The sequence below is a fragment of the Diabrotica virgifera genome, chromosome 3 (genome assembly GCF_917563875.1).
Source record: "Diabrotica virgifera virgifera chromosome 3, PGI_DIABVI_V3a".
Classification (NCBI taxonomy): domain Eukaryota; kingdom Metazoa; phylum Arthropoda; class Insecta; order Coleoptera; family Chrysomelidae; genus Diabrotica; species Diabrotica virgifera.
In genome coordinates, this window is record NC_065445.1 from 43,051,089 (window position 1) to 43,869,543 (window position 818,455).

At 32.7% G+C, this 818,455-nt stretch overlaps 10 protein-coding genes and 1 long non-coding RNA gene across 14 annotated transcripts; 3 read left to right on the forward strand and 8 right to left on the reverse strand.

The window, feature by feature from the left end:
• Nucleotides 1-49,870: 49,870 nt before the first annotated feature.
• On the forward strand, nucleotides 49,871-599,421 carry LOC114327909 (ras-like protein family member 10B). The gene is made up of 4 exons (XM_050647439.1): nucleotides 49,871-49,940; nucleotides 61,010-61,264; nucleotides 416,424-416,605; nucleotides 598,602-599,421. Exons 1-4 carry the CDS (start codon nucleotides 49,871-49,873, stop codon nucleotides 599,187-599,189), a joined length of 1,095 nt encoding a protein of 364 aa, XP_050503396.1. The 3' UTR covers nucleotides 599,190-599,421.
• Nucleotides 122,296-125,712, reverse strand: LOC126881063 (uncharacterized). Its single transcript, XM_050645078.1, has 2 exons — nucleotides 125,481-125,712; nucleotides 122,296-124,795 (listed from the first exon to the last, which is right to left on the reverse strand). Exon 2 carries the CDS (start codon nucleotides 124,774-124,776, stop codon nucleotides 122,383-122,385), a length of 2,394 nt encoding a protein of 797 aa, XP_050501035.1. The 5' UTR covers nucleotides 124,777-124,795; nucleotides 125,481-125,712; the 3' UTR covers nucleotides 122,296-122,382.
• On the reverse strand, nucleotides 266,866-267,820 carry LOC126881065 (uncharacterized). The gene is made up of 2 exons (XR_007696710.1): nucleotides 267,388-267,820; nucleotides 266,866-267,328 (listed from the first exon to the last, which is right to left on the reverse strand). It is a non-coding gene; the product is annotated as an uncharacterized LOC126881065 (long non-coding RNA).
• Nucleotides 372,598-374,266, reverse strand: LOC126881064 (piggyBac transposable element-derived protein 4-like). The gene is made up of 2 exons (XM_050645079.1): nucleotides 373,943-374,266; nucleotides 372,598-373,440 (listed from the first exon to the last, which is right to left on the reverse strand). The coding sequence occupies exons 1-2, from the start codon at nucleotides 374,200-374,202 to the stop codon at nucleotides 372,747-372,749; spliced, it is 954 nt and encodes a 317-aa protein (XP_050501036.1). The 5' UTR covers nucleotides 374,203-374,266; the 3' UTR covers nucleotides 372,598-372,746.
• A 10,576-nt stretch (nucleotides 599,422-609,997) lies between the features above and the next one.
• Nucleotides 609,998-623,929, reverse strand: LOC114327921 (uncharacterized). Its single transcript, XM_028276640.2, has 3 exons — nucleotides 623,680-623,929; nucleotides 620,685-620,828; nucleotides 609,998-618,993 (listed from the first exon to the last, which is right to left on the reverse strand). The coding sequence occupies exons 1-3, from the start codon at nucleotides 623,819-623,821 to the stop codon at nucleotides 616,322-616,324; spliced, it is 2,958 nt and encodes a 985-aa protein (XP_028132441.1). The 5' UTR covers nucleotides 623,822-623,929; the 3' UTR covers nucleotides 609,998-616,321.
• Nucleotides 623,930-624,608: 679 nt separating this feature from the next.
• On the forward strand, nucleotides 624,609-635,396 carry LOC114327922 (actin-related protein 10). The gene is made up of 6 exons (XM_028276641.2): nucleotides 624,609-624,785; nucleotides 624,839-625,079; nucleotides 627,408-627,604; nucleotides 630,006-630,178; nucleotides 632,350-632,667; nucleotides 634,939-635,396. Exons 1-6 carry the CDS (start codon nucleotides 624,715-624,717, stop codon nucleotides 635,055-635,057), a joined length of 1,119 nt encoding a protein of 372 aa, XP_028132442.1. The 5' UTR covers nucleotides 624,609-624,714; the 3' UTR covers nucleotides 635,058-635,396.
• A 2,969-nt stretch (nucleotides 635,397-638,365) lies between these two features.
• LOC114327919 (ATPase ASNA1 homolog) lies at nucleotides 638,366-658,362 on the reverse strand. Of its 2 annotated transcripts, none has more exons than XM_028276637.2 (4): nucleotides 658,343-658,362; nucleotides 653,427-653,556; nucleotides 653,142-653,371; nucleotides 638,366-645,078 (listed from the first exon to the last, which is right to left on the reverse strand). In XM_028276637.2, the coding sequence occupies exons 2-4, from the start codon at nucleotides 653,543-653,545 to the stop codon at nucleotides 644,432-644,434; spliced, it is 996 nt and encodes a 331-aa protein (XP_028132438.1). In that variant the 5' UTR covers nucleotides 653,546-653,556; nucleotides 658,343-658,362; the 3' UTR covers nucleotides 638,366-644,431. The 2 variants fall into 2 exon arrangements, with proteins under 2 accessions (XP_028132438.1, XP_028132439.1); XM_028276638.2 differs by lacking the exon at nucleotides 658,343-658,362 and adding an exon at nucleotides 653,615-653,704.
• A 10,289-nt stretch (nucleotides 658,363-668,651) lies between these two features.
• On the reverse strand, nucleotides 668,652-672,681 carry LOC114327917 (mitochondrial import inner membrane translocase subunit Tim8). Its single transcript, XM_028276636.2, has 2 exons — nucleotides 672,450-672,681; nucleotides 668,652-668,922 (listed from the first exon to the last, which is right to left on the reverse strand). Exons 1-2 carry the CDS (start codon nucleotides 672,558-672,560, stop codon nucleotides 668,752-668,754), a joined length of 282 nt encoding a protein of 93 aa, XP_028132437.1. The 5' UTR covers nucleotides 672,561-672,681; the 3' UTR covers nucleotides 668,652-668,751.
• Nucleotides 672,682-672,883: 202 nt separating this feature from the next.
• On the forward strand, nucleotides 672,884-696,956 carry LOC114327916 (clathrin light chain). Of its 2 annotated transcripts, XM_028276633.1 has the most exons (6): nucleotides 672,884-673,181; nucleotides 673,346-673,429; nucleotides 677,521-677,565; nucleotides 677,887-677,979; nucleotides 680,201-680,312; nucleotides 696,097-696,956. In XM_028276633.1, exons 1-6 carry the CDS (start codon nucleotides 673,043-673,045, stop codon nucleotides 696,278-696,280), a joined length of 657 nt encoding a protein of 218 aa, XP_028132434.1. In that variant the 5' UTR covers nucleotides 672,884-673,042; the 3' UTR covers nucleotides 696,281-696,956. The 2 variants fall into 2 exon arrangements, with proteins under 2 accessions (XP_028132434.1, XP_028132436.1); XM_028276635.2 differs by lacking the exon at nucleotides 673,346-673,429 and having other exon boundaries at nucleotides 672,969-673,181.
• Nucleotides 696,957-710,915: 13,959 nt separating this feature from the next.
• On the reverse strand, nucleotides 710,916-753,905 carry LOC114327915 (protein AMN1 homolog). Of its 2 annotated transcripts, none has more exons than XM_028276631.2 (5): nucleotides 753,689-753,905; nucleotides 737,494-737,792; nucleotides 732,260-732,474; nucleotides 715,443-715,605; nucleotides 710,916-711,055 (listed from the first exon to the last, which is right to left on the reverse strand). In XM_028276631.2, the coding sequence occupies exons 1-5, from the start codon at nucleotides 753,694-753,696 to the stop codon at nucleotides 710,982-710,984; spliced, it is 759 nt and encodes a 252-aa protein (XP_028132432.1). In that variant the 5' UTR covers nucleotides 753,697-753,905; the 3' UTR covers nucleotides 710,916-710,981. The 2 variants fall into 2 exon arrangements, with proteins under 2 accessions (XP_028132432.1, XP_028132431.1); XM_028276630.2 differs by lacking the exon at nucleotides 753,689-753,905 and adding an exon at nucleotides 752,797-752,992.
• Nucleotides 753,906-802,963: 49,058 nt separating this feature from the next.
• Nucleotides 802,964-812,351, reverse strand: LOC114327914 (uncharacterized). The gene is made up of 3 exons (XM_028276627.2): nucleotides 811,902-812,351; nucleotides 811,653-811,855; nucleotides 802,964-804,102 (listed from the first exon to the last, which is right to left on the reverse strand). Exons 2-3 carry the CDS (start codon nucleotides 811,812-811,814, stop codon nucleotides 803,140-803,142), a joined length of 1,125 nt encoding a protein of 374 aa, XP_028132428.1. The 5' UTR covers nucleotides 811,815-811,855; nucleotides 811,902-812,351; the 3' UTR covers nucleotides 802,964-803,139.
• Between the last annotated feature and the right edge of the window lie 6,104 nt (nucleotides 812,352-818,455).

Here is an 818,455-nt window from a genome sequence, read left to right on the forward strand (position 1 = left end):
ATAACGTTTATTAAGTTTTCGGTCTTACGTGTAATGTGGTTTCTACTTCTTTCATTACAATATTCTAACATTTACATCAAGTCTATTTTCATTTTAATAGACTATTTACCACAGTGGGAACGACTGTTTTTATTTTTAGTAATTTAACAAACTTTACAATAAATATCACAAAACCAACAGGGAAATTATAACTTCCTGTGGAACTGTCATTCCTGTCATGTCATCATTCAGAATTTCTGCTATCAAAGTCACTTGCTTCCATACAGCCATGATGTGAACTAGTCAAAGTGAGCTCAATGGTACCTCGAGCGTGAAACATTGGATATTTTATACATCCATGTTCAAAACCACATCATTTTCATATGTTCCTATGACGGATTAATTATAAAGGGTTTATACCCAAATATTTTTTACTTTGGTGGTTAGCATGTTATATTCTGAGTGAGTATTACCTATAACTTTTTATAACCTTAGTCAAAATTTTAAATACTTTGCATCATTTCACCTGGTTAGTCTTTGATGTAGCCCTGTATAGGGATTTTAACAAATATACCTTTTATAAAGGATTTTATGTTTATATAAAAAAGGAATATACGAAAGGCAAATGCTAGCAAAAATTATATAATAATATTAACAAAATTCGATTCGAACAGTTTACAAGAATTATTCCCTTCCATTAAAATTTAAATACCAAACCATAAAAGTAAAGTAGCGTACAACAAAAATGATCTTGATAGAAGGATTTGAAAAATCGTTACAGTCGTTAAAAGTATAGCCACATACTTCTGCTCTATTTTAAAGTAAGAAGATTTAAAAGCTATTAGCACGTACTAATTTATTGTAGGAAAAACCAGAAAACGTAGAGAAAAATGTAAAAACATTAAGTGTTTTTAAAGCACTTTAAATTTCACCACGGTAATTATGCTGAATCGTTAAATTTAAGTAAAAAGATGTTATTGCGTCTAGTTGGGTAATTAAACAGTTGTTTAGAGATCGATTAGTGCTAAAGAAAAACTAGGTTAAAAGTTGCCTTAATTAACAAATTATTTAGTTCAGAGAAATAAGGAAAAAAATATCATGTGCCACCAGCACAACCCCCTCCAGGCCGAAACCAAATTTTTTGAGTGGTATGGACATCTATATAAATAGCCTTTATGTTTGCTGCAACCGATTTTAATGATATACATAGTTATAGTCGGAGAGATAGAAGCGGATTTTGTGCGTGATAAGTAATATGGAAAAGCTATACGGAGATATGTTGAATTAGTTGTGTACATGACTTTCACCAACGGCCGGAAACCAGAGTTGGGGCCGAGGGTAGTTATAAGGGGTCAAAGTCGCGGATTTTATTATTTTTTTTATGACGCTCATGATCGAGATAGTGCACCAAAATTTGGGAATAAGTAGGTCATGACGTAACTAAGTAAAATCTCTAGGGGCGTAACGCTGCGTGGCCGACAAAGGGGTGGGGGTAGGGGTGAATATAAAAATTATAAAGGGTTTTTTGCGACGTTCGTGATTGAGATAGTGGACCAAAATTTGGGAATAAGTAGATCATGACATTATTAAGTAAAATCCCCAGAGCCGGAAGCCAAAGTTGGGGATGAGGGTAGTTATAAGGGGTCAAAATCGCCGTTTTTATTATTTTTTTTGTGACGCTCATGATGGAGAGAGTGCACCAAAATTTGGGAATAAGTAGGTCATGACGTAACTAAGTAAAATCTCCAGGGGTAGCCCGCTGCGTGGCCGACAAAGGGGTGGGGCAGGGGTGAATACAAAAAATATAAGGGGTTTTTTGCGACGTTCGTGATTGAGAGAGTACACCAAAATTTGGGAATAAGTAGTCCATGACATAACTAAGTAAAATCCTCAGAGCCGGAAACCAGAGTTGGGCATGAGGGTAGTTATAAGGGGTCAAAATCGCCGTTTTTATTATTTTTTTTTTGTGACGCTCATGATCGAGATAGTGCACCAAAATTTGGTAATAAGTAGGTCATGAGGTAAATAAGTACAATCTCCAGGGATGGAACGCTGCGTGGCCGGCAAAGGGGTGGGGGTAGGTGTGAATATAAAAAATATAATGGGTTTTTTGCGACGTGCTAGATTGAGATAGTGCACCAAAATTTGGAAATAAATAGACCATGACTTAGCTAAGTAAAATCCCCAGAGTCGGAAACCAGAGTTGGAGATGAGGGTAGTTTTAAGGGGCCAAAGTCGCAGTGTGTATTATTTTTTTGGGACTCGGCACAACATTTGTCCCCCACGCAGCGTTCCGCCCCTGGAGATTTTACTTAGTAATGTCATGATCTACTTATTCCCAAATTTTGGTGCACTATCTCGATCACGAACGGCAAAAAAAACCCCCATATATTTTTATACTCACCCCTGCCTACCACCCCTTTGTACCCCAAGCAGCGTTCCGCCCCTGAAGATTTTACTTAGTTACATCATAACCTACTTACTCCCAAATTTTGGTGCACTATCTCAATCACGAACGTCGCAAAAAACCCCTTACATTTTTTTATATTCACCCCTGCCCCACCCCTTTGTCGGCCACGCAGCGTTCCACTCCTGGAGATTTTACTTAGTTACGTCATGACCTACTTATTCCCAAATTTTGGCGCGCTATCTCGATCATGAGCGTCACAAAAAAAAATAATAAAAAACGGAACTTTGACCCCTTATAACTACCTTCCCTCCCCATTCTGGTTTCCGGCTCTGGGGATTTTAATTATTTATGTCATGGTCTACTTATACCCAAATTTTGGTGTACTATCTCAATCACGAACGTCGCAAAAAACCCCTTATATTTTTTATATTCACCCCTACCCCCACCCCTTTGTCGGGCACGCAGCGTTGAGCCCCTAGAGATTTTACTTAGTTACGTCATGACCTACTTATTCCCAAATTTTGGTGCACTATCTCGATCATGAGCGTCATAAAAAAAATAATAAATTCCGCGACTTTGACCCCTTATAACTACCCTCGGCCCCAACTCTGGTTTCCGGCCGTTGGTGAAAGTCATGTACACAACTAATTCAACATATCCCCGTATAGTTTTTCCATATTACTTATCACGCACAAAATCCGCTCCCAGCTCTTAAACTATTATAAACAAATAAAGATCAAAAAACGGTACATTTTCGCTTTTTTCATCTATAACCGAAAAGTTAGGCATTTTAAACAAATTTGAGAGTAAGAAACTCATAAATCGTATAAATAACTTCAATATTGCGTTCGCTGAATATGTCTACCCTTCTTGGTTGCTTAGAAAATGGCAAAATAAATCATAAATTTTGAGTTTTTGAAAAATATTCATAACTTATGTAAAAATTAACTTAGAACATTACACGGAATGCTGAGACTTCTGGTGCTTAAATCATACCCTAAATTTCAAAGCAATTCGTTACTTAGTTTAAAAGTTATTTAATTTGTTTTTCACAAATTGATTTTTTTGCAACACTGTAAGTCAGAAAATGATAAAGTCAATAATATTTTTAATAGTTTATGAAAGAAGAAGATTTACACTACTAACTTAATTAAAAAAAAATGACAAAAAATAATTCTAAATATTGCAAAATTATTTTGAAAGAACATGTGAATTAAAAAGGGGGGCTAACTTCGTCCCTAATTGTCCTAGGACAACTGATTTTCTTTCTAAATGTGTAAAAAAATTATTCAGTCTCTAAATATGAAAAAATAGTTTTTTACGGGTAACGGTTAAAAAGTTATTCTAGTTGTTTATAAGTAAGCAAAAAATCGACATGTTTTTGCAACATAATTTTACACTGTTTAAAATTACTTTTTGTCATTTTTTTTTATTTAGTTAATAGTATAAATGTTCTTCTTTCATAAACTGTCCGAAGTATCATTGTAACCTCATAATTTTCTGACTTATAGTGTTGCAAAAAAATGAATTTGAGAAAAAAGGGTTAAATAACTTTTAAACTATTCGCCCAATTGCTTTGAAATTTAAAATATAATTTAAGCACAAGAATTCTTAGCATTCCGTGTAATAAGAAGGTTTTAGCTTAATTTTTACATAAGTTATGAACATTTATATAATCTCAAAATTTATGACATATTTTGCAATTTTCTAAGCAAAAGGTAAGGATAGACATATTCAGTAAATGCCATATTAAATTTCTTTATATGATTTATGAGTTTCTTATTCTAAAATTTGTTTAGAATGCTTCACTTTTTAGTAATAGACGAAAAAAGCGAAAATTTACCGTTTTTTGATCGTCATTTGTTTATAACTATGTATACCATCAAAATCGGCTGCAGAAAACCTATAGGTTATTAATATAGATGTCCGTATTACTCAAAAAATTTGGTTTAGGCCTGGAGGGGGATGTGCCACGAGAAAAATCTTATTTCTCTGGACTAATTACAGTTACAGCCAAAATACATTAAATCAGATCTGTTTCACGTATGTTTGTTCTGAAATGTTTATTGTATTGTGATGTCATGTTTCATATTACCATCAATTAACTACACACTCAATTATTTGCATTAATTAAAATTTGAGGAGATTGAGGCAGGTAATATAGACTAAGAGCCGGTATAGATGAAATTTACTCTAATGGTAGGAGAGCAAAGTATGCTAAATTTGCAGTCACTCGAGCGTTATGGGGCCCTATTGGATTGTGATTATTAAGTTCTAAAATCAAAAAAAGTTAAGTAAAATTTTCAATTTTAGTGTGCGCTTGCCATTTTTTAATTTAATTTTCCATTTCCAATAATCGTTTTTTTTTTTTCGATTACAGCGCCATCTATCCATAATTCGAAAAAATGTCTCGAATGAAAGTTGCTTATTTTTACGTGAAAAATCCAAATCTGCAATCAAAATTTGGGGGTCCCATTTAAATTTTAAAATAACCCCCCACCCCGCCTCCTTGGGGGGTCGTAATTGGTACAATTTGATAGATTTTTTAAAAACGTTTTGAAAGTATATTTTGTAGTTTTTCGATCTGATAATCATTTTGCGAAATATCGCGGGGTTTGTATTTAAATTTTAAATTTACCCCCCTCCCCTTCACCGTGGGTGTCATGTTTTGTATCATTCGATAGACTTTTAAAAAATATTGAAGACGTATTTTTTAGTTTTTCGAACTGACGTTCATTTCGCGAAATATTCGTTTTTTGTGAAAATTTGTCAAGATTGTCAGATTTTTGAAATATACCCTCTTTTGCATGTACTTAACTTACCTTATCTTAATCTGACGATTTCGAGTATTTTTAAGAATAGATTTTTTTCGGGCCCGAACGACACGAACTTCCCTGTGTTGAGAGCCAATATATTCGCCTAGTGAGGACAATAGTGACGAAACACGAAAATCAACGTTTTTGGCAACGTTTAAATCAATATCGGCTAACAATTATTTAATTTCCTTATTACTAGAGGGCCCCTACAAGTCTTTATGGTATTGTGAATTTGTCAAATATTTTGATGCATTAACGACGAAAGCACACCAAACTTTAAATCAACACTGGCCAATCTATAATTACGCCGTGCCTGCATGTATTTGAAATATTAAATATTTTATTAAATAGAGTAGTACACTGTGCAATAGTGGCGAATGAGCACTTTTGTCTGTGTGGTCGTTTTTGCTTTTGTGTTTTTTTTTTATAAAACTTCTTACAGAGAAACTTAGTTTCAATCGTTCTTATGTACTTAAAAATAGCTAATCAAGAAAGCGTCTATGCACTTTTTATCAGTATTGTTTAATTTCACAATATCAAGAACCAATATTCATTTTTAAAAAGAAGTCTTACAAAATAAATAAATTCCTTCTACCCACAATCATTTTTAGTGGTTTGAAATACGAGATATACGTGAGTGAAATGATGCATTTAATTTTACTATTCATAGTTCTTTTGCTTACTTTTTATCTTTTATCATGTTTATCGTTTTCTTGTGAACAGACATAATTTTAATAATTATTACTTATGATCTTATTTTGTTATTTTTCTAATATACTTTAGTTTCATTTTGCGAATAACTGTTTGGTGTGTACAATAAAATATTTTATTTGATGCGTTTACTTTGATGCGTATTTGATGCGTTTATTTTTAAAAGTAAATTTTTTAATTATTTAAAACAGAAACTAAACTGTTTTAGTATAGTAGTAGTAAGGTATAGTGGCGAAACATCAAATTAAAAATCCTCGATAATGCAATAATGGCGTAACGGAGAAAAAATTCAAAAATAAATACAATGTCCAACTTCTCTTCAAATAAAATTATTTCTACTAATTGGTTTAAACGACTAGAAGCATATTATTAGAAAAATTCTGCAAAATGATTACCTATTAGTCAGTTATACTGTTTAGCAGTTTCATAAAAACTTCAAATGCGATTATCTCTAAATGTTCATTTTGAAGTTTCGTCATTATTGTTCTCACCAGGCGAATTATGCTAGACGTACATCTGCAGCGTACCAGGTTTCTCCCCATACGATAATCTGACGCGCTCGAGGAACTGCAAAAATCCCCGCTTTGGCTCCCCTACCATAATCATTTTAGGCACGATAAGAGCTTATAACTTATGTAGTAGAATCTATGACCTCTATCTGGAACGATTTGGTTGTGAGATTAAATTGAAGAAGGAGTCATTGTAGGTCGTCCTCATTTTAATCTCTTTAAGGGGGGCGTATGGTTTGAAATCAACATATCATGCACGTTTTTGTGAATTTTTTTCGAAGCTATGGTAGACTTATTTTATTTTTAAATTAAATAAAGATATTAAGTATAATTCAAAGAATATTTAAAAAAAACTTCAATAATATGGAAAAATAAGCCATAGGCCGTTCCAAGATGCTGTCAAAATTAAATCAATATGGCTACCGGAAGGCAAACATTGAATATTATTCTATCAGGTTCTTATGGTTTTAGATCATTTTAGTTGTTGTACAAAGATTAATTTAACATTTTCTCTGGAAGTATTAATTTAGAAAGATAATATGCTTCATTGGTGTTGTGTTTTGAAGTGTGAAATGCAAAGTAATCGTGGTAAAGTTAGCTTTTACCACTTACCATCAGTGCTACATTCTAAGAACAAAACTGAACCAATTTAACTAAATAAGTTATAGTTACCATCTGAGAGAAAACAACAATGGTAAAATGCAATAAAATATTAAGATTTTACTAGCAAAATGGAAATTCCCCTGTAATCATCTTATATCTGGTAAGTTACAACATTTGAACATTAACCATTTTTGAAGATGTTAACAGTCTAATCTTGTAGGAAAACCAGCCGACTTAACTGATAATAACAATCCAGATTGGGTTCCTTCAATAAATATGGGGTATATAAACACAATGAAATGAGTTCCCCAAAATCTAAAATGGGAATTAAGGTACCAAAGGAGAATTAAAAGAAAAGGGTACCTACAAGAAAAAATTGCTTTTTTATTCCTCTTGAAATGATTTATAAGACACTGGACTGTCTTATATTCTACAAATACTAGGTAGGTCTATGATTTTACACATTTTTCATTAATGATACATTACTGTTACTTTAGTAGATTTAGAAACAGTGGATAGTTAGTGGTAGATAGCAGTTATTTGGTATAAAAGCTAGTTTAGTAGAAGACAAGATTTTGCCAAATAGTCAAACATATATTACAATGGAAAAATTAACAAATACATTTTATGTCATTAACATTAACACAGGATTTTAAATATCAGCTTAAGAAATTAGCTTTATCTTGTGAAAGTATAGAAAATGATGATGCCAAAACTAAAAATTATACTGGTTTAGCAAATTACAATGTTTTTAAAATAGCTTTAAAGTATATTACACCATTTATCAAATACCATCAAAATACTGTTTTGTCACCAAGTGATCAAGTATTGCTTACTTTAGCTAAACTAAGCTTAAACTTAGATTATAAAGATTTGGGATATAGGTTTAGTATTTCACCCTACCCGGTATCAACTTATTTCAAAAATACTTTGTATATAATGTGTCTTAGGTTAAAAAAATTTGTGTTCTGGCCTGATAGAGATATTTTAAAGAAAACTATGCAAAATTCACTTAAAGAATCTTTTCATGGAAATACTACAGGTATAATTGACTTTGGACGAATGTTGGTATGAAACGAATTATTTATTGTTCTGAAGCTAGTTATTTGAGGCATTTTTGTAATTAACTATTCTAATTGGGAAATAAGCCACAATTTAACTTAAAAAATAATTTTATTAATCTTTCGACTTCCAAATCAGACGTCATTGTCAAAATACAAAATATTATTATTTATGCATATTATTACCTGTAAATATTTCTTCTGATTGTTAATTGTAAAGGATAGAAAAATTACCATTTATTTTATTTTTTTTTAGAATCAGCTGAGAGAAGTGGTCTACAAAAACCCAGGAAGGAAACGGAATATGTGGCTACGAAAGGCAAAAGAAAGGTTTACAAAGCAAATGTGACACATTTTTTTGAAATATTTAGGAATATCAGTAAATTTCATTAAAAAAATGTATGAAAAGATTTTGTTCAATAAAAATGTTTATATTTATCAAGGATGTATTAATTGGTATGGCCACATATCGTCAGTGATGTAATAATACATCCTATCTGTTTTTTCATGAGTTTCGTAAGAGAGACTAAAAACTTGTCTTAGGGTCACCTCCTGTTTTCATATGATATTTTTTGACTTGTTTTGTAGTAAATTAAACTATCTATGAACTACAAAACAAGTCAAAACTTACATATGAACACAGGAGGTGACCTTAAAACATGTTTTTCCATCTCTCCTACAAAACTCATGAAAAAACAGATAGGAGGTATTGTCACATCAGCAAGGATGTACAGTGATGAGTGCCCTAATAACCGGCCAAACAGCACAAAAGATGGGCAACATATTTAGTTGTGAGATAAAAAGAAATGAAACTAGTCGAGCTGGGAAATTTAGCGAAATTAACCTTTAAATTTTATTTTATATTGATTGTTTCCCACCTTTACACATATCAGAGGAGCATGTCAACTAAAACTGTCACTGTGACAGTGGTAGTTTCCAAACTCGTCTGATACGTCTGAAGGTGGTACACAATCAATACAATCTAAATGTATAAGTTAATATCGCTAAATTTCCCAGCTCGACTAGTTTCATTTCTTTTTATCTCACTACTTAATACGTTTTCCATCTTTTGTGCTATTTTGCAGGTTATTAGAGCGCTCATCACTGTATTTCTGGTATATCCAGGGAATGTCTACAAAATATATTTTGAATGTCCAAAGAACATTCGTGGACATTCATGGAATGTTCCAATAAGACATTCAGGTAATGTTTAAAATGCTGACACAGGATTTTCCTGGCCTGGGGAACGTGTTTTCGGGGATATTCCAGGAATTTTTCAATGTCTGTGTACCTTCTATGGACATATATGGAATATTTTGGTGTTATTAGCACCGCACTCCACTTGCGATTTGTAATCAGGAAGATTGAACACATTGTTTCAAATACAAGTCAATCCATTTGTAACTAAATAATCATGGATTGACTTCTATTTGAAAGAATGTGTACAATCTTCACGACTACAAATCGCAAGTGGAGTCCGGCGCTTAGAGCTACTTCCTCTTCGGTATTATGTATTATACTACAGAAATTAGGAACTTTCCTTCTAAATATATGTATGCATCTTGGCCATCAAACATTTTTTTAAGGGGTTACATAGGTCTTATGGGTAAAAAAAGTGACTTTTTAAAAAAATTATATCTCGAAAACTAAAATTTATTTTTATTTATAATTGGAACATGTAAAAGTATAGTACTTAAGGTAGTCTCAAAAAAAGTTTCAGCCAAAAATATTCATTTTTGTAGAGCTTAAGTTTTTTTGCGGTGGGCAGCATAACTAAGTCCAGTCTCATTTGAAATCAAAAAGTTTCTTGTAGTTTATACCTCTGGCTAGTAAATGAACGAAGGAATTAAAAAAAATGAAATTTGAAGATTTTACAAAGTTTAAACACATTTTTGACCCCAATTTTTCTCATTTTTAAAGTAGTTTTTTTTGATAAAACAAAAATGACCTCATCTAATAAAAAAATCTTTGTTCATTCACTAACCAGAGGTATAAACTACAAGAAATTTCAGATGAAACTGGACTTGTTATGCTGCTCACCGCAAAAAAGGGCTGTTGTCGAAAAATTGCAGTCAACTCTACAAAAATGAATATATTTGGCTGAAATTTTTTTGAGTGTACTATACTTTTACATGTTCCAATTATAAATAAAAATAATTTTTAGTTTCCAAGATATAATTTTTTTAAAAAGTCACTTTTTTTACTCGCAAGACCTATGTAACCCCTTAATAACTGCCTTTCCATGCTGTAGCAAACTTAACAAATTGTTGATTTCAAATTGTAACAGTTAAGTTTTGCAAAGTATGCTGCCCTCTTGTATCTTCTGTGTTATCTTCATCATACAATTACTTCATCTAAAAACTTTCTGCGATATATTCATTTTGTTGCTAAAATTATTTCCTGATCCATGGGTTGAATAAGCGATGTATTTTTTGGCAAAAACATACAACTAAAGTTGCCATGTTTTGATCATAGAATATTTTCAGAGGGATGAGCAGGAGCGTTGTCTAAAATCAAAAAACATTTCACCTCTTCCGGCAGATTCTCAGTTTCTTCTCTTGAAATTTTTTCACTGCAGGTACAGTCGGAGAAATGAAAGAGTACCCATGAACGATCACATATTATTAACATAATTAATCTATCTCTATCGTTTGTTATTTATAGAAAAAGAACAGCAAATACAAAATATGTGATTGTACCTGTTTGACGTGACCGTTCATGGGTATTCTTTCATTTTTTCGACTGTACAAATTCTTTAAAAGATCAATTTTTTAAGATATCTGGGGTGAACCACTATGATGAAATTATTTATTTTTATAGCTCCACAATTATATACAAATCCTACCTCAAAATATTTGTAAGAATTTAAACTCTTGAATGCCTTCATTTGTTGACCTGTGTAAAAACTATTACTAAGCTCCAAATACAAAAAAAAACTATGTCCATGTAAGTAACTATATTTGTCCATGTTGTCACCCTTGAAAAACTTTTTCTACTGTAGGTTAACTCATACCCCTTGAGGGAAAATGGATCTATATACCAAAAGCTTTTGAAAACATTTACTTATGTTTATTTATTCACTGCTTACAACTAAATACAGTCGTTAAAGTACTTCTACAGCTAGAAGCTACAGAAGTCAACAGCAAAATGTTCGGAAAATACAACTATAAAAAACTATTATACAACGATTAAACTATTATATAAAAACAATTATATAAACCACTATTTTATAACAACAATAACTATTTTATAAAAAAACTATTAAACGTAAAAAACTTAAGAAACTCAAGGCGGTACAAATATAAATAATTTCAATGTTTGCCTTCCAGCTTTCAATTAGTGTCATAAACGTCAAAGTCTTGAAATGGCCTATTGGTGACAAATTTTGACAGGGAGCTCAAAAGAAAATGGATTTTGCGGTGAACATGAGAACTCGTTACTGGATGATACGAAACAAAAAATTCAAAAGAATTTAATTAGATTATGAGATTTACAAAGTAACAACGTCGAGTTTTTTTTATTTTTAATGATTTTTGGTATCACTCAGAAGTCAAAAATACAAAATTTTTGGTAAAAATTTTGTGAAAATCAATAGATTTATTATTTTTGAACAAAAGATAAACACAAAACAAAAAATATTTCAACGTTGCCTCACGAAATGTCTAACGGAAATCTATGCAAAATTTCAGGTAGATCGGTAAAGTAGTTTTTCAGTTACAATGTCCACCGCATTTGAAAAAGCAGTTTTGAGAAAAATGCGTTTAAAGCTTTGACAACTGCATCTTCATCTTCTTCTTTTTCTACCAAATCGTAAAGTGATGTACATTGGAGTATGTTTTTTGAATCGCGGAGTAAACTACAAAAGAGAAGCCGCGGAAAAGTGAGTCGAAAGTAGGTATATTCAATACTCTGTATCTTTGGTAATTTTATTCCAATCAATCTGAAATTTTTAGATAGTATTCTTGAAAGTATGATCTTTTATTTGAAATAGTAAAAAATTAAATGTTTTTAACCATACTCCCCTTAACAGCATTATTTAAAGAAAATCAAAGAATCTAACAACACAGAATATATAACAGTAATCATCAGAACATCTAATCGATTCTACCAGAGGATTAAAAGGCCATCAACCAAATAAAACGGGAAAAGAATAAATAATAAGTTAGCTTTAACCTTATTATCCCAAAATGAGTTTCAAATTAAATAAATTATATACATTTTTAAACTAAAAGGGAGGTTCCCTAGGTTGGCTGTATACCATATAGTTAAAAAACTCTAACAAGAAGTAAAACCACTTCTATGTAAATTGGTATATTTATTAAAACTTAAAAATCCCAATGGATTGAATAAAAATGTCCAATTCAGAACGTTTTCAGACCTATCGGTCCATCATCAGTGAATCTACAATAAAATAAGTAATCCCACTATTAGAATTGAAAGATGGTTGAAATTTTTAAAAGCTAAAAATGTGGTTAGATTACTTACGTGCATACTTGCTAAATAGCCCCAGAACCAAACAATGGTTGAATTTAAAATTCAATTTACATTATTTAAAAATAATATTAAACAGGCTAAACGCCGATGTTACAGGATATTGCCTATGGGAACATGGTGAAACCCTACCAAAACCTCAATCAACCATCTTAGGCCAACTTTGACTATAAAGTGACACTAATGTCTAAGGAACTGTTTGAAGTGACATTGACAGTAGAGAAAAAGGTAGTCGATTTTCAATGTTAATTAACCAAAAGGTCATGACCCACAACAAATGATAAAGATTTTAATATCTGAAAATGTCTAACATTTTAAATCTATTGGTTATTGAAAAGAAATTGTGATATACAAAATTAATTTAGAATATAAGATTATTTATATTGACTGTATACCATAACATTAGATTGATCAAATTGATAGAAAGAAAGTAAGCTGCTGTCAATAAAGATAAAAAGATAAAAATAGATGAAGGTGAGAAAAGAGAAAAATCAATATTATAGTATTTTTACTACAAAAACGTTATTACGTAGGTCAAAATTTTTGACGTAAGAGAACTGTCAAAACATTAGAATGTGACTTTTCATTATTGCTATGTTTATTATAAACACGGCAATAATGAAAAGTCACATTCTAATGTTTTGACAGTTCTCTTACGTCAAAAATTTTGACCTACGTAATAACGTTTTTGTAGTAAAAATACTATAGTTGGAAAGTTATTGTACAAAATGAATAAATTGGTAGGCAATTTAATCTAGTCTATATTGTATTGGTGGTTGTATATGTAAAAGGAAAATATTGTTATTTAAAAATGCAAGTTTTTGTAAATAATGGATTTGAGTTAGGATACAGTCAAATAATTAAAAGTGTGTAATATGTGAATGAAAAAGAATTGTAATTATTATGAGATGGTTTATTTTTTAATTTTATTTCAAAAGTTTTGAGAGAATTCTTGTGACAAAGTGTTGGTATGGGAAATTAGAGATAAAGTAATGTATGATTATAGCTGTTAAGTCCAGTTGATACAAAAATGAAATTAAAATGAAAATAATATTGAAAGTGTACTGAATAAAATAAAACCAAAGTAAGAAAAAGAATATAGATATAATTTAATTGTAATGATAATGGATCTGAATGTGAGAACTGAAATCAAGTGAATGGATGTTAGTTGGAGAGGTAAAAGTTTTCTTGGAAAAGGTCAAAGACAAAAAGCAGAGGGCTGTGGTGTAAGGTATAAAGACAAGAATTTTAAGGGAAAGAGAGGGATAAAGAAAAGATGAGGTGTGGAATTAAACAGAACGAAGTAATGAAATGAAAAAGAAGTAAAAAGATAGTAGGGTGAATTAATGAGGTGATGGTTAATAGGGTTCAATAGTTAATAATGTTATTCGGGTAAAGGAGTTTGGAAGCAGTGAAGGAAAGAGGAAATTTTGAAAAAGAAGAGAGAGTAAGTTGAAAGAGAAAGAATAGGATAAAAAGAGGAAGTTGAAAAAATAGGAATTATGAGAATAATTGGCGGTGAATGGGGACAAAGTTGCGGTTAAGGGATGTTTGTCTATTGACACAGTTGGGACTCTTCTTCATGTCCTTGCCAATCTCCAAATCTTCGTATAAGTCTAAACGGAGTGTATTGTTTTGTTGAATATTGTGTATCAACTGGACACCTTCAGGAATCTTAAGTTCATGTTTATTGACTTTTAAATGGTGTGAAAAGGCAGAAGTGGTATCTCTCTTGCTGTGTTCAGCAGATCGGGTAGAAAGGGATCTGTAAGTTCTGCCGATGTAGGTGGCATCACAATCTGAACAAGAGAGTCTGTATACCCCACTCCGGTTCATATAATGGATAGGATCTTTGGTATTAGTTAAACTTTTGCTGAGAGTGTTATTAACTTTGAAAGATATTTTTATGTTGTCACAAGAATTTGAAATGATATGTTTGACTCTTTCAGATAATTTGGAGTTATTGAATGGTAAGGAGGCATAGATGGGAGTAGTTGTGGATGATGTAGAGAAAGCGGATTGTTGTAGTAATTTGAGTTCTCTTTTTTGTTGAAGTTTAGTGATAATGTCTGGGTCATAACCATTGTTGACTGCAATCTGTTTGATAATATTCAACTCTTTGTTGAATTCAGTTACGGATAAAGGAATAGAGTTTAATCTATGTATAAAACTGCGAAAAGAAGAGAGTTTATATGATAAAGGGTGATTAGAAGTAGAATGGATAACATGATCTGTCTGTGTTGGTTTACGGTAGATACCAAAGTTGAAGTGGTCATGTAGTCTGGTAATAGATAAATCCAGAAAGTTAATGGAGTTAGAAGATTCTAGTTCCATGGTAAAGGTGATATTAGGATGGATTTGATTTATTTTGTGAAGTAAGTTGTGAGCTGAATCAGAGTTACCAGAAATGAGGACTAAAATGTCATCAACATAACGGAACCAGTGTAAGATCTCTGGATTTTTTATGATATAGTTGGATTCTAAGTGATCCATAAAAACATCAGCTAAGAAAGGGGATAAGCAACTACCCATTGCTAAACCGTCAGGTTGTTGATAAAAGTTGTTATTAAAAACAAAGTAATCTTGAGATAGACAAATTTTGAGAATGTTTATAATAGACGAAGTGGTGGTGGAAGTGACAGAATTATTTAAGAGGAGTGAATTAACCAGACTAATCGATTCATTTTTTGGTACTGAAGTAAATAAATTGCTAACATCAAAAGAAAGCATAACAATATTTGGATTAAGATTGACAAGTTGAAGTTTTTCAACTAATTGGCGAGAATTCAAAACAGTAAACTGTGGGGTAAAGTTAATAAAGTTTTTAATGGTGTTAAGAATGAATTTAGATAAAATAGAAACTGGAGTGTTAATGAAGCTGACAACGGGACGAATAGGAATGTCAACTTTGTGTATCTTTGGTAAACCGTATAACCTGGGGGTGAGTGGATTTGATGGAATTTTAGTATATGGTGCTTCAAATTCAGAAAAGAATTCAGTAAATTGCTTTAAGTTGGTTTTCATCTTCGAAACAAAAGATTTAGAGGGATCAACAGGAAGCAAAGTAAAGTTATTGTTGTCTAGGAAAGAGGTGACTTTGTCAATGTATAATTGTTGGTCTAAAATAACAAGGCAGTTACCCTTATCTGCTTTGCTGAAGATGAGGTGGTGGTTTTGGATCTTATTTTTGATAGATTTGAGTGTGGAGAGAAGGGATTTAGACTTATTATATGAGAAATTGGGAAAAGAGAGAGATGAAGAAGTTTGTGTAGAAGTAGAAGGGGAACTGATGTTGGTAAGAGAGGAGTTATTGTTGGAAAGAAGTTTAGTTTTGAATTTGTTGATAGTTTGGATGCAAGAGTTTCTGATTGAAGTTTTTTGTGTGAGTGAAATGGAAAGATTCTGAATAACCATGTCGGTCTCTATGGAAAGACTCTCAAGATCTTTGATAGATAAATTGCTAGGAATGGAGTGTTTGAGGCCGAGGTTTAAGAGTTTTAATTCGTCATCAGAAAATTGGACATTTGAGAGATTTTTGATTCTTGGGTGGAATCGAAAATTGGAATAAAAAAAACTCTTAAACCTCGGCCTCAAACACTCCATTCCTAGCAATTTATCTATCAAAGATCTTGAGAATCAGGACCTCCATGCAGATTAAACTCATGAAGAAAGAGATTTGTAAACATTACAGTAAACTCAACTACATAGAATGTAAGCTAAAGGTAACATATGATTCTCTACTTGAAACTTTACAATTTATTAATCTTAATTCTTTTATGTCAGACGTTCAGGATAAGGTAGATCATTCACATTCAGTTAAATTTAATAGAGTCAATAATAAATTAAAACACTTAATCAACAATAAGATTAGACTTGATCAACAAAAAGCTTCTCGTAATAAAATTATTCCAATTTTCGATTCCACCCAAGAATCAAAAATCTCTCAAATGTCCAATTTTCTGATGACGAATTAAAACTCTTAAACCTCGGCCTCAAACACTCCATTCCTAGCAATTTATCTATCAAAGATCTTGAGAGTCTTTCCATAGAGACCGACATGGTTATTCAGAATCTTTCCATTTCACTCACACAAAAAACTTCAATCAGAAACTCTTGCATCCAAACTATCAACAAATTCAAAACTAAACTTCTTTCCAACAATAACTCCTCTCTTACCAACATCAGTTCCCCTTCTACTTCTACACAAACTTCTTCATCTCTCTCTTTTCCCAATTTCTCATATAATAAGTCTAAATCCCTTCTCTCCACACTCAAATCTATCAAAAATAAGATCCAAAACCACCACCTCATCTTCAGCAAAGCAGATAAGGGTAACTGCCTTGTTATTTTAGACCAACAATTATACATTGACAAAGTCACCTCTTTCCTAGACAACAATAACTTTACTTTGCTTCCTGTTGATCCCTCTAAATCTTTTGTTTCGAAGATGAAAACCAACTTAAAGCAATTTACTGAATTCTTTTCTGAATTTGAAGCACCATATACTAAAATTCCATCAAATCCACTCACCCCCAGGTTATACGGTTTACCAAAGATACACAAAGTTGACATTCCTATTCGTCCCGTTGTCAGCTTCATTAACACTCCAGTTTCTATTTTATCTAAATTCATTCTTAACACCATTAAAAACTTTATTAACTTTACCCCACAGTTTACTGTTTTGAATTCTCGCCAATTAGTTGAAAAACTTCAACTTGTCAATCTTAATCCAAATATTGTTATGCTTTCTTTTGATGTTAGCAATTTATTTACTTCAGTACCAAAAAATGAATCGATTAGTCTGGTTAATTCACTCCTCTTAAATAATTCTGTCACTTCCACCACCACTTCGTCTATTATAAACATTCTCAAAATTTGTCTATCTCAAGATTACTTTGTTTTTAATAACAACTTTTATCAACAACCTGACGGTTTAGCAATGGGTAGTTGCTTATCCCCTTTCTTAGCTGATGTTTTTATGGATCACTTAGAATCCAACTATATCATAAAAAATCCAGAGATCTTACACTGGTTCCGTTATGTTGATGACATTTTAGTCCTCATTTCTGGTAACTCTGATTCAGCTCACAACTTACTTCACAAAATAAATCAAATCCATCCTAATATCACCTTTACCATGGAACTAGAATCTTCTAACTCCATTAACTTTCTGGATTTATCTATTACCAGACTACATGACCACTTCAACTTTGGTATCTACCGTAAACCAACACAGACAGATCATGTTATCCATTCTACTTCTAATCACCCTTTATCATATAAACTCTCTTCTTTTCGCAGTTTTATACATAGATTAAACTCTATTCCTTTATCCGTAACTGAATTCAACAAAGAGTTGAATATTATCAAACAGATTGCAGTCAACAATGGTTATGACCCAGACATTATCACTAAACTTCAACAAAAAAGAGAACTCAAATTACTACAACAATCCGCTTTCTCTACATCATCCACAACTACTCCCATCTATGCCTCCTTACCATTCAATAACTCCAAATTATCTGAAAGAGTCAAACATATCATTTCAAATTCTTGTGACAACATAAAAATATCTTTCAAAGTTAATAACACTCTCAGCAAAAGTTTAACTAATACCAAAGATCCTATCCATTATATGAACCGGAGTGGGGTATACAGACTCTCTTGTTCAGATTGTGATGCCACCTACATCGGCAGAACTTACAGATCCCTTTCTACCCGATCTGCTGAACACAGCAAGAGAGATACCACTTCTGCCTTTTCACACCATTTAAAAGTCAATAAACATGAACTTAAGATTCCTGAAGGTGTCCAGTTGATACACAATATTCAACAAAACAATACACTCCGTTTAGACTTATACGAAGATTTGGAGATTGGCAAGGACATGAAGAAGAGTCCCAACTGTGTCAATAGACAAACATCCCTTAACCGCAACTTTGTCCCCATTCACCGCCAATTATTCTCATAATTCCTATTTTTTCAACTTCCTCTTTTTATCCTATTCTTTCTCTTTCAACTTACTCTCTCTTCTTTTTCAAAATTTCCTCTTTCCTTCACTGCTTCCAAACTCCTTTACCCGAATAACATTATTAACTATTGAACCCTATTAACCATCACCTCATTAATTCACCCTACTATCTTTTTACTTCTTTTTCATTTCATTACTTCGTTCTGTTTAATTCCACACCTCATCTTTTCTTTATCCCTCTCTTTCCCTTAAAATTCTTGTCTTTATACCTTACACCACAGCCCTCTGCTTTTTGTCTTTGACCTTTTCCAAGAAAACTTTTACCTCTCCAACTAACATCCATTCACTTGATTTCAGTTCTCACATTCAGATCCATTATCATTACAATTAAATTATATCTATATTCTTTTTCTTACTTTGGTTTTATTTTATTCAGTACACTTTCAATATTATTTTCATTTTAATTTCATTTTTGTATCAACTGGACTTAACAGCTATAATCATACATTACTTTATCTCTAATTTCCCATACCAACACTTTGTCACAAGAATTCTCTCAAAACTTTTGAAATAAAATTAAAAAATAAACCATCTCATAATAATTACAATTCTTTTTCATTCACATATTACACACTTTTAATTATTTGACTGTATCCTAACTCAAATCCATTATTTACAAAAACTTGCATTTTTAAATAACAATATTTTCCTTTTACATATACAACCACCAATACAATATAGACTAGATTAAATTGCCTACCAATTTATTCATTTTGTACAATAACTTTCCAACTAATATTGATTTTTCTCTTTTCTCACCTTCATCTATTTTTATCTTTTTATCTTTATTGACAGCAGCTTACTTTCTTTCTATCAATTTGATCAATCTAATGTTATGGTATACAGTCAATATAAATAATCTTATATTCTAAATTAATTTTGTATATCACAATTTCTTTTCAATAACCAATAGATTTAAAATGTTAGACATTTTCAGATATTAAAATCTTTATCATTTGTTGTGGGTCATGACCTTTTGGTTAATTAACATTGAAAATCGACTACCTTTTTCTCTACTGTCAATGTCACTTCAAACAGTTCCTTAGACATTAGTGTCACTTTATAGTCAAAGTTGGCCTAAGATGGTTGATTGAGGTTTTGGTAGGGTTTCACCATGTTCCCATAGGCAATATCCTGTAACATCGGCGTTTAGCCTGTTTAATATTATTTTTAAATAATGTAAATTGAATTTTAAATTCAACCATTGTTTGGTTCTGGGGCTATTTAGCAAGTATGCACGTAAGTAATCTAACCACATTTTTAGCTTTTAAAAATTTCAACCATCTTTCAATTCTAATAGTGGGATTACTTATTTTATTGTAGATTCACTGATGATGGACCGATAGGTCTGAAAACGTTCTGAATTGGACATTTTTATTCAATCCATTGGGATTTTTAAGTTTTAATAAATATACCAATTTACATAGAAGTGGTTTTACTTCTTGTTAGAGTTTTTTATATACATTTTTCTTTTTGTCTCAATTAATTTAATTCAAAAAAATTTTTGGGCACCCTTTATAAATAATTATGTTAATGTTTATATTAGTGAATAGAGAATTGAATAACCTTCCGAATGAGCTATCACATGACCCCTATTCTTATTTAAAAAAATCATCGATTGCGTCATCACGCCCATATGGATGACGTCATTAGTATTATATATGTTAAATCACTAACTTCTTAATTGACTTTTTAAAAAAAGATTTATTTCACAAATTACACTTATACTTTGTTCTATGATAAATTGAAGTAAATAAAATTATATAATGCAAATATGTTACTAACGAGAAACTAAAATGACGAGTGAAAAATAAAGTTAAAGTTCTAAATTTATAACCTTCCTACAAAATGTGGAATCGGCGTTTCCCACGAAAGGCCAGCTTTGGTCAGAGGTTGATGTCCATGCATGGTCAGCTATCTCTATGGGAACGCTTGCTGAAAGGATGATGAAATAGGAACTGATATTGCGAAACCAAAGAGCCGGTAACCCTTGAGTGGTTCAAGGTGACTATTTTCACATATAACAGCTCCCCTCATTAGTGAAAAGTCGATGCCTTGCTTCGACTTTTAAAGTTCGATTGGGGTTTCTGATATTTCTTCATTTTCTGGGCTTACGTCTGGTCTTCTTTTAAAGGTTAATCCTTTAAGTTTCTGTTTAATGGAACTGCTGCGATTTGGTGAAGGTGGAGGTGAGTCCTGCGGATAGTTCATGGCAAGTCTTGGAAATCTTTTGCGTCTACATTTGCAGAAGATGTATACAAAAACTAGAATGATAATAAATGATAAAGACAATATAGTGAACCAAGGCAAATGTTCTTCGATGAATGGTTGGTTCATGATTCGGTCGAGTTCTTCTGAATATTGGTCCAGCTTGTGTTGTGCAATGTTTAAATCGTCTGTATTGATCTTGTTAAGTTTTAATGGCTTCAAATTTGGTATGTGGTTTCTTCCTTCGAAATGGTCACAACATCTGTATGGGACAATAACTGGATGACTTCTGTAGGTTATATTTGGATATTTATCGATTTGATCTCTGGCGTGGACTCTGGTACTTCCAATAAATGCTGTACATTCAGGTAGTAATCTTAGAATTGTGTTTACTTTGATTGTCTGTGTACTGATGTCTTTTCATGCACACTTAATTGTAATTGGTAATGGATCGGATACTGTTATTAACCATAAATTTCGGTCAATTTCTTGCACATTGTAATCTTGTGCTAAAAATGTTGACATCTGACAAGTTTTTGGTAGAACGCTAACTGGTTTCAATAACTGGGCTTCACAGATAGTATCGCTGTCTATTGGATAGGGAAGAATGTCTGTGCACATTTTTTGATTTGGACTAATTGATTTGCATTCTTCTCTGTTTCGGGGTAATACATACGAAATTGAATCATCATCTCGCGCTATATACTTATGTATTGTAGAAAGTGTATGAAAAAGACCAGTTTGATTATCTAATATTGGTATCGAATATAAGTGGTATAAGGTATAGATTTCGGGGTCGACTAGTGGGATTTCTAGGACGAATACAATTTTTGAATCCAGTTGATATGCTTGAAGCTTTATTATATCAATATACTGGGCTATATTTGAGGTATAGATGGGTAATGGTAATACATTATTTTGTAAAGATTGTGAGATAATCTTCAATGAATCTAGTAAATCATTGGGAGAAATAATTGAACTGTGTAAAATTTGCAATCGAGAAAAAGTGATGGCATTCAAAATATCATTGAGATAATTTTCTAAAAATATGTAGCTTTCCATTAACGATTCACACAAATTTAAGGTTTGTAATTGTGCACGGTAAAATGAGATGTCGTCAGCAATGTCTATAAGAGTAGTTTCGATATCGTGTAGGTCTTTGTTAAAAGTTTGTTCGTCTATTTGTAATTTTTGAATAGTGGTGTTAAAAGATTTTATGACAGAAGTTGTAACAGAGATTTGATTTTTTAAGAGTGCTTCTATCTGATTTTCATCTCTAGTGATCCTATTTATACATTGATTGAAATATTCACCGTCTGATGCGTCTAAATTTCCACTAATAGATTTCCATAAGGTTCCAATACCATTGATTAATCCTCGTTTTTTGCGTGGATTATAGGCTCGTGTGTCGGCAATTACTTCTCTATATTTTAAATTTACGGAATTTGAAATTTGTCTTATCAAACTAATATGTGTTTGTACCTCAGATTGAAATGCAAGTTTCCTTGGTGTATCGGCATTTGTAAATTTATCTAGCAAGTTTTCTAAAATTTTGTCGTTGTTGGATATAGCAGTTTTTATAGGGAGCAATTCCTTGTAAACAAGTAATGTCCATTTATCATTAGATATTCGAATGGTACCTTCTTCGTGATAGAAGATTCCGACTGTATTATTTATGGGAGAGAGGTGAAATTGGGAGTAGGCGACTGAAAGTAGTCCATAGAATCTGTAAAGAAGAAATTTATTCAAAGTATGGTTTTAGTCTGTCAAAATTTACTTTAGAAGTTTGATTCGTTTGGGGATTTAGGATAATGGCAGAATTTGTAAATAATTCTTGAATTTGAAAAGGTGCATTAAATAAATTTTCAGATTTTGATTTTATTTGGGATTCTTTTACGTATACCTTGTCACCAATTTTAAAGTCAGGGCGTTGTGATGAAATATTTTCATCAAATCTTACTTTAGCTTTTTCTTTTGCTCTTTCTGTCTTCTCTCTGGCTACTTTATAAAAGTATTCCATACGGTTATTAAGGTCTCTAACGTATTTGCTAATTAAGCTTTTTTGATTATATAGTGTTTCTAGTGGTCGTCCTGCAGTGTGTCCAAAGACTAGTTCGTACGGCGTGAAACCGTGTGTTTTGTTTCTTGTATTATTGTAACATATCACTGCATAAGGGAGGATCACGAATGGGTGATCATTGGGATTTTCGGATTTATTTGCTCGGATCATTTCTGATAGTGTGGCATGGAATCTTTCTACAGATCCATTGGATTGTGGATGACTTACACTAGAAAATGTTAATTTTATTTCATAGAGGTTGCATAGATCTTTAATTATGGCATTTTCGAATTCTCGACCACAGTCACAATGTATTCTTAAGGGTGTTCCGTAATGTTGGAAAAATAAAAGGAGTGTACTCGCTACGGTAACTGCTTTTTTATCGGTTAAAGGGTATGCTTGAGTAAATTTAGTTAGTTCATCTCTAATGGTTAATGCATAGTTTCTAGTGGATATTCAAATATGTCTATGTTGATCCTTTCGAATGGCGTTTTCGGAGTTTCCGTTATAACTAACGGTCCACTTAGATTTTTTCTGTAAATTTTAACCTTTTGGCAAATTTCACAGGCTTTTATATATTTTTCGACATCTTTTGCTAAGTTCTTCCAATTATATTTTTCTTTTATACGTCTAACAGTTTCGTTTATTCCTCTGTGCAAGTTATTCTTGCCACAATGGTAATGTTCTAGGATTTGTGGGGTTTCGTCTTCACTTGCCTGTTTAATTACATTTTGGCAGATTTTTAATTTAAGTTCTTTGTCCGCAAATATATAGGAAAATATTTCTAAGATGGGAAGTTCGAGATTATTTTCTATGCAATAGGTCTTTGATTCGTCAAATTGTTCTTGGTTCGCATAAAGTATGAGAAATAATATGACATTACTTTTTGTGGATCGAAAGGTAATGGGATAATGAAATATTTTCGATCTTTTACGGTTTTACTAGATACGATATTGATCCTTCGGTTACTGTATTCTATATTTTCTTCGAATATGTCATTCATAATTTTTTCGTGCAGGTCCTCAAGTTTATTCTGCCAGAAAAAGGTAACGATATTCTTGTGAGATTTGTCTAACAGTTCTGCATTTGACGTTTCTATTTTGGAGTAATCGATAGTAGATTTTGTTCTATATAATTCAAGAAACTTTTCGAATTCTTCGGACATCTTTTCTATTCCTTCTTCTGTGTCCTCTTTTTCTTCTTCGTCTTCTTGGATCTCTGTTTCATCTTCGTTGGATGCGTGCAGGGCAAGTTTTGATTGAAAGTCTGCACAGTCCTTAAAATGGTTTATTTTTATTCGTGAGAGTGCATCTGCGTTTCTGTTAATTTTTCCTGAACGGTGCTCTATTTTGTAATTATATTCCTCAAGTTTTAGGCGCCAACGTGCTAGGCGGCTTCCTGGATCTTTAATTGAAAATAGCCATGTAAGAGGTCGATAATCAGTAATAAGAGTAAACTTGCGACCGAAAAGATATGGTCTGAAATGTTTTACTGCCCATACTATGGCTAGCAATTCTCTTTCTATTGTGGAATATTTGGTTTCTGCACTGCATAATGTTCGTGAGGCATAAGCAATTGGCAGATCTTTTCCTAATGGGCCTTGTGACAAAACGGCTCCAATTGCGAAAGCACTAGCGTCAGTAGTGAGTAAAAAGGGTTCTTCAAAATTTGGATATATGAGAATTGGGTCTGTCATTAGAATATTTTTAAGATCGTTGAATGCTTCTTTACATTCGGTATTAAAAACAAAAGGGACATCTTTTTGAAGTAATTTAGTCAGTGGTTTGGAAATTTTGGCAAAATTCGGTATAAATCTACGGTAGTAGCCTACTAAGCCTAAAAATGATTTAATTTCTTTAGTTGTCTTGGGTTCTGAGAAACTTTTTATGCATGATACTTTGTCAGGATTTGTTTTTACTCCATGTTCTGTTACGATGTGTCCTAAGTATGCGACTTCTTTTCTTAAAAATTCACATTTATCTGGTTGTATCTTCAGATTTGCCTTCCTTAATCTTTTAAATACTTCTGTCAGTCGTGATATGTGCTCGTGAATGGTGGCTGAATAGATGATTATATCGTCCATATATACTAAACATCTTTCGTTCTGAATTCCTAAGAGGATGTTATCCATTACTCGTTGAAATGTGGAAGGAGCATTCCTTAATCCGAAAGGCATACGAACAAATTCGTAATGTCCGTTGTCAACTGAAAAGGCTGTTTTTTGGATATCTTTTGGATCAATTTCAATTTGGTGGAATCCGGACGCCAAATCTAATGTTGTAAAGTACTGACATTTTCCAAGTTGGTCCAACAATTCTGAAATTTGTGGAAGTGGATAACGGTCTTCTGTTGTAACTTCATTGAGTTTACGATAGTCAATAACGACTCTCCATTTCTGTTTGCCAGATGCGTCAAGTTTTTTGGGTACCACCCACACTGGACTCGACCAGGCACTTACTGAATGCCGAATTATTCCTTGTTCTAGCATTTTTTTGGTTTGTGTCTTGACTTCTTCTTTGTGAACCTGCGGATATCTGTAAGATTTCGTGTATATCGGTTTCGCGTTGTTCGTTTCGATTGCATGTTTAATTTCGTTCGTGAATGTCAGCTTGTCACCTTCTACGTAAAATATATCTGAAAATTCCGTACAAATGTTTAGAATTTGTTCCTTTTCTTCTGAGTTTAAATGGTCAATTCTCAGTTGTTCTTTAATTATTTGTTCTCTGTCTATAATTGGATGTTCGCAGTGATTTTCGTCGTAGGTGAAGATTGTCTCCAAGTTTCCTATAGGTTCGATGGAAATATTCGAAAATTCGATTACTTTTGGCATTGCATTAGCATTAATGACAGAAGTTAAAAAGTCTCCATTTTCGTCTACATGGACTAATGCGTGAGGAATTCGAACTTTTTCGATTTCTTGGGATGACAGTATTGCGTCTGTATTGGATAGGTTGCATTTTAATTTGAATATTTGTTCTGTTCGGCTATCAATCGAAATTTGATTTATTTTTTCTTTTATTCGCTTTTTCTCTGGTCTTGGGATGTGTTTTTGTTGATCATGAGTGTTTTCGTGAAGTAAGCTGTTATTTTGTTGAGCTTTAATGTTTGTGTTTGATTTCGGATATGTTTGAAAATTATTTGGAGGTATTATCTCTGTAGGAAATGTCACCGGAGTATTTTCTGTGGGTTTATGTGTGTCTTGACCAACTTTATGCAGGGTAAGGGTTTTGAAGTTTGTATGAAGTTGTCTGGTTTTAAGGTCTATTACACATTCGTAATGGTCTAGGAAATCTAGGCCTATTATTCCGTCAAAGTCAATGTCTAAGTTAAAAATGAAAACTTTGTGGGGGTTATCATCGGTAAAGGGAATAAGGACAGATTCTGTAATTAAGAGTTTTTCGTCGGTTATGCCTTGAATGGTAACATTTTCTGGGGATCGGTTATGATAATTTCGTGCAGTATTCTCTTTGAAAACTGTAATTCCTGCACCGGTGTCAATTAGAAGTTTAAATGTATTCGTAGCGTCATTAATATAATATAAGTTTTTAGAGCTCATTGTGTGAAAGGGGCTTACAGGAATTTCTGTTCCGGGAAGTTCACATTTGGATCGAAATTGTCCAAATTGAGGGCTTGGATTTGTTGTTGTACCTTCATAATATCGGTTGAAAGGTTCGTATGTACTGGAGGATGGTTCTGATTGGGTAGCGAAAGAAAATCCTGATAATTTTCTGAATCAGGTGTATCATTGGTAAAATAAGGGGCATCATTGGTATAATCAGGTGTATCATTGGTATAATCGTAAAAATAGTCAGTTTGGAGATCATTTTCTGTATAATAATCTCCATAAGATTCTACGAGATCATCAGGGTATTCATTAAAGACATGGGCTCTTTGCTGAAAATTTTGAAAATTTGGATTTCTCTGAATAACAGAGGGGCGATTTTGCGGTTGATTTTGAGAAGGGAAAGTCGATCTCTGTGGGTTTAAATTTTGTTGATTGGAAGAGTATTGGTTTGGATTACCTTGATAGTTTTGTGGTCTATTGTTGTATTGATTGGAAGAGTATTGGTTTTGATTATTTTGATAGTTTTGTGGTCTACCATTATATTGATTTTGGTGAGAAGGAAATCGTGATGAGCGACATTCGCTAATTAAATGGCCAATACGCCCACACCCCGTGCATTTAGAAAAATTAGATGAGGTTCTTCTCATCGGTTGAGAAGGTTTTGGATAATTTTGGTTATCTTTATTTGATTTTTGTGTTTCAAAATACGATAACTGAAGTTCACGTTTGATACGGTTACTGGCTGCAATAAGATCAGGAGGGTTGCTAGCCCTAATGATTTGTCCTAATCGGGGTTCTAGTCCAGTTAAAAGAGTATTCAAAGCCATAGAGTCAATTAAAGTGCATTGGGCTTTCTTTTGGTCTTGTGTTAGGTCTGATTTTTGGATTGAAGCGTGCATTTTTGCATTTAGAACTTGTAGTCTGTTGAAAAAGGTTAAGGGTGATTCATTTGATAACTGTCGAAGTCTTTTTAGATCATGGATTAAAGAAGTGAGATCTCTACTATCTCCGAAATGAAGGTTTAGTAAATTTTTTATGTCTGTATACGAACTTGGTTTTCTAGAGTTTATTAATTGAGCTGCTTTACCTCTTAGTTTATTTTTAATGTGAATCGTTAATAAGATACGTTGGTCTCCCGAAGCCATTCTAATTGCGCAATCACATGCGTCTAAAAATGTGGGGAGAGAGATTGGGTCTCCTTCGAATTCAGGAATTATGGAAAATATTTCTGAAAGTTTGTAGGGTTCAATTTCAGCTTGGGTTTTTGAACGTGTTTCAGGCATTTTGATAATAATAGGTCAGTGGAAGTATAAAAACAAAATATACAAAATACGAAAAGTAAAATATGGTAAAATAAAATAAAATATGGTAAAATATAGTAAAATCAAGTAAAATATGGTAAAAATCAAGTAAAATAGAGTAAAATATCGTTGAAAATATAATACGAAATCAATGAAATATGTAAATAAAAATGATAAAATAATAAAAGTATGTAATAAAAAAATATTTTCTTATTAGATAATCAACTTGGCTTGACTTACTGTATAGTCAAGATTAAAATTGAAAAAAAAAATAGTATGATGTATGTACGGTATGCTTGCAATTATTAAAATATTAAAACGAGATGATTCAATAACTTACATTAACAGAAACATCGAGGGCGTCTTGTTTTCTAACGGGATCTGCTACCAGGGGCTTCACCAGGTGTTCCTTCCGTAGTATCCAGTTGAATGAGGACGGCTCTAGGTTCTTTTTCCGTTGAGGGATAAGGATCCGCCGTTGCTAGTGAGTTTCCTTGTTCTAACAACGTTCACCGGATCCTACTGACTGCGCCAAATGTTAAATCACTAACTTCTTAATTGACTTTTTAAAAAAAGATTTATTTCACAAATTACACTTATACTTTGTTCTATGATAAATTGAAGTAAATAAAATTATATAATGCAAATATGTTACTAGCGAGAAACTAAAATGACGAGTGAAAAATAAAGTTAAAGTTCTAAATTTATAACCTTCCTACAAAATGTGGAATCGGCGTTTCCCACGAAAGGCCAGCTTTGGTCAGAGGTTGATGTCCATGCATGGTCAGCTATCTCTATGGGAACGCTTGCTGAAAGGATGATGAAATAGGAACTGATATTGCGAAACCAAAGAGCCGGTAACCCTTGAGTGGTTCAAGGTGACTATTTTCACATATAACATATATATGCCAAAATATTATAATTTAAAAATAATTGAGTCTTTTGTTCTACACATCGAGGACTACCACAACCCAAAGTTTCAGAGCAATTGACAGAGCGCCATTCCCCATAAGGTTTCTGCGAGGTCCTTTGAAAGGAAAATGGGAATGGGTAAAAAAAGGGAAACGGGATATGTTTAATGAGTAGATTAAAAGCCGTGGGTATTATTAATTTATTTTAATTTAATCAAAATTTGATAAGATGAGTAAATATGAATAAAATTTAAAAAAGGTATACTCAAACATACTTTTAGACCGAAATTTTAAATCATAAATAATCAAATATTTGCCCAAATTTTAATTCACTGTGGAATAATAAATAAGTCAGTTGATAATAATAGGCCTTGGGCCCGCATATACAATTATTATTTATGACCACACCGTTGAAACTTTTTGTACTTGTTATTTGGGTGGAGTCGGACAAATTTTGAGCTTGGCGCATTATGGTAGTGGGGCGTTTGTCTGTCAAGCGGTGACGAAGTTGTCAACTCTATGCAAGAAAAAAATTTATTACCACATTGGTCATTCTATTTTAATCAATGGATTTTATCATATAAACAACGAAAACAATTTTGTCGGACAAAAATATTGGGGCATACGACGCGTCGGACACGCTAAATATGTCAAATTTATGAAAATAATAAATTTATTACCACATGGATAATTTTAACGGTATCTACCATAAAGCATTTTTACAATAATGTGGTAACCTTGTCGGACAATTTTCACGGGGCATATGCGCAGTCGGACGCGCCGAAGATGTCAATTTCCTGAAATTTTTTTATTTACAACCATTTTTCCGACAACATTAGTAGGTTATAAGTAATTATATTCTTAATCAAAAAATCAAAGTGTCGGACAAAAATATTGGGGCAACTCGACAGTCGGACAAAAAATTTAATTTTTATTAGTAAACTATACTTTCCAATTATGCTGGGTTCGTGCATCCCTTATTTTACAACCATTTTTCCGACAAAAGTAGTAGGTTACAAGTAATTATATTCTTAAACAAAAAATGTAATTGTCCGACAAAAATGTTGGGGCAAACGAATAGAAAACTTAATTCTTTTAGGCTATCGACGAGGAGGTATTATCAAAAAAAAAATTTAAAACAGAGTTTCTCGGTTACTTTTGAATCGATTTAGCTGAAAATTGGTACACACACTAAGTAAAGCATTTAAAAGGGTATGACGTAGGTCGGAACCCAAAATTTTCTTAAAAAATTTTCCGACAAGAGGGAAAATTTTAGAAAAATTGTGATCTGATAATGTGTGTATATACTCCTTGAACAACGACAAAAATCGTTCTGTATTTTTTTCTCGAATTAAAAAAAAATTTTCAGCACATGTATCAGGTTATAAGTAGTTATATTCCAAATCAAAAAATCTAAGTGCCCGACATAAATAGTGGGGCACATCCAAAGTCGGACAAAAAATTTAATTTTTATTAATAAACTATACTTTTAAATTATTCTGGGTTCGTGCATCCCTTATCTTTACAACCATTTTTCCGACAAAAGTAGTAGGATACAAGTAATTATACTCTTAAACAAAAAATGTAATTGTCTGACAAAAATGTTGGGGCAAACGAACAGGAAACTTAACTCTTTTAGGCTATGGACGAGGAGGTATTATCCAAAAATATTTTAAAACAGTTTTTCTCGGTTATTTTTGAATCGATTTAGCTGAAAATTGGTACACACACTAAGTAAAACATTTAAAAGGGTATGACGTCGAGCTGTACCCAAAGTTTTCCCAAAAAAATTTCGGACAAGAGGGAAAATTTTAGAAAAATTGTGATCTGATATTTGCGTACATACTCCTTGAACAACGACAAACATCGCTCTGCAGTTTTTTTTCTCGAAATAAAAAAAAATTTCCGACACAAGTATCAGGTTATAAGTAGTTATATTCCAAATCAAAAAATCTAAGTGTCCGACAAAAATATTGGGGCAAATCCAAAGTCGGACAAAAAATTTAATTTTTATTGATAAATAGTACTTTTAAATTATACTGGGTTCGTGTACCCCTTATCTTTACAACCATTTTTCCGACAAAGATAGTAAGTTAGAAGTAATTATATTCTTAAACAAAAAATGTAATTGTTTGACAAAAATCTTGGGGCAAACGAACAGAAAACTTAATTCTTTTAGACTATCGACGAGAAAGTAATATCAAAAAATTTTAAAAGAGTTTTCTCGGTTATTTTTGAATCGATTTAGCTCAAAATTGGTACACACACTAAGTAGAACATTTAAAAGGGTATGACGTAGAGATGTACCCAAAATTTTCTTAAAAAACTTTCCGACAAGAGGGACAATTTTAGAGAAATTGTGATCTGATATTTGCTTACATACTCCTTGAACAACGAAAAACATCGTTCTGTATTTTTTTTTTCCAATTAAAAAAATTTCCGACACAAGTATAAGGTTATAAGTAGTTATATTGTAAATCAAAAAATCTAAGTGTCCGACAAAAATATTGGGTCAAATCCAAAGTCGGACAAAAAATTTAATTTTTATTAATAAACTGTCTTTTAAAAAATACTGGGTTCGTGCAACCCTTACCTTTAAAACCATGTTTCCGACAACATTAGTAGGTTATAAGTAGTTATATTCTTAATCAAAAAATCAAAGTGTCGGACAAAAATATTGGGGCAACTCGACAGTCGGACAAAAAATTTAATTTTTATTAGTAAACTATACTTTCAAATTATGCTGGGTTCGTGCATCCCTTATCTTTACAACCATTTTTCCGACAAAAGTAGTAGGTTACAAGTAATTATATTCTTAAACAAAAAATGTAATTGTCTGACAAAAATGTTGGGGCAAACGAACAGGAAACTTAATTCTTTTAGGCTATGGACGAGGAGGTATTATCCAAAAATATTTTAAAACAGTTTTTCTCGGTTACTTTTGAATCGACTTAGCTGAAAATTGGTACACACACTAAGTAAAACATGTAAAAGGGTATGGCGTAGAGCTGTACCCAAAATTTTCCCAAAAAAATTTCGGACAAGAGTTAAAATTTTAGAAAAATTGTGATCTGATATTTGCGTACATACTCCTTGAACAACGACAAACATCGTTCTGTAGTTTTTTTTTTCTCGAAATAAAAAAAAAATTCCGATATAAGTATCAGGTTATAAGTACTTATATTCCAAATAAAAAAAACTAAGTGTCCGACAAAAATATTGGGGCAAATCCAAAGTCGGACAAAAAATTTAATTTTTATTGATAAACTATACTTTTAAATTATGCTGGGTTCGTGTATCCCTTATCTTTACAACCATTTTTCCGACAAAGGTAGTAAGTTACAAATAATTATATTCTTAAACAAAAAATGTAATTGTCTGACAAAAATGTTGGGGCAAACGAACAGAAAACTTAATTCTTTTAGGCTATCGACGAGGAGGAGGTATTACCAAAAAAAAATTTTAAAACAGTGTTTCTCGGTTACTTTTTAATCGATTTAGCTGAAAATTGGTACACACACTAAGTAAAGCATTTAAAAGGGTATGACGTAGGTCGGAACCCAAAATTTTCTTAAAAAATTTTCCGGCGAGAGGAAAAATTTTAGAAAAATTGTGATCTGATAATTTGTGTACATACTCCTTGAACAACGACAAATATTGTTCTGTAGTTTTTTTTTTCTCGAATTAAAAAAATTTCCGACACAAGTATCAGGTTATAAGTAGTTATATTCCAAATCAAAAAATCTAAGTGTCCGACAAAAATATTGGAGCAAATCCAAAGTCGGACAAAAAATTTAATTTTTATTGATAAACTATACTTTTAAATTATGCTGGGTTCGTGTATCCCTTATCTTTACAACCATTTTTCCGACAAAGGTAGTAAGTTACAAGTAATTATATTCTTAAACAAAAAATGTAATTGTCTGACAAAAATCTTGGGGCAAACGAACAGAAAACTTAATTCTTTTGGGCTATCGACGAGAAGGTATTATCAAAAAAATTTTTAAAACAGTTTTCTCGGTTATTTTTGAATCGATTTAGCTCAAAATTGGTACACACACTAAGTAAAACATTTAAAAGGGTATGACGTAGAGCTGTACCCAAAATTTTCCCAAAAAAATTTCCGACAAGAGGGAAAATTTTAGAAAAATTGTGATCTGATAATTTGTGTACATACTCCTTGAACAACGACAAACATCGTTCTCTATTTTTTTCTGGAATTAAAAAAAAAATTCAGCACATGTATCAGGTTTTAAGTAGTAATATTAAAAAATCAAAAAATCTAAGTGTCCGACATAAATAGTGGGGCAAATCCAAAATCGGACAAAAAATTTAATTTTTATTAATAAACTATACTTTTAAACTATTCTGGGTTCGTGCATCCCTTATCTTTACAACCATTTTTCCGACAAAAGTAGTAAGTTACAAGTAATTATACTCTTGAACAAAAAATGTAATTGTCTGACAAAAATGTTGGGGCAAACGAACAGGAAACTTAATTCTTTTAGGCTATGGACGAGGAGGTATTATCCAAAAATATTTTAAAACAGTTTTCTCGGTAATTTTTGAATCGATTTAGCTGAAAATTGGTACAAACACTAAGTGAAACATTTAAAAGGGTGTGACGTAGAGCTGTACCCAAAATTTTCCCAAAAAAATTTCCGACAAGAGGGAAAATTTTAGAAAAATTGTGATATGATATTTGCGTACATACTCTTTGAACAACGACAAACATGGTTCTGTAGTTTTTTTTTCTCGAAATAAAAAAAATTTCCGACACAAGTATCAGGTTATAAGTAGTTATATTACAAATAAAAAAATCTAAGTGTCCGACAAAAATATTGGGCAAATCCAAATTCGTACAAAAAATTTAATTTTTATTGATAAACTATACTTTTAAACTATGCTGGGTTCGTGTATCCCTTATCTTTACCACCATTTTTCCGACAAAAGTAGTAAGTTACAAGTAATTATACTCTTAAACAAAAAATGTAATTGTCTGACAAAAATCTTGGGGCAAACGAACAGAAAACTTAATTCTTTTAGGCAATGGACGAGAAGGTATTATCAAAAAAATTTTTAAAACAGTTTTCTTGGTTATTTTTGAATCGATTTAGCTCAAAATTGGTACACACACTAAGTAAAACATTTAAAATGGTAGACGCAAAGCTGTACTCAAAATTTTTCCAAAAAAATTTCCGACAAGAGGGAAAATTTTAGAAAAATTGTGATCTGATATTTGCGTACATACTCCTTAAACAACGACAAACATAGTTCTGTAGTTTTTTTTCTCGAAATAAAAAGAATTTCCGACACAAATCGGGTTATAAGTAGTTATATTCCAAATCAAAAAATCTAAGTGTCGGACAAAAATATTAGGGCAAATCCAAAGTGGGACAAAAAATTTAATGTTTATTAATAAACTATACTTTTAAATTATGCTGGGTTCGTGCATCCCTTATATTTACAACCATTTTTCCGACAAAGTAGTAAGTTACAACTAATTATATTCTTAACCAAAACATGTAACTGTCTGACAAAAATGTTGGGGCAAACGAACAGAAAACTTCATTATTTTAGGCTATCGACGAGGAGGTATTATCAAAAAAAATTTTAAAACAGTTTTTCTCGGTTATTTTTAGATCGATTTAGCTGAAAATTGTTACACACATTAAGTAAAAAATTTAAAAGGGTATGACTTGGAGAATGGAGAAGAAGACACAATGATGAACTCCAGACAATATACGGAGATGAAAACATAGTACGCTACATTAAATCAAACAGAATACGATGGGCGGGTCACGTACTAAGATCAAGTGACGAAAGACTTCTAAACGCCACATTCTGGGAAAGGCCCGATGGAAAAAGGTCAGTTGGTCGCCCAAGAAAGAGATGGAAGGACGCAGTAGCCAGCGATCTACGCAAAATGGGAGTACAGCAATAGGAAATAGCTGCTCAGGACCGACAACAATGGAGGGAAATAGTAAACGCGGCCAAGACTCACATAGAGTTGTAGAGCCAAATGATGATGATGATGATGATGACTTAGAGTTGTACCCAAAATTAATTTTGGGTATTAACTACAGTTACATTATTAACTACATTTTTTAACTACAGTTAAGAATTTAATATTCACCATTGGCGCGCATACGGGTAATATGAGCCGAAAAATACGTAATTTAATATGAAGTCAAAAATGTATAAAAATTAATTTTTTTTAAATTGTACCAAAACGCCCCATTATTTTTGTCCGACAAGTGATCCAATATGCATTACACATGTAAAAAAACAGTACAAAATAAAAATAACATCTGTGGTAATAAATAAAAAATTTTCAGGAAATTGACATTTTCAGCGCGTCCGACTGCGCATATGCCCCGTGAAAATTGTCCGACAAGGTTACCACATTATTGTAAAAAGGTTTTATGGTAGATTTTGTTAAAATTAGCTATGTGGTAATAAATTTATTATTTTCATAAATTTTAAGTTATTTTTCGGGTGTAACTACAATGATATTATGCTAAAAATGATGGTGTATCGCATATTTAAAATGCGTTTATCTCGAAAACGGTTGAGTTTAGGAAGATGAAAGAAGTATACCTTTTTTAAGTAAAACTAATAGGAAAATAAAAATTTTAATGTCAAAATTATACAGAGTGAGGGATAAAAAAAATTGAACGTAATAAATGAGTGCTGAAAGGCATATGTGGCGCCCTCTGGGCAATGCATAATTTTTGGTAAGGAATATAGATTTTTCGACCCAAGAAACCCCCAGATATAAAATTTCATGTTGTTATCTCATACCTATCAGGAAATATTCAATAATAAATAAAAAAAAAGTTTAACTTTGACACCCTGTATCTCGGCTATTATAAACTTTGTACTAAGGTAAGTTAGCTTAAATCGGCCTATTTTAACCTCAGGGACCTGAGGTTAAGCTATGGCCCATTCTTTACCAAACACCCTGTATGCATAAAAATTACTTTTTATTTTAATTGTACCAAAACGCCCCATTATTTTTGTCCGACAAGTGATCCAATATGCATTACACATGTAAAAGAACAGTACAAAATAAAAATGACATCTGTGGTAATAAATAAAAAATTTTCAGGAAATTGACATCTTCGGCGCGTCCGACTGCGCATATGCCCCGTGAAAATTGTCCGATAAGGTTACCACATTATTGTAAAAAGGTTTTATGATAGATACCGTTAAAATTATCGATGTGGTAATAAATTTATTATTTTCATAAATTTGACATATTTAGCGTGTCCGACGCGTCATATGCCCCAATATTTTTGTCCGACAAAATTGTTTTCGTTGTTTATATGACAAAATCCATTGATTAAAATAGAATGACCAATGTGGTAATAAATTTTTTTCTTGCATAAAATTGACAACTTCGTCACCGCTTGACAGACAAACGCCCCAATACCATAATGCGCCAAGCTCAAAATTTGTCCGACTCCACCCAAATTACAAGTACAAAAAGTTTCAACGGTGTGGTCATAAATAATAATTGTATATGCGGGCCCAAGGCCTATAAGGTTGGAGCTAATTTATTATTTGTTCTATTCAAAAATCCTTCCTTTTACTCCTTTGTGGTTCTTGTAAATGAATATTTTCTGAAAAGAGAAATAAAACTCATAATACGTTATCCAAAGTTTTCTCATTCTTCTTTTGTCTTTCATAACTTTTACAATGTTTGTCAAGAAAGTATTTCAGGATATTAAAACCGTCATAAACTGTCATAAGAGTAGAATTAAAACTGATGGAAAATGTTTTCGGCCTCAACGGTAAAACCGCGAATTAAGACATTACAGCTTTTCCCTGGCCGTTTTAAATTTCAAGGAGTGTTTACAAAATATGGTAGAAATAACTAAATGAGGCTTTTAAACGTAAAATTATATTATCATAATTTCAGGTTTGTCAATCGGGGACAAAAATATAAATACAAAATTCAACACTCGCGTAGTTCTTCGCCACTGTATTGAGAGTATGTGCCAATCACTGTAGGTTATCCTCGTTATCGGAGATTAAGATTGCTTCGTCATCACAACAGAGGATTTTTATTTGTTTTTCTGCCATCTTATGTCCTTTTCCTGTACTTTTAATGTCTTCTATGATTTTTTCCATTAATAAATTAAAAAACAGTGGCCTCAAGCTATCCCCTTGTCGGATTCTAGACTTGATTTCTACTTCCGATGCTAGTTCATTCTCACCTTTGGTTTTAGTTTTGTCTTCTCTTCGTATTAATGTCGTTATTATACTTATCATCTGGTTGGACTGATTTTTCTCCTTTAGCAATGTTAGCATATCTTCTAATCGTACACAATCGAAGGATTTAGTCACATCTATAAAGCACATAAATGCAGGTTTATTATATGCCATTGCTTTCTCAACAATTTATATGGCACCTTGTTGTTCCTCACTAATTGTGTACTCTTCATTTATTTTATTGGCAAGTATTTTTGTTAAAAATTTAAGAGTTGTGCTCAGCAAGGTGATGGTACGGTAGTTTGTAGGGTCTTTGCTTTTTCCTCTCTTGTGTATTGGTATTGTTATACCTACTCGTCCTCCACTAGTCTGGCTATATATTATTTCATGAAAATCCCATTAAACATTTACCTCAAATATGCCACAAGACAAAGTTTCAGAACCTTTTTTTTTATTTAAAACACAAAACCACATCAACCGCGCAGGGTTATTAGTGGATATAACAATACAAAGTATTACATTAAATAGAATTATACAATTTGATGTCTTTTAAATATGTTAACAATGATGAAACTTTTTTGGTGAGGATTGTCTTGAGGTCATCGTCTGTGATTCTATGGGATCTTCTTTCTTTTTGAGATTGAGGACACTCTTAATGTGATTGGCTTAGCTTCTAGGTCTGTTCTTACAAAGATGGCTACTCCGCCATTTGCCTGTTGTGCTATTCTGTTTTTTGGAAAACATTGGTAGTTTTGAAGATTAATATTGGATTGCTTAAAATGAGTTTCTTGAGGACATAAGATCTTAGGGCATGTTTCATTTATTAGAAGTTTTAATTGTTCTAAATGGGTGTAGAACGCATTGATATTCCTCTGTAATATATAGGGGTTAGACATTTTCGAGTTCTGACTGAGAATGTGTTTCATCGGTCTCTTCTGTGGAAGAGAAATTATTGGGGCTTAGTTTCTTTCTTAATCGAGTTATATTATTTTTTAATTTTGAATTGTGGGTATAAGCGTGAACAAAATTAAAGATCTGAATTAATTCGGCTCTTTCGTTCGAATAGTTATTTGAGGTTATTTCGGGATGTTTTGCGTTTAATGTGTTTTCGAGAAAGTCACATATTTCGTCGAAGTTAAGGACAAATAGTGGTGATCTGTTTGCGATTTTGTCTTTAATTGTCTCTAGGGAAAGTAAAAGTTCATCTCGAGAATTTCTTTTAGACGTTTTTGTTTTTTTCTTTGATTTCCTTGTTACTGGAGAAGTGAAGATATGAGAATCGGTCTGTGTGGTATTTTCGTTGATTTCTGGAGACGATGAGATGAGCGTTTTTAGATGTTTTGTGACGTTTGGAATAATTTTAGGTTGTGTTATTTCTAATGGAGTAAGGTTGCTGATCTTGTTGGAAGTTGATGATGTTGGGATTTTTAAAGTGTTTGTTTCATTTGTGTTCTTTGTAGGTCTTGACATGTCGTCAGTTTCTATGGTAGATTCTAATTGGTTATTAGAGACCTGTACGTCTGGGATCTGATCTAATATGTTTTGGGAAGATGCTGGGTGATCGTTAGAGGTGGATATTAAGGCTTTGTCAGAAGGTTTTTGTTCTGTTTGGTTATAAGGTAGATTTGTTATATATTGTGTGTTTTGGGAGGTTTCTGGAAGAGCTTTAGAAGTGGTTGGATTAGAATTGGTTGGGTCAGGATTTGTTGTATTAGAAGTGGGTGGATTAGAATCGGTTGAGTCAAGATTGGTTGTATTAGAAGTGGTTGTATTAGAAGTGTTTGCATTAGAAGTGATTGTATTAGCATTGTCAGGACATTCTGTTTCCTGGTGACCAATAGTCCTGCATTTTGAACAGTTGAATCCTTCTATAGAAAGGTATAGTCTGTAAGTGGTATTAGCATGAGAGATCATGAAAGAATCGGGAATGGAAATATTTTCTAAAGGTGTGATAAATGTTTGCCTTCTAAAACTCAAGACATGGCTGTATTCGCTTTTAGGCATTCCTACCCTAAGAAAAGTCATTTTAGAGACGGCGTTTATACCCATTTTACGTAGTTCTTGTTCAATTAACGTGGTTGGAACAGAAGGACCAGCGTTTGATATTATCAGTCTTTGAGCTGGAGTGATAAGTCTTCTTATTTCTACTTGAGTTTCTTTTATATTGACGTATTTGTGGGAATGCAGCAATAAATCAACCATATTTTTAGAAGAGAGATATATACATATTCTATTATTGGCTATTCTGGAAGCGAAAGATACGTTACGTGGACCAACTATTGAACCGACGGCTATGATATACTCTTGAACTTTGGTTCTTTCAATACTAGAAAGAACTATGGCTTCGTCTTTTGTTGGTTGTTTAAACGTGTTAGCAACACTGGAATATGAGATGTGAGATGTAGTTTGGGTGGTGTTCATGGTGTTATTCGAAGTCATGTTTGATTAATTTTGGAGACGTTGCAAGGCCGGCCCTGTCGCCGGTTCAAAAACTGGTGTGGATCTTGGCCCAAAACTGGTCCTATTTATATTTCTTGGATATTTTATAGGTTATATTATTATTAATATAAATATAATATGATGTGGTTTTTGGTACTCACATCAGGTTTGCGAGGTTTACATGGTGTTTCCACAATAACAATGTGGAGGAACTAACAAAATAATTTTAAACTGTATTTTTATCATTTAAAAACTGATAAATTTCGCAGCGGTTTACAACATGATGTATATTATCACTGTCAGGACCGTACCTCTTTCAGAACCTTATTTTATAATTTAATATCGTTTTTTTGCTGTTCTTTACATAAAGCACTCGCTTACAAGGCGTAAATAAAACCTTAAAATATAAATCAAAAGCGCAAAAAACCTGCTACGAACAAATGGAATATTGTGTTACAGGAAAAAAGAAAATTTATATCATCCAAACTAACTGAATAAAATAACAAATTTTATATTTAGATTTATGAGGGCTTTGTGCCACGCCAACATAAATTTAAGGTGTGTTTCTAAAATATTTATATATCTTGTTCCAAATAAAAGAAATATGATATTCCTGTACCTACAGTTTGTAAATATAATGGTTAGAGGCGTATATATGTTCATTAGAATTTTAAAATAAAGATTAATAAAAAATATGAAAAAAAAATAAGAGACGCTTTTCTTTCGTTACAAGTGACTAAAATTAAAAATATAAAAAAATCAACTAAAGAACAAAAAATAAAATAAAATCAAACTCGAAGGATTATTCGAAAAAAACTGTTAGACAGATTAAATATACAAAAATCTCACACATTGGTTAATGATATAGAATATGAAGTACAGGGTGAGATGATCCTAATCCCAAATTTTTATGTAAATCGATGGAAGCCGAAATGATTCTTTTAGGATAACTAAATTTGTTATATATATCTCCAACAAGGGTGGTTTTACGGGTTGAAATATTATGAGATTATATCTTAAAGCATAAAACAATCATTATGTAGCTAATAAAAACCAAATGTTGACAGGATTCAAGTTCAAAATATTATTTTATAATTTTTTACAATTAAGGGTAGTGTTCACCCTTAAAAAACCAAAAGCGTATAACGGCTCAATATAGAAAATGAACTAGAGGGTGAAATGAGCCTAATCCCAAATTTTTGTACAAATGGATGCTGGACGAAAAAATTGCGTGGTTTTGCCATTTTTTCAGTACTATGTCCTCGATTAAATTAATTAACAATTTTTTTAGGTGTAAAATTAAAACTTTAAAGGGACGTATCTTAATTACAAATAAAGATAACGTAATTTAACAATTGGTTTAAAAGACTAAGAAATTAAGCTTTAAAATGTCACAATAATTTTATTTAGGGCATTTTTTCAAATGATTTAAAAACAATTATTTTCAGTAAATACTGTCTGGTTTAATTACTCCACTACGGTTAACTTATTTAACAAAATGAATTTTTTCTTCTATCTACTGAAATTAACGTCAGTGCCAGCATTTCCAATCGGTTTCGCAAATTGTCGAATTGCGAACAAGTTTAATACAATTTCAAAGTTTCCAGTTCTGGAACTATATTGACAACCATTTAAACTAAATTATTCATGAGTGATTGCTTACAATAGACTCACAATTTCTGCGATCGTTCATGAAGCTAACGAGATCGTCGCGAACAAATGGTTGTAACTTTGTGAAAAAGTAATCAATAGTAGTTACTCAAAACATTATAGTCCTAACGGGACAATTTTAAAAATATATTATTTGAAGCGGAACTTTTATATGGGCTATTCCACGAATATACGACTGTCTTGGATTATCGCGACAACGCATATTTTAGTGTGCAGCATAAGAAGTGCTAAAGTAAATGGCTCTAATAATTGTTCCAATAAACAACAATGTATTTTGCAATTTACTTTCGTTCTTCATAATTTGCACAATAAAATATTCGTTGTCGAGATAATCCACAACAGACGTATGTTCGTGGAATAGGGTATACACTTGAGTCCACGAGTCTTTATCCGTGCGTCATTAATACCTGGCGGGAAACAACACATACTTTTATCCAGCTTCATTCTCTTCCACGCATGAAACTAATGACAAAACCAGCTACCGCCTGTTATTAAGTAAAAGAACATGTTATATTTATGAACGATCTAGACTCAGTACATTGAAAAGAGATAGGTACAAAAAACGACGATTGGGGATGTTTTCGCATATTTAAAGTATAATTTCTGACGTTTTGGTTTGTTTACTTTTGTGGCTGTCAGTTTGTTGAATTTTTTGCTGTTATTTTGTCGAATTTTTGCCTTTTGAAGTTTTTTATAGTATAAAAACAGGTGTTTTCACAACTAATTTTATATTGGAGTTTGAAATTTTATGGTAACTTTATGTTATACGATTAATTTTGACAACGTACAAAGCTAACCTCATTGACACAGTTAAGGGATGCTTGTGTTTAATGTTCCGCCAAAGTGAATAAAATAATTGTTGGTGAATAAAATAATAAGCATTGATTTTTTTATAAATTGTTTATTTATTTATTAATCAATGATATTAAAACAATTTATTAAGCTACTTCAAATGTAGCTGTAATTATACACCAAAATTTTAAAGCAAAACTTAAATTTGACATTCTATTTATTTGATAACGTCAAATTTTATACTACAACCTGTGATCGGGGTAATACCCACTTTCTGTCACTTGCTGTTGCGTTTAATACATTTCCGACTTATTTCGTATGATTTAAATGATGACGCACGGGTAAAGACTCGTGGACTCAACTGTAGTAACGTTTAATTAATTCTTCTCTACAGTACATAAAACAAAAAATCGTCACGACGATTCCAGAAGTGGAACAGTAAATTTACTCAACAAGGGGAGTCCGTTATATAAACGTAAACATTTCATTTAATTATAAAATAAAAATATATATTTGTTTCTACGAACTTTTTTTTAAATCATATTAGTGCGGTATATTGCTTAATGTTTATTAGAATACAGCAACATATATAATAAAATAGTGGTTGATATTCACCAAAATACTCAAATTGGCTAATTAATATTTTGCGTTGAATTATGCCGGCGCACAAGTTGCCAATTTTTGTAGTTTCAAACATGTTAAGTGACGTGCAACTGATCTTACAACAGTGTTTTCCATTATTTATTACACAAACATATACAAATTCAGTCAGACAATACAAATTAAACCATGATTTTTGGTGCAGTATCCCATAATACATTTTGAAGGCCCGTGAATACAGTCAAAACTGTATTTTATATATTTTGGTTCTGGTCAGATCAAATGCCAGTTAATAGTGACACAGAAGTAACTAAACATAATAATAAAGAAATAATAATAGTATATTATTCAACGAGCATTTAATTATGAACTGCGATGAATTCTGATGAATAACGACACTCGCCTTCGGCTCGTGTCGCCAAGATCATCATCGTGAGTAATAGTCATTACATGCAAGTAGAATACTATACTTTTTCCAAGATGCTCGTATTGGTCTTTGGATATACAATAATATTGCATTAAAACCTCACTTTGACCCAATATGTCGCTTACAACATTGTTGTAGCCCACCATTCAATTATTGTGTTAAATAAACAAGTACATTATAAGTAATTTTATTTGCAGTTTATAATATACTATAATATAATATAAGACTGATATTAAGAGTGACATTTGCCACTTGAACCTAACTTCAGCCGGTGAATAATGACGTAAAATAGGTAGGAGAACAATATCAAAGAAGAGTTGGGGGGAAGACGCTTAAGCAGGACATGTCAGTAAAGAGGATTGATATATGATGTAAGATAAAAACTTGAAGAAATTTGAAGAAAGTGATAAAACAGACACTTTCCCGCACGCATTTCCTTTCCGAAAGTTGACTTTCCCGCAGTAGTGCGGGAAACTAAATTTTCCCACAATGGTGGTAGTTCTCCGCTAAACTCCGCTATCGCGTCGTTCGAATCAACTTCAGTCGCGTGCGGGAAAATATCACTTTCCGCACTAGTTAGGAAAATAACTATTTTTAATAAATAGCTCCATAACTATTGCTACTTCACCGAGCATTTTATTTTAAGGTACAATGTACCTACTACCTTTTCTATTGATTAACAAACACACCAATAAATTTTCTTTATGGGTTTTACTTTTTATAAAAAAAAATACAACATTGTTTTATCCAAACAGCCAACATGCTATGACATTTTTACCCTCTTCGACTCCATTTAACTCGCGAGGCGAATCAGTTAACATAAAAAGCTCATAACGTGGATTACACTGGTACACAATACCAAAAAAAGTGTATAGCGTTGCGGCTGAAAATTATTCAGGAATTTATTTTATAGTTTTAGCCTTCGCCTGTGCATGAATTTCACATTTTCATTCGTGCTTAAAAAAATGGAGGACCATTTTCGCACAGAAATAGAGCAGCTACCCTACATTTAAGAATGCTTAATATGTGGAATTATATAATTTATACTTCTTTAGGCGCGATGTGAGTTTCAATTTAAAATAATAGGTTTATTCTAGCATAAGTTTCAAACGGTTTGAAACCATCAGCGGATAGCGGACCAGCGCGAGTAGAAGGGATAGCACTGGTGACTGTATTATGTTCTCTCACTGACCAACTGTTTGCTGACGGTTCCTGAGTAGTTTGCCTATTTGCTAGAACAAACCTAATGTTGAGAATGAATTTCTATAAAAAAGACAGTATGAAGTACGCGCACATGACAGTCTGAAGTTAGTTGCTAGATCTTTTAAGTTACGTGTGAGTGAGTGCAAATAAATTTTAGAAAAATATATTGGTGTTTTTAGTAAATATATTTTCTTATAATTTCTGTGTCTTTGAATTTGTCTTCGTTGGGAATAGGATACTTAATTACTTACTTAAACCTCAACCGGTTTTAGAGCAATAAATAAATCGTCAGTTTGTAGGAAAAGTCTCAACACCCCCTATTTCGGAAACGAAACATTTGCGGACATAGGTTTATAAAGCAAACTTTCATTATTTTTCCATGAATAATTACTCCTTGAAATTTGTTTCCTATGTTTATTTAAAAACACTGTGCATTGATGAAAAACAAGGCTAGTTGTTAAAGTACCTAACATTTTTATTATCCACGCTAAGCGAATGAATCAAAAAACAAAATGTTAGGAAAACATGATGCTATATAGTGCAGGCCCTGGAAGTATTTGAGTATGCAAAACCTGAGGACCGGCAACTATGTCCGGATTCTTTTACCTGAGACCTTGAACAATGGAAAACTGAATCTTGGGAAAAGGTGCGATGGTACCTTGATACCCCCTCCCACCCCTTTATGTTACGGGCAGATATAAAGCGATTTTTCACAAAAAAAAACATTTTTTTTTGTTTTTTTGTTTCATTTTTTTTTGGTCATTCTAAGCAAAAAATGTTCTTACAAGTTTTTTCGTCAAATGTATAGTTTTCGATATAAATGCGGTTAAACTTAAAAAAAATCTAAAAATTGCAATTTTTGAACCCGAATAACTTTTGACTAAAAAATAAAATAGCAATTCCGGTTGCAGCATTTGAAAGTTCAAGACAAATTATACTGGTTTTGATTATTTGCATTGCTAAAAATTAATCTTTTTATTGTTAAACAAAGCTATAAACAAACAGTGTTTGAGGGTTTTGTCGCATGTTCGCACCGTGCCAAGGAAGTTCTACCTGGTCGGTTCCGTGGTCCATTTTGTTCGGTTTTAATCCTAGGCGCGGTGTGGACTAGGGATGGCGGTTTTTGACAAAACACCGGTTTTCGGTTATACCGGTTTTTTTGCTTACGGTTTAACCTGGCGGTTATAACCGGCCAAAAAAAACGGTTTTTGGAAAAACCGGTTTTCGATTTTTTTAATCCAATAGGTTACAAAGTTACATTTACAATACACTTTAGTTTGCACCGGTTTTCGGTTTTTTTAATCCAATAGGTTACAAAGTTACATTTAGAATACACTTTAGTTTGCGATACTCCATTCGACTCGATATCAATATGATCAAAATTAGTACTATCGAAAGAACATGTACTACTTTTAACACGTTTGTATATTTGTAGAATAGGTACATTTTAACTCATTTAATACTTCCTGTATGAGTGTATCGTTTTGAAAACGTAGCGAAATTCTTGGAGATTAGTATTGGCAATCAGTAATTCGATATTCATAGTCAGAGAATTATTTTTGGTAATCAGAAAAAGTCTTTCACCCACTTTCAATGTCAGGAGTTAAGTGTGAAAAATAGATGATGTTTGCGTCTAATTCAACCAGATCACTTCTTATGTAAATATTATGATTATAAATACCTTGTCAAGGAAATAGTATAATAAAACTTAATAATTGTTTCTGGCTGATGCACTTTAAGTTTGCTTCTGTATTTTATAAAATAAAATAAAATTTGAATTATGGTTTTGTTTGGAATAATCACTTGAGAATACTAATTATGATTGGGATCCGAAATAATACCTAACCTAATCCTAATTACCGTAAAAACCTAATAACCGGTTTTTACTTTAAAAATAAAAAACCGGTTATAACAGGGACAAAAAACAACCGGTAAAACCGGTTATTGCGAAGTAAAAAAACCGGTTTTAGGTTTAAACCGGTAGGTTTTTCCCATCCCTAGTGTGGACATGCAACAAAACGCTCAAACACTCTTTGTTTATAGCTTTTTTACAAATAAAAAAAAATAATATTTAGCAATACAAATAATCAAAACCAGTATAATTTGACTTGAACTTTCAAATGCTGCAAGCAGAATTCCTATTTTATTTTTTAATCAAAAGTTATTAGGGCTCAAAAATTGCAATTTTTCGATATTTTTAAATTTTAACCGCGTTTACCTCGAAAACTATGCATTTTACGAAAAAACTTGTAAGAACATTTTTTGCTTTTCCATTTGTATTTTCCAGAAAATACAAAAAAAAAATGTTTTTTTGAAAAATCGCTTTTTACCTGCTCGTAACCTGGGGGTGAGGGAGGGGTAACAAGGCACCATCACACCTTCCGGCAAGATTCAGTTTTTTATTGTTCAAGGTCTCAGGTAAAAGAATCCGAACATAGGGTAAAAGCACCAGTAATTGGCCTCTTAAGGAGAGCACGTCGATATATCTATGAAATATTTTGTCACTGTGGCCTATTATAACTATTTTTAACATCATGGAATTTTATTATTATTTCTACATATTGCAAAATTTTATTATGTTGATTTTTCATGTCTGAAAATATTTTATATGTGTTCTTTTGTAAATGTGCCAATAAACCAGTTATTGGCCACCCGGTTCCAGTTATTGACACCATACGTGTTAGTGATTGGCCATCATTTTTTAAAGCGATATTTTACCAAATAATTCGTAAGTTAAAATAGGTAGATAGGTAGGTGTTTGGGGAAGCAAGGATTTTGTGATGAGTGTGGACACAAAAAAAAGATATGTCAAATTATACTTTTATTTTTTATTCTGACAAGATTTGCAAACATATGTATACTTGATCTGTGTCGCCATAAACTCTTGTTATGCAAGTTACATGATATGTTTCTAAGACACATTTGGCACCTAATGCCTTCCTTACACTCTGTAATATTTAGTACACATAGATAACACACACATTTAGAAACTTTTTGATTTTTAAAATGTGATGGAATGTTTGATACCAAGTTTTTATTTTTAAAACGCGGAAGAACGTTTGATACAAAATTTCGATTTTCGAAGTGTGAAGGAATATTTGATAATAAATTATCAGACAGAATTGTAAGTTTTGTTGAGGACTCTGTTCCTCTTTACACTCCTCTTCTAATTTTTTTTCCATTTTTTCTTTTTCTATTTTTCTTCCATCTGATGAAGTTAGAACAAATGGAAGCTTTTGAGTCTGCTTCTTTCCTTTTTGTGCTGGAGTATCTGGCTATATTAAGTAAGTCGCAATAGATTTATTTGTAGCATTAACAGATATATTTTCAGATATATTTAGGGATTTCTCGGGTTTTTTGGTTTTTTGATCTTCTTTAACCGTTTTCGTCACACTGGATTCAGCTTGATTTGTATATTCTTCTATTCCTTGCATGTTGAAAATTACTTCACTTGTGTCTAAAATTTCACTTCTTCGTCTAAAATATTTTCTTGTTCGCCCTTTGTAGATATTTCTACCGAGGATTTTTCTGTAAATGCTGAAAAGATTTGTTTCACTACTTGGTAATCATCAGATTCAATTTTACAATTATTTCGACATAGCTGTTTAATTTTGTCATTGCCAACTATTTCACAAAATTGTTTGTAAGAAATTATTGTGTTTGGATCAATAAGTGTTGGTAAATCATTGTGCTCATCCAGATTATCTTTAGTTTCAAATTCTTTTTCGAGACATTTTGAATAGTCAAGAACAGAAGAATACCAAAAGGAAATATACCGCATGCCCTAAACCCATTTCTGATAACATCTGGATTTAACCTATCTATAGTAGATTTTAAAACAGGGGCAAACTGTACTTTCGTTAACACTTTTTGGGGTTGTCTCTCCTAGACTGAAGCACAGCTTTGTTCCAAAAAGTTTTTAGATGCTTAAATGCAGCCACATCCGCTGGTTGCATTAATCTTGTGGCATTAGGATATAAAGCTACTAAAATAGTTTTCAAATCTGTACAAAGTTGACTTGTTTGTACAGTTAAATGGGTTTTAAGCCCATCAACAAAAAGTATAACCGGACGTGTAATATTATTTCGATCTAAATAAGAGTTAAATATATTTCCAATATATCCATAAAATTTTTTGTTGTCCATCCAACCATTTTCTGTTAAACTAATACCCCACGAATTCGGCACAGCACTTAATATATCATTTGGCAATCTTTTATGGGGATAAATTATCATAGGAGGTCAAATATTGCCTATTTGAGAGAATGTGAACATAATTGTTAAGTTAACCTGTGTGTTATGTTCAATTTCGTAGACGTTTCTGGAACCCTTCATAGCCAAAACCTTAGGTTTTGTCTAGAAGATGTCTCGTCACCATTGAAGATTCTTGTTGGGTCTTGAAGAACGTCTGAAATTCGTTTTTATCTATATAAGATTTTATGTTGTCAGACCACTTGGTAATATCTCTTTGGTTAATGTTTGAACTTGCTGATATCACTCCCTCTGAAATCCTTAGCGAAATGTTGGGATTACGCTTTAGAAATGCTGATAGCTATGTTCTATTTGGTCTATTTTCAACAAATGGATTAACTCTAGTGTTACTCTATAAAAATGATTGACCGGAGTTGAAACAAGAAATCCTGTATTTTGACAATGAAAAATCCAGCGTTTTAGTTGCTCCTCTTCATTCTTCGAAAGAAATGGATCTGGTTCATGTGTTATCTTGTTACGATATTTTTCACTTTTCCGGTAACTTAAGGTGGCTCTGCGAATATTAAAAATTCTTGAGGCTTCTCGCTCACACATACCATTTTTAACTAACTCTAACGCTTAAAACCCTCTTAAATGCGTATCCGTTAAAGCTTTTACTGACCTGATAAATTATACGTCATCTAAACTCCTGATTTAAATACGAAACAGCTACTAAATTTCCCAGTTCCATTTCTCCAGTTTTTCACTTTTTCGTTCACAACATTTTTCCACAATCTGACTCGGTTTGATTTTGATTTACATAATGCGCTTTGGCGGAAATGAAGAAGGCCCAACTCGAAGATGGGTAAACATGGGCGTTCATAACAAGTGACTCTCCCCATTTAGCAGGGGATGGTAATTGGGTCTAAACGGGTATTTTTATACATGGCTGAACATGTATTCTATAGTACAATTTTATTTAATATCATGAGAATTTAAGTTAAGTAAATAAAATTTGCTGACATACATATACAGCGTATCTACTTAAGTTGGCCACATATGGCGATTCTTTTTATTTTTAATTTTATGAAAGTTGTTATTTTTCATAAAAAGATGCAACCATAGGATCAAGTTTTATCAATAGTATATTATTATGAGATATGTCAAAAACATGAATTTTGCTCAAGATTAAAGTACCTTTATATTTCACCATCGAAAATTGTTATTATGAAAAGTTGTTTGGAAGAAACGTATAACCTGGAACTAATAATCTCAGCCTGTTAGTCTTTCAATGCTGTGATTTCTCCTGAGAACATTTCAACAGAGGTACTATCTTAATATTTCGGTTTTTTTTCCGCCACAAAAGTCTTTGTTAAACAAAACCCTACTTATTGAACTCTACTGCCTGCCTATCCTTCTAGCCATAAATGTATAGAAAGTTTTTTTCGCTTACCTGCAGCAATTCCACAATTATTATATATCCATAACTGTCGTTTGTAAAGGTACGTTTTTACTGGAGCGTCTGGAGCGTTTTTACTGGGCGATGATCGCAACCGCAGTTGTCCGTTGTCTAGTAAACAAGCCGTTTTGTTAAAGCGATTAACGTATGTAGAAGAAAACAATTATTGTTAAAATACCTGCTAGAAGGAGGAATAGAGGATGAAGAAATGTTAGAAATGCTAAGTGCTTTAAGATTGAACATGCAACATTTAAAAGAAGACAAGAAGAAGGATACTTTAACCCTCCGTTAGTCGCTATCCGTGTCATACACCGACGACAGAATTATTCATTCGGGATTTACAAAATAACTGGTTTTTTCTATCGCCACTTTCTGTACCGCTTCCTATCAACTAACCTCGTGTTAGTATACATCCTTACCTACTTGGGTACAGTTGTGCGAGTTTTATAGCTATTTTCTGTGCAAGACTCCATAGCGACTAACAGTGTGGTTATTACTTTATTGGCATAACTTGCAGTTCAGGTAAAGATTTAGCATCTTACTATTGCATTTTATCGGTAAGTTTTGGTCAAATCTTATTTATAGAAGTCCTTTGAAGACGAATAAAAACGTTTGTTGGAATTATGGGAAATGGTTCCTAGCGAACATTTTTATATTACAAATAACAATATGTATATTGTTATACTAGGGTTTTTCATTTTATATCTGTTGTTTTTCAATAAAACATTTTCAAAAATATTTTTAAGTCATTCCTATACACAGTATAAAATATTTGTGTGAATTTTATAGCCATAACTATTTTTTTAAATTGTCGGTCTCTGACACCGTAGCGACTCTTGATGCTCCGTTTATCCTAGCGACTAACGGAGTGTTAACAGTTTGATAAAAAACCATCTATTAGGTATTGGGAGATGTTTCCACATTTCTTACGATTAAAATTGAATCCGAACTTGAATTTAATGTTGTGTTTAGTTTAGTAAAACAAAATACACACGCCACTATAACCGCTCAGCGTCTGCGACTGTGTTTGCTCTGGAACCAGTCGCCAACAATCGACGCTAGCGTCCGTCTCTGGCTCCAGCGAGAGACGCCTCAGTCAAAACAGCTCCTTAAAAAACCACACAAGCAATACACCGCGATTATTGCTCAACGATGATCGCAACACATGATTCAGTAAAAACGTACCTTAAAATATAATATTTGAAGATACGCGAGGTAAAGGCAGAGTTTTTTCTAAATCAAAGGTCAGCGGTTCTATTTGTTCTTCTTCTATTGCTTTATGTCAATTTGTGTTCTTCCTAATTATTCCGCTTGTTCAAAAGCAGTTCCTGCTGTAGAACAAATAATTCTCTTTTTTGTCGTCTTTAATACATTGTACCGTCATTTTAAAGGCATCACCTATATTTCAGGTATCTTTTTTTTGGCATTTTTAGATGCAAGGTAAAATCATTCAAAAAAGCTGTTTTAAAAGATGAGGAACTGACAGGATTTAAATTTTTTGGTTTGTAAGATCATAGAATATTTACAAAGTAGTTCCTTCTTGCAACAATATTCGATCCATCTTACGTGCTCTGCAATATTGAGTAAATACGTATGTCATGGTAACATCTCTAACTGCCGTTTGCAGTTACCGTCTGCCGCCTCCGTCTAGGTAGGAATCGTATCTTAAGACAGCTCTTACTTACTTATTTCCTGTTACTCCATAAAGGAGCATAGGGCATCCACGAAGCTTCTCCATTGGACTCTGTCTCTGGCCATAGCTGCTACCTCTCCCCAGCTCTTTCTCATACCTTTGTAGTCAGCTTCAATTGTTCTTCTCCAGGTCGTTGCGGGTCATCCTTGCTTTCTTCGACCTGCTACTGTCCATTTTAGAGCTTTCTTTGTTATATCTGAGTTGTCCTTCCTCAGGGTGTGTCCCAACCAATTCCGTCTTTTCCTTTTAATTGCAATTTCAATTGGCTCTTGTTTGGTTTTCTTCCAGAGTTCTTGATTTGTTATGATGTTGGCCCAATATACTTTAAAAATTTTTCGGAGGCACCTGTTTACAAATACTTGGAGTTTTTTGACAGTTCCGTCTGTTATTGCCCAGGTCTCGCATCCATACAGTAATACTGTTTTAACATTACTATTAAACAGTCTTATTTTGGTGTTTTGACTAATTTGTGTTGACCTCCATATGTTTAAGAGTGTTCCAAATACTTGTTGTGCTTTTCTAAGTCGATGTTTAATGTCCGCCTCGATTCCACCATGTACGCCAAGTGTACTTCCTAGGTAGCAAAATTCTTGTTCCTGTTTTAATTCTTCTTTACTGATATATAATTTTTCCTGTCGGAGTTGGCCTATTCTCATCTCAACTGTCTTATTGACATTTATTCGGAGACCAATTTCTGCCGCCTTTTTCTCCAGTTTACTTAGCATGTTCTGCATATCATCTGTTGTATGGGATACCAGGCATATATCATCTGCATATTCCATATCAGCCAGTTTCTTACCATCTAAGTAGTTCCAAGGGATTCCGTTTTTTCTGTCTATGGTTTTTTGTAAAATGTAGTTGAGACATATATTGAAGAGTAGAGGTGAGAGTATACAGCCTTGCTTTACCCCTTCTCTATTTCTATTTTGTCCGTCGTTTGACCCTTATGTAATACCTGGAATGTTGTTCGGTTATACATCATTTGTATTATTCTAATGATCTTAGATGGAATTTTCGCGTGGTTTAAAATGTTCCAAAGAGCTTTGTGTTTTTTACTATCAAACGCTTTGACAAAGTCAACAAACGTCATTATCAGTGCTGCATTATTTTCTTTAATTTCTTCTATGATGATACGTGATGTAGCAATCTGGTCAATACAGGATCTTCCCCTTCTAAAACCCGCTTGTTCGTTGCGAAGATTTCTATCGATTTCGACGTTAATTCTTTGATGTACAATATAGGCTAGTATTTTATTTATAGAACACAGTAGTGTTACTCCTCTCCAGTTTTCGCATAGCTGCGCGTCACCTTTTTTGGGAGATTTATTATGATTCCATTATTCCACTCTGTAGGTACGTGTTCTTCATTCCATATCTCTATCAGCAATGGTACCAGTAATTCCACTGTTCCCTCAATGTCAGCTTTCCACAATTCGGATGGGATACCGTCAATTCCTGCTGCTTTGTTATTCCTCAGGTGACGGATTGTTTCACCTAATTCTTTCTTCGTTGGGCTCTCTGCATTTATTTTTAAACAGTTTTCAATTGGTCCTGCTGCATGGTCTTCTTGCGCAAACAGTTCGTTTTCTTGCTCTGCTATGAGTTCTTGGTAATACTCTTGCCACCTATGGGTCTGTTCTTCTGTCGTTGTGAGAACTTGCCCTCTTTTGTAAGACAGCTGTTAAAGAAGAAAAATGTGGTTCTGTCGTTCAGTAAATGATACTCTGGTACCAGAACATTTGGTTTCTTATTTCAGAATATGAATCATATTATTTAAAGTCTGTAAGAACCAATAACTCCATTCTCGCAAAAATGAGAGTTGTAGGTTTCTTGTTGCATAACGGGTTCCATTTATTATAGTGTACCTATATAATGTTAAAATATTAGTCTCTGTATCAGCTAGTGAATATTTATTATATTACACAAAAATATTGCAGAGATATATTTATTTCCCTGATGATGTAAAAACAAACAAAAATTAACCTCTAGGTGCGTATGTTTAAAACAGCCATGTTATTACACGTTTTTATATTTCGTATCAACTTTACAAGTATATCTTTATAATTCCCTTTTAAATCTCTAACATTAACTTAATTAAAAATGTATAATAAGCCATCCGTTAAATAAACAGCAAATTATTCTTTTTATATCTCCCTTCGAAAATTTATTTTTAGGCTTCAAAGACTTGAATTAATAAAAGTTGAGCTTTTAACTTTTCGCGGAGATAAAGTAAAAGGCACTTGATTTAATATGATAGAGTCACATGGAGCCTTTTTGAGATGGATTCAAAGGATCCTGAAATGTTACAATATTTTTAATTTGTGGTAATTATGAAGGCATGAGTGAAGTTTTCATTGTGAGGTTTTTATTAATGTAAATTATACAGGCACACGTATGTGTTGCGAAGTCTGTTATTACCGTTGGTAGCAAACAGTTGTGTATCAGGGTAAAACAAGATTAAAGTGAACCGAAAGAGTAAAAAAATCTTTGAATTGATTGGAGTGTCTTGTTTTTTGCCTGTTTTAGTCTTAGCTTACCTTTCCTAGTTGATTTGATATCCTCCTTAGATTTGGATCATAAGGCTTTCTTTATATTGATATATTTGCCTTGTCTGACCCTTTAATTTGATATATTCCTCTAAGGGGATGGCAAAAAAATAAACATCGATACATCATATCCTAAATACATCGATTTTAACTTATCTGTTTTGAGCATATTATAAGCAAAACGCTCTTCTTATTCTTAAGATGCAAATCCACTAATGGATTTTCGGTCACATTTTCTATTAACTCTCTGTTTTTTCCAATGTGTATCAGAGATTGTATGTCGTTAATCCCTGTCCATTGCCCTGTGTTTCGGAGCCAGGACATTTTCTTGCGCCCTATTCCTCTCTTGCCTTCAATTTTACCCTCGATTATAAGTTGAAGGAACTGGTATTTTTTGTTTTGCATGATATGACCCAGATACGCCATTTTCCTTTTCTTGATGGTTTCGAAAAGTTGGCGTTCTTGGTTGATTCTATTGAGAACATCTATATTTGTTTTAGATCGTATGTTGTTCATCAATACTCCATTCGCTTTGATTCCCATTTCTGCAGCTTTTAAAGACTCTTGAAAAATATGCCTTCCAAATAAATGTTAAATAAAAGAGGGGAAAACACACATCTCTGTCAAACACCCCTTCTTATACTGCCGTGATAAGGTAAAAAGCAGTAAGTGCCAAAATAATGGTTTTGAGTTTCATATGTGAAATTTAAAATTTTTTCTTTCACACAATTTATTATTCCTTTAATTTTAAGCAGAAAAACGTTAAAAAACATTAAAAAATATGTCTTAATTTTTGACAAATGAAACAATTGTGTCAAGAACTTGTTTTTTGGCTGAAAATTCAGCAGTTACTGCTGTTTTCCCTAATAATGAAGTTGTTTTCTTAAGCAGAAAAGTAGAATTGTCAGATTTATGTAAATATCGGTTTTAGAAATAAAACAAAATTGCAGAATAAAGCGGTAGGGTAATCAAATAAAAAATCAAATGTAATTCACATTAGAAACAGAGAAAACTCTTAATTAATTACATAATATTGAAAAAATTATTCGAAATTATTAAGTCTTTTACGTCATCTTTTAATTAAAGCCAAAAATGCCGTCTGTTTTCAGGTATGAGAGGACACAGTTGCGAAATTATATCTTGTTCCTTTTTCTTAGGGACACCTCTACAATTATCGCGTAATTTACTAGGAATTTATAGTTTAAAATTGGCTTTAAGAAAATTATATTCTTTGAAATTTTTGTCGTTAATATTATTTTTATAAAAAAGATATCGACTGCCTCGTCTGAACTGCACCACCGATATATCGCAAAGCAAAGGTCTATCCGTTTTTTTGGCTTTATTTGGCTTTTGAATCTCCAGATTGCCAATTTAAAACATCTTCGTTTTTTAAAAGCGTTATTTTAAAAAAAATATACCTACCATCTTGAGCTGATGCTTCTGCTTGTATTATTAAGGGCACTAAATATTTACTCCGTGAGGTGAACATGTTATTTGAATACTTTTGGTGAACTCCACAAAATACAATATCTTACATACACTTCAAACAGTAGACTAAACAAATCTAAGTACGAGCAGGAACTGCAAATTACACTTTCTGCGCGATGTCATGTGTTTATTTTACCGGATGTTAAATCAGGTGATATTTACGCAAATGGCAGTATCTGAGAAGATACTGCCTTATGCCATGATATACAAACTTTGAATACAAATGTGAAGGAAAATAGCAGTATCTATTTTACTAAGTAGATACTGCAGTTTACATTCACATTAAAAATTATGTTCCAGATCTCTGTGCAGGCAAACAGCAGTAATTAGTTTTTACGTTGGATACTGCCTGTTACCATCACATTGAGAGTTTCTTTGTTAGTTACTGCTTTTTCCATGGCTAGTTCTGGTATACGTTGACTATAAATGTGCACCAAACCCTTTGTAAAAGTAAAATCAGTTACTACTTGGGTAGGACACATTAATATCTCATTTTTGACAAAAATGTCACTTACTGCCTTTTACCTTAACACGGCAGTATATGTATGAGTTTGGATATAGAATCGTCTATTTTTAATTGTGCCGTTTGATATCAGTACAAGTTTTCAATGCATTTTATGTCTTTTTGTCTATATCAAGTTTCTAACGGATCTGCATTAACTTGTGGTGTTGAGCTCGATCAAACGCTTTTTCGTAATCAAAAAATCATAGGAACACGTCCTGCCTCTGATCGTAGCAATTTTGGACAAGCACTTGTGTTGCTACTGTTGCTTCTCTTGTTCTGAAACCTTACCTGAACCCGAACTGAGAATCACTGCTACATGACGAATCACAAAACGTTCGGACAGGTCTATTTTTAAAATACTCATAGTATATTATAGCGTTAATATTTCGAAACTTCCGCGATCCCTCTTCAGGCGACAGTCATCGTTTTGATTTTTTTAAATGGATTAAAAATTTCTTGCATAATTTAGATTCTGTAAAGTTTTGAGACAAAGTATCATTTTTGAAATCAGTATTGCAAAAGATTTTAACCTTTAACTACGGGCTACGGTGTACACAGTACACCATGCGTGTTAAGTTGGTTGCCGTTTCTTAAAACTATTTTCTGCGTTTACGGCGCTCGACGTAACCTATCAGTATCAGTATAGTATCAACCATTGTCTGTTACAGTCGATACGTGATTTTTGATCGAATAGTTGAGTTGTGATAAAAAATATCAAAGTGAGTTCCCGAACGGTGCCTTCAGTACACCACGCACATAGTTATGTAAGTAAATTTAACGAATGTTAAATTTTAAATTACCTGCAAACGAGTTATTTTCTGTGTAGTAAACGTTGCATTGTGCTTTTTTTACAAAAATGTGAAATGGAGACTTAGGAGAAATATTTTTTATAGGGATCGAGTGCGTGTTAGGAACCCTAAAAGTCTCACACAAGATGAGCTTAGAGCTATGGATCAAGCATTTAGGGGAACAAGAATAAGAAGTTAGGGGAGAAGAGGATGCTAGTTCGTCAGAAGAAGAGGAAGAAATTACGGAAGACAACGATTATACCACTGAGTCGGAGATAGAACTAAATGATAAAGTGTCTTCTGATTCAGATAACGAGAGCGATGGTGAGAGTTTAGAAAGCGATGAAGATGAGTATTTTATAGCGAAAGATAAACAAACAAAGTGGTATAAAAATTCAGTGGTGAGCAAATTTAGCAAAACTTCCAGCAAAAATATTGTAAAAATACTTCCTGGGCCAAATCTGAGTGCTAGAGATATTACCAATGAGAGAAGTGCTCTGGAAAAAATTTTTAGTGACGAAATTATTGAAAATATAGTTGAGTGTACAAACTTGAGAATTGCAAATATGCGAATAAAGTATAACCGGCCGAGACGGGCTAAAGACACAACAAAAACAGAAATTATGGCATTTATAGGACTACTACTTCTTGCAGGAACTAAAAAGCAAAACCATACACATTTTCTTGAATTGTGGACTGAAGACGGAACCGGCTCAGAAATATTTAGAGCGTGCATGAGTGCTGATCGATTTTTATTTTTGCTTGCTGCTCTAAGATTTGATGACAAAAATAGTAGAGGGATACGCAAGGAAACTGATAAGCTTGCTGCTATTCGAGTTACACTGGATCGTTTTGTGGAGAACTGTAACAATAACTAGTGTTTAGGAGAAGAAGTAACAATTGACGAAAATTGACCTTTCAGAGGTAGATGTAGTTTTAATCAATATATCCCGTCCAAGCCTGCAAAGTATGGGTTAAAAGTATTTGTATTGTGTGATGCCCAGACATTTTATGTTACAAATTTAGAGGTGTATTGTGGTAATCAGCCACAAGGACCTTACAACAAATCAAATAAACCCGCTGATATTGTACATCGTATACTTCAAGACTGGAAAGGGAAAAACCGAAACTTGACATGTGATAATTGGTACACAAGTTACTCATTGGCCAATGATCTTTTGAAAGATAAAGTAACAATGGTTGGGTTGGCACACTAAAGAAAAATAAACGGGATCTGCCGTTGGAGTTCCTACCACATAAAGAAAGAGAAGTTGGATCGTCCCTTTTCGGATTTCAAAAAGAGGTAACTATAGTGTCATATATCCCTGCAAAAAATAAAGCTGTGCCTTTGATATCAACCGTGCATAATGATTCTGCAGTAGATCCGGAGAAGAAAAAACCAAATAAAATTTTAGATTATAATTCTCACAAAGGAGGTGTCGACACATTATAGGCCAGGGTAATAAGACAAAAATATACCCTGTTTGTGACACTCGAGCAGCCAGGGTACTGAAGCGTTTTTTCGACAAGTAATACCTATAGGAACAAATTGTAACTATTTCCTGCGTAGGATCTGGCGGCCATTTTTATTTATAAACAATTAACTGTCAAAAAATGGCATTTTTCCTTTTTTTTTTCAAATCAAAGGAAAACAGTGGAACTTATGATTTTTTTAGTACAAATATCTTTGAGATTATGGAAAAAGCTTTAAAATGACATATTACAAAGTTTGATATACTCATTTATTGTTAATATAATTGCGAGAAAAGGTCGGAATTGCAAAAAAAATTATTTTCGCAATAATTGCTGTAAAAATTAGTGTACAGGTTTGAAATTTTTGTCAAATGAGGGTTCTTTGGTGCTTAATATGTGATAAAAATTTCAAAGCGATTCATTCAATTGTTTAAATTTTATTCGAATTGTTTACCTCAGTGAGCATTTTTTTGCACCAACGTAAGTCAGAAAAAAATGATGTTAGAACCATTCCACAGGTGTCAAATGGAAGAGCATGAACTACATTTTCAACTTGGTTTAAAAAAAGCGAATAAAAAATGCACTTATTAGGAATAAATAATTGTGCAAAAGTATCGTAAATATTTCCTTATAAACTTTTTGAATAACTTTTTCCAAAAAAATTAACTTTTTTACCCTGTTTTAAGTGCACAACTACCAAGTAATGTTATTTATATCATAATTGATAAAAAATTGTAACAAATATATATAATTTCTTATATAACAAAATAAAAAGTTTATAAGGAAAGATTTACGATACTTTTGCACAATTATTTATTACTAATAAATGCATTTTTTATTCGCTTTTTTTAAACCAAGTTGAAAACATAGCTCATGATCTTTCATTTAACATCTGTGGAATTTTTCTAACGTCATTTTTTTCTGACTTATATTATTGTAAAAAAATGCTCTCTGGGATAAACAATTTGAATAAAATTTAAACAATTGAATGAATCGCCTTGAAATTTTTATCACATATTAAGCACCAAAGAACCCTTATATGACAAAAATTTCAAAGCTGTACACTAATTTTTACAAGAGATATTGCGAAATTATTTTTTTTTGCAATTCCGACCTTTTTTCGCAATTATATTAACAATAAATGAGTATATCAAACTTTGTAATACGTCATTTTAAAGATTTTTGCATAATCTCAAAGATATTTGTACTAAAAAAACCATAAGTTCACTGTTTTCCATTGATTTGAAAAAAAAAGGGAAAAATGCCATTTTTGACACTTAATTGTTTATAATTAAAAATGGCCGCCAGATCCTACGCAGGAAATAGTTACAATTTGCTCTTATAGGTATTACCTGTCGAAAAAACGCTTCAGCATCCTGGCTGCTCGAGTGTCATGGAAAAAACCTTATTACCCTGGACTATTAGGTAAAATTTGCGGTACATACTCGGTATCAAGGAGAACGCAAAGGTGGCCAATGGTTATATTTTTTCAGCGCCTAAACATCGCAGGAATTAACAGCCAAATCCTGTATAATGCTGCAAATATAAACAATCCTCAAAAATATAGAAGGATATTTTTAAAGGAATTATCTTGATCTTTGTTGAGACCACACCTTTCAGAACGAGCTGAAATACAGAGTTTGCCCTTAGATTTAAAACTATTCCTGAAGAAATATAAAGCTAATGTAGTGGAACAAGAAGAAGAAGAACCACCAGCAAAAATACGAGGAAGGTGCTATTGCTGCGGAAGGCGTAAAAATAGAGTGACAACCATTTCGTGTCAGACATGCAGGAGAATGGTTTGCAAAGAACATTCCACCATTATTTGTCCTGAGTGTATTAACTCAAATAACCAGGAAGAAAACGAAAGTGAATAAAGACTTTCATGTGTTTATTTTTCTAGCTAGTTAAAAATTTAAAAATTTTCGCATATTTTTTTAGGTTGGTGTTTCAATATGTAATAAATTACTGTTTTCGTTTTTTCTCACTGGTTTACCATTTTGAATTATTTTTTAGTTTTATTTTTTATTATATAATAACTAATTATTGATTAAACACAAGTTGTGCAATTAGTTCTAATTATTAAAGAAATTTTGTTTCTGTAGCTATTTGTAACTGGTGTATAGATAGAGTACACCGCGCCCGTATTTGAGGTTCATGGTTGGGCGCCCGTAGTTAAAGTTAAATAAGGTGTCACATGATGCACTTTCCCATTAATGCTATATACTATGATTATTTTAAAAATCGACCTGTCCGGGCGTTTTGCTTATGTACGAAAAATTAATTCTCATATACATATACAGGGAGTTTCTTTGGTGCGACATTCGTCGATAATTTTATTATGCTGCAGAATATCCAAACAAAACGAAAGTTAAGCAGAAAAAATTTAGAAGAGGTTTTACTAAACTAATTATGGTTACTATACTTAAAACATGTACCCTTCATCATAGTGCATAAAACAACTTCGTGAAAGATTTTGTTTTGTTTTCTGAAAACATATTAATTATAAACTGCTGCGATTTTAACTGTACAAAGATGGAGAAAAAAGATTCAATTGTTATTACAGTGGAGTCCCGGTAATCCGAAATAATTGTAATCCTTTCTGGACTATGTGATAATAAGAAGGAAGTAATGAACCCTTTAAGATAAGAACACATTCACCTGAAACGTAAGATCAAACAACGTTTTTCAAGACAAAATGTTGGTTAGTCCCTAAATCTATTGCCAAATTCTGTTTCGGATTAAGCGGATTTTCGGATTACAGAAGTTCAGATTAGCGGAACTCTACTGTACAATTATTATAATCTAAAATCTTTATTTTCATAAAACCATTCACCTAAACTAAATAATTGTATCTTTTACAGTAAGTTTAATACAGTGTTACAAAGTGCTCAATGTTAATAAACCCACAGACAATTTAGGATTAAAGTGTGCGTTTCTACTTAAATCAGAATTAAGTGCAAAACAAACAGAAAAGTGTGAGTGTTATCATTATTTCGAAGAGGTGGAACCAAGGAGGAGCTACATCATTTTATTTATTCGGAAAGCAATTAAAATTTTCAGCAAAGTGGCGCAAAGTTCAGACTCTGTCATCACTCCCAACTCCAAAAGGCACTTGGGTAAGTTTATACTTAGTTTAATTCGACTTTTTTAGGGCTGTGCCGAGTACAAGTTAACGAGAGGATTCGAGGTTTCTACGGAGCCCTACTTTTAATGGGGTTCGAAATAACCGATCCCGAAAATATATTACGCTTGTTTTGCTTCGTAAAGCTCTGTTTAAATTTTTATTTAAAACAATATTTAATCAAGCATATCTACATTTTTTGTAACCGGCAATAGGCCAGTAAAGGAAAAAACAGTTAAATAAAGTCTTTTTGGTATAGTATTATTATTTTTTTTTATTTAGAAATAACCGCATTAACCACGAAGGTCATCAGCGGGGTAACGAGAATACAATCAATAAGTTTACAAAAGTATGAAATTGTGTACAATTAAATCTTACTTGCTAGGTTACATTTATTAAGGAATTGAAAAAGAGGTTTACAGTCGGTTTGCAGGTTAAGAATGTCTTTCATATTGTTTGAATAACCAGATATAGATTGTTTGTAAGCGGTAAATTCATCACATTCTGTTAGCACATGTTTTACTGATACTGGTATATTACAACTTCTGCATTTTGGTGCTTCGGTATGGGTAATGAGATGCTCATGAGTAAGTTTACAGTGTCCTAACCGAAGACGAGATAAGATGACTTGGTTCGATCTGTTGGTTGTATGTGGATTCCATGGACCAGTATCTTCTTTAACGTCTCTTAACTTGCTCGTGGATGTTTTCCATTTTTCACTCCATAAATTGAGAGTCATTGATTTTAGTAATTGTTTTGTATCTGCGGCTGGAATTGATTGTTCTGCCAATGTTGGTTATTGCGCAGCTGTGTAAGCCCAACGATCAGCGTTTTCATTTCCCTCGATTCCAGAATGAGAGGGAACCCATAGAAAAACTATTTTTGAGTCTGTTTGATGCAGACTGTGTAATATTTCTTTGATTAATGTGACTATAGGATTTTTCGTGAAGGTTTGTTGTATGAGTCTCAGTGAATTGAGTGAGTCAGATATTATTAAGGAGTGTTTGGTTTGTGCATTGGAAATGTGCTTCAACGCTTGTAATATGGCATAAAGTTCACCATTTAAGATGCTGTAGGAGCTGGGAAGCTTAAATAAATATTTGGTTTCATTGTTTTTGTATACTGCTGCTCCTACACCTTGGGAAGACTTAGACGAATCAGTGAATAAGTGGGTATAATTTTTATATTTTGCGACTATTTGTTTATAATTTTGATATATAAGACGTGCACTGGTATCGTATTTATTATATTTCGTCAATTGGGTGTTTACATGTGGGGTTCTGATAATCCATGGAGGAATGCTGTGTTCATTCATTAACCACGTTCTGGGGAAATTTTGGAGATTTAACGTTGATATATACCGGTGAATTCTAACATAAAAGGGTGGTGTAGAGGTGCTATGTTGAAAAGTTGATTTGAAACGATTACAGAACGTGTTTTTGTGAGCCGGAATTGATGGTATTGATGCTATTCTAGAGGCATAGGATAAACTAAGAATTTGTCGTCTGAAAGATAGAGCTGGTTCGCCCAGTTCGCAGTATAGGCTTTCTACAGGCGTTGTCCTGTAAGCCCCTAGAATTATTCTTATTGCGGTGTTGTGTATAGTATCTAAGCATTTTAATATTGAACGGCGAGCAGATGTGTATGCAACACATCCATAATCAATTTTCGATCGAATAAGGCTTCTGTATATTTTTAACAGCATTAGACCATCAGATCCCCAAGACTTGTTTGCTAAGCATCTTAATAAATTTAAGCCCTTTTGACAAGAAAGAGTTAGTGTTTTAATATGATTTTTCCACGACAGACGTTCGTCGAATATCATGCCCAGAAACTTTATGTGTGGAGTATAGCTTAGTTTCTGGTTGTATAGGAATATTGATGGTCGATGCTGCTCTGGTATGTTTCTTTTTGAGAATAATATGCAATTTGTTTTGTTTGGGGAGAAATTGTACCCAGACATTATAGACCAACGTTCGAAGGATGTTATGCATTGCTGAAGGCTTTGAGCCATGGTGCTAAGACATCTTCCCTTGATAAACACGATCATGTCATCTGCGTAAAGTCTGGCTACAACTGGTTTCTTTAAATCTTTTAAGACATCATTCGTAGCAATTAAAAATAAAGTTGGGCTGAGAATTGATCCTTGTGGTGTGCCGTTTAATTGTTTCTTGGTTGATGATATTGTTCCAGAAATTCGGACTTGGAATTCTCTTTGAGATAAAAAATTGCGTATGAAATTTATTATATTGCCTTTCAATCCCTAGTGATGTAGTTTATTTAGGATGATTTTATGGCATGTAGAATCAAAGGCTTTATTAATGTCAAAATAAATTGCTAGATGTTTATCTTTAGTAGCAAATGCTTCGTGAATATGACTTTCTAGGTCAATAATGTTATCAAGTGTGCTTCTAGATGGTCTAAATCCGGATTGTTCGGGAATTAATAATTTGTGAGTTTCCAAAAACCATATTAGTCTCTTGTTGATTATTTTTTCTAGCAATTTACTCATGGAGCAGGTTAGGGATATTGCCCTGTAAGATTCAGGCAAGAGTGAAGATTTGTTAGATTTAAGTATGGGGATGATTGTTGCTTTCTTCCAGATTAAGGGGAAGTCACTATTATTCCACATGTGATTAAAGATATTAAGCAGGATTTGTTTCGCCGTTTCTGGGAGATTTTTTAGAAAAACTGGAGGGATGTCATCGGGACCAGAAGAACTGTCTTTTAGTGATGAGAGAGATTCCTCCATTTCTTCTTTTGTCAGTGGCTTGTTTAGAGAATTAAGGTTTTCCAGCTCTTTGAATTCCATAGGGAGGGCAGTGTTATCATTAGTTATATTTCTGTTTATGGAAAGCTTATGATAATAGTCTGCGAATGCTTCACCTATTTCTTTTGTTTGGTTTATTCGTTTGCCGTCATAATCTAATGCTTTAATGACATGGTAAGTTTTGTTTCCATAAATACCTTGTATCTTCCTCCATGCCGATGATATTGTAGTGTTTCTGTTTATGCTTCCTACGAACTTCTTCCATGACTCTTTTTTACTTTTGTTGGTAATATATCTTGCTTTTGCCCTATGTTTTTTGTATTCAATTATACTTGTTGCGGTTTTCTCCCTCCTACATCTATTTAGAGCAGATTTGCTGTTTTGTATTGCTTCGGCACATTCGTCATTCCACCAAGGCACAGGTTTAAATTTCTTGATATGTTTTGTTTTTCCTATTGAAAATTCAGCGGCTTTTATGATTATTTCGTTAAGTTGAGTTACTGCTGTATTTGCGTCCTTCCACTCATTAATTTTGTATATGTTATTCTCAATGGTTTTTGAGAAAGAGCTCCAGTCGGCTTTCTTTATTTTCCATTTCTGATGGATACTATCTCCGTTTGATATTTTGTCTTTTATAGTTGAATTCGTTAATTTTATAGGAAAGTGTTCACTGCCTAGTAAGTCATCCATAACTCTCCATTCAAGGTAAGGACTAATAGTTGGGCTACATAATGAAAGATCGATGCAAGAAGAATTGCCAGTAGCTATATTGAATCTAGTATTGCTGCCATCATTCAGTAAACTTATGTTTATGGTGTTGAATATGTTTGATAGAATTCGTCCCCTTCTGTCTGTTTTTTGAGAACCCCAGGAGTAATTGTGGGCATTAAAATCTCCTAGAAGAATGAAAGGAGTTTGAAGTTGATTAACTAGAGACTCCAGTTCATCCTCAATTAAATAATGGTCAGGAGGAATGTATATGTTGCAGATGGTGTAATTTAGTTGTGCTTTAATTTTTACGGCTATCGCTTCTAGGTTTGTATTTATTCTAATTTGTGTTGCTTGTAGATTCTTTGAGACGTAAATGGCTACGCCGCCACTCGCAACTTGTACATTTCGGTTTTTAACGAATTCATTGTATCCCCTCATTTTGTGGACATTTTCGTCTCGGAAGTGAGTTTCTTGTAGACACAATATGTCCAGAGAATGGAGGGCTATGATATGCTGTAGCATATTTAAACGGGTATAGTACCCATTTAAGTTCCACTGGAGTAATGACTCGAATGTATTTATTGGGTATCTTGAGATGTATTTGAGATATCAGATTGGGTATCACTTACATCTTGGGATTGCTTTAGTAATTTCTTTTTTAGCCTTGTGACACGAGTTTTTAGTTTCTTAGTGTTTGCGTGAGGATGAAGTTCTTCTAACATATCTATTAGTTTTGGAATATCTTCTGTGAAGTCTTCCGCAATGCTAAGAACATCCCTCGATCCGTATGTATTTTCTAGGAGCTGTTTAAGCTGATGGCTGTTGATTATGAAGGGAGGAGAATGGAAGTCGATATAGTTTATAATAGATTCAGTAAGTTCTATTTCTTGATCTAATGTATTAGATTTGGGTTTTTTGTTTTTCTGAACGACTGTTTGGGGAAGAGAGAAGGTAGAAGTATTGGGTGGCATTTGTTCTTCTGGAGTGGCTGGGGTCATATCTTCAGCTGTTCGTTTTGTTGCGGATGAAGTTGTTGACTTAGTAGTTTTGTCCGAGGTTGGGATATTTTCAGATTGAGCAGTGTGATCTGGATTTGTTACCAGATTGGATGTGATCAAAGCAGTATTGGCGACTTTTGCACAATTTTCTACTACTGAGGAACTTTCGGGTAGAATATTATTTATTGAGTGGGAATTTAAGTCATTAGGAGATGTTTCATCCGGTTGAGATATTGGAACATTATGTCTGGGTTGTGATGATTGTTGGGAATGTGGGTTAATATTGCCCGAAGGGCATTGGGATGCAACATGACCAGATAATTTGCAGGTGAAGCAGCGTTGACTGTCTAGGGCTAAAAAGATATGATATGATAGATTATCATGTGTTATTTCTAAGAATTCGGGTATGGTAATATCTGGGGAAGGAGCGATATACACCTGTCTTCTGAAGCTGAGTATGTGTTGGTATTGTGTGAAAAGATGGATGAAGAACTCTTTATGGGATAATATTTTACTCTGGGCTAATTAGCAAAATTCATGGAAAAGTTATTTACCAGCAATTTTATTGCTGGAATCGAATTATAACATCCTAAATATTAATAATATAGGTATGCAAAGTCCGCAGATAGTGTGCTACTTTTTTTATAAACAAAATGGCGCCGACAAATCGTATTTTTTTCAATTATTGCTCTATAATTCCAAAGATTTTAAATTTCCAAAAAAAACACCCAAATAAAAATTCACCGCAATTAAATTCTGCATAGAGATATGTTTTTCACGATTTGCTCCGACAAAAATTTTCCTCGGAAAATGCGGGTTTTCCTAACAAAAACTCTAATTTTCAAATAAAGTTTTAGGTAAGTAATTATTAACCAATTATTAAATAACTTTTTTTTTGTTCTGATTCTGGCCTTGGAAAAGAATTAAATAACTTAATGACATCAAAGCTTTCTTGGTATAGATTGTAATTCCAGAAGCCGGTGAAAATTAAACGAATATTTTAGCAAAAATTCAATTGTTAATTAACAATTTATGATCGCAATAATAACCAAAATAATCATGATACATTAATCAAACTTATAAAGATGCTTATTTAAGAGGAAACAGTAGCGATCAACAGGTGGCGAAAACGCGTTCTAAGATTGCGACTGTCATTTTGAATATTTTTTCGAGATATTTGGCACACGTATTCGTAATATAATAAAGAATGGCGGTACAAAGCCCAATTTGAGAAATATATTAATATGTGAAAATTACTCTATAATTAAATACAATATTAAAAAAACGAGCCTGTACCGCCATTAAGAAGAACAAAAAAATACACTTTCTTCAAATAAACTTTTTTATCCGATGCCTAGATTTTGTGTCGTTTTGGAACTAATAATGAAATAAAAAATTTTAGTAGTTCCAAAATGACACAAAATCTAATCATCGGATAAAAAAGTCTATTTGAAGAAAGTGTATTTTTTGGTTCTTCTTAATGGCGGTACAGGCTCGTTTTTTTAATATTGTATTTAATTACAGAGTAATTTCCACATATTAATATAATTTTCAAATTGGGCTCTGTACCGTCATTCCTTATTATATTACGAATACGTGTGCCAAATATCTCGAAAAAATATTCAAAATTACAGCCGCAATCTTGGAACGCGTTTTTGCTATCTGTTGATCGCTACTGTATCACCTTAATATTTTATCGACAAAATATAAATTTTTCTTCTTTTGCATAATCTTTGAATTTTGAAAAAAAAAATAGTTATAATACGTTGGTCTAATTAGTAAAGTACAAAGAAAGGTTATTTACCAGAAATTTTATTGCTGGAATCGAATTATAAGATCCTATATATTATTAATATAGGTATGCAAAGTCCGCAGATAGTGTGTTACTTTTTTTTATAAACAAAATGGCGCCGACAAATCGTATTTTTTTCAATTATTGCTCTATAACTCCGAAGATTTTAACTTTACACCAAAAACACTCAAATAAAAATTCACCCCAATTTAATTCTACATAGAGGCATGTTTTTCCCGATTTGCTCCGACGAAAATTTTCCTCGGAAAATAAAGGGTTTTCCCAACAAAATCTCGAATTTTCAAATAAATTTTTTGGGCCAGTAATTATTTATCAATAATTATATAGCTTGGTGAAATAAAAGCTTTCTTGGTATAGATTATAAATTCAGAAGCCGGTGAAAATAAAACGAATATTTTAGCAACAATTTAGTTGTTAATTAACAATTTACAGTCGCAATAACAACCAAAATAATCATGAGACATTGATCAAATTTAGAAAGATTATAAAGGTGTGATGCCGATTTAATATTTTGTCGACGAAATATAAATTTTTCATTTTTTTGCATAATCTTTAAATGTTTAAAAAAATCGTTATTAACAAATTAACATTTCTCAGAAATTGATTATTATATTCTAATTTTAAAAAATACTTAAAATGCGTATTTCATAGGTCTTGAAAATGAATGATTTAAAAAAAAAATTCCAACCATTTGCAAAAAAGTTATGAAACAGCAAAATAAATATACGATTTTTCCGTTGTTTATAATTTGTTTTAATTGTTTCAAAGCTTAAAAGTGAGTCTATGGTACAATCTAATTACTCGCAAAGAATGTCAAAAATTAGTGCAATGGTTATATTTTAATCAAAGATTAAAAATACTTTTTTTGTAATTTTTAGCGCAAAAGTAGGCCTGATACAGAGTCGGAGCTAAAATGTTCACTCGAAGCGACTGAAATGCAGTATACATTATTTATTAAACGTGTCGTCGCGCGGCCGGTCGTCGCTCCGAGTGAAAATTTTAGCTACAATACTGTATTAGTCTACTTTCGCGCGTGTAAATTACAAAAAAATATATTTATAATCTTTAATTAAAATATAACCATTAAACTGATAATCGATATTTTTTTGTAAATAATTAGCTTGTACTTTAAACTCATTTCTACGCTTTGAAATAATTTAAAAAAATTATAAACACCGTAGTAATCGTATGTTTATTTTGCTGTTTCATAACTTTTTTGCAAATGTTTGCAACAAAGTTTTAAAGCATTCATTTTCAAGATATTTGAAATGCGCATTTTAGTTATTTTTTTAGAATTATAATATAATAAAAACTTTCTGAGAAACGTTAATTTGTTTATAACTATTTTTTTAAACATTTAAAGATTATGCAAAAAAATAAAAAATTTATATTTTGTCGACAAAATGTTAAATAGCCATCTCATCTTTATAAGATTTCAAAGTTTGATCAGTGTATCATAATTATTTTGGTTATTATTGCGACCGTAAATTATTGATTAACAATTTAATTGTTGCTAAAATATTTGTTTAATTTTCACCAGCTTCTGGAACTGTAATCTAAACGAAGAAGGCTTTTAATTCACTAAATTATTTAATTATTGGTAGATAATTACTTATCTAAAACTTTATTTTAAAATTAAAGATTTTGTTGGGAAAACCCACATTTTCTGAGGAAAATTTTCGTTGGAGCAGATCGGGAAAAACCCGTCTATATGTTGAATTTAATCACGGTGAATTTTTATTTGGATATTTTTGTTGTAAAGTTAAAATCTTCGGAGTTATAGAGCAATAATTAAAAAAGCACGATTTTCGGGTGCCATTTTGTTTATAAAAAAAGTAGCACACTATCTGAGGACTTTGCATACCTATATTAATAATACATAGGATCTTATAATTCGATTCCACCAATAAAATTGCTGGTAAATAACTTTTCCCAAAAATGGCCTATTCTCCGATAATCAGCCCAGACTAATTTGTGAGGTTACAATGTAACTTATTCTATTTCTTGTATATTTTAAGAGATTTTTTAATAATGATAGTGATTAATGAATAACGAATCGTTTTTCTTTATTCAATCTTTCAATCCTATTTATGTCGACATTTTATCGAGTATTGTATCGATATCGTATCGAAATCAATATCAATGCGATATTTCTATAAGAAATTATTGCCGATATTGGTACACGATACGATACTTCATTGGAATAACCAATCAATATTCAAATATGTACTTAAAAAGTATAGATATTCTATCGTATCGTGAAGCTCTAGTTTTTGTAGGTTCGAAAAGATATAAAAGTGGGTGAAAGCTGATGACAAATACTTGAAGATGTACAGCTTATTTTGCTTTGTTTTTTATCGATCAAAAAAAGTGAAAATATTGTTGTTTTGCTACAAGTTTCTTGTTTATTTTACAAATAATAAATGTCTCTAATAAAGTTGTAGAATTTAAAGAGATCTTTAGTTTTGCGAGTTTCTAAAGCTTATTTTGCTTTGTTTTTTAACGATCAAAAAAAGTGAAAAAACTGTTGTTTTGCTACAAGTTTCTTCTTTATTTTACAGATAATAAATGTCTCAAATAAAGTTGTAGAATTTAAAGAGATCTTTAGTTTTGCGAGTTTCTAAAGCTTATTTTGCTTTGTTTTTTAACGATCAAAAAAAGTGAAAAAATTGTTGTTTTGCTACAAGTTTCTTCTTTATTTTACAGATAATAAATGTCTCAAATAAAGTTGTAGAATTTAAAGAGATCTTTAGTTTTGCGAGTTTCTAAATTAAAATGCAAAATCGATTGATATATTTTATGTAACGCCAGTAGGCTCACTGAAAAGCTGGTGAGGTGAAAAGCACAATTTTCTTAAGAAAACTTCCAGGACGAAGTAAAAACAATTAGTATATCAGATTTCCATTGTTTTTTAATATTAAGAGCTGAAAATTTAACAGATTATAAATGAATCTCTACGTTTTATGATCCAATTTATGGATGATATATACATTAAAACTGAAAAAAGTTGTATCCCGCTAAAATTAACGTACTCGTAAAATAACGTCACGTTAAACTTATAGTAGGGGAGCCCAAGCGAGAATTTTTGCAGTTACTCGAGCGCGTCCGATTATCATATGGGAAGAAACCTGGTAACCTGCAGATGTACCTCTACCATATATTGGCTCTTAACGCCGGGGAGTCGTTAAAGGGGGCCCGAAAAAAAAATCTATCCTTAGAAAAACTCGAAATTGTCAAATTATATTATGGTAAGTTAAGTATATGCAAAAGAGTGTATATTTCAGAAATCTGACGATTTGAGTGGGGCGTAAGGAAATGAGCGAATCACAAAGTTTCACAAAAAAAGCGGATATTTCGCGAAATGAACATCAGATCGGAAAACCAAAAAATACGTGTTCAATATTTTTCAAAAATCTATCTAAGGATACCAAACACGACCCCCACGGAGAGGGTTGGGGGTAAATTTAAAATTTTCAACACGAATCCCTCGATATTTCGCGAAACAAACATCAGATCGAAAAGCTGCAAAATAAATATTCAATATTTTAAAAAATCTATCGAATGGTACCAAACATGACCCCTACGGAGGTCGGATGGGGGGTTACTTTAACATCTTAAATAGGAGCCCCAAATTTTTATTGCAGATTTGGATTCTTTACGTAAAAATAAGCAACTTTTTTTCGAGATATTTTTTCTAATTATGGATAGATGGCGCTATAATCGGAAAAAAAGATTGTTGGAAATGGAAAATTAAATTAAAAAATGGAAAGTCCCCACTAAAATGGAAAACTTTACTTAACTTTTTTTGGTTTTAGGACCTAATAATTAAAACTCAATAGATCCGCATAACGCTCGAGTGACTGCAAATTTAGCATACTTCCCTCCCATACTATTAAATACTACGCGCCACAAAAGAGTAACTTTGATACAGTTTGCATTTTGAGGCTCTTTGTGGAGCGTTTTACTTCAAATTTAGCAAATCTTATGGAAAAATATTTCAAAATAAAAATCTAGAATTTTGTTTTCCATCAAAATGAAAACACATTTTCGCGCCACGTATTATTCATATCAGGTCTTTTGTGGCTGGAATATTGTAAGCGCCACTCATTTTTACGGCGTTTAGCGGTTTTTTTTATTCTTTTATGGTATACAGCTAACTCCCGAGAGCCATCCCGTTTAAAAAAAAAATAAGAATCTTACAACTTTTCTTGATATTCGTTTTTGTGCTACCGCTTGGAGTATGCCCGACTTTAATCATATCTTAAAGTAGTTTCGCAGAGCAGTATAAAAGTATAAAAGCAAAAAATCCAAAAAGTCCCTACATATAACCTACCATTATCGGGAACACATTTGCAAAGTATGCATATGTATTCGAAGTTGATATTACATATCGAATACGTTTTTGATCGTTTTCTTTAAAATGTTTCTTTTAAATTTTCTTCGCAAAGTAGTATTGCCGGGATCAAACTGAAAGGCAAATATTTATTTATTTATTTTTATATTGATCTAAGAATACTTTTTATTCAAAAGGAAAATGGCTCAAAAGAAAATTGGTTTAAGAAGTTCCTACCTTTTATAAATATAATTTTGAAGATCGGAATACTCGTATGGTGTCATTTTTAAAATAATTGCAGCAGTATTTTAAATAAATGCGGTTTTAAAGGAAAGCAAAAAATATTTAAAAGAATAAGAAATTAATAAAATGCATTAAAAATGCATTCATACGTCGCAAATGTGTGTTTATATCCTGAGTAACGCAGTGCTAGCTAAACTATTTTGATACCGAAAAGCTTAACAAAGAAAATACAGACCAGTAGTTAAAATTGGCAATAGATCATGGAAAATACACTTTACAGAACTATATAGGGTGAGGCAGATAAAGGGCCTATTAGAAAGATCTCGAGAACTAAAGGTAAAAGAATCATGAAAATTGTAATACAGGGGTTTTGAGGTATGAACTATTTATTGAAAATATTTTGGTCTCTTTGCTACTTCCGGTTATACCGGAAGTTGATTGTAACTTCGTTTTTTTAAATGGGACACCCTGTATATTTTTACATTTTTAGATTCTGCTTGATGTCTTCTTTCCTAAAATATGAGGTTTTATAATATTATACAGGGTAATTTAAAAGATAATTACAGTTTTTTATAAATTTTGTAGCAAACTTCACACCCTGTAGAATTGTAATGATTTGCTATTAAAAACTCCATTTATGTTCAAGTGATTTTAATATAGTCTATTATTATTAAAAATTATTAATATAGCGAAATGTTTATTTTAGTATACAGGGTGGGTTGAAACTCGGAATGATCATTTTCTGAGTTTTTTTTTTAATGAAATACCCTGTATTTTAGTATTGTAATGAAATGATATTTTATAGTACTTTTTTATTTCTTAAGCATTCCCTATACCTAACTGCTTTAATTTGTAAGTTATTCGTAGTTCTTTAAGCCAAACATTAATTGCAACAAAAATTACGTTAAATTTTATTAGGATTGCCGTGAAAATATTCAATCATAAATAATTTTTTGAAAATAAATACATGTTAATCTAGAATGATCCTTAAATCATTAAAAACAAACCATATACACTTAGGTTACGAGAACGTTCATACTAATACATATAATATGCAGATTCTCAATGACACTAACATTTAATTCATTTTAATCATTTAAAATAGTTTTTGTTCGATCAGATTTCTCGTAATCTAAATGTCCAGTTCGTTGAAACCGCTCTAGTAAATTATGAAAAGTTTCTCTTTTTGGTTGTCATCAATCATGGAATTGCTGATGATAAATTCTTATTGCTAGTAGCACATTTTTATTTATTCTACTATCCTTGAACAAAAAAACATCTGAATCAGTTCCTCATTAGAAAAATTCCTATTAGTAATGGTAGCAAAGCAAAGCAACTGCAACTTCAAAACTAGTAGAATGTTTTAGCAAAGCTTATTTTAGTTTAAGCATATTTAGTTTCAAAGTCATAGCCAACTAGATAGAATATTGTATGTGTTTATTAATATTAAACACACCAACAATCTTAACTACGTAGGTATTTTGATGTATCAACCAGTATTAATAAATTAAGGGTCAGTCGAGATTAATATGTTTATTTTCGAAAAATTATTTATGATTAAATATTTTCACGGCAAACTTTGACGTAATTTTTTTGCAATTAATGTTTGGCTTAAAGAACTACATACGAATAACTTACAAATTAAAGCAGTTAGGTATAGGGAATGCTTAAGAAATAAAAAAGTACTATAAAATATCTTTTCATTACAGTACAAAAATATAGGATGTTCCATTTAAGAAAACTCAGAAAATACTCCTTCCGAGTTTCAACCAACCCTGTATACTAAAATTAAACATTTCACTATATTATTAATTTTTAATAATAATAGACTATATTAAAAATCACATGAACATAAATGGAGTTTTTCATATCAAATCAGCACAATTCTACAGGGTGTGAAGTTTGCTACAAAATTTATAAAAAACTGTAATTATCTTTTAAATTGCCCTGTATAATATTACAAAACCTCATAATTTAAGAAAGAAGACATCGAGCATAATCCAAAAATGTAAAAATATACAGGGTGTCCCATTTAAAAAAACAAAGGTATAATCAACTTCCGGTATAACCGGAAGTAGCAAAGAGACCAAAATATTTTCATTAAACAGTTCATACCTCAAAACCCCTGTATTACAATTTTCATGATTCTCTTGCCTTTACTTCTCGAGATATTTCTAATAGGCCCTTTATCTGCCTCACCCTGTATAGATGCAAAGAAAGCCCCGAAGAGGAGGAATGAGCAATGGAAGACATGAGAGGTAATGAAATAGGGATACCAACATTTGATGAATATGACAATACATTTGATGAAACAGAAAAAAACACTTGGCTCAGATGTAATTCCCAACGAGCTAATTATAAACGGAGGGGAAAAGTTATTAACAAGGAGTTTACTTTAAATAGATGGGCTGGCGCATTTTCGCTTCAGAGGTGTGCACGCTAGCTCTGCTGAGGAAGGCTGTAAGGCAGAAACAGCTGTCCAGGGATTGTGCATCTCTCTGAATCGAAAGCAAGCAAAATCATATTTTACTTTTCTATCTTTACTCAGATTTGAGCACTAGGAAGATTATTTCTGTTCTTTTCCTAGACGAATGAAAACGGAATGTGACTGCATATAGTCGAGTCCTTTTTTGTTTTTTATATTCGTCGTCTGCTGTCTTATAAATTGTAAAAGTCGCAGATTCAGGATGTACCAGAGAAAATTTCCAACAAGAAAATTTCAGATTTAAATAATTATTTACCATTTTAATTTTTATTATAATGTTGGATTCTGTATCTGAGACTAATGTGGATTTTAAATAATCGTTGAAATTTACCTTAAATAGATGGCTCCTTTTCTCTTCAGAGGTGTGCACGTTAATTCTGCTGAGGAAGGCTGTAAGGCAGAAACAACTGCTCAGGGATTGTCCAGATGAGAAGCAGAAGAAATTCCCAAGGATTGGAAAGGAGGCAGAACTATACCAGTATTAAAGAAAGACGACGTAACAGACTGTAACGAAAATAGAGGAATACTAAGTACAACTTATAAAATTCTAATAGCACTCATCAGACATAAACTCACTTAATTTACAAAGAAAAAAATTAGGGACTACCAGCCAGGATTTAGAGAAGACAGATCCTACCACAGATGCAATCCACATAATTTCACAAACAACCAAAAGATGTCACGAATACAACTTAGAACTCCACACCCTCTTTATAGACTTCAGACAAGCATTTGACTGTATTCGGAGAAATAAATTATTTATTGAAAATCAAGATATACCAGCAAAGCTAATTAAATTAACAAAATGATTATAAATGGATCTTGAGCTAAAGTAAAGACAGAGAGAGAAGAATGTAGCACAAAATCATTGGCAATAAAAACAGGAGTACGACAAGGCGATTCCCTGTCAACCACACTATACAATATCGCAGTAGAAGGAACAATTAAGGCCAACAGAATTAAAGGAACTGTAGGCCACTCCTGAACACAAATAGTTGCATATGCGAATTATACAGATGTTATGAGAAGAGACAAGGAAAGATTAAAAGAAGCAGTATACATCTTGGCAAGTGAAGCACGGAAAAGAGGTCTAGAAATTAACGAAGGAAAAACAAAATATCTACCTAGTATCTACCAAAGTATCTATCTAGAACAGAAGGTAACAGAACGAGAGAAATCAAGATAGAAAACACTTTTGAAAGAGTTCAACAGTTTGAATATTTGGGAATAATTATTGTAAACAAGAGAAGTAAAGAAGTAACGTAGCGAATATTAGCAGGCAACAAAACATACTGGTAATATCATAGGCTAAAAAAGGACAAGAACTTATGCAGAAATACAAAACTGAAAATATACACAATTGCAATCAGATCAGTAGTTACATACGCACTTGAGACAATGTGCCTCACAGAAAAACAATTAAGAAAATTAAGAATATCCGAAAGCAAAATCCTCAGACGGATAATGGGCCCCATAATAATGGAAAATGGAGAAATGGGAAGAATAATGAACCATGAACTAAGAGACATAATAAAGGGAGAAGATATATTTGTTAAAAAGCGCAGAGACCGAGATGGCTGTGACAAATAGAGAGAAGGAAAAAACGACCTACTGGTTAAGAAGAGCACCAGATGGAAACCAGAAACTGAAATACCAGGGGAAAACCCAGATAGAGAAGGGAGGACCAGGTCATGAATAACATCAAAATTCTGAAAGTGAGAAACTGGAGGGAACTATGCACATATCAAAATGAATAGAAGGAAATTGTAGCGAAAGCCAAGTGATAGAACAAACTTTGAAAACGCACAAGAGGAATGCAGAGTGATTCACTGCAATAAGCGAATTATAGAGCCCTAAGTAAGACTCACACTTTAATGAATTCGCCACAAATATAACAAAAAAGTCAACGTCATTTTTACACTTTTTGGAAGACCTTTTTAAGAAAAAAAGAATGTGTGTGTACTTTGTACGCACGTAAGAAGTTACACTTCTATTATATGATTTCTTAAAAATAAATATACTTTAAACAGTTTGTTTTAATTTTTTTTAAACACCAAACTAATTTTGTGCTTACCGCTTTCAAAAAAATAAAAAAAAAGTATAGGATTGCTCGGGATTCGAACTCAAGATCTCTCGATTGTGTCTGTATCGGTTCGGACGTACCTAATGACAATCCACGGTAACAAACAGACAAGGTGAAGTATAATAAATATACAATAAAATGTTTTAATAATACTCATCTTACTCGTGAGGAAAACAAATCCAAAGACACAAAAATTATAATAAGTATATTTACTAAAAACACTAATATATTCTTTTCACGCCTTTTCTTGCACTGATATATTTATACACTTCGTCTAATTTACTAACCGTTGAACGTCATCCGCGTCATAGCCTGTGACGTCGCATGATACCAACACGAAATATTTGGCGGTAGGTGTGTTCTTTTTTAGAATCATTTTGCCGAGTACACTGGAATTACAGCCACTAGACATATTTTATTATATACGGGTAGAAATAATATTTAAAGATTTCTATTAATGTATTAATGTTAACCTAAAGAAATACGCAATAATATGTTTCATTTAATTTGTATAAATGGATTATAGAGAGTTTTAATGAAGCACATTTGTTCGGAACACACTGTAACTGTCATCGAATGAAGGTGACATTTTAGAATAAATTGATAACATTTATTTGACAGTTGCGGTGATGACTCTTCATATTTGTTTATATTCTTTACTATAAGTATCTGTTCTATTATATTTACTGTTTTTATTATTTACTTTACTATAAAAAGATCCTCTACTATAAAATTATAAATTTCACCTAATTTTATCACGACTTGGAATAATCGAGGTATCTGACAACTTTTTTAGTTGTTATTGTAGACATATACAAAGAAACCTATCGGCTTCTCCCAAGAGTTCGGTGCCGTTTTTTAATAATTAAACAATGCAGTGCAAAAATGCTTGCACTGCAAATCTTAAATGATTATAACTTAATTATTCTCGTTATCTATTTCTTAAGTTTTGATTTATTTACATTTAATATTAATTTGTTTTTTTGTATTAGCCACATTTACAATAATTATGTGATATATTTGATTTAAAATGGATTCAGGATTTTTTATACTTTGGCAACTATGTCAACTTAGATCTCTGGCGTAGATAATGACGTGCAATGCTAAGTAAATTAGACGGACTGTACATAACTTGAAAGATTTAGCAACTAAACGTCATAATTTCTGTGTGCGCATGCGCGCAGAATTATGAAATTTTACTCTCATTCGCGCCTAAAGAAGTATAACTTCAAAAAAATAGTAAAGTCCTGTATAAAAGGTATATTTAAAAACCCTCAAAAGGGCCACATCAAAATCACATAACTAGTTTTCGACTGGTTTACCAGTCACCATCAGTGCTTACCTAAAAGGAATATAACCTGATAAAATAATACAAAGATATTGAAACTTTGACTAGGGTTAAAAAATTATCAGTTATACTCACGTGTAATGTACATGCTAACCACCAAGATAGTATTTAACAAAAATATTAGGGTCAAAGCCCAGTAAAAGAAGTCCGTCAAGGAAACATTGGTTTAAAAATCTACATAAAGTATGGATGTTTAAAATATTTAGCTAATCTGCCCCAGGTAACATCTGAGATGTGGATTTAACTTGTTTACATGTTGAATGTATGACAGCAAGTGACTATGAGATGGATAGAACCTCTGAATGATGACAAAACAGAAATGACAGTTCCACAGGAAGTTAAAAATTAACCTGTCATATTTAAGACTAAGGTGTACAGCATGTTAAAATTAGAAATGATGTAACAACACACTCCATTGTGAAAATTATCATTTAGAATTCATTAAGCTAGTTGTTATAATTAAAAATATATTCACGTGTACTGTAAGTGCAGTTAGGCAAACCACATTACACAAAAGTTTCGTGTTCAATAACTAAATTCAGTAAAAAAACCTTTTTATCGTGAGATCTAAGATTTAAAAATCAATTTTGTGTTGATCAAAGTTATCGAATTTATTTAACTTATTGGTAGCTGTTGGAATTTATGTGAGTAAGTGTGTAAGAGATCACAATAGGGGTGACTAAGGTGTAAAAATGTCTTAAATAATCTGGGGATGTATCATTAAGAAAGCACAAGCTCAAACTTAGGCGACTAATTCTTAAAGACTTCGCAGGCTGCCCGGATCCCTAAGGGTCAAAAAACCAAAACCGTAATAGGATGATGACAGTAGGGGCTAGGGGTATGAGATGTCTGTGAGGGAATTAGTGGGAAAGGAACATGAACGAGACCTAGAACGAGACCTAGAGACCCTGTTTTTTTCCCACTAATTCCCTCACAGACATCTCATACCCCCAGCCCCTACTGTCATCATCCTATTACGGTTTTGGTTTTTGGACCCTTAGGGATCCAGGCAGCCTGCGAAGCCTTTAAGAATTAGTCGCCTAAGTTTGAGCTTGTGCTTTCTTAATGATACATGCCCCAGATTATTTAAGGCATTTTTACACCTTCGTCACCCCTATTGTGATCTCTTACACACTTACCCACAAAAATTCCAAGAGCTACCAATTAGTTAAATAAATTCGATAACTTTAATCATCACAAAATTGCTTTTTAAATCTTAGATATTTCGTTAATAAGGTTTTTTTTTACTGAATTTAGTTATTGAACACGAAACTTTTGTGTAATGTGGTTTGCCTAACTGCACTTACAGTATACGTGAATACATTTTTAATTATAACAACTAGCTTAATGAATTCTAAATGATAATTTTCACAATGGAGTATGTTGTTACATCATTTCTAATTTTAACATGCTGTACACCTTAGTCTTAAATATGACAGGTTAATTTTTAACTTCCTATGGAACTGTCATTTCTGTCTTGTCATCATTCAGAGGTCCTATCCATCTCATTCTCACTTGCCGTCATACATTTAACATGTAAACAAGCCAAATCCACATCTCAGATGTTACCTGGGGAAGATTAGCTAAGTATTTTAAACATCCATACTTTATGTAGGTTTTTAAACCAATGTTTCCTTGACGGACTTCTTTTACTGGGCTTTGACCCTAATATTTTTGTTAAATAATATCTTCGTGGTTAGCATGTACATTGCACGTGAGTATAACTCATAATTTTTTAACCCTAGTCAAAATTTCAATACCTTTATATTATTTTATCAGGTTGTATTCATTTTAGGTAAGCACTGATGATGACTGGTAAACCAGTCGAAAACTAGTTATGTGATTTTGATGTGGCCCTTTTGAGGGTTTTTAAATATACCTTTTATACAGGATTTTACTGTTTTTGTATTACATGGTATACAGCCAACCACAGGAAAACTTTTGCCTTGTGAATTTTAACATTTTTAGGCTTTGAGACACATAAAATACGTTATTCCATTGCAATGCTAACGCTCATGTCAGTATGCCACTTCTCGCTTTACACCCACAGTCCCCCCCTCACCCCTCTAGGGCATATTAAACGCAGTGGCTCCTCAATAATCTGCCAAAAGACAGTATATTTATTTTTCATTATCTAAAGGTACAAAAGCAAACTTTGGATTATTATTTATGAAGTTTTGCTTAATTTTACGGCACTCATCATCCCTCCTTCGCCTTTTGTGTCGGTCAAGATTTTTTACGATGTCCCTGCATTAACTACCCCACCTATTGGGTAGCGGGTGCTAACCATTATCACGTCCATAAAATATATTTATCGATTTGACCTGTTACTCGATTCGCACAGTCCCTGCATACAAAAAACTATTATAATGTAGTTTTCGGTCAACACCAATATCAAACCGTTTTATTCTTTCTTTGCATTTCACGTTATTTATCTAAAATTTATTCAACTGTCGGACCGATATTCAATAAAATTGAAAACCCCTCCAGCCAGGAAGTCGTTTGTTACAAAAAAAAATCAATTTTCCACTTACGAGAAAAATTTAATCAGTCCAACAGAGAAACGTTGACAAACAGTAGGTATGTAAACACGAAGACAATCTTCAAAAAGTTAATGGAAAATGCTTTATCGTTCGATTTCTTTATTATATAATTGAATCTACTGTGTGTAAAGAGCAACTGATAACATGAAAATATAATTGCAAACTTTAAGAGCTTCGGCGCAAAATTTCATTCCAATGTTTTTTAAATGCATGCATTTTTTTCGAATACTGAGAAAACTATTAAGTATTTTTTAAACGCTTTTCTTTACTTCAAAAGTTTGCATCAAATCTTTAGACGTTAATTTGACTGACTTTTCTTCAATGCAAATGAATGAAAATTTGCAGACATATGCATTCGCGGGAGCAATACACGAATAGTCAATGAAAAAAAAATGTATGTTTACTAATTGTTTAAATAAAAAAAAAACGGTTTTAATGGAAAATGCTTAAATTCTCTTGTTTTTTTACAATGTAGAAACTTAAAACTTTTACGGATTGTAACTAATGATATGAACTATACATAATTTCACTTTCTACGTTAATTTTGTTTACGTTATGCTTCTTAAATAATCAATAAAGTTTCAAATTTTGAACGGTCATATATTTGTTTATATATAAATCGGAGTTTATTCGTGTCAATTTTCAATGCGATACGAAACAAAACTTCAACCAAAACTCGAATTCAAAAAATTCGTGTTTTTATCGTAGTCTTAGAAACACCACCGATAGAGACGTTTTGTGCTACAATTAACATTAGAATTCGTTTTGTCGTATTAATTAATTAAACGCATTTCTTTAGTTCAATCGTTTGGGTCAAATCTTTGAACGTTAATTTGACTGCCTTTTCTTCAATGCAAATGACTAAAAATTTGCAGACGTATGCATTCGTGGGAACAATCCACGAATAGTCAGTAAAATTTTTTTTTGTTTATTAATTGTTTAAATAAAAAACGATTTTAATGAAAAATGCTTATATTCTCTTGTTTTTTACAATGAAGAAACTTGAAACTTTTACAGAATGTATCTAATTATATGAACTATATAAAATTTCACTTTTTACGTTAATTGATTACGTTATGCTTCATAAATAGACAATAAAGTTTCAAATTTTTGCCGATTCCGACTACTTTTCATGTTTTTACATCATATGTTTTATACATATTTTAATAAACATGACGATATATTTTAATGTTTGAAAAGTGTAAGGTTAAAAAGTAAAAAATAAAAAATATGAAAAAAATATTTTTAAGAGACGCTTTTCTTTAGTTACGAGTGACTAAAATTAAACATATTATAAAAAAACAACTAAAAAGCAAAAAATAAAAAAAAAATTGAAAAAATCTAACACATTCGTTAAAGAAAAGCGTGGTGCGAAAACCGTTCATTCGATGAAGACGCGCCACGCTTTTTTTTGACGAATGTGTTAGATTTTTTCAATTTTTTTTTATTTTTTGCTTTTTAGTTGTTTTTTTTTATAATATGTTTAATTTTAGTCACTCGTAACTAAAGAAAAGCGTTTCTTAAAAATATTTTTTTCATATTTTTTTTTAATGTAAACGTAGAATGAAAGATTATATATTACGGAGGGTAGAAAGTCCCTTAAAACTTTTGTAATGTTTATTTTAATAAGTTACAGGGGTCAAAAAGGAGAGAAAGTTGAGTGTGCTTTTTGATTTCAAATATCTCATTCAAAATAAACTTTTTTTTATTCTTTCTAGGGACTTTCCACTCTCGTTAATGATGTAGTCTTTCATTCTGCGTTTAAATTTTTCAAAAATATTTATTAGTTATTCTAGGATTCGAAAAAAATTAACACCATGTCCGTGGTGAGATTTTCCAAATCTAACATTCGCTATCTTTTTTTATACAACGCACTCAGTGGAACATAATATGGGGACAAGACAGTGACAAAGAAGGCTACTTAATATTTGACACGGTTTCAGGAATATTTTGAGTTGTTTATGTATATATGTATATTGATAGTGTACGTATTTGACAAATAATTGATTTAAGACGTGAAATTAATAAAAAGTTATTTATTGTTTATTATTTATGGAAGATCCAAGCATAGAATACACCAGTGTGTATTCTGTGATTTGAGTATTTTGTTGTTAAAGATTTTTATTAAGAAAAATTTATCTAAGCGTTCCATAGAAACAATATATATTATTAAAATCACTTTATCACTTTTTCTCCTTTCTCGATTATTAGTTTTTATTGTATAGCATATAAATTATTGTAATCACTGACTACATAATCAATGAAAAAATAATCTTATTAATTAGTTGAATTAATAATTTAAGCGATTATACGTGTAACGTAGTCGTTGCGTTTATTGCTCCAGGTAACGAAAATACAGCCGAAGGCAGAAGGTTCGCTTTTTTAAGACATTTATTTTAGAATCAAAACATTACAAATTATAAGATAGCCTTAATTACAACTCGTTAATTTCGTTAATAAAATATATTTATAACCTTCCTATCAAACATTAGGTTAGGATTGATGTGACGATATTTGGTACATGGATGAATACTATCGACGATCGCGTAGATTTAGGAATTACATTTATTAATATGAAACGGACATGTAAGAAGAGGAAAGCTCGCTAAGCTCGCCAGCGGAAAGGACGTGTAGGGAAATACGATCAACGCTCGTAAAAGGATAGGTAAAAGGAAAACCGTCGGATTCGTTCAACACACCAAAGCGACGGCGGAAAATAGTCGGGATAGCTCAACTCTTATACCTCGTCACAGAATAAATAACCACACAGAAGCGAATCTGACTGTCGTTTCCATTGATTTTGTTGGGACCGAAATATTTGACCTTGTGCACCAGTTACAGAATAGAACTTGATGTTCTAAGGAATAGACCATTCCAAATTAGGTAATATTTTTCACAAGTAGTTATTAATTAAATATGAAATATAAAATTTAACTTTAAAATATAAATAAAATATAAAATAAAACATATATAAATATAAAATTTAACTATAAACAACTATCACGTCAGTCGCAAAAGTGAGGTTGCACCAGTTACGTTGACACATGAGCATGAAAAGTATGTTACCGTTTTCGGCAGGAGTTTCGTTTCTGTGTGGTTATTTATTCTGTGACCTCGTTGTTGTTTATTATCCTTCGATCAACGCTCCAAGAATAATAATCAACTAGGCTGTTCGTTCCGACTCTTATATCGTCCAAGACAGTACAAAAACACGTTTTACTTAATTCATTGGCATACTCTAGACTTCTAGACGATAAAATTATATTATCGTCACATACGGTTATCCAAGAACATTCAAAAACTGAACGAAATGGCCATATCTATGTTAATGATGACAATGTCATTATCAACTAATATTTACATCTCCGTACGAGAATTTAACATACACGTAATATGCCATGTAAAGAAAGAAAAAGTAGGGATAGCCATAACATATTTGCGCATAGGTTCTTAAGAAAAAATTCACCTTTGGAATTAAATTAATTAACTACGATAACACTGGTAAACACACAGTTTGCTGCCGGAAATTTTTTTACTGTTTCTAGGTAATTTGGGTCTGCTGAATCCAAAAATGACACCAGATTTCTAGCATATAGGGTAATTTAACGCAGCACCACCTACATATGGAGTGCTGCTACCCATGAAATAAACCAAATACGAAAAAAAAGTAAGATATTAATTGTACTATAATGTACTTACAAAAATCATCACACATATCTGCCAAAAAAACTTAACTTTAACTCTAACCTAACCGGCAGCGTCGCAACAAAAATGTGTTATTCTTTGAAGACTCCAGCAGTAATCCGCCATCATGTGATAGCCCCATCTTTCTGATACCCCTCTTTCATCGTTTTGATATCTTGGTGAAGATTTTCTGGGAAACGGTCTAAGTGGCTGTGGAAGTAATGAATTTTAATACTCATATGACAACCGTGTTTTTTAAAATTGTTGAGCATTTATTCCACTTTAATGCTCAATTGGTATACTTCCATATTTGTTGCCATTATGTAGAAGGACACACTTTAAACTTCGTTTGGAACTGTCGATAAAAAGACGACAGTGATCTGGTGTATACTCCGATACACCCATTTTTTCTAACAGTCCTTTAAAAAACCGTATCATCTTGCTGAGAAAAAAGGCAAAAGATCTTTTATCTCTATTAGTCCGTATGTAATTTTGGTGTCTGAGTGACGAACATTCTTTTCTTTTAGTCTGGAGGTAAGCAACTCGGAAGAATCCTTGGGAAGGTTCAAATTTCTGATAAGATCACTTAGCTCTTTCTGAGTAAAGCGCTCAGGACGTGTTGAATCCCCTTCAAAATCACTGTCGTCTTCCTCAAATCTATTAGTCTGCAGTTCGTCAAATAATGTTTCGGCATTATCCTCTGGTAACATAGGTAGGCTGCTAAATATTGAAATGGGTATCTGCTCAAGCTGATGTGGAATTGATCTTATTGCTGAATCCAGGTTAGGATATGTTCACGTATATCGATTGTGACGATTAATGCCCTTTATATTCACAAGACAGGAATACCAATCGTCAAAATGATTTTTGGTTCCCTCCATACCATTGGAAAACCAAATTTAAACATTTTCGTTGTCCTTTCCTCCACTCACTGTCGCAAGTTTTCAATACAAGTTTTGCACACTACATGTGGAGCTCAGGATTTATCTTGATCTCCTAAATTACCACCAAAATAGGCCTTTTGTTCATTTGCCCATTTGTCTTAGAATTTGTTAAGTTTGTTTATAAACATATTGCAATTATAGTGGTGGAATATACAGAAATGTAAGAATATTTAAGTATTTGATAAGTATGTTATACCTATCTCGAAAACTAGAGCTGATACAAAGAAAAGGTTTTTATTTTTGGAATCAGCACAGATGAATTAACTAAAATCAGTTGATTTTTTTTCGGCAGCAAGACAAGTTTTTTTTTTTGTTGGGCTGTGTAATTAATAGTGGAAAACTTTCATTAATTTGTATAAATTCTTACTTACTTTCCGTGTAGGGATTTTTTTTTGGATTTGATTCTGCCAATATTTCGCCACTTGATTGGCCTTGCCATTACCTACCATTAGGTCAAAGTGAGTGCATACTTGTACTTGAGTGATGTTCGTGCAAACCAATAATTGATGTTTGTCACCTTGTCACTGGTCGTCTTTTGTATAGCCCCATCTTTTTGAGTTTGACACACACCCTGATGTGCCAGAGAGACTTCCATCTGTATCAAAAGTTCTTTTTGTGATAAAGCACCAGCAACGGTGGTTTTGACCGATGGCGTAGTACTCACGAAACTTCTGCGAGTACCCTCTTGCCAAGCATGGGATGCGTGACTCACTGTCTTGGTTTTCCTTCTCGATGTCCGAAGTCACATTTCTTCTGATATTGTGAGTAATCATTCCGATCAAAGGAAATAAGTTATGAACTAGAGTCGTTTTTAAATCTTTGTTTTTCTGTTTTCACACTAATATGTAAATATAAGAGTGTCCAATTTCACTCCAAGTGCTTTGGTTCTGTAATACTCTAATAGTTCTGCTTGCTATGTTATGTTTAGCTTTTTTTTGGCTTCATTGTTGTTCAGATGATAGGTGCAGACTTGAGTTTTCTTTGGATTTGTTTTTAGCCAATGATTTCTATGGTACTGTGGAAGTTTTTCCAGTGCAGCCATCAGTTTGGTTTATCTGCCTTAAAAAGTTCTCCCTGTAAGGTACCTGACCTAAATAATGCCCGGTTCCAAATAAACCCCATCGTTTGTTTTTACTAAAAAAAATCGAATATTTCTCAAGGTGACGTTTGTCTCTGGACGCTACTGGCATCTATTGGCTAAATCTGAACTTAAATCGAGGTTAATTGTGACTACGCCATGTTGATGTCAGTTGTTTGTCCAGACACTCTAGGCGCACATCAAATTACTATTTTCAAGTATTTATGAATTTATTGATAAGTTTTGAAATAAAAGTGATAAATAATTGTGTTATATATGATCTGATAGCTTATAATTTATATAATAGACATCAAGTAAAATAACGTACTGTAACGTTTGAGTATTTATAGTTTTTCTTAAAAATACAGGACAAGACACGGGTAAAGAAGCTGTCCCTATTAAGGCCCACCGGTAGAGTTCTAAACAAGGCCCGCGGGCCTTATTTGGTGCCTGTATATTTTCAGCAATGTTTATTTATTTAAAGTCTGTTTTTAAAACGTTACCCAGAAGTCGCAAAAAGAAAAACACAAAGCATGAACCCTGGAAGAGCAGCCAAACTTAATAAGTATATAGTAAACGACTATTAGGTATACCAAGTTAAAAGAGGTGCTGTCTAAATTGAACATTTTTGATAAACCGCATTTGATCTTTAATATAGGTGAGAAAGGATGTCGAGTTTCTCTATATAAATAACAATCAGTCTATGCTAAAAAAGGATTATAAAGGGTACATATGGTTGCTCCTGTACATGGTGAAAATGTTACCATAGTTTCATGTGAAACGCTCTGGGCCAAGTTATACTTCCAATGATTCTCTTCAAAGGAAAAAGAATGCAGCCAGAATGGCAAGATAATCTTCCAGCTGGTGCGACCATTGAAATGACAGAGAAAGGATCAATGACAACATCAACCTTTATAAAATGGGTACACCACTTTGCAAAGTTCAAACCACAAGGTCCCGTTTTACTTGTTTTCGACGGAGCTAAGTCTCACTTAGACGCAGGTATTGTTGATGCAGCTGACTTCCATGGCATTACACTTTTTGAAGAATATTGGGACCAAGAGGTTTTGTTGTACTGGACCACCACAAAAACTGACGAAGGGCGTACGATTAATAAAAGAATTTTCGGAAAAATATTTTCCAAAGTCTGGCCAAGAGCTGCTACACCTCATAATGTTTCAATTGGGTTTCGTGCCACAGGCATCTGTCCGTTTGACCCTAATATTATCCCGGAACAAGCATTTGCTCCATCTGAACTGTCGAGGCGAGATAACGTAAATGAAGAAGATACTTCATCGCTTACACAATCGAGGACCGATGACAGCCAGGCACCAATGATACAAGAACGAGATCCCTCTAAGAAAAAGTGTCAGAAAAGAAAGATTTATTATTCGCCAGATTCAAGTACAACTTCAGTTTCCGACATCTTATCTTTTCACGATGATTCCAGTAATGACGAAGGCATTTTGGAGACTTCCTTTCAGGAAATTCTTCCTACACCTGAAATAAAAAAGAAAATTGTCCAGCCGCGAGCAAAGTCACTTAATTATAGAGCGGTTTCACGGTTACAGTAAGTAAAGCTTTATTTACTGAAAAGGATAAAAATCAAGACAAAAAACCTATTAGTGATAAAGGAAAACAGACGAAACCAAAAAAAGGAGAACATAATATAAAACTAAAATCCCTCAATGAAAAGAAAGATAGGGGAAAAATTCAACCTTCCTTAAAAGATATTCTTGAAGCAGGTCCAAGTGGATTGCAGTCTAAGGTTTCAAACTCATGAGAAAAAGAAGAGAGCTGGTTTTGCTACTTGTATCAAGAGGACAGAATAGCAGATATGAGGCTGTGCACCAAATGCCTTAAATACGTACACGAAGAATGTTTAGGATTAACAAGCAGAGACAAAACACCTACATTTGTTTGTCCAAAGTGTGATTTCTAGACTGCGGATTATTACAAAACTGTAAAATTTCTTAAATGTGAATAAACGTATGTTTCTGATTTAATAGATACCTTTATTTAATGGATATCTTGCAATAAAACACCCCAAAAAAAATAGTTAACAGTATCTAATTTTATTAACATCTAAAATCATGTATCAAATTATTGAACAAAATAAAATAACAATTAAAAAAAGTGGGCCTTATTTGGATCAACTGGTGGGCCTTTTTTGGAACTACTGTACCCAATAAGGCCCACAACACTGATTTTGAAAAAACCGTTATAACTTTAAAAGTATTAAAATTTGATAAACTGTACTATAGTAAAATGAAACAGCATAAACCTTCCATTCGTTTTCCATTGCTTTGAGAAATTAAATCGAATATTTATTATTTATTTAAAAATAATTAAATAAGACGGGCCTTATTTGGGTCAGGTACCTTATAGCGACCACCGTATCATCAGATACATTTATAATATCACCCTTGTGGTTCAATATACACGCTGAGGAAATCTTTCACGAAGAATATGAGAATATTGAAGCCGAAATTCGAGTTAACGGAGAATGTATCAATAATAGCAGATACGCGGACGGCACGGTGGTATTCGCTAACAGTTATAAAGGCATCCAGGAGTTAATGAATGGGATCACAGAAATAAGATAGATATACAGGGTGCGCCAAACCTCTGGTTTTCTTTGATTACGGCTAAACTATGAGATATACAAAAAATGTTTATAACAAAACTAATGTGTATCAAAGAGGTCTATAATTTAAAATTTATTTCAATTATACAGGGTGAGTCAGAACGACGGTATGAACCAAAGTTGTATTTTTTTAAATGGAACACCCTATATATTAAATCATTTTTGAATATATCATTTAAAAATATGAGAAATTTGTATAAGGTCTTATAGGCCTAAAGTTAATAATTTTCGAAATATTTACATTTTTATTGAAAAAAAAAAATGGTAATATTTATAGGGTTGTGGATTATGTTTCCAAGGAAATAAAAATTTAGGTGATAGGTCAAAGTTTTTAAAATATAGTGTTATTTTTAAATAATTTAATATTTTTTACTTTTAGCCATAAAACATACAGTGTGATCACTATTTGCAAATACAAAATTTTCTCATTTTTTTTAATGGGACACCCTGTATATTAGTTTTGCGTTTTGTAGTAAATATTACAACCTTTCTTTTGGTATAAGGTTGTATGTACCTAGCATGTTTCGTTTTGTAGATATTTAAAAAAACTCTAGATTTCACGTTTTTGCAGATTTTTTATTTAAAAATTTTTTTGCAAAAAAAATAATTATAATCTGGTTTTAGAAACATACACTAAAATAAAAAATATGAAAATAAAAACGTAATTAAAGATTAAAATAAATCGTATGCTAGTACAATTCAATTGAATTTAATAACTTTAAATTATTTTACAAAAAATATTTTACCATATTAATGAATGCGTAAATTAGTTACTAAATTAAATAAACAACCAAATTTTAAATCAACCGTAGTAAGTCTTCTACCGCAGCAACTTTCCTGTACCAAATTAATTGTTAGGTATATTGTATTTACGAGTAAGATCAGTTAATAACTTTTTAATTTACCTACATCTTGAGAACGTATTCGTGGGCATACTGCAAAAACTGACCAAGTCAAATATCGTGCTTTCGAGATAATTGATGTTGAATATTCTGTAATTTTATTTGATTTTTTTTTAAATAATTTTAAAAGGATATGTATTTCTTCTTTCCAGGTATTAAATGGTTGAAGTTAGTGATTCTAAGAAGCTCTAAAAATCGAATTAACCTTTTCGTTTTTCGAAAAAAAACTGACTTGGTCACTTTTTGGTATACAAATTTGCTCAAATTTAAATCATGGTCACAAAAAGATGATTATTTATCAATAATAAATCACAAAGAAAATACTTCTAATTTTATTTATTTACAGTGTAAGGCTGAAGTTTCAAACAAAAACATTTCCTTTATTTTTTAAATTGGAAAATGATAACAAAAATGTAAACGTTTCTTTACTAGAAATAATCTGAATCCGAATAGGAGAAATAGAGCTGATCTGAATCCGAATCGGAAAATACTGATGGCTCTGGAGCAACATCTTCCCACTCTGATGGTATTGACTGATACCCAAGCATGGAATTCAGAGGGAGTTGTTCCTGTCTACACAATTTTAGAAGATCCTGATTTTTAAGTTTAGAAATAGGAATTTCTTTGGAGTAAAATAGTAGTTGAATTTATTTTATAAGATTTATAACTCGTTTAGTACGCCCAATTACATTGAACATAAGAAAGTCTGGATCACTATAGTTGTACTTAAAAAATATAATACACATAGGTATATAAAATTTTTAGCCAATTAACACGATTTCAGTTTTCGTCAATGGTTCTATTTTTAAGAGTACCTACATTAGCAGCTAGAGTATTTATATCAAGAAAAGCGTTGTACCTTAATTCCTGTACGTTATATTATGCATCACTTTTTTTATTTCGGCCAGTCTAAAAATGTGTAACTAATCATGCATAGTGTACGTATACTGGAACATTATTTTTAGCATTTTCTATGGCACTGTGCATGTAATCTACTTCCATGTAAGAATGCCCAGATTCTAAAAAAATATGCTGCACAATATTTAAATTGCTGTTTTATACGATAAAGTGAAAGATAAACCTTAATATCTATTTTTCCAACATGTGATCGTTCAACAAATAAACATACAACGTATAGATAAAACTAAAACATACAAAAGTGACCAAGTCATAATATCCAATTTTCGCAGTTCAATGTTGACATGAATAGAATATGAATCATATTTCATTCAAAAGTGACCAAGTCAACATGTTCAATTCTTCCAGTCTGTTGATACGCATACCCAGACATAGACATTTGTATGTTATGTGTGTTGCGGCATCAAACCTTATAATTTTGCTTTGGGAATTTTTTCAGGTATTCGGTTAGTTGTTTGGAGTGACTTGGTCACATAAACTAAAAATCGATAAAAATTGACTTGGTCAGTTTTTGCAGTATACCCACGGTATAAAGTATGCTTTGAAACAAATGAACGTTATGGAAGTATATTAAGAAGTAAATAGTATCTATGTACCTACTAGTGTCACAAAAGCTGGTAATAATTTCTAATGGTTTCGCCCAAAACAAATGTCATATCCAAAAATTTTTCGGTTAAAAAATTAAAATTTAAAATATAAAAAACTGTTACAAAAATTTCAACTACAAAAGTATTACCAGCTTTTGTGGCACCAGTAAATACTATTTATATTAATAAATAATTTGGCTGATACATTTAACATTCAGCTGTTTTAAAGCATACTTTATAATAATTTTTATATTCACAAGATTGTATTAAATAGTGTGTTGTTACTGCCTTCTGGTTCTAATTAATTAAAAAGACCAAACACATCTTACTATGCATTATATTTTATTCCCTGGTATCCAATATCTAAACAATAACATTAATGATTCATAGCGCCTCGCCTTACTACATACTAACTTCTAATAATTATTTGTATATCTATATCCATACTGATTGCTCAGCGTGTTTTTATACCTATCTGAACCATAACAAATATAGTTCAAGTTCACTCGTAATAAACATGTGATACAAACTATAAGCTATTGTTTTTATGTATGTTCAATACCCTAAAGGTTAATAACATCATGTTTAAATTATGATTTATACAGAGGGTTCATAATATACCACATCTCCGCCGTTTTTAAAAAAGAAAGTCCTAAGAAGAAAAGAAGAATATCTGACGGTATATTCCTCTTTCCCTTTTAGAAAATGTTTATGGTTATCTAATACTATTTTCAAAAATTAAATTTCCTAACTATCCCAACTAACTGTAACATGGTACGTTTCAGAGTTTTTTTTTAATCCTAAAAATTGTTTATTATTATCACTAATTCACTTTCTGTTCCGTCTTGCTTTTTGAGTCTTTTCTCCATTCACAAAACAGTGTCCACATAAAAACAGTGACTAAACCTATCGGGATTTTTAATATAGTCTTTTAGTGCCTATATGCATCTCCTATAAGCAGGGGAATAATCTAATCTACCTAACTAAAAATCTCGTATCTAACTAAAAGTCCTAAGCTAAGCTAATATTACTCGAATAAGTAAAAAAAATGTATCCTTTACTCTATTAATAATTCCTATTTCAGTCTTCTTTTGATTTATTTATATATGTCTTACTAACTTTAAAATATTGTAGCTATAATAAAAATGTAATCTCTCTAAAAAACTTCTAATGTGTCTCTAAAAACTTCTAATAACTCTCTTGTACCTATAATAAAGATTTAATCTCTCTAAGAACTTCACTTTTTGCTTTTTGTGTCCCTTTGCTTACTATCTACTAACACTATTGTAAGATATTGTCTATCCTTAATTCAAACACTTCCATTTTCCGCGAAAATTTAACCTGAATTCATTATATACATTTAAAATTTATAACTTATTTAATTTACGTTACTTTAGAAAAAAATTTACAGCTTTAATTCTTAGACATATTCAATGATTAGCTACTTATTTGCTTAGTATCTTCTTAATTTTGCTTCTTTTCTTGCAATTTTTATGTGTCTTCTTTCATTTTTCCCACATATTTTACTAAAAATTCTCTTTTTTTCTACTCTTCTTCTTGTCTGGTACTACAACTATATATTTCTTCATTTTTCTTCATATAACAGCACTTCTACAGTGTACATAATTCATCTTCATATACATATTTCATATAACAATCATATATCATTTATCTCATATATCATCATAATCATCACTTCATATACTAGCTCCGATACCTTCGTTTTACCTTAATAAAAGAGGTTTCACTCGGATGTCTTAGTTCTCCGCCAATATTAACCCGAATTTTCGCCCTGATCTGTACGCACCATTTAGGTGGTATAGTTAACTCAAAACACGAAATAGGTATTTTATGCGGTTCAAATTCTTCTAAAAATATCACAACCTCAATCCCTTGCTTTGAGGCCGTTGTTTATTCACGAATAATCATGAATAAAATAGGTACCCTTCAAAACACAGAGTGGGTCTAATAAGCTTTCAAGCTTCTATAAATCACTTAGTACCTTCCTAATTTGACAAGAGCAGTGGGTTTCTTATTGTCTCTAGTTGCCTCATAATATTTAGCTTATAATATTGTTAGTTCTTCTTCCTATCTATATAGTTCTTCTTCAAATTCCTTATCTCGATTCATCAGGTCGGTTCGTTTAAAGTATATTTCTTGCTTACAGCAATGTTTATCTTAAACTCTTATATCAACGTATGTCATCACTAATCATTATTCATTAAAAAAATATCATTTATCACTCAAAAAATATTAATTCAGGTTCATATCATACAAAATTTAACACAAAATCGATGAAAATGTATCTATATACTCAATAACAAAAACAACTGGCTAATAAAATTCAATAATAGTATACATATTCGAAAAAAAAAATTCAATAAAAATTCAAAAATAGCATATATAATAAACTTCGATAAAAATATTCAGTTCAAAAATCACTTCATGTTTCAAAATTCTTAGATATTCTTAAAAAAATCCATACTTCATAAATTCTTCAAAAATCAGCAAAGATAAATATTCAATGTTCAATAATAATATAAAAACGGGGGAAGCATTTTTAATAAAGATAGACATTCTTACTTACATTTTATCACTTTATCTTTGCACTGTCGCTCACTAGGTTGACCGTCTCACAATACGGGCAGTATTGGATCCTCGGTTCCTGGTCCATTTTCGCCGTCTCCATTTCCAAGCTGGTGCCGCCATCTCTGCTCCTTTCAGAAGACCTCCTCTAGTCTGCAGGATCAGCCATGTATTAAATAGTGTGTTGTTACTGCCTTCTGGTTCTAATTAATTAAAAAGACTAAACACGTCTTACTATACATTATATTTTATTCCCTGGTATCCAATATCTAAACAATAACATTAATGATTCATAGCGCCTCGCCTTACTACATACTAACTTCTAATAATTATTTGTATATCTATATCCATACTGATTGCTCAGCGTGTTTTTATACCTATCTGAACCATAACAAATATAGTTCAAGTTCACTCGTAATAAACATGTGATACAAACTATAAGCTATTGTTTTTATGTATGTTAAATACCCTAAAGGTTAATAACATCATGTTTAAATTATGATTTATACAGAGGGTTCATAATATACCACAAGGTGTATGATGTATTAAGTAAATTTAAAAGGTAAATTAAAAGTTTAACTAAATACAATTTAAGTAACAATTAATTTGGTACAGGAAAGTTGCTGTAGTAGAAAAATTACTACGGTTGATTTAAAATTTGGTTGTTTATTTAATTTAGTAACTAATTTATGCATTCATTAAAATGGTAAAATATTTTTTGTAAAATAATTTAAAATTATTAAATTCAATTGAATTGTACTAGCATACGATTTATTTTAATCTTTAATTACGTTTTTATTTTCATATATTATATTTTAGTGTATGTTTCTAAAACCAGATTATAATTTTTTTTTTGCAAAAAATTTTTAAATAAAAAATCCGCAAAAACGTAAAATCTATAGTTTTTTTTTTAATATCTACAAAACGAAACATGCTAGGTACATACAACCTTATACCAAAAGAAAGGTTGTAATATTTACTACAAAATGCAAAACTAATATACAGGGTGTCCCATTTAAAAAAATAGAAAATTTTGTATTTGCAAATAGTGATCACACTGTATATTTTATGGCTAAAAGTAAAAGATATTAAATTATTTAAAAATAACACTATATTTTAAAAATTTTGACCAATCACTTAAATTTTTATTTCTTTGGAAACATAATCCACAACCCTATAAATATTACCATTTTTTTCAATAAAAATGTAAATATTTCAAAAATTATTAACTTTAGGCCTATAAGACCTTATACAAATTTTTCATATTTTTAAATAATATATTCAAAATGATTTAATATACAGGGTGTTCCATTTAAAAAAATAAAACTTTAGTTCATACCGTCGTTCTGACTCACCTTGTATAATCAAAAATAATTTTAGAATATAGAGCTCTTTGATACACATTAGTTTTGTTATAAACATTTTTTTGTATATCTCATAGTTTAGCCGTAATCAAAGAAAACCAGAGGTTTGGCGCACCCTCTATGTACTTTCACTAAATATTGAAGAAAACAAGATGTATGATGAATTATGATCCCTGAGAAGGATCAGCAACTTAGACGAATCAGGGTGAACGGTAAACGAATAGAAAGAGTAAAAACATACATACACCTATGTATGTTGGTACAAACGACAATGAAAATTGGGACCATTCCCTCAAACTCAAATGTAGGATAGAGGAAGCAAGGAAGGCTAAACTATTCAAATGTCACGATTTACCAATACCCATAAAAGTCAATTTACTTTAATGTTATATCTTCCCTATACTATTGTACGGAGTTGAGTCGTGGACACACACAGACACTAGCTGCAAGAACATTGAGAAAAAAACAGCCAAAATCGAATACCTCGACCACATTATAATGAACAGTGAAAGATATATGGATTGACTCAACTAAATTTACAGAGAAAAGCCGAAGGAATACAAGGATTAGTAGGCGAAGGATTTCCTGGCTGAAAAATATACGTACGTAGGTAGTTCAACAAAACAACCATAAATTATTCAGAGCAGCAGTGTACAAAGACCAGATTGCCATGATGGTCGCCAATATCCGAAACGTATAGGCACCACAAGAAAAGGAAGAACCAATATAATTGCATAAATATCAATAGCAACTGTACAAAACAGCAACTGTAAAATCGGTTCAATGAAAATTTGTTATTTAAATTTATTTTGACAATTTCACATATTACGAAAACTTCTTTATTTAATTAGAATTTTGAATACATATACGTGGTAGACATATTCATACTATAAATTATTTTTTAAACGATGTTTTAATAATTTAAAACCCTTTCACTATCACTTCCCTTTAACTTTAGAGTGATTAAAAAATTCTAATTTTTGGTATACAAAGTATTGTTGCACTATAGATTATTTTTTTTACATAAAAAACATTTAACTACCCCCACCCTTTCAGTACAGGATGTCTATCACAATGAACAAAAAAAGTTCATGGAAGTAAAAAAAACCATTGTGTGTTAATTTTTTATTGGAATCTCTTATAAATCAGATTATTGTCAAAAGTAATATAAATATTAAAATTTACTTTGAATGAAATATGGACAACAATTCCTTTCTTTTAAAATACATAAATGAACTTTGCCCTAATAACACAAAACATTCCAGGAATGTTCATAGAAGGTACACACAGGATATTGAAAACATTCCTGGAATGTCCCCAAAAGCACACGAACGTCCCTGGAAAGTCCCAGGAAAGTGCTGTGTCAGCATTTTAAACATTCCTTGAATGTCTTGTTGGAACATTCCATGAATGTCTACGAATCTTCTTTGAACATTCACAGTATATTGTTTAGACTGAATGTCTTGTTGAAACATTCCATGAATGTTCTTAGGACATTCAAAGTATATTTTTTAGACATTCTCTGAAATATATCGTCAGTGATGTGACAATACCTCCTATATGTTTTTTCATGAGTTTTGCAGGAGACGAAAAACATTTTTTACGGTCACCTCCTGTTTTCATACGTAAGTTTTGACTTGTTTTGTAGTAAATAGATAGTTGAATTTACTACAAAACAAATCAAAAAATATATGAAAACACGAGGTGGCCCAAACAAGTTTTTCATCTCCTACAAAATTCATGAAAAAGCAGATAGGAGGTATTGTCACATCACCGACGATATACCAGAAGTACAGTAGGAAAAATGAAAGAATACCCATGAACGAACATATAAAAGACGCTGTATTTTCCTGTCACCGTGTCACACAAAAAACTGGTCAGCACAAGTACATGTAATAATTATTGTTATTTGCACTGGACAATTTTCTTTGTGACACAGTGAGCGGAAAATACAGCGTGTTTTATATGTTCATTCATGAGTATTTTTTCATTTTTCCGACTTTATATGTAGCCATACCAAATAATACATCCTTGATAAATATAAACATTTTTATTGCAAAAATTCTTGTCATATATTTTTTTCCATAATCATCACTACGATGACGATTCATTGTATTGAATTGTTCATTAGAATTACAATCTGGTCATAACTCTGACCAATGAGCAATTTTAATTTAACCTAAATTACTACTGTTCCTTAAAATCAAGAGCTTACCCATAGCGTCTCTTATCAAATCTAACAGGCACACAAGCACTATGCTCTGCTTTTCTAACCGCACTATTCTAACATACACATGCACACAAGCATTATGCTCTGCTTTTCACTATCACTCAAACTAGTTCAAAAGGCTTTGTCCTCTTCAATCTTCTAGTTTGCCCAGTAGTATCCAGGAGCTGGATTTCCTCAATATTCTTGTAGGTACTTACGAAGTTGTTGCTTGTGACTTCTAACTTTACTCCAACTTTAAAAACAAATCCAGCTGTAAAATATTTATGTGCCTGAAGGCTTTTGTATGCTTTCACCTATTATATCTATAATAGTAATTTGGTGGAATGCACTTTATGGTAAAATCCAATTCTGACTGAATTGTATATGGATCTAAATCCCCAATTATTTTCAGCTTCAATAAATATCTAAAACAATAAAAGAAATAATGTTATTGCTTGCAAAATTCATCAATATTGATAAATATCAGAGAAAAATGAACATTGATAAAAATTGTTTGCCCTACCTTTCTCCAAACATCTGGTGTCTCCAATAATAATTTCCTTAAATAATCACTTTGCAGTGTGGTAAAGTTTATAAAGTTCACAAAATACAGCAAACGAAATCCAAATGAATCCAAAATATGACGATAAACAGTGAAATGATGAAATGAAATGATATTACAAACATAACCTCTGTAACCTGTATGCCATGCCAACCAGAACCAGAAATCACGTGGTTTGGATTGCCTAAATACATATACACGCGCAGCAAATTTGAAAATGAATGCAAATTGAATAGTAAATGGCCTCCCTTAAAATATAGGACATTGGTAGTATGTTCATAGAATGTCTTGTGGTAACATTCCACGAATAACTTAATCAGATATTCACCGAATGTTCCTTGAATGTCCAGTACATTCAAACATTAATAGAACTTTGATAGTACATTCCTGGAATGTTTTGTGTTGTTTGACAAAATATATATGTCCTGCTCTTACACCCCACATATTTGCATCTTGAGGATTCCTTTTTATCATCATACTGTGGAATATGATGGTATCCATCAACTCTAAGGTCTTTTATAGGCCTTATTTCAGTTTTTTCCTTTTTGGAGGGACCTGGATCCTCGAAGCTTTTTGAAGGCCTGCCTCTTTTAGGAGCACGTCTACTGCAGATTAGATTTTCGGCCACTTCTTGGCGAAAAGCTAACAAATCAAGGATTTCCCTCTTGTTTACTCCCAAAAGAACAGCTTGAGTGCAATACTCAAGCCATGAATTTATAACTTTTGCAAAAACATGGTCTAATACAGGGTGTAACAAAAATACAGGTCATAAATTTAATCAGATATTTTGGGACCAAAAATAGTTCGACTGGACCTAACTTACCTTAGTACAAATGTGCACATAAAAAAGTTACAGCCCTTTGAACTTACAAAATGAAAATCGATTTTTTCCAATATATCGAAAACTATTAGTGATTTTTTATTGAAAATGGACATGTGGCATTCTTATGGCAGTAGTATCTTAAGAGAAAGTTATAGTGAAATTTGGACACCCCTTAAAAATTTTTTGGTGGTTTTGTTCCTTTAAACCCCCCGAAACTTTTGTGTACGTTCCAATTTAATTATTATTGTGGTACCATTAGTTAACCTATAACACTCCTCAATGTAATGTATAAACTCCTAACAAAAATTTTAACCAGCAGATTGACGACAAAATTCGACGGATACCAATCGAAAGAACAAGCTGGTTTTAGAAAGGGATTTAGCACAAGTGATCATTTATTAAGTATGAAAATCCTTATAGAACGAGCAAATGAATACAACATCCCTCTATATGTAGCGTTCATAGATTTCGAAAAGGCTTTTGACAGTGTCGAACATTGGGCAGTGAAAAGTTCTTTGATTAACAGCAGAATTGACCACAGATATACAGACCTAATAGCCAATATATATAAAGATGCCACAACAACAATTAAAGTATACGAAGGAACACAATCAATTAAAATAAATAGAGGCGTAAGACAGGGTGACACAATATCACCGAAACTTTTCAATTAGGTTCTGGAAGATATCTTTAAAAGATTAGAATGGGAAGAAAAAGGTATAAAAATTTGTGGACAACGCTTGAACCATCTAAGGTACGCCGATGACATCGTATTGATAACCGATAAAAAAGAAGAATTGTTTGAAATGATGAAAGAACTGGACATAGAAGCCGGAAAGATAGGCATTAATATGAATTACAGCAAGACCAAAATCATAACAAATACAGATGAGGACATCACAATGAGGATCGGACAAGATGAAATAGAACAAGTTCATGATTATATATATCTGGGTCAGATTATAAAACTTAACAAGGTAAACCAAACAGCAGAGATCAAAAGACGAGTTAGACTGGCATGGGCGGCATTTGGAAAACTAAGCTACATCCTTAAAAACAAAAGATATCCACAACATCTTAAGACCAAGGTATACAATCAATGCGTACTCCCTGTTCTCACTTACGGTTCCCAAACGTGGACGTTTACAAAAGCAAACATGGACAAGATCATAAAGACGCAAAGAGCAATGGAAAGGCAAATGTTGCACATAAAACTATTGGATAAAAAGAGAAACGAGTGGATAAGAGAGAAAACCAAAGTTAGGGATGTTAGACAAGAAGTTGCAAAGTTGAAATGGAGATTTGCCGGACACACTATAAGACAAAAGGAAGACCGATGGAACAAAATTCTCATAAATTGGAGACCGTGGCAATATAAACGAAGCAGAGGAAGACCACAAATGAGATGGGCAGATGATGTCAAGAAGCACGTGGGCTCTAGGTGGATAACTGTAGCGACAGACAGAGAAGAATGGAAAAGGATTGGGGAGGCCTATGTCCAAAGATGGACCGAAGAAGGCTAATTAGATAGATAGATAGACCATTAGTTAAACACAGTATTTTAAAAACTTTTTTACCTCTTAGTACTTTTTCGAAAAGTCAGTTTTTATCGAGATATTTTGAATATTTGTCAAATCCACCACATATTTGTATATGGTTAAGTACGATTATAGATACTTGGTGAGAATATGAAAATTTATTAATGATTTACGTTTTTAGGCATATTTTGAAACATATTAAAAAAGAAAGCTCTACAAGGTCTCGATAAAAACTGCCTTATCGAAAAAATGCTAAGAGGCAAAAACTTTTAAAAACACTGTGTTTAACTAAAGGTACCTCAGTAATAGTTTAATTGGAAGGTACACAAACATTTGGGGGGTTTAAAGGCACAAAACACCCATAAATTTTTTATGTAAACATATTAAAAAAAAGCCGCATCTCGATAAAAACTGCCTTATCTAAAAAATACTGAGGCAAAAAAGTTTTGAAAATATGGAATTTAACTAATGGTACCACAATAATAATTTAATTGGCACGTACACAAAAATTTGGGGGGTTTAAGGGACCAAATCCCCATAAAATTTTTAAGGGATGCACAAATTTCACTATAATTTTTCTTTAAGATGTTCCTGCCATAGGAATGCCACATGTCTATTTTCAATAAAAAATCTCTAATAGTTTTCGATATATTCGAGAAAATCGCTTTTCATTTTGTAACTTCAAAGGGCTGTAACTTTTTTTATGTGCATATTTGTACTAAGGTAAGTTAGGTTCATTCGAACTATTTTTGGTCCAAGAATATGCACTTGAATCTATGACCTGTATTTTTGTTACACCCTGTATATTGTCCACAAACTGCGTTTGTCCATGCTAATGTACATACTAATTCAAACTAGATATGTGGACTATGTATTATATAAAGTATTATAAATTATTATGGAACTCCAACGTTGAAACATGTACTTACCAATAGCAAATCATAAAACTTCTAATTTTAATAGATTTACAAGAAAACGTAAAATATATGACATAACCTAAAATGCACCTGTTTGCACAACACTCATCTCACCTTTTAAAATGTTGCCTAACGTCTATTGTCAAACTTTATCGCATTTACTAGCAACCTAAAAACTTTAAAATAGGTTGTACTTTCTGATGTACAAATGTAGATAAGGAGGTAAATAATTCTGAATTTCATATAAGGCAATACAATTCAATGTACATGGTAATGTACAAAAATAGTGAAACGGAATTTAAGAATATTTAAGTTTGAGCATGTTTCTACATAACCTTTTGTATGCTTGTATACTGTATACATCAAAAATCACTATTTATTTTGTTCAGTTTTCAGGTGAATAATCCGATAAATACTTTCCGAGTATTTTCGTTTCTAGAAAAAAACCAAAAGTAAACGTAAACAAACCATGAAAACTACTTTTCCCTCATAGATACTTTCCCCGATATTTCATTTTCGAACGGGAACAGAGGCTGGCGCCTTAGAGCCTTTTCATCTTGACCCAGTTCCCGCCACCTTTTCTTGTTTTCTAAAACCGGGCTAGACTTGCTGACGCTGCACCGTATTTGTGTAGAGGAAGGATGTAAAATATGTATTCAGTCTTGCGAGTGCAGTCTAAACAACGAAGAGTAAATCACTTGCTAAAAGGAATGTGGTCACGGAGAAATACGCTTGTGATGTTGGGAAAATGGGATATAAGAGTAGTCCATGTTATGAGGTCGCTCCCGTAGGAAAAATTTTCTGATTCGGTTTCTTTGATGATTCCTTTTCAAAAATGTCCACTTTACACAAATCAGAAAGCCGAGTGAAAACAGTTTTTTAACCCTTATCCGAGCAAGGTGGTCCCGGTGGGCCCGAGACGACAATTCTTTTATCATAAACTGATAAAAAAAAATTTATTGAATTTTATGCATCACTGAATTTGTTTAGAAGTGTGTTTCCTTCAACATAGTCATGAGCTATTCAAAATATTCATTATCATTTTTGAAATTATTGCGTCGAAAAAATTTTGTCACGTAAAGGCGCAATACGGGCCTGTCGGGCCCTACTTGTATTTATACCTAAAGTCTAAATCTTTGTTACAGAAGTTAATCTGGCAGTCAGGTAATGTTTTTGTGGATTATGTAAAAGACTTTTATAATTCCGGAAATCCAATAATAAAGTCTAAACTTGCAACAACAGGTGTTATATCTATTCTAAATGAATAGTAAAAACTGATTATGATTGTTGGAATGTAATAGTATTTTTAGGTAGGTACTTATACATATTTTGAAATAAATAATACATCTGCTATCAGTCGTTTAATACCGATGTTAGTTTCGACAACTACTAAGCCAGTAAAATTATACTGAATTACAGTGAAAGTAGATCGTGCGAATAAAATGTACCGAAAACCATTATCAGCTGCAGAACTGCAAGATATTGCTAATAATTTATGGGATTCCGATGATGAAGAATCTCCTGAAGTAGTTGGAATTGAATGTGACTCTGAAATTGAAGATCATCTCTCGGAAAAAAGTGAAGAGGATGACCAGCAAGTAGTAATGACTGATAATGAAGAAGAATGTGTAGCTAACAGTTCCCAGATTTCAGAGTGTGTAATTTTTGAAACTAAGGATGGAACTAACTGGAAGAGTCAACCACAACCGACAGGACGTATGCGATCCTGCGACATAATAAAAAGCAAAGTGCACAAAGTAATGTTAGCCCCTGGTCAAATTGTGGATGATCCTGTTGATTCCTTTTGTTTGCTTGTGGACGAAAAAATTGTGAAGGAAATAGTGAAGTGTACAAATAATGAAGCCCAAAAAGTCCTGGGGATAGAGAACTGGACATATTGCGACTATACAGAGATATGTGCCTTTATTGGACTCCTACTAACTGCAGGGCACCTGAGTGTCAACAATCATACTGTAGATATATTTTGGAGTAAGTTTTATGGCCCTACTATATTTAAAGCTTCCATGGGGTTAAAACGATTCAAAAATTTGCTAAGATTTGTTCGATTTGACGATAAGGACACGAGGTCTGAACGAAGAAGAAACGACAAATTAGCAGCAATACGCGATGTGTGGAGTCAAGTAAACCAAAACTTTCAGAAATACTATTTATCAGGAAAAAACATAACGATAGATGAGCAACTTGTTCCGTATCGAATATTTATAATATTTACGATAACATTTTTTCTACAAAAGTTTTCTTGCATTTTTATTTTGTTCAAATCTTTCAGGTAGATCGCAACCTCGAGGTAGACCGCATACTATAGTAGCACTTTTTTTTAATCTAGTCAATTTAAATTTAACTTTATTAAAAAATCAAAAAAGAGTATTAGAAATATATAGGTAATTATGAATAGTACATTCAAGAACAGTGGTGGGCCAACGGACCCGAGTTGCCCGGTTACGTAAGTAAAATGTGTTGCCCGGATAAGGGTTAAGCAAATTCAAAAGATCACCTATTTCGCTCTGGAAAATAGTTTTTAGGTTTTCTTTTGGGTCATTTTAAACAAAAACAATTTCTTTTCATTTTTCTCAAAAGTTGATAATTTTCGAGTTATAGGTGATTTAAAATATGAAAAATACGAAAATACCTACGCATTTTCGAGGCTTGAAAACTCGTATATAAATTATTATTTTTGAGGTGGCCAAATTCCTAAATTGAAGTTTACACATACAATTTCAAGATTCTAACGAGTAATAGGGGCTTATTTCAATTTTGACCGTTGTTTTTTAATTGTCAATTATGTGTAGCCACTCGACTATTAAACCTCCGCACGCCCACACTATATGGTGCTTCTCTGTCGCTCTTATACATATTATAAGTACTTACGTGTAAAATTCAAAACAACTACTTGATATTTATTAAAATTTTATAAATTATTATTAATATAATTATTTATTTATTTATTAAATTAGTTATTGCACATTTGCTAATTAAATACTCCAATCATATAGTCCGACAGAAACGTACCATATAGTGCGACGAGCGGCGGTACGCCACCTGAAAGGTGAGACGACGCGCATAATTAACAATTAAAAAACAAGAGTCTAAATTGAAATAAGATTACTCTTCAGAATCTTAAAACTGAATGTTTAAACTTGCATTTAGGTACTTGGCAACCTCAAAAATGATAGTTTTTTCTATGGATGCTATACAATGTGCCACTTCTCTCACTACTTACATATATTAAAAACGAAACATTTCTCACGCAGTGGGAAAATCGGCCATTGAAATGAGAAATAATTTTTCTCACTGGTTCTCCGCCGGTTTTTCATACATATGATAGCCGTTTCCATGGTAACATACACAATACAAACACAATAATTAATGTAAGTCCAAGTTTTTCAACCTAATAAGAATATTTGTAAAATAAAATATTTTTAATAGATTTTTAATTGAAAAATTTATTGGACCATTTTCCTGGTGACAACCTCCATGGCTTCTAAAAATTGCAAGCCAGATGGATGCTGCAGTGAAGACAAGAGGGAATTCTAAAAAGTTGCAATTCACAACCCCATCTAGAGCTTGGTAAAGTTCCAACGGAAAATGGACCTAGTTACTCTATAGGAGTAATACTAATATAAAATAAAAATGCAGACCTTCATTTAGCAGATGCCGCTACGCACCTACTACCTTCACGTCAGTTGCAATGGGGGACTAATAAATGTCGAAAATTTTTACCTGGAGTAGAGATAGCAGCCTATGCATTCTCTGAAGAACCTCTAACAAGAGGTGAAATCGTCGATAAGAGTGGTGATTGCACTTTCTAACCTAAGTAAAAAATTCAGACAGTTTTGGCTTTGCATTGCAACTGAATAAAAATGGTATACATTTTTATACAATAATAATTAATGTTGTCAAGCAAAATGTGTTGAAGCAAAACTTATCAGGAATTACCTTTCAAAACTGTTCAAAAAAACTGTTAATTAGAATTTTACATAAATAACATATATAAATTTTAAAAATATTAAATACCTACATGTATATGTACTTTATTTCAATTTATGCATATAATATACCTAAAAGCACCTAAATTATTTAATTTTGAAGTTTGCACTCTTGATAAAACCGCATCCATAGAAAAAGTACAGTGTACAACACACATGAGACAATGACATATTTCTCCCTCTCTTGATTTGCGATCAACAAACTTCTGCGCTCGTGAGAAATATGTCTTTTTTCTCACTTGTTATATAATATTCTATACATAGGTTTTTCTAGCATCAAAAATGCCTATTTTCACATTTATCAGATTTTAAATCGCTCATCACTCGAAAAAAAAAATCAATTTTTGAGGAAAATGAAAAAATTACTTTTTTTATTTAAAACGACCTAAAGAACCTAAAAAAATATTTTCTGGAGGAAAAAAAGGTCATCGTTTGATTTTTCAAAAACTGTTTAAACAATTTCTGCCCAAAAAAAATTTCTGGGCACCCTTCTGATTTGTTTAAGAGCGTAGACGCAAAATGTCGGACCAATGCCCTTTAAATGCATTCATTTTTCTCGAATCCTGAGAAAACTAATAAATATTTTTGAAAAATTTAAAAGCAGAATGAAAGATTACATTACCGCAGGCCGAAAGTCCCTGAAAACTTTTATAATGTTTATTTTAATAAGTTACAGGGGTGAAAAAAAAAGATAAAATTTAGTGTGATTTTTAATTTCAAATATTTCAATATTTGAAATATTTCAAAGGAACCTTTTTGTTGATTCTAAGGGACTTTCTGCCCTCGGTACTAATGTAATCTTTCATTCAGCGTTTAAATTTTTCAAAAATACTTATTAGTGTTTTCAAGATTCGAAAAAATGAATGCATTTAAAGAGCTTTGGTCCGAAATTTTGCGCTTATGTCCTTAAAGGGGACATTTTTAAACAGGTCTCCGTAAAGAGACCGAATCAGCAAATTTTTCATACAGGAGCTGCCTGAAAACATGGACTAAAAAGGAAAGTGGTCACGAAGAAATACGCTTCTGGTGTAGGGAAAACAGGATATATACGAGCATCATAACAATATATTCTTAAAAGTTTCACTAATAAATTTTAACTATAATATTTACTGATAAAATATTTACCAGAATAATTCAGCGTACTCTTTTAAAAAGGTGTGAAAGAAAACTATTACTACTAAATTTACTAGGAAAAAAATATCCTGTAGTCGGCGTATACCATTTATCACAAAAAATAATATATTTGAGTAGTTTTCTAGAGAATAGGCTTCTATTAGTAATATACCATATATATTTCTGCAAAGCATAATGTATTGGGTACTAGGTATATCTATTCGATAGAGCCAAAAAACACATCGTTATGTAAAGTTCCGGTACACTTTCGAGTTTTGTGGAGATAATTTATTTTAAACGGGCGAAAATGGCAATTTAAAGGATAAAATGATAATATCGGAGGACCACTTTTAGACTTCCGACACGTATTAAACAACAGCTGCTACGTTACACTTTTTGTTTCAAATACCTTTTTGTTTGTGACATATTAAAAACAGTTGTAATGTTGGAAATAGGTATTTCAGTATAATAATTTATTAAACGTTGTAAATTCTGGACAAAACAAACTTATGATATTATATTCTTAAAATGATAAAGTAACCATGGATAAAATATAAATATGTACATAATTTGACGAATATAGAAAATGGTTTCAGTAAGACACATTATTAATTATTGAATGGTTTTATACACAGTGTGGCCAAAGAAAACACTCCACATCGATATTTTGGAGTATTTATTAGATTTTAAGGAAATGAAAAAACAGGTCGATTTTTGATCTAAGGGGGACACATTTTTACGGTACATACATTTGTCATTTGTCAACCCCCTCCCTTCTACTTCCCTCAGCCCTTATTTTTAAATAGGGAATAGGGGTGAGCTAGCTCATTTAAAAGGTTATTCAATTCTTTATTCAGTAATGTAAACATTAATATAATTATTTATACAGGGTGTTCAAGAAAAAATATTTTAATTAAATTAATTGGGACAAAAAGAAGAATGTAAATAATTTATTTAATTCAAAATACATTCTACTGCTGTCACAAAACAGAAAAAAAATTTTTTGATAAATAAACATTGCTTTTTGCTTAATTTCAACCTTCAAGCTGCCACCCATCTGCTTCGTGGTAGGTTGAATATTGAATTTAAGCAACAAACAATGTTTATTTATCAAACAAACATTTTTTTTTGTTTTCTGTCCGCAGCAGAATGTATTTTGAGTTAAATAAATTACATACATTCTTCTTTTTGCGTCAATTAATTTAATTTAAAATAATTTTTCTTTGACACTGTATAAATAATTATGTCAATATTAATATTACTGAATAAAGAATTGAATAACCTTTCAAATGAGTTAGCAGACGACCCCTATTCCCTATTTAAAATTAAGGGGTGGGGGAAGTGGAAGGGAGGGATTGACAAATAACAGATGTTTGTATCGTAAAAATGTGTCCCCTTAGATCAAAAATCGACCTGTTTCTTCATTACCTTAAAATGTAATAAATACTGTTAAATATCAAAGTGGACTGTTTCCTTTGACCCACACTGTACATATACTGGAATAGCAGCACCGTTGGTAACACACAAAACAAATCCAAAAAAGCTTTCCATCTCCACTTTTGACATTTTGACATTTGTTATTGTTGAATACTCTAAGCTGCAAAATTTAAGATCTTTAAAAATTGCAAATTTAACAAATAAAAAACGTCATAAATAAAAATGCTCAAAAAATTTTTGATTACATTTTAGTAGAAGATATTCCTGGCATCGTCCTTTACAACACCTGATATTTTTCAAAAATTCCTGAATTATAACACGTTTTTTCAACCACAGCCTAGGGTCCACCCATCCATAATAGGACTCGAAAATAAAAATAAAAGATAGGTTTATTTTAAATTATTTTAAAAAACAGGTAACCTAATTCTTTCCTATTTCGTTTTACAAGAGGCGAGGGCCTTGTATCTTTTTTCCTAAAAAAATTCGAGTGATATTCTTAGTATTTATTATGCATCATTCCAATACACTGGTTAATAGAACGCCAGACATTATAAATTTTAACAATGAGACAAAAGGTAGGGTGTACCCATTGGATAAGAAATGTGCATGTAGAACTGGCAGAAGAACTGGTAGATTGCCTCAAGTAATATGGTTTCGTAATGTTAACGTAAGTTGTAATGGAGTTCAGCAAAATCAAACAATGGAAAGACGCTTTTTTCTAACCACTTTAGGTCAAAAACTTATTAATGCCCATTTACCTTTTAGAGCTCAACAAACATGTTTACCGAGAGACTTTCGTAGTGTCATTTTTTAAATTTTCGGAGTTCAGGAACGAGGAGGGAGAGGTAGAAGAATGCAAAATATGCCCATAGGTATTCAAAAAACCAAACGAAAGAAAGCTCAGAGCGATAAATGTCAAGATTTTATTTTCAAAAATTATTCCTATGATATTTTTAATTTTAGATAGGAGCTATCATACTTAGAATTCACCATTGGATATAAAAAAACTGCAAATGGGATCAAATCTGACCCTGCCATGGTATAAATTGTTCCTATTTGTGGCCATGACAGTCAAAAGTTAAAGGACAGCGCGCATATCTTATGGAAAATATCTTCTTCTTCTTCAAGTGCCGTCTCCTAATCGGAGGTTGGATATCATCATCACTATCTTTACTCTATCCACCGCTGCTCTAAAGAGTTCTATAGAACTGCATCTAAACCAGTCCCTTAAATTCTTTAACCATGAGACTCTCCTTCTTCCTATACTCCTTCCGCCTCTTATCTTTCCCTGTATTTTCAGTCTTAGCATTTCATATCGCGGTCCCCTCATTACGTGTCCCAGATATTGTAACTTTCTTATTTTTATTGTGTTTATTATTTCGCATTCTTTACTCATTTCTCGCAGTACTTCCGTGTTCGTTTTCCTCTGTGTCCATGCTATTCTAAGCATTCTTCTGTAACACCACATTTCAAATGACTGTAGCTTATTTATGTGTTCTTGCTTTAATGTCCAGCTTTCAAGTCCATATTGTAGTATCGAGAACACGTAGCATCTCAAAGCTCTTGCTCTCAGTTCTAAGCTAAGGTCTTTGTTGCAGAGAACGGTTTTCATTTTTACAAACGCATTTCTTGCTATTTCTATCCTGGTCCTTATTTCTGTTGTTTGATCATTTTTCTCTGAAATCCAGGTTCCTAGGTATTTGTATTTATCAACCCTTTCTATCGGTACATTTCCCAAATGTATGCTTGTTTGTATGTTTGTTTTCTTAGTTATTATCATGTATTTGGTCTTTTTTATATTCATTTTTAGTCCATATTCTTTACAGAAATTGTTTGTTTTGTTCAGTAGTAGTTGGAGTTGTTCAGCAGAGATTGCTATAATCACGGTGTCATCTGCATATCTTATGTTGTTAATAGATCTTCCGTTAATTATTATTCCTTCACTTTGAGATAGCAATGCTTCTTCAAAAATGGCTTCACTATATGCATTAAAGAGTAATGGAGACATAATACATCCCTGCCGAACTCCTCTCCTGATTTCAATTTCTGGACTGGCTTCGTTATCTATTACAATTTGTGCTCTTTGATTCCAGTAAAGGTTTGTTATTATTCGTAAGTCCCTTTTGTCTATGTTTTTTGTCTTTAGAATTTGGACTAATTTTTCATGTCTTACTTTGTCAAAAGCCTTCTCAAAATCAACGTAACAAACATGCACATCCACATTCATGTCCATGCATCTTTGAGCTAACACATTAAAAGCAAATAACGCCTCTCTGGTTCCTACTCCGTTTCTGAACCCAAACTGACTATCATCTATTCCTTCTTCTAGTTTTTTATTTATACGACCATGTATTATTTTCAAGAATAATTTGAGAATGTGACATTAATGATATTGTTCTGTATTCACTGCAATTTTTAGCATTTGTATTTTTAGGGATAGCACAAAAGGTTGAGAGTAACCATTGTTTTGGTATGTTTCCTGTTTTGTACACTGTGTTAAACAAGTCTACGATAATGTCTAAGGTTTCATCATTTATACATTTTAAGCTTTCTACTGGGATTTGGTCTGGACCTACTGCTTTACCATTTTTGCGGTTTTTTAATGCCGATTTAATTTCTTCTTTTAATATCTTCAAAACCGTATCATCTTCTACTTCGACTTCCATCTGCTCTGTTCTATTGTCTTTGAACACTTCATTTATGTATTCTGTCCATCTCTTTAATTTTTCGTTAGTACTCAACACAAGTTTGCCATCTGTATCTTTTAGTATTCCCGGTTTTCTTTTTCTGTTGATCTGCGTTAATTCCTTAATTTTTTTATGTGTGTTAAAATTATTATGTCTTTTCTGGTGTTCTTCTATTTCTGCGCATTGTTCTTTTAACCACTGTTCTTTAGCCTGTTTAATTTTGGATTTTATTTGTTTATCCACATTTTTGTACATCTGATTATCTTTGTTTTTATGCTGACGTCTTTCTTCCATTAAATCTAAGATTTCCTCCGTCATCCATTGTTTCTTTTTGTATCTGGTTGGTGTAAGAATTTCTTTTTGACATTTATCTATTTCTGTCTTTATTAATAACCATTTTGTCTCTGTTTCAGTATTTTGCTGGATTTGTTCTTTAACATTCATTAAACGGTTATTAATTTCATCTGTCAGGCGTTGTTTTATGAGTGGGTTTCTTAGTTTACTTGTATCGATTTTTACATCTGTTGTTCTGCGTTTTATTATTTTCATTTTGAGCCTAATTTTGGTCACTACTGGGTTGTGATCTGATCCTATGTCGGCACCTGGATAGGTTTTTGAAGATATAATATCATTCAAATACAATAAAATTTACATGAATAGATTGGTTTCTAAATTACAATCATTTCATATCATTGCGCCAACCATGAATTTAAATGAATCAAAGAGAGAAGAAAGATTTCCGAAGTCGCCACTTCATACATCTTTAAGGCAGAGGCTTATAGATAATAAAGCATGTATAGTTTGGCCAGGCGCAAAAAAGGATATTGTTCATCTAATCCGCTTTGCTCACGCTGGCTAAGCTCTTTTCAATAGTATACTAGTTCAATATACACTAATAGTATTTATGAATGAGCGTTTTATGGACTTCAAAAATGTAATTTCGATAAACTTGAATTACAATTTACGCTGTTATTAATTAAAATTCGGAATTGGCGCACTAATATGAAATGATTATAATTTCGAGACCAATCTATTCATGTACTTAAATATTATTTCATTTGAGTGACATTCTATTTCCCATAAAATGTGTACGGGTACTGTATCTTTTAAAAACATGTTGCTCTTAATTTAAGATCCTTTATACTTATTTATGTCCATACAAAAAGATCACGTTATATTTCTTTGCAATAAATATTTTAATTTTATATTTAATCTACCACACATTCTGCCCATTAAAGTAAAATATGTCCGCATATAATGATCTTAATATTAACTTTGTTATCTTAGGACTTCGAATATCTAGAGATAGCTTTCAGCCATTAAAAGAACTGTAGGCACAGATCTACTTACAGAAGAGCTTCTCTCTTTTCAAAATCAACATCTCACCGTACACGGAGTCTGACGCGAACTTTTATAATTAAGATTTATATCTTCATAAACTTCACGCTGGTTTGAGCCTCAGATAAATTTGAAAGATTTATGCAGTGAAATTTTAACTTTAAATAAGATACTTTTAGAGTTTTCTTTACGATCTGACACAAACTAAATTATTTAACTAAATCGAATTTTCAAATAGGTAGTTAAATCGACGTATAGAAACTTCCTAGTAACAGGGGGCGAATTTGCGCCCAAGCTTGCCTATTTTTGTTAATACTGTTGTTTTTAGTGTAATTACAAGGTCGTTGTCCTAGTACCACATTGTTTTTAAGCTTAAAAATAACCCCAAATCTGTTTATTATTTCTAAAAATTATGAGATTATTGTAAAAAAGGGTAAGACCAATGCATTGTAACGAAGGGCCTCTCAGCGGACTACCGGCAAGGAACCGAGCTCGCGTCAATTCCAAATGCACTTCCACTAGACTCCCTCCACTACCGATGAAAGCCAAGTGAGGGACCGCCGAAATGGTATTTAAGAAGATGACCGAGGAAGAACAGTCAGTCTTGTGGCGTTAAGCTCTAGTCTCCCTGGCTAACTGGTGTACTGAACTGGTAAGACAATCTGGGCGAAGGAACTCTGTAGTAAAGAGATGCTTTGCTTGTAATTAAACAGAATCCGTGTAACCGTGTTATGAACGGTTACTGCCTCTTCGATCCAGAGTTGTTGTATGGGTATCTGTAGAGTTTATTGATATTTTGACTGTGTGAGTACGTGTAACTTACAATGGATTAAAGTGCAAGCAGTTTCATAATTGCTTAATTTATTACATTAATTGCATTTTGATTTGATAGTAGCGAATTACAAATTTATTTGTCTTTTGCTGACGTCCGCGCCAAACGGTCTTGTTTTTCGGGGGCGGAACGAAGACGGGATGTTGTTTTATTTTACAATTTTAATTTTACTTTGTATTTGATTAACAAGAATACATTTATTTCATTTTAACCTGTGTTTTACTGAGTCTGTTGTTCTGAAAGGACTACCCGTCATAGCATGTGGAGAGAAAAATCGCCCCACTTGGTATTTGGTGTCGGCGGTTACTAAGCTATTCAAACGTCAGTATTAATCAATACCCATAAAAATGTTATACCTTTCCTATACTGCTGTACGGAGTTGAGTCGTGTGAAACGAAATAAGCGATGGACTACCCCAGCTAATTGAAATAATATTCGAAAATATTACCTCAATTATCCAAGATGCCATCGTTACACCCCTAGCTTAGCTCAGTCACTCAGGTGTGTGTTCGTCTTGTCCTAATCTTAGAAATGAACTATGAAAGTTCGGAATGAAAGCAAACAAAACAGTATTTTTAACTAATCATGTTTATTGTTCAATAAAGATATAATAAAAATATGACTTAGTAAATTGCATTAACAAATATATTCAAATTCTTGCCAAAAACTAACAATTATGGATTATACTTATGGCTTTGGTATCTGGTTCGATGGTAACTTCTTGATGTCGTATGGTACTGCTGTAGACTTCTTGTAGGCCTAGGCGGATCTTCGGCCCTAGGCCCCCGCAGTTGGAGATGGTAGTTGTTGCAGTCTAGATGTCATGGTTGTCTTCGCCTTATGTTCCATCACCGGTGAGGTTGGCTTGAGGCTCCCGAGGGAGAAAAGTGATTTCTATCCAAAAACTATAAGATAAAAACACACATATCAACAATCAAGAAGTTAATAACCAAGTTGTACCTTTGCCAAATAGTATTCAAAAATAGTAGATGGCAAGGGTAAATTAAATGGAATTAAAATGAGGAGAATAGTTAAATAATTTGATTACTAAACGTGCATATAAATGTAAATTAAAAAGATATTTAAAACTAAAATATCAGAACACATGTTCTGACATTGGAGGTTAGATATAAAAAATATTAGAAAAAATGTTATAAGAAGCTAGGTATGCCTGTAGAAATGTAATTACAATAAAAAATAATAGTGATTTCTTACCCCAAGAGAAAGATGATTTGAATAAAAATGATTTATTTTTCACATTACATGCCTTTTATACGATTACCACCGCCATTTGGAGAATTGAAATGATAACGTGTAGGGATGAAGTGTCACTTTCATGACAGTGCGACATAGGCAGTGGCGGGCATGTTCCGTATTGAAAAACGGATACTTACAGAGTAAGAATGTACGGGGTACGTTCAGTATGTTCAATCGATGATTTAAATTAAATTAGATATAGTAAATAGAATATAATAAAAGATGGTAATAAAAGGGGATAATAAAAGAGGATAATAAAAGAGGGCGCTAACGAGTTTTTAACGAAAAAAACTGGTATAACAAATAGAATAAAATTATTGTTAATGAAATATTAGAGAAAATAAAATAAAATAATTATTTAAAAATAAAATATCAAAGATGTGACGTTTGTAACCTTACACGTGTACACTCACAAACGCTACCTGTAAAAAAATTGAGGCTTTCGAAATGTGGCTTTATCGTCGAATCCTAAAGATATCTTATACCCATTACGTTACTACTCAAGACGTTTTATTACCATTACAAAAAGAAAAAGCGCTGTTAACCACAATAAAAACAGCCAAAACCGAATACCTCAATGAAGAACAGCGTAAGATATCGATTGCTGTAAATGTTACAGGGAAAGATAGACGGAAAACGAGAACCTGGAAGACGAAAGATATTCTGGCCGAAAAATCTACGTGCGTGGTTCAACACAATAGCCAAATATTTTCAGAGGAGCAGTGTGCAAAATATACAGATTGCCATGATGGTCGCCAACATCCGAAACGGATAGGCACTACAAGAAGAAGAACATCACATTAGATATTCCATTCGTAATTATATGACGATTATAAACTCTGCTAGTCACACATAATAAATTAATTTTATAAAGACCAAAACTCAAAACAAGTTTGGACTAATGGGTGCCAACTCTTTATCAAACTAAGTAATATTTAAATCATCAATAGATCCACAAATAATGATTAAAGTAAAGAATACCGTTGATACTCCTTGGTATATAGAAGCACCGAGCTCTATATATTGACCTTTTTATTTGTTTTCTTTTTTTTATGTACACATGACCCCCTCTGTTTTTTTAGTATGCCTCCAGTCATTCCATCGTTTTCGTGGTCTTCCCACTGATCGTCTTTCTGTTAGGTAACTATCTCTCGCCATCCATAGGGACCTGGAAATGGAAAATATTAATAAAGTAATCTTACTTTTTTATTTTTTCGTGCCTAGATCTGACTACAAATTTTCTGCCCAGGATCGGGCTACGTCTACACCCTTTGTATTTGCGATTCATAAATCATCGAGGGCGGAGTGGTAGTCTTCGTACAACCGGTAATTATTATACATGTTACATTTAACGCCGTGGTGACTTGTTGGGCGTGTCTAAATCGACCCCAGACGGGACAAGGATATTCCCCTGTTGAGAGACATAAGACCTCAGCTGTTGACTTTAACACCTGTGGGTTTGCACCCCACTTGATCCCTAAAAGTTTCCGGAGAAGGTTGTTTCTCCTAGAAACCATTTGTCTTGTGCTCCGACAGTGGATGTTACACGTTAGTGATCGATCTAGTATCACTCCAAGATATTTGAGCCTCAATATTTTCCAAGCGTTGTCCCTCCCAAGAAACATTCAGTTTTACATACACCAGATGGTTGTTGAGATGGAATGCACATACTTGGATTTTCTAGAATTTGGCTTTAATGAGTTTTGTTTGTAGTAAGTTGATATTATGTTTAAAGCCTCCTCCATTGTCAACTCTACTTGTGTGAGTGTTTTCCTCTTTACAGCGATACCAAGGTCGTCACCGTAAACAAAACTCTGAGTCTGTGGGTGCATTGGTTGGTCGTTGGTGTAGATGTTAAGTAGGGACGGCGTCAGTATTGCAGATTGCAACAGCAAAACCGCCATAATGTTAGGGGAGGCAAGGACGCTAAATTTGCAGTTACTAAATCTTTATAGAGGCATATTGGGTTTTGAAGTTAAATTTTGCATTTAAGTGGGAATTTTCGAATTTTAATTTAATTTTGCTTTTCCAAAAATAGTTTTTCCGATTATGCCATCTATCCATAATTAATTCAAAAAATACCTCTACTAAAAGTTATTTTTTTACGTATGTAATCTAAACCTGCAATAAAAATGGGGTTCCTATTTAAGATTTTAAAGTAACCCCCCACCATGCTTCCGTGGGGGTCGTGTTTCGTGCCATTCGATAGATTTTTGAAAAATATTGAACTAGTATTTTTCAGTTTTTCGATCTAATGTTCATTTCGCGAAATATTCGCTTTTTTGTGAAACTTTGTGACTCGACCATTTTCCTACGCTCCACTCAAATCGTCAGATTTTTGAAATATACACTATTTTTCATGTAAAAATTGAAGAAAAAGGTCTTCTGAATAAAAGGTGTATGTATTTAAAACCCCAATAAAGGGCTACATTAAAAAACAGAACGTTTTCGCTCTAAAGAGAGCATCATCAGTGTTCTAAGCCTAAAATAAGTATGTATAACCATAATTAGTGAAGACAAGAGTAAAAAACTTAAAGGTTGACCAAGATAAAAAATTAGGTTATACTCACAAGCTCTACATGCTAAGCAACCAAAAATGCATGGGTTAAAACCCCCTAAAATGCCGACCAAAAGTCTTACATTGGCGTGTTATATATTAAGCCCTGGCGATGGGTGAAATTTAAACAAGATATAGCTCAAAGCATCATATGACTATACCACGAGCATGTGGGTGGTTGAGTTAATTTCTCTGTCTTCACAAAGAGAAAGGTGAAAGACAACTGATTACAGGTGACAGGTGTGAAAACGTTTCTGACTGATGACAGTACGAGACAGACGGTCTAACATGAAGTTTTGTGAACTGTTATGTAGTTAGGTACACTAGCCAATAGTTTTAAAAATTTATTTGTGGTAAAATTCGATAATAACAACAAACATCGTGTGATGGGATTACAAGTATTCACTATTAAGCTAACAAGAAAAATATACGGAGTGGGTTATTTAAAACCAATTGCCAGCGGGGTTTAATAAGTGTATTACTAAAGATAGGCAACCAGCCATACATGAGGTGTATTTTAACATAAAATAAAATATTATTTTGTTTTAATAGTTGAAAAAGAATAATTTGATCATATGGGCAAATTATTCTTTTTCAACTATTAAAATAAAATAAGATCTTTATTTTATTTTAAAATACACCTCATGTATGGTTGGTTGCCTATCTTTAGTAATACACTTATTAAACCCCGCTGACAATTGGTTTTAAATAACTCACTCCGTATATTTTTCTTGTTAGCTTAATAGTGATTACTTGTAATCCCAGCACACAATGTTTGTTGTTATTATCGAATTTTATCACAAATAAATTTTTAAAACTATTGGCTAGTGTACCTAACTACATATCAGTTCACAAAACTTCATGTTAGACCGTCTGTCACGTACTGTAATCAGTCAGAAACGCTTTCAATATGATGCTTTGACGTATGTCTTGTTTAAATTTCACCCTTCGCCAGGGTTTAATATATAACACGCCCATGTAAGAATTTTGGTCGGCATTTTAAGGGTTTAACCCATGTATTTTTGGTGGCTTAGCATGTAGAGCTTGTGAGTATAACCTAATTTTTTATCTTGGTCAAATTTTAAATTTTTTACTCTTGTCTTCATTAATTATGGTTATACTTATTTTAGGCTTAGAACACTGATGATGCTCTCTTTAGAGCGAAAACGTTCTGTTTTTTAATGTAGCCCTTTATTGGGGTTTTAAATAAATATACTTTTTACACAGAATGTCTTTTTCTTCAATTTTTGTAATTAATGGTATACAGCCAGCTACAGGAAATTTTTCCTTATGGATTCTTCATGTACTTAACTTACATTGTCTTAATCTGACGATTTCGAGTTTTTCTAAGGATAGACTTTTTAACGGACTGCTGTCAGCACATGCCCCTGTACTAAGGGTCCATATATTGAAGGGGTACATTTACAGAATAGGTTTCTCACCACGTGATTTTCTGACGTGCTCAGAACTGCAAAAATCTCCGCTGGGGCTTCCCTACCATAAGGTATTATTTAAAAAATATATTATCAGCCGATACCAATCTGCTGAAATTCTGAACTTTTGAAGTTATACTTCTTTACCGGCGATATGAGGGTGAATTTTTATATGTTAAAACCTATGATCCCGGCGCATGCGCATTATAACTTTGTTCTGATTGGATGTTCAAATGACATGTCAAAAATTATTCAATATGGCGGCTGTGGCACAGCTGTAGTTAGATTATTTATGGTTGTTGCGTTTTAAAATTTCTGTGAAAAGAAACAACAAACAAAAGCTAATTAATAGTTATACTGCCTTTTTAAATAGTTTTCATATACCTATATTTTTGGACTTTTGGACTATTTTGGACAAGGAAAACTCATTCTAATTTGGTAAGTAGTTTTTATTATAATCATATTGTAATTATACATTTGGATTAGGTTGAAATACAGTAGAGCGTCGATTATCCGAACTAATTGGGGGACATAGGTGTTCGGAAAACCGATCTGTTCGGATAACCGGACTACAATATATTGATACATATTTATAGTCATACATATTTATCCACAAGTGAATAAAAGCCATATTTATATACCTACGTATTTATTTATATCTTGATAATGACAACTAGCAACTAAACAAAAAAGTGCAGTCTTTGCAACAACATAATTATTTTTCGATACAATATTGAAGAAAATTGAAGATATTTTAAGCGTCAATTACTACCGTTTGCTCGGTATTCGAGTGCGGGACGCGGGAGTCGATAGTTCGAATAAGCGGTCGTTCGGTTGATCGACGTTCGGATAATCGACGCTCTACTGTACATTTATTTTCTCAAGAATGGGGATTTTAGAGAGAAATCCCAAATTAGGTCCGATTTTTATTTTTAAATTATGATTTTTTGGCGTATATTAATTTATCTAGTAGGTATGTAATGCTTTGATTTACATACTTAATTTGATTACCAACAAAAGTTCTACCAATCTTCATCTAATATATTGTTTTCTTACTGTTTTGTTATATTTTTATATTTTCTTCCACAAAATGTAAACTACATAATTTAATTATATTCCAAACAACTGTCAAACAGTAAAACGTTCAGCTACCCTATTTTTCCACATGACAAATAATGTGGAATTGGACGAGTGAGTCTAGGCTTCGATTACGAATCAAAGCGCCACAAAATTCACGGGTTCGATTCCCGATGCAAGTTTTTATTTTTCTATTTTTTTATGCATTTTATGATTGTAAGTATATTGGTTATATAATTTTTTTTTTTCAGAAAATGCGTATTTAAAATTTTTGCCAACAATTATTATCGTTCAGAAATCATTTTTTTTTTGTGGCATTTTTCAATGTGTTTGTGTGCGTTTTATTTTAATTTTTTAAATTTTTGGTATTGTCTTAAAAATCACATAATATGTAGTAGAAGTATAACTTCTTACGTGCGTACAAAGTACACACACATTCTTTTTTTAATGTAAATAAACATAAGAAACGTTGTTTTTTAATTTTTAAACTGACGCACCTAAAGCAAGTTTTGGGACCTCTGTTATTTCAATTTTAGTATAAAAAATCGTCCTTTTAATTTAGAATAATGACCCGAGCTATAAGGCTTTAGTATCATCATTAAAAAGGAAATTTGTTCCTATAAGTATCACATAAATTTATATTCTTTTTTATGGAGCAACGCTTTAATGTCTTTAATAAAGTTCTTTTGACAAAGTGTTATAAACAGATATAAAATCTTGTTTAATCTACTAAACCCCTATTGTTAAGTAATTTGTTTTATGGTGTTCTTCTTTATGGAATAAATATTAAGAATAATAACTTGACTATACGCTCTTAGCTTCGCTGTGAGCGCTAACTAGCGGATTACTAATGCAACTTTCGCCGGAAATTTTTAAATTTATTATTTAATTTTTATCGCTTAATATTTACAACGCAAAAAAGTAATTAAATTGTAATCGATTTTTTTAAGATTTTGCCAATCATTTTGACTTTCTATTAATGAAATATTAGTTTCTTACTTCGGATACTTTCACAATTATCGTGTAGATGGCGCTTAGATTAATTTATAATTACATATTACGAAATATTAAAAAAAAACCAAAAATATATACCACAGCTTTGACCAACTAATATTTTTTTATAAATGTTTTTAATTTAAATGTTTTAAATTAATCACATTTATGTCAAATTTCCAACATTATTTCACTAACTTGTCAATACTGGCGCTCACGAACTTTTAAATATCCCCTCTACGTACGAGCTCACAGCGTATAAGCGTATACGCTGTGAGCTCGTATGTAGAGGGGATGTTTAAAATTTTGCGAGCGCCAGTAGTGACAAATCTATGAACGTTCGGTGGAAATTTTACATAAATATCAAAGTGATTAATTTAAAACTTTGAAATTAAAAACATTAATAGGAAAAAATATTAGTTGGTCAAAGCTGTGGTGTATATTTTTACCTTAAATATACTTACGTTTTAAATACTGAATTTAAGTTTTTTTGATATATCGTAATATGTAATTATAAATTAATCTAAGCGCGATCTACACGATAATTGTTAAAGTATCCGAAGTAAGAAATTAATATTTCATTAATAAAACGTTTAAATGATAAGCAAAATCTTTAAAAAAATCGAATAAAATTTATTTAATTTTTGCGTTGTAAATATTAAGCAATAATAATTAAATAATAAATTTAAAGTTACCGGCGAAAGTTGCGTTAGTAATCCGCTAGTAGCGACACCAGCGAAGCTCAGAGCGTATATGAGCTCTGAGCAAGCGGTCTAACTGTGTATATTTTTACATGCATCTGATCTGCGACGGAACTGACGTCACATACTGTTTACAATTTCTGACGTGAAGTGGCGTTGACAGGTGTTTTTGTGGTTAATAAATAATAAATATTTTATTTGGTGACATATTTTAATGTAAAATACATTGTAAAACAGGTAACATTTTATTAAGGGAATATTAAGTCAATAATTTAATGCATTCCTGTTGGTAAATCAAGAAATTATTCCGGAAACCAAGAGTCGGCCATTGTTATGTCAAGTTATTAGCTACTTTTTTTCAGCTACTTTGGACGCCAGAATTTTGCTCATAGGTTCTATCCTGGGTGTTTTTATATCAATGGCTCTGAGCTTCGCTGGTGTCGCTCCTGGCGGATTACTAATTCAACTTTCGCCGGTAATTTTTAAATGTATTATCTAATTGTTATCGCTTAATATTTACAACGCTAAAAAGTAATTAAATTGTAATAGATTTTTTTAAGATTTTGCTAATCATTTTGACGTTCTATTGATGAAATATTAATTTCTTACTTCCGATACTTTCACAATTATCGTGTAGATGGCGCTAAGATTAATAGATTAATTTATAATTACATATTACGGAACATTAAAAAAACGTAAATTCAGTATTTAAAACGTAAGTATATTGAAGGTAAAAATATATACCACAGCTCTGACCAACTAATATTTTTTATAATTAATGTTTTTAATTTTAATTTTAAATTAATCACTTTGACATTTATGTCAAATTTCCGGTAAACGTTTACAGACTTGCCACTACTGGCGCTCGCGAATTTATAAGTATCCCCTCCACGTACGAGCTCACAACGTATACGCTCTGAGCTTCGCTGGTGTCGCTCCTAGCGGTTACTAATTCAACTTTCACTGGTAATTTTTAAATTTATTATCTAATGGTTATCGCTTAACATTTACAACGCAAAAATGTAATTAAATTGTAATCGATTTTTTTAAGATTTTGCTAATTATTTTGACGTTCTATTGATAAAATATGAATTTCTTACTTCGGATACTTTCACAATTATCGTGTAGATGGCGCTAAGATTAATTTATAACGTAAGAGCACCGAATTCCGACCGGTTATAAGTGGTATATATAAAATTGTTTGAAAGATCAATTCCGAATCATTGAAATTTAAAGTAATTCTGTCTATAAGCTATTATGCATTATTAATTCTTACTAGAGCCAAATTTATAATAATAACAGTAGTCATTTCAACAAAATTGCTTATTTAAGAAACCAAATGCAAAAATTTCGCAAATAGCCGTTTTCCGTCCACATTAATGATTTTTTCCCAATTCCGTCCACAAGAGTACCGTTATCCGTCCTATTTATTTAGTTATGACAAAAAAAACCCATTATGAATAATTTTTAAATAAATTTGCAAAAAAATGGCCAAAAAACAAAACAAATAATTTAAAAATAAGTTTTATTTAAGTACAAAGTTTTGAAACGAACTTAATGACTGCAAATGAATTAAATAATAAAAAAAAAAGACTTCATTTTTTTAGGTTTTCAATTTCTGGAACTTCATAGGCGCCGCGTTTATTTATGAGTGAAGGTCTCGCAATCTTACAAACTACATCATCAAAGTCATAATTTAAAATGTCATCTCTATCTGGCCATTTCCAGTACTTTCCATTCATAGTCATACTTTTAACTCTCAAAGTATCATTGCTTCGTTCCAGAACTACACCAGGGAAATATTCACTGTCGTACTGAACCAACACAAAATCGTCCTTTGAATATATTTCTATATTCTTTTTATTTATGTTTTCCGTATTATTATTACCAGTATCTATGCCTGGTGTGTGTTTTGGAGGACACTTTTTCTTTTTTGCTTGTTGAATCTCTGTTTTTGCTTTCCTCTTTCGGATTCGTTCACATTTCTCATTTTCTTTTTCCTCTTTTTCTTTTTTGAGTCTTCGTTGATGTTCCATAAATTCATCACTTATAGCTACTGTAGGATAAATCTTTGGTTTTTTCCTTTCCTTGGTGTCTTCTGTGCTATTATTTTTTTTCTTTGCAGAACTTTCCGGCCAAAATAGTGCTTTTTTGAAAGGTGTTGGATATTTACTATTATTCTCTGATGTTGTTGTAATTTGCTTAAGTGGGGTTTTTTCTTGATTTTGTACTTGTCTTTTTTGATCAGAATAAACTATACCTATTGAATCATCTTTTAATGGGCTATTACAAGGAGTTGTGTTTACTATTTTGTTCTTAGGTGGTGTTTTTTCTTGGGGTGAACTTACTGCTAAATAATAGTCTATATTCTCACAATCATTGTTCTTGGATGCTGATGGACCAGGTTTTGGCGAACTAGAATTGCTATTCTGTGAAGGAATTAAGACCAATGCTCCATCTGCTTTGACTGTAGCTTCAATTGTATCATTATTGCAAAACCAAAAGTTTTCATCGAAGTGTATGTCAACAATGGTCTCGTTAGCAGCATTAATTGGCAAATTGTTTTCCAAAGTTTTATCATGATCGACATTTTGTGGATGAAGACTCTTCCAGAAATCATACAATGCTACATATTTTTCTTCTAGTTGGGCCGCTGATTCAGCAATCCTAAAACGGTTAACAACCTCTGGCTTTAAACGTATCTCTACCTCTCGAAGTAGTTTAGAATCATAAACATTAACAGTTGTAGTGGATGTTGATTCAGTTATTTTATCATCAGAATCTTTTTGTTCTATTGGTTTTATTAATTTTGAATAATCAATGCGATTTTCGTTAAACGGAAAGAGTCCACATGATTCAAATGCACTTTTTATTATCGATGTACAGACTGTAGCCTTCAAAGTTTTGTCTAAGAGTTTTGCAAACTCAGCCCGTTGAAGTTTTCTTCCGTTATTCTCCATACGCCAAGATCGAACATCTTTTCGCCAGTTATTTTTAATGGGATAAAAAACACCAACATCTAACGGCTGTAATCGGTGAGTTGCGTTGGGGTAAAATGCTGTTAAAATAATACCTTTTTCTTTGCAGAATTCAGTAATAGGCAGATTGATGTGGGAAGAGTGTCCATCCAGAAACAATATCACTGGGAGTGGAACACTGTTCTTTTCCAACCAGGGAAAAAATACATTTGTAACGTATTCATAAAATGTCTCACTTGTCATCCAACCAGATTCAGAGTGCCCAACTCCCCACTGGTTTGGCATGTTCGTTATTATTGCAGCTGACACATACCGTTTGTAGGGATACAAAACTAATGGCGGAGGTACAGAACCATCAGCTCCAACAGTTAGCAAAACTGTAAGACATTCTTTTTCGTCATTAGCTATGCGACTGTATACCTTTTTTGCACCTTTTCTAACCAACACTTGTTTTTCTTGAGGGGATAAATAGAAACCACTTTCATCACAATTGAATATTCTCTTGGGGTTTTCAAGAATGTGTAAAAAATTCATTTTTGTCATATAATCCCGAACTTGGGTAAACCAATTTCTTATATTTTGTTCCGTAACTGCGGCTCTACAAGAAGATAGTGATTGTGGAACACGTTTTGAAATTTCTGGATGACGAGCGAGAAAACCATTGTACCATTTTTTACCAGGTATGTAATTTTTAAATGGGGTTTTTCGTTTCAAATTTTGAATTAGTTTTGAAACAGAATCAACAAGTTGAGATCTTGTTACCGGGAATCCCACGTTACCCATTTCGATTATCCATTTTATAATCAAGTCTTCTTCGGAACTGGACAAAACTGTTGGCCCTCCAATATTGCCCGGAGTTTTGTACTTTTCTTTCATAGTATCTAACAAAGTACTTTTAGGCACATTGTATATTTTGGAGGCTTGTCGAATACTTAAACGTTTCAAATTAATATCTTCTATAGCTTTTTGGATATTCTCTCGGGGATACTTCATCCGCTTTTTGTATACCATAGTTGCAGATAATAAAAAACTGAAAAAAAAATATTTTATTAGTTTTTATTTTATGGGGTCGGTAACAGGAGTTTGAGGTAGCTCTGTCCGTCCACCATGGACGGATATAGGACAGAAGGTTCCTGTGTCCGTCCAATTCCTTTAAATGAGTTTTACTAATTAGATAGTCATTTTTATCATACTTGATAATACAAACTGAGAGGAAGAACTACCATAAACATTTTTTACAAATAAAAACTAAACCAAACTTACACATTAAATCTAGAATAGGTAATAAATGCATCATTCTTGGGTTAAATTTTAAATTGAATTTTCGAATTCACTTAATAGTTGACACTAATTTTCTTAAAATGAGTTGTACCTATAATAGGTCGTATTTAGGTTTTTAAACGGAGCAAAATATATATTATGGTTAAAATATGTCGGATTATATTATTTAACTAAGACTTATATTTACAAAGCGTTTGAAACTGAAGGAGTTAATCCCTAATACCGTCCGCTAGGACGGTATCAAGAACCCCTTGATATTCTGCATTACCCTATTCCGTCCACTTTAATTTCGGTAATAAAATCTATTGTTCGAAAAAAATTACAAAAATATATGTATATTTACAATAAATAAATATGAAAGATTCTAATAAATAAGTAAAAACATAACTGTTAAACGTAGTATCTATAAAATATGGAAAATAAGTATTCCTTACCTTTATGTTTTTTTGGAATCAGTATAGCTTAAAACAAGACATGCACTTGCAATGAACTGAATCGCACTGACAACAGTAAACGTAAAATGTCTGCGTGCTAAAAGTAGAATGAGTGGGGATATAACCTATCAAAAATTCTACTCGGCCGTCTGATTGCGACGAAACTCTGAGGTATAGAGCGCAATTTCTTTGTCGGACGGAATTGGGAGACCGGACGGTATACGGTGCTTTTACGTTAATTACATCTTACGGAACATTAAAAAAACTTAAATTCAGTATTTAAAACGTAAGTATATTTAAGGTAAAAATATATACCACAGCTTTGACCAACTAATATTTTTTATAATTAATGTTTTTAATTTTAATTTTAAATTAATAACTTTGACATTTATGTAAAATTTCCGGTAATCGTTTACAGACTTGTCACCACTGGCGCTCGCGAATTTGTAAATATCCCCTCTACGTACGAGCTCACAGCGTATACAGTCGGAGAAATGAAAGATTACCCATGAACGATCACATCAATCACATCAATCACTTATTTTGTATATGCTGTTTTTTTCTATACGCTGTGAGCTCGTACGTAGAGGGGATATTTACAACTTCGCGAGAGCCAGTAGTGGCAAGTCTGTAAACGTTTACCGGAAATTTGACATAAATGTCAAAGTGATTAATTTAAAATTAAAATTAAAAACATTAATTATAAAAAATATTAGTTGGTCAAAGCTGTGGTATATATTTTTACCTTAAATATACTTACGTTTTAAATACTGAATTTAAGTTTTTTTTACTGTTCCGTAATATGTAATTATAAATTATTCTAATAATCTTAGCGCCATCTACACGATAATTGTGGAAGTATCCGAAGTAAGAAATTCATATTTTATCAATAGAACTTCAAAATGATTAGCAAAATCTAAAAAAAAATCGATTACAATTTAATTACTTTTTTGCGTTGTAAATATTAAGCGATAACAATTAAATAATAAATTTAAAAATTACCGGTGAAAGTTGAATTAGTAATCCGCTAGGAGCGCCACCAGCGAAGCTCAGAGCGTATAAATAACAAACGCTTGTTTTAGAAAAATACAGCAAATACAAAATAAGTGATTGATGTGATCGTTCATGGGTAATCCTTCATTTTTCTGACTGTACATATTTTTAACATAAATTTGGATACAATGTAATATACCTATAGGATTTACGGACGAAAACGAAAGGGTGACAGGTTAATTTTTGATTAAACGAACTAAAGGTTAGTCACATTTTTGTAAAATCTCAGTTGGCAAAGAAGCAAAAATATCAATGGAACTTTCTGCCAGTTAAAACACTAATTTAAGTTATTAAGTACAAGAAGTTGCATTTCTGTTCTAGAACTTTACCACTAAAACAGCCATTGTAGATTTGACTTAGATTATAACTAGTAATCAGCTAAGGTAAGAGAACGAGCCAAAAGTTCAACAATAACGAGGATTTATCTTGTTAATACTGAGCCATCAATAACGATTTACGAAACGAAAGTGATGTGGAGTCGGAGAAAGCCAGGAATTGGGTTTATAACGAATGAGTTTAATTTCTAGACAGACTCGTGATATATTATGTTCCGTATCTAGACCGCTTAAAAGTTATACGCAACTGTACGCAACAAAATGGATAGCTTATACAAGAAATATGTCATTATGGCAAATAAAAAATTGTCGGTGTCATGGAAAGCTTTTACGAAAATTGAGATAGTATGAATAAAATAAATACGTTACGTGTTGATCCGACCCACGCGAGAAAAAGAAAAACAAATTGGAAAAATCGTATACTCGAGAAAGCCGAAAACGCCCAGGAAATACAAAAATAATTAAAGGGCAACAATATTGACATATGTGCGTTATAATATGAGACGTTGAAGAAACGAAAATAACAAGAGCTAATTGAAGATTATATATTGATCTACAGTGGTGTACAGAGAGAGCAGGGAGCAAAAATATGGATTGACATCGTTGTTTAGAAAGAAATTTAACAGTGTTGGCGTAATGACGTAATCGAAGATTTTTTTAATTACAAACCGACGTCACGAAACACCTCGTTTGAAAGGTGTAATCGACTTTGAAACAATGTATTATTCAAATATCTATTTCTACAGGGTTAACAAAAATTGTGTAAAAAAGTATGGAATAAATTCATCATTTCAGAAGCAGGCGAATTTTATTCGATGTGTGCAATCCTCTTGGAGCGGACAAATCTTACACCTTTCTTAACATTATATTTCTTAAAAAATTCATATTGTTATTTTAAATAGTCAAATTGACGTATATTTCATACCTATTGTCATTGAAGAAAATGGGATTTCGCAAATGATGTGTTATAAATTGTAAAAATTATATGTTGCTCCAAAATATTGATATGAAATTCAATTATTAAGGCGAATTTAATTAATGGTATTTTGCTTGTAGTACAGTGTTTAGCTTTTATTAACATAACCTCAAACTTACTTTTTCGTCTTATTATTTTTTGGGATATGGCCTTGACAATTATCCAGTAACCAGAACTGATATTATCAGGGCCGGCGATAACAGGCCTGCAAGGGATGCACTGCAGGTGGGCGCCCCTGTTTGGGGGGTGCCCAAATGAGCTGTTTTCTTCTGGTTCCATACAAAATACTAATTTAAAAGAAACCGAAGGGCGCCTATGCTTCTTTTGCAGGCGGGCGCATTATACCCTAGCGCCGGTACTGGATATAATTGGACAATATAATTAAAACTGCTAAAAATATTGCCGAGCTATGAAACCAGGTGTCGCTCTTCCGAACTTGCACGGTTCCAATCAGAAACATGTTAACAATAGACCAGGCTAGGGATATGCCACTCAATGCATCAGGGTGTAACGCCAATATCAACTACGATGGTCTAGCTATCTTTGTCTGTCGTACGCGTGTGAGCGTATTTACCAAGAGGGTGGAGTAATGGAACGACACTGACACAGAGGCAGCGGCCATCATATTCTAGAGAGAGACAGCTAAGCGCCGGTAGAGAGAGATAGATAGACCACCGACCCGAACTGCTCCCCGTTACGCTATTTTTTGAACCTTGCCTAATATATTGGTTATTATATCTATGTTCACAATACGTGATTACGCCAACACTGATGGCGTACTGTCAAACACATACATAGCAATTGAATCGGTGAGATCTAAAAGGATAATATTCCATTTTTGTCTTTACTTAATTTAGTTAGCAGTTTTGTTCACTTGACCGAGCTTTACAGAATTAGTAAAAGGGAGATAACATTCCATCACATTAAATAGCTATTTAGTGTCATGGAATGGTCTCTGTAGAGCTTGGTCAAGTGAACAAAACTTCTGTCCTAACTAAATTTGGCAAAAAATGCAATTTGGCAATTATCCTTTTAGATCTCACCGATTCAATTATTGATGGCCATTTAAAAAATAAAATTGACGCGTCTTAAGATTTTTTTAAAGTCGTCTGTTTCTGAAGTATTAAATGTATTCCATACTTTTGCATCATATTTGCATTTTGAATAACAATAATATTTACATCGCATTTTTTAGTTTTGATTTTCCGAACATTTTGTTGTAGATTTTGTGTAGTTTTTATGGCGCGTCCACATTGGTAAACATTTGCGTCGAACAAGCTGTTGCTGTTCGTCGCAAATATTTGCGTGCTAAAAGTAAATTTTGCTAGTGTGGACATGTTCGTCGCATAAATCGGACGCAAGAATTTTCGACGCACACAACGCACATGCTCCATCGTTTATCGTTTTCGAGCGAACATCAAATTATTTGAGCACCGCGTCCTCACTAGTAAAAATTTGCGACGAAAATTCTTGCGACGAACCATTAGTTCAATACGCACGAGAAATTTACCAAAGCGGACGCGCCATTAGTTGTAGAAGTACTTGACGACTTTATTTGTTTGAAACAGTGAAATATATGTAGTGAAGTGAATAAATATGAGTGAATATTTTTTTTTCAAAAGTTGTTGGTAAACAATACAGATGTTGCTAGTAGGTACAAGCAAAAGATTACCAAAACAAATAATATAGGTTCATTTCCATCAAAGGTTAACCTTAGTTAACTTACGGTGGGGACAGTTTTCTGAGCGTAAGCAAGTGTAAGTAACATGGACATAGTTAGTTATTTAGCATTGCTGTAGGACGTTATATAGTATTTAACATTTGATTTTGTCTTTTAGATGATAACTTATTTAGTTGTTTTATGCTTAAAATGTACCACTGATGGTAATCGATAAAACTGAACTTTATCATGATTACTTTGCATTCCACAATTCAAAAACACAACAGAAATGAGGCATATTATCTTTTTAAATTAATTATTCCGGTAAAAATGTTAAACTATTCCTTGTGCAAAACAAAACTATAAAGAAACACAACTAAAATTATCTAAAACATATTAAGAACTGATAGAATAACATGTATGTTTCTCTCCCAGCCGCCATATTGATTTAATTTTGACAGCATATTGGAATGCCCTGTAACTTAATTAACCTATGAATTTTAAGTGTCAATGGTGTTAAAATTTTATAATTTAATGGAGTAGGAGTAAGCTTAACTGCAGTTGGACCAATTACCAACAAGCAGTACAGCGAATTACAAGAATTATTCCCCTAGTTTAAAAACGAGGATAGATATTTTACTCTGGGCTAATTAGCAAAATTCATGGAAAAGTTATTTACCAGCAATTTTATTGCTGAAATCGAATTATAAGATCCTATATATTAATAATATAGTTATGCAAAGTCCGCAGATAGTGTGCTACTTTTTTTATAAACAAAATGGCGCCGACAAATCGTATTTTTTTCAATTATTGCTCTATAACTCCGAAGATTTTAACTTTACAACAAAAACACTCAAACAAAAATTCACCACAATTAAATTCTGCATAGAGATTAGTTTTTCACGATTTGCTCCGACGAAAATTTTCCTCGGAAAATGCGGGTTTTCCTAACAAAAACTCTAATTTTCAAATAAAGTTTTAGGTAAGTAATTATTAATCAACAATTAAATAACTTAGTGATATCAAAGCTTTCTTGGTATAGATTGTAATTCCAGAAGCCGGTGAAAATTAAACGAATATTTTAGCAATAATTCAATTGTTAATAAACAATTTACGATCGCAATAATAACCAAAATAATCATGATACATTGATCAAACTTATAAAGATTATAAAGATGAGATGCTTAATTAATATTTTATCGACAAAATATAAATTTTTCTTTTTTTTTGCATAAACTTTAAATTTTGAAAAAAAAAATAGTTATAATACGCTGGTCTAATTAGTAAAGTACAAAGAAAGGTTATTTACCAGCAATTTTATTGCTGGAATCGAATTATAAGATCCTATATATTATTAATATAGGTATGCAAAGTCCGCAGATAGTGTGCTACTTTTTTTATAAACAAAATGGCGCCGAAAAGTCGTAATTTTTTCAATTATTGCTCTATAACTCCGAAGATTTTAACTTTATACCAAAAACATTCAAATAAAAATTCACCCCAATTTAATTTTACATAGAAGCATGTTTTTTCCGATTCGCTCCGACGAAAATTTTCCTCGGAAAATGTGGGTTTTCCCAACAAAATCTCGAATTTTCAAATAAATTTTTTGGGCCAATAATTATTTATCAATAATTATATAGCTTGGTGAAATAAAAGCTCTCTTGGTATAGATTATAAATTCAAAAGCCGGTGAAAATGAAACGAATATTTTAGCAACAATTCAATTGTTAATTAAAAATTTACAGTCGCAATATCAACCAAAATAATCATGAGACATTGATCAAACTTAGAAAGGTTATAAAGGTGTGATGCCTATTTAATATTTTGTCGACAAAATATAAATTTTTCATTTTTTTGCATAATCTTTAAATTTTAAAAAAAAATTGTTATAAAAAAATTAACATTTCTCAGAAATTGTTTATTATATTCTAATTTTATAAAATACTTAAAATGCGTATTTCATAGGTCTTGAAAATGAATGCTTTAAAAAATTTTTCCAACCATTTGCAAAAAAGTTATGAAACAGCAAAGTAAATATACGAAATCTCCGTTGTTTATAATTTGTTTTAATTGTTTCAAAGCTTAAAAGTGAGTCTATGGTACAATCTAATTACTCACAAAGAATGTCAAAAATTAGTGAAATGGTTATATTTTAATCAAAGATTAAAAATACTTTTTTTTTGTAATTTTTAGCGCAAAAGTAGGCCTGATACAGAGTCGGAGCTAAAATGTTTACTCGAAGCGACTGACACGCAGCATATATTATTTATAAAAGTGTACGTCTCGCGCGGCCGGTCGTCGCTCCGAGTGAAAATTTCAGCTACAGTGCTGTATTATTCTACTTTCGCGCGTGTAAATTACAAAAAAATATATTTATAATCTTTAATTAAAATATAACCATTAAATTGATAATGGATATTTTTTTGTAAATAATTAGCTTGTACATTATACTCACTTCTACGCTTTGAAAGAATTAAAAAAATATATAAACACCGTAGTAATCGTATGTTTATTTTGGTGTTTCATAACTTTTTTGTAAATGGTTGCAAAAAAGTTTTAAAGCATTCATTTTCAAGATACTTGAAATGCGCATTTTAGCTATTTTTTAAAATTACAATATAATAAAAAATTTCTGAGAAACGTTAATTTGTTTATAACTATTTTTTTTTAAACATTTAAAGATTATGCAAAAAAATAAAAAAATTATATTTTGTCGACAAAATGTTAAAAAGGCATCTCATGTTTATAAGATTTCAAAGTTTGATCAGTGAATCATAATTATTTTGGTTATTATTGCGACCGTAAATTATTAATTAACAATTGAATTGTTGCTAAAATCTTCGTTTAATTTGCATCAACTTCTGGAACTATAATCTAAACCAAGAAGGCTTTTAAGTCACCAAATTATTTAAATATTGGTAGATAATTACTTATTTAAAAGTTTATTTGAAAATTAAAGATTTTGTTGGGAAAACCCGCATTTTCTGAGGAAAATTTTCATCGGAGTAGATCGGGAAAAACAAATCTCTATGCATAATTTAATTACGGTGTATTTTTATTTGAGAGTTTTTGTTGTAAAATTAAAATCTTCGGAGTTATAGAGCAATAATTGAAAAAAACACGATTTTCGGGCGCCATTTTGTTTATAAAAAAAGTAGCACACTATCTGAGGACTTTGCATACCTATATTATTAATATATAGGATCTTATAATTCGATTCCAGCAATAAAATTGCTGGTAAATAACTTTTCCCAAAAATGACCTATTCTCCGATAATCAGCCCAGACTATTTCCCTTTCTGTTTCGTTTGGGGTTGAAAAGATAAATTGTAATGAACTTTTAGAAAGTTAGTTCTTAATACTAAATCTATTTTATACATAAATTGAAAAAATATCGTTAAAAAACTAATTATTAATAATTTGCAACTTCACAATATGTATTTATCATAAATGCTTAACCTCAAATTGAAGTGAAGGCGCTAGATGTCGCGTCAGTCATACACGGTAAAAAAGAAGTGGCAAGAGATGCAACAGAACTGTCAGGACTACAAACGAGAAATACAAAAACCATTGATATAAAAACAACCAGGATAGAACCTATGAGCAAAATTCTGGCGTCCAAAGTAGCTGATAAAAAGTAGCTAATAACTTGACATAACAGTGGCCGACTCTTGGTTTCCGGAATAATTTCTTGATTTACCAACAGGAATGCGTTAAATTATTGACTTAATATTTCCTTAATACATAATGTTACCTGTTTTACAATGTATTTTACATTAAAATATGTCACCAAATAAAATATTTATTATTTATTAACCACAAAAACACCTGTCAACGCCAACTTCACGTCAGAAATTGTAAACAGTATGTGACGTCAGTTCCGTCGCAGATCAGATGCATGTAAAATTATACACAGTTAGACCGCTTGACAAAAACTAAATGTTAAAATTATTACTGAAGAATGAGATATTTGACAGAAAATTTACCAAACTGGAGGAAAGTTTAGAGAATTTAAATGGCTAATAATATAGTACAGAAAGCCACTGGGCATCCGCTAGGAAAAATATTCTGATTCTAGGTATGGTATAGTTAGACCCAAACCCAGACATCCAAAGTGAAAGTTATCCTCCAACACCAAATTGTTCTATATGCTCCACATAATGTTCAGAAAAAAGTCACACCATTTTGAGCGTCGGGTTTGGGGGGGAGAGGGGGAAGAAATCTGCAAATTCGTAGTTTTTTACGTTTTTCGTCAATATTTCTAAAACTAAGCGGTTTAGCATGAACAACCCTCTACACAAAATTGTTCTACATTAAACTTTAAATAAAAAAAGCCCTATGCATAACCCTTCTAAAATAAACGGTTCCAAAGTTACGGAGGTGGTATTCGAGGTGTGCAAGTACTTGGAAGGGAATTGAGAAACGATCGTGCGCGAGTCGCGGAGAAATATTGCAACTATCTTAAATAATTCATATTGTCAATTGAAATTGTCAAATTGACGTATATTTCATACCTTCTGTCACTGAAGCAGAAAAATTATATATTGCTCCACAATATTGATATGATATGCAATTATTATATAAAGGTAAATTTAATTAATTGTATTTTGCTTGCAGTACTACATTTTAATAACTAATTTTATTTACTACATATAATTTTTTACGTTTGCATAACATAACCTGCATCTTATTTTTTCTTCTTATTATTTTTTTGGACTATGGCCTTGACAATTATCCAGCAACCAGGACTAATATAATTGGCCAATATAATTAAAAGTGCGAATAAAAGTACAGAGCGTAGAAATAGAGGTCGCTTTGCCGAACTTGCACGGTCCCAATAGTATAATTGGTCCAAAAAAAGGCCTAACCCAGACATCCAAAGTAAAAGTTTTCCTTCAACACCAAATTGTTCTACAGTGCTAGTCAAAAGTCCGTACCCCCCCTCGTATCTTTTGAACGGTTATACCTAAAATAGTGAAATTTGGAGAGAGGAAATAAACGGACGTAAGCTTCTTAACTAGTCATGACAGGTGACGTAATAGTGACAGATGACGTTACAGAGCCACTGTGACGAATAATTTTAAATGGGACCTTATGGCAAGTGATACCTCGATTGAAAGGTATTCAAAATACCTATTTAGTTATACCAATTTTTTTGGGTTTTAGTTGATTTTGATTTTGGTGAATAAATTAAATAAATATAATATTGTAGTTTCGCATATAATTAATAAAAATTCAAATGCCCGCCTATGGTTTTTTTGTCAAAAAAGTTGACGTTTTTCAATTCTCTAGTAGTTTTTACGTCAACGTCAACCTTTTTGACAAGTAATCATATGCGGGATTTTGAATTTTTATTAATTAAATGCGAAACTACAGTTTTATATTTATTTCATTTATTCATCAAAATTAATTTAAACCCAAACAAAATAAGTACGACTGAATAGGTATCTTCAATACCTTTCAAACGAGGTATCACTTGCCATAAGGTCCCATTTAAAATTATCTGTCACAGTGGCGCTGTAAAGTCATCTGTCATAATTACGTCGCCTGTCATGACTAGTTAAGAAGCTTACGTCCGTTTATTTTCTCCCTCCAAATTTCACTATTATAGGCATGATACTATAAATAAAGAGATAGTATTTTCCCGTAGCGCAAATACGTCCGATTTCGCGCATTGATGACGTAACTGGAGACCGGAAGTTGAATTTGAATTCTTGTCAAAGTTAAATGGGATTTCTATGCATTCTGTGATGAAATTATTCAATTAGCAAAATAACATTAAACTTCAATGTATTCGAAAAACATTTAGTGTCGAGATTCCAGTCAAAATAACTGTCAAAAATAAAATTTAAAATACAACCGCGAACAATTCAAAGTAATCGGACATTACGAATGATTACGAACCAATACGAACTTGTCGGTCTCCAGTTACGTCACGACTTCCGGATGTGCAATATATTATCTTGTAATTTATAGTATCATGATTATAGGTATACCTGTTCAAAAGATATGAGGGGGGTACGGACTTTTGACTAGCACTGTATATGGTGCACATATTGTTCAGTAAAAAGTTACACCATTTTGAGAGTCCGGTTTGGGGGGGGGGGAGATGGGGGAGAAATCGGTAAATTAGTAGTTTTTTTAGGTTTTTCGTCAATATTTCTAAAACTATGCTTTAGCGTAAGGAATGTTCTATAGAAAAATATTATACATGAAATTTAAAACAAAAAAGGTTCTTTACATAATTGTTATAAAATCAACGGTTCCAGAGTTACAGAGGGTGAAAAGTGGAGGTTTTCGATTGTGACTTTTTTCTGAACATTATGTGGACCATATAGAACAATTTGGTGTTGGAGGATAACTTTCACTTTGGATGTCTGGGTTTTTGGTACAGTTATATCATAAATATTGCCCAAAAAATATAAAAAGTATCGAAAATTTCGACTTTTCATCCTTCTTAACTCTGGAACCGTTGATTTCATAACAATTATGTATAGAACATAATATTTTGTTTTAAATTTCATGTACAACATTTTTGTGTATAACATTGTTTACGATAAAGCATAGTTTTAGAAATATTGACGAAAAACTTAAAAAAACTACTAATTTACCGGTTTCTCTCCCATCTCCCTCCCAAACCGGACGCTCAAAATGGTGTAACTTTTTACTGAACAATATGTGGACTATATAGAACATTTTGGTGTTGGAGGAAAACTTTTTCTTTGGATGTTTTGGTTAGGCCTTTTTTTGGACCAGTTATACTATACTACCTCCGTAACTTTGGAACCATTCATTTTAGAAAGATTATGAATAGGACCTTTTTTATTTCAAATTTAATGTAGAACAATTTTGTATAGAAGGTTGTTCATGCTAAACCGCATAGTTTTAGAAATATTGGCGAAAAACTTAAAAAACTACGAATTTACCGATTTCTCCCCCTTTCCCCCCAAACCCGACGCTCAAAATGGTGTGACTTTTTTCTGGACATTGTGTGGACCATATAGAACAATTTGGTGTTGAAGGATAACTATCACTTTGGATGTCTGGGTTATGCCATCTTTTGGATCAACTATACTATACTATTCGGATTTTTTGCACAATCTTACTCAAAAAGAACCTTTTAACACATTTGCATGTTGCCAGGTCCAAAATTGAGTCAAAAATGTTTTAAAGGTTTTTTTTGTTTTTCTTCATAAAATTATTTTTGTTTAATCGAACGAAGTTTTTTTTAGGTTTTTTCAATTATTCCAAACATAAAAGGTCTTTAGTGACTTTTCTCTAAAGTTGATAGTTTTCGACATATAAGCGACTAAAATTTTAAAACTTGCGAAATCGGCCATTTTTAACCTTCAAAAACTATGTGAAAAACTGAAAATTTCAATGTTGCCAATGTAGGATTATATCCTTTAAACATCGACTGATGAAATCCCGAAGAGTTTTTTGCAATACAATATCGAAAACCCCTTTGTTTTTTAACTGTTATTCAAGCGGGCGCGTCACTATTTTCAACCGTTGCATGTATGTGTAAATATGTAATATTCAACCGTAATATATGTAAATATATGTGCGGAAAAATATTCTGATTCAATTTTTTTCACTATCTTGCTTGAAAAGATCTCCTTTTAACAAATTTTCATGTTGCCAGGATCAAAAGGCAGTCAAATTTTTTAAACGTTTTTTTTTTTGTTTTTTCCTAAAACTATTTTTTTGCATTGGATAAATTTTTTTATGTTTTTTGGATCATTCCAAATAGAAAAGATCTTAAGTGACTTTTCTCTAAATGTGATAGTTTTCGAGATATAAGCGATTGAAAATTTAAAAATTGCAAAATCATCAATTTTTAATCCTTAAAAACTATGTGAAAAACCGAAAATTTTGTAGACATTCTATGTGCATCGATTGATAAAATCCCGAAGAGCTTTTTGCAATACAATATCGAAAACCCCTTTTTTTTAATTGCTAATCAAGCGGGCGCGACACTATTTTCAACCGTTGCTGTAATCGGAAAACATTTGAAGTTTAAAAAAAATTGTAAAAAATTGTTTGACCCATTTTTGACTCTGGCAACATGCAAATTTGTTAATAAAAAACCTTTTCAAGCAAGATGGTGAAAAAAATTGAAACAGGATATTTTTCAGCACATATATTTACGCATATTACATACACATACAACGGTTGAAAATAGTGTCGCTCCCGCTTGATTAGCAATTAAAAAACAAAGGGGTTTTCGATGTTGTACTGCAAAAAACTCTTCGGGATTGCATCAATCGATGTTTAGAGAATATCCATCTACCTTGGCAACATTGAAATTTTCAGTTTTTCATATAGCTTATGAGGGTTAAAAATGGCTGATTTCGTAATTTTTAAATTTTTAATGGCTTATATGTCAAAAACTATCAACTTTAGAGAAAAGTCACTAAAGACCTTTTCTGGTTGGAATGATCCAAAAAACCTAAAAAAACTGTTCGATGTAAAAAAAAAATTAGGAAAAAAACAAAAAAAAACGTTTAAAACATTTTCGACCCACTTTTTTACCTGGCAACCTCTAAATTTTTTAAAAGTGGTCCTTTTTGAGTAAGATTGTGCAAAAAATCCGAATCAGAATATTTTTCCTAGCGGATGCGCAGTGGCTTTCTAGACTAATATTTAATCATAAAACAATTACCCAATTTAGGATTTTATATTAAATTACATAAAACCTATTGTAAGATATTTGAGCCTTTAGAGAGAATAGCTAATTTCCAATAATATTTGGTTTCAAAGCGGCACGTACTAATTTACACCGCTACAAATATCATTTGTAGATCAAAACAACATGATCCACTTAATAATATTAAATTACACTTCGCTTCAATACATAACGTGGAAATGGATGGCAGGGGACCCCAAAGTTCAACACCAACCAAAATGTAGTATATCGCTAATGCAAATAATCGATAGCGATTTGCCAAAACGGCAAAGCGGGATTCGTGGTATCAATTCTCGACATCGACATGATAAATTAATTTAAAGACGTCTGTTCCTTCGAGTAGGCATCTATCTTGGCGTAAATAATGTGTAGGGGATGCGACCTCTCAAATCAGCTTCAAGGTAGAGATATTTATTTAATGAATTAAACTCCATTTAATTTACTTACTAGAAACATTTCTCTCACTGAGTTCGATAGTGGCACATTTTCAGAAAATGGTGTTTTGTAAAAACCACTACTTAATAAAAAAAAAATGTGAAAAAAATATTTTTAAGAATCGCTTTTCTTTAGTTACGAGTGACTAAAATTAAACATAATATAAAAAAAAACAACAAAAAAGCAAAAAATAAAAAAAAATTTAAAAATCTAACACATTTGTCAAAGAAAAGCGTGGGGCGCGGGCGTCTTCATCGAATAAACGGTTTTCGAACCACGCTTTTCTTTGACGAATGTGTCAGATTTTTTCAATTTTTTTATTTTTACTTGATTTTTTTATAATATGTTTAATTTTATTCACTCCTAACTAAAGAAAAGCGTTTCTTGAAAATATTTTTTTCATTTTTTTTATTTTTTACTTTTTAGTCTTAGGGTCATTCCATTTCAATCACTCAATTTTGAAGCAAAAAAAAATGTTGGACCTCCGATTTGTCTGAAAATTGGTATGTAGCTTCTGCGGGACGTAAAAATAAGATATTTAAGGTCAAAAAATCTTCTTCTTCTTCTTTTCTCAAAATGTTATTTTATGCGATTTTACAGTGATTTGGTGTTTATTTATACAAATTTGCATTTTTTATCGTAAAGTATCAATGGAAAACATAATATTTTAATAGAAGGGACTCAAATCTCATTATGTGGCACTATAATAAGTTACTTTGATTCAAAACAAGCTTCTGATAAAATTTTATAGTGTAGAAACGTTAAAATACGTTTTTTACATTTTTCTCCATTCCCAAAATACGTCATAATCGATTTGGCTGAAAATTTGTCCACAGATAGACAAAACATAGGACTTTAAGTGGTGAGAAGGATTTGAATTATATTAGAATACCAAAAAGGTTACATGCAATAATATAGTCAAAAATATAGGCGTCTACTGTAAGTACAATTAACTCGAAAATATCGACCTCACGACAAAAATTCTTAAAAAGAAATTGTAATAATTGTAAATACGATTCATTTAGAACAATTTCAGTTCCTACCATTTTTGTCGAAAAGTTAAAAATGGCGGAGATATTGAGCAAAACAGGTTCTCCTTTAAAATCAACATGGCGGTTAATGTAACGGAGGAATTCATTCGTGATTTTTAATTTAGGCTACTTTTGACTCCCCTAAAGATCAGAAAAATAAACTTTTGGGCAGCTCGGCATTCAAGGTCAAATGCTATCCCGACTGGACTAATATATACTTTTGAGTCTGATATTACTGCATGTAACTTTTTTGGTATTGTAATATTATTCAAATCCTTCTATTCTTTTTCTCATGATCATCTTTCAGTGCGTCACAGTTTTTCGATTTCTCTCTAACGCATTAAATTGTATGTGACAGAAAAAAAGGCACGTCTTTGAATACTTTGGTAATTATTCTAGTTCGGTGATTATTCTAGTTGTCGATAGATGGAGCCATAATCAAAAAAGAATTATTTATTAAATAAAATAATAATATTATAAATATAATTTGTACAATTTATAAGACTATACAAATGAAAGAAAATACCATTTTATAAATGCAATAGACACAATTGATTTGGTTTTATTCCAAATTGAAAATAAAATTTGACAACTGTCAGATTTAACAAAAATGTCACGTTAGAATAAATGTCACAAATGTGTATTATCACGGACTTACCTTTTTTCTATAATTTGTGACGCACTGAAAAATGTTCATTAAAAGGAGAATAACCACTTAAATTCCTATCTTTTGGATATCTTTTGGCAAATTTTGAGCCAAGTCGATGATGATGTATTTTGGGAATGGAGGAAAATGTAAAAACGGTATTTTAACGTTTTTATACTATAGAATTTGATCAAAAACTTGTTTTGATTCAAAATAACTTGTTATAATGCCATATAATGACATTTTTGAGTCCTTTCTCTTAAAATATTATGTTTTTCATTGATACTTTACGACAGAAAATGCAAATTTGTTTAAATAAACACCAAATCACTGTAAAATCGCATAAAATAACATTTTGAGAAAAAAAGAAGAAGAAGATTTTTTGACCATAAATATCTTATTTTTACGTCCCGCAGAAGCTACATACCAATTTTCAGACAAATCGGAGATCCAAAATTTTTTGCCTGAGTGATTTGACATGGAATGTACCCTTACTAAATTAGTCGGAATCGGCAAAAAATTTAAAACTTTATTGTTTATTTATGAAGCATAACGTAAACAATTAACGTAAAAAGTGAAATTATGTATAGTTCATATAATTAGCTACAATCTGTAAAAGTTTCAAGTTTCTGCATTGTAAATTACAAGAGAATTTAAGCATTTTCGTTAAAATCGTTTATTGTATATAATTAACAAAAAATAAACAAAAAAAAATTATTGACTATTCGTGTATTATTCCCGCGAATGCATATGTCTGCAAATTTTTAGTCATTTGCATTGAAGAAAATACAGTCAAATTAACGTCCAAAGATTTGACCCAAACGATTGAACTAAAGAAAAACGTTTAATTAATTAATATGACAAAACGAATTCTAATGTTAACTGTAGCCCAAAACGTCTCTACCGGTGGTTTTTCTAAGACTATGATAAATACAGGCATTTTTTAAATTCGAGTTTTGGTTGAAGTTTTGTTTCGTATCGTATTCAAATTTGGCACGAATAAACGCCGATTTATATATAAACAAATATATGAGCATTCAAAATTTGAAATTTTATGGTTTATTTATGAAGCATAACAACGTAAACAATTAACGTAAAAAGTGAAATTATGTATAGTTCATATCATTAGCTAGAATCCGTAAAAGTTTAAAGTTTCTAGATTGTAAAAAACAAGAGAATTTAAGCATTTTCCATTAAAATCGTTTTTTTTATTTAAACCATTAATAAACAAAAAAATTTTTGTTATTGACTATTCGTGTATTGTTCCCGCGAATACATATGTCTGCAAATTTTCATTTATTTTCATTGAAGAAAAGTCAGTCGAATTAACGTCTAAAAATTTGATGCAAACTATTGAAATAAAGAAAAGCGTTTAAAAATCAGGAAATTTCACTTTATAATTGAACGAAACCGGCATAAAGGTAACTTGCATAGAATCCCCTAGATAGAATCGTACGTTGTATTTACCACGTGCATATTTCCCTCCATTTCGCTCGAGCTGCAGCACTATACCGACACATATTTAATTTGCCGTTGACTTTAGTTGTGTTTATGCTGCTGCTACGTGGAATACCGGCACATTTTAATAAAACTAAAGTTATCCCACTTTAGAATTTTTATAACCTTCAATAAAAATATCTTATCTTTAGTCTATACCGGCACATTAAAAGTTTTGCCAGTATGGAATGAATTTTTTGGCAAAACATACTATTTGTGTCACGTGTCACCAAAACATAAGGTTGTGTCGGTATAGAATTTACTTTAATTCAAATACTTCACTTTATGTCAAGAAAGAACAAAATTGTGTCAGTATAGGTTTACTTTTTCTTATATTTCACTTAGAATGTAAGAAGAAGACGAATGCAAGAAGAAAACGAGAAAAAGAAAAAGATTGTGTGTATTTTGTAAGCACGTAAGAAGTTATACTTCTATTATATGATTTCAACGAAATCAATATACTTTAAACAGTTTCTCTACTACTTTCCAAAAATTTTTATTAAAACAATACCAAAACTTAAAAAAATAAAAGAATAAAACACACACAAACACATTGAAAAATGCCACAAATGACTTCTGAACAATAATTGTTGCCAAAGATTTTAATTAAATACGTATTTTCTGAAAAAAATTATATAATAATATACTTACAATCATAAAACCTATAAAAAAAATTAAAAAATGATATAACTTGCATTGGGCTTGAACCTACTTCCCGTGTATCCCGCCGTACGAGAGTCGAAGCGATTTCAACCTGCACCACCTTCGCGTGTACATCATGTGGGAATATACACAAACTGAACAACTTTTTGACATTTTGTTTATATGAATTTTTATTAGTTTGATTTTTGTCGAATTAAAATACAACAATATATAGAGTAAGAAAACGATACATTAGATTAAAAATTTGTAGAAAGTTTGTTCGTAATCAGATTATGTAAATTAAAGCATTGCCTACTAGTGGTATAGCATAGCAAGTACTAGGTAAGTACATTATTGTTTTTTACATTTTCCAAATAGGTATGAAGATATTTTTTTATTGGAATACAACTGAAACATTTAGAATTACGTACCTGTGGCTTTTCAAAACTATTTAAAAAGTCACTATAATTATAAATTTGATTGTATTTCTGTCCTCACAACAATAAAAACTAATATATTATACAACATTTTGGTTTACCGATAACCTCCATATTGAACAATTATTGACAGATCATTTCAACACCCAATCAGAGCCCGTATAAAGACTAATACCAAACTGTCGGTGTGCGCATGCGCGCAGATCAATATAAATTCACCCTCAATCTCAATCGCGCCTAAAGAAGTATAACTTCAAAAAGCCCAACCTTCTCAGTGGATACAAAACCGAATTAAACGCCTAGATGTACAGTAATAATTACAAATTTCGGCACTAATTTACAGATCGATACATACACGTTCTGACATCTCTTATTAGAATGCGAACGGGTAATTGCCTCACACCAGACCATTTGTTTAAAATCAATTGTAGTGATAATCCATTTTGTGAATGTGGACAAATAGGAAGTATAACTCATATATTGTCCTTTTCATGATCATTTTTCAGTGCGTAACAAATGATAGGAAAAAGGTTATGTCCGTGATAATATACATTTATGACATTTATTGTAACATGACATTTTAGTTAAATCTGACAGTTGTCACATTTTATTTTCAATTTGGAATAAAAACAAATCAAATGTGTTTCTTGCATTTATAAAATGGTATTTTCTTTGATTTGTATAGTCTTATAAATTATACAGATTATATTTGTAATATTATTATCTAATTAACAAAAAATATTTTTTTTATTATGGCGCCATCTATCCACAACTAGAATAACTAGAATAAATGTTATAAATGTCACCGACGAAATGTAATCACCGACGTGCCTTTTTTTCTGTCACATACAATTTAATACGTTAGAAAGAAATCGAAAAACTGTGACGCACTGAAAGATGATCATGAGAAAAAGAATATTGCTTGAATGCCCAATTAACAAAACAAATCAATTTGACCTGTATCAGGAACTTGTTAATATAGGAAGTCCAACCCCCATTTCAATACAAAATCTCCTACATAATATTAATGACCAAACCTTAAGAAAGATCAGTCAAGTTTTAACAATATTTGAAATTAAAATATAAAATAGTTATTTGACAATCATATTACAATGTATTTAACGAAGGGAATATGGAAAAATCCAGACCCTTTGAAAAGAGGATTCCCTTCCAATTTCAGTCTAAATACGAGAACTGGCCAAGTACCTAAGAGGTGGAGGCCAAGAAACTAAAGGAAGAAGAAGACACGTTCTGACGTGACTTTGACAGTCGATTTAAAATTTGAAAAATGCGAAACTGGCCATTTTCAGGCCTCAACTCGATTAAAAATTATTATTATATAGCGCTAATTGTTAATAATTAAAAATAACAGCTTTGTTATAAAATAATGACAAAAATTTCATCAGGAAGTTGAAGGAGGGGGTTTAAACTTTGATTTAGTCACTTACTAACTTTCATAATATTAATTTTTAATCGAGTTATTAAGCCTTGAAAATGGCCATTTTCGCATTTTTTTTTTAATTTTAAATCGCATATAACTCGACAACGATCAAGTTTAGAGAAAAATCACAGGGGAACTTTTTTGCTCAGAGTGACCCATATAAAAAAAAACAAAGTGAAAACACATTTTACAAAGTGAAAAAATTAATTTTTTGAATTTGTTTAAAAAAATTGTTTAAACAATTTTCTGACCGCGGCACCTCCCGGCACTCTGTGGATTTGTTATGAGGGCATCTTTTTGAGTAAGTTTGTGCAAAAAAAAACGAATCGGAATAATTTACCTAACCGGGGCGACGATACAGCTTTGACTATAGCGCTAATTGTTAATAATTCAAAATAACAACTTTGTAATAAAATAATGTCAAAAATTTCTTCAGGATCTTGAAGGCGGAACTTTAAACTTTGATTTTATCACTTTTTGACTTTCATAATATAATTTTTAATCGAGTTATTAAGCCTTCAAAATGGCCATTTTTGCATTTTTCAAATTTTAAATCGCATATAACTCGACAACAATCAATTTTCGGGAAAAATGACAAGAAACTTTTTTGCTCAAAATAAACCAAATTATCTAAAAAAAATTTGTTCGAAATGAAAAAAATTTTTTGTGAATTTGTGTCAAATTAGTTATTTATGAAACAGTTCGTGAAGTATGCTTTTTGCGAACGCACGCGATGTTTAGAGCACGAGCGACAGCGGAGCGAGTGCTATACATTGCGTAAGTTCGCAAAAAGTACCTCACGCACGGTTTCATACAATATTTTTTCTACGATAAACAAATAAAAAAACTGTATCTCTTCGTCACTGGAATTCATTTCTATTTTACAATTTTTAGAACGTTGACATTTAAAAATTCTAAGTTCCTTCAAACCACCAAACTGTCAAAACTTTTGTTGTAATTTATTGCTCACATGCCATCACCATGACAACGCGAAAGTTAAGTATATTTGATTATATGAAAGTGTGCCAAAAAACAGTGCGAAAAAGAAAATTCCATTTAAAATACATTCTTAGTTCACGCACACTTTAAATTCTTCCCTCACTGCTATCTACAATGACAGTTTTCACAAACTAAAAACGTATACATAATATTATGAGATAGAGTAGATAAAAATTGTTTAAACAATTTTTAGACCACGGCACTACCTGGCACCATGTGGATTTGTTATAAAAACCCCTTTTTAAGTACCTACGTTTGTGCAAAAAAATCGAATCGGAATAATTTCCCTAACGGGGGCGACGGTACAGCTCCGTCTAACAAAGATATTTATAGTTTGCTTACTAGTTTCCGAAGAAAAAAGGCAAAAATGTATCAACAAGATTACTAATCGACAGGTACAGGAAAAGGTAGTTTTTTTTTAATTCTTACTAAAACGAATAATAATTACTGTTTACTTTTTTAAAGACGGATGAAATATATTATATGTCTAAATGGTTTGCTTTTTTCTCTATAGCATTTCTTTTAGATATACATGAACCGAAAATAAATAGTTGACTGAAGTTGTTTTGTTACTACTTAAAAACAACCTCCTTATCCAATGTGTTTTTGTTGTTTTTTTTTAATTTCTTTATTTCACTAATAAACTGAATAAGGAAGAAAATGCTTTAGTCTCTACGCACCGTAAGAGGATGATGGTGGCCTGTTTAACACGTTGACGTCTAATTTCCACTAATGTAATGTGACACAACGTCTATAGACGCCTAATTTCCATTAATGTAATGTGACACAACGTTTATAGACGACATTTTTAAAATAACGAGTTGTGACAAAACATCGATAGATGTACAGATGCATATGAAATGGGACCCGACGTCCATGATCGTCGTACACATGTTTACAAAAAATGTTGAAAAACTCATTGTTTCCATAAATTATAAGTGCTAAAAGAAATTCACGAAATTCCGTATTCTTCATACACTACATTGCGAAATACAGTCATAACACTTGCTTATACATTTGACGCACTGTCCGTCAACGTGTTAAATATTGACTGTCTTTTATTTTCTCTTAGTTTACTCCTAAGTGAGTACACTGAATCAATATTCGATAGAATTTACCTAGATAATTTAACGGGATGTGAATGCATATTGTAGATTTTCTCTTTGTGTACTTTATTTATCCTCCGCTTGCTTTGCAAATTGTATAAAGCACGGATTATAATTTGTTACTAGAATGTTGGGTCCAAAGATAAAAGTTATAGATTTTCGGATCTAAGATCTAAAACATCTCATTGAAATAAGGTTATAGATTTGCTAAGTACTGTAATTTTACGTTTTTTTTTGTTTTTCTATTTTTCCCTTTTGTTTTCTCCGCCTAAGGCTTGAACCATTTTCGAAGACCGACGCTTTCAATAAAATACTATACCGCATTGTTTCTAGCCTGCATTACCGTTTGTTTTGGTGTATAATGGGAGTCGGGAGTTGAATTCAGAGATTAGAAAGTTCATGCGAACGAAAATTAGCATTGCTAATACAAAACATTTCTTTTATTCATGGTTTTTACTGGTTGCATCGTAGAATGGTGTATAGTTCTAAATGGTATACGTCAGTACAATACGAAATACGGTAAAATCTATTTTTTCTTTTTGTGTTTTACGTAGAGAACTATAATAGATTTTTTTTATTTATCTAGATAAACCCGCATCAACCACTAAGGGTTATTAGCGGGGGGCATGCACAAACAATAAGATACATATTGTAGAAATAAAATTGACTTCCTTTTGTAGCTGGTATCTATATAAATTTTATTAAAAAAATTTCTTAAAAGATAAAAGTTGGACAAAAACTTTACAACGCAGATTAACGAACGTGTTTGGCCTTAGCAGACCATCATCTGGTTAAACTCACTCTAGATCGTTGTAGTTGAAACTAGCCACAGATATTGATCACTAGAGAGCGGAATATATGCAAAGTGCATATAGATGCATATATTGCATATTTTCAGACAACAAACACAACATTGCATATTTAAGCTAAACACGATTTATTTTGCATATTTTAAAAATAAATTATATAAAAGTTTAAAATTTTCCTCCCTTAGTTGGAATTTTATAACTTCGGTATGAACGAGCTCGTTATTTATCTATCTATCGCTCATCTGGACTTTCCCATTACTACCTGAATTTAACAATTATGGGTGTTCCCAGAAAAATATTATTTTATTAGCGTAGCAAGTCGTAGGTACCTGCCTGCTTTTAAGGGTCTAATAATTATTTTGTCAGTTTCCGGCCAATATTTGTTTAAAGTAAACGTTGTATCGTATTTAGTGTTTTTGAAGTGATTGGTATATATTAAATTTAAATATGTCTACCATTCAAAAAAGTGCTTGGATAAAGTGTTTTCCTGAGTTAAAGCTACGTGGAGACAAAGTATTTTGCAAGGCCTGTTCCAAAATCGTAAGTTACATTCATTTTCACATTTCATTTTTTAAATGAGGAACTGACAAACAAAAGCATCATGTCCCACACAAGAAATTTTTCTGGAAATATTGTTTTTATTCGACAAATTCGCTTTTACTTCTATAAAGACGGACATAGAGAGAAGCATCAAAATACAAAAATCCATCAAATTGTAGACAATTTTGCTTTTGTTCTTCAGCTTAAGTAACGTACTTTGTTCTTTAAGTAACGTACAAATTGCTAAAGAACTTATGTTCATAAAAGTTAATTTTAGTTTTTTAACAGATCTAGTAAAGTCATTAGCACAATGGAATTTACAATTAAGTGATTCGGTTAATCTTGTTAACACTTTTTCTGCTCATTGTCAAAAAATTCCCGGAAATACAGGGATTACAATTAGAAATAAATTAAAAAATATAAAAAAGGGTGCAAGGCAGGTTTTGTTTATATTCGATTCAGAGTTGGACTACCATCTCCATATAGTAACTATTTCAGCATCCTTATGCATCAGCACGCATCATGCAAAAATTAAAAAATGTTTTAGAAAAAAATGAGCGCTTCGATTGTTTGAGGAAAGTTTACGTATTTTTGAAGGCAACTTTTCTGAAGATCTTACGACTTAATATATTGTTTTATTTTTGAGTATTTTTACGTATTTTTTATGGGAAATAAGCCACAATTTTACTAAAAAATGAATTTATTAACGTTTCGAAGCCCAAATCGGGTTTCGTTGTCAAAATACAAAATACAAAAGTAAAAAAATTCTTCTAATAATTTATGTAATCTGACTCATTTATATTGGCAATTCAGACGTATATTATACATTTTAAAGTAGAAGACTTTAAAATGATATTGCCAATATTTATGAGTTGCGTTCCTGGGACGACTTTACTAAAAGATAGTTCATTCGATTACATGAAATCAATCCCAACTCAAGAATATCCGTCGCAAAAAAATCATAGCATGTGATCTGTCTTTAAAAAGACAACCAAATGCAACGATGACAGTAAAATTCTCACGTTAGAGATTCCATAGTAAATCACGAGGGAAATCCAGGAAAAAACCTCGTGATACTATCCCGACATCGTAAGTATTTGGTCTTACATTTAATCTACCTTCAAAAAAAAAACTAATACCGAATTCTGACTTTAATATGTTTAAATTATAAATAATATTAATATTACATAGATATACAATAAGTAATACTAAAATATAAAATTTGTACTAACTCGATATGTTATTGACTTCTAATCGTGGTATTTTCTTTCTATTGACTTCCTCTTTCAGTATGGGTAACCACATCCTACTGCATTTTACCGAGGAATTTGCGACACAATTGGTTTCATTTGGCATAATTAGAGCCGCTTCTTTGATTTTTCTCTTTTTACTATCTGATTCTTTCAGGACTATACTTGAATCTCTCCACTGAACTCTATGTTCATTATCCCATGCGTGTTGACATATTTGAGATCTATCAAATTCTCTATTTTTAATATAAGACTGATGTTCACTTATTCTCACGTTTAATGGTCTTGACGTTTCACCTAAATAAAATTGTTCGCATTCACAAGGTATTCTATAAATGCAATTCTTTGTTCTTTCTTGTTCATTGTTAGGTTTAGTTTTAGATAGAATAGATCTCAATGTGTTTGTTGTTTTGAATGTTGTTGAAATGTTGAATTTATTTCCTATCGTTTTAAGTTTCTCGGATAGTCCTTTTATATATGTATAAAAATTTTAATATTTTTATATTGAGTATTTTTAATGTGCATTTGCATATTTAGACAAATTTAGAAAAAATACCTGCATATTTGTAGTAAAAGTAATGCATATATATATGCGCATATTTTGGTAATGTTGTGTTGCATATATTCCGCTCTCTATTGATCACGTTTGATAACTCTGTGATTTTGTCAACTTTGAAAAACAAATTTTAAACCATATTTGCTTAATCTGATGCCACAACAAGTTGATTTTAGATGATTAAAATATTATCAAATATGCGTCTTTATATTTACTTCAAGATTGGTTGCTTCATATTTGGTAATATTTTAATTATCTAACAAAGATTTGTTATCGAATCAGATTAAGCAAATATGGCTTAAAATTTATTTTTCAGAGGTCATGTGACCAATTTCTGTGACTAGTTTCAACTACAGCGACCTAGAGTTTAACCTGATGACGGTCTACCAAGGCTGAAAACGTTTTCGTTAATCTATAATTTTGTATGAAAGGGTTTTTGTCCAACTTGGATCTTTTACGAAGATTTTTTAATAAAATTTCTATATACCAGCTACAAAAGGAAGTCTTTTTAGTTCTACAGTATTTTTGCTATGCTATACAGCCAATTAAAGGGATTACCCTTTTTATGTTAAGATACATCTCATTCCATAAAAACACTTTGAAATCTGTTAATATATTTAGTTTAGTCATTTTGAGATAACTTATTAAATATGTTAAAATTGGAGTCAGTACTCAATCCTTTCGTTCTGGTACACTGGACACTCGATAAATTATGGTAGCTCGCCTACAAAATAGCTCCGACAAAATAGTCCCGACAAAAAAGACCCCTTCAGAATTCATCATGAAGTAATCCCTTAAAAATACATTTTTTCGGAAATAGTAATTATCCTCTATTCAGATGTTTATCTTAACTTCATTAAAAATTAAACTACATTGTTTAAAATTAAAGCTCTGATAAAAAAAATTATAAAAAAATAATAATAAAATAAAATAAAAAGTTACTAAGAAGATCTAAACATCCGAGGTGGTGAATTGGGTTTAGGTAGTAGCGTAGTAAAAAAAATATGCAAAAAAATACATAAAAAACAAAAGAGAACAAAAACAAAAGAAAAACAAAAACAAACTAAATAAAAAAAAATAAAAAATATAATGAAAAAAAATGTTAAAAAATATAATAAAAAAAATAATAAAAAAAACAGAGTAAAAAATTTAGTAGTATGTAGTAATATTTTTAAATTTAGATATTAAGCATATATTTTGTAAAAGAGGGAATTCAAAACACATTGACTGGTCAGTTGGTTGCTAAAACCAGTGCCAATAACACACAAACACACACATCTTAACTAGATTAAATAAAAATGGTCTTTTCAGAGAACTCGAACCCTGTGTCTTCTGTTAGGAAACACAGTTAAAAAAATTCCTGGTTTTTTCTCGTGATTTACTATGAAATCACTAACACGAGAATTTTACTGTTACCATTGCGTGTGGTTGTCTTTTTAAAGATCACACGCTATGATTTTTTTGTGACGGATCTTCTTAAGTTAAATTTGATTTCATGTAATCGAATGAACTATCTTTTAATAAAGTCGTCCCAGGAACGCAATTCATAAATATTGGCAATATCATTTTAAAGTCTTCTACTTTAAAACGTATAATATGTGTTTAAATTGCCGATAGGAATGAGTCAGATTAAATTAAATTATTAGAAGAATTTTTTTACTAAGCAACAACATTTTTGTTTCATTTAATAACATTTTGTATTTTGACAACGACGTCCGAAGTGGAAGTCAAAACGTTAATAAAATCATTTTGTTAAGTTAAATTGTGGCTTATTTCCCAATTAGAATAGTGATTTAAATCAAATAAACGGTACTCCGTTAAAAGCTAAAACTTTTTAGTGGGGTGTTTTCGCCGGGGCTGTTTTAGCCGGGGCTGTTTTAGCCGGGGCTGTTTTAGTCGGGGCTGTCTTGACCTGGGCTATCTTGTGTGCGATCTATTTTGTCGGGGCTATTTTGTTTACGGGCTATTTTGTCGAGGCTATTTTGTATCCAGGCTATTTTGACGGGGCTTTTGTGACGGGGCTGTTTTGACCGGGCCATTTTGACGGGTCACGTAATATAATATTATGTTTCACTGACCTTGAGCGTTGTACTTAGTACACATCGGTGCAATCAGCTGGTTGAAGATATGCTTGTGGGTAAGTAAAATTTACTCACTGACACAAAATTCCGCCACCCAAAATTTTTGAATAAGTTTGACAATTTATAACTTTATTATTTTTGCTCCGATTTTCAAGATTCTTGCACCATTTTGTAGGTACATGTATTGATATTGTTTGGTATTATTCCGGTAATACAAAATTTATGCTTGAATGGCATTATACAGGGGTGAATGGAAGCATTGTATTTTCTCTTAACTTGTAAGAAACAAAAGAGTAGACTAGAATAACCATATTATGAGCTGAATTACAACAAATAGAGTAGTAAGGATGGCGAGACGGTTCCCCAATAGGAAGACGATCAGTAAGAAGGCCACGAAAACGATGAAACGACAACTTACTGGAGGCACATTGAAAAAATAGACAGAATCATGTCTATACAAAAACAAACAGAAGAAGCAACGTTTAAGGATACTCCAGTTGACGGACGCACCAAAGTTTAGAAGCCTCTATATTTACAGATTTACAAAACAATTTTCGGCCCCTCCGAATTTTCCGAAATAGAAAAGTTTTGCAGCTCGACATGAATAAATAAATAAAAAAATTCTCATGAGGGATTTAGGTAATATTTTTTTTTAGGTGTTACCTGCCAAACCCGATTTCAGGACAGTTTATCCTGATATAAATACACACTTCAGGCCAAACTAGTTTATCCTGATATAAAGACGCACATTTCAGGCCAAACTAGTTTATCCGGAAGTGTATGTTTAGGATAAACATGTACCTATTCTTGTATCAGGATAAACTCGTTAAGCCTAGTCTAAACCAATTTAACCTAGTCGAAAGTAATTGATTACAGATTGGTTGCTGATTTAAACGTAAGTTTAGAAGACACTATTAAGAGTTGTAGGACTTTTAAGTATTTATAGTCCAGGGCGCATCTGTTTTGAGATGGACGTTAAGAGGTGGGAGGATAACTCAATAATTATTGAGTTATCCTCCCACTCAAAATGGTCCGGAACATTGTTTAAATAATCAAAATATCAGAGTATGAAGGAAAAATTCGATTTTTTTATTGGTTTTTTGATTATAACTTTAAACTATTCATTTCTGAAAAAAGTTGTGCTGATATAAAAGTTGCGTAATTAAATTTACTACAATATAGAATTGGTTAAAAATTTAAAAAATAGTCACCCTTGTTGCAAAATAGCAATAATTGCGAAAAAAACATACAAAAACAAGTATTCGCATACTAAGTTTTTCAACACTTCATATTTTACTCAGAAAAACTTTATGATATAGTAAAACAACAGTGTAAATTTCATTAGAATCGGTTTAATAGATTTTTCAAAATAAATTTTGCAATCCAGCTTTCGCAAAAAAAATTTTTTTAAATGTTGCAGGACTGAAAATAAAGCAAATAGCAAGTTGAATTTTTTTGCTTATAGAAGTGTACTGTACCTTTCATTTGAAATTTGCAAAATTAAAGTCGATTAATTACCACGGCTTCAGGAAATTTTTTAAATAAACATTAATTTTTGGTGCTACGCGCAGGACAGAGGTGTTAGATTCACACAAGTTGATTTCCACCAACATTTCTTCGAATCTTTATCTAATATGTTATTTTCTTACTCTATATTTTGTTGTATTTTAATATTTTAATTCCACAAAAATTCAACTTATTTTATTATTGTTTGTGAAATATTGTTTAAACAATTGCATATGTTTAAAAATAATAAACTTTTATTCTCTAAGTTAAAATATATGAACAAAGAAAGTTTTTGCTAAAAAAGTGGTATTTCAAAGGATATAGTATGTGTTTTTATTTTGCGATAAACAAATTTATTTACTTACATCGAAATGTAATAAAAATTAAAATGTATCAATCATTATCAAAGGTCATTGGAATGCCCAATCAGAGCTAACCGCTGTCCTGCGCGTAGCACCAATAATTAATATTTATTTAAAAAAATTCCTGACGCCGTGGTGGTAATTTGATTTTAGTTTTTCAAATTGCAAATGAAAGGTACAGTACACTTCTATAAGTAAAAAAAATTTCAACTTGCTATCTGCTTTATTTTCAGTCCTGTAACATTTTGAAAAAATGAATTTTTTTTGCGAAACCTGGATTGCAAAATTTATTTTGCAAAATCTGTTGAACTGATCTTAATGAAATTTACAGTATGGTTTTACAGTATCATAGAGTTTTTCTGGGTGAAATATTAAGGTACTAAGTGTAGCATAAATGGTTGCAAAACGTAAAATGCGAATACTTGTTTTTGTATGGTGTTTTCGCAATTATTGCTATTTTGTAACAAGGGTAACTATTTTTTAAATTGTAAACTAATTCCTTATTGGAGGAAATTTAATTACACGATTTTTTTGTTATAGTCCTGTCGCCAGGGGGGTACAACGGCCTTCTTAATTCAGATGGACTTACCCAAGTTTTTTTTTATGTATTTTGGCCCGTAGAACGCGAATTTTTTGGGTAACAGTTGATCTGGATGTCGATAAGATTGTTATAAACAAAGAAGTTGAGGAATCGCATAACAGCGATTTCTCGTAAAACAAAACATTTTTTTGTATTTTTTGGGTCATTCTAACCAAAAAATGTTCCTACAAGTTTTTTCGTAGGATGCATAGTTTTCGAGATCAACGCGGTTGAACTTTCAAAAAATCGAAAAATTGCAATTTTTGAACCCGAATAACCTTTGAATAAAAAATAAAATAGCAATTCTGCTTACCGCCTTTAAAAGTTTGAGTCAAATTATATCTGTTTTGAATATTTGTATTGCTAAAAATTTATTTTTTGATTGTTAAAAAAAGGTATAAACGCATAATGTTTCCCGTGCCTAATACATGCGTTTTAATGCATGCTACGTGGAAATAGACCCGCTTGCACTTTTACCTATTCTACCTACTCGTTCGATTTTAAATGAGAAATCATTGAAAACATCACTCAAACACTAGGTGTTTGTAGCTTTTTTACCAATAAAATAATAAATTTTTAGCAATACAAATAATTAAAACCTATATGATTTGACTTGAACTTTCAAATGCGGTAAGCAGAATTGCTATTTTATCTTTTAATCAAAAGTTATTCGGGTTCAAAAATTGCAATTTTTCGATTTTTTTAAAGTTCAACCGCGTTTATTTCGAAAACTATGCATCCTACGAAAAAATTTGTAGGAACATTTTTTGGTTAGAATGGCCCAAAAAATACAAAAAAATGTTTTGTTTTGCGAGAAATCGCTGTTATGTGATTCCTCAAATTCTTGGTTTATAACAATCTTATCGACATCCGGATCAACTGTTACCCAAAAAATTCCTGTTCTACAGGTCAAAATACATAAAAAAAACTTGGGTAAGTCCATCTGAATACAGAAGGCCGTTGTACCCCCCCCCTGGCGACAGGACTATTAGTGCAACTTTTCTCGGAAATGAATACTTTTAAAGTTATAATCAAAAAACGAAGAAAGAAATCGAATTTTTCCTTCATTTTTTGACATTTTGATTATTTAACCAATGTTCCGGACCTTTTTGAGAGGAAGGATAACTCAAATATTATTATTTGAGTTATTTTCAAGCAATTTCTGCAAAATAATTTGAGTGACCTCTTAACGTCCAAATGTACTAATATTTTTACAGATGCGCCCTGGTCTATTAGGGTAAATGATAAACCCAGATGGCACTTGTATGAAAGATATAGAAATGAAAATAGTACGGGGAAAACAAGCCACGAAAGCACTCGATGGAATAATATGAAAGAACACTCTAACTAAAAAGAAAAAAAAATTTTTTCAGGACATAGTGCTGAATATTACCCTATAAGAGCGGAAGATAGGCCAGTGACAACAATAATACGAACAGTTGAGTTGGAGTTTATGAGAAGGTGTCTACAAATTACCAGGTAGGATAGAATAAGAACAGAGGAAATATGAAACAGAATAGAAGTAGAATGCTCAATTACAAAAAAGTTGTGGCAGTAAAAGTAGAGCCCTGAAATGGTACGGGCATGTACAAAGAATGCCGGAGCACAGGTGGCCGAGAAGATTACTGGACTAGGACCCGCGGGGAGAAAGACGAAGAGGAAGACCTGTTGTGAGATGGAAAACTCACATAGGAAATGCTATGATAGATAGAGACCTCAGAGATGGCAACTGGGAGAATAGAGTGCTATGGAAGACGAAAACGGCAAACTCATTATGGGAAAAAGCCAAGAAGAAGAAAGTAATTCAGCGAACTAATACGGTTTAATATAAATAATAAATTGAATAAAATACAATGTTCTTGGAAAAATAGTCATTTTTATTAAACTTGTAATTATTCTTAACAAACAAACAATACTATTGAGTTATATTCGCGGTCGGACGGACAGACAGCCTAGGTCAAATGGCTTACCTTTAGTACCATCCTTGGATTATAAGCTTTCATTTCACACCTCATTTGTCATTCTCCCTGGTGTAATGACGGAGAAGTTAAGTTCACGGACAGACATACAGACGGACGGACGGACGAACAGACGGACGTGGACAATTCAACGTTTTCATATTTTTTTAAACTTGGTGAAAACAATACTAATTCGTACTCTTTTTTATTCCTAAGTAGCTTTTCTTTTAATTTTTGGAGAAAACCTCATTGTTTTATTTATTATTTTTTATATTATTTAATTTTAAAACTTTTTGGCGAATTCGTCTTTGCGTCTTAATCAAAAGGTAAAGAAAATATGAAGAGAATAAAGGCTTCTTTTAGTAAACAGAAAATAATTTCCAACTTTCTTGTTAGTTGACAAATTGTTTGTTTCCACAATAACCCGCTAAATATCTATTCTCTGTCTAAGAAGGAAATGAAGATAATTTAAATGAGCTTAGCCTATAGCCTAGCTAACATTCGGGTATTGTTTTCCTTCAGCAAGTTTAATTAATGCAGGGGCGTGCATTTGTATCCTTTCTGAGTAAGCTTTAAGATCTTTATTTAGGTTCCAAAACTGTTTGCTGGACAAGGTAACGTGAAATCTGGAGATAATGTGCTTTATAACATTGGTATGAGCTTTCAAGAGAGCTAATAAATATTAAACGGAGAGGAAAATGTTAGAGCGTAGTAAATTTTAATAATGGAAACAAGGGGTGCATATACAGGGTGAGGCAGATAACTGGCCTATTAGAAATATCTCGAGAACTAAAAGCAACAGAATCATGAAAATTTGAATTAAGTGGTTTTGAAGAGTCATCTACTTAATGAAAATATTTTCATCTATTTGCTACTTCCGGTTATACCGGAAGTTGTTTATAATTTCGTTTTTTTTTTAATGGGACACCCTGTATATTTTTACATTTTTGGATTCTCTTCGATGTCTTCTTTTAAAAATATGAGGTTTTGTAATGTTATACAAGGTATTTTAAAAGATAATTACGTTTTTGTATTAATTTCGTAGCAATATTCACACCCTGTAGAATTGTAGTAGTTTGACATATAAAACTCTACTTACGATCAAATAATTTTTAATATAGTCTTGTATTGTTAAGAATCATTAGTATAGCTAAATTTTTAATTTTAGTATACAGGGTTGGTCGAAACTCGGAATGAGTATTTTCTGAGTTTTCTTAAATGTAACACCCTGTATTTTAGTATTGTAATGAAATGATATTTTATGGTACATTTTTATTTCTTAAGCATTCCCTACACCTCACTGCTTTAATTTGTGCTTAATTGTTAATCGCACCAACAATATTAACTACGTAGGTATTTTGATAGCTAAACCATTATTGGTAATTTTAAGGATCATCATCCAGCCTCAAAAGTCCACTGCTGAACATAGGCCTCCTCCCCTCGTTTCCAACCCCATCTATCCTGCGCCGCCCTCATCCAGTTTTTATTTACCTTTCTTAAGTCGTCAGTCCATCTTGTAGGCGGTCGACCGACGCTTCTCTTGTCTTCTCTTGGCCTCCATTCCAATAACCTCTTCGTCCATCGCCCATCTGTCATTCTGGCTACGTGTCCTGCCCATCTCCACTTCAACCTGGCTATCCTCTCGATGACGTCAGTCACCTTTGTTCTTCTCCTGATTTCTTCGTTTCTGATTTTGTCTCGCAGAGTTATTCCTAACATTGACCGCTCCATTCTTCTCTGCGTGACTCTTAGTTTGGTAGCCGAGGCTTTAGTTAAGGTAAGTGTTTCTGATCCGTACGTCAAGACTGGGAGGACGCACTGATCGAATACCTTTCTCTTTAGACATGTGGGTAACTCACTTTTAAAAGTTTCTCTCAGTTTTCCAAATGCTGCCCACCCAAGACCGATTCTTCTCTTCAGCTCATGAGTCTGGTTATCCCTGCCAATCGTAATTTCATGTCCCAGGTATTTATATCTATCTACGAGTTCTATTTCCTTCCCACCAATACTGATGTTCTGGTTGGGTACCAAATTTGTCATTATTTTTGTTTTTGAGATGTTTATATTTAAACCAACATTTTCTGTAGCTACAACGAGTTCTTGTACCATCTCTCTTGCCATACCTAGATCCTCAGCTACTATGACTATATCATCGGCGAAACGTAAGTTGTTTAGGTATTCTCCATCTATTTTTATTCCCTTTGTCATCCAATCCAAACTCTTGAAAGCATGTTCTAAGACCGTATTAAAAAGTTTAGGTGACATTGGGTCTCCTTGTCTAACCCCCCGTTCTATTTTTATGCGATTACTGTTAGTATGTAATTTGACAGTGGTTGTTGCCTGTAAGTATATTTTGTGTAATAATTTTGTATACCTATAATCTAGCCTGCATTCTTTAAGCGCCTGTAATATTTTGCTAAGTTCAACTGTATCAAAGGCTTTATGAAAATCGATAAAAACTAGAACTAGGGGTTTATTGTATTCCACTACTTTCTCTATCAGGGTTCTTATACTTTGTAGATGGTCATTTGTTCCGTAATTTTTTCGGAATCCTGCCTGTTCTCTTGGTTGATAAGTCTCTAACTTTCTTTCCATTCTCTTAACTATTATTCGCGTAAATAACTTTATAAATGGCTGAGGAGGCTAATCGGTCTGTAATTCTCTAAATTGGCTTTGTCTCCTGCTTTGTGTAATAGAATCATAGTAGCGTTGTTCCAGTCTGTTGGAATATTGGCGTTGTGAAGGCAGATATTGAAAAGTTGTTTAATTTTTTCAAGTAGTATATTTCCTCCAATTTTTAGTGCTTCTGATACTATTCCATCTTCACCTGGGGTTCGATTATTTTTCATTTTCTTCAGAGCCTCTTTGATTTCTGATTTTGTTATATCGGGCATTAAATCCGATCCTTGATTTAATACTCCAGATTTTACTGTAATTGGAGGTTGCGCATTGTCATCTTTTTTTCTTGATTTGTATAACTCTGTGTAGAACTCTTCGACTATTGTTAATATTTCATCTCTGTTTGTAGTTTCTTTTCCAGTTCTGTTTCTTAGTTTGTTGATTTCTATTTTTCCTTTTTGTACGCTTACGTTCTTCAAAACTTTCATGTTCTTATTTTGCTCTATTGCTTGTTTTGTTTTTTCTACATTGTAGTTTCTTATGTCTTTTCTTATTGACTTTGTGATAGTCTTATTTATTTGATTTAGCGCTTCTTTGCTGGAACTTGTATCTCCTTTCATCTGTCGTCTTAGTTCTATAAGGGTTTTAGTAGGTTGACTTAGTTTTTCATCTTTTTGGTTTGTTGGACAGTATTTAGTTTGAGCCTGTTGTATTGTGGTGATTATTTGCTTGTTCAGTATATTAATGTCTGTTGTTGTTGTATCTTTCAATGTATCATTAATATATTTTTCGAACTCCTGAATATTAGTTGGTTTTACCCATTTCTTTGGGTGTTTCTTATTTATCATTTTGAGTCTTTCCTTTTCGATCGGTATCGTTATTTTAGCTCTTACTAACCTGTGATCACTGCTTGTGCTGAACTGGTTTAACACATTTACGTCTTTAAATAATTCTTTTTTATTTGTTAAGAAATAGTCGATTTCGTTCCTTGTTTTTCCATCTGGACTTTCCCAGGTCCATCTTCTGTGTTTTTTCTTTTTAAAGAAGCTGTTCCTTTGATAGAGATTGTTTTCCAAAAGAAAAGTTAACAGTTGTTTGCCTCTATCATTTCTGCCTTCGCTTCCAAAATTTCCCAATATTATTTCAGAGTCTTCCTTGGTACCTATTTTGGCGTTGAAATCACCGCCTATTATTAAGAAGTGGCCAGGATTTTCCTTGATTGCACAGGATATTTGGTCGTAGAATATTTGGACTTCTTCATCTGAATGGCCTGTAGTAGGTGCGTATACTTGAATGAACTTTAGGATATATCTGGTGCTCATTTTGATGTTTAAGTAGACCACCCTTGTTGATATTTGGTTTATTGACACAATTCTGTTCGCAATTCTTTTGTGAACAAAGAAGCCGACTCCTCCGACTGTCGATTCTTCTTCTCCTTTGTAGTACCACAGATGGCCTGATGGGAGTGAGATAAGATTCTCTCCTTTTTTTCTAACTTCGCTGATACCCACAATATCCCAATTCACTTTTGAAAGTTCTTCCTCCATTTCTTCGAACCTTTCTTCGGTAGAGAGCGACCGAGCATTATATGTGGCGATGTTGAGGTTTATATTTTTGACGCACTTTGAATAGGGTTGGTTTACACTGGTCGGGTTTGTGGCATTTAAACACCGTGCTTGCCTTGCATGTTGGTGAGTATTCATATTTATTCCCACGAGTAGCTGGGGATCGTTGTCGATTCCTGTAGAGCCCCGCGTACAGGAACAAGGCTAATTTTCAATGGGATTTCGCCCGGTGTCCCAAGAGCATCGTTAGCGGCCGCGTGACGTGCGACCATTCAGTTTTTAGCACGATAGCTTCCACCTTAACTTACGGATTTTTTGCATCTGGTTTTCTCCATATTTTGTTGGGTAAGATGGGGAGGGAAAAAGGTGTATATGGGAAGAATTTGTAGTAGAAAGAAATATAGTGACCCGTCTGCCTTCGGAAACCTAATCGCCATTCGGGGTCGGAAAAAAACAAGAGTTAGCCAAGAGAGGCTGATAGAAAAGATTAAAGACATTTCACTCAAGACAAGTTGAAGAAGAGTAAAATGTGAAGGCCCTTATGATCCGCCAGGTGCGTTTCATAAGCGTATGAGTATTGGTACGCTTTGTGTTCCCGCTCATACTTCGGGGTGTTGACTACAGACTGTATGGCTCGTCCAGCATGCCATAGCATGGAGGATAAGGTTCACGTAATTTTTACAATGTAGACACCCTAAACTCCATGGTCTGACATAAACTTAAGGAACCATGACTTAAGGATCAGTCTGGATTAATAGGTATGTATTTCTTTCTGAAAAATTATTTGTGATTGAATTTTTTCACGACCAACCTAATAAAATTTTACGTATTTTTTGTTGCAATAATTAATGTTTAGCTTGAATCACCAATAACTCACAAGTTAAAGCAGTTAGGTATAGGGAATGCTTAAGAAATAAAAAAGTACTATAAAATATCATTTCACTACAATACAAAAATACAGGGTGTTCCATTTAAGAAAACTCAGAAAATACTCATTCCGAGTTTCGACCAACCCTGTATACTAAAATTAAAAATTTAGCTATACTAATGATTCTTAACAATAGTAGAGTATATTAAAAATCATTTTAAAGTAAGTAGAGTTTTAGATGTCAAACTACTACAATTCTACAGGGTGTGAATATTGCTACGAAATTAATAAAAAAAACGTAATTATCTTTTAAAACACCCTGTACAATATTACAAAACCTCATATTTTAAGAAAGAAGATATTGAGGAGAATCCAAAAATTTAAAAATATACAGGGTGTCCCATTTAAAAAAACGAAGTTATAAGCAACTTCCGGTATAACCGGAAGTTGTAAAGAGATGAAAATATTTTCATTTAATAGATCATCCTTTAAAACCCCTAGATTCCAATTTTCATGATTATGTTGCCTTTAGTTCTCGAGATATTTCTAATAGGCCAGTTATCTGCCTCACCCTATATACTAGAAATTTGAAAAATACTTCTTATAGAGATAATAATCTACTTCATCATCATCACATAGCCAAATTTGTCCGCTGTCGGACATAAGCTTGCTCAAGATGTCTCCACTCTTCTCTGTCTTGCGGAGCTGCAATCCAGGTTGTCGCTATTCTTTTAATGCCGTCGGTCCATCTGGTAGGTGGTCTTCCACGACCTCGCATGTCTGCCTTTGGCCGCCACTCTAAAATCTTCTTTATCCATCTGTTTCTCTCTATCTTGTGACGCGTCCTGACAATTTTCACTTCAACTTCGTAATACATTTTATAATGTCTTCCACTCCAGTTCTTCATTCCATCATTCCGTATTCTGTCTCTCAAAATTAGGCGAAGCATGTTATGGATCTTTCAATTTTTCGTTGTGCCACTTTTAATTGAAGATCTAAGTGGAAGAAGGAGGTATTTAAAATTTTGAGTTTTTTAATGAATTGAGGTGGTATGTAACTGCACTATCATATTATGACACTTATACTGTACCTCTAAAAGCTTAATAAGAGATATTCTAGTGGATGAAACATCTTTCGTCGTTTTCAGATTTAATTGTTTATAACTCGAAAACAATTAATTTTGGAGAAAAATTACAGAATACATTTTTTGTTTCCAATGATCAAAGGAACCTAAAATAATGTACCCGGGTTGAAAAAATTGATTTTTTAAATTTGTTTAAAAAAATTTGTTTTAAATAAATTATGTAGCTAAATAACTTCGAAATTATGGCATTTAGGTATAGGGCATATAACAAAAAAAAAATAATCAGCATTTCTTAAGGACTTCAAAACGCAAAAATATACAGTGTGTTCCATTTGAAATAAGAAAATTCATTAGATTTCCAAAAAAACGGAAGTTCTGACAACAATGTAATTGCCACTATTATATCGGCCGCATTAGAAAATCCTTTGTCACCAAAATCTATAAATAATCGTGCAAGCCGTTTTCGAGATAATTGAGGCTTTCCATACATAAAACTCACTCTGTATAATAAATTCCATTTAATAATACAAGGCAAGGAGAACGGAAGAAGACAGACCAGGTCGAAGAAGACCGTCATGACTTAGACACCTGTGAGAATGGTTTAACAGATACTCTGCACCCCTTTACCGAGCTGCTATCAAAAAAATTACTATAGCCAATTTGACAGCTAACGCTCAATAATCGAGCATGACACATGAAGAAGAAGATTATTTTGTGTTCAATTACATAAATATCTGTAAAACTGATTATAGAGTATTATTTCATGTTACATACCCCCTTCATCCATTCAGATAGAGGATAGTTATACAAACTAAAATTAATGGAAGAAGGCGGTATGTACAGTTTTTATTTATTTGTAGGAAAAATACTAAAAATAAAAACAGATTATCAACATTATATTTAAAGCTCATAGCAATACTTATAGCAATATAAATAAAACCAAATAACACAAACAATATTTTCCTGATAAAAGTAGACGAATAAAAACTTTAACTGCCCATATCTCAAAAGGTAGGCTTTGTAACATACCTACTTATTCCACTTAGGTCTTCAATTTTCTTATGGATGCTTTAGCCAAGGTCAGTATTTCAGCTCCATAATTGAGCACCGGAAGTATGAACTGGTTAAATGCTTTTCTTTTTAGCATTATTGGAATGTTTTCCTTGAACACGTCTCTTAGTTTGCCATGCGTTGCTCTGCTCATCTTAAAGCTATTCTTCTAGATAATTCGCATGTTTGGTTCTCTCTACCTATTTGTATTTCGTGGCCCAGATAGATGTATTTGAGGAGCTAATTTTCATAACCCCATTTGTCCAAAAATATTTTTTTAGAGGAGAGATGTTTCTAATTCCTTATTTTAAAACGCATTGCCTGTCATGTTTATTGCTGATCAAAAACCCATATTTCCAGTTATAATATTAATTTAAAAGTAGGTGTTTAAAGCAAAACCCCACATCTGATATGTGACGGTTATAGCAAAACCCCACATTTTCTATTTATCCATAGAGAAGTAAGTATTCCAATCACGTGACTTAAATACATGGTTTTGATTTGATTGTTATTGTTGACAGTACACAATATTAGGTTAGTTTCAGAGGAAGGTTATAATTTAATGTTAGTTTGTGCTTAATTAAGTAAAATTATGAGTTTAAATGAAGGTAATTTAGATAGTGAATTAGTATTAGTTAGAAGAGCAAGTTCTGGATCACGAAAAAGACAAAAGACAGTTCCAAAGCGTTAACTTCTTAAGGAAAAGAGATACGCTGCTCCTGTTGGTGGTTGTGTGTTCATAGGTTGCTTACATAAAGATAAAGCTTTTAAATGTTGTGTAGTTTGGCCTAGTGATGCCCGTGCATTTCGGAAGACTCTTTATTCGAAACCCGAAAAACTTTTTCAGGACCAATTAGTTGGTAGGTTCATAATAACAAAAAACGTTCAACGTCGGAGGTCCCGTTATGCTAAACTGTAGTAAATTGATTTGATCAAAACACCACATATCCAAACCTGTTATGTTCATAACCCCACATGTGACATGTGTTTCATGCATAACCCCACATCTAACAACTTTTATATCAAATTTTTAATTTGTTATACCACTTTCTACACAAACAAGTAGTTTTCTTAGCTCATAAACCAATACTGAATTATAATTATATTACATAAATATGTTGTGGTGAAATAATATAGGTGAATCGGTTTTTTTACTCTCCTGAAAAAATAGCCAATGTGGACATGTGGGGTTATGAAAATTAGCTCCTCATTTGTCAACTGTTTCGATATGGCAGTTTTCTAATTCAATTGTCCGCTATATACTAAATTGGTCATCATTTTAGTTTTCCCAAAGTTTATTTCCAACCCTACTTTTTGGGAAGTCCATTGTATTTCTTGCAGCATTTCGTGGGCTTCCGTAAAATAAGTGTAGTCTTAGGCTTTCTTAACATTTTCTTTCTTGATTCATTTGCTTATGTTGGATAATAAACCAGTTAGGTACTTTAACAACTAGCCATGTTTTTCATCAATACAAGGTGTTTCTAAATAAGTGCGACAAACTTTAAGGGATAATTCTGCATGAAAAAATAATGACCGTTTTTTTATAAATACATGTCCGCAAATGCTTCGTTTCCGAGATACAAGATGATGAATTTTTTCTTACAAACTGACGATTTATTTAATGCTCTAAAACAGGTTGATGTATGCAAATTAAATTTAGTAGGTTTTAAGAGGTAGTTATTGCGCATTTTTAGCGCGTAGGATATAATTCTGTACCTCAGAACCAGACAAACGTAAGTCACGTTTAGCCAACTTTTCAGGAGAGAGCAAAAACTAAAAAAGTTACCTAATTGCTTAATTACAAAGCTGTTATTTAATTTAACTTCAAACTATTGTTTGTATTATAAACAAATAAGTATCCTTTATTTATTGTTTGACTTTTTTTTTACTAAATTATATCCCATTTTGTAAAAAGTGGACTTATGTTATTGTGGCTCCACACAAAACCCTACTGTAGGACTTACTCCTGGACTTGCGTTATTTTGGCTCTACAAAAATCCACTCATAAGACTTGCTTATATAGGAAAAGGTGTTTACAAATAAACCTCATGTGCTTCTATTAAAAACATGTAATTATTATAAACAAACATAGATGAAAAACTAGCATTTAGTCAATGTTTTTCAATTAATTTTAAACATTACTGTCAAAGAGGTAAGGAGAAAAAAAATTATTCAAGAGCAGTCGAGTCATCCTCAGGGAAGTTGCCTTCGTGTTCACCATGTGGAAGGTTTTCAAAGAAAGATTTGTGTTCTTCAGGGATCCATTGCATCAGATTCATGAGGTCATTGTACTTTTCATTGCTTATTTTCTTTTTGTGTGCCTGTATTTGTGGAATTGCCAATGGCATATTAATCCTTTCTTGCCTCCGATTTCTTTTCAGTTCAACACTTTTAAATGAATCTTCCTTAAAACTGGTTTTGTAGTATAGCTTACTGTCCCCTTTTCGAAGCTGTAACTACACTGCATTGGATATTAGAAATAGTTCGTTGTTTGTGTTCTTCTTCCTTGATATAAATGGGGCGTCTTTACTCCTCAAGAAGAGAAAATCAAAGAAGTCTTTAATGCACATCTGTCTGACAACAAATGGATTTTTTTTGAGCATGTAGCAATAAAGTTTGCCCAATCATTTGTAGTGAAAATGGTGTTAGTTTTTATTTGTTTTTTAGCTCTCTCTACTATGCTGTGTTTTCCATAAACCTCCATGTGGGTGTGTCCGGCCAACAAAAACTTGTGGTTGACTGTCTTTACAGGAACTTTTTCCAAGAGCCACAAATACATAAAAACCATATTCATATTTCTGTTTTGTCCACTGCAATTATCTGTCCAAATAGTCAGTACATCAGTAGGCTCATTATTAGTAATTTCTTCACTTGCCCATGTAAATAAGCAAGACGCTATTTCTTTCCTCCTCGACCCGCTGTAACTTCATTCCAGATCATGCACCAAGTTTTATCAGTTGTTGCCTCATAAATAGTACTATTTAACGTCCAGAGTTTTCTTGAGTAAAAACTTTTGGTGCTTTTTAAGTCTGGTGTTGGAAGGCACTTTTGAAGATCTGAGATAATCACTCTTGATCCTATGTTAGCACTTCTTTCAAGTTCGTCTTTTTTCTTGACCTCATATCATAATGAGGCATCTTCGAGGTGTTTATTTTTTTTTAATTTCAGTTCATTGAGTAGTTCATCATTTTTTTTAATTTTTCATTTCACAATCTAGTTTATCTCAAACATCACATATATCGTGGTCTGGTGAATGAAAAGACAAGTTGAAATCTTCATTAAAAATTTTAGAATAAATCCACTTTTTTTCTGGTTTAACTTGTTCTTTTTTACACTCTTCCTCATACAATGCGTACATTGTAGAAATGTTAAAGTGATTTCACAAATATTTTCGTTGAGACCTTTCCCTGCTGTAGTGGCTTTCATATACAGGAAACTTTGAAATATGATTTTTGATTCGTTGTAGTCTATCTATAGGTATTTTATTACCTGGCATATGTTTTCCCCTAAGGTCTGTAATTACCAATCCAGATGCACTGGCCTTTTTTATGGCTACTCTCACGAAAATTTCTGAAATTGAAAGTGTATTTAAGAAGAACATTTATTAAAAAAAACGAATGACTTTCAGATTTGTTCTTTCTTGTCCCGTCTCTCTGACGTTGCCTATTAACTGGCTTAGTTCTTATACGAGACAATACAAACTGCCGTTTTGAGTCCATGTTTCTTTCAGCGTTCCAATATTCAGAGTGTATTTTTAATCTGTCTTCTTCTGTAAACCTCTGGTTACATTTTAGGCGACACTTATCTTAACCAGGGGGTTTTATTGATATTTTTTAACAACCATATTTTTTGTGTTAACATATTCCTTCCCAGCAAGTCTATTCTACTTCCTTATATTTTTTTTCCATTTTTCTTCATGTCTTACTCGCTTTTTGCCTTTTTCTTGACTCCCTACGTGTGTATTGTCTTCTGTATCGGAGTCACTATTAGGGACCAGTGGACCAGTTGAGCTGCATTCACCACAGGGCTGTTCAAAAGCCTAGGCCTACTTACCACGGCTGCAGTAGAATCACTGATTGTCCAGCTTGGACTTACGTTTTACAGATTTCAAGCAAAACCTCAGAGCCATAATGTAGTAAGTGGAGTTACGTTTGTCTGGCTCTGATATGGGTAAGGACTTACGCTCTTATAACCTTGGCTAATTTGGAAAGTATAATTTTTAAAGGAGATACGTTATTATGGCTCGATGTAGAATTAAATTTTACACACAAACATCAAAAACCCGAAAATCACAATTTTTAGACTTACGTTCGTCTGACTCTGAGGTACAGAATTAAGAATTTTATATTCAACATTGGCGTGCATACGGGATATATTTAAAATGTTTACACCCGTATTCACGCCAGGGTGAATATAAAATTCTTAGTTGTATGTGAAAAAATGCGCCATAACTACCTCTTCAAACCTACCAAATTTCACTTGCATATCTCAACCGGTTTTAGAGTAAAAAATAAATCGTCAGTTTGTAAGAAAAAATTCAACATACCGTATCGCGGTAACGAAACATTTGTGGACATATGTTTATAAAATAAAAGGGCATTATTTTTTCTTACACAATTACCCGTTAAAGTGTGTCGCACTTATTTAGAAACACCCTGTGTTGATGAAAAACATGGCTAGTTGTTAACGTACCTAACTTTGTTATCATCCAACATAAGCAAATGAATCAAAATCAGAATGTTACGAAAACATGATGTTATAGTTGGGTTTTAATTTCAGTATTTTATAAATGCTAGAATATTCCACAAAGTGTTCCGAACTTTAAGGGAAAACATAGTATGATTGTTACATCCGGTATAAAATGACATTTACCTCTCTAGCAACAATATCATTACACCGATATTCTTAAATAATATGGCTATAACATACTAAAAAATCACTCAAATTGGATAACTGGTTTAGGAAATTCGAGACATCAACCACGTCCCATTTTTAAGGTATTCCTTTAATTTTGCCGGTGTGTGCATCTGGTCCTTAAATGGTGCTCTAGGCCTGCCCCTTCTCCTCACTTTATCAGGTCTTTGGTTATAAATGTGTTTCAACTGCTCCATCTCATTCATTCTCTCTAAGTGGCCTAGCAACCGCAGCCTATTTAGGCCTATTTTGATAAACCTACCAATACTAGGCTCACCATAAAGGCATCAAAGTTCAATATTATATCTATATCGTCTACGCCATAATCCGTTTCCTTGCACGCCTTTATAAATATGAGGACCACGTTACCTATACTACTACCACCTAGTTAACTGATTTTCTAAAAATAGAAAAAAATCGCGTCCAATTTTTACAAATTAATTTGTTTTGTTCATAGACATAATTTTTGCCTGTATACGGTGTTTAATGGGATTCAAGAGATTTAAAAAAAGTTTATAAATGAAATTATTAATACATAATTCAAACGTACATAAACCAGTCAATATAAAGAAAGCAATCTTAAAATGACTGGTAATCTTTGGAAATTACGTGTTTGAGTATTTGGAGATGGTCATACTTGATTTTATTTCAATATGCTGTTGTTCATGGTATAAATCTAAAATTTGGATTGTACAAATGTGAAAATTTTTAAAAAGAATTATAATCCAAATAGTCGAGATTGCATGGTTTCTACCGTGCATTTTGACCAATTTTGGTATAATCGTCAGGAAAATTAATTGGCTTTTTTCAGCTTCCATTTTGTGTATGCCCTGGGGTCAAATACTTTTGTATGATTGTTATGTTTAATTGAAATGGGAAATAATGCATTTGAAAAATTGTACTGTTTTTTTTCCACAACATCTGTCACTGGATAGAGTTATAACTTCATCAGGATTTATTGAATGAATACTAATTTCAGTAAAAATTGACATCATTGTCGCAAACTCGTTGACCCATATTCCACCCTCTGTTTCATTCGGAATAATAAAATTATTGTCTTTGTTTTTTATATTGCAAATTCCAAAAAGACCTACTGTATATTTTCGTTTTATATTTAAGTATTGTAGAAACGTTCGATATTCGGGCCAGAATGACACCCTGTTGATCCGCGATATAAATATTTATGTTGGATATGCTCTATATAGAGATTTCCCCTTTATAGCTTCCACTTGTTTGGTTTAATGTAAAATATACTCAATTTCATCCAAATGCTCTTCTTTTCCAGCTAAACAAATTTTACAATCATATTTTTAAGCGTAAAAAGGCTAAGATTGAGATCATCAAAACATTACTGAATAATGTTGTTGACAGCGGTTGAACATTATTTCTGCTCTAACACCAATATGTACATACCTTCTATAAAGAGAAGCTTTACTGTTGTAATCATCCATATCCATAAGCTAAAAATAAAGATTTTGTGATTTTTTTCGAAAATATTGTTAATATAATTTTGGTAAAGATTGAAACATCTTATGCATCCCTATCTTTGAGCAGATATTTTTTTATATTGAGAAACGACGTAACATTTTTCGAGTTCTTTGCCGTTGTGTCAACTTCTACATTGTCTTTAGTCTTAATAATTTCTTTCTTCCATGCCACAAAGCTTTTTTGATTTCAATACCCCGTATATCTTGCCCTTAATTAATTTTCGGCCATACAGTTTAACTTGTCATAATTTTCAGCCACTATCACTTGATCGTCTGCAAAGTTGAGCGAAGGTATATTTTATGGTGTTGATGAGTGGTATCCCCATTGTTCCACAGCTTTATTTCTCTTTTTAAAGAGCTTTCGAGGTACACATATTTTAAATAAAGTGTGGGACAGACGCATATTGTTGCCTTGTATTATTAAATGGAGTTTATTATACAGAGTGAGTTTTATGTATGGAGAGCCTCAATTATCTTGGAAACCGATTGCACGATTTTTACTTTATCGTACTATATACGTAGTATAGTATAATAGATAAAGTTATAGGATCGTGCAAAAAAAATTTTTTCAGATTTCACTTTTTTCGACGTTTTGAGTCCCCCTGAGTCTAAAAAGCAAATAAAAAAAACATGTCGGAAGTATGTACGTACGTACGTACGTACGTACGTACGTATGTACGTACGTATGTCGCCACCGCCCAGCAAAAACTACTGGACCGATTTTGATGAAATTCGGTATGAGTAAGTTTAAGAGAATTTTGTCGAGAAACTAAGCTTTTAAAAAAAATCTCTCAAAGGGGGGCCGAAATAGGGGGGTTATTTAGGGTCCATTTTTGCAAATTTTGACAGAAATAAATGAAATTCAACTCAAAGTAAGCTCATCGATAGGTAAATAAAAGTACGGAATTTGACATTTCCAAATTCAAAATGGCGGCCAACATGGCCGACCGCCCCACCGACACATTTCCCTATCTATCTAAAAAGTTTTTGAAGATAAGTTTAATTTGAAAAAGTCGTTATATAGCCTAAAGATGGGGCTATAAGAAAGATGTTATCGTTTTTCAGAAAAAGTTACGGGTTGCCTATATTTAAGGGGTCAAATTTTGACATAAATTTGAACTAGATTTTCTCAAAAATGGCTCCAAGGAATTTTTTTATTTTTTGATATATTTTTGATATCCTATCAGTAAATTGAATGACATTAGTCATATATCTTAACTCCCCATAGGAGGGGAGTTATGAATTTTTTATAAAAAAATATTCGAGTGCCCGTAACTTCCTTCTTAATAGAAACTAAAATTTGAAATTTTGCAGACATGTATGGTATTTTATTATCTATTATCACAATAAATTTTACCAAAAACATGACTTCCGGTTGAACTGGAAATGAATAAAAAATCTTAATTTTTTTGATACGGCCTGTATATTTTAACACATTTTGAAAGAATGCAAAATTACCTTTCCAATGACATAAAATTTATTGCTGTAGCTCAAAAACTCGAAAAGTTACGGTAAATAGAAATTTTGCTATAATCTTATGTGTGTCCTCTCTCACGCGTTCATAGCAGAGCATTATTGTAGAGCAGTCAATGAGGGTATTTGGCTCCGAATTCCATCCTACTACATTGATGTACTTGATATTTTCACAGTAAGTAGGGAATAGCTCAAGAAACAAAATCTACCCTATATACTATGGCGCTTTTATCTTGGGGCGGTTCCCACTTCTTCAAGGGGTGGAAAATTTGTTGGTCAAAATAAGCACGGAAGTGGCTGAAGAACCTATTTCTAAGCAAAAACTGGTCTATACTTTTTTTTGAGAACTCAATACTTTTTGAGTTATGCGTAGTTGAAAATTGGCCATTTTCATTGAAAAATGACACCTTTTCGGACGGATTTTTTGTGAATACCTTAAAAACTATGCATCGAACTAAAAACTCTATATAAAACATTTTTTAGATTATAAATAATAAAGAGATTCGTTCCTTCGTAAATGTTCTATTTATAATACAAAAAGAGATATGGTAGGTGAAAATAGTTTGTTTTTTGGTGCATGCTCAAATTGGTGTATTCAACTTGAAATAACAGAGGAACGGTAGGTTTTAGGTGTATAATGCTACCAACACCTTTTGTAGTGTTTGAAAAGGCCTTTAAAACGAGCACCGTTAAATGTCGGTTACTTACAAAGTAAGCGAGATATGGTGCAAAAAATATAATGACTAATGTACTTTAAGGAAAAATGAAAAGTATATACATTTAACTCCCCATCCACCATAATTTAAATGCATTGTTTTTCTTCTCAATACCTTTTAATATAGTGTTATTTCTACTTTCAAAAAGTTAAACGGGTTTAAAATGAATGGTTTTTTTAAAAAATGTGATCAAATTATAGAATGAATTTTTAAATTTTCTTAAAAATCTTCCTTTTTCTCCATGTAATTCGAAAATAAAAATATTTCACCCCTGAGAAGTGGTGGGAACTTCCCCCATGATAAAAGCGCCATAGTATATAGGATAGACTTTGAATTAGGAGATTGGGCTACTCCCAAAATTTCATTAAAATCCATGCAGTAGGATAGAATTTGGAGATAATATATTGTTCTTAATCTCGCGCATTGACTGGCGTAATCGAAATAGAATGAAATGCAAATATTGTAAACTATTAATTTCTCAGAAAAATGAACCGATTTGAAATGAAAGTATGACTATAATATTCTATTGATTTATGCAATAATCTACACATCTATAGTGTGTCCCCGAAATATGGCATCGAACATTTTCTCAAATGCAGGAATTAATGATGCGTAGAACCATAAAATACTTTTAAGTACAGTAGGTGTTTCTAAAATATCAAAATAACGAGTAACTTTGTTATTTTTATAGAATGCCAATATCTAGTACCATAACGATAATAGATCGGCACGATAAAGTTCTCGGGCGGCCCTTCCGTCCAGCGTTTTTATGGATTTTGGTGAGTTAGAGTTTTCTAATGCGGATGATATTATAGTGGTAATTACATTGCTGTCAGATCTTTCGTTTTTCCGGAAATCTAATGAACTTTCTTATTTCAAATGGAACACACTCTATATATTTTACGTTTTGAAGTCCTTAAGAACTGCTGATTATTTTTCGTGTTATATTTCCTATACCTAAATGCCATAATTTCGGAGTTATTGCTACATTTATTAAAAAAAAAATAAACAAATTATAAAAATCAATTTTTTCGGCCCTGGTAGACATTATTTTAGGTTCTTTTAATAATTGGAAACAAAAAAAGGCTTTTGTAATTTTTCTCTAAAGTTAATCGTTTTCGAGTTATAAACAGTTTAAACCTGAAAAAAAAACGAAAAATGTTTCATACCTCCATCTTTCATTCAAGAATGGTATTTTACATGTTACATACCCCCTTGATCCACTAGATTATCTCTTATTAAGCTTTTTAGAGGTACAGTATAAGTGTCATATTTTGTGATAGATAGTGAAGTTACATACCACCTTCATTCACTAGAATAGGTACTCAAAATTTTAGAAAATGTGACATACTCCCTTCTTCCACTTAGGTCTTCACTTAATAATATATAATTGATTATTTCAGTCATAGGAGATTCTGACCAATAGAAAGCTAAAGAAACAAAAATTAAAGTGGTAATTTTTGATAATATCCCGTCGTCAAGTATATTACGTCTGATGCCCTTCGTTGCTAGGAAAAAAATACATTTAGTGACATTAATGACAATTAATATTTTAAAAGTTATAAAAGTGATGACTTTCAACCGTCAAATATTTATAACAAATGTGTATTTAATTGTACTAATTTGTACTAACATAAATAAATTACAATAGAATTGTGGTTTTGGACAGTTTTATTCATGAAATAATCGCAGCAAGTTACACTCGATCTCTAAAATTATTATCGAATTGTTGCCCTCATGACACTTTAACATAATAGGGAACTTGCACATTTTTTTATTACATAATAATGTTCAGTTTTGTATAAAAATGACATTTCCAAAATTTCACGCTTCAAAAACTCATAATAAATTAGTACAAATTTAAAGTCTTCTTTATTTTAAAATAGTTCAAACGACCCGTGACGTCACAGAGTTTAGCTATGTGGTTCCGTTTATGGTTATATTTACGTATATTCTTCTTTTTCTTCTTCTTTAGTTTATTGGCCTCCACCTACTTCGGTATTTGCCCAGCTCGTCGTCGGGGAATAAAGGAAAAATATTTATATTCTAATGACATTTATCGTATGTCATTGTAATAATATATACCAGTTTGTTGAGATTGGAGTTTGATACAGTTTTTGAAGGAAAGAAAAGAAGGTTTACTATTAAAAATAAAACGATTTTGTAAAAGTACAAATTTTCTATGAATAGTTCAAACGATCAAAAACACTTTTAGCGTCACATAACTGTATTTTTTACTGACGTTTATAATGTCTAATTTAAAATGATATATACAATTGGTGTAGAATGTAAACATACAACCCCGTGACGTCACGCCGCGTTTTGGGGTGACTGGTATAAGTTGAATTTTTAGTCGTCTTTAGGGGCCAAACGAAAGACAAACAAAACTTTTTTATCTTTGATACAGGTTATAAATTATGTTATGTTGTGATTTATACCATTTTTTCGAATTTAAAATTTTATGCGAGTTCCCTATTTCACTCCCCTTCGGGTCGTGAAATTCAAACTGTCAAAGTGTCACTCGGGAAAAATTCGATAATTTTAAGGCCGCGTCTCACCATCAAATAATTTGATCAAACAGTTTGAGCAAACTTGACGTACTTGAGGAAGTACGTCAAAGTGACGTCATAATTGCAGTTTTTTTGAAATTCTAAAAATCTGTGCTCTCACTATCAGTCTAGTTTGATCAAATTTTTTGTATTGAGTTGTCTAACTTGTTTGCACTTTATTTAAAATTAAAATTTTTCATTATTATCCACAATGAACACTCAGGATGTGACGTCACTAACTGTCACTTTCAGTTTGCTCAAACCAGTTTGATCAAATTATTTGATGGTGGGACGCGGTCTTTAGAGATCTTGTGCAATTACAACTGAAAATTAATAATAATTTACATAACATCGTTATTATGTAAAACTATCGAATAAATAATGCCAAAAAACAATTTCGATTGCGTAGCCCTTTATTCTCATACCTTATCTGCGTAGCTTCACATATTAAATTTTTTTCAGAAATTGAAAAATAAAAATGTTGCATACTGAACCATGAAACATATTTGCCTGCCTCTCGTATGTACCTTCTATCCCAAAAATAAATTGAAAACCACGCAACCCTCAGCACCGCTAATAGGCTTAAGAATGCCAACAGAGCCTGAGGGCAAAAACATCAGAGGGTCTGCGAAGGGTTAAAAGGTTTTAGTTGTAGTGTGTTTGTTGTTTAAAACCACGAGTAAGATTAGAATGCTTATTTCTCGTAGAAAATCTGTTTGAATATTGGAGAATGGTAATTCCACGTATTGTGATTTTACGTGAGTATTGAACTATTATAGTAGGATCATTGACTTGGGGTTTTAGTTGAACGTAACTTTAAACTATTGACTTGTGTTTCCTGATATTTGAAATTTAATGCAACTTTGGAAATAGGCCAGGGCCAGGAACCGAAGCTTTTCACCTCGCAATTTTTACAGAATTGATCGATTTGTTTGAAAATTTAAGAATAAGTAATGGATAGTCCAAGGATCAAAATCTATATGATGCCGAAAGGCGTTTTTACCATGAGGGTGGTTGCCACCCCATCTCGGGTGTGGAAATTTTTGATTATATTTTGACTGCAAAAGTTGATAAAAACATTCATTCTAAGCCAAAAATGTTCTATACATTTTTTTGATAAAATTAATAGTTTTCGATTTATTCGCTATCGAAAGTGTTAGTTTTATACCGAGAAAATCAATGTTTTTCTATATACTCATTTATGATTCACTCAATTTTTGCCGTAGAAAAAGTTTTCTCAAAACAAGTTCTTGCGAATTAAATAACCTACAAATTCATATTTAAATATTTTTTTGTCGCTGATGCTAATCTTTCTATTCCGAAGAAAAGTCCATTTTTTTCCAAACCACAAAAATTTATTCGCTTTTAACTCGTTTTTTAAAACTAATTAGAAATTAGTCAAACTTCAGTCAGCCAAACTTCTAGAATCTATTTAAAATACATAAATAAAGAAGAATGAATAAGGCCTACGACTAAAAACACCGCTAACTTATATTACTATACTTCCAATTGGATTTCTCCTTTTTTTTTTCCAAAAAAATATATTGATTTTTCAACCGTAAAATCGTACCTTTTTTATTTTTTATACAAGATCTATAAGCCTATTATTAATATTAAATCTTTTAAAAATTCTCGGTTGCAAACAGAGGTGACATTGAAAGGGCTGGTAAAGGTGGTTTTTGCATGTTATTACAAGTTTTAATTGTCAATAGCTCACTCAATTTTTGCCATAGAAAAAATTTTTGCAAAGCAGGTTCTTGGGAATTAAATAAGCTACAATTTCATATTTAAACATTTTTTCGTATCTCTGATGCTAATCTTTCTATTCTGAAGAAAATTCCATTTTTTTCCAAACTACAAAAATTCATTATTCGCTTTTAACTTCATTTTTTTTAAACTTATTATTCTAAGCCGGTCAAACCTCTAGGACTTCTTAATAATACATAAATAAAAAGGACCAAATAAGGTAAATTACTAATTTTAATTAGGGTGGTGATTACAAGATTGCTTTCGATCATTTTTTGCTGAAAAAAATAGGGACTGACATTCTTTTTGTTTTAAGTCACTTAATTTTTAAGGTAGAGATTTTTTTTATTTCTGCAGATAGAATTTTTTAAATACTTTCAATTACTTTGAACAAGTTATCCTCGAAAAATGCATAGTTTTCCCGTCTTTTGATTTTGAAACTACAATATTTAGCATTTGACGAAGAAGATCTGATATATATAAATATAGCTCGATTGCTACTGGTCTTAAAGAAAATTAAAAAAACAGTTTTGTTTACTTTTTTTAAAAGGTACATTTTTGTAAAATAAAGCTGTTCTGATAAAACGAAAACTTTTGGAGTTAATAACAGAAATCTTTTTAAAAACATTCTTTTTTTCGATATAAAACTGACACTTACGATAGCGAATAAATCTAAAACTATTAATTTTATCAAAAAAATGTATAGAACGTTTTTTGCTTAGAATAAATGTTTTTACCAACTTTTGCGCTCAAAATATAATAAAAAATTTCCACCCACCCGAGACGGGATGGCAATCACCCCCATGGTAAAAGCGCCTTTCGGCATCATATATATTTTGATCTTTAGACTATCCACTACTTATTCTCAAATTTTCAAGCAAATCGATCCATTCTGTAAAAATTACGAGGTTTTGTCCTATTTCAAGCTTCATTACTTGGACTAAAAAAATTTTAATTTTTTTGTGAATTTTGTGGATTTGATTAATACTACTCTACAAGGAAGAACTTCCTGTAGTTGGCTGTATACTATTAGTTACAAGTGAAATTTAATAAAAAATGTTCTTCTTGGTTAAAGGTATATTAGTTAAAAAAAGCCCTAGAGGGCTACAAACATATGAACAAAACGTTTTCGCTCTGTAACAAGAGCATCATCAGTGTTACAAGAACATGGTGAGCCAACCAAAAAATACAAAGGTGAGCCTTTCAAAAAACAGACAAAAGTCTTATAGAAATCAAAACATCGAAAAATCTTGCCTGCCACTTCTTATAACAAAATGACCTAGTTACCTTTTAACCCACTTACAACGTGTGGGAGTCATATGTTGCCCTAGGGCCGTATCCTTAGGAATTTTATCCATCCTTTGGATTTTTCGATGTTTTCATTTATATAAGACTTTTGTCTGTTTTTTGAAAGGCTTTGACCTTTGTATTTTTTGGTTGGCTCACCATGTTCTTGTAACACTGATGATGCTCTTGTTACAGAGCGAAAATGTTTTGTTCATATTTTTGTGTAGCCCTTTAGGGCTTTTTAAGCTAATATACCTTTTACCAAGAAGAAATTTTTTTTATTAAATTTCACTTGTAATACTACTCTCACAATCTTTCGCTTTCAACTATGTCTCTCTCATTTTCCATGTTATTTTTCACCCGTGTTGAGCTGCCCCCCCCCCCCCCACTTGCAAAAATTAAAAAACAAATAGCCCTGATTTATGAGCTATTTATGAGCTCTCATATTCCGCAAAATAAAAATTTTGAGCTCGTTCCACTGAGCAGGAATTGAATACCCTAGTGTCAGCTAGGGGAGTCAGCCCGCCCCCACTACTTAAAAATAGGAATATTGAATCGGTTTTTGCGGCAGAATTACGAGCTATTTATGAGCTCTTGAAATTATATAGTTTCGATTTTTGAGCTCATCCCCTTCACCCCCAAACAACCCTTTAATTGATTTAACTTACGAGAAAGATGCTGAGAAAACTTAAAATATATCGTATTGCGAATATAATTCCTATAGCTTATATACTCTAAGAATAAACTATTAAATCAAGAGCATTTCGATTATTGAGCTACAACCCCTTCGCCAGAAAACCACCCTATCTTCCCGGCTTAAGAGAAAGTTGTACTTAAAATGCGTTAAACTAATTATTTGGCGACTACATATCATTTAATAATTTATAACCTTCCAAATTACGCGCATTTAGATCAGTAAATTGCAATTTATTTTGTATAGTGCAGTCACTGAAGGTAAAAATCAACGATTACCTTCAATTTCGGTGAACCTTCATCGATTTTCACGAAAATTGGTCAGTGGTTAGAGGATACGTCAAGAAACAAAGGTGACATGGTACCACCTTGCGCCTTTACCCTGAGGGTGGATACCGCCCCTTCTCGGGGGTGAAAATTATTTTATAAAAAATAACTGCACAAATCAATAAAAGAACAAATTAAAAGCAAAATTTATTATATAAAGTTAATAAAATAAGTAAATACTTTTTAAGTTATTAAAGATCAAAGATTTTAATTATTTGTGAAAAAAATGCATGTTTTCAAGAGGTTTTTTGTAAATCACTGAAAAACTGTAAGTTTTTACAAAAAAGTTAATAGTAGTTTAATTCGTATAGCTTATATTCTAAGAATAAACTCTAAAATCACGCGCCTTTCGATTATTGAACTACAACCCCTTCGCAAGGAAACCATCCCATATTCCCGGCTTAAGAGAGGGTTGTACTTAAAATAATTTAAATTAATTATTTGTCGACTATATATTGTTTAATAATTTATGAGCTCGCAAAATATACGCATCTCAATTATTGAATTGTCATTTTCTTTCTATAGTGCAGTCACTGAAGGTAAAAATCAACTATGACCTTCGATTTCGGTAAATCTCCATTCATTTTCACGAAAATTGGTGAGCGGATTTTGATACTATCAACTTTTTCTGGATCTTATTTTTCATAGGTATTTCTAAGTACTTTGACAAGTATTTAGTACCTAAGTGTTATAAAATGCATCTCTTTCCCGTTATTTTAGCTTGAACCCTTAGATTTGAACAGTCGCGGAAAAAATATAACTACATTTAATTACCAATAACTTACTTTAAATTAACATTAAAGGGTTTTTCAAGTAAGCAATTTATTATATTTTTTATTAGCTTCAAATTTAGTGATGAAAACTTTTTTGTAAAAACTTACAGTTTTTGAGTCATTTATGAAAAATCGCTCTAAAGCATGCATTTTCTTTCCAAAAATTAAAATATTTGATCTTTAATAACTCAAAAAGTATTGATTTATTTTAATCACATTATATAACAAATTTTGCTTACAATTTGTCACTCTCTCGATTTGTGGGGTTATTTTTAATAAAGTAATTTTCACTCCCGAGAAGGGGTGACATATACCCCAGGCTAAAACCCCAAGTTCTTATTGTCAATTCGTGAAAATAAATGGCGATTTACCGAAATCGAAGGTAATAGTTGATTTTTACCTTCAGTGACTGCACTATAGAAAGAAAATGGCAATTCAATAATTGAGATGCGTATATTTTGCAAGCTCATAAATTATTAAACGATATGTAGTCGCCAAATAATTAATTTAAATTATTTTAAGAACAACTCTCTCTCTTAAGCCGGGAATATGGGGTCGTTTTCTTGCGAAGGGGTTGTAGCTCTATAATCGAAAGACGCGTGATTTAAGAGTTTATTCTTAGAATATAAGCTATACGAATTAAACTACTATTAACTTTTTTGTAAAAACTTAAAGTTTTTCAGTGATTTACAAAAAACCTCTTCAAAACATGCATTTTTTCACAAATAATTAAAATCTTTGATCTTTAATAACTTGTACAAAAGTATTGACTTATTTTATTAACTTTATATAATAAATTTTGCTTTTAATTTGTTCTTTTATTGATTTGTGCATTTATTTTTTATAAAATAATTTTCACCCCCGAGAAGGGGCGGTATCCACCCTCAGGGTAAAGGCGCAAGGTGGTACCATGTCACCTTTGTTTCTTGACGTATCCTCTAACTACTGACCAATTTTCGTGAAAATCGATGAAGGTTCACCGAAATTGAAGGTAATCGTTGATTTTTACCTTCAGTGACTGCACTATACAAAATAAATTGCAATTTACTGATCTAAATGCGCGTAATTTGGAAGGTTATAAATTATTAAATGATATGTAGTCGCCAAATAATTAGTTTAATGCATTTTAAGTATAACTTTCTCTTAAGCCGGGAAGATAGGGTGGTTTTCTTGCGAAGGGGTTGTAGCTCAATAATCGAAATGCTCTTGATTTAATAGTTTATTCTTAGAGTATATAAGCTATATGAATTATATCCGCAATACGATATATTTTAAGTTTTCGCAGCATCTTTCTCTTAAGTTAAATCAATTAGAGGGTTGTTTGGGGGTGAAGGGGATGAGCTCAAAAATCGAAAGTATATAATTTCAAGAGCTCATAAATAGCTCGTAATTCTGCCGCAAAAACCAATTCAATATTCCTATTTTTAAGTAGTGGGGGGGCTGACTCAGCCCCCCCCCCACTAGGGTATTAAATTCCTGCTCAGTGGAACGAGCTCAAAATTTTTAGTTTGCGGAATATAAGAGCTCATAAATAGCTCATAAATCAGGGCTATTTGTTTTTTAATTTTTGCAAGTGGGGGGGGGCCAGCTCAACACGGGTTTATTTTTCTCTATATTCTATATGTATATGCACAATAATAATAATTGTAATTGTATTTTTCTTTTTCAGGTAAGAAACATGAGCACCTGGTGGTTTCTCTACTTACAGGTAGAGTATCAAAATGTATCTTTTATAAAATAAAAGTTTGGAGAAAAACGCATTTAAACATTATTATACCTTATAGCGTACCACCTCTTAAAAATCAGGTACACTGGCTGTTCAAGTTTTGGTACCTGGATATGATTTTGAAGGATAATAACCACAGGTGGTGTAAATATACATGTACATGTACATAAAAATATTTGAAAAAACATTATTTTATTTCTGAAAACTTAGAAAAAGATGGAGTTAGTTGATTTTTTTGTCATTGAATGTACCGATTTAAGCACGGTGGATGACGAATTTGGAGATATACCGTTTTTCCTATTAACATATTGATGTTTGTGGATTTAATGGTATTAAAATGACAAAATTGGAAAAAAACATGGAGTTAGTGGATTTTCCCAGTGCACTCACGACATGTAAGGGCAATATTTAAAAAGAAAGGTACTTTCTTTTAAAATGGTGGCCATGTGAAGTTAAGGGTTGATAGACGATAGACGATGGTGGCCATGTGAAGTTGGGGGTTGATAGACGAAGACACTACCCCGAACAAACGAACTTAAACTTTTTTAGAAAACTTATTCTTTATATAATTAAATGTACAATTACATTACGTTGACCTTGAGATAGGTCGCGGATAACCCATTTCTCGGTAACTAGATCCCCTGACTAGCGCGACAGAGTGCAACGACAACAAAAGATGTCTCAGGTACTCGACCTTCCTATTTATATCTGTTATAGTTAAAAACAGTGCCAATATGTATTACCATATATGGTTATACTATACGTATTTCAATAATGACGTGTGCTTTCTTTGCAGTCTTTCAAATGAGTTCAATACTTTGAACTTTGCTACTATCGTAATAAATTATACAAATTCCAACTATAATATTATGACCTTATTTTGTCTCCTTGTCTACTAATTTCCGTTTTTTGTCCATGTGGTGCTCTATACGGTTTTGTATAAGCAGGTGATACTTCTATTTGCAATTTTATTTTTGCTTTGTATACGTCCGTCGTTGTGCATGGATCGTTTTCTAAGAAAAACCATCGTAATATTTTACACATATTTTTTTCTACTGCTCTTTTTTCCTCTAGTGATAAATTTGTTGTGTTTATTATATTCAAATGTCTTTCGGCACGACTCACCGATTGTTTTGATTCTCCCATGTGGAAAACGTCGAACTTGTCTAATCTTTCGACCTTCGGTCTAAAATTCTTAACAATTTTTTCTCTATCGTTGATATTTAATATCCTTACTGGTATTTTTCCGTCGACTGGTTTTGAGACTGTTCCTGCCGAGAAAATTCCTTCCGCTATCTCCTGTGGTATAGTTACAAAATCTCCGTAGTGTGCCCCGATTTCAAAATAAAATATTTTTTCACATCTGCTAGGTATTATTATCGTGTAAATTTCTCCCATAGATAGAATTTCCAAATCTCTTCTCATTCCTTCTACATGCAACGATAATTTTAAAGTTTCGTAATTTATCGTAGCAAAATATTGGGATAAAAACTCGCTGCCAATGACTCCATCGACTTTATTTGTGAAACTCTTCATAATTGCAAATTCCTCTATCAATTTTATATTCTCTGAGTCATATAATATTTCTAGGTCACACAATAAAGTTCCGCTTGTAAATACAGTTTTTCCCGTAACGTCTCGCAAGCTAATACGTCGGGTTTTGTTTATGTAGGTGTAGTTATTATCTAAACATTCTTCAAATAAAACGCTGACTGTTGCGCCAGTGTCAATTAATAGATTTTTGCGTTTTCCTCTGTAATAAACATTAATATAATTTAATCCACTTGCTGTGGGATTGTGGAATTATCTGCCTCCATTTGATGGGCCAAAAAAATCTACTTCTTGTATTGTGCTTGTGTGTGGCTGCTCTTGGCGGGGCTGCTCCTCTGTTGCGAAATATGCTCTGTTGGTGACTTTCTGTTGCTGGGGTTTCTACCTTGCGACCAATTATTATTTCTCCCTCGTCGACCATGTCCTGCTCCTTTGTTTCTTTGAGACCTACCTCTGTTATGATATTGTCTTACTTCGTTTCCATTTGTATTTCTATTATTATATGTCTTGTTACCTTCTTTTCTTCTGTCAAAACTATTTTTGTATCCGTTTGTTGTATTTCTTCTTCCGTCTCTATATGTTTTATTCATGTGGTACATTCCTGCAGTTTCCGTTCGAAACGGTTTCGAGAAACGTTTATCCTATGAGCAGTCCAAGGTATGCGCAGCATTCTTCTCCAGCACCACATCTCAAAAGATGGATATATTGATAACAAGGTAGATGGTCGGTTTGGAGACGTTCTTGTTATCTAATTCTTCCTATTTAATTTAGCGTTCTTTATAATCAGTTCCGACAAACGCCTAGCAGCCCCCGGGAAGATGTTGGAAGATTCCTTAGACTTGACATCCATATCGGGATTTCGTCTGGAACTTGAGGCTCTTGACAATTTATTTAAGGTATTATTTGGTTAGAACGACCTGATCCTGAATGGCAAGTAGGAAACCCTCTGTTTCGGGAAACATTTTCCTGTTGTCTGCCAATAGTTCGACGCTGTATTTACGACATTGTCTTGGCTAATCTAATTAGTAATGTCGCCCATGCAAAAGTTGACCTTTCCCATTGTGCGTATTTTCTTACTTAGAAAGTTGGTTTATAGCCCAATAAATGACCGTTTCGGAGTGTAATTTCCAGGGGCAACTCCGAATTGCATGAAAATTTGGATTTAGGTTCTACTTACCCTCCACTTCAAAGTTGAATTTGTGCCGTTGGTTGCTTTTACTTGGGGGGTGACATTTACCCCTTCTCGAGGGTGAAAAACGCGTGTTCAAAATAAGGCCGGAAGTGGATAAATTGACTTATTTTAAGCACCTTTTGTTCTATAAAGTTTTTTACGTAAGCCAATACTTTTGGAGTTATTCGCGATTTAAAATGTTGATTTTTCGACAAAAAAACTACGTTTTCAAACCGTTTTTCCCAAATAACTCAAAAAGTAAATATTTTATCGAAAAAATTATTCCTAGAAAAAGTGTAGTCTATAAAAAAAACGAAAAAATGGTGTACCAATAAAGGCTACAAATTGAGTAGAAGTTGTAACTCATGAAAAATACGTTCTTATTCGTCTAATTCCAAATCGAATAGTTCAACGCGAAATCACTGAAGGAAGAAGCGTTTTTCGGGAAAACCTTATTAACATTTTTAAAGTATCGAAAAAAAGTTTATTATTTGTTTTTTACAAAAGTTTACAGCATCAAAAATAAACGAGTTACACGGAAAAAAAGTTGGCCCCTTTTTTTGGTAAAAAAAATCGTGAAAACCTCCCTCTATTTAGCACCCTAAATGAAATTAATCTTTTGGCTTTACCATCTATTTTAACTGTATGTGTATTGTTTATATGATCTGTAAGTTTGATTGGTTTGAAGTGCTTATTTTGAAAACATTAAATTATATAGTAAGAAAAAATTCTAAAAATTTTTGAAAAATTTCATTTTTTCAAAATAACTTAAAAAGTATTAGTGATAAGAAAACTCTTAAAGAGTAAAAAGATGTAGGTTTTACTATTATAAATATGCTAGTTTCATTTTGTTTCTCCGTAAGACAAAAATTGGTTAAGATATGGCTGTTCAAAATTTGCATACACTCGTGATTAGTGACCCATTCAAGCTTTCTCAATTATAACCCTTTCAAAAATAAACACTTTAAACCGGTGAGATTGACAGATCATATAAAAAATAGATAGGTAAGTAAATTGTTTGTAAAGCAGTAGCGATTAATTTCATTTGGGGAGGTAAACACGGCGAATTTTCATGATTTTTTACAAAAAAAGAGGGCCTTTATTTATGCAAAAACTTTATTTTAAGCGTAACTCGCTTATTTTTAATGCTAAAACTTTTATTAACAATTAAAACAGAGCTTTTTATAAACACTTTAAAAAAGTTTAAATGGGTTTTTCCCGAAAAGTGCTTAATTTTTCAGTGATTTCACCTTGAAATATTCGATTTGGAATTAGACTAATAAGAACGCATTTTTCATGAGCTACAACTTTGTTTTTATTTGACTTTGACTTTACTGATACACCATTTTTTTGGGTTTTTTATAAGCTACACTTTTGCTAAGGATATTTTTTTCGATAAAATATTTACTTTTTGAGTTATTTGCGAAAAACCGTCTGAAAACGTAGTTTTTTTGTCGAAAAATCAACATTTTCAATGGCAAATAACTCGAAAAGTATTAACTTACGTAAAAAACTCTATAGAACAAAAGTTGCTTAAAATCAGTCAATTTATCCATTTCCGGTCTTATCTTGAACGTATGTTTTTTCATCCCCGAGAAGGGGATGAAGGGGGCAAAATAGATTAGAGTTCCTTAGGGACAAGTCTTAGTGACGCGAATTCTAGTGAAGGTATTGCTGAGTCGTAGATTTAAAGTAACGTATCGTAATCGTTGATTTAAAGTAATTGAAACACATCGAAAATCGATTGAGTTTCTAAAGAAGTGATAATATAAACAAAAAACAAATGACGTTGGAACCACAAACACCAGAAATTAACAACATAAACGAAGTTCACATAAGCAAGCATTAATTAAAAAAAACACTTGAAAACTAAAAAACAAAACAGAATAATTGTAGCTGCAGTTAAATAGGGGATAGCAAATGTACCTATTATTAGACACAATATAATATAAAGATTAAAAGACACAATAAATTACCAAAATAATGGACGACAAGCGAGATAATCGTATAAAAGCGGTAAGAAACCAGAAGTAAAACAACAGGTAAAATAATGTTCTACATAGTCTATCATAGTTCGCTGTCCATTATAAATTGTGTGCCTATTAATATGGAAGAGAACTTTATGGTTTAGTAGTTCCCCTTTGAAATTATTTTAATGTGCACTTTCAATGTACATCATGATCATTTTCAACCGGCTTCTGTTCTGACAGAGTAATCACTTGACGTGAAAATTATTCCTGCTGCACCTGAATTACGCAAAACATTAGTCGAGTGTTAAACAAAGCGATTGGCTATTTTATATCCACCGCCTCCTATGTTAGTAGATAATGAAATGCAGTGCACACGATAGTTTCTATATGAGGCTAATTCATCAGGAAGATAAAAGCATTATTAATATGTATTTCAATAAGCATGAGTAAATGTTTATATTTAATTTTCTTTTAAATTAGTATATTATTGATTAGTCCATTCACTCACGATAAAATACTGCAAAAGTTTTAAAGAACCGCTTGGATTGACAAGAAATTTGAAACACATATAGCTAACATTTTGACAGATAGCTCTTTCCGGGCAACAGACTTAGTAAAACACAGGTTCAAAATAAATAAATATACTGTGGATATTTATACAGGGTGTCCAGAAACTCTACCGACAAACTAAGACAGGAGATTCCTCAGATAATTTCAAGATATTTTAACCCAATTCACCTAGTCCGATAATGCTTCCTAAGGAAGCTAGAGTTCTTTGAAAATGGCGTTTTGTAATTAGTTTTTCTTAAAAAACTCCAGAAAGCTTCTATTGAGAAAAACAAAAATTGACAAACATATTTATCTTCCAGAGATAAATCGATTCCGTGCATTACGAATTTCTAGTACCGGTCATAGGCGTCCGTTTTGGGTAGGACAACAGTTATTTTATCGCATAACTTTTTTATCTTTATTTTTTAAGCATTTTTGACTCTGGATTATTAAATTGTGAGGTATTTTACAACTAAAAGTAATCTTGTTTTAAGTCGATAGGATAAACCGTTTTCTAGAAAAATAGATTTGTAAATTTTTCTTTTTTTAATTTCAAAAAAAAAATTAAAAAAAAAACTATTTAGAAATCCAAAAACTTGTACGTTTATTTATATTTGCGAATTTCTAGTACGGGTCATATGCGTCCGTTTTCGGTAGGTCAACGGTTATTTTATCGCATATCATTTTTGTCTTTAATTTTTAAGCATTTTTTACCCTAGATTATTAAGTTATGAGGTATTCTAATACTAAAAGTTACTCTTGCTTTAAATTGGTAAAATACACCGTTTTTTGAAAAAAATTTTCAATTTTTTTTTCAGATTCAAAAAACGAAAAATTTTCACGTCGATTTTTCTAGAAAGCCGTGTGTCCTACCGACTTAAAGCAAGAGTACCTTTTAGAACTAGAATACCTTACAATTTAATAATCCAGTGTCAAAAATGCTTAAAAGTTAAAGACAAAAAAGTTATATGATAAAATAACAGTTGCCTTGCCTAAAACAGACGCCTATGATCGATACTAGAAATTCTCAATGGATGAAATCGATTTACCTCTAGAAGATAAATATATGCACCGATTTTCGTTTTTCTAAATAGAAGCGTTCTGGAGGTATTTAAGAAAAACTAATTACAAGACGCCATTTTTAAAGAGCTCTAGCTCCCTTAGGAAGCATTTTCGGACTAGGTGAATTGAGCTAAATTGACTTAAAATTATCTGAAGAATCTTCTGTCTTTGTTTGTCGGTAGAGTTTCTGGACACGCTGTATACAGAGTAAAATTAACATAACAGAGTAAAATATTATTATATCCTTGCACCATTCCGTAGAAATCTCCCTTGGTGGACGTCTGTAAAGGAAAAAGAAAATTGTATTTATTACTATCAACAGAAAATGTAATTAATTTAATGCTAGAAACAGTTACGCACAGACTCGTACCTCATTACACTTCAATCCAGTGTATTGACATATGCTCTCACAATCAAAATATAAAATATCAATAACTATACAGACACCCATACAGCTCCAGATAGGATATGGCGGTAGCCGTTCACTACACGATTACACGGATCCTGTTAAATTACGCGCGGAGCATCTCTTCACAAATTGGTCTACCTGTTCAATACACTGGTTAGCCAGGGAGTCTAGGGAGATTCTAAATTTGAAAATATATATAGGGAATAATCAGATTTTTTTGACCTGCCGTGAGATTGTAAATTGTAACTGGCATCTGTCATAATATTGGAGGTTAAATATTATGCCAAATTATTGTTTTCAAATTATCCTTTATTTATTTGGTTTATATTTTAACGACAGTTTATTTTTTAACCCTTTCCTTTCCCTATCCTTGATTGGTGGATTAGGTTCGTAATAGTTTTGTTGTATGGTAGGTTTAGTTAGGCGTTAGTTTCAAGAATTATTGCTGTCTAAATGGGCACAGCTCCTAAAGACCCTAAAAGAAGAAAAAAATAAACAAACAAACATCTTACAAAACCTTTTATAGGACAACAGGACTTTGGCACTTATATTACAGATAGTTTCTGTTTATAGTAGTTATATCTGTTTCACACTCTTAGAGACACTCTTTAGTGTAACCAGTAAAGCATGTCACGCACGGGGAGCTATAGGAATATATTATACAGAGTGAGTTTTATGTATGGATTTTGGTAGGTAGAGGTTTTCTAATGCGGCCGATATTATAGTACCAATTACATTGTTGTCAGATTTTCCGTTTTTCTCAAAGTCTAATGAACTTTCTTATTTCAAATGGAACACCCTGTATTTTTTGCATTTTGAAGTCCTTAAGAAATACTAATTATTTTTCATGTCATATTTGCTACACCTAAATACCATAATTTCGGAGTTATTGCTACATTTATTTTAAAAAAAAATTAAACAAATTATAAAAATCAATTTTTTCGGCCCGGGTAAACATTATTTTAGGTTGTTTCGATCATCGGGAACAAAAAAGATCTTTTGTAATGTTTCTCTCAAATTAATCGTTTCCGAGTTATAAACAATTTAAAACTGAAAAAAAATCGAATAATGACGATTTTCAAGGTTCAAAAACACAAATAAAAAATGTTATTTTTGAAACTGTGAAGTGCCTAAATTTAAGCTCAAGTCTTATTTTATTAGCTACCGATAAGTAATTTGAGCTTGTTTCATTTTAAAATATTATTTTTTAGTTGTCAACCCCTCGTTATCGATCGGAGCCCGATCACCCCTCCTCTCATATGCACTTCACTAACAATTAAAAAGCAATATTTTAAAATCAAACGAGCCAAAAAATCTTATGGCAAGCTATTAAAAGAAGAGTTGAGCTTGAATTTAGGTGCTTCGTAATTTCAAAAATTATATTTTCTACTGGTGTTTATTACCTTTATTTTATTAGCTTGAAAATCGCCATTATTCGATTTTTTTTCAGTTTTAGATTGTTTATTACTCGAAAACGATTAATTTTAGAGAAAAATTACAAAAGATCTTTTTTGTTCCCAATGATCCAAAGAATGGAAAATAATGTCTACCCGGGGCGAAAAAAATTATAATTATAACTTGTTTAATTTTTTTTAATAAATGCAGCAATAACTCCGAAATTGTAGCATTTATGTAGGTATAGGGAATTTAACATGAAAAATAATCAGTATTTCTTAAGGACCTCAAACCGCAAAAAAATACAGGGTATTTTATTTGAAATAAGAAAGTTCATTAGATTTCCAGAAAAACGGAAGATCTCACAACAATTTAATTAGCACTATAATATTGGCCGCATCAGAAAACCCTTACCCACCAAAATCTATAAAAATCGTGCAAGCCGTTTTCGAGACAATTGAGTGTTTCCATACATAAAACTCACTCCGTATATTATAGTATAGCTCCCCGTGCATGACAATCTTAATTGCTGTGTTAGCAGCAAGCTTAATAAATACATATATGGAATCTATAGGAATAAAAGGCAGGTTTTGAGCATCTAGTTTATTAAATCTGGCCCAAGTATACTTTCGCTAACTTAGTATCATCAGGGGCATTTCGTCAAATTGGAAGATATCCCAGCAAAGTGCAACATTGGCAAGAAATTTTAGAAATTTTTGAAACTGACAAATACATATAACACACACTGAACAAAGGACAAACAGATCAAAATTCAATAAAAATTATGCTACATCACACCAAGTCAAAATGAAAGAATACATATATGTTTTTTTAGCAACAGCGCTTTCCTGACAAACTTGACGGTAGTTGTATATGTGGATCTAACCTATTTGGATGACCCAACCATATTACCTGTGATCTTTCTAGTGCTTTGTTAGCACTCTCTCTCTACATCTAGGTTGTTTCTTATCATTTCATTTTTTACCTTGTCCATTAGCGTAACTCCTTCTACCCTTCGTAAATACTTCATTTCTGAAGATTTTATCTTGCTCTTCTCCCGTTTAGGTAGCGTCCATATTTCACTTCCATGTAGCAGAGTAGAGAGGTATATTGTCTTATATACTGTCACTTTTGTCTTCTTGCTAATTCCTCTTTTGCTAATGAAACCTGTATTTAGGGAGTGATATACAGGGTGAGGCAGATAACTGGCCTATTAGAAATATCTCAAGAACTAAAGGCAACAGAATCATGAAAATTGGGATACAGAGGTTTTGAAGGATGATCTACTAAATGAAAATATTTTCATCTCTTTGCAACTTCCGGCTATACCGGAAGTTGCTTATAACTTCGTTTTTTTTAATGGGACACCCTGTATATTTATACATTTTTGGATTCTCTTTTATGTCTTCTTTTTTAAAATATGAGGATTTGTAATGTTATACAGGGTATTTTAAAAGATAATTACGTTTTTTTATTAATTTTGTAGCAATATTCACACCCTGTAGAATTGTAGTAGTTTGACAAATAAAACTCTACTTACGTTCAAATGATTTTTAATATAGTCTACTATTGTTAAGAATCATTAGTATAGCTAAATTTTTAATTTTAGTATACAGGGTTGGTCGAAACTCAGAATGAGTATTTTCTGAGTTTTCTTAAATGGAACACCCTGTATTTTAGTATTGTAATGAAATGATATTTTATGGTACTTTTTTATTTCTTAAGCATTCCCTATACCTAACTGCTTTAATTTGTGCTTAATTATTAGTCGCACCAACAATCTTAACTACGTAGGTATTTTGATAGCTAAACCATTATTGGTAATTTTATGGATCAGTCTGGATTAATATGCATTTATTTCTGAAAAATTATTTGTGATTGAATATTTTCACGGCCAACCTAATAAAATTTTACGTATTTTTTGTTACAATTAATGTTTAGCTTGAATCATCAATAACTCAGAAATAAAAGCAGTTAGGTATAGGGAATAATTATAAAATAAAAAAGTACTATGAAATATCATTTCATTACAATACTAAAATACAGGGTGTTCTATTTAAGAAAACTCAGAAAATATTCATTTTGAGTTTCGACCAACCCTGTATACTAAATCTTCAAAATTAGCTATACTAATGATTCTTAACAATAATAGACTATATTAAAAATCACTTGAACGTAAGCAGAGTTTTTAATGTCAAACTATTACAATTCTACAGGGTGTGAAGATTGCTACGAAATTAATAAAAAAAAACGTAAATGTCTTTTAAAATACCCTGTATAATACTACAAAATCTCATATTTTAAGAAAGAAGATATTGAGGAGAATCCAAAAATGTAAAAATATATAGGGTGTCCCATTAAAAAAAACAAGTTATAAGCAACTTCCGGTATAACCGGAAGTTGCAAAGAGATGAAAATATTTTCATTTAATAGATCATCCCTCAAAACCCCTTTATTCCAATTTTCATGCTTCTGTTGCCTTTAGTTCTCGAGATATTTCTAATAGGCCAGTTATCTGCCTCACCCTATATAGTCGCGATGTTTTAGCAATTCTGTTGTTTTTTTTTTGCATTTTTCCTTTTTCATCTATTATAGTTCCTAAATATTCAAGATCCTCCAGTTGTTCTACCAACCTAGAACTTACTAAGTCCAATTGCTTGTATTTATTTGTGTTCTGAATATTAGAAATTCGATATATCCACTTGAGAAGTTTAATCAACACTTTTACCTAATTTCCCATATCTCATCAGTATTTTCTGAGAAACCAGAAAAACTTTTAAATCGATTTTTTAAGCAAACAAATTTCCTTCAACGACTTCCCTGAAGTACTTAAATCAATTTAACTTTTTTCTTTTCTAATCGAATCTTCTCTCGCAAAATTTTCTAACAACTTTTTATAATTCACTTAACTTAAACTAAAGTTCTACCGCGAAATTGAGTAACTAGATTATTGTAATGTAAATAAAGATGAGATAAAACAAAAAAAGATTTTAAATTATGTTATTTACTTCTTGATTTTATAAATAGCCAGTTAAATGTTGAAGAAATTAATAAATAAAATGAGTGAAATGAATGTTGACAAAGAATCAAGTAATCTGTTAACCCAGGTACTGAAACACCAAAACGGGCGACGCGTAGTAAATATTCCAACAATGTATCTCAGATTATCCATCTGACTCGTCACCATTTTTGTACTCTAATACAGAGTATGGTATATAGACGAAGCAACGAAGCATTAAACCTAGGAATTTTGTGCAGTAAGATGAATCGTCATGCAAACGTCAACTAGAGAGAGTGTCAGGCAACTTTGTGAACTAAATTCATCTAGGGCAAAAATTTTTGTGCATAAGAAAATGCATTTTAAAAGTGCATCCCGAAGAGGTGAAAATGAAAGATTTAGAACTCGGGAAATATTGATGGAAATGAGTTGAATTTTTATAATCTGGGGTTTTGGGGATCGCTGAGCACGAATTTCATATCGGCGATGGTCTCCAAGGTACCTGGTGCCCACGGTGGAACTCGTCGCCTAGAGTTTTATGTTATAATCATTAAAAATCAGTCAATATCCATTACTCGGGGGTTTTTTTGGGTTCGCCGGCCACGAATTTAATGTTGGCTATGGTCTCCAAGATACCTGTTGACCAGGGTGGAACTCGTCGCCTGGAGTTTTATATTATAATCATTCAAAATCAGTCAGTAACCATTACTCTGAGGGTTTTGGGGGTAACTGAACAAGAATTTCATGTGGTCGATGGTCTCCATGGTACCTGGTGCCAGGGTGGAGATCGTCGTCTGGAGTATTATGTTATAATTATTCCAAACTATTTAAAACCATTAAGCAGGGGGTTTTGGGGGTCGCTGAGCACGGATTTCATGACGGCGATAGTCTCCTGGGTACCAGGTGCCCAGAGTGGAACTCGTAGGCTGGAGTTTTATGTTATAATCATTTAAAATCAGTCAATAACCATTACCCTGAGGATTTTGGGGTCGCTGAACAAGAATTTCATGTGTTCGATGGTCTCCAAGGTACTTGGTGCCCAGGGTGGAACCCGTCGTCTGGAGTTTTATGTTATAATTGTTACAAATCATTTAAACCATTACTCGGGGAGTTTTGGGGGTCACTGAGAATGAATTTCATGACGGTGATGGTCTCCAAGATACCTGGTGCCCACGGTGGAATACGTCGCCTGGAGTTTTACGATATAATTATAAAAACTTAGTCAATAACCATTACTATGAAGGGTTTAGGGGTCGCTGAGCACCAATTTCATGTTGGCGGTGGTCTTCAAGGTACCTGGAGCCCAGGCTGCATCTCGTCGTCTGGAGTTTTATGTTATAATTATTACAAATTATTTGAAACCATTACTCGGGGAGTTTTGGGGGTCGCTGAGCACCAATTTCATATTGGCGATGGTCTTCAAGGTACCTGGAGCCCAGGGTGGAACTTGTCGTCTTGAGTTTTATGTTATAATCATTCAAAATCAGTCAATAACTATTACTCTGAAGGTTTTAGGGGTCGCTGAGCATGAATTTCATGTCGGCGATGGTCCCCAAGGTACATGGTGCCCAGGATGGAACTCGTCTGGAGTTTTATGTTATAATCATTCAAAATCAGTTAATATCCATTACTCGGGGGGTTTTGGGGGTTGCTAAGCACGAATTTCATGAAGGCGATGGTCTCCAAGGAACATGGTAGCATGCAGACCATCGCCGTCATGAAATTCGCGCTCAGGGACCCCCAAAACCCTCCGCGTAATGGTTTTAAATGTTGTAATAATTATAACATAAAACTCCAGACGACGAGTTTCACCCTGGGCACCAGGTACCTTGGAGACCATCGAACACATGAAATTCTTGTTCAGCGACCCCAAAATCCTCAGAGTAATGGTTATTGACTGATTTGGAATAATTATAACATAATATCCAGACGACGAGGTCCACCCTGGGCACCAGGTACCTTAAAGACCATCGACCACATGAAATTCTTGTTCAGCGACCCCCAAAACCCTCAGAGTAATGGTTATTGACTGATTTTGAATGATTATAACATAAAACTCCAGGCGACGAGTTCCATCCTGTGCACCAGGTATCTTGGAGACCATCGCCAACATTATATTCGTGGCCGGCGACCCCAAAAACCCCCCGAGTAATGGATATTGACTGATTTTTAATGATTATAACATAAAACTCTAGGCGACGAGTTCCACCGTGGGCACCAGGTACCTTGGAGACCATCGCCGATATGAAATTCGTGCTCAGCGATCCCCAAAACCCCCGAGTATAAAAATTCAACTCATTTCCATCAATATTTCCCGAGTTCAAAATTTTTCATTTTTATCTCTTCGGGATGCACTTTTAAAATGCATTTTCTTATGCACAAAAATTTTTGCCCTAAATGAATTTAGTTCACAAAGTTGCCTGACATTCTCTCTAATCGAATGCAAAAAGTTGCATGATGATTCATCTTACTGCACAAAATTCCTAGGTTTTGGGCTTTTTAGTGCTCCGTTGCTTCGTCTAATAAAACAAAATAAACGTAAACGTTTTCGCTTTGATTCAAATCGGGTCCTTCGCCATTTCCCACACGTGTTTCTAGGTTTACCCGTTATCAAGAAGGCTTTGCAAGAAGATCGATATGAATCAAAACGTCCGTTCTGATCGGTATAAATAATGAAATATTTATACTGGTGTATGGTTAGAACAGACATGTCCATGCAAACATACCGGGATAGACAAATACCACAAGAACAGGCAGGCTTCGTGAAGAGTAAAGGCACAAGGGAGCAAATTCTTAATATGCGACAACTCATTGAGAAAGCACGAAAATTCAAAATGCGATGATCATCTGCTTTCTGGATTATCAGAAGGCATTTGACTGTGTTGACTGGACAGTTTTGTGGAAAGTTCTACATGAGATGGGGGTTCCTGGTCATCTGTCAGCTCTGGTGAAAAGCCTATATGAGAACAGTGAAACCAGAATAAGAATTGAAAACCATAAGTCCGATCCTTTTAAAATAGGTAGAGGAGTCCGACAAGGATGTATTCTATCTCCAAGTCATTTTAATTTCTATGGGGAATATATAATGAGAAAAGCACTCGACAAATGGAATGGCGGTATTTCTATCGCAGGAAAGAAGATCTCAAATCTCAGATATGCAGATGATACAACATTAATAACTGCATCCGACGAAGAAATGTCCAGCCTGCTGCAGCTAGTGGAAGCCGAAAGCAATAGATGTGGTCTCAAGATCAATAAACAAAAAACAAAAATTATGATAGTAGATTATTCAAATTCACTTCAGACAACAGGAGCATTAGACCAGTTTTAAGTGGTTAACGAGTTCAATTATCTAGGATCCTACATCAGTAATACAGGATCTTGTGAAACAGAAATACATAGAAGAATAGGCATGGCCAAAAACGCTATTAGTCGATTATCGAAAATCTGGAAAGATAGCTCCTTGTCGAAGAACACCAAAATAAGATTAGTACGTGCCTTAATTTTTCCCATATTTAATTACGGATCCGAAACGTGGACAATGAAATCGGACGACAGAAAAAGGATTGACGCTTTTGAAATGTGGTGCTGGAGAAGAATGCTTCGAATCTCATGGATGGAACACAGAACAAATCACGCAATCCTCCAAGAGCTTAATATTCAGACTCGACTTTCCTCCATTTGCTTCTCCACCGTCTTAAAATTTTTCGCCCATATTGTAAGAAGAAGTGATGATAATCTTGAGAGACTTATAATTTCGGGAAACGTTAAAGGGCGCAGAAGTAGAGGTCGCTCACCTACTCGATGGACGGATCAAGTACAGAAAGCCAGTGGAAAAACATTATCTGAATCCATGAGGGAAGCTCAGGACAGAAGCCGATGGAAAGAGATAGTTGCTCGTATTATAGGGAATCACGACACTCAGCAGTGAGGAAACGACTGAGGGAGTAGAGATGGTTAGAACGACCTCTAACGGGAAACCTAGTCCTAAGGGAGCTAGAGCTCTTTGAAGATGGTGTCTTGTAATTAGTTTTTCTTAAATGCCTCCAGAACGGTTCTAGTTAGAAAAACTAAAATTGGTACACATATTTGTCTTCCAGAGGTAAATCGATTCCATTCATTGCCAATTTCTAGTACTGGTCATAGACGTCCCTTTTGGGTAGAGCTATGGTTATTTTATCGCATTTTTTATCCATTTTTTATCTTTAATTTTTAAGCATTTTTGACTCTAGTTATTAAATTCTGAAGTATTCTAGTACTAAAAGATACTCTTGCCTTTAGTCGGTAGGACGCACCGTTTTCTAGAAAAATCGATTTAAAAATTTTTCGTTGTTTGAATTTGAAAAAATTGAAAAAAATTTTCAAAATAAAACGGTGTATTTCACCAACTTAAAGCAAGAGTAACTTTTAGAACTACAATACCTCATAATTTAATATTCTAATGTCAAAAACGCTTAAAAATTAAAGACAAGAAATTATTCGATAAAATATCCGTTGACCAACCCAAAACGGACGCATATGGCCGGTACTAAAAATTGGCAATTAAAGAAATCGATTCATCTCTGGGATATAAATACACTTACCAGTTTTCGGTTTTCTAAATAGTTTTTTTTAATTTTTTTTTTCAAATTCACAAAACGAAAAATTTTCAAATCGATTTTTTTAGAAAATGGTATATCCTATCGACTTAAATCAAGAGTACCTTTTAGTACTAGAATTCATTACAGATTAATAATTCAGAGTAAAAAATGTTTAAAAATTATTTAAAAAAAAGTTATGCTATAAAATAACCGTTGTCCTACCCAAAACGGACGCCTATGACCGGTACTAGAAATTCGCAATGGTTGGAATGTATTTATCTTTGGAATATAGATACACGTACCAATTTTCGTTTTTCTAAAAATAGAAGCGTTCTGGAGGTATTTAAGAAAAACTAATTGTAAGGCGCCATCTTCAAATAGCTCTAGCTCCCTTAGAAAGCATTTCCGGACTAATTGAATTGGGTTAAATTGTCTTAAAATTGTCTGGGTAATCTTCTGCCTTCGTTTGTTGGTAAAGTTTCTGGATACCCTGTATATATTTCATTATTTATACCGAGCCGTTGGACGTTTCGATTAAGATTGGTCTTCTTGCAAAGCCTCTTTATTACCGGGTAAACCTACAAACACGTGTCAGGGGATGGCAAGAGACCCGATTTTAATCAAAACGAAACCATTTATTTTCATTTTAATTCATAAATACTTTGAAAAATTAATAAAACACAAGTTATTACAGATTCCCATTCGGTAGGATAAATATTTAATTTTTGCCTGCTAATACACTTTTTTTATGGGTTAGATTGCGGGTTAGACTTGGGAAAGCGATGTACAATACACAGATTCTAAAGGTACCGGTGGGGGGTAGAGTCTATGCGCAGTATTATAGTCGGTGCATGAGAGAGAAAGTATTCGAAATAATGAAATAATAAATTTTATATTGTTTGTTATTTTATTATTTCGAATACTTTCTCATACACCGATTATAATAGAATATTTAGAATGTGTGCACTGTAGGAACTTGACGTTCCAAAGTACTAGCCAATTTGATACGGATGTGTATGGAACGATTACGATGTAAAGTGAGAGTGGAACAACAATATTTGGAGACATTTAAAATATATAATGCACTAAAACATGGAGCTGCACTTTCACCACAACTCTTCTTATTAACAGAAACACAGCTCAATATACTACTTTTGAGGTTATATTTGGTTTATCATACCAAAATACAAAAATGCAAAAAATATTTAATTAACAAAATTGTTGTCGAACATTGGATTTTCAATACCTCTTGAAATTAAATCCACTTTTTAATATTCTTTCGATATCATTCTCATTTTTCATTGTCTTTTTCAAATACGCTTCATTTTAGAATATTTCACAATAAATGATAATAAAAATTTCTCCAAGCGAAATGAAAAATACGCCATCAATACACAGCACCAAACTTAATAAATTAAGGCAATCCATTTTACTTTCAAAGCGTCTTTTTCAGAATAATTTTAGATAATCTTGAAAATTCAATCTAAAAAAAGTTAATATAAGTGTTAATGAACTCTCAACGAGAAACTTTTTAACAATATTCACATTCTTTTTAACATTCTAAATCAAATTTTTTCGTTTTTGTACAAACTTTACAGTTAAAAAATGAATAAAATCAAACTAGACAGCAATTTAAATCAGGAACTTAGAATTAAAATGATTTTGGCAAAAATGGAGGATGACTACCATTTAGAGCGTGATAAGCAATGAAATAAATTTAAATTACCATTCGAAGGACCAATCACTAACTTATGAATAAAAGAATAAAAGCATTAGCAAATATGTATTTTAACGACTAAAACTCTTACGATTACTAAATAAGATCTGGCAAAATTCATTCGTAAATTTCTTATATTTCAACCGCCAGATTCACTGTCAAATTTACATTAGTCCGCGAAATACAAGCCTAAGTTTTCTTGAATACTATTAAACTTAATCAATAATAAGCGTTTTCGAAACCTGTAGCTTTTAAACTATAAGCGAGATACAATAACTATCAATTGCATCCAAATAAGCGAAAGTTATAAGTATGAAACTAATAAAAGCGTACAGCTACGATGAATTCTAATATGATACTTTAATACTACTACGCGAGAGTTTGTTGTAGCTCTAAACTTATAAAGCGGCGTCCAGATCTAGCTGAATTCTAAATGGATACTTTAATATAAATGCGCTAGAGTTTTAACTCTAAACTAATAAAGGGGGCGTCCAGACCTCGCTGAAATTGTAATTGCACTGCCTACCAGGGGTTGGTGGGGGACAACTTTTTGGTGGATAAAATCACTTTTGGGTGCTTAATGCCCGGGATTTCTTGGGAACAAGTTACTCAGTAGATTTTATGAAGACAAAATTAACAAACACTTGAGATTTCCATGATTTGTCTTCTTCTTTTATTTATTACGTTCAGCATTCGAAATGTACCTGCTGATCTACATAAAAGTAGTTTTTGTTCCGTTCTTGTTTGTGCAGTGAGAACAGTGAGTTGCTAGTTTTCGCATGCATGAAGTACAAAGCTTTTAAAAATACTGTTATGTAGTTGTCTTCTTTCTGTTTAGAGATAGTTTTTGACCAGAGTAGTGAGTTGAGTGCACCTATTATTTTCATCCCTTTTATGATACATTTCAGTGCGTCCATTTCTTTCCGTTCTTGCTTCCAAATAGACATATTCGGAACGTTACGAAATTACTTTCCATCTTCAAAGTAGCTATTTGTTTAGAGTCTTTTACTTCTGCTTTTTTTGCTCTCCTAAAAGTTTGTAAACTTTTTTAATAGTGTAAGAAATATACGTTCCCGAGAAGAATAGGACAGGAACATCAAAGAAGATCTGGGAGATATGATTAGGCAGTACATGTCACAAAAGGAGATTACCATTGGTATGACCCAAGAGGGTCTCGGATAGCCGGGGCCTCCGTATTGGCGCCTGTGTGCAAAAAAGGATTTTGGCATTTTGGTTCATGTTTATTTATTTATTTTGTAGAAGGTAGGTCGATAGGTAGGTGCTTGAGATAAAGCAAAAAACTAAAGTTTAGAAGCCATAATAAGTTTTAATGAATTTTCCCCGAAAAGTGCTTAATTTCTTTGGTTATTTCACGTTGAAATATTCGATTTGGAATTTGACGAATAAGAACGTTTTTCTCGTGAGCTACAATTTTGCTTTTACTGGGTCTATAGACTTCATGAATACACCATTTATTTCGTTTTTCTATAAGCTACATTTTTGATAATATTTTTTGATAAAGTACTTAGGTTTTGAGTTATTTACGAAAAACAGTCTAAAACGTGATTTTTTTTTGTTGAAAAATAAACAATTTCCCTCGCAGATAACTCAAAAATATTGATTCAGTTACAAAACTCTATAGAACAAAAGTTGCTTAGAATTAGTTTATTCATTTCTGGACTTATTTTAAACCTATATTTTTTCACCATCGAGAAGGAGTAATATTCACCTCCCAAGCAAAAGCAACCAACGACACAAGTCCAACTTTGAAGTGGAGGGTAAGGGTAGAACCTACATTGAAATTTTCGTGCAATTCGTTGATCACCCTGAAAATTTCACGGTATCGCCGCATTTCACGTCCATTTACTAGTAGCCCAATAAATGACCGTTTTGGAGTGTAATTTCCAGGGGCAACTCCGAATTGCATGGAAATTTGGATTTAAGTTCTACTTACCCTCCACTTCAAAGTTGAATTTGTGCCGTTGGTTGCATTTACTTGGGGGGTGACATTTACCCCTTCTCGGGGGGTGAAAAACGCGTGTTTAAAATAAGGCCGGAAATGGATAAATTGACTTATTTTAAGCACCTTTTGTTCTATAAAGTTTTTTACGTAAGTCAATACTTTTCAAGTTATTCGCGATTTAAAATGTTGATTTTTCGACAAAAAGAAAACTACGTTTTCAGACCGTTTTTCCCAAATAACTCAAAAAGTAAATATTTTATCGAAAAAAATATTTTTAGCAAAAGTGTAGCCTATAAAAAGTGAAAAAAAAATGGTGTACCAGTAAAGTCTACAAATTGAGTAGAAGCAAAGTTGTAGCTCATGAAAAATACGTTCTTATTCGTCTAATTCCAAATCTAATAATTCAACGCGAAATCTCCGAAGAGAGAAGCGTTTTTCGGGAAAATCTTATTAACATTTTTAAAGTATCGAAAAAAAGCTTATTATTTCTTTTTTACAAAAGTTTACAGCATAAAAAATTAACGAGTTATACTGAAAAAAAAAGTTAGCCCTTTTTTTTGGTAAAAAAAATCGTGAAAACCTCCCTCTATTTAGCACCCTAAACGGACCCACCGTTATTTAGCACCCTAACCGGGATATAATAGCCCGGCTACACGCACCGTCTTGCCTGAGAGCATGCCTGCATAGTCTGGTTTGTGCAGGTAAGAGCGTGCGTATGGACGGCAAGACTGTATTGCGCACAGGCCTCCAAGGGCGGACTGTATCCTCCTCGACATGCTGAAGATTTTACCTGTGCAGTTTTTGGTTCTACAGTTTTACTTGCACGTGTGGACGGTAGTTCAGTCCGTTCTTCAGTCCCGCGAAAGTTTTCGAGGTGGATAGACCAAGATGAGCGACATCAGAAGTGTTACGAAACAGTTTTTAACTGAATTTATAGAGTTATACAAATCTTTGCCGGCGTTATGGAAAGTAAAGTGTAAAGAATATTCCGACAGAAATAAGAAAAACGAAGCCTACGCTTTAATGGCAGAAAAATTAAAAGAGGTAATGTTTTATTTTTTAATTGATTCTAAAATAAGGCATACTTTAAAATCAAATAATTTGTACCGTTTGGTATTTAATAAAGAGTAACTATTATTTTTTCCAATATTGGTATACTATTATTGAAAACAGTTCATACAGCGCGCTGGAATAACTGTTACAGCCCCCCTATTAACTTTTTTATTTTTAGCACATAAGAAAAACGCTCGGACAGGTTGATTTTTAAAATAATCATAGTAGGTATATCATAGCATCAATGTTGAACTTTACGCGATCCTTCCTCGGGTGACAGGCATAACTTTTTTTAATGGGAAAGTATATCATCTGACAACTCATTTAAAAGATTTTGAAATACTTATTATAAAAATGTATAATACTTTCATCCTTTTTGAGAGCGTAGGCGCAAAATTTCGGTCGAATTCTTTCTAAACGCATTTATTTTTTTCCAATCCTGAGAAAACTAATAAGAATTTTTTTAAAATTTAAACGCAAAATGAGAGATTTCATGAAGTCCCTTAGAATAAACAAAAAGTATCTTTTGAATGACATATTTTAAATTAAAAATCAGACTAACTTTTCTCTTAGTTTTTCACCCCTGTGGCTTATTAAAATAGACATTATAGGATTTCTCAGAGACTTTCTACCATCCATAATACTGAAGTACTTCATTCTGCGTTTAAATTTTTCAAAAATACTTGTTAGTTTTCCCAGGATTCCAACAATACAATAACGCTTCCATTAAAAAAACCTATTCCGTGCTGCTCATCGTGTCGAATTCTCTGAAAGACTGAAGTTTGCGCAGTCCAATTTTTTACGTGGCCTGCACGTGTGGACAACGTACGGTGTACAGTTATTTTGTTCCGTCATGCCTGCACAGTTTTGGACTGCACAGGCAAGACGGTGCGTGTAGCCAGGCTATAAATGGAATTAATCGTTGGGCTTTACCATCTATTTTAACTGTATGTGTATTGTTTATATAATCTGTAAGTTTTATTGGTTTGAAGTGCTTATTTTTGAAAACATTTGGTTTTATATTAAAAAAAAATTTCTAAAAATTTTTGAAAAATTTCATTTTTTCAAAATAACTTAAAAAGTATTAGTGATAAAAAAAATCTTAAAGAGTAAAAAAATGTAGGTTTTGCTATTATAAATATGCAAGTTTCATTTTGTTTCTCCGTAAGACAAAAATTGGTTAAGATATGGCTGTTCAAAATTTGCATACACTCGTGATTAGTGACCCATTCAAGCTTTCCCAGTTATAACCCTTTTAAAAATAAACACTTTAAACCAGTGAGACTGACAGATCATATAAAAGATAGATAGGTAAGTAAATTGTTTGTAAAGCGGTAGCGATTAATTTCATTTGGGGAGCTAAACACGGCGAGATTTTCATGATTTTTTACAAAAAAGAAGAGGGCCAACTTTATTTTGACCGTAACTCGCTTATTTTTAATGCTAAAACTTTTGTTAACAATTAAAACAAAGCTTTTTATAAACACTTTAAAAAAGTTTAAATGGGTTTTTCCCGAAAAGTGCTTAATTCTTCGGTGACTTCACCTTGAAATATTCGATTTGGAATTAGACGAATAAGAACGTATTTTCCATGAGCTACAACTTTGTTGTTTTTATTTAATTGGTAGACTTTACTGATACACCATTTTTTTGGGTTTTTTATAAGCTACACTTTTGCTAAGGATATTTCTTTCGATAAAATATTTACTTTTTGAGTTATTTGCGGAAAACCGTCTGAAAACGTAGTTTTTTTGTCGAAAAATCAACATTTTCAATGGCAAATAACTCGAAAAGTATTGACTTACGTAAAAAACTCTATAGAACAAAAGTTGCTTAAAATCAGTCAATTTATCAATTTCCGGTCTTATCTTGAACTTATGTTTTTAACCCCCGAGAAGGGGTGACTGTCACCCTCCAAGTAAAAGCAACCAACGGCACAATTTCAACTTTGAAGTGGAGGGTAAGTAGAACCTAAATCCAAATTTTCATGCAATTCGGAGTTGCCCCTGAAAATTACACGGTATCGCCGAATTTCCCATTCATTTACTGGGCTATCGCCAATAGGTACAATAGAAAAATAAAAAATTGTAGTACCTAGCGATATTTCCTGAGACTTTTCTGTTGCAAATTTATCAATTACATCTCTAACATTTATACTTTTATACAAATGATTTTTAACTTTGAAAAAGATCGCTCGTCAGCAGCTAAAGATTCAGGTAATATGAAAAGAATTCTTAGTGAAATGCTTACGTTTGGAAGGCTGAAGATTCAATTGTTTTCAAATGTATATTGTAATATAATATATATTAAGGGGTCAGTATCATTAGGTAATGAAGATGACTTTTTTATTTCATTAAACAAATCATTGGAGTCTATACCAATCCTTATTACCCTGATCTGTCAGTCATTCTTCAAGAACAAAACAACGTTTTAAAAGATCGCTGTCACTTAATTTAAATATAAATCCTATTTAATTTCTCAACTTTTGTTTTAAAATTAATTTTTATTTTTTTGCAAATCTTTATCAATTCTTGACCCTGGGTTTTGGCGCCCCTAAAGGATGGCGCCTGTGTGCATTGCACATTTTGCACATATGGTAGCGGGGGCCCTGCCAGATAGCTCAGGCAGTCGCATGTCTGACTTACACGCAGTTAGGCCGGGGTTCATCTAGACGAGAATATCTAGACATTTTTAAATGTCTATTGGCCCCAGGTCGACTACAGCCTGAACAACCTGAATAAAAATGAGTACATTGGATAAAACCAGGGGTAATAATAGGCGGTTGAAGCGTGTAACACTGGCCCTGTTACCTTCTTTGTATACCGTAGGCCTAGATGTAGCAGACTACCCTGCTATAATCCCAAAGCCACGTTAGCGGTATAAAACGGGAGACTATTATTATGACTATGACCCAAGATAAAGGCAAAGAGGATGATAATCGGTTTTAAAATTCTTTTGAATTATAGTTCACTAATATAATTCTTTTGAATTATAGGTCCATAATCATTTTTGGACCATTAGCGGAATGATGTAGGTAACGGAATGATTAAAATGTACACAAATGCAAAAAAAATTAAAATTAAGTTTCAAAAGCTACAAATTTAAACAACGGGTCCGACATGTACAAAGATACCTAGTATTAATAATTCAAAATGCGAATAAGTTGTACACGGTGCAAACACATAAGTGCAAAACACGAGCGACCAGGATCATAAAATAACGTGAAACTTTTAATTGGATTATTTTAACTAACACTGTGTCCAACACATAATTTTAGCATACATATTTACAATGCAAGTAACAGAAAGCTTCTACAAAAAAATGCTATTCCCGCGACAAAGGGAACTGCATCACCCTAATGAAGAATATAGCCAGGTAAAAATGCCGATAAATCACAAAGATAATACATACAGTCGGAAAAATGAACGATTACCCATGAACGATCATTTTGCTCTCTCTTTCTATAACAAACGTTTGGTATTTATAGAAAAAGACAGCAAACATAAAATAATTGATTGATATGATCGTTCATGGGTAATCTTTCATTTTTCCGACTAATATTATGTAATATATTTATATACCCATAAAAAAGATAATACGATAATAAATACTGTTTTTTAATATATTTGTCTAAGATACGATATAACGTCGATCGGATATCTTTTTTCATGGATAGGATAAAGATTGGATGTGTAATTTGATATGTTAACAATTACAAAAAACGAGGGTGCCGATCTAAAGTTCTGATTATAATGAATTAATATTTTAAAAATGACTTTTTTTATAAATTAAAAAAACATTAATAAATCATAAATAAACAAACGACCAGGGCAAATATATTATTTCAGATTTTTAATGCTCAAAAACATAAATAAAAAATATCATTTTTGAAATTACGAAGTACCTAAATTCAAGCTCAAACCTTATAGTCTAGTAAAATAAAATTACACTACATGTAAATCAAATGTAAATTCGAACAGGTTGAAACAAATTTTATATCAAAATTTAGGTGGGTACAAAAGATATTTTCAAGAAAGTATCCAAATCAAACAAGAGGATCATTGTTTAAATAATTAAAAAGGGGTAATTTTTGCAAAAAAATTACTTTTTTAACTGCTGAGGTCATTAAATTACTAATGAAGGTCTATAGGATTATTTTCTGCAAAGTTGAAGGGTAAATCTTTCACATAAGACTTACTAAATTAAATTTGACCGCCTATTTATTTAACTAATTATACATAAAACTTTAAAAACAAATTTGCAAAAAATTATTTTTAGCGTTTTAAATAAGCACTATAAAATACCTTATTTTACAGGAGAAGTTGCGCTATATTATCAGTATTAATAAAAAGAAATTGGTCCAAAAATATTTAATATTTTTTGATATATTGAATTTGTTTATTAAATATTACTCTATTTTCAATTGCAAAAACACGGTTGTTGCCAAAGAAATATTCACCTGTATTAAATCTTATTATTTTTATTTTTATGTACGTTTTCGATAAATGTATTGATAAATTCAAATTTCAATTAAACTCCCCCCTAAAATGGCATTTGAAAATTATTCAAATTTGTTTATAATTTGTTTTTTTAATAACGTCGCGGGGATTAAATATTTTGATATGCCGTTTCGATAATTAAGTTCCTGGGAATTTTTCACTAATTAACAAATATTTTTGTCTTTTTTCCTCTTCTTTTTTTTTTTCTTGGAGTTATACAGGGTGTTTCATTGGGAAACGGAAATACTTTAACGGTAAATAGAGGTCACCGTTCAATTATTGCTCTATAACTCCAAAGATTTTAATTTTACAACAAAAACACCCAAATAAAAATTCACCGTAATTAAATTCTGCATAGAGATTTGTTTTTCCCGATTTACTCCGACGAAAATTTTCCTTGGAAAATGCGGGTTTTCCCAACAAAATCTCTAATTCTCAAATAAAGTTTTAGGTAAGTAATTATTAATCAATAACTAAATAACTTAGTAACATCAAAGCTTTCTTGGTATAGATTGTAATTCCAGAAGTCGGTGAAAATTAAACGAATATTTTAGCAACAATTCAATTATTAATTATCAGTTTACGATCGCAATAATAACCAAAATAATCATGATACATTGATCAAACTTCAGATTAAGATTATAAAGATGAGATGCTTAATTAATATTTTATCGACAAAATTTAAAATTTTTCGTTTTTTTGCATAATCTTTAAATTTGGAAAAAAAAAATAGTTATAATACGCTGGTCTAATTAGTAAAGTACAAAGAAAGGTTATTTACCAGCAATTTTATTGCTGGAATCGAATATTTTGATCCTATAGATTAATAATATATGTATGCAAAGTCCGCAGATAGTGTGCTACTTTTTTTATTAACAAAATGGCGCCACCAAATCGTGTTTTTTTTTCAATTATTGGTCTATAACTCCGAAGATTTTAACTTTATAACAAAAACACTCAAATAAAAATTCACCCCAATTTAATTCTACATAGAGGCATGTTTTTCCCAATTTGCTCCGACGAAAATTTTCCTCGGAAAATGTGGGTTTTCCCAACAAAATCTCGAAATTTCAAATAAATTTTTTGGGCAAGTAATTATTTATCAATAATTAAATAACTTGGTGAAATAAAATCTTTCTTGGTATAGATTATAACTGCAGAAGCCTGTGAAAATTAAACGAATATTTTAGCAACAATTCAATTGTTAATTAACAAATTACAGTCGCAATAACAACCAAAATAATCATCAGACATTGTTGAAACTTAAAAAGATTATAAAGATATAATGCCTATTGTATATTTTGTCGACAAAATATAAATTTTTTATTTTTTTGCGTAATCTTTAAATGTTAAAAAAATAATTATAAACAAATTAACATTTTTCAGAAATTGTTTATTGTATTTTAATTTTAAAAGATACTTAAAATGCGTATTTCAAAGATCTTGAAAATGAATGCCTTAAAATTGTTTTTCAACCATTTGCAAAAAAGTTATGAAACAGCAAAATAAACATACGATTACTCCGTTGTTTAAAATTTGTTTTAATTGTTTCAAAGCTTGAAAGTGAGTTTATGGTACAAACTAATTACTCTCAAAAAATACCAAACATTAGTTCAATGGTTATATTTTAATCAAAGATTAAAATGTTTTTTTTGTAACTTTGAGCGCGAAAGTAGGCTTGATACAGAGCCGTGGACGGGTTATAATACATAATTTTATTTATTAACTAGTCGGCGGTCGTCAGTTCGAGTGAAAATTTCAGATACGGTATTAGTCAACTTTCGCGCGTAGAAATTACAAAAAAAATATTTATTATCTTTAATTAAAATATAAATATTAAACTAATAATCAATATTTTTTGTAAGTACTTTAAACTTGTACTTTTAACTGACTTTTACGCTTTGAAAGAATTAAAAAACATAATAAACCACGCAGAAATCGTGTGTTTATTTTGCTGTTTCATAACTTTTTTGCAAATAGTTGTAAAAAAGTTTTAAGGCATTCATTTTCAAGATCTTTGAAATGTCATTTTACCTATTTTTTAAAATTAGAATATAATAAAAACTTTCTGAAAAACGTTAATTTGTTTATAACTATTTTTTTAAAACATTTAAAGAGTATTCAAAAAAATTAAAAATATATATTTTGTCCACAAAATATTAAATAGGGATCCCATCTTTATAAGATTTCAAAGTTTGATCAGTGTATCATAATCATTTTGGTTATTATTGCGACCGTAAATTATTTATTAACAATTAAATTGTTGCTAAAATGTTCGTTTAATTTTCACCGGCTTCTGGAACTATAATCCAAACTAAGAAAGCTTTTATGTCACCGAGTTATTTAATTATTGGTAGATAATTACTTATCTAAAACTTTATTTGAAATTTAAAGATTTTGTTGGGAAAACTCGCATTTTCCGAGGAAAATTTTCGTCGGAACAGATCGCGAAAAACATGTCTTTGTGCAGAATTTAATTTCGGTGAACTTTTGTTAGGGTGTTTTTGGTGTAAAGTTTAAATGTTATGAGTTATGGAGCAAAAATTGAAAAAAACACGATTTGGGGGCGCCCTTTTGTTAATAAAAAAAGTATCACACTATCTGCGGACTTTGCATACCTATATTATTAATATATATAATCATAAGCTTCGATTAAATAACTTTTCCCAAAAATGGCCTATTCTCCGATAATCAGCCAAGATTATTAGACCGGTGCTCATGAATGAGTGTGAGACGTGAGCTCTGACCAAAACAATTGAAAGGAAACTTAGATATTTTGAGAGAAAAATCCGCAGGAGAATCTTTGGATGTTATCACGAGCATAAATAGCAACCAATATCGGATGAGAACTGGGAAAGCTGTAAGAGCGGACGAAATACCGACAGAAACATTGCAACTTATAGCCGACTGCAATATACATGTAACTGTCGAAATATTTAATATCATATACAGAACAGCTATATTACCTAAAGCATGGCTTCTATCAACATTCGTGACTATACCGAAAAAGAGGCCAGACAATGTTGCGAACACCGTACCATCAGTCTAATGTGCCACATACTCAAGGTATTTCTAAAGATTATTCATCGTAGAATAGACAAAAAGTTAGAACAAGACATTGGACAAACTCAGTTCGGATTTAGAAATGCTCAAGGAACCGGAGAAGCAATATTTGCAGTAAATGTGCTAATACAGAGATGTTTAGATGTAAACCAGGATATCTATGCCTGCTTCCTAGATTATAACAAGGCATTCGATATGGTGAAATATAATCCGTTAATAAAACTACTGAGAACAAACAACATCGACACACGGGATATAAGATTAATAAATAATGTGTATTATGAACAAGAAGCTGTCATAAGAATAATAATTTAATCACAAATAAAATAAAAATCGAAAGAGGCGTTAGACAGGGCTGTGTTTTGTCGCCATCACTGTTTAATGCATACTCAAAAGAGATATTCAAAAAAGCATTAGAAGATGAAATAGGTTATACCAAAGAAATACTAGTTAGAATAGAAAAGGCTGATAGAAGTGCATTCACTAATATGAAACAAATATTATGTAGTAGAGACCTCAACCTAAATGTTAGAAAGCGAGTATTAAATGTTATGTATTTTCTGTTCTTTTGTATGGTGTAGAGACGTGGACTCTTAATAAACAATGCCTCAATAGATTAGAAGCATTTGAGATGTGGACGTATCGAAGAATGCTGAGAATCTCCTGGACAGACAGAATAACCAATGAGGAAGTACTAAGGAGAATACAGAACAGCAGGGAGATTCCATCAAAATAAGAAAACTTCAATACTTGGGTCATGTAACACGTGGTGACAGATATGAACTCCTAAAATTAATTATTCAGGGAAAGATTCAAGGAAGGCGCAGCATAGGTAGGAGAAAAATGTCCTGGCTGAGGAATCTCAGAGAATGGTTTGGATGCAGCTCAACTGAATTCTTTCGGGCTGTAGTGTCAAAAGTGAGAATAGCAATGATGATTGCCAACCTTCGTCGCGGAGATGGCACGTAAAGAAGAATCGGATGAGAACAAATATTGAAGTCACACAGATGTATAAGACTAGCGACGTAATCCAAGAAATTAAATCTCAGCGTCTAAGATGGCCTGGCCATATCCATATACTCCCTAATAACCACCTTTGCCAAGTTGATCTGGGAGGAAGCCCTCACAAGAAGAAGGCCCTTAGGATACCCATGAGTGCGATGGAGAGACAACATATGGTCATATTTTAAGAACAATGGGGCTACCCACTGACCCAACTATCATGGACGACTGTTCGAGATGGAAGCGAGTTGTGCAGTCACCAAGACCCACTCCGGATTCTAGTGCTATCAGAAGAAGAAAATATCGGTTACGTATAAGAATAATTTTAATATTTATATTAAGTAGTTTCTGTATTTTAATATAATGTATTGTCGCCCTACATCACTAAATGTAGCACTCAAAACTCGGCCTGTATACATTACTAGAAAAAAAAGGATTCGTCTCTAAAATTGATATTCAAAATTTATTTCGATTGGAAATCAGTAGCGAGCATCATCTTTTGATTATATTTTAAAATTGAAAAAGATCTTTTGTGATCAGTTTAATGTGAAAAAGCAAATAGAGCTATATTTCATGTACTCTGTCTGAGACTACATAAAGCTTTTTATCGCCGAAGTGATGTATTCAATTACGTGAGCGCAATATTCGTTATACTTGTTTTTATCTTCGGCAAATTGAATTGTTGAGACGTGACATTGTTTGCTTACAACTGGCTATTAATAAAAGGCTTTTTTAAAAACAACATGGCTTATTAAATAAATTACTGGATATATACTGGAACAGAAACAAAACACAAAGAGTAAAAGCAAATGTGAACCGTCCCCAACTACACGAAACAAATTAGACAAGATTTTTTTTGACATCCATTTTATTGCGATCTATTTTACACAAAAACAATATAATACACATGCGAGTGTTAAGAAAATGACACAGTCACTTTCAGTTTGTTGTTTCAGAGTTGTTTCAGTTTATAATCAATCGCGACAATATATCGCAACGTCTAAACAGCTTTAAAAAATCAATAAATAGTAGCAATTTATCGTCACAATAAATTGCTCGTATGTATCGCGGCGTCTAAACACCACTAGTCGTCTGCTCTGTAGGGCCGATGCCGCAGTGCAGGAAGTTTGCTAGGATGGTGGATGGTAGATACCCGCCTGGCGACAATCCAGCTACTTATACCACGAATAATACAACGACGGTAGCCGCAGTGGCCTCTCACTACCATCTACCCACCCGGTGGTCCGCCAGGCGTCTATCCACCCATATCAGTCGTGTTTGATAATCCATCCGGGTAGCCTCGCTATGGACGAAAGCGTAATAAGTGCTGTGTATAAAATAAGGGCAATTTGGGACTCAGCAGACCCACTATGTGACGAAACATGGCTTAAAATATCTGTTTTATTTATTCTTTGCATTTGCATTAAAAAAATCCAATATTCAAGTCAGGTGAATTTAAAAAGCAATTTTTGCCTTTAAGTCGATTTTTCTCCATTTTCTGAAAAGTTTTTTTTTTCTCCGATTCTGGCTTTGGTTTAGAACTAGAACCTTTAGCCACGTAATTGTATAACTTATCACTAAGTCAGGGGAGTAATGTGTAGTGTGTGTGTTGAGTAAGTGTCTTGTTACTTTACAAAGTCGACGTCATTGTCTTTGCAAAGAGACGCTAATTGTTTCCGAACCTCTGCGGTCCCTCTGGTGAGTACCGATCCCACAAGGACAGAAACTATTTTTCATTTATTAATTTATAATAAATGAAAAATTTCTGCCCATGGTAGGATTCGAACTCCCGACCTTTCGTTTCAAAGGTAGGCGCTCTTACCACTGCGCCACAGAGGGGGTTACTTCTGAAAAGTTAAGTGAGTGAGTTTTACCTCTAATATGACGATATGCTAAAAAACAAACCAAATGTAACGTAACAAATGAAACAAACGATTCCTCAGCAGTCAGTTGGATACTGACTTCTGACTTCATTTCACTCTTTCACTGCGTCCAGGATGCAGCGACCCTCCACCATCCACCTTTAAAATCCACCCTCCAAGCCACCATCTAGCCTCCTGCAGTGCGGCATCGGCTTAGGGGTGTCAGGAGATTGGTGACAATAAGTTTGGTTGAGTGATTTTGCAGTCTATTTTGGTACTTGGAGCACAGAAAATTAATTTCTTCTTTGACGATTTGGATTTGCAGATCCCTTTAATATATATTATTGTTGGAAATATACCTAGGAGCTTTGCATAGCCTTAGTACTTTTGATTGAAACCGCTGATTTGAATAAAACTAAATATATCTCAGAAATAAGGCCTTTCTCAGGTCGGCCGAAATAAAAACAGAACTGCTATCGGTTCAAGATCCCAAGTTATTAATAGCATACGCAGATAACATTGATCTCGTTGGAGACTTCATCCTATCCACAAAAGCCATTTTCAACAAGGTGGAAGGAGCAACAAGCGAAGTAGGGCTGAGGATTAATGAAGAGAAGACGAAATATATGTGTATAAATAGAACGACACGAAGAGACAGGATAGGACAAAATGTGACGGTCAACGCCTTTAATTTCGAAAGAGTACAACGTCTTAAGTATCTGGGGGCCGTAATCACAGCTGACAACGATGTTGCTGAAGAATAAAAGACAGAATCCAATCGGCAAATCGCTGTCTTTTCGCAATGGATAAGCTTATAAAATCAAAAAATCTTACAAGAAGTTCCAAGATCCAAATCTATAAATACATCGTCAGACCTGTACTAACATACGATTGCGAAACGTGGACCATGACCAAATCAAACGAAGAAAAGCTCAGACGTTTTGAACGAAAAATACTTAGAAAAATTTTCGGACCTCACTACGACATTAACACAAACCAGTGTAGGATCAGAACCAACTTCGAATTAAAAGAACTCTACAATGACACCGATATTGTCCAAGCAATTAAATCACCGCGACTAAGATGGGCAGGCCACGTGCACAGACTTCATAACGAGAGACTGGTAAGACTGGTATGGGAGAAGATTCCTACAGGCAAAAGACCACTTGAGCGTCCCAGGATGCGATGAAGAGATAACATCCAAGCAGATCTCCGAAAAATGAACATTCGATTTGACCCTAGGTTGATGGAAGACCGAACAAATTGGAAGAAAGTTGTACAGTCAGCCAGGACCCACCCATGGTTGTAGCGCTACGTGATGATGATGAAATATATCTCAGGAAGTAATGAGTTTAGTATAGGAAATGCTTTATAAAAATTAAAGAGTATCATTCTACTGATCTCTCTCTCTCTCTCCCTCCTGTCGTTTCCCCATTACTGAGAATAGTGATTTCTTCAAACATTCCTAACAATGTTTCTCCATTGGTCTCTATCTTCAGCTGCTCTAAGAGCTGCGTAGAATGAGTTTCCAGCTGAATGTTTTATTTGGTCAGAACATCTAGTCTATGATCGTCCTCTTGATCTTTTCCCCGGAACGTTTCCAGAAACAATTAATCTCTCCAAACTGTCGTCACCTCTTCGAACCACGTGACCAAAGAATTGCAGAATTCGTTGCAGACATAATGTGGACAGCCTTTTTTTAATATTGAGTTGGTTTAGAATGGAAACGTTTGTCCTATGAGCTGTCCAAGGTATGCGCAGCATTCTTCTCCAGCACCACATCTCAAAATCATCAATTTTTTGGCGCTCGCATGCGCGAAGAGTCCAAGTCTCTACTCCGTATAGAAATATTGAGAATACAAGGGATTCACCAGTCTCATCTTGATATTTTGAGAGATAGATCTGTCTTTCCAAACTTTAGTTAGGCGACTCATCGCATTTTTTGCCATACCAATACGTCTCCGAACTTCTGTTTCACAGTTACCATCGTTAGTTATACTAGACCCGAGATAGACAAAGGTGTTTACTATCTGGTATTTCTGGAATATGTTAGTCAGTTGAATAGTGTCAATTCTGTCGACCACCATTAATTTTGTCTTAGCTTTATTGATTTTCAGACCAACTTTATTGCTTTCGTACTCAACTCTTCGCAGAAGATCTAACATTTCTTGCTCATTTACTGCTATAATTGTGGTGTCATCAGCAAATCTTAAATTGGAGATTTTCCTACCAGCTACTGTTACTCCACCGGCCCATCCTTCTGAAACCGTCCTCATGACATGTTCACCATAAATGTTAAATAAGTCAGGTAACAACACGCATCTTTGTCTAACACCTCTCTCGGTCTTGAATTGGTTTGAGAACTTCTGATCTAGTCGTACTGTCGCTATATTAGACGGTACAGATTTTTAATAAGTGTTACCAGGTGCATTGGCGCGCCCATTTCTATTAAAATTGACCACAGATTTATCCAGCTTACACAATCAAATGCCTTTTGGTAGTCAACGAAGCATATAATCATAGGTACTTGAAATTATCTAGACTTTTCAATGAGTTGTCTCAGGTTCAGGATTTGTTCCCTTGTACCTTTACCCTTTACAAACCCCGCTTGTTCCTGAGGTATTTGGTAGGTAATGTAGATAGGTTTTTAATCTGTTTTTGATGATATGCAACAAGATTTTACTAGCATGTGTTATTAGTGACAGTGTGCGGTAGTTTTCACATCTGGTAGTAGTTCCTTTTTTGTGTAGTGGGATATAAATTGAAGTACACCAACCAGATGGCCATTTCCTGAATTCCAAACAGCGACACAGATAGAATGGATGATATGTAATCCTTTGTCACCTAGTAACTGTAGTATTTCACATGGTATTGAATCAAGGCCTGGGGATTTATTTCTCTTTAGCGATTAAATTGATGATTATTTAATTGATGATAATTTATTGATTTAATTTTACTGATGTTCTATTATAAATTAAACATATTTAAAAAATAACTTAATAAAGTTGTATATTTACAAAATATCAAAAAATCGAAATTTTATTTTGTAAGTGACCCTGTATGCGAACATTCTACAATAATAATATACTTACCTTTTTATTTCCTTGGGCTTTTTAATTACATTATATTTGTCATTTTATTTTATTTCTACAATACCAAAAAAACCTAATTAATAGTAAAAAGATAAAAGAAATGCCACTGGGTCTTTACGTAATCCTATAGATCCTGCTAATCCTGTGACTATGTACATCAAACGAACACGTATAAAGGTGATTCTACAAAATCCGTATTCTGTAAAATAATTACATCTACACTGTGTAAAGGTATACAAAAAATATTTTTCCACCTACCTCTACCGAAAGTATACTTTTTCGGACCTGATTGTAGGGAGCAAAGTTGTACTTTTCGTCCCTAGGGAGGAAAATATTTTTCCTCCCTAGGGAGGAAAAGTAAAAGTGACGTCATGGTATTTCATTCATGAAATATAACTTATTGACGCCCTGTATAATATCTATTTTCTATTACAAAGTATCTATACATTTTAACGTTTATTTATAAAACATCCTGTATTTTGCAGAATGGTAAAAAACAGTAAATTGTTATTTTGATTTAACAATGTTTACATTTTTATTTTGACTTATATTTGACAGTTGACAGTTATATTGTACGTACTTATTAGTTTTAGTTCTAATAAATTTTGTTGGTTAGTTACATAAATAAATTAAGTAAAAATGAAAAAATGACTTGTTATTTGAGGAAGGTGGAAAAACCATATGTATAACATGGGAGTAAAGTGCCTTTTCCTCCCTTGAATGATTACTGCCCTCCGCTACGCGTCGGGCAGTAAACTTCATTCTCGGGAGGAAAAGTTACACTTTCCTCCCTTGTTATACAAATAGCTATTCCGTTGTGCGGCAACAATGAAATGTTCAACGAAAATTCAAATGTTTCCTCAATTTAAAATTCACAATAAACTCCCTTTCGCAGGGCCGCCGCTAAAGTGTTGGCCGCCCGTGTGCAACTTAATATTTGCCGCCCCCTTCAAGTACTTTAGTCGTTTCAACATAGGTACTAGTATTTAAAGAAATGTGCAGGACACCGTAACGCGTATATGAATAATAATTTCTATGATCTCGACGTTACTTTTAGACCTGGATCCCTCGTACCAAAAAAGTTATTATTATTATGTCAATAATAATATATACAGAAATTCAATCTTGCGCTAATACCTACATGTGTAAGTTTTGTTTACGAGACTACTTACAACATTCGGCATGCTTAATTGTTTACTAATATATTTAAATATATAGGCCTGAATCCCGCGTACCAAAAAAAGGTTGATTAATAGCAAGTTGAAAATTTGGTAATAGCTTAACCGTGCCTAGTCGGACAAACTTTGATGTATGGGAACACTGGAACAGGGGAAGTTTTAATTGTGGAACAGATTAAAAATTTGGAACGTCTGACTACAAAAACGTTCCATGTATTTTGTCTGACATAACTTCCAATTGATTTGTTACCGTTTTATTAAACTCTCATTCAAAAACCAGACTGGTGTTTATCACCAACTGGGCATTTTAATCAGTGGAATAAGAAGAACATGTCAAATGACAGGAATCATGTTGGTTAGTAATAGCAGTCTGATTTTTGCATGAGAGTTTAATGAAAGGTAACAAATCAATTGGATGTTCTGTCCGAGAAAATACATGGAACGTTTTCGTAATCTGACGTTCCAAATTTTGAAACTGTTCCACAATTAAAACATCCCCTGTTCCAGTGTTCCCGTACATCAAAGTTTGCCCGACTAGACACCGTTAAGCTATTAACAAATTTTCAGCTTGCTATTAATCAACTTCTTTTGGTACGCTGGATCCAGGCCTATTTGAAATACAGCAGTGTGCAATAGAAACGGGCACACTACTAGGTATATATTACAAACAAAATCGTTTATGAAAAGCGTGTCTAAAATCATCAAATTCTCAACTTAGACTGAACTATAACCCATCTATAACCTTACATAAGCATAAAGGAACGATATTATAACAAAGCAACCATCGAGTAATAAAAAAGATTTTTTTAAACCATCGAGTAATAAAAAAAGACTTTTTTATTACTCAATGAGAGCAACTTAACAAGCACTTATCTAATAACTTGGAAAGTATCCTATTCTGGTATCGTACTCTCTTAACAAATCATAAATGTTCACAATTTGAAAAAATCGCATATGGACCACGTAGATAAAAATATGGACTACGTAGATTAAAATATGTTAATCCGAAAGCCGCCAGCCACTTTGAACTAAAAAGCATTCCCGGAACTACTTTATGACTACACCTACAAAAGGGCAGTTAATATAACAAAAATAACATTTTCTGACATTTTTGTTTAGATTGTTTAGAATATTAGAGTTTATAGAAATATCTGAATAATTACTATTTAATTCGTTGAATTTATTTTCGTTTTAAAAAAAATATTATCATCAGTGGCCTGTTTTTGGTCGCCCCTTTAATCGGCCGCCCGTGTGCGATGCACACTTTGCACACATGGTAGCGGCGGCCCTGCCCTTTCGCATGGTTAAACATTCAACGTAATTAACACGAAAAAGTTTGCTTTTAATCTGAATTGTTCTGTTTTGTTTGATATGTAATGTTTTGCGACAGATGCTTTACTATTTGGCCAAAACCCAATTCGGAAAATTATTACTTCAAGCGAATTTGCATATTCAAGTGGCTTTTGCATTTTAATTGCAGAGCTCTGAGGTTTAATCACAATTTGGTAAATACAAAGTCAAGTCAAGTCAAGTCAAATTTATTGATCACATGTGACATTATACAAAGTACATGTATGAGACAAGTCAAAGTTACAGACATACATCTTAAAAGTATACAGGGTGTCCAGAAACTCTACCGACAAACGAAGACAGGAGATTTCTCAGATAATTTTAAGACAATTTAACCCAATTCACCTATTCCGAAAATGCTTCCTAAGCGAGCTAGAGCTCTTTGAAGATGGCGTCATGTATTTAGTTTTTCTTAAATACCTCCAGAACGCTTCTATTTAGAAAAACGAAAATAGGTATGCGTATTTACTTTCCAGAAATGAATCGATTCCATCCATTGCGAATTTCTAGTACTGGTCATAGGCGTCCGTTTTGGTTAGGGCAATGGTTATTTGATCGCCTAACTTTTTTGTGTTTAATTTTTAAGCATTTTTGACTCTGAATTATTAAATTGTGAGGTATTCTAGTACTAAAAGGTACTCTTACTTTAAGTCGATAGAATACACTGTTTTCTAGAAAAATCGATTTGAAAATTTTTCGTTCGTTGAATTTCAAAAAAAAGATTAAAAAAAACTATTTAGAAAGATAAAAACTGGTACATTTATTTATTTTCCAGAGATTAATCGATTCCATTAATGGCGAATTTCTAGAAACGGTCATAGGCGTCCGTTTTGGGTAGGTCAACATTTATTTTATAGCATAATTTTATTGTCTTTAATTTTTAAGTATTTTTGACACTAGATTATTCAATTATGAGATATTCGAGTACTAAAAGTTACTCTTGCTTTAAGTTGATAAAATACATCGTTTTTTTTTTAATTTTTTTCAATTTTTTTTTTTTTCAAATTCCCAAAACTAAAAACTTTCAAATCAATTTTTCTAGAAAACAGTGTGTCCTACCGACTTAAAGTAAGAGTACCTTTTAGTACTAGAATACCTCACAATTTAATAATCCATTATCAAAAATGCTTAAAAGTTGAAGACAAAAAGTTATGCGATAAAATAACCGTTGCCCTACCCATAACGGACGCCTATGACCGGTACTAGAAATTCGCAATATATGGAATCGATTCATTTCTGGAAAGTAAATAGGTATACAAATTTTCGTTTTTCTAGATAGAAGCGTTCTGGAGGTATTTAAGAAAAACTAATTACATGGCGACATCTTCAAAGAGCTCTAGCTCCCTTAGGAAGCATTTTCGGACTAGGTAAATTGGCTTAAATTTTTTTAAAATTATCTGAGTAATCTTCTGGACACTCTCTGGACACCCTGTGTAAATTAATAATTACGATAAAACATACCTAAAGTTATTTTTAGAATATGGCTCTAGCTCACAAATGTATTGATGTACACACCTCCGAAAGTTTGGCTAATGTAAATTCATTCGTATATCTATTAGAAATTTGTTAAAGAAACTTATGGCTGCATAATGTGTCCTACCTTCCAACAAAACAGAACGAAATTGTGGAAGCATAAAGTGATTGTCTCTGAATCTTGTTAAATAAACATGGTTAAATTGAAATTTATTAAACTTTTTGCAATGTAAATGCATTATACACGAAAATATATACAGACCAGGAATTATAAGAATATTGTTTTGTCTAAAGATGCCTCTACAAGAATCTCTAAATTTCATTTTATACAATATCCTAATAGCTCTTTTCTGAAGTACGAATATCTGCTCTAATTCAGAGCTAAAACCTCAGACTTCAATGCCATATTTGGCTATTGAGTAAAAATGGGCAAAGTATACTGTTTTTAATATTGATGTATTAACCTTCCGATGACCAACCTTTTTTTGTTACACCGATGACCAACGGGGGTAAAAAATAACTCCAAGTCAAAAATGACAATCGACAAAAGATTAAGTTGATTTAAGAAACAAAATAATGTATTCGTAATTTTAATATTAGTATTTTATCAATAAATCAGAAATAAACATTAGTAAAACATATTTTTTCTATGGATGCTATACAATGTGCAACTTCTCTCACTACTTAATAACCGGTTTTTTTGACCGGTTATAACCGCCAGGTAAAACCGTAGGTAGAAAAACCGGTATAACCAAAAACCGGTGTTTTCTCAAAAACCGCCATCCCTACCACTTACACATACCTGTCATGTGGGAAGACAAACCAACTGAACGTCTTAAACTGTTTGACAGTTCTGAATTTAATCAAATTAGTTTGATTTTTGTGGAATTTAAATATTGAAATACAACAAAACATAGAGTAAGAAAACAATATATTAGATGTAGATTGGTAGAAATTTTGTTGGTTATCAAATTATGTAAACCGAAGCATTACCTACTAGGTAGGTACATTTTACATTTTCCAAATAGGTACATACGTAAGTCTTTATTACAATACTGAAACATTTACAATTACGTACCTTTTGCTTTTAAAAACTGTTTAAAAGGTCACTACAATTATAAACTTGCTTTTGTCGCTGTCCTCACAACAATAAAAACTAATATACACAACATGTGTTTACCCATAACCGACATATTGAACAATTATTGATATGTCCTTGTAATTACCCAATCAGAGCACGTATAAGGTTTCAGCTGCGCCCAGCAGCAAGACTTTTGATGAATTCGCGCACATATACATTTACTCCCAAACGCGCCTAAAGAAGTATAACTTCAAAAAAGTTGTTCGGTTTTTTACAGTATCTCCGTTTATTTCAAAGATACCTTATTCGCAATATTAATTTTTAAAAAGTAAACGGTTAAAGGGCACAAGAAAGGTGAGACTCGCGCTATCAACCCAACTTAAAGTAGTGATATCTCTGGCAGTTTTTTGCAATCCATCAATACTTTATCATACTAAATTATATATACAGTGTGGGCCAAAAAAAAGAGTCCACCTCGATATTTGGCAGTAGTTATTAGATTTTAAGAAAATGCCGGAACAGGTCGATTTTTGGTCTAATGGAGACACATTTTTACGGTACATACATCTGTCATTTGTCAACCCCTCTCTTCCACTTCCCCCACCCCTTATTTTTAAATAGGGAATAGGGGTCGTGTCCTAGCTCATTTTAACGGTTAGTCAATGCTCTATTCAGTAATAGTATTCAGTAATTTAGACATAATTATTTATACAGGGTGTCCAAGAAAAATTACTTTAAATTCAATTAATTGACACAAAAAGAAGAATGTATGTATTTTATTTAACTCAAAACACATTCTACTGCTGACAAAAAAAAAAGAGAAAAATGTTTATTTCATAAATAAACATTGTTTGTTGCTTAAATTCAATATTCAACCTACCAAAAGACAGATAGGTGGCAGCTTGAACACTGAAATCCACCGAAAAGCAATGTTTATTTATCAAAAAACATTTTTTTCTGTTTTGTGTCAGCAGTAGAATGTATTTTGCATTAAATAAGTTACATAAAATAGAGAATTTAATAACCTTTTAAATAAACTAGCACACGATCCCTATTCCCTATTTAAAAATAAGGGGTAGGGGGAAGTGGAAGGGTGGGGGTTGGCAAATGACAGATATATGTACCGTAAAAATGTGTCCCCCTTAGATTAAAAAATCGACCTGTTTCGGCTTTTCCTTAAAATCTAATAACTACTGCCAAATATCGAGGTGGGCCCTTTTATTTGGCACACACTGTATATTTAAGAAACATACCTAAAAGAAAATTATATAAATTTTTTTTAAATATCGTCATAAATTTATGTCAGGCCTTCAACCACACCCCGTTTTGGGTTCCGAAAATTAAATAAAATAAAGATAAGTACATGTATTTAAGATTTATTAATTAACAACATTTGAATATTCCCTACCCGCCTATGGCAAGCATGTTTCGTACATCAGACAAATATTACCAGGGGGAAATCAGTTTGTCTATTTAGTTGAGCAGCATCATCCAGAAAATCAGTCTCAAATTTAATTATATAGTTTGCATTTTCCCCTTTTCGGGTGACTGAATGATGTAATTACGATTTAAGATAGGCCTGCCCGAATGGAGGAAAAGGCATAAAGTGGGTTAAGCGAGAGAAACAAATGTTGCAAACGAACTCCAATTTGGGATATTTCAGTTAGTTTGTTCACCTAGATATAACTTTTATGTCAGATGAATATTAAATTTTGTATACACTGAATATACATGCTGAGGCATTAGTGTGAGTTAGTAAAATTACTCGTTTGTCGTAAGAAATACGAAAAAAAGTTATTTTGGTAAAAGTTGGGGCACAGTGGAGTGGAACCCCAAAGAAGAAAGAAAAAGAGGTCGCCCAGCACAAATTTATAGGTCAATCAAAGTCTTGGAATGAGGTGAATAGTTCAAAATAGAACCCAATGGCGCGTTTTTACTGCAGCTCTATGCTCCACATCAACCCATGTATTTTTGGTGGCTTAGCCTGTAGAGCTTGCAAAGAACACTAATGATGCTCTCTTTAGAGCGAAAACGTTCTGCTTCGTATATGTAGCCCTTTTGGGGTTTTAAAATAAATATACCTTTTACGCAGAAGATTTTTCTTCAATTTTTGTAATTAATGGTACACAGACAGCTACAGGAAATTTTTGCTTGTGGATTTCAAGAAGAGAATATTTTGAAAGTTTACTAGAACAGTTTCAACGGACTGGATACTTAGATTACAAAAAATCTCTCTAAATTGTAAATGAATAAAATGAATTAAATGTAATTCTTATTGTCACTGAGGATCTGCATATCATTACTGGCGGTCTCATAATCTAAATCTAGTCTATTGAAACCGTTTTAGTATACTTTTAAATGTAGTTTCTCTTCTTGGTTTTCGACTATCAGGGAATTGCTGATGATAAATTCTTATCAGTTCCTCATTAGAAAAATTCATATTAGTAATGGTAAAAAAGGAACTGGAACTAAAAAAATAGTATATTTTCAAATGTTTAAGCAAATTTAGTGTCATTGATAACTAAGAATAAGTAGAATATTTTTTATTTTTATTAATATTTCACGAACCAACAATCTTAACTACGTAGGTATTTTGATATCTCGTCCAATATTAATAAATTAAGGATCAGTCTAGTTTAATATGCATTTTTTTCGAAAAATTATTTTTGATTGAATATTTTCACGGCCACCTAATAAAATTTCACCCTCTAGTTTCGACCAACCCTGTATACTCAAATTAAATATTTCGCTATACGAATCATATTTAACAATAATAGACTATATTAAAAATTATGATGTAACATCAATAGAATTGTACAAGGTGAGAATTTTTCCACGACATTGATAAAAAAAACGTAATTATCTTTTAATTTACTTCGTACAATATTACAAAACCCTATATTTTATAAAAAGAAGACATCAATAAGAATCCAAAAATGTACAAATATAGAGTGTGTTCTATTAAAAAAACCATAATTTTGCGTCACCCTGTCAATACGGGTGGCCCTGTATATTTGAAAATATTTTTAAATTATGGTCTTATCTGTGCCTCAATTTTTACCCAAATAACAACTTTTTTTGTATGTCTTACGATAAACGAGTAATTTTACTCTCATACTAATGCCCCACCCTGTATGTATGGCTGTCGTATCTTCTAATAGGTAGTTCTTTCGGACAACAGACTCAGTAAAACGCAGGTTTTATTAAAATAAAAATATAGTCTTTTATCCCAGTATAAAATAAAATCAAAATAACAAAATAAAAATAATATTCGTCGTTTCTAAGGAAGCCGCCATCGAGGTTATCTGTAATAGATAAAAACAAAATTGTATTTAGTAATATCAAAACACGGTAACAATGTTAGTACAAGAAGCAATTATTCAATACATAATTGCACGCGATTCCTCAATTCGGAATCAAGTTATTATAACGTGTGATCCAAAATTATTGTCATTATTGTCACCATAGGTGGGTCTGAACGACAGAGGTAGCTATACAGTGCATGTCTATTCTTAATTCAGATATACTTTCCAGTTTACGTCAACTTTGCAGTGTACGTCAACTTAACAAGTAAAGTTCGGTTATGTAGAGATGTTGGTGGTGGACATATACAGCCTCTTGTTTGATTTTATTTATTATTGTTACTTATAATCTTGTTAATTCTTTTTATTTTTGATTAAAGTTCTGTGTTAAAGGTTTTGGCTGATTTTTTATGTTTTATCATGTTAATCAAAATTAATTGATACACCAATGATATAAATTCAGATTAAAACAAGACATACGTAATTTTTGTGGATCGCTTCTTATCTACAAACACATACATCGACTAGTCCCCAAGCTAGAGTGGAAAGCAATCGCTTAGTGCGCGATTACAAATGTCGCCAGCAATTCTTCAATTCAGAATCGCTCTGCGGCTGGCTTCGGCTCACTTCGTCTCATCTCAATTGGTTCTATACTAACGTCACTTTTACTTTTCCTCCCTGGGGAGGAAAAGTAAAAGTGACGTCATGGTATTTTATTCATGAAATATAATTTATTGACGCCCTGTACAATATCTATTTTCTATTACGTAAGTATCTATACATTTTAACGTTTATTTATAAGACATCCTTTTGATCAAGTATATCTTTTCATTACACAAAAGACACGATAAAACAAACTACCATGATAAAAGTGTTTGAAAGAAAACTATTCAATACACAAAATACCTTCAAACCTTTCAAAGTAATCTACTTTAAAATAGATTTAACGTTATAAAGATTTCTGAATGTATTAGCCCGATCAAAGAACAATCTGACCCAAAAAAAATAAAGGAAAGATGAAAATTTTTGAACAGGTAGTTGAAGTTGAAATTGTCTATTATTATATAAGAAAAAGTTTATAATTCTACATTCTCTCCATTTTACAATAATTGGGAAAACCCCCTTCTGGGGGGAAAAATATACATTCAAAATAAGTCCGGAACTGGATAATATGACTAATTCTAAGCACATTTTGTTCTATTGAGTTTTTTCATAAGTCAATACTTTTCGAGTTATTTGCGAGTGGATATGTTCATTTTTAATAAAAAAAGAAATGTTTTTGGACGGTTTTCGCAAATAACTCAAAAATTAAGTATTCTATCGAAAAAAATATTCTTAGCAAAAATATAGCTTATAAAAACTGAAAAAATGATGTGGTATGTATGAAGTGTGTTGACACAGTAGAAGCAGATTTTTAGCTAATGAAAAGTAGGTTTTTATTCGTCAAATTCCATATAAAATATTTCAACGTGAAATAACCAAAAAGTAAAGTCGAACCCGCTTATTAGAATACCTGTTAAAGGAATATTCCGCTTTTAGGAATAGAAATGTGCGGTCCCGGAACGTTTTCACTAGCCACCAATGATCGATTATTAGAATATCCCTGTTTTAAGAATACTTTTGCTTGGCACGAAGGCTAGTCGCGAAAATCACCCCGTAATTAGCATCCAAAATAAAATTAATCGTTATCGTTTCACAAATTAAATTGGTTATGTATTCTTTATATAATCTGTAAATTTCATCGGTTTATAGTGATTATTTTTGAAAAGGCTGTAGTTAAAATGGCTTGAACGAGTCACTAATCACGAGTGTATGCAAATTTTTAACAGCCATAGCATAACTAAATTTTGTACAACAGGAAAAAACTTCAAAATATTCAAAAACGCAAAACGTGCATTTTATTACTCTTTGAGGTTTTAGGTATTACCTACTAATGATTTTTAAGTTAATTTGAAAAAAAAATTGGATTTTTTTTTAATTAAAACAAAAATTTACTTTAAATCCAATTTTTTTTTCAAAAATGAGCACTTTAAACTAATTAAACTAATTAGGTCTGGATCCCGCGTACCAAAAATAGTTGATTAATAGCAAGCTGAAAATTTGTTAATAGCTTAACGGTCTCTCGTCGGACAAACTGTAATGTATGGGAACACTGGAACAGGGGAAGTTTTAATTGTGGAACTGGTTAAAAATTTGGAACGTCAGACTACGAAAACGTTCCATGTATTTTGTCGGAGAGAATGTGTAATTGATTTATTACCCTTTCATTAATCTCTCATACAAAAATCAGGCTGGTATTTATCACCAACTGGGCATTTTAATAAGCCCGAAACGTAGAACATGTCACATGACAATAATTGACAGGTGATAAATAGCAGTCTGATTTATGCATGGGATTTTAATGAAAGGGTAAAAATCAATTAGAAGTTCTGTCCGACAAAATACATGGGACGTTTTCGTAGTCTGACATTCCAAATTTTTAAACTGTTCCACAATTAAAACTTCCCCTGTTCAAGTGTTCCCGTAAATCAAAGTTTGTCTGACTAGACACCTTTAAGCTATTAACAAATTTTTAGCTTGCTATTAATCAACTTTTTTAGTACGCAGAATCCAGGCCTATATAGATCATTCTAAAGAATACATAAATAAAGTAATTTGTGAAGCGGTAACGATTAATTTTATTTGGGATGCTAATTAGGGGGTGATTCTCGCGATTCTTTTTACCAAAAAATAAAAGAGACCAACAATATTTTGTGCGTAACTCACTTACTTTTAATATTTGAAGTTTTTTTAAAACAGAAATAAACCTTTTTTAAACCCTTTAAAAAAGTTTTTAAAGAGTTGTCCCCGAAAAGTATTCCGTTTTTTTTGTTATTTCACGTTGAAATATTCGATTTAGAATTTGACGAATAATAAGAACCTACTTTTCATTAGCTACAACTCTACTTCTGCTGAGTCTACAGACTTCATACATATACCATTGTTTTCGCTTTTTATGAGATATATTTGGGCCTTGTTATGCAAAAAGCAACCAACCCACATTTTTGAGGAAAACAAGATAATGTCACATATCGATTTAAAAATGTGTATTCTACATTGTGTAAAAAGCAACCAAGCCATTCTAAATATTAAACCATGAAAAATACTACTCCAAATTATTTCTGTTTAATAATAGTTCATTTAAGATTTCGCATAAGACAACCAGCCCACTTAGATTGTTTGTGTGACTGAACATATTATTACATTGCACTGTCGAAAAGTACCAGCCAAGTGGGTTGATATTGTTATGCCGATTACGGTTCCTGGAATGTTGCATCTTTTTGTTTTTACGTGTAGGTACTGACCAATATTAGTTAGTGCTTAAATATTAAAATATTTGTTGTGTTATATCTATTATATTATGAAGAAATCTTTGAATCTTTAATGCGAAAAATATGTTTAAATGAAAAACTGTTAAAATAATTAAAGCGGCTCGCGAAATTGCAGAAAATGGTAAGATTTAGGATTAAGGCTATGTTTATCTTACATTTTAAATATTATGGTTTGTTGTTTTGACTGATTATCGCATATTTTTTATTTGTATTGATATTATGTTTAATAGTATAAATTCTACTGTATGGTATTACTAAGTTGACTGAAATTATTCGGTTTTATTCATGGATTTTGTGGGTTGGTTGGATTTTGCAGATTGCATTTTATTAGATATATTTCCAACAACAAAAAAGAAACCAACCCTCAATATGGCTATTTTTTTTGTGAAAATTTATTAGGATAATTTTGATACTACTATGATAAAATTGCTCTAAAATTAAACTATTGATTAGTGAAGTTATCGTTTAAAAAATACGACGGAAAATTAAATATTTAGAAAAACATAAAAAGTTAATTTTCTCTTAATTTACAAATTGAGGGTTGGTTGCTTTTTGTTTAACATGGCCCATTTATTGTTAACAATATTTTTTTCGATAAAATATTTACTTTTTGAGTTATTTGTGAAAACCGTCCAAAACCATTTTTTTTAATGAACATATTCACTCGCAAATAACTCAAAAGTATTGACTTGGTGAAAAAATTCTATAGAACAAAAGTTGCTTAGAACTAGCCATTTTATCCAGTTCCGGGCTTATTTTGAATGTCCACAAGGAAGAATTTCCTGTAGGTGGCTGTATGCCATTAATTACAAGTAAAATTTAATAAAAAATTTTTGGCTTGGTAAAAGGTATATTAGTTTAAAAGGCCCCTATAGGGCTACAAACATAGAAACAAAATGTTTTCGCTCTGTAACAAGAGCATCATCAGTGTTAAAAGAACTTGGTAAGCCAACAAAAAAATACAAAGGTCAAAGCCTTTCAAACAGACTAAAAGTCTTATATAGATGCAAATATGGCAAAATCCAAAGGATGGATAAAATTCCTATGGCTACGGCCCTAGGTCAACATATGACTTCCACACGTGGTAAGTGGGTCAATAGGTAACAATTAGGTCATTATTTTACAAGAGGTGACAGGCAACTCCTGTCAGTTGCGGAGGGGATGTAGAATTGTAAACTGTTTCTTATATAATAATAGTTACTTTAAACTACGTATCTGCAAATTTTTGTTCTTCCTTTATTTTTTTTTGAGGCTACAGTAAAGTTTTGTGTTCTTTGATCGGACTATATTGGAGAACGTGTAGAACATACCAGCAACTTATTCTCTCATATCCTTTGTAAACTCATCGTATAAGTAAATAATCTACTTCGCTTACCTCAGCAGTTTATCGTTCTGAACGGACAATGTGTAAACTTGGACTAGCAAACAATCCAATTATGAAACCTTCACATGGAAAATCTGACCCGACAGGGATGGACTTGAATAAATACAAACCATTTTTTACCTCACTTAAACTCAAAGATCGGGTCCTCATCCTCGAAGGACGAGGTCGGGTCATTTGTTTGCGTTTTAGGACTGGACCTCTACAAATATTTAGTGTTTAAACATGGATTTGTTTAAACAGAATTATGTTATACAAATACTTCAGATTCTACGTTCCTGATTACACTAGATATTGAGATTTGACCTATAGTAGGGGAGGAAAGTAGGCTAAATGTGCAGTCACTCGAGCGCTTTAGAGACCTATTGGGTTGTGAAGAGTAGGTTCTAAAACCAAAAAAAGTTAATAAAATTTTCCATTTTAGTGGGGACTTTCCATTTTTAATTTAATTTTCCATTTCCAACAATCGTTTCTTCCGATTTTAGCGCCAATTGTCCATAATTCGAAAAAATGTTTCAAATAAAAGTTACTTATTTTTACGGAAGCAATTCGAATCTGCAATAAAAATGGGGGCTTCTATTTAAAATTTTAAAGTAACCCTCCACCCCACCTTCGTGGGGGTCGCATTTGGAGCCATTAGATAGATTTTTCAAATATATTGAATAAGTGTATTTCTCAGTTTTTTGATCTGATGTTCATTTCGCGAAATATCGCGGGATTCTAATTAAAAATTTTAAATTTACCCCCCACCCCTCTCCGTGGGGAGTCGTCTTTGTTATCATTCGATAGATTTTTGACAAATATTGAGCACGCATTTCTTAGTTTTACTTTATCTTACTACATACGAAGTATGAGTATAATAGATAAAGTTGTAGGATCGTGCAAAAAAAATTTTTTCAGATTTCACTTTTTTCGACGTTTTGAATCCCCCCGAGTATAAAAAGCAAATAAAAAAAACATGTCGGAAGTATGTACATCTGGTTCCAAAAAAAACTGATACGACTCTTAAAGCGTATTTTGTAGAAAATTGAGCAGTGTACTTTCTTCTTCTTCTCTTTGTTTTTGGTCTCGCTGCAAGGCAATTACCAGCACGATTTATAGGCGATCTTGATGTAGTCTGTCTCTAAGTCATATCAAAATCGCTGACTATGTTGTTGTAAAAAGCTTTTGATGAGGTGTGATATAATGAATATGAGTTTAATTATTTTTAATTTATTATATTATATTTAATTTATAATATATATTTAATTTATTATATTTTGAAGGATAATAAATACTTATTACATACTGTCAAAAAACTTTAACCTCAAAAAATGGCTGTTTGTTTGTTTATTTTATTATTTGTCTGTCATAATAAATATAATATAATGTCAGACCAATCATACACTGCTCAAAATGATCAAATCTTACTAAGAGTCGTGTTAGTTTTTTTAGGAACCAGCTGTACGTACGTACGTATGTACGTACGTACGTATGTCGCCACCGCCCAGCAAAAACTACTGGACCGATTTCTATGAAATTCGGTATGAGTAAATTTAAGAGAATTTTGTCGAAAAACTAAGCTTTTGAAAAAAATCTCTCAAAGGGGGGCCTAAATAGTGGGTTTATTTGGGGCCCATTTTTGCAAATTTTGACCAAAACGAATGAAATTTATCTTAAAGTTAGCTCATCGATAGATAAATAGAAATACGGAATTTGACACTTCCAAATCCAAAATGGCGGCCAGCATGGCTGACCGCCCACCCGACACATTTCCCTACCAATCTAAAAACTTGTTTAAGATAAATTTAATTTGAAAAATATTTATATAGCCTAAAGATTGGGATGCAACAAGAATATTATCGTTTCTCAGAAAAAGTTATGGGTTGCCTATATTTAAGGGGTCAAAACTTGACTTAAATTTGAACTAGATTTTCTCAAAAATGGCTCCAAGGAATTTGTTTATTTTTTGATATATTTTTGATATCCTATCGCTAAATTGAATAACATTAGTCAGATTTCTTAACTCCTCATATGAGGGGAGTTATGAATTTTTTATTAAAAAATATTCGAGTGCCCGTAACTTCCTCTGTAATAGAAACTAAAATTTGAAATTTGGCAGACGCATATAGTACTTTATTATCTATTATCGCAATAGATTTTACCTACAATATGGCTTCCGGTTGAACCGGAAATGAAAAAAAAAATCTTAATCTTTTAGATACGCCCTGTATGTTTTTACACATTTGAAAGAATGCAAAATTACCTTTCCAATGACATAAAACTCGTTGCTGCAACTCAAAAACTCGAAAAGTTACAGAAAATAGAAATTTTGCTAGAATCTTATGTGTGTCCTCTCTCACACGATCATAGCAGAGCATTATTATAGGGCAGTCAATGAGAGTATTTGGCTCCGAATTCCATCCTACTACATCGATGTACTTGATATTTTCACAGTAAGTAGGGAATAGCTCAAGAAACAAAATCTACCCTATATATTATGGAGCTTTTATCTTGGGGCAATTCCCACCCCTTCAAGGTGGTAGAAAATTTGTTGGTCAAAATAAGCAAGGAAGTAGCTAGAGAACCTATTTTTAAGTAAAAATTGATCTATACTTTTTTTTGAGAACTCAATACTTTTTGAGTTTGACGGTGACACGTTTTCGGACGGTTCTTTGTGAATACCTTAAAAACTATGCATCAAACTAAAAACACTATATAATTTTCTTTTTAGATTATAAATAACAAAGAGATTCGTTCCTTCGTAAATTTTCTATTTACATATAATACAAAAAGAGATATGGTAGGTAAAAAGAGTTTGTTTTTTGGTGCATGTTCAAAGTGCTCATGCTTTTGTAGTGTTTGAAAAGGGCTTTAAAACGAGCACCGTTAAATGTCGGTTACATTCAAACTAAGCGAGATATGGTGCAAAAAATTATATGAATAATGTACTTTAAGGAAAAATGAGAAGTACATACATTTAACCCCTCATCCACCAGAATTTAAATGCATTGTTTTTCTTTTGCAATACCTCTTAATATAGTTTTATTTCTACTTTCAAAAAGTTGGACGGGTTTAAAATGAAAGGTTTTTGAAAAAAATAAGAACAAATTATATAGCGCATTTTTAAATTTTCTTAAAATTCTTCCTTTTGCTCCATGCAATTCGAAAATAAAATATCCACGAGAAGCGGTGGGAACCGCCCCCATGATAAAAGCGCCATAGTATATAGTATATAGGATAGACTTTGAATTAGGAGATTGGGCTACTCCCAAAATTTCATTAAAATCCATGCAGTAAAATGCAAATATTGTAAACTATTAATTTCTCAGAAATATGAACTAATTTGAAATGCAAGTATGACTAATATTCTATTGATTTATGCAATAATCTATAGTGTGTCCCCGAAATATGGCATCGAACATTTTCTCAAAGGCAGGAATTAATGATGTGTAGAACCATAAAATATTTTCAGGTATACAGGGTGTTTCTAAAATATCAAAATAACGAGTAACTTTGTTATTTTTATAGAATGCCAGTATCTAGTACGATAACGATAATAGATCGGTACGATAAAGTTCTCGGGCGACCATTCCGTCCAGCGTTTTTAGATCTATCGTTAATTTCGCGAAATATTCGCTTTTTTCTTATGAAACTTTATCACTCACCCATTTCCTTACGCCAAATCGTCAGATTTTTGAAATATACACTGTTTTGCATGTACTTAACTTACCTTATCTTAATCTGACGATTTCGAGTTTTTCTAAGGATAGATTTATTTTGCGGCCCCCACCCTTAACGAACGCCCCTATGTTTAGAGCCAATATATTATGGTAGAGGTACATCTACAGGGCACCAGGTTTCTCCTCATATGATAATATGACCCGCTCGAGTTACTGCAAAAATCCCCGCTTGGGCTCCCCTACCACTATTGACTCTTGCCTGTTAATATCCTGCATTCTCCATAGGTTTGTTCCAGTTCCAACACACATGAAACTGTTTCTTTATACGTTCTGGAATTCCTGATTTATTGCTATATTACTTGTTATGCCTAACTGTCAAAGTAGGCATTCACAAATTCGTACAGGTCTTAATATTTGCTTGTAAAATATGAGCTGATTATATGTATTGAACTTCGTTTTAATTATTTCTTTAAATTTTAGTCCAGAAATGAAGTTGGTTAACAGCTCTTTGGGAGTTTGTTCCCTCTTCAGTAATGGTCCCTGTTGTTTAAACAGTACTATCCCTAGTAAAGTTAGGAACAATTTCATGTTATAGTACTGGACTTCTGCACGTAGAAAGCCATAGTATCGGACCTGGCGGAATCCTACTATTACTGTTTTCCAGTTGTTTCGGCGAATGTAACGATGAATATCTTAGTCAAAAGACTAATGGCATATAAAACAACATAATGTTATTCTACATCCCACCAGACTGAAAACAATGGGAACCTTCTCTGGTTACACCTCCGAGGCTTCTACAATTTGCAAGCCATACGGATGCTGAGACTAAGGAAGATGAAATTTTATAATTTATAATTCACGTCCCATCTGCTCAGCGCGGTAAAGTTCCAACGAGAATGGTTCCCTTCGTACTCCAATCAAAGTAAACATGTAAATCAATCAGAGAGTGCAGCAAGCACCTTTATCGGTTTCGAAACTTATTATTCTCTCATCAGGAGGCACATATTCTGCTCTCTCTGATCCAACCAAAACAAGCCCCGGCGTGCAGTCACGGATTGCAACGAACGAAATGGCATAGATGCCCTAGCGGCAACTGCTAGCAAAAGACTAAGTTTTCACTCTAATGGCATATAAAATAACATAATGTTATTCTACATCCCACCAGACTGAAGACAATGGGAACCTTCTCTGGTTACACCTCCGAGGCTTCTACAGTTTGCAAGCCATACGGATGCTGAGACTAAGGAAGATGAAATTTTATAATTTATAATTCACGTCCCATCTGCTCAGCGCGGTAAAGTTCCAACGAGAATGGTTCCGTTCGTACTCCAATCAGAGTAAACATGTAAACCAAAAATGGATAAGGGTCATTCCATTTCAAATCACTCAATTTTGGAGCAAAAAAATTGTGGACCTACGATTTGTCTGAAAATTGGTATATAGCTTCTGCGGGACGTAAAAATAAGATATTTAAGGTCAAAAAATCTTCTTCTTCTTTTTTCTCAAAATGTTATTTTATGCGATTTTACAGTGATTTGGTGTTTATTTATACAAATTTGCATTTTCTATCATAAAGTATCAATGGAAAGCATAATATTTTAATATAGGGGACTCAAAAATGTCATTATATGGCATTATAACAAGTTACTTTGATTCAAAACAAGCTTTTAATCAAATTTTATAGTGTAGAAAACCAATTCCCAAAATACATCATAATCGATTTGGCTGAAAATTTGCCGACATATAGACAAAACATAGGGCTTTAAGTGGTGAGAAGGATTTGAATTATATTACAATACCAAAAAAGTTACATGCAATATTATAGTCAAAAATATAGGCGTCTACTCTAAGTACAATTAACTCGAAAATATCGACCTCACGACAAAAATTGTTAAAAAGAAATTGTAACAATTGTAAATGCGATTTATTTGGAACAATTTCAGTTCCTACCATTTTTGTCGAAAAGTTAAAAATGGCGGAGATATTGAGCAAAACAAATTCTCCTTTAAAATCAAGATGGCGGCTAACGTAACGGAGGAATTCATTCGTGATTTTAAATTTAGGCTACTATTGACTCCCCTAAAGATCAGAAAAATAAAATTTTGGGCAGCTCGGCATTCAAGGTCAAATGCTATCCTGACTGGACTTATATATACTTTTGAGTCTGATATTACTGCATGTAACTTTTTTGGTATTGTAATATAATTCAAATCCTTCTAACCACTCAAAATCCTATCTTTTGGCTATCTGTGGGCAAATTTTCAGCCAAATCGATGATGATGTATTTTGGGAATGGAGGAAAATGTAAAAAACGGTATTTTAACGTTTTTTACACTTGTTTTTCTGTGTTTTTTTTTTTCGCAATTATTGCTATTTTGCAACAAGAGTGACAATTTTGAAAATTCTTAACAATCCTATATTGTAGGAAATTTAATTACGCAACTTTGATGTCAGTGCAACTTTTCTGATAAATTAATACTTTTAAAATTATAATCAAAAAACCAAGAAAAGTATCGAATTTTTCCTTAATTTTTTGAAATTTTGATTATTTAAACAATGTTCCGGACCTTTTTAAGTGGGAGGATACCTCAAATATTATTATATGAGTTATTTTCAAGCATGTTCTACAAAAAAATATGAGTCACCTCACAACATCCAAATGTACTAATATTTTAAATATGCGTCCTGGTCTATATTGAAACCAAAGATTTTTCAAGTGTATTCGCGTTAATTTTACCCCAGACCCAGTTTACATATCAACTGAGATGAAACAGATTTAATTAGTATCCAAATAATTAGTTAACTTCGACTGTTCGAAACTAATTAGAATTCGTATGTGGCGGTTTTCAGATATCTCGAAATGTTTGTGTAATTGTAATTAACGAAAATGTAGGCATTCAATTGTAATTAGCGAAAGTTTAGTATTTTAGTGAAACGCTATATATGGAGTAGTACACGAAATGTTACGAATTCATTTTCTGAGAAGCTGTGATTGCGGTTATTAAGCCAGTGATGATGGACCAAAACTATATGCTTTAGCGATCAACAATAAAACTGCATGTTGCTTTCACCACTTTGCTCATTTATGATAAAGATGATGTCTCGATGTCTATTATTATGTATGAGTATTATGTGTATTAAGCTATTGATTATGTATGTACTGCAGAAACGAACTACAACGTTAACGGGGTTTTATTGTTTCATATGGTCAATGGACCTCTAAATACGAAAAAACCGCGGAGTGCTACCATTTAAAGAGGTGTGTTTTTGAGAAAGGGGTGAATTAGTCCCTAGGCACAGGGTGCATTAGGGTGAGTTCTATGCACTTTTGGTACAAACACGTCTACAGAAAAATTGTTCCAAATTAAATTTACTATCGAACTATCACCTTAAACGTCGAAATAGTTTTTTTTGCAAAAATATATTCAAAATTAAAGCAAAAAAAACACGAAACAAAGCAATTTTGTTTTTTGCCTCATAACTTTTTACCACGGAGATATAGGTATAGGCATTTCTTCACAAAAAAAAACTTACATCATTTCTCTTTAAAGCGACGTTTGGTAGAAGCCTTTAGGAGTTATAGTTTCTGAAATATAATTTTTCAAAATTCGCCGCTCACAGCATTTTGGGTCATTTCCCCATTATTTCGCAAACATTGTTCTGTAACTTTTTTCTACGCGTTTCTAGGTATATACAATGGTATATTTAGTAGGAAGAGAAGACAATTACCATTAAAACTGTTTATTGTATAAGGTTGTACGACTATTTTTAAGCAAGCTATGGTTTTTCCAAATTTTATACTTTTAACGATTTTTCATTTTTTACGATTATTTTTATATTTCTCATTATAACTTTCTTTCTTTTGCATTTACGTATATACATTGCTGAATACACAGGAAAGCTTATTTTCTTTACTTTAAAATGGTGTACATATTGTAAAAAATTCTAGGACTATTTTTGTGAAATATAAAGGTTCTGTACTCTTGAGCGAAATTCATATTTTTAAACATACCTCTTATACTATTGATAAAATTTGATTGATGATTGCATCTTAAGTTTTAGGCTATTCAAAGCATTTTATAAAAATAATTTTTTTTATAAAATTAATATATACTTAATTTTTTTTAATGTAATATTTACAATCTGTCCTTAACTAAGAAAAATAGGTAAATTTTTGACAAAAATTTGACCTGTAGAGGGAGATCCAGTGATCGCCCTCTTTACATAAATTAAATTAATAGTTATTTACGATATAAGTGTTAAAAGTACACGTTTAAGGCACGCATGTGAAAGTTTGCAGAATGAGCGAAGCGAGTTCTGCAATTCACATGAGTGCCTTAAAAATGTACTTTTTAACACGCATACGCATATCATAAAATATTTTTTCTACAAACGTAATTACAGGACAATATCTACAATAACTTTAACTTAACTTGACTGACATTCCATTTTTATATTTTTTTGACATTACATCAAAATTGCCTATATGGTCAATATGTTGTTTAACAATAGACCTAGAATTTTTTACGATACACTATTTGAAAGTAAAAAAATAAGCTTTCTTTTGTATTCAGCAATGTATATACCTAAATATAGAAGAAAAAAAAGTTATAATGAGGAATTTAAAAATAATCGTAAAGCATACCAAAAATCGTTAAAGGAACGAAACTTTGAAAAACTATATCTTGCTTTAAAATAGTCATACAATCTTCTACAATAGACCATTCTATAGGCAATTGACGTCTATTCCTACTAAATGTACCATTGTATATACCTAAAACTGCGTAGAAAAAAGTTACAGAACAATGTTTGCGAAATAATAGGGAAAATGACCCAAAAATGCTGTGAGTGACGAACTTTGAAAAATCATATTTCGGAAATTATAAATCCTAAAGACTTCTACCGAACGTCATTTTAAAGAGGAGGGATAGTAGTTATTTTTCTGTAAAGCAATGCCTATACCTATATCTCCGTGGAAAAAATTTATGGGGCAAAACACAATTGCTTTCTTTCGTGTTTTTTTTGCTTTTTCCTTTCAATATATTTTTGTAAAAAAAACATTTTTGATTTTAAAAGGTGATAAATATTTCGATTGTAAATTTAATCTAGAACAATTTTTCTGTAGCCTTGTTTGTACCAAAAGTGCATAGAACTCACCCTAATGCACCCTGTGCCTAGGGACTAATTCACCCCTTTCTCAAAAACGCACCCCTTTAAATGGTAGCACTCCGCGGTGTTTTCGTATTTAGAGGTCAATTTACCATATGAAATAATAAAACCCCGTTAACGTTGTAGTTCCTTTTAGGTCTCTTATTTTGAACATAATCAATAGAATATATCCCAGCAAACAGGTTTGAGCCCAGTTACGTGATGATTACGTTAAATTTACGGCAAATTTCAACGAATACGTAACTCGGTGATTTATGACGGGAAAAAAACGTATTTCAGTGCCAAATCATTCACCTATATATTAGGGCTTCCTTTATATATGTTTGACATTAGAAATAATATAAAATCATAATGACGAATATAGTACATGTTTTTTATAATAGGTGTGAATGTCAGTTACATCGCAAAGGTACGTTTATTTCACGTAATAATCACGAAACAGAAATAACTTCCTTTGGTTAAATTTTGAGAAATATTTTGGGAAACAAAATTTTACAACGGTGTTGGTTAAATACGCATCGCTTGAATTTTACTCACTGTATTTTATGGACGTCGAAAAATTAGATGTATTTCACGTAAAAGTAATGTAAATAATACCAATATTTAAACAAAAAGCTTATGATTTCGCTTCTAAAATCATTTAGCATAACTATTTCAATCCAACCTTGATTTGATGCTATTTTTTTCTTTAAAAGTATCACAGGAGCTAAAATGATGAAAGTATCACAGTTGAGTCTAATTTTCAAATCGCGCGCGGTGATGACGTACTACCAAGCCTTTCTCCTCCTTTAAATACTATCACGTGACCAAGGTACATGTACGTGATTAACATAGTTGGTTCAAAAACTAAATTAATCGATTTATCGAATAAAAGATACGTTTCGATAGGATTATTTTTTTATATTATTCTGGTATTGAAATAGATTTTTAGTAAGACCAATTAGTTAATAGTAAAAGAAATTTTAAAACAAAAATAAAATACGTAATACTAATTTAAAGTAAGTAGAATATAGTTTAACTGTAATTTAAAAATAATCGATTTTTAAAATCGATGATCATAACCACTTATCAGCTATCAGCTTCTCATCACTGTTCTCACTTCTCACAACAAAAAGTGAAAGTGAAACGTGAACAGCTTTATTTCCTTCGTTTTATTTTAGGCGAGTTTATTTGTAATAATTATGTCTTCCGTATTAACGTTTACCTCACTGCTCGAGGGTTGAAATGCCGATGATGCAATTAGAAAAAAACAAGAAAGTGTCGAAGTGTCCTCCTAGAAATAAAAAGTGAAAAGTGACCTGTGTACTCTGCCTGTGTTGTGTTTTGTGTTGGCATTTTTTTTAGTGTGTCTTTAGGTCGGTACCATTTTTGGTTCATTATATTGTATAATAATAATTATACAAGACAAATGTTTTAAAGTCTCTAAATTCTACTAAATAAATACATTGTTAATACTTTATATTATGCTGGTTTTATTTATATCATATGATAATAATTACGTGATTCATAAGTTAATTAAGATCGAATTATTTACGTGAACCTAGGACGTATCTTTCACGTGAATACTAATATATACATTCCCTAAAAGATACGTTAATCAACACGTATTTGCAACGTGAATTTTCCGAAACATTTTATTGTTATTTAAGGTAATTAACACGTCTATTGAAGACGAGTTATTCACGTAATTTAAGGACGTATTTTCAATGTGACATTCCAACCAAATTTTCACGTGAAATTCACGTAAGCAATTTACGTATATTGGTGAAAAATGTACCCAAAATTCACGTAATTTACACGTCGGTCTGTTTGCTGAGATATGCAGTAAGAACATTCATTTGTGATCATCTTGATCACAAAGAGCATAAGGTTGTAATAGCCTTTTTGGTGAAAGTTGATATAGAAAGGGGACTAGAAAATGATCCCCATCTCAGATGGTTTGGCGACTTACAAGAAGACATAACCATGTGAAATTTTTTAAATCTTTTAATTTTTTAATTTTGAAAACAAGAGAGAAGAATAGAGAGATGTCGTTAGGAAGGCCGAGGCTCTTCAACGACAACGGAGTAAGTAAGGCAAGGATTATTATTTTGTTCGCAGCCATTGTGTTATGAAGAGTTTTTGAGATTATTACCGAGACACGTACTTAATTTAAAACATATTTGGGTCAAGGTGGGAAATGTAAAAACCAATTAAAATGAAGATAAATGTTTCGTTCTGTGATTGTTGCCTAAGAGTAAGAACAGAACAAGTGGGTCGCAGTGGAGGTTTAGCGCGATGCCATCAAGGAGGTTTACATCGATGCTTTTGAAAATAAGATGTTTGTTTTACATGGATGTCTACTACGCGGCCTGCAAGGATGCTTCCCTGTGATTGGTCCGTTCGAAGCCAAGTTGTCATTACCTGCGCTATATGAGTTGATACTTTTTATATAATCCGTTTTTTGTATTCAGTTTATTTTTGAATTTCTAAAGTAATTAAATTCAGTAAATTTTTGAAATATGAAGGAGGATCTGATTATTTACAGCTGACATGTCATCACTATCATCACTTGACAGTCTTTTTGTCATTCAAATTTCATTAAACTACTTCACTTGATAGTGGTTCTAGCTCGACTGACAGCGCAGGTGACCTCCTTGCTATGTGCTGTCGACATCGACCGCGATTTAATTAGTAGCATCCACGGCGACCTACACCTCCACCTCGACTCACTTGTTCTGTTCTTACCCTAAGAGTAACTTGAGGGGCGCCAAACCATAACGTTGTAAGTGGCCAAAATAAAAGTTTTCAGTAGAGACAAAAAACTGTTTTAGTTGAAAAGTAATGAACGAATTAATTCTTAAAATTTTTATTATTAAACTTTGGTCCAATTAACACTATTGACAGACAAATTTGAAGTCAATGAAATAAAATAGTTTATGCTTTTATTAATTAAAAAAAAACTAAGAGAACAAAACGTTTTAGTGCCATTCTTAATGCAAGTCATAACGTTGTAAGTGTGTATTTACTTGCACTTAAAAGTCAAGAGAAAAAGACCAAATTAACAATAATTATAGTAAAAATAAAACTAACATGTATTTACTTGCTTAAGTAACTTTAATGAAAAATTTAAAGATCAGCATTTTGTAAGATTTCATAAAACATTTTTGCTTCTCCTTCTAATTATGGTAGCATAGCTTGGATATCTTTATTTTTTTCGGCAGAAAATGGCATAGGGGTTTCCTTCATCTCGATTTCCAACTCCTTAAAGCTCACCTTAGTGATTCCAGGTTTGATCACTGAAGTTTTAAGCCATGGAGCAAAATCCGAGTAACTTTTTTTTGTATAAACTTCACCAAAGTCTTCAGATGTTACTCGAATCATAGTAGCCGAAGATATCTGCAACTTTTTGGTATTTATCATGGATTTAGCTTGATTCATCCAGTCAAAAAATGTTGTAGTATCCACTACTAAGAACGGATTTTTCTTTCCAGCATTAGCAATCATTTCAATGAGGTCTTTTGGTATAAGCGGCTTGGCATGCTTCTTTGCCTTTTCTATAATAGCAAAATCACGATCACACGCGAGAAAGGTATATCCTTTCACAGGATATTTATGAGTAATTTCTGAAAAGAAACCTTTTGCAATCAAAACGAGATACATAACAAGTAAAGCCTGGTTCTTATTTTGACCACCACAATTATCTGACCAGAGGATTAGTTTCTGCTTATTTGTAGTGAATCCAATTTCTCTACTGGTAAAAAATCTGTACAGACAAGAAGCTATCTCGTTAGACCCCCTTTGCCTGATAGTTTCATTTCAGAAAAACATGATGCCCATTCCTTCGTCTTCTAAATGAATACCCATATTAACACAGGCAAGCTGACGGCTGTAGTACATTTGAGTATGAGTTAATGTTGGAAGATACATCTGTTGCTGGAGATCAAATTGAACCATTCTAATATCTTTGTTATTTTCTCTGGATTCTATACCATCTTTACTCATTTGTTGTCTTGCTAGCTCAGCTTGTCTGTGGTGAATTTCTAGTTTTTGCTTACCATCAGTTTTTATTTCTTCTGTTGGAGCTGTGTCTATTTGGACTTTAAGCGAGTCGCATGTTGGGCATGTGTCAACTCGTGGGGGCTTAAAAGAAAGATTAAACTCTGTCAAAAATATGTCATTAAACCACTGTCTAGATACTGGTGGCTCGGTAGAATCAACACAGTACCAAAAATCCTTTGTACAACTTTACTACATTAAGCTCTGTCGGGAGATATTTTCGATTTGGAGCGTCACTTCTATCGTAGTGACTATTTTGCTCTGGAATTGACGATATATAATTAATGATCTTTTCTTACCATTCAGGCTCGCGTCTTTATCTTTTACCGCCCCGTTTATCTTTCAAACTTTCGTCGTCACAACCAATTATTGTCTCGGCTAGAATCTGCACACGTCGTCCACTTACACCAAAAGTCTCACAAAATGTCTTCTTGCAAACCTGAAAAAATTTGAATTAACTTCTGCTTACAGAACACAATTTATTAATTAAAGCTTCAAAAGAAAGCTATTCAATTTAACATACCTGAACTTCAAACATGCCCCGAATTATTAGAATATATTTGTATGTCCGTTGTCGCCGGCTTTGGGTTGCATCATCGTAACTACCATGTCTCTTTCTATTTACTAAGCAGACCCGAATGAGGTTTTTTAGGTATATTTGCTGTTCATTATAATTCCCCATATCCCTGAAGTTACGGAAAAGCTTCTTACGTCAATCTAATGTTATGCACGTACATGAGAACTGGCATTTGCAGGACACCTTAAACGAAAATAATAATTAAAAAATGGTAACCCTAAAGTCCAAATAAATCGTATTTGCTTCGAGTGTTACTAAATAAAAAATACTTTAGGCAAAAAACATAGTAGAAACAAAACAAAGATTTAGCGTTTATTATTGTTTTTTAAATGGTACTTTAATATCACAACAAAAATATTTTTATCAGAACTTTCCTCCTTTGGCTCAGTTTTTTCACCTACTTCATTATTTTTGGTATTTATATACGTAAGTCCTCTGTTTTTACTGTCTTTCCTAATAGTTTTTTTTTTCCATTTCAATGTATTTAAAACACGTTTTTTGACGCTACAGTCACACACTCAAGTACTTCGTCTGCCATTTTCCGGTGACTGATCGTAGCAACTGTGCAACAACTGATAAGGCACATCGGCACATACAACGTTATGACCTTCTCTTTCCCAGTATTGAAGGTGGGGGCATCGGAGAGCTTTGATTTCAAGAGTGCAGCTAAAGGTCGGCATATACAACGTTTTTATCATATAAAACGTATTTCAGCTCGAGTGGCACTTACAACGTTATGGTTTGGCACCCCTTACTTATCTTTAAACTGCTCTTAGGATAACTCTTGTGCTGTAGTTCGACAGAACCAAAGATTTAGATATGGCTCTATAATGGCTTAGGATGAAAAAAAAACAATCTTATACATAGTAATCCAGGAAGGTCTTAACGTTAAGAGATGAATTCAAGCCCGACTGCTGCTAAGAATTTTTAATAAAAAAAGAAAATTACTCATATTTTTCGTATGGGTACTTGTCAGGAGTAACGTCGTCGTTACGTCCGCCTGTAACTAGTGATTGGTCATTTACTCAACACATCTTCTGTAAGAGCCTTTTCCCAATCGGAGGTTGGGTATCATCATCACTATCTTTACTCTATCTACGGCTGATCTGAAGAGTTCTATCGAACTGCATGTAAACCAGTCCCTAATTTTTTTAACCATCACACTCTTCTTTACACAATATGTCCTTATACAATTTACTGCTTTAATTATAATACAATGTTAAAATCGCTTAACAACAAATACCGATTAATGTTGTAGCTGTTTAGAAATTAGGAAGAAGACAAGCTTGGAAAGTGTAGATACTGCTTCTTGAAGGGTATGAGGTTGAGAACACTTAAATACAATGGGGTCAGGAGGAAACTAAAGGATATTTCTCAAAACTACTTTGCTACGGCGGCTCGTGTTTTGGTTGGAGAGCTGAGTTGTAGGTTCGTTTAAGAAGTTAGGGATTAGGAAATATTTACTACTATCACCAATTTAGACAAGGGTACTTACACAGATATCCTGGGGTGTTAGAAGAAATCCTGGCTATATTTTCTTAAGGGCGCCTTACCAGGAGTTTTACTTTATATGATCCAACATCTGACTCTAACTGGGTAAAAATATTTCTCTTAATCGACTCTAAAAAGCTTTTAAATTTGTGGTTAAAATTTTGCCAATAGGTTGGTGGTAAATAAACAGGACAAAATATAGATAGGGTATTTATTGAAAACTCATTCATTTTTAGATAACAAAACAAAAATTAAACTTTCAGATTACATCAAAGATTTTAATTACCTGTAAAGAAACACATCTACTTTTCTATAACATAGATTATGGTGCACCAAAAGATCAGCAATAAATTTATTGCGTTGAGGATTTGATATCTGACATAATTATAACTTGTATATAGCATTTACATTAAAACAAAATTTATATTCATCCAGGGAACCATGTTTACATTAAAGAATTATTGACTACTCCTCGTAGTACTTACTTATTGGAAATATCAAACGTCAACTATATCACTTGTCAAATATCATTCTACAAGTCTTTTATTTTTCAAATATTTCAAAAGGTTTCAAAAGGATTTTAATATTAACTCACAATTATGTCTTTTACAATATTCTTATTTTAATGATGGAAGCAAAAATTATTTTCTGATCTGATCAACAATTTACTTTGTCATATTTTTATATTTTAAGTTCCAAAAAAAAATAAGTTTCTGTTGATAAAAAAAATACGTTAATAGTTTATGAAAATGTTATAATTAAAAGTCACTTTACCTTAAAATTCAAAACATTCACCATTTTGACACTTGACAGAACGTAGTTCATACGTCACTCGACGAATGTCCATGTAAAATTACACGGAAATTGTACCATACCATGAAAATGATGAAAATATCATAAAAAAGGAAAATTGCTTATTTACCTCGGGAAATAGGTTTTCTAATGCAGGAGACAGGAGTCTTGGGTTTAATTCATCACCACAATATTCATACCATGCCGGCTTCACAAATACGCAGTAAGTTATACGCAAAAAGCGTATATTCCACTTATTTTACCATAAAAAAACTGCTACATAACCAACTGATGGGACACCTAACTAACACCACAAAAGAACTTTGATAGAACCCAATTTAACTTGGAAATTCATTTTGCGGAACCAAAAAGCCGGTTATTGACTATCGATTGATGTTCATTGATTCGCTACCATTGTAAGAATGAATCGCTCCTTCTTCGCTTCTTGACAAGATTCTCTGCTCTCGTCATACGTAATTTCCGATTTCCGTTCTTCACGGCAAATTATCATCTTCGATTTTTGTGCCAAATTCGAACAAACCAATCAAACTGATTTCTAATATTACTTCTAGAAAGTTCGAATAGAAATCTACGCATCAAAATTTGTAGTACCAAGCATTTCTTAAAATTAGTTAATATGGTGCTATAGTTTGTAACATGTAGAATGTACACAGGGGCGGTTTTAGGAAATTCTATCTAATTTGAATTTAAGTAAAAAACTGATTAAAAAAAATTTGGACTTCCCAGAGAGGGGCTGTAAAAACTACAAATCTAAAAGATCATATTTTCACTGGTTTTATAAACGCTACAATGTTTGTGTAAGAATATGTGTCGTTTAAACTAGTTGATTCTTCCTCCTTCCTGTTCTGGTCAGTTTTGATGTTTGTGTTCCTGTACTTTTTGCTGATGATGGCTCTTGCTGAGCTGAAACGCGTCCATTTTTGACCTTTTTAATAATAAAAAACTTTGTGGTACTTCTTCGAGTATTTCGTACTTTGTTACCTTGACACCACATTTGTGATGGATACTCTTCAAGATTAATTAATTAATTATAAGTAATTTCAATTAAAAATGATAAAGAGTTTTGTAATCATAAAACTGTACTGTGCTAGAATGACATCTTGCGGGTGTTTTTTTTTTGTCCAACAAAATAATTTGTTTTATTTTAACGTATAATCTTTTGATTAAAATTAAAAATTAAGGGGCTCGGTGGTAAACAATGGTAAGGGACAAATTTTGATTTTTCGCGAAATAGTATGTAAACGATGGCAAGGGACATGGCAAAGCAGAAAATTTTACTTAGGTTATCCTCTTAATATTCGATGGAGCCAAATTAATTTCTTAAAATTTGGTAAGGGACTTGCATAAGCATGAAAATAATGTTATGTGTCCATGATAATGCAGGTTGCTCAAATCTAAATGGCTTTTTTGCTGTTAACAGTGACAATTCTGAGAGCTACGATGATTGCAACTCAGATAAAAATCCTGAATTTCAAGTATGTAGTGAAGCTAGCTTGATCAAGTTTCTATAAAGAAAACAATTTCTGTATATTCTTAGAATAAATGTTCGCAAGTAAAAAATGGTAAGGGATGTACCTAACATTCTTTACATCCACGTTAACTTTGCATAAAAACTTAACATTTTTTACTTGCAAACATGAAAATAAATTCTCTCCAGCAGCGCTACATTATTATTTTTATTTAAACGGGTTTAAAACCTTTCAGGTTTTAGAAAACCTGAAAGATGTAGATGTAGAATCATTTTGGGAATTGATTCCAGCTGTTTACCACAAATGGTATCTAAATTTAAAATGAATTCCTAGTACCTACCAAATTATGTTAAGTCAACACCACTTAACACGTTTCGTTGAATTATTTCAAATATTTTAGTTAAACAGTGTTAAGTTTTAGTTCATATTTTCATACTTTTCTAATTAATCATTTTAAAAAAATATTTGGTTTTCCATATTTTGCCTACGTATTAACAACATATTCAGCTAGTTTTAACATATAATAATAATAATAATAGTTTTTTAATAAAAAATATAAGAATATTTTTTTCAAAATTCAACACTTCAAAACTCAAAACTTCTTTACTGTCCCTTACCATTTTTTACTGCCGGACCCCTCAATTATAGTTTTTAACAAAACCTAAGCGCTCTAGAGCTACAGGTTTAGGCGTGGAGCATGCGGAAACGCGTCCAACCTGCACTCTGAAATTTTTCAGAAAGTGGTAGACTCGCTCAAACGAAGCAGTTAAAACCACTTTTAAGACTTTCGTAATCTACCTAAAAAAGGACCATGTACCGTGGTCTCATAGGTATTACATTTAGTAATAGTCTAAGAGCTAGTGAACCCTCCGACTAACGGTCATCCTGTAAGGCTAGAAATTTGTCCAGTGATAATTCATAGCACACCAAGGCTAAAAACCATGACCTGGCAGGCATCAGTGGTACACGTGTATCTACCAGGTGAATCGAAAAGTGCATAGTTTAGGGGTAAAATAAACTTTCTCTTGTAAGGTTTAAATTAAGTATGTGTTTGAGTAAGTCATTTAGAAGAAATGTGTACAATGGCAGGCGATTCTGAAGAGCAAAAGACCTTGCCAGGCGAGGGGAAAGATTAGGGGTTTTTCCTAAAACTATTTTTTTTTTTGCATCGAACAAATTTTTTTTTTATATTTTTTAAGTCTTTCCAAACAGAAAAGGTCTTTAGTGATTTTTATCTTAAGTTAATAGTTTTTGTTATATAAGCGATTGAAAAATTTTTTATAAATTGCGAAATCGGCCATTTTTAACCATAAATCAGACATTTATCAAAACATTTTAAAGTTGCCAAGGTAGTTAGATATTCTTTAAATATTGATTGATGAAATCCCAAAGAGTTTTTTGCAATGCAATATCGGAAACCCCTTTGTTTTTTAATTGCTAATCAAGTGGGCGCGACACTGTAGTATAAGTGAGGACGTTTGAGTTGGCATAAATTCATTATCTCGAGAATGGGCAAATTTCAAGAGAAATCCTCAGACAGGCCGATTTTTATTTTTAAATTAGGACTTTTTGGCATATATATAATACTAGTGACATCATCCATCTGAGCGTGATGACGTAATCGATGATTTTTTTAAATGAGAGTAGGTGTTGTGTGATAGCTCATTTGAAAGTTTATTTAATTCTCTATTCAGTAATATAAACATTAACATAATTGTTTATACAGGCTGTACAAAAAAAATTTTCTTCTATTTGTCAAATTTAATCAAAGTTAATTTAATAAAAAAAAGTTTTTTTGTACACCCTGTTTAAATAATTATGTTAATGTTTATATTAGTAAATAGAGAATTAAATAACCTTTCAAATGAGCTATCACACAACCCCTACTCTCATTTAAAAAAAATCATCGATTACGTCATCACGCTCAGATGGATGATGTTACTAGTATTATAAATATGCCAAAAAGTCCTAATTTAAAAATAAAAATCGACCTGTCTGGGGATTTCTCTTGAAATTTGCCCATTCTCGAGATAATGAATTTATGCCAACTCAAACGTCCTCACTTATATTCCAGTGTCGCGCCCGCTTTGTTATCAATTAAAAAACAAAGGGGTTTCCGAGATTGCAATGCAAAAAACTCTTTGGGATTTCATCAATAAATGTCTAAAGAATATCTACCTACCTTGGCAACTTTGACATTTTTAGATAAATGTCCGATTTAGGCTTAAAAATGGCCGATTTCGTAATTTTCAAAATTTTCAATCGCTTATATAACAAAAACTATTAACTTAGGAGAAAAATCACTTAAGACCTTTTCTGTTTGTAATGATTCAAAAAACCTAAAAAAATTGTTCGATGCAAAAAAAATTGTAGGAAAAACCCCTAATCTTTCCCCTCGCCTGGCAAGGTCTTATGCTCTTCAGAATCGCCTGTCATTGTACACATTTCTTCTAAATGACTTACTCAAACACATACTTAAATTTAAATCTTACAAGAGAAAAATTATTTGACCCCTAAACTATGCACTTTTCGATTCACATGGTAGATACACGTGCACCACTGATGCCTGCCATGTCATGGTTTTTAGCCTTGGTGTGCTATGAATTATCACTAGACAAATTTCTAGCCTTACAGGACGACCGTTAGTCGGAGGGTTCACTAGCTCTTAGACTATAAATACAAAAAACTTTACTGTTGAAAGATAGTAGGATATAAACTTTTCACCATAAACCGGAGGCCGGCTATAAAAAGTTTTAAAATATCAATTTCCTCTGCCTACGCTCGCTTTATGGGGCTCTTCTGATAAGAGAAATATAGTCGCATATTCCTGCGGGAATTCCATAAAGGAGTCAGGGAATATTCGCAGGTGGCGGCCATTTTGAGGTTATAAAAAGAGATGTCGAAAATGCCGGTTATTTAACGTGACAAAAAGTTGTTTTGAGACTAGTAGAGAGCTTTTATGCAAAGAGCGGATATTAAATTTCCTATCGATGTTTTCTTCTAGTTTTACATGAACGCATCAGTGAACTTCCTTGTTGCCTAATGTACCTAGAAATTTTATTAGTAGATAGGGTCATTTGTTGTTTGTGTGTGTAGTTCTTCTCACGTTTTATATTCAGTACAGGATCTTATGGACTAGTCTGGAATAGTCTAAGAGTTTTACACTATATTATACACAAACCAAATTAACAATAACATAAATCAAGACGATATACAAAAGGTACAAAATCAGGGATCTAAAGATATTCCAGAAATTCCGTCGTCATGCGCCACATTTGCCATCAATTGCCATCTACATTCACTCAACATATTTTTTTTTAATTTTAGGATCAAAAAACTTTCAAAAGAATTAATACTTAAATTTGTGTATTACTAAACGTTTTAGTGTAGGAAACAGAGGTTGAACCTTGCAAAATGGAAGCAAGTCCGGTTTTAGTTTTTTTTTTTTCTGTTATATCAAGGGGTGCTTACTATAAGACTAACTTTTTCTGAAAAAACTTCGCCCCGGAACCCCCTTTTTCACCCCTTTAAAGGGGGTAATTTGTGGTTTTTGCGGAACATAGCCCTTCCTGTACCTTTTACAAAAAAATTTTTTTATAGAAATATGAAGAGGGCTATATTTTCTACGATTTATTTTTCGACAGCATATGTCTATCATCTACCGTTTAGCGGGAGTGGCGCCCCAAAGTTCACAAGTTTTTAAAAAAGATGTTTTTAAAAAAATATATATTCTTCCCTAACTGTAACGGAAATTAAGAAGTAATCCTGCGGCAATTATTCACAAATAAGTAACTGATTTTTTGGTATAGGTTTCACTTAAGGTTAATTGCCCTTTTTTTAATTACAGGGTGTTACATTTTAAAAAAACCCCTTTCTATACCATCTGAACCGTTTATACTAGAGTAAAAAGACTTTCAGCAATTACCCATGTACTTGTGCTATTTACAAATTTGTATAATGCACCCCCATTTTTTTCCCGGAACCACCCCAAAAAAAGAAGAATTAAAAAGTAAAGTGATTTTCTTGGAATCCTTCACACACAATGCCCTTTATTAATATGCTTCATATACAATTTTGTGCACGTTATAATTACCCATGCATCGATACCAAAAGCGATTTCCTAGTGCAACCCCTGTAGCCAAAAAAGATAAATAAAATGGGGGGTTGAAATTATTTTTTTGTTTTTTGCTTTTTGATCCATATGGGCATATGCTTCATCAATAGTGCTTTTCAAAAATATATATGGTTATTGCAACATCCCTGCGGAAACCACCCCTATCCTTGAAAATATACTGCAGAAACTACCCCTATCCCTTGGCGAGGATGTTTTTACGATTTTCTCATTACCTATGCATTCTTTTTAGACAAAACTTATAAAAGGTTAAAGACCACTATTTTTTCTAAAAATTAGGGTCCTATTCATTTTTTTTCGTATAAACAACCGTTACGGCACAATGGCGCCGTAAACCTCATATATGCTTTGGCGGGCTCCAGTTTTTGTTGTTTTTTTCGTCATCTGTTCGTTTTATTGATAAAGTACTTATGTAAAATAAAACAACACAGTGTAACCTACAAATTATGACCTATGCATGCACATTTTACAATCTTTGCGCCCCAAAAACCACAGTGGTGGCCCAAAATCAATTTTTGCATATTTTCGCCACCTACACGCATTTTATTGTATTAATGCTACCTTAATAGCACAATATTCACCCTTAAGTGGTGGCTAAGCACTGGCGGATCTAGGAAGGGGTGATGGTGGTGATCACCCCCCCCCCCACCCCCCTCTCAAACCAAGTGATATTATATTTAAAGATTATAAAAATATTCATTTATTTTTATAGAAATACTTATATTATATTATTATTTTTATAAAAATGTCGTGCTTTTTATGCTCTAGCGACAGTGGCGGATCCAGCATCGTTAAGAGGGGGTGCCAGTTGGATAAATTTCTATACAAAAAAAATGAAGATTTTTACAATCTTTAAATATAATATCACTTGGTTTGAGAGGGGAAGGCTAATCGCCCCGTCACCTCTCCCTGGATCCGCCACTGCTTAGCGACCACTTAAGGGTGAATATTGTGCTATTAAGGTAGTATTAAGGCAATAAAATGCGTGTTGGTGGCGAAAATATTCAAAAATTTATTTTGGGCCACCACTGTGGCTTTGGGGCGCAAAGATTGTAAAATGTGTAAAAAAGTCATAATTTGTAGGTAAACTGTGTTGTTCTATTTTACATAAGTGCTTTATCAATAAAACGAACAGATGACGAAAAAAAAACAAAAACTGGAGCCCGCCAAAACATATTTGAGGTTTACGGCGCCACTGTGCCGTAACGGTTGCTTATATGAAAAAAATTAATAGGACCTAATTTTTAGAGTAAATAGTGGTCTCTAACCTTGTATAAGTTTTGTTTAAAAAGAATGCATAGATAATGAGAAAATCGTAAAAACATGCTCGCCAAGGGATAGGGGTAGTTTCTGCAGTATATTTTCAAGGATAGGGGTGGTTTCCGCAGGGATGTTGCAATGACCATATATATTTTTGAAAAGCACTATTGATGAAGCATATGCCCATATGGATCAAAAAGCAAAAAAAAATTCAACCCCCCATTTTATTTATTTTTTTTGGCTACAGGGGTTGCACTAGGAAATCGCTTTTGATGTCCATGCATGGGTAATAATAACGTGCACAAAATGATATATGAAGCATATTAATAAAGGGCATTGTGTGTGAGGGATTCCAAGAAAATCACTTTATTTATTAATTCTTCTTTTTTTGGGGTGGTTCCGGGGAAGAAATGGGGGTGCATTATACAAAATTGTAAATAGCACCATATTTTTTTAAAACATATTTTTTAAAAACTTGTCAATTTTGGGGCGCCACCCCCGCTAAACTGTGGATGATAGACAGATGCTATCGGGAAATAAATCGCAGAAAATATAGTCCTCTTCATATTTCTATAAAAGAAATTTTTTGTAAAAGGTACAGGAAGGGCTACGTTCCGCAAAAACCCCAAATTACCCCGTTTAAAGGGATGAAAAGGGGAGTTCAGGGCCGAAATTTTTTCAGAAAAAGTTAGTCTTATAATAAGCTCCCCTTGATATACCAGAAAAAAAAATAAAACCGGACTTGTGTCCATTTTGCAAGGTTCAACCTTTGTTTCCTACACTATTTTGCATTTAACCAAGTAAATATAAGGTAGCATGAAGCTTTAAATTATTTTTCTTGATAAAGTAACCAATGTTTTCGTTAATTTTGCGAAAAATTTAATTACTGATGAAGTAGTACATATTTCGAGAATATTTGAATCGTCAATGTAAAATGACACGTAAAACATAATGGAAGAGTAAATTTACTCCTGTTAAAGGGGAGTCCGTTATACAAATATAAACATTTCTTTTGTAATTATAAATGCCTTACATATATGTCTACGAAGCTTTTTAATGTTAGTTGTTAATAAATTCCTTTCAACCTACATACAGATTTCATTTTTACACATCTGATTTATTATCTATATACAGGGTGTCCCGAAAAGATTGATCATAAATTATACCACAGATTCTGGGGTCAAAAATAAATCGATTGAACCTCACTTACCTATATACAATAGTGCACACAAAAAAAGTTACAGCCCTTTGAAGTTACAAAATGAAAATCGATTTTTTTCATATATCGAGAACTCTTAGAGATTTTTTATTGAAAATGGACATGTGGCATTCTTATGACAGCAACATCTTAAATAAAAATTAAAGTGAAATTTGTGCACCCCATAAAAATTTTATGGTGGTCTTGTTCCCTTAAACCCCCCAAACTTTTGTGTACGTTCCAAATAAATTATTATTATGGCACCATTAGTGAAACACAATGTTTTTAAAACTTTTTTGCCTCCTAGTACTTTTTCGATAAGCCACTGTTTATCGAGATATTTTGAATATTTGTCGAATCCACCACGTATTTGTATGTATATGGTTAAGTACGATTATAGAGACCTGTTAATAATCTGAAAATTTATTTATAATTTAAATTTTTAGGTATATTTTGAAAAAGAAGCAACATCTCGATAAAAGGTGACTTATCAAAAAAAAGACTAAGAGGCAAAAAAGTTTTAAAAACACTGTGTTTAACTAATCGTACCAAAATAATAGTTTAATTGGAACGTACACAAACATGTGTGGGGTTTAAAGGAACAAAACCCCCATAAAATTTTTATGTAAATATATTAAAAAATAAGCCGCATCTCGATAAAAACTGGCTTATCAAAAAAATACTAAGTGGCAAAAAAGTTCTAGAAATGTTGTGATTAACTAATGGTACCACAAAAATGAATTAATTGGAACGTACACAAAAGTTTGGGGGGGTTTAAGGGAACAAAACCCCTATAAAATTTTTATAGGGTGGAAAAATTTCACTATAATTTTGTTTTAAGATGTTCCTGCTATGAGAATGATACATGTCCATTTTCAATAAAAAAATCTCTAATAGTTTTCGATATATTGAAAAAAATCGATTTTGATTTTGTAACTTCAAAGGGCTGTAACTTTTTTATGAGCACATTTGTACTAAGGTAAGTTAAGTTTAATCGAACTATTTTTGGTCGCAGAATATGCGGTATAATTTATGACCTTTCTTTGTATAATATAAAAGCGCGTCATAGAAAACGGGCACCCTAAAAAATGGGTCATTTTTGATGTCGCGTATCTCCTAAACCTGTTGTCCGATTTAAATGATTTTTTGAATTTGTTATAGGCCTATTCTTTGTCAATATCTTTGTAATAATATTTTTGCAAAAGAGGTAAATTTTCATTGTATACCGGGTGTACGAATCAAACTGTGTTTTTTTTCTCAAAGTTCGCAACACCCTGTGGATTATTCTAGCATTTATAAAATACTGAAATTAAAAGTGAACTATAGCGTCAGGTTTTCTTAACATTCTGTTTTTTGATTCATTCGCTTATGTTGGATAATACAAAAGTTATGTATTTTAACAACTAGCCATGTTCTTCATCAGTACAGGGTGTTATAAGTCTAAAGTGTTTTAGGGACTAAATAAGTTCGACAAACTTTAAGGGGTAATTCTGCATTAAAATAATGACAGTTTTCTTTATAATCATATATCCGCAAAAGCTTCGTTTCCGAGATACGGGATGTTAATTTTTTTCTTACAAACTGATGATTTATTTATTGCTTTAAAACCGGTTGAGATATGCAAATGAAATTTGGTAGGTTTTAAGAGATAGTTATTGCGCATTTTTTGACATTCAACTAAGAATTTTATATTCACTATTGGAGCGCATACGGGTAATATGACCGATCATATTATTCGTATGTACGCCAATGGTGAATAAAAAATTCTTAATTGTATATCAAAAAATGTTCAAAAATTACGTCTTAAAACCCACCAAATTTCATTTGCATATCTCAACCGATTTTAGGGCAATAAATAAATCGTCAGTTTTTAAGAAAAAATTCAACATCCTGTATGTCGGAAACGAAGCATTTGCGGACATATGTTTATGAAGCAACCGGTCATTATGTTTTCATGCAGAATTACCCCTTAAAGTTTGTCGTACTTCTTTAGGAACACCCTGTACTGATAAAGAGCATGCCTAGTTGTTAAAGTACATAACTTTTGTATTATCCATCATAAATGAATGAATCAAAAAACAGAATGTTAAGAAAACCTGAGGCTATAGTTGGGTTGTAATTTCAGTATTTTATAAATGCTAGAATATGCCACAGGGTGTTGCGAACTTTGAGAAAAAAACACAGTTTGATTCGTACACCCGGTATATAATAAAAATTTACCTGTTTTGCAAAAATATTAATACAGGGATATTTACAAAGAATAGGGCTATAACATATTCAAAAAATCACTTAAATCGGACAACAGGTTTAGGAGATACGCGACATCAAAAATTACCCATTTTTTAGGGTGCCCGTTTTCTATGACGCGCAGTTTATAATATTTAAATAGCCCGGATAGCTCAGGCGGTAGGATGTCTAATATCTGACTTCCACGCAAGTTGGTCAGGGAACAAATCCCAGCGCTGGCGAGAACATCTACACATTTAAAAAAAAATGTCTCTAATAGGCCCCAGGTCGACTCAGACTAAATAAAACGAGTAAATTTTGTAAAAATGAGAATAAAGTGAGTCATCCTAGACTTTTATTAGATCTTACAGTAAGCACGTAAAGGTTGGAATAAATTTATTTCCTCGAGAATGGATGATTTTGAAAAAAAATCCCGAAACAGGTCAATTTTTATTTTTAAATTGCGACTTTTTGGCATATGTACCATACTGGTGACGTCACCCATCTGGGCGTGATGACATTATCTATAATTTTTTTAATGAAAATAGGGGTCGTGTGATAGCTCATTTGAAAGGCGATTCATTTCTCTATTCACAAATATAAACATTAACATAATTATTTATAAAGGGTGTCCAAACATTTTTTTTAATTAAATCTACTGACATAAAAGAAGAATGTGTGTAATTTTTTTAACTCAAAATACATTTTACTGCTATCAGAAAACAGGAAATAATGTTTATTTGACAAATAAATATTGTTTTTTGCTTAAATTCCTCCTGCTTCCTCTTTACAGTTTGAACATTTAATTTAAGCGAAAAGCAATTATTACTTTTCAAATAAACATTTTTTTCTGTTTTCTGAGAGAAGTAAAATGTATTTTGGACTAAATAAATTACATGCATTCTTCTTTTTATGTCAATAAATTTAATTAAAACATTTTTTTGGATACCCTGTATAAATAATACGTTAATGTTTATACTACTGAATAGAGAATTAAATTACCTTTCAAATAATCACACGACCTCGATTCCCATTTAAAAAAATCATCGATGACGTCACCACGCCCAGATGGGTGACGTCACTAGTATAATATATATGCCAAAAAGTCGTAATTTGAAAATAAAAATTGACCTATTTCCGGATTTTTTTCCAAAATCGTCCATTCTCGAGAAAATGAATTTATTCCAACCTTTACGTGCTCACTGTATAATTAACACTTTTACTACTTGATATGTTATACAAAAACTCACGAGCCGAGAAGAGCAGTGTTTACAACTTATTTTTCATTTCTCAACTCATACGAACGTTTTACTTTTATTACTTTTACCAATAAAATTATGTCCGTTTTCTGTCTTTCTTTATAACTGCATTAAATCTCGATAGGTTTCCGGATTGTACAAAAAGTCCCAAATCAATACTTTCCCATTAAATTCTCGTTAACTGGTAATAAATCATAGCCTGAGCTTATAATTTGCCGATAGATCAAAACGGTAAATTGGAAAATATTTTTGAAATTCTTGAAGCTTGTGATAAAGAAAATCGACTGACAAGATTATTATTTATGTTATAATATTATGGTCTAAGGAAAACGATATTGATTTAAAACCACAAAAAACGTTGCAGTAGAATTTGATTTTTTATGAAGATATATATTTTTTAATTCAGTTAATAGCATCAGCTAATAGTATTCCACAGAACTCACATAGGCATTACAAATATGAAACAACTTGCAAGAAAGTATTGCTATTAGAAAAACATGGACAAAGACATTGAAATTATGGTCAAGTGATGTCAACCTTGCACTGAAATCCGAAAATCACCTTCAAAAGCTCCACTACACCACTAGGATACTCCAACAGAAAATTTGGACCGCATCCATATTGTTTATGCGGGTCTATTCCCAAGTTTTTGTTTTTTTTTTGTTGTGGTTGACGCTGAATCACGATGGGCTGAAATCAAAGTTCTTAGGTATGCGCCAACATCAGAAAAAAACACCGATCTTCTGTTAGAGATAAGTTCTACTCACGGATATCCTCAAATTATGGTGTCAGACAACGCTACAATTTTTGTAAGCGATCAATTTAAAAATTTTTCAAAACCCCAAAATTTACCTGAACAGATGTTTAAGAATCAAACTCGACGCACTACTTACGTCCACCAAAACTTACCAGATCAGAAAATCAACCCAATGGTGCCAGGCAGTTAAATGTGGGGGAGAGAGTACAAGTACGGTATTACCAAGGTAACCTGGAACTTTGGAAATTGGGCACAATTGTTAAAAAGTATGGATTGTTACATTACCAAGTCCAACTTGATGATGGCTATTGTCTAAAACGTCACATTGACCAAATTCGTAAAACCATGGTACCTAAAAAGAATGTAACCTTATTTTTAAACGAACCAGAAGTAATTATTTATCAGCCACAGTATCACGAACCCCTCTGTATCTTATGCCGTCTATCCGACGTTCAGATCATCCAGCTCATTTACATCCAAACCCCTGTCAACGAAAATATAGATCCAATGATAAAACCTGATCATCCTGATAATGAATCGGTACCCATTAATGAACCTGCTGCGGTACCCATTAATGAAACTGCTGCTGAAGAACGTAATGATCTTCCACAGTTAAGAAATTCTGAACGAATTCGACTTCTCAGTTCAAGATTTAAGATTTAGGTTTTTAAGTTCAAAATAGCGTGAGAGGCTATAATATCCTCTATTATGTAATATTATATATAGTTATGTCAGTTCATATTTATTTAATAGTTGTCAAAATATAATTGAAGACGCAAGTGCATGAAGAGTCTATGTGACAAACTTTTCAAAACATGTTTTTATGTTAAAAGTAAGTTGTTCGAACCTAAAAAATTTTCAAACAAGCCAATCACGTTTTAAAATTAATATTTTCTAAGTTACTAGAGTGTAAAGGATCTATGTACACAGTTAATTTTAAAATGTAAATGTATAAAGGATCTATGTACACTTTTTATATATAAAAAATATATAATAAATATTTTTTTTGGGTTTTTTTAATAGTGTTAATAAATATACAGTATTAGTTCTATAGTAAGGGAGCGAATTATGCTAAATGTGTAGTCACTCGAGCGATTTGGGGACCTATTGGGTTGTGAAGAGTAGGTCCTAAAACCAAAAAAAGTTAATTAAAGTTTTCCATTTCAGTGGGACTCTCCATTTTTAATTTAATTTTCCCTTTTCAACAATCGTTTTTCCGATTATAGCGCCATCTATCCATAATTTTAAAAAATGTTTCGAATAAAAGTTGCTTATTTTTACGTAAAGAATCCAAATCTGGAATAAAAATTTGGGGCTCGCTTTTTTTTTTGTGAAAATTTTTAACTCATTTCAGCCCATTTCTTTACTCCCCTCTCAAATCGTCAGATTGTTGAAATATACACTGTTTTGCATGTCCTTAACTTACCTTATCTTCTTCTTCTTCTTTCTCATAATCCTTAGTGCCCTTCAGGGCGTCGGATGTCGGGTTCCGCCTTTTATCCACTTCTTCCAATTGCTTCTATTGGTGGCCAGTTTCTTCATATCCCTCATACTGATGTGTCTCCTTTCACCTATATCTTGGATCTGGTCCATCCATGTCTTCCTCGGCCTTCCCTTTTTTCTTTTGTTTCCCATTTTGGCTTCATGTACCTTCTTTGTAAGTCTATTTTGCTCCATTCGTTGTATGTGTCCAAACCAGCTTAATTGTTTGTTTTCGATCTTCCTAATTATCGGTTCTTGTTCCAACTCTCTTCTTATATCTTCATTTCTGAATCTGTCAAACTTCGTAACTCCGGCTATTTTTCTCATGTATTTCATCTCCGTCGCGTTTATCATTGATTCATGTTTCTTTTGGACAATCCATGTTTCCGCCCCATATGTCATTATCGGATTTACTATGCTGTTATATACTCTGAGTTTAGTTTTGTTGCTTATTTCTGACTTTCCAAAAATTGTATTATTTAAAGAGTAATACACGCTAGTTGCCTTCTTCAGTTTATTACTTATTGCCAAGTCCGTTTTCCCATCATCTGTTATTATATTTCCCAGATATTCAAAAGTAGATACATGTTCTATTACTTTTTCCCTTACTATTATATTAGTATTCCTTTCTCTTTTCTCATCTTCATTTATTATCATAAGTTTTGTTTTGTTGAGGTTCATTTCCATTTTTAATTTATGTATCTCTTTTTGCCAAATATCTATTAGTTTCTGCATTTTCTCTACTGTGTCTGTGATTAGAACTATATCATCAGCGTATAGAAGGGAGTTGATCTTTATTGCATTTAAGTTTTTATATCCTACTATGTATTGAAGGTTTCTTGTTTGATCTTTGGTATTTTTGATTAAAGTATCCATGACTATTATAAACAAGAGGGGGCTTAGTCCATCTCCTTGTTTAATTCCCTTATCCCATTTAAAAGTGCCTGATCTTTCTCCATTTATTTGTACTTGGCCTTCTACTTCCATATATATAGATTTTATGACTTTTATCATCTTTTTTGGTATATTATAGCTCTCCAATATTTTCCACAATATTTCTCTGTTTATCGTATCAAATGCCGCCTTCAGATCGACGAACATGAGAAATAGTTCATTCCCTTTACGGCATTGTCTCTCTATTATATTTCTTATGATGTAGACGTTATCGTTTGTTTGACGGTTTGATCTGAATGCAGCCTGTTCGTCTTCCAATTCTTTCTCTATCACTGATCTTAGACGCTTCTCTATAATTCTCGTGTATACCTTGAAGGCGACCGATGACAAGCATATTGCTCTATAATTCTCGCATTCATTATGTTGTCCTTTTTTGTATATTGGTAGAACTATGTTCTTCTTCCAGTCATCTGGGATTTTCTCTGTACTCCATGCTTCCTTGCATATCTGTAATAGCCAGTCCTCTCCTTTTTCACCCATCCATTTTATCATTTCTGGATCTAGTTGGTCCTCTCCTGCCGCTTTTCCAAGTTTAATATTGTTTATAGCTTCTTCCAGTTCTTCCTTCCTTATACTCTCTGGTTCCTCTTCCTCCTCCAGTTCTGGTCTATTTCTTCCTGCTTCATATATTTCTACTTCTTCGTGTTTGAATTTATCTTCGTAGTATTGTTTCCATACTTCTACTATTTCTGTAGTCTCTATTTTCAATTGGTTATTTTTATCTTTGATTCCATACTGTTCCCTACCTTTTTTCCCTCTTAGACCCTTTATACGGTTCCAGAATTTTCTGTTATCTGTTTTGTAATTTGCTTCCAATTCTTTTCCGAATTCTTCCCAGCTCATATTTTTCGCTTTCCTTACTGCTATCTTTGCTCTATTACGTTTCTCCATGTATTCTACTTTGTTATTTTCATTTCTACATTGTTGATATTTTTTCCAGGCTTGCTTCTTTTCCTTTATTATTTTCTTTAGTTCTTGACTCCACCATTCTGTTCTCTTATCTTATCTTACCTTATCTTAATCTGACAATTTCGAGTATTTCTAAGGATAGATTTTTTTCGGGCCCCCCTTAACGAACTCCCCTGTGTTAAGAGCTAATATATGGTAGAAGTACATCTGCATGGCACCAGGTTTCTCCCCATATGATAATCTGACGCGCTCGAGTAACTGCAAAAATCCCCGCTTGGGCTCCCCTACCACTAGGACTACCTATCCTATAAATTTAGTCTATCTGGATGTTATAGTAAAAAAATCTAGTATAAAAACTTTAACGTAACGTAACGTAAAACTTTTACTCAGTTTTTGAGTATTTAGAAACTGTCTTTCGGTCCTTTTTCTAGACGAAGAGAAGGTAAATGCGTGGCCTAAGTGTCCTCTATTTGCTTTCTCCTATTTTCGTCGTCTCTACGTGATTATATATTGTAAAATCCGGAGATATGGGATGCAGCCAGAAAGCAGTTTATTAACGAAAAGTCTTAGATTTAAAATATTGTTTATTATATTTTTATTTCAATTATTCTAATTGTTTAAAAAGTAGTAAACTTTGTATCTGGGGCTTTTTGTTGTTTTCCTCGTAATACGAGAGATGTCGCTGTATTGCGTCTCAAAAGGTGGGTTCATTGCATCGCGATGGTTTGCCTTAAAAGAGGCAGAATGTTTGTATTCCCTTCAGAGTTGTGACTGCATAAACTTCACTGATGATGCATAAGGATGCTGAAATAGTTGCTATATGGAGATGGTAGTCCAACTCTGAATCGAATATAAACAAAACCTGCCTTGAACCCTTTTTAATCTTTTTCATTTTACTCAGTTTTTGAGTATTTAGAAACTGTCTTTCGGTCCTTTTCCTAGACGAAGAGAAGGTAAATGCGTGGCCTAAGTGTCCTCTATTTGCTTTCTCCTATTTTCGTCGTCTCTACGTGATTATATATTGTAAAATCCGGAGATATGGGATACAGCCAGAAAGCAGTATATTAACGAAAAATCTTAGATTTAAAATATTGTTTATTATATTTTTATTTCAATTATTCTAATTGTTTAAAAAGTAGTAAACTTTGTATCTGGGGCTTTTCGTTGTTTTCCTCGTAATACGAGAAGATGTCGCTGTATTGCGTCTCAAAAGGTGGGTTCATTGCATCGCGATGGTTTGCCTTAAAAGAGGCAGAATGTTTGTATTCCCTTCAGAGTTGTGACTGCATAAACTTCACTGATGGTGCATAAGGATGCTGAAATAGTTGCTATATGGAGATGGTAGTCCAACTCTGAATCGAATATAAACAAAACCTGCCTTGAACCCTTTTTAATAAAAACTTTAACTTGAGGCAACACGATATGAAATGCTATGACTGATAATACAGGGAAAAATAAGAGGAGATGTAATCTACATGTGGAGGAACCATCCTGTTCACAAGATGGTTCTTTCTTTCTAAACATTTATATAAATAGTTGAAAGACTGATAAATTGTACACACCCGTGAACGAATCAAGGAAATAAAAAAATAGTATGTCAAATTGTGTAAAATGTATTTATTTACTAAGCAAAGCTTTCGACAATATTGTCATCATCGGAGCTACTGGTCAATAGAAGGTAAAAGTACCACGGTTATGTGCAAGAGCATCTTAATAGTCTCTGGTTGTATTACAATTTTTTTATTTAATCTTGTATGTGCTATAGTCAAAGCCCGAATTTCAGGCACTCCTAGGTTTGACTAGGCAATCCTCAGGTCTGACTGACGGTCTTAGTCAAAGGCCGAAATAAATTAGAGTTTCGGCCTTTGACTAGTCAAACCTAGGAGAGACCAAGTTGGTCAGGCAAAGGTCGAAATTTAATTTTGAATAGTCAAACCCCGATCAGATATTAAAATGTCGTAATTTGTTAGATTAGGTTTAATAAAACGTACTTTTTTAAATCTAATGTTTATTTTTTTTATGTTGTCGTAATTAAAATAAAAAAATTAATGTTTATTCTCACATGTTGATGTATTATAGGATTTAGAGTTGCACAGTTCGTTAGACCTTTTACACTTACATGGTTTTAAAGAGCATTTCTTATTGCAGTAGCATTTTATAAAGCCTTGTCCTCCAAATTTAGAATATTTTGTACAAATTTCTCTTTGTAGAGACAGCTTAACATCTGGAACATCTTCGAAATTAAGAAAATTCTCTTTGCATTCTCTTATTTGATTTCTTGAAAAACGTAATTTGGTTTCACTAAGTAGGGGAAGGTGGTACACAGTGAGACAAAAAATGAATTATTGGCGATTTAATTTTTTTAATCATCGATAAGAACTAACAGCTTCAGTCATAATGATTTTTGGTATTTTATGTATAACTTCCACAAATATAAAGGCCTTTAGTTTTAATTCAAAAATGTATGTAACATTAAAAATAACCTTGCACATGTCTCAGTGTGTACCACCCCTGGTACACATTGAGACATGTTACTAGTACACAGTGAGACACATGATATATTCCATAGTTCGACAAGGAAAATAAAAAAAATATTCAATATAACTTCGTAAAATACTTATATATTTCCCAAGAAAACATAAGAGCTGATATCTGAAATGAAGGCTAATTAGCGAACGTCTAGATGACCAAAATTTATTTCAAATTTATTGTAAGATGCTGTCAACCTCTTCATCTGACACCTCAAAATCTGACATCTTCTTTCTTCACAAAAGCAATATCAGGAACAGTGGGAAATACGAAACACGAGGCACCTATTTTGTTGGTTTTGGGCATAAAATTGACCTATATTTCTGAATTGTTGCGCGATACAACAAGTCCCACGTAAAATATACTTTTCGACTTTTCTTTGAATTTCACTAAAATATAATCACCCTCTACAGGGTCACGATTGCAGTCAAATGCTTCATCATCCACTGGTCCTATCCAAGAATCATCGTTATCATCACTATCTCCCAAATTAAAAGCTGGTTCACTTTCATCCGGAGAACTCTCAATGTCCACAACACGGGTAACTTTCTATTTCATTGTCGAAGAAACCAACTGGTTCCGTTTTGCTTCAAGCGCATGTTTCTCAGGCGTGCTTGTAAGGATATTACTTTTCTTCTTCTCTCTCGACTTCCTATTAACTTTTCTTGCCTTGGCGTAAGGATATCCTTGCAATATTTCTGGTGAAATGAAATTTTTATTTTCTTTGGTATTTCTAGAGGGTGTTTCAGGACTTATGTCTAGAGGAACAGAGCTTACAGCCTATGATCCCGGAACGACATTATTGAAGGACTCCTCTTCTACAATTTCCATAGGACGATCTGTCACTGCCGATCCAAGAAAGTAGCTTTCTCTAAAATTATCCAGATTGAAGGGACATATTCCTATTTTTTCAAAGCCTGACCGAATATTTTGAGGTACGAGAGCTTTATCGTGTGCTGTACCAACCAACTCAATATTGGATATTCAGAATATCATATTCAGCCTATCAGAATATTGTATATTCTGATAGGCGTTCCTGGATGATTCAGCAGCCAAGCCTCACATGCAGCGTTATAATATGCCTTGAAAGGCCCAAAGACAGCCACATCTAAGGTCTGGAGTTTGTTGCTACAATGTGGGGGCCAACGTCAAAATATGGATACCTGCTTCTCGAGCCTTCATGATTACTTCCACTGTGACGTGGCTCTCGTGGTTACCAAATATTAGCAGCGACGGATTTTCTTTGGAACTGCTGCTGTATTTGATAAAATGTTCTAATACTTGTAAAAAAAGTTCTGCTGTCATCCAAAGTACCACGAGGTGCTCCATCTAGCATATGCTCTTTAAATAATTTAAGTGGAAACACCATCACTGGTGGACAGTATGTGCCAAGGGCGGATATTATACAACAGGTGGTAACGAGCACACCATGTTCACCACTAGTGCAGCTATTTACTTGCTTAATTCATTTTTCAGTCCCAACTTTTTTGGGATCGTGGACAGTTTTTGTGCTAGTCTCATCAAGATTAAAAATACGTGAATTCTCAATTAAAATAGGATATTTGTTTAGGACGTTTTAGTGATTATCAAAAAACAGCTGAACGTTGTGTCGATTGAAAGAAGTTAAGCGTGCCAAGCTACATGCCTCAGGTTGTCGTATGCTCAACTTTCTTCTTTTCATAAATGCACGAAGCCAGTCGATACCGGCCATTCTACGTTTTGTCCATGATTTTGGTATCTTTAATTTGTTTACTTTAGCTACATCAAATGCGATGTGTCTTACAGCTATGGTGCTTAGGCCGTACGTCATATTACTGCAGGTTTTATTGTAGTTACACAGAATGTCTTCCTGTTCATCTGTAAAAATTTTGTTCACCAAATAATTTGGTTGCATAATGATTGGTAAATTTTGGGGATTATTTATTTTCTTCTGCACATATCTCTGAAGGGTTTGAAATTTGACATTAAATTGTTGTACGGCTTGTCTCAATGAACATATTCCATCAATGACAGCATTAACAGCATTGGACATCTGTTCAGCAGAAGCCTTGCCAATTTTGCGTGGAACATTAAGTTTTCTAGGCATCTGCAACAAAAACGGTATCATTATATTCAGGTAATTGTGTTAGTACTCATTTGTGGTACACAGTGAGACAGTCCCACTGTGTACCAGTAATGCTTGTCTCACTGTGTATTGTTGGACGTTATTTTGAAATGTACCATTTTGAAAAAGTACAACAACTTATATGTTCTAAACAACAACGTACCTTGTTCACAACACCTTATGCGCCAATATTCAGAAAACATCACTCAATTGCTTATAGTTTCAGCAAAATATTCCTCTGCATATTGGTTTAAATGTAACTTTATACTATCGAAAACACGTTTTAGTTAAACACATTTACACTATACGCCATATTGCAAAAATAACAATAGTAGCGACATCTGGGATGTAATATCCCTCCTTAAGTAGATTGGCGAAGCAAAATGAAGACAACTTTAGAATTTAAATTGATTGTCTTACTGTGTACCGCGTCTCACTGTGTATCACCTTCCCCTATATGAATTTTATTTTAGCACAAACATATGGAATGGGAATGCCATCGTCAACTGTGAAAGAAGATATTGCAATCGGAGAAAAAACTAAGGATCACCATAATACTAAGGAAGCCCCTGGACCGTCGTCACTAGGAGAGGAAGAAAATTGTCAAACAATTCAGATTACTTCTTCAGAAGTGGTTTGTTGTATTTGCCAAAAAGAGAGCTCTGACGCACATACGTGCATAATTTGTAATTAGGTGGTACATGTTGTGTGCGCTGACAGCACACTTGGTGTATACTATGAAGGTTTTGACAGAAAAGGTACATGCATGCGTTGTGCACAGACAGAAAAGATTAAAATAAATAAATAAATAAAATGCGATTGGAGGTCTTCATACCTAGGATAATGCTATGAATCAATTAAGTGAAAAAAATTTCCGTCAATTTCGATCGGAAAAACTGTAACAATACCTCTCCCCAGCTTTGATAGGGCCAAAGGAGATGCTCGAAATATTTTGGATATCATATAAGATAAAACAATTGACGTTTTATATAGAGTTACGAAATTAGGAACAATAAACACACTTTTTTCAAGAAATAAAATATACAAAGAGAATTTTCTTAATTTCGAAGATGTTTCAGACGTTAAGCTGTCTTAAAGAGAAATTAGTACAAAAAATTCTAAATTTGCAGGACGAGGCTTTATAAAATGCTACTGCAATAAGAAATGCTCTTCAAAATTATGTAAGTATACCTAAAAGGTCTAACGTATTGTGCAACTGTAAATGCCATAATGCCTCAACATGTGAGAATAAACACTATTTTTTTATTTTAATTGCGACAATGACCCCGTCTGTGGCTCATTGGTAAGAGCGCCTACCTTTGGATCGAAAGATCCGAATGGTCGTGAGTTAGAATCTCACCAGTGCCAGGAATTTTTCGTTTATTATAAATTAATAAATGAAAATAGTTTCTGTCCTTGTGGAATCGGTACTTACCGGAGGGACCGCAGACGTTCTGATACAATTAGGGTCTCTTTGCAAAGACAATGACGTCGACTTTGTAAAGTAACAAGACACTTACTCAACACACACACTACACATAACACTAGGTACCTGACTGCAAAAAACACCGTACCTACCACGCCAATGGCCATTAGTTGTCGAGGCATTAGCTAAATAAAAAAATTGCGACAATATAAAAATAATAAACATTAAAATTAAAAAATAACGTTTTATTAAACCTAATCTAACAGATTACGACATTTTAATAGCTAATCGGGGTTTGACTAGTCAAACGCCGATTCCATAAAATTAAATTTCGACCTTTGACTGACCAACTTAGTCTCTCCTAGGTTTGACTAGTCAAAGGCCGAAACCCCTAATTTATTTCGGGCTTTGACTAAGACCGTCAGTCAGACCTGAGGATTGCCTAGTCAAACCTAGGAGTGCCTGAAATTCGGGCTTTGACTATAACATATGCACTATAGTTGTCTTCCGTATAACATTCAACAGAAATAAAAAACAGGAAAAAATGGCCACAAAAACATTACAAATACATGAAAACTTTTTGCATGGCGTGGGTGTATGACCCAACCATCTTGGCCAAGGAGAAACAGGTGATTGACTGAATCAGTCAAACTCAATTTCTCCAAATCTCCAGCTATTAAAGCGCAACTTTGTGCAAAACTAGTACACATCGGTCGTGGATTACATCAAGAGACATAAGTGGGGATTACCGCATTTGTTTTTATCCATAGACATAATAAGAATAGACTAGGTAAAATATGGGCCGCTCGGTGAATAGAGATGTAACGCCAATATCAAGAACGTCATTGGCCAATATTCACTTTGAGTGGTCTAGCCATCTTTGTCTGTTGAAGCGTTTTTCATGTCTGCTCATTATGGGGACAAGGAAAGAACTAACTATAAAAATACTGGGGGGTAGAAATGGGGCTAGTAGAAGGAACAGACATGCAAACCTTCTTTGCAAGACGGCAGCTCATTTGTTGTGCGGGAGCTAGGTCGTAGATTCGTTAGGGAGGGTGAAGGGGTGTTAAGATGACTAAACTACCATAACAAATACAAAGGGTACTTACTCTGACTAGAGGATCTTTCTACTATTTAAAAAAAAGGACGCCGTTCGAAACAAATCCTCTGGTTCATATATGGGTACTTACTAAGACTTTTTTCTCACTTACGGGGTACCAAATGGGGGGACATTCATCATTGATTCCTCTTTGGGGTTAGACTGGGCAACATCTTTTCTTTTACTGGCTTCTATGCCATATTCTTTCTTCTGTACTAAAACTTATACAGTTGCATTAGACATTTGGTTAATAATTTTCTCCAAAGGGTTATATAAGAGAAATAAAATAGGTACACTTTCACAAACATTTATTTAAAACCTCAAACTTATTGACTTTACTACAGGACAAAATGTCCACAAAGCTTTTACATTAATTCCGTACAAAAAATCTTCAATTTTACATTATTTTTCTTGAATACAACAAAATTTAACTTTGTTTAGCAGTGTATTTCAACGATTTCAAAACAAACACAAGATTTGACGTAGCTGTCAAATGTCAAAGTCACTGTCATTTTATTTTTATTACATGATATGCAAATTTATATTCAAACAAAACAATTTTAAACAACTATCATAGCAAAACAGGACTTTTAAATATTATATTACGGGATCTTTAGATATCAAACTAACAACAAACGTTATTACAAGAAACTTTTCCATTTTGAAAGCGACTATTATACTTTTAAACTCTTTACCAATAAACTTTAGTATATTATCCTCTTGAAATTTAACAAAATTAGCAAATGTATCATACCTTTATATAAAATACCTTTATATAAATGTATCATACCATATGATACAAATGTATCATACCTTTATTTACTGTCACACGGGGTACACAAACAAAAACAAAACGGGGTCATCGACCTGGGGCAGGGGAAGACATGGCTTCAATCTTCAATTTCAGGACAATGGGGACTTGGAGACTTCATTTCTGGGAACTGGAAACAAAACATCACGGAACAGGAACGACATCTCTTCGATGAAATCAGGGCTTGACCATCATACATAACACAGGAAAAAATGGGCAACAATGCCGGTTTGTAGAACTGGTATTTGACTCTCAAGAGGCTTCGATTTTCCATTAAATCCATCACTATATGTGGAAAAAAATCCTCTCAGAGCACTCACCACACATTCAGATCTTCACAGCGACCATTCTACATTTTACCGGCGGGGAACAAAGGGACTACGCCCTACTTCGAGCGAGTACCAGCCGAGGAGATGCTATCACCTTGGGACGTAAAGCTGGACTCATTTGCGCTTCGCTCTGAAGCTACTACAGGGGAAAAATACGACGGAAGTACCGAGCGATTTTGATCCTTAGGGATGCTTAGTTGACAAGAACTCAACTTTCAGTTCAACATTTCTTCTAGAAAGTTCTTCTACGCATCAGAACTGTACTTTTGTCAGCACTTCTTACAAATTCTAACACATTTAAAATGTTGTGCAATACTTCATGGCTGTATACAGGGACGGCTTGGGATCTTATAATGATATTGAACTTCACAAAATAAATTTAAAAAAATAGACATTCTTTTTGGGAATTGGGATATTAAATTAATGTTGGAGTTTTTTCAAACGCTACAACATTCGAGGGATCGCTCGGTAAAAAGAGATAGACCACCCATGGACTAGCCGCGCGTTACATTATTTTGCTCAATATGCCTTGTCTATTCTTATTATGTCTACGGTTTTACTATTATTTTAGTAGAAATGGTGTATTTTATACGCGTGTAGTTTAAGTTTACAGTAGGTTTGTGTTTAATTTCCATTGAATATCTTCTTCTTCTTCTTCCTCTTCCTCTTCCTCTTTATAAGCAATTCTGCTTTTTCATTGGCGGATTGATACCTCTACGGAAGGTTGTCACTCCATATTTTGCGCAGTCGCCCGATACTTCTTCTATCTATTGGTGATTTATCTCTTGCTATTTTGACCACACGTGTCTCCCCATTCTGGTTATGTGGTTGTTCCATTCTTTTTTTCTATTTAGTGTCCATTTGTTTATGCACTGTACGTTACATTGTCTTCTAATATCTTCATTCTTCTTTCGATCTATCAGTGTATTTCTTGTAATTCTTCTTAGTACTCTCATCTCTGCCGTTTCCAGTAGTCTTTGTATTGTGGCTGTATCGGGTCTTGTTTCTGATGCATATAGTCCAATCGGGTTAGACGAATAACAGGCCTAACCTTGCATTAGGAGCTGCCCCAAATTTTATTTTTTTAATCTTTAAGGGGGTCAATAGTAGTGTAAATTTAAAATCTCGACTGAATTCCGCCATTGCGTTAGCCGCCATCTTGATTTTAAACGAGAACTGTTTTTGCTCAATATCTCCGCCATTTTCAACTTCTTGGACAAAAAGTATAACAACTAAAATTGTTGAAAGAGTAATTTTCTATCATTTCTATTTCTACAATTTTTTCGTGCCATCGATATTTTCCGAGTTATAGCGAAAAATAGTGACAGTTATATATAAATTGAGCATAATTATTGAATTATCTCGTTTATTGTTAGTTTTACGACAAAAATGTTCCTATACAAAAATAGAGAGAATTGAATTCTACACAATTTTAGTTTCTCTAATTTTTTTGCTAAAGTTAATATTTAAGGTAGTATGTATGCGATAATGGCGCGAGCGTAAGACATGATTGATTTTGTAGCAATTGTTTTTGTTCAATATCTACGCCATTTTCAACTAAACTTTTTCCAAATATGATTTCCTACAATTTCTTTTTAACAATTTTTTTCATGCGGTTGATATTTTCCGGGTTAAGTGGGAAAATAGTAAAAAGTGGTGGGGGAAGCATAATTACTGAATTGAATCTTTTTTCCAAACTGATAGGATAATTCTATCCTTTAGGGGAGATCAATGGTAGTGTAAATATAAAATCTCGACTGAATTCCGCGGTTGAATAAGCCGCCATATTGATTTTAAAGGAGAAGCGTTGTTGCTCTCCGCCATTTTCAACTTTTCGACAAAAACGGTAGGAACTAAAATTGTTGGAAACGCAATTTCCTACAATTTCTTTTCCACAATTTTTTTATGCGATCAATATTCTCCGAGTTAAGGAGGAAAATAGTGGAATCGGAGGGGAAGCATAATTATTGAATTGTCTCATTTATTATTACCTTTACGATATAATTGTACATAAACAAAAACAAAGGGAATTATATTTTATACAATTTTTGAAACTTCCAATGAAACACCAACCAAACTAAGTACATAAAAGACATAAATAATAACTTATATGCATTAAGTTTACTTAATTTTATTAACTAGCGGGTTTTATTGGTTGAATTGGTCTCTCGATAATTAAGTTTCATGTCAGCTAACATATTTTAATATTTCAACAATTTTTTTTGTTGGGGGACCCCGTTGGGGGAATTATCGCATCCCCCCTCTTAGACCCGCCACTGGTTCTCTCGAAAAATTGTAGTAAATCGTAATTGCAACAATTTCAGCCCTTACACTTTTTGTCGAAAAGTTGAAAATGGGGAAGATATTGAACAAAAACAATTGCTTTAAAATCAATCGGGTCTTACGCTCGCACCTTTACCGCATACGTACTACCTTAAATATTGATTTTATCAAAAAAATAAAAGAAATAAAAATTGTACAAAATTTAGTTCTCTTCATTTTTTTATAGATTAAAATTTGTTGTAAAGGTAATAATAAACGAGATAATTCAATAAATCAAGAATTATGCTTTAACTGTCACTGTTTTTATCCCATAACTCGGAAAATATGGACCGCACGAAAAAAATTATAATAAACGAAATTATAGAAAATCGCATTTTCAACAATTTCAGGTTGAATATTTTCTGTCGAAAAGTTGAAAATGGCGGAGATACTGAGCAAAAACAGTTCTCGTTTAAAATCAAGATGGCGACTAACGCAACGGTCAAATTCAGTCGAGATTTTAAATTTATACTACCATTGACCCCCCCCCCCCTAAAGATTAGAAAAAAAAATTTTGGGGCAGCTCCTAATGCAAGGTTAAATGGTATCCCGACTGGGCTAATATGTCATTATTGGTCTTACACTGGCTTTATAACTATAGGCCCATTAAATATAATATACAGGGTGTTTGGTAAAGAATGGGCCATAGCTTAACCTCAGATTCCTGAGATTAAAATAGGCCGATTTAAGCTAACTTACCTTAGTACAAAGTTTATAATAACCGAGATACAGGGTGCCAAAGTTAAACATTTTTTTTATTTATTATTGAATATTTCCTGACAGGTATGAGATAACAACATGAAATTTGGTATGTGGGAGTCTTTTGGGTCGAGAAAACTAAATTCTCTACCAAAAATTATGTATTGCCCAGAGGGCGCCACAAACGCCTTTCAGCACTCATTTGTTACGTTCAATTTTTTTTATCCCTCACTCTGTATAATTTTGACATTAAAATTTTTATTCTCCTATTAGTTTTACTTAAAAAAGGTATACTTCTTTCATCTCCCTAAACTCAACCGTTTTCGAGATAAACGCATTTTAAATCTGCGATACACCATCATTTTTAGCATAATATCATTGTAGTTACACCCGAAAAATAACTTAAAACTATAATAATTGTGCCAGTTCTCAAATTTATGTAATTGCATCGCAAATTCTATTTGAAGAAATTTGCGATACATTTTTGGATAATTTTATTGTTTTAAGTTATTTTTCTGGTGTAACTACAATGATATTATGCTAAAAATCATGGTGTATCGCAGATTTAAAATGCGTTTATCTCAAAAACGGTTGAGTTTAGGGAGGTGAAAAAGTACCTTTTTTAAGTAAAACTAATAGGAGAATAAAAATTTTAATGTCAAAATTATACAGAGTGAGGGATAAAAAAATTTAACGTAATAAATGAGTGCTGAAAGGCGTATGTGGCGCCCTCTGGGCAATACATAATTTTTGGTAGGGAATTTAGTTTTCTCGGCCCAAAAAACCCCTACATACTAAATTTCATGTTGTTATCTCATACCTGTCAGGAAATATTCAATAATAAATAAAAAAAAAGTTTAACTTTGACACCCTGTATCTCGGTTACTATAAACTTTGTACTAAGGTAAGTTAGCTTAAATCGGCCTATTTTAATCTCAGAAACCTGAGGTTAAGCTATGGCCCATTCTTTACCAAACACCCTGTATAATATTAAAATTCCTTAGATAATAGCTTCACAAAAATTTTTTTCAGGCCAAAAATTTCAAATACGCAATCGAAAATATTTCCCTACTCATTTATTATACCGAAGTCATATTTTTATTTTATTTTACCCTGGCTCTGCGATTCGCGTTTAAGCCGCTTTATCTGAAAGAAATGGACAATTTCGCAGAACTCAACTTCATTCCGCATATTGTCTTTTTATGGGGTGCCAAATAACAGTCACCTGTAATATTCAGGCACGCCTAATGCCGACCTAAAAGCTTACAATTTTGTTACGATAAAAGCAGCATGCGGTTTTTGGGATATTTTTATAGCTGCCTTTTTCGTTGAAGTATACAGGGTGCGATAGAGGTAGGAATTGACTCGGTGATAGAATGAAACTAATAGGGTAAAATCGACTGGAATTAAATGACAAAATATTGGGAACGCTGAACCGAACTGAGGATGATATAAGACAACTGACCATATGTAATATTTAATGATGAGATTGACCTAATTTAAAAAAAAATACACAGCCAACAACATTGTGTCTTGAAAAATCTAAATTTTTATGCCAATAATCTGTCGGGATTTTCGGATGTAAAAGCGTATACATCGTAACATCGATAGTTTTTACTATAATAATATATGTTATGAGTATTTTAAAGATATGAAAATTGGTATGTATAAAAAAACACGATTTTCGGGCGCCATTTTGTTTATAAAAAAAGCACACTATCTGCGGACTTTGCATACCTATATTATTAATATATACAATTATAAGATTCGATTCCAACAATAAAATTGCTGGTAAATACCTGATCATAGTATTTTGCTAATTAGCCCAGAGTATAGGTAAAATATCGAGCCAGAATATCGGGACAGATCTTTAATTAAAGGTATGAATAGGTTAACCCTGTGAGATCAGACGATAGCACTGAAAGGTTAAGAATTATATTTTATAGAAAAAGGTCAGGGTCAATTTATTTAGTGATATTCTACTCAACTGAGGAAAGTATATTATATACTAAAGCAAACTCAGATTTATCTTGGGGATATCCAGCATCCCCACGGAAAATATTGTGTATAAAAGTAAAAGCTTGTTTACCAGAGCACTCTAGCCAATTTCGACGAGATTGAACATTATGTGCTTTGTGGAATTTAAATGAAGCTAATCTGGTTATTGAATAGAATTGAAATGGTTCTTTCGTGTATCTAAACGAGTTAACTGCTATGTATATAGCGATAAAGGGTACAAAGCAACGCATTTTGAGGAGATATTTTTTTCTTTATTCAAATTTAAATGAATACACTAATGTAAACAATTTATAACTGAGTAATTCAACTGGTTTATGTTTACTTATCTTTTAAATTTCTTTTATTTTTATTGAATTTGTAACATTCTACGGCCCCCAGAATGTTGAGGCGTTAATTTATAATAATAAAACTGCAACTACGGTATGCGGCAAAATAAACAGTACTGAAATTTGTATGCCTCAAATTTGCATGTGTCAGGCGCCGAAACGTACTGAGTGGTTTCTGAACGTAGCTATAACCTATGTGAATGTGGTGATAATGTTAGGTGCTTGAAAATGGTTCTCAGTTTTGCGGAAAAAAAATTTATGGTGTAGTACAATTTTCGGTCATACGGAAAAGGTCACGAAAACGGTTCAAGCTTAAAATCAACAATGTTTTCAGCAGGATGGGACAACCTGTCACATTGTCAGGGAGTCTCTTTGAATACTGCGCGATAATTTTGGGAGTTGCCACTCACCAGAACTAACGCCACCAGATGCGTACATATGTGGAATGCTGAAGGAGTCAGAAAGATCCACCGTCTGCAATTTTGGAATTGTGGACAAGAATTAAAGATTTTTTCGTGCCAGAGCAGGCGTGGCGGATCTATAAATTTGCCTTGGGAGGGCAAATTTACCTTATTGGGGAACTCCCAATGGAAAACCAAATAAAAGACATAAAAATACAAAGTCAGATTATCTAAACGACATAAATAATAACTTATAGGCATTAAGGCATTAAGTTCCCTTTATTTTAATAACTAACGTATTTATTGGTAGTATGATAAAATTGATCCAAATAATGGCATAACCCAGACATCCAAAGTGAAAGTTATCCTCCAACACCAAATTGTTCTGTATGGTCCACATAATGTTCGTAGTTTTTTAGGTTTTTCGTCAATATTTCTAAAACTATGCGGTTTAGCATGAACAACCTTCTATACAAAAATGTTCTACATTAAATTTGAAATAAAAAAGGTCGTATGCATAATCCTTCTAAAATGATCGGTTCCAAAGTTACGGAGGTAGTATAGTGTAATTGGTCCAAAATAACGCCTAACCCAGACATCCAAAGTAAAAGTTTTCCTCCAACACCTAATTGTTCTATATGGTCCACATATTGTTCAGTAAAAAGTTACACCATATTGAGATTCCGGTTTGGGACGGATATGGGGGAGAAGTCGGTAAATTAGTAGTTTTTTACGTTTTTCGTCAATAGTTCTAAAACTATGCTTTAGCGTAAACAATGTTCTATACAAAAATGTTCCACATAAAATTAAAAAAAAGGTCCTATACATAATTGTTATAAAATAAACGGTTCCAGAGTTACGGAGGGTGAAATGTGGAGGTTTTCGACACTTTTTATATTATTTGGACAATTGATGATGATTTTGGATGGTGAGGTTGACGTTTCTTCAAGAGCTTATCACTAACATACCATCGGCCACTGAAATAGCAAATTTTATTTACAAAAAAATTTCTTTTATCAGTAATAATATTATAAATTGCCCAAAAATTCTAAAAAGTATCGAAAACCTCCACTTTTCACCCTCCGTAACACTGGAAGCGTTGATTTTATAACAATAATTATGTATTGAACTTTTTTTGTTTTAAATATTATGTAGAAAATTTTTGTATAGAACATAATTTACGCTAAAGCATAGTCTTAGAATTATTGACGAAAAACTTAAAACAACTACTAATTTACCGACTTCTACCCCATCTCCCCCCAAACCGGACGCCCAAATTGGTGTAACTTTTTACTGAGCAATATGTGGACTATATAGAACAATTTTGTGTTGGAGGAAAACTTTTACTTTGGATGTCTGGGTTAGGCCTTTTTTTGAACCAATTATAATATTAATATACTATCTCCGTAACTTTGAAACCGTTCATTTAAGGATTATGCATGGGGCCTTTTTTATTTCAAATTTAATGTAGAACATTTTTGTATAGAAGGTTGTTCATGCTAAACCGCATAGTTTTAGAAATAATGACGAAAAACGTAAAAAACTACGAATTTACCGATTTCTCCCCCCTCTCCCTCCAAAACCCGACGCTGAAAATGGTGTGACTTTTTTCTGAACATTATGTGGACCATATAGAACAATTTGGTGTTGGAGGATAACTTTCACTTTGGATGTCTTGGTTTGGGTCTAGTTATACCATACTATGGGTGGAATTTGTATTTCTCTGGTTTCGGTTTCATGTCAGCTAATGGATTTTTATGTATGAATAATTTTTTTATTTAATTTTGGATCTTGTTAGGGGTCAAATTTCCTCATTTTCCCTCCCCGTAGATCTGCCACTGGCTAGAGGGTTTTATTGGGAACGTGAGTCGTCGTGAATAATGTTTGCAAGGCTATATCATGTATACTAGATATATAAATCATCATTAACATACAAATATTCCTTTCACTACTGTTTATTTTGCCGCATACTGTAACTGTGATGGAGTCGATTGTTAAGGCTTCTTCTAGCTCAGTCACTCAGGTTTAACTTCGTCTTATCTTAATATAAAAAGTGAACAATGAGTTTTGGAAGTGGCAAATAAAATATAAAATTAACTATTCATATTTATTTAGCATTTAAGAATAAAATTAAATGAGATTTTGAAAAAAAAAACAAATGCCAAATGCTTAGGCACTGTTGGATTGCTTGCTGATGAATATGGAAGATTGATGGACGTAGCTGTATCCATATGATCTAGCTGGATCTAAGCAAAAGGCCACACGGGCGATAATTTACGGCGCCGAAATCATGTCCGTTTCAATGTTCTAAAAAGTTAAATTTTGTAGTTTTATGTCAACTGTTTAGCTTTTGAATGGGGTGCAAAAAATCGAAAAAATCGCGATTTTTGCACTAAATTGTTAATAATTAAAAAACGGACGCGAACTCTAGGCAGCAAACAGCTAGGTTTTCTTCCTATAGGTCTACAATAATATTAAGGCTGAGCTAATTAAATATATGGAAGGAGAAGGATTATAATTACTATGGAAGGTCATAAGGAGCTGTTGGCGTACTGGATGCATACCTAGAGATTGGACTCTTGCAACTATTCTATCATTACAGAAAAAAGGTGATAAACATAAGTGTTCTAACTACAGGGGAATATCATTGTTGGTAGTTGCTACCAACAATGATATATTAAATATCGAGGCCACACTAGATGACAGCTAATGCGGCTTTAGGCCAGGGCGAGTTACAACCGATCTCATATTCACGGTGAGACAGTTATCAGAAAAAGCCCTAGAGCAAAACAGTAAGTTGTTTCTGTTTTGTGGACTTAGAAAAAGCATTTGATCGGGCGCCATGTAACAAGATCTGGGAAATATTAAACCGTAGAAATGTGAAACTGAAGTTAATCCAAGCAATAAAGAGTATACTTCTACGGTACATTAAAACAACTCAGACAAAAGAAAGAGCACATTGTGCCGAATATAAAAGACAAGAATGGAAAGATGGAGAGAACATTTCAAAGAGCTAACTCATGTAGACAAGGACAACATAGGGGAGATACAAGAAAGGAATGTAGAACAAGTGGAATCCATAACAAGAGAGGAATTAGATAAAGCAATAGAAAGAGTAAAACAGGGCAAAGCACCAGGCAAGAATCATATCACCCCGGAAATGATAAAATTCATGGGGACAGAGGGAATGGATAGCATGAAAGAACTAATGAATGATATCATAAATAGAGCAGAATTACCAAAGGACTGGAAGAAAGACATTATATTACCAATACACAAAAAGGGAGACAAGAGAAACTGTAGCTAATAATTACCGAGGTATTACCATATCAAGTATCCCTGGGAAGGTATTTACAAGAATAATAGAGAGAAGAATAAAAACCCAAATAGAAACAACTATGGAAGACACACAGTGTGGATTCAGGAAGGAGAGAAGCACGCAAGACCTAATATTCACATTAAGACAAGTAAGTGAGAAGGTAATCAAGAAGAATAGAGAGATACATATGTGCTTCATTGACCTGGAAAAGGCGTTTGACAGAATACGAAGAAAGGACATTTGGAAGACACTAAAAGAAAGGGGAGTCGACAGACACATAATAGAAGTAATAAAGGATATGTACAAAAGTAATACAAATACAGTAAGAACCAATAACGAGGAATCCAGAGAATTTACTACAAGTCAAGGCGTCAAACAGGGATGCGTGCTGAGTTCACTGCTATTCTCAGTGGTACTGGATGAAGCGATAAAGAAAGCCAAGAGAAGAATGAGAAAACTAACATTAGGATACAGGCAAATGAAACAGACTCAACTATCGGAGCTACTATTTGCAGACGACATGGTATTGATAGCATAAAACAGAGAAGACTTACAGAACAATCTTGAAATGTTAGAAGAAGAACTATCAAACATAAATATGAAAATTAATACAGAGAAAACAAAAACAATGATAATTTCAAATACGAGGAAGACACACGCAATAGAATTAGACGGGAAACAACTAGAGCAAGTGGAATATTTTAAATACCTAGGAGTAATAATCGAATCAAATGGTAAACAAGACATGGAAATAAACGAGAGAATGGGACGAACAGGAAGCTTATTTAACACTATGAAAACAACATTTTTTTGGAAAAAAGAGATACCGGAAAAAGTAAAAGTGGCAGTCGTTAAATCAGTAGTTAGACCAACAATCATGTATAGCAGCGAGACATGGACATTGACGGGGAGACAAAAATCCAGAGTCAATGCTATGGAAATGAGGTTCTTGAGGAAAATAGCAAACAGAAAGGGGACAGACAAAATACGAAACGAAACAATTAGACAAAACCTAAAACTAGAACCAATCAATGAAAAAATAGTAGAAGGACAACTTAGATGGTTCGGGCACGTGTGTAGAATGTCGAACGAGAGGCTAACAAAACGAGTGTTCGAAACTAGAGTGCAGGGGAAAAACAAAAGAGGGAGACCAAGAGTTATGTGGGTAGATGAAATCAGGAAAGAAATCGAGAAGAAGGGATTGACATTGGAAAGTGCAAGAAACCTAACGCAAGATCGGAAAGCACGGAGACTACAATGCCAAACTCAACTTCACCAGCCTTACACCTAAAGGTAGAAAGGCTTAGGACTAAGTAAGTAAGTAAAAAGTAAAGAGTATATATAAATGTATACGTAATAATGTAAGAACGAACAATCAATCATCTCTAGAATTCTACACAAGGACAGGTGTAAGACAAGGTGGTGTTCTCAGTCCTTTGTTATTCATCACTCTAGTGGACGAAATTGCAAAGGAATGCAGGGGTAAGGTAAAAAGAACTAGGGTTGGGGTGGTATAAACTTCAACAAGTTTACGTGTCAGAGTTGATGCCGATGACCTGGTAATTGTGGCAAAATCAGAAAAAGACTTGGAAGTGAATGTGAATGTTTGGAATGAAGCCTTTAAGAAATTTGGGATGAAAATGAATATTGAAAAAACAGAAGCTTTAGTAATATCGAAAACTCAAGAAAATATAAATGTAAAGCTGAATAATGAGACCATTACACAAGTAGAAGACTTCAAGTATCTAGGATCAACAATGAATGGGCAAGGAAATATAGAACCAGAAATAAATAGCAGAGAAATGAGTGCATCAAAATTATACTATGCACTAAATAAAAGTTTTATTAGAAAGAAAGAAGTAAGCCTGAAAACAAAAATGAAAGTATTTCAAACTGTATACGAGCCAGCGCTACTCTACGGTAGTGAAACGTGGACAGTGAACGACAACATCCGTAGTAAAATTCAAGCATGCGAAATGCGATATTTACGTGCGGTATCCGGGGTGACCAGACGTGATCGTATAAGAAATGAAAACATAGCGCTGTTTCACATTATAAGAATTTCGACCGTGCGATGGTTAAAATCTACATAGTAGCTCGAGCAATCATATGGAATCCATCTCCCTTCAGAGAAAGAGGCTCGAGCCACAATGTAGATTTTAACCATCGCACGATCGAAATTCTTATAATGTGAAACAGCGCATACGTGAAAGGTGTGGTGTTGGAAGGACCTTAGACAGACTTGAAACGAAACAGTTATCGTGGTTCGGACATAGGGCGAGAATGAGTAAAGGTAGAACTGTAAAGAGGGTATGGCAAGCGGCATCTGACAACAAACGACGAATAGGCAGGCCAGCAAGAACGTGGAACGCAAATATTGGAAAGGCTTGCGTAAAAAGAAATATTGGGTGGAGAGAAGCAGAAAGACTAGCTATAGACCGAAAGGCATGGAGACGTCTGATTTCTTTACTTACCTCGACACCGTAAGGTACAAGAGGACGGCTTAAGTAAGTAAGTAAGTAAGTAAGTAAGTAAGGTCTACAATAACTAAAAAAGTAGTCAGCTACCTGGATCATTGAGTGTCCTGAAAAAATCCTTATTTCTCTGGACTAATAGGACTACTAGAATAATTGCAACCGAAAATGAAATCAGTCAATTACCTGTTCGTAAATATTTAAAAAAGGAGATATGGCATCCATATATAGCACAATTGATACAGAAACTAAATGAAGACGATCCAGATCGCAGAAATGTGACACGATGATAAATACATTTAGTACTAATCCTATCGTTTTAACCAAATCCTTTTTACTGATGAGGCGACCTTCCATTGAACTGCAGGTACTGTTCAGATGAAAATCCGCATTGGATGGTGGAGGCACATACGTAGTATCGACATGTGTTAGCAGGTGAAGAGTAATGTGAATTTTAAGAATTGGAGTTAATTCTAGAATTAGCCACAATTTTTCCTGATGATATAAATCCTCATCTCGTGAATAGATCAATTTGATTTCAGCAAGATGGAGCACTTACTCATTATCTTTGAGGCGTTCGTGAGTTTCTTGACTATACATTTCCAAATCGTTGGATGGGAAGAAGAGGAGCTATCGAATGACCAGCCAGATTCCTGGATTTCACACCTGTATAATATTGTTTATAGTTTTTAATAAATTTAACTGGGTTGCAGACTATCCAAGAATTAAAAGATTCAATTACAGAGATAGCACTATTTTTTCGGTAACGATTAGAGAAGCCTTAGATTTGTGTTTCCAGAAAGCACAGATATAGCAAAATTATTGCATTTATCTTACTTATTGCAAGATAACTTTTATCAGTATTTTTTGTATGTTTTTTTTTAAACGTTCATTCAGCTATCAGTTAGTTATAAACATTCTAACAATAAGCGCCTTTGGTACAGGTACTTTGGGGTTCGAAGTAAAAAATTGACTTTAGAGTTGATGACTGGACCACTACTATGGAAGAAACATGACATTTTCATAATATGCTATTTACATACATACATCGACACCCCCATCGAACAAGGTTGTAACTCAAGTTACATCTATTTTCAGATTTCAACACAGGCGAATTCAGCAAAAAATTGCGCACACGTCAATATAAACGACATAGTTTAATTCTCAATAGTTTGGCTAATACTCCATTGAAAAAAGTTGTATTTTAACTTACGTGTGCCATTTTAGCGTGAAAAAGGCAGTAACACTGGATACTCCCTATGTTAAATATTTGCTTTCTTTATACTTGACGATTAACAAGGTTGTTAAATGAGTTACAACTTTGTTGCACATATTTTTAATTTATTAAGTATTTAAACATATGGTGTATCTCATAAGTCAATTTATAGAAATTAACCCGGCACCTGCCACGTGGGGTGCTAGCAGCACCCCATAACATATTTTCATCAAATATTTGGTATTTCAAGTTTGTTAACCGTGCTGTGCGTCATAGTAGCTTTCTATAATATTATATAGCATAGATCTGTTTTAGTTTGAAGTGGTTATTTAGTGTCATTCTGAACTTGTAGCTCTAAAGTCGAATCGGGGTGTCATCATCTGGCAGTTTGAGTTTAAAATTTTTTTTTTGTGTTTTTGATAAACAGGTCAGATTTACATTTTTTATTGTAATAACTGATTTAAAATATTAATATAGTCTCCATAATCATTAAATTTTAATTTTTTTAGATATTTTACTTCACTTCATTTATTATGGGTTGGTACTTGCTAATTTGCTTATAATACCTTTTTAATTTTATTTTTTAAATTTTATAATATATTAGTAGCTAATTAGTTAATAAAACATGTTTTTCTTTATATTCTTATGTAACTCAACACATTATTTTGTTTATAAACAAGTAGATCACAGAAAATTTTAAAGGGGTGCTGTGAGCACCCCACGTGGCAGTTGGCGTCTTGCAAAGCCACGTGGCAGGTGCCGGGATAAAATAAAAAAAGGAATGAAAGACTTTTTTCCATTTTGATAGTTGCGGTGGACAAAATAAATATAGAATAGCTTTTGCTACATACTTCTATACAGTGAAACAGTGTAATATTAACATTATTCTCCTTTTCATGAACATTTTTCAGTGCGTCACAAATTATAGAAAAAAAGGTAAGTCCGTGATAATACACATTTATGACATTTATTCTAACGTGATATTTTAGTTAAATCTGACAGTTGTCAAATTTTATTTTCAATTTGGAATAAAACCAAATCAATTGTGTCTATTGCATTTATAAAATGGTATTTTCTTTCATTTGTATAGTCTTATAAATTGTACAGATTATATTGATAATAGTATTATTTTATTTAATAAATAATTCTTTTTTGATTATGGCGCCATCTATCGACAACTAGAATAATCACCAAACTAGAATAATTACCAAAGTCTAACAATAAAACACTGAAAACGTTTGTTTTCTATACTTCCACAAAATTTATTATAACTAAGTGACTACAGCTGTTTCGGCGGAGTGCCTTTCTCAAGTGATATAGTTTACAATGTGTTTGCCTTTTTAAGTCTTCAACTGAAGAGGTTGAGGAGTGGGGAGCTGTTTGTCTCGAGTTGGTCATTCAGAATTATATCTGTATTTTTCAGTTTATTAATTTCCATAGATTCTAAAAAAGATAGCTTAAGGCCTTTATTTTGAATATGTAGAATTTGAAACTCTTCATTGAAAGAATGATTATGATCTAGAAGGTGAAGTGCGTATGTAGAAGTGTCTGTTTTTCTATTGTTGAATGCCCTTTTGTGTTCTGCTATCCGTTTGTCAAAAGTTCTGCCAGTTTGACCGATGTACGTTTTCGGACAGTCACCACAAGTTAGTTTGTACACACCACTCTGTAGTTGCTTTCTCTTTCGGCTTTTATTGTTCTTAATAATCATCTATTGGATCTAATCGAATCCATCAATTAATTACCAAAGTATTCACAGACGTGCCTTTTTTCTGTCACATACAATTTAATGCGTTAGAGAGAAATCGAAAAACTGTGACGCACTGAAAGATGATCATGAGAAAAAGAATACACATGTATTTTTCGGAATAGCACATTCACAAAACGAGGGCGATTCAATGCATGCCCTTAGAGAAAAACGGAAAAAACATTAAGTCGTACATGCTCCAGACCAATGGATAAGCATGATACGATATGCCAAAGAATCAGGCAAGCCTAAATCCGTAACTGAATTAAATCAGAACCAAATTCTAAATTTTAACCTATTTAAGGACACACATATTAATTTTGAAGTATATATTAATAGTAAAAGACTAAAGTAATCAAGTAAAATTGTCTAGAATTAAATATTTACAGATACGCAATAAAAATGCGAAAAAGTTGAGATATTTTATACCATGATTTTTTCATAGTGATAGAATATTGTTGTTATTGTAAAATTTTGAATTTCCAATTAAAGTTGTGAAAATTGTTGGTTGATATTTTGTTCAAAAATCCCTTAAAAACTCATTTTCTCCTAGCTATACTGCAAATAACTCAAAACATACAACCTTTTAATAGTTAAACGGGAAAAATAATTAATACAGAGAGTGTAAAATGGTTGTTACGCGACTTACAACCTTTTTCTACGAATACTCATGTTTAATCTCAAGGTTGTATCTCAATCAAACTCAAGATTTTCAATAGTTATTAAAATTACAAAACATACATCTCACAGTAATTCCTTATTATGATATAAATATCATATCACATTAGTGTAAAAGAGTCTAATCATTTCGCTACAAATTTTTAAAAAGTCATGTTTTCGTTTTTTGCCTCTCCTGTAAAATCGCTAAAACTGAGTTACAACCTTGTTCGATGGGGGGTGTCGACATTTCACATTTGCAAACAATACATATATCTAAATTATACACACAATTACGGTGAGTTAGAATACTTATTTATAAATCAGGTCCAGTGGATTTTTACGTTTTAGTCTGTGAGTTTGTTAACTGTTACTAAGCTCATGTCCAGGGCAGTTGGGTGGCTTTCTAGGCGTTTTATGTACCGAGCACTGCACTGAACTGTCACTTCATTGATCGTAGGTATTTCAAAATCACAATAAATGTTTTTGTTTGACACGAATCATGGGGCGTCTGTTATATAGCATTACCACTTTAGATTGTAATCTTTCCGTTATCGATAGGTTGGATTTTGCTGCTCTACCCCATAGCTGGATCCCATAGGTCCAGACCGGTTTGAGTATTGTATTTAATACCAACAATTTGTTACGTATAGACAACTTCGATATTCTGCCCAGTATCCAATAACGTTTACAAAATTTTAAGTTTACTTGTTGGTGCTTTTTCCGTATATGGATTCTCCATATCAAAGTTTTGTCCAGGTACATTCCAAGGAATTTAACGCTTTCAGCTTGTGGAATTACTTTGTTATTTATTTCTATATTGTGCGATATTGTGCGACATTTTGTAAATATAATATATTATGTTTTAGATTCATTGATCTTTATGCGCCATTTCTTTTCCACTTTTGTCCACTTTTCGTATGTAAAGTCGAAATTTATTTTTTCATAAAAAAGGCTTTCTTGAACTCATATAAAGCCTAATTTAAAACTTTTTCTATTTCTATACGTCCCCTTTATATAAAGCCGGATCTTTATTAGTTATAGCAGATTGAACACGAGTGTTATAAACTCAAATATAAAAAGAAAATTTTTTCAATATTTCAGCATCAAAGGCCTTTCTCGGAATATTACACATCTTTTATTTCACCAAAAGTGAAACGTAAAAATATGATATAAAGGTAGGAATTCGTTTCTGTTTCATTCTTTCTTTAATACTTTAAAAACAGGGAATGTGTAATATTTACGATCTTTGAAGTGCAAAGAAGGCTTTTATGAAATTTTTTCATTTTTTTAGGTACCTAAATGGCTTTCGAGTTTTATTTATCTATTTAATAAAATAATTTTAAAACTCTCCTTTATAACTTGATATGATGAAAACATTATTTATATTTTCTTTCAAAGAAAAAATATGATTTAATATAAAAAGGATTTAAAAATATAACAGAAACAAAAATTATTTGTAAAAGGTACCTTTTCGAGTTTATGTGCTGGAGAAATAATATTTTAACCAAATTATGTTCAGAAAAGTTTTCACATTTAATATAATGAAATATAAAGCTAAAATCAATATTATTAAAAGAATTATTATTAAAATTAACTCACTACGCTTCCGGGTTGAACCCTGCCGATATTCTCTTAGACGAGCTTTCCACGTCCTCTCTTACGTCATTTTTAGAGCTTCAGACGTACTACTCTGTTCACTGGAAAATGCAATTCTTTTATTTCCTATTAGTCCATTCAAATGTTACATTTAGGGTTGCATTTCTTAGAGGAGTAAATTTTATTTTTTTTTAATGTGTAGGGGGGTTCAGTAAAAGCTTAAGTTCAAGTTTTTAGGGTCGCCGCCCTTGTCCCCCGGCCCCAATCTTGGAAAAAAGGGTGCAAAGGGCTTTCGCGCTGTTTCTTCTAAACTAGCAACCATACAGGAAATTTAATTACACGTGGAATATAGAAAATTAAATTTTCTACTCTTTTATATATATTACTTTTTATCGTCAAGTGACCAACAAAAAAGTTATAAACAAAAATAAGAGAAAATTTTTTTAAGAAGTTTCCTTTTGGCGGTTATAACTTTCTTCCGTTCATTTTACAATAAAATAAGGTCATAGCGATTTTATAAAGGATTTTTCAACGAACAATTTCCACTATAAAGTTGTTTAATTTTATTTATTTATCTAGGTTTTACAGTGCTCCAAACTTGACCAGATTCCCGAATTCTCGTAGGAAAACCTTGGGCTTACTCTTCTATCTATATATTTATTTATTATGATTTTAACGTTCCGATGCTATTATTAAGCTATTTTTGACCCTTTTCCTGGCCACCTATGAGGTAGAGTCTGGGGGCGCGTTTTCTGTGTGGTATCCCCAATAGGCCTAATCCATGGACAATTTCTAGACAAAATATTATTTATTATTATATGTTGAAAGAGATCTATCATAGTTATTACTCTTTAATTTTTTTTGGATGGTTCAGGCTGCGAGTCAAGATCTGAATCAGAATTTTTGTGGTATAATGAGAGTTAGAGTTGGCGTCATTGTCGGTAATTCATCTTCCAATTCATTTTCTTCAATAATTAATGTTGATATGTCCACGATGTTGCCGCAACTTTCACCACCAAAATAGAGGCACACTGCTGAACATTTGAGGTCTGCTTTTCGGCAACCACATGCACTTCCAGTTTCCATTGCATCTGCTAAAGATGAATTTCATAAGCTCGGGGATACTGGAGGTTTGGAAGTTTGGATTGGTATCCGAAATTTTCCATGCTTTTTCCAGCCCCAATTTTCTGGATCACAATGTTTACCGAGCCACGACTGAATCTGGTGATACACTCGGAGTCTGCGGAAACGGGCTGCATCTTGTGTTGGAGGAAGTGAGAAAAAATTAAATGCATTTTTTGTCACTGTTTAAGCGAATCGTTTGTATCTCAGGGTTTCCAGACAACAGTGAGTAAAGATGGCTCGACTTTCCCACTGACAAATAATTTTCCCCAGAGGTTTCTTACAAATAAAAGAACCACCACTCATGAAGCGCTCTTACAAAAAACACAAAATGCTTATCTTATCACAAAAATATAAATTTTACCCACAAGACTCTCAATAGTATTATCTATAAAACTCAAAATCCTTTTCACAATTTTTAATACGACTGCACGGGGCCAAATAGGTAGCACAACTGTAAGAATAAGTTAAGTAGAGAGGGACCGACTCCTGTGCCACCTAGGATAAATTATAATAATAAAAGTAATAGCAGGTAGATATTCAGTCCGGTAGGAAAGAAAAATGACGTAACTGCAAATTTTGTCAATTCCTGTTTATTGCGCAATTAACTTCTAAAATACTATGTAAAGATGATACAAAAAGAACGAACTGTAAAGAAGCGCTAAGCCTCTATAGGTAGGGTTACCATACGTCCGGACTTCGTCCGGACAGTCCGGATTTGAAAGACATGTCCGGATTGGCGTCCGGATATGAGAAATGTCCGGATTTTTTTCTTTACTAAAAAAATGGAATACACTTGGCCCAACGCAACGGTGGGAAATTTCATTCTGCGCTAAATCAAATGGTTAAGGCTACAAGGCTACCTGGAAAGAGACGGAAGAGAGCGCTTTAACTATAGTCAGCGTTGTACCGAATTCTGTCAATGTGGATGAATTATTTCATGAGCGCTCGTCACTTCTCCAAGTTCTAAAAAAGCTGAAACCTAAATGGACTTTACTATCTAAAGAAGAAACCCATGACAAATGGCAAGAAATATTTGAAGCATTTTCTAAAAGCAACGTTTCCTTTACGAATATTTTGAAAATAGTAGAATTCATCTTTTGTCTGCCTGGTACTTTGGCTCCTACTGAACGTTTTTTTTTCGATGATGAATTTTATATGGACGGCTGAAAGAGGAAGATTATCTCTGCCTGTTGTAAAGGAGCTTCTCAATATTAAAGCGAATTCTGTAATGTCATGTTCCGAATTCCATGACAAAATAAAAAATGACAAGCCACTTTTGAGAAAAATTATGTCTTCTGAAAAGTACGAATGAAGAACATCCTATCCCTGGGCCCAGTACAGACTAAGCATGTCGCATATATGTACAATGTAGAGGTAGCAACACAGTCAAATTCACATTTTACATTTTCTACAACCCCTTGGACTACCTCTGTCCGGATTTGGCCTTAATAAATTATGGTAACCCTATCTATAGGGTAGTTGCGTCGTTACTGAAATACGCGCTATGTTAGACCTTGCTTCAGATGCATAATGACGTAACTGTAGATAGGGTTGAAAATGGGGCGACTAAATTAAGATAATGAAATTCGAACCAATATCGATGAAAATAAAACCATCGTTGGCAAAAACAAACGCCATATCGATGCTCCTGAACGATTTCTCTTTATTTAATCCCTATTTTAAATATTTAAAAATCATTTTATTGCTCTTCTGAAGATTTTTTTATATTATGCGATTACGTCATTCTGCTTCTGGACCGGCGAATTTATCCTCAAACTATTTTATGCGGCTTTTCTATATATGCTTAGGGTTCTAAGTTTTATAGTGGGGAGAAAGGTCAAAAATAGATTAATAATTGCATGGGAATATTCAAATCGTAATAGATTGTATGAATAAAATAATATTAAGATAGTTTGTTTTTATTGTATCCCTATGAGTATTCGAGAATCTGGTCAAGTTTGGAGCGCTGTAAAACCTAGACAAATAAATAGAATTAAACACCTTTATATTGGAAATTGTTCGCTGAAAAATCCCGTACAAAATTGGTCAAATATTATTTTATTGTACAATGAACTGAAAACCTCCAAAAGGAAACTTGTTAAAAAATTTTTACTTATTTTTGTTTATATCTTTTTTGTTGGTCACTTGACGATAAAAAGTGATTGAAACAAAATTATATAACATTTAATTTGCTACATTTCATGTTTTATTAGATTTTCCGTAGGGTTGATAGTTTACGAGATAAGGCGCGAAACCCCTTTGCACCTACTTTCGAAGATAGCGGCCGGAGGACAAGGGTGACGACCCCAAAATCTTAAACTTAAGCTTCAACTGATACCCCATATACATTAAAAAAAGTAAAATTGACTCCTCTAACAAATGCAAGGTATGGCCTAAATAATGTAACATTTCAACGGACTATATGGCGGACCGTTCATTTATACATTGGTTCGCTGGAGTGGGGCTAGGTAGGGATTACTGTCATTCTTATGATATTATGGAATATCCTGGAATAATATGATGATTCTTGAAGGAGAGGAGTGAAATTATTCTCGAATAATTGAAAAGTCTTTTCAACGAATGCTTTTACAGAAAATAAATCCTAGATGATTGGAAAGAAAGTTTGATAATAATTCTCTTTAAAAAAGGAGACACGGGTGATCTAAAGAACAATAGGCCAATCTCCCTGCTATCCCAAATGTACAAACTGTTTATGAGAGTAATAATCAATAGGTTAACGTCGAAGCTTGATAGCTATCAACCGGTAGAGCAGGTAGGATTCCGAAAGGGTTACAGTACAGCGGATTATCTTCTCACAGTCAGAACGCTAATAGAGAAAGCCAATTAATATCACTTTAACTTATACATTGGCTTCGTTGATTATAAATAGGCATTCGACTCCCTAGAACTTTGGGCAATAAAGAGAGCTATAAACAACTGCAGGATATATTCTCAATACAGAATGCTCATACACAATATTTTAAAGAATAGTCCAGGGCGGATCTGTTTTGAGATGGACGTTGAGAGGTGACTCAAATTTTTTTGCAGAAATTGCTTGAAAATAGCTCAAATAATAATATCTAAGTTATCCTCCCACTCAAAATGGTCGGGAACATTGTTTAAATAATCAAAATGTCAAAATATGAAAGGAAAAATTCGATTTTTTATTGGTTTTTTGATTATAACTTTAAAACTATTCATTTCTGAGAAAAGTTGTACTAACAAAAAAGTTGCGTAATTAAATTTCCTACAATACAGAACTGGTTGAAAATTTAAAAAATAGTCACCCTTGTTGCAAAATAGCAATAATTGCGAAAAAAAAACATACAAAGACAAGTATTCGCATTTTACGTTTTTCAACCATTTATGCTACACTTAGGACCTTCATATTTTACCCAGAAAAACTTTATGATATAGTAAAATAGCACGTAAATTTTAATAAGATCAGTTTAATAGATTTTGCAAAATAAATTTTGCAATCCAGCTTTCGCAAAAAAAAATCATTTTTTTTTAATGTTGCAGGACTGAAAATAAAGCAGATACCAAGTTGAATTTTTTTTTTGCTTATAGAAGTGTACTGTACCTTTCCTTTGCAATTTGCAAAATTAAAATCGATTAATTACCACGGCGTCAGGAATTTTTTTAAATAAACATTAATTTTTGGTGCTACGCGCAGGACAGCGGTGTAGAATTCACACAAGTTGATTTCCACCAAAATTTCTTCCAATCTTTATCTAATACATTATTTTCTTACTCTATATTTTGTTGTACTTTAATATTTTAATTCCACAAAAATCAAACTAATTTTATTATTGTTTGTGAAATATTGTTTAAACAATTGCATATGTTTAAAAATAATAAAATTTTATTTTCTAAGTTAAAATATATCAACAAAGAAAGTTTTTGCTAAAAAAAGTGTTATTTCAAAGGATAGAGTATGTGTTTTTATTTTGCAATAAACAAATTTATTTATTTATATCGAAATATAATAAAAATTAAAATGTATCAATAATTATCAAAGGTCATTGGAATGCCCAATCAGAGCAAACTATCCGCTGTCCTGCGCGTAGCACCAATAATTAATGTTTATTTAAAAAAATTCCTGACGCCGTGGTAGTTAATCGATTTTAGTTTTGCAAATTGTAAATAAAAGGTACAGTACACTTCTATAAGAAAAAAAAATTTCAACTTGCTATCTGCTTTATTTTCAGTCCTGTAACATTTTGAAAAAATGAATTTTTTTTGCGAAAGCTGGATTGCCAAATTTATTTGGCAAAATCTATTTAACCAACCTTAATTAAATTTACAGTATTGTTTTACTGTTTCATAAAATTTCTGTGAGTGAAATATGAAGGTCCTAAGTGTAGTATAAATGGTTGAAAAACGTAAAATGCGAATACTTGTTTTTGTATGGTTTTTTCGCAATTATTGCTATTTTGCAACAAGGGTGACTATTTTTTAAATTTTTAACGAATTCTATATTAAAATGCACGAGGAAAATAAACTTCCTGTAGCTGGCTGTATACCATAAATCACAAAAATACCAAGTTTCTTGTAAAAGGTATATATTATATATTTTACAAGAAACTTGGTATTTTTGAATTCTATATTGTTGAAAATTTAATTACGCAACTTTTATGTCAGTACAAGTTTTTTCGGAAATGAATACTTTTAAAGTTATAATCAAAAAACGAAGAAAAAAATCGAATGTTTCCTTCATTTTTTGACATTTTGATTATTTAAACAATGTTCCGGACCTTTTTGAGAGGGAGGATAACTCAAATATTATTATTTGAGTTATTTTCAAGAAATGTCTGCAAAAAAATTTGAGTCACCTCTGAACGTCCAAATGTACTAATATTTTTACAGATGTGCCCTGGTCTAGAAAGCTACAATTAAAATACAAATAGATGAGAAAACCAAAGCTATACCAATCAACAGAGATGTTCGACAGGGAGACGTTATCTCACCAAAGCTATTCACACTGGGACTGGAAGACGTGTTCAAAAACATTAACTGGGCAGATAAATGAATAAATGTTAATGGAAGAAAACTGAGTCATTTGAAATATATGCTGACGACGTTGTAACATTCGCTACAAGTTTCGAAGAATTACAGACCATGATGACGCAACTCTTTCAAGCTTCGGAAAAAGTATGTCTTAAGATGAACTTGAAAAAAACCGTAACAACGAATGCAACGGACATTAGAAAAATAACGTTGAATGACATCAATTTAGAAACAGTAAGCAAATACATCTACCTGGGACAGATAATGAAAGTCAACAACAAAGAAAATCAAACTGGCGAAACTACCAGCAAAATAAGGTTAGAGTGAGCAGGATTTGAAAAACTGAATTGGAACTTGAAAAACACTAAAAGAGAACAATATTTAAAAACCAGAGTTGACGATCAGTGTATTCTCCCTATATTCAAGTGTGGTTCACAGACGTGGACACTCACCAGGGCCAATATGAATAAAATAGTAATGAAACAAAGAGCGATGGAAAGATCAATGCTCAGGGTGAGACATAGAAAAAAACAATCAAACGGATTAGAAGCAAAACCAAAGTAAAAGACGCAGGAGAACATGCTGCCAAATTAAAATGGAGCTTCGCAGGACATATGACAATGCCCGACTGAAGGATAAAAGATGGAACCACGAAATACAACAATGGAGACCATGGTTAGGAGGGAGAAGCAGAGCAAAGCCACAAATGAGATGGGCTGATCACATTAAGGAGATTTGAGGACACAACTGGAAACAGATGGCGGAAAATAGACAACACTGGATTGAATTTGGGGAGGCCTGTGTCCAAAGTTGGATTACTTAAGGCTGGAGAAGAAGATTTATTGCAGTGTAGAGAGGGCATAACATTGGATCTTTCTTTAATATTTAAGAGTGTTTTTATTTTGGTATATACCTATTATACCACTTTTACATTTCTGGTTCCAGCTTTTATATTCGGTACTTTTCTGAAGCGTTTTTCAAAGCATATTTTTGTTAAGCATTGAATATACAGTATCGACCGGTAGAACGTTCGTTTGTTGTTTGTTGAGACCTCTTCTGATCTGTCATTTTTACTTCTAAGAGATAAAAATAAGTCTGTTCAGTAGTTTCAATGAGAATGAGCTCTCCAACATGATGGTGGGATCAGTGCGTTTGATTAAAAAAAATCTTCTCGCCAGCCCCTTAATTTTTGTATTCGTATTATATGTTACTATTTTATTAAAAGAGTATTATCCTAATCATTTTAAATAATTTTATTTTATATTGATTTTACATAACAACTTCCATAAGTCGCAATTCCATCCTATTAACTCGTCACAGCTGAATGAACGTAATAATAAAGTCGCTTCCAGTAACTTCGCATAATTGGCTCGGTTATTGTGGAATTGTAAAAGTTCGCGCTATACCTACAATAAGCAAATAATAGCTATTATTACGGTTTAGACTGCACATCGACAGTCCATTACAACTTTAATAAGGCCTGAATCTGTGCCCTAAATATTGAATTCGTGCAGCGGATGCTCTAATTTGTCTGTGAAACAGTAGATTTAACTAGGGCTATACATATATACCTTATTACGCTTATTGATAGATGTATTATTTACACCCACGAAGTACTCGAGGAGAGAAATCGATAATAGACTACGTCATAATTAGACTTAGGCAAATATGCAAATTGCATATTTTGCATATAATGCATAAAAATACAAAAATATCAAATTTTGCATATTTTTATAAAAGTGAGCATAAAGTGCATATAATTTGAAAATTTACTGTTAACTATATATTTTTATATTCAAAGTTACAGATAGCATGAAAAGCCAATATTAAATTGTGTTTTATAATCACTTGGTATTCAAATTCTTGGTATAGTAACTAATAAAAGACAGCGGCTTATAGTTTTGTCACGTTTTGTCCTGGAATTAAGGGTTTGTGTTGGCCAGTTTATGTCTCTAGGTAAAATTTTTTATTTTGACGGTCAGTTTCACTTGGTTTAACTTTTTTTGTAAAATTGGAGGCGTAAACAACGTGTATTTCTAATTGTGAATAATTATTGTGCCTTGAAAATACCGAAAATAAGCAATGTTTCAACTTGGATAAAACCTTACAAAGAGCTATCTATGGATATGGATAAAGTTTATTACTCATGTTGTGGCAAAACGGTAAGTACATACGTATTATTTTTTATTTTATTTTAAAAATTTTACTCGGTGTTACAAACAAAGATTTTAAAATTGGAGATTATGTTTAAGAAAAGTACCGACACTAGGCTAGTTCGCAATAAATCGATGTATTTTTTCTTTTTTTAAGAATTTTTTAAACTCCTTGCAATAAAAAATAGGATACCTATAGTCCGTCCGCTATAACTTTTCCCATGCGGTACGATTCATTTTCAATCAAATTAAGTCAAAACATAAATTGAAACGAACGTCGATGTGTATATACATTTTGTATACTGTATACTATACAGTGAGCACGTAAAGGTTGGAATAAATTCATTTTCTCGAGAATGGACGATTTTGGAAAAAAATCCCGAAACAGGTCCATTTTTATTTTTAAATAACGACTTTTTGACGTATATATCGTACTAGTAACGTCACCCATCTGGGCGTGATGACGTCATCGATGATTTTTTAAATGGGAATAGGGGGCGTGTGATAGCTCATTTGAAAGGTTATTAAATTCTCTATTCAGTAATATAACCAATAACATAATTATTTACAGAGGGTGTCCAAAAAAATTTTTTTTGATTAAATTTACTGACATAAAAAGAGGAATGCCACTAATTTATTAAATTCAAAATATATTTTACTGCTCTCAAAGGACAGAAAAAAATGATTATTTGAAAAATAATCATTGCTTTTCGCTTAAATTAAATGTTCACACTGTCAAGAGGAAGGAGGGTGGCTGCTTTAATACTGAATTTAAGAAAAAAAGAGTGTGTGTGTACTTTGTACGCACGTAAGAAGATATCCTTCTATTATATAATAGGTAATTTAAACGAAGTAAATATACTTAAAAGGTTATTTGTATTTTATTTAAAAATCAAACTAACTTTCTTATCTACCACTTTCAAAAAATTTTTATTAAAACAACCAAAAATAAAAAAAAATATGAATCGCCCAGGAATTGCATCCGGAACCTTCCAATCTCAGTGCTAACGCATTGCCCACTACTCCAGCGAGGCCCTAGAAATATACATGTAAGTTTCGGATATAATTACACAACACGGCGACATATAGTGTAAAAATGTTATGCTTACATAATATTTTATTATTTTACTACAGGGAAACACAAATCCAAAAACACAAGAATTATAATAAATAATACATTTCCTAAAACCCACTAATATATTCTTTTAATGATTTATTTGCACGGTTACAGATGCATACATACCTATCTTAAAAGATTAGCAATGAACTACATACTGTCAGAACTACATACTGTCAGTGTGCGCAGGCGCACGGATCATGTACAATTTTACCCTCAATCGATTCGCCGCTAAAGAAGAATATCTTCAAAAAACAATATTTATTTGTCAAATAAACATGTCAAATAAACATAAACATTTATCAAATAAACTGTTTTCTGATAAGAGTAAAATGTATTTTGAGTTAAATAAATTACGCACCTTCTTCTTTTTATGTCAATAAAGGACATCGCACACATCTTATGGAAAATATAATGTCACTCAAATTCAATAAAATTTATACGAATAGATTCGTTTTAAATTAACGGTCAAATCTTATCATTGCGCCAACTCCATATTTTCAATAATAAGAGCAGAAATTGATATAAATAAATCTGAAATCAAATGGATACGTACATAAGTTAGAGAGAGAAAAAATATTTTATAATACCCAAATTGTCGGTACTCCATAAATCAGCGGATTAGTTTCACTAATCCGCTTAGGCCCAGCGGGGTTTAAGCTCTTTTGAATAGCACCCAGAGCAATAGTGATTGTAACTGACAGTTTTACTGACTCCAAAAATGTGATTTCGATAAACTTTAATTGCAATTTGCGCCGTAATTAATCATAATTAAGAGGTGGCGCAACGATAAGATTTGACCGTTAATTTAAAACGAAACTATTCGTATAAATTTTATTGAATTTGAGTGACATTATATTTTCCATAAGATGTGTGCGATGTCGTTTATTTCAAAAAAAATTTTGGACACCCTGTATAAATAATTATGTTAATGTTTATATTACTAAATAGAGAATTGAATTACCTTTTAATTGAGCTATCACACGGCCCCTACTCTCATTTAAAAAAATCGTAGATGACGTCATCACGCCCATATGGGTGACGACACTAGTATGATATATATATGCCAAAAAGTGGCAATTTAAAAATAAAAATTGACCTGTTTCGGTATTTTTTTTTTCTAAAATCGTCCATTCTCGAGAAATTGAATTTATTCCAACCTTTACGTGCTCACTGTATACTACACACATCGGCGTACGTTTCATTTTCTGTTTTGACTTAATTTGATTGAAAATGAATCGTACCGCATAGGAAAAGTTATAGCGGACGGAATATATTTAAAATTCAAATCATTCAATAGTTTACTGAAAGGTCGCTAACATTTTTTTTCTAACAATAGCATAGTTTGTTTTAATTTTGCTAAAAACAAAAACATATCATATATTGGACTTAATTAATTAAGTGCTTTTAATTTATGCTCACAGTATTTTTTCTGTAAACAGAAAAGTCCAAGAGCCTCTTGTAAATATTTGGGGGTTCTTCCTTCTTGCACAGTCATTTCTTGACATTATCAAGATTACTACACCGATTTTTATTTGATTTAATTTAAATATTTTAATTTTTATGCAAAAACGGTTCATTTTTAGTTAATTTCTACAATTTTAGATTTCAAAAATGGGTACAACTATAGAATATTTATATTCTTTTTTAGATTTCATCTGAAAAAAAATTTCAAATAGATCAGCATGTCAGAACCGCGAAACATTTAGATGAAAAAGTAAAAACCACATCCGGTGAAAAATATCAACTTTCAGTGTCCAAGTGCTTTCAGTCAAGTTCCAAAAAAAACCGAACAAGAAACTTTTAACGAAGACTTGTGTCGTGCTTTAGTATTTTCTAATATACCGCTTTCAAAATTATCTAATGAAAACTTTAGTTCTTTTTTAAAAAAAATATTGCAAACAAATTATTCCCAGTGAACGAACTCTAAAGAGAAATAATGTCAATTTTTTATACTCCTCAGTTATCCACAACATAAAAGCCGAAATAGGTAATAATTACTTTTACATATGTGTGGACGAGACCACTGACTCGTCAGGAAGATACATTGTGCACTTATTGATTGGTGTACTTAGCGATGAAACCTTTCCAAAATCCTATTTAATTTCTTGTAAGCAAGTGGAAAAAACCAACGCTCTAACAATATCACGGTTTCTACAAGAAGCATTAGCAAACTTTTTTCTTCCTGCTGCTGTGCCTAATGATAAATTATTGCTTATTTTATCTGATGCCGCATCATATATGGTGAAAGCAGGACAAAGTTTAAAAATATTTTATCCAAACTTAATACATATTGTTTAGCGCATGGAATAAACAGAGTTGCGAAGGAAGTAGGAAAAAAATTTTCACTAGTTAACAGTTTAATAGCGAGCGTCAAAAAGGTATTCCTGAAATCACCTGTAAGAATACAATGTTACAGAGATATGCTTCCTGCTGTTTCACTGCCACCGCAACCCATTTTAACACGTTGGGGAACATGGTTGGAAGGTGCTAATTTCCATTGCTAATCATTTTGTTGATTTAAAAAAAAATAAGTAACCTTTTAACGGATGATAGTTGCCAATCTTTACTGGAAGCTAAGCAAGCCTTCTTAAATAACATCCTCCAACAGCAACTGTCATTCATAAAATCAAATTATAGTTTTGTCCAGAAAACTATAACTCAATTAGAATCCTCCAAATTATTATTGTTAGAGAGTACAGTTTTAATAAAAGAATTTGATTCATTGTGTCAAAACGTTAAAGGTACTATTGAAAAGGAAATTTTTCAAAAATTTAAAGTAGCCATCGAAAAAAATAGTGGTTACCAGGTTCTTTCTGAAGTGGTTCAAGTACTAGCTGGGAAATTTTCCGAACCACTTAATTTAGAACCATCTATTATAGTAAATTTGAAAAATTCCACAGTTACATCAGTTAATGTCGGAAGAAGTTTTTCTATTTACAAATATATATATTCAGATAGAAGCCATAAGTTTTTATTACAAAATTTTGAACATCATTTTTTGATAATCTATTGTTACCACAATTCAAAATAATATTTATATGTTAAAATAATTGTATATGTTATGTATTTATAATATTGTAAGTATTTTTGTAAATAAAAAAATATTGTAAATATTTTTTATTACATGCATATTTTCTAGATAAATATGCATATTTTGCATAAAATACTGCATATTTTTGCATAAAATACTGCATATTTGTGCGCATATTTCATACTTTTTTATTTGCATATTTGCCTAAGTCAATAAATGAAAAATTATACAGCCAAGTAGAATATCTATTAATTCATGAAGCATTACAGGCCCTGGGGATTATAACTAACGCCATGACGTTCAAAATCCTATTTTTGAATGAGATGGATTACTCCTCTATGTCGTTTATAGCCTGCTGTGTTTCTTTGCTGCTGTATGACTTTTTTCCATTTATCCTGTCCTTGCACTGAAATTTCCATTGGTCTTTCCATCCATTGGCTAATCCATTCATTTGTCTTGTATCTTATAGTAATACATCATTCAGCCATCTTTTTCTAGGCCGTTTTCTACACATGGGCCATAGCTGTGTCAAGTTGGTTATCCTTCTCAACGTATCTGAGTGTGGGCGTCCCTGTATATCCGTTCTGTCCATTCTAGGCGATGAGATTTTATGTGTCTGACTATATTTTCTCTCTTTAATTCTTCCTCAATTTCGGAATTTGTTTTTATTCTTCTTTCTCCCTCACTTATTACATTGTTACCCAGTATCGTCCTCATTATTTTTGTTTCAAATTTTAGAAGACTGTCTTCCCCCTTCTTTTTCTTCATTGTTGTTTCATGTAACAACACGTCTTATTAATGTCTTATATAGGTCCATATTAATTTGTTCTCTTACTTCCTTGTTAGCAGGTTTCTATTCATTCCATATGGTTTTTTGGTTTCAGAATATTTTCCTCTGTTCTCTCTTTTCCTGTTTTCCCTATTGTTACTCCCAAGTAGCTAAAGGTGGATACAGTTTCAAATTTATGGTTGTGTGTTATTAGATATTTCTACGTTGTTGTGTCTTCCTTCCCTATCATCACGTGTTTTGTTTTGTGCTGGTTTATCTCTAATCAGAGAGTCCAGCAAGCACCTCTACCGGTTTCGAAACTTATTAGTCTCTCATCAGGAGGCACATAGGATTGGACTAGAATATGGTTCGGCTGTATTTTCGTTTTGCAACGAAATTGAAAATGGTTATTCATTTTTGATTTACATTTACTCCGTGTGGGGTACGAAGGGAACCATTCTTGTTGGAACTTTACCGCGCTGAGCAGATGGGACGTGAATTGTAAATTGTAGAATTCCCTCATCTTCCTTAGTCTCAGCATCCGTATGGCTTGCAAATTGTAGAAGACTCGGAGGTGTAACCAGAGAAGGTTCCCATTGTTTTCATTCTGGTGGGGTGTAGAATAACATTATGTTGTTTTATATGCCATTAGAGTGCAAACTTAGTCTTTTTGCTAGCAGTTGCCGCTAGGGCATCTATGCCATTTCGTTGTAATCCGGGACTGCACGCTGGGGTTTGTTTTGGTTGGATCAGAGAGAGCAGCATATGTGCCTCCTGATAAGAGACTAATAAGTTTCGAAACTGGTAGAGGTGCTTGCTGCGCTCTCTGATTGGACTAGAATATTGTTCGGCTGTATTTTCGTTTTGCAACGAAATTGAAAATGGTTATTCATTTTTTTTATTTCTAATATCAGTGTAAACAGTGTCAGGGAGGATCACCTTGTTTCGCGCCTTTGTTGATCTTGATCTCCTTAGAAGTTATTCCGTTGAAACTGATCTTTGCTGTTGGTATTCTGTATGCTCACTGTTAGAATATGCCTTAATTTTTATGGGATTTCAAGATGCTCAAGCTATTCCATCAATTTCTAATCTGGTTCTCCTCTGGTTAATTGTATCAAAAGCGCTTTTGAAATCTATGAATTTAAATATACGCGGGGAAACAAAAATAGTGAAAATAACTCGATATTTCGACAAAATATATAGAATTGGCCATTAACCAAATGTTTTAAAATTTCTGAAAAATTAAGAACGCAATTTTTGAACTGTATAAAGAATTTACTAAACAGGAGAGGAAAAATAGTTAACATGCACTTTAGGATCCCATCAAAATAGCTTCAACGCCCATATCAAATGAAGGTATACTCACCGTTCCTTTAGAGACCGAAAATGCTCTCAAGGATCAGAAATTCCTTGGTGAATAATCCAATACCGGTATTCACGGGAATCTACATGCTTTTGCAGGCACGATTGCAGTTCAGGACTTGAACTTAATGAATTAATTGTGAGTTAATGCGATTACCCTAAATTTTCGCAGCTTTTTGTAGTTCCCTGAGTATTTATTATTAATAATAATATTTGTCATTATTTTTTTATATGTAGCATTTTGAATCTAATATTTTCAACATTTTCCACACTTCACATTCTACGTACCTAATATTGTTTAGACTTAATATTGTCACAATATAAAATCATATAGATCCAACAAAATCGGTAGTTTGGTCACTATTATGTTCATGTTCACATCATATGACACATTTCTGGTTAACATTTTAAATGTAAAGTTCGTTGTTAGAGGTATATTCAAAAAATTATTTGATTTGAAAATTATAATGTACAAATACCAGTTTACACAATCGACAGTCTCTGACAAAGTACTGAGTATTGCTCATTTAATGACACACAATTTGGGTCTGACAAATGCGTAGGAATAAGTGAAGCTATTTTTGCACTTAATTGGGTAGGCGCAAAATCTTGGTCCACTGCTGTTTAAATGCATTCATTTTTTTCGAATCCTGAGAAAATTATAAGTATTTTTGAAAAATTTAAACGCAGAATGAAAGATTGCATTATTACTGAGGGCCGAAAGTCCGTGAAAGCATCTATAATGTTTAGGTTAATAAGTTACAGCGGTGAAAAAAAGAGAAAATTTAGTGTGAGTTTTAATTTTAAATATCTCATTCCAAAGAAAATTTTGGGTTATTCTAAGGGACTTTCGGCACTCAGTAATAATGCAATCTTTTATTCTGCGTTTAAATTTTTCAAAAATACTTATTAGTTTTCTTAGTATTCGAAAAAAATGACTGCATTTAAATACCATTTGACCAATATTTTGCGCCTACCCCTTAATATACTGTTATGATCTGCTTCTTATTAATTTTATATTAATTATTATTAATTTGATTAATTATTTAATTGTCGCAAATCATACATAAAAATGCATAAAAAAATCTCAGGGTGCCTTTTTATAATATCAAGATAATGTCTAAATTACCTTACGTTATAATTATCTTCTCTCGTGGGTTCAGTATCTCTTAGTTGATCCTAATCGGGATAAAATAGGGAAAAGAAATGAAGCCAAATATAAAATAAACATACTGAATTGTCTTTTATTTATCAAAATCGATACTCTAAAATCTATCAAATCTAAAACCTGTGGACACAGATGTCCGAATGAAATTTCTAACATTTAAATTTATGCTAGTTAAAAAATATTTATCGGTTTGTTTCCGATGACTTTGGTACAACAAAATAAACAAAACCAAATTATGTATTCGCAAGATTAGCTATACTCCCTATCTACTTTCTGAAATATTGGAATTTTAATTCCTACGCTTTTTACTCAAAATTTTAGTTTCCGAACATAAAAATATCTTTCACATAAGTTGACTGACCTTTTGCTTCAATCACTCTGATGTCCTCTCGTGACCCAAAAACAGCTCTCCCTCGTTGACTATGTTAAAAGCTACTCATCAAAGCCCTCTCCGTTCTCCAGCTTCAAAACTATCAGCATACCAGCACCAATTCTCCAACAAGCCGGGCCTCTTTTGACACGTACTCGATTCAAAACAAAACTCCCAAAAATTCTCTGCTCTCCTTCTCACAATAATACAGAATCAAAGAGGTATTTCGTCTCAATTTGATCTGTCTCTCGTTCCACTTTTCAATACTATTCTCCACTATCAAACAAACCACTGGTACTTGCTAACTACTTATCCACCAAAACGTCGACCGCTCCTCAGCGCTGCCAAATAACATACTGACTTCTTTTTCTCTCTCAATCATCCAATCCACTTTTCCCCTTCCACATTGCCAAGAATCAGAAACATCGACTTTTCCATTCGACAAACAAACAGTCATTTTCAAAATTATTCCGACCATCCTTAATTACTTTCGGGGAAACTCTACAACATTTACTCGGGTTGAAACAAATATTAAAATTCCAAACTTTCTCTTAAACCACTCTTCTCGAAATTGATAATTACCATCTACCTGTGGATTTTATAGTTCCCGTAATAAAATCTTTTTCATTTTAAAACTAAATACATCGTCCTTTTCACTTTAATTATTCACAAAAGTCTTTAATGGTTCATCGGAAAGCTCATTAAAAGAGAAATCTACTTACATCCAAATTAAATTCTAATAAATATTTACAGCTCAATATACAGGGTGTATCAAATTTATGTGCCCGCGTTATTTAAAAAAAAAATTAATTTAATTTTCATTTTGATTTAATTTTGATTGATAAATTGAAAACACAATAATACTTATACAGAGATGTCTGAAAAACAATCGAGATAGATGTATATGGCTGAGCTAATATAAGAGTTAGGCTGGCGAAATGCTACGTTTTCTCGACTTTGTTTTATAGAAAGAAAGCTAGGATCATGAATGCGACATCAGTGAAAAAATGTAATTATTCGAGTTGTGGGTGTATAGAAAATTTTACTATCATAGGCCTTGATGGCTCAAATCAGAGTCCTGCAGGTGAATATTACTGCTGCTTTGAGAGTGTTCGATATAATCTTCGTTCAAATAACCAAACGACATATTTATTAGAAAACTACCGTTGATGAATCTCTGTTCCAGGAATCTAACGACGGTAAATATGAAGATCAGAGAGACAGGAAGTATAAAGTAAATAATTTTTGGATCAGCTATTTGGATCGAGGATAATTCTCGAACTACCAAGAGAGACGTAACAACTAGTAAGAGATTGCAGGACAAATGGACTGTATTATTGGCTGTAATGCGAATGACTGGCGCATTATCGACACCAATAAAAACAAATCACATGCTATCTTCCAACAAAGTCGTCCCAGGAACGCAACTTAAAAATTGACAGCGCCTTGCTTCCGAGTCTGTCCTTTTTGCGAAGTAATCATCCATCATTTTGAAAAACAAGACTGTTATAAATAAAACTGAAAATAAACTGTTTCGTTTTGATTCAATTCGAGTCTCTTACCATCCTCTGACACGTGTTTCTAGGTTTACCAGTTATTGAAGAGGCTTTGTAAGAAGACTGGACTGAATCAAAACGCACCGACTACTTTGTAAATATATTCAGGGGCGTAACAGAGGCCCCCGCAGCATGAAACTTGCGGAGGCCCCAATATCTCAGGGGCCCCATCTTGTCGTCTAATTTAAAAATGTGTTATTGATATTTTACGCATACATACGCAACGTTTTTTAAGCAATGCAATATTGAAAATTAAGTTCCCCATCAGATAGATACAATGTATCTTATTTATGTTTTAATAAAATTAAAGTTGCTCATCTCATAGACTAATGCTACCTATGTAATAATGTAGTCGTTTATTAATTTTGTTTCTATTTTATTATATAAAGATGACAAATGTACCTAAGTTGTCGTAAACAGTGCATGAATGCACTAATAGCCCAGTAAATGACTGTTTTGGAGTGTAATTATCAGCGTCACGATGTATTTGCTTGGCAATTTGGATTTAGATTCATATACTTATTCTCCACTTCAAAGTTGGACTTGTGCCGTTGGTCGCTTTTACTTCGGGGGTGAAAGTCACCCCTTCTCGTGGGTGAAAAACATACATTTAAAATTAGTACGTAAATGGATAAATTAACTAATTATAAGCAACTTCTGTTGTATAGAGCTTCTTTATCTAAGTTAGTAAGTACTTTTTAAGTTACTTGCGAGTGAAAATGTTTATGTTTCAACAAAAAACTACGTATTCGGTATATAGCTTATAAGAAACTAAAAAAATTGTGTATCTATTCATGATGTATATCGACACAGTAAAAGCAAAGTTGTAGCTTATGAAAAATTGTTCTTATTAGTTCAATCAAATATTTCAATGTGAAATAACCAACAAACGAAACACTTATCGGGGAAAGCTCATTGAAACTTTTCTTAATGTTTAATTATTTTTATAGCATTTTATAGCATCAAAACTAAGCGAGTTACACTCAAAATAAAGTTGGCCCCTTTTTTGCTAAAAAAAAAACGTGAAAATCTCCCCCTAAGTTGGATCGGTTGGAGGTTCTTATTTTTGAAAAAATTTGGTTTTATAGTAAAAAGTTTTTGTTTAGAAATATGCCTTTTTTCAAAATAACTTAAAAAGAATTAGCAAGGGCGGATCCAAAGAGCCCCCTCCTCGATAATTTAAAATAATATAAATTTAAATATTTGCAGTTCCAATGTTTATAGTTTCAAACACATATCCCGCTTGCTACGAGAAAACTGTTTTTAGCTTTGTGCCGAACGGTAGTAAAGGTTGTGCTTAATGAGGTAGTGTGAGGTAACCTAAGCTATGCATGTAAGCATGTACCATAAAGTTCACGACCCCCCCCCCTCAGAAAATCGGTAATGGAACCGCCATTGAGTATTACTGATACGAAAAATCTCAAAGAGAATTGAAGGTTTTGCTTTTATAAATATTTTAGGTATGGCTGTCTAAATTTGCATACACTTGTGATTAGTGACTCGTTAGAGCCGTTTCAATTAAAACCCATTCAAAAATAAGCAGTTTGAACAGGTGAATTTTACAGATTATATAAAAAAAAGTTAAGTAATTTGTAAAAACGGTAATGATTAGTTTCATTTGGGGTGCTAAAAACACTTTAAAAAAGTTTTAATGAGTTTTCCCCGAAAAGTGTTTCATTTTTTGGTTATTTTACGTTGAAACATTCGATTTGGAATTTGACGAATAAGAACAATTTTTCATGAGCTACAAATTTGTATTTACTGGGTCGATAGACTTCAATTTTGTATAAGCTACGTTTTTGCTACTAACGAATACTTACTTCTTGAGTTATTTGCGAAAAACGGCATGAAAACGTGGTTTTTTTGTTGAACAATGTTGAACATTCTCACTCGTAAATAACTCGAAAAGTATTTACTGGACCACTTCGGTGGTGACATTGAAAATGTACACGGTATCGCCGTATTTCACGTTCATTTACTGGGCTACAACACATATAACTTTTTGATACATATGTCAGGGAGCCCCATTTCCAATTCTGCGGGGGGCGACAGATTTTGTAATATATCCATATATTCTACCAATGTATGCATTAAACCACCTCTAACGAAGAAAGATGAAGAGAGTGTCGACAATTATTAAAGCAAACTATGAACATGAGGCATATCACTGCCATCGGGCGATGCTAGGAATCAAATCCACTAAAGCATCAGCAGTTTACTGAAATAAACCGCTATTATTTTGCACCCTGCATCGAGTACTTATAGCGTGAAACCAAATAAAAATAGACCATTTCGTTTTGATTTAATTCAAGTCTCTTACTATCATCTGCCACGTGTTTCTAGGTTTACCCGTTATCAAATAGGCTTTGTACGAAGACTGCACTAAATCAAAACACACCGACTGCTTGGTAAATATATTTACATATTTTACCCTTTTTATTCTGTAACATTGCAAACGTCACATCTTTGATATTTTATTTTTAAATAATTATTTTACTTTATTTTCTTTAATATTTCATTAACAATAATTTTCTTCTATTTGTTTTACCAGTTTTCTTCTTTAAAAACTCGTTGGCGCCCTCTTTTATTATCCTCTATTTCCTGTATCTATTTTCATCTAAAGTCTAAATCATCATACGGAACGTACTTCATATGTATTCTTACTCTGTAGATATCTGTCTTTTAATACGCAACATGGTTACCCATCTACTCATACTTTGCGCTGCCATGTCAATGAGAGTGACAATTAGTAATGGAGGGGCAAAATTAATCTATTTAAAGAGATGAGCCCATAAGGCCCCATTTATTTCATCAGACCATATTCTCTTGGGGTAAGAATACATAATATTATATTTTAATTACGTTTCTACATCTAACAGTCTTTCTAATATTTTTTATACCTAACCTCCAATGTCAAAGCATGTGTTCTGATATTTTAATTTTAAATACATCTTTTTAATTTACATATATGCACGTTTAGTAATCAAACTTTAACTAGTAATATTCAATCTTAATTCCATTTAATTTATTCTTGTCATCTGCTACTCTTTTTGATTATTTCTTAAAAGAATGGCAGACTTGGCATATTTTGGTTTTTATTACATTATTCTTCTAGTTTTTGGGAATAACTCAACTTTTCTCCCTTCGGGAGTCTCAAGCCATCTATATCACCGATGATGCTACTGATAAGGCGAAGACTTCATGGATGTATCGCAACTAGACTGCAGCGACCAACACCACCAGTAAACTAGAGCTGTACTGACCTAGGGCCACAACATCTGCCCAGGTCAAGAGAAGTCAACAGCTGTACCATTCGACATCAAGAAGTTACCATCGAACCAGATACCAAAGCCATAAGTATAATCTACAAAATGTTAGTTTTTGGCAAAAATTTGTATATATTTGTTAACACGTTGATCGCCATGTGTGGCAAGTGTGCCTCGCACGAATGTATTCACAACAGGCCGCGCCGCACATACAGTGCGTAAATCGTTCAGCTGGACATAGGAAATATACATTGAAAGAATTGTGGCAACTGCGCTAACCTGTGTTAGTTGAAGCTTCTGTTCGAGTACGAGTTTTTGGTTCAATAGAGCTGTTAGAACTAATAGAATGAATGGGTTTTGAAACAAGGCTGTCCATAAATAAATCAAAAACAAAGTTTATGATTAATGAGTTAATAATTTTATTTTAATTTTTAAAATATTTTTCATTTAAAAACTAATTTCAAAACTAAACAGTTTTCCCATTCCCTTAGGCCAAAAAAATTTGGCTACTACATTGTCATATTTTGACGTTTATTTGTGTCAGTCGAAATGAGTAGTCAATTTTGAGGTTAATGCCCCTTAATGCTAACAACCAAATTGTCATCGAGAGAGCTCAGTTGCCACAATTACCTCAATATAATACATTGTATGTATTTATGTATCTAAATATACACAATGTATGTTCCCTATGTCCAGCTGAACGGTTTACGTACTGTATATGTCTCGCATGTAATGTTTTACTCCAAGCCGCGCTGCACAGAATTGCTTCACGTTTGAGTAGAAATGCTATGAGAAATAAGAGTAGATGGCCCAATGAACAAATTAAGTTAGTTGGCCCGGCCCTGGACCCGAATATATATCATTTGATTAAGGGTTGAATGTCACAATATCATACCATAATATTTTTGTTTTATGTATTTATTCTTTTTACTGTTGTAATGTAGTTTGTTAGGTAACTAAAAAATCAATGAATTTAGACAACAAAGTATTATTTTATTTGAAAAATAAACAGAATAAATTTGAAAATATATAAAATAAAATATATTGGCTTAGATTTATGAACACAAAATTTGTATTCCAACAATATAAAATAAAACGTAAGAAATCAGTATTTTGCAGTGTTTATACTCGTAATTTGCACATATGAACAGAAGTAAAGCAAGGTATACAATAAAATTTATCGCACTGTATACATTTATAACGCGACATAGTGGCCTTAGACGTGGCGTATTTTCTACCGTGTTGTTCGGACATGTTCTTGTAGCAATTTGAGCATCTACGTCTACTAGTAGTGTTCACTTCCTGAATGTGATGGCTCTCTACCAATGGAGGATTTTCTCTTGAGGTTATATTTAGCAAGTGTTTGGCAATATCTTCTCTAAATTGGGTAATTGTGATATTTTTCCCAGTAACCTGTTTATATAGTATAAACGCGTTTACGATAGTTGAACCTAGAAGAATTTCTATTGCCAATTTGCGGTACCACTTGAGGCTACGTCTGAGGCAAGAAGAGTAGGCTTTTAGTTGATCAGAGAGATCAATGAAACTTTTGTTTTGGTTATAGTCTCTAATAGCTGTTGGTTTTTCCTTTGGTTCCATGGTTCCTTGGTTACATTTTTGGACTTTACAGTAACCATCTTATTTTTGTGTTTTGTTGTCAGCATCAAAACTTCACTCTTATCACACCACTTCAGTATCACCACTCCAGAATCACTTTCCTTGGCAATAACTTCGCCTTTTTTTAAATGTTTTTTGTACTATATCTTTTGTGATTCCCTTTCGATTTTTTCTTCAGGTGCCAACCAGATGAGTTTGTCTGTCCAGCAATTTGTGAGCAAGTTCGATACTGGTATAATAGTTATCCACAAATATGGTTCGACCACTATCCAATAAATTTTTGCAAAGCCCCATAACAATCGATGTTGGTACGCTGTCAGAAGTAGTACTTTTTTCTGTCCCACAATATATTTTGAAATCATACGTGTAACGTTGTTCAAGACAAAGTTTGAAAACTTTTACCCCAAACTTGTGTCTTTTGTTTTTTATATATTGTAGAAAACTAAGACGTCCTCGAAAAGACACGAGGGTTTCGTCTACGCAAACATTACGTGAAGGGTTTACTGCGTTTTTAAATTTTTGACTGATATGATTTAGAAGGGGTTTGATTTGTAAAGTCTGTGTGAAGTATCTGTACTTTCATTATCAGAAAATGCCAGTGGCTCAAGAGGAGCTCAAATCGTTTTCTGGACATTAACGATTTTATTTCGTTTGAATATAAGATATTCTTACTCCAATAGGATGTCACACTAGGCATTTGAACTAATCCCATCCAAATCTGTATACCCAAAATATTTTCAATTCGTCAGTAGTAGTATCCTTCCTTTGTCGAATCCGAGCTTGAAGTAAATTGGTTCTTTCTGCTTTTTGCGAAGCGTGTTTATTGGTTTCTTGTACCATCAAATTCATGATATCATCATCCACAAACAGTAAAAATAAATCAATGGGCTGGTTACCATGCATACCTGAGATATTTTCATTTATATTCAAGCCTTGCTCGAAAACAGTGAAATATTTCAAATTATCCCCTGTTACCTCATTCCAGTTCAACACTGTAAAAGCACTAGGTATTTCATCAGCTGTATCACTATCCCACTCAAAGTTTCTGATACCACTTTCAATCGTTTCATCTATTAGATTCGTAGGACTGCTAACAGAATTAGTTTCCATGTTGTCAGCATGCTTTTCTTGTTCAACGCTTTCGATTTGTACTGCAAATGATGTACTGGGTTGATCTATGCTATTAGAGTTAATAGAAACGTTGAGTACCTTTTTTTCTTCTTTTTTTGAACAGGTGATGAAGAATAATTAGATGAATCTGAATAATAACTACTTGCGATATAACTTTCCGATGAATAATCAAATACCTCTTCATCTGACAACATATCATCCATTAGTTTTTGTAGTTTACTTTGATTTTTTTCATAATCACGCATTTTTCTCAATTTTACTGCGATACTCTTACTACGAAAACAACTTGATGCGAACTAAATAATACACTGGTTAGACCCATACCGCTACAATACGCAGGTTTATTCTTGCGAGGCACGTGCGCATCGCATGGCCTCAGCTTAGCAATTTTATTTCTTAGGCTGCGCGATGCACTCGTGCCTCGCAATTCAAAATTTTGCTATATTTAAGAAATGCGTTGTTTTTGTACTGCATTTTTATGAGTTTTAAACGAAAAAAATTAATTGGCCTGGGAAAAGGCAAAAAATATTATCATTATGGCGATCAACGTGCATTCAATAAGTCATATTTTTATTATATCTGTATTAAACAATAAACATGATTAGTTAAATATTATTGTTTTATTTGCTCCATTCTGGATTTTCATTGTTCATGTTTTTGATTAGGACAAGGTGGACTCACAACTTGGGATATTGAGCTAGTCTAGGGTAGACGATAACTATCATTGTTGATTGAAAAATTATTCTCGAATATTATTTTCAATTAGCTGGGGTAGTCTATTGTCGTTTTCGTTTCAGTTCCTTTGCTTTCCTATGAATATTTATTTCTATCATGCTTAGAGACATTTAGTAGAAAATTACCACGAAACTTTATGCATTAATAATAAATCATGCAATTACTTTGAACATCCTCAGTCCTTTACTGTTTAGATAAAACACGATTAAAAATTCACAGGATGCCACTAGGCATTTATTCCCCGAAGGAAAAATTTAATATGGCACCTCGAAATTTGCCAGCGTCTTGCTTCCGAGTCTGTCCTTTTTGCGAAGTAATCATCCATCATTTTGAAAAAAGACTGTTTTAAGACGATGAATAAAAACTTCAAGCATTTTGTGTAACGGGTTTACCAGATTAAATCTAACGGAAGTTTAAAAGCACTTCATTTATGAAATTCTTTTGTTTTGTATAAGGGGTGGATTTCATTGTGTTTATAAATTTTATGAATTCTTTATTTATTCAAATATTATTAGGGGAGTGCAATTAGAACAAAAACATGCATTGTTTCGGAATAATTCAAACAAACTTATATTTTTCTAAAACTTTTTTTGTTAGTTTATATACATGTTAAAGTAAAAAGTTCTACTCGCAGATTTGGCAGCTAATTGTTTATTAATTAAAAGATGAAGTAGTTTTCAATCCTAATAGCAAAATTAATAATATTGAAAATATTAAAAACATTACTAAAAGATTTTTAAATTGAAAACTTATTGGTACACTTTCCTGGTGACACCTCCAAGGCTTCTACAATATGCAAGCACATGGATGCTGCAGTGAAGTAGCGAAGTAGTTTTATTATCAATTTTACGAAAAAAAGTTATTCTTCATAAAATGCTCTACCTGGTCTAAAATCTAAGATAGAACCATCATATATTAAACTTTTGCAGTTTTATACGAGGTATGTAAAATATAATATGAATTTTTCTTAAGAGTGGAGGCCTTTATTATTCACAATATTTTAATTAGAAGGATTTAATTAAACACTGAAACATATTTTTTAATTCCAAACCACTTTTCAATAACAATTTTCGATATTGTGAATTATAAAGGTATTTTACTCTTAGGTGAAATTCATATTTTTTGACATACCACGTATAAAATTAATAAAAATTTATATTTGATAGTTGAATCATAAATTATATATAATGCAGAGTATTTTATAAAGAATAACTTTTTTTCGTAAGACTGATAATAAAGAAGTTATCAATAGGTTCCAAATTACGCAGACATACTGTATAAGAGCTAAAAAAAAATTTTTTTTGTTGAACATTGTTGAAGCTTATTATTAAATGTATTTTAGGTAAGTTTTACAGAAAAAAGTTTTGATCACTTTGTATAAACATTTTTTTAGCTGGTAATTTTCGGTTTTTGTATTACATGTTTGTTATCTTTCTTAATTGTCTCAAAAAGAAATAGTGTATTTCATTTCTAAAGTAAATTAATTCAGTGCATTTTAAAGACTACATCCTAGCGATCCTAGGCTTTAAAAAAACACCTATAAAACTGTGATAGACTTGTTCAAACTTGAGTAATACCGTCTTAAATTAGTGTTAATTCTTTAAAACTATGAAAATTCAAAAATTATTTTTTTTTTGAATGAACATCGTTTAGTAAGGTATTTGAACGGTAAGTTGTGCAAAATTGAGAGTTTTATAAGAAAAATTGTATTAGTTACACATTTTTAAATCATATTTAAACAAAATTCATGTAAGTCTCAGTTTCAGCCCACACCGTACTTATGCCCATATATTTTATTTCTTTTTATTATAACCATAAGATAGTTTAATTATTCTTCTTTCATGTCCAATTTCTAAAATTTCATTTGATCGATCAGTTAAAGAATTACATTAAAATAACTCAACCGTACACTTCGCTATATGCCAGTATACAGTGCGCTAATGTTTGTGGGGAGGGTGACTTTAGTGTTATAAATAAAAAATTATAGGAGCTACAGATTTAATTTTAGAACAATCTTTATATAAGGTTTTTCTTGTAAAATTTTCTGAATTTTTCAAGGGTCAAGTCAGTTTTTTTCTAAAATTTATATTTTCGGAGTTATTAAAAAAAAAACTTCTAATTTCCCAGTTCATTTGTTTATTAAAAAAGGAAACACCCACTTCTCGAGTAGAACTTTTTGATATGCTGTTTATTAAACATTTTTTAATGAAATTACAAAAGTTCGATCTTGTTTGATTTTTTTCCGAAGTGAAAATCTATATGCACTCCCCTATATTTGTTGTGGAAATTTTAACGTTATAAACGTCACAAGATATTTGTTATTTTATTTAAATAATTATTTTATTCTATTTTCTGTTGATTTAATTCATTTGATAATTTTCTTTTTTGTTTTACTAATTTTGTTTCTAAAAATAGTTAGCGCTCAACTCTTCTCATCATTCAATCTTCACTTGTCCACTGCTGGACATAGATCCCCCTCATAATTTCCCATCTATTTCGATCTTCTGCCTCTTGCATCCAATTCCTATGACAACGTTGTAGATCATTAGTCCAACATGTTGGTGGACGCCCTCTACTTCGGTAGGCATCGTCTCTTGGTCTCCATCCCAATACTCGCTTTGTCTATCCATTATCTGTCATTCGAGCCACGTGACCTGCCCAGTTTCATTTCAGTGTTGCTATTCTCTCTGCATCAGCCACTCCTGATCATTGTCGTAGCTGACTCTTCTATCAGTTAAATATTATACCTAATAACTAAAAGAAAAGAAAAGGTGGTTCAGATTTGATTACAGTACAGAGCCTCTACTATGTGCTTATACGTATTTCGGAATAACTGTTTCCTCATCGGAGCACCTAGGTAGAGGCACTGAACTGAAATCAAATCTTTTCATACTTTCCGGGTAATTATCAAAATAATTACCAAAGATGCTACTAGCACCATCTATGAATCAAAAGTCTAAATAAATCAGGAAATAAAATTCGAAATTATTTATCCTCTGAGCTTTTTAAGTTGGAAAAATAAAGCATAACAGAGTGGCGAAATACTCGACCAGGGAAATCCAAATTGCATTTCACGTCCTGTCATTCACCGTGATAATAATTTTAGCAAACTATTTCCTTTAGGTGCTCCGATGAGGAAACGGTTATTCCGAAATACGTATAAGCACGTAGTAGAGGCTCTGTACTGTAATCAAATCTGAACCATCTTTTCTTTTCTTTTAGTTTATACTTTATTCACCTTTGGTAGATATTAAAGGAAATAGTTCGCTCAAATTATTATCACGGTGAATGACACGACGTGAAATGCAATTTAGATTTCCCTTGTCGAGTATTTCGCCACTCTGTTATGCTTTATTTTTCCAAATTAACTTTTAACTACACGCGCTGGCGTATTTTGTACGCCAGATATAAGAATTCTACTGCAAATATATTTAAAAATTTAATTTTTGACCTTGTTTATGTCTCTAACCTATCACTGGAATGGGCTTTACAATTTGGTTTTAGTTTCGTTATAATCGGCGTTCTGGGAAGATCGTAATTTACAGTTTATTATTTGTTGTTTCCTGTGGTGCACAATATGCGCCACGATTATATTAATATAAGTCGTAATATAAGTACATATTTCAATTGTTTTGTAGTCATTATGGCACAAAATATATTTTTCTTTATAAACATACTTTTTCTCCCGTAAAAAATCACATTTCAAAAAAATTTTTATTAGCAATTTTATTTACCATGGAATCCAGTTATTCCGTAATTCCAGTTATAAATACCAATTGGCTTACTGAGAAGGAACTCCAAGTATTCACTGATGCCCAATAAGGTTTATAACAAACAACTAAGTGTATTTTTTCAAAAAAAAAATAAACAAATCCGCTGTTATTGTGTATTTTCTTGTGGTGTATAAAGTACGCCACGCGTGTAGTTATGTCATAACTTGATGCGTGGGTAGGTGAAGGTTAAAAAGCTGAGAGGATAAATAATTTCGAATTTTATTTCCTGACTTATTCGACTTTTCATTATACCTAATATTTATGCTTCACATTTAATTTGCACTTGTTTCGATTATCTTTCTCCTATTTAGACGGGTATCCATTCTATAGACATAGATATAAATAGAATGTATATGACCTACTCCAAGCGACAGAATATAATATTATTTCTTAATTGGCAATGCCGTTATGTCATGTCAGTTTTCGCTTCAATGAAAGGGATTCTGTTGTTATGCATATTTTTCATCTATTTTAGGAGATGTTTTAGCTAATAAATTCATATATTATTTAAATCTCTTTTGAAGTGAGTACATATATTTATGTTTGTAGTTAATAATTTATTTATATTTAATATATCATCAATATAATATAGCAGGGGTCACCAATTAATTTCCCCGAGGGCCCGTTTCGAAAACCTATGACACTTCCGGGCTCCGGATTTATGCTGCCTGTGTCTGACTGTTCTGATTCGGTTCTTTGTAGATTCTTGTTAAAAAATATCCCCTATAAACAAATCAGAAGGGTACCGGGCGAAATTTTTTGGGCAGAAATTGTTAAATATATTTTTTAACAAATTCAAAACATCACCTTTTTGCCCGCGACAATATATGTTTTTAGCATTTTTGGGTCATCTTAAATAAAAAAGATCTGTCATTTTATTAAAACTTAAGAGTTTTCAAGCATCGCAAATGCATATTTTCGCAAGTGTCAGATTTTAAATCGCTTTAAAATAAAGAAAAATCGCTTTAAAGATTTAACTCGAAAACTATCAACTTTTCAGAAATATGACAAGAGAACTTTATTGTTTATAATTACCCAAGAAACCTAAAAAATACATTTCGATGCAAAAAACTAATTTTGAATTTGCTTAAAAAATTGTTTCACCCGGCACCCAACTGATTTGTTTAAAGGGGGCATTTAACAGGAGTTCGCAAAGAAATCGAGTCAGATGGAAAGGAAAACTAATATCTGACTGTTTTTTGGTTACTGTATACTTTTCTGTAAGTTTTCCTGGTACAATAAATAAAATATAAATTCATTGTTTATTGTTTTGATGTTATTATCAGTATATTTTGAAAACAGCAGTATTGTAACTTGTTACTGAGAATATTTTAAAAATTAGTAATTTATATTTTGAATGCTAATGTTTTTAGACATCTTCAATTTTATAGAAAGGAAACTGAGGAATTTAAAATAAATAATCATAGTACAAAATGCTAATTAACATGTGTTCTTTTCTACATTAGTTTCAATGCAAGGTGTTTGTTGCAAACTTATTAAATCTGAAAATTATTTAAATTAAATGCACATCTGAAAAGTACTCCTACTTAACCCTTTCAGTCATCGTGTCCACACCGATGGACATCGATTTTCAAAGCATTCTCTTAAAACATCGATGGTTATTATCGCCCAAATCATTTTGTCCATGTGTGGGTACATGCATAAGAAAAGCATTGAATACATTGATAGCCATCTGTTAGTCGATTTGTGAAGCTATATAAAACGCAAAACAGGTTGCATTTAGCACGCTGTCGTGGTGGTGAAAACACCTGTTTGTTATTGGAACGATTTCTATTGAATAAACTTGTTTTTTCGTACAAATACCTGCTGATTTGGGTAAGTAAAGAGCATTAGTATAGTGTGTTTATATTATGTATCAAACTGTTGACTGAAAATATCTTATAAAGTGGTGTATATTTATATGTCCATGTAGATGGACAAAATGACTTAGGTATACTTATGCATATAAAAATTAGCAAGGTCGTGTTGTTTTAGATATCCATAAAATGGAAAGTTTACCGTCAACTAGTAAAGAAAAGATATGGTCACGACCCTTTACTGAGGATGAACTTCTGGATTTACTCATGAAAGACGATGACTCAGAAATATTACGTTTGTCAGATGCTGATGACGCCAACAGTATTGCGGATCTAAATGACGTTTCCTCAGAATTTGGCGATGATATCCAAGATATTGAGGAAACTATTTTTGACGGATTGATCCAAGAACAGAAGTCAACAGAAAGAGGTGAGTTAGAAAATCTAGAATATCCCAATGAAGTGACTACAGAACAACCAATGTCTGAGGACATGAAAACCAAAGAAAATTCCAACCAAACCACTGAAAAACAAACAACTGCAAAGGAGACACTGCTAGAGTTTTGTAAAGAGTTCAAACTCACAAATAAGAAAGATGTTTGTTGGAAAAAAAATATTACCTATCTTACCAGGCCAGTACAGTGGTTTGTTCCAGAAGAAGTACAAGTTGATGAATTACCTGCTCCTATTGAATATTTTATGAAATACATACCTGATGCTCTGTTTGAGAAAATTTCAGAAATGACTAACTTATATGCCGTACAAAAAAATATTTCTCGGTTTTCTCCATCAGATAAAGAAGAAATAAAGCGATTTGTAGGCATTTACATTATTATGGGAAATCTAAAATTCCCAAGAGCAAGACTGTATTGGTCCCAGCTTACAGGTATTTCAATTGTAAAAGATAATATGACATTCAATCGCTTCTCTAAGTTGCGCAATACCATTCACTTAGTAGATGTAACAGCAAGAGTTGACGAAACAGATCGCATGTGGAAAGTCCGAGAAATATATAATTCCATTAGAAATCGTTGTAGGGAACTTCAAACCGAAACAAATTTGTGCATTGACGAGCAAATTGGTCCATTCAAGGGACAGATCAATGTCAAGCAGTACCTCCCAAATAAACCGAAAAAATGGGGGATCAAATTATGGATATTGGCTGGACAATCTGGTACCATTTACGATTTCATCATATATCAAGGTGCTGAAACGGAAATAAAAGAAAATTATGCACAGTTTGGACAAGGAGCTGGAACTGTGATGCAGCTAGTTGAGAGAATTGAAGAAACTCATCACGGTTTGTACTTTGATAATTTCTTTAGTTCTTATCACCTCTTTCAATGGTTGAACAAGGAATCTATTATGGCTGTCGGAACAATTAGAATAAACCGATTTTTTGGACCAGAACTAACATCTGATAAAGATCTAAAAAAATGGTAGAGGTAGTTTTGATGTAGCGGTTAGTGAAGATGGAATTGTGATTACAAAATGGTTCGACAATAAACCAGTTTTAGTGGCTTCAAATTTTGTTGCAGCGGGAAAAATGGATTTGTGCCAGAGATGGGATAAGACGTCGAAAGAGTATATAAATGTATCTAGACCGGAAGCCATATCGCTTTACAATTCCAACATGGGTGGTGTTGATAAATTAGATTTTTTATTGAGCGTTTACAGATCCTACAGACGATCCAGAAAATGGACTGTACGTATGATAACACATGCTATAGATATGGCGATAGTAAATTCGTGGTTGGAATATAGAAAACAAGCTGAACTGCTAGGCGTACAACACAATAAAATCCTGGATTTGTGGGACTTTAGAATGAGTATTGGGCAACACCTCATTTTACACAAGGTTCCACCAAAGAGAGGCAGACCATCTGGTCAAGAAAATACTGGTACAACAAATAATAAAAAAACCAAAACTGAAGCAAGGCCATATATTGAATTACGGTTCGACAGCTATGGACATTTTCCGAAAATAGATGAAAAAAAAGATAGTACACGTTGCAAAATGGAGAACTGTAAGGGAAAATCACATACATTTTGCGTGAAATGTAATGTTCACTTATGTTTTGTAAGCGGTCGTAACTGTTTTTTTTAATTTTATGTAAAATGATTAATTCGTTATTTACAAAAAATTTTGTTTATTTCGTCATTCTAATGATATTCAAATAAATTTCTAAAATCTTCAGGTTTATTTTATTTTGCTTCAAGTCATAATGTCCATGAACATGGACATGTCATATGCCAAGTGACATATGACATATAAAAAAAAATGATGTTAAAATTATCAACAAAAATAGTTTATTTTATATACCAAATATGAGAATTTTCCCATAGCTCAAAAAAAGTTGTGACTGAAAGGGTTAACATATAGTAGAGAGGAAATGAATATAAAAATGCACATGACAATTTTATATTACAGCTTTCTTAATTGCAAAATTAATGATTAGTAAGTAGGTATAACAATAAGGGGGGAAAACTCTTTACAAAATTAAATTATCAGAGAGAAAAATGACATTTTTTTATGTACAACTTGTCTGAAGTTTGGAGTGAGTTTAGTGCAACTGAGTCTCATGAGGGAGCTGAGATATTCATCTGTTAAGTGAGATCTCTACAGATTTTTAATAAAGTTCATTGTTGATAAGACAGCTTCGCACACATAACTTGAGCCAAACATAGTACACAATTTCATGGCCAAACATTTTCAAAATTGCCAAACACTAGGTATATTCTGAATTTATTGACGGTCCGCACAAAACTAGCTCACGGTGCGGATGCGGACCGCGGTCCGCTAATTGATGATCCCTGTAATATAGTTTCTTTCTATTTATATTTTCCTATTTTGACTTCGTTTTTATACATACCTAAATACCAAACCACGTGTCCTTTCAACTTTATGAATTGTATTATGCATGTGGGATTTTTATTAATTTAACTAATTTGTTTCATAAATTCGTGTACTTATTTATTTGCCATTTGCTATATTTTCTGTGCAACAGAGAACTTAGATTAGAACTGAGAGTTAAAGCTCTGAGATACTACGTGTTTTCGATACGAATATGGACTTGAAAGCTGGACATTGAAGCAAGAACACATAAATAAGCTACAGGCATTTGAAATGTGGTGTTACAGGAGAATAATACGTGATAATAAACACAATAAAAATAAGAAAAATACAATATCTGGGTCACACAATAAAGGACAGTGATATAAAATGCTAAGACTGATAACACAGGAAAAGATAAGAGAAGGAAGGGGTACCTATAGGAAGAAGGAAAGTGTCGTGGTTGAAAAATTTAAGGGACTGGTGTAATTGCAGTTCAATAAAACTCTTCAGAGCAGCGGTGTATAGAGTAAAGATAGTGACGATGATATCCAACCGCCGATTAAGAGACGGCACTTAAATAAGAAGAAGATAATTTCTATATATTTGTTAATCTTTTATGGCAACGAAGTGTTTAATATGTAGTTATGCTGTGGCTAACACAACGTTTCATTTTAGTCTTTTGGCCTAAATTAATTTTTTGTTTACCTTTTTGGGTGAGATTTCTGGAACCACATGGTCGACCATAAGAGTAAGTGCAGTTGCTTGGCAGCTGTTTTGAAAAACTCAACTGCTGCCTGAATTACAATCTACACATTAAGCCTACATTATAGCCAGCATCCGAGCGGCCGTGGAGTAACGGCATATTCGCTGGCCTCATACGCCAGTGCACGTGGGTACGAGCCCTGCCAAAGACAAACCATTTTCATTTCCAATAATGACACGAGCCGTCTCACCGTGCCTCGGAGAGCACGTTAAGCCGTCGGTCCCACTGGGCTAGTATACATCGGCACTAGTTACTTGAAACAGGGTTAAAGATGTAAATGGCGCCGGAACTGTCCGAAAGGATCTCCCCGGTAAAAATATCATACGATATTATTATTATAGCCAGCATTTGAAGCCAATATCTAGACTAGTATTTACGTCCATCTACTATCCAGTCATCTAAATGAAGCCATCAGAATCAAGGTGACTGACATTATTGAAAGTATAGCCAGACTAAAATGAAGATTGGCAGGATACATAGCTATAATGACAGATGGGCGATGGATGAAGAAGTTATTGGAATGGAGACCAATGGAAGACAGAATAAGCATCAGTTGGAGACCTACACGATAGGCTGACGATTTAATAAGACGAAATAAAAACTGGATGTGAACAGCGCCAGGTGTATACAGGGAGCTTCATTAAAAATAAAACTTATGGAATATGCTAGGCTTACGGAAATCATCGTCTACTTTTAAGTTTGTGTTTGAAAGGCTCACATTCTTATACACAATCGACGGGTCTAAGCGTTTTGATATTTTTTAAAACAAGGACAGAAATAACTTTATTCCATAAGTGGTTTCCACCGTATATAAAAATTGTTGAGCAGGAGCAGATCCGAGTCCTGATTGACATCGAGCAAATCTAAATATAGTAGTCCATCATCGAACACGAATATTCGATTTATATCTACTAAATTGGGTCAGGGTTTCGGACTCATTGTTTCTGCCAGATACCCGTTTTAATTATTTAAGTTTGTTTTTGTGTGGTAAGTCGGTTACTAAATAATTTACATAAACTGTTATCTCTAACAAGATAATTGTTCACAATTAGTCCATTCTCTCACGGTTTTTGCTCTAAATTGTAAAGAACCGCTTGGATTGACATGAAATTTGGCATACGTATAGCTTACATGTCAAAAAAAAAAAGTGATATTGTGCCGATGTGTGCTTTTGCCTTGGGGGTGACTTTCACTCCCTCTTGGGGGTGAAAAAATATATGTCCAAGATAAGTCCGGAAATGGGTAAACTGACTAATTTTAAGTAACTTTTGTTCTATAGAGCTTTTTTGCCAAGTCAATACTTTTCGAGTTATTTGCGAGTGAATATGTTCATTTTTCAACAAAATAACCTCATTTTTAGACGGTTTTTCGCAAATAACTCAAAAAGTAAGTATTTTGTCGAAAAAAACGTTCTTAGCAAAAATATAGCCTATAAAAAAGTAAAAAAATGGTGTACGCGTTAGGTCTCTGGATCTCGTAAAACCAGAGTTATAGCCAATAAAAAATAGATTCACATTCACCAAATTTCAAATAGAATATTTCGACGTAAAATATCCAAAAGATTAAGCACTTTTTGGGAAAAACCCATTATAGCTTTTTTAAAGTGTTTAAAAAAAGCTTCATTTCTGTTTTTACAAAAAGTTTCTAGCTTTAAATTTAAGCAAGCTACGCTCAGAATAAAGTTGGTCCCTTTTGTTTTTGCAAAAAAAAAAAATTGGGAAGACCACCCCCTAATTAGCAACTTAAATGAAATTAATCGTTACCGCTTCACAAATTATTTTACCTATGTTGTGTTTATATGATCTGTAAGTTTCATCGATTTAAAGTGCTTATTTGTGAAAAAAATTGGTTTCAAAGTAAAATTTTTAAAAATTTTAATTTTGAAAAATATGTTTTTTTTTTCAAAATAACTTAAAAACTGTTAGAGATACCAAAAATCTCGAAAAACAAAAAAAGTCAGATTTGGCTTTTCTGAATATCATGTATTTTTTGTTTTTCTGTTAGACAAAAATTGATTGAGATTTGGTGTTCCTAAATTTGCATACATTCGTGATCAGTAACTCGTTCAACCCTTTGTAACTACAGCCCTTTCAATAATAAGGACTTTGAACCGGTGAAACTTACAGATCATATAAACAATGTATACACGAGTCAAGAAACTTGTGAAGTCGTAATGATTAAGTTCATTTAAGATACTAATTAGGGGGTGATTTTTTCGATTTTTTTACCAAAACCAAAAGGGACTAATTTTATTTTGAGCGTATCTTGTTTAATTTTGATGCTAGAATTTTTTTTATAAAATAAAAATGAAGCTTTTTTTAAGCACTTTAAATAAGTTGTAACGAGTTTTCCACAAAATGTGCTTCATTTTTGGTTATTTCATGTTAAAGTATTCCATTTGGAATTTGACGAATATGAACCTATTTTTCATTAGCTATAACTCTGCTTCTACTAGGTGTAGAGACGTGATATATACACCATTTTTTTAAATTTTTTACAGGCTATATTTTTGCTAAGAATGTTTTTTTGACAAAATACTTACTATTTGAGTTTTTTGCGAAAAACCGTCTAAAAGCGTGGTTATTTTGTTGAAAAAATGAACATATTCACTGCCAAATAACTCGAAAAGTATTGACTTAGTGAAAAAACTCTATAGAACAAAAGTTACTTAAAATTAGCCATTTTATCGATTTCCTGACTTTCTTTGGACGAATATTTTTTTACCCCCAAGAGGGGGTGAAAACCACCCCCAGGGTAAAAGCACATATCGGCACAATATCACTCTTTTTCTTTGACTTGTTAGCTATGTGTACGCCTTTCATGTCAATCCAAGCGGTTCTTTAAAATTTAGAGGTTTTGCAATATTTTACCGTTAAAGAACGGACTAAATTCTTGGTTATCGATAAGGGACAAGCACATGTATTTGAACTATCAAAAACACTTCTGGACTTGGTATCTTGACTGGAACTATATACATATAATAAGCCTGGATCCCGCGTACCAAAAAAAGTTTACTAATATCAAGCTGAAAATTTGTTACATAACAGCTTAACAGTGTCTAGTCGGACAAACTTTTATGTACGGGAACAGAGGAACAGGAGAAGTTTTAATTGTGGAATAGGTTACAAATGTCGAACGTCAGACCACGAAAACGTCCCATGTATTTTGTCGGACAGAACTTACAATTGATTTGTTACTCTTTCATTAAACTCTCATGATGAAAAAATCAGATTGCTATTTACCACCAATATAATTCCTATCATTTCACATATTCTACGTGTCGGACTTAATAAATTGCCCAACATATTTGTCGGACAAACATTTTTTCATATACAGGGTGAGTGGGGAGGAACGCGCCAACCTTTAAGACTGTATAATATACGTAAAAATAATCAAAAATAACTCATATGTTGTTATTCGATTTTCATTTGTTTCCGAGATATGGGGTGTTAAAATTTTTCTTACAAACTGACGATTTATTTATGGCTCTAAAACCGGTTGAGATGACGTGCAAATGAAATTTGGTAGGTTTTAAGACATAGTTGTTGCGCATGTTTTGACACACAATAAAGAATTTTATATCCACCATTGGCGCACGCGCGCGTACGGTTACTAGTCTGTAATTTTTTAAAGATAAAAATGGTGCGCCATTGAAAAATTTCCAATTTAAAATCTTTCTTGAATTCCTCGTTCAGTTCTTCCTAGAAAAAGAAAAGATCTATCTTCCCTTTTTTTCATGCAATTCTTAGTTTTCATGCAAAAAATAAAACATCTAACGCTTACAAAGTTTTCGACGAAGTTTCGATATGAATGTGTAGAAACGTATTTCGAATACTTTGTAAGCGTTAAGATATTTTATTTTTTGTATAAAAACGAAGCGTAGAATGAACAAACATGAAAATGGATTGTTTGTCAGAAATTGAACAGGGAATTCAAAAATAATTTTTTGTTTGAAATATCTCAGTGGCGTTCTATTTTTTTTTCTTTAAAAAATTTTAGACTATTACCCGTACGCGCGCCAATGGTAAATATAAAATTCTTAATTGTAGGTCAAAACATGCACAACAACTATTTCTTAAAACTCGCCAAATTTGATTTGCACACCTCAACCGGTTTTAGAGCAATAAATAAATCGTCAGTTTGTAAGAAAAATTTTAACAGCCCATATCTCGGAAAAAAATCGAATAACAACATATGAGTAATTTTTGATTATTTTTACGTATGTTATAGAGTCTTAAAGTTTGGCGCGTTCCTCCCCACCCTCCCTGTAAAAAGTTTTCTATTGAATAAACTTAAAAGCAACCTGCTAGTTTTCGCAATCATAAACTTGTCATAATGGCACGTTCCACAATTAAAATCACGTTCCAGAATTAAAACTTCCTCTGTTCCAGTGTTCCCGTCGTACATCAAAGTTTGTCCGACTAGACACCGTTAAGCTATTATGTAACAAATCAAATTTTCAGCTTGCTATTAATAAACTGTTTTTGGTACGCGGGATCCAGACCCATAATTAAATAAATATTATTTTTTTATTTCTAATTTGTGTACAAAATTTGTGACTTCTAGATTCTAGAGTCTATCCAGCCTTTTAATAAAAAATTGTCTTTTTTATTTAACATTTCTATTAATTTCAATAAAAAATTTCTATAAAAAAGCAATACAAAAACCAACGAACCAGTCATATTTTTGAGTCATTAGGAAGCTATAGCGGAGGATTAAAGGAACTAAATTCTTTACACAAAGGGAGTTGCCGTTCAAAGAGAAATATAAACTGGAAAAATCGAACCAGAACAAACTAATAAACTCCACAAAATGAACTCCCGGCAAGAATTATCGATATAAAGCAATTAAACTTTGATTGTAGTTTTGGAGCTAAATAGAATACACAATCAAATTAAGAATGCTGAAGTTAAAAGAGCTTAATGATTAGGATGTTAAGGAAATTGTTTATTTTCATCTTCTTGACTTTTTTAGATTATTTACGACAGAAGAGGTATCGAAATTAATAAAATAAAAAGGAATGTGTGTGTACTTTGTACGCACGTAAGAAGTTATACTTGTATGTATTGCGACTAGTCAAACCCCGATCAGCTATTAAAAAGTCGTAATTTGTTAGATTAGGTTTAATTAAACTTCATTTTTTAATTTCCGTGCTCATTATTTTTATATTGTCGTAATAGGTCTGGATCCCGCGTATGAAAAAAAGTTGATTATTAGCAAGCTGAAAATTTGTTAATAGCTTAAGGGTGTCTAGTCGAACAAACTTTGATATATGGGAACACTGGAACAGGGGAAGTTTTAATTGTGGAACAGGTTAAGAATTTGGAACGGTCAGACCACGAAAACGGCACATGTATTTTGTCCGACAGAACAGACTTAAACTCTCCGAACAAAGATTAAACTCTCATGCAAAAATCAGACTGCTATTTATCACCAAATGGGCGTTTTAATGAGTGCAACATGTAGAATATGTCAAATGACAGGAATTATGACAGGTGATAAATAGCAGTCTGATTTTTGCATAAGAGTTTAATCTCTGTTTGGAGAGTTTAAGTCTATTCTGTCGGACAAAATAAAAATGCCGTTTTCGTGGTCTGACCGTTCCAAATTTTAATCTGTTCCACAATTAAAACTGTCCCTGTTCCAGTGTTCCCATATATCAAAGTTTATCCGACTAGACACCCTTAAGCTATTATCAAATTTTCAGCTTGCTATTAATCAACTTTTTTTTCATACGCGGTATCCAGACCTATAATTAAAATAAAAAAATAGTATTTATTCTCACATGTTGAGGCATTATGGCATTTAGAGTTGCACAATACGTTAGACCTTTTACACTTATATAATTTTGAAGAGCATTTCTTATTGCAGTAGCATTTTATATAGTTTTCCAAATTTAAAATCTGTTGTACTCATTTCTCTTAGAGACAGCGAAAGGAGTTTGATTATTATTTACACGTAATTTGGTTTGACTAAGTATATGAAATTTATTTTAGCACAAACAGATGGAATGGGAATGTCATCGTCAACTGTGAAAGAAGCAGATATTGCAATCGGAGAAAAAACTAGGAATCACCATAATACTAATGAAGCCCCTGGACCGTCGTCTTCAGATTACTTCTTCAGATGTGGTTTGTTGTATTTGCCAAAAAGAGAGCTCTGAGGCACGTACGTGCATAATCTGCAATCAGGTGGTACATTTTGTGTGCGCTGACAGCACACTTGGTGCATACTATGAAGGTTTTGAAAGAAAAGTTACATGCATGTGTTGTGCTCAGACAAAAAAGATTAAAATAAATAAAGGAAAGGCGATTGAAGCTATTCATGCCCAGGCTAATGTTATGAAACAATTAGCCCAGTAAATGAACGGGAAATACGGCAATATTGTGTAATTTTCAGGGGCAACTTCGAATTGTACGAAAATTTGGATTTAGGTTCTGCTTATCCTCAACTTCAAAGTTGAAACTGTGCCCTTGGTTGCTTTTACTTGGGGGGTGACAGTCACCCCTTCTCGGGGGTGAAAAAACATACGTTCAAGATAAGATCGGAAATGGATAAATTGACTGATTTTAAGCAACTTTTTTTCTATAGAGTTTTTTATGTACGTCAACACTTTTCGAGTTATTTGCGATTGAAAATGTTTATTTTTCGACAAAAAAATTACGTTTTCAGACGGTTCTTCGCAAATAACTCAAAAAGTAAATATTTGATCGAAAAAAATATTCCTAGCAAAAGTGTAGCTTATAAAATACCAAAAAAAATGGTGTATCAGTTTATCAATCGAGTAAAAACAAAGTTGTAGCTCATGAAAAATACGTTCTTATTCGTCTTATTCCAAATCGAATATTTCAAGGTGAAATCACCGAAAAATTAAGCACTTTTCGGGAAAAACCCATTTAAACTTTTTTAAATTGTTTTTAAAAATATTTATTTCAATTGTTTATAACAGTTTCTAGCATTAAAAATAAGCGAGTTATGCTCAAAATAAAGTTGGCCCTCTTTTTTTTGGTAAAAAATCATGAAAATCTCACCGTGTTTAGCTCAAATGAAATTAATCGCTACCGATTTACAAACAATTTACTTACTTATCTATTTTTTATATGATCTTTAAAATGCTTATTTTTGAAAGGGTTATAATTGAAAAAGCTTGAACGCGTCACTAATCACGAGTGTATGCAAATTTTGAACAGCCATAATATAACCAATTTTTGTCTTACGGAAAAACAAAATGAAACTAGCATATTTATAATAGCAAAACCTACATTTTTTTACTCTTTAAGATTTTTCTTATCACTAATACTTTTTAAGTTATTTTAAAAAAATTAAATTTATCAAAAATTTTTAGAAAAGTTTTTTAACTATGAAACCAATTTTTTTTCAAAAATAAGCAGTTCAAACCTATCAACCTTACAGATCATATAAACAATACACATACAGTTAAAATAAATGGTAAAGCGGTAACTTTTAATTTTATTTAGGATGCTAAATAGAGGGAGGTTTTCACGTTTTTTTTTACCAAAAAAGGGGCCAACTTTTTTTTAGTGTAACTCGTTTACTTTTGATGCTAGGAACTTTTGTAAAAAACAAGTATAAAGCTTTTTTAGTTACTTTAAAAATGTTAATAAGCTTTTCATGAGCTACAACTTTGCTTTTTCTCAATTTATAAAGTTTGCTGATACACCATTTTTTTCGGTTTTTTATAAGCTACACTTTTGCTAAGAACATTTTTTCGATAAAATATTTACTTTTTGAGTTATTTGCGAAAAATGGTCTGAAAACGTAGTTTATTTTGTTGAAAAATCAACATTTTCAATCGCGAATAACTCGAAAAGTATTGACTAACGTAAAAAACTTTATAGAACGAAAGTTGCTCATAATCAGTCAATTTATTCATTTCCAGGCTTATTTTAAACACGCATTTTTCACCCCCCGAGAAGGGGTGACTGTCACCCCCAAGTAAAAGCAACCAACGGCACAAATTCAACTTTAAAGTGAAGCGTAAGTAGAACCTAAATCCAAATTTTCATGCAATTCGGAGTTGCCCCTGAAAATTACACTCCAAAATGGTCATTTATTGGGCTATAAGTGAAAAAAAAATTCCTCCAATTTCGATAGGAAAAACTGTAACACTACCTATACCCAGCTTTGATAGAGCCAAAGGAGATGCTCGAAATATTTTGGGTATCATAAAAGATAAAACAATAGACGGTTTATATAAAATTGATACGAAATATGGAACAATAAACACACTTTTTTCAAGAAACCAAATAAGAAATGCAAAGAGAATTTTCTTAACTTCGGAGATGTTCCAGACGTTATGCTGTCTCTAAGAGAAATTAGTACAAAAGATTCTAAATTTGAAATACAAGGCTTTACAAAATGCTACTGCAACAAAAAATGCTCTTCAAAATTATATAAGTGTAAAAGGTCTAACGTATTGTGCAACTCTAAATGCTTTAATGCCTCAACAGGTGACAATAAATACATTTTTTTTTTAATTTTAATTACGACAAAATTATAAGTAATAAACATTAAAATTAAAAATGATGTTTTAATAATAGTAGAGCAGTAAAGTATTGCAGTCAAACCCATTGACTAGTCAAACCCCGATTTCATAAAATTAAACTTCGACCTTTGTCTGACCAACTTAATCTCTCCTAAGTTTGACTAGTCAAAGGCCTAAACTGTAATTTATTTCGGTCTATTTGCTAAGACTGTCAGTCAGACCTGGGGATTGCCTAGGAATGACTGAAATTCGGGCTTTGACTATAACACGTGCACTATTAGTTCCCCATTTTAGTTCCTCCAATGAAGCAGAAATAGTATAGTTATTCTAAACTTTTAAATAGGAAGAAGTCCTAGAAGTCCGAAGAAACAGTAAATAATATCGTATGGTATTTTTGCCGGGGAGATCCTTTCGGATTGTTCCGGCGCTAATGTTGTATCTTTAACCCTGTTTGAAGTAGCTAGTGTCGCTGCCCAGAGGTAGCTACGGCTTAACGTACCCTCCGAAACACGGTTAACGACTCGTATAATTTTTAGAAATGAAAATGTAGTTGGTGGTGCCGAGATTCGAACTCGTGCGCTCTGGCTTATGAGGCCACTGTCTTACCGCTGAACTACGATCGTTTACCGCCATTCAATAAAATTGCCTCGTCAATCCTTTGCTTATAGGCGAGCGGCAGGCACCTCCAAAATGACCAGGTACTGACCACGGAGTGGTTTAGACATACTGTCTACGTTTTTGACGGTGCTGAAAACGAAAATTAGATTTATTTTGAATTTGATGTGGGGGAACATTGTCAAAATGGCAATTTTACCCTGAAAATAAAAAAAAATCACGTTTTTTACATCTAACTAGCTACAACTATTCCATTTTAATATTTTTTTTCGAAAATGTTTACAGTATCTAACACTTCTGAAGACAACGGTACCTGTTTCAAGCTTTAATTGTTATTGTGATAAAGGTTATGAATTTTTCAAAGGAAAAGGTGCAGATTTGATCGCAAAATTTGAGTGACGAAATTTTAAACTTTTTAATCACGTTTATGTTAAAACAGAAAGTACCAAGAAGTTTTGTGGAGGAATTTTAGATTAAAATGTTTTATAGAAAAAAAATAGTGCAATTTTTATTATCGGCATTAGAAATCTCCAATATAACGGTTATTTCTCGAGATACTGACTATAGGAGGTGAATGGCTAATTTTGGTCTTAGATTATGTTTTTACGCTGTTGAAAACGAAAATAAAATTTATTTTAAATTTTAGGTGGGGAAATATTGTCAAAATTGCAATTGTACCCTAAAAATTAAAAAAAAAAAAAGTGAAATCACGTTTTTTGCGTTTTACTTGCTACAACTCTGGTTCATTTTAATATTTTTTTCTAACGTTTATACACTATATGTTTCTCACTTTCTTAAAGACAGTGTATGCTATCTTAAGCTTTTTTTATTTTTCTGGTAAAAGTTATGAATTTTTTAAAGTACAAGGTGCAAATTCGTGAATTGCAAAGATTAATCACAAAAGTTGAGTGGCAAAATTTGAAATTTATCTTGTTTATCACGTTTATCTTAAAGCATTGAGTACAAAAAAGTTTTCTGGAAAGTTTTAGTTACAAATGTTTTACAGAAAAAAAAATGGCGCAACTTTTAATATAGACGTTATACATCCCCAAAATAACGCTTATTTTTCGAGATACTGACCATGGACGGTAAATGGCTTATGTTGGTCTCATTTTATGTTTTCAATGGTGCTGACATTGAAAAAGAGGTTTGTTTTGAATTTTATGTGAGGGAACATAGTCAATATCGCAATTTTAACCTAAAAATGAAAAAAATAATGAAGTCACGAATTTTTACGTTTAACTCGCTACAACTCTGTTCTATTTTAATATTTTTATCTGAAATTTCTACAGCATATATTTCTCAACTTTGTGAAGACTATGAAGGCAATTGTAGTCTTTTAGTATTTTCTTCATAAAAGTTATGAATTTTTAAAAGCCAAAGGTGCAGATTCGTGAATTGCAAAGTTAAACTGCAAAAATTAAGTGACAAAATTTAAAATTTATTTGATAACGTTAAACCATAGAGTTCATAGAAGTTTTATGGGGAGTATTAGATCTAGATGTGTTATAGAAAAATAGATTGCAACTTTTAATTGTAAGAAAAACGTGGTTTAATTTTTTTTTTATTTTAGGGCAAAATTGCGATTTTGACAATGTTCTCCCACCTAAAATTCAATGATTTTCTTTTTCAGCACCATCAAAAACATTAAGTAAGATGAAAATTAACCAATCACCACCAATGATCAGTATGTCGAAAATTTAGCGTTATTGTAGGGATTTATAACGTCGATGTTAAAAGTTGCACCATTTGTTTTCTATAAAACATTTTGATCCAAAACTTCCAGAAAACTTATTTGTACTTATGTTTTAAAAATAATTTAATTTAAGACCTATATTTCAAATTTTGTCAGTTAAATTTTGCGATTAAACTTTGCAATTCACGAATCTGCACCTTGTACCTTAAAAGATTTATAACATTTACTAGAATAAGATTAAAAGCTTAAAGTAGAAACCATTGTCTTCGGAAAAGTGAGCGATATATAGTGTACAAAATTTAGAAAAAAATATTAAAACGGACCAGAGTTGTAGCGAGATAAACGCAAAAAACCTGATTTCAGTTTTTTTATTTTTAGGTTACAATTGCAACTTTGACAATATTCCCCCACCTAAAATTTAAAATAAATTTTATTTTCCTTTTGATCAGGGTCAAAAATATTAACTAAGACCAAAATTGACCATTCGCCACCCATTGTCAGTATCTCGAAAAATAAGCGGTATATTGGGGATTTCTAATGTCGACATTAAAAGTTTCACTTTTTTTTTTTTTTTTCTATAAAACATTTTGATCTAAAACTTACCGGAAAACTTCTTTGTACTCTCTATTTTAACATAAACGTGATTAAGAAGCTAAATTTTAAATTTCGTCACACAACTGTTGCGATTAATCGTTGCAATGCACAAATCCGCACCTTTTCCTTTGAAAAATTCATACATCAAATAAACATGAAATGTAAATTACTTTTCATGGAAATAAAACACTGCTAAACAAATATACGTCCGGCCATTTATGAAACTCTCCGAAAATAAAAATGTGTCATGAGCTTGAATCACACTCGTTTCATTGGTAGGCGGACTTTGAGATTTGTTTAGCAGTGTTTTCTTTTCATGAAACATGTTTCACATTTCATGTTTCATGTTTTTCGTTTCATGTTTCTTTGGTGTGCGGCTTGCCTTATAAGAATATAAATAAAAGCTTGAGGCAGGTACCGCTGTCTTCAGAAATGTTAGAGCTATATACTGTAAAATTTTCAGAAAAAATGTTAAAACGGAACAGAGTTGTAGCGAGGTAAACACGAAGAAACGTGATTTTATTTTTTTTTTTATTTTTGGGGTAAAATTGCGATTTTGACAATATTCCCCCACATGAAATTCAAAATAAACCTCATTTTCGTTTTCAGCACCCTCGAAAATATAAAGTATGAATAAAATTAGCCATTTACCCCTCCGTGGTCAGTATCTCGAAAACTAAGCGCTTTTTTGAGGGTGTGCCGCTCGTGTATTAGGAAACTGTTCGTTAAGGTATTATAGTGCCATACATTTATGTTATAATGTAGAGGTGTGCCTCATCTTGTTGGAAAAACAAATCATCTTCTTGGTACCTGTTTTCATTTTCGATTAAATCTGTCAAAATGGGATCAACCGAGTCCTAATTATTCTAAATGTGCTTCTTCGTTTAGATTTTGTTGGAGAGATAAATAAGACAAATTTGCAATTCCTGCGCATACGTTCAATTTCTAATTCCAGAAACCGGAAGTCCAAGGTCTAATCCTCGCCTTGAATGCCACCCTTGAGGTATAAGCTCCCATTCGATACCTCATTTGTCATTATATCTGCTCTAAAGCGGAGGAGTTGTGTTTTTGGACGGACAAACAGACATTGATAATACAAAATTTTCATATTTTAATGTTTTAAACGAAACGGAAGTGGAAGATTAAATTAATAAAGCGAACTGCAGGTTGCCTTAATGAAACAATGTAGAGAAATAAAAGTATGGGAAAAGAAATGAAAGGTATAATTTACAAAACAGTCATAAGATCAATAATGAAAGAATATAAGAATGATAAGAATAATAAAAGAATGATAAAAATAGCAGAGATGAAAACCCCCCGAAAAGTCGATGGTAAGACTCTATGGGACAGAGCTAGAAGTACAGATATACGGCGGAGATGCAAGGTGTATAACATTAATCATCATCATAAGTGGCTCAACAATCCGTTGTGAATCTTGGCCTGCTCACAAAGAAGTCGCCACTCCTGTCGATTCCTGGCAACTTCCCTCCATCTTCTGACCCCTAGAATGTTTAGGTCTTCTTCCACATCATCAATCCATCTTCTTCGTGATCGTTCTCTACTTCTTGTGCCCTCTGGTTTTGAAAATATTAATCTCTTAGTGTATTCGTGGTCTGATATCCTAGCAATGTGTCCAGCCCATCTAAGTCTCCGCAATTTAACGAATTTCACAATATCTGGATCGATGTATAACTGATAGAGTTCAAAGTTGTATCTTCGACGCCATAGCCCATTTTCATTTACTGCCCCAAAAATCTTTCTAAGAATTTTTCTCTCAAAAATACCAAGAAGTCTTTCATCACTTTGAGATAGGGTCCACGTTTCATCTCCATATATCAAAACCGGTCTTATTAAGGTCTTGTATATATTGAGCTTTACTGCACGTTTTATATTTTTATTTTTTAAATGTTTATGGAGACCGTGAACAGTTCTGTTTGCTATTGCTATGCGTCTTTTTATTTCATCGCTTGTCGTGTTTATTGAGTTTACTAGCGATCCAAGATATGTGAATTCCTTGACTTGCTCAAAGGGGTGATTGTTAATTTGAATTCTCTGTTGGATATTGCGGGAGTTTTTAGGAACCAACATATATTTGGTTTTTCCTCTTTTACCACAAGTCCTAATTCACTTGCCGCATCCGCAAGCCTTGTAAAACACTGCACTATGTCTCTCAACCTTCTGCCCACTATAAATATATCGTCAGCAAATGCGAGAACTTGCGTCGATCTATTAAGAGGAAACAGTAGCGATCAACAGGTAGCGAAAACGCGTTCCAGGATTGCGGCTGTAATTTTGAATATTTTTTCGAGATATTTGGCACACGTATCCGTAATATAATAAAGAATGGCGGTACAGAGCCCAATTTTAAAAATATATTAATATGTGGAAATTACTCTGTAATTAAATACAATTTTAAAAAAACGAGCCTGTACCGCCATTAAGAAGAACAAAAAAATACACTTTCTTCAAATAAACTTTTTTATCCGATGCCTAGATTTTGTGTCATTTTGGAACTACTAATGAAATAAAAAATTTTAGTAGTTCCAAAATGACACAAAATCTAGGCATCGGATAAAAAAGTTCATTTGAAGAAAGTGTATTTTTTTGTTCTTGTTAATGGCGGTACAGGCTCGTTTTTTTAATATTGTATTTAATTACAGAGTAATTTCCACATATTAATATATTTTTCAAATTGGGCTCTGTACCGCCATTCTTTATTATATTACGAATACGTATGCCAAATATCTCGAAAAAATATTCAAAATTACAGCCGCAATCTTGGAACGCGTTTTTGCTACCTGTTGATCGCTACTGAATCACCTTAAAAATAGTTCTATGCATTCTAATATTTAATTTTCTGACTGCCTTTTCCAAGGCATTATTAAAGAGGAGACACGCCAGCGCGTCTCCCTGCCTTAGACCATTATTAACGTCAAAGAACGTAGAGATTTCTCCTTGAATTCTAATGCACGAGCTTACGTTTTGCATTGTTAGTTGGGTCAACTTAACTAACTTAGGTGGGATCTCCAAAGTCTATCATTGCATTATATAATTCGCTTCTTTTAACACTGTCATAGGCTGCTTTGAAGTCGACGAAGAGATGGTGGGTATCTATGTTATATTCTAGTGACTTTTCTAGAATCTGCATATATGCTTGAATTTGATGTATAGTTGACTTTCCAGCAGTAAATCCGCATTGGTATTGACCTACAATATCCTTTGTAAAATGTTTAAGTCTTTCAAACAATACATTGCCGAAGATTTTATATTCAGATGTTAACAAAATAATGCCCCTATAGTTCTTACAATCCAGTTGATCACCTTTTTTATGCAATGGGCATATTACTTCCTTTAGCCACTTTTCTGTTGCCAATTTATTCTGCCATATAAGAACTATCAGTTTATGGATTGCTGCAAAAAGTTGGTCACAACCTTTTTTAAACATTTCCGAACAGATTTCGTCGATTTTCTGGGGCTTTATCGTCTCTAAGTTTTAGGATGGCATTTGACACTTCTTCTCTTATTGGGTCTTCACTGTGTAGTTGATGATGTAGATTTTGTTGAATTCCTATATTTCCTTCAATATCGTTTATATTTAGATGTTCGCTGAAATGTTGTGCCCATCTGTTAAGAACTAAGTTTTTGTCATGTAGAATTTCACCGTTAGTGTCTCTACAAATTTTTAATCGTGGTTTAAATTCTTGACGGACAGCATTAATACCCGGGTGAAAAACAGAAGAGTAGAATGGAACGACCACATAAGCCGAATGACAACAAATAGGGTAGTAAGAACTGCAAGAGACTATTTCCTAATAGGAAGACAATCAGTGGGAAAACCACGAAAACGATGGAACGACAACTTACTAGAGGCACATTGAACAAAATCAGACAGCTTTGTCTACAGACAAAGAATAAAAGAAGAATAAGAATGTTGTAAAATGCGTAAAATAGGTAGAATAATAGTTTTAGACAAAGAATTATATATGAATAACTGATTAACTGGCATAACGGAACAAAAATTTTTGGTATAAAATTTGACGTAGAATCAAAAAACAGAATATTATGTAGGATATTTCATAATAAAAATTCCAAAGTTACTTTTTTGGCGGAGAGATTAGCTACAGTTATTCAGACCTGCAAATTTTCACATTTTTTATTACATTTCTGGGAAAATTAGCATATGAACAGCCCTGGCAACGGACTAATTCATCAAAAGCTTTGTAAACTAAACACAGGAGACTAAAATATGCAAAAATTAAAACGATCGTAATTAAACTCTTTTGATATAAAACCTCGTTAGTAACATCTGATAGATTTTTCACCATAATTGCCTTTCTCGGTACACTGCTACTGATTTTAATTCTAGAGCGAAATGCAATATTGCTCAAAAATAGTACAGTAAATGACCGTTTTGAAGTGTAATTTTCCTAGTAACGACGGATTTGCTTAAAAATGTTGATGTAAGTTCCTCTTACCCTCTACTGGACCAAGAGCTAGCAACGTCGGAAAAAAATTATTTTAAGATAACTGGTTCTTTAATATATTATTCCCTATGCTTCCTCGAACACCGTACCGGCCATCTGGCTGCTGATACAGGTTGGATTCATTACTGCGCAGCACATTTGTACAGGTAAACATATCGAATTTAAAATTATTGTAAGACGAAAAATTATTTTGTCATTACTTTTTAAACATTATTAGAAATATGAACTATAATTGCCAGACATTTTTGTGGTTTAAAAAGTAATGACAAAAAAAGGTTTCGTCCTAAAATAATTTAAATTCAATATACAGGGTGATTGATGAGTGTGATAAAGCTCAGTAGATCCGCTATAGTAATAGATATCAATAAAAGTTGATAACAAAAATTGTAGCCAACTTTCAACTTCACGTTATGAAATTAGTTAAAATGTTACAGGGTATTCGATACCATAGTGGCAACCAAACTTATGTTTTTTTAAATGGAACACCCTATATTTTATTTTATATTCGAAATTCTCTTGACTTTCCCATCACAAAAATATAAAGGTTTCTTATGTTACATAGGACTTTTACAAAGTTATAAACAATTTTTTATGAAAAACGTAACAAGCTCCCTGTATAAATAAAAATAAGCACAGCAGCAATGGTTTATTGGTGCTATATTTTTTTGTTGATTGTCAAAATTTATAAAAATGGTTGATATTGCTAATTTTCCTTATATCGAATACAAGGTGAGTCAAAACGCAAGTTTCTTTTCTCAGAAATTTTAAATGGGACACCCTGTATTTTATATCACCATCGAAAAGTATCATTACCGTACTTTAATTTTTGTATAATATTCCCTATGCCTAAATTTGTTAGTTTTCGAGATATTTTCATTTTTCAGAGCAAGTTATTAATTAAGGTATTCTATTTAAAATGACTGAGAAAATAATGTACTTGCGTTTTGACTCATCCTGTATGCGATATAAAGAAAATTAGCAATATTAACCATTTTTATAAATTTTGACAATCAACAAAAAAATATAGCACCAATAAACCATTGCTGTTGTTTTTATTTATACAGGGAGCTGAACTTATTACGATTTTCGTAGAACATTGGTTATAACTTTGTAAATTCCCTGTATAACATAACAAACCTTTATAGTTTTGTGATGGAGAAGTTAACAGGATTTCGAATATAAAATAAAATATACGGTGTTCCATTTAAAAAAACATAAGTTTGGTCTGCCACTATGATATCGAACACCCTGTAACATTCTAACTAATTTTGTAATGTGAAGCTCAAAGTTGGCTACAAGTTTTGATATTAACTTTTATTGCTATCTATTACTATAGCGGATCTACTAAGCTTTATCACGCTAATCAATCACCCTGATTTTGTATTTACCTGTACAGGTGTGCTGCGCACTAATGAACGCAACCTGTATCAGCAGCCAGATGGCCGGTACGGTGTTCAAGGAAGCATAGCAACTAGTCCAAGAGTTGTAACATTTTCACAAATATTTCACCAGGACTTCTGCTAATTTCCGTTTTGGTTAGTTAATTGCATGAGATATTTAAGCATTTATAAATACAGTGCGCTGGAATAAGTGTTACCTTTCTTTATTAACTTATTTATTTTTAGCACATAACGGACAGGCCGATTTTTAAAATAATCATAGTATACTATAGCATCAATGTTTCGAACTTTACGCGATTCCTCTTCAGATGACAGGCATAACTGATTTTTTTTTAATGGGAAAGTACATCATGTAACACCACATTTAAAAGCTTTTGAAATATTGATTACAGAAATGTATAATAATTTAATCCTTCTTGACAGGTCAAATTATTTTTAAATGCATTGAATTTTTTCGACATTTTTTAAAATTTTAAACGGAGAATGAAAAACTGTAGTATTACCAAGGGCCAAGAATCCCTTAGATTAACCAAAAAGTTTATTTAAAATGAGCTATTTGAAATTAAAGATCACACAAAATTTTCTCTTTTTTTCACCCCTGTAACTTGTTAAAATAAACATTATAGAATTTCTCAGGGACTTTCGACCCTCGATAATACTGTAATCTTTCATGCGTTTAAATTTTTCAAAAATACTTATTAGTTTTCTCAGGATTGGAAAAAAATGATTGCACTGAAAAAGCATTAGAACGGAAATTTAATACAACGAGCATTTAATGATGGTCATTAAAAACGAGTATGAGGGATACGAAACGAGCAGCCTAGCGGCAAGTTTCGTATAGAGTACGAGCTTCATTATGATAATTAAATGCAAGTTGTAAACGTGGTTTCAGTTGTGTCTTAATATGCGCCTTACCTAAAGGTATCCTAAATCCAAATTTTCAAGCAAATCCGTCGTGACGAAGAAAATCACACTCCAAAACGGTCATTAACTGGCCTATTACTTCTAAAGCGAAATGCAATATTGCTCACAAAAGCTGCAAAAGCTGAATCCAGTTAACGCGAAAATTTATCCATCAAAAGTCGTTTATCATTTATGTCATTTTAATGAAGTGGACGGTGCCGTTTTTGTTGTCTATTTTAGTGCGGAATTAAGGCACTTACATGATAGCACAATGCGCTTGATTGCAAATAAAAGATAAATCCTCCGTTTAAAAGCTTTTGTTTTGTTGTCGCTTATTTTGAGTTACTAGTAACGAACATATTAAAGCTAAAGAAAATGTTTTATAAAATATAAAACATTCAAAATATACAAGTAAAACCGCGAGTGTAGTGAGAAATGTAGTACTTGATTATTTCAAATCATTTGATAAAGTGAAGGTCGAACATTTGTGGCAAAACCAATGGGAAAGTTTAACTGCAAAACTTCGCAAAATGTAAACATTTGTAAAACCGTGGAAATATCAAATTCCCAAGTCGTTGGACATATAATTGGTCCCACTAATTCCACTTTATATGACAACTGCAATATTCCACTTAGTGTTCATCATGTACTTGTAGAGTGTCCAAAATACCAGTTGTAGAGATAGACCAACCACATCATCGGATCAGCAAGTGAAACCTTAAGAGAAAATTGTAAAATTTAACATTTGGTAAAATTCCCTAAAAACATTAATATACTTAACAAAATATAATATATATTCTTCTTCTTCTTCATGTGCCTATCTATGACGAGTGTTGGCGATCATCATGGCAAGCTTTATCTTGTCTGAGCTTCTTCAACCAGGATGTCATTCTTCTTCCTGGGCCCCGCTTTACAGGGTAATATTATGAAGTAATTTATATCATGTATAATATTTATAAAGTCAAAATGCAAGCAATAGCACATTTGGGTATACCAAAAAACTAGTCAGGCTAGGATATTAAATAACTCCTAAGGAAGATCCTTTATCCACCAAATTATTTAACTCAGTGTTAGAAACTGTAATCAGAAAATGCATCATGACGATGGAAGAAACTATCATGAAAAATGAGCATCAGTGCCTGGCATTTGCTGATGATGCAACGATCCTGGCAAGAGCCGAAAGGATTAAGAAGAGTTGTGATGAAAATTATTGAAGAAGCACAGAATTTCAGATCGGAGCTAACTGAAGACAAAATCAAATATATGGTCATGGGAGGGACAGACCAAAAAAAAAAGACTTTAGTGTGAGGTCTGTATGTGGTAAAAGCTATAGTTTTTAAAGCGTAGATAATTTTGAATACCTGGGTTTTAGTCCATTGAAATGTTAGTGTGCATTTCTTAGAGGAGTCAATTTTATTTTTTAATGTGTAGGGGGGTTCAGTAGAAGCTTAAGTTCAAGTTTTTGGGGTTGAGGCCCTTGTCCCCCGGCCGCCATCTTGGAAAAAGAGGTGCCAATTGCTTTCGCGCTGTATCTCGTAAACTAGCTACCCTACAGAAAATTTAATTTCACATAAAATGAAGCAAATTGAATTTTCTACAATTTTATATGTATTACTTTTTATCGTAAAGTGACCAACAAAAAAGTTATAAACAAAAATAAGAGAAAATTTTGTAAGAAATTTGCTTTTGGAGGTTATAACTTTTTTACGTTCATTTCACAATAAAATAACATCATAGCGATTTTGTAGAGAATTTCTCAATAAACAATTTTCACTATAAAGTTGTTTAATTTTATTTATTATCTAGGCTTTACGGCGCACCAAACTTGGCCAGATTCTCGAATTCTCGTAGAAAAATAATGCTTTTCTATCTATACAGGGTGTCCCAGACTAATTTAGCCAGGCTATATCTCTTAAACGAATAGAGATTTTCGAATGGGACAAAAACTTATCTATTCCATTTGTAATACACTGTAATATGGCGTCGAAAAAATCATCCCCTAAATATTCATCCCTTAGTTACAACCCCTACCTTTAATTTTTTTAATAGCACCCTGTACATTTTTTTATAGTTTTGGATGTTGTCTTCGATCGTCTATTCAACACATTTTTTTAAAATAAAATCGGTTGGTAAGTAATCAAGAAAAATATCAGTTTATTTTTGATAATTATGTGTCCCAGACTAATTTATCCAGGCTATATTTCTTAAACGAATAAAGATTTTCGAATGAGACAAAAACTAACCTATTCCATTTGTAATACACTTTAATATGGCGTAGAAAAAATCATCCCCTAAATATTCATCCCTTAGATACAACCCCTAACTTTATTTTTTTTTAATAGCACCCTGTAACTAAGGGATGAATATGTAGGGGATGATTTTTTTTCTACACCATATTAAAGTGTATTACAAATGGAATAGATCAGTTTTTGTCCCACTCGAAAATCTTTATTCGTTTAAGAAATATATCCTGGATAAATTAGTCTGGGACACATAATTAACAAAAATAAACTGATATTTTATTGATTATTTACGAACCGATTTTATTTTTAGAAAATTTGTTGAATAGACGATCGAAGATCACATCCAAAACTATAAAAAAATGTACAGGGTGCTATTAAAAAAATTAAAGTTAGGGGTTGTAACTAAGGGATGAATATTTAGGGGAAGATTTTTTCTACGCCATATTACAGTGTATTACAAATGGAATAGATAAGTTTTTGTCCCATTCGAAAATCTCTATTCGTTTAAGAGATATAGCCTGGCAAAATTAGTCTGGGACACCCTGTATATTAGACGAGCGGCATTAACCCTTATGCCAACCACGAAAATCAAATTTAAGGTGAATGATCAATTTTGGTCTATTTTTATGTTTTAGAGGTCGCTGAATCCGAATATGAAGTTTATTTTTATCTAGAGTTGGTGGAACATGTTAAAAAAATAAATTTTATACAAAAATGCCGAAAATCAATTTTGATGATTTTTCAAATTTACCTCGCTGTATCTTTGGTCGCTGTAAATATTTCCTTTTAAAAATTTTACTGTGTCATCTTTGAAGTACGTAGATAACAATGAAATTTGTCCAAAATGTTTAAACGCATTAAAAAAGGAGTTGTTAATTTATTAACATTTTGTCATCATATTTCGTTAGTTTCATGTTTACTTAAAAAAGTTGATTGACAAACTTTTTAGTTTATAATTTTAACCAACACAACAATAAAATATAGTTCATGAAGAAGTTTTTTGGAAAATTTTAAGTCAAAATATATAATAGGAAAAAAGTTATGTTACTTCATATACAAGCGGCACACCCCAAAAAACGCTTATATCTCGAGATCCTGACCACGGTGTGGTGAATGGCTAATTTTTATCATACTTTATGATTTTGATATCAAAAATCGTTTTTTTGCTCTGCTTAAGAATTTTGCATTTTGCGGTTGCGTCATTCTTCTTCTGAAGCGGCGAATTTGTCCTCAAACAACTTCTTGGGCCTTTTCTATATATGCTTAGAGTTATAAGTTTTATAGTGGGAAGAAAGGTCAAAAACAGATTAATAATAGCATAGGAATGTTAAAATCATAATAAATTGTATGAATAAAAAATATATATAGATAGAAAAGTAAGCCTAACTTTTGTTTTTATTTTATCCCTATGAGCATTCGAGAATCTGGTCAAGATTGGAGCGCTGTAAAACCTATATAAATAAATAGAATTAAACAACTTTATAGTGGAAATTTTTCGCTGAAAAACCCTCTACAAAATTGCTATAATGTTATTTTATTTTAAAATGAACTGAAAAAAAGTTAAACATCCAAAAAGAAACTTGTTAAAAAAAATTTACATATTTTTTGGTTATATCTTTTTTGTTGGTCACTTGACGATAAAAAGTAATAGAGACAAAATTGTGTAAAATTTAATTTGCTACATTTTATGTCTAATTAGATTTTCCATATGGTTGGTAGTTTACGAGATATAGCGCGAAACCTCTTTGCACACCACTTCCAAGATGGCGACCGGGGGACAAGGATGGCGACCCCAAAAACTTGAACTTAAGCTTCTACTGATCCCCCCTACACATTAAAGAAATAAAATTGACTCCTCTAGGAAATGCAAGGTACCGCCTAAAAAATGTAACATTTTAATGGACCATTTAGTATTCTATGAACATGAAAAAAAGAAATGGAAGCTCGATACCAGAATAGCAAAAGGGAATAAAAAATTAGGTAGTTTAATAGCCCTAATGAACTCAAAATACGTTTCTAGACAAGTAAAACTCAGAAATATATAAAACAGTAGTTAGACCCACAGTAACATATGCCAACGAGGCATGGATATTAAATAAGAAGGAAGAGGGTCCTCTGGATAGATGGGAAAAGAAAATATTGAGACACCTATTCGGAGGACAGAAGACAGAACTCGGGTGAGAGAGAGAAGAACCAACAACGAATTAATGGCTTTGCATAAAGAACCTACCATCGCCAGGTTCGTAAAGTCACACAGGATCAGATAGTTGCGACATGTATAAAGAATGACAGTAAACAGTAGGCCGGGCCGAAAAAGGGCAAAAAAATTTTTTTGGGAAATTTTAAACGGGCTAGTAAAAAAAAGTTGTGTATGGTAGTCCTAATACTGTGTACCAAACATAGGCCCAATTAAAATATTTTTGACCGGGCCCCCGGGGGCCTAAAAAAATTTTTTTTTGCTTTATTTTTGGGACGAGCTAGTGTCTAAAATATTAATATCGATGCTACTATCTCGTTAAGAAATTTTCATCATGATTTTAAAAAATTTAACCAGCCCCCAGGACTAAAAACATAAAAGAGGGGTAAACAATTCATATTTATTTACTATTTTTGCGTTGTGAACTGTGCAGCTCTTTGCTTGAATCAATATTCGGCACGAAAGGTTGTTACATTGAACTATTATGGACATATTTAACATTATTTTGTATATTATTATTTATTTAACCCAGAACTCATAACGATGAGGTAGCTGCATGGCAAGTTCCACTTGCCCACTATGAGACGTATGTAATCTTCTGCATCGAAATTGATTTAGGGATTTGCGATACTATGAAAACGCAATTATTATACCAGCCTTCCTTAATTTTAAAATTTTTCTGACACCAACATCTCTAATACATTAACGTGAATCTGTTAACATACAAATTTGAATGACTTTCGGGTGTGCAAATTAAGTATTTCTTAAATAAGCAAATTCTTAAATAACTTTATTGATAATTGATGAGACATTACTCGGAAAATCTCTCGAGGCCTGTATTGATTTCCATATATGCCTGGCTGAGTTTTTATCTCAAACCTCATACGAGAATATACTTGTCTTGTAATACAAACTCAGCTAAAATCTTTAAGCTTTCACAAGGATCAGTTGTAGCTACATAAACTCTAAGAATGCGGTTCGCTGTCGTAAACCAACGTGTTTGTGCCATCTTCTCTGGACTTCTCTCTGCCAAACTTTGAGAACATATTCCATGGGCTTCCATAGCTTCCATGGGCTTCCATAGCTTCCATAGCTTCCATGGGCTTCCATTGACTTCCATGGGATTCCATAGCTTCTATGGGTTTAAATTTAATAACAGACATTTTTTCGCAATTGGGAAGAGGGGATCCAATCAGCTCAGAATATGAATAGGGACCTTTTGTGTCGGCATCTAGTTTTTGCAGCAAATATCGCAAGGCAAGTTCAGTAGCGTGCAACGGGCATACATTCCGCTGTAATGGTTTATGCACTCGCCTTTCTATAATTCCAATGATTCCACCTTCCAGCCGTATTGACATTTGTATCATCACATCCCATAACACTTAAACTGCTTAGACCTATATTATGGCTTTGTAAATAATACTAGATATTCCTTCGACAATATCTATGACACGAGACTGGCTAAGAGCTAAGTACCCAAAATATAAATTACCGGGTCCTTCGATTAAAGCTATATGGTCTTCAGTTTTCATAATTCGTCTCGCGTTTCCGAAGACCATGGTTTGATATTTTCTTTCATCACAGTATAGCCCTTTAATTGACTTGTTTAAATTTTTATTCTCGCGCTGAAGTTGCCGTCTGTTTTCCTTAAATCCTCTCCGAATTTTATTTTTGTCGATGACCAGCGTTGTATTATCTTTGAAAATTTAGTTTAGACCTTCTAAAACGACATTTAAAAGCTTCAGTATTTTTCCTGTCGACTGTATTATCTTTCTTTCGCTTAACAATAGAATAGGACAACAGAAGCTTTTTTAATAGCCCCTAGCATTTTTTTTAACAAAATAAAAATTCTTTAAGGGCCGGGGGGCCCGTTTAATTACTTTTTAAACCGGCCTAAATTTGATATAGGATTATATAAATAGTAGTTCCAACTTTTAGTCACTAGCCTTTTACAAGAAATTGAAAAAAAAATTTTGTCCCAAAAAAAAATTTTAAGGACCTTTAATTAAGGCCCGGTTAATTATTTTTTAAACCGGCCCAAATTTGGTATAGGATTATATAAATACTAGTCACAACTTTTGGCAACTAGCCGTATAGAGAAAGTAGAAACAAATTTTTTTGGCCCGGCCTATTAAACAGAATACCTAAACTAATTATGACCAGAAAATAATCGGTCCCAAAAAAAAGGTAGACCCAGAATAAGATGAATTAATAAAGTGGAGGAAGACTTTAAACACGTGAAGGTGAGGGACTGAAAAAAGCACAAAATAGAAGTGAATGGAGAAATATTGTTCATCAGGTGGTTCAGAGTAATTAAGAATTTAGTATATACAGTTGAGTCCGCGAATCTTTACCCGAGCGTCATTATTTAAAGCATACGAAATAAGTCGATGATAAGTCGGAAATTGAAATTTACTAAAAGCAACAGCAAGTCACTTACTGTCACTTGCTGTTGCGGTTAGTACATTTCAATTTCCGACTTATCATCGACTTATTTCGTATGCTTTAAATGATGACGCACGGGTAAAGATTCGTGGACTCAACTGTACTTAAGTTCAAGCTGTGTTTAAAATAATTTTTCCACCTACCTCTACCGAAAGTATACTTTTCCGTACCTGATTGTAGGGAGAAAAGTAAAAGTGACGTCATTCATGAAATATAACTTATTGACGCCCTGCACAATATCTATTTTCTGTTACGTAAGTATCTATACATTTTAACGTTTATTTATAAAACACCCAGTATTTTGCAGAATGGTAAAAACAGTAAATTGTTATTTTGATTTAACAATGTTTACATTAATAATTTGACTTATATTTGACAGTTGACAGTTATATTGTACCTACTTGTTAGTTTTAGTTTTAATAAATTTTGTTGGTTAGTTACATAAATAAATTAAGTAAAAATGAAAAATGACTTGGTATTAATTTGAGGAAGGTGGAAAAACCATGTGTATAAGATGGGAGTGAAGTGCCTTTTCCTGCCTTGAATGATTACTGCCCTCCGCTACGCGTCGGGCAGTAAACTTCATTCTCGGGAGGAAAAGTAGCAGTTTCCTCCCTTGTTATACAAATAGCTATTTCCGCTCCTGTTTAGTAAATTCTTTATACAGTTCAAAAATTACGTTCTTAATTTTTCAGGAATTTTAAAACATTTGGTTAATGGCCAATTCTATAAATTTTGTCGAAATATCGAGTTATTTTCACTATTTTTGTTTCCCTGCGTATATTTAAATTCATAGATTTCAAAAGCGCTTTTGATACAGTTAACCAGAGGAGAACCAGATTAGAAATTGATGGCATAGCCTGAGAATCTTGAAATCCCAAAACAATTAAGGCATATACTAACAGTGAGCATATAGTCCAGAGAAATAAGGATTTTCTCGTGACACATCCCCCTCCAGGCCGAAACCAAATTTTTTGAGTAGTATGGACATCTATATTATTAACCTATATGTTTCCTGCAGCCGATTTTGATGATATACATAGTTATAAACAAATGAAGATCGAAAAACGGTAAATTATCGCTTTTTTCGTCTATTACCAAAAAGTTAAGCACTTTAAACAAATTTGAGAGTAAGAAACTCATAAATCGTATAAAAAACTTCAATATGGCATTCGCTGAATACGTCCATATTGGTTGCTTAGAAAATGGCAAAAGAAATCATAAATATTGAGTTTTTATAAATATTCGTAACTTAGGTAAAAATTAACTTAGAATCTTCTTATTACACGGAATGCCGAGACTTCTTGTACTTAAATTATATTTTAAATTTCAAAGCAATTGGTCAAATAGTTTAAAAGTTATTTAATTTATTTTTCCCAAATTCATTTTTTTTGCAACACTATAAGTCAGTAAATTATGAGGTTACAATAATACTTCGGACAGTTTATGAAAGAAGAACATTTATACTATTACCTTAATTAAAAATAAATGACAAAAAATAATTTTAAACAGTGTAAAATTATTTTGCAAAAACATGTCCATTTTTTGCTTACTTATAAACAATTAGAATAACTTTTTAACCGTTACCCGTAGAAAAATTATTTTTTCATATTTAGAAAGACTGAATTTTTATACACATTTAAAAAGAAAAACAACTGTTCTAGGACATTTAGGGACAAAGTTAGCCCCCCCATTTTTTTAATTCACATGTTTTTGCAAAATTATTTTGCAATATCTATAATTATTTTTTGTCATTTTTTTTAAATTAAATTAATACTGTAAATTTTCTTCTTTCATAAACTATCCAAAATATTACTGTAACTTCATCATTTTCTGACTTACAGTGTTGCAAAAAAAATTAATTTCCGATAAACAAATTAAATAACTTTTAAACTATTTGACCAATTGCTTCGGAATTTAGGGTGTAGTTTAAGCACCATAAGTATCAGCATTCCATGTAATAAGAAGGTTCTAAGTTAATTTTTACATAAGTTATGAATATTTATATAAACTCAAAATTTATGATTTATTTGGCAATTTTCTAAGTAACCAATAAGGATAGACATATTCAGCGAACGCCATATTGAAGTTTTTTATACGGTTTATGAGTTTATTACTCTCAAATTTGTTTAAAATGCCCAATTTTTTAGTAAGAGACGAAAAAAGCGACAATTTACCGTTTTTTGATCTTCATTTGTTTATAACTATGTATATCATCAAAATCGGCTGCAGGAAACATATAGGTTATTATTATAGATGACCATATTACTCGAAAAATTTGGTTTCAGCCTGGAGGGGGATGTGTCACCAACACGATATTTTTTTTCCTTATTTCTCTGGTCTAATACAGAAAACTTCATTCTCGGGAGGAAAAGTAGCACTTTCCTCCCTTGTTATACAAATAGCTATTTCTACCTACCTCTACCGAAAGTATACTTTTCCTGACCTGATTTTAGGGAGCAAAGTCGTACTTTTGCTCCCTATGAAGTAAAAGTACTTTTCCTCCCTAGGGAGGAAAGGTAAAAGTGATGGCATGGAATGTCATTGTGAAATAACTTATTGACACCCTGTACAATATTCTATTATCTATTACGTAAGTATCTATACACTTTAACGTTTATTTATAGAACACCTTGCATTTTGTAGAATGGTAAAAAACAGTAAATTGTTATGATTTAACAATATTTACATTAATAATTTGACTTATACTGGACAGTTGACAGTTATAATGTACCTACTTGTTACTTTTAGTTCTCTAATAAATTTTGTCAGTTAGTTATATAAATAAAGTATTTAAAAATGAAAAAATGACTTGTTATTTGAGGAAGGTGGAGAAATCATATGTATAACATGGGAGTAAAGTGCCTTTTCCTCCCTTGAATCATTACTGCCCTCCGCTACGCGTCGGGCAGTAAACTTCATTCTCGGCAGGAAAAGTAGCACTTTCCTCCCTTGTTATACAAATATCTATTAATTACTTAGTTAATACTATGATTATGTTTTATAAAAATGCTTTAGGTATTAACGGCCTCTTGTGCGTATAAATACATATTTTCGACGACGTGAGTCACCTTAGATCTGTATAACTATCTGAAGGTTAAAGTCCTTTTCATGAGAATTTTTCAATGCGTCACGAATGATAGAAAAAAGGTAAGTCCGTGATAATACACATTTATAACATTTATTCTAACATGACATTTTAGTTAAATCTGACAGTTGTCGCATTTTATTTGCAATTTGGCATAAAAACAAATCAATTCTGTTTATTGCATTTATAAAATGATATTTTCTTTGATTTGTATAGTCTTATAAAATGTACAGATTATATTCGTAGATAATATATTATATAATTCGTAAATAATTTTTTTATATCGCCATCTATCGACAACGAGAATAAATGTTATAAATGTCTCTAATCACAGACGTGCCATTTTTTCTGTCACATACAATTTATTGCGTTAGAAAGAAATCGAAAAACTGTGACGCACTGAAAGATCCTCATGAGAAAAAGAATATTACTCAGATTTTTAAAGTAATCCTAAACAAAACAGACAACACAAAAATTAGCAAATTACTTGAACAAAAATAAGTTTTTAGACATGATAAAATACTGCCTTCCACATAATATAAGTTAACTCTTTTTTATTAAATGTTTCCACCAGATTTTAATATGAAACTCAAAGTAAATACGTCGACGCGTCACTGTAAAATTGTATACACGTTTTAGAAAGATTGCGAGCAGAGAAATGTTTTATAAAGTTTCATAACGTTTTTAAAATGAATATGTCAAAAGATATGAATAAGGTTATACTCCGTATACGCACCTAATATCATACTTTGAAATGTAAATTAGGTATGTCGGGTATATTTTATCCATTCGCCAACAATGCGGCTCGTTCGTGACTTGGAAGTTTGTATACTTATTAACAGAAGAAACTTTTATTTATTTGATAGTAGAGTAATCCTATGAACAAAAACTTTTATAATTGTCTTTTGGTCTTCTTTTTCTAGTTCCATGACCGTTATCGATCGTTCGATATCTAGTAATACGTTCTTTAGAGGTAAAATATTGCAAAACCTCTAAATTTTAAATAACGGCTTGGATTGACATGAAATTTGGCATACACATAGCTAACAAGTCAAAGAAAAAAGTGATGTTGTGCCGATGTGTGCTTTTGCCCTAGGGTTGAGTTTCACCCCCTTTTAGGGGTGAAAAATATATGTTCGAAATAAGTCCGGAAATGGATAAAATGACTAATTCTAAGAAACTTTTGTTCTATAAAGTTTTTCACCAAGTTAATACTTTCCAAGTTATTTGCGAGTGAATATGTTAATTTTTCTACAAAATAACCACGTTTTCAGACGGTTTTTCGCAAATAACTCAAAAAGTAAGTATTTGGTCGAAAAAAAATTCTTGTCAAAAATGTAGCACGTAAAAAAGTGAAAAACATGGTATATATTAGGTCACTATACCTAGCAGAAGAAGAGTTATAGCTAATGAAAAATAGCTTCATATTCGTCAAATTCCAAATCCAATATTTTAACGTACCATAACCAAAAAACAAAGCACTTTTTTGGGGAAAACTCATTTTAACTTTTTTAAAGTGTTTAAAAAATGCTTATTTTTGTTTTTAATAAAAAAAATTTAGCATCAAAATAAACAAGTTACGCTCAAAATAAAGTTGGTCCCTTTTTTTGGTAAGGAATCGGGAAGATCACCCCCTAATTAGCATTTCAAATGAACTCAATTGTTACCACTTTACCAAGTTTTTTACTCGCGTATGTATTGATCATATTATTATGATCTGTAAGTCTCATCGGTTCAAAGTCCTTATTTTTGAAAGACCTGTAGTTAAACGGACTTGAACGAATTTTTTGCATACACTTAAATATTTGCATACACTTGAATATCACGAGTGTATGCAAATTTAGAAACACCGAATCTCAACCAATTTTTGTCTTACAGAAAAACAAAAAAATACACAATATTCAGAAAAGCCGACTTTTTTTATTGTTTAAGATTTTTGGTATCTCTAATCATTTTTAAGTTATTTTGAAAAAAACATTTTTAAAAATTTTATTTTAAAACCAAATTTTTTCAAAAATAAGCACTTTGAAGCGATGAAACTTACAGATCATATAAACACAACATAAGTAAAATAACTTGTGAAGCGGAAACGATTAATTTCATTTAAGTTGCTAATAATTGAGTGGTGATCCTGATTTTTTTTTGCCAAAACAAAAGGGACCAACTTTATTTTGAGCGTAACTTGTTTACATTTGATGCAAGATTTTTTTTATAAAAACAGAAATAAACCCTTTTTTAAACACTTTAAAAAAGTTGTAATGTGTTTTCCCCAAAAATGCTTCATTATTTGGATATTTCACATTGAATTATTCTATTTGATGAACCTATTTTTCATTAGCTATAACTCTGCATTTACTAGGTATAGAGACCTAATATATACACCCTTTTTTTCACTTTTTTATAGGCTATAGTTTTGTTAAGAATATTTTTTTCGACAAAATGCTTACGTTTTGAGTTATTTGCGAAAAACCGTCTAAAAAAGTGGTTATTTTGTTGAAAAATAAACATATTCACTTGCAAATAACTCTATAAGTATTGATTTGGTGAAAAAACTTAAAATTACTCAGTTTATCCATTTCGGGACATATCTTGGACATATATTTTTTCATCCCCGAGATGGGGTGAAAGTCACCCCCAGTGCAAAAGTACACATCGTATGCTATGTTAGCTATGCGTATGCCAAATTTCATGTCAAGCCAAGCGAGTCTTTAAAATTTACAGCAAAAACCGTGACAGAATGTACTAACTTCATTATTTAAAACTCTGTTGACCCAGTTTATTTTTGTCTGTGTTCTCCCATTTTAAAGGCTTTCAAGCGTTTAAGCAAAGCCTCATTTAGAGTCAACGCTTCCACTCCATAAAGTAGAACTAGAAAGGTATAGCAAAATGTCATTCGAAAGAAAAGGTCAATAGTAAGATCGTGGCTGCAAAATTAGTATATTTTTTATTTTTACAAAGGTAGCTCGAGCTTGTACTATTCGGCTTTTAATTTCTGCGGTTGGATTCCAGTTTTCATTGATATGGCTGCTGATACACGAGAATCTCTACTCTGTCCAGTAGATATGACATCTCGCAGGTATGACATAGTGATCACAGGTTTGTTTTATATTGATCATTGGACCTTGAAAGACTTCTCCGCAGTTAACCAGCACTAAAGTACCTATCGTATGCATATCTAACATTGTTCACGGTTACTCCATTCACAATAATACTTTATGTTGTCCTCATTAGGGATTCCTTAAATATTTCCTATGAAAATAAGCTAAAATATATAGGCGATTGCATAAAGCCTTGTCTCACTCCTCTTTTTATATACAGGATGAGTCACCACTAACGGGACTGAAGATTACAGCGAAATGGTAAAAGATTTCAAAAAAATTAAATTAATAGTTTGTAAGTTGATCAAAGCTACATTTTAAAATTATTTGAAATATTCAAGGTATACCAATAAATGGCGGCGTAACAAAGTTATATTTTTTCTTACGGAACACCCTATATTTTATTGCATGTTTTAATTGTCCCCAAAAAATAAGGTATAGTTTCATAAGGCTTCCCTATACTTATGTACGGAGTGTTCTGAGTTATATTGACTTTTCTTAAAATATAAACTTTTAAAAACGGCTTATTCCGGTAGGTGTATGGCGGAATTTAATTAAAACGAATGTAATAAAACGACCAAGAAATAATGTGTACAACGAATGGTCATCTGTTTATTTATTTTGCGTGAACAAGCGGTGTGTTGTTGACCTATCGACAATCGAAGGGTGTGTGTTGTGCAGACGCCGGTAGTAGACTGGTCGGGTCGAAACGAAGACCCCACTGTTATGTCAAATGATTTGCGGTTTCTTAGATAAACCAGAGAAAGCCATAAATTGAGAAACTTTATGGATTTCAAGAATTTTGACATAACGAGGCTGGGGACATCGTAATCCATTAAGAAGTGTTTCTTTGAAAGAAACATTAATCTTATGCAATCTGTCTAACGTTTCGCTTAACATCTGCTCTGTATTTACATGTGAATTTATATGACACATATTAGGTATTTTGTTTTGCGAAAAGTTATTAAAAATAAAAATTAAAATTAGCAGAAAATAGTAATTACAGCGTAATGCAATAGGCTTATTCTTAAATTATTTAAGAAATTATAAAAAAATTTCTTTTACATCTAAATAGTTGGATATTGGTTGAATGTATTCCATGATTGATTATTACACATTTATTTACAGGGTGTTCCAAATTTACAGTTTCATTATTGGATTATTCAATGTGTCATATGATGCTTATTTTAAATGGAACACCATGTATATTAGTAAATAATAATTATACTAAACAAATTTACCTCTTTCGAATGGTATATCGATGTCCTACACCTAGGTCTTATAGTTTTTGCGTAATTTACAATTATTTAATTTCTTAATCTGTAAATCGATTTTAAAACAAAAGATGTAGTTAATTAATGTCATTGTATCGCATTGACATTTTATGACAGTACGGTCTGGTAATTATCCTATAATTAATGTATAGGGCTTTTCATTCACAGTAATTTGTTTCGAGCTTCTGTCATATGTCGTATAATCCGTATATATTAATATTATACACAGATTATACAACATATGACAGAAGCTCGAAACAAATGACAATCGATGAAAAGCCCAATTCCATGATTGATTATTACCCATTTATTGTGTGTTATATGAAGCTTATTTTAAATAGAGCACCGTATATTAATAAATTATTATACTAAACACAGGTTCCTCTTTCGAATGGTATATGGATGTTCTATAACTAGGAGGCATAGTTTTTGCGTAATTTACAATTTTCTTAAACGGTAAATAGATTTTAAAAATATTTATTTTAGAGTCACTCTCGATTTTTAAACCCATCATCTTGGCATAGTTGGTATAAACGAGTGTAGTTGTAAATAAAAATGATACATGTTCAAAATTTTTGCTTTCTTGTGCAATACAACAAGCGATGTTATCTTCAAATGATTTGCTTACATTATTTATCATATAGTGGTATTATAGACGCAAAAGCGTTTGAAATTCTTAATTTTACATCATCTGGAGTAGTAGCAAATGTAGAATAATATAAATATAATATTTTTAACATAGCCCCATTAAAAAAATCCATCCTTGTCAATCCTGGTGACCTGGGTGGCTTTCGTAAATAGCGTGACTGTTAATTTTTAGGAACAATTAAATTTGATGAATGTTTATATTTTTGATAATTACCAGACCGTACTGTCATAAAATGACAATGTTATTTATTTAACTACCTACATCTTTTGTTTTAAAATCGATTTACAGATTAAGAATTTAAAAATTGCAAATTAGGCAAAAACTATGAGCCCTAAGGGCCGGTATTTCAATAGCTACTTAAGCTTTTGCTTAGCTAAGCCTGTGTCAAAAGTTAAGGAGAAGCTTAAGCTGGGTGCCGTATTTCCATCATTCTCTTAACTAAACTGATGCTCAGCTGTAAAGTTAATGGGTTTGGTACCTCTGAATACGTCAAAGTGCCAGAGCTAACTGTTCTGAGGTAAAAACCACTACTGTTGACATTTAATTTTATCTTGTCATCTGTATCAATGTTATGTTTACTTCACTTAATTTTGTGTACATGGTACATATGTGTTTTTAATTTGTTGTCTATATTTTCTCTGGTTATATTTTTATTGTTATTTTGCATAAGCAATAGATCCGTCTTTGTAATTTTGTTTATTGGATATATTCCTTAAAATGTCAAATTGGAATGTAAGTTTATTTTTGTAAAATAAATATACCTACCAAGCATTGTAGAAATAAACAATTTTCATGTGCCTACACCTTCCAAAAGTAGTAAGAATTTTAATAATCGTTATTACGATTAATAAATTAATAGATTATTATTTAATAATCCAATAATAACGTTATTACTTAAAAGTTGGTTTTCAAAACAACTCTATAAAATAATCTATAGAAATAACCTCAAAAAACAGAAAACAAATTTTAAGCAAAGGCTTAAACCAACTCCCGCGCGAGCTTAAAATTATTTGGTTTAAGCCTAGGCTTAAGCCTCAAATTGAAGTGGAAATACAGGCATCTAAGCTTAAGCAAAGGCTTAAAGTAAGCTTTGGCTTACTTTATTTTACAGCCGATTTCATAATCATTCGAAAAAGTGGACTTAAGTAAAAGGAGGCTTTATGTTAAAGTGGACTTTAAAGCGGCTGTTAACGATTTTGATTTCATAATTCGATTTAAAGGATGCTTTTAGTAAAGTCTGTTTTAATGAAATTTTATACTGTTGGTTAAACTGAATTATGTTATATTTGAACTAAAATGGAAATAATGACATTTGAATGTCATACATTTTGCCAGTTTGTAGCGTTTTGTAGGATACCTACTCTCGGATACTACTACTATAATTTTTGTTTTTACTACAAAAAGTTACTTATTATTACTTAATTATTATTACTTGTTATTACTATTTCTATATATTTATTATTACTCTACTTTTCTTTTTAATCACCTTACTTACTTTTTAATTTTATTATTGTATAGGTATTACTATTATCTAATAATTATATACACCACTATTACTTAATTACTCATCAATAAAAAGTGAAATCTAAAAAAATGGACATATAACGAGATAACAAAAAATTACTTCTACAAACTTTAGCAAAGAGGAGGAACTTCTTTTGTTACAAAAGATAGAAAGTTATAGAAATATAATAAATAAATGTGAAGCATAAAGGAAAGGTCGGTACAATATTTTATTTGTTAAAAATCATTTAAATTATCCAAATAATTATCATGTACAGGCAAGCTAATGTGCTCAGTTGCATTGCATATTTGCAGAACAGAAGGAAAAAAATGATAGAAAGGGAAAAGGCAGAATATAAAAAAGAATATTATTGGATTTAAAAATAAAACTACCTAATAGGCCTGGATCTCGCACACTCGCACTGAAAATTTGTTAATAGCTTAACGGTGTCCTGTCGGACAAACTTTGATGTATGGGAACACTGGAAGTTTTAATTGTGCAACAGTTTAAAAATTTGGAAAGTCAGATTACGAAAACGTCCGATGTATTTTGTCGGACAGAACATCCAATTGATTTGTTCCCTTTCATTAAACTCTCATGCAAAGATCAGACTGCTATTACTAACCAACATGATTCCTGTCATTTGACATGTTCTTCGTGTTCCACTCATTAAAATGCCCAGTTGGTGATAAACACCAGTCTGATTTTTGCATGAGAGTTTAATGAATGGTAACAAATCAATTGGAAGTTCTGTCCAACAAAATACGTGGAACGTTTTCGTAGTTTTACATTCCAAATTTTTAACCTGTTCCACAATTAAAACTCTCCCCATTCCAGTGTTCCCATACATCAAAGTTTGTCCGACAGACACCGTTAAGCTATTAACAAATTTTCAGCTTGCTATTAATCAACTTTTTTTGGTACGTGGGATCCAGGTCTATAAAAAAATGGGATAAACTAAAATAAATAAAAAGTTCAATACATTCATTTTGTTTTTATTAATAAATATATTTACAATCTACCAAAGTGTTCATTTATTAACACAGTTATATTGTTTTCTGAAATATTTTCATTTTTTTTTATCTGTTGTAATTATTCATTGTTTGCTTCATCTGCAGTTTTATTCACAGGAAAATCGTCATCCGTATCAATGGCAATATTATGAGGCACTCTAGTTGCAACAATCATAGTCATGTTTTCTAATTGTAGTCTCATTCCTAAGCGGAGTATAGGAAATCTTCATTTCCACAACCCATATTGCTGTTCTACTACATTCCTTTTTCAGGGGGTTAGGGTCAAACAAACATAACTACATTAAACTTCTAGTTTAAGATTCACATGAACGTATGTCCATCTGCTTTAGTTCTGATTTGGACATGCTTACCTAGGCTAGGTACCTACATATTATAACGTTCAGTTACCGTAACCCTAATATTTCTGTAGAAGAAAATAAAACAAAATGTGGCTACGTTTGTGTGATTCTAAGCCCCTGAATTATGCTTCAGCCTACTATTATTACATCTCTAATTTTAAATTTTGCATCACTGACTGAACATTCAATGCAAAAAATGATTTTCTGGACCTGAAAATTTCTGAATCCTGGACACCTGCAGAATCTATTTTAATTAAAGTATAACCCATTGCACTCATTATTCTAGGGAATACAGCAATCTTGTAAAAATCTTCAACAGCTTTCCATCTCTTGATGATTCTTGCAATTGTAAAGGATACTATTTTTATAATTTTTAAATTCTACTTGCTGAACCTCTGGACACTGCCGTAAAATCAGCTACATTTAATTGCATACTTCCTGATGCATAAAATCCCAACAGAATTTGTTGCATGGGAGTAATGCATCCACCTCTAAAATAAATAAACAGCATTGTTTTTACTTGCATCAACAAATTTTTAGTCACTTACCTAATAATAGGCAAAGTTATTTAGTTTTCTATTTAAGAAGGCCCACAAAACTGTTTGTTTTCAACCTAAATCTTTGATAAAAATCCAGATCATCATATTATTATTGTTCAAAACAGTTTGTTTTTAATCTGTTCTGGTTAATTTTTGGTCTTCTGAATACAATAAATTTCTTGAACTAGACGTTTCAAAATTATACATAATTGTGCTTTTAAAGTACAATTAATGAATCCTAATTAGTAATAATATAATAATTATTATTGACTGTTATGTTAACCTTAAAAGTTAAATACAAAAACATCTGACAACTGTGTTTTCGTCTCAACAAAATAGGTTATGTATCCTTTAAAGGAGACTTTAGCAACTTAAAGGTCCGAAATTTGCACTTTAAAGTTAAAGAGGACTTTTGATAAAAAGGGCCCTTTAACTTGATTATGAAATGAAAATCTTAAGTTAAAGGCAACTTTAAATTTAAAGCCTCCTTTAACTTCATTATGAAATCGGCCGTAAGTGAGGTTGGAAATACCGGCCCTAAGTATAGGACATCTATACACCATTCGAACGAGGTAAATATATTTAGTATAATTATTTATTAATATGCATGGTGTTCTATTTAAAATAAACATAATATTATATATTGAATAATCCAATAATGAAACTGTAAATTTTCAAAACTATTTAAATAAATGCGTAATAATCAATAATGGAATACATTCAGCCAGTATCCAGCTATTTAAATGTAAAAGTAACTTTTTTATAGTTTCTTAAACAACTTGAGAATAAGCCTTCTTTTAAAACTTTAAATTTTAAGAAAAGTCAACATAACTCAGAACTCTCTGTACATAGGTATAGGGAAGCCTTATAAAACTATACCTTATTTTTTGCGAACAATTAAAAAAATGTAATAAATGTGTTCCATAAAAAAAATAAAGCTTTGATACGTCGTCATTTATTGGGAAATATATTTCAAAATAATTTTAAAATGTAGCTTTTATCAACTTACAACCTATTCATTTAAAATTTTTTGCAAATATTTTACCATTTCGCTGTAATCTTCCGTCCTGTTAGTGGTGACTCACGCTGTATATTTCATTAGACAATGCTTGTTCCTGGGGACTCTAATTACCATTGAAAATAGTATATACTTATGCTTCTTCTTATTCTTTAAGTTCCCTATTTACGACAAACGTTTCCTATCACCAGCGCAATTTGCAGTTTGTCAATAGCTTCTCTGAAGAGAGTTATTGTGCGGACACCATACCATTGTTCAATATTTTACATAATGATTTACTTTTTTAAACTTTTTTAAAAATATTCCTTTTTTTTAAAGAAATTTTTTGTGGGAAAAAAACAAAAATTCAAATTCTCATTTATTTGAACTTTTAGAAAAAATTTTGCAGTTGTAGAAAAAGTCTAAATACAAAAGGTGTAGACCTTTTTATTACCTACACATTTGCTATTTAGCTTTTCCCATTGAACCGTTTTGCCGGAAATTGTAATAAACAATTTTAAATAAATTATTGTAATTTTTTTTTCTTTTATTTTTGTTATAATTGCTTATTTGGGTTTCATCCTATTATTATTTTCTCAATATTATTTATAAACAATGACATTTTATTAATTTTTAATTCAAATTTTTAATCAGATTGCCAAAATCATATTTATTTGTCGTCATCTAAATATAACAATGGTACAGTGTAATAGAAGTACTGATTATACAGGGTGTCTGCGTAACTTGGAACCATATGGGACACTTTTTTAATATCAATTTTACGAAAAAAAGTAATTCTTTATAAAGTGCTCTGCATAGTCTAAAACCTAAGATGCAATCATCAGATATCAAATTTTGTCAACAGTATACGAGGTATGTCAAAAAATATGAATTTCGCTCAAGAGCACACTACCTTTATATTTCAAAATATCAAAAATTTTTATTATGAAAAGTTATTTGTAATTAAAAACCATATTCAAATATGCAATAACAGCCTTCTACTTGAAAAAAAAATTTCCGAAATTTTTCTAAATTACCGATTCCGAACATCATTTTTATTTATTAGACTACAGAAACTACAGGATAGTATTCCATGGTGCCTAATGTATGTTGATGATGTAGTGTTAATAGGAAATAGTGAAAGAGACTTAGAACAAAAACTGGAACAGTGGAGACAAGCTCTGGAGGAAAAAGGTTTAAAACTTAGTAGGACAAAAACAGAGTATTTGGAATGTTCATTTAAAGATGGAGTTACTACAAATAAAGTGGTATCTTTGGATGGTGAAATGATTGTGAAAAGCAATAGTTTTAAGTACCTAGGATTGGTATTACAGAGTAATGGAGAAATAGATGGAGATGCATGCAGTAGAATTGGGCTGGATGGATGAAGTGGAAAGAAGCGAGTGGTGTGTTGTGTGACAGAAAAATTCCAATGAAGTTGAAGGGAAAATTCTATAAAACAGCCATAAGACCGGCTATGATGCACGGAACTGAATGTTTGGCAGTGAAAAAGAAAGAGGAACAACGAATGCATGTGGCGGAAATGAGAATGCTTAGATGGATGAGTGGAGTGACAAAGAAGGATAAAATTAGAAATGAACATATTAGGGGAAGTCTAGGTGTGGCACCAATTGATGCCAAAATGAGAAAGCATAGGTTAAGATGGTTTGGTCATGTTCAACGTCGAGATGTTAATCACCCAATACGAAGAATAGCTAAAGTGCAGATTCCTGGAAGGAGTAGGAGAGGAAGACCAAAGAAGACCTGGGGGGAGACGATAAGGCAGGACATGTTGGTAAAGGGGATTAACATTGATATGACCCAAGATAGAATTGTGTGGAGAAATGCAATTAGGGAAGCCGACTCCGCATAGGGATAAGGCAAAGAGAATGATGATGATGATTTTTATTTATTAGACATGTAGACATAACTCTTTTATTAATAATTTTAGGAAAAAAAGTTATTCTTCATAAAAATCTGTGCATGGTCTAAACCTTAAGAGGCAACCATCAGTTATCTAAGTTTGTTAATTTTATACGAGGTGTGTCAAATAATATGAATTTCTAAATTCTTTCTAAATTCATATTATTTGACACACCTCGCATAAAATTAACAAACTTGGATAACTGATGGTTGCATCTTGAGGTTTAGACCATGCACAGATTTTTATGAAAAATAACTTTTTTTCCTAAAATTATTAATAAAAGAATTATTACATGTCAAATAGATAAAAATGATGTTCGGAATCGGTAATTTAGGAAAATTTCAGAAATTTTCTTTTCAAGTAGAAGGCTGTTATTGCCTATTTAAATATGGTTTTTAATTACAAATAACTTTTCATAATAAAATTTTTTGATATTTTGAAATATAACGGTAGTTTGCTCTTGAGCGAAATTCATATTTTTTGACATACGTCGTATACTGTTGACAAAATTTGATATCTGATGATTGCATCTTAGGTTTTAGTCTATGCAGAGCACTTTATAAAGAATGACTTTTTTTCGTAAAATTGATATTAAAAAGTTTCCCATATGGTTCCAAGTTACGCAGACACCCTGTATATGTTTCATTTTACATCTTTTTAATTAATGCTGCGTGCAAAAAAGTATTTTTACTTAAAATATGTCAGTCCTTGTAGAATTTAATTAAGTCGAAAATATTTTCTTCCCCGAAACGTGACACTATTCTTCGTTTTCTATTAAAAATGCTTTTAACAACAGCTGAGAAAACATAAAAGACTGCTGGGGCTTACTAGAGTTAATAACTGCTCTATGAATTTTATGAACCGTCACGTTTTAATAGTTTAACAAAGAGAAAAACATAGATATGAACCTATAAAGAATAAACGAACAGCTTTATGAGAATAGCTGGAATGTAAACTATAATTTAAAGTTTTAATAAATTGTGCGATAAGAAAGATACACAATAAAGTACAAAGATATAGTGACATTAAAGTTTTCTGTATATGTTGACTACAAATTGAATTCAACCCATTATTAGGGAATATGGGCATTGCACCTAAAATTTGATAAGTTTTAACATTTCACCAACGAAAATAATATGTGTTGCGCCACTTTGATAATCCCTATCGTTCTTTTTATTTGCCTGTTCCCTAAGGTCATCACTACCTTCGTTAATAATAGTTGGTTAATAGTGAGTTTGCGTGCTATTTTTGCAAACAAACAAACATCTTGAAATTTCCCTACACACTTCATCTTGAAACATATACAAGAGAGTAATATAGGGGTACAAGCACCTTTATGACCAGAAAAAAGAAAGAATTTTGTAAGAATGCTGCATTGAATTTAGGGCTTACAATACCGGGATTCCGGGATCCCGAATACCGGGATCCCGGACGATATTTTCCGGTATTCGATACCGGTATTTATAATAAAATTACCGGTATTTCGGTATTAGCTTAATTTATAAAAATGGAATTGATGCACAATAAACTTTCTTTTTTTTATAACATCCAATGTTTATTGCAATCTGTCTCATTACAAACAATAAGCAATACATATAGTTATTGAAAAATAACATAGATGGAGGCAGCCCAGTGGGGAGCACCCAGTAAGACATATAAGATTATAATTTTAAAATAAGACATAACAATTACTTGGAACATAATACATAGATAAAATTTTGTATATTGAACAGTTCAGACAACAAATATGATTATTAAAAGTCTAAGAAACATGAATAAAAAATACGAAAGAAGTTTAAAAAATCACTGAAGCTAAAACAAGATTATTTCACTGCACTATGACACTGCACTCTGTTGTTGCTCTGATGTTCAGATTTACTAGAGGTCCAAAGGATCAGGTCTTTTTAATCTTCTTTCATGAGAAATGTTGAGTAGGTCCGTGGACTTTCTTCTAAGATATTTTTTGCTATTACGTGAAATTAATTTTGAAGATAAACTACCAATATCAAATATCATTGTAAAAAATATTTATTAAACACATTCATTACACATACAAGTCAAGTATATCGCTTTCTAAAAGCGTGAATGTCGTTAATTTAAGGCGAACGGTGATACATATCAGCTTCTAAAACCAAATTATTAAATCTCGTGTACCTATACAAATATATAAAATGAGTTCTTAAAATTGAGTTCAAAAATTCTTAAATATTTAAAATTACACTACTTTATTTTATAAATAAGCCGAAAGATTTATTAATCAGAATTGCTTTACATTTTCAGATCTATTTTTCATTTTTTTTGTGTATTGTGGTGTATAAATTAGGCTCACTTATTTTCTGAATCATTAATAATAATTGAAAATATATAGCGGTCTAAATACAGAGTAATTTATATAAAATATTTGTCACAGTAAGTTAATCTTTATATTAATATATTTTAAAGTTAAATTAATTTACAAATAGTAAATTTCATGAGTAAAAAGACTATCCTATTATATGCAAAATTTATCCTAGAACCAAATATATAGTTTTTCTATTTGCACATTTTTTGTATCTATCTATTCCTACTCTCTAGGAATGTTATAAACAACATCTACTCATTTCAAAACAAAATTTAATAGGTTTCATATTATATTTAATAACAAGTCGATATAACAACTGAGGATAGTATAAATATAACGTGTATATTTTTTATTCATAATACCGGTTTTAATACCGGGATCCCGGTATTTGAAATTTTAAATACCAAATACCCGTATTGAGATTTTGGCTCGGTATTGTAAGCCCTAATTGAATTTAAGAAATACACTAGATTCAAAAGAATTTTTAAAGGCTATTAGGCTGTATCCTGGATTCCATCAAAATAAATAAGAAAACTGCAATACTTGGATCATATAACACGTGGTGACAGATATGAATTCCTAAAATTCATAATGCAGGGAAAGATTCAAGGAAGGCGCAGCATAGGTAGAAGAAAAATATCCTGGCTGAGAAATCTTAGAGAATGGTTTGGATGCAGATCAACTGAACTCTTTCGGGCTGTAGTGTCAAAAGTTAGAATAGCAATGATGATTGATTGCCAACCTTCATCGCGGAGATAGCATGCAAAGAAGAAGAAAACGAAGGGCTGTATTAATTTGAAAATCTGGCCATTGGGGAAGGTATTAACTAAACCGTTTAATGCATTATTTTGCAAGACATTTGAATGCGGCGGTAACGACGGATCCAGTGTGGTATAATATAGAACCGTTAATACTCAACGAACATCTAGACTGGCTGTTAACACGATGAATGCCGTGCGAATCATATACAATTCACTCTTATTTTACTGACAGGGCCGCGCGAATTTAACTTGCTTCGCAGTGACTGCTATTCTGTATGGACCACGGCTAATGAAACACCAATAGCACTTAGACCACGGCTATTGAAACACCAATAGCACTTAGATAATTTATTGATAGCGACTGACACCTATGACGATCAGCCTCCACTGTGCCCGAAGATTAGACATGGTCCTTCGAGCCGGATATGAACCAGCGACCTATTGATAATGTGTTCAAAGACTAGTGTCTTTACATCACACATTACATTAACCAATTATGTTATAAATACTTTATCATTATCATTGTTAGCGTTGCTGTACTGACGACTCGTTATTACTTATTTCGCCGGACAGTATGTTAAATATCAAATATTCATAATTCATATCCGATATTGAACAGCATAAATGTATCACCCCGTATATCGCATCAGCTAATGTATTATTATATTTAAACATGTGAGGGTTAATTCATTTTTTTAATTCTTATAATTCATAAACTATATTTTGGCAATGGACATTAATTTAGCTGACTAAGTAAAAACCTTTGTTGTTTTGTCGTGTGAGCTATGATCCAATTCATGTGGCCAACAAGAGAGAACATACTTTTAGAATCATTCATTAGAATCAACTCAACCAGGCCAGATGTGCCTTTAAATTTATTCCTTTGAGTAACTTCAACCAGTCAATATGTAGCATCATAGCGGACTAAAACTAATTCGCGTACAGCCACATATCAGTACAGCTACGTTCTCCCGGGGTTGGTTCTACTACGCTGGTGTTAGTCGCTATCAATAAATTATCTAAGTGCTATTGGTGTTTCAATAACTGACGATCAGCCTCCACTGAGCCCGAAGATTAGATACCGGCCGTTTAGTATGAAAGAACTTCAAATATCATTATTATTGTTTAAAACTAAATAAAGCACCAGGAGTTGGTAGGATTGCTGCCGAGTTCTACAAGTATCTTCCAGAAAACGGGAAAAAGCTTGTAGATACAATAACTCATTGCGACTTTGAGGTTGACCAGACTCACCTCGTGGATACAAATCTGGTTTGGAGAACATTTTTTTATTATTTGAATTTGATGGCAATCAATCCAAACCAACGGATGACTAATGAACTAGAAAATCATTGCAAGATGTGGAATTTAAAAATAAATTAAGATCAATCCAAAATACTTGTATTCAAAAAAGTAGGTGTAATAAGGGATTATTGAAAACTGAATAATCGAATCTTAAAGGTACTAAATAACTATAATTATTTTGGAATGATAGCAACGCGCAAGTTGTCTGTTAGAGCTCATCTGCAGAGGCGCCAGTGATTGGCAAAAGTGGCTGTTAACAGTGTTTTCATTGAAAGCAACCAGTACAACAAGTTTTCGGCATTAATTACTTGATTTGAATGCCTGAATATTCATCTAAGGCTTCTTTGAAAATAAATTCGGAGTAGCTATGAAAAATGAGAGGCTATATAATACACCCTTGACCCACTCCACGTCGTATTTCCACTGTTATATACGCTAGTTACCTGAAAAAATATTAATGGTATTAGGAAAAAGAAGAGGAAGAAAGTGATCACCACAAAAATATTAAAAAACTCAATTTTTTATGTACGATTTGACAACGTTGCTGACGATAAAATAGAAGAGCCGCGAGCTTGCGACGTAAACCCTATAAATCAAGAGAGTGAGAAGCTTAGTTATCATGGAGACGTAGTCGGGTGAACAACGCGCATTTGCTGTGAAAGCTTATTACAAAAATGGTGAAAGTGTTATGCATGCATCACGAGCGTTTCATTTAGGTTACCATTTGCCGCCCCGTGCTGCAGTTCCGTCTAACATGCCTATTAAGACTTGGGTTAGGAACTTTGAAAGCAGTGGTTCTATATCATGAAAAAGAGGTGGCAGTGTCAGAACTACACTCGCACACCACAGAATATTGAAGCGAAATTCATTACACGCGAGTCGTCGCAGGTATCTTTAAGGACGCGCGTGTAATGAATTTCGCACCGCTTCAATATCCTGTGGTGTGCGAGCAGTTCTGACGCTGCCATCTCTTTTTGTGATGTAGAACCAGTACTTTCAAAGTTCCTAACCAAGTCTTAATAGCCATGTTGGACGGAACTGCAGTGCCGGGCGGCAAATGGTAGTGTAAACGAGACGCGTGTGGTACAAGCACAAAATTTCCATCATTTTTGCGATAAACTTTCACAGCAAATGCGCTTTGTTCACCGGACCACGTCTCCATGATTACTAAACTTCCCACTCTCTAGATTCACAAAGTTTACGTCGCAAGCCCTCAGCTCCTCTATTTTATCGTCAGCAGCGTTGTCAAATCGTACTGTTTCACTGAATCACCTTTTATTTCGTTATTTACCGGCGCAAAAATTAGTCACTATTATCATAAAATATTTCTATCGGGTATAGAATAAATAACTAAGATAAATTTTATGTATTAAATATTCCCTCAGTTTGTTTTAATCTATTAGCAACACAAACCTAATGTTTACTTAGCTGTCTTAAATGCTTGGGTAATTTTGATACTAGCATCCCTGCAATTACACCTATCTCATACAAACGAGTTAAAAATTACTTTGTTCCATGCCGCGCACTCATTTTACCGCAGAATGTAACTGCTACTAGGCAGTTAAGGAACTCATGGTCTTGTTGATTTCCTCCTTTGTTAATGTCATTCTCAGGTGTTTAGTAATAAAGATCCTGGAGCACGATGTTACACACAAGGGGTAGATGATATAAGGTCTAGCGGTTTTCCTTATGTTACACACTAAATTAGTATGCACGAAATGTTAAAAGGGAGGATTATTAATGATAGCTCGTATATTATGTCGTATCTTATTTAATTTACTAAATAATATCCAAAAATGGGTTGAATATACTCAACAGAAGACACAGTAAATATGCGGAAATATAGGTATGTCCAAAATTGGCGCAAATGTGCAAATATTTTTGAAGAATATGAATAATACACGCAGACGCTAATATGTTCATAAATTTTGCTTTCAGGAATATCAGCTGTTTCAACTGCTTTTCGTTTCTTTATTTGTTGAAGTACTTGAGTAAATTTCTGGTTTGTTCTTTTGGTGATCAATGCTGTTACTGTGTCTGTTAACTCAGGTATCAAATTCTTCATTTAATAAAATATTTAAGCTGTTGGCTATTTTTTCTATCAGTTTTCTCTACGTCTGTGTACTCAATTGTGTTCCTTCTCCTTGCTTTTATCAGTTTTCTTTCTTTTTATAGAAGTTGTGTCGTTTTTCTTCTTCATGTACCATGTTTTTTCAGCACGCTAGTTACCATCATAGCTATCTTAATTTTATTCACTGATGCCCTAAATAACATGCTTGTATCAACACCATACCAATATCTCAAGTGCTTCAACCATGAGGTTCTTCTTCGTCCTGGATTGCGATTGCCTGCTCTTTATCTTTCTCTTCCCTGCTATTGAGCTTTCTCTTCTTGACGCTTTTTATAATCTCAGCAGTGTTGCTAAGACGTTCTAGTATTGTGGAGTTTCTAATCTTCTCCACCCAAGAAACTTTTAAAATTCTGCTATAGCAACACATTTCTAAAGTCTCAAAGCGAGTTAGAACGATTTTATTCACAATCCAGGACTCGACACCATAAAGCAATAGAGCACTGGGTTTGTTTTTAGGGAGAGATTATCAATGCTTTTTTTAGATGGATAGTAGCTTCATTTACTCTTTCAGTAGTAGTTCTGTCGCTTTGCTCATCTTAAGACGTCTGGGGTTCTCATTAAGTATTTGTTACAATACTTACTGTTCTTTACATTTTTCTTTATTTGTTATGAGTTGATCAGCTTGTATTTTTCAATTTCTTTCTACAGCATTTATTTTTCCCCTGTAAATACGTACATCAGTGTATTTATATTCCAATAAACAAGTTGTTTTACAAAACATCTTTATTACAAAATATTGGAGAGCATTTTTTGCATGAAAGGCACGAAAAATTGGATACTAGGGCCATATGATAAGTACCCCAGGCTGTGGGTGAAAAAACGTGATATAATTTAGGAATTTTTGAAACCTACCAGGTATTATAAAGGACGATGGCGGGAATAACTTGGACTAAAATGTAACCAAAAATTTTGTGCAGTTTTTTATTTATGACGTTTTTCATTTGTTAAATTTGCAATTATTAACGATTTTTAATTTTGCAGCTTAGGATATTCATTTTAGAGAAAAACTTTTAAATAGAAAATTAAAAAACCTACAATTTGAGCTATGGCAAGTTTAATTTCGTTAATAGGTTATTGCGAAACATTATTGCGACAGGTCTAAAATGGCCGTTTTTGCAATTGCATTATTTATTGTAAAAATAACTTTTATGTATTTTTAAGGCTTTAAAATGAAGATCTTTCAAAACCAAACCTTAAAAAAATTTGTAGGACCCGATTGGTGAACTTGTTGCTTAGATATTATAATTTTTTTATCCCAAGGGGTCAAATGTCAAAGGCTATAACTTTTTCAAAAAAAATCGTAAAGAGTTAATCCAAGATCCACTCTCCTTCTAAAGACTTATATTTTTATATTCTGATGTAAATAAATATGTATAAAATTTTTCAACCTCTTATTTCGTGTTTGAAGATAAGGGGGCAAATTTCGTTATAAACATTTAGAACTGAAGCCGCCCCTGTACATCCTATGAGTTTCTAACTTGCAGTTTATTGTCGCTGAAGACAAAGTAAAAATTCAAAACAAAATAAAAATTTTCTACGACCAACTGAAGCCGAGATAATTGTTTTTGTTTTCTTAAATCGTAGCGAATTTATTTATAACAATTAAGAAATTACTTCACAGTCATTGACTAAAGAAAGACTTAAATTATCTTAAAATAAAAATTATTTTAACCGAAAACTACATTTAATTATTAAAACTGATTTTTAAAGTGTAGTGAAGATTTATTTTTCGTTACGAATGTGATTTTTTGTGTCGCTTGCCCTTAGCAACGGTTAGCAACTTATAATACATTGAATCGCGGTTTTTGCTTTAAATTTTAAAGCACCGCTTGGATTGACATGAAATTTGGCAAAAATATAGATAACAAGTCAAAGAATAAAAATGATATTGAGCCTCCGTGTGCTTTTGTCCCAGGGGTGAGTTTTACCCCTTATAAGGGGTGAAATAATATATGTTCAAAATAAGTTCTAAAACGGATAAAACGTCTAATTCTGAGCACCTTTTGTTCCATAGCATTTTTTTACCAAGTTAATACATTTCGAGTTATTTTCGAGTAAATACCTTCAAAAAGTAAGTATTTTATTGAAAAAACCATTTTTATCAAAAATTTATCAAATTAAAAATTGAAAAAATGATGTATGCATGAACTCTCTAGACCCAGTAGAAACAAAGTTCTAGTTAATAAAAAATAGGTTCAGATCCGTCAAATTTCAAAGTGAATTATTTCAACGTGAAATAACCAAAAAATCATGCACTTTTTGGAGAAAAATCATTACAAATTTTTTAAAGTGTTTAAAAAAATATGTAAATCTGTTTTTTTTTAAGTTTATAACATCAAAAGTAAGCAAGTGACGCTGAAAATAAAGTTAGTTTTTTTTGTCAAAAAAAACTCGGGAAAGTCTCCCCTTAATTAGCATCAAAAAATTAATTAATCCATTTTACTTCAATGTTGTTTTACTCGTGTATGTGTCGTTTACGTCTGTAAGTTTCTTCGATTCAAAGTGCTTATTTTTGAAGGGGCTGTGGTTAAAAGGACTTGAACTAGTCAATAATGAACTAGCCTTCCAAAAAAAAGCAAAAAATGAAAAATATTCATAAAAGCATAAACTACATTTTTTACTCTTTGTGATTCTTGGTCACACTAATAAATTTTAAGTTATTTTAAAGAAAAATATTTTTTCAAAATTATAAATTAAAACAGATTTACCTTAAAATCATTTTTTTAAATAAGCCCTTTGAACCGATGATACTTACAGATCCTATAAATAATACATGAGTACCAAGCGCGGCTCCTCCTTAGGGTCAATTGGTCAATGACCCCCCTAAAATAATCTCATAAAAATACCAATTTTATTAAAAATATCTTTTATCTAAAACTTCACTCTGAAATATAAAATTCTCTCTCAGCAGTCTGCATTGGCAAAACAAATATAATAGATATAATAACGTCGCGCCTCGCGCTATACACAAGCCCGTGGCTGGGCCGTATTTTAAATTGTCTATATACAGTTCTTATGGCTTATGGACAAATGCATGTAAAATAGAAAAGAGACGGCAGATAGCAATTTCGTGGGCGAGAGTGGGAGTGACCTTTCCGTCGTATACCTCTAGTAGAGTCGACGGCCTCACGTTTAGTTAGTTACCGTCTGCTGACCGCACTTCACGGCAGGTCTATATCGATCGCGGCGTATTTGCGTAATTTATTTTGTTTTGTTGGATTTTTTTGTGATTGTAACAAAAACAAGATGAGTGTTGTTGACGAAATAATTGCCTTAAAATCTGCTGGAACACTAAATTATGAACGGCGGCTTGAGAAAAAAGAAAGTGGTCGACCAAAACCAAACATGAATTTAAAACAAACAACAAAGGATAGGGGTAAGGACATTCAAAGATATTTTAAAGAATCAATGTACAATTTGTGTGATTGGATTTGTGGCTGCAGTGTGAGAAATGCATTTTTTTGCTATCCGTGTTTACTGTTTTCGAATGACGCTGTATGGGCGAAAAATGGAGTAACTGACATTAAGCATTTAAAAGTGAAAATTACAAAACATGCCTCTTCAACTACTCATATAAATTCATCAATGAGTTACGCAAGTTTAGGACGTGTTAACATAAGACAGCAACTTGATAGTGTATATCGTAAATCTGTGCATGACTTTAATGAATTGGTATCTAAAAATAGGTATATTTTAAACAAACTAATCGACTGTGTAAAATTTTGTGGAGTTTTCGAAATTGCATTGCGCGGTCATGACGAAAGTGACAGCTCCAATAATCGTGGAATTTTTCTGGGCCTTATCGATTTTGTTTCTGAACTGGATTTAATGTTTAAAGAACACATTGAAAAAAGTACAGTATTTAAAGGAACATCGAAAACAATTCAGAACGATATTTTAGAATCAATGTTAGCCATTGTGCATACTCATATCATGAAGGAGATTGGCCAGACAAATTTTGTGGCCATTCAAGTAGATGAGACCACAGACAGCTCCAATAAAACGCAGATGATTATCATATTGCGATATGTATTAACTGGTATTGTACATGAAAGATTTTGGAAATTTGTTAACCCCCTAGGTACTACAGCACAACATTTAACTAATGTAATATTGGAAGAACTTCAATTATTAAAAATTAATGAAGCACCTGAAAAATTGATTGCCCAAAGTTACGATGGTGCATCAGTCATGAGCGGTAAACTGGGAGGAGTACAAACAAAAATTAAAGAAATATACCCAAATGCACACTTCATTCACTGCTATGCCCATCAATTTAATCTTATCCTCCAAAAAGCGGCGAGTCAACACAAACCGATAAAAATATTTTTTGCAAATTTACACGGATTTTCGTCCTTTTTCGGCCGATCTCCAAAACGTACGATGGTTCTGGATAGAGTGGTTAAAGTAAGGCTACCTAAAGCTGCGCCTACTCGATGGGCTTTCAATACAAAATGTGTTGAAATTGTATACACTTATAAAGATGATTTAAAATCTTGCTTAGAGGAAATTATTGATGAGGAGCAAGATGGTAACAATATGAATCAAGCAACTGGTTTAAAAAGACATTTGGAAGATGAGCATTTTTTATTTTGGTTAAATTTTTTCCATAAAATAATGCCCCATGTTGATATATTGTTTAAACAATTGCAAATGCGAGACATTGATGTTATATCTGTCAAAAATTGTATCCTGTCTTTTAACAACAATATCCAAATAATTAGAAATACTATTTTGGAATCAGAAGTACCAAGCACATCAACAGCAAAAAAAAGAAAAACTACTGCAGAGGATCCAAAGCGACGAACTGCACTTGAAATTTGTGATATTATTATATCTGAAATAAATCACAGGTTTAGTTTCAATGATCATCTCATGATTTCACAGTTATTCTACATAGAGAAATTTGAAGCATACACTACCAACTTTCCGCAAAATATTTTAAAAATGGTGACGGCTAATTATCCCACAGTGAATATTTCCAAACTAAAATCGGAACTTGAAGTCTTATATTGTCGTGAGGATTTTCGCAATAGTGCTGGTGCAGTAGCCATACTTCAGCTTTTTATTAACATGAATTTGTCTGAAACATTTTCTGAAGCAGTGAAGTTATTAAATATTTTGTGCACACTCCCTATGACAACCGTGGAAAGTGAGAGATGTTTTTCTACTTTAAAAAGAGTAAAAACATTCCTGCGTAATACGATGGGACAACCTAGACTTAGTGCCTTGTCTATGCTGAGCATCGAGAAAACGCTTGTCAAGAGCATTCCAAATTTCAATGAGAAGGTCATAGACTATTTTGCAGAACTAAAGGATAGAAGAATTGACTTAAAATATAAAAATATTTAAAGTAAGTTTCGTTTTAATAAATTTACAATTTATTATACTATAAATATTCCTATCTATATATCAGTCAATAACCTGTTCATACCATTTTTCCTATATTTTTTAAAAGATTTACTCTAAAAAAAGACAAATTTAATTTTCGGAAAACTAGGGTAAATAGTATTGAGTTTTATCTAAGTCTGTATTTTTTATCTAAAATATAAATGCTAAAAGATCTTTTAAATACTTTAAAAAATCAACAGTTTGAAGTTTTCAAACCAAAATGACCCCCCTGAAGATTGACCCACGAGCCGCCGCTGATGAGTACAATAACTTGTAAAGCGGTAATGATTAATTTGATTTAAGATAGTAATTAGGGGGTGACTTTCCCCAGTTTTTTTACCAAAAAAAAAGAGATCAACTTTATTTTCAGCGTAACTTGCTTACTTTTGATGCTATGTAAGAAACATTTTTAAAAAACGGATATACCTACAAATTTTTTTAACATTTTAAAAAAGTTGTAATGATTTTTCTCCAAAAAGTGCATGATTTTTTGGTTATTTTAAGTTAAAATAATTCACTTTGAAATTTGACGGATATGAACCTATTATGAACCGCCTAAAACGTGTTTTTTTTTTTGAAAATTAAAGGTATTTAATTAAAGGATATTAACTTGGTGAAAAAATTCAATAGAACAAAAGGTGCTTAGAATTAGACGTTTTGTCAATTTCCGAACTGATTTTGAGCATATATTTTTTCACCACTTATAAGGGGTGAACCTCACCCCCGGGACAAAAGCACACGGAGGCCCAATATCATTTTATTCTTTGACTTGTTATCTATGTTTTTGCCAAATTTCATGTCGATCCAAGCGGTGCTTTAAAATTTAAAGCAAAAACTGCGATTCAATGTATTTATAAGTTGCTAACCGTCGCTAAGGGCAGCCGACACAATAAATCACATTCGTAACGAAAAATATATCTCCACTACACTTAAAAAATCATTTTTAATAATTAAATGTAATTTTCGGTTAAAATAATTTTATTTCTTTAGTCAATGACTATGAAATAATTTCTTAATTGTTATAAATAAAGTCACTACGATTTAAGAAAACAAAAACAATTATCTCGGCTTCAGTTGGTCGTAGAAAATTTTTATTTTATTTTGAATCTTTATTTTGTCTTCATCAACAATACCCTGTAAATTAGAAACTCATAGGATGTACAGGGGCGGCTTCAGTTCTAAATGTTTATAACAAAATTTGCCCCTTTATTTTCAAACCCGAAATAAGAGGTTGAAAAATGTTATACGCATTTATTTACATCAGAATATGAAAATATAAGTCTTTAGGAGGAGAGTGGATCTTGGATTAACTCTCTACGATTTTTTTTAAGTTATAGCCTTGGACATTTTTGACCCCTTGGGATAAACAATTTATAATATCTAAGCAACAAGTTCGCCAATCGGGCTCTACAATTTTTTTTATGTTTGATATTAGAAGATCTTCATTTTAAAGCATTAATAAATACATAAAAGTTATTTTTACAATAAACGATGCAATTGCAATAAACGGCCATTTTGGACCTTTGGCCGGCTGTTTTGCAATAACTTATTAACAAAATTAAACTTTCCATAGCTTAAATTGTAAGTTTTTTAATTTACTATAATTTTCTATTTAAAAGTTTTTCTCTAAAATAAATATCCTAGGCTGCAAAATTAAAAATCTTTAAAAATTGCAAATTTAACAAATGAAAAACATCATAAATAAAAAAACCGCACCAAATTTTTGGTTGCATTTTAGTAGAAGTTGTTCCTGCCATCGTCCTTTACAACACCTGGTAGGTTTCAAAAATTCCTGAATTATATCGCATCCCTCAACTACTCAACCAAGGAAATATTGATGGCAAAAGTGGAGTAGGTCGCAAACAAATGCCGTGGCAGCAAAATATAAAGAATTGGACATGCATAAATAACACTGGCAAACTTTTGCATGCCACAAAAGACAGACGTCTGACCTTAACCCTTTCACTATCACTTCCCTTTAGAGTGATTAAAAAATTCTAATTTTTGGTATACAAAGTATTGTTGCACTATAGATTATTTTTTTACATAAAAAGAATTTAACTACCCCCACCCTTCCAGTACAGGATGTCCATCACAATGGACAAAAAAAGTTCATGGAAGTAAAAAAAAACATTGAGTGTTAAGTTTTTATTGATCATTGTCAAAAGTAATATAAATTATAACATTTACTTTGTATGAAATGTGGAAAAACAATTCCTTTCCTTTAAAATACATAAATGAACTTTGCATGTTTGACAAAATATATGTGTCCTGCTCTTACACTCCTCATTTTTGCATCTTGAGGCTTCCTTTTTATCATCATACTGTGGAAGATGATGGTATCCATCAAATCTAAGGTCTTTTAGAGGACTTATTTCAGTTTTTTTTCTTTTTGGAGGGACCTGGATCCTCGAACCTTTTTGAAGGCCTGCCTCTTTTAGAAGCACGTCTACTGCAGATTAGATTTTCGGCCACTTCTTGGCGAAAAGCTAACAATTCAAGGATTTCCCTCTTGTTTACTCCCAAAAGAATAGCTTGAGTGCGATACTCAAGCCATGAATTTACCAGGGCTAAATCAATGGCATGAGTGATCATTCTCACAGTCCATTTCTTTGATCTGACATAGGATCGGTATAGACTTAGTAAGAAGTCCAACTTGTCGACGCCGCCCATGTTACTGTTGTATCGTCTTATACCGTCTTATATCGTCTTATAGCTTCAGGCCTGGGAATCTGCACATATTCTTTTCTTGTTTTGTCCCATCTTTTACATTCATCCGACTCTCCAATTCCAACGAAGTTAGATGCTGTCAGCACTGCCTTGTTATCATACCATTATGTGATGACAATACCGTCCTTGCTAATTGCGGTAGCAGCAAAACCACGCCCATTTGTTTTCATTTCTTTATCGCTGGGTAACTTTGGATTGGCAAACCGGTTAACTCTTATGGTTCCTATACAGTATATAGACTTGGAGTCCAGATTTTTTTTTATTATAAGTTATTCACTACATGCAATCAATAAACAAAAAAAATTATAAGCATGTTAGTTGTTTGTTCAAAGGGGTGTAAGTATAAATTTGGATTTGTTATCCAATGATAACAAAAACTCCACTAGCCTCTTAAATTATTGAACTGTGCCCTGAAAGGGTAAGTAGTTCACTGCACTGCACTGCACGACACTTCACTTCATTGCTGCTTAGAACCTATGTGGTAGCTCCAGTGGTTTGTGCCTCCTCAGTCTCCGAGTCTGCTCACTATTATCCAGCAGGTTTAGTGCAAGATTATTAGGGTGGTTTTCTAATTTTACCAAATAGCGGCTGCTGTATTCACTCACTGTCTCCTTTACTGTGGCTACTTGAAGATCGTCTCTGATTTCTCTGTTAGGTATAAACCAAGGTGCATTTGTTATGGTCCGTAGTACCTTCGACTGAAAGCGTTCCAATATCTCTATGTTTGAGTTTGCGGCCGTACCCCATAGTTGTACACCATATGTCCATATTGGTTTTAAGGCTACTTTATATATGGAGTCCAGATATTGGATCAACTTATAGGTACTAAAGAAATTGTCAAAAAATAGGCCGTGGTTTTTCTCAGATATTCTTTCACTAAGTTGCATAACTACAGCAGCTGCCGATCCATATTTTACGTAAATGGGATTAATGGGCGTTGTTGAACCTTGATAAATCAAGAAATCATATATCAGTCCACTCTGGCCAGCCAAGATGTATATTTTGATACCCCATTTGTTGGGTTTGTTTTTCATATATTGTTTTATATTTATTTGTCCCTTGAATGGGACTATTTGCTCATCGACACACAAGTTAGTTTCTAGTGGTAGCTGCTGGCATCTTTTTCTTACTGACTCGTACAGACATCTGACTTTCCACAATCTGTAACAAACCAATATAAATAAAGCAAATTTAAGCAAATTTTGAAGAAGAAAAAACAAATTGAGTTGAGAGTGAAATAAATTAATTGGCTTATTGGTAGAAAATATCGACTCTCTATTGAGAACAAACTGCTAATTTATAAAACAGTCATCAGACTTATATGGACATACGGAATCGAACTATGGAGTTGTGCCAGCAAATCAAATACAAAAATAATCCAAAGAACGCAATCAAAAATTCTACGCACCATCGCAAATGCCCCGTGGTACATACTGCAGCCAATAAACAACAGAAGATTGCGAAGATTATGGCCCATAGATCTTCGCTGAAACTGAGGTGAAATCGCTGGGTGATGTACCTCATAACGCCATATTAGGGTACAATATTATAGTTTTTGTTATTGTGCTTGTTATCAAATTAACTTAGAGAATATGAAATTCTGATTGTTAATAAATTATTATATATAAAAAAAATTACCAAAATTTGTTATCTAAATACCTACCTATCTTTGTTGTCTTCATTGCGACTCAAAATATCGACCAAATATATTGTCTGTCGCAACTTGTAGAATCTAGACAGACTTAGGGAATCTTTTACTAATGGTATTCCCATACTACGGTGCCAATACATGCAGACTCTAGGAAACTGTAAGTTTCCCATAACAATATGGACCCCAATAAAAGTCTTGATTTCATCCAAGTTTGTAGGTGGAAATCTAGCAATATTTTTTTGTGTACCATATAAATTTGTCATATCAGCCATTTGTTGTAGTATCTCATCGGGAATATATTTGGTAAAAAATTCAACTCGTGGTGGCAAATCTACAACAGGGGTAGTCGGAACGGTTGAATGCCAATGAACATTTCTTGTTTCGTATTGTACATTTTCCCCTTGTATCCAATTTATTTTTGATTTGTCATTAAGACCATGTTCTTTCTCAAAATTTGTTTGGTTCCTTTTCAACTCATCTTTGTCATTTTCCCCCATATTTTCACCATTTACAATTAGCCCCAACCTTTCTTCTTCATCTGCCAAATCTACGTCTTCAACGTCGCTGTTTTCAGGTTCATTTTCATTTCCATTATTTTTATCTATAGTTACATCTAGAATATCATTATTTCTTTGTTCTCTAGATATTTCGTCTGACTCCCAACCATCATCATCATCTGCCAGGTACTCAATATTTGAAACATCATCGTTCTCAAGATAATAAAGAAGTTCTTCTTGGGTTAGCTGTCTTTTTGAATTTTTTCTTGCGTTTGCCATTATCTAAAAAACAAAAACAAACGTATGAAGGACAAACATTAGTAAATATCCATATAAAACAAAAAAAATAAAACTTTTGAAAACTAAATTTAGTCAATTTTTAGGGGTGCCCCTCCCACAACAATTTATTGTCTCGCGTCTCCACCATACCGACACTACTAATACAAAATAGAAATAAAATTTATAACTTTTGCAAAAACATGGTCTAATAATATATTGTCCACAAACTGCGTTTGTCCATGGTAATGTACATACTAATTCAAACTACATCTGTGGACTTTGTATTATATTAAGCATTATAAATTATTATGGAACTCCAACGTTGAAACATGTACTTACCAATAGCAAATCATAAAACTTCTAATTTTAGTAGATTTACAAGAAAACGTAAAATATATCACATAACCTTAAATGCACCTGTTTGCACAACACGCCACTCACGTTTTAAATGTTGCCTAACGTCTATTGTCAAACTTTATCGCACTTACTACCAACCTAAAAACTTTAAAATAGGTTGTACTTTCTGATGTACAAATGTAGATTAGGAGATAAATAATTCTGAATTTCATATAGGGCAATAAAATTCAATGTACATGGTGATGTACAAAAATAGTGAAAGGGTTAAGGTTAATTCGTCAGCGCACTATAGATAAGAAGAAGAAGCTTAAAATATTTATAAAGAAGAAATCAAGTAAATAATAGCCAACCTCTATGAATTTGAATAAGAAATTATACAAAAAAAAATTAAAATTACATATAAAAATATAAAATAAAATATTGGAATAATTAAATAAATATTTATATAATAAATAATTAAAAATTAATATCAAATATAAAATAAAATAAATCAAAAATCAAAAAAAAATATTAATCAAACAAAAAAAAATTAAACTAAAACCTGAAATTTTAAAACTCAATGGTCTGAGGCTCACCGAAATACCATTGAGAATATCATAAAATCGATTAGACCTGCACTTAAAATTATTCGTGACTATTTTTAGATGAATAGTGCTGGCATTTCTCATCTGAGTATGAGAAATTGGCATTTCTCATCTGAGTATGAGAAATGGGAGCACTTTTATAAAAATTACATGTTCAAAAAAAAAGTAATAATTTATCTTTTGTTTATTAGTTTTTGTTTATTTGTTATTATTTGTTCATTAGAATTGTTTATTAGAATTGTTTACAATTTGTAGTTTTCATAATTAGTAGTAGATTAGGGCTATTGTTAATTAGTCAAATAGAAAAAATTCTTAAAGTAATAATATTGTAATAAACTACTGTGATCCCATCAGGAAACGACCTGGATTAGTCACAAGAGACCAGGTCAATAATTGTATAGTACTATAAATAAATAAAAAAAATTATAAAGTGTATCGCTTAAATTATTACACAGTGTAACTGATATCCTTCTGCCAATTTATTAACAGCTATTTCGTTTACATTTTTTCTACTGAGCCACAAAAATATTTCCAACATTTTTTCTTCTATTCGTTTTAATTAAATCCTCTTACTAGACATTCGAGAAAAAGGCCATAAGACACAACCCATAAAATAAGCATTATGAACTAAGCTGTTCCGACCTGTACTGTCATTTCCGCCCCAATTCACGTTAACGTTTCCTCCATATTCATAAGAAGGCAGGTTTTAACCCCAAAAGAACTTACCTTTGCAATTTCTTGTGAATGCTCGGGTTAACTTCTGAGAAGTCGAATACACAAGTAGCGTTGTCAAGGATATTCAGCTTTATGTTTTTCAATAGACATTATTTACATAAAGCAGAGACATATATAATTTAAGCTCAGAAAAAGCACAAAGAGACATTGCAATATTTTAATGAAAAAGAGTGTGCAAACAAGCAATGTAAATTGTTTAAAAAACCAGATATTTTCCTGAATAAACTTTCCTTAAGTGATAAATATAAACTTTAATGTAGAGAATTTTTGTTTTAGGGCACTCAATGAGGGTATTTGGCTCCGAATTCCATCCTACTGAATCGATTTACTTGATATTTTCACAGTAAGTAGGGAATAGCTCAAGAAACAAAGTCTACCCTATGCCGCTTTTATCTTGGGGGGTGGTTCCCACCCCTTCTTAGGGGTGAAAAATGTTTTGGTTAAAATAGCCACGGAAGAGGCTAGAGAACTTAATTTTAAGCAAAAATTGTTTTTTAAATATTTTTTGAAAACTCAATACTTTTTGAGTTGCTCGTGGTTAAAAATTGGCCATTTTCATTGAAAAATGACACCTTTTCGGACGGATTTTTGCGAATACCTTAAAAACTATGCATGTAACAAAAAAAACTATATATAGTATTTCTGTAGGTTATAAAAAACAAAGAGATTCGTTCCTTCATAAATTTTCTAGTTAAAATACAAAGAGGGATATGGTAGGTAAGAAGAGTTTGTGTTTTTGCTGCATGCTCAAATCGATGTGTTTAACTTGAAATAACAGAGAAACTGTCGATTTTAGGTGTATAATGATACCAATAACTTTTGTAGTGCTTGAGAAGACCTTTAAAACGAGCAATACTAAATGTCGATTACATTCAAACAAAGCGAGATATTCTGAAAAAAATTGATGACTAATGTATTTTAAGAAGAAATGAGAAGTATATTTAACCCCCCATCCATCACAATTTAAATACATCGTTTTTCTTCTACAATACTTTTTACTATAATGTTATTTCTATGTTTAAAAAGTTGGACTGGATTAAAATGAATGTTTTTAAAAAAAAATAAAATCAAATTATATAGCGCATTTTTAAATTTTCTTAAAAATCTTCCTTTTCCTCCATGTAACTCGAAAAAGATAAGGGATACGAAAAAAGATACCACACAAAAATGTAGGGCTTTTTCAGATAAAAATTTCTTTTTTATTTTTCATTACTGTATCTCTTATCATTTTCAAGTTACATGGAGAAAAAGGAAGATTTTTAAGAAATTTTAAAAATGCGCTCTAAAATTGGATCTTTTTTTTTAATAGCAGCTATAGCTATAGCTATAGCTATAAACAATAGCAGCAATGTCTCGGCAAATTTTGTTTAGCCGGGTGACCTCATAACACAGGACACAGTCAGCTAAAACAATACATAATAGTCTTATAATAATGTATACGGATAAGATTATTTCTTGTGATTACATTCCTAGAAAACTAATAATGAAAAAATTATTTATGTAAATTTTTATAAGTGCTAATGCTAAGGTGACATATTTTTAAAAATTTGGATATGATATTCGATATTACTGTAGGCGTCGCAACGCAGGAATATTGTGTTACATATATGAATATGATTAGAAGACGACTATTTTTAAAACCAGGACAATTAATTTCAGAGCAAAGGAGTCGGCTGCTGAGAAAGCATGTACTAAAAAATTTTATTTTTACATTATAATAATGACCTCTGAGTACATGTCAAATGAGTCGAGTGTTCATTTAATGGATATTTTGATTCGCTATGTATGTTTATGATATTGTTCGTAATGCGCATAAGTCCAATTTTCAAAATTCATGTTACAATTTTTTTTTGTTTCTCATAGGGTATCTAAGAATATAGTCGAACTTACATACTCACTAAAACGACCCTCAGTTCTAACTGCAAGACGCAAGAGTCTGGCAGGCTTAGTCTTGTTCTTGCTAAAGTCTTGCAAGGTAAGTCTTGGTCTTGGTCTTGCTAAATTTAGGCGGTCTTGGTCTTGGTCTTGCGAAAACGCAAGAACAAGACCAAGACTGCAAGACCAAGACCGATTTTGGGTAACACTACTTGAAATTGATCTTTTTCTACGATATTTTCTTGCATTTTAACGAAAAATCCACAACCGCGTATTAAAAAACTAACAGACCTCTAACAGATGCTTCAAAACTTCCGTAAATAATTAAGTCAACAATGGTTGCTAAGGTCGTAATATACGATACAATTTAAAACTATCTCCTTTCAATGTATTAAAGGTTTCTTAAAACGTTTTTTAAAATTTAATTTAAACTATATTATTGCATTTTTAACACGTTTGTAGAAAAAATATTGTATGATATATGTGTTAAAAGTACATTTTTAAGTCACTCATGTGAATTGCAGAATTCGCTTCGCTCATTCTGCAAACTTTCACATGCGTGCCTTAAAATTGTACTTTAAACACTTGTATCATAATAGTATATTATGCAACGAGCATATAATGACGGTCATTATGAAGCGAGTATGAGGGTTACGAAACGAGCCGTATGCGGTGAGATTCGTATAGAGTACGAGCTTCATAATGATAATTAAATGCAAGTTGTATACACTATTTTTTCTATGATCATTTACAACAAAAAATATATTCAAATTTATTAATTTTGTAACACAAATAGATTGAGTAGTTTGTCAGTTTGACAGTTTGACTCGCTATTGGTCACTGCGCGTGTACCACCTTTATTGCGAATGCCATATCGCGATTCTATGGTGCGATTTCTATATCGCGAAAAATCTGTATCTTAATGAAAATCTGTATCATAATTAAGTTCAATATGATACAGGTAGTGACATCATAATTGATATATTATAGTATGAGAATAGAAAAATAACTATTTTCTACAACCGTGTTAAAAATGCAATTTTTAGCACTCCATACGTGCGTTAAAAATGCTACTTTAAGGCACTAGTGCCTTAAAATTTTTATGGCACTGCAATTCGTATTGATCGTATAGGCACTTTTGATGTAATGTCAAAAAAATATAAAAATGGAATGTCAGTCAAGTTCAAGTAAAAGTTTTTGTAGATATTGTCCTGTAATTACGTTTGTAGAAAAAATATTGTATGATATGCGTGTTAAAAAGTACATTTTTAAGGCATTCATGTGAATTGCAGAACTCGCTATCGCTCATTCTGCAAACTTTCACATGCGTGCCTTAAACGTGTACTTTTAACACTTATAATTAAGTATTTTCTATGGGAAATTAGCCACAATTTTAGTAACAAATTAATTTATTAACGTTTCGAAGCCCAAATCGGGTTTCGTTGTCAAAATACAAAATAATATTAAAATAAACAACAATGTTGTTGCTAAGTAAAAAAATTCTTCTAATAATTTATTTAATCTGACTCATTTATATTGGCAATTCAGACGTATATTATACATTTTAAAGTAGAAGACTTTAAAATGATATCGCGAATATTTATGAGTTGCGTTCCTGGGACGACTTTACTAAAAGATAGTTCATTCGATTAGATGAAATCAATCCCAACTCAAGAATATCCGTCGCAAAAAAATCATAGCATGTGATCTGTCTTTAAAAAGACAACCAAATGCAACGATGGCAGTAAAATTCTCGCGTTAGAGATTCCATAGTAAATCACGAGGGAAAACCAGGAAAAACCTCGTGATACTATCCCGATATCGTAAGTATTTGGTCTTACATTTAATTTACCTTCAAAAAACTAATACCAAATTCTGACTTTAATATGTTTAAATTATAAATAATATTAATAATACATAGATATACAATGAGTAATACTAAAATATAAAATCTGTATTAACTCGATATGTTATTGACTTACTAATCGTGGTATTTTCTTTCTATTGACTTCCTCTTTCAGTATGGGTACCCACATCCTACTGCATTCTACCGAGGAATTTGCGACACAGTTGGTTTCATTTAGCATAATTAGAGCCGCTTCTTTGATTTAACACTTATATCATAAATAACTATTAAAATACGATTTTACGAATAATTTTAGAGGTCACCTTAATTTTACTTATTAAAAAGTATATTTGATAAAGAAGCCGTTCCTAAAAAATGAATGCAGTAAATTTATTCCGATTTACTATCCCCTTAGCGAAAATAAATCTCATTTACCTCTAAACGTTTAATTCTTTTTAAAGCTGAAGTTTCGCTTACGAATATTTGTTAGATGTTATCTAGAGTGTACTTTAAAACAATGGAACAGGGGCAAAATATATTGCTTCTGTTTTATAATTAGGAAAATAATGGAAATTTTACAGGCGTGTTATTTTTCCATTGTTCATTCATTTTTGTAATCTGGAAAAATATTCAATTCGGGTAAATATTTCATAGACTTTTGCCGTGGTCTTTGTTATAATTATTTCTTTATACAGTCGAACCCGCTTATTGGAATAGCCTTCGTGCCAAGCAAAAATATTCTTATAACCGGGATATTCTAATAACCGATCATTGGTGGCTAGCCATAATAAGTGTACCGAGTATCCGTAACTATAGTACATACTATGATAATATGTATATGTATATGGTGTTAGGTCTTTTTATGTCAATAATACAATAGCATAACGTATTTATTAAAAAACCAAATTACACTATATTATGTGGATGCATAGAGTAATTAAGATAAAATGTATGCAATATACAGGGTGTCCCGAAAAGATTGGTCATAAATTATACCACAGATTCTGGGGTCAAAAATAGGTTGATTGAACCTCACTTACCTATATACAATAGTGCACACAAAAAAAGTTACAGCCCTTTGAAGTTACAAAATGAAAATCGATTTTTTTTCATGTATCGAAAACTCTCAGAGATTTTTTATTGAAAATTGACATGTGGCATTCTTACGACAGCAGTATCTTAAAAAAAAAATAAGTAAAATTTGTGCACCCCATACACATTTTATGGGGGTTTTGTTCCCTTAAACCCCCCCAAACTTTTGTGTACGTTCCAATTAAATTATTATTGTGGCACGATTAGTTAAACACATTATTTTTAAAACTTTTTTGCCTCTCAGTACTTTTTCTATAAGCCAGTGTTTATCGAGATATTTTGAATATTTGTCGAATCCACCACATATTTGTATATGGTTAAGTACGTTTATAGAGACCTGTTAATAATCTGAAAATTTATTTATAATTTACATTTTTAGGTATATTTTGAAAAAGAAGCTACATCTCGATAAAAGGTGACTTATGAACAAAAGACTAAGAGACAAAAGTTTTAAAAACACTGTGTTTAACTAATGGTACCACAATAATAGTTTAATTGGAACGTACACAAACATTAGGGGGGTTTAAAGGAACAAAACCCCCATAAAATTTTTACGTAAATATATTGAAAAAGAAGCCGCATCTCAATAAAAACTGGCTTATCGAAAAAATACTAAGAGGCAAAAAAGTTTTAAAAACGTTGTGTTTAACTAATGGTACCACAATAATGAATTAATTGGAACGGACACAAAAGTTTGGGGGGGTTTAAGGGAACAAAATCCCCATAAATTTTTTATGGGGTGGACAAATTTCACTATAATTTTGTTTTAAGATGTTCCTGACATAAGAATTATACGTGTCCATTTTCAATAAAAAATCTCTAATAGTTTTCGATATATTGAAAAAAATCGATTTTTATTTTGTAACTTCAAAGGGCTGTAACTTTTTTTGTGAGCACATTTGTACTAAGGTAAGTTAGATTCAATCGAACTATTTTTGACCCTAGAATGTGTGGTATAATTTATGACCATTCTTTTCGGGACACCCTGTATAGATTATGTAAATATTTTTGTATTAAAATACATAATATATTATTTAATAAGAAAATTACTTATTTAGTCTAAAAAAATAATCGGTAATTGTAGCTTTTTTTTTTGTTACATAAAATACTAGTCGCTTTTGTTGCTCTGAATTATTATAAAAATTAGAAAAATTTACAATGGTTTGGCCATCCGAAAACGTTTTATAACTTTACAAACGATTAGGATGGGCGAACTGTTTCTTAAAAATTTTATAACAGGTTGGGGTGACAATATGTATAGTTTGTAGACAAAGGAAATTATTTTGCGACTGAATTTGTCGGTAAACGATTGAATTGGTACTCATAATATCGCAATAAAATATTTATTACCTATCTGACAAACCCAAATAAAATAAATAAAACATCACTATAGGCCTTTCGAAGGCCTTGGTGAGAAACCATAATACACGACATACTTTAAATTTTTAGGAAATTCGAAATTGTAGGTAAAAATTTATTCGTTGACCTGAATAATATTCTAATAAGCGGTTTAGTTTTATTAATACGTATTCCAATAAACGGATAAATTTATTAAGGAATAAATAGAAACGTTTCGGGACCTCGAATTTATATTCCATAAACCGGGATATTCATATAACCGGTACTTCAATAAGCGGGTTCCACTGTAATAATAATGTAAAGATATGGTTATATTATAACCAACTTTATATCTACAGAGTTTCAAAATTTTCGAATAAATTAATTTTTTCGAGAATAGGCCACTTTGAAACTCCCCACACAGATCGAGTTTTATTTTTAAGTTATGATTTTTTGGCATATACAGGGTGTCCCAGACTAATTTATCCAGACTATATCTTTTAAACGAATAGAGATTTTCGAATGGGACAAAAACTGATATATTTTATTTGCCATACTCATTAATATGGCTTAGAAAAAATCATCCCCCAAAGATTCATCCCTTAGTTACAACCCCTAACTCCAGTTTTTTAATATAACCCTGTATATTTTTTTATAGTTTTCGATGTGGTCTTCTATCGTCTATTCAACAAATTTTTCACAAATACACTTCAGTTGCAATGGGTGAGAAAACCTCTCAGTACGGATCAATTGGGATATGGAGAACAAGCCTACGTTCTTTCCGATGAGGCTCCAATAAGAGCCGAAAATCGCGATTCAAGGGACTGGACTGCGCTCCGTATTCTAATTGAAAAGTAAGATTGTTTTGCCTTCGCATTGCAACTGAATTAAAAATAAAATTTTTATATTGGTCTTTACTCCTTCGAGTAACTAGGTCAATTTTCTGTTGGAATTTACCAGCTGAACAGACGAGGCCGTGAATTGTAAGTTTTTTGAATTCCCTCTTGTCTTCTTCGCTTCAGCATCCATTTGGCTTGCAAATTTTAGAAGCATTGGAGGTGTTACCAAGGAAATGGACCAATAAGTTTTCGATTTAAAAATCTTTTAGTAATATTTTAATATTTTCTAAATATTATTAATAATGCTATTAGGATCCAAAACTTCATCATCTAATAAGTTTTAAATTAAAAATCTTTTAGTAATATTTTTAATATCTTTCAATATTATTAATGTTGCTATTAGGATTGAAAATTTTATCTTTCCATTGCCAGATGACGCTAGTCACCTAATCCATACACGTCATTTGCAATGTGGGGATAAGCTTTCATGATTGGTCATTTCGAGTATGGAGCAGCAGGCCTACGCCTCTCCGAAGATGACTCCAATAAGAGTCGAAAATCGTCGGTTCAGAGTGTTGGGCTGCTCTCCGTATTCTAAATGAAAACCAAGATTGTTTTGCCTTCGCATTGCAACTGAATAAAAATCGTATAAATTTTTATTTATTATTTATAAGAAAATATCAGTTTATTTTTTATTTTTGTTATGTGTTCCAGATTAATTTATCCAGGCTATATCTCTTAAAAGAATAGAGATTTTCGAATGGGATAAAAACTGGTATATTCCATTTGTAATACTCTTTAATATTGCGTAGAAAAAATCATCCCCTAAATATTCATCCCTTAGTTACAACCTCTAACTTTAATTTTTAATAACTATACCATAATTAACAGAAATTAAAAATAAACTCATATTTTCTTAATCATTTAAAAACCGATTTTATTTTTAAAAAATCTGTTGAATAGACGATAGAAGACCACATTTGAAACTATAAATAAATATACAGGGTGCTATTAAAAAAATTAAAGTTAGTTGTTGTAACTAAGGGATGAATATTTAGGGGATGACTTTTCTACGCCATATTAAAGTGTATTATTATAAATGAAATATATCAGCTTTTTTCCCATTCGAAAATCTCTATTCGTTTAAGAGATATAGTCTGGAAAAATTAGTCTGGGACACGTAACAAAAATAAAAAATAAACTGATATTTTCTTGATTATTTACAAACCGATTTTATCTTTAAAAAATTTGTTGAATAGACGATAGAAGTCCACATCCAAAACCATAAAAAAATATATAGGGTACTATTAAAAAGATTAAAGTTAGGGGTTGTAACTAAGGGATGAATCTTTAGGGGATGATTTTTTCTACGCCATATTAAAGTGTATTGTAAATATCAGTTTTTGTCCCATTCGAAAATCTCTATTCGTTTAAGAGATATAGCCTGGATAAATTGGTCTGGGACACTCTGTATCATACTAGTGACGTCATCCATCCGTGATGACGTAATCGATGATTTTTTAAATGGGAATAGATGCTAGCTCATTTGAAAGGATATTCAGTTCCCAATTCAGTAATATAAACATTAACATAAACGATGATGCATAAGGATGCTGAAATAGCTATATGGAAATGGTGGTTGAACTCTGAATCAAATATAAACAAAACCTGCCTTGATCTTTTTTATCATTAACATAATTATTTATACATAGTGTGACCAACTAGCCCGTAAAATCCGGGACATGGCCCGAATTACGAAGTCGTGTCCCGGCGTCCCGGACAAGGCTTCCGGGCCATCCGAATTTTCAACATTTTGGTAAAATTCTATTTTGAAGTTTTGGATACGTTATTCTTCTAATTCACATAAAATTGAATTGGTGGGACGAAAAAAAGTCAACAATTTCTAGAATTTAATTCTAATACCACATCCAAAACGCATGCATTTTATATCGGTGGACGGTGGACTTTTTTTCGTTTCTTTATTTTAATTATCCTCTTCTGAAAAAAAAATGGCCCGATTTCATTGAAAAGTCCCGGATTTCACGTATTTTTTTCAGCCTTGTCCCGGATTCGACTGAATTGGAGTTGGTCGCACTATTTATACAGGGTGTCCATGTATACAAATATTGACCGTGACTGCGGTTAAGATGGTCTATTCTGAAGTCCCAATTCTCGATGATGCGTATAAGCATTTCGATTGGTATTTGACCAATGACTCGCGTAATATTGACCTCCAATGCCTGAATGGTAGCCGGTTTATTCATGTAGACTTTGAACGTTAGTTGGCCCCAAAGAAAAGGTCTAGACGTGTGATGTCAGAGGATATCGGTGGCCAATTCACTGGTCCGTAGCGTGAAATAAGTTGCTCACCGAATCGTTTTCGTAGTAAAGCCATACTTTCACAGGTTGTATGGTGCCATATTTTTGGAACCAATTGTCCTTGAAACTACGAGCTTTAATTTCTGGCAACAAATAGTTCCTTATCATGGCTCGATAACGGTATTCATTCACAGTAACATTCTGGCCAGCCTCTGCTTTAAAAACGTATGGACCGACGGTTCCACGTCCCCATAAACCACACCAAACAATTTTTTTTTATATGTAATGGCAACTATTGAATATCTTCGGTTTGCTCATTAACCCAAATACTGGAATTTTGTTAATTCACATCCTCGTTAAGCCAAAAATGGAATGCTCAAGGAAAAACGATTTTTTTTTTTCGAAAACAGTGGATCTTCTAGAAGCTTATCAAGAAAACTTCGACTAAAACGTTGACGGAAGGTCTATCGCCCTTAGATCTTGCAGTAATTAAATTTTGTAGGCTTTTAAATCAAGATCGTTACATGATATTGTCTTTTTCATAGGAATTTTTCAGTTCGTCACAAATGATAGAGAAAAGGTAAGTCCGTGATAATATACATTTATAACATTTATTCTAACATGAAATTTTAGTTAAATCTGACAGTTGTCACATTTTATTTGCAATTTGGCATAAAAACAAATCAATTGTGTTTATTGCATTTATAAAATGGTATTTTCTTTGATTTATATAGTCTTATAAATTGTATAGATTATATTCGTAGATATTTATATAATAAGTAAATTTTTTTTTGAATATAGCGCCATCTATCGACAACTAGAATAAATGTTATAAATGTCTGTAATCACGGACGTGCCTTTTTTCTGCCACATACAATTTAATGCGTTAGAAAGAAATCGAAAAACTGTGACGCACTGAAAGATGCCTATGAGAAAAAGATTATACGCCAAGTTGTTGCATACGACAAGCCAAGCTGTTGGGAACAGCTACGAATCGATTCTTCGTTATTTTCGAGTACACCAACCACTATCGCCACTATGTTGCTGGATGTGGTCTATTGGGTCACGTGTTATCCAATTATGAAAACTGGGTTTCAAACTTACTGATGGTAAAGCGAATTGTGCGTTCAGTAGGCCAATTAAGTGGACCATAAGTTGCTCTAAGCGCACGAAACATTCTAGACCTTGTGCTGAATTAGGCCTTTCCAGGATGAAATATCAAATAATTCTTAACAAAAACGCATCATTACGTGATAGGATTCATGCACGATCTTCCATCAAACCCCCACCAAAATAGTACCTGACTGGTTGTTCGAACGCTAATCAAGAAGTTGATTATAATTAAGTTCCCTTAACAACAATAAAATAAAAACACCCCTCATTCGTACGTCAATCGGTTGATTGTAATCAATTATGTCAGCGTTTCCCAAATGGTGGATCGCGACCCGGTACCGGGCCACGGAAGCAAAATGCCGGGTCGCCTCGCCGTTTCCCATCTAGCTTTTTAAGACCGCGCTCTGATTGGCGCAGGCTTCTCCGAGGATCAAAGCTGTAGCACCAGAATGTGTTTGGGTGCATTGTAGCACCCACAGAGAGGCACTAGCTGTCAAAAAAAGTCACTGTTTTTAACCAAATCTATGCAAGAGTGTGTAAAACTTATCTTCATAAAATCTAGCCCACTGAACTCACGAGTATTCTCTGCTTTGTGCAAAGAAATGAGAAGTGCACATAAACATCTTCTTTTATACTGCGAAGTGCGTTGGCTATAAAAAGGGAATGTTTTAAAAATACTTATTGAATTGAATGAATGTTCTTAGAACAACATCCACCAACGGCTAGGGATGCAATATTTCAATTTAAAAACAGTTTTCATGATGTCAATTAGTTAATCAAGGCAGCCTAACTTTGTGATATTTTTGACCTCTTGAACAATTTAAATATGACTTCAATCTAAAAGTATTTTAAGTACAAGAGAAGGTGGAAGCTGTAACAAAAAAAAATTTAATTTGTGGGCACGCTGTGCGGAAGCAGAAAATTACAAAGCTAACAGAATTACAAAAAGACTATAACGTGAATTCATTGCCGGGTGATATCCCAGCGGCTTTCAAGGAACACCTGCAAGGATTGGAGGCAAATCTTAAGAAATATTTTCCCCTCATCCATAGCAACAAAGCATGGATAATAAATCCATTTATAATGAATTGTAATTGAACTATCGTGTGATTACAGCACTTAAAGACCTATTTGACAAAATACCACTGATAGGTTTTTGGCGCTCTTTATAAATATATATTTTTAAAAGCGATGAAGTTTCTAATTCCTTTTGTTACGACCTACAAGTGTGAGGCAGGGATTTCAACACTAGTTTTCCTCAAAAATAAATATAGGAACCGTTTGGAAGTGGAACCGGACCTGAGGATAAAATTAACATACTTTCCTCCAAACGTGAAATTTTTAGTTAACGAGAAATAACTGCAAACTTCTTAAAAGTAAAAGGGGTATGCAAAAAATAGTGGGTCACGAAGGATAAGCACAAAAATAACCGGACCACGGAAAAATAAGTTTAGGAAACGCTGAATTATGTTAATTATCATTATGATAATTAACATAAGTGATTAAATAATTGATTATTAATTATTAATTAACATAACAATTATTAACATAATTGATTAATAAATCTCATAATTGTAATCAATTATGTTTTCAGCAACCCAAACAAAGTTGACATTGACAGTTGGTGACATTAATTAAATATTTGATAATAATGAGTGGATTCCATTTTTGATTAGCGTTCGAACAACCGGCCCTAAATGAATCACCCTTTATATGCAAGACGAAATTCTATTGTAATTTAAATACTAAAAACTTCCAAAAGATGATACGCCAATGTCTAGATCAAATTTATATTTCTAGATGAAAGCAGCTTTCCGGGCGTGGTAAGGAACAGATTATTCAACTGCAACAGTCAGCTATTATGAGAATTTTCAAAAACCGCTCGACGTGAATAATTATTACCGACGTCAAGTATAGATTAGTATTTTTTGATGAATAATAACATTTTTCAATAAGTTTGAAGGAAGAAGATGGTGAAATAATGGATAATCGAGTTTGAGATTAAGTTCATCATCATCATCATTTGGCTCTACAACTCTATGTGAGTCTTGGCCGCGTTTACTATTTCCCTCCATTGTTGTCGGTCCTGAGCAGCTATTTCCCATTGCTGTACTCCCATTTTGCGTAGATGGCTGGCTACTGCGTCCTTCCATTTCTTTCTTGGGCGACCAACTGACCTTTTTCCATCGGGCCTTTCCCAGAATGTGGCGTTTAGAAGTCTTTCGTCACTTGATCTTAGTACGTGACCCGCCCATCGTATTCTGTTTGATTTAATGGGTGTCGCGAAAAAAGGTCGCCAACAATTGGTCGAGCGAAAAAATGTCGCGCACATTTGAGCGCGTATCAAAAGGTCGCCGGCGAAAAAACAGCGCCGACGAAATAAGGTCGCGTGCAATTGATCGCGCGAAAAAAGATCGCGTCATGTTTTACATTATTAAAACCATTCAATTGGTTTTCAAAAAGGTTCTAAAGAAATTCTATTTGCATACTTTAACTTTATGCATTATGAGCCGATTAGTCTTGGAATTCCATCTAATTACTTTTTAATGTATTTTGGATGTATAAGAAGATGGGAAAAATAACGTATATCTAAATACTTTTTAATGTATTTTGGATGTGTAGGAAGATGGGAAATATAGGAGAATGGGAAATTATTTCATATGGTATTTTCAGGTTATTCAAGTGAATATACTTGAAAATTGAACAATTTTTAACATGAAGAAAGTATTTTTTTTGTTCTACGTGAATAATTTTAATATATGGATCTAAATTCAGAAAGGTACTTTCCTTCACACTTTTTACAGGCTTAGGACTGTCAGCAAAAAACTGGCGTGTTTAAAAGTGTTTGCTCTTCCTAATCGGATATCGTTAAAAATGTACAGTAATAATAGTTCTATTTACAGTATATATTACATACAAACGAATACCAGGTACCAGTTTACCTATTTTTGGTATTTTCAGAGACCGGTAATTAGCATAATTGGTTCTTAGTAGAAAGTCGTTATGCAGATTAGTGAAGAATAAGTAGTTTAGATAAGGGCACCTTATTGTGTAGGTATTTATTAGGAATTCCATGAAGTCATTACGATAAGACATTATTGGAAATGCTAAAATAAATATTGTACAAAAGTTCTTTGTCTAATTGTGCGTTATTCACTAATGTGGTAATTATTATTCCATATTCGTGAAACGTACTTTTATTACTTTTTAATGTATTTTGGATGTATAAGAAGATGGGAAAAATATCGTATATCTCATTATTCATTAGCTTGTCGATTTGTCAAGATGGTCTTAACTTACGTAAAGAGTCAAAAAGGTGCCAATATGTTGGTGTATAATGGATATATCCATAGAAAGGAAAAAACGATTGATCAAAAGACAATTTGGAAGTGCGCTCAGTACAATAAGCGTAAATGTACCGGGAGAGTTCACACAGTGGGAGATGAAGTAGTGAAAAGTACAAGTCACAACCACGTTGCCGATGCGTCAATATTAGAAGCAAAAAAGGCTTGTAACAGAATGAAAGAACTGGCTCATCAAGTTGAACTAACAACACAAGGAATCATAGCTACCGTTTCACAAGAAGTGTCTGTGGGTGCAACTGGGCAGCTACCTTCTATTTCATCCCTAAAGCGAACTATTCAGAACACACGCCAAAGAGTGGAAGCTATTCCGGCAAATCCAAGAAGCTTAACAGAGCTTATTATTCCGGAAGAATACACCAGAAACAATAACGGCGAACCGTTTCTTTTATTTGACAGTGGTCCAAACGAACAGAGAATTTTAATATTTTCCACTGAAAGAAATTTAACTTTGATGGCGAGCTGTGAACACTGGTATGCCGATGGAACATTCACATGTACTCCTCTATTGTTTGGTCAGCTGTATACAATACATGGCGTACAGTATAGCAACGTTATTCCAACTGTTTTTGCTCTACTTCCTAATAAAACTCAGGCAACATACACTCGACTCTTCCATGAATTAAAAACGTTACGACCAGGTTTACGTCCTACAACAATAATGGTGGATTATGAAAAAGCAGCAATTAATGCTTTACAACAAGAGTTTCCTGAAGTCAGAATCCGTGGATGTTTCTTTCATTTCACACAATGTTTGTGGAGAAACATGCAAGGTACAGGACTGCAACAAGTTTATACAGAAGACGCGAATTTTGCTCTACATCTGCGACAATTGGCAGCCCTAGCCTTCGTACCTGAAGTAGATGTTGTTGCAACATTCGGAGAGCTACTGGACAGCGAGTTTTACACTCAAAATGAAAATTTACTAACACCTTTAATAAACTACTTTGAGGATGTATGGATAGGCAGATTGGATCGACGACAACAAAGAAGACCGCCAATGTTTCCAAGGAATCTTTGGAATTGCTTCGAATTTATAGAGGAAGATCTACCGCGTACTAATAATGCTGTCGAAGGTTGGCACAACAGCTTCTCCTCGATATTAAATGCAGCACACCCAAATCTATGGAAGTTTATTACGGGGCTAAAGAAAGAAGAGAGTTTAAATCGATTAAAAGTGGAGCAATACATAGCTGGAAACCAACAACCTCAAAAAAAAATTTATAAAGATACAGCGCGGCGAATAAAAACGATTTGTTTGCAATACGGGAACCGGCCAAATCTAGAATATTTAAGAGGAATTGCCCAAAATTTTCAACTGCAAGTATAAAAAACTAAAAAACAATTAAAAAAAATTTAAAAAAAACCAAAAAAAAATAAAAATTAAAAAAACACAAAAAAATAAAAATAAAAAAAAATAAAAAATAAAAATTAGAAAAAAATAAAAAAATTAAAATTAAAAAAACTTTTAAACACGCCAGTTACTAACTGCCAGTCCTAAGCCTGGATAAAGTGTGAAGGAAAGTTAAAGTATGCAAATCTGTTATTAATATAAATGTATTCTTTAACTATGATATCTTCAATAAGTACTCACCAGTGACAATGTATTAATGAAATTGTGCCTGTTATATAATTTTTAACCACAATATCATTATTTTATTTGGGAAATTTTATTTTAATAAAGATGGTAGCCCTTAACCTACCCTATCTATATGTAGTATATACCCTGTAAAATATATTAAGCTTATATTAAAACTTACTCTTAAATAACCAAGGGTAAATTTTGCGACACTGCCAAGTCGTGAAATAATACCTCTAGGTACTTTCCCTACAACATTTACAGTTAAAATTACCTTAATTCGACCATTAAATTGGTCGAACATTTTACATGATCAATTTCAAATAGGATTATTTACTTCCAATTATTTTCCTATTATTTAAAGTGGAAAATAAAACTAAAGTCATTTAGAAGTCAATATTGGGTTGACGAAATATTTTTTACCAATAGGTTAAAATGACTAATAAGAAAATATTTAACTGTTTGGGTCATTATTTAACAGCAATCCTTTAGTTCTATTGCATCATCTAAATCTGACCTAAGCCTGGATTAAGTGTGAAGGAAAGTTAAAGTATGCAAATGAAAACATATTTTCTGACGCGATCTTTTTTCGCGCGATCAATTGCACGCGACCTTATTTCGTCGGCGCTGTTTTTTCGCCGGCGACCTTTTGATACGCGCTCAAATGTGCGCGACATTTTTTCGCTCGACCAATTGTTGGCGATCTTTTTTCGTAGATCCGATTTAATGTAGCGTACTATGTTTTCATCTCCGTATATTGTCTGGAGTTCATCATTGTGTCTTCTTCTCCATTCTCCTGTTGTCTCTTCTCTGCAAGGCCCATAGATAGTCCGCAGTATCTTTCTTTTAAGTACCAGTAATTTTGTTGTTTCCCGCTGATTCAGAGTCCAGGTTTCGCTTCCATACGTTATTGTGGGATGAATTATTGTCTTATATACTCTTATTTTTGCTGGTCTTGAGAGTATTTTTGATTTAAGTAGGGACCTTAACGAGTAATATGCCCTGTTTCCTGCAATAATCCTGGCTGCCACGTCCTTTTCATAGTTATTTTCAGATGTTATGATTGCTCCCAAGTACTTAAATTCTTTGACGACTTTAAAATTGTATTCATTAATTGTTACGTTTTGTCTAACCCTTGGTCTTGGGTTCTTCCTAACCACCATGTACTTGGTCTTGTCCTCGTTGACCTTAAGACCAACTTCCTTGGCTCCGTTCTCGAATAGGGTGAAAACTTCTTTTGCATCTCTGGTGGATTGTGCAATTGTGTCCACGTCATCCGCAAAGGCTAATAGTATTTTTGATCCTTGGGCGGCAAATCCGTTTGTCAGTTGTGGCTGAGCTTTCCTTACTGCATGTTCCAGTGCGAAGTTAAACAGCAGGGGGGCGAGAGGATCTCCTTGTCTAAGTCCGGTGTCAATGAGGAATTCCTCCGACGTGTTGCTGCCAACTCTGATTCGTGCGGAAGCGTTCTCCGTGCTCAACTTTGCTAATCGTACCAGTTTTCCAGGTACTCCCATTTCTACCATAGTCTCCCACAATGCTTCTCTGCTAACAGAATCGTAAGCTTGCTTGAAATCCACGAAGATTTGGTGTACATCGCGGTTGAATTCCCAGTTTTTTTCCAACACCTGGCGTAGGACGAAGATCTGGTCTATAGTCGACCTTCCCGGTCTGAATCCGCTTTGGTAGTCGCCTATTGTTTCCTCTGCGTATGGAGTTAATCTTCTAAACAGTATTATGGATATAATCTTGTATGTTGTATTAATTAACGATATTCCTCTATAGTTCCGACATATTGAGATTAAGTTGGTGGAAATTAATACCTTTAAACAGATTTTCAAATGAGCTGTAATAATAAAATTGGAATTTAAGATGTTTTATCGCCAACCGTCACTAAAGTCATTCATTATTGTACTCATTTGCCCTCATTTGCGGCAGTAAAATAACACTTTATTGTACTGAAAGAGGAATTTTACTGTAAAGTCGGTTCGCTAAACTTAGACACAACTGGCTAGTGATTTTAGTAAGTAATTTTGCCAATTTGGTAAAATTGGGAAAAAATAATTACTAAATAGTTAATAATTACTAAATAGTTAGTAGTTTGCCAATTTTGGGAAAATTGGCCAAAAACAAAAAAATTACCTACTAAAATCACCAGCCAGTTGTGTCGAGTTTAGCGAACCGATTAGACCTGCAGCGATTAATCAAATTAACCGAGATTGAATGTAAGTGGTCGATGGCAGTAATCGAAAGGCGAGTATTTGTAAATATTTTGTGAAAAGTATGTCAAAAAGTTCAATTCTGTAGTATTTTGCAATTATATTCATATAAAATAAAAAAACTTTAAAGATTTAGTAATTATGTAAGTATTCAATATTGATAACTATCGATTAAACATCGAAACCGGCCTTCATGCAAAAGAAATCTGTCATTACTGTCATACGAAATTTTTATTTCTTCTAAAATTAAAAAACTCCTTAATTTTAAGTAAGTGTCAATGTTTTTTATGATTGGCGATAAAATTTTGTATGCACCTCGTCAGTAAAGATTATTTATCGAACTCGTCTGTTACTCGCCTCGCTCGCTCTGCTCGTAATATCAAACTCGTTCGATAATTAGTCACTTTACTGACTTGATACATAAATAACTATTGCCTTGGCCTGCTTAACAATGTTCTTCCATTCTGCCCTGTCGAAAACTTTCATGCGAACATATTTTTCACTTTCACTCGGTTGTCAGGTTGTATCAAACTATTTTACACCTATAGGATACCAGATATACTGGTTGATTTTTTATGTGCTTCTTTCTGTGATATAGCTGTTTTTGTCTCGTTCTTCTTAATTCCATTTATGGAGTTTATTTAAGTATTAAAGTTATTTAAGTATGAAATTTTATAAAATATTTAAAACTATGGACATTACAAACACTGATTTTGACGAACACAATTTTTTTAAAAAAATATTAGCCGGCAAGTTTTTAATCATTTGAACCAACTTTTTTTTCTCACCGATTACATTACCCGCCGCACCCTTTCAAACGATCCACTTCGCAGCGTAGTCGCCGGCGTTAGAAAATCGCCTGTTTCAGCCACTCTGTGGATCCACAGAGTAGCACTGCAACGTGATCCGTGTGGTTTGGGCGTAAAACGAATTCAGCGACAAAAACCAAAAACCAATGTACTTAACTTTGACGATATAAACATAAAACATAACATTAAACAAGAATTTAACAATAGAATAAAAAACATCAGAGAACAACTAGAAGATCCAGAAGAACTATGGAGTGAATTTAAAAATCAAGTTAACGAAATCTCCACAAACAATGATTATAGAAAAAACTTAATCAAGAAAAATAAATGGATGACAGACGACATCTTGAAATTGATGAAACAACGACGACTGATCAAATCTAATGAAACAGAATATAGACACCTGCAGAGAAGAATAAAAAATGAGATCAAATTAGCCAAAGAAAAATGGATGAGAGAAAGGTGCGAAGAAATGGAGGATGTGATATCTAGACAGGACTTATTTAGTGCCCAAAAAACTAAAAGAAATAAGTAACATATTTAAAAAACGAGTTCCCTGTGTGCTCGTTGACAATAATAGCAAAATTATTGTAAATTAGCACGAAATAAGAAAAGAATGGCAACTGTATATATCAGAATTGTTTGAAGATGACAGGAATAGTATTGCCGAATTCTACCAAAACTGTACTGACGGCCCAGAAATTATGAAATGCGAAGTAGGACACGCTATAAATAGTGCTAAAATTAGAAAAGCTTGTGATCCAGATGATACACCAACTGAGTTGCTGAAACTAATAGAGGATGATAACATAAAAGTAGTAGTAAGACTTTTTAATTCAATATATAACACCGGAGTGATTCCCACAGATTGGCTCAAATCCATCTTTGTCGCAATACCTAAAAAACACAATGCGAGAAAATGCTCAGAATATCGATTAATTAGCCTAATGAACCACACTCTTAAGATTTTCCTAAGAATACTTTACAACAGAATTAGACGCAAATGCGAAGAAGATCTCGAAGATACCCAATTTGGTTTTAGAAATGCTATGGGTACCAGGGAGGCACTTTTTGCGCTTAACATCCTATTACAAAAATGCCGTGATCAAAGAAAAGATGTATTTGCATGTTTCGGGGACTTCGAGAAAGCATTCGATAAAGTACAGCATGTAAAATTAATGCAAATACTGAAAAATATCGGAAGAGATGACAAAGATATTCGTGTCATTAAAAATTTGTACTGGAATTGAACTACACCGATGAAATCTCCATACAACGAGGAGTGAGACAAGGTTGCATTTTGTCACCAACATTGTTTAATGTTTACTCAGACCAGTTATTTCAAATGTCACTTGAGAGGCAGCCATATGGAATAAAAATCAACGATCTACTTAATGTGATAAGATATGCAGACGATACAGTAATTCTGAAGATAATATTGAAGGTCTCCAAATTCTGCTTGATCGTATTCACGAGGTAGGAGGGGAAATGGGCATTAAAATAAACTCAAACAAATCCAAATTTTTAGTGTTTAGTCGTGACCCACATCCCGATGCAAAGCTTCAATTAAACGGAGTCCAAGTTAAGAAAGTTCACAAAATGACATATTTGGGAGCTGTGTAGAATAGCAATGACTAAAACAAGTTTTATAAAAATGAAGTCGTTTCTTTGCAATAATCATCTCAGTTTAGAACTAAGACAAAGAATGGTCAAGTGCTATGTTTGGTCCGTACTTTTGTATAGTGCAGAAGTGTGGACGCTAAAAGTATCGATCATGAACAGAATTGAAGCATTGGAAATGTGGATTCATAGATGGATGCTGAAGATACCCTGGACAGCAAGAAAAATTAATGAAGAAGTACTAAGGAAGGTCAACAAAGATAGAGAACTGCTAAAGACTGTGTTATACATCGAAAAATGTCTTATCTGGGACATATAGTGAGGGGAAGTCGATATAAAATATTACAACTGATCCTTAAAGGCAAAATAGAGGGCCGTAGAGGTGTAGGAAGAAAACAAGTTTCTTGGTTAAAAAACATTCGTGAATGGAATCAGATATCAAATGCAGGACAATAATTATTCCATATTGCAGAAGATCGAGAAGCCTTCGCAATGGTGATCGCCAACGTCGGATAATTCTGATATGGCACGTGAAGAAGAAGAATGGCTCCGTCCAGTGTTCCATCATTCGTGATTTTCATACCCAGGTATTTATATTCGTTACATTTACTGACTGTTTCTCCTCCTTCTAGTATCAAGTCCTGCTGCGTTCCACCGATATATATTTGGTTTTTCCTATGTTGATCTATGGTCCCCATTTCCTGTATTCCTCTATTAGCATTTTTGTCACGTAACAGATATCATCGTAGTCTTGTGCTATTAGTATTTGGTTGTCTACGAAACAAAGAGTATATAGTGTATGGTCATTAATAGTCTTAGGCAAATATGCAAATAAAAAAGTGTGAAATATGCGCATAAATATGCAGTATTTTATGCAAAAATATGCAGTATTTTATGCAAAATATGCATATTTATCTAGAAAATATGCATGTAATAAAAAATATTTACAATATTTTTTTATTTACAAAAATACTTACAATATTTTAAATATATATACTATAGAATTATTTTAACATATAAATATTATTTTGAATTGTGGTAACAATAGATTATCAAATGATGTTCAAAATTTTCTAATAAAAACTTATGGCTTCTATCTGAATACATATATTTGTAAATAGAAAAACTTCTTTCGACTACAACTGATGTAACTGGGGCATTTTCAAATTTACTATAATAGATGGTTATAAATTAAGTGTTTCGGAAAATGTCCCAGCTAGTACTTGAACCACTTCAGAAAGAACCTGGTAACCACTATTTTTTCCACGGTTATGGTTACTTTAAATTTTTGAAAAATTTCCTTTCCAATAGTACCTTTAACCTTTTGACACAATGACTCAAATTCTTTTATTAAAACTGTACTCTCTGACAGTGATAATTTGGAGGATTTTAATTGAGTTATAGTTTTCTGGACAAAACTATAATTTGATTTTATGAATGACAGTTGCTGTTGGAGGATGTTATTTTGGAAGGCTTGCTTAGCTTCCAATAAAGATTGGCGACTATCATCCGTTAAAAGATTAATTTTTTTTTTAATCAACAAAATGATCAGCATAGAAATTAGCTTCTTCCAACCATATTCCCCAACGTGTTAAAATGGGTTGCGGTGGTAGTGGAAAATCAGGAAGCATATCTCTGTAACATTGTATTCTTACAGGTGATTTCAGGAATACCTTTTTGAGGCTCGGTATTAAACTTTTGGAAATTTTTTTCTTACATTTATTTATTTATTTATTTATTTATTTATACGGGCAAGCCCAATTCGGTAATACATTAATAAGATATTGATAGACAAGAGAGTACAAAACATTTAAAAAGACATTTAAAAAGACATGACAAAGTAAAATAATTACAAAACATTAATTACTAACAAATAACAAGGTTATGACATTGCTAAATATTTAATTTGGTTAAATGGTTCATAAAAACATCAACAGAGTTACCAAAAAGTAAAAGGTCACCTAGGGAGTTAGCAAGTCTTAGTGTTCTAGGAACAAAAGTAAAATATGGGTAATTATATCTATGAAAAGAAATATGAAAGGTTTGAATTTGTCTTGTTGATCGTGGTGGAACAAACAACAATATTTTAGCAAGGAGTTCAGGGCAGTAATATATGCCATTGATAATATTAAACAATACTGTAAGATCTTTACGCTTCCTACGGACATCCAGAGGAGAGATATTCAAAAATCGTTCCATATCTGTATAATTATAATTGATGTGTTTTTTGAACCCAATATATCTAAGAAAATTATGTTGAACACTATCAGTTTGTTCTTGAGGTGTAAATAATGTGGGTACCAAACTGGAGAAAAGTAGTCAAGGTGCGTCCTGACTAAAGAACAATAGAGCATTTTAATAGCGAACACGTTCGTGAAATCACGAGTTGTCCTTTTAACAAAGCCAAGCATTTTCATGGATCTTTGAGTAATATTGTTGATGTGATGGTTAAAGCTCAGAGAGGAATCAAGAACAACACCTAAATCTTTAATTGAGTCTACCGTCTCCAATAATTGATCATTTATGGTATAATTAAATACTGATAAATGATGATTCCGACAAAACCGGATAATGTGACACTTGTTGACATTCAAATCCATCCCATTATCAAGACACCAGTTGGCTAAATTATCTAAATCTGATTGCAATGATATTGCATCATCTTGATTATTAATGATTTGATAACATTTAAGATCATCAGCGAATAAGAGAGCAGAAGTGTTAGAGAAGCAGGTGACGATGTCGTTAATATACAGGTTAAACAAAAGTGGACCCAAATGAGAGCCCTGAGGTACACCAGAGGTTACTAGAAAAGTGTTGGAGTAATGATGATTAACCCTAACCTGCTGTGTTCTATTTGTTAGGTAACTGCCCAACCACTTCAACACAGAACCTTCTATGCCATATAATTTGAGCTTATGTAACAAAATATCGTGGTTCACCCTATCAAAAGCCTTGGAGAAGTCAGTATACACTGAATCAATCTGCAACCCCCTCTCCAAAGCTTCAGACAAGGTATCAACATAAAGCAACAAACTAAGCTCTGCTGATTTACCACAAGAAAATCCGAACTGTTGAGAATTTAGTATCCAAGAGCAGTCATAATTAAGGTAATCAGTAACAATACTCTCAAATACCTTGGGAATTGTGCCGAGAATAGAAATAGGACGATAATTCGTTATGTCAGATTTATTACCTGCTTTGTAAATTGGAGTGACATAGGATAGTTTCCAAAAGTCAGGAAATTCCCCCAACTGAAGGGATTTATTAAAAATATGATAAAGCGGCCGAGACAGAATAAAAGAGAATCGTTTGAGAAAAATGGGAGAAATACCATCTGGCCCAGGTCCCTTATTGACATTAAGAGTTGAAAGTTTTTCGTATATTTTTGAAATTCGTATAATATAGGAAGATACACAGACCTTAGACTGTATTAAATTGTCATTATGCTTAAGAGTTTTATTACTAAAAACTGAAGAGAAATGGCTAGCAAATAAATTTGCAATATCGTTGCCATTAGAGGCTAGTGTATTGTTGAGTGACATTGAGACAGGCATACTATTATTTTCTTTCTTACTGTTTACAAATTTCCAAAAATTTTTTGGATTAGCTTGGATCGAAATCTCAGTTGAATGTATATAATTAGCATAACAATTTTTTGATAAAATTTTGCACTGAGCTCTAAGTTGACTAAAACTTGCATAATTCCCAGGAGACCTGTTACTCTTGTAAATTAAATGGACAGTCTTTTTGTCACGTATTAATTGTGTAAGTTCACTAGAATACCAACCAGGAAATTTCTTTGTACAAACTTTTTTCAATGGTACATACATATTAAGCACACAGTAAAGAATATCATAGAAAGTACCTATCATCTCGGAAAGTTCTTTATCACTTATAAGACTGTCCCAATCAATTGCTTCTAAGTATTGATAAATGCAAGGAAGATTAGCTTTATGAAAATCATAGTAGTATTCACCATCGCCTGCAGTAGTGTTTTGATCCTCCACATCCTCCGCAACTCTGTTTATTCCATGCGCTAAACAAGTGACATGAATTAAGTTTGGAAAAAATATTTTTAAATTTTGTTTTGCTTTCACCATATATGGTGCGGCATCAGATAAATTAAGCAATAATTTATCTCTAGGCACAGCAGCAGGAAGAAAAAAAATTTGCTAATGCTTCTTGTAGAAACCGTGATATTGTTAGAGCGTTGGTTTTTTCCACTTGCTTACAGGAAACTAAATGCGATTTTGGAAAACTTTCATCGCTAGGTACATCAACCAATAAGTGCACAATGTATCTTCCTGACCAGTCAGTGGTCTCGTCCACACATATGTAAAAGTAATTATTACCTATTTCGGCTTTTATGTTGTGGTTAACTGAGGAGTGTAACAAATTGACATTATTTCTCTTTGGAATTCGTTCACTGGGAATGTTTTGTTTGCAATATTTTTTAAAAAAGAACTAAAGTTTTCATTAGATAATTTTGAAAGCGGTATATTAGAAGATACTAATGCACGACCCAAGTCTTCGTTAAAAGTTATTTGTTCGGTTTATTTTTTGGAACTTGACTGAAAGCACTTGGACACTGAAGATTGATATTTTTCACCGGATGTGGTTTTTACTTTTTTAGCTAAATGTTTCGCGGTTCAGACATGTTGATCTATTTGAAACTTTTTTTCAGATGAAATCTAAAAAAAGAATATAAATATTCTATAGTTGTACTTATTTTTAAAATCTAAGATTGTAGAAATAAACTAAAAAGGAACCGTTTTTGCATAACAAATAAAATATTTAAATTAAATCAAATAAAAATCGGTGTAGTAATCTTGAAAATGTCAAGGAATTACTGTGCAAGAAGGAAGAACCCCAAATATTTACAAGAGGCTCTTGGTCTTTTCTGTTTACATTTAAAGAAAAAATACTGTGAGCATAAATTAAAAGCACTTAATTAAATAAGTCCAATATATGATATGTTTTCGTTTTTAGCAAAATTAAAGCAAACTATGCCATTGTTAGACAAAAATGTTAGCGACCTTTCAGTAGACTATTGAATGATTTGAATTTTAATTAGGTATACTATTTTTTATCTCAAGGAGTTGGTGTTGAAAAATGCTTGAAAAAAGAAAAAATACATCGATTTATTGCGAACTAGCCTTGTGTCGGTACTTTTCTTAAACATAATCTCCAATTTTAAAATCTTTGTTTTTACCACCGTGTAAATTTTTAAAATAAAATAAAAAATAATACTTATGTACTTACAATTTTGCCACAACACGAGCAATAAATTTTATCCATATCCATAGATAGGTTTGTAAGGTTTTATCCAAGTTGAAACATTGCTTATTTTCGGCATTTTCACAGCACAATAATTCTTCACCATTAGAAATACACGTTGTTTATGCCTCCAATTTTACAACAAAAGTGAAACCAAGTGAAACTGACCGTCAAAATAAAAAAAAATTACCTAGAGACATAAACTGGCAAACAAAAACCCTTAATTCCAGGACAAAACGTGACAAATACTTTGAATACCAAGTGATTATAGAACAAAATTAAATATTGGCTTTTTCATGCTATCTGTAAGTTTGAATATAAAAATATAGAGTTAACACCAAATTTTCAAATTATATGCACTTTATGCTCACTTTTATAAAAATATGGAAAATTTGACATTTTTGCATTTTTTATGCATTATATGCAAAATATGCAATTTGCATATTTGCCTAAGTCTAAGTCATTAAATATGAGTCCGATGTTCTTGCATTTCCGTTTCCAATTTTTAAGAGCTTGTTCCAAATATATTTTAAAAAGTGTTTAAGAGAGGCAGCCTCCCTGTTCGAGGCGTTTATTTGTCAGAAACCCTTCGGTGAGTTCGTTTCCTAGTTTAGTTCTCGTGGTCGTGTTATAGAAAGTGTTAATATTTTTTATGATTTCTATATTTATATTTGTGTTCTCCATTGTCTCCCATCACTTTACCACAGTTACACTGTCGTATGCCTTTTTCAGATCAATATATACGAAATGAATCTCTTGGTTACCCGCTGTTTTCTTTTCCATGACTTGTGTCATTTGACAATGGCAATTGTGATCTTGCCGAAATGTCGTCAAAACAATAATTTTCCTAAAACCAAAATTATTCAACGTGGAGTCAGATCCGGAAACTCATCGATCGACTCTTTACTAATATGTCTACAAACGCCTTTGGGGTAAAAATAATTTGCGACTTTCTACTTTAACAAAGGTACAAAATAATGTGTGTAGAATATACAAACAAAAATGTCATAGTGTGAAAGAAGACAGATTTTTAAAGAGAAAAACAGATGATGCATAATACGCCGCCCTTTACAAAACGAATTACAGGATTTGTTTCTAAAAGAGGTATTCAATTTAAAATCTTTCTTTTCAACATAATTTTTTTATAAGAAATATTAAAATGTACGTTTTAATGAAAACTGTCTTGAAAAATCTTAGAGTAATTAGCTTTAAAAAGTTGATGTAAATTTTTCCTTATAATTCTAATTCTCGACGAACTTTCCTTCAACGGGAAACTTTCCTTTTAAGTTCTACGTCAGTAGTGTCAGATAAAATATGTATATAACGTCGCAGTACGTTGGTGCTGACAATCTTAATGAATAATTTAAACGATAATTTTGACAAAAAATAGATAGTATATTGTACAACATATGAGAAAAAGACATATTTCTTACGAGCGCAGAAGTTTGTGGCAAATCAAGCGAGGGAGAAATACGTCATTTTCTCATGTGTTGTACACTGTACTTTTTTTATGCATGCGTTTTTGTCAAGAGTTCAAACTTCAAAATTAAATCATTTAGGTGCTTTTAGGTATAGTATATGTATAAATTGAAATAAAATACACATAATATGTAGATATTTAATATTTTTAAAATTTGTATACGGTCATCATTCTCTTGAATGATTATATGCTTCGTTGACTACCAAAAGGCATTTGATTGTGTAAGCTGGATAAATCTGTGGTCAATTTTAATAGAAATGGGCGCACCAATGCACCTGGTGACACTTATTAAAAATCTGTACCAGCCTAATATAGCGACAGTACGACTAGATCAGAAGTTCTCAAACCAATTCAAGACCGAGGGAGGTGTTAGACAAGGATGCGTGTTGTCACCTGACTTATTTAACATTTATGGTGAACATGTCATGAGGATGGTTTTAGAAGGATGGGCCGGTGGAATAACAGTAGTTGGTAGAAAAAACCTCCAATTTAAGATTTGCTGATGACACTACACTTATAGCAGCAAATGAGCAAGAAATGTTTGATCTTCTGCGAAGAGTTGAGTACGAAAACAATAGAGTTGGTCTGAAAATCAATAAAGCTAAGACAAAAATAATGGTGGTCGACAGATTTGACACTATTCAACTGACTAACATATTACAGGAATACCAGATAGTAAACACCTTTGTCTATTTCGGGTCTAGTATAACTAACGATGACAACTGTGAAGCAGAAGTTCGGAGACGTATTGGTATGGCAAAAAATGCGATGAGTCGCCTAACTAAAGTTTGGAAAGACAGATCTATCTCTCAAAATATCAAGATGAGACTGGTGAATTCTCAATATTTCTATACGGAGCAGAGACTTGGACTCTTCGCGCATGCGAGCGCCAAAAATTGATGCCTTTGAGATGTGGTGCTGGAGAAGAATGCTGCGCATACCTTGGACAGCTCATAGGACAAACGTTTCCATTCTAAACCAACTCAATATTAAAAAAAGGCTGTCCACAATATGTCTGCAACGAATTCTGCAATTCTTTGGTCACGTGGTTCGCAGAGGTGACGACAGTTTGGAGAGATTAATTGTTTCTGGAAACGTTTCGGGGAGAAGATCAAGAGGACGATCACCAACTAGATGGTCTGACCAAATAAAGCATTCAGCTGGAAACTCATTCTCCGAAGCCCTTAGAGCAGCTGAAGATAGAGACCAATGGAGAAACATTGTTAGGAATATTGGAGAAATCGCGATTCTCAGTAATGGGGAAACGACAGGAGAGAGAGAAATCATTCTCTTTGCCTAATCCCTATGCGGGGTCGGCTTCCCTAATTGCATTTCTCCACACAATTCTATCCTGGGTCATATCAATATTAATTCCCTTTACCAACATGTCCTGCCTAATCGTCTCCCCCCACGTCTTCTTTGGTCTTCCTCTCCTGCTCCTTCCAGGAATCTGCACTTCAGCTACTCTTCGTATTGGATGATCAACGTCTCGACGTTGAACATGACTAAACCATCTCAAGCTATGCTCTCTCATTTTGGCATCAATTGGTGCCACACCTAGACTTCCCCTAATATACTCATTTTTAATTTTATCCTTTCTTGTCACTCCATTCATCCATCTAAGCATTCTTATCTCCGCCACATGCATTCGTTGTTCCTCTTTCTTTTTCACTGCCCAAAATTCAGTTCCGTACATCATAGCCGGTTTATGACTGTTTTATAAAATTTTCCTTTTAGCCTCATTGGAAATTTTCTGTCACACAACACACCACTCGCCTCCATCCACTTCATCCATCCAGCCCTAATTCTACTGCATGCATCTCCATCTATTTCTCTATTACTCTGTAATACCGATCCCAGGTACTTAAAACTATTGCTTTTTACAATCAGTTCACCATCCAAAGATATCATTTTATTTGTAGTAACTCCATCTTTAAAATTTGTATACGGTATTTATTTAAAATTCTAGTTAACAATTATTTTTGAACAGTTTTGAAAGGTAATTCCTGGTAAGTTTTGCTTTAACACATTTTGTTTGACAATAGTTTGACAAACTGTTTTTAGTATATTAAGTATGGAGAGCGGTAAGGGTTTTATACCGATCGAAGACAATTGTTTGGAGGAGGAGCGGAGCGACGACTCCAATTATTTTCTGAGATCGGTTACCCTTAACGTTCGACATGCTTGTAACATTTTTTGCACGATTGATACCATTATAAATTATAAAATTAAACATTTTCGTCATATTGACTAGTTTCATTCATTTTATCAAGATAGATACTTTGGTTGTTAGGTAGTAACTAGGGTGCATAACAACAATGGAGAATTGAGTTTTTATTTAGGTGTCAATAATTTTAAGTACAATTTTGATTATTATAAATTAAAATATGAGCGAAAGTGAATTTGAAGAAAATGAAAGGGCTTGGGAAGAAGGGTGTTCCGCAATTATTCCCGAAAAATCCAAAATCCGTTATCAAAATACCTACCAAAGTTTTAAAAAATGGTGCGAAGGCAAGAATTTAAGAATCGAAGAAAAGACTCTATTGGCATATTTCGTTCAAAGACATATGCAGTTGAAAGCTCCTGGAAGCCTCTGGGCAGAATATTCAATGATTAAATTCACCGTTTTTCTTTACGATGGCATTGATATTTCCAAGTTTTTAACTTTGATCGCGTATTTGAAGAGAAAAAATGTTGTGCAATACTAGTAATACTACTAATGTATGCGATTCTGCAGCAGTTTCTGTTAGAAGTGAAACCACAGCCCAAACAAGTGGGATTTCATTAAATGAAATATTCGTTAATTAATTCGGGTTAATATATAATTCGTTAGTTTTCTTTATTCTTTCAAAAAATAAATAAAAATTAAGAGATTTTTTAACTCGACGGTAAGTGAATTACTTACCGTCGAGTTGGAGTACTTACCGTCGAGTTGGATTACTTACCGTCGAGTTGCTAGTAAATGTCACCTACTGACGTAAAATCTGTCACGGTAAACAGTCAAAAATGATCAATCGTGCAAAAAAATATATTTATTTCGTTGAAATCATAATAAGAAGTATAACTTGTTATGTGCGTACAAAGTAAACACACTTTTTTTATTTCTTTCAATCCCTTATTTATTTCTGATTTGCGTATTTCTGGCTGCCTAGAAATTATAATACAAATCTGGCTGTCCAGAAATATTGCTTCTGGAATATGTGGTAATTTAATTCAAATCTGATATTTTTCGTCAGTTGTCAATCATTAGGATCTTCTATATTTGCTGTTAGTTAGTTTTCATCTTTTTTCTCTCTTTGTGTCAGTTGTCCGTACCTATAGTATGATAAGATTGATCCAACAGATGGCATAACCCAGACATCCAAAGTGAAAGTTCTCCTCCAACACCAAATTGTTCTATATGGTCCACATAATGTTCAGAAAAAAGTCACACCATTTTGAGCGTCGGATTTGGGGGGGAGAGGGGGGAGAAATCGGTAAATTCATAGTTTTTTGCGTTTTCGTCAATATTTCTAAAACTATGCGGTCTAGCATGAACAACCTTGTATACAAAAATGTTCTACATTAAATTTGAAATGAAAAAGGTCCAATGCATAATCCTTCTAAAATGAACGGTTCCAAAGTTACAGAGGTAGTATAGTATAATTGGTCCAAAAAAACGCCTAACCCAGACATCAAAAATAAAAGTTTTCCTCTAACACCAAATTGTTCTATATGGCGCACATATTGTTCAGTAAAAAGTCACACCATTTTGAGCGTCCGGTTTGGCGGGGGGAGATGGGGAAGAAGTCGGTAAATTAGTAGTTTTTTTTGCGTTTTTCGTCAATATTTCTAAAACTATGCTTTAGCGTAAACAATATTCTATACAAAAATGTTCTACATAAAATTTAAAACAAAAAAGGTCCTATACATAATTGTTATAAAATCAGCGGTTCCAGAGTTACGGAGGGTGAAAAGTGGACGTTTTTGTTACTTTTTATATTTTTTGGTCAAGGTTGGTGAGGTTGACGTTTCTTCAAGGGGTTATCACTAACATACCATCGACCACTGAAATAGCAAATTTGATTTATAAAACCCAATCCTGTTAAAGAAGATCAGTAAGAAATTGCCCAAAAAATATAAAATGTGTCGAAAACCTCCAATTTTCACCCTCGTAACTTTATAACCGTTGATTTTATAACAATTATGTATAGGACCTTTTTTGTTTTAAATTTTATGTAGGACATTTTTGTATAGAAAATTTTTTACGCTAATTTAGCGACTTCTCCCCCATTTGCCCCCCAAACCGGACGCTCAAAATGGTGTAACTTTTTACTGAACAATATGTGGACCATATAGAACCATTTGGTGTTGGAGGAAAACTTTTACTTTGGATGTTTAGGTTAGGCCTTTTTTGGACCAATTATACTATACTACCTCCGTAACTTTGAAACCGTTCATTTTAGAAGGATTATGCAGAGGGCATTTTTTATTTCAAATTTAATGTAGAACATTTTTGTATGGAAGGTTGTTTATGCTAAATCGTATAGTTTTAGAATTATTTACGAAAAACGTAAAAAACTACGAATTTAACGATTTCTCCCCCCTCTCCCCCCCTAAACCCGACGCTCAAAATGGTGTGACTTTTTTCTGAACATAATAGCCCAGTCGGGATAGCATTTGACCTTGCATTAGGAGCTGCCCCAAATTTTATTTTTCTGATCTTTAGGGAGGGTCAATGTTAGTACAAATTTAAAATCTCGACTGAATTCCGCCGTTGCGTTAGCCGCCATCTTGATTTTAAACGAGAACGAATTTTGCTCAATATCTCCGCCATGTTCAAATTTTTGACGAAAAGCGCAGAAACTGAAATTGTTGAAAATTCGATTTTCTATAATTTCATGTATTACAATTTTTTTATGCGGTCGATATTTTCCGAGTTATGAGGGGAAAATAGTGACAGTTGTAACATAATTATTGAATTGTCGAATTATCTCGTTTATTATTAGTTTTACAACAAATATATACCTATACAAAAATGAAGAGAACTAAATTTTGTACAATTTTGATGCCGTACATGTTTTTGATATAATCAATATTTAAGGTAGTACGTATGTGGTAAAAGTGCGAGCGTAAGACCTGATTGATTTTGTAGCAATTGTTTTTGTTCAATATCTCCGTCATTTTCAACTTTTCGACAAAAAGTGTAAGAACTGAAATTGTTGCAATTACGATTTATTAAAATTTTTGGAGATAACCAGTGGCGGGTCTACAAGGGAGGGAAATGGGAAAATTCCCCCCAACAGGGTCCAAAATTTAAAAAAAAAATTGTTTAAACATCACGATATATTAGCTGACATAAAACTTAAAATATCGATAGACAAATTCAACCAATAAAACCCGCTAGTTAATAAAATTAAGTGAACTTATGCATATAATGTCTTTTTATGTCTTTTATATATTTAGTTTGGTTGATGTTTCATTGGAAGTTTAAAAAATTGTATAAAATATAATTCTCTTTATTTTTGTTTATGTACAATTATGTCGTAAAGTTAATAATAAATGAGACAATTCAATAAATATGCTTCCCCTCCGCTTCCATTATTTTCCCCTTAACTCGGAGAATATTGATCGTATAAAAAAAATTGTGCCAAACATTTTCCCAACATTTATGTCGAAAAGTTGAAAATGGCGGAGATAATAAGCAACAACAGTTCTCATTTAAAATCAATATGGCGGCTAATGCAACCGCGGAATTCAGTCGAGATTTTAAATTTACACTACTATTGATCTCTCCTAAAGGCTATAATTATAAAATTTGGGGCAGCTCGGAAACAAAATTCAATTAAATAATTATGCTCCCCCACCACTTTTTAGTATTTTCGCATGTAACTCGGAAAATATCAACCGCATGATAAAAATTGTTAAAAAGAAATTGTAGGAAATTATATTTTGAACAATTTTAGTTGAAAATGGCGTAGATATTGAAGAAAAACAATTGCTATAAAATCAATCCGGTCCTACGCTCGCGCCATTACCGCATACGTACTACCTTAAATATTAATTTTATCAAAAAAATGAAAGAGACCAAAATTGTGTAGAATTTAATTCTCTTCATTTTTGTATAGGTACATATTTGTTGTGAAACTATTAATAAACGAGATAATTCAATAATTCAATAATTATGCTCCAACTCTCACTATTTTCCCCTCATAACTGGGAAAATATCGGCCGCACGAAAAAAATTATAAAAAATGAAATTATAGAAAATCGCATCTTCAACAATTTCATTTTCCACACTTTTTGTCAAAAAATTGAAAATGGCCGAGATATTGAGCAAAAACAGTTCTCGTTTAAAATCAAGATGGCGGCTAACGCAACGGTGCAATTCAGTCGAGATTTTAAATTTATACTAGTATTGACCCTCCCTACAGATTAGAAAAATAAAATTTGGGGCAGCTCCTAATGCAAGGTTAGGCCTGTTATTCGTCTAACCCGACTGGACTATTATGTGGACCACATAGAACAATTTGGTGTTGGAGGATAACTTTCACTTTGGATGTCTGGGTTTGGGTCTAGTTATACCATACTACTACTCATTATGATAAAATTGCTTTGAAAATTTAAATCAGATAGTAATTAAAATGCTTTTAAATCTAATTATCGTCAACTCCAAAAAGGTGTATGTAAAATACGGGCATGATAATTAGATAAAGCCACGGAAATGGACTGCGAACGAGTAATTAAGAAAATGTCAGATAAACGCAGTCGTTCGCCTTTCCACAGAGACTTTGGAAGTTTTCGCCTTAGTTAAAGTAAAAAAGGTGCTTCGTCTGATTACCGAAACGATGGCTGAGTCAGTCATTTTTAGAGAGAGAGTTAATCTGTTTAACGATTCCCAAAGGAGAAGCAGCGGATGACACGGGAAGTTTATAACTAAGAAACGTGGCCATCGGTAATTTGCTTCCTCTGAATAAGCGTGAAACAGTTTGTAGTAATTAGGAAGCTAACCAATGCAGTTATAGTATTTTTACTACAAAAACGTTATTACGTAGGTCAAAATTTTTGACGTAAGAGAACTGTCAAAACATTAGAATGTGACTTTTCATTATCGCCATGTTTATTATAAACATGCCAATAATGAAAAGTCACATTCTAATGTTTTGACAGTTCTCTTACGTCAAAAATTTTGACCTACGTAATAACGTTTTTGTAGTAAAAATACTATAAATTTATTTAAATAATTATATTTTAAATGAATTATTTCTTTTCTTTATTAAAAAAATATAAAGTCTCGTCCGCCCTGAAGTTATAAGCAACATTCCTGTCACATTTGTAACTTACATTTGATGTAACAGGTTTATACATTTTAAGTAATCTAATAGTAGGGGATGATCATGAGGATTATCAACAACAGACTAACACACAAATTGGACTCGTATCAACCCGTAGAGCAGGCAGGATTCCGAAAGGGATATAGCACCACTGACCATCTTCTAACAATTAGGACACTAATAGAAAAAGCTAACGAATACCATATAGATCTGCACTTAGCGTTCGTTGACTACGAAAAAGCATTTGACAGCGTGGAAATGTGGGCAATAGAAAAAGCTATAAACAACTGTCGAATAGATTCCAGATACAGAATGCTAATACATAATATATATAAGAAAGCAACAATGACAGTACAATTGGAAGAAACCACAAAACCCATACCAATTAACAGAGGAGTGCGACAGGGAGATGTTATTTCTCCTAAACTATTTACATTAGCACTGGAAGATGTTTTTAAAACAATGGAATGGACAAACATGGGAATAAACATAAATGGAAAGAAACTAAACCACCTAAGATATGCAGACGATGTAGTAGTCATAGCATCAAGTTTTGAAGAACTACAAACCATGCTAACCGAACTAGCAAATGAATCCGAACAAATAGGTCTAAAAATGAATTTTGCCAAAACAAAAACAATAACAAACACACAAGACAATAGAAACGTAATACTAAACGACACCACAATAGAAGCGGTTAATGATTATATATATTTGGGACAGATTATAAAAATAAATAAGGAAAACCAAACAGGGGAGGTAAAAAGAAGGGTCAGATTAGCCTGGGCAGGATTTGGAAAATTAAAATGGGTCCTAAAGAATAAAAAAATACAACAATACTTAAAAACAAGAGTGTTTGGCCAGTGCATACTCCCAATTCTCACATACGCATGCCAAACATGGACCTTGGCCAATGCAAACATGGATAAAATAATAAAGACACAAAGAGCCATGGAGAGAGCAATGTTAGGAGTAAAATTGACAGACAAAAAGCAAAACAACTGGGTCAGAAATAGAACAAAAGTCAAAGACGCAGGTCAACATATAACCAGGCTAAAATGGAGCTTCGCAGGTCATAACGCTAGACAAACGGACAATAGGTGGAATAGCACGATACAACAATGGAGACCATGGATAGGAAAGAGAGCAAGAGGACGACCCCAGATGAGATGGGGAGACGACATTAAAAAGATAGGAGGAACGCACTGGAAACAGAAAGCACTAAACAGAAGCGAATGGAGGAAACTGGGGGAAGCCTATGTTCAGGATTGGACGAATTAAAGGGCAAAAGAAGAATAGTAGGGGACGCAAGGATGCTAAATTTGCAGTTACTAAAGCGTATTGGGAACTTATTGGCTTGTGAAGATTAGGTCCTAAAATCAAAAAAAGTTAATAGTATGATATAATTGATCCAAAAAAGGCATAGCCCAGTTAAGTTCTCCTCCAACGTCAAATTATTTTATATTTGTTCAGTAAAAAGTCACACCATTTTGAGCGTCGGGTTTGAGGAGGAGATGGGGGGAAGTCGGTAAATTAGTAGTTCTGTGGGTTTTTCGTCAGTATTTCTAAAACTATGCGGCTTAATGTAAACAATGTTCTATACAGGCCCGCCGGTAAGGGGGTCAGGGAGGGTCCGCCGACCCTCCTGGATAATTACAGCTTAAGATAAAACAAATCCGTCTCAATTCATAAATTTTACAATATTGTACGACAATCCAAAATTTTACGTTTAGGTAAAATGTTAACCGAAAATAAATCACATAAAATGCATTGTGCAAAACTTCCACAAAGACATTGGTGGCAGAATATAAATCTACGATACTAATACCGCATTTTAGCTCTCGGAACTAGATCCCAGAAAATTAGGAACAGAACTCATACTTAAACAAAATGAAATTTCTCAGAAAATCTTGAAAACTTTGCAGAAGAAATTGAAACGTGTATAGAACTTTGGAAAACAAGACAATTAATGAAAACCTAGGATTTCAAGAAATTCTAAATCATGAAGTACATTTTTTCCCATCAATTAAAAAGGCGATAAATATTTTTTTACCGTTGCCGCCAACGAGTGTTACCATTGAAAGGTCGTTCATCACCATGCGACGTGTTTAAACCTGGTTATGGTCAAGTATATCAGAAGATAGATTATCTGGTTTGTGTTTGTTAAGTGTACACAGACAAATGGTATTAAAAAATAAACATAATTTTATAAACAAAGTTATTCATAAATTTGTTTAAGACCGAAGGAGATTACAGTTTTTATTTACCGATTAATCTTTTTTGTATTATATATGATTATTGAAATATAAATTTTTCTTTTTCTTTCATTCATTTCTAGAATATAAAAGCGACTTAAAGATTTTAACCCTCACTAAATTTTCTTCTGGCGGCGGCCCTGGCTCTATACAAAAAGGTTCTACATTAAATTTTAAACAAAAAGGCCCTATGTATAATTTTCTAAAATTAACGGTTCTGGAGTTACTATTTAACGGTTTATTATTATATCCTATTAGTATGATACAATTTATCCAAAAAATGGCATAACCCAAACATCCAAAGTGAAAGTTTTCCTCCAACACCAAATTGTTCTATATGGTAAGGTAGTGTCGCCAAATAAGGCCAGTGTCTTAATTAGGCCAATTGCAAATATTTTCTTAAATATAGATATTATATATTAGAGGTCACCGTAAATGTCTTTCTCAGTCAAAATCGTCTACGCCATTCAGTCGGTAGTATCACATAGCAGCGCCAAGTAGACTAGACACGTGTTTGTTACGGTGCGGAAGTTCGTTTATAAATTTTAGGTAAGTTATAAAATTACTAAAATGGTACTTAATGAATATAAGCCAATTATTTTTTCTTTGTAAAGTGATAGTAAATTAATTTACTTTTTAAGGAACTGGGACTCTTTTTTCTCTATATTGCTTTTTATTATTTTTTTTATGTTAAATAGAAAAAGTAGACAGTGTCCTAATAAAGCCAATTGTCCTAGATGTGTGTAAATGTGCGATATGTGTGCTTAGTGTATTGACAAATTTTTGTTTTTAATATGAATAAAAGTTTCTTTCACTAAATTTTGTATTTGTTCTTTAATTCTTAGGTTTAAAATTTATTATCCACCTCAATTTGCGTAAAAAATGAAACTGGCCTTATTAAGCTACCAGTTCCTAATAAGGCCAAATATTCCAGATTTATTCAATGTTAAAATTTTATATTTCTTTATTTATTTAGTAAGTATTTTTTCCTGAAATTCGATAGCTAAAATGTTAGGCAGTACGTATACAAGAGTTTTCGCCCATATTATTCCTGAATAAAATATTACAGATATTCAAACGTTAAGGTGGCCTTAATTGGCGACCTTACCTTACACATAATGTTCATAAAAAGTCACACCACTTTGAGCGTCGAATTTTTTAGGTTTTTCGGCAATATTTCTAAAACTATGCGGTTGAGCATGAACAACCTTCTATACAAAAATGTTTTACATTAAATTTGAAATAAAAAAGGTCCTATGCATAATCCTTCTAAAATGAACGGTTCCAAAGTTACGGAGGTAGTATTGTATAATTGGTCCAAAAAAGGCCTAACCCAGACATCCAAAATAAAAGTTTTCCTCCAACACCAAATTGTTCTATATGGTCCACATTTCAGTAAAAAGTTACACCATTTTGAGCGTGCGGTTTGGGGGGGGGGAATGGGGAAGAAATCGGTAAATTAGTAGTTTTTTTACGTTTTTCGTCAATATTTCTAAAACTATGCTTTATCGTAAACAATTTTCTATAGAAAAATGTTCTACATAAAATTTGAAACAAGAAATTTCTTTACATAATTGTTATAAAGTCAACGGTTCCAGAGTTACGGAGGGTGAAAGTGGAGGTTTTCGATACTTTTTATATTTTTTGGGCAATTGATGATGATTTTGGGTGGTGAGGTTGACGTTTCTTCAAGGACTTATCACTAACATACCATCGGCCAGTGAAATAACAAATTTTATTTACAAAACACAATTCTGTTAAAGAAAATTTCTTTCATCAGTAATAATATTATAAATTGCCCAAAAAATGTAAAAAGTATCGAAAACCTCCACTTTTCACCCTCCGTAACTCTGGAACAGTTGATTTTATAACATTTATGTATAGGACCTTTTTGTTTTAAATTTTACGTAGAACATTTTTGTGTAGAACATTGCTTACGCTAAAGCATAGTTTTAGAAATATTGACAAAAAACCTAAAAAACTACTAACTTACCGAGTTCTCCCCCATATCCGTCCCAAACCGGAATCTCAATATGGTGTAATTTTTCATTGAACAATATATGGACCATATATAACAATTTCGTGTTGGAAGAAAACTTTTACTTTGGATGTCTGGGTTAGGCCTTTTTTGGACCAATTATACTATACTACCTACGTACAGTCGGCTCAGGGAATCTTTACTCGTGCGTCATCATTTAAAGCATACGAAATAAGTCGATGATGAGCCGGAAATTGAAATTTACTAAACGCAACAGCAAGTGACAGTAAGTGACTTGCTGTTGCGTTTAGTAAATTTCAATTTCCGACTTATCATCAACTTATTTCGTATGCTTTAAATGATGACGCACAGGAAAAGATTCCCGAACTCAACTGTAACTTTGGTTCATTTTATAAATATTATGCATATGACCTTTTTTATTTAAAATTTAATGTAAAATATTTTTGTATAGAAGGTTGTTCATGCTAAACCGTATAGTTTCAGAAATATTGACGACAAACGTAAGTAATTACGAATTTACCGATTTCTCCTCCCTCTATCCTCCATACCCGACGCTCAAAATGGTGTGACTTTTTTCTGAACATTATGTGTACCATATAGAACAATTTGGTGTTGGAGGATAACTTTCACTTTGGATGTCTAGGTTTGGGTCTATTTATACCATACTGTATCTGTATATCTATGGCGCCTTATACAGTGAGGACGTTTGAGTTGGAACAAAATTCATTTTCTCGAGAATTGAGGATTGATAGGTGATTTTGGAGATAAATCCCGAAACAGGTCGATTTTTATTTTTAAATTACGATACTTTGGCATATATATCATATTAGTGACGTCATCCATCTGAGCGTGATGACGTAATCGATGATTTTTTTAAATGAGAATAGGGTCGTATGATAGCTCAAAGTTATAAATGTCATCATTGTGGATTCCCATAAAAGTCAGCTTACTACGATGTTATATATTTCCTATACAGTTGTACGAAGTAGAGTCGTGGACTCTCACAGACGCCACCTGCAAGAAAATTGAGGCTTCTGAAATGTAGCTTTATCGTCGAAAGATGAAGATATCTTATACCGACCACATTACTAATCAGGGTGTTTTGATGAGAATTCAAAAATAAAAAGAGCTGTTAATCAAAATAGAAACAGCCAAAATCGAATACCTCGGTCACATCATGAGGAACAGTGAGAGACATGGACTGCTGCAACTAATTTTGCAGGAAAAAGTAGAAGGAAAGCGAGGACCAGGAAGGCGAAGGATTGCCTGGCTGAAAAATCAACGTACGTAATTCATCACAACCACTACAAATTTTTTAGAGCAGCAGGGTGCATAGTACAGATTGCCATGATGGTCGCCGACATCCGAAACTTTTAGGCACTACAAGAAGAAGAAGAAGAATTTAATATATCTTCCGTGCAGTTTGTTATTAGAACAATTAAAAATAATCTTTAGTTCCTTTGTTTTAAATGCTCTCAATAATAATTACTAAACTCCTAGCATCACGAAGTAAGTATATTAAGATGTTCCATTCTCTAATCTTTCGCAGCGCAAAGGAAAAACAACGCTATTCTTCATAGATACCCTTCAATTACCGATGGCTTAATCTAGAATTAAATCCGAAGGGCGTCGGCGGCGCGGTTTATTATATCCAGAATTGAGGCTCGAAGAGTGCCATTAACGCGGCATTCCTTTTGTTTCAGAGTTGGATCTGGATTTCCTGGAGAGACGCCAGAATGCCACTTCAGGAACGAGCGCGAGCGGTCAGGAGAGCAGTCAGGAACAGGACCAGCGTTCTCCCATCGAGATCAGTCCAGAGTCGGTCGATAGAATTAAGGTTATTTTATTGGGGGCACCGGCCGTTGGCAAGACGTCCATAATACAGGTAAGATATTAACATATTTATACAGGGTGAGGTAGATAAATGGCTAATAAGAAATATCTCGAGAACTAAAGGTAACTGAATCATGAAAATTGGAATGAAGGAATAAATAGTGAGCTGTTTAATACAAATATTTCCATATGTTTGCCACTTCCGCTTATAACTCAAGTTGCTTATGACTTCGTTTTTTTAACGGGACACTCTGTATATCTTTACATTTTTGGTTTCTCCTCGATATGTCTTGTTTCTTAAAATGACGTCTTGTAATATTATATGGGGTAGTTTAAAAGATAATTTAGTTTTTTTTATTAATTTCGTAACAATATTCACAACCTGCAGAATTGTCATAATTTGACATCAAAAACTCTATTATTTAGGTTCAAATGATTTTTAATATAGTCTACTTTTTTTATTCAGAAAAAGTCGCATCCACCTAACTGTTATTAGCGACGGAACAATACATAATAGGTTAAACAAAAATGTGGTACAATATAAGTATAGTACAAAGGTAAGGTTACATGCATTATCTACAAAAACTTGTTAGATTTTATTGAATACACCAATTGTTTTTAAAAAGTCAATTAAATTTTTTGGTTCTTTATTATTGGCACTCAGAACTGACATATTTGACACGATATTAAAATCAATCCGTTCTTGTGTATATTTTGGCATTCAATGTTTGACAGTTAGTTGTGTGTTACACAATGAACTGTCAATACGGATGGAATAGGCACGAAGAAAATTAATGCGTCCACGATACAAGAGAGAGGTCCTAGAGAGAGACAGAGAATGGGCAGGAAAATTTGACAGGCTGTGTAATTTCAGTTGCCTATATCAACTTAAATCGGGGAAATATAAAAGTTAAATTCTAAATATAAAAGTAACAAAAACATAACTTCTTCACATTATATAAAACAGTCACTAATTTAGTATTTAAATAGTTTTAAAATTATTTAACTCCTAAATACTTCAGGAAATTACTTGTTTTGAAAAATACAAATAACAATTCTGAAAAGTATTTAAACACCAAGTATGGTACTCTATACTCAATTTACTCTGTAAGTACAAAAAAGTATTTAAATTTTGAAATATGTACTGCCAATCAGCCCTGAAAGTTAAAATATGAGGTCCATTCAACGAACTATCAATACTGATTCAATCGGGTCCATTTATATAGGCAACTCAAATTACACGACCTGTCAAATTTTCCTGCCCATTCTCTGTCTCTCTCTAGGACCTCTCTCTTGTATGTTGGTGGCAATCTCGCTTCACTATTTGAATGGGACGGGGCCATTCCATCCGTATTGACAGTTCATTGGTGTTACACGATTCACAAATAGGTGGTTCAGATCTTGAGAACAAATATGAGTGAGTGAGCCTGGTAGGGCCTAGTCGTAGGCGGTTGAAACTGCTTACTCATAACAACTTTTATAATCTGTTTTGACTTTTTTTACTGTGTCTTTAATTTGCCTGAGTTTTGAATTTGAATTTTGCCATTCATCGAGCCAGTCATTTAACACATATTGCTTTATCAACACTTTCAAGTCAATAGGGGCACATCTTAATATCGTTTCTGAATCCGCACTAGTCACTGCACTATACGCACTTGAGTCTGCATCTTCATTTCCATTAATGCCCACGTGGGAAGGAATCTAAATGAAGTTGACTATTCTACCATTTTTGAGATAAGTGAAGGATTTGGATATATATTTTGTAACGATGTTATCGCACTAAGCGAATCAGAAAAAATCACTACTCTAGTTATGTTATTTTCGTTAGAAAACTCAAGTGCTCTGTAGAGAGCGAATAATTCGGCTGTGTATATACTACAATGCGGGAAAGTCGATTAAGTCGAAAGTCGAGTAAGTGGTACTAAAATTGCAACCCCCCCCCCCCACTTGCAAGAGCTGTGTTAGTTCGGTCTTTACGAAAGCATATAAAATGTTTTGGCGACTATGGGTTAGAAGATACAAGATTATTTTCCTGTAGACATATATTTTCGGGACAGTGTTCTGATTGAATGATATTGGGCATTGGTAAGCGATGGAAAAGTCCATCAATATTCCACTGTAAAATTGAATTGAATGTTATGTTTCAGTTGAAGTGAGATCACTCTCAGTAGTAGCGTCTTTGCCGAGAAAACGTATCAGTAGGGTTTTTAGCCTTGTAAAACGATGTTTTGTGGCTCTGTCTGGAATATATTGATAAGAGACGGTAAGCAAATTTATGAGGCCAAGGAAATCAGATGTGAATTCTTTAACAATTTCGATAGGAGATTGGCTGCCTTGAATAATTTCAATAAGCATCATTAATTGGTCATAGCTTAAAATGGACGGTGTTGATTGTTTACTTAGATATGATTCAAGCGATTCCGGGATAGGTAATGAGCGTTGAGGTTTTTTATTCTTTTGAGTTTTGGTTTTATAAGGCTCAGCAGAAAGAAGAAATGTTTGATTATCAACAATATTTTCGATAGGTGGAGATAATATTTCCTCTATGATTCGTTTGGTGGAGGGACAGGGTGATTCTTTCGTGATCGCTAGTGAAGTCTGTGAAATTATCTCTATATTTTCGGCTGTAGCAGAAGACTCCAGTGGAGTATTTTCGTTAGTTTTTAAATCTTGGGTTGCTTCAGAAACGGGCTGTATAATTTCCACTGATGTAGAGTTAGAGGTGTTTGGTGTGGATACTTGTAGAAATACTTGGGTATTTTTATTTTGATCATTATTAGAAGTTTGGTCTACTTGATGACCAGCATTGGTAGGAGAGTCAGAAGATTGAACAGTAGGGGGGCTAAGGGTCCTGAAGGCCGAGAAGAAGAATTTTTATTGCTTGAACAGTTACTAGCAATGTGACCGATTTGTTTACAGATATAGCATGTCATACTATCCTGCGAAATGAATATTCTACTATTCGTATTATCATAATTTAGAAGAATTGAATCTGGGATCGTCGTGTTATGCGGACTAATAAACACTTGCCTTCTAAAACTTTTTATATGGCTATATTCTGGAAGAGAGGCACTAATCTTTAAGAAAGTGATTGGAGAAACTAAGTTTAGGCCGAGATATTTTAATTTTTGGATGATTACTTCGTGTGGGATACTTGGACAAACATTTGATAGCACTATTCTTTCTGCAGGTGTTATGAGCCTTCTAGCCCTGACTATTTCCCCATGTACCTTTATAGAACCATAGTTTGTCATAAAATCCTCAACAGCTTGCTTGCTACTTAAATACATGCATATTCGATTATTAGATAGGCGAGACAAGAATAAGATATTCTGGGATTTATTAAGTTACCTAAAGAAATAAGGTAATCTCGAAGTGGTGTATTATTAATAGCGCTAAAAAGTATTGCGTTTTCTTTTCCTGGGAAGAAATTTTGCTGTGCAACTGCGGTAGAATAAGATTTATTCGCTGGGACATTCTGTATAGTAACATCTGATGACATATTGATAATTTACTTACGGTACTACCGAAACTAATTACTTTCGTTTCCCGCAAAAAACAAACTGGTAAATTGCTTATAATCCATAAACCTCTGTCTATTTACAATAACTGCTGTAGTAGACAGGAATATAAACTAACAAAACTGGTTTAAGTATGCAAATATACGATTAAATAAATAATACATGTGGTATAAAACGTACAGTTTAAAGTTAGTTTGATCATTTTAGCTACAATTAAAAACTGGTAGTTTCACTGGTAATAGGCAAAATATCAAGAGCCGAGACACTACGTGTTTACAGCTCATTAACTTTTTCGGTACTCAGTCTACTATTATTAATATGGCAAAATGTTGAATTTTAGTATACAGGGTTTTTTCGAAACTCGGAATGAATATTTTCTGAGTTTTCTTAAACGGAACACCCTGTATTTTAGTGTTATAATAAAATAATATTTTCGAATACTTTTTTATTTCTTAAGTATTCCCTATGCCAAACTGATTTAATTTTTAAGTCAGTTAGTTTATAAGTCAGTAAATTACGTAAAATTTTATTAGGTTGGTCGTGAAAATATTCAATCGAAAATAATTTTTAGAAAATTAAATACATGTTAATCTAGACTGATCCTTAATTTATTCATATTGGTTGAGATATCAGAATATCTACGTGGTTAATATTGTTGGTGAGTAAAATGTTAATAGAAACATACAATATTATATCTAGTTTGCTATGACTTTGACAGTAAGTTTTTTAAACATGTACACTATTTTTATAGTTCCAGTTGCTTTATTACCATTAATAATATGAATTTTTATAATAAAGAACGGATTAATATGATTTTGGTACTTGGAGAGTATAACAAAAATGTGCTACTAGCAATAAGAATGTATCATCAGCAATTTCCTGATAGACGAAAACCACAAAGAGAAACCTTTGAAAGTTTACTAGAACGTTTCAATGGACTGATCACTTAGATTACGAGAAATATGATCAAACGAAACCTATTGTAAATGTATAAAATAAACTGAATTTAATCCTTAATGCCACTGAAAATCTGCAAATTAGTAGGTACACCGTTCTCGTAATCTAAGTGTCCAATTCGTCGAAACCATTCTAGTTAACTTGGAAAAATTTCTCTTCTTGGTCGTCGTCTATCAGAGAATTGCTTATGATAAATTCTTATTGCTATTAGCATATTTTTGTTTTACTCTCCTAACACAAAAAATATATTAATCAGTTCCTCATTAGAAAAATTCATATTAGTAATGGTAAGAAAACACAGGAACTAGGAAAATAGTATAATATCAAATGTTTAAGAAAATTTAGTGTCAAAGTAATAGCTAACTAGATAGAATATTTTTTATGTTTTTATTAATATTTTACGCATCAACAATCTTAACTACGTAGGTATTTTGATATCTCAAACAAAAAAAATAAATTAAGGATCAGTCTAGATTAATATGTTATAATGTTCGAAAAATCCTTTTTGATTGAATCTTTTCACGACCAAACAAATAAAATTTCATGTAATTTGTGTTGCAATTAATGTTTGGTTTAATGAATCACGCTTGTCTTAGGGTAACCTGCACCGCGATTGCACTTGCTCTGTTCTCTTCCATCCAGTACAATGTGTTTGTTTTACATGGATGTCGACATCGACCGCGACCTCCACCTCCACCGCGACCCGCTTGATCTGTTGGTACCCTGACGGCTATTTTATAGAATTTTCCCTTCCACTTCATTGGATATTTTTGCCACACAACACACCAGTCGCTTCCTCCCACTTCATCCATCGAACCCTAAGTCTACTGCATGCATTTCCATATATTTGCCATTACAGTCTAATGACGATCCTAGGTACTTAAAACTATTACTTTTCACGATGATTTCACCATCCAAACTATCTGCAGATTATTATTTTTATATTATTTTTAGTATCTGCATCTTTAAATAATTATTCCAAATATGTACTCCGTTTTTGTTGTTTTAAGTTTTAAACTTTTTTCGTCAAGAGTTTGTCTTCAGTGTTCCAGTTTTTGTTTTAAATTAATTTCACTAGTTCATACACATACTACATCATCAGCATACAGTAAGCACCACGGAATGTTACCCAGTAGTTTTGCTGTTCAAGTGTTTGTAGTGCTGATCCAACAATAATGCGAATAAATAAGGACTAAAGACTGAGCCTTGGTGCAATTATACTTTCACATGAAATTTATCATCAGTCTCTCTTACGCCTGCCTCTTACTAGTTGTTACTCCTTCATACATATCCCACACAACCTTTACATATTCACCGGAGATTCCTTCGTTACCAAGTGCCCACCACAGAATATCTCGAGAAACTATATCATATGCTTTTTTAAGATAAATGAATACCACCATATAAGAAGAAGTTAACTTAGGAGTTAGCTGGTGTCTTCAGACCAAATCAGATGTGGATGCAGTTAAGGGTAGGGACATAGCGTTCCCGGAAAGTCAATTCTTTAATCATCGACAATATGTCGTATCAATTTTTAACTTTAAACATCTAATATGTAATTTAAATACATCCACTGCACGATAATGAACTTATTTAGCAAGTATCTCAAAGTTCACTAAAGATAATCTGATAAGATTGAAAATGTTCGTTCTGAGGCAATTTGTACAATTGTCATCCATTTGGATTTTAATTTAACGTGTTATTAAACATATACCAATTACAATAGAAGTTTTTACTTCATTGTAAATTTCTTAACTACTATAGTATAAAGCTAACCCTCGGGAACTTTGTTACCTTTTTCTTTGTTATCAGAATCTCTGATAATACTCTGGCCATTTTCCTTCAAATTGTATTAGGTCTTCCTTCCATGTTCCAATATATTTTTTCTACTATTTTTACCCAGAATAGACTTTCTTTTTCATTTTTTAACATCCACCACTTCTCACTCAACACAGATTCTGCGAGAATTAATAAGGTATGATATTTTACAGAGATCCAAACCCATGTGACAAGCATTTGGCCGATTTGTTGTCTATAAAGTGCATCAGCGTGCTATCGGGGGTTGGAGGATGGTCTGAAACATTAGAGCGAAGTGGACTGGTTCCAGATCTACTCGGATCAATCTTCTTCGCCCGAATGAATTGTAACACCTCTGTGTCATTTTCTAATGTCTCACAGGCTTGGTTCGATTCGATTGCTTGCTGAGTTCTGAATACGAATCTGTATATTTTGCATTGTAATCACCTCCTACCACAAATTTATTACTATTGTAATTTAAGTATTATTTGCACAGTTCTAGTTTAATATTATGCTTTGGTGGACTGCGTACTCCTGACCACTGAGAATAATAAAACAGAAATATTAAAATAACTTTTTCGACACTTTTTTTACCTCTTTATTAAGGGGATGGGTACGTAGTTTCTGCTTTCAATGCTATTTAAATGGGATTAATTTTTTTCGAATCCTGAGAGAACTAATAACTATTTTTGAAAAATTTAAACGCAGAATGAATTAATAATTAAGGTAATTAATTATACAAGTAACAGTTATCCAAGAACATTGTTAATAAAGAACATAAAGTTAATGATGACGATGACATTGTCAAGTAAAGTTTTCATATCCATACCAGTGAGAATTTTACTAATGTAGTTTGCCGTGTAAAGACAGAAAAAGTAGGGATAGCCATAAAATATTTGCGAATTATGTACCGATGGCCTTAATAACTAACATAGACACAAAATTAATGATAAATAATTAAAAAAATTTCATTTTAAATCAAATTTGAAATTCGTTGCATATTATACTCACATTAAAACACATTTAACTATAATAGAAACATATTTGTTAATACTAATATGTCAGCATGTTATTTAATTATTGATATCAACTAAAAACTTTATATGTATAGAAATACACAAACAATTTATTAAAATAACTCAAATGTTTTTGCACATGAATTTTTCAGTTCAATGGCACGAAATAATTACAACTTTATCTAACAAACTGAAAACTGAATCAAAATGCTATATTTGAATTTATTTTACCAATAACAACTTAAATATTATTTTGGTATATAAATTATATATTTTGAATTATATCAACTAATGTGGTGTGAACTAATCAACATCATCACCAATTAGCCCTGTCATGCCCACTATTGAACATAGTCCTTCTCTGGATATTTCGTCTATCTCTGTTCTGAGCCTCTGCGATCAATTCTTCTTCTTCTTTTTGTATAGACATGACTCTGTTTGTTTTTTCAATGTCCCTCTAGTAAGTTGTCATTCCATCGTTTTCGTGGTCTTCCCACTGATCGTTTTCCTATTGGGGAACCGTCTCTCGCTGTCCTGACTACCCTATTTGTTGTCATTCGGCTTATGTAGTCATTCCATTCTATTCTTCTGTTTCTTACCCAGTTATTAATGTTATCCACCTTGCATCTCCGTCGTATATCTGTATTTCTAGCTCTATCCCATAGAGTCTTACCATCGATTTTTCGAAGGGTTTTCATCTCCGCTGTTTCGAGCAATATTTTTGTCCTCTTTGTCGGGTCGTGTTTCTGCCGCGTATGTCATTATTGGTCTGATGACTGTTTTGTAAATTCTGCCTTTCATTTCTTTTCCGATATTTTTATTTCTCCATATTGTGTCATTCAGGCAACCTGCAGCTCTGTTTGCTCTATTCACTTGATCTTCCACTTCTGTTTCGAGCCTTCCGTAGCTAGATAGTGTGATGCCTAGGTATTTAAACTCCATCACTTTTTCTATTATCTGACCTTCCAGCTCCAATTTACATCTTATTGGATCTGCTGTTATAACCATGCATTTTGTCTTTTTTGAGGAAATTAACATGTTCAATTTTCTGGCGATTATGTTGAATTGGTGCAGCATACGTTGTAAACCATCATCAGTTTGAGAGATTGGTATTGCATCGTCCGCATAGCAGATTATTTTAAGTTGTTTTTCTCCCATTTTGTATCCTTTTTTAGTTCTTACTTTTTTTATTATTTCGTCCATGATCAGCTTGAACAATAAAGGACTCAAGGAATCCCTCTGTCTTATCCCATTGCCGGCTTCAATTGGGTCAGTTAGTTCATGTTCCACTTTTACTTTTATTGTGTTGTTCTGGTAGATGTTTTCTATCGTTTTAATCATTCCCAGAGGTACCTCTCTCGAGTGTAACAAGTGGATAACGTCCTTTAATGTGACCCTGTCAAATGCTTTCTTAAGGTCGACGAAACATAAATATGCCGGTTTGTTGTATTCCAACGATTTCTCTTGAACTTGCCTCATTATAAATATAGCGTCAGTGCATGACCTTCCCGACCTAATACCTTGATGTTCTTCTGCTAATATAATAATTTCATTCAATGTGTTTGTTATCACTTTTGTTGTTAATTTTAATGTTGTGTTTAATAAGTTAATCCCTCTGTAATTCTCTGGGTCTGATTTGTCTCCTTTTTGGAAGAGAGCTATTAGGATGCTTGATCTCCATTCTTGTGGTATTCTGTTTTGTTCTATTATTTTTTGTATTAGTTTTAACAGTTGTTTAGTTAGATCTTGTCCTCCCTACTTTAGGAATTCGTTCGATATTCTGTCCTCTCCTGGAGATTTTCTATTTTTTAATTTTCTTAATGCTTCCTTTACTTCTCCCTCATCGATGTTTATTTCTTCGTTTGTCGTAACTTTAGGTGTTGGTGGTTCATTATCGTCGCCTTTAGAAAATAGAGATCGGAAGTAGTGTGCCCATGTTTCCTTTTGATTGTGTTTCACTTTTATTAATTCGTTCATCTTTTTTCTTTGCCCTCTGATCATTTCCATACTTCTTTTTGTGTTCCGTAGAAGTCGTGTTCCATCTGTTTTAAGAAACTTTGTCAGTGCTCCCTTTTTATTTGCCTCACTAAAGTATTCGCTTCGTTTCTGATTCGTTTGTAGTAGTTGCATGCCTGTTGTGTTTGTTTTGTTCTGTATTGTAAAAAGGCTTTCTTCTTTTCTTCGCATTTTATCTTAACTTCCTCTCTAAACCACGGGGTTTTCGTCTTTAATATGTGAGTATTCGTTACTTTTCTCTCTCCAAGTGATTCTGTTGCACCGTCGATTATGTTGCAGCGATCAATTGGTTGCCAATTTTTTAGAGGACGTTAATCCATTATATCTGTAGCCTAGTTTCAAAGATGGCCAACTCCATTTTTTTGAAAATTCAAAGGTTGACTGTTTCTTGTGTAAAATAACACGAGGAATCCAAATCTAAAGAGTTTTGGTGTCAAAAATGGCCAGAACAATTTTAAAACTGCATTTGAATAGTACCTTTGGCTACAAAATCGGCCGGCTCTGAAATATGTTGGTGACAACAACAGCCATCTCCACAAAGCACCAATCAGACGGCTTCATTCTGTCACGTGACTTCACCGCCTTAGGTGAAACACAAGATAACTGAGCTATTCTGGTATGTTGTGACTGGTGTTGTTTTATTGTATAGTATTTTAAAGTTTTAATAATATACTAAAAAGATATTAGTGTAATAAACCTGCAGAAATAACATGGAAGGAACTAATGTTAAAGAATCTCCTTTGTTGAAAGGAAGAAAAAAACTACCAAATCCTTCAAATTGGAAAAGAGCCAAACAGAAGATTTTGAAAAATGGGGCAATATTGCAAACGCTTAAAGCAGAGTACACTGTTTACACTACTCGTGCTAAAGGATTTTTTAACCTTTTGAAAAAAGATGAACCTAATGTTGCTATAATGTCGTACGATATGCAAAAAAATATGCCTCTGTCGAAACTCCCAGATCAGAGTGTGTACTATTCAAGACAGTTATACTGCTATAATCGGACGATAGTTTCTGGATGTTCTACTGGAACCGAAGCATTACGCAAAGAAAATGTATCAATTTACTCTTGGGCCGAACACGAAATGAAAAAGTCTTCAAATGAAATAGCCTCTGCTGTATTTGAAGAACTTTAGTGCAGATCTAAATCTGGTTACTTTGAAGGAAAAGGATACCTTAAGGCTGGTAGCTGATGGGTGTCCAGGCCAAAACAAGAATAGTATTATATTAACGATGTGCATTGCTTGGCTGCACAGGACTAAAACTTCAATCACAACAGGGGAGCTTGTGTTTCCTGTTACGGGTCACTCATATATGCCTAGTGATAGAATTTTTGGTGGCATAGCACGAAGTGTAAAGAAAAGAGATACAATTGTGCAGCTTGAAGAGTATCATTCAGAGTTTAGTAAGCATGGGACAGTCAAACTTTTAGGAAAAGACTGGACCAACCAAGATTGGAAGTCAGAAGCTAAAAATACCATCAGCAATATTTTTGGTGACAAAAACAACTATCTCCACATGTTGGTTACAAACATGGCCAACTCCTTATTTCAACGTTAAATCCCTTTAACTACAGTAAAAAGCATAAATATTATTATTCCAAGATGCTCTGGAAATACTTATTAATCAACAAAAAAAAATTCAACAGTACCAATTGTGTGGAAGTAGTTTAAACACTTTTTTGCCTATACTGAAAATTTTGCTAAATGGAGTTGGCCATCTTTGAAACCAGGCTACAGATATCTACTCGCTTCTATACGATAAGGTCTTGTTTTATTTGTTCTTCTGGTTCCTATCCATTTCGGATGTTGGAAATCATATTGGCAATCATAACCTTGCTCGCTGCGGCTCGAAACAGTTCCGTCGAGGTTTTCTTAAACCATGTTCTCAAATTCCGTAGCCATGATATTCTTCTTCTACCGGATCCTCGCTTACCTTTGACTTTAACTTGCAGTATGGACTGCATCAGGGAGTAACGGTGCTGATTTCACATACTAAGTCTCATACATAGATTTTTTACCTATATCTCAAGCTTACTTCATCGATCTTCCTGTTGGATGGAATATCGAGGCATCGATCTTCCCATTTTAGGCTGTTTGTCTTAATTATTGCGTTAATATTTTTCTGGAAGTTAAAGTTTTGTTCAATATACAGAGCGTCTACATTGTAATTAGATAAATGTACCACATTGAAGGAAGCGCTAAATTTAGCAACATTGTTTATTATTCCACTACAGTATCGATGTTTAATCGTCCATCGGCAGGTTCAAACAAAAAATTTGAGTTCGGAAATTACTCATTTATAGGGAGTATCATTAGTACAAGGATTACTGTTACATGGTTATCTGCATTAGTTGCTTATTGCTTACTATTCCACGTACAAAGCTTCCCAAATATTCTCCATCTATTTTTATTCCTTTTTCATCCAATCCAAACTCTTGAAAGCATGTTCTAAGATCGTATTAAACAGTTTAGGTGACATTGGGCAGTGGCGGCTCGTACCACTTTAAGAAGGTAGTGCCAGAACTCGGGCAGACGCCAAAATTTTTAGTGACGGATTCACGATATTGTCAAAAATTGACCAGCTCCTTAAATATGCCTCTATTTTCTGAATTTTCTTTTTCGTCGTGACCTCTTAAAGCTAACTCGATAGCTCCACAACACCTTATAACATTTGTAGTTTTTTTTTTTTTCTAGCGAAAAACCACTAAAACAATTTTTTTAATATTATCAAATTACCCACGATCATGATGCACTAAAAGTTTAATTACAAATACAAAAACTTTTTAACAGAAAATATACATAATAAAAGCGACAAACCAGCACGTAAAGAAATTCAAAATAAATAGACCTGGCATCATACCCTCGTGCCTGGCACAGAGATTCTAATCTTAAGGTATACTAATAGTCCAATATAGCTCTTTCTCTGTCACTTACATAGAATGCTCGTAAAATCTTTCTCTATTTAGTCGTGCTTGTACTGACTTCGGCACGAAGAAGATTCTCCTGTCGAATACTCTCCGCTGTCGGCAGGGATTATATTACGCCCATAGTTGCCATATTTTATATAATTTATGAAGATCAAAAGAAATACACACAAAAAAATTGACAGGAATTAAAAAGTTTTGAAGATAAAAAATATGTTTCTGCATAGTTAGCAAGGTAGTGCCATGGCTCTATGGCACTACCTCACGGGCCGCCACTGACATTGGGTCTCCTTGTCTAACTCCCGTTCTATTTTTATGCGATTACTGTTAGTACGTAATTTGACAGTGGTTGTTGCCTGTAAGTATATTTTCTATAATAATTTTGTGTAGCTATAATCTAGCCTGCATTCTTTAAGCGCTTGTAATATTTTGCAAAGCTCAACTGTGCAGGCTTTGTAAAAATCGATAAAAACCAGAACTAGAGGTTTATTGTATTCCACTACTTTCTATATTAGGGTTTTTATACTTTGTAGATAGTCATTTGTTCCGTAACTTTTTCGGAATCCTGCCTGTTTTTTTGGGTGATAAGTCTCTAACTTTCTTTCCATTCTCTTAACTATTATTTGCGTAAATAACTTATATAAATGGCTGAGGAGGCTAATCGGTATGTAATTCTCTAAATTGGCGTTGTCCCTTACATTGTGTAATAGAATCATAGCAGCGTTGTTCCAGGCTGAGGAGGCTAATCGGTATGTAATTCTCTAAATTGGCTTTGTCTCTTACTTTGTGTAATAGAATCATAGTAGCGTTGTTCCAGTCTGTTGTAATATTGGCGTTGTGAAGGCAGATGTTGAAAAGTAGTTTAATTTTTTCAAGTAGTATATTTCCTCCAATTTTTAGTGCTTCTAATACTATTTCATCTTCGCCTGGGGTTCGATTATTTTTCTTTTTGTTGGTCATGACAGCCAGAGTGGCCTAACTGATTTTAACATTACTTTACATAATCAAAGAAAATGAGCATAAGCTAACAACGTCCGATGGTTTTAGTAGTTTTATGTTGACCAAGAATCATTATTGGTCAACATACAATTACTAAAACAATCGGATGTTGATAGCTTCTGATCATTTTCTTTGATTATGTAAAGTAATGTTAAAATCAATTAGGCCACCCTGGCTCTCATGGCTTCAATTGTGACTTAATCCCATATAAACATAATATTTACAAGTTTATATTTATTGCATTTTCGTCTATACTTCGAATAATATTAGCACACCTAGGGTATATTCTGCTTTCTGTTAGTACTTTTAATATAGAGACTATTTTCACTCAAAAAACTGCCAACTACTGAGGTATTATTTATTTCCTTGACGTTTCGACTAGTTTTTAGACACTGCAGATAATAATTTGTTTCTTGGCAAAATCGAATGTAGACCAGGGCGGATCTGTGAAAAACGTCTATTTTTGGATGTGCGAGGTGGCATTCGGATTTTTGCAGATAAAGTTAGGTGACAACTTCAACAATTATAATTGACTTATGTTCCTTCTCAAATATGCCCGGAACAATAATAAAAGAATTTAAATATTTAAAAATTACGAAAAACATCGATTTTTTTCTACTTTCTTTGCTTATAACTTTAAAACGATTCATTTTTGTAGCGAAATAAAATAAAGATAATTGAATTTTGTATGATAAACGACTGGTTAAAAATGTCTTAAATTATTATCCTTTCTGCAAAATAGCAATAAATACAAAATAAGGGGGCAAGATAAGCCTGTTTTTATTCAATGTCTTTCAACCATTTTGCTTGCACTTAGAACTTTCGTAGTTCCCTTAGAAAATTCTTACAACATGCTCAAGTCGATCACTAAATTTCATTAAAATCGACCTGATAGATTTTGCAGAATAATTTTGCAATCTTAATTTTTTTTAAAAGTTCAAATTTTTTAAAATCTTTCTGAAGAAAAATTAGACCATTTAGAAATTTGCTAATTTTTTTACATATAAAGAGGTTCTGTACCTATCTAATAAACTTAACAGAATTAAAATCGGATTATTTAAGCTGCCTCAGCACTGTTTTAAAATTATAAACAATTTTTTGGCTTATAAACAAATACAGTAATAGTGCAGTCACTGGAGGTGGATATGAGCTATTACCTCCGATTTCGTTGAACCCTCATAGATTTGCATAAAAATTGGTGAGTGGTTAGAGGATATCTCAAGGAACAAAAGTGACATGGCGCCAACTTGCGCTTTTACCCTGGGAGTGGATGCCACCCCTTCTCTTTGGGGGGTGAAAATTATTTTATTGAAAATAACCCCATAATTCGATAGAGGGACAAATTGTAAGCAAAATTTGTAATATAAAGTTATTAAAATAAATCAAAACTTTTTGAGTTATTGAAGATCAAAGATTTTAATTTTTCTTGAGAAAAATGCGTGTTTTTAACCGATTTTTCATCAATAACTCAAAAACTATAAGTTTGCGCAAAAAAGTTAATATTACCAAAATTGAAGATAATAAAAAATTAAATCAATCCTTAACTAGAAATACCTTTTATTGTTAACTAAGAGTGAGTTATAGGTAATTGAATATATATTTTTTTCGGCGAGTAAAACAATCTAAGTATTCAAGCTGAAATAACGGGAAAATGATGCATTTTATAACATAAACTTATTTAACATTTGTCAAAGTACTTAATAATATCTATTAAATGAGCCCCCGAAAATGTTGATAGCATTAAAATTTATGCACCAAAGCTTGTTCAAAATTTATTTTTTTTTTTAATTTTTCCAAAAAATGTTATTGTTTTTTTTTTAATAACTCCGTTTGTTTTTAAGATATCAGGTTTACCTAAAAACCGTTTAGAAATTAATTCCAAGTGCTATTTAACCACGTTAAATTTATTCTTTTAGACCCCTCACTTTTTTTTTAAATAAAAGGTTAAATGGCCCCGGTTGCATGGTTTTCACAGCAAAATTTAAGATTTAAACGTTTCTATCTCGGTTATTTATTACCATATGCAAATAGTTAAACAGGTAAAATATTTGACACAGAATAAACTAAAATTTGGGTATTTATCATTTTTTACGTATATTGAGTATTTTTGGAGTTGTTATCAAATGAATATGAAAATTACAATAATTTTAAAAATTATGATTTTTTTAAATTATATATTTTTTTTTAATATGCATTCAAAGCCGGTCAAAATTATTGAAATCATTACTTATGCTAATATAAAGAAGTTATTGTAAGGATTATTATAAATTTTAATTTTTATGGAAATGGCGTATGTTTTATTTTTCACTTTTTCCTAAAAAATTCGAAAGGGTTCTTTTATTCTAATCATAACTTGATTAATTTTGACGCTATTAACTTGTTCTGAAGCTCTTTTAATAGGTATTTAGAAGTAAGTTGACAAATGATTAGCAGTATAGTTTATACATTGCATCGTTTTCCCGTTATTTAAGCTTGAATACTTAGATTTGAGTACTCGTCGAAAAAATACACATTCAATTGTCAATAACTCACTTTGAGCTAACATTAGTTTAGTTCTTTAAGTAAGGAATGTATTCAGTTTTTTATTATCATCAATTTAAGTAAGAATATCTATTTTGTAAAAGCTTATAATTTTTGAGGTATACGTGAAAACCCGATTTAAAACATGCATTTTTTTACGAAAAAATAAAATTTTTGGTCAATAAGTGTTGATTTATATTAATAACTTATCATAACAAATTTTGCTTATAATTTGTCCCTATATCGATTTATGGTATTATTTTTAATAAAATAATTTTCACCCCCGAGAAGGCGTGGCATCCACCCCCAGGGTAAAAGCGCAAGTTGGCATCATATCACCTTTGTTCCTTGAGGTATCCTCTAATTACTCACCAATTTTCATGAAAATCGATGGAGGTTCAACCAAATCGGAGGTGAAAACCTTCAGTGACTCCACTATAAGGACGTTTGAGTTGGCATAAATTCATTTCCTCGATAATAGGCGTCTCTGGAGATAAATCCCGAAACAGATCGATTTTTATTTTTAAATTCTAATGTTTTGGTATATATATCATACTAGTGACGTCACCCATCTGGGCGTGATGACGTAATAAATGATTTTTTAAATGAGAATAGGTGCCTTATGATAGCTTAATCGAAAGGCTGTTCAATTTTGAATTCACTAATATAAACTTTAACATAACTAAAAATGAATAACCACTTTCAATTTCGTTGCAACACGAAACTACAGCCGCATCATTATTCTAGTCCAATCAGAGAGGACAACTAGGACAAACCCCGGCGTGCAGTCACGGATTGCAATGAACGAAATGGCAGGGATGCCCTAGCGGCAACTGCTAGCAAAAATTAAGTTTTCAATCTAATAGCACATAAAACAACATCAAAAGATGTTACTCTACATACTACCAGATTGAAAACAATGGGAACCTTCTCTCCTAACAGCTCCGAGACTTCTACAATTTGCAAGCCATAACAGATGCTGAGACTAAGGAAGATGAGGGAATTTTACAATTTATAATTCAGAATAAAAACTTAGTTTTTGTTATTAACATAATTATTTATACAGGGTTTGATTTAAAAAAAATTTGAATTAAATTAATTCCAATATTTAGATTACGTCATTACACCTAGATGGATGACGTCACTAGTATGATATTTATGCCAAAAAATTATAATTTAAAAACAAAAATCGGTATGTTTCGGGATTTATCTCCAGAGTCTCCGATTCTCAAGAAAATTAATTTATTCCAACTCAAACGTCCTCACTGTATTTGTTTATAAGCCAAAACATTGTTTATAACTTTAAAGCAGTGCTGAGACCGCTTAAATTATCCATTTTTAATTCTGTATAGTGTATTAGATAGGTAGAGAATCTCTTTATATGCAAAAAAAATTAGAAAACTTCTAAATGGTCTACTTTTTGTTCAGAAAGTTTTGAAAAAATTTGAACTTTTTAAAAAAATTTAGATGGCAAAATCATTATGCAAAATCTATTAAGTCAATTTTAGTGAAATTTGGTAGACGGTGTAAGTATATTGTAAGAATTTTCTAAGCGAATTATGAAGGTTCTAAGTGCAACCAAAGAGGTTGAAAAACATTGAACAAAAACAGGCTTATTTTGAACCCTTATTTTGTTTTTATTGCTATTTTGCAGAAAGGGTAATAAATTAAAACATCTTCAACTAGTCGTATGTTATACAGAACTCAATTATCTTTATTTTCCTTTTCAACGACTTTGTTTCAAAATTAATCGTTTTAAAGTTATAAGCAAATAAATTAGAAAAAAATTGATGTTTTTCGAAATTTTAAATATTTTAATTTTTTTATTAATGTTCCTGGCATATTTGAGAAGGAGCATAGGTCAATTATTATTGTTGAAGTTGTCACCTAACTTTATCTGCAAAAATCCGAATGCCATCTCTCACATCCACCTCAAAACAGATTCGCCCTGGTCTAATGTCCAATTAGTAGAAATCGAATCTTATTTCCAATCTGTTTGCAAGTATCCGAGTACAGTATGTGTAATGGGTTCAGTAAGCTAATGGACCTATTGATTTCAAGATCTAATTTATCTTCCTTTTTATAAAAGAGAATTGTAACGGAATGTTTCCCTTTATTTGGGATGTTTGCGTTATACAGGCATAGGTGAAAAGAGTTTGGTTCTTGACATCACAAGTTTTATCGACACAAATACTACTCCGGTCTTTCCAGGAGCCTTATTATTTCTCATATTTTTTAGAACATATTGAATTCCCTCCCTTGATGTATGTGGTATAACGTCCGGTCCTTTATTCTGCACCCTTCGAGTTGGATGTTTGATGATTTTTGGAATAACTTGGCTTTGATAAAATGGCTCGTTCTTATCGTTTTCTTTGTGATATGATATTAAGTTATTTGTAATTTTCCATCTTAAAAATTTCATGCTATTATGGTTTTTTTACGTCTCTCGTTTGTGTGTTTCGTGATATTTCTTATGTGGTCCATTGAAAAGTTACATTAAGGTTTGCATTTTTCAAAAGGGGCAATCTTATTTTTTTGTTATGTAGGGAGTTAGTGTAAGCTTAACTCCAAAAATATGCCGTCCCTTATCTACCGACCGGAAAAAGAAGTGCAAAGTGATTTTGTACTATATCTTGAAAACTAGCAACCCTACTTATTATATCAGGTAGTATACCAGGTTCGAAATGTCCCAATAAAAAATCTTCCCAGAATTTCTTAATTTTCTTTTTTCCTTTTTTTGAGAACGATTACCGGAGTAAAAATCGAAACGTAAAATCATTAGTCAATTAAAAATCTAAAAAAAGATCCAAAAATCTCAGTTAATTTAAAGCGAAAGTCAACAAGGAAAAATTTCCTTGAGACTGGCTATATACCATTAATTACAAAAAATTGAAGAGAATTCGTCTGTGTAAAAGGTATATTTATTTAAAAAATCCCAATAGAGGGCTACAATTACAAAATAGAACGTTTTCGCTCTAAAGAGAGCATCATCAGTGTTCTTTGCAATTTCTACATGCACCAAAAATACATGGGTTAAAACCCTAAAAAGTTGACTAAAAGTCTTACATTGAAATGTTATATACTAAATCCTGACGATGGATGAAATTAATATAGACATCCTAAGGCATTATATGACTATTCTACGAAGCACGTGGGTGGTTGAGTCGAATTCTCTGTCTTGACAAAGGGAAAGCTAACTCGTTGGTTCTCTGTCTTCACAAAGAGAAAGGTGAAAACCAACTAGTTGGCTTTCTCTTTTTGAAGACAGAGAATTCGACTCAACCACCCACGTGCTTCGTGGAATAGTCATATAATGCCGTAAAATATCTATATTAATTTCATATTTCGTCAGGATTTAGTATATAACATTTCAATGGTAGACATTTAGTCGACATTTTAAGGGTTTTAACCCATGTATTTTTGGTGCCTTAGCATGTAGAGCTTGCAAAGAACACTGATGATGCTTTCTTTAGAGCGAAAACGTTCTGTTTTGTAATTGTAGCCCGTTATTGGGGTTTTTAAAATAAATATACCTTTACACAGAAGAATTCTCTTCAATTTTTTTTAAGTGAAAGGTTTTGTCACATGTATCCTTCCTGTCATGACCTTATGGAATGATGATCATGACACTTACTAACCATCCTCTCTAGACTGAGAACAATTCAGAGAGCTTTTTAGAGACTTCGGGGAAATGTAAGGTTAAGAGACCATATGAGAAACGAAAATTTAAGAAGAAGAACTTAAGTAAAAGATTTTATCAAAGCTATCGCACAATCTAAATGGAAATCGGCAGGATATCTTTCAAGAGAAAAGAAAGAGAAGTGGGCAAAGAGAATATTACAATGGCTACCAAGACACAGCAAGACCGCAAAAAATGGATCGACGGCATTAAAAAAAGGCAGGAAGAAAGTGACACCAGATAGTACAAGACAGGCGAATATGGAACACACAAGGGGAGGCCTACGTCCAGGACTTGATCAGATGAGGCTGCTAAAGAAGAAGAAACTACATTCTACAATTAATGACGAATATTTAATTGAGTGTATGAGGAAGTACCCAGCTATTTTAGTGGAGTCACTGAAGGTGGATATGAGCTATTACCTCCGATTTCGTTCAACCTCCATCGATTTGCATGAAAATTGGTGAGTGGTTAGAGGATATCTCAAGAAACAAAGGTGACATAATACCAACTTGCGCTTTTACCCTGAGGGTGGATGCCACCCGTTCTTGGGGTGAAAATTATTTTATTAAAAATAACCCCATAGTTAGAAAGGGGGACAAATTCTAAGCAAAATTTGTTATACAGTATGTCTGTGTAAGTTGTATCCATATGGAAAAGTTTTTTATTATTAATTTTACGGAAAAAAGTTGTTCTTTATAAAAAGCTCTGCATGGTCCAAAACCTAAGATTTAACCATTAAATATCAAATTTTTTGAATATTATACGAGGTATGTCAAATAGTTTGAATTTCACTCAAGAGTAAAGTAGCTTTATTTTTCACAATATTGAAAATTGCTATAATGAAAAGTTGTTTGGAATTATTAACTGTATTCTAGTATGCACTTACATCCTTCTAATTGAAAAATGTGTTTTTTGAAAAATTATGGATAACTAACATATTTTTTAGTTACTTTAATTCAGATAACTCTTTCATTATTAATTTTACGAAAAAAAGTGATTCTTAATAAAAAGTTCTGCATGGTCCAAAATCTAAAATACAAACATATTTTGTCAAATTTTATCAATTTTATACGAGGTATGTCAAAAAATATTAATTTCGCTCAAGAGTAAAATACGTTTATTTCTCACAATATCGAAAATTGTTATTATGAAAAGTTATTTAGAATTAAAAACTATGTTTCAGTATGTAATTACATCCTTCTAATTGAAATATTCTGAACTATAAAGGTACTTTACTTTTTATCTAAATTTATCTTTTTTGACATACCTCGTATAAAATTGAAAAAATGTGATATAAGATATTTTAATTTTTGGACCTTCCAGAACTTTTTATTAAGAATCACTTTTTTCGTAAAATTAATAATGAAAGAGTTATCAGAATTGAAATAACTGAAAAAATAATGATAATTATCCATAATTTCTCAAAAAAAAATTTTTCAATTAGGAGGATGTAATTGCATATTAGAATATAGTTTTTAATTCCAAACAACTTTTCATAATAGCAATTTCCAATATTACGAAAAATAAAGCTACTTTACTCTTGAGTGAAATTCAAACTTTTTGACATACCTCGTATAATATTCAAAAAAATTGATGTTTGATGGTTAATTCTTAGGTTTTGGACCAGGCATGGAATAACTTTTTTTCGTAAAATTAATAATAAAACAGGTTTCCATATGGATACAACTTACAGTGACATACTGTATAAAGTTATTAAAATAAATCAAAACTTTTTGAGTTATTAAAGATCAAAAATTTTAATTTTTTGTAAGAAAAATGCATGTTTTTAACCGATTTTTCATAGATAACTCAAAAAAAATAAGTTTTTACAAAAAAGTTTTTATTACCAAAATTGAAGCTAATAAAAAATTAAATAAACTCCTTACTAAAAAAACCTTTTGGTGTTAACTAAAAGTGAGTTATAGGTAATTGAATGCATATTTTTTTTTCGGCGAGTACCCAAATCTAAGTATTCAAGCTTAAATTACGGGAAAATGGTCCATTTTATAAAATAAACTCATTAAACATTTGTGAAAGCACTTAGCATTAAAGTTAATAGCATTAAAATTTATGCTCCAAAAATTTTTCAAACTTTATCTTTTAAAAATTTTTCCAAAAAATATTATGTTTTTTTGATTATCAAAACAAAATAAAAATGATAATTTTAAAAATTCTAATTTTTTAAATTACATATTTTTTTCAAGAATATGCATTCTAAACCGATGAAAATTGTTAAAATCATTACTTATGCTAATACAAATAAATTTTTTAAGGATTACTATAAATTTTAATTTTTGTGGAAATGGCGTATTATTATATGTTTTATTTTTCACTTTTTCGTAAAAAATTCGAAAGGGTTCTCTTAGTTTCGTCATAACTTACTTAATTTTGATGCTAATAACTTCTTCTGGAGCTTATTTGTTAGGTATTGTGAAGTACTTTGATAGGTTTTTAACAAGTATATTTTATAAAATGCATCGTTTTCCCGTTATTTAAGCTTGAATACTTAGATTTAAGTACACATCGAAAAAAATATACATTCAATTACCTACAACTCACTTTGAATTAACATTAGTTTAGTACTTTGAGTGAATAGTGTATTCAATTTTTTATTGTCTTCAATTTTGGTAAGAATAAATTTTTTGTAAAAGCTAATATTTTTTGAGTTATACGTGAAAAACAGGTTTAAAACATGCATTTTTTTACAAAAAAATAAAATCTTTGATCTTTAATAACTCAAAAAGTATTGATTTACGTTCATAACTAAATATACAAATTTTGCTTAGAATTTGTCCCTCTATCGATTTATGGTATTATTTTTAATAAAATAATTTTCACCACAGAAAAGCGGTGGAATCCACCCCCAAGGTAAAAGCGCAAGTTGGCATCATGTCTCCTTTGTTCCTTGAGGTATCCTCTAACTGCTCACCAATTTTCATGAAAATCGATGGAGGTTCAACGAAATCGGAGGTGAAAACCTTCAGTGACTGCACTATTTATGATATCCATGCTGAGCGGACTGTGCATCGCCTTTTCGTTCTTTCATCTTCAACCAAGGCTACAGCTGTCGTTAGCATCTCCATGTTTGTAAAATTAATTTGTAAACCTGCAAATATAATATATACTATTAATATTACACATAGTTTCAAAAGTTATGCATCACCCCTCGTATTCACGATGTTTACGCTTTTATAAATCCGTATCTTTATCACATATTTAATGGGCCTGTTTTAAAAAAAATACACCATTTTTGGTTTTTTATTTTATTTTATGACCCATTTAATTGACCTGATTTTGCCAAGGTGTAAACACTTGAAAAATTTATTCTGGTGAAATTTTTGAAAACGTGATTAAAAATGAATCGTACTTTAATTTCTGAGTTTGACCGTATAATAGTTATCGATTTAGTTGAAGAAGGCCATTCACAGTGGTTCGTGGCGGAAAGAGTGGGTGTTTCTCAGAGTGATGTCTCACGGATAAGGAATAGGTTCCTGGAGACAAACTCGATACGGAATAGAGCTCGGTCTGGTAAACCCCGAGTTACCAATGATCGACAGAATAGATATATCAGAATTTCCATCTGTAGAAATTCTTCTATGTCTGTACCAGACCTCCAAAAAGAATTCAGCCATGCTACAGGAGTCAGAGTATCGTTGGCTACAATAAGAAGAAGAATTTTATACTCAGGTTTGAGGATTCGTCGACCAAAAAGAGTTCCTCAGCTACAATTTAGACATGTTTTGGACCGCCTCCAGTGGGCTCAAGAACACATACAGCTCCCCCAGCAGTTTTGGAATTTTGTGCTTTTTTCAGACGAGACCAGAATCTGTTTAAATAGTGATAACCGGCGAATTCATGTGTGGCTAGTTGTGCAGCTCTTCTTGGCTCCCGCCACACACGAATTCGCCGGTTTTCACTATTTAAACAGATTCTGGTCTCGTCTGAATAAGGCAAAAAATTCCAAAACTGTTGGGGTAGCTGTATGTGTTCTTGAGCCTACTGGAAGCGGTCCAAGACATATCTAGGTTGTAGCTGAGGAACTCTTATTGGTCGACGTGTCCTCAAACCTGAGTCTAAAATTCTTCTTCTTATTGTAGACAACGATACTCTAACTTCTGTAGCATGACTGAATTCTCTTTGGAGGTCTGGTACAGACATAGAAGAATTTCTACGGATGGAAATTCTGATATATCTATTCTGTCGATCATTGGTAACTCGGGGTCTAGCAGACCGACTCAATTCCGTATCGAGTTTGTCTCCAGGAATCTATTCCATATTCGTGAGACATTACTCTGAGAAACACCCACTCTTTCCTCCACGAACCACTGTGAGAATGGCCTTCTTCAACTAAATCGATAATTCTTATACGGTCCAACTCACAAATTAAAGTACGATTCATTTTTAATCACGTTTTCAAAAATTTCACCAGAATAAATTTTTTAAATGTTTACACCTTGGCAAAACCAGGTCAATTAAATGGGTAATCAAATAAAATAAAAACCAAAAATGGTGTATTTTTTATAAAAAAGAAAGGCCCATCAAATATGTGATAAAGATACGGATTTATAAAAGCGTAAACATCGTGAATACGAGGGGTGATGCATAACTTTTGAAACTATGTGTATATATAAGTATAGATACTTGAAAATAAAACTAATTAAAAAAACACTTGCACAAGCCGAAAGCGAACCATCGTAGCATAAATCAAAACCCCGTAAGGAGTCCGGTTGTTCCACGGCTCGTCGGACGGCCTTAAAGACTGAGATTTGGTGGCTGTGCCTATAATAAATAACATGGGCTCATCCACCAAAATCTAAGCTCCACTGTGGTCGTTTTTTAAGCATTTTGTGAGCAGATCGTGACGTATCGAGAGCTCATTGGAAAGAGGCTCAAGAAATAAATATTGAACGATAGTAATTAGAAGCACTAGATACGGCCTCAAATACTGCAATTTGGTGGATGTAACCATGATAAATATCATAACGTATGTCCTAAAAGTTTTGGCACAAAATTCATTGGCTTTATTTTAACAAAAACAAAATAATATCAAGTTGCCTTTGGAAACAACAGTTTGTTTATATTGTCTACTCTCAGTTAAGATTTATTTATTATGAAGTTTTTGCTTAAGATGTAGTATAAATTGTAATTAAAAAAGTATCTACAAGTTAGTTGGGCGGGTACTCAAAGCTGAACTCTGTCGAATATTTCAGAATGCAAACAATTCACGCAGAAGAATTTATACACAATAACGCAGAACAATAACGGGGAATAAGCAGGGAATACCATAGCTGAATCTACCAAAATGTAAAAGACCACGTGCATTTACAGCGCAGAAGTCAGAGAGATTGGTGAGAAGAGGAAAAACCAGCTTGGAATGGAAACCATAAGATTGGCTCGTCAATACAGATCTTCTAAAAGTACGATATCGTTGGAATTGAGGAGTAATGGTCTTAAATATCGAAAGAGACGAAAGTGCCCAAAATACTCTTAAGCGCAACTCCTTCAGACGTAGCATAATACTATTAGTCAAGATATATCCAAAACTGGCTTCTACAATAACAGATACCCTTTGTTCCCAAAAACTATGATCCTTCGAACTTGCCGCAGACTCGCCCAATTGAGGATTTTTGGGCTTTATTAACTAGGAAAGTTTATCATAGAGTCTGGGAAGCCTAAGAAGAACAATTGAAGAACAATTAAGACGACAAAGGGCCTAGCCGGGTAAGATGATGAAAACTGCCCCCAACTCGATTCGAATCCTATATAGGTCACCGTTTAGCATATATAGTGAAACTCATTTTCTGAAATTTTTGGCCTCCTAGGGTCATGTGACTCACCTAGATCCTAATTAAGCTTTTTATGTTTTTATCTTTTATCTCAGCCGCAACGAGAACTAGTGAAAAACTTTAAATAAAAAAGTTGTAACTTTAAAAAGTTCTGTCCAAAAAAATTTTTTTTTTAATTATTGGCGAGAAATTTAAATTTTAGAAAGATTTTAAAATTTTAAATGAGTATAAAAAATAACTAAGACATTCTTTTTCACGAAAAAAATAAATAACGTGTACTTTTGCATAATGTTTCACCCTGAATTTTTTCAAATTTTTAAAATTGGTGAAACGTACCTTTAAAAATAAAAAACCGCATTTTTTCGGTTTTTTTTTTTCGTTTTTTGATACAATCTTATACATGTTTTTTATAAAAGGTAACACCGTCACTAAAATAGGTAAAAAACTGAAAAATAATTGGTGTTTGCTTAATAAAAAATTTTTGTAACGCCATCTATTTTCAAGATACAGGGCGTTGAATAAAACATAATTTTACACATTTTTTACGATTTTGCCGAAACTACTGGTAAGATTGTAATAAAACTTGGCGAGTTTTAAGAAGTAGTTATTGTGCATGTTTTGACATACAATTATGGATTTGATATTCATCATTGGCGCGCATAGGGGTAATGGTCTCAATTTTCAAAGAAAAAAGATAGTACGCCACTGGCATATTTCAAATTAACAATCATTTTTGAATTCTTCGTTCAATTTGCGATAAAAAACTATCTTTTCATTTTTTCATACGACGCGCCGTTTTGCTGCAAAAATAAAATATCTTAACGCTTCCAACGTATTCGAATTAGTTTTTATAATGGATGTATGAGTTTATGTAGGTGTAGAAACTACTAAAAGTTCGAATATTTCGTAAGTATTTTATTTTTTGAATAAAAATGGCGCGTCGTATGAAAAAATAGGAAGATAGATTTTTTGTCACAAATTGAACGAGGAATTCAAAAACGATTGTTAATTTGAAATATGTCACTTGCGTACTATGTTTCTCTTTAAAAAGTTCAGACCATTACCCCTATGCGCGCCAATGATAAATATAAAATTCTTAATTGTATGTCAAAAAATGCACAACAACTATATCTTAAAACTCGCCTAATTTTATTACAACGGTGCCAGTAGTTTCGGTAAAATCGTAAAAAAATTGTAAAATTTTGTTTTCTTCAACGCCCTGTATCTTGAAAATGGATGGCATTACAAAAAAATTTTATTAAACAAACCCCAATTATTTTTCAGGTTTTTACCTATTCTGGTGACGGAGTTACCTTTTTTGAAAAATATGTATAAAATTGTATCAAAAAACGAAAAAAAAACCGAAAAAATACGGTTTTTTATTTTTAAAGGTGCGTTTCACCAATTTTAAAAATTTGAAAAAATTCAGGGTGAAACATTATGCAAAAATACACGTTATATATTTTTTCGTGGAAACGAATGTCTTAGTTATTTTTTTATACTCATTTAAAATTTTAAAATGGTTCCAAAATTTAAATTTTCCGCCAAGAAATAAAAAAAAATCGGACAGAACTTTTTAAATCTTACAACTTTTTTATTTAAAGTTTTTCGCTAGTTCTCGACGCGGGTGAGATAAAAAATAAAAACATAAAAAGCCTAATTAGGCTCTAGGTGGGTCACATGACCACCTAGGGGGCTAAAAATTTCAGAAAGTGAATTTCACTATATATGCTAAACGGTGACCTATATGGGATTCGAAACGAGTTGGGGGCAGTTTTCATCATATTACCCGGCTAGACCCTTTACAACAACTAAAAGAAATTGATCGGAATTCCGCCCAGGACCTCATGAAAGACACTCGTAGTAATTTGCGTCTAGTAGAGAACAATGGGCCACTCCACATAATTTGATAGTACAGTTTAGTTAAGCATTGAGTTGTAATTTATGATAACTATAAAGTGTTTAAATAAATTTCTTCATTAACAAAAACATCCGATAAATATTTTGTGCCAAAACTATTAGGACATACGTTATGCGCATCCACCAAAATCGAAGGTACATTAATTGAGTTCTGTTTCTAAGAACCCCCACTCTTTCATCGAAGTTTACATTACTTGGAGTTTTATTACAGTAGGAACATCGGCAACTTATACTGCGTCGAAGATCCTTTACCAATCTCAAACCACTTGATTACCATAACTTTCATAACTTATTCATAAGATAAGCTGTCAAATTATTATTATTTGTGTTTTTACCTATTCTCAACATTTCTTTTAATTGCATCTATCAGATTTTGTACTTATCAAATAATATCAGCTATCAAAATATGAAAACTTCAATACTTACAACATGCGCTGATTGGAAAACTACTACACATTTTTACAACTCGCAAAGTTCAAAGAAAGTAAAATATGGTATTACGAAGAATATTCTGCTATAAAAACCTGATTAAATGATTTAGCGCAGAACTATGATATACAACCTTTGAGAGAAAATGAAACTTAAAGAAGAAAAACGTGAAGGTTTTCTAAAAGTTTATATTGCAGCGAGAAAATCTGTGACTTTTTTTTTAGCATTTGAAATCAGTGCCCTTATTCTTGTACCTAGGAATAAGTGGTCCGAATATGCGAACATCCATGCTTTTAGAATAGAAATGACATTAGAATACAAACTTTCTTTTATTTTAACAAAAAAATTTGCGGGAAAGTTGATCACTATTTGCTAAAATATCTCGGTGATAGAAAAACATTTTATGTTGTAACCTTCGCACTACTGCAATATCATGAATTATTCAAATACGACGTTCTTATACATGTATGCATACAAAACAAGTAATATTCGTAAATATTCTAGCTTTAAATATACCACCGCAACTTCTACAACGAAAACCTTACGCTTTAGCTACATATGCAAACTACGAAATATTTATGTATGTGGAAACAAACAGTGCAAATATCTCTAAAATTCCCAGAAGCGCAAGAATGTTCACCAAACCCAACGAACAATTTGAAAAACAAAATAAAAGTTCCTTCGAGGGTTTTCGAAAACCTCTACACATCAAATATTCACTCCGAAACTTCAAACGCTAACTTCTCCCGCGCCACTACTTAAAAACTCCATCACACTGGCGTGTACTTTACGTACTTCCAAAGCACAATGAAATATAAAACACGTCACTTAAACCTGTGCGTCCAGACAACTTTGGCTCTCCGGTGAGTTATTTGTGCTGTCAATTTGTTTTTTTTTTTTCTATTTTTAGGATATTTATTAGTTTCTTGTTTTTTTATTTATTCTGCAAAGTTGTAGACAGTTACAAAATAACATTGAGTTAGAAACGTAGTGTTCAGAAAACTTTCGGTAGATGTAATTTGCTGCTGTAAGCTGTACATCGCTGTCGCAGTATATATTTGTTTAGGTATTTGTTTGGAAAATATTTATTTAAATATTTTTTTGCTTTATTATTCCATACTATTTAACACATAATCTACATAGTTTCTTGTTTTTTTATTTACTCTGCAAAGTTTATTTATTAAACGCTTTTGTTTATTTCAATAGTTTGCATCAAATCTTTAGACGTTAATTTGACTGCCTTTTCTTCAATACAAATGAATGAAAATTTGGAGACATATGCATTTGCGGGAACAATACAGGAATAGTCAATAAAAAAGAATTTTTTATGTTTGTTAATTTTTTAAACAAAAAAACTTGAAAAACTCTTGTTGCTTACAATGTAGAAACTTGAAAATTTTATGGATTGTAGCTAATGATATGAACATACATAATTTCACTTTTTACGTTAATTGTTTACGTTATGCTTCATAAGTAAACAATGAAGTTTCAAATTTTATAAACGCTAAGTTTCAAACGCTCATATTTGTTTATATAAAAATCGGCGCTAATTCGTTTCAAATAATTTCAATACGATACAAAACAAAACTTCAACCAAAACTCGAATTCAAAAAATTCGTGTTTTTATAGTAGTTTTAGAAAAACCTGCGGTAGAGTCGTTTTGTGCTACAATTAACATTGGAATTCGTTTTGGCGTATTAATTAAACGCTTTTCTTTAGCTCAATCGTTTGGGTCAAATCTTTGGACGTTAATTTGAGTGCCTTTTCTTCAATGCAAATGACTAAAAATTTGCAGACATATGCATTTGCGGAAACAATACACGAATAGTCAATAAAAAAGTTTTTATGTTTATTAATTGTTTAAATAAAATAACGATTTTAACGGAAAATGCCTTAATTCTCTTGTTTTTTACAATGAAGAAACTTGAAACTTTTACAGATTGTAGCTAATTATATGAACTATAAATAATTTCACTTTTTACGTTAATTGTTTACGTTATGCTTCATAAATAAACAATAAAATTTCAAACTTTTTGCCGATTCCGACTTCTTTTCATGTTTGTACAGCATATGTTTTATACATATTTTAATAAACATGACGATATATTTTAATGTTTTAGTATAGTATAGTTGATCCAAAAGATGGCATAACCCAGACATCCAAAGTGAAAGTTATCCTTCAACACCAAATTGTTCTATATGGTCCACATAACGTCCAGAAAAAAGTCACACCATTTTGAGCGTCGGGTTTGGGGGGAGAGGGGGGAGAAATCGGTAAATTCGTCGTTTTTTAAGTTTTTCGCCAATATTTCTAAAACTATGCGGTTTAGCATGAACAACCTTCTATACAAAATTGTTCTACATTAAATTTGAAATAAAAAAGGCCCTATGCATAATCTTTCTAAAATGAATGGTTCCAAAGTTACGGAGGTAGTATAGTATAACTGGTCCAAAAAAAGCCCTAACCCAAACATCCAAAGTAAAAGTTTTCCTCCAACACCAAAATGTTCTATATGGTCCACATATTGTTCAGTAAAAAGTTACACCATTTTGAGCGTCCGGTTTGGGAGGGAGATGGGAGAGAAGCCGGTAAATTAGTAGTTTTTTTACGTTTTTCGTCAATATTTCTAAAACTATGCTTTAGCGTAAACAATGTTATATACAAAAATGTTCTACATGAAATTTAAAACAAAAAATGTTCTATACATAATTGTTATAAAATCAACGGTTCCAGAGTTACGGAGGGTGAAAAGTCGAGATTTTCGATACTTTTTATATTTTTTGGGCAATATTTATGATATAACTATACCAAAAATCCAGACATCCAAAGTGAAAGTTATCCTTCAACACCAAATTGTTCTATATGGTCCACATAATGTTCAAAAAAAAGTCACACCTATTTGAGCGTCGGGTTTGGGGGGGAGAGGGGGGAGAAATCGGTGAATATAAAAAGTATCGAAAACCTCCACTTTTCACCCTCCGTAACTCTGGAATGGTTGATTTTATAACAATTATGTATAGAAGCTTTTTTGTTTTAAATTTTCTGTAGAACATTTTTGTATAGAACATTCCTTACGATAAAGCATAGTTTTAGAAATATTGACGAAAAACGTAAAAAAACTACTAATTTACCGACTTCTCCCCATCTCCCCCCCCCCCAAACCGGACGCTCAAAATGGTGTAACTTTTTACTGAATAATATGTGGACCATATAGAACAATTTGGAGTTGAACGAAAACTTTTACTTTGGATGTCTGGGTTAGGCCTTTTTTTGGACCAATTATACTATACTACCTCCGTAACTTTGGAACCGTTCATTTTAGAAGGGTTATGCATAGGGCCTTTTTTATTTCAAATTTAATGTAGAACAATTTTGTGTAGAAGGTTGTTCATGCTAAACCGCTTAGTTTTAGAAATATTGACGAAAAACTTAAAAAACTACGAATTTGCAGATTTCTCCCCCCTCTCCCCCCCAAACCCGACGCTCAAAATGGTGTGACTTTTTTCTGAACATTATGTGGACCATATAGAACAATTTGGTGTTGGAGGATAACTTTCACTTTGGATGTCTGGGTTTGGGTCTAACTATACCATACTATTTGAAAAGTGTAAGACTAAAAAATAAAAAATAAAAAAAAAGTGAAAAAAAAATTTTTACGAAACGCTTTTCTTTAGTTACGAGTGGCTAAATTTAAAAATATTATAAAAAAATCAACTAAAAAGCAAAAAATTATTATTATACATAAACAAGGGCAGAGGGACAAGTCCCTATTATGCCCAAAAACAAAGAAATTACATAAGTAACCTACGAGTAAATACAATAAAAAAAAAATAAAAAAAAATAAAAAACAACAACAACAAAAAAAAAGATACAATTTGGGTTTACATAAAAAAATATTTTAACTATAATAGAAAACTCTCAAGTCTGTTTTTAAATGTGTTGGTAGAGGGGGCTGAGACAATGTTATCATCCAGGTTATTCCAAATATCGAAAACTCTATTTGGTAAAAAATTCTGTCTTGGTCTCGTACAAAAGTTCTCTTTTTTCAGTTTAAATTGGTGACCTCTAAGGCGTTCATCTTGATTGATTGTAAAAATTTCGTCGAGATTTCCGAAATTAAATTTTAATATTTTAAATGTGGTTATTAAGTCGCCGCGTTGTCGGCGAAGTCCAAAAGAAGTTAGGTGGGCCATACTGAGCCTTTCTTCATAGGAAGGTCTTCTCAGTCCCAATGGAATTCGAGTGGCTTTTCTTTGGACGTTTTCCAACAAAATTTTGTCTCGAACCAAATCAGGATACCACGTTGGGCCAGCATATTCAAGAATCGGTCTTATGTAAATAGTGTAAAGTTTACAGAATGACTGCATTGAAGCTCTCGAAAAACACCTCCGAATAAGATATAGTCTGGAGTTCGCACGTTTACAAATAGACTGAATATGGTCGGACCACGTTAGGCAGATTTATTTAGACCACTTAAATAAAAAAAAATTGAAAAAATCTAACACATTCGTTAAAGAAAAGCGTGGCACGTCTTCATTGAATAAACGGTTTTCGCCCCACGCTTTTGAAATTGAAAATTCTTATTCATTTTTTATTTACATGTTTACTCTGATTGGAGTACGAAGGGAACCATTCTCGTTGAAACTTTACCGCGATGAGCAGACGTGCAGAGGGACGTGAATTATAAATTGTAAAATTCCCTCATCTTCCTTAGTCTCAGGAGGTGTCTCGGAGGTGTTACTAGAGAAGGTTCCCATTGTTTTCAGTCTGGTAGGATGTAGAATAACATTTTTGGATGTTGTTTTATGTGCTATTAGATTGAAAACTTAGTTTTTTGCTAGCTGTTGCCGCTAGGGCATCCCTGCCATTTCGTTCGTTGCAATCCGTTACTGCACGCCGGGGTTTGTCCTAGTTGGGTCAGAGAGAGCAGCATATGTGCCTCCTGATGAGAGACTTATAAGTTTCGAAACCGGTAGAGGTGCTTGCTGCACTCTCTGATTGAACTGGAATAATAATGCGGCTGTAGTTTTGTGTTGCAACGAAATTGAAACGTCATGGCTGTCATGAGAGATGAAATAAGTGTTACTGTAGATTATTATACAAGGGAAGATACTAGGCAGAAGACGAGCAGGCCGATGTCGTATATCCTGGCATGTATCCCTAAACAAATTGAGACAATGGTACAATTATTGCAACTCCCTTGAGCATCTGAAACGCTCATACTAAAAACGTCGACATGGCACCAAATGAAACAGTTAGTAAAATATCGAGTTGCCTGAAACCGACATTTATCGAAGAAGTCTACCTCATACTTGGAATCGCTTAAGATTAAACCATGGCAACTTCCTTCACATTTAGCTAAAAATGGAATGCGTATCAACTCTCTCTGTCCATGTGATAACTATTCTACTGCAGATTTAAATCATGTTATCTTTAATTGTAAACTTAATAAATACCATACGAAAGCACTAATTGCTAGACTTTAAGAGTATAATGTAAGTTTACCGCTGACTATTTCACACCTACTAAGCTTAAACACCAAAACTATTAATGATATTATCATACAATTTCCTAAAGATTCTAAAATAAAAATTTAATATAACATCTTTAACTTTCAAATATCTGTGGCAAAAAGTTTATCTAATGCCATCCCCTCTTTGTGAACACAAACATCATACTTGGAATCGCTCCAGCATTTATCAGGAGGCATATGTCAGAGGTACAACGAAAGAAACAGGAGGCGGCTCGAAGACACCCCTTGTATGACCACCAAACTGAGCCAAGTGGATTAAGATCTCGGAAAAGCTTTCTAAAAAATCAAGATCTATCCTTGAAGCACCAGAGATGCACCGAATACACGCATTTCAAGCATCAGCCACCCCATCACATTTTGCCCCCTCAGAGGAAATGGCTGCTGGACACAATTTACCATATCCAATATGAAAAGCACTAAACTGGCTAAGAACGTATCGCGTTGCACCCGAAAAAATGAGGATTATTGGGGATATCAGGAGGACGATATCTGCAATTGTGGCGCGCGCCATTCAGACTAGTCACCATCTACTATCATGCACAGATATGAGAGAGACATGTACAGAAGAAGACCTAGTTTTAGAAAATGGCAGGACCACCGATTTTGCTAACCGTTGGAAGTACATAATTTAAAATTGTTGTCCACAAGAAAAAAATTTTCAAAATCGATGGGAAAAATTCCAAAACCTGGCTGTATATTATAATTAAAAATCATACAGATGTAAAAACTTCGTTTGTACAAAAAAAGTTTATTAAAAAACTATTAAAAAGTCATCCAAAAAGATTCGCAAAACCTTTTCGATCTAGATCAGATCATCTTCAGTGCGTTCTGCTTAGTAGATGAAACTATCAACTTTATAAAATTGGTAACATTGAGAAATTTGGTTTACATGTTAATAATGTGATATTTGTAGCGCCTCCAAGTCAATGTTAAAAGATTAAATTTGTTAAGAATGCTCAAATGGCAACATGGTTCCCTGCTCGATAAGAACGTGTGGTTCTTGCCAGTTCAATGGACACAGACCCTAAAAAAAGTTTGCTTGTAGTTGGCTGTATACCATATAAAACAAAAAACAATAAAATCCTTTATAAAAGGTATGCATTTAAAATCCCTAAAAAGGGTTACATCACAGAACTAGTTTTCGATTAGTTGACTTTCAATTTCGATTTTCAACTTCCTGTGGAACTGTCACTTCTGTCATGTCATCGTTCAGAAGTCCCCATCCATTTCATTGTCACTTGCTACCATACTGTCATCATGTGAACAAATCGAATCAGAGCTCAGATGGTACCTAGAGCGTATTAAATGGAATATTTTAAACATCCATGCTTAAGTTCGCATTTTTCATCGATGTTTCCTTGACGGATTACTTTTAAAGGATTTTTACCACATATTTTTGTAATATTATATTTTGGCGGTTAGCATGTTAGATCACATGAGTATAACCTACAACTTTTCTTAACCGTAGTCAAAATTTTAAAACCTTTGCATTATTTTATCAGGTTATATTCATTTTAGGTAAGCACTGATGATGATTGGTCAACCAACCGAGAACTAGTTCTGTGATGTAGCCCCTTTTTAGGGATTTTAAATGTATACTTTTTATAAAGGATTTTATTGTTTTTGAAGTTATACTTCTTTAGGCGCGATTAAGAGTAAAATTTCATAATCTGCGCGCATGCGCACACAGACAGTATGACGTTTAGTTGCTAAAATCTTTCTAGTTATGTATAAATATATCAGTGCAAGAAAAGGTGTGAAAAGAATATATTGGTGTTTTTAGTAAATATATTTATTATATTTTTTGTGTCTTTGGATTGGTCTTCCTCAGGAGTAAGATAAGTATTATTAAAACATTTTATTGTATATTTATTACCTTGGCTGTTTGTTACCGTGAATTGTCATTAGGTAAAGTCCGAACTGATACAGACAGAGTCCTTTTAGCGTATTTGGTATAGCATTTAGTCGAGGCATTGAAGGATTGAAGTGTCGATTTTTCGAATGTTTTGTATAAATGTACCTATTTACGAATGTGTCTTCTAAAATTTAGGAATATATTAATTTTATAGTACATTTAAGTATGTAGTAATTTTCTTTAAAATTTTTACTTACCTATTTGTTTTTGTTTATACCTAATATCGCCCGTGTCTAGCAAGTGTCTGCGTAGGCTAGCGGTATTTATTTATTTATTTATTTATTTATTTATTTATTTATTAACCATACAGACTAAATGTCTCATTACATGGCTAAAAAAAAATACATTTACAATTCTATAGTTTTAAATAGATGACTTTCTAAGTTATATAAAAATTATACAAATTATCTCATTATCACTTCCAGCATTGTAGAGGCTTGAATATTTTTTACATAGAGGTGTTTAAAATTTGACTTAGTATCAATTTATAGAACTTTGTCCGATTCAAGGACCAATCTACATCAATTAAACTGTTAAAATTGTTTAATAACTTAAGTGCATTGGCAAGGGGAGATCTTGTTGCAACAAGATTGTGTGGTATATTGAACATTAATGAAGATCGTGTCCGACGAGGAGCAATATTGAATGGAATGAGTGAAAGTAAATATGGGCTGTTAATCTTATTGTTAATTATATTGTATATAAACATAATTACCATTAAGTCCCTTCTTTGTCCTAGAGACAATATTTTAAACTCGTTTCTCAAGTGAGCCGACCTAACAGAATTATAATCAGGGCATTTTTTGTGTTTTTTAAAATACAAATACCGAAGAACTTTATTTTGTACCTTTTCTAATTCTTTAAGCGTTGACATATACTCACAAAACCATATTACGCTTGCAAATTCCAATTTAGGTCGCACTAAAGTAAAATAGAGAAATTTTATTGTATTAATATTTGTAAATGCCATTGTCTGTCTTCTAATAAATCCAAACAATTTGTTTGCCGCTGAGATCCACTGATTTATATGTTTCCCAAACGAAAAAACTTGATTGTATGTTACTCCCAAGTCTTTTACTTCAGTAACCCTAGCCAATCTCTCACCTCCCATCTCATAATCAAAAATAACTGGTTCCTGTAACCGAGTTATCGTCATAACTTTGCATTTACTAATATTAAACTCTAACTTATTAACTATACTCCATTCGTAAATACTATCAATGTCTCTCTGTAACTTAATACAATCACGTACTGACTGAATAATTTTGTACATTTTTAAATCATCTGCAAATAAAAGACACTCAGTATATTTACAAATAGAAGGAAGGTCGTTAATGAATATAATAAAGAGAAGAGGTCCTAAATTTGAACCCTGAGGAACTCCGGAATTGTAGTAAAACTTTCCTGATACATTACCTTTGTGTCGAACTATAAAACGTCTGTTTTCCAGATAACTTTTGATGAGTTCAATAAAATTATTAGACAAGCCATAAGTACTTAACTTTTTTAGTAACACATCATGATTAACGCGGTCAAAAGCTTTCTAAAATCCGTGTATATCGTATCAAGTTGCAATTTAGTGCTTAATGTGTCAGCAACCTGATCTGCAAAAATAAATAAATTTGTATTTACTGACTTGTTTAGCACAAAACCGTGCTGTTGAGACATTATGTACTTTTCTATATATGAATATAACTTGTTATGTATAATTTGTTCAAAAAGTTTGGCGGGAGCACACATTATTGCTATAGGTCTGTAGTTTTCAATGTTTTGTAATGTTCCAGATTTATGTATTGGTGTAGTAACTGCAGTTTTCCAAATTGTAGGAAAGACTTTAGAATTAACTATGCTATTAAAAATATGTACCATCGGTTCAATCAACCACTCACTACAACCTTTTAATATGTAAGGTGGAATACCGTCAGTACCCGCAGCTTTCTTTGGCTTTAATTTTTTTACAGCTTCTTTAAAATCATTGTAATCTATTGATTCAATTGCGAAAAAATCATTATGCAAGTAAGAACTATTACCAAAATCTAAATTATAAGTCGCTTTATCTGAGTTGTATGTAGATGCAAAAAACTTAGCAAATACTTCAGCTGTATTTTCACCATCAACATTCTGACCTAAGTAAACAAAATTTCCAGCATGAGTACAATTGGATTTTTTGTTTTTAATATAGTTCCAAAAATAATTTATATTACCCTCCACATTTTGTTGCACTTCTTTTAAATATTTATTCTCTTCTATTTTTATTAAGTATTTTAATGCACGTCTGCTTTCCTTGTATTTTTCTAAATAGTAATTTGAGATGTTCTGTAATTTTCTGAATTTATTTTTATTTTTAATTAAATCTTTTATTTCTTGTGTATACCAACTAGGAAATAATTTGGAATTATTGAATGTTTTAAATTTTGGTACACAATTCTGTATAATTTTATTCCATATTTCATAAAAAGTTTCTAAAGCTAAGTCTACATTTGTTTCATTTTTTACTGCGTCCCAATTTGTATTTCGGACATTATTAACCAAAAGTTCAAAATTTGCTTTTTTATAATTATATTCATTGGACAAATTTACTTCAAATTTTTGCTTATTACTTTTATTGTAGACTATATTAAAATTAAGAGTAGGGTGATAATGATCTTCCTTCACAAATGGCGTTAAGTCTTGTGTTACTACATATTTTGATGAATGATTTTCAGAGCATATTATCAAGACAAGTGTTTTACCTTGAAAATTTGTAATGTTATTAAAAAGCTTAAATGAATTAAAATCTAAAAATGATTGCAAAATATTTAATTTAGTATTAGAAACATTGATCTCACTCACGTAACCTTTAATTTCTGGTATATTAAAATCACCAAATATATACGTCTTTTCAATATCAACAATGTTATCTTGAAGGAAATTTACTAGTTGTTCATATATATTATCAGAGCTGTTTGTTTTTCATGTTTTTCATTACCTGCTAATTTAATATGAATCGCTATTGCCTCAAATTTTGTACAATGTTTGAAAATTTGTGTAATTTTACACCGAGAGAACAATTTCTTTTCTCCTAAAACACCGATTTCTTTGAGCAATATTTCTTAAAAGTTAATATATCCTATTAACTTAAACATACCGGTTCACATATAAAGAAACGAGTTTTTTAAACACAACTCAATAATTTCTTACAGATAATTTCTTCAATACTAAGAAATGCATTAATGGTTACATTTAATTTTCTTATCCTAAAGTTTTTATTTCTTAAATTGAAAACTACAAATATTTTGCAGTATAAGAAATATAATGTTAAGTTAATCCATATTTATATTTGTGAACAAGAAATTTTCTTGCAATCAAATAAATATTTTAAACCACAAGAAATAATTCTTCAAAAATACCCTCTGTAGTAACTGTGGTTATAAAATAAAAACTTTGTCATTAATGCCGAAATGTTACTTGCAAAAAGATTTTCTTCCACAAAAGAATTGCGCAGATTAACTATTTATGATTTGGTCGTCAGTGTTTGTCAAGATGGCGTGATATGTTCATGTTCATATAGATGGATTTTTGATTTATTGGTGTTCCTTAAAAATTAACGGATATTTTGAAGGTACGTACATATATATAGGTATTAAATAAAAGTAAATTGAGTAATTTAAGATGTAATAATAATATTGTTGCGTATCCGAATGGTTAAAAAAGAAACATAATAGTATCTTTATATGCTTTTTAGGTATAATAATGGACGACTCTGAAATAAAGGAGCTTATTATTCTAACTGGGAAATATGCCACAATTTAAAGCTGGGACAGAATGATATTAATATATAGCTTCAGAACAATATTAAGAAAGGAGTTATTAACCAACTGCGGGGCCTTCCAGAAATGGTAGAAACTTTTTACATGTAAGTACCTTTTTAAAAATGTGCATACTTATTTATCAACTATAATAGGTTTCTTGAATGTATCGTCTTCTATAAAAATATACAATACAACGCTATATCAAACATGGCGGGTGCAACTCTGAGGATGTTTTCTGTTAATTTATTTGAGATAAATAAATCAGTTAGTCTAAAAGAAATATATGTTTATGGTTAAGAAATGTTATTGCCGAAAACCGTGAATTAGTTAATATATATTAAATGACTTAGATGTAAACTAATAATACTTTCCCGTAATAAAATTCCTTAATGATTAGGTATGCTGTCTCTTTTAGATTATAAAAATTAAGAAAACTACATATTATTATGTCTGCTTCAATGTTTTCATTGGTTGTATTTTCCCTCTTGTTTTAGCTAAACAATGTTTATTGTGTGACTTAATATTATACAGATAAATAATTAATATTTCATTAACAAAAAGAAAAAAATAAACAAAGATGTGTAGGTTAAATAATGCCATGTTTGAACTAAATATGATTGATTATTATTAGTATTAATAGTTCTTATGTGGGGCCGTGTATTTGTTTTTTTTTTTGTATTTCCTAAATTTGTCAAAATAAATATCTATATCTTTATAAAAAAAAATTTATTAAAGTAAGTTTACTCTTTCTACGTAACGATTTTGTTTTAGTGAATTGCTGATATACAAAGTGCTATTAACAAAAGAAGGAACATTTGAGGAAGTTGGATTTGCCTCTCCATCCTTTTATTATTGTGTAGAAGCCAGTAGTTTAAGAGTGGAGAAAATATTTGTATGTAATAATAACGTTTTATATATTGTTTTATTAATAAATAATGATTTTACCTTAACGCAATGATTTATTTCGCCGTATGTAATATCACTTTATTTTCAAGAAATATTAACTTAACTCTAAATATACGTTTATCTCTGCGAAATATATTTCTTAACATTAAATACATTAGTTATTAATAGTAAAATAATAATATTCCTTACTAAGAAATATTATTGCTCAGAAAGAACAGTTTTGTAATGTGTAGAAAATATATTTTTATGACTAATAAAATTAATTAACATCAAGTGTAATTTCTTTCTGATAAATGGGTTTGAAGTTTGCCAGAAAGTGATAGTTAAATCATGTTTAAGATATATTTCTTTGGCTATAGTAGAATTTATTTGAAATATTTTAGAAAATTATATCTTACATACAAAGATATATTTCTTAGGCAATATGCCAAGTCGATCTTTCTTAAATATTAATAAAGTTTCTTTATGTCAAGAATTTTTTTCTCTCGGTGTATACTCCTTTCTTACTGCCACAAGAACTCCCCCTCCTCTAGTTTTTCCAGTGAATTCTAAATCCCTATCTGCCCGTATTAAATTATACATACTTGTATCAACAATTTCACCATCCCTAACCCCATCTTGAATCCATGTCTCTACTGCAATTATAATGTCGAATTCCAAGGTTTGTGAACCCCTATAAAAATCATGTGTTTTTGTATTCAAACCCCTACAATTCTGGTAATAAACATTCAGGTTGTTTGTTATGTCTTATAGCTATTATTGCAGTAAGCCCAGATACTGTAAATAGTATTTTAATACAATGTTATTAAAGTAGAAAATATAGCGCCATCATACATATTATCGCTGGAAAAAGGATAACTCATTTTTGTGAGCAGATACTGTAATACAACTGTCAATTACTTAATACGGAAGAACATAGATCTGAAACCTCTAAACCACATACCACACATGAGTACCTCTTGACAGATTTGCGAACATATTGTGAAAAGTAATTTATATTTGATTTTTCTTGCAGCAAAATAGTCAGTAAAGTAATAAAACTGTAACGTTAATATTGACAGATTGTTATACAAAAAGAAAATATAAACATGTAAAAAAGCCCAGCCCAAAAATTTCAGACCTATACACATATAAGCAATGGCTAAATATATTTAAAATATGTAGAAGTAGCTTCAATAATTTATCAGTATAGTACATTTTAAACAAGATTACATTTTTTGGAAAATACGTCTGATGTATTTACGTACTGAAACCAGTAAACTTACATTTATCCATTAAAACCTGTAACCTCTATGTAACAAAAAAAAACAAGAACTCATTGATATATTGATGTACCGAATAAAAACTAGACCTGCTAATTAAATTAAACTATTTTAAGTTGGATTCATTCGAACTTATATTCGTAACAAATAAAATTTCAAATGAAAACTTATCCTCATTAAAATAGTCAAACATGTAAACAAAAGATAAGAACAAGTTTAAAAATTTCATATCAATATAATGTATCTAATGTTTTTCGTACCTAATTAAGAAGCTCATTCTCGTTCTGAATGGTTCTGACACCGTTGCCAGTATTGACATAAATCTTTCCGTTCATTGACCACGCACTTTTAACACCATATTTTTTCTTAGCAGCTAAGAGAAGTTTAAACCGAACTTGAGTAAGGTCTTCATTCAGAAATATTCCCGTATTTTTAAGCTTGTTTCTGGATTTATATACTTCATTCCGCTTCAGGTTGGTTACAAATTCAACGATGATACTCCTAGGTTTCTGCTCATCTTCAATCTTGCCCACCCTAAATATTCTATTTACTTCCACTAGTGAACATTTAATTTTCATTTGGTCATTAATTAATGTCAAAACTTTGCTTATCACATTCTCAGACACTTCTTCTTTTACTCCAACAAATCTCAAACTATTCATTCTTGCTGTCTGATTTAGATTATCCAATGTCTGATTAATTATTATAATTTTCATTGCATTGTATGTGTATGCTTTTTCTCATGAGGATCTTTCAGTGTGTCACAGTTTTTCGATTTCTTTCTAACGCATTAAATTGTATGTGACGCATAAGAAACGCACACAGAAAGAAACGCACGTCGGTGATTACATTTCGTCGGTGACATTTATAACATTTATTCTAGTTGTCAATAGATGGCGCTATAATCGAAAATTTAATAATTTGCGAATTATATAATATATCTACGAACATAATCTGAACAATTTAAAAGACTGTACAAATCAAAGAAAATACCATTTTATAAATGCAATAAACACAATTGATTTGGTTTTTTTGCCAAATGGCACTTTTGAAATGCACTTTTCTTATGCACAAATGCAATTTCAGATTTCTTATTCATTACATTAGTTCACAAAATTTCCTGACATTCTCACGAATCTAACGCACTAAACTGCATTAAAATCCGTCTTACTGCTTCAAAAATCGGCAGTAAGGCCCTTTTTGTGCTTCAATGCCTCGACTAATTCGGCCAGAGATCGAGAGGTCTTGAGTTCGAATCCAGTGCAATCCTATACTTTTTTTTATTTTTTTTTTTTTTTGAAAGCGTAAGCCCAATATTAGTTTGGTGTTTAAAAAAAATTAAAACAAACTGTTTAAAGTATATTTATTTTTAAGAAATCATATAATAGAAGTATAACTTCTTACGTGCGTACAAAGTACACACACATTCTTTTTTTTTAAGTTTTTGGTATTCCGTACACGGAAAAAAAGTAATTCTTATGGGCACATACACCAAATCGAATTTTTTAGGTCTTATCCAGTGCTGCCTCATTACTGCCATTTAATATTTTTTCTTCTTGAGCTACCCTATTTCCAACGAGGTCACATACGTCACGATCCTAGCAGCCGTTCTACCTCATCACGAAAGCTCAAAAAAACGACCACAATGGACCTTAAATTTTGGTGGTTGCGCTCATATTATTTCTTATGGGCGCATTCACCAAATCTCAGTTTTTGAGGCAGTATCAGTGCTGCCTAATTACTACCATTCAATATTTACTTCTTGACTTACCCTTTTTCCAATGAGGTCTCGTATGTTACGATCCGAACAGCCGTTCTACTCTCACCACAAAATGCTCAAAAAACGACCAGAATGCTCCTTGGATGATTATATGGAACGATTCTTTTTGCTCTTGCTAATCAGTAATCTGAGTCACTTATTTTTCCTCTTATAACTTTTTTTTTGATGTTTGTAGATCACAAAATTAGCTCTTAGTCCAGTCGGGTTAGACGAATAACAGGCCTAACCTTGCATTAGGAGCTGCCCCAAATTTTATTTTTCTAATCTTTAGAGAGGGTCAATGTTAGTATAAATTTAAAATCTCGACTGAATTCCACCGTTGCGTTAGCCGCCATCTTGATTTTAAACTAGAACCGTTTTTGCTCAATATCTCCGCCATTTTCAATTTTTTGACAAAAAGTGTAGAAACCGAAATTATTGAAAATGCGATTTTCTATAATTTCAATAATTATAATTTTTTTCGTGCGGTCGATATTTTCCGAGTTATGAGGGGAAAATAGTGAGAGTTGGAGCATAATTATTGAATTATTGAATTATCTCGTTTATTATTAGATTTACAACAAATATGTACCTATACAAGAATGAAGAGAATTAAATTCTACACAATTTTGGTCTCTTTCATTTTTTTGCTAAAATTAATATTTAAGGTAGTACGTATGCGGTAATGGCGCGAGCGTAAGACCGGATTGATTTTATAACAATTGTTTTTGTTCAATATCTATGCCATTTTCAACTAAAATTGTTCAAAATAAAATTTCCTACAATTTCTTTTTAACAATTTTTTTCATGCGGTTGATATTTTCCGAGTTACATGGGAAAATAGTAAAAAGTGGTGGGGGAAGCATAATTATTGAATTGAATTTTGTTTCCGAGCTGCCCCAAATTTTATAATTCTATCCTTTAGCAGAGATCAATAGTAGTGTAAATTTAAAATCTCGACTGAATTCCGCGGTTGCATTAGCCGCCATATAGATTTTAAATGAGAACTGTTGTTGCTTAATATGTCCGCCATTTTCACCTTTTCAACCTAAATGATGGGAAAGAAAATTGTTGGGAATGCAATTTCCTACAATTTCTTTGGCGATATTTTTTTATACGATCAATATTTTCCGAGTTAAGGGGGAAAATAATGGAAGCGGAGGGGAAGCATAATTATTGAATTGTCTCATTTATTATTAACTTTACGACATAATTGTACATAAACAAAAATAAAAAGAATTATATTTTATACAATTTTTGAAACTTCTAATGAAACATCAACCAAACTAAGTATATAAAAGACATAAAAAGACATTATATGCATTAAGTTCGCTTAATTTTATTAACTAGCGGGTTTGATTGGTTGAATTTGTCTGTCGATATTTTAAGTTTTATGTCAGCTAATATATCGTGATGTTTCAACAATTTTTTTTTTTAATTTTGGACCCTGTTGGGGGGAATTTTCCCATTTCCCCCCTTGTAGACCCGCCACTGGTTCTCTCGAAAAATTGTAGTAAATCGTAATTGCAACAATTTCAGTTCTTACAATTTTTGTCGAAAAGTTGAAAATGGCGGGGATATTGAACAAAAACAATTGCTAGAAAATCAATCAGGTCTTACGCTCGCACCTTTACCACATATGTACTACCTTAAATATTGATTTTATCAAAAAATGTACGGCATCAAAATTGTACAAAATTTAATTATCTTTATTTTTGTATAGGTATATATTTGTTTTAAAACTAATAATAAACGAGATAATTCAATTATTCAATAATTATGCTACAACTGTCACAATTTTCCCCTCATAACTCGGAAAATATCGACCGCACGAAAAAAATTATAATAAATGAAACTATAGAAAATCGCATTTTCAACAATTACAGTTTGTACACTTTTTGTCAAAAAATTGAAAATGGCGGAGATATTGAGCAAAAACGGTTCTCGTTTAAAATCAAGATGGCGGCTAACGCAACGGCGGAATTTAGTCGAGATTTTAAATTTATACCAATATTGACCCTCCCTAAAGATTAGAAAAATAAAATTTGGGGCAGCTCCTAATGCAAGGTCAAATGCTATCCCGACTCAGCTATCTGTATAATTTAATGTAATACACACGCACACGAAAGGAAAATAAAAAAATAGTCTTTTTCTGTTTAATCTTTTTGTCTTGGTTCTAATGTTCGGTAGCTTTACCTCAGCGTTATTTTTAGTGTAAAATGTAATTTAACGCTCTGTTTCAATGAGCTAGCTGGGGTGGCAGTAAACGGAATCCCTATTAATAACTTGAGGTATGCGGACGATATCGTGTTAATGGCAGGATTATTAATGACTTGCAGGAAATAGTTCAAAAAGTTTATAGGGCCCAGGGCCGCGTTTAGGTCAATTGCCGCCCTAGGCAATTCTCTAGAAGCCGCCCTTCAAACATGTAGGTACCATTTTTGCGAAAAAAAAAATGCAAGCAGAATTTTTTATTTAGGGAGCGTTCAAGTATTATGTAACGCGATTTTTGAAGATTTTTGAAGATTTTTGACCCCCCCCCTAACCTGCGTTACGTAATACTTGAACGGTCCCTTAAATAAGAAATGTATTGTTTGGAAATGTATTAAAATGAGGAACATAGAATTTATAAAAAATAATATTTTACACAAGTGAGAAGAACAAAAATCACACTGATCACAGTATGGTATGAATTCACTTTTGACCGGTGAAAATAAACACAGAATGTTTTACATAAAAATGAAAAATTATGATTATGTATAATTTGCAATTTGCACTAGTATAAGATAGGAATGTGTTGCGATAGCAGTAGCCGTTATTTTTTAACTGTTATTTCACTGAAGCTATTTCACACTGTTACATCATTTTCATAATAACTGAAATATTCAGGTAGCTGACTACTTTTTAAATTATTGTAGACCTATACTATAGCAAGAAAACCTACCCGTGTCCTGTCTAGAGTTCACGTCCGTTTTTTTAATCATTAACCATTTAATTTGTATGTAATTTCTACATACATTACATCTATGCAATTTTATTATAAATGTATTAATTAATAAAGGGTCTAATTTGTTTAAACATTTCTTGAAAAAATTATTTTTTTCCAAATACCTATTTTCTTAATCATATCATTATAGTATGGTATAACTAGATCCAAACCCAGACATCCAAAGTGAAAGTTATACTCCAACGCCAAATTGTTCTATATGGTCTACATAATGTTCAAAAAAGTCACACCATTTTGAGCGTCGGGTTTAGGGGGAGAGGGGGGAAAATGGGTAAATTCGTAGTTTTTTAAGTTTTTCGTCAATATTTCTAAAACTATGAGGTTTCGCATGAACAACCATCTATACAAAAATGTTCTACATTAAATTTGAAACAACGTCCTCTGCATAATCCGTCTAGAATGAACGGTTTACGTTATAAAACTTTCACTTTGGATGTCTACGTTAGACCTTTTTTTGGACCAATTATACTATACTGCCTCCGTAACTTTGGAATCGTTCATTCTAGAAGGATTATGTATAGGGGCATTTTTTATTTCAAATTTATTGTAGAACATTTTTGTATAAAAGGTTGTTCATGCTAAACCTCATAGTTTTAGAAATATTGACGAAAAACGTAAAAAACTACGAATTTACCGACTTCTCCCCCTCTCCCCCTCTCCCCCCAAACCCGACGCTCAAAAAGGTGTGACTTTTTTCTGAACATTATATGGACGATATAGAACAATTTGGTGTTGGAGGATAACTTTCACTTTGGATGTCTGGGTTATGTCATTTTTTTAATCAATTCTATCATACTATTAATGATCATAGAAAAAGTTAAAGTACCTATATTTTAATAAATAAATTATTTTTATTAAATAATAATTTATTGAACATAATTTATTCATTAAAATATACCTTAACTTTTTCTATGATTGTGAATGATAGTATCATTACAAAAAATGGATTTTTGAGAAAATATTATTTTTTCAAAAATTGTTTAAAAAATTGACTGTTTATTAATTAATAAATGTCTAGACAAATTGCATATTTGTAATTTACACAAAAGTACATACAAATTAAAAGAAGAAATATCAAAATTCATTGAGTAGATCCCAAGATATAGAAAATGGTATTAGTTTTAAGTTGCTTTTTAGTTTTTGAACTCGTGCATTTTTCTGCTCCCGCCAGCTAGCTGACAACTGTTTTAATTGTTGACCTATAGGATGAAAACCTACATGTTTCCTGCCTAGAGTTCGCGTTCGTTTTTTAATTATTAACAATTTAGTGCAATCAACGCAGAAGCTCCCCCTTCACTTACTATGACTAATCATCATTTGAACTACATTTTTAAAAATTCGAGTAAAATATCTTTCCGAATACCTATGTAAGAAGATGTTTTGTAATTGTTTATAAACTAGTATTTTTTACTATATTAGATAATTTTTTATCTTTTCTTAATACATTTTGATAGGATCACTTTTCTACTTTCATTTGGCATACGCAGAATTGTCCTTTCTTCATTATTTTCTGTCATTTGTTATTGCAAAACAAAGGTCTCTGGGATAAACAAATAGAATACCTAACTTTTAAACTAATTAATGGATCGGTCTCAAATTTTGTGAGTTTGTTATGTACCCCAATACCCAACTTTGAGTAAAGCGAAACACTACAGTTCTAAGTTAGTTTTAGGAAAAGTTATTAATAAATAACGATTTTCAGTTATTTTGCAGTTTACGAAGCAACAAATTAACTTTTTGACTTTCAAAAATCGTCATTGTGAAGGTTTTTCAATGTTCTAAAAAAATAAATTTTGTAATTTTATGTCAACTATTTAGCTTTTTAATTTAGTGCAAAATATGGAAAAAATCGCATTGATTGCACCAAATTGTTAATAATTAAAAACACGATCTCTAGGCAGGAAACATGAAGGTTTTCATCCTATAGGTCAAGTCCACAATAACTAAAAAAGTAGTCAGCTACCTTGATATTAATTTCATTGTCCCGAACATGGTCTATTTCTTGCTTATTTCCCTGGCTGGAGTATTATATCAGTGCGACGACACGAATGTTATCTCCTTGTAATAATACAGTTTGAAAATCCCAACTCTAACTCGATTTCCTACTGGTAATCTTTAGTTTCTGCAATATGTGCAATATTGATGTTTTCAGTCAATTCACCGTGTTTGCGGAGCTTCTGGCGGCCCAATAATCACTAAATTTATGACTTCTGTTCTTTTTGGATGAATAGTGTTAGGTTTAAGATAACAGAATGCTATGTTTGTTTTATTTTTGATATGAATGCCATTTCTTTTATTTAGAAACGAACGCCCACTTCTATTTCATTGATGGATGAATGATGAATATACATATTTGTTATTCGATTTTAATTTTTAAATACAAATATTTTTTGTACAGTATTTTTGCCGCCCCAGGGGCGTTATTTGATAGGGATAGGGGAGGCAGTTGCCCCCTCCCCTGAAACTGAAAGTGACTGAAATTTACAAAAAATACTTTCAGTTTTCATTATTACATCATATAATATAATGTATTGTATATTATATAATGCTTGCCCCCCCCTCAATCAAAATTTCAAGCCCCTGTGCCGCCCTCTCACAATTTGCCGCCATAGGCAGCTGCCTATATTGCCTAATGGATAAAGGCCCTTGATAGGGCCTGCGTAAATTATAGCTCAAACATTAATATACATAACACTAAATTTCTTATTATTATTCAAAAACCCAATAAGAAGGCTTAATTTATCATTTTTAAGCAGAATGTCACACTTGCACACAAATGGAAAAAATATTTTAAAAGTTTAATAATTGAGATTAATAATTTCTACGGAAACTACAGAACTAAGAACTAAGATGGAAATATCATGTAATTCCTTTATAAAAATGAAACTATTTCTGTTATGAAATTAAATAAATTTTATTAACAATAAAACACCTTTTGTTTTATAGGATAGGGTAGAAATATGCTTTATTGTCATTAAAATTGTACAATTTTATAGACAAGGAAAAAGAGTCATAAAAACAAAACAATAACAAACACAATTTACTAGAATTACATAAATTGTCAATATAAATACAAAAATAATAAGTAAAACAAAAACAACTTATTGCAAAATCAAATCAATTTGTAAATTGCATACGACATAATCTGCCTTAGTAACTAAGTCTAGTAAGTTAGGCTGCTGCATATGACACCCAAATATAGATTAAAATACTATTTGTAGGTAGGCACATAAGGGTACTCTAATTTCTTAGTTATTGCTTAAGAAACTCTTCTACTGAATAATATATGGTCTTTTATACATGGGCTTTTGTCATTTTACGGAACTTGAGGAAAGATGTTGCAGATTTCAGTTGTAAAGGAAGATGTTGTATAGTTTTTTTGCGGAACATAATATAGATTTCTTTACTTACTAGTAGAAAAGTTAGAGGTAAAATTTCTTATGGAATTGTCATGACTAGGTCTTGTTGGAAAGACATACAGAGAGAGTCTGTAAAGTGGAATAAATTCAATGTCTCAAATACTAATTATTTTCTTGGAAAATGCTCAGACCCGTCGATTAGTATTTCAAATTGTCCTTTTTGACATTCAATAATAATGTATACAGGGTGTCCCAATTTAGAGATATGACGTCATCGTCGATTTTCTTAAATGGCAACACTGTCATTTTGATAGCTAATTTGATAGGGTTTGTAAAGTTATACATAACTGCAAAATATCAAATTTTTATTCTCTACCATTTACAAGATAATAGAAAATAACAAAGTTTCATTTCAGTTGTAAAGGAAGATGTTGTATAGTTTTTTTGCGGAACATAATATAGATTTCTTTACTTACTAGTAGAAAAGTTAGAGGTGAAATTTCTTATGGAATTGTCATGACTAGGTCTTGTTGGAAAGACATATAGATGTGTGCACATTAAGCAAACAGTTTCTAAAACATCTAAAAAAAAGTTTTAAAATCCCGTGATGTTTGAAGTAGCTTCTGCAATGTGCTGTTCTTCTGAGGCATCTTATTGCTCTTTTTTGTAATTTGAAAATATTATCGAATTGGGTAGCTATACCAGAACTCCAAAAAGGAAGACCGTATCGAAGATGCGACGCGAATGAAGAAAAATATGTTATTTGTTTTTATGTTATTTCAATACTCCAGAAACTTTATTGTAAATTAATGCCACATAACATAAATTAGCAGCTTACCATAGCATGTTACATAGATTGACAGAAATTCCCATGTCATTATTAAGCAAATAGCAGTAAACAATGAGTAGAACGAACAAACAATTAAGAAAATTTTAAACCAAAAACTGTATGAGAAAGCCCTGAAATTAGTCTTCTCAGCACAACAGAAAAAAACGAATATTTTCTATTCTATGACATATACAGGCAATGTATTAACAAAAATAGCCACACAGAAAAAAGAAAATAATGACACCAGTTTTCACAACTATCGACAACTTAGGCAAATACATTAAGAATAATAAGAGCCAACACGGAACGCAACACGTTGTGGGAACGCAACACGGAATGGTTATATGTAAGTACCGTCACGCGTACATAATAGAGAGAAAGAAACCACCTAACTACATCACCAAGTTCAACATAGAATTCCTACAAGACGAAAGTACTAAGGATCACTACCAAAAAAGACTTGAGGAAAAGATCAATCTTAGCCCTATTGAAATCACAGACAATATAAACGAAGCATGGGAAAAAATAAAAAATCATATAACTAGTAGTGCAAAAGAAGCCATTGGAGAAAGAACAATTGACTTAAACAGCGGCAGAAACCAAAAACCATGGTTCACACAGGAAGTCAAAGATTTATCAAAAGAGAAGAAAGATGCATACGTAAGATATATTAACAATAGGACCCCAGAAGAGTATCAAAGATATAAATCAGAAAGAAATAGAACAACTAACAGAATCAAAGATCTAAAACAAATATATTGGGAAAAATTCTCAAATGACATGGAACATGATTTACGAGGAGGTCAAAGGAAGGTATGGAACATGTTGAGGAACAGGAAGAAGCCGGTTACCGAAAAATTACAAATTAACGCAATAAAACCAGAAGAATGGGTAACTCATTTCGAGAATCTATGCAAAGACGATAACGACGATAATAATGAAGTACCAAAGAAATGACCTACAAAACATTCACCAAGAAGAAACAGAGAATGACAACATCACCCAAGAAGAAGTAAACGAAGCAATCAAAAGATCAAAAAATAGAAAATCACCAGGTCCGGATAATATACCAAATGAATTAATTAAATACGGAGGTACAAAAGTAATAGAAGAGAAAACAACATTATTCCAAAAAATTGTAAACAACATGACAGTACCAGAGGAATGGAGAGAGACTATAACAATACCAATCTACAAGAAAGGCGTAAAGACAGATCCTACCAACTACCGAGGAATTACACTACTCAATTCTACATCAAAACTATTGACAAAAATTCTATCCCAAAAAATATATAAGAAAGCCGGTGTATCGGAAGAACAACAGGGTTTTCGCCCAAACAGATCTATAATAGACGCTATTTTAATAATGCGACAATTAGTTGAGAAATCAATAGAATTCGGCAAGCCCATGTTCACATGCTTTGTAGATCTGAAACAAGCATTCGACAGGGTACGATTAAAGGACGTGCTCACTATCCTTGAAAAGAAAAACATAGGTCAGAGGTATAGAAACATAATCAAAGAGCTCAATAGATCCAACAAAACACGAATTAAAACCACACACGGGCTCACGGAAGAAATCAAAATCAATGCAGGCATTAGACAAGGGGACAGCCTCAGTCCATGCCTATTTAATTTAATAATGGATGAAGTTATAGGTAGTGTTAACATAATGAATCAGGGATACAAAATGGGTATCAGATGATGCAATCTTAATAGCCGAAAACGAAGATGACTTACAACGCCTACTACAAAAATTCAAAATAACCGCCGAAAAGTATAACCTGACACTATCCAAAGAGAAAACCCAATCGATGGTAATATCCAGGAACCCAATTAGATGTAAATTAGTAGTGGACGACCATATAATCGAACAGGTAATGGACTGCAGATACTTAGGTGTGGAAATATCTAGCGACAGGCATCTGTGGCAAGAATCAAAACAGCAGGCAACGAAAGCAGCGAGAATATCTGGTTTCCTGAGGGATATAATCTGGCGGCATAAATATATGAGCACCGAAAGCAAAGTCCGCATTTATAAGACATGTGTTAGACCCGTACTGACATACGCAACTGAGACAAGGGCCGAGACAACAAAGACCAAACAAATAATGAGAACAACAGAGATGAAAACCCTAAGATCCATAAGAGGTATCACACTCAGAGATAAAATACGAAACGAAGACACATTGAGAGAGCTAGGCGTTCAAGACGTAGTGAGATGGACAAGAGCGCGACGACGCATGTGGAGAGACCACGTAGATCGGATGGACCCTGAACGTATGGCGCATTGGGCGAAAACACCGAAGCCCAACACCAAGCGACCCATAGGAAAACCCAAAAAACGATGGTACGAGAGTTGGAGCTCCGGATCGCAGCAAAGACTGTAACAGAAGAAACAGGACATAGTCCTATTACAAGAAGAAGAAGAAGAAGAAGAAGAAGAAGAAGAAGAAGAGCCAAAGAAAAATCAACTACAGAGTGGTATATACAAACTGATATATGTAGTGACCTGACAAAAACTTACATCGGTCAAACTAGCAGAACTTTTGAAAAACGCATAGCAGAACACCAAAGGTTTTCAATAATAGAAAAACAGATTCTACGTACGCACTTCACCGTCTAAATCAGCGGTCCGCAACCCTGGGGTCGCGACAACATGTGGGTAAACACTGGGATCTTTCGCGACCCACATGTCGTCGCAAAAAGTTTATAGGGCCTGCGTAAATTATAGCTCAAACATTAATATACATAACACTAACTTTCTTATTATTATTCAAAAACCAAATAAGAAGGCTTAATTTATCATTTTTAAGCAGAATGTCACACTTGGACACAAATGGAAAAAATATTTTAAAAGTTTAATAATTGAGATTAATGATTTCTACGGAAAGTACAGAACTAAGAACTAAGATTGAAATATCATGTAATTCCTTTATAAAAATGAAACTATTTCTATTATGAAATTAAATAAATTTTATTAACAATAAAACACCTTTTGTTTTATAGGATAGGGTAGAAATATGCTTTATTGTCATTAAAAATTGTACAATTTTATACACAAGGAACAAGAGTCATAAAAACAAAACAATAACAAACACAATTTACTAAAATTACATAAATTGTCAATATAAATACAAAAATAATAAGTAAAACAAAAACAACCAATTGCAAAATCAAATCAATTTGCAAACTGCATACGACATAATCTACCTTAGTAACTAAGTCTAGTAAGTTAGGCTGCTGCATATGACACCCAAATATAGATTAAAATACTATTTGTAGGTAGGCACATAAGGGTACTCTAATTTCTTAGTTATTGCTTAAGAAACTCTTCTACTGAATAATATATGGTCTTTTATACATGGGCTTTTGTCATTTTACGGAACTTGAGGAAAGATGTTGCAGATTTCAGTTGTAAAGGAAGATGTTGTATAGTTTTTTTGCGGAACATAATATAGATTTCTTTACTTACTAGTAGAAAAGTTAGAGGTAAAATTTCTTATGGAATTGTCATGACTAGGTCTTGTTGGAAAGACATACAGAGAGAGTCTGTAAAGTGGAATAAATTCAATGTCTCAAATACTAATTATTTTCTTGGAAAATGCTCAGACCCGTCGATTAGTATTTCAAATTGTCCTTTTTGACATTCAATAATAATGTATACAGGGTGTCCCAATTTAGAGATATGACGTCATCGTCGATTTTCTTAAATGGCAACACTGTCATTTTGATAGCTAATTTGATAGGGTTTGTAAAGTTATACATAACTGCAAAATATCAAATTTTTATTCTCTACCATTTACAAGATAATAGAAAATAACAAAGTTATATCTGTAATTTGGAATATATTCAATAATTAAAATACTAACTGTTTTTTTGAAAAATGCTCAGACCCGTCGATTAGTATATCAAATTGTCCTTTTTGACATATAATAATAATGTATACAGGGTGTCCCAATTTAGAGATATGACGTCATCGTTGATTTTCTTAAATGGCAACACTGTCATTTTGATAGCTATTTTGATAGGGTGTGTAAAGTTATACACAACTGCAAAATTTCAAATTTGTATTCTCTACCATTTAGATGATAATAAAAAATAACAAAGTTATGAAAAAGAAGTAATCAACTAATAATTGAATTTAATTATTTCAATAAATTAAGCAAAAACTCATAATGTTGCCCTCAATTATTGTCAAATTGTCAATGGGCAACGTTATGAGCATTTGCTTAATTGAAATAAATAAATTCAATTATTATTTGATTACTTCTTGTTCTTCATAACTTTGTTATTTTTTATTATCTTGTAAATGGTAGGGAATAAAATTTTGAAATTTTTCAGATGTGTATAACTTTACACACGCTATCAAAATAGCTATCAAAATGATAGTGTTGCCATTTAAGAAAATCAACGATGACGTCATATCTCTAAATTGGGACACCCTGTATACATTATTATTATATGTCCAAAATGACAATTTGATATACTAATCGACGGGTCTGAGCATTTTTCAAAAAAACAGTTAGTATTTTAATTATTGAATATATTCCAAATTACAGATATAACTTTGTTATTTTCTATTATCTTGTAAATGGTAGAGAATAAAAATTTGATATTTTGCAGTTATGTATAACTTTACAAACCCTATCAAATTAGCTATCAAAATGACAGTGTTGCCATTTAAGAAAATCGACGATGACGTCATATCTCTAAATTGGGACACCCTGTATACATTTTTATTGAATGTCAAAAAGGACAATTTGAAATACTAATCGACGGGTCTGAGCATTTTCCAAAAAAACAATTAGTATTTGAGATATTGAATTTATTCCACTTTACAGACTCTCTCTGTATAGATGTTTACGCATTAAGCAAACAGTTTCTAAAATATCTAAAGAAAAAAGTTTTAAAATCCCGTGATGTTTGAAGTAGCTTCTGCAATGTGCTGTTCTTCTGAGGCATCTTATTGCTCTTTTTTGTAATTTCAAAATATTATCGAATTGGGTAGCTATACCAGAACTCCAAAAAGGAAGACCGTATCGAAGATACGACGCGAATGAAGAAAAATATGTTATTTGTTTTTATGTTATTTCAATACTCCAGAAACTTTATTGTAAATTAATGCCACGTAACATAAATTAGCTGCTTACCATAGCATGCTACATAGATTGACAGAAATTCCCATGTCATTATTAAGCAAATAGCAGTAAACAATGAGTACAACGAACAAACAATTAAGAAAATTTTAAACCAAAAACTGTATGAGAAAGCCCTGAAATTAGTCTTCTCAGCACAACAGAAAAAACCGAGTATTTTCTGTTCTATGACATATACAGGCAATGTATTAACAAAAATAGCCACACAGAAAAAAGAAAATAATGACACCAGTTTTCACAACTATCAACAACTTAGGCAAATACATTAAGAATAATCAAAGCCAAAGAAAAATCAACTACAGAGTGGTATATACAAACTGATATATGTAGTGACCGGACAAAAACTTACATCGGTCAAACTGGCAGAACTTTTGAAAAACGCATAGCAGAACACCAAAGGTTTTCAATAATAGAAAAACAGATTCTACGTATGCACTTCACCTTCTAAATCAGCGGTCCGCAACCCTGGGGTCGCGACGACATATGGGTCGCGAAAGATCTTTATGGGGTCGTCAAAAAAGTAAAAACGTCAACAAGGTCCTGTACTTAATATCGAATTTTATTAAGGTTTATGCGTAAAATATAACCTCTCTTTACTTACACAATTACACAATGTCTTCAAAACGGAGAAAATAGGTTTGTGGATAGATGAAATCAGTGCTGAAAACTACGAGATGTTTGCATGTTTGGAGAAATTTTCTGAAGAAAACAATATAAAGCTCGAAGAAGAAATTAAAACCAAAATCAGCATGCGTCTTACAAGCCTTAAGCAAGACTTGGTAATACGATTCCCAGATACGTCACACAGCGACCAATGGATAATTATTAATCCATTCACTTGTGATCTTAACACTGTGAAGATGAACTTAAAAGAATAGGAGCAGCTGATCGATGTATTGTCCGATGAAAGCCTTCGATCTATTTTAAAAACCACGGATCTATCCAAGTTCTGCATAATGATGGAAAAGGAATATCCACTGTTATACAAAACATCTCTGCTGTAATTGCTGCCATACATACCTGTGCGAGACAGCTTTCTCCACATTGACTGCTGTGAAAACAAAATACCGCTCCAGACTTAACGTAGAACCTGATTTGAGGGTGTCTCTTTCTGATAATATATCACTAATAGCACCAAGAATTAATATGCTGACTGCAGGTGTGCAAGCACAAGGTTCACATTAGTTTGTTAACTTACCTATTTTTTTTTTTTTAAATAAAATGTTAAAATAATTGCTTGTCTTATTTAATGCCATCATAAATATTATGTTAAATGCATAGTTTGCTCTAATATTACTTTCCAAAATAAATAAACTCTTCAACATAATTTACGAAATAAAAACAGCTAAGTACAACATGGATGCTAATTGAAGTTTACCTTAATTTCATCCTGAACCAACCTTTGCACTTGTTAATTTAGTGATTTTTTTCTGGGGTCGCTCATAACTCTTTTTTAATTTTGGGGTCACAATTTCCAAAAGGTTGCGGACCGCTGTTCTAGATCATAATCATCCTTTTTAAATTCTAAATGGCCAACTTGAGACAAACAGCTCCCCACTCTTCAACCTATTCGGTTAGAGAAATATACTCTGCCGAAACAGCTGTAGTAGCATTAAGTTTTTGGAAGTATTGGAAACAAAAGTTTTTAGGTTTTATTATTAGATTAAATGAATTTCCATCAACTAACGGTCAAAACCATTAATTATTTATAATAGTTACATCATTTAAGTCGCCCGATTCAAGACCCCCCCCCTGAAGACCACCTAAAAGATGGAGGGATAGTTGGCAATCTACCTCACAGGAAATTAACCAGAGGCAGCTTCAGAATTAAACAGATCGAAAGATCTTCAGGAAGTAAAAGAAGAAGAAGATATCATTTAAGTTCAGCACTGTCTATAAGATTTATCAAATCGGTTACGAGGATTTAGCGCAGAAACAGACCATATCGAAGATATGGTCACACTTTATAGCGCCACTTCTGCACTTATACTACGTTCGCGCCACAAAAAGTTAAATAAACATGGAGTAGAGTGTTATTCAATAATATAATAATAGTCTCCCGTTTTATACCGCTCACGTGGCTTTGGGAGTATAGCAGGGTAGTCTGCTATATCTAGGGCCTACGGTATACAAGGAAGGTAACAGGGCCAGTGCTACGCTTCAACCGCCTATTATTACCCCTGGTTTTACCCAAGGTACTCATTTTATTCAGACTGAGTCGACCTGGGGCCTATAAACATTTTAAAAATGTCTAGTTGTTCTTGCCGGCGGTAGGATTTGAACTCCGGACCACCGGCACGCTAGCCTAGCACACTACCACTCGGCTACGCCGCGCCGGCCCCAGTGTTATTCAATACATTTCCAATAATCAAAACTCAAAACATATTTCCAACAGACGAAATATTAATAATAATGAAAATTATTACCAATCGAAATATTTTCATTTCATTATAAATTTTCATATTCAATTTCATTTTTTGTAAAGAATTTTTATCGCACTGGTAAATCGACTTGCTGGATTAATTGATAATTTATTATCGTCATTCTCCTGCGGTTTTCTATATCGACGTCCTTCAAACTTATTGGCACATTAAATTCTGCTATGGTTCGTGTCTAGACGTTTAATTGGGAGTAATGTCTTAATTACATTTACGCCGTTTTCCGTTTTTTAAATCGATAAGTCTAATTACTTCGTTGGTGAAGCTGGATCAATGGGAAACTTGACCGGATGATGGTGTAATAGAACGAGGTCATTCTATCAGACAGACAAATAGTTCTTTGTTTTATGTTGATTGCTAGAGTATTGTGTATAGCGGACTGATTAATTTCTACGTTTACTTGAAAAGTATAAAACTTGTTTAATTCAGTTGCAGTTCGTGATAATTGTGTTCATAGAGGGCGATAGAGAGACAAAAATACTTTGTTACGCTGATGACACCGTGTTAATAGTAGAGTGCGAAGACCACCTACAAAGATTACTGCACAAATTCAAATTAACGCTAAAGAAGTGAATATGAAAATATCAGCCCAAAAAACAAAAAGTGTAGTAATAGTCAAAGAGGTGCACATGCAGACACAGACCATTTTATGGTGACTGCAAAAGTAAGACAAAAAGTCAAAAGAACACTAAAAAACACGACAACAAAAAATAAATGGCACGTAGAAAAACTGAATACTCCAGACATAAGGATTAAATATGCTGATGACATGAACAAAAAACTGAAGGAACAATCTAAACCTACAAAGGATATAGAAACAGAATGGAGAAATATAAAAAAATGTATAAATGAAACAGCGGAAGTACACGTAGGGATAAAAAGAAACAAAAAAAGACAAGAATGGTATAATGAAGAATGCCATAAAATGTTAAAAAAGAAGGTAGAAATGAGACAAATGTGGATAAGAACAAATAGACAGGATTATAGGGAAGAATACAATATAATAAGGCATGCATGTAAGAAAAAAATAAGGAAAATTAGACGTGAGTGGTTGGATGATAAGATAAAAGAAATAGAAAAAGAGAGTAAGAACAGAAACACAAAAGAATTCTATAAGAAAATTAGTGAGCAGAACAAAACGTTTAAAGGAAAGATAAAAAGCATAAAAGATAAAAATGGAAAAGTATCAGAAAACGATGAAGAGTATAAAGAAATTTGGACTAACTATTTTAAAGAATTATTAACAGAACAACAAGATCAAGACCTAAATGAAAACAGAGGAGAAGAGACAATGATGTTAGGAAACCAGCTACAAATACCAACAAAAGAGGAAGTTGAGGAAATTATTAATAGCAGCCGTAATGGTAAAGCCTCAGGATCGGACTGTATCAATATGGAGCTTATAAAATATGGTGGTGAAGAATTAAAAGATAGATTATACAATTTAATAAAAGACATATGGGACGAAGAAAAAATGCCGGAAGAATGGTACAAAGGACAAATTATCACGATTCATAAAAAAGGAGATCAACAGATGTGTAAAAACTACAGAGGACTGACGCTATTAAACACAGCATATAAAATCATGTCCGCCTTAATACAACGAAGACTGACCGAAGCTACCACGAATATCATAGGACACTATCAATGCGGATTTGTTAAGGGAAAGTCTACAACAGATGCCATACATACAGTTAAACAAATTATGGAAAAAGCTCATGGATATAAAATAGAAATTGAACTGCTTTTTATAGATTTTCGACAAGCATTTGATACAATAAATAGATCAAAACTAATGGTAGCTCTGAAAGAAATGGGAATACAACATAAATTAAGAAGATTAATACAAATGACAATGAGTAGAACTGTAGTTAGTATAAAAACTCAAGTAGGCGACACAGAAGAATTTGTCATCAATAAAGGGGTGAGACAAGGAGATTCATTATCAGCAACTCTGTTTAATCTTGCCCTAGAATACGTCGTCAGGAAGATCAACAAAGGCACCCTCCGAACGAGAGAAGGACAAATAATAGCATACGCTGATGATATTGTGCTAATAACAAAAAATAGAAAAACAATGGAACGAATGTTAAACGAAATGGTAACAGAAGGGAAAGTAATGGGATTAAAAATAAACCAAGAGAAAACCAAAATAATGAGATTTGACAAAAACTTTGAAAACAGAAAGGTTAGAGTAGGAGAATACACTTTTGAAGAAGTCGAAAAATTTAAATATTTAGGAATATTAATAACAAACAATGGAGAAAGAGAAACCGAAATCAAAGAAAGGATTATTACAGCAAATAAGAGCTTCCATGCAAATAAAAAATTACTTAAAAATAAGTTATTGAGTAAGAAATCAAAAATGAAAGTATACAAAACAATAATTCGACCGACGATGATGTATGCAGCCGAAACTCTTAGCATGACAAAAAAACAAGAGGAAAACCTTAGAATACAAGAAAGAAAAATACTAAGAGCAATATTAGGACCAATAAAAATAAATGACAATGAATTTAGACAAAGAACGAACCTTGAGTTACTGGAAGAAATTGAGGAGGATATAGTATGTAAAATAAAACAGCAAAGAGCAAAATGGCTAGGACACATATGGAGATCCGGATCAACTACGACGATATACTCAATATTGGAATGGACACCAGCTGGCAAAAGAAGACGTGGAAGACCAAGATCTACATGGTTACAAGAAGTAGTAAGTGATCTCAACAATGCGGGCATACGACATTGGAAAGGGAAAACCAGAGACAGGAAAGAGTGGAGAAAAATAACAGAGAAAATTAAATAACGAACATGAGGACTGATCTACCTCAAAACATAGATCTAGAGAGCGTAAGCGGCGTAACCCCTAAAGGGGTGTTTAGCCACTATATATAATAGTCAAAGAATCAATCACATGCAAATTGGAGCTAGACAATCAAATTATACAACAAGTAATGGCTCTCAAATACCTGTGAATTAATCTAACAGCCGACAACAATATCGAAGAAGAGGTAAAAGACCAAATAATTAAAGCCAGTAGAACGGCCGGATGGCTAAATGACACAATTTGGAAAAACAAACACATAAGAGTGGAAATAAAGCCCCGAATAATATATAAGTCAGTTATTAGGCCAGTTATGACTACACGGCCGAAACAAGACCAGACACAATCAAAACACAAAGACATCTGGAGACCAGCGAAATAAAGATATTAAGAAGAATTGCTGGTAAAAGGCGACAGGAGAAAAAATAAAAGTGGAATCAATACATAAGCAGGATGTTTGAATCAAGGATAATAATAATAGCCCGGGACAAGTCACCGTTGGGCAGAATAAGTATAGGACGATCAAGGAAAAGATGCAAAGACAATTTAGGAGCAGAATAAAAGGCACCGTTGAAGAAAAACAGGCAGGACTGCATATCGACACCTGATATGAAAAACATTGTATCTCCACTTACAATGTTTTTCAACTATGGCTTAAGTAGCATCTATAAACGATAACCTTCAATTTGGTCTAAGAACTTTTATCCTATCTAATGTAATTATAAAGTTATTTAACAAAATAACCTCATTGTAAGTGCAAATTTTTGATCACTGAGTGGAAAAAACGTTGTAACCAATGTTACAATATTAAAATTTTTTATTATTGATGAAAATTTTTTACTAAAACATTGTAACATGGGATACAATGTTTTTCTCGAAACATTTATTGAGTAAGTTTTTATAACTGCATTGTAAGTTGTGATACAAGAAAGCAAGGTGGTGGAATATTACGATGAACAACATTGTAAGTCAATATAATCAGGAGGTAAATTCTATATTATTAACTGCTGAGCATAGTAAGCATGCCTCAAATCGTAAAAACTCACGTAAGAATGCTAGTTAAGAATTTTAAACAAAAATAATAACACCTATATCATTCACTGCTGAACTAACTTCTACTGATGAAACTCAGATAATCAATGGTCACAGTGGATTGCACGCTCAAGATACATCGACAGTGGAAACTTCTACATGCACCGAAGATACAAGTTCACCATTAGATACGTCTGCTAAGAAAAAACAATACCCCAAGAAGAAGAATCTTGGAAGGAAGAGACAAAGGAATCCTAGTGTGTTTGGAAAATGTTAGGTCTTGAAGAAACTGAGGAACTCTGGCCAAGAATATACTGGCAAAACTGGAAAATTATCGAAAATTAGAGAACTGGGACCTGGATGTAACGATAAATGTATCAGAAAATGTAAATCGCAATTATCTGAAAATGATAGACTCAATTTATTTAATAATTTTTGGCAATGGCTGATCATGACCAACAAAGCGAATATTTATGTAGATATGTTCTCAGGCAAGAGAGGAAAGTTGCAAAGCTAAAAGAGTCCAGAAGACCCTGGACGTATGAATATAATTTGCAGTGGCAGAACACCGACTTCAAGTTTGTAAGAAAACATTTTTGGACACTTTTAACATAACAGATATGTGGTTAACTACAATATTCAAAAAAAATTGATAGTCATGAAGGCGGAGGCCGTATACCTGGAGATATGCGTGGTCGCCACAAGAACAGGGCAAATGCTGTAGACGAAAGTATTAAAAATTCGATTCGTGCGCATATTATAAACTCTGTTCCAGCAAAAGAATCCCATTACCTAAGGCAAAGAACAAGTAAGATGTATTTTGATGAGTCTTTAACTTTTCCCAAATTGTATTCACTATATAACGAATGGATGTTAGAGAATCACCCATGCGATAAACCAGCCACCAAAAGTCAGTACAGAAACTTATTCAATACTGAGTTTAATATCCGTTTTTTGCACCGAAAAAAGATATGTTGTTTTATTATAAAAGGAAGTTTAAAGTTTATAACTTTACTATCTTTGATCTTGGATCTGCGGAAGGTTATTGTTATGCATGAGATGAAACCACAGGTAAAAAGGGGCCTAATGAAATAAGTAGTGCGCTATTTGATTTTATTAAGAGAAAAGTTGCTGGTGGAGCATTAGAGTTTAGATTTTATTCAGATTGTTGTGGAGGACAAAATCGAAATCGAATAATATTTTTAATGTATATTTATGCAGCTAAGATCATGAATATTAATATTACACACACTTTTTTGAGGTAAGCCATTCTCAATCTGAGAGTGATTCAATGCATGCCCTTATTGAGCGAAGAAAAAAGAACCACGTTGTTTATGTACAACAGTGGTATACACTGATAAGGTGTGCTAAAGTCACAGGAAAACCATACGATTTGAAAGAACTAAGTCAAAATGACATCTTGGACTTTAAATCAATGTTAAAGAAAATACCGAATTGGGATTTAGATATAGATAAACGCCAAGTTTTCTGGTCGAACAAACAATACGTAAAAATATATAAAGAACAACCACATATTATTAGTTTTCAGTACGATCTTATTTCTGATCAATTATCGTTTATAAACTTAGAATGCAAACCAAAATCGAGCAAAAGGGCTACCAAATCCAGGAATAAAATATACACGATTTATGGGAAGTACAAATTCCTTTAGTTAGTATATAATGGGCTTCCCATAACCACTTCAAAATATAAAGATCTTGTTGCTTTGTGCTCCGGTAAAGCTATACCACAGCAATATTGCAGTTTTTATTTAAATCTTCCCCACTCTCAACAAACGGAATATTCGGATGATGACTCTGAATAAAAGTTTGCAAGGGCTTAATTTTGTTTATTTTTTAATAGAATATAAACTGCTTAATAATTTGTAAATGTTCATTTTGTAATAAATAAATCTAAAAGATATTATTTTATTTACCTACTTCTTGTTAATATGTATGCCGTAAATTCTTAAATACTACTTGTCTGAGGAAAAAAATCACGTTTCAAATAAAACCAATAAAATAAATTAATAATAATCTCTTTATTTGGATATTTACTGATTAGTTACAATTTATATGCACCTAACCAAAGAAACATACTGTGTTGAAATATCATTGTATGAACCACTTACAATGATTTTCACCTAAAATTCTGAAAAAATTTGCTATTGTAACTCGACCTAAATCAGGACCAGTAATGTTAACAACAATGTGATATGTAAAAGTGAAAAGCTGAGAAAAAGTTATAAAATATGGATTAAGAATATTACAAAAAATATAAAAGCTGACCCAGTAAAAAAATAAAATGTTTTGGAAATTTTTTTAAATCGCTCTCCTGTAAACTAAGCAAAAGTGAGTTACAATGTTTTTCATATCAGGTGTCGATATATAAAAGAAAACGAAGAAGAAGAAGAAGAAGAAAAAATAGGTACTTACTAAAACCCTACTTCTTAAAATTAAACTCACTCCTTCTGTTTTTATCGGAGATATGCCGATCAGTCACCGTTTTTTGAAGTCAAATAATGTCTACAACTAATTTTTTTTGGTAGGCAACATGGCAAGTGCCTTTAGTCTTTCTACTCCATTGTATTCCTTAGAAACGTTTTAATCAATTTCTAAGTAAAGAAACAGCTTTCAATTTCCACAGTTGTCATTGGCATCGTTATTGAAATAATAAAAACTTTACTTATTTTATAAAGTACGTAACCAACCAAGAGATTGGTCAAAAAGTCAAACTCCTTACTAGAGAATTTAAACCTCAAGCGTAGTCTGTGATGGATAAAGAAGGTAATCTAAAGATCGATACTCATGTAATATGGTAAACGTGGTGACACTATTGTAGCGATTTATATAAGAAATAACAACACTCTAGCAGAAAATCTATGGTCCTCCAACTACCCTAGGGAACCTACTATCTTTCTCTATAAAATAAAAGATGCAATAAACTCGCTAAAGAGAAAGAAATCTCCAGGAATTGACACAATACCAGGAGGGATGCTGTAGTCACTGGGTGCTGGGTGTTTTCACATCATCTATTGTATCTATACTAAGAAACATAGTCAACGCTCCATGGTACATCAGCAACAAAGACCTACATCGGGAACTTTTTATAAAAACAACTAAAGAGTAAATAGAGAAGATTTTCAAGGATCACGAAGACCGACTTCACAACCGCACAAACAGGGAAGTATTTTAGCACTTTAAGGCAGGTTTACATGTATCCAGTAACTGGCGCCAGTCGCACTGGAACGACAGTGCTGGCATGGTAGTGGCATCATGTAAACGCTTTTTGCTCCAGTCCAGCGCTGGCTGCCAGCGCTGTCTCGAATAGAAAGCTGGTCTATTTTTCATGTCAGTGGCCCTAGTCCGCATCCCCTTTAACCCCGTGCCAATGGTTGTAGACACGTGTAAACACAGCGTTCCAGTCGCTGGCGCTGTCGTACCTGTGGTTTCAGTGGCAGTATTAGGATTTTTAATAATAGTGCCAGTGAGATTGGCGCCAGTTACTGGATACGTGTAAACGAACCTATCCAGCGCTGTCTTAGTCAAGCACTCGCATTCCAGTGAGACTGGCGCCAGTTACTGGATACGTGTAAACGTTACTTTAAGATAATCAAGACCAATTCCTCAGGCTCAAACACGCCAAACCTTTTGAACTTGTGTGGTAGTGATAAATCTATAAATATCAGTATCAGTTTAAATTCGGGCAGTGAACATAGCCGCAATAGTAAAGTGTGCAACAATAATAATTATTAGATTCTAAAATGAACCGTTGGGAATACCTAGGACAGTACAGTAGTAGTTTAAGTTAAATGTAAAATGCTGGTTAGTTTTAAGATAAGGTGCATTGTTAATTTAGTGAATAAAAAAAATATCTATTGTGTATGTCGCTGATTGGAATTCGGAAAATGGCCATCTGATTGGTGTACCTCAATGTATATTCCACTACACTTTATATCAGTATGTGCCTCCTTGTGTTTCTTTCACTAGTTCCATACTTTTCAGTTACATCTGGGCTTCAACTCGCTTACATCGCTTCAACTTTTAAGTTGAAGTAGATAAGTCTCCTATAACTTCGTTTTAACTTCGTATATTTATATACTTAGAGTTTGTAAAATGTGTTTGTGAATTGCTCAATTTCTTCATCGGGTCAGAAATAAGTTTATGTCTAGTATTAAAAACAAGTCTTAAACAAGTTTGTTAAAACAACCAAATTTATGGCAAGATTTTATTAATGGTTCAATAACTTCTTTGTTAAATGACATTAATATAATTCTATGTTTAAAACTTTTCGTTTGTCAACAAAGTAGTTTAAAAACAAAAAAGCTTGAAACTTTTTCTTCGTTAACGAGTACAAAACTTTCAGTGTTTTTATTTATCAATGGAGCTTTTAATACACTCATATGATAGTCTAGTAAAATAAGATTACACTACATGTAAATCAAAATGTAAATTCGTACAGGTTGGAACAAATTTTATATCAAAGTTTAGGGCAGTACAAAAGATATTTTGAAGAAAGTTTACAATATTTACTTTTTTAACTGCTGAGGTAATTTACGTTTTAATTAAGGTCTTTAGGGTTTTTTTTCTTCAAAGCTAAAGGATAAATCTTTCACCTAAGACTTACTAAATTAAATTTTACCCCCTATTTATTTAAATAATTATATATAAAATTTAAAAATCCAATTTGCAAAAAAATATTTTTTGTGCTTTAAATAAGCACTATAAATTATTTTATTTAATAGGGGAAGTTGCGATATATTACCAGTATTAAACAAAAAATAATTGGTTAAAAAATATTTAATAATTTATGAGATATTTAATTTGTTTGTTAAATATTTCTATATTTTCACTTGTAAATACGCGGTTGTTACCAAAAAATATAAACCTGTTTAAAATCTTATTGCTTTTATTTTTATGTATGTTTTCGATAAATGTATTGATAAATTCAAATTTCAATTTAACTACCCTCTAAAATGACATTTGAAAATTGTTCTAATTTGTTTTTTAATAACGTCGCGGGGATTATACATTCTGTAATACTGTTCTTATAATCGGGTTCCTGAGAATTTTTCACTAATTAACAAATGTTTTTGTCGTTTTTTCTTCTTCTTTTTTTCCTTATAGTAAAAGATATTTTTATACTTATAGAGAGGGTTTCATTAAGAATGTCCAATCTCTGAGTTGTCGATTCTAGACCTCAAAATATTAAGATTTAATCAAAATCACTTAAATAAAATATGGCTCCTTATTGAGTTACAGGGTGTTTTATTTATAATTTTAAAAATTATTTTTGCTCAGTATTTTAAAACTATTCGACGTATCCTTTTCATACTTAGTAGAAAGTGTAGATACTATACACCCTATGAAATTATGTTAAACACAGGATTCTGGCTATTACCAGAGGCGTACGACAGGGGAAAGCAAATGGTTGACCCATCCCAAATTCTACGCCACTGGCGAAATTGCCATTTTAGCGCAATTTTTAGATTCTCAAGTACTCTGTATGTAAATGACATACTCTTCACTCGTAACGATAAAGTCATTAGTTTTCGAGATATTTGAAGTTAAACATGTAACGGCACAGTTACTTTGATTAATGTTTTGTGTCGCTTAGTTTTTAATTTTAAATATCTCGAAAGCTAATGATTTTATCGTTAAGACTGAAGAGTATATTATTTATTCTTAACGATAAAATCATTAGTTTTCGAGATATTTGAAACTAAAAATTAAGCGGCACAATATATTATTCAAAATAACTAAATAACTGTGCCGTTACATGTTTAACTTCAAATAGCTCGAAAACTAATTATTTATTCGTTACGAGTAAAGAAGATGTTATTTACATAGAAAGTATTGGAGAATCTAAAAATTGTGCCTAAATGGATATTTCATCAGTGACATAGAATTTAGGAAGGATCAATCATTTACTGTGTCCTTTCGTGCGCCTCTGGTAATAGCCGGAAACTTGTATTTAACATAATAGGTCTGGATCCCGCGTATGAAAAAAAAGTTGATTAATAGCAAGCTGAAAATTTGTTAATAGCTTAAAGGTGGCTAGTCGGATAAACTTTGATATATGGGAACACTGGAACAGGGGCAGTTTTAATTGTGGAACAGGTTAAAAATTTGGAACGGTCAGACCACGAAAACGGCACATTTATTTTGTCCGACAGAATAGACTTAAACTCTCCGAACAGAGATTAAACTCTCATGCAAAAATCAGACTGCTATTTATCACCTGTCATAATTCCTGTCATTTGACATATTCTACATGTTCCACTCATTAAAACGCCCATTTGGTGATAAATAGCAGTCGGATTTTTGCATGAGAGTTTAATCTCTGTTCGGAGAATTTAAGTCTGTTCTGTCGGACAAAATACATGTGCCGTTTTCGTGGTCTGACCGTTCCAAATTTTTAACCTGTTCCACAATTAAAACTTCCCCTGTTCCAGTGTTCCCATATATCAAAGTTTGTCCGACTAGACACCCTTAAGCTATTAACAAATTTTCAGCTTGCTATTAGTCAACTTTTTTTTCATACGCGGGATCCAGACCTATAAGTTCATAGGGTGTATAGTACTTACACTTTCTGCCAAGCATGAAAAGGACACGTCTAATAGTTTTAAAATACTGAGCAAATTATTTTGTTTTTATTTTTAAATAAAACACTTTGTAACTCAATAAGGAGCCATATTCTATTTAAGCGATTTTGGTTAAATCTTAATATTTTGAGGTCTAGAATCGACAACTCATAGATTGAACATTCTTAATGAAACTCTCTCTATAAGCAAAACTATATTTTTTACTATAAGGAAAAAATAGAAGAAGAAAAAACGAAAAAAAAATTTGTTAATTATTGAAAAATTCACAGGAACCTGTTTATTTGAACAGAATTTCAAAATGTTTAATCCCCGCGATGTTATTAAATATCAAATTATAAACAAATTAGAACAATTTTCAAATGCCATTTTAGAGGGGACTTAAATTGAAATTTAAATTTATCAATATATTTATCGAAAACATGTATAAAAATAAAAATAATGTGGCTTTACAAAGATTTATATTATTTTGGTAACAACCGCGTTTTTGCAATTGAAAATATAGTAACATTTAATAAACAAATTAAATATCTCATAAACTATTAAATATTTTGTCGATGTTTTTTTTTTGTCTAATACTGGTAATATGGTGCAACCACTCCCATTAAAAAAATAATATATAGTGCTTATTTAAAACGCAAATAATATGTTTTGAAAATTTGAGTTTTAAATTTTATATATATTTAAATAAATAGGGTGTCAAATTTAATTTAGTAAGTCGTATGTAAAACGTTTATCCTTCTGCTTTGTAGAAAAAAAATCCTAAACACCTTCATTAAAATGTAAATTACCTCAGCAGTTAAAAAAGTAAATATTGTGCAAAAATGACCCCTTTTTAATTATTTAAGCAATGATACCCTCATATGATTTGGATACTTTTTTGAAAATATCTTTTGTATTCACCTAAACTTTGATATAAAATTTATTCCAAACTGTACGGAATTACATTTCGATTTTTTTTTATTTTATTAGGCTATGATCTAATTTAATTAAAATGTATTAGAAAAAATTTTTAAGCGACCTTAAAATGGAGTATAAAAACATTTGAAAAGTACTTTAGGAAATAAGTTTAAGTCACACAATAATTAGGTAGACAATAATATCAGTAATTATTTTCATGTTCAGCCAAAATTGAAACCTTTTTTATTATAGTACAAACCTTGTAAACAAAAGAATGAATTGAATCGTTACATTTACCTATAATAACAAATAATAATTTGAGATATCAATTATTAGAAGTTGAAACATTTCAGTATGGATAAATAAACCTTGTGTATGTTACTATATCTGCCAGTACGTTGATTAGCCAGCCCGGAGAACGAATCACATTCCCTTTATTGTAAATTATCTAGAAGTCAATGTTTTAGGTCCAGGCCAGAAAAAAAATTAGCGTAGTAAAAAAGAAAATAATCGTTTCGTTTTGATTCAATTCGAGTCTCTTGCCATCCTCTGACACCTGATGTTTCGGAATCTATTCCTTGTCAAAGAGGCTTTACAAGAAGACTGAATTGCACCATAATGAAACGAAGAAGAACTGCAGATATTAAAATATTTGCAGCGGAGTATGGTTAGACTGTCCTCTAACGGGTAATGATGAAATGAGTGAAAAATTATTTTTCATTAACGTAGTAGTTTAAAATTCCTAATGGATCTGCTACTTAGACGCGGGTGTGGAATCTACAATCTACCTATGGATGAACAGTAATGCAAGAGATGAGGGTTTGCAACTTTATATTACTTAGTCCATAGACCTTCTTTCTTCTTCTTTCTAGCATGATCGATCATGCTGGTAGGCTACTACCTGTTCATTGCCATCAAGTCAATCCCCGGACGATGAGATCCAGCATTCTCGCCATCATCGTTTTGGTGGTCTACCCTGTGGACTTTTACCTACTGGGCTATTCATTTTTGCGCTTTTAACTAGTCTTCTTCTTCTTCTACGGTACTACAGCCTAAATTGAGCCTTAGCCTCCTTTATTTTTTGCCTCCACCCTTGCTTGTCTGTGGCTGCTCTTCTCCATACACGAACTTCTAAAAGGGCTTGTGCGTTGCTGTTTACTGTGTCTTCCCAGCGCTTTCTTGACTTTCCAGCCGGTCTCTCTCCCTGTATTCTAGCATTAAGTGCTCTTTTTGGTAGCATATCCTCTCCCACTCTTATCACATGTCCAGCCCATTGCAATCTTTGTATTCTAGTGAAGTCTGACAGGGGTGCTTCCTTATAAAGTCGGTAAAGTTCGTTGTTGTATCGACTTCTGAAGATTCCATTTTCCCTCACAGGTCCTAGTATTCTCCTCAGTACTTTTCTTTCGAATGTGTCGAGATGTTTCTTTCAGGACCCAGCCTTCACTGCCATAGTCTATGGCATTGTTATTGGTCTAATTAAAGTTTTATAAATTCTCATCTTTGTATTTCGGTGGACACTTTTAGACCAAAATATATGGGAGAGGGTGCAATAAGCTCTGTTTGCCTGCGTTATTCTCTTCCGTATTTCTCCATCTTCTGATCCGTCGGCATATAATTCTACTCCCAGGTATGTAAACGTTCCAACTGTTTCAATGTCATCTTCATGTATAATGTTTTGTGGGACTATATTTCTTCTCGTCTGAGTCATTATTTTTATTTTTTCTGTGTTAATTTCCAGACCTAGAATTTTAGGGCAGTCAATGAGGGTATTTGGCTCCAAATTCCATCCTACTACATCGAGGTACTTGATATTTTCATAGTATGTAGGAAATAGCTCAAGAAACAAAGTCTACCTTATGCCCAGGTGCGCTTTTATTTTGGGGGTGGTTCCCACCCCTTCTCGGGGGTGAAAAATGTTTTGGTTAAAATAGCCACGGAAGAGGCTAGAAAACCTAATTTTAAGCAAAAACTGTTCTATAATTATTTTTTGAAAACTCAATACTTTTTGAGTTATTCGTGGTTGAAAATTGGCCTTTTTCATTGAAAAATGACACCTTTTCGGACGGATTTTTGGGAACACCTTAAAAACTATGCATCTAACAAAAAACTGTATAAAATATTTCTGTAGGTTATAAAAAAACAAAGATATTCTTTCCTTCATAAATTTTCTAGTTAAAATACAAAAGAGGGATATGGTAGGTAAGAAGAGTTTGTTTTTTTGCTGCATGCTCAAATCGGTGTATTCAACTTGAAATAACAGTGAAACTGTCGATTTTAGGTGTATAATGATACTTATAACTTTTGTAGTGCTTGAAAAGGCCTTTAAAATGAGCACTAAATGTCGATTATATTCAAACTAAGCGAGATATTCTGCAAAAAAGTTGATGACTAATGTATTTTAAGAAGAAATGAGAAGTATATTTAACCCATCATTCGTCAGAATTTAAATACATAATTTTTCTTCTACAATACTTTTTATTATAGTGTTATTTCAATGTTCAAAAAGTTGGACTGGATTATATGAATGTTTTTTGAAAAAAATAAGATCAAATTATAGAGCGCATTTTTAAATTTTTTTAGAAATCTTCCTTTTCCTTCATGTAACTCGAAAATGATAAAGATACGAAAAAATTATACCACACAAAAATGTAGGGCTTTTTCAGTTAAAAATTTCCTTTTCATTTTTCATTACTGTATCTCTTATCATTTTCAACTTTCATGGAGAAAAAGGAAGATTCTTAAGAAAATTAGAAATGCTCACTATAATTTGATCTTTTTTTTTTCAAAAACCATTCATTTTAAACCCGTCCAACTTTTTGAACATAGAAATAACACTATAATAAAAGGTATTGTGAAGTGGATGGGGGTTAAAATTACTTCTCATTTTTTTCTTAAAATACATTAGTTCAGTGATTCTCAACCTGTGGGGCGCCCTTTTAGTAATGGGGGGGCGTGAGTATATAAAAAAAACACCAACATTGACTAATTTACTAAAAGCAAAGCAAGACAAAATTCTGACAAAATAAAATACCCATGAATATTGACAAGAAGCTATAATTAAAGAGCATTGAATACTAAATTAATAGTATATTAATACTAATTAATACTAATTATCAACAAATTTAATGTAAATTAGTGACTTCCTTGGGATTGTTCTGCAGAGAAAAGTTGACCGAAACAGGGTGTAACTAGAACATAATATGTACACATCCACAATAAATGTAACAGTTACAGAAGGACTGACTGAACTGACTCGACTAAGACAAAGACTGGTTGGTCAGAGTCAGAACTGAGAAGATGGAGATGTAGTCCGTTGTTTAACGGTAGAATATTGCAAAACCTCTAAATTTTAAAGAACCGCTTGGATTGACTTGAAATTTGGTATACACTGTCGGGGGTGAAAAAATATTCGTCCAAAGAAAGTCAGGAAATGGATAAACTGGATAATTTTAAGTAACTTTTGTTCTATAGAGATTTTTCACTAAGTCAATACTTTTCGAGTTATTTGGCAGTGAATATGTTCATTTTTTCAACAAAATAACCACGCTTTTAGTCGCTTTTTCGCAAATAACTCAAATAGTAAGTATTTTGTCGAAAAAACATTCTTAGAAAAATATAGCCTGTAAAAAATTTAAAAAAAATGGTGTATATATCACGTCTCTACACCTAGTAGAAGCAGAGTTATAGCTAATGAAAAATAGGTTCATATTCGTCAAATTCCAAATGGAATACTTTAACGTGAAATAACCAAAAATGAAGCACATTTCGGGGAAAACTGATTACAACTTATTTAAAGTGTTTAAAAAAAGCTTCATTTTTGTTTTATAAAAAAATTTCTAGCATCAAAATTAAACAAATTACGCTCAAAATAAAGTTAGTCCCTTTTGGTTTTGGTAAAAAAATCGTGAAAATCACCCCCTAATTAGTATCTTAAATGAACTTAATCGTTACGACTTCACAAGTTTCTTGACTCGTGTATATATTGTTTATGTGATCTGTAAGTTTCATCGGTCCAAAGTCCTTATTATTGAAAGGGCTGTAGTTAAAAGGGGTTGAACGGGTCACTGATCACGAATGTATGCAAATTTCGAAACACCAAATCTTAATCAATTTTTGTCTAACAGAAAAACAAAAAAATACATGATATTCAGAAAAGCAAATCTGACTTTTTTTGTTTTTCGAGATTTTTGGTATCTCTAACAATTTTTAAGTTATTTTGAAAAAAAGCATATTTTTCAAAATTTAAATTTTTAAAATTTTTATTTTGAAAAACCAAATTTTTTCAAAAATAAGCACTTTAAATCGATGGAACTTACAGATCATATAAACACAACATACAGTAGGAAAAATGAAAGAATACCCATGAACGAACATATAAAACACGCTGTATTTTCCTGTCACCGTGTCACACAAAAAATTGGCCAGCGCAAGTACATGTAATAATTATTGTTACATGTACTTGCACTGGACAATTTTCTTTGTGACACGGTGACAGGAAAATACAGCGTGTTTTATATGTTCGTTCATGGGTATTCTTTCATTTTTCCGACTGTAAGTAAAATAATTTGTGGAGCGGTAACGATTAATTTCATTTAAGTTGCTAATTAGGGGGTGGTCTTCCCGATTTTTTTTTTGCAAAAACAAAAGGGACCAAATTTATTTTGAGCGTAACTTGCTTAAATTTAATGCTAGAAACTTTTTGTAAAAACAGAAATAAAGCTCTTTTTAAACAATTTAAAAAGTTATAATGAGTTTTCCCCAAAAAGTGCTTAATTTTTTGGATATTTCACGTCGAAATATTTTATTTGAAATTTGGTGAATATGAATCTATTGTTCATTGGCTATAACTCTGGTTCTACGAGATCCAGAGACCTAACGCGTACACCATTTCTTTTACTTTTTTATAGGCTATATTTTGGCTAAGAACGTCTTTTTCGACAAAATACTTACTTTTTGAGTTATTTGCGAAAAGCCGTCTAAAAATGTGGTTATTTTGTTGAAAGATGAACATATTCACTCGCAAATAACTCGAAAAGTGTTGACTTGGCGAAAAAGCTCTATAGAGCAAAAGTTACTTAAAATTAGTCAGTTTACCCATTTCCGGACTTATTTTGGACATATATTTTTTCACCCTCAAGAGGGGGTGAAAGTCACCCCCAGGGCAAAAGCACACATCGTCACAATATCACTTTTTTCCTTTGACATGTAAGCTATACGTATGCCAAATTTCATGTCAATCCAAGCGGTTCTTTAAAATTTATGAAAGAGCAAAAGCCGTGAAAGAATGGACTAATGCAGGCAGACGATCGAGAATGTTCAAAATAACTCGAAACTTCCCGCGAAAAGATACAATCTGTTCTGAATCGGTGTTGAATGAATTTTTTGTCAAAATACTTAAGGTACATTGTTATTGCATATGATATATATTTTTATTATACGAGAGGGGGGCGCGGTGAAAATAATTATGGAAAATTGGGTCGCAAATGTTAAAAGAATGAGAAACGCTGCATTAGTTATCAATTTTGTTTACAGCATATTTCGCTTAGTTTTAATGTAATGGACCTTTAATATGCTCATTTTAAAGGTCTTTTCAAGCACTACAAAAGGTATTGGTAGCATTATACACCGAAAATCTACCGTTTTTCTGTTATTTCAAGTTGAATACACCAATTTGAGAATGTACCAAAAAACAAACTATTTTCACCTACCATATCTCTTTTTGTATTATAACTAGAAGATTTATGAAGGCAAGTGTCTCTTTGTTTTTTTATAACCTACAAAAATATTTAATATAGTTTTTTTAGTTAGATGCATAGTTTTTAAGGTATTCGCAAAAAACCGTTCGAAAAGGTATTACGTTTCAATGAAAATGGCCAATTTTCAACTACGAATATCTCAAAAAGTATTGAGTTTTCAAACCAAAATTATAGAACAGTTTTTGCTTAGAATTAGGTCTCTAGCGAATTCCGTGGTAATTCTAACCAAAAAATTTTCCACCCCTAAGAAGGGGTGGGAACCACCCCCCAAGATAAAAGCACACATCGGCATAGGGTAGACTTTGAATTAGGAGATAAGTAGAGGCTAGGTCCAAAATTTCATTAAAATCCATGCAGTAGAATAGAATTCGGAGGTAATATCCTATTCTTGCTCCCATTGACTGGCGTATTTTTGTTTGTGCTTTTAACGCTGCGTATGTTTCCTGTGCTCCTGTTGATGTTCTACTCATAATATTAATATCATCGGCATAAGCGGCCAGTTGAACCGTTCGGTTGGTCAGTAGGTTTCCTCGTCCAGTTTGCATTTGCCTAACCGCATACTCCAGTGCCAGGTTAAACAATGTTGGGGAAAGCCCATCTACCTGCTTTAGTCCCTGTGAAATTTTGAAAAAGTCTCTCCGGTGGTTTTGTATTCGTACACATGCCTGAGTTTCATCCATTGTGGCTTTAATGAGTCTTATTAGCTCGTGTGGTATTGCCAATTCAGCCAATATATAGTATATTTTGTCCCTTTTGACTAAGTCGTATGCCTGTTTGAAGTCTACAAACACGTTGTGAACATAAATATCGTGTTCCCATGATTTGCTCAAGATCTGTTTGACTGTAAATATTTGATCCAGTTTCGATCTTCCCCGTCGGAAGCGCCTCTGATACTCTCCAATAATATTTTCTGCTAGTGGTTGGAGTCGCTGGTTTATAATATACGTGAGGACTTTATATGCTGTACATAGTAGAGAGATTCCACGGTAGTTTTTGCACTGGAGTTTGTCTCCTTTTTTATAGATCGGGCATACTATACTTTTCTTCCAGTCGTCGGGTATTTTCTTTTCTTGCCATATGTTTTTGATGAGCGCGTGGATGTGACTTGCTAGATGGTCGCCACCTACCTTATACAGTTCTGCTGGTATTTCGTCAGCTCCCGGAGCTTTATTGCTTTTCTGGGCCTTAATAGCTTCGATAACTTTTTCTATAGTTGGAGCTTCTACTTCATTATCTACTTCATTCTCTTCTACTCTTCATACTCATTTGATTTTCCATGTCTACTTGTGTTCCAAGTAGGGTCTGAAAATAATGCTTCCAGGTTTCTATGACTTTCTGTTGGTCACTGATTATTTGCCCACTTTCATCTTTACATAGACTTGTTTGAGGTTTATATCCACTTCTTATCTTTTTTAGGTATTCGTGTGCCCGTCTTATCTCGTTGTTTTTGAAATTTTCTTCCATTTTTCTATTTGTCTGTTTTCATAGGCTCTCTTTTTCTTTCTACATATCTTGTCTGCTTTCCGTCTTGCGACTTCAAATAATGTTCGTCTTTCCCGTGTTCTTCTTGTTATGTACATTTTGTGTGCATTTTAACTAGTCTGCTGTCCTCCATTCTCTTTAAATGTTTGTTCCAATATCTTCATCTCTACCTGACCCACCTTCCTATGTCCTGTATTCCACAGTTTTGTCTGATGTCTTCACTTTTTATTTTGTCACGTAGAGTTTTGCCTTGTATACTTCTAAGTGTTCTCATTTTAACTGTTATATAGGGCCTATAATAAGAAGTCGATAAGATTGACTCAGCCTGATTAAAATGATTACCTTGGGTAATATCAGGGGTAATATTAGACGGTCGAATCATGGCGCTGACCCTCCTAATCATTATGATTATAAATATCAAAATATTAAGTTTATGTTTATATAGGTATTTTAATTTTCAACAGACTTTTAACCGGTCACATTAAGATGTAGAATATAAATGGGTTAAAGCAATCCACTCCCAATCTTATCAAAACATGAATTCGAATTCATTTTCATAACAAATCCGGTTTACCTCAGGCAATATTAAAATTATATTTATATTTCATTAATATTAATGATATTATTCACATTTCGCCTTTCGTTTATGTTTATTACGACTGTTCAAATAGGAGAATCAGAAAAAGAGCAGATGCTAAGATAAATCACCATTTATTTGTATTGTTCTGAAGCTATTTCTTTGAGGCATTTATTTAATTTATTATTCTAAATGAGAAATAAGCCACAATTTTACTTAAAAACAATTTTACTAAAACAATTTTACTAAAAAACAAAATATTACTAAATGAGACAAAAATGTTAATTGCTTAGTAAAAAAAATTCTTCTAATAATTTAATTTAATCTGACTCATTCATATCTGCAATTCAGACATATAATATTATACATTTTAAAGAAGAAGACTTTAAAATGATATTGCCGGTATTTATGAGTTGCGTTCCTTGGACGACTTTATTGAAAGATAGTTGATTCGATTACATGAAGTCAACTTTAACTCAAGAATATCCATCACAAAAAATCATAGCATGTGATATGTCTTTAAAAAGACAACCATATGCAATAGTAAAAGTAAAATTCTCGTGTTAGTGATTCCACAGTAAATCACGAGGATTTACTATAGAAACTCATCCAGGGAAAAACCTCACGATACTGACCCGATATTGTAAGTGTTTGGTCTTACATTCAGTTTACTCTCAAAACTAACACCAAACTCTGATTTTATATGTATGTATGTTATTTAAATTATAAATAATATTAATAATACAGAGATGTATAAATAATACTAGAATATAAATTATGTACTATCCTCGATATATTATTGACTTACTAATCATGGTGTTTTCTATCTATTAACTTTCACTTTTAGTATGGGTAACCACATCCTACTGCATTCTAAGAAATTGTTTCTTATTTTACATTCAAAGAAGCGGCTCTAATTATGCTAAATTAAACCAAATCCCTCGGTAGAATGCAGTAGGTTGTGGTTACCCATACTAAGAGAGGAAGTCAATAGAAAGAAAATACCATGATTAGTAAGTCAGTAACATATCAAGGTTAGAACATAATTTATATTTTAGTATTATTTATACATCTATGTATTAATAATACAAGAATAAAAAACCGCTAGATGCCGTAAAAATGAGTGACGCATACAATATTCCAGCTACAAAAGATCTGATATGAATATTACGTGGCGCGAAAATGTATTTTCATTTTGATGCAAAACAAAATTCTAGTTTTATTTTATAAAAGAGTTTTTCATAATATTTGCCCAATTTGAAGTAAAACGCGCCACAAAAAAGTAACTTTGATACAGTTTGAATTTTGAAACCCTTTTGTGGCGCGTTTACTTCAAATTTAGCATATATTATGAAAAAATCTTTTAAAATAAAACTAGAATTTTGTTTTGCATCAAAATGAAAATACATTTTCGCGCCACGTAATATTCATATCAGATCTTTTGTAGCTGGAATATTGTATATGCCACTCATTTTTACAGCGTCTAGCGGTTTTTTATCCTTGTATCAGGAGTTCTTCAAAGTTATTTATAAATGAAATGTATAAAGTTGACTGCAGTGTGTCTCGATTACACGTTAAGCTTTATAAATGGTCGCCTTTGTCGCATTATCTCCCAAATGATATAGTGTCCATCGAATGTACACTAGATTTTTTTTTCTATTTGAAATAGATTGAAAAAATATTGGGATGGCCGGTAAATGAACTCGGATTGCTTGTTGCCAGATCAAATTAGCGTCGTAACCACTACAACTACATAAACCATTAAGGGAATAATCGTTAATTAGATTATACTTTTGTAGCTTAATAACTTCTAAACGGCTTAACCGATTTTGTTTGCTAAACATGAGTTTGAAACGTACTGACAAGTAGTATCTTATGCATCTAAGGTCAAGTATGATAACTGAAGCTATTACAGGAATTGTTGAGCTTAAAAAACCGTTTTTCCCATAAGAAATAGATTTGATCATACTTATGAAGCCTATAACTCAAAAATTCGAATTTTCCCGGATATAAGTTATACACCGTTAGATTTGTCTAGAGTCCTTCTACAAACGCTCATTTATTGGCGTAATTCGTAGGTTGAAATTTTGAGTAATTGTCGAAAAACCAAAATTTTTAAAGTTTAGTTTTTAAATTTTTCGGCTATACTGAGCCTTGTGTATATCTGATCGTGACAGCTTAGACACCATTTGAAATGTTAACTCATCGCTATTGATTTCGTGTATTTACTGTCCTCCTGTCTCTTTTTGAACCGAAGATATATGCCGCCAAAAAATATGCCGTTTTGTACCTACCAAGTCCTATAGCTGACTTATGGGTAGTCAAAACTCACAAACTACACCGGTTCTGAATCGGCCCTCATCCCCTCTTAAAACACAGAAAAAAATTCAGATTGGTTTAACTTTTAAACACACATACATACATGCATACATACATACACACATATCCACAAACATTTTTACTTTTTTAAATAAAAATTGACTCATATTTCTGAGCTCGGTAAGTTTTGAACGGTAAAACCGATTTTCAAAATTAGACATGCATTGAAAAGGTAATGATCGCTTCTATTAGAAGCCGCAAAGGTCGAAGTTAAATTTTCGAAATTTTTGGGAGTTTTGGGGACGAGAAGGAAAAACAGACCCTAAATAGGAAGGGCCGTAAAATCCACACCCTTGGACCAAAATGGATGGTTGACATATGAATAAGTGAGTCTTTTCCTGAATTTTAAGATGGGAGTTGGCCCAATTTTCAATTCAGTCAGATTTAGAAAATCGAAAATTTCGTGTATATATAGTGTCGCGTGTAGGGGGTGTAGGTGTACGCCACTGGCGAGAACTCCCGTTCTCTGGCAATTATTAGAGTTTATAAAATCAGAGTTTGGTGTTAGTTTTGAGAGTCAACTTAATGTAAGACCAAATAATTACAATGTCGGGATAGTATTATGAGGATTTTTCCTGGTTTTTCCTCGTGATTTACTATGTAATCACTAACACGAGAATTTTACTGTCACCATTTTTTGTGACGGATATTCTTTTTAATGATGATTTCATGTAATCGAATGAACTATCTTTCAATAAAGTAGTCCCAGGAACGCAACACATAAATATTGTAAAGATCAGTTTAAAGTCTTCTACTTTAAAATGTATATATTTCAATTAGAATGAAATTAATAAATTGGTGGATTTATAATTCAAATCGTGTGTATTTTACTTCAACAGTTTGACCATTCCGCGGATCTTATCTTTTATTGCCAATCGTATTAGGTACCGTTTTTCTTTGACTTTTTCTAGGAATTTAACTAACTCTGGAAAAAGTCGTAACTGCTGCTTAACAGTCAACCCCAGTTACTCTAAATAAATAAGAAGACCATAAACGCCCGCAGTGTCCCAGATGTCAATAAAAAAAACTTATTGAATTCCTACTGTCACGCAATTCTTTTTATTTCCTCTACCTCCTTTGTAGCGTATAACTACTACGGAAAGGGTTTATAATTCTAAAGGTATAAGACTCGTTCACGTTTAAGAGTCACTCTTAAAATTTACAAGTCATCAGTCTATCTATACTTCATCTAATTTACTTACCGTTGCACGTCATCCGCGTCATAGCCTGTGAAGTCGCATGATACCAACACGAAATATTTAGGCGGTAGGTGTGTTCTTTTTTAAAATAACGTTGACGAAGACACTGGAATTACAGCCACTAGACATATTTTATTATATACGCGTAGAAATAATATTTGAAGATTTCTATTAATGTTAACCTATATAAATACAAAATAATTATGTTTCATTTAATTTGTATAAATTGATTATAAAGCGTTTTTTTGAAGCACATTTACTCGAATCACACTGTAACTGTAAAAGAACGAAGGTGACATTTTAGAATAAATTGGCAACATTTATTTGACAGTTGCGGTGATGACACTTCATATTTGTTTATATTCTTTAATATAAGTATTTGTTTTATTATATTTACTGTTTTTATTATTTACTTTACTATAAAGACATCCTCTACTATAAAAATATAAATTTCACCTAATTTTATCACGACTTGGAATAATCGAAGTATTCTCCTTTTCATGAACATTTTTCAGTGCGTCACAAATTATAGAAAAAAAGGTAAGTCCGTGATAATACATATTTATGACATTTATTCTAACGTGACATTTTAGTTAAATCTGAGAGTTGTCAAATTTTATTTTCAATTTGGAATAAAACCAAATCAATTGTGTCTATTGCATTTATAAAATGGTATTTTCTTTCATTTGTATAGTCTTATAAATTGTACAGATTATATTGATAATATTATTATTTTATTTAATAAATAATTCTTTTTTGATAATGGCGCCATCTATCGACAACTAGAATAATCACCGAACTAGAATAATTACCGAAGTATTCCCAGACGTGCCTTTTTTTCTGTCACATACAATTTAATGCGTTAGAGAGAAATCGAAAAACTGTGACGCACTGAAAGATGATCATGAGAAAAAGAATATCTGACAACTTTTTTTAGTTGGTATTATAGACATATACAAAGAAACCTACCGGCTTCATGCCAAGAGTTCGGAGCCGTTTTTTAATTATTAACAATTCAGTGCAAAAACGCTTGCACTGCAAATCTTAAAAGATTATAACTTAATTCGTGTTCTCTATTTCTTAAGTTTTTACTTATTTACATTGAATATTAATTTGTTTTTTTGTATAATCCAGGTTTACAATAATTATATGATGTATTTGATTTAAAATGGATTCAGGATTTTTTTTATACTTTGGCAACTATGTCAACTTAGATCTCTGGCGTAGATAATGACGTGCAACGGTAAGTAAATTAGACGGACTGTACCTAGTTTATAGTCTTGATTTCTTAATACTTGTGTGTGATTATATACAACGGATTACCATTTTACTTTTTATTATTCATTACCAGTGCTGTTTTTGTGACCTTCATTACCACCTTACACCGTTAGGTAGAAAGGTTTAGATTATATATATATATATATATATATATATATATATATATATATATATATATATATATACCAGTGCTGTTTTTGTGACGGTACGCGCTGATACGCCGTACCGGCACCTCTTGGGACAAGAAATAAAAAAAACAACCAAATTATAAACAAATTCTTGAATTTTTTCCTTGCTCTCAAATAGCTTCAAAACGCCCTTAGTCCAGAAAGCCACTGCGCATCCGCTAGGAAAAATATTCTGATTCGGATTTTTTGCACAATCTTACTCAAAAAGGACTCCTTTTAACAAATTTGCATGTTGCCAGGACCAAAAGGTGGTCAAACAATTTTTAAACTTTTTTTTTTGTTTTTTTCCTAAAATTTTTTTTTTTGCATGGAAAAGTTTTTTTAGGTTTTTTGGGTCATTCCAAACAGAAAAGGTCTTTAGTGACTATTCTCTAAAATTGATAGTTTTTGATATATAAGCGATTAAAAATTGAAAAATTGCGAAATCGGCCATTTTTAACCCTCAAAACCTATGTGAAAAACTGAAAATTGGAATGTTGCCTGAGTAGGTAGATATTCTTTAGACATCGATTTATGAAATCCCGAAGAGTTTTTTGCAATACAATATTCAAAACTCCTTTGTTTTTTAAATGCTAATCAAGCGTGCGCGACATTATTTTCCACCGACAGTATGGTGCAAATGAAAGGAATAAATTCGTTGTTTCATAAACCGGCAACTTTAAGGAAAAATCCCGAAACAGGTCGATTTTTATTTTTAAGTTATGATATTGTGGCATATATGGTATACTAGCGATGTCATCCTTCTGGGCGTGATGACGTAATCGATGATTTTTTTAAATGAGAATAGGGGTCGTGTGGTAGCTCATTTGAAAGGTTCTTCAATTCTCTATTCAGTAATGTAAACATTTATATAATTGGGTCAAGACGGCAAACGTCTACACTTGGTCGAACTATAACAGTTTTGTTTTTGGGAGAATTTTGATAACTTATAATATAAACGTTATAACATTTCACGTCAATCGTAATAATAGTAATCTTTTGAAAATTTAACTTTAAAATTTAGTATCTTAACTTTAAATTCATTTAACCTATACATGGCTTTTTAGTCATTTTCAATTTTTTAATTATTATTTATGAATATAGAGGTCGATTAAAATTGTAGTTCCTTCTTTACCATTTTAATAAATGACAGTCTTCCTCAGCTGATCTGCTGTTCACGTGGGCTCAAAATGGTCTGACTCAGCCATGTTGTCTTTATAAATTTATAAAAGAATTTAGATGTGATTCTATTCACTGTAAAGGGTTATACCCTATATCTGTGGCTTTTGCCCAGTATTCATGTTTTTTGTTGTGTTGTTAAGCAATTGCTCTTCTATGAAGGTATTTTAAGAGGACGTAAGTTTTTCACTCATTTTTTATATGAAAAAAATCTTATCTTAAATATGTCCTTTTAGGAAGCTCTGATGATGGCACGTTATGTGTTGAAAGTACTTAGCTGATATAAAATATATTTTTTACACACTATCAAAAGTTTTTTGAAAACATACACCTGTTTGCCGTTTTGACCTATTTAGAAGTGTGTACAAGCCTTACAGTCTTTTCCAAGTCTTTTCCAATTTCCAATTTATATAATTATTTATACAGGGTGTCCTTTCTACTTCTTTTTTGTCAATTAATTTAATTTAATAAAAACTTTTTGGACACCCTGTATAAATAATTATGTAAATGTATATATTACTGAATATAGAATTGAAGTACCTTTCAAATGAGCTAGCACACGACCCTATTCTTATTTAAAAAAAAATCACCGATTACATCATCATATCCAGATGGATGACGTCACTAGTATACCATATATGCCACAATATCATAACTTAAAAATAAAAATCGACCTGTTTCGGGATTTTTCCTTAAAGTCACCGGTTTACGAAATAATGAATTTATTCCTTTCATTTGCACCATAATGTCGGTGGAAAATAGTGTCGCGCACGCTTGATTAGCAGTTAAAAACAAAGGAGTTTTGGGATTTCATCAATCGATGTTTAAAGAATATCTACCTACCTTGGCAACATTCAAATTTTCAGTTTTTCAAATAGTTTTTGAGGGTTAAAAATGGTCGATTTCGCAATTTTTAAATTTTTAATCCCTTATATGTCAAAACTATCAAGTCACTAAAGACCTTTTCTGTTTGGAATGATCCAAAAAACATAAAACAACTTTTCCATGCAAAAAAATTATTTTAGGAAAAAACAAAAAAAACGTTTAAAAAATTTTTGACCACCTTTTGGTCCTGGCAACATGCAAATTTGTTAAAAGGAGTCCTTTTTGAGTAAGATTGTGCAAAAAATCCGAATCAGAATATTTTCTGGACTACCTTATTGAGGCTAAAAAAAAGTTTTTCCGGGGGCAGACCCTCTTTATGAACCCTCCCCAGACCCCCCGGAACATTGCGTACCGGAACCTCTATTGTTAATAAAACAGCACTGTTCATTACTATGTTCTTACTTTACGGTCAAAAATCTGAATCATCAAATTTTTGTACAAAAGTTAATTATACCATACTTTTTGGCCCTCTAGAATAAAATAGAACTATATTCTCTCATTATCCCTTCTCTCTTAGTTCATTATATCGATTGGTAATCAAATAAATATCTTATTGGGGATTTCAATGGTTTTATGTATTGTTTAATTTTAATTATATCGCAGTTACAGCTCCAGCGGAGCATCTCTTCACTACAGAGTACATTAGCCCTGGTAGAAGTATTCGCGCTCTAAGTACACATCTGATTTTACATATCCTACTTTCGTGTGAAAATAGCACACTTTTCTAATTTCCAATCTTCCAGTTTTGTTGTTGAATATACCTACCAATTTACGTGATAAATCTTGTGCTATCTGATTGACTCGGAATCCTGTAACTTTCTCCTTCTCCTTCTATATAGTCCTTGGGCACACCAACTCTGCTTGTTATTTCAACTGAAATACTTACACCTGTAGATTCCAAAAGCTTCATGTATATCCTGTAAATGTACCAAAGAAGATCAATTTATCCCATTCTCTTAATGTCAATTAACTAAAATGAAAACAAGTTATCTAATCTAAAACTTTTCAAGTATCCATTGAACTAATATATTATGTATTAACCCCGACCACTTATAAACCCTCTAGTGGCAACAAGCAATTTACCCGACCGTATATAAATTGTTGTTGGTTCTTTGTCGCCCCTTAATAATCAATTTCGCTACGACTGAGAGAACTGTTCTCTGTATATAGATGTTTTACTTGTTGTACCTGCAATCTGATGGGGACGTGATTCCGATAGTAGATACAAAATTATCGAAACGTCAATAATGGTCGCATAAATGGTTAACATAGATTGTTGGTAATATATGTATAACATTTGAGATTCTGTTTCATATTTCATTTATAAAAACAGGGCCTAGGAAAGTTGGTCGAGAACACTTCGTCAACGGAAAATTAGTCGACAACATTTGGTCGACAAATAGTTGGTCGATGCACAATTCATCGAATGTACAATTCATCGACGAACGTTTGTTCGAATGGATTTTTCGTCGACAAACTGTTATTTATCTTTATGATAAAGGGATTAATGATGACAAATGACGGATTATTGGTTTTTATTTTGTTAACTGCAATATTGTATTATACATATTCTGAATTTATTTTTTTTGGGGTTTTGTTAATTTTTTTTTCTAAATCTTAATTATTTTTAAATTTATTAAAAAAAATTGGCTGCGGTGGGAGAGTAGACAGCAAATGTAAACCGATATTTTAATTAGTGATGTTGTACCGTTCTTCTTTTTGGTGTCGGCGCACTTGCGAACGGAGCATTTCCGGACAAGTAAAATTTGATCAAAGATCAAAAATCAATAATTCTTCATTTGTCACCATTATTCCCTTTGGGTCTTTGTCGACGAAAAATCCATTCGATCAAATGTTCGTCGACGAATCGTACATTCGATGAATTGTGCATTCGACCAACTGTTTTCGTGTGCATTTCGACCAACTGGGTTCGAACCTGCTTATGTTTGCGCAGTTAGTATTGGAATTCATTCATCTTACACTTCTTCCCACGGAGACACCTGCATCATGTGGGAAGATCGACGAACTAAACGGTTTAAACTTTTGACAGTTCTGAATTTAACCAAATTATTTTAATTTTTGTAGAATATTGAAATATTAAAATACAACAAAACATAGAGTAAGAAAACAATATATTAGGTGAATATTGACAGAAATTTTGATGGTAATCAAATTATGTAAATCAAAGCATTACATGGTATTTTGATAGGTTCATTTTAAAGGGCCTAGCCGGGTAAGATGATGAAAAGTGCCCCCAACTCGATGCGAATTCCATATAGGTCACCGTTTAGCATATATAGTGAAACTAACTTTCTGAAATTTTTAGCCCCCTAGGTGGTCATGTGACCCACCTAGAGCCTAATTAGGCTTTTTAAGTTTTTATTTTTTATCTCAGCTGCATCGAGAACTAGCGAAGAACTTTAAATAAAAAAGTTGTAAGCTTTAAAAAGTTCTGTCCGAAAAAAAAATTTTTTTTTAATTTTTGGCGAGAAATTTAAATTTTAGAACGATTTTAAAATTTTAAATGAGTATAAAAAAATAACTAAGACATTCGTTTTCACGAAAAAAATATATAACGTGTATTTTTGCATAATATTTCACCCTGAATTTTTTCCAATTTTTAAAATTGGTGAAACGCACCTCTAAAAATAAAAAAACCGCATTTTTTCGGTTTTTTTTTTTCGTTTTTTGAGACAATTTTATACATATTTTTCAAAAAAGGTAATACCGTCACTAGAATAGGTAAAAAACTGAAAAATAATTGGGGTTTGCTTAATAAAAATTTTTTGTAATCCCATCCATTTTCAATATATAGGGCGTTGAAGAAAACAAAATTTTACACATTTTTTACGATTTTGCCGAAACTACTGGCAACATTGTAATAAAATTTGGCGAGTTTTAAGAGGTAGTTGTTGTGCATTTTTTGACATACAATTAAGAATTTAATATTTATCATTGGCGCGTATACGGGTAATAGTCTGAACTTTTTAAAGAAAAAAGATAGTACGCCACTGACATATTTCAAATTAACAATCCTTTTTGAATTCCGCGTTTAATTTGTGACAAAAAACCTATCTTCCTATTTTTTCATACGACGCGCCATTTTTATTCAAAAAATAAAAAATCTTAACTCTTACAAAGTATTCGAACTTCTAGTAGTTCTACACATACATAAACTCGTACGTCCATTATAAAAACTAATTCGAATACTTTGGAAGCGTTAAGATATTTTATTTTTTGCAGCAAAACGGCGCCTCGTATGAAAAAAATGATAAGATAGTTTTTTATCGCAAATTGAATGAGAATTTAAAAATGATTGTTAATTTGAAACATGTCAGTGGCGTACTATCTTTTTTTCTTTGAAAAGTTCAGACCATTACCCCTAAGCGCGCCAATGACGAATATCAAATCCTCAATTGTATGTTAAAACATGAGCAATAACTACCTCTTAAAATCCGCCAAGTTTTATTACAATGTTGCCAGTAGTTTCGGCAAAATCGTAAAAAATGTGTAAAATTTTGTTTTCTTTAACGCCTTGTATCTTGAAAATGGATGGTGTTATAAAAAATTTTTATTAAGCAAACCCCAATTCTTTTTAAATTTTTTACCTGCTCCAGTGACGGTGTTACCTTTTTTGAAAAATATGTATAAAATTGTATCAAAAAACGAAAAAAAACCGAAAAAATGCGGTTTTTTTATTTTTGAAGGTGCGTTTCAACAATTTTAAAATTTTTAAAAAATTCAGGGTGAATTATTATGCAAAAATACACGTTATGTATTTTTTTCGTGAAAACTAATGTCTTAGTTATTTTTTTATACTCATTAAAAATTTTTAAATCTTTCTAAAATTCAAATTTCCCGCCAAAAATTAAAAAAAAAATTCGCACAGAACTTTTTAAATCTTACAAATTTTTTATTTAAAGTTTTTCGCTAGTTCTCGATGCGGCTGAGATAAAAAATAAAAACATAAAAAGCCTAATTAGGCTCTAGGTGGGTCACATGACCACCTAGGGGGCTAAAAATTTCAGAAAGTTAGTTTTACTATATATGCTAAACGGTGACCTGTATGGAATTCGAATCGACTTGGGGGCACTTTTCATCATCTTACCCAGCTAGGCCCTTTTCCAAATAGGTAGGTACCTATGTAATTTTTATTAGGATACTGAAACATTTACAATTATTACGTACTAAAAACTATTTAAAAGGTCACTACAAATATAAACTTGCTTTTTTCTCTGCCATCACAACAATAAAAACTAATATACTACACAACATTTGTTGATCCATAATCTCCAACAATTATTGACATATGATTTTAACACCCAATCAGATCCCGTATAACGTTTGAGCGACTGAATATACCGTCATATATGACGATAATTGACTAATACCATACTGTCGGTGTGCGCATGCGCCAGGGAATGTAAAAATTCACCCTAGTGCCTAAAGAAGTACAACTTCAAAAATTTAATATACAAGATGTTGTTTTTGGGTCGGTATATTTTTCCAATATTTTTTAATCCATAAATAAATTAATTGATTGTACACCTTAAATAATATTTGCGTGCCAAATATAAAATAAATATACAGTGTGGTTAAAAAGTTATGAACCAAACTAAATAATAACATTCACTTCTTTATTAAAATTAAAATTACTCTACAATTTATCGTAGAGTGCTTGAAACGAAAGAAAAATATCCCCAATGCAAATCCTAAATATTTTTACTTTGACTAACAATTTCAGTTACCTTGCTTAATGATGTTTTGAAGTATATCAAACCCCCTTTGAATGTGTCCCGTTTTTTCAAGTTTACGTTTTGGTCACTCTATTTTAGCATCGCCACTTTAGCAAAAAAATCTAGTTTGATGAAATTCTTAATTGCTTTCCAGGTATTAAATAATCAACATTTTTTTACGCTGTATTAGAATATCGTATTTTATTTAATATTTTAAAGCATAAATGCAGTGGAAAGTTTGTTAAGACGCCAAAATCCTGTAATAACGTTAATGTTAAACAATAAGTGAATTGTTTGTTTTATGAAGACACATTGATTACATAGCAAGCTTTTAACATGAAGTTCTTAATTAATTTAACAAGACCACACGACTGGAAGCTAACTATACTTTGTTAGTTTTAAGTTTAAATGAAAGTAGCTAACAAGCTGCAGTAAACTATAAACGGTAGCAGTAAGAGCAATAAATGTATACACACACCAGCCAAATTAATCACCCACGTTGTATTTCTTTCAATTTTAATTTGCAGAAATTATTAATTTTAGACCACATTTTATGAAAGATACGGTAAAAACCACCTATGAGGAAAGAGAACAATAACATTTAAAAAAACATGTCGTTTATCAAGAGTGCTTAGCAAGAATCCAATACATATTTAAAAATCTTCGAAAAAACTTAATTTTGAGAAAAAAAAACATAATATTGAGTATTAATAATGGGTGTTGCCGCCTCTGGTCCCTAGGACTTGGAGACGGTTCGGCAATCCATTCATGATATCCTGGTTATCCGATGTGCCGCCCCTCTACCGCAGCCATATTGAAATATCCGAAGGATGTCCGGGCTGGCACTCATGTTCTTAACCATTTTTTTAGTTTGTCCCAAACGTGTCCAATTGGGTTAAGATCGGGACTGCGTTCCGGCCGTGGTAAAACTTTAATCCCGACCCAATTAAATTACTTACGGGTGAATCCTGCGGTATTGATACCGCAGGATTCAAATACAAATATACAAATACAAAAGATCGCCTTTTTTTACCCGAAATATATTTTTTTAGGTTTTTTGGGTCATTCTAAACATAAAACATATCCTGTGATTTTTGTCGAAAGTTAATAGTTTTCGAGTTATAGGCGATTTAAAATCTGAAAATGCGAAAATAGGCATTTTTAAGGCTTAAAACCTCATATTTAAATTAGTATTTTTGAGGTTACCGAATAGGTACTTAAGTTGTAGTTTAAACATTCATTTTCAAACCAATTACAAAAAACTCGAAGATGTACCACAAGGTTATTTATTATTGTTAAAAAACATATAAAAGGACGCGTTTCGGCTTTACACAAGCCATCAGATATGTTGATGATTGTCTTGTTCTTTGGGATGGTACTAAAGAGGAAGCATTAAAATTTCTCAGTTATCTTAATACCCTACATGACAGAATAAAGTTCACCATTGAGTTTGAAGAAAAGCTCTCACTTCCTTTTCTAGACATTCTTATTACCAGGGACCCACCCAACAAAACCCTTACTTTTGAAGTTTACAGAAAACCGACAACCACTGATACTTTGATCAATTACCTTTCTAATCATCCATTCTCACATAAACTTGCCTCATTCAACTGCTTTTTTACACGTGCCTTAAGACTACCTCTTTCTGACACAGCTTTCATTAAAGAAATTAACATAATTCAACAATTAGCGGTTAATAAAAATTTTCCACTACAGTTAATTGATAAGCTCTTGCACAGACTTCATAATAAGCTGAATTTAACATACCCTACTATAACTACTAATACCACTTCCTCATTTTATGGTTCATTACATTTTCTAGGTCCTCACTCTTATCAAGTTCAAAAAATTTTCAAAAAATATGACATCCCTATTGCTTTCAAAACTAATCATAACCTTAGTTCCATAGTAAACTCTAAAGATTCAGTTCCACCTTTCCACAAATCTGGAGTATACAAGCTTTGCTGTTCTTCTTGCAGTTCCGTTTATATTGGACAGAGTGGGAGACGTCTAGACACCCGTTTTGCAGAACATTTGAAATTTATTGAAAAATATAAAGACACGGATATCTCTAACACTAATTCTGCCTTTGCTAATCACATTCTAACTACTAATCATCATTTTTCTACCTCTGATTTTCAAATAGTTCATTCTTGTAATAAAGGCAATAGATTAAACATACTAGAAGCCTTCGAAATACATAAAGCTACCAATAACTCATCTTTAAATGTTCTCAATGAACAACTCCTACCTACTGAACCTTATATTTGTCTTAATTTAGCGTTCTAATTAAGTTTTTTCAGTCACCAAGATATTGGATCTTACCCACATTCTCAGTTAATATTATCTCATTCTTGTTTTTAACATAATCTGTCTCTTTTCTCTTTTCAATAAACGAACTTACAGGATGCTTCCTCCTATAGAACTTTTTCATAAAATCTCTTACACTATACCTATTCATAATACGCACATCTAGATATATCCTATCAATTACCCAATATTCACCTATCCCTACCAGCCAGTTAAAACCTTTCCTTTTATTTCAATACACTTTAAGGATTGTTTGTATGGTTGTCTGATAGTTGGGGTTTTGTTTTTGTTGCGACCTGATTTAGTGTCTTAAAGATTCTTTTGCTATTTGAATCCCACTTTTTTAACTTACCTTCTTTTCATATCAATTTTGTTAAATAATCAATCAATTTCAAAAATTTTATTTCACATATTTTTCTCATGGTGTCACTGCCAAGTAACATATTCAAAGACACTCATGGTCTTTTTTGTACAATATTACATTTTTTCACCTAATTATTGTAGTCCATCACTTATGCATCTTCTTGTGATAGAACTGTTTTAACACCCATACTCTTACCAAATAACCTTATACATTTAATCTATGTACTCTTTTAGTTTAACACTTTTGAGTGTACAGGGTGTTATTTCGGTTTTTTAAACCATTTTACCTTAACAGATATTGTAATATATATTATTTATTTATTTTTCTTCCTGACTGTGATACCTAATTAGGAGTATTATCTTATTGTAATTTATTTGGTGCTACCGTAATATGTTTTTTGTCCTGATTGAATCTTTTTAATGACTGGCCTACTTCTATCCAACCTTACTTGGTCTCGTCCGCCTCAGTAGTTACTTACATAAAAGTTATTGCTATTCAACATTATTACAGACATTCTCTGGTCGTTTCCATCTTTGTCACTTTAATACAGTCTCAGTTTCCTTTCCACTCGGCTCAATCCACTTAAATTAATTCTGACGTTTATCTTCTTCTTTTTCTTTCCTTAGTTCGAACAGTCTCCTAGTTACTAAGTTTACCACCATTAATAACACTTCATTGTTGAGTACTCTATATCATCATTGACAACAATTTGACTTTTCACCGGAAGGTCTTTACACCTGACCGGCTCACATGATGGTTCCTCTACATGCGGAAGTTCTTGATGATTTTACAATACAATTATAACATAATGCTATTAATAGCTAATTATTAATGAAGAAATGTGTACATCTATATATTTTATAATGTAAACTAGATGATTCTTCCTCCTTCCTGTTTTTCTGGTAAGTTCCTAAACTGAGGTGGGCGTTGTCACCATTTACTTTATTCTCATGTGTAACGTTGGATATTTTTACATTGTAGGTCAGTCAGTTGTTTTTTGTCCTGTATTTAAGCTGATGATGGCTTGTGTAAAGCCGAAACGCGTCCTTTTATATGTTTTTTAACAATAATAAATAACCTTGTGGTACATCTTCGAGTTTTTTGTAATTGGTTTACCTCGAGACCACATTTGAGTAAGTATGGATACTTCTCTTCAAGATTCATTTTCAAGATTATGAAGAGTTATAGGGTCTACCTTTAATTTAGAGCGCCGTTTCTTAATTGTTAATTATGCGTGTCTATCCGATTTTTTGCCGGTACGGCGGGCTCTATTTCAAAAATCTCCTGTTTTCCCCCTAAAAATAATTTTTTTATATTCTTTGGGATATTCTAAATAAAATATGTTTTTTGTTATTTTTCTAAAAATTTAATAGTTATAAGCTATTTAAAATTCGATATATTCGAAAATATAATGACAAGAATAGAATATCCCAAAGAATCTAAAAAATATATTTTTAGGGGCCTTTTTTGAAATAGAGCGCGCCTCACCGGCAAAAAATCGGATAAACACGCATAATTAACAATTAAAAAACGACGCTCTAAATTAAAGTTAGACCCGATCGCTCTTCATAATCTTGAAAATGAATGTTCAAACTACAATTTCAGTACTCGGCAACCTCAAAAATACTAATTTAAATATGAGTTTTTAAGCCTTGAAAATGTTTGTTTTCGCATTTTTCAGATTTTAAATCGCCTATAACTCGAAAACTATTAATTTTCGAGAAAAATCACACAATATCTTTCTTGTTTAAAATGACCCAAAAACCATAAAAAATATTTTTGGGCCAAAAAAGGGATCTTTTGTATTTGTTTAAAAAAATTGTTTAAACAATTTCTGTCCAAAAATTCCGCCCGGCACCCTTCAGATTTATTTAAAGGGAACATTTTTGAATAGGACTCCACAAAGAAACCAAATCAGAAATTTTTGAAGATATTCTTCTTTAGCGGCGAATCGATTGAGGGTAAAATTGTACATAGATCCGCGCGCCTGCGCACACTGACAGTATGTAGTTCTGACAGTATGTAGATCATTGCTAATCTTTCAAGGTAGGTATGTATGTATCTGTAACCGTGCAAATAAGTCATTAAAAGAATATAGTAGTGTTTTTATGAAATGTATTATTTATTATAATTCGTGTGTTTTTGGATTTGTGTTTCTCTGTAGTAAAATAATAAAATATTATGTAAGCATAACATTTTTACACTATATGTCGCCGTGTTGTGTAATTATATCCGAAACTTACATATTAATTTCTAGGGCCTCGCTGGAGTAGTGGGTAATGCGTTAGCACTGAGATTGGAATGACGCTGGTTCAATTCCTTGGCGATTCATTTTTTTTTTAATTTTTGGTTGTTTTAATAAAAAATTTTTGAAAGTGGTAGATAAGAAAGTAAGTTTGATTCTTAAATAAAATACAAATAACCTTTTAAGTATATTTACTTCGTTTAAATTACCTATTATATAATAGAAGAATATCTTCTTACGTGCGTACAAAGTACACACACATTCTTTTTTTCAGACGGGAACGGTCTCACCACATGGACTAAAACATAGTACACGTACACATGTGCACACCTGCAAAGGAGCAGGTGTGTACATTGTACATACACATTACTCGTTATATTTATTCCGCTGTTAATAATTAATCACAAGTTACCCAGGGGAGTCCTGGTCTTTGGTTAACTACTGTTTGAACCGACGCGACTCGACGGAACATTGTTTGTTTAGCTTAATTAACGATGGAGATGGAGATAGTGCCATTTCTCCAAAGATTTATATCCTAGTTTGTTTTGATGTAGCACACAAAACAAGTGGTTGTTTGCTGCTTTTGTTTGCAGCGAACGTTTACCTAAATACGGAGTTTTTGTCGTCAGTTTGCAAAAATCCATGGCTTAATTATTGTTTTGCATGTGGGACTCTGGAAATAGCTACAAAATAGGACAATTGATTTTTAAATTAAAAATAAACTTCTGTACGAAATTAAAGCACCATGCTATTTAATTTAAATAAGTGCATTCAACTTACAAGCTTGGTAGAGATTATACAGTATCCGACAAAATAAACAGTACCGAATATAAAAAATATATTTATGAATTAATTTTTATAATACATAATATGTTCAAAAGGTGCACCATGGTAGTCCTGTCACCAGGAGGGGTACAACGGCCTTCTCAATTCAGATGGACTTACCCAAGTTTTTTATGTATTTTGGCCCGTAGAACACGAATTTTTTGGGTAACAGTTGATCCGGATGTCGATAAGATTGTTATAAACAAAGAAGTTGAGGAATTACATAACAGCGATTTCTCGCAAAACAAAACATTTTTTTGTATTTTTTGGGTCATTCTAACCAAAAAATGTTCCTACAAGTTTTTTCGTAGGATGCATAGATAAACGCGGTTGAACTTTCAAAAAATCGAAAAATTGCAATTTTTGAACCCGAATAACCTTTGAATAAAAAATAAAATAGCAATTCTGCTTACCGCCTTTAAAAGTTTGAGTCAAATTATATCTGTTTTGAATATTTGCATTGCTAAAAATTTATTTTTTGATTGTTAAAAAAAGCTATAAACACATAGTGTTTCCCGTGCCTAATACATGCGTTTTAATGCATGCTACGTAGAAATAGCCCCGCTTGCACTTTTACCTCCTCTACCTACTCGTTCGATTTTAAATGAGAAATCATTGAAAACATCACTCAAGCACTAGGTGTTTATGGCTTTGTTTAGCAATAAAATAATAAATTTTTAGCAATACAAATAATTAAAACCGATTTAATTTGACTTGAACTTTCAAATGCGGTAAGCAGAATTGCTATTTTATTTTTTAATCAAAAGTTATTCGGGTTCAAAAATTGCAATTTTTCGATTTTTTGAAAGTTCAACCGCGTTTTTCTCGAAAATTATGCATCCTACGAAAAAATTTGTAGGAGCATTTTTTGGTTAGAATGGCCCAAAAAATACAAAAAAAATGTTTTGTTTTGCGAGAAATCGCTGTTATGTGATTCCTCAACTTCTTGGTTTATAATAATCTTATCGACATCCGGATCAACTGTTACCCAAAAAATTCGTGTTCTACAGGTCAAAATACATAAAAAAATTTGGGTAAGTCCATCTGAATACAGGAGGCCGTTGGACCCCCCCTGGTGACAGGACTATGGCGTTGCAAACAAGATTCATAACGTTTCTGAAGATCATCAAACATATTGAAAAGTGGTTGCTGCAAATGTTGAAAATAAGTTATTATTCTTTGCCGTATTTCTCCAACAGTTTCTGGTGGATTTTCCGAGCGAAATATGGAATTCTTCATGATACCTAGTGTGACCAACTAGCCCGAAAAATCCGGGACATGGCCCGAATTACGAAGTCGTGTCCCGGCGTCCCGGACAAGGCTTCCGGGCCATCCGAATTTTCAACGTTTTGGTAAAATTCTCTTTTGAAATTTTGAACACATTATTCTTCTAAGAATTCACATCAAATTGAATTGGTGGGACGAAAAAGTGGACAATTTGATAGTGTAATACTTATACCACATTACCACATCCAAAACGCATGCATTTTATATCGTGGTATTATAGTTCTACGAAAACTAAAACGGTGAACTTTTTTTCGTTTCTGTATTTTAATTATCGTCTCCTGAAAAAAAAATGGCCCGATTTTCATTGACAAGTCCCGGATTTCAGGTATTTTTTTCAGCCTTGTCCCGGATTCGACTGAATTGGAGTTGGTCACACTAATGATACCTCAAATGTAGGCATCAGGTGGTGTTAAATCCGGTGTAAAATTCCGGTGTTAAATTCAGGTTTGTTTAAAGGGAACATTTTTGAATAGGAATCCGCAAAGAAACCTAATCAGAAATTTTTTTAGACGGGAGCGGTCTCATTACACGGGCTATAATGTTATACATAAAGATCTAAAAGATATCTCCTCTTGCCTGGTCCACTAGTAATGAAGTTAACAGAATTTAATCCCAAAAAGAGTCATTGTACATACCTTTGTTTTTTTATTAACTCTTCTACACTATAAACGAATTACAACTCAGTTGAAGTATTTTTTAATGAAAAAATGTTTTGTTTAAAGTAACGTCTATATTAAAGTACATTGTCTGTACTTAATTATTAATTAAAATTGATTGTAACATTCTAGATGATTATAGATTTAATTAAGTTAATTTAATCCCAACAAGATCCATTTCTTGGAACTGTATACCTATTAAGACGAGATTACTATCTGCATAATCCTGTTCTCCATTCCGTAATAACTATACCGAACTCTGCGACTGAAATGAATAATTCCAATTAGGAGTTTCTATAGGAGCAAATATTAACATTTATCGAGCTTCTTGATTTAAAGCTCGGTGCCCCTGTGCAAGGAGAAATTACAATAATTGCATAATTATTTAATAGAAGTTGTAAATAGAGTCAATTTTGATGTTAACATAGATCAACAATAAATACTATTCCAAGAAGTAGTATCAATCTGGTCCTTTTTGGGTCTCATGTAATTCCACCATTTTGTAAGTTAGATAATAAAAAAATTTTAAACTGCCAGAGGGAAGGTATGGTGTAATGAGAGAAATAATTAACATTTTTATATGCATTTATTTTTAAGGTGCTGTGCATTTCTGCCTAGGTATCCACCGTACATTGTCTTGTCAGAAGAGATGCTAGATCATGATTGAATCTTCGCTTGTCCACTGCTTGAGCTAGATCTCCCTCATATTTTTCCATCTATGTCGATCTTGTGCCTCTCGCATTTAATTCCTATGACATCGTTTTAGATAATCAGTCCAATGTGTTGGTGGACGACCTCTGCTTCGGTAGGGATCATCGCTTGGTCTCCATTCCAGTATCCGCTTTGTCCATCTGTTATCTGTCATTCGAGCCACGTGACCTGCCCAGTTCCATTTCAATGTTCGACGACCGGTTTCGATCTTTAAAGTATGTAGAGCATCTTCAGGTCAACGGTTACAAGTCACTAAATGCTACAAATAAAAAACCAGAGTTAGAACAATGTCTGGTTGTAAAAGATGCTAAAGATCCATAAGATCAAGCCAATGTTGAACAACATACATAAAAGTAGTGAAAATAGCAGACAAATACATATGCATGTAAAATCGGGGGCGGTAACAAACGTCCCCAAGCTTACAAACACATGAAGATGTATACCGTCTATAATCATGCAACTATAACGTGTCGTACTTACATTCGGATACAAGGAGCTACTACCTCAGTATTCATTAACATGATGTTTTTGCTTAAGTTATGCTAACGTGGAATAGACGGAGAATGTTGCAAAGGTAAACAAGTTTATGGGATTAGGGAATTCTTGAGGGTGAAGAGATAGTTGTTGAAAGACAACCAACAAATCTGTGCCTGTTATTATGTTTGTGAAGTATACTATAGTGAATTTCATATATACAATTTTTTTAAATGTGATGGTTTTAATGGTTTTAAAGATTTTTATTTCTAAAATGAAAAATGAATAACCATTTTCAATTTCGTTGCAAAACGAAAATACAGCCGAACCATATTCCAGTCCAATCAGAGAGTGCTGCAAGCACCTCTACCGGTTTCGAAACTTATTAGTCTCTCATCAGGAGGCACATATGCTGCTCTCCCTGATCCAACCAAAACAAACCCCAGCGTGCAGTCCCGAATTTCTCTGATTGGACTGGAATATGGTTCGGCTGTATTTTCGTTTTGCAACGAAATTGAAAATAGTTATTCATTTTTTATTTACATTTACTCTGTGTGGAGTATGAGGGGAACCAGTCTCGTTGGAACTTTACCGCGCTGAGCAGATGTGACGTGAATTGTAAATTGTAGAATTCCCTCATCTTCCTTAGTCTCAGCATCCGTATGGCTTGCAAATTGTAGAAGCCTCGGAGGTGTAACCAGAGAAGGTTCCCATTGTTTTCATTCTGGTGGGATATGTTATATGCCATTAGAGTGAAAACTTAGTCTATTTTTATTTCTATTTGTTAAAAGATTTTGTTTTTATTTATATTTATTAAAAGACTTCTACTATTTATTAGTGTATGTGTTAGTGTAAGATTGACAACGTTTGAATCAAGACGGGTCGAATTTGTAATATGTATGTTAGATGTGGATGTGCAGCTGTAACCTAAATTGTTAAGGTCAGTACTTCTTGATGTTTTTAATGAAAGGAGTAGTGGTCGTACAAGGGATGACCAATCAGAAAGCTTAAAAGTTGTAGCTAAAATATTAAATTAGCAGTCATATAATAAAAACAGTAATAAATGTGAATTGATAGACAACAATGTAGGTACATAAAACTGAGATATAAATTAAAGGGTGGAGAATTAGAGTAGAAAGAAAGATAGAAATTAAAAATGTAGTTGAAAGTAATTGATTGTAGATTGAGCCTATGTTTTAATGATATAAGCAGTGAAGAAATATTAATAAACTATTGAATCAGATAAAAGAAATCAATAGTAATAAATATTTTGGGGGTATACCTACATTGTGTTTTAAAATTCGTCAATAAATAAATAAGTAAATTCATATCAAAATTAGAATAAAACAAAACACACAGGACACAAGACGATACAACAAATAATGTGGGAATTTAAGATTGGTCAGGAGCACATTTAATGAAATTTATCAGTCGAAAACATACCCAATGAATGGTTGATCTCAACATTTATTTGTCTCCCAAAAAAGAAAAATGCTAGAGAATGCACCGACCACCGTACCATAAGCCTGATGTCTCACACACTTAAAATATTTTTAAAGATCATTCATAAACGCATTTACCAAACACTTGCTATGGATATTGAAGAAACGCAATTTGGATTCCGTAGAGGCGTAGGTACCCGTGAAGCTCTCTTTGCATTCAACGTACTAATCCAGAGATGCTTGGACGTGAACCAGCATATGTACGTCTGTTTCATAGATTACAACAAGGCTTTCGATAAAGTCTGCCACAAACAGCTAATGGACGTCCTCAAAACAAAACAAATACAATACAATGACCTTCGAATTATAACAAATCTATATTATAAACAGCAAGCACACATACGCATTAACGAACACACATCAGAAGAGTTCGAAATTAAAAGAGGAGTGCGACAGGGGTGTGTATTGTCACCACTACTATTCAATGCATACTCTGAAGAAATTATGAAAAGAGCTCTTGAGGGAGAAACAGCAGGAGTAAAGGTAAATGGAACGCCAATTAACAACATTAGATATGCGGACGATACTATCATAATAGCAGACAACCTTAAAGACCTCCAAAAGCTAATGAACAAGATAGTTGAGTATGGAGAAGAATATGGATTATCAATAAACATCAAGAAAATTAAATTTATGAGTATATCAAAAACCCAAAATAATGATGAAAGCCTGACAATTAAAGGTAAAACTTTAGAACAAGTAGAAAACTATAACTATCTTGGCACAATAATTAATCACACAAACGATTACTCCAAAGAAATCAAAGTTCGAATAGAGAAAGCAAGAACAAACTTTAAAGGTACTTTGTGCAAGAGAACTGAAATTAGACTTGAGAGTTAAACTGGCAAGGTGTTACATTTTTTCGACTCTGCTTGACGGGATAGAAGCATGGACTCTTAACGCATCGACTACTAAAAAGTTGGAAGCATTTGAACTGTGGGTGTATAGAAGAATCCTGAAGATATCATGGACCGAGCATATAACAAACAACGAAGTCATGAGAAGAGTCAACAAAAGACTGGAAATATTGGAAACCATCAAGACACGAAAGCTGCAGTACCTGGGGCATGTTATGCGTAATGAGAGATACAACATACTTCAGTTGATTATACAGGGGAAAATCCAGGGCAAGAGAAGTGTAGGAAGGAGACGAATTTCGTGGTTGCGTAACTTGAGGGAATGGTACGGATGCACATCAACCGAACTGTTTAGAGCAGCAGCATCTGAGATCAGAATAGCCATGATGATTGCCAACCTCCGTCGCGGAGATGGCACGTGAAGAAGAAGAAGAAATGAACTATTGGAGACGATATTGCCGACTCACTAGACTTGATAGGGTGAGAAACGAGTATTAGGAGACAAATGGAAATTGATCTAGATATAATAGACACAATCGAAGCCAAAAGACTTAACTGGTATGGACACCTTCAGAGAATTCCCGAAAATAGATGGCCGAAAAAAATAGAAAAATGGACTCCACCCACTAGAAGAAAACGAGGTAGACCAAGACTATCCTGGAGAGAAGATGTCGAAGATGCAATGACCGCCAGAGACCTAAAAACTGAAGATTGCTTCGACAGAAAACCCTGGAAATTAGGATGCGAGAAGCGGCGACAGCTGTAGAAGACTCGCTTATTATTATTATTATAGAAAAAAATACAATAAACAAAAAGACAGATATACAAAATCTTAGCATAATTTACTGCAATCTGTTTTAATGTATGTACCATTTCGGTCTAATGCTGTTCGGTCTAGTGAGGTTTCGGTAAATTGCTTTTCGGTCCAATGAGTTCGGTCTGCTGCTTTCGGTCTAATCATTTCGGTCTAATTGTCATATACCATTTATTGGCCATTACATGGTCTATGGATCTTATTCCTACGCATATATCTTCGCTTACTACAAGTTCTTTGGCCTCATCTAGTCTATCAGCTATTAGTACAACATCATCTGCAAACTTCAGATGGCTAAGCTTTTCTTTGTTTAGACTTATGCCATTTTCGGTCAGCTTTGCCCTTTTAAATATATATTTCAAAAGTGTAGTGAATAGTTTCGGCGATATGGGGTATTTTTTGTTTTTATTTGTTTTTGGTTTATTTTTTATTTATTATGTACAATACTAAAAATTAATGTAGTTAAATGTAATGACAGCTAAATGTTATTTGGATGGTTATTAGAAACAGTTAAAATGGTGTTAACGTCACTCTACCCTTAATTTATTTTTACCTTCACTAATTTGTTTGGATGAAAATTATTTCATATCAGACTGTACAAAGTAACAATTTACACAGTCTATTTATAAAATAATACAAAAAAAAGAATGTGTGTGTACTTTGTACGCACGTAAGAAGTTATACTTCTATTATATGATTTAAACGAAATTAATATACTTTTTATTTATATTTTGTTTAAATATTAAACTAATTTATACTTACTACTTCTCAAACATTTTTATTAGAACAGTGCCAAAAATTAAAATAATAAAAGAATAAAACACACACAAACACATTAAACAAGCCACAAATGATGTCTGAACATTAATTGTCGAAAATTTTTTTAACTAAATACGTATTTTCTGAAAATACAATTATATAATAAATATACTTACAATCATAAAATGTATTAAAAAAAAAACAAAAAAGAAAGTTTCTATTGGGACTAGAACCAGCGCTGATAAGAGCGGTTGGTATTGGAATTCATTCGCCTTCTAACCCGGTCTATATAGACATTTCAAATAACAAAAATTGCCGGAGAGCCAAATTTTGGTGGAGAGCTAGGGTATACCATAACAAATAAAGTTTAAAAAGTCCCCATCGATCCCATGTGTGCGTCAAAAGTTATTCGGGGTCAAAGGTCAAAATTTGAGATTTTTTGTATTTTTTTCGAAAACGGTAAGCTTTATCAAAAAAAAAACCTTAAACCAAAGTTGTAGATCTTAAAATTCTCTACAAAAACATTCCTTACTATTTTTTTCCTAAGAGTTGCCATTCCTGAGATATCGCGATTCAAAGAGTCACATTATACATGATATGCACACGTTTACACACCACCTGTGAGGTAGTGTACTCGGCGCATTTTTTTTTTACCGTGGTTTCCCCTGTTAGGCCTACTCCACTAACTGTTTTGACAATTTTAGGATAATTTAAGGAAACGATACCGGTCAAGTTCTAGATATTACCTTATTATTGATATTGATTATTGATATTGCTATTGATTATTAGGTTAACTATTGTTTTGATTTCTTTGGATATTTTAATCAGATTCATATTCTTGAAAGTCTACTTCAACAGTCAAGTCTTCTTCGATTTCATCTTCTTTCTCTTGCTCTTGCTGTATGTTCAAAAATTGTTCAAATGTGACTGAGTTATTGGTCTCTTCATTAAAATCACAGAAGTCTTCCTCTGTTGTACTAAACTGGACATTTGAGCAAGACTGACCTTGGCAGTTTGTACACACTAGAGAACACAGCAACCCGACTTTTTTTTAGATCCACATTTGGCTTGGCACTACAACCTTTTTTGCAATTGCAAAAAATAGTGTTAAGGAGTTTTTCTGGAGCAGGTGGGAGTAAGGTTTTAATCGGTTCCAGAGTATTATCTATTAATTTCCAACCCCAGTCTTCTGGATTCAGTTCATTGCCTAGCCATGTTTGAACTTGATAATATACTCGATACAAATGTTGAAAAGCAGATGCTGATGTTGGAGGAAGACATGATAGTTGTACTTGTTTCTTGTTTCGCGTATTTTTTACAAAAGTTAAGTATCGGTATTTATCAAGACAAATAATTTTTTTTGGAGCTCCATGAACCGCAAGAAGAAAGCGAATTCCTTCCGTAATTATTGTTTGCGGTGTAGAATCAAGTTCTGTAAAAACTTTACAGCAGTCAGTCAAATATTTTTTTCGAATAATTTAAGTACTGACGTTTTGCCCCTTCTGTACATTGCGGACGTAGTGTCGCAGCCGGTTATCGCATGTAAAAATAAAATGTACTTTTGGCATTTGGGATAAGCCGATAAACTATTCGAAGAATATATCTCTGTTCGCTGTTCAGCCCTTCCAGGTTTCAGAAAATAAATAACTTTATCTACTGGAGTCCTTGCAGTAATCAGTACTAACAAATCAACATCTTCACCAACTACAATAAAATTATTGTTGTGTTTGTTGCCTTAAATTTTTCAATTGCTGTCTCAATTATAAGGACATCTGCGTCATTTTTAGCTTGTTTCAATTCAATATTCGCAGCTGTTAATTTGTCAGTTAACATGGAAATGAAACGAGATTTGTTATTAATGTTGGCGAAAAATTGTTGTTGATTCGCTGGAACTGTTATATTTTCATCAAAGATAATCTCGGAACCCGATGATGTTTTTGTAGTTCGACGACGTTGTTCTGCAGCTTTAATATTCTTTGTCGAGTCATTGTAGCCGCCTTTAGCACTAAAAGAAACAGATAATATTATGAACCAGACCTACGCTACGGACAATACTGTAGCCATTGCCTATAATAGACAATCTGTACTTTTTTAAACAATGGTATAGCCAAATGTTTTTCAAGGCCACGTGGATAGAGGAAATTCAGTTTGGGACTGATTACCTTTTGAAGAAATATTTTCAGAATAGTATAATATACTATATAAAAGAGACACAAATAGACATTTATACTTGTCTTAAGGGCCACATAGTATATTACGTGGCTTATATGTGCATATAATGTATAAAGTAACTTAAAATCGCGATATCTCAGGAATGGTAACTCTTAGGAAAAAAATTGTAAGGACAATTTTTTTAGAGAATGTTAAGATCTACAACTTTGGTTTGAGGTTTTTTTTTGATAAAACTTACCGTTTTCGAAAAAAATCCAAAAAATCTCAAATTTTGACCTTTGACCCCGACTAACTTTTGACGCACACATGGGATCGATGGGGACTTTTTAAACTTTATTTGTTATGGTATACCCTAGCTCTCCACCAAAATTTGGCTCTCCGGCAATTTTTGTTATTTGCCAAGCATTTTGATGTCTAAGTTGACCGGATTATTCTCCGCTTAGCCACAGACACTATGTGTCATTATTTACGAAGATCGACTAACTAAACGGATTAAACTTGTGATATTTTGATATTTTGAAAATTGATCAAATTATTTTAATTTTGAATTGAAATGATTTAGAATTGAAAAAATACAACAAAACATAGAGTAAAAAAACAATATATTAGGTGAATATTGATAGAAATTTTGATGGTAATCAAATTATATAAATAAAAGTATTACCTACTATGTATTTTGGCAGATCAAATAGGTAGGTTTATACCCATGATACATTAACAATTATTACGTACCTGTTGCTTTTAAAAACTATTTAAGAGTCACTACAATATTATAAACTTTTTTGTTTCTGTCCTCACAACAATAAAACTAATATATTATACATTTGTTTACCTTTACCTTTACCTCCAAACCACAGCTGCCATATCGGATAATTTTTGACATGTCATTTGAACATCCAATCAGAACAAAGTTATAATGCGCATGCGCCGGGCTGATAGGTTTTAACATATAAAAAATCACCCTCTATCGCCGGTAAAGAAGTATAACTTCAAAAATACAATAAACAAAAAGACAGACATGTATACAAAATCTTAGCATAATTTACTGCAATCTGTTTTAATGTATGTACCATTTCGGTCTAATGCTGTTCGGTCTAGTGAGGTTTCGGTAAAGTGCTTTTCGGTTCAATGAGTTCGGTCTACTGCTTTTGGTCTAATGATTTCGGTCTAATTGTCGTGTACCATTTATTGGCCATTACCTGGTTTATGGATCTTTTTTTTGCTTTTTTTTTATTTAGAAAATACAGCCGCATCCACCTTAATGGTGATTAGCGGCGGCTACAGTATACAAAGTTAAATTTTGTAAAATATTCCTATGAGTTATAGAAACTTTACAATATTGTCAAATGGTTAACAGTAACTGGTACATTACATATTTTACATACAGGTAGGTCGCTTTTAGACAATTAATATGAATGAATAAGTCTCGTGTGTCCAATTCTCAATCGAGTTATCACCAACTGTTCTCTTCTGTTTCCAGTTGAGGGTTCCCAGGCTGTAATATCATTTTTAATTAGTTTTAGTGACGTTTTTTCACTTGCACAAAACACGATTCTGAATGTAAGCTTTTATATCACTCGCGGTATTTCAACACTCATCTTTTTCTATATCGGCACATACGGCAATTTCACTCGCGCACTGGTCAGCTTTTTCGTTGCCTGCAATTCCAATGTGGGATGGTATTTATATAAATATTATGTGGTTTACTGGTTACCCTGAGATGACTCGCCCTCGGATTCAGAGGCCTCGTTACCCAAGTGCCATAGGATTTTCTTTCTGAGAGTGTTAATAAAACGTTTGAAGGATCTGTCTTCTTTCAATTGTGTATAAATTTCAGTTAACATATCGTATAGTCGCATTAGGTCGGAAGTAAAGTCTTGAATAATTATATCAATAGGATTTTGCACGCCACTAATATTGCTTATAAGAAGATTCAGTTGGTCAAAGTTGAGGACAAATGCGAGTGAATGATTTTCGATAAAATTTTTGGCTGGTTCAAGGTTATACGATTTTGATGATTTCGTTGCTCTATGCTCCTCGTTGCTTTTAATCTTCTTGGCTTTAGGTTTAGATGAAGGTACAATAAAGGGTTTTCCTGTATGACTTGTTTCTGGAGAAGTAAGAACCTCATTGATACTACGTTTCGACTGAAGGTCGGCATTAATGGCTATGGAACTGTCCATGTTGCTAAATTCTTGATTTTCTTCTATATTAGGATTATTGAGATTATTTGCTGAGCTTTCTTCGATAGGAATATGTTCGTTAGATAGGAATGTAGCTGTAGGCTGAGGCATAGTTTCGGGTGAGGAAGAAGAGATAGGTTGACTGTTACTTGAACTTGCTATTGATTTAATTTTATCGGAACAATTTGCGGCAATGTGTCCAGACTTTTTGCAGCTGTAACAGACCATAGTTTCTTGAGATAAGAAAATTCGATGTATTGTATTATCGAAGTCTAAGGTAAATGAGTCGGGTAAGGAGATATTGTGAGGACTAACGTATATTTGCCTTCTGAAGCTCAAAATATGATGGTATTCAGGAAGATTGGAACTGATTTTTAGAGAAGTGACTGGGGAGAGAATATTACGTCCTATTTTTTGTAAATAATCAATTAACAAACTGTGTGGTATAGTGGGACATACGTGTGATAAAACGATACGTTCGGCTGGAGAAATCAGTCTTCTAACTTGTAAAGTATTATTCTCGATTTTTATTTGTCCGTGCTTTTGCATAAATTCGTCCACCAGTTGTTTGCTTGAAAGGTACATACATATCCTATTGTTCGATAATCGAGACGAAAATATAATATTTTTTGGTTGAATTAGATTGCCCAATGGAATTAAGTAATCTTGCAGCTTCGTATTTTCTAAGCCGCTGAAGACAATGGCTTGAAATTTGGACGGGAAAGGTGTAGAAGTGGGTGAAGAATAGGGTTTATTGGTATTTGTCTGCAGTTGTTGTACATGTTGCGAGTCAGAGAGATTCCGAATGTTAGGTTCCATTTTTAATTTTAACTCGAGATATGTGTTCAAAACTAATACGGACCTGACCAGTAATTAAGCAGGAAATTAAACCAGTAACAAAACTGGAATAAGTTGTTCCTTATATCGTAATTATTGATGTTTTTAAATAAGAATTAGTTAAAACTAGTTTATTACGTTAGATTAAACAAAGATTATACGATTAATTCACTTACTGGTATCTACTAATATTGTCACTTAACTATTTACAAATAATCTATTACTTTTTCTACAAAAAATTTGCAATTTTGTTGTGACTAGAAATAAACACGCCATTCGGTAGGTCGTTCAGGGCCGGACTCCGTCTATGGATCTTGTTCCTACACATATATCTTCGCTGACTACAAGTTCTTTGGCCTCATCTAGTCTATCAGCTATTAGTACAACATCATCTGCAAACCTCAGATGGCTAAGCTTTTCTCCGTTTATGCTTATGCCCTTTTCGGTTAGTTTTGCCCTTTCAAATATATACTTATTTCAAAAGCGTAGTGAACAGTTTCGGCGATATGGTGTCCCCCTGACTTACTCCACGTTTTATCGGCAATTTCTGGGTTTGACGATCAACCACCCTAACACTGACTGTTGCGTTTTGGTATATGTAATTGGTAATTGTGTTGTGTAAATGTTAATTAAGTCTCATGAGGGAGATAATATTATTTTTTAAAGAGCGGGCCCAAGGACTATACAAAATTAACCACACTGGTTTTGCCTGATAGATTCTTACGTTTGTTTTTCATTCCAAAATTACAGATAATGAAAAACAAACATAGACATAACTGCTCGTGGAGCAAAAATCATACTCGCCTTTGCCGATGACGTAGACGCAGTAGCACAATCAACATTAGAAATTAAGGATATTTTCTCGAGCTTTGAAGAAGCTGCATTAAATATATCGGTCTAAAAATAAATGAAGACAAAACAAAATACATGGTCGTCTCAAAACCAGAACGACGGCGAATAAGGCAAAATATTACTATAAACGATCATAACTTCGAAGTGGTTAAAGAATTTAAATATCTAGGAGCAACAATCACAAATGACAACAAATTAGAGCGAGAAGTTGAAACGCGAATAATGGCAGGAAACAGATCTTTCTTTGCAATGAAACATCTAGTCAAAACTTCTTTCACGAGGTGCAAAAATCCAGATGTATAAGACCATAATACGACCAGCAGTCACGTATGTGTTAGTCAGGCCATGGAGTTGGGGTGTTTACATTGTAAAATGGCATGCACCCTACCCTCCGTGCTATGGCATGCTGGACGAGCCATACAGACTGTAGTCAACACCCCGAAGTATGAGCGGGAACAAAAAGTGTATTAATACTCAAAGAAGAAAAAACAAAACAAATGAGACCCGCTATAAACAGCTTCAAAACAAAATAAGAAGAAAAATTAGGGAGGCTAAAGAAACCTACTCTGAAAAATGTAAAGAAATAGAAGAACTTCAAAACAGATATGACAACTTCAACCTACATAAAAAAGTCAAAGAACTAGCCGGAATAGGAAATAGAAGAACCTCAAATATATTGCTCGACAAAAACGGAAATATTATAATGGATACAGAACGAAAACTACGACGATGGAAAGAGTACATCGAGGAACTATTTCATGACCAGAGAGAAGCTAGTACATCCGTAGATAGCCAAACCGGAGATGTAGGCCCAGAGATAACCAAATCAGAGGTTAGTCAGGCAATAAACTCTATGAAAACCAATAAATCTGCTGGTCCAGATGAATTACCTAGCGAGCTGATAAAGTTGGTCAACGAGAAAAACCTGGACATAATAGTAGAACTGTTCAACGCTATCTATACTACGGGAATCATCTCTAGAGAAATGTTGACATCAGCATTTGTGTGTCTGCCAAAAAAAGTGGATGCCAAAGAATGCAGTAACTACCGAACCATAAGCTTAATGTCACATACCTTGAAAATTCTGCTGAAAATTATCCACGCCAGAATACACTCTAAACTGGAGCTGGATATTAGTGACACTCAATATGGGTTCCGCAATGGAATGGGCACCAGAGAGGCATTATTCTCCTTCAACGTGCTGAAACAGAGATGTTTGGATGTTAACCGTTCTCTTTACGTCTGTTTTATAGACTACAATAAAGCGTTTGATAAAGTAAAATATGACCGACTCTTGGAAATTCTAAAATCTAAAAACCTAGATGAAAGAGATTTAAGACTAATAACACATCTCTATTACAATCAGCGAGCAATAGTAAGAATTGAAACAGAAACATCTGAAGAAATGGAAATAAAGAGAGGAGTCAGGCAAGGCTGCATACTATCACCTCTATTATTTAACGCTTATTCTGAAGAGGTAATGCGAGAAACTCTGGAAGATGAAACAGTCGGCATAAGAGTAAATGGAGTCTTAGTTAACAACATCACGTATGCAGATGATACAGTAATAATAGCCGATAATTTACAAGACCTGCAAATACTCATGAGTAAAATAGTAAGGTGTAGTAGGAAGTACGGACGCTCTCAATATCAAAAAGACAAAGTTTATGAAAATTAGTAAAAACAACCATAATACTAACGAAATCTTGGTAGTAGAGGGCCAGCAGATCGAAAGAGTAAAAAAGTACACTTACCTAGGGACACTCATAACCGAAAATAATGACTGCACTGCAGAAATCAAAATCAGAATCGAGAAAGCACGTTCTAATTTTATGAAAATGAAAAACGTCCTATGTAGCAAAGATTTAACATTAGCTCTTAAAGTACGCCTAACAAAATGTTACGTATATAGTGTACTATACTATGGAGTGAAATCATGGACGTTAAATGTAGAGACAATGAGACGACTTAACGCCTTTGAAATGTGGACGTATAGAAGAATTATGAGGGTTTCCTGGGTAGATAGAGTTACGAACAATGGAGTACTGAGAAGAATAGGTAAAGAGAAGGAAGTTGAACTTACAATTAAAGAAAGAAAACTACAGTACCTCGGACATGCAATGCGGGGCGAGAAGTATGGCATCCTGCGACTCATAATGCAGGGAAAGATAGATGGCAGAAGAAGCAATGGCAGAAGACGAATTTCATGGCTGTAGAACCTGAGAGAATGGTTTGGATGCAGCTCAAAACAACTATTTAGAGCTACTGCCTCAAAAATTAAAATAGCTATGATGATTGCCAACCTCCGTAGCGGAGATGGCACCTGAAGAAGAAGAAGTCACGTATGGAAGCGAAACATGGACGCTAACAATAAGAGAAGTAAATAGATTGCTGGTGTGGGAACGTAAAATCCTTCGAATGATATATGGCCCTTGCAGAGAAAGCGTGACAAACGAATGGAGGCGCAGATACAATAACGAGCTAGAGTCTCTATTCGAAAAAGAAAGTCTAGTCAGATATATAAAGGCTAATAGACTCAGATGGGCAGGGCATGTGATATGCAGTAACGACAATCGCCTTATAAACAATGTGTTCTGGGAAAGGTCAGATGGAAAAAGGTCTGTAGGGTGGCCTAGAAAAAGGTGGAAAGATGCAGTCAAAGAAGATCTAGAGAAAATGGGAGTGCTACAATGGGAATTAGTGGCACAGGACCGACAAACATGGAAGGCAATAGTAAACGCGGCGAAGACTCACGAAGAGTTGTAGCGCCATTGATGATGATAATGAAAAACAAAGAGCGTGATAATGCAAGGTATATGTTTGATTTTTGCATTAGTGTAAAACAGCCATTTATATTTATAGTAGGGGAGCAAAGTATGCTAAATGTGCAGTCACTCGAGCGCTTTGGGATCTATTGGGTCGTGAAGAGTAGGTCCTAAAATCAAAAAAAGTTAAGTAAAGTTTTCCCTTTTAGTGGGGCTTTCCATTTTTAATTTAATTTTCCATTTCCATCAATGGTTTTTTTAGATTATGTCGCCATCTATCCATAATTTGAAAAAATGTTTCAAATAAAAGTTGCTTATTTTTATGTAAAGAATCCAAATCTGGAACAAAAATGTGGGGCTCCTATTTAAGATTTTAAAGTAACCCCCCGCCCCACCTCCGTGGGGGTCGTGTTTGGTACCATTGGATAGATTTTTCAAAAATATTGATTAAGTGTATTTTGAAGTTTTTCGATTTAATGTGTATTTTGCGAAATAACGCGGGATTTGTATTTAAAATTTTAAATTTACCCCCCCCCCCTCTCTGTTGGGGGTCATGTTTGGTATCATTCGATAGATTTTTGAAATGTTTTTTAGTTTTTCAATCTAACGTTCATTTCGCGAATTATTCGCTTTTTTTGTGAAACTTTTTAACTCGCCCATTTCCTTATGCCCTGCTCAAATTGTCAGATTTTTAAAATATACACTGTTTTGCATGTCCTTAACTTACCTTATCTTAATCTGACAATTTCGAGTATTTTTAAGGATAAATTTTTTTTTTCGGGCCCCCTTAACGAACTCCCCTGTGTTAAGAGCTAATATATGGTAGAGGCACATCGGCAGGGCACCAGGTTTCTCCCCATATGATAATCTGACGCGCTCGAGTAACTGCAAAAATCCCCGCTTGGGCTCCCCTACCATTATGTTTTATGCAGTGTTATCCTATTAACGCTCATACCCTAAGTAATTTTAAATATAAATTATACAGTTACCCTTTCCTTGGGTGGAAAGATTTCCATTAATAAAGCTTTAAATAAAGCAAACCCTCTCAAAATTTAAACGGATTCTTTGAATTTGGATTTCAGCTCATCTTAATTATAAAAATCAATTAATAAGCTAAATCAAGTGTTCTGCCCGTCACTGAGTTGGTTGTGAAATATTCGAGATTAAATTTGTATTAAGCATTAGGCAGGACCGTTTAAGTATTGGGGAGATTTGGAACAATGAATACAATAAAATCTTTTCTTTCTACGTTTATTCCTAATTCTAAGCCTAAGATCATAAAATACCGTGAGAATTCGAAAAGTGGTATTTTGGATAACATCTCCAGACTGCTAAATGTTTAAATTGAGTCTGAATGATAGATTTAACCAAATAGTAGGGGAGGCAATATGCTTGCAGTTACTAAAGCGTTATGGGGATCTATTGGGTTGTGAAGATTAGGTCCTAAAACCAAAAAGAGTTACGTTAAGTTTTCCATTTTAGTGCGGACTTTCCATTTTTTAATTTATTTTTTGTCATTTCCATCAATCGTTTTTTCGATTCCTATCCATAAGTCGAAAAATAGTTCAGAGAAATAAGAAAAAACATATCCTGTTGATGACACAACCCTCTACAGGCCGAAACCAAATTTTTTTAGTAGTATGGGCATCTACACCTAATAATAACCTATATGTTTCCTGCAGCCCATTTTGATGATATACATAGTTATAAACAAATGAAAATCAACAAACGGTAAATTTTTGTTTTTTCGTCTATTACCAAAAAGTTAAGCATTTTAAATAAATTTTAGAGTAAGAAGCTCATAAATCGTATAAAAAACTTTAATATGGCGTTCGCTAAATATGTCTATCCTTATTGGTTGCTTAGAGAATTGCAAAATAAATCATAAATTTTGAGTTTTTATAAATATTCATAACTTGTGTAAAAATTAACTTAGAACCTTCTTATTACACGTATTGCTGAGACTTCTGGTGCTTAAATTATACCCTAAATTTCAAAGCAATTTATTAAATAGTTTAAAAGTTATTTAATTTGTTTATCCCAAATTAATTTTGTTTGCAACACTATAAGTCAGAAAATGATGAAGTTGCAGTAATACTTTGGATATTTTATGAAAGAAGAAGATTTACACTATTAGTTTGATAAAAAAAATGACAAAAAATAATTCTAAATATTGCAAAATTATTTTGCAAGAACATGTGAATTAAAAAAGGGGGGACTAACTTCGTCCCTAATTGTCCTAGGACAATTGTTTTTCTTTCTAAATGTGTATAAAAATTTAGTCTTTCTAAATATGAAAAAATAATTTTTCTACGGGTAATGGTTAAAAAGTTATTCTAATTGATTTTAAGTAAGCAAAAATCGACGTGTTTTTGCAAAATAATTTTGCACTGTTTAAAATTACTTTTTGTTATTTTTTTTTTTAATTAAGTTAATAGTATAAATGTTCTTCTTTCATAAACTCTCCGAAGAATTATTGCAAACTCATAATTTTCTGACTTATAGTGTTGCAAAAAAAATTAACCCGTGTTGAGCTGCCCCCCCCCCACTTGCAAAAATTAAAAAACAAATAGCCCTGATTTATGAGCTATTTATGAGCTCTCATATTCCGCAAACTAAAAATTTTGAGCTCGTTCCACTGAGCAGGAATTTAATACCCTAGTGGGGGGGGCTGAGTCAGCCCCCCCCCCCCACTACTTAAAAATAGGAATATTGAATCGGTTTTTGCGGCAGAATTACGAGCTATTTATGAGCTCTTGAAATTATATAGTTTCGATTTTTGAGCTCATCCCCTTCTCCCCCAAACAACCCTTTAATTGATTTAACTTAAGAGAAAGATGCTGAGAAAACTTAAAATATATCGTATTGCGGATATAATTCATATAGCTTATATACTCTAAGAATAAACTATTAAATCAAGAGCATTTCGATTATTGAGCTACAACCCCTTCGCAAGAAAACCACCCTATCTTCCCGGCTTAAGAGAAAGTTTTACTTAAAATGCATTAAACTAATTATTTGGCGACTACATATCATTTAATAATTTATAACCTTCCAAATTACGCGCATTTAGATCAGTAAATTGCAATTTATTTTGTATAGTGCAGTCACTGAAGGTAAAAATCAACGATTACCTTCAATTTCGGTGAACCTTCATCGATTTTCACGAAAATTGGTCAGTAGTTAGAGGATACGTCAAGAAACAAAGGTGACATGGTACCACCTTGCGCCTTTACCCTGAGGGTGGATACCGCCCCTTCTCGGGGGTGAAAATTATTTTATAAAAAATAAATGCACAAATCAATAAAAGAACAAATTAAAAGCAAAATTCATTATATAAAGTTAATAAAATAAGTCAATACTTTTTAAGTTATTAAAGATCAAAGATTTTAATTATTTGTGAAAAAAATGCATGTTTTGGAGAGGTTTTTTGTAAATCACTGAAAAACTTTAAGTTTTTACAAAAAAGTTAATAATAGTTTAATTCGTATAGCTTATATTCTAAGAATAAACTCTTAAATCACGCGTCTTTCGATTATAGAGCTACAACCCCTTCGCAAGAAAACGACCCCATATTCCCGGCTTAAGAGAGAGTTGTTCTTAAAATAATTTAAATTAATTATTTTTCGACTACATATCGTTTAATAATTTATGAGCTTGCAAAATATACGCATCTCAATTATTGAATTGCCATTTTCTTTCTATAGTGCAGTCACTGAAGGTAAAAATCAACTATTACCTTCGATTTCGGTAAATCGCCATTTATTTTCACGAATTGACAATAACAACTTGGGGTTTTAGCCTGGGGTATATGTCACCCCTTCTCGGGAGTGAAAATTAATTTATTAAAAATAACCCCACAAATCGATAGAGGGACAAATTGTAAGCAAAATTTGTTATATAATATGATTAAAATAAATCAATACTTTTTGAGTTATTAAAGATCAAATATTTTAATTTTTTGAAAGAAAATGCATGCTTTAGAGCGATTTTTCATATTTTTTTTTTGTTATGCTTTATTTAACAATCAGAATACATTAGCATCCTATAAGTTAAAGTGTTGGCTTGGGAGCTGGGCCCCTCATTGGCGTGAAGGGACTCCCTCCAATGAAGGAGTCCTAGATAGTCTTCATGTCAGCTGGCCATAATCTCTTCAACCTTCTGGCAATTGGAGCTTGTACTAGCGGCTGTAATACTGCGTTGGGGTGTGTTTCCATTTTCTCGTGGTGTTTGTTGTACCTAGCTTTAATGACATCTGTGATGAATGGAACCTTCAGATCTTCATGTAATGTTAAATTCGACACGAACCAAGGTGCATCTGTGATCATGCGTAGTATTTTTGACTGGTTCCTTTGGATGACAGCAATATTAGATTTGCTTGCACATCCCCAGACTTCGATACCATACATCCATATTGGTTTGATTATGGTGTTGTATATCAGCAGTTTATTTTCCAAACTTAGTTTTGATTTTCTACCTATCAACCAGTAGAGTTCTTTGACTTTCATGTCTATTTGTTTTCTCTTCTTTGTTATGTGCACTTTATTTTTCATAAATGACTCAAAAACTGTAAGTTTTTACAAAAAAGTTTTCATCACTAAAATTGAAGCTAATAAAAAATATAATAAATTGCTTACTTGAAAAACCCTTTAATGTTAATTTAAAGTAAGTTATTGGTAATTAAATGTATATTTTTTTCCGCGACTGTTCAAATCTAAGGGTTCAAGCTTAAATAACGGGAAAGAGATGCATTTTATAACACTTAGGTACTAAATACTTGTCAAAGTAATTAGAAATACCTATGAAAAATAAGATCCAGAAAAAGCTGATAGTATCAAAATCCGCTCACCAATTTTCGTTAAAATGAATGGAGATTTACCGAAATCGAAGGTCATAGTTGATTTTTACCTTCAGTGACTGCACTATAGAAAGAAAATGGCAATTCAATAATTGAGATGCGTATATTTTGCGAGCTCATAAATTATTAAACAATATATAGTCGACAAATAATTAATTTAAATTATTTTAAGTACAACCCTCTCTTAAGCCGGGAATATGGGATGGTTTTCTTGAGAAGGGGTTGTAGTTCAATAATCGAAAGGCGCGTGATTTTAGAGTTTATTTTTAGAATATAAGCTATACGAATTAAACTACTATTAACTTTTTTGTAAGAACTTACAGTTTTTTAGTGATTTACAAAAAACCTCTTCAAAACATGCATTTTTTTCACAAATAATTAAAATCTTTGATCTTTAATAACTTAAAAAGTATTTACTTATTTTATTAACTTTATATAGTAAATTTTGCTTTTAATTTGTTCTTTTATTGATTTGTGCAGTTATTTTTTATAAAATAATTTTCCCCGCGAGAAGGGGCGGTATCCACCCTCAGGGTAAAGGCGCAAGGTAGTATTATGTCACCTTTGTTTCTTGACGTATCCTCTAATCACTGACCAATTTTCGTGAAAATCGATGAAGGTTCACCGAAATTGAAGGTAATCGTTTATTTTTACCTTCATTGACTGCACTATACAAAATAAATTGCAATTTACTGATCTAAATGGGCGTAATTTGGAAGCTTATAAATTATTAAATGATATGTAGTCGCCAAATAATTAGTTTAACGCATTTTAAGTACAACTTTCTCTTAAGCCGGGTAGATAGGGTGGTTTTCTGGCGAAGGGGTTGTAGCTCAATAATCGAAATGCTCTTGATATAATAGTTTATTCTTAGAGTATATAAGCTATAGGAATTATATTCGCAATACGATATATTTTAAGTTTTCTCAGCATCTTTCTCTTAAGTTAAATCAATTAAAGGGTTGTTTGGGGGTGAAGGGGATGAGCTCAAAAATCGAAACTATATAATTTCAAGAGCTCATAAATAGCTCGTAATTCTGCCGCAAAAACCGATTCAATATTCCTATTTTTAAGTAGGGGGCTGACTCAGCCCCCCCCCCCCCCCCCCCACTAGGGTATTAAATTCCTGTTCAGTGGAACGAGCTCAAAATTTTTAGTTTGCGGAATATGAGAGCTCATAAATAGCTCATAAATCAGGGCTATTTGTTTTTTAATTTTTGCAAGTGGGGGGGCAGCTCAACACGGGTAAAAAATTAATTTGGGATAAACAGATTAAATAACTTTTAAACTATTTGACCAATTCCTTTAAAATCTAAAATATAATTTGAGCACAAGAAGTCTCAGCTTTCCGTGTAATAAGAAGGTTCTAATTTTTACATAAGTTATGAACATTTATAAAATCTCAAAAGTTATGATTTATTTTGCAATTTTCTAAGCAACAAATAAGGATAGACATATTCAGCGAACGCCATATTGAAGTTTTTTATATGATTTATGAGTTTCTTATTCTCAAATTTGTTTAAAATGCTTCATTTTTTAGTAATAGGCTCAAATTTGGTTTCGGCCTGGAGGGGGATGTGTCACGAGAAAAATCTTATTTCTCTGGACTAAAAATATCTCGAAAAAAAGTTACTTATCTATTTTTACGAAATGAATCCAAATCTGCAATAAAAATGGGGACTCCTAAGATTTTAAAGCAATGTCCCACCTCACCTTCGTAAGTTGTCATGTTTGATGTCATTCAGAGAGGCGCAAAACTTCGAACCAATTTTTTTTAAATGCCTTAATTTTTTTCGAATCCTGAGAAAGATAATAAATATTTTTGAAAAATTTTAACGCAGAACGAAATACTACATTATTACCGAGGGCCGAAAGTCCCTTAAAATAAACAAAAATTCTCTTTTAAATGAAATATTTGAAATTAAAGATCACACTAAATTTTCTCTTATTTTTCACCACTGTAACTTATTAAAACAACCATTATAAAAGTTTTCAGGGACTTTTCGCCCTCGGTAATAATGTAATCTTTCATTTCTGCGTTTAAAATAATAATTAGTTTTCTCAGGATTCTAAAAAACTGACTGCATTTAAAAAGCAATGGCCTGAAATTTTGCGCCCACACTCTTAACATATAATTTTTATTTTAAAACCCTTTTGTGATGTAGCCCGAAAGGGTAATTTTTAATAAATATATATTTTATTAAAGAATTTTTTGAATAAAAATTTTATAGGTATGTAAAATAGCTGTTTTGGAGACAATTGTTGGGTAGTGTTATACAGGGTGTTTCATTAAGAATGTCCAATTTCTGTGTTGTATATTCTAGACCTCAAAATATTAAGATTTAACCCAAATCACTTAACCCTAGAAGGACCAAGGGGTTAAAAAGTATCCACAACATTGGATTAAATCCGATTTTCTAAATACCTTTGTTCCTAAAAATCTCAAATAATTAGTAGTTGTCGGCGTACTACTGCCCTATTAGATGGCATAATTAGCATTTCTATAATTTAATTCATTTCCTCATACTTTTACAAAAACTTGACAGTGCATTATAAATAATCTCCTTGAATACCTTCAACACCATCCCAAAATGGAAAGGGACGATATCATTCATGTGTCAAATTAGCAAAATCTAAAAGAAAAACGGCCAATAAGTGGGCAAAAAAAACATAGTTTGTTCAAAATGCAAGTATGTATGCCGTAAGCACAGCAAGAAGTCAAAAATGTTTCTGTATCCTACGATAATGTCAATTCCACTGAAGCCGAAGACTCAGCTAGTTTAAATAAAGAAGCACGTTTTTGATTAATTTATGTGTGGACATTTATTGACCCTCCTTGGTCCTTACTGTTTTTACTAAAATGTTGGTCCTGCGAGGGTTAAATAACATGTGGCTCCTTAAGTAAGCAGCCATATTTATTTAAGTGATTTTGGTTAAATCTTATTATTTTGAAGTCTAGAATCTACAACTCAGAGATTGGACATTCCTAATGAAACACACTGTATATTTTGATGTGATGCTTTTATTTTAAATGAACAAAGTTCATCAAACTGAGATGTAAAAGATATTTCCTGAAAAATAAATGTAGGCCGTGTTTTTTTCTTTTGTTCGTGTTTTTTCCAATTTCTTCTAAAACTTCGTATCCGTGAAACCTGTTTTACCTTAAATCTTGCTAATCAGATTTTTGTAAACTGAAAATTTTAGTATCCTAAATAATTTAAATCCGAACCTGTTACCTTTTCGGAATTCTAATTAGATATAATGGACTTTTTGGAGATGGAAAAACAGAATTGTTAACGAGTCTTGGGGTGATTTCTAATCTGGAGGCTTAAAGCATTGGAATTCCGTTTAGCCGTTTAGGGGTCAAAAGAGAAAAAAGTTGAATAAATGATAAAAATTGGGAGATACTGCAGAGTACCAAAATTTAAATTTAACATAAAAGAATATTGAATGTAATGTAAATACGAATGATGAACCCCGAAAGCGGTTCAGTCCAGAATAGCTCAGTAAATGAACGTGAAATACGGCGATACCGTGTAATTTTACGTGTCAGTACTGAATTGCATCAAAATCTGGATTTTGGTTTTACTTACCTTCCACTTCAAAGTTGGACTTATGCTGTTGGTTGCTCTTACTTGGGGGGTGAATGTCACCTCTTCTCGGGGGTGAAAAGATAAATGTTCAAAATAAGTCCGAAAATTGATTACCCGACTAATTCTAAGCAACTTTTGTTCTATAGAGTTTTTTTACTAAATCAATACTTTTCAAGTTAATTGCGAGTGAAAATATTCATTTTTTCGACAAGAAAACGGGGTTTTAGACGCTTTTTCGCGAATAACTCAAAGAGTAATAGGTCTGGATCCTGTGTATGAAAAAAAAGATGATTAATAGCAAGCTGAAAATTTGTTAATAGTTTAAGGGTGTCTAGTCGGACAAACTTTGATCAGGAGGGAACACTGGAACAGGGGAAGTTTTAATTGTGAAACAGGTTAAAAATTTGGAACGGTTAGACCACGAAAAGTCACAGGTATTTTGTCCGACAGAACTTCCAATTGATTTGTTACCCTTTCATTAAACTCTCATCCAAAAATCAGGCTGCTATTTATTACCAAATTGGAATTATAATGAGTGGAACACGTAGAATATGTCAAATGGCAGGAATTATGACAGGTGATAAATAGCAGTCTGATTTTTGCAAGAGTGTTTATTGAAAGAGTAACAAATCAATTGGAAGTTCTGTCGGACAAAATACCTGTGACGTTTTCGTGGTCTGACCGTTCCAAATTTTTAAACTGTTTCACAATTAAAACTTACCCTGTTCCAGTGTTCCCATAAAGTTTGTCCGACTAGACACCCTTAAGCTATTAACAAATTTTCAGCTTGCTATTGATCAACTTTTTTTTCATATGCGGGATCGAGACGTATATAAGTATTTTATCGAAAGGAATATTGTTAGCAAAAAACGTAGCTTACAAAAAAAGCGAAAATACTGTATGTATGAAGTCTGTAGACCTAGAACAAGCAGAGTTCTATTCCATGAGAAATAGATTCTTATTGGTCAAATTACAAATCGAATATTTCAACGTGAAATAACCAAAAAATGAAGCACTTTTCAGAAAGAAATCATGTAATTTTTAAAAAGTGTTTAAATAAGATTTATTCTTGTTTGTTATAAATTTCTAGCGTCAAAGCTAAGCAAGTTACGCTCAAAATAAAGTTGGTCTTTTTTTTTGGTAAAAAAAAACGCGAAAACCAAACTCTAATTACAATCTCAAATGAAATTATTATATTTAATTATATATTTATATGATCTCTAAGTTTCACCAATTTAAAGTACTTATTTTTGAAAGGGTTGTAGTTGAGAGGGCTTGAACAAGTCACTAATCACGAGTGTATGCACATTTTAAACAATCATATCTTAACTAATTTTTGTCTTACAATAAAACAAAATCCAAAATATTTAGAAAAACCAAATCTACATTTTTTACACTTCGCGATTTTTTGTATAGCTAATATAATAATTTTTTTCTACAACCGTGTTAAAAATGCAATTTTTAGCACTCCAAATGTTACTTTAAGGCACTAGTACTTTAAAATATTTTTAAGGCACTGCAGTTCGTATTGACCGTATAGACAATTTTGATGTAATGTCAAAAAAATATAAAAACGGAATGTCAGTCACGTTCAAGTAAAAGTTTTTGTAGATATTGTCCTATAATTACGTTTGTAGAAAAATATTGTATGATATGCGTGTTAAAAAGTACATTTTTAAGGCACTCATGTGAATTACAGAACTCGCTATCGCTCATTCTGCAAACTTTCACATGCGTGCCTTAAACGTGTACTTTTAACACTTATATCATAAATAACTATTAAGGTATTTTAAAAATGGCATTTTTTCAACATTAAAGAAAATGTTTACTTTGAAACCAATTTTTTTTTCTAAATAAGCATTTTGAACCGGTGAAACTTACAGATAATATAATCCATAAATAAAGTGTAAAGAGATAAAGATTAATTTAATTTGGGGTGTGAATTAAGGAGTAATTTTCACTATTTCTTTATCAAAAAAAGGGATTAACTTTATTTTGAGCGTAACTCACTTAGTTTTTTTGTTAGAAACTTTTATAATAAAAATAAAAATTAATTTTTTTTTAAACACATATATGTAAAGTTTTAATAAGTTTTCCCCAAAAATTCTCCATTGTTTGGTTATTTCACGCTGAAATATTCAATTTGGAATTTGACAAATAAAAACTTACTTTTAATGAGTTTTTCTTTTTCATGTGCCGTACTCGATTATCGAGCAGTGGCTATCAAATTGGTTATAGTAATTTTGTTGATGGCAGCTCGGTAGAGGGATGCAGAGGATGTGTTAAACGGTTCTCTCAGGTTTTTAAGCCATGACGTTCTTATTCGACCTGGCCCTTTTCTACCGTCTACCTTGCTTTGTATTATTAAATGGAGTATATTATATACCTCTGGGGAAAATATTCAAGTTTTCGATTTTTAACTGCTTTGACGAGTTCCGTAACTTTTCCCATCCGATGCAAAACAACTTCGCTACGAACTCTTTGATAACTCATAACTCATGAGTTACAACTGCTTCTATTGAGTCTACAGTCTTCGTATACAGGGTATAACAAAAATACAGGTCATAAATTTAATCACATATTCTGGGACCAAAAATAGTTCGATTGAGCCTAACTTACCTTAATACAAATGTGCACATAAAAAAAGTTACAGCCCTTTGAATTTACAAAGTGAAAATCGTTTTTTTCCAATATATCGAAAACTATTAGAGATTTTTTATTGCAAATGGACATGTGGCATTTTTATGGCAGTAGCATCTTAAAAAAAAATTATAGTGAAATTTGGACACCCCATAAAAATTTTATGGTGTTTTGTTTTTTAAACCACCAAACTTTTGTGTACGTTCCAATTTAATTATTATTGTAGTACCATTAGTTAAACACGATGTTTTTAAGACTTTTTTACCTCTTAGTACTTTTTCTAAAAGTCCGTTTTTATCGTGATATTTTGAATATTTGTCAGATCCACCACATATTTGTATATGGTTAAGTACGATTATGGAGACTTGGTAAGAATATGAAAATTTATTTATGATTTACATTTTTAGGTATATTTTGAACCATATTAAAAAAGAAGCCACATCTCGATAAAAGGTGCCTTCTCGAAAAAATCCAAAGAGGCAAAAAAGTTTTAAAAACATTGTGTTTAACTAATGGTACCGAAATAATATTTTAATTGGAACGTACACAAACATTTGGGGGGTTTAAAAGAACAAAACCACCATAAATTTTTTATGTAAACATATTAAAAAATAAGCCTCAACTCGATAAAAACTGCCTTATTGAAAAAATACTAAGAGGCAAAAAAGTTTTAAGAATATTGAGTTTAACTAATGGTACCACAATATTAATTTAATTGAGACGTACACAAAAGTTTGGGGGGGTTTAAGGGAACAAAACCCCCATAAAATTTTTATGGGGTAAACAAATTTCACTATAATTTTTCTTTAAGATGTTTCTGCCATAAGAATGCCACATGTCCATTTTCAATAAAAAATCTTCAATAGTTTTCGATATATTCGAAAAAATCGATTTTCATTTTGTAACTTCAAAGGGCTGTAACTTTTTTTATGTGCATATTTGTACTAAGGTAAGTTAGGTTCATTCGAACTATTTTTAGTCCCAGAATATGTGATTTAATTTATGACCTTTATTTTTGTTACACCCTGTATAAAATACACCATTTTTTTCGTTTTCTATGATCTTCATTTTTGCTAGAATATATATTTTTTTTCGATAAAATACGGTATGCACCAAAACAAAGGACACTGAAATCAGGAAGCCTGTGAAATATAATCGCGTTATATGAAACAAGTGACAATAGTTGTCATGGTATTTTTAAACATTGTTTATTCTAACAAACTGTCAAAAAGATTCGAAATGGTGCTTACAACGCAAGAAAAAATATTTATTATTGAGTACTACTTCCGCTCATACGGGAATGGATGATCAAATGGACCTAGTTTGTTAATGGTTGCCAATCAATTTCGGGAAAAGTTTCAGAAGCCTGCACCGACTAATAAGGACTTGTTAAGAGTCATTGCAAAATTTCGACAAACTTTCTAACTCAACGCAAAAGCTGTACTGGTCGTCCAGTTACCGTGACAACAAATGCGAATCAAGGAAGGCTATTTCAACAGGTGTTAGAATCACCAAAAAGAAGTCTCCGCAGAACATCTCTAAAAATGAATTTGAGTGAAACGTCTACCCGAAGAATGTTTAAGAAGATTGGTGGTTTTCCCTATAAAATACAGATTGGGCAACACTTGACAAGACAAGACAATAAATCAAGAGTTGTTTATTGTGCTTCAGTCTTGGCAATGGTTTATGAACAGCCCCTATTTTTTTCTAATATATGGTTTACAGACGAATGTCACATCCATCTGAATGGATTTATCAATCGACAGACAAATCATTTTCTTGGTTTTGAACGATCAGACATCATCGTAGAGAAACCTCTTCATAGTGACCGTGTAACGATTTGGTGCGCAGTGTCAGGTAATGGATTATTGGGCCCTTACTTCGTGGAACACGAGCGTAGAAGACCCGTTACACTAAATCAAGTGCGATATAGAGAACAAATTTTGACACCAGTTTTTATTGATCTCAGACTATTACGACGTGCCAGAAACATACAGTTGAATACCCAATGGTTCCAACAGGATGGGGCTACTTGTCATACCACGAGAGCATCCTTAGATCTGATTCGAGAAAATTTTGAAGACCACGTAATTTTCCGTAACACGAATTTTCCTTACCCTTCTCATTCACCTTGATGCTTACGTATGGGGTATGCTGAAACAAGCCGTTTTTACAGAAAACCCACCGGCAACTATTGATGAACTCCGTGAAAAAATTTTGACCTTTTTCAGAAGAATGCAGCAGCCTATTTTTAATAACATGCTAAGCAATCTTGTTAAACGTTATGAGTACCTACTGCATGAAACGCAATGGTGAGCACTTGGAACACATTTTGTATAGAAGCAAAACTTAAAATTCGCATGATTTGAAATGTTTTTATTTAATTTTTCATGTTTAGCTTTAATTTTTCAGTGTCGTTTGTTTTGGCGCATACTGTACTTACGAGTTATTTGCGAAAAACCGTCTAAAAACGTGTTTTTTTTTTGTTGAGAATCGAATATTTTCGCTCGCAAATTAGGCCAGGGTATAAAGCACTAAAATGGCCTAAACCTCTAACATTAAGACGTATCATTATGAAACCATTTTCATTCGATTCGGGAGAGCTTCAGAAAAAGTTGACCTATTGGCATGAGGGAAAATTTAAAATACCATTTTTAGGCGGAAAATGCATTTTCCAAAGTGCACCTCAAAGTGTTCAAAAAATAAAAATTCACAACTCGAAAAATAATAATTGAAATGAGTTCAATTTTCATACTCGGGTGGTTGTACGTCATCTATACGTCAGTGGTTGTACGTCAAATTTCAACTATTTTTATAAAAACTCCAGGAGATGACGTAGATACCGGGTATCTTCAATGCAAGATTCGTATTCAGCGACCACAAAACCCGAGATATAAAATTTCAACTATTTTCATAACAAATTTTCATGAAATTCCAGGAGACGATGTAGATACCGGGCACTATACTAAATTTACAATCAAGATGCAGTAGAAATAAACAAACCAAGACACGTTAAATGCTACTAGGAGCACTCCTAAATGGTACTAGGAGCTAAATGTATATACATTGTAAATCCGAAATCAGGATTTCCTAAGTTTATACATTGTAAATTATGATTCGGGAGTGAGGGCTCCTGGTAGCATTTAACGTGTCTTGATTTGTTTATTTCTACTGCATCTTGATTGTAAATCTACTATAGGTACCTCGTACATCATCGTCGATGCAATATTCGGGTTTGTCGACCTCAAAATCCCCTATACATATAATAAATTCCAACTACCTACATATTTACCTCAAAAACGCCAGAGTATGAAAATTGAAATTATTTCCATGATTATTTTCTGAGTTGTATTTTCCGCCTACAACATTGCAAGTTTCATTTGTCCCCCATGCCAATAGGTCACTTTTTGAAGTTATACTTCTTTAGGCGCGATTGAGATTGAGGGTGAATTTATATTGATCTGCGCGCATGCGCACACCGACAGTATGGTATTAGTCGTTATACGGGCTCTGATTGGGTGTTGAAATGATCTGTCAATAATAAATAATTGTTCAATATGAAGGTAAACAAATTATAATATATTAATGTTGTTCTGAAGCTATTTTCTTGTGGCATTTTTATAATCAAGTATATTCAAATGGGAAATAAGCCACAATTTTACCTAAAAATGATTTTATTAACGTTTCGACGCCCAAGTCGGGTGTCGTTGTCAAAATACAAAATAATACTAAATAAACAAAAATGTTGTTGCTTAGTAAAAAATTCTTCTAATAATTTATTTAATCTGACTCTTTTATATCGGCAATTCAGACACGTATTATACATTTTAAAGTAGAAGACTTTAAAATGATATTGCCAATATTGATGAGTTGCGTTCCTGGGACGACTTTACTAAAAGATAGTTCATTCGATTACATGAAATCAATCCCAACTCAAGAATATCCGCCACAAAAAATCATAGCATGTGATCTGTCTTTAAAAAGACAACCAAATGCAATTTGGTGTCGCAAATTCCTCGGTAGAATGCAGTAGGATGTGGTTACCCATATTAAAGGAGGAAGTCAATAGAAAGAAAATACCACAAGTGGTAAATCAGTAACATATCGAGTTAGTACATATTTAGTATTTTAGTATTATTTAAAATTTAAAATATCAAGTCAGAATTTGGTATTAGTTTTGAGAGTAAACTAAATGTAAACCCAAATACTTACGATGTCGGGATAGTATCACGAGGTTTTTTCTGGTTTTCCCTCGTGATTTACTATGGAATCTCTAACGCGAGAATTTCAGTGCCACCGTTGCATTTGGTTGTCTTTTTAAAGACAGATCACATGCTATGATTTTTTGTGGCGGATATTCTTGAGTTGGGATTGATTTCATGTAATCGAATGAACTATCTTTTAGTAAAGTCGTCCCAGGAACGCAACTCATCAATATTGGCAATATCATTTTAAAGTCTTCTACTTTAAAATGTATAATACGTGTCTGAATTGCCGATATAAAAGAGTCAGATTAAATAAATTATTAGAAGAATTTTTTACTAAGCAACAACATTTTTGTTTATTTAGTATTATTTTGTATTTTGACAACGACACCCGACTTGGGCGTCGAAACGTTAATAAAATCATTTTTAGGTAAAATTGTGGCTTATTTCCCATTTGAATATACTTGATTATAATATATTAGTTTTATTGTTGTGAGGACAGAAACAAAAAAGTTTATAATTGTAGTGACATTTAAATAGTTTTTAAAAGCAACATGTACGTAATAATTGTAAATGTATCATAGGTACCTACCTATTTGAACCTGCCAAAATACATAGTATGTAATACTTTTATTTACATAATTTGATTACCATCAAAATTTCTATCAATGTTCACCTAATATATTGTTTTCTTACTTTATGTGTTGTTGTATTTTTTCAATTCTAAAGCAATTCAATTCAAAATCAAAATAATTTAATTTAATTCAAAAATTTCAAAAGCTTAATCCGTTTAGTTAGTCGATCTTCGCACATAATGACACATTGCCTCCGTGGCGAAGCGTTTAAGGCGAATGAACCCCAATATACCAACTGCGCTGATAGCTGGTTCGAATCCCAATAAAAACTTTTATTTTTTTATTTTTTTTTATACATTTTATGATTGTAAGTATATTTATTATAGAATTTTATTTTCAGAAAATACGTATTTAGTTAAAAAAATTTCCGACAATTAATGTTCAGAAATAATTTGTGGCATTTTTAATGTGTTTGTGTGTGTTTTATTCTTTTATTATTTTAATTTTTGGCACTGTTTTAATAAAAATGTTTGAGGAGTAGTAAGTGTAAATTAGTTTAATATTTAAATAAAATATAAGTAAAAAGTATATTAATTTCATAAAATCCTTTATAAAAGGTATATTTGTTAAAATCCCTATACAGGGCTACATCAAAGACAGAACTAGTTTTCGATCGGTTGACCGATCATCATCAGTGCAATCCTAAAATGTGTACAACCAGATAAAAGGATGCAAAGTATTTAAAATGTTGACTAAGGTTATAAAAAGTTATAGGTTATACTCACTTAGAATCTACATGCAAGCCACCAAAGTAAAAATAAAAATAACAATAAATTAATTTCGTTTAAATCATATAATAGAAATATAACTTCTCACGTGCGTACAAAGTACACACACATTCTTTTTTTCTTCTGAAGCTCTCCCGACTCGAATTCAAAAGGTTTCATAACGATTCGTCTTACTTTAAAAAAGCTTTACCTGGTTGCACCAATAAATCGTAAGCTACAGCTTAGCCTAGCTCAGCTTATATATCCATAATTTTCGATTTTTATCTAAGCACGTCTTAACTGAGAAGAAGTTTAAGATGTAATCCACGTGGCAGTCCATTGTGATAAGCTGAAAATTAATCTAAGACTAAATGGTGCAACGCTTATATTTCGTAAGCTGAGCTTAAATCACGTCTTAAGCTTAAGATCTGTTGTTGCAACCAGGCATCAGAGGTGTAATGCATTTCCTCGCCTAAATAACTCGAAAAGTATGTCAGTTTATTAATTTCCGCATTTATTTTGAACATATGTTATTTCACCTCTGAGAAGGGGTGGTTTCCACCCCCAAGTAAACGCAACCCTGGTCTCAAGTCTATATGCGACCAAAATATTCGTCCTTTGAGTGTGTAAAAACAGACAACTGAACGGATAGGCGTATTTGCTATGCGTGCTTACTCGCTATGCGCGCGCATCAAGCGAATATTCACGAATTAACCCTCCATACTTCGTCCTATGCGGCCGAATAAGGCGCATTACAATTAACATATCGTCGGTCTAATAAGCAAATTGCCTAAGTCCATTTTTTGCGGAAACTGTTTTTTTTTTAACATCTAGTAGTAGACGGTAAAAGCTACCGCCTGACAATTCCCACAAGCCCCATTATTATTTTATTTCGCGCCAATTTCGCTAAACGGATTTTGCTGAAGTCCAAACGTTCTTTCACATTCATACGAATATCACCTGTCCATTGTTTGATCAGATGTTCGCTTGTACGTAACAGTGTTTCCGAAATTGTTTTAATAGAAAACGTTAGAAAATGTAAGTAAATAAATATATTTTGATTATTATTATTAATATGGATATAGTATAATAAGTAGAAAGTTTGTGTAAATATTTTGTTTAATTAATTTTGGTCAATTATGTATTGCATGGAGTTAGAGAATTTTCTCTTTTGTTACTTTTGTTGTCTTTTGGACATAAGCAAGTTAGAAATTTTTTTGTCTCTCCTGTAAAATTTTCAATTTGTGACTTAGGCAATTTGCTTATTAGACCGACGATATAATGTAAGAAATAAATTAGAAATGAAAGTAAATGGAATAATAACAGAACCCATAGAAACAAACACAGGAATCAGGGAAGGAGATTCACTAAGCCCTCTAGTATTTAACATAATGTTGGATACAATAATAAAACAAGTGAAGAAAAAAGAGGGTACAAAATGGGTAATAGTCTAATAGAGAGATAAAAATACTCTGTTATGCTGAGGACACCGTGTTAGTAGCAGAGTGCGAAGACGACCACAAGGATGCACGAGTTCAACATTAACGCAAAAGAAATGAATATGAAAATATCAGCCCAAAAAACAAAAAGCTTAGTAATAGCCAAAAAACAAATAAGATGCAAATTGGAGTTAAACAATCAAATTATACAACAAGTAATGACTTTCAAATATCTGGGAATTAATCTATCAGCCGACAACAATACCGAAGAAGAGGTAAAAGACCAAATAATTAAAGCCAGTAGAACGGCCGGATGCCTAAACGATACAATTTGGAAAAACAAACACCTAAGATTGGAAACAAAGGCCCGAATATACAGGGTGAGTCATGAGGAACTGTACATACTCCTACCTCGTATAGAGACTCCTATGGGGAATAACAAATGACCATTAAAAAGTGTCTGCTCCCATTGTTTAATAATATACAAGGCGAGTTTTGCATTTTGACAGAAATTTGTATTCGTCATCATTTTTGAACGGTCAGATCGAGGTGTCTCTTATTTTGGCCAATCGTTACACTATTACCACCTAATCAACTAATTGATTCAAACTAGAAAAAATCAGGTCCGGCTTTAAAAAAATTAGGTCGTTTGAGTCTTAGAAAAAATTTCACCCTGTATACGCTTTTTGAAAACTCTAATATGAATTTTACAAATTAGACAAATAGGCAATTAAAATGGCATATTTATTTTTTTCCGCACACGATTGCTTAATTTTTTATAAAAAAAATCAAATTTGATTATGAATTAAAAGTTTGGTAAAGTGAACCATAGATTTAACAAAATTATCTTTTATTAACAAAATTAATTTTTTTTGGACAAATATTTAATTTATGTTACCATCAATCAACTGGTTTATTCAAACAAGAAAAAAATTGGGCCCGGATTTAAAAAATAAATTCGTTTTGGTCTTAGAAACAATTTCACCCTGTATACGCTTTTTGAAAACTCTAATATGATTTTTACAAATTAGATAAATAGGCAATTAAAACGGCATATTTATTTTTTCCCCACACGATTACTTAATTTTTTATAAAAAAAATCAAATTTGACTATGAATAATTAAAAGTTTGGTAAAGTGAACCATAGAAAAAAAAATAACTTTTATTACAAAAATTAATTTTTTTGCACAAATAGGTAACTTATGTTACCATCCAATCAACTGATTTATTCAAACTAGAGAAAAATCAGGTCCGGATTTAAAAAATTAGTTCGTTTTTGTCTTAGAAAAAATTTCACCCTGTATAAGCTTTTTAAAAACTCTAATATGAATTTTACAAATAAGAAAAATAGGCAATTAAAATGGCATATTTATTTTTCCCCACACGATTACTTAATGTTTTATTAAAAAATAAAATTTGTCAAAATCGGAATTTTAACCTAAAAATGAAAAAAAAATGAACTCACGGTTTAACTCGCTACAACTCTGTTCCATTTTAATATTTTTTTTCTGAAATTTTTACAGCACATACCTCTTACCATTGTGAAGACTATGAAAATTGTTGTAGACTTTCAGTCTTCTTCTTGTAAAAGTTGCAAACTTGTAAATCGCAAAAATTAGGTGGAAAAATTTAAAATTTATCAATTTGATACGTCTATGTTAAACTATAGAGTCCAAAAGAAGTGTTATGGGAAGTTTTAGATCTAGACGTGTTATAGAAAAAAAATGGTAAAACTTTTAATTTTAAGAAAAACGTTGGTTTTTTAGATTAATTTTTGTAAAAAAAATTAATTTTTTTAAATCTATGCAATAACTTTGCCAAACTTTTTATGCATAGTCAAATTTGATTTTTTAATAAAAAAATAAGTAATCGTGTGGGGAAAAAATAAATATGCCGTTTTAATTGCTTATTTGTCTTATTTGTAAAATTCATATTAGAGTTTTCAAAAAACGTATACAAGGTGAAATTTTTTCTAAGACCCAAACAAACTAATTTTTTAAATCCGGGCCTGATTTTTTTCTTGTTTGAATAAATCGGTTGATTGGGTGATAACATAAATTAAATATTTGTTCAAAAAAAATTCATTTTTGTAATAAAAGTTATTTATTTTAAATCTATGGTTCACTTTGCCAAACTTTTAATTATTCATAGTCAAATTTGATTTTTTTTATAAAAAATTAAGTAATCATGTGGAGAAAAAAATAAATATGCCATTTTAATTGCCTATTTGTCTAATTTGTAAAAATCATAATACAGTTTTTAAAAAGCGTATACAGGGTGAAATTTTTTCTAAGACCCAAAACGAACTTATTTTTTAAATCCGGGCCTGATTTTTTTCTTGTTTGAATAAATCAGTTGATTGGTGGTAACATAAATTAAATATTTGTCCAAAAAAAATTAATTTTGTTAATAAAAGTTAATTTTGTTAAATCTATGGTTCACTTTACCAAACTTTTAATTCATAATCAAATTTGATTTTTTTATAAAAAATTAAGCAATCGTGTGCGGAAAAAAATAAATATGTTATTTTAATTGCCTATTTGTCTAATTTGTAAAATTCATATTAGAGTTTTCAAAAAGCTTATACAGGGTGAAATTTTTTCTAAGACCCAAACGAACTAATTTTTTTAAAGCCGGACCTGATTTTTTTCTAGTTTGAATAAAGGAGTTGATTAGGTGGCAATAGTGTAACGATTGACCAAAATAATAGCCACATCGATTTGACCGTTCAAAAATTATGACGAATACAAATTTCTGTCAACATGCGAAACTCGCCCTGTATATTATTAAACAATGGGAGCAGACATTTTTTAATGGTCATTTGTTATTCCCCATAGGGGCCTCTATACGAGGTAGGAGTATGTACAGTTCCTCATGACTCATCCTGTATAAGTCAGTTATGAGGCCAGTTATGACTTACACGGCCGAAACAAGACCAGACACAAGCAAAACACGAAGACATCTGGAGCCCAACGGAATGAAGATCTTAAGAAGGATGGCCAGAAAAGGACTACAGGATAAGGTAAGAAGTGAGGAAATCAGACGCATATGTGGGGTAAACAATATAAATACCTGGGTAAAGAACAGAAAAGAAGAGTGGAATGAACACTAAGCAGGATGACTGAATCAAGGATAGTAAGAATAGCCAGGGACAAGTCACTGTTAGGCAGAAGAAGTACAGGACGCCCAAGGAAAATATGGAATGACAACTTAGGGGCAGAATGAAAGACACCGTTGAAGAAAAACAGGCAGTACTGCCTATATAAATAAGAAGAAGAAGACAAATAACGCTTAGCAAGTGTGGTGCCGCCATTAGAGGAATCTAAATCCAAATTTTAAATCAAATCTATCGGTCGTGACGAGAAAAAATTACTTACACTCCAAACAGGGTCATTAACTGGCCTAGAATTAGTTAAACATTATATGCAAATATATTTTTAGATAGCACGAAAAACGTTTTACGTTGCTGTGTTTTATTTAAAAACTTCAAAGAAAAATTTAAATTGCATGCCTGCTTGACTGTGATGGGTCGAAGCACAACTCGTCGATTTGTGCAAGAGAAAAATGCTTAAATTCCATCTATTGTCCTTTGTATTTAAAAATCAAAAATTTTATATTCTGTTTGTTACATTTTGTATAGAAATCAGTTCTAAAAATGAAGTGGCATCAAAAGATAACTTTGAAATTAAAAGATGTACAAGAGCTTTTATTGAACCTCTTTAAAATACTACTGTTATTAGCTGGAAAAAATTGTATCAAAAGAAGTAGTTTTAAAATAATAATTATTTTCATGCTGTCTTTCATACAGAGCAAGTAGTCCAGGGTAATAAGGTTTTTCCCATGACACTCGAGCAGCCAGGGTACTAAAGCGTTTTTTCGACAGGTAATACCTATAAGAGCAAATTGTAACTATTTCCTGCGTAGGATCTGGCGGCCATTTTTATTTATAAACAATTAAGTGTCAAAAAATGGCATTTTTCCCTCTTTTTTCAAATCAATGGAAAGCAGTGAAACTTATGGTTTTCTTAGTACAAATATCTTTGAGATTTTGCAAAGAGCTTTAAAATGACGTATTACAAAGTTTGATATACTCATTTATTGTAAATATAATTGCGAAAAAAGGTCGGAATTGCAAAAAAAATTAATTTCGCAATATCTATTTTAAAAATTAGTGAACAGATTTGAAATTCTTGTCATATAAGGGTTCTTTGGTGCTTAATATGTGATAAAAATTTCAAAGCGATTCATTCAATTGTTTAAATTTTATTCAAATTGTTTATCCCAGAGAGCATTTTTTTCGCAATAACATAAGTCAGAAAAAAATGACGTTAGAACCATTCCACAGGTGTTAAATGAAAGAGCATGAGCTATATTTCAACTTGGTTTAAAATAAGCGAATAAAAAATGTATTTATTAATAATAAATAATTATGCAAAAGTATCATAAATCTTTCCTTATAAACTTTTTATTTTGTTATATAAGAAATTATTTATATTTATTACAATTTTTTATCAATTATGATATAAATAACATTACTTGGTAGTTGTGCACTTAAAACAGGGTAAAAAAAGTTAATTTTTTTGGAAAAAGTTATCCAAAAAGTTTATAAGGAAAGATTTACGATACTTTTGCATAATTATTTATTACTAATAAATGCATTTTTTATTTGCTTTTTTTAAACCAAGTTAAAAACATAGCTCATGTTCTTCCATTTGACATCTATGGAATGGTTCTACCTTCATTTTTTTCTGACTTATGTTATTGCAAAAAAAATGCTCTCTGAGATAAACAATTCGAATAAAATTTAAACAATGGAATGAATCGCTTTGAAATTTTTATCACATATTAAGCACCAAAGAACCCTCATTTAACAAAAATTTCAAACCCGTACACTAATTTTTACAACAGTTATTGCGAAAATAATTTTTTTTGCAATTCCGACCTTTTTTCGCAATTATATTAACAATAAATGAGTATATCGAACTTTGTAGTACGTCATTTTAAAGCTTTTTCCATAATCTCAAAGATATTTGTACTAAGAAAACCATAAGTTTCACTGTTTTCCATTGATTTGAAAAAAAAAGGGAAAATGTCATTTTTGACACTTAATTGCCGCCAGATCCTACGCAGGAAATAGTTACAATTTGCTCTTATAGGTATTACCTGTCGAAAAAACGCTTCAGTACCCTGGCTGCTCGAGTGTCACGAACAGGGTATATTTTTGTCTTATTACCCTGGCCTAAAGCCCCTAAGAAAGGATCCCCGATCAGTACCCTGATATCTGGAAATATTGATTGGATTTTGTGAAAACGCTATAACAGATCGATTGTTAAAGACGAGCGGCACACCCCAAAAAACGCTTATTTCTCTAGATACTGATTATAGTGTGGTAAATGGCTAACTTTGATCAGACTTTATGTTTTTGATGATTTTTATGGTGCTGAAAACGAAAATGAGGTTCATTTTGAATTTAATGTGGGGGAACATTGTCAAAATCTTAGTTTTACCCTAAAAATAAAAAATAAATGAAATCACGTTTTTTGCCTTTAACTCGCTACAACTCTGTTTAATAGTATATATTTCTCACCTTTCTGAAGACAATGGGGCCTGTGTCAAGCTTTTATTCTTATTCTAATAAAAGTTATAATTTGTTTAAGTAAAAGGTGCAGATTCCTGAATTGCAAAGTTTAATCGTAGGAATTGGGTGACGAAATCACGTTTATGGTAAAATTAGAGTACAAAAAAGTTTTCTGGAAAGTTTTAGATCAAAGTGATTTATAGAAAAAAAAATTAAAGCACTCATGGGAGTGCCCACAGAAGTGAAAACTTCTTATAGTATATAAATTACGAGCTCAATGCTTTTCCCCATCCAAAAAGAAGTGCTATACCTATAGTATATATGCGTTGCATACGTTCTATGCTTTTTATGTATACATACCCATAGTATTATATATACGTATGAAATTTAGTTAGACAAAGTGATGACGGTCGCAAACTACATACTTTTTTCCTATCTAAAAAGTGCACAACGTTCCTAAAGAAGTTTTCACTTCAAAAATTTATTTCGTCGAAGCAATAACGGTCGCTAATTCAATACTTTTCCCCATCTAAAAAGTGCACAACGTCCCTAAGGAAGTTTTCATTTCAAAAATTTATTTCGCCGAAGCGATGACGGTCGATAATTCAATACTTTTTCTCCATCTAAAAAGGGCACAACGTCTCTAAAGAAGTTTTCACTTGAAAAATTTATTTCGCCGAAGCGATGGCGCGGCGGTCGCTAATTCAACACTTTTTCCCCATCTAAAAAGTGCACAGCGTCCCTAAAAAGTTTTCACTTCAAAAATTTATTTCGTCGAAGCAATGACGGTCGCGATAACGGTCGCGAAATAAATCCTTTTTCCCCATCCTAAAATAGGTTTTACATTTATTTTAAATTTAAATACTTCTATACAATTTATACAGGGTGTTTCATTAATAATTGTCCATATGGTAACTGGAGAAACCTTAGCACAAAATACGAAGATTTAACCTAAAACACTTAAATAAAATGTGGTTGCTTACTGAGTTACAGGGTGTTTTATCTAAAAATTTAAAAAATATTTTTGCTCAGCATTTTAAAACTATTCGACGTATCCTTTTTATACTGGGCAGGAAGTATAGATACTGTACAAACTACTAAATTATGTTAAACAAACGTTTCTGTCTATTGCCAGAGGCGTACGACGAGGGAAAGTGAATGGTTGACCCTTTCCAAATTCTACGCCACTGGCGGAATTGCTATTTTAGTTCAATTTTTAGATTCTCCAATATTTTCTATGAAAATAATATACTCTTTATTCGTAATGATAAAGTCATTAGTTTTCGAGATATTTGAAGTTAAAAATTAAACGACACGATTATTTTGATTAATGTATTGTGTCGCTTCATTTTTAATTTCAAATATCTCGAAAACTAATTATTTTATCGGTACGAATGAAGAGTATATTATTTACATGAAAAGTATTGAAAAATCAAAAAATTACACTAAAATAGTAATTTCGTCAATGGCGTAGAATTTGGGAAGGGTCAACCAGCCACTATCCCCTGTCGTACGCCTCTGGTAGTAGCTAGAAACGTTTGTTTATCTTAATTTAGTAGGGTGTACAGTATTTACACTTTCTGCCAAGTATGATAACGATACGCCAAACAGTTTTAAAGTACTGCGTACAAATAATTTTTAAATTTTTAATCATATGAATCATTTTAATCAAAATAACTGTGCCGTTTCATATTTAACTTCAAATATCTAAAAAACTAATGACTTTATCGTTACCAATAAGAAGTATATTATTTGCGTAGAAAGTGTTGGAGAATCTAAAAATGGCACTAAAATAGAAATTCCTCCAGTGGCGTAGAATTTGAGAGGGGTCAACCATTCACTATCCCCTGTCGTACGCCTCTGGTAGTAGCTAGAAATGTTTGTTTATCATAATTTAGTTGGGTGTATAGTAGTCGCACTTTCTGCCAAGCATGAAAAGGATACGTCGAATAGTTTTAAAATGCTGAGCAAAAATAATTTTTAAATTTTTAGATAAAACACCCTGTAACTCAGTAAGGAACTACATTTTATTTAAGTGTTTTAAGTAAATCTTCGTATTTTGTGCTAAAGTTTCTCCAGTTACTATATGGACAATTAATAATGAAACACCCTGTATATACATATACATAATATACCTATATATGTACAAAATTTATTACTCCGAAGCGATGACGGTCGCGATGACGGTCGCGATGATGGTCGCGAAATCAGTCCTTTTTCCCCATCCTAAAATAGGTTTTACATTTATTTTAAATTTAAATACCTCTGCACAATTTATATATAAACACACATAATATAGCATAAGCGATGACAGTCGCAATGACGGTCGCCAATTCAATGCTTTTCCCCTATCCAAAAATCGCACAACGTCCCTAAAGATGACGGTCGCGAATTCAATGCTTTTTCCCCTATCCAAAAATCGCACAACGTCCCTAAAGAAGTTTTCACTTCAAAAATAATGCAACTTTTAATATTGACGTTATACATCCCCAAAATAGCACTTATTTTTTGAGATACTGACCATGGGTGGTGAATGGCTAATGTTGGTATTAGTTTATGTTCTTCATGATGCTGAAAGTGGAAATGTAGTTTATATAAAACAAAATAAAATATTTTTCTTAGAATTGAAAGTTGCATCATTTTTTTTTCTTAAAACATTTTGATCTAAAACTCCCCAAAAAACTTCTTTGAACTCTATGTTTCAACATCGTGATTAAACAGCTTAATTGTAAATGTTGTCACTTAACTTTTGCCATTTTACTTTGCAATTCACGAATCTGCACCTTTTAATTTAAAACATTCATAACTTTTATTAGAATAAGACTGACAGCTTGAAACAGGTTCCATTGCCTTCAAAAAGGTGAGAAATATATATCTACTATAAAAATTTTAGAAAAAAAAATATTAAAATGGAACAGAGTTGTGGCGAGTTTAACGCAAAAAATCGTGACAATGACGATTTTGACGATTGTGACGATTTTGACAATATTCCCCCGCATATAAAATTCAAAGTAAACCTCATTTTCGGTTTCAGCACCATCAAAAACATACAATATGAGCAAAATTAGCCATTTACCACACCGTGGTCAGTACCTGGTCATTTTGGGAGTGCATACCGCTCTCCTATTATTTCAAAGGGGTCATATTTTAACGATATAAACATCTATCATTTGTCAAACCCTCCCCTGTTGATATATTTTTAGAATGCGTTAAAATTATTTTCATATGTGTTGAAAATGGAAGGTGTGAAAAGAGAAGAGAACATATCTTTTCAGTGCGCAGGGGCTCCAAAGGATAATAGATAATGTTGTAGAAGCATGTAACAAATACGGCCTGAGACTAAATTTTAAGAAAACAAAAATAATGATCGTTAGTAAGAACACCAACATAAACACCCAAATTGCAATAACCAATACACCGTTAGAGGGAGTACTTGGGATCATAGCTACGAAATAAAAGCTCGCATTGAAAAAGCTAGAAGCTCTTTTGACAGTCTTAGGAATATTTTCTGCCACTTATCTTTAAGTATCAATATTGTAATGGTATGATACCTGCAGCCGGCGTACGGCAGGTCAACCGTAGAGGATCGAAGAAGTTCGCGTGTTGGCGCATCCCCTCTACGTACCACCACTCCGGCGATGACTACCGAGAGCGTATTTAGGACGAGTAAGGAGGATCATAAAATCAGTTCTTCTTAACGTATGGAATCAAGAAGAACTCAAAACGGCAGAGATGCAATGGATTGAATAGGAATTTTGCCAGGTGGATGCCTCCGTATTGAAGAGGCGTTTCGCCGGAACCGTATCCGCAGTGAACGGTAGTGGCCAGCGGCCATCTCCTATCTGAAGACGATGGGTGGGCAACGGTGTGTTGCTGTTTGATTGTTATTGCATTAGATTGAAATGTGATAAGCTCCGAGTCTGAATGTGTAGATAGATTGATTTCGTGTAGCGTGATTGCTATTGTATATATTGTGTTGTGGATTGTATCATTCTAATATTATTATTATGGTTCGATGACAGTAATAAGTATTACGTTATTTTTCCTTTGCAGAAGATAGAATTATATTTTATTTTATTTATTTTGAACTGTATATAAATATCCTAAATATATTTACTTTGTTTTTAACCTGTGTTTTACTGAATCTGTCGTCCCAAAAAGCTACCCGTTACAATATACGCATAAGAATTCTTAGACGTTACGTCTGTAGTGTCCTCCTCTGCGGAGTAGAAAGCTGGAGTCTTGCGGAAAATGCTAGAAAACGATTAGAGGCGTTTGAAATGTGGTGCTACCGACGTATGTTGAAGGTCTCTTATATACAATACAAAACTAACATAACCCTCCAGAGGCTAAGAAAAGACAAAGAAATTATTAACACCGCACCGTAGAGAACAGAAAATTGCCTTTCTTCGGCCACATTATACGTAATAATAACTACTGACTTCTACAGTTGATTCTACAAGGCAAGATTGAGGGCAAGAGAGGCTCTGAACGTAGACGATCTTGGCTAGCCAATTTGAGGAAGGGGACTACTCTAACGTCATATGACCTATTTCGAGCTGCCGTGAGTAAAATAATATGAGTAAATATGGTCGCCAAGATTTCTAGAAGATAGGGACCTTTTAGTCGAAGGAATAAAGCACTGAACCTCCGAAAAAAAAAGGACAATATGGATCTTAATAATTCTTTTTGCATTCGATTCGTGAATGCGCCAGGAAACTTTGTGAACCGGAGCCATGGTATATTATTGAAAAACTGCATACAAAAAATGCATTCCCTAAGTGCATCTCAAACAGACAATAAAAAAATTCAGAACTCGTCAATTATCGGCGGAAATGAGTTCAATTTTGTTACTAGGGGATTTTTGGGGTCGCTGAAAACGAATATGACGTCAAAAGTGATCTCAGGAATACCTGGTGCCCAGGGTACCTACTGTGTACCTCGTCTTGTGGAGTTTTCGGCAATTTCGTTAAAAAATAGTCAAAAATCATTACTCGGGGGGTTTTTGGTGCCGCTAACGACGAATATGACATCGGAAGTTATTTCCGGAGTACCTGGTGCACAGGGTACCTACTGTTTGCCTCGTCTTGTGGAGTTTTCGGCAAAAAATTAGTCAAAAATAATTACTCGGTTGTTTTGGGGGTCGCTAACGACGAATATGAGATCGGAGGAGATCTCCGGAATACCTGGTGCCCAGGGTACCTACTTCTTATGGAGTTTTCGGCAAATGCATTAAAAAATTAGCCAAAAATCATTACTCGGGGTTTTTTGGGTCGCTGACGACAAATATGACATCGGAAGTGCTCTACCCGGTAGTACCCAGGGTACCTACTGTTTACCTCGTTTTCTGGAGTTTTTGGCAAATTCATTAAAAAATTAGTTAACATTCATTACTTAGGAGTTTTTGCGGTCTCTGATGACGAATATGACATCGAAAGTGATCTACGGTGTACCTGGTGCCCAGGGTACCTACTGTTTATCTCGTAACTAATGATGTTTGACTAATTTTTAATGAATTTGCCGAAAACTCCAGAAAACGAGGTAAACAGTAAGTACCATGGGTACCAGGTACTCCGTAGATCACTTCCGATGTCATATTCGTCGTCAGCGACCCAAAAACCCTCCAAGTAATGATTTTTGGCTAATTTTTTAATGAATTTGCCCAGAACTCCATAAGAAGTAGGTACCCCGGGCACCAAGTATTCCGGAGATCGCTTCCGATGTCATATTCGTCGTTAACGACCCCAAAAATCCCCGAGTAATTATTTTTGACTAATTTTTTAATATTTTTTTTTGCCGAAAACTCCACAAGAGAGCTAAACAGTAGGTACCCCGGGCACCGAGTACTCCTAAAATCACTTCCGATGTCATATTCATCGTTAGCGGCCCCAAAAACCCCCGAGTAATGATTTTTGACTAATTTTTTAATGAATTTTAACGACGAGGTAAACAGTAGGTACCCTTGGAAACAGGTACTCCGGAGATCACTTTTGACGTCATATTCGTTTTCAGCGACCCCAAAAACCCCTAAGTTACATAATCGACCTCATTTCCGCCCATAATTGACGAGTTATGAGTTTTTTTATTGTCTGTTTGAGATGCACTTTAAGAATGCATTTTTTGTATGCAGTTTTTCAATGTTATATCATGGCTCCGGTTCAGAAAGTTTCCTGGCGCATTCACGAATCGAATGCCAAAAGAATTATTAAGGTCCGTCTTGTCCTTTTTTTTTTCGGAGGTAAGGCCGATTTTAGTGCTTTGTTGCTTCGTCTATTTAGAAGAAGAAGATATTTAGTTGTTATCAATAAGAAACATACATAAAATCTGGCCAAATATTCGCTTAACACATTTCTTTTATTTACTTCGTGACCCTGCCCTGCACGCTACTGCTTTAATAACTTAAGAAATCTGAGAAAATCTGCTATTACCACCAAATTGACAGCTTTTTGTCGGTAACTGCTGCTAGCAATTTTTCCACAAAAGAAAATACAAGCTCGTGCCAGCAGGATCTCTGCAATTGCTTTTTACGGACTTCGGGAGAAGGAAAAAGTTAATAAGAGAAAATAAATGTTTCTCAACGATACGTTTGTCTCGTTTACCAACGTGTAGATTAGGAATTTTTAGTAATGGCCTGAAGGTGATTCAGAAAATGTTTTTTGTACGGGATAATTAACTGTACCCGGAGAATTTTGTTAAAGTTTATTTTTGTTCTGTTGTACCTAGTATTTTGCAGTAAGTTGTGTTAGTCGTTATACCTAAAGGAGTCAGTAATGCTTACAAAACTCAAACTAATAAATAAACTAATAAGAACAGTGTAAATTATCAGTAGTAATTACACAGAAGCTCTAAAATTATCGACTTGTATCCCGAGTGAAACTTTGACAGTTTTGTATCTCCTTCGTGTCGTGAAATTATGTCAAAATGTCAGGAGGACGATAATTCGAAAGTAACTCGGTAAGATTATTTCATGAATAAAACTGTTTTTTAAATAATTTTAACTAATATTTTATTGATATCTTCGCCTGAATATTTGCCAAACCTGTTTCTTGTTGTTCTCTGTGACAAGTTGTAAAACATTAATTGTCATTAATGTCACTGAATGTATTTTTGCACAGCAATGAAGGGCATCTGACATAAAATACTTGACGACGGGAAATTATCAAAAATTATCAGTAGTAATTGAACGAGAGCTCTAAAATTATCGATTTGTTTCCCGAGTGATACTTTGGCAGTTTTAATTTGACGAGGTCGAAGTGTCACGAGGGAAACAAGTTGATAATAATTTTAGAGATCGAGTGTAAATCGCTGAGATTATTTCATGAATAAAACTGTCTTTTAAATCATTTTAACTAATATTTTATTGATATCTTCACCTAAATATTTGCTAAACCTGTTTCTTGGTGTTCTCTGTGACAAGTTATAAAACAGTAATTTTCATTAATGACACTGAACGTTCATTTTTGCGTAGCAACGAAGGGCATCTGACGTAATGCTTGACGACGGAATTGCACAAGAGCTCTAAAATTATCGAATTTTTCCGAGTGACAGTTTTAATTCCACGACCCGAAGGGGAGTGAAATTATGTTAAAAGTGTCACGAGGGCAACAATTCGATAATAATTTTAGAGATCGAGTGCAATTTGCTGCGATAATTTCATGAGTAAAACTGTTTGAAACCAAAATTTTATTGTGATTTTTTTGTGTAAGTACAAATTAGTACAATTAAACACACTGTTGTTATAAATATTTGACGGTTGAAAGTCTTCACTTTTATAACTTTTAAAACAGTAATTGTCATTAATGTCACTGAATGTATTTTTTCGTAGCAACGAAGGGCATCTGACGTAATATACTTGACGACGGGATATTATCAAAAATTATCACTTTAATTTTTATTTGTGTAGCTTTCTATTGGTCAGAATCTCCTATGAATGAAATAATCAAAAATTATCGGGTATAATATCACAAGAGAGTGAGAATAAATTGACAATAATGCGACAGTTATACGAAAATTTGTTGTCTGGCAATAGACACGAGAGCCCGCAGGACTCGAGTGGCTATTGCCCAATGACAACAAATTTGAGAAGCAATGAAGCATTATTTTCTTATTTATTCTTACTGTCGTGTGATATTCGTAAGATTATTTTTTAATACTTATAAAATTCTAGTCTTTATATAAAAACAGTCAGTGACATTGATCCCAATTAATTAGACACACATTTTTCAACTTGTCAAAGCCAAATTAGATGAAGATATTAATAAAATATTAGTTAATTTATTTATAGATACAGTTTTCTTCATGAAATAATCTTACCGAAGTAAATCGCGCGCTTAAATTTGCCGATTTGTGTTCTCCTCGTGACAACTTGACATTAGATGCAGAACTAAAAGTGTATTAAAGTTGTCAAAACTAGGAAATTGGATACAATTAAACAGAAACAATCTACTTAAAAAAATTCTCAGTAATAATTGCACAAGAGCTCTAAACTTATTGAATTTTTTCCGAGTGACACTTTGACAGTTTTAATTTCACGAGCCGAAGGCGAGTGAAATTATGCCAAAGTGTCACGAGGGCAAAAATCTATATTAATTTTAGAGATCGAGTGCAATTTGTTACGATTATTTCATCAATATAACTGTTCAAAACCAAAATTTTACTGTAATTTATTTATGTAAGTACAAATTAGTACAATTAAACACACAGTTGTTATAGATATTTTACGGTTGAAAGTCATCACTTTTATAATTTTTAAAACACTTATTGTCATTAATGTCACTGAATGTATCTTTTCGTAGCAACGAAGGGTATCTGACGTAATATACTTGACGACGGGAAATTATCAAAAATTATTGATTTAATTTAGATTTCTGTAGCTTTCTATTGGTCAGAATCTCCTATGAATGAAATAATCAGTAGTAATTGCACAAGAGCTCTAAAACTATTGAATTTTTCCCGAGTGTTACTTTGACAGTTTTAATTTCACGAGCCGAAGGCGAGTGAAATTATTTCAAAGTGTCACAAGGGGAAAAATTCTATATTAATTTTAGAGGTCGAGTGCAATTTGTTGCGATTTTTCATGAATAAAACTGTTCAAAACCAAAATTTTATTGTAATTTATTTATGTAAGTACAAGTTAGTACAATTAAACACAGTTGTTATAAATATTTCACGGTTGAAAGTCATCACTTTTATAATTTTTAAAACATTAATTGTCATTAATGTCACTCAATCTATTTTTCGTAGCAACGAAGGGCATCTGACGTAATATACTTGACGACGGGAAATTATCAAAAATTATCGATTTAATTTAGATTTCTGTAGCTTTCTATTGGTCAGAATCTCCTATGAATGAAATAATCTGTAGTAATTGCACAAGAGCTCTGAAATTATTGAATTTTTCCCGAGTGACACTTTGACAATTTTAATTTCACGAGCCGAAGACGAGTGAAATTATGTCAAAGTGTCACGAGAGCAAAAATTCTATATTAATTTCAGAGGTCGAGTGCAATTTGTTGCGATTATTTCATGAATAAAACTGTTCAAAACCAAAATTTTATTGTAATTTATTTATGTAAGTACCATTAAACACACAGTTTTTATAAATATTTGACGATTGAAAGTCATCACTTTTATAATTTTTAAAACATTAATTGTCATTAATGTCACTGAATATATTTTTTCGTAGCAACGAAGGGCATCTGACGTAATATACTTAACGACGGAAGATTATCAAAAATTATCGATTTAATTCAGATTTATGTAGCTTTCTATTGGTCAGAATCTCCTATGAATGAAATAATCACTGTAATTTTCTACAGTAGAAAACTACCAATGTAACAATAATCTGATTGAACAGAATTAAACACGTGATCAACAACCTTACTATACGATTGGAAGTTAAAATCATTAAAAAATAATCGATGTAATTTTTATTTTCGTAGCTTTCTATTGGTCAGAATCTCCTATGAATAAAATAATCGCTGTAATTTGTATTCTTGTAGGATTCTATTGGTCGGAATCTCTATGAATAAAATTAATAATCATTATAAGCTTTTTATTTATTTCGTTTATGGACTACATTGCTCACAAATCTAAAGCCGGCCACTCACGGTACTGCGTCCTCATCATCATCTTGGTGCTACAGCCCTTAGAGGGCCTCGACCTTCTCAACCTTCCTACACCATTCTGTTCTGTCCCTTGCTTGCATTTTCCAGTTGCCGACTTTGATCTTCTCGGCATCTTGTGTTACCCCGTCCATCCACCTCAGCTTTGGTCTACCCCATCTTCTCATCCCTACGGATTGCGCTGTTACAATCTTTTTATCGTGTTCGATTCAAGGGTCCAGGCTACATGTCCTGCCCACTGCAGGTGGTTTCGCTTAATTATAGTGACAATATCTTTTCCATTAAACGTATACTTGTAGATATTCTGCAGTTCAAAGTTACTTTACAAACGGTACTGGGGCGTCGATCGATTTTGTCAAATTCAACTAATTGGCAAAAATTTCCATCGTGTGTGCATCAAACGAAATCGTACAATTTGACTGCAGACAGACTGGAATGGTTTTTTGTGCATTTGGGGCAGATGATTTTCCCCGTAGTATCTCGACATAGCTTTAAGCTGATTCATAAGATGTTGTTCTATGTCCAAAAGACTACCAGATTGATATAATCATCAACACAAAAATGAATAAACATTTAGTTTACTCAGTCGTATTATATTCTAGTTCAATCAGAGAGTACAGCAAGCACCTCTACCGGTTTCGAAACTTATTAACCCCTCATCAGGATATACATAATATTATGCTCTTCTCTCTGAATGAACCAGGATAATACTCCGCGTGCAGTCACGGATTGCAACGAACGAAATGGCAGGGATGCCCTAGCGGCGTCTGCTAGAAAAAAGTTTAAAGGCTTCTAAAAATGCAAACCATACGCGAAGTATTATCCTGGTTCAGTCAGAGAGAAGAGCATATCGTCGTCAACACAAGAAAAACTCGTAACTCCATTTTCCTTAATTTCTCAGGAGAGCCTAAAAGCAGTAACATTAGAAGAACATGTAACTCCAACATGGGTTCATAAAATAAGATATGGAAAACCATGTAACTCCAGCGATAGTTTAAAGCAATAAAAATCCCTTTATTTTTAAATCGTACTAAAAATATTTATTACCCAAATCAACTTACTTTATCTTACTTCCTTACAGATGTAAAATTAGAACTTAAAACCTCTATTTCACTCCAAAAAACAAATCAAATCAACGGTAATAATCACTTAACTGACTTAACAGAAAATGCGCAGGAGTTGCGTGTTTTACTAACATAATTTTGTGACAAGGGGAGATACCTGCTTTTCTAGTATACATTTTAAAATTAGAAATATACATTTAAATGACGTATTATTTGTCGGATGGCTAGAATAGGCGATTGGCTAATGCAGGGGTCGGCAACCTTTTTCAGGTGGCGGGCCGTGTTCAAAATATTTTTTTATGCGGGCCGCATATTCAAATGTAGCTTAAATAGTCTTCTTCTTCAGTCTGTTTGCATCCATCCCTGGACAAAGGTCTACCCATGAGTTCTTCACTTCTCTCTGTTTTGTGCTATTTAGTGCCAGTATCTCCCCATTTTTGCTTTGAGGTCGTCTAGCCATCGTTTTTGTGGTTTTGCTTTAGTATGACCGGGCTCGTGTGGTCTCGAATGTATAATGTTTCGCGTCCACATTTCATTGCTTTGTCATGGCCAGTTCCATTTTATTTACGCAATTTTTCCAATTGCATCGTCCACCTTCGTCCTGCGTCACAAGTCCTTATTTTCGTTTATGTCCTTTCAACTTAGTCCTAACATAGCTTGTTCGATGGACCTCTGTGTTGATCTTAATCTATATTCATCTTTCATCTATTTTAAGGCATTTATAACGTCCTCGTTAGTAATTTTGGTAGTTCAGATTTTACATTTAATATTTCCATACCGCGGTTTTCTGGTTTTTCTATGTTGAACGAGTATAATTCTGTATAAATAGTAAGGTGGGTCGAAAAACAATAATGTTTCATTTTTTAATCGCTATACCGCAGAAAACTGGCCTTTGGGATATATAAGTAAAATGCAAAGTAAAATAAAGTTATATATCAAACCCCCAGCTAGCGCATCATACTTAAAATTTAGTTTTATTCAGAAATCAAGACATTTTTCAATTATTTTTACAATCTTTAGCCAATAATATTTGAACGTGTTATAGTGAAAACTGTTTAGTTAATAGTTTAAAAAATAGGAAATAAATTTGAAACAGATAATATCTTTTAATTTGCGGTAGCGCAAAGTATGTACTAAAAAATTGTTAAAATTCAAATATTAGCACCTTAAAGGAAGGTGTGGTCTAGTATGTTGTGTTGTTGTGTTTTTGTTCTTTTACTTTACACTCCATGTAATTGGAATATAATTATTATAGTGTGTTTATTTAAAGTTATAAAGGATATAAATAAAACAACTTATAATTTTAATAACATGTTTAATTGAAACAAAACAGAAACCAAATTATAGCTAAACAAAGTCAACAAATTAAATGAAATTTTGACTTTAGAAAGAGTCTTTTACTCACTCTATTTCTGAGTGGGTACGTTGAAGGTGCGCTTGCTGTCAAACTTTGGCATCGAAGCTCTGGATGCTACGGCAGATCTTATGAAACCATCTCATCACTTAGCACCGACGACTTTTTTAGATGCTTCAGTCACTAACTTGACGCAGCGTTCCACGGCTTGAGTATAAGATGGAAATTTTTCAAAGTTTCAATCCTCGGGTGTTTGACCAGCAGTGGTTTTAGCCCAAACTTTATCATCAGAGACTCTCCGTAACAGTGATGGTGGTGTAATTTCAGTGGTGTTCCAATCAAATAATTCAGTAGAGTCAGTCGCATGAAAGATGATTTTTGGAGATCGAAAAACCCTAATTGTTTCTATTTCTGTGACTAACATCCTTGCTTTGATTATTCTTCGGAATCCTAATTCTCTTATGTGCTTCCTTTCATCCACTATCATCCTCAGTAGCAAATTTTCTGGGTGGGAAAAATACATTTCTTTCGATTACAGGATCAACTACTTTAATCAAATTCTCTGGTAGAAATCTGGTTGATTTGGTAGCCTCAAAAACGTGTTCAGGTCCATCTGTTATGTATTTGCTGTCATTTATTTTGAACCATACAGGCAGGTATGATTTAAGAATGAAGGAAACTAACAATTTATGTTTAACTGAAGACGTTTCCACATTTACATGCAGTCTCAAAGCTCTGTTAGCTGTAGTCAACCATCGAGAGTGGGAAAATGGACCCGGTTCTCAAACAGATAAGTCCACAGCGCAGTTGCCTGACTTTATCGCACAACTTATTTCTAGAAGATACTATTCCTCTTTACTCAAAATATTGCGATTAACTAGTCCTATTAGTGGTTAGGAACGAGACGGTTTCATAAGATCTGCCGTAGCATCCAGAGCTTCGATGCCAAAGTTTGACAGCAAGCGCAGCTTCAACGTACCCACTCAGAATTAATGAGTAAAAGACTCTTTCCTAAAGTCAAAATTTCATTTAATTTGTTGACATTGTTTGGCTACAATTTGGTTTCTTTTTTGTTTCAATTAAACATGTTATTAAGATTATAAGTTGTTTTATTTATATCCTTTATAACTTTAAACACACTATAATAATTATATTCCAATTAAATGGGGTGTAAAGTAAAAGAAAAAAAATGGATTGTGCTATTAACACCCAACGCAACATACTAGACCATACCTTCTTTTAAGGTGCTAATATGTGAATTTTAACAATTTTTGAGTATTTTGCGCTACCGCAAATTAAAAGATATTGTCTGTTTCAAATTTATTTCCTATTTTTTAAACTATTAACTAAACAGTTTTCACTATAGCACGTTTAAATATTATGGGCTAAAGATAGTAAAAATAATTGAAAAATGTCTTGATTTCTTAAAAAAAACTAAATTTTAAGTATGATGCGCTAGCTGGGGGTTCAATATATAACTTTATTTTACTTTGCATTTTACTTATATACCCCAAAGGCAAGTTTTCCGCGGTATAGAGATTAAAAAATGAAACATTATTGTTTTTCGACCCACCCTAAATAGTAATATTCAATAATATTTATTAAATTATTTTTGTCATTTATATCTTTTATCAGGTGTATTTGTTGTCGGTCTTTCCTATTTAGAGTTTTTAACCCTTTCATACTCTTGATTTTCCCTATAATATTTTCGATTTGTTCGATATTTTAGTCCCTGATGTCTTGTCTTATCCTTTTTTCTATTGCCTTATTAAGTTCCTTATATTTTAGTGAATTTCGGTTCATGCAACTGTTGTCCCATTGTTGTTGTCCCGTCTGTTGTCTTTCTGTCTTTAATTTATTATTTTTCACAAGTTTGTTGATTTTTCCTAAAATTACATTAGTGCATTGACGGGCCGCGCAAAAAGTTTCAAAGGGCCGCATGCGGCCCGCGGGCCTCATGTTGCCGACCCCTGGGCTAATGGATGGCAGTAAAATATCATTTTAAGTAAAAATTGGAGTTACACGGTTTTCTTGTGTTCACAACGATATGTATCTCCTGTTGCAACGAAATCGAAAATTATTATTCATTTTTAATTTATATATTTACTTACTCTATTTGGAGTACGATGGGAAACCTTTATCGCTGGAAATTTACCGCCTGAGCAGATGGGATGTGAATTATTAATTGTAAAATTCCCTCATCTTCCTATAGTCTCAGAATCCGTATGACTTGCATTTTTAGAAGCCTCGGATTGTGTAACCATATAACGTTTTCTATTGTTTTTTATCTGGTAGGATATAGTATAATGATTATGATAGATTAAAAACTTTTTTTACAATTCGGGTCATTAATGTGTATATTGAGAAGTACTGACGAGAGTACATACTCCTCCTTGTAGTACTCCATTTTTTTGGCACGCAATCTACTTATTTTCCCCTGGAACTCAACATTAAAATCCGTGGTACATCGTGCATGTTAAACACAGGAGAAGTAGCTTTTTAGGTCATCTGCATTATAATATTTATATCACGTCTTTTAGTTAGCTTAAGACATTGCAAATTTGGTCATAGAAGGCTTCTATGATGTCTTTATCGTTGTCTGCAGAGGGTGCATCTGCATATATTGGGATTATAGTTATTTTAAGTTTTAAACAAGAATTTAGAGACACCATCAATACTCCATCAGAGTACATAGTAAGCAAAGTTACAAAGAACTTTTTGAGACTTCTTATCAACTATAATGCCAACTCCCTGTCTATGTTTGGAGTTGTTGCCGGAATAATACATTTTTCCATTTCTGATTTCGCATAAGTGAAAAGTGTTCACAGTGTTACATAATTCATTTCTTCTCTGTGCGTCAAGTGGAGATAGAGCTCCTAACAGTAAATTCACTACAGTGTCGGCAAGTATTAAAATATTTTTCTTTGAATAATGATAATGAATTTATTGTTATGTTTGATTTAGGGATTATTATTTTTATCTTAGAAGCAGTAAATGTTTATTTTACATAAAAAAATATTGTCTAACTTGTTTTATCACTATTTTTTTCTAACTGGTTTTGGTGATATACCTATTTTGCATTCATTACTACAGCTTCATTTATACCAAAGAAATCAGAACAAGAATAGAAAAGGCTAGAAGTGCATTCACTAATATGAGACAAATATTATGTAGTAGAGACCTCAGTCTAAATCTTAGAAAACGAGTACTAAAGTGTTGTATTTTCTGTTCTTTTGTATGGTGTGGAGACATGGACTCTTAATAAACAATGTCTCAATAGATTGGAAGCATTTGAAATGTGGACATATCGAAGAATGCTAAGAATCTCCTGGACAGACAAAGTAACTTATGAATAAGTAATAAGAAGAATAGAGAACAGCAGGGAGATACTGGATTCCATCAAAATAAGAAAACTGCAATACTTGGGTCATAGGTGACCCTAACACGTGGTGACAGATATGAATATTAGTCCAGAAAGCCACTGCGCATCCGCTAGGAAAAATATTCAGATTCGGATTTTTTTGCAAATCTTACTCAAAAAGGACCCCTTTTAACAAATTTGCATGTTGCCAGGACCAAAAGTGGGTCAAAAATTTTTTAAACGTTTGTTTTTTCTTGTTTTTTTCCTAAAATTTATTTTTTTTGCATGGAGCAAAGTTTTTTTAGGTTTTTTGGATCATTAAAAACAGAAAAGGTCTTTAGTGACTTTTCTCTAAAGTTGATAGTTTCTGACATATAAGCGATTAAAAATTGAAAAATTGCGAAATTGGCCATTTATAACCCTCAAAAAATATGTGAAAAACTAAAAATTTGAATGTTGCCAAGGTAGGTAGATATTCTTTAAACATCGGTTGATGAAATCCCGAAGAGTTTTTTGCAATACAATATTGAAAACTCCTTTGTTTTTTAATTGCTAATCAAGCGTACGCGACACTATTTTCCACCGACAGTATGGTGCAAATGAAAGGAATAAATTCGTTATTTCGTAAACCGGCGACTTTAAGGAAAAATCCCGAAACAGGTCGATTTTTATTTTTAAGTTATGATATTGCGGCATATATGGTATACTAGTGACGTCATCCATCTGGGCGTGATGACGTAAACGATGATTTTTTTAAATGAGAATAGGGGTTGTGTGCTAGCTGATTTTAAAGGTTCTTCAATGCTCTATTTAGTAATATAAAAATGTATATAATTATTTATACGGGGTGTCTTTCTACTTCTTTTTTGTCAAATAATTTAATTTAATAAAAAATTTTTGGACACCCTGTATAAATAATTATGTAAATGTTTACATTATTGAATATAGAATTGAAGAACTTTTCAAATGAGCTGCCACACGACCCCTATTCTCATTTAAAAAAATCATCGATTACGTCATCACGCCCAGACGGATGACGTCGTTAGTATACCATATATGCCACAATATCATAACTTAAAAATAAAAATCGACCTGTTTCGGGTTTTTTTCTTAAAGTCGCCGGTTTACGAAATAACAAATTTATTCCTTTCATTTGCACCATACTGTATACACATGCAACGGTGGAAAATAGTGTCGCGCAAGCGTGATTAGAAATTAAAAACAAAGGAGTTTTGAACACTGTATTGCAAAAAACTCTTCGGGGTTTCATTAATCGATGTTTAAATAATATATACCTACCTTGGTAACATTCAAATTTTAAGTTTTTCACATAGTTTTTGAAAGTTAAAAATGGCCGATTTCGCAATTTTTCAATTTTTAATCGCTTATATGTCAAAAACTATCAACTTTAGAGAAAAGGCACTAAAGACCTTTTCTGTTTGGAATGATCCAAAAAACCTAAAAAAACTTTGTTTAATGCAAAAAAAATAATTTTAGGAAAAAAAACAAAAAAAAACGTTTAAAAAATGTTTGACCCACTTTTGGTCCAGGCAACATGCAAATTTGTTAAAAGGGGTCCTTTTTGAGTAAGATTGTGCAAAAAATCCGAATTGGAATATTTTTCTTAGCGGATGCGCAGTGACTTTCTGGACTGTAAAGAATTCAAAAGATTCAAATTCAAAATAAAATATTCAAGGAAGAAATAAAATATTCGCAGCATAGGTAGAAGAAAAATGTCCTGCTTGAGAAATCTCAGAGAATGCTCTAGAGTCTAGATGCAGCTCAACTGAACTCTTTCGGACTTCAGTGTCAAAAGTTAGAATAGCAATTATGATTGCCAACCTTCGTCGTGGAGATGGCACGTAATGAAGAAGACGGCTTAATACTATTATTGGGCTGTATTTTTAGGATATTAAACGTGTAACAAATTTTAGTTTTGTATTCGACATATAATCTACAATCTGGAGTTATCTACAAATTTACATAAACTATAAAACAGCATTCAAAATTAAAACGGCCTATGGGCAGTTGAGATATTTCCAAATTTTGCTTTCCTATTTTCCCATTAGCTGATTGTAGGCAATATTTCACTTGGATATGTTCAGGATTGGTTTCAGGGTTTTTTTAAATTTTCCCTTTTTTGGTTGTTGCTCCATTCTTCATTTAATATAGTGCCAGGGTAGTTGTAGTGTATTGCTCTTTCTACAGGGGTTTGGTTGATTAGAGTTTACCTTCTGTTAATAATATAAGACACAAAATAATAAAGATACCGTAATTTTACTACAATACTATCTTCATCATCATCATCATCATCATCACGTATGACGGGGCTCAATGAAGAATCTAAACCCCTACTTAAAAGATACGAACAGCTATATGAAGAAGACCCTTTCTCGGAAGCGACAATACAGGCTAGGGAGGAAATGTTACATGCGATATCCGCCAACAGAACGGAAAGGTGGTGCAAGCTGGTCACGAGTCTGGACATGAAACAAAACAGCAGACGTGCCTGGAAGCTGATTCGGAATCTTGGCAACGATCCCGCTGCTCCGGCAGTCAACATGAGAGAAGTCACACCCGATCAGATAGCCCATCATCTTCTAATGAACGGTAAGACGACATCAAGAAAGAACAAGGTGAGAGCTCAACGGAATATCGACGAAGAAAGAGATGTTCTAGGTACCTCTTTTTGTCTAGAGGAGATAAGAGGCGCGATCCATCAAATGAAAGATAATAAAGCGGCTGGCCTGGACGACATACGAACAGAGCAAATAAAGAACTTTGGACTAAAAACCGTAGAGTGGCTCGTAAAAATGATGAATTGCTGCATCCGTACATTACAAATCCCCAAAATCTGGAGAAAAGCTAGAGTGGTAGCCCTCTTAAAACCAGGGAAGGATCCGGCGGATACAAAGAGTTTTAGACCTGTATCTCTCTTGTGCCACCTTTTCAAGGCCTTTGAAAGAATGATACTGAACCGGATCGCAGAATATGTGGAGACTAAAATTATTCCAGAACAAGCAAGATTCAGGCCCGGAAAGTGCTGCTGCAGTCAAATTCTTAATCTCACCCAACATATTGAAGATGGTTTTGAACGGAAGGAAATAACAGGAGTAGCGTTCATAGACCTAACTGCCGCCTATGATACAGTTAACCATCAACGGCTATTCGCAAAACTCTACGAAACTACAAAGGATTTCCGACTAACAAGGTTAGTGAAATGTCTCCTCCAGAATAGACGCTTCTACGTAACGCTCCAGTCCAAGAACAGTCGGTGGAGGGACCAAAAAAATGGGCTACCACAGGGAAGTGTCCTCGCGCCGATTCTATACAACATATACACCAACGACCAACCCATACACCAACAAACAAGGCAGTTTATTTACGCTGATGATACAGCTGTGGCAGCTCAGGGAAGAACCTTCAATGAAGTCGAAGTGAAACTGACAGATGCCCTGGGAGACTTAGCTCTATACTATGATAAAAACCATCTGAAACCCAATCCCACAAAAACCCAGGTATGTGCTTTCCACCTGAGAAACAAGCATGCCCGAAGGTCGCTGGAGGTGGAATGGCGTGGTCAGATGCTGGAACACAACAAGACGCCAAAATACCTTGGCGTCCATCTGGATAGAACTCTGTCTTACCGATACCACTGTCAAGATGTCAAGAAGAAAGTAAGTGCCAGAAATAATATCATCCGCAAGCTAACTAATACAAAATGGGGAGCACAACCACACACTCTCCGCACTTCTGCCTTGGCATTATGTTTTTCGGCCGCGGAGTTTGGAGCACCAGTATGGGCAAACTCTGCTCACGCAAAGAACGTCGACGTGGCTCTAAATGAAACGGTCCGTATAATATCGGGTTGCCTGAAACCGACACCTATCAAAGAGGTATACCCCATTGCTGGAATTGCTCCACCACCTATCAGGAGGAAGGTCACGTCAGAGGTAGAACGGAAAAAGCAGGAGACGGGCCGAAGACACCCCTTATATGACCACCAAACTCAGCCAAGCAGACTAAGATCTCGGAAAAGCTTCCTGAAAACATCAAGATCCATCCCCGAAGCGCCAGAGACGCGCCGAATACACCTATGGCAAGCGTCAGCTACCGCGACACATTTTCCTCCCTCGGAGGAAATGGCTGCTGGACACAATTTTACCGTATCCGACTTGGAAAGCGCTAAACAGACTAAGAACCAGCGTTTCACGTTGTGCTAGTAATCTGAAAAAATGGGGATACCAGGAGGACGATACCTGCGACTGTGGCGCGGTTCAGACCAGCCGGCATCTACTATCATGCACAGAGATGAGAGAGACCTGCACAGAACAAGACTTAATTATAGCAAATGACAGGGCCATCTATGTGGCCAACCATTGGAAATACAGAATTTAAAGTTGTTGGTGTTCCGGACACGGAAAGTAAGTAAGTATCATCACGTAGCGCTACAACCCTTGGTGGGTCCTGGCTGACTGTACAACAGTAAAAGGTCTATACGGGGACTGGCGCAATTTGACCCTTTTTTACATGTAAATCTCCATAAGAAAATCTAAGGTCCATTCTGCTCATTTTTGTCTCGTTGTGGGGTGGAGGCACGAAGGCTCGTCGGATCGACACGTAAGACGACTCGTTGGAACGGGTAGGGTGTAATGAATATGTTAGCACAAAAATCAAACGCAAAGACATTGCCAAACGCTGTCTTAACATAAAAAACAAAGGCAAAGTAAGAAATTGCTAAAGTCCATTCTGCACATTTTGTCACACATCGCAAAGTATGAAATCGCTAAAGTACATGCTAGGCATTTCTGTCTCGCTGTCTTAACACAAAAAACAAAGGCAAAGTAAGAAATTGCTAAAGTTCATACTGGTAAATTTTGACGCTTTTTGGACAAAGTATGAAATCACCCAAACACAAAGTAAGAAATCGTTAAAGTCCTTGCTAATCATTGATGTCTCGGTCTCTTAACATAAAAAACAAAGGCAAAGTAAGAAATTACTAAAGTCCATTTAGGTTAATATTGTCTCACATCGCAAAATACTAAATCGCTAAGGTCCATTGCGGTCATTATGTTAACATAAAAAAACGCAAAGTAAGAAATTGTTAACGTCCAGTGGGGGGCGGGGGTCGGGTGGGAGGTCGTAATGAATACGTTAACATAAAAACAAACGCGCTGCTTCATAAACATAAGAAAAATCGAATGAATGGAGATTAGCTAACAGAGAAGAAACAAACATGACAATATTATCAAAAACGCTATCACGCCAATATGTCCTCGTAAAAGAGTCTTCAGCCAAACGCATCTTCGCATGGTATTGTGAGTTGCATACCGTATTTTATCTACGGCAAGTCATGTAATATTATGTGTTGTAGGTTGGTAATGTATTACAAAAGTCGTTTAACAATATAACATAACAAAAATTACATCAGAGACATCGAATGATTGGTAATTGAGTAACAGAGAAAAAACAAACATGATAACATTGCTAAAAGGACACTATATCTCATCTTCGTTTCTTCATAAGCATCAGAGATATCGAATGAATGGTAGCTGACTAACAGAGAAAAACAAACATGACAACATTGCTAAAATGGCACTATATCACATCTTCGTTGCTTAGTAACCATCAGAAATCAGAGGTATCGAATGAATGGCGATTGGCTAACTGTGAAGAAACAAACATGACAGCATTATCAAAAGAGCTATTATCGTTGCTATTGAGCCTATTTTAACGAGTCAAATTAATGGGGATGAGATATCACCTAGTATGCCCCCTATGACAAAGGGAATAAAAATAGATGGAGAATACCTAAACAACTTACGTTTCGCCGATGATATAGTCATAGTAGCTGAGGATCTACGTATGGCAAGAGAGATGGTACAAGAACTCGTTGTAGCTACAGAAAATGTAGGTTTAAATATAAACATCTCAAAAACAAAAATAATGACAAATTTGGTACCCAACCAGAACATCAGTATTGGTGGGAAGGAAATAGAACTCGTAGATAGATATAAATACCTGGGACATGAAATTACGATTGGCAGGGATAACCAGACTCATGAGCTGAAGAGAAGAATCGGTCTTGGGTGGGCAGCATTTGGAAAACTGAGAGAAACTTTTAAAAGTGAGTTACCCACATGTCTAAAGAGAAAGGTATTCGATCAGTGCGTCCTCCCAGTCTTGACGTACGGATCAGAAACACTTACCTTAACTAAAGCCTCGGCTACCAAACTAAGAGTCACGCAGAGAAGAATGGAGCGGTCAATGTTAGGAATAACTCTGCGAGACAAAATCAGAAACGAAGAAATCAGGAGAAGAACAAAGGTGACTGACGTCATCGAGAGGATAGCCAGGTTGAAGTGGAGATGGGCAGGACACGTAGCCAGAATGACAGATGGGCGATGGACGAAGAGGTTATTGGAATGGAGGCCAAGAGAAGACAAGAGAAGCGTCGGTCGACCACCTACAAGATGGACTGACGACTTAAGAAAGGTAAATAAAAACTGGATGAGGGCGGCGCAGGATAGATGGGGTTGGAAACGAGGGGAGGAGGCCTATGTTCAGCAGTGGACTTTTGAGGCTGGATGATGATGATGCCCCCTATCGGTTAAAACTTGGAACTATGTTCAAGCCATCTAGCGCCGATATGTCCTCGCGTAATCATAGGAAAAATATGATAAAATATGTTAAAATATCATAAAACCATGTAAAAACAAAACAAGGAAAACATTGTCAAATAACTGAGTACACATCTAACGTATATAGTCATAGGAAAAATAGGATAAAATATGTTAAAATATCATGCAAAGAAATTGCCAAAACGGCATTACAGCATATCTCAGTTTCTTCACAGTTAGCCAATCGCCATTCATTCGATACCTCTGATTTCTGATGGTTACTAAGCAACGAAGATGTGATATAGTGCCATTTTAGCAATGTTGTCATGTTTGTTTTTCTCTGTTAGTCAGCTACCATTCATTCAATATCTCTGATACTTATGAAGCAACGAAGATGCGATATAGTGTCCTTTTAGCAATGTTATCATGTTTGTTTTTTCTCTGTTACTCAATTACCAATCATTCGATGTCTCTGATGTAATTTTTGTTATGTCATATTGTTAAACGACTTTTGTAATACACTACCAACCTACAACACATAATATTACATGACTTGCCGTAGATAAAATACGGTATGCAACTCACAATACCATGCGGAGATGCGTTTGGCTGAAGACTCTTTTACGAGGACATATTGGCGTGATAGCTGTTTTGATAATATTGTCATGTTTGTTTCTTCTCTGTTAGCTAATCTCCATTCATTCGATTTTTCTTATGTTTATGAAGCAGCGCGTTTGTTTTTATGTTAACGTATTCATTACGACCTCCCACCCGACCCCCGCCCCCCCACTGGACGTTAACAATTTCTTACTTTGCGTTTTTTTATGTTAACATAATGACCACAATGGACCTTAGCGATTTAGTATTTTGCGATGTGAGACAATATTAACCTAAATGGACTTTAGTAATTTCTTACTTTGCCTTTGTTTTTTATGTTAAGAGACCGAGACATCAACTTTGTGTTTGGCTGATTTCATACTTTGTCCAAAAAGCGTCAAAATTTACCAGTATGGACTTTAGCAATTTCTTACTTTGCCTTTGTTTTTTGTGTTAAGACAGCGAAACAGAAATGCCTAGCATGTACTTTAGCGATTTCATACTTTGCGATGTGTGACAAAATGTGCAGAATGGACTTTAGCAATTTCTTACTTTGCCTTTGTTTTTTATGTTAAGACAGCGTTTGGCAATGTCTTTGCGTTTGATTTTTGTGCTAACATATTCGTTACACCCTACCCGTTCCAACGAGCCGTCTTACGTGTCGATCCGACGAGCCTTCGTGCCTCACCCCACAACGAGACAAAAATGAGCAGAATGGACCTTAGATTTTCTTATGGAGATTTACATGTAAAAAAGGGTCAAATTGCGGCAGTCCCCGTATAGCCCTTTTACTACAACTTTTTTCCAATTTGTTCGGTCTTCCATCAACCTGGGGTCAAATGGAATGTTCATTTTTTGGAGATCTGATTGGATGTTATCTCTCCATCGCATTCTGGGACGTCCGAGTGGTCTTTTGCCTGTAGGAATCCCCTCCCATACCAGTTTTACAAGTCTCTCGTTATGAAGTCTGTGTACGTGGCCTGCCCATCTTAGTCGCTGTGATTTAATTTCTTGGACAATATTGGTGTCATTGTAGAGCGCTTTTAATTCGATGTTGGTTCTGATCCTATATTGGTTTGTGTTAATGTCGTGGTGAGGTCCGAAAATTTTTCTAAGTACCTATTTTTCGTTCAAAACGTCTGAGCTTTTCTTCGTTTGATTTGGTCATGGTACACGTTTCGCATCCATATGTTAGTACAGGTCTAACGATGCATTTATAGATTTTGATCTTGGAACTTCTTGTAAGATTTCTTGATTTTATAAGCTTATCCAGTGCGAGTAGGCAGCGATTTGCTGATTGGATTCTGTCTTTTATTTCTTCAGTAACATCGTTGTCACCTGTGATTACGGCCCCCAGATACTTAAAACGTTGTGCTCTTTCGAAATTGAAGGTGTTGACCGTCACATTTTGTCCTATCATGTCTCTTCGGGTCGTTCTATTTATACACATATACTAATAGCTTACTATAAATAGCTTAAATAAAATACAATAATGGATGACAAACTGGGGACTTAAAATTAATAAAAACAAATCACTACATTTGCCCCGCGTAGGGAAACATGTCCGACGGCATACTTAAAGGAATCCCACAATGGGATGAAAAATATCTAGGTATATACTTGGACAGAAGCTTAAATTGGAGAAAAAATAATCAGTATTCAAATATAACTGGGTCATAAGTTAAGGAACATGTATTGGTTGTTGGGTAGAAAATCAAAACTACAACTGAAAATAAAATAATAATCTACAAATCCATCCTGAATCCAGTTTGAACTTAGGCACTAGAATTATGGGGAACCGCGACATATTAAAATATTGAAATAATACATATAGGTCAATATTCAGAACAATATTAAGAGTTCCATGGTTCATAACCAATAAAGCCATCAATTAAAACTACGGGCTAACATACGTCAAACGTGATATCAAAAAGTGCGCGAAAAAATATACGGAGAAACTTAAGTGCATACGAATGTGTTCGCAAAAAATTTAGTGAATAAACTACGTACTGTTGGGAGGTTAAAATAAATAGTTCCGTCAGAATTAATGGATTAATACTAATGGATGCCTTCCTACATGTCATGGACATGAACACTTGAATGCCAGTCATGGACGTCAACACTTGAATTGCCAGTCCTATTACTTAATTATCTACCTAAACATAACGCTTCTTTCACACACTAAGAATTTAAAATAGGGATAGATTGTAATAAAAGTGAGGTTAATAAAAAAATTATATTGAATTGAAGAAGTATTACATTTCGTTTGCATAGTTTTTATAGATTTTCTACTGAGACGAAATATACCTAGAACGGCCCTTCCTCTTTTGTTCAATACTCTCAGAAACAATAGTCGGAATTTCAAGAGCTACAATTTCTATTGATTTATGTACGATGCATGTGACAATGCATAAATCTATTTATCTCCGTATAAACGAAAGATTGAATATATTGCAAATGCAAATTTCAACAATTTCCATGCACTGGAATAGAGCTGTCTACGAGGATCTACGATAAAAGTTTTCCAGGTTTTCAATAATTCATTTTTATGATTCAATATCTACGTGGACCAGCTTGCTATAAATTATGTGTTTTCTTTAACTTTTTTAGAGGTAATACCACAAGACGTTTTATTCATTTTATCGATTGAACTAAACTGAAAACGTTGCTGCTTAGGGATTGTTCAGATAGAGCGGTTTGCCAACGTAAACGCCGCGATTTACCAGTTTAAACGCTGGTAAACTCGCGGTTGCATGTGTACGATGATGAACGGTTGCATTTGTTTCTATGTTAACTTGGATCGCTGCGGTGAAATCTGGCAGATAAAAACAGAATAGTGAGCAAAGAGCTATCACGCTAAACGCTTCACTCTCGACCACATTTTGTACTCTAAGAATTACCTTGGAATAAACTAGTGAATGGGAAAACATAATATAATATTTATTGACTTTGAAAAGGCCTTCGATAGTATAAACAGAAAACAAATGTGGAAGATATGGACTACCGTTGAAATACATTACGTGATCAGACTATTCTACAAGGGATATGAGCTTTCGCGCTAAACGCTTCACTGTCGACCACATTTTGTACTCTAAAAATTATCTTGGAATAAGCTAGTGAATGAGAAAACACAATATATTGTTTATTGACTTTGAAAAGGCCTTCGATAGTATAAACAGAATACAAATGTGCAAGATATGGACTACCGTTGGAATACATTACCTGATCAGACTATTCTACAAGGGATATAGAGCCAGTCTGGGACATTCGGGAGAAATGGTAGAAGATATAGCTATAAAAAGCGGAGTTAAACAAGGATGCGTACTGTCTCCGACATTATTCCTAATATTAACGGATTGGATCATAAAGAAAGTAAGCGATAAGAAACAGGCATTAGGTGGAACTTACATAACCAGTTGGAAAATTTGAAGTTCGCAGACGACAATAATTGTCTCCTAACGGAACATAGCAACCATATGCAAAAGCAGATCGAAAAGCTTGCAAAATACTCCAACGTAATGAGCCTGAACATAAATGCATAAAAAACGAAACTTTTAAAAAACAACATTCAAGAAACTAATCGAAAAGATTGCAAAATACTTCAACGTAATGAGCCTGAAGATAAATGCATAAAAAACGAAACTTTTAAAAAACAACAATCAAGAAACTAAAATTGAAATAAATGGAAGACAAAAAAAAGAAAAAGGAAGTACCTGGGATCAATCATGGAAAAAAGGCGGTAGTAGATCAGATGTAGAGAAGAGAGTAGTAAAGGCACAACATGCATATAACTCCTTAGAAAAATCTGGAACACACGCAATATATCAGAATTAACCAAAATCAAAGTAATTAAAAGCTGTATTAAGAGTATATTATTGTATGGCGCAGAATCTTGGAGACAGCAAGAAACAACTACCAAAAAATTGCAAACCAAGACAAAGGTAAGAAAACGATAGTATAATTTAAATACGGGTATTATGACCCGTATGCGCGCCAATGGAGAATATAAAATTCTTAATTGGGTGTCAAACAATGCGCAATAACTACTAGGTCTGCATCCCGCGTATGAAAAAAAAAAGGTTGATTAATAGCAAGCTGAAAATTTGTTAATAGCTTAAGGGTGTCTAGTCGGATAAACTTTGATATATGGGAACACTGAAACAGGGGCAGTTTTAATTGTGGAACAGGTTAAAAATTTGGATCAGTCAGACCACGAAAACGGCACATTTATTTTGTCCGACAGAATAGACTTAAACTCTCCGAACAGAGATTAAACTCTCATGCAAAAATCAGACTGCTATTTATCACCTGTCATAATTCCTGTCATTTGACATATTCAACATGTTCCACTCATTAAAACGCCCATTTGGTGATAAATAGCAGTCTGATTTTTGCATGAGAGTTTAATCTCTGTTCGGAGAGTTTAAGTCTGTTCTGTCGGACAAAATACATGTGCCATTTTCGTGGTCTGGCCGTTCCAAATTTTTAACCTGTTCCACAATTAAAACTTCCCCTGTTCCACTGTTCCCATATATTAAAGTTTGTCCGACTAGACACCCTTAAGATATTAACAAATTTTCAGCTTGCTATTAATCAACTTCTTTTTCATACGCGGGATCCAGACCTATACCCTTTAGAACCTACCAAATTTGAATTGCATATCTCAACCGGTTTTAGAGGAATAAATAAATCGTCAGTTTGTAAGAAAAATTTCAACATCCCGTATGTCGGAAACGAAGTATTTGCGGACATATATGTATAAAGCAAACTGTCATTATTTTTTTATGCAGAATTACCCCTTAAAGTTTGCCGCACTTATTTAGAAACACCTTGTATTGATGAAGAACATGACTAGTTAAATGGTACTGAATAACTTAAATCTGACAACAGGTTTAGGAAATCAAAAGACATCAAAATTTACCCATTTTTGAGGTGGTGCGTTAATTTCTTGGAGTAGTGTGTTACCAGGTTTCTTTAATTGTACCTTTAATTATTATACTTAACCATGTAAAAATATGTGTTAGATTTTACAAATGTTCAAAATATCTCGATAAAAACTGGCTTATCGAAAAAACATTAAGAGACGAAAAAGTTTTAAAAATAATTTGTTCAACTAATGGCACCACAATAATAATTTGATTGGTACGCACACGAATATTTGGGGGGGTTTAAAGTAACAAAACCCCCATAACATTGTTATGGGGTGTACAAATTTCACTTTTATTTTTTTAAGATGTTTCTGCCATAAGAAATCGACATGTGTACTAAGGTAAGTTAGGTTTATTCGAACTATTTTTGGTTCCAGAATATGTGGTTTAATTTATGGCCTGCCTTTTTACACCCTGTATAACAGCTGCAATATAATTTGACAACAAATAATGTGCTTAATCAAACCTTGAAGCTCCACGTAGGATTATGTTGGTAGCAAGGGGTACCCCGTTGCGAAGACACGACTCTCTTCTTCGGCAGACCAGGAACAAAAGTGATTAGTTGAGATTGTGGATAGATCATTTTCGGAAGACTAGATACCAGAAATATTGAGGGGGTGGCTATTAACGCCAATGTTGCTTTTCTTAAGCAAATGGTAACCTTTTTTCCCATCTTTTACCATCCGTCATTCGACTTTGGTGGTCCTCTCCGATGTTTTGGTTTCATCTCGCTTCATACTTCAATTTCCAGTAGAAGCCACTTATGTTGTTGGCTTACAGCCTCTCCATTTACTTGCATTGATTTTTGTATCCTTTCTTGCATTCACAAAATAATGTCTTAATAATATTTTTATGGAATTGAAAAAGTGTGACTAATACCTATTTTGACATAAAATAGAAAAAGTTCAACTTCTCAAAATATAATTCATATAATGAATTATTCATTTTAATCTTATTTTAAACTTATTTCATATTTTCTTAAAGAATTTAATTGTATAAAGCTTTCTAATATATTCTTTTCCCAGTCCTCTTAGGTCTGGATCCCGCGTATGAAAAAAAAGTTGATTAATAGCAAGCTGAAAATTTGTTAATAGCTTAAGGGTGTCTAATCGGACAAACTTTGATATATGGGAACACTGGAACAGGGGAAGTTTTAATTGTGGAACAGGTTAAAAATTTGGAACGGTCAGACCACGAAAACGGCACATGTATTTTGTCAGACAGAACAGACTTAAAATCTTCGAACAGAGATTAAACTCTCATGCAAAAATCAGACTGCTATTTATCACCAAATGGGCGTTTTAATGAGTGGAACATGTAGACTATTTCAAATGACAGGAATTATGACAGGTGATAAATAGCACTCTGATTTTTGCATAAGAGTTTAATCTCTGTTCGGAGAGTTCAACCTGTTCCACAATTAAAACTGCCCCTGTTCCAGTGTTCCCATATATCAAACTTTATCCGACTAGACACCCTTAAGCTATTAACAAATTTTCAGCTTGCTATTAATCAACTTTTTTTTCATACGCGGGATCCAGACATATCTCGTCTGATATTCCATTTTATGTACAAATTACAATTCTTACAACAAAGTAATAACAAAACAGGAAAGAGTGTTCCCTTTATGTAAATGAGAATATTCAGTTATCATTTAATTTTTACGCTTTAACTTGCTGTTTGTGTTCGAATTTCCTTTTCAACTCTCGCATTTCAGTTGCAAAGCGTATCTTATCAATTAAATGAACGCTTACAACCACCCTTAATTATTATTTTCCAGTGGCGTACCTACAGTCCCTGGCCATATTATTATGACCACCCATGAGTTTTTACAAAAATCAACTATTCCACTATAACTAGGTACGTTTTGTTTAAAATATGATTTTTACATTTAATTTTGTTATGTAATGTTAATGTTATACAATACATTAATTATATTATTATATTTAATAATAAACACCAATAAAACATTTGAAAATATTACATGTTTATATACTTTTAATAATTTGTTGAACTTCTGACCTTAATCAGATGGAAAATATTTGGGAGCTTTTAAAACAAGAAATTTCCGATGAAAAGATCACTAACGAAATTGTTTTGATAAAGGACTAACATATCATTGAAACCACAATGACAAATTGAAGCAAAAAAAAATTTAACTGCATTCAAAATATGCCAAGACGGATACAAGCGCTATTCAAAGTTGAATGTGGCTCAACAAAATATTGAAAAAATAAAAATATGTGATATTTTTAAATGTTTTGTTGGAGTTTATTATTAAATATAATACATTTAATAATAAACAGCAGTAAACCACTTGAAAATATCACATATTTGTATTTTTTAATATTTTGCTGGGTCGCCTCTAACTTTGATTGCCGCTAGTACCTGTCTTGGCATACTTTAAATACAGTTAAATTTTTTTGCTTCAATTTGTCATTATTGTTTCAACGATATATTAGTTCTTTAATCAAAACAATTTCGTTAGTGACCTTTTCATCGGAAATTTCTCGTTTTAAAAGCTCCCAAATATTTTACATCTGATTAAGGTGAGAAGTTCAACAAAATATTAAAAAAATAATATGTAATATTTTCAAATATTTTATTGCTGTTTATTATTAAATATATTATAGTTAATGCTTAACATTAACATTGCATAACAAAATTAAATTTAAAAATCATATTTTAAACAAAACGTACCTAGTAGAATAGTTGATTTTTGTAAAAATTCATAGGTGGTCATAATAATATGGCCAGGGACTGAATGTGCATACAGTAAGTGCCAAAATAAACAGTACTGAAATGAATATTAAAATGTTTCAAATCGAGATCTAAAGATTCAGATTTCCATTTTAGTTCAAAGGGGGACATACTAAATGAAATGAAGTGCTACCCAGTACTCATTTTTTCATGAATACCGTACCAAATTTAGCTACCGGTTATTCCCCGGCATATTTGAACTTTGCTCGTGAGCTACGTACGCGCACAGATGTGCATGAAGACTTATGATCTATTATCGCGAGTGAAACGGTTATTTCCGAGATAAAGCCTTACTTGCGCAGACATAATGACATGATATTAAGTGCGCGAGAAAATAATGAGTTACGCCAAGACACTTCGAAATTGTATGCAGATAAACATTTTCACGAAACCGTTGTGTTTAACAAGGAACAGAGAGTTTTTGTAAAGACTCACATCCTTAGTAAAAGTGATGCAGGACTGTCTTCTAAATTTGCGCCACGTTGCGATGGCCCATACCTTATCCTTAACTAACTTTTTCCTATTTCGTACAAGTTAGCAACTCTAACGCACCCAGGTGTATTGATAAGTACCATGTATCTGCTCTTTATCCTTTTGTTGAAGATGATTCCAATTCGCCTATAACTCCTCTACATGAGTTGCGTAGTAGAGGTCGACCTTCAACCACGTTGCAGAAAGATGTCGCAGATAAAAGGAAAGGGGCCATCCCTAAACGATATTCTAAGTCAACGCAGCAAACTACAGGTTCTAGTGTACCTGCAACCACAACCAGCAACCCCAATAGTACCTCGTTGCCTACGCAGACTGATTGTTCCATACAGAGACCTAGACGTTCCAAGCGCCCTCCTAAGCGCTACCAAGATGCTCATGTATGATGCCCGAGGTCTGTTCCAAGCCCTCGCCAATAATCAGTTATTTTGTTTTGCATCAGCCATACTCTACGTCTGATCCAAAGGGGAAGGATGTAACAAAAATTATAATTGGCAACCCTGCCGCCCACTGACGTAGGAACCTGTCAACGGCTGTTACTTCTCTACATTCGCCCCATTCGTCGGCCAGCCTTCAAAAATGGTAGTTGTTATATAATTTACAGTTTACTTTTATTTGTTCTTTTGGTAATTAATATACTTACCACTCATAGTAATGTGCTACTTTAATTTGTTTCAACCTAGAGTTAGTGTTGCAGTTCCAGTTTTACAGTGCAGTTGAAGATAACAGTACGAGACACCCGAAATAAACCCTTATACTCTTGTACCCTACTACCCCCTTCATCCCTTAAAAAACGAATTTATAACACAATATTAAAACCACTATTAACCTATGGGGCTGATGTCTGCCGATTAACCAAGAAGTACAACCCTAAGAAAGAAGATCTAGAGTAGTACATATAAGAAACGACTACATTAGTCAACTAATGGGAATAGAAAGAACAATCATAGATGACTCCGAAAGACAACAGCTAGTATGGTACGGGCACGTAAGAGGAATGGAGAAAAAGAGAATCCTCAAAAAAAGTGTTAGAATCAACCCCCACAGAAAAATGAAAACTAGGAAGAGCAGCAACTACATGGATGAAGAGCATCTCCAAGGCGATGGAAAAAAATTTAAGATTTAATTATTAGGTATTTAATAAAATACAAAATAATTTCGTACTTAAATCGTTACAAAGAATAGTAACAGTAAGGGCTGATTTGTGTTACTACGGGACGTGGTAACACGTTGAGCATTGGCTAGTTTATCATACAACGGAACGGGGCGACACCGGGGAGTGACGGGGACGTGCGATACCTATTGTTCTACGGCACGTATCGTGCACGCCAGTGCCGGATTTACCACTAGGCCGACTAGGCCGCGGCCTAGGGCCGCAAGCAAAAGGGGGCCGCAGCGTTTAAGAAAAAAACTTTTTATTTAATGTAATTTAATTAATTTAAATTTTTGTATTCTTAATATTTTTATTTTTAAGTACCGTAGCCTATTACTATTACAGTTCATATTATTTTGCTTGTTCTTTTACTTATAATGTCTTTTTAGCTCGGCTTTTTTAGTCTTTTTTTGTCACCTGTACTTTTCCCCATCGAATTAAACAAATGTTATTTAACTTTAGCAATTAACTGCAATCCTAATTTTAGCCCAGTAAATGACCGATTTGGAGTGTAATTTTCAGGGGAAACTCCAAATTGCATGAAAATTTGGATTTAGGTTCTACTTACCCTCCACTTCAAAGTTGAATTTGTGCCGTTGAGGGGTGACAGTCACTCCTTCTCGGGGCTGAAAGAATGCGTGTTTAAAATATGCGGAAATGGATAAATTGACTAATTCTAAGCAACGTTCGTTCTATAGAGTTTTTTGTTTAAGTCAATGCTGTTCGACTTCTTTGCGATTGAAAACGTTTATTTTTTGACAAAAAATCTACGTTTTCAGACATTTTTTCGCAAATAACTCAAAAAGTAAATATTTTATCGAAAAAAATATTCTCAGCAAAAGTGTAGATTATTACAAAAACACCAGCTAAACGCGGGGAAATTTTCATGATTTTTTTTTTACCAAAAAAAGGGGCCAACTTTATTTTGAGCGTAACTCGCTTATTCTTAACGCTAGAAACTTTTGTAAACAGTTAAAATAAAGCTTTTTAAACACCTTTTTAAAATTGTAATGGTTTTTTCCCGAAAAGTGCTTAATTTTTTGGTTATTTCACGATGAAATATTCGATTTGGAATTGGACGAATAAAAACGTATTTTTCATGAGCTACAAATTTGCGTTTGATGAATTTATACACTTCACGACTACACAACTCTTTTCGTTTTTTTCTAAGCTACACTTTTGCTAAAAATAGTTTTTTCGATAAAATATTTACGTTTTGAGTTATTTGCGAAAAACCGTCTGAAACGTAGTTTTTTGTCGAAAATAAAAATTTTCAATCGCAAATAACTCGAAAAGTTTTGACTTACATAAAAAACTCTATACAGTTGAACCCGCTTATTAGAATACCATTTATAGGAATATCCCGCTTAAAGGAATAAAAATTTGAGGTCCCGGAACGTTACTATATATTAGCCACCAATGATCGGTTATTAGAATATAGAAATAGTTTTGCATGGCACGAAGGCTATTCCAATAAGCGGGTTCGACTGTATAATGAAAGTTGCTTATAATCAGTCAATTTATCCATTTCCGGTCTTATCTTAGCTACTGCCTCACAAATTAAAATGGCCATGATGATTTCCAACCTAGGTAGCGGAGATGGCACCTGAAGAAGAAGAAGGTCTTATCTTGAACATATGTTTTTTCACCCCCGAGAAGGGGTTACTGTCACCCCCCAAGTAAAAGCAACCAACGGCACAAATTCAACTTTGAAGTGGAGGGTAAGTAGAACCTAAATCCAAATTTTCATGCAATTCGGAGTTGCCCGTAAAAATTCTACGGCATCGGGTATCGCCGTATTTCCCGTTCATTTACTGGGCTATTTAGGTATAATATAATAATTTTAGCAATATTATTATTTTTACAAATAACTGCTGGTTGCTGACTTTTTGAGTTAGGTATATATTTTCTATAAATTATAGAAATTGTTGTTGAAGCTGTTTTGGAATTTTAGCCAAATTTGTAAACCAAGAATATTCAATTAGTGAATACAACTTTACAGCCTATTTATGTATACTGTATTCAGATAATAGAACATTAGTGGCATTTCTCTTCATTTATGTTATGCTATCGTGAAGTTATCGGGGGCCGCTCGGGGTAATTTGGCCTAGGGCCGCAAAGGTACGGCAATGTCAATACTAACTAAATCATAGAGTGGAAGTAAAGTTAAGAGCCGTGTACTACATATAATTACCTACACATTTCCTCCTCTAACTTAATCAAAATATTCCGCATCTGGTTTAAACTTGATTACCAACTCCATAAGTAATTAATAAAGTTTTCAAAATGTTGCGCCGTGGTCAGCATGTCGCTACGGCATGTCAAACTAAACAAATAAAGCTAGCATTTCCATTCAGCCCTATGTGTCTGACGTTAATGGAGTAGTTACAAAGAACGAACTACGATTAACTTCGTGAGAAGAATTGGGTGAAAATCGGATCACGAGATTTAAGCAGCGTGTGAAGTGCCAACTTTAAGGGACTTTAAGGAACTGCTTTAACTTTTCTCAGTTTTAGATTAGACTATTTTTCCTATTTATTATATTTCAGATTCCAGGAATTATTTCACTAATAGGCCTAGATCCCACGTACCAAAAAAAGTTGATTAATAGCAAGCTTAAAATTTGTTCCCAGCTTAGCAGTGTAAAGTCGGACAAATTTTGATGTATGGGAACACTGGAACAGGGGAAGTTTTAATTGTGGAACAGGTTAAAAATTTGGAACGTCATACTACGAAAACGTTCTATGTATTTTGTCGGACAGAACTTCCAATTGATTGTTACCCTTTCATTAAATTCTCATGCAAAAATCAGACTGGTATTTATCACCAAATGGGCATTATAATGAGTGGAACACGTAGAACATGTCAAATGATAGGAATTAGCAGTGTGATTTTTGCATGAGAGTTTAATGAAAGGGTAACAAATCAATTGGAAGTTTTGTCCGACAAAATACATGGGACGTTTTCGTAGTCTGGCGTTCCAAATGTTTAACCTGTTCCACAATTAAAACTTTCCCTGTTCCACTATTCCCGTACATCGAAGTTTGTCCGACTAAACACCGTTAAGCTATTAACAAATTTTCAGTTTGCTATTAATCAACTTTTTTTTAATACGCGTGATGCAGGCCTGTAAGTACTTATTTTGTGATATAAGGCAGTGGTTTCCAACCTTTCTGTACCTGCGCCCCCCTTTAAAAAAATAAAATTGTTGCGCCTCCTAAATTTTTCTAACAATGTCCTTCACAAATACTCAACTCAATCTTGAAACATCTGCTTTAATGTGCTATCACTGGATAAGTCTATAATCATTTCCTGCTCTCCTGTTCTAAGTCCAAAATCATCATATTTTTCAATCACAAACAGATTTCTAATCCATTCATATTTGGACATGTAAGATGTACCTAATTTTAATAGTGGGAAACATGTCAAAGTTTTTCCACATCTTTCAAACTTATTATCCACAGTTCCAATCTTGTCTTTTTGCGTAACAGCATGAATTTGAGGCCCTTTCATTGATTTATTTAGAGTACTGAGTCTTTGAAAAATATCAACCAAATACGCGTTTTACAAGGAATTTTGTGTCATAAAACAAGTTTGCTTTATCTCTATTATTATCAGTAAGAAATATGGCGATCTCTTATTTTAGCTCAAACACCCTTTGAAGTACTTTGACACGAGAAAGCTAACGTGCCCCACATTAATATAGAAGTGATCTATATTCTGAACCCATGTCATCACACAATTTTGCGAAAAGCCTTCCTCTTAATGGGCTATTTTTGATAAAATTTATCTCATAATACATAACTTCAAATACTGTTAGTACATCTTCACCCACATCTCTTAAAACAAGTGATTTTCTATAAATCATGGAATGCGTCCAAACTGCACGAGGAGCCAGCTACCTTTCGAACTAGTGCCTGTAGATCAGCATTTTTTCCTGCCATAGATGGAGCTCCATCTGTGCATAGTCCAACACAGTTCTCCCAATACCATTTTCATTAAAAAATTATCAGTAGTAATTGCACAAGAGCTCTAAAATTATTGAATTTTTCCCGAGTGACACTTTGACAGTTCTAATTTCATGAGCCGAAGGCGAGTGAAATTATGTCAAAGTGTCTCAAGGGCAAAAATTCTATATTAATTTTAGAGATCGAGTGCAATTTGTTGCGATTATTTCATGAATAAAACTGTTCAAAACCAAAATTTTATTGTAATTTATTTATGTAACTACAAATTAGTACAATTAAACACACAGTTGTTATAAATATTTTACGTTGAAAGTCATCACTTTTACAATTTTTAAAACATTAATTGTCATTAATGTCACTGAATGTATTTTTTCATAGCAACGAAGGACATCTGACGGAATATAATTGACGACGGGAAATTATCAAAAATTATCAATTTAATTTAGATTTTTGTAGCTTTCTCTTGGTCAGAATCTCCTATGAATGAAATAATCAATGATATTAAAATTACTTCACTTGCTGTAGTATTGCCTTCAGTAGGTTCACATAATAACATATGTCTTCTCTAACATCAGTTTCCACAACGATCTTACATGTGTTATCAAGTGTGCCGCCTTAAGAACATCAGTAGCCTCATCTACTTGCAGCGCGAAAGAAAATAGTTTTACTTTTTCTATCAATTAATCGCACAAACATCTTCAGCATCAGATATATCGGGTATTCGTCTTGCCACCGTATTATGTGGAAGTGGAATGATTCTAAGTTGATCAGCATAATATGCTCATATTATGATTCACTGAGCATCGTAGCTATTATGTAATAGCTGCAGGTAGCATTAGATAGCAGATAGCAGGTAGATTAATTTTTTAGACACATATTCGACTTTTTTGGTTTTTATTCGAAAGTAATATTTTGTAAACAGCTGCATGCCCCCCCCCCGCAACAGTTTCGCGCCCCCTAGGGGGGGCGCCCCACAGGTTGGAAACCACTGATATAAGGTGATATGTCTATATCTGATTTTTTCATATATTAAAATAATATATAGTCGATTCGCTAATCTGAGACACAACTGTCTACACTACAATCACAATAAATATGCACTAGAAATAAACAAGCACGAGGAGCACTCCCAAATCATGATTTGGGAGTGCTCCTCGAACATTCAACGTGTCTTGGTTTGTTTACTTCTATATATGTAGTGCATTTTTATTGTGATTGTAGTGTAGACAATAATTGTGTCTCAGATTAGCGAATCGACTATATCCATATTTCATGTTTCTCTTTGAATATCAGTTATAAAAATTGCTGTAATGCATAAAATTGTCGGTTTTTTCGGACATAAGAATATTTACTCCCAAAATCCACAACACATGCCGCCAATTAAGGGAAAAACGTATTAGTTAACACTATTTGGACTCTATCGCACGTATATATTACAGAAAAAATGCAGATCAAGCGGCTAAAGAGGCTTTGTGTTCTAATATTTCAATAGAAAATATTCAACTTGGGGAAGATTTACAACATACAGTCAATCAGATGTGCTCGAGAGCCTGGCAAACCCTCTGGAATAGAACAAGCTCAAAACTTTATGATATTCAGCCCAGAATCCCTTTTACATTCCAACTTCCACCTCGGCAGAGCTCCGATTAGTTCCGTCGCATAACTTCTGCTGGTCGGCTGGTTGAGTTCCTTTCAATTCAGTACAGTGATTGGAACAGATTTCATGATTCTCAGATTATCCTTTCTCTTCTTAATACACTCTCGGTCGCCATCACTCCTTGGTTCCGTCGGAGAGGTGATATGTAGTGGGGTTGCGCTGGTATCGAAGCGCGTGCGGTTCTCTGCTGTTGATCTGCTTAACGCCAGGCTTAAAACATATCATTACATCCCCTTCTCTTTGGAAAACCAAAAAATGTAGCATACATTTTTTCTACCGTTTATCTGCTGTTGATCTGCTTAACGCCAGGCTTAAAGCATATCATTACATCCCCTTCTCTTTGGAAAACAAAAAAATGTAGCATACATTTTTTCTACCGTTTATCCTACACGGCTTAGACTCATCAACGGTGTGGTCTTCATCGGTTCTTGTAAACTGGTCCTGAATGGCTGTCAAAAATATGCTTCCCTCTGTAGATCTTGGGCGTGGTCCCCTCAATCCATTGGGACAGTGTGTCAAGGCTTTTCTACAGCAGTTGGTCAAATACTTCCTGCTGTCTCCATCTTCGACGGCTGAAGCTATTTTCTTATGGCTCCTCCACATCAGCGGTCCGCAACCTTTTTGATATTGCGACCCCAAAATTAAAAAAAGAGTTATGAGCGACTCCAGAAAAAAAATCACTAATAAGTGCAAAGATTGGTTCAGGACGAAATTAAGGTAAACTTCAATTATCCTCCATGTTGTACTTAGCTGTTTTTATTTCGTAAATTATGTTGAAGAGTTTATTTATTTTGGAAAGTAATATTAGAGCAAACTATGCATTTAACATAATATTTATGATGGCATTAAATGAGACAAGCAATTATTTTAACATTTTATTTAAAAAAAAAATAGGTACATATACGTAAGTTTACAAACTAATGTGAACCTTGTGCTTGTACACTTGCAATCAGTATATTAATTCTTGGTGATATATTGTCAGAAAGAGACACCCTCAAATCAGGTTCTACGTTAAGTCTGGAGCGATATTTTGTTTTTATAGCAGTCAATGTGGAGAAAGCTGTCTCGCACAGGTATGTAGATGCGAATGGCAACAATTTCAGCAGAGATGTTTTGTATAACAGTGGATATTCCTTTTCCATCGTTATCCAGAACTTGGATAGATCCGTGGTTTTGAAAATAGATCGAAGACTTTCATCGGACATGAACTATTTATTTATTTATTTATTATTTATACATATGACCTGGCCTCTAGTGACTAATCCAGGTCGTTTTTTCCTGATGGGATTACAGATATTTTTTTTTTTTATATTTTTACATTTTTTACTCAACTATTAAATCTATTTTTACAATAACAATTTGCCATAATCTCTTAATTACGTATAACAAACAAATTTAAATAATTATAAAATACTTTCATCGGACAATAAATCGATCAGCTGCTCCGTTTCTTTTAAGTTCATCTTCACAGTGTTACGATCACAAGTGAATGGATTAATTATCCATTGGTCGCCGTGTGACGTATCTGGGAATCGTATTACCAAGTCTTGCTTAAGGCTTGTAAGAGGCATGATGCTTTTGGTTTTAATTTATTTTTCGAGCCTTATATTGTTTTCTTCAGAAAATTTCTCCAAACATGCAAACATCTCGTAGTTTTCAGCACTGATTTCGTCTATCCACAAACTTATTTTCCTACAAAAAGCTTTTATTTTGTTAGCCAAAATCAATACATTTGTACTCTTCCCTTGCAACGATTGATTTAAATCATTAAGTTTTTCAAAAATGTCCGAAAGATATCCAACTGTTGCCAACCAATTTTCATTCAAGAAATATTCTACTAGCTTTGGTTCCCGTTCAAGTAGAAATATTCTGATTTCATCTTTGAGATTAAATACATGTTGGAGTATTTTTCCTCGCGATAAGCACCTGACCTCCTTATGTAACAGTAGACTTTCGTATTCTGATCCCAATTCGCGACACATTATTTTGAAAAGACGACTGTTCAATGCGCGAGCTTTAATAAAATTTATTATTATCACGACTTGTTCCAACACTTTATTTACATCTGGTTGTAAATGTTTTGCTGCAAGGGCTTCACGGTGAACCATACAGTGAACAAAGCTTACGTGAGGAGGTAAGTAAAGAGAGGTTATATTTTACGCATAAACCTTAATAAAATTCGATAAGTACAGGACCTTGTCGACTTTTTTGACGACCCCATAAAGATCTTTCACGACCCCACATGGGGTCGCGACCCCACGGTTACGGAACGCTGCTCTACATAATCGGCGATTAGAGATGATTAAGCGCGAGCACGATTGTGTAGAGGGCATACTCGACTATAGTTGCCCATGATCGTCTATGATCGCCCATGACTGTAGACGATCCGTGATTTTGCGGTTTTTTGGAGACGCTTCAAAGGGAATCGTCGAGTAATAAATAATAAGTTAATGAGTAATAAGTAATAGTTGGAATTTCTCGTCGGAAAAGATTGTGCTTAGGTTAAAAAAGGTTTAATTATTTGTACTAAAAAGTTGATGCAAGCTTAACTATCCCCCGTACCAAAAAAACTCAATGCGATTGCAAGTCGTATTTTAACTGGTATGGACTTTGTGAAAGTAGTGTCTTGTTTTGCTACTAATGGGGATATTTTTCGTACCAAATACCTAATTGAAATCGCTCGGTGACATAGATACGTAGGTATAAAGTTTTCGAATTCTCCAGAAGGTTTAACCAATAATTCAGCAAGCAGATTCTCCATAATTTCTCTGGAAAAAAGTATATCTAAGTGCAAAGCAGTGACTGAAAAATATGTTTATCGAATTGCGAAGTTTGATGTATCTACACTCATTTGATTTTATCTCGAACAAGAATGTCTTAAAGGTAGTTGTCAAAGACCACTCTTTTTAATGTTGTTCTGAAGCTATTTCCTTGTGGCTTTTTTATAGTCAACTATTTTTAATGGGAATAAGCCACAATTTTACCAAAAAAATGATTTTATTAACGAAAATAATATCATTTCTAAACAAAATTTAAAACCCACAGTATGGTGGAGATATGTAGATGATGTGTTTTCAATATGGCCTCATAGATCAGAATTGTTGGATACATTCCTGAATATTATAAACGATCAAGAAGAGACAATAAAATTTACAATGGAAAAGGAATTCAATAACACTTTACCTTTCCTCGATGTTTTAATCTCAAAGAAGGATACTGGATATGAGACTCAAGTGTATAGAAAACCAAGACACACCAACAGATATCTCAATTACAAATCAAATCATAACATCAACGTTAAAAAGGGAATCATTAAATCCTTATATGATAGAGCCAAAATTACTTGTTCTAACGAAAATTCATTTTTAGAAGAAAAACAATTGTTAACATCTGTTTTATTAAAAAATGATTATCCTTTATCGTTTATAAATAAGGAATTGTCAAGATTGGATCGAATGGAACAGAACAACTAAGAACGGGATCCTACAACATTCACAAGAAATAATACGAGGAAAATATCAATACCATATATAACAGGACTATCCGAGAAACTTAAAACAATTGGAAATAAATTCAACATTTCAACAACATTCAAAACAACAAACACATTGAGATCTATTATATCTAAAACTAAACCTAACAATGAACAAGAGAGAAGAAAGAATTGCATTTATAAAGTACCCTGTGAATGCGAACAATTTTATTTAGGTGAAACATCAAGACCATTAAACGTTAGAATAAGTGAACATCAGTCTTATGTTAAAAATAGAGAATTTGATAGATCTCAAATATGTCAACACGCATGGGATAATGAACATAGAGTTCAGTGGAGAGATTCAAGTATAGTCCTGAAAGAATCAGATAGTAAAAAGAGAAAAATCAAAGAAGCGGCTCTAATTTTGCTAAATGAAACCAATTGTGTCGCAAATTCCTCGGTAGAATGCAGTAGGATGTGATTACCCATACTGAAAGAGGAAGTCAATAGAAAGGAAATACCACGATTAGTAAGTCAATAACATATCGAGTTAGTACAAATTTTATGTTTTTGTATGACTTATTGTATATCTATGTATTATTGATATTATTTATAATTTAAGCATATTAAAGTCAGAATTTGATATTAGTTTTTTGAAAGTAAATTAAATGTAAGACCAAATACTTACGATGTCGGGATAGTATCACGAGGTTTTTTCCTGGTATTCCCTCGTGATTTACTATGGAATCTCTAACGCGAGAATTTTACTGTCATCGTTGCATTTGGTTGTCTTTTTAAAGACAGATCACATGCTATGATTTTTTTGTGACGGATATTCTTGAGTTGGGATTTATTTCATGTAATCGAATGAACTATCTTTTAGTAAAGTCGTCCCAGGAACGCAACTCATAAATATTGGCGATATCATTTTAAAGTCTTCTACTTTAAAATGTATAATATACGTCTGAATTGCCAATATAAATGAGTCAGATTAAATAAATTATTAGAAGAATTTTTTTTACTTAGCAACAACATTTGAGGAGCTAATTTTCATAACCCCACATGTCCACATTGGCTATTTTTTCAGGAAAGTAAAAAAACCGATTCACCTATATTATTTCACCACAACATATTTATGTAATATAATTATAATTCAGTATTGGTTTATGAGCTAAGAAAACTACTTACTTGTGTAGAAAGTGATATAACAAATTAAAAATTTGATATAAAAGTTGTTAGATGGGGGGTTATGCATGAAACACATGTCACATGTGGGGTTATGAACATAACAGGTTTGGATATGTGGTGTTTTGAACAAATCAATTTACTATACTTTAGCATAACGGGACCTCCGACGTTGAAAGTTTTTTGTTATTATGAACCTACCAACTAATTGGTCCTGAAAAATTTTTCGGGTCTCGAATAAAGAGTCTTCCGAAATGCACGGGCATCACTAGGCCGAACTACACAACATTTAAAAGCTTTACCTTTATGTAAGCAACCTATATATGAACACACAACCACCAGCAGGAGCAGCGTATCTCTTTTCCTTAAGAAGCTGACGCTTTGGAACTGTATTTTGTCTTTTTCGTGATTCAGAACTTGCTCTTCCAATTAATACTAATTCACTATCTAAATTACCTTCATTTAAACTCATAATTTTACTCAATTAAGCACAAACCAACATTAACCTTCCTCTGAAACTAACCTAAGATTGTGTACTATCAACAATAACAATCAAATCAAAACCATGTATTTAAGTCACGTGATTGGAATACTTACTTCTCTATGGATGAATAGAAAATGTGGGGTTTTGCTATAACCGTCACATATCAGATGTGGGGTTTTGCTTTAAACTTCTTCTTCTTCAGGTGCCATCTCCGCTACGGAGGTTGGCAATCATCATAGCTATTTTAATTTTTGAGGCAGTAGCTCTAAATAGTTGTTTCGAGCTGCATCCAAACCACTCCCTCAGGTTCTTCAACCATGAAATTCGTCTTCTTCCGATGCTTCTTCTGCCATCTATCTTTCCCTGCATTATGAGTCGTAGGATACCATACTTCTCGCCCCGCATCACATGTCCGAGATACTGTAGCTTCTTTTCTTTAATTGTAAGTTCAACTTCCTTTTCTTTACCTATTCTTCTCAGTACTTCATTGTTTGTAACTCTATCTACCCAGGAAACCCTCATAATTTTTCTATAGGTCCACATTTCAAAGGCGTTAAGTCGTCTCATTGTCTCTACATTTAACGTCCATGATTCCACTCCATAGTATAGAACACTGTAGACGTAACATTTTGTTAGGCGTTAGGCGTTGTTGCTTTAAACACCTACTTTTAAATTAATATTACAACTGGAAATATGGGTTTTTGATCAGCAATAAACATGACAGGCAATGCGTTTTAAAATAAGGAATTAGAAACATCTCTCCTCCAAAAAAAAAATTTTGGACATGTGGGGTTATGAAAATTAGCTCCTCATTTTTGTTTATTTTAGTATTTTGTATTTTGACAACGAAACCCGATTTGGGCTTCGAGACGTTAATAAAATCATTTTTTTGGTAAAATTGTGGCTTATTCCCATTAAAAATAGTTGACCACTCTTCTTTTCCTCCATTTTTTTACAACTTTTCGTTGGGCCATATTGACATAATGGTTGTATACAGCTATTAAATAAATTGTTGCAGTAGCAACACATTACACGTCCATCTTGATGGTTGTCGTTCAACATGCTACGGTTGATTATGTGGACACTTGCGCGATGATTGTGCCGATCATAGACAATCACATGATCAGCCATCATTGGCGATAATGAAGAGCAGGCATTAGACAAACATCATTTTCTTACACGGTGTGGTCCCATCAGCGGTGTGTGTGTGTGTGGCTTTTCCTAATCTGGTTCGGTTCGGATCATTCTGGGTTCGGTTCATTTTCGGTTCCTTTGTAATCTAAAAAAAGAAACTCAAGTTTCTTTGGACGGGTTATATAGGTATATACACGCCGTGCATGTTGTGGAACGTTACTGAGTGTGTCTTTGCTTGTCGTCAATTTGTGACATTTATTTGTAAGTATAATTTTTTACTTTTGCTCGGGTAACTACCCGTTACTAATTGGTAACTGTCATTTTGCTCGAGCGCCAGTTTGTGACGGATAGGTCTTTCAGGACAACAGACTCAGTAAAACACAGGTTAAAAATAAAATAAATGTATAAAATAAATTGTATTTAATATTATCAAAAGCATAATAACAATGTCAGTAAAATACAGGAAACAATCAGGCTATATGTAATCAATGTATATACATAATTACACACAGACTCGTAGCCCATTACACTTCAATCCAATGTAATCACAATCAAATATCGACACCCAGCTCCGGGTCGGAGATGGCAGGTAACGCTCACTGCGGTTACAGTTCAGACGAAACACCTCTTCACTACAGAGCACTTCCACCTCGACAGAGTTCCAATTCATTCCATCGCATAACTTGCTGGCAGCCGCTGGTTGAGTTCCTTTCAATTCAGTACATTGATTGGAACTAATTTCATGATTCTCCTTATATGTATCGGTTTTAGAACGTCTTTCGACGTTGTCCGATGCCTAACTTCCACGTCCTTTTATCATCCCATTGGCCATCTCTAAGATACCTTGTACTCATTGCTTTGGTTACCCCTTCTTTCCATGTCTTTTTGGGTCTTCCTCGTTATTTGCGGTTGGTGGTACCCACTGCATAATCTTTTTGGGCAATATTGGGTCTTCCATTCTTTGAACATGACCATACCAAATCAACTGTTTCCTCTCAATGTCTATTGTTAAGTAACCATCTATTCCAATTCGTCGTCTTACTTCCTCATTTCGAACTCTTTCCCTACGGGATATACCTAACGATCTTCTAAACACATTCATTTCTACAGCTTCTAATTTTTTCCTGTTGTTCTCGGTTATTCTCCAAGTTTCTGCTCCGTAAAGTAGGCTGCTTTTAATAAGTGTTTCATAGATATTGTTTTTCGCTGTATTCCTATTTCGGAGCTCCAAAGTATTCCATTTAGGCAGCCAATTGTTCTTCTAGCTTGTGTTACCCTTTTCTTTATTTCCTCGTCGTCTTTTCCCGTTTTATCGAAGATTACTCCCAGGTACGTGTATTTACTACAGGATGTAATTTCTTCATTATCCTCTAGTTCGATATTGGATAACTCAGCTCCTATGGGTAGTTATTTAGTTTTTTCCACATTAATTTCCAAGCCCCACTGTTCATATTCCTCCTTTAGTTTTCTTGCCATATACTGTAGATCGTCTTTATCATTAGCTATTATGATTTGGTCATCACCAAATTGTAAGGTATATAAACAAACCTCTCCGAGGTCTATACGCATATCGTTGCATTTACGTTTCCACTGATTTAGTGCTTTTGCAACATATATCTTGAACAAAGTTAATGAAATACAGCAGCCCTGGCGCAGACCCTTGTTAACGATAAACTTTTTAGATAGTGTGTTGCCAATTTTTACTTGTGATGTAGAATTTTCATATAGATTTTTTAAAACTTTAATAAGAGTGTAGCTGATGTTAGTTTCTTGTAGTGATTTCCACAATTTAGTCCCAGGAATGCTGTCAAGGAGGTCAACAAACATGAGATAGGTCTCTTGATTGGTTGCTGATTTTTTTTTCAATTGTTTGTTTTAGGCAGACATTATCTGTGCAAGTCCTTCCAGCGCGGAAACCAGCCTGTTCTTCTTCTTCTTGTTCCCTATACTCCATCTTCTAAGAATGCGCCCGTACACCCGGCTTAGTGTATTAGTTACCGATATTCCTCTGTAATTTGAGCAATCCAACTTATTTCCTTTTTTATAAATGGAAGAAATATAAGCGACTTTCCATAAACTGGGTGGTGTGACACCGTTTATAAATTTGTTCATACACCAAGTAAGTGCTTGAAAGAGTTTATCTGTGCCACAATTTATTAATTCGGTAGGAATATTTTCTGGCCCTGGAGCTCTACCATTTTTTAGTTCATTTACAGCTTTCTTCACCATATCAACTCCCACCACTATCTCTTCGCCTTCAACGAATACTTCTGTTGGTGATTGTGTGGTATATCCGGCTCTACTTTCTGTTAGCAAACTCTCGTAGTATTCTTTCCATTTTTTTGTTGGTATTAACTGAATAGAAGTAGTATTTCTTTCTGTGTTCTTTATTTTGTTTAAAAATTTCCATGTCTCTGAACACTTCCTTCCGCCTATGTAAGTGTTGATCTCTTGGCATTTTCTTTTTTTGCTGCTGTTACTGCTCTTCTTGTTGTTCTTCGTAGGTTCAAATATTTGTCTTTGTCTACTTATGTTTAGTACTTAGCTACCGTGCGTACGCTTTCTTTTTCTCCATTATTAGGTTTTTTATGTCTTCGGTCCACCATAGCTTTTTACTGTAGCGTTCGGATTTTAAACCTAGCGCTTCTTTTGCGGCTGTTTGCATACTGTCTATAATATTTTTATACACTTCTTCCACGGATACATTTTGGATTATATCTTCTAATTTTTCATTTAATCGTTGATATGGTGTTCTCGTACTGTCATGTTCTGTCCAGGTTGTAATTTGTTGTGTTAAAAATTTCTGTAGCTTCAGGTGGTTCTCCTGTTTTCTTGGATCTAAACGGAAAAACTATTTCGGACTTTACCATAAAGTGATCCGAATCACATGATACTCCTCTAAATACTCTTGTATCCATTGTAATGTTGTATTTTGTTTTGTAATCACGTAATCTATGATCGATTTTAAATTTCTGGTTACCTGAATCCATGTATATTTGTGTATCTCCTTGTGTTTAAAAAACGCGTTTGTTATTTTTAGCTGATGGTTTTCGCATATTTGAATTAATTTTTCACCATTGTCATTTTGGCTTATTTCTCCATGTGGACCTACCACTTTATTGTTTACCTTCTGTCCGACTCTACTATTCAGATTTCCTGCTATGATCACTTCCCTAGTACTTACTTCCAATTTTAGTAATTTCGTCATTGATTTTCTCAAAGAATTCGTCTTTAACAGCATAAGGCTGATCATCAGAGACTGCATATATACCAAGAATAGTGACAGGTTTTTGGTTAATTTCCATGTTGATTCTTATTATATTTTCATCTACGGCTTCAAAATCTGTTATTTTGCGTTGATGTTTTTTATGTATCATTACGGATACACCTCTTTTTGCTCGCTGATGTTTCTCAACCCCACGATATATATGTACATAGTTTTTCAATATCTCTGTACCACATCCTTTCTTCTTTGTTTCAGTCAATATAACTGTGTCCATGTTCAATTTGGTAATTTCTTGGATGACTTCTTCCACCTTTCCGCTAATGCTCTATACATTCAAAGTGCCATGTTCATTGTCCATTGTCGTAGCTGTTGTCGTTGTCTGTTTAATCCATCCGAAGCTCCGAGGCAACTTCTAGGCTTTTCGGTAAATGATTCTCCTTTCTCTTCTTAAATACACTCTCGGTCGCCATCACTCCTTGGTTCCGTCGGAGAGGTGGTATGTAGTGGGGTTGCGCTGGTATCGAAGCGCGTGCGGTTCTCTGCTGTTGATCTGCTTAACCAGGCTGAAGGCATATCGTTACATGATAGTACTAATTTGTTATCTATTTAAATGAATGATTATGATTACCTGATTAAAGTATTGATTTATATCTTGACTATTATTTTTTGTTGCAGCAATTTGTATGGAACGAGTTCTGTGAAGACTACATTCCCACAGAAAGAAAGCACACGTACTACCCATCAGTAATAACCAATGAGCGCCTCTACGAGATTAAAATTTCAGACCTGCCAGTCATCCCGTACTTCCCGGTGAACTCCTACTACGAGTGGGCCAACTACCGGTACTACGGACTCCGAAGTGCCACAGCGTACATCCTGGTCTTCGACCTTTCTAATATAGACACTTTTCAATACGTTAGAACACTTAGGGAACAAATATGTGAATCCAGGAATATGCAGAACGTTCCTTTGTTAGTTGTTGGCAATAAGCAAGATCTAATAGTACCTGAGGAGGGTGCGAGTAATAGTTCGAAACCTGCCATAACGAATAGTAGCGATGAGAAACGTAGGGATATAGTAAATTTAGTGAAAAAGCATTGGAAATCCGGGTATATTGAATGTAGCGCCAAATATAATTGGAAAGTTGTAGCTGTTTTTAAGGAATTGATCAATATGATCGATACGTTGAGTAGTAGGGATCAGAGTCCGATGTTAGATAATATTCAGGAAGCTTTAGATAGAAATAAGTGTATTGTTATTTGATTCGTTTTAAAGATATTATCTTTTTTATATGAACGTTTGGTATTTATTGCAAAATGGTGAATTTTTTATACAGTCTCTAGGTTTAGTCCTGTCGCCAGGGGGGGTACAACGGCCTCGTTAATTCAGATGGACTTAACCAAGTTTTTTTTATGTATTTTGACCCGTAGAACACGAATTTTTTGGGTAACAGTTGATCCGGATGTCGATAAGATTGTTATAGACCAAGAACTTGAGGAATCAAATAACAGCGATTTTTGGCAAAACAATACAATATTTTGTATTTTTTGGGTCATTTTAAGCAAAAAATATTTCTACAAGTTTTTTAGTAGGATGCACAGTTTTCGAGATAAACGCGGTTGAACTTTCAAAAAATCGAAAAACTGCAATTTTTAAACCCGAATAACTTTTGATTAAAAAATAAAATAGCAATTCTGCTTAGCGCCTTTGAAAGTTCAAGTCATATTATGTCGGTTTTGATTATTTGCATTGCTAAAAATTTATTGTGTTATTGTTAAACAAAGCTACAAACAACTAGTGCGTGAGTGATGTTTCTATGATTTCTCATTTAAAATCGAACGAATAGGTAGAATAGGTACTAGTGCAATCAAGACTATTTCTACGTTACATGCGTTAAAACGCATGTAAAAGCACGGGAAACCGTACGTGTTTATAGCTTTGTTAAACAATAAAAAAATAAATTTTTACCAATGCAAATAATCAAAATCGATATAATTTGACTTAAACTTTCAAATGCGGTAAGCAGACTTGCTATTTTATTTTTTAATCAAAAGTTATTCGGGTTCAAAAATTGCAATTTTTCGATTTTTTTAAAGTTCAACCGCGTTTATCTCGAAAACTGTGCATCCTACGAAAAAACTTGTAGAAATATTTTTTACTTAAAATGGCCCAAAAAATACAAAATATTGTTTTGTTTTGCCAAAAATCGCTGTTATTTGATTCCTCAAGTTCTTGGTCTATAACAATCTTATCGACATCCGGATCAACTGTTACCCAAAAAATTCGTGTTCTACGGGTCAAAATACATAAAAAAAACTTGAGTAAGTCCATCTGAATTAACGAGGCCGTTGTACCCCCCCTGGCGACAGGACTAGTTTGGAAATACAGTCAATCCTCGTTTATCCGCGAGCGGCGTATCCATGGAGCGGATTATCCGTGGAGCAAATTATCCGCGATTCTGTAGACGCTTTTCTTAACAGTAGGTAATGAAAAAAGTTTTGGAATCATTCGCAATTCTCGACTCTATATACGAAATAGCATCCGCGTGGGAGTAAAGTTTTCAATAATTGTGAAGTCCTGGACAAAAATGCTACCAAACATCGAAAATTGTGTCGAACTAGCAGTTGGAGAAGATGATAACGAACTACATGTCCTTACAAGTTTAATGAACTCAGTGTTCCTGCGGGAGAGAATGTGGACGCGGGAAACCTGCAAGGGTGGTTAGACTGCGACGCTACAGCCCGGGATTTGAGCATGAATACAACCTAAAAATATTAAGTTTTCAATCTAATGGCACATAAAATAACACTAAAAATATTACTCCACATCCCACCAGATTGAAAACAATGGGAACTTTCTCAGGTTATACCTCCGAGGCTTCTAAAATTTGCAAGCCATAACGGATGCTGAGACTAAAGAAGATGAGGGAATTTGACAATTTATAATTCACGACCCATCTGCTCAGCGCGGTAAAGTTTCAACGAGAATGGTTCCCTTCGTTCTCCAATCAGAGTAAACATGTAAATCAAAAATGAATAACCATTTTCAATTTCGTTGCAACACGAAACTACAGCCGCATCATATTGTAGATCAATCAGAGAGTGCACCTCTACCGGTTTCGAAACTTATTAGTCTCTCATCAGTAGCCCCATATGCTACTCTCACTGATCCAACCAGGACAAACCCCGGCGTGCAGTTACGGATTGCAACGAACGAAATGTCAGGGATGACCTAGCGGCAACTGCTACCAAAAGACTAAGTTTTCAATCTAATAGCACATAGAATAACACTAAAAATATTAGTCTACATCCAACCAGATTAAAAACAATGGGAACCTTCTCTGGTTACATATCCGAGGCTTCTAAAATTTGCAAGCCATAACTTTACAATTTACATATTTGAAACTTCCATTCTTTAGTCTCAGCATCCGTTATGGCTTGCAAATTTTAGAAGCCTCGGAGGTGTAACAGAGAAGGTTCCCATTGTTTTCAATCTGGTGGGATGTAGAGTAATATTTTTGGTGTTATTTTATGTGCTACTAGATTGAAAACTTAGTCTTTTACTAGCAGTTGCCACTAGGGAATCCCTGCCATTTCGTTCGTTGCAATCCGTAACTGCACACCAGGAGTTTGTCCTGGTTGGGCCATAGAGTCTCATGTGCCTTCTGATGAGAGACTAATATAAGTTTCGAAACCGGTAGAGGTGCTTGCTGCACTCTCTGATTGAACTAGAATATGATGCGGCTGCAGTTTCGTGTTGCAACGAAATGGAAAATGGTTATTCATTTTTAAACAATCTAAAAAATGTCGAGGAGAAAACGAGGAAAGAGATGAAGAAGAAAAGGAGCTTGAACCTGGTGGATGAGTGACTTACGAAGCGGCCTTGTGTCACGTGAATGAACTTCTAGAATACCTAGAGCACCAGGACGACGAGCTACTCGTTGAAAAACTGATGCTGCATAAAATGCAATGTAGAATAAAGAAACACGTTTTCCACTCAAAGAAGCAGAAACAAGTGACATACTACTTTCAAAAAGTCTAAAAATGTGGTACACATTGAAAATTCTAAATTAATGCTTTAGATGAAACTACATGTTTCTACGTGTTTTGACATCAAGTTACGGCTTATCTGCGATTTTCGTTATCCGCGACAACCATGCCACTCAACCCCACGGATAAACGGTAGTTGACTCTAATGGTCTCATTACAATATAAAAGGGTCAATGTAATATACCAAATTTTAATTTCTTTTTAATAGCGGTTATAAATGACTGATAATAAAACAGTAAGTTGTTCACAATCCCTTATTTCTTTTCAAAAATCGGGTAGGAACCCGGTCTTCTCTTTTATCCAGATTGTCTTGTATTTTATCTTTATCTAGCCATTTTTCTACTAAAACATACCCTGGAGCTGGAGCAGACCTTCACAGTGATCCCAATCCAGTTATAATGTTTCTGAAAGTTAAAAGAGAAAAAGTGATAAGAAAAATAGCAATCGCACAATTAAAGGACCCTGAAAGAAAAAACAAATAAGTGACAAGGTTAAGAAAGAAATAAAAATGATAACCAACTTGGTAAAGACATGCGTTTGAAGTAACATGGACTCTAAAAACGAAAATAATAAAGATTTAAAAAGAATTCATAGAATTAACGAAAAACAACAGAACACAAGAATGGATAACGTAAGAAATCATGGATCTCCTCAACGTAAGACAAAAACATAAAACAAACTTAACAGAATACAAACGAATCAATAAAGTCATTAGAAAAAATACAGAGAAGCTAAAGAAAACTATAACCGGAATATTATTTGATCTTGCATGGCAAGCTACACCAAATTTTATTTTTTTAACATTTAGAGGGTGGTCAAAAGTAGTACTTATAAATTTAAGTTCGCGACTGAATCCCACCGCCGCGTTCGCCGCCATCTTAACTCTAAAGGAGAACTGTTTTCGCTCAATATCTCCGCCAGCATTTAGGGTTTGTTAATCGCTTGTGTCTCTTTAGGTTGCCATAGGCATAGGACCTTAGGTGTTAATTGAAGCACAAAAAATAAAAGAAATCAAAATTGTGTAAAATATAAATCTTTCCATGTTGTCTACGTACATTTATGTCGTACAGTTAATATTAATCGAGATAATTGATAATTATACTTATACAGTAGACTCCCTCTATAAAGAGAACTGAAATAGTGGACTAATTCCCTCGTTATAACCGGATCTCGTTATATCGGACAACAATAATATTGAAATGTTTTGATGCCTCTTACGAAGTTTATTACGTGTCGATGGTCGACCTGAACAATGAGGCTTCGCTAACGTAAATTGTAAATTTCCTACAATATTCAATATCTCTCTGTTGGGCATTTCTATATACAGGCAATTAGTGTATTTATGTATAGCCATTACTGCGCTAAACAGCTAATAGCTAAAGAAACATATTCTTAGATTTCATTTTTCCTCGTTATAACCAAATATGCCTCGTTATAGAGGTGTTATAGTTCAATAGGAATTTCATGGGACATCTAGTGTACCTCGTTATAAGCGAAACCTCGTAATATCCGTGTTCGTTATAGAGAGAGTCCACTGTAGTCACCATTTTCAAAGAAGAAATTGTATTAAATCGCAATTACAACAATTTAGGTCCTTGCCATTTTGTCGAAAAGTTGAAAATGGCCGAGATATTGAATAAAAACTATTCCTATAAAGCCAATACCGCAAGCTCCTACGCTCGCGCCTTTACCATAAAAAAGAGATCAAAATTGTATGAGCTATCAGCTTTCCATTAATTATAAAATATTTGGATCAAAAATGAAATATATCCATATTTGAAATGTTTAACCATTTAAATTTGTCAATATTATGTATAAATTATTTAAATGTTATATTAAATTAACCTTTTGGAAAAATTAAACTGGCCATTTTAAATAGCTTTCTCATCCCTACATACTCCAACTTAGCAATAATTATTGGCAGAAAGTACCTCATGTGTTTTTTAGTTGTTTACTTAGCAATAATAAATATATTTCGACAATCTTGCAATACAAAATTGAAGCCCACATTCAGTTTTGTAAATTCTTTTTTAACAAACGCGCAAAACGTAAACTGTGGTTGTGAATTATTAAGTTTTGCCAAATATTTGTAGTTCATAAAAAGAAAATAATATACAAAAATACTTATGTTTTTATTTCCCAGACCTTAGACTCCGTCGCGAAGATGGCACTTAAAGAAGATGATATAGACCAATCAATTCAATCCAAAAAATCAGATCATATCCAGCGACGATATGTGGATCAGAACATATCTGCTCTCTTATTCATAGCTAAAGTAAAGCTCAAACTTAAAGCGCCTAACAAACGGAGAGAGACAAAAAGTAAAGAATTAAGAAAGAAGGACAACCTTCTCCAAGAAGTACAAAGAAGTATCCCCACTATTCGTAAGGGAAATATCACAGGAAATATGGGAGGTTATTAAACATTTTATAACAATACCAATTGATCGCTCAAAGCTGAATAATCCTATAAAACAGAAACACTTGATAACAAATTACACACACAATTAAACACTTGAACAACCCTTAAAATAATTGAGAATAGAAGAAATCTTTGTCAAAATGGGGTGCATGTCAAAATGGTGACAGGGAACAAGCTAGTTTGACAAACCTAACAAAGGAATAAAACGAAGATACAAGGCTGATAAATAACAATTCCTACTCTAAAAATATATGTAAAGAAATTGAACTATGTATCTAGAAAAATATGCTGCATAACAAGAGACGTCAAAAAATAAAACTTTAGCCGTTGAAGGCCAAACAGGAGCTCTGAAAACCAACAGAGACATGGAGATTATATAGCCATGATCCATATAAGATGATCAACGCCAATAACTTGGTAACCAAACACCTGAAGAAATAGAAGAAGAGTCTAATACAATCAAGAATGAAATAGGACTGGCGATCAGTAAACTCAAGCATAACAACGAAGCACCAGATCCAGATATGATAACAGCAGAAATGCTCAAAGCCACAGAAGAAACTGGAATGAAATTGCTTTACTTGCTCTGTAACCAAATATGGCATTCCGAGCAATGGCTTGACGACTGGACAAAATGTACAGTAACGACAATACATACTATATAAAAAAGGCAGTGTCCATAAATGCGACAACTATAGAACCATCTTTCTTATCTCACATACCAGTAAAATAATGCTACAGCTACAGATAATCAATGAGAGATTGAATTCTTTCCTACAAATAGAAATACCCCAAGAGCAAACTGGATTTACCAAAGGTAGAGGTACGCGAGAACACATTCTGAACATAAGATAAATAATAGAAAGATCTAGGGAATTCAATATCTAGAATTAGATAACAAAATCCTGGAAAGGGTGGAACACTTTAGATATCTGGATAGCTGGATTGACTGCAGGGTTGAAAGTGACGCAAGTTTCGACCAGAATAGAACCTGCACGAAAAAGCTTTATTAGCTGGCTTTCTGTATTGTGCAGTAGAAGTCTGTCAATGACCATGCGTTTAAAACAACAAAAATGAAGAATCTTAACAAATGAGAAGCGTTTGAGTTATAGTGTTACCGTCGCATGCTCAGAATCCCGTGGACAGCACACATATCCAACGAACGTGTGCTGGAGATAATGCACAAAGAGCGAGAATTGATCAACATCATAGAAATGAGAAATGTTCAATACTTCGGTCATATAATGAGAGGACGGTTGATCATTCAGGACAAAATCGAAGGAAAAAGCTGGGTTGGAAGAAAACAACTGTCCTGGCTGCGTAGCATTAGACAATGGACAACGAACGGTCGAGAAATTGTTTCATATAGCATATAGCTGCCGACCGAGAAACATTTCATCAGCTTTTTAATACGACGATGGCCAACGCTTGAAAACAGGCACGGCATACAAAGAAGAAAGAAGGAAATTCAGCCTTCGACAGTGTCAAATGGTAGGTACTAGAAGAAGTAGGCGTACCAAAACATTTAATTTCGCTTCTTATCTACTATCTACTTATCTTTCGCTACTAGCTTGAGACTTAGTTTTCTACACAGATAGCGAACTTGCTAAGTGATAACGCACTCGAAAGAAAATACATGCCTAATACGTTATCACCAACGCCTCGTTGATACGCTCTGTGCAACAAGTTTGCAGATTGTGAGGTTAATCTGTAAATGAACTTTTTAAATTAAAATAATTTTGCAAACTGTATATTTGTTTAAAAAAAAGATAATTATGTATCTGTAGGATATGTTCGTTACGTATCAGAGAATCCACGCTATCATTGTCACAATCTTCCTGCAAATGTATTACTAATTCATCTATACTAAAATCACAATCAAGATCCACTAGAAATAAACAAACTAAGACACGTTGAAAGTTACGAGGAGCACTCCCGAATCATGATTTACAATACCTATATAAACTTTGTAAATCATGATTTGGGATTTACAATGTGTATACATCATGATTGGGGAGTGCTCCTTGTAATATTCAACGTGTCTTGGTTTCGTGGATGTTTCAACGTGGATGTTTTCCCTTAAATAGGCAGGATTGTTGATTTTTGTTTCAGAGTTGTGACTGCATAGCTTCACTGAGGATGCATAGATGCTGAAATAGCTATATGGAGATCAGGGCCGGACTGGCTCCTAAAAAAGGCGCCAACCCAAATTCTAAAAAAGGCGCCAACCCAATCTCTAAACAAAGGCGCCAGACCCCCCTTCTAAGCTTTTGCATCAAACTTTTTTGAAACCCTAGTGCATTAGGCCTGGATCCCGCGTACCAAAAAAAGTTGTATAATATCAAGCTGAAAATTTGTTAATAGTTTAACGGTGTCTAGTCGGACAAACTTGGATGTATGGGAATACTGGAATAGGGGAAGTTTTAATTGTGGAACAGGTTAAAAATTTGAAACGTCAGACTACGAAAACTGTCAAATGTATTTTGTCGGATAGAACTTCCAATTGATTTGTTACCCACACATTAAACTCTCATGCAAAAATCAGACTGATATTTATTACCAACTGGGCATTTTAATAAGTCCGACACGTAGAACATGTTAAATGACAGAAATTATGTTGGTGATAAATAGCAGTCTGATTTTTGCATGAGAGTTTAATGAAAGGGCAACAAATCAATTGGAAGTTCTATCCGACAAAATACATGGGACGTTTTCGTAGTCTGACGTTCCAAATTTTTAACCTGTTGCATAATTAAAACTTCCCCTGTTCCAGGGTTCCCAAACACAAGTACATCAAAGTTTGTCCAATTAGACACTGTTAACCTATTAACAAATTTTCAGCTTGCTATTAGTCAACTTTTTTTGGTACGCGGGATTCAGGCCTACACGTAAAGTAAATTACTATTGCTTGTGAATTTTTTTAAGTTTAATATTAATTTAAAACCATAAAGTAATTTACCATTTTTATTGACAATAGTAAATTATAGTAAGATGCCACAAAAGTATAGCTTCAGTTTCCCAGTTTCCTTTTCATTCCGTTAGACTCTTTGGTACTCTCTGAAGACTCCAAACAAATTTTCGAAAGGTGTGAGTAATTTTTCAGCTGCTTCTACAGAAGAATCTACTGGTTCGAAAACATTGATCAAAAATCATGATCATTGGTGTTCAACAGAAAACCTCGATAAAAAAAGCCGCAATCACACAGTTTCAGGTGATCCGTACCTGAGCAGTGAATGGCCTAATGTCAGTCGCTCGCAAACGGAGCCCTGGGAGAACTGGCGAAAGTCCTTTGTAATTCAAGCCTTAGCGAGGGCAAGAGCTCACTGCCTTGCCGGACAGTATAATTCTATCCTAATCGCGGTAACTATATGGATAAGTATTTAATCTCTTAGGAAAAAATAAAACAAAACGAAGTGAGAATGGAGCGTGTCACCGGTGGTGGTGCAGCTTTAACAAGCTATGAATGAGATAAGGTGTTCATTCTAGTAAAGGGAACAAAGGAAACATTCTAAGCGAACAGTGAAAGAGGAAGAAAGAGACTATGATCTTCGGAAGAAGGGGATCTGCTCGAAGATCTCTGGTCAGTGGTAGGGACCTGACCAAGACAGATCTCCCAGAAGAGACAACCTTGCAAAGGAGCTCCTCACTTGGGGAGAAAAGACCTAGAGAGTGTCGAAGAAAAACGACTAAGGAAACGGCAGGAGTGTCCACACAGATCGGCTTCGAAGAGTTCTTCCCCGAAAAACTTAGTGAAAAACGGTCCTCAATTACTCAGGAGAAAGAGGCTTTAAAAAAATAAGTCGAATGTGAAGAAGATCACTATACGGTCGCCAAACCGGGAAGATAGAACAAACCTACATGCGACTTAGTAGTGGTCATGGATTCGGTGAGAGTGAAAGGTTCCACTACCTGATAACGAAAAACAGGAACTGGGAGTATGTGCAGGAGGTACATACAGACCAGAAAAGATGAAGTACCTCCAACTTAGTACTATGAGCACGATTACAAGGACGGGTCAGAAGGAAGACCGGGAAAACCGTCAGACTATTTCCATGGTCCCTGTAGAGAAAGGGGTGACGGAAATCGACGGGAACAAGAGACTACTAGCAATTATTTCTAAATTGAGGGAAGACATGGAGATACTGGGGACCAGAGAGACGTCCCTAAGAGAAATGGGAGCGGAAATTGATACCCACGAAAGGCGCTCAAATCGTAGAAATAGTCTTCGAGGGCGCCATGCGTTGCATCTAAACAATTTATTATAATAGAAACAGTGGACGTTGATACCTACGAAAGGCACCCGAATCGTAAAAATGGTCTTCGAGGCGCCGCGCGTCCTCGGAGCGGATATTGATACCCACGAAAGGCGCCCGAATCGTAATAATTGTCTTCGAGGGCACCGCGCGTCCTCGGAGCAGATATTGATACCCACAAAGGCGCCCGAATCGTAAAACTGGTCTTCGAGGGCGCCGTGCGTCGCATCTAAGCAATTTATTATAACAGAAACAGCGGACATTGATACCTACGAAAGGCGCTCGAATCGTAAAAATGGTCTTCGAGGGCGCTGCGCGTCCTCGGAGCGAATATTGATACCCACGAAAGGCGCCCAAATAGGCTACGTTATTTGATTATCTGATATCTGGTATTTTGTTGTACCCACTGGCTTCATTATGTAGGTTTCTGGTGCCAAACGGCGAAATGACAAGCAAGTAGAAACATTTTTTATGGGAATGGTAGCTGCATCATATTTGTGTAACAGTTAAAAAAAATTTCAGTGTTTAATTTTTTTAATGGATAGATAGTAGCCAAGGCAAAAGACGCACCGGCCGAGGGACCGGTGGCCGGCGGGCCAGTCCGGGCCTGATGGAGATGGTGGTCCAACTCTGAATCAAATTAAACAAAACCTGCCTTTATCTGTGTCTTGGTTTGTTCATTTCTAGACCATCTTTATTGTGAGTGTAGTATATGTACAATTAAATCCAGAGCTGGTTGCTTTATCTGGTTTTAGTTATTCCTCGGTAATTTTCACGACGGTTTTTGTTAATCTTTTTATGTTGAGTACTGAGATGTTTTCAATTCCACGATTTCACTGCTCATAGGGATTTCACTTGTATTTATGCATTCTTGAAACAGTTTCCGAAGATATTCCTATAATTTGTTCGTGTCGTACTTAAACAATTCTCCGGGTAGGTACTTTGTTCCTCTTCAGATATTTACATACATTTTTAATTTGTTCTGTTGTTAATCTTATGGGCGGGCCTACTATTGCAACTCTACATTGGTTTTGGTTTCCACTTTCTTGAAATTCAACTACTCCTATTTAAAGTTTTTTGAAATAGTCTTCTGAGTTTTCAAGCTTTATTATGTCCTTATTTTTTTTTCTCAAACTTTTTATCAATTTCCAATTTTCCGTGCTTCTGGTTCCTGTTCCGAAAGTGGCCAACCCAGTTACTCACATCGAAGTAAATCCGCCAGTCGGTTAGGCTATCGAGCCGACAAACAATAATTGTCCTCTAATTTTATTCTTGTAGTCATGGGGCACAAGCTTACGTCAAAAACAGTCAAAATTAAGTAAGGTTAGTTAGGTCAATAAATAAACAGTTTTTCTTTGATCTTTCTTTATTCCTAATCATTTTAAACATTTCTTTAGCTATAAAATGGCACAGTAGCAACACATTGGCGTATTACAAAATATACCAAAAAAATATTTGGATACATATTTACCTATCCATTTGTAAAGAGATATAAAAACAATTACATTCAGTCTTGATATTATTCATGAAAAATACAATATACCTACAAAATATTTGATTTAAAGGCATCTTAGGCTATATGTTGTAATAAATGTTGCATCTTTAAAAAAATCAACATGTTACAAAAATATCACATTTTATAGTACTATATTTGTTAAAACTTTGTTCCCACGCCTTGATTTTTTATTTGGTATTTAACTGTAGGGTAAGAAGAAAGTAATAATAAACAATAAACAGTAAACTGCTCTAAAATGAAAGTAATACAGGAATATAGAAAAAAATTAAAGGAATAACATGTCTTCTTCTTATTGCGCCGTGTTGGCATGAAATGAAAGTAATACTGGAATATAGAAAAAAAAAATGAAAGGAATGACATGTCTTCTTCTTATTGCGCCGTCTGTCTTCGAAGGTTGGCGACCCAAATGGCAATTGTAGCTTTGGAAACTGCTGCACGAAAAATTTCTGAGGGTGAGCAGTCAAACCATCTTCTCAGGTCTTTCAGTAACGGGTTCTGGCGTTTTCTACTGATATTTTCACCTGTACTCGCCACTTTGATCTCAAGAAGTAGGTAATACCGGCAGTACGCAATTGGTAATTCACCAGTGGTGGATGCGGGTTTTCCCTGTTAAAAGCCGTACGTTTCTATGCGGCTAGCAATGTGAGAGTGGGGCAAAAGCGACTGCCAACATTGCGCGGTCGCCATGCGCGACCAAAGATTTTACTTCCAATTTTTCGGAGAGTGGTTCTACTGTCCCTCTTTAAACTGTGCCCACGTATTGTTTTTTTCCTTTCTTTGACTATTCTTAGTAATTCTTTTTGTTTACTCATGCGCCGAAGTACCTCATTGTTAGTAACTATTTGTACACATGGACTTCTCAGCATCCGTCGGTATATACAGGGTGTTTGGTAAAGAATGGGCCATAGCTTAACCTCAGATTCCTGAGCTTAAAATAGGTCGATTTAAGCTAACTTACCTTAGTACGAAAATTAATAATAACCGAAATACAGGGTGTCAAAGTTAAACTCTTATTTTATTTATTCTTGAATATTTCCTAACAGGCATGGGATAAAAACACGAAATTTGGTAGTCGGGGGTTTTTTGGGACGAGAAATCTAAATTCGCCACCAAAAATGATGTATTACCCAGAGGGCGTCACATACGCCTTTCAGCGCTCATTTAATAGGTTCATTTTTTTTTATTGCCCACTGTACATATTTTTGGAATCAGAACTTTTATTCTCTTAATATTTTTACTTAAAAAATATATGCTACATTCATCTCGCTAAACTCAACCGTTTTCGAGATAAACGCATTTTAAATCTGCGAGGCAACATCATTTTTTGCATTTCATTCTAGTTACACCCGAAAAATAACTAAAAACCATAAAAATTTACAAAAATGTACCGCAAATTTCTTCTTGAGATGCAATGACATAAAGATGAGAACTAGCACAATTATTATGGTTTCAAGTTTATTTTCCGGGTCTAACTACAATGATATTATGCAAAAAATATATGTTATATCGCAGATTTAAAATGAGTTTATTTCGAAAACGGTTGAGTTTAGCGAGATGAATGTAGTATACCTTTTTTAAGTAAAAATATTAAGAGAATAAAAATTTTGATTCAAAAATTATGTAGAGTGGGGTATAAAAAAATTGAACGTATTAAATGGGCGCTGAAAGACGTATGTGGCGCCCTCTGGGAAATACATCACTTTTGGTGCCGAATTTAGATTTCTCATCCCAAAAAACCCCCGTTTACCAAATTTCGTGTTGTTGTCCCATGCATGTCAGGAAATATTCAAGAATAAATAAAATAAAAGTTTAATTTTGACACCCTGTATTTCGGTTATTATGAACTTTCGTTCTAAGGTAAGTTAGCTTAAATCGACCTATTTAAAGCTCAGGAATCTAAGGTTAAGCTATGGCCCATTCTTTACCAAACACCCTGTATACATCTCAAAGGCATCTATCCTTTTTTCTTTGTCACAGCCATACCACAGATTAACCCAACAATGTTGGGTTAATCTGTGGCCATACAGTAAGACAGAAGAAAGGTAATATCTGATCATTCGAATTCCAAGCTCTAGACAAAGGTCAGATCTTGTAAAGAATGTTCATGAGTGTTTTCCTCGCTTGTTCGATTCTTGATAGGATTTCTTTTTTTTTTAGTTACACTGGCTATTGGCATTTGCTCCCAAATATCTACGAAAGAATGGAAAAGGAAAGAATGCCGAAATTGGTACTATCACGAAAGCCAATAACGCAAAGAAGAAAAGGTAGACCAAGAAAGAAATGGAAAGACAGCGAATATGAAGACTTACAAAAAAAGTAATATTGAGAATTGGAAAGAAAAAGCTTTGGACAGAAGTAAATGGAATGAAGTGGTTAAAAAAAGTATGGAAAGACTATAAGAAATATTGAGTGTTTCAACCCTAGACCTTCAAGGCATGTTGAGCTTTATAAATAAATAAATCAATATTCCTTGTAACAACAGCTATTTTTTGTTGCTATAAGCGATTTTAACTTACATGATTTTATAATACACTTGTTAACGTAATTTTTTCCTTTCAAGTTACAATTTAATATAAAAAATTATTCTAGTAAAAAATATTTAACAAATATAATACACTTTGCTCATTTAAAATGTAATAAAATATAACTATGCTAATCACCATGTAAAAAGTATGTCAAAAATAGATACTCTAAATATATTGGCACTTATTTTGTATAATATAAAAGCGTCACCCGGTGTAAAATGTAAAAAGCTGCCTAAAATATTTATCTTATATAAAAAATACAGTATCATTCGGATCCGCAAAACTGTTTAAACTAATTATCTTTGTATGAAATGGCCGCGTTATACCATATCGAACTAGATTTTTTATACTACTAACTAAATGCGTGATGTTGAAATAATCAGATCAAAATATCGAAATTAACATATACACTCACCGGCACGAAAAACGGGCACCCCAAAAAATGGGTCTTTTTTATGTCTCGTATCTCCTAAGCCTGTTGTCCGATTTAAATAATTGTTTTAATATGTTATAGCCTTATTCTTTAGCAATATCGCTGTAATAATATTGTTGCTAGACAGGTAAACTTTCATTATATACCGGGTGTACCAATCAAACTTGTTTTTGAAGTTATACTTCTTTAGGCGCGATTGAGATTGAGGGTGAATTTATATTGATCTGTGCGCATGCGCACACCGACAGTTTGGTATTAGTCTTTATACGGGCTCTGATTGGGTGTTGAAATGATCTGTCAATAATTGTTCAATATGGAGGTTATCGGTAAACAAAAATGTTGTATAATATATTAGTTTTTATTGTTGTGAGGACAGAAATAAAATCAAATTTATAATTATAGTGACTTTTTAAATAGTTTTGAAAAGCCACAGGTACGTAATTCTAAATGTTTCAGTTGTATTCCAATAAAAAATTATCTTCATACCTATTTGGAAAATGTAAAAAAAATAATGTACTTACCTAGTACTTGCTATGTTATACCCCTAGTAGGCAATGCTTTAATTTACATAATCTGATTACGAACAAACTTTCTACAAATTTTCATCAAAAAGTTGTTCAGTTTGTGTATATTCCCACATGACGTAAACGCGAAAGTGGTGCAGTTTGAAATCGCTGTGACTCTCGTACGGCGGGATACACGGGAAGTAGGTTCAAGCCCAATGTAAGTTATATCATTTTTTTTATTTTTTTTTTATAGATTTTATGATTGTAAGTACATATATTATTATATAAATTTTTTCAGAAAATACGTATTTAATTAAAATTTTTGGCAACAATTATTGTTCAGGAGTCATTTGTGGCATTTTTCAATGTGTTTGTGTGTGTTTTATTGTTTTATTTTTTTAATTTTTGGTATTGTTTTAATAAAAAATTTTGGAAAGTAGTAGAGAAACTGTTTAAAGTATATTGATTTCGTTGAAATCATATAATAGAAGTATAACTTCTTACGTGCGTACAAAGTACACACATTCTTTTTATTTTTTTTTTTTTTTTTCTCAACTTTCACAACACCCTGAGGAATATTCTAGCATTTATAAAATATTGAAATTAAAACCCAACTATAGCCTCAGGCTATATTTTCTTAACATTCTGCTTTTTATTCATTCGCTTATGTTGTGTAATAAAAAAGTTAGGGACTTTAACAACTAGCCACGTTCTTTATCAATACAGGGTGTTTCTAAATAAGTGCGACCAACTTTAGACCCTTTGCTCTATAAACCTATGTCCGCAAATGCTTCGTTTCCGAGATACGGGATGTTGAATTTTTTCCTACAAACCGACGATTTATTTATTGCTCTAAAACCGGTTGAGATATGCAAATGAAATTTGGTAGGTTTTAAGTGGTAGATATTGCGCATTTTTTCACATACAATTAAGAATTGTATATTCACCATTGGCGTGCATACGGGTCATTATTTTTCATGCAGAATTACCCCTTAAAGTTTGTCGCACTTATTTAGAAACACCCTGTATTGATAAAGAACATAGCTAAGTCCCTAACTTTTTTATTATCCAACATAAGCGAATGAATAAAAAACAGAATGTTAAGAAAACCTGGGGCTACAGTTAAATTTTAATTTTAACATTTTTTAAAGGCTAGAATATTCCACAGGGTGTTGTGATAATTGAGAAAAAACCCAGTTTGATTGGTACATCCGGCATACAATGAAAATTTACCTGTCTAACAATATTATTACAGCGATATTGCCAAAGAATAAGGCTATAACATATTAAAACAATTATATAAATCGGACAACAGGTTTAGGAGATACGAGACATCAAAAATGACCCATTTTTGGGGTGCCCGTTTTTCGTGCTGGGGAGTGTATTTTCTATTAATCAAAAAAGTAGCTGTAACTTTATAAACATCATAAGTTTAATCTTTTTCTTCTTCTTTACGTGCCATCTCCGCGACAAAGGTTGGCAATCATCATTGCTATTCTCACTTTTCACACTACAGCCCGAAAGAGTTCAGTTGAGCTGCATCCAAACCATTCTCGGAGATTTCTCAGCCAGGACATTTTTCTCCTACCTATGCTGCGCCTTCCTTGAATGTTTAATATTTTCTTAAAATTGTAATTACTTCTGTAATTACTATAATCTGGGTAAAACATGGCAAGGAAAGTTTAAACTTATGCTGTTTTCGGCCTAATTTAAATTTTTGTCTACCTTTTTGGGTGAGATTTCCAACCACATGGTCGACCATGTGGAAACTATAAACTGCAGTAGAACCAAACTGCTGCCTGAAATTACAATCATCACATACATGCTAACCAGTATATGAAGCCTACAATTAATTTCAACTGTATAAAGCCATTAACAAGTTATCCAGTCAACTACATGAAACAATACGCCTTACTGCCAGGTCCTTTACATGTACAGTAAATATGATTAGTTAATATAATGTTTTATTTGTTCCTTCCAAAACTCATTTTTCACTTTTGCAATTAAGGTAAGATGTATCTACACCTGAAAGACAGCTAGCAGAACGCAGAACAATTCACTTCTAACGTTACTTGAAGTTTTATTGATACACCCGATGTATAAAGAAATTATATAAAACCTGTCAAACCCGAAAAAAAAGAGTGATTTGGAGAAGAAATGTTAACTTTGTCTTTTAGAGTATTGTCCTCTATTTGCTTTCTCCTATTTTCTTCGTCTCTTGTGCTTATATATTGTAAAAGCCAGAGATACAGGATGCAGCCAGAAAGAAGTTTATTAACGAAAAGTCTTGGATTTAAAATATTGTTTAATATATTTTTATTTCAATTATTCTAATAAGTTTAAAAAGTAGTAAACTTTGTATCTAGGGCTTTTCGTTGTTTTCCTCGTATTGCGAGAGATGTCGCTAGATTGCGTCTCAAAAGGTGGAATCATTGTATCGCGATGGTTCCCCTTAAATAGGCAGGGTTGTTAATATTCGCTTCAGAGTTGTGACTGCATAGCTTCACTGAAGATGCATGGGATGCTGAAATAGCTATATGGAGATGGTGGTCCAACTCTGAGTCGAATAAAAACAAAAACTGCCTTTATTCTTTGTCTTTTAGTTTGATATGGCATTACTCCACCAATTCGACTATTTATAAGACTTAGATGTAGATTATTTATATTGTTTTGATTTGATTAAAAAAATATACTATTGATCTTTGCCGTAACATTCATGCGAACAATACAACTGATCATTCCTTAACAATAACTTCTTACCAGTCAAAGGAGTCTTGCAAACTTTACAAGCAAAACATGCATCAGTGGCATGGAAGTGGACTCCTCTTAAATTACAGCCTACTTCATCAGGTTTAATAATCTTGCCACAAGCACTACACTTGCTGGCTTTATTTTGTTCGAAACAAGGCAAACAATAAGGCATTTCATCTTCCAAGAGATAATCTTGACCAGCCAAAGGCATATCACATTGGGTACAACAGAAATGTTTTAAGTGGAAAGTGCTATTTTCCGCTAAGCAGTACTCTTTGGTGAATATCAACTCGTCGCAAGCCTTACACCTAGGTAGACCTCTTATCTTTGCGTAGTCCCTCAAACAATAAATGTTATCGCTTTCTTTATTATAAAAATACATATTGTCAGCAAGTATCTGGTTGCAGCCTGCACATTTAAAACACCCAGCATGGAAGAGCACATTAGCCCTGTCTATTGATACAGCAAATTCATTTTCCTCGAATGGCTTTTTGCAGTAATGACAATCTGGTAAAATAACATTGTTCAAGATTTCTTTAATACTATCTGGACTGTACTCTTCATAAAAATCGTCAACTTCGCGAGAAGCTGTCTTAATCTCTGGGTAGTTAATATCTTGTATGAGACCTACGTTGACCTGACTTGGATTAACAAAATCTTCATTAATTCTTAAATCACTTGGGTGAAGCTCGGACAGTTTTTTGTCAGATTTTAATAAATTATTAGGTAGCAGTACTCCGCCAGGACCTGCTTCCAAAGAACTTTGCATTCCAGGTGCCTTCTGATAACCCAGACTTTGATCCATGCTACCAACACTATGATTGTGGCCCGATGTCTCTCTAGACAAACCAGAATTACCTGTAGGTCTAAATGCACCTGATTTTGGATTCAAAGGATCGGACAAACCAGGTGTCATGCCTGCTAAATGTTCTGAATGGGGGTAAACATAGTTTGGATTGTTAGGATCGAACGCGTAATTAACTGAAGGTGCATTCTCACTAGTTTCTGCTATAGAAGAAGCATAAGATGAGTTTGGATCTAATGTAGTATTATATTCTCTGAAACCACCAGGTCTAACGTTGGTAGCAATGGCCGGTTCATACTGAGCATCGTGTTTTGCAACATCTTCTACTTTTAGACCAGGATATGAGCGACTGGATATATTTGGCTGTATTGGTGAACTGTAACCACCAGTATTTCCGGACCTGGTTCCAGTGGAGTGGCTCAAACTTGAATGAGGATTTATTGTTTCAAACTGTGCACTGTAAGCACCACGATCTCTAGTATCCTTACGATCTCCAGGTTTTAATAATTGAGCTGGATTGGCTGGATTAAAGTGCTGTGAAGATGATACATTTCCAGATTCAATAGGTCTAAATCCAGCGTTATTTTTTGATATATTATCAGAGTATGAGCCTGGTTGTCTGTATTTTCCAAAACTAAAACCATTCTCTTGGTCTTCAATGTCTTTGGAACCATGTGTGTCAGTATTATATGTGCTGTAAGCTAAATCTTTAACATTTTTAGGCATTTTAACTGGCGACTGGGTATCAGAATATGTATTGTACTTTCCTGCTGCATAATTTGGCATATTTGCTGAAGGTTTTTGTAAATCCTGTAGATTTTCGTAAATTTGTGCATTATTCTCAACTTCCCCTTGACTTGGATTCATGTTAAAAGGTGCACCTTTACTTTGACCAGGAATACTCTTAGCATACCGTGGATCAGTTACAGAACTATTTTCCGTATAAACATCTCCTGGTTTGGATGTTGACGAAACTTTTTGATACGGCACAAAGGCACTATTTTCAGAGTTGTAGTCCAATGGGTTATTAACAAAAGGTGCATTTTCTCTGTGTATTCCTTGGTTATAGACAGAATTAGGATTTACAAAGTTGCTAGGTCTATTTTTTGAATTAAAATTGGGATTTTGTAAATATTTTGGATCAATGGTAGGATCGATAACAGGATTGATTTGTGCATTAGACGGATTGATATTAAATTGTTTTGGTCCAAGTGATGTTGAAAATTGAGCATTTGGTGCATTGGTATTAATATCGTTATTATACATAGGATACTCTCTATCATGCACTTTAGTATAACTTAAAGGATTTGAGACATCTTCAGATTCATTTAAACTATTGGGGTTATATTGTGGAAGAGTCTTGTGCTTTAGAGACATTTTGTCTAAATTATGCGCCAATGAGCCAGCTTTATTTTGTGATTGTAATTTAACAATCTCTGATACTGGAATCCCTTTAGAGTAACGACTTGCTAAAATAGCTGCTTCCGAAGGACTAAGCATGTGCAGCTTACCCCTAATTATACTAGACAAACTAACAAGTTGCCCTACACCTGCACTAGTTTGCTTAACATGTGCAATATACTCCTTCATTTTCTCCAGCTCGTCTTCTGTTAATTCGTGGCACAATGTGGGATCAATATCATGGATAGGAATCTGCTTTTGAAGAAGTTGTTTTCTATCTTGAGCTGCTTGGGAACCTTTGACGGGTAGTTGTTCTGGAGGAAGAGTCTTAAGATACTTTTCAACAGTGTCGTTGTGACCTTTGGGAACCCAGTCCAAATCAATTTCATCTTTCTTGCCGGGTAGCACTAAAAAATAAATGGTTTATATTAGCAACACTTTTATACAGTGAGGACGTTTGAGTTGGAATAAATTCATTATCTCGAAAAGGGACCAATTTGGAGAGAAATCCTGAGACAGGTCGATTTTTATTTTTAAATTATGACTTTTTGGTATATACATCATACTAGTGACGTCATCCACCTGGGCGTGATGGCGTAATCTATGATTTTTTTAAATAAGAGTAGGGGTCGTGTGATATCTCATTTGAAAGATTATTTAATTCTCTATTCAGTAGTCTAAACGTTAACATAATTATTTATACAAGATGTCCAAAAAAAATTTTTTTATTAAATTAATTGAAACAAAAAGAAGAATGTATGTAATTAATTTATTTCTAAACACATTTGAGTGCTGTCAGAAAATAGAAAGGAATGTTTATTTGACAAATTAACATTGTTTTTCACTTAAATTCAATGTTAAAACTGGCACCCACCTGCAAAGCAATGTTTATTTGTGAAATAAACATTAGATTTGTTCTAGCAAACAGTCAAACTAGTCAGAAACCGTCAGCAAACAGTTGGTCAGTAAGAAAACATAATACAGTCACCACTGCTATCCCCTCTACTCGCGCTGGTCCACTATGCGCTGATGGTTTCAAACCGTTTGAAACTGATGCTAGAACAAACCTGTTCTTACCTGAAAACCTGTTTTTCTGACAGCAGTAAAATGTATTTTGAATTAAATAAATTACTTGCATTCTTCTTTTTGTGTAGGTAAATTAATTTAATAAAAACAAGTGTTTGTACGCCCTTTATAAATAATTATATTAGTGTTTATATTACTGAATAGAGAATTAAATAACCTCTCAAATGAGATATCACACAACCCCTACTCTCATTTAAAAAAATCATCGATTACGTCATCACGCCCAGATGGATAACGTGACTAGTATGATATATATGCCAAAAAGCAATATTTTAAAAATAAAAATTGACCTGTCTCAGGATTTCTCTCCAAATTCGCCTATTCTCGAGATAATGAATTTATTCCAACTCAAACGTCCTCACTGTATATGTTCAAAGATAATATAAAAAAGCCTGACAAAAAAATTTTTATGGGTCTATTACACTAACCACTTCTAGTCTATTATATGTTGATTTTTTATGAGAATTTGATAGTAATTGAAACATTTCAAAAAAGCGTTGGGACAGAGCAGTTAGGTCCCAATAGATATCAACCTATCTATGCATCCAAAAAGAATTAACGGCAACATCAACCTTAAATGAAAATCAAAAAGTAAAGATTACAGTGTTAGCAAAATTGTAGTATTAAGTCCATCAAATGAAGATGATACAAAATATCTAAGATCAGTGAAAGATCTAGAAGAGAAATGGCACAAAAGAGACAAAAGTGGAGAACTCGTGGGGAAGCCTTTGTCCAAGAGTGGATGCAAACAGGCTGAAGAAGAAGAAGAAGAAGAAGAAGAAGAAGAAGAAGAAGAAGAAGAAGAAGAAGAAGAAGAAGAAGAAGAAGAAGAAGAAGAAGAAGAAGAAGAAGAAGACTCACTCCATGTCTAGAATATAAGTGTTTTTATTTTATAATTGAGTATGTTAAATTAAATTATTAATAGTATAGAATTTGAAGAAAAAAACAAAATTCTAATTCATCAATCTGCAATAAAAATAAAATTATATATTTTGTTATTTTAGTAACTTACCAATTTTGGTTTTGATTTTATTTGGTTTACTCCCCAGTAGCTGGAACTGTGCCCATCCATAAATGTCATCATCTTGAACCTGATGTTCTTCTTTGGAACATTTACATATCTTGCAACATTTTCTCCAGAAATGAAGATCCAACCCTAAAAAGAAATTATTGTTTTAAAAATCTATTAAGATTATTTGATATGTCTTACATAATTTACAAAATTAAAGGGACCCTTGAAAATTATATGAAAGTATGTAACCCTTAGAACTGAAATGCTAAAAATTACTGCTAAAAAAAGTACACCATCAAAGGTATTTACTAAAAAAATTAAAACCATTTACAGGAAAGAGATTGTGAAAGTTGAGTTAAAAATAGATAGCAAACACTTATGTAAGATATAAAAAAAATGTATGCAATATGCTACCCTAAATTAAGGTAATTGTGGAGGTTGGAGATATAGGTGGAAAAAAAGAAGTTATTTTTGAGAATTTGAATGGACAAAGCAAGAAGCGAGAGCAAGATGGAGGAAATTCGAAATATGATTGGAATATCCATTCGATAATATATGTTCTATTCATAATGGAACAACATCAACAAGAAGAAAAAGATTCTGATGAAAAACAGCAAGAAGAAAAAGAAAAACATTGATAAGAAGCTGAAGAGAAACATAGTCAGGAAAAAAAGGAGGCTGAATAGAGTTGTCGTCAGTAATACAGAGAGGTGCTCATGAATCTTATAGCAAAAATTGAGACCTCAAAAGTTAGTAAAGAAGGTATGAACAAGAAATAAAAGAGACAAAAGAAGATGTGATTAAAGAAATTGAAGTGACAAGAGGTGTAACAGAGAAAGACATGATGAGGTAACGAGAACTCTTGAAAATATCTGCCTAGAAACACCAAGCAATTGAAGAGCCTCCTACATTTGATGGCGAGACCTTCTGAATGGTGTACAAAAGGAAATTTAAAGGTGCCATACAAAATAATGGATGGGCAAATGAACAGAATGCAACAGGTTTCATACCTCAACACTTTATACCTCACTTCGATGTAAAGCTGTCAAATTCCTCCAAAACATCCTAGAAGACACACAAATGAGCTATGAGACCATCGTATTGGCTCTAGAACTAAGATATGGCAGCCAATATTTGAAACAAGTCTACCAGAATCAACTGAAAGTTGAGACATTATGACTAGGGAGGGGACCAAATACTGAAGGATGCCATTATCGCAGCCTTAGAGTATAGTATGAAGGCAGGAAAAATGTGTCCCACCACCATTGCAAATTCCATTAAATAAATATGGATTTTTCAATGGCTACAGATGCAATTTTAGCATCGATATTGGGGCAACAAGGTCAGTGATAAGTAAAGGTTTTTTGAACTAGTCATTTATAAGGACAATATCACGACTTTAGTCTATAGCACTATCCACAGCACCCAACACATGGTCATTTTGGCACAATAATATCTATCTATCCCACACTCAGAGTACAACCAAGGAAAGGTTACCATCATCCAAGACAATCAGCCTGAATCAGCACGTATCTAAAAACCAGGGGAAAAAATCTGTAATCTAAAAATATTGTGCAGAAGGAAGCATGACCACATGATACATGGTCTAGAATGGTTCCCTCCAGACACCAGGTGACCTCCGGTTATAAGAATTGGATCTATAGGATATTTTGTAACATGTTTAATAGTTATTTACGATATAAGTGTTAAAAGTACACGTTTAAGGCACTCATGTGAAAGTTTGCAGAATGAGCGATAGCGAGTTCAGCAATTCACATGAGTGACTTAAAAATGTACTTTTTAACATGCATATGTAAAGTAGCATTTTTAACGCTTGTATGGAGTGCTAAAAATTGCACTTTTAACACGGTTGTAGAAAAAAGAATTTTAAATGATTAATATGTACTATAATTAGCATTTTTAATACTATATGACTATTAAATTAAACTGGCTTCTGGTGTCAAAATCCTTGAAAGTGCTGTGGCACTAAACTTAAAGAGTGATCACCACATCCCGTAACAAAGAAAAAAATTATAGCAATCAAGTGCCATGTATCTTCCACTCTAAATATTTATGTCCTTTGCAATCTTAGTCAAAATGATAGAATATTAAGATCCATGTCTTAACTTTTTTTTGAAACATGTTTGAATTTTATATCATTAAATTTTATTTTCAATGTGCCTATCCTTTTAATAACCTGTTCGCTGCCAAGAGGGTATTTAAGTTCCGTCCTCAAAAACATCAGCTATTTAAATTGCCATTTTGTGCAGTACGATTTCCGGCTCACAGGTGAGATACTGGTCGATGCTAAAAATTGATGTGGCTCATATGAGTTGCTTAGTAGCTAATGTGTTATTGGATTTCTTATTATGTGTAATATGAATTTCATATATTATTATTACTAACATACATACAGTAGAACCCTGCAAATCAAAACCCCGCTAATCCGAACGTTCAGCCAATCCGAACCAACAGAAAGTGAAAAAAATTAAAATATTCACGACAAAAACTTAAAAACATGTTAATTATACAGGGTAAAACCAGAATATTGAACAATGTAGGATTAATAGGACTTTGACATTTAAAATTTCTTAAAAATTAATACCTACTTTATATGTTGTGCTTATAAAGGTTAAATATAAACTTACTTCAGTTCTCTTGCAGTCAACTTAAGTCCAAAAATATTGTCTACACTCTTGTGAGAACATTTTGCGACTAAAAATCAAGGAAAACGAAATCCTTGAATAATTAGTTAGGCTAACTTTCGGATAATCCGAACTTTTCGGAATCTGAACAGGCTGTCCCCCCAATTATTTCGGATCTGCGGGGCTCTACTCTATGAGAATTAGTTTGTGTTAATATTATTTTAGGTAAGAATGACTTAAATGCATGTTTATGAAAAGATAAAAATGTTACCTGGTAACATTAACGGTCTTTACCGCTAAATTAAACCATTAGATGCGGATTAATAATAAAAATGAACTCATCAACTTACCTGGACACTTATCTTCGCATTTTAAACAAGGGGCCCCTGCTCCCGCTTCATGGCCCAATCTTGCTTTTAAGCGCTTCTCTCGTTTAGCCTCAAGTTCTTGCAGCCAGTTCGGCGTTTCAGGCACTACAATTTCACTACTCATTGTTAAAAGTTTGACGCCCAATAATTTTAATGTGTAATTTTATTGCATCCTTTTATCAACAAGTGGTTGATGACTAATTTTGTTTTCCACTATCTTGACATGTATTTACATTCTGTCAATTTGATGTCAATGCAATGTCAAAGATTCATTAGCGTGGGCGCAGGGGCGCACGACGGTCTATATTTTAACCAATTTTAACAGACCGTCGTATTAGATGTGGCAACACTGCCAAGCTGTCATATAGAGGTCCAATTTATAGATATAACAGTGTATATAAAAATATAAGGTATAAATGAACACAAAAAATATGTATTTTACGTAGATAATGAAACATTGTTTAAAAATTCCCTTGTTTCCCGTTATTATTAAATGGAAATTTGTGTAAGTGGTGTGTCTCCTGCTGGCCGAAAAATAATCATTTTTACTGAGTGTATTTTTTATTGAGTGTATTTTTAAATCACGATTAGATAGCACATCATGTAAAGTTGAAATCATCAGGAATTAGTGGGATAGGTATCTTTTTTGTAATATCTGTTTTGGCATAAAACAATCGATTTGATAAATTCTTTTATACAAGAGTCCCAAGCTTTATTATTCCGTGATAAAAGTCATAAATAAAGATAGCATAAAAGAGATCTTTTAAAATTTCCTTTATGCAGTCCAGGTGTCAGTGTAGTTATTTTGAAATCATTATTTTTTCACCGAAAAATAGCTCCGTCTAGCCGAAGTTCGGCCCTGTTCTGGTTCTGGTCTTTGTCAAATTACTTTGACGGGCTTTGACACTTTTGACAGTAAAGTGACAGTAACAAATGCGAATGTTGGTTATGTTATGTTGTTCAGTAGAAATTTTCATTTATATTTTATAATTTGTAATATTTACAATTAAAACAACCATGCCAATTTATGAGACGTTGAGCAGTGATAAATTAACTGTAGTTCTTGATATAGGATCTGCATATACAAAGTAAAACATACCTTCCATGGAAATTTAACCATATTTATGTTACTGTTTTTCAGATTTGGCTTTTCTGGTGAATTTGCTCCTAGGACAATTATAAAATCGGTAGCTAGATGTAAGAAAACTGGTCAGCTAAGAAGAATATGGGATTACGAATCTGCTGAAGATCTGTATGATCTGTTGGTAGAATTCTTGCATGTAATTTATTTTAGATATGCTCTCTTAAGTCCAAAAGACAAACCTGTGATCATTGTTGAATCCTTGCTCTGTCCAACTCTGTTTAGGGAAACTTTAGCGAAGGTAATGTTCTAAACTTGAATTTGTAATTGCATATTTGTGTCTGAATAATTGAATGCTATCCTGGAACAATGTTGTAATGCCAAATCAGATTTTGTTGACAAACTGGACACCTTATAATGGATCATTTTGAAAAAAGGGATCTTTATGAGCGTAATATGATAGACTAGAGGATGCATAAAGTAAAGTCTCACAATATTTTCAGTCAGTATTACATTAGTTTGCGCATATAAAGTGTTGTTCCATGAAAAACTCACATATGAAATTATTGGCGGTTACAACGTTGTTCCAGCATAACATTCAATTAGTGTGAGGAATAAAATTATGATTTAAATTGCTTGAAAACTTTGCTTTTACTTTTTTTTACATTTTCATATGTACATTTATCTGCAAAACCGTCATCATCAATCAGCCAATCACACTGGACATAAGCTTCCCTCAGTTCTTTCCAGTGTTCTCTAAACTGGGCCACTTATAGCCAGTTTCCTTCTACTCTTTTTACTTTGTCAACTGATCTAGTCAGTTGTCATCCTCTACTACTTTTATAGTTTGTCAGTCTCCATTCCATGATTTGTCTTATCCACTGCCCATCTTGTGTTCTAGCTACCTACCCAATTCCACTTAAGAGTAGTGATTATTTTGATAATGTCTTGAACTCCTGATCTTTGCCTGATTATTGGTTTGTTATGTGGTGTTAAAGGCTCACTTTCAGCATTGCATTTTCTATGGCTCCTCGTATAACTGAGATTATTTGTGCTATTTTTACATCAGTGTTACAAGTCTCTGTTCCATAAGTTTGTACAGGCAAAACACATTGTGTACAAGTTTGTACACGCATATAAACATTTCACTTGAGACATATGAATTTTTTAAATATGGCTTAGTTTGCCAAATACTGCCCCTGTCAGGCCTGTTCACTTCTATTGGGACCATGCACATTCAGCAAAGCGACACCTATTTCTACACTCTGCAACTTTATTCGCACTTTTAATTATATTGGCCAATTATATTAGTCCTGGTTACTGGATAATTGTCAAGGCCATAGTCCAAAAAAAATAAGAAGAAAAAATAAGATTCAGGTTATGTTATTAAAACGTAAACAATTGTATGTAGTAAATAAAATTAGTTATTAAAATGCAGTACTGCAAGCAAAATACAATTAATTAAATTTACCTTTATATAATAATTGCATATCGATGGCTTAGTGTGAAAACCTCGTATCTCATTTTTTTCGAAAAATGACATTTTGGTGGTTTTAGTTTGAAAACCTTGTATCTCCCGATTTACAACTGTTAGAAAAAATCCAGATAACTAGACTATTTTCTACAGCTGAAAAAAGAAACCACGTATATCAATTGCTCTCTTGATTTAGTGTGAAAACCACGTATATGTATAACCAAGAATTTGGACCAATACACGTATATGTATAACCAAGAATTTGGACCAAGATAACCAATAATTTGGAGTGTTTGTTTGAGAGATTCGACTTGCAGAAATATTTTTTGTGAACAACAAAAGGTAGTCCGGCATATAGAAACATTTTTGAACTTTAAATCAAAAGATTTGTATTGTATCGACCTAGTATTTGGAGGTGTGCAATAAGCTATGAAAAATGAAAACCTCGTAAATAATAATAAACACAACCTCATTTGAGATGAAAAACACGTATATCAAGATATACGAGGTTGTCATAGTTACTTGGACAAAGGCTCTATATACTGCAAGGATATTTACGTGTTTTTCATAGTTAATATTTGTATTTCCAATTACATTTAACACTTTTTGCTCTGGGCCAATATCAGATATTTGTCTCAATGTGCTGGAATTAAAAATGCGTAACGTAATTTTTGTTTTAAGGTTATATTATGCAGAAAATCAGTTTTTTGCCTCTCGTGTAAAATTGTAATTTAATGAGATACGAGGTTTTCACACTAAGCCATCGATATCATATCAATATTGTGGAGTAACATATAATTTTTCTTCTTCAATGACAGTAGATATGAAATGTACGTCAATTTGACAATTTCAATTGACAATATGAATTATTTAAGAAAGTTGCAATATTTCTCCGCTATTCGCGCACAATTGTTTCTCAATTCCCTTCCAAGTACTTGCACACCACGAATATTCCAAGTGCTTGATTGTCTCCGCTTATTTTGATTTTGTGTCCCAGATATTTTTAAGTGTCTGTGTATATGATATCTTTAAAACAAACAACTCGCTTCAACAGAACACAAAAAACAGTAATTTATTTTAGTAACTATATTAAATTATAAATGATCAATTTAACAATAAAACATGTTATATTAATTGGTTTCTATATTTTTATAGGTTTTATTTTCCCACTATGAAATTTCAATGATGCTTAGTTTACCTTCACATTTAGTTAGTCTGGCCAGTATTGCGGTTGATACTGCTGTGGTTGTAGATATTGGATACAAAGAAGCTGTGGTGATTCCAGTTTGCCATGGTTTGCCAATGATCCAAGCATGGCAAGCACTACCGATAGGATCTGAAGCTATACACAAGTAAATAAGTTTCAGTTTATATTAATATTAGAACCAGCAGATGAACCTTACATTCTTGCTTGCCTATTGATATAATTTCTGGAGAGTTTAACTGAAGTTCTTACTCTTACCCATAGACATAAATATAATACCTCAACTATGTGCTGCAATCTAAAACTGTGTGACAAGTATGACAGAGAAAAATGTTTGTATTAGGGGAGGGGGAAAGTCATGTGGTAGATAAACCCAACATCATTGGATAACCCCGTTCGAAAGAGATGCCATCTCCTAATACAAACATGTTTCTCTATAGCGCAACTCATACAGATCTAGTGAAACAAGTAAACGTTGTTCTACCCCAAAATAATTGAAATAATATTCGAAAATATTACCTCAATCATTCAAGATAGCCATCGCTATACCCTTAGCTTAGCTCAGTCACTCAGGTGTGTGTTTATCTTGTCCTAATCTTAGAAATGAAGTATGAAAATTTAGAATGGAAGCAAACAAAACAATATTTTTAACCAATCATGTTTATTGTTCATAAAGATATAATAAAAATATATCTTATTATGTGCTATTTTTAATGGGAATCAGCCACAATTTTACCAAAAAAATGATTTTATTAACGGTTTGAAGCCCAAATCGGGTTTCGTTGTCAAAATACAAAATACTACTCTATTACTAAATACAGTAGTATTTTGTATTTTGACAACGAAACCTGATTTGGGCTTCGAAACGTTAATAAAATCATTTTTTTGGTAAAATTGTGGCTTCTTATTCCCATTAAAAATAGTTGATAATAAAAATGCCACAAGGAAATAGCTTCAGAACAACATTATTATGTGCATTAACAAATATATTCAAATTCTTGCCAAAAACTAACAGTTCTGGATTATACTTATGACTTTTGGTAGCTGGTATTTGATGGTAACTTCCTGATGTCGAATGGTACTGCTGTAGACTTCTTGTAGACCTGGGCAGATGTGGCCCTAAGTCCCTGCAGCTGGCAATGGTAGGCGTTGCAGTATATCTAGATGTCATGGTCCCATTGCTGTTAGCCTTAGTGTCATCACTGGCGATAGGCTTTTTTTGAAGCAAAAACCCAAGAGAATATTAATTGTTGATGAAAAAAAAATCTAATTTTCAAATTACATGCCTTTTTAAGGAATAATTCTTCCCTTCCATTTTGTTTGTGTCAGGGAGTAGGGATGAAGTGACACTGTCATTGAAAACGACATTTGAAATGACGACCAAGTAAGTATGAAGTAGCAGGCATGTTCTGTATTGAAAGACAGAAACTTACAGAGTAAGAATATACGGGGTAGGTTCAGTATGATGACTTAGATGTTAGATGAAAAGAGATATTAAATAGAAGATAATAAAAGAGGATAATAAAAGAGGGCGCCAACGAGTTTTTAACGAAGAAAACAGGTAAAACAAATAGAAGAAAATTATTACTAATGAAATATTAAATAAAATAAAATGATTATTTAAAAATAAAATAACAAAGATGTGACATTTGTAACGTTACAATAGATTGCTGCAGTAGGTATTATATTATGTCTTTGCTCTTACCTATTTACAAGTACTTTATTTTTAGTACACTTCGCGTCAAAAAAACTGGTACAACTCTTATAACCGAAAATCGTGTTTTTCAAGTTGTGTAAGTTGATCTTGTCACAAGTGTCATTCCAATTTCTAGGGCAACGTTGCCAGTTCAACGAAAATATTATATCAAACTAGGTAAAAACGGGCTGTGCGACAGACCGCATTTTTTAATATACTAAAAACTAAAACAATTGTAATTATCTGTCATCTCAATTAAGTATCCATACATTGATTCTTGTTTTATTATAATTTATGAAAATATTTCAATTCAAAAATAATGATAAATAATAAATCTTGATATGACTTTAAATTATTATGTTTAAGTCAAATCGAGAGGTGTGATTGGTTTCTCGTAAATTGTAGGACAAAACTGCATTAAGTTGTGTAGAATAAATAAAACACACTGGAAAAATTAAAAATTTAATTTGAAATTACTTAATACAAAATGAATAACTTTTACAGTGAACAAGTGTGTAATTTAAATATATGTATTACAATTCGAAATATACATTTTAAACGTTATTTTTTTGTATTTAGATTTCGTGCAATTCCGTTATCTGTGATGGCAACAACGAAGTGATTAACGAACAATAATTGTCAGTCTGAACACAGGTTTACATTGGGAAAAAAAAGTGTACCAGTTTTATATGACGCGAAGTGTACATTCTAGAACTGTTTTTGTAAGACTTGCTAATTTAAGTAGAACAACCAGACTTTCCAATCCATTCTAAATTTCTTTGTTAATTAATCTGATCTATTCAAGTTTTTCTTAATAGGACCATACGATTAGCTAAAACTAATCCTTTTTTAGCAAATTGAGAACACTGCTTAGTAGTAACAACACAGGAATACAAAATTTATCAGAAGAAACATTGGAGGATATTAAAGTTAGATGTTGTTTTGTAACAGAGAAAAATAGAGCTGAACAATTAGCACAGGCAAAACCTGATATAGTCGCTTGCCCAGATGTGAAATATCCTATAGGTAGGTTAAATTATATGTAAAATTGTTGTTTTAGAATATAAATATAAATTCATCTTTTGTTTCTACCTCATTAGTGTCTCTCTATTCTTCTTCTTAGGATCTGCTTAGGGCATACTTTCTATAAGTTTTTGTTTGGATATCATATCTTATACCTTTCAGTGAGATGTCATATTCTTGTTGCCATTGCTCCATTTGTTTTTTTTTTCAACCATGGTCATAGACCAGTCACTGGCATTAATGTTCTATTTTTTCTCCTGTTCTATCTTTCTTTTCCCTTTTTCTCCTAGCATCCTTTGCAAGTCTATCCACTATTTCATTTCCATTAATTCCATAATGAGCCTTAATCCAAACCAAAGAAATTTGTTTACCTTTATTCATAAGTGACTGGACTGCTTCTAAAATCATTATAATCACTACTGATGAAGAGCTAGATAATTTAGTTTGTATTATTGTGTCTACCGTGCTATCTGGTACTGTAATAAACTTACTCTTATGATGGGCATTAATATACCTCAAAGCTTGAAGAAGAATTGCGATGAGGACATCAGTGTAAATAGACACTTGAGTTGAAAGTTTAAATTTTTTGAATGGTTTATTTGGAGTTTATTTTCATTTGAATGGTAAAAGGCACATAAGTGCACTCGTTAAATTTGGATCCATCTTTATAAATACAATCTGACTCTGTGATAAAAAGATAAAGATAAAGTTGTGTAATTTTACCTCAAATATTAAGGTTTTTTAACAGTAGGTAAGAGAGAAATCGAAAAAAGTACATTTTTATACACTAAATTGTTAATAATTAAAAAAGACGCCAAAGTATCTGCACAAAATGTATAGGTTTTCTCTATACAGGCCTGTAAAATTTCATATATCTGGATTTATCACTTTCCCGATAGAAATCTTATTTTTCTGATCTCGTTGTGTATACAGTATGTCCCTTTAAGTTGTATCCATATGGAAAACTTTTTTATTATTAATTTTACGAAAAAAAAGTATTCTTTATAAAAATTCTCCATGGTCCAAAACCCAAGATTCAACCATCAGATATCAAATTTTATGAATGTTATACGAGGTATGTCAAAAAGTTTGAATTTCACTCAAGAGTAAAGTAGCTTTATTTTTCACAATATTGAAAATTGCTATTATGAAAAGCTGTTTGGAATTAAAAACTATATTCTAATACCAAATTACATCCTTCTAATTGAAAAAAATTTTGTTTTGAAAAATTATTTATAACTAACATTATTTTCAGTTATTTCAATTCTGATAACGCTTTTATTATTAATCTTACGAAAAAAGTGATTCTTAATAAAAAGTTCTGGATGGTCTAAAACCTAAAATACAACCATCTTATAACAAATTTTATCAATTTTATACGAGGTATATGTCAAAAAAGATAAATTTAGATCAAAAGTAAAGTACCTTTATAGTTCAGAATATTTCAATTAGAAGGATGTAATTACATACTGAAACATAGTTTTTAATTCTAAATAACTTTTCAGAATAATAATTTTCGATATTGTAAAAAATAAATGTAGGTATTTTACTTTTGAGGGAAATTCATATTTATTGAGATACCTCGTATAAAATTGATAAAATTTGACATAAGATGGTTGTATTTTAGGTTCTAGACATCTAGACCATGCAGAACTTTTTATTAAGAATCGCTTATTTTCGTAAAATTAATAATAAAAGAGTTATCTAAATTGAAATAACTAAAAATAATGTTAGTTATCCATAATTTTTCAATTAGGATGTAATTGCATACTAGAATATAGTTTTTAATTCCAAACAACTTTTCATAATAGCAATTTTCAATGTTGTGAAAAATAAAGCTACTTTACTCTTGAGTGAAATTCAAACTTTTTGACATACCTCGTATAATATTCAAAAAATTTGATATTTGATGGTTAAATCTTAGGTTTTGGACCATGCAGAGCTTTTTATGAAGAATAACTTTTTTCGTAAAATTAATAATAAAAAGTTTTCCATATGGATACAACTTACAGGGACATGTATATTTATTTTGACATTTTGATTTCCACTTTAAAGGATTTCCAAAGTATCCATTTTCCAAATGAAAACTTTTAGATGGGTTGTTCATTGAGTTTATTTGTGTTTTTATTTAAATTTTACACTACATTTTTAACTTTTTTATTGTTTCTTTATAGGGGGAACAGAGAGTATAGTAGTGACTGGAAAAGTCAGGGAAAGAACTTTTGAGATATTGTATGAGGAAGACAATGATCATTTCTGTCTGTCAACGATGATACTTGACGCAATTTTACAAGTAGATCTAAATCTTAGACAGAAATTATCTGAGAATTTGTTATTAATTGGTGGAACAACTATGATACCAGGTTTCAAAGCCAGATTAAAAGAAGAACTAGAGCATCAATTGAAAAATGAACGGTACAGCAAATTACATTTGAAAGGATTTGGTTTTCATTCTGCTCCATGCAAAGAAAATTATGCTGCGTGGCTAGGAGGTAAGTTTAGTATTGTTAACTGTGACATACTCATGATGTCACGAAAGTTTTAGAGACATTTAACCAACCAATTTTTAAACTACAAGAATCACAGAATTGTCGAAAAGGTCCATAAAACAACTACACTAAAAAAATTTTACAAAAAGCTTTCTTTACCCAAATTTTTTTCAACTCAACTTGTAAAACAATAAAATAAAATCAAAAATGAATAACCATTTTCAATAAAATAAAAATAAACCATAAACCAAATAAAATAAAAATAAACCATAAACAAGATCATTTCAAATATATGTGTTACTATATTGCATACTCTGATTGAAATCTAAACCATAGATGTCACTTCTATAAATCAAAACTGTAGTATTGCCAGATTCCTACTAATAAAGAATATATGAAAACTGATTCCAGTGAGCAAAAGACCCATAAGTAAATCTAGACTCAGGTAGGGAGATAACATTTTAAAAGATTTAAATGGTGAAGAGATGATGGACTGAAAGCTACAGTGGAAGAGAGATGAATGCAAGACAAAACTTCTAAGGAAGATCTTTGACCTGTTAATGAAAATAGGATATAATATATAGATACAACCATGAGCTTTGTCAACTGTTCTAAGTAACACTTAAGTCGGAACTCAGTAGATTCCAGAGATTGAGATGGTCTGATCATCTAGTGAGGATGGATGACAGCAGATTCCTAAGTAGTGATCTAAATAACAAAATACAGAGCGGAAGACCCTTAAAGAGATTCAAGGGTGAAATGACAGCAGATACACCAAACCTCTTATGCGTCAAAAACTAGAGAAAAGGACATAAACAGGGGGCAAACATACAGCTTGGAGTGTACCGTCATTATGCGTAGAAGAAATGAGATATTCATGCCTATTCTGTAACTCATTTCGATGATAGAAGTCAGGAAAATCGAATAGAAGTGGCCAAGTCGAATAGAAGTGGCCAAGTCGAATAGAAGTAGTCAAAATCGGTATTCCGTAACTCCCTCGGAATCCTACAATCGGAATAGTGAATAGAAATGACTTCGACACCATTTACCCTGTCGAAATTAGATTTCGATAATCGGAATTGTGCTTGACGCAAGCGCATTGTATTTTGTTTTGACGTTTATATTTTATGTCTACTAATAATAATTTATTACTACTTATTTATCATTATTTATAGTATTTTTACCTTTTGTATCTGCTTAATTTTTAGTCTGTGGTGGTATTTACTTAGGGAATTGTATATTTATTTTTACATGTACGAGTATGCATCAAACCTAACCTTAAAATTGATTTGGCATCCGAAATTCAGATTCTGAATGCTGAATGTTTGCCAGTCACAGTGTTGCCAAATTTTTTTTGTTTATTTCTTGTACAATTTCAATCAATGGCATAATGTAGAAGAATATATTGTACAAGAACGTTTGAAATATAAAGAAAGACTTATAGCGTTGATTGATAAATATATTATACCAGTTTACTTGTATTTGTATCAATCAACGCTTTTAGAAAAGAAAATAATTATAGAAAAGACGCTGTTTTTGGGAAAAGTTGTTTATAAGTTATTATACCTGGAATCAAATCTTAAGATTGTATAATTATTAGTAATATCTTACATCATACACATTATCCTCATTTATCTTTTTTATTTATCAGTTTATCTTCTTTTTATAACAATTTTAATTAACTTTGTTTTAAAACCATTTATCATCTTTTGAGGTTTTTGTGTCCAATATTTACACTAATATTTTATTATTTACTTTTCAAAACGTTTCTTTTTTTGTTATTTCAAAACTATTTTTAAAAATGTAACTGTACGTAATGTGATAGTATGAAAAATTGAAGATATGGCAACGGTGTCCTATTTCAAATTTAGAACCAGCAACAAACAGGTCACAGAACACTAATTTTGCTTGACAATGCGAGGTTGCCACCCCCTCTTGACCGCGTGAAATAGAAATTGCCGATTTCGATTTAACCTGCTTACGATGTGAGTTACAGAATGACACGAAAATGACGCGATAGATATCAAACATTCCGATTTCAGGTAATTACGATTCGACTTGGTCATTTCTATTCGATTTGTTAAAAATTGCAGAATAGGGCTGATTATGTGACTTTTTATTTGACATACAAATTAAATGATATCATGTTGAAAAGTAGATGTTAATGCTTAGAATGTCTTATTCAAGTAAAAATGAAAACCTATAGAACTATAATCTTTCTTTCTCTAACCATCTGATCTTTATTGGACAATTTTAACCTTGTCTTTATTTTAGGTGCAATATATGGGGCAACCGAGCTTTTGAACATGAAAGCAGTTACGAAAGAAATTTATTTTAAAGACAACAAATTACCTGATTGGGTCCATTTAAGAGAAGGAGGTCGAACACTTTAAATATTTTGATAATTTTTATTCATATGATATTTTATAAGTGCATAAATAACACCTTTCTTCTTCTTCTGGCATCCCAGCTTATTTTCTAATATTATTTTAGGAATAAACGAATATTTTAGATGAAACAGTTTTTAAAATAAATTCTTTACTTGATTCCATTTCCACATCGAAATTTTTAAAAATAGTTACCGATGAGCAAATGGAAAAGTCAAAGCATTTACTTATATTTCGTAGTTTATTCCTAGCCGGATATTTGTACAAATATCTCATACTCTTGTATTAATCAATGCTTATTTATTTATATTTATATTCAACAAAATAAATTTTTTATTAACTTTATTACCTACTTATTTTTTTTACCTACCACTTTAAAAATGATTGTTAACATGGCCATATAATAGTCATATATACATAGTCATATAATATGGATGAAGAAAAAGTAATGCTCTTGCAATACTTGCAAAGTACCTTGAAGAAACCTATGAATTTAGAGAGGAAAATAATTTTGATAGACATTCCTCCAGGTAAAGGTTCCATCAACCGTAAAATCCTTAGGCAATTTGATCCTGTTATTAATAAGGAAATAAGGAGCATAATATGACTATTATGATGAATTATGAATCATTTGACAAACATAAGGCTTTAATCTATCATTATTTAGACAAGGCGAAAACGGCGGGTTCTTTGGACAAAATACTCCCATGAGATTTTTTTGCTAATCACATTCGTGAGACATTCCAGAATACGATTCAAGAAGTCGCCCACGCGAAAAGTGGTCCAAATTTTTTTTAACAATTTTTTTTAATCAAATTGCAAAAATATATGTTTTTGGCACGGACAAATTTTTTTTGGTTTTTTGGACTATTCTGGATAAAAAAGGTCTCTTATAATTTTTCTCTAAAGTTGATAGTTTTCGAGGTAAAAGCATTTTAAAATTAAAAAAACGAAAAATGGCGATTTTCAAGGCTTAATAACTCGGTTAAAAGTTATTACTATGAAAGTCAGAAAGTGACTAAATCAAAGTTTAAACCCCTCCTACAAGATCCTGAAGAAATTTTTGTCATTATTTGATTACTAAGCTATTATTTTTAGTAAAAATAATGAGCGCCATGCACCTATTAGGCGGCCGTCCATGATGAGTGCGAAAGAGATGCCATTCAGGCAGTCCAATGGCGCATTTCACTCGCACTCACATTTACAGCCGCGTCAATACGATCTTATCGCTCATTATTAATAAATAAAAATAACAGCTTAGTAATAAATTAATGACACAAATTTCTTCAGGATCATGAAGGGGGGGGGGGCTTTAAATTTGATTTAGTCACTTTCTGACTTTCATAATAATAATCTTTAACCGAGTTATTAAGTCTTAAAAATCGCCTTTTTCGCGTTTTTCAAATTTTAAATTGCTTATAACTCGAACACGATCAACTTTAGAGAAAAATTACAAGAAAACTTTTCTGTCCAGAATGGTCCGAAAAATCTAAAAAAAATTGTCCGAGCCGGACATATTGATTTTTGCAATTTGATTAAAAAAAATTGGACCACTTTTCGCGTGGGCGACTTCTTGAACCTTATTCTGGGGTGTCTCACGAATGTGATTATGCAAAAAAATCTCATGGGAATATTCCAACGAACACGCCGTTTTCGCCTTGTCTAATTAGAATCTGTGGGAATTAAAAAATACAGGCATATACTTTGTCTAATATACTTACCGTTGCACGTCTTCCGCGTCATAGCCCGTGACGTCACATGATACCAACACGAAATATTTAGGCGGTAGGTGTGTTCTTTTTTAGAATCATTTTGCCGAGTACACTGGAATTACAGCCACTAGACATATGTTATTATATATGCGTAGAAATAAAATTTGAAGATTTCTATTAATGTTAACTTAAAGAAATACACAATAATATGTTTCACGAATTTGTATAAATGGATTATAAAGCGTTTTTATGAAGCACATTTGTGAACACACTTTAACTGTAATCGAACAAAGGTGACATTTTAGCACAAATTGGTAACATTTATTTGACAGTTTCGGTGATGACACTTCATATTTGTTTTTATTCTTTACTATAAGTATTTGTTTTATTATATTTAGTTTCTATTATTAACTTTAACGTAAGATTATAACATAATTCTTGTTCTCTATTTCTAAAGTTTTTATTTATTTACATTGAATATTAATGTTCTCTATTTCCAAAGTTTTTATTTATTTACATTGAATATTAATTTATATACCCCATTTCACCAATATAGCTGGAAGAAACCGCATTTACTGTAGAAAATATGAAGAACGAAAGTAAATTGCAAATTTTATTGTTGTTTATTGGAGTAATTATTAGAGCAAAATAATTTCGTACTTCTTATGTTGCACACTAAAATATTCGTTGTCGCGATAATCCAAAACAGACGTATATTCGTGAAATACACCATAGCGACAGGCTTCATTTATTATTTTTTAATTGCTAATTTTAAATGTTAACTTTTCTCAAAACGAAAGAATACGTCTCATGTTAAATTCACATGTGTTTCTTTCCTAAAATACAAAACCAGATTTTATATAATTAATATGTCTTTTTCAGGGAAACACAAATTGCCAGATTGGCCACGCTCTTTATATCAACTTGAAAGGAGCTTTTAAAACGCCAGATTTAGTAATTTATCGCCTTTTCTGGCCACATGGTAGAAACGCATACATGATGACATAATAGTGTTGTGGTATCGGTCAGTATCGACACAGCGGGCACGCAGCGCAGTCACACCCTCGCTAAAATAACAAACCCTTACGAGATATAAACGAAGCACGCTTGTTTACCCAAAATAAATAAATATATTACTGTTCTTTTTTTTACACTTACTTTAATTTCATAATTGTTTACGTAAACCACCAACGGAATAAATTTGTTTTGTTGTATAATCCACGTTTGCAATAATTATGTGATCTATTTGATTTAAAATGGATTAAGGATTTTTTTATACTTTGACAACTATGTCAACTTTGATCTCTTTGACGTAGATAATGACGTGCAACGGTAAGTATATTAGATGGACTGTACCTTTTAATTTTTAAATTGTAGAAATACATTTTGTATTTAAAACAGCTAGAAAAATAATTATCTCTAAAGCTCTAGCCGTTGGAGGAATATAGACTTTAAAGACCCTCAAATATATCGATCGAAGAGCAGCATGAAAACGTCGAGATAACTGACAAGAACTTCAGTATATAAGAAAACTAAGCTTTCTCTTTTCGGCCACTTCCGGAGTGCCACATCCCGGTTGTGTAGTTTGAAATAAAAGATTCCTTCCTTATAACAATGTATATTACAAATATAAATAAAACACCTCTAAAAATGATAAAATACTAATATTTGCATCTTACAAAAAAATACACGTAATATATGGTATATAAATAAATTAGAAAATAAAAATTTTTTGTAAGAACATTACAAGAAATACGATATTTTACAAAAATGTATGTATTGCGCTAAATATGAAAAAGTACACAATGAGCTATGCAACTACTAATCGAGATAGGTAGGTACCATGTACCAAAGCCTCTATCAATAATTTATTCTGATTTACAAAATATGTTATGAAAAATACATATTATAAAGAGTGTTTGGTAAAGAATGGGCCATAGCTTAACCTTAGATTCCTGAGGTTAGAATAGGTCGATTTAAACTAACTTACCTTAGTACGAAAGTTGATAATAACCGAAATACAGGGTGTCAAAGTTAAACTTTTATTTTATTTATTCTTGAATATTTCCTGACAGGCATGGGATAACAACAAGAAATTTGGTAAGCGGGGGTTGTAACACCAAAAATGATTTATTACCCAGACGGCGCCACATACGCCTTTCAGCATATTATTATTACCCACTCTACATACTTTTTGAATCAAAACTTTTATTCTATTAATATTTTTACTTAAAAAAGGTATACTACATTCATCTCGCTAAACTCAACCGTTTTCGAGATAAACGCATTTTAAATCTGCGAGGCAACATAATTTTTTGCATATCATTGTAGTTACACCCGAAAAATACCTTAAAACCTTAAAAATTTCCAAAAATGTATCGCAAATTTCTTGAAATGGTATTTGCGATGCAATGACATAAATATGAGAACTGGCACAATTATAATGGTTTTAAGTTATTTTTCGGGTGTAATTACAATGATATTAAGCACAAAATTATATGTTGTCTCTCAGACTTAAAATGCGTTATCTCGAAAACAGTTCAGTTTAGCGAGATGAATGTAGTATATCTTTTTTAAGTAAAAATATTAAGAGAATAAAAGTTTTGATCCACAAAGTATGTAGAGTGGGGGTTAACAAAACTGAACGTATTAAATGAGCGCTGAAATTCGTATGTGGCGCCCTCTGGGTCAAGCATCATTGTTGGTGGCAAATTTAGATTTCTCGTCCCAAAAACTCCCGCTTGCCAAATTTCGTGTTATTATTCCATGCCTGTCAGGAAATATTCAAGAATAAATAAAATAAAAGTTTAACTTTCACACCCTGTATTTCGGTTATTATTAACTTTCGTACTAACGTAAGTTAGCTTAAATCGACCTATTTTAAGCTCAGGAATCTACGGTTAAGCTATGGCCCATTCTTTACCAAACACCCTGTATTTAAAATTTTACGTTTTTAGCTATCAATTTAGGGTTATTCCATACCAACTCAACACACCTAACTTCCACCCCTTTTCAGATTTGGTTATAATTTGGAATACTCATAGTGGCTAATAAGGGAAACAAAAATACACAATTTGAAATGTTTACCTCGAGTCGTTTCTGAAATATGGTTAAGTAAAATTTGCAAAAAACTGTCAAAGAACATATCTAGGAAATCGTCCATAGAAATGTATGTGCATATAACTCATGTTGTCTTATGTTTTATATCTGAAGATTCACTATTATGTCTCCACTGCAAAGATATTCTCTCACTGTCATATAACCTCAGAGAATGCCAACATTACCAAGACGTTCGCATAGATAACAACAAAAAAGAGTTTAGAAGAGCTCCAGTATTCTCCAAGCTGTTTTATAAGCCTAATCAATTTCTTAAAGAGTGCTCAAAAAATAATTCATTAGTAGGATTCATTGTAGACACACAATAGTTTTAGATAAAAATCCTGATATTATTTATCTGAATCATCCGTTTTATAGGTACTGACCTTTAATTTAAGGGCGTAGGCCCAGAATTTCGCGCGAATGTGTTTTAAATGAATTTATTTTTTCGATTCCTGAGAAAACTAATAAGTATTTTTGAAAAATTTAAACGCAAAATGAAAGATTTCATTATTACCGAGGGCCGAAAGTTCCTGAAAACTTCTGTAATGTTTATTTTAATAAGTTACTGGGGTGAAAAAAACGAGAAAATTTAGTGTGATTTTTAATTTCAAATATCTCATTCAACAGAAACTTTTTGGTTATTCTAAAGGTTGTATGACACTATGCATTTTCTTGTATCATTTCTAATATCGGTTCTGATATGTCAAAAAAATGAATAGTGTTATACACAGATACAAGAAACGATACAAGAATTTGTGTCAGACACAGATTCTTGTACAAGAACTGCGCCAATTTCTGCGAAAAGAGCAAAAACGTAAAACCTGCAGGTAAAACATCTAAATGTCATAATGGCGGCTGAAAATGGATCATATGATTTATGTTTTGATGAATTTATATGTGTTTTGTAAGTATTATTTATAAATCTTTTATTAATACTTAATATATGGACTACTGTTCTACTAATAACCATATATTTAACTCCTAGTAAAGCTCAAACTATAACTTTGGCTTTCATTGTGTTGCATAATTTTTTAATAGAGGAAAATACAATAGTTCCTAGTTTGGATCAAACTGAAGATAATTCTAATGCAAATATTTTAGCAGAAATATCAAAATAAAATAAAAACACAAATAATCCACCTCAAACAGTAAACGTGAAAATTATGGTTAACATTAAAATGTTAAATTTATAAGTTTTTAAAAGTTTATAAATTTTATAAAATCCTTAAAATCAGCTGTAGACGCAGTACTACCATACCAATGTAACGTGACACAAGAACTTGCATAGTGTCATACAGGGCACAAATGTGCGTACAAGAAACGATACAAGAAAATGTATATAACTTTCTAATATAAAAAACGATATTAGAAATGATACAAGAAAATGCATAGTGTCATACAGCCTTTGGAACTTTTGGCCCTCGGTAATAATCTTTCATTCTGCGTTTAAATTTTTTAAGACTAAGTACTTTGCGCCTACGCCCTCAACTATAGAGAAATATTAATAAAATTTTCATCCCCTCTATTTTTATGGTACCTATTATTCTCATAAAAGGTTAAGAGTAAGAAATTGGAAAACCAAGGGGAGGATAGGAAAGAATGGAAGCTGAACCTAGAACAAACTAAGACTCACCATGGGTTGTACAGCAAATGATGATGATGATTCTTATAAAAAGAGCAAAGAAGTAACATTTTCATTAATATACAAATAAAAACCGTCAGACTATGTATTGTAGATTGCACAAACACGGGAGTATTATAAGTTAACAAAAATGTGCATTGAATGTATTATTAGTTCAGTTGCCTACATTGATAGATGAGCTTTTTAAAATCCAAAATTATACAACCAAATTAAAACAATGTAACCATATTCTATATTATATATAAATACACTGTGCGTCAGAGAAACCGGGCCACCCATAAAATTCAGAAAATTTTATATATTTTTATATACTGAGCGAGTCTGCAAAGAGAACAAACAAATTGATAAAACATATTAAAACAAAATTCTCAGAACTCATGAACCAATAGCTAGACGTCGGAAAAAAAATTATTTTAAGACAACTGGTTCTTTAATATATTATTTCCTATGCTTCCTCGGACACCGTACCGGCCATCTGGCTGCTGGTACAGGTTGCGTTCATTACTGCGCTGCACATTTGTGCAGGTAAACATATCGAATTTAAAATTATTGTAAGAGGAAAAATTATTTTGTCATTACTTTTTAAACATTATTAGAAATATGAACTATAATAATTGCCAGACATTTTTGTGGTTTAAAAAGTAATGACAAAAAAATGTTTCATCCTAAAATAATTTAAATTCAATATACAAGGTGATTGTTGAGTGTGATACAGCTCAGTAGATCCGCTATAGTAATAGATAGCAATAAAAGTTGATAACAAAAATTGTAGCCAACTTTCAGCTTTACATTACGAAATTAGTCAGAATGTTACATATCGATAACATAGTGACAAACCAAACTTATGTTTTTTTAAATGGAACACCCTATATTTTATTTTATATTCGAAACTCTCTTAACCTTCTCATCACAAAAATATAAAGGTTTGTTATGTTATATAGGGCTTTTACAAAGTTATAACCAATTTTTTATGAAAAATGTAACAATTTCAGCTCCCTATATAAATAAAAATAAGCACAACAGCAATGGTTTATTAGTGCTATATTTTTTTGTTGATTGTCAAAATTTATAAAAATGGTTGATATTGCTAATTTTCCTTATATCGAATACAGGGTGAGTCAAAACGCAAGTACATTCTTTTCTCAGAAATTTTAAATGGAACACCCTGTCATTTATATCACCATCGAAAAGTATCATTACCGTACTTTAATTTTTGTATAATATTCCCTATGCCTAAATTTGTTAGTTTTCGAGATATTTTAATTTTTCAGAGCAAGTTATTAATTAAGGTGTTCTATTTAAAATGACTGAGAAAATAATGTACTTGCGTTTTGACTCATCCTGTATTCGATATCAAGAAAATTAGCAATATCAACAAATATTAAACATTTTCACAATCAACAAAAAAATATGGCACCAATAAACCATTGCTGTTGTGCTTATTTTTATTTATACAGGGAGCTGAACTTACTACGATTTTCGTATAACATTGGTTATAACTTTGTAAATACCCTGTATAACATAACAAATCTTTATATTTTTATGATGGAGAAGTTAACAGGATTTCGAATATAAAATAAAATATAGGGTGTTCCATTTAAAAAAACATAAGTTTGGTCTGCCACTATGATATCGAACACCCTGTAACATTCTAACTAATTTTGTAATGTGAGCTCAAAGTTTTGTTATTAACTTTTATTGCTATCATATTACTATAGCGAATCTACTAAGCTTTATCACACTAATCAATCACCCTGATTTTGTATTTACCTGTACAGGTGTGCTGCGCAGTAATGAACGCAACATGTATCAGCAGCCAGATGGCCGGTACGGTGTTCGAGGAAGCATAGGGAACAATATGTGAAAGAATCAGTCTTAAAATAGTTTCTCGAAAACGTTGCTAGCTCTTAGACCATCATTATTTACGTATCAACGAAGATTCGCGAAGTTGATTATTTGGAGAACTGTGTAAACTATTGTAGTAGTCTAAAGAGTTTCTGAGATATCTTAAGTGTTACACTGGCCTCCTTACAGTGAAATTTATTTCTTAATAATGATGAAAAATGGAGCAAGCCAAAGAGATGTCGCAAGACAATTGAATGTTAGTCGTCCAAATGTGCAGAGACTTACCAACGATTTCTTGAGAACCGATCTCATCAATGACGATCCAGTACTGGTACCAAAAGGAAGATAACAGTGAGAGAAGATCGTGTTCTCACTATTGCTGCATTGAAAGACCAGACACAAATTGCTAGAATGCTCCAAAGCCATGTTCAGCAAGCCCAAGGACCAGTCCTAGGCGTTATGTGGCAAGATAATTCGAGTTCACATACAGCAAGGATTGTAACAGTATCTTGAAGACGTTGGTATTCAAAAAATGGACTGGCCTGCTCAAAGTCCAGACCTTAATCCTGTTGAGCATATATGGAGTCCTTTCAAACAGTATGTAAGATGTCATATACCTGCTCCAAAAGCCACTTTTCGCAAAGTGACGTCCAAAACTGATCAGGTCTATACCAAATCGAATAATGAGTGTCATCCAAAACCATGGTTTTAACACATATTATTTAAACGAGTGATACTTGCCTTTTCTTGACTCTATAATTCAATTATTTCTATGACTGTAACGGTAATGGTATATCGAAATTTTCAATATATTTATTATTTTCTTAAATTATTTTCCTTGTTTTCCTTTTGGTACTAATGATAATGCCGGCTTACATGTTACAAGAGTAACTGACTCAATACACAATAGATTTAATGTGACGTAAGTAAAAAAATGTCTTAAATTTTGTTTATGGCCCATTTTCTCTGACTCGCAGTGAAGTACTAAATAAAAAATTATGCAAAATTCTTTATTGAGGTACTTAGGATAAGTGAGCATCTTGCATAAATTGTGCAAAGATTTTTTAAAATTATTCTAAATATTAGCCAACGTAAGGAGTTATCAAATATTCTGAAAATTTTCTTACACTTTCTGTACCTCTAACTTCCTTTTCAAGGAGTGGCAACTTTGTAACATGGAAATCTTCATATAGATCATTGATTTGATCCAAATATTTTTCCTGTATTTTAAATCTAGAAGCACACATTTTACATTCACTAGTATTTACATTCAATAACAACTGATTGACAATAATATTATGTGTATCAATTTTACACTTTGTTAATTCTTGAACCAATCTTTCTGTTTCATATAACGATAGAAACTCCGCTATACAAACACATACAAAAGTAGTCTGATCTGGGTTTTTAAACTGCTCGTTAACTTGTTTTATTATGTTTAACATCTCCTCTAACTTTGAAGAGAAGTTGTCAGCACTGAAATCGGGAATACCCAGAAGACCACTGATTTGTGATATTAAAGGTGAAATTTTTAGTTTCAGTCGCAGTAATTTTCCTAGTCCTTTTTCTACTACTTGTGGAAATGACAAGAGGCGTAATGTGTGACCTGTTGGAGCTGTATCAAATACAACAACGGAAAAATTCATGCCCTTGATTAATTTCATTACTTCTGCATAACTCATAGCTTCATCTATTCCAGGAAAGGCACCAACTATTTCTTGAATGATTCCTGAAAGTATTAAGATAAAAATTATCGAAGGTATATATAATACAGAGATATATAATGTTTAGCAACAAGAAGATACGAAAACTACAAAGAAGATAATACAGTGAAAGCCGGTAGGAAGGCAAACGGAAGGCCCAGGACGAGATGGTTGGATGACGTGGAAGATGACCTGAAAACATTGAATATAAGACAATGGAGGAGAAGGGCACAAGTGAGATCTGAATGGAAGGATATAGCCAGACAGACAAAGACCCATCCAGGGTTATGATGCCAAAAGAAGAAGATATAAAATAGAGACCAGGCAAATTTTGAAACTGATAAAATTAAGACCAGGGGCGCTATTCTTGACCACTCGTAAGTACAAATGTCATTGGCAAGATTGAACGATACGACGAAATAGAGTTTTTCGTATTCTTGAGCACTCGCAACAATTGAGAACGTTCCAAACTCGCTACGAGTGCTTGTAACCATTCGCATCGTCTTCGCAAGGGAAGATTGTAACGTTTTATGTTTGTTTTTAAATGGAATTTGGAAATTGAATATATTTAATTGTTGCTGTGACTTTTATGTAGAATAATAATTGGTACGATAAGTTATTATATAAGTTTATTCATTCATTAATATCTATTCTTTTTCTCATGATCATCTTTCAGTGCGTCACAGATTTTCGATTTCTCTCTAACCCATTAAATTGTATGTGACAGAAAAAAAGGCACGTCTGTAAATACTTTGGTAATTATTCTAGTTCGGTGATTATTCTAGTTGTCGATAGATGGCGCCATAATCAAAAAAGAATTATTTATTAAATAAAATAATAATATTATCAATATAATCTGTACAATTTATAAGACTATACAAATGGAAGAAAATACCATTTTATAAATGCAATAGACACAATTGATTTGGTTTTATTCCAAATTGAAAATAAAATTTGACAACTGTCAGATTTAACTAAAATGTCACGTTAGAATAAATGTCATAAATGTGTATTATCACGGACTTACCTTTTTTTCTATAATTTGTGACGCACTGAAAAATGTTCATGAAAAGGAGAATAATACATTTTTTAATTTTCCAGGTAAAGTTAGTCATTTTTAAGAATAAGAAGAAAAATTCTTTTGAGTAAAGGCATTTGAAAATTTTGCACTTAGCAAATTAGGATTTTTTCATAAATTCCAGCAATAATTTTTTTTCTTGTCTGGCATTGGTTGTTAGTTTTGCTTTAACTGATGGAATTTCCATTTTCAAAATACAAATATAAACAATATTTAACTGTGTAACGGCGTGTAACCACGTATAACAAAAACGATAAATAAATAATCGAACCCTAAAGTGCTAACCTAACCGAATTCCTACAGCAGACAGCAGTGAAGACAGATATTTACAGTGTTTCTGTCACCTGTTTCTGCGAACGGTGGTCAAGAATACCGTTTTTAGGAAATGTTCGCAAATCAATCCTTCGCAACTTACGTATATGCGCTAATTGTGAGTGATATCGAGAATAGCGAGCCTGGAAGATAAGCAATCTGATTGGATAAGTGCTTTTAATTCTAGTCCTGATAAGTTTATATAGGTTTAGTTGTATTTAAAAACAACTGTATTATAATTGCACACAATATTACTTAGATGGAAAATGTCTTAAGTAAGTGGGTCAAATTAACAGAAAAAATGGCCATAACCTACACTTTTAACACATTAAACGACATGTGAGTTGTATTTAACTCACACCCTGTTTGGACCAGGCGTTCTTTGAGTTAAATATAATTCACATTAACACTCTAGGTGGACCTAGAACCGAAATAATAAGAGTAAAATTGAGCAGTACCAGTAAACTTGAAGCACACAACAAAGAAAAAGCTGTGAATAGTTGAATTTCTGACAGTTGAAATCAAAATTCTAACAATAAATAAATTATTATGATATCTACTATACTTGGTTCGCTTATCCCAGTCCCAACTGTCTGGTAAATTTAGTAATTATTTATTGCTATATTGGTTAAAGTTTGACCAATTGGATGCGAGTTAGCAATTCAAGATTTAAAAATTATATTAATGTTTAAAAATCTATTAGTGATAGGTCTCTCTTTGGAATAGACATACAAAAAACATATTATACTGAATTCGCTCTACCGAGATTCACTTTGACACATTCGGAATAGGAAACATACAACATAAAAATTCCTACCTCACACTATTAACTGCTAAAATCGATTGGCCGGCCTGAGCTGGTGTAGTAAACATCGTGTTTGGTGGAGCTTTCTTGTTTTTGATTAATCTCCGTGAATGGGCTTCTTCGTGCGATGTGTTGGTGGAAGTGAATTGAATGAGTATATGCTGAACATTTTGTGATATGGGGATGGACTGTGAAAGGGACAGTAAAGTGTTTGTAGCAGATAGTTCAGTATCCTTATCACTTGATTGACTTTTACGGCTGTCCGCACACAGTACCAACGTTATAGAGTACCATGCTAAATGACAACCAATAGATAAGCATAGTGAACGCCAGGTAGTTATGCCAAACATAATACGTGGAATTGTTTATTTATTTATCGCTGTGACAGCTGTTTATACAGGCACCTGATTTGGAGTTTTTATCAATTATTTCTTTGATTCTCAATGCATAATATTGTCATTTTTAAATGAGTAAGGACGCTGATAACTTTTCAACACCAAACAATAAGCGGTCAAGAAGCGAAGTATCCCCGTTGTGTCAGAGTAATATGGCCATGATTAACAGGGAAGAGTTAAAAAGCGTCCTGGAAGAATCATTGGATGCAAAATTAAATCCAAGACTGGATACAATAGAGATAAAATTAAATAACGTAGCAACCAAAGAAGATATAAACAGTCTAAGAGCGGAAATTTCAAGCTTAAGAAGGGAAAATAATGAGTTAAAGGAACGAGTACTGCTTCTGGAGAGTCAAGTTGCTAATTTTGCGGGTGAGTTGGGAGATCTAAGAACCAGGGATGAGGTGAAGCAACAAAGATTAATAGAGCATGAAGGGAGACAAAGAAGAAACAACTTGATTTTCAGGGGATTGCATCATTCCGGTAGAGAACCTTGTATTCCTGTCATTAAAAGATTTTTTTCAGATATGCTTGGAATGCAGGAAGAAATCAGAGTGAATAGGGCACATCCACTAGGTCCATCCAGGTTAAACGGTCCGATCATCGCACACATTCCTTGGGATGACGACATAGCGCTAGTATTTAAGAATATAAAGAAACTTAAAAATACCAGGATTTATGTTGACAGAGACTATACAAAAGAGGTTAGGTGGAAAAGAGCAACATTAAGAAAAGTCATGAAAAAGATTAAAGAACAGAACAGTGAAATTATGGTGAAACTCGTATTTGATAAACTTTTGATAGAGTCAGTGCGATATTCTTGGGATGATCAGTTGGGCCTAATGTGCGGTACAGAAAATGGGCCTGAAAAGTTATTAAAGGACTGGAACATCAGTTTGAACTTAAACATGGACACGAAGCAACAAGTAGAAGATACCATACAGATGGAGTCGGGGGAAGGGTCAGTGAAGAAGGCAGGGAGAGTTATTTAGAGTCTATCGATACTTTTGAAACATTTAGAATATTGTATTATAATGTAGGAGGGATTAAGACATTGCTCAGGGCACCAGAATTTAATGAATATGTAAGTAGTTTTCATATATTTATATTAAGTGAAACTCACGTTGAGAAGGTCTCTAGTTATGTATATGATAATTTATTTGATAGTTTTAGGACATTTGTTGTGCATGCCACTAGAACAAGCTCATTTGGTAGGGCTAGTGGGGGAATGATCTGTGGGATAAAGCCGGAATTGAAACCTAGGTATATCGAGATAGAGGGACAGATGGTAATTCAACTGACCATGTTATCTCATGATGTAGATATAGTACCAGTATATCTAAGACCAGGAGAAAAGTGGGAGAGAGATTTTTTTAATTTGGAAAGGGTTGTTGTTGACATCACAGAGCAGAGAGGTGGAGAATCGATTGTAATGATTGGAGATGTAAATGGAAGAATAGGAGAAGAGTCTAGTCTAGATATAGGGATAGAAGGGTGCGAATACGTTGGTGTATTAGAACCGGTAAGAACATCTAAAGACAAAATAGCCAATGCTCAGGGAAGGAGGATTATAGGACTTTGTGAGGAAAATGATATGGTAATTTTGAATGGTAGGACTCCAGGTGATCATAAGGGTGAACTCACTTTTGTAGGTACTATGGGGAGCTCTGTAATAGATTTGGCGTGCATTTCAAGGGCATTAGTGCAGAGATTGGGGGATTTCTCAGTAGGTTGTGAATACTTTTCAGATCATCAGCCAATAATCCTGGAGCTCAAGATGGTGAGGGATCAGAGGCAGATACAAAATGAGGACATTTTACCGTTACTACCTAAACTTAGATGGACAAAACAAGATGCAAGAAATTTTGAAAATAAAATAGAGGAACGTATTCAGCGGATAGACGTGAATATGATGAGGCCTGAAAGTTTTATTGAGGAACTGCAAAGAATTATTATGGAAACCGCCGAGATGGGAGGAGTACACGAACAGAGAGGTAAGAGAGGGAGTAATAAAAAAGGTAAGCAAGTATGGTTTGATCGAGAATGTGGGAAATTGAGAAAGCAGGTAATGAGTTTCCTAAATATGTTTAGGAAGACGGGTGGAGGATATGTGAGAGATATTTATTTGCAGAGAAAGAGAGAGTATAAACAGACTTGCGAAAGAAAAAAGAGAGAGTATTACATGAGAGTGGCAGAGGATTTAAGTAGAGCACGTGATTCTAAAGAGTTTTGGTCTTTGGTAGGTGTTTTTAAAATTAAAAATAGTTCGAGATGTGCAGCAATCCCCTTAGAGACATTTCGTCTACACTTTTTGGGTCTCCTAAATCCAGCACTTCCCTCGGACCAACTAAGTTATGCAGAGCCTTATATTGTCGATGAAAGGATGGATGTGAGTTTTGATATGACGGAGTTAGATATAGCACTCATAAGCCTAAAGGATAATAAAGCACCTGGTACCGATAGGATACCGGCTGAGTTTTATAAAAATCTTTCAGCTACTAGCAAAGCAAAGTTATTGGTTGCTTTTAATGCAATGTTCAATCGAGCCTCGGTTCCGGATTCTTTCCGGGATGCGATAATTTTTCCTTTGCATAAGAAAGGTGCGGCAGACGATGTAATGAATTACAGGGGAATAAGTTACCTGAACGCAGTAGCCAAGTTGTTTTCGTCTTTGTTATTGGGTAGAATAAAAAAGTGGGCAGAGTCAGGGATTTTACTGGAATACCAGGCAGGGTATAGAGAGGGATACTCTACAGTTGACCAACTGTTTAACTTGACAAGCATAATTAAAATACGAAAAGCAAGGGGTTATAAAAGAACCTATGCTTTGTTTGTGGACTTCAGTAAAGCATTTGATACGATTGATCGACAAGCGCTGTATTACAAGCTTAGTTGTATGGGGTTGTCTTCCAAAATGCGGGAAATTATCAAATGCATTTTTACAGGAACACAATCTGCAGTATGGGGAACGAATGGTACGTCACGTTGGTTTGACTGTGAGATGGGAGTTAGACAAGGCTGCATTCTTAGTCCGCTGCTATTTGCATTATTTCTTAATGACTTACATGGTTTTCTAGGAGGAGGCGTTGATTTAAACGGATTTATCATTAGAATATTGCTGTATGCTGATGATATGGTAGTGTTAGCAAGCAGCCCGAGAGGTTTACAAATTATGATCAATAAATTAGGGGAGTATTGCAAACTATGGAATTTGAAGATCAACATGGACAAGACAAAAATTATGGTTTTTAGACAAGGAGGTGGAAAAATTAAAGAAGAGTGGAAAATAAATGGAGAAGCGGTGGAAGTTGTTAATAATTATGGCTATTTGGGAGTGAAACTAACACCGCGGCTTTCTTTTAGTTCCCACTTTATCAAAAAACGACGAGCGGCTAGAGCAGCTATAAACATGGCTTGGCGACAGGTCTTAGCTAAGGCGAATCTTCCACTATCATCTAAGGTGCGTATTTATGAAGGGGTAGTCCGATCTATTCTCACTTATGGTGCTCAAGTTTGGGGATTGGCGGAATTTAAGGAAGTTGAGGAGGTAAGAAGGTTTTTTATAAAAAAAATGTTAAATATTCCGAGTTACTGTCCAAACTATATGTTGGATTTAGAAACCAACATTGAGCATGTGTATCTATTTACGATGAAGTTGCATAAAAAATATGTCAAGAGAGTTTTAGAGTATGAGGAAGGACGTCTGCCTAAATTTCTGCTTCAGGAAATGATAAGAGCTAACTGTGGTTGGAGAAGAGATTGGGAAAACTTGGGAGAGAGATGGGGAGTGGAATTTAACACAGAGTGGGAAAATAGGAGTTTTTGGGAGGATAAGTTGGAACAGATGATACGAGCCATTCGTGTTGGGATAAAGGAAAGAGCAGTGGAGAGAGCAACTAGATCAAATTTCTGCAATCATTATAGAGAGTTAATGGGACTAGGCGTTGTCATGGGTTATATGAGGGATGAGGTGAGTTTTAATGATATAAGGTGGATATTCAAGATTAGATGTGGAGTATTGTATCTCAATGATAGACCTGGTAGGGCTGATGATAGGAAAAAGTGTGCTTTGTGTAATGAGAGGGAGGTGGAAGATATTTTGCATTTCATGGGACGATGTCCGATACTACGTGAATACAGAATGAAGTGGTTCAGAAAAAGTAGATTAGATAGGGAAGAATTGTTGGAACTTATGAGAGGTTTGGGCTGGAGGGAACTGGTTGGATATGCAAGGGATGCATGGAAGTATAGATACAATCTAGTGTTGGAATATAACTATTAGACTCATGACATTCTATTCTTCTTCTTTTTGTATTGTGCCTCTTCACCAGTTCTTAACCGATTTTGAGCTTGTATTCACGACACTCTAATTAATAGGTAAAATTTAATATATACTTCTCAATTAATGAGTGACCTTTTATGCTTTATTAAATCTTAATTAATATTTAATTTAATTGTGTTTATATGTTTATTTAAGTACATACATAATACTTTATAAAATTTCATTATGTATACTGGTGCCTGGTATAAGCTTATCCCAGCAAGGTAATTTCACTGGAAACTATATAATTTTTTTTTCACATTCATTAGTTACATTTTTTTTTAATAATTGTTAATTTTATTGTTAGTTATAGATAAAAAAATGTTGATTAATATTTTGGCCAACCCCCCAGACGACTAATGGTCATGGGGGAAAATGTTTTATTAGGTGAGCTATTATGTTACTTTAAGCATTACTGTAGTTAAAAGCAATAAACATTTCTGATTCTGATTCTGATTCTGAACTGCTAAAATCAACTTAATCTTTCATTAAAAAAAGAAGAATAATTAGAAATAGTGGGAGTGTCTACTAATCTCATAAAATTTTGTGGAGTTTATTTCTACAAAATATTTTTATTTTGTACAATAAATAATTTTCTCATTTGTTATCAATACATTATAATGGTGTAAATAAATAATTATTGATTGGCATAAGGTTTATGTTATTTTTATGTCTGTTTACTATTAACAATATTCGCTATGAGCAGGTGCATTAGTTGTGTAGTAATTTCCAGTCACTTCTGACAACTGAACTTCCCAAAAAAAAGAAATTACTAACGTCAGTGTCAAAGTGAATCTCAATAGAGCAAATTCAGTATAGTAGCCATTGAGTAATTCAAATACACTCTCCAACTCTCATTTGGTTTGGAGTTTGAGGGACAGTTTTTCAAGTGAATGGAATAAATCTAATATTTTGAAACGATAGGTCTAGTCATGCAACACGTCCTGAACTTACCCAGAGGGAGAACGCCTGCGTATTACAAAATTGAGCGTTTGATAAGGTCAAAGTTTACGGTCTGAACAGCTAAGTTTCAAATAAGTCTAGTGACAGTATTTTTGAATACAATAAAAGAAAAGAAGGAAACTACAATGTTCGTTTTCTCGTTTACAGAAAAACTCAAACAGAATAAAGACTTGTTTAGAGAACTTCAGGAAACCAAGAACTGTAAACTGATTTACCTTTACTCATTTTCATTGCATCTGGTTCCCCATCAAAATATTCATCTGGTAATTCATTGAATCCTACATTTGGATCAATTTCCATAGCATAGAGATTGGTAAAGCCCTTTACGAGGGTAGGCACTTTGGTAAATTTCTGATCGAATGCATCAGAAATATTATGAGCAGGATCAGTGGACAATATTAGAACACTTTTCCTCACTTTTGACAACTGTACTGCCAGACTACAACTAAAAATCGGATTTAATAATAATTATGAAAAATTACGCAAATCATAATACAAACCTGCAAGTTGTTTTGCCAACACCACCTTTACCGCCTACGAAAATCCATTTCAGGGTGGTTTGATCTATTACATTTCTGAGAGATGGTTCAAGAGTTTCAAATTCTAATTCATCAGACATTGTTGATAAATCTAAAATAAGTTATATGGTAGAATTTTTCGATTTTTTCACTACTTTTACTGAAATAACCTGTACATGTCAGATTTTGACAATTAAAATTAATTAGTCAACAACAGAATGAGCTGGCAAGTTCTTAGACAAGGAAAAAAGAGTTCCTTGTCTAAGGGCAAGTTGACTTATTTAAATTCTGGGATCACAAAAAAGAAGAGAAAGTGCAGTGAAGTGTCCTCTTCTAGATCTGTAAACAGCCACGTTTTAAGCTTTTATCCGTTAAACATTCGTTTACTCCAGTCATTAGAGACCAAAATGCCATATGCCACTGAACCTCTAAAAAATCATATGAACAAGCTCAATTTTGCTGAGAATTTGTCACTCCTGTCCCCGGGATTCCCCTTAAAACCCACCCGCTTGCCACACTCGTGGGATGAAGGAAACGAAAAACATCGATTACCAAGAATCTGCTCGCTGTAGAAAATAGATGTTTCAAAAAAATGTAGCCGATATAATTTTGAACAAAAATGTTTATTAGCAGTTTGTGTAGAATGAACCGTCCTCTCAGAAATATTGCTTGAATAAGTGACCGGAGATTTTTAATGTCAGAATCAATTTTTTAAATAAAATGTGCATCAACTCGGCGCGGTAAAAAATTCGATATTGTTTGATAAGAGTGTCCTTTCGAAAAAGACCAAAATTTTGTAGCAAATGTAGTCAGTTTCTATAAAGGTGTTAGATAAATAAACGTTGCGCGGTTTTTGCCATTTTTGACGATTCTGTGAGATCAATAAAATTTATCACTTCATCCAGGATCTGCCACCTCTGATAGGCCAGTGCTATGCACTTCCAGAGGACATATGTGAGGAGGTTTCCTCCTCCTCATAATGTAGACGGCACCGTGGGCCAATACAAGCAGATGAATGTACCGCCTGAGTCTACAGTGGCCGATAAGCATAGATACCAACTGTCTCATACTTCTACAACTGGCCCAGAAGTCCTGGAGCCTCCGCAAAAAAAGCTCCTTGAGACTACCCCAATCAGTACCGAAAGGACTTTGTGGGTTTGCGTCCCATCGATTTCCTACGAATTTTCTAAGGAGGTTGTTCCAGGACGCTACTTGTTGCCTTGTTTTCTTTTGCAATGATGCGTATATGTAAGCGTTCTGTCCAGTACCACTACGAGATATTTTGGACTAGATATAGGTTCCAAGCAGGGCCATTCCTTTGTTTCTAATGTAAAAGGAGCAAATTTGATTTTTATTTAGATTTGAATTCGGATATCGTGAACACTACCGCTTCTAGCTTAGCTTGTGTTGAACAGCTATTGCCAAGTCTTCTAGATATGGGTTTGGGGTAGGTTGATAGTTGATATAAATATTGAAGAGAATTCGTGAAGTACGCTCCTTTGGAACAAGCCGTTTTTCGGGTTTCTGCACCTGCTCTTCCTACTGCCATTTTAAAGTGACGAAGAACTTCCTCTTATGAAGTACAGATACAATTACCTTTGTTAGATTAATGTCGCTAGTAGTTTTGAAGATATTTATTAAGAGCACTCGTAGTCAATAACAAGTAGCCACTGTCTATGTACTCGGTGAGTAAAATTTTTGTCGTCTTCTTCTTCTTACACTTGTAGATCTGTCGATCTGTTAATTCCGACGTTGAAGTATTTCTTGAGAGGTAGACTGCCAGATATCTCTCCATCTTTTTGGTGGTCTCCCCGGTGGACGCTTGCCTATACTGGTTTTCTTCTAGCGCAATTCTTGGTAGTCTGTGCTCCTCCATTCTTTTTACATGACTGAACCATTCTCTTCGTCTTTGCTTGCAACATCTGACTACATTTTGCAGGCCATTTGTTCCCTGATGATGTTGTTTCGTATTCTATCTCTTCTTGTCTTCACTTATATTGCTCTTAGTGTCTTCATTTCGGCTGTTCGTAGCATGCTTTTGGTTTTATTGGTGTCTTTTCTTGATTAAATGCCATAGGTCATAACAGGTCTGATGCAAGTTTTATAAATTTCAACTTTGCTGTCCATTCTCATATATGGATTATTCCAGACCACATCTCTCAAACATCCGGACAAGACAGCGGCCTTGTTAATTTGTCCTCTTTAGGTCTCTGGCTGGGTCATGATAACTTGATAACTCTACACCTAGATATTTGAACTGGTTTAGCTGTTTTATGGGTTTCCCCTCTACCACGAGCTTGCACCTAATTGGGTCTTTCGCAATGGTAATGCATTTTGTTTTCTGCGTGGATATGTTCATGTTGAGTCGTCGACATGCTTGATAGAATCGATAAAGTTGTCTTTGTAGGCCATCCTCGTCGTCTGCAATCACTGCTGCATCATCCACATAGAACACTATACCTATACTGATTCTATTGTGGCTGAGTCTGTATCCTAGTTGTAGCGATTCCACATCTTCTATTATTTCGTCCATTAGCATATTGAATAGAAATGGACTGAGGCTGTCTCCCTGTCTGATTTCTCCTGGTGTTGGTATGTTGACCGTAATGGTGTCGTTTGTTTTAATTTTTGTCGTGTTGTTATTGTTCATATTGCTGGTATCCTTTTTTGCTTAATTTTCTTTATTATATCGTTAAGTCTGACTCTGTCAAATGCTTTCGTTAGGTCTACGAAGGAAATATATGCAGGTATATTCTATCGACTTCTCTTTCACTTGTTTCATGACAAATATTCCGTCCGTCATTGGCCTGTCTTTTCTGAATCCTTGCTGTTCTTCTCTGTTCTTTATCTGTGATTCCAATTTATCCTTGAGTATGTGAGTAAAATTCTTGTGAAGTGCATAATTTTCTGGGACTGAATCCGGCTTGCTGCGTTGTATGATTGGATTCTGCTCGATAGTGATTTCGATGCATTGCATTATCATTTTTCAAACAGCTTAAACAAGTGTCATAGTAGCAAGATCGGTCTGTAACTGCTTGGTTCTGCTCAACGTTTCTCAAGTTTCAGCAAGGCGATCAGTTGGCATACCTTCTTGCTTCTCGCAGAGGTGTTGAATGGCAGCAGTATCCATAATTTGCAGTATAATTTACAGTAAAAAAAAGCCGCGCTGAGCAGATGGGACGTGAATTATAAATTGTAAAATTCCCTCATCTTCCTTAGTTTCAGCATCCGTTATGGCTTGCAAATTGTAGAAGCCTCGGAAGTGTTACCAGAGAAGGTTCCGATTATTTTCAGTCTGGTAGGATGTAGAATAACATTTTTGGATGTTGTTTTATGTGCTATTAGATTGAAAACTTAGTTTTTTGATAGCAGTTGCCGCTAGGGCATCCCTGCCATTTCGTTCGTTGCAATCCGTGATTGTACGCCGGGGTTTGTCCTAGTTGGGTCAGAGAGAGCAGCATATGTGCCTCCTGATGAGAGACTAATAATAAGGTTCGAAACCGGTAGAGGTGCTTGCTGCACTCTCTGATGGAATAATGATGCGGCTGTAGTTTCGTGTTGCAACGAAATTGAAAATAGTTATTCATTTTTGATTTACAGTAAATAGTTCAGTTTGCAGAATATCTAACGATTTTGCTAAAAGATTAGTAGGGTCACAGTATTCTTCACGGTAGGTACATAAATTCACACCCACTGGCACTGTAACTTTCCGACTTGTAAGTATCATCGCACTGGCTTATATTAGTGCATACACTCTCTGGTTACAAAACCTAAGAAACCGGGTTAGTCTGAGCTCTAACCAACTATTTAGATCTGCTGTAAGTAAAATAAGAATAGTCATGTTGATCTCCACTCCAACCTTTGATAGAAGACGGAACCTTAAGAAGCCATTTTTCTTGCGTACCTAGTTTTATAGGGCTTTTCATTCACAGTCATTTGTTTCGAGCTTATGTCACATGTATAATCCGTGTATATTAATATTATACACAGATTATACAACATAATATGTCAGAAGCTCGAAACAAATGACAATCGATGAAAAGCCCTATTGCAGATGTCCATACCTAATAGGATCTCTAATCATATCTTGTTGGGTATACTCTGTTAATTTTAATATCTTTTGATAATGCTCTAATGAATTAATCAAATAACTGTCCCTAACGCTGAATTAGTGTTAAATGGAAATCTTTCAAAAGCTATATATATTTGTCTTGAGTGACCAATACCTAGTCTTAAAATTTCTTTTTCGCGCACGTTCTTTCTGTAACTGTAACAAAAAGCATCAATGATATGTTCAATAATAAGCATCAATACTTCGTCGCTAGTCTTAGCAAATACGGATATTTTGAAAACGCGAGTCAACGCGTGTATGGATCACTTCAGGGACTCTGGCCGGTAATCCAGGTAACGGGTCATTTGAATCGTTGTTGATCGAACTATGGTCTCAAAAATAGATTTAATTGTCAATGAATAAATATAAACTGTGAGGTTTCTGAATATAGCTTTAGTGCCAGGAGGGATATTTAGTTAGATTTAAAATATTAAATATTAAACCGTAATAAAATAATAAAGGGTAACAATAGTAAAAAATGCAAATAAAATTTTCAGATATATAGATATCAATTGTTCGTACACAAAAAATATTCTTTGAAATGATTCTTCTAAAGAAATTGACGGATTTAGTCACATTCAAGCTGGGTTTAAAAAACCGGGGTTTTAATAATCTCTATAATCGCGTAAACCAGTGCACAAATCTGGATAATAAGTACAGATCGTTAGTGAATCATCCATCAATACTCGCCTACTAGGATTAAAAGAACTGCCTATTTTTTACTTTCTTGTTTCAATGTAAAATCGAGAGAGGTCATGAATCAATCAAACTTTTTGGTTAAACTTACGCCAATTTTCTGAGATTTTGCCATCCAGTACTAGAAGTTCAGCCAACTTATATATGGACTCCATTATGATGACCAAACTGATATTTTACACTGCAGCTTCAATTTGTATCCAAAAATTAGAACTATTGGTCTCACACTGTAAGGGTTTTAAAACGACACTATGTAATATAGTGTATGGTCCAATAAAACACTTCACTACTATCGAAAACAGTAATTTATAGGGGTATATGCATTACTATAAGGAAAGTAATGCTCTTTCATCGGCTGTACATCACATGACTCATCCTGTCAAGTTCATAGAACATATAGTGACATATAACACAAATATTTCTACCTAGTCCAGGCTGTATCGTCGCCCCCGTTAGGTAAATTATTCCGATTCGATTTTTTTGCACAAACTTACTCAAAAATAATTTTTTCACTTCGAACAATTTTTTTTAGATTATTTGTATCATTTTTAGCAAAAAAGGTCTCCTGTGATTTTTGTCTAAAATTGATTGTTGTTGAGTTACACGCAATTTAAAATTTGAAAAACCCGAAAATAGCAAAGGCTTAATAACTCGTTTAAAAATTAGTATTATGAAAGTCAGGAAGTGACCAAATCAAAGTTTAAAGTCCCCCTACATGTATTACTGAGCGGTTATTTTTAATTATTAAAAATGAAATAGCCAAGGCTTAATAACTCGGTTAAAAATTAGTATTATGAAAGTACGGAAGTGACCAAATCAAAGTTTAAAGTCCCCCCTACAAGTATTACTAAGCGGTTATTTTTAATTATTAAAAATGAACGCTAATCGCGTATTGGCGGCCGTCAATGATGAGTGCGAAAGAGATGTACCATTCCGGCAGTCTCAATACGCTCTTAGCAGTCGTTGTTAATAATTAAAAATAAGTTTAGTAATAAAATAATGACAAAAATTTCTTCAGGACCTTGTAGGGGGGGGGGGCTTTAAACTTTGATTAGGTCACTTTCTGACTTTTATAATAATAATTTTTAACCGAGTTAAACATCTTGAAAATGGCTATTTTCAAATTTTAAATCCCGTATAATAGTACGTTTTTAATTAACGGTAAAGTATTGCAAAACCTCTAAATTTTAAAGAACCGCTTGGATTGACATGAAATTTGGCATAGGTACACATAGCTAACAAGTCAAAGAAAAAAAGTTATATTGTGCCGATGTGTGCTTTTGCCCTGGGGGGCGAGTTTCACCCCCTCTCGGGGGTGGAAAAATATATGTTCAAAATAAGTCCAGAAATGGATAAACTAATTCCAAGAAACTTTTGTTCTATAAAGTTTTTTCACCAAGTCAATACTTCTCGAGTTATTTGCGCGTGAACATCTTCATTTTTCAACATAATAACCACGTTTTTAGACGGTTTTTCGGAAATAACTCAAAAAGTAAGTAGTTTGTCGAAAAAAATATTCTAAAGAAAAATATTCTGTGTAATTCTGTGAAAAAATGGTATATATATTAGCTTTAGCTCTCTACACTTAGTAGAACCAGAGTTAGAGCTAATGAAATATAGGTTCATATTTTTTCAAAAAATGAAGCACTTTTTGGAGAAAACTCATTACAAATTTCTTAAAGTGTTTAGAAAAAGCTTTATTTTTGTTTCATAAAAAAGATTTCTAGCAGCAAAAGTAAACAAGTTACACTCAAAATAAAGTTGGTTCCTTTTGGTTGGTAAAAAAAATCGTGAAAATCACCCCCTAATTAGCACCTCAAATTAACTTAATCGTTACCACTTCACAAGTTTCTTTATTTGCGTATGTGTTGTTTATAATGATCTGTAAGTTTCATCGGCTCAGAGTCCTTATTTACTAAACATAACATAACTAAAGTAACTTGTGAAGCGGTAATGATTAATTTCATTTAAGTTGCTAATTAGGGGTTGATCTTCCCGAAATTTTTTTTGCCAAAACAAATTTGACCAACTTACTTACATTTGATACTAGAAACTTTTTTTATAAAAACATAAATAAAGCTTTTTTAAAACACTTTAAAAAACTTTTAATAAGTTTTCCCCAAAAAGTGCTTGGTTTTTTGGATATATCACGTTAAAATATTCCATTTGCAATTTGGCCAACATGAATCTATTTTTCATTAGCTACCTATAACACTGGTTCTACTAGGTGTAGATACCTCGTGCGTACACCATTTGTTTTAGTATTTTACAGGCTATATTTTTATTAGGAATGTTTTTTTCGATAAAATACTTACTTTTTGAATTATTTGCGAAAAACTGTCTAAAAAACGTGGAATTTTTTTTTTTTTTGAAAAATGAACATATTCACTCGCAAATAACTCAAAAAGTATCGACTTAGTGAAAAAAATCTATAGAACAAAAGTTGCTTAAAATTAGTCAGTTTATCCATTTCCGGACTTATTTTGGACATATATTTTTCACCCCCAAGATGGGGTGAAACTCACCCCCAAGGCAAAAGCACACATCGGCACAATATCACTTTTTTTCTTTAACATGTTAGCTATGCGTATGCCAAATTGCATGTCAATGCAAGCGGTTCTTTAAAAGTTACAGCAAAAACCGTGAAAGAATGTACTATAACTCGACAACAATAAATTTTAGAGGAAAAACACACGATACCTTTTTTGCTCCGAATGGCCCAAAAGATCTAAAAAAAATTGTTCGAAGTAAAAAAATTGTTTTTGTGAATTTGTTTAAAAATAATTATTTAAAAAATTTTTCAACCACGGTAGCGCCTGGCACCCTATGGATTTGTTATAAGGACCTGTTTTTAAGTAAGTTTGTGCAAAAAAAATCGAATCGGAATAATTTACCTAACGGGGGGCGACGATACAGCCTGGACTAACCGCTCTTTATTAACAGCTGAAATAAACTGACTGTTGAATACTTCTTCTTTACTAGAAAACAAATTATGAGTAATAGAAGTGTATATTCATTACAACATTCCATTGTAAATACTAATCTGTGAACAGCTATAAAATTTCAAAAACAAACATTGAAACCTTTGTTTTGATTAATGCAGTTTTATTACTTTGGTAATAAACTGCAGATGATTAATGTTTTACTTTAAGGGGTTACCTACATATAGGTCTTGCGGGTAAAAAAGTGACTTTTTAAAAAAATTATATCTTGAAAACTAAAATTATTGGAACATGTAAAAGTATAGTACTTAAGGTACTCTAAAAAAAATTTCAGCCAAAAATATTAATTTTTGTAGAGTCGAGTGCAATTTTTCGATAACAGCCCTTTTTTGCGGTGGGTAGCATAACTAAGTCCAGTCTCATCTGAAATCAAAAAGTTTCTTGTAGTTTATACCTCTGGCTAGTGAATGAACGAAGGAATTTTTATTAGATGAAGTCGTTTTGGTTTTATATAAAAAAACTACTTTAAAAATGGTCATTTTGAAAAAATGAGAAAAATTTGGGCCGAAAATGTGTTTAAACTTATGTAAAATCTTCAAATTTCATTTTTTTTTTAATTCCTTCGTTATGGCCAGAGGTATAAACTACAAGAAACTTTTTGATTTTTTGATTTCAGATGAGACTGGACTTATTTATGCTGCCCACCGCAAAAAAGGGCTGTTGTCGAAAAATTGCAGTCAACTCTACAAAAATGAATATTTTTGGCTGAAAATTTTTTTGAGAGTACCTTAAGTACCTACTATACTTTTACATGTTCCAATTATAAATAAAAATAATTTTTAGTTTCGAGATATAATTTTTTTAAAAAGTCACAAAGACCTATGTAACCCCTTAAATTACAATTAAGGGGAACGGAACAAAATGCAAAATTTTGACGCATGTCAAAATTTTCAATGTGTTTTAAATGTATTCATTTTTTTCGAATCCTGAGAAAACTAATATTTTTGAAAAATTTAAAAGCAGAATGAAAGATTACATTATTACCGAGGGCCGGGAGTCCCTGAAAACTTCTATAATGTTTATTTAAGTTACTGGGGTGAAAATAAAAGAGAAAATTTAGTGTGATTTTTAATTTCAAATGTTTCGTTCAAAAGAAACTTTTTATTTATTCTAAGAAATTTTCGGCCCTCGGTAATAAAGTAGTCTTTCATTCTGCGTTTAAATTTTTCAAAAATACTTATTAGCTTTCTCAGGATTCGAAAAAAATGAATCCATTTAAAACACATTGAAAATTTTGACATGCGTCAAAATTTTGCATTTTGCTCCATTCCCCTTAATGATTAAAAACACATGTGCTTGATTGTATAGTAATAGTCATTTCCAGCAAAAGTCCAAAGGACACAGCACAGATATTATGGAAAATATGTCACTATGTATTATGTAAGAAATTACAATCATTTCATATCAGTGCGCCAACTATGTAAAAACACAGAGAAGTAGTACTAAAAACCGTAAAAATAAATGGGTAACCGCAGAAGTAAAGAAAGCCGGTCGTCATATAAAAAATGTATATTGGTTATCTAAAAAACTTCAAAATAATAATTCTCAAAAGGCATATAAAGAAGCCAAAAGAAATTATAATAAACTTATTAAAAATGCAAAAAAGCAATTTAATGAACAGCTTATCATACAATCAGATAACACATCTAAAACAACATGGAATTTGGTAAATAAAGCAACAGGTAGAAAACAAAAAAAATGTAATATAACTCTCAGCTCTGACGGTGGCGATATTACATCTTCTGAGGATATCGCTAATGTTTTTGCTGAATATTTTGCAACTGTAACTGAAAATAATCTTAAATCATATTTTGGCTTGTCTAGATCTACAAAATGTACTTGTTCTAAAATTTCGGACAAAACTTTTTTCTTTACACCCGTTACATATCAAGACGTTGAAGACGCAATTATTAATCTTAAAAACAAGTCCAGTACTGGTTTGGACAACATATCCACAAAAGTCGTAAAATCGGGAATATTTTCTCTATCTGCTCCTTTGAGCTACTTAATTAATTTATCGGTTGCTAATGGCAAATTTCCTGACGCACTTAAAAGCGCAAGAGTTATTCCTATACACAAAAAAAAATGATCCAGGATTGATTTCGAATTATAGACCGGTAGCAGTGCTGAGCGTTTTATCAAAAATTTTTGAAAAGGTTGTATATAATAAAATGGTTTGTTTTCTCGACAAATTCGATATTATATCCCCGCATCAACATGGGTTTAGGTCAAAGAAGTCAACGTTGACTGCTGCATGTCATTTTTTTAATTATATATATACAGATCTTGACAGGGGAAGGCATGTGGCAGGTCTCTTTTTTGATTTGTCCCGTGCCTTTGATTGTCTGGATTTTAACTTTATTAAAAATAAATTTTACAACCTAGGTTTCAGAGGAGATTTCTTGGACTGGATAGTAGACTATTTGAGCAACAGAAAAATGTTAGTTTCATATCAGAATTCTGCTTCGACAGTTTTCAATATTGATAAAGGAGTCCCTCAAGGATCTGTTTTAGGACCGCTTATATTTATTCTTTTTATGAATGATCTTCCTGATTACATTAAATCTCGAGTTATTACTATTTACGCAGATGATACTGCACTAGCGATCTCTGCGCCTAGTAAAGAGGAACTTATATTATTATCCAACGGTGTTTTTGGGTCATTTGTAGATTGGTCCAAAGCAAATGGATTAATAGTAAACGTTGATAAAACTCAATTTTTATATTTTCATTCCCAAAATGTTCTTAGCAATGTATACTCATTATCATTTAAATTTGACAATATACTTATTTCGTCAGTTACAACAACAAAATTTTTAGGTTTAAATATAGATTGCCGTTTGAGATGGACTGAACAAGTCAATACAATAAATACAAAATTAAATAAATCGTTTTATGCTATTTCTAGAATAAAAGATACTATGCCGATATCAGCACTGATCAATATCTATTACGGCCTTGTTTACAGTCATATGAGTTACAACATCCTACTATGGGGAAATTCTATTGACAGCCCTAAAATTTTTGTAACTCAGAAAAAAATTATTCGAAAAATATTCGGGCTAAAATTTCGGGAAATTTGTAAACCAACGTTTATAAAATACAAAATCATGTCATTCTATAGTCTGTACATTTACCACACTCTTCTGTTTGTCAAAGAAAATTTCAATCAATTTGAAACTAATGCTCATCGACATGATTACCATACAAGAAATTGTAATAAGCTCCGAATACCCCAGTTTAAAACATCAAGATTAGAAAATAGTTTTAAATTTATGGGAATGAAATTGTACAATAAACTTCCCGATGAAATGCAGGAGATTGCTAGTTTTAACAGTTACAAAAATAAAATCAAAAATTTATTATTAGCCAAATGCTACTATTCCGTCAAAGAATTCCTTGACGATAGCCTATAAACTATTTTACACTATTTCATTTTTTATGTATAAATTGTTTTGTATATACAAAGTCTAAAATGTCTAAAAATGTTAGTCTAAATATGTTATTTTATAATATGTGTTAGGTGTTAGGTACCTATAAAAAATTGTGTAGCTAAACAATGTTAGCTTGTAACAGTTATATTACTGTATATGACCTGTCCTATACATTTGTAAAAATGTCTTAAAAGGATGAATAAATAAATATTTCTATTTCTATATTTCTATGAATTTTGAATAATAACGGCGTAAATTGATATAAATAAATCTAAAATCAGATGGGTATGTACGCGAGTTCGAGAAAAGATATTTTGTGAACCGACAGTTCATAAATCTTTCTGTAGGTTTTAAGGCAGAGGCTTACTCTTATGTTATACACTGCCGAGCAAAAAAATCGGGTCACTCGATGAATTATAGAGGTTTGATGTCTCGAATTTCCTAAACCTGTTGTCCGATTTGAGTGATTTTTTTAGTATGTTATAGCCTTATTATTTAAGAATATCAATGTAATAATATTGTTGCTAGAAAGGTAAATGTCATTTTATATCGTGTGTAACAATCATACTGTGTTTTTTCCTTAAAGTTCGGAACATTCTGTGGAATATTATAGCATAGATAAAATATTGAAATTGACACTCAATTGTAGCTTTAGTCTTTCTTAACATTTTCTTTTTTGATTCATTTGCTTATGTTGGATAATAAAAAAGTTAGGTACTTTAACAACTAGCCATGTTCTTCATCAATACAGGGTGTTTCTAAATAAGTGCAACAAACTTTAAGGGGTAATTCTGCATGAAAAATAATGACCGTTTGCTTTATAAACATATGTCCGCAAATGCTTCGTTTCCGAGATACGGGATGTTGAATTTTTTCTTACAAACTGATGATTTACTTGTTGCTCTAAAACCGGTTGGGATAGGCAAATGCAATTTGGTAGGTTTTAAGAGGTAGTTATTGCACATTTTTTGACATGCAAATAAGAATTTTATATTCACCATTGGCGTGCATACGGGTATAAACATTTTAGATACATCCCGCTTAAGCTGTTATTTGTCCCCATGTATATATTCCTTTTGATAATGCTTACTTGCACCATTTTTTCATGAACGCTCACACAGCGACTGTCTAAGCCCCTAGTGGCAGTATGTACTTACTATTTTTTTAAACGCACAACAGGCTGTAAAGACCTAGAGCGATTTTATAAAACAGAATCATAAGATTAACTAATTACAGTTATTTTAAACACAACTTAAGTATATGCAAAATTCTTAAAGGGATGAGTACGTATTTTCGGCTGCAATGGTATTTAAATGGGGATTCATTTTTTTCGAATCCTGAGAAAACTAGTAGGTATTTTTGAAAAATTTAAACGCAGAATGAAAGATTACGTTCTTACCGAGCGCCGAAAGTCCCTGAGAACTTCTATATTGTTTATTTTAATAAGTTACAGGGGTGAAAAACTAAGAGAAAATGTAGTGTGATTTTTAATTTCAAATATCTCATTAAAAAGAAACGTTTTATATATTCTAAGGGACTTTCGGCTCTCGATTATAATTTAGTCTTTCATTCTGCGTTTAAATTTTTTAAAAATATTTATTAGTTTTTTCAGGATTTGAAAAAAATGGACACCATGTCCGTGGTGATATTTTCCAAATTTAAGATTTAAGACGTGAACTTAATAAAAAGTTATTTATTGTTTATTATTTATGGAAGATCCAAGCAGAGAATACATCAGGATATATTCTGTGATCCAAGTATTTTGTTGTTAAAGATGTTCAAAATTGTAAGTGTTCCATAGTAACAATACATTATTAAAAAATCACACTTTTCCTCTTTTCTCGATTGAGTATTAGTTTTTGTTGTGCATGTAAATTATTACAATCACTGAATAGATAGTGACAAAATTATCACATTTATTAACTGAATTAATAATTTGCAATTATACAACAAATTAATAACAGTTATCCATGATCATTCAAAAGCCATCTCTTTAAAGTTAATGATCTCTTTTAAGATAAAGTGAATGACATTTTATTCACAATAGGTTTGTTCTAGCAAACAGTCAAACTAGTCAGAAACCGTCAGCAAACAGTTGGTCAGTGAGAGAACATAATACAGTCACCAGTGCTATCCCCTCTACTCGCGCTGGTCCACTATTCACTGATGGTTTCAAACCGTTTGAAAGTGATGCAAGAACAAACCTAATGTTTACATATCCATACCAGTGTGAATTTTACTACACGTAATTTGCCGTGTAAAGACAGAAAAAGTAGGGATAGCCGTAAAATATTTTCGAATTATGTACCGACGGCCTTAACTAATTGGAAGGACCTGATGAACAATATTTCTCCGTTCACTTCTATTTTGTGCTTTTATTTTCCAGTCCCTCACCTTCACATGTTTAACCCTCCGTTACTCGCACACGGTGTGGGAGACCGGGCCTGTAAATAAATTCCTGTAACTCTGCTTGTAGTGGGGATTTTGAATGGCTACTTCGTATACTTCTTCAGTGGTCAATCAACTGTGGGTAAAGTCAGTTCGCAATGTAAAAAATAGTACTGTCCTTTTGTTATTACGCAACACGGTCCCGTACACCGTGTGCGAGTATTTGTGCACCAATTTTTGTGTTTGGATCACACATCGATATTTTTAATTAGTAAGGTAATTTAAGATCTTTTCCTTATTTTCAATGTTTATAGATTAGTTTATTTATATTTATATATATAAATATAAATATATAACTTACCCAGAACCATCAGAATGAGGTTTAGGGAGATATGTGGTTTACCAACAGAACAAGTACCAGTCGTAACACCAGGAACTTCAGATCGCTGTGCTGTTTGTGATTGGAAGAAAAATAGAAAAACAAAGTTTTACTGCCAAATATGCTCAAAATATCTGTGTTTGGAACACCATTGTTCCAATGAATGTGACACCATTGTGTATTTCATGTTTTAAAAACGTTAATTAATTTTTATAACTTTTTTTGTTACTACAATTACTCTTTATTTTTAATTTTTTTGTGTATTGAATTAAGATCTAAAGTTCTTAGTAAACAAATTTAACCATATTCAATTTTTTTGCACTTCCAAAGTTTTTGTATATACATATAAATGGATAACAATGAAAATTATTAAATTTTTGATTAAAGTAATATAATGTGAACACAAACGCATATCTACAAAATTATATGATCATATATTCATTAAATAATTGAATCGTACACAATTTTGCAAAAAAAAATAATTTTAAAACACTGCTGACCCATATTTTTGGACCCGGTCTCCTGCACCGTGCGCGAGTATCCGATCACAAAAAGTTGGCGCGAGTAACGAAAGGTTAAAGTCTTCCTCCAATTGAAGGTTCCAGAACAGAGGCGAACTGGTATATACCTATAAGAGAGAATTTGCGTGGAACGGATTCAGTCATAACTTTGATTTTAAAGTGTGTGTTATAAATAGTATAAAATAAATCATATGTTTTTAGTATATGTCTTAGTGTGTAAATAAGTTAAAAATAAAGACTAATAAATTAAGTGTTTTCAATTAAAATAAAGTAAATTAATAACATAATAAAAAACTCATTTTCATTACAATACCTTTATACTACAATCACAATAAAGATGCACTAGAAATAAACGAACCACGACACATTGAATATTACTAGGAGCACTCCCGAAACATGATTTACAATGTATAAATTGTGTAAATCATGATTTGGGATATATTGTATACATACATTGTAAATCATCATTCGGGTGTGCTCCTCGTAGCATTCAACATGTCTTGATTTGTTTATTTCTAGTGCATCTTTATTGTGATTTTGGTATAGGATAGTTGTACTATTGGTACATTTAATAAATAAACTAGTCTTCCTCGAATCCAGAATTAAACTGGCCGGAAGAGCACCACAAAACAACTTTGGAGCTCGTCTAGTTCTGAACAACAGAATAAAATTGTACTAAAAAGTTATTATGTTTAATATTGGGAATATTTACATATAATCAAACAATCACATTAACATTCAATATTCATACTACTTAAATTTAGAAAATGTATATACTACATTCCTCCACTCTTTTGCAATAACTGTGCAAATCTGTTTGTGATCAACAAAGATACATCAATAAATCTGTCTACACAATTTGTCAGACAAGTTTCTGTTTTACTATCTAATTTGTTTGATGGTTTGTCCACGCATTTTTCCCAGCAGAAATCATTGAATTCGTGTATCTGAAAAATACAAACTTTTAGTATAAAAGAGAAAAAAATATATCTGTATGCTGCATTTAAAGGGCACTAAGTATGTCACAAATTTGAAATTTTACAGAAGAAAAGTTTTTTTGTGATTCTTTATTTACAGGATGTTAATATACATTATTTCACAAACCCTTGCCTAATTTATTCTTCAGATTATTATCTTTCAAAACTACTATTTAAAATATAATATACAGAGTGAGTTTTATGTATTAAAACGCCTCAATTATCTCGGAAACGGCTTGCACGATTTTTATAGATTTTGGTGGGTAAGGGTTTTCTAATGCATCCGATATTATAGTGGTATTTACATTGTTGTCAGATCTTCAATTTTTTCTGAAAATATAATTAAGTTTCTTATTTCAAATGGAACACCATGTATATTTTTTGCGTTTGAAGTCCTTAAGAAATACTGATTATTTTCATGTAATATTACCTATACCCATACATGCCGCAATTTCGGAGTTTTCGCAACATTTATTTAAAAAAAAAAGTTTAAAACAAATTATAAAAATTAATTTTTTTCATCTCAGGCAGATAATACTTTAGATTTTTTTGGATCATTGGGAACAGAATAGGTCTTAGAGTTATAAACAAATTGAAACAAAAACTGAAAAGTATGAAAAATGATGACTTTCAAGGCTCAAAAACACAAGTAAAAAAATATAATTTTTGAAATTATGAAGTGCTTAAATTCAAGATCAAACCTTCTTTTATTAGCTCCTGCTAAGAATTTTTGGATGTTTTATTTTTAAAACATTCTTTTTTAATTGTTAATGAAGCGTTTATGAGAGGATGGGCATTAACAACTAAAAGACAATGTTTTAAAATGAAATAAGCCTAAAATAGTTATTGGAAACTGATGGAATAAGGTTTGAACTTGAACGTAGGCTATTCGTAGTTTTAAAAATAATATTTTTTACTTATGTTTTTGAGCCTTGAAAATGGTAATTTTTCTTTTTTTTCAGTTTTAAATTGTTTATAACTTGACAACGATCAATACAGAAAAATTACAAAAGGCCATTTTTGTTCCCAATGATCCAAAGAACCTAAAATAATATCTACCTAGAGCGAAAAAATTAATTTTTATAATTTGTTTTAAAAACTTAAAAAAAAATGTAGCAATAACTCCGAAATTACAGCATTTAGGTATAGATACCTAGATAGATTACATAAAAAATAATGAGCTCGACTACATTTCCAGCACTGATTATTTTTCCTTGAGTTTTTCTCCTGTTCCCATCCAGCTACTTCTGCTACTTCCAGCATTAAAGTTGTTATTCAAAGTTTCTCCCCTTCTCGTTTGGTTACCATTTCCACCTTTTACAGAATAACTATAAGTGTATGACTTGACTGAACTTCTATAAACTGAATTTTTGAAATTTTATTCTTCACATGTCTTGCCTTTTGTAAGGTTAATTCATGACTCTGCAACATTTCTTCTTGTAGATCTTTGCTGATTGTTCCCAAAACTATTCCATCCCTATCCCTGATCATTTGCCAATTTACGCAAGTCAGCTAGATAAGTATCAACTAGCTCCCCTTTCTCTTGTTTCCTATTGTAAAACAAGAATCTTTCGTAAATCACATTCTTTTTAGGGGTGAAGTAATTCTCTAATTCACCTAATACTACATCATACAATTTTCTCTGCGCATTAGGGATGGGAAAAACCTACCGGTTATAACCTAAAACCAGTCTATTTAATTCGAAACAACCGGTTTTACCGGTTGTTTTTTTGTCCGGGTTATAACTGGTTTTTTCTTTTTAAAGTAATAACCGGTGAAAAACTGAATAAGTTACCTGTGGAAAAAAAATTAATTTAGAGAAAAATGAAGAAATTTCTATCTATTTTCGTCATATGTATTATAAAAAATATGCCAAGTAATTAACCCAAACAACCATAATTCAACTTTTATTTACTAATAAAGAACTGGACGAAAGTGTCACATCAGCTTTTATGAAACAATTTTGGGAATACATAGTTATTTAGATTTAGATGATAATATTTACATAAAAAAGTAAGTGATCTGCTTGAAATCGATATTCCAACCATCATCTAAAAATTGTTTATACTTGAGTACTTGAGACTCTTGTATGAAATGTGAATACTGAAATAGGATTAGGAATCTCCATTATGTAATTTTTAAACAATAAATAATTCTTAGGAAATAAAAGGTAGGTATTATACAAACATATTAAAAAATATTACCTACTGAAATTTTTTGATGGCAATAGAGAAGTAAATATTGAATTGGTTTATCGAATTTATTTTTAAGTGAAATATAAGTCATTTGGATATTTTTTTAAACTCCATAGATCCAAGGGACATTTCGGTAGATCGGTAGGATCATCACTTTTGGGAATATCCCAATTATTGATAAATAAATACATAAATATATGCCGACGCCGTCTACACCGAGCGACGAATCAGAGATTGGGGTACTTTCGCCCATTTTTAGGGTAATTTGAAAGCGCCTGGGAAAATTTTTATAGGTTGAATTGGTTGGGGAATTTTTCGGGAGGAAAATTGGGCGAACTGAAGTGCAATATAATGTAACATTATAACCTATTGAGTATTTGCTTTTGGTTAAAAAAACCGAAAACTGGTTTTTGAAACAACCGGTTTTATTGACCAGTTATAACCGCCAGGTTATAACCTGAAACAGTCGGTTTCATTAACCACAAATCTGCGCCATGTAATAATGTTTAAATAACTTATAATAACTTTATTAATCACTTTTATAATGACAGTCTGTTCTAATTAATTCTAGGGTGCTCGGTAAAGAGTATAAGTCAAAAATGGCCAAAATATTTGTGCCGAAAAAGATTGTATCTTTACTTTGGGATCAATAAAACGAGTCAATATGATAAAAATAAAATTATTTGGCTGTAGATAAAATTGGTAGGTACTAGAATATGCCAATTAGTTATCGTTTTTTACTTCTCCTGAAAAGTTGACTAAATTGACTTATACTTTTTTACTGAGCACCCTAGAAGTAATCTAACATAACTTGTCAATCTTCCATGAGGCTGCGTGTGCCTGTCCCACGCCAGTGATCTATGATCACAGGAATTACATTCATAAGCGATTCAGTCTCATGACAGTGTACATATGTGTAGAGTAACAAAAGTGCCGTATAACTACAGTATCAACTCAGTATTGACAAAAATGGATATAGTGTCCTTTACCTGGAGCATACAGATCTACTTTAATAGCAATAATAAGGACAGTCAAAATTTGTAAAAACCAATCTTTTTTATATCGAAAATAAGGAATGTTTGTGTCATGTCATAACCAATTCTCAAATTATTGCTTACTGACAAGGTGTAATAGCTAATAGCGAACATTTTTCAATTCTTAGTAATAATTGATGAGAAAATATTAACATTCGGATTAATATTTAATGGGTCAGGCTCCTGGGAAAGCTACGTGTTGTAAGTATCAATTTGTATTTCCAATGCAAATTTCACATTTAAAGCACTGTGAATTAACCTCACTTACCTGAGCATTGAATTGTGCTTTCTGTTTTTCAACCATTAAAAATTCTTGAAGTTCCTTATCACCCCCTTTGGAGTCTAAACTACCAAAAGAGTCAAATGCATCTGAAGACATTTTTAAAAGTTTAATGTTTAGTGATCTAAATAAATTCCTACTTTTATAACCTTTTTTAATGCCTGAAAAATATGAAAAATACTATGACAGTATGACCTGAAGTTCGTTCGTTTGGAATGGAAAATGACATTTTACCATTTTAGTTGCGTTACCGCTTTACGCTTACATCTTACGTGTTATATCTGACTTATTTAATTACTAATTACTACATTATTCAACCAAATATAACTTATAAGCTTTCTACTACGTTTTGATGATATGTCTATTTTAAGTAGTATACTCATATGTAATGTGCTGATGATTATACGGATATAAATTATAAATAAATTACCCGAATCTTTTTATAAATGCTTATATTCGATGACAGATATGACATTTAAAATATTTGATGTCACTGTCATTAGTGTCAGATTTTTGCTTTGCTGTCAGTGTCAGTGGGAAAATAGCAGCTTTTCTTATCCTTAAGATTAACAAAATCAAGAATGTCTGGATTTGGAGACAATTTTGGAGTTGCCGACGAAGACCCAGCGGCAGAATTCTTGGCACGCGAGCAAGACGAACTAGCAGGCCTTGAAGATGAAGTGAAACCGGCCGCAGTTATTGCTCCAGTTCTTAATGGTGGTAAGTTGAAAAAGGGGCGTTTTAGTCATCTTTACTTCTTCATTTTGGTCTCATTTGCATGATGTTTCGATTCACTATATTCTTTCATTGCACCTCTAAAGAGTGCATGTCATAATTATATGCTTTAGATGTATTTTTTTTTTATTTTATTGCTTTATCTGTAGATGACCCAACCAATTCTGCGAGCAGTTTTGAAATGGTAGAAAACAATGGTCCAGATGGTTTTTTGGAAGAGCCAAAGTTTAATGGTATGTCGATTGCTTAATTATGCTTTCTTGCGTTACTGTTCATCTTTATTGCATTAGGATCATTAAACAATCACAGAGTCAAATACAGCACAATGTTAAGAACAGTAATATTGCTTTTGTTTAATTAGTCTAAATGTACAAAGAAAGTTGTCTTTGAATCATAAAAACACTATTTATTTTTAGTTCTCTCAGTAGATTTCCAAGTACAGTGGAACCTCGATTATCCGTCTCTCCATTAACCGTCACCTCTGTTAACCGTCAGGGTACATACAGAAGTTGTATTGACTACATAAGCAAAAATTTTAATGTAAAAAAGTAAAAAAAAAGTTAATTTGATTTGTGATGAAGACACAAACGGCTATCCATTGCTAACAGATAAAGAAATCCTTGAAATGGCAACAAAGGCGGACCAAACAGATTCAGAAGCTGACACAGACTTGGAATTTGACTGTAGTTATTAGCTTTATTGATGAACCTATTGTAACAAAGATCTGTGTAAATAATCTAGAGAAGCTGCATCGCATATGCAATGATTCATCGAGTAGTATCCTCAACAAGAAGAAGCCAATAAAGTAGATTGCATGATCTTATATCGATTAAGAAATTCAGCCGTCGCAAAATGTGAAGCAACAGTAAAACAAACAAAGATTTCAGAAAATTTTAAATTGATTCAAATGTATGAACACAAATACCTCTTATATTGACAAACAAACCGTACAAATGAAATTTGAGCGTTGTACTATGAATTTTTAATTTTTTTAATGTTCTCTTAACCGTCTTTTCGATTATCCGTCATACCCTTGGTCCGGTGCCCTGACGGATAATCGAGGTTCTACTGTAATACTTGTTAAATAACAGATAGTACACAGAAACTATTTTAGCTAGTATTTGTTTGTATTGGCATTACATCTTGGTCAGATTTTAGATTACTTTTAGGAATCCGATTAAGCTATGTAGTAATCATATTGATTCACTGAATAAAAACATATATGTAAAAAAAAACAGAATACTTTAAAAAATCAATTTTAGTATAAAAAATTAAGGGTGGGAAACTATTCCTCTCACTATATGCCTACTCTTTTTCTTAAGATATGTCTTCTTCCCTTGATCTTCCTGCTGAGTATTAACTGCAGTATACAGTATCTTCTACCTCTCATTACGTGCCCCAGATATTCAAGTTACTTCATTTTTTGTCATCTTCGTCAAGCCACCTTCATTTTGACCAATTCTGTTTAAGATTTCTATGTTTGAATTGCTTTGAAACCATTATATTTTGATCATTCTTTAATATGACCACATTTTGAAAACTTCTAATTTGTTCATCATATTATTAACTTTTATGGCCCAATTTTCACATCCATATAGTAATATGTACTGGATTTACATAACATTTTAGAACTTGATTCTTAGTTGTAAGTTCAGCTGAGAATTGCACAGTAGAGATCTAATTGTATTAATGCTCCTCTTGCAATTTCTATATGAGTTTTAATTTATCTACTTCATCAGAATTTAGCATCATTTATCCAACATTATAGGTATATAAAATGGTTAACTTTTGTAATCGGCTCATTGTTGACAATTAGTTGAATAGGTAGAGTTACCATAATTTATTAAGGCCAAATCCGGACAGGGGTAGTTCAAGGAAAAAATGTATCCTTGCCCTTGCCTTTTGACACCCCCAATGTTAGTATTGGTATTATCAGCACAAAGGCAAACTACTTTTGAATCAATAGAGTACTTTTTAATACATTTTAAAACATGTTCTACTAAAAGATCATATGTTTCACCCGGAAGTTTATCAAAAAATAAAAGGTTCACGTTGACACCTTCCTTTTGCTTAAAATAACGAACACATACCGGAGTCAGTTTGATTTTGTTTCTGTTTGAACTATCAATTGTAACCATAATAAAATTTGCATTTTTAAGACCTTCGAGTAATTTGTTAAATGTTTTTTTTAAATATTTCTTTAGTAAAGAAAAAATCTGGACATTTATCATATCTGGACACCAATTCGGACATGTCTTTCAAATCCGGACTGTCTGGACGAAATCTGGATGTATGGTAACCCTATGAATAGGGCCAACATATTGTTTACTAACCACAAGTAACTTTGTCTTTGATGTATTTATGTCAAGTCAGTTATTGGTGTATTCTCTAGTGACTCGATATATAAGGAATTCAATATCTTCAGCCATGATTGCTGTGGCATCTGCATATCTGATGTTGTTAATAGTTTCTCCCTCAATTAGAACTCCACATTGCCCTTCCAAGACCTTGTTAAATATTATTTCCAAGTACACATTAAACAAAGTTAAAGATAACACACAATCTTGTCTGACACCTCTTTGATTGACAATTTTGTATGTTTCTTTGCTGTCTACCAGAATAGAAGCTTCTTGATTCCAATATAGATCTTGTAGAAGTCTCAGATCTATATCATCTATTCCAATCATTTCTAGATACTCAAACAGCCTATCATGTTGGACCCTATCAAATGCCTTTTTAAAATCTATAAATCAGACTTAAATTAGTTTCCCATGATCGTTGAAGTAATGTTAGAATTGAGAACAAAGCTTTCCTTGTTCCAATCCTTCTGTGGAACCCGATTCCTATCCTATTGCTTGTTGCCCATTGTGTCTTCACATTTCTGCTTAATTCTATTCTGAATTATTTTGAGAAGCAGTTAGAGAGTGACTCATGCACAACTATGTTACATATTCTAAATCCTGCACATTCTAATATGCTATGGCATATTACAAACTATGGTAATCTTTTTCTCATAGGCATCTTTCAGTGCATCACAGTTTTTCGATTTCTTTCTAACACATTAAATTGTATATGACAGAAAAAAAGGCACATCCTTGATTACAGACATGTATAACATTTTGTGGGCGTACTGGGAAAGTCCACTAACTCACAAAAGTAAAGTTTTGAGAAAAACGCATTTAAACATTATTATACCTTATGGCTTACCTCTTAAAAATCGGGTACACTGGCTGTTCAAGTTTTGGTACCTGCATATGATTTTGAAGGGTGTTAACCACAGGTGATGTGCTTATACATGTACATAAAAATATTTGGAAAACCATTATTTTATTCATGAAAACTTAGAAAAATATGGAGTTAGTTGATTTTCTTTGTCATTGAATATACCGATTTAAGCACTGAAATGTCAAAATTTAAAAAATGGAGTTAGTGAATTTTCCCAATTCGCCCACGATTTATTCTAGTTGTCGTTAGATGGCGCTATAATTGAAAAAAATTATTTAAGAATTATATAATATATCTACGAATATAATCTGTAAAATTTATAAGACTATACAAATCAAAGAAAACATAATTTTATAAATGCAATAAACACAATTGATTTGTTTTTATGCCAAATTGCAAATAAAATGTGACAACTGTCAGATTGAACTAAAATGTCATGTTAGAATAAATTAATGTTATAAATGTGTATTATCACGGACTTACCTTTTTTTCCATCATTTGTGTCGCACTGAAAAATGCCTATGAAAAGGACTATAGTATCATGGTTTTAGTTATATTTTTATGACAATATATTCCATGGCTAATAGAATGACATTACTATCGTAGTTCTAGGTAAAGTTGTGACTTCACTTCCACCGGGTCATAATTAGATATTTCTATTCCAAATTGTGTGTGCATTGTTTAAATCAATTTATAAGTTTTCTCTGATTTTGCTACTTATCTTCTGCAATGGAGTTGCACAAATATATAATTATTATTTTGGACCTCTTTTGGATTAACTTACAAAAATGATTGTAACAAATGTCTTCTTCTTCTTCTTCTTCTTGTCTTTTTTCCTGATGTCTATTACAGTGTTGGATTATGGTTCTCAGGATACAGCCGGTTTCATAATTATTGAGTACCAATTCAAATGGTGAACATTGATGGTCAGAAACTATGTAGCAAATGTCAAAAGTTATAAAAAAGATTGTTGTATTGTATTTTAATAATAAAGTGAGAATACCTAGATTTCTAGGGCATCATACATCATACCTAATATACATTACCAACACAAAAATGTAATATGTTAAAACAGCATGTTTTTTCTTTTCCTCAACAGATATCCCAGCCGATTTTGATCCAGATAAAGAATACAGGGAAAGAGGTAAGACATGTTTTAATAAGTTTCTTAAAATTTGGCCCTAAATAAATTTAGGCTTAGTAGCTAAGATCCAAAACGTGATCATTTGTCGTATCATTTAAAAATAATGCAACTTCTTAATATTTTGAACACTCAATTCCGTTCAGATGTTTTGGACATCTATGTTTTACTTAATACTTGGCTTGGATATGAATAGGTAATGTAGGTATATTTGGCATTTCAAACCTTCCTTGTAGTTTACTTTTCTATAGGTAGTGTTAATGCAGTTTATATTATTAAAATATCTTTTGAAAAGGCTTTATCATAATCGTAACTGATTTTTAGTGTCCCCACTTACAATAAGACAAGAAGATAGAGTAGAACCAGAAAAGATCAGGTTATGGAGGGAAGAGCAAATCAAGAGGTTGGAGGAAAAAGGTAAGATTTTGTATATTTTTTTTTGTCTTTATTGTCATAGCATAGATTAAGATTTAAGATCTAAAGGGAGTTCCGTAAATAATTTTTTAGTCGTATATCAAATTTATTTGGAATTTCATGAAATCTAATGACTGCTTCATTCATGTATAAAGTTTAATGGAAATGTTTTTCTTTTTTTGAAGTTATACTTCTTTAGGTGCGGTTGGCAGTAAATGTAAATGTGTGCGAATTCATCAAAAATTATTAAAACAGTTTAGGCTTCGCATTGCAACTGAATAAAAATGGTATATGTACATTTTTATTTTGCTATTAGTATTACTCCTATTTATTTATTTATTTATTAACGGTTTCACCATTGTTCAAAAAAGTAATACAATGAATTATAAAATAGTTGACATAGTTAAATTCTAACATATACAATAAAGAACAATATAAAACGTGTTAAAAATGCGATGTAACACTATGAACAAACTAAGCATGATCAACACAATTTAACAATTGCCTAAAAGAATAAATTTAACTAAAAAATTGATCAACAGTATATGTGTTAAAGTGCCTAAGAGCTCTAGTCATCGGATAATTTCTACCATAATTAATACAGTGATACTCAATATAGAATAAAGAAGGCTTTCGTAAGTTGTAACTGGTTCTATTAATTCGGATTTCCGATAGTAATTCAGGACAGTTAACAAAGCCGTTAATTAGTTTATAGATGAAAAGCATTTCTAGTTTTATTCGTCTATTTACAAGAAGTGACAAATTCAAATGCAGAAGAATTATTGTTAAAATTATTGAGAATCTGCAATTTAAATCTAGCGTATCGAGCAAAACGTACTTGAATATTCTCAATTAAGACTTTGTCAACCTCATAATAAGGAGACCAAATAATGGAAGCATACTCTAGGGATGATCGAACTATTGAACAATATAAAACTCGAAGAACGGATACAGAAATAACTTTTGTATTCCTTTTTACAAAACCTAGTGATCTGTTAGCATTAGATGATAGAACACGCAGGTTAGATTAAAAGTTTAATTGTTTATCAAAAATTACTCCTAGATCTCTCATCTCATCAACTCTAGACAACACATTTATACCAATATTATATTTATACAGATCTGTAGTGTTAGTTTTTAAGAAACTAATAATATGACATTTGTCGATATTTAATAATAAATTGTTGGAAATATAACATTCATATACTTTATCCAAGTCATTTTGTAGAATTTTACTATCCAATAAGTTCTCTACAATGTGAAATAATTTTAAGTCATCAGCAAAGAGTAGGAAGTTAACATTTTCAATTACAGATGATAAATCATTGATAAACAGGTTAAATACTAATGGTCCACAATGTGAGCCTTGTGGTACTCCTGAATGAACCTGAATTTCATTAGATATATAACTGCAAATTTTAACACGTTGTTGACGACCATAAAGAAAGCTACTGAACCAGGTCACAATGCCATTCCCTAAACCAAGATTCTTCAACTTATATATAAGCAGGTCATGATTGACTCTATCGAAAGCTTTAGAGAAGTCTGTGTAAATACAATCAACTTGTAATCCCTTTTCAATAGCCTCTAATATAAAACTGTGATAACAAAGTAAATTTGTAACAGTAGATTTACTTGATTGAAAACCATGCTGTTGTGGTATAATTACATTTTTACATGCCCAATTTAAGTGACGAGTCATTAATTTATCCAAAAATTTAGGTAATGTTGATTGTATGCATATACCCCTGTAGTTTTTAATATTTTCCCTATCACCTGATTTAAAAATTGGTGTAATAAAACTATCCTTCCAAAAATCAGGAAATTTTTCTGTTTCCAAAGACAAGTTAAACAAATATAAAATGGGATAGGCTAAAGTAAATTTGCAACATTTAATTAAAAGAGCAGGGACACCATCTGGGTCAAATGAAGACTTGTTTTTTAATTGGTTAATACCTTCGAACACTTCAGTAATACTTACTGTTGAGTAACGTAGGTCCATTTTCCGTTGGAATTTACCATACAGAACATACGGAGTTGTGAATTGCAAATTGTAGAATTCCCTCGTATCTTCTTTGCTTCAGCATCCATCTGGCTTGCAATTTTTAGAAGCTGTGTAGGTGTTATCAGGAAAATGGTCCAATAAGTTGTCAATTTGATATTATTTTAAATATTTTATTAAGTTAAAAGTATTTGACTTGTAAGTTTTATTTTCCTTTTTTAGATCAGGAAGAAGAGAAAAAGAAGCAAGAATTGAGGGAAGTAGCAAAGAAAGAATTAGAAGATTGGTACAAGAATCACGAAGAAGCTATAGCCAAGACAAAAGCTGCTAATAGGTAATGAATGGGTATTTTAAGGGCTTTTTCTGTACATATATGTTGCTTGATAAATTATTGAAGAGATATATCTAAAACGTATTAGTTGTATAATATAGAGTGATATGATTTCGTTAAATACAACCAACTATCAATTAGATATTAACTGAATGACTGGGAAAAGAAAAATACTTTTGAAGTGTGTAAAATTTATTGATTCATAGCTGAACGCTTTCGGCTTACAAAGCCATCTCCAGAGCTATTGTCAAATTAAAGTACCACTATAAAGAGAGGCATATCATTTTTTAAATGAAATGTGTGTCGACGACGATACGAGTAAATGGACGTAGAGCCAGGGCCGAAAAATCTCTCTGAATTTACTAAAGCTAGTTTTTTTACAGTTGATTACTGTGATTGTGTAGAGAAACATACTGCGGTCGGTCAAGCGAAACGTAGAACAGGTGTTACTAATAGCTTATCAAAGTTGCTTACCTGCGGAGGTAATGCAATCAATTTACTAAGGCTGAAAATCATTACACACATTCCAAATTGAATATAAATAAAAGTTATTATAGTCGGTCAGCTGTATGACGGGACAGAGCAGGTCGGTCGGCCCCAATGAATGTGCAAAAAAATTAATGATTAAAATTCATTTATTATACTTCAAAACTTTTGTGGATGTAGTATTTGATAATGAAACATAAATAAAATGGTTGGTCAACGATTTTATGGGACAATGCCCGTCGGTCAGCGAAAAAGAAAGAAATATTTCGCACGCGCGCCATCAGCATTGCAGGCGGCCGCTCGCTTTTTTCTTTACCATAAGCAACTGAAGTATTTTTAAAATGTGAATTATAGTAATTTTTAGTAATATTAATAATACATAAAGGTATTAATTACCCCGAATAATAGTCCAATCAACAGCCATTTTCTCGTGGAATTTTGAGAATCAAGGTCGATTTCCTTGAAAATTTGGATTTAGGTAGTATTATATTTATATTTAGTAGTATATTACCTTTGTAAAAATCTACCCTACGCCGAAGCGGGCTTTTGCCCTGGGGGTGAAAACAACCCCATATAGGGGATGACATTTTTTTAATCAAAATAACTATGGAAGTCCATATATTGCTGAGTACGACTGAGTTATTGCTCTATAAAGGATGGTTATTTTCGAAGAACCTCGAAATATAGAAACTTAAATCTCAAATAACTCGAATGTGGTGCAATTTTTTGGGAAAACTAAAGAGACATCTTTTAAAGTTCATTAAAAAACCTTTCAAATGAGCTCTAGCAAAAATTTTTTGCATAAGAACTGACTGACTTATTATGACGAAAATAAAGTCATTCCCTGTTTTTTTTAATGTAACAATTAAACCCTCGTCATTACAATCTTAATAGAAATAAATGGCTTCCCACTTGAAAGTAACTTTGTTTAGGTATAATTGAAATGATCCATGTGATTTGACCGGTTTGGAATGCTTAGTTTAGGAAAAAATAGTTGATCAAATCTAAATGACATTTTTATAATGTTTAAAAAAGTGCATTTTGCTTGAATAAACCTAAAAGTATTCATGATACAGAAGCAAAAAAAAATCAAAATTTTCAGTAGAAAAAGTCCTACAATTAATACTTCATACATTTTTTCAGATCATAAATACTTTTAGGTTTATTTAAGAAAAATTTTACTTTTTTTAATTATAAAAATGTCATTTTCGATTCAATCAACTATTTTTTCTAAAATAAGCATTCCAAACCGGTCAAATCACATGGATCGTATCGATTATACCTAAATAAAGTTAATTTAAAGTGAGAAGCTATTAATTTCTATTAGGATTGTAGAGACAGGGGTAATAATTGTTACATTTTAAAAAACGCAGGTAGCGACTTTATTCTCAGTCATAAATCAGTCAGTTCTTATCCAAAAAACTTTTGTTAGAGCTCATTTAAAAGGTTTTTTTAATGAGCTTTAAAAGATGTTTCCTAAGTTTTCCCTAAAAATTGCACCATATTCGAGTATTTGAGATTGAAAGTTCTCCATTTCGAGGTTCTTCCTAATTAACCATCCTTATAGAGTATAGAGCAATAACTCAGTCGTTATTGCGTTTGCATAGGTCTGTCTGATGCGAATCTTTTTTTTTGAATTGGCTTCAATTTTGCTCTTAATGATTTTTTCTATAAAATTAAAAGTTACTCTTTAAATGAAAAAAGGTTATAAAACTGTTTTAAAACGAGTTTTTTTATGAAAAATGCATAGTTTCAGTCGCTAATAACTTGGAAAGTATCAACTTTTATAGAAAATTTTATAGAACAAAATTTACTCATAATTGGTGAATATATCGACTAACATAGTTATGTTGATTGAAAACAATTGCATCCCCTAGATGGGGTTGTTTTCACCCCCAGGGCAAAAGCCCGCTTTAGCGTAGGATAGATTTTGACAAAGGATATAAATACTAGCTAAATCCAAATTTTTAAGGAAATCGACCTTGATTCTCAAAATTCCACGAGAAAATGGCTGTTGGCCATTGGACTGTTATTCAGGGTAATTAATACCTATATTATTAATGTAGGTTTTCTTTAAAGACGATCGTAATAAAAGTCCGTTTGATGTTTAACAGTTTTAATTAATAAAATAGATTACTAAATAATACTATTAAATTAACGAAATGTAAAAGTACTTGTGTAATTGCGACCAAAAATCTTACGTGTTCTTATTCTTACAAAAGGGAAATGTATTTATAGATAATTTGCGTCTAATCAATATAATACCCGTCTAAGTATTATCCCTAAGAAATGCATCTGTGGTCGCTGTGATGTTATAATCGACTAAATGTATTCATTCCCACACAACCAAAACTCCCTTACTGCTAATATTCGTCTATTCATGGTTTAATTCGTTTTCGTGAGAACTACCCTATTAAAATTTGTTCAAAAGGCTCTACTTGTTATTTTTATGTCTTAAGGACGATTGAAAATAAACACAATCTTCTTGCTGCCACCCGCCGATTGGTTCCACCCATCTGTCCACACATCTGTAGCTGTGGGCGTCGACCGACGTTCGTTCGTTTCGTGTTTGTACTAATAATTAAGAAAAATGATATACAGGGGAATTTAAAATATAAGGTAAACTATTTACAATCCTACATTAATATTACTAAAAATTACTATAAACCACACTTTAAAATATAATTTAAAAATACTTCAGTTGCTTATGGTAAAGAAAAAAGCGAGCGGCCGCCTGCAATGCCGATGGCACGCGCGCGAAATATTTCCTTCTTTTTTCGCTTGTCCCATAAAATCGTTGACCGACCATTTTACAAATATTTATGTTTCATATATATTTAATACTACATCCACAAAAGTTTTGAAGTATAGTAAATGAATTTCAATCATTCATTTTTTTGTACATTCATAGGGGCCGACCGACCGGCTCTGTCCCGTCATACAGCTGACCGACTATACTAACTTTTATTTATATTCAATTTAGAATGTGTGTTATGATTTTCAGCCTTAGTAAATTGATTGCATTACTTCCGCAGGTAAGCAACTTTGATAAGCTATCAGTAACACCTGTTCTACGTTTCGCTTGACCGACGGCAGTATGTTTCTCTATACAATCACAGTAATCAACTGTGAAAAACTAGCTTTAGTAAATTCAGAGAGATTTTTCAGTGCTTCCTCTTGGACTAAAACTGTTTACCCAGGTATAAACCATCAGGGCGACGCTTAGGAAAATATTCCACCAACGCATCTCAGTTTACTCTAATGCAGCGTTTCCCAACCGGTGGGTCGCGACCCACTAGTGGGTCGCGGGCGGATTTCAGGTGGGTCGCGGCATGGCTTTTACAGTAGCTAAATAACGTACATACACTGTGTGTCAGCCAAATGGAATAAATTCAATAGTTCAAATACTAATTGTTTTTTTGAAAAATGCTTAAGGGTGTCGATTAGTATTTCAAATGGAAATTTTTTCATACAATAATAATGTATACAGGGTGCCTCAATTTAGGACATTTTTAGGATTTTCTTAAATGGCAACACTATCATTTTGATAGCTATTTTGATAGGGTGTGTAAAGTTATACATAACTGCAAAATATCAAATTTTTATTCCTTACCATTTACAAGATAATAAAAAATAACAAAGTCATGTCTGTAATTTAGAATAAATTCAATAGTTCAAATACTAATTGTTTTTTTTTTCAAAAACGATTAGATCTGTCGATTAGTATTTCAAATGGAATTTTTTTTATACAATAATAATGTATACAGGGTGTTCCAATTTAGAGATATAACGTCATCATTGGATTTTCTTAAATGGCAACACTTTCATTTTGATAGCTATTTTGATAAGGTGTGTAAAGGTATACATAACTACAAAATATCAAATTTTTGTTCCTTACCATTTACAAGATAATAAAAAATAACATTAAATCTCTAAATTGGGACACCCTGTATACATTATTATTGTATGTAAAAAATTTCGATTTGAAATACTAATCGAAAGGTCTGAGCATTTTTCAAAAAAAAACAATTAATATTTGAACTATTAAGTTTATTCCACATTACAGACATAATTTTATTTTTTATTATCTTGTATATGTTAGAAAATAAAAATTTGATATTTTGCAGTTATGTATAGCTCTACACGCTCTATCTAAATAGCCATTAAAATAACAGTGTTGCCATTTAAGAAAATTAACGATGACGTCATATCTCTAAATTGGGACACCCTGTATACATTATTATTGTATGTAAAAAATTTAGATTTAAAATACTAATCGACAGATCTGAGCATTTTTCAAAAAAACAATAATTAGTATTTGAACTATTGAATTTATTACATTTGGCTGAAATATATGGGTGAGGGATGGGTCGCAAATATGAAAAAACATCAGAAGGTGGGTCGCCAGACATAAAAGGTTGGGAACCACTGCTCTAATGAATTGCCGTCATTTGTACTCGTAATACCGAGTATGGTTTTGATTTAATTACAGTCTTCTTGCCATCCTCTGATACGTGTTTCTAGGTCTACCCGTTATCAAAGAGGCTTTTCAAGAAGACTGGAAGAACGAAACCGTATATTTTTGTTTTGATATCAATTTTTGCATTGAACAAATTCCTTAGTAGTTTTTAACAAAATTTGGTTGGAGATTGAATAATTGTTATATTAAAAAAATTTTGTAAAAGGTTAAAACACGTCAAGAGCAGTACATGGAACTTGCACAAAAACTTATTACAATTTTTTATTATGGTAGGGTTCAAGATCTCACCGTCTTAGTAGAGGCAAATGACGGAATCCGAATGAAAGAACCGACAGTATAAGCTTCCAATTTATTTAAGAATACGGGAATTATCGTAATTTAGCACAATGCAGTCTCATAGGTTTTAAAAATTGCCTAGATTAAAATGTTTTATGATTGTTGATCGATTTTGCACATTGCCAAAGGTAAAAATCTTTTCAATAATTTATTCTGTATATTAATGTATATATCAAACTGTATATTAACGTTTTATTTTAACATTTCATTGCTTTCTTAAAGAGATGCTGCCAGGTAACTACAAATTTTCGATGTTTTTAGAATTTGTAGAAACTGTAGATGAAGCTATTAGGTTCTTTCCAAGACGCCACATTTTTACGATCCCTTGAACCGTTAAGAAATCGATTGGACTGTTTTAATGCGCAGAATCGCCCTTGAACGGTTTTTTTTTCGATCCCGAACCGATTACCGGTATAGTGCAGTTACTAAAGGTGGATATGAGCTATTACTTCCTATTTCGTTGAACCTCCATCGATTTGCATGAAAATTGGTGAGTTGTTAGAGGATATTTCAAGGAACAAAGGTGACAAGGTGCCAACTTGTGCTTTTACCCTGGGTGTGGATGCCACCTCTTCTCGGGGGTGAAAATTATTATCTTAAAGATAACCCCATACTTAGATAGAGGTACAAATTCTAAGCAAAATTTGTTTTATACTTACTTTACTTAATCAGTAGACCCATTTGTACCTTTCGGTGTTGGGCCATTTATAATACAATTCATTAAATTACAATATTTTACAATCTTCTGAATTGTCCTAGCTCTTAACGAACTTTCTCCATTCCTTCCTATTGGATGCTATCTGTGTTGCTTCCTGCCAAGTCTTACCCTTACTCTGCAGTATCTGCGAAATGTCATTGTTCCATTCTTTAATGGGTCTTCCTCTTCTATTCTTACCTATTGGTTTGGCGTCCCACACTCTTTTCACTTGTCTATTATTGTCCATCCGGGTTAGATGACCGAACAATGCCAATTTTTTCTCCTTGATTGAGTCGAGTATCGGTTTGACTTTGAGTCTTTCTCTTACTTCTTCATTTCTGATTCTATCAGTTCTTTTTACTCCGATCGTTCTTCTGAGGTATTTCATCTCTGCTGCCTGTATTCTGTTCTGATGTCTTTTGTTTAATATCCAATTTTCTGCTCCATATGTCACCGTAGGTCTATATATTGTTTTGTATATTGTCATCTTGGTCTTTGTTGATATTTCTTTGTTATTAAGGAATCCTCTATTTAGTGCTTGGAATAGTTTTCCTGTGTTTTCCATTCTGTTGTTAAGATCGTCCTCTATGTCTCCTTTGTTGTTGATTACTATTCCTAAGTATTTGTATGAATTTGTCTGTATTATTTGATGTTGGTCTATCATTACTTCTATTTATCTTCCGTCCCTTGTTTCCTTGATATTTTCATTATCTGAGTCTTCTCTTTGTTTACGTTTAAGTTGTATTTGCTTGCTTCTAGGTTCCATTTCTCTAAGTTGTATTTCAGTTTTTCTGCTGTTTCCGCAATTAATACTATGTCGTCTGCAAATATACACATCTCAGCGTTTATCATTTGCATTCTGTTCCAACCGATGCAGTATTTCTTGAAAGTTTTCTTACATTCTTTCACTATCTTATCTATTACATTTATGAATAGCACTGGGCTAAGACTTCCCCCTTGTCTAACTCCTTTGGTTGTTTCAAATGGTTCTGACTGTATATTTAACATTCTTACTGTATTTGTTGTTTTCATGTATATACTCTTTATTTCTTCTTTAGGCTTTCTCTTCTTTAGGCTTTCCCATATATCTTTTCTTTTAACTAAGTCGAAGACTTTTTCCATGTCTATAAAGCTCAGATATATTTCTCTAGTTTTCTTTAATGCTTTTTCTCTTACTTGTTGCATGGTGAATCTATGGTCTTGTGTGTTGTGTCCTTTCCTGAATCCACTTTGTACGTAATCTAATTTATGTTCTGTTTCTTTTCTGATTTTCCTTTCTATTATGGTTTCGTATACTTTTGCTGCTACACATTTGTTTTATAAAGTTATTAAAATAAATCAAAACTTTTTGATTTATTAAATATCAAAGATTTTAATTTTTCTTGAGAAAAATGCATTTTTTTAATCGATTTTTGATAAATAACTCAAAAACTATAAGTTTTAACAACAAAGTTATTACCAAAATTGAAGCCAATAAAAAATGAAATAAACTCATTACTAGAAAAACCTTTTAGTGTTAACTGAAAGTGAGTTATAGGTAATTGAATGTATATTTTTTTCGGCGAGTACCCAAATCTAAGTATTCAAGCTTAAATAACAGGAATAGATGCATTCTATAACATAAACTTATTAAACATTTGTCAAAGTACTTAGAAATATCTATCAACTGAGCCCCCGAACAAGTTGATTTCATTAAAACTTGTGCTCCAAAATTTTTTCAAAAATTTGTCCAAAAAATTTTTGTGTTTTTGTGTTTTTTTAAATAACTCCATCAATTTTTACGATATCAGGTTCAACTGAAAACCATTTGAAAGCCAGTTCCAAGGTCTATTAAACCGCGTTGAATTTAATCTTTAAAACCCTTTACTTTTTTTAAAAATAAAAGGTTAAATGGCCCCGGATACATGGTTCTCGCAGCAAAATTTAAGATTTAAACGTTTCTATCTCGGTTATTTTTTACCCTACAGAAATAGTAAAACTGGTAAAATATTCAATACAGAAAAAACTAAAATTTGGTTATATATGAATTTTTACGTTTATTGAGTATTTTTGGGGTTATTATCAAAAGAAATTGAAAATTACGATGGTTTTACGAATTCAGATTTTTTTAAATCATACCTTTTTTCCAAAAATATGCATTTTAAACCGGTCAAAAATGTTAAAATCATTACTTATGCTAATATAAAGAAATTGTAGTAAGGATTACGATAAATTTTAATTTTTGTGGAAATGGAGTATGTTTTATTTTTCACTTTTTTCTAAAAAAATTCGAAAAGGTTCTCATATTTTCATCACAACTTGCGTACTTTTAATGCTATGAACTTCTTCTGGAGTTCATTTGATAGGTGTTCCGAAGTATTTTGACAAGTGTTTAGTAGGTATATTTTATAAAATGCATAGTTTTCCCGTTATCTAAGATTGAATACTTATATTTGAGTACTCGTCGAAAAAAATATACATTAAATTACCCATAACTCAGTATGAGTTAACATTAATTTAGTTCTTCAAGTGAGGAGTGTATTAAATTTTTTATTATCTTCAATTTTTGTAATAATAACTTTTTTGTAAAAACTTATAGTTTTTGAGTTATACGTGAAAAACAGCTTTAAAACATGAATTTTTTTACGAAAAAATAAAATTTTTGATCTTTAATAACTCAAAAAGTATTGATTTATATTAATAACTTTATATAACAAGTTTTGCTTATAATTTGTCCCTCTATCGACTAGTGGTATTATTTTTAATAAAATAATTTTCACTCCCGGGAAGGGGTGACATCCACCCCCAGGGTAAAAGCGCAAGTTGGCATCATGTCACCTTTATTCCTTGAGGTATCCTCTAACTACTCACCAATTTTTCTGAAAATCGATGAAGGTTCAACGAAATCGGAGGTGAAAACCTTCAGTTACTGTACTAGTACGTAACTCTCGTGGAACGTGTTTGTGTACCATTTCAAATTCGAGTTGCCCCGGAGCCATTTTCAGTACGAGTACTACGTAAATCTGTTGATAGTTTGCTAGATGGTTAGAAAAACATGTTTATTAAACATCACTTCAACTTCAAAATCTTCCTCAGAATCTATATTTAACATTAAATCGCTGTCTTTTAAAATAGCCATATTTTTAAGAATAATTTGAAAAAAAAATTAATAATCATTTAAACGAAAATCAAGATTCACAGGTATTAATCATCATCATCATCATCATCATCACTGGCTCGACAACCCTTTCTGGGTCTTGACCTGTTCCAGGATTCTTCTCCATTCTGATCTGTTTCGTATTTTTTTCTCCAGTTTTTTATTTTTAAGGTTATTATATCATTTTCTATTTGTTCTAAATATCTCAGTTTCGGTCTTCCTCTTGTTCTTTTTCCTACTGGCATCTGTTTGAATATTTTGTTTGGTATTTCGCCTTCTTCCATTCTTTCTAATGTCCCATCCAACGCAGCCGTCCTATTTTAATGAATGTTATGATATCCGGATCCTGGTATATTTTGTATAGTTCAAAGTTGTACCTTCTTCGCCAAATTCCGTTTTCTTTTGTGCCCTTATATATGTGTCGCAAGATTTTTTTTTCAAAGGTGGCTAGCAATGTTTCCTCTCTTTTAGTGAGTGTCCAGGTTTCTAAGCCGTATGTGAGTACCGGTCTTATTAAGGTTTTGTATATTTGGCATTTTGTTTTTCTTGCGACGTTATCTGATCTTAGTTGCCGAATTAGGCCATGGTAACTTTTATTGGCAATAAATATTCGCCTCTTCACTTCCTCCGCAACGTTATTATCAGACGTGACTAGGGATCCCAAGTATGTTGTATTCTCCTATTGTTATATTTTGTGGCTGCCTTATTTCTGTGTTTTACTTACCTGCATATATTTTGTTTTGTCCTGGTTCATTTTAAGGCCACTATTTTGTGCAGCTCGTTCTATTTGATTGAGTGCCTCTATCATTTCTCTTCTTGATCTTGCGATTATGTCAACATCATCTGCAAATGCTAGTATGCTTTTATTAATGATTGTTCCTCGATTATTGACTGTTGTGTTCCTCATTATTTTCTCGAGTACGATGTTGAACAAGATGCATGATAGAGCGTCTCCCTGGCGTAGTCCCTTGTTCACATCTATTGTTTCCGTTAGTTCGTTTTGTATCCGGATTTTACTTTCTACTTTTAGAGATTCTTTTATCAGTTCTATTAGTTGTGTTGGTATATTAAATTCTTTCATTGCTTTTATTAAGAATTCTCGGTTTATATTGTCATATGCGCTTTCGAAGTCACAGGTATTAATACCGTGGATTATTCTATTATTGAATCATGATTGAATCATCAGCTGATAACAGTGACCAGTGACAATTGATGTATAAAAATGAAAACAATCTTAACTGCGCAAGTCAGTACACATAGTTTCTGCTTGAAGGCATGTATCAAAAGGACCGTTCAGTTACCGATTCCGAAACGGTTCATGGATCGCTTGGAACAACACAGTGTACCATTAGAATCATCGTTCATGTTTGCTTGGAACGCATTTTTTATAATGCGCATGACGGTTTTCATGTCACTTGGAATGAACCTATTGATATTGTATGTTTATGCAGACTGTTTAGTCTTCAATTAGATAATATAGGCACTATAAATGGCAACACTGCTTTCCGGCTACCTACCTAATGCACTTGATTCGCGCCGGTTAATTCAGTACAGTGGCAATGCAATTCATTCTCATAAGCAATGTTTCATCGTTGCTTCATTGGGATATATCTAATCATACACTAAACAATCTGTTGATGTTGCTTGTGCCCATCTATCTGTAAGACGGCAACTGTTTCAGATGGTTACATCTGTAAAATATCTTATTCATTTAATTTAAAATTTCACATTAGTTGTCAAAGTTGTGTTTTGTCGATGTTTCGAAATTTTCAAATGTGGTTGTCATCAATTTTCAACTTTAGTTTAAATAACGAAAAACCACACATACGATAATTTTAGTAAATAATAAGTGATTTAGAAAAAATTGGATGAGTAATATCCGTTATAATACAACAACGATCCAAACCAATCTTCTTTTTTTTTCTTTAAGTGTCATGTCTGCTAAGAACATCAGCGACCAGTCGTATAATGTTTACTTTATCTGCAGCGGACTAAATAGTGTCATAGTGATGACTACGTACCACTCCATAATACTTCTTTCTCATCTAGGACCTCGTTTCACTTCTATTTTATCCTCAATAATTACATGTAGTCATTCATATTAAGAATTTCTCATCAGGTGAAAAAAGTACTTCAATTTTCTCCTCCGTTTTAGGGTATTCAGATTCTTTCTTTGTTAAGATGCTGAAAAACTGCTTCATTCGTTACTCTGTCCATTCATGATATCCTGAATATTCGGCGGTGCGCTCACATTCTTACTGATTGAAGCCTAAATTATCTTACACATTGTTCAGTGGGATTGCATGCTTCCATTCCATGTAGCAGAATGCTGTAGATAACATAATAAACGCATTCTTAAGGAAACTCTTAACGCTCTGTTGATTAATAAGTTTGCAGCTTTTTAAATGATGCTCTGGCTTGCTCTATTTTGCTTTTGATTTCCTTGAAAAGTCCCACCTTTCATTCACCTAACAATCCAAATATTTGTATGATTATATCTACTCTCTCCACTATGATCCAATCATATGTAAAATAGAAATTGATGGCATCAGTATTGAACACGTAATGGAAATAAAATACCTTGGAATTATACTTTTCACCAGTTAAGACCTGGACTAATAAGTACGGGATTAAGTACAAAAACCAAATAGACTAACAGGATGCCTTAATAACACTGTATGGCGAAACCGACATAATATTAACACTGAGATGAAGTCTTTCTTTCTTTCTCCCCTTCTTTATACCCTTTCAGGTGTCGGATTTGGGTTTAGTTTAGCTACATATTCACCCATCTCTTCCATTATTTTCTGTCTTGTGCTATTAGTTTCATTTCTTCTAGCGTTTTATGTTTAATTTTTCCTGCTTCTACTATTTGCTGTATCCATTTTTCCTCGGTCTGCCTTTTTTCTTTTTTGTAATATTCCTTGTTTCGTCAATTTTCCTTGTTAGTCTACTAGGTTTCATTCTCATCAGATGTCCATACCAGTTTAATTGTCTCTTTTGACACCATTCCTGTTCAAACATTCCTCTCCGTAATTTCCAATGCATCCTAATCCTTTGTTGCCCACATCCTTGCCCACTCTTGAATTCCAATCTCCTAAAATTATGATTTTCTCTCTCGATTCTCTTAATTTGTCTAGTGCTCTTTGGAGTTCATTGTAGAATTCTGTCATCGTTTCTTCATCTCTGCCTTTAGTTGGTCCATATAATTGTATGAATCCTATTTTGTGTTTTAGGTCAATTTGGATTGTTATAATTCTAGATGATGATGTTTCATAGTGTGTTATTCTTGGTTCTAGTCTCTTATTTACTATTATACCAACTCCTTCCTTTGCTCTTTGTCGCTGCGGTACTCCTGAATAATAAAGACTATCTTCCTCATTTAGATTTATGTGCCCACCTCCTACCTTTTTTGTTTCGCTTATTCCCATTATTTGGATACCCATTTTTTCCATTTCTTCAGTTATTTCTATTTCCTTTCCATTTAGAGAGGTCACGAGATGAAGTAAAGAATTTATAAAGCCAATGTAAGACGAATACACCACATATCATCAGAAACAATACCTGTTAGAGCCACAACACAGAGACTACTGGAAATGACAGATATGAGAGTACTGAGAAGAATTAAGGAAATACTCTGAGAGGTCGAAAGGGGGGGGAAGATATTTGAAGAAAATGTAACATACTCTGTATAAACGAATGGGCACTTGTGACGAGTAACTCTTTCAGGACGACAGACTTAGTGAAACATAGGTTAAAAACAAAGTAAATACAGTACAACCTGCCACATCCGGACCTCCCCATATCCGGATGGTTCTGCCATCCGCATCTACCGAAATCTACCGAGAAAGGCAGTCCTGCTGTTGGACAACGCACCCTCTCATCCCGACTCAAAATAACTAAAAAATGGCGAAATAAAGTGTCTTTTTTGCCCCCAAATGTGATATCGCTCTGTCAGCCTATGGATCAAGGTATTATAGAATCTATGAAACGTGTCTATCGACGAAAGTTATTGACGGCGTTGATTACTGGAATGTATGAAGGAGAAAACGTTTCAGAGACTATAAAAAAAGTGGTCTTGACATCCGGATTTTGTCATATCCGGATCGGTCTGTCGCCACATTGATCCGGATATGACAGGTTTTACTGTATGATTGCACCAAGGCTCGGTGCTTAGTCCGTATTTATTCTCATTAGTTTTGGATCAGACAACAGCGAAACTACAGGGTAACATTCCATGGTGCTTAATGTATGCTGATGGTGTCGTGTTGGTAGGAAATGGTGAAAGAGACTTAGAACAAAAACTGGAACAGTGGAGACAAGCTCTGGAGGAAAAAGGTCTTAGTAGAACAAAGGCAGAGTACATATTTGCAATGTTCATTTAAAGATGGAGTTACTACAAATAAAATGATATCTTTGGATGGTAAACTGTTTGTAAAAGGCAATAGTTTCAAGTACCTGGGATCGGTATTACAGAGTAATGGAGATATAGATGGAGATGCATGCAGTAGAATTAGGGCTGGATGGATGAAGTGGAAGGAAGCGAGTGGTGTGCTGTGTGACAGGAAAATTCCAATGAAGTTGAAGGGAAAATTCTATGAAACAGCCATAAGACCGGCTATGATGTACGGAACTGAATGTTGGGCAGTGAAAAAGAAAGAGGAACAACGAATGCATGTGGCGGAAGTGAGAATGCTTCGATGGATGAGTGGAGTGACAAAAAAGGATAAAATTAAAAATGAGTATATTAGGGGAAGTCTAGGTGTGGCACCAATTGATGCCAAAATGAGAGAGCATAGGTTGAGATGGTTTGGTCATGTTCAACGTTGAGACGCTAATTACCCAATACGAAGAATTGCTGAAGTGCAGATTCCTGGAATGAGTATGAGAGGAAGACCAAAGAAGACCTGGGGGGGGGGGGAGCCGATAAGGCAGGACGTTGTACCAGGATGTTGGTAAAGGGGATTAATATTGATATGACCCAAGATATAATTGTATGGAGTAATGAAATTGGGGAAGCCGAAAAGAGAATGATGATGACAGGTTTTACTGTATATTTCGGATATTTATATACAGTTCAAAATAAATAAACAAAATAAAATGTGATTCATCGGACGACCGCGTAAAAGATGGAGTGACAAGCTTCTATCTTCTTCTTCTTAGTGCCTATCCGTTCCGGATGTTGGCGATCATCATGGCTATCTTGACTTTGTTTACCGCAGCGCGGAACAGTTCAGTGGTAGTGGTGTTATACCACTTTCGTAAATTTTGAAGCCAGGAAATGCGTCTTCTTCCCGATCCTCTTTTACCATTTACCTTCCCTTGGAGAATCAGTTGGAGAAGGCCGTAACGTTCTTGATTTCTCATTACATGTCCTAGATATTCTAATTTTTTTGTTTTGATGGTTATGAGAATTTCACACTCTTTCCCCATTCTACGCAGGACTTCCACATTAGTAATTCGGTCAACCCAGAATATACGTAAGATGCGCCTATAACACCACATTTCGAAAGCTTCGAGCCGACTCATAGATGCAACAGTTAGTGTCCACGCTTCCATTCCGTAGAGCAGAACTGTGAATATGTAGCTTTTCAACAGACGGTATTTTGTTTTTAATGATATGTCTCGACTGTTGAAAATGGGTCTCATTTTAACGTATGCTGCTTTCGCTTTTATTATTCGCTGTTTAATTTCTGTCGAGTGGTCCCATTGGCTATTTAAATTCGTACCCAGATATGTATATTGCTCAACTCTTTCGATATTCTGTTGGTTGACTGTAAGTTGAGGGTTTAATATTGGTTTTTTACTAATTGTCATAAATTTGGTCTTCTTTATGTTAAGAGCTAGTCCATATCTGTTGCTGACTTCTGTTATACGATTTGTTAATATCTGTAAATCATTCAGATTATCGGCAAAAACTATGGTGTCATCTGCATATCTAATGTTATTCAACCATTCATCATTTATTAATACTCCCTTCGCACAACCATCTAAAACTTCCTTAAATATCCATTCAGAGTAAATATTGAATAGTATTGGGGATAAAATACAGCCCTGTCCTACTCCTCGTTCTATTGCAATTTTATCGGTTAACCGGTCTTCTATTTTGATTTTTGCCGTTTGATTGTAATAAATATTTCTGATAATTCTTAGATCTTTGTCAATTCCAATTTCTTGCATTAGAGTTAATAATTTGTCATGTTTTACTCTGTCAAATGCTTTCTGGTAATCAAAATCTAAGCTTCTATAGAGGTATTAATTCGCCAATGAACAAGCAGAAGGGCTTATAAAGAGGGGGAGGAAGAAGATTTTCATGTTCTATCAAGATTAACTTATAGGTTTGAAACGAATATGAGTAATGCGAGCGGACAGAAGTCAGTCACGCACGACCGAATTATTTTCTGGAAAAGCTGTTAAGTTACGTTCTGAAAACTTATTTTTGTATTTGTCGTTATTTCCTCAGTCTTCTAAAACCAGCAAAAAAATTCTTCTAAAACCAGCAAAAAGTCAACCAGTTCAAAAACTGCTTTTCAAATATATTCTGTTTGCCAATCACATTTTCCACCTGCTATTATTTTGTACATGTTACTTTAGTATAACTTTTGTTTCTGTTACAGACTGTTGTCTAAAAATATTTTCTTTGTTTATCTAGGAACGCTGAAAAGCAGTTCGTAGCCGAAGATGACGAACTAGAACCGGGAACCGAATGGGAAAGAATAGCAAAATTGTGTGATTTCAATCCTAAAGCAAAACAAGGCAGCAAAGACGTTTCTCGAATGCGTTCCATCGTTCTGCAAATGAAACAAAACCCAGTTCCAATCAAGAACAAGGCTTAATGTGTAAATTAATAAATAATGTTTATGTGTACTATGTTTCAGAAAATTGGCAGTTTGGCTAATATTTTTGAAATGTAGGTGTAAACATTTCTGGACATTCTGCAATTTTGTATGTAATAATAGAAATATTATGATTTAACATAATTGTAAGGCAGTAATTTATGTATATCTTGAAAATAATGTTACAGAAGTAGTATTCAGTTTATTTAAGGCTGCAAAGGAAAAATGACCTTATATATTAATTTTTTTAGTCCCCCTTAGCCTTAAGCATAATAATATGTAAAAGCGGATGTAAAAAATGTGGTAAATATTCCTAGATAGATAATTCAAATATGTATTTAGCAGATTTTTTGAGCTATTTGAGATCACAAATATTGTTTTCCAGTAAAAATAGTTTATTGTTATGTTGCTTTTTTGCATAAAGACATGACCAGTAGAAAATGTTTTAGCCTGTCTCATATTTAACGACAGTTTGTTACTTATATATTGTTTTGTTTTTTTTTTTTATTGTTTAAGGTGCAAAATAACATAGTATCTCATAATAATCTCCTTTGTTATGGTCATGTCATAAATACAAACATTTTTACTGGACGGTTTATAAAACTACCACAGTAGAGGTGAATTTAATTTTTTTATTTTTTTGTCACCAAAAATATATAATAGTAACATCATAAAATTGCTGGTTTTATTTATTTTTTTAATAGTCTGGTAATAGTTGGCATACCCCGGAAGTGACGTTAAAATTGAAAAAAGTCAATGACAGAACTAAATGACCTCAAAAATCTTAACACTAATGGAAGACAGAAGAAATGTGAAGGTGAGGAATGCACTAAGTTATAAAGAACTACATAGAAAAATAAGATTGAAGATAAATGAGGCTAAGGAATCAATGCATTGAAATAGAACGATATGATAGGAAATATGACAGAATATAAAAAAATAAAAGAATTAATAATACTTAATTTATGGAAGGATACATATCGAGATTGAAGATAAGAGATTTTCGCAAGAAGAACTGCAGAAATAGACAAGGCCGAATATTTGGTAAAAAATTCTAATAATTTAATTTTATCTGACTCATTCATATTGACAATTCAGACATATACAGGGTGTTTGGTAAAGAATGGGCCATAGCTTAACCTTAGAGTCCTGAGCTTAAAATAAGTCGATTTAAGCTAACTTACCTTTGTACAAAAGTTGATAAAAACCGAAATACAGGGTATCAAAGTTACTTTTATTTTATTTATTTTTGAATATTTCCTGACAGACATGGGACAAGAACACGAAATTTGGTAAGTGGTGCTGGTACTGTACACCCTACTAAATTATGTTAAAAAAACGTTTCTGGCTACTACCAGAGGCGTACGACGGGCGAACGTGAATGGTTGACCCTTCCCAAATTCTACGCCACTGGCGGAATTGCTATTTTAGTGCAATTTTTTGATTCTCCAATACTTTCTATGTAAATAACATACTCTTCATTCGTAACAATAAAGCCATTAGTTTTCGAGATATTTGAAGCTAAAAACGATAACATACATTAACGATACATTAGCTAAAAACGATACATTAATCAAAATAAGTGTGCCTTTTCATTTTTAACTTCAAATATCTCGAAAACTAATGACTTTATCGTTATGAATGAAGAGTATATTATTTGCATAGAAAGTTTTCGAGAATCTAAAAATTATGCTAAAATAGCAGTTTCATCATTGGCGTAGAATTTGGGAAGGGTCAACGATTATTTAACATAATTACGTAGGGTGTACGGTACCTACACTTTCTGCCAAGTATCATAAGGATATGTCAAATAGTTTTATAGTACCGGGCACACATAGTTATTATAGTTTTAAATAAAGAATAAATTATTAAAAAAAAAGAATACTTTAAAATAATTTGACATATCCATGTCATACTTGGCAGAAAGTGTGGGCACTGTGCACCCTAATAAATTATGTTAAATAATCGTTTCTGGCTACTACCAGAGGCGTACGATAGGTAGGGGAAAGTGAATGGTGGACCCTTCCCAAATTCTACGGTAATGATGAAACTGCTATTTTAGCATAATTTTTAGATTCTCCAATACTTTCTATGCAAATAATATACTCTTCATTCGTAACGATAGAGTCATTAGTTTTCGAGATATTTGAAGTTAAAAATGAAAAGGCACACTTATTTTGATTAATGTATTATGCTCCTTCGTTTTTAGCTTCAAATATATCGAAAACTAATAGCTTTATCGTTACGAATGAAGAGTATGTTTTTTACATATAAAATATTGGTGAATAAAAAAATTGCACTAAAGTAGCAATTTCGCCAGTGGCGTAGAATTTGGGAAGGGTCAACAATTCACGATCCCCCGTCGTACGCCTCTGGTAGTAGCCAGAAACTTTTGTTTAACATAATTTAGTAGATTGTATAATACCAGCACCACTTATCAAATTTCGTGTGGTTGTCCCATGCCCGTCAGGAAATATTCAAAAATAAATTAAATAAAAGTTTAGACACCCTGTATTTCGGTTATTATCAACTTTTGTACTAAGGTAAGTTAGCTTAAATCGACCTATTTTAAGCTGAGGAATCTAAGGTTAAGTTATGGCCCATTCTTTACCAAACACCCTGTATTATACATTTTAAAGTAGATGACTTAAAAATGATATTGCCAATATTTATGAGTTGCGTTCCTGGGACAACTTTATTAGAAGATAGTTCATTCGATTTCATGAAATCGACTTAAGCATAGAATGTCATTTGTCTTCATAGTGCAGTCATTAAAGCGTAAAATAGGTTTTTACCTCCGAAATTTTTTACTATGAACCGATTTTCATGATATTTTTGAATTAGGCTTATCTTACCCTTAAATTCAAAAGTGATATGACCCGAACTCCTTTTTTTATTTTTAAGGGGTGAAAACAACCCCGTAATGGAAAAATTGACATTGAGCCATTTTATCGCCAGAAAACGTGTTTAATAATAAAGAGTGACATTGTGAATTGTTTTATAACACAATAACGTCATGTTAAACTCATTTTCATCCCCTTGAAAACCGTACAACCCTTTCAAACAACCCCTAATTGAAAAAATTTACAAAAAATTAATTTAGTATGACATGTAAAAATGATATTTTACGTTCTCTATCTTAATTATCATATTGTTAACCCCCTTTCAACCCTTAAAAACAACCCCTAAATAAAAAAAAATTACAAAAAATTAATTTGGTTTGACAAGAAGACAAATATAGAGTAAATAATATCTATCTTGAATGCTCTATATCTTATTCTCTATCTTAATTACTTAATTGTTAACCCCTTTCAACCCTTAACCCCTTAATGCACAATTTTTTTGAAAAACACTGGCCAAAAAAAAATCAAATTATTTTTAATGAAAAAAGTGATCCTAGTGCGCAGATCAGCCCAAGGAGTACTTGCGTTTATCCGATTACTGAAATGATTGTCACGAAACTGTCACTGAAGACGATAACAGTTTTTGTTGGAACAATCGGAAGGACGATGCGATCAACGATCATCCTTTTGGTGGAACCTATTTTGTTTACCGCGCAGTAGCGTGATCGTTACATTACTGTTTTTCGTTGTGTTGAACAAACCTATTATTACTTGAGTTGAGACTTCTGAGCTTCACCGATGAGGCATAAGGATGCTGAAATAGCTATATGGAGATGGTGGTCCAACTCTGAATCAAATATAAACAAAACCTGCCTTGATCTTTTTTATCTTAAACCTATTATTATCTATTATATTTAAGTAAAATATACAGAGTGTCCCGAAAAGATTGGTCATAAATTATACCAAAGATTCTGGGGTCAAAAATATGTTGATTGAACCTCACTTACCTATATACAATAGTGCACACAAAAAAAGTTACAGCCCTTTGAAGTTACAAAATGAAAATCAATTTTTTTTTCATATATCGAAAACTCTAGAGATTTTTCATTGAAAATTGACATGTGGCACTCTTAACAGCAGCAGCATCTTAAATAAAAATTAAAATAAAATTTGTGTACCCCATAAAAATTTAATGGAGGTTTTGCTCCCTTAAACCCCCCCCCCCAAACTTTTGTGTACGTTCCAATTAAATTATTATTGTGGCACCATTAGTTAAACACAATGTTTTTAAAACTTTTTTGCCTCTTACTACTTTTTCAATAAGCCAGTGTTTATCGAGATATTTTGAATATTTGTCGAATCCACCACATATTTGTATATGGTACCTATGATATACCTGTTAATAATCTGATAATATATTTATAATTTACATTTTTAGGTATATTTTGAAGAAGAGGCCACATCTGGATAAAAAGTGACTTATCAAAAAAGACTAGGAGGCAAAAAAATTTTAAAAACACTGTTTACCTAACGGTACCACAATAATAGTTTAATTGGAACGTATACGAACATTTGGGGGGTTTAAAGGAACAAAACCCTTATAGAATTTTTATGTAAACATATTAAAAAATAAGCCGCATCTCGATAAAAATTGGCTTATCGAAAAAATACTAAGAGGCAAAAAAGTTTTAAAAACGTTGTATTTAACTAATGGTACCACAATAATGAATTAATTGGAACGTACACAAAAGATTGGGGGGGTTTAAGGGATCAAAACCCCCATAAAATTTTTATGGGTTGGACAAATCTTACTATAATTTTGTTTTAAGATGATCCTGCCATAAGAATGACACATGTCCATTTTCAATAAAAAATCTTTAATAGTTTTCGATATATTGAAAAAAAATATATTTTCATTTTGTAACTTCAAAGGGCTATAACTTTTTTTATGGGCACATTTGTACTAAGGTAAGTTAGGTTCAATCGAACTATTTTTGACTCCAGAATGTGTGGTATAATTTATGACCAATCTTTTCGGGACACCCTGTATATTGAAAAATAAATGAGCGAATATGAATATGCACATTTATTGTCGGAAAGCGGCTCACAAGGAAGAGATCGGTCGTAAGTGATGAAAAAGGATATATTTTTTTGCTTCCACATTGTTATTTTCAATTTTCGATTGCATTCCAGTCTCAAAAATTATAGCAACATAAAATACAACGCCGTTCGAATTATCTCGAGTGTTTACAGTTTGAACAGTTTAGCGTGCTCGAGTTGACTCGAGCGTGTACGTTAAGGGATTAAAATCAACCACTCGATTAAAAATTGTATAAAAAATTGTAACGAGGATCGTTGCTCCAGGTAGCTATCAGTCGAAGAAAAAGAGTTCGCTTTTTTAAAACATTTTTATTCGGAATCAAAATAAACAGAAGATACGATAATTAGCCTTAATTACTCATTAAGTTCGTTAATAAAATATATTTATAATTTCTACGCATCGAGCTTATTGTTCGGGCCGATATGACGATATTTTTGTACATGAATGATTCTGACGATCGCGCGAAATAGAAATTGCTTTTATTAATATGACATGAATGTATAAGGAAAGGGGAGAAAGGAGATCCCGCTCACCTCGCCGGATTGGAAAGACATAAAGGATATATGATCACCGCTCATATAAGGATAGGTAAGAAGAAAACTGTCGGATTCGCTCAGCTCGCCAAAACGACAGCGGAAAATAATTGGGAAATACTACCTACATAAACTCACCTCTTGTACCTCGCTGTTGTCTATTATTCTTCGGTCAACGCTCCAAGAATAATAATCAACTAGGCTTTTCGGTTCGATTTTTATATCGTTCGAAACAGTACAAAAACGTGTTTTATTTAATTCATTGGCGTACTTAAACGATAAAATTATATTATCGTCACAAAATTTCTTTTGATAAACTAAAAAGGATTTAAATATCGTTCCACGTTCTCGAAAAAGCTATGCTGAAAAATCATATGCTCAAGTTCTTTAGCCCTTAAAACTACCCCTAAATTAAAACATATGTATGATTTCGTTTATGAGCAATAACTACTTCAATTTTGAAGCTATCACAACTTTAAAAAAAACCATTTTGAAGGTAGGTAATTAAAAGAGCTACAACTTTTTTCTTTATAATATGTAGTGAAACACCTTTTATTTTGAAACCGTGAAGGGTTAAAGGGCTCGAGAGAGACTGTGGTTGCGCTACCGCGCGCTCTTTAATCAATCATCTCTTCGTCAATTTTTGTGTGAGAGGAAAAACAAACAAACCAAAATGTTTCTAAAAAAAAACCTATTTTTTTATTATTACACTTTTTTACGTATCTTTCAATATTTTTGAGATATTATGAAAAAGTGTTTTTTTTTAATTCGAAAATTTTTTTTTCTTAAAATCGTGATTTTTCCAAAAAATATGTGTTCCAAAGCAGCGAAACTGCTAGAATCCATCAAACTCTTTATATTAAATAAAGTTGATTCTAGACGGAATACCATTAATTTTAATTTTGGTGGAAATGGCACTTATGAAATCCATTGATTTAAAAAAAAACATGAGATGTTCCTCTTTTTTTCATTACAGCTCACTCATTTTACGTACAAAAGACTTTTAACAGTGCTCATTTTGAAGCTTATTTTAAGCACTATAAAATCCTTTCTCATTAGCATGCATAAAATTGATTCGCTCTCCGCTAGATGGCATTGAATACATCGATTAAATTTCGCACAAAATAGAAAACGGCTTTGATCTTCAATATCTCGCTTAATATTGCACATAGGACACTCTTTAAAAAGCCAATTTGTTCATTTTTTTACCTGCTACAATTTTTTTCAGTATAATATTATCGTTAAAATGCATAGTTTTGGAGATATTTGCAAAATGTTGAAAATCGTGAGAAAATTCCGAATTTTCAATTGCCAATAACTTGAAAAGTATTGGGTTTTTGGAAAAACTTTATACAACATTTGTTGCTTAAAATTAGGTCTTCTATCTATATCCGAGGTTATTTAAACAAAAATTTCACCACCGAAAAGTGGTGGCAACCACCCCCAGGGTGAAAGCGGAGTTCGGGTCAATATCACTTTTGAGGTTAAGGGTAGGATAAGCCTAATTCCAAAATTTCATGTAAATCGGTTCATGGTAAAAAATTTCTGAGCTAAAAAACTTCAATGACTGCACTATAAAAAAGACAACCACATGCAGCGATGACAGTGAAATTCTCATGTTAGTCAAATAAATTGAATTTAAAACTTAAATTGTGGATTATTCCCAAATAAAATAGTAAACTATATTTTAATTTCTTTCATATATCTTCATTCCGTTTCTAGTGTTTTTTTCTATATTTCCAAATTATTCTGAATTTCTTTTTCAGTTTGTGCAATTAGCACCAAATCGTCAGCAAACACTACTTCCACGTTTTCTACACTTTGCAGCCTTCTATGCCCTACATTCAGCTTTTTTAGTTCTTGTGGATTTCTTTATAATGATTTTGGATTACTATTAATAGTTTGTTGTCTTTTCCTTTTTCTCTTAGTATTTTCCATAGTTTCTGTCTCAGTACTTTATAGGTCTAAAAATGCTAAATATGCTTTTTTCTTCTCTTGCAGTGCTTTTTTGGTATCTGTTTTAAAGTAAATATTATGATCCTGTATACCTCTGTCGCTTCTAAATCTATTTTGTAGCTAGAAAACCGCCATTATGGTAGGGGAGCCCAAGGGGGTAGATATACCTCTACTATATATTGGCTCTTAACATAGGGGGGTTCGTTAAGGGGGGCCCGAAAAAAAAATCTATCCTTAAAAATACTCGAAATTGTCAGATTAAGATAAGGTAAGTTGAGTACATACAAAAGAGTGTATATTTCAAAAATCTGACGATTTGAGCGGGGCATAAGGAAATGGGTGAGTCAAAAAGTTTCACAAAAATTTCGCGAAATGAACGTCAAATCGAGAAACTAAAAACTACGTTTTCAATATTTTTCAAAAATCTATCGAATGATACCAAACATGACCCCCTACGAAGAGGGTTGGGGGGTAAATTTTAAATACAAATCCCGCGATATTTCGCAAAATAAACATCAGATCGAAAAACTGCAAAATACACTTATTCAATATTTTTGAAAAATCTATCGAATGGTATCAAACACGACCCCCCATAAGGAGGTTGGGTGGGGGGTTACTTTAAAATCTTAAATAGGAGCCCCAAATTTTTATTGCAGATTTGGATTCTTTACGTTAAAATAAGCAACTTTTATTCGAAACATTTTTTCTAATTATGGATAGATGGCGCTATAATCGGAAAAATCGATTGTTGGAAATGGAAAATTAAATTAAAAAATGGAAAGTCCCCATTAAAATGAAAAATTTTACTTAACTTTTTTTGGTTTTAGGACCTAATAATCACAACCCAATAGGTCCCCATAACGCTCGAGTGACTGCACATTTAGCATACTTTGCTCCCCTACCATTAGCTGGGTTATGTTTTGGTCCGGTAACGCATTCCCCGATACCAGTTGCATCTGTAAAGCATTACCCTATTCACCACCTGGGGAGGTGTCGCGTTGAGGACTAATTACCTCATAGGGGAGGTATATCGGCGAACTGTATTCTATCCACAGACGTCGAATTTGTTAGACCTGCAGGTTAAAACAATTTGAATTTGGTTTGCGCTTTATTCGCCGTCGAGCACTTCGGTAACAGGGTGATCTGTTCTGTTCTATGTAGTCTATTATACCTGAGTTGATTCCCATTCTTTTATGAACCTCTATGTTATTTATTCTATCCCTTTTTGTTACTCTGCAGCTTCTCCTTAGGAATTTCATCTCTGTTGCACTTATTCTGTTTTTGGTTTTCTTATTTATTATCCAATTTTCACACCCTTAATTAAGTCAGGATACTTCTTGTCGTTGTGTTATATATTTTTCTTTTTGTTTTTATACTGTTGTTCTTATCCCATAATAGTCCAGGAACCAAAGCTTTTCACCTCGCAATTTTTACAAAATTTGAGAATAAGTATATAGTGGATAGTCCATGGATCAAAATCTATATGATGCTGACAGGCGCTTTAAACATGGGGGTGGCTGCCACCCCATCTCGGGGGTGGAAATTTTGTATTATATTTTGACCGCAAAAGTTAATAAAAACATTAATTCTAAGCAAAGAATGTTCTATACATTTTTTTGATAAAATTAATAGTTTTTGATTTATTCGCTATCGAAAGTGTTAGTTTTATATCTAAAAAATCAATGGTATACTCATTTACGATTCACTCAATTTTTGCCGTAGAACTAATTTTATCAAACCAAGTTCTTCGGAATTAAATTACCCACAATTTAATTTTTAAACATTTTTCGAATCTCTAATGCTAATCTTTCTATTCTGAAGAATATGGCATTTTTTACCAAATTGCAAAAACTCGTTATTCGCTTTAAACTTCAGTTTTTAAAAACTAATCATTCTAAGGGTAAGAACAGAACAAGTGGGTCGCGGTGGAGGTGGATGTGAAGGTCGCGGTCGATGTCGACATCCATGTAAAACAAACACTTTGTAATGAATGGAAGCGAACAGAGCAGGTAAGTTGTGATGGAGGTTTAGCGCGATGCCATCCAGGAGGTTTACAGCGATGCTTTTGAAAATAAAATGAGTTTGTTTTACATAATAATAATAATAATAATTTATTCAACAATAATAGGTACAATCTTTTTAGATATTTACATATAAAGTGAATAAATTAACCCGAAGGTCTCCGAGAGGTGTGGATACACCTGTTTCGGTAAATAGGAAATAAAATAATAACATACTAACGTAAATAACATAAATAGCAACATAATACAATATAATATAATACAATAAATAGATAGGTACGTTTTTTTAATTGTAAATACACAGTTATGTTTTAGTAAATATGATACGTAGAACAAATAATATTATAATGAAAACAATAAAATAAATACTTAGTTTAACAATAAAGCACGAATAATTAATTTTTTTTAACAATTATGTATGGCTCAATTAGTTAGTAATATTTTTGAAGAATGGTGTATATACGCATGTTTTATTAAATATGATTATAATAATAAGCAAAATAAATCAGTTTAAAACAATATAAAATTTGAAATATAGGTATAAAAATTGGTAGTGACTCTAGAGTTTCATTTTTTGTTTGTTTTTTAATGTATGTAAATTTAAGCTACTATAATGATGTCACAAAAATTTCTTGTTTGTTCCATCAGAAATGATTTAAATTTCTTTTTAAATAGAAGAACATTCTTAGTATTTTTGATATCACTAGGGATATGTATTATATATTTTTGGGGCTAGAAATAGAAAACTTCTTTGACAGAAGGACTTTGTCATTTTCGGAATCATATAGATGAGGTGTTTGCCTCTTGTATTATGCTCATGTGATGGTAAATTTTTGTCTGTTTTCATGATGTCTACTGCGCGGCCTACAAGGATGCTTCCCTGTGATTGGTCCGTTCGAAGCCAAGTTGTCATTACCTGCGCTATCTGAGTTGATACTTTTTATATAATCCCTTTTTTGTATTCAGTTCATTTTTGAATTTCTAAAGTAATTAAATTTTTGAAATATGAAGGAGGATCTGATTATTTACAGCTGACATTTCATCACTATCATCTCTTGACTGACACAACATCGCAAAAGCACAGTCTTTTTGTCATTCAAATTTCATTAAAATAGTGGTTCTAGCTCGTCTGACAGCGCAGGTCACCTCCTTGCTATGTGCTGTCGACATCGACCGCGACTTAACTAGTACCATCCATCGCGACCTACACCTCCACCTCGACCCACTTGTTCTGTTCTTACCCTAAGCCAGGCAAACTTCTAGAATCTATCAATAATACATAAAGAAGAATAAATAAGGCCAATTACTAAAAACATCTCTAACTTACGTTATTATGCTTCCAATTTGATTTTTCTTTTTTCAAAAAAAATATTGATTTTTAACCGTAACTTTTTTATTATTTATCTTAGAATCTTAGAAAGTTCGTTAAAAAGAATTTTGTAGGTTCTTACAAGATCTATAAGGTTATTAATATTAAATCCTTTTAAAATTCCCAGTCACAAAAAGAGGTGGCATTGAAAGGGTTGGTAAAGGTGGTTTTTGCATGATATTACAAGTTTTAATTGTCAAAAGCTCACTCAATTTTTGCCGTAAAAAATTCTTTTGCAAACCAATTTCTTGGGAATTAAATAAGCTACAATTTCCTATTGACATATTTCTTCGTATCTCTGATGCTAATCTTTCTATTCTGAAGAAAAGGGCATTTTTTACCAAACTACAAAAACTCGTTATTCGCTTTTAACTCCATTTTCTTAAAAACTAATCATTCTAAGCCGATAAAACATCTAGAACCTATTAACATTACATAAATCAAGAAAACCAAATCAGGTCAATGACAAATTTTAATTAGGGTGGTGATTAGGGGGTTGTTTACGATCACTTTTTTGTTGAAAAAATGGGACTGACATTCTTTTCATAATAAGTCACTTAATTTTTTAGCTAGAGATTTTTTTTCTGAAGATACATATTTTTAAATACTTTAATTTAGTTTCAACTAGTTATCCTCGAAAAATGCATAGTTTTCCGTCCTTTGACTTTCAAACTACAATATTTAGCATTTGACGAAGAAGAGCCAACATATAATAAAGTATAGTTCGATTACTATTGGTCTTAAAGAAAATTAAAAAAAAAACGGTTTTGTTTATTTTTTCGAAAGGTACATTTTTGTTGAGTAAAGTTGTTTTGATAAAACGAAAACTTTTTGAGTTATTAGCAGAAAACTGATTAAAAACATTGATTTTTTCGATATAAAACTAACACTTTCGCTAGCGAATAAATCGAAAACTATTAATTTTATCAAAAAAATGTATAGAACGTTTTTTGCTTATAATGAATGTTTTTACCAACTCTTGCGGCCAAAATATAATAAAAATTTCCACCCACGAGATGGGGTGGCAACCACTCCCATCCCATGGTAAAAGCACCTTTCGGCATCATATAGATTTTGATCCTTGGACTACTTATTCTCAATTTTTCAAGCAAATCGATATATTCTGCAAAAACTCTCAGATTTTGTCCTATTTTAAGCTTCATTACTTGGAATATAATACCGGGTTCAATTTTCGTATTCAGTCTCTTGTTTGTCCTAGTCTATTTTTTGTACCTTCTTCAGTTGTTCCTTTGTTTGATATTATGAAACCTTAATACTTTGTACTTTTATGTTCCTTTGAATTGTTTACTTTCTTCTATTTCCAGCTGCTTTATTTCTGTATTCTCCGTTGTTAGGTATTCAGTTTTCTTTAAGTTTATTTCCATTCCATTCTTTGTATCTTCCTTACTGTTCCAGTTTTCTCATCATAAAGCTGAGGTCATCTTCGTCTTGTAGTCTTGCGCGATCACTATTTGGTCGTCAGCAAACCTTAGGGTATATAGGTATTCGTTTCTATGCCCTCTAGCAGTCCCTTTCAGTGGCGTACCCAGGGGGGTTTTGGGGGTTGTAGCCCCCCCATTGGGATGTACCGGGTGTCCCATTAAGAATGGCTCTCGGCCACATCTCAGGAACCGTTTATAGTACAGCTTTGAGAAAAAAAATTTATAACAAAAGTTGCCTCGGGAAAAGCCTGGAAATTATTTTCATAATTTTAGGTCCACCACTAGAAAGCGTAATTGAATATCAAAATTTAAAAAATCAAAATTTTACAAAATTTACCAAATGAAAGGGCACTGGAAATCCAATCATCGTATTCTTCATAAAATTCTGCGCATATTTGATTTCACAAGTTAGTCTACCTTTGCAAATAAGAGGTGGGGGTGAGTGGGAACCTTCTTATGAAAAAATGGCTGTAAGTCCGGTTCTGCTAAATCAAATTTTGCATACTTGGTCTTGTTGAAAACAGCTCTTTCTCGTCAATGTATGAGTCTTATTTTCGCAATAGCCTAATAAGGAAAATGTTAGCTAGTAGGGCGTTATTTAATTATTTTCGGAAATCTAGTTTTCTTTGGAAAATATTAAATACAAGTATGCATTTTGAATCCTGTATTACAAAATTAGACCAAATTAGCAACGTAATACCGAAAACCGCATGTCGATGCTTTTTTATTTCGAGATATCTTGAGAAACGTGTAAATTTTAAACAACTGTTAATGTCACCGGTAAACGAAGTTAAGGAAAAGTAGTGTGCTATGGAAAAAACAAAGAAACATTTTCCAGATGTAAACGTATATCATTAAAAGACTAAGTTTTCACTCTAATGGCATATAACATATCCCACCAGAATGAAAACAATGGGAACCTTCTCTGGTTATATCATTTATTATAACAACAATAAGACAAACAACACCATAAAATATAACAAAGAAATAAAAGCAACTACTTACTTAGTGACGACTGAAATGTTCAAATTGTTGCCCATCATGTTGCAAACATTTACTCTTTCAAGAGTAGATTGAACAGCAGTCTCAATTTCTGCTTTCGCAATGCTTTGAATGACGTTTCGTATTCTCTAGATTCTAGATCATGTTTTCTCGAGTATTGGGCCTAGCGGCAAAAACAAGGTCTTTAATCCGTCCCCATAAATAAAAGTGTAAAACAGTTAAATCTGTTACTATTCAATCTACTCTTGAAGGAGGAAATGCTTGCATCGAAAATGATGGACAACAATTTGAACATTTAGGCAGTCACTAAGACTAAGTAAGTAGTCGCTTTTATTTCTTTGTTATATTTTATAGTGTTGTTTGTCTTATTGTTGTTTTAATTAATTATGTACTTTTACATCTGGAAATGTTTCTTGGTTTTTTCCTTAGCACACTACTTTTCCTTAATCTTGTTTACCGGTGACAGTAACAGTTATGTTTAAAATTTACACATTTCTTAAGATACCTATCTCTAGATAGAAAAAAGGTATCGACATGCGGTTTTCGGTATTATGTTGCTAATTCGGTCTAATTTTGTAATACAGAATTAAAAATGCATACTTGTATTTAATATTTTCCAAAGAAAACTAGATTTCTGAAAATGATTAAATAACGCCTCCTAGCTTGCATATTACTTATTAGGCTATTTCGAAAATAAGACACTTACATTGACGAAAAAGAGCTGCTTTCAACAAGACTAAGTATGCAAAATTCGATTTAGCAGAACCGGACTGACAGCCATTTTTTCATAAGAAGGTTCCTACTCACCCCCACCTCTTATTTGCAAAGGTAGGTAGAATACGATGATTGGATTTCCAGTGCCCTTTCATTAGGTAAATTTTGTAAAATTTTGATTTTTTAATTTTTAATATTCAATTACGCCCTCTAGCGGTTTACCTACAGTTATGAAAATAATTTCCAGGCTTTTCCTGAGGCAATTTTTGTTATAAATATTTTTTTCTCAAAGCTGTACTATAAACGGTTCCTGAGATATGGCCGAGAGCCATTCTTATTGGGACACCCGGTGCTTTGAGTTATAGGTATATGCTTAACACCATTATTATTCCATACCGTCCAGCGAGCTTCCAGTAGTTGCAACCCTCCCCCCTAAGGATAATCCTGGTGACGCCGTTGATCCCTTTGTTATAAATGGACTGCATATTCTATTGCTCATTTTGAGCTACTTTATTATCCTTGTAGAGTGCTTTTATTAATATTCGTGTAACTTCGATGTCTTCCATTCCTTCCCGAAACAATGAGAAGTATCTTTTTATCTACTCACAAATACTGAAATGTGTAATGAGGTTGTAATGTATATAAAACGCAAGATAATTGTTAATAAATATAATTGACAACAAATCACAACAAATATAATAGGCCCGAAGGAACGTCACTTTACCAGTTCACTGTCCATGTAACTTGCTTCAAGTTCTTTAACCCATTGTGGAAAGGTACGAAGCTATCCAAATCTAAAAATATAAAAAAATGTCTAAGAGTATTTCAAAAGCATAACCATAAGTATAAAAAAATAATTCAATAGTAAAAATTATGCTTTAAAAGTAATAAATAAACCAAAAATGAATAACCATTTTCAATTTCGTTGCAAAACGAAAACACAGCCGAACCATATTCTAGTCCAATCAGAGAGTGCTGCAAGCACCCCTACCGGTTTCGAAACTTATTAGTCTCTTATCAGGAGGCACATATGCTGCTCTCCCTGATCCAACCAAAACAAACCCCAGCGTGCAGTCCCGGATTGCAACGAACGAAATGGCATAGATGCCCTAGCGGCAACTGCTAGAAAAAAGACTAAGCTTTCACTCTAATGGCATACAAAACAGCATAATGCCATTCTACAACCCACCAGAATGAAAACAATGGGAGCCTTCTCTGGTTACACCTCCGAGGCTTCTACAATTTGCAAGCCATACGGATACTGAGACTAAGGAAGATGAGGGAATTCTACAATTAACAATTCACGTCCCATCTGCTCGGCGCGGTAAAGTTCCAACGAGAATGGTTCCCTTCATACTCCACACAGAGTAAATGTAAATCAAAAAAGAATAACCATTTTCAATTTCGTTGCAAAACGAAAACACAGCCGAACCATATTCTAGTCCAATCAGAGAGTGCTGCAAGCACTCCTACAGGTGTCGAAACTTATTAATCTCTCATCAGGAGGCACATATGCTGCTCTCCCTGATCCAACCAAAACAATCCGGGACTGCACGCTGGGGTTTGTTTTGGTTGGATCAGGGAGAGCAGCATATGTGCCTCCTGATGAGAGACTAATAAGTTTCGAAACCGGTAGGGGTGCTTGCAGCACTCTCTGATTGGACTCGAATATGGTTCGGCTGTGTTTTCGTTTTGCAACGAAATTGAAAATGGTTATTCATTTTTGATTTACATTTACTCTGTGTGGAGTATGAAGGGAACCATTCTCGTTGGAACTTTACCGCGCTGAGCAGATGGGACGTGAATTGTAAATTGTAGAATTCCCTCATCTTCCTATAATCTCAGAATCCCTATGGCTTGCAAATTGTAGAAGCCTCGGAGGTGTAACCAGAGAAGGCTCCCATTGTTTTCATTCTGGTGGGATGTAGAATGGCATTATGCTGTTTTGTATGCCAATAGAGTGAAAGCTTAGTCGTTTTTTTTTAATAAATAAACATTAAATCTCTTTTACATTAAATCAGGCGTACCGCAGGGTAGCGTCCTGGGTCCTCTCCTTTACCTATTATTTACCGCAGATATCCCAACCACTGAAACAAACCAAATCTCAACATTCGCTGATGACACCACCATAATCGCTGTGAATGAGGACCCCATTATCGCGTCTGCACAACTACAAAGGTGAAAGTAAATGAAACGAAGTCAACCCAAGTTACGTTTACAAACCGAAGGGATGTATGTCCAATAATAACATTAAATGATACACAATTACCAGTCAGCAAGTCAAATATTTGGGACTAACCCTTGACAAAAGATTAACATGGAAGCCGCACATTCAAGCCAAGAAAACCCAGATCAACATCAAAATACGACAAATGAGCTGGCCTATTGGTCGAAAGTCAAAACTCAATATTGAAAATAAACTGCTCCTGTATAAAACTATGATAAAACCAATTTGGACATATGGTGTTCAACTCTGGGGTTGCTCAAAGCCATCAAATATCAAGATAATACAAAGAGTCCAATCAAAAATATTGAGGATGATATTCAACGCACCCTGGTATGTAAGCAATAAAACCCTACACGAGGACTCAGCTACACCTTTGGTAGAGGAAGAAATTCAAAGGATCACAAAGAGCTACCTTAATGGACTGAGAAGTCATCCAAATGATGAAGCAAGACTGCTAAACACTCCTCCCGAATTCGCAAGACGACTGAAGAAACTATGGCCAACAGATTTAGTAAATTAAATAAATATATTATGATCTAATGTAAAAATTATAATAGGAGGGTTGCCACAGGGCAGCTGCTCCCTCATGTATTTAACATTCAAACTATTTACTTATAGCTTCGATGAAGCAGATTGTAAATTAAAATATATGTAATAAAAAAATCTCTTTTAATTTAAAAGAAACAAAAATATCGACATATTACAGATAAATAACTATTTCTCAAGACTTCGCAACATCAAGGACTTGGGAGTTCACAACCATATCCATACCTGCGTTGAGCCAAATAATTCCTGCGGACTTTGATGCAATCTGCTTGGTTTTAGAGCAGATCTACTTTAAAATTAGGTACATAATTATTATTGTTAAATATAGACAAGAGGTTTTCACTGTGGTACAGGGTATTTTGTAGATGACCTCTCTTGTGTGTTGGGATTAATTTTGGACAGGATGAATCTGAGTGTATTGGTTGTTTTAAATGTTGTTATCTTGTACTTTTTTTCCTATCCTTTTTAATTCTTCTAATAAGCCCTTTATATATGGTACTGTTGTCAACCTTGAGCCCCTTTTTTTGGGTGTAGCTGGATTGCTTGTGTTGTTTTGTTTCCTTTCTTCTAACTTGTGAATTTTGTAAATTGTGCTTATTTCCCTGAAATATATCTGAATTACTGACATTTCATACGAACTATTTTGAGATATTGCTGTATAGAATTCTTGAAAATATAAACGAAGATCGAAATACTAAAAGATGAACACACAGCTTCTTCTTCTTAACGTGCCCTATTAAGTCCCCTTGACGTTGGCGATTAACATGGCGAAACTGTCTCTGTCTCGAGCTATTTTAAATAGGTATTCTGCTTTATTTATTCCTGTCCCCTCCCGGATATTCTTGAACCAAGAGGCCTGCTTTCTACCAATTCCTCTGCGTCCTTCGATTTTACCCATCATATTAAGTTGAAGAATATTATACCGGCAAGGGCCGGCGTAGCCGAGTGGTAGTGTGCTAGGCTAGCGTGCCGGTGGTCCGGAGTTCAAATCCTACCGCCGGCAAGAACAACTAGACATTTTTAAAATGCTTATAGGCCCCAGGTCGACTCAGCCTGAATAAAATGAGTACCTTGGGTAAAACCAGGGGTAATAATAGGCGGTTGAAGCGTAGCACTGGCCCTGTTACCTTCCTTGTATACCGTAGGCCCTAGATATAGCAGACTACCCTGCTATACTCCCAAAGCCACGTGAGCGGTATAAAACGGGAGACTATTATTATATTATACCGGTCTCCCCTTACTACGTGTCCAAAATAGGCCATCTTTCTAAATTTGATGTTATCAAGCAGCTCGCGGGCAGCATTTGCTCTCTTAAGGACTGCCCCATTTGTCAGCATAGCCGTCCATGGTCTTTTCAGTATACGTCTGTGCAGCCACATTTCAAAAGGCCTTTAAAAGGTTAATGGTGGATATTTTTAATGTCTATGCTTAGACACCATACAAGAGGACTGACCAAATGTAACATTTAATCATGCGCTTTCGAAGTTGAAGTTGCAAATTATCATTACAGAAGAATGACCTCATTTTTTAAAATGTCGTGCGGGCTATCTCGATTCTACATTTTATCTCTTTATCTGGATCTAGTTGTTCAGTAATATGGCAACTAAGATATTTGGGTACTCTTTGAATTATATGACTATCAACATATAACCGTGAATCTTGATGGGCCAAACGGCTAAATACCATGTATTTTGTTTTTGAACAGTTTATGTTTAGGCCAAACTCTCTTCCCACTGTGTCAATGGCATTTAAAAGGTGTTGTAATCCATTCATATCATCACTTAAAATAACTGTATCGTCTGCATATCTGATTGTATTTATCAGAATTCCATTAACTTTCACACCCCATTCCAAATTATGCAGCGCTTCCTTAAATATTCTATCTGAATATAAATTGAATAACAGTGGGGACAGTATACAACCTTGTCTGACACCTCTTTGTATTTTGCATATTTCTGTTGATTTTCCATTTATGCAAGCTGTCGCTGTTTAACGTCAGTATAATTTTTCTATGATTCGTATATCTTGACTATCAACTATCGACTATCCTTTAATATTTTAATAACACACAGCTACTTACCATAAATTCTAGGAAAAAAAAATGAAATTCTAAAATTTAGACACATTCTGTTGAACTATCGAGTACCTATAATTAATATTATAATTCATTGAAAAAAAAAAAAGAAACAGAGGAGACCAATTTTAGGTCAAGGAGAATGTCGTGGTTTAAAAACCACAATACACAATATTTGTTTAAAAACGAGATACCCGAGAAGTGGATCAAATTTAACGAGATTATTTATTAAAACCCAAAAAAATGCATTTAAGATTCCAGAAGTGCTCTCGACTTGATTAAGAATGGTTCACCTTGAATAATTTTTCATATCTTCATTATTTAAATTAATTACCTTGTTTTTGTCGGCCACGGTAACATAATATTTGCAGTTTAGGGCAGTTTTCCGCAACACTTCTCAAACCAACATCGGTCACCTGAGTGTCTTCTATTCTAAGTTCCGTTAATTTTGGTCCACTGGGTCCCTTAGCAAGACAACTCACTCCTTCATCAGTAATCTAAAAATAATTAAAATAATTAATCTGCACCACAGACAATAAAGGATAAAATAGGAAGATACTTTAGTACGAAAGTTGATAATAACCGAAATACAAATTTCATTATGTCAAACAAAGTTAAACTTTTATTTTATTTATTCTTAAATATTTCATGACAGGCATGGGATAACAACACAAAATTTGGTAAGCGGGGGTTTTTGGGACGAGAAATCTAAATTCGCCACCAAAAATGATGTATTACCCAGAGGACGCCTTATACGTCTTTCAGCGCTCATTTAATAAGTTCAACCCCCCTACCCATTAGTATCCCCCACTCTACATACTTTTTTATTCAAAACTTTTATTCTCTTAATACATATTTTTACTTAAATAAAAAAATATGAAAAAAATATTTTTAAGAAACGATTTTCTTTAGTTATAAGTGACTAAAATTAAACATATTATAAAAAAATCAACCAAAAAGCCAAAAATAAAAATAATTGAAAAAATCTAACACATTCGTCAAAGAAAAGCGTGGCGCTTCTTCATCGAATAAACGGTTTTCGCCCCACGCTTTTCTTTAACGAACGTGTTAGATTTTTTCAATTTTTTTATTTGTTGCTTTTTAGTTCACTCAGTTTTAGTTCACTTTAGAGTCACTCGTAACTACAGAAAAGCGTTTCTTAAAAATATTTTTTTCATATTTTGTTATTTTTTACTTTTTAGCCTTACACTTTTCAAACATTAAAATACAGTATGTCTCTGTAAGTTGTATCCATATGGAAAACTTTTTTATTATTAATTTTACGAAAAAAAGTTATTCTTCATAAAAAGCTCTGCATGGTCCAAAACCTAAGATTTAACCATCAAATATCAAATTTTTTGAATATTATACGAGGTATGTCTAAAAGTTTGAATTTCACTCAAGAGTAAAGTAGCTTTATTTTTCACAATATTGAAAATTGCTATTATGAAAAGTTGTTTGGAATTAAAAAGTAGTATACAATTCTATTGTATATACAATACAATATTGTAATACAATACAATTGTACAATTGTAATACAATAGTATACAAAAATCTAGTATACAATTACGTCCTTCCAATTGAAAATTTTTTTTTGAAAAATTATGGAAAACTAACATTATTTTCAGTTATTTCAATTCAGATAACTCTTTTATTATTAATTTTACGAAAAAAAGTGATTCTTAATAAAAAGGTCTCTATGGTCTAAAACCTAAAATACAACCATCTTATGTCAAATTTTATCAATTTTATACGAGGTATGTCAAGAAAGACAAATTTAGATCAAAAATAAAGTACCTTTATAGTTCAGAATATTTCAATTATAAGGATGTAATTACACACTGAAACATAGTTTTTAATTCTAAATAACTTTTCATAACAATTTTCGATATTGTGAAAAATAAGCGTATTTTACTCTTGAGCTAAATTCATATTTTTTGACATACCTCGTATAAACTTGATAAAATTTGACATAAGATGGTTGTATTTTAGGTTTTAGCCCATGCAGAACTTTTTATTAAGAATCACTTTTTTTCGTAAAATTAATAATAAAAGAGTTATCTGAATTGAAATAACTAAAAATAATGTTAGTTTTCCATAATTTAAAAAAAAATTCAATTGGAAGGACGTAATTGCATACTAGAATATAGTTTTTAATTCCAAACAACTTTTCATAATAGCAATTTTCAATATTGTGAAAAATAAAGCTACTTTACTCTTGAGTGAAATTCAAACTTTTTGACATACCTCGTATAATATTCAAAAAAATTGGTATTTGATGGTTAAATCTTAGATTTTGGACCATGCAGAGCTTTTTATGAAGAATAACTTTTTTTCGTAAATTTAATAATAAAAAAGTTTTCCATATGGATACAACTTACAGGGACATACTGTATATCATGTTTATTAAAATATGTATAAAACATATGATGTACAAACAGGAAAAGTAGTCGGAATCTTTATTGTTTATTTAAAACTTTATTGTTTATTTATGAAGCATAACGTAAAAAGTGAAATTATGTATAATTCATATAATTAGCTACAATCTGTAAAAGTTTCACGTTTCTACATTGTAAAAACAAGAGAATTTAAGCATTTTCCATTAAAATCGTTTTTTTATTTAAACAATTAATAAACAAAAAAATGTTTGATTGACTATTCCTGTATTGTTCTCGCGAATGCATATGTCTACAAATTTTTAGTCATTTGCATTGAAGAAAAGGCAGTCAAATTAACGTCCAAAGATTTGACCCAAACGATTGAACTAAAGAAAAGCGTTTAATTAATTAATACGACAAAACGAATTCTAATGTTAATTGTAGCACAAGAAGTCTCTACCGGTGGTTTTTCTAAGACTACGATAAAAACACGAATTTTTTGAATTCGAGTTTTGGTTGAAGTTTTGTTTCGTATCGTATTGAAATTTGACACGAATAAACGCCGATTTATATATAAACAAATATATGAGCGTTCAAAATTTGAAACTTTATTGTTTATTTATGAATCATAATGTAAACAATTAACGTAAAAAGTGAAATTATGTATAGTTCATATCATTAGCTACAATCCGTAAAAGTTTTAAGTTTCTACATTGTAAAAAACAAGAGAATTTATAAAATCGTTTTCTTTTTTATTTAAACAATTAATAAACATCCAAAAAAAATTTATCGACTATTCGTGTATTGTTTCCGCGAATGCATATGTCTGCAAATTTTCATTCATTGGCATTAAAGAAAAGTCAGTCAAATTAACGTCTAAAGATTTGATGCAAACTATTGAAGTAAAGAAAAGCGTTTAATAATTAAAAAGATATGGGTACTACATTCATCTTGCCAAACTCAACCCTTTTCGAAATAAACGCATTTTAAATCTGCGATGCAACACAAATTTTTGCAAAATATCTTTGTAGTTACACCCGAAAAATAAACTTAAAACCATAATAATTTCCAAAAATTTATTGCAAATTCATTCAAATGGAATTTGCGATGCAATGAGAACTTGCACAATTATTATGGTTTTAAGTTTAGTTTTCGAGTGTAACTATTATGTTGCATCGCAGATTTAAAATGCGTTTATTTCGAAAACGGTTGAGTTAAGCGAGATGAATGTATGTAGTATATATTGTTTAAGTAAAAATATTAAGAGCATAAAAGTTTTGATGCAAAAACTATGTAGAGTGCGAGATAAAAAAATTGAACGTATTAAATGAGCGCTGAATGTCGTATGTGGCGCCCTCGTATGTGTCGTATGTGAAATATAGATTGTACACTGTATACTTCTTGTACTGATATCTTCTTCAGTTTCTGAAGGGCCTGATAATGGCGTATAAACTGTAAACGCCGAAAGCGGTCGCCCGAAAACTGTTTAAATAAAAACCTTCAATAAGATTGTGAGCATTAGACTTTCTATATCCTAACATTTAAAAATTTAACTTTGACACCCTGTATTTCGGTTATTATCAACTTTCGTACTAAAGTAAGTTAGTTTAAATCGACCTATTTTAAGCGCAGGAATCTAAGTTTAAACTATGACCCATTCGTTACCAAACACCCTGTATAAACTGACGAACAAATTTTTTAAATTCATTTTTATTGTAAGGTACGTATTAAATACCTTTATCTGATTATCTGCAATCTTTTATTTAATGAAATAACAGTTTTTTTTGTAATACATTGCTTTATTATACGTATAGCACTTGCATGTGTATTGAAATTATATAAAAAGTGAATAAATATTCTATGAAAAAACTATTTATTAAATATTTATATCACATTTATTCTATGAAAAAGTTATTTATTAAATATTTATACATTAATTCTGAAATAGGTATATATTTTTCACATTCAACTATTTAATGCAAATTAATTAAGCGCATATTTATTTGCTTTATTTAAAGTGTTTAACTAAAGAATAAATTTTAACGTAAACATTCTGTAAAAGATAATGAAATAAATGTAAATAATAATAAAGTAAATTGAAATTCGACAATAATCCGAAATATACAGGGTGTAACAAAAATACAGATCATAAATTTAATCACATATTCTGGGACCAAAAATAGTTCGACTGAACCTAACTTACCTTAGTACAAATGTGCACATAAAAAGAGTTACAGCCCTTTGAAGCTACAAAATAAAAATCGCTTTTTTCCAATATATCGAAAACTATTAGAGATTTTTTGTTGAAAATGGACATGTGGCATTCTTATGGCAGTAGTATCTTAAGAAAAATTATAGCGAAATTTGGACACCCCTTAAAAATTTTATGGGGGTTTTGTTCTTTAAACCCCCAAAACTTTTGTGTACGTTCCAATTTAATTATTATTGTAGTACCACTAGTTAAACACAATGTTTTAAAAACTTTTTTGCCTCTTAGTACTTTTTCGAAAAGTCAGTTTTTATCGAGATATTTTGAATATTTGTCAAATCCACCACATATTTGTATATGGTTAAGTACGATTATGGAGACTTGGTAATAATATGAAAATTTATTTATGATTTACAGTTTTAGGTATATTTTGAACCATATTAAAAAAGAAGCCACATTCGATAAAAGGTGCCTTATCGAAAAAATACAAAGAGGCAAAAAAGTTTTAAAAACACTGTGTTTAACTAATTGTACCGCAGTAATAGTTTAATTGGAATGTACACAAACATTTGGGGGGTTTAAAGGCACAAAACCCCCATAAATTTTTTCTGTAAACATATTAAAAAAGAAGCCGCATCTCGATAAAAACTGCCTTATCGAAAAAATACTAAGAGGCAAAAAAGTTTTGAAAATATTGAATTTAACTAATGGTACCACAATAATAATTTAATTGGCACGTACACAAAAGTTTGGGGGGTTTAAGGGAACAAAACCCCATACAATTTTTAGGTGGTGCACAAATTTCACTATAATTTTACTTGACGATGCTTCTGCCATAAGAATGCCACATGTCTATTTTCAATAAAAAACCTCTAACAGTTTTCGACATATTCGAGGAAATTGATTTTCATTTTGTAACTTCAAAGGGCTGTAACTTTTTTTATGTGCATATTTGTACTAAGGTAAGTTAGGTTGATTCGAACTATTTTTGGTCCCAGAATATGTACTTTAATTTATGACCTGTGTTTTTGTTACACTCTGTATAGGTAGATACATTTTCTTATATGGATTGTTCAAAAAGTAAAGGAGAGATAACCATTTTTGATTCAGTTTTTTTTATTAATGATTGATGTATTTCGATTTGTTTCATAACAGCTTATGAATGGACAGTAGCGGACTAGGCAACATTGTAATTCCGGGGCTATTTGTCAGTCATGACACATACGTTGTGTTTGGTAATTTGTTTCTAGGATATAGGACGTGTTCCCATGCCTTTTAGATTACGAAAAAGCGTTTGATCGTGTCCAACACAACAAGTCAACGCAGATCCTCAAGAAACTTGATATATACCAAAAAGACATAAGATGCATTGAAAACTTGTACTGGTATCAGACGGCACAATTAAAAATAGACAATTCTATATCCAAACCCATACATACAGAGTGAGTTTTATGTATGGAAACACTCAATTATCTCGAAAACGGCTTGGACGATTTTTATATATTTTAGTAGGTAGGGGTTTTCTAATGCTGCCGATATTATAGTGCTAATATATTGTTGTCATATTTTCCGTTTTTCTGGAAATCTAATGAACTTTCTTATTTCAAATGGAACACCCTGATTATTTTTCATGTTAATTGAATTGTATACCTATTATACCCTATTATATACCTATACCTAATTACCATATTATGTACCTATTATATACCCTATACCTAAATGCCATAATTTCGGAGTTATTGCTACATTTGTTTTTAAAAAAATTTAACAAATTATAAAAATCAATTTTTTTGGCCCGGGTAAACACTATTTTAGGTTGTTTAGATCATTGGGAACAAAAAAGATTTTTTGTAATTTTTCTCTTAAATTAATCGTTTCCGAATTATAAACAATTTAAAACTGAAAAAAAAATCGAATAATGACGATTTCCAAGGTTCAAGAACACAAGTAAAAAATATAATTTTTAAAATTTTAAAGTACCTAAATTCAAGCCCAACTCTTCTTCTAATAGCTTGCCATAAGATTTTTTGCCTCCTTTTATTATATAACATTGCTTTTTAATTTTTAATGAAGTGCATATGAGAGGACGGGCGATCGGCTGCATTAACAACTAAAAAACAATGTTTTAAAATGAAACAATCTCAAATTACTTATCGGTAGCTGATTAAGCCTTGAGCTTGAATGTGGGTACTTCGTAGTTTCAAAAATAACATTGTTAATTTGTGTTCTTGAACCTTGAAAATCGTCATTATTCGATTTTTTTCAGTTTTAAATTGTTTATAACTGGGAAACGATTAATTTTAGAGAAAAATTACAAAAGAACTTTTTTGTTCCCAATGATCCAAACAACCTAAAATAGTGTTTACCCGAGCCAAAAAAATTGATTTTTATAATTTGTTTAAAGTTTTTTTTAATAAATGTAGCAATAACTTCGAACTTATGGCATTTAGGTATAGGGAATATAACATGAAAAATAATCGGTATTTCTTAAGGACTTCAAAACGCAAAAAATATACAGGGTGTTCCATTTGAGATAAGAAAGTTCATTAGATTTCCAGAAAAACAGAAAATATGACAAGAATGTAATTAGCACTATAATATCGGCCGCATCAGAAAACCCCTACCTACCAAAATGTATAAAAATCGTGGAAGCCGTTTTCGAGATAATTGAGTGTTTCATTACATAAAACTCACTCTGTATAAGAAGGGGTGTTCGACAGGAATGTGTGCTTTCCCCTCTTTTATTTAACATTTATTCGGAAGCCATATTTCAAAGAGTCTTTGGAAGAAGCCGAGATGGGAATCAAAGTGAATGGAGTATTGATCAACAACATACGATATGCTGATGATTGTGTCTTAATTTGTGACAACATAATCGATCTTCAACTTGTTACTATAGTCGGAGAATACAGTAAGCGAATGGGATTAGAGATTAATACCAAAAAGACCAAATTCATGATCATCTCCAGAAACTTGGATGCACTTGAAAACTCCACCATAACACTGAATGCTAAGTCCATTGAAAGAGTGAGCAAATTTAAATACCTGGGAACGTGGCTTTTTTGGAACTAATGCAGAGCGCAGATATTGTTAGATTTGCAAAGTCACAAAGACTAAACTGGCTCGGTTACCTAGAAAGAATGCCAGATAATCGAGCTGTAAAAGTAATCCAGAGATGGAAGCCCCAAGGAAACAGAACAAGAGGAAGGCCCCGTAAAAGATGGATAGACGACGTAGAGAGGAATATTAAAACCATGAACATCAGGCAGTGGCGAAGGAAAGTATCCGACAGGGCAGAATGGAAAAACATTGTTAAGCAGGCCAAGACTCACAAAGGGTTGTAGTGCCATGAGAAGAAGGAGAAGAAGAAGAAGAAGAAGAGACACCTTGTATACTTGAAAATATTTTATGGTTCTATGCATCATTAATTCCTGCATTTGAGAAAATGTTCGATGCCATATTTCGGGAACACACTATAGATTATTGCATAAATCAATAGAATATTAGTCATACTTTCAATTCAAATTAGATCATTTTTCAGAGAAATTAATAGTTTACAATTTTTGCATATTCATTCTATTTCTATTACGCCAGTCAATGCGCGAGATTAAGAACAATATATTATCTCCGAATTCTATCCTACTGCATCGATTTTAATGAAATTTTGGGAGTAGCGCAATCTCCTAATTCAAAGTCTATGCTATATACTACGGCGCCACCTTTTTGAAAGTAGAAATAACACTATATTAAAAGATATTGTAGAAGAAAAACGATGCATTTAAATTCTGGTGGATGAAGGGTTAAATATAAATATGTACTTATTTTGTATGTACGTATTTTTCCTTAACCCGGCACCTGCCACGTGGCTTTGCAAGGCGCCAACTGCCACGTGGGGTGTTCACAGCACCCCTTAAAAATTTTCTGTGATCTACTTGTTTAAAAAACAAAATAATGTGTTGAGTAACACAAAAATATAAATAAACATATTTTATTAACTTATTAGCCACTAATATGTTATAAAAGTTAAAAAATAAAATGAAAAAGGTGTTATAAGCAAATTAGCAAGTACCAAGCCATAATAAATGAAGTCAAGTAAAATATCTAAAAAAAATTAAGATTTAGTAAGTATGAGTCTATATTAATAATTTAAATCAGTTATTTCAATAAAAAAATGTAAATTTGACCTGTTTATCAAAGACACAAAAAAAATTTAAAACCTAAAGTGCCAGATGATGACACCCCAATTCGACTTTAGAGCTATAAGTTCAGAATGACACTAAATAACCACTTCAAACACTAACACATATATGCTATATAATATTATAGAAAGCTACTATGACGCACAACTCGGTTACCAAACTTGAAATACCAAATATTTGATAAAAATGGGTTATGGGGTGCTGGTAGCACCCCACGTGGCAGGTACCGCGTTAAAGTGCATTAGTCATATATTTTTTGCACCATATCTCGCTTAGTTTGAATGTAACCGACATTTAACGATGCTCTTTTAAAGGCCTTTTCAAACAGTACAAAAGGCGTTGGTAGCATTATACACCTAAAACCTACCGTTCCTCTGTTATTTCAAGTCGAATACACCAATTTGAGCATGCACCAAAAAACAAACTCTTTTCACCTACCATATCTCTTTTTGTATTATAAATAGAAGATTTACGAAGGAACGAATCTCTTTGTTATTTATAATCTAAAAAATGTTTTATATAGTGTTTTTAGTTCCATGCAAAGTTTCTAATTTATTCACAAAAAAACCGTCCGAAAAGGTGTCATTTTTCAATGAAAATGGTCAGTTTTCAACAACGCATAACTCAAAAAGTATAGAGTTCTCAAAAAAAAATTTAGACTAGTTTTTGCTTAGAAGTAGATTCTCTAGCCACTTCCGTGGTTATTTTGACCAACAAATTTTCCACCACTTAAAGGGCTGGGAACCGCCCCAAGATAAAAACGCCATAGTATATAGTATATAGGGTAGATTTTGTTTCTTGAGCTATTCCCTACTTACTGTGAAAATATCAAGTACATCGATGTATGTGTGTGTGTGCGTGTGTGAAAAAATGGCTTGGATGCGAGTCCGTTAGCCACAGATTTTTATTTTATTTTTACCTCAATTTATTAGTTTTGTTATATTTATACGTATTTCACTTAAATGATTATATTTGTTTCTTTCAAGTAGTTTATGAGTAATTTAAATATTTCCATTTTATGACAACTTAGTAGATATTCTATACTAATTGGAAAATGAACTTGTGTTTGTCGTAAATTGTAATATAATTGATTTATATATCTCTCGTTAATTTTGCATTCCAAGAAAATATGGTTTAAATCTCTAATCGAAACATTATCACAAAAACATACTGATGAATTAATTATTCCTAATTTGTGCAGATGTGCCTCATATTTCCCGTGTCGAGTTTTTAATCTGACGATAGTACATCGATGTAGTAGGATGGAATTCGGAGCCAAATACTCTCATTGACTGCCCCATAATAATGCTCTGCTATGATCGCGTGAGAGAGGACACACACAAGATTATAGCAAAATTTCTATTTACTGTAACTTTTCGAGTTTTTTGTCATTGGAAAGGAAAAATGGAAGGAATGCAAAATTGGAAAATTTTGCATTCTTTCAAAATATGTAAAAATATACAGGGCGGATCTAAAAAATTAAGATTTTTTTTTCATTTCCGGTTCAACCGGAAGCCATATTTTGGGTAAGATTTATTGTGATAATAAATAGATAATAAAGTACCATATATGTCTGCCAGATTTCAAATTTTAGTTTCTATTACAGAGGAAGTTACGGGCACTCGAATATTTTTTTATAAAAAATTCATAACTCCCCTCCTATGGGGAGTTAAAAAAATCTGACTAATGTCATTCAATTTACCGATAGAATATCAAAAATATATCAAAAAATAAACAAATTCCTTGGAGCCATTTTTGAGAAAAATCTAGTTCAAAGTTATGTCAAATTTTGACCCCTTAAATATAGGCAACCCATAACTTTTTCTGAAAAACGATAACATTCTTCTTATAGCCCCATCTTTAGACTATATAACGACTTTTTCAAATTAAACTTATCTTAAACAAGTTTCTAGATAGGTAAGGAAATGTGTCGGGTGTGCGGTCGGCCGTGTTGGCCGCCATTTTGAATTTGGAAATGTCAAATTCCGTATTTCTATTTACCTATCGATAAGCTAACTTTGAGTTAAATTTCATTCGTTTCGGTCAAAATTTGCAAAAATGGGCCCCAAATAACCCTCTATTTCGACCCCCCTTTGAGAGGTTTTTTTTAAAGCTTAGTTTCACGACAAAATTCTCTTAAACTTACTCATACCGAATTTCATCGAAATCGGTCCAGTAGTTTTTGCTGGGCGGTGGCGACATACGTACGTACGTACATACCTACGTATGTACATACCTACGTACGTACGTACATACGTACGTACGTACATACGTACGTACGTACATACTTCCGACATGTTTTTTTTTATTTGCTTTTTAGACTCAGGGGGACTCAAAACGTCGAAAAAAAGTGAAATCTGAAATTTTTTTTTGCACGATCCTATAACTTTATTATACTACGTATGTAGTACGATAAAGTAAAAACGGCGTATCTGGGTCACATCATGCGCAACGAAACATACCAGTTCCTTCAACTTATACTCGAGGGTAAAATTAAAGGCGGGATAGGAATAGGACGCAAGAAGATGTCCTGATTCCGAAACATGAGGCAATGGACAGGGATTAACGACAAACAATCTCTGATACACATGGCAATAAACAGTGAGTTAATAGAAAATGTGATCGCTAACATTCATTAGTGGACTTGCATCTGAAAAAGAAGAAGGTAATTTGTTTAAAAGCAATAATATTTAAACAAATGGGTAGATTGATTGGTTATATTGCTTTTTTCTCACTTTTCATTCTGTAAAATTGCCAATTAGTTTGTCATAATTAATAGAATTATTTAGTACCTCTTTTTCTATAGGTATAAAATAATGTGGATCTTAAAAATTTTATTCTGGTTATTATTGACAATGATTTTTCCACCTGCATTGCTTCTTGGGAGGGTTAAATAAATTCTCAGAATTGTTTTTTTTAATATTGCAGTAATATTATTTTTCTGAATAAATGACCACATGGATACAGGTCAAAAATATTTTCTTTACTTATAAAAGTCTTAAATTGTAATACTTAATTTTTCAGTTCTGCTAGGTTTAAATCTTGTTCCTAACAATTCTTGTATTCAAGAGTCACTAATTTCATTATCATGAAAAATTGTTTTGAATTTATTGTTAATAGTTTTATACCTCTCAGATATTTTTTAATGCTCCTAATTAAAGAATCGCATACAACAAAAAAATATTAACTTATAATGTTCTTTTCCATTTCTCATTTAATATTTTCTGAAATTCCATCATGAAATAGTTTCTGTATTTTCTGTCGATTTTTATTATTAGTATCAATACCAATTAAATTTAATGAATGTATTGCGCATGATATAAAATGGGCAGAAAAAATATGTTGTTTTATTCTTGATTGGAGTCCCTTATATTTACCTGATATATTAAACGCATTATTATAACTCTGTCCCCAACAGGTTTAAATCTAAATTTATTTATAAATCTAATTTATTTTAGAATCTTAGGATTTAAAAATTCTAAAATAACTTTCTTTAAGTTTTCACCAGTATGAAAAAATATAGTTAGAACTCCCAAAAATTTTTTTTATAATAAAAGATATATTAAGTATTTAATAATGACTGTTATGTCATTATGTAATAATATTACATAATTATTAGAGAGTAAAATTTGACTTCCTGTATTTCGTTCACTACATATTATGAGTTCCAATTATTATTATATAAAATGAGTAAATATTCCAAAACACCTACATAATTACCATTATTTTCACTAGAAAATACTTCATTTTTCCACTTACTTCCATGGACTGTGTTATTCATCTGTGTATACCCCCCACTCGAGTACAAGCAAAAATGGTGTGATGCAAAAATTCACGGGTTAAATAGAGAAAACTAACTATTAAAAAAATAGGGGAGAGTTGGACAAAACGGGATACCATTCTTGTTTACTTTTACTACGGAAAATATGTTAAAGAAATTACCATAATATTATTTTTTATATGTATAATATTTATTGCAGTACACAAAACACATATCTTTAGCTATTTTTAATAACTGGAAAATAGTAAAAAAAAATATTTATTAAAGTCCTACACATCCCGTTTTATCCAACCACCTTTGGATAAAACGGGATAGGTTTATAATATTTAATTTTTTGTATAAAATTATCTAAAACTTAATTTATGTCTAAATTAGGTAGACAATAAACTGTATAGTAAAATTTCCTCTTGAAAGAATAATATCTTCAGTAGTCAGAAACTTAAAAATAGGCGTTTTTTATGTTGTATGGCAAAATGGGAAATAAGACCTTTTATTTAGGACTAGGTACGTATATCAGAACAAAAGTCACATAAAAATATGTTGCTCTTCTCTGCGGTATGAGAAAACGCTTCATATCTCTAATTAAAAAATTAATAGTCCAACAAATAAATAGGTAGATAAAACGGGACATAAGAAACTGTATCCCATTTTATCCAACTTATTAAGTGTCCCGTTTTGTCAAACTCAGACATTTTTCAAAACAAAGATGGCTGCTGCCTAAATGTGAGAGTAAAATTAGGTAGACTACACATGAGAATATTCGTTAATGACTGCTTAATTAAATGTAATAGTCACCGGAATTATATTTTTATATATGTAGGCAGTATAATGTAGAAAACTACGCACTTAAAAGTACAAAATATCAAAAAATAGAGTCAAACAATTCTAAACACAACAACTTTTCATCAAATATTGGCATCGAGGTAAACTGAGAATGTTAAAATGACGACTGATAACAAGTTTCCGTCGTTGTCCGATTGATAGCATCACTAGTTGGGTCTCTAGGCTAGGTATCCCATTTTATCCGACTATCCCGTTTTATCCAACTCTCCCCTACTCTGTGTACTTTGTACGCACGTAAGAAATAATTATACACTCAATTCGCTCAGCTGAGATTTATTTTGACACATTCGGAATAGGAAACGTTCAACACAAAAATTCCTACCTCATATTATTAACTGCTCAAATCAACTTAATCTTTCATTAAAAAAGAAGAATTATTGGAAATAGTGGTATACTAAAGAGTGGTATAGAGTGTATACTAAACTCATAAAATTTTGTGTAATTTATTTATACAAAATATTTTTATTTTGTACAATAAACAATTATCTCATTTGTTTTCAATACAGTCTAATGGTGTAAATACATAATTATTGATTGGCGTACGGTTTATGTTATTTATGTCTGTTTACTACTAATAATATTGGCTATGAGCAGGTATGTTTGGTTGTGTAGTAATTTCCAGTCACGTCTAGCAACCTAAGTTCCCAAAAAATATACTAACATCACTAGACAGTTGTGTCTCAGATTAGCGAATCGACATTACTTTTATTACTTATATGGTTTCAACGAAATAAATTAACTAGTCTAAATGGGAAATAAGTTAATAAGAAAAAATCTGCCATTCTTATAAAAAAATTATTTATGTTTTTTTTTGTTTCAAATTACAAGAGGAGAATCAGTCCAATTTTTCATGGGGTTAGTTAGTATATTTTATTTATCTTTATAGGAGTGCGCCTACACTACATAATAATCAACATTTTGTTGATTAGAATGTTATAGTTTTTAATAAACATAATATGTCCATATTGTATTAATGATATCACTGCTTCCTTTGCGGTTATTTGTTTTGTATAATAATAAAGCTTAGCCTTCTATTTTTGGAGGAAAAACCCGTTTGATTATACAAATAATATCATATTTACATCATCATTACACGTCTCTACAATAACAGATCTGCTTTAGACCAGCCTGTATCGGAGCCCCCGTTAGGTAAATTATTCCGATTCTTTTTTTTTGCGCAAACTTACTCAAAAAGAGATTCTTATGACAAATCCACAGGGTACCGGGAGGTGTCGCGGTCGGAAAATTGTTTAAGCAATTTTATCTACTCTATCTCATAGTATGTATAAGTTTTTAGTTTGTGAAATCTGTCATTATAGATAGCAGTGCGTAAAGGATTTAAAGTGTGCGTGAAGTAACAATGTATTTTAAATAGGATTTACTTTTTCGCACTGTTTTTTGGCACACGTTCATATAATCAAATATCCTTAACTTTCGCGTTGTCATGGTGATGACATGTGAGCAATAAATAACAAAAGTTTTAAGAGTTTTGTGGTTTGAAAGAAGTTAAATTTTTTTTATGCCAAAGTTCTAAAAATTGTATAATAGAAATGAATTCCAGTGACGAAGAGTTACAGTTTTTTTTATTTGTTTATAGTAGATAAAATATTGTATGAAACTCTGCGTGAAGTACTTTTTGCAAACTTACGCGATGTATAGCACTCGCCCCGCTGTCGCTCGTGCTCTAAACATCGCGTGCGTTCGCAAAAAGCATACTTCACGAACTGTTTCATAAATAACTATATTTTTAAACAAACTCAAAAAATCAATTTTTTTACTTCGTACAAATCTTTTTTTTAAATCGTTGGGTCATTATGAGCAAAAAAGGTCTCTTGTGAGTTTTCTCTAAAATTAATTGTCGAGTGATACGCGATTTAAAATTTGAAAAACCCGAAAATTACCATTATCAAGGCTTAATAACTCGGTTAAAAATTATTATATGAAAGTCAGAAAGTGACTAAATCAAAGTTTAAAGCTCCCCCCGTACATCCTGAAGAAATTTGTGCTATTAATTTATTACTAAGCTGTTATTTTTAATTATTAACAATGAGCGCTAACAGCGTATTGAGGCGGCCGTCAATGTGAGTGGGAGTAAGATGTACCATTGAACTGCCGGAATGGTGTATCTCTTTCGCACTCACATTGACGGCCGCCCCAATACGCTGTTAGCGCTCATTGATGATAACTAAAAATAACAACTTAGTAATAAATTAATGACACACATTTCTTCAGGATCATGTAGGGGAGGCTTTAAACTTTGATTTAGTCACTTTCTGACTTTCAGAATAATAATTTTCAACCGAGTTTTTAAGCCTTGAAAATAGCCATTTTCGCGTTTTTCAAATTTTAAATCGCGTATAACCCGACAACAATTAATTTTAGAGAAAAATCACAAGAGACCTTTTTTGCTCATAATGACCCAAAGAATCTAAAACAAATTTGTACGAAGGGAAATTTTTTTAATTTGTTTAAAAAAATTGTTTAAATAATTTTGCGGCCGCGGTACCGCCTGGCACCCTCGTGGATTTGTTATAAGGACCTCTTTTTGAGTAAGTTTGTGCAAAAAAAACGAATCGGAATAATTTACCTAACGGGGGCGACGATAGAACCTGGTCTAAAGATCGGCTTGGAGGTACTTGACCTACACATTTGAATTAAAAAATAATTCATTGCCTTGCATGAACACGTTGACCTTGCTCATCTCAAGTGCAACTATAATTAACTACCTATGTAAGTAAATCTATGTAAGTAAATCGCCTACAAATGACACAAAGTAATTAAATACTCTTTTAAATACTTTTACATACATTATGCATTTTTATATAATATATTTTTAATGTTCCTTTATAACAAATTATGTAAACAAATGATAAAATTTAAACGCTGGAAAACTATTGTCGAATTACTTTATTATTTAATTTTATATGAAATAAATATTGTTTCTATAGGCTAGGTATAGGCTTTACAGCATTTTTAAATTTAAAATCAGTTGACATAATATTTAATTAATAATTTAAAATAATAAATAAAAATTAGTCCTGTACGCAATATGACACAAAATTTAAATTTATAATAATTGTATATGTATATTATACAGTGTGTCTACGCAAGTTGGAATCATACTATCATACGATATTATCATAGGTCTTGGGCCCTCCATTAAAAAAATATCATCTTCCTCATTTTAAAAGCTTACACTTTCCTCATAGTTACACTTATCTATAGTTGCTTTTTTAACGAAGAGGAGTAAACTAAAAAGACAGATTCACACCCAAGAAAGTCACTAGAAAAGTCACCAAATTCATTTTCTTTTTTCATTGATCATATCAGCTTTCGATGATAATCCATACATGTTATATTGCTAACACATTGCTAAAGAGTTCTAAAAACAACTGTTTTTATATAAAAGTAGACTAAAAATCTAAAAATTAAAGGAATAATGCAGAAAACACAAAAAATCGCCGATATACTTAATTAACCTATAAAATGACAGAAAAGCCAAAATTTCATAAATGTCATTAGTGTCAAAATTTAACAGTGGAGTAAACTAGCCTGCGGTTGGACCAATTAGAATCACTATAAATGGTTGGACCAACAAACTATAAATGAATATTTGCTTTTTTATTTTGTGTATTGTTGTTTCAGTTTAAAAAGTATGTATGATTTCATTAGAACTGAAAGTATCAGTTGCAGTACAGGTGTTTTTATCAAATATCATATAAGAAATACCATTTAACTTACTTGTGTAGCAGAAAAATTGACACCAGTCAATTTTTTCAACCTCGAAATTTTCTTAATGCCTATATCAGTAATCTGCGAACAACCGCCAAAATCCAAACATGTCAGATCTGGACAATGTTCTGCCATACAATCTAACACCTCATCTTTCACTTCCGTGCTGCGACAGAGTACAAAATGAACCAAATTGGGACAATTTTTTAGTAGCTCCACTAAACCTGAAATACAGATTTCTCTATATAGATTTTTTTACCTCAGAAAATAAGTTTTATTTTGGTTTATAAAAGCTTACCAAAGTATTAGCTGACGGAACAAATGAAATAATTTGACTATTCATAATAATAAAATTCAAAATATAAACTAAATACAATTAACTAATTAACTAAATATAACTAACAAACAACGAAACAACAATAATACAAATACCTAATAATATAATCAGCAAGAATAATACAATAATTATTTACTATAATATGTTAAATTATAACAACTGAAATTATACAGAGATGAGCGCGCTAATAACTGGCAAAATAACACAAAAGATGGAAAACATAATACATTGTGAAATAAACAGAGATAAAACTTGTAGAGGTTGAAATTATCGTTATAAACGTATAAATTAACATTACATTACATAGTTTCCCACTTTTAGACGTCTCTGACAGGAGTATGCAGGAGTATTTTATAAAATTCTCTTGGCACAGTGACAGCTGTCATACTCCTCCGATGCGTCTAAAGGTGGGAAACTATGTAATGTAGCGTTAATTTGTACGTTTATATCGATAATTTTCTCCTCTACTAGTTTCATCTTTTTTACTTCACAATGTATTACATTCTCCATGTTTTGCGTTATTTTGCCGGTTTTTAGCGCGCTCATCACTGTATATTTTGAATATATACGGAAAATTTTATGAGTTTACTATACACTCCCACTATTTTCAATAATTCTTCTTTTTTAATGAAAGAGTAAGTTTATTTGAGCTGCTAATAGTGTGAGGTAGGCATTTTTGTGTTAATTGATGGATTCGACCGTTACTTGATGGAAGTTCATTTTATCTCACAATAAAACACTGAAAAACGTTTGTTTTTCTATACTTCCACAAAATTTATTACAACTATGTTATTACTACAGCTGTTTCGGCAAAGTGCCTTTCTCAAGTGATATATTTAACAATGTGTTTGCCTTTTTAAGTCTTTAACTGAAGAGGTTGAGGAGTGGGGAGCTGTTTGTCTCGAGTTGGTCATTCAGAATTATATCTGTATTTTTCAATTTATTAATTTCCATTGATTCTAAAAGTGATAGCTTAAGGCCTTTATTTTGAATATGTAGAATTTGAAACTCTTCATTGAAAGAATGATTATGATCTAGAAGGTGAAGTGCGTATGTAGAAGTGTCTGTTTTTCTATTGTTGAAAGCCCTTTTGTGTTCTGCTATCCGTTTGTCAAAAGTTCTGCCAGTTTGACCGATGTAAGTTTTCGGACAGTCACCACAAGTTAGTTTGTACACACCACTCTGTAGTTGCTTTCTCTTTCGGCTTTTATTGTTTTTAATATGTTTGCTTAAGTTGTTGTTAGTTCTGAAAGCTGGTGTTATTCCTTTCTTTTTTATGTATCTGGCTATTTTTGTTGTTATTTTGCCAGTATATGTGAGAGAGCAGAAGGTACTGGGTTCTTTCTGTGGTGGTGGATACACTAATTTCAAGGCTTTCTTATGGAGTTTTTGGTTTAAAATGTTGTTAACTGTTTGTTAACAATAGCAGACAAATAGCAGTAAACAATGGCTATAACGAACAAACAGTTAACAACATTTTAAACCAAAAACTCCATAAGAAAGCCTTGAAATTAGTGTATCCACCACCACAGAAAGAACCCAGTACCTTCTGCTCTCTCACATATACTGGCAAAATAACAACAAAAATAGCCAGATACATAAAAAAGAAAGGAATAACACCAGCTTTCAGAACTAACAACAACTTAAGCAAACATATTAAAAACAATAAAAGCCGAAAGAAAAAGCAACTACAGAGTGGTGTGTACAAACTAACTTGTGGTGACTGTCCGAAAACTTACATCGGTCAAACTGGCAGAACTTTTGACAAACGGATAGCAGAACACAAAAGGGCTTTTAACAATAGAAAAACAGACACTTCTACATACGCACTTCACCTTCTAGATCATAATCATTCTTTCAATGAAGAGTTTCAAATTCTACATATTCAAAATAAAGGCCTTAAGCTATCACTTTTAGAATCAATGGAAATTAATAAATTGAAAAATACAGATATAATTCTGAATGACCAACTCGAGACAAACAGCTCCCCACTCCTCAACCTCTTCAGTTAAAGACTTAAAAAGGCAAACACATTGTTAAATATATCACTTGAAAAAGGCACTTTGCCGAAACAGCTGTAGTAATAATATAGTTGTAATAAATTTTGTGGAAGTATAGAAAAACAAACGTTTTTCAGTGTTTTATTGTGAGATTTTTGTGTTATATGTTTCCTATTCTGAATCTGTCAAAACCCCTCTGAGTTGAACGAACCGATTTTAATAAATTTACTATTATAGACAGTTAGGTCTAAGGTTAGGTCTGAGATTAGACGAATATGAATACCTGGGCCTGAAAATCACGAATGATGGAACACTGGACGGAACCATTAAAAATATTCAGAGTAGGAAAGCAATTATACAATAAGATAAATAATCAAAACAAGAAAAATATCTATTAGGGGAGTGCATATAGATTTTCACTTCGGAAAAAATCAAACAAGATAGATCTTTTTGTAATTTCATTAAGAAATGTTTAATAAACAACATATCAAAAAGTTCTACTCGAGAAGTTGGTTCTTCATTTTTTATTAAACAAATGAACTGCGAAAATAGATGTTCTTTTAAATAACTCCGAAAATATATATTTTTGAAAAAACTGACTTGGCCATTGAAAAATTCAGAAAATTTTACAAAAAAAACCTTATATAAAGATTTTTCTAAAATTAAATCTGTAGCTTCTATAATTTTTTATTTATAACGCTAAAGTCACCCTTCTCACAAACATTGGCGCACTGTAAACTAGCGTACGGCAAAGTGCACGGTTGAGTTATTTTAATGTAATTCTTTAACTAATCGATCAAATTGAATTTTACAAATTGAACATGAAAGAAGAATAATTAAGCTATCTTAGAGTTATAATAAAAAGAAACAAAATGTATGGGCAAAAGTACGGTGTGGGCTGAAAGTGAGACATATGAATTTTGTTTAAAAATGATTTAAAAATGTGTAACTAATACAATTTTTCTTTTAAAACTCTAAATTTTGCACAACTTACCTTTCAAGCATCTTACTAAACGATGATTCATTCAAAAAAAATTTCAAAAATTTAATTCAAATGATACGATGTCTCAAAAAATGTAATTTTTGAAAACTTTATAGTTTTACAGAATTAACACCATTTTAAGACGGTATTACTCAAGTTTGAACAGGTCTATTACAGTTTTATACGTGTTTTTTAAAGATTAGGATGTAGTATTTAAAATGCACTAAATTATTTTACTATAAAAATGAAATAAACTATTTCTTTTTGAGAAAATTAAGAAAGATAACAAAAATGTAATACAATTACCAGCTAAAAAAAAGTTTATACAAAGTGATCAAAACTTTTTTCTGTAAAACTTATCTAAAATATATTTAATAATAAGCTTCAACAATAATAAATGTTCAACAAAAAAAATTTTTTTAGCTCTTATACAGTATGTCTGCGTAACTTGGAACCTATTGATATCTTTTTTATTATCAGTCTTACGAAAAAAAGTTATTCTTTATAAAATACTCTGCATCATATATAATCTAAGATGCAACCATCAAATATAAAATTTTATTAATTTTATAATGTCAAAAAATATGAATTTCACTCAAGAGTAAAGTAGCTTTATATTTCACAACATCGAAAATTGTTATAAAGAAAAGCTGTTTGGAATTAAAAAATATGTTTCAGAGTTCAACTACATTCTTCTAATTAAAATATTGTGAATAATAAAGGCACTTGACTTTTAAGAAAAATTCATATTTTTTACATACCTCGTATAAAACTGAAAAAGTTTGATATCTGATGGTTGTATCATAGATTTTAGACTAGGTAGAGAATTTTATGAAGAATAACTTTTTTTCGTAAAATTGATAATAAAATAGTTACAATAATTGAAATAAAATGATGATGGGTATCCGTAATTTGAGAAAAAATTGAATCTTTTTTTATTAGAATAACGTAATTGTATATTAAAACATAGTTTTACTTTTCAAACAACTTTTCATAATAGCATTTTTTGATATGCTGGAATAAAAAGGTACTTTACTCTTTAAAGAAATTCATATTTTTGACATAACTCGTATAAAATTGATAAAATTTGATATCTGGTGGTTGCGTTTTAGATTTTTGACTATCCATAGTATTTTATGAAGAATAACTTTTTTTCGTAAAATTGATAATAAAAATGTTTTCCATGTGGTTCCTAGCTACGCAAACACACTGTATAAGAGCTTCTGTATAAGAATTTTCAAATTGTAATGCCATATATGGTTTCAGCATAACCAAAAACAAAATAGAAACATATTTTATCAAAGTAAAATGATGAATTCAACGATATTTTTTAAATTATTTATACAAAACAATTGTTATTGTTTAAACAATTAATAAACAATTAGCGGCCAAATCTGGGAGTAGAACTTTTTAGTTATAACATGTATATAAACTAACAAAAAAAGTTTTAGAAAAATATAAGCTTATTTGAATTATTCCGAAACAATGTATGTTTTCATTCTAATTGCACTCCCCTATATAACGCCGTAGTGAAAAGCATTGTAACATAAAGCTGCGAAGTATGACCTATGAAGAAAAAATCAAAACGAATGTTAGAGGTCACCGAAATGGATTTCTGGAGAAGAGCTGCAGGAAGATCAAGAAGAGAACATGTCACCAATGAACGGATACGAGAAAAAAGGAAGGTCACGCATACAATAAATGACGAAATAAACGAAATACAACTAAGATGGTTTGGTCACGTACAAATAATGCATGAGCACAGAATCCCAAAACCAGTACAAAACTGGAAACCGCGAGGTAGAAGAAGAATACGTTGTAAACTGATAGTATATTAAGTATATTAAGTAGGTCTGAGATTAGTAAACCGACTATAAAAATGAAGGTGTAAGCTATTCAGTGATAGCAGCTGTACATAACTTACCTTTAGTTGTAATCAAACCATCATCATTTCTTGATAAATACAGTTTTCGAACATTTTTACATTTAGAAATTATTTTTAATATCTCGTCGTCCAATGGAGCTGAAGTCAAATTAATTGACAATGTCTGTTCGTTAGCAATAGCTGACAAAACCGATTTGAAATGAATGTTTCTCCAAAAATAGGCTGAAGTCGTAAATCTACGTAGAATTCTGTTTCTAATATTATATGGCAGTGCACTAAGTTTTTCATCATTTTCTTTCATGTATATGGCAAGGTTATCAACGACATAATCAATGGCTCTATAAGAAGTTGAATTAATGTATTGGAGAAAAAAAATTGAGACAAAATATAATAGTCAGGGATCAAGGCCTATTTTCACCATTTACTACTAACAGGCTAATTTTTCGTGAGTAGTTTCATTTTGAGGACACGCCTAACTTTTTTCCTTACAACAATTTCCGTATGTGGTTGATAACAAATAAGACAGCAGGGATAGTCCAGTCGGGTTAGACGAATAACAGTCTTAACCTTACATGCCGAGCTGCCCCAAATATTATTTTTCTAATCTTTATGGAGGTCAATAGTAGTGTAAATTTAAAATCTCGACTAAATTCCACCGTTGCATTAGCCGTCATTTTGATTTTAAACGCGAACCGTTTTTGCTCAATATCTCCGCCATTTTCTCGACAAAAAGTATGAGAACTACAATTGTTGAAAATGTGATTTTCTATAATTTCTTTCATTACAATTTTTTTCGTGCGGTCGATATTTTCAGAGTTATGGGGGAAAATAATGACTGTTAGTGCATAATTTTATTATTAAATTATTTCGTTTATTATTAATTTTACGACAAAAATGTACCTATACAAAAAGGGCAACTCGGCATGCAAGGTCAAATGTTATTCCGACTGGGCTAGAATGAAAAATATTATGTTTAACACTTTTATAAATTGTTGATTTAATTGTTGTTGGGTCGCTGGTTTAATTGTAGATATCGTAGTGGTAAATATTAGCTCGATAGAGTGGAACAAAAAATTGGTAGACTTTCACACCTGTTTATTGATGAAACACATATGGTCGAATCGTAACATACTTGGATTTTAAAAAAGATCTCCACCCCTATTTGGAGTAAAGCTTACAGCGTTGCCGTATAGGTGAAATAATATTTAAAGCTAAGAATTGAAATAGTAAAATGTAAACATAACACATTAAAAATAGTTTAAGATGAATTATGAGATAGTGAAATAAAAAATACGGAAATATGACTTAATTTTAAACAACACTCACATTTTCCTACAAATTGTGTGGTACTTTGTCCTGGTCCTACTTTCAAAAGTTGTTAATACCACAAGACCATTTTTTTATTAGTAACAATAGGACAAAGGTATAACTTGTTAGGTTAGTGTATTTTTCATCCAAATAAAGCAATGTCCTACAAAAAATGCAGGTAAGTATCGCTAGTCCGACAAGAATCAATAATAAACGAAATAATTCAATAATTATGCTCTAACTGTCATTATTTTCCCCCATAACTCTGGAAATATCGACCGCACGAAAAAAATTGTAATGAAAGAAATTATAGAAAATTACAACAATTTTAGTACCTACTTATACTTTTTGTCGAGAAGTTGAAACTGGCGGAGATATTGAGCAAAAACGGTTCACGTTTAAAATCAAAATGACGGCTAACGCAACGGCTGAATTCAGTTGATATTTTAAATTTACACTACTACTGACCCTCCCTAAAGATTAGAAAAATAAAATTTGGGGCAGCTCGGTATGCAAGGTTATGCCTGTTATTCGTCTAACCCAGGAGTTCCCAAACTTTTTTGTACCACGCCCCCTTTTGTTGAAAAGGAACAAAACAAAAACAAATAAGTATTAGATTAAAAACAAAACATTAATTTCTTCTGCCATAAGATACAACAATATCAGTTTCCATAAAATACAAACATTATTAATAAAAGAAAAATAGATTAGGTTGGTTAGTGAGATGGATGTGCTTGCATTTTATTTACTTGTATGCCTATTCGTGGCTGAGTTTTAGCGTTGATTGAGAATATTTCAATCAACGGTTTTAGTAAGTGCACAACACAAGTCACTAGCAACATCAATAGTCGAGGAAATTAAGCATTTTGGCTCGCAATTTTTTCGTCCAGCATGGATTTACTTGAAATTTTCACAGACGGTAGGGAATAGACCAAGGATCATTTTCTATATCATACCACCGTACGCTAAAACCTTGGGGGTGGTTGCCACCCCATCTCGGGGGTGGGAATTTTTTATTCAATTTTAACCATGCAAATCCATGTAAAAAGTAATTCTAAGAAAAAAATATTTTTTACATTTTCTTCGTAAAACTAATATTTTTCGAGTTATTCGCGCTTGAAGGTAACAGTTTTTCGACGAAAAAATCGACTCCTTTAGAGAGTTTTCTAAGAATACCTTGAAAAATATACATTTAATCAAAAAAACTGTAGATATCAAAATTGTATCTTTTAGTAACACAAATCAAATTCTCTTTCTATAATATCTTTAAGACCAATATAAACCGAGATAAGGTACGTTAAAAGTTAGCTTTTTTCGTCAAATGTATAATTTGAAATATTCAAAGCCAAATACCGGGAAAACTTTGCATTTTTTGAAGAAAATTTAAAAAATATTTTTTTAAGTATATAATTAGATCTTTCAAAAAATAATAATGGAAAGTTTCTACCATGAAAATTTAGCGACTTATGATCAAAGAAAGGTCGGTACCTGCTTTTATCTACGAAAAAATCAGTGAAAACAACCCCCTAACTACCCTCCTAATTAAAAATTAATCTTAACCTTTCTGTAATTCCTTGCATATTTGTATTAACAATATATTCAAGAAATTTGACCTATTTAAAAGATATAATTTTAAAAAGATTGAAGTTTAAAGAAAAATTGATTTTTTGCAATTTCGTATTTTTCACCATTTACTTCAAAATATCTCCGAAAATACTGAAGTTACGAAAAAAATGATAGACTACTAAATTGTAGCTTTTTAAATACCTAAAATTTAATTGTTAATAGATTCTCATTATAATGAACAATTAGCGAGATATAGCTGTTTAAAACCTCTATTTACAAGCAAACACCCCCTTATTCGAGCCCTTTAAACCCACCCCAATTAAAAAATAAGGGATCTTACGAAATTTAATTTACACAGTCTTATAGCTCTTCAAAAATCCTACAAAATCATTTTTGAAACAACTTTCTATCGCCAAAAATGAAGGAGCTATGTTTATAAAACGATTTTTTTTTTTCGAAAAATTCGAATAGTCCGCTTATGGAGCATTTTCAATGTATGTATAATACCACAGAACCGGTTCGTATACTGGAAGATGACTAAAAGACTATTTGTATTTGTATTTGTGCACATTTGTAAATTCATATTTTTCTGTAAATAAATGTTTGTGTAATTCTTTAATTCTACTTTTTTCTATAAAGATCAATTAAATTATCTACTTACAAAAATTTTAATGTTCTTAAGGGTGGTTTTTAAGGGTTTAAATATTATGATATTATATCCTAAAGCATAAAACAATCATTCTTTAACCAATCAACACCAAATTTTACCCATATTAAAGTTTACAATGTTTTTATATAATTTTTGAAAATAAGGGGTAGTTTACATCCCTAAAAATAATCAAAGCCCTTGAGCATGATATAGAATATAAAGTACAGGGTGAGATAATCCTAATCCTAAATTTTTATGTAAATCGATGCAAACCGAAATTATTCTTTTAGGATAAGTAAATTTTTTATATATAGCTCCAACAAGGGTGGTTTAAAGGGTTGAAATATTATGGTAGTATATCTTAAAGCATAAAACAATCATTATGTAACTAATAAGAACCAAATGTTGACAATATTAAAGTTTAAGAAGTTATTTTATAATTTTTTTACAATTAAGGGTAGTTTTCACCCTTAAAAAACCAAAAGCGTACAACGGCTCAATATAGAAAATGAACTAGAGGGTGCAATGAGCCTAATCCCAAATTTTTGTACAAATCGATGCTGGACGAAAAAATTGCGAGGTTTTGCCATTTTTTCAGCTTCATTTTCTCGACTACAAGTTTATTCCGAAACTTTGTTTTAATTGCCACAAAAGTGTTGAAAATCGCACAAATAGTTACTTAAAAAAGGCAAATATAAATGAAGAGCTTCCCGTGATACACTAAGATACACTTTGAAATATTTTAACCAAAATGAAGGTTTGTCCATTATAACAAAGTATTTGGCAGAGGAATCATGCAAAAAATCATTTGGATTTATTTGCAAAGCATCTTCTTGAAGTGATTCAGGCAGGGAGTCTATGTTGACATGGAATGGATCAGTTGACATTCTGTAAATAAAAAATTGTCACAAGTGTTTGAGAAGTATTTCTGGAACTCTTCAATTAGGCTCTCCAAATGGTTTGATATTTCGATATGAAGGTTTGTCCATTATAACAAAGTATTTGGCAGAGGAATCATGCAAAAAATCATTTGGATTTATTTGCAAAGCATCTTCTTGAAGTGATTCAGGCAGGGAGTCTATGTTGACATGGAATGGATCAGTTGACATTCTGTAAATAAAAAATTGTCACAAGTGTTTGAGAAGTATTTCTGGAACTCTTCAATTAGGCTCTCCAAATGGTTTGATATTTCGATTTTCAAACTTGATCCTTCATAAATATCCTTGAAGCGTGTTTCTTCTGAGATTGGCTCTACTTTAGAGAAATTTGAATAATTTCAGGGGTTTGCTGATATTTTACGCCTCCAAAGTTGAGTAACTAAGCCTCCATCACAATGCGTAACTACTATATTTGAGTCTCCACCCTGCAGTTTTAGGTTAAGGCTGTTCAACTAGTCAAAGATGTCTGACAAATAAGCCAATATTACTTGGGTACAATGTTTTTTGAAGGCCATGTTTAGCTCATTTTGCTTTTGATGTTCCCAGGTAAATACTTCATCTCGAAGGTCAAATAATCTTGCCAAAATGTTTCCTTTTGAGAGCCATCGTACTTCTGTATGAAGTAGCAGTGTTTTGTGATCACTTTCTAATACTTCACATACTTTCTAATACTTCACTAATTTAATACACAACTTTAAGACAGCCATAAGTTCATTTCGAAGGGTTTTTGCTGCCAAGGCTTGTCGATGTATAAAACAATGTATCCCAATCACATCAGCATTTTTCTCTATTACTAATTGCAAATAGCCTGAGCGAAAACCAAGCATTGAAGGTGCGCCATCTCTACATAACTGATCAGTTTTTGCCAAGAGAGTTCATGTTTGTCACAAAACTCTCGCTCTGCTTTCATAACATTAACAGCTTTTGTCGTGGTCTCCAGTCTCCAACCCTGTAGAAAAAAGTAGCTCGTCTTTCGTTTTGAATATACCGAACATAAACAATTAACTGATAGGTAACATTGTGCTATGTCAGTACTCTCGTCTACCTGAATAGCAAAAAATGGCGATTATTTTACTGCATCAACTACCTGGTTTTGTATGTCTTCGGTCCTATCATCAATGCGGCGTTTCAGTGTTGTCAAAAAGAGGTAGGTATTTGAGATAACTTTTGCTTACTCTGCGTTACCAGACACAGTTTAACAAGCGGTTAATTTTGAATTTTAGAAAAATAACTAAATTTAATTTAATGTTCAACGCGTCTCGCGCCCCCCTGATATGACCTCACGCCCCCCAAGGGGGCGCGCCCCCCAGTTTGGGAATCCCTGGTCTAACCCGACTGGACTATCCATGCTATCTTTGTTATCTACCACATACGGAAATTGTTGTAAGGAAAAAAGTTGGGTGTCTCGTCAAAATGAAACTACTCACGAAAAATTAGCTTGTTATCATAGTAGTAAATGGTGAAAATATGCCTGGGATCCCCGACTATAACAAGTGATGCAAAACGTAAATCACATACATCATTTTACTTTTAACTACCCACGTTTTGATCGCGTAGGTCAAAGGTGGCACATATTGCGTTTCAGGTCTAATGTGCAAATATCTTTAAAAATGTGCTACATAACTAACATAATTTCAATAAGTGCTTGAAACTTGAAAAAGGCAATAAAAATTAACAAGTTTATATGCAAGGGCAGCTGGTGATAATTTTATGCTGTCATATGACACGATGCTGTCTTTTTCACTAGTAATTACACGAGAGCTCTAAAATTATCGATTTGTATCCCGAGTGACACTTTTGACAGTTCTAATTTTACCACCCGAAGGGGAGTGAAATTGTTTCCAAAACTTGCCTGGTTATAGAAACGAGAGCCCGCAGGGCTAGAGTGACTATTACTGGGTGAAAACAAGTTTGAGAAAAAAATTGGAGCATTGGAGTGTGATAGGTATTCGAAAAGTTATTTTGTAATACTTACATACAAAATTTAAGTCTTTGTATAAAAAGATTTAGTGACAATTATCCCAATTAATGTGACTCACACTTTCCGATTTGTTAAAGTGAACAGCACAGTTTTAGGCCAGGGTAATAAGACAAAAATATACCTTGTTCGTGATCGTGACACTTCAGCAGCCAGGGTACTGAAGCGTTTTTTCGACAGGTAATACCTATAGGAACAAATTGTAACTATTTCCTGCGTAGGATCTGGCGGCCATTTTTATTTATAAATAATTAACTGTCAAAAAATGGCATTTCCCCTTTTTTTCAAATCAACGGAAAACAGTGAAACTTATGATTTTTTTGTACAAATATCTTCGAGTTTATGGAAAAAGCTTTAAAATGACGTATTACAAATCTACTATTTATAATGGTAAATAAGCCACAATTTTACCAAAAAAGATTATATTAACGTTTAGAAGCCCAAATCGGGTTTCGTTTTACTGAATACTGAAGTAGTATTTTGTATTTTGACAACGAAACCAGATTTGGGCTTCGAAACGTTAATATAATATTTTTTTGGTAAAATTGTGGCTTATTTCCCATTATAAATAGTTGATTATAAAAATGCCATAAGGAAATAGCTTCAGGGCGTATTACAAAGTTTGATATACTCATTTATTGTTAATATAAGTGCGAAAAAAGGTCGGAATTGCAAAAAAAATATTTACGCAATAACTGTTGTAAAAATTAGTGTACAGCTTTGAAATTTTTGTCAAATGAGGTTTCTTTGATGCATAATATGTGATAAAAATTTCAAAGCGATTCATTTAATTGTTTAAATTTTATTCAAATTGTTTATCCCAGAGAGCATTTTTTTTGCAATATCATAAGTCAGAAAAAATGCCGTTACAACCATTCCACAGGTGTCAAATGAAAGAGCATGAGCTACATTTTCAACATGGTTTAAAAAAGTGAATAAAAAATGCATTTATTAGTATTAAATAATTATGCAAAAGTATCGTCAATTTTTCTTTATAAACTTTTTGAATAACTTTTTCCAAAAAATTAACTTTTTTACCCTGTTTTAAGTGCACAACTACCAAGTAATATTATTTATATCATAATTGATAAAAAATTGTAATAAATATATATAATTTCTTATATAACAAAATAAAAAGTTTATAAGGAAAGATTTACGATACTTGTGCATAATTATTTATTACTAATAAATGCATTTTTTTTCACTTTTTTAAACCAAGTTGAAAATATAGCCCATGCTCTTTCATTTGACACCTGTGGAATGGTTCTAACGTCATTTTTTTCTGACTTTGTTATTGCAAAAAAATGCTCTCTGGGATAAACAATTTGAATAAAATTTAAATAAGCATATTTACAGATGCTAGCGTGTGTAGACACCAGGGTGTTAAAATCGGTTAGGGTTTGTAAAAACAGTACATTTAGAGATGCTAGCGTGTGTAGACACCAGGGTGTTGAAATCAGTAAGGGTTTGGAAAAACAGTACATTTACAGATGCTAGCGTGTGTTGACACCAGGGTGTTGAAATCAGTTAGGGTTTGGAAAAACAGTACATTTACAAATACTAACAGATTTGTACACCAGAAGTGTTGAATCCAGCTAGCTTTTTTAGTGGCTATACATGCATAGATGCTAACGGCTATTATTGACATTGATTTTATACAGTATGGTGTAAATGTCTGGAATAAATTCATTATTTCGGAAGCCAGCGACTTTAAGGAAAAATCCTGAAAGAGGATTTTTAATTTTAAATTATGACTTCTTGACATATATATCAAACTAGTGACGTCATCCATCTGGGAGTGATGTTTTTTGTGACTACGCCAAAGCTTTTGATTGTGTAAATCACAAAATTTTGATAAAAAAACCAAATTTCTACGGAATTCGAGGTATTTCTTTAGATTGGTTCCAATCTTACTTGGATGATAGGAAACAACTGGTTAGAGCAAATGATACAGACTCTAGTCTCAAAAACATTGTATGTGGGGTACCTCAAGGTTCAGTATTGCGTCCTCTACTTTTCCTTATCTTTATTAATGACATCACTAGTTTAAAAATCGATGTAAAAATCTTTCTTTTTGCTGATGATACCAGTATCACTTAAAGCAACTTAAATATTGCAACTCTTCATGCTATTATAACTTCTGATCTACTTACAATAAAAACCTGGTCTGACTCTAATTTACTCTCGTTTAACGTAGATAAAACACTAAGACAGTAGCATTATCTTATAAAGGAGCTCTTCAACCCTTACCTCTTAATAACAGCCAGATCAGTACCGTTGATTCTGTAAAATTTCTTGGAATTTTTTTAGACAGCAACCTTAAATGGTCCCTCCATATCGATTTACTAAGGAAGAAAGCTTCAGCTTGCTAAGATCTGTTTCGAATGAACTTAATTTAACATCTTCCAAAATAACATATTTTTTTTGTTCGAGTCACATCTTCGTTATGGTCTTCCTTTTTGGGGTTTTGGTACAGCTGCCCAATTCGACGTTATTTTCAAATTAGAAAAAACAGCAATTTGGCCTCATAAGAACAACACAATGCAGAAGTTACTTTAAAGATCACGGAATTTTAACCCTTCCAAGCTTTGTATATTTTAGAAACTGTTTGCTTAATTCGTAAACATCTACATGTCTTTCCACCAAGACCTAATCATGACTACTTCACGAGAAATTCTACCTTTGACGTCTATTTACCGACCCCGTCCTCTGAGTTAGTAAAGAAATCTATATTATATTCCGCAAAAAACTTTACAACCATCTCCCTCTACAACTTAAATCTGCAGCATCTTTCCCCAAATTCCGTGAACTGACAAAAGCCTACCTATCTGAAAGACCATATTATTCAGTAGAAGATTTTCTTAATCAAGAACTAAGAAATTACAGTACTCTTTGCACAAGTAGTATTTTTATTATATTTTTTTTATCTATATTAGGGTGTCACATGCAGCAGCTTAACTTTTAAACTTATTAATTACTAGGTAGACAATTTGCAATTTATTTAAATTTTGTAATTGATTCTTTCTGTTTAACTTCATTATTATTATTATTATTATTATGTTAAATATATTGACGATTTATGTAATTTTAGTAAATTGAATTGTTATTGTTTTATTTTTAGTCCGTTCTTTAACGGTAAAATATTGCAAAACCTCTAAATTTTAAAGAACCGCTTGTATTGACATGAAATTTGGCATACACATAGCTAACAAGTCAAAGAAAAAAAGTGATATTGTACCGATATGTGCTTTTGCCCTGGGAATGGTTTTCACCCCCTCTTGGGGGTGAAAAAATATTCGTCCTAAGAAAGTCAGGAAATGGATAAACTGGCTAATTTTAAGTAACTTTTGTTCTATAGAGTTTTTTCACTAAGTCAATACTTTTCGAGTTATTTGGCAGTGAATATGTTCATTTTCTCAACAAAATAACCACGCTTTTAGACAGTTTTTCTCAAATAACTCAAATAGTAACTATTTTGTCGAAAAAATATTCTTAGCAAAAATATAGCCTGTAAAAAACTTAAAAAAATGGTGTATATATCACGTCTCTACACCTAGTAGAAGCAGAGTTATAGCTAATGAAAAATAGGTTCATATTCGTCAAATTCCAAATTCATCCGAAAAACTCATTACAACTTATTTAAAGTGTTTGAAAAAAGCTTCATTTTTGTTTTATAATAAAAATTTTTAACATCAAAATTAAACAAGTTACGCTCAAAATAAAGTTAGTCCCTTTTGGTTTTGTTAAAAAAATCGAGAAAATCACCCCCTAATTAGTATCTTAAATGAACTTAATCGTTACGACTTCACAAGTTTCTTGACTCGTGTATATATTGTTTATATGATCTGTAAGTTTCATCGGTTCAAAGTCCTTATTATTGAAAGGGCTGTAGTTAAAAGGGGTTGAACGAGTCACTGATCACGAATGTATGCAAATTTAGAAACACCAAATCTTAATCAATTTTTGTCTAACAGAAAAACAAAAAAATACATGATATTCAGAAATGCAAATCTAACTTTTTTTGTTTTTCGAGATTTTTGGTATCTCTAATAATTTTTAAGTTATTTTGAAAAAAAGCATATTTTTCAAAATTTAAATTTTTAAAAATTTTACTTTGAAACCAAATTTTTTCAAAAATAAGCACTTTAAATCGATGAAACTTACAGATCATATAAACACAACATAAGTAAAATAATTTGTGGAGCGGTAACGATTAATTTCATTTAAGTTGCTAATTAGGGGGTGGTTTTCCCGATTTCTTTTTGCAAAAACAAAAGGGACCAACTTTATTTTGAGTGTAACTTGCTTAAATTTAATGCTAGAAACTTTTTGTAAAAACATAAATAAAGCTTTTTTTAAACACTTTAAAAAAGTTATAATGGTTTTTCCCCAAAAAGTGCTTAATTTTTTGGAAATTTCACGTCGAAATATTCTATTTGAAATTTGGTGAATATGAATCTATTTTTCATTGGCTATAACTCTGGTACTACGAGATCCAGAGACCTAACGCGTACACCATTTTTTTACTTTTTTATAGGCTATATTTTTGTTAAGAACGTTTTTTTCCACAAAATACTTACTTTTTGAGTTATTTGCGAAAAACCGTCTAAAAATGTGGTTATTTTATTGAAAAATGAACATATTCACTCGCAAATAACTCGAAAGGTGTTGACTTGGCGAAGAAGCTCTATAGAACAAAAGTTACTTAAAATTAGTCAGTTTACCCATTTCCGGACTTATTTTGGACATATATTTTTTCACCCCCCAGAGGGGGTGAAAGTCACCCCCAAGACAAAAGCACACATCGGCACAATATCACTTTTTTTCTTTGACATGTAAGCTATACGTATGCCAAATTTCATGTCAATCCAAGCGGTTCTTTAAAATTTAGAGCAAAAACTTTTTATAAGCTTTGTCGATAAAATTGTATCTACAATTTTTCATGACAATAAAGCATATTTCTATTCTATTCTATTCGAATATTTCACTTTTCACTGTTTTCCTCTGTTCTTTGTAGTGTTTAAGTTTACCTACATCTGTTCTATTACTTAAATAATTTCTCCATGCATCCTTTTTTAATTGTATTTATCGCCTAATTTTCTTCGTCCACTATAAGGTCATTTTTTCTTATTAGGTTCTTTTACATACACAGACATACACCCACAAATACACAAACAAACAAAATAATCAGAATTTGATGTCATCCTGAGGGTAGGAATACCCTTCGGAATACCCCTTCGGTTACAAAAACATATCTTTCTAATATTTGAAATAATCTTTTTTTTATTTTAATAGTCAATTTTATAATTGTGGCTTAATTCCAGATAAACATAATATTTACTTAGACACGCCACGTGAAAACATTTTCAGAACCTTTTTATACAATAATAATGTTGCACTGGAATTCATTAATTTTGATGCCGAAGAATATTTTACATTTTAATTGTACCAATATCTCCAATTTGGGTAATACCAAGGTCTTTAAGAAGTGCAAGAATGCAATTATTATTATCTAAGTAATATATGCAATTAAAATTATAAGTGTGTGAATTTTCATATAAAAGACCATATTTGGACTACTTATAAAAAATAGGCACAGCAACAGAATACATACATTAATATTTTTCATGGAGCAATATTGACAACTCAATTATACATCACCATCACAGTATAATGCTAAAGAATGAACAGGGCCACTACTCCGCGAACATCCTTTGTTCTCTATGTTCCATTTTTCAAAATAACTTAAAAAGTATTAGTGATAAGAAAAATCTCAAAGAGTAAAAAAATGCAGGTTTTACTTTTGTAAAATATTCTGGTTTTATTTGTTTTTCTGTAAGACAAAATATGTTTAAGATATGGCTTTTGGATACACTCGTGATTAGTGACTCGTTCAAGCCCTTTCCACTACAACCCTTTCAAAAGAAGCACTTTGAACTGGTGAAACTTACAGCTCATATACAAAATATAAAAGTAAAGTAAATAGTAAAGCAGTAACGATTAATTTCACTTGGGGTGCTAAATAGGGGGAGAATTTCACGATCGTTTTTACCAAAAAAAAGGGGCCAACTTTATTTTGAGCTTAACTCGCTTAGTTTTGTTGCTAGAAACTTTTGTAAAAAATAAAAATAAAGCTTTTTTACACACTTTAAAAAGATTTAAATGAGTTTTCGCCGAAAAGTGCTTAATTTTTTGGTTATTTCACGTTGAAATATTCGATTTGGTATTTGATGAATGAGATCATATTTTTCATGAGCTTCAACTTTCCTTTTACTAGGTCTGTAGACTTCATGAATACACCGTTTTCTTCGTTATTTATAAGCTACATTTGTGATAAAAATATTTTTTTCGATAACAAAAACTTAATTTTTGAGTAATTTACGAAAAACCGCCTAAAAACGTGTTTTTTTTTTGTTCTTCAAAAATACACATTTTCACTCGCAAATAACTCGAAAAGTACTGATTTAATTAAAAAACTCTATATAACAAAAGTTGCTTAAAATTGGTCAATTTATCCATTTTCGCACTTATCTTAAACGAATATCGTTTCACCCCGAGAAGGGGTGACTTTCACACCCCAAGCAAAAGCAACCTACGAAACAAGTTCAACTTTGAAGTGGAGGTTAGAAAGAACCTGAATCCAAATTTTGCCGTATATATCACATTCATTTACTGGGCTATTAAAGCGTTTTAGGAACAAGTGAATTTTGTGTCAATATATTGCAATGACTGAAAAAAACACTTACATTCTTACACAGTACATACTACAAAGAGACATCGGCGTGAAATGTCATGGTGTGATTGTTTTGGATTGTAAAGTGAATTATTGATTAACTCAGACTTAATACATTCTCTAAATTCAAGATCTCCCACTTGATCTTGTAACACTTACTGAGCAACACTAGTGAAAGGATAACTGGTCCAAAAAATCAATAAGTACACTTTTTATATTGGATCTTAGCCAAACTTGCGGGCTGACAAAAAAATGTAAATATTGCAGAATCATACCTACTTGTGTTTGTGTAATACATAATTTAAGAGAAGAAATATACTACTCTATGTAGAAATTATACAATATGAAGAAAAATTAATGTACTACAACTATCCTCAATACTATAAACTAACTTAGAAGGCCCAATGAATATACATATTTCTAGAGTATTACAGGTACAACATTTTTTAATCTACTACAAACTTCATTCGAGAATAAAAAATACTTCTTGTAAATTCAGGAGCTCAGATATTTTATAAGAACTAAAAATTTAGCAAGAATGCAAATATATAAGACTGAAAGTGCTTTTTATCAAAGAGATTACCAAAATAGCCAAACATAGAGCAAAGAAAGCAAAAGATTTTAATCAGATTAGGTGTATCCAAGACGAAAATAATAAAATACTAATTCACGAAAAAGATGTCAAAAAGAGATGGAAAAAGTACTTTTGACAGTTTATTAAAAGAAAAACTTGACAGAAAACCACTTGAATTAACGGAGATAGTAACAGCAATAGTCATCAAAATAACAAACAGGGAAGTGGAGGAGGGAGCACTTCAAAAAATAAAGAAAGGAAAAGCAGTTGGAAGAGATGATATTTCTGGGGAAATGTGGAGAGGATTAGCAGAGACAGGAACAAGTTGGTTAACAGGTTTATTTAATAAAATTATGAAAGTTTTAACAAATGCCAGATGAATGGAAAAGCACTATATTAGTACCTGTTTACAAAAGCAAGGAAGATATACAACAATAAATAAACTACAGGGCCATAAGACTATTTAGTCACACCATGAAAATATGGGAGAGAGTAATTGATAGGCAGATGTGTCAAGAAACTGAAAAATCCGATAATCAATTTGGCTGTATGTAGGGCAGATCTACAACAGATGCAATTTTTATTATAAGGCAGTTGATAGAAAAATACTGGAATAAAGAAACAAATGCTCATATTATGGTATTCATTGATCTTGACAAAGCATAATATAATAGTGTTCCTCGAGAGATTCTGTGGTTGGCTTTCAAAAAGAACGGAGTGCTTGGTGAATATGTAAATATTGAGAAGAGATATGTACGAGGGAATAACAATTAGTGTTAGGACAAGGGGTCCTAATTAGGGACAGGAAGTCTAGGGGTGGCACCAGTTGATGGCAAAATGAGAGAGTATTAGTTAAGATTGTGTGGTCATATTCAATGTCAAGAAGTTAATCAGCCAATATGAAGAATCACTGATCTGCAGATTTCAGGAACGAGTAGGAGAGGAAGACCAAAGAAGACCTAGGGAGAGAAGATTAGATAGGACATGTCAGTAAAGGGGTTTAATCCTGGTATGACCCACGATAGAAACTTATGGAGAGAGATAATTAGGAAAGCTAATCCCATATAGGGATAAGGCAAAGAAAATAATGATGATGATGAGATATATTATTAACACAGAAATATTCATGGCTGGTTTGGGAAAGATATGTAGGTATGTAGTTAGAATATGATTTAATCGAAATTTGTTAAACTTATTTAGGTACTTTTAGATAATATTATATCAAAAGTGAAAATTAGGATGTAACAATAAAGTACTTAAACTATAATAGGTATTCTATAAATATTATATACGATTTACGGTATAACAGCTAGAGAATAACAACTTAAAAAAAAATCAAAATAAAGTGTGACATGATAAATTAAGGGAATAAATAAATATTTAATGTGAAAATTTGATTATTATAGAAATATTTTAATATTTTTAAATAATTTAAACGAGAATAAATTCTGTAAAACGTAAAACATTTAAAATCTTCAATTAGCATTTACTAAGGTCATAGTTCAAATATTATTTCTAGTTATTTATTGTAAAAAGTATAAAAAACACATCCCATCATAATGTTAAAGAAATGATTTTAATTTTTAAAATACTCACAATGTAAAAAGTGAATCGATGGGCTTTGGTAATGCTTGTACACCCACGTCCCATTTCCTTGATTTAAACATGATTTTTCATTCATGCATGTACATTTTAAGCAAAATCTTCAACGCAATAACCGGAATAATTCAACCGCACTTTCCTTTAGCTCATGTGAATTTATTCTGTTTCTGACGGTTCATTGATCAAACGAGACGAGTGACACTTGCTACTATTACGTCATTCAATAACAAACATCTTTCAGACCTGAAGTTAGACGACCAGATATACGTACAGGTACAGGGTTATTCAAGAGCAATGACGAAGCTTGTCGCGCACGGTGAGTGAACAAGGGCCGGCGATAACCGTAAAGCTTGTCGCTCATTTATGCGCTGCGAAGCACGGCGCGCGGCGCGCGTATGTAATTAACTATTCTAATTGGAAAATAAGCCACAATTTAACTGAAAATATGATTTTATTGACGTTTCGACTTCCACCTCGAACGTCGTTATCAAAATACTCTTATTAAAAATATCGTTAATATTTTGTATTTTGATAACGACGTCCAAGGTGGAAGGCAAAACGTCAATAAAATCATTTTTCAAGTTAAATTGCGGCTTATTTCCCAATTAGAATAGTTAATTATGCAAATAACTAAACGAGTAATTTTTAAAATCAAATACATTTTAAAACTAATTTTCAAACAAGTAAAATTTAATAAAAAATTTTGGTCTTGGTAAAAGGTATATTATTTTAAAAAGCCCTATAGGGCTACAAACATCGAACAAAACGTTTTCGCTCTAAAAAGAGCATCATCAGTGTTGCCTAAAATAAGTATAACCATATTAATTATCAAAATGTTAAACTTAAAATGATGACCAAGGTAGAAGCAAAGTTTGGTTATACTTACAAGAACATGGTGAGCCAACCAAAAAATACGAAGGTCAAAGCCTTTCAAAAATGGACTAAAAGTCACATCAAAATGCTAACATAGCAAATTCCAAAGGATGGATATAATCCCTAAGGATACGGCCCCAGGATAACATATGACTCCCACACGTTGTAAGTGGGTCAAAGGTAACAAATTAGGTCATTATGTTACAAGAGCTGACAGGCAACTAAGATGTGAGATATCAAAAGCGAATCTGTCTGATGTCAAGACAACAATTGTCAATGGAACTTGAAGTATCATGAAAAGTTGGTTACACAGCTACTAAATTTATAGTTGTTTATAGTACAAGCAATGATAACAGCTAACATCAGTGTGTTGGAATTATAAAAATAAGGAGTTAGTGAGAATAGATTATCTAGATGTAAAATAGAAGGGGGGAATTTGAGTACCCAAATTCCCCCCTTCTATTTGACCCATTTGGTATTCCCACCACAACCCCATCTGGTTGTGGTAGTTCTTATCCGAAGTATCATACACTTCTTTACAATTTTGGACAATCAAAATAAAACAAACAAAATACAACAAGTCTAAATACAAATACCAATAGAACTACTGAACATGAACATTAGCGATATTAGGATATTAGTGAAGGTTTTTTCAGTACGAGGAACGTCGAAAGTAGTCGACAAACGAAATTCAAACAAAAGTTTCTGCATGGCTTCTGCAAATCCCCGCCCATTAGTGCAACGCGAAGCGCGCCGAAGGGAATTTCTTCGCCTAGGATTCTACAGTTGCTATCCCGACCGCTTCTCTTTGTTGCGCCGCGCGTTGCTTCGCACAGAAAAGCGCGGTTATATTTAACTACATGAAGAAAATTCGTAGCAACCTTGTTCTACGCGCTTCGCCATGCTTCGCAGCGCATAAATGAACGACAAGCTACAATCTTAACGGAGCTGCAAGCGATGCACTGCAGGCAAGCACGCTTTTTTAGGAAGCGCAAAAGGAAAAATAAGCTTTTTTTCTGCTGGTATTATACAAAATACTAATTTAAAAAAACGAATGGCGTTTATGCTAGTTTTGGGCAGCCCACATGAGTGCTGGCGATCCCAGCGCCGGGACTGCGCGGAGGTATATACTAGGTTGTTCAATAAGTTTTGCGGTTCGATAAGAAAAACACAATTCTATGACTTGAAATACACTTTATTATTCAGTATAGTCTTCCTGAACATCAATAGACTTGTTTCAATGAGCTTTCAATTTATAAATTCCATCCCTCAGGGAGAATCAGGAAGGGCTGCAAAATACGATTCCACAGCTGTTATGTACTCATCCTTTGATAAAAACGCTTTCCACACATAATTTTTTTTAGGTATTGAAACCAAAATTAAAGTCGCTAGGAACCAAATCTGATTAATACTGTCAGTGGCGTGCTGGAACTTTTCAAGCGGCCCGGTGATTTTATAGAAAAGCGGCCTCCCATCCTCATTTTACCTTTTATTAGCAGGATGTTTTATTCGGTATTTAAAAAAAACAAAAAAAAATATAAATTATTTTTTAATCAAACATAAAACTTTGAATTCAATGATTTTTTTCTTAATTTGCTATATTTTTTCATTTAAGAATAATAAATCTTACAAATAATAATTGACATGTATGACAATATTGTATGCAGTAAGGCAGAACCCATAATTTCCTAAATCAATTTAATATGAATTTGATTAAGGTAATTAAGGTACAAGTAAAATAAAATTGAGAATTTTTCAATTATCTATTAAGTTGCATTTTAGTAAATCAATTATACACGAGAGTACAAATACAAGTACAGTGCAAATACTTTACTTTAACAATATTTAAAAAAATGTTAATACAACGGAATAAACTAAATATTCTTTTGAAATTATTTTATAAAATAATTACTTAACCCTCGATCAATAATTTTCGCATTAAAATAGACTTTTGAGCAAATTCGTCAATTATTTAATCATTTTTAAGCTCATACAAAGCTTCTTTTTCTATAGCCATTAGCATAAAAATGATCTTGTGTTAAAGTACTTCTTAACCGATTTTTTATTTATTTCAATGTTAAAAAGCTTTTCTCGCAAGATACTTGTGTCACTGAAAGAGTTAATAAATGCATTATATTATACTATTTAAATTTGGATAAGCACGCACTGACATAAGTTGTACTTACGCAAAACAGCGTAACAGCAAGCTATACACACAGAGGTGAGGTTTTCACGATATCAACATTGTCATTTCTTACTTCATGTTCATTATCACTTGGATTATTAATATCATCCTTCATATTTTCTGTAGGCTGAACATATTAAACATTAATTAAATCTTGTATACTCTCAGTATTTTGCAAAATCCAATTTTAATACAATCCATTTATCAGCAAAATCCATGAGTTCTCTAATTGTAGTAGGAGATATGGTAGGACAAAACTTTCTTAATTGTTCAGTAAATGATTTAAATGACATCAAAGGTAGGTATACCATTTTTTATTGTATCAAAATTTCTAGGATGTAGAGTGCTTATATCATCATAAAACGATTTGATTTGTCTTCATCAAATCGTTTTTAGATACTTTCAATAATTCGGCCAAAAATGAGCAAGACGTTTTTCCATTTTTTAATTCTGCAGAGTACATACATGTTTGAAGGAAATTGGAAAACCATAAATATACTTGTATCTATGAAAATAAATAATATTATCTGTAGCAATCTATTTATGTATTATAGACTATAGAGTCTTATTCATTTACTTAAACTGCATTTCACAATCAAAAAAATTTGATTTTTTAAAATGTTTTATTAATATTATTAGCAAAATTAACATCCAATTAGAAATTAAAAAAATATTTTTTTGTTACATCGAAAAATTTTTGTGAAAACCTATTTGACCGGCCTCAAGAGGCCGCGGCCTCTCGGTGATTGCACCGATTCATTTATATGACCAGCACGCCACTGAATACTGTGGACGCTCCAACAATTCGAACTTTACTTCATGGATTTTAGCCATTGCCAAAATGCTCATATGAGACGGTGCATTGGTCTAGTGAAAAATGATTTTTTTCTTTTGCAAACCGGGCCTTTTTATGATTTTTTTCCTCCAGCTGGTCTAAAAGGTTACAATAATATCCAGAATTTATTGTTTTGTCAGTTTGCAAGTAATCCACAAAAAAAAATTTCTAACATCCCAAAAACTGATACTAAAATCTTTTTGGCCGATTTCTGGACATAAACTCATTTTAGAGCCGAAAAACCAGATTCTACCACTCTTTAACCTGTTTTGATTCTGGATCATGGTAATAGACCAAGTCTCATCCATTGTGATGAATGGATACACAAAATCTACTTTATCATTTCGAAAACGCCCTAAATATTGCGGAGAAAGTCGCATTCGAATGTGTTTGTGTTCCGTTGTCAGCAAATGCGGCACCCATTGTGACCACAGCTTTTTGAAACTCAATACTTCGGCCAAAATATTGCTTACACTGCCCAATCTAATGCTTAACCCGCGAGTAGTCGCGCGGTGAGATAGAATCTCAATTTTTATCCTTTTTCGCGATAACTTGATGAAAAATTTTGCAATTTTGAAAAAAATTCGTAAGTGCCTCGAGGAAGGGTGTAGTAATGCGTAGGAATGTTTTTTCTTCTTCTTTTTTTGTGGAATTTATGGCTTTGGGGAGAGCCAATTAGCTTTAACCCGCGAGTAGTCGCGCCGTTAGATATAATCTCACATTTCATCTTTTTTCGTAATACAGTAAAACCTGTCAGGAACGGCCACTAAAAATGAAAGAACTATTGGCCGATATAGAAAGGCGGCCTCTATTGCCAGTTTTTGTAGTCTACATATAATTGGTTTGGGAAATTTTTAAACTGGCCGTTAGGACAGGTGGCCGTTAACACAGGTTTTACTGTACAGTAAAATTTTTCAGTAACGGCCACTAAAAATGAAAGAACTATTGGCCGATATAGAAAGGTGGACGGTTTGCCAGTTTTTGTAATCTACATAAAATTGGTTTAGAAAATTTTTAAACTGGCCGTTAGGACAGGTGGCCGATGTTGGCAGGTGGCCGTTAACACAGGTTTTTTAATAAAATTGTTAGAAATATATATATTTTCAATATAAAAAGTAGATAAAAAATAGTACAAAACAAAAATTTGTTTTAAATTCGTATTTTGAGATAGAATCTCACACGCGACTATCGACGTTACAGAAGTGAGCGCGACTACTCCCGGGTTAGGGATTCTAGTAAATCACTTTCAGTTACTCGACGAGTTTCCAATACCATATCCTGTGTTTTTTCTACGATTTCTAATGTTGTTGCTGTTTTTGGGCGTACTTGACGTGGATCGTCTTCATGGCTTGATTGAACGACCACGTTTAAATTGAGCAACTCACTTTCTACTGTAATAATGAAGGCGAAGAATCCTTATATACTTTCAACATTCGTTCATAAATTTCCTTTGCTTTTAAACCTTTCAAAAATAAAAATTCAATCACTGCACGATACTTGATTACTTCCATTGTAAAAAATACTGTGACCCATCGATACTAAATGGCTTCTAAAAAAATAATGAATTGGCAGATTGAAATAAAACTTCACATACGTTCATAAATAGAGTGTACCAACATAACAAAAAAAAATGGCTAGTATGGTGGCTCCTAGCTTCTGAGCCACCTCAGATAATAAGGGGTGGTTACCCCCTACCCTAAGGGTTGATGAAGTAACAATACTCACTGTGAATACATTTATTTGTACGTTGGAGTAATAACGGTAAGGAGCTGGTAGTATAATATTAATAGCTGTGATGTTGCCCGCTGGGATCTCAAATACCAATTGACTAATCTTTTCTTCGTGAAAGTATAACTAAAAGTGGATTGCCGTGTTTATTGTTTTTATATAAACAAAAAGTGAGAGTGATACTAAAACTGCTGAATCGACTAGATTATAAATAACGTATACTAATTATTATTTTAAACTGACCTTGTATCCAAACCGCATGCATTTATGTGGTAATGTAGGTCAATCGTATTTATTATAAACAAACGTATTTGTTTTACCAAAGACATTTAATTATTAAAGAATTTGTCTTAATAAGATGATTACTGAGATGCAGTGTATCCCAATACATCTTCCTTTCCTTCCGAAAATTTTCTGACTACGAAAAAGGAAGAAAATTTTCTAATAGTACAACCAACTGCTTACTGCGTTTTAATAAATACAATATATACATTTATTATTTCCTATAAATAATAATTAAATACAAAAAAAATAAAAATGTTCGTTATCAACATTGTTCCCGTTCCACTTGTCACTCACTGTGTTCTCGGATTGTAAGCATATAATCTATTCTTATGTATTTCCCTGATTTTATTGTTTTCCAATCTGATCTCACAATTAACATTATTTACCTCTGTTATTGTGAAGGGGCCTACATAAAGACTATCAAACTTACCATTCTCTTCCCTTTTTACCAGGACTAGGTCTCTTATTTTAAAGTGTTGTGGTGTTGCTTTGAGCTTGTTATTTTCTTGTCGCTCTTTTTTGTGTTTTAGTAAGAAGGTTCTAGCTCTCTTGTGTGCGCTTTGTAGTTTGTAGCGTAACTCATTGTAGTAAGCATCTATATTGTAACATGGTTGAATCTCCTGTGTAAGGTCTTCTGGTAGGTTAACCTTCCTGCCATATAACAGTTCAAACGGTGTGTAACCATGATACGCGTTAGGGGTTGTATTGTAGCAGTATGTGAACATCCTGCAACACACATCCCAATTTTCTCTGTCTTCGTCTATGAATGCTCTTACGTACTCGTTTAATGTTCTGTGCAGTTTTTCGCAACTTCCAATGGACTGTGGATGGTATGCCGTTGAGAAGTTGTGCTCTATTTTTAGTAGCTTTGTTAGTTCCTGCATTACTTCATTTTTATATTCTGTGCCTTGGTCTGTTCTTATTTGCTTCATGAGTCCGTATGTTGGTATAAAATGATCAAAAATTCCTCGGGCTATTGTCTCTGCTTCTTTATTGCACACGGGTATACTGACCGCGTATTTAGTAAGTTCACATAACATTTTTATACAGTATCTATTACCTTCGTTACTTTTAGTGAATGGACCTATCGTATCTATGTATACTATGTCCCATGGTTTGGAAGAAGTGTCCGATATCACGAATTCTTCGACATGTGTTCTTTTCGGTTTGTTAATTTGACATTTATGACATTGTTTAACGTATTTTCATACGTCTTTTTCCAAATTTTTCCATCTAAATCTTGCTTTTAGCTTCTTTATTAGTCTGTTATTTCCTACGTGTCCTCCAAACATCGGATGATTATGATATTCTTCTATTAACCTGTGTTTTTCTTTGTTATCTTCTATTGTTTCTGGTACTTCACATATGTATATTTCTACATTCTTCAATATTTCATTTCCTTGTTTAATAAATTCCTCAATTGTGCACACTTTAAAAATAATATCGTTTACGTATATTTTTACTTTACGTACTGCATTCTCTACCGCCAGCTTATCAAGCTGTGCCAACATTTGGTTTAAATCAAAATGATTGAATCCTGTGGCTATGCTCTTGCTGCACTTTATTTTGTTTTTGACCCTAATGCTCAGTCTTGGTGAGATTAGTTCTGCTCCAAAAGACAAAATTGGTAGTCTATGCGCCTCTAAATTATTTAGTACCTTTCTTACTGTCTGTTTGGGGGCTTCTGGCTGTAGTGCGAGTTCACTTTCTGCCTTCGTTTGCCTTGGTTCCTTCTTCTTTTCTCTTGCTTGAGCTCGTGTTATAGCTAATATATGGGTATTGTCTATGTATAGGTTCTTTAGTTGATGTAATGTTATTCTTGAAAGACTGTCTGCATAGTTATTTTTCCCTGTTATATACTCTATTTCGAAATCGTATTCCTAATCTGATTCTTGTAAGTTTCGAAGTTGGTTCTTTCATTGCGAATAAATGTGTTAGTGGTTTATAATCCGTTTTGACTAAAAATGTTGGTGCTCCATATAACATATAACATTTGAAATGATTAATTCCCCAATGAATCGCTAGTAATTCCTTAACGATTATAGGTTTATTACATTCTCCTTTATTGAAACTTCTTGATGCGTATGCTGTTGGTAAGTCTATTCCGTTATAATCTTGACTTAAAATTGCTGAACAACTTTCGTTGGATGCGTCTGTTGTTAGGATGAATTGTTTATTGAAATCTGGATACATTAGGATCGGTGGCTTCATCAGAGATGATTTAAGCTTATTGAATGCTTTTTCACATTCTTCTGACCAAAAAAATTCTACTCCTTTTCTTGATAATCTGTTGAGTGGTCTGCATATTTCAGCAAAATTTTGAATAAAACGTCTATAATAGTTACAAAATGCTACGAATCTTTTTGTTTCTTCCGCTGTCTTAGGTGTCGGGTATTGTTCAATCGTTGCATATTTCGCTTTGTCTGGTGATACTCCTTCCTGGGAAAGATCATGACCTAAATATGTTACTTCTCTTCTAAAAAATTGACATTTTCCTGGGTTAAGTTTCAGATTGAATTTTCGACATGTCTCGAATGTCTTTTTCAGGTTGTCTAGGTGATGTTTTTCAGATATTCCTATTACTACTATATTATCCATGTAAAGAAATGCTTTGTCCGGTGTTAATCCTGAAAATGCTATTGACATCATCCTTGAAAAGCTATTTGGGCTTACATTTAATCCAAAAGGTAATCTGGTAAATTGAAATGCTCCATTTTCCGTGCTAAACGATGTGTATTTTCTCGATGATTTTTCTAATGGTATCTGGTGAAAACCTGACATTAAGTCTATAACTGAAAACCATTTTGCTCTTCCTAGTTGATCTAATATCGAGTCTATCCTTGGTAAAGGAAATTTGTCTGCGACTATTTTCTTGTTCAGTTGTCTAAAATCTATGCATAATTTCCATGCTTTATTTCCATCTATCGCTTTTTTCGGTACCAGCACTACTGGGCTGTTGTATTATGATGTGGACGGTTCTATTATTCCTTGGTCTCTCAGTTTTTGTACTTGTCGGTTTAATTCCTCTGTTTGTGCATGAGGTGTCCTATAGTTTTTAATATATACCGGAGTTTGGTCTTTAACTCTCAGTTTCTGCTCGTAGAAGTTGTTACATGTTAGCATGTCATGCCTTAGGGCGAATATATCTGAATAATCTTCGCATAAAGATACTAACTTATCGCGTATGTATTCTGGAATGTCTAACTTCAATGATTCCCGTAATTCCTTTTTCCTGTCCTTGCTGTCGTTGGTTAGTCTATATATGTTGAATAATTTAATGTCTAATGTTTTGATTGCGTTTGTCTCTACTTTTACTGTTTCGTAGGTTGTGTTTAAAATTTTGATGTACGGATTATTACTTGAAATAATTGCTCTCGCTATGAATATTCCTGGTTGTATTTCCTGTTGTTCCACTATCCTGTCATTCTTCAGCGTTTGAAAAAATTTTACGACTCTGTAAATTTCACATCTGGGCGGTATTATTATCGTGTCATTATCTATATTATCCAAAATGTTCGTACTAATGTAACAATCGTTGTCCTCTTTAATGTGCATTTTAAGGTTAGCGTAGTCTAAATAGTATGCATTGAGAGTTTGAAATAAAGTCTCTCCCAATGATTCCGTCGGTTGGAATAGGAAAGCTAGGTTCAACTAATTGAAAGATATGCTCAAATCGATATCCTTTTACTTCTAGTGTTGTTTCAACTTCTCCCATTGTTTGTAATTCTCCTTTAGTTACTCCTTTTATTTTCGCCTATGTGTTTGGTTTCACATGTTCCTTCATAAAATCTTGTGAACATTTCAGTATTGAAATATCAGCTCCTGTGTATATGATAAAGGTATTTGTGTTTTCTAGGATTCCTGTTTTCATTCGTACAAAATTCGTTAGGTTTAAGTCGAAGTTGTAAATATTATATTCCACTTCTGACTGTGTACTTTCCTTGTTTCGTTCATTCGAAACCCCAACTGCTGGTTTTCTGGTTCCTCTTGGCTGTCCCCTAACTCAAGTAGCCTTACGTTTCTGTTACGTCCTCCTCTCTGGTTCCCTCTTGTACGTTTGGTTGTTAAATTGTCTATATCCTCTGTTCGAATAATTCCGTTGGTTTTCTGTTGCTTCTCCCTCATTCCGTTGTCCGAAGTTATTTCTTCTTCCTCTATCGTATTTGTTATGGTATCCTCTTCGGTATTGCTGTTGTCCTCTCCTATTTTCATAATTCGTCCTATAATTGAACACTCTTCCCTGTGTGTTCTCCTCTGTCGTATCAATCGATAAAAATTTAGATACTACTTCCTGCGGTGTTGTGAAGTTACCTGCCTCCAGTATTAACTTAGCTCTATCCGTATTAACGTTTCGTTTCATTGTTGCTACAACTGTTTCCGTTGTGTATTTTTTCGCTAATTCCAATGGCATTCCTTCTGCTATGTATGCTACCTTCAACTGTTCCGCTAGTTCCTCTACTTCAGTTGCGTACACTGCTGCATCTTTGTTTCCTTGCCTTTTCTTTGCTAACTTGTCTATTATCGTTTTCGGATTGTCGCCTCTTAATTCTTTCTTCAGTGCCGCGGCTATAAGTGGGATCGTATCCTCTGTAGTTATCAGGTTTCTAGCCTTATTAGTCAATCTTGTTTTTATTAATGTTATCGCTGTTTCTTCATGTCCTTCTGCTATTTTTCCTAGTAGTTCTAATGCGTCTAAAAATGGTTGTAGTTTACCTGCGCTTCCATCAAACTCGTTCGGCAATACCTTGCTTGCAATATTCAAAAATTCGTTAATTGTCAGAGCCATGTTTAATATTTTTTTATCTTGTTTTACGTCGCCTTTTCCCTCTTCTATTTCCTCGTTAATTTTTTCCTCTATCTCTTCGTCACTTTTTCCTCTTCTACTTCTTCGTCACTTTGTTCTTCCTCTACTTCCTTGTCGATTGGCTGATGTATTGAACTTGGAACTACTGTTCTTAAGTTTACAGCTTGAAATGAGCGTATAACTTTGTCTCTTATTCTTCCGAAATATTTGTTGCACGCTTCTCTTTGTCTGTCCGATAGCGTTTCCCAATTTTTCTTCGTTAAGTGTGTGAATTTGTTATACAATTTAATTAACTGTGTCGTTACTTCTTCTTGTATATCCTTAGATTTAGGTACTTTCTTCTTCAAGACCCTTCTACTTTGTCTTGTTACTTCTTGCGTAATCTCCTCAACTATTTTGACGAAGTCTTCCCAAGTAACTTTGTTGCTACTCATTTATTCATAATTTTCCTATCCTTATTCCTGTACTCGTAACGAACGCATAAATTTGACAGTCTTACGAGGTATAGTAAATATATATAAAATATTATGTCAAAAATAGTAAAAATATAGTAAATTGCAATAAAAAAATCATTATATCAATCAATATAAATCACCATAAAAATCAGTAGACCAATCAAAATGTAATAAAAATCAGTAGGTAAAATAATAATTGGATAAAAGGTCGGTAAAGATAAAAATATATGCTAGTAAATATGTATATAAAAATCATATAAAAATGTATCATTGCGTCCTATAAATAACCATAATATTTGTGAAAAAAAAAAATTCCCTATAATACCAATAAGGTAATTAAAATAGAATAGGTAGATAAAAATAGGTAAAACTTAAAAGATTATGTGTATCTTAAATTACGATTATATTACTTTATTATATGATTATACGAATCAGGACTAATATCGTGGAAATAGCATAAGAACAGATAATATGGACTTACCACTTTTACACGTCTGTGTTCGTATCACCAAGAGTCCTCGCTGCACGTCCCATACCATTGTCCATTTTCCATTGTCCACACGAAGTTCCATCTCCATACCATTCCATCCTCAGCTCCGAGTCGGCCTGATGTCTCTATTCTTTTTATATAGGTACCACACTGTTATCTAGGGTGGTCGAGGTGCCAGAACATTGACGTTTTTCTCCATACTCGTCCCGTTTACCAGTCCTGTGTTCTTCCCTGGTCTTAGATCGCCATATGGTGGCTCCTAGCTTCTGAGCCACCTCAGATAATTAAGGGGTGGTTACCCCCTACCCTAAGGGTTGATGAAGTAACAATACTCACTGTGAATACATTTATTTGTACGTTGGAGTAATAACGGTAAGGAGCTGGTGCTATAATATTAATAGCTGTGATGTTGCCCGCTGGGATCTCAAATACCAATTGACTAATCTTTTCTCCGTGAAAGTATAACTAAAAGTGGATTGCCGTGTTTATTGTTTTTATATAAACAAAAAGTGAGAGTGATACTAAAACTGCTGAATCGACTAGATTATACATAACGTATACTAATTATAATTTTAAACTGACCTTGTATCCAAACCGCATGCATTGATGTGGTAATGTAGGTCAATCGTATTTATTATAAACAAACGTATTTGTTTTACCAAAGACATTTAATTATTAAAGAATTTGTCTTAATAAGATGATTACTGAGATGCAGTGTATTCCAATATACTAGTAGCAACGCTTTATCTTATCGAACCGCAAAACTTATTTAACAACCTAGTATGCATTACTTACTCTTACTTCTAACAGTTCTGCCACTCCACCATTTGCAAATAACGTTGAACTTCTTCATTCAAAACTCCAAACTCCCGTAGGAAAACGGAGCTGACCTACCTGAAGAGGTAATAGCCTAAGTAAGGTTTTATAAACAATCTAGATTTATAAAGGACCGCATATTGTGACGGGCAGCTAGCTCTGTTAGACACGATACTCAGTAAAACAAAAGTTTCATATAAATAAAAACATATCGAAATAAATAAACACCAAAATGAAATTAAACTTCTATGTAATATCTAAAAATAAAATACCAATCCGGACGAATTAATCTACGATGGTACGATCCGCTGTTGATACCGGCGAAAAATAAATACGGAAAATGCTAGGAAAATTAAAACAAAAGGACGATGTATCGGTCAGTACCCAAACATCAAGGACAAAGAATAATCACTATATACTTATTCTGGGTTAGAGATGGGCGAGTAGATCTTCTTCTTCTTCAGGTTCCTTCCCCTATCGGAGGTTGGAAATCATCATCGCTATTTTAATTTTATTGGCCGCACTTCTGAATAATTCTAATGAGCTGCAACCGAACCACTCTCTCAAATTTCTTAGCCAGGATATTTTGCGTCGTCCTGGGTTTCTCTTCCCTTGCATAATTAACCTAAGTAAACGTACTTCTCGCCCCTCATTATATGACCCAGATATTGAATCTTTCTAATTTTAACAGTTTTTATGACTTCACATGTGGATTCTGATGTACCACCACATCTCAAAGGAGTTTAATTTTTTGATTTCAGACTGTTTTATTGTCCACGCTTCCATCCCGTATAGTAAAGTAGAAAAAACGTAACAACGTAGCATTCTTGTGCGGATCTCTAGATTAAGGTTACGGTTGCAAAGTAAGTTCTTCAATTTTATGAACGTGTTTCTTGTCATTTCTATTCTAGATCTGATTTCTTTTGTTTGATCTCCATCTTCGGTTAGCCACGTTCCTAAATATTTATATGTTGTTATTTACTCTTTCGATCGTTGTATTATTGATGATAAGATTATCTAAATTTTGTGGTTTTTTGAGAATATCATTGATTTCGTTTTCTTGAGATTCATTTGCAGTCCGTACCTTTCACATGCATTGTATACATGTTGTATTGTATTATGTACTGTAAATCTTTCATGTCACTTGCAAATATGACCGTATCGTCCGCATATCTAATATTATTAATGTTATTTCCGTTGACCAAAATACCTTCCACAATATCCAAAAAAGCTTCTTGAAATATCACTTCACTGTAGACGTTGAATAAGAGTGGCAAAAGTATGCACCCTTGTCGAACTCCTGTAAGTATACTTACTTCCTCTGTCAGTTCGCCTTCGACTCTTACTCTTGCTTTCTGATTTTGATAGAGATTCGATATAATTGTAGATCTCTACTATATATCTATGTTTTTGGTCTTAATACTTAAAAGCTTTTCATGATAAACTCTGTCAAAAGCTTTTTTAATATATATGTCCTGTAGTGTTCTTATTTTGTTGTTTTATTTCTTGGATACTCTGATTTATTTTATTTCAAGTTTCTTGGTATGTATTTGGTTCTCTTAGTTTATCAATGTATATTTGTGGTCTAGATCTTTTCATTAATAGTTTTCTCAAGCGAGTAGATCAGTAAGTACGTAATCCGGTAAGAAACGCAAAAGCGTTTGGGCAACAATTTGAACATTTAGGCAGTCACTAAGACTAAGTAAGTAGTGGCTTTAATTTCTTTGTTACCTATATTTTATAGTGTTGTTTGTCTTATTGTTGTTTTAATTAATTATATACGTTTACATCTGAAAAATGTTTATTTGTTTTTTCCATAGCACACTACTTTTCCTTAACCTCGTTTACCGGTGACAGGAACAGTTATGTTTAAAATTTACACAGTTCTTAAGATATCTCGAGATAGGAAAAAAGTATCGACATGCGGTTTTCGGTATTATATTGCTAATTTGGTCTAATTTTGTAATACAGGGTTAAAAATGCATACTTGTATTTAATATTTTCCAAAGAAACCTAGATTTCTGAAAATGATTAAATAACGCCTCCTAGCTTGCATATTATGTACTTATTAGGCTATTTCTAAAATAAGACACTTACATTGACTAAAAGAGCTGTTTTCAACAAGACTAAGTATGCAAAATTCGATTTAGCAAAACCGGACTTACAGCCATTTGTTCATAAGAAGGTTCCCACTCACCCCCACCTCTTATTTGCAAAGGTAGACTTAAACTTGTGAAATCAAATATGCGCAGAATTTTATGAAGAATCCGATGATTGGATTTCCAGTGCCCTTTCATTAGGTAAATTTTGTAAAATTTTGATTTTTTAATTTTTGATATTCAATTACGCCCTCTAGCGGTGGACCTACAATTATGAAAATAATTTCCAGGCTTTTCCCGAGGCAACTTTTGTTATAAATATTTTTTTCTCAAAGCTGTACTATAAACGGTTCCTGAGATATGGCCGAGAGCCATTCTTATTGGGACACCCGGTAGAATTTAGTAGATTCTGTTACATGTAGGTATGTGTCATCCTCCTCACTTTTTTGTTGTAGTATAGACAAAGAATAATTTATATTCTGGTTGTGGTTGAAATTGCATAAAGAACGATCTGCTGTATGTATCAGCCACCAAAGGAAAATGATGATTTCACATTGTGGAAAAATTACACACACGTGTAAATAAAATGACGTCAGTTCGTCGCGAATAGGATTTCAATTTCAAAAACGTATCGGTTTATATTTTAATCAACTTATATTACAAATTATAGGCAAGTTAGACAAAGAAGGCGATATTTCTACATAATTAAATTTGTTTATAATACGACTTTGTATGAATTTATATTAGTATATTAACTTAAATTATAAACTTGTCACTCTTTGTTCAGATTTTGTAAAATAAAGTAGGAATCTATGTAAGTCAAACATCAAGGAGACGCCAAAGGAGACATAAGGAGGTTCATTCGTACTAATTTTGAGTTAGAGAGGTCAAATAAATAAAAATTCGAGTTACAGTAACAAACATATTTTTATTTATTATAAATCAACTTTATTTCAAAATATCCTTAAAATAAACGCCACAAATTCTGCAAGAGCTATTATTTGAGAACATATAAATGGCATATGAACATCTCAGGTGGACGGGATGTGAACTGATGGCCACCGAGATTCTGAGATTTGATCCTGTTAAACTCTTTCTTGTGAGGTTTTTAAGTACTTGGCAGATCTATGCGAAAAATCCAGAAATCCCACCGACTTTCAAAGCCAATATAACTCATGTCATCGGTCAAATTCAGTCTGATTTATGCGCCAGTCATGGAAAATTTTTAATGCTCGCCAATCAGCGAAGCCGCAGCGCTTTTTGTGGGGGATCTTCCCATCATCGAATATTTGAGTTAATTACCCTATCAAAAATAAACCTGGGATTAAAATACCTATACAAGACCAATAATACGAAAGAAACTAAACAAAATAAAAACACCAGAATAAATCCAGAACACCAGGAGGAATGGAGAAGCCAACCAAACAGGGCCTATTTTACCACTAGGCCCATGAGGCCCCTGCCTCGGGCCCGCATTTTAATGGGGCCCGAAAAGATCACCAAAAGAATATTTTTATTGCAAAATTAAATTTTCAAAATTATTTAATTCTCCGAATAGGAAATGATAACAAATTTGGTGAGAGTTATATTCATAAACCATTCACCATTCTTATCATAAAACTGCAATAAGAGTAGGCATATTGCCTTGTCGGCATTTTAAAAATAAGCAAAATTTATACACCCCTCCGAAGTATTAACAAGAGATACGATTTACAAAAGAGGTATAGTGACGCATTTGTCATAATATTTATTAAAAATGCACTTTTAAATTTAATATATAGTTTGATGTTTGATGCCGTCTTTTGCAAAGATAAAGTATTGCTTGCTTGTATTAGTTTTCAGTCCTGTTCTTTTTAAGTTAGATCAACTAATCTATTCATTAATCATTACTAATCTATTACTTAATCAGTACCTAGTCGTTTTATTAAATTTCTTTGAACACTTATTTTTCTTAACTAAGTAATCGTTTCGTTATTATCATGAGTTACAAACATTTAAGTGGCAGTGAAAAACGAAAAAAACCAAAAATCAAGAGAACAGGAACGGCATGCACAAAAGGATGCAATATTATCATATTTTACAACCCACAACAGTGTGCAAAAAGGAAGTTCGTCCTCCCATCCTGTTCTTCTTCTTCTACGACACTACAGCCCAAATTGAGCCTTGGCCTCCTTTATTTTTCGTCTTTATTTTTTCGTATTTGTTTATCTGTCGCTGCTCCTCTCCATACATGGACTCCTAAAAATGCTTGTGCATCGCTGCTTACTGTGTCTTCCCAGCGCTTTCTTTGCTTTCCAACCGGTCTCTTTCCCTGCATCCAAGCGTTCAGTGCTCTTTTTGGTAGCCTAACCTCTCCCATTCTTATCACATGTCCGGCCCATTGCATCCTTTATATTCTGATGAAGTTTGACAGGGGTGTTTCCTTATAAAGTTCATAAAGCTGGTTGTTGTATCGTATTCACAGATCCTAGTTTTCTCCTCAGAACTTTACCTTCGAATGTGTCGAGTTTGTTTTTGGAGTTTTCTTTCAAGATCCATGCTTCACTGCCATAGCATGCTATTGGTCGAATTAAGTTTTATAGATTCTCATCCTTGTATTTCGGTGGACACTTTTAAACCGAAATATATGGGATAGGGCAAAATAAGGTCTGTTTTCCTGTATTATTCTCCTCCGCATTTCTCTATCTTCTAATCCATCGGCATATATTTCTCTTCTCAGGTATGCAAACTTTCCAACCGTTTCAATGTCATTTTCATGTATAATGTTTTGTGGGACTATATTTCTTCTCGTCTGTATCATTATTTTTGTTTTTTTCTGTGTTAATTTCCAACCTAGCCTTTTCGTTTGCGTTTTTAACTCTGCGTATGTTTTCTGTGCTCCTGTTGATGTTCTACTCCTAATATTAATGTCAGTAGGTCTACCTGTCAGTAGGTTTCCTCGTCCAGTCTGCATTTGCCTAACCGCATATTTCAGTGCCAGGTTAAACCATGTTGGGGCCAGCCCATCTCCTTGCTTCAATCGCTGCGAGATTTTGAAAAAGTCTGTCAGGTGGTTTTGTGCTCATACACATGCCTGAGTTAAATCCATTGTATCTTTAATGAGCCTAATTAGCATGTGTGGTATTGCGAATTCAGCCAAAGTATAGTCTCTTCCTTTCGACTAAGTCGTATGCCTGTTTGAAGTCTACAAACACGTTGTGAACATCAATGTCGTATTCCCATGATTTGCTAAAGACCTGCTTAACTGTAAATATTTGGTCCATATTGACGATCTTCCCCGTCTGAAGCCCGTCTGAAACGTTCCAATAATATTTTCTGCTAGTGGTTGGAGCCGCTGGTTTATAATATACTTACGTGAGGACTTTATATGCTATACATAGTATAGAGAAACTCCACGATAGTTTTGCACTTCAAACAATGTTTAATTATTGAAATATAGATTTTATTTATTGCAATATTAAATATTAAAAATTTTATTAATTAAAAATTGCAATCTTAAAAATTTAAATTTTTAGTGCAACTATATTTTTATTAAATAATTAATACATTTAAAAAAGTTATTATTAATATTATATAAATTTTTGTTAGGGGCCCGAAAATTAAGTACTGCCTCGGGCCTGATTTAAAGTAAAATAGGCTCTGCAACCAAACCGTGAGCACACAGCACCTCAGACGCTACCAGCTATACATTGGAATGCTCTTAAGTTAAGAGTCTTAACCAGCATTTTTGTCTTGCAGCTTAGTACCTATTATCTGCGACATCTAAAGGAAGTTCCTTCTAGATTCTAGGACGTTGGACGTTAAAGCCACTTCCCACCGAAGAAACTAGAGAAACCATCTTAAGACTTAAAAATAACAAAGCCCCCGGTTCGGATAATCTCCCTGCTGAACTTTTCAAAAACGGCGGCGACACCCTGTTGAAACACATGCATAACCTGATAACTGCAATTTGGCAACAGAAAGAAACACCCACAGACTGGAAGTTGGGTGTACTGTGTCCTCTACACAAAAAGGGAGACATGATGGTGTGTGATAATTATAGAGGTATCACTCTACTCATTATGGCATATAAAGTGTTGTCCAAAAGACTTCTCCCCTACGCTGAAGAAATAGTAGGAGGATATCAGTGCGGTTTCCGTCCTAATAAATCAACAACGGATCAGATATTTACAGTGAGGCAGATCCTTGAAAAACCCTAGTAGTCCTGTCGCCAGGGGGGGTACAACGGCCTCCTGTATTCAGATGGACTTACCCAAGTTTTTTTATGTATTTTGACCTGTAGAACACGAATTTTTTGGGTAACAGTTGATCCGGATGTCGATAAGATTGTTAAAAACCAAGAAGTTGAGGAATCACATAACAGCGATTTCTCGCAAAACAAAACATTTTTTTGTATTTTTTGGGCCATTTTAACCAAAAAATGTTCCTACAAATTTTTTCGTAGGATGCATAGTTTTCGTGATAAACGAGGTTGAACTTTCAAAAAATCGAAAAATTGGAATTTTTGAACCCGAAAAACTTTTGATTAAAAAATAAAATAGCAATTCTGCTTACCGCATTTGAAAGTTCAAGTCAAATTATATCGGTTTTAATTATTTGTATTGCCAAAAATGTATTATTTTATTGTTAAAACAAAGCTATAAACACCTAGTGCTTGAGTGATGTTTCAATGATTTCTCATTTAAAATCGAACGAGTACGTAGAGGAGGTAAAAGTGCAAGCGGGGCTATTTCTAAGTAGCATGCAATAAAACGCATGTATTAGGCACGGGAAACAGTATGTGTTTATAGCTTTTTTTAACAATCAAAAAATAAATTTGTAGCAATACAAATATTCAAAACGGATATAATTTGACTTAAACTTTTAAAGGCGGTAAGCAGAATTGCTATTTTATTTTTTATTCAAACGTTATTCGGGTTCAAAAATTGCAATTTTTCCATTTTTTGAAAGTTCAACCGCGTTTATCTCGAAAACTATGCATCCTACGAAAAAACTTGTAGGAACATTTTTTGGTTAGAATGACCCAAAAAATACAAAAAAATGTTTTGTTTTGAGAGAAATCGCTGTTATGTAATTCCTCAACTTCTTTGTTTATAACAATCTTATCGACATCCGGATCAACTGTTACCCAAAAAATTCGTGTTCTACGGGTCAAAATACATAAAAAAAACTTGGGTAAGTCCGTCTGAATTAAGAAGGCCGTTGTACCCCCCCTGGCGACAGGACTATAGAGTTCGGCGTCAACACCCACCACATATTCGTGGACTTCAAAGCCGCATACGACTCAGTTAATAGAGGTAAACTTCTACTTGCTATGGTAGAATTTCAAATACCGCTTCAACTTGTCCAATTAACTGAACTTACGCTTACGCTCACAGGAGCAGAGAGCATGGTAAAAATCCAAAACGATTTTTCAAGACCCTTCCATTGCAAAAATGGACTAAGACAGGGTGATGGACTATCGTGTCTCTTATTTAACCTGGCATTAGAAAAAATAATTCGAGAGTCCCAAATTAATACGAATGGTAGGTACTATCTTTAACAAATCAGTACAAATTGTCGGATACGCAGATGACATAGACATCATAGCGCTGGTACCTATGATTAATGTGATTCCTAATACATTTACAGTGAAAATAATACTCTTTGATTAGTATTGGCGATTACAATTTTTTTATATGCGTGTTTGCGAAGATTATAACTCCCAAAATATTTATAATGAAAATATTTAGTTCGTAATAGATGCCAACGAAAACAAATATTTCCCTTTCTGTTTCTGCCGAAGAAAACATTTATTTCTGAGAACATTTTACTAATTATAATTTTCGTGAACCCACAAACAGAAATGATGTTTTTTGCCGATACTCCTCAAAAAATAAATTTTTTCGCTAACACTTTATTAGGGATTATAATTTTCACAATCATATAATCGAAAATAATATTTTTCGCGGCGTTCGTTGAAAGTTCTACTCTTAACGGCATTTTTCGGAGTTATACTTTTCGTAGGCAGCGGCGATAGGTAGATCTAAAGAATCTCCGACTGAAGCATTTCGGTCGTTAAGAGCATCTGCACAGAGAATGGGGCTAAATATAAATGTTCAAAAGACCAAATATATGTGTTGCACTAGGTCAAGCAACCCGACACCTATAATAATAATAATTGACGACCTAGAACTGGAAGGTGTCAACACTTTCATATACTTGGCTCGCTGCTAAATAGAGATAACAATGTCAGTGAAGAAATTAAAAGAAGAATAGTGCTCGCCAATAAGTGCTACTATGGCTTAAGAAGACAGATGGCCTCAAAAATACCTAGAAAAATTAAATTGACTGTCTACAAAACACTAATAAGACCAGTGCTAACATATGGCTCAGAAACTTGGTCACTTACTCAGAATGACCAAGAACTGCTCAAACGTTTTGAGCGAAAAATCCTAAGACGAGTATATGGTGGCATAAAAGAACAAGGCTTGTGGCGCAGGCGTTACAACTTTGAGTTGTATAGAAATTTTGGAGAACCTGACGTTGTACAATTCATTAAGGTGGCACGACGCCTTAGATGGATAGGTCATGTGGTCAGGCGGAGGGAAGATGCTATAGTCAGAAAAGTTTTTGACCGAAGAGGGCCGATATGACAACGAGCAAGAGGAAGGCCGAGAGACTTATGTCCACTTTACATCAACAATAAATTGAACAAGAAATTGACAAAGTTATTCAAGGCCAAATTTAACGTGTACAAAATGTATGGTTTGTAAAAGAAAATGAAGGAATTTGATGAAATAGAACAATTGGATATGTTTTATTTTGTCAAATTTCTTTATTTTCTTTTTATTCACGGCAAAATTGGGTGTTTTGTATAAGTCAAATTTGACCTTGAATAACTTTGTCAATTTCTTGTTCAATTTATTGTTGATGTAAAGTGCACTTTAGGTACCAAGACAACATAGAAACTGATTTAAAATATATTGGAATTAGAGCATGGAGAAGAGTTGCCAAAGACAGGGGCGAATGGAGGATTGTTTTGAAGAAGGCTTTGGCTCCTTAAGAGCTGTAACGCCACTGATGATGATGGGCGTTAAAGTAGGTAGAGGTAATGGATTTTGACAAGAGCTAAGCTATGACCTTGAAAATAACACGTAAATTTGTGTACTGCATCGGCATGTCTCATAGCTCTTGTCAAAATCCATTACCTCTACTCCAGTAAATTCGTTACCAGCTAAAGTGAACTGGAGGGAATGCTATTTTTTCTTGGGGCGTCTAGTAAGTATGTGCCCTATGTGTTAAAGCAAGAGGGAATCTTTTGCCGAGGGAATGAATTATGTTCTCTATGGTGGGAAGATTAGCAAGGGGGTTAACTAATACTAACGGATAGTGCGGTTGTTTTCTCAAACATTTCCTCATTTTTCTTTCGGTAGCCAAGATGGAGCGAGCTTGGCGTTTGTTTGTTTAGTGACGCGTAGAGACATGCCTTGTATCCGGTAACTGGTCTGACAAATCTTTTGTAGGTGTGTTCTAGACGAGGTATTTCCAAATTTTCCATACAATACGTCCATGAGATTTGTTTTTCTTCTGACTCTGTCTAAGGTGAATGAAATGAACTCCCAAATATAGGACACCGAGGATCTGAATTCGAACCTCTCTGCAAGGAGTACTATCTGGGTCATTCTTCTTCTTACGTGCCTTGTCCTCCCAGAACATTGGCGATGCAGTAGTATGATTTTTACTTTGTCCAGAGCTGATCTAAATAGTGTCGTGGTGCTCACTCCATACCACTGACGGAAGTTCCTAAGCCAGGATGTTTTTCTGCGGCCGGGGCCGCGCTTTCTCCCTATCTTTCCTTGGATAATTACATGTAGCAGTTCATATTCAGGATTTCTCATCACGTGGGCAAAGTATTATAGTTATCTTCTTTTGTTTTCACCCAATTTTGAAAAAATGTGAAAACTTTGAATTATCCGCGTCCGTCTGTCTGTCTGTAATCACAACTCCTCCGTCAATATACCAGCTAGAATGACAAATGAGGTGTCAAATGAAAGCTTATAATCCAAGGATGGTACTAAAGGTGATAAATTTGATCTGGGCTGTCTGTCTGTCCGACCGCGAATATAACTCATCCGTCATTATACCAGGTAGAATGACAAATGAGGTGTCAAATAAAAGCTTATAATCCAAGGATGGTACTAAAGGTGAGATATTTGACCTAGGCTGTCTGTACGTCGGTCCGTCCGACCGCGAATATAACTCCTCTGTCATTATACCAGGTAAACTGGCAAATGAAAGCTTATAATGCAAGGATGGTACTAAATGTGAGAAATTTTGACCTAGGCTGTCTGTTCGTCTGTCCGTCCGACTCCGAATATAACTCCTCCGTCATGTAGAATGACAAATGAGGTGTCAAAGGATAGCTTATAATGCAAGGATGGTACTAAATGTGAGAAATTTGACGTAGGCTGTCTGTCCGTCCGACTGCGAATATAACTCTTCCGTCACTATACCAGGTAGAATAACAATTGAGGTGTCGAATGAAAGCTTATAATCCAAGGATGCGACCAGAAGTACTGTTTTAAAGTCACCGGCATAGTACACGTGATATATTATTCGACGCTACTTCGCAAGAGAACAAATATATACTTCCGGTTTCATGACTGTCTGTTCATCTGTCTTTCCGTCCACGAATACAGCTACTCCATTATTAATACAGATAGAATGACAAATGAGGTGTCGAATCGAAAGCTTATAACCCAAGGATGGTATTAAAGATGAGAAATTTGACATCGGACTTCCGGTTTTAGAGTTGCAACCGTATGAACTTTTGTAAAGTCACCGAAATAGTATAAGCGATATATCATTCGACGTGACTTAGCAAGATGAGAAAAAATTTTGGTTTTTATATCATTTCCGTTTAAAAAGTTCTAACCAGAAGTGCCGTTATAGTCGCAGAAATAGTACATGTAACACATCAATCGAAGCGTATTGAAAAGTTAAGTTTTAATCTTTAGTTCCTGTTTTGAAGTCATTTCTGTTTAAACAATGATGACCCAAAGTTTAGTCAAAATGACTCAAAATTAGTAAAATCGTATATCGATCGACGCAAAGTTACACGAAGCGTTCAAATATCGACTTCCAGTTCTACTTTCGATTACTTTGGGTGAAAACCTAGGACTTACGAAGTCCAATTACTTGTTTATGATATTCAGTACCTCTCTTTCATCTGGGTTATTGCATCCTCATAACAAATGCTATGAGAGTACCTACCTATCTGAATAATATCAATTGTGTTTTGTGTACCTCTCCATTTATTGCACCACCTCACGCTTTTGTTTAATTGGTTTTAAGCTCTATTTCTAACCTCTGAATTTTAGTTCTCTAATAAATTTTGTTAGTTAGTTACATAAATAACTAGCTGACCCGGCAGACCTCGTACTGCCTCAATAGATAAAAACAAACTTTTGTATACAATAAACTTAAAATAAACAAAAGGAATTCGTAATTAATAAACAAAAAATACTCGATGTGAATGAGGTTTTATTATTATTTTTAATTAATTACACATGATGTTTGAAATAATAAAGTTTAGTTAGAAGTAACAAAATAAAGTTTGTAGTGCAACAGTTACAATTTTAAATTTGTTTATCTTATAATGAATATAACGGCTTTATTATATCTACATTCAAAACAACCCTCTATTTTTGATTGGGTTCGGGGAGATTCCAAGTCTATAGGTGTTGATTAAATAAATTTAAATTCAATTAAAATTAAATAAAAAAGTAAATGAAGTAAATTAAAATTAAATGAAATTGAATAAACGTAAATTAAAATAACTAAAACTGGATAAAATTAAATACAAATAAATAAAATCATATTAACTTAAATAAAAGAAAATATAGTCTAATAAAAATAAATAAAATTTAATAAAATGAAATAAAATAAACGAAAATAAATAAAATTAAACAAAATGAATTAAAATTAAATAAAATTTTATAATTTGCTGCTTATTCTTTTCGTGTGCTCAGAATTTTTCTCCTGCTTACGGTTCCGTTTAGAGATATTTTTTGAAAATTTCGCAAGATTAAAAAATTCATATTTTGCCCAATTTGAGTCCCAAAGTTAAACTGTTCCACTTCTCTTCTATGAAATTTGTCGCTCGTTCTTCTTCTGTCCTCAGAATATTGCTACGGCTTGAGATATTGTATCTCGGACACCGATTGTGCTAGAGAAAAAATTTTAGTACGGTTTTGCTCGGAATTCAGCAAGGAGTCTACCTACTTAATTTCATATTTTTCACGTCATTATTGTGAGAGTTACGGCGTCATGGGCAACCCCCTAATGACGTACGGGTATGAAATATAGGCAGCAACCTACTCCCAGTCCAATATACCTGCAAAATTTCATAAAAATCGGTCAAGTCGTTTCGGAGGAGTATGGTAACAAACACTGCGACCGGAGAATTTTTATATAGATGTAAAATATTTAAATGGCTATTAAAAAATAACGGTCTGAGATAGAAAATTGAAAATTTAGGATTATATGTATCTTTTGCTTCTACATCTCATAAAAATAGTAAAAAACGGTTTTTCCAAAAATAAAAAAAATATATCAGGTAGGCAACCCCCCTTATGACGTACGCGTATGAAACTCCATATTATCCTATTCCCAGTCCGCTCGAATATACGTGTAAAATTTCATAAAAATCTGTTCAGTCGTTCTCGAGTTATAAATGGTGTAACTAACATAACCTCGACTTTCTTTTATATATTATAGATTTAAAAATGAAAAAATGACTTGTTATTTGAGGAAGGTGGAAAAAGCATATGTATAATATGGGAGTAAAGTGCCTTTTCCTCCCTTGAATGATTACTGTTCATTCTCGGGAGGAAAAGTAGCACTTTCCTCCCTTGTTATACAAATAACTATTTCCTATCAATATAAAAAATAAAGAAATTAGAAGTTTAAATAAAATTGTAAGTTTGGTTTTTAATATTTTATTAAATTTGAAACACATTGACGACTATTTAGAAATATTAATAATTTAAAAGACATAGAAAAGAAAGTATAAAACTTTTATACCCTTATATTTATTAGGGTGTATTGCCATACCTTTGGAAATTGGTAACTTTCCGTATACTCTACATATAATAAGTATACAATATAATAAAAAATAAATATAAAAACGAACGTAAAAAATTTAGAAACTAACATTCTGACAATAATTCAATGCGATATATTTTATATAGAATTTATTCAAATATATAGATCCAACGAAATCTTTTTATGTTTATTTTTCTAGTTCCAAGAATATTTAGAATTTTTTTCTCTTTCACATATCTACTTAGTATAATATAAAAGTCAGTTTAAATTATATATATTTGTACTTAATTTATAATAAATAAAAATTTGGATTTTTAAGAAAATTCTTCATTTATCGATTTTCGACTTCTAGTCTTCAGATCCAGGTGACAGGAACTTAGAATACTAGATCACCTAAATAAAAAAAAGCTGTAGATTCTTGAAAAACCTACTATTTTTAATATAACTTAACTTTTAACTTTCATTCAATTACTGTCAGAGTATAAAATAAAAGCAGAACATCAAGTATAGTTAAGTTCAAATGTAATGGCAGAAAATTTCTAGAATACCCCAATGTTGTCCCCATAAAACATTTATTTAATAGATCACATTGACCATGCCCTCGAAATGTGCGAAAGGCTCTACCATGCCACCACACAAGTGGGTTTAAAGATCAACCACTCAAAAACACAGGTGATGACAAACCTCGTTCTGAGTGAGAACATCAACATAGCTGGAGCAAGTATAGATCAAATATCAGCATACAAAATTCTGGGGCACGAAATTCGCTTAAGTATAGATAACCAGACCAATGAACTAATAAGTAGAACAGGGTTGACTTGGGCGGTTTATGGAAAGCTAAGAGATATTTGTAGGGGTTGTGTTATAGAGGTAGCACCTTTTATCGGAACGACCACATCAAGCGTCATAGACGGGAGATGGTTCTTGATAACTGGTCCTCATAAGACAACTAACTCTCACTTATTGCTCCACGTGCCACACCCCGGACAACTGCATTGGTCTGCAGGCTAAACTAAGTGAGGGTAGCCAGAGAGAAGCGATAATTTCACCGAATTATTGCCGGTATAAGCAATCTCCCACTTACCGACCAACGGCTTCGGGCGGATGAGTTAATAAGTGGTAGGGCACTCTTTTGTCCTGAGGTTGAGAAATCGGCCTCGAAGGCGGATGAACAAAAAAACGGTCAACGGCATACGGATGTAGAGGGCAAGGGGAAACCACTACATTAAAGATCATATACGGATATCCCTAGTACAATTGTCATGGCTGTACAAAAAAGTAACTCTCTTACTGATCATGGATATCGGAGACCAAGATCCGGCAGGGGAGGCAAATCACAGATAGACCACAGGGCCTCTCAGGTCGATATCAAACGAAATCCCTGTGAAATACCCCTCAGTCACACATCGTCCAAAAAAAGACTAAAATCGACAAAAAGTTCATGAAGATAGGCACGTGGAATGTTAAGTCAATATACCAAGCAGGTAAAGTCCATAATGTCATTCAGGAAATGGAAAGATTTAACATAAAAATATTAGGACTAAGTGAGACAAGATGGCCCAATTCACGTGACATATTAGTAGGCCAAACAAAGATTACTACTCTGGTAATGATAATGACCCAAATCACTGGAACGGAGTAACGATATTAGTTGATAAAACCACCCAGAAATTTGTAACTGGCTTCTTACCCATCTCGGATAGAGTTATGATGGTAACACTCAAAACAGCCCAGTCTAGAGTCAATATAATTTAAGTATATGCTCCCACAGCAGATAAATCGGATGAAGAAATCGAACCGTTTTATAACGAATTACAACAAGCTTTAGAAGTAACCAAGTCTAGAGACGTTACAATAGTAGTGGGAGATCTAAATGCAAAAATCGGTAGAGGAAGTCAAGGTGATTTTATTGGAAACTTTGGACTGGGCACTCGTAACGAGAGAGGAGAAAGATTTGCTCAATTCTGCCAAGAGACCGATTTTATTGTCACGAATACTTATTATGATATGCCGACCAGAAGACTCTATACATGGAAATCACCAGCAGACAACCAACATAACGTCATCAGAAACCAAATTGACTACCTTCTCATCTGCAAACGATACCGAAATTCCATAAAATCAGTAAAATCATACCCTGGAGCTGATGTGAGATCAGATCACAACCCAGTTGTAGGAAGGTTTAGAATTAATCTAAAGAAGCCCGTGGTTAAAACTAAAGTAGAGACGATACAAGTATCTCATTTGAGAGATCCATCAACAAAAGAGCAAGTCACACTAAAAATTAAAGACGAGCTCACCAAAACAGAAATTATTCCTACTGAAGATACGAACAGGAAATGGCACATGTTAAAAGATGCTCTTATCCGCACATGTGAGACAACACTAACACCTAAACTAATTAAGAATAAAAATGAATGGATGACCGAGGAGATTCTAGGTCTCATGGAAGCAAGGCGATCTTATAAAACCAAAGACAAAAACATGTATAATATTATACACACAGAAATAAGGAGAAAGATCAGAGAGGCAAAGGAAAGATGGTATAGTGACAGATGCGCAGAGATTGAACAGTTGGTAGAGAAACATGATAACTTAAACCTTCATAAGACAATTAGAGAAATAACAAGCACTAATATTAAGAAAAAATCAAACATACTGCTGGAAAAAAACGGCAAAATAATTATAGACGTCGGTGAAAGGCTTACAAGATGGCAGGAATATATTCAAGAGCTATTTAAAGACGAACGGACAGAGATAGTACTAGAGCAGGAAAAGTTCGACAACGGCCCAGACATAACAGAAGATGAGGTATTAGAGGCGATAAAGCAAACAAAGAACAACAAGGCAACCGGTTCTGACCAAATACCTGTAGACATAATACGGTTAATAGAAGAACAGCAAATTAGAATATTGGTCGACTTATTTAATACAATATACAGTACAGGAATCATTCCTAGAGATTGGCTGCTGTCAACGTTTATAACACTGCCAAAAAAACCAAATGCAAAAGAATGCCAAGACCACCGGATAATAAGTTTAATGAGCCATACACTCAAAATATTTTTAAAAATTATACACCGGAGAATACATAACAAACTTGAGCAGGACATAAGCGACAGTACAATGTACTTGTGCAAAGGTGCAGGGATGTTAATCAGCCAGTATATGTGTTTCTTGGATTACAACAAAGCCTTCGATAAGGTCAGACATAACCGCCTTATCGAATTACTTGAAAAGAAAAACTTGGATATGCGGAAATCAGGATCATTAGTGCTATCTATTATAATCAGATCCCTGTGGTAAAAGAGAACAACGCCTTTTCAAATGAAATACATATTGAGATGGGCGTCAGACAGGGCTGTGTCCTGTCTCCTACTTTGTTCAATTTGTATTCAGAGGAAATAATCAAGGAAGCACTAGAAGACCTAACCAACCAATCAATAATATACGGTTTGCCGACGACACTATTTTATTATCCGAATGTCTTGAGGATTTACAACAAATGGTTGACAGAGTGGTAGAAGTCAGCCAAGAAAACGGACTGTTCCTAAACACAAAAAAGACACAATTTATGGTAATTACAAAAGCTCAACAGCGCCAAGAAAGCATAACAATACATGGAGAACAAATTAAAAAGGTTGAAAAATATAAATATTTGGGTACAATAATTAATGAAACTAATGAGTACACAGAAGAGATTAAAGCAAGAATAGGACAGGCAAGAAATGCTTTCAACAAACTGAAAAAAGTACTCTGTAGCAGGGACATTGTAATTTCTTTAAAGATAAGGCTTCTGAGATGCTACGTGTTCTCCGTGTTAATCTATGGGTTGGAGGCTTGGACATTAAAGAAGGATGTTTCGGACAGATTAGAAGCCTTCGAGTTATGGGCCTACAGAAGAATATTAAGAATAAGTTGGGTGGATAGAGTCACGAATATCGAGGTTTTGAGAAGAATGGGAAAAGATAAAGAAGTTTTAAATACAATTAAAGTAAGAAAACTGTAATATCTGGGACATGTTATGAGGGGCGAGCGTTATAACTTGTTACAATTAATAATACAAGGAAGAATACAGGGTAGAAGGAGTCCCGGAAGAAGACGCATCTCCTGGTTAAACAATTTGAGAGCTTGGTTTAATTGCACTTCTGCTGATCTCTTTAGAGCAGCGGTATCGAAAGTGCGAATTGCCGTGATGGTTGCCAACCTTCTTAGAGGAGATGACACATGAAGAAGAGATTTTTTCAAATCAGCTATTCCCACCTACTCAAAGAGGGACGTTGACGCTCACTAAGACGTCCGCAAACAAAATTTGAATTGTCAATGTTGGGATTAATCCTGAGAGACCGAATAACTAACACATAATTGCGCCGTAGATAGGGAGTAACCGACGCAATCAAAGGAATATGGACCTTAAAATGAAACTGGACAGGGCACGTCGCGAGAACGAAGGACGGCAGATGGACAAAACGTATTCTCGAGTGAAGACCCAGACAAGACGCCTTTCTAAATAGAGGACGACCACCAACAAGATGGACAGATGACCTGAAGAGGGATATACCAAAATTTGAAGCAAGCAGCTCAGGACAGGTATTTGTGGGGTGAATTAGGGGAGGCCTACGTTCAGCAGTGGACAAGTATAGGCTAAATGATGATGAAGTAATACTGTAGAATTACTAACCGAATGTTTATGGTTTTACGTTATTTCAACATAAAGAGGTTACTATGTATTTTAGTTATATGTAAATACGATCATTATTATCAATTTTTAATTGTTATACAAGGTGATTCAGTGAAGCGGTACGATTTGACAACGCTGCTGACGATAAAATAGAGAAGCCGCGGGCTTGCGACGTAAACATTGTGAATCTAGAGAGTGGGAAGTTTAGTTATCATGGAGACGTAGTCGGGTGAACAACGCGTGTTTGCTGTGAAAGCTTATTACAAAAATGATGAAAGTTTTGTGCGTGTACAACGACCGTTTCGATTATACTACCATTTGCCGCCCCGTGCTGCATTTCCGTCTAACATGGCTATTAAGACTTGGGTTAGGAACTTTGAAAGTAGTGGCTCAATATCACAGAAAAGAGGTGGCAGTGTCAGAACTGCTCGCACACCATATACACAGGGATCTTCGAGGAATCGCGTGTAATGAATTTGGCATCTTCAATATTATGTGGTGTGTGAGCAGTTCTGACACTGCCACCTCTTTTTTGTGATGTTGAACCATTACTTTCAAAGTTCCTTACCCACGTCTTGTAACTTGGTCTTGTGAACGGGGCGGCAAATGGTAGTGTAAACGAAATTCTCGTTGTACACGCCCAAAACTTTCACCATTTTTGTAATAAGCTTTCACAGAAAATGCGCGTTGTTCACCATACTACGTCCCCATCATAACTAAACTTCCTACTCTCTAGATTCACATAGCTTACGTCGCAAGCCCGCGGCTCCTCTATCTTATCGTCAGCAGCGTTGTCAAATTGTACAATTTCACTGAATCACCCTTAATTTTTATCTATACAATTGAAAAAATTATAAACACTTATGAATCAACAACAGAGAAACAAAAGAAAAAGAAGCAATGGAAATATGGAGAATAAATTCAGACTACAGTTAAAGTATGATAGTCACAATGTATGTACATATGAAAGTTGAACTCATATATCGTCGGCTTACTGCCAAAACCCACTAACTCCACTTTTTGTCAATTCTGAGTTAAGTACGCCTTTGTACTTAATAATTATCAAAGAATGTACTGATGAAACCAGACACGTCCAGACAGATTTTAAATGTGAGAAAGAGAAGGGTCTCAAAACAACTAACTACAATGATGACACTTTTATTCAGCCAAAAACAGATATGTGCAGTTGTCTGTTAAAATAAAATAATATTTTATCATTTACAATATTATAGTTCTGCCAAAACCAGACAAGTGCAAGTTAAGTTATTTTCACTGTACTATTTCGGTATATTTCATGATAACTGTCTTTAGTTCTCAGCGTAATACGATATTGCACGTAGATAATTCGGTAGGTATTTAGAAATTTGCAGATATGCAATTCTTCTCCAGTAAATGTCTGGACTTGTCGGCGCCCATGTGTCTTCAATTTTAAACATTTTAAACATAGATAGATTTATTTTGTGTTACAGTTGGTGAATTTTTTTGTTAATTTGTGGAAAAGTTTTATTAGTTAAAAATGTCTTCCCGTTGTTCTCGTATATTAAGCATGGCATTAGAAGCTGAATTACTTAATTGTAAGTGTTGATAATAATATCAGGTTTTTATTTTAATATCGGTATTTACGTTTTTTTATTAGACGATGGAATGGTGGTAGATGGCAACTTGTGTGCTAATTTAGACACTGATGTTATCGATAATAATTTGTTACAATCAAAAAAAGAGGAAACTGTCGAATTATCTCCATTTGGAATACCAATAGGTTTAAATAGCTCGAGTATTACGACAGAATCTGGTTTCGATGATTTAGACCTCGACAAAGAAAGAGAAATTAATGATTTGGCAATGGTTTTAGATGATTCTGATTGCTCCATAAAAGACAAAGATTATGTGCCTGTATCAGACAGCTCATTGGAAATAAGTAGTTTGGAAGCAAGTAAGTTTTTTTTTCCATTTTTTAGTTCTATGGCTCGTTGAGTAACTCTGAGTTTATTCGCGGATTTTTGCGTCAATAAGTTTGTACAGGCAAAACACATTGGTTATAAACCTTTCGCTTGAGACACATGGGAATTGAACTTTTTAGAATATGGCTTAGCTTGCTAAATGTTGCACAAGTCAAGCCTATTGGCCTCTATATTTCATGTGTTTGATTGTCTCTGCTTATTTTCATCTCGTGTCCCAGATATTTGTCTGTTTGTTGTATGGTATTTTTTTAGTAAATTTTAGTAAATAGAGATTTGTTTTCGTTTGCAAATTTAAGGTCTTTCTTGCTATTTTACTGAATAATTTTAATTTTAGGTAGTTCAGAGGGTAACCTTACCCTAAATAATACTTTGCCGAAAGATGTTACACAATCAATTACACGCTGGAAAAAATGTTACCCCAGCAAATGGAAGAAGAACATTAAAAAACGTCAAAAACTTGAAGCCAAGGCACCTAAATCGATTGATTGCAGTAAATGCCGCTTCAGATGTACAGACAAATTCTCTCAAGATGCGAGAAGCGTGATCTGTGCAAATTACTGGTCGACTGATTTTAACCGTCGAAAAGATTTCATTTTAAGTAAAGTTGAAAGCCATGTTCCTGAACGAAGAAGAGCAAAAGCAGGAAGTGTTAAGAAACAACGAGCAGATTCTAAAAAATATTTTCTTGAACTTGACAATCATAGAATAAGAGTCTGTAAAGACTTTTTTATAAAAACACTTTGTGTATGCAAAGACGTTGTTGAATATGCCTTCAGGTTTAAAGGAGAAGGAGGTTTATTTGTTGGCAATGACAAAAGGGGTAAAAATGTACCCCATAATAAAACAGCTGATTCTGATTTAGAAGTCGTTAAAAAACACATTGAAAGCTTTCCCACTATGGAATCCCACTATACTAGACAATCTACGAAGAGGCAGTACCTTGACTGCAAGTTGAGTATTGCAAAAATGTACAGCTTGTATAAAGAGATGTGCGAAAATGAGAATCTAACGCCGGTTTCCCAAATAACTTATAGAAGAGTATTCTGCAACAATTATAATATGTCTTTTTTCTTACCTAAAAAAGATCAATGTCAGATATGTGCCAAATATAAGACAGCTGATTTGGAGAAAAGGAAGGAATTGGAAGAGAATTACGAAAGTCACATTATGCGAAAGAACGATTGTTACAGGGCCAAAATGGAAGATAAAGAAAGAGCACATAGAGAGAGTAACTTTATGTTCTGCACTTTTGATCTGCAATGCGTATTACAGATTCCAAGTAGCGATGTAAGTCCGATGTATTATAGCCGTAAGATTTGTACTTACAACTTAACGGTGTATGAGTTGGCAATACCCAACAACTCATACTGCTTTTCATGGACCGAGCTAAATGGAAAAAGAGGAAGCCTGGAAATCGGCACGTGTCTATTAAAGTATATCGATAAACTCTCGACAGATATTACTGAACTTTCTCTTTTCTCTGACATTTGCAGCGGACAGAACCGCAATCAGAATATTAGTGCCTTGCTTTTGTATTTAGTACAAACAAATCCCAACTTATCTGTGATAGAACAAAAATTTCTCGAGAGTGGACATAGTTACATGGAGGTAGACAGCATGCATAGTGCTATAGAAAAGGCGCAAAAGTATGTTCCAGTTTACACCATGCATGATTGGCTTAATATTTTTCGTATGGCAAGGACGTGTAGATCTGGCAAGAAACCGTATATTGTAGAAGAACTGAAGTATAAAGACTTTTTTGGCTTAGAGGCCCTGCCAAAACTAATAATGAAAAATCGAATAAAAAATACAAATGGAGAAAAAGTTAACTGGCTACAAGTAAAATGCTTGAAATATTTAAAATCCAAACCAGGCATTGTGTTGTACAGGTACGATCACAGTTCGGAATACAAAGAAATAAAAATTTTTGGTAAAGGTCGTCCTCTTAATCTGAGAGAAATAGATTTTAAAAAGGCATACTCCAAACCTCGGCCCATCAGTTTAAAAAAAAAACAGGATCTATTAAAACTGTGCAAAACAGGAGTCATTCCAGATGAATTTCATCAATACTATAAGTCGTTACCGACCTCGAACGACATCGAAGACAGTATACCTGAGCCTGATATGGAGGACAGTGATGTTCAAAGCGACCTGGAAGTTGACTAAATTTGTACAGCCAAAACCCGACAAGTGCCGGAAAGAAATGTTTTTTTTACTTTTTTTTAACTTTTGCTTCATTTTAATAATTTTTTTACAAAATGTTTTGTTTATAATGTTATTTAATTTAATATTTTTCAGTCATTAAATCATTTTTAAATTTACACGATTTTTCATTTCAAATTAAAGTTTAAAACGTAGATTTCTCAAAACTTTAAAAAGTGGAGTTAGTTGGTTTTGGCAGTAAGCCGACGATATGTGCACTAAGATGTAGACAGAAAGTAAATCCAACTGATTCTGATGGAAACACCATCTTGGACAAACAGAGAAAAATAACATGGAAATAATACCTAGAAAAACTATTTTAAGACCAATGAGTTAACACTTTTGAGCTAGAAAAAGAGGTACAAAGAGATACAAATTTTATTTAAAAAATTTATATTGCGCGCGTAACTGACATTCAAAAGTAACTGGTTACAAGTGTTATTTGTTTGAAACAATTTTTCTACGGTTTCTACAATATTTCTTTCAACTGTAACAATTAATAACACCCGAAAGTATACAGGGGATGAATGTTAAGTAAAAACAATATTGTAATAATTACCATTTTAAATATTCGCCATTCAATTTGAATTTCACTGTAAACATTTTTTTCCTACAACTATACTAGTTTCTATTGTGAAAAACAAAAAAATATGTGAAATCGCTTTGTTTACTGTAACAAAAATTCAAAAAACAAAAGAATCGTCCACTTTCGCCGAACTACCTGCTGAGCAACTACATACAATATAAAACAACCAAGAGTGTTTACATAATTTTATTTACTCGTAATATCTAATGGCTCCAGTACACGTTTGGCCAACATTTATTCAGAACCACTTGGCGTAACTTCGAGGTGTCCAACGTTGGTCTACAAACCGAATGTTGTCGGTTTTTCGTGTACATATCAAAGGTCCACAACAAAAGAGCAGTGCAGACTGAGCAACTCCACCAACGTGTAAACACTGTTCTTACTTGGCCCAACTAGTTGGCCAAACGTGTACAAGGTGCCTTAAGCCGGATTTATGTTACAACGGGGACGTGGACGGGACGGGGAACGTTGAAGAATCGTCTGATATGAAAAACATTGGTTAGTATATGCTACAACGGGACGGAGCGATAACGGGAAGTGCCGAGGACGTGCGATTTCTATTGTTCTGCGCGCCGTGCCATGCACGTCCCGGTGCAACATAAATCAGCCTTTAATGTGTTACAATCTGACTTTTTTTTCGTCATGTGACCTGCCCGTTCCGAAGGTGGCTATCATCATAGCAATTTTAATTTTGTTTGCGACGTTTCTAAATAACTTGATCGATGTTAGTCCAAACCATTGGCGTAAGTTTTGAAGCAATGAGTGTATTCTTCCGGGTCCGCATTTGCTCTATATTTTACCCTGTAATTATCATGTCTCATAACATGACCGAGGTATTAAAGTTTTCGCATATTAATTAGTCTTTAACTGGGCAGCAAAAACTGACACTGAATATAGAGGTCAAAACAAAACATAGCTAACGCACATATTATTATATCAGCACCAATTGCTCTTCAAGAGAGGGGCTTTAATATTATACTATCATAGCTGTAGGAAAATGTGATGTTGGTTTTTCTAAATCTAATCTTTTAAAAAATATTCACAACCATTTCTTAATACACACGAAAACAAATACAAATATGTAGAGAAATTCAAAATAAAAAATTCATAACTTGCAGGAAAACATTTTTTGCAGTCAATAAATACATATACTTACTGGATATACGTGGTTCAATTGGTACCTTACCACTGACACTATTGAACGGATATAAGAAAACATTTAAAACAAAAAATGTTCCTGAACTTATAAGCACTCATTCGCAACAATAACTGCAAAAACTAGGGAGATTGACAGTATCTCTCAATTTTTCTAGTTAGAGAGATTGATGATCTAGTTAAAGAGATTGAGAGACATTACAAAATCAATAGTAATTTCCTTAACCACTTCCGTTGATTCATGTATTTTCAGCGAAGAAGTTAGTGCTATAGACTGAATTTACTATTCCCTATCACTGTGTAAGTTTATTTAATAATAACTAATACATTTATCTTAATAAAGCTTATGCAATATGCATAAAAATATGTAGTACGTATCTCTCAAACGATGTCCAAACAGTCTGCTTTCTGCACTGTTTTTGATAATGACACACAGGATCGGTATTTGATACTTGTAGGGTCTACATTTTGTATTTGTTATTCTTTGGCATTTTATTATAAAAATATAAAGTCTTAGGAAAAATTTGTATAAAAAATATAACAATAGTCTTATAAAAATGTAATAGATAGACAAGATATAAGCATAAGCTATTATTAGTTTTTCTAGCACACCTATGTATTGAACCAGATATTGCAATGGAGATATAATTGAAAAGTAGTAAGACTGGCTACCACCAACAAAGGAAATCCACTCTAAAATGGATTTGACGCAGAGAATTCTTCACCTACGACGGTCGAAAGTTTAAGCACTCTAAGAGATGCCGACCCATTTTGCCGACGAGATAACATGGCGCCCAACTACGCAACACGAACCTACCGGCCAGAGCTGCACTGAGTCAAGACCATTGAATTCACCTGTCGGATTCAAGAGAATAGCGGGGAGAGCTACCAGATAATAGATCCCTGCACGATGGCAGCCCAACCCGCAGGCCAATACATCTGCTGGATCTAAAATTCGTCGTCGAGATCTTCTGCAAACACTGACGCCTTCAGTGTAGCAAATGTCTTCTGACGGGCCAGGATTCTTCGAAGTTGAAAAACCCTGGAATACGCCCAGTGCCTGGAGAAGTCCAGAGAGCGTGATGACGTAATATATTGATTAAAACAAAGTAGCCCTAGATTATAGATTTCAAAAATCGTCACTGGACAATTAAGGTGTGTACATATGAATTATTAGAACTGTATTATAGATGTGGTTCAAATGAATTAAGAGAGGCAATTATCTTGTACAGACAATAGCTAAATCAAGTTTATACAAAAGCTTATAAATATTCCTATTATATACACTCGCCATGCTACTTAGCATGGGCGACATATGGAGCTCTATCAGACATCTTCAAGACCAGCATGCCAAATTATTTGAAAAAGAAGACGTTCGATCAATGTGTGGTTCTAGTCATGATATACGGCGCCGAAACACTATCGTTAACCCAGGCCACAAAAACCAAACTTAGAGTGGCCCAAAAAAGAATGGAACCGTCACTACTTGGACTGACTCTCAGAGACAGAGTTAGAAACGAGGAAATCAGAAAAAGGACAGACGTCACAGATGTCCTAGAGCGAGTAGCATGGCTGAAGTGGAATTGGACGGGCCATGTAGCCCGAATGAAGGACGAGAGGTGGACCCAAAAAATTACAGTGTGGAGACCACGATGAGACAGAAGAAGTAGAGGTAGACCACCTACGCGGTAGACAGACGACGTCAAAAGGGTTCCTGGGAATTGGTTGCGGAAACCCCAAGACCGACAGAACTGGAAGAAATTAGGGGAGGTCTATGTTCAACTTTGGATGCAGAAAGCTAGATGATGATTCACTCGCGCACTAGTAGTCGTCAAAGAATCAGGGTTCACACACGGTGATCTGTCTGTCGCGGATTCACATGTACGCGTCACTGTTTGCATTTTAGGGTAGTTCAAAAAGAGAAATGGCGTTTGTTGTCTATAAGAACCGATAAGTAAGAGAAAGCGACAAAAGCACGTCTATTGATAGTATTTTATCACGTGTTTACTATTGGTTATTACTAAGAGAGGAGAACAAAAACGTCTGTTCAATATGAGCAGAGGAATCAGATAGATCGGAAAAGATTCTGTTTACTAAGAGAGGCGGAATCAGATAGATCTATTCGCATGTCTGTTGTCTACGGGAACCAATATCAGAGAGAGATTTTGTCATTTTCATTGTTCAAGAATGTTTGTACTTGGGTAAGGATGGTAGGGTACTCAGGGTTGACTTAGATAATGATTTGAAATTAAGGGTGGTAATGTTAGGAATGATACAGCGAAAAATATATTATCTTTCGCATGTGAAAAATTGAACGGTCACTATCAACCACAAAAAAATAGGAACAATAACTCCAATAAAATGAATGAGAGGAGGAAAAAGAAAGACAGGGCAAATATGTATTTGTAGCGTTTCATGCGCTTAGTACATTTTGAATATATTAATATGATATTCCGATGTTTTTTATCAATTATTGTTATTGATGTTTTTAATTAAAATACTTGTCTATCTATTACAATAAATAAAAAAAGTAGGGAAACCTAGTCCAAAATGACATACTTGAGTAAAATGACATCGACCTTTCTTTTACTTAGAGTACTTTTTGTCAACCCAAAAAATATTTGTGATTATTAACAACTAATCGTCTTATTATTAACTATTAGAATTATACACTATAAACAAGTATTAAAAGTACGATAACCTAACCTAACTTAAGCTAACGTAGACAGCGATAATAATTTACTTCTGAGCAAATAAATCGAATTGTGAAGCAATATTAAAACAAATCATAAATAAATATAACATAGAACACATAATGATGGCTCAACAAAAAAATTATGTTAGTCAACCTAGTACGTAATGCTGTCTAGTACGTAATGCTGCAAACATATGCAGGGAAAAATAAAAGGCAAACGGCGTCAAGCCAGGAGAACATCCTGGCTTAACCCATTCGCTGCCGATCATGTGCCAGCGCGTGATGTGGTTACTTCAGTCAGGTGCCGTTCAAGCGCCAGCGAGTGATGCGGTTACTACAGTTAGGTGCCGTTCAACAAACTGGCTCCTAGCCAATTTCCATCTTCTTCGATCGGCAGAAAATGAGTTAAGAACTTGCGAGATTGGTTTGCACATAAAATTGAACTGTTTAGAACAGCTGTTAGAATCGTCATATTGATTTCGAATCTTCGACGAGGAGACGGAACTTATACAAGAAGGAAGCAGCCACACAATGAAGAGGAAGAAGCTTTAACTAAAGTGAAAGATAGAAATTCTCCGGGAAAAGATGGAGTAGCAAACAAACTCATAAAGTACGGCAGATGAGGTTACACAGATAATATGTACAACAGTTAACAATCATGTCTAATAAAGTCATAAGATTAGAATGAATACCTGAGAAACAGAAAACTAGTATTTTGATACCACTGTTTAATAAAAACAAAAAAAAAAACGGTCCCAACAATTAGAGACAAATTTTAAATAAAGGATTTAGACTAGGCATTTGGCAGTGCTGATCGCCAAATCGCCCGTTTCAAAGGCTTGGGTTTTTATGAATCTACGAATACGAGAGGTTACACAGTTGAGTTATCTTCAAAAAACAAGCCACCTACAAATTTAACAAAGACGCTAGCTTAAACAGGTTATTGTTCTTTGCCACGGTTTTTAGACATTTACTACGGTTGCCAAACTCGGACTGTGGTGGGGAGACTTAAATGTTTGACTTACGTGACAAGAGTACAAAAGCCCATTTTAAAATTTGTTGCGGTAATGATCTTCAATCTTCGAATGTGCATGTATGTGTATTATTTGTATTATTAGTTTACTTTATATTTTTGTGTTTGAAATTTTGGTGTTGTTTCCCGTAAAAACTTATGTTATTTATTATAGTTGTCTTCTTCTTCTTTAAGTACCGTGCCCAAATTTTTTAGGCGTGGGTAGCTTCCATAACAATTTGCCGATATCGTTCTCGATCTTGTGCGGCATGTAATAATTGATCTGCTGATAAGCCAGTCCATTGACGAAGGTTTCGGAGCCATGAATATTTATTTCGACCAATTCCTCTTTTTCCGTCGATCTTTCCATTGAGTATTAACTGCAGCATCCTGTATCTGCTACCTCTCATTATATGCCCCAGATATTCAAGTTTTCTCTTTTTTATCATATTCATTAAATCACCTTCGCCTTGACCTACTCTGTTTAAGACTTCTCTGTTTGAAATGCGTTGAACCCAAGATATTCTGAGCATTCTACGATACGACCACATCTCAAAGGCTTCTAATTTGTTCATCATGTTAACCTTCATGATCCAGGTTTCACATCCATATAGTAATACAGGATACACGTAACATTTTAGGAACTTGATTCTTAGTTGTAAGTTCAGCTGAGAGTTGCTCAGAATAGATCTAAGTTTCATAAATGCTCCTCTTGCAATTTCTATACGAGTTTTAATTTCTTCATCCGGATTTAGTGTCTCGTTTATCCAACATCCTAGGTATTTAAAATGGTTAACTTTTGTTATTGATTCATCATTGACAATTAGTTGCATAGGGCCGACGTCTTGTTTACTAACCACAAGTAACTTTGTCTTTGTTGCATTTATGTTAAGTCCGTTATTGGAGCATTCTCTAGTGACTCGATCTATAAGGAATTGAAGATCTTCGATATTTTCAGCCATGATCGCGGTGTCGTCTGCATGTCTGATGTTGTTAATAGTTTCTCCCCCGATTCGAACTCCACATTGTCCTTCCAAGGCTTCATTAAAAATTATTTCTGAGTATACGTTAAACAAAGTTGGGGATAACACACAACCCTGTCTAACACCTCTTTGAATGCAAATTTTGTCTGTTTCTTTGCCGTCTACCAGAATAGAAGCTTCTTGATTCCAATATAGATGTTGTAAAAGTCTCAGATCTTTATCATCTATTCCAATCTTTTCTAGATATTCAAACAACCTATCATGTTGAACTCTATCAAACGCCTTCTCAAAATCTATAAAGCAGACGTAAATTGGTTTCTGTACTTCCCATGATCGTTGAAGTAATGTTAACATTAAGAACAAAGCTTCCCTTGTTCCCAATCCTTCTCTGAAACCGAATTGTTTGTTTCCCATTGTCTTTTCACATTTCTGCTTGATTCTATTAAGAATTATCTTAAGAAGTAGCTTGAGAGAGTGGCTCATGAGACTAATTAGTCTAAAGTCTTTACATGATGATGTATTAGGCTTTTTTGGGAGTGGAATAAATGTAGACTCTAACCATATCTGTGGCATCATGCCAGTCTCGTATATATGGTTATAAATGTTTGTTAGTTGTGAGACATTGTCGTCATCCAGAAGTTTGAGCCAGTCTGATGGTATTTGGTCAGGGCCTGGAGATTTCTCATTTTTGCTCTGTTTGATGGCTTTCTCTACTTCCGCTTTTAAAATACTAGGACCAGTATTCGTATACTTTGTGGTGTTAAGTGGTGGCCTCGTATCCAGGAAGAGCTCTTTTATATAGTTAGTTCATTCTTCCTTTTTTTCATCCAAGTCGAGAATTATTTTACCTTTGGAGTTTCTCATAAAGTGAGGAGTTCTTTTTCTCTTAGTGTAGGTAATTTCTTTAAGCTTTTTATGTATATTAAACTCGTCATGTTTTCTTTGTAGTTCTTCCATTTCACGACATCTTTGTTCCATCCAGTCCTCTTTTGCTCGCTTAACCTCGTATCTTATTTGTCGATATATCTCTCTATACCGAATCTCGTCTTTGTTTTTCCAATTTCTTCTTTGTTGAATAAGGTCTAGTATTTTATCGGTCATCCAATCCTTTTTCTTTATTGGGTCTTTTTCTGGTTTCAAAACTTCGTTTGCTATGGTGACCATGGCGGAATTCATGAGATCTAGATTTTGACCGATATTTTCTTGTTCAGATCTTTCTAACTGTTTTTTAATCTCACGATTTATCTTATTTCCGAACTCATCTGATATTACGGCATTTCTTAGGAGTCGAGTATTAGGTTTCTTCTGCGTTGTGGGGGGTTTTATTCTTTTTAGTTTTAGTTTGAATCCAGCACAGAGCAGATTATGGTTAGTTGCTGCGTCTGCACTTGGGTATGTTTTTGCAGATGTAATACTGTTTCTAAACCTTCTATTAATGATAATGTAGTCAATTTGATTTCTGACTATCTTTCCCTCTTGATCAGCTGGAGATTTCCAGGTATATAGTCGTCTTTTAGGTTGCTGAAACAAAGTATTTGCTATAATGCATTTCTCTTCTTGGCATTATAGTTGTACATCGTACCTATTGTAGCGGCTTAAAGAAGAATATATATTTATAAGGTAGGTTAAAACGTTAAAATTTCATTATGTATTAACGTAATAATAATGTTGATGAAATATTAGAATGCCAGGTACAGGCTGTATTGTGACCAAATCTATTACCCATTATTTACATTCTTACAATAAATTATAAAAGTAATTATAATTCACATAGTCCTAGCTGACCTCTAAGGACGGTATGTATTCACTAGTTAATCCAGTATTGATGAAAATTCAGTATAAGCGACAAATTTTCAGTGTAGACTGGAGATTGAAGTCCTAGATTTCCGTATATCCTAAACTGACAGGTTGATTGCCGAAAAAAATTTTAACACCAATCGTTGGTGCCGACATTTTTTCTTTGATAAACAAAACCCATACACAGCACGCCTATAGGTGTGCTCGGCATCCTAGTGGGAAACCAAAGTACACCTATAGGAGTGTTCGACAACAAACAAATTTTTGAAGTTATACTTCTTTAGGCACGAGGGTGAATTTTTACATTCCCTGGCGCATGGGCACACCGACAGTATGTTGTTAGTTGCTAAATCATCAAATTTATGTATGTATCAGCGCAACTAAGGTTTGAAAATAATATACATATTAGTGTTTTTAATAAATATATTTATTATAATTTTTGTGTCTTTGGATTTGTCTTCCTTGGGAGTAAGATAATAAGTATTTTAAACATTTTTATATTTAATACTTCACTTGATCTATTTGTCACCGTCGTTTGTAATTACGTCCCAGAAGCCACAAAAACAAAACCCTGATGGGTTATTGGTAGAGCATTCGACTACATAACGCGAAGGTCCCGGGTTCAAATCCTGACACGGACGATTGTTATCCTTTTTTTTATTTTTGGTGTTGTTTAAATAACAAAAAAAAAGAATGTGTGTGTACTTTGTACGCACGTAAGAAGATATTCTTCCATTATATAATAGGCAATTTAAACGAAGTAAATATACTTAACAGGTTATTTGTATTTTATTTAAAAATCAAACTAACTTTCTTATCTACCACTTTCAAAAAATTTTATTAAAACAACCAAAAATAAAAAAAAATATGAATCGCCCAGGATTTGAACCCGCGTCATTCCAATCTCAGAGCTAACGCATTACCAACTAGTCCAGCGAGGTTCTTGTAATTGACATGTAAGTTTCGGATATAATTAAACAACACGGCGACATATAGTGTAAAAATGTTATGCTTACATAATATTTTATTATTTTACTACAAAGAAACACAAATCCAAAAACACAAGAATTATAATAAATAATACATTTCCTAAAAACACTAATATATTCTTTTAATGACTTATTTGCACGGTTACAGATACATACATACCTATCTTGAAAGATTAGCAATGAACTACATACTGTCTGCGCAGGCGCGCAGATTAATGTACAATTTTACCCTCAATCGAATCGCGCTTAAAGAAGAATATCTTCAAAAATTTTGAAAGGGGTAATATCAAAATTAGTTTATTAATTAAATAAAATACAAATGAACTTTTATGTATATTAATTTCGTTGAAATCATATAATAGAAGTATAACTTCTTACGTGCGTACAAAGTACACACACATTCTATTTTAAATATCAATTGTTGGTGAATCGTTGGTGCCAACATTTTGAATCGTTGGTGCCAACATTTTTTTGATAAACAAAATCCATACACAGCACGCCTATAGGTGTGTTTGGCATCCTAGCATAAATCCAAAGCACACCTATTGGGACCGTGCAAGTTCGGCAAAGCGACCCCTATTTCTACGCTCTATACTAAAATTAGCACTTTTAATTATATTGGCCAATTATATTAGTCCTGGTTACTGGATAAATTGTCAAGGCCATAGTCCAAAAAAATAATAAGAAGAAATAATAAGATTCTGGTTATGTTATGAAAACGTCAACAATTGTATGTAGTAAATAAAATTAGTTATTAAAATGCAGTACTGCAAGCAAAATAAAATTAATTAAATTTACCTTTATATAATAATTGCATATCATATCAATATTGTGGAGCAATATATAATTTTTCTGCTTCATTGACAGAAGGTATGAAATATACGTCAATTTGACAATTTCAATTGACAATATGAATTATTTAAGATAGTTGCAATATTTCTCCGCGACTCGCGCAGGGTCGTTTCTCGTTTCCCCTTCCAAGTACTTGCACACCGCGAATAGGTGTGATCGGCAATCAACCTCAGCCGTTGGATAAACGTGAACAACCGGTCCTGAATAATTTTAAGTACCAAACCATCCAAATACCAACAGTTTTCCATATTTATGTATTATAATCCACTAAACATCTTTATTTCATAACTATCTTTGCTATTTTCCATACATTAAAGACATAAAAATACCGATTAATCATATTACGATTCAAATTACTGTACTCTCATGACTAGACATGGCATGATGGAACTGGAGCAGGTACCACGGAATAGGTGCAAATCGTCTATTCCACGCACTAGTGACAAAAAGTCGACGGCATCGGTTTCGATTCCAACGGCGCCGCATCGACCGCAATCCGCAATTTACAATAAACTCGAACTGGATTCTCGCTCGGAATAGGCTTTAGCACAGCCATTTAGACATCGAAAGAGCCACCGTAGCAAGCCACAGGAAACGCATCGGTTACGTTCGTTTCGATTAGGGATGGCGTGATGGAACTTTAGCGGATACGTCGGAATATGTTTTAATCGACTATTCCACGTATTACAAGTGACAAAACTTTGACCGCATCGGTTTCGATTCCAGCGTCGGCCGTAGTTGAGTACAGTTTCCGAAACGACCGGACAAGATATTTGAAATGAAACTTGAACTGATCTCTCGGAATGGGTACCACAGAGAAACGAATCGGCGGCGTCTGTTTCGATTCCAACATCTCACATCTGTTTAATGTGATGGGTTCAAAAGAATTTCAGGTCGATACGGCTGTAACAGATTTCTAATTTATGGCGGGTATAGTTGTCATTTAAAACGGTTAAAATTTTGACTCTCGCATTATGTTTTTATTTATATGACTATAATCTAATCCATCCTATATTCTGTAATAACTTAGTGTCTTCATTTTCCATTTGCATAATCGAATTTTGAATAAACCTCGACTTGAGGTAATTTAAAAACTTATATAATTACATGTAAGAAAAATTTGTTTTAATAGTTGTTATATGTAGATTTACGAATTGTAGGAAAAACATGGTAACAAATATAAATATATTTAAAAATCAAATTAAATATATCCTCTAGATTAAAAATACAAAATTATAAGTACCCACTAGTTTGATCGTTTAAATTTGATGCAGCGCAAACAATAGTGGCACAACTAGGAACGAAAGCTAGGGCGATCGATGTATATCGTCTTTTCTCCTCGGAATCAGAAACTCGCGTTAGGTTTCTGGAATAGGTTCGGTTCCAACCTATTACCGAAAAATGCTATTCTGTACCATCTTTACTCATGACGTAATGTAATCGCGAGCTTAATGTTCATTGGCTAGTCGGAGTAGGCAACCGTTGTAAATGTCTAAGAACCGTGGGTTCTTTAAAGTGAAACCTAGACATTTCAAGGATGAGCGAAACATTTGTTGCCCTAGCGATATGTGCATCACGGAGAATATCCAATAATATATTTAAGAAAAAATGACAAAATTTGGAACCTGTACAATATATTTTTAGTTTTAACAAAGTACAAAACCTTTTTCAGCATAATCAGACAAAGACAATGTAACAGGTTAATGACAAATATTATTAAAACATAATTTTTGGTGGGATGTCGAAAGAATCACTAAGGCTCGATGTACATTTGCGTGTTGTTGCGTGCACGCTGCTAGCAAGCTGCTTGTTTTCAAGCCAAGTTTCCCGTCACTACACATTTGAACGGTTTCTAGGGGTAAATATACGTCAGAAAGAAAAAGCTCTGTGACTATCTATGTTGAAATCGATCGACCGGTTAACGTGTACTGAATGATTGCCCAGCAAAGACTGCCAAACCGTCTGACTTGTTTTCAAGCGGCGTGCACGTGTACTCCAGGGTAATAAGCTGGAAATAGACCCTGTTCGGGACACTCCAAGATCCAGGTAGCTGACTACTCTTTTAGTTATTGTAGACCTATAGGAAGAAAACCTACCTGTTTCCTGCCTAAAGTTCGCGTCCGTTTTTTAATTAATAACAATTTAGTGTAAAATATCGCGATTTTTTCAATTTTTTGCACCCCATTCAAAAGCTAAATTGTTGACATAAAACTACAAAATTTAATTTTTTAGAACATTGAAAAACCTTCAAAATGCCGATTTTTAAAAGTTAAAAAGTTAATTTGTGTCTACGCAAACTGCAAAATAAGTGAAATTCGTTATTTTTTAAACTTTTACTAAAACTATTTAGAACTTTAGTGTTTCACCCAAAGTTGTGTATTGGGGTACTTAACAAACCCTTAAAATTTGAGACCGATCTATTAATTAGTTTAAAAGTTATTTTATTTGTTTATCCCAGCAATATATATCCCAGTTTATTTTGCAATAACATAAGACAGAAAATAATGAAGATAAGGCAATTCTGCGTATGTCAAATGAAAGTAGAAAAGTGATACTCTCAAATGTACTAAAAAAAGGTAAAAAATTATCTAATATATTCAAAAAGACTAATGCCAAATTTTTGAAATCTTGTAGTTTATAAACATTTAGAACAACTTTAAAAATATTGTCCGTAGAAAAAATCATTTTACATATTCGAAAAGTTGGTATTTTACACGAATTTTTAAAAATGTTCAGTTGGTGACTAGTCGTGGTAAGTGAAGGGGGAGCTGGGAGCCGACAAATGCACGAGTTCAAAAACTAAAAAGGCAACTTAAAACTACTATTATTTTCTATATCTCGGGATCTACTGAATATATTTTGATCTTTCGTTTTTTAATTTGTATGTAATTTTTCTGTACATTACAAATATGTAATTTGTCTATTTGCAATTTGACATTTATTAATTAATAAACAATCTAATTTGTTTAAACCATTTTTGAAAACATAATTTTTTCGCAAAAATCCATGTTTTTAATCAGACTATCATTATTAATCATAGAAAAAGTTAAGGTATACTTTAATAAATAAATTATCTTCAATAAATAATTATCTAATAAAAATAATTTATTTATTAAAGTGAACTTTAACTTTTTGTATGATCATTAAGGGGCTATCCTAGTGTAAAAGTACAAAATTCATATACTTTTTTGGGAATTTCTAAAATAAAAAGTACTGCACCAATTACTTTGAAAATTTGCATGAACATTTATTATAAAAAGAAGTACATACATGTAAAATAATTTTCATAAAAAAATATTGAAAATTAAGCGATTTATGCGCCATCTACTGCCACCGTGAAAATAAAAACATAGCTCCACTGCCGCAGTGATTGGGACTAATAGAGATCCTGAAACATAAAATTTCAAAGTTATTATTGAAATATAAGTTACTTTCTATACCATCAACTAGGGGTTTTGTGATCGGATAAAAAATGTCAATTTGGCGGATTTTTAAACTGAAAATGTTTTAGCTAATTTTAAAAAAAATTTTCAACACTTCGTAATTTTTCCAAATTTTAATATTTTTCAAAAATCCTAGTTGATGGTATAGGAAATATCTTATATTTCAATATCCACTTTGAAATTTTATGTTTCAGGGTCTCTATTAGTCCCAATCACTGCAGCAGTGGGGCCATGTTTTTATTTTCACGGTGCCATTAGATGGCGCATAAATCGTTTAATTTTCAATATTTTTTTATAAAAATTGTTTTACATGTACTTCTTTTTATAATAAATGCTCATGCAAATTTTCAAAACAATTGGTATAATACTTTTTATTTTAGCAATTCCCAAAGAAAATATATGAATTTCGTACTTTTACACTAGGACAGCCCCTTAATGATACTATGATTAAAAAATAGATTTTTGTAAAAAATATTTTTTCAGGAATTGTTTAAACAAATTAGACTGATTATTAATTAATAAATTTATAAACAAATTGCATATTTGTAATCTACGTAGAAATTACATACAAATTAAGAAAATGAAAATCCATGAGTTGATCCGGAGATATACAAAATTGTATTAGTTTGAAATTGCTTTTTCGGTATTTTAACGCGGTGGATTCGTAGGTTCCCCCTAGTAACCGTTTGAACTACAATTTCGAAAAATCGTAGAGGGTGCTGTGAAGACACAATGTTAATGCAAATTTTTTAACAAAAAATACAAATCCCATTATTTAAAATGGCATCAATGAAATTCCTTAATTATTATAAACAAATTAGCTGTGAATTAAAAAAAATCAAATGGCTAACTTTATCCCTAATGAACCCAGGCTAAATTTTTTTATTTGAAAATTCGTGTTAAAATACTAGCTTTCCGAATGTATAAAAATATTGTTCCTACGGATATTTGCCAAGTTATTCTAAATGTTTATAAACTACAAAATTTCAAAAATTTGACATTAGGATTTTTGATTATATTGATTAATTTTTTTTTATCTTTTTTTAATACATTTTGATACTATCAGTCTTCTGCTTTCGTTTGGCATACTCAGAATTGCCCAATGTTCATTATTTTCTGTCTTATATTATTGCAAAATAAATGTCTCTGGGATAAACAAATAAAATAACTTTTAAACTACCGGAGGGACCGCAGACGTTCAGATACAATTAGCGTCTCTTTGCAAAGACAATGACGTCGACTTTGCAAAGTAACAAGACACTTACTCAACACACACACACTACACATTACACCTGAGTTAGTGATAAGTTATATAATTACGTGGCTAAAGGTTCTAGTTCTAAACCAAGGCCAGAATCAGAGAGAAAAAAAATTTAAACTAATTAATGGATCGCATCGGTCTCAAATTTTGAGGGTTTGTTAAAAACCAAAATAACCAACTTTGGGTGAAACCCTAAAATTCTAAGTTAAATTTAGTAAAAGAACAAATATCGATTTTCATTTATTTTGCAATTTGCGAAGCAACAAGCAACAAATCAACTTCTAAACTTCTAACAACTAAATCGGTATTTTGAAGGTTTTTTAATTTTCTAAAAAATTAAATTTTGTAGTTTTATGTCAATTGTTTAGCTTTTGAATAGCGTGCAAAAAATCTAAAAAATCGCGATCTTTGCAATAAATTGTTAATAATTAAAGAACGGACGCGCACTTTAGACAGGAAACAGGTAGGTTTTCTTCGTATAGGTCTACAATAACTAAAAAAGTAGTCAGCTACCTGGATCTTTGAGTGTCCTTGAGAAAATCCTTATCTGGACTAGTGGTGGTGTAGCAGAAACTGGCGTGCTCTCGGTCCACGGCTTGCAAGTAAATTGCACGCCGTGGCCGTGGTTCAGCTCGAGTGGCCAGTGAATTAATTCATCTCATGTACTGCTCAACCGCCAGCGATCGCACGTAGCTTACACGCAGCTTGAAAACACGCAAGTGTGCATCAACCCTTAATTAGATACAACATTCAAGACTGCGGTTCCAAAATATTTGTAGCCGCAGAAAATTTTCTGCTGCGGAAAGTTCGCTGTGGCAGCGAATGTTTCGCGTCGAATGCCGAATGCACATCAACAGCTAGTACGCACTGTTTCAATATGTCGCTAGTCGGGAAATCTTTTAATCTACTAAAACATACAACGGCTAAACATTTTCTATACAAACAACACCTGTCATTTTACGCTAGTATATGCCTAAAACGACATATTAATGCTAAATAATCAAAGATTTTTAAGAGGTTTTGTTAAAGGTCATTTCAGGCCAGATTCCCCTAAATATGTAATCAAAAACCACTTTTATAATCAGAATTTCTTTTCGGTTTTGCGACCCGTATTATCCTTTTTCCTTTTAACACACGCTTAGAGCACTGTATCTTAGAAGATTCAGTTACAGATTGAATATTACTTATTTCAGTTTGTTCCTCTGTTTTCTCCAAATCGTTATTATTATTATTTAATACTAATGGCGTGTTTTCAATATCACTTTCACTTTCGTACTCTAAGGTAATCGTCTCTGTTTCTTGTTGGTCAAACGCGGCATCTTTGTTGCCAACGTGGTCATTTTCACGTTGATTATATGCAACATATTGTCCTGGCGTAAATACCTGAGCGTTAACCGAAACATATTCCATATTGTTATTAACATTATATTGCCCACTCGCCATCAGAAGGGATTGAAATTCTTCGGGAGATACATAAACATAATTTACGTTGTTGTTGACCATACCATCGTTATCATTATCTTCCACATTACACGCTGTTACTCCGGAATTTATTGAGGTTGAGGGCATAGGTTCTCGAAACATACTAAGCATTTCTGTTGAGGTATCTGCTGCTACTTCGGTACGTTTTGAGATTGAATGCGTGGGTGCTGCAGATTGGTAAGATATATTGTTTGAGGTACCTGTTATTACTCTGGTATATTTTGAGGTTGACGGCATAGATTCTGAAGATGTATTAAGCATATTTGTTGATGTACCTGCTGTTACGTTGGTATATTTTGAGGTTGAAGCCATAGGTTCAGGAGACAGACCAGATATATTTTGTGAGGTATTCTCTTTTACTTCATCATTTTCTGTATCTGATAATACACCCATTTTTGACTCAGTATCGAGTGCTTCTTGATCAAAGACCTTAGTCATTAGTGATTCAGAAAAAAAAGCAACTTGTCTAAAAGAGTATATCTCTAATAGAAGACGTAAACAGTGCTGACATACTTTTTGTGGAAACCTGTCTTCTGCATCCACCTAAAATATAAAAAATATAGATAAATACAAAAAGTAGATATTAAACTGACTTCTAAAAAATCCGTACACCCCGAAACAGTGGTCCAAATGTAACGAAATTTTCTATACTATTGTGTTTGACTTTTAGTAAGAAATGATAATAAAATAGACAAACAATTTTAGCAGTACATACACTGTGAATGTTCTGTTATGTTATACATAAAGATTATTCACAGCAATTTTTACGACATAGGTGATAATAATCCTGAATCACTGATGTTGGAATTTTCTTGTCTCAAACTTTGCAGTAATTTTAATAAATAAGTAATGTAGTTTGAAATATTATCATTAAGAAGCATTAGTTTCTTAGAAAGGATCAAAATTTCTTAGAAAATTTCGCATTGTCAATTATTTGAATTAAGATTTATATTTTTATGTACAGCTGGTTCCTAAAAAACTGATACGACTCTTAGTAAGATTTGATCATGTTGAGCAGTGTATTTGATTGATCTGATATTATATTATATTTATTATGACAGACAAATAATAAAATAAATAAACAACAAACAACTGGTTACATATTATGTTAATTCATAAATTGTAATAATTATTATAGTCTAAATTTTAATATTATTTTAAGGTCTAAATTTTGATATTATTTTGAATTCCTGCATTTTATAAAGAGTATATAAATGATAGTTTTTACATAAAATAGGATTTTTGTTTAGCCATACGCCTCACACTCCCTCTAAGAGGATAATTGACTCATCCCAGAAACCTACGGTATCAAAAGGATTGATCTCTGGTGAGACTCTTTCTATGTTATCGAGCCCTAGGTGACTTGGAATGCAGGTGTATCTCCCAAAAATTTTCGTACACTTCTGGCCGTCGCGAGTAGTACAGCTTCCTGCATGGTCTTAAAAAGATGTTCATTCAGACCCAGCTTTTTTATGCTTTCGAGGAAGGTCTTCGGAATGATTCCAGCAGTAGACATAATACTCGGTATTGTCTGGGTACTTTGCATCCTCCATTGTCTTGTGTTGTTTGTCTCGTTAATTTATTCACTAATACGAGATCTGGTCTATTATGTGCCATTGTTTGGTCTGTGAGAACAGTGCGGTCACAGTATAGCTTATAGTTGTCATTCTCAAGCATACTCTCAGGAACGTACTGATAATTTGGGAGATGGCCCATTTGTTTTTATTTATTTATTTATACGGGCAAGCCCAATTCGGTAATACATTAATAAGATATTGATAATTACAGTGTTGAATATATAAGAATAAAATGAGAGAGTACAAAACATTTAAAAAGACATGACAAAGTAAAATAATTACAAAACATTAATTACTAACAAATAACAAGGTTATGACATTGCTAAATATTTAATTTGGTTAAATGGTTCTTAAAAACATCAACAGAGTTACCAAAAAGTAAAAGGTCACCTAGGGAGTTAGCAAGTCTTAGTGTTCTAGGAACAAAAGTAAAATATGAGTAATTATATCTATGAAAAGAAATATGAAAGGTTTGAATTTGTCTTGTTGATCGTGGTGGAACAAACAACAATATTTTAGCAAGGAGTTCAGGGCAGTAATATATGCCATTGATAATATTAAACAATACTGTAAGATCTTTACGCTTCCTACGGACATCCAGAGGAGAGATATTCAAAAATCGTTCCATATCTGTATAATTATAATTGATGTGTTTTTTTGAACCCAATATATCTAAGAAAATTATGTTGAACACTATCAAGTTTGTTCTTGAGGTGTAAATAATGTGGGGACCAAACTGGAGAACAGTAGTCAAGGTGCGTCCTGACTAAAGAACAATAGAGCATTTTAATAGCGAACACGTTCGTGAAATCACGAGTTGTCCTTTTAACAAAGCCAAGCATTTTCATGGATCTTTGAGTAATATTGTTGATGTGATGGTTAAAGCTCAGAGAGGAATCAAGAACAACACCTAAATCTTTAATTGAGTCTACCGTATCCAATAATTGATCATTTATGGTATAATTAAATACTGATAAATGATGATTCCGACAAAACCGGATAATGTGACACTTGTTGACATTCAAATCCATCCCATTATCAAGACACCAGTTGGCTAAATTATCTAAATCTGATTGCAATGATATTGCATCATCTTGATTATTAATGATTTGATAACATTTAAGATCATCAGCGAATAAGAGAGCAGAAGTGTTAGAGAAGCAGGTGACGATGTCGTTAATATACAGGTTAAACAAAAGTGGACCCAAATGAGAGCCCTGAGGTACACCAAAGGTTACTAGAAAAGTGTTGGAGTAATGATGATTAACCCTAACCTGCTGTGTTCTATTTGTTAGGTAACTGCCCAACCACTTCAACACAGAACCTTCTATGCCATATAATTTGAGCTTATGTAACAAAAGATCATGGTTCACCCTATAAAAAGCCTTGGAGAAGTCAGTATACACTGAATCAATCTGCAACCCCCTCTCCAAAGCTTCAGACAAGGTATCAACATAAAGCAACAAACTAAGTTCTGCTGATTTACCACAAGAAAATCCGAACTGTTGAGAATTTAGTATCCAAGAGCAGTCATAATTAAGGTAATCAGTAACAATACTCTCAAATACCTTGGGAATTGTGCCGAGAATAGAAATAGGACGATAATTCGTTATGTCAGCTTTATTACCTGCTTTGTAAATTGGAGTGACATAGGATAGTTTCCAAAAGTCAGGAAATTCCCCCAACTGAAGGGATTTATTAAAAATATGATAAAGCGGCCGAGACAGAATAAAAGAGAATCGTTTGAGAAAAATGGGAGAAATACCATCTGGCCCAGGTCCCTTATTGACATTAAGAGTTGAAAGTTTTTCGTATATTTTTGAAATTGGTATAATATAGGAAGATACACAGACCTTAGACTGTATTAAATTGTCATTATGCTTAAGAGTTTTATTACTAAAAACTGAAGAGAAATGGCTAGCAAATAAATTTGCAATATCGTTGCCATTAGAGGCTAGTGTATTGTTGAGTGACATTGAGACAGGCATACTATTATTTTCTTTCTTACTGTTTACAAATTTCCAAAAATTTTTTGGATTAGCTTGGATCGAAATCTCAGTTGAATGTATATAATTAGCATAACAATTTTTTGATAAAATTTTGCACTGAGCTCCAAGTTGACTAAAACTTGCATAATTCCCAGGAGACCTGTTACTCTTGTAAATTAAATGGGCAGTCTTTTTGTCACGTATTAATTGTGTAAGTTCACTAGAATACCAACCAGGAAATTTCTTTGTACAAACTTTTTTCAATGGTACATACATATTAAGCACACAGTAAAGAATATCATAGAAAGTACCTATCATCTCGGAAAGTTCTTTATCACTTATAAGACTGTCCCAATCAATTGCTTCTAAGTATTGATAAATGCAAGGAAGATTAGCTTTATGAAAATCGTAGTAGTATTCACCATCGCCTGCAGTAGTGTTTTGATCAAAGTGTAGCTGTAAGATAGTTTCAAGTGGAGGATGATATAAGTCTGGAGGAATCAATATATCAACTGCCGAGGTTATCACAAGCTCTTCTGATGAGAGAACAAGGTCTAGAATAGCGCCTCTAGAATTGACAATGTTATTTGATTGGAATAGATTATGAAGAGCACACATATTTGAGATAACACCAATCGCTTGGAGAAGTCCCAGTTTTATAGCTATCTCTTGATGAAGGATCTTTCCTACTAAGTCATGCCGTTCCTTGTATTCAGTTGCAGCAAATGCCTGGCAGCTCCCGGTAATATGTTGGATGGTTTCTTGGTCACCCATATCGACATTTGTCGTTTTGAACCTGAGTGTCTTTGACGATATATTTCAGGTAATTTCTGGTTGGTATAATCTGATCCTGAATGGCCAGTAATGAACCTTCCTATAGGGCTGTTGATATTATTTTTATTATTATAAATAATAAACATACAGGAATAAAACAAACGACTTAACCCAACAATATATTAAAGCAAGAATTCTAACCAAATTAAAAGATAACTGGGCACCATCATAGGCAGCAAAACATTTTAACATAAGCAGAACCACAGTTTTTCTATTAATCAAAAATGGAGGGAACAAGAAACTCTTGAAAGAAAGCGAGGGTCTGGAAGACCAAAAATATCTACCGCTCATGAAGATTGTACGGTTTTGGAGAGATTAGAAGAGAATCCTTTTGAAGATGCGAAAACTGCAAGAATTATGTCACAGTTTGGAAGACCAAAACTATACTAAATTTAGGTATATAAAAATAAAATTAATATTTTGTAATATCTCCATCAGCATTGATAACAGCTTGTAGTACTTGTAGTCTTCTACCATTCATCTGCGTGAAAGGAACTATGAAATTGTCTTCTTCAGCAAGCTCTTCCCAAACCTGTTGTATGCTGTGCCACAGCTCTTCAGAGTTTTGAGGCAAAAAATTACGCCGATACAACCATTTTACAATAACCCCCCAGACATTCTCGATTGGGTTTAAATCTGGACTGTAGCTGGGCCATGGTAAGGTTTCGATGTTGTTATTCTGGAGCCACTGGTTCATAATATTTGCAGTGTGAACAGGATAATTATCTTGTAGGAGGATAAAATTATTTTCTGCATACAACTGTTCTACACTGGGAAACATGATGTTTTCTAGAATATTCAGATAAGTCTGCCCAACAAACCCGCCATCAATACGCCATACAATTCCCATTCCTCTAGATGAAATCCATCCCCATACATTGACACTAAAATGACCAGCTCCTCGATATCTATCAACATATAGAAGACTAAATCTATTATTATCTGGTCTATACACCCCATTTTGCCCTTACACACAAGTTTTGTCGTTGGATTCCACATATGATCCCTTTTAATGCTGCCATACGCTTGTAGGAAATCTATGAAGATATTATGAATAGTTCTATTGAATTCGTATACTTTTTCCTTAAAAAATGAAAAACTATTAGATGCTATTAGGTTTATTTGTAATAAATACAAGACTAGAATCCAAGAAGAAATGTTATGGATATCATGTAAGTTCTATCTAACCATCCTGATTGACATAATTAATATTCTGTGCCAGAAGAACAGTAAAAAAGTTAAAATTACTGAAAAATATGAAATGTCTGCTGACAACACCAAATAGCCAAAAAGTATGTAAATTAAGAGGCTACATATGTGCATCATCAAGACGGAAAACGTATTCCAAGATTGCAGCTTTTTTTGAATATTTTGTTGAGTTGTTTGGCACACATATATGTATGTTGATATATATACCGGGTGGTGAATGGTAAAACGGACCATAGGAAACTCAATGTATAATTCTAAACTGTTGAATTCCTGCTTCCCTAATTATTTTACATCAAAAGTCATGAGAAAATATTTGTAGAGAATTGAAATCTGTATTAAAATCAAAAGTTAAAATTCTTCTACGATTTAAACGCATTCCAAAACTTTGACAAATATAATACATACATTTGCCACAGAAAGTATGTGTGTAAAAGTTAGGCCCTCGGTTAGGCCACACATTACTATTTTTAACTGACAGTGCTCACACCATTGGCTGAATAAAAAATCTTTATTATTCTTTCTCCGCAACTAGGGGTGTCTTATTAACTGTATGGTTTTTAAACAATAAATGATAAAATAAAAATATTGACAGTTCAAAAATGTGAAAATAATAACTTCATTGTGACATATTATTGCACTGTGTGCGGCCAAATTTTGGGCAGAAAAACTAAAAAATGTATTACATTTTTACGAAATTTTGGAATATGATTAATTCGTAGAACAATTTTAACAGTTGTTTTCAATACAGACTTCAATCCTCTACAAATAGTTTCTAATGTCTTTTGATGTAAAATAATTAGGGAAGCAGGAATTCAACAGTTTAGAATTTTACATTGAGTTTCCTATGGACCGTTTTCCAATTCACCACCCGGAATATAGTAAAGAATGGCGATACAGAGCCCCATTTGAGAAATATGTTAGTATGTGGAAATCAATCTATAATTAAATAAAGAAATATACACAATATAGTCAACCAACTCTAGCACAATACACTAAACTGTAGAGATTAAAGTGGGAAAGACAAGTGGTCACATGCATGAGAATAGAATCCACAGAAAATTTCTAAATGCAGAATGCAAAGAAAAAGACCTGTTGGAAGACCAAAAAAGAAATGGGAAGATGAAGTAGATGAGGATGTCAAATACCTCCTAAAACCACATTCATGGAAAAGAACAGCAGTAAATCGAAATGATTGGAGAAGCTTGCTGAAAGAAGCCAAGGCCTGGTTTGGGCTGTACTGGCACTGGATGAAATCTATAACTAAATAAAATGTTACAAAAACAAATCTTTACCGCCATTAAGAAAATTAGATTTTGTATCATTGGAACTATGGGTCATTCAACGAATATATGACTCTCTTTGATTATCTCGACAACAAATATTTGACTGTGCAAAATATGAAAAAAGAAAGTAAATTGAAAATTACATTGTTGTTTATTGGATTAATTATTAGAGCCATTTACTTTTGTACTTATGTTGCACAGTAAAATATTCGTTGTTGGGATAATCCAAGAGAGTCGTATATTCGTTGAATGACCCATGCTATACTAAATTTACAATCAAGATGCAGTACAAATAAACAAACCAAGACACGCTAAATGCTACTAGGAGCAGTCCCAAATCATAATTTACAATGTATAAACTTTGGAAATTATGATTTGGCATTTACAATGTATATACAGTAGAATGTCGATCAACCGAACGAGCGGTTATCTGAACTCCCAACTCCCGCGCCCCACACTCGAGTGCTGAGCAAGCGTTAGTAATTAACGCTTAAAATATCTTCAATTTTGTATCCAAAAAATGTTGTTGCAAAGACTGCACTTTTTTGTTTAATTGCTATTTGTCATTATCAAGGTATAAACAAATATACACTTATATAAATATGGTTTTTATTCACTTGTGGATAAGTATGTATGACAATCTCAATATAGTTCAATTATCCGAACAAATCGGTTATCCGAACGCCCATGTCCCCCAATCAGTTCAGATAATTGACGCTCTACTGTACATTGTAAATTATGATTCGCGAGTGCTCCTAGTAGAATTTAACATGTTTATTTGGTTTGTTTATTTCTCCTGAACCTTGCATTTAAATTTAGTATAAAATAGATTATCCATAAAAAGAAATTGAACTTAACTGACTGATTTGGCAACATTTAGTGTGCCTGTGAGTATTATTATCACAATATTGTGCCTTCGTCTTGAGAGCATCACATACTGACGATGCACTGTGGCCAAAGGTTCGCAGAACTTTCAAAAAAAGGTGGGGTTACTATTTCTTGAATTATTATTGATGACGCGCTGATGTAGCCCCTTAAGCCATTTGACTCATGTAGTAGGAGCCATGATTCACAACAGACCATCAAAAAATATGTGTACTTAAATAGTTGCTAAAGTATGCCATAATAAAGTAAGTTCCTAACTATTTATTTTTTGCATACATGTATCTAAATTATAATATTCTAAGACTAAAGACACATACCTTGGGCAAGGAAAAGGTTGGAAACATGTCTTTAAGCAATACATCTTGATGTTTAACAGTAAAAAGGTTAATGAGTCCACGGTTTTTGAGGCACGTACGGCACAGATCTTGAAACTCATCTATTGAATATATAACATGCTCATTGTAAAGTATGGGAAACATTTTCCTTTAGGTAATATTATTGTGGACAAATTAACCTAAAACTATTTATACATTAACTATATTGAAATAACAGCGGTCGAAGATTACCTTTTACCATGATAATATATTTTTTAATTTCATAATTTTTAACCAAACTAATTGTATAACATCCTATGGAAACAGTAAATACAAATAACTTCCACTTCCACAGTAAACAGTTAAAAAATGGAACTCTTTGAGTTGAGTTAAAAATTTGGAAATGGAAATATAGCCAACTTCACATTGTTAGTAGAGGGGTTACATTGGAAAAGAGGTGGAGTTTGAAAATACATTTCATATTAAAAAAGATCTAGTTTAGGAGAAATATGATGTTGCAAATATTACTAATTGGTTTTCAAGTATCAATAGCATTTAAATTCGAAGGTATTCTGGAAATAAGTTAAACAAAACTGCCAAACTTAGAAGAAGAAGGCCCAATTTTTATGGGAAGACCACACATGGCTGATAGTTATTTAAAACGCTGTGTCTAGGTACACGCTAACGTGTACGCAAATAAAAAAGTTAGGTACACGCTTAAACGTCATCAAATCAGTGACGTCACTATTTAGCGTGCACTCTGACTGGGTTTTTCGGTGCACGCTAATTTGAGCTGCGTGTATGCTGTGGTATTTAAAAGTATCTGGTATGGTGAGTGTCAGAGTGTGGTTAGAATTTGTCTAATCACTAATCACGTTGTGTTTACCCTTTAATTATTGATTAATAGTAAAGAGTTTTCTTATTTTTTATTTGTTTAGTATTTTTTTAATTAACTATGGAGTGTGGACAATTATTTAGTTCTATTAATGAGTTTAACAACATTCTAAAACAGTATGAAAAAGATAAGAGACAAAAATTCGTGATTAAGGGTAGCAGAAGTATTAAGAAAAAAGTATACAGGACAATTGATTAGTGTGATAAAGCTCAGTAGATTCGCTACAGTAATAGATAGCAATAAAAGTTAGTAACAAAAATTGTAGCAAACTTTGAGCTTTATATAATAAAATTAGTTAGAATGTTACAGGGCGTTCGATAAAATAGTGGCCCTATATTTTATTTTATGTTCGAAATCTTCTTAACTTCTCCATCACAAAAATATAAAGGTCTATTATGTTATACAGGGTATTCACAAAGTTATAACCAATTATTTATGAAAATCGTAACAAGTTTAACTCCCTGTATAAATAAAAATAAACACAACAGCATTGGTTTATAAACTGGTATAATTAACTTATGTATAATATAAAAATTATTTTAACAGTGTTTTGTACATGTCATGTCAACTAAATATTTGTTTTGCCTACCTGAATACATACTTTTATATACACATTGATTTATTACAATAATTAAGTTTGAACCTGAATAGTTCTGCTTCCCTTCCCCTAATAAGAAATATTTTTCTATCAAACAAACACTAATAAACATATCAAAATAGCGTATACCAAAATATACAGTCACTGCGCACGCTAAATAATGACGTCACTTGCTTGATGAAGTTTAATTCGCGTGTACCTAACTTTTTTATTTGCGTACACGTTAGCGTGTACCTAGACACAGCGTATTTAAAATAAAGAAATATTACAAAGGAATTAAAAAGTAGACGAAATATACATACGTATAACGATATACTAAGAAAATAAAGTTAGATTAAATAAATGATATTTTTTAATTATGTATTATTAATTCACAAACAATTAAAATTCTCTTTGGACTATTGTAAGCTTAGACAAGGAAAGAGAGAGGAGGAGTAATCCTATGACAAAAGTGAAGCCAAACTGACACCAGAGATTTTGATCATCGACGTATCTTTGGGGTATTTTATGCATTGAGTATTTAAAATAAAAACATGAAATGTATTTAAAATGAAGAATTTGTGTACGGTAAATGTTTTATTAAGTTTCTCATATTACGTACATATGTTTCAATACATACATATGTTTTTATTACGAATTTTAGATGATGATTTACTTTATTTTTTATGAAATTTTAACCTTCAACGAACACCCACCACTGGCAACCCATTGTTATTTTTGACGTGACCGCCATGTTTCTGGTGACAAACAAACCAAAAACTGGCTTCACTTTTGGAACGTGTGTGTTAAATGAGTGTTACCCGTCCTCTCTTTTTAGACACGGTTAAACACAGTATAGGTAATAGGCATAGATATATAATACTCTAGATTGCGCCCTGCGATCTTAAAATGGGTGACGGTTGCGACAGAGATAAATGAGCCTATTTGGTCGGTAGTCTCTTTTTAATTTTAGGGGAATATCGACGACGTGACTATCCCACTTTATCGAGTAATATGTGTTGACAGTTGGAGCGAGTGGTGACGAGAAATGGTCTTTGGTCTTCGGACGTGGATAATCGTGGTTCGAATCCCATACCAACTTTACCTTTTTTATTTTTATTTAATCAATATTGCGTTTATTAGATATTTTTACTTCTGAAAAATGGACCTAAGTAAATCTAGCAGATATTAAATGTAGTACCTATGTATAGTAAGTTAATATTGGAATACATTTTGTGAACTGCATAGTAAAATAAAAGTCATTCGTTATTAATATAAATTCGTCCTTATTCGAATGATGTGAATAATATTTGTTTTGCTTCTACTTTTTTAAAAAAATGTAACAATAGTTTCATAAATAAAAATAATGTCTAATTACTTATAATTGAATCGGTCATTTCAAAAACAGCAAAGTCCACAATTTTGAGAAACTAACTTTTTGAGAGGAATAGACTCCTTTAAGATAAACGTTGTGTGCAAAAACGACACCAGTCCAGTAAAAACATTAGGAACAAAACCAGCGGCGGCTCGTGGGTCAATCTTCAGGGGGGTCATTTTGGTTTGAAAACTTCAAACTGTTGATTTTTTAAAGTATTTAAAAGATCTTTTAGCATTTATATTTTAGATAAAAAATACAGACTTAGATAAAACTCAATACTATTTACCCTAGTTTTCCGAAAATTAAATTTGTCTTTTTTTAGAGTAAATCTTTTAAAAAATATAGGAAAAATGGTATGAACAGGTTATTGACTGATATATAGATAGGAATATTTATAGTATAATAAATTGTAAATTTATTAAAACGAAACTTACTTTAAATATTTTTATATTTTAAGTCAATTCTTCTATCCTTTAGTTCTGCAAAATAGTCTATGACCTTCTCATTGAACAAGCAGACGGTAACTAACTAAACGTGAGGCCGTCGACTCTACTACAGGTATACGACGGAAAGGTCACTCCCACTCTCGCCCACGAAATTGCTATCTGCCGTCTCTTTTCTATTTTACATGCATTTGTCCATAAGCCATAAGAACTGTATGTAGACAATTTAAAATACGGCCCAGCCACGGGCTTGTGTATAGCGCGAGGCGCGACATTATTATATCTATTATATTTGTTTTGCCAATGCAGACTGCTGAGAGTATTTCAGAGTGAAGTTTTAGATAAAAGATATTTTTAATAAAATTGGTATTTTTATGAGATTATTTTAGGGGGGTCATTGACCAATTGACCCTAAGGAGGAGCCGCGCTTGAACAAAACTACAATATAACTTTGAATTTTGATGTCATCCATTTCATCCATCTTTCGACTATATAGTTAAGTTTTCTTTGCTCTTCTGTAAAATTAGGAATATGTGACTCGTGTTATTTTTTAAATGACCGATTCAATTAATAAATCGATGGTACATTATGTTGATATTAATTATTGGTATTTTTTTACGAATATTTTTAATTACTTTATAGTATTCTACCATTAACTTATTAAAAAAAATAACATTGGCTTTTATATTTTTAAAAATCTATAGGTACCTACACAGTTTTTCTTATTTGTTATATATTTCTTTGCATAGATTTATTTTAGAGATGTAATAATATCTAATAAACGCAATATTGATTAAACTAAAAATAAAAAAGTAAAGATTGGTATGGGATTCGAACCAGGATTATCCACGTCCGAAGACAAACGACCAGTTCTCGTCGCCATCCGCTCGAACTGTCAAACCATCTAAAATACTCGACGACAGAGTAGGATAGTGACGTCGTCGATACTCCCCTTGAATTAGAAAGAGACTACCGACCAAATAGGCTCATTTATCTCTGTCGCAACCGTCACCCATTTTAAGATCGTAAGGCGCAATCTAGAGTATTATAAATCTATGGTAATAGGTATTTAGTCCATTCCGAAGTTGTAGTTTGTTTTGACATTTCCGTTTTATTTAACCTAACCTATGTTTTGTGTTTTGTTGTTTGGTTGTATACAAGGAGTTGTATATTGAAATTGAATTGATTCTTGTTTCATTGAATTATTGAATATAGAGGAGTTGTTCTGTTGCAAGTTGTTCTAGTTTTGTTGTTTTAAAATCTGAGAAAAACTATTTATAGATAATGGTGAACTTAAACAAGAAATGGGCATGCAGTTTGCTGATTACTTAATTGTGTACTCACAACACATGGGTACAGGCACAGGCATTATGCAAATACATACCATTTAGAGGATACTTCATTCAAATTGGAGGACTCTGCGATATTGGGCTTCCTTAATAGTTTACCAGACGTAGACACTGTCTTTTTCTTGGTAGAAAATGACACCTGTTTCACCCTTTCTGAATTTTCTCAAGTCTCATATTTGGATCAACGTGAAATTTGTTGGCTTTCACAGCTTTAATTTGATTAATGGCTGTCATTAAAATATCTTCACTGTTGCATTTTTGACCTAATGCAATTACTTACAGTGCTGAGCAGATAGTATCTTATGTAATTTCTATCTATCCCTCGGTTTTTGATTTGTGCGTAGGTGCTGAAGACTCCAGTTCTTCCCAAATATCACTGCTTGGAACTTAATTATTTAGTGTGACTCATGTAATACAAAGGTAGTGAATGTGCTGTCAAATATTTGATTGAATTTAATTTAATAAAATAATCAAGGCAAGTACATGAGTAGGAATGGTAGCATATTTTACATAGTATGTAGCTGACAAGATAACATACATTAACAGTTTCTCTGTAACAGTACATATTTTTGAGTTTGTTTTATTTTTAATTATCCATTTTTTAAATTCATCATTTCCTTCCACACTTTCAGTATCAAATTTATAATTTGTGGCTACAATTAATGGCAGTCAATCAATCAGTCCTTTTTCCTGAAAGCCACAAAAATGTTGACAAAATTAAATCAAAACATATTTACATTACAACAAACCTTTTGTTATCTGAATTAGTCTTTCCACTTGTTTATCTCGAGTGTAGTGTATCAAATTATGCATGCTTTTATCTAGTTGTTTCACCTTTTTCCTTCTAGATATGCATACTTAATAATACTGTGCATACTCTCCAAGTACATATTTGTATTTATTAGTAATTCCTTTCTATAACAGTAGAACCCGGACTTAGTATTCGAACTATAATTTTTACTCAGGTACTCATAAAATTTAACAGTACCAGAATCATTCTCCAGTTGGAAAATTCAACAAATCTTTTTAAAAGTTGTTAACTTCTAAAGTACTTTGTATAAATTTCAAGCACTTATATACATACTTCCATTCTTTTTTCAACTACAGAAATTTTTGCTAGATTAGTTTTCCAGGCACAATCAATGTGCAAGGAATAAAATAATCAATTAGACACAGGCCCCATCACTGCTGTCCATCCGTTATACAAAGTTTCCATTATATCTCTCATAAACATATCTGTAGTGATATTATTAGGTACCTAGTGCGGTTTTAATACAGTCAAAAAATATTTTAGAAATTGTAGTATTCATTCTATTCGAAATCATGTATGTCACAGCAACGCCTTCACCAAAGTCATCGCTAACCATCAAAGTGGTTAACTCAAAATTATATGGATTAGTTCCATAGGTACCATCAATACAAACAATTTTTTTTGCAAATGTCATGACAGCATAACGTTGTACATATATCATTCATAATGATAATGCAGAAATCTGAGCAATCTAAATTATGCTGACTATCCTCAGAGCCTTGAGGTCTGTAGTATAATACACTGGCTACACACTACGTTTTGCCTGAGACCATGTCTGCAGAGACTCATTTGCGCAGGTAAGAGCAGCAAGACGGTATCACATGTAAGCCTCCAAGCGCCGCCTGTACTCTCGTCAACATGCTGAAGATTTTACCTGTGCAGTTTTACTTGAAGTGTGGTCAGAAGTTCAGTCCAGCAAAAGTTTTCAAGGTGGACAGTCGAAATGAGTGATATAGAAGCATTGCTATTCTTAATTGAAGAGTTGTACAAATTTTTGAGCTGGCATGCATTATGGAAGGTGAAAAGTAGAGAATGAAGCATACACTTTAATGATTGAAAAATTAAAAGAGGCAATATTTTATTTTTATATTTTTAGTTCATTCTAAAATAGAGAATTCTTTAAATCATATAAATTTCTTTTACCATTTTAGTATTTAATTTTCCAATATTGGGGTACTACTGCCAAAAAAAATTTATATACTTATAATAATTAATCAACTTATATATTTCTGCAAAGTTCTGACACTGTTTTCTTGTGGCATATTTAATGTAGTATTATGTTCATATGGGATTGAGCCACTATTGTAGGTGTAAAGAAAATTGCATTTCTTAATTTACTACTGGTTGGTGTTT

Coding starts and splice junctions, on each gene's coding strand:
- LOC114327914 (XM_028276627.2), bottom strand. CDS start 811,814: ATGTTTCCCATACTTTACAATGAGCATGTTATATATTCAATAGATGAG. Junction 804,103..811,652: donor CAACCTTTTCCTTGCCCAAG/GTATGTGTCTTT, acceptor TTTATATTTTAG/GTGGATGCAGAAGACAGGTT.
- LOC114327922 (XM_028276641.2), top strand. CDS start 624,715: ATGCCAATTTATGAGACGTTGAGCAGTGATAAATTAACTGTAGTTCTT. Junction 625,080..627,407: donor TTAGGGAAACTTTAGCGAAG/GTAATGTTCTAA, acceptor ATATTTTTATAG/GTTTTATTTTCCCACTATGA. Junction 632,668..634,938: donor TTATGCTGCGTGGCTAGGAG/GTAAGTTTAGTA, acceptor TCTTTATTTTAG/GTGCAATATATGGGGCAACC.
- LOC114327909 (XM_050647439.1), top strand. CDS start 49,871: ATGCTAAGTGCTTTAAGATTGAACATGCAACATTTAAAAGAAGACAAG. Junction 49,941..61,009: donor GAAGGATACTTTAACCCTCC/GTTAGTCGCTAT, acceptor TATCTTTTACAG/TAAGTTTAATACAGTGTTAC. Junction 61,265..416,423: donor CAACTCCAAAAGGCACTTGG/GTAAGTTTATAC, acceptor CTTTTGTTTCAG/AGTTGGATCTGGATTTCCTG.
- LOC114327915 (XM_028276630.2), bottom strand. CDS start 752,867: ATGTTTAAATCAAGGAAATGGGACGTGGGTGTACAAGCATTACCAAAG. Junction 737,793..752,796: donor ATCGATTCACTTTTTACATT/GTGAGTATTTTA, acceptor AACTTCTTATAG/AGCCATTGATTATGTCGTTG. Junction 711,056..715,442: donor CCGTGGCCGACAAAAACAAG/GTAATTAATTTA, acceptor TTATATTTTTAG/ATTTGGATAGCTTCGTACCT.
- LOC126881063 (XM_050645078.1), bottom strand. CDS start 124,776: ATGGTATACAAAAAGCGGATGAAGTATCCCCGAGAGAATATCCAAAAA.
- LOC114327917 (XM_028276636.2), bottom strand. CDS start 672,560: ATGTCTTCAGATGCATTTGACTCTTTTGGTAGTTTAGACTCCAAAGGG. Junction 668,923..672,449: donor AAGCACAATTCAATGCTCAG/GTAAGTGAGGTT, acceptor TGTATTTTTCAG/ATACACGAATTCAATGATTT.
- LOC114327919 (XM_028276637.2), bottom strand. CDS start 653,545: ATGTCTGATGAATTAGAATTTGAAACTCTTGAACCATCTCTCAGAAAT. Junction 653,372..653,426: donor GTTGGCAAAACAACTTGCAG/GTTTGTATTATG, acceptor TCCGATTTTTAG/TTGTAGTCTGGCAGTACAGT. Junction 645,079..653,141: donor TGCAATGAAAATGAGTAAAG/GTAAATCAGTTT, acceptor TAATACTTTCAG/GAATCATTCAAGAAATAGTT.
- LOC114327921 (XM_028276640.2), bottom strand. CDS start 623,821: ATGAGTAGTGAAATTGTAGTGCCTGAAACGCCGAACTGGCTGCAAGAA. Junction 620,829..623,679: donor ATGCGAAGATAAGTGTCCAG/GTAAGTTGATGA, acceptor ATTTCTTTTTAG/GGTTGGATCTTCATTTCTGG. Junction 618,994..620,684: donor TAAAATCAAAACCAAAATTG/GTAAGTTACTAA, acceptor TTTATTTTTTAG/TGCTACCCGGCAAGAAAGAT.
- LOC114327916 (XM_028276633.1), top strand. CDS start 673,043: ATGTCTGGATTTGGAGACAATTTTGGAGTTGCCGACGAAGACCCAGCG. Junction 673,430..677,520: donor GGAAGAGCCAAAGTTTAATG/GTATGTCGATTG, acceptor TTTCCTCAACAG/ATATCCCAGCCGATTTTGAT. Junction 680,313..696,096: donor AAGACAAAAGCTGCTAATAG/GTAATGAATGGG, acceptor TTGTTTATCTAG/GAACGCTGAAAAGCAGTTCG.
- LOC126881064 (XM_050645079.1), bottom strand. CDS start 374,202: ATGGCTGATATGACAAATTTATATGGTACACAAAAAAATATTGCTAGA. Junction 373,441..373,942: donor AATGAAGACAACAAAGATAG/GTAGGTATTTAG, acceptor GGTTTGTTACAG/ATTGTGGAAAGTCAGATGTC.